At 39.3% G+C, this 881550-nt stretch overlaps 21 protein-coding genes across 40 annotated transcripts; 10 read left to right on the forward strand and 11 right to left on the reverse strand.

Moving 5' to 3' along the window:
• Positions 1–32739: 32739 nt before the first annotated feature.
• Positions 32740–100627, reverse strand: LOC109043066 (choline/ethanolamine kinase). Of its 4 annotated transcripts, none has more exons than XM_019060099.2 (7): positions 100257–100627; positions 97724–97836; positions 51506–51856; positions 48261–48365; positions 46998–47256; positions 40193–40354; positions 32740–38791 (listed from the first exon to the last, which is right to left on the reverse strand). In XM_019060099.2, exons 1-7 carry the CDS (start codon positions 100278–100280, stop codon positions 38693–38695), a joined length of 1113 nt encoding a protein of 370 aa, XP_018915644.1. In that variant the 5' UTR covers positions 100281–100627; the 3' UTR covers positions 32740–38692. The 4 variants fall into 4 exon arrangements, with proteins under 4 accessions (XP_018915644.1, XP_018915645.1, XP_018915646.1 ...); XM_019060100.2 differs by lacking the exon at positions 100257–100627 and adding an exon at positions 99659–100190; XM_019060101.2 differs by lacking the exon at positions 100257–100627 and adding an exon at positions 99549–100190.
• Positions 100628–103791: 3164 nt separating this feature from the next.
• Positions 103792–114229, forward strand: LOC109043108 (PSME3-interacting protein). 3 transcript variants are annotated; one of them, XM_019060173.2, is made up of 7 exons: positions 103793–103985; positions 104883–105035; positions 105914–106012; positions 107413–107620; positions 108775–109010; positions 110500–110619; positions 113020–114229. In XM_019060173.2, the coding sequence occupies exons 2-7, from the start codon at positions 104939–104941 to the stop codon at positions 113043–113045; spliced, it is 786 nt and encodes a 261-aa protein (XP_018915718.2). In that variant the 5' UTR covers positions 103793–103985; positions 104883–104938; the 3' UTR covers positions 113046–114229. The 3 variants fall into 3 exon arrangements, with proteins under 3 accessions (XP_018915715.2, XP_018915718.2, XP_018915714.2); XM_019060170.2 differs by lacking the exon at positions 113020–114229 and having other exon boundaries at positions 103792–104135; positions 110500–111189; XM_019060169.2 differs by lacking the exon at positions 113020–114229 and having other exon boundaries at positions 110500–111189.
• Ncc69 (sodium chloride cotransporter 69) lies at positions 113792–173534 on the reverse strand. Of its 3 annotated transcripts, none has more exons than XM_019060167.2 (21): positions 173303–173534; positions 167970–168351; positions 165890–166117; positions 133913–134072; positions 132899–132994; positions 131576–131829; positions 125553–125667; positions 124507–124646; positions 123156–123347; positions 122055–122286; positions 121618–121739; positions 120927–121062; positions 120386–120597; positions 119708–119949; positions 118903–119096; positions 118210–118372; positions 117484–117593; positions 116695–116809; positions 116082–116242; positions 114989–115097; positions 113792–114580 (listed from the first exon to the last, which is right to left on the reverse strand). In XM_019060167.2, the coding sequence occupies exons 2-21, from the start codon at positions 168060–168062 to the stop codon at positions 114445–114447; spliced, it is 3210 nt and encodes a 1069-aa protein (XP_018915712.2). In that variant the 5' UTR covers positions 168063–168351; positions 173303–173534; the 3' UTR covers positions 113792–114444. The 3 variants fall into 3 exon arrangements, with proteins under 3 accessions (XP_018915712.2, XP_018915713.2, XP_072159911.1); XM_019060168.2 differs by having other exon boundaries at positions 173280–173534; XM_072303810.1 differs by having other exon boundaries at positions 173417–173440.
• A 4525-nt stretch (positions 173535–178059) lies between these two features.
• LOC109043177 (uncharacterized) lies at positions 178060–186842 on the reverse strand. Its single transcript, XM_019060290.2, has 5 exons — positions 186591–186842; positions 184334–184519; positions 183228–183422; positions 181789–182398; positions 178060–180932 (listed from the first exon to the last, which is right to left on the reverse strand). Exons 2-5 carry the CDS (start codon positions 184517–184519, stop codon positions 180622–180624), a joined length of 1302 nt encoding a protein of 433 aa, XP_018915835.2. The 5' UTR covers positions 186591–186842; the 3' UTR covers positions 178060–180621.
• Positions 186843–187249: 407 nt separating this feature from the next.
• LOC109043126 (cytochrome P450 4C1) lies at positions 187250–242537 on the forward strand. 2 transcript variants are annotated; one of them, XM_072303849.1, is made up of 12 exons: positions 187250–187378; positions 211491–211715; positions 212200–212306; positions 212805–212895; positions 213475–213657; positions 213996–214062; positions 214305–214434; positions 214812–214878; positions 217667–217770; positions 237226–237460; positions 238030–238212; positions 241996–242537. In XM_072303849.1, the coding sequence occupies exons 2-12, from the start codon at positions 211562–211564 to the stop codon at positions 242199–242201; spliced, it is 1527 nt and encodes a 508-aa protein (XP_072159950.1). In that variant the 5' UTR covers positions 187250–187378; positions 211491–211561; the 3' UTR covers positions 242202–242537. The 2 variants fall into 2 exon arrangements, with proteins under 2 accessions (XP_072159950.1, XP_018915758.2); XM_019060213.2 differs by lacking the exon at positions 187250–187378 and adding an exon at positions 201878–202130.
• Positions 193101–196224, reverse strand: LOC109043050 (glutamate receptor U1-like). Its single transcript, XM_019060082.2, has one exon. The coding sequence runs from the start codon at positions 195391–195393 to the stop codon at positions 193429–193431; it is 1965 nt and encodes a 654-aa protein (XP_018915627.2). The 5' UTR covers positions 195394–196224; the 3' UTR covers positions 193101–193428.
• Positions 198548–200466, forward strand: LOC109043052 (glutamate receptor U1-like). The gene has a single exon (XM_019060083.2). The coding sequence runs from the start codon at positions 198563–198565 to the stop codon at positions 200393–200395; it is 1833 nt and encodes a 610-aa protein (XP_018915628.2). The 5' UTR covers positions 198548–198562; the 3' UTR covers positions 200396–200466.
• LOC140225319 (uncharacterized) lies at positions 227646–231013 on the reverse strand. Its single transcript, XM_072303827.1, has 4 exons — positions 230249–231013; positions 229923–229957; positions 229327–229479; positions 227646–228536 (listed from the first exon to the last, which is right to left on the reverse strand). The coding sequence occupies exons 2-4, from the start codon at positions 229952–229954 to the stop codon at positions 228383–228385; spliced, it is 339 nt and encodes a 112-aa protein (XP_072159928.1). The 5' UTR covers positions 229955–229957; positions 230249–231013; the 3' UTR covers positions 227646–228382.
• Positions 242538–242675: 138 nt separating the features above from the next.
• Positions 242676–266415, reverse strand: LOC109043125 (recQ-like DNA helicase Blm). Of its 3 annotated transcripts, XM_072303833.1 has the most exons (14): positions 266206–266415; positions 264322–264404; positions 255323–255513; positions 254784–255005; positions 254100–254181; positions 252483–252642; positions 251771–251902; positions 250661–250922; positions 249787–249982; positions 248624–248805; positions 247879–248262; positions 246413–246604; positions 245742–245880; positions 242676–244012 (listed from the first exon to the last, which is right to left on the reverse strand). In XM_072303833.1, the coding sequence occupies exons 1-14, from the start codon at positions 266217–266219 to the stop codon at positions 243858–243860; spliced, it is 2394 nt and encodes a 797-aa protein (XP_072159934.1). In that variant the 5' UTR covers positions 266220–266415; the 3' UTR covers positions 242676–243857. The 3 variants fall into 3 exon arrangements, with proteins under 3 accessions (XP_072159934.1, XP_072159932.1, XP_018915755.2); XM_072303831.1 differs by lacking the exons at positions 264322–264404; positions 266206–266415 and adding an exon at positions 256262–256579; XM_019060210.2 differs by lacking the exons at positions 264322–264404; positions 266206–266415 and adding an exon at positions 256295–256578.
• Positions 266416–266587: 172 nt separating this feature from the next.
• Positions 266588–276204, forward strand: Uro (Urate oxidase). The gene is made up of 6 exons (XM_019060214.2): positions 266588–266809; positions 268025–268335; positions 271530–271725; positions 272222–272408; positions 272837–272960; positions 274092–276204. The coding sequence occupies exons 2-6, from the start codon at positions 268096–268098 to the stop codon at positions 274266–274268; spliced, it is 924 nt and encodes a 307-aa protein (XP_018915759.2). The 5' UTR covers positions 266588–266809; positions 268025–268095; the 3' UTR covers positions 274269–276204.
• A 10825-nt stretch (positions 276205–287029) lies between these two features.
• Positions 287030–315499, reverse strand: LOC109043128 (uncharacterized). The gene is made up of 3 exons (XM_019060215.2): positions 315188–315499; positions 289953–290073; positions 287030–287459 (listed from the first exon to the last, which is right to left on the reverse strand). The coding sequence occupies exons 2-3, from the start codon at positions 290062–290064 to the stop codon at positions 287044–287046; spliced, it is 528 nt and encodes a 175-aa protein (XP_018915760.1). The 5' UTR covers positions 290065–290073; positions 315188–315499; the 3' UTR covers positions 287030–287043.
• A 1863-nt stretch (positions 315500–317362) lies between these two features.
• Positions 317363–355769, forward strand: LOC109043042 (uncharacterized). Of its 2 annotated transcripts, none has more exons than XM_072303930.1 (5): positions 317363–317737; positions 343045–343195; positions 347613–347753; positions 350570–350863; positions 355123–355769. In XM_072303930.1, exons 1-5 carry the CDS (start codon positions 317511–317513, stop codon positions 355213–355215), a joined length of 906 nt encoding a protein of 301 aa, XP_072160031.1. In that variant the 5' UTR covers positions 317363–317510; the 3' UTR covers positions 355216–355769. The 2 variants fall into 2 exon arrangements, with proteins under 2 accessions (XP_072160031.1, XP_018915617.2); XM_019060072.2 differs by lacking the exon at positions 317363–317737 and adding an exon at positions 322259–322477.
• A 4654-nt stretch (positions 355770–360423) lies between these two features.
• LOC109043162 (sodium/hydrogen exchanger 9B2) lies at positions 360424–391019 on the forward strand. Of its 3 annotated transcripts, none has more exons than XM_072303922.1 (11): positions 360424–360724; positions 374238–374416; positions 380357–380471; positions 381595–381894; positions 382099–382281; positions 382840–383015; positions 385900–386006; positions 387147–387311; positions 387722–387865; positions 388499–388600; positions 389345–391019. In XM_072303922.1, the coding sequence occupies exons 2-11, from the start codon at positions 374317–374319 to the stop codon at positions 389552–389554; spliced, it is 1602 nt and encodes a 533-aa protein (XP_072160023.1). In that variant the 5' UTR covers positions 360424–360724; positions 374238–374316; the 3' UTR covers positions 389555–391019. The 3 variants fall into 3 exon arrangements, with proteins under 3 accessions (XP_072160023.1, XP_072160019.1, XP_018915814.2); XM_072303918.1 differs by lacking the exon at positions 360424–360724 and adding an exon at positions 361233–361388; XM_019060269.2 differs by lacking the exons at positions 360424–360724; positions 374238–374416 and adding an exon at positions 377166–377727.
• A 6495-nt stretch (positions 391020–397514) lies between these two features.
• Positions 397515–429742, reverse strand: AP-1gamma (adaptor protein complex 1, gamma subunit). Of its 3 annotated transcripts, none has more exons than XM_019060258.2 (18): positions 429650–429742; positions 419882–419943; positions 418809–418992; positions 418118–418264; positions 417071–417309; positions 416391–416467; positions 415432–415527; positions 414820–414999; positions 413490–413636; positions 412492–412710; positions 411807–412013; positions 410576–410703; positions 409567–409813; positions 408926–409037; positions 407770–407904; positions 407028–407188; positions 402320–402415; positions 397515–400851 (listed from the first exon to the last, which is right to left on the reverse strand). In XM_019060258.2, exons 1-18 carry the CDS (start codon positions 429673–429675, stop codon positions 400750–400752), a joined length of 2565 nt encoding a protein of 854 aa, XP_018915803.2. In that variant the 5' UTR covers positions 429676–429742; the 3' UTR covers positions 397515–400749. The 3 variants fall into 3 exon arrangements, with proteins under 3 accessions (XP_018915803.2, XP_018915802.2, XP_018915804.2); XM_019060257.2 differs by lacking the exon at positions 429650–429742 and adding an exon at positions 427510–428236; XM_019060259.2 differs by lacking the exon at positions 429650–429742 and adding an exon at positions 421275–421663.
• Positions 429743–434380: 4638 nt separating this feature from the next.
• CSN5 (COP9 signalosome subunit 5) lies at positions 434381–437212 on the reverse strand. Its single transcript, XM_019060237.2, has 3 exons — positions 436896–437212; positions 435616–435850; positions 434381–435250 (listed from the first exon to the last, which is right to left on the reverse strand). The coding sequence occupies exons 1-3, from the start codon at positions 437048–437050 to the stop codon at positions 434615–434617; spliced, it is 1026 nt and encodes a 341-aa protein (XP_018915782.1). The 5' UTR covers positions 437051–437212; the 3' UTR covers positions 434381–434614.
• A 326-nt stretch (positions 437213–437538) lies between these two features.
• On the forward strand, positions 437539–448968 carry Kaz (E3 ubiquitin-protein transferase Katazuke). Its single transcript, XM_072303959.1, has 8 exons — positions 437539–437690; positions 438762–438947; positions 439855–440068; positions 441086–441269; positions 442087–442178; positions 443023–443172; positions 444230–444426; positions 445474–448968. The coding sequence occupies exons 1-8, from the start codon at positions 437622–437624 to the stop codon at positions 445573–445575; spliced, it is 1194 nt and encodes a 397-aa protein (XP_072160060.1). The 5' UTR covers positions 437539–437621; the 3' UTR covers positions 445576–448968.
• Positions 448969–450458: 1490 nt separating this feature from the next.
• Positions 450459–693859, forward strand: Rbp6 (RNA-binding protein 6). 3 transcript variants are annotated; one of them, XM_019060155.2, is made up of 15 exons: positions 450459–450865; positions 503367–503407; positions 526096–526177; positions 535957–536010; positions 554602–554686; positions 566275–566316; positions 598583–598675; positions 627446–627494; positions 647867–647949; positions 653119–653203; positions 666121–666156; positions 667356–667445; positions 671934–672178; positions 677994–678078; positions 680530–693859. In XM_019060155.2, the coding sequence occupies exons 1-14, from the start codon at positions 450804–450806 to the stop codon at positions 678033–678035; spliced, it is 1089 nt and encodes a 362-aa protein (XP_018915700.1). In that variant the 5' UTR covers positions 450459–450803; the 3' UTR covers positions 678036–678078; positions 680530–693859. The 3 variants fall into 3 exon arrangements, with proteins under 3 accessions (XP_018915700.1, XP_018915701.1, XP_018915702.1); XM_019060156.2 differs by lacking the exon at positions 535957–536010 and having other exon boundaries at positions 450467–450865; XM_019060157.2 differs by lacking the exons at positions 450459–450865; positions 503367–503407; positions 526096–526177; ... (1 more) ...; positions 554602–554686; positions 566275–566316 and adding an exon at positions 578893–579394.
• A 7654-nt stretch (positions 693860–701513) lies between these two features.
• On the forward strand, positions 701514–727548 carry LOC109043047 (mechanosensory transduction mediator stumble). The gene is made up of 6 exons (XM_019060079.2): positions 701514–702070; positions 706023–708734; positions 718542–719115; positions 720851–720974; positions 721862–722056; positions 724334–727548. Exons 2-6 carry the CDS (start codon positions 706909–706911, stop codon positions 724450–724452), a joined length of 2838 nt encoding a protein of 945 aa, XP_018915624.2. The 5' UTR covers positions 701514–702070; positions 706023–706908; the 3' UTR covers positions 724453–727548.
• Positions 727549–728117: 569 nt separating this feature from the next.
• Positions 728118–819201, reverse strand: LOC109043182 (uncharacterized). Of its 3 annotated transcripts, XM_019060299.2 has the most exons (12): positions 818508–819201; positions 813279–813333; positions 788838–788891; positions 777727–777835; positions 751903–751950; positions 746741–746944; positions 746335–746450; positions 743912–744059; positions 742940–743212; positions 740902–742347; positions 733889–738023; positions 728118–733035 (listed from the first exon to the last, which is right to left on the reverse strand). In XM_019060299.2, exons 4-12 carry the CDS (start codon positions 777806–777808, stop codon positions 732936–732938), a joined length of 6552 nt encoding a protein of 2183 aa, XP_018915844.2. In that variant the 5' UTR covers positions 777809–777835; positions 788838–788891; positions 813279–813333; positions 818508–819201; the 3' UTR covers positions 728118–732935. The 3 variants fall into 3 exon arrangements, with proteins under 3 accessions (XP_018915844.2, XP_018915845.2, XP_072160100.1); XM_019060300.2 differs by lacking the exon at positions 813279–813333; XM_072303999.1 differs by lacking the exon at positions 818508–819201 and having other exon boundaries at positions 813279–814136.
• Positions 819202–838300: 19099 nt separating this feature from the next.
• LOC109043124 (uncharacterized) lies at positions 838301–865166 on the reverse strand. Its single transcript, XM_019060208.2, has 19 exons — positions 864958–865166; positions 859685–862815; positions 858703–858842; positions 856278–857021; positions 855835–855951; positions 854250–854439; positions 852902–853501; positions 851881–851942; positions 850376–850521; positions 849579–849778; positions 849297–849370; positions 848574–848680; positions 847861–847970; positions 846613–846771; positions 845621–845830; positions 844720–844885; positions 843153–843334; positions 842033–842111; positions 838301–841361 (listed from the first exon to the last, which is right to left on the reverse strand). The coding sequence occupies exons 1-19, from the start codon at positions 865004–865006 to the stop codon at positions 841231–841233; spliced, it is 6597 nt and encodes a 2198-aa protein (XP_018915753.2). The 5' UTR covers positions 865007–865166; the 3' UTR covers positions 838301–841230.
• Positions 865167–865267: 101 nt separating this feature from the next.
• On the forward strand, positions 865268–876609 carry Uxs (UDP-xylose synthase). The gene is made up of 8 exons (XM_019060251.2): positions 865268–865420; positions 867028–867317; positions 867978–868263; positions 868883–868996; positions 869665–869852; positions 870468–870600; positions 871630–871763; positions 873639–876609. The coding sequence occupies exons 1-8, from the start codon at positions 865363–865365 to the stop codon at positions 873768–873770; spliced, it is 1335 nt and encodes a 444-aa protein (XP_018915796.2). The 5' UTR covers positions 865268–865362; the 3' UTR covers positions 873771–876609.
• Positions 876610–881550: the final 4941 nt, after the last annotated feature.

Here is an 881550-nt window from a genome sequence, read left to right on the forward strand (position 1 = left end):
CTAGTAGTGTTGACAGGGCTTTCGCAAAAAATGTATCCAACACGAGTAAGTAAACGCGTCTTATGCACCCCTCCCCCTCTGGCACGTTCACTTGATGGTTTTTATTGATGTTCCCAAACGAATGAGAAGGGGGCGGTAAGTAGGTAAATCCGGCCCTGCATGTCCCACCTACTTTCCTAGTCATATTTGCAGTTGAAATGTCGTCACAAAAGAGACATTATAAGTACGAGTGGACCGAGGCTTTCTAATTTCATTGCGTGCAGGTGAAAAATTTGCATCTTGCGAGGGAAGAAAATACTACTCGAAATTTTTCCGCAAAATTTTCGTACAATATTCTAAAAAAAGGAAAAAAAATCAAGCAAAATTCTGCGCAGAAAAAAATTATCGGGTCTCCTAAAAAAAAAATTGTGTCAGGAAGCTTGCGACACCGCAAACCGAGATACGTGCCTTTAGTACCTCAGTATGTTACTTCTACTGAGTGAGTTAACCGTTAGAAACCGAAGTTGACAGTCCTTTGTTCTTCGGCTTGAATAATTAATATTCAGGTAAAAACTGAAGGGAAAAAAGGATTAAACGTGAGACGGTAAAATAAGCTGGAATCGTTCACCTCGTCAACGGCGAAGAGGATGAGGTCAAAGTTCCTTACCTTGGAAACTCTGGGTGAAGATAAAAGTTAGTCGGCGAAATGAAATAATAAGTAAACAGAACTTTAGGCCATAAGAGGATTTGGATTCAATTATTTAGTCGGTTGATTTAAATTAAAATACATCCTTTGAAGAAAAGAAGCGGCTTTCTTAGAGCGAGAAAAAAATAAGGTAAATCCGGATTAGAGTCGGATAAGTCTTCCTTTGAGGAGCATCTTTAGAGAATAAATTGATTCCGAATGATTTGCTTACTCCCATGTTGTCAAATGTACCCGAACGTCCTTTGTCGTTTGAGTTAAGTTAAAATCATTACAGAACTTTCAACTTCTGGCAGCCGTGACACTAAGAAAAAAAAAGAATCTCGACGAGAATTGGCAAGTTTTCCTTCCTTTTACTTGAGTTTTTTTTTTTAATTATTTTATTTTGTGCGTTAAAATCTATTATTAGCTCTGAGGTCCAACGGAATAGCTTCAATAAAAAGCATAAGAATAGTTTTATGTTACTCGACCACAAGCAGATGGAAAAGGGATTTTCAGATTAAAAACAATCTAAGAAGATTAAGAAGGGACAATACTACAAGTAAAATTGTCGCATGTTTCATACATTCAGGTTATGCTCGTCAAACGTGAATGAAACATGAACAGAACGCTCATGACTCAATTTATTTGTATTGCATTTTTTTCTCCTTTCTTTCTCTCTCTTAGATTTATCTTTTCTCTAGCCTTATTTCTCGACTAAACTGACGATCAAGTGGTGTAAAATACGTTAATGCTGGAGAAAATACCTTAAATACCTATTCGAAGAAAAATAAAATTTTCATTTGCAAAATATAACAAAGTTCGATGAAAAATCAACATTCAGAGGGGAACGATACCACCTAACTGACAATTTTGGCGAAAAAAAGGAGCTGTAGTAACATCCCAGATGTTGAAAAAATGTGAGACAACTCTACTCTAGTATGTTGTCATTAACACTCTAGTGTTATAAAGGAACACCGTAGGATGTTAATTTTACATCCTAGGATGTAACTTTAACACCAGACTGTTATTGACAACATCCAAGAGTTGTCGAATTTCTTTAACACCTTTTTTTTCGGTGTTATTAGTAGATCTTGAAAATTGAAGGCGTAGACTCAGCAAGAAAATGTATGTTCTCTGATGAGTTTCGATGTTGTATCGTTATCGAATGGCATGAATCGATTAATTCCCATCTCAACAAGGCTGTTAATCGGTCGAGGTCACTTGGTAACGATTCGACAATCCAGGCGCTGCTGATGGGTCACGACTCCTTGCCTCGGTCTCAATTACAGTTAGATAAAGAAGCTATACAACTGAAAAGCACACCTCAGTTTTGAGAGGGGCGGTGAATTGTACTTGGGAAGTTTGTCATATAGGCTGATAATTAATGAGCTTTCCTCTTCTATGATCCTTCAGACAAAGACACAGGCGGATATTGTGATCGAGCGAAACAATCAACACGCAATTTGGACGTGTTTCTGCCAAACGGAACTATGTGCATTAAGACATGATCCCTGAGACCCATAAGAATATATTCATAACTGGGCTCACGTCATAATGCACATAGTTCCGTTTGGCAGGAATTCGTCCATTTCAAGGACAACTTCGGGGTGAAGGCCCGAGCCCATCAGACAGGCACGAAAATGCTAATCATCAATGTTGCATCACCGATTCGATTTATCATTATTCTGTGTTGTGTTTCTACTATTGATTTCTTGTTGTGATAAAATATAATTAGAGGAAATAAAGGTATTCTTCTTGTCCTATAATTTATGAAATTATTCTTGAACTTAGAATAGGTAATATTATCGCTAACAATTCATCCAGCACTTCGGATACTAAACGCAAAGTGAGCAATTTTGTTAGAAAATTGACCTATTCTGTCGAGGTTGAGTTCGAATGTGTGATATTGAAATAATTCGGTGCCGCGACTTAGTGAAATCAAAATCAAATCAATTTTATTTCTTGAAGTTTTCACAGATTCTTTTTTGCACAGTGAAAAAAAATCACGGCAGTTCTCAATAACCTGACGTTGAGTAGTTCTCAATTTGAAAAATAAAGTATAACAGGAAGTCTGCGACGTCGCAAACCGAGATTCGTGGTTTAGGAGTTTCAACATCGAAACGTTTTCATCGGTGCACAATTAATTTAAAATGCCCATAACATCCAACAGAATGGGGTAGTACCACAATTTTAGGGGATAACCCCTTATAATTTTCTTCCGTGAGTTCATATTTAATTTGGAGAGTAATATTACGATGTTGTCACAGCAAGTCGGAATATATCGGTTATACCCCGCGGCGGAGATAAGAAGTCGAGGGAGTGAAATTCTTAAGACCTCGGTGCACGTCCAGATAATTTGTTACCCGTCCCAAGCGAGAGATTAGTCCCGGTAAACTATCCGAAAAGCAATATTGAACGCAGCTCGCGATGGCGGTATTGTTTCGAATTATTAACAATCACTCGTGACTTACGCCACGGCCGAGACCTCATCTCGAATTTTGAATTATTCTCGACCCAGATTCACCCACTCCGCCACAATACCACCATCTCGCCCACGATGAGTTCGCGCCGGATCCCGCGTGTTCTCGTATTTGGACTAAGTTTCGAGCTCTCGCAGAATTTATTTGCTTAATGTGCTTTAATTCTACAACTGTAGCAGCGCCAACGCTCAAGTTCGTTCGTATTTTAAAGGAAGGCGCATTAATGCAGCTTAAATAAATGCCGCATTTAATACTCCCCCCCCTTCACTCCCCTCCGTTCCTCACACCCCTCCCTCGCTCCGATTCGGAATTGCGAGCATTTTAAGAAGCATATAATTTTACTTCGGAGCCGGAATTACGTTAAACAGTTCTCGATACTGTGAATCGTTGCAGACTGGAAAGTTACATACTTTTGAACGTCTTATTCTTTCAGGAAAAGGAACTCTTGTGCATCCATGGCTTCGGTCGAAATTGCGTATCTCTGTTGCAGCGTTTAAAAATTGCCGAGTAAAATTATCTTTGTTGATTGAAAAAAAAGCTAATCAAAACATCTCCTTCATATTTTTAGACAGATGAAGAAAATCCATGAGCACATTCAATAAAAATCTTCGGTTTGTTCTCTTATGAAAGAGATAAATATGAGCGGACAAATGCAACCTTTCAATCAAAAGATACACATTTGTCAAATTCAAAAAATCTCGTGTTGAGTAAAGGTTTGCCTTTTTTCGGTGAAAGTGCTAAAAGTCGATATTTTTTGGTGCTCCAAAGCATCATGAAACGTAATATCACTTTACAATTAAGCATTAGCATGCGCAAATAGGTTTCGGGACTTTTTATTGGTTTTAAAAAGAAGAAAAAAACGAGAAAAATTGAAAATTAACATGAGAGTGTACGACCTGAAAGAACTTGAACCTCTAATATTTGGGCGACAAAAATTTCTTCCAGGGCGTAAAATTTTCAAAAGTTTGTGTGTTCTGAGACGAATAATGAAGGACACTGAAGGAAAAGAGCCGACGTCTATCGCTTTTTTTACAGTGTGAGGCATTATTCGGTTTGATGACTGATTAACGCGCTACGGCTACGTGTATCACTGTGATGAGAGCGCAATCGAAGCGCCTTCAATTTTGTGTATCTGCAGCCTCGACATCCCTCGAGCACGAATAGTTGTATCCAAGCGTTGTCATCGGCGCACAGCGGACCGAGTCCGTAGGAGAGGTTGGACAAAATTTGAACACTTTAAAAGCTTAAAACTCCATTTATACAAAACTTTGAGGTTCTAACAGTAATCTGATTGGGTTCCTCGTGAAATTTTCTTCCAGAGTCGCCCCTGAAAATTTAAAATGTGACGAAACAAACGTCAAAATTTGCCGTTTTAGTCAAAAATGTCATGTTTGACCTCTCTGATTGACTCGATCCACTGTGCGACGTTGCCGCCTTACCTGAATCCTCATCGAACTTAATCAAGCTTGCGATATACGTTTTCATCTGATATATTCGGGTATCAAATTTGTGTGCTTTAAATTCAAAAAAGGATCATCAAAGAAGAAATAAAGAATTTACCGATAGGTGGTTGAAGAAAAATTAGAGAAAAAATGCGTTTCGTGACCATCGAAAGAATTTCATCGTGATATTGTCAATAATATCTGAAAATTTTATTTTCCAACTTATGTGTGATGCTGCCAAAATATAAAGGAAATAAAAAGAAAAGAAGAAAAAAATCTGAAATCAATCGGGAACGGATTCTCGTTGTCCTGGCCTTCAACGTGCTAAATGGGCTTCTGCTTCCGCGGAAACCTCTTATCAGAAGCGCCACCGTCCACCTAATCTGCTAAAGAAACACGCCGTATAAGCCTTCAGGCGTTGCCATATTTTATTCGATAAAATTCGAATATTCTAGAAAACTTGTGGATATCCTTTTCCCAAGTTTTCTTATAATTTCATATGCAACTTAATCTTCAGCATATGAAAATTTAAATGAAAAATATTCATGACTTTTTTCAAAAAGAAACATTTTATCGGAGGAAATTTGGCAAGTTTTGAATGTTCATACGGTGTTTTTCTTCAGCACACACACACGCACACACCCTCCCTCATACACATTGATCGTGCATATAAACAGCTGTAAATTGTCCAAATGGCGGCTTTTACGCCAGTAGTGCGCCTTTCCTCTTCCCGGCTCCTCTTCCAGGGCACACGGAGGATATCTGGGAAACAGGATAATGGATGGAGCAAAGGGCAAAGAGATTCGCCTCACCACTCAGCCTTTCCTATCAACACGACGTCTCACAGGAAAAAGAAGAAGGTAGAAAGTTATGGACCACGATCAGATTCTCTCCATCCTTGCCGTTACTGACGTTACATTGCCGTCAATTTAGATAGCACCGGGCCTACTTAGAAAACGCCTATATCTTTGGTATGATCATTGAAATTGATGGACGTAGCTACATACAAAGAGGAGAAAGGGAAAATGGAGCGATCTTATAGGTTGAAATGGGAGTTAGTTATAGATGATGGGGATAAATGATGAGATGAAATAACGACGTAAACAGACAGATATTTTGCTCTCCTGTAAAATCGTGTTTTCTAAGATACGTACTTTTGCAGTTTCACTATCGATATGTTACAAGTTACTTGCTGTGTTTGACAATCTCTTATTTACTCTTTTAGTTTTTTGAAGGAGAACAAATCAATATCATTTCTTGAAATTTTCACAGAGTTTTCTTCGCACAGAGAAGATAACAACGGCATAAGTCCGCAACCACGTGTCTCGTTTGCGGTGTTTGAAAATCTCCGCTTCTATTTTAATTCTTTGAAGTAGAACGGATCGACATCATTCCATGAAGAATTCACAGAATTTTCTACGCACAGAGAGGAAAAACTGCGACAGTTTTCAGGAATTGCGTTTAATAGTTTTCCATTTGAAAAAAAAAATGTATGACAGGAAGTCTGCAAGGTCTCAAACAGAAATACATGGTTGCGGAATTGCACTGTCGATAAACATGAAAACTACGTCAGTTTTAATAAACTTCCATTGAATAGTTTTCCATTAAAAAAAAAAAAAAAAAAAAAAAAAAAAAAAAAAAAAAAAAAACCGTATGACAGGAGGTCTACAACGTCACAAACCGAGATGCATGGTTGCGGACTTACACCGTCGATACACATGGAAATTTTTGAAAATTTCCGTTGAATAGTTTTCCATATTAAAACATAAAGTATGACAGGAAGTCTGTAACGTCGCAAACCACGATACGCTGTCTGGTAGTTTCACCGTCGATATGTTTTTAAAAAAAGCTTCATTTAAATAATATGGACGTATTTACGCTAAAAGGAACTATGTCATACGCAATCTCTATGCACATAGTTCCTTTTAGCATGAATACGTCCATATGGTGGAATTGCCGAGGGCTGTGATTTGAATTTGAACTTTGACGTGAATGTAACAAGAGCACTAAATACAAATAAATGGTATTTGTAGCCGGGATGAGGATGGTACGCTAGACACGCGCAAGGACAAAACTCGAGATTCAGAGAATCAACCGAAACTTGGGGTGGAGGATCCCGTCCCGAGCTCGAGTTTGTGACAATTGTACGACAAAGGGCTCGAATTAAATCAAAATCTTCCCGGATAAAGTTTCTCCTCGTTGACGCGACCGAATATCTTTGCGAGCTCGGTCAAAAGTAACTTTATGAATTCCAATCCGTGGGCGAAACTTTCGGTGCAAGTCTTCGGTCTCCCTTACTTACCTACCCCTTTCTCTTTCCTGCGATCCCTGAGCCTGGTCAGGCTCAGCGTAAAATTAAATTTGCAATTAATGTCTATTTTGTTCCAGTAACTTAATTTCGAATTCATCCCTAAAAACAAAAATCCAAGCAGTTGGTCATTCTTGAAACATCTTTATACAAAAGTGTTGCCATGTTGGTCCCACTTTCAAAGTAGCATATTGTCGCTGTTACACGGTTAAATTATTGCTTCTGCATTGGAGTCTTGTGTACATTGTCGAACTACTACTCGATGTGGTATCTTCCATTCCAATGAGTTGCAATAAAATTGAGCTATAATTGATAATATTTATTTTTATTAAATCTGCTAATACTTAGTTTGATAGTCTGATCTTTTAAAGCCGTCGTTCAAATATTCCAAATTTTATTCACCAAGTAACAAAAAAAAATGATAATTCATGTTTAAAAAAAGTGCAATTAAATTGCAAATTTATGTCAAAATATTCATTTCGAGATGCTACCTACGCATCCAATTAAACTTTATCACTTCAAATCATACTACGGGAAAGTTGCTAAGCCTAAGCTTTCTGGTTATAAACAGAGCCTAAAATGACCTTGATTCGGTCTTCCTTGGGTGGTTTCGATTATTCGGCATTTCCGTTATCCGACATCCCTCATCGCCACGTTGTATCAGGTAACCGAGAGTCTACCACAGGATTTATGAAAAGCGTATGCTGGACACTAAGCCAAATGTTGACTTCTGCATACAGAAAAATTAATCTAAGAAAAATTGGAGCGAGGTGAAGTTTGGATGAAAGGTTGGTTGCAAACCAACTTTCGAAGGTTACCACCGGTTAATCTCGTTGATTTCTTTTCCTGACAGGTCTATGTTCAAAAAGTTTATCCTATGAAAATTCGTTTTTAAATTGAATGAACATGAACAAGCCTAACAACGAAAATTAAATTAAAATCACGGTAAGTACTGCAAGCGAATAAAAGAATAATTTCAGTTATTTTAAATTATCTGCGTGCATGGAACGGCTCTTTTTTTCTTTTGTTTTATTATATATATTTTTTGGCGTCCAGATAACTTTTTAAAGTTTAAGGTACCTAGACCAAATGAAAAGTAGATCCTCCGTCATATTCAACTAATCCTAATTGTATAATGCGTCTTTTTCGGATATAACCATCAACATGTTCCATCGCTGTGAAATTATTTTCATAAAAATTGACACGTTACAACTCCTCTGTAACTACCCGATATGAAGATACGGCTGAGATCTTCAAGAGAGGAAATTTCAAGTAAAACGGAATGGATAATTAATGTTACGCTGTGTCCATACACGTACATTTGTGAGTTAAAGAGAAGAAGAAGAAGAAATCAGAGAGATTATTTGAGGAGACTCGAAATGTGGGGAGTGCGCGATCCCGAACTACGAAAGGGTCAGAGAGCTCAAATACATTAAGTTTAAAATGATTTATTTAGTAATTCCCTTTCTCGAGGAAATGCAGCTCCGATTAACTGAAAGAACGTTGCCTGAGATTAGTCTTTTTTCTCCGAAGCAAGGATTCTTACTTTCACGAATAGTTTTTTATCACGCGAGGCCCCTGAGAAATGCATTCTTCGTGTCTCGGCTTTCCAGACTTGCTTTCAACTGATAGTCTAGATTCCGGTTCTTACCAACCTTTAATTAAGGACCTTTAATTAATAGAGAGGCAGGCATCGCTCAAATTATTTTGTTACACAATTTCGCCATAATCTGATGCGATAAACGAGAAAAGAAAAAACTTGAATCGGTTAGAAAACTCTGTAAGTATTTTTTTTTTTTTTTAGTAGTGACACAATTTGGACTACATTTGGACGTATTTCTGCCAAACGGAACAATGTGCATTATGACGTGAACCCTGTAATGCATGTATTCTTAAGGGTCTCAGGGCTCAACTCAAAACTCACCTCAAACTCAACAAACTGCTAATTTTAGCTCACCCTCAAAAGTATCTATTTACACGAGGAAACTAAAGGCACATACTTCGTGTGTAAAATGAGCCAAATATTGTAGTTCCGTTTATCGCAAAATTAAAGAACTCGAAAAATTAAGAAACGTCCCAGCGTCGTATCCCTTTAATGCTACCGCGACACTGGAGGTTAAACACAGCACGACAGTCGAGTTTGAACTTGCCTTGAAATTATGGTTTGGGATTATAATAGTTAATAGTTTAACCGGTGGACGCTCGTGTTGCCTATCTTGATAAATGAAGGCGAAAGGCAAACTGACGGGCACTGCGCCACTGCGTAAAGTATCACGCCGACGTCTCAGATTAATTCACTGAAATCGTCCTTCGTTTCGACGATAGTTCTCAACTTCACTTCAGCGTTGCAAAATTGCCGCTAGTATATTGTACTTTTACTAGAGACTTGTTGAGCATGTCTACCTAAAAAACTCCCTTACTTATTTTTCTCCCGACTACACGCAAAAATCTCCAAAATTTTGAGCGACAATCACGATGTCATTTTATTAGAACACATTTCATTGTTTGAGTTAATTTTGCAATCTTTGCGTTCAGTTTCTTTTAGAAAACTACAAAATTGACGCTGTTAGTAGGGACGCCACCGTAGGGATTCTCTGTTGCATCGAAATGGATCCAAAAAATAACAATGACATACTTCACAACTACTCTCCCAGATCGAAGTGTTACCTCACTAGCAGCATAGAACGGAACATTGCGAGTTAACGAATTGCAAAATTATAAATAAATTAGAATTTGAATTTTATTAAAGAAGTTGGTCCCTTTATGCTTATATTTACAGTTTAATACTTTCAATCCAGCCTCATTTTTAAACTTTTCTCACCAATTGGAGTGACACTCCACCAGCAGCATAGATAGGAGCATTGCGAGTTCACGCCTCGTACGAAAGCGCCTTCAATTTCGAATAATATGCAACACGGACATCCATCGAGTACGAATAGTTGTATCTCAGCGCCGTCATCGCAACGCTCGTCCTTTGCCTTGCTCCATCTTCGTAACACGTGAAAGGTCGTGAAGGGCACGATTCATTTAATACTACGAACAAGATTTTTCGGTTTTCGGCTACTCTTAATGTGAAAAGAAAAGTTGATCTGTTAGCCGATTTTACAAATATATGCAATGAAAAAGCATGACATTTTTTACTAAAGCATGGCCTGCGTCCCAATCATAGCATATATTCCTAAAATCGGCTAATAGCTCAACTTTCGTTTTCATAATATTACGAATGTAACTTAGCATATTGAGATGTCCTCTAAGAAGATGAATCTGCTAATCGATACGCTATCAAACTAATCTGGTTTGATTGATAATCTGATTTAGATGAAGTTACGTTTCTTCTCCTGAAAAAATACGAAATTGACGTTCGCGTTCATGTGACGTAAGGCTCAGAGCGTCCAAGAATTTCATCATTCATCTAGTCTCTCTAAATACATGTTTTCTTATTTTTCCTTTTTAGTCGTTGCCAAACTTCCTTTGGTAAATCACGAATTTTAGGGAAAATGTATAAGTATTTTTCTTCCGATTTTTCAGATAATTTTGTTTGCAATTTCACCTAAAGTTTTCGAAAATGTACCGGAAAAATATTCATAATTTTCCTCAAAGAGAAACATTTTATCGAAGGAAATTCGGCAACTCTCAAATGTTCATACGGCGTTTTTCCTTAGCACGGCAGTGTTCGTCACTGAATGGCATATCGTCTAATTATTATGATTCAATGATCCGCACGAGGACGCCTCACAAGAAACTCCACAATCTCACCACAGCATTGCCGTGCTAGGGAAGAGCGCCGTATGAACACCCGAGAGTTGCCAAATTTTCCGTGATAAAACATGTATTTTTGACGTCAATAATGCACATTTTTCTTTGAAATTTTCAAATATTTTAGATTATATTGCTCACAAAATCGTCTGAAAATTGTGGAAAAAAATATTCACAATGGAGATGTTGCATGTTTGAGGAATTTGCGATTTGACTGTTGATTCTTGTGTAAAAGTTTGCAAGAAACACGATGGTGCCACTGGTTTTCTCTGAAATCAACTCCCAAGCTCAAAAAAAGCTCTCAAGTTGGGGCCAAAATGGAGGGGATATCCCGCACGCTATCCTGAGAGTCCACCTCTACATCAAGAAAAACTCTCTATGCAAAGGCAAAGATAGGGAGCAAATACATTAGCAAGGTTGCCACTTTATTTGGGGACTCTAAAACTGCAAACACGGCAACCCTGCTGATGTACTTGCTCCCTGTCTTTGCATGGAGAGTTTGTTTGGATGTAGAGGTGGACTCTCAGGATAGCGTGGGATGTCCCCTCCATTTTGGCCTCAACTTGACAGCTTTTTTTGAGCTTGGAAGTTGATTTCAGAGAAAACCAGTGGCACTATCGTGTTTTTTGCGAACTTTTACGTAAGAATCAACGGTCAAATCGCAAATTCCTCACACATGCGACATCTCTATTTTCTCAGTGAATTCGGTTTTTATCGAAGAAAACTTGGCAACGTCTGAGGGCTCATACGACGTTGTTCCTTAGCACGGCATAGCACATACCGAGTGTCTTTTCTATGAAAGGAATCGAGGGATTGAAACCTGGATGAAAAAATCCATGGATGCGCAAACAAGTTTTTAATCCCAGGACCCTGCCTCCCGCCCTGGCGACCCTCGTTATTAGAGATACCCTAGGAACTCAACGGTTTCACACAAAAAGGAGCGTCTATGCGAAGGATGAAAGCGCCTTTCAGCATGGCAGGACTTTAATTTTCATCACGCTTCATCTGGCCGTTCAGCCGAGTTCATTATACATATTTTTATGACGCTTCAAGCGCAAACTTATCTCAAGTTCGAGGGACAAGGGATAGGCGGGGGGCGTGGCGAGGCGGGACGAAACCCCGGAGCGTATACTCATGGGCAGCTCGCGCCATGAATATGCAACATGTTATCAGCAGTTTTGCTCGGCGATATTTTTTTATTTTTTGTCGCTCTTTTACCGGACTCTGCCAAACTCGCATGAGATGCGGCAAAAAAGTCGCTCTAATGTAGTTTCACAGCTCTCTCTATGGCTTTATCTTCTCGCGGGGGAAAGGGGTTGCATACGCTCTCTAAATGGTTCCTTACGGCAAAAACGAGGAAAGTAGTCGTATACATATTCCGAAATTTCATCGTTGAGGAAATATTGCTTAGCTTTCTAGAAAAAATTAAAGTCATGTGACCACATTCAAAAGTTCGGGATATCATCCAGTTCCTACTTTTAATGAAGAAAAAACATTTACTTGCGAGAGGATTTCATTTTTTCCCGATCTTAATTTATTTGCTAAAACAGAGAAACACATTCGTAAATGATGGTGAAGTCTCAAAATTGATGGGATAACAAATGCAAAATGTTTTACGTAAATTAGGATGAGAAGTAAAATAAAATTACAACGATCTCAAAGGGGACAAAAACCATTCCACATGAAGTGCCTATTATTTGAATCCTTATACGCCTTCTTGAGTACTTAACAATGCCAAAAATAATACAATCTTCTGCTACATGGTCTAATGAGAACATGAGTATGCACGTTTGCTCTTTTGACCTCAACAAGTCAATGAGGTCACACGAGAAACTGAGTAGAACTGCTAAGAGAAGTCATCCGTGGAGTTTATAAGTATCATTTCCCCGATCCCCCGTCTAATTGTCCCCTCAAAGAATCCCCTCGGTGAGATGAACATGAATCTCGATTTATAATCAAATTCTATGTTTCTCAAATTTGCGGGTTCATGATAACTTCGTGTCTAAAAAGTCAGACGCTCAACGCGCGCCTTCACTTCGCGAACTAGGCAACACGCGCTCCCACACGTTCAAATAGTGGTATTCCAAGTCAGGATTTCAATGTAAGTACACGGAGAAAAAAACTTCGTGCGAGGGACCCGAAGTTTAGGTCATATATGGATCTCTGAAGTTTTCAGATTGAGCATCTGAACACTTAAGGTCCAGCAGCTGCGGTTTGGATCACACATCTGAAACTTCAGTTCTTACATCTGAAGTACTTCGGTTTTCACATCCGAAAAACTTCGGTCTCACATCCGAAAACTTGGTTCTCACATCTGAAGTACTTCAGGTGTAAGAACTGAAGTTTCAGATGTGTGATCCGAACCTCAACAGCTAGACCTAAAGTGTTCAGATGCTCAATCTGAAAACTTCAGAGATCCATATGACCTAAACTTCGGGTCCCACGCACGAGGTTTTTTTCTCCGTGTATAAAGAGAGAAGGAGGAAAGGAAGGATGAAGGGGAGGAAGGATTAAAAAAGAAGAGAGAAAAGGTAGATCGGAGTGGGATAGAGAAAGGATGAGGGTCCTTGGTCAAAATACGGTCAACGTATAAAGCTGGCGATTCTCAAAAGGGCGGCGACGGTACAGATTTGTATTGTTGGCGACGGCGACGGAATAAGATGAGTGGAGCCGCTCTCCGGGCTCGTGGCGCGACGGGTGACAAAATCTCTCTCGTCTTATTTGTTTTCCTTCCGTCAGGAATATCAACCGGGCAGAAGATGTCCCTCGAAAACATCGCAGCTGCCGCATGTCGCCGGGTCAATCTAAGGGGTCAACGACTCCGCCAAACAGAGATTTAGAAACTTTGTCTATGCTGCTCCCTTGTTCACGCGCTCTCCTCACACAGCTAAAAAACGCCTGAAGAACTCATTGAAAAAAAGAGTTCGGTGAATCAGAACTAGTTAGGAGCATTTGGAACAAGGTTTTGTTCGGTACACAAAACCGAGTTATTCGGTCTGCTCAACCAAAGTATTCGGTCTGCTGAACCGAACTATGATAAGTTGTTATAGTTTGGTTGCACAAACCGAAGAGTTTGGTTAAACAGACCGAATAATTCGATTGTGTGTACCGAACAAAACCTGGTTCCAAATGCTCCTAACTAGTTTGGACTCACCGAACTTTTTTTTCAGTGATAAAATGACCCTAAAGCCACAATGATAAAATACAATTTTACCTGTGAAATCGTGGATTTGTTTCTTCAAATTTTTTTGAGATTGTATCTGCACCTTATAGACAATTTTGTCAAGTATGTCATTGTTGTTATTTGCCCGTACTGAGTCCTAGTATCCATATTCAATAACGTTTAGCATGATTTTTGACTTCATTGAAGGAAAAGTGACATGATTCAAACAGAAATATGATCAAATTTACCGCCGAGAAGATTTCCTCTGGAAGCAATAAAGAAAATAATGCTTGTTCAGAGCAGAAAAGATGATTCTGTAAAAAGAATAAGTACTTACATCAAGCGAAACCCCGCTTTCATTCAGCGATCTAATTCTTGATTCAAAATAAAATCATCTTGACGACTCAAGAATGTTTCTGCCTTAATCAAGTCACTTTTTTCTCGAATGAAATGCAAAAATTATGCTAAACGTTATTAAATACGGATGCTAGGACTCAGTGAGTTTTTGGACTACCGCTCTCTTTTTGTGCCGTAGTATCTTGATTCATTTTGTAAGGAAAGCTCCGTACTTTCAAAGAATGCCTGTCGTTCTTAATATGTTGGAGCGCCTTCATTTACGTATGATACTGTGCAACATCTCTGTCGTGAAATAGTTGCTTGAGGCGCCGTGGCGCGTGGCACGCTGCGGCGCGGCCGGCCGGCCAGCGCCTACAAACCTAAGGGGATACTTCAAGCGTTGCGCAATGCGTGAAGTATCCACTTAGGTTTGTAGGTGCCAGTGCGCGTTCCGCGCTGGCAGCACGCCGCGCGCCGCTCCGCTCTGTAATAGGAATAGACTCTTATATTTAAACTCGCTGAGTCGGAGTTTTCCAGAAGAATGAACGCAAATTTGTTCCAAGATTCAAACAATTCAATTTGTTTCAATAGAATGGCATTGTAATTTCCGCTCAAAAATAAAAACTAAATAATAAACCTAAATCACGTAACGTCAAACTTGCGGGAATTTTACTGCCCCCCCCCCCCCCCCCGGCGTCCAGTCAACAACGTTGCAAACTACGATGATCCATCGATGCATTATGTAGACATATTGCAAAGAACCGATCCTGTGCATATCTAAACGGGGAGGGAGGGGGGATCTCTAGGGGGTAGAAAATGTTTCAGGAGATGCGAATCCTCTTCCTCCGGCTTGAAGAGCCGTATAACTACATACAAGTCCGCTCAAAAAATCTGTGGCACAAACAACTTTTTCCAACGCTGCCATATTATCAAGAAAAAAACTGTCTGAGAAACCATCCGTCGCCAGATATCCTCATTTGCTTTCAAGAAAAGTTATGAATATTTATTCTTGAAATTTTCATGAGCCCTGTTTTAGATCAAGAGTAAAATTCGCGGAAAAAATGTAAAAGATTTTTTAAAAAGAAGTCCGCCGTATGAGTCTCCAGGCGCGGCCATATTTCCTTCAATAAAAATTGAATTTATTGGGAAAATTGTGGATATTTTTCCTCAAATTTTCCGGACAATTTTTTCCAAATTAATCTACAATATCTGCAAATTTCAAGGATTAATATGCATAGCTTTTCTCAAAAATATATGCTTATAAGCATATAAAGTTGATGTTAAGATGTTAAAGTAAGAGTTGCCAAATTCCTCCGGATTATGATCCGGAGGAATTTGGCAACTCTCTTATATTCATACGGTGTTTATCCGTAGCGCTCGGTAAAGTATAACTCGTCTTTATGTAAGAAAGTTTGGCAAGGAGCTGCTCACACAGCGTTTCTTCAGAGTGAGGCAATACGAATCTGGATAAAATTTCATTGGAGCGACAACGATGGCGTCAACTTTTTCTGCATTGCGGAAGCACAAAAGCAGGGAATTCAGGACCAGGGGAAAAAACTTGAGCGGGATATCGCTTTTCTTGACGAGATGACGAGCGGCAGGGCATTCATAATTCACGCCAAGACGAGGCTCGGAAGGGGAGGGGGTGGGGGTGGGGGCTGGGGGGAAGGGGGGCCGATGGCGTTGAAAGATTGAACCAGGGGGCGAAGACAGAAAGTCGATTATATGCGGCACTAATTAGTTGATCAATCACAGGAGCTTAAAGTGTGAACGCTTCTCCGTCTACGTAATGACACCCAGCTGCCGGGTACTAATCTTTTCAATTAGCTCCAGGCCAGAATCCCACTTGCCTGGGCCCCGGGGTGTCCCCCGCCGCGCCGTTTAGGGTTGAAAGCACCTTATTTATGAATCGTTCCTCGAAGAAAAATCCTCTCTTAACTGCATCTCGGAGGAGTTTACGCAATGGCTTTAGCGATGCCGTAAAATATACTCGTAAATCAATTTCGAAAAACGCGTCGTTCGTTCATCCTCTGCCCGTCAATCCTTTGAATAAGTATTCCTCTGTTCGCCTTCAATACCTTGATAGGCAACATGAGCGGCTTGGGAGCAGTAAGAGTTGCTCGCCGCATTTTGGCCACGATCACTCGGTGTGTTCATAACTGGACACCGTGCAGCAGAAAGGAACCAAGCCACGTCAGCCACTGCCAAATTTAACTGGAAAATTTAATTTTTTACAAGAGAACGTTTACGCGGATTCCTTTCAAAATTTTGAGGAATTTGCTACGCACTATGCAGAAAATTCACTGAAATTTTGAAACCGAAAGTTTGAACACAAAAATCTGCAAACCGTTTTCAAGTAAAAGATTATAGTGCCCAATTTAATTTTGCAATGGCTGATGTGGCTTGGATTTTTTGCTTAGAGCGTTCCAACTGTATCGCTGCGGAGGCTTAATGCTTCACTCACATTTTTTCACTCGTTTCGACCAGTTCGCCTTCAATATATATCGATAGGCAACGTGAGTGGCTTAGAAGCAGTAATACACATTTGGACGTATTTCTGCCAAACGGAGCTATGTGCATTAAAGTATAAGCCCTGAGACCCATAAGAATATGTGCATAACAGGGCTCATGTCATAATGCACATAGTCCCGTTTGATAGACGGAATTGACGGAATTTGAATTACGTCCATTTGTAGTTGCTCGCGGTATGTCGGTCATGCTCGCAAACTTTGTCTACCCCTGCATCACTTCTGAGGTCCCAAGAACTCCCAAGGTCTCCCTGTGTGCTGTAAATTTGAGTCTTTTGGGGCTCTTATGGATCTCTCAGATACACATTCCGAGAGCTTCGGATGAGCTTCAGAGTTGATTTCAAAGAAAAGCAGTGGCAGCACCGTATTACTCGCGGAATTTTTACATAAAAATAAGTACTAAAATCACAAATTCCTGACACATACAAGAACTCTATTGCACACAAAATCAGCAAAATTCTGGACAGAAATTGCGTGAATACACTTCTGAAAAATTAATGGCTTTGATTCAATGTTGCAATCTTGGAATGGAGTTACATTCCTTCGTTTAAGAAAAGACGCTCTGACGATTCCCTCCGAGAGTGTTCTATGTGATGTACTGTCAGGCTATTCTCGAGGCCTCCTTCTCTACACAAACATTCGAAAGCTTTTCAAAGAGATAGATCGATAAGGCTGCGGTAAGTGGGGTGTATCAAACCTTAAACATGCTTTTCTCGGCCATCGCTTGGTGCGGCGAAATCCGTTCCGGGTCTGTCAGCTGGGGGCAATCTCATTATTCTGTATTCAAGCCAAATTGTGCCTTCGTTCCGGGAAGGCTTTCCCGAATACATAAATTAAGAAGCTAGCGCGGGGGAAACTCCATAATTTGAGGATAGGTAATTTTCTAGTCAGATTTTTATACGTGTATCGATCAAAAAGTGGGAAGTGCGCCGCGATAACCGAACGACTGAAAGGACGTGGACTGCGGAAGAAGGAGAAAACGAAAGGGTGGACTGGACTGGGAGGTGCGAGAAGTAGTGAGCGGTTGGCCAGAGGGAGGGGGTAGACAATATTACCCAAGAATAATGTCACTACGTTTAACGTAATGGACCAGTGGAGGAGGTGAAACATAAAACAGAAGAAAATTAGTTCCTGTATCAAAATATCATGCATAAAATATGCTGAGAATAATGAAAATTTCTGAAATTAAGTAATAAACTCGTGTTTATGTTCTGCAATAAATCAGATATTCCAATCCTCCCACTTGCCAAAAAAATTAAAATGAAATAAACAAAAGAAAATAAAAAATGACGAAATAAATAAAGTAAAAATTGAAGCAGGTAAAGGTCGATTGCATTTTTATGATGGTTGATCCCCACCTTTGTTTTTAGCAGTCCATTTGTGGGACTAGAAAAATGGTACACTAGGAGAAACATGCTATGCATGTCAGTGCTGCTATTTTTGGTAGATTTTTCTGTGCGACTAAACGCATAATACTAAAACTAATCGCCCTGGTAAAAATTGGCAGTTAGAATCTGTGTTCCAAAATACCATAGACCTACGGCCGGCAGTAAGATTTCCAATAGCTTCTATAGCCGGCTTCACAATTTCTTATACCCTTGTATAGCCGATGGCGATTAATCAACTCACAGCCAGGCGATAAAGTGTATGCTAAACGTCACTAATTACGGACGGATGCTAGGACTTAGTGAGTTTTTGGACCACTGCTCTCTTTTTGGGCCGTAGTATCTTGATTTATTTTGCGAGGAAAGCTCCGTACTTTTGATGGATGCCTGCTATTCCTAATATATTAGAGCACCTTCAGTTTCGTATGATACTGTGCAATACCTCTGGTGTGAAATATATGTAGTTGCTTCAAGCGCCGTGGCACGCTGCGGTGCGGCAGGCGGGCAGCCGGCGCTAAACGCGCGTTGGCGCCTACAAACCTAACAGGGATACTTCACGCGTTGCGCAATGCGTGAAGTATCCCTGTTAGGTTCGTAGGCGCCAGTGCGTCGCCGCTCCGCCTTGTGTTACGCTCTAATATTGAATCTGGCGGAGTCAGCGTTATTCAACACATGATTTTGACATGTTTGGACATCCTGCATGGATTGTTCTCGTAGGTATTCAATTCAGGTATATTGAATTGCATCCAAACTATAACATTTGCATAACCTCTTTCAATGCTGCCAATGCGAAAAAATCTATATACATCGCTTTTCTATGGCGTGGCAGTGTGACACAAACAGCGTCTATTGCGAAAAACATTGATTAACTCGATAATTTTCCCGACTTCGGAAGTGGGATTTTTCGCTAGAACAAATCCCGTGAAACGAGCGGTGGAGACAAAGCGAGCAAAGCGACAAAGATGCCTGCTATTCCTAATATATTAGAGCACCTTCAGTTTCGTATGATAGTTAGTTAGTTAATTTTATTTAACGACGATCAGCATCTAGGCTATTTACGTCGGGGACTAGGCAATTTTAAATTTTTAAATGTAGTTTCTTGAAGAGTTTTAAAATTTCTGTTACTACCATTGGACTATCTGAACACAAAGGGTGCATATTAAGAGGGAGGGAACTTCGAATTTTGATACGTGTGGCATAGGTTTTAGGGCAAGAAAGTAAAATATTCGTATGATACTGTGCAATACCTCTGGTGTGAAATATGTGTAGTTGCTTCAAGCGCCGTGGCACGCTGCGGTGCGGCAGGCGGGCAGCCGGCGCTAAACGCGCGTTGGCGCCTACAAACCTAACAGGGATACTTCACGCGTTGCGCAATGCATGAAGTATTCTTGTTAGGTTTGTAGGCGCCAGTGCGTCGCCGCTCCGCTTTGTGTTAAGCTCTATTATTTAATCTGGCGGAGTCAGCGTTATTCAAGTTATGATTTTAAAATGTTTGCACATCCTGTATGGATTATTCTCGTTTTAATTGATGAAAAAAAGTAGGTATGTATTAAAGGAAAATATAATGTGTGTTTTGTAAATATCAAGGTGATTCCGTATCAAACTTAATGATTTCCAAAGCACACGAATTTCTACACAATCTATACTATAAGCTCCAAGACCTCCTAATTTTGCGAAACTGGTAACGCTTAGTTCCAGCGTTCTACCGGGCCGATTTTCATGATTTTTGCGGCTATCGACGGGCAATTGTGTCTAGATAAGCCAACTCTTTTCAGATTTTCAAAATATGGCCCAGGTTTTTTTATATTACGTGGTAAAGTTGCGAATTCTCCCATTGAAACAATGTAAAATACTTTTTGTCATAGTTCGTTTGAGCGTTCTACCGGGCCGATTTCCATGATTTTTGCGTAAATCGACAGGTAATAGGCCCTAGATGAGCCCGCTCTAATCAGATTTTGGAAAAAGGACCCAGGTTTTTTTAAAATCACGTTATAAAAGTGAGTGAGTTTACAGAATGCTCCGGTGCTACTACCGCTATGCGCGGGAGGATGCGCAGTGGTCAAGGAGGTTGCGCAGTAGCTGTGTAGCCTGCGCATCAGCTCTACACTTATGTCCACAAGATTCGCATCAGAGGCCTCATGTAGAGCGGTGGCCGAGTCGTCTAAGACGTCGAGTGCGTCCACAATGAACTCAATGTAGGATCGAACCCCGACTCATGAAATCTTAATTATTACCTGACTATCATTGTTCATTGTTTTACTGCAATATTTCATCAATCAGTCATTCCAAAACGCGTCCTTTTAATTTTAAAGTAATTTTAAGTAAAGTTTAAAATTAAAGTATACCTCATATCATAATTTTTTAGGGGAAAAATAAAACTAACACTGACGGCGCGGAGCGCCTTCAGGGGGTTGGGCCGCGTAGCGGCCAGGGGGCGTAGCCCCCTAGTTTCTTATAGCCTTTTATGATCGATGGCGAAATAGCAATAGCCAGGCGATGAAGTGTAAAGTCCGGCTATAGGAACTACAGCCCGGCTGCATAATTTTTTATCGCTTCGTATAGCCAGGCCGTATGATTTTCTCCGCACTCTACAGCCAGCTATATGATTTTCTGTAGCCTTCTTTAGCCGGCTATAAGAATTCCTATGATATTTTGAAACGCAGCTCTTATCGCCAATTTTTACCAGGGCGATTTGTCATTTGCATTAATCATAGTAAAAAAAAAAAAGCACATATCAACCCCTTTAGTTTTCATTTACAGAGATTTCAAAAAAGGCAAGCAGCACAACAAGAGAATTCACGATCCAACACTGCAAGGTCAACGACGCACCTTCACGAGACCGTGTATTGTGAATCTAGAAAGCTATTCGAACAAATTTAAGTTTTTTGATCTGCCTCAAGCAAAATCTTTTCAGATTCTTGAAGAAAAGTGCTACGGAAAAATTTAAGCGAAGAAAGGAAAAATTCTGTCGAACTCCTAGAAGATAAAGTCGATTTAAAGGTATTTTGGGGCTAAAATACCCAAATCACCGGTATTATAAATCCCGTTATATTATTGAAAAGAAATTGACTCGATATAAATGCAATTGTCTTAAATATGTCTTGATTTTGTTATTTTAAACGTCTTTTCATGCAAAGAAGCTCAACCATGTCCATGCTTTATTCATTCATGAATTGAAAGTAAGCAATCCACATCCCGAAAATCTACCGATTTGCCGTAAAAAATCGCAGAAACTTGATATACCAGGTCGATGTACCCACTCTTTGAATTTACCAATCAATTTAGTGAGTGCACGTATGTGAAAGTCAAAATGCTATAGTCATTTTGGGTGCATTCATTTTTCATGAAACAATTGTAAGTAATTTCAATCCCGAAAAACCATAAATTTTCCGTATAAAATAAAAAAAATCAAAATATGTCGACTCCCTGACGTGAAAATTAAATTCTACGTGTGAAAATACTTATGTATCGATATGCTGAACAGAATGCCCGCCTCTCCTCGTAATTTACAAACCGTTCCTATACTCATCTCAAAATTTTTCTCAGAGCTTTGTGTTATTATCAGCTTCCATTTAAACCCCGGTTTGATGGCCGAATCGGCTGCCCAAAAAGCAAGCCATTTTTGAAGGGCTCTATGAGAAATTCGTGATATTATCAGCTCTCAGGAAATCACCCCATGGGTAAAATTGCTGGTATAAATTTTCGAGTGCTTAAAATAATCGTATTCAAGAAACTAAGGCATTAAACTATGGAGTCAATTTCGTTTTAATAATATAACGGGATTTACTTGTCTTCAGGTCAAAACTCATACAAGAAAGCCCCTTGCAAGAGGCTAATTTTTTGTAATTTCACTCAATTTTTTCTCCTTTTTATAATTGAATTGCTTGTCACATTCTGAGGTCAATCATATTAAATTGTAATTTATACATTTCTTTTTTTCCCCCTTCATTTTATTTTTTGTTTGGAGAAGTTTTGTTGATTTCTTCGGATTTCGAATACTGTAACTTCTCTTCTATTTGGCCGATTTTTATGAATGAGACCTCTTTTAATTCGTGTTTTAACGGAAAGTAAGGAAAAAATTGCTAAAAACTCGCGAAACAATTTTTTTTTAAAATTGGACGAATCCTAGCGTGACGGTGAAATGGTTAATGAAGCGTAAGTAATTGGGCGAGGGGCTGAGGATCCCGGCCTCGCTTGGCGACCGTCATTAGCTATTGTTCGTCGAGACGCCGACGCAGTGATCAGGAGCGTGGGGAAGAGAGGGGTAAGTGGATTCCTGTATGAGCCACGTTTAGCTAATGGTCTAATGAGTCTCGAGGCTCATCACAGATTGCACTTACACAGATTGCACTATCATGAGTGGCGGTAGCCACCACCGGGCAAGTAACCTATCCTCCAACAATTGGCAACACAGCACAGCCCGGTCGAGGCAACGACACCATAGTTACACGAACTTGGCTTATTTGGGTTTTTCAGAGCACGGGTACCAACTTTTGAAAAGTATAACCGAGGTTACAGATCTGTCAAAGCAACGTTTTGAACAAAACGGAGGAGTTAGATTCTCATTCCGAGAGTGCCGACCTGCTCAGCCATCCTCGAATCAATTCGCTTGATTCTGCTTATATATGCATATTTTAAATCAGCGCGTCGCATTCTTAGGCTTTTTTTAAAAAAACCAAGTAACTTAGACTCTTGGTATTCACTGCACATAAACTAGCGACCCCCAGAATGAGAAACAACTTTAAATCATAATTATTGATGGATAAATAAACTTTTTACACGCTTTGGAAAATCTCAGAAGTTCGCGGTAGTCACTTTTCGGTAAGGAACTAAGGGACTCGGTTATTGTATCGAGCAGGGTTCGAAACGATCGCAAAGGCGGTATACTACGAAAAGAAAATCATAATAATAAAAGATGACAAAATATCTGTCTTTGGCTGCGGAAATAAAGCGCACGATGGAACCTCGAGCATTGTTTCCATCAAACCCCTAAAAATACCCGTCAAGGGAATTGTTCCAAAAAGCTTAATTAAACATCCTGAAGACCTTGGAATAAAGAGTTACCTGCTCCAATCAATGCAGAAGTCCGCGGCTGCTAAAAGCACGTCAGGTCGTTTCTCAATATCGATATAAATTTCATTTCAAATGCAGTTCTCAGTTGTTGTTGTTTTTATTGGTTTTTCAATTTTGGTTTTGAGACTATGTTTACATGGTGAACCGATCAATATCAATGCAATTTCACCTGTTCGATTTATCAAATATGATGCATAGGAGCGGAGATTTCGAAACACCGCAACCAAGATTCGCATTTCTTCAGTTTCACCGTCGAAATCTGGCAACAAGAAGTTCTGCAATAAAGACTCTCCGTCTCATATTCTCTCCCGTCTGGAGCACCCCGTCGGTCCACTTTCCGACATCTTCGCCGAGGTAGGAGAAAATAAAGGAACGGACTGGAGGGTATACGTAAGTAAAGAGAGAATGGACGACAGTCAAAGTCGACGGCGGGGGGGGGGGGGGGGGGGGAGGACTCCTTTCCCGGGGTAGCGTCTGTAATGAGCGTTATTTGCGGCGCGGCGGAACAGAGGATAAAATAACCGGCAAGAATGAGGAATGTAAACAGGGGAGCTTTATTCAATTACATTTTCAGCTCGAGGACCGTTGTTGCTTTCGCTGGCTGCATCTTGACGCAGCGCAGCGTCGGGCGTCGGGGACGAAAATAAACTCGCGCGAATTAATCGCGAGGTGACTTGGCGTCTTGACGAAGCGTAATTAGTCAGAATCATCCCTCGGCCTCCACCGCCGCTCCCTCCCGTCCCCCCCCCCCCCCCCCGCGAGGGACCGCTCCGTAAACTTTTCGCCGTTCGGGAAGTCCGCCGTTTCTCCAACTTGTTCCCGAAACGCGAGGGGTAATTGGAGGAAAATAAGATCCTCGCCTTCATTAATCTATGACCGTGCTTTGAGTTGAGTTGAGACAATGCACAATGTTATGGGGATGTTGGACCCCCGCGGAGCCATTTGGTAAAGTACCTTATTGGGAAGAGTATGGACATTGAGGGATGCACTTCTCATTGGCTCAGCGACCTATCTCAGGCTACGGTTAATGGGGATAGAGTCCCTTTATACTGAGAGTAAAGACAGTGCGAATCCATTTCTGATTGGTTCTCGTCTTTTTGGCCTTCACAGTGTCAAAAGCGGGAATAAATATATCATTTTCACCAATTACAAAGATTATAAACTGGAATGAACCGGGGAATGGAGATGTTGCATGTGTGAGGAATTTGCGATTTGACTATTGATTCTTATGTAAAAGTTTGCGAGAAACACAATGATGCCACTGGTTTCCTCTGAAATCAACTCCCGAGCTCAAATGTGTTCATATGGAGCCCAGGGCTCATCTTAAAATGAACACGATGCCTTCATAAGAATATGGATCCATGAGTCAACAAATGATCTCCAAAAGAAGAATAAACGGAATTATTCATTTGTATAAATAACATCATTCCAGCCTTGTGAGTCTGAAATGAGTCTCCTGAGTAAAAAATAAGAAACTTGATTTTTGGCTAGTTCCTCCTTCCAAATCGATCATGTGTTTTCAGTTGTGGGGAGAAAATTGGATAATAACTCAAATGAAAAGCTCCAGCAATCTTGTTTTCAATGAGTAAATGTGGGCTCTCCTTTAAAATCAAGTGACCCAAGGCTTACTTCCCTTTCTTCACACAATTAGGCACCAGAGTTCAACATCTTTCATAAAGGTACTCACTGATCATGTCAGTTGATGGAGCATTTGAAAGAAAGTCACGGTCCAAAATTCCCATCACAAATTTCCCTATCTCTTTCAGCATGCCAAGAAATAAATATTATCTGTACCTTTTCCACCCATGAACCTCCAAAAAATTCCAAGTCAAAGCAGTAGTTTTCACTTGCTTCCACAGTGAGCAGAAAAATTCCAGGTTCCAGGCACATACTTAATGATCAGCTGGCGATTTTCACAAAATTTGCACCATCACTGGAACTAAAAAAATTACAAATGAAATTTTCACAGTCTACCAGGGTTATACTTATTCACAATCGGTTTTACAAAATGTTTGAATTTTGAAAGATGAGGCAATATTTCAAGTTAAACTGAGACTTTTTTTTGGATGCAAGCACATAATTTAGCTAAGTTAACAATCGTAGATAATGCTCTGTTAAGTTATTTTCTCCTCGTGAAATACCCAATATGCATGAGGAAACCAGATAAGGACCACATATTCTCATTGATTTTAATTTTCAGCACCTGTTTATTTCCTTGAATTTTTTTCTATGTATTTTGTGGGTCTAATTTGAGCTCAAAAACAAATCAAAACCAAGAGTTAAAAACATGAGAGTGCAAGTCACTTGGAACGGTTCCTTTGTTTTCGCATTGAATCGATCGCATTGAAAAAACTCTCAGTTCCCTCCGCAGCTCACAAGCAGTGCCTGAAGAAGAAACTTTAAAGTGACCAAACTTCTAAAAGTGCATAAGTAAGTAATCTCTCATTCTCTCTGTAATTTCATAACATACTGGTATCAAATCAGTGCACATCATTCTAAATTGCCTCACTTTGAAAGTGCATTACTTCAATTTTATTGAACTGAGTTTTTCATGCAAGTATATTAAGATCAAAGGCTCAGAAAATTCAAATGGATCCTTCATTGCCATGCTCCCTTGATCAGAGCGGATGTTTTTTATTAAAACTGGAGATAATACAATTCATACCTCACACTTCACTTAGCAATAGGGCTTTCCTCCTGCGTACCACAAGACCGATCGGCGTCGAAAAACAATACGAACTAAATCTCAAGTCCAATATCACATAGTTAGCACTCATTTCTATCAATTCACGAAGAAATCCCTCTGGTTTTTAAGAAAGTATTCACATGATGCAACTGTATCAAACTGTACCTACTCTAGTAAACAAAAATTGCGACGATGTGAGGAATCTTAGGTTAGAATTCAGAGCTGCCACATCGTGTGAAAAAACATACGAAATTCCATTCGCTCAGCATCTCGTACCGCGATCATTTCGAGCGGCAAGGCAACCGCGAGCCAGTGACGTATGATTCGGCCGACTCCAGGTTTTTCGCGTATTTGCCAAGCTGAGGAGAAAAAAAAATGCAAATTTCGCCGTTCATGGGGATTGGTGAAAGTCAATTATGATCATCATACCTACTTGTGCGAAGAATGCATTTTTCCTCTGAATTGAATTTTCCCTCACTTGAGCGGGAGTTTAATAACTGGGAAAATTATCGCTAAACGGAGATGTTGCATGTGTGAGGAATTTGCAATCTGACTGTTGATTCTTATGTAAAAGTATGCCGTTTTTTCGGTTTTGGGGTCCCCAAATAAAGTGGCAACCTTGCTAATGTATTTGCTCCCTATCTTTGCATAGAGAGTTTGTCTTGATGTAGAGGTGGACTCTCAGGATAGCGTGGGATATCCCCTCCATTTTGGCCTCAACTTGAGAGCTTTTTTTGAGCTCGGGAGATGATTTCAGAGAAAACCAGTGGCACCATCGTGTCTCGCACTTTACGTAGATCACGCAAACTATTCTACACGTAACCTCACGGGGACGGCGAAGAACAAATTGAATGAGAGAGGGAACGGAGACAGGAATTCGGGAATGGGTTGATCAAAGATTACAAAAAACGTCCGGTTTTTGTAATCTGTATTCCCGTTTGTGACGTCCATAAGCCACGTTGTCTCAACTCTCTCTTTAAAGGGACTCTAAATGGGGCTGTCTAGGGCCCAAAAATGGCGGATGGGTGACCTAATATTGCCTTGTCTCCACGAGACATTTCCATGGGATTTGTCCCAAGTTCGAATCGCAGGAGTAAAATTTGTGAGATTTTTCCGGTTACAGTCTTCACGAGACGGGGCTCTCCCACGACAAGTTGGCGCGGGAACATGAATTAGTAAAAATCGAGTATTCATCAACCGGGATTACGAGAAAATGGAACACGATCGACAATTCTCCTGGTAAAAATTGGCAGTAGAATATCTGTATTCCAAAATACCATAGACCTACAGCCGGCTGTAAGATTTCCAATAGCTTCTATAGCCAGCTACACAATTTCTTATAGCCTTTTATAGCCGATGGCGATTAAGCAACAGCCAGGCGATAAAGTGTATGCTAAACGGTACTAATTACGGATACTAAGATTTAATGAGTTTTTGGAATACTGCTCTCTTTTTGGGCCGTAGTATCTTGATTTATTTTGCGAGGAAAGCTCCGTACTTTAGAAGGATGCCTGCCATTCCTAACATGTTGGAGCGCCTGCAATTTCGAATGATACTGTGCAATACCTCTAGTGTGAAATAGTTGCTTCAAGCGCCGTGGCACGCTGCGGCGCGGCAGGCGGGCAGCTAGCGCAGAACGCGCTTTGGCGCCTACAAACCTAACAGGGATACTTCACGCGTTGCGCAATGCGTGAAGTATCCCTGTTAGGTTTGTAGGCGCCAGTGCGTCGCCGCTCCGCCTTGTGTTACGCTCTAATATTGAATCTGGCGGAGTCAGCGTTATTCAACTCATGATTTTGACATGTTTGGACATCCTGCATGGATTGTTCTCATTTTAATTGATGAAAAAAAGTAGGTATGTATTAAAGGAAAATATAATGTGTGTTTTGTAAATATTAAGGTGGTTCCTTATCAAACTTAATGATTTCCAAAGCACACGAATTTCTATTAGCCTATTGTAATCGATGGCGAAAAAGCAATAGCCAGGCGATAAAGTGTAAAGCCCGGCTGCATAATTTTTTATCGCTTCGTATAGCCCGGCCGTATGATTTTCTCCGCATTCTACAGCCAGCTATATGATTTTCTATAGCCTTCTTTAGCCGGCTATAAGAATTCCTACGGTATTTTGAAACGCAGCTCTTATCGCCAATTTTTACCAGGGTCGACAAATTATTTTAATTAGACAAACGCGAGCAATCGAGTAAATAACAAAATATCGCACAATTCGCTTTTATATCCTCTTCCTCTCTCTAGATACAAGGACAACACATTGGCATAGACGCTATTAATGGCGACGTCATCATAGGGAGTCTCCATTAGGTATATTGAATTGCATCCAAACTATAACATTTGCATAACCTCTTTCAATGCTGCCAATGCGAAAAAATCTATATACATCGCTTTTCTATGGCGTGGCAGTGTGACACAAACAGCGTCTATTGCGAAAAACATTGATTAACTCGATAATTTTCCCGACTTCGGAAGTGGGATTTTTCGCTAGAACAAATCCCGTGAAACGGGCGGTGGAGACAAAGCGTAATAAGGACTGATTTCGTGGCCACGGTGCTGCATCATTCTTTCGACATTCGGTTGCGGTAGTTGCTATATCTGACAGGGAGATTGGCGATGGAATCAAAACTATATTCATCATTGCCGGCCAGGTTGGTTTAGTGGTCAGCATGTCTAACTCTAGGTCAGTGGGTCCCGGTTCGAATTCCGGCAGTGACGACTTTTTGTGGAAATGGTGGATCTGCGAAAACAGATTCCAATTCCACTAGACCTTAATCCCTGGAAATTTGGAATGTCTGGATTTGTCTGTACCCCTAATGTCTACGGACTTTAGATAATAGAGTCTGCTGTGGCTGGCTGTGAGTTCCTGACGGAATATTTTAAAATGTAAGGTGACGGTGTGATATTGAACTATTTCTACCGGATAGTTTCAAAATTGCACATAGTTCTGTTTGATAGAAATGCGTCCATTAATTGGCAACTAAAACTGCAAATTTTGAAGTTCGATTCGTTTGAAGGACCAGTAGATGAGGTGCAACGAGGGATATTTATATAAAAGTATGCAAAAAGGAACCACTATATCTGGCTCGAGGCCAGAAATAGGGGTTCCGGGGTTCCTTGTTGCAAAATGCCCGCCCGGCAAGGGAGCAATGTGTACGTTGCCGCAACGTTGCAAGGCAACATTTTTGATGATATTGCTTTGTAAAGGTAAAGCAGCAACGTTTAAGCAATGTTTCAGCAATGTTGCCTGACATTATATTTTAGACAATATTTTCAAAACGTTTTTAGAAATGTTTCTGGAACATTATTAAAAAACGTTTCAATAAATATTTCTTAGATATATTGTGACAACGTTGTTAAACATTATTAGTCAGGGAGAAACACGATTTGACCCGGAACAAATTGCTGAACAAACTTTTCCTATGTAAACGTCATCAGTAGGTCCTCCTGAACAACATACCAAAAGTTTACCACGGTCCGACCCCGGAACACCCCCCAAAATGCCTAAATTTCAAAATGGCGGCCATAATAAGGCCTCTGGGATTTCGGTTTTTTAAAATGCGCATATAGTGTCATGTGAGGTATCAATCCCTGTGTAATTTTGGTCGTAGAACTCAGATATGAGGTCAAGCAGATGCTGTGCTGCAAATCGGAGGGGACACTTTTCCACTGTTTCAGGTGTTCTCCTTTCTGTTGTTTCTCAACAGATGATTTTCTCCAATCAATATAAGGGAATGCGCCCTCATACAATGTCGCAAAAATATGTATATGTATATACAAAAATAAACAAAAATTAATTGATAGATAATTCAAAAAATAAAAAAATTAACAATAAAAATATACAAATGAAGATAAAATTAAAAAAAATAAAAAAATAATTTAAAAATAAAAAATAAAATAAAAAAAATAAATATAAATAATTAGAAAATAATTTAATACAAAATAAAAATACCAAATAATTATAATAATAAAAAATAATTATAATATAATTAAATAAATAATTAAAATAATAATAATTTTATTTATATAAAATGAATATATTTATTCAATTCTTTTTTAATTTTTTTTTCATACTCCTTTTTTTTAAAAACTTGATCTTCCTAATATTATGTTCAGTATCCTTCGTTGTAGAATTATGCACAGAAATGCAAGAATATCATTGCTTTCTATCATTGAACCAGATCTAGGGATGTTTATTAATGCTAAATAACCAAACTCTATCACGCGAGCGTCCGTAGCTGAGTGGCAGCGACACACGGGCGATCACTGAAGTTCAGCAACGTCGGGCGTAGTTAGTACTTCGATGGGAGCCCGCTTGGGAACCCGGGCGGAGCGCGGCTACTATCGGACTTAGAGTGAATTTCGGGTGCCTAAGAAACGCTTCCTCTGCGGTCCACATTGAATTCTAGGAGTAAAAATGCAGAGTACTCCTAAAATAAATCACCGAAATTTTTTCACCGTATTTTTGCAACATTCCCATTATGTTGCTAAAACGTATTTTTGCAACATTCCCATTATGTTGCTAAAACACATTGCAGACACATTGCCAATTACGTTCATGCAAGCTGACAAAATTACACGTTGTGGCAACGTTACCACAACGTTGCCCGAATACGTAAATGGCGAAATTGCAACGTTTTGGCAACGTTGCCACAACGTAATTTTGCCGGGCGGGTGTGATCTACTTAATGATGGAAAAGTGAATAGAAGGCAGGAAAATCGCCACGAGCCTTCGAAGATTTCCAGTCTGCTCGCGTTGTACACTTGTTCGATATTGTGTTGACCGCTTCACGGATGGTGGTTCTGACACCGAATAATTATGACATTAAAAGCTTGCACAATGATTTGCGCGTATTCCAACACAGGCTTATAGGAGCTAATACATACATGAGTAGGTACCATGCCAACTGACCGTCTGTACTGCGTTTGGCGCAATGCGAGAAGTATTCATGTAGTCTTGTAGGCGCTAACATGCATTTGACGCCGACCGCAATGTAAAGGCGCAATGCGTGAAATATTCATACAGTCTTGTAGGCGCTAATGTGTTTTACGCCGGCCGAACTCAACGTTAGGCGCGATTATTCGAACTCGCGTTAGAATACTTAATCGCGGCATCGAATAAAGGGGCTTAAAAGGCCTAAGTTGTGTTTCGACGCAGTACGAGCATTCCAACGTTGTCTCGCTTCTTCCGATAAAATATTTTTCCAAGAAAAGTTAGGAAAGTTCTCTATGTTCGCTTTTTAGATTGAGTGGATCATTAAACAAGGCACGAATTGAAGCACTCTGGTACATGATTTTTCACCAGATTTTTACGAAGAACACGATTCGCGCACGAAAACTACTGAAATCAACTCCTAGATGATTGGAACCAGGAATCTATATACGAAAGGGCGCAGCCTGTGCGACGATGCACCACGCATCAACTGTAAATCTTTCACCCACGGCGATTTTCATGACGACAGACGCCTCGGGCAGTCGAGTCATTAGTTGTCCGGAAAAAAAGTCGCCCAAGAAAAACGAAAAAGCGTGCATCTTCCCGCAGGACGAACGAGATAACTGATCTTTCAAAGGGCGAGGGGCCCGCCACGCGATCCCTCTATTTTTTCGGTCATTGGGGGACCGGGGTGGTCAAGCTGGTACCTTCTGCGGCCGGATCGGCCGTCCAATGGCCCCAGGCCTCTATGTGGACACATTAAAACATTTACAACTCAATGCCCGAGTTTTCTTTTTTTTTTTCTTCTTTTTCTTTTTCAATGGGCCTGTTGCAAACTTTTGCTAGAGCAGAATTAAGAGTTGTTTCTAATAGATAATGCCTCAAAAATCACGATGAGCGCATCGGCAAAGTCTGAAATGCACTCATAAATTCACAATCTGCGTAAGAAATTTGCGTTTTTTTGAGCTTCCCGCTTCAAAAGCGATACCACTGCACAGGTGAACATTCTATTAGAGGAGTCGCTCCATCGTCGGCAATATTCATCATGGCCGACGCTTGCGCAGTTCCTCGCGTAATTCGAGGAGAGTTCAAGGTCAGTCAAGGCGGGCGAGGAAAATATGAACGTAAACATGCCGATTGTTATCTGATTTAATCCTGTTCAGGTGTCATCTCGTCCCATCACACGTGTTTTGGCGGATTGGCGTCGGCCATGATGAGTATTGCCGCCAATGGAACGACTCCTCTAACAAAATGTTCACCTGTGCCGTAGTATCGTTTTTGAAGCGGGAAGCTCAAAAAACCGCAAATTTCTTACGCAGATTGTGAAGTTATGAGTGCATTTCAGACTTTGCCGATGCGCTCATCGTGATTTTTGAGGTGTAATCTATAAGAAACAACTCTTAGTTTTGCTCTAGCGAAAGTTTGCAACAGGCCCATTTCTGAATTCTGAAATTTGGCGGTTACGCCCTTTTTAAAATGACCGAATCAATTGTGGCTGTGCTCTGAGTTTTTTTTGTGATCTTCTCCCATCATGATCTAATGTTCTTGCAGAGGCAGGTTTGGCTTTTGAAACCCAAACCAAGAGGATTAAAGTCTCTATATCAGGGTACCATTTCTGCATTTAAAAAACGTGAGTTGTTAAGAGATTAAATTGAATCTTATGTCTACATATATGATGACATGGGTTTAACATGATAAATGAGCTCCCTAGGTTAATTTTTCCGCAGTCTACAATAAAATAAGTTTTATCTGAGGCCGAATTTTAATAATAATCACTCACTTCTTTAATTCAAGTGAGGCTACAATTGAAATAAAAGTAAAGAGCTCTCTGCGTGAGGAGAGCTTTGCAGAAGAACCGTTCATAGAAAATCTGGGAAATCAATTCAAACTAATAGATTTCTTGCTATACGTGTACGTGATTGAGGCTTGGATTTCCTCTCATCTTAAAAACAGATTGTTACAATAACGAGACTTGATTCATAAATATAACATTCTTTATTATTCATTAAGTATTACAAAATAACTTAAACATACTCAGAAATATACAAAGGGTAAAGGAACATGAAAAATAATACTTACATCACTTGATTTAACCTTATTTGAAATAATTTTGAAGATTAGTAAAATAAATAAAATAACAATGATTTTCATCTTGATATGTAATGTTAAAACAGGATGATTTGAAATAGAATACAATGTACAATTGAGCACTGAAAGCGTTCAATCAGAGGAGGGAAGCATCTCAGCTTGAATGAGAGAATATTTACAAAAAATAAAATAAAGATAGATTAATAAATAAAACTTGAATTGAGGCAAAGTAACAGTAATAATGAAATCTGCTCCTGCAATAATGTTTGATGTCTGATAAACGGTTGCTGTATTTCATGTTGGTAATGGGGCAAAAATTGCAATTAGATGCATGCTGATACTAATTCAAAATGACAAAATGGAATATTAATTGTCATTTGGGCCAGATAGGTAACAGAGGTATTCGAAAACACTGACTCTGGTTATAATTAGCTTAAAACAAAAACAAACAAAGACTGCAATATGAAAACAATCGAATGAAATCTGAAAATGTTTGCCTGGGTCGACAATTTTCCCAGTTCAACCACTGATAAGATATAGAGGTACAAACAAAAATCCAAGAGATACAATCGCTAGGTGCTTGAAATACTAATTTGGGTATATATGAATTTCTTTACAAGATAATATTTTTGCACTTAAAATTTTATGGTTTCCAAATGGATACACAATTCAAGATATTGAGTTGAGAATTCTGACTTGGGACGAAATATGGAGATTGAGAGAGATATTTACATCCCTTGGTTTCACTGTCTTCAATTCAAGATTGATTCAACTAATTTAATAGAATCTTACATTGTGAGCAAACAGAGATTAAGAAACATCCGCAAGATGAATTGTAAACAAAGACTTGATTACTTTAAAATAATTTAATTGTAGAAATACTGAGGAATCGAATGTTTAATAAACATTTTGATTTTATCATTTTAACATATCGCCGGGAAGACAATGCTGAAATCACATGCTTCCATTGACCAGTTGTATAATGTAAACTAGCAAATCGTCAACAGCTACACAAAAAGGCATATCAGTACTTTGCTAACACAAAAATTTCATGAACATAAAGTTTTTACAATGAATCATTGTTGGAATGCCGGTTTTGGAAACTTCTGAGTGTACACTGGAAGCAAATGAAAATAGCAGACATTTACAGAAAAATTAGAGCAGTGGTTCATCTGTAATAGAATGAAATATGTTACAAATTGAACTTATATGCCCTTTTGCAGCTCATGAAATGATGACACCATATTTTAACTTTGTCTCTTCATCACTCTCTATTTGACAATCAAAGTTTGTGCTTAGGTTGTTAAAATAAAGAGTGTACTATCATATTCATTGCCTTGCCTTTTATTGGAAAATTCCTAATGAGGTTAATACCGTTATAAAAACTACCACAGGAAACCGCAAAAGTGAATTGTTCATAGCACTATAAAGCTAGATTGCGAAGGTAAGGCAAAAAGATTCTACTCTGACAAAATCGACAATCAGAAAAATACCATCAATGTTGTCAAAAAAGAACCAAAATTATTCATCAAGATAAGCAGAATAAAAGGCTTTTCAATATGAGGCAACATTGAAAATCTGATTGTGGCACAAAAGCAGACTTTTCAGCGGTAGTTACCAAGAACTTCAGTGACAATGGACGTAATAGGTACTTCATTGTTCTTTAAGGATAAATTCAAAACAAAATATCCTTATTACTGAAATGCTAAATTATTCAAGTCATCCTCGAATTTAGTTATTAGTGCAACTAACACTGAAGACTAAGCGTACCTGCAATGATTTTGTACAGGCAAGATTTTTTTTTAACCTTTCATATATTATTTTGAAAGTCAGGGGAATAAAATAATGGAAAAGTTGCAGTGAAAAGGCCTAGGGGGCTTAATTTAGAGGTATCATACATGCATCGATATCTAAATACAATTTTGACAATGCCACAAAAAAAAAAAAAAAAAAAAAAAAAAAAAAAAAAAAAAAAAAAAAATTAGTACAACTCTAAAAAAAAACAGATAAACTAAAAGACTACAACTTCAAGAAAAAAAAGTTAAAGATAACTCACAAAAAAGCAGGGAGACTTTTAAAATTTAAATCACAGAACATTATAAGACATTTCTAATGATTTAAAATATCACAAACATGGATAAACCTAGAATGCAGTTTGGCCTACAAGACATGAAACCCTCTTTACCTTCATCTTTTACTGAGAAAGTACTGAATAGGTACTTATTTTGAAACAATACATTGAATTTTTCTCTAATGCTTGTGGACAAACACCATAAAACTATCATAAAATCTATGACTTATTTTCTATTGTTTGACGGATACTTAAAAGAAGAAACTGAAGTCAATTTAAAATCAAGGCCTGCTTGAACTTGGCTCATGGTTGAATTTGAAAAATGTGATGAAAACTTAAATTGAGAGCCATATCAATGCAAAGGTCACAAGAAACTGAAAAAATAAACAACACCAGAGCATAATGAAGAAAAAATGAAGGAGATGAGAGGTTTGTTTCTTTTATGGAGGAAGTAAAATATTTCAATAAAAAAATAATGATAAAGCAAAGAGGTGATGAAGTGATAGTCAAATAAAAAACATCAACGGAAAGTGAAGATTCAGTGGTGATAGTAGACTTTCTCATTTTCACTGAGAACTTCTGTTGGCGTTTTTTCATACAGTTGATTGGAGTTCATGTACTTTGAAAATCACAAAAAATGGTACCTACAGCGCTATTTGTGGAACGGCATCGTTGTTTTTGAAACAAAACAAAAATGCAAAAACTACCTTGGCTAGATCGGAGGTACCTGGGTACCTATGATTATCACAGATAAAATATTCCATGTCTAGCTCTGGTTCACTAATATCTGCATTGGACTGTGAGGCTTCTTGGCCTGTCTATGTAGAAATAGCAAGTTGGTGTAACAAAATTTGAAAATGAAATCGTTAGAGGTACGCTTTTTCAAAAACTTAGCGAATACTGATTTTGTTAGAAGAAGGAAAAAGTAAATGAAAAATGATAATGAAATAAGAATAGAAGCCTGACTTGAGATTGCGACAGAAAAGAGTCAGATCTTAGAAAGATGACTAAAATACAAGGATGAGAGGACCTGAGAAAATTTCAAATCCACTTCAAATATTTGTGACAGAATCATTTAAATTTCTTGAATGTATTATTATTTTTATGTAACGTTGATATTCGGGTTCGCACAAGAACTTAATAATTTAAATTTTTTTAGAAAACTCACTTGCACATTGTTTATTTCTTTTATACCAGTCGGCCGCGTTTCCGTCTGATTGCATGACCATCATCAGCGACTCATGATGATGGAGTCGCTGATGATGGTCTCGCAATGAGACCAAAACGTGTCCGACCAGTATAAAGGGAATAAACAACGAGCAAGTGAGTTTTCTTAAAAAATTTAAAGAATTTTCATATGTTTTGTAATTAAAAGCTGCATTCACATCTGAAGAATGATGATGAAAATAGGTATTGAGACACGCAAGAAAAATTCCAGTAAAATTTGTTCAGTCACAGAGATATACATATCTTTTCTAGAACTAAAAAGCCACAAAAAATTGAAGTCAACAATTGCAATCAACAACCTAGACACAACAAAACAACAAATTGGAGATAAACTTGAAGCTCAGTTAACCTATTAAATTTGATACTTGACTAAACTGACTTATTACTGTTCAAAATCTCATGCTGAAATACTAACGGGGTTAATTAAATTAATGTGGTAGAGTCTCTTCCACTTATGACACCAACTATTGATTACAGCTTCTTGAACGATACGGCACTGTGTATTAAGAGGATTATCTTACTCAAAATTGAGTACCTGAAAGTTAGTCTCACTGGCATTGACCAAGCAAGTTTTTTTTAAAGATTATCTGATGCTAATGAAAGGCTATTGTATGTCTAAAAAAATTTCATAGTTTAACAACAATGAATGATTTGGAAGAAGGGGTTTCATCTGATGGGCTGAATGAAATAGCATAGTCTTTCGCCAAAGCAAGGTAACTTTGAAGAGCATATTACCTTATAGGGTGAGAAAATTTCATTGCAAGACAGTAGGCAAACGAAAAATTTTCCCCAAAACTGCATAAGCTAAATACAGGTTATTAAAGAAACAGAATAAAGAGTCTTCAAATGCATCACTTATGTTGTAAAGTGATGGAAAACTTTGCTCTGTATACAACTGAAACTACAGTTGTATGATGCCACAACAGTAAAAACTTAAAAATAGTCAAAAAGCACCTTACATTAAACCTTAAAAATCCTAAAGGGTACAAAACTATTACTCAGTAAAGAAAGAATAAATAGAAAATACAAAGAGCTTAAAGGAAAGTTTAGAAATTAAAGATCACTTTCGATAGAAGGGCAAAGTTTCAATTTTTAACCTGAATACCCTTCCCTTATTTTACAATTACATTACACGGAAAAAAAGACTCAAATCATGACTAGGCACAAGCCATGAGCAAAATTTGAACTGAACAAAAGAAAAAAAAATTAATGACACTGAAAAATAGAGGCAATTCTGGACAGAAGAAAAGCCTATTACAAACTGACTGAGGAAGGATGAAGCAATTAATGCTAAAAGGGAGTGAATTCAAAATGAAAACTTAGTAGTTGGGATTTAGAGAAGTATAAACACTTTTATGACAAAGTGGTGCACTGTTAATGGATATCCATCAATTACTTAAAAGTTTTGATGAATGAGCAGATTAAATTTTCGCTTTTTATGAAAAGTCAACATATTAAATTTTAAATTCGGTGATGTCAGTCAAACTCCTTTTCTTTTGAAATGCAAGACAGTAAACATGACCAAAAGTAATTTGATGTTTACAAGAAGTTTTTACTTGTTCACTTGGTGAAATTTCTGAATAATGTTCCCTGATGAAAGAGGAAGAAAAGGACTAGCTAAAAAAAAAGAGAATGAGAGAAACCGATACGTATAATTTGACAGGTTCAGAGTTGGATATTGCATAAAATGACAGGGAATTGGATGCTAAAAATTGAATAAAATCAGTCAAGATAGTTAAGAGTTGGGATAGAAGAGCCGAAAACTCAAATAAAAATATTTAAAAATGTCAGTTCTCAATATCAGCTTGTGGTTTGAAAATCATAAATGATTCTTTGCTTTGAAAAGATGAACAAAACAGAAGTTCTCACTAAGGACACTTACCATTAAAGCTTTGATAATACTGAGTGAACTTACAAAGTAGACAAAATTGCAGTCCTTCAATATTTTTAAATTCGTAAAGAAAACACATTTACAACAATGATCAAAGCATGCATTAAACGACCTCCAATCATAAGCACATAAAATCACATGCAAAGAATTTAATTAATTTTCAAATAATTTAAAATACCAAGTTCATCAAATAAAATAAATACTCATTAGAGCTTCTTTTTTTTCAATTTTGCATTTTTAATTTTTTTCCAATTTTTTTTCCCTTTTTTTTTTTTTTGCTGCTTATGCTTTAACAAAATAGAGATCTAATATTAAACTTAATATTATAAAAGTACGACGAGTGAATGATTTTAAATGAAGAGATGGTAAGACACAATGATAAACATAAAATAAGGCTAAAATTGCAAATGTTTAGCGATTCACTCATTCCAATAGGAACTGAATCGGTTCCTTCTAAGAGAACATAAGATCTTCCATAAATTTGGACCTTCAGAGATAGGGTACCTGACTTGGTCGATTTAAGGCAAAAACAATCTTTCCAGACAATGACAACAAAGACACAAGCTATTTTCAAATAGCAAGTGAGAGCGAGGTCGAAAAAATAAGTTAGAATGGTGATTCTCAATCACCATTCAATACAAATGGTTGGTGCTCAGTCATTGTTTATCCGGAGCTTTTTCTTTGCATTGGCTTCAAGCAAAAGCTCAGATTTCAGGTTGAAGTAACAGTTCAGCCTTTCATATGCGTATTCCTGCAAGGGAAAAAAAGGGGAAAAAAATATTAAACATTGATTAAGAACGACAAGTAGGGTAAAAAGTATCCACCAAGAATTGCAAAATTGTTGTTATTGTGACAAGGAGCATCCTAGATCAGGTTAATCTAAGCAATTTTCCAATAATGTCAATCCTGACATTCCTTTTCTCAACTGGCAGCAACAAAGCCAAACAATTATTTTACACATTTCAAGAAGCTGTCAGTATTTTTTTTTTTTTTTTATGTATTTGGATTTAGCTTACAAAGCTGATGGAAAAAAATACAAAAAATATAATCAAGTATACGTAGCAGAGTCAAAAACTTGCGTATTTTTTTAGGACTTTCCAGAAGATTCTACATGTTAAATTTAAAACTATTCCACAGTAATAAATCTGCTCTTCAGTATAATTAATCGACATCTATCTTGCGAGCTGAATTCAAATCTGTGAAAATAACGACAGATTTTTACAATTTATGTCAGCAGAGAGGTATTAGATTAAAAAATAAGTTGACACAACAGAAGCAATGCTGTGATAAGCCTGATCCGAAACTAACAGCTTTCTCACCAGAGTGAGACATTACAATTCTTTCAGTACCCAAAAACATTCAATTTTTTTCTCTATCTAAGCTGTTTGCACAGACAAATATACATACATTAAGTCACTTTCACAGCGCAGCCTGGCCCTCTACGACGAAGCCCAATCGCCATTGCCCCCTATCCTCCCAGAGATCATCAGGCAATTGGCACCTTCTGATCTCCTCCTCAACCCCTTGTCGCCAACCTTTCACAGGATGCCCACGCTGTCGCCTTCTGGGAGGAACCCAATCAAAAACCTGCGTGGGCAACCGAACGTCTGCCATCCTTCGGACATGTCCATACCAGACCAACTGCTTGGACCTGATATCCTGCACGATGTCCTTCTCCACACCCATTATCTCGCGCATCTTTTTATTGCGGATATGCTCTCTTCTCGATATCCCAGCAAACCTCCACCAAAAGTCCATCTCAGTTGCCCTAAGCAAGTCTTCAGTTCTTTTCTTCAGTTGCCAGACCTCACTCCCGTAAGTTACGATACTCTTCACGATGACGTTGTAAATTTTTCTTTTGGTCTCCTTGGAGATACTCTGGTATAGACAAATATACCGACTGAAAAATATTTGATGTACCTTGGCCTTGAATTTCAGAGGTTGCTTGAAAATTAAATCTTTATCTGTTCCCTTAACTCCTTTTTTCACAGCGCGATTTCATTTTTTTTTTTAAAAAAAAAAGTCCCATTTCTTGTGTTGGGGGACTCCTTGTAGAAGTAGAGAGAAAATGAACACATGCAGTGTCCCCTTCCTCCTCATAACGGAATGATACAAATTATGAAAATAAGTGACGAACTTATGACATACTCACCAGATATCCAAACTTGATTTTTGAAGTTTTGGCTTGAACTAGGGACCAGGCGCCCCAGAAGAGATGAGATGCAAGTGAAAAATGCCTGATTTCATTAACAACGACTTCTGGATCAGTTTTCGAGTTACCCAAAGAATTCAAGTATCGTTCAGCAAAAGCAAGCTATAAAAACACAGAAGAAACACTCCAATGAATGGTTGAAAACAATTTAAACAGTGATGCAAACAAAGACAATTCAATTGACTGATCTGAGCGAAATGTAAATAATGTTTTGATGTTACAATAGAGGTGATGATAAAACATAAAAAGAATAAAACTAAAAAAATAAGCGTACTCTATGCAGCATAGAAAAATTGATGATTATCTCAATATCTATGCAAATTACTTTGACTAGGAAATTATCTGAAGGTAAAAATTTGAGCAGCAGTAACTGTGAACCTTCATCTTGATTTTAAAATATTTCAAATGGGTAATTCATACGTGATAATGAAAGGAAAAAATTGTATTAATGTTCACAACAAAAAACAATTGAGAAATCAAAAGCAGATCATTTAGATCAGGCAAAAAACAAGTTAAAATATTCTCTTCTTTCATTTCAAAATAAAAACATTACAAATTGTAAGTTTCGAACTAATGAATACTAATGATTAATATAAATATTTAGTTCATCATCGATTACCACTTAAAATGTTGCTGCTGCTAAAAAGGTTTTATTCTGCTTGGTACCACCAAGTTATTCCTCCATTAATTTGTATGAGACTCAAAGAAAAAAATTGATAAAAGGAAAAAAAGATAGTAGAAAGAAAAAAGATTTTCAATGACTAGATTGCTTCCGTAGTATACAAATAAAAATATTTAGAAGATTAGATACTTTGCATGTACGTACAACAACAAACTAGCTGCATTAACGGACAAAATGCTGCCACAGCCTTCCGATTTCAATAAAATTCATCCTCAGGGCTTGTTAAATTTCGTTACGATCCCTAGAAGTAGAGAAGGGGCTTAAAATATCCTATAGCGAACATGAAGAGGTCAAAGAGAAAAATTAAAACAAAAACTCTCTTCAGATCGCTGCTATTTCAAGACACTTTGCATTTTCTGCCAGTTTAAAAACAGTAATGTACACAAAAAATTCAGTACATTAACTAAGAATATGAGATCAGTGGCAAAAGATGTACTAAAAAGTGCATAGGTTCCATTTTAGTAAAATGACACACCTCCTTGATATAACCCATCATCTAGTAGCATATGCATTCAATGGTTTAATCATATTATTGCCTTTAATTACTTATAACTACAGAGCTGTAATTAACACACTTGATTCCTCATCACCATAGGAACTTCATAGACAATAAACTGCAGAGAGTAAATTTTTGAAATATTTTTAAGGAAATTCTCCAAACCCTCGGATGATGGGATAAAGGGAGGCTGAACTCCTACACCTTCGGTCATGAAACTATGTTTCATTAAAGGCGTTAGAGTGCTGAAAGCTGCACTGTTGACTGGTGCATTAGGGATAGAGGAAGATGAGAAATAATTTGCAAAAGTTCAGCTGCTGATGAAGACATAATCAGTTTTCCTGAACCGGATTACGAATCAGTGAGGAATTATGGCCTGGCCTTTCTTTCTGAAAATTTTTACTTCATACTTTTTGAACTCTTATCTGACATCAGTCACTGCCTGAGCATCAATGGATCAGTTGAACATTGCGCAGAATTGCCATTTGATGGTCAAATCTCACAGATTAGCAAGGAATGACAGCTTTTCTCCAAAATGACGACTACATTGCATATTAATAGGGATATCTTCACAGAAAAAAAGAGACCTGAGATAATTTACTGCATCAACAAAACATCCTTCTACACAAATGCCACATTTTCCCTCACATTTTATTTTGTACAGGAACACTGTTATACATATTCATTTTAATCAAATTTTATTAGCTATTCCAGGAACATTCAATGAATTGTCAAAAAAAAAAAAAATCGAAGAATGTTTCACCATGTTGTAAAACATTCGTACTATTCTTGCACGAAGGGGACAACATAGTTCAGTTTCTAACATTTTGATCTCCTCAGCGATTCCATAAAAGAGAAGCAGGTACTAATATGTTGGGTGACATCCTACAAAGTGCTTTTTAAAAGGTCTCCTTTTTTTGGCGATGTGGTGATGGGCCATTAAGACAAATGTTACAATGTTGAGCAATTCAACGAATACTGACCATTTCAGTGAGCTTCCGCGAAAAGTACAACTGACTCATTGGCTGAGAAGTAATAACAAGGGGTGGTCATGATACAAAACAGAAATTAAGACTTAGAATGGACGAAAAAGGGGAGGAGAGGAGAAAGCAAAAGGGTACGGTCAAAAATGCAAAATTTCAGAGAAATTGCAAGGTTATATAGATTTTTTAAGGTAGAAAAAAGTTCTAATGTAATGTTTTCACACATGTTATACATATGATGGCATTGAAAACGGATATTTCTCACCCTCCTCTCTGTGGCCATTGGGTCTCTTTCATTGTTGGGTCAAATGAGACAGTTTTGAAAATTATTGACAACAGATGCAAAGATTACTAAACATGAGCTACTTCAATATTGACTGACAAAAGTGGAGGCTATGCAAACCCAAAAAAAAGCAATCGAATTCAAATATGTGTCTTTATTTGCATATTCTTTGCTCCATGACTGTAGCTCATGCCTGAGTGCAAAGAGCATTGTTATGCTCAACGCTTTTTGTGGCAATGGATAGTAATTGGATAAGTATCCACAACAGCATATTGAACCAGATCCATCATCACGCTAAGCTTGGTTTAATTAAGTTCAATGAATTTGGAAGACACATTAACTTCGAAAAATTAGAGGGGCAAATTCTGAGTTTTAATTATTTTATTATTATTTGGATTGTCAAGACTACAATGAAAACCAAGACTGCTTAAATTGATAGTTTTTTGGGGGGTTTGTCAAAATTGCAATTTAAAGACCCTAGAAAAAGTGCAGTCAGACTTCTATATAGGGTTGCTATGATCCAAATTCCATGTGTTTTCCCTTTATTTTTGCTGAATGTTTCCTATCTTTGCTTGCATATGAATAAAATGAAAGTAAAAAAAAAAAGAATTTCAAAATTCGGTATTTATAACGATAGAGTTGATTAGATTCACTGCCCTGGGGGCAAGTCCTCAAACACAAAAAATCTTGGGGGTTCTATTTAAACCAATCAGGCAGCCAAAAGTTTTAAATTTATATTTGTCACTACCGTTGAATGCAAGAATTTATGTGGGTTCCTAATTGGTGTGCACCCTGAACTTTCTTGTCTTTTACTTTTTTCCACCTTGTACGGACAGAGAAAGTTTTGTCATTATTATGCGATAGGGGTGCCTGAGGCAGGGAGGAGTTTGCATTTGCATTAAAAAAAGAAATAAATCTCATTAATTTTGATTCCACTTTTTCTTCGTGTTTCCGAAAAGTTCGGAGGATAGAGTATGATTCATGTGTCTTCAATTAAGCTGTGAACTCCACATTATTTTATAAGAAACATGCACCTATTTAGATCCTAAATGCACAATCAGTTGCCAATCCTGCTTTCTCTGATAATTCAATTCTTCACGTAATAAAATAAAATCGCTCATTAAATTAGATTTAGAGGAATTAACTTGAGGAAATGGAAAGACAAAACGATAATATGATCTTAATAAGAATCAATCAGCTCTATAGAGAAAAAAATTAGAAAAATATTTGCAATGAAGATAATTAAAAAAATGGGAAAACAAATTTTGAAAAATGAAATTACTGAAAGAGGAAGAGCGAAAAAGTGAGAGAAAGAGAGGTATGACAAAATTACCGTGATAATACCACTGATAGTTAAACCAGTTAACTGTTGATCGTGCAAGCTTGCGCGCGATCATTCTTTCATTTGGTGTAAGAGGTCAAGTCAAACCGACTGCTAAGCCATCAGCTGGCCATTTTCGCCGAAAGGAGACGAGCCCAATAAAAAAGAACAAACACACAAATCGCAGAGAAGAAAAAAAAACTAAAAATTCCAATTCTCTAAATTTGAAAGTATAATAACATTGTTGCCTCAAATAACAATGCTCTGAACTGACTCATATTATACTTAAGTGAATTCTCCCCCAAAACAACAATGGTCTATTGATCACATGTAAACAATGATTGGACTTGTCTCAAAGACAATAAAGTATATTTTCTTTCAAGGAATTGATGAATGATGAATGGATAGCGCAAACTGTTCAACTGTGAGGGTCACAGCTACTCGTTCTACATGAGCTAATCATTTGATATTTAAAAGAATTGAGTGGAAAGACTTATAAAATGTTTAAAGAATACTCTATGAGAGCTGATGCTTTACTATCTTGAGAATATTAGATGAGAGGGTAATTTTACAAGGAATGCAATTTGATTCTGTGAATTATTTAATCATGGAGCAAATTTGATCTCAATAATATCTGTACGCTTTTTGAACCTATATAAGTTTAAAAGAGGATTCTGAGGTCATATAATAATTTTGGCGATTAAAGCAAAGTTTAACCTCAGAAAAGGTCTTCATAGATACTATAAATGATTCCATAATTACTGATGAGATTCTTGAAAAATTACAAGGATTTTCCATCGTTCCTCAATTTGCTTATATGTGATCAACAGGCAATTGACACTAAAAATGAAATTCATTATAACCGTTGTAAAGAAAAGAGATTTTCTCCTCCAGAAAGTTCATGGCAAACTTTGTAATAAGGGAAGTGATTTGTAAACATCAGGAGCATGCATTTTTTCTCTATTAAAAGAAGCGCACTCGGAATTTGCAGAGGATTTGCAGAACTTGAAACTTTTGAAGAGACTTAGTCGGTCATTCTTGCAGAATGGGAAGTCTTTTGAGAGCTTGTTTTCTTTAGGTAGATTTCTAGAAAATTAAATCAAAACTTTTTTAGTCTTAAATCGTAAACAAACATGCGCTAAATACCTGTATAAAAGTTCTATTCTGAGATGAATTTAATTTATGTTACACAAATAACAAAGTAAGTTTCAATGCGCCCCTTATATGAAGATGGGCTTAAACAGCACTTTTACTATGCACAATAACTTAAATGTCAAAAATATTGTAAAAAATTAAGATGTAATTCATTCATAATCATTCAAAAATACAACTCTTTTAGAGTGAGCACTCCTTTTATTTTTGTTGCAGTTTTGTTTTGTTAATGAATATCAATTAATATTTGGAACAAATTGAGACAAAATTCAATGGGGATATTACCGAAACAATACTTCATAAAGGATGTTAAGGAACTTAAAACGAATGAATTATAATTTCTAACTTTAAAAATAAGTGCGCTTCTTTAAAATGTTAGAGAAAAAATGCAATGACTGATTACTCAAATTTTAATGACCTAACCTAACACTGTTCGCGGCGGTATTCTAAAAGATTTCTTTTTTGGCAGGTAATAGAAAAATATTGTTAAAATTTTTTGGCAGCTAATGATTCATAACAAGCAAAACTGCACGCAACTATAAATTATTAAAATAACACATGTTTATCTTCCAGTGAGTAACACAATCTGATATCTTTCTTGTTATCATTCGGAAACTGATCCCCATTATTCAACTGAGTTGATTTCTTCCTGAATAATATCAAAAAAAGGCCCACACTGCCTGAGAAGCACAAATGAAGAATATAAAATAGAATATGCAGATTGTAGTTGCGTACAGCTTATTCTTGTGATCAAGTTAAAGAATCACAGACTGTGAACTGATTTGAAAATAACTTCCAGATCATCTGATGAAAGACATCTATGAATATTCTCATATACCAACAGAAAAAATAGACTGTCGAAAAAAGCTGAAGTAGTTCTAGAAAGAGAATCAAAGATATAATTTAGTGCAAAGTAGCTCAGAAATTCTATTTGACAAAATTTGCTCAAGTTCAAAATTGAATGGCTGTGAAAATATTGGTTCTTAGAAAAGAGGTTTAAAGGCTCACTAAAAAAACATTTCAACTCAATATATATTCTGAGGTAGCCACAGAGATTCTTTTGAGATGGTATCAGCAAAAGTAAAAAATCTAATAAAATGAAAAACATACGATGATGAGCTTTTGTTGATAAATGATTTATCTCTCAGACATTTTAACTAAGCGACTTCATAGAGTTAAAGTACTCTTAGACTAAGAGGCAATGTAACAGTGGATCCTGTGCTAAACATGACAGAGTTTTAAAATGAATGCCACATCTTTCTGTTGGTACGTTGAGTATCTAAAGGTTTATGATACTTGGGAGAAAAAGGAGAGTGGATAGGCTTACTTACCAAAATAACCTATTATTAGGAATGTTACAGAAAATTGAGGAGGAGTGAAAAAGACAGGAGTAAAGACCCGAGAGTTTCAGGAACACATCACATGGACAGAATAAATGTGACTCACAATGTACCACACCAATTTTTAAAGAAAAAATTGTGACAGAATAATTGAAAGTGAATACTTCAACAAATTCTTCATCAGCATACTGAAGGGAATGAGTAATTCTGAAAAATGAACTTGCAAACTTGCCCCTTGTTTATGATTGTTCCTGTAGCTCTCGGTGAAATGAGGACATTACTCTAAGGCGGAGAAACAATAAAAAGTTTCAAATCTAATTAGCTCATTTAACTTGTGTCGGAAAAGGTATTGAGGGCCATCAAACTTCATGTTTGAAGGAGAGCAAGAATGATTTAAAAATCAAAGAACTTAACACTGGAAACAAAGAATTGATTAAGAGATAAAGGTGACAGGAGGTAAGTATGAAAAAAGAAAAAGACTATCTTACCTGCTGTTCATGGGAAGCGTAGTAATCACGATGGACACTGAAATATGGAGGCTGAGGGTAGGAATAATCATAAGTCCATTCGATGAAATGATTTGCCAGATCAAACCCTCGGTAATTGTAGGCACAGTACTCGAAATCAATGATCACTAAGGAGGGCTCACTTTCATTGTTGTTATTTTCTTCACGCATGAGAATGTTTCCTTCCTGGAAGTCATTGTGGCAAAAGACAACTGGTGACTGCAACTTTTGCAGATGAGACCTGGAATGCAAAAAATTTAGTATGAGGAATAGAAAATCGATAATGGAATAAGTATAGACATGTCTACTTCAACCTGTCGACTGATAAAGTATTCTTGTAATTTTTTTAATTTCCTTCGTCATAGCTGGAAAAATTGAAAAACCACAAAAAAAGGCAAACATTAGTAAAAATTGCTAACATTTTGAGAGAGGGTAGACAGTTCCTACAGGGCCATGTCAGGCCTAAATTTCTTCTTTTTCCCCTGGTTGGAGGCTGATTTATTTCTGAATGACCATCAGCAGCCTTATTCTTGAAACTTTAACTGACTATGTTGGCAAAATAAGATAAGACAAAACATAGCCCTATCTGCGCCATGTAATATATCGATTTTCGATTCTTGTCGTGCCGACGTATATTTCAACAATCTAGCTGCAGAGGCTGCAACATCATATTCGGCTAGGATTTTTCACGTTTTGGGCTGGGGGATGGGCTTGGTATTCGGATACTTACTTCTGCTTATCTTTACATCCATCCTGATCCTACGTTGTAATTTTTTTAATCCTTTTTCAATATTCTAGATCTTAGTAGTTTTTATGTTAGTTTTAATACGTCTACTAGATGATTTTTGATTCCCACTACCTATGATAAAATGTTTGTTGTTGCTGTTGTCTTTTCTTGCTAAGCCCATTCATTTTCCAAGAGATGAATTAACAATACATCTGTTCAGAGATACAAGTGACATCCATGTGAACAGATTCTCACAAAATCACAATAGGCATGGCAGAAAAAGTCTTGGAATTCACTCCTTAAGTCCTCACCCTGCAATGTTCATATTAGTTAAGTGCTAATAGGGGTCCACAATCAAATATTTCTCATTAAAGGGTGGTGTAAAAAATTCCTGGAAATAAAGAAAAGTGACTTTTTTTCTTTTTTTGGAAACATTTTTCAGTGTTTTCCTCTGTCTACAAACACCCCTATCAAATTTTCTCGAACATCGATTCTTGCAGATCTTGGATGGCACTTACTTCAACCATTCAGCCTCTATCCTGAAGTCTTGAGCCATCAATTTCCTTTTCATTTGATTTCCGACATAAATGTAGAGATTCAGATCATCAATGGATTGGATCCACCTGAAAGTAAAATTCAACAGAGTCTGTTTAAAATTTGAGATAAAATGCAGGGAAAGACGTTTGAAACTGTCACACATTATAAAAATCCCTCCAAGAATAAATAAAGAAACATGTTATCAGGTACTTCAGGAAAGAACTGAAATTAATTCCTACTTTTGGTTCACATTTTCAGCTTAAATAAAACACCTGATGCACTCATTTTATCTCAGTTTCACACATGTAAGGAGTACCAATTTTTTTGAATAAATAATTCGTCAAAAGAAAAATGGGAGTATTCTTCATACTATTTCATTTTGCTGCATTAATCCACTCACAAGGGAGTCTACGAAGTGACATCCTGGGATTGGGTTCATTTTGCTTGTACATGAAGAAGAGACAAATCTAAGGTTGACGTATTTTTTTTTAGCCGCCACCTCCCAACCGTTCTCGAGATATCGATTTTTAAAGTTACGATTTTTGCACGTTTCCGCGCGGAGTTCCGGCGAGTCAACTGAGCGCCGGCAAGCTGCACGAAGCGCGTTTCCTATCAGCGCTGCAGACCGGCCATTCTTATCAATAGTTCCGTGGCCGAGTGGTAGAGTGTTCGCCTACCGTTCCATCGATCGCGGGTTCGAATCCCGCTTCGTGCCGCAGCTCTTATGGTACGCCGCAATGCGTTTTTACAAGTTTTCTTTATTTTTATCACACACCAAGGGGTCCGCCCCCTGGCCGCTGCGCGGCCCAACCCCCGGGGCGAAAAGGCGCGCTTCGCGGCAAGCGAAATCATCGAAATCGACCGTTGACGGTTACTGGGTAAATAATTTTAATTGAATGATAAAATGATGTTTCAAATAAAAATTTCCCACCACACTATATTCTTAATGACTTTTTCCTTACTCTGAATTTGCAACCGTCAACGGTCGATTTCGATGATTTCGCTCGCCGCGAAGCGCGCCTTTTCGCCCCGGGGGTTGGGCCGCGCAGCGGCCAGGGGGCGGACCCCTTGGTGTGTGGTAAAAAATAAAGAAAACTTGTAAAAATGCAATGCGGCGTACCATAAGAGCTGCGGCACGAAGCTGGATTCGAACCCGCGATCGATGGAACGGTAGGCGAACACTCTACCACTCGGCCACGGAACTATTGATAAGACTGGCCGGTCTGCAGCGCCGATAGGAAACGCGCTTCGTGCAGCTTGCCGGCGCTCAGTTGACTCGCCGGAACTCCGCGCGGAAACGTGCAAAAATCGTAACTTTAAAAATCGATATCTCGAGAACGGTTGGGAGGTGGCGGCTAAAAAAAAATACGTCAACCTTAGATTTGTCTCTTCTTCATGTACAAGCAAAATGAACCCAATCCCAGGATGTCACTTCGTAGACTCCCCTTGTCAATGCAGAATGACTGGGTGAGAATACGATACAAATAAACGAGAGGTGAAAAATGAGAAAAGAAACATTTCGTACATGGGACCCTTTAGGAACAATACATCAGTTTTTCTTTTTTCATGGGGGTGATTCTCAGGAGGGGCAATCAAGTTCACATGCTGACTTAATATGCTAGCAATGGAATGTAAGAATCCGTACAATGTCCAATGGATAATGTAATCAAATCTGACAGTTTCATCGATTGAATCTTGCAGTCGTTGCCAGGACTACTACCCACAGTTTTTTCGCTTAAGGGACTATTCACCTGCACGTTTTCACCCAAGCATTTTTAACCCACGAATATTCACCCAAAACACTTTAAACCCACGTGCTTTTCTACCTACAGGCGTTGTCATGAAGTTGCAAGTTGCGAAAGTTAGAATTAAGCACCACTCTCACGGCCACGCCTGAATAACTGGAGATATAAATCAAGTTCGCCTTCAACTCGATGGATGCAATTTGCGCGGCTCAGGAGTTGTAATAGTTGTATCACTCATCTTAGTTTAGCCTGATGTCCAGGGACGAGTGACTTTCGTTGTAATCTTCGTGTTTTTAATGACCACCGCGGCGAAACGTCCAATAACTCAACTTTCAGTTACTGAATTCCCCCCATCTAAAAATATTTTGATATTGACATTGAGAAAAGTTGTAAAAGTTAGAATTGAGCACCGCTCTCACGGTCACGCCTGAATAACTGGAAACTAGAGTTAACGGGTAGTGTAAAATACATGGAGAGGAAAACGTATTATTTGCAAAAAAAATCACGTATACAAAAAAGCATGGGGGTCTAAATGCTTTGGGTCAAGAGATGGGAGTGAGAGGGTCTGGGTGAATTCTACCGTGGGCGATGAATCTGTGGGCGAGTAGTTCTGGAATTTTGCAGTCAAAAAACGCCCCATCTCATTTTCTTTCTTTTTCTTTGATAAGAATGACCTTTTGGGCCCATTTCAAACGTACCTGTTTCGAGCAGTTTCTCATATCGACAGGAAAAACGAAATGGAGATGTTGCATGTGTCAGGAATTTGCGATTTGACTATTGATTCTAATGTAAAAGTTCGCGAGAAACACGATGGTGCCACTGGTTTTCTCTGAAATCAACACCCAAGCACAAAAAAAGCTCTCAAGTTGAGGCAAAAATGGAGGGGATATCCCACGCTATCCTTTGAGTCCACCTTTACATCCAGACATACTCACTATGCAAAGATAGGGAGCAAATACATTGACAGGGCTACCACTTTATTTGGGGACTCTAAAACTGAAAACAGGGCAACCCGGCAACCCTGCTAATGTATTTGCGCCCTGTCTTTGCATGGAGAGTTTGTCTTGATGTAGAGGTGGACTCTCAGGATAGCGTGGGATATCCCCTCCATTTTGGCCTCAACTTGAGAGCTTTTTTTGAGCTTGGGAGTTGATTTTAGAGAAAAGCAGTGGCACCATCGTGTTTCTCGCGAGCTCTTACGTAAGAATAAACAGTCAAATCGCAAATTCCTCACACATGCAACATCTCCATTGGACGGAGGGCCATATTTTCGTGAGTGTTAAAAGCTTGTGGCTGTCAGACATTATAAGAAAAGACCAAGAAAATCGTTTCTAAAAGAGGAAAATCCCGTGGTTTTAAACTGCACGGTTAGATTGTGACTGATGGCTAAAAGGACAAGAAGATTACGATCATGCTGATCAAAATATGTTCCCCTCTTATAATAAAATGGGCTTGGAGGAGTTTTTATGGCCGCTACCAACCTGTTCATGGTGTCCCATAACCAACGAGGTTCTTTGCTGATGGGGATGTTCATCTGATGAACCAACGCCATCTTGTCGGCTATCAACAGACTCAGTTTCTTGTCCTGGAGTTCCTTGGTTTTCAAAGGCCTGGCTGGGATATACTCTTCCAAACGGCCACCGGGGAAGATGCCGTGTAATTTCGGTCCCAGTTTCCGCTCTGATAAAAGAGTGAAGATGACAGACTCGGTGATGATACTTTCGAAAGCTCTTTCACCATGAGTTTGACCATATATCCTGAGTAACACTTGGCTGGGTTCCGCATTTTCTGAGACGAGCTTCACGTGATACAGCCAGTTGCTTAAACCACCACTGCAACAGAAAATTAAAAGAAATTGATTATTGTCGCGTGCAAAACTTGAAATGTTATATTTATTAGTATGAGATTATGAAGGAATCAAAAAATAATACTACCGATTTTCTTAAACGGAGCACCAGTTTGATTTTCCGATTGTTGGTATCTCCGATTGGTACCTCCTTCAGCGAACCCACCTTGATACACTCTTGCAGCAATACGGCGGCAATATATTTGCAACATTCATCTATGTTGCAACGACCTAGCTTTTGATATAAATCTTACTGTTAAAATAAACCTAATTTTTCAATTTTTCATTGAAAATCATTGTTCCTCAAATCATTATCGAGAGTGTAACTCAGAGCATCAAACCCCGAGCCAGACTAGGACTCAGTTCGGTTGTTCGGACAGCGCTGATGTTCCTTATGATTTTTCAAATTTCCGGCTTATTTTTCCATAAAATTTCTTGATATTTCCCTGACCTAATGAGATTCCCTGACAATTTTCGGTTTCCCAGACCTGTAGACATCCTGTCGTAAAATTATTGAACTTTTCCCATGAACCCTCTGGCCATTCCCTATCACCGGAGAGGAGGGGTAGCGATAAGGGCCATTAATTATTGGGCCCGCCTTAGGAGAATTTTCTGAACTCTACGATTTTTTTCTCACTGAGGGTCTATATGCATCATTTGGTCATATCCGGTCTCATTTCAGCTCTAATACTATTCTAAACATGAGTCTGAAGGCCGATTTTGGCTCAAAATGCAGACTTTTCGACATTCGACCGAAACCTCTCAAAACTTGTTGTTACTGGATCTCTGTTTAGACCACTGTTAGACCCTAAAATAGACCAAATCAGAATGCATCCCGTAAAATCCAGATCTTTAAAAAGCAAAAGATCGTCTGGTTTAGATTCAAAGTGGGCCCAAAACGGCCCTTATCGATACCGCTAATTTTCCAACTTTCCTGCCGGAAACAGTGGCAGTTTCCCTTTTCCGATGGCCTCTAGACCCGGAGAAATCTGCACTGTCATGCGAGGCATTGGAATTACATCACCTCGCGACAACGTGATGCCTGATGGCGACTAGGTGACAGAAAGAATAAGACGTAGAGTTAGAAGGAGAGGGGTGCTCACAGGCGGATAACGACGGGCATCGGCATGGCATAGATGGAGAATGCTAATAATTCGAGGGCATGTCGGCGTTGTCATTTTTCCGCGTGAACGTTTCGATTTGCTCCCTGAGCGGTCGGATCGCGAGTTGAACTCGACAACGGCGAGACAGACAATCCGGTCACTCACACTCAATATGGCGAAACTGCGCATTATGGAATGGCGAATACGCAAGGAGAGGAGAGAAGAAGAGTTGAGAGGGAAAGGAGGAAAACTTAAATATTTCACGGCGAGTAAACTGCAAGGACTAGGAGAGGGGACAAAAACACCAGCTACAGGGACTCCGAAAAGTTCATGATACCTCGTGAAAAGTTTCATCCGGAGAAACGAAACTTACACTGGAAAAAAAAAAAAAAAAAAAAAAAAAAAAAAAAAAAAAAACATTGGATCTATAGTCCAGACTCTTGAAAACATTGACAAGAAAAAATACCCTTGATTCAATCGGATTTTTGCTTGAATCAGAACTAAATCCGCTTAAATTAAGAGGTTTGGTTCTTGATTTAAGCTAGATTCTGATTGAATCAAGAGTACTTTTTCTTGTCAATGTTTTTAAGAGTCTGGACTCTAGATACAATGTGTTTTTTTTCCAGTGTACTTACAGAGAGGCTATTCCAGGTCGAGAAGCACACTTCGTAATGGAGAAGGGGGGCGATATTGCAAGGGCTGTCGCCGCACAGTGGATCGAGTCAATGGCAGAGGTCGGACAAAATTTGAAAACTTTAAAAGCTTTTAACTCCGTTAATACAAAACTTTGAAGTCTTAAAAGTAGTTTCATTGGTTTTGTCGTAAAATTCTCTTACAGAAACACCCCTTAAAATTAAAAATGCAATGAATTACACATCAAAATTTGGAGTTTTAGTTAAAAATTTCATGTCCGACCTCTCTGATTTACTCGATCCATTGTGCGCCGGGCAAAGTTGGTCTCTCAACATTGAGGCAAAGTTGAGGCAACGCAACTCGGGGATATTTACAGGGAATATTAGTACAATATATCCTGACATTGTTGCTACTCGTATTTTCAGGCAATATTTCGGAGAGATTATGAAAGCTATATCGACTTAAAGAAAACAATCCAAGTGATTGAAACGCAGTGAAAATTAGCATTCATGACCGGAAAAACGCACCGGCACTGCTTTATGCCAATATAGACTTGCTAATACTAGCAATAATAACACAATATATCCCCTGACGATATTTTCTTCGATGTCCAGAATAATGTTATCTTAACGTTCCTACAACATACAAGATCAATACGATCAAGATTTGAGGGATATTGAAGCAACTTTGAGGCGACATCCTTTCGCAGGGTGGGGGCCCTACACAAAGACTTTGCTCTTAACAAGAAAGAAACTGGCTGCTATGCGGAGCTTAAGCCACCTTCACCTCAAATTCAATTTTTAAAACGAGATCTCACCGTTTGTAACGCATTCTCGAGAAGACCATGGAAAAAAGGAGACTTTCGCCGCATTCATTTGAAGTCTTTTCACTGAATTACATGATGGATGTATACAAGTGAGGAAAAGTTTTCAGAATTGTAACATCATTCGCGTCACCATTCCGAAATGATAAGAGATAAGACTTTCTTCGGAGGGTTGAAATGATTAATCCCGGGTTGCCACAATTTCTTAATTTTAAAATTCCCTGACTATTTTTGCTTTTCCCTCACTCCAAAATTTTCTAATTCCCTGACCTTCGAACAGGGCCGGATTAAGGGGGTGGCCACATGGGCCGCGGCCCATGGCGGCAAATCTATAGGGGGCGGTAAATTTTGCAATTTTTTTTAAAATTAGGTATAAAAAAAATCTGATTTAGAAAAAAAATTACAAACGAGAGAAGGCGACAAAATCTCTCATTTCCTGAGAGTATAATAATCTCTAATTTTGTCGTCTTTCAGAGATACAAGAGACAGCACCTTTAATTATTCAAGTTAAAAGAGAAACCAAATAGTTAAAACACGCAATTTGGCCCGGAACGGCGCGACTTATTAGAGAAAAATGATGACGAGGACTTGAGATGAAAAGGAGAAGCCCTCGGCGCGGCGATCGGCATGTAACACATATTAGCGCCTACAGGACTGCATGAATACTTCACGCATTGCATCAATCAGAGTGCGGTCAGCGTAAAACGGATAGCGCCTACAAGGCTGCGTGAATACTTCACGCATTGCGTCAAACACAGTGCGGTCAGCGTAAAACGCATAGCGCCTACAAGACTGTCGGAATACTTCACGCATTGCGCCAAACACGGTGCGGTAAGCGCGGCGCGGCGGCGGAAGTTAATGTCATTAATCCACATTTATGTTTGTTCTTTCATAATTTTTTCGTTCATTTCTTATGAATGGAAGGCCTTGTCTACACAGAGATAGGTTTATAAAACTTAACTTTCGGACAAAGTTCCGTGAACGTTTGCCAGTAGTGTTGACACGACTTTCGCAAAAAATGTGTCCAACACGAGTAACCGCGTCTTATGCACCCCTCCCCCTCTGGCACGTTCATTTAATGGTTTTTATTGATGTTTCAAAACGAATGAGAAGGAGGCGGCAAAATACAGGCGGCCCATGGGCGGCAAGTAGGTAAATCCGGCCCTGCCTTCGAACAAAATTTTAAAAAATTCCTTGTTTCGAGATTCAATTAATCAAAAGGAAAAGGCACTCGGTAGCTGGTTAAAATATGACAAGCCTCAATATAGACCAGAAAGGGTTTGAATAACTGGAATATCCGTGATATGTTTAGTGTGGGTATATCAGAAATTTCCTGACTTTTCCAACGAATGGGACTTTCCCTGATTTTCCCGGTTTTCCAGCCCGCCGGCAACCCTGTTTTTAGTTTTTCGAAAAAAAAGAGAAAAAAATCCATTAACGCTGAGAGACCCTTATCACCCACACGATAACAGCTGCCAGATAACGCAAAATTGTTCACACTTTTGTGAGACGGTGACAGATACACGTATGGCGTACAGACTTCCGGTCCGCAGCATGAGTGTACTAGCTGTTCGACGCTCTCTGCACGGATATGTCGCGAGTATTTGTCACATACTTGAAAATGTAGGAGAATGTAGCGTCTTCTTACGTTTAAATTTTGATTACCTCACCAATTTTTATCTCTATTTTCTTGATGGAGGGAAGGTAGAGTACCGATATAGGGGAGAGAGAGTATTGCCATCTCAATCATTTTACTACAGAAAAAGTGTGCCGCTCTCTGATTGGTCGGCTATCATGGAGCCCCAAAGTTGGACCAATGTAAATAAACAAGATTGCGGAAAAGTTCTAAGAAGCTTTGGACGTGATTTTGGGCGTGATAGACGTTTTTTTATGATCAACTTCTGAATTGAACTTTGATGAATATTATTGGCAAAAATTTAACTTTGGGTGTGATTATCATTCATTTCTCAGCCGATAACACGTGTTCCTCTGGGTCGATTTTGTTTACATTGGTCCAACTTTGGAGCTCCGTGGTAGCTTGAAACTGATGAACCAATCAGAGAGCGGCACAGAGATGGCAATGCTCTCCCGTATACAGGTGCTCTAGATCAAAATTCAGCAAGTGGAAGCCGGATTGTGAAAGATCCTGTATTTCACGATGAGCTGGCGTCAAGTCGGTAAACACCCTCCATGCTACAGTCTTGAGAAAAGCGCGATGTGCTTTTACAGTCAAAATTGGCAGTCATAAAATTAGTGTGACAGTGTGCACAGAGCAGACTGCACACACCTCCATCGCTGCTCTACTAATCTTCCCGATGAGTGGGGTCATGGAGGGTTCATTCATCGAAAGGGGGACGAGCGTCGAGCGAGGAAAACACGTGGCGGCCGTGGCGCGCCCATGTGAGAAGCGGTCGAAACGGCTCCGTAGCCTTCTCACACTCTAGTCCGTCCAAAGGCACCAGCAATTATTGGCTTAACATTCCAGATATTGGGATTTGTTCACTCCAATGCTCACGCAAAACTGATTTCTCAGAGGACCGCTCCACATTCGATTCGATTGATTTGTAAACATTTTTCAGGGTTGCCGCGGAAGTTGGAAAATTAAATTCCCTGGCATTTCCCTGACTTCCCCGACTAATTTTGGTGAAATTCTCTGACAATTGGACAAATGCCACATTTTTAAAAAGACGTAGTTAGAAATAGTTTTCAGGCAAAACTTGTTGTTCGAAACGTCAAATCCACGCTAGAAAGCAAATAAAAGTGATTTGACAGGACGGCAACATTTCATGAAACCTAAAATCGCGAAATTTCATGTATAATTTTACAGTTATATTTTCGGACTGACTCTTAGAGCACACTGAAAAAAATTCTCGGCGTTTTTACCAAGGTCCGTTGGTACCTTTACCATCTCAATTTTTTTACCAATTATTGGTAATTTTACCACAACAGACTGGTAAGCTTACCTAAAAACCGGTATTTTTACTGTTTTTTTTTTCAGGTAAGAATACCACTTTTATTGGTGATCAATTCCCGGTAACTTTGCTATTTTATCTCGGTAATTCTACCACAGTCGATTATTATTATTGGCGTTTTTCACCGGGGATCAGTAAAATTACCGAGAAAGTCAATAATTTTATCGAGATTTCTCGGTAAAATTACCAATTCCATAAATGGTAATTTTACCAAGAAAAAACTGGGATCAAATAGAACCCTGAATTCTCGGTAATTTTACCCTTTTCTTGGTAAATACACCGAGATTTTTTTTTCAGTGCAGGCGAAATGCGCTTCTGAGCGTACTGGATGCTTTTCTGCCAAAAATTGTTAGTGCATGGATCCAGGATTTGACAAAAATATGTTCGATATCTCGACTTTCACTTATCGAAGCGATTAACTTTGGCTAAAGTGGGTCAGACGCCGACAACATCGGACAGCGCGGCACTGAATCGCGGCCGTGACTATCCACGGGGAAACCCCAAAATCCAGTGACGACTATCGACATATTCTCATGTATGTATATTTGAAGGCTAGGGTAAAGAATCGAATAATCAAACACCTCGAAAACCGCTCCTTGCCCATAGCTTTAACTGGCAGATCTATCGATTCATCGCAAAGCACTGCCAAAATCATGCGCGGCGAAACTTGTAACTCGGCTTTCCGAACGGGGGAAAATGAACCGCTGCAACGTAGCGTTGCACAGTGGATCGAGTCAATCGGAGAGGTCGAACATGCAATTTTTGACTAATACTGCAAATTTTGAGTTCAATCGTCACATTTTAAATTTTAAGGAGTGCTTCATGTAGAAAATTTCACGAAGAAACCAATAAAATCACTTTAAGAACCTCAAAGTTTTGTATAACGGAGTCATAAGCGGGTAAAGTTTCCAAATTTTGTCCGACCTCTCCTATTGACTCGATCCATTGTGCGTCGCACGGTGGATCGAGTCAATAGGAGAGGTCGGACAAAATTTGGAAACTTTAAACGCTTATCACTTCGTTTATACAAAACGCTGAGGTTCTAAAAATGGTTTCATTGCTTTTCTCGTGAAATTTTCTGCCAAAAACACCCCTTGAGATTTGAAATGTGACGAATTACACATCAAAATTTGCAGTTTTTGTCAAAAATTTCATGTCCCACCTCTCTAATTGACTCGATCCACTGTGCGTCGGGGCAGGGCGCATGGGTGCGTGGGTTGCCACGCCGCACATTGGTTCCAGGGCCCGATCTAGGTGGCATTAATTAGAAAATCACTGATGATGACATGTTATATATGTTTCTAGGGGTTCTTTGGGTTGCTAATTACGAATTAGAAGTCAATTTGACTGTATCATTTAGCATAAGGTGGTAAATTTGCATTTAGCTTGAAAATTCATACTTGATACTACATTAATAATATTTTAACATGGCTGAATTCCTGGACTGATATATTTTTCAACATTTTTTGATTTATCATCAAAAACTATCGATGAATTTACGAGGATTTGTCCTCTAATTACTAATTTTTTTATGAAGGGGGGTGGGCAATGTTGTATAATTTTGTGAACCAGGAATTGGTATTATCTGGTAAAATATACCTCCTAAATGTTGTGGTTTCCCTGAGGAAAATAAATTCCTGTACCAAAGAAAACTGCTTATCCCACCATTCGAGTTGTTCATACAGTGTTGACAAATAAGCGTAAGAAGACCTTTATTTGAACCTCAATGATCGCTGATTTCTTGATTCGCCGCGTTTTAAAACCAACAGAGTTTTTGAAGCTTTGTAATTTAATGGTACAATTATGCTATCAGAATTATTATGTTATCAGAATAACTATGAATTAAAATTCGATCTTCGTCTATAATTCAAAAAATACATTTAAATTCATTACACGCGGCAATTTAAACATACGTAACATAAATATTTTACTTGAACAAGAAGTATATTCACTCAATGGGGGAAAGCAGAAACCAAAATTAATAACAGAGTATTTTGAAAGAAAAATGATTACTGTCTGTAAGAGCAGGAAAATATTCATCGTCTACATATATAAAGCGCAACACCGGGTGTGAGGTGTCAACACTTGCTTTTTTTTCTTTTTTAAACAAGTTGTGAGCTTGCGATGATTTCAGAAGCCTTACAAACCTGGCGAGAATAAACAGAAGAACAAGAAATCATGAACCAGAAAGAATAAGATTCGTTGCTAAGTTAGAGGACATTTACTCATACAACCACGGAATAAATGCGCGAGGAGTGCTAGTAAGCACCTTTTTTGTGGAACAGAGAATATTGTCTCAGGGCTCTCTGAGTTACAGACAATGTGAAACCAAATATCTAAACGATTTGAGAGGATTTAAGGCACCCACGTGTTCTGTATTTTAAGCCAAATTGTAAAATTTTCGTCTAAAACGGGAGGAACAACTGTCTTAAGTCTATGGGCTTCTTTAAGGTATAGACAAGGTGAAAAATCATCATCATGATTGTGAGGATTGAGCACTCCACGTGATGTGCAAAAAATTGCAGTCTTCCATATCTAGAGTCTGCAGTAGTGCGAAAGCTTCAGTGAGTAATTTTCTTCATTTCTTGAAGGCGGTTTGGGAAATTTAAATTGCGTAACTCCAGGGGACGAAAAAGTTATGCGCAGAATTTGTTTTGCTCGAAATCAAGTTGTTAAGGTCAGCATCAACTACTACAGTCGGTCTGCACGTGTGCGACCTACGCATGGCTTTATTTGAGTCATAATTGTAAAATTTCAGTCAAAAAACCGGAGCTGTGTGTCAGTCTCTTGGGCTTCTTAGAGGTATAGACCCGTAAAAAATATTATCTTACCGATTATGAAGGACTTGAGAACCCACAAGACCTGTTAAAAAAAGCAGTATTCATATATCCCAAGATCTGAGGTCTGCAGTAAGATCCTTAGTGTGTAATTCTTTATCTTCCTGGAAGCGGTTTAGGACATCAAAGAGCCCTAAACCCCAAGGGACGCAAGTGATGCGCAGAATTTAAATGCACTAAATCAAGGTTTAGGGTTAGTACTAACTATACAGTAGGTTCTGTATGCGTGCGAACGGCGCAAGAAATCATCTAGAGACATTTTTGTAAAAATTTGCTTGGATTAGTAAGAAAATAACGCTTTGTCTAAACGGGCCTTGTCTAGATGTATTAGACACGTTTTTGAAAGATAGTAAGCAACGTCAATAAACCTTTGGCAAGCCTTATATTTTTGATACCCCATCAACAGACACTTCACATATAGCATCTTTTCGGTGAGATGACTTCCATCATAGGACAGACAGTAAACACTGAAAAATGGTAGCCGAGTCCGCCAGACGTACTCGCGGCCACCCCTTTACGTGCTTATCCATTCCTTATATAGTGATTTAATCTTCAAGATATGTGGTCACGTACTTCGAGAGTATGCAGTTATGCACTTCAATCTGTGGTGTCAAATATTCTTTAACCAACATTCATATTTTTCGAGATTAATGCCACCCTAGATCGGGTGGGAACCAATGTGCGCCGCGCCGCGTCGTCGCGACGCGCGATGACGTGAAATGACGCCGCGACGCCGCAGACGGACGTGGACCCGGCGGCGAAGAGGGTGCCAAAATAAAACGCGGGCGCGATTAAAAATGAAACGAGACACCGACTGCCGCTAGCACCCGTTTGGAGATGACGTCACCGTCTTGCCAGACACAACAAACCAAGATTCGCCAAGTGTGAGCCGTGCTTCCGTTCAACTTTTCTCTAGAGTCCAGGAAACGAGCGCCGTGAAATCCCTCTGCAACGTCGCAAACAGTGGCGCGGCGTGCTTTGCGATATATCGATTGATCTGTCATTTAAACCTATGGAAAAGGATCGATTAACAGGGTGTTTGCAGCGAACACCTTAATAATCAGATTCTTTACCATAGGTTTAAATTACATAACAATCGATAAATCGCAATTCACGCCACGCCACTGGTCGCAAAGCGAGATACGTGGTTTCGGAGTTTTACGGCGATATGGATCTCTCGTTTCCTCTCTAATGTTTTATGTGGGTATTCCTATGATTTTTTACCATCACTATACGCGGATATTTTGGCGAAATTCGTGTGGACCGGTGGCGAGGCGTGAATGATCGATTATCGATAATTCCATATTTGGAGCTATGGTAAAGAATCGATTATTAAGGTGTTCGCTGCGAATACCCTGTTAGTCGGTCCTTTCCGTAGGTTTAAATGGCAGATCAATCGATATATCGCAAAGCACGCCACGCCACTGGTCCGCACGAATTTCGCCAAAGTATCCGCGTGGAAGGATTGTAAAAAATCATAGGAATAACCACATCAAACACACAATATTTTCGGCTTGGTTTTTAGCGGTTCGTAATTCATGGATCGCCTTATGTCCGCAGATACACTGGGGGGAAAAAAACACATTGGATCTAGAGTCCAGACTCTTGAAAACATTGGCAAGAAAAAATACTCTTGATTCAATCAGATTTTTGCTTAAATCAAAAGGAAATCCGCTCAAATTAAGAGGCTTGGTTCTTGATTAAAACAAACATCCGATTGAATCAAGAGTATTTTTTCTTGCCGATGTTTTCAAGAGTCTGGACTCTAGATCCAATGTGTTTTTTTCCCAAAGTAGTTAGTATTTTAAAGGGATCCACAATTTAGTCCGCGAAACACTCTGTTGTTTGCAGTAAACCGCAAAACTGATGGAGCAAGCTCTTAAATTTTATCGCCTTGAAAAGATGGTAAAAATTGTATAAATCTGCACAAAATGTTCTAAAAAATTCGCAAAAAGTCTACATTTTCTTTGAGATCTCTGTGAATGTTCTGCATTTTCCCAAGATCGGCAGAGAGGTTTACTTTAATGTTAAGAGCGCATACGTCTGTCACAGGTTACCTTGGTTCTTTCATAGCGTGTGATCTGTTTTTGCCTATCCACTTACATGAAGGAACACTACACTCGGCTCCACACATGAAACTATGTTCTTCAACGCGGTGCGCTTCCGCTAAGGTGACAAAAATTCTTCTTTCAAGTTAAATTTTCTTGATTTCTACGGATACATCCCTCAAGAAAACTAGGGATTCCCCCTCATATTTCTATAAATTATTTGAAAAAAAAAACACACACATTTTTCTCCGAAGTTCGAGGAGGGAAAGAAAGTAACTTTTTCATATCTTGTTAGATTTTTAAAAATCCGAGCCGACAAGGAATGGGGGTTACAGGATTATTTTAGTGGTCACCACCGTGTGAAATGTGTCAACACAGAGACAGCGGTACCCGCATTCTGGTTTCATTAGTTGCGACTGCTTTTATGCTGACCTCTGGGTGATAGTGCATCATTCCCGTGAAGTGTTGGCGTGATTGAAATAGACAAATGAGTTTGATAAAAGGATTATTGACTGAAAAGACAATTCCGAGGCAAAACAATGACAGGTGAAATACGGCGCAATTTCGTGTCGGTACAGCCACGCAACGGAATGCAGCCAAAACTCCCCCGGCGTGCACACCATCAATTCCTTGGCGGACCTACAGAATAATACGCAAATGCCGGGTTATTTTCAATTTTGAGAATCGGCCAGCCCGACTTCACTGCTCCCCGAATAAATCGTTATCTTTCGAAAAAATGCCACGGCGTGCTTTGCATGGAGAATAATTCACTTCTGATAAGGGGCCATTCATAAATCAGTGCGGTGACGAATACGTGTTTGGGTCCGAGTTCTTGCGATCTTGGTGTCAACAGCTAATTAGCGATTTTAACGAGCAAGATTAGGCTCTGCATTGCAAGCCGTAAAAGCTGCACAAATATTGTATATTTGGCGATGTCAAAAGATTCCCAAATTTGTCTTGCTTCTTATACCTCTTGTTTTCAGTTATCTCTCTGATTAGTCCGCGTAGATGACGTATGGGACATTTAAAACGCCCCCAAGAACAACTTATAAAGTAATTTATTGAAGGGGGGGGGGGCGAACAATGAACAATTGGCGAGGAAATGGTACTCACTTTAAATTTTCATAGTATCTACATAGGAATTCAAATGAAGCCCCTCCCTTACGTAGTTAATCTATCGCTGCTTCCTCCTAATGGCCTTAAGATCGAATTTAAAAACTTGGCGAAATAGATGGCCATAGTTTTCTTTTTTCTTACACGTGGCCGATTGAAATAAAAAGGCCTTTGTAAATAAGTGACTTTCGCTTGAGGCTGCACTAGACTCTCCTACATTCGTCCTCGGAGAATATTTTAGAGGCCGTCAAATTTTCTGCATCCACTTCGCCGATAACCAGAGCGTTTCTGCAGCCGTTCTCCGATAGCCGGAACGAATTGCATTCGTCTTAAAATGTTTCCTTTTCCTCGTAATAATTCGCGACGCTCCAACATTTCTGCGCGTCTCTTGTCGTGATTTCGAGGTGTACATTGATTATAATGTAAACAAGGAAATCGTCCGGTGTCATTCCGGGAATCTTCTTTACTACCGCGGCCTGCATAGTAAGCGTGGAATTAGCATTGGACGAGGCGTAAAAATGCGTCGTAATGAGACCTAATGACGTGAATTATGAGAGTCCGAGGGATGCACTGCCGTGCTAAGGAAAAACGTCGTATAAGCCTTTAGGCGTTGCCAAATCTCCTCTCAGAAAATACAGATTTTTTAAGAAAGTTATGAATATTTCTTCTTAAAATTTTCACAAGTTTTAGCTCAAATTACAAACAAAATTCGCAAAGAATCGGAAGAATAATATTTACAAATTTTTCTGAATATTCGTGATTTGTCGACGGCAATTTGGCAACGTCGGAAGGCTCATATGGCGTTCTTCCTTAGCACGGCAGTGCGGGTAAGTGTCAACTGCGTTCAATCGTCGTGCACGCGCATGTAAACATCAATAAACTATTGAAAATATCGTCGATTTCCATCGGAGAGGGCTCAGAATGAAAACAGAGTGACACTGGATTGAATGAGACGAACGCTGCCGTACTAGGGAAAAACGCCATATGAGCCTTCGGACATTGCCAAATTTACCATGATAAACCACGGATTTTCTAGGGAACTTGCTAATATTTTCCTGCCAATTTTTCAGATACTTTTATTCGCAATTTTATCTAAAATATCTAAAAATTTCAAGAAAAAATGTTCTTAGCTACCCTCGAAAATAAATAATTAATCGCGAGAGACTTGGCAACATTCGAATGTTCATACGGCGTTTTTCCTTAGCACAGCAGAACTGGTCAGTGGCGACTCGGAGAAAAGAGAAAGCCCTCCTGTCCGGCTGTCGGTCAACGAACGGTTTTTGTGATGCGCAAGAATTTGTTCGAGCGCATCTCCATTCGACTACGTTTCCTTCCATCGATAGGAAAAAGTATCCGGTGATTCTGCGCAATTATTTTCGACGGGCCCAAATGGACTGACTCAGTTGCTACGGCTTTATTGCGACATTCGAAGGTAACGATGTATCTAAGTTCGATGGTAAATCATACAAAAAAACAAAATCTGAATCCAAATTATGCGTTGAGTCCATGTCAAGTTGGTTCATAACGAATACGTCATTGAAAAAAATACGCTCTCGACCACTCTGGCGTCAATAATCAGGTTAATAATCAGTTCACATTCGAACCATCGACAAGGGATGCACCCGGATGCGCAGCATTGGGTGAGGAGCAATTCTGGCTCCTCTTTTCGGACAATCTTGAGGAAAACGTGGTTTTAAATTGTTTCCAGGAAAAAAATAAAATAAAATTATTGTCATAAGGGTGGAAAATAAACTGAAATATCAAAATTACCTGACTTAAAAAGAAGAAGAAGAAGAAGAAAAAAAAACAGTATGATTCTGGCAAAACTCCCTGACTTTTTCTATAATTTTTTCTAAAAAGAAAAAGGAATCGAAGGTGAACAGTACACTGATGTATTCATACCAGACTGGAGACGTATTGTGTTAGAGAATCTCGCGGAAATTTTAATACTTGAATACTTGCTTTATTATTCACCTGCCCTGGGGTCGGATTTTGTCGGCTCTCCACATGGAGGTGCAACATCCATGCGTCCAAACCGCATCTCTGGCCGATCAGAAGCGCTGGGCCGGACTCGACTTCAGTTCAGTCGAGACTCCTCCGAAGTGCTATATTTAAGTGCGGTGAAAGGACCAACAAAATGTGGGCCCTGCGTAAGTGCGGTACCCCGGCCTCTGGCAAAAATCCCTGAATTTTCCAGGTTTCCCTCGCGTCCCTGATAAAACGGAGGCTATTTGAGGCCACAATCCGGCGCCAGACGATTCATGCCTTCTAGAAACTTCTCGACATTCAAAAAGAGGAAATGCACCTCACCAAAAGCGAATCAAGGAGGCGGGGGGGGGGGGGGGGGACGTTCTAGAAGCTTCTTTCCACTCGGACGAGAGCACCAAATCCCCTTCCACAAAACAGCTTGCGCATCCACTATCGAGGACAGGGGGACTTGGTCGACGAACGGAAAAAAACCGAGGCTTCGGGTCGGAATGCACTATGCAAGGGCCCAACCGGGAGACTAGTGGCGATCGAATCCGGATCCCGAAGGAACCGCGGTCGAAATCTTTAGCCTCACTCGTGGGTCCGGGCGCGGGACTGGGCCGGACCCCAAGTGGAGGCGACCGACACCGACCCGGGTCGACTCGGGTCGCGCTGGGATCCCACGAGCTTACGAGTCGATTGTGGAATCGATATCGAATGGATTCGATCGATAGAATGCACCGCTGGGATAGGCGTAAATCCATCGAGGTGATTCGATAGCGATACAATCGACCCGATAAATGATTATAACGACTCGCTGGAAAAAAAAACACACTGGATCTAGAGTCCAGACTCTTAAAAACATTGACAAGAAAAAGTACTCTTGATTCAATCAGAATCTAGCTTAAATCAAGAACCGAGCCTCTTAATTTGAGCGGATTTTCGTTTTGATTCGAGCAAAAATCCGATTGAATCAAGAGTATTTTTTCTTGTCAATGTTTTCCAGAGTCTGGACTCTAGATCCAATGTGTTTTTTTTTCCAGTGCTCCGTGTCGTCCAGTTGCATCGGCATCATCCAACCACACAGTTAAAAATGTCAATGTTTATGGTTTATGGTTACACCTCATGGGTTTCTTTGAGATTCTATTTTTTCACGGTCAACCAAAAGGACTTGGTTGATCGACCAATTTTTTATTAAATCGACGGCAACTGTAGGTCACTGAGATACCTGAGGATGAGGAGAGAGTCCTACTGAACGAACACTCGTGTTTCCCTCGATTAGTGTATCTATACATAGGGAGAGTACTAACAAGTCGGTAATTTTGGAGATTATGTCATGGAGCTTTAAGGGCCCAAAAGGGCAGCCGACCTATGAGTTCAAATTGCCGAGAGTGATTTATTATTACAATTGTTGCGGCCCGTCTTTTGTAAAGCACGTATTTGACTTCTTTTTTTTTTTTTTTTTTTTTTTTTTTTTTTTTGGTGTGTGTGTGTGTGTGTGTGTGTGTATAAAATTCATTTTGATGGAAGAACGCTCATTTAAATTATGAACATTCTTTGCCATCTTAGTTTGATATTGGAATCTGAAGATTGGCAGAGGCATTTTTCGGGTTGGAAGGTTGGCTGGCTTTTTGGGCCCTGAAAGCTCAATACTTCGAAATGTCCGTGCTCTCCCTATGTAGATACTGCCTTCTCGATCTCACCCAAAGGTTGCAAATTGCGAATGGCTAACGCCGTTAGTGACGTGTTGGACTATCCCCATAGAGATACAGATTCGATCCTGGCTGCTCGCGGCTGACTCAATTTTTTGCCTATTTGGATTCAGAAAAATTGCAATTGTATTCATTTCCGGAAAAACGCTAGTAAACGCACTGGTGCCTCCCGCGAAAGTCTTATTTATTATAAAACCGTGCACTGTTGCCAAAATTCACGCTGTGTTTAGACCTGACATCAAAATCACAGAAAAGCCAATCTGATGATCTCTCATTTCGTGGCATGGCAACTCTGTGAATGATAGCCAGGCACCCGTGCGAGGACGGTTATAGTCCCAGATTCTTGGCAACTTCCTTTTTGTTCGGAGCAATTATTTTTACCCCGAAAATATGATCAGATGGGGGACTGTTGTCACAGGTATAGCAATCCTGCGGACCCCAGCTGGTAGCCCCTGCCTTAAAGGGGATAGTGGAGATGGTCACCGGCCTCTGGGCGTATGAACCACCTGCTAGAAGGGCAGACAGGGCTCTCAGCTGAAGCGAAAGCAACCTGTCTAGGAGAGGCAACTCCGAAATCAAACCCTGGTCCTCCAGGTTGGGGGTTGAGTCATCGGGCTGACTCCCCGGTACTTGTAAAAGGTTTTACTGTCAAACGACCTAACGTAACAAGCCTCGGTACCACTGGAAACAAACGGACACGTCGACAAAAATTAAGAAAACGGACATTGATATTTGGGACGTGGAATGTCCAAGGCATTTCAAATAAGCTACCGGAAGTGATATCGGAGATCCAGAAGCTTGAAGTGGATGTCGCTGTTCTTACTGAGACCAAGAAGAAAGGGCACGGGTCAGAGAATTACGGTGACTATGATCTATTCTACAGCGGCGTGGCCAAAGATCAGCGTGCTCAGCAAGGAGTAGCAATACTCATGCGGAAAAGCCTACGTAAGTATGTGGGCACCTGGGAGGCCGTCAACCAGCGACTTATCAGAATGAACCTCAACCTATACGGACATAAGATCACGCTGCTCGGAGTGTACGGTGTCAATGATGATGCCACTGTCGCGTGTAAGGACCAATTTTTTGAAGATCTGAATGATGAAATTCTGAACGTTGGTGCTGGCAGGGAGGTCATTCTTATGGGTGATTTGAACAGCAGAACGGGACGAAGAGTCAACTGTAAAGTGGTCGGACCGTTTGGAGAGGATGCTGTTAATGATAACGGTGATCGGCTCGTCTCAATTTGTACTCAAAGTGAGATGAGAATTTTGAATGGCTTTTTCCAACACAAAGACATCCATAAGTATACCTGGGTCCAGCCAACGCGAGGATTGAAATCCATCATCGATTATGTGATTGTTAAGCACTCTACTAAGCTGAAATTGCAGCAAGTTAGAGTGTGCAGGGGACTGTCTTGCGGCAGTGACCATCATTTCCTCCGAGCAGATATAGCGTTTCCCGTTAAAGGAACTAAGGATGTAGAGCCAGTGCCTGAACAACAGCAGGGACAGGGGATGCAAGAGCGTGAGGTAAGATACAACATCGAAAGTTTGGAGCACCCTAGTGTCAAGGCTCTGTATCGGAAACGCTTGGATGAGAAGTTGGGGGATGGGCTTTCGGGTACCACTGAAGAACAATATCATTTCATTAAAGAATGTATCCACTCTGCAGCTAAAGAAGCCCTAGGTGTTTGCAAAACCAGTAATAAAAACCAGCATCCTTACTGGTGGGATGAAGAAATTGAAGACGAGATAAATCTCAAGAGGCAAAAACATCTTATATTTCTGTCGTCTAAGAAGGCTGAAGATAAAGTTGCTTACAGGAAAGCTCAGTCTAGAGTTAGGAGCCTCATAACACGGAAGAAGAATGAAGCTTGGGAAAGCAACTGTTCTAGAATTAACACCTACCTAGGGGGGAGAAAAAGTGCTGAGAGCTGGAAGTTAATTAAAGGTTTACGTAGAGACATGAAGCGCGACATCGTTTCTCCGATATCACTTAAAAAACTGGAGGATCATTTTAAAGATCTTTTGACGGAAAGGCGCCCAGAGTTTCGAGACAACAGCACGGACAACGGAAGAATGAACAACTTGGAGATCCACACTTGTGACATAATTAAAGCGGTTAAAGAGCTAATTAATGACAAAGCACCGGGTCCTGGTGGGATTCCTGTCGAGTTGGTCAAGTACGGGACTGCCAAGCTCTTTGAGTGCCTCAGAAAACTGATGCAACAATGCATCAGGGGTGACGAGGTACCAAGGGAGTGGAAGGAGTCTTGGATCAAGGCCATCTACAAAAAGAAGGGAAGGAAGGACGACTGTAACAACTACCGAGGGCTCTCAGTGACCGGGACAATAAGCAAAGTGTACGGGAAGATACTGAAAGCGAAGATCGAGGACGAATGGCAGGATCACGAAGCAGAGGAGCAGGCTGGTTTTAGAGCTGGCAGGTCTACGATAGATCACCTCTTTGTTATTGTCCAGGTCATTGAGAAGAAAATGGCCGTAGCTCAGGAGCTGCATTTAATTTTCGTGGATCTCCAGAAAGCGTATGACAGTGTGCCGTTGGTGAAACTTTGGGAGGCCTTGGAAAAATCTAATTTTAACGGGGGGTTGATTGATGCTGTCAAGCGATTTTATAAAGGGAGTTTTACCAAAATTAAGTATCATGGGGGGTTTTCAGCGGGATTTTATGTGACTAAGGGTTTAAAACAGGGATGTTGTTTGTCGCCTACATTATTTAAAATTTACCTCGAATGTGTGCTAAAGGAATGGAAACGGAAGTGCTCTGGTATGGGTGTCCCCTTGGGTGATCTTGAAACTCTGTTCACTCTGTGCTTTGCTGATGACCAGGTTGTGGTTGCTCAAGATCAAGATGACGCGGAGTACATGATGCGCAAGTTAGTAGAAGAATATCGGAAGTGGGGTTTGGAAGTCAGCATATCCAAATCTGAGAAGATGACTTTTGGCGGTGATCAGCAAAGCATTGAGTTGGAGGATGGGCAGCAGATCAAAGGCTGCGAGCACTTTAAGTACTTGGGAGTGCGGTTGACCCAGGATGGAAGGACGGATCAAGCTATCAGGGAAAGGAACACCTTAGCAAGGAAGGCTATAGCGATGTTAAATGGAATCCTCTGGGATCAGCGGATTTCCAAAGATAACAAGAGGAGGATATACAACGCTGTAGTCAAAAGTATATTAACATACGGATGTGAAGTTTGGCAGCTGAAGAAACGGACACAGGATATGCTAAGAGCAACGGAGATGGATTTTTGGAGACGGTCGGCAGGAATTTCTAGGAGAGATCGGGTCCGTAATGATAGAGTGCGTCAGATAATGGAAGTCGAAAATGACATCGTGTTCGACGTCATGACCAGACAGCTTGTCTGGTATGGTCATGTCAATAGGATGACTGAAGAGAGGCTGCCAAAAAAGATGCTTGATTGGGTTCCTCCTGGGAGGAGACGTAGGGGACGCCCAGTGAGAGGTTGGCGACAGGGGGTGTTGAGTGAGATGAGGGAGTGTCAACTCCCTGATGACCTGTGGGAAGACCGAGCTTTGTGGCGATTGGGCGTCGCAGAGCGCCGAAGAGCGCTGTAAAAGCGACTCCTATGTATGTAAATGATCAGACGTAATGTTTTCACGGCGATTGCTCTGTTGTCTCATTTGGTTCGCTCAGTTTCAAAAGCCCGCCAAAACTAATGTATCGGCGCTACCTGAATCCTTCCAGTCCGAAAAAAAGGGGATTGGTCTCTGATTGGTCGGTGTCTTCAGTTCACATGATAGCCTCTCGGCTCCTACTTTCTGATTGAGGTAAGCAAAGAAGGTAACGACTGAAAGCTGGACGAGATGAACATTTTCTTATTTCCTACTTCTGAAATTAGCTCTGAACAAACTTTGATGGCTTTTTTGGCCGGGAATCACACTTATCTGTATCATTCATTTTTTCCTCGATAATTATTCAGAGTACTTCGAATGAGGTTTGTTTGAATTGATCCATCAGAGCTTCATGAGAAGCCTGAAACTCCTGAGCCAATCAGAAAGCAGCACAGCAATAAACAATTCATTTTATTGCCATTTTCGGTGAATTTTCTTAATTCATTTACTCATACTCACAGAAAATTTCAAGAAGATACATTGATTAGATTTCTTTAAAAAAAAAAGAAAAAGAAAAATGTTGGAGATTTGAAACATTGCAATGGAGATGCGCATTTTTTGACTTCAATTGCCGTTGACGCGATGCACTCTATGGTTCTTAACCCTAACAACTTGAGGCATTTTTCGGTAAACGGGCGTATGAGGCTTCCAAAGCTGCTACGATTGTCCAACGTAGTTATTTGGTTGTAAGTAACTCATCCAACAGTTTTGCTATGAATTTTTCCCTGAATCAGCTCCAAGTTTTCCTTCGCTGTTGTGAGGAAGTAAGTCGACTGTAAATGAATTTCATCCGCAGCAAACGCTATAAAAAATCCCACAATTCCGCTCAAGTCTCATGCGCACTTATACCGAAAAAGTCCTAAATTGTAAAAACATGGAGAAAAGTAGTATGTAGTTTTAGCATCTTGGTATTAAGACTAGATGCTGAGTTGAGTACTTGACTGAACTCGCAGATGAGTTCGCATCCCCCTGATGTAAAGTTACCTATCGCCGTGTATCTTTTGGTACTATCTTCTCACCAATACTTAAAATATTTCGATGCGCGTCCTTCACCTTGCGTTGAGATCAAGAAAGGAGGAGGACTCGAAATGAAATTCTTTCTTCTCCGTCGTTCTGAGCCCGATCCGGCAGCTCGCGAGGCGTCTGGTCAGTTCGAAGACGTCACGGTTTTAATTAATGCAGTTCGAGAGTGCGCTGTGGGAGGTGGGGAAAAGAAATAATTGGCAGGACCCCTGGTACTGTGCTGTCCGAGGTGCAGCCGATTTTCGTCCGTAAAAAGCGCACCAATAAACTCAAGGTTATCCCGTGGGGGCAACTCGCGAATTCGCGAATAATGATCCGGTTATCGTACGCGGGGCACGAGGCGCCACACAGTGGACCGAGTCGATCAGAAAGGTCGGATGTACGATTTTTGCATAAAACTGCAAATTTTGATGTTTATTTCGTTACAATTTAAATTTGAAGGGGTGCTAGAAGCGGACGATTTCACGAGGAAACCAATGGATCCACTTTCAGAACCTCAAAATTGTGTGTAAAGGAAGTTATAAGCGTTTAAAGATTCCGAATTTTGTCCGACCCCTCCTACTGACTGGATCCGCTGTGCGTCGGTAGCGCGGTCACCGTCCAAAAGATGGCCCGTCGATAACTTATCGCCGATTCCGGGCTCGTGCAGAGATCTGTGCCAGGGTTGCGCCGTGCAGGTGACAGCCGAAGCAATTCAGCCGTGCTAAGGAAAAACGCCGTATGAACCTTCAGGCGTTGCCAAATTTCCTTTGGTAAATCACAAATTTTCGGGAATATTTGTTAACATTTTCCCTCCAATTTTTCATATAATTTTGTTCGCAAATTTCAACTGAAGCTCGTGAAAATTTCAAGAAAAAATATTCCTATAGCTTTCCTCAAAAATAAGCATTTTATCGAAGGAAATTCAGCAACTCTCGAATGTTCGTACGGCATTTTTCCTTAGCTCGGCAGAATTGCGATAGATACGGCAATAGGTCTGTTGTGAACGTTCGCTAAAGAATAGCTGTTTCTTACGGTGGGTCCTCAGCACTTGGCAGAACAATTTGACAGTCGCGATGGATAGATCGATCATTTGGACCGCGTTTAGTAAAAGAGAACCAAGCCACGTCAGCTATCGCCAAAGTTAACCGGGCAATTTCATTTTTTACGAGAGAACGTTTGCACGGGTTTCTTAAACATCTTAAGGAATTTGCTTCGTACTATGCAGAAAATTCACTGAAATTTGCACAAAAATTCGCACAACCGCTTTCACGTAAAATTTAAATTGTCCAATTTAATTTGGCAATAGCTGATGTGGCTTGGTTCCTTTCGGCTTAGCGTGGTCCATTTCTGGGGCTGTCCGTAAATTACGCGACACTTTGAGGGGTGGTTTGGTAAGTCTTCATACTTCGTCGCTCCTCTGACGTAAGGGCGTATCTCGATTCTGACATGAGCCCTGGAAAACATGGTGTTATATGGACAACAGGGTTCAAGTGAAAATCGAGATACGCCCTTACGTCAGAGGGGCGACGCCTTTTGTGACCAAGCGCGACAAGAGATGGGCGAGTGTCAAGCTCAACGTTACGTAACGGTGCGTTTATAAAATTGTGCGCTGGATTAAATTTTTTTCTGTGAGTTTTATGTGATAGTTTTGTTGTTTCATTATTTCTTGTTCCTTGAAATCCGGAGCTTTTGAATTAATAGGGACTATGCTCTTCCCCAGTTTTCAGTGTGAAAATTTCTCCCGAGTTTTTAAAGAATTTTTTCGACGTCAATGCACAAAATTGGTATCAAACTCCACTGCATGCGCCTACTTATATAATTATGACAAGAAACTTTAAGGAGGAGCAACTCAGTCTGATGTCGAACTAGCGCCGCTAATCTTAGCAACCAATTTGCTCCGTCAGATAAACTTACGATGAAGTTGGAAATGTGTACAACTTCGGGGCAATTTGTTTAATAAGTTTTGCTAATTATTTTTTGGCACTTAACTGTGTTTTCAGATGCCACTTCAGTTCGGTGACTCTTTGAGATGATAGCGTATCATGAGTATGCTCAGAGACCTAGTGTTTCAACACGTGCGATGGGGATTATGGTCGATATTTCAAGTATTTTCAAGGCCAATCCTCCACTTATACCTACTATTAGTCAATTTTTAAACATTTTTGTGCAAACTAATGAATGATTCAACTTCCTCCTCACACTCGACCTATTCCAAAAGTTTGAGTATACCCTCAGATTTGCGAAAAGAGATTTTCAAAGATTCGATCGCACATGGCAACATGAGAATATTTCGTGCACTGATTTTTCGAGTGAAAGTACACACGTTCCGTATGATTCTCAGGAAAAAAATAGAAATGCTGAACCAATTGTAAAGGAGAATTAATTCAAATACAATATTTGATTAATTTATTCAAATATTCGCCGTACAAACTAAGCAGGAGTCTGAGGGGGATAATTGAAGAAAATCACGAAAAAATTCCCAACGATTCAGGGGTCGTAATATCATAAAATGATCGTGAGAAAGTGGCTGGATGGTTCGAAATCTTCTCAGCTTTTCAAAGTTTTACCCAAGAACAGGGGTCCTATGTATTTTATATCCCTGCAGTCACCAGGCGCTAGAATCTCAATACAGGTGTCTTAGGGTTATCTTTTCTTCTTCTTATTTCTCTCACATGATATTTACTGCACCCCTGTCGTTGTTTCCCTCACGAAAGAACGTTAGTACATTACAATGTTACCGAATTTCTTCTCGCGAATTCAATTTTGACCACAAGAATCTTGAGCATTTCAGAATGAAAATTTCCTTGATGGTTCTTCTGATCTCGTGCAAGAATCAGACACATTTTGGGGGGAAATTGCACGGGTACATTCTTGTAAAAATTTGAATTATTTGAGTCGATTTTGCTAGTTGTAATGAAGTTACGATCCTTCGTACAGAAAACGACGATGTGAGAAACCTCACGTTCCCTGATCTTCTTTTGCCTCCAGGCGTGCCTTGTCAAAGCTCCCCAATAAGTTACTATCTCAACAAGTCAAGTGGACGAGATGAGTAATGAGTGTGCCTCTGTACCTACATGTCTGGCTGTCAAAAGCAATTGAAAGGCCCGCCAAGACGTTTCCCAATTCGTTTTGTTGAGCGCCGTTTGGCCATCTCTTGGACCAATTTCGGTTCCGGAGCACTAAATATCTTCACTTCCGCGCCACCCCATTTTCACCCCGCACCTCGCACCCCTTGAACCCCCCCCCCCCCCTTCTAATCGGAATTTTTCCGTATTAGGGCAGTTTTTTTTTTTTTTTTTTTGATAATTGTTCCTGAACTCCACGACTGCTTCTAAAATGAGTTTGCTAAATGACACGGCAGTATAAAACTTTATTTTGTCATTCGAGGTGCCCCTAGTCCATATGCGATGCTTTACCGCATTATGCGCGTAAACCATGTTCAAAATTCGACTCAATGCATTCACACGGCGAAGAATAGACTACACGACACGCGTATTCTAAAACGCCACTTAAAACAATTAACAATGTCGTAGCACTCGACAACTTATCGTGCTGGGATTAGTTGAAAACTTCAAACCGCAGACGAGAAGATAAACTCTCTACCATTTATTGCATTATATTGTTAATGAAATTCACGTGCTTGCGAGACATCGCGTTTACAACTCCATCGTACAGCGCGTGCAACCAACTTCTAGTGCACCGAGCCTCAAGTATTGAGACGGCCGCTTTGAATGCAACAGGTATTCTGTTACACGATACCAGGAACAATCAGAAAATCTCAACAAATGCCCGATAATTCGTCGATTCCCGGAGGAAGGAACGCGACTCACATCCAAGGTTGCAAAATCGATTGAAAAATTCAATTTTCTGCAAGACTGTACGTGTGCAATTTTTGACTAAGATTCGTCTGGTTTTTGCACGAGGTTAGAAGAAACACCGTTAAAATTTTCAGTTGAAAATGCCCAAGATTTTCCTAAATGCTGTTTGCGAGGGTTTCCGGTTTGGTTGGTTTTTATTGTTCTGTCTTGGTTTAATTTGAGTAATAAATCATATGCTCATGAAGTTCCCATGCGGGAACTCAAGTAGTTTTAATTTTGGCATCATGGAGATTATCTTTCAATGGGGGGGGGGGGGGGGGGGCGACAAACTGAATATATTTGGGCACGCTGACCAGCGCAAGAAAACGGCTATTCGGCTCCAGTAGGTTTACACCCAAGTGCCAGTTCGCTCAGTGGCGAAGCGTGAATAATCGATTATCGACATTTCCCCATTTTGAGCTACGGTAAAGAATCGATTATTCGGGTGTTGGTTGCAAACACCCTGTTTATCGATACTTTTCCATAAGCTTAAATGGCAGATCAATCGATAAATCGCAAAGCACACCACACCACTTATTACACCCCATTAAGAGGACAACTTCACTAATTTTTCATAGGCAGAGTCCTGCACCTCTGTAACGGGGTTTCAGCGTCTTCCGTCCCTTCCCCTACCTCTGCGAGGTCCCTGAGATAGACGCATTTAGTGTGACGTCACATCTCTATTTAATTTCAATACCTCGAAAGTCGAAATGTGCCCCAAAAAACGGACACAACGTTCGTCCGAATACCAAGTACTACGTCACGAGCTTTATTATATTATCAATTCTTGTGAATGTAGTCTCAAACGTTTTGGAAAATGACTGGCTTTCATAATTTTACGGTCCCGCGGATTAATGTTTTAGTTTTAGGCTAGTTTTAGCATTTTTTCATCAATTGTTCGTTTTGGAGGTTATACGTTTCTTTGTTGGGGCACATTTCGACTTTTTCGAAATATCAAACCAACGATATCGCTCCGTGACGTCACCACTAGATGCGTCTATTGCAGCGACATCATATTGACGTCAGACGTAAACAATCAACATGTTTTCCCGCGGTGAATGCAGCTTCACCTTGCTGCGCTCCCGCGATTTTCCTTCTTTTGCGGTTGAGCTCAGTGGCGTGGCGTGCTTTGCGATTTATCGATTGATCGGCCATTTAAACCTATGGAAAAGGATCGATAGGCGGGGTGTTCGCAGCGAACACCTTAATAATCGATTCTTCACCATGGGTTTATATGGCATAACAATCGATATATCGCAATTCACGCCACGCCACTGGTTGAGCTGGGTCGTTGCGAGGGGGTGTCGATTGATCTGACATCATTTCTCGGGAGGTGGAATCGACGTTTTGTGATCGGAGCGGGCCATGAGTCATGGATTGCAAACCCCGCCGCGAAGCACCACGAGTGCGTGTTCAAAGGCTGTTGTTTGGGTATCGATTTCCACCTGTCCTACTTCCCGCTTATTGCAAGCGCATCACTATTCCCTGACGCAAACGCCACGTTCTCAAGTTCAAATCCTAACCCTCCCCATTTACGTTTAGTATTGCGCAACTGAGGGAACCCCTCACTGGGTTTTTATAATGGGTCAGTTGCGCTGGTCACAGCATCGTGTGTTGATGCTTAATTGATACTGGTAGATTAGCTAAACATGATAATATCCGCCTAGACAACCACTCTCGACATTCAATATCATCGGAGATATCAAGCTTTAAAATATTCGTTTACTGACGTCATCCACTGCGGTAGGGACACCCTTGGTTTCTTCCACACTTTGCTTTCATTAGGAGACACACATTTTCACTAGATACTCAACGTGAAACCCGGATGAAAACAAGGTGGAAGAAGCCGAGGGTGTCACTAACGCGGTAGATGGCATCGTAAACCGAATTATTCAAATCGCGATATCACCGTCAATATTGAACAATGTTGCTGTTTGGACAAAGTTACTTCAGCTGATCTACAAGAATCAAGCATCAAAACACGATTCTGTGACCAGCGCAACTGACCCATTTCTTTCATTTCCCAGTTTCCTGACTTTCCCTGATTTTTTTCACGTTTGTTGCACGAGTTGTAAAAAACGAGATGTGAGTTTGCCAACTCCAGTCATGGTGCGACCACCAGGTTTTGCAGCGCGTGGCGTTTAAATGCGGCGCCATCTTCTGCAGAAGCGCGAACCTTGACATGCCTCCCGAACACATTTTATTGTTACATCTGCCGAGTTATGACGCAGCATTCCACCTAGTTCCAGGAATTTTACGAACTTGTCGCACACATCATGGTTGAATGCATAATAATTGGCATTTCAAATTCTCGTGGTCTCATGACGCGATTCTCAGGTACGATCAAGGTTGGCTGCCTCATGGACTCCAACGTGGGATCTTATGCGACTGGCGGTTGGGGTTGGTGCTAGCGCCTTCACTATGTGGACCGCGTTCAGCAAAAAGGAACCAAGCCACATCAGCTTTTGCCAATTTAATTGGGTTTGTTTTGAACCTTAAACCCTCTACTTTTATTTAGAATGGTTTTCGTTTCGCTCCGTGCAAACCGAACGACTGAAAATATCGAAAAACGAAAATTTTCGAAAAGGGGACCCTGTATAATTCCCCCAAAAGTAGGTCAAATTTTGAAATTTTATTAATTTTATGCATATATTCTGATAGCTCTTATTTTTTTGGGAATTTTGACATCAAGATCATCTTTCTACGACAAACCGTTGAGAAGTTATGCTACTTCAAAGTTTTTAACTTTGACCCCATCTCCCCTTTCCCCCGGGGGGTTAGGCCAAAAATAAGAGTAGTTTTGAAATCTGGGAAGACCCTCTTTCATCCCTGAGAAAATTGAAGGATTCCGTGTTTAGGCCGTTTTGGCCGAAAAGTAAGGTCCTTTGACGATAAAAAAAAGAACAGGGCGAGCTTAAAACTATTTCCCTTTCAAAAAAATGGGGGGGGGGGGGGGTTCTGGGGTAACCTAACCTATCGAATGGTTTTAGGTCTAACAACTCCCATACGATCACCAAAATATCAACACTCCTTCATACCTAATGGAAAGAAAGCTCCGTCCAAATGATGCACCAATTAGTGAGTGGTGTTGAGGCTTACCACCTATACCATCAATCATCATTACTGTTAACGTGAGAACGCGAGTGTTCCATACGTAAATTACGTAACTTTGAGGGAGGGAAATGCTCCTCCAAATAATGCATTAATTATGTGAGGAAATTCCATCCCGCTCAAAGACCATTACTTCCCACCCGAAAGCGCAAATGCCAACATTAAATTTCCAGTCCGAGAAAACAATGCGTGATGATTTTTGAGACTCGACCATTTACGTAATCGCTGCGCTGAGTTACGGAACCCGCGTTACGGATCACGCCACGATTCATGGAATCGACAAAAGCCAAAAACTGCGCAGTGAAATTATGCGACTAGAATTTTTTTAGACCGACCTTTTGAAGTCAGTCTCCAACAGAGACGGCCTCCGATTTTCGTGGCGTGATCTGTACGGATTATTTTTTCGTCGACTTCGCCGAAAATCCAGGTTTTTTCGGTACCAGAAATTCACAGTGCGTATCACTAAATCTCATACGTATTTGGTACGTCTACTTCGTTATGTCTCCCGCCCTCGCAGATAAACACACAGAACCTACTAACTTAAGTGACGTAATATGTTTGCTGCTTGGCATTCTCGTTGGGTTGTTTTTGTTATTATCCCTTCTTATGAATTATTGTTATTCCGCAATTTGATCCAAACGCACAATGGTGTAATGTTTGAACCCCGTTTATAGTTGAATAGTTTCAAATTTTGCAAAAATGTCAGTCTTGACAAGGACTTCAACGAACACCTACCCTAACTAATTGATTGTGTATTGTAGAAAATGGCTCAAAAATCAAGATGAGCGTATCGGGAAAGTCTGACAGGCACTCCTACCTTCACAATCTGCGTAAGAAATATGAGTTTTGTTGGAACGTAGAACGTTGGGCGTAGATGGAACGACTCCTCTTACGAAATGTTCACCCGTGCCGTATTATCGTTTCTGAAGCGGGAAGCAACGTAAGCATATAAAAACGCATACTTTTTACGCAGATTGTGCAGTGAGCAGTGTATTTGAGACTCTCCTGATGCGCTTATCGCAATTTTTGAGCCTTTTTCTATGAGAATCGACTCTTTTTTTTGCTCTAGCTGAAGTTTCCGACAGGCCCATTTACCCTGATTTCTACATTGAGTCCTCCAGAATTTTCCCGGGTTTCCAGAACTGGGCTGGTCCGATCGAATCCAAGTTACGAGAAAAGTTGAAATTTGCGGAACTTCCTCACCCCTTTCAGTTGTTTTCTTTGGCTCCGGGCCAATCGTTTTCCATCATTAATAAGCGAATAAATGCAAGATGCTTCTGATAGCCAATTTCTGACTCGTGTGAGCCGCAAGCCCGCTCCGCTTCCGTGGGAGTATGCTCCTCGAGTTGGTTACGTCCCTTACGTCCGGAAACGAAAGACGCGCACTGCCCCCCCCCCCCCCCCCGGAGAGGGGGGGATCTTCCTTTTTTTCGACGACGCACAGTGGATCGAATCAATGGGAAAGGTCGGGCATGAGACTTTGAAAGTGTATACCTTCATTAAAATGAAATTTTGACGTTTGAAAGAGTAGTTTCATTGATTTTCTTAAGATAATTAGCTAACAATAGTTAGTTAAAAATAATTAGCTAACAATAGTTAGTTAAAAATAATTAGCTAACAATAGTTAGTTAAAAATAATTAGCTAACAATAGTTAGTTAAAAATAATTAGCTAACAATAGTTAGTTAAAAATAATTAGCTAACATAGTTAGTTAAAATAATTAGCTAACAATAGTTAGTTAAAAATAATTAGCTAACAATAGTAGTTAAAAATAATTAGCTAACAATAGTTAGTTAAAATTAAAATGCATTTTATTGAAAGTTAAAATTTAATTGTATAATATAGTTTTAAGTTACTAACTTAAGTTAAAATAAGCTTTTAAAGACATCAAAGATGTCTATAAGTGTAATAATTGTACAATTTTATCTTGTGTACAAATAAAAAAAAAAAAAAAAAAAAAAAAAAATTGGTTTTCTTGTAAGATTTTCTTTAAAAAGCACCCCTTAAAATTAAAATTGTGACGAGATATACACAAAATTTTACCATTTTTGTCAGATATTTCATGTCCGACTTCTTTCAGAGACTCGTTCCACTGTGCGCGGATGCTCCCGGGCTCCGGTGCAATTAATTGAATTAATTGTCTAGGAATTTTCATCTCCTTGTTTGTGAATTTAGATTCGTGGCCCGACGACTTAAGTCGCTCGACCAATTGGGGTCCATTAACTTCGTTAAAGGCAAATGACCTCCGCGGCCGGAGGGGAGCCTTTCACGGTTGTAAGACAGTATAGTGGGTGGGGTATTTGAGATTTCAGAGGAATCTCCTTGAGGATGTAAGGGATTTTTGGAACTGGGCTTTAGAGAGAGAGGAATTAAGGCGCTAAGGCCTTGTCTCAACGTCATGGTCCAAGGGATTCGTCCCAAGTTCGAATCGCAGGAGTGAAACTTGAGAGCTTTTTCCCCGTTAAAAAAAAAATCCTCTCTCTTGAGTCGCTCTTAGGACTCCAGAAGGACTTAGTACTGTGATTATATTGGCTAACTAAATATTTTTCTCAACTTCGCAAGTGAGATTTTTCCCTCGGACAAATCTCACGAATCGTCCCGTGGGGGCAAGGTTTAATGAGCTATACTTTAAAAAATCTGACTCATTGCAACACTGAGCACTGTCTAGCGATTTTCCAAAAGAAAAAAAAGTCCCTGGACCTTTTCCTCGTTTAATGGCAAAAGAGCAAAAAATTTAAAATCGCTAACTTTCGGAGAAAAACTACGCGATACTTTCATGAGTTTCAGGATGGAACGGTAAAAAAATGTTTCTCAGACTATCAGTCGTTTCTAGGCTGACAGAGGACTGACAGTTCCATTACTTTTTTGTCGATTTTCCTCGAAATATCTTCTTTTCCAAACCCAAAAGTGAAAACTCGATGGTTCCACAAAAAAATCAAAATTCTATGACCAATGACTTTCTCGTGAATTTCATGACGTTCTTCAAGGGTTTTCCTGATGGTATTTAACCTAGGCAATAATAATTTTTGCGCACTTCTAATTTTTTTGGGTGGAAAAAAGTACTGGACTAGTCGGGTTCAAAATAGCTCGTGACTTCATTTTCTTCGAATTCATTTTTGCTATGGACTCCGTACTTTTTTGCTTCTCAGCTGAGCACTCAGTCTTAGGGTATGGCGTCGTATTTTATTGGATGAGAGGAATCAATGATCACTTCAATCGACTCCGATCGAGGTGATAATTTTTATCATTTTCATGCTTCCTCAAGACACATCTCCCGTGAAAAAGTTGGAAAGTGCTCTACATTTTATTTCAATCATGAAATCACTACTCATAAAAATGTACGCCTACACGTGTTACAAGATTCGATTCAGATTTGAGCATTTCCCACCTGGAGGAACAATGACTACATCAGAATGCGAGTGTGCAAAACAAACTAGAGTGAACAACTCATTTTGTGATATTACATAATTGCTGCATTATTGATCATATATATTATGTAAGCAACCACTTGCACCCTCACCCCTTCACCCTGACATGCAACTTCTCACAACCGTCTATGGCGCGCTAAGCTTCCCTAAGAAAATTACGTAACCCTAGCCCCCTCCCCCTCCCATCCCTTATCAAAGTTCCTTTGAAGAAGCGTGAGAAATTGTTGGGGTAGGCTGACGTTGTTCCTCGGTATGAAAGAACGAGATGTTGCCTTTCCGCTAAGAGAGAAACAGCGGAAAAAAGTTTCAGTTACTCGAAATACTAGTTCAAATTCACGAGCAATTAGTTGAAAAAGTCGAGAAAAAATGGTTTGTTTATAGGAGCAGTAAGAGCAATAAGCAATAAGTCAATAAAGAGCATTCCACAAAATAAGCAACTTCTTCTCCTCTTCGATAAAACTATCAGAAGCAGCCTAGCAAACAAATTCTACAGGTTAATTTTCCAATTCGATTATCTCCGTTTTACATCCGATCGTAACCGATAAAATCCACAGGTTCCCTTGCATGCTGCAAAAGAAAGAAGCACAATCTTGGCAACAGTGCCACGCTCTTGGTTGATACTTCTTCGCAAAATGCAGTTAACTTCGTAGTTGTACACTTAACAATCATTTAGCCACGTGTAAAGCACAGGCTTCTATGGCCCAAGTTTTGGAACTTTGCCTGGTTAACGCATTTTATTAGGAAGCGACTCGGCAGCATTATGTTATAATTTACGTTCAATTGAGATTTGTCGTATAATGAATGAAATGCGTGGTTCCAGCACGGCATTATCTTCTTCTGATCCCTCGCAAAACTCTCAAGATCCATGGACGAAGTTAACAATCGGCTGCCACCACCTTGGTCCCGTCTAATTTTAGCAGAACCGAACGTACTGACCCTAGGGAACGGAACTAGGCCACAAACGGGACTTCTATGTTGTCATATTCGAAGCTCATTTCCTCCGGCTCTCTTCGTGCTTTATTCTCACTTTGAACTTTTGATTTAAGCTCCCTAGGGTTTGATCGCTACTTTTGATCTCTTACTTCTTATGGAGGTATTTTAGACGGAAAAGAGAAGATAAGGATTGACTCCTCACTGGAAAAAAAAGTCGCTTGAATTTAGAGTCCAAACTCTAACAAACTGACAAGAAGAAACAATTCTCTTGAATCAATCGGATTTTTGCTTAAATCAAAAGCCAAGCCTTTTAATTTAAGCGGATTTCCTTTTGACTCGAGCAAAAATCCGATTGAATCAAGAGTATTGTTTCTTCTTGTCAATTTTTTAGAGTTTGGACGCTAGATTCAAGCGACTTTTTTTCCAGTGCTGCTATCCGAACACTAACAAAATTCCTAGTACTCACTGTTTCGAACAATGACGTATTGATCATATGGGCTCCACCGAGCAAAGTATATCTTACCCTATACTGGAAAAAAAGCCTTTTAGACCTAGAGTTCTGACTCTTAGAAAGTTTGACAAGAAAAAAAAACTCTTGATTCAATCGGATTTTTGCTTGAATCAAAATGAAATCAGGTTAGATTAAGAGGCTTGGCTCTCGATTCAAGGAAAAATCCGATTGAATCCAAGAGTATTTTTTCTTGACAAATGTCTTAAGAGTCTGGACTCAGGATCCAAGACTTTATTTCCAGTGTAAGAAAAAAATGGTCTGTTGCTGCATGCTGTTGAGCAAATTGAAAAATATGTACTTCGTTTCATAAATCAGCGAGGACTGTCTGAATACGTAAGCTCTGAATGATTTCATCGAAACATTTTCTAAACCAATTTCCTGAACCTGCGCACGTAGCAATAGTGCTACTCTAGCCTCCAAATGCGCCTAAGCATCGGATGAATAATACTTTTAACAGGCCAACTTAGGGATCGTATAGAGGGAAATTTCAAACAAGAAAATAATCAGGAATCCTCGTCTAACTCAAGCCCATTTCCCCAGCCAGGTAACTCCGACTAAAAAAAAAAAAAAAAAAAAAAAAAAAAAAACACGCGGATGCACTTATACATGGTAATCACTTACACATTAAAGAGCCTCGGGAGACGTTCCCGGGAAACTTTTATTTCTGTCAGTGTTCCCATTCCATGTCTGTCAAAGTAGTTCCGAGATTCGGAACTTTTTTTCCCAAATCCTCCCACTCCATGATTGTCAAAAGTTCCGGGATTCTTTTTAAATTTGTTCAAAAGTTCCGGAAAATGCAGAAGATCCGGAACATTTTGGGAATTTCAAAAGTTCCAGGAAAAATTCAGGAAAATCTCGGAAGTTCCTAATTCGGAACTACTCCCGGGAAATAGGAGCACTGATTTCCATACCAACTAAGCCTATACCTAAAGAGCATGCACGATCGAAAAATGATCGCGGAGGGACGATAATACGACATTTGACGATAGAGCACATTTCCGGGATCCCACCATGGTAAAAGAGCCTCTAAACGAAATGGGAAAACAAAAGCGTGCAGTTCTTAAAGCCTTCAGGCAAGGTATCCGACAATGAGCTATGAACACGGGGGTTGGAGCTATTTTCATTTTCACCCTTTGACATTCAGCCTCCGCACTTCGCTGAAAGTTGAGCGCGACACCTGTTGGTTCGGGCAGACCTGTGAAGCTAGTCTGGGAGTCCCGGCGGTCTAATTAAAATCGATCAGTCTCCCTTTCCCGGGAACTACGTCACCGCGTGTGCAAATATGGCCAACCGCTCGGGCTCTGTTGTCGTTTTTTTTCCTCCTATATTTCCCGATGAAACTCGTACCTCCTGCAACCCAAATCCAGGGCTGCCACAGAATTTAGAAAATGAAATTCCTTGACACATTATGGTGAAATTCCCTGACGATTGAAGATATGCCAAATGATTGAAAAGAAACCCATTAAGACAGCAAGTAAAGGTTTCCTGACATTTTCGTCATCCTCCCTGAAATTTCCCAGATTCTCGGGTATTCTCTGACTGAGGCAACCCTGCAGTCGGTCCTCGGCTCTGAAATGAACTGAAACGTTTGACCACGTTTTTTTTTTCCTGCCGGTCACTCTACATGACTGAAAAGGAACCTTAGAGCCGTTTCTAGATCCATCATCGATTCATCAGATTTCACGTATTCTGTCGAACGAAGGTCACTTTATTATTACATCTTGCTTAGTCCTGATCATAATTAGCGGCCGTTCATAACTTCATGGAAGTAATTCGATTAGGGGATCCCCAAGATGAAGCGGCATACATGACTCACAACATGCGGCCGTCCTATGAGGTGATAAGTTAATACTAATAATTAGGTAAATGTCTAACTAGGCAAATAGGTTGGCACTTTACGGATGCTTGGTTAAACCGTTGAGAGCCTCTGGGAATGCCCATTTGCGTACGCCAAAAATGAGCTAAAATTATCTTTAAAATGGAGAAAAACATTGCGTCTATCAAATCTCCGACATGACAATTTCAGAGGACCTTCCTGAGGGTCTGATGTACATTACATACAAATTTCAGAAATATCGAAGGGGAGGCAGTTTTTTGCGACAGCAGGGTGTCTATTAAAACAGGCTGGCCAAAAATCAGTACTTTTAGAGTACTTTTCCAGAGCATTCCGAAGAAATTCAGTACCTCCTCAACAGAAACATTCAGTACTTTTTCAGTACCTCCAATTGACGAAATTGGGCAGATTTCAAAAATTTGAATTTCCCGCTGAAACTGCGAAAAAATGACCAAAAAAATGAAAAAATTCCGGACCTTCTTGCGGAATTTCGCTCTTATTCAGTACTTCCAGACCACTCTGAAAAAATCAGAACTTTTTCCGGACTTTCCGGAAATTCGAACATGCAGACAACCTGTACACAGCCGCTCAAAATTTTAAATCGGCGGCCCATACGCCCGTTTACCGAAAAACGTCTCAATTGAACAATGGTTATACACGTACAATATGACTTAAAGCGAGACACCCTGCGAACTATCGCCGTGCCGGAGGGACAGATGTTGCAAGGTCAGCGCTGCACCAAAGTTATCGACTTTCCGGGGACGGTACGTGGTCGGGGCGATCGGGGGGCTGTGCGGGGGGGGGGGGGGGGGGGTCCGGAGGATGCGGTCGCGACTCCGAACTTGGCGCCCGGTCACAGTCGGTGGTTGATAACAGCTCCGGGGCGCTCTCTAGGTCGATCCCGGTGGCCTTGAACTTGGGACGTGCAGTGGAGCTTTAACGGAAGAAAAACCCGGGAGTCCGTTTTGGGGGCGGGCGCCGGGGGCGTCCCACCCTTGCGTCAACGCCTCCGCCCTTGCATTCCTCCGGGCGGTCGTTAAGCCGCTCCTGCCCGCGGATCTTGGCTCTTAATGAAATTAAAGTCTGCGGCTATCTCCTTTTACGCAAGGCCGACCCTTTCGCTCCTTCATCCGCGGAGTGCCCTTTAAATACCTCACCAAGGCTAGGATTAAGCCCGTTCCGCCGAGTAAAGAATTCGACGAATTTCCACGGCCGGCGTCCGACACGTACTTAGTGCGGAAACGAATACGACAGAGGGACCAAAGCAGAGTCTATCATTTCTGCTCTCATTAAGGAAGTCTTTCGGTCGTTAGGAATGCGACTTGTAAGAGAAAAATCGATTTTGGATTAAAATGAAGATGTTGCATGTGTGAGGAATTCGCGGTTTGACCATCGATTCTTATGTGAAAGTTCGCGACAAACACGATGGTGCCACTGGTTTTCTCTGAAATCAACTTCCAAGCTCAAAAAAAGCTCTCAAGTTGAAGCCAAAATGAAGGGGATATCCCACGCTATCCTGAGAGTCCACCTCTACATCAAGACAAACTCTCCATGCAAAAATTGAAAGCAAATACATTGACAGGGTTGCCACTTTATTTGGGGACGCTAAAACTGAAAACACGGCATCACTGCTAATGTATTTGTTCCCTATCTTTGCATGGAGAGTTTGTCTTAGTGTAGAGGTGGACTCTCAGGATAGCGTGGGATATCCCCTCCATTTTGGCCTCAACTTGAGAGCTTTTTTTGAGCTTGGGAGTTGATTTCAGAGAAAACCAGTGGAACCATCGTGTTTCTCTCGAACTTTTACATAAGAATCAACAGTTAAATTGCAAATTCCTCACACATGCAACATCTCCATTGATTGAAGGCTGATCGATTTTGGATTAATCTGACTGAAGGCCAATCGATTTCCGTGTAGAAATACATTTTAACACGGAAAGATTTTGCTCAGAACAGTGATTCTCGAACTGTTGATGACAAGGACTGGGGCCTGCACCATGAAACTAAGCTCGGCCATAAAAACCGTAACGCTGTGTTCCATATCGGCCGTTCTTTAGGTTTATACAATTGCACTCTCGGCTCCTGCGACTGAGTTCTTTCTGCAGTTTCGGATAAGTTAAAATTACGGTTACACAAACCGAAACGTAGAATCCGTGGACCAAACGAGACGACCTGTATTGGACATTTTGCTGAGGTTCATATTATATCCATACTTTTTTACCCACATCAGGGTGATGAAGTCTGTCTAAAATAATATATGTTCCTAACACCATAAGGGAGAAAAAATTCAAGTACAAAATTATCTAGAAGAATGAGTATTGAGCGGCAATTTCGTTCTTGCTAAGCTAATCATATCATTGTCCCAGATGAGCTTTTTTCCTCGTAATTGAGTGACTGCTAATTGAGCGCTCATAAATTAAATAGAGGAAAACCAATGAGTAGTTAAAGAGGAGCACCGTAAAAACGTGTTCATTGTGTCGCGAAAAGACAGGAACGAAGAACGTTGAAACTCGTTATCACCTCACACCGACAATGATCCTAACCGGAGGCCTTGAATTCGAATAAGACGACGAACTTTGGCGGGCGTAGAACATGAGTCTGGTCGCTTAAATGCTAATTTTTTCAGTTCCCGGCGTTTCTCGGCTTCTAGACTGCCTATTAGATTCATGAGGACAGGATGTGTTTAGTTATAATTGAGATATTTCCCGTTTGAAAGTTATACATATCAGGGAAATATTTCACGAATTTCAAAAGTTTCTAAATTTTTTTTTAAAAAAAGTCTGTTGCTCAGAAATAAACCTCGAGAAGTATATGTAAGGAAACTGAAATGGGATTAAGCTACTTCCGGCCATTCGTTTGAATAAATCCCGTATTTAAGTAAGCTTAAAAATGTCTATAATTCTCTTGAGTAGAATGGATGCTATAAAGAAGAAAAAAGGCAGGAGAGAGAATGGACGTTTAAGAAGATATTTGAATCCGAGCCAGTGCAAGGGAAAATAGAAAAAAAATTACCTAGCTTCATATTAACAGGTGGGGTCGTCTGATACTTTTTTTAAATTTACTGAAAGGATTTTTTCCTCGTTTAATTAATAACACTTTTGGGCGTGTCTTTTTAATTAATTATTTTTTATTTTTGGTAACTTTCCACACAGGATATAGACTGAAGTGTAGACGACGATGAGCGAGGAGACAAAACTCGATTTTTTTTTTTTTCCAGCAGCAGCAGTGGAAAACTTTCGGTAGGAGTCATTGAGAAATCACTTTTTTCATTCACTGCGTGATCCTCATTCATAAAGTCTGGTCAAAGTATTACGGTAAATAAATCAGGCTTCTCAAACAAGTGCGTAGCCTTGTTTACATCGTCCAAGTTGGCACGACTATGCTGGACGGGCTGACTGAATACCGGCACAATGACACGGCTTCATTCATTTTTTCCGCAAGTTTCTCAGTCACAAACAGCGCATTATATAAACAAACAATTTTTTCACCCTCTTTTTTAGGTCAACTTTCGGTTCCTTTCGGAGATCGGAACTTTCCGTAGAAAACAGGAATTTAGTGAGACAATCTTCCGGATGCGACACAAGGATTCACATAGATTGATTTTTTCCTATTTTTTAACTCTTGTTCTTTTCATTTGATTATTGTTTTTAATTATTTTTTTGAGTGTGTCAGGCTCGGTGTGGTGTATCTGCGGCTACTTAAGGAGGATCCCTGGGCCATTTGCATGGTTGTCCGAGAGGCCACGTTAAAAATGACTAGGTACAAGCAAAGCTACAGTAGTATATTGATTCATCAGAAGCACTGCTCATTCAAAAACATTTTAAAAGTTCGTCAAAATATTTTACCAAGAACATTGCGCTTGTAGATTTACTTCTTGTTTCACTTCCAACTCCGTCTTTTTCACGAACTTCAATTACTCCGCATGTGATGAAATCACTGTTTAAGCTGAGGAAATCACTATTACTCGATCTTTTGGAATTTGCATCGATAGGCGATACCTGAGGTCGAATCAGCAGTTCTTCTTATTTATTTGTAGAGTAATTTAAGCTAAAACATTTTAAATAGAACTAAAACTTCGTTGTCTCCTCGTTCTCTTTTTCTCTCGGAGTAAATCAATGACGAAGTTCGGGTACTGGTGGCATCAATTTCGCCACTTTTTAATCGAAATCGACGATTAACTTTCGATTTGCGGCTTTACGACCAAATTCGATCTTTCCAGCTAAAACCCCTTGGAGTCTACTAAACATTCATTTTGGATTTTCCCGATATTTTCCTGATATTTACTCAGAAATTTCCTGACTTTTTGCGGGAGTAAATTGACACTCATGTGATTTAAAAAATCAAAATATTTGACGGATCGACTCAAATGTTTGCAAAATGCTTGAAGCGCTTGGAATGTCCTAATCCATTACTGATTTTCCCGATGACATCGAATTTCCTAATGTTAGACGGTTTTTACTGTCAAGAGACACCCTGAAAACCAATTATCTGCCTGTTTTCAGCGTGCCTAAGATAGGCGTAAGCCACGCTATTACTAGTAGATTGCACGGATCCTTCTAATGTAAATGCAACGATTGTTCAGGATTGTTCAGCGCAGCGCAAATTCATTGAAGGCTCGGAGGTTCAAATTGTCGCACGTAAATTGATCCGCGTCAAGCGTGCCAGAGCTATCAACTGCCTGAGAGGCGACCCACGCATAAGTAAAGAGTTCCGTTGCCAACCTTAAAAAAAAAGGAGAATATAACAACATCCCGGGGGGTTACTTCCCTTCATGGGCCAGTGCTCGTGCGGGCAACCTATGAATATTGACGTAGATAACACTTTTCATGAAGAGCAAAGGATGAGACGAAGAGTATCAATCTCAATAAAACTTAAAGCATTCGCACTGGTTTGCTAGTTATCACGACAACCCTACGATAAGAGGGATGGAGAATATACTATCTGATCTAACGACGCCGATTTTGTCTGTTAGAACCGAGCAATTATTTCCACTAACTTTGAGTTCTGCCAAAATCGGATAATTTTGATCCGTGTCCCACAAAATGGGTTCATTCGGAGAAATTGAGAGAAGTACAAAAATTCCTGGAGGCTGGTCTTTTGCTGCTATCTAACAGGGTGGCATAATTCAATGAAAAATGAAATCGTGAAATTTCATGTAATTTCAGTCGCGAGTAGCACTTTAGCCCCGCGGGAAGCTCAATTTCAAGTCAAAACGTCCTAATTTCACTGCTAAATTTGATATTTGCCACTTTAACAAGGCGATGACTTGGTGAGCAAAATGAAAAAATATCCCGGGTGATTCCATACTTTGAAGGCATTTGCAAGCCTAGGTAAAACTATGTATTACGCACTAGGAAAAAAAGAAAGAACCCTAGTTATGTACACGAAAGAAAAAAGAGGTAGGGGTTAAGTCCTAACCTGGACATTTTCAATCAATTGTGGTAGTACACCAATAAACTATTTTACTAGTTCAAATGTTGCAGTACTACTAAAATCAATTGGAAATGACCATATCATTCTCAAAATTGGGGTAGTAGCAACATTTTAGGGGATAACCCCTAACACTTTTTTCCGTGTATCGTTACATTACACTGAAAAAAAAGTAGCTTGGATCAAGCATGATAATTCTTGAATTTGCCGCCAAGAATTTTCTTTATCTTGCTTTAAGCTGACTTTTTCTTGATTCAAGAAAAATAATGCTTGGGTTAAGCAAAAAAGTAGCTTATATTAACCAGCAAAATTCTTGATTTAAGAAGAAATACCTACTTCTTGGCGGCAAATTTAAGATTCTTTTTTTTTCCGGTGTATGGCAACGAGGGATGGAGTCAACGGGAATGCAGGCAGGTCCCGATGAAATCGAAAACAAAAGTCGAGTGAGTGAGAAATATAAAAATAACCTCGCTCTTTCATTTGCAGTAGCGTAATTCCACCCGAGTTTATCGCACTGATCCGCGGGTCATTCTTCTATCGTGCTGACTTCAATCAATGTATACTTTTCATCGCTCATGTCGATTTCGCGTATTCGCCATGCTAAAGAAGAACACCGTATGCACATTCGAGAGTTGCTTAATATCCCAAGATAAAACATGTGTTTTTGAGAAAAGTTATGCATGTTTTTCCTTGAAATTTTCAGATGTTCCAGACTGAATGGCAAACTGAAAAGTCTGAAAAATTGGAGGAGATGAATAATAACTTTCTCAATGAAGTTGTGCTTCATCAAGACTACTTTGGCAACGCCTGAGGGTTCATACGGCGTTCTAGCACGGCAATACCACTGATTCAACGTGATGACTTTGGATAGAGCTCTTGCTGCCATACTTTTTGTAATCTTAACTGAAAAGTCGTCACCGCTGCTGAAAATTGTTTACTTTACGACTTAACATGGGTAAAGGGCAATTTATATCATCAAAATTTTTTTTCGCGGATTGTGAGCAGGGGGATAAGTTTGATCGGCGGTCGAAAATAGACCCTGGTAACTTTTTTCTGTCGAAATGCTAATAGCGCCACTGTCTCATTCGCAGTCTTTCATTTCTCATGACACTTTGACGCACACTGGAAAAAAAAAAAACACATTGGATCTAGAGTCCAGACTCTTAAAAACATCGACAAGAAAAAATACTCTTGATTCAATCGGATTTTTGCTGAAATCAAGAACGAAGCCTCTTAATTTGAGCGGATTTCCTTTAGATTTAAGCAAAAATCTGATTGAATCAAGAGTATTTTTCTTGTCAATGTTTTCAAGAGTCTGGACTCTAGATCCAATGTGTTTTTTTTTTCCAGTGCAAGTCATAGAATCATGAGACGGTTACAACTTAAAATACCTAGCGACAAAAATCACAATCCGTTATAACGTCTTTATCCCATTTTAACAGAGTTCTCCTCCTTCGGGAAATACGAATGACGTCATCCACCACGTAAAGCGCACCCTGCGGTTTTTCTACCCTGATGTTGGTGTTCAAATAAAAAAATTCGTTTAGCACCCGATGTAAAAATGTGCATTCGTGATCGAACGATCAAAGTCGGAAGATTGACTGACATCAATTACGTTGCGTCTTCGGCAGAGAGACACATCCAACAATTTCGCCAAGGAAAAACTAGACTCGACTTGAGATTAGACTGCGGGTACGAGTTCCAGGCATCAAAATACAATCCTGAGATTCGCGCAACGGACCCATCCGTCATGACGTATGGGGTGCGGAACCGCTACTTTCAAACGGACGGAGTTAAACAGAAAGGAACCAAGCCACATCAGGATCGAACCGAGAAAAAGAGGTTGAAAGTTTGGCTCCTGCATAAGACTCAATGTAAAAGATAAACTTCAAGTTCAATTTCTGCAAAATTTGCTCCGACAAAAACTTTGAATTTTTGGTGATAGATAGTAGAGCAGTGGTTGAGTTCAAAACCACTCATTGCTCAATTTTTTCCAAAATGTGGGTTGGTTCCTTTCTGCTGAACTCAGTCCAAATATACGTTCACTGTTAACCACAATATATGTAAAATCGTCGTATCCTGCACGAAGGGACGTAATTCCATTCCAAGGTTGCACAATTTACTCGAATTCAATATTTTTCAAAAATCTACCTGTGCAATTTTTGTCCAAAATTTTTCAGTTTCTGCACGAGACCACAAGAAAAAGCAGCGAACTTTTTAGTTGGAGATGCCGAAGAATCTCCAGATAAAAAATTAATGCGAGGGGAAATTGGATAACATGGAATGCAGTTCCGTTCTTTCGTGAGGGCACGTCAAAACGTTACGACGTATGCACATGTTGACGATTTTAGCCGTGGGGGTTCGTCCGTGACATGATAATAAACATCCAATGGTCAAAAACCCGAATCGCCGACTACGCCATGAAAAAAACAAAACAAAGCGTGACGCCCATTGTAGATGTGCGTTTTTTCGCTAGCTCCCTTGGTGGATAGGTCTTTCTGTCGATGACGTAGGAATGATCTTGGCCACGTAACCGTGTCGTTGAGCCGCGTCGAGCTATGTCACAAATCCACGTGATCGAGCGCGAGTTCGTTTACACTTGGAGTGGATCAGAAGCAACAACAATTTATTTGCGAGGTGGAGAAGAAGAAAAACACCCGAATAACATAAACAAACGCCTTGTTGCGCCGATACGAGCGTGGTCGTCGTGTGAAGACGCAGCTCGACGAACCGACGAACGTGACACACTTTCTTCGACGTCGGACGTCGCGTCCGTCGCCGATACAACGCATCGTATCAGCTGAGAATTCTTGACGCCGCGCCGCGAGACCCATCCTATGATGAATCACCCTAAGATGGAAAATGAGATTTAATGAATTTCACGTGCAATATCATTTCCCATGAAATTTCAGCGATTTTCTGGGGGCTGCGTCTGCAACTCGCGACAATTTTCCACGAATGCGTTAAATAACATTAAAATTTGACTTATGAAATTTCGTAAAGTTTCACATGCAATTTCATTGTAATTTTTCACACACCAGAAAAAAACACATTGGATCTAGAGTCCAGACTCTTAAAAACATCGACAAGAAAAAGTACCCTTGATTCAATCAGAATCTAGCTTAAATCAAGAGCCAAGCCTCTTAATTTAAGCGGATTTCGTTTTGATTCAAGCAAAAATCCGATTGAATCAAGAGTTTTTTTTTTCTTGTCAATGTTTTCAAGAGTCTGGACTCTAGATCCAATGTGCATTCTCTTTATTGAAAATCTTCACTTCCGAACCTGAGCTGCCTCCAAACAACCAGACTGATGAGGGTGCGCAGCGGACTGAACCCTTGAGGGCGTGAAATGCGATAAATCGATTGTTATGCCGTTTGAACTTATGGAAAAGGATCGATAAACAGGGTGTTCGCTGCGAACACCTTAGTAATCGATTCTTTACCATAGGTTTAAATGGCAGAACACTCGATACATCGCAATTCACGCCGCGCCACTGCTTTATGGGGAGTTGGCCCCGCTCTGTAAAAGGGAATTCCGTTCCTCATTCATGTAAATTGGGTATTTGGGAGTGAAATTGGTAGGGAGTGAAATACACTCCGTATTTCACTCAGCTTGATTACAGTTGAGAGGTGGGGGAGGGGGGGGGGGGGCGCAAAAATTGATGGCCGCCGCTTTTTGAGAAAATCGATGGATTTCAGACTTCGGAGGGAGAATATCAATTATGAAAGCCCTTTGTGCGTGAATCTGTACATACGAGCTGATTGCCACACATTGGTTAAAATATTTGCCGGTATAGAGAAAAAAATAACACGAATTATACGGTAGAGGTAAGGTCAAAGTAGCAGAACAATTAGTCTGCAGTATTGAGAATGACGAGGACTGATTTGATAGGGAGCAACAATGACATCTGCATATAAATGATATCGCAAACTAGGAGATCACTCCTTGTTCACGTGCTCAACAGCACACAAAAAAGAAGAGGTTGAGTAATGCTATTTTGAGATGAATATTCAATTAGGGGCCCAGGCTTGCAGGAAGACTCCACGATAAAACCAAGAGAGACGAATTCTTCCACACTCGACCGGTGGAAGCATCAACTGGAGCTACGATTCAAATTATTCAAAACTAAGTATCTTCAAGGAATCTACCGCCAAAAAGAAATTGACACCTTAGACGTCGCAGAAGACTGGCCTTTTGAATTTTTGCCTCGTTTTTCTTTTCTGCTTGCCTTCATAAAACTTAGGCACTACACGTTAAGTCTTTCTCTTGTGATTTTATATGATAGAGTATGATTCGACTTGGAAATTTTTAAATAACTTCAGAAGTATGTTCCAAATAAACATCGCAAATCGAAGAAAAAAAAAAAAAAAAAAACTTATCACTCAAGACGTGCTCATTTCCAGAATGATTTCTGAGAGACGTGAAATTTGGGAATTTTTGAGAAAAATTTCGGCCGATCGATCAACTATTAACCCATTCTCCAAAGTGCTATAGAACCATCTTAAAAACGCGGCCTGCCAGATATAAATACAAAATGTTGCGGCCACCCTGAGTGAACAACCATGCTGCCGTGCTAAGGAAGAACGCCGTATGAACATTCGAGAGTTGCCAACTTTCCTTCGATAAAATGCTTATTTTTTTAGGAAAGTTATCAATATTTTTCCTTCATAATTTCAGAATCTTTCGATAAAATTGCGAACAAAATTATCTGAAAAATTGGGAGGAAAATATTCACAAATTTACGAGGAAATTCGGGTTTTATCAAAGGAAATTTGGCAACGTCTGAAGGTTCATACGGGTTTCTCTTTAGCACGGCAGCATGGCGTAAACGCCCATTCTGCCGTGCTGGGGAAAACGCCGTACGAACATTCGAGGGTTGCCGAATTTCCCTTGATAAAACATGTATTTAAGACGAAATTTATGCATATTTTTCTTTGAAACTTTCGGACATTTTAGATTAAATTGCGTACAAAATTGTGTGAAAATTTTGGCTACAATTATTCACAAATTTCTCAGTGAATTCGGATTTCATTGGATGATTTTTGGCAACGCCTGAAGGTTCATACGGCGGTTTCTCTTAGCACGGCAGCGTTTTCTCTCTACTCGTTTCCTTGCTGAGAAAAGGCACTGACGAAAAACTGCAGAAACGGACAAAATATCTATCAAAACTAAAAACAACTTGAATCTTTATCTTTATCGCACGAGTACGAATCTCCCTTTCTCTGTGTAAGTGGGCACACGTAATTGGACTGAGCTTTCTTGCCACGGACTTCCACGTAAGTTAACACGTCAAAATGTACCTAATTCACTTACGTCCTCTTTTTGACCTGTGACGTCACGCGGGCGAAGGGCTGTTCGCACGGCGACGCTGACCTCCGTGTTTATCAACGTCCGTTTCGGAAAACTCCACCGGTGACTTCATCATTGTTGATGCATTACTTGAGTGTTGCACCTCAAACGACCGAACAGTAGCCCTTCGCCCAGGTTCAAGATAAAATCGCGGGTTGGCTTTATTTACGGGGGATCATCTCGACGAATGTAAACTTTGAATGCGGCCTAGCTGTTGAGTAAGTGAACGCGGGTTACGTGGACGAACAGATTACCGAATCGATGACAAATCGAGGAGCCTTATTGTTGATTAAATCTTTATTTCTCGTCACTTAATAATGGGTGTGATTATTCGTCAGTTAATAGGCGGACGAGTATGATACTGAGCTACAGTAGCTCGAAACATTCGAATCACTGGAAAAAAGTCTCTTGGCTCCACGGTCCAGGCTCTTAAAAAATTTGACAAGAAAAAATACTCTTGATTAAATCGGATTTGTGCTTGAATCAAAAAGAAATCCGCTTAACTTCAGAGAAGTGGCTCTCGAATCAAGCGAAAATTCAATTGAATCAAGAGTATTATTTCTTGTCAAATTTTGTAAGATTCTAGACTCTGGATCCCAGAGAATTTTTTTTTCCGGCCATGACAGAGTCAAAATAACGGTTCAAAACCGATTCTCTTCAACTGAGGCTCAAGTCAGGCATCAGGAAAGTAGGGGTTGAAATTATTGGTGATAAAAAATATAGCTGTTTTCTATACAAAAGCGAAAAGTAGAGACTGGTGACAAGCGAAAGATAGCGCCAGCTTACTTACAATTTTCCATCTTTTCCACCAATAGCAAGGCTTATGTAACGCTAGCTTTCACCCCTTCCCCCCTTAAAACGAACCGTAACGCCGGCTCATACCCCCGCCCTTCTATAGCGAAACATAGTTTATGACCACTTTCTTGTTTGGTTTTTCCTTAATGAAATATTTTCATCTTTAAAATGAGGCCTGCATCATAAACATATGTTCTTATTATAACGTTTGCGTTTCATCGGATTGACTAGCAAGATTTGATATTTGTCTGACCTTCTCTTCTAGCTTCTCTCCTTACCCTTCCTTACAGCCCCCCCCCCCCCCCACCTTCACCGCCAGGGTGTCCAAGGTGCAATAAAAGAAGATAAAATCGCGGGTTGACTTTATTTACGGGGGATCATCTCGACGAATGTAAACTTTGAATGCGACCTAGCTGCTACTGATGAAAAAATCTTAGAGTAAGAATAATATAAATCGAAAGAGTGAAAAGTCTATAAAAAAAAATTGTCAGACCAACCGATAGTTGGTCTGAGAGAAATTAAGGACAAACCTAAGCATTTTTTCCAAGCCAGGGTCAAAGTTGCCGCCTAATTGACAACACGGGGAGAAGGAAAATATAAATACATGAAACTAAACAGTAAGAGTGCTCAAAAAGTGCATTAAGTTGTTTTTTTTTCCAAATTCCTTTTGACCCCTGCTGCTCTGGTCTAAAGTGACATAATTGTAAAGATACAATTCAGGAAAAAAGGAGAACTAACCTGACTCTCTTCATCACGACATCATTGGTAGTAATTTTCTTCCACGGTCCATGCAAATAACCACGGCAAATTTTTACTGCCATTTGAAGCATTTCGTTCTTCTCAATAATCATCTGCAACATACAGAACAACACTCATTTCACTGAATAAAAGACATTAGAAGGTAGGTATCCAGAATCTGACGGTTGCGATTAATTGTTACCAAGAGAATCGGGTTTCACTTAGGCATTGGGAGGACTGAAGTAAGGTGCAAAAGCAAAACAGATAGAGAATTACCAGCAGCAAATTCATGCATTTGTTATCTTGTGTTACTCTAGGGAACATATCCTCCACCTGAAAGAAACTTAAAGAAAAACAATTCAGTGGGAAATAAAATGTTAAACTTTGTAAAATTGGGTGGAAAGCATAGGATTAGAAACTACTGTGAGAGCATACCAAAGTGAGGGTAAGTAGCAGGGCTTTCAATGAATATCTACAGGAGGATTGCTACCAAGATACTTGGGCCTAATATTGTGGATACAAGGATTTCATCATTATTTAACTACAGACTTAATGAAACGCGACAGTCTAGAGTACCAGTAGTCCATAGCAGTTCAATAGCGTTCCAAGTGGAAAAAGAATTCAAAAAGAAGAAGGTTCTATTTTTGGACGAAAACTCAGTAGCATCTTTTTTTTTTTTTTTTATTGGGTGAAATAGCAACAATCAACAGACACAGTATTTAGTTGAAGTTGGATAAGAAGCCTCAAGGGATTGATCATTGGCTGAAAAGAACGAGTGGGGAGAAACTCAGCATTCTGAGGTCTCCGGCAGAGTACGCTAGCGGTAAGTCATAACTGAAGGCCAAACGGCAAACGGGAATTGCAAGTAGCATCTAATTAAATGGCTCCAGGTTAGGATTGTATGTCACCACTCAACAATCCCCTCAAATGAGTGGTTCATGCTTAAAATATCTATTTTTAAGAGAACAATGATCACACTTTGTGACTCGGTTTAAAAGTAAAGAGATTCATTGCCATCCATTGTATTAAGTACATTACAATGCTGATAGAAAGAAAAACCTTACGTCGGAGCAAAGGGGAAATTTATGAAGTTGTAACGAAGATAAGAGATGTATCTTTAGCTAAATCTGAGCACTGGCTGTTTGAAATGTGAGATTTGAAACCTATATTGATGGCTAAGGAACATTACCGCTCGAGTATCGGGAAACTGACAATTTTGAAAAATGAAAAGAAAACTTTGCCATTTTCATAATTTTGAGGTTAGATCTGCAATTTTTACAAACATTACATCGCTACCCCGGAGAATTGGAAAAACTATAAACATCAGCTTGCGTATTATACATTGTAGAGAATGGCAAATTCGCTGACTCATTATTGTCAAAATTGTTAGTTGGGCGGTACTGATCCTTAGCCCTCGATATTCTCTTACTGGCTACTAAGAAGATTCCAAAGAGGTCACACAACCGCTTCTACTACATATAGTAAACTATTCTTCAGAGCACTTGCAGAGTAAATAAAAGCCTCATGGATTGGCTCAAAGAGCTCTGCTGTGGATCTGATCCATGCTTCCACTCATATCTCCAGCGGCGAGATCGCTATTAATTACTAAGACTAGCTGAGGCAGTATGTTGCAATATTAATCCTCGAAATCCAGGGAGACGAGGAAAATTATAAAACCCTTTGGTTAGTATAAAGTTACTTATGTTGTGCAAAAACTTGGGCTCTCGGAGACATCAATCAATACAGGATTGAAATCTCACAGAGAGGAAAGAGAGGGCTTATTGTGAAATAAAATTAGTGAAGCTGATAAACAGGGATGAATCACCTGAAAATCCAAGGGTTAGTAAATTAGAGGGTGCTCAAGAAAAAAATCTGCACTACCAAAAACCAACGTGGAAGAGTGTGGTTCTAAGGAGAGTTTATTGAAACACGTACTGTCGAAAGAATTAAAAACACCGACTCAATGCGAAGCTAAACTGATTAATATAACAGAGACTAGCAACACACTTCCGACTAATGTATCGCACAAAATAAAATCAGCGGACTAAAAGCACGGTAAACTGAAAAAACTCAAACTTCGATGTAAACACATGCGCTCGGGAGTGGAGAAAATCAACAGAAAACTGAATGGAATCGAAGTGGCGGAAGACATGCAAGGCACCGAATCGATTTTTGTGGCAAAATTAGGCACTCAAGGCTACCAACTTATTTCGGCATTGCCGGTCTTATTGGGCCTGCGGGAGGAAAAAAATATGCATAATATCACATCTTTCTCCTCTTAAAAAATGTGCTCAAGGGCTAGTGAAATCAATTTGTAAATGTTTAAGAATGAAAGTTTGAGTCGAAATCTATTTTAGAGATTTTTAAAATACGACTGACAGAGATGAGCCACGGAGCATGAACGTCTGCTGACCGATAACCCTGTCAAAGAAGTGCGCGAATTTCAAAATACGAAAAATGCAATCAAGTAGCGCATAAATTACGATTGCATCACATTCGAAAGCACAGAAAAGGGTTCGTATGCATTCCTTACCTTGCTGTCTTTATTAACACCCATTAGTGGATCTACCGCAGATGAAGTGTTGAAAATATACACAAGAGGTGGATCAAGTGACAATATGAGGAAATTCCACTATTCCGAATCGCCGATTTTACAGTGGACGATCGATAACGGATAAACGCTGGGATAATGCGGTGTGAGTTAACGCAATACAAGTAAGAAGTTTGTCTGGGAAATGAAAGTAAAATATCCTATGCGGGATATTTGGATCGAATCACTGTTCTCACTACGAGACGCTGCACAACACTGAGCGACGAGACTGGGAGGTACGGTAGACGGCAGGCAGTACTAGATTTAGCTCGGCACTGGGTACAAGTTTTCGAAGACTGACGCGAGCGCCACACACATGAAGTTTAGCAGTAGCGGTCGGGTGAGTTCGAACATGAGGGAAAAATTTCGAGCTGACGTCGGTGTCTGAATTCGACCAATCACGGTTTGAGTTGATGTGTGTAGCTCTGAAAAGACGCAATTAAAACGTGTATTCCAAGCCCAAGACGCCCATGCTTCTTTCATACTCATCGGCCGTGTGCAACCCGACGACCAATCCCCGTCACTTCAATCAAAAACCAATGATGATAGTCGTGGCGCGTGAGGGGGGCTCTCACCCCTCCCCCCGGGGGGAGGGGGGTCTCTTATTTTTGAGCTTTACAATATTCAAGTTGGTCAATCCTTAAAAAATTTCTAAGTACCTAGTATCTAAACTGATCACCACCTAAAGAAAAAAAAGTTTCAAAAAAATGTCAACCTGTGCTGTGCCTTAAAGGCGGGCCTAAATCTAAAATTCAATCATTGTGGCAAGCGACATGATGAGGGGCTTGAAGGATTAGGCGCATAAGTAAGTGCAGTTTCTGAAAAAATAAAAAGGTTTGTGAGCTCAACTAAAATTAGTTTAAAAGTATATTCTGAGCATAGGCGCAGCTAGGTCATTTTGCTGGGGGGGCCTGACCCCCCACCACGGGGCTTAAGTGCGCTTCAGCAAGAATTGTATTTTAGCAAATGGGTGGTTTTTCTACGAGGATTAAAAATAAACAAGTGGTAGGGAATATAACAAAAGAATATGAACTATGCAAAACGATAATCCGGGTATCGGAACTTGGCTGATTAGAAAACCCCTTCAAATGCGGCGTGATACCTCACGCGTTCCGGAGAGTTCAAATAGTTGTATCATTGCGCCTTAGAAATGCGACGGAAGATTGCAATTGAAATAGCCTTCATGCACGCTGGTCTTGTCGATTTCCATCAAATTTTTTCAGTTGGGAATGCATAGCTGAAGTGCGCTTCAGCTAGAATTGTATTTTAGCAAATGGGTGGTTTTTCTACGAGGATTAAAAATATACAAGTGGTAGGGAATGTAACAAAAGAATATGAACTATGCACAACGATAATCCGGGTTTCGGAACTTGGCTGATATGAAAACGCCTTCAAATGCGGCGTGATACCTCACGCGTTCCGGAGAGTTCAAATAGTTGTATCATTGCGCCTTAGAAATGCGACGGAAGATCGCAATTGAAATAGCCTTAATGCAGGCTCGCCACGTCCCATCTCGGGCCCTGGTATACCAGTTTTAAGGTCCGGGCCCGAAGCACGGAGGGAGGAGGGTCCGAGGGGCACCCCCCGAGAAATTTTAGAATTTATACGACGAATCGGACGCATTTTGAAGCTTCCATAAAGAATTTTTCCATCAATTTCTGCGGAATAATTTTCTTTTTTTTTTCTACTTTCAGCACAAAATACTTGCGAACCGTTGCATTCAAAACATCTGGAACATTTTTATTATTTATTTTTTTTTTGGGGGGGGGGCACTGGCACATCATACTATTTTCAGTTCTAAGAGGGCCAGGCCCCCCTGGACTCCCCCTTCGTTCGTCTATGGCAAGGGAGTTGAGCCATGAGCCATTGAAGTCGAGGATGCCCAGACTGGAGACTCTTAGCATCTGACGACGGAAGAAAATGAAACGCAGTTACTAAAAATATCCCTCTGTACTGAAAATCTTGAAAATAGATAGAAATTTTCCAAGAAGTATACTTCTTTGAAAATTTGAGAAGAATTCTACAGTGCCCCAGCGTGTTTCTGAAAATCTATTCACCTTTTGCGAAATTTTTAGGGTAAATTTTTCACTTTTTGTTACGAAACAAGGGTTGCACGTGAATTCGTAGTGGTTTTCACGGGTAACACGGGCCCCGGTACCAAGGACCCAGTATCCCCCCCCCCTTGTGGCGGGCCTACCCCTGACAGATATATAGCAAATTAAGAATAGAAAACAAATTATGACCAAGAAAATATGCGAAACATTCATAAATGAACGGGAGAAGAGGAAGTAAAAAGTGGCACTTGCATGCATGATAGTAGTGGACGGAGATCCAGGACCTATGAACCGGAAGTAAATTCCGAGAGGCGCCGGGAGTCTCATAATGCTAAAAAATTTAAGTTTTGGGGGTTTTTTCCTGGGGTCGAAAATGTTCAAAATGACTATTGATTTGGACACACCACAGCATATTGTGAGCAAACTTAACTTGTCTCAAACTTCAAAAATAAGAGACATCTGAACGTGATGCAACTATTCGTGCTAGATACATTTCCATATTGCACATGAAAAATTTAAGGCGCGATAGGGTGAGTAGTGGAGCGTGAACTCGCAATGCTCTGCTCTATGCTGCTAATGGGAATCGTGGGGGGGGGGGGGGGGGGTTCCAAACGAGGCTGGATTTCTTCTTTCCTATATCTTCTGCTGTGTTACTCACGTACGCAAAACCACAAATGAAACAAACGAAACCAACACAATATTGAAATAGAGCAAGGGAAAAGATGCGCGTTGACGACGGCGCAGAGATACAACTATTCGTGCTTGATGGATGCATGCTGCATCTGCAAAATTGAAAGCGCGATGGCGCGAGGCGTGAACTTAAAATTCTCCGCTATATGCTACCAATGAGGTGTCTCTTAGGTTCGGGCGAAAAAGTTTAAAAAAACGGCCCGAATACGTCTCTCCTGTCTTTGGCTGCTTTGGTACTAGATTCTTCCTTCTTTTTTTCAGGCGGTTCATGTCTATAATTCTTTTTTATAGGATAGATTTGCAGACTCATATCTGAGTTACATTTTGCAAAAAGCGGGGTCCGCTTGAAAGCCAAAGCCGGGTCGAGTTGACTCGGCTTTTAAGGGTTAATGAAAATATTATTAAAACGACTGTACCTTGCTCGCAAATACTTATGCAGAGTATATTTTAGTACTTCAGGTACTTGCAGGCTCCTCTTGGCACCTAAGGGTGCCTCAATGCTCCTAAGCGCAATTCGTGCCCAATGCTCCTAGGGGCGTTATAGAAAAACAATATAACTAATAAGTCGACTTTTTGTGTTGATCAAGAAAGTTTTTATCACCGCCTTTCCCGCTTCTTTTTAAATTTCAAAATGGTCCCGGTTTTCCCGCGACACTTTCAACCAATCAGAAGTGCAAATTCGTGTGACGTAAAAAGTACATCTCCGCTTTCCACCGGTTTGACAGCTGATGATGATGAGAGGATAATGATAATTTTTGATAAAGGTGATAATGTGGATATGGCTGTAATGGCACAAATAAAAATCAACAATTGGAAATTTATGGAGTGATTACTGAGTAGTGTCAATCTCCCGTGTTTTAAGCGATTCCTTGACGTACTCGCTGTGTTTGACTGTTTCTTGGATGCACTGGAGTCAGAATTGCTTCGAGTACGTATGTCAACCTTAACTTTTTATGCACTTGGTGTTTATCTACTCTCTTTCGAACATTCCTGAATTGTCTATGTAGTTGAACTGATCCATCCTCGAGGTCACCATTTGAACCGTGCACAGATATCAGGTCATATTGCAGTTGAGCTGGTAGGTATCATCCAACTTATTTGTCCGAGCAAAAATCTTTGGTTCTTGTAATAATGCGCTCATTGTTGATGTACACATAACTAAGTTCAGCGGCCCGACCATTGCATTCATGTCGGCACAACAAGACAAGGCATAGCCCCAACGTAACCATGCATTGTATCACATTTCAATGCCTTATCATGATGCTTAAAGTTTCAATGATCAGCCCGGTGGTTGACGATCATATTTGTGCATGCGTAGCTCAACTTTTGAGCACATGTCCAAGTAGAGCTGCTACTTTGCAACCAAGGTAAAGTCCCCTCAACATGTATTGGTAGGCACTGATAGAAAATTTGCTCATTAAGTGGGACCGCCTCATCAATGAATGAGAGCAAACAGAGATGCATCAGATAGCAAGCTACATGTGAGGTACATGTCAACGTCCTGAACACTTTGAGTTTCCTTTTTAAAGGTAAATGTTGCCTAGTTGCATCAGGGGTTCTGAAAGTTTGCTTCTGATTGTTATGATTTACCTCTCTCAAAATTCGATGTTTTGCTATAATTGTGCCTCCACATAAAGTAACGTGCTACTTAACAATGTGCCAACCAGTTTCCTTCCCCCAAAGCAGTGTGTTTGTAAGACTTGCATAAAGGTCAATTTCTAATTAAGTCATTCCGGCTTTCTCTGCCGCAAGAAATATCTGATGCTAAAATTTCATTTATCTTCTTTTTCCTTTTGTTTCATCAATATTGTCTTCTATATCACAGGTCATCTAGCTCTATTACCTGTGATCGTCTCTAAAGGAAGACCCCATCCGAGCACCATGAGTTCAGGATTTATTTCTGAAAATGAGATTGCAGAAAGAAAGAAACAACGCCAGGAAGAATGGGAGAAAGTTCGCACAGCAGATCAGCCGATAGGTTCGGATAAAATTTTCAAAATAGAGTTAAATATATATAATCTAAAATCTGGTTAGACAGAAGTTCCAAAGCTTTACCATGTAAAGATTTTCTGGCAAGAAAGAATACCTATTAAAAGAGCTTGTTACTCAACATGTTGAAGCTGTAAAATCTTAAGGTGATTCGTCAAGCTCAAGTGACGTGGTCAAACTGGCATGCAATATATCGCAGCGATCAGGTAAAAAATCTCAGCAGATTTTGAATTTTTAGCAAAAAAAAGGACAAAAGCCCCTGCGCATGAGCCTAAAGAATCATTCTAAACCCAAGAATTGGTAAAATTCAGAGAAATGAAAGCAGAACAGTGTTTGGAAAAAAACCTTACATTCGATACAGAAATCGATAGCTGAATCAAATGCCAGTTTTTTTCCAGACACCATTCTGCTTTCATTTCTCAGTATTTTGCCAATTTTTGGGTTTTTTGACCGATTCGAGCCAGTTCGACCACATCACTTGAGCTTGACGAATCACCTTAACAACTAGTGTGATTTTTTCTTATACAACTTAATCCTAATTGAAAGTAACAATTATCACTGGTAACACCAGAAAAGCATATTTTGAATGCAGCTTAATAAATCTTTGAATCAAATTTTTTCTCATGACAAAATAAAAAAGTACATTTTCAGTGGGTAATTTTTGAATAATTCGATCTTGATGAAGCAAAAAACATTACATTTAGTTCAAGTATTATCCTTGAATAATTATTTTTTTAAGGAATGATAATTTTACTGTGTTGCACAAACAGCATCCAGAAAATTTAAAAACTCCTAGAAATCTAAGCACAAGTTTTTACTCAAGACAATTTTACCAGATCTATTGATTTACTCAAATTTTTCTTGCAGAGGCTCCTGAAGAAGAGTACGACCACCGATCTCTGTTCGACCGACTGCAGGAACAGAAGCAGAAAAAAGACTATGAGTATGAAGAAGCCCACAAACTGAGTAAGATCTATAAAATTTTACCTGTATTACAGCTCAAGTTAGCCAAATTAGTGAGTGAGAATGGCAGGAATCAATGGAATGACAATATTACCAACTGAAGAACAGAGTGAGTCTCATTGAGGAATTTTATTTCTACTCTGGTTTGGCCGTTGTTGTTGGCTTGACCATGACCTGTATAATTTGTGTAGTTACTTGAAATTAGGTATTTGATTTTTTCTCAACCTTTGTTTTAAAACCACAATTCGAATTTTTCACTATTCCAAGTAAAACGTGAAAGACACCAAGGTTGCCTTCATTATTGACTATCATGCATTGAATCCATGAATTGTTTGAAGTGAATGATTGATTTTGACTTCCATATGCTTAATTGTTCCTTAAGAGCAATTTTTCACTATGCTCAATGCTTATTATTTTCTTATTGTCCTATTTAAGTCCGATGTGGTATCAGAAGACAGTGCTGGAATTTCGACCTTGCAAGTGGATTAGTGTAAGCCAGTCGGTTAATCGCGAACTCCTAGTCTAAATTTAGAACTAGTCTGGCATAACTGTACCTCAGAGGATCCTGTTAGATCCCTTATAATTTGTGAGAGGGGTATCAAGTAAAGTAATTCCCTATTTATCCATTTATTTTTTATTAGTTCTCTTACTTTCTCACATCTTCTGTGTGGTCAGGATTCAGGATCGGAAGAGATACTTTATGAGCGAGCTCATTTTGATACCTCTTGTGTGGGGTAGACAAACCAAAGAAAAAAGAATTATTTTTCATTTCCAATTCTGAAATGTCAAGGTGACGCAACAACTGCTGTCCAAGACTTCCCAAAATCAAACTAATTCTTGACAACTTCATCCCTTCAGTTTCCCTTCACCCCTATGTACCCCACAAAATGCAAAACGTGATTGAATGATACTCAAATATCGTTCGAATCTTATCAGTTCGATTTTTTTATCCAAACTTTTGTAAGAGTTATCTGATGAAAAACTTGTCAAGTAGGTATATAACACTCTATAGACAAACTCAGTGGCAACATTTTAAACTCTTAGCCCAGGAAAGAGACTTTTCTGTTTGATTGATAGGCTGAACTGCTGATTTTTCAAATTTCTTGTGTCCTGTATTTCAAGCATTGAAAAGAGATAAAATGACACAGCCCATTCATTTTAATTATTTTATATCAGACACTACAGGGATTTGCAAAAATGCATGAACCTAAATGATTTAAGCATCAGAAACTGGGTACATGTATTAGTGAGGAGTCAAAACGATAGCAACAGGAGATGTACTGTGCACAGGCGCCTACTTTGGGTGTCAGGCAAAACGCCAATATTTGTAGAAATGGATGATGTTTTGGAACTTTTACACCCCTGTGACTTTGCTTAGCGTTCATTGATTTTAACTGTTTCAGAAAATATGATCAAAGGCCTGGATGATGATGAAGTGGAGTTTTTAGACTTAGTAGATCGTCAGAAAATAGAAGAAGAGCGTAAGAAGCTTTTAGAAGAGGCAAGAGAGTTGGCAGAATTTCGAAGCAAAGTTGCCTCACTCCAGGAGGAAAATGTAGTCCAACGAATTCAAGCTGAAATCAAACCAGTCAATCCACCTACTGTGATTAGGTAAGTTGATAAAAGTCACATCGTTCCTAATAAATGAAGTGGGTTACTTTGGTGGAAGAGATTCAGGTTACCAAGCTCTATGAACGCGAAATTTTAACACTGTAATGATTAGACAGCTCTTTGAAATTTAGTTTGATAAAATAGTAACTGGAAAAGCTAGATCATAGGTAGAGTGTCTTTCACCCTACAACTCCTTCAAAAATGTACAAATAAAATAGTTATTTAATCATTATTCAATGGGCCTGTTGCAAACTTTTTGGCAAAGTCTGAAATGCTCTCCTCACTTCACAATTTGCATAAAAAATTTGCCTTTTTTCGAGCTTCCCGCCTCTAAAACAATACCACGGCACAGGTGAACATTTCGTCTCAGGAGTCATTCCATCCAACCCCTGCACACAAGGATACTTCGCAATATTCAACATAGCCGACGCCAATCCGCCAAAACACATGTGATGGGACAATGATTCTAACCTCCTGATAACAATCGGCGTGTTTACATTCACATTTTTCTCGCGTTGTCAGATATCTGCCTTAATCGACCGCGTGCTCTCCTCAACTTGCGCGCAGAAGCAGGGGTTTGTTGAGCAGGGATTGAATGGAATGACTCCTCTAACGAAATGTTTACCGTGTGCCGTAATATCCTTTTTGAAGCGGGGAGCTTAAAAAAAACGCTAATTTCTTGCGCAGATCGTAAAGTTAGGAGTGCGTTTCAGAGTTTGCCGATTCGCTCATCTTGATTTTTGAGACACTATCCATGAGGAACAACTCTTATTTTTGCTCTGTCAAAAGTTTGCAACAGGTCCATTGAGTGTTGTGAATCAGAGAGGATTTAGCAAGCAAAAAGGTGTTGGAAAATTTTTAAAAGCGCCTAAAACTAAGTGCTGTAGTAGATAATGAGACCCTTCAAATTTCCAATTATTGGATAAAAATTTCATCACAGATCTTAAGATGAAGCTTTAGTATTACCAACAATGGGTCAATTGCACATCAGAGACAGTCAAATTATGAAACTCAAAATTGGTAAAATTATAAGATAATCTCATTGTCTTTCTGGCGCTGCAGTCTTTTGATAATGACCAACTCAAGTTTTGTCTTGTTTATTTGTTTAAATGAATTATTTGTAATGTAAATTGAATTTGTCCCTGAATTTTTAGCAATAGAACTTCTCAAACAAAATTATTAGCTGGTGCAATTAAGAAGAAACGGCAAGCGGAATCACCTCCAAAGGAAGCTGGAGGGAAAAAAGTGAAAACTGATAATTTAGAAGCCAATGGATCTGCCATTGGAGCTGCTCAGTCAAGTTCAGTATCTGTTTCTGAGAGAGAACTGAAAAAAGGAACAGAATCTAGTCCGAATTCAGATTCAGATTCGAAGCCTGTAATACATCCAGGTATGTCTGCTGTTTTTCAGTATTTTTGGGACAAAGTTTTGGTGAAGTCCTCCAGGGGTGCAGAAAGTATTTCAGCCTGCAAGCCCCAGCTTACACTAGGAGTAAGAAAACCTGTAAGCTTGTAAGAAAATATTTTGACTGCAGAGGTTTTTTTTTTTTTGTTTATTTGTTTTTTCTGTCTCACTTTCCTTGGTGGAAAATTAGAAAAAACCAAAAAATCGCATCGATTTTTAACTTTTTTCGCCCTACTAGTATTTTTGATGACTTTGTGGGAGTGAGAAAACTCTTGAAGAGTGAAGAACTTTGAAGGCTGAGATTGGGAATAAGTTCAGCTGTAAAAAAACTTTCTGCATCTCTGAAGCCCCTTCACTGACTTCTCCAGTGAGAATGTTTCTGGCCAACCCTATGATTTTTTGCAAGGATTAATTTTTTTCAGCAAAAGCAAAAATCAGCCCTCTCCGCCACAGCTGCTCAGAAGCTTGAATGTGTTCCATAAAATTTTGTGAGAAACTTGATGCCCCTGGTTTTCTTTACAATCAACTCCCAAGCTCAAAGGAAGCTCTTTAAGTTAAGGTCTTAGTGGAGGAGATAGTCAGTCCTTATAAAACAGTCCACTCCTATATTGGGTCAAATTCTCCATGCAGAGATAGGACGTTGCCATGATTAGGCTAAAATTATCATCTTAACTTGAACTCATCTTAACTCTAAAACTTGAAAGTTGTACCACAGAACGGCCAATCCTGCGGATGTATTTAGCCGCGGCTCTTCAGAGAGAGTTAGACTCCATGTTGAGGTAGACTCTTGTAGAAGTGCAGGCTGTCTTTTTGATTACTGCTATTTTTTTTTTTTTTTTATTTTTTATTGAGCTGTTGAGTTAATTTTGAAGAAAGTTGTTGACATCTTTGCGTTTCTCGTAAAAGTTTGCATTACATAAGAATTCCTGTAGCATGCGACAACTCCATTTACGTATATCTCCACCAAAAAGCCTGAAAATAAAACTGAATATGATGAGATAAAATAAAAACATAGGTAAATGAGACTACTTTTGGAACCGTGGGACATCATGGGCAACTATGTTCAAAGTTTCAGGTAGTCTATCCACTGAATATCAGTGGTATTTTGACAGTAAATGTTTCAATTGGAACATGTTCTTGAAGATTTTAACTTTTTACCATTGTTTGCAGCTGAAATTAAAGAGGTCTAAAACAGCTACAAAATTCTTCCATATTTGTGGCTCATACCATTTTTTTAACTTTATTCCCTCATCAACAATTTATGATCAAATAGGAAACAGAAAAATGCAGGTATCTTCATATGTTATGCTTTTATTGAAAATGAATTTTAAAAAGTTGGCAGCAGCCTTCTTGGAATATTTAATACTAATTTGCAAATAGTAATGTAGTAGGTATAAGTATGTGCTCTTGAGATGAGATAAAATTGATCAATTAGATCCTTCATTGATTGTGCCTGTGTCTTCTTTATTTTACAGGAAAGAACACAAGTTCAGCAGTGTCTTCCCCAGTCCTCAAGTGTATCGGTATTCTACCCGGTCTTGTTTCCTACAATTCAAGTGACAGCAATTCTAGCTCATCATCGGATGACGAATCATGTAATTATACCGATCTTTTGGGCCGAAAATTAGGATCAGAATCAATTAGGCAATCTATTTTTAAAAGAATTCATCAAAGAAACAAACAGTGAATTTACGTATTTCACCCAAATTGAAAATGAGTGCATGAAACCTGTCCTTGATGGAACCAAAATTCTGTGATTTGATTATGTAAAATATTTTATCACTGCTATGGTGTAAGTAAAAAATTCTTGTTCTCACTTCTAATTTAGGAACAGTTTTGCAACTCGGAACTAATGACAATACTGAGCGTAGTGCGATGTGTTCAAAGCTTTTGTTTTTTAATGCACCAAAATAAGTAAGTATCAGGAAAATCATAGCAGTTTTGATCAGATTCTTTGGTGAAACAGTTACTTCACTACAAAGGCAAATCGAGGCATGCCTAAAGAGTGAGTTGAACGTTTAGTTTACTTGTGAAACCGGCTACAGTCTTAGCCTCCATCTTGGAGATCTACATTAATCTTCGTTCTTTATGAAATGTGAATGTAATATATTGTTATTCAGTTTTCAAAGAGGATTGAACCACGAATAAAGCATATTACTGAGAAATTGAATTAAAATTTTATTCCTCCGTACAAGGTGTACAACACTCCATTTAGTTTTAAAGATTGCTCATAAAATACCTTCTTGCACAAAATCTCAAAATGAATATATCAGCACCACTACTGTTTTTGGGATCATCCTAGCTCAACAAATATCCTTAGATGTAGATAGTTTGAAATGTACAGCAAAAATGCAGGTTTGAGAAAAATCTATTCAAAGTTATTATCTGCAATATTGTTAGATTATGATAAAACTTGGCTCATGGTGAGTGGCTCATTTACGTAGAATTATAAAGGTGACCCCCTTTAAATTGGTGCAGTTCATAAAAAAAACGATCTTAACAAAATTCAAGCCCAATCAGAACATTTCAAGAGGCAGCCCGGTAGCCTTGAAATTCACGGCACCTCCTGAATGGACCATTTGTGAAACTAGATTTACATTGGTACACAGTTGGGTCATTATCAACCAACAGCTGAACCCAACCTGACCCAGTCAATTAGTAAGGTTGGATCTGTTAGTAATTCAGTCTGAAATAGTGAGTTTTGAAATGCCTCTCAGGCTGAAATCCAAAACTCTTCAAAATTTTAGTGTTAATGAATGGGGAGAAAGAAAAGCTAAATGAAGTGGGGAAAGGGGTGAATATCAGAATGTTCTCAATGATGAAGGGATACCACAATATGGCTCAAAATTATATTTGCAAGGAAAATGTTCTACTTCTTAAGCAAGGGAAGTCCAGGAGCAGTTCCAAAATATCATCAAAAATTAACTGTTCTCAAGAATTTTGGATCATAGGAGAGGAGTTTAGCCCCTCTTGAAGTTTGACTGCCCTGTCTACATGTGTGAATCTAGATTCAAATGTACTTTCAAAATTAACTTTGCCTGCCAGAAAAATTATTTTAAGATTATCATCAATCTTCCCTCAACAGTACATCCTGCTGACAAAGTCAAAAAAGAACCTCAGTACTTCTTTTCAGCTGAATCTCCAACAACTCAGTAGTTTTTCTGCCAATGGGGCATACCCATTGTTTGATATTATGATGCCACGCTGTTTGATGTTACCACGCCATTAGAGTTTACACAGCTTGTGATGAGTCCTTGCGTCAATTAGAAAATCAGACAAGAGCTCTGTTAAAATTGAAGAGTCATAAGTTATTGCTGGAACATTTCTCTTCCTATCAACACTAGAAAGGGTGAAAAATATAATCTTGAAAGCCCCAAAATTTGATCCCAGAAAGAATATGTGTTGAATGAAATGACGTTGATCAGCTCAACAACAAGCCATTACTCTCAGTGGTAGCATCCTTTTCGTTTTTATAGGTTTCTCAAAAGAGAGATTAGGATCAATTTCTAGCCTACACTAATGAACTTTTAAAGCTACCATGCTTTCAATTTAACACATTCAAAACGTACGCTGCTGCAACTGGAGAGGTCCAATTTCCATATTTTTATCGTACTCTTAAAGTAATTGCTGATTATTGAGTTGTATTTTAGCAGTGCGGCATGGTAGCTCTTTCCAGAACTAACATTGAAGGTTTATTCTAAGCTTGTTGAATGAAAAATTCTGAAACAGCTCAATAAACAGTCAAATAACTGTCAAATTTTCTTTTATCTCAAAAATTTACAGAATTCACCACTCTTAAGAGGTTAGCACTACTTGGACACCCTCTCTGCAACAAAAAATCCAGGTGTACGTACATATGTATACAAGCAGACCAGCAGACTAAACCAAATCAATCAACTTAAAGTAAATTTTGAAGTTGATGTAAAACAAGAATCACTCTCATAGTCCCTTATTTTGGAATATCAACTAATTCTAATCAATCCTCAATGTTTCAGGTCAGGAGATCTGCCAAAAAAATTAATCTCAGCCTGATAGTCTACTTTATTTGGTTTGAGGACCCTGTCAGTCCAGTAGAATGACTAAATCCAGAGAATCTTCCCAAAATTAATGTTCATGAAGAGAAACTCTTCACATTTTCTTCTAAAGATTGCTCACAAAATATGGAACACACTGTAGAAGGAATCTGTTCGAGCAAACTCAAGATCAAGTTGGTGTTATTTATAGGTAATTTGATATATCTAGCAATGATGTAAGTACCTACATGATTTTTTGCAGAAGAGTCGTTCCTTACTGCAAATTTCTAAACATGGCAGCAATTTGTATGAGATTTGAGTGGTTGTCACATCTCATTTTCACCTGGAGTTCTTTATAGTGCTGTCATGAACACTCTGTGTGGTTTATTATCTTTGAACCTTTCAATTCAAATTTCTAAGGATAGGTACTTTATATTTCATTGAACTACAATTCTTTGTATGATGAACATTAATTTTGGTAGGCATTTGTGCTCATTTAAAATAATGAGTGAATCGGAGTATAAAGCACTTAAGAGATTTTCATCAAAAAAAGTCTAAACAATGTATGGTGTGCCAATCAGAAAAATACAAAGCAACCTGTCTGTAAGGGTGATATATGGAAAGAACTTAAAGAAATCTTTTTGTAATGAAGATTTCACCTTACAAAATTGGCTAGTTCAATTATGTCATGGTGGAACTAATCATCAATTACTCAACTCTTAATTTGATGAAATAAAAATAAAGTCACTGAAAATGAATTCAAGTCTTTTATTTTTCTTAAAAAAAAAAAAAATAAAAATAAATAAATGAATACATTTTTTTATGCAGATTTTGGAGCTGCTGAGTTTTAATTTACAGGCATATACGTGAAAGTATTACATTGATCAGTTGCAGTAATGAAAGAGGACGCAATTACAATGAATGAAAGCATGTTCAATGCCTTTGATTTGCTAGGGTATAAGTACATTTATAAGTATGAGAACCAGAAACGTTTTCTCTTTCACACGGATTACATTGAACTTTTTTGAGAAATTCAGTGAGTAAAGAATTATCGGAAAATCAAAAAGTATACAAGCAAAGCAGAACATCTCCATCAATTGACATTCAGTTGTCAAAAAATTATTTTCTAAGGGTTTCACTCTGGATACAACGATCGAAAGTAAAGTATGGGAGGTAAAAATCAATGAAAAAATAATATCACTTGACAAAAATAAATTAGTAAAATACTTAAAAATACATATCAATCAAATGGCATATGCCATCACATTATTCTTACTCTTTAAATTCTTAGGTCACCAAATGAATAGCTTCTCGTTCTCAGAGAAACATTTATACTGAGTACAATTAAAATGCAAATTTTCAAAAAATATGAAGTTAGATCTAACTCAAAGGAGGGCATCTCTGTTTCTAAGAGTAGAAGGTCAGTACGGAGGTTTGATTTCCACGAACCAGCAAGAAAGGTGGCATACCGCTAGTCAAAGTTTCCAACCAAGATAAGTATAAAGCAGCTGAGACAATATTTTTCCTCGGCATAGGCAGGGTCCTAGAAAGATAAAGATAAATAAAAACTAGGAAGAACACAGGCAAAGGAAATATTTTTGCATGTTTTTGCTTTTGTCCAAAAGCAGATCTTGCTAATAGGTGAGCAGATAAGATAAAATCCATTTTAGACATCCACAATAATGTGATCATAATCTCTTGCCTGCAAGAAATTTTCAAGCAATTCTGTAAGTACTCATCGTTTCTCTTTGCCTCAAAACCAGGAATGAACAATGATTCAAATGTGAATCTTCCATGAAGCTACTTTGACCCATTATCATAACATGATTCTGGAGTACAAGCAACTGCGTATTAGGAAAAACAATTTGAGTATAAATGATCATGCGATTGTATCAGTAACCAGCAAAGCAAAAAAAGGGTGAAAGTTACAGAAAAATTAGTAAACACTCACATTACGATAAGATTTGATTCCATTGATTGCTCTAGCAGAAGCTCTCTTAACCGTAAATGCCTCGTTGTCTTGTCTTTCATAGCCAAAAGCTCCGATTCAGAGATAGTCACTGAAACATTAAGAAAAAACATACGTTTTTGTAACAACAACCTTTTTAGAGTTAGAGACAATATATCTAAATCTTAAGGAAACTGGTTACCTCTCTAGACTGCATATCTGTCCAAAAACTTGAAAAATATGAACTCCATATTCTATCAAAATTTTCATGAATTTTACTCTTTCTCAAAGGGCGAAAGGGAACCCACAGTTTTGTGGAAAAATTGTAGAAATTCATCCAACATTAAGACTCGAGAAAAAAGAAAAAAGGTTTGTTCATGAACTAAAAAATCAAATATAACAAGAAAATAGAGAATCAAAAAGAAAGAAATAGGTTTTTCTTGTTTGTTTTCTCATTGATAGCCAAGGTTATATGAATCTTCAAAGAGTGTTTGTTTGCATTTATGCATAAAGAATCCAATCTACACAGGGAGATTTAAAAGCGAATATAACTGTTCAAGGGATGGATTGAATCCTAGAATTGGAGCTAAGAGGTTAGCTGATGGAATTCGATGCTCAACCAATGCCATAAGTGGAGGCTAGGCAGTAAAAACATGATTCGGCTTGAAACGCACTGATAGAGGGTATTTTTGAAAGTTGCAATGCAGAAAGATTTGTTTTGTGTATAGCATCACGCAAAATATGTCTGTGTGCGATAGGATTAAATCTTCCGAACTGATTCGGACTGTAGACGAAGTCTTGAGTGGTCTCTGCTCAATGATGCTTCTCATTTCAGTCCATTGGTCCAGCGTCCTCTTATTTTGCATATGAACGTCCTAATCCAACATATCTCATCAGTCTTAAACTATTGCACTCAAGTCCACTCAAGATCATACGAATGAAACCTTTTACTTAAATGCGCCTGCCTCTTTCTACTTTGCTGCTGTAAAAACTGAAATTTCATGAAATTCCATTGTTGTAATGAAAGATGTGCAATCATTTCAGATGAAAAATAAATGACTTTCAAGAATTATATGCTTTTGCTCCAGAAACTTACGTCTGTTCTCTTTTTCCTGATTGCATTCATCTGATACAATTAGGTCCTTGATGAGAGAATTGTAGAAGTTTTGAGTTTCTTCTTGAGGCTTTTTAATTATGTTGGGTATCATCTTCAGATCGGAATAATCAATTCGAAATTTTGCTAATAAACTCGCCATACTGAAAGTAGAAACAGATGAGACTAAAATTAATAGAAAGTTATATTTCTGATAGCTGTGTCATACCATGTATTTTTTACTGCATTATGCTGCAATTTTCAGGAGTTTCATCTTACAAACTTTACATGGGGCAATTATAGCATGTTAACCTTTTAAAATGATTTTTGAAGATATGTACTACACAACTTTGTGACTTGGAGATTTTAACAGTTTATGTAAAAAATTTCCTATTCAATGTCTTTTTTTTAAAAAAAAAATACTCCTTGCAACAAAATGAGGAACTGGAGACAAAATAGGGACTCTTTTGTACAATCAACTGCTGTCATAAGTTTTTTTTGTACACAATTTAATGCTGCCATTTGAAAGCATGTACAGTTTTAATTACAGTTTTAACGAAATTAGAAAAATCGGACACTAGCGCTTTTCGCACCAGCCAACAACAACAATTCTTACTTCCGTTGCTCGAATTCCAATTCGTCTTTCTTGTTAGCGAGTGCGAAGACACGGAGTTTGCAAGATGACCAATGTTGTCGAGTGCTGATGATGTATGGAAGAAGCAATGTCAGTCCTGAAAAATCCAGTTTTTAAATGATTAAATGAAAGAATATTTTGGGTACAAGATAAAATCACTCCGAGTTTAAAAAAGTTACTCTAGGGCCAAGGTGGGGAGATCTTTAGACCATGGTTATTTTTTACAAATGCTAGCAGCAGCGGTACTTGAACCTGTGCTGAGTTTGAAGCTCATCAAAAAATGCCAAATTGCACCACAACAGAAGCCTGTTAGTCATATAAGCATGTAAGTCTACCTTTCACACCTTGCCGATAGAACTCACCAGACTCTAGCAAACAATTTCTTATGGTTATGTCATGGAATTTCACTATCCCTATTGACAGCTCAATACATATCAGATTAATTTCATAAAAATTATCATATTGAAACTGGCCAAGTTGCCACTCAGCATGACAAACTTGAACTGAAGAATGGAGAGTTTGTTCGAAAATAGACGTGGATTTTCTCATGAACGTTAGCAATGTCCTTCATTCAGGCTTCAGTTTAAGAGGTTTTTTTAACTTAAAATTTGATTTTAGTGAAAGCCGGATCAATTGATATGTTTCTTGCAAAATTTTACATAAAATAAATTAATTTAAAAAAAAATTAAAAAGGGATGTGCAACTTTTTTCATATTTTTCTCTTAAATTACAAAGGTAAAACACTGAGATCAGTTGAAATTCAGAGCTTACCTCCGTCATCGTATAACCACCAAACATCAATAGTACCCTTCTTCTGTTTCCTTTGGAAAAGTGTCAACTCATTCAGTATTTCTTTTGGTAATTCAGCACCTTCATGATCCCTGGAACAAAAATAATTGATTTAGCAAGGGATAGCACACATTGATGATGAATAAACCTACTGTTATTGAAAGAACATAAAAAAATTGCAGCCACTCTAAAGAAACGATGAAAAGCCTGCTGTTTAAACTCAATTAAACTCAAATAAATAGCATGAAAGAGGAGACAACAGAGGATTTTGAGTTGGTTACATGAGAAAAACATAAACTATTTTGAAAACAAAAACAAAAAAACCGAGTAAAATTTCAAAGTCATCACTTCTAGCTTTCTGACTTACGAGTATTTCATTCTTTGGCATAATAAAATCATCATGTGAAAATCTGAATCTCTCACTGTCATCTGCAGAGCCAATTTATATGCTCTCTCAACTGTTGGCAGGTACTTATCTGCGTACAAGCCCATTGTCTTCATATGTTTGAACTTTAACTCCCGTTTTTCATTATGGCCTAAGGGCTCTCCCTCACCGAGTTGAGCTTTGTTACAACTAGAGGAGGGGGAATGTGAAGTAAATTGAAAAAACCTGATTCATTTCATGGTTCTTTGGTCTCATTTTCAGATCAAAACTCTAACTGAAAACACGAAAGGAAAAAAAACCTTATTTTGAAAATATTTACTTACTTGTAGGTTATGGAAACAGAATTGGTTTTTTGTCTTTTTGGTTGCATGTTAATTTTGACTGACTTCTCATCGTCTGGATTAGGAGTATTGCTGACACGCGGTGTTTTACTTCCTCTAGGAGAAGACGGCGGAGTTTCTTCGGATTCACTGCTGTCTGAAACAACTAAGAACATATTCGAATGTTACTATTAAAAGAAATATCAGCACTGTGTGCTGTGTTATGAAATAAAAAATCAAGAATCAATTTTATTACATATGATTGAGCAGAGGTGTGGAAATCATTCATGATTTTAACTCACACAAAAGCAGTAAAGGTTGTATGAGAGCGAGAAAAAACATACCTATCTTGATTGCGGTATTTTAAAATCCACACGGTATGTATCTTATTTTTTCAATCAAATGTTATTTTATTTTTTTGCAAATACATGCTTAGAGAACATTTTTAAAAAAGCAAGGTAAGTCACACAATATTTGGTGTGATGATGATGAACAATTGTAATTAAAAAAGTAAATATGAAAGGAAATCTCGGATGATAGGAATAAATATACCTGTTTTACTGATTTCATAACCTTAATTTTTTCCTTCATAAACTCCTTTGTTCCTCTTAATTTTATAGAAAGTTGAAAAAGAAACAAATCCTCTTTCTCCGTGCATATTAAAATGAAAACGTCTACAAATGAAATAATACTAACTGTGAGATACTTGTGAAAATGATTGATCGTTTCGGCGCAGTGACTCTGGAGAATTTTGTCGTGTTTGAATCACGCTGGCTGTTCCCCCGTTTGCAGAAATTTCGTTGATCGCCTCTTCTGACACGATGCTTGAATAATCTAAGCCCCTCTTGACTCGTAGCAGGCAGACACCCATATAATTATCCAGTGCCTTACTTGAAAAAAATAAATCAGAAAACAAATTTAAAATTAGCTATATGGTGTCAAGTGTGCTTATAATCTTAAGGACTAAAAATAATAATTACCATGATCAGATTAACAAGACAAATTGTTGTGGAAACTATTGCAGAGTTTGTAAAATTTTACATTCAAAATTTTGAAATGAAACAATTTTTGAGAGACGTTGATTCGGTCATCAAATTGTTATGAAAGCTTGGATGGCCAAGGAGTTTCTTTATTATGGCTGAATTAAATTTACATACATTTTTAAGATCTCTCAATATTTTTTTCTTTTAATGAAGGACTAAAGTAAAATATTAACGTCAAGTGCAAATTTTAATTGATTTATTGTTCCTCCATAAAAATTTCGAATTTTCTTCAATTTTTTGAAGGTTGTAGGTAATTTTTTGAAAAGAGCTGTCTTTACTTTGAGGAATTTGTAAAGGATACTTTATAAGTCTATTTTTGGAGAGCCACACATCTTAGAATTATTTCAAATGTTGAAATGAAAATATGATGTGTGAGACTGTTTTCAAATTATTTTTGTAAATTTTCAAATACTAAGTAAAAATAAGGTTTCATTTCACTTTAACAGAAATCAACTTACTGAAGTGCATTAAAGTACATGATGGCATCCTCTTTCTTACATTTCTTCCAGTCAGCTTTATATCCTGCCATAAGAATGTTTGGCTTTAGTTTTCCAAGACCTGAAGCCTGCATCAAAGACTTTGCCCCAGTTTCAAAGTCCATGTCATCAACAGGGATGTAGAATGCTTTGATACGGTGAATATTGAACCAGTTGATTGCTTTAGATGTCAAGATGCTACGGGTGCGTTGGGCCAAGTGTTGCTGATAAAATGAAAATAATCGGTTGTTAATGAGAGGAGAGAAATTTTACTGATTGATCTAAAATTTTAAATAGAAACAAAACTAATTACTTCAACCGCTGACTGATTGTGAGAAAAATTTCCCCGGAAATTCAATGATGATGCAAAAGAAAAAAAAATGGAAAATCTCTACAAGCCAAGATCATGTTTTACATTACTTCTTTGTTTCTTCATAGGACTGTCAGTATAAGCCATTGCTAAGAACATTGGAGCTGTTAATTTCAATCCCAAGTAGTATTTTTAGTGGTGGAAAATATGATGTTCCTGTAAAATTGCCATTTAGAATCAATAGAGGGTTGGTTCAATACTAGAATACTAAGCTTCAATATTTACTTATTCCAAGCAAAATTCAATTGAACATTTGTAAATCAAGATACTTGATTGAGTTTTCTACTTACGTCATGAATATGTCCACAGATAAGTAGTGACAAGTTCTTTGTTATAAGATTGGCAAAGTCTACTAAAGGAGGACGGGAGAAGGGTAAACCTGTCAGCAAGAGAATTTGGGGACGATAGTTTTTGACATGATCCTCTACACGACTTAACTGTTGCACAGCAGATAAGGCACTTTTGTACGTTTGAGCTTGTGTGCTGGAACCCCAATTAACATCTGTGGAGACAAACGAACACAATATAAGCCAAAATGTTCTGTAGTAATCTTCTTCAATCTGATATATTAATATTCAACATCTTCCTTCAAGTGTATCTTACACCAGGAAAGTAAAGAATGCAAAATAAAGCATGGGGAACAACTCGCACACATCCAAATGTATTTGTTTGCATAAAACCCATCTATCATTTATGTATGTGACCCTTATTACAGTATTAATGTTACTTAAAAATATATTTTACGGTTTCATACAAAATACTAAATAAAATGTTGCTGAACATTCAAAATCTACAAAAATTACCAACGGCTAATCATCAGAATGTGCTCACCTGGTTTCCTGTAGGCAACAATGAGATACAAAGCAAAATTTAGAGCGAATGTGATGAGAGCAGTAGCCCAGCTAATGAGGAACATCACCGTTACGCATAAAATAGCACCGATTAGACTCAACCACATATTGTAATACTGAAATTAAAACAAGAACACTGTTAATTGTGATGTTTGACTTCAATGGTTGCAGCTAGGGAGAAAAATATTTCAAGCCTAGAACCTAAAAATACTTTGCTAACGCCATGTAAAAATTTGTCCAATGTCTGAAGTGCTGATTTACGTTAGATAAGGGGTATTTTTGTCCAAAAGTAATACGTAATCATTTTCGAAATAATTACAGCTTCTTGCGATATCTCTGAACCTTAAGGAAAAACTTTCCATTTGTTTCTGAAATATTTAAGAGAGGGCAGTTTTTCTCGTTCAGTCCTGTACTTGCAGCCATTCAACAAACAATTTTAAAAATTGATCAGAGGAATTTTGGAAGAAGTCACTTTTACTGAGATAAAACTTGAGACCCCTCAGTGGATACTGAAATTACTTTGAAAATTTTGAACATTTCTGAATAATTGTTCGGAGCCTTCTCCCTTTTACCAATTTGTACAGAAGTACAATGCCTTAAAAAATTGAGATTAGGAAGAGCTTGCAATTGGTAAATAAAGATTAAGAAGGTACCCACACGCACACACTTACTTTAAATGTTGGCCGCCATCCAACAGGCTTCGCTAAAGAAGCATGGAATGTACTAAAATTGATTAAAGCATAAGCCGCTAGGAAGAAATTAGAAATCAAAGGTGCAATGGCATTTAATTCACCTGCAAAGAGAGAAAAAAAAATTATTTTTGTCAGTGCAAACCTTTAAAAAGGTTAAACAAATTGTTAAACGCAGCAAGTTTGCCTCTGCAGATACAGAAGAGGGCAAAGTTGAAAATCGGAGGCTTTGGACAGTTATTTAAAATACAAGAAATGATACAGGCTGTGGTGAATTATAATTCCTTTCACTATAGCTATCCTAATATTTCTATACTATAGTATCGAAACTAAATTATGGCTTCTATTATTTTTCATTATTGAGAGTTTAATTATATTTTTCATGTTGGAAAAATTGTGTTGGGTTTAATTTTTCTTACCGACTAGAATGAAGGCAATTGCAATGAAAAAAGTCAGAATGTATCCTCGAACTGGCTCGTTATTTTTGCCATAGCCTCTTCCAAACCAGGAGATGTAAGGATATAGATTATCATTGCAGAGAGCCTGGAATACTTTCGGAGCCGAGACCAAACTTGCAAGGGCTGAAGATAATGTTGCTGCAAAACAACCAGCATAAACCAATGGTCCAAATGCGGAGACCAGCTCCATTACCTGAAAATTATAAAGTGAATAATTACACTATATGAATGATTCGGAACTTGAAGGATGAAGAAAGCAAGAAACGAAATCCAAAGAGTCATTTCATTCAATTTGAGGAAATATTTTATTAAGAAAATTGGTGTGCATGGAAATAACATGCCAATTTCATCATACAGATAAAAAAATAAAATTTATCAAAATTAAGACTCAATATCTAACAACGTAGGTAATTCTCAATCAATAAAGCGTTCTATTGAAGACAATTTATTTTCAGTATTTTCATGCATTATTACAACCTAATTAATTACTTAGAAACCAAATTTTTCCCCCTGTCCTGTAAGTGAAGGATTTATAATAGAAAAGTTTGTTTCATCCAGATGTATCCAAATCTAAATACGACTGCGAGGCTAGTGAGAAGTTTTTTAAAGTTGTTTCCTCTTCAATTAAGACAAATTTGAAGCTTTTCTATCTAAAAAGATGTGGTTTTCTGGAAAGCATTAAAACAGAATGCTTATGGAGGAAATCTTACTCTGTGCGTTTGATCTCTGTTGCTAATGGTAGGACATTATAAATAGGTATCTACCTACGGACTTTACAAAATGGTCATGAAACTTATTTATTTATTTTAAAAGATTTAGCTTTGAAATATTTATAATGTTTGCAAATTATTTATGATGTTCACCCACTGAGGTAGTGATTAAGCAAATTCAAATACGATAATAAGTAAAACAATTGTTTGATCAACTAAATTGTCAGTTGCCATATTAACTTCCAGATTTCAAATTTCAGGAGCATAAAACCAATCTTGAGAATATACTGCATAGCTATTGTACTGACGATGAGTACTTAAATGAATAATCCATCAATAAAAAAAAACTCACTTGAAAGTTGTTGTGCAGCCCATACTTGCAGTTACCGTAGCAGTCTAGGAATGTTTCATCAGCTAGGTAACCAACGACACCAGTTGCATCCCTTGCTACTATCATACCCACAATTATAGCCATTAAAATATAGGACGCTGTTGTCACAATAATGGCTAGAATTGTTCCTTTTGGAATTGCTTTTTGAGGGTCCTAGAATTATAAAAGAAAAAAAGAGCATCTTCAGTGGACAGAAGGGCAAACAAAGAAGAATGCAGAGAAAAAATTGAATATAAGAAACTCGACAAGAAAGACGAAAAAAAAATTATTTTGCTGAAAGCTTGACTTAAAGTAGAATTATCCATTCAAAATAATGTATAAAATTCTCTGTTTTAAGAATTTCAAGAAAAGAAGACAAGCGCAACCAGGGCCGGATTTACCTACTTGCCGCCCATGGGCCGCTAGTATTTCGCCGCCCCCTTCTCATTCGTTTTGAAACATCAATGAAAACCAACAAATGAACGTGCCAGCGGGGGAGGGGTGCATACGACGCGTTTACTCGTGTTGAACACATTTTTTGGGAAAGCCCTGTCAACACTACTGGCAAAAGTTCACGGAACTTTGCGCGATAGTTAAGTTTCGTAAACCTATCTCTGTGTGGAGAAGGCCTTCCACTCATAAGAAATGAACGAAAAAATTATGAAAGAACAAACATAAATGTGTATTAATGATTTTAACTTCTGCCGCCGCGCCTCGCAGACCACACTGTGTTTGACGCAATGCGTGAAGTATTCACGCAGTCTTGTAGGCGCTATGCGTCTCCCGCTGATCGCATTGTGTTTGCCTCAATGCGTGAGGTATTCATGCATTCTTGTAGGCGCTAGCCGTTTCACGCCGTCCGCAATGACCGCACAGTGTTTGATGCAATGCGTGAAGTATTCGTGCAGTCTTGTAGGCGCTAATATGTGTTACATGCCGATCTCCGCGCCGAGGGCTTCTCCTTTTCATCTCAAGTCCTCGCCATCATTTCTCTCTAGGTAAGTCGCGCCGTTCCAGGCCAAATTGCGTGTTTGGTTTCTCTCTTAACTCGACTAATTAAAGGTGCTGCCTCTTGTTTCTTGTAACACTGAAAGACGACAAAAGTAGAAATTACTATACTCTCAGAAAATTGGAGATTTCGTCGCCTTTTCTCGTTTGTAATTTTTTTTTTTCTAAATCCGAATTTTTTTTATATACCTACATTTAAAAAATTGCAAAATTTGCCGCCCCCTATAGATTTGCCGTCTTGGACCGCGGCCCATGTGGCCACCCCCTTGATCCGGCCCTGAGCGCAACACTTGCAATTTGAAAATTGAAAGAAACTTTCACTTACTCGAAGATCACCAGATATGTTAGCACCCGCTAGAAATCCTGATGCAGCAGGAAAAAATATTGCAAAAACAGAGAAAAAATCTTGTGGTTCACCATTAAGCGGTCTGTAATCTGGCTGCATATTTTGCTTGACTAAAGTGGCTAAAAAAAGAAAAAGAGAAAAAATTTCATACTTAATCATTACTTATTCTAATAATTAACAATTTTGAAAGTACTAATCTCTAGGAAAGTTTTAAAAATGAATAAAAAATAAAGGTTTAAGTGAAAAAAAGAGAAAAAAATGGAAAGAGAAATGATAATAAACACATAAAATCTGAAGCAGCAATATGAGTAGCCAGAACAGGAAATTCTGGTGGAATCTCTGGTTTGAATTGGGAAAAATATATTTCTTAGTATATTAAAAAGAAAAGTTTATTTCTTAGGATGAAACAAAATGATTCGTAATATCTCAGAGATAATTTTGTAAAGAAAGGATGCTCTACAAAATTATTAGATATGCTCAAAAGAAGTGTTAGTGAAAAATGCTAAACGGGAATATATTGTAAAAATCCTGCCCCTTAAAAAATATTGCTAGTTACCCAAGTAACAAAGCGCACCCAAAGCATTGAAATTAATTTGCAATTAATTCACTGCTATAATATTGACTTTTTTTTTTTTGGCCATTAATTAGTCAGAAAATGCAGATTTGAAGGATTAATGAAATAGTTACATGCACGAGAAAGGTAGGCAATTTGCAATGCAAAAAAAAAACTTTGAATTAATTTCTTTCAATTTGACTGCAAGAAATTTGGATTGGAGGATGTCCTTCAATTGGTGAATAGAGAAGATGCACAACACTCCGATGCAACAGCAATAATTTTACCATGTGTTTGCAATTTATTGCAATCTGTGCTACTTGGGACCTCCCTATAAGCATTTGGAAATTAAGTGGATAGAGGCTATATGACTCTGACATCCTAAAAATATAAATCAGAGTTTACTAATAGCCTTGATATAAAAAAAAAACCCCAAAAAAACCAGAGAGAAGGTGGAGCGAAATATACTTACCATTGAAACCAAGGAAACCCTTGGCAATATCGTCATCAGATTGGGGCCCCATTATTGCACCAATGAAAAAATCAGCAATTGCCAGAACTAAAATCACAAGAAGCCCAAGTTGCGTCTGAAATGCAAAACTGAAGACTAAAAATCTACTAAAAATTTTTTCTCATTAGGTGGTTTTCTCTACTATTATTTTATACCTACCTACTTAGAAAAGGTATGGGTACACGTCATAAGTCAGTTCTTTGGATGGGTCAGCACGAAACTTTTTATTTGGTTTCGACCGCACTCAACCCTCTGTGGCATGCTGTTTCGAATTCGTAATAACGTATTTTAGTGTCACAGGGTTAGCAATCCTGCGGACCCCAGCTGGTAACCCCTGCCTCAAAGGGGCCATGGACATGGTCACCGGCTTCAAGGCGTATGAACCACCCATGGAAGGGGCTGATTGGGCTCTTAGCCGTAGTGAAGGCAGCCAATCTACGAGAGCGTACTCCGAATTCAAACGCTGGTCCTCCAGGTTGGGGGTTGTGTCATCGGGCTAACTCCCCGATACCCGTAAAACCTACGCAATGTTAAACGACCTAATTTATGCCTCGGTGAACAACGGATTAAACGGATATTTCGACAAAAATTACGCAAAAGGACAATGGTATTTGGGACGTGGAATGTCCAAGGCATTTCCAATAAACTGATGGAGGTTGTTTCGGAGATTAAAAATAATAACGTTAACATAGCAGTAATTACAGAAACGAAAAAAAAAGGATATGGCTCTGAAAGTTTGGGATGCTATGATATGTTCTTTAGCGGCGTAAGCAAAGATCAGCGGGCCCAGCAAGGAGTGGCGATTTTGGTTCGGAACGACTTACGTAAATGCATAAGTTCTTGGGAACCGATCAACGAACGAATCGTCAAAATGAACGTTACTGTGTATGGTCACAAGATAACCCTCCTTGGAGTGTATGGTATCAACGATGATGCGCCAGTTGCAGCTAAAGACCAGTTCTTTGAGCTCCTAAACGATGAAATCTTAAAAGTTGGAACCTCAAGGGAAGTTATCGTCATAGGCGATTTGAATGGAAGAACAGGACGCCGGATTGGTTGCAAGGTCGTTGGTCCATTCGGTGAAGATGTGGTCAATGACAACGGGAACCGCATCATCGAAGTCTGTGAGCAAAACGAGTTAAAAATCTTAAACGGATTCTTTCAACATCGGGATATCCATAAGTATACGTGGGTTCAACGTACTCGAGACTTAAGATCCATCATCGATTATGCGATAACAAACCAAACAACGAAGATAAAGGTTCAACAGGTTAAGGTGTGCCGAGGGTTATCTTGTGGCAGTGACCATCATTTCCTCAAAATAGAAATAGCTTTTCCTGTTAAAAGTTTCCCACATAGCGTGCCTCAACAGCAGCAACAGGGAGAGAAGGTCCAGCCAGTAAGGTATAACATCGATAGTCTGCACCACCAGAGTGTCAAGGACCTCTATAGGAAGCGGTTAAATGAAAAACTTGATGAAAGACAGGATTTCTGTGATGCCGAAGATCAGTATCAATTCATCAAGACTTGCATCCACGCTGCGGCTAGAGAGGCCCTTGGAGTGCGCGAAAAGATCACCACTGAATGCAAACCTTACTGGTGGGACAAAGAGATTGAGGAAGAGATCGATGCAAAGAGGCGAAAGTACCACTCCTTCCTTCACTCCAAGAGTGATGAGGACAAAATTGCTTACAAACATGCGCAAGCAAAGGTACGAAGACTCATTACGAAAAAGAAAAACGAGTCCTGGGAAAACAACTGTTCCAGAATTAACACGTACCTGGGAGGAAGGAGGAGTGCGGGGAAAGCTGGAAATTGCTAAAAGGCTTGCGAAGGAACATGAAGAATGATATTATATCTCCGATTACAATCAACCAACTAGAGGACCATTTTAAAGTATTATTGACGGAAGGGCGACCCGAGTTTCAAGATAGCGCTCCAGAATGTAACGAAGAAACACAGTCCCTTGAGGTTAAACTCGAGGAAGTTGTGAAGGCAATCAAGGAATTAAAGAATGTTAAAGCTCCAGGAGCTGGAGATATACCATCACAGTTGATGAAATGCGGAACGGGAAAGTTATTTCAGCTTCTAAGGGACTTGTTTGATCGTTGCATTAAGGGCGAGGAAGTACCGAAGGAGTGGAAAGAATCCTGGATTTCAGCTAAGCACAAAAAAGGAAAGAAGGATGACTGCGAAAACTACAGGGGGCTATCTGTCGTAGGGACAGTTAGTAAAATTTACGGGAAAATTTTAAAAGCTAAAATCGAAGAAGAGTGGGCTCCATATGAAGCGGAGGAGCAAGCAGGATTCAGGGCCGGTAGGTCAACTGTCGACCATTTATTCTGTATCACACAACTGGTTGAGAAAAAAATGGCCGTAGGACAGGAGCTCCATCTAGTTTTCGTTGATCTTCAGAAAGCGTATGATAGCGTTCCACTAGTGAAACTCTGGGAAGCCCTGAAAAAATCGAATTTTAGTGATGGACTTGTGAATGCGATTAAGAAATATTACTGTGGAAGTTTTACTAGAATTAAATGTCAAGGGAGGTTATCTGGTGGTTTTTATGTTTCTAAAGGTTTAAAACAAGGATGTTGTCTGTCACCTACATTATTTAAGATCTTTCTAGAACATGTTTTAAAAGAGTGGAAAAAGAAGTGCTCTGGCATGGGCGTTCCCCTAAATGATACGGACACATTGTATACTCTATGTTTTGCTGATGACCAGGTGGTGATCGCGCAGGATGCGGATGACGCTGAATATATGACTCGGAAATTAGTGCTAGAATATCGAAGGTGGGGCCTAGAGGTCAGTGTCAAGAAAACGGAAAAGTTGACGATTGGAGGGGATCAGCAAGACATAGAGCTGGAAGATGGACAGTGTATTAAAAGCTGCGAGCATTACAAATATTTAGGAGTTCGAGTATCCCAGGATGGAAAGATGGACCAAGCCATAAAAGATCGAAACCTGCAGGGAAGGAAAGCTATTGCTATGTTAAATAGGATTCTTTGGGATCAAAGTATCTCTAAAGAAAAAAAGAGAATGATTTATAACACCATAATCAAAAGCATTCTGACCTACGGCAGTGAAGTGTGGCCCATGAAAGAGCGTACCAAAAAGATTCTTAAGGCAACTGAGATGGATTTCTGGCGAAGATCAGCCGGAATCTCGAGGAGAGATCACGTAAGGAACGAAAGAGTCCGTGAGATCATGAACGCCGAGCAGAACATCGTGCATGAAATTATGACCAAACAGCTTGTCTGGTATGGTCATGTTCAACGAATGGCGGATGATAGGTTGCCTAAGAAGGTGCTAGATTGGGTTCCTCCTGGGAGAAGGCGTAGGGGACGCCCAGCAAAATCGTGGATTGGTGGCATTCAAGATGAAATCACAAGATGCCATCTACCAGATGACCTCTGGATCGATAGGCAAGGATGGCGATTAGGTGTCGCAGAGCGCCCGAGCGCGCTTATACGTATTTTTGAGTTTTTAAAAATTGAATCTTTCTTCTGTGGCATGATTTTGTAAATTTTCATTAGTTTTTTCGTTTTATGAATAGGTAACCCATTCGCAAAACTTTAAAATTTTGAAAAACAATATGGTGCTCTATGTGTTTTATGCAAGATACAAAATAGATTTATGTCCCCCAGAATCTAAGATCCGAAATTAATTCATGCCGTAGAAGAGGGTAAATAACAAGAAACGAGCCTTAAATTTGGTAAAACTCATGAGAGTAAAATTCCAACCCACCACACCATCCCTAACCGAAAGTCCCATGGGAAGAATTTTAAATGTGCAAGAATGTCAACAATATGTCACTCCGCCCTTCATGACATCGACAGAATGAAAAATTGTATCGGTTTTGACTTATCTCAAAACGTTTAGACATTAATCACGAATTGAAATCGCCGGAAGGTCACGCTCCCAGCCGCGAAACCACCGCGGTGTTGCCGTTCTGATCCATTTTCGTCGCTGGTGCACAGGCAGCGCAGCGCGATAACGCGCCTGCAATCGCAGCACCGCGGTAGTTTCAGGCGATTTTTCTTGGTGATTAGAAGCTGAACATTTAAGGGGGATAGGAAAGTCACTCCGTGATGAATTCGCAAACAGTCAAAATTCTACTAGCAGGGTGGTAAAAAGGGCTGTTACGAACCCCTGGTAAAAATTGGCGATAGGAGCTGCGTTTCAAAATACCATAGGAGTTCTTATAGCCGACTAAAGAAGGCTACCTATAGAAAATCATATAGCTGGCTGAAGAAAGCGGAGCAAATCATATAGCCGGACTATACGAAGCTAGAAAAAAGTATACAGTTGGGCTATAGTTTCTGTCGCCGGGCTGTACACTTTATCGCCATTGGCTATAAAAGGCTATAAGAATTAGTGTAGAAATTCGTGTGCTTTGGAAATCATTAAGTTTGATACGGAACTACCTAAATATTTACAAAACACACATTATATTTTCCTTTAAAACATTTTTTTTTTTCATTAATTAAAATGAGAGTAGTCCATACAGAGTGTGCAAACATTTCAGAATCATGAGTTGAAAAACGCTGCAAAGCGGAGCGGCGACGCACTGGCGCCTACAAACCTAACAGGGATACCTCCCGCATTGCGCAATGCGTGAAGTATCACTGTTAGGTTTGTAGGCGCCAATACGAGTTTCGCGCTCTCTGCCCGCCCGCCGCGCCGCAGCGTGCCACGGCGTATGAAGCAACTATTTCACACCAGAGGTATTGCACAGTATCATAAGAAATTGAAGACTCTCCAACATATTAAGAATGGCAGGCATCCTTCAAAAGTACGGAGCTTTCCTCGCAAAATGTATCAAGATACTACGGCACAAAAAGAGAGCGGTAGTCCAAAAACTAACTAAGTCCTCCTACTATCCGTATTTAGTAACGTTTAGCATAACCTTTATCGTCTGGCTAATGCTTAATCGCCATCGGCTATAAAAGGCCATAAGAAATTGTACAGTCGGCTACAGAAACTATTGGAAATCTTACAGCCGGCTTTAATAAGTCTATGGTATTTTGGAACACAGATTCTACTGTTAATTTTTACCAGGGACGCTAGAAATTTTCTTTTCGGTTAACCCGTTTCGCCGGACGTCCGAACGGTTGTCATTTTTTCCGAAGATCTGCAAATCGTTGAACTTATTCTTATCGATTGAAGGTCAGATTTTTCAAAAGATTCCATATTTTGATTTTCATCCCTTAAAAACTGCACAGAACATTAGGTATGTTAGGAGTGGTGAAGAGGGCAAGTTATAGGTACACGTGAGTTCTACCCCATATTTGCCGCTCGCTTAATTTTTTCTTGCTATTGCGGTCGAGGAAGAGACAGAAAGTTCCGTTTCGACCTGCCCTCCGATACGTATCTAGACAGTAAAAAAGATGAAAAGAACAAAAAGTTGTGGGGAGCTCTGTATGTGAATTCTTACTTTTCATGGGCCAAAATGTAATGAGTACCTAGGGGTTTTTACTATTCTTCGAGGAGGGAGGGAGGTGGTGGAAAATATTCAAAACATAATTTTGCGTAATATTATTCATAATAACATACATCAAAACATTTGACACTTTAAAAATTACAAGAATGAATGGATACTAAGAGATCCGATATAGATCAATGCTTTCATGGACGAACCTATTATCTCCTTTTCTTTTAAACCAATATTTGAATGAGTAGCAACATTTAAAAAAGTATTCGCTTTTATGAGTGACACTGCCTTGGCAGTATCCCTTCACTAGGTAGGTCTAGTCCAGTAGTGAAAGACCTGCCCAGGTCAAACGATCAAATGAGTTTCCTTCCCTTTGGATAGGTCTCAGATCCTCTTGCTTAATCATCTTCAGCAAGGGTGAAGATAAGTGGGCTTTTTCGCCGAATTTCATCTGGAGCATGATGCGAAGCTTAGTGAGCAAAAATAATTTTCAATTTTGAAAAAGATATAAGAATGATGGAGATAGAATTGACTGATGCATCAAACTTACTTTGGCCTCCCACTCCATTCCAATGACGACGATTCCTAGGAGAAGCATGATGGTGATGGAACCGATTATCCTCATATCCGTGATGCCGCCATCCACAATGGTCAAACCCCAATGTCCCATTGCATCTTGGACGGACTCGCAAAAACCTACTGTGTACATGGCGCAAGCCACGGCATTGGCCAATGAAAATATCAGACCAATTGAAGCCCCGAACTCAGGACCCAGCGATCTTGATATCATGAAATAGGTGCCTCCTGAGAAAGAAGAGAAAGACACCTCAATTGATTGAGTTCTAATACTACACGTGCTAAGGAAAAGCGCCGTCTGAACATTCGAATGTTGCCAAGTTTCCTCTTAGAAAATATTCATTTTGGAAGAAGGTTATGGACATTTTTCCTAAATCGGACTGTCTTGATCAAATTACGAGTAAAATTCTCTGAAACATTGGTAGAAAAATAGTTACGAATTTTCCCGAAAATTGGCGCTTTGCCAAAGGAAATTTGGCAACGTCTAATAGCTCATACGGCGCTCTTCCTTAACCCGACAAAATAGGGAGTCATTTTAAGTAACATTGTATGATTTGATAGCAAGAGGGAAGTTGAAAGCAGCATGTGCAGTAGCAGATTCACGCGAGGATCCCACAGGACGCTGGCGCACAGTGGATCGAGTCGATAGGAGAGGTCAGACATTGTAAACTTTAATCGCTTATAACTCCGTTTATAGAACATTTTGAGGTTCTAAAAGTGGCTCCATTGGTTTCACCGTGAAATTTTCTACATGAAGCACCTCTGTTTTAAAATGTGACGAAATAAATATCAAAATTTGCAATTTTAGTCAAAAATCTCATGTCCGACCTCTTCAATTGACTCGATCCACTGTGCGGCGCGCGGCGGTGCGAAGTTTACCGTGCTCAGTTGCGACTTCAAACCACCGAGGTCTCGTTTGTAAACGCAGATTAGACCTCTAGATCACTCGAGTAAATATTGAGCGTCTGTTAAAATAAAAACATAGGCCAAGATGCCTACGTTGCGCCTTAAATCTAGGTGCTACCACTATTTTAACTTCTAGGAAAGCGTATTGCATACGTGTCCAAATGAAGGCGAATCGCAGGAAAGCGCTGCCGCTGCGCTCGCTGTATACAGAAGTTGCCAGCTGTGATAAATGATCTCAGTACGATGGGTACAGGTAAAAAATTGGGGGGAAATGAGGCAGTCGAAAGGCTTCGAGTAAGCCTTTAAGCTTTTGCCATTGAATTTTTCGTCGCACTCAATGAGGAAATTTTAAAAGCGAACAAAAATATAAGTAGAGGGATTCATATCATACCTCCTTTTATTAATCCGTTCGTGCTAATTGCAGACATGGAGAGAGCAGTGATCAACGTGACTACGGTTGTTGATAAAATTAAAACACATCCCATAACTGTAAAAAGAAGAAATAAACGCGAAACAATGAATGTCTACAAGTTTTTGATCAAGAAATAAGTAAAAACAGGTTTGATGAAAAATGCGCATTGTACCTATTAAAATTTCCGCTCAAATTGAATCTACGCACTGGAGAAAAAAACACATTGGATCTAGAGTGCAGACTCTTAAAAACATCGACAAGAAAAAGTACTCTTGATTCAATCAGAGTCTAGCTTCAATCAAGAACCAAGCCTCTTAATTTAAGCGGATTTCGTTTGATTCAAGCAAAAATCCGATTGAATCAAGAGTATTTTTCTTGTCAATGTTTTCAAGAGTCTGGACTCTAGATCCAATGTGTTTTTTTCCAGTGTAATGTATTAAAAAGAATACAGCTCGAAATTTTTGTGCGAAATTTTTAGAGAATTCTCTTGAAAGTTCGGGGAGCCTTCCCAGGATTTTTCCGGGTTGTTTTTTATGTGTGTTCTCCGCGACGAAGGGTGAGCTGAGGTGACAATTTTTCGGAGCAGCTAGGTAAACAGTTAACTCAAAAACTCCTTCACCTTTTATCGTCCGCTTTTTTTCTGTCGCCATCTTTTTCTTTCATCCTGGTTATTTTTATTCAAACGAGGGCATTGGCGGGTCCAGCAAATTGGCAACGTTCTCTTTCTCTATTTAAACCCATGGAAAAGTATCGATTTTTGGAGGGGCCAGGTTCTCCGACAAGAATCGAATATTTAACCTAGGTTTAAATGGAAGAAACCCGGTGTTGCCAAATTGCTGAATCGGCTTCTGAACGAGAGGAATCTACTATCACTCCTTGGGATGTTTCGCCAATTTTTCAAACAACCGAGGAAAAATTGTGCAATATTGCAGTAGCGAATTTTTAACTGGCAATTTTAATTTTTTTAATTAATTCTGCACTGATGATACTTACAAATTCCGGCTTGCGCGACGACCCATGATAACCGGAGGAAGAGCATGACGCCCCAAATGTTGAGCAAGTTCCGGATGAAAACGCCCTTGATCCATCCAAATTTCACGACGCCTTCGCTCATACTCGGATGCAAACCGTTCATCGTGATATTCAGGGCATTCTGCACAAAGAAAAAAAGAATACTGAATTAAACCTATGTGAAGGCTACAATGCAATTCTCACATCGCTGGAATTGTTACACTGAAAAAAATTCTCGGCGTTTTTACCACGGTCCGTTGGTACCTTTACCATCTCACTTTTTTTTTACCAATTATTGCGGTGATTTCACCAAGACAGGCTGGTAAGCTTACCTAAAAACCGGTATTTTTACTGTTTTTTCAGGTAAGAATACCACTTTTATTGGTAATCAATTCCCGGTAACTTTGCCATTTTATCTCGCTAATTCTACCATAGTCGATAAAAAATATTGGCGTTTTTACCAAGGTCCAGTAAAATTACCGAGAAAGTTCAATAATTTTACAGAGATTTCTCGGTAAAATTACCAATTCCATAAATGGTAATTTTACCAAGAAAAAAATGGGATCAAATAGAACCCTGAATTCTTGGTAATTTTACCCTTTTCTTAGTAAATACACCGAGATTTTTTTTTTAAGTGCGCTAAAACTGCGTAGCATTTGGGGCTTTGAGGGAGGGCGCAAAGTACGACCCGCCTACACCCTCCAAAAAGTATGAGAAAAACCATTATTTCTGATGAAAACCTGAAAAACTGATGAAATTCTGATGAGACTGCATAGCAGCGAATCTTGCATGGAAGTGCAAACTCATCCATATCAATAAGGTAAAGTGTTGCTTAGTTCCCGTGTAAGTAAGACGTAGGTAAAACGCAAAAGAAAACTAAGCAACGTGTGATACACATAGTTTGATTTTTGTTAATGATGTCTTATGCACTGGAAAAAAAAGAAGAAAAAAGAAGAAAAAAAACACACATTGGATCTATAGTCCAGACTCTTGAAAACATTGGCAAGAAAAAATATGCTTGATTCAATCGGATTTTTGCTTGAATCAAAACGAAATCCGCTTAAATTAAGAGGCTTGGTTCTTGATTTAAGCTAGATTCTGATTGAATCAAGAGTACTTTTTCTTGTCGATGTTTTTAAGAGTCTGGACTCTACATCCAATGTGTATTTTTTTCCAGTGTGAGGAATGGACATTAAAACGTTAGTTCCTTTTTGTGGCGGACGATTTAATTTCTCTAACTAAAGTAATCTATGCGTGTGTGTCTTGTTCGAGTTTTCTCCCTCGTAGAAAATAATTTAATCTTCCTCACAGGAACTGAACTATTTGCATTTTTGAAGGGTAGAATAGCGTGACCCCTTTCGATGAATGAATGCACCTCAGTACAGCAGGTAAATGTTAGATTTTTTAGACAATTGCATCACCATCCACGTTCAGGGGCGCGTGAGGGTTGAAAACGGGAGGTGAACGGGGGAGGCAGGGTGGGCCAACAGCAACCCCTTTTATGCGTCTAGCGTCTAGACAGGAGACCCGCTGCAGCAATAAGTGAAGCTCGTTAATGCCAGATTTCCGCCGTATATCTACTTGATAACGCAAATCGTTCGTTTTCTCTGGCTCTCTTGTAACGCATTCGTCACGCAACCCCGCAACCCGCTTTCAAGTTACGTGGGACTGCGTGGAATCCTCCATTAATTTTCAGCGATATAAATTTATTTATGCAATGTACCACGACCGCGAAAAAAAAAAAAAAAAAAAAAAAAAAAAATTGATTAAAGTCGAAGTTGAACCGTTACAAGTAACACTGGATCTTCAAATCCTTTAAAACTATGCACTGGAAGAAAAAGTGCATAGCTTGGATCTAGAGTCCAGACTCTTGAAAACAATGACAAAAAAAATAATCTTGATTCAATCGTATATTTGCTTGAATCAAAAGGAAATCGGCTTAAATTAAGAGGCTAAGTTTTCGATTTAAGCAAAAATCCGATTGAATCAAGAGTATTTTTTCTTGTCAATGTTTTCAAGAGTCTGGACTCTAAATCCAAGCGACTTTTTATTCCAGTGTGCGTTCATGCCCATTTAAACAGCAAACCGCTCTCTTTCAGAACGTAATACGTAATAATTGAAAGTTTCCTTGCGTACATTAATCCACCGCAACTAAACTAACTGAGTCGTGATATTTTGATGCGGGCTGCATACCTGACGAAAAGAAGGCGCTGCATTGTGGGTTCGCTGATCCTGAACATAACCTGGGAAGGAGGGGGAGGGGTTCTAACGAGCCGCATAAGATTTTCTTAGGTCTTGTGGAGGAGTGACCTACAAAATCGGCAACGTCGCAATTTGGGGTAGTGATCAATTTGACGTCGACTACCGCTCCCAACTATTTCATACAACTCCTGAATGTTACAGAGATCCTATTCACGGACGTATAGTTGAACGTATTTATGTTAAAAGGAACTATGTGCATTGGGTTTACGTGCAACATAGTTCCTTTTAGCATAAACACGTCCACTTGTACTTAAAGTCACTCCTGAGTTTCTTTTTTGGACTGATGAAGAGAGCTACATTTCTTTTCAGTGCGAGGCAGTACCTTGAGTTTAGTAAAGTAGAGTTAAATACCATTATCACAAAAATCAAAGGCTTTCCTACGAGGTTGTGCCAAAAAACACAAGCCGGTCACGTCCTAGACATAGGCCGATATTGCTACGTCCAGCACACACTCAGGACAGAAGCTGAATCACGGGAAAAAATAGCACGGGTTTTCGAATGCTATGGAAATTTCCGATTAATCGTGATAGTACCCCCCTTAATGCATAAATTATCGTAGCGCCCCAACAAATTAGGCTAATCCTGGGACATCCTGTATAAAGGGACTCTACCTAAGGACAGAACAGCGCCCTCAGGTGATTGAGTAACGCTAGAGGAGGTTCCTGACTTGGGGCGGAGATGCAAATCTTAACTTGCGGCCTTAACCTCGATCCCCCGTGTGGGGGCGCATACTGAGCCGGGCGGAAGTTGACCCAAAGGTGGACTCGGACCCGGGACTCCCTCCGACGATAATGAAGAAGCAAGTAAGTTAAGACTAAGTTGTTGTTCGGCTGGCCTTAATTATTCAATGGTGCGGAAGTAGGACTTGCCCAAAGTTGCCAAATATTCCACGTAAAACCAATTTACTCCGGAAAAATGTCCACGATCGCGCTCCGAACGACAACGCTGAGCCGGGCGTTATTGCCTGGCCGCGGGTCTAGCGGGCCAAAGTTCCCGGACCTTTGTGAATGAACCTCACGTGCGACACATGAGTTTCCGAGTGAAACGTTGGAAAGAGACACTTAAAACGCTCGTTCATTAATTGCATGTTTAAGTGACCCCTTTTTGGGAGTCATTCATTGTCTGTTGAGTGCGCCTCCCGATAGTCGGAAAGGTGTCGAGGAGACGAGGGGGGAAGGGGGGCACTTTGCACTTGAATTGACAGGCCACGACAGATGTGGCCTCTGCGAGGGCTCGTGCCGAAAAAAAACTGGAGTAGGTCAACGAGGACACTGTATCTGCGGTGCAGAGGATGCGCGCCGGGGGCCAGATAAATTTCCTGGTGTCGAATTTCTTTGTTCCGAGCGATAAAACGTGAGCAAGTTGCGTGAGCTGGCAGGATTGGGGCTCACAGCCCCCTTGCGCAACATCAAAGAAAAGCCTTCGAAAAAAATACATAGGGGTGTAGTGGCGGATCCAAAGTGCGTTGGAGGGGGGGGGGAGCATTTGCTGATGTCGAGGGGGTGGGGGTCTGGAGGGATCCAGGATCCCCCGGAAAATTTTCGAAAAAGTAGCTCCTCCCAGGTTGAATTCCTAGGCAGTTTTAGCATACAATCCTCGGCCTCCTATGGTGTAATGGTTGTAGCGCTAGCTCTGTGATCGGGAGATCCCGGGTTCGATTCCCGGCCAGGCGACCCGAGTTTGATGGTCTCAAACAATGGTTGCTTGGGGCTGGTTGTTAGGGACGGAGGGAGGACGGGACAGAAGCGCAGGATTAGCCCTTGTGGACTACTTGAAGTAGTAAAAACAAAACGAAACAAACAAAACAAATTGTGTATATTTGAAAGTTGAAAAATTGACGAGTTATACCTCTTTTTGAGAAATTTTACTTGGGTACCAATATGGCAAACAGGAAATCGGAACGGCGCAGTTTACGGCCGCGGGTTCACGCAAGGTTGCCGGATTGTGAGATAAAACGTGGCCTTTTCACATTGGGTCATATGGGGAAAAGCTGATTACAGCGTTATCTGGCAACGTGGCTTCACGGCTCTGGGTGTCGAGTCGAGCCTCCAGCGAGGCAGGAGCCCTTTTTCTGCGAGAGTTCGCGGTTGCTATCAGTGGCGCTTCTGTCACTGGTGACACACTGAACTGACATCGCGACATTTCGCCACGGTCACGACTCTCTTGACGTGGGCCCGACACAATAACGCCCCTGCGTAGCACCGCGCCGCGCCGCTTTACTTTTAGAGGTGAATTTATGGCGGGAGTACCTAAGCAAACATCGAGATCTCATGTAAATTTCGCCGAGATAATGGTTAGGGGCCGTCCATAAATTACGTGACGCTCTGGGGGGGGGGGGCGAGGGGGTTTAGGGGGAGGGGGTGAGGAGCGTTACGCCATTCTGTTTTTACGTATTAAAGGATAGGGACCTCCGTCACAAAAGCGTTACAAAGGAGGGAACAGGCGGTTAAAAATGCCGAAAAAGTGTGTTACGTCATTTATGGACGGCACCTTAATTTTTGCAATTAAAAAGATCACTATGCTGCCATTCTGGAGAAAAACGGAGTGTAAGTCTCCAGATGTTATCAAATTTCTTGGACAAATCACATTTGACCGTAATTTGATCTGAAGTTAGTGTCTGAAAAGTTTCAATGAGAAATATCCATAACTATCCTAAAAAATGGGTATTTTCTGAGGGTAAATTCAGCAAAATTTGAATGTTTGTACGGCGTATTTCTTGGCACGGCAGTATGGCTTGAAACGCGCTAATTCTTCTCAAAAAGTCTCCATATAGGTAGTAGATTAAATTATCTGCCTCTAGGTGCGCGTTAGTGAATCCATTCGTCCTAAAAATTTTGAGTAAAACTAGTGAGAATGTTTCAATACTTACCTCGAAATTGGTTTATTTATAGTGTAGATTCACCTTAAGCTGAGTACCCACTTAATTTACATCGATTATTCGTCGAAATGTGGCCCTAATAAGACTATTATTTGGTCAAAAATTTTACGACATTGCAGACTCTAGCACAGGTGGATCAGTATGACATCACTCTGACGTTATAATGACATTTACTGCGTTTTTCTCAACCAGTTTCCAACATAGTACGCTTTGGACCATGTTGATGTCAACATTTGATCAGCATGGTAGGAACATTGTATCAACGTAGTCAAAGAGACCACTATGCAACCGGTATGTTGCAATGTTGGCCCATCGTCCATCGTAGTAGAATACTGATCTCAACATGGTGCCAAGTGCTAGCTCTGTCGTTTTCAGCAGATCATATAGCAATACGACAGCATCGTGATATGCAATATGGCTTCACAATAGTTAGACTAACGTCAGAGTGATATCAGGCTAACATTATGCTGATTTGTTCCATGAAGCAGTGTAGTGTCACACGAACGTCATTATGACTCACTTTTAACCAGTAGCGTGGCGTGCTTTGCGATATATCGATTGTTATGCCATTTAAACCTATGGAGAAGGATCGATAAACAGGGTGTTCGAAGCGAACACCTTAATAATCGATTCTTTACCGTAGGTATAAATGGCATAACAATCGATACATCGCAATTCACGCCACGCCACTAGCTGGGAATTTGAATCATTGCAGCCTTTAGTTTTTACTCCTCACCCTCGTAACATAAGGTAACTCAGACGTACAGCCCTTTTTTCTGAGTCTCACGTAGAATTTTCTAAACCTTTTATGATGAGGCAGGTGTTGATAAGGCGTTTTTGTTTTTGTTTATTTATTTATTCACTGGCGGTTTAACCGTGTTTCGCACGGGGCGCTACATTACACGTTTGTCAGCCAACATTCCATGCAATTAATATTTTAATCACTCCCCAAAAAATAATGATGAGTAAATGGATTCAGGAATAATTGCAGGAAGCCAAGGAGCAGACGGTGATTACTCTCCTCAAGGAATGTCTCTCATTCTATCGAATTCGCCTTCAATAACCATGATGACACTATGAGCGGCTTTACAGCATGAGTAGTTGCGCGCAGTAGCTTTCTAGATTCTGCCCTTCCCGGGCGAGGAACACACACACACACACCCTCTCACCCTGTGATTACTCACGGAGTGTCTCTCGTTCTGTCGAGTTCGCCTTCAATAATCATGATGGCAACATGCGCAACTTCTGAACGAGCACATCTTGGTAAGCCAAAATCATGAATGTTGATTTGTAGATTTTTTTTTTTTTTTTAAATTCCACCCTTTTTAAAACGCAATTTTCTTGCGGGTTGGGCACCAACAGGAATAAAATTATTGGCTAACGTTCAAACATCAACCTCTGTTAGAGCGCGAAAATTATAACTTCTGCCATCAGCGGTTCCGGAGGTACGGTGATCAAAATTCAAAGGTGAGTACGTGATCAGTCACCTTACTTGGACCGCGTTGGGCAGAAAGGAACCAAGCCACATCAGCGATTGCAAAATATAACTGGGCAATTTAATTTTTTACATGAAAACGGTTGTGGGGATTTTTGTGTAAATTTCCGTGAATTTTCTGCAAACAATTTCTCAACCAATAGGATCGCTGCATACTCCGTATGTCTGCTTTGTCTATCGCTTTGGCTATCAATTTCAATAATCGGCCCGCTGAGCATGTTAGTATGGCATACAGCCCGCCCCCCCCCCCCACCACCTCCGTCGCCTATTGGCTACTCTAATCTTTCGGGAAGGTGAGATTCGTAAACTGATTCCAGCCGAGTAATTAACTGAACCTTGTGGGCAGTGGCGAGGCGTGAATGGTCGATCATCGATAACTCCCCATTTAAAGCTATGGTAAAGAATCGAATGTTGAGGTGTTCGTGGCAACGGCCTTGTTTATCGATCCTTTGTCATAGGTTTAAATGGCAGATCAATCGATACATCGCAAAGCACACCACGCCACTGCTTGTGAGAGACAGAACGAAATAAATGAAGTTTGTGTTAGGAAATGTGACACTTGAGAAATCACTTCAAGCGATTAAATCAAGAGCCGATGATTAGCGTCGAGAGCCTCTCAAGTACTCACATTGACGCAGATTCACGATGAATTTGCCAAACTTCGCGGAAAAGAGAAAGAGAAAAAATAAACCCTTGCGTTTTAAAAGAGTAAATTTGGTCAAATGATCTGATTTGGCAGGAATTAAAGATCGGTAGGACTGAACTGATATGGTAGTAACGATCGAACAGTATGAGACCAATACTGCCGTGCTGAGGAAGAACGCCGTATCAACCTTCAGACGTTGCCACATTTCCTTCGATTAAAAACGAATTTTCTGGGAATATTTCAATACTTTTTTCCCAAATTTGTCAGACAATTTTGATCACAACATAGTCTAAAACATCTGAAAATTTTGATGAAAAATATGCATTAATTTCGTAAAAATGCTTGTTTTATCAAGGAAAATTTGACAACTCTTGAATGTTCATGCGGCTGTCCCCCTTGGCAAGGCAGAATAAAGTGACTGTCGCGGGTGATATGTATAAATTTTATATCATCAGAATCTGATGAATTCGTTGAAATTTTTTTTTGCTCTTTCAAAGCACTCAAAAATTTAAATGGGCCGTTACGAGTAGAGACTGGAAAATGAGGTTGTGTTTCACCAGAGCCGCCCATAAAGTACTGAAGTACTCGACTCATCTCTTTCTTTTGATAGAAGCCTTATGTAATTTACGCATGGCCCTTCTCCGCAATAGTTAATTTAAAAAAAAAAAAAAAAAAAAAAAAAAAAAAAAAAAAAAAAAAGATATAACTAAGTTTTACTAACAATAAGTGAGAGAAAAAGTGCGAATTTCTTCCCCGTGCTCATTGTTAGAAATCTCCGGTCTTCCATCATGTATAACTTGACTGATTTACTAAGGGCTGAAGGCTTCGTGACAGAAAAATAGACAAGGAAAAACATAAATATTTTTATGATGTAAACAGTCTTTGTAAGTTTGTTGTTACAATTTCAAATTTCTACGCTGTTTGATGTTGGTTTCACACAGAGATTTGGAGGTACGTTTTAACTTCAGTGTTTGAATGTGATGAATGTCTTCCAGATGCTGATTCACCTCATCAGTTGTAGTGCTAATTGAAAATTATGTCCGCCTTGATGAAGTTCTAAAAATGCAAAGCCTCCTACGTGCTTTCCGCACATCATTCTCGTATAGATAGTCATTGGCTAAATTGGTTTCGCAACGCACATTTCATTATCATCATTGAGTTTCGACGTGTAGGCAGACATTGAAACTTTTCCTATGTCGTCCAAACAAGGTACCCGTCTTTTGTTTTTGTGACAAATTGGATCTTAACCTAGTGCGCCAGGATTCTTAAACCGTCACTAAATTACGTTACGCAATTTTTTTGCGGATGTTGGACCCCTCCTCCCCCTCTTCACGCTGCTCTAGACCTCCTAGACCCTTCTAAAAATTACGTTACCCACTCTGGCTGAAACTCAATTCTCTATGTTCCTTTAAATATATGTATATGTCGCAGGCAATCAGCAATCGTCGGCAATATGGAAGCCAGTGGTAAATAAATGTAGAAAAGTATGAAATTCAAAAACAAAATAATAAGATTAGAGTGCTGATTATATTGCCTTTAATGTGAATAGACACTTTTCCCACCGTAAGAACATAGTAGAAATAAACACTCTCAGAAGAGCGAGCAGTGAACTCCTTGACATTAGTTGGGTTGAGATCAGACGGGCAACTAAACTAACTTCATGACAAAGCGTAGAGTATCACAAAAAATGAAGGCGCTTCAAGACGAGCTGATGCTTTTGAAGACCGTCACCCTTAAAAATTGCATTATGTCGATGCGCATTATTGCAATTTATTGAAACAACATGCGAACTGCTTGCAAAATTGCCGGCGATCGCTAATTGCCTGCGACATATATTAACGTAGCGATTAATTGCTGAAAAGTTGGGCTCCATAAGTCACTTCTGCAAATAAGTCAGTGTAAAATGGACACATTGGCGCAAAAAAAGTCGATCAGAAAAGAGCTGTCTTTCAACAGTAGTATTGAAAATTAACCCAATACTTGGGTATTAAACTTTTTGAGTACATTTTTTCACCTTTATGTGTCCGTTTTTACTTCAGAAGTCCGAAAATCAATATGAAAAACTAAGAGAGCGTGCCTCTCTGTGATAGAGGCGAATCGTAAACACTCGTCGCCTATAGTTGGGTCGTCCTCTTTTCTTAAATGCTGAGTTAAAAAAAAAAATGACATTTTTACAGCAAGGTAAAGATGCCTCCATTTGATTTTTCAGAGGAAAGCCAAGACCAAAGTCTGAAAAATGATCGTCCGGTGGTAAATAAGGTACCTCTTTTCCCAGCAATCCTATATTCCATCAATGCAAGTGCGAAATTCCTAGAAGTCAACAATGACCGCAAGGAGCATGTGAGGGCATAAAAGGGAACAAGTATGTCCAAGAGCAGATTGATAGGTAATACACAACGATCAAAACGTCATACTAATCTTTCGGGATGCGTGCAATTTGTACTCGATGACGTCACGCTGGTAAAAAAAAAAACTGGGCTAAAGTTAGTTGTCTCGGAAATTTGTAAAATTATTACATCCAGCAAATGCTAGGACGTTTCCCCGAAAGTTGGCACCATTATAGACTCCCACTCACAGGCTGACATTTCAGTTCATTTTGCTGTGTCATGTACCGCTTTCCTGAAAATCGGAAATTTATCGCGTCATAATTAGTAATGACGTCAAATCGCACTCAGAATGGCTGCCAAATTTAGTTAGTCCCCCGCCCCACCTCATCTATTAATACCTATTACTATCTCCGAATCCCTAAATTTAATTTTTTCTTTTTTTTTTTGTTACCGAAGTCCAGCATAAGGTACGTGCGTATAAGTCGCTTTTACGGCGCGCTATGGTGCTCTGCGACGCCTACCCGCCACAGGAATCTGTCATGGTAGAGATCCTCCGAAAGCTGGCATCTCTCCATCTCTTCAGGGATGTCCTCTACCTACCGTTTGGCTGGACGCCCTCTCCGTCGCCTACCTGGAGGGGTCTACTCCAACACCTTCTTCGGCATCCTGGTATCAGCCATCCTCTGCACATGCCCATACCATACCAACTGCTTGGTCATGATATCGTGCACAATTGTCCCCATAACGCCCATCATCTCTCAGACACATTCATTCCTGATACGTTCTCTCCTCGAGATTCTAGCCGAGCTTCGCCAGAAATCCATCTCTGTCGACTTGAGCATTTCTTGGGCCTGCCTCTTCAACTGCAACTCTTCACTGCCATAGGTTATTATGTGCTTGACAACCGAGTTATAAACCCTTTTTTTGTTGTCCTTGGAGATTCTTTGGTCCAAAAGAATCTCATTCAGCATGGCGAAGGCTTTCCTTCCTTGAAAATTACGGTCCCGAATGGATTGATTCAACTTCCCGTCCGAAGTTAGTTAAAGTCAGTCAGTTAGTTAAGTTAGTTAGCTTAAGGTACCGTCCGTAAATGACCTCAAGTTTTTTTATTTTTTCGACGCGCTCTCTTGCTTTTCCTCCATGCCAGGCAGCGTCAACCAAAAATAACGCTATGTGTAAGTCAACCTCTGTATCCCCCATAAATCACAAAATCAACGCTCCCTGCTGTTTTCGATTAGAATTTCCTAAAATAAAATGGGTAACCGATTTTATATTGAGGTTACGTTTAGATTGACCTTTTCTCATATGTATATATGTCGGAGGGCCATCTAGAGCCACCTCCTCTCCCCATCGTTAAGTATATGCCCTGCTAAAGGAAAAACCAAATGAGCTTTCGGACATTGTCAAATTTCCTTCGATAAAACAAGAATTTTCAGAGAGACTCAGGAATATTTTCATCCTCGTATGTAACGAATAATATGATTCATAGTTTAACTAAGACAATATCTGAAAATTTCAGAGAAAAATAGTCATGACTTTCTTCTAAAATGAATATTGCACAGGGAAAAGGGGTTGGCGACATTTGGAGCCCTAATGTTGATGCGACGCGACGTCTTTCCTTGGCACGGCAGTATTTTGGCAGGCACCAGGTGCCTTCGTGCGTTATTACGGCCCCTAGATGTCCCTAGATTTTCTTAGTATTTTCTTCCAAAATCCTGTTATTCCATAAAATATCAGCACTTCTGGGCACTGAGTGGAGCATTCTTGAAGTTTTGTAGTGATTTTCAGCAATTTGGCCCGAATGTTGATCCAAGTTTTTAATTTTAGATCGATAAGTCGTACATAATTCATCGTTCCATCTACGACAAAAAACGTAACTATACTTCAATGTTGCCAAATTTCCCCTCGCAAATTGCACTTTGACAAAAAGAATCCTTGGGAATTTCTAACTGAACATTTCACTGATTTTCTCTCTGATCTCTTGCAAAAATCAGGAATATTTTGAACAAAAGTTGCACTGGTACATTCTTGTAACAAATTGAAAAGTTCGGGTCAATTTTGGAACCCTAGAATGGAGTTACATTCCTTCGTTCACAAAACGACGAATCAATCGAACACATAATTGAAATTTTAACAATCGGTTACTTAATCGAATCGAAAGACATTCGGTTAGCGATTAATTAATACCGAATCAAAAACTCCATATATTCCATGTGTGCGACTGCGGTGAACGACCCACTCCGACACTGACAATGAGTGCGGAATCATTTGCCTCGCTGCGTGGTCGAACGAGAAACTGATTTTGCGAGATCATCGGAGGCCGAGACTGGTATAAAAATGAATCAGATAAATTATGACGACGCGGCCATCTCGTTCTCTGCTCCACTCCTCATTCTCTCTATTAGCGTGATCATGCGCGTGCATTGTGCTCGAGTAAGACGCAGTTTTCACCGTTTCATCCGATCGAAAGGTCTTCAATTTATCGCCAAATGAAGGTTGTTGCACATAGGATTTCCTAGGCATATTTTGCCATCGTGATAGAGTCCGCAATAAATTATTTGGTGCATATGAAGTTGCGAGCAGGGGCTGATCCAGGGAGCCCAAGTAGCTGTGATCACGATAAGTTGCGAATAGATCGGAGAATATATCGCGATTTGATTGACGTCGATTTATTGTAAAATTATAGGATAAAAAATTGCGATTTCAGCGCATAGTTTTCAATAAAATCGCGGTTTTATCGCTTGGTCGCATTATTATCGAACAAAAAATCGTGATGAATTGAGATCAAATTCCGAGTTTATCGAACGAAATTTTTTAGAGATAAAATTGCGACAAGATCGAGGATAATCGCTCAGATATTGATGATCCAAAATCATTGATCAAATAATTGTACCCTTAAAAAGCAAGCATATTTGGGTGTATTTAGATAAATCCTTGAAATGTGAGCATTTTTAAGTATGTAAATGGTCGGAAGAAACACAAAATTTCGAAAGTCGTCAGAGTTGTGCGAAATATGAAATAGGCATAATTTTGGTCACTAAACAAAATTCTTCTATTGAAACTCACGACGAGAAAAAAGTCTGAGTTACCAATCGGTGTTGGTATCACTTCGGGGCGATTGAAACATTGAGAAACTGGAGCTTGAAAAATTGCTAACATTCGCGTAGCTCTACATGTTGAGTGGAATAGTATCTCCCCTGATCAACTTTACTCAGGGATAATGAGGAGAAACCGCTACAGCTTTAATGCCAGTGTAAACTGAGACCGGGATACTTCACTACTGCGGGCACCGATATTTTTTACGTCCTTTACAAATTGCGAGTTTGAAAAACCGTCCTGGCTAATATGAAGCTGAGACGGCCCTTAATAACTCAGCCGCTCTAGCTCTAAGGACAAAGAGAGCGTGGAGCCAATTTTAAAATTCACGCCGGTACCAGCGGCGCACAGTGGATCGAGTCAATTTAAGTGGTCGAACAAGGTTTGGAAACTTTAAAAGCTCATAACTCCGTTCATACAGCGATTTGTGATTCTAAAAGTGGATCCATTGGTTTTCTCGTAAAAATTCCTCCTAGAAACACCCTTGAAATTTAAAATGTGACGAATTTAACATCTTTGCAGTTTTCGTAAAAAAAATTCATGTCCGACCTCTCTGATTGATTAGATCCACTGTGCGGCGTGGCGTACTTTGAGATGTATCGATTGATCTGTCATTTAAACCTAAGGAGAAGGATCGATGTACAGGGTGTTCGCAACGAACACCTGAATGATCGATTATTTACCACGGCTTCAACTGAGGAAATATCGATAATCGAACATTCACGCCTCGCCACTGGCCGGTACTGAAATGTGCATCATAAAAAAGATGCAGTGAACGAGTTTTGGGAGGGAGTATGCTAACGTCTCTTCGGAATTTTCAAAATGAAAAAGAACACGAAGTATACCATTGCAACACAAATAATGCTTTACTAAACTTTAGTCGGATACGATTACGTAAAGAGAAAATGAAAATACTATGGAAAAATTTAATTAATTTTAACAATCTCTGCTTCTATTGGCGTAGGTCAAATTTCAAAATTTCTGAATTGAGAAGTTTAGAAGCACATATTTCTCTCTTCTCAAATTTTGCGCTTTCATAAAAACCGGCCACTTTTCTTTTTATCTCAATACCTCATAAAAATATTCTCAAACACAGAAGTAAAATCGAACGAAGAATGAGTACGTGCCCTCAAAAAATGACAAAAGTACGAAGATGAGATTGATCCTTCCTCTTTGCGGCTGTAAAAGTTGAACCCCAAAAAACACACACAAAAAGTACTGTGCTCACTCAAACGAAGATGCTGAACTTTTCGTTTTCAGTGCTGTAGTTTCTTCGAGGATTTTCTTAAAAACAAATTATTTGTCATTCTTTTGACAGCACATCTAAAATGTGCTGATGGCTACCGATGGAGTTAATGGCTCTCAGGAAATAAATTACATGATGGACGATTAATCAAACTACGTTTACCATTAAAATAAATGAGGGACACAACTACAGAGTAAATCTACTAATTTACACGCTTGTGTGGTACGTCGCATTAGTACGCTCGAACTTTTCTCCTCATTCTCCGCCTAAAATCCTCGATCTATATCACATCTCTCTTGCTGTCACGAGAGGGTACCTACATTTAAGCGGGATGACACAGATGCACCTGTCGAAAGCAAACATGTTTCCTTCATACTTAGATCAATAAAACTTGCGTTATTAAATAGCCACCACCTGAGCAGGCTATAAAACGATAGCACAGTGAGATTTTCGACTAGCTGTCGGTACCATTTCTCTTAAAAAAGGACTTCACAATTTGGAGCCAGCCGACAATATCAGAGAATTCAGAGCGCTGACTCTTCATCGATTTTTTCCACCCGAGTTTCTCCAAAAAGACGAAAAGAGGGCTGCATGATTTTATAACAGATAATTGATCCTACTATGGATTAAAATTATTTTTATGTATTCGATGAATCAGTTTTCTCCTGCTTGATTTTGCGAAGAAGCGATAAGTAGCAATCGCTACTCACGCTGTTTCTTTTTAAAGCGTGCCCAAGCGGGGATCTTCTAATTTTAAAGTTCAATTTATTATTTTATTTGTTTATTATTTATCAGCGACTGATCTTAAATTGATAGTTGTAAGGAATTAATATCGAAAGAAATTCTGCACCTCTTTGACAGCTAAGTATAAGGATGTCATTAAATAACATGAAAAATGGCGACTAAATCTGAACCGGTCACCATCCTACTTCTTCAATACGGAGTGGCATTGATTTTGCTTCGATTGAAATGTTAAGAGGGCGAGAGGGCACTGGACAGGGGACATCTTCGTCTGACATGATTCATGAGTCACTCCACAACATTTTCCCGGACAGCGGTCGAACAATCATAAGCAGAGTCCCGTAAGATCTCATAAATCATGCACAGACCAGTTGTCCGCGATGTTGACAAGTTGCAAATGAAATCTTATTGTTAGGTCCATCGTTTCTCCTGTTAGCCTCGACGTTCATTTTTTTTACCAAATTTGACTACCGTTCCCCGAGCACTAAACCACTTCGGAACGCGCCAGGGTCCCTATGTGAGGTCGCTGTACATATGAGCAGTGAGCCAGGTTCAATGCCAGGGCCTTCATCGACACATGCAATTACAGCGACTGGTTCTTTCTTTTTCAATCAATTTCTTTTTTTCCAAGACGATGAAATCAAAGAAAAAATTAAGTAAATTGTACATGGGGGCGTACATAAAATACGTGACACTCTAGGGAGGGTTGTGGAAAGCGTCGATTCTTTTCTTTTGACAAGTTAAAGGATAAGTCCCAAAAGTGTTAGGAAAGAGGAGAGATCGAAAAATCCAAAATTTAGCATTATGTATTTTACGAACGACCCTATACATTGCTGTAAACGCTTGTCATGGTGTAAAAGTTACGATAAGATTTGAAAGTTAAATAAAGTTTAGGAAACCTCTTGTACCTGGTGCATCTTAAGCATGCACCGATTTTTGGTGATCGATGTCAGATGGTGATCAGGGCCGGATTTACCTACTTGCCGCCCATGGGCCGCCTGCATTTTGCCGCCCCCTTCTCATTAGTTTTGAAACATCAATAAAAACCATCAAATAAACGTGCCAGCGGGGGAAGGATGCATAAGACGCGTTTACCCGTGTTAGACACATTTTTTGCGAAAGCCCTGTCAACACTACTAGCAAAAGTTCATGGAACTTTGTGCGAAAGTTGAGTTTCGTAAACCTATCTCTGTGTGGACAAGGCCTTCCATTCATAAAAAACGAACGAAAAAATTATGAAAGAACAAACATAAATGTGGTTAAAAATTTTAACTTCCACCGCCGCGCCGACCGCACTGTATTGGCGCAATGCGTGAAGTATTCCGACAGTCTTGTAGGCGCTGTGAGTTTCACGCCGACCGCTGCTGAACGCACTGTGTTTGACGCAATGCGTGAAGTATTCACGCAGTCTTGTAGGCGCTATCTGTTTTACGCTGACCGCAATGACCGCACTCTGATGCAATCCGTGAAGTATTCACGCAGTCTTGGAGGCGCTATCCGTTTTACGCTGACCGCAATGACCGCACTCTGTTTGATGCAATGCGAGAAGTATTCGTGCAGTCTTGTAGGCATTAATATGTGTCACATGCCGATCGCCGCGCGCGCCGAGGGCTTCTCCTTTTCATCTTAAGTCCTCGTCATCATATCTCTCTAAGTCGCGTCGTTCCGGGCCAAATTGCGTGTTTTATTTTAACTATTTGGTTTCTCTCTTAACTTGAATAATTAAAGGTGCTGTCTCCTGTATCTCTGAAAGACGACAAAATTAGAAATTATTACACTCTCAGGAAATGAGAGATTTTGTCGCCTTCTCTCGTTTGTAATTTTTTTTTTCTGAATCCGATTTTTTTTATACCTACATTTAAAAAAAATTCCAAAATTTTCTGCCCCCTATAGATTTGCCGCCATGGGCCGCGGCCCATGTGGCCACCCCCTTAATCCGGCCCTGATGGTGATAGTTATCAATCTAAGAAGATATCAACGCATTTCCCTAAGAAAAGACAGGGCCATAAATCGAGCCTAATGCAATAAAAGTATTTGCGTCAAAACCACACTCATGGTGAATACTTTAAATATTTTCAACTCTTCGGCTTTTTCCATTTGGTATATTTGAAATTTCTACTCATGCTGAGGAAACCAAAATCTTCTGGATTCGATTCGGACCAAAGAATCGGACAGTCAACGATAGGTTTTCCAATAAAAAAATTATTTCTTGGCCCTGGATCTTTTTGGGTACGTTTATAACTATACGATGTATCAAAGGAGGAAAAAAAAGTTTGTGAAACAAAATTCAAATCATTTGCTGAATGATTAGTTCGTTTTCACGGTTAACTCACGAAGATTTTGAGTTTTCCTGCAAAGGGGGAGTTTGAACTCTCCGATTCTAATATGAGCGACAAACGCTAACCTCTCCTTTGATTTAATTTTGGGCATTTTTATGGGGTTGCCATTGTTCCTTTATCTTTGAATTCCCTGACAATTTTTGATTTTCCAAAACTTTCTAAATCCCTGACTTTCCCTGGCCTTGAAACAAAAAGTCCACATTTTTTTCTTTTTTTTTATACGCTAATTTTCGCTGAACTTTAGACAAAATTTCCTTGCTTGGACATCAAATTATGGAAAAAGGCATTCAGTAGCTGGTTTAAAGATGTCAAGCTTAAAACGACCAGAAAGGCTAATCAGTTCGAAAATCAGTGGTATGTTTTAGTGATTTGTAGATGTATTAAAAATACCCTGACTTTTCCCACAAATTCCCAGATTTCCCCGGTTTTCCAGACCGCCGGCAACCCTGATTTAGTATTTTGAGCGAGTTTTTGCATGGCATTTTTAATGAGAATACATGTTCGGTGGTGTTTCAATTCTTATCATGGAGCATGGAAAAGGGAGAAACGGAAGGAAAAGTACTAAAACAACCATGGCAGCCCAAGTCAAGACCAGGCTTTAAAATCAGTGGGCTGAAGATGAAATTCATCGTCAATTCCTTCGGAGTTGGAAAATATGAAGATTTTAAGTAGCTTTCCGGCAACACTCCAGCGAGGGTGATCTTTTTGAGCTGGGCCCAGTCTGCCCGCCCTCACCGGTTAAAACATGGTAATCAGACTGCGATGTGTTAAAAATAACTACATACTTCGTCGTCTGACCTCCAGATGAAAGCCGTCTTAAATCTCCTGCTTTTCCCCCTTGGATTTGAAAAATCCAGCATGGATCGTTGAATGAACGGAGACATCCTATGACTGTTAAAGGCTCAAGGCTGATTTTGCGTTCACTCTTTCATTAAGCCGTATTAGGAAAAAAACGCCGTATGAACCTTTAAGCGTTGCCAAATTTCCGTTGATAAAACACAAATTCCCTGATAAACTCGTGGATATTTGCCTTTCAATTTTTCAGATAATTTTGATCACTATTTCACCAAAAGTTCCTGAAAATTGAAACGAAAAACATTCATAGCGATCCTCAGAAATAAACATTTTATCGGAGGAAATTTGGCGACTCTTGAATGTTCATACGGCGTTCTTGCAAGGAGTAGAGTTTGACGCCCGAAAGAGTACAGCGTCCGGCAAATTTTGCGAAAAGGATGTGAAGAAAGTCACTATTTTTCATTACGCTTTATGAATACTTGAAAGAGTTGAAAAACTGACAGAAGTATATAGACAGTACAATAGACAGAGTTCTGCAAGAATTTTTTCTCAAAAATTTAGGTTATCGTATCCCTTTAAAAAACTACCCTCTGCGTACATTTTCCTCTCTAGAAATTTCAGCAGGTTTGTTTAAGGGTTGTCTTTTCGAAAATTACACGTACCTAAGTTTTTCAACAATCCTTGTTTCTGAAGAAACTTTTTGATTACCGTTAAGGCTCGTCTCACCGTTCGAAAAGAACGCTTCAAGGGGCTCAATAACTACCCTGTACCTAGTCTGCGTCGCTGGCCAATGAGAGAGTTTGATGATGGCTGGCCACTGGCTACTTGGAAGCTTCCAATTTGAGTTTTCATACAGTCGAAGATAAACTTCTAGCACCCGAACAATTTCCAAGATTCTCTTTGATGATCATTGAAAATTTTCATAAGACCGAGAGATTTGTCCAATTAAATTTTCCGCCAGGACTCTACTACAGGGTTGCCATCATTTTTTCATCTTCAAATTCCTTGACATCCCTTACTAATTTTGCTTTTCCCTGAGACCACAATGACTTTCCTTGGCTTTTAAACAATTAGTTTTTTTATATGCTGACTTTTGCTAAATTTGAAACAAAATTTCCTTGTGTAGACATCAAATTATTAAAAGAAAGGGCATTTAAGTAGTAGCTGATTACAAAAATACAGGCCTTAAAAATTATCAGAAAGGGTAAAAAGCTGGTAGAACAGTGATGTGCTTTAGTGACGAGTAGATGTGTCAGAAATTCCCTGACTTTTCCGATGAAATCCCTGACTTTTCTCGGTCGACACGAATGCCCTAACTGTTCCTGATTTTCCCGACCGGCAACCTTGTAACTATTCAGTGTACTGGGTTCACTTTGTCAAAATCTCATTTAAAATTGAATGCACCCGTTGCACACTGTACCTAGTCAACAGGAAAGATCGGACAAAACCAGGAAACTTTGAAAGCTTATATTCTCGAAAGTATGAAACAAGGAGGACTTGGAGTGGTCCCATCGGCTTTTTCGTGAAATTCACTATCGAAACACTTTACGGCATTGAAGTTGTGACAAAAGGACCATCGAAACTTGAATTTTAGCCAAAAATTAGCTGTCCGACCTCTTCTGTTAGTTCGTTCCACTGTGCCACGGAAGAACGCCGTATGAACATTCGAGAGTTGCCAAATTTCCTTCGATAAAATGCTTATTTTTAAGGAAATCTACGAATATTTTTTCTTGAAATTTACGGGCGCTTTAGGTGAAATTGCAAACAAAATCATCTGAAAAATCGGGAGAAAAATATTCATAAGTTTACCATGAAATTTGTGTTTTATCAGAGGAAATTTGGCAACACCTGGAGGTCCATACGGCGTTTTCCTGTCGGTAAAATGGCTTATGGGCACACTCTCTGGATGAGCATGTGAGAGTTAACCGTTTTCCCGCATGAGTCCCGTCCCGTCGATCGGGTGAATCTCCTGCTCCGCTCTGGATCGAGTCATTGCCGATCCGATGTTGGCATGGGCTGACCGTGGCGCTAAGTTCACTCACCTTTTCCCCGCGGACGCGTCCTCGTCGGCTGCGTGGAAGCGTAGCGCCCCCCCCCCCCCACCCTTGCCCCCGGCGCAAGACGCCCCACCACCGCCACCGCGCCGCTTGCCACTTCCGAGTTCAACTTGAAATGAGTGTAACACATGCAGCACGACCGCCCCGACACTCTCGAACCATGGTAAAGAGCCTTGCACTCCTGACTCTTCCTCCTGCGGGCTGATTGGTGAAATTGATAGACAAAGCGATAGACAAAGAAGACATGAGGAGTACGGGGCGATCCTATTGGTTGAAATGGATGGTTCCTGAAGACTAAGGGAGAAAATGGTGGACTAACTATAGGGTCTCTCGTGGATTGCCGTTAGTTAGTCTATCACCTACCTCCTTCGTCCATCGCAACCACCCGCTTCCACTAACAGGATCCCTCCATATCCTTTTTGTATTCTTTGTCTATCGCTTTGTCTACCAATTTCGAAACATAGATAAAACTACAGACAAAGAAGACAAAAAGGATATGGAGGGATCCTATTGGTGGAAGCGGGATGGTTGCAACGGACAACGGAGATTAGTAAGGGACTAACTAACGGCAACTCACGAGAGACCTTGTAATCAGTCTACCATTTTCCCCCGTAGTTTATGAAAACCATCCAAATCAACCAATAGGATCGCCCCGTACTCCTTAAGTCTTATTTGTCTATAGCTTTGTCTATCAATTTCAACAATCAGCCCTTTGAAGTGTGAAGCCATCTGATTCTTACTAGGGGGCCTTACAGTCGACGATCAAGGTGACAACTGAGTACCTACCTACATGGGGAGAGTGCGAACGAGTCGGCAATTTTGAGGTAACGTCATGGAGCTTTTAAGTCCAAAAGACAGCTAAAATATGGAGGTACCTACTTAAGTGACAACAAAACTGAAAGCTGCAGAGCATGATATCCATGAAAAATTGACTTTATACTGTGTTTTCTCTGTAGCTGAGCGTCATTCCTACAAAATTAATTGACATTGCGGGACACAAAGAGAAAGGAACCAGAAATCCTGAGGTTCTCTCTCGGGGTCAGATTTTACGGTTATGACTCGAATTTAAGGGCGAAGAAACTGGATTTTTGACCACACTGAGCATAACGTGTGGAGCGGCGACTTTAACTCACTGTCGGGCCGCCTTCAGTTTTCAGTGTAGGCAACCCGAGCTCCCGCGTGGCCGAATGGTGATATCTTTCTCGGATGTTGAGGAAGAAAGCACCGAGCATGGCGTGCGGAGCGGCGACTTTAACTCACTGTTGGGTCGCCTTCAGTTTTCAGTGTAGGCAACCCGAGCTCCCACGTAGCCGAATGGTGGTATCATTCTCGGATGTAATTAACCGAGCATGGTGTGCGGAGCAGCGACTTTACTTCACTGCCGGTTTGCCTTCAATTTTGAGTGTAGGCAACCCGAGCTTACACGTGGCCGAATAGTGGTATCACTCTTAGATATCACGATTGCTCGAGGAAGAAAGCAGGACTAGGTCCAACCAGGATGTTTGGCGTGGATTTTACTTCGTGTTTTTCATGTTTTGCGAGATATTTTGCTCCTTATCACTGAAATCGCTTAAGAATTTATATTTATAAATAATTGGTGTACTTATTTGTGGACGAATAGACAGATCTGCCTACGCAAACAAGTCTTTTCCCCAAGGAAGGTTAGCTGAGTCCCCTGACTCCACCGCTTGATGAGTTAACTGTGTTATCCTTGAGTGAGGCATTTCTTTTCAGAAGACTTCCCACGATAGTGTTTGCCAGTGGTCAGATGGCTGCCAAAAAAGTGCTAACTTATTGATCGACCAGCCGTCCAAATAAAAACATAAAGAGGACACTTCACAACCCAGGAAAATAACGAATTTTAAGCTATGATACGAATCGATTATTAAGCTGTTCGTTATGAACACCCTCATGATCGATTTTTTCCATAGGTCTGAAAAGCAGATCAATCGATTCATCGCAGAGAACGCCACGGACGCCACGCCACTGAGGGAAAAGAGAGAAAGCCTCATTCACAACAAAGCAGAGACTCACTGTCAGATGCTGTCGAAAAGTTATCGACCTTGTGTGGTGAAGCACATTACATTTTCATGAGGACTTGAACCAGCTGAGACGACAATCGGAGGCCCCCTTCCCCCCTCCTCACAACCAACCCGGCGCCCGCCTCCACGAACCATCACCGATATCCTCGAAGTATCGAGGGGTTTAAAAAAAAACCAGTAAACTCCTTCCAACACAGTTTGTTAATCTAAGGCATTGATTCATGTAATCAAGCAGATAAGTTCGAATTTAATGAGATTATTTGAAGTGAGAGCATCAGAAAGAATGTACAGCTGCTTATTAAGCTTAATACAGCTTAATTCTGGGACACCCTGTATAGCGAATAAGAGAACCCCAGAAGCGGCAACAATGCTTGGACAGAATATGCTGAGAAGGAGGCACTGTGCCTACCGAGTGAGCAAGAATTATGAACTCATTATTCAGAGCACAAAGGATGGGTCATAATCAAAACTGTCCTCTGTTATGTGAAAGTGCTATCAGAGATCCAGCGGTTTCATCAGCTCTCATTTATGGCCCGTTTTGCACCCTCCAGCAGTTTTCACACAATCGAAAGGAGGCCTGGCCGCCTTGCTTTCTTCATTCTTGTGGATACACTGCTTTCATTTCATTTAAATGCATTATGAAACATCCATTTTATGCGGGTCAGAATATCTCGATGAATATCAATTTTTTTAGAGCTATTCACGTACAAACAGGGGCTCTCAAACTGGCACGAACTCTTGAATTTCTCGGCTGGGTCTCCCCAAAGTTCTTCGGCAAACTCAAAATCTCAGGCCCAGGTCATCGCTTACTAATTTCGAAGACCTCAATTGAATCGTGTTAAGACAACGATCTTTTTCGTGAAAGAAAGAGCTAGCTAGAGCGCATTAAAGAAAGTGGTTTAACGCAGGTTGAGAGGTTGAGATTTTAAAGGATTCTCATTGAAAAGCTAAAAGAATGCATAAGGATTTGTCTACATTCCGGATGCACCTATGCATTCAATGAGAGAATTAGACCAAATATTTCGATTTTGTGGGTTTCACAATTTCTCCCCACCCTGTTTCCAAATCAATAAGTAGTTTACCGGTGGTTATAAAGGAAGCGACTACACAATTGTTCCAATTGCATAGTGCCTCTGATGTAAGTGGCACTGACCTAAGTGTCTCAGACGTAAGCGGAGTGGAAACTCCCAGAAATACTGTACAGGCAAAAATTTCGTTAATTACCGATCTGCCAGGTACGTTAAGTCACTATTTGACGATCAGGGAGGGCTGCTGTGAGTTTTCAATCCCAAGCAAGTATCACAATCTTCAGGGGACATCGCTCGTTCCCATGCGGTCTCCAATCTAAGTACTAACTACGCCCGACGTAACTTAACTTCGGTGATCGTCCTAGCGATTGAACCACTACACTACCTGCGCGTGTACGTGTTAGGGGCGTAATTTTACCATTTCAGGGCCCCCATTGGGGTAATTTTGCCAGCAAATGATGATTTTGTCTTTGAATGTGAATCCGATACTTAATTTTTCTATTATTCTTTTTTAATCAATCAACATGTAAATGAAGTTTTGTAAGTTACGTTTCTTTGAAAAAAAAATGGATCGCACTAAAATTCAAAATTAAAGCTAATGATGCAAAAAAAAATAATGAAAGTTGAAATTATACAAAAAATATAAATTAGCAGATACAAAAATTGAAAGTAAAGGAGTAAAAAAGTTAGAAAAGAATTGAAAATAAAGTAGGAAAATTTTAAAAAAAATTGAGACTGAAACATTTTAAAAACAGTTAAAACTGAAAAAAATTAAAACCAAATTTAAAACTATTTTTTTTTATAAAAAAATAATAATGCTTAAATAAATATATCTAAATACATATTTTAGCGGTGATAATATTTTTATCGATCTCGTCACATTGTCACTTGGAGCGATGTCAAATTTCTGTTCGTTTCTTCAGCTGCCAAACTTCACATCCATATGTTAATATACTTTTGACTACAGCGTTTTATATTCTCCTCTTGTTTTCTTTGGAAATCCGCTGATCCCAGAGGATTCCATTTAACATCGCTATAGCCTTCTTCAGGGCCGGATTTACCTACTTGCCGCCCATGGGCGGCCTGTATTTTGCCGCCCCCTTCTCATTCGTTTTGAAATTCGATAAAAACCATCAAGTGAACGTGCCAGCGGGGGAGGGGTGCATAAGACGCGTTTACTCGTGTTGGACACATTTTTTGGGGAAGCCCTGCTAACACTACTAGCAAAAGTTCACGGAACTTTGCGCGAAAGTTAAGTTCCGTAAACCTATCTCTGTGTGGACAAGGCCTTCCACTCATAAGAAATGAACGAACAAATTATAAAAGAACAAACATAAATGTAGTTTAATGATTTTAACTTCCGCCGCCGGGCCGCGCAGACTGCACTGTGTTTGACGCAATGCGTGAAGTATTCACGCAGTCTCGTAGGCGCTAAGCGTTTCACGCTGACCGCACTGTCTTTGGCGCAATGCGTGAAGTATATCATCTCTTGTTTCACTGAAAGACGACAAAATTAGAAATTACTATACTCTCTGGAAATGAGAGATTTTGTCCCCTTTTCTCGTTTGTAATTTTTTGTCAAAATTCGATTTTTTTCAAAAAGTGCAAAATTTGCCGCCCCTTGATTTGCCGCCATGGGTCGCGGCCCATGTGGCCACCCCCTTAATCCGGCCCTGGCCTTCTTTGCTAGGGTGTTTCTTTTTCGAGAATATACCTGCACAATTTTGTCCAGAATTTTTCTATTTTGGCCCGAGATCAGACGGGGAAAAGGGGGGGGATTTGGCAACATTGAAATGTAGATACACTCTTTCGTGAGGGAACGACGTACAGTGGATCGAGACAATTTGAGAAGTCGGACATGGAATTTTTGACAAAAACTACGACTTTCAATGTTTATTTCGTCACATTTTAAAGTTCAAGGTGGTACTACTAGAAGCAAATTTCACGACGAAACCAATGGAACCACTTAAAGAACCTCAATGTTTTGTATAAGCGGAATTATAAGCGTTTAAAGTTTGCCCAAATTTTGTCCGACCTCTCCTATTGACTCGATCCACTGTGCGACGTACGCGGGCGTGGGATTCCATATTTTGATAAGTGAGCCGTGGCAATGAACCTTCGTTATTATTAGGTTCCGAACGGAAGCAGGACTCCTCTTTCTACTTTCCATAACCACTAACCAGGCTTCGCGACAGGAGAGACGAACGGACGAACGGGAGGAAACAAAGGGCTCATTAGTAAATTGCACCATGAGGACGTGAAAACTGATATCTAGCGCACAAGGTCGGAGAGAATTGGAATAAATTTGGCGCACTCACTAAATTGGCTCGAATTTCGTATACCAAAGGAAATCATAAAGTTGATAAAATGGATCCTAACGCTGCCATCGGAGGCCGAGTATTCTTGAGACATGATCAGGTCCACCGTGCTAAGGAAAAACGCCGTATGAACATTCGAGAGTTGCCAAATTGCCCCGGATGAAACATGTATTTTTCAGAACGATTATGCGTATTTTTCCTTGAAATTTTCAGACATTTTAGACAAAATTGCGAACAAAATCGTCTGAAAAATTGAAGAAGAAAAATTCACGATTTTTCTAGTGAATTAAAATTTTATTAAAGAAGATGTGCCAACGTCTGATAGTTCATAGGCATTCTTCCTTAGCGCGGCAGAGGTGGCCCCGTCTCCGATAAACCAATGGCATCTCGAGTTTCCTACCCTTTTTTCAAAAAAAGTGAAAAGGGGTACTGTGGGGCCTCTTGCTTTCCCAAAGTGAGACCGTATTTTTCTGCTAGATGATTCCTCCGCGACTTTACAAAATAAGCGCCCAATTTACACGGAGAAAAACACTTCGAGCATGGGACCCGAAATTAAGGCCAAATGGATCTCTGAAGTTTCTGGATCACGCATCCGAAAACCTGAGGTCCTAGCTGCCGAAGTTTGGGTCAGACATCTGAAGTACTTCGGCATATACCGAAGGGTTCGGGTCACACATCTGAAGTACTCCGACACACACCGAAGTACTGCAGATGTCTGACCCGAACTTCAGCAGCTGGATCAGCTGGATTTCAGCAGCTCGGATGCGTGATCCGAAAACTTCAGAGGTTCATATGACCTCAACTTCGGGTCCTATGCACGAAGTTTTTTTTCTCCGTGTAAGAGTCGAAGATGTTCTTGTGCTCACTCCATGGCCCAAGTTTCCATAAAATTCGTCGAATAGGAACTTGCGAATTCTCGATTGCACCCGAAACGCAGCAGCCCATGATTTTAAAACCGTCTCACAAATCAGGCCCCAATGGAAATTGCTAAAGAGATACCGAGGATCATATAAATTAAGGGCGAGGCGATGAAATGAGTAGGTGCATACTTGAAGCGGATGTATCAATTATTAATATTCACGACACGCGCGGTTTGAGCGTGCGGCGCCAGTCGAAACTTTGACACACCAAGAACCCACTCTCTCGATTACAGTGTACCTACAGCAGGTGCCCAAAATATGCCATTGGATCCACCAACTGTCGGGAGGGGGAGGGGGGAAGAAGGTGAAGAAATAGAGGTATTGGTACCTTTGCTGCCATGCTAAGGTAGAACGTCGTATGAGCCATCAGGCGTTTTTCATACTTTCTTCGATAAAAAACGAATTTAACGGAGAAACTGTGAATATTTTTCCCCTTTTTCAGACAATTTCATACGCAATTTGATCTAAAATATCTGAACATTCCAAGAAAAAAATGCACAACTTGCCTTGAAAATACATTTCTCATCGGAAGAAATGCAGCGACTCTCAAATGAACGTATTCATGCTAAAAGGAACTATGTGCATAGGGTTTGCGTGTAACACAGTTCCTTTTAGCATAAATACGTCCAAATGTTAATACGGCGTTCTTCCTTAGCATGGCAGAATGGACCTTTAGTGCTTTGACCGACGTGCTTTTTGATTTTGAGGCATCTGATCCAGTTGGCGATTTATGGTGTGGTACACTGATTAAATTCGCTGTATCCTGTGTAAAACTCCCAATCGGCTGCTGCACTATAGACTTAGTTACTGGATACAGGTTTAGGTGGTCAAAATTAGCTATCGGTTGGTAAAAGAGACCGCCATTATTAATTTTAGGTACCTATCTTTCTTTTTATTTTTTTATTTTTTTTCAATAGGGCTGAAGAGCCATCAGCCAAATGTCGCAACGTTCTTACACCCAGTCTTTGGCTGTATTCTCGCGATTTTTCAAGCAATGAAGTACCACGGAACGTTTGTAAATGTTTTGAAATGACGAAACACTTTATCTTCAGATCAGTTCATAAATCCAAACACCATTATTCAGAGCCACGCATTATTTGATCTACTTCAAATAGCCTCATTCTCAGAAGCGATTTTAAGGAGAAATGAATATTTCTGAAAACTCTACTTGTTTGCGGTTCTCTTTTTCCAGCAGTTATATACAGTCTTTTCTCTGTGTCCGAGATACGACACAGATGCATTTCTCATATTTCTTCAGTTGAGGCGCTGGGTGTATGGGCATTTTCCTGGTTGCCATGTCTCAAAATCTCCGCTAACGTTTCTTTCGTTATGACGACAGCAAACGTGCGTAATGTGTTGTAACTTTAACTGAATATTCTTTGTGATTTTACAATGCTGAAAATGTAAAATTTCAGAAAATTAACCGGATTGTTCCCTCTCTAAGACACTGAAAGCACCTCTCTAACACTGAAGATTCTAAAACACCGCAACTGAGAAATGCCTTTTCTGCACCCAACGCCTCAATTGTGTTCAATTAAAGAGGAGTTTCTGAAACCTCCCCCCCGCCCTTAAGCAAAGTTCACTCCTTCAAATCAGCCACCTCTAATGAGTCAGTTTCGCCGATCACAAAATTGTGGTTTGATGCTTGATTCTAGTACTTAGATTAGCTAAAAATATTAAGATCTGTCCAAATCGCAACTTTCTACGTTCCATATAAAGTAACCGAGATATCGTCCTGTGAAAAGTTAGGTTTTTGACGTCATGCACCGCGGTAGTGACACCCTTGGTTTCTTCCACCTTGGTCTTATCAGTCAGGGAGACACACATTAGCACTTGATTACTCTACGTGAAACTCGGATGAAAGCAAAGTGGAAGAAACCAAGGGTGTCACTACCGCAGTGGATGACGTCAAAAACCCAACTTTTCAAAGGGTGATAGCTCGGCTAATATTGAACGTAGAAAGTTGCGATTTGGACTGATCTTCATGCTTTTAGCTGATATACAAGAATCAAGCGTCAAAGCACAATTCTGTGAGCAGTGCAACTGACCCATTCCCTGAAAAACCGCACCAGGTAGCTGAATTTGCCTACGGTCTGCTGATTGTTTAAGCTTACCTAGCATTTTTCTCAAGAAACAAGAGACGACGTAACCGCAGAACTCTTCTCTTTCACGGATCATTTCCGCGATAGGATGAATTTCTCGAATTGCTATGACTGCGCGCGAATCACGCACAACCTTGCGCCTACTTTTAAGGACTCGTCATTTTAGATGCTGATGCCGGTAAGTGCTCGCATCGAACTAGGTAAATCAAGGTGCCACAGTTGTCACGCGGTTTCTATCTATACGTGCTCAATCTCCGCCACGCTCCCTTGTCCTTGTTCTGCGAAGCCTCTTCATCGTGGTTGAGGATGAAACGTGAAACACGTCTTTCTTAATATTTCATAGGCAGGGTGTCTACCAGTTAGGAAAAACCAAAATTGGGGACTTCGAGGACATTTGGGGAGTTCTTTTGAGAAAATCGGGGGCTTTTTCCCTCAAAATGGTAAGAGAAAAGGAAGTTAGTTAGAGCGTTAAAAGGCGTATTTTATACAACTAATTTTACAAGTCATGTTGAACCGATGAAAACATATGGAAAACCAAGCAACACTTCAGTTATTTATTCCTGGTTATACCGCGCCGCCGCGCCTGGCGGGATAATTTGAAAGTGTCGGTGTTAAGGACGATTTTTGTCATTTTTTGGGGACCTGAACAAGAAAATTTGGGACTTTCGAGGATATCGGGGACACATTTCCCAAATCGGGGACATAAAAAGAGTAGGGGTAGTATAATATGTAGCCGCTAAATAACTGGTAAAATGCTGGATCACGCGCCCGCCCGGGCGTGTGAAAATGTGGAAAGGCCCTTACGAATGTGGAAGGAGCGAAAATTTTAGGGGCTAAAGTCAAAACTCAAGGGATAGAAGAGGAAAAGGGTCCTCTTCTCTGAAAGTGGTGGAAAACCGATGGGGACAATGTGGAAAGTTGGCGGGCGGGCGCATGAGGACGTGGAAACTTGGAAGATTCTGCACTTCTGCACCCCTGAATACTCGTGAAGGATGAAAGGGCCCTGGTCCCCTTCCACAAGTTCCAGCTATGCGCTTATGCGAATTGGATTTTTAAAAATGAATCTCCTCGAACTTTACTGACGAATGAGTATCCTTAGGAGGCCATTCATAAAATATGTAACGCTCCAGAGGGACAGGGAAACCGTTTATACGGCAATGTATTATTACTAAAGGAGGGACCTACGTCACAAAATCGTTACGAGGGGGAGGCGGTCGAGATATTTAAAGAGGAACGGCCGTTAATCTAAAAAAGGTTTGAGGGAAAAATTGATCAGAGGAGTAAATATTTTACTCAAGTAACTATTCACATAATTTGTTATCGTCAGGCTTTAGAGTACCTGGCAAGTACTTTATGAAGCATCGAGCAACTTTGAGATAAATATTTACTCTTAGTGCTAAAAGCTCTGAAAACATTATTACTTAAAGAGCAACTATAAACATATTGGGGCTTTTCGTTCAATGAAAAATCAGGCAAAATGGCAAAATCTCTGGCAGAATTTTTTAAGTATCTGCCTAGAATGTCCGATTTGACTGGTGGTTTCCGACGCATATTTATGAGGTGTGGGGGTGCTTTATCAGGGCCTGGAGAAGCTTTGCTGTGGCGTGACGTGCTTTGCGATATATCGATTGATCTGCCATCTAGACCTATGGAAAAGGATCGATAAACAGGGTGCCCGCGACGAAGACTTTAATGATCGATTCTTCGACACAGTTTCAAATGGGGAAAAATATCGACAATTGATCATTCACGCCTCGCCACTGAAACTCTGATAAGGAAGAATGATTCGGAACAACTTATCCGTCTCTCATTGTCAATGATTCACCAACGGGGAACTTGCTGCTCATAATTCTACAGCCTTGATTGATAGATGGTTACGTATACGACTGCTCTTCGCGGCCAGAGACGATGCACTTCAGGGATCCCGCATTCCTTACCCAAGCAAGTCAACCGGAAATGCATCGGAAATCATCGCTTATTCTTGCAACAATAACTGACGAGAGACACAATTTTTTTTAAAAACATGCTTGACTCCTTGCAATATTCCTTGGATATTTAAATATGCTCTGGTAGCTTCTTCGAGAGGCTAAAATTTTCAAATTTTTCGGGGAGGCCTCCAAGCTAGGTCCCTCTTCCTTGGATTCCCGGCCCCCAGACTTGCCACTCACTCGCCGCGATATATGTATACTCTCAAAATAATCTTGGTGTATACAAGAAAAAGAACTAGAACCGCCGTGCCGATGGTCACAATGGAGAGATAGGTATTCATGGCGTCGCACAGTGGATTATTCAGAAAGGTAAGACATGACATTTTTTACTGAAACTCCATATTTTGATGTGTGTTCCCGACAATTTACCCAAGATGTGCTTCTTGAAGGAAATTGTACAAGAGAACCATGGAGTACAATAGATTCGCAATGTAGGGGAGCGCCGATGAAGTCACTTTTTGAGGCTGATTTGTCCAGGACTCCTGAGAATAATGTGCGGAGACTGGCGACACCGTATGCGCGAGGAGGCGAGGACCAAGCAGCTCCAGGCTTCGTACACGCCAAATAAGTTTACGCACTTCTAGACTGCGACAGAGGATCGTCTGACGTCACTGTGACAGGTAAAGTAAGAAAATGCAAGAAGCAAGGAGGACAGATCTTCCGTAGCAGTCTAAAAGTGCGTAAACTTTTGTGGTGTGGACTCTAATTTGATATGATTTTTCCGACATATTTTGCCAAAATTCGCGAAAATGCGTATCGATTTAAATCAGTAAACCCCGAGAACCACTCACATCCCACAATCCATAGGTTGACCACTTTTTTGGGCCCTAATTCTCTTATAAGCTGCCACGTTAAAAAATGCCGTTTGGTTCACACTTAATTCACTTTCGGCGAATAAAGAGCTCGAAATGGCTCGTTCGTGGATTGACTTCATTGGCACTCCTGTACGTTGCGACTCTGTTATATTCTATGGAAAAAACCAACGAAACCAATCTTAAACCCCTGGGGCCTTTGTCGGTTCTTTCACATAGAGGTGCAACATCCATCGATGAGTCCAAACCGCACTGCCGACCAATCAGAAGCGCTGAGCCGGACTTAAGTGAAGTTGAGACTCGTCCTAAGTATACACGGAGAAAAAATCCTCGTGCGTGGGACCCGAAGTTTAGGTCATATGGATCTCTGAAGTTTTCGGATTGAGCATCTAAACACTTTAGCTCTAGCTGTCGAGGTTCGGATCACACATCTGAAACTTCAGTTCCTACATCTGAAGTACTTCAGATGTGAGAACCGAAGTTTTTCGGATGTGAGAACCGAAGTTCTTCGGATGTGAAAACCGAAGTACTTCAGATGTAAGAACTGAAGTTTCAGATGTAAGATCCGAACCTCGACAACTAGACCTAAAGTGTTCAGATGCTCAATCCGAAAACTTCAGAGATCCACATGACCTAAACTTCGGGTCCCATGCACGAAATTTTTTTCTCCGTGTATTTAAATACGGTGGAAGGACCAAAACTATACGGCCCCTGCGTTTTGTACTGCCGAAGATACAAGCTTTTAAAGGTCACGACGTCATGTCCGAGCTTTGTACCTAACTCGTGCATCGTCCGTCGTATTGGAAAGATTCGATATTAATGGTCATGCATAGAAATGAGAGTTTAGTGATGAAAGGACTCATTTACCTTGTGATGGAGGGTCTGATTGTGGAGCTCGTCGAGGGTGGGGCGGTAGGCGGCCTGGATGGACATGATGTTGCGGTAGTTGTCCATCCGGGGGAGGGCCTCGCGGGTGAGGTGCCGGAAGCTCTTGGCGTAGCCGCCCTCCTGCTCGTAGTCCATCAGGTGGTCATGCTCCTCGTGCTCCACCTCGTCTGCCCCCCCGCCGTCCCCGTCGTCACCCACACGGTTCACCTGTGCACACACACAAACACACCAACAAATCCATTATTATCGCCAAAGCGTCAAATCCTCCTCAATCGAAGGCACTGTAACGTCATGTTGGTCGGGTAAATACTAGCTGGGTATTCATAAGGCCGAAATTCCATAAATATCCAAAGCTTTGCCTCGGGTATTTATAGAGTATTTGCCTAGTACACATTCGACAGCAAGGTCGGCAGACCCAAGTTAGTCCGTTAGGAAAGTCGAGTGTGATTCTTTGCAAAACGGCGGCGAGGAAAGATCCCCGCTTTGTTTGTCACTCTCTACTGTCCCCTAATCCATTTGCATTGGCCTTGTGCAAATCGGGGAGATCGGGAGGGGGGGGAGGGGGACCATGCAACGGAACAACGTAAATTGGGGAACAATTTGGGGAGTATAATGAAACAGCAAATAGGGGGAATTCGTCTCCATGATCGGGAGATCCCAAAGAACATCTTTGTTATCGGACTCACCTGGTTCTATCGACTTTGGTATACAACTTGTCTACAACTTTGACTATCGTCTTGTCTATACATTTATCTATCTCTTATCTGTTAATTTGTCCGCAACTTTGACTGTAACTTTGTCTATCGTTTTATCTGAAACTGTCTAAAACTTCCCCTGGTAAAAATTGGCGATAAGAGCATGCGTTTCAAAATACCATAGGAATTCTTATAGCCGGCTAAAGAAGGCTACAGAAAATCATATAGCTGGCTGTAGAATTCGGAGAAAAGCATACGGCCGGGCTATACGAAGCGATAAAAAATCATGCGGCCGGGCGGCTATAGTTCCTATCGCCGGGCTTGACACTTTATCGCCTGGCTGTTGCTTTTTCTCCATCGATTATAGAAGGCTATAAGAAATTGTGTAGAAATTCGTGTGCTTTGGAAATCATTAAGTTTGATACGGAACCACCTTAATATTTACAAAACACACATTGTATTTTCCTCTAATACATATTTTTTTTTCATCAATTCAAATGAGAATAATCCATACAGAATGTGCAAACATTTCAAAATCATGAGTTGAATAACGCTGACTCCGCCAGATTAAATATTAGAGCCTAACACAAAGCGGAGCGGCGACGCATTGGTGCCTACAAACCTAACAGGGATACTTCACGCATTGCGCGGCGACGCACTGGCGCCTACAAACCTAACAGGGATACTTCACGCATTGCGCAATGCGTGAAGTATCCCTGTTAGGTTTGTAGGCGCCAATGCGCGTTTCGCGCTCTCTGCCCGCCCGCCGCGCAGCAGCGTGCCACGGCGTCTGAAGCAACTATTTCACACCAAAGATATTGCACAGTATCATAAGAAATTGAAGGCGCTCCAACATATTAAGAATGACAGGCATCCTTCAAAAGCACGGAGCTTTCCTCGCAAAATAAATCAAGATACTACGGCACAAAAAGAGAGAGGTAATCCAAAAACTAACTAAGTCCTAGTATCCGTAATTAGTAACGTTTAGCATACACTTTATCGCCTGGCTGTTACTTAATTGCCATCGGCTATAAAAGGCTATAAGAAATTGTGTAGCCAGCTATGGAAGCTATTGGAAATCTTACAGCCGGCTGTAGGTCTATGGTGTTTTGGAACACACATTCTACTGCCAATTTTTACCAGGGTCGTCATTTCTTTTGTCAATAGCTTTATCTGTGATTTTGTCCATTAATTTGACTGTCGCTTAGTCTATAAATTTGTCTATACCCTAGTCTATAACTTTACTTATGTTTTGTATATAACTTTGCATATCACTTTGTCTACCGGTTTATCTGTAACTTTGAGTAAGCTTTGTGTATACTCGTATAACTTTGTCCATGACCTAGTGCAAAGATTCTGCTCACCTGGAAGCGCGTTTGCTTGTTGTTGCCCATGCTGCGGAGCTCGACTCCCATCTTCTCGGAGGCGGCCCCGACGTCGTAGCTTGTGGCTGACATGGTGCCGACACTCGGGGTGGTTCACAACGCGCAGAAAACGGAGACTCAGTCGCTGCCGAGGGACGTTTGGACGGACATGACACTTGGCACTTGACTTCTTCACTTCGCGGACGCGTGCATCGGCATCAACGCGATCGCCCGCACTTCACATTCGAGCCACGACCCGCGCTTCGGGCTGGCAACTCGGCACTGGGGGCTCTACCGATTTCGCACCCAAAATGATCAGGACTCGCTGATGGCACTCGCTTGGAGGGAATTTCCATGATGGCGCTGGCACGGAAACGGCATCCTGCAAGAAAAATTCGTCTGATATTAGCTTTCAAATGAAAATGAATTCGCCCAACACTAACGCGAGGGGGATTATCGTCAACCCTGCCTGGCTGGGAAAGGCTGTGTTTAAAATATTTAACGTTTAAAATTGGAGTTTTAACGCCCTTCCCCCTCCCCAAGCCTGCCACGTCCCATATCGGGCCCTGGTACCATTTTTAAGGTCTGGGCCCCATTGAAGGCCCCTTGTGAGTTCGAAGTAGTGTGTCACGGACGGCACAGGCCCCCGGTACCAGGGACCCAGTATCCCCCTTGTAACGGGCCTGCTACTCCCTCGCAGTTCGTACATCCGTAACAAGAGTCACCGGGGGTTACCATTTTTATGTGTAATTTTTAGCCTTGTTTCCCGTTTTTTCTCCTATGTTTTTGATGTCATCAGGCCCTGTCCACACGAGCGCGGTTCGAAGAACTTATTCGACGAACTGCTCAGTTCCCGGAGCTTATTCCTTGAAACGAGGCATGATGTCCACACGAGTTTGCCCGAACTGGAACCGGAACTTCAATCAAACTATACAATTATCGCAAAATAATAGATTTTTACGGCTGCCAAAGTAACAAAAATAAATATCAAGACATGTAAAGGACGTAAAAAACGAAAACAAACAAATTCACATCAAAAGAAACATATATAGAAGCTCGGAGTACGGGGGAAGTTCGGGGTTTTGGAGGAATAAGTTAAAACTTGTTCCGGGAACAAGTTCCTCGGAATAAGTTCCGCGAACCGCGCTCGTGTGGACAAGGCCTCATTGTCACAAGCTGATGTTTTAAAAATTTTAACATATGACTAAACAAAGGTCTCTGAAAGTAAAGATACCCACTCTATTAAAACTTTGACCTTTGAATTCCCCTTCCTCACTCCTGCCCATGGACCGTCTTACTCCCCTTCCTCACTCCGTCCATCGAGCGTCTTAAAAATGATTTTATTAGAATAGAGTAGATTTGAAAATATTCTGATTGATATACGATGTTCAATTTTAACCTTTTCGGGCACCTGACCGCTGCTCCTCACTGAATATGACTGCATCCTGTGTTCAAAATCAAGTAAAGGAATGGAAGATTCTTTTTGTATGCATATTCATACGACAACGGCTTGCTAATCGATGGTCTGCTCTGACGTCGTGTCTGTGAAAGGCGAATAATTGCGAGCTAATGACACATCAGTCGTGAAGTAACTCAGTTCCATTAGCTGGCGCGAAGCTAAGAATAAAGTCTAAATAATCATCACCTAGACAACGTGGTAATCGGAGAGTAAACTCGGTCAGATTACGCGATAATTTAGTGCAGAATGGAAATGAGCCGGGAGTTTTCGAACATGGTCGTAGGTTGTGCTTTGCCAAATAGAGTCACCGTACAATTTGCGGAATAGGTAATTATATTCACGATCGAGAAGAAGCACACCTTTGTAATAGGTGTAATTCTCCGTGTAAGAGAGATAAGGCTGAAACACGTTTATGCATGACGAAGGTTTTTCGAAACTAAAAATTGCTTCCTTGTCATTCAACATCCTAACACGGAGAATGCAAACTCTCAAGTAAGCGTTTCGGGGGAGAATACAAAGAAGTTAATCGATACAAAGGTGGAATCCGTCATAATTTAAAAATCGATTGCCATTTTATTGCGCCACCTATTCTTTGACTTCAGACTTCGGGGCTTCATTCAATTATTACGAGGTGCATCTAATCGGAAGGACAGTGGAAGGAGGGGGGGGGGGTGTTAGGCAGCGTTATTTTCGATCATTATACAGAGTGATGATTATTCAAGGGTGGTTCCGCACCATCTCTCATTCTTAGTGTTCTTGCCCTTTTTAGGGTTGATCTTTCAACGTTGTTTTTTTTCTGAAGGAGCGGGGGAGAGGGGGTCAAAAAATTGTTTCCTCAGGCCTAGGATCACTCACAAAATTTCAAGTCTATCTCAATTCTGCCGTGCTAAGGGAAAACGCCGCATGAACTTTCAGGCGTTGCCAAATTTCATACGGTAAAACGCAAATTTCCAGGTAAACTAATGAATTTTTTTCTTCGAATTTTTCACATAATTTTGTTCGTAATTTTACCTAAAGTTACTGAAAATTTCAAAGAAAAAGATTAATAAAAAAATAAACATTTTATTGAAAGAAGTCTGGCAACTCTCGAATGTTCATACGGCGTTCTTCCTTAGCACGGCAGAATTGGTGCTGAAATGAAAAAGGTGATTCCTGGTGCTGAGAGGTTTGGGAATTTTGGATAATCTTGGAGAGATCATAACATTCCGTTATGCAGGGATCAGAAACAGTGCGTGCATAATGCAATGTTCGAACGCCCCTTCGACTTTTTTACGTGGGCTTGAGAGCTTGAACATTTTTCAGCATTATGGAAAATCAAGTGACTTCTCCACTTTCGAAAATGAACAATCGGAAAAATAAAACAATGTTTGAAAAATCAAGCTCTTTTGACCCCCGTCAATTAAGGTGGACAAATAACGATCGAGTTTGCTGTACATGAATACATGATGGTAAGATATTATTGTCCATGCGGTGCGATGATGGAAAATTTGACTTAAATTTGGCAACCAAGGATGCGGCTGGTGGCAAACCAGCCGGCCAGCCAGACGCAGGTGAATCACCCTGACCCACGAGTCTTGAGCAGCAAGTTCGCACAACTGGACGTATTTATGCCAAAAGGAACTATGTGCATATGTTTTGCGTGAGATATAGTTCCTTTTAGCATAAATACGCCCAACTGGCATACAGATACTGAAAATCTATACTTTTGTGAAGGGATTCGTCCAATCGAGAATATTTCACTTCTGCCCAACTCAAAAACCCTCAGCCTACGGTTAATTTTGTGGTGCTGGAATATTCCCACTAAAATAAAGGTTCTTTTTTAGGACAAATGATGATGCTGCTTGATAAAATGTTTTTTTGAGTCCCGAGAAAAACATTTCAGAAAAAAACTACTATCCCTAACAGTGTTCGAAACTCACCTTTGAGTTTTAGGAACCATGCGGCGCATCAAGCCCGATTTTTAGGCGCCATTAAAGATTTTTTAGGGGCCAAATTGACTTTTTGCTTATATATTCCGGCGCATTTAGTGAAAAGTTAGACGCAAGGTGTTTTCGTAACAGAACTAGTAAGTAGCTGTAACTTGGAGAAGACAAAAGCACTAAGAATGAAACCGTGAAGAATAGAAAAAGCTTTCACTTGCAGTGCTGAAAATTCTGAGTTTTTTCAATTCAAATAGATTTGTTTTTCTTCCTTTATGTGACTTCCTATGAAAATCCAGATTTTTAGGGGCCACGTTGGCGCAGAGCCTTCATTTTATAGGCGCCATGGCCGATTTTTTAGGCGCATTTGGTGCATTGGCGCCAGTGAGTTTCGAACACTGATCCCTGATGACTTTCCCTCACCCGGCAACTAACCGAAGCACGATTTTAGTCTCCTAAAACGTCAAGAAAACGTTGCCGCGACGTCAATTTCGGCAATGACGTTGCGATAACGTTTTCGCCAACTCTCTTTGTCATCGAGCGCGCCCCGGCCCGTAACTGCCTCACTTAATTATCATAAAACCCCCAAAACAGAACCTCCAAAGGTGATTTTTGAGAGATATTCTCTGTTTCTTCGCGAATTGAACGTGTGTAGGTCTGCAATGAACTCAAAGCTTGCGTTACATCCAAAATTTTTGTTGGACGAAACAACTTCACAGTGACTTCTGGATACTCTACCAGAACCTATAAGCTGTGTACCTATTTTCTGCGAATACGTTGATTTGAACGATAGGTACCAATGTTTCTTTTTGGCAATGGGTTCTGAGCGGCAATGGAGCGATGAGCGAGTTAGTGGGCACGCACTTAATTTAAAGTGGAACTAAAGGGATGGAGGTTGTGAGCGATTTTTGGCGCCGAAAAATCGATTAAATCAGGTCGATTTTTCGAGATCGATTAAAAATCGGAATAGATTATACGAGCCGAAATCGAATTAGGTATTGTGGAAAAAAATCAAAATTTCCGACGTTAATGTGTCACATAAGGCCTAAGTTCTGTAAAACTCCAGTTTCATTTCAAGTTCAGTTAGTAGGTATGGCAGTTGTTATGTTTTTGGCGCCGAACTTGGGTATACAAATTTTGTAAAATCGTTTTCAAAAAAATAGGTTTTTTCCATCCGATTTGAAAATAAATCGATTTGTGACCGAAAATCAAATCGATTTCCCGAAATCGATTGATTTGAAAATTCGGCATCCCTAAGTGGAAGCTGATGAGCCACAGTGGTTCCAATGTAAACACATACATAACCTCATATTTACGCCATGGTGGACTCACGCGGCCTGCAATCGTTTTCGTTTCTGTCGATGGAAATTTCTCAATGTGAAAAGGACCATAGTTCATTGATTAGTTGATGATTTAGTGATGATTAAAATTTCAATGAAAAGAACCTTCTATATACATGAAAACCTTTGGAAGCTTCATTTGCAGCCAGCAAAAGAAACTGCTATGCTTATAAGCAATATGCTCAAAGAATTTTAAGATCTTTCTCGCGACAGAGCCCCTGCTCAAGAGGGTTAATCGCTTATGGTTTTGTCGGCACATTAGCAGACTGGACGAAGTATTAAAAGAGGCAAGGAAATATTAATTACAGTGACACAACTCGAAAAAAATACAGTGGAAAACACACGCACTCTCACAAACACACCCTCACACGAAAAATTCCAGACTGTTTCATATTTTCGTAATTTTTACATAGGTAGGTATAATCTACCTCATACCTAGATGATGCAAAATATCTGCTCATCTTCCGGACCTGAATACGACACTTCGTACTAATTTTCGGGTTCAGTCAATCTCGGGACTTCGAATTCCGTAGTGAAAAACGTAACTACCTACATTGGAAAAAAAGAAGAAAAAATCTTAGTAGGTACCTACATGACTTTCAAAAATTACCTCACCTGGAAAGGATATAAATAATGAAACTGAAGAAATGATCTAATGCGTGTGATGAGAGAGTTAACATTCACAGCCACGACACACAGTTAACGACTATAAATCGAGGAGGAACGTACAGAGAAACATGTGGTGTTTAACAGCGGTGAAAAAAAAACGCGTTGTCGGCGTAGAGCACGATAGATGGGAGAGCGAAAGCGTGGCGTCTCCCCTCGCGAGTAGAAAATAACTGACTGGCAGGACTGGCGGGGTAGGACGCGAGAGGCGGGACATTTGAGCGCCACGATTCTAGCGCCAAGCGTCAAACATGTGTATTATCACCTCCATGGAAACATTTGAAAGCGGCATGGTGGTTGGGTGGCGAACCGGCCGGCGCGGCGGCGCGCGGCGGCGGTGCGTGAGCGACCTACGACAAAAATGAGGGGAGGGGAAAAAGGGGAATTCTGATGCACCCCTCTTTTCGCCAGTTTTGCAGCGGAAATATATATAATATGGAATGTCTCTTTTGCGGATTGCCAGATCTGGCTCGGTTTGATTGGTACGGGGCGGAGACAGTGGGCCTTTCTCTTCCTCAACGCTCTAACTGGGCCAGGGTGGCATGAAACGTAAGAAAGAAGTGACAGATTGGAAGTTTCAGTGAAATGTTTCACTAAATTTCACGAGGCTGTAACATTTCATATTTTCAGGGGCTATGGTATGCCACCCACATTCAAACACACAAAAATAGAAGAAAGTCATAATTTATATATTTTGCGGAACATGAAGAGGAACCGGTATTTTCTTATATATTCTGTACCTTCGTTTATTTTTAATCCTCGTAGAAAAACTACCCATTTGTAAATACAATTCTAGCTGAAGCGCACTTCAGCTATGCATTCACCACTGCAAAAATTTCAGAGGAAATCGACAAGCCCAGCGTGCATGAAGGCTATTTCAATGGACCACTAGACAAGGTACGAACTTCAGAATTTTTATACATGTTTCGTGACTAAAATTTCACGTAGAACACGATACGCACAGCAAAAATTACCGCAATTAACTCCTTACGAAGATATTTAATGATTCTTGATACGTGAATTCAAACCACCCGCTCATGAAAACTCAATGCTCTACGTGATTCGCATCGCGCGCTAAACGCTTATCATGACAGTCTCTGCGATATAAAAATCTGGCAACCTCAGTTTTGACGCTTTGGCTCAGCTATAGCAAATTGCTTTTAGTTTGAACAACACATGGTGGGAAATGAACATAGCTCGATTGAGAAGCTTGTTAAAACCGTTGTAGTGCACGATTTGACTCACGTAGAGCTTTGGGTTTCTTGTGAGCGGGCAGTTCAAATTCCTCGTAACCAATGTGAAATATAAACGTTAATATCTTCGTTAGGAGTTGGTTTCAGTAATTTTCGTTGTGTGAATGGTGTTCAACGTGAAATTCCGGCTAAGAAACATGTATCAGATTGCTTAAATTCGTAAATTGTCTAGTGGTCCATTGCAATCTTCCGTCGCGTTTCTTAGGCGCAATGATACAACTATTTTAACTCTCCGGAATGCGTGAGGTATCATGCCGCATTTGAAGGCGTTTTCATATCAGCCAAGTTCCGATACCCGGATTATCGTTTTGCATAGTTCATATTATTTTGTTTCCATTTCTAACCACTGGTTTAATTATCATCCTCCTATAAAAACCACCCATTTGCTAAATACAATTCCAGCTAAAGCGCACTTAAGCGCGCATTCATGACTGCAAAAATGTTAACGGAAATCGAAAAGGCCAGCGTGCATCAGTGTTCCCGGGTGCTCCGTGTGCGAGATCCGTACGCCCTACCGCTCTCCGAGCTGCTATTGGCTGAGCGTCATTCTGTGACGTCACGCGTACGGATATTTTAAGATAGGGAAGCGTTTTTCCCATAAGGTTTTTGTCCGTACGCGGTCTAGGTCGGTATAGGGAATGTCCGCGCGGCACGGATAAATCCGTACGCCTGGCATCACTGGCGTGCATGAAGGCTATTTCAATTGCAATCTTCCGTCGCATTTCTAAGGCGCAACGATACAACTAGTTGAACTCTCCGGAATGCGTGGGGTTGTCACGCCGCATTTGAAGGCGTTTTCAAAATAGCTAAGTTCCGATACCCGGATTATCGTTTTGCATAGTACATATTCTTTTCTTGTATTCCGTGCCACTTGTTTATTTATAATCCTCGTAGAAAAACCACCCATTCGTGAATAAAATTCGAGCTGGAGCCCACTTCAGCTATGCATTCACCAATGCAAAAATTACAGCGGAAATATCGACACGCCCAGCGTGCATGGAGGCTATTTCCATTTAAATCTTCCGTCACATTCTTACGGCGCAATGATACAACTATTTAAACTCTCCGGAATGCGTAAGGTCTCACGCCGCATTTGAAGGCTTTTTCGAAACAGCCATGTTCCGTTATCGGAATAATCGTTTTGCATAGTTCATATTATTTTGTTTCCATTTCTAACCACTCGTTTAATTATAATCCTCCTATGAAAACGACCCATTTGCTAAATACAATTCTAGCTAAAGCGCACTTAAGCGCATTTATGACTGCAAAAATGTTAACGGACATAAAAAAGGCCAGCGTGCATGAAGGCTATTTCCATTGCAATCTTCCGTCGCATTTCTAAGGCGCAATGATACAACTATTTGAACTCTCCGGAATGCGTGAGGCATCACGCCGCATTTGAAGGCGTTTTCAAATCAGTCAAGTTTTGATAACCGGATTATCGTTTTGCATAGTTCATATTCTTTTGTTATATTCCGTGCCATTTGTTTATTTTTAATCCTCGTAGAAAAAACCACCCATTTGTAAATACAATTCTAGCTGGAGCCCACGTCTGCTATGCATTCACCACTGCAAAAATTTCAGAGGAAATCGACAAGTCCATCGTGCATGGAGGCTATCTCCATTTTAATCTTCCGTCACATTCTTACGGCGCAATGATACAACTATTTGAACTCTCCGGAATGCGTGAGGTATCACGCCGCATTTGAAGGCGTTTTCAAAACAGCCAAATTTCGATACCCGGATTATCGTTTTGCATAGTTCATATTCTTTTGTTATATTCCGTACCTTCGTTTATTTATAATCCTCGTAGAAAAACCACCCATTCGTGAAAACAATTCTAGCTGAAGCGCACTTCAGCCATGCATTCACCACTGCAAAAATGTCAAAGGAAATCGACAAGCCCAGCGTGCATGAAGGCAGGCCCGCCACAAGGGGGGGATACTGGGTCCCTGGTACCGGGGCCCAGGCCCCGGAGGGGGCCCGTGTTACCCGTGATAAACCACCACGAATTCACATGCAACCCTTGTTTCGTAAGAAAAAGTGAAAAATTTACCTTAAAAATTTCGCAAAAGGTGAATAGATTTTCAGAAACACGCTGGGGCACTGTAGAATTCTTCTTAAATTTTCAAAGAAGTATACTTCTTGGAGAATTTCTATCTATTTTCAAGATTTTCAGTACAGAGGGATATTTTTAGTAACTGCGTTTCATTTTCTTCCGTCGTCAGATGCTAAGAGTCTCCAGTCTGGGCATCCTCGACTTCAATGGCTCATGGCTCAACTCCCTTGCCATAGACAAACGAAGGGGGAATCCAGGGGGGCCTGGCCCTCTTAGAACTGAAAATAGTATCGTATGCCCCCCCCCCCAAAAAAAAAAAATAAAAAATAAAAATTTTCCAGATGTTTTGAATGCAACAATTTGCAAGTATTTTGTGCTGAAAGTGGAAAGAAAAAACATAATTATTTCGCAGAAATTGATGGAAAAATTCTTTATGGAAGCTTCAAAATGCATCCGATTAGTCGTATAAATTCTAAAATTTCTCGGGGGATGTCCCTCGAACCCCTCCCCTCCGTGCTTGGGGCCCGGACCTTAAAACTGGTACCAGGGCCCGAGATGGGATGTGGCGGGCCTGCTTATATTTGAATTTTCTTTTGTTTTTTCCCCTCGGAAAAAATAAATTTGTACGTTCAAAAGCCAAATTTTCAGAGAACAATCCTGGTGAATCGCCTGAATTTTGGAACTAAAGCGATGACTTTTCATCTTTCGACAAAATAAAATGCGACAGGAAGTTCGTAGCATCACAAGCCTAAATACACAGATATGATTTCTTAAGTGCAATGGCGAAACTAGATGGCCCTTAGATGCCCAAGACCTCATTTTCTTCCACAAACTCCCAAGTCGGGTCAAATTGACCGGTAACTAAATATTTGATCATGATAGTTTTTGAAGTATTATGTATATTATTTCTGTGTTTTTTCAGGGAATAAAAACCTTGCGCTTTTTGAATACAGAACCACACTACTGGCCTCCCGACCATATCTTGCAAAGCCATATCATGCCTTCGCTCAAATGCGAGTATACCATGTCAAACATGAGGAGGATACAGCCTGTCATAGTTATCGCTTGAGCTTAATACACCCAGGCGTACCTTCTAAAAAAAAAACTGATTTAAAACTGTTTATTTCTCTTAAAATATTACTGAGGCCAAACATGCTGTCTGATATGTGTGGAGAAAGCATGACTGAAGCCATCTGTCCAGTTGAAAGCAAGCTCTGAGACTGGCTGCTTCCACCAGTTTAAAAGTACCTATACTTTTTCAATTTTTGGGTGGCTGCAAGCTGCAAAAGTAAATGTTTATTAACTAACAACAATTACGAGAGAAAAGGCATATTTATTAAATAATATTCGTCCTCAACAACCAAAAAAAAAAGAAAAAGAAAAAAGAAGAACAATTAACAATTGACACTTTCATGTTCTGAAATGTGATATCACTTAGGTACTGCTTTGCTAATACAGAGGCTGAGGGTATTCATGAAAGAAAGCACAGCTGGGCAGCTGAGCATTTCTATCGAAGAGATAAATTAACTCATCAATCCAAATTGGTAACTTTACATTGACTCACCACAAAAAAATAAACATTTCAACAACTAATGTCAGTGAAAGTTGCTTAAAACTATTTGAGCAAATTTATCAACCTCAGCAATGGAGAGGCATAGTTCTGACTACATTTTTAATTTCAAACTTTACTAAATTAATGTATGATAATGCGTAAGTAAATTATTCAAATACATAGTTAGATGTTGTAATACTTCAATAGTTAATGTACTTACTTATTAATATGTATTATACCTAATTTTTAGGGGAAGGGGGATATTAACAGATCACTGCAATTTATCCAGAATAGACAAAAGAGCTTGGAGCCTATGAAAAGAACCAACAAAATTCCATTAGGGAGGGGGGGGGGGTGTAAACTTCACATAAAATGGAGGATGAGTGAGACTGATTGTGTGAGCTTTGAATGAAAGATAACACTGCCACGGCTCATTCCAAAAAATTGGGTCAATGCGTATAAAATGATCCTTGAAATTCAGGATTGATGTTCACATGTAAGTTGACAATTTTTGTAGTTACATAAAGGTTTAGGCAAGTATTTTTATTATTCAATGAAATATTTTTTTTTGTTGGAGTTTCCAGTTTACATAAAAGCAATTGTGGTATGGGTGTTTTACAATCATATCATTTTACTTGATCATTTATTTAAATCCTTTTTAAATTTTTGTTTCTCTTCATTCATGGTACAATAAAATTAACAGAAGAATAGTGACACTCTTGCTATTGATTTGGATTCTATTTTAAAAATAAATGAAAATAGCATTGTGATCAAAATGATAGATCGTATTCAATAATGTTTCGATGTATCGTTTGGTTCAAACCAATAGAGCATAACCACAAATAAAAATTTTAGGATTTAAGTTGAAAAAGCTGGAAAAGAGGAAATTTTTAAAAATTTCACTTTTCATTGCCATATTGTTCTTGTAAGAATCAAAAATCTTTAACACCCGAAAAACCCCTTTCCCACAGATTACCCAATTGACTTTTGAGGCTTCGCTTACAAATTGAACCGATCGATATCGATAGAATCTCATCTGTTTGAAGTATCAAATACGATCCATTAGAAATGACAAGTGTGACAAGGATCAAAATTGTGATACAGCTTTGAGGCAAAATATGTGAACGGTGGTTGAAAATTAAATAATTCTAAACATGTAGAAATTTGGAATTATTAATTTTCCTATTGGGTACTTGTTGGTTTCAATCTGGTGAAATGACCAATACTTAAAACTTGTAGGTCATCTCTAATTCGATTTAAATCTTGCAATCAATCACAGGAAAAAGACAGGCTCATACTTTTAAATGCTCTTAGAAGTATGTTTTCCCGGTTTCAATCTGAATTGAAAACTTCAGACATGATAACTTACAATTTAGTCAATGCAGCATAACTTGGTCAGAAAGCTCACTGAAATTTAAGCAGTCTCATCACTGCTAAAAAGAAATGAGATGATACCAAAGGCACTCTAGCCTTAAATTAGGAATGAAAAAACTGGACATACCTAAACGTAAAAATTAATGTCTAAATAAATACTGCACAACACAACAAAAAAAGAATGGGGAAAAAATAAATAAACTGAAAGATTAAAGAAAATATTAGACAAATGATACATTGGATGTATCAAATACATCATGTATCAGTTTGATTCAGGGTAACAAAATTGGAACAATGAAAGTTAATTTTTAATTTGACTCTTATGAAAGAAAAGAGAAAATAAATGAATGATAATAGAAATCAACAGAAAAAAGGACATAACAAAACGTAAAAAGTTAAGTAAGAGTAAGGATGACTAGATTTGGTTGTGCCCCACCATTTTGGAAACGGCAAGAATAATAGTATTGTGATTAATGTTAGAAATTTAATGCAACAATCAAACGTTAAAAAATTTTGGAAGAGTTCAAAATCACCAAGTTTTTCTTTAATTACGTGGAAAAACTTAAACTCAAATTAACTGGTAACTATCTATAAGGGGGAAAATGCTGTTTCAGCAAGAGACATACATTAAAACGGTACTGCGTGTCAACTTTTTACAAAAATTAACGAAAATTTGATTTCAGGTGAATGGTAAAGAAAACAGGCAGTTGAAATTGAAATTCGTTTCAATTGGAAATGGTGAAGTTTCAGAAATAAAAATTGGTAGCAAGATTCAAACAGAAGCCTAATACAAAGGCCTGATACAGGTTGGGATCTAACGATCAGTATTTAATACAATTTTTCCCATTTCCCGGGAAAATAATAACTATACGCCAGTATTATTATCTTACCACAAAATACTTGAGACCAATTGGTTACTTCAAAATTTTAAATGTTCTCACAAACTTGTAGTTTGAAAGATTCAAGGGGTAACAAATGCGTAAACCGGTTGGTAACATTAATGAAATATTTAAGATCAGTTGTCTCTAACTCAGGTAGATATAAAACTGTTGAGAGATATTTTTGTACTTGATGGTCCCCTAGAATACAATGGGATCATATTGGCAGCGTCATTCGGATGAACAGAGTGATTCAAAATTAGATGTCGACGAAGTTTTGATCTTGTGCTCAAGGCTTTGAAACACAGAGGACAAACGGTTTGCCCTTTGTGCTTCTTCATGTGTGATGACAAGGAATTAAAGTGCTTGTATGCATTGCCACAAATTTTACAAGTAAAACGATCTTCACAGCCAGTAGAAGTGTTCAATGAATCAGAGGTGCTTGCTTCAAAGTTGGACAGATCTGAAAAATAGGGGAAAATGCAAAGTCATCAATAAATAGTATTAATAATGGAACCTTGAGAATCCTTTGCATGCTTCTAATCCTGTGGATCGAGTGACAATTGATTTTCTTATATTTAATTCAGATAAGGAAGCATAGCGAATAATTTTTATTTTGTAAATGAACCAAAGTGAACGGAAACTCACTAGGTTACATAAAGTTAGAACCATGAGAAAAGGTCTGAAGTCTTATTCCACCACAGGTCTCAATGTTAGGAACACAATTCAATGACCGTTTTATGGTTTGAATATTTTCCTTGACTTTGAATTTTTGACAGGAGAGAGTTTTAAACCAGTTAAATTCAAGACTACTCCCAACTCATTTTTTTCTGAAGTAGGGTTTGGTGTGTTTCTGTTAGACTCTGTTCAAAAACTATCCAATCTTCCAACAGATAAACTTTTTTTCTTTTTTGTGACTTCGTGGCAAAACTGTGCTTGACTTCTTTTGATTTTACTTTTTTGTGCATGGTTCCTTATACCATGAATATGTCCAATTGCGAAACTGACAATGAGATATGATTGTTTGTAAAAATTGAATTATTTCATTGGTGCAACTCAGTCACATGATAGTTCTTTGACATAGTTGTTCAATAGTTTTAGATACACACTTAGCAGCCAGATTTTTGCTTTGTGTATAGCTTTAGTATTTTGAGGAAGATTCAATTTTGACTGTAATTTTTAGTAAAATAATTTTGTGCTTCTGGAGCCTTCTGAAAACTGCGCTTGATCTTTTCTACCAATTGGAAATCATCGCAAACTAAACAATCATTAGGATATCATCACTGAATCACAAATAATTCCTATAATTTTATAAATACCTTTAATTGGTGACTCAGAGGCATTTGAAAGAGTATCATCCACTTCATCTGTCAAATCTCCTTCTTCTTTCACTTGCATCAATTCCAATTCAAAATCATGGCGATTTGAGTTCTGATCGAAAGGAGGGTTCAAAAATTTTGGACTACACCTTGTAAATTCTGATGAAACCACTGTTGTTTTTCGATTGTCGATTCGATCTTTTGCTGGGTCTAATTTTCTTTTCAGTGTATTACTAAAAACTTCGACAGGGTCGTCTAAAAACTCATGTGGAACAACTCGAAATATTTCAATTGACTCTGATTTTATGAGATTACGCCCAACTTCTTCTCCAGGGCCGGAATCTTCACCACAACTGCTACTACTGTTCGGATTTATGTCAGATGAGTCGGCTTTTTGGGTTGGAATGTGACTCTGCTTGCTCGAGTTCTCAGACTCCAACAAATCACAAACAGTTTTAGAAAGTTTCCGTTTTTTTGGGGAGTGATTAAAATGGCTAGTGACAGGGGTGTGTGGTGCTAATGATTTTACATCAGGGGATGGATCAATTTCTTTACTTTTAGGAGCTTCTGATGGGCTGGTAAGAGTATCTGGAGAATAGACGGAGCTTCCCTGCAACAAAAATAACAAAATAGAAAAATTAGGAGGAAAGGGGTGGTTGGATGGAAAGGACCTCGCACACTTCCTACGAATATGTGTGTCCGGTTTGATTTCAAATTTTTTTGTTGCATTGAAATCGTCTATGGATGCTGGTCTAAAGTTGTCATTGCGCCAACTTTCTACGAGCCACTGTTTTTGTACAATCCACAATTAAAAGTTTTGATAATTTCAAGGATAGGCCAGCTGAAATCAAAACGCAGCGCATGTCTGTCTGGTAAGGACAATGACTAGGAATGGGAAAGAAACCGATTTGGACGTTGAAAAGTAAAGGCGCATGGAATCCGAGATAAGACTGTCGCTCAGATGCTGATTGGTTTTCTGTTTACAAGATTTACACACATCTGAAGCGAACGAAACCGCACTCAATGTGCTGAAATGAGTGATCTCTTTGACTGTTCATTGCAAAAACGGTGGCTCATAGAAAGTTGGCGGAATGATGACTTTTGGTCGGCATTTATAGACGGATTTAATGCAATAAAAACTTTGAAAATCGAACAGGGCACACATGCCCATAAGGAGTGTGCGAGGTCCTTTGTAATTGTCAGTCTCTCTCTTAGCGAGGCAAGTATACCAAATTTCATTAAAATTGGAGGGGCTCAAGAAAACTAATAAGTAAGTGGCATTAGAAGGCCCAAAATTAAATAAATAACATAAAGAGAAGAAACCAGGAAATCAAGGCTTTTCCTGGAGAATTATCTGTTTGCACATTATTTCCAAATGCCACTGATGGAATCAACACTTGATTGAAATTTTTGACAGGTGCCTCAGCAAAAATACTTACTTTAGTTGTATTATTCGGATTACGGTCACAATCAACAAGGCCTTTGACTTCTAGGAGCTCAGCAGTTGTCAGAAAAGACACGAGGTGACTGTCAGCAATTTCCACCTCACCATGATAGATAAATTTTAATATTGCTTCCAGATCTTCAAATTTAACATTCTGGATGATAACAATTGGGTGTTTACAGGGATTTTCCTGAAATAAATTAGGTGCATTGAAATAAGTGAACTACAGTAATGACATAATATAAAGCATGAAGTACTATACCTAATTTCATCTGAAAACACTAGAAAAGTAAAGTTGACGAAATTTCATGCGCAGTACTTAACTACTAAAATAATAAAAATTTAAATGGACCTGTCCAGCTCTTCTCGAAAAATGACATTTTTAAACCAATTATACATTCCCATGTGTACCACCTTATGCTCCTTGGACAATGCTTGTTTCCGTGGGGTTTCTTTGTAACGATCACTCGGAGAGGACTCAAAGTCCAAAAATATTGACTGCCGTATCTTTCAAATGGTTTTTATCATTACTTAAATTTTAATTTTCCGGTTGAAATACAGCTTAATGAAAGGTTTGAAACTTTGTAGAATGAGTGTGGGCAATCGGCCGCAATGTAATAACTGCTTGCATTTCATTGAAATTGGCATTAAATAATAGGTGCCAAATATATAAGCAGCAGTGGATGGTGAATGTATTTTCAAACAATAGAAATGTGAATTTTTTACGTCTCAAGTTGAAGATAGAATGACTTGTTGATGAACCTGTGAAACGTGTTTACAATTGTGAGAACTCAAGTATTCAAGTGCACAGTACCTACAATCATCAATACGATAATGAGTCAAAAAGAAAACAATGGAGAGGGTCAGCAGAGGAACCCCGAGCGAATTGTACGTAGTTACAAAAAGGTGAAGAAAATGTCAAAATTTTTCAATAATTGCCACAGTTAAAGTATAAAATTAGAAAGCTGCTGGGCAAACAATGAGATAAATTGTCTCGCTCTTGCTCGAACTCGATTTGATGCGGAAAAATAGGAAATTCAGTCTATAAAATTCAGAAAAAGAAAATGAGTTTGTAAAGCCCAAAGAGAAACAAAAAATTACCCTGAATAGATCCTTAAAGTACGGGCTGCATGCAGACAGTAACATCTTGTGAGCTCCAATCCGTTTGCCTTGGCAACTTAAGGTGACGTCAACCAGCTCATTGCCAGTTTTGAAGGAGTGGAATTCTTTAACTATGTGAGTGAGGTAGTTGTCCCATTTCAGAAGATACGCCTCATGTGAGCCCATCTGAAACATTAAAAGAGGATGGATTATAATGCATAGTGATGCAGCTAGCTTCATGAAAATTTGATATGGACAACAGGAGACACTGAGGTTTGTAATTATCTGTGAGCGCAAGCCTTGAAACCCCGTACATTTTTGCGATTTATTTATCAACACAAATTTGGAGCTTCTGCTGAAAATGTCAGACTTTTCTCAAAATTTTGATGAGATCTGGTCCCAACGCCACGCTGATGTCTCAATACCTTTCTACGCTATCTGTTAATGTCTTAATTGTTGCACTTCATAAAATATTGATGGAATGCATAAGAAGGCGTCATAAGTATTGCAATCTCTGCTTGGTGTCTGTACTAAGACCATGAGTTATTTGATAATTTAAAAATTGCAAACATGCAACAGACTTCAAGGCGAGTCGACGGTGTAAGGCGGCAATCAAATAACTCGTTTGAGGTGTCTGAAAATCTCCGCCTTGATGTCATTTTTTTAAAGGAGAACAAATTGACATCATTCCTTGAAGTTTTTGCAGAATTTTCTTCGCACAGAGAAGAAAATTCCCGGCGGTTTTGAAGAATTGCAGTTGAGTAGTTTCCTGTTTAAAACATAAAGCATGATAGGAAGTCTGCGATGTCGCAAACCGAGTTATGTGATTACCAACTTACACCGTCAAAATGTTACTTTTTCTTTAATAGTCTTAGTAGGAAATTGGAGGACTCAGCATCTACCATTATCCACATTGTCATTACCACGATAGGTGTCACTCGAGGGTAAGACCAGGCCTCGGATTAGATCTGCACACAGCCATTAGCAGGTTTTTACCTAAGTTCTGAGCGTGAATTATTTGCTGGAGAATATATGCATGGCTACAAAATGATTGGGCAGATATGCCATACCAGGAGAAAAATTAGGGGCTCCGATCCATGATTCATACAGCCTCAATATTGCAAATTCAAGCGATCTTTTAAGAATTTTCAAGCACTTTCTCATTTTTTCCTAAGCGTACAGTTTTCTCTGCGTAACAGAGAACTTTGCTTTATCCACAAAACGACACTTCTCTGTTGTTGGGAGGTTTGTTTCCAAGATGCCCAACGTTTTCTAGATGATTTTGTCATTGCAAGTACATTTCCTGCACTCTTCAAGCACCCTCCCCAAGAATCAAGTGCTTTCAAGGCCTTTGAAAATAATTTCAGAACCAAGCACTTTCCTAGGCCGCATGAACCATGTGAAGGCTCCCAGGAAGCATTTGTTATACACCTGCCGCGGCAGAACACTATCCTTCCTCAATCCTTCATAGATTTCATAATGTAATGTTTTAGAGCTTTTTCTTTTTTTCCTGCAGTCTTCAGCTAAAATTTCCCCTGGTGTTAGTGTGGATTTAGCATTATTCTAAAATCTTTTTCATCTAAACCTGAGTGTTTTGGCTAATTTTCAAAACAGGAATATTTCGAGTCACGATAACCTAGAATATTGAAGAGTAGTTGCTGGAAAATTTTTTATCAGCCAAGATTTTCAGGAAAAAGGCACAGAGAAAGTTTGATCTTGAATGACATCATGCTCATGAGTTTTAAAGATCGTCAAATTAATCAAAATACGAAGTTCGGATCATTCCAAGTCCTGTCATGTTCCGTATAATATCCTGGAGAGCACCTTTAACCCAAGATATTCCATGGAAATGTCCTTGAGTTGAGTGTTGCTTAAGAGGCTCAACAGTAACTAAATCTTACTCCTATTTTGAACGACAAGGCGTAAATTAGGCTACTCATATCAACCTACATCCAAAACTAATCGTAAGGGGACCTTGGAGCAATTCACAGTTTATGGAGTTGACTACTTCCTTGTTGAGCTTAGACGCTGGACTGTCCTCAACATCTGCAGATGAAAATTTACATGGTAAGATATCATAATTTTGTGGGCCAACTAAACGGAGCAACATGAGAGTCTGTTTCAAAATCGCAGACATCACTAATGAGAGAAAATTGAAGCAGGAAAATAAGATAGAACTAAAGCTTCTGAGTAAGTTGGCGGTGGGAGTTAACTACCTTTAACAGGTTACCAGTATAATCTACAAATTCATGCTTACCTTCTTATCAGGCCGATTCCTCAAATTAGGACAAAAAGGCTTCCACCACAATAACAAATGATAATTATCACTTTATTCACTAAGATAGAGGCTTGATGAAACTTAACACAATTACTAATAACATTGGAAACAACTATTTTTTGTGGTAGTTTAGTAGGCCAACTTTTTTTAACAATTCTTTTAAATATATTACAAGGTTTCACATTTGCTTCTTCTTCTTGAGACTTGTTTACCTTCGCCCGAGACTTGCCACGGTATTCGACGTTGTCATGTTGAGCAATTTTTTCAGATTTAAAAACTAAAGAGGCTCGGTTTTAATGAACTGTATCATAAAAAACCAAAAAGAAAGGAAATAACTTACTGATCATTTAAGGTTCTATAGCAGACAATACTTCATTTCAAGTTTCAAAAACCTGTGTTGACTCGTATTGAACTTTAAAACTTAGATATAGGCAACATCAAGATCCCATGCTCTTCGTGTGTTTTTAGAGAGCAGTGTTGCGCGATGCATTGATAATTATTCTTATTCTCACCAGCTGATTGGTGGACTCGTCTATGACGCAATAATTCTCCGCCACCACAAGCGTGCCACACTCATACCACAGTACTACTCACCACAGATTGACCTCAGTTTCAGTTTTTATTTCAGTCTTGACTCGTGAAATCTCACAGCCACAGCTTCAGACGCTAGAAGTAAGGGTGCTCGAGCTAGACGCCTTTTCACAACCTCTGGACTAAGCTCGCGACAAGCTTCGATAGACATTATCGAGAAAATTATTCTTTCCCCGGTAATATTCGTTTCTCTTTCAAGATTACAAACTATGAATCGGGTTTGTTAGGTGTAAATTAGACCCGAGAGGCCTTAGGAAAGATAACAAATTGGAGGACCAATTAGAGAGCGGCGCAGACATGGCATTACTCTTCCTGTAACATACTCTTGTTCGGCAATTCCCCAACGTCTTCGTTAGCGGACCCCCTAGAAAATTATAGCCTGGGTCACACGATCAAGCTCGGCAACCAGGCTGAAGGTCAGGGTCCTGATTGGTTACCACTTCGAGCTCTCCATGCCTTCACATTACTGCAGGCTCCAATCAATATGACAACACTGATTTTTGATTGGAGCGCGAAAACCTGGGACCCTGGACCTGCTACGCAATGACCTTGCCAACTTCACAAGTATATAGGCAGGACGCATGCAAAAATCGTGCGGTACAATGGCGTCTTTATGGGGGGGGGGGGGGGGCGGCTGCTTTTCATTTCGGAGGGCCTAAATCAACAGAAAAAATGGATCAAACTTGCCGAAAACTTGATTTTTATAAAACTTTGATTTAAATATTTTGTTCTTTAAGAGCATTAGTTACATTAGGCGTCATACAATTTTGCTGAGCAAAAAAGGTCATCCCCCCATGGTTTTGGGAAAAAGACGCCATGGTGCAGTATTGTTGTAGAAAAATAGCAATTTCATTGTGTACCAAAAATTACGATAGTAATGTCACACCTTCACAGATCCGTGTAAGGCCTGTTGCCTGACCGCCTTTTTCAAGGCGGTAATCAAAGGAGTAAAAATGTACGGTCTAACACACGCAGCGCTCAGAACTGTAGAAGTCAGTACATTCATGATTAACCACATTATGCAGCTAATGTTTCTCAAAAAAGGTGTTTCAAATTTTATTACCTTTTTTTAGTCTGCTCTGATGTAAATATTACTTATCGACGGTGTAAGTCCGCAACCATGTATAAATAAGGGATATAGTATAAGTATACGTAAGGGATATATCGCGCTTCACTATATCCCTTAGGGTGGAGCGATTTCGACTTTTTTAGGAATTCTTTTGGCGGGTAGTGAAAAAAAGTTGGGAAATGGGCTGAATTTACTGTAGAGAAAATTTCAGGCCGAAATTCCGATTTCTTGCTGGCGCGCCTAGGCCTAAAAGGCCTAAATTTTGAAATTGGACATTTGAGGCTTGATGTATATGGTTTCCCATCGAAATTAACGAGTTGCGGCCCTTTAGGGCGATAATTTCGTATGAAAGTGCGCGTTCAACTCTTTCCTTAGCATGAAAGAGCTAGTTTTTTCTTTGCATGAGAGAGTGCGTTGCGCAGTTTCCTTTGCAGACAGCTTTGCTCTTAGCTGGTTTATGCCTTATGCCTTCACATTATCCCCCTTCTTCTGGATGCCTTCACATTTTTTTACCCCTTTTCAGGTAACTTCATATAATCGTGGTCTGCAATCCGCCGATCGAGCACTTACTAGACCCCTGCGTTGCAATCAGGGCCGGATTCACCTACTTGCCTCCCATGGGCCGCCTATATTTTGCTGCCCCCTTCTCATTCGTTTTGAAATTCGATAAAAACCATCAAATGAACGTGCCAGCGGGGGAGGGGTGCATAAGACGCATTTACTCGTGTTGAACACATTTTTTGGGAAACCCCTGTCAACACCACTAGCAAAAGTTCACGAAACTTTGCGCGAAAGTTAAGTTCCGTAAACCTATCTCTGTGTGGACAAGGCCTTCCATTCATAGGAAATGAACGAAAAAATTATGAAAGAACAAACATAAATGTGGATTAATGATTTTAACTTCCGCCGCCGCACCGCGTAGACCGCACCGCGCAGACCGCACCGTGTTGGACGCAATGCGTGAAGTATTCACGCAGTCTTGTAGGCGCTATGCGTTCCATGCTGACCGCACTTTGTTTGGCGCAATGCGTGAAGTATTCACGCATTCTTGTAGGCGCTATCCATTTGACGCTGACCACAGTGACCGCACGGTGTTTGATGTAATGCGTGAAGTATTCGTGCAGTCTTGTAGGCGCTAATATGTGTTACATGCCGATCGCCGCGCCGAGGGCTTCTCCTTTTCATCTCAAGTCCTCGTTATCATTTCTCTCTAAGTCGCACCGTTCCAGGCCAAATTGCGTGTTTGGTTTCTCTCGTAACTCGACTTATTGAGGGTGCTGTCTTCTGTATCACTAAGAGACGACATTAGAAATTACTATACTCTCAGGAAATGAGAGATTTTGTCGCCTTTTCTCGTTTGTAATTTTGTTGTTATATAAATCCGATTTTTTTCTTATACCTACGTTTTAAAAAATTGCAAATTTTTGCCGCCCCTTAGATTTGCCGCCATGGGCCGCGGCCCATGTGGCCACCCCCTTAATCCGGCCCTGATTAGGATATATATTTGGCCTTTCATTATAGTGAAAACCGGGCGGAGAGTTAAGAATAATGACGCGCAGTCCCACTTTTGGCGGCGACTTTTGCGCATCGCGAGCCAGGAGAGGAAACCCTGCGCCGGAGCCGTCGAGTCATCTTCGCAGTGGACGCGCCTTCAATCCGACTGGCGGCAACATGTCTACACCCGTGGTCGAATGGTTATCTCATTACGCCTGCCGTGAATAAGTTCATATATCGACGGCTGCACGCGGGAAAAAAAACGTTTTTATCTCCGATCGCACCTCTCATATTTCATTTTTCACCGGTGATTTTCAAAAAAACTACACAAAAATTTTCTGAAAAATTACGGGTAAATTCGTCTTATTTCACCGTTTATTCATTGAGGAAAAACTTGAACGCGTTTCAAGGTTCAGAATCGGTTGCAATTAAGATGCATATTTTCCCGTTAATTGTGGTAAAAACTGGGCAGAGAGTCAAGAATAATGACGCATAGTTCTGGTTTTGCGGCGACTTAAGCACGTAGTGCAAGCCTGAATAAGGAACGCCGCGCCGCCGTCGAGTCATCATCGCAGTATGACGCGCCTTCAATCCGGCTAGCGGCAACATGCATACACCCGTGGTCAAATAGATATCTCATTACGCCTGCCGTGAATAAGTTCACATATCGACGGCTGCACGCGAAATAAAACCTTTTTCATCTCCAATTGCAATGTTATACACACCACCCCTCATGTTTCATTTTTCATCAATACTTTTTAAAAAGCTGCACACAAATTTTCTGAAGAGCTTCCGGGAATTTCTCGAAATGATATTTTAAAAAATCACTGAAAATTTCAACGCTATATTTTCATTCCTTCTGTTTTCTTTTTTCTTTTCCCACCGGAGAAAAATATCGTTCTGAGTTTCTAATTCGCTGCAGTGCATTGCAACCTACGCCTTAGGTTCCAATGTCATTTCACAGTTACCTAGGTGTGTCTTACTTTGAAGCTGAACAGGTAATAAGTGTTAAAGGTGCTTTTGAAAAATTCCTGCACGAAAATGCATTTTTTATTCGGCATTATTATGGGGCAACTTCATTTTTAAAGGAGTCCCCTCATGCCAAATTTATACATTTTCATCGCCCCAAATTTTTCTGAAAAATGTTTTGAAGCCTTATCTAATTTTTTTAGCACATTTCTGTGGTGAGGAATTTTCTTGGAAACATCTTGGAATAAAATAAATAGCCTGAGACGCTGAACGTCTTAAAATTATACTAACTAACTAACTATCTAAATACAGCTTGACTCTGTCCAATAGCCTTCGATTTCCTACAGATTTAAAAAGGCTTGAACGGAAAAACCAATGTTGCCAGTTTGCTGGATCCGCCGATGGTTTTTTTCGAATAGCAGTTATTCGCGCTTCGTGGTAGGTATGTTGCCTATGCAGAAAAATTGAAGGCAAACTTAAAGTGAAAGATATCTGACAATAGCCTCCACGTATTGAGTTTTGGTTCCAGCAAAGTACATTGAGATGGATAACTGTAAGTTTTTAGGTAGATGACTGTTCGCGCGCTCACTCTCTCTGTCTTCTCTCTCGGGTAGATTTTTTGCCTTTGCGCTGAAATTAAAGGCGAGAATTAAATCGACGATCTTCCGACAGAATCACGCATCGTTTATTGGTTCCGTCGAATCATGCAGCATTTAAAGCCTGTGGCTATTCTTCAAAATTGGCGACACTTTTTTTCCTCTTCCTCCATTTAAATGTATGTAGAATAATCGATTCTTGACGAGCCAACTTGCTTCACCTGAAGTCGATATTTTTAATGGATTTAAATGGGGGAAAAACGGTTTTGCCAACTTGTCACTGCTTAAAACGCGAGTGAGGTGACTGTATTTTCGAATAGCATGCTAAGTGTTCCGTCTCGATGGACTAGATACTTATCGTTCCTCTTCGTTACATTTTTTTCTCTCCTCTATTTCTATCCTTTCATTATTACTCTTGTTTTAGCGCCCGTGTTGTTATAGCACCTGGTACAGCCGCTCCTCTTATCCGCCACCGTTCCTGGTCCGTCCCTGGTAACGACGCGAATTCATATGGACTATATTTTGCAATTGCGAAAACTACAATTTCTAGCTCAGTTTAGAAACGACCTATGTACCCTTATTTTCCCTATACACACAAGAGTTTTTACGGGTGAGCCAAGGACGCACCCCGCGCCCGGCCCGGCCCCGCCCCCGGCGGGGCCCCACTGGCTCTGATCGATAAGTCGGGTGTTCGCAACGAACACCTTAATAATCGACTCTTTACCATAGCTTCAAATGGGAAAATATAGATTATCGATCATTCACACCTCACCATTGCTAGCAATAGATTGTTTCTAAATTCTGTTACTTACCGCTCAATCCTCACCGTCCATAGACCTTCATTACAACCAACATCTCGCGACAGCAGTCGAAATCTAGGACTAGCACGTTACCACCAGGCTAGGAAGTCTTGAATCTTCAGTGTGACAAATGTCAATCTCTGAAAGCATCCGCCTGGTGCTAAATAATATTTTTCTTATTTTGATCTCCATTCCAGTTTACTTCGCTTGCTGCTCTGGAACATAAAACAAACTATACTTTTTACGGTATAAGCTGAAGTGACGGGCGCGGTGTGGATTCCTTCCGATCAGGAGGTTGATGCTGACCGACAAATATATGTATTTGCTGAAGAAAAAAATTGTATGACTTTCAGTATTTTCTTTTGCCTTCAACTTTCTGCATTGCGACTGTTGCTTTAGAAATTTTTTTTGCAGGCTCATTAGAAATAGACACATCCTCCCCTTTTTGAAAACCTTTTTCACATGATAAAATAATGAACTTATTTGCAGGAGATTTTGGAAAACTTCAACATTTGTTCACTGACCTCTCATTCAAAAGAAAACGTTACCGTATGATGTAAAAACGCCTTCAAAAAGAGGAGTATGAATGAACTTAAAAAAATAATTGAATCGAACACGCATAACACTTCTGATGCAACAATTGCCGCGCTTAAAGTTGAAGGCGAAGAAAAATTAAAGTTGAAAACTATGTGATATCTCCCCGCACTCTCCAGAAACTTTATGCAGTAAGAGTCGTCGGGTGCACCACTGATTAGAAATCGTCACCTGCGCCATGTGCAGGTTTGAATGATGACATAAAATGAGAGCTGGAAAAAAGAATTATTTCCAGCTGGACTAGAACGGAAGAATCAGTGCGATTATGGTGTTGACATAAATGATGATCGCAAAATCCATAATTAGAAAATTCAAATTTTCTAGAACCAATGGAGCATGCGAGTTGCGGTGAATTTTGTAGATTGATGCAACTTATATCATTGTAAAACATTTGTATATACTATTAAAAGAGATTAAAATTCATTGCAAAATTAAAGTTTGATCATAAAGATGCAACTTTTTTTTGCATGAAGTGACGATGTTCGTTCATCTTTCCTATTTCAAACGAACGACGACTCTTCCACAATTGCTTAAAATTGGAACTAACTGACCGATGAATTTATAAAATAATGAATTTATAAAAAAATGCGACTAAAAACTAAACCTTTCTAGAAAATTGAACGAAAAAACTTTGTACATAAACAATTCCTTTGGACAGAATGTAAAACAAACTCACCCACGGCGAGCATTGGCTATATCCCTGCTTAAGCCACCTTGAACGGTTTGAAACGTTTGCGTGTCATTTCATAAACCATCTGACTTCTTCGATGCAGTTTACTATCCGAGGGTGGTTTTCTCGAGCTGTTCCCCCTACTTCTACGATTAATTCTATGCATTATAATCTCCGCAACCAAAGTAATGCTACTCAGTCCGCTGCCAATCCCGATGATAATGAAAGCGATAACAACATTCGACATGGTTAGCGGCTTGTAAGTCTCTTGGACTTGGTGATAGTCCGAGAGAGGTCGGAACGGCGTCGAGTGAATGTACCAACTGTGGATTATCCCACTCTCGACGAATATGGAAATCACTTTATTGATGGACTCGAGAAAAGGAGAGTCATACGGGAGCATGTAGGCTATGTGGTACGACTTGGGACAATCCGCCACGATGTGTAGCAAAATTATATTGTTTTTTACGAACGCGGTTGCTATGTTCTCCGCCAAGTCATTAGCAGGCCCAATGGCTGCTGCGTTTCCTTCAGTCGCCACTTTCCCCAGTATGTCCATCCCCTTGTCGGGCACAACCTCGAGATTCGCGTAGAGTTTCCTCATGACCGGCTCGTCTGACTCGAAAGTAGCTTTGAGATTTTCCGACGCCGTGATGACGGGGATGCCTTTATCGGCAACTTCCTCGAGAGTGTTGAGGTCCGGTTCGTAGGACGGGTAGCTTAAGAACTTGACCATTGAGGCTTGAAAGATAGTGGCCGTGGATAGGCTGAACCAGAGGAAGGACACAACGGCGATCCTCTCGGACTGGATGTTGGGGATTTTAGCGATCGGGAACATCAAGAAAATGCGGTACAAGTCGAGAATGGTCGTTATGACGGAGTACTCGCCACTTTTGATCTTGCGGACGAAGCACCAGAAGGTGATGCTGCAGAAGTACGTGATGAAAAGCGCTACCCACATCTCGATAGAGAAAGCCAAGAACATGCCTTTCCAGTGCGGCCGCAGCCCTGACTTTGCCACGACCAGACACAACTTGTCGAAATCGATCGGGCGGGTGAATTGTACCTTGGTCGTCTCGTAATCTTTGATGAAGATACTGTTGAAAGCAATGTCTGCCCGATCGTAGATCAAATCCCCTAGGACGCCGGTAAAACTCCCGTTACTGGCTTTGAAACCATAGCGCAAACCGTCTTGCGGCGGCAAGATGACGGGTCTAAAATTCATCCTGCTCGCAAGTGTGGTCAGTAGAAATCCATCGGCACCGAGATAGGAGCCATTGCCCAGGGGCAGTGCTCTTGTGCGCGTTGGGAACATGCTCACTCGAAGAGGATAACCGTTCAGATCGTTCATTTTTTTTACCACCGATTTTTTGATGGCTCGAATATTCCGCAAGTGAATGTTGGTCACGTCCGAAGCGTTTTTGAAAGGGTTGTAAATGCTGACCGCTTCGCTCCCATCGGTTGGATAGAATATGACGTTGTTGACGAAGTAGACATTCCAGAGGGCTCGAAACAGCTCTAGAATGTTCGGCGGATTCGAAGCCGTCACTATGATGTAATAGCACGTCGAGGTCCAGAGGGAATCTGTTGCGTTCATATCGATAAGGTTCCCGATGTCGCCCACGACAACGATGACCAATTTTGCCAGCGATTGGGCTCCGAGAGTTGAGTTTCGGACCGTGAGATAAAGTGGGCCGACTTTTCGGTAAAGGCTCGCGATGAAGTTAGAGGTGTTGTCGAACTGGGTCACCCGAGCCAAGAAAATCTGCACCGAGTGGGACTCGGCTACTTTCTTGGTAGTTTTTACTAATCGCGTAAAGTTGTGCGACGCCATCAGCGTCCAGTTGAGGCTATGCTGCGGCTCGACCGGGAAAAAAGTTTCTGATGCCATGAAAGACCACAATAAAGACTGTTCCGTGTCCTTGGGTGCCGGTTTTTTGGGATCCGTCAACAGGATCATTGAAAGAAGGTGAAGAACTAGTTGATTGAAATACCTCATATTGTATGGTTGAATCCTGCAACTGGGAATATCAATAATTAATTCGCAAGATGGAAGCCCTGTCAACCCGGGATCAAAAAATCAATAATCGTTTGTACAAATACATATTTACAGCATTCTGCGGTCGATTAATGAAATATCAATTGAAGCACTGCTTTGAGTTGAGACCAGTAAAATTTAAGCACTAACTGAAGCACTAAAGACCGACCAATATTTTACGAGATGAATTATTTAATACTCCACGAAAAATTCATTTTTATAGCAGCAACACATGCCTATTGGATTTCAAAAAAATACTTCTTCCAGGGAGTTCCGAGTTAGTTTGTTTTAAACGTTGAATTGGTTTGTTTTGTTGCAATCCTGACCACAATACTAAAAAATAATAAACTCTTAAAGGAACTGTATAAAAAAGACTGTGTTGTGAACGTCTGCCTGCTAAGTGCGTGTGCGTATGCTGGAACCAACGGCAATCAGTTCGATGTAATTATGGAAGGATTCGGATTTAAAGTGACCTTAACGAGGCTCTGTCACTTGGTCAGACGGGCGCGAAGGCAGAAAATAATAATATGTTCCAAAGTGACCTATAATATATTTCGGTCTTCTCGGTATAATTTTCTTACTCTACATTCACAACCTCTTTAGACAGATGAAGGGGTTGAATAATGGGGTGGTTTGACGTCGTTAAAATCGAGGGTAGGTGTGTTCTGCGTTTTGTGCGTACCTCCCCTCGTTGTTTTGACGGCTGTTTTTCCATCACCGAGAAACAAGTTTTTGCTCAAACATATGACTTTACACTTCTACCCTTGCAAATAAACATCAAGCATGGAAGATGAATTTTCATCGATTTTTCCCCGATTGAAAAAAAAAAAAAAAACCTGAATAGAGCTTTGCCAGCCTTCTCTTTGCCTTTCCTCTCAGAAATGTTAACACATTTTGAACAACCCAGACATTGACGAGCTCCTGCGATTTCATTCAAATCGGCGTCGCGTCACAATACGCCACGACGATTACCATTTGATGCCGTGTAATACATCGATTGCTGCGAGGAGCGACGCAGTGACGATTCTTGCAAGTTTACAACACTTTTTTCTCTCAATTTAAATGTATGTTGAACAATCGATTCTACATGAGGCAGCCTGTCTTACCTAGAATCGATATATTAAATGGATTTAAATGGAATATTAACAGTGTTGCCAATTCGCCGGGACAGGCTGGGCACGACGTCCGACGACCAGAACTAAGGCAAAAAACTAGGGATCGCTGTCTGGTTATAATTGCTCTTTAAACCAGGGCCGGATTAAGGGGGTGGCCACATGGCAGCAAATCTATAGGGGGCGGCAAATTTTGCAATTTTTTTAAACGTAGGTATACAAAAAAATCGGATTTAGAAAAAAAAATTACAAAGGAGAAAAGGCGACAAAATCTCTCATTTCCTGAGAGTATAGTAATTTCTGATTTTTTCGTCTTTCAGCGATACAAGAGACAGCACCTTTAATTAGTCGAGTTGAGAGAGAAACCAAACACGCAATTTGGCCTAGAACGGCGCGACTTAGAGAGAAATGATAACGAGGACTTGAGATGAAAAGGAAAAGCCCTCGGCGCGGCGATCGGCATGTAACACATATGTATTAGCGCCTACAAGACTGCACGAATACTTCACGCATTGCATCAAACACAGTGCGGTCACCGTGGTCAGCGTGAAATGCATAGCGCCTACAAGAATGCGTGAATACTTCACGCATTGCGCCAAACACAGTGCGGTCAGCATGAAACGCATAGCGCCTACAAGACTGCGTGAATACATCACGCATTGCGTCCAACACGGTGCGGTCTGCGCGGCGCGGCGGAAGTTAAAATCATTAATCCACATTTATGTTTGTTCTTTCATAATTTTTTAGTTCATTTCTTATGAATGGAAGGCCTTGTCCACACAGAGATAGGTTTACGAAACTTAACTTTCGCGCAAAGTTCCGTGAACTTTTGCTATAGTAGTGTTGACAGGGCTTTCCCAAAAAATGAGTTCAACACGAGTAAACGCGTCTTATGCACCCCTCCCCCGCTGGCACGTTCATTTGATAGTTTTTATTGATGTTTCAAAACGAATGAGAAGAAGGCGGCAAAATTTAGGCGGTCCATGGGCGGCAATTAGGTAAATCCGCCCTGCTTTAAACAGCTCCTTTCCTCAGGAAGAATAGTAAAAAAAAAAAAAAAAAAAAAAAAAACGTGCTTCATCCCTCAGCTCCTTTGCAATACTTAATACCTCACGAGAACCTCTCCGGTTGATAGGAGATGGATTTTTTCCGATCGAGTAATGAGACACTATGGGAGGACGATTGAAGAATTCATTTCTTAAATATTACAACACATGAACGGTAAAACATCTATTGTTTCCAGAAGTGATACATTTCCAAGGGCTCCGAAGTTGATTTTTGTCCACTGAGCGCCGCGACGTTTCGGCCGAATAAAGCACAGTGCGGTGCGGTGAGCGACTCTCTGGAACGACATCTATTAGAAGGCGTGACGGAGCCTTGTTGAGGGCACATCATTACCTCAAACCCCTTATTTAAGGCTCTTGGGCGTTGTTTTCAAATTAGGAAAGCTGCGCATTTGGAGGATTAACCGGCGCGTGATGAAAAAATGCGTAAATTCCCCGTTTTCATGGTGAAGGTCTTACTTATCGTCTGCTATTAAACAGTCGGTATTTGCAGTTTATACGCACCACAGTATCTGATGCAATATGCTAGTTGTGAATTGAGTTTTCGTTACATTTCAATCCTCTAAGAGACTTCTTGCCTCCTCCTCTCTGCGTATTAGTGTGCGCGTAATTCATTTTATACTGGGACTTGACATCAAATACGAATACCAGGAACCCACCCCTTCCTATTATCGAGGGATGCTGAAACGTCGTGAAAAGAGAAAAAAAAATGGATGAGTAGGAGTGGAATATTGAGTGATTAAACGATGATGATTCCGTATGGTTCGGTCGGTATGGAGAGGTATCGGTTGCGTTAGAATGCTGCTCTGTAAACAACTTCTTTTGCTCCTGTCTGTGTTATTCGAAATGGGTCCTCGTAAAATCGTTGTGGGCGAGCCTACGCCATCTCTGAATTTGTCTCCACTCGAATCGGATACTTTCACGCAACTGAAACAGTCGCTGAACTGGACAAGGATGATCTCGCGCAATTTTACAAGAATGATAAGAACGACGAAAAAAGTAGCCGAATCGCAGTCGGTCGAGTTGTTTCTGGCCAAAGTGACCGAGTTCAGAAACGTTTCTGGTTTCATAATGAATCTATACACGAGAATCGGTCCGTTATTCATCACAACACGCAGCTCAGCATTCGGAGCGGATCCACTCGCAAAGCTCGTTATCGTTGTTGTAGGTGACGAACTCAACGTGTGGGACCTCGTGAACAAACAGAGTGACGAGACCCTCTGGTCCTCGACTTGCTACTACATCGTTGTAGCCGCGTCGATCCCTCCGGACATTTTGGATCTCTTCCAGGCCTTTTGGAACGGCTACTTCGTGCATAACATCATATTCTACCCGACCGACGGCACCGAATTAGTCAGCGTTTACAACCCGTTCAAGAACTCCTCGCAAGTGACCCGGATTCAAATGAGGAACATCCGAGCCATCAGGAGCTCCTTCGTCAAAAAAATGTCCGATCTCAATGGATATCCTTTGCGAGTGAGTATATTTCACACCCGCACGAAAGCTCTTCCTCTGGGAAATGGATCCTACTCTGGTAGGGACGGGTTTTTACTATCCACACTCGCAAGAAGAATGAATTTCAAGCCGGTCATCTCGGAACCTAAAGATGGCCTGCGTTATGGGTTCAAGGCGGAGAACGGTAGCTACACTGGCATGCTGGGAGACTTGATCTACGACCGGGTGGATATTTCTTTTAATAGCGTCTTCATCAAGGATTACGAGACGACGAAAATTCAGTTTACACGCCCGATCGACTTCGACAAGATGTGCTTGGTCGTGGCAAAATCTGGACTCCGTTCCCACTGGGAGGGCATGTTCCTAGCTTTCTCCTCTGAAATGTGGTTGGCCCTTTTCATCGCTTACCTCTGCAGCATCAGCTTCTGGTCCTTCCTCCGCAGAATCAACAGCGGCGAGTACTCGATCGTAACGACCATTCTCGATTTATATCGAATTTTCATGATGTTCCCGATCGCTAAGATTCCCAACATCCAGTCCGAGCGGATCGCCGTTGCCTCTTTCCTCTGGTTCAGTCTATCTACGGCCACCATCTTCCAAGCCTCCATGGTCAAGTTCTTGAGTCACCCCTCATACCGACCGGACATCAACACCCTCAAGGAGGTCGCTGAAAAGAACTTCCCGGTGATAATTGGCTCGGAGAACTTGAAAGAAACGTTCGAGTCACCTGAACCGGTGATGAAGAAGCTCCACGATAATTTAGAGGTAGTGACCGATAGAAACATGGACCTACTGGGTAAAGTTGCGGAAGAGGGAAACTCAGCAGCGATGGGCCGCGAGAAGAATTTGGAGGAGAAAATCGCCACGGATTATGTGAAGAACAACATTATTCTGCTACACATTGTTGCGGAATGCCCGAAGGCTTACCATATCGCTTACATGCTTCCGCACGCATCGCCTTTCCTCGATCCGATCAACAAGGTGATCGCGATATTCGTGGAAAGCGGGATCATCCACAGTTGGTACATCCACGCGACGCCGGTGCGACCTCTCTCGGATTACCATAAGTTCTCGGAGACGTACAAACCGTTGACCATGTCGAACGTTGTTATTGCTTTCGTCATCATAGGTCTTGGAAGTATGCTCAGCGTTTTTACTATGGCTGCCGAGATCGTAGTTCATCGTGTGTACGGGAGCGGATGGCGGGAGAGCTCCGAGAAGAAACAAGTTACCATCAGCAAATTACATCGGAGAAGTCAGATAGTTTACGAGATGACACGTAAAAGGTTTAAGCCTTTCAAAGTCGCGTCTACAGACAAGAAGGGAAGCTAATTCCATAAACCAAAGACGTGTTGTGTTAAACGTGTCACAGGTCCATACTTTAAATAAATTAGTTAATTTTTACATAAATTCCATACGTTTCACAGAAGCAGAAAATTTGTAGAGATTATTGAACTGCTGGGCTCAATATTATCACCAGGAAATTCAGTAGCCGATACTATATTCCCGCCAGTGTTTATAGAACAAACACGAACAATCGAGTAAATATAAAAAATATCACACACTCTGCTCCCACCTCTTCTTCTTTCTCAGTCTTAGATATGACTAGAAGGTTACAAGTACCATAATTGTTGGTACTGGAATTGGACTATTTCTATCAAACGGGCCTAAGCGCCATAGGGTGAGGAAGGTAGAGGGGGGCTTGGATTGGCGGCGGAATCAGGCGTCCGGCTTATTCCGTCCTATACTCGGAATGCTTTTCCATGGCGCTTAGGTCCGTTTGACAGAACGCGCTATCCGGGATTCTAAATTCCTCAAAAGGAACACAAATTGGCGCTTAGTTCCGTTTGATAGAAATACGTCCAATTAATATTGACTAACTCAATATTTTTCCCAACTTCGCGGGAGAAAATTTTTCTTGGGTATAATCCCACAAAAAAAAGTCCCGTGGACACATAACAAAGCCTCATTCAGGATCGAATCACAAGTAAAATCAGCCTGAAGTAATTGATGCTTACCGTCGGTCGGAATTTATTTTCGGCCCGGGAACTTTTAGTGGTGTGAGACCTATTATGTCTTTATGTGTCAATTATACACATGGTATAAAATTACAATTTTAGACCTAACAATTTCCATAAATGCATATGCCATTACTTACTATGATTGGAATTTATCGTTTAACAGAGGCTAAGGTAATTACATTGATCCAGTATTTAATGTGCAATACTTCGAAAATCATAACACTAAAAGAGATCTACTTAGACCCTTTAGAAAATGTAGAGGATTTTCCAAAATAGACGAGTGGCATTTCGGCGTTCCTCAGACGAAGGAACGTAACTCCATTCCAAAGTTGAAAAATTAACTTAAACAATTCAATTTTCATCAAAAATGTACCTGTGCAATTTTTGTTCAAAATGTTACTCATTATCGCACGGGATCGGAATTTCATCTCGCACGAGATCAGAAAAAAATCAGTGAAATTTTTAGTTAGAAATGCCAAAGATTCTCCTGTTAGAATTGTGATTTGCGAGGGGAAATTTGGCAGCAATGGAATAAAGTCTTCACGTTCTGTTGTGGGAGAACGGCGATTTTTTCATCTTAGAAATTGTATTATGATCCATTCCTCGAGACGATCAGGTCCAAATCGCTCCAAAAACGAGTAAAATTTAAAAAATTTTCAGAGGGTCCTCAGACTGCCAGGATTTACCTATGTAACAACTTTAGAATTGCAAAACTACGAATAATACTTAGAAATATTTTTAAAATCGCCAAACCACAAAGTATTGTTCAGCTCTGTGAGCACGTTAATTTTTCGCCAATTTCGGGTGTAGAATTGACCTCTACCTTACAATAAAGAAAGAAAAGAAAAAAAAACTTCTTAAATGATGACTCTACGCAAGTAACTCAAAACTGGATCATGAGCAAAGAGGAAGCGTTTATGAGCCTTGAATAAGGGCCACAAAAAGAAAGAGGGGGAGAGATTGTTCAGATTGGGGGGTCCGGACCAACAACGTGATCCATGGAGTCAGTTTAAGTGGTGCGCACGGAGTCATGAACATGGATCTAGGTATGCTAACCCGACTTCCTTTTCGCTTGATATGATTTGCATAGTAAAAGCTACAGATTCTATTTCTGCGCATTTATTGATGCTGCAGCTTTTTTCAGTTTCCAAAATTAAGTGGATGTTATGTCAAACTACAGAACAGGTTTTTAGGTAATGGAGAATTTGCAGGCGTCTGTAATTTTGTAAATTTTAAAGTTAAAATGAAATTACTACGAGAACTGAGCATGAGTATATCCTTAAGTTACCCCTCTATGGCATGCATTAATTTCAGATCTCAGATTCTGGGGGATACTAATATATTTTGTAGTTTGCATAAAAATCACAGAGCACGAAATATTTTTCAAAGTTTTTAATTTTCGTGAATCGGTTATTCGAAAAAAGACAAAAACTAATAAAACTTTGCGAAATCGTGCCACAGGAGAAAAGAATCAATTTTGAAAAAAACCCAAAAACTTGTTACGAATTTGTAACGCTATGCCATAGAGGGTTAAACAAATTTCGGAGGAAATATGAGATAGTAGCCTAATCTGTTAAAATAATCGTGTTTAATTGGAAAATGCGGTATGATGGCGTCACAAGGCTACACATTGTCTCGCTTTTAAATAAATTTTTGTACAATTTCCCATTTCAGAGGGGAAAAATTATAAATGATGCAAACCCAGCTTACTGAGCACTCTCAGATGGAGCAATGAGACAATTTTTCTGCAAATTTTCCATTTCGCATTGCATTCGTGCCTCCAGATTCATTGGCTTTGCTTTCGAGTCTCGCGCTCAAGGCTTTTCTCCCCTTATACTCTCTGCCAATATTTGGAATACCCTCAAATGGATTGCATTTTGCAAAAAGGAACCACTAGCATTGCAATGATGCTAAGATTGTGCAACTTCATCTTTTAAAATAAAATTTCGGAAATCGTGAAAAACTATGAAATTTAGATGGTAATTTTTGTCTTAAGTTTTCAGTTTTTAGCGAGTAAAGTAGAAACTATTAATGGATAATAGGGTTTTTCCTCCAAGACAAAAAAAGTTGCACAATCTTAGCAACATTGCAATGCTAGTGGTTCCTTTTTGCAAAATGCATGCAATCCAAATATTTCTGATGAGGCTCATTGAAAAGCTATGCAAAAAGGGAAATGGATCAATGAGCTTCACAGATGAGGAAATATATGGTACACTTGGAGGAAAAAAATGATTAATCCACGTGGTTCTCAATGAAACATGCATCTCAATTAAACTTAACGGCGGAGGGGAGGGGGGGAGCAAACTGATTTTCTGAAACAAATTTTTAATTCTGACTTTCATTAAAAATAATTGAGCCCTCATTGAAGTGCCTTGGACTTTTCGAGACTTTGCCTTGGAATTTTATGGACTAATTGAAAATTCAAATTCATCTCGAAAGAAAGAAAACCGAAAGAAAAGTGAAGTTGATTTAACATTCTGGATGTGAAAAAAGTGTGCGAGAAAGTATAAAATGCTGAACTATCCACCACAGCAGTAACTTTTACATCTCGGCATTGCTAAACTAACTGCTGTAGCGGGCAATTCAGCATTTTGTAAGTTCTCGCACACTTTTTTCACATCCAGAATGTTAAATCAACTTCACTTCTTTTTCGGTGAAGAGCAGGCTGTGAAAAGAAGTGATTGTCTGCTGTGCATTTCCTAACAACGCAGCTATCTTCCCCGAAGTTTGATCCAATTGGACGTGGTTCTATCAAACGGAACTATGTGCATTATGAGCCTTGATACCCATAAGAATACATACATAACAGGGCTCACGTCATCATGCACATAGTTCCGTTTGATAGAACTACGTCCAATTGTGTTGATTATCAGAATTCCCTCTCCTCTTTGTTTGACATTCGTCGTGTGATGAATTCCATCCTAACAAGCATCATTCGCCATTTTCTGTTTTCGTGATGGGTAATCACAAATTCGCTTGGAAGATACCAATACCCATTCGTAACTTCCGAGCACATTAAGATATCTGAAAGGTTTTCCCATGCCAAATATTTATAAAGTTTATAGTCTCATGTCAAAATTTTAAATTTTTTGTTGCCGATCAGCTACCTATTTGAAATATTTCACAATCCCTACATCAACTATATCTCTCTTAATACTTTTAATTATGCTCTCATGCTTTTATATTATTAAGTAGAAGCACAATTTGTCTGACCAAAATCTCACAATTTTTGTAAATAATTGAGAATTTAAGAATGCCCTTACGGGCTCACCGACATGGAGGGCTGGAGAAGGACCTCTAGGTTTTACGATTTTAGCATAGGTATACGTCATTATACGTGTGATTTTATTTTTTGCTACAGCAGAGAAATTATTATACCTTGAAATCAAGTTTGGTTAAATACTGCATGGTAAGAGTGTCGCACAACCCAAGAATAGGTCACCTAGTTTCATATCGATCGTGAAACTATAAAACGCGCATCTTCTTTAAAATTTCCATGGAAAATTCTTGAAAATGCGAAAAAAATTACTAAAAAGTACCTATTTCAGGTAATGATAATTGGTCAGCGATGATTATAATGCAAAACAATCTGACAGAAGAATGTGACACAATATTCACGTTGTAAACGATGGGAGTATTTTTCTAGTCCCACCATCGATATGCCACGTAGTTGCGACTTTTGAGCCTGTTCATTTTGACGCGTTAAAAGGTAACGGTTAGAGGGTAGTGTCATGAATACATGATAATCACTTAGAAAATACGTTTTCCTACTTTTTACCTGAAGAACTACCGCGAAATTGGAAAAATGTCAAGCAAGGCACTGCTCCATGCAGCTTTTTATAGCGATACATCGGATTTTGTTTCTTGACAGATCGATCATTTAGAAATCGTATTTAGCCGTGACCACGACGAACAATATCGCTTCTTTTTATGGAGGTCACATTGCGGTTAATTTTTTGGAAAAATATCATGCTGTCAATTTTTTGGTTTCATTTGGAAACACTCTGAAAAAGGAGAGTTTTTTAGGAGAAGAATTTTAAGAATGTTCCCATATTTCTGTGACAGAGGGTGTCTACTAAAATTTCATTTTGGATTTTTCTGATATTTTCTTAATTTTTTCTGTTATTCAAAAAAAAACATGACTTTTTGCACGTATAATTGACACTTGTTTGATTTGAAAAATCAACATATTTAATGAAATGAATCGAATGTTTGAAAATGCTTCAGGCACTCAGAATTTCCTGATCAATGACCGATTTTCCTGATGACATCGAATTTCCTTATATTTTCCGATTTTTACTCACGGTAGACATCCTGTGACAGTTTTCCTGAAATAGTTTTATTCGGGGCATCGTTCGTATATCTGGAAAGAAACACTAAACGAAGAAAAGCCAAAGTAGAGCTTAATGCTGATGAGTCTACTTGGAGGTTCCTAGTTTTGTCAGCATTCTGTGCGCCAATTATTAATTTGAGGTATAATTCAAGCGTGACTCACGTCAAATTGCTAAAGACGTTCTCATTGAGGTGGCACGTGCCGCGGTTAGTCGTGAATCATGAGACGCTGAGCCGCTCTTCTTTTTCTAAACAAGCGTTTAAGTCTCCGAAGATATGGGGTCTTCTACGCTTCCCTAGAGTGATTCTGCGCAAGATGAGAAACGCAGGATTGAGACATTCGGTGCACGAACACAAATACGGATGTTATGGACCAAAAAAGCCACAACGACAATTGTATCGAGGACCATCGAAGTTCCGGGTGCTGGAGCCGTAGTTTCGATTACCCCGGGTGCTACGCTCGGGACTTTCGGCCCCTGAGCCCGGAACGCGGACGGTATGTCTATATAGCCCCGTAAGTACAGCTTCACGGCCTTTTTCTTCTCAGTGTGCAGTACATGAAGTTAAGACCTGGACAGTTTTTTGCTTTAATTCACTTTTTACTTTGTTTAGATATACCTCATCGGGGGAAATAGACATATCGACGGTGAAACTACCAAACCACGTATCTCGGTTTGCGACGTCGCAGACTTCCTGTCATACTTTATTTTTTAAATGAAAAACTACTTAACATCCAGTCTTGAAAATTTCTGTGATTTTTCCTCTTTGTGCGGAGAAAATTCCGTGAAAATTTCAAGGAATGATATTGACTTGGTCTACTTCAAAAAAATAAAATGTGAGCGTAGATTTTTAAACACCGCAAACGAGATACGTGGTTTGGTAGTTTCACCGTCGATATCTTATTTGATAGTAGTAATTATAAAAAGCAACTTCCGGATTTTAAAAATATGTCATTATCAATGTAGTGAATGTTCTTGTTTTTACCGTTCCCATCCCACGATAAATGGACCGGTGTTTTTTGATGAAGAAATTTGCCTGCTCATCAAGACTAATTGACACTCGAATACGTGTTAGTATGCGTCGAACGATCGTTCAGTGAAAGTATTGATATTTTTTTGTGCTCAAATGTGGTCCGCCGGTTCAACGACTCCGCAAAAATCGAATTAGTTTGATTGTATACTCGTGAATGCGTAGGAGAAGAGATTACTCTAAAAAATTCAGAGGGGATAAACTCAGAATAGAGAATTTGCAGGTGTCTTGAATTTTGTAAATTTCATCTTTAAAATGATACAGCCAGGAATCCTGAGTAGGAAGATATCCTTGGTTTAAAAATTGAACAATTATTGGAGAATATATGATAAAAGAACCTAATCTGCTAAAATACGTGTGTTTAAATGGAAAATGCCGCCGGATAACGTCGTAAGGCGGCAGATATTCTCACTTTTAAATCTATTTCTCTCCAATTTCCCATGTCAGAAGAAAAATTATGAAAAATACTGCGAACTCAGCTCATGAGGCACTATCAGATGAAACAATAAAATTTTTTGGTGCAAATTCTTCATTTGGACGTTTCAGTTTTATATTTTCTCGTTTATTTTGCCCAGGAACACTGGAAAAAAACACATTGGATCTAGAGTCCAGACTCTTGAAAACATTGTCAAGAAAAAAGAGTCTTGATTCCATCAGATTTAAGCTTAAATCAAAAGGAAATCCGCTCCAATTAAGAGGCTTGGTTCTTGATTTAAGCTTAAATGTGATTGAATCATGAGTATTTTTTTCTTGTCGATGTTTTTAAGAGTCTGGACTCAAGATCCAATGTGTTTTTTTTTCCAGTGAAGCAGTGCTATATTTTCCCTAGCGATCAAAACCGTCTCACAGGTGAATTTTAGGTTGATATCAACCGAAATCACCAAAATCTTCTCTCATTTCGCAAGTACTTTCGGTTCCCCTCGGCATGACGCCGGAAACCGCAGTGACAGAAGCGTTGCGCAACCGTTGCCTCACGGATTATACGAGTCTCAAACTTTACAACGAGTTTTACGCACTCTATCCGGTCTTTCGCGACCATAAGAAAGATACAACTGATATCCGCTGCGTGGCTCCGCGGTGTCAGCCAATTTATTGCCCTGGGGATGCACATCACGTCGCCTCGACCGGTGACGTTAACGCTGATAACATCTCGAATCCCGGCCGGAGACGCACTCATCAACTCGACCAAGTGGTGCGGAAAAGTTGGTCCGCGAGGAAAGGGAGCGCTCAGGTTAGGCAGGGTCAATCCGAGGGAGGCACTGCCGTCCCAAAAAGTAGATAAAACAACAGCCATGACGCACGATTTTGTTACACAGTTCTGTGCTGCCGGACTGTGTTGAAATCTTATTTTTCCGCTCGGTAATTTAGATCGAGCTCACAGCTTGTCTGGTATGGTCATGTTCACCGAACATAGAGTACATAGAGTCGTAATGTAAGCTGGCGCCACTTTTAAGAATTTTCCAGGCCCCAAATTCCGAGACTCCTGTGTGACGCCGGGTCACTATTTCGATACATAATCGATTGTTTGCGAAACATGGGTACCCGGCCATCTGATGTAAACAAAGAAGATAGGAATCACCACGTATTCCATACCGCCATTTTGGATCGAACATGTATCGAAAAAGTGGCCCGAACTCGGCGCACACCGGGCTCGGAACTCGTCGAGCAGAACATGGCGCCAGCTCTCCCATTTACATTACGACTCTATGTACTTTATGTCACCGAATGGCGGATGACAGATTGCCTAAGAAGGTACTAGATTGGGTTCCCCTGGGAGGAGACGTAAGGGACGTCCAGCAAAATTATGTTGCCATCGCACACACGGGTTCCCACTTCATTCTGACCACCCCCAGTATCCTCCGCACAACGATTGGACCTCCAGATAAATGCATCGGTAAAAAAATAACTCTTGGAACTACCGATGTCAACTGCACTCTGCCAGTCAGGTTATGAAAAAAGGGCGAAACGAAAGTCAAATTCAAAATTCCTAAATCAATGTATCTTTATAATCCTGGAGATTTGTCGATTAATCCCTGTCAATTAATATGATACCCCCTGTAAAAGTGACCAAGTTACCCCTTTTTCGCGCGCAGCGTGGCTGACTCAAAGTGTGAAACATCGATTTTCTCAACAAGAAGTTGGAGGTCCAAATCCCGTCATGGGATCATCAATAGGCTCGTATACGGCTGGGATTTTTCACTAGTCGAATTCGGAAATTTTTACAACGTGGTTTACAAGAACATAATATGAGGAACTGTGTTTTGTAATTCTTGCCGTAATAGTCCACTCTCAGCTCACAATAAAACAACATGAAGCGATTTCAACCGTCCACCTCAATCTATTTAAAATTGTCAATGGTGTCTTGCGCTTTTGGATGACCTTGTGTTGTTAGTTAAAGTACACGACTCTCTGATAGTTTCCCCACCATCTCATTACTGTAAACCCCCTGATCCCCTAATTTTTCATTTTTTGTCGTTTTACAGTACTGCCCGATTTCCATTATTTTTGCGGCTATAGGTAGGTGATGGTCTCTAGATGAGCCAGTTTTATTCAGATTTTGAAAATATGACCCAGGTTTTATTACATTACGATATAAAACTGTGAATTCTCTTATTTAAACATTATGTAAATGACCATTCTGTATCAGAGTTCGTTCAAAAGATCTACTGGGGCGGTTTTCATTATTTTTGCGGTTAGGTATAAAAAACAGACGGTCTGTAAATGAGTCCGTTTTATTTAATTGACTCACGGGGGCTTTAGAAAGCGCTCACGCCCTCTGGAGGCTGGGTCACGTTGTGGCTAGGGGATGTAGCCCCTAGTCTTTCAATTACTTTTCAATATACTTCTCAACTAGTGTATCCCGCCGTATTTAGATGCTACCAATCTGAGTTACACACCTTCCCCACTAAGCAAATTAATTCTAACACAATCATAAAATAGACTGGCTCCATCTTGAGTTTTTCAAAGAACTTAGAAATTTCTGAAGTAATGTGTGAAAGCGTGAATGTTCTCTATCAATTCCTATATTAATTCTCTATCAATCAATAGGAGGTACAATATTCAACATACACAGTCTCCTCAAACAGTATAAGGGTTTTATGGCGAATCTAAGAAAATTACTGACCTCGGAAGTGTTCAAAATTATTGGTTCAAAACGTGCTTAACACTTTTTTGAGACTACTCAAAGCTAATTTCAATCTTTGCCGAAATTCATAAAATTACGAGAGATCGGGCAGTTTGATTTTTCTACGAGGAGAAATGAAAAGGATCGGGATCGAAGAATTTCTGATGCTTTCCAAAGGTTGTCAAACAGAATTAATGTTTAAAATTCCTGAGAAAGATAATAACTGTAATAAATTTTGATAAAAACATGATTTTTGTGAACATGACAACATGAAAAATATTTTACAGCGTTGCAAAGCGAGGAGTATCTTTTTATATATATTTTTTTTAATAAAAGAGATTAATCGATTTTATCGAGAAGAAAAATTCTGTTAATATGACGATTATGACATCTACCGACTTTCTTTTTGTCAAGTCGAACCACTCGTTACGGTAGTTTCCTGATTCGTTGAGGAGGGATTCTTTCGAGTCCCATGTGACATTGGCAACTGTGTAAGCGTCTCGTTCTCACGAGCCATGTGCTACGCATAGTACCCGCTAAGGCGCGCCGAAAGTAGCTTTTGTCTTCATTAAAAATTAATTGAATGTTTCGGTAGCTCAAATTACACAACGGCAAGTGTTGCTTTATGATCATTTAACATTATCGTACAGGTGTCGCCGCGGTGTAAACCCCGCAACGGGGCGCAGTTGGGCCTAATAAAAACTGACCCACACCGAATTCTACTTAACTTTTCCCGCGGAGGGGGCTCCGGGGTGCCTCAGTGGTCAGGCGTGCGTACGTGAACTTCAAAAACCGCTACAATGCCCGCAATAGAGATAAACGTTTCGCTCTAGAACGATTAACGCTCGCATTTCGAAAATCGCAATTCAAGTTGCGCTACCGTCTGCCGACAGATTTGTACATGACACGCGACTTTTATTCTCAAAATTGGGAAGCTTTTATTTTCATCCGCTGACTTGCCACTGTTGGGCCTAAAAAATATTGAAAATACGTAAAAAAAAAAATAAATTCGAAAATGGAATGCGCGAGCGATTGAACAGATTGCAATCACACGATGTCACTCCATCACTCTGATGTCATACAGAGATTGTAAGATATTTTGTGACTAGGGAGTGCGCCGCACAGTAGATAGAGTCAATAGGAGAGGTCGGACAAAATTTGGAAACTTTAAAAGCTTATAATTCCGCTTACACAAAATGTTAAGGTTCTAACAGAGGTTCCGCGCACGGAGAAAAAATTTCGTGCCTGGGACCCGAAGTTGAGGTCATATGGATCTCTAAAGTTTTCGGATCACGCATCCGAAAACTTGAGGTCCAACTGCCGAAGTTCGGGTCCGACTTCTGAAGTACTTCGGTATTTACTGAAGGGTTCAGGTCACACATCTGAAGTACTCCGGTACATACCTAAGTGCCTCGATGTCTGACCCGAACTTCGGCAGCTCAACCTCAAGTTTTCGGATACGTGATCCGGAAACTTCAGGGATCCATATGGCCTCAACGTCGGGTCCCATGCACGAACTATTTTTCTATGTGTGGGTTTTCTCGTTAAATTTTCTTCGAGAAGCACCCTTTAAAATTTAAAATGTGACGAATTAAACTTAAAAATTTGCAGTATTAGTCAAAAATTGCATGACCGACCTCTCTGATTGACTCGATCCACTGTAACATCTTCGCAATCCAAACCCCCCTCCCCCCTCCAGTCGATTCGTGCCTTAGGCGTTATGCTTTACGCGTTACTTTCTTAATTTCCTGAGAGTATAACAGGGTTCCGGAGAGGAAAAAAGGGTTCTGAAAATGCAATTCAATGGGTCGTAGCGTTAAATTGAAGTAAGGCTCAGAGTTTACAGTGAATGTTTACAATTATTTTGGTGTTTTATTTTAATTTAAATTTAAATTTAATTTCTGGTGTTTTTTGCCCCAAGGAGGAAAGCAGTCTTTTGGGTTCAAAAACATCAAGGATAGTGGGGCTACGAAATGGTACCTATTCGTTACGATGTTTGGAGTTTCAATCTGGATCTTGCTCCGCCTATTGAACATTGGTTTCGTCAACTACGTGCGGAAATGCCGATTTGCTGCTTCACTGCCAGGACCCCCAGCCCTCCCGATAATAGGGAATGCAGGCGTGATTATTAAGTACGGAGTAAAAAGTAAGTTATACTAGCCATTGCCATATAAATTTCACATTTGAAATAATTCATTCAAAGTTTTCATGTGAACAAAAACTTTACAGTCTACAGAGAATGAAGCGTTAATTTGAAAGATTCGACTGTCTTTGACAAGACCCTCCGAGAAAAAATTTCGACGGTGCGGCTGCATCAAGAACGCGTACCTCGTTGGTGGTGTTTCAAAATCTTCGCTCTTGATAAATTTTATTATATCAAAGGAGAGCGAAAACATCAACGCTATGGCCTGAAATTTTCATAAGTTGATCTTTGCCCGATTGTCCCTAGAAAAAAAAAATCAAGAAATATTGCAAATTGCAAACTTGGATCGATACAGGTCTAGTTGACCACCAACAATTTTTGAGAGTGTGTAGCGGGATGACCCTAAACTGAAAAAGAATTAAATAAATAATTTTGATAACCACCGGAAATTCTGATGTGTAAATCAACATTTCTTCGGCTTTTCCAGACTTTTTCGAAGCATTTAACCATTATATTGTGAAGTATGGGACGGTGTTTCGTTTCTGGGCTGGACCGGTGCCCGTCATAGCAATTGGTGAGCCAGAGTATATAAAGGTGAGTTCTTGTATATATGTGAGTATATACCGCTAGTTAGATGATAATTATGCTGTGGCGTCAAAATGGAATTATATTTGATTTTATACCTCAGTATTCGCATGGGCTTAGTTTTCAAGGAATGGCGTGTGACCTGCGGGTGGATTACATGACCTGGCGTAGCATGTTATTTTGATGCCCATTTTTCTTCTATTTTTTTTTTTTTTGGTGCATGTGATTGTTCTTCCCCGATGCCCCTACCTCGTTTTCCTCTCATCCGTCTTTCTCATAAAAATGGACCGTGTTGGTAAAATGTTGGACTTGACTATGAATTTTCGCAAAGAGATTGAAATAAATTCCAGTCGGAAAGATCGACAGAATTTGGTCCCTGGCTGAAAATCTTTCCATCCGCTTCTGAAGCCTTGATTTTTATTGGCTAAACTTTCGTGATGAATCTTTGCAAGTTCGTCGCTATTTTTCCTTGCCGATGTCAAATAAATAAATCTCTTTGTGTTTCAGGAAGTTTTAGCCACTGAAGGTTGTGAAAAATGTCCGTTTTTCTACGGATTCATCGAGACGATCACAAATAAAAACTTGTTCGTCACCACTGGTAAATTAAGTTTCTTCTACATGCAACTATCCGCACATTGAATATTGATTTTGAGTGAAGAAAACCGAGACCTCCATGCAAATTTTGGATTAGACATATGATAGTCAGTACACATAAGAGAAACTAAGTTTAAGGTTTCTCTCATACGTTGTGTTGCACACCTTAAAATTAATTTTCAGACATTTTAACTATGAACGTTGTTGGTAACTACAAGAGATTTTCTGCACGTATTTCTTCAAGCTTATTTGATGAGAAATCATCCTAAATGATGCAATACATTAGTACGAAAATGAAACACTTGAACGAGTCACATGCTAGTGGTTTTGTTCTCATTCGTGCCTCGTTGCTAAAGTGACAATAAAATCTGTCTACAATAAGAACATTAAGTTTCTACGTCCCATTGAAGGAGGCATTGCTCATTGGAAAACAATGTGGATGAACATGGTTAACTTGGCGTTTAATTAGATCTCGAAATGTTTTAATCTACTCCATCAAAATACGAGTCCTTTGAAACACGCGAATTACGGATCTTAATTAAAATTATGTTTTTGAAATTGAACGTATGTATTATTTTTCTAGATCACGAGTACCAACGGAAGCGGAAAATGTACGACGTTTTCTTCTCTTTGCGAAATATAGACAAAGCGTATCTACTTGTGGAGCAGTACACGCAGCAACTTTTAAAACGGCTAGAGACCAAAGAAGGGGTACCTTTTGACATTTTTCGAGATATCCTGGTGATGACCGGTAAAACAATGATGGGTGAGTTGGATATTTCAATAGCTGTCCCAAAAAAGTCTTGTCACCAACCCTCGCAAGAGCAAACTGGCACTATGTGAGTTGCTTGCATGGGCTTAAAAATCGTTTCAATACCTTTTCAACACGATATTTTAACTGATGGAGTTGAAAGGAATGGAACATTTCACCAGATCGAAACCTTCTAACAAAAATAAGTTTTCTTTTTCAACAACCTAGCCGGCCGAACAATTTGGGACATTCATCCAACAAGAAGAGGGGCAAATGCAAAGTGTTATCAAAGTTTTAGATAGTTGAAAATGGTGTTTTCACGTGAAATTCAATATTTTTTTTCCTGTTTTCAGATTCATCTCGAGGTTTTAATCTGAGCACGGATGACGAAGTGGAATATTATACTTCCGGGCTTGACACGTAAGTTACTTATCAAATCATGGGTGACTAATTGAGAGCGTCTGCGAAAGTTTTCGAAAAGTATTCTTGAGGAGAGACTGGAATAGAGGGGAGGGGGGTGCGGGGAGGTACCCATACATGAGGACGAGCATGGCTCGTCAGAGTGGATTTAAGTGAAACCTCAATGAATAAGCAAACGGTCATAATATTATAGAGGCAGAATAATTGTAATTGAAAAACGGCTGTTTCCATAAATGTTGCAGTGCAGTGAAGTCTATCTACGCCCGCGCCATGAAACCTTGGCTGTACGTTGATGCCCTGTACAAGCTTTCATCCACTGGTAGGAAAATCACGAACCATTTTGGTGGCATGCAAAGGAAGTTCTTCGAATTGGTAAGCTAAGACACTCAATCTTCAAAAAATATACCGATCGCTGCGTGTAAGCGCATCATTGCGAAAAACCTCAGTCGTCCACTTTTGAGAGGAACTTCTTGTTAATTACGATTTAGTTTAATGATTTAGTTGGATCAAAGTTAATGCTACTTGACCTTGATTATTATTTGACGTTGTTAAATTTTTAAGCGCATTGGGAACCGAGGAGTGTATGAATTTTGGAAATTACAGGAAACAAGAGGTATGCCTAAGATTTGAAAATGTGATCATTCAAGAGAGTAACTATTACTATGTGAGTTCATTGTTTGTGTAACATGAGAATAAACGTGAAAAATTAGAGATTTTAGTAGTAATCATTTTTTGTTACAATGTTGCAGGCAATTGAACAGCGGAAAATGATTGCAGAGAGAGAAAATTTCCAGTTAAATAACAACGAGAAATCAGGTGGGTGCATACGTAGAACTTGTTAGTTACTTGGAAAAAATACAAATGCAGGTTTGTCAAAATGAAACATTGCTAACTGAGCATTTGGACTAGATTCAGAAAATTATAATTTGGTGCATCACTCTCATGATTGTATACATCCATTTACGAAGCGTGAAGGGAGTCCGGGGTAAAGAGGGGGGAGAGGGGAGACTTCTTGTCAGAGGCATGTCCACAAATTTGAACATCTATTTAGAGTAGGCTAGGTATCTCTGAGACCTATGTGAGCAATCAGCGGTAATGTGCAGTCTCTTGGAAATGTAGTTGAGAGTTATCACCCTTAGATTACGCTAGGTATGAGCTCCAGTAAGTAGTGGGCTTTGAGTCTTTGCCAGCGACGCTAGGATGGGGGAGGATTAAGAGAAGGTCGAAGTTTGTTGCAATTATTTGTTCTCACCTTTTTGAGCACATCTTCTGAGAATATTATAAAAGTATGTATGTATGTATGTATGTATGAGCCGCTTTTACGGCGCGCTAGGGCGCTCTGCGACGCCTATTCTCCACAGGAATCTGTCATGGTAGAGATCCTCTGGAAGGTGGCATCTCTCCATCTCTTCATGGATGCCCTCTACCCACCGTTTGGCTGGACGCCCTCTCCGTCGCCTACCTGGTGGGACCCACTCCAACACCTTCTTCGGCAACCTGGTATCAGCCATTCTCTGCACATGCCCATACCATACCAATTGCTTGGTCATGATATCGTGCACAATCGTCCCCTCAACGCCCATTATCTCTCGGACACGTTCATTCCTGACACGTTCTCTCCTCGAGATTCCAGCCGATCTTCGCCAGAAATCCATCTCGGTCGCCTTGAGCATTTCTTGGGTCCGCTTCTTCAACTGCCACACTTCACTGCCATAGGTGATAATAGGCTTGACAACCGAGTTATAAATCCTCTTCTTGTTGTCTTTGGAAATCCTTTGGTCCCAAAGGATCCCATTAAGCATGGCGATGGCTTTCCTTCCTAGAAGATTACGGTCCCGAATGGCCTGATCCAGCTTCCCATCCGAAGTCAGGTTCACCCCCAGGTACTTGTATTGTTCGCAACTTTCTATATGTTGACCATCCTCCAGGACTATGCTTTGCTGAGCACCTCCAACTGACATCTTTTTTGTCTTACGGACACTAACCTCGAGGCCCCATTTGCGGTACTCCTCCACCAACTTCCGGGTCATATACTCCGCGTCATCGTGATCTTGACTTATGACTACCTGGTCGTCAGCAAAGCATAGCGTGAACAGTGTTTCTTGGTCATTTAGAGGGACGCCCATGCCGGCACACTTTCTTTTCCATTCCTTCAGAACGTGCTCTAGATATATCTTAAACAGCGTCGGTGACAGACAACATCCCTGCTTAAGCCCCTTGGTGACAAAAAAACCGTCTGAAAGCCTTCCTTGGCACTTAATTCTAGCAAAAGCCCCCCGATAAAACTGCTTGACTGCCCCAATAAGTCCTTTACTAAAACCAGTTTCTTCTAGGACTTCCCAGAGTTTCACAAGAGGAATACTATCATAAGCCTTTTCAATATCCAAAAACACTAAATGAAGCTCCTGGCCAACAATTCTCTTCTTTTCAGTTAACTGGGTAACACAGAACAGATGATCAGCGGTAGACCGACCAGCCCTAAAACCTGCTTGCTCCTCCGCCTCGAACGGGGTCCACTCCTCTTCGATCTTCGCTTTCAACACTTTTCCATAAATTTTACTTATCGTTCCTGTCACCGCTAACCCTCTGTAGTTCCCACAGTCATCCTTCCTTCCTTTTTTATGCGACGCTGTTATCCAGGCCTCTTTCCATTCTTTCGGGATGTCATCACCGTCAATGCACTTCTGCAGCAAATCCCTGAGATGGTTAACCAACTTGCCAGTCCCACATTTAATTAACTCGGCTGGAATGTTTCCTGGCCCAGGAGCTCTTCCATTCATCAATTCCCTGATTGCTTTGACCACCTCCTCAACTCGAATTTCCATTGAGTGATCCTCGACTATATTTTCAGCATTCCCCGTTTGAAACTCTGGTCGTCCTTCCGTCAATAATTTATTAAAATGTTCGTCAAGCTGTGAGATTGTTATCGGAGATATAATGTCCCGTTTCATGTCCCTTCTTAGGCCTTTGATCAGCTTCCAGCTCTCAGCACTCTTCCTTCCCCCCAGGTATGTGTCAATCCTTGAGCAGTTGGTCATTGAGCATTGAGCATTATAAAAGTACGCGTAAAAAACATTGTCTTAAACGAACGTAACTAAATTGCGCGATGAGCCCTGTCGTCCATATAAATCACTGCTTTCCCAGGTTCATCTCTAAAAGTGTAGTTACGGTCTTATGTCACTCAAGCCCAAACCTGGCATGATGGGCTTAATTTTATAGCATCTTGCTTTTTATATCACTACGTGCTCATACTTTTCCCCCCGAATGTAAGTCTTATTTGTATGACACCGCCATTATCAGGGTGCATGTCTACTTTAACAGGCTGGCCAAAAATCAGTACTTTTACAGTACCTTTTCGGTACAACCCAAGAAATTCAGTACCTTATCAACAGAAAAATTTAGTAGTTTTTCAATACCCTCAACTGACGAAATTCGAAAAATTCATAAATTTGAATTTCCCGCTCAAATTGCGACAAAAATGAAACAAATTCCGGACTTTCTTGCCAAATTTTCACACATTTAGTACTTCCGGACCGCCCTTGAAAAATCAGTACTGTTTCCGGACGTGTAGACACGCTGATTATATGCTTTTTTTTTCTTTCAGCCAAAAAAGATGAAACATTCTTAGATCACATGCTAAAGCTGCAAGAAGAAGGAAAGCTAGATGACAGAGAAATGGAAGCCGAACTGACTTTGTTGAATGCTTCTGTAAGTGATTACCTATGTTTTTACAATTATTGAGAATGGTTTTTCTAATTAACTAATTAAAGGAAAACGACATTGATCTCTTTTTCTATTTTCTTGGACACAATTATATCAGTTTATGTTGAAATAAGCTCATGGGTAGAACGACGTGACAGGACTTTTTATGCTAATATCTCAGTCAACATATGCAACGCAATCAATTGGACGTATTTATGCTAAAAAGGGAACTATGTGCATAGGGTTTGCGTGTAACATAGTTCCTTTTAGCATAAATACGTCCAATTATGTTGATACTAACGCCTTGATACAACTATTCGTACTCTATGGACGCGCGTATTGCATATGGAAAAATGGAAGGCGCTCTGGTCACTCAAGTTCATGAAGCAAATGCAAATTTTTGTAGTATACTTTTTATAAAGCATCAACTCTAATAAATAAATACAAGTACAAATATGGATTAAAAGAAGGAAAAATTTGCAAGCAGAGAATTTTTGAACATTAGTACATGGAATGCGACTTCAAAATCGTGAAACAGACGTACTTCCACATACGTGAAGTTGAGTGGAACTTAGCGTATTAAAAATTATAAGGATTTATTGACGATTCTCATTCTTTAGAATTTTGTCAGGAGTGGGTACTTTATATTTGATTGGAGTAGACAGTTTTGAAAACGAAGTCGGTGAAAATGACAATGTAAAACAAGCAGGAGAGCTCCAACGCCATTGGCGTCGGAGAGCGGCTCTGGGGGCAGTTAGTTTGTAGATCAAGAATGAGGGCCTAGACACATTTTGTCATTGATGTACAATCCGACAACTGTCGATTCATGTTTTGTAACTTAGCAGATTTACGTAGCCGGTGTATAAATGTGTATTGGGCTTTGATATGGCGAATACATGGCATTATCACTTGTTGTATACTTTTAATTTTGAAAGCTCTTTGGAGGTCCGCTTCCTAAAAAATCTCTGGTTGATAAGTCGTTTAGCGAGGCTGCAAAAAATTTGCATTTTTATATCTGAAAGTGTAGGTATTGGTTTTTTGTATAATTGTTTTTTTGGATTGCTGGAAAAGTAACGCATACTTCTATAATTTAGGACTGAGTCAGGGAAATATAAGGTTCGTTAAATAGTAAATATTCCTAGTACCGTTGTGTCACTATTGTTAACGAAAAGTTTTTGCAACTTGTCAAAGAGGTTGTTGAATGATCTTCGAATAACTTTTGATGAGCTAGAGGTAATGGTTCTATCTGCAGCTCGTGGACTTCTGTACGATATTGTCCAGAATCATCTAAATTTTCAAAAAGTGTCCGCTTGTTCGATACCCAATTTGCTCATTCATGCATACAAGGAGAAGCGCATGAAAGCTTTAGCAGACATTTTGGAGATGAATCAAGAATTAGATGAAGAATTTATGACTTAAATCACGGCACCTTAATCACGGGATGACCTTAATTACGGCAACTATTTATTGTCCATGAGATGCAGATGGTTCCATTTCCCTAGCTCATCAAAAGGTATTCGAAGATCAATTTCATCAGCCACCCGTACGAACCACGTTTCTAGTGACCCGTACTTGCTTCGCACGTATGAAACATACAATCAGAGAAAACAGAATTCATCTTACAATAATCAATAATCAGTAGGACATGAATCGTTGCGATGTATAATACGACATTATAATGCGGCATTACTATTGTAATTCATTTTAATGGTTAGGGGCATTATAAATCATTATTGCCACGTCGGAATGAAATGTTGTAGACTGAATTGAAAAGCATGTTGGCAAAATTTATTATAAAAATAGTATAACATGTAGGTACATAACATAAAGCACTGAAAAAAATGAGTTAGCGTCAGATGACTAAAAATGGTTTCTATACACTAACTCAAATTGTGTGATTTGGACACACATGATTTTTGGTTTCTGTACACTAACCACTATTAGTGCTGGAAACTAATTCCGCTACTCTAATTCGCATTCGGTAGGGTTGGGTCAACCTAACCTCAAAACTGAGAGAGGAGAAAACGGCTTAGCGAATGATAACTGGACAATACTTTCAGGAAAAGAAGATTTCTTAAAAGATGAGAGGTAAAAATCAACTGACCGGTTCCAAATGAACGACAGAGGAAAGGAATATCCCATAGGTATGTGCAAGTAGACAGAATTATCCTTTAGAGAGACACACACTCACACATGAAACGGTAGCGAATGTTCACACTGAATAAACATATCTCGTCCGAACACTTGAGATATTCTTTTGAAATTACGGGAGAACACGAACTATAGAAGTAAGCAGTAAGTTCACAGATTTTCGTAAAATATAAACTGAACGCGGAACGCTTTAATCGCAATTTAATACAGAAGATTGACGACTCCAACGAATATCATGCTTGTTTACGTTTTGAATCGAACAGACGATTTCTAACCTTAACAGGTTTATTTATGTTGCTTTCGAACGTTTTCAAGAAAGAGAGGACACTATAAATCATACCGGGAGTATTTACATTGTCAAACGAGCCCGAAATTTCACATTTTAATTGATTTTCACGAGCTGACGCGATTGAGGCTGTTGTACCGACGCCACTTTTTCGAAACTAAATAAATGTAACGGACAATGTGGCAGTTAGCGTTGAGGGCGAATTAGTTTGACCCGAAGGTGAATTTGTCTTACCACAGCGCTAATTTTACAGCTAGTGCTGTTTTCCAATTCTGGTTCGCGCTCTAGTAAAGTCAAGTCAGCGTATGAAGCGAATTGATTGGTGCTTCAGTACAATAAATTAGTTCTGAAGCCTAATTTTGATTCTACTTGGCGAGAACTTACCAAATTAGTTCTCAACGCTAACTACTTTTTTTTCAGTGTACAAATTAAATGATTAGAGCGTGTATATTTCATTACATTATAGGTATACTAGCAACCAACCCGTGCTTCGCACGGTGATAAACCGTCATTAATGAAATTACACCATGTTATAACAATAACTTTTGTATTAATATATTTTACTATACCTATTATGCCCATATTTATATTTTTTAATATAATTATTCAGAAGCTACAAAATATTTTTACATATGGGGGCTGTTGTTGTACCCATCAGCAAAAACAAAAAACATGTTTGCGAGTATCAATTTTGTAAATATGGTAGTAATTTATAGACCCAGCAGTCTTGAAATTAAAAAATAAATAACTGCTGTAAGAAGATGTATTTATTAATTTTTGATAATTTTATCGAAAATGATTATCCGAAAAATAATTTCGGACTTTTAAATGTAAAGTGCTAGTATTGTGATGCCTTGCATTTCAAAAAAGAGGAGGTGAACGGCCATTTTAACAGATGTTGTCATAATGGTCTTCTCAGACTTGCCGAGCCTGGAATCAAAGACCAACTTCGAGACCTCTTTTCCAAACCCATTTTCATGACCAACATTTTGAGGTACATCAGTTGTATGGCTTCTGCATCTCTGTCTGCTTCCAAAGCCTATATAATTTTGAACAAATCTTCTGCTATCGAATACGAAAAATCATGGAGAATTTAAGTTTTATGTTGACCAGCTTCTCGAAAGAAAAATAAAATTTCAAAGGAAGTCTGCAACGTCGCAAATGGAGAAACGTCGTCTCTCATTTGCCCAAAAAATATGTATGTATAAAATTGAAGGCATTATGACTGGCCCCTCTCAACTTATATTCGTATGTAACGATAAACAATGGGACGCGTTTGCTACGGCGCCTTGATACAACTAATACAACCTCGACGGATTAGTCCAGTCAATCTAGCATTTTTCTGGGAAAATCTATATATAGAAGGTTTTTTTGCGGAAACATGTTGCATTAGGCTACCAGAACAACATATCAAAAGTTTACCAAAATCGGCCGTCCGCTAAGGCCGCCATCTTGAAAAAAGGGGGGGCGGGGGGCCAAAATACGCCGCCGGCGACCGGTTTTTAGCTTATATCTTGAAAAATATCGATCCTACGGAAAAATGTCACTGAACCTTTTAAAAAGATCATAAAATTTCCTATTAGAAACACTATACATTTATCAAGTTGCGACTTCTGGTTCGTGAGATATGGCGGTAGTTTCCTGCGGCTAGGAAAGTCAAATCTTGCGAGAAATCACGTTTTTTCAACAAAATCTGTAATTATCTTAAAAACGGCGAGTCTGAGGCAAAAAAGTGTTCTCACCGGAATGAAAGAGCATGAAATTTCCATGCTAAAAATGCTTATGAATTCACTAGGGGGTCCGCCCCCGGAGCGCTATGCGGTCCGAACCAACGGCGGCTACTACGCGGTGAGGCTCGGCTTGGCCGCGCCATGCATTGTTGCGGTCCAAGATGAAACGGCTTCACTTTTTTGGTAGATTTACCGCGAGGGTAAGTCATATTATCCATTTAAATATGTGCTAATTTCCTTTCATCATGAACCCCCCCCCCCCTCCCCCTTTAGGTCATGCATGTTGTATAGTTAACAAATGTCAACGGTCGCGCTTGAAGATAATGTTATTATTTTATGCTTTCTTATTCAAATTAAATTTGTCAAACAAATCCTCTTTTTTCAAAGTAACTAAAAGGAAATGAATTAATACAAAATATAGAAAGAGGGAGTTTAAATTCATCCTCTGCTTCCTCTTCGATCAGTGTTTCTGCTTGATTGCTGCATCCCAAGCCGGAACAATGTAGACAAATGTCACTGCATGGTAGACCAGCTCTCTTACAAGAGCAGCGGTTACTACAGCCTTTCGAACATGTACATGAGATGATTTGTAAAAGTTCTTGGGGGGGGGGGGGGGTCAGGCGGGTTGAGCATAGGCACAAGGAGAAGCCTGAGTTCCGAAGATTTCCACCCCCATTCTTTGGGATTCCGTTTTCTTCCTCTCCAGAGTTGAACTTGATAATATACACGTAAGAAGTGTTGTTTGCACGCATCTGAAGTTGGAGGCAACGTTTGCAGTTTCACCTCAGTTTTTGCCTTGCCAAAGCACGATTAAAACATTGAAATCTGCATTTGTTCAAAGCAGTAACTGATTTTTCAGCACCATACAGCAAAAGAACGAGTTGCTCACCCGCTTGACAAAGCTCATCTTGAGTGCAGTCGGTTTCATCAAATTTCTCAGCAATACAAGAGACTTCGCCACATTTTTCCAACAGTTTAATAAATTTGCCTTTGCCCTTGCCACGAAATGCTGAAGTAGTATCACATCCACTGACGACATGGATAAACAGAATGCTCTTCTTCAAATTTACATTCGATGTTCGCAATTGATTTGAGCTAAAAATTTGGGCTGCATATTTGCCCTTACCTGGTTTGAGTAATAGGACGTCGCTTGATGCAGGCGTCAAAGCTATCATTAGAACAAGGAGGTCAATGTCTTCACCAACGATTAGAGTACCTATATTGAGAGAGTATGGCCACCGGTGTTACCACCTCTGATTGGCTGAGCCATCTTAGGCTGAATGGAGCCCTTAGGACCCAAAAATGGCGGACGCCATAAATTAATGTGATGCAAAATGACTCAAATTGTAGTTTTCTTTGCTTATCGTAACGAGAAATTTACCCAAATGCACTATTGCGATTCTTTACATATTTTTAAGGCTAATCGTGTGCAATTTTTGAGAAAAATTATCTTAGATGTAGTAAGGTTGGCAGCAAGTGCGGTTGGTGAAAACCGTCAAAAGTTGGCAATGACCCCCCTCCTATCCACAAAAACCAAAACAAAGCACCGCCATTTTTGGGTCCTAAAAGTCTCTCCATGGGGCCCAGTGGCCATACTCTCTCAATATAGGTACTCTACCAACGATAACAACTTGTTTCTTCGTTCCTCTCGGCAGACTGAGAGCTTCATTTACGATGAGAGTATCCGCATCGTCCTCTGCTTGAGATACTTTAACTTGACTCCCTGTAGTAAAGTGTTTCGATAGCAAGCAAATCAAACGCGCCTCATTCTTTTCATTATAGATAGAAGCAAGTCCTTGGCCACGGATAGAGGAGTGTCCTCACAAAAAATTAAGGCAGGACATTTCTTAAAGCTATAACGTCGTCACCTTTCAACGCTTTTTGTAGAATCTGTTGCGCTTTTTGTTCGTATCCATCAAAAACAATTGAACCTTCAAGACCATCATGCTTTTCAACACATAGGTATTAATAAACGATTCCACCGCTTAAGGTAATAAACGAAGAAATGCTTGTCTTATTCCTATTTCTATATTTTGTATTAATTCATTTCCTTTTAGTTACTTTGAAAAAAGAGGATTTTGTTGACAAATTTAATTTGAATAAGAAAGCATAAAATAATAACATTATCTTCAAGCGCGACCGTTGACATTTGTTAACTATACAACATGCATGACCTAAAGGGGGAGGGGGGGGGGGGTTCATGATGAAAGGAAATTAGCACATATTTAAATGGATAATATGACTTACCCTCGCGGTAAATCTACCAAAAAAGTGAAGCCGTTTCATCTTGGACCGCAACAATGCATGGCGCGGCCAAGCCGAGCCTCACCGCGTAGTAGCCGCCGTTGGTTCGGACCGCATAGCGCTCCGGGGGCGGACCCCCTAGTGAATTCATAAGCATTTTTAGCATGGAAATTTCATGCTCTTTCATTCCGGTGAGAACACTTTTTTGCCTCAGACTCGCCGTTTTTAAGATAATTACAGATTTTGTTGAAAAAACGTGATTTCTCGCAAGATTTGACTTTCCTAGCCGCAGGAAACTACCGCCATATCTCACGAACCAGAAGTCGCAACTTGATAAATGTATAGTGTTTCTAATAGGAAATTTTATGATCTTTTTAAAAGGTTCAGTGACATTTTTCCGTAGGATCGATATTTTTCAAGATATAAGCTAAAAACCGGTCGCCGGCGGCGTATTTTGGCCCCCCGCCCCCCCTTTTTTCAAGATGGCGGCCTTAGCGGACGGCCGATTTTGGTAAACTTTTGATATGTTGTTCTGGTAGCCTAATGCAACATGTTTCCGCAAAAAAACCTTCTATATATGGATTTTCCCAGATGACCCTTATTTAGAGCTAAATTGACTGGACTAGATGTCCGTATTGCGTACAGAAAATTGAAGGCATTTTGACCCCCTGCTCATACTACCTGCGGGTCGATTGTTGGATCGTTATCGAATGGACTTGATCGATAAATCGACAAACGCGTTGGTCGGCGGTGACGGGGACTTGATGCATTTTTTTCTACTTGATGGATTTCCGTATCGCACCGACTGAAGAGCGAAACCACGTATCTCCATTGCGGTGTTTCAAAATTTCCGTCCTTAATTCATCTCTTCCATGAGAAACAATCCATATTTACGACTTTAAATTATGAACCAAATCTTCTGCTATCGAATACGAAAAATCACGGAAAATTTAAGTTTTATGTTGACCAGCTTCTCGAAAGAGAAATACAATTTCAAAGGAAGTCTGCAACGTCGCAAATGGAGAAACGTCGTCTCTCATTTTGCCCAAAAATATGTATGTATAAAATTGAAGGCATTATGACTGGCCCCTCTCAACTTATATTCGTATGTAACGATAGACAATGGGACGCGTTTGCTACGGCGCCTTGATACAACTACACAACCTCGACGGATGTCCGTATTGCGTTCAAAAAATTGAAGGCGTTTTGCCCCCCTGCTCATACTACCTGTAGTTGATTCGATCGACAAACGCGTTGGTCGGCGGTGACGGGGACTTGATGCATTTTTTTAAACTTGATGGATGTCCGTATCGCACCGACTGAAGTGCGAAACCACGTATCTCCATTGCGGTGTTTCAAAATTTCCGTCCTTAATTCATCTCTTCCATGAGAAACAATCCATATTTACGACTTTAAATTTTGAACCAAATCTTCTGCTAATAAATTAAGAGCAAATGACAATGTGGGAGACCACGCTTTAGCAATTCAATTACATAAACATGTGCAACAACTCTACCCAGAACATTTTCTTTTAATACATCTCTTAGTAATTGATCCAATTTGCAATGAAAAACTCGTGAAACTAAATCTGGACGATCTCCAGCAGTTTCTTTTGGCGCTAAAGCAACGGTTATTTCCGACCATTTCGGGTTACACGTCATTGTCAAAAAAATGTCTGGTCTGCCATACACGCAGACAATTGCCATGGCATCTTGATATCTTTGAATAAGATTACGGGGGCTGCCTTCAAAAGAAGATGGTAAAACTACAATTCTTCCAACATTCATATTATCGAGTCGTGCTTTATTCAGAACAAAATCTTGCAACCCAGCATACTGTTCAACTCTGAGTTCGGACTGATGCTCTCTAATATAATGAAGCCTCTCACCTTCGACACGAACATATAAATCTACAATATATTGTTGAAATAATTTCTTTGATTGGTGAATATGGGAAAATGCTGTTCTAATGGCAAGCCTGTAACACGCGAATTGTAGCATGGTTACATGTTTGTGATTTGGCTGCTTGCGTGGTCCATTATGCTCCATTTTAGGATCCCAGCCTGGTTCGCCATGAGGATATAGAGCAAAGGATAAATCATTGGATCACAATGAGGACTTAATACAGATATTTGGTTGGCAGAAGATTTTGTTCAAAATTATATGAGCTTTGGAAGCAGACAGAGATGCAAAAGCCATACAACTGTTGTACCTCAAAATGTTAGTCATGAAGATGGGTTTGGAGAACAGGTCTCGAAGTTGGTCATTGATTCCAGGCTCGGCAAGTCTGAGAAGACCATTATGACAACATCTGTTAAAATGGCCGTTCACCTCCTCTTTTTTGAAATGCAACGCATCACAATACTGGCACTTCACATTTAAAAGTCCGAAATTATTTTCCGGATAATCATTTTCGATAAAATTATCAGTGCTCTGCCGAAATGGATTGAGGTTATTTCCCTGTTCACCCCTACGTCGTACATTATCCATCTCACTGAGATAGCCGTCATGTCGCACTTTGCGTCGCGCGGATAAATTGCGAGAAACATTGCCACGCTTCGCCGGACGCCCACGTTTTCGACTCCGATCCATTCCCACTATTAAAACGAATACGCACACTTTACTAAAAATTCGGGATTCTTCATACACGACAAATATTAACAAAATTCAAAAGACGACGCGCATTGTACAAAAAAATCGGAATTCTTCATAAACGACGAATATCTATGACGACGAACGCCTCGGGCAGCCGAGTCATCAGCTGACCGAGAACGAACAGCACGGGGAAAACGAAAAACCGCGCAACTCCCAGCGGGACGAACGGGATAAGCGATCTTTCGGGGGGCGCGGGGCCCGACGCGCGATCCCCGCATTTTTCCCGACCCCGCGGGACCCGCCGGCACCACCGACACCCGTATGGGCACGACGGTCGCGGCGCAATTTCGAAACAGAAATCGGGCTTACGGAATTATATATTAGGAGGATTACAGATTTCGTGATTGCGGCAACACTGCTCCGGTTCGGAATCTCCAAAATTAGACAGAAAAAACAGCTGATCGAGACGCAATAAAAGAAGGGAAACCACGACGACCAAACGACGACGATCCATCGCGGAACACCGCTCTAACACACGGGTCACCCTTTTTTAGCGTGTTTTCAACCCTTAGAATCAAAATTTCGAAAATCGGACGACGAATTGCACCCCTTCAGCACGAACCGCACATGCGTACAAAGTTTCAAGGAAATCCGCCTTCGGGAAGTCGCTGAAACATTGGGTACAAAATTGGGGCCTCTCCTTTATAGTTTTAGAAGATTACAATCATTTTTGTCATTGTTGGAAATTTTGATAGTTTGAAATTTGATAGTTGATAGTTGATAACTGATCTACCGGAAGTACATTTCCGAAACATTGAACTTTGTGAAGAAAATGATCGTGCAAAGCGCCTGCAAAACTGTAGCTGATCTACCGGAAGTACATTTCCGAAACATTGAACTTTGTGAAGAAAATGATCGTGCAAAGCGCCTGCAAAACTGTAGACATACTCCAAGCATAGCGCCGTCTCCCCTATTTTTAGTCTCGCGTTCGGTTTTTGACCTGCGAATCTCGCTAAGCTCCGAAATGCGTATGCCTAATTGCTGCGTAATGCCACAGACTAATTGCTCCGGAGAGGAAAGTTTCCTTTCCATGGCAATTAGTTAGTGCCAAAGAGAAAAATATTTTCTCTCCACTGCTAAGACTATAATTGCTCCGAAAAGAAAAAATTTCTCTCCGGAGCAATGAGTCGTAGCAGCGAAGAGAAAATAGTTTTCTCCGTAGCACTAACTAATTCAGTTCGCAAATGCTGAAAACGGATCAACTCTTTTCAAAAACCGGTAGAAATAATTCCTCGACATGGCACAATTTAATGTAGGTGTGTACCTGTCTCAAAGGTTACAGCATTCCGAATGTATTTTCTGTTCTTTTATGTATTTTTTATCAGCTTATCGTTTTCCTCCTATTCAGATACACCCGAAACCGAGTTCCAACGAATCCATCGGCAAAAAGTCAAGGTTGCCCATTGTTGAAATAAAAAAAAAGAGAAAAAAAATTGTATATTCTTGAAACTATCACATTTCCTGGCAGGGAAAAATTGCATACTTATTCCAAGCTTTACAGTTAATTTAAAATTATTCCTATTTTTATAAAAAACAAAGTTGCAGGTTTGTACTTACGATAAGTCACGTGACTTTGATTTTATCTTCTTTTTAGGCTTTGAGTTCGACTGATGTGTTTCAAGATTTTCGATGAATGAATTTTCTGCTTCATTTACTGGATGCGTAATATCAGAATCATTGTTCGATATATCATTTGCAACGTTCACCCTGTGTAGAGGAAAATATAAGATCGGTTGTTTTAAAAATAAATTGGAATTCTACTACATGTATGCCACTTGGGTTGAACAAAATTCTAAAAAGTTTTTTTTTAACTATGAGCGCAAAGTTTGACATCGACGAAAATTGGCCAAAGTGACACTCTTACATCCCTAATGAACATACTTGAAGGAATTTTTTGTCCTCCGAAAGGATCGGTTACAATAGCGCGTTGAATGCTGAAAAACCCGCATTTTTCGCCAAAATTGGCCTTCAGACCCATGTTTAGGCCAGTGGTAGACCCCAAAATAGATCGGAAATGACCAAACCATTATGCATTCCGTAAAATATAGACCTTCAATGACCAAAAAAACGCAGAGTTGAGGAATTTCAGGGTAGGCCCAAAAAAGGCCCTTAACGATACCCCTCCTTTGTCAATTTGCAGTATTAACAGTTGGAAAGCAGCCAATAGATAATTAAGATGCTTAAACCACAATTTAAGGGGCACCTACAGCCGCATAGTAAACATAATAGTAAACTTAATAATACTCACGTCTGTAAAAAAACAAATATGCATAATGAGATTTTGGAAAGTGTAATTTTGTTTCACAAGACTAATGCTCAAACTACAACATTTTAAGTGGTGAAATTTTGTTAATTTGCAGTATTGCCAGTTGGAAAGCCGCCAATGGGCAATTAAGATGATCAAACCACCTTCTGAGGAACATCTAAAGTCACACAATAAACTTGATAACAACGCAAGGTTGCAACTAGAATAGAATTAACTGAAATTTTTACTTACAGTGCATAGGTTTCACTCGATTCTATTTTCTTTTCCTTCTTTGGCTCGGCGTCATACGATTGTGCAGATGTTTCAATGCATATAGTATTGTTTTGGATCGGGGTGGATTCATCAAAACCAGGAATGTTTCTGCATTTGGTTATAGCTGTATCTCTGAAACAAGCAAAAAATGGAGAGTTTCTTAGGTAGATTAATAAAGCTTCTGCTAAAATTTTTTTATTGGTTGCCATATTATGACAAGAAAATTAAACAATTGGTTATAAGGTGAAACAACAATAGCCATGAACTGAAATAATAAATGCAAAGCATTGCAAACTTGTTACTTATTATCATCGCATTAAGAGTTGGCAAACAAATTTTCTGATAGTAAAATGATACATTATCATCCAGTTACTTCCCAGGACATTGAAAAACAAATTACAGTTCAAGAAGACCACACAACTTCTGGTTACTAACAAATTAAGCCACCACTAAATATTAGGTATTCAAAGTATTAACTCCTAAAATGGTCTTATCAAACGTATAGATGTCCAAAACATTCCTCAATTTTGCATATCAACTAACACTTACATATTGAGTAAAAGCAGATTTCTTACCTCTGAATTATTCTTTGACTGCGTCGACTCATTACCTGAAATGAAAATTAAAACAGCATTATATTTTCTACATTTTTTAAGTCAACTCAAAAACTAAATTTTTGAAATTCTATAAATACATTGAGGCTTTAAAAATAAAAAAGAAGAGCAAGACACTAGTGAGGAACTCTTGAACTATAGGTTAATGAGCTATAGATTGTGCATAGAAATTGCCAGTCTAAAGTTTCAAGAATGAGAAAATAATCAGCCCATGAGTGGGTCCAGAATGAGGGAGAAGGAAAAGTTGAAATAATTTTACTGGAAGGAGGGATAAATGAGGTACTCACCGAATTTATTCGTACAGAACATTCAAAAATCCCGTGAAAAAACAGCTCACAAATAAAAGCAAATTGCCATAGAAACTTCTTCACGAAATCACACACACAACGAAGAACGAGGCGCTACAGACGAGTCCGTCCAGGACAAGTTAAAAAATTCCCATGAGCCGAGTGCCGTAGGTTAAGGGCCCGTTCGCCAAAACTAATCGGAACTGTATGAATGAATTGCTCCTTTTAAAAATCAAAACAATATCGAATTGCGATATATTACACAGTTAAGATAGGGCTATGTCCTGTCGTAAGCGGCGACATACAGTCGATATCATTTCAATAATCGCCCCAATGGCCACGATAGTTGTTAGACGTTTACGGTTTCCCTGGTAACCTTTGTTTGCTATCAGCTGATATCAAGTAATATGACTAGGAAGCTCCAACCCAGTGGTTAAAGCTTCCTTAACCGCGAAAACTTTAAAATTCAAATTTTCAAATTTTGAACGTAAAGTACATTTTTTCCATCACGAGATAAAAGCACAAACAAGTTTTGAATTGTTGACTGTATCACCATGATTCCAAAAATACAATACACAACATAGCATTGACTAACAATAAAACAGTATGCAATAAAATAAAGTCATGACAAGGAACATAGCCGAAAATGGCGCCGATTCCCATCAACCAACGCGCGGTCTCTACAATGTAACATGCTGCATTGATACTCCCCAGCTGGGACCGTCCGGAATAGCAGCTCTAGTGCAAGCACCAGAGCCGCTAATAACTGAATGATTGCTTTATAGCGCGGTGCAGAAAAGCATGATTCAATTTGATGGGGAGAAAAAAACCAATTGAGTAAAAAAGCGACGGCTACTTTTATGAGGTCATTCCAAGTTCATGGTTAATGCGTTTGGTCTTCGGTTTATGGAGCAAAAAATCAGTCAGCAGTTCGAAATTTTCCAAAGCAACCGATCGTAGAACCCAAGTCTTATCTAAGGATGAAAATTGAAATGAAGCAGTGGCGTGGCGATTTATCGATTGTTATGCCATTTAAACCTATGGAAAAGGATCGATAAACAGGGTGTTTGCAGCGAACACCTTAATAATTGATTCTTTACCATAGATTTAAGTGTCATAACAATCGATACATCGCAATTCACGCCACGCCACTGAAATGAAGCATGGGCGCGGGCTGTTATACAACGATTTTCCATATTTATGGCCTAAACAGATTTAATGGGTCGTATATTGCTTTTGGAATAGTCGTCAATTATACGTTATTTATTTATTCAAGAAGTGAGAAAAAGACACTAAAATGGTGCAAAAAATGGTGTGGACCAAGCAAAATTTTTTGCACCTTTTTTACCTATTCAAGAAGCTGAACGAATTTACTGAGCACTTACTTCAATAAGTGTTTTTACGTCGTTTGCCCACCGAGGAACTGTTAGATTTCGATTGCGCAGAGGAGTTTTTCGTTGCCGCAACTGAAATATCACTTCGCGTAATTACTTAATTTTTTAACATAACAAGTATTTTCCTCGCCTCAGTCAGTTTAATGACCCTTTTCTCCTAGTGATAAAGAATTTCGGCCAATTTTGCCCACCGGTGAGGTCTTTCTAATATTTTCAGAGGTTTTGGCTGCTCCGGAAAACTTTTTTAATTTAACTCAATTGGCAATTCTGATGAGTATGGCAACGAAGTAACGATACATTCAGGATCAGAAAAGTTGATTTCAATTTCTCAGGAAAACTGTTTCCTTGTTTTCTTTTCGTTCTGGTGAGAAAAATACCCATAGATGTGCGTGTGGGAAGCAACCTATATCGCACCTAGTGCAATGGACCACAGGACAAGGTACAAAATACAAATGAGGACCATGCCGGAAGAAGGGCGTATCTCGAGATACGCCCTTTTTTCAACATTCTGCTTTTCTGATTCTACGTCGAATAGTGAGAGTATCCTCCAAGTTTGAGAAAAATCTGTCGATTTGTTACGTGAATAATTGACCTGTAAAGTACACCGAAGATACGCCCTTCTTCCGGCCAACGAACTTTCTCCTCTTATTTACACATTTTGCCTTCCGTGATATGGATTTTTACCTGTTTTCTGGTGAAAGAAGTGTCACTTCCATTTTGTTCTCATTAGAAGGAATAGTTTTAGCCGAATAGAATGATTATTTATTCATTTTTATTTACTGTACATCACAGAACGTGAAATGTGAGAGTTACGATTTATTGCACATATTACATTAGTAATGTTAATGCAGTCCGAAGCTTTAAGTTTCGGAGTTGTTCGGAGTTGCAAGTTTATAAACAAATTCTCGTGACTCTATGTATGTTTGATGTAAGATACACAAGTACGCGATAGTGAAATCTCCCAAATGGCTGCTGTGATGACGCGCCGCAGCGTGGAACTTCCTACATATATCAGCCACCTTACTCGCAGGCGCGAACGTATACTTCTCGAGAATATTACGAAAAATATTGCAGAAACTTTGCAACATCGGACAGATCTTAAGTTTTTTAATCAATAAAAGTGGAAATCTGTCGCATGAACAACTACAGAATATTCAACATGGGTTTTTGGCGCGTATACGTAGTATACCGCCTTTGCGATCGTTTCGAACCCTGCTCGATACAATAACCGAGTCCCTTAGTTCCTTACCGAAAAGTGACTACCGCGAACTTCTGAGATTTTCCAAAGCGTGTAAAAAGTTTATTTGTCCATCAATAATTATGATTTAAAGTTGTTTCTCATTCTGGGGGTCGCTAGTTTATGTGCAGTGAATACCAAGAGTCTACGTTACTTGGTTTTTTTTAAAAAAGCTTAAGAATGCGACGCGCTGATTTAAAATATGCATATATAAGCAGAATCAAGCGAACTGATTCGAGGATGGCTGAGCAGGTCGGCACTCTCGGAATGAGAATTTAACTCCTCCGTTTTGTTCAAAACGTTGCTTTGACAGATCTGTAACCTCGGTTATACTTTTCAAAAGTTGGTACCTGTTGAAGCATATGCTATGCTAAATGGTCTCCGTGGCGACCACTTTTTCTCTTCATCTTAACCTAACATATATGAAAAAAGAAGTCCTGCTTGTATGATTCTTCCAGTCATAATTTATCCTTAAAAAGGTATTATTAATAAAAATGTGTTGATTTATCTATAATATTGTTGACCTTTTTTCTGAGCTCAACAAAGTGGTGACCCCGACGTGATTCTTTTCTCAAAATCTTACGCCCAATTAATTACTTACGCTTCATTAACCATTTCACCGTCACGCTAGGATTCGTCCAATTTTCAAAAAAAATTGTTTCGCGAGTTTTTAGCAATTTTTTCCTTACTCTCCGATAAAACACGAATTAAAAGAGGTCTCATTCATAAAAATCGGCCAAATAGAAGAGAAGTTACAGTATTCGAAATCCGAAGAAATCAACAAAACTTCTCCAAACAAAAAATAAAATGAAGGGGGAAAAAAGAAATGTATAAATTACAATTTAATATGATTGACCTCAGAATGTGACAAGCAATTCAATTATAAAAAGGAGAAAAAATTGAGTGAAATTACAAAAAATTAGCCTCTTGCAAGGGGCTTTCTTGTATGAGTTTTGACCTGAAGACAAGTAAATCCCGTTATATTATTAAAACGAAATTGACTCCATAGTCCAATGCCTTAGTTTCTTGAATACGATTATTTTAAGCACTCGAAAATTTATACCAGCAATTTTACCCATTGGGTGATTTCCTGAGAGCTCATAATATCACGAATTTCTCATAGAGCCCTTCAAAAATGGCTTGCTTTTTGGGCAGCCGATTCGGCCATCAAACCGGGGTCTAAATGGAAGCTGATAATAACACAAAGCTCTGAGAAAAATGTTGAGATGAGTATAGGAACGGTTTGTAAATTACGAGGAGAGGCGGGCATTCTGTTCAGCATATATCGATACATAAGTATTTCCACACGTAGAATTTAATTTTCACGTCAGGGAGTCGACATATTTTGATTTTTTCGATTTTATACGGAAAATTTATGGTTTTTCGGGATTGAAATTACTTACAATTGTTTCATGAAAAATGAATGTACCCAAAATGACTATAGCATTTTGACTTTCACATACGTGCACTCACTAAATTGATTGGTAAATTCAAAGAGTGGGTACATCGACCTGGTATATCAAGTTTCTGCGATTTTTTACGGCAAATCGGTAGATTTTCGGGATGTGGATTGCTTACTTTCAATTCATGAATGAATAAAGCATGGACATGGTTGAGCTTCTTTGCATGAAAAGACGTTTAAAATAACAAAATCAAGACATATTTAATACAATTGCATTTATATCGAGTCAATTTCTTTTCAATAATATAACGGTATTTATAATACCGGTAATTTGGGTATTTTAGCCCCAAAATACCTTTAAATCGACTTTATCTTCTAGGAGTTCGACAGAATTTTTCCTTTCTTCGCTTAAATTTTTTCGTAGCACTTTTCTTCAAGAATCTGATAAGATTTTGCTTGAGGCAGATCAAAAAACTTAAATTTGTTCGAATAGCTTTCTAGATTCACAATACACGGTCTCGTGAAGGTGCGTCGTTGACCTTGCAGTGTTGGATCGTGAATTCTCTTGTTGTGCTGCTTGCCTTTTTTGAAATCTCTGTAAATGAAAACTAAAGGGGTTGATATGTGCGAGTTAATGACGCGCCTTATCAACACATTGTGTTGGAGTTCACAGCTTGTTTTTATTGAAAATGATTACCCGACGAAGCGCTTGGGGGTTGGAGTGGGAAGCGGTCAAGGGGCGTACCTTATCTGAGAGTTAATTAAATTTGGCAACATTATAAGATCAATGAAGCTTAACAGACAAGAGCTTACAGAATTTTCATCAGATACTCTTGAAAAATGACAAGAAAAGTTCTCTATAGGGGCATTTTTTTTTTTTTTTTTTGAATGATTAAATCGACGCATTTTCCATCCTCATAAAATTGGAGCATTCGGTGATGAAGGTTTGGCCATTGAAAAGTTCATTTTTACGGACAATGTATCAAATTATTAAGCAACACTCGGTTCAAACATATAAGGAATTCCACAGTTTAAAATGACAACCAAAGAAAAGACAATAATTTTAAGAAGAAACCGCTATACCAATAAGGTTCATTTCTGGACGATTGGCAACACAGCATATCCCATACCGTTGGAAGGGGGGGGGGGGCAAGATGTAATTGATATTAGACAAACAGAATCCAATGGGTGCAATTCGTAACCAATTGAATGTTCGACCACCTTTGGAGACCCTCCAGACTCAATAAGGAGCAACAGCGGATTATAACAGTTTTCCGACGACAATAACAATGCACTTTTCTCATGTACGTGCAACCGGAAAAGTTCAGTTTTTTCCGCTAATAAACCTCCGATTTTAAAAAACTATAGCTCGTTAGAAAGCTGAAGAAATTCTGCAGAAACCGTTTTCTTTGATTTCCTTTAAATTAATTTTGTCACGAGATACAAAAGAAGGAAATCAACTTAGTAGTGAATTTAGTGTCTTCAGCAATCACAAGTGCGCCCAGAAAAAGCTGGGTTTCTCTGCAACCAGTGACCCGATCTTTAAAAACTTTGGCTCGTTAGAATACTGAAATGTATTAGCAGAAAGTCATTTCCCCGATTTTCTTCTTTTTCATTACTTTATGAGTTATCGAAGAAAAACGATCCTCTTTTTTATCGTACATACAAGGATTCCGAAAGAAGGGCGTATCTCTGGCTTACTTTGTCCAATGATTACAGAGGGCAAATTATTTATTTCTTTTAAACTTTTAATGGATTTCAAAGCTGTAGGATCTAGTTTAAGAGAATTGACTTTGGTTTAACCAACTGCTGCATTTCATTTTTCGGGACACCATTTCAAATCTTCAAATGCGTTTTTCTAACGACGCTGAACCTTGTACATACGCCCTTCTTCCGGCATGGTCCTCAATGTGATCATTCGGATATTTGTTGTCTCTTCAGAATTTCACGCACTTTTCGTCATATTTGTTGTACTAGTCGTGTTTGAGGTGAAATTTTGATGAGGAAGCTTAATTCTCAAACTCGCACCTTTTCTACAATTTTATATAGTATAGTGTTGACAATGAAAGTATTTTTGTCATTTTATGTTTCTTTTTATTGATCAATCGAAAAACTTGAACCTTTCTACCAAATCACATCCAATAGCACGCAGCAGTGTGTGGCGCATCAGTGCGAATGAGTGGCAGGATAAAATACGGGGATAAAAAGTAAAGAGAAAGGACAAGAAAGGATATTTCGCAACATTTCCACGCATCCAGATATTATATCTCACCGATACACCGAGTCGTGACAGCGTGTCCCTGCGAGCACTGCTTCATAGTCTGGAATGACCGGAGCGCCTTCAATTTTTTAAATACTACACGGATGTCCACAAAGCACGAATAGTTGCATTGCATCGAGGCGTTATTATCGCTGCTCGGATATCAATACTGAAGCGTCATGTAAAAATGTCCTCGAGCGTTGCCAAATTTCTTCCGATTAAATATGAATTAACAGAAAAACTTGTGACCTCTTATTGTCTAAAGTTGTGGAAAATTGTCTGCGTCAATAATAATCTAATTATTCTACAAATTTCGAGGAAATATGTTCCTAACTTTCCTCGAAAATGATTTTTCATCGAAAGAAATATGGCAACATCTGGACCTTCATTCGACGACTTCCTGTCGCGATAAACTTGCTCCTAGCAAGGGTGGTCTCTGATTTTTGTAGAAACTGTAAAAAAATTGAGCAAGTTAGGTACTTCATCGTATATTTTTCGAATAGATGACTACTCATGCTTTCCGGTAGAGACATTGCCTATGTGGGGAAATCGAAGGCGAATGTTAAGAGGACGAAGGTTATAGAGAATAGGGTAAGATCTAAAACTGTTACAGCGAGCGACTCTGATCAATTCTGGAACACCTGTATGAAAAGAGTTTATTTATTCATGATTTTTAAATTTCAGGGTACTGAGACCAGTTCATTGACTTTAAGTTTCTGTTTCTTGATGCTGGCGATGCATCAAGATATTCAGAAAGATCTCTATGAAGAACTATGCACAGTAACAGCGGGACAGAACAGAATGTTAACGAAAGAGGAGCTAGCAAAATGTCCTTTGCTTGAGAGAGTTATCAAGGAAAGTCTGAGACATGTTGCTCCACCTGTTGTTCCGCGCATTACAAGACATTGGCTTGTGTTGGGTAAGCAACTGATGAATGCAAGCATGATATTGAAGCAAACAAAGTAACTAAAGGTCTTGGTTGTAAATTTAGATTTAATGGATGTAAGCATTTCAATCAAAGCATTAAAATCCATTTACTTGACCCAACTCAACAAATATAGGTAATTCTCATGAAAACTGTGCCTACGTGAATCATCTTCTCCTCATTAAATAAGAAACTGACCACAACAATCAAAACAAAATATGGATATACATGACTTGCCAACTAAAATAGAAGTACACCTAATGCATGACTTTTGAGGGTAAGTTATTGGGGGGGGGGGGGGGGATATTGACCATTTTCCCACTCTCGCTGGTTTTTGGACGCACATTTTAAGAGCAATAGTCTCATTTGGATCTCTAGAGCTGACCCTAACCTGTTTTTACTTCCACGGTCAGGGACCCTGTGGAACGAGGTTTTTGCATCTGGTAACTATTTTTACTCTTAAATTGAAGCACATTGCAGATGCTTATGAAACACTTACAAAAAAAAAAAAAAAACATACACACACACACCCTCATACAACTTGGTTTTTGTTTTTATTCCAGGTAAAAATCTGGTTATTCCGCCACAAACCTCATTAGCGTTGTGTGTGAATGTAATGCATAAGAATCCAAAATATTGGAAAAAGCCGAAAGCTTTCTACCCCGATCATTTTCTACCAGAAAATGTTGCTGCAAGACCACCGAATGTGTTCATCCCGTTTATCACAGGAATCAGGAAATGTCCAGGTACTCATTTCTAAAGTAACTTTGAGTCCTTTGAACTTATCACTTTTGATGGTTTGATGAAAGTTACAGGGCCGAATTTAGGGGGTGGCCACATGGGCCGCGGCCCATGGCGACAAATTTAGGGGGCGGCAAATTTTGCAATTTTTTTCACATGTAGGTATCAAAAACAAAAATGGATTCAGAAAAAAAATTACAAACGAGAAAGGCGACAAAATCTCTCATTTTCTGAGAGTATAGTAATTTCTAATTTGTTCGTCTTTCGGTGATGCAAGAGACAGAGACAGGCCCGGACTTAGGGCGTGTGCACGGCGTGCGGCGCACACGGGCGCCAGCCTTTGGGGGGCGCCACGAAAGAAGAAGAGAGGGAAAAAAAGGGGGGAAAAGAAAAAGGAAAAAAGGGAAGAAAGGACAAGGGGAAAAAAGGAAAAGGAAACAAGGTTGGGCAGTGAAAGCAAGGAAGAAGGGGGGAAATGGAAGGAAAAAGGAGGCAAGAAAAGTGAAAAGAGAGTCCGCGAGAAAGGGGGGGGGGGCATAAAAACCATAGACAAAATATAAAGAGAATTGCCGTCTAAAGGTAAATTTTCAGGACAAAAACTCCACCTGGTCCATAGACGGTCAGGCGCCCCTTGACCCTAAATTTGCGGCTGTACAGAAATACAAGAGTAGGCATGTAGTAAGGGGGCGCCATAAATCCATCGAACAGGAGCCGACATAGCATTTTAGGCCACGTCCGCCATCTTGGATTTGAGAATTTTTGAACATAGTAAAAATTCGAGTTTCCGGTCGAAAAATACCCTCAGACACCGAGTTTCAAAAAAATCCATCGAACAGGAGCCGACATAGCATTTTAGGCCACGTCCGCCATCTTGGAGTTGAGAATTTTAAAAAATTGACTAAAAATTCGAGTTTTCCGTTGAAAAATACCGTGTGATACCGAGTTTCACAAGACTCGAACAAACAGAAACCGAGATAGCATTTTAGCCCACGTCCGCCATCTTGAATTTGAGAATTTTAAAAAATGGACTGAAAATTCGAGTTTCCCGTCGAAAAATACCTCCTGACCCTGAATTTCAGAAAAATCCATCGAACAGGGGCCGAGATAGCATTTTAAGCCATTTCGGATTTTCGATTTTTTTTTTTTTTTTTTTTTTTGTCAAGCGAAATTTTATTCAGTAAGTACATATTTACAGAAATTGTAATGTGCGTATCTTATTACTAATGTGCGTATCTTATTACTAAATTTTCGAATTTTGAGTTTTTTTAATTTTGACAGATTTTGATTTAAAACGCGTGATCCCCAAAATCGAAGCTCAGATTCGGATTCCTCGTAAAAAATCGATGCGATTTCATGTATCATACCCTGACACCGAATTTCAGGAAAATCCATCGAACAGGAGCCGAGATGGCATTTTAAGCCACGTCAGTCATTTCAGATTTTCGAATTTGGAAAATTTGACTTAAAACGCGTGATACCCAAAATCGAAGTTCAGATTCGGATTCCTCGTTAAAAATTGATACAATTTCATGTATCATACCCGAGCATAGCGTGAAGGAAAGAGACGTACATACTGATTCGAGCATGTGAATGCAACGTGGCAACATGGGTAGTGCTCAGTGGGTCAGCGGAGGAGGAAGAATAAGAATTTATCGTGAGAAATTCCTCGCGACGAAACCGAACGCTTAGCCGGCGCTAAGTGGCGCCTCCCCGTTCAGTTTCACTCGGGCGACAGGCGGCGGCGTAGTTCAAAGAAGAAGTACGACAGAATCTATACGCGTCGTTAAACTTTTTTCCTTCACGCTATTCTAACATATGATACATGAAATCTCTTCAATTTTTCACGAGGAATCCGAATCTGAGCTTAGATTTTCGATATTACGCGTTTTAATCTATTTAAAATCGTAGGAGAAATTACAGAATTGTCCTTGAAAATTGATCACACATTAGTGTTTTTTTACGTCATTAAACCTCTTTCCTTCACGCTATTCTAAAATTTGATGCATGAAATCGCATCAGTTTTTCACGAGAAATCGGAATCTGAGCTTAGATTTTGGATATTACGCGTTTTAATCTATTTAAAATCGTAGGAGAAATTAAAGAATTGTCCTTTGAAAATTGATCACACATAAGTGATTTTTTACCTCGTTTTTCTTCTACGTTCACGTAATGAAATTAGATCAACAGTTGACTCATTGACTAGTCTAGCCTAACCCCCCAGAATCGGTTTAAAGGGCGAACGATTTTATCAGATAAGATGTGCGGTCCTAGTTTCCGGGCAATTGCGGTTTGATGGAAGCTGCGATGAGGAGAAACGGAAGATATGCGAAACTCGGGCAGATATTAAGTGAGAAACCAGGTAGGGGAAAGGCTTTCTTCCCGAAAAGTTAGTGCTGGGGCCAACTTACATGGTCACTGGAGCATTGTGTAGCAGGTTGTGGGAAACTATTTTTTTGCAGCAACAACCAATTGGATCGCATTTTGCAAAAAGGAACTAAGAGCATTTCAATGTTGCTGGGATTGTGCAACTTAGGTACATTCTTTGCAAAAAGTAAACTTTGCGACGGTAATTTTCGTCTTGAATTCATAGTTTATTGGGAGTAGAGGTGAAACTAGTTTAGATGATCGTTTATGTTTGCAAGGTTAGCGACATTGGAATGCTCTTGACAGAGCCTTTCATTAGTCTAGTTGAGAGAGGAACCAAACACGCATCTTGGCCCGGAGCGGCGCGGGCAATGCGGCGAGCAATGATGACGAGGACTTGAGATGAAAAGGAGAAGCCCTCGGCGCGTCGGTCAGCATGAAACACATACATATATTAGCGCCAACAAAACTCCACGAATACTTCACGCATTGCGTCAAACGTAGTGCGGTCAGCAGCGGTTGGCGTGCAACTTATGGTGCCTACAAGACTGTATGAATACTTCACACATTGCGCCAAATACAATGCGGTTGGCGCGGTGGCAGAAATTAAAATTATTAAACCACATTCATGTTTGATCGCTCATTTCTTATAAATGAAAGGCCTTTGTCCCACAGAAACAGGTTTGCGGAACTTTCTTTTCGCGCAAAGTTCCGTGAAGTTTTGCTAGTGTTGAAACGGCTTTCACAAAAAATGTGCCCAACATGAGTAAACGCGTCTTATGCACCCCTCCTCCTCCGGCACGTTCACTTCATGGTTTGTGTCGATGTTTCAAAACGAATGAGAAGGGGTGGCAAAATACAGGCGGCCCATGGGCGGCAAGAAGGTAAATTCGGCCCTGGAAAGTTAATTCCATGCTTGTAATCTGTCATACGTTAAAACGAAATTTTCATTGAAGCTGTTTGATTTCTTTAAATTTGGTGGAATCATTACTTCTGATACAATAAATTTTTGGTTCTTTTCTGATTTCACAGCCATGTAATATTCAAATTAAAGGTACCTATCACTAAATAAAGAGAGAAAGTAGGTATTTTTTCAAGTAGATGAGCCATATGAATTTAAAAGAATTCAAAAATGAATGCGCCACCTTGAAGGGACCATAACTTAAAAGTTTTGAGTAACGTTTGTTTGGTATATTTCACTCTTAAGTTTTAAGCTTCTAAAAATGCCAAAGGTTTTCTCTGACAGGTAGAAGTCCCCTAAAGAAGCCAAAAAATCGCCTGTTTCTGGATCATCAAACCGAAGTTTAAATGCGACATTTAAAAACATTGATCCTATGATTTTTTAATCAGCAAGTAAATCGATTTTTTGAAGGAACAATTAGGTACTATCATACAAATAAATTTCAACTTTTTTTCATTTGCAGGTTACAGATATGCAATGAACCAGTTACGAGTTGTAGTTTCATCAGTGATATTAAATTATGAGTTGACCACTGATCTGAAGTATGAGAAGTTGAAATTCGAATTCTCACTTCTAATGAAGTTAGCTGGCCCTTACGAAGTCAAAATAAAGAAACGACGAATGACAGACAGCACAGAACAGAAAATTCCCGCAGAACTTCTGAACTAGCCCGACAACAAGTTGAGGAACAAACTGTGATTTCGAGAAGAGAAGTAGATTTTCTGTGTCTTGATGACTGGTTATTTCCGGTTATCATCGACAACGGATTCCTACTGTCTCTTGTAAGTTAAGAGATAGCACAGATTAAGAAATGAATAGGTACCTAAAGCGCTGAACAAAAATGTTTGGCATTGGACTGTTGGCTGTTGAGAGATGGAATGAGAGCAAAGAGTTACAGATACAAACGAGTTATTTCATATAAGGCTGATTGCAATGAATAAGAATACATCCTGAATAAAATTGATTGCTCGTTTATTGCCAGAGCACAGATGATAAATATTGGTGATAATCATATTTACTGATACCAACTGATGAGAAGAATATTTTGGTACTGGTCAAAAACTGATCACTTTTGCTTTAAAGAAAAGAAAGAATAAATATGATCAGGGTACGACAGAGAAAATGAAGAAACAATACACCAAATAACAGCATACTGATATATTCTGATAAGAAAAATATTGAATTCCGTACAATTAATGACAAACACACAAACAACAATGAGGAACCAATCATAGCCGTCCTACTAAAGGACCCAAGGCAGCCAAAGAATTAACCATTTAACCTTAGGTGTGCCCTTGAACTTACGCTCAAACATAAACTTCTGAAGTGAATTTACAATACTTGTGATTTACCCTGAATAGTGTGAAACTGTTCAGTGGACACTTCGTCCTTTGGAGTTGAGGCAATTTTGACCCTCTGTCCTTTATGCTTCTCTCATGCACACTCTACTCAAATTTATGATTTCTTTGAAATCCCTGTGAATTTCTTCCATTATTTTGGTTGTCATTTTGGACACATTCTAAAAACACTTATGTGGTATTCCAACACTTCTTAATAATTAAAGTATTTTAAACTAATTTTAAGTACTTCACCAAAGATGCGCAGCCATTGCTGAATACGGTTGAGTGAATAAAAACAAAAAGAGTAAAGAGCTTTCTGTAATTTTAAATTTGTTTGCGACTCATATATATTAAAATTTGTAAGTGTTGAAATTCTTATAAGAATTTATATTCAAGGGTCAGAATTCAATCCGTTAGTCATGGTCCTAAAATGATTGCTGATTTCAAAGTCAGATTTTTGTAGCACTGTATGGTGGTTTTCCCCAAACTAACGCTAAAGATTCACCTTAATACAGTTTGGTCAGTACTCGTTAGGTGACAAAACTTATTTTAAAGAAAACTTGACAAAATCAATTGACTTAAAAGCTTAATTTTCAGCTCTGCGAAATCACATTAAACTTTTCATCAGCCAATCAAAGTAATTTTTAATTTTTTTGGATTTGGTTGGAAAGTTACAGTGTAGAAGTTTCTTGGGGGAAAACAAAAATATGAGCTTAATTCTCCTGATTGACTAAACTACAGATCACATGAAGTTCACAGCACATACGTAATATTTTAAAACAAATATTTTGAACATTTAGTTGGCTTCAAGTGCTTCAGAAATTGCATGTTTGGAAAAGCACACTTTTAAAAAATTTGAAATCTGAAATAGATTACATGAGCATTTGACTTACTCTGTTCTTTGTCTATCATTTTTTTAAATTTGATGTTCAGCCGAGTACAATAATATTCCTACTTATAAATACATTCATGAAGACAAATAAACTTATTTTCTCTTCTGCCGCTTTGCTTTTGGACCCCTTTTTTTCCCTGATCCCTTCCTTTTCCGATACTTTCTTTTCCTTTTGTACTTTCGTTTTGTAGATTTAAAGACCATATTAGATGATGATTCCCTCACCTCTGCTTGCTGGTGCTCCAAGACTAAAAAAGAAAAAATAAACCATAGATACACACGGTGCTCTAAAGTTAATATACGGATTCATTTTTCAATGCTGAGCATTTTAGAGATTTGATTTTGGTATTATTTTAAAGATTAAATCCAGATCAACTGATTGCAACAAATATTATTTTATTCCCTAAAGCATGACTAAGTAATGATAATTTTCGTAATATCTTAATTGTAGTAATGATAATTTGAATAGAAAGAGTATTCTCGCCGTGCTAAGTTCTCCAGTTTAGATGATAAAATTTTTACTATTTTCTATACCTGTATCTGAATAGTTGGCTACCGACACGGACAGAAATTGCTAAATCAGCACACTTGCAAACAGGGCGACATGAAATCTAGCCTCCCTAAGATCATCAGGCAAACAACACCTCCAGCTCTCTTCATCCATCCTCTGCCGTCAACCTTATACTAGACTAATTGTCCTATAAAGGAGACCTAAAATTATTTCTCCACTATGAGAAATTTGGTTTAAGCAGACTGGATGGTCTTCATTTCTTGCATATAGTCTCCTCTTTGATAAGAAATTTCTGTGATATCTGCAAAGAACGACTGGGAGACTGCTCCTGTTTGTCAAATGCTAATGTGTATGCCATCGTATTTCTCATGCTCAGAACAGAAGGCCCAAACTATCCACATCCCTAATTACATTAAATCACAATTATTCATCACCAAGTGTTCTGTTCTGATCCTTGAAAAACTAATATTTCCTTATCCAGAGATATCAAAACTAATTTTAGTTCAAATTTTAGAGTTTTAAAGCTGGTTTCAAACTTTCTCAAGACTTTTTTAACGTCTTTTAAAAAACTTTGAATAAAAACACCAGTAATTAGACGTTTTTGTCGCGCATTCATTCAATTAGATTTATTAGAGTCAAAATGTAACCATGATATAGAAAAAAAATTATTTTCCGGTACCCTGTGAGCTAAAGCACATGACAAAAAATAATCCAAGATTAATTCTCTTGATTTGACATTCTCAGGATTCATCCTGAATGTTCCAGGGGCTTGTAGAAAATTCTACTAAATCCAAAAAATAAATATAATCCAACTGTTTGGATATTGCCTTTATCAGAACGTACTTTACAGACACCAGTAGATGGAACCTTCAGTCGATAGTCTTCAAGGACTAAGTGATTGATAGCCATGATATTGACAAACAATGCTTCAGACCCTCTAAGATCAACCAAGCCAGCAAAATCGGGATTGAAATCCAAAAATGACAGCTCATCACCTCTAACTGAGCTGGCTCCACATTTTACACTCCTTGGAGCCTCAAGCTAAGGACTGCGGGGAAAAGAGCAATAGTTACATTTTACCCCTCCTTAAAGATCTCTCGTTATCTGACCGAATAAAATTTATTAACTTAACAAACAATTTAGTTTTAGCACAATATATTGATCCTGATGCATCAAAATTGCTTGAAGATATCATGATTTCAAGATGATTGATAACATTAAAACTCAACCCTGCCTATCAATAGAGACCGCCAATCAACATAAAATAAAATTATTGTATTAAAAGAATTCATCATTTTCGAGATTTGGCTCACAACCTAAAATTTGCCTCACAATTGCCACAATCCATAAATCACGAGATCCAGAATTTTTAGCATCCCTGCCTGTCTGATGACAGGTAAACAAAGTTCCACACTACCTAATGACAATAAAACAGGAAAAACAAAGGTAAACAATTTTGTACTCACTTAATTTTTTGGTAGCAAAACTTTGGGTGCATCTAAGGAATGGATCGCCAAATTTTGAAAAATTAGCGTAAGTTACTCCATCAATTTCTAACATTTCTTCTTCTGACCTTGGCAAAACTTCTGACATTGTTCTTAGTGACTGAAAAAAGTAATGTTACAGGTATTAAAATTATGCGTTCTTATGAAATGCAGTCTATGCTTTTGTCAAAGTGAAAATTGAGTAGAAATATTTGGCTCAGGCATATATCTTTTCCTACTATAAAGTGAGAGCATGAGAAGTGAACAGAGGATTAGGACCCTATTCACGATATTAGGTCACAAACAAAGTATGACAAGAAGTCTTCAACGTCGCAAACAAAGTTAAATTCGTTTCGCACTTTGGCCATTATTGCATATTTCATTCAAACTACATACCTTGTAAGAATAAAAATGTGCTCTAGTATCAGAAAAATAAGCTTCTTAAAATAATAATATATAAGTTTAAAATATATTAATATATAAGATATATATATATATTAATATATAAGATAAAATAAGTTTACAATCTTTGAATTAAACTCTCTTGAAGATTTAAAATGGTCATTGTACTTGAATAGACGTAGCTGAAGTGGAATACATGCAAAAATAATTTAAGCAAAAAGAGTGATTAGACTAGTAATGGGATGTTTTACCTGCATACTCATTACAGATGCCAGAGGAATTTCCCTAGAACTGGCAAGTTCTTGACATACTTCAACAAGGGCTTCAAAACATTCTTCTTGTAATTCCATGAGCTTGGAATTTTTTGATAAAGAATCTGTCATTTTTGCGGCAATACTATTATCAAGTTCACTGGTTGTTGAAACACTTTTCGCCAACTCAATCTATGAACAATCAAAATAACGAAAACTGTAAGTGTTTACAAAAGAGAACAAAAATGTATAAATAAACGAGGCTAAAAGATAAACACAACTGCCCAGGGTGTTTATTTTTCGGAGAATTTTTCCCCCCAATTTTCAAGTAGCCCTGGGTGACTAATCCTGCACTTTTGTATTCTTTAAAAAGTGAAGACCAATTACAGAAAACTCCTTGGTGATACTGATGATCTGCTTAAGATTATCGTCATTGAGACAACAAGATATGACAGTGTGTTTTCCTGGTCTAATTATCAGTAGGCTGCTTTACTTTTTTTCCTGCATGAAAAACATCTATTTGACAAGTTAAAATTCCAACAGTCGCGTATGTCATGTACTACGAGGATCGCTCACGAAATAAGTTTCACGATTGTCTTCTTCAGGAACAATTATACTTTAAAAAACTTCAAATGAACCATTGAAACAAAAGATATTTCAGCTTACATATTCATTATTGTTTTTCAGCAGATCAATCACTCAGAAATCGATCTCTTCCGGAGACACCTCAAACAATTTTCTTTTCAAATTTCCTACTACTTTTTAAGTGGATTGCAAGAGGGCTTTTCCATGAGATTTTACTCAGCAACTAATAATACTATCAAAAATGCATTTTTTCTGTTGGAAAGGTCATATTTTTAGCATTGTAAAAAAATATGATTTTCAAATTTTGAGACTATTAGTACTTTATTCGATGTGTTATCAAATCATCCCCAAAAAATCTATGTTGAACATGATTGCGAGAAAATAATTCTTTTTTTAATCAAATACTTCAAATCTCAAAAATGATGTCAAACGTAATGTAACCAACCACCTACTCATCACTCGCTGCTCGAAAAATATCCCATGTTAGCATTAGTAGCATTCTGCACAATGTTCAAAAATTATGTGTGCTCGGGCAAAATTTGGTGAAATGGGCTGCCCAGCTTTTCAACATCACTCACAGATTCCTACTTCCATCTTTTGACCTTAATGTCTAATTAATGTCTCAAGCTTTTTATAGCGTTTATACACCACTTGGACTTTCCACCAAAATAGCTGCATAATTTTATGAAAATAGAGATTCATAAGGGAGAGCGAGTATTCTGTAGGCATTAAAAGGAATTGAATTCATACATGTATTATGACGTTAGGTGTCGACCGCACGATGAAAATATGATATTTTGATATTAAATATAATAATACTGATATAAATATATATTCAAAGTGCTGAGTAGCTTTATATGCTGAGAAGTTGCTGCACTCACTTTGTCCTGCCCATTGATAAGTTCGTCAGCTTTGGGACCAAGCTTAAGATATGACTGAACAATTTCTTCTCCTGCTCCAAATAATTCTTCTTGCAAATATCCTTCAACCAGTAGCTTGTTCATTAACCGCTCAACATCCACTCTGCTCCAGTGATGACCCTCGCCATGAAGAAGAAGTTTGTCATGACCTGCAGCTATGATTTTATCTGTTTTAAGACCTTGGAAAACGTCAGCGATATAACTGAGAGAATAAGATACAGGCTTTTCTTTTTTCGGTGAAGAGAGACTAGATGAGGAATTCTTCCGTTTTTTGATTTCTAGATTGTGAACCAGTATCAGTACCTTTCTGGCTTCATCAGAGACGTCTTCTTTTATCAAGGATCCCTAAAATAAACAGTTATGAGATTAATTTTTACAACAATCTTGTATGTAGATGGAAAAAAGAAATAAAATGGAAAATCAAGTTCAACTATATAGTGCATAATCTGGCAACAATAATTAGAAATTTGCTGGTTACTGGGTTAAAAAAAATCCAGCATCCGAAAAATGTGTGTTCTCTCATTCAGAAGTTGAATTTTGAATCTTAAAGAGAAAGCCTGGAGGAAGCAACATTTAAGCCACTTAGAACTGGTCCACAAGTCAAAATGACTAGTGTACTTATCCATGGTTTTCTTAGAAAATATACATTGAATTATACACCTTCGACAAAATATTAACATTATAAGAAAAAGTCAAATTTACATACCTCTCCTAGACAGTTGTCACACGCAGATGCCAGATTCTTGCTACATAGTTTTGAATCATAAATTTCTCCAAAGTAGTTCAACTGCATTTCTCTCCGACAATCTGTCCGATTTTCAGCGAAAGCCACCATTTTCTGGAGACTTTCTTTTTGAACAGTTTTCACCTGCTGAGTTCCTTTCGATACTGTACAAACACAAGTAAAATAAAAATTGAGCATTACTTGGTTAGCTTTAGTTTAGCTTTTATCTTCAGCATTAGTTTTGGAGGAATACATTACACCATGACTCATTTTATTCTGATATTTAAGCAATGTAGTAGTTCCTTCACAGTCCGATTCCTTTTCAAATTTTGAAAATAAACACGGTACACGGTACACGGTACAAATGTTAAGGTGCTCAATCCCCCAAGATTTGTGGTTTGAAAGAGAGCAGTGGAGGTTAGGAGTCGTAGAGCGCGAGGAAGTGCTGTAAAGCGACCTTTATATATACATCAGGCACTTTTAAAATTTGTCCGGTATAAAAATTAGTTTTAAACAGCTTTTAAAATTGTTTCCAATTAACAAGTTAACTTCATATGGTTGACTTATTACCGAGGTCCTGTCTGAGTGCCCATGAGCACAAAGCAAATTTTTACCTTTCCCTCTGTGATTGAATTAAAAAGGCATGGAAAATAAAAAGTTTCGTTAACTTTCACAATGAGTGGTGAAATGACTCAAAGCTGATTTTGCCATTTTTATGAATTACTGTTGGATCAAAAAAATTAATCATCCGATTTTCCACAATATCAGAAGTAGATTTTCAGGAAGAGTGGGATGAGTTGAAATGTTCTGAAACCAGTTGAAGTTAATTTATTTGGATGAAAAGTAAGAGGCTGGCATCAGATTTGAATCTATAAATAAGTCTTCCATAAGATGATTTTCCTTAAAATTAAGCTAAAATAGTTCATGACGAAATTGATTGTACTGGCAAACGATGGAGCACCCATTTGATGCTCATAGCAGATTGCCAAGTTGCCAATCTGCTATTATAAAGCATTGCCATACTGGAGAAATATGGACTCTTAACACACCTTACTGTATTCTCATTTCAGAGTGTTTCATTTTTCCCATTGTTTTTGAATGATAAGTATTTATTTGTGTGAAAACAGACCTGACTTTGAACTTACTAGAAATCAATCCAATGATTTTTTGAGAATCAGTCTTTGAATAAAATAAAATACAGGACGCAAGCTTTCCATCTCTCCCTGCCCGACCAGTTTCTTGATAATATCCTTCAATCGATTTTGGCATTGAATAATGTATGACAAACCTCACATCAGGTTTATCAATGCCCATTCCAAAGGCAATGGTAGCACATATGATCTGCAGAGGAAGAGAAAAATGAATGCTTGGATAAATAAAATTGAATCCTACTCCAGCTTTATGAAAAACGACAAAAAAATGAAACCCCCAACTTTTATTTTTTCTTTTTTTAGCAATTTCAAAAAATGGTAAGAGGTAACTTCAATTTTATTGTCTCTTCTCGTAAGTAATGTGTATAATCAAATTTTGACAATTAGTAATTTAAAGATTGGATACGAAAAAAAATACAATACTTTAAACTCACACCACTAACCTGACTATGCATTTACCTAATTTTTAAACAGTCATTTTGTTTTATTTCACTTTTTATGGATCATGTATGAACAAGATTTTTAAGTGACAGAATGTAGTAAACAAACATTTGATAAAAGTTCGACTGGAATCATAATTTCTATATTTTAGAATCCATAGGAGGCAGCTGTGAGATTATGATAATTCTGAGGTAAAAATTGTTTATCCTGAAGTGTAACCTCTTTCAGGAAAACGAACTACTCAAACTCAAATTATTGATGGCCTATCAACGTAAACCAAGGACTGGCTCTGAGAGAGTTAGATCCAGAGCCATTTCTTTGCACATTACCTTGATCTTAGATTCAAGTCAAGCTAAGTAATACAGTGAGGTTCAATAGAACCATTCCAAAAAACACTAGGTGATTGTCATAGAAATTCAGGACTTACATTCACTTTGTTAGTAGTCCATTTATTTTGGGATAGTTCTCGTTGATTATCAGCTTGGCCTGCATGATAACTGACTGCTTTCAAACCAACCGAGTTAAGTGCTTTAGCTACATCATCTGCATCCTTCCTTGAAAAGCAATAGACGATTCCACACTTTCCCAAGAATTGACTCTTGATTACAAAAACTAGTTCATTCAATGCATTTTTCATTTTTGGAACAACCTGATATTTCAAATTTGGTCGATTGAAACTAGATAAAAACCTATTGGACAGAGAAACAAATAACATATACTATGGATGCGCTTCAGCACATAGCACGTGGCTGACAGACTTTCTACAAAAGAGAAGGGACGGTCCTGCAAAACTTTACGCAAGTTTTCCTGAGACCGTAGGCTAGAATCGCATATTTTATTTACAGAACAGAGGTCCAATTTTTCACTGAAGAAATGTTGATATTTTCCATGATTTATAATTGATTGAAATCGCTTTTTTTGGAAAGAGGGAATAAGAAAACAATTTGATATCATTGCCTAGAAAGGAAAGTGGCAGATGTAATGCTCCTTCATGCTCTGGTATCAATAATTCAATTTTGAGTTTTTGTGGACTATGGTGCCTTTTACTGTGCACTATCACAAATGGATACTCATATTCGATGTTGATAAAATTAACTTTAGATGTAAAATGAGAGTTATTTATGGTTGAATTTAACAAATTATAATCTAATTAATAAACAATCAAAAGGTTAACAAGTCTACCATTAACTAAGTTGTTTGTGCGTTCTGTAAAAAATCGATCCTGTTGAGCTGAAATTCACAAAAACTCAATATAAAGGAGCTGAGTTCTCTTTTTAAATAGGTAAAAAACTTAGCTAGACCTCATGGTACCTTATCTGTAGAAAATTCTGTTTAAAGCCATTCATACCAGAAGACTCGTGTAAGACATACATTTAAAACTTTCTGTTTTCAATGGTGTTTTTAACGGCAACTTTGTGAGAAATACCTATTGAGTTGTTAGAGTTCATAATCTAAAACTTGAGCCATTAGCCATATCAATTATTACAGATGAACTTCCTACAAATAAAAAGAGAAAAGATATTGAAAACACTATTACCATTTCGGATCCGACAGATTTAGACAATTTACAATATTCTTGCGAACTCTCGGGGTAGCTGTGGCTGTCAAGCCTATAATGGGAACGCCTGGAAAATTATCATTGAGTACACACAATTCTTTGTAATCTGGCCTGCAAATTGAAGGAACATTTCAAATAAAAATAAATGTTGGTTATAAAAGAAAAGAATCTTGAGAGAGTTATAAAATCAACCCTTGGGATGCGCAACTGACTGAAAGGAGAAGTTTTACGCAATGATAGATCATTGTATTTACATTGACAATGAGTGGAGAATAAAGGTAGATGAAGACAGACCGATAAAAGGGTATGCGCTCTGCTTGTTTGATCAAGGTTCTTCATAAGTTGTGAAATATGTACTTTCACTTGGCCTGAAGCCAGTTTGTAATTAGTGTTTTATCTTTAAATTTAAAAACACTTAATAGATGTTTTTTTACGACTCACATGTGAATAGTGTTCATGACACTCTGATGATGGCTAAAGACCTGCAAAGCTACACCTAATATAAAATCAATTATTCACTTTATTGATTACTTACAATACATAATTGATTTTGTTGCCTTGCCAAATTTAAATTTCACTATGGAGGGAAAAATTGACTCACCCAGCCAGATAAAATATTACAGTGGGGACTAACGAAACAAGTCTTCACAGTATTCTGAAAAGGTAAGAAGATGATGGTAAAGAAGCTCACCTAAAATCATGACCCCATTCTGAAATGCAGTGAACCTCATCGATGGCAATGCGATCTAATTTTTTGTTATGGTGTAAGTCTTGAAGGGTGTTTCGTAACCTTTCACTGCTTTGACCACTTGCAAATAATTTTTCTGGTGTAATGTATAAAAGCTTCAATCCTTTGCACGACAAAAAAACAATCAATATGTATGTAAAATTGTATGTAAAATTTTGAATGTGAGGAATGAGGGTTGTCAAGCTTCGCACCGTCAAAAGTACACAGATTGGGAGGAAGTCAAACCACAACCAAAAGGCTAAGGGCCAGCCAGTCCAAGGTGAAAATTGTGGAGCCAATGATTTTTTTAAGCTCTTGACAAGTAGAAAAGCCTATTTTTCACTCATATTACTTGGAAGTGAGGACTAGAACTTTCTTCCCACCAATCACAGTGGTTTTTTCACTTTTCCTCAAAAACAGTTGCAGTGAGACAAAAAACTGATAAGTTTATCCGAAGGCTCATAAAATTTTGGCTTAAATAATTATGTATAGTGAGACGTTCCCAAGCAACCACAATGGTTGGGAGGTGCGGCTGTTTGTCTAATATTTTAATGTACACCAAAAATGAACGGAATACCAGTATGTCATCTTATACCTCCCTTTTGTAAGAGCTTTAAGGAACAAAAAGGGAAAATGGAGAGGTTTTTTTTTAATATGCTTGCTTGCATATGCACACCTAGATAATATACTAGAGAAGGTGTCCTGGTGGTGCACACTGTACCGGTGAGTTTTTAAACTTTTGATCGAACAATGAAAACAGAATGGGCCTGTTGCAAACTTTTGCTAGAGCAAAAATAAGAGTTGTTTCTTCTAGATAATGCCTCAAAAATCACGATGAGCGCATCGGCAAAGTATGAAATGCACTCATAATTTCACAGTCTGCGTAAGAAATTTGCGGTTTTTTGAGCTTCCCGCTTCAAAAGCGATACTACGGCACAGGTGAACATTTTGTAAAAGGAGTCGTTCCATCGTCGGCAATACTCATCATGGCCGACGCCAATCCGCCAAAACACGTGTGATGGGACGAGATAATACCTGAACTGGATTAGACCAGATAACAATCGGCGTGTTTTAACGTTCATGTTTTCCACGCCCGAATTGATTGACCTTGAACTCTCCTCGAATTACGCGCGGAACTGCGCGCAAGCGTCGGCCATGATGAATATCGCCGACGATGGAGCGACTCCTCTAACAAAATGTTCACTTGTGCCGTAGTATCGTTTTTGAAGCGGGAAGCTTAAAAAAACGCAAATTTCTTACGCAGATTGTGAAGTTATGAGTGCATTTCAGACTTTGCCGATGCGCTCATCGTGATTTTTGAGGCATTATCTATAAGAAACAACTCTTATTTTTGCTCTAGCAAAAGTTTGCAACAGGCCCATTGTAGACATTCCTGTTTTGCTACTCTGTGTGTAAGTATTTACTTTCACTCAGGAAATCTGAGAGAGAAGTTATGAATTTATGCTTTGTGAATTCAGTTAACAGAAAGATTTTTTCCCCTGAAGTTCATTTTTTCTGGCATGTATTGCAGTCAAATACCTTACTAAAAGAGGGATTTAATGTGAAAAAATCGATTCTTACTTGGGTTTGTAGGGTTTAAATTCTTGTAGACAGAGTTGATACTTTCATTATCCATGCTGCTATTGAGAGCACCAGCTGGAATCTAAAATCATAGCAACAATTTTGTAGGAGAAAAAAAGAATGTAGCCGTACAAGGTTTCCAGAAAGTATAATAAAGTTTCCAGAATTACTAATACCTACCCTTTTAATACAGCTTGAATTTGGCCAAGGGTGCAAAACTTGAAAATTAAATTGTGGAATGAAAATACAAAAGAATCAGATAGAATTTTTTTTGTGACGGTACTGAAATTCTTGAGATTTATTTTCTCATAAAGAGAAGAGGAGGAAAGAATTTGAATCGGTTGGGATGCGTCGATGTAGCAACCCTGTCAGAACCCGTGTAGAATAAGTTGTTGGGGTTGTCGGTGGCTCACCAGCCATCGATGACAACAACCCTCATTCGTGAGCCGACCATCATGGCGGTATGAACCTTGTATTGCGTGTCTTTTTGGTCTTTTGATATCTTTGATGGTTGTGTGTCACTTTCGTTAAATAAAAGTGTTCAAGCGTGATCATGGCTTCGTAGTCTTGCTTTCCAGCCCACCACCTTCACACCTACAAACATAAGTAGAAGGATCTTTGTTTCCTTACAGAGATTTTTAAAGACTTAGGATAGGTTCATCTAACTTTGGAGATGTTACTTACATCCAGAGATTTAAGTTTGGCTGTCTGATCCTTCATTAGAGAAAGTAAAGGTGAGATGACCAGTGTTAATCCTTCTGTGAGGACAGCAGGCAATTGGTAGCAAAGTGATTTCCCTCCACCAGTGGGCATAATGATAAGGCAGTCATGCCCCAGCATGATTGCATTGACTGCTTCCAATTGGTTCTGTCGAAATTTGTGCAGCCCAAATGTTGTCTTGAGTGACTGGGAAATTAAAGAGAACAATGCTTAATTGTGTACAAAATAAAAATTCTACCAAGACCTGAAAAAAAAAAAAATATGTTTGTGCCTCTCAAATTTTACTCGGTAAGTATCTAGTGCACAGGCACTCTTTAAACATAGGTGCCTATTTTTTTAATGCACCCTGCAGGTTATTACATCAAGAAAACCTGAAATGACAAGAAGGATGGACATGAACTGAGGTAGCTCTTCAGCACTCCCGGAGTCCCCATTACAAAATAACCTGCCAAAGAGTATCTACTTAGTATGTGTTCAATAAATGAAGCTTAATATTTCCTTACATGCATAATCCTTGATGAAAAAGGGTGCTTAGTAGATTTAAATTCAGAGCAGAGGCCATCATTGGGAGTATCTGCATAGAAAATGGGGAGTTCCTCAGCACTTGGTCCTGTGATTTGGGATGCTTCTTGCGATGAATTATACTTTCCTCCTTCGTCAAAAGAATTTTCTTCTTCACTACTGGAATTATAATCTACACAGAAAATGGAAATTGATATAGTAGACTAAGTACATTATAAAATGAAAAATCAATATGTCAATGGCTAAATTCGAAAAATGCTTGTCTTTGCTTGCAGCATTGCAGATGTTAGGAGAGACAATTTTTACAATGAGATTCAATAAAATCTTTCATCTTACTTCTACGTAAATTAATTTTTGGACTAACTTTCAAACCAATGAGTACAACTGAAAGAGATGCGGCAAGCAGCAGCATGCCTCACATGTTTTTTGTGCATGCTACGACTCAAGGGTTACCCGAATAACGCAATGATGAGAAGAGAGCTCTTATCGCTTGCAACAGGCCTCGTAACGAATGTGATATTTGGTGGTAGCATTCATAATAATGCAGGGTGTCATTTCCATTGACAAGGTGTATCTTTCAGTAAAAAAGAGAAAAATTTTGCTTACTCACTTGCGCTATTTAACAATTTTATAGGGCACGTTTCGGGGTCGAGACGGCCCCATCATCAGCCGGCAGCGAACCCTGAGACGCGTCCCATAAACTTGTTAAATAGCGCAAATGAGTACCCGAGATTTTATCTCTTCCCCACAATATTGTCTTGTGACTGTTCCCAATGAAAGTTTCTATCTTTTTCTGTTTCTAATGCTCCGTCTTCAAATCTTCGTTTTAATCTGTGCATGCTATTCTGTAACCTACAGTCTTCCCTGGTTTTCCGTCAAATGATGGGTATGAAAACACGAAACCATACACTTATACTTACGACAAAAAATATTAATTGAATACATAGTCTTACTTGAATCTTCCTCACTGTTTTCATCAGAAGACTCAGAATCTGATATGACGATAGTGGAGGAACTGCCAGCCATGGATAAGGAGTAGGTGTATCAACAACTACTTAAAATTACTTTGACTGCTTGTCATCCGCGAGCCAGCCGATTTTCGATCACAGAATCACATTTGAAGTAAAAGTCCGTTTCTGTGCAGTAATGATAACAATTTCTTTGAACACATTGGAACATTACATTCGTGCCAAAATTTCAATGTTTGTTTTGTTTTGAGCTTTGACAGTTTAAAACACAGGTTAGTTTAGACACCTCGCCAACAGAGAACGAAAGAGTATGGGTACCAATGGGTACTTACCATTAGTAGCGGGAAAGTCCACGAGCATTATATTTAGCAAATGAGAAGTTTTTGAGGATTGAAAACAAACAAATGGTATAGTCCAGTCAATCTAGCTTTTTACCTCGGACAAATTAGCACAAACTTTTCCTTTGGTATATAGGGTCTCTAGGTACCCAATAAGACAGAAAAAAAAGTTTACCAAAAAATTCCACCGGGAAAGTGGTCAAATCGCAGTTTTTCAAAATGGCGGCTTACGGCAATTTTCAAAGAGGACGTACATACGGATTTCCCTTTATAACTCAAAAATAATGCGTCAAACCAAAAAAATTTGGCATTAGTTTGAAAGATCATAAAATTTTGATTAAGAATCATATACAAAACTTAGGCTTTTCTTATTTTTTTCTTTCCGAATTTTAATATTTAAAAACAACAACCGGCAAAATCTGCTGAAAATTCACGATTTCTCGCGTTCTTGACCAATTTTAGGTCAAAATAATTAATTTAAGGTTAAAAACAACGGCACCACTGAAAAGTACGCTAAATTTTACATAAGTATACCCATTCATTTTACCTTTTCATCTTATATGACCTCATTGTGAGACGAATCATTCAAAAGCATGAAGTCAATATTCAACTACAAATTCAGCTGTTTTTTTCCGTTTCCAGCGCTTTTGATCAATTATTTTTCGACAAAAGTATAACTTATATATACTTTTTAGAAAGGTAATGAAATTTGCAAGACAAATAACACCCTGGTTTTCATTTAAATTTTACAACATGTACCTGAAAAGCGTATTTAAGGGAATTACGCTAAAAACTGATTTCTCTAGAAATTTCAGAATTTCAACGATTTTCGGCTTTTTGACAGCTGGAAACTGAGGATCTGATTCAACGACGGTAATCATCGTTTAGAGCATAAAATTTCCAACAAATTGCATACCTGAAATTACTGGTTTGAATTTTTTAAAGAGGGTTAGATATGGCGTTAAAGTTGTCTATTGGAAAATCCGGCTGCTCGGTTACGAACCACTTTCTTAACATATACTCAAAATTTTTAAGTTTAGTAATTTTTGTTTGAAGTAAATTTTATGGTACCAATGTAATAGCACATGGAAGTTAAAAAAATGTCCATGAATAAATTTTTTAAGGTATTTAAGTGTACTTAGAAGCCAATTTTTGAGACGGTGAAAATTTACAAATTATTGAATAATAAGGCTTTTTCTCAGGTTTTTGTGGTTTTTCATGGCTGCAAACAATTTTTTTCATCAAACCATGGTAATCATCAAAAAGCTGATAAAATTTTATGTAAGAAATGTACCTTTATTTGAATTTTGGCGTCTCTCGTGAAAATGCGGAGGCAATGTTGAAAAAAATTGCAATTTGCCCGAAAAAAATTTTCCCGCGATTTTTCTTATTTTTTACGTGTTAAAAGGAGTTTAAGAAAAAAAACAAGGTAAGAAATGAAAAGTTCATAAAATTTTCTATAACATAGGGCTAGTGAAGTTTGCCGTAAAGTCTTTTTGAGGGGTCCTAGCACTGAATTTTGGTTTAAAAAAAGTTAAAAAAAAATTGATGAAATTTAATTTTTTAGTTATTTTTGAGATTTTATCGCTTTAAAATGAGCTTTAAAGTTAAAATGAATGATGTAACTGAAAAGTACGTTAAATTTCGGTCTAGAAAAGTGTGTTCAACATCCTTTCAAGTAATTATATTTGCCGGTAGGATAATTTCTTCTGGGATCAAAACTGACGCTTTTCTGAAAAAAGTCCATTTTTAGCTCCATTTTTCTAATTTTTAAGCATTTTAGAGGGGTCTGATCAAAAAATCACTGTAACCACGTGAAAGTACATAAAATTTACAATAAGATTAGGTACCTTGTTTCAAAAATTTCGATATTTTTTGTGTTTGACACGGCTTTATTTAAAATTGTCAAAAATGGCAATATTTACAGAAAGTTGATTTTCTATGCTAAGCACCATCCCTTTATTGGATTGGGTTGTATAATGAAGGCAGCTCGGGGAGCGGGTCTTTTTGCGTTGGAGGAATCAATACTAAAACTAATAATTATAATAAATTCAATACAACATTGAAAGTTTGGAACCTTTGGGCGGTCAACTCTAGCGAAAGCGCAAATAAGGATTAAAACGCGAGTACAGGTACGCGGGAAGGGGATGTCAACAGGGGAGACGGGTAGCACCTGTGCTTTAGGTGACGTAACACAGGCTTGTGTCACTTTATGCCCGGCTTTTCTTTAGAATGAAAAGTTCATTAATTGAAAGTTTACCGACCTGCCTCCTGTCGTCTGCTTTTCGATCGCTACGAGAAAGGAATCGAACTCAATCTTCAACGGGTGAGTAAAATCAAAGTATTGAATCTACTTCTACATTTTTCTAAAATCTGTATTGTGTTATAATAAGTCCAGAATGAACCTTTCAATATATTCAATAAGTATGCGGGCCTGCTTGCCTGTGTTGTTTACTAAATAAGATGTGAGATCTGGTTCACCGAGATCAGGAAACCTGTTGCTAAAGCCAATTGTAAATCAATGAAACATGATAGCAAAAAGGAAGCGGAAAATGAAGATAATTAGTAATTCAAATAGTCCTTTCCGAAATTGCTTAACTGATGTAAGAATGAAAAATTCCCCTCTCTTTCCTCCACCGGATTATCAATCAATCTATCAATGCAACAGGGAAACAATGAATCGATTCTGATGCTTAGTAAAAGAGAATAGGTAAGGGTTTTCGAGAACTCGTTGGCTTTGAATCTCAACTAAGAACTTAAAGTAATGACATATTGTGAGGAAGTAAATTTTCAAAACAACTTGGGTATGAAAGTTTAAAAGGCCGTTTTCTCTGGAATTGCCTTTATAATTTTGTTGCATCTTAGAGAGTAGGTATTCTTCGATGAGGTAAAATAGTGCGTGTCATCCTCAGCTTATGAGAGCATTTTTAAAAGAATTTTCGCGGTAATGTGATTTGTAAGAACCCAAATCATTTTAAACTGTTCGAACATATTTGGAATGACAAGTTTTGCTTGCCACTCACTGCTGCTTGACGCGCGCATTTCATATCCCGGATGTATAATGAACAATCTTACGCCTAACTCTTTGATGAGCGTGTTGGAGTATCGGTCAGTGCGCTCGTCTCCTATTTGGGAGACCCGAGTTTAACTCCCGCCGGCGGCAATTTTTTAATACGCCTCAAGCATATTTTTCTCATTCCTACGAATTTTTTAAGTATTCCTGCTATCTACACTGTAAGAACTGCACTTCTAATATTAAATTAAACGGTTTATTTACGAAACAGCTCAATTGTCAAGAGACTGACATCGCACTCGTTCTCCTCCATATGAGTTGCATTTGGCTACTCTCGCTTGCGTTTACTACTCTCATCAGGTGACCAGTTCACAATTGGATCGCGTGTAGCAAAAAGAAACCAGCGCGATTACAGCGTTTTCAAAATTGTGCAACTTCTTCCTTACTTTTAAAAATAAGTCGATAAACAGGTATGTTACAAATTAAGGCCGCCATCTTTTTTCCGCCATCTTCTTGCCGACATCTTGAATTTTGATTTTGACTACAATTAATATCAAATTCAAAATGTACAGGTCAAAATACCAGGGTATACTGAGTTTCATGAAAATCCGGCGATAAACAAGTAGTTTCCAAATTATGGGCGCCATCTTTAATTTTTAAAAAATTATGGCCACCACCTTCTTCCCGCCATCTTTGATTTCAATTCTGGTTAGAACCAACACCGAATTCAAATTCTCTAGGTCAAAATATAGGGTTTTACTAAGTTTCATGCAAATCAGTCGATAAACAGGTATCTAACAAATTACTGCCGCCATCTTCTTTTCCGCCATCTTGAATTTTGATTCAGACTGAAAGTAACGTCAAATTCGAATTTCCTAGGTCGATATACTGGGATACACCAAATTTCATGAAAATCTGCCGACAAATAGGTGTTTTGCAGTTTTTTTCTTAGAATCTTTAACTGCGATAGTCTAAACGGTGAACGAATCAGATAAGCCCCCCCCCCCCCCCCCGGGTCCACCATCCCTCTAAGTGCTTCTCCCTTTACTATGTACCATGGCTATCAAATTAATAACAACATTTATTTCAAAAATAGTCGAATATTCGGGAAAAAGGTTCACACTGATCGAAATTCCAGCCAAAATTTACAAAAAGTAAAAAATGTCAAATTTGACACCATTCCATAAAGGCCCTATAAAGGTCTTTAACCTTCAGTTAAATTTTGATGTAATATGTGTTTTCAAAAGAAAATTTCATGCTCTTTCCAATGGTACCAACAGTTTTGAGAGAAAAAATTCTTTCATTGCTGTATCTTAAAAGTTACAAACCAAACTTGAAATTTCAAGAAAATTCTAGTCTTTTTTTTCGGTGTCTGACCTCGTAGCTCGGCACCAACAAGTCAAAATTAAAAAAACTAATATATATTCGTGAGCAGAATTTTATACTCTAAAAAAACGACAGGAATGATTTTTTTCACTGGATGCACTAGAATCACGCAAAATCGGGAAAACGGTGACGAAGTCAACAATCAATTTATCCGTTATTTCAGACGGCCGCCATTTTGTCATACGCAATTTTGACTGTGTTCCCGAGGGGGGCTAATGGTAAACTTTTTTTTGGGGGCTCTAGACATGTTTTGGAGCGCTTTAAAACACAAGAGAAGTTTGTGCTAATTTGTCCGAGGTTAGACCCTTTTTTTGGCTAGATTGACTGGACTAGTAGGAAATAAAACATAATAATAAGATCTTTGCAAAACGATAATCCGGGTATCGGAACTTGGCTGTCTTGAAAACGCCTTCAAATGCGGCGTGATACCTCACACATTCCGGAGAGTTCAAATAGTCGTATCATTGCGCCTTAGAAATGTGGCGGCAGATTACAATTGAAATAGCCTCCATACACGCTGGGCTTGTCAATTTCCTTTGACATTTTTGCAGTGATGAATGCATAGCTGAAGTGCGCTCCAGGTAGAATTGTATTTAGCAAATGGGTGGTTTTTATACGAGGATTAAAAATAAACAAGTGGTACGGAACAAAACAAAAGAATATGAACTATGCAAAACGATAATCCGGGTATCGGAACTTGGCTCTTTTGAAAACGCCTTCAAATGCGGCCAGGCCCGCCACAAGAGGGGGGATACTGGGGTCCCTGGGAGGGGCCCGTGCCGCCGGTGACAAAACCACTACGAATTCACATGTGACCCTTGTCTCGTAAGGAAAAGTGAAAAATTTACCCTACAAATTTGGCAAAAGGTCAATAAATGGCCAAAAACACGCTGAGGCACTATAGAATTCTTCTTACTTTTTCAAAGATTTCTATCTATTTCAAAGATTTTTAGTATAGAACGATATTATTAGTTACTGCGTTTCATTTTCTTCCGTCGTCGGATGCTGAGAGTCTCCAGTCTGGGCATCCTCGACTTCAATGGCTCAACTCTCCTGCCATGAACATATGAAAGAGTAGGCCAGGGGGCCCGGGTCCCCTAGAATTTAAATAGTATCATCTGCCCCACCTCCCAAAAAAATCCCAGATGTTTTGAATGGAACATTGCGAAAGTATTTTGGGCTGAAAGTAATAAAATAGCGTAATTGAATCAGCTAATACAGAAAGGGCACAATCGACATTTTTTTCGAAATTGAGTTTTATGCGGTTTTCGCATTAGTGTATGTGAACACATCCTGCAGTGCAGACAGGGCACTATATTCGCATTTTTTATGTGTTTTTGACAGGGGTTAAGTTCCTCACGTAGAGCAGAAAGGGCACTGTTGCAGCAATATAGTGCCGTTTCTGCAGTACATGCCCACTGGGTGCGCGCGCATCGGCAGCGGCAACTCGTCGTTTGTTTTGTTTTGATACGATTGAGAGGTTAGTTTTGCGTTTCGAAACGACAGTGATCGCGCTACACGCTTCACTCACGCTGAAAATGAAAGGAGTGAGAATTGAACCTTGAGTGTAGGAAGTGAGAGGAGCCCTCAACAGGTTGGATGAGGAAGTAGGTAGAAGATTACTACGCTATTGAACTTCAAAGGATACTTTTTTTTTTTTTTTTTTTTTTGACTTGAAATAAGCCAGAAATATTTTTATTAAAATTTACATAGCTGTGGGCAAACCACATGGTGAAAGTTCGAAATCGCATACCATCAATTGCGACATTGCCAATTGCAACATTGCCAATTGCGACGTCTTCTTTTTTTTGTTCTTAAGTATTCTCTATTGAAATTTTGTGTAAATTTTCTTCACATCATCAAGATTGTTTTCTGAAAATTTCATGGGAAAATCTCTATTAGTTCTCTTTAAAAAAATAGTATAAAAAGAGAGCAGAAATTTTGAAACGTTGCAATGGTATGGAGATATACAATTTCCAACTTTCGCTCTAGGGGTCCGGGCCTTAAACTGGTACTAGGGCCCAAGATGGGATGTGGCGGGCCTGGGATATTCCCTCTATTTTGGCCTCAACTTGAGAGCCTTTTTTGAGCTTAGAAGTTGATTTTAGAGAAAACCAGTGGGACCATCGTGTTTCTCGCGAACTTTTACACAAGAATCAACAGTCAAATCGCAAATTCCTGACACATGCAACATCTTCATTGGGGGATAAAATGATCAAGACATCAGTGCCGAATTTTCCTACTTGCCGCCCATGGGCCGCCTGTATTTTGCCGCTATCCCTTCTCATTCGTTTTGAAACATTATTAAGAACCATCAAGTGAACGTGCCGGGGGGGGGGGGGGAGGGGTGCAAAAGACGCGTTTACTCGTGTTTGACACATTTTTTTGCGAAAGCCGTATCAACACTACTAGCAAAATTTCACGGAGCTTTGCGCGAAAGTTAAGTTTCGTAAACCTATATCTCTGTGTGGACAAGGTCTTCCATTTGTAAGAAATGAACGAAAAAATCATGAAAGAACAAACAGAAATGTGGTTTAATAATTTTAACCCTCTATGGCATTAATTAATTTTGGATCTCAGATTCCAGGGGACTCTAATCTATTTTGTAGCTTGCATTAAAAAAATAGAATACCAAATATTTTTTCAAAATTTTAAAGTTAAGGGAATCAATTTTTCGAAAAAAGAAAAAAACTACTGATATTTTGCATAATCATGGCACATGGAAAAGATTCAGTTTTTAAAAATCCCGAAAATACTTTGTTACGAATTTGTAACGCTATGCCATAGATGGTTAACTTCCGCCGCCGCGCCGCGTTGACCGCGTGAAGTATTCCTACAATCTTGTAGGCGCCATGCGTTTCGCACCGACCGCTGCTGATCGCAGTGTGCTTGACGCAATGCGTGAAGTATTCATGTAGTCTTGTAGGCGCTATGCGTTTCGGGCCAACGGCTGCTGACCGCAGTGTGCTTGACGCAGTGCGTGAAGTATTCGTGTGGTCTTGTAGGCGCTAATATGTGCTACATGCCAACCGCCGCGCCGAGGGCTTCTCCTTTTCATCTCAGGTCCTCGTCATCATTGCTTTCTGCGCCGCGCCGCTCGCCAGGCCAAATTGCGTGTTCGGCTTCTCTCTTAACTCGACTAATTAAAGGTGCTGTCTCTTGTATCACCGAAAGACGACAAAATTAGAAATTACTATGCACTCAGAAAATAAGATATCTTGTCGCCTTTTCTCGTTTGTAATTTATTTTCTGAAAACGATTTTCTTTATACCTACATTTAAAAACATTGCAAAATTTGCCGCTCCTTAAATTTGCCGCCAAGGGCGGCGGCCCATGTGGCCACCGACTAAATCCGGTCCTGCAACAAATGTAATTTTATCAGAGTAAGTAATTATCTTACGTAAAGTATGAAGACCTGAAAGCCTTGTTCTATTGAATTTTTCAGAACAAGATAAATGCGCGAGTTTTTCGAATAGGAAACAAGAAACCAATCGTGCTCTCCGATAAGTTTGTTGCCTATACACAAAATTGAAGGCAAAACTCGAGTAGACAATATTGTCATCTTGCGGTCAAAGTATTCCAGGCGCCATTTATACTTGGACGCCGTAAATCTCAATTAAAAAAAAAAAAAAAAAAATTCAATGATGAATCTTGATGACAAAATAAATATTAAATAACTTTTAAAGTTATTCTGCTCATCACTTTTCCATAAAAAAATTGGACGAGTTCGAGTAGTTTGGCAACATAGTGCCTCAAGTACATAAATCGCTCGTGATACTTTATCCGGAAAGAGACGATATCTACCGAGAGAGTCACACATCGTTCATATCTATCAAAACTTATAAAGCGAGATAAATTTGAGTTTTTCAAGTAGATAACTATACCAACCTATGCTCTACGGTAGGTTTTCTGCTTGTCCGATGAGAGTAAAGGTTAATCTCAAGTGGATAATATCCACCAAAAAAGTCACACCACGTTTAGTGGTTTTGTAAGAACATGCAGCGAGTTAAAAGGTTATGCCATTAAAAAGGTTACGAATTTAAGCCCCAAAATGTATGCCACCTTATTTCATTCGATCCTACTTCTAAAGAAAAGTGTTTTTTCTCTCAGAAAAAAAGAGGAAAAAATCAATTTTAGGTTTTAAAAAAATGTTTTATTAAAACATTTAATGTTTTAAAAAAATGTTTCCAAAAATTTTTTTAAGTAACGCATCTAGCAATTCTAGCATGTCAAGGGTGATGAAAATCCAACAAATACAAAAGATCGGAGACGATGAGAATGGATGAGAAGAAAGAGATAAAAATGAGCCCAACCTATAATCTCATTTAGCATGTCAAGGGTGATGAAAATCCCATGAATACATCTAAAAGATAGGAGATAATAAGGATGGATGAGAGTAAGGAGGTAAAAATGAACCCAACCTATTCTCATCGTACATAAGCGCGAAGCAATCATTTGATCACCCGCGCGGGGCACAGTATCACTCGAAATTGAAGGCGAACTTAACGCGAACTTACTAGGCCAATTCCTGCAATGGCTAAAATAACTGGATTTTAGTGCGACCCCATTCCAGATGATTTCTCAGTGTGTTTTTTGGTGTCTAAATTTAAAAATGAACGACATTTAAATATTACAGCGAGATAAAATCAAAAGTTTGGCTCTTCTTTGAAAGATTATGGTCTGTCTGAAAATTCGGTGCCAATTTCTTATACAAAGGCGAGTTGCAAATAATTGGGTTGTGAATGACCTTGCACTAGCCCTTCGTTTTCCTTATGAACTCACTTAAAATAGAACAAACAAACCAAAAATAAAAAACGTCCAGAATTTTGGACTCCATTTTTTCCTCACGGTTCTGGTTATCTTATCACAAATGAAGTTCTTTAAATTTTCAGAGCTGTTCTTAACTTCCCTAGGAAAAGTGGGTCAGTCTGATGTTGCGCTGACTCACTTTTACTAAGGTTTCTCACCTCGACGTGTCTTTTCTTTTCTTCGTTATCTTTTTCTTCATGTCTCTCTTTTTCAGACCGAGAATGTTTGAATGAACAGATACAGAAAAAGCCAATTTCTGGTTCATAAGTTATATTTGGAAATCATTGATGTATCGTGATCCATGCTAAGCTTCGGTGAGAAAAATGATAACATAGTGCTTAATTTCGTACCTCCAGTGATCCATTATTGGTTACAAACTTGTGTTGTTCTGCTGAAGTGTTGCTCGCTATCCTTGACATTTGAGTGTTAGCTCTCAAAGCTGCACGTACTTACTCAAGTCGTGTAAAAATTTGCGTCGGGTTGAAACTTAATTATTGGTTTCTGAGATAGGACGACGAATGCTCGAGAGGGGAAACGCGTTTAAGTGTGTGCAAACTTTTAAAGTTTCATAAGATCGCTTATTTTTATCTATAAGATGCTGTATCCCACTTGAGGGGAAAAAGAGTAACTTCTTGACCAAAGCCTCTTAATTTTTTTTTTCTTAATCTGTAAGGCGAATTCGTATTATTTTTGTTATCGTACTTGACTTGAGGCTCTCCGCGTCACCCTTTATCTTGACGTGCATTCGCTTTCAAAAACAATCTCTAATCGATCCGAGAAAATATTGGCGATCAGTTAATATCGATTGAAAATCCGTTTAAATACTCTCCTTTGTTATCGCTCGCAAGTAGTATTTTTATTAACTTGTCGCGCGCTCCAACAATCCATTCATCGCCCCAGTTCAATTTTTCTACAGATCAGTCGGATCAGAATCTCTTCAAATTACATAATCAGGTATTCAAGCACTCTCTTTCTTATGTATTCAAATTAGCTAATACTCGTACTTACATCACGAGACTTAAAATTATACTCGAGCGACATACTCAAAATAAATCATGGAGATAAAAATTAGAAAAATTATATCACGAATAAAGAAGAGATTCGCTTCTTTTGAGGAAATCTGCAACCTTCAGTTGTCCGCGTTTGAATAAATTTTTGGAAAGTTTGATCTTTAGAAAAAAGATAAGGATTGGTAGGCAGTAAAGATTTTATGTTTTTTTTATTTTTTTATTTTTTTTTATTTTTTTTTTATTTTTTATCAGTACCCCACAGTAAAAATGAAGTACCTAATCATTCAAGCCCATTTGATGTATCAGGGTAAAATCTCGCATCGGTCCATTGATTCCAGAGTAAATCGCAATTTTTGAATTTCCATATCTCAGGACCAGTGTCGCTCTCAAGAAATGGAGACTTAACTACTTTTCGTAAAGAACCCTGTCGCCTGTCGTCTATACGTATAACTCAATGTTATCCCTTTCTCATCTCAAGTGTAGTTAAGCCCTTTTGTCAGCGCTCCGAATAGGAGATAGCTAACACGGTTCTATGTAATTGGCAGGTTAAACAGATTCGAATCGACCTTGTTTCGGAAAATAAGAGACTTGTTTCTCATAAGATGTAACTTTTTGCACTGCTGTGAGATTCAGATCAACCCTTGAAATTTGTCCTTTTTCTATTTTTCATTCAATTTATTATTACATGCATGTATGTCGCAGGCAAAATACAATAGCCGCAATTTGCAAGCCACAAGTGAATAAATAGAAAATAATTGATTTCATAACAAAGGAACAAGATTAATACACTGATCATTTGTCTTTAATGTGAATAGACACATTTTCCTCCGTAAAAACATGGTAGTAATTGATAGGCAAACTCAGGAGAGTGTGTAGTGAAATCCGAAACGTTAGATTTGTTTAGATCGGACAGGCAACTGAACTTACTTCTTTAAAATGCATGAAGTATCATAAAAATTGAAGGCGCTCTAAGCCGAGCCTACACTTCTGAAGACCGCTTTCTATCAATACTTCCCTAAGTGAGCTAATTCGCATTATTGCGATTTATCGGAAAAATATTCGAGTCGCATGCATATTGCCGGCAATTGCTAATGCCTGCGGCATGTACATTTAAAGTTCTTGAGAGAATTAATTATTTCAAATTTTGTCATTCTCATAGGTCTTGGGTTTCTACTAAAACATCCTCTTATAATACATCTCTAACTCGAAAAGGCAGCATTTGAAATAAAAATGCACACTGCAAGTGAAAGAGGCCTTGGTGTATCCATGATTGAGCACGGATATGGAAAATCAGGAGTTAAATTACTGTACATAAACAGGGCGAATGGGATACATTCCATCCGCGAGTGTGAGGTGACGACCACTTTGATCCTAAGCACGGTGCAGTCTTACTTAACGGGTGACAACGATGGAATTATAGCAACGGACTCTCAGAAGAACACCGTTTACATTTTGGCCAAGAAGCATGGGGTGAGTTCCGATTATTATATTTTAAGCAATAAAAAAAAAAAAAAAAAAAAAAAAAAAAAAAAAAAAAAAAACGATGAAAACCTGAGTCCTACATGGTGGTGGCCGGGATCAGACCACCGGCCACCACCATGCTCAGGTTTTCATCGTTTTTTAAAAAAAATTTTTATCGTATTTCCGACTGAAAATGACTCAGTTGTGAGTCGAAACGTCTCGGTTTTAATTAATTGTGTATTTTAGCCTTGTTTCCCGTTTCCCCCCCTTGTTTTTCCACTGTTATCATTGTCTCGGGCTGCTCTAAAACATTTGTATCCAAGCAATTATAGGGATCTGATAATTAAAATTGATAGGGAAAGCAATGGACAAAAAGTACAAAGGGAAAATGGAAAGATCCTATTGGTTGAAACGGGTGGTTGTTACAGACTGAGGGGGAAGTGGTCGACTAACTAAATGGTCTCGTAAATTGCCGTTAGTTAGTCTATTGTTCACTTTCTTTTTCCACTGCAACCACTCGCCTCCACCAATAGGATTGCTCCATTTTCCCCTCGGTTAATGACTTTTTTTTTACTATGCGGGATTTTGATACTGTGTGGTACATTTATGGCGAGTCGCTAGAGAATTTCTCCAAATTTAAAACTATTGGATATCTGAGAACCCTTTCTCCTCAATTCTGTGGAAAAATTGGCTGCCGCCAACCTTTCGTATTACCTTCACTGCACGTGGAAAAAGGCGTTGTAAGAATGAGAGATAATGGGACGGATCGACTTGGAGGTTGCTTCCTCAATTCAGAAGACCAGATTTGTCGGAGTTTCGGGGAACGAACTGCGGTCACATACTAAAGCAACTTCCTTGAAAATGAGGAGCTACTTTAATTAAGTAACTCAGCTATTACCTAAAACTTCCGATGTATCTTGTTGTTTGCTTTCCTTGTTACCGAATCCATTGTTGCCATTCTCTACACTTTTGTTTTGAATAGTACTATTACCTACATTTTCACTGTGTGTGTCTTCTTCGTGTTTACAAGTCAGAGTGATGGCGGAGTCAAAAATTTTACTGCTTTTGAGATAATAAAAATATGCATGAGGATGGTCAATGACTTTGAAGAAGTCTTTTGTTGCTCTCTCTGACGAGAAAAACCTTCCTTTCCTTTCATTGAAACATTGGCTGTGACCAAACCTTCGTACTTTCGTAACCTTCGTTTTTATTTCGCACGCAAAACAAAGCGGATTAGCCTCCTCAATTTGAAAAGAGCAGGAAGCTCAGAGAAATTTTTCTTCTCTAATTTTCTTCTTCTTTTCCTTTTCTTCTCTTTCTCTTTTCTTCTTCTTCTTTCTCCTTTCTTCTTCTTATCATTTCTCTTTTTTTTCTTCCTTTCCTCTCTCTTTTCATCTATTTCCTGTTGTCATCGTTTCTCCGATGAATTTGCCCCCAGAAACCGAATTACTCCTGTGTGAGGGATGATACCACTATTCGATCACGTAGGAACTTGTGTTGCCTATACTACGAATTGAAGGCAAACAGACTTGACGTTTGGTGAAAAGCTCTCATAGTTCGGGAGGTCGCTGTTATTTAGGTGTCTCACTTTCAAATGGACAAATGTTTGGAAATCAACGGAACTTTTCTTCCTGATCTCAAAACCCGTTGTCGTCCTATACCCGGCGCTGAACGTCAAGTGAATCCACTTTCCGCTGTATAATTTATTATAGTGATTATAGTGCAATCAGTAAGTGTTTCCGGTGAATTTTCTCTCGACGCTACAACTTTCACGCGCAATTAGCGAGTGTTTCCGGTTATCAACACGGGAAAAAAGTGTTAGGGGTTATCCCCTAAAATTGTGGTACTACCCCAATTTGTTGTATGATATGGGCATTTAATTGTGGTAGTACCGCAACTCAAGTTGGGGTAGTACCGCAACATTTGAGTTAGTTGCCTAATTTATTCGGGCACTACCCAAATTAATTGGAAATATCCATATCATCCAACAACCTCGTGCTTCGTTTCCCCTGAACTTATGCAACCGGAAATGTTGGGTATCTCTCGTAAGCATTCCGTTTCGACGCCTTTTTCTTAAGGCAACATTTTTTTTGGATCAGGAGGTAATGTTGCATTGGAAAAACCTCATCTGTCTCTTTTGAAATAATAAATTTTTGCGGCACTATCGTCACAGATAAAGCCCTCTTGCAGTGAAACGTCTCAGCTTCGGTTAGGCCGACAAAGGGTTTTGAAATCAAGAAGGAAAGTTCTGCCGAATTCCAAAAACTTTTCCATTTTGAAGTGGGACACCAAAATGACAGCGACCCTCCGGACTGTCATTTGTGCGTGTCCTGAGTGAGCGTGCTGTTTCCCAGTGATTCCACTATTCGATCACTTGGGAGCTCGTAGTGCCTACTCGAAAAATTGAAGGCAAACTGATATGGCTACACCTACACAAAAAGAGTATAGATATTATCGAACAGGCATTCAAATCAACGTGGGATCATTCCCTATACTCTCTTCCTAAAGCGAGTATGCTTATTTTAATTTATCGAGATGACACGATTTTTCAGATGTAGGAGTAAAGAATGGTATTATCTCTAATCTAAATAAAAATCAATTGATTGAAAATATTTTTTCTTTTCTATTCTCCTGTATTATCTTCATTATTTTCAAATCCAGGATTTTAATCGATTCCGTTTCTTCCAGCTAATTACTTTCATTCAAGTAGATTCATTCTTTTTAAAGTCGCCTCCTCGTGAAAATTCCCCTTTTTAGGTATCTAGCTCATAGCTCGCCCAGCTTCATCCGATCGATTTATTGAATGTATTTCTATCAAACGGAACTATGTTCATTAAGACATGAGCCTTGAGACCCATAAGATATGTGCATAACAGGGCTCACGTCATAATTCACGTAGTGCCGTTTGATAGGAATACGTCCTATTATCCTCCCTCTCTCATAAGTTTGATTAGAAAAAAAAAGGTTTTGGAGCAAATATGTACTCGAGGAGTCAAGGTTTATCTTCCTTAATCAAGTAAACAACCAAACACACCTTCTTCTTGACATTCAGGCAGGTACTTGATTAAACTGGAAGTAAACAAATGAGACATAGTTCCGATCAATCTCCGTAGATACCCATAAATCTACTCTTTTCATATTTTGAAAAAATTGAATAACTCTGATTCATGGCATGCTGATGTATCGTTACGTTATCGTTCCAGATCAAGGCAATTGAAAATTTTGCCCAATTCCTTTGCCAACATTTTCTAACAACATACAAGCAGGTGGAGGAGGTACAAATTGAAATTAAGGACTACCCGTGGAATCGAATATCCTCCGAAAACCAAGAACACAGTCATGCCTTCATATTCACCCCGACGGCCACTCGAAAATGTAAAGTTTCTCAAAATAGACAAGGTGGGTAAAGTGATGAATTATAAATTGCGGAGGGTGCAAAGAGAGACTGAGCTAAAATACACTCTCTGAACTATGTACCCTTTCACTGTGTTTTCATGATTTGTTGGAAAATTATTTCAATGTGTCCAATCAAGACAATGTCTCCCGGTTTCAAAATCGTTTTTTTTTCATTCTTAATAGTGTAGATAGAGATTTTGATGACATAAGCATCAAAGACTTGATTCGCGATGAAAGAACGTCTGATAAGAGTGCCTACTGATTTTTGTAATATTTTTTTATAGCATTAAAAAATTATGCATTTAATATAACTCAAGACGTTCAGCTCGAATATGTCAAATTTTCACTTCAGAATGTAGAAACTTTAGTTTGTAATTCAAGTACCACCCGTAGTTAACATCAAAATTATTCCTGTGTCAGGACATTCCACTTAAGGATAACTAAAAAAGTAAGCTTCGATCAAATGAGTAATGAAATTATTGTGCTTATTTTTTTCTAGGTGCAATCCATATCGAGAGTGGATTTGACGGTCTGCGTGTCTTGAAAACCACGAAATCAGCATTTTATGGATTTGTCCATGATGAATTTACCTGTTTACCAGACGTTACGGATAGAATTTTCAGTACAGTGGTGTCAGCTTCATGGAAGTGCAAACCCTCCGATAAAAATGACTACGATAAAATCTGGTACGTACTCTATAATATAAAAACATGAGGGTAACGCGTAGCGCATAACGCCCATAGCGGCCGAGGCGCGCAGCGCTCACCTGCGCTAAGCGCAAACGGGGCGTATTTGCAGCCCCCTTGTTGTAATGTATCTACTCTTTTCCCCCAGAAATAGCATTTTCATGGACTGAAGTACAATATTATCGGGCATGAGACATTATTCGAAGATTTCAGAGCGAAAATTAACGTTCCTCTAAAAGAATTTATATCCAAATTAGTTTCCTATATCTCATTATCTTACGAAGATTTCTGCAGCAGAAACGTCTGTTTTGTATGTTCAAGTATTTGCAACGCCTAGTACACTTGGAATTATATGGACATGCACGTATGTATGTGACAGTATTCTGTCCAGCATAAATGGGAATTAACTTTTTTCTTTGCATTTTTAGGCACTCAGCCCAGGCCTGTATTTTGGAGAAGTTCGCTGGCCCACCAGCCGAGGGAATTCCCTCACCTTCCGTTCAGTACACGTTGTATAGAGCCGCTGAGTACATACTAGAAAAGAATCCTGAGGTAAGATTCTCCTTTCACTTATTTTCAACTGAATTATCTGATATACACCCAAATAATTTTCAAAGAATGTTTTCGAAGAAAAAATATACAAAAGGTAAATCCGTAAGGCGGGGCTCCCTATTTTATAACTTTTGAGCGGAAAAAGATACACCAAATCAATCAGAAATTTGTGGCATACTCTCAGCTTTAAAATAAGCTCAAGTTATCAAAAATCTGCTGAAGATTTCCTGAGGAATCTAAATTTTATAGGGACGACCCTTACCCTCGGCGTACCTATCTCTGGTACTCCAGCAAATCGTACCGAAGTATCCAATTTTTCAATCAGAAAGAATCAGAGTAATGAGAGCAAAGATAATGAATTTTTCATTCTCATAGTTTCAGCTGTATATTGGTTGATAATGTAGATTAACATGCCATCATTTAACACGAAAAACTCAATTTGTTTTCAATTTTCTCCATTTGTGTAGCTCGTCAGTGCCTATTAACGCATACCTTGAGTAATTTTGATGCAAAAATTCACTAGGTACTTAATAAAAAATACACGTAATTAATTAAAAATAAATTACGGCAAGTTAAATTGAGTTTCCTCCTAAATCTCACTGTAGATTTTCAACAAAATAAGCTTAAAATCTCAAAATAAGAGGCATGGAGGACAAGGCGCTTAAGGGCAGTTTTTGCTATTTCGAGTAAAACGTGTTTGAAGTTTTGAAATTAAATGGATCCTTATGGCGGAAAGAAAGTTCAAACTGACATTTTGATGCTTAAAAATTGGAATTTGAGAGCGAATTTTTCACAGAATTATAAAGACTAGTTTTACTTGAAATCATTAATATCTAAATTTTTTCAAAAACTGCATTTGTAAGCATTGTCCTCCAAGCCCCTCAAATATGCCTACCATAGTTTTCTTTTACCGATTTGATTTATCTCCTTTCGTTTGAGTTATATAAATATTACTTACACGAATGACCCCCGTATTTAAGAGGCATTACTGCTATCACCTTGGAGGCACCGATCCGAGAGTTTAACCATTGAATTTGTACACATTCAGTGCTGACGAATAGGTCAGCAAGATGGCATAATAAAGCTGTGAAAAATGTACAATACAGGATATTAATCAGTTCTTGGTTTTAGGTCCTGGAGGTTCGGATCGTCATGCCCAACAAACATTACTTCCCCTTCGACCTGTCAAAGTTTCCAGAGCACTTAGTTCAAAGTGAAGAAAACAGCGACGTGTTTCTTCCGGTTGATAAACCCTCGGGCTCCATCCATGCCACTCTTCAAAGATCAGCAATAACTGCTAAATTGTAGTAGCAGTTGCCTTCTAGGTGGAGGTCAAATTCTTCGTAAGACGAAGAAGAAATCCTGGTGATGTGAGGGTGGAGCATAACGCGTGGCTGTGACCTCTCTGAAGCCGTGAGACCACTACCTGCATTAAGTGGACCGCGTTTAACAGAAAGGAACCAAGCCACATCAGCTATTGCCAAATTTAACAGGGGAATTTGACTTTTTACGAGAGAACGTTTGTGCGGATTCCTTTGAAAATTTTAAGGGATTTGCTTCGTATTATGGAGAAAATTCACTGAAATTTGCACCAAAATCCGCCCAACCGTTTTCATGTAAAAAATTAATTCGCCCAATTAAATTTGGCAATAGCTGATGTGGCTTGGTTCCTTTCTGTTGAACGCGGTCCAAGTGGTCCTTTGAGACATTTAACCCCCGCACGGAATGAGTTTTTCAAAGTTCCGATATCAGTGGCGTGGCGCGTTTTGCGATATATAGATTGATCTGCGATTGAAAACTATGCATAAGGGTCGATAAACAGGGTGGTCGTAACGTTCACCTCAATAATCGATTCTTCACCATAGTTTCAAATGGGGAAATCTAGATAATCGATCATTCACGCCTCGTCGCTGCTGTCTAATATTCATTTTAAATTTCCATAATGCCCAAAACTGAAATGCGGATGGGAATCGATCCTGGGGCTTAACAAGAACTATTTTTTTAAAATTTCAAGACATTTTTGCGATTGAGCCATTTTTAAATTAAGGGTTGAGACCCTGAGAGATTTTAGAAATAGGTATGTATTTATATTTATTATTTATATTATTATCACGATTCATTGACGGATAGTAACCGAATGCCATGGATTTCGGTTTACGGGAGTATTGCTATTGCTGTCCCTTTTTATCGATTTTAGGTCCCAAAATATGTCCATGCCATCAGTTGGACTCTTAAAAAAGGAAGAGTATGCATCAGTTTTGACATCAAAAGCCGATACCCTTGAAAGTCCGAGTTTCTTTTTAATCGGCCCTAGAGGAATGTGTAATACTTCAAATGGAATATACATATAGTACTTAAATTCTGTATATCTACAATATCTGCATGCATTTATTGCGATATATCGACGGTGAAACTACCAAACCACGTATCTCGGTTTTCGACGTCGAAAACCTCCTGTCATACTTTATTTTTTAAATGAAAAACTACTTAACGTCCAGTCTTGAAAATTTCTGTGATTTTTCCTCTTCGTGCGGAGAAAATTATGTGAAAATTTCAAGGAATGATATTGATTTGGTCTACTTCAAAAAAATAAAATGTGAGCGTAGATTTTTAAACACCGCAAACGAGATACGTGGTTTGGTAGTTTCACCGTCGATATGTTTGATGTGTCTTATTCCCATTAAAATGGCTCATAGGAAAAATTTCACGAAAAAATTATCTTTTTTTTGGCGCAAAGTAACGGTTTCTGGATTATCCGCATTTCATTTTAGGGCACCCTGTAAAGTATTCAAGAACCTCTTAACGAGGCTAACCTATGCATTAAGATTTTATCTCAAGAATTGAGCTAGTGAGTATTAATACGCGGCAGCGTTATGTATTTTTATTTTTATATAATTATTTTTCAAGTATATCTATCCCAGGTGCGAATATTTTATTTATTATTTTATGATAAGTAAAATATTTAATTTTTTTAAAAAATATTCTAATTATTATAGTGCCTGTATTGTGTACCATTCCTGTAGTTCCAAGGGAACGTTTTGGAGAACTTTTGTATGTATAATTGAAAAGTGTTAAATCAACATATGAGAGTTAGTGCTAAGGAAGCCGCTTCTCTTGTGTGTTTAAATTCCTCTCTCGTTTCTTAATTCAACGTTGTTATACCTAGTATTATTATTTATATGTATGCAACTTTCCAAATACGGGTGAAATTAAGCGAGCGAAAATAATATATTTTTTTGACACACTTTCATTGTCTTTTTCATGTGCGTACGAATGTTTTCTCATGGAGTGTTATTGTGTATTGTTTATTTTTTCTCCGGCGAGAGCTAATAAAGACGGAGAAATGCTGAGCCCGCATATTGAGTATGAAGGGCTCTCGAATAACTTTGCTCTTGTCAACAATTACCTGCCTCATTAGTTGATCATAGGTTATCATTCGCTGATATTACTGCAATACGTCAATAAGAAGAATTTGGAAAGGGAAGTGAAAAATAAAATAGTGGAATGATGTAAAGTATGGGAGGTAGTATCTATCATTGCATCATATCTCATAGGCACTACTTAAGACAAGTTCAAGGCTCTTGGATAAACGTGTTTCACTGATATTGATAGCGCAGGTCAACGCTTCTGTAAAAGTAAATCAACCTATGATTTTAATAAGCTTGTCTGTTTGAAAATCAGCGTCATTGACTCATCGACAAAATATTGCCATTTTGCGTCATGGAAACAGCGAATTTTGACAAAGTAGGCATGAAAAAGGCACAATCAAACCCAAAAGGGTTCCGAGGAACCTGAAAATTGTTAATATGTGCAAATATGCTCCTTCCAAGTGAAGTGGGCGAAAAATGTGTAGGTAGGGATTTATAACAGAGAACAATTCCTGGCTGAGGACGCAGCCAGCTTGCTGTAAAACACAAATTTCAACAGTAGATTTTTCGGAGAGAGGATAGAGACCAGAAAGTATTCATGGTTTGCCTGAGTTAGCACCTCAAGTAGAAATGATTCACTTTAAATCGTATTTTAATAGTTGAGGATATTATTGTTAAATTGTAAACACTTTTATCGAGTCGCAATTCCATCAGAAATTGCTTACCTATGGCTCGAAAAACTTAGAGTTAAGTTCATTCGAAAGCATGTGGAGTTAAGGTTCTATCACAGTTACTAGAATGAGATAAACTTGAGTTTTTCGAAGAGATAACTATTCGTGCTCTTCGGTATGATTGTTGCCTATGTGCCAAAATTGAAGGCTACTCTCTCGGACGATATCTGCCAGACGGTGGAAGTATTCATTATTGGTTCCAAATCAAAGTGACTGGAAATAGATAATAAAATGCGTGTTTTTAATGTGAATGTTGCCAAATATTTTTCAACTAAATTGGCAGAGATGTCACTCATTGCTTAAAAGTTCAAACTTTTTGCAATTGGATTGCATTTTGCAAAAAGGAACCACTAGCATTGCAATGTTGCTAAGATTGTGCAACTTCTTCTGTCTTGGAGGAAAACCCCGATTATCCATTAATAGTTTCTATTTTACTCGCTAAAAACTGTAAATTCAAGACAAAATTTACCATCTAAATTTCATAGTTTCTCACGATTTTCGCAATTTTATTGCAAAAGTTGAAGTTGCACAATCTTAGCATCATTGCAATGCTAGGGGTTCCTTTTTGCAAAATGCAATCCAATTAGGAGGTATGCAATTTAAAACATGGGCTTGAAAAAAAAATCGTAGTTCAGCCGCAACACTTTTATTGGGAAATCGCTACTTAGGTGGTTAGTGAAAGGAGGTGGAGGTGTCAAGGGAGAGTGGAAAGAGGTGAGAAAGATACTTCATCCATCTTCGTGCCGCCACACGTTTTATTATTAGTGTCAGCAGTTTTTGCCAAAGGTTTATCCTCCGGGTCCCGATCTCCGATCCCACAAATTACTCTCATTCCGAGCCCCCTCATTCCTCCCTCCCACTCCAATAGACGTGATGCCTCGCCATCCCCCGTTTCCATATCCTGCCTCCCCCTTCAACCCTCTCTTTGAAATAGTATCAGCTAACGGTTTTTGACACTTATTAAGGGAAATCCATTTTTCTTTTCAGCTCTTCTCATTTTTCGTTTTGATACTTTGACTCCGATAATCCTGAAATACAGAGACACCATATTTGAGACTCCTAGATGGCACACACTTGAGAGAAGAAGGGATGCAGGAATCTTCCACGGTGGCGAGGTGTGAATGATCGATTTTCGATATTTACCCCATTTGAAGCTATGGTAAAAATCGATTATTCAGGTGCCTGTGTATCGATCCTTTTCAATAGATTTAAATAGCAGATCAATCGATTACATCGTATCGATTACAAAGCACGCCACGCCCCTGATATTTCAAGGAGAGAGGATTAAAAGTAACTTAAATGGCTTTTTTGTGAGGACTTAAAAAACTGCGTAACATTCACATTTGAGGTCGAACACCTTTGCGCATTTAATTTTAATTTGAACTTCAAATTAATTATATGTAATGTATATTTTCAAGTGAAACACGAAGCTCTGCAAATTTCAAGTGAACAATCCCAATGAACTTGCATATTCCAGATGAAATAAAATGGACTGGATTTTGCGATTTGGAACTATAAATTCTGGCTCTTCTGGAAAAACACTAATGTGCATAGGGAAACTAATGGCACATACGTTATTTTTAAACCGGGCTAGATAATCTATAGGTCCAAATTGCAAAATGTAGTCCAAATTATCCTCGCAGAATCTTTACGAGGCCCCCTTATTTAAGATATTTCCACCTGTTCAGAGGATTTCCGATTTTTAAAGCTTTCCCTAATTTCCTAAAGTATGCGTTTTCCCTTTTTTCATCCAAAGTTCTTGGACTTGTGAATACGTCATGACTTATCATGGAGCGTGTCTGCGGGGGAAAAAAAATGCGGCTGTTATTCAGTCTGTATGCCTTCCGGGTCTAAAATTTTTAAGAAAGCATGGCTCTACCTCCACTTTACTTCAATATTTCATACTCACTGTCAGTCAATTTTTTTATAGTCAATCCTTGGCCTTTGCCAATTACGTTGAGAATAAATCAATCAATTTATGTCCAGACTTAGAACTCTGTTCGTGACTCTTGCATATTATGCACGCAAAAGCAAGACTAATTAAGGAAGATAACTGTCCTTATTAAAACTAAACTTACAAAGTGCCAACCCAGGACTATAAGAGTGAAGACGGTATTAACGCTGAAATATCGTGCCTCCTGACACATGGCTCCCCATTCTCCCTTAAATAATGTTTGTTGCGAAACAGGCACTAGGTAATGAGTATCCAGAATCTGTAACAATCGCCATTATTCTACTCTTGTTCAGAAACTGGTGATCTGAATCCGTGCATCTTTGCAGGGAGTTTAGCTATGCGTCACAAGGGAGGAGAGAGGTCAAAAGAGTGGCAAAATAGCATTAGATTAATGTTGGAAAGTCCCTAAAATAAAATCATCTTTAAAACGTTCAACTCCTTGGCTGTGATTATAAATTCAAACATATCAACGGTCGAGATACTCGGCATGGATATGTCTTTGGCTCCTGTACTCCCCTTGCTCAACTTTGATACAGGTGTCGAGAAAGTTTAGCTGTTTCACCGCGTATATTTTCCGTTAAGATTCGGATATTTTTTTTACAGAATAAATTGATTCTTAAGGTAGCCTGTAATCAACCCATACGGAATATTAATATTTTTATATAGTTATTTATATATAATATTCTATATTTTTTATACAGAGCAGAAAGGAATAAAGCCACATCAGCTACTGCCAAATTTCATCGTTTACATGAAAACGGTTGCGCGAATATTTCTGCAAACTTTAGTGAACTTTCTGCATAGTAGGAAGCAAATTCATATACATTTCCAAAGGATTCCACTCAAACGTTGTCTTGTAAAAAATTAAAGTGCCCGGTCGAATTTGGCAATAGCTGATGCGGCTTGGTTCCTTTCTGTTAAACTCAGCCCAATTGTCGATGCATGCATGAGAAAATGCATCCTACATTACTGAAAGAAACCGATTTGTGTGTATTTCATCCTAGAAGTGTCGATAGTAGATGTATCGATCTGTCGATTATTCACGCTCATATCTGCGTTTATCGATGCTGATACTACCAAAACACGTACCACGGAAAACCCGATTTTTTAGGAGAGCTAGAAAGCGGTCTATGTCAATTTCCTTTGAAGAAAGAAAGGTAATTATTCTTGATGATACAGAAGCGATAAGATGTCCCTCAACACTCAGAAAATAATTTTAAAAATAACTTCAACCGTTAGGGATTAAGGTAGAAACGCCGAGATAAGTGTTTAGCAAATCAGGATTCGCTTCTTCATCTCTAGGTACGTGACAGTAGCATAGCAAAGGGGAAGGTGGAGGGCATCGCTACCTGAGAGTATCAGCTTGCTGGGATCTTTGTTATGTTTGTTTGCGTTTAGTATTATCATATGTTTTTTTAATGTATTTTTAAATTTATTCCGCGCGCTTATGAAGTTGATTATTATTTAATATCAAAGTCAGGAAGGGCAAACCTAATAAATTCGCTTAATCATTTGAAGATTAACGAGAGTTTTTATTGTAACTATCTAAACTATTTCCGACAGGCTAAATAAATAAGTGAATAGATTATAATTAACTTCGATTATTATAAAGACTTGATCGCATTCCAGGTGTTAGAAAATGGCAAATGAAGATCAAAAGACCGATACCTGTTTTTTTTTTTTTTTTTTTTTTTTTTTTTTTTTTTTTTTTCCAAAAATACTTACTTCCGTTCCAAATTATTCTTATTACATGAATCACATGCGAACATCAAATGCATACTGAGGCTTTTATGCCACAGTAACATAAAACAACATAAAATATGTGCACCAAAAAGTAAGAATCTTTGCTCTTTCCGTCGCGGTCAGGATTGTTATCGAAACTTGTGCTACTACAAAAGCAACATTTTAACCACAACTAGTAAATTACGTAAGACTTGGAATACACTATGACCATTGTAAGAGCAACGATTCTTTTTTCTCTATAAGCAGATGTGCCTACCTCATACGACGTCATTGGCCACACCCACCTCTAATGCCATATACCGAGCGATCGGGGGCGTCTGACGTTACCCACCGTGCAGCTCCCTCGCTTTCCCCTTCCCCTACTTTCTCATAAAATTGTCAATTTCACGAAAATTTTTAAATTTTATTGCAATTAATTTTATAAAATTGATGAATTTACGTGTGAATTTTTTATCCACAAATCGTCACAGCGGCGTTACCACTCCTGAGCAAGATCAGCTATTTTGCGGCTTTTACGAAAAATTACGTTCTTCAAACTCACCAATGAAATGAATGGATAACTATATTTTGCTACCTCACTGAATCCTTAATATGATGTCAACGCTCCTTCATTTGTATTCAGCTATTTTCTTCAAAACTTTGCCGATTTACGGTAAGTAGTTCGCATTAGACCTACTATACCTACCCCCGGGGCTCCCTTCTCGAACTTTGAAAAGTGACAAGCAAATGCTCCTCTGACAATAGCGTAGACTAGGAAGTTGAAACTTGTCGATGAATGTCTCCCCCGAGGTGTTTTGAAGAGCCTGTTCTGTAAGAGGATAACACGATTCTCCCAAAAATTTTCGGAAGAAAACTAATAAAAAGTTTCTTTTTTCTTTAAAATTTTTTTGACTTGCTCGTAAAAATGCGTTAATTGATGCTAAATTAGCGCCAGGTATTAGAGCAGTGTTTGGCTGTTTATCCTACATTTAAGACAAAATCTATCTTAAAAGATGCTTAAAGGGAAACAATTATCTTCAAGTAATGTTGAGAGGAATTGTAGCCAGTAAATGAACCGCACAAAACAAGATAAAAATTTCAGCACACCGGAGTATATTCTCTCCTCAAAATTTCACGTTAGAATGTAACTAGCGCAATAAAAATTACTGAAACTAACTTATAACCAGGATATTAACGTATTTATTCTGCTCCGAAAACCAGAGATTTGAAATTTCCACTCACAAAAAAATCGAAGTCTACGTGAATCGTGAATTACATTGCGCACTACAACGGTTTTGGCAAGCTTCTCAATCGCCCGCAGAGTTTATTGCCCTTTCCTGCGTTATTCCAAGTGTGAATAACGCAACAGCTGCGCCAAAGTGCCGAGATTGAGAAAGCCATATTTTTTGTTACGGTAACGCTTAGTGTGAAATTTAACTCGGGTATACTGTGGTTTTCCTTTGAGCGGGAATGATAAATCGAAAAACGTTAATATCTCGGTCAGGAGTTATTTTCAGTAATTTTCTTTGCGCGAATCGCACGAGTTCCACGCGCAATTTTGATTTGGAAACATGAATTAGAACGCTTAAATTCGCACCTTGCCTACAGGTCGATTGGCCCGGCGAGTTGGTGCGTTTAATTCGCCTTCAATTTCAAATGATACTGTGCCACACTCTGATGGTCGAATAGTTGCTTCACAATAATGTACGCTGATTATGCGTCGCGCTCATTTTCATTGGTATTCCTCAAAACCCAGCGCCTTTACAAGCCATTGCAAGAATTGGTCTGGTCAGGTATTACTCTTAACAGTGTTCGTTTTACAATTTGTTTTGTTTGTGAAATATACAAGCCTGATATCAAGATCTTTTAAGGGAGAGCTGAGAATGTTTAATGGCGATCTTCAGATTTTTCTGACAAATCTCTGGTGGTGCTCCATCTCATGCGTCTTTCTTCTTTAATTATCTCGTTATTTTTTTATTTCATTACTTTTTTGTTTTATTCCTTTTCCATATTGTTATTCCGTGAATAACTGCCTTTAAGTGGTATTAAATCACGTTTATTTCGTTACCGTTAAAAATTGGCATCCAAGCAGGGATGGTGTAAGTAATTACAAAAGCACACGCTGGCTCCAGTATCATCAATCACTTCATGACTAATCGATTTGTGGACTTCTTCTAAATGAAAAACTTCACATCCTGACGCCGCACCACGCACCCGCTACAAGAACAAAACAAAACAACAACAAAAAAGAAAAAATGTCAAGGGAGCAATCCCCTTTTCTCAACAAATCGTCTCGTCTGAGAAATATGGCTTCCGGTAGCAATGCCCGCACTTCTTTCACACTTAGTATACGTATCGACTCGAACCCTTTCCTGAACACTCTTCCATGATTTTATCAAGTCCAAGTTTACTCATCTTACGATTGGACATCATTTTGCTGTAGGGAAGTACAATATTTGGCTTATCGGTAAAAGCGACTATTTTCATTGTGAAATTGATGGTTTATACGTTGATTTTTAATTGAGCCGGAAATTGTAGTTCCTAATTGCAAAATGATTACTTCTATTATTTTAAGTCGAGTATTTTTAACTTATGTCTTCGGTACATCGAAATAAAGAACAAAAAGTTAACGTAATGATAGAAAGCTTTTGTTTTAAACGCACTCGTTCATTCGTTTTTACTACAATCTAATGAATATTCGCTCCCGGTCGCTATAAAAGAAAGCACATGCTGAAATATAAATCATTTTGCATGCAATTTTTAAAGGATCCTTGTCAAAGGGCGAACAAAAACACTTAAAACTCCTGAAAATAATAATAATATTTTTTCCGTAGCGAGAATGAAGTCTGAAGTCAAATGCGGTTTATAAAACCGTAATCTATTCATTTCTAAAAAAAATTACAACTATCCCTTTATAGTTCGTGTTCTCAATCTCTAATTTTACCGGATATCATCATCCCCCGAAAAGGTCTCTTTTCAATCTTCTTCTTCGCGAGACGCTACAGGTACACACTAATTATGGTTTCTCCCTATCATACACCAATTTTCTAGAAAATCGAATTTTCCCTGGATAAACCAATTTGGAGGGAGAATTTTGATTTTTCGATCAAAACTTCACTGAAAATGATGGGGGAACATATTCTAATGCAGTGCTGAGAACATACAGCAAGACTACTGACTGTTCCGTACTATTTTCCAAACCAACACGTGTCGACAAGCATGATGCGACAACATTGCTTCAATCATTGCCGTCACGGTGCTCCTGGGTGCAAGTTAATTGAACTTTGATTGTGCATCAATAAATCAAGTTGGAAGCTAAAGTAGGATACTTCTAGTTGCCCTTTAATTGAAAATCAAAATAGGTTATTGGCGTATTTCGAGATCTGATCGCATTTTGTGGGGTTTTGAGGCATTGCATGATGGACGATGCCATGACGGCACATATCAACTAAAATTCCTCCTCCCCCAGCCCTAATCAGAGCTGAGTTCAATTTTCAAAATGCTATTACCGTGCATAAGATGCAACTCCAGGTTGAAGTTTCATGCTATGGAAATATTTTTGTCCCCTGACATGCAGGGTTGCTCAGTTTCGCATACTTTAAAATGAAGAATTTGGCGAAAAAATTAAAGTATCGAGAAGGGATCCTGTCTAGAAAACAAACACTGTGTAGTCTTCGGTTTATTGTTTAGTAACGGCATTTTTCAATACTGAGATGCGCTGTTCGGTGTCTACGACTCGAAACTCCTGAAAATGTATTACGTCACGTTGTAACTTCATACTGATTCTTTATTCCGTTCAGAAATACCATTTCGTGGATTCACGCATAATGGGCAACGGATTTACTCCCAGTGTGATTGGAAACACTCATCTATGAAAATGATGACGTAAAAAATACAAACTGCAGCAAGAAAGGATAATAAATTATGCATTTCACAAATTAGAAAAAAGTTTACACACAGTAACGACAAAAAAAATGACCACGCACTATGTTCAGAATAAACCGTGTAAGTAGGCCCAGAATTTTAAAGAAAAAAAATGTTCTAAAACACATAAGCATGTAAACAATGCATGATGTGTTTTAATCCCTCTATCTTAAAGTAAATGAAGCATTGCATGAAGTAGTAAGAAAATAAAACGTCCTTATGAAAAAACAGATAAGATGTCGTAATTTGAGGTCCATTCAACGGCAAAGCAGCCATGCCAGCTTAGATGTAAACTGAAAAGATTTTCCAAAGAAAATTCAATTTGGTTTAAAATGGTATGACATCTTTCGTCGAAACTACATCAAAAATATTCTTCAGGCAGAAGGAAAGAAAGAAATGGGAAAAGCTTAAAAGCAAGCATGTGCTCGAATTTTCCGTTCAAATTTTTACTCGATGTAGAAAAGTGATGTTAACAAATAAATTATTTAATTCAAAATTAACATAAATCATAAAACAAGGCTCTATACTAGTGTTTAAGTTTTTGTAACGTAAAATAGGCCCAAGGAACATTGATTGCTATAAGTTTGAACCGTCAAATGATTGCAATTGTATTGATGGTAGTTAATATATATGAATAAATTTCAATGATGTTGCTTTATGATCGCGATTCTTAGTCGCGCTTATGTGTTGCCTATCCTCCCAATTTAAGGTGGTTTGTAGAGGTGAAATTGCTACTTCTGAAGTAGTTGCGTACTATTCGTATCATCTCTGTTCTGGGCACGAACATTATCCGCACCGATCATAGTGACAGACTGGATCGATGCTGATTCAGAATTTAAATTTCATAGAAATATTATTCCAAGCATTTGTAAAATGCTACTTGGGAGGATCGACAATCAGTCTTATCTGCGAAATTCGTCGTTCAATTCCATTTTCCCACAGAATTAATTTTGAATGTAAAAAAGAGCCTTACTCTCTTAAAATAATTCGGAAGATTACGATCGTTTTATTCTGCATGGAGCCTTCGATTTCAGAAAAAAATAAATATATAAACAAGAGTGTAGAGGACGAAAAAGGAAATCAAATAAAAGATGAAGAAGGCTTACAGAGGAAATTCCACGTAATCTGTCTTGACGTAAACATTTTTCACTTGCCTAAAGGCCTAAGCTTACGCCTTTGATGCGGCCATGACTGAATATTTGTTTAAGCTGCATCGTTCAGTTTATGAGCGAGTGTAAAAGCTGAGTTTGGGGGTGGCTTCCGGGTTGAGATAAAATCATTTTAACCAAAAGACTCCCACTTTGAGTCCATCATTTTCAATTTGACCTTCTTTTTTAAGGGATGAATTGAAAGTGGGCCTCTGAGAAGACTTTTTACATAAAGGCTCCTCCCCTCTCTTTTGGATGCACTCATAAAAGATTCAATAAATATTCAAATCAAAAAGATCCTAAAAACTTAATAATTGGCTTTAAATAAATTTGATTTACAATGTATCTTCATCATTAATTTTGTAAAATGAAAAAGAAAACTAATGCTTGAAATATTTAATTTGACACATGAAATTCAATCAGTAAGAAGAAAACAGTATATTCACAAGAATTACTATCTGCATGTTGTCAAAATCACACATGTTTACTCGTAGATTCATCGTTCTCTCAGGTGGGAAAAATTGGAATAACAGAAGTATGTAATCTTGACAGTAAAGTAAAAACAAACGAAATAATTTTAGCGTTAATTGACTGTAAGTTTCTTGAAACGAAACTTATATTGAATGTTGTTTTTAATTAATGTTTGGAGCCCCTCCATTAGAAAATATATTAATTTTTTATTGATTTATTTATAGTCAATATAAAATTCCAATTTAAATTCATCATTGTCGAAAAGAGAAACAGTTGAAATCAAAAGTGAGCGTAAATTAGGTATGATGAATGTCTGGTTCGTAATTTGATGAATTACAGTTGGGCGTATTTATGCTAAAAAAAACTATGTTGTAGGCAAATCAAATGCACACAGTTTCTTTTAGCAAAAATACGTCCAGTTATTAATTACGTATACCTACATGTATTGTAGGCTATTAGCATACTTAGGCCAATTAGTTAGTCCGTATAATCGGCTTGTAAAATGCCTGGAAAAATTGCAATCGGAACAATTTATGCCTGATTTTATTTTTACCATAGTCATATCGACTGCGTAGGGCACTTTGCAAGCCGATGTTAAAATACCCACGTATGCGAATAACCTGCGACGCAGCTAAGGAAAGAAAATAAGAAACTATAGTTTATAAACGTCGGCGAGAGAGGGTAAATAAAACCTGAAACATTGTACAGAAGTTTAAAAAAATCAGGAGGGAAAAATGAGGAAACACACGAGTTAATTAATTTAATTTACTTGCGACCTAGGAATCTAATATTAGTAAAGACAGTCTTAGCAGGTCGTTTTCGGTTACAGAATGTGAGTGGTTTATGGTTTCCACCCTTGACGTCATGTAACGCCACTAGTAAGTGGAACACGTCCTCTCTGGAAGGGGTGCATAAGTACATTTCTGAGTCGTAGCCGTCCCTTCCATTTTGACGTTTCCAAGGATACCTCCTGTAGTAACGAGACCTTTTCCAAGGATTTGCTTGTAGATGACTCTCCTCAGGTGGTATAGGCTCGGGGATCTCCATGAAAAATAGAGGATTCCCTGAGTCGAATGGGATATTGTCACTGAGCAGGTCAGTCAGGTAGTTAATTAGTTTATCCACGTCCTCTTCGTTGTCTAGTTGAAGAGGTTTAGCGGCTAGTGCTATTTCTTCGGCCCCTGTTTCACACCACAAATAAATTAATGTTAGCGGGCACGAGAGAAAATATTTACAATAAAGTTAATACTTTTGCAGGTGGCACCAAAAATCGAAATGCGGACACTAAAGCAGAGGCGGATCCAGCAATTTGGTAACACCGGATTTTCTCCATTCAAACCTACGTTAAATAATCGTTTTTTTGTTGGAGCAACTGGCCCCTCAAAGAATCGATACATTTCCGAAGGTTTAAATGGAAAAAAACAATGTTGCCAGTTTGCTGGATCCGTCAGTGTACTAAAGATGGATCTTTAGCGTTTTGGAGACGGAACTATTCGTTATTCGATTGATGATTTCTAAATTTTCGAATATCATTACAAAATGTCATACCACATTGTAATTTGTCAGGTATTTATGCACCAGATTTGACCAAGACCAAATTTAACGGCTACTGTAGTTTTGAAATCCAAAGAAATGACGTGAAGAATGTGTAGAAAATCCAATATCCAATTGACTTTTCTTCCCTGGTAAAAATTGGCAGTAGAATCTGTGTTCCAAAAATATATAGACCAGTGGCGTGGCGTGAATTGCGATATATCGATTGATATACCATTTAAACCTATGAAAAAAGATCGATTATCAGGGTCTTCGCAGCGAACACCTTAGTAATCGATTCTTTACCATAGTTTCAAATGGCGAGATATCGATAATCGATTATTCACGCCACGCCACTGCCATAGACCTACAGCCGGCTGTAAGATTTCCAATAGCTTCTATAGCCGGCAACACAATTTCTTATATATAGCCTTTTATAGCCGATGGCGATTAAGCAACAGCCCGGCGATAAAGTGTATGCTAAACGCTACTAATTACGGATGCTAGGACTTAGTGAGTTTTTGGACTACCGCTCTCTTTTTGGGCCATAGTATCTTGATTTATTTTGCGAGGAAAGCTCCGTACTTTAGAAGGATGCCTGCCATTCCTAATATGTTGGAGCGCCTTCAATTTCGTATGATATTGTGCAATACCTCTGGTGTGAAATAGTTGCTTCAGACGCCGTGGTACGCTGCGGCGCGGCGGGCGGGCAGAGAGTGCGAAACGCGCATTGGCGCCTACAAACCCAACAGGGATACTTCACGCATTGCGCAATGCGTGAAGTATCCCTGTTAGGTTTGTAGGCGCCAGTGCACCGCCGCTCCGCTTTGTGTTAGGCTCTAATATTTAATCTGGCGGAGTCAGCGTTATTCAACTCATTATTTTGAAATGCTTGCACATCCTGTATGGATTATTCTCACTTTAATTGATGAAAAAAAATATGTTTTAAAGGAAAATATAATGTGCGTTTTGTAAATATTAAGGTAATTCCGTAAAAACTTAAAGATTTCCAAAGCACACGAATTTCTACACAATTTCTTATAGCTTTTTATATCCGATGGCGAAAAAGCAACTGCCAGGCGATAAAGTGTAAAGCCCGGCGATAGGAACTATAGCCCGGCTGTATAATTTTTTATCGCTTCGTGTAGCCCGGCCGTAAGATTTCTTCCACTTTCTACAGTCAGCTATATGATTTTCTATCGCCTTCTTCAGTTGGCTATAAGAACTCCTATGGTATTTTGAAACGCAGCTCCTATCGCCAATTTTTACCAGGGTTAACACTATAACCCTCCGATTTCAAATCTATCTCCATAAAAGTACAATTCTTTGAAATATTGGGAAGGAGAGAGAGAAGACGAAGGCTTAAACATCTTTCATTTTGTTTCAATTAGTTTGTTTTCTTTTCAGTTAAATTAGTTTCCCTTTAATTTTATCTAATTCTATTTTTTTGTTTTTTCCTGTTTTATACCTTTGCGCTTGCATGATTGACCGCAAGAACCCAGGCCCGTCGCAAGCAAAATTGCAAGGATGTGTAAATAAAATTTGTACATTTACTAGAGTTTAAATGGAGCAAAGCGCTGAATTTTCAGCACTATCTGGCAAAAATGATCGCGAGGGACACACATCGCCAACTCTAGGGACGCCAAAGTTCCTTGGGATCTCCCCCTTACCTATCTAACAAAGCATCTTCATGGGCATTATTATAATAGTAATCAGTCAGAGACGTAATGATATCAAAAACTTTCTTGCCTAATAGTTTATACATTATCACGATTCCTTCAGTATGTTTATTGGCATTTTTGAATTCTGGGAAAAGAGCGACGAGGGTCAACTGATCACAAGCCGTGAGATCAGCTTCGCCCAAGTTCTTTTTAAAATGAAAGGAAAGGTTGAAAGGTTGAGAGGTAGGAGGCACCCACTCATGGAATTTGTTTCCTCGATTTTGATTAAAATTTTGTGTAAATCAAGAACGTTCTGGAGACCTAGCACAGGGAGGAAGGAGAGGGTAAACATTCACGCACTAATCGGAGCGAGGGGGGGGGGGATTAAATTTACTGTTTGCGTGGGTGATAATTTACCCTTGCGACGGCCCTGAGTTTACCTATCGTGTTATGTACTTATTAAGTTATAAGATTAGTTACCTGGCATCGGAAGTGTGAATGCAGGTTCTGGGCCTGGAGCTGGTGCTGAATCTAGTACGGAGAGACTGCACGCCAGGAAAACCACCCAACTTATCAATCCAGGAGGGTTCATTTCTACGACCTGTAATAAAAAAATACCCATTATGTATTAAGGCTAATTCTTATGTCATCGAGACAGCTGTTCTTTTTGAGCTTTATACTTAGAGATGCTCTCCACTAGGGTCACACCGATACACCTGAACGTGCACACACCCTCGGTTGGTATGCCCATGCCCTCCTAGCGCAAACAAAATTTTCGCATGGTATTTGAGAGACGTACGCTCTCCATTAAAGGCAAAGAAAACCCACCTCATATTTCGGAAGGAAAGAACCCGGGTGATGGTGTTTTTCAATGCACTGTAAATGAGACAAAAATCATATGATAGTTGAACATTGAGAGTCCGCTTCGGTAATTAACACGGGGGAAAAAGAGGTAGGGGTTGTTGGATGGTATGGGACTTTCCGATTAATTTTGGTAGTACTCCCAATCAATTGTGTGGTACCACCCCAATACATTAGGTTGATGGCGCCAAAATAGTTTTACTTGAAATCATTAGGACCTTAATTTTTTACAAAACAACTCATGCGCCTATTTTAAGCACCTCCATTAAGTTAATGAGCATGGATTTTCTCGTGAACTGTCCATTTGAGTACGTAAAAGTATTATCTACAGAATTGCCGCACAAGTGCGTAGAGTGAAAAATAAGTCTCCCTTTGCCCTCTTTGAAGTGGTTTTTGATCCTGGTAGATATTCAGTCGGAAATAAGAAGGGCATTAAAAAGCTTAAGTATTAGACAAGATTTTGATTTCTTTTGAGGGTCCGAGACCACTTCGGAGAATCCTGCAACGTGAAATTGTTCGACCCTCGCCTTGGCTTCTCTCGCGGAGTGTGATTTGCCCAAATTCCTCCGAGAAAATTATTACTTTTAAGAGGAATTATGAATAATTTCTCTTGAAATTTTCAGATAATTTAGATCTGGCCGCGAGTAAAATTTTCTGTAAAATTGATGACAGATTTCTCCGCTATATATAGTATTCCACAGTTTTAAGTAATAAAATTCCAAGTTGTTCTCCAACCTATTTTTGCGTTATGTGATGATTCGATAAGCACACTTGGAGATCCAGGATAGAGAGTTCCACCATGTCCATTTCTAATAGGAGTAGAAAATTCATTACCGCTGCGAGGGCATAATCAAAAGGGATTGCACCAAGACAATCCTGTTCGGCAACGCTTTGTCGCGGCGAAAATCTTGATGAGACAAGAAATTTAACTAAATCCTCCCACCCCTCCCATCGCACCCCTGGTACCGAGGGTCATAACAGGAGACTTTTAAAGAGTATTTCGTTTCAAGATACGAAATGTTTCAAAACGAAATATGAGGCTCTCATTACAGCGTTGCAGGAAACATATAAAATTAAAAAGAATTATGGAATAACAATATTTTTCCTCCCCAAGCGTATCGAAATATTTGCGTCAACATCAATGATTTTCTTCCAAAACGAAATTGAAAAAAAAAGAGAATAATATTATGAAGAAAGAAAATCACACAGGTAAATAAATGGATGAAAATTGAGAAAACCAAGCAATGAACCCCAACCGTTCACGAGACCTTGCTCCAGCAGATTGAAAGAACCACTTTTTTCAGTCGAAGCTGGGAAACAAAAATGTTAGCATCAACAAGTTTTCCTGTCATTAACTATCAGAAATGGACCGCGTTTAGCAGAAAGGAACCAAGTCACATCAGCTATTGCTAAATTTAACCAAGGAATTCAATTTTTTTACAAGAGAACATTTGTGCGGATTCCTTTGAAAATTTTGAGGAATTTACTTCGCAGTATACAGCAAATTCGCTGAAATTTGCACCGAAATCCACATAACAATTTTGATGTAAAAAATTGAATTGCCCGGTTACATTTGGCAATAGCTGATGTGGCTTGGTTCCATTCTACTTAACGCGGTCCAAATAAGAAACGGTTGCAATAATATCTCGAAAGTTTCGCCGCCCGTGTGGATCCTCCGAGGCTTAAAAACATGTTAAGACAATTTTTAAGGGAGAGCGAGGCGGACATCACGATTTAATTTAGAGGTTATTCGATTGAAATTGATGTTATAAAGGAGCGTTTTAAGACCGTATTAACTGCGGAAGAAATCTGAAGTATAAGAAGAAGCGCAATTGCGTGGAAATATCCCCAGTTCGTTCCCGAAAGGCAAGCGTATTAAATTCCTGAGCAACTTGGCAATGACGAATCGAACATAATTCCTCGCACAGCATGTTCAGGGATAAAGATGAGATGAGGGAACCCGGACTTTATGCTTCACCTGTTGCTGGCTCAACTTCCACGACAGCTCAGCCGGGCGTTCGTTCGAAATTTATTCACGGCGGGAGGCGCGAGAGTTAACTGCAGCAGTAATGTTGTTAACTTACGTTTTTTTTTTATAATTTTAATTCGTCACAACCCGCTTCTTCCGAGGTTTATTGCATTCTATCGAAATACTAGTTTACATTCATCTTCCTATTTATAGGTCACTGACAGGGCTGGGGGGGGGGGGGGGGGGCTGAGGCAGGGTGGCATGGAACGCAAGGGAGAAATGAAAGATTGGAAATTTCACGAGGCTGTTAAATATTTCATATTTTTCAGGGGCGAAAGTATGCAATCCGCACTCAAACATACAAAACGATAAGAAAATCACAATTTTTACATTTTGCGAAACATAAAAAGGAACCGGTATTTTTCAGTATATTTCATACATTTCTGAAATCTCATGAAATATTTCACGTGAAATTTCAAGATTTTATTCTTCATGAAATTTTTCCACCCTGGGCTGAAGGGGCTGCATCCTCCGGTGACAAGTTTCAAAGGGTGGTAAATTATTTTTATAAGGGGGGGGGGGTTATTACTTCCAAAAAATATTCAGTACAATTTAAAGAGCAGTAGCTTCTGTAAAGTTATCCTCACAGCGTTCCGCAAAAATCAAGTGAGTAGGAATCCATGGGTAATGGGTAAGTTTTTCATGCTTTTCAATTACAACTCTACGCAATGGTGGGTTCTTGCATCAGAAGTACTAGAGAGTAGAGACAGTGAAAGCGACGTGCAGGTGTCGATCTTCACAAGTAAAAAAAAAAAAAACTCAATTGGCATACTAAGAATGATAAAAAATGTTTAAACTTTAATGTATCGAATTGAAGCTGAGAGTATAAGGAATTAAATAAATTTGAACACCTCGGCTTCTAGCACTCTTCGCTTTTGATGGGAAAATTGGACTTTCGTCTTGACAGGTGATGTCAGGAAAAAATTTGGTTTGAGTAAAATTGAGTTTCCTCGCAAAGCCTTCGACCGATTTTCAGAAACTTGAGCATATTTTACGGCTAAGAGTTGACTCAATATGTAATAAAATTGTCAATTTTATTTATCTTTTTTTTTTGTTTGATAGATATAAAATACGCAGAGGGCGCCCGATGAAAGGTTGGAGGGTAGGGATTGAAGCGGAAATGTTAAGGTGCTCTATCCCCCGAGATTTGTGGTTTGAAAGAGAGCAGTGGAGGTTAGGAGTCGTAGAGCGCGAGGGAGTGCTGTAAAGCGACTTATATGTATGTGTAGATATAAAATAAGGAGCCCTTTTTTAGGTATCAGTCGTTGTTCAGCTAAAAGCGAATTAATGAAACTCTCTTTTAGGATGTTCAAGACTTTGTACTGTTAAGGCTCCTTTAAATAAACGTATTTACCAACCAACCATACGTATTGTTAGGAAACCTTCAAATAAATGTATTCACCAACCAATCACACATTCATTTGACGTAGTGACGATCATTTAGATCAAAGTATGATTCGCTATAAAGTTATATCTATCAAAAACATATATTCTTGTTTTCGTTAGTTGATTTTACGCCTATCCGGGAAAATTTTATGCGAACTTCAACTTGACGATACACAGTAAAAAAGTGAGAGTATGAATGCGAGTGCTTCTTAAAATTTCAAAAATTGCAAAGAAAGGTATCCAAGCGCCGCCGCGTCAGCAAGCGCAGCGTGGTCGAGTCATCATCGCGGTGAAAAGCGCCTTCAATCAAGCTAGCGGCAATATGGACATCGCCCGTGGTCGAATAGTTATCTCACCAGCGCCTTCCGCGATCGAAGTCAAATACTGATGAATACGCGCGAAAAATCCGATTTTTCTCCGATTGCACCGTTGAACATCTCCACACATGTACCGTATCTGTTTATTTATTTTACTTTAGAGGCCAAACAACAGTTTCCTCAACACGGAAAAAAATAAAATGTTGATTTAGCATTTATAATCCTGGAAAAATATGCGAGATGTTTCAAATGTTGATTTTACATAAAAAAATGCTAACTTTACTTTTGAATATGTTAATTTAACCGTGGCCGTAGTTAAGTTAGCATTTTTTAAATGTAAAAACAGCATTTGAATCTTCTCGCACATTTTTTTAACATTATAAATGCTAAAGCAACATTTAATTTTTTTCCGTGAAATTTTTCCGAAAATTTTCCTAAATCATCGCGCAACGTGGGATTTCGCGGCAATTAACGTCGGCGGAGGACAGAAATTTAGGGTATTTTTGGTTTGAACTAACCAAAACAAGTAAACGCGGGGGATTTTTAGAAACTCTAGCCTCCCACTCATCCTATAAATAACAGAGTGAGTATTCATAAAGTAAAGAATTTAAAACAAGGAGAAGGGGCGAAAAGCGGGTGGGGAATTGTATTGTATCAGAGAACAAGAAACTTCATTTTTCTTTTTCATGGCCCGGTGTCAAGCCCGTTGCAGCGTTGATTTACATCCTTGGCGCTCTCTGAGAAGAGGGGTCGTCTCATAATATAATTATCGCGCTCATCTGCGCTTGTGGTTTAATTAAATCTCTAAATTGTATTAAACTTCAAAGCTGCATGATATTGGTGCCTCGCGAAAGCTCACTCAATTTCAGTTAACTTTTTGTTTACCCTTCCCCGCACCGGCCACTTTCATAAATTCACGAAATCTCCTTCGCAATGAGTAAGACGGTAGTCACATCCATGTCAATGTCGCTTGCAAAAACAGGGTTTGATCATTTTTTACTATGGATAAAAATATTTAGTTCATTTTTATTTGGCAATTTAAGCAACACGATGATTAAAATGCGTTAACGACTATGAATTTGAATTTTACTTATATGCGGGATGTAACAGGTGCCTTTGATCCACAACATGGTTTTCCTCCTTTGCCTCAGTAAGAGTTCTCTAGTGCATAGAAAAAAAAAGAAAAAAAATGCTTAAGAACAATAATTATTGATGTCCTCTATTATTATAATTTGGAGAAGATCTTGTTAGCCCCTTTACAATTCCAAAAGTGCGGTTCTGGGGCACGCGTAGCATTCATCGTTTTCGAATCAGTTTCTTCCGTCAGAAGTAGGAGCCATATTACATATTACCGTTGTGATCAATCAAATTTTAAGGAGGCTTTTAACAAATCGTTGAGAAAAGAACAGTGCCAGCCACCAAGAAGAACTGCCCACATACGCGGTAAATTTGAAGAAGCGTATTATACAAACTACGCAGTTTGCGCGCTAAGGAGTGACAGAGCTTTGCAGCAAGTGCAGGATTTTTTGATGTGTGATTTTCGAGCGAATTTATGTCCAAAAAATTGTATTCCGTTGGTGCTTGCAACAGGCTCATTCCACGCAAAAACGTAAAAAGAAAATGAGCTGAAAATAACAAAAAAAGGGGAAAGAATAAATTCTGAATTCGACGATGAAAAACGAATCATCTTAGCGACCGACTTAGGGACAGAAATTATTTCAACGATGGATACATGGGCTGGGCATCATTGGTATCAAAAAACATTCCAAGATTCCCGATTTGTGGAGGGTTTTTCCTCGCAACTTTCCACTGTGCGGAAACTCGCGGCAAGAGAATCCGCCGCAAAGCGCAGCACGTTGCAGGGAAGCCCGGCGCGGAAGCAATGAAACTGGGTGACGCGTGCAATTAGAATGGCTGTACCGCAGCGGGGCCGATGTTATGAGCGTTTCCTGGGAGCATCATAACCCCCGCAACTTTTAATACGCCCACGCCCCCCACCCCCTCGCCATGGATTCAGGGTTGGCCCGTATTTGACGGAATTATGAGTTCAATTTTAGGGACGAATACGGCGGCTAATGGAGGTCCAGCAACACGTAGCCTCACCGATAATCTCGCCCATTACACTTTCAACCACTAGAAATGAACGCCAACTGCAGCCTACCCCACACTTCGTTGCCTTCTTCACTCCACTGTTGCCTATAGTCAGATCTGGATTGCATTTTGCAAAAAGGAACTTTTTGCAGAACTTTGCAGAACTTTGTGACTCCATGAGGGGTCAAGACAACACCCCCTCATGGAGTCACAAACGGGAATAAAGATTACAGAAATTGAACGTTTTTCGTATCTTTGATCGGCCCATTCTCAAATTCCTTTCTCCGTTCCTTCTTTCATTCCGTTTGTTCATCGTCGAACCCGTTATTCCCCGGTCCATTCTACATTGTAATCTTTGTAATCGGTGAAAGTGTAATCTTTATTCCCATTTGTGACACTGTGATGTGAAGGCCTAAAATACGGGAACCAATCAGAAATGGATTCACATCGTCTTGACTCTCAGTATAAAGGGACTTTAGGAACCACAAGCATTCCAATGTCGCTAAGATTGTGAAATTTGTTTTAACTTGCAAATATGAAATAATCATCGAAACAAGTTCTATCTTTACTCCCAAAAACTATAAATTCAATACAAAAATTACCTTTGTAAATTTAACTTTTTGTAAGGTTTCAGTAATTTTATCACAAGGTATGTTAGTCCCACAATCCTAGTAACATTGGAATGCTCTTGGTTCCTTCTTGCAAAATGTAATCCATCTATCGGAGCAACAATCTTCCGACATTTTTCTCCAGCTTTTACCTCATAATATATTTTCCTAAATCCCTCCTCATAGGAGTTATTGAGCTATTTCTTCTCACATATCGACGGTGTAAGTCGGCAATCACATAACTCGGTTTGTGACGTCGTAGACTTCCTGTCATACTTTATTTTTTAGACGGAAAACTACTCAACGGCAATTCTTTAAAACTGCCGTGACTTTACTTCTCTGTGCGAAGAAAATTCTGCGAAAACTTCAAGGAATGATGCCAATTTGTTCTCCTTTAAAAAAATAAAATAGAGGCGGAGATTTTCAGACGCCGCAAATGAGATACGTGATCGCGGATTTACGCCGTCGATATTTGAATCGCATTTAGCAAAAAGGGACCAGCGCGATTACAGTGTTGTAAAAATGTCGCTTATTCATAATTATCAAACAAATCTCCCAGAATAGCAAATAGTTTTGGCTTCCCACCAAAAAATTGGCAATTTCAAGGTAAATTAACTGTGTAAATTTTAATACTGTATACATATATTAGGTATTTTAAAAAGAAAAGGAGAAGTTGCACGATTTTGAACAAACTGTAATCGTGCTGGTTCCTTTTTGCTGAATACGATCCATTTGATTTTGCGTCGTCGCTGCTCATTGCAGAAAATAAAAAAGGATAACAAACTATATTTATACTTATGCGAATATTAAGGCCAATTTATAGCAAAATTAAGCAAAATTCGATATATCTAATAAATATTGCTGAAATGTTGGATTCATTTAATTTTTTCAAAAAATTGAACAAATCTAAAATTCCTAGAACCATATTTCAGCTGCTGATGCTTGAAAGGTATATTTTGTAAAAATCTGAATTTAAGCTGAAAGTAGCCGAAAGTGAAAACCAATGGTTTGAATCGACTAACAGTTGAATGCGATATTTGGCGATGTGACATATTTTCCCCTGTATTTTACGGTTCAAAAAAATACAGAGTAATACTTGGGAGGATACAGCCAAAATGTCTCTCTGGGCGTCATGGATACGTTTTTGCAATAATATCAGAAATTGCACATACTTTGTTTGATACTTCGATGTTTGTTTAAGTCTGGTGTGCATTCATCATAAATGAAATCAAAACTTCGCTAAGCGGCTTTCTAAACATTCTTCGTCCATTTTTGATTAGGTACTGATCTTATGATACGCCTCTTATTGGATTGCATGATGATTATAAAACAAATCCTTAAGACACCACACTACAATCAAAAGATCTTGATTTCCGCGTGGGGGCGCTTTCTACCGGAAATGACGTATTTAGCCCACACGTTCGTGTGGGCTCTGCTCTGTAGCTTTTCAGTGCACGTTGCCAATTATACGGAAACGATTCAGACTGGTTTCATGAAAAAACGCACTCCCCTTAAAAATGAGTAAAAGAGTTACTTTGTCTCGCGAAAATTAAGTGAGCCTTGTTGATCTTAGTTAGAGTCACAATTTTTCATTTTTAATAATTAAAATAAAGGAAATTGCGAAAGTCGTGTACCACCTCAATAAGTTCATCGCTATGTGAGCTATAAAGTTGAAATTTTGGATGCGTGCCTAACTCAGAAGTAGCTCCTCTTAGACCTCCTTAAAATTTTGGTAAGGGCTTTTCTACGGAATACGAGGCACGGGGCCTTACTTTTACCGGGTGGTAATTCTTATTTTGTGATACGTCTTCAGAAAGGGCATAAATTTATACTTTTTTCGACACAAAATTGAGGTTGTTATTCCCAATGGACCACTAGACAAGGTACAAATTTCAGCATTCTGATACATGTTTCTTAACCAAAATTTCACGTAAAACACGATACGCACAACGAAAATTACCGAAATCATCTCCCTCCGAAGATATTTAATGATTCTTGGTGTGTGAATTCAAACCACCCGCTCATGGAAACTCAATGCCCTACGCGATTCACATCGCGCGCTAAACGTTATCATGACTGTCTCTGCGATAAAAAGAAATGGCAACCTCAATCTTGACACTTTGGCTCAGTTATAGCAAATTGCTTATAGTTTGAACAACACATGGTGGAAAACGAACATTGCTTGATTGAGAAGCTTGATGAAACCGTTGTAGTGCGAGATTTGACTCACGTAGAGCTTTGAGTTTCTCGTGAGCGGGCAGTTCAAATTCCTCGTAACAAATGTGAAATAAAAACGTTGATATCTTCGTTAGGAGTTGGTTTCAGTAATTTTCGTTGCGTAAATTGTGTTTTGCGTGAAATTCTGCTTTAGAAACATGTATCAGATTGCTTAAATTCGTACCTTGTCTAGTGGTCCATTGTCACAGAATGGCAGCTGTTTTAATTTCTTGAAGATTGAAAAGGGATTTTTTTTCCTCGAATGTTGAACGCTTTACCGCTTGTCTTGTCAACATTCTTAATCATTGATCTTTCTCATGAATAATGTTTAAGAAAGCATTAAGACGGAAGTTTAATTGTCAGTGATATTGTGAAATTGCAATCTTCATCGAGCCAATTCCCTGAAAGTTACTGAGAAAATTTTGACAATCCTGCTCTGACAAAGTTTATGGTGCGAGCGAGATATGTGTGTGTTTCATTGATAGATTACTACTCATGCTTTCCTTTAGGTTTGTTGCTTATTCGGCGAAATTAAAGGAGAACCTTAAATAGTGGGTATAACTATCAATAAGTTTAAGCAATGTTCATGAATACAATCAAAGCTTAAGGATCTACTAAAATGTGCATTTTTCGAATAGTTAACTATTCGCACTCTCTGTTGTGTTTGTTGCCTATGCGGTAAAATTTAAGGGAACTCTCAAGAAGACAAGATTCATTGTCTAGTGGTTCTGTCAGAGTTAATGTAGCATGATAAATGTGAATTTTTCGAACGAATGACCATTTGCGCTCTTGGCGGGTTAATTACCAGTGCGGGAAAATTAAAACCGAACTTCAAATTAATGACACCAACTAATAGGCTCACAACATCGTTCATGTGTTCAGTCAAAACTAATGGAGCTGTATAAATGTGGTGTTTTCAGATGGTCATTTTATTCACCTTATTTGAGTTCCCAGGCACATTTGTTGCCTATGCGCTTTAATTGAAGGCGAACTTTAAGTGAAAACTGTCTACGAACTGTATCACACATCGTTCATTGGTTCAACAAAGCATGTCGTGTGGTATCTGCATGTTTTTCAAAAAGCTTATTATTCGTGCTCTCCGGTAAATATTTTCCTGAGTTGCAAAAAACTGATGGCGAACTTTGAACGGACGACTTTTTCAAAAATAAGCAAGGGTCTGAAATTGTGCCTTGGGAGAGGCGCATACTGATCAGGTGTTCTTTATAGCTCGCTCAGGTGGATTTTAATGGTTTCAATTTCTGTTCATCCGAATATTTTAGTAGGAAATTAAAACTTTCCTGAAAAATGTTCAAATTCGATATTCAAAAATAAAGGATAAAAAAATACCAGCGCAAGATAAAATTGAGAATTTGGCTCTTCTTTAAAAGATAATCGTCCTCCGAAAAGTTCAGCGCCTCCTCTAAACATGTTGCAAATGAATTGATTGAAAATGACCCCCATGTCACGCTGGTTCCCCAGTTATAAACGTTCTTATGCCAGAATAAACAAAAGAGAGCCTCAGAATTTTCAGGTTCCATTTTTCTTCAAAAGTGTTGTACTTATTCGAAAATAAAATTCTCCAATTTTCAAAGCAGTCCCTAATTTTCTCGAAAATACGTATTTTTCTTCATGTCAATGCAAGAGGCAACCCGTAACTTTTGAAAGAATGAATCTACACCTTCGGCGGCTTTTCAAACTTTGAACTCTTTCCTTTCATCTCCTTACTCCTTTTTTCCCTTCTCTCCACCCTTTTTTAAATTTTGTCTCTCCTTTTATTCCTCTTCTTTTTTCTCTTCTTTCATCCAGATGCCCCTGTTAAGACAGCGGCGCCTCGTGCGACACCCCTAATCCGGCCCTGAACTTTGTGCAACACTGATAATCGGTTGTCATTCAGGGAAGTAGAACAAAACAGGTAATTCTTAACTTTGAGAATAAAGTGCTTTTCTAGTTTTCTTATCAAGATGCTGTGTAGCAATAAATCGAACTTATTTATCAGCACAATTAAATTCCACAGGATGAGGTTATGTCAACATAAATAGCATAAATGATGACAGTTAAAGTAATGTAAAATCGGCAACCTGTTGTCACTATGCTCAAGGAATATTTAAAAAAGTTTCACGATAATACGGGCATATCTCTTTATTCGCCCTCCTTTTCAGTGTCTATTATTGAGAAACTCGCAATAATCTTCTGTATCGAAAACTTTTGATTTACCATCCTCGCTTTCGCGTATTTATAATTATGCTCTCTCCTTAGAAATTTAAAGTAAGTTGAAGAAGAAGGATTCAGCGTCAAGACATTGACACTGCTTTCATACCCTGTGAATGTTAAAGGAGTGCCTACCGGAAAAACTACCAATTAAAAATTTCAACCACTTAGAGTTTGAATTTTCAAAACTTTCACATACCATTTTGAAACAACGATAGATAAACACGCCGTAGTGCCAAATGATGCACCTTCAATACCCCAAAAAGAATGAACGGAAGACACGGTTAAGTAAAGTGATATTGATCCGATAATCTTCTTCTTCTTTTTCTAACTTCTGACTAGGGCCGTGACCCTGTTTGTCTAGCCTCCAAATTAGTATATACATATGGTAAATAAAATATGATGGCGATGAGAGAGATCGATCACCTAATACTCCGATAATAATACGCTTAATCTTCTTTTATGCCCTTCTCTGCAGTGTTCTAAGATGTAGGCTTTAAGGTTGCCACTTATAAAATAAAAAAAAAATAAAATAAAAAAACTGAGCCCGAGCCACGCGAAATATATGAAAATTTTGGTTTGCGTAAAAAATTGATGATATGTCATAAAAATCTCCTGAAAAATCCTACTAAAATGTAAAATTACTTATTTTTCTTCTGAAAATCATGAAAACACATATCGAGCCTGGAATGTGGAGTGCCTATTGCATATAGTCGCCATGCTCGTGAAACCTAAAGAGAAGGAAGATTGCCATTCCCCATTCGCCTCAACCATCTGTTGCCTCACTCCCAAAGCGTTGCCTGAGGTATTGTGTTGTGGCGTCTAAAGCGCAAAAAGCTAAAAAATGACCCTCTGCCCCACACCCATTATCTCGCCCTCTGCACAGTGGGTGGATAAGTCTTTTAATTATTTACATTAATCTTGATTGCGGTCTGAAATAAAATGAGAAGTCTGCCGGGATGAAAGAAAGAGAGTGCGCATATCCTTCAAAAACTGGTGATAATCCGCGTTTATTTATCCTTCACTGATTAAAATTCAGGCAGCGAAGCGTAGTCTCTCCTCCTCCTCTCTGTGTCTCCTTCTCTCTCTCTCTCTTAAAATAGAGTGACAGGGAAAACTGCAACCATGTTTTCTCTAATTTAAACCGTCTCGAATAGTGGATAGAACACGTAATAGCTTTCGTTGTCAAGCAATAGGTATCGTAAGAGCGACGGGGGTGAGGGGTAGGGGAGGTGGGCAGGGGTCGAGAATAGGGAACGTCTCGCCCTCGGCATCACGTTTGCATTCGGGAGGGAGGCTGGGGCCGTACTACTGAAGATTTTTTTTTTTTTGGGGGGGGGGGGATAAATATTCTGTCTTTATAAGTTTTCTCCTGGTCAGTATGAAAGTAGGTCTCCTTAACATTCCTATTTTGACAGGTTAAATTTTTGGATTTTTTCTGAGAGTCAGAACTTAAAAGGAAAAAAAAAGTACGTCAATAGAAAGTATTACTTGGGACGAAAAAATATTCCCAGAATCGTTATTCAATTTTTTAATTCATTCTCGTTAATGATTTTCCAGTTAAAAAGAAAGAAAAAAAATCGTAACTCCATGGTGAGTAAAAATTCAACTTCCCTCAAATATCTTATTATACCTATATCAATGCTCAAATTACAGCTATAATTACATGTGAATTGCATTTTTGCAAGAAGGTGCCAAGATGTCGCTAAGATTGTGCAACTTTTTTTTACCTTACAAATATACACTTATCGTCTGAACAAGTTTTATCTGCACTCCCAATGAACTACAATTCAAGACGCAAATCACTTTTGTAAATTAATTTTGTGCATGATTTCAGTAATTTTCTTGCAAAGAATGTAAGTTGCACAATCTCAGCAACATTGGAATGCTCTCGGTACCTTTTTGCAAAATGCAACGCATGTAAAACTCTGTTAGAGACCCTATATTAAAGCTAAAAGTATCAGAATTATACAAAATGCCAAGGGAACATTGAATTCCCACGTTCGAATAATTTTAGCTTTCATTATGGGTTTCCAATCTCCCGTTTAATTTGGCCTCAAGGCTCCATTTTACGATGGTTTGCTAAAAATCAAAATTGAGACCAGCCTCGCGCGATGAAAAAACGTTTTTCTCCGTCTAAATGTTCGTTCCCGGTTCAGATCAAAGTATGAACGTAGACGAAAGCCTCTACAAGCTTATCGGGTTCCCGCTCGGTGTAAGGTGTGCTACGTTGCTCGCACGGCTGTGCGTGTGATTTTCTACCCTCTCCTATGAAGGTTCTGTCACAAACATTCACCCCCGTCTATAAACCTCCATGCGAAGAGACTTGAATCGGCGTGGCGCAGCGCAGCGTGACGCTCTATTCTAGGCGTCGTCAAGTGAGCGGGCGGCAAAGTTAAGCACGAACTTGAATTCACCTCCTCTGCTAAGCTCGGGCTGACCTCGGTAAAATTTGAATTGAAAATCAAAGTTTCTCCTGTTTTTCCATGACGAGCGAGGTAATTTCCTTTTCCAATCATGAGTGTGTTCCGAGTAGTCGTCTCGACGCGCTCTCAGAGTTTTTCAAGTCGTCGCATGATAACGGTGTCTGCGCCGCACAGTTGGTCGTTTTCCGTGCGAAAGGAAAGAACTAAGTTTCAATGTTGCCAAATTTCTATTCGAAAATTGAATTTTCACCGAGAGAATCTTGGGCATATTTTCTTGAAAATTTCCACAATTTTGCCTTTGATGCCATGCAAATTATCAGTAAAATTTTTGATAAAAATCGCACTGGTACCATGGTAAATTTTTATACAAAATTAAATTGTTTATTCCAATTTTGCAACCTTGGAATGGAGTTACGTTCCTCACGTGGGAAACTACGGGTTGGCTAAAATCGACATAGCAACTCCTAAAAAGCAAAGTTTTGAATCTACTAAAATACAATCATAGGAGGGTCTAGTCAATTTTACCGCCAAATGGAGACAGATACATAAGCCCTTTGTATTCACGCTAGTGAACTAATTTATTGGGGTACCTTCATAATTAATTGCGAATGTCCATATCATCCAAAATCCCCGTGCTCTTTTTTTCTGTATCTGGTGAGTAGGTATACAGAAATATAGTGTCCCATCATATGGACGTACCTATTTCTGTCAAACGGAACTAAGCGTCAATTTGAGTTCCTTCTGAGGAATTTAGAATGCCGGATAGCGCGTTCTGTCAAACGGAACTAAGCGCCATGGAAAAGCATTGCAAGTATAGGACGAAATGAGCCCGACGCCCGGTTCCGCCGCCAATCCAAGCCTCCCTCTACCTTCCTCCCTCTATGGCGCTTAGTTCCGTTTGACAGAAATACGTCCATACATATAGTTCTCATATCAGGCGTTTTACAAGGTTATTTTAGGTCGGACAAAGTAGAGAGACGAGTGGCGGTCCCAAGAAGGTCGAATTTCATAACCTTGAGCCCTCTCTCCTGATCCTTTTTGGGAACCAAATGGGGGATCCTGCAGTTGAAAATCGAATGTCCCATCACATTTGTGATATTATTTGATCAAGATCACGAAACGCGGGACATTTTTACTAAAATTGAAACCAAAACGTTCAAAATCAGCCCATCCTTTAGTCCGAATTACTGACTCCTAGAGTTCAGAGACAGAGCCCTTCGATAAAACGCTTGGTTACAAAATTGACGTAGAGGCCTGGAAGAAAGGTGAAACCAAGAGTAGAGGACCCCGAGGAATGCAAATTTAACAATATACGGAAACCTCCCGGGGCCTCGCTGATGAAGTAGAAGGAGGGCTCTAAACTTATGAGTTTAATTAACATATGTAGGGCTTTTTCATTCAGTACCCATAAGCGACCACCCCCCCTCCCGGGGGGAGGGCTTCGGAACCATTAGACTTTGATACCTTGGGCTCGATAACTTTAGAAATCGCCTCTACGTCAACTTAGTGACCTATCATTTCATTGAGAAAGGCTCCCTCCCAAACTTCTGGTGTCAGTCTTTCGGCCAGGGAAGGGCATAATTTGGACTTTCTGGTAACAAGCCAGGTCAGTATTATCTCTCTCATTTTGATAAAGAAATGTCTAAATTGTGATGGATACCCCGATTTTCAAAGGTAGGACCCCTCTTTTGGTTTCTAAGAAGGACCGGGGGGAAGAGGAACTTCGGGTGGATGGTATTCAGAATTCTTGAGGTCAATCCCCCATTCAGCTCCTCGGTTATCAACTTTGTTCGACTCAAAGTAACCGAGAAAGTAAACCTTTGCCTGGCACGGCTAGTCTGAGACACCTTATACATTGAAAAGGTATAAAATAATTAGAAGGTTGCCGCCCAGTGCACGAGACGATTTATGACATAGCAATAACCAGTCAACCTTCAAAATAGTAATACGTGACAGGATATCTGCTTCCTTGCGAAAAGGGATATACACTTTGTAGTTTCAATATAGATGCGTAATCATTTTACTTCTGTCGTGTAATTTTGTTCAATTTCCTTATGCGCATTTTTCGCATAAACTGCGAGCTCAACTTTCAAAATTTCAATGGCTTTGGTGCTATTCAGATATGTATTTAAATTCTCGATTTCAATTCTCATGCAGTCATTCTTTCTCATCAAACGACGTGGTATCATTTATTTGGATAAAATCCTCTATGAGGTACAAAATTGTACCTTAAGGTATATTGAGAATTTGTATGTGTAAGGTAAAAATTTTCTGGATCAAAAAGCGGAACTTCCACCGATAAATAAACCAACGTCTACTTGAGTTCAATCGTGAAGCTTAATAACGTTGACGCACTATATATTCGATGGGTTTAGGCTGGTTTGTCTCGCGAACCGAGCAATAAAATTCGTTGAAACTTGCAATTTTCATCACATAAATCGTTTCCTGCGGAAAATTTGATTAAAGAAGTATGTAAAAAGAAGATTGCTTTCAAACCCTATCTAACAGCCCATTATCGATTTTTTGTCGCACAGAGTTGAGCTACTTCTTTCCAAAGCGCATAGCACTCTCACCTATTTCCCTCGAGCGCAAATCCATTCGTAAACGTTCCTCAATTTGCATTCAATCCCCGCCAAGTATGTAGGTTGCAGTTGATCTAATGCGTAAAAATTAGTTTCTTAATGAAATTTCAGTGAATTGTCAAACTGACAACAAAACTTACGACTGCGATCACTTTTAACTTGTCACATGCTGATATAGAGATACAAGCGGAAAGCAAACGTCGAGGCAATGTGAACATTTCAAATACGAGGCACTCCATTCGCATGATTCATTTTTATTTTTATTTTCATACGTAAGAATAAAAGAAATGGATGTGTGAATAGGAATGTATAGAGAAATGAAAAATTGAGAGGGTAAAAAAATCAAGATCAAATGTTTTATAACTTGATCACTCATTGAACGTAATTTAAGTACAGGTTCATGTGCATTAAAATTGTTCTTAGTAACATGCAGTTCTCAGATGAAAGCTTCGAAAAACTCTCTATACTAGTGGCATAGTAGGTAATGTATGTAACATAAGAGAGAGGCCCATCCTGGAGGAATCATCAAGTCAGATTTTTTTTTTTTTTTTTTTTTTTTTTTTTTTTTTTTTTTTTTTGGTAGGTAGGTAGGTAGGTATTTTGCTCCGTCTGAGAATATTTATTAATTAACACCTAATAATATAAAAGCCACTAAGATCAACCGATATTCGCAAATAAATGCCTAAACATTCGGATATCATCAAGAGTTTCTTGGGACATGTTTTATTCTAAAGCGACAACTGCACATTGAAAAATAGTAATTTTATCAAATTCATAGTAAAAGGATATGTTATCAAAATATTTAAAATTATTCTTATTACTTGCAAAATTAAAAATAATATCTAAAAATTCACTACCTTGGTTGATATTTGATTGGAGGAGAGGGGTGTGTTGGGGAAATAGGATTTGAGTATGGTATACATTCAGAGGGGGGGGGGGGCACAATGTAAGGGACATCTACAGACATATTCGCCCAAGGCATCCAAATGTCACGGCACGCCACCGCCAGTTACAAACTCATGGATAAGAATATCAATTTACGTCTCGCAGAAATTTATTTCCGTAGGAGATTTTTGAAGTCACTCTGAAGTTTGGAGAGCTCCCTGGAAACTTCGAAAAGTTAGGTAAACACAGTAGATACCATGCGGGCGGTGATTACGTGTTGAATATCATACCTGTTACTCGTGCGTAAAATGATTCCCTTTGCTTTTTCAATCACAGCTTTTTAAGTGACTATGTCTGTGACGTACACACTGAACTTCCGAAAGTTCGTTATGTTTATTTTTCTTTTAGCCCATTTTGACGCTCTCCGCCTTCAAGTTCTCATCAAACTGAAACAGAAACTTGCTATTCCGTTTTTTCTTTTTCTCTCCTTTTCCTTCCTATAAGTCAGGGGTGATGAAGACTTCGACGAAATAAGGTTTGAAAGTGAGTATTCGATCATCCGAATAAACAGGTCGAAGATCCGAGATTAATTTGGAGCAGACGCCTCTTCAATCACCTCTTACGACTCCTTCATCACTTTTTCCGCCTCCCATCCGCGCCTCGAAGGAATCAAGAACTTTTGTTTCAATCGCGTCACCTTCTCTAAGAAAATTTCTCTAGGAAGCTATCGCCGAAATTAATCCCACAAGGAAACTCTTAATCCGGGCTGTAAGACCCGATAATTCCGTTTTCGCTTGGCAGCATTTGAAGTTTTCCAACCTAACTTGTCGATTTCACCAACACCTACGATGAAAGATGCAACTTGCAATTTTGCATAACACTAACGATGCTTATTGGGCAAGCTTCTTGTCGAGTCTTTATTATCAACTGCTCAATAAAAAGAAGCAACTTTTGACAGCCCCATTATACGACAAAATAACAACGTAAGTTGAATGAAACGCAAGCCATGAACACAATAAAAACTACAACCGAGACGCTCGAGGGAAGATCGAATCTTTTCTCACAACCGGGAAATGAAAGAACAAAAATGAACGAAAAACACAAATGCAAATTGCCGCAACTATTCCAGAGGACTCTTTTTTATTGATTAAACTTTGATAAGGTGACTAGGAATTTATAGAGATCTGATTCACAAAAATGAATCGGATGAACACAAAACATGAACGAGAGAATATTACTGAGCGCTACCCCGTCCTTGACCCCAGGGGTCAGCCTTCTCTCTTGGCACGAGAGTTATCCAGATTTTTATATTCAGAGTTAATGAATCTGAATTTAATACTTTTTCAATTAATATATTTACACGGTGAAGTCAAATTTTATGTCATAATTTATACACACAATAACACTGAATCTATTACCATCGACGAGGCACTTAAAAACCTTAATTTGGTTTATTAGGATTCATAGACGCCCACCATTTCGATTGAGCCTCCCGGAAGATATTGCCTTACAGATTGCAGAGGCTGTAATATTCGCCTCTCGAGGTCAAACCCATGATTGTTTTAGAACGCAATTAAATGCTATTTGGACCGCGTTGAGCAGAAAGGAACCAAGCCACATCAACTATAGCCAAATTTAATTGGGCAATTTCAGTTTTTACGCGGAAACGGTTGTGCGGATTTTTGTGCTAATTTCAGTGAATTTTCTGCATGATACGAGGCAAATTCCTTAAATTATTTCAAAGGAATCCGCACGAACGTTCTGTTGTAAAATACATTAAATTGCCTAGTTGAATACGATAATGGCTGATGTGGCTTGGTTCCTTTCTGCTAAAAGTGGTCCATTTTCCCGTCATGGTATACCCAGCATACCATGTTCAGATAAACTCTTCTTCAGAGATCGTTTCGTTTTGTCTGCCCCAGGTAACCAATTTCAAATACTCGCGATGGAGTGTAACAGGTACAAGTACACGACACCAACTATTTGGTTCGTGGCTATTTCAGCTTTCAATTTGGACATGGTGAAACTAAGGTTTCTTATGGATGTGAACGAAAAAAAAGTTTACTTCCTCAGATATGTTAATTGATTTTCCCAATAGAAATGACACGACGAATAAATCAATTTATTAGCAAAATCAGATGTCTATCAGTTTTTGGTGACAACAATTGCGACTTGATTAGTAAAATTCCAAAAGCACAAATTTAAAAGAAAAAAAAAAAACGCAAATCCCAAAAGCGAGAATGAAGATTTGTGCTTTTAAGACACCTAGTGAAAGTAGGAAATCGTTTGCAGAAACGATTGCCCTTGAAACTTGAGGAGAGGAGACGAAATTTTGTCCATCTATGTTAGAAATCCGACTGCATTGTAACAATATTTTTTAATCACTCGTGATACGAATAACGGTCTCCGTCCAAAAGACAAACGACGTAATAAACACAAAATTGTAGTGATTATTTTTGTGTCGATTCTTTGAAGGCGGGAAAACACAAATGAAGGAAATCTCATAACAAAATATTCACTTGGTTTTTTCAACCCTTTCCCCAGGATTTTAAGGGGAGAACTTTAGACCAGCTTCCTTGAAGTACTTCGTCATTGATTCGTGTTTTATAAGCCCGGTCTCCTGGTGCTTTAATTTGATGACCCTGAAGCAATTAATAACGTACTGAAGTACTGAACTTTTTTTCTACAAGCTTTGGGTCCTGCCTCACCATGTTCTGAACTGACCGCAGGTTTTGTGCACATTTCTGTCTTGCTTTCTTGTCAGACTTTTTTTAATTCTTCTACAAAAACAAATATGTCGGGATACACGTTCGAAAGGTTTTCTCTGAGGCGTCTATGAAACGACTCTGCTGCATTCGTCGTTCTTAGGTCAGAAAATGCAGGGCCGTAGCCCATATTTTAAGAGTGCAATTTTGTACTACGAGGGTCATCCAAAAAGTAAGGTTCCCTACCTTGTATCTTCCGAGCGAAACAAGATAAATTAAATCGGTAAAAAATCACATATCAGGCATACTCTAAGCTTTAAAACGAGCTCAAGTTTTTGAAAATCGGTCGAAGGATTCGCGAGTAAACTTAATTTTACAGAGACGACTTCCTGTCGGCGCGTGCCCACCTCCGGGGTCAGGATGCGCGGAAAGTCGATTATTGAAGACTCGGGTTATCGCCTCTATACATCACATCAACAAGGAATTTTAAAGTTTTTCATTGAGTAGGCCTTACCCTACTTTTTGACGTAGTCTCCACATCTTTTTTTGACATTTCTGGTATCATTACAGCAGCTTCTTGATGCCTTCCGCGAAGAAGCTTTCGCCTTGACTCCAAAACCAGTCATTGACAGCGATCTCCACTTCCAAATCAGTTGCTTTGCGTAGGGAAATTTTCCCCTAATCCTTCAAACTCTCTTACTTTAGCTTCATGTGACTTTTATTTGTTCCCGAGCGGAAAAACTTCCACGATGGAAGCGATTTTCAACCGATTCAGAGGCACAGATAGCTGTCAATGACTGGTTTTAGAGTCAAGGCGAAAGCTTCTATACCCGGAGGGCATCAAGAAGAGCTGAGGAGGCTGTAATGATACCAGAAATGTCAAAAAAAGATGTGGAGACTACGTCAAAAAGTAAGGTAAGGCCTACTCAATGAAAACTTTAAAATTCCTTGTTGATGTGATGTATAGAGGCGATAACCCGAGTCTTCAATAATCGACTTTCCGCGCATCCTGACCCCGGAGGTGGGCACGCGCCGACAGGAAGTCGTCTCTGTAAAATTAAGTTTACTCGCGAATCCTTCGACCGATTTTCAAAAACTTGAGCTCGTTTTAAAGCTTAGAGTATGCCTGATATGTGATTTTTTACCGATTTAATTTATCTTGTTTCGCTCGGAAGATACAAGGTAGGGAACCTTACTTTTTGGATGACCCTCGTATTTTTCATTTCTCGGAAAATTGACAATGTTACGATAAAAACCAGTAACAGTTAATTTTATCGGCGCGATGGACAACACCATATTTAGGTTGGGGTGTTGGAGAAAGCAAAGCAATCTCGTCGAGTATAGCATGCACGAACAAAAATCTAATTTCGTTATGACACCTGGATACAACTATTCGAGCTCCAAGGATGTCCATGTTGCATACGCACGGAAGCGAAGGCGTTTTGACTCTTCCGGCACTCATTATTCACCACTCATTGCTTCACTTGCGTCGCATCGCGCGCTCAGCGAATTGCACTGCGAGGATCCAAAATGACAGAGCGCCCTCAATTCCTCGTTTCCACTACAAATACATTCACTATCTACATCCGCGCGGACAGTTGGACACATGCGTAAGATGTTTTTTTGTGCATCCGTATTCAGTTTTGATAAAGCGATGTGCTGATGATGATTTGTAGAGCAACTATTCGTGCGTAGTAAAAACGAAAAAGCGAAGGTGCTGTGTCATTTTGGATACCCGCAATACAGCCCGCCGCCGCGCCGCACCGTGGGTGAAGCAGTTAGTGCCTGGAGAGCCAAAACGCCTTCACACCCGTGCGTAGGCAACATTAACATCCGTGAAGCTCGAATAGTTGCATCCAGTCGTTAAAATAAACTTTTCTCAGTGCTCGTTGCATGCAATAATAATTGGGGGCACCTTGCGTGTTATTTTTACGCCTCAACTTAATTTCAGCGTCGCGCATTGTGTCGATAAAATAAACTATCAATGATTTTTTTCTCAGCATTGGCCATTTTCCGAAAAACGCATTGATTGTTTAAATATTTTAAAACGTTGACGATCCTCGAAATTGCAAAAATATTAGATATTTGAGCAAAATTTGTAGAGTTTCCTTAAACCTACTTTAATGAGTTGTCCTTTGTTTGGATTTTTTCATCTTTCAAAAAATACCTTTGACGTTCAAGTGTGAAAATTTCAAAGAACAATCTTCGAAGCCGGTCTACAGTTCCTTGCATAAAATCCTAGTTAAGACGTCAAAAAAATCATGAATATGCTTCGTCTTAAGTTTTCTTTCATTCAAGGATTTGGGCTTTTGGGGTGAGTCTCAGCACTCACCTTTTGCGCTATCAGGCCATGCATTCCTCACTTTTGGGGTTTGCGCTTTTGTGTACCGTCCACTTCAAGTTTATTAATTATTTATTAGTATCTATTACAATATGACTTATGAACACCCTTGCACCATGAAGCTGCTGTAATTTGCCTTGTCAATCATTTCTCTAGCATCCTATGTCTTTTTTGAAGCTCCATTGAAAATTCTTTCATTTATGAAGTATCTTTTATCATTTAGACTAGGAAAACAGCAATGAGGTACCGCATCTTTTTGCGTCTAAAGTAAGAATGTTTAATGTTTGAGTCAGAAGTTTTTACTTCGTTTTTATTTCTTGGCTTGGATCAGAATTAGTTTGATCTGTCATTGTGAATGCATACGTAGCGCCCACAATGAATATTATTTTAGCACCCTTGAGACGATAATTACTCTACACTTAATCACACAGGGCTATTAAAGTGTAAGCATGTAGATATTTGTAGAGTGGTCAAGGGAAGCTAGAGAACCTCTGGAAACGTTCACTCCATTTTATATTTCATTTTTATTGAACACAGGTTCGGAAAGTACAAAATATACTAAAAGTGCGCACAGCTCCGGCGCTGCAAAAGTTATTTTTAACGTTTTGACGGGTAAATGTCTCCTCGTTTTTAAGCTATTCTACCGCGCAAAAAACTCTAGTAACAATTCCCAGATTGGCTAAAAATTTGGGGGTGGAGTGAAACTTTGCGGCCAATGCGAGACGACTCACCTTACCGACTTGATAAATCATGCAAAGGTTTTTCGCTCGGAGCGGCGTAATTCAAATTATACGGCTCTTGTTTTTCTCTCTGGGATTGCCATTAAAATTGCCAGATTGTGCAATTAAATGTAGATATTTTACATAGGGTTAAGTGGGGAAAGTATGGATTTTCAGCACTATCTGGCAACTATTGCCATGGCCTGCGGTGGAGAAAGACGTGTCAAACGAGAGGATTTTCTGCTGTTTGGTGTAGTCACGGACCTCCGGGCTCCAGTAGAGATGGCCCCGGCTGCGTTACAAAGCTGGAGTTCTCGAATAACGCAAGTTTCCGCTGCCATTAACAGACGCGTAACCGTGCGTCCATTCGTGCTAGGACACTCCGCGTGGCAAGCAGCCTGGGGCGAGGCCTGAGGCCCTCTTGAGAGTGGCCCCTTTCTGCCGTGCTAAGAAAGAACGCCGTATGAACATTCGAGAGTTGCCAAATTTCCTTTGATGAAATATTTATTTTTGCGGAAAATTATGAATATTTTTCCTTGAAATTTTCAGGAGCTTTAGATTAAAATACGAACAAAATGCTCTGAAAAAATTGAAAGAAAAATATTAATAAGTGTACCGGGGAATTCGTGTTTTATCAAAGAAAATTTGGCAACGCCTGAAGGTTCATACGACGTTTTTCCTTAGCACGGCAGTGTTGGTGTTAGAACATGAAACGACTTAATGAATTTTGCCACCATATAAAGTTATATCAATAAGATTTATAGACATTCCTTTATTAAATACGTTAGCCTTATTAATATCAGTATTTTTTGTTACGTGATGTTAACTGTGAATAATTTCGAAAAAACAAAAATTAGACTGATATCGTCTATTTCATCAGGGGTGTATTTTACAGTAATTCAAACCTATGAGTATCTAAACTCTATATTCAGATTTAATGATACGGTATTTGGAAACTCTTTATTTTAACTGGATTTCATGGTTTACATGTCTTGATTGGACGTTTATTTCTAATTACAAGATTAAAGCGGTTAACCGAAATCGAGTTTTGTGAAAAATGGGGAAAAAAATGATTCAAGGGTTTCCTATTCAGTCAGCACACTCTTCCGGCGAAGTATCCTCCTGCATGATTTTAGGCGCTATGCTTTTTACATCTGTTAAAGTTTTGATCGGGTTGCCCATTTTTCTTTTCTTTTTTTCATGGATTTGTTTATTTAATTATTTTATTTCATTTTATTTTTGAGAAGGCGTTTTCCAATGTTTTCAGCATCATATTTATCGATCTATTTTCGATCATGTTGTTTGTCCTACTTTTTGTGAAGTGATTTTATCGTAACGAACTTAACATCGCGTTGCCGTTATTTGAGTTTTGCGGGCAGACTATATGCACTGTAGGAAAGACTTAGATATCTGCTTGGGTATCGTTACTCTAGTCATCTCGGATTTTCTAAGCCTTTAAGCAAACAAACCTCATCAGGGTTCATGATAACGCCATTGGAATAGTTGTACCATATGTCTGCGAGGTAAATATTTTTACTCTTGCCTTGTTCTTTTATGTTCTTTTGCGTCACAGAGTGAAGTTGGAAAATTACAAATAACTCAAAAATTGCTGAGATGTTGTTTGACTTGATGTCAAAAAATCGCCGCAAATAAGAAAAATTTCATTAAATGAGCTCAATGAAGGCTCGTCAAAGAGCCCACGAAACGATCCAACAATAACCGATACGACTTGCTTTACTCGTAAACTGCATGCCGAAATCGTCAATAGTTTTCTCAAAAGAGGTCAGGTCATAAGTTGGTTTTTGAGGTCAGCTTTCTGTTTTCACGATGTAGCTTATCTCGCGCATTTTTAAGTTAGCAGTCATCCCTTTCAATTCTGATTTGTACATCAGGTTATGTAATCATTTAAATTTTTTCTGGGGTTCAATTGTACGAGTATAAAGTCTAATTTAGAGACTTTTTTCATTTAAAGGAAATTTTATTTATTCATTTTATTTTTGGGTGTAATTTTAAGGTAATTATCTACTTATACGGTGTGACTTAAAATTGGCATCAAAAGCCAGTGGGTAAATTTTTAATTATAAAAAATAAAATAATTTTACATACTGATTTACACCATATTCACGCAAATTTTTTTATGAATTGACAGCGTGTTCAGCAGTGTTCGATCAAAAGTTAGTATTAATTAGACGTAACATCCAACATTGGGTGTTCCGAATTCGCTTGTTGGCCCTAGGAAATCCGAGGGGCAATTTTTTTAGATTATTCGTCGATGGAAAGGAGATATGAAAAATGGAATATTGAAAGAACAGAACGCATAGTAGAGAAAAAACCACTTACTAGCTTGAGTAGCTGATGGAAAGGCAAAATGAAACCGACGACGATAAATCAACTGGTAAATATGTTTGAAGACCGGGTGCAACGGTTAACTTAAGCGCTGAGTTTTTAGCACGCTCGAAAGCCCCCAAAACTGTTGACGAACTAATTACGGCGGGAAAACATGTAAGCAGGCTGGTACGCTGATGAACTTTCGTAGCGCCACTTGTTGCGTCGCGTGTAGAGGACTACCCCTGGCGTTCGCTGGTTATATAAACCGCTGCACGGGTGCACAGCGGGCTGCTTTCCGCTCAGCGCCGGCGCTCGCCTCTGCACGACTACCGCCGCATCCCCCGAAAATCATCCCTCACTCCTGCGTGGGCTCTACGCACTCCTCCTCTTCATCCCCTTGCCAAATGCGAGAAAATGTGTGATAGCTCACTGGAAAAAATCATGCATAGACTTCCGGATGCCCAAAGACCAGAAAAAGTGTTGCTATAAAATAGGACCCACCCCCATCCCCCCTTGATCATAGAAAGACCTGTTAAAATTACGATCTATTTTACGTCCCCTTGCAAAATGAGAGAAAACATGTGATAGCTCACTGGAAAAAATCATGCATAGACTTCCGGATGCCCAAAGATCATACCAAGTGTTGCCATAAAATAGCACCCACCCCCTCCCCCCTTGATCATAAAAAGACCTATTAACATGAAGATATAATAATAATATAGTAATTGCACCTGCGAGTAAAGGCAGTGAAATTAATAATACAAATTCAGTGATTAAAACGGAGGCTGAAATTATTGATCCTTGCACTGGAGACTATAAGTATGCAGATTTTTACTTGATTAATAATATCCCATTTCGTGACAATAACGTCCTAAAATTTCAATTTGAGCCGCGACGGACTGTAATTGGCGGACAAAAATGCGAAATTTTGAGTAAACATATTTAAAGTCAGAAGCCATATTTGGGGGTCAATAAAATCATTTGATAAGAATGCGACGGAACGTTCTCTGCTCCTGTATAAATGTAAGTGCATATCCACAAGCTACTTACGATTTAGTACGTGAGAAAGTTTATGGTATAGCTCTGGATATAGCGATGAAAAGTGTATATTGTGGGTAACTTTTCAGCAAGGGCTAGAGTTCTCTCAACGAATGAATGTTCCGATGCTTGTGCCACTTAATTGAACTAAGCCGCTTCAACGAAATGATTTCTGCGTGCTTCGTAGAAAAATTCGAATAAGTTGCAGATTCTCGTTCAGTTTGATGATGCAATTGCGGTTGTTTGATTGATCGGCCATGCTCCGTTTCCAATTATAAAATTAGTAGGTTAGCGAGAAGCGCGCTTTGCAAGAGCAGTGCGTCGTTGAGTTGCCCCCTCCCCCTCCTCTCTCTAAGACCCCCCCCCCCCCCAAAGGGACCAAACACTACCCTTCCCTGGAAAAAAATGAGCTCCCTGTATGATGGAATACAATCCAAACTATGACCTATAACCTGTCCTGTCCGTTCAAAAGTTAACCCTTTATAGCAACAGCTGTAAGAATTCGTAACAACGTATTTGTAGGGTTTTTAAAAATTAAAACTTTCCCCTGTGGCTTCATCTTGCAAGTTTTCATTAGTATTTCTATTTCTTTTGGATAACTAATTCCCAAAAATTGAAAATTTTGAAAAAAAATTGGTACTCCACGTTTTTTATGCTAGCTACAGAATAGATGAGTGTGTATCAGAATCTCGGATCCCATATAATTCATGCCATAGAAGGCTAAAGTCACTCGTCAGTTACTTTTGACCTGCCCTGTATACGAGAAAAATCATCGTGTTCAAGGAACGCTGTTCAAAAAATTTGAGCGAGGAGACCCAGTCTTGTTTCTGATATTTGCCGTCCATATTCTGACGCGTCCATGAAACAACTTACATGGAAACGTCTGCGAAATACAATTGGAGCGGGTGGGAATATCAACGGGAGGCATTGACAAATGATGTAGAACATTTTTCATCACAACGCTTGAATTAACCTCACTTCCGCACTGACGAGTTTAGTCCGGGCGTTGCTGCCTTGAATAATTTCATTCGTCCTACACCTCGGGCTCCCGGAAAGACGCAATCTTAGATTTCAAGATTTGAAAAAGGAGAGAGAAAAATAAGTATATATAATAGAATATTTTAAAAACTCCATTAAATACTAAATTAGCAAAGCCTGCACCCAAGTATGTGCGATCTTCTGTGTGTTTTTAATCCCTGATTCTTTACAAGTTGAGTAGCGTGGGTCCTCGAATCTGATAGTTTTGTTTGGAAATTTTTTTGGGTTTCCTTAATTTATCGTGCGCAAATCTGCAGAAATGGAGGACAAATTAATACAAAATGTGATAGATCTTCTGATAAGTCAACACGAGAAGCTGAAAGAGCCGCGTAACCTCGCGGAGGAAATAAAAGCGTGGTTGGAAACAATCCGCGAGAAGATCGTCTCGTCGGCTGCAGATTCCGATTGCGAGACCTCAGAATTAACACGGAACAGAATTAATGAAGTATGTCCAGAGGTTGAGCCTCTAGTCGACGTTCGTTTGAGGTAAGTTTAGATAGTTGAACTTTCCCCCGTGGTTCATTAGTTCTGAATGATCACTTACTTGACTACGATCCTCCGAGCAGATTTTACAGTCGCGGTCTCAAAAATATTATATATTTTATTCATCTGCGATACTTCTTTCATGATCATGTAAATTCGGTGAGTTGTTTATAATAATCGGAAAGGTAGTTTCAGCATGCCAACTGTGTTGTTTGAAAAAGTATTTTAAATTTGAAGCTCATGAAATTTTAGTGAAAGGTTATGAGACTGTGAAATGTTCTAAAATGAAAATTCTTTTGGTGGCTGAGTGTGCAAGTCCTTTTACCAAATGCTGAGACCTCCAATGCTGCTATTGTACAAAGTAGTTCTCTAGTTGTAAGTGACTTATCCGACAGTGCTGCTACGAATTTTTCCTTAATTTGCTCCGCGTTTTTCCTCAGTATTGTATAGCAGTAAGTCGACCGTGATCGAATTTCATCTGCCGCTAACGTTAAAAAAAATTGCACAATCTTAGCAGCATTGCAACCCTCATACGCCCTTTTATCGAAATATGCCTTAATTGCCGAATTTGAAAACTTGTGGGAAGCCATCCCAATTTGATACGACATATTCTGCGGATCTAGAAGTCAGAGAGCACCAGTGAAAGATGACCCCAAAAGCCGCATTTATGAATGCGTCTTAAGGATGTAATTTACTTCCGGGGGGTGGTTAGATACGAATTTGATTGACGCGCATATTCATGTTAAACCTATCCGAGCAAGATTGGTGCTTTTCACAGGGTCCCCAAATTAAAGCCTGACATTATGGGAGAAAAGAATATCCAACGCTTACTTGCATTGAACAGGCTTTTGATGGCTTGATAGAAGGCAATGGGCGCGTGTAGCTCATTGCATCTGTCCTCCACGGCATTTTTTCTATTCACGAAATATAAGACAAAAGTCTCTTCTTTTAATGAATAGTTGACTAGATTCAAAACTACGTTTCATTTTTTCAAGGAAAAATTAATATCTCAAATCATGTAAATTATTCCCTTTTTATCCAAGTAGGTCGTTAGTAGGAACATCATATGAATGCAATGTAAAACATAAATTAAGGCGCTTAAGGACAGGGCGCATAAGTACAGTTTTTGCTAAATCAAGAAGCACATAAGTTTCAAAATTACGTGGAGCCCCAAGGCAGAAAGAAAGTTTAAACTCGCTTTCTGGTGCTTCAAAGTTAAATTTTAGTTGTGAATTTTTCACAGAATATACTTTCAAACTTGTTTTAGTTGAGTTCATGAATACCTCGATTTTTTTAAAAACTACACTTATGCGCATTAACCTCCAAGCTTCTCAGTTAAAATACATAATTTCTGATTTAAAAAAAAATACAGCATGAAACTGAAATATGGGCGTATTGTGGCTTTATTGTTACTGTCTACACATTTGTCTTCATTTATTTTATTTCATTTTTTTCTGTTCTTCTTACTTCCATATGGAAGTATGTGGAATGAAAAGTTCAGGGCTCCGGCAAATTATGACGGTAGAAGTAAAAAATGTCACAAATCTCAACTAGGACGTTAAATCTCTATTGTTTTTGACTTTTTAAAAGGAAAAAAGTCATTCTCACTTTAAATTCTTTCAGAATATTTTTAATCGCACAAAATGCATCGGTAAACATCCCGAGAAAAAATGCTCGATACATTTTTTGCTTAAAAAATTCCTTTTTCCCCTTTTTTATGAATGAAACAAATGTGCAAGTCAAAATATGCGTTATTCGTTGTTGATATATTTGTATTTGTATAAATATATACAACCACGGCTTTAATAATGCAACGCAGGATCAATTATTCATTTCAGAGGTAACCGGCACTATCAAAACAAAGATCACCCACTGAGTGGAAAGTGAAGATCCGGTCAGGTCGTGATTCACACCTGTCAAGAATTAGGCGTTGTTAGGATATGGCTAGGTTAACGAGGGGGATTACAAAACCGCAACATAGGGTGTTCATGTAGAAGAGAAATCAACAGGGAGCTGAGCTAACAGCTTTCATTAGGTTCCTTGCTTATAAATGAAAGCCTTTTAACGCCTCAGCTCAGGCCATATTACTAATCGCTGTCCAGGTCCTCCCTCCAAGGTATTATTATGAAATAGCCTTGACGGGGGCGAAACAATATTGCGTCCGCCGGAATTAAATACAAAATTAGGAGGTCGTTGATTCATCAGAAGGCGTAGACCCTGGTGTATGAAATTCGACGGGAAATTTTAAAGTCGAATTCGTGATTATATATTGGTATTATTCGTCAATATTTTTTTGTCCACTGAAGAAAGGATAAAGATAGAATAATAGTGATGTTAGAGAAATCCTCAATAGCCCCACGGGAAAGCAGCTTTTCACATGACTCGACTACTCATCATCATGGCCATTTCGTGCAGAAATGGCTGAGAAATTGAAGAATTCGTGCCGGTTGGATAGCCCCAATTCGAACGTGGGCTGGACCCTTAAAGCATCTATCATGCAGTTTTTGTAAATTTCGTCATTGAATATTACCAAAAATAAGCGTCCTTCCTACGTGTGTCCTCCGTTCCTTCCTTCTTTTTTCTCATTTTCTATTTCCTTTTTTTAAGCGAACGGGAGAGGGGGGAGCGGACGTCCCTTACGCCTACCCGCCCTCTCATAGATCCACCTATGTTGCTTGTACGTATGTGGTTAAGATAGTTCAAGTACCTTCCTAAAGGTGGTAGTTTTTAACGCGACTCTGAGAGTTTTCACGGATTGGCGAGTTCAGTAACCGGGGTCCACCGGATTTATGTTCATTTCAAACAAGGCTTTATTATAGCGATAATTAACCGGCCTCAAGTTAAAGCGTAGACACGGTAGTCCTAGAGGGTGTTAATTACCTTACCAACACGAACAAAGAGACACCTCGTTACCCCCCTCCCACCCAAACACCCGATCAAATTTGCGAGTGACAGGGATTGCGCGGATGGTTATGAATGGTCCCACCGCGAGCTAGGCCTCTGACTGAAATCGAATGAGCTCTTCACCGCTGCCAAGTTTTCATCCAGTTTAATCATTTAATTTTCACTTTTCACTTCATCCTCCTTAAAAGTAATTTTTTTCGGTCTCTTTATTTCTTGATGATTACTTGTGGATGATTCTGCGATAAAGAGCGCTACACGGCAAAAAAGTATTTGTTAGGGATTATCCCCTAAAATTGTGGTACTACTCCAACTTAATGGATGAGTGGGCATTTCAAATTAATGGTGGTCGTACCACAACTCAATTTGGAGTAGTACCGCAACATTTGGGTTAGTGACCTTACATTGTGGTACTACCACAATTAATTAGAAATGCCCCCATCATTCACAAACCCAGTAATCTTTTTTTCCGTTTAAATGTCAGACTTTGCTCTTCCGGATTTTTAGAACTTGTGGTACCGGTACATGAAGCTTTCGATATAAGTTTACAAATACATCATATTAAAGGATCAGACATGAAATTGAAAAAAGGATAAAATCGATAGTAAACACAAGCCGAAAGAAGAAAAGACGTGTGTGAACCTTCGTTATTTAACTTTTCTCCCGAATCTGAGGTACACATCATTGGCCGCATAGAGTAGACCATTACGAGTTCTTGCCTCACGCCATCGCGCCTTCAATTTTGCAGATGCGACCCGGACATCCACTAAGCACGAATAGTTGTATCTCTGCGCCGTTGTCAACGCTCGTCCATTCCCTCACTCTATTCTCATGTTGTGTTCGTTCCGTTTGTCTTTTTTGTAGTGCTAATTTGAGGGCTACTTGAGCAACACAGCCAAAGATATGAGAGACGTAATAGAGCCTGGTGTTTTAATTTTTCCCTCGAGTCTGAGCAACACCTCATTGGCAGCAAAGAGTGCGGAGCGCCGTGAGCCCACGCCTCACGCCATCGCGCCTTCAATTTCGCAAATGCAATACGGACGTCCGTCGAGGACGAATAGTTGTACCTCTGCGTCGTCATTCACGCGCGTTGAGGTGTTTCTCATTTTTGAAATTTTAGAAAAATTAAGTTTAAGGTGTTCAAAATATGCCATGATGTGTTTAAGTCACCGATCATTTCGGAAAAAAAAGAAAGTTCAGAGGTATCTCAAGCGCCATAAAGGGGTCACGTCTAAAAATTGGTATTTTGGCGAGATTTGTGTCAGAGAATTTTCTTTTGACGACTACGTCTAGAAATTCCAAGCCGGGTCAAATTGTTCCGACTGTGGCCGACTCTGACACGGCATCATTGTAACAGTAGTGCCGAGTTAGTCAAGGGAACTAAGTCGGTAGCCTTTGTTGAAAAACATTATGATATGATGTTGTCGATGAGTTGATATGTTCTCTCTGCAAAGCCGATAGGTGCCTGTATCTGTTGATCGGGTAGTATGAAACATTGACATGTTAATGACGCCGGGTCCGCTCCGACCGCGACCCAGAAAGGGAAGATCTGAAGAACCGTCGAACGTAGACGAGTGATGTTTTTATTTAACAAGGGCTCATTTAGGGGCAGGCGAATAAAAGAAGTCGGACCAAATACCCGAGCGTCGGGGATAAAGCTGCCGGATTGCAGAGCGGTTTATATTCCTAGCGTGTTGTTTTATTAAGCGAACGCACGCTAGCCCACCGTATCTGGCGTCTCGCGTCTCGCCCGCGCCTGCCGACCGACACCTATGCAATGCGCTACTCGCCCCGTTCCCGTTTACTCAACTTCTCACTCTCGACCATGGAAGGCCAAGTCACGTAAGATACCTCTTTCTTTTTCCACGCTTCCCACCCGCCATTACTATGCCTGTTTATTCAATTCATCACAACTTTTTTCCCCTTATAATCTCTATTTCTAGCCCCCCGCCTCCATATTTTCTGCGAGCGCAGCTCGTCCTTTGTCACATCCTTTTATTTTCCCACCTGGCGTGGGGCATTGCACTTTTTACCAACGAGGCGAAAATAACTGCATACATCGCACCTCAGAAATTGTTTCAACTCTCGAACTTTATTTTTAATTTGAACTACACATTTTATTACAAATAAAACTTTTATGAGACCTTCTGTCGCGGCGGGAGGCTTTTTCACTCTAACGTGGGGGCATTCCACATTTTGCCGGAGAGAGAATAACTGTACTCCTACTACACTTTCGCTGCCTTTAAATCTCTAAAAAATTCATTTTTAATTTGAACTACAAATTTTCATGCAAATAAAACGTATATTATTACAACTTTTATCGCAGTGAGAGGATCCTTTACTGTGAAATTGTCATGTAGGCGGAATATTCTTCCTAAATTCCGTGTGGGTTTTGTATTTGTATACTTAACCACTTGGAGGAGAAATAATAAAATTTTGATGTTCTCCTCGGAAATCGATTCAACTACCTGCTCAGAATATGATCTGCCAGTGTCTTGCCAAAAACTCTGAGGGATTTTATTTGCCTACATACTTCATATTTTATATTCGAACCATTCAACGCCAACACAACCTGGTCCGAAACCACGCCGTTACTAGTTTGATTCCAAAAACAGGGTCTGTTTATTACTTAAAAAAAAAAAAAAAAAAAATTAAAACTCATTTACGGGAGTTTTACCTCACTCTCCTTCGCGGAGAATGTCAACCCGTCATAATGTATTAACTTATTTCAACAATTTTGGGAGAACATCATTTTGGTGTCCCATTTTGTCTTATCACCTCTTTCATGCTGAAAAAGGTCACGTTTGTTACCCCTTCAGCTCCATATTTTTGCACGAAAGAAAAGCACCTACTCAAAAATACTATTGAAATGACCTAATACTGACTTTAATGACCCTAATGCATGAATTAAAAATTTAGAAAAACTGACGCTTTCTCATTAATGCTTGAATATCTTTAAAATAAAAGCTGCCATTTGTATGGGGGGGGGGGTAAGATATAAGCTTTGACCTGATGAAAATGTGCTTTTGCTTTTGATATTGAAATAATGACCTGAGATGATGAGCTTGCACATCCAGTAATTTTTAATTCTTGAATTGTGAAAGGTAGAAGGTGCCCTTAGTTAACAAAAAATTTTCCGGATTTTGTTGAAAAAGTAGCATTCCACAAAAAACCAGTTTAGGGTTGCACATATTGAGTTTTTATCTACACAAGTATCGCCAAGGAAGCCAAAGACGCCCTCCGAAAATGTCCATCCAGCCGCGAGCGTCCTTTTAATTGCGCGATCTCTCAGCCCTCTGCTGCGATTTATGCTCCATGCAGCTTCTGTCAATGCCCGGCTTCACAGACCATCAATCGCACCAGAGGAGCACGGCTCAATTAAACGTGTACCCGCGGCCGAAGGGATATTTTTGGGTGTCATCTTTCCTTTCTCGGCGATGCGCATTTATGTGAAAGTTCAAAATGCGCGAGTTTGAACTCATTTGTGGGTTGATACCCTCAAAAAATCCGGGAAAATTTTCGTGAACCAAGTATTTTTAGAAAAGCATGAATTCATAATAATAACTGAATAGGCCTCTTAAAATAAACCAAAATGACAAAACATGTATTTTTTTAGATAGTCGTGTAGACGTATATTCTGCCGTGCTAAGGAAGATCGCCGTATGAACATTCGAGAGTTGCTAAACTACCCCGGATGGATCTAGTATTTTTGAGAACAATCATGCGTATTTTTTCCTGAAATTTTCAGACATTTTAGACGAAATTGCGAACAAAATTGTCTGAAAAAATTGAAAAAAACTCACGATTTTCCCTGTAAATTAACGTTTTATTGCAAGAAATATGGCAACGTCTGAAGGTTCATACGGCATTCTTCCTTAGCACGGCAGTATTCCCGTGTGCCTTGTTAGAAGCACACGCGTGAGAAAGATCTCATTGTAATCATTTTGATGACTGGAAAAAAATCTATGATGCTTATAATACCTCGCCATCCTCCCTCCGACCAATTCATGGCAACGGTGAAAATTACCAAAGTCTGTGGTTAAAACTTCTCTGGAATTTACAAATACATCATGTAGTGTATAAAGTCCTCTGAATTTTGGACCGATGAATCTACATTCATAGTCGAACATCTAGAGACGAAATAAAGCACTCAAAGTATGTAAACGAGGCTCACATATCGTGCGATAAAAAAAATCTTGAAAAGACATGAAGCGCTAATAACATTAACAACCAGCTTGCCGTTAAAAATGACATTTCAACAAAAGATTTATCTGAAAAAATAAAAGACGGAAAATGATTTTAGAAATTGTGTAACAATAAGTTGGCAGTTCAAACACGAATGGCTCACCCTAAATTGTATCTCGCCGGATAGAGATATTATTACTAAATTGCAAACGTATATTTTGAGCTAAATAATTAACCTCAGAAGTTGGAAAGGGAATGAGAAGCTAACAGTTCTGTTCGATCAAAACTTATGGAATGAGATAAATCCGTATTTTTCACAGAGATAACTGTTCGTGCTCCCCTGTAGGTTTGTTGCCTACCCGGTGAAATTGAAGGTGACTCTTTAGTAGACGAAAGCTGCCTATAGTTTTGGAAATTATTTTTTAACTGTATGGAAGAGAAATGAGCGAGCCTTTGCGTTTTTCAAAACGCGCTCCTCGGCATGTTTGTTGAGTATTTGCGTTGTTCTCTTGTTATGTGTTTCAAAATTGAAGGTCAACTTCAGATGGACAATACCAAAATTAAGGTTCATAAAAACATTTATCAATCCAATTAATGCATGAAGCGGCGTACCCGTATATTTTTCGGATAGCTAACTATTCTCTCACCATAGTGATTTTTTACCTATCGATCGGGGAAGAAGATCGCGAACTTTACGTGAAAGGTTCCATCAAAAAGAAGGAAGAATTTGGAACTGAACTCACTCGTAAGATGCGCTGATCAGATACATTATGGGTGATACAGATGCTGCGGTGGAATTTCAATAGCTTCTGTTCATCTGAATATTTGACTAGAATCTTAAGATTCTTCTCAAAATTGCTCATACTCGAGACTTAAAAAAGAATGATAATTAAATAGCACGGAAAGATAAGATCAAATATTTTGCTCTTCTTCTAAGATTTATCGCGGTATGAAAGGTACGTGCATTTTCTCATCTAATACGTTGTCAATGCGAGTTGCAAATAATTCGGATGAAAATAACCCCATGCAGGTTCCCTGTATATAGAAGGTAATCGTATGATGAGGCAGTAGGATAAGCTTACGTATATTAGAATTGACAAAAAATAGAGCTTCCATCCCAGGTAAAAATTGGCGATAAGAGCTGCGATTCAAAATACCATAGGAATTCTTATAGCCGGCTAAAGAAAGCTACAGAAAATCATACAGCTGGCTGTAGAATGCGGAGAAAATCATACGGCCGGGCTATACGAAGACATAAAAAATTATGCAGCCGAGCTTTAGTTCCTATCGCCGGGTTTTACGCTTTATCGCCTGGCTGTTGCTTTTTCCCCATCGATTATAAAAGGCTATAAGAAATCGTGTAGAAATTTGCGTGCTTTGGAAATCATTAAGTTTGATACGGAACCACCTTAATATTTACAAAACACACTTTATATTTTCCTTTAATACATATTTTTTTTCATCGATTAAAACGAGAATAATCCATACAGGATGTGCAAACATTTCAAAATCATGAGTTGAATAACGCTGACTCCGCCAGATTAAATATTAGAGCCTAACACAAAGCGGAGCGGTGACGCACTGGCGCCTACAAACCTAACAGGGATACTTCAAGCATTGCGCAACGCGTGAAGTATCCCTGTTAGGTTTGTAGGCGCCAATGCGCGTTCAGCGCTGGCTGCCCACCCGCCGCGCCGCGCCGCAGCGTACCGCGGCGCTTGAAGTAACTATTTCACACTAGCGGTATTGCACAGTATCATACGAAACTGAAGGTGCTCTAATATATTAGGAATGGCAGGCATCCATCAAAAGTACGGAGCTTTCCTCGCAAAATAAATCAAGATGCTACTGCCCAGAAAGAGAGCAGTGGTCCAAAAACTCACTAAGTCCTAGCATCCGTAATTAGTGACGTTTAGAATACACTTTATCGCCTGGCTGTGAGTTGCTTAATCGCCATCGGCTATGAAAGGCTATAAGAAATTGTGTAGCCGGCTATAGAAGCTATTGGAAATCTTACAGCCGGCCGTAGGTCTATGGTATTTTTGAACACAGATTCTACTGCCAATTTTTACCAGGGATGCACGACTTTTCCGCATTTATTCAGAAATAAAATCCTCTTATTTTCAGAGCTATTCCCAATTTTCTCATGGTCACAAAATTATGCTTTTTGCCACCCCTAGAGCTAACTCGTAAGCTCTAAAACATTTGAAGTTACAACTGCTTCAAAGGCTCCAATTCTATTCAGTTGCCTCAAGATATCTCAAACTTCAAACTTTCTCTATATTCATTTTTTTTTTTCGCATTCCCACTTTTTCTCCTACTTCTGCAATAAAATAAATATATTCGAGGCTTCGAGATTGTGATGGTGGTTGGTGCAGTTTTCATACGTCTCTCTTAACCCTTGATTGATAGAGATGAAGAATATTTCCGCATCAACACACATACAAACCGAGCTGATCAGAGGAGACTCAAATAACATCGAAATTGAATTGAGAAGCGTAGGTTCGAATTTATATTCCTTCTTAAGAGGAACTGTTGCAGATGAAGTTAAATGTCTATTTTCACGTTCATGACTTCATTTTTTTTTTTTTTTTTAATCTCTCTCATTTGGTATGGTCATGTCCAGAGAATGGCAGAAGACAGGTTGCCGAAGAAGGTCTTGATTGGGTTCCTCCTGGGAGAAGACGCAGAGGGCGCCCAATGAAAGGTTGGAGGGAGGGGATTGAGGCGGAAATGTTAAGGTGCTCCATGCCCCAAGATTTGTGGTTTGAAAGAGAGCAGTGGAGGTTAGGAGTCGTAGAGCGCGGAGGAGTGCTGTAAAGCGACTTATATGTATGGATGACTTCGTTTTTTTCGTGAAATCACTTATAAATATGTATCGCGATAGTGGTGCTAGAAAGAGGATCAAGATATTTAGCGATAAAATGGTATTTAGTCCTCCAGTCTGATGATCCTGGAGATATGACCGTGACTTTTCTCTGTTCTTTGGTCGACTTGCATGAAATATTATCGAGATAGTTTATAGAAAATTTGATTTTGCGAGTGTCTGCCAGGATTTCCTCAAGAGGTGTATTGGAACGTTTGCTCTGCCATGCTAAGGAAGAACGCCGTATGAACATTCGAGAGTTTCCAAATTTCCTTTGATAAAACATGTATTTTTTACGACATTCATGAATATTTTTCCTTGAAATTTTTTGATATTTTAGATTAAATTGCTTGCAAAATAACCTGAAAATTGTGGAAACAAATATTAAAAATTTTCCTTATAAATTCGGTTTTTATCGATGGAAACTTGGCAACGCCTGAAGGCTCATACGGCGTTTTTCCTTAGCACGGCAGTGCTAGAGGATAGCTTATACGTGAAATATTGGAGATGACTCACATCAGAGATATGGAGTGTTTCCCTTAACTTTTGATGTGCATACATATTTGCTCACCGTCGTGCAGATGAGGTCGGCCTTAATGGCACACTAAAATGATCTTAAGACGAGAAATGTATCATGAGAGCCTGGAGCTAGCGGCAGTGAAAGGAGTTCATCGACGCGACGCACAGTGGATCGAGTCAATGAGAGAGGTCGGACATGGTTTAAAAACTTTAAAAGCGGATAGCTACATCAATATGAAATTTTGTTGTTTTAAAAGTGGTTCCATTGGTTCTCTCGTCAAATTTTCGACTAGAAAGACCCCTTAAAATTTAAAATTTGACGAAACAAATATCGAAGTTTGCAGTTTTAGTCCAAAAAAGCATATCTACTCTTCTATTGACTCGCTCCATTGTGCAACGGGTTTGCAAGCAGTGGTGTGGCGTGAATTGCGATATGTCGATTGTTATGTCATTTAAACCTATGGTAAAGAATCGATTATTAAGGTGTTCGCTGCGAACACCCTATTTATCGATCCTTTTCCATATGTTCAAATGGCAGATCATTCGATATATCGCAAAGCAAGCCACGCCACTGTTTGCAAGTCGAGAGTTAAGGTCTCAAAGCTCGATGCACCCTGGGTCCCGGCTCTACTATAGACTACTATACGCATTGGCGGATCCAGGAAATTGGCAAAATTGTCATTGCTCCATTTGAACCCATGGAAATACATCGAATCTTGAAGGGACCAGTTGCTCCAACGATAATCGATCAGGGAGACACACATGTGCACTGGTTACTCAACGTGGAACTCGAATGAAAGCAAGATGGAAGAAGCCAAGGGTGTCATTACCGCGGTTGATGACGCCACAAACCAATTTTTTCAAAGCGTGATATCTCGGGTAATTTTGAACGTAAGTTGCTGCAGATCTTATTATTTTTAACTAATCTGCAAAAATGAAGCATCAAAACACAATTCTAAGACCAGCGCAACTGACCCATTTTCTAATGCTTCTATCAAAGTCACCGGGACAAGATAAATGTGTGTTCGACTTGTAGTTTTAAGAGCTGACTATTCGCCGCTCACGGTATATATATTGCCTATGCGGGTAATTGAAGGCGACTTTCAAGAGGATGATACCAGCCAGCAGGTGAAATTATTGTTATTTGGTTCTATCAAAGTTACTGGAACGAGATAAATGATGACCGTATTCATAGTCGTTCATTAAACAGCTTCTTTCCTCAAAGAGGCAACGTGCGATTTACAATTTAACTATAGTAAAGGAGGCTCAAGGTGGCCCTTAAAATGGCATCATAAAAATTACAATTTTGTGGAGCCTCGAGTACGATTATAAAAGGAATTAGATCTTTGCAAGCTATTCTCGCTCACAATGATTTGCCTTTGCAAATGATACAAAGGAAATTTTTTTAAAATGATTTGGAATTGCAAAAGAAAACATTTTATGTTTTTCAATATTGATACAGAAGTAGTCGACGGACTCCGACTATGGCACAGGTCGAGTTGAGCAATACATGTAGGAATAGTGCATGATGACATGAATTTCAGTTTAGCACCAATCTCCTAGGAATTCATTTAGGCTGTGGAAATTCTTTTCAATCAAAAATGGAGATGTTGCATGTGTGAGGAATTTGCGATTTGACTGTTGATTCCTACGTAAAAGTTCGCGAGAAACACGATGGTGCCACTGGTTTTCTTTGAAATCAACTCCCAAGCTCAAAAAAAGCAAAGCTCTCAAGTCAAATATATTGATACGGCTGCCACTTTATTTGGAGACTCTAAAACTGAAAACACGGCAGCCCTGTCAATGTATTTGCTCCCTATCTTTGCATGGGGAGTTTGTCTTGATGTAAGAGGTGGACTCTCAGGATAGCGTGGGATATCCCCTCCATTTTGGCCTCAACTTGAAAGCTTTTTTTGAGCTTGGGAGTTGATTTCAGAGAAAACCAGTGGCACCATCGTGTTTCACGCGAACTTTCACATAAGAATCAACAGTCAAATCGCAAATTCCTCACACGTGCAACATATCCATTGTCTAAGAAAGGGAAAAAAATGCTGAGAAGTCAAAAGTTCAATCCTCTCTCAGGACAGGCATTATTTCAGGAGCTATTACGAATAAAGCCGTTAGTAACTAAAAAAGTGAGAGAAGCGTTAGACGAAATCACTAGATTCCCTCCCCCTCGTGGAAAAGTGACGAGAGGGGGCTCGCTTGGGAGTAAATTATATTCCGGTTTCGTTAGAGTTTGAGTCAGAAATTGTTTTGCATATAGGCACGCGTGCCCGTGCTTGAGCGGGGCGAAAGTCACGAGTTGGCTCCTCATCTTCGGCTCGATGCGGCGGATGGCCGAGCACGGAAGGGCACAGTTTAATGCAACATAATAACATAATATATATTCTATAGTTTTTGGTAAAGTGAGGAAGAAAGGAAAGTTAGGTTCTTGTGTGCGATCTTGGCTCAGTTTTCGCTTTGACATCCCCACGCTACGGGCGCAACTCCGAGAGACGCGAGAACGACGTTCAGTCTACTTTCACAGGTAAAAAGAATACCCTTGCTTTTTCACAGTGTCCTTCACGAAAATCCTATCCATGGCTGAATGCTGAAAACACGCATTTTGCATTGCAACGTTACAAATTTTCTCTAATATTTTTTTTTTATTAAAAGAATAACAACAAACAAAAATTTTTTTTTCATTGTAACAATTATGATAGTATTTATATTTACAAGCTCGATGTATAGAATTTTTATATTTTACGTTACAACGCACGGAATTTTTAAAAAATCAAATGTGAAAATTACGAATTTAAATTTAAAAAATACTAATATTTCTATCCATTCATTGAGGCCGCTTTCACAGCGCTCTTTTTCGCTCTGCGACTTCCAGCCGGGAAAAGAAGAGCAACTCCTCATTATTTTTTGGAATTTTCTTAGATTTTTCTTAGATTTCTGTACCCTGCTTCAATTATTCACTAAATTAATTTTTCTGTAAATATAATTTTAACTTAAAGCGTCGTTTCTAGTCGACGAAATATGGTTTTAGTTAACTTAAATCCGTGCGGATTTAACTCAAAATCAATTTTTTTTTAATCAAAGAAACGTTATTTTGTTATCGTTGAGTTTAAATTCAAACAACGACATCAAAACAACGTTCCTTTAACTAAGAAAAACGGATTAAAAAAAAAAAAAAAAAAAAAAAATTTGTCGACAAGAAACGACGCTTGAAATTTTTTTTCAGGTCCCCTATAAATTTCAAGTCAAAGTATTCGTTAATTTTCCTTCAAAAAAATTTGAACGGAGATTTTGAAACGCTGCAATTAAGTTACGTGTATTCAAAATTTAACCTCTGCTATTCCTCATATGCATGCGTGTCAATTATTCACCAATGGCTAATGTTAAAAATGTGTTTCTTTAATCGTAGCGTTTGAGAATCCTCGATTACCTATGCTCTAGTATCAAAACAGTAAACTTATAAAAGAATTGAAATTTTCTGTGAATCTTCTCAACTCATTCAAATATATTTACACAAAATGCCGAAAAAATATATTTTGCTTAGCTCTCATAAAGAGGAAACATATTTCCAAACATATTTGGAACGTTACAACAGAGTTACGCATTTTACCCATCAATGAACATATTTTTTTCTATTTCGACTAACAAGGATGAGTGCTTTCAATAAATATTATCACCGACGAGTCATTTCTTTGAGCCAGGGACAGTGACAAACTTATGGGCTCGGGCTTGTGAGTGCTTTGTTTAACTATATTATTAAAATTTATACGGGTAAAAGGAAAAAATAAAACGACTTGATGAGAACTGGAAAAAATTCAACTTAAAGTAAATTCATTAATATTCATGGCAAATCAAATGAAATTGAGCGCAATAATAAAGACAAACTTTTGCGCATTGTATGTGAGGCAGATTTTGTGCTCCTTTAGGTGTTTCAATGAACCTAGGTATAACAATCCGAGTAAGTGACATGATCAATCTTTCAAGTTGGTACGTAAAATTGATTTATAGAGGTAAAAATAAGTACTTAAATCTTAGAGACCCGCTTAGGACATTAACTGCTTAAAGCCACTATATTTCAGGGAGCAATAACTTAACATTAACACGCGATATCTTGATCGACGCATCTACTCAACCTCCCACTGAGTTTAAGCACAAAATTTCGCTTGATCATCTGCTAAGTTCTGGGTACGTAACATTTTTAGGCTCAAATTCATGCATCTCTTACCGTCAATATAGTTCTCACGTTAAAAAATTTATGCGAGGATCTGTAGCCTCAGTAGTCTACGCTCTTTAACAAACTGATTGAGGCAGACGCACGGGCCATATTGACAGTAAGTTGGTAATGTAGCCAACGTGCGTTAAAATAAAATAAAAAAAAACTGGAAATCACACACAGAAGGAGAAAGCACATTCAAGCACAATTTTCCTTCAAAGAGATACGCTGTTTGGTGCAACACTATACCGTACCACACCGTTCAGGGAGGCAACTGCAGACGCGATTCGGGTCTAATTAGACCTATCATCAACGCAGCGCAGCTTCTTGAATTTTCTGCTAATTGTTATTGCTATTCGCTATTTTCTATTGCTAGAATCCTGGACTCTAACGCACGTTGGCTACATTCCCAACTTACTGTCTATGTATATGTATAAAGCCGCTTTTATAGCGCTCTCTGGCGCTCTGCAACTCCTAGCCGCCAAAGTCCCCTATCCTCCCAAAGCCCTTCAGGGAGTTGGCAAACCCTTATTTCCTCTAAAACCCCCTGTCGCCACCCTTTCACTGGGCTACTGTTTATAAGTTCTTTAAAACGGTCTAATATTCTGGGGGTTAGTTGAAGCTCTCCGGCACCGCCCTGGTGCACTTCTTCGGAGATTTGGGATTTATCGTGCTGCAACAATCTCTTCTGCTCTAGTATATTCGTTACCATTTTTTGAAGCCGGTTCCAGTTCTGCGGATTTTCACAATGAATTCCAGTGTGGCCTCAGGCGTCGGAATCGGAGTTTATTAGTCTTCAAAACAGTATACGTCAATTTTTGTCACTTTTTACCACAAATTCGAACAGAGGCGCTGAGTGACGGCACGGGGGGAAACAGTATTTTTTCCACGTAGGCACCGAGAATGAGATGATCGGCTAGGTCAAGAACCTTGTAAAAAAATAAGTGGAGCCCTCCCGATCGTCGCATCGTATTTCGACGCTTACCCCGTCGCGGTAACAGTTCCTATTATTTTATGACACGCAATCCCCTCCTCCTTCCCTCGAGTATAAGTTTCGGCTTTGTCAAAATTTTATGATAGACTCATTCTTCCTCACAGTCTCTCCTCTTACTCTCCGCGTATCGATCTTTACTGTTGCTCTAATAATGCGTGCGCTGTAATCTTCAATTGGATAACATTGAGAAAACCTGCAGGCATATCCACATCGAGATGTGAAAAAAGACCTATGAGTGAAAGTGTGGGGCTGGTAAAGTAAGTTAGATAGGGCCGTGCAAATACCACCTATCCATACCTTCCAGCGCAGAAAAAGGTGAGGAACCGGTGGTAAAGACCAAAATACATGGCATCTTATGGGGACTGCTGAACCGCGGGTGTTCGAAATGAAAATTACGTGCACAAATTTCAACACAACTTTAATATAAGACACGCTTTTGAAAATGAAGAACTTAAAAGGATTACAATTGCGTTAAAGAATGACAAAACTTTACTCAGCTGGAAGCTGACCCAGGTGAGAAAATCTGACTTTAATTATGACTTGGAAGCTTGATTTACTTAAATTTATTTTCTAGAAATTCACTGTTTAAAGAAGCTCAAAGTAGATATGGCTGGTTTGTTTAACTCTGTCCAATTTTTACCTCGTGATCGTCGACCTCGTGGTGAAAATCACGCGATACCTCGGATCCTCGGAAGTCCTAGTGTGAGTCCTCATTGAAAAGCGTAAGGAACTGAAAATGAACTTCTTTCAGAGAAGTCTTAGGGACCTCAAAAAATATGAACGAGGCGCGCAAAACAACGCGTCGAGGGATATTTGGCCACGTTGTGGCCGCTAAAGCCTACCAGTCCTTCCATGCCGGGTGGGCTTTTCGGAAAACAAAGGGCCGCTGTAAATCCCAATACAATCTCGCGTAAACGTAAAACTTCTACTCCTTTATGTGAAAGTGTTTCTGCTGTCATCAGCTCAGATTCACTACCAAGAAGTGGAAAAAATTTTATGTAAGAATGGAGCACCTAATCCATATTTTCGCGCATCGGCGGAACTAGAAGGGGGCTGGGGATTGGGGGCGGGCCCTCCAGGAATCCACTTAGCCTTTTCTCAGAGATGCAAGGGATTTTCCGAAATAAGACCGTGAGTCCGTGGCATTAATATCTATTCATCTTTGAAATGTATTTTAAGAACGATAATTTCAACATTTCCAATGGATTTGTAATGCAACAGAGAGTCACTTGAAGTTTTCCTTACTGTACTCTAGAGATGGTTTCAAAGGTCATTATGGCGTCATTGAATATTCCTCTGAAAAATGTTCTGCATCCAATTTGATGGAATCCAAAATCAAATGGTAAAGTCTGAGTAAGATAATCGTTACCACCCCCAAAAAGTTAATCATAATCTCGCTAGAACATAGAAGAAGTGGGTGTGACCTGACAATTTTGTGGTGCAATATAAATGGAAAAAATCATCGGTGTTATTTAAAAAAAAGTATGGTGGCACCGAGGTTAGTTCATATGCCAAAACTGACACATTACCCGTGTCAAGTTTCAATGTATTCTTCGGAGACGAAAATGCCAGAATTAAAAAGCAAAAATACAATAGTATCCTAGGTTTCGCATCCTTCTGACAAGAAATGTCACAACATCAACAAATGCCTAAAAAACGGAAAGTTTCCTCCTCAGAAGGCGTAACTGGAACTTCTTTTGATGTCGGGTCGATCTGTGAAAAGGGCCTATTCACTCTCGTTAATGGGAGCATTCTGGCTAATCCGGTCATTTGACTCGTCGCACCATCGACAGCTTCTGTTCCAAAATGTCCTAAAAGTTTATACAACGACCGTGTTTTCATCCTTTGACCGACCTTTTCCTCCTTTTTCTTACCTCCGACACTGGTTAATTAAGAGTACGTGATTTGACTAATCTCAATTCTAAGCCTCTCGATTTTTTTATTTAGTCTATGTTGCCAGCCAGGGAATTCATTTCTCCCTCACTAACGTTTATCCATATCAAACAGTGGCGTGACGTGCTTTGCGATATATCGATTGATACCCCACTTAAACCTATGAAAAAAGATCGATCATCAGGGTGTTCGCAGCGAAAAGTAATCGATTCTTTACCATAGCTTCAAATGGAGAGATATCGATAATCGATCATTCACGCCACGCCACTGATATCAAAGCGTGATAGTCCAGGCAATAGCGAGGATCCATGTCGTGGACATCCATCTTTTACGAGATTAATCGCAGATAATATTGGTATCGATAATCTTTGTCCAGTCCTCACACATATTTCTATTTTTCTTATTTTTATGATATAAACAATTTTTTGCTGATATCCGAGTCGTAGAACTCGAATGGGGTTGTGCTCCTTTGCTGTTGAAATGAAAATAGGCTGCGTGCTTTCAGTGCGGTCCATGATGACGTGATTAACTGAAATAGGCGAGAACTTTCAAAAGTTGCGGATGTCGAGTACTAGAAAGCAAACATTGGTACACGAGTCAAAATAAGTATCTTGGAAATCTACAATCTCTTGCGTAAATGCGAAAATTTATTTTCCGCGCATTTGTACCGTTTTTACATTTTCGTCAAAAACTTAAAATCTCTTTTCCTTATGTTTAACTTTTGCACTGTTGTTCTCTTTCCGAAAACTCCTTCGGGGGTAAAGAAGACGGCGGATCTTGTTTGACGGCATCCCTCCTCCCCTCCTTGGCCTCTGCAATATTTCTCGTACATCGCGAAATGTTTACTTTCGTACGCTCAAAAGAAGGTTTCGTGATCCTCGGTTGCGGGTGCAGTTCCCGGAAGGGCTCAAAGAGGGTGGTAATTAAAGAGCGGAACATGGTTGCCTGTGTGAGCATGATTTACTCCAAGCCACCCCCCCCCCCCACTAAACGCAACTTTTAGCAATGCAAAGAAAGATTTCTGTAAGTTTCGGATTCCAATTAATGTATTTTCGGTCTTCACGGCCATCCACCAATGGGCGTTAGGCAATCTTTTTCATCAGTCAACTTCGGGTTTTGTGAAATTCCTCGTTCGTGACCTTCGAAACGGACGGATTTTCTCATCCACATCTCGGATTGCCATACGTAACAACCCCCTCCCTCCCCTATCGCCACCATTCCTGCTATAACGGGCGGTAAACAAAGCTGTATTTCACTAGAAATAAAATACGCACTGTGATAGGCACTCTTCTGACTTTTTGCCCTAGAAACTATTATTATACTTGCGCCTTCATTCGAAGTAATAAGGAAATTTGAAAATTCGTATCCCCGTCTCTGCGACGGGTTTCATCTCGGGACTTCTTGAAAGCAAGAAACTGAACAAACAACAAACAAACTGAACGCTCGGAAGCTCAATATTGGCGGGGGTGGACTTAAAATCGCCCCTCTCTGCTAGAGACGGTTTTAAATTTCGAAAGATGCATTAGCAATGAAAAAAAAATTCTCGGCGTTTTCACCAAGGTCCGTTGGTACCTTTACTATCTTACTTTTTTTACCAATTATTGGTAATTTTACGAAGACAGACTGGTAAGCTTACCTAAAAACCGGTATTTTTACTGTTTTTTTCAAGTAAGAATACCACTTTTATTGGTAATCAATTCCCGGTAACTTTGCCATTTTATCTCGGTAATTCTACCACAGTCGATAAAAAATATTGGCGTTTTTACCAAGGTCCAGTAAAATTACCAAGAAAGTTCAATAATTTTACCGAGATTTCTCGGTAAAATTACCAATTCCATAAATGGTAATTTTATCGAGAAAAAACTGGGATCAAATAGAACCCTGAATTCTTGGTAACTTTACCCTTTTCTTAGTATATACACCGAGATTTTTTTTCAGTGAGAATCCGGAGATAAAGTTTTTCAAACCAACTGCGTAAGAAAAAATCGTAAATAAATATTATGTAAGAGAGGTAGGCAATGGTGCATTTTCTTTGTTGATTTGCTTGTTTGTTAACAAGAAACGAACAGGTCAACCCACTTTACCATAAGCTATAATCATTACGACGTCTTGTTTGAAAATGTATACATCTTAAAATTTGCTGCGATTAATCCAGATTTGATCTCACATCGTCTATGGAAAATCACATTGGAATTATCGCTGATTTACCGTAAACCTATCTCTATGTGGACGAGACCTTTCATTTATGAGAAAAGAACGAAACAATTATGAAAGAATAAACGTGAATGTGGTTTTATGATTTCAATTTCCGCCACCGCGCCAACCGCACTGTGTTTTGCGCAATGCTTGAAGTATCCCTACAGTCTTGTAGGCGCTATGCGTTTCACGCCAACCGCTGCTGACCGCACTACGTTTGACGCAGTGCGTGATGTATTCATGGAGTGTTGTAGGCGCTAATATGTGTTTCATGCTGACCAGCGCGCCGAGGGCTTCTCCTTTGCATCTCAAATCCTCGTCATCATTGCTCTCTGCGCCGCGCCGCTCCAGGCCAAATTGCATGGTTCGTTTCTCTCTCAACTAAACTAATGAAAGGCGCTGTCTCTTGTATCACCGAAAAACGAACAAATTAGAAATTACTTTATACTTTAACTCTCTTTGTGAAATCTTAAAGGTTCTGTTCTTTGATTTTCTTTCGGCCATTTATTTTTTTAACAATCATTTGTTCAATTATTATTTTTAAGAAGAGCTATACCGACGTAGTGCGATGCCCTCTCGATCTTGTCGTTTGGATGAAGGACCTGGTATGTAGCTCAAGGAGACGCATATTCTCGTTACATGCGTTATCGACTAAGAGCAACGAGATTGGATTACGTGAAATGTTTGTTCTTTTATAGGACATTTTGATCAATGGAGCATCTTCGCACAATGGATCGGGTCAATAGGAAAGGTCGGACAAAAACTGGAATCTTTCAAAGTTTATATTTTCGAAAATATAAAACTATGACGTTTAAGAGTGGTTCCATCGGTTTGTCGTGAAATTTTCTTCTAGAGTTACCTCCTGAAATTGAGTTTGTGACAAAATAAACATTTGAAATTTTAGTCAAAAATTTCATGTCTGACTTCTTATATTAGTTCGTTCCACTGTGCGTCTTGGGATATTCACGGAATCGTAAAGGCTCACGAACTCTGTATTTTAGCAGCAACGACGCTTCCAAAGGGTGTAGTTCGCCCGGGGTAGGTACTGGACCACTCTATCGAAAGACATCTAACGTGTGTCTGTCATAGCGTTTATTAATCACCGTTGTACCAATTTAATCTTTGTTGACGACCATGAAGAGGAATGATTTGTAAAATTGAGCGGTGGATTTTGCATTTTAATACTGAATAAGGAGTATGGAAATGTCAAATATATAGCGAGCAAAACAGGCCAGATCAATAGAGACAAAAGTAACAGTATGACAGGGGTTATACACCCAAAAAAAGTATATCGTGTTTGTTTTGCCCAAAAATTGACGCCTCATCGCATTTCTCACTCAAGTCTTCAGCTAAACACTTGTACTCTTCTGTCTACAAATAAAGCGTCTAATTTTTTTCCGTCGAATGCATGGGACTGAAGGAGACAAGTCCGTCATTTGCGAGACTTTGGGAAAAGTCTTTGATAAGTGCAGTGCGTACCATGATCGACCATGAAACATATCTTGCATCGTGGCATCGTACCTCTTTAATTTTCATAAAGTAGTCGTTTTAAATGCTGAATTTCCTCGCCACACATGATTTCTCGTAGATATAATTCAAGATGGTTTCTAACCTCGCTCATTTTAATGGGCGCACGCGTTACATTGAACTTTTGCGCATAGGGCATGCAGTTCTTTCCACTCGAATGCATATTGTTGTTTATTCCCGGACGACAAAACGTAACTGTATCATTTTGTAGCCAAATTTTCCCTCTCAAATTTCTTTCAAAAAATACCAATGATGGGTTTTTTTTTTCAAGTAATATAGAAAACTTGGAGAACAAGGCATATAAGTGCAGTTTTTGAAAACAATGAGTTATTAGCGATTTCAAGTGAAACTAGTCTTGATGCATATCTTGTGAAAAAATCGCTCCCAGGTTCCACTTTTTAAGTTCCAAAAAGTCAGTTTTAACTCTCTTTCCGCCACAAGGCTCCAAGTAATTTCGAAACTTCAAACACGCATTTCTCGAAATAGCAAAAACTGCACTTATGCGCCTTGTCCTCCAAGCCCTTTAAGTGAACATTAAAGATTGTTAAAAGTTGAAATTGAGATAGGTGTTGAAAGGATCGCATCAATGCACTCGGTGGGAAAAAAACAGATCATGGGGTGGCCAAAAATCTGTAACTCGGGGGGAAATGCATAGTTTTGCTTGAAATTTCGAGGATATGCGCAACTCGTATGAGAAAGATCAAGAATTTTGACTTACGTTTTTGGCCTCAAAATGGCGAAGTGTTAAAAATCTCTGAGCTCTGCATCTGAATTCTACTTCGGCAAGTGCGGTATCGATTTTTATATAATTTTACCCGGAGAACTCGAATTTTGGTGGAAAATTCGAAATAACCCACCAGGTAGGACAACAATAAAAACACACTAAAATACAAACAACAAATGGGTACACAAGGCTAGAGGAGACATAAAACAACCAGGACGTTTCGGGCCAATTACATGCCCATTCTCAACTGGAACAGAAGCTAAAAAATGTAAAAATTAAAACGAGAAAATGAGCATGTAACTGACCGAGGTAGGAATCTATAGGTAGGTGCTCATTTTCTCGTTTTAATTTTTACATTTTTTAGCTTCTGTTCCAGTTGAGAATGGGCATGTAATTGGCCCGAAACGTCCTGGTTGTTTTATGTCTCCTCTAGCCTTGTATACCCATTTGTTTTTGTATTTTAGTGTGTTTTTATTGTTGTCTGAATTCGGACTATTGTGTCTCTCGCTCTCTTACCGCTAGGTAGGCCTAAATTCGAACTTCGGCCATTTTGAAGCAAATTAAGGGCATTGCAATGCACCTACAAGGATCCTAAAGCTGGCCCCTCGCCGGAAGAATTTGTCAACGATGGCAAGAGCTAAGGGGTAAGTATCGGGAAGCAGAGCATGAAAAAAGCTCTAAAATCAAGAAGAGATTCCCCGACGTCGGCAATGCGGATGAAAAGACTGCATCTTAAGTGCTTCAGAGCCGACGAGAAAAAAGGAAAAAGAGCGCAAAAAAGGTTTGATACGGTGAGATTAAATGATCGCTTCATTTTATGCATACAAAACGTTACGCACTACGCAAACGCCCGGTTCGCAACTGCTAGCTCCTTGAACTTTTCATCAAAAGATAGAAGGTGCCCGGTTGAGAGACAATATATAAAAAATATCCATGCAATACTCTTCAATTAAGTTCAGATCATTGATAATATTTTGAAATCGTACGTCAGGAGTATTGTTTGAATGAATATTTTGAATAATATTGTATTTTTGTGTGTAGGATGTTCTTTTTATATAATAAGTTTAAAATTTGGTATAAATTAGAGTACCTGTATAGCGAGAGTACAGACAGATTTGAAACTTCGAAAATTCATCAGGCCTTCACCGATGCCTCCGCGAATAAAGTTAGGACCCAGAAATGCAGCCAACCTATGAATTTTAATTATCCAGAGCGATTCACTAATATACAATTGTTGCGAACCATCGTTTGTAAAGCACGTGTTTGACTTAGTTTTCGCACAAATTTACTCATTTTTGCGGAGGAACGCTCTTTCATGTACATTCTTAGCCATCTTGGTTAGAATTGGAATCTGCAGAATGGCAGTGAAATTTTGTGCGTTAGAAGTTGGTTAGAAGGGTGACTGCACTCCATACTCTCGCTATATAGGTACTCTAGTATTAATTATTCCAGATTAATAACGCAGTTTTTCTTTAAAATAAGTTTGCAATTTAGTAGGATGAAATGTTTATTTTTGAGGAAAATTACGAACATTGTTTCTTGAATTTTTCAGGAATTTTAGATCAAAATACGAACAAAATTCTCTGAAAAATTGGAAGAAAAATATTCATTAGTTTACCAGGGACTTTGTGTTGTATCAAAGAAAATTTGGCAACGCCTGAAGCTTTATACGGCGTTTTTCCTTAGCATGGCAGATTTGCCATCCTCATCAGTTCAGTACTGGAAAACTTCTCCTGAGGCAAAAAAACCAACCAACACTGATGACACTGACTTCACATAATTTTTAATGATAGAAAGAGAAAACTCACAGACAAAGATAACCGGCTTCCCGCCGCGCCAACAAACTAACTAATTGGCTGACAGTGACGTCAGTTTGATCGTTATTAGGTTTTTTTGTAGTTGGCCGGCACCAATCACGCCAAACATTTATTTTACCTCGAGGAAATCACTTCTAAGTTGACTCGTGTGAAATTAAACTTTTGGATGTATTTCTGAATTCGCGTGTGGATTTTCAGACGCTCGATACGTTTTGTTGCATTCAATAATGGATGGTTAGACTTGCATGTGAGCAGTTCGTGTCCAACGATCATGCAAGTTTAACTCGAACGTCAGTATTTTCTCCCAATCTAATGATATACATTGTCTTGGAGGAGCCCCTTGATTATTGCTGTGTCCAAACCCATGCGACTTTTATTTCTTTACCTAACTTCCACAATGATACGGTTAAAATAAATGCGAGGAAACGCCCTTATAATTTTTCCTCTTCCCAGCACCCCATCTTGTGCGACTGATGCGTCGCACACGGAGCGAAATGTGCCTCAATGCGGGGATAAGGTACATATGGACTGCACTTTGCAATTTGGAACTATAAATTCTGGCTCCTCTGGGAAAACACTTATGTGCATAAGGAAACTAATGGCACTTACGTTGTTTTTAAACCGGGATAGAATTTATAGTTCCAAATTGCAAAATGTAGTCCATATATCATACTGCATGCTAAGAAAACACGCCGTATGAACTTTCGGGCGTTGCCAAATTTCCATTTAAGAAAAAAAATTCTGGTAAATTTATGAATATTTTTATTCCAATTTTACAGATAATTTTGTTTGCAATTTCACTTAAAGTTCCTGAAAATTTAAAGGAAAAATATTAATAACTTTCCTCAAAAATCGACATCTTATTGAAGGAAATTTGGCAACTCACGAACGCTCATACGGCGTTCTTCCTTAGCACGGCAGCATAGCTTATAGGGGTTTATTATGCTTACGTAAGGTTCAAAAAATACCCATATAATTTCAAACATTGATCCGATGGTAGATTTTTGGTATGAACGGTTTTTTCTTGGGGGTAGACGATTGGTAGAACGAAAAACGGGACATTTAAAGCAGTATAGCCGCAGCGCTGTTGCCAGTATATAACTGCACTTCGAACGCTTAAAGCATCATCGAGATTGGAAAGAGTGGCTTTAAAATTTGATTCATATTCTTGAAATATTAGAGAATGTTCGGCGGCGACAGTTGACAATCGATAATGTTGACCCCTGACAGGTTTCATCGCTGTACGGAACGATTTGAGTTCCTACCTCGAGGGGCATGTTACCCTACTACGTCACAACTAAAGTTTAAAAGTGTTTGTGTTTGAACAATTACACTGACTGACCACGCCAAGCGCATTTAGTTTTAATTACTTTCTGGGAAAGAAAAGAGTAGGAGGGAGAAAGAGTGAAAGGACAGTTTATAAACAAGTAATGTTGGAGCCCTTCATTGTACCAATACGTTTTTTGTTGCAGTTTCAACGACCCGCGGATCAAGGCAAAACTTGAGGAGCTGATGGGCACAAACGTTGTCCGACTCACGGACAGGAATTATATGCTCCAATTGCGTGCCAGACTCTTGGACGAATATGAGCAAAATTTACGAAAAAGGATGAAGGAGCGAGAGGTATGTTCGTCAAGGAATCTGATTTCGGAAAATTTTGAAAACTCGAGCTATCTCAAGATGAGAAATTGGACTATTTCTGCCAAACGGAACTACGTGCATTAAGACATGAGCCTTGATACCCGTAAGAATGTATGCATAACAGGCCTACATCATAGTTACGTACATAGTTCCGTTTGGAAGAAATACGTCCAATTTTGACCTGTTCTTACCAACGGGTTGATTGAAATGCAATTTTAAAGATGTGTTGAGTCAAGCCAAGAATAAAAAGAAATTATATTCATAATAAAGATAGAATATTATTTAAAAACAATGAATTACATGAGATAAATAGCCGGAATACAAAGAGGGTGATTTTGTTATATTGAACTTCTTTTATGTCTCATTGACGTTGCTATGGAGATGCAACAAGATGCATGCAATGCCACGCTTTAACTTAGCAACTTCTCTAGTGTTTTCTTAGGGAGGGAGAAGGAGGAAGAGTAGATTTTTGAAACTTTGACTCGGATTCTCAGGACCTCAGGATATAGATGAGAAACAGGACCTGATCCTGTCGATTTATTTCTCGGGTTTTTTTCAAACTGTCCAGGGATCTAACTTTCTCCTTTTTTCCCTGGGACCACAGTCCTATCCTGATCGGGGCTTACTTTATTCGTCTTCGGATATGGCTCACTTGATTTCGGAATATGGGGCAGTTCGTTATTGGATTTCGGCGTTTCCCGAAAGTAGAAACATAACTCCATTCCAAGGTTGCAAAATTGACCCAAACATAATTTACCTTTTTACTGGAATGCCCCTGAGGAATAGTTGTCCAAAATTTTGTATGATTTTGGCATGAGATCAGAAACAAAATCGGGCAAATTTTTATTTAGAAATGCTCATGATTCTCCTGATGAAAATACAATTTATAAGTGGAAATTTGACAACATTGAAATGCAGTTACGTTCTTTAGTATGAGGGAAACGACAATCTGCGATACTGTGATGTCGAATATGATACTTTTATATACCTAAGCTTTGACCCTCGCTTCCAGAGCCTGCTGCAGGGCCGGATTCACCTGCTTTCCGCCCATGGGCCGCCTGTATTTTGCCGCCCCCTTCTCAATCGTTGAAACATCAATAAAAACCATCATGTGAACGTGCCGAAGGGGGAGGGGTGCATGAGACGCGTTTACTCGTGTTGGACATATTTTTTGCGAAAGCCCTGTCAACACTACTAGCAAAAGTTCACGGAACTTGGCGCGAAAGTTAAGTTCCGTAAACCTACCTCTGTGCGGACAAGGCCTTCCATTTATATGAAATGAACGAAAAAATTATGAAAGAACAAATATAAATGTGGTTTAATAATTTTAACTTCCGCCGCCGCGCCGCGCTGATTGCACTCTGTTTGGCGCAATGCGTGAAGCATTCCTACAGTCTTGTAAGCGCTATGCCTTTCACGCCGACCGCTGCTGTATGCACCGTGCTTGACGCAATGCGTGAAGTATTCATGCAGTCTTGTAGGCGCTATACGTTTCACGCCGCGCCGCCCGCTGCTGACCGCACTGTCTTTGACGCAATGCGTGAAGTATTCATGCAGTCTTGTAGGCGCTATGCGTTTCACGCCGCCCGCTGCTGACCGCAGCGACTGCACTGTCTTTGACGCAATGCGTGAAGTATTCAAGCAGCCTTGTAGGCGCTAATATGTGTTACATGCCGACCGTCGCACCGCGCCGAGGGTTTCTCCTTTTAATCTCAAGTTATCGTCATCATTGCCCTCTGCGCCGCGCCGTTCCAGGCCAAATTCCGTGTTCGATTTCCCTCTTAGTCTTAAGTCGACTGATTAAAGGTGATGTCTATTGTATCACAGAGAGACGACGAAATTAGAGATATACTCTCAGGAAATGATAGATTTTGTCACCTTTTTTCGTTTGTAATTTTTTTTTCTGAATCCGATTTTTCTTTATAGCTACATTAAAAAAAATTGCAAAATTTGCCGCCATGGGCCGCGGCCCATGTGGCCACCCCCTAAATCCGGCCCTGGTCTACTGCGGTCTGATTATTGAAATTGATAGACAAAGCGATAGACAAAGAAGACACGGGGAGTATAGAGCGATCCTTTTGGTTGAAAAGGGTGGTTTATAGACTAAAGGAGAAAATGATGGACCAACTATCGGGTCTCTCGTGGGTTACCGTTAGTTAGTCTATTATCTACCTCCTTTGTCCATTGTAACCACCCGCTTCCACCAATAAGATCACTCCATATCTCTTTTGTCATATATGTCTATAGCTTTGTCTATCAATTTCAATAATCGGCCAGTGCTAGGTTCCGTACATAATTGCGTTTGAGAAACATGATGAATGTTTCCTGTAATAATTTAAGTCGATTGTCTTCGTTGCACGAGGTGTTAATGCCACTATTCCACATGCGCTTCCGTAAATATTGCTTGGTGCTATTCGACAGTATGTCTGCACCTCTTACTACCCTCTTTGATCTCCCTCATTGAGAAACAACGCACTTAGGAAAATGATAAAAATTCTTTGACGTGTACTCCGTACAAAAAGTGGGCAGACTACCTCTTATGCCAGATCGTATCTGCGCGACTTTCCCGATTCTCCAGGGAACACTAGAGACCTGGAGGTTAAGCCGATTTTTCCGTTCAGCTCACGGATTTCCCCTGGCGAGAGGAAGCCGAATCTATCGGGTAAATATACTCCCCGAGTTTCGCCGTTGAACTCAACGGAAGCGACTAACTTCGTGCCGTGCTTTGGCGTCACTACAGAGTCGACTGCAAGGAGTGGGTACTTTTCCCCTGCTTTCAATTCTTCCGGCCTGAGGTTGTGAGCCCCAGCTCTGTTGAAAGCTCAATGATGACTTTGGTCCCGTGCGCTTATCCATCCTTTCACACTTTCCATACAAAGTCAGGCTGCATGAATGTAAAGCTCACTCATAACTGCAGCGACGTCTGCCTTTCTTAGAATCTCTCATTATGGTCGCCCCCGCATAACGTTGCACAGTGGATCGAGTAAATCAGAGGGGTTGGATATGAAATTTTGGACTAAAACTGCATATTTTGATGTTTATTTCGCCATACTTTAAATTTTAAGGGGTGATATTTTAAGAAAATTTCACGAGGAAACCAATGGAACAACTTTTTAAACCTCAAGTTTTGTATAAACGGAGTTATAAGCTTTTAAAGTTTTCAAATTTTGTCCGACCTCTACTATTGACTCGGTCTACTGTGCGTCGTTGCTCCCACGAAAGCACGTAACCATATTCCAATGCTCCCAAATTTCCCCCGCAAAATTGAATTTGGAATCCTGGACACAACTAAATGAAAATTTCACCGATTTTTGAACTGACCTCATGTAAAAATCGGACAAATTTTGAACAAAAATTGTACCGGTGAATTTTGTAACAAATTAATTTATGTTTAAGTCAATTTTGCAACCTTGGGATTGCGTTGCGTTCCTTCGTTCGGGAACCGACGATTAGAGACTGTTTTGGCTTGACGTTTTCCCCGTTGCTTTTGGAAGCGACCGGTTCTACGTTTGATCCCCAGCTAGATCTGAAAATGTATTTCCTTGTCTCACGACGCGACAATAGAATAAACAGATAAAAGAACAATAGATAATTGAAACCGGAGACGTGTGGGAAAGATGGGGGTGCTCGCGCAAGCTGCATGAGAAACAATGCAAAAGTGGGTGTGATTCCTTTTGGCAAAATGGAAAAGTGGGATTTGGCATTAAACAGAATAGTGCGAAAATATGCTAACTCATGAGCCATGGACATGTGAAAAGATCGTTGTGGACAGGGCTCATGAGTTGCCGTCCTCGCGTAGGTCCCCATCGTCTACGCTGACGTCACTGGCGCTTTATAATTCCCATTCATTCTTATGACCCTCACTTAACGAGCACACTCCCTCTTTTCCATTTGTCTCTCATCCCTTTTGGCATAAAAGACATCCAAATAGCATTTAAAAATAGCAATTAAGTGACTGATAGCAATTTTTACTAGTAGAAAAGCGTTAATGACTCACATTGGCCCAAAAATTGATCTCGAAAGAAATGTCTCAGTGCCAAATTGATGGCTTCGATCCCTTGTCTAGACATTCAAGAGGAGCGCCTCACGAGAATATGATTGACACAAATTGTAGTTGTGAGGGAGAGCTAGTTAAAAATTATTTAAATACGGGATGTATGACGGACATTTTGAACTACGTATTGTCAACCTGAATCTTTTTAGATAATTGAAAATTCGTCCGAAAGAGTCAAATTCATTCCTCCCGGATATTTCCTCTAAATGGGGTTTACTACAGAGGATTGCTCGCTGCTCGGTTATTTATGGCTGAATACTGCTTGAAATAATGCTGCTAAATGATGCATTTGTTTCGGAGAATGAGCAGTGGACCAAAATAATAATCGTTTTGTTTGTTTCACAGAGAGACGAAGTAGAACGAGAAAAAAGGCTAATCTTGTCAGGTAGGATGCCGATTGAAGATGCACCCGCGGAGCTGGAGGATCATCCTGTATTCAGGATTACACAATTCACGAGAAAAATCCTTCAAGAGAAACGAGAAAAGGTTAGCACCTGCTTATCATTTCATCTGCTATCTCTTGGCTTTTTTCACTGCCATTATATTCATATTTTTCAAGACGAATGAATGAGAAATCAAGTATAAAAAACGAACGTGCTTTTCTGTTATTCCTCGATCGAATCGATGTCGATCGGTTCGCGTTAATCTATTGCCATCGATTCCTGTCGATCTAGTATTATCTAAATCCACGCGTTTGATTGAACAACTCTTGTTTGTGTGCGTGATCGTGCTATTTCACAATGATACCACTATTCGAGCACGTGGGAGCTCGTGTTGCCTACGACGTAATTGAAGGCGACTTGACGAGGCGTTAAAGTAATCTTTCCCGCACTTTGAGAAAAGGCCGTTTTATTTTCTCTTTTCTTCTTTGTATTGCTATCATTTTCCTCCCCTTTCTCATTTCTTCTTCCTCATTCCTTCTTATCCTTTCTCTTTTCTTCATCTCCCTCCTTCTTTATTCCACTTCATTATTTTTTTTTCTTTTCTTCATCTCTCTCCATCTTTATTCTCATTCATTATTTTTTCTCTTATCTTCAGCTTCCTCGTCTTCAGTATGTTTTCTTTTTCTCTTTTCTTCAACTCTTCTACTTTTTCATCTCTAATATTATTTTCTTTTTCATCCATCTCTAATCTTTTTCTTCTTCCTTCTATCTCCTTCTTTCCTTTTTTCCATCTCATTCCTACTTTTATCTCTCTAATTTTTTTCTCTTCTTTTTAGTGTTTTTGTCCCTTTTTTCTCGTCCTTGTTATTTCTTCTTCTTTTCTTTTTCTTCCATTTTCTTTTCGTGTTTTTCTTTTTCCTCCTCCTCTTCTTCATTATCTCTTCTTTATATTCATTATCTTTTTTCTTATTCTTCCTCCTCTTCCTCTTTTTCTCTCCTTCTTAATCTTTTTTTTTTATTTTCCCCCTGGTAAAAATTGGGGATAGGAGCATCGTTTCAAAATGTCATAAGAGTTCTTATAGCCGACTGAAGAAGGCTATTGAAAATCATACAGCTGGCTGTAGAAAGCGGAGCAAATCATATAGCCGGACTATACGAAGCTATAAAAAAGTATACAGTCGGGCTAGTTCCTATCGCCGGGCTTTACACTTCGCCATTGGCTATAAATGGCTATAAGAAATTGTGTAGAAATTCGTGTGCTTTAGAAATCCTTAAGTTTGATACGGAACTACCTTAACATTTACAAAACACATTATATTTTCCTTTGAAACATATTTTTTTTACATCAATTAAAATGAGAATAGTCCATACAGAGTGTGCAAAAATTTCAAAATCATGAGTTGAATAACGCTGACTCCGCGAGCTTAAATATTAGAGTCTAACACAAAGCGGAGCGGCGACGCACTGGCGCCTACAAACCTAACAGGGATACTTCACGCATTGCGCAATGCGTGAAGTACCCCTGTTAGGTTTGTAGGTGCCAATGCGCGTTTCGCGCTCTCTGCCCGCTCGCCGCGCCGCAGCGTGCCACGGCGTCTGAAGCAACTATATCACACCAGAGGTATTGCACAGTATCATAAGAAATTGAAGGCGCTCCAACATATTAAGAATGACAGGCATCCTTCAAAAGTACGGAGCTTCCCTCGCAAAATAAATCAAGATACTACGGCACAAAAAGAGAGCGGTAGTCCAAAAACTAACTAAGTCCTAGTATCCGTATTTAGTAACGTTTAGCATAAACTTTATCGTCTGGCTGTTGCTTAATCGCTATCGGCTATAAAAGGCTATAAGAAATTGTGTTACCGGCTACAGAAGCTATTGGAAATCTTACAGCCGGCTTTAGGTCAATAGTATTTTGTAACACACATTCTACTGCCAATTTTTACCAGGGCCTTTGTTCTTCATCCTTTCTTCTCCTTTCTTTTACGACTCTTTTTCTTCAACGTCCTCCTCATGCCTTCTTTGTTTACCTCCTTTTTCCTTTTTTTTAGTTTCTTTTCTTCTCCTTTTTCTCCTCCTTTTTCTTCTCGGACGGACAATAAAAACTGGTTTCGTTTTTTTAGCAGAAAACAGCATAAAATGAGCATTACGTCACTGACCCTTTATCCATAAATTTATCTTCTGCAGCAAATTTTCCGACAGAGGCCATCTGACTGTTACATACAGATTCTTGCAACATAAGCTGTAATTGAACTGTTACTTGACGTTCTGAATCGGCAAGAGTGATGTCGGCAGCTTCGGGTTCGCCTTCAATTTGCCGCGTGGGCAACAAAACCTACCGGGGAATGCGAATAGTAGTTATCTATTCGGAAAAAAACTACGTTTATCTCGCTCTTTAAGTTTTGCTTCGACGAGGCTGTAAGCTAAATTCTTTTGGCAGCTTCTTAGGAAATCGCAGTAGATGAATCTGTGCATGCAGTTCGGCAGTTTATTATCCACAACTATAGTAACCTACAATTGAATAGGTTACTATTCTGCCGTGCTAAGGAAGAACGCCGTATGTGCATTCGATAGTTGCCAAATTTCCTTCGACAAAATGTTCATTTTTTGGGAAAGTTATGAATATTTTTCCTTCACATTTTCAGAATCTTTGGGTGGAATTGCGACCAAAATTATCTGAAAAAATGGGAGGAAAATATTCATAAGTTTACCAGGAAATTCGTGTTTTTTCTAAGGAAATGTGGCAACACCTGAAAGTTCATACGGCGTTTTTCCTTAGCACGGCAGATTAGACGGGCGCAAGTCCAAAAAATCATAAGCCCTGGCCTTGGTCGATTACCCAGGACGCTAAGGCTCATGAGTTGTTAGACTTACGCTTATCCGATTCCATTTCGAGCGGGTCATTTTTTCCACTTGCAGGCAATGAAAAGACAGACGTTCAAATGCAAAGCTGTGCCTGTGGACGTCCTGGTGGACAAAAAAATCAACTCGACGGTGGGGACAGAGCGATCCAAAACGCACTCGAACGACGAGGAGTTGAGGTTGGGGTCCTGCGAGACGCTCGACAAAGTCGACGGCCCGGGAATCACGAGCTCCGAGGACCGGCGCTCGGTCGTCATCGAGGAGATGGCTCCCGGTTTCATGTTCACCCAGGAGGAATATGATAACCTGAAATACGAGGCGCCTCTCGTCAAGCAGCTCAGAACCATACAGGTGCAGCCATCAAGTCTCAACCACCACCAAAAATAGAGATATTCCCTCGTGCTCAGCAATCCGAGCCATGCCAATTTTCATCAAAGAAAATATCCATTCTGAAAAAAAGTTACGGGGTGTAAATACATACCGTCCGTTCCGGGCTCAGAGGCCGAAAGTTCCGGGTGCTGGAGCCGAAGCTTCGATTGCTCTGGGTGCTACGCCCGGAATATGCGGCCCCTGAGCCCGGAACGACGGTATATCTTCATAGCCCGTGCGTACGGCTGCCACGGCCTGAATTTTTTTTCTTAATGCATTTTTGAAGAATGTTAGGAATATTCTCTCCGCGAATTCTTAGGATATATCTGCCGTGCAACGCAAAAACGCCGTAAACGTCATTTTTAATTTTTTGGAAACAATGTATCATGGCAGAAAAACCTGTGTACCTTGGGACAATTTTTTTACAGAAACCTTACGCAAATACTATGAAGAACTTAACCTGAAAATTTGAGGTGCATGGGTAAAACGGTTTTTATTTTGTAAAGTGTTAAGTTCCAAAAAACGCGGGAAAATCTAGATGGATTTACAGCGCTCTTGCTTAGGATGGCAGATTTAGATTAAATTGCGAATACAATTTCATGAAAAATTGTGAAGTCCTTTCATACTGAAAGTTAAGATACGGAGAACCCATTGGCTTTCGTATTTTTGGCTCCTATGATGTCACAAAGGTTACATTTTCAACAATTGCAAAGATTACGAACCGGAATTATAGCAGTCAAGTTATGGATGGATTTGGAACCCGTGCAGCTAAAGTGCGCATTATTTCGCAGACCTCATGAGACCCTTTCCCAGATCTCTGAAATTTTTCTCTCATTTATTGAGTCCCTTCCTCATCCACCCCGTCTTGTGGCCGCATGCCGGTTGGTTTTGGTGCCAATTTTTGAACGTGAATTCTGATCTGACCGTGGGACTTAAGTGACCGGCTGCCGAAAAATGAGGATTGATGAATCCTCATTGTTCTGTAACAAAAGTTCAATCTGAGCTCGCAGTCCAGTGGGGGAGAGAGAGAAATTTTATTCCTTTCGCGACCGCATCCTACGGGCCCCGAACCCAAGAAAAATAATCGGCAAACATGTCACGATTCTTTCTTCAGGGCTTACTGTTTTTTTTTTTCTTCGTCTTGTCCCTCTTTTGGAGGGGGAGGAGTGCCGGATCAACCTGATAAATACCCAACCGAGCCAAATCTCAATGACGTTTTATATCAGTGACGTTAATCTTAATGACAAACCCACTGGATTACGCACAACGTGAACTCGGGGGCTAGACTTATTCGGGAGAATCAGGAGATAGAAAGAGGGCACTTATGGAAGTAGGACGCAAACAATATGAAGGTGAGAAGATCGAAATACACAAAATTTAGGCCTGTCTTTTCAAACAATCGAGGGAGGTAGGGTGATTTCACGTTGTGTCTAGGAAGTATCTTTGTGGTGCGTGGGAAGGCAGAAAATGATAAGGCACAGAGAGTTATACCGTTGACAGAGAAGAAGTTGCGTGGGCTCCTCAAATACTGTCAAAAATAAGTCAGTAAAAAGTGTCTTTTTTACTCTCGCTTCTGAAATTTTTGTCGATGGTCTCACTTTCAGAAACTTGGTGGTCGCAGGCTGAGTAAATTTCCGGAAAGAATTTTGCTGGAAAAACGGGCCTTTTATAGCTATCCTTATCTCTTCACCGAGGTACTTCATCTTTTTTACCAGAGGGCGACGGTATGAGTGCACTTCATGGTGCTGATGCATTTCTTAGCCCTCTTGGCTCTCCAATATTTCTGAAATTTATGAAAAATAACGAGGAATACCTATGTTTATCCACTTTTCTGAAGACTCAATCTAGATGCTTGATTTCAATGACATCATAGTATTCAAAATCTCATTTCATGTCTCACCTAAAAAAAGAAAAAACTGAAAATTAAATATAAACAAGGTTAAACATATTTTACTCTTAAGTAAAAATGCAGGTTGCATACGCAGCTTTTGAGGTGAATGTATACCAACTTTTCCGTAAACCTCATCTCCTCATTAAATTTTATGAAATTCAATGGAATTTCCAGTCCCTCAAATGTCTCTTTTTGTTCAATGCCCTGCATGATAATCAGGGCCGGATTTACTTAATTGCCGCCCAAGGGCCGCCTGTATTTTGCCGGCCCCTTCTCATTCGTTTTGAAACATCAATAAAAACCATCGAGTGAACTTGCCGGCGGGGAAGGGGTGCATAAGACGCGTTTACTCGTGTTGGACATATTTTTTGCGAAAGTCCTGTCAACACTACTTGCAAAAATTTACCGAACTTGGCGCGAAAATTAAGTCCCGTAAAAATATCTCTGTGTGGACAAGGCCTTCCATTTATATGAAAAAAACGAAAAACTTATGAAAGAACAAACATAAATGTGGTTTAATAATTTTAACTCCGCCGCTGCGCCGAGCTGACCGCGCATTATTGTGTTTGGTGCAATGCGTGAAGTATTCACACAGTCTTGTAGGCGCTATGCGTTTCACGCCGCCCGCTGCTGACCGCACTGTCTTTGACACCATGCGTGAAGTATCCATGCAGTCTTGTAGGCGCTAATATGTGTTACATGCCGACCGCCGCGCCGAGGGTTTCTCCTTTTCATCTCAAGTTCTCGTCATCATTACTCTCTGCGCCGCGCTGTTCCAGGCCAAATTCCGTGTTCGGTTTCTCTCTTAGTCTGAACTCGACTGATTAAAGGTGCTGTCTATTGTATCACAGAGAGATGACAAAATTAGAGATATACTGACAGGAAATGAGAGATTTTGTCACCTTTTCTCCTTGGTATATTTTTTTTCTGAATCCGATTTTTCTTTATAACTACATTTAAAAAAAATTGCAAAATTTGCCGCCCCCTAAATTTGCCGCCATGGGCCGCGGCCCGTGTGGCCACCCCCTAAATCCGGCCCTGATGATAATGCGCAACCACCTGAGGAGATCCTCATATCACACCATTGGATTCGCTTCTGCGGCTGTTTTGGTGAATTGACATCGAATAACGTTGATCGATAATTGAGAGGCTTGGAGGACAAGGCGCGTAAGTGCAGTTTTTGCCATTCCGAGAAATACGTCTTTGAAGTTTTAAAGCTACATGGTTCCTTATGGCGGGAAGAAAGTTCAAACTAACTTTTTGACGCTTAAAAATTGGAAAGTGGGAGCGAATTTTTCACAGCATATGCATTAAGACTAATTGGACGTATTTCTATCAAACAGACCTATGTGGAGGTGAGAAATATGGGGTGTGCTCTTGGAAGCTGCATAAGAAACAATGTAAAAGTGGACGTGATTCCTTTTGAAGAATTGGCAAAGCGGGATTTTACATTCTACCAAAAAGACCTATGTGGCAACTGAATGCGGAACTCATGAGCCGCGGGCATGGCAAGAGAGCGTTGTGGACAGGGCTCATGAGTTTATGCGGAGGCGGGCGGACGGCGGCGGCGGCGGAGGCGGGCGGCTTTGTTGCCGCTGACGTCACTGGCGCACAATTATTCTCATTCACTCTTACGCAAAGAGAACTAACGAGCACACCCCATATTTCTCACCTCCACGTAGGTCTGTTTGGTAGAAATACATCCAATGTTACTCGGAAATTATTAGGATCTCCATTTGTTTAAAGACTGGATTCATGCGTTTAGTCCTCCAAGCCCCTCAAATAGCGTTGCTTAAATGGGAATTTATTAATCAAGGCTGTTCGACAAGATTCGACAATCGACCTGCCTACCTCCATTACCCATTTTATACAATCATGACATGTTGATTTCGCGGAATGAATGCGGTTTTGCAGAAAATTGCTCTTTGCGCCGAAAGAGCAGAGACCGCGCTACCAATTACCCAAACACGTAACCAGGTCTATTTGCTCCGAATATGCAATTAAGCACTCCGGTGTCCTCTGCTCCTCCTCCCGGGAAATATAAAATACCTAATACATCATGCTGCCTGACAGATAGCGAAAATCGAGGGTTAAACTCGGGAACCACATACCTCGGTTTGCGACGTTGCAGACTTGCGTCATACTTCATTGCGCTGTTTTAAAGGGAAACCAATCGATGTTATTTCCTGATTCCCGCGATTTTCCGTCACAGTTTGGGGAGCATTCTGTGAAAATAATTGTGAGTAGGAAAGGTAGCTTGGCTAACATCGAATAAATGATAAATGCGGATTCCCGCATTCATTGATAATATTGAGATTAGTTAAAGTTTCCTTTTTTTGTCTTTTTCCAGGATATCGAGGAGATGTACAAGTTGGCAGATTCCATTGTGGGGCCCTACACATTGTACAAAAAACCAAAGCAGCATCAGTACTCAGGATCGTAAACAAACCTATGCTAATCGATTGATTCGGAGATAAACATTCCTTCCAAACCTTAACCTCATATTTTTTTATTTTTTTTTTTTATTGAGAGTTTAGTGGCTTCTATTCCTTTAGGAATCTACAGCCATCTATAGGCACTATTTATTGTCCGAAGACATCAGGGAGTTTGTTAGACATCCATGCTCGGGCTTACAAATTTTCACGGATTAAGGCCGAGCGAATTCTGCTTACAGATCCACTCGTCAGTTCCATGAAAATTTGTCGCCACCACCGGGATTCGAACCCGGGACCTATTGACCTAGAGTCAGACAACCTCATATTTAAAAGTTCCTAAGACAAAATTCGCAGTATTGCTCCAATCGAAATCCTCATTTCGGCACGAAGGATGCGCGTAACATTTGGGTCATTTAATATTCCAAGATGGTACAGGAAAATGATTTTAAAAATTATAACCTCAATTGTAAACTCTTATGATGGATCGAAAACATTAGTTTTGGTTGCGAAAAACATTGTAAATTTGTAAATTGTCTCGTTTCAATAAAAAAGTTTGTTTCGATATGATGTTCATGAATCATTGATCCGCGGTTGTTTCAGGAGGTTTTTCATGACAAAACCATGGCCAATAAAATTTGAAAAGGATTTAAATAACCATCGATTTAGACGTCATGTCCAGGCAGTTATGCTGGTATGGACATGTGCAAAGAATGTCGGAGGAGAGGTTGCCCAAACAAGTTTTGGATTGGGTACCACCTGGGAAGAGGCGACGGGGACGTCCCGTAAAGGGTTGGCGGCAGCGCGTTGACGAAGAGATGTTGCGGTGTCAGTTGCCCGATAACCTCTGGGAAGACAGGCATATGTGGCGTTTGGGTGTCGTAGAACGCCAGAGTGCGTTATAAAGCGACTATATATATATATATATATTTAGATAACCTTGACGTCAGTCAAAGCTACAAAATGCAACAGGAAACCCAAAGAAAAACCATCCAAAAAATTGTAACTATACATTTAAGTTACTTTGCGTAGCACACTACGTCCGTTACATTTTCTTACTATGTACTTTATGCCGAACAATTCACCTTCCTTCTATCGTTTACAATTTTCTCTTCATCTGTTCGTTCATATCCGCGAATCAGGCAAAAGTAAGAGAGCCAGCTAAGAGTAAGTGAAACACGAGAAATAAGGAACAGGTGAGCGAGTGATCAGAAAAACTTAACGACACGCTAGAGAGCAACATTTGTGTATAAGCTAGCAGCAAAATTTCAAAAACTCTTTCCTACTCAACTCTCTCCCCCCCCCCTCCAATATTACTTTTTATCGCGCAGGAACTTCTTCTAGGTTTGATTGGTAGGGTATTTTTATCTACAACCCCCTCATCTAGTCGAAATCTGATACTTTATCTCACACTTTTTCCTGACTCGGTACTGACTCAGTAGAAAATTTTTGAGGCGGTTCCAACCCCTTCCACCCGCCCCCCATCACACAATTTTAAATGATGTGCATAACGCGAAGTTGAAAGCTTACGGAAATGCATAGAATGATGAGAGTAGCAGCTCAGTGAGCACAATGGATGGGAGAGGGTTTGAGAACGATATGGTTTTTGCATTTTGACTGCTACCTCATTGGGAAGTAGCATGCCCTCGCGAACCGTTAAGTTTTATTTTATCTCGCTCACCTATCATCATCTATCGTTTTTCACTTGTTCCTAGTGTTTTCACCTACAGTTGCGCGAATTCTGAGGAAAGGCAGCTGAGGAGACAACGGGCAAACAAAATTTGCCTGGCCTGAAATTGAGTCATGTTCGCTAGATAAGGAGATCATTTTGCGAAAGAAGATTAGGAGGACCCGGATCCCTGAAAACTTGTGATCGTATGAGCCGCATATCACTAATTAACTCCCGCGTGAATGGGCACCCTTGGCCCATGAAATTTCTCCGAGGGAAATTTTGAAATTTTTCTCGCTAAATTAATGGCAAGGGACGGAAGAAGGAGGGAGGTTACAAACCAGTTGACTTGCACCCTTTCAGACAGCGGCTAGTCCCAATCAGGCAACGCAGTGCCTTTTTTTCAAATATCACGGCTGAAATTGCATGCTAATATCTTTGAATGGATTTTCCTATCAAAAATGCAAGGGGCTACCATTAATGTCTGTTTACGCTATTTCCAAACTCGTGATCAAAATTGAAATATTTTTAGCGGCAATACAAAATTGCCATATCTTATGTTTAGGCCCCCGAAAATCCCTAAAAATTCAACCCACATCACGTCCAACCTCAAATTTGTTCTAGACACTTGAATTTACCTCTGGTTTTGGCTTTTCAAATTGTTTGACCCAAAAATGCCCCTAGAATTTGCAAAATACCCATTTTCTTTAAAAAAAAAAAAGGAGAAAAATGAAATAATAAAAAAAAAACTTTGTAAGGTTAAGGACCTTTTGTTCCAAAAACTTTTGAAACCTTCGCGGAGTTCGAATTGTGGAACTTCATTTGTGAGAGAAGTTTTATTCTGACCTGAAGAATTGCCCCCCCCCCCCCCTCGGAATTCCACTGGTTAATAGCCTGAGACACTCTGTATGCATCGAAAATTTATCATTATCGTCAGCCTGTTGACCTAGCATACATCTCACATAGCTATGAAAATTTGATAAATTGTCTTTCTTAGGATTCGTGGATTTTCCAAAATTATAAAGTGTCAGTCAAACAAACTTTACAGCAGAGCTGGATTTAAAATCCATGATTCCTCGCGTTGCATAAGATACTGTGACTGGAAAAAGCATGCTACGAATGTTATACCCTGCCCTCCTCACGGAAGAAAACTATCTGTATCGATTGACTCCTGGCACGAGGATATACTCAGAAATTTATGTAACCGAATTGACATCATACATACGTGCCTATAAATCCATTCCGCGGCCTGAAATAGAATATCACACAACATTCCATGACAGTCTCAATCCCTAATATAAATGAATCGGTCTGTCATTGAGTTTAGTTCGGTTCTCCCCATCGATTTGGATGGAGACTCATTTCTCCTTCAAGTTTCTTTGCATTCGTCGATCTCTTCAGAAAAACATTAGGGGGCTATATGGAAAAGAAGAGAAGAGTACAAGTAATTTGTTTTTACAAAGCAGTTTTCAGTGCAGTGGGGAGGCTGTAAACTGCCACCCACTTCCTGGAAACATGGACAACTGCCCCCCGTATAAATTTGAAAACTGCCACCCGACTTGACAACTGCCCCCCGTGTAAATTTGACAACTACCACCGGTAGTGACAACTGCCACCCGTTGAAATTTGACCAAGGAGCGCGATTGAGCGGGGTCGCACAGTTTACCAAACTTTCCTTCACACTTGGACAGGCTGAGGACTGTCTACTGAAAATCAACACATGATAAGAAATTGAGCAGTGTCTGTGATGATTTTTAATAGGCGTGTTTAAAAGTTATTTTTTAATACAATTTTTTTAAAATTTTTTAATATGGTGAAAAGAGGTCAATGGGCTCTTAGTTGAAAGTAGTGAAAAATTGTAAAAAGTATTTTTACAGTAATTCACAGTATTTTTATAGTAAAAAATAGTTAAAAGTAGTAAAATTTTAGTAAAATTACAGTCAAAGAGTACATCACTACTAGGAGCTTTTTTCATCATTTGGCATTACTCTTAGTTGAAAGTAGTGAAAAATTGTAAAAAGTATTTTTACAGTAATTTACAGTATGTTTATAGTAAAAAATAGTTAAAAGTAGTAAAATTTTAGTAAAATTACAGTCAAAGAGTACATCACTACTAGGAGCTTTTTTCATCATTTGGCATTACTTTTGTTATTCTTTTTTTTCTTTTTTACCTTTTGAACTTTCTTCTGACTTTTACCTTCTTTCTTTTTGGTGAGGTTGGTGGGATTTTTGGCGAATTTAGTGGAAATTCTTTTCATGAAGTCATAAAGGGACATCACTTCGCCTTCTTTGTTAGGGATTTTTTCATCAAATCGCTTGATGACAGCATCCACCCACTTACTTTTTTTCTTTACCTGGGATCTCCGAAAATCTCTAAATGTCCGCTTCGACCCTCTGTGCGCCGAAATTCATGTGGGTGGCAGTTGTCAAATTTACACGGGTGGCAGTTTTCACTACCGGTGGCAGTTTTCAAATTTATACGGGTGGCAGTTTTCATACAAATTTCTTGAAAACTGCCACCCGGGTGGCAGTTTGCCGTCGCCCGTGCAGTGAGGAGTAAAATGTCGGAATTTCCTTTTGAATTATTTTATGTGAGCACTATAGGGTCACTGAGCGTACTGGTAAACTAGGCTGCATGGCCTTTTCACGGTTGAGGGGCCTTCCATTGGCCCTCTTGGGCCCTCTCCAGGTTGTAAATTCCTTTATAAAACCCCAGAAGTGAGAAATTGTCATGAAAAGGCATTTATATGGCTCCAGCGTTCGATTTAAGCACTCATTACACAGCGGGGAATCATGGTAGGTTAGCGCAGCTTTGCTAGACGAGCTTAAGGCAAGAAGAAACTATAGACGGTATAAGTACGCAACCACATATCTCATTTGCATTGTTTGAAAATCTCCATTCCTATTTTGTATACAAGAGAACAAATCCACATCATTTTTTAGTGATTTAGCAGAATTTTCCTCGCAGAGAGAGGAAAAATCGCGGCAATTATTAAGATTTGCCGTTGAGTAGTTTTCCATTTACAAACTAAAGTAGGTAGGTATGACAAGAAGTGTGCGACGTTGTAAACCGAGATATGTGGTTGCGGACTTGCACCGTCGTTATGCTATCTTGACTAGAATCAATGAAGTACAGTTAGGTTAGATTAGGACCACTTGTAAAGGTTTTACGACAACACACGATTTCAGTGATCCGATACCACTGTCGTCAAACAAGACTGTATGCGCGCGTGAGTGGATGTGCCATAATGTTTAAAAATCGAGTTAATGAGAGAGGTCGGACATGAACTTTTTGACGAAAACTGTAAATGTTGATTTTTAATTCGTCACAGGAAAATTTCACGAGAAAACCAATGAAACCATTTTTAAAATATCAAATTTTGATTTGATGGAGTTATGAGCTTTGAATGTTTCCAAATTTTGTCCGACCTCTCCCATCGACTTGATCCACTGTGTGCCCTACTCTTTTCAGATTTGGCCCGCGGATGCCAAGTATCTATGAACACTCGAGAGTTGCCAAAGTTCCTTCGATAAAATGCTTATTTTTAAGGAAAGTTATGAATATTTTTCCTTGAAATTCTTGGGAACTATAGGTGCATTTGCAAACAAAATTATGTGAAAAATTGGAAGAAAAATATTCATGAGTATACCTAGAGATTCTTGTTTATATCAAAAGATATTTGGCAACGCTGAAAGATTCATGCGGCGTTTCTTCTTAGCCCGGCAGTACTTTAGCCCTGTTGTCCAAGCCTCGAACGGGCGCAGTTCTTATCCACAGGCCTGGGCTCATCTTAACGCTTGGCATCTTGTCCTTCGAACATTTCCTCTCATTTGCAGGATCATTAAAATCGGTGAGTTTGTAAACAATTTATAAAGAGAACCGCCAGTGAATTGAACATACATCGATACATTGAAGAATTGAAGATAGATAGCTGTATCGGCGTTTGAAGATAGGTATTTTCGTTAGAATGTCATTCTCCGCCAAACGGAAAACAAAGAGAATGTATAAGCAGCCCGAAACGGAAACGACAATCGAAAACACAGGAAAACACGGAAACAAGGCCAATATACATGTATTTTAGCTGTATTTTAGCCTTGTTTCCGCATTTTCCTGTGTTTTCGATCTTCGCCGAGTAAGAGAGTTTCTATCGCCTAAATTTGAGTTTGTGGGTGCGTTCGCCTCAAAAGAAGTGAATAAGGCTCATATCTTGAGGGTCTAGAAGAGAATAAAATGCAAATGATCAACTCAGCGATGGATGTGGCCTAAATGTGACAGGCGACAAAACCTAGACCAAACAAACGAAGACACTCGAAGATGCGGGACTTGTCACGGGATTGTAATCGATTACACAGTTTGACCTCATACTCACAAAATAAACGAGCAGGTCGAGATAAGATTATTTATTGTTATATTCACATTCATCCTCCAATTTCATCTCAGTTTCTGACGAATCTCGTATTCAATCGGTTTATTTTGTGTTGTGCGCTTTTCGAAGGTTCCTATTTCTCTCGCAGGTAAGCGCCTTCAATCTCAAAAGTCCGTGTGAATTCGTTGATATGATGTGTTGAACGTTCTGGAAAAATGGAGAAAATATTTTGGGTCGTTTGTCTCCTTAAGGACCATTAGATATTCATAATTTATGACAAAAGGCACAATTACAATTTTTTGAAGCCGAAAGTAGTTTATTTTGGAAAAAAGAAGAAAAGAAGAAAAATACTTGAACCATTTCTTTTAAAGTCTACTTAATTCTTCAACCTTTCAAATAGATACTCAGAAAGATGAAAAGAAGGAAGGGAAAATAAATGATTAATGCTCAAGTTATTTATCGATTAAATTTTGATTTGATGTTGTGCATAGTTTATTTGTGAGGTATCAGGTAAGTCGTGTTCAATGAAAATTAAAAACTGACTTGACTCAAACTTCCTTTGATCTATAGCCACAAAAGACTCCAGTCCAGAACTGAGTTGGGGAAACAGAATAAATGAATAACCTAGTTTGAGACAATATTTGACTGAGTCCCCGTATTTTGTGTTTTACGCTGTAGAAAATTCATTATGGTCGGGCAGAATTTCAATCAATATGGATCAATCGAAAATTGAAAAAAAAAAAAAAAAAAAAAAAAAAAAAATACACGAAATGATCGACGTCGATTTGATATACATCTGTGATTGCACTGCCCTTCTCGTGATTCGATGGGAAGAGTTTGGAGATTTTTCAGAATTGTCAACAATGAACTTTTCCATAAGAATGAAAATAATCGTAAGAGTGAAATAATCGAATCCATCGATTCTGGGCAAGGGCAAGGCTAGCTGCGGCTGACTCATCAAGAATCGATTGTTTTTATTGAAGTTTAATAGAGGCACGACAGTGTTGCCATCTTGGAAGAATCGCTACTGCATGCCGACAACTTGGAGGTGGTCTTTTTAGAATTAATAATGTTCGATCTGATTTCGTTCTCATTTGTCAATCGACTCCTGTCACGGTCTTTATTAGTGCCTAGATCAGAGTAAAAGGGGTGCAACTAAATTTTTTGGAACAATCGAGTCACTTACATTCTAAAAAGGTATTCTTAAGAGGAACTCAATTTTAGTGTGGAAAAAGTCTGTACCTGAAGCCAGAATCTGAACTAATATCCTCCAAAAATTGTATAATACCTACATAATCTTAGCAACTGGGCCGCCGGGCAGTTTTCTCGTGATATTTTCCAAATGGAATAAATGTAGTTACGACTTTTAAGCTCCAACCTACTGATAAAGATTAGAATATCATCTATGAGAAAAGTACCTATGCATGAAAGCACAACAAAACAAGTTTTTTCTTCTAAATCTCACTACTATAGGAGAAAGAAGTTGTGTGAACAACAGGAAGTCCAAAAATCACCTCTTATACAAGATATCAACGGTGAAACACCCAAACCTCGTATCTCGGTTCTCGACATTGCGGACTTTCTGTTGAATGCTTATAAATGGAAAACAATTTGACGGCAATTCTAAAAACTTTCGTCATTTTTGGTATCCGTGCGAAGAAAATTTTGTGAAATCTTCAGGGAACGATATTGATTTGTTCACCTGTAGAAAAATGAAATAAGAGCAGAGATTTTTAAACATCGCAAACGAGACACGTGGTTTGGAAGTTTCATCCTCGATATAAATGTATACTACATATGAGGGGCTTAGAGGACAAGGTGCATAAGTGCAGTTTTCAAAAAAATTGGGATTTTAATTATTTTGAGGAAAATTAGTCGTGAAGCATATTTTTTGAAAAATTCGCTCCCAAATTCCAATTTTAAGCATCTAAAAATCAGTTTGAACATTCTTTCCGCCTAAGAGATCCATGTAATTTCAAAACTTCAAACGTGTATTTCCTGAAATAGCAAAAACTGCACTTATGCGCCGTGTCCTCAGAGCCCCTCATATATTAACATTGTATGAATGCCAAAAGTATGGGTGATGTAATTTGTATAATCTGATTTTTATTTGATCTGCGTTCCAGTACTTATTAAAGTCTCTTTTAGGGGTTAGTTATCGAGCTACCCGTTGTGTGAATCGTTTTCTCCGTCAGATTTCACGGAGAAAACTTGGTATGTTTTTTGTAGTCCATACCTTGACTAAATGACTAAATTGGCCGATTAGCGGCAACACTGGGAGAGGCCGATGTTCGACGCTAGTATCAACATGAAGTACGGTTGGCTTCCGGATTATTCCAAAGACAAATAGAGACCATGCACGCCCTATCTTGCCATGTGAGTATTTCAGCGAGGCAACTTAATGGACCATTAGACAGGATAAGAAATATTAGGCATCACGATTTATGCTTTCTCCTCAAAATTTCGCGTTGAACATGGAAGTAACATCACAAATTTTCAAATTCAACGGTAGGTAATTGATAGGCATTTCAGATAGAGTACCTGACTAGGTATTTTTCCAATATAATTACTTTTCTAGTGGAATCCACTATTTATCTGTATTTGATGTAATTTCCGTATCCAAATAAGAGAAGAACAAATATTTACTTTTATTTCCATCAAGTAGATGACAGTTCATTATGAGCTTATCTTACCCACAAAATTGTCAATGATAAAACATTTTTTTAAACTGAATCGCCAAATCGTGGTAATTTCACGGCAAAGTTTGCATTATTCTCACAACATGCAAGTTTCAAGTACATCGTTACGGTGAAGAAAGAGCGATTATGGTAAAAATCCTTTGCGGATTATTGACGGTTGTGATGTACGGTTTCGATTGTCTTCGGATTATTCTGGTTTCTCGCTAAGCGGCGACATAATTCGAATCACAGCGCGGTAAATTTGAAAACGGAAGAGTGACATTGTCTTCCACGTGTTTGGCGACAGCATAAGTGGAATAGACACGCCACATTCGCATTAGCAGTATGAATGAAGCACATTAATAAGAGCATATAGCCTGAAGACAGATAATCAATAGACGGGCCATTCTGTATTGTGAATTAAAATTCAGAAAGTTCGAGGGTATGAAACTATATAGGAGCCTCTCAATTTTTATGTTAGTCAACTGCTATCCATCACGGAGTTTTTTTTTTTTTTGCTGTGTTAGAGTCCTATCGAAATCATTAGAGCATGGGCCCCCATAAACTGCGTTCTCTTGTCTTAAGCATCAGTCCAGATATTATTTACAATTAAAAAAAGTATCAGTGATCCTAATATCAGTAAACCTAGAATTGAAGGGAAAAACCATCTAAATACCCTCGTAAAATATGAAGTCACAATGATTCCTACTTGCTTTCCTGCTAAAACAAGAAAACATGGAAAAAATTGGCAACATTTGATGTAAGACGTATCCAGTCGGTCCAAAAAGAGTTGCGAAATTTTACCGGCATCTCTATACGCTTTTTCATCACGTCAATAGAGGTCACTGGAAAAAAGTGTCTTGGATCCTGTGTCCACTCTTAGAAAATTTGACAAGAATAAATACTCTTGATTCAATCGGATTTTTGCTCGAATCAAAAGGAAATCCGCTCAAATTAAGAGGCTTGGTTCTTCTAGTCAAATTTTTTGAGAGTCTGTGTATTCTGGATCCAAGAGACTTTTTTCCCAGTGATCCGGCAGGTATCCGCGGCATTCCTAGCCCGTTCCTACTCGTCACTCCAGCGGGATTGTCAGGCGCACTGTGCATCGAATCAATCAGAGAGGTCGAACATGAAATTTCGGACTAAATCCGCAAATTTTGATGTTCATTCCGCCACATTTTAAAATTTTAAGGGGTGCTTTTGGGAGAAAATTTCACGAGGAAACCAATAAAACAACTTTCAGAACCTCAAAAGCTTTTAACGTTTCCAAATTTTGTCCGACCTCTCGTATTGACTCGATTCAGCGTAAGGCCTTGTCTCCACGGGACGTTTTCGTGGGATTTGTCCCAAGTTCGAATCGCATGGAATGAAACTTCTGGGATTTTTCCCAGTTACCGTCTCCACGGGACGAGGTTCATACAGTCCTGCGACTAGTTTGCGCGGGAAGATAAATTAGATAAAGTCGAATATTTAACTGAGATTAAAATAATAATTGCACTCAATTGACAATTAGACACATTATTTTAACTAAACAAACATGAGCCATTGGAGTAATCAACAAAATATCGCACAATTAGTTTTCACTTCTTCTTCCTCTCTCAGTGGGTCCTAGGGGTACAAGGACCATACTTGGTACAGCGAATAATATTGCTTAACTCAATATTTTTCCCAACTTCTTAAGTGGGATTTTTCCCTGGGACAAATCTCGTGAAACGGCCCGTGGAGACAAGGCCTGAGGCGTAAGGATACCTCCCGTTTCCGGGTGGGCCGCATGCGAAATAGTGTATACACTAACTCAAATTGTGTGATTTGGACACACATGATTTTTGGTTTCTGTACACTAACCACTATTAGTGCTGGAAACTAATTCCGCTACTCTAATTCGCATTCGGTAGGGTTGGGTCAACCTAACCTCAAAACTGAGAGAGGAGAAAACGGCTTATAGCGAATGATAACTGGACAATACTTTCAGGAAAAGAAGATTTCTTAAAAGATGAGAGGTAAAAATCAACTGACCGGTTCCAAATGAACGACAGAGGAAAGGAATATCCCATAGGTACGTGCAAGTAGACAGAATTATCCTTTAGAGAGACACACACTCACACATGAAACGGTAGCGAATGTTCACACTGAATAAACATATCTCGTCCGAACACTTGAGATATTCTTTTGAAATTACGGGAGAACACGAACTATAGAAGTAAGCAGTAAGTTCACAGGTTTTCGTAAAATATAAACTGAACGCGGAACGCTTTAATCGCAATTTAATACAGAAGATTGACGACTATAAAATCGCGTCGGGTATAGATTCTCCATTGATCCGTGACGTCATCAAACGTTTTTTTTCTTCCGAAAAGGCGAAGTCGAGGGATCGTGCGAGGGCGAAACTCGTCAGCGCCCCGCCCCCTCCGTCCTACTGCGACGTGCGCCCGCGAGTCACCACAATGACATAACTAATCCATCAACGCCTTCTAATCCAATTACGGTTCCTCCGAACGTGGACACGGCGGCATTGCAGGCCCCCCCCCCCCCCTCTCCGAGCCGCTCACCGTCCGAGCGCGGGAAAATTCATCGAATTTGAAAATTAGAAAAATGAGTCTCCACCCGCGGGGAACCTATCGACCCGCGGGGGATACCTATCGACGGTGTAAGTCGGCAATCACATAACTCATTTGCGGTGTCTGGAAATCTCTGCCGCTATGTTATTTTATTAAAGGAGGTCAAATTGACATCATTCCTTGAAGTTTATACAGAATTGTCTTCGCACAGAGAAGAAAAATCACGTCAGTTTTGAAGAATTGCCGTTGAGTAGTTTTCCGTTTAAAAAATCATAGAGTACATAGAGTCGTGATGTAAGTGGGAGAGCTGGCGCCATGTTCTGCTCGACGAGTTCCGAGCCCGGTGTGCGGGGTCACCTTTTCGATACATATTCGATCCAAAATGGCGGTGTGGAATATGGCCGGGTCCCCGTGTATCGCAAACAATCGATTATAAATCGAAAGAGGGACCCGGCGCCGCACAGGAATCTCGGAATTTGGGACCTGGAAATTGCTTAAGAGTGTCGCCAGCTCTCCCACTTACATTACGACTCTATGCACTCTATGTAAAAAATAAAGTATGACAGGAAGTCTGCGACGTCGCAAACCGAGTTACGCGATTGCCGATTCACGCCGTCGCTATGTGAAGCGAGTATTGCCACCTAAATCCTTTTAGTTCAGAAAGAAACGTGCTGCTCTTTGATTCTGCCGTGCTAAGGAAGAACGCCGTATAAGCCCTCAGATGTCCCATTTACTTCTATAAATAACGAATTTCCTGGGCAAACTGTTAAGATTTTTCTCCAAAATTTTCAGACAATTTCGTCCGCACTTTCATCTACAATATGCTAAAATTTCACCGAAAAATAAGCGTAACTTTTCTCAAAAATACAAGTTTTATCAGGAGAAATTTGGCAACTCTCGAATGGTCATACGGCGTTTTTCCCCAGCACGGCAGGATTGGTCGGTGAGTTTTAGGGATTTGTGATAACTCCTCCGCTCCTTAACGGTGAAACTCCCAAACCACGTATCTCGTTTGCGGTGTTTAAAAATTCCCGCTTCTATTTTATTTTTATAAAAGAGCAAAAATCAACATCACTCTTAATGTTGTCTTAGACATTGCCTCGCACAGAGAGGAAAAATCACAGAAGTTTTTAAGAATGGACGATGAGTAGTTTTCCATTTAAAAAATCAAGTATAATAGGAAGTTGCATACCGCGATACGTGGTTTGGTAGTTTCACCATCGTCTTAGTTTTGGGCCAAGGTGTGCAAACAAGACGGCGGTCTATATTTAGAAGTGATAAGGATTTTATAACTTCGAACTTTTTAAATAATTTTTGAGCAAACTTTGATGGAATGTTTGCCAGATATTTTCAAAGGAAATCAATCATTTCCAGAGTGTTGAGGGCGTTTGGCGTTTAGCGCACCCAATAAGAGAGAGAGGGAAACGAAATCTGAAATTTTAAAGTGGGAGTTTCTTGAACGGTTATATGGTTTAATATGGAACACACGTGATTGAACGTTGTTAAATAATAGAAAAAACAACTTAATCGGCCCGAAACATTAACAGAGAAACAACGAGTGTGAGTCTCACAATAACAACGGTAAGGCTCATATCGACGGTGAAACTACCAAACCACGTATCTCGGTTTGCGACGTCGCAGACTTCCTGTCATACTTTATTTTTTAAATGAAAAACTATTTAACATCCAGTCTTGAAAATGTCTGTGATTTTTCCTCTTTGTGCGGAGAAAATTCCGTGAAAATTTCAAGGAATGATATTGATTTGGTCTACTTCAAAAAAATAAAATGTGAGCGTAGATTTTTAAACACAGCAAACGAGATACGTGGTTTGGTAGTTTCACCGTCGATATTGTCCTTTATTTTAATTTTTCTTGTTTTTGCCGGTTGAAAATGCGGGTGTGATCCCTGCGAAACGTCCCGGGTTTCTCATTTTATTTTATGTGTTTCTTTTTATTATTTGCGGCCTTGGTCCATTTTTAATTTGTTTCTCTGTTGTTAAATAACAGTGTATATCATAAGGCAACGCTGATGAAGTTCAGAAGTAAGAGAAACAAACGAGGTGCCCTCAATCAAGTAGTAGTGCATGCGACGAACACTTAACGAATCTCATCATAACGCCTGGATGCAACTAATCGGGCTCCATAGATGTCCGTGATGCCTACTCAAGAATTTGAAGGCGTTTAGACTGTCCATGCACTGCTGTCACTCACTGGCACCGTTTCAGCCGCGGCGCGGCGGTGCTGATGGGCAGTGCGGCGAACATCCATAGAAACAGAGCCTCCTGAATTCTTCATCTACAACTCAGACATCCCTCAGGCACGAATAGTTACTCTGTAAATGATGCTCATTACATCATGCAATCAAAACTTAAACACAAAAGAAACTCAAACCCTACGTCTGTGCTCAACTATTCGCACATAGAGATGCCAGTGAAATAAAAACGAAGAATTGAATGTTCCTGTCATTTTGGATCCTCACAGGACAGCCCGCGCTGCGCCACAGCGCCACCAGCCAGCGCCTGTAAAGTTAAAACGCCTTCATTTCTACGTGTATGCATCACGGACATCCAAGGAGCCCGAATAGTTGCATTCAGGCGTTATGAGGGTTTTACTTTTAGTGCTCGTTAGAAAGCACCACTATTTGATGGCGCTTCGCTTGCTTCTCCTCCTTCTTAACTTACTTTTATTGTTGCCTACTGTACCGACAAAGTAGACGAAGTAAACTATCAATGATTTTTGTCGCGACATTGTCAAATTTTCGAGAAATGCTTTTATTTATTACAGCATTACCCTGCTGAAATGTGCGGACTGTGGCCTCCACACTAACTGACCTAAGAACGACGAATTCAGCAAAGATGTTTCATGGACACTTTTTAAATTTTAAACATTTTAAGGTTGTGCATCCTAACATATTTATTTTGCGGAAGGTTTAAAAAAGTCCAATCTTAATGTACATCAACCTACGGTCAGTTTAGAGCCCAGTAAAGCAGGACTCAAAACTTCTTAAAAAAAATTTTTGCGTCACCGATTGCTTCGGGCTCATAAAATTTGCGCAGTAGTAGACTGAGTTATTGTAAACTAACCAACGACGAAGTATTTGAAGGAAGTCGGCATGAGGTTTCTTGCATAAAATCTCAGGTAAGTAAGGCGTTGACAAAAATGAAGTAAATGTTTCTTCTTAAGTTTTTCTTAATTTAAGTATTACATAGATTTACGCTTGCAAACCACCTCTACGAAAATTTTCTCTAAACTTCAGTGTTCGTTTACATTTAAGTCAGAGTATTTTTTTAAGATCGCGTCTTTAAAAAATATTGTTACATTGCGGCTAGATGTCTAAAATATATGTTAAGTTTTTTAGTCATCTTTCCTCGTGTCTTAAGGGCAATCATTTGCGCTAACGACTCCGTTGCTTTCACCACTTCTGCCAAACGGAACTATGTGCATTAAGACCTGAGCCCTGAGACCCATAAGAATATGTGCATAACAGGGCTGACGTCATCATGCACATAGTTCCGTTTGATAAAAATACGTCCAATTCAACACCACCGCAACCAATGATCTTCGCTCTTAATTTTGACGCACCTGTGGCTTTGGTAATTGGACATGCGAGATCTATTCGTCTCGTTTAATCCGAATTGTGTTGTAATCACACAAGGTGGAAAAATGGTCCTGGGTCCACACCATTTTGCGGGGAAAACAAAGCCAAGAAATTCAAAAAAAAAATTCAATTAGAGAAAAAAAATTTTTGATTGAAATTTTAATGGACCACTAGACAAGGTACGAATTTCAGCATTCTGATACATGTTTCTTCACCAAAATTTCACGTTGAACACGATACGCACAACGAAAATTACAAAAATCAACTCCTTACGAAGCTATTTAATGATTCTTAGTGCGTAAATTCAAACAATCCGCTCCTGAAAACTCAATGCTCTACGTGATTCACATCGCGCGCTAAACGTTATCATGACAGTCTTTGCGATATAAAAATCTGGCAACCTCAATCTTGACGCTTTGGCTCAGCTATAGCAAATTGCTCATAGTTTGAAAAAAACATGGCGGGAAATGAACATTGCTCGGTTGAGAAGCTTGCTGAAACCGTTGTAATGCGCGATTTGACTCACGTAGAGCTTTGAGTTTCTTGTGAGCGGGCAGTTCAAATTCCTCGTAACCAATGTGAAATAAAAACGTTAATATCTTCGTTAGGAGTTGGTTTCAGTAATTTTCGTTGTGTGAATCGGGTTCTACGTGAAATTCTTGTTAAGAAACATGTATCAGATTGTTGAAATTCGTACCTTGTCTAGTGGTCCATTGAAAATGTTTTAGAATTTCTTGGCTTTGTTATTCCCGCGAAATGGTGTGGACCCAACACCATTTCTCCACCTATTGTTACATATAGATCGAGCCATTTTTAGTGTTTTTTATTTTTTTCCCCCTTGTTATAATTACATTTAATAACTTCTAAAATGTGTTAATTAGCTCTCAAACTTTTTAAGACAGAAATTTTCAAACTGACATGGCAACTGTGTGAGCCCAGTTGACCTTTGGCTGGGTGCAAATACGCACCAAAATACACGCAATGGAAAGTAAAGCAAGTATTCAAATGATTGAATGTCAATTGATAATATCTTCATTTATACTTTTTTTACATTAGTCACCCACTGATATAGGTGGGCCGTTCTAGGATATTGCAATTCCCCTGTGATTAAATAATGAATAATCTTGTGCTTATCTTGATAACCTTCCACATCCACCCATGGCTGAGAACACTTTTTAAAAAGATTCTATAGATCTCTGAGAGGAAAAATATGAGTACTTTAGTTGAACCGTCCTCATAAACCATAGTGTGTACCAAGCGATAAAATCTACAAAAATGGCTCTTTTGGGATCGAAAGAGCCATGGAGCACAAGTAAACAGTGCTAAACGCCTTCCCATAGGCCTTCAGCAATACTAAATCCGAAACGGTTGCTGAAGCTTTCGTGAACAGGGGATTTGATACAAATACTAACTCAACTCGAGATTACATACAATTTGGGCCACTGCTTGGTGTTTTTATCTCTTTCGAGATTTAATGAGATGCTAAGTACGATTCTTAAACTTCTGAATATTTACATCAATATTCTAGCCATTCCGCGATAATATTCCTGACCCTAAGTCCGCGGACCTTTGATCGGTCCTGCTGAAGCCCAATAGCTGCGCAACCCAAAGGACAAAAGATACCCGGGGCAATTACACACAGATTTGGAGCACAGACAGATCTGAAGGAGGCCTCAGGTTCCAAAACGGCGACAGCCTCAAAAAAAAGTTATCGATATCATTGGAAAAAATTGAGCCGACAGCTTACCGTCAAGGAATCGTTTGAACAATCCTAATAATGATTTGTAATTAATATGAGACAACTCCGCCTTAAAGCATGAAGACGGCGTAAGTCCACAATCACATATCTCGTTTGCGGTGTCCGAAAATATCCGCCTCTATATTATTTTTTCAAAGGAGAACAAATTGACACCATTTCTTGAAGTTTTTGCAGAATTTTTTTCGCACAGAGAAGAAAAATCACGGCAGTTTTAAAGAATTGCCGTCGAGTAGTCTTCCGTTTAAAAAATAAAGCATGACAGGAAGTCTGCGACGTCGCAAACTGAGTTATGTGATTGCCGACTTACACCGTCGATGAATCATTGATGATAAACGTCTTTAGACGGTAGGCACACTACAGGCGTAGCTTAAGGAGCGAATTTAGCATAATTAATCCCCCGTGTCATGTACACAAGCATGTTTGACAAAACGAAGGAAACCAACCCACCGCGTAGACATGGAAGACAATGAACCGCATGGAGCGAGAAAGTTCGGCACCCCTCCGCCGTTGAAGCAGGTAAATAACCTGGAGGACTTGCGTGAGTCTGTTAATGAAAATCTCATTCATTCAGCACAGGAACACTCAATCCCCGAGTGCGTCGTTACACCAATCTTACGACCTAGTTAAAAGTTGCGAGTGGGTGCAGGGCATTTAATATTAATCTATTCCATTTCTTTTCATCCCTCGAGTTGCGTTTATTTGCCGTTGATAAGTTCCCAGCACTTAAACTCTATAAATGTCGTTGTGAAATAAGAGAAGTTTACAGTTTTCTCAGGCGCTCAAAGCGCCGACAGTTTTCATGCCTGAAGTTGCCTTGTTGTAGTGAGAACGAGCCGTAAGAGCCTCATTAAAGGAAAGTCCCAGCGGCCTTGTCCTTTTAGTTTCTACTTGCGGCTGTTCTCCTCGGAGAAACCGCTTGAATCACTAACAATAATCATGACATGTAGAGACAAAATTATGGTCATTAAATTGCAATTAAATAGTGAGATTATTTTTATTGGATCGGAATGTTGTAGTCTATTCACAAAATGAAGGAGAATTCTGATTGAAACTTAATTTCATAAATATGAACCAAGATGCTATTTCTTTTGCACTGCAAATTGCCTACCCTCCTGAAACACGGAACTCATTTTGTTGATAGTTTAACATCGGACTTTATCAACCAAATGATGTAAAAGTATTGCCATTTTATGTTATAAAAATTGCACTTTTATTGCATAAAATTCAGGGCCGGATTCACCTACTTGCCGCCTATGGACCGCCTATATTTTGCCGCCCCCTTCTCATTCGTTTTGAAACTCAATAAAAACCATCAAATAAAAGTGCCAGCGGAGGAGGGGTGCATAAGACGCATTTACTCGTGTTGAACACATTTTTTGGGAAAGCCCTGTCAACATTACTAGCAAAAGAAACTTTGCGCGAAAGTTAAGTTCCGTAAACCTATCTCTGAGTGGACAAGGCCTTCCATTCATAGGAAATGAACGAAAAAATCACGAAAGAACAAACAAAAATGTGGTTCAATGATTTTAACTTCCGCCGCCGCGCCGCGCAGACCGCACCGTGTTTTGCGTAATGCGTGAAGTATTCATGCATTATTGTAGGCGCTATCCGTTTCACGCTGTCCGCAATGACCGCACTGTCTTTGATGCAATGCGTGAAGTATTCGTGCAGTCTTGTAGGCGCTAATGTGTGTTACATGCCGATCGCCGCGCCGAGGGCTTCTCCTGTTCATCTCAAGTCCTCGTCATCATTTCTCTCTAAGTCGCACCGTTCTAGGCCAAATTGCGTGTTGGGTTTCTCTCGTCTCTCGACTTATTGAGGGTGCTGTCTCTTGTAACCCTAAGAGACGACAAAATCAGAAATTACTGTACTCTCAGGAAATGAGAGATTTTATCGCCTTTTGTCGTTTGTAATTTTGTTTTTATAAATCCGATTTTTTTTCTACCTACACTTTAAAAATTGCAAAATTTGCCGCTCCCTAGATTTGCCGCCATGGGCCGCGGTCCATGTGGCCACCCCCTTAATCCGGCCCTGATAAAACTGCAAAATCTTAATAAAGGTTTTCGATGAACTGTGCTACCTGGGTATACGTTTCACGAAATTTTGCAGTGATAAAAACTTCCAGCCGTGAAAGCCGCATTTATGGGCTGAAGAGACACGCTCCGGGCGTAGCACCTGGAACAATAGAATCCACGGCTCCAGCACCTGAAACTTTCGGTCTTTGGGCCCGAAACGGACGGTATGTTTATATTTCCCGTAAGTTGTTTTTCAGTGCGGATATCTCAGTTTACAACGCGGCGTTATGCAGAGGGAAAAGGGGGAAAAAATGATCGCTTGAATATTATACGAGAAATTTAATGTGAGTCCTTGCTTTTCTGATTTTAGGTCTGTTATTCTGTTTCAGTTTAGTTTGATGTGTAACCGAATGTGTAAGAACCAGGACTTCAACTTCTACGTTACTGTGGTTTGCCGCCAAGACTACAATGTTAAGGAAGTACTTCTCTGCAAACCCCAGGGTGCGGCTGCTCCCCTGGCCGCACCCTTATTCTCTGGACTATGGGACCTCCAAGCTTCATGAACTTAGTAAGCTCCATCCATTTAATTCTTTATCCAAATTTGATGCTCTAATTTCTATCTCATTTACACGTACACTTACTTACTTGCTTACTTACTAACGGAGCTACAGCCCTGGGTGGGCTTTGGCCTCCACAACGATTCTCCTCCACATCCCTCTATCTTTGATTTTTTCACTTCATCCTTTTATTTGCATTTTCTTCAGGTCTTGCGCAACTCCGTCTAGCTACCAAAGCCCAGTTCGATTACTCCGCTATATATTATGCTGAATTCGGGCTTGTCAAACTTGCCTTCACCTTGCCATCTGATTTCCTGCAAGGCTATCACATCGATGTTATATTTTCCCATTTCACTTGCTATCTCCATCATTTTTCCCCGCTTGCTTCATTGTTCTTACGTTCCAGGTTGCCATTGAAATGTCTTTGGCTTTACCATTTTTCTTTTTTTCCGATGATCCATACTCGTTTGGTCGATCTCTCCGTTGATTCCATGTGTACCGAGACATCGTCTTGTTTTCGTAGCAAGGGGTTTTTTTTACTTGATAGGATTGCTAGCCCTACGCACAACCCTCCTCCTTTACCTGGGCTTTGGGACCAGCTGGAGGTGAACATCTCAACCCTAGGCAGAGTTATTTACACATACACTAATGCTGTAAAAATAATCGTTCTTTCATCAGATTCGTCGTCAAAATCAACAATATAGGCTCAGTGAACAAAACCGATCGGCGAATAAAATGATGCAATTTCCATCGGATTACATCAGGACATACTTGCCTGAAGCAATAGAATGTTTCACCCTTTTAACAACAAAAGGAATACCGAAATAATACCTCATATGTATGACCTACGTGAATTGGCAAGGACGAAAGATGGAATTCACAAACGAATGGAAGAGACGAATATTTTACACCCAAATCCAGAATAATGTGAAATTGGGCAACAAATTGTTGACAAAAGATGTTATGTGAAATATATCTGGTGGCAAGTCATTTTTCCTAAAACATTTTTTCCTACTGCAATTTTTCTTAATACTTTTTTCCTACTCGTTTTTTGTCCCATCACAGTTAGTCCTACGAGTGAGACGTCCTACTGGCTTTTTTCCTAGGGGCATTTGACCTAAATTCAATTTTAAAACTAGGGGAGCGAGAAAGTAAAAAAAGAACATAGGTACCTCACAAGTTAAAGTTGTAGCCGCATGCCCGTAAGTAGTGGAGCTTCATCCTCCTCCTCATATTGAGGGTATAGAAGGCTAAGCTTGTGATGTCTCCTGTTCACGCGCTTATATTCGGCTCGCTGAGAAAACTTTACTCTTCCTGAAACATTTCCCTCTACTCTACTCATGTTTACGTTTCAATTATTATTGGATTATTAGGACAAACACCCTTAGGAAAAAAGCCAGTGGGACATCTCACTCGTAGGACTTACTGTAATGGGACAAAAAACGTGTAGGAAAAAAGTATTAGGAAAACCTGATGTAGGAAAAAAAAAATTAGGAAAAATGACCTAGCACCATATATCTACTTAAAGAATTGGATATGCAAAGAAAAACAATGACGTTATTATATCATCCTTACGTATCGATAAATTTGACACTCTTTGATTTTTTTTACCTTCCCCTGACAAAATCATGAGGGCTCACCCGAACTTTTTAGAGGTTTACGTAATTCATGGACAGCCCGTGAGTTCGAACATATAGGAATCCTTACGTTTCAAAAAACTCGAGGATGAGCTTAAGATTGCATTGTTGGGACACGATCATGTAATATGAGCTGATAAGTTGACGGATTAATGTAGGTAAGTAGTATTTCATCTTATCAAATGACCAAAATATTTTTAAACCGAGGCGACGTTGGTTTAACTATTGCAATTGGTAATTTTGAGTGAAAATTCAGTAGCAGGTGAATAAAAAGACGATGAAAGAGCTTAAATTGGCTAATTTTAAAGTGTAGAGGAAACCATGTTAATTCTAGAGATGACTGCTGGGAATAGTAGGTAAGTATCCGTTTATTATTTATTCAGATGCTTCCCTCAACACATGTAAGTGCTTTAACTTGCACTGAAAAAAATAATATGCTGTTTTAGCACCTAGGATGTCAAAAATGTGTCTGGTGATCCCAAGATGCTGCCTTCACTGCCCTGGCCGTTAACTTTACATCCGATGAATGCAATTTCAACTGCGTGGGCAATCAAGGTAGCATTTTAGGATCACTAGACACTTTTTTGACATCCTAGGTGCTAAAGCAGCATACCACTTTTTTCAGTGTGCTATTTAGAATTTTTGATTTCACTATTTCTCACGAGTAAAATCAATCATTTGAAAATGTTAATTTAACGCATTAAAGGATAGACATTTTGAGAAATGATTGAAAAAAAATTGATTAAATCGAAAAATAAAAAATGAGGCTTTCTACATTTTTTAAGCTGGTGCTATTTGTTTCTGAATACTATTCATCAACTTTCAAATCAAGGGTTATTCAAGATCAGCGCTTTTTGCGGTTTTCGTCCAACGTTTCTTGAAATCATTTGAACTGAAAGTTATTATGTATTCATTTGAACTGTTAACCGAAAAATGGGTACGAGATCTCGATCGGTATGCAAAACTGACTAGCCTCTCGTACATTTTTCGACAATGCTCCGCATTCGACTGGTACGCACTCATAAGATAAATAGCTCACATGTCAAGTGAGTTTTCATCGGCAGCCAACCGCAACCGGTTTGAGCTACTCCACAGTCGGCGATTCTCACTCATCGAGAAGCAATCGTAATTTACCAATTACTGAATTGCCGGGCTATCTATCTGTTATCTCGCATGGCTCAACTGTCTGAGCACAATTATTTTTGCTTTCAATCGATGACCCGCCTCCAGTATTCCGCTCATCGAATTGAGTAATGCACATCCTCCTAAATTTAACATCTCTCGACGATTGCAAAATTTTCGCCGGGAAACGTAACTAGTAGCTTTTCACTAAAATTTGAGCGTGGCGTAGTGATATCTTATCAGAATCCCTCGTCGCGTGTGAATGGAGATCAGCATGTCATAATCCAATTGCTTATCCATCGTTCAACTTGTAAATCGTTTGCACGACGAGGTGACTGAGTGTTTTGAGCTCGAAGTGGTTCGAGGTTATTCGTTCTGGTTTGAACTAATTATCTGAAGAAAAATTGTCGCAATTAGTACAGAACTCAGCATGTTCTCTCACCTGTTGTTATTCCACCTCGTAAAGTGTTTTCCTTTCTCGATGTAATGTATGTCCGCGAGTGTATTCTTCTTCAAAAATCATTGAGGCACCATGGCAGCGACGACAGATCAACCATCAGCTAGTGAGTTTATTTAATGACTGAACTTAAATACCTCATTGAAATGCCATCTTTGCCTCCGTGCATTCGAAGATCCAAAAATGGTTTATAAATTCTGAAAGCCGAATACATATAGGCATTGGCAAAATATGTAGGTATACAATGCACATTCGTGGACCGAAGCGTGTGTTTTATTCATAAACCTATTAAAATTTGACGTATTTCTGTCAAACGAAACTATATGCACGAAGACATGAGCCCTAAGACCCATAAGAATAAATGCATAACAGGGCTCACGCCATAATGCACATAGCTCCGTTTGACAGAAATACGCCTAATTTATTTGTGACCCATTCTGACGGGTGGGATCATTAAGTGGGATTGGAGGATGAAATAAACATACTACAGATTAGAAGGGGTCAGTATGGCATAATTTGGCACCAGAAAACCAAAACTATTCCAAAAACTTGTAATAATTGTAGCTGCGAGCTCAGGCAGTGAAATTAATAATAATAAAAATAAAAAAAATACCGTAATTAAAACTAACAAAAATTCTTACACACTCAAAACTTATGCCAAAAAGTCGTATAAAAATAGTCACAATGAAAACTGAACCTAAGACTGAAGACACATCTGCGACATGTAAGGTAACCTTTGGCAGCGCTTCAAAATTTCAAGATGAAAAAGGGAAACTTCGAGAAAAACGTAGATAAAGTCTGTATGCAATGTTGCCAGTCTTAGAGGCAATTCATTTTAAATGCTCACGGCATAATTGATGATTCCAATTATGTCTCGGGACTGTGAGCCACTGTTCCTGAGAGTGTGAAACAGAGTTTATCATCGAAAATTAAAAATCAGCAATTTTTACCCCCAAACCAGTTTTTTCGCTGTGCTAAACAAAACAATAGAGACTGAGCAATTTATAGTTGAGGAAAAATATTTTGAACCTGAGAAAAGTCGTTAAACTTTGTCTTTATGTCACTAAGTCCTATGGAGAAATGAAACATCAAACCCCCTTTTCTCGGTACGAACTTAGTGTGACTAGTTGTGTCTCGTAATTTCCCGGACAAAAGAACGTAACTCTATTCTAAGGTTGCCAAACTAACTGTAAAAATCAAATTCTTTACAAGAATGTACTTGTGAAATTTTTTCCCTGATTTTTCAGATTTTTGCATAAGATCTGAAGAAAAATCAGTCAAACGCTCAGTTCAAAATGCCCAAAATTCTCACAGTGAAAATGCAATTTGCGAGGGGAAATTTGGTAACATTGGAATGCAGTAACGTTCTTTCGCGGAGGAAACGACGATCACCAAATTCTCATTTGTTGTTATAATTATTTTTAGAGATTGACAGGCCGGTTCCTAAGATTTTTGCGGCTATCGATACGAAATGACCTTTTGATAAACCCGGTTCCTTTAAATGTATAAAATGTCACCTAGGCTGTCGAAAATTACATGTAAAGCATGTAGATGTTAAATTTTGAAAGATGTTAACTTTTACCATTTGTCTTAACTTCTTCTAAAGATCTGCTAGGTTTACGAGTCATATTCTCCAGATGAGCCAGCTATCTCTGATTTTGTTAAACATAGCCCATGAAGCGGCGCTTGGAGGACGCGAATAAGCCACATAATAAGGAGGTTGGACACTTAGTTAATTTGGACCACATTTTGCAATTAGGAGTTACAGTTTGTGGCTCATTCTAGAAACAACATGTACGTCATTAGTTATCCTATGCAGATAGGTGTTTTTATGTATGAGCCGGAAACTGTAGTTCCTAATCTCAAGAATGAGGTCCATTTAGGGAGACGTGCCTCATTTTTTACTCTCCTAAGCTGAGAGCATGTTATTGAAGGAGCTTTGTTCCAGGTGCTTCAAAAAGGGGGGGGGGGACGCTCTCGACCTTGAAGTACTGTTTTCATTAGCTCACTCATAAATTATAGGACTTTGGGAGACAGCTGTGAAACCGGAGCAAAAGGAATCAATTACAGTCGTCGCGACTATGAAAACAAGAGGAAAGCACGGCGTATTTCGAAAATCGGAATGATAAATATTGCTCCTCTGTTATAATTTTTTTTCTGTCGAGGGCCATAAAAATGAATTCGTAGTCGCAGAGCTTTGCAACAATATGTGCGACTCTGTATATCAGTAGCGTAGCTAGGAAGTTTTCAAGGGGAAGGGGGGTCCATTCAAAAACGTGACGGTAAATTTACATTATTTTGTGAACGTCCCTGATAATATTTTATGTCTACCCTCCAAAAGTACAAAAAAGAGTACATTTAACGCACTGGAAAAAAAACACATCGGATCCAGAGTCCAGACTCGTGAAAACATTGACAAGAAAAAGGACTCTTGATTCAATCAGATTTAAGCTTAAATCAAAAGGAAATCCGCTCAAATTAATAGGTTTGGTTCTTGATTTAAGCTTAAATCTGATTGAATCAAGAGTATTTTTTCTTTTCGATGTTTTTAAGAGTCTGGACTCTAGATCCAACGTGTTTTTTTGTCCAGTGCGAGGCGAAGGGGGGGGGGGTCTAGACTCCCTGTAACCCTCCCCCCTCCGCCGCCATGTCTACGCCACTGCTGTATATGATTTTATACTCTCGACTTTAAAGTTATATGATGTATTAATGTGGATGTGATTGCTTGGTTTCAGGTGTCGATGGACTGGAAGATGGCAAATCAGTTGGGAACGCGCGAAACGACGGAGCGCACAATTGCGGACGATCCTCGCCCGAGTCACTTGGCGGGCACTCGTCTGAAGGAAGCCGGTCAGGTTCCTTACAATTTCTCTTTTATTGATTGGGTGCCAGTGACCAGTGGGGCGCAAATGCGAATAAAGATAATGTCAAGTGCATCTTCCAGATGCTCATGGATCTTTGAGGCTGTAACCATAGTCGTTCCTTCAACAGCGCCTTCCCCTTGGAAAACTTCATATCGACATTGATTCTTCCGAACCACGTATCTCGCTTGCGGTGCCTAAAAATCTCCGCCCCTATTTTATTTTTTGAAGGAAGAATAAATGAGGGGCTTGGAGGACAAGGCGCACAAGTGCAGTTTTTGGAAAAATTGAGGTATCAATGATTTCAAGTAAAACTGGTCTCGATGCATATTCTGTTGAAAATTCGCTCCCAGATTCTACTTTTTAAGCACTTAAAAGTCTGTTTAAACTTTCTTTCCGCCATAAGGCTCCATGTAATTTCGAAACTTCAAACGCGTATTTCTAGAAATAGCAAAAACTGCGATTATGCCGTAAAGCGCTTTGTCCTCCGAATCCCTCAAATGGACATCATTCCTTGAAGTTTTTCCAAAATTTGATTACAACAAGAGAAAAATTCGAGGAAATTTTTAGGAGTCGACGTTTGGCAGTTCTCTGTTTAAAAAATGAAGTATGACAGGAAGTCTGCAACGTCGCAAACCGAGATGGTGGTTTGGGAGTTTCACCGTAGACATGGTTTCCATTGTGGCCAAAGAAGTTTTATGGAAGTCATTAATGCAGCATCATACCTAACAAAGACAATTTTTGTGAATCTTAAATAAAGTTCAGCATTATTACTTTAGAAATGAATCCTTGCAAGGATTTGATTGCATACTACAAAAGAGAAAAGTATATGGTTTTGACAATCTTCAAGGTAGGCGCGAATATGCTTATCTTAAAAAAACGTATCCAATGTCAATTTCCGACGTATTTAAAATGGTGCCTATAATGATCCTCATATCGACGATGAAACTACAACCGAAAAATTTTCGACGTCATTTCTTGAAAACTTCCCTGAAAAACATTCCGTGAAAATCTTGAAACAAACACGGCAAATTATTATGTAGTCTTGTTTTTCCCAGAGGTATGTAACAATCTTGATTGTCTTTGTTAATTTTCTTTATAATTCGGTGCAGGATTCGGTGTTGGAAGCAAATAGTGAAGGCTGACAGCAGGCTTGTCCAGATTTTTTCATCAATCATCTGTGGACTTCTTGGATGGGGAATCCTCTACACATTATTCCACAATGAAGTGGCCCCTGGAGGTCAACTCTTCAGTCTGATTTTTCTTTACCTACTGGCAAGTTATGCTGGATACCTAATAAGCTTTTTGCGTTTGCCAGCCCTGCTAGGAATGCTTCTCATGGGGATTTTGTTGCGTAACATAGGATTTTTTGATGTTTCTGGTGTTTACAAAGAAATCATTATTTCTTCAAGGTATGTCACAGTTTATAATTCTAATTTTTTTTTTTTTAGATTTTCCAAGTCTAAAGATTTTCTCATTAAAACAAAAAACAACCTATTGCTCTACAACCATTGCTCTACAACCATATTTCCCCCTGGATATTTTGTGTATGTATTTTACTTTCATGAGATCAGCGTCATTACATTAAGATTTTTTCACTTTACCTTTTCATTTAGAGAAATTGCATTGACGGTGATCCTCATCAAAGCTGGATTGGGACTGGATCCAGTTGCATTGATGAAATTGAAATTTGTCGTTCTAAGATTGGCACTAGTCCCTTGTATTGGAGAAGCTGCAGCAGTTGCAGCTGCTGCTCATTTCTTGCTTGGGTTTCCTTGGTTATGGGGAATTCTTCTCGGGTAAGACAACACTCTACTCATTTTTAATTGACTTACTAAAGTCAACGTTGAAAAACACACCCTTTTATTCATTATCTTGGAATTATAATTAAAAATACATTTTGTGGTTCGCAAAGTCTTTGCATCTAATTTGTATAAGGAATTAAATATTTAATCTCATATACCTACCTCTTCGTAAATCTTATGATCATATTTTGCATTACCGTGATTTCATTGTATCCTCTAGTTTTAAGTCACTGCTATTTCTACTGAAAGTATATTTTCCATCATTGTTAGCAGTGTCTCCACTTTACCAGATAATTAATGTAAAAACATTTAATACATTGTAGTTATGTTCATCTGTAAAAGTTAAATAAAAAAAATCAATTTCAAAAATGTTTTAAGATGAGGATTAATGTCTGTGCTTTAAAATAAATCTTCAATTCAGTTTTTTGTTACGAGTATGTAAAATAATTTAAAACATTACGATCAATCGTTTGATATTTTCAATGGTGTCTTTAAGCTTTCCTCTTCTATGCTTGTTCCTTTAAATTTTCTCGTTTGTATAATTTTCGGTAGTTGCACCCAAAGTGCAGTAAGTCCTGCTGTTGTCGTACCAACTTTACTCAATCTCGATTCAAAAGGATATGGCACCAACAAAGGAATTTCTACACTTATTATTGCTGCATCCAGTATAGACGACATATTCAGTATTTCAGCGTTTGGTGTTTGTTTAGGAGCTCTTTTCACACAAGGTTTGTTGTTTTATATTTTGTAATACTCCTCCCCCCTAAAAAAATCTAAAATATTTATTACGATATTACAAGGAAATAATAACATAACTCAATTTTAGGACTTTTCGGGCAGAAAAACGGTACTTTGTGAACAGGCAATCATTTAGGTACACATCTTAACTTGAGTAAAAAGTTTCCAAAAATTATTTTATTAGTGATATAGTTAAAAACTGGAAAAAGTGGTTGTGGAAAAATTGATCGACAACGTCAGGAATTAGGTGAGCTCACAAACGCCACGCAGTAAGGGTGGTTAGTCGTTTGAGCTTCAGCTGCCGCGAGAGAGAAGAAGGGGCAAAATTAGCGTAACATAAACACCCGAAATTCGTTGGTTATTTGAAACTGAATGTGTTGGGCCAAACCCGCTTACAGCGCTGCTGTTTCCTTCATGTGGACTTTTTGGATTTCCTAAGGCAAATATTATACCACGCTATTTTCAACATCAATTGCATCACGCACTAGTCGAGTCTCATATAAATTACTGTATCAATACTTGGTCATGCGCGAGTAATAAACAGATAGAAAAAATCTTTATTCTCCAAAAAAAATCAATCAGAACCATTCTGAAACTGAAGCAAGATACATCATGCCGAGAACACTTCATAAAAAATGAGATATTAACATTACCGGCCAAAATAATTATGAGTCACTTAAAATTACTGGCTAAAAGGCTGAAGGGAGATAAGGCAGAGACACATGGGTATGGCACAAGATATCACCAATTTAGCAGTTTATCAAAGAACGACACATATCTAACAAAGGCATGGAAATTCTTTGATAAATTGCCAAATATTATACAGGAAAGCATATATAGTCCAACATTCGGTAAGCTGGCCGCAAGGCATTTGATTGCAAAATGCCCGTACTCAATCAATGAATTTTTGAATGTAAATGAATGAATTTTAGACGATTTGTATGTAAATATGTTTATACCTATCAGTACCTTTATTTAGAATGACGTTTTTGTGAAGCCAAATGTGCAAAAAGCAAAAGAATAAATAAATAAAAAAATAAAAATAATTTAAATATTGGCTATTGAAAAAGATAAGCATGGCAATACGAGGGAGTAAGCAAGCATGCAGTCCTCCTTTAGTCCACGAGGCTATCTCAATCAATCGGAAATAATTTTTCTGAAAAATATACATTTTTACAAGACCTTCAAGAACCTCCAAGTTTTGATGGAAAATGGGAAAAGGTTTATAAAGGTGTATCTTGATAACCTGCAACGCAACGTTAGTAAACATTGCATGTTTAATTCAATAGATTTAAAAAAAAATGTTGAAACAAATCTCAAAACGGAAAGATTTAAACATGTTTACAATGCTGTTGCGATACAGGATGACGCGGGTGCAGGGAGGACTCTAAACTCGTCAATCTAACCAGTGTGGAACCCCCCTGTGCCTGAGAAACAGGACCCTCAAATTTGGATTCCTTGGACCTTGGGGTTAATTACTCATAAAAACACCCTTTTCCCGAGCATCTGCGTCAATTAAGTGACATTGAAGTTTTTTGAAGGGGGGCTCTAACCCCCTTCTTTAGAGTTCAGTATTTTAGACACGGATGGACCGATTTTGGATTATTGGTGTTAACTTGGATAACAATTTGCCGTACTTTCCGATTCTGATGAAATCGTTTCAAAAAGTTGACATGGAACCCGACTTCGGACGTGACGACCCTGGTAAAAATTGGCGATAGGAGCTGTGTTTCAAAATACCATAGGAGTTCTTATAGCCGACTAAAGATGGCTATTGAACATCATATAGCTGGCTGTAGAAAGCGGAGCAAATCATAAAGCCGGGTTATACGAAGCTATAAAAAAGTATACAGTCGGGCTAGTTCCTATCGCCGGGCTTTACACTTTATCGCCATTGGCTATAGGAGGCTATAAGAAATTGTATAGAAATTCGTGTGCTTTGGAAATCATGAAGTTTGATACGGAACTACCTTAATATTTACAAAACGCATATTATATTTTCCTTTTCTACATATTTTTTTCATCAATTAGAAAGAGAATAATCCATACAGAGTGTGCAAACATTTCGAAGTCATGAGTTGAAAAACGCTGTCTCCGCGAGATTAAATATTAGAGCCTAACACAAAGCGGAGCGGCGGCGGCTCACTGGCGCCTACAAACCTAACAGGAATAATTCACGCATTGCGCAATGCGTGAAGTATCCCTGTTAGATTTGTAGGCGCCAATGCGCGTTCAGCGCTGGCTGCCCGTCCGCCTCGCCTCGCCGCAGCGTGCCACGGCGTCTGAAGCAACTGTTTCACACCAGATTGAAGGCGCTATTAAGAATGACAAGCATCCTTCAAAAGTACGGAGCTTTCCTCGCAAAATAAATCAAGATACTACGGCACAAAAAGAGATCGGTAGTCCAAAAACTAACTGAGTCCTGGTGTCCGTAATTCGTAACGTTTAGCGTAAACTTTATCGTCTGGCTGTTGCTTAGTCGCCATCGGCTATAAAAGGCTAAAAGAAATTGCACAGCCGGCTACAGAAGCTATTGGAAATCTTACGGCCGGCTTTAGGTCTATAGTATTTTGGAACACACATTCTACTGCCAATTTTTACCAGGGGAGTCTTTCTTTTAAATAACTTATCAGAGGTAAAGAGGAGGATCCTTCAAGTTACTTAGAGTTTAAAATTATAAAATACACTTGTACACGAACTTTACATCTACCTACTTGGTTCCTAACCGGGGTTGTTCTGATCTAGTACGACTCCTCACTGAAATATTTAACTACATTTCTGATTTTAATTACAAGACGAGCTTACGTCTAGAGCAATATGTATTTAACTTTTCCGTTTATCTGTTTAAAACTACTCTCAACGTAATTGTTTCAGGAGACATAACTATGAGTATTTTGAAAGGTCCCACTGAAGTGGGTCTCGGTTTGTTTGTTGGAATATTGTGGGGAGCAATGGCATATGTGGTCCCGCACCCTGATGATGTGAGTGCGTTCAAATTTTTCCTAAATCGGAATCATTATTAATTGCTTTTGCTCATTTTTTAAAAATTATATTATTTTCACTCTCCCATGCGTCGGAAGTTAGCGGGAAATTCATCGTTCGATCTCTGGGTGAATTCAGTTAAAATGTTTTTCAAAAATTTGCAACCAAAATTTAGATGGGACCAATTTCCTCAGCATTTAATTGGTTGTCTTACAATCTGCCATGAGCCTCTGCGCAAGAGAATAATCAATACAGCCAACGAGATACAGGTTGGACATCAAAAAAATTAATTTATTAACTTTGTAGGTAACGACACGACTTTGTGTAGGGTTGGTTTGATACGACATTTCGACGGTGAAAGTCGGCAATCACATAACTCGGTTTGCGACGTCGCAGACTTCCTGTCATACTTTATTTTTTAAACGGAAAACTATACTCAACGGTAATTCTTTAAAACTTCCGTGATTTTTCTTCTTTGTGCAAGGAAAATTCTGCAAAAACTTCAAGGAATCATGTCTATTTGTTAGCCTTTAAAAAAATAACATAGTTGCGGAGATTTTCAGACACCGCAAACGAGTTATGTGATTACCGACTTGCACCGTCGATTTGCTGGTTTATGTAGATTTTTGGGCTATACGAGTGTCAGTGCTCTGTGAAAGTTTTTGACATATTTACAGGGAAGAGGAAAAAAGAACTGAAAATTAAATTGCGTGTGAACATGTTGTATGCAAATATATTACTATAAGTTAGTATTAAATATTATCAAAGTTATTTCCAAACGCTCTTGGCGTTAGAAAGTGCGATTATACATGTGCTATTGTAGGTACTTATATGCATTCTATCTCTTAAAGACATAAAAGAGACATTATCACTTATTAGTGATCCTCTAACTTGTTATTGTTGTTAGTCAGCTTTAGAATTGCCCACAAAAATTCATTTTCCCTTTGAGTTCTTAATGCATTTTCAACTTTTTTTAAAAGATAAAATCTCTTAAGACATTAAAATTTTTGAGAAACCAGGATCATTCCTTCACAGTCTTCAAAATACTGAATCCTTTGTGGGGCAGCCATAAATAAAATTGTATTCTTTTGTTTACCCTTGATTTGACCCTAAAAATTCCTCACCTATTGTTTTTCCAGAAATATGTCGTACTTAAAAGATTCATATTCGTTGGAGGTGGTGGACTGTTTATGGTGCTTGGAAGTCAAATGATTGGTTTCCCAGGAGCAGGCCCTCTATCATGCATTTCATCCGCATTTGTTGCAAATTTGTCTTGGAAGCATCGAGGGTGGGACGATGAAACGGTAATCTTTTCTCACTGAATTCTAAGTATTTTATTTAATTTCATTTTATTTTATTTCATTTCTTTAGCATGAATCATGCTCTTACTTTTGTTCTCGTCGATGTGTGCTGAAACTTCATCTCTACCTTGCATTTTAGGGGTTGGTGTCAATACATTAAACGCCGAAGCGAAGGTCTGCGCTTACTGTCACAATAAAACAAAATACGCGTTTCCTGTGACGGAATATTAGCGATCTATGTTGCGGAGGTCATAATCACTGCCAAAAAGGTGAAACATGGATCGAACACTTAGAATGGATATATATTTTTTGTGTATGGCTCGCAACAATGAATCTTGAGGACATTAATGATTTCAATATTCTAACCACTATACTTAAATAATACGTAAACCTTTCCTAACATATTTTTTCAGACTCCAGTCTCAACTATCATCTCTAAACTTTGGAAAATCGTAGAGCCTCTGCTTTTTGCATTGATTGGAACTGAAATCAACTTCCAAGTTATCAATCTGTCCCTGGTCGGCACAGGTCTACTAGTACTTTTTTCTGGACTCGTTGTAAGTAATATTTATTTTTATTATTTTTTTTAATTTTTTTTTTTTTTTATGAAGGGACAAGCAATCAAATGAGCTAGTCCAACGAACCTTGTAAACGTCTATGTTGAACATATATTTGTTTATTATGCACAAAATGTATCTCAAAACTAAGTATAAATACGCCTGGCTATGTGTTTGAATGACGTTCACAGTGATGTAAAGAGGTAAAACCTCATTTTATGTCAGTATGAATCATCTACATGCAACATCCACCATTTTTTGGTTCCTAAGAGCTATTCATGAGGCCTGAGGTGGCTGAGCCAATCAGAAATGGATCCCTCCGGTAACCATAATGATATACGCTCCGTGTAATGACACTCTACTATGGAGGGGGGCGGGCCGGCTAAATGAGAAATTCTGTGGGCGTTTGTAGATCAAAACCGGAAAGAAAAGGCCGCGGGGGGCGGTGTGATGGGGCCAAATTTGCGAGGGTCGTGGGGGCAATCTAAAAAAATTGCTATGAGAGGACTTCACGCGTGAACTATAAATGCCGAAAATAGCTCAAGGCTCCTTCCGTTTTTCATGTCAAAAAGGAAATTGCTATGACACAGGAGGAAAGTTGCATTTAAAATGTGGCATATTTTTCCTTTCCAGATAAGGGTCGTTTGTTGTAGTATTGCCATCTACGGTGCCAATCTAAACTCGAAAGAAACTCTATTCGTCAACATGGCTTGGTTGCCAAAAGCAACTGTTCAGGTAAGGATATTCTGCTCAATTAATGTGTGGTTCCTTGACGCAGACTAAAGTCGAATTTTACAACCGAAATTTCTTTAAGGTCATATTTACTAAATTATTTCTGTTTTATCACTTTTCTCAGTCTCATTTTCTTTAACCATATTCATCCTAGACAAGTTTTGGGTTTCATACATACATTGGGACATACATGAGACGCTTTTATAGCGCTCTTTGGCGCAGTGCGACGCCTAATCGCCACAAAACTCGGTCTTTCCACAGGTCATTAGGGAGTTGACACTCCCTCATTTCATTTAATACCCCCTGTTAGCCCGCGGTTTCATGCCTTCCTAAAAATTTGGCGTTTAAAGAATTTTTTAAACTAGGAAGTATTTTATTTAACGCTGTCTGAAATTTTTATGAATATATTTTTTGAGCCGTTATTAGTTGGGGGTAAAGGATCAAGGAGAAGTGTTATTATATTTAATTAATGATCTTTATTATAACCTGTGACAACACTGTCTCTGTCTTATAGTGTGTGTACTCATTATAAGGAGTAGGACTCCCTTGCGGGATGTTTGTCCTAGAGTATCCTAAAACTCAAAAAGTAAAACTTTGAAGTGTCTCACAGTTAGTTCTTGAAAACCGTCCATCTTTTTTGAATAGTAGGCTGGTTGCAATATTTTTTCACTCTAAGAGAGTATCTGTTCTACTCTTATTTTAGTAATATACATGATATCAGAATTTCTAATTTCATTCTTCTTTCAGGCGGCTTTGGCTCCGGTTGCAATGGATATGGTCCGCCAAGCACAATATGAAAACGATTCACCCCTCTATGTGTACAGCTCACAAATTCTTACAATAGCAGTGATTTCAATCCTTGTTACTGCCCCCATTGGCTCTGTTGGCATCAATATTGGCGGTCCAAAATTACTCACTAAAACCGAAACTCACACTGTCTCTGAGCGAGATCCATAGAAAAGTGGGAGCGTTTTAATCTTCCTGCATCACTATGTGTTCGTAAATAGCATTTATTTTTCATCATAGGTAATTTAACTTGTAGACCGGCCTTAAACGATAATAAAAGTCAGAATTTTCGTGTTTTAATAATCTGTGATGTTATAAAAGGATCACGTCTAAAACGGGTCCAAAGCCAGCCGGGACCGTTGTTCTAGAGACTTGGCACATTCAATCGGTTGGTAATGCCTCAAAGTTTCCTAAATGTTGAGCCCCCAAAATTTTTGAGGAAACATGGAGGGCTGTTAAAGTTCCAAAACGGAGAAAGGTTTGCGAAGTTATCACTCAAAATACCTGAACAAATCATACACCAATTGCTATTCTGGTTTCCACACACGCTTTCACCGTGAAGGACTAGAACTTGCAAGCGATGTAGGTATCTTGTAGTATACGGATTTGTCTAAACTCGAATAATAGCTCCCGGTACTTTGATAGACTGACAAACTATCGACTGAATTTTCCTCTTTGCCTAGACCTATTTCTAATAAAGCTAGATTTCGATTTTGATGAAATAAGGAATCGAAAATTGAAGGAAACAAAAATTGTTTGCGAAAAACCTCTACTCCCGCTCAGGACTTTCTCAATGCCAGAATAATCGGTTAAAAAAACCGGAGTAATTTTCCAGGGTCGCGGTTGTCACAACGAAAGTTCTACTCGAAAAAACTTTTAGAGCATGAAATATTTCTGAGGAGTCTTACCTCGCTACAACTGCGTACTCCAACGATTTTTCTCACTCCGGTTTATATAAATTAACAAAAATTCTGCTAATTAGGCACTCGCTCTTCCATCCCCAAAGCTGCATTGGGGGGGGGGGGGGGGAGATCGGAACTTCGAAAAAGACGGGGCATTACCTAATGTTCGCATGTACAAAGTCTCTAAAAAAAAATCTGCCACAGGCGGGTTTGGACCTGTATTATGCACGTGCTCATTTTTATTCTATTTTATGATCATGAAGAAGAATTAGTTCCTATTAATTTGTAAAATTTGTTTTGATTTTCTTTTGCATCCGGAGAATGTCTTCGAGTGCCAGTTCCATTACATCATAAGGAAATGTGCCTAGGTCTTCTAGCTTTTTGCGGGCTCCGGTTTTGAAAGTTGATCAGAATGGTCGAAGGGCGTTCGTGGAGATTTTGCTGTTTAATCACTTTTTTTGGAGGCGCTAAAGTTGTTCATTTGGTTTGAATTGGAAATCAATAACTTTGATATCCCAAGCAGATCTTTTACGATAGTGTGATGCCCTATATACTTAAATACCTGCTATACATAAAACAGCATTTCCTTCCTGATCAGGTCAAGCTCTGATGGGCACATACCGAAGGATACGGAAAAATCAAAGTTGGAAAGTCATTGTACGAGTATAAATTATTTTGCACATTATACACTTGTAGTATTTGTATTATAAATACGTATTTATTCTTTGTTTCAATTCATGTCCAAAGACCCTCGAAAAAAGTATTATGACTTTCATAGTATTGATTTGTGGTTTCTGAAATTTTTCGCTCTAAAACCTTCTCATAAGTTTCAGTGGGAGGTACAAATTTTCCATGTGCTGTCGTACAATAAGTATACACTCTTTGCCTCCACTGACATGAATTGTAATGGCATTGACCTTAGTAAGAAAATAATTCCTAACATTTTACAAAAAAAAGAAAAAAGAAAAAAAGACTAATATTCTACGCACGCTTTATAACGCTGCCAATAAAAATCGTCGTTTCTATTTACAATTTTATTATTGTTAATACTTGGTAATATTCTCCTCAATTTCTAGTTTATCCTTTTTTTAATTACTTTAACGTTCATTGTTACGTTTGTTAACGCCACTATATCCTATCACTATTTCAGCTGAAAAATGTCATGGACTGTACAGTCACTCGCCGGATACTTTCATAATTTATAATTTTTGAAGTAAATCGGTGGGGTAGTTTTGAGCTTCTATAATGGATGGAAGCAGGGGTGGGCATACTAAGCTGCAGTTTTGAAAATACGTCGAATTAAGAAATTTTGCAACGTTGGCTGCCAGACACATATACAGATCAAGACATTTTATCTAAGACAATTCCGAAGTAAAGGCGACCAACAAGCCAAGAGTCTACTGATAATGAGTCCAAAATGCGTCGAAATCTGACTTTAGAGAAATTTTGCAATACTATTTGTTTTTTTTTTGAAACCACTGTACTTCGGAACAGAAATTTTTTTGATTATAGAAACATTTATGCATATCTCTGCATAAACTTTGATCGAACCGAAAAACCGATGAGCGATATTATGAACCTATTTGTACGCTTCATCAATAATTGTAATCTTCCGTCACATTCTTACGGCGCAATTATACAACTATTTGAACTCTCCGGAATGCGTGAGGTATCACGCAGCATTTGAAGGCATTTTCAAAACAGCCAAGTTCCGATACCCGGATTATCGTTTTGCATAGTTCATATTCTTTTGTTATATTCCGTACCACTTGTTTATTTTTAATCCTCGTATAAAAGCCACCCATTTCCTGAATACAATTCTAGCTGGAGCGCAATTCAGCTATGCATTCACCACTGCAAAAATGTCAAAGGAAATTGATAAGCCCAGCGTGTATGGAGGCTATTTCAATTGTAATCTTCCGTCACATTCTTACGGCGCAATGATACAACTATTTGAACTCTCCGGAATGCGTGAGGTATCACGCCGCATTTGAAGGCGTTTTCAAAACAGCCAAGTTTCGATATCAGGTTTGTAGTTTCGCAAGAAATTGGAGCACAAAATCAATAGAATGACTGATTTTACGAGGTAATGCAACTCAATTAATTTGTGTTTTATTTGACGGAAGCGTTAGAAAACAGTTCGGTCAGAAATTTAAATCAACCTACGGTCCATTATACAGGGTGTCCGGAAGTTAACTTATTTAACTTTAAGGATCGCTATTTCGGCTCAAAATAAGACTTTTTTTTCCTATACACATATGCCCGAAAACGCTTCATACGTGAGCTATGCGCTTACAAAGTTGCCATTATTTTTCGTTCAAATTAATATAGCTCCTCGTCATTTTTTCATAGGTGGCTGAAACTTTGCATGGGGGGTATTTTTTAGCGCTCTATTCATTTTTTGTGTTTTCAAGGACGTACGTCTTCGAAAAATGACGTCACAAGCTTTCCCGAATTTGAAAATTGCGATAACTTTTTTGGTAGATGAAATTTCGAAAAACGGATTACGGCACGTGAAAGAGCGTAAAAAATCAAGGGGTCCAAGTACTGCACAAAATTTTCCAGAAACGCGTTATTTCGACGCAAAAGAACTTTGAAAAATTTTAAGATTTTCGAAGCTCCATTTGAAACCATGTTTTCGATAAGCCTCCAAGTATGATTTTTCGGTGGATATTTGATACCAAAAATATCGCCGCCTAACCGCGATTTTAGTAAGATGATGCTCGGGCCAGTCCCAAGCCTGGAAAAAGTGTGAGGGAAAGGTCAAGAGCCGTCTCAATAGCTTCGAGGTTTTCGAAGCCCCTTGCTCTGTAGGCAATTTTTCAATCCTTGCAGTAAAAATTGCCTACACAGCAAGGAGCTTCGAAAATCTTAAAATTTTTCAAAGTTCTTTTGCGTCGAAATAACGCGTTTCTGGAAAATTTTGTGCAGTACTTGGACCCCTTGATTTTTTACGCTCTTTCACGTGCCGTAATCCGTTTTTCGAAATATCATCTACCAAAAAAGTTATCGCAATTTTCAAATTCGGGAAAGCTTGTGACGTCATTTTTCGAAGACGTACGTCCTTGAAAACACAAAAAATGAATAGAGCGCTAAAAAATACCCCCCTATGCAAAGTTTCAGCCACCTATGAAAAAATGACGAGGAGCTATATTAATTTGAACGAAAAATAATGGCAACTTTGTAAGCGCATAGCTCACGTATGAAGCGTTTTCGGGCATATGTGTATAGGAAAAAAAAGTCTTATTTTGAGCCGAAAAAGCGATCCTGAAAGTTAAATACGTTAACTTCCGGACACCCTGTATAGTTCATGTTCTTTTGTTTCGTTCCGTACCACTTGTTTATTATGAATCCTCGTATAAAAATTACCCATTTGCTAAATACAATTCTAGCTGGAGCGCACTTCAGCTATGCATTCACCACTGCAAAAATGTCAAAGGAAATCGACGAGCCCAGCGTGTATGGAGGCTATTTCAATTGAGGACACCGCACCAAGAACAGCCTATGTAACCGCGTTTTGAGAAAAACGCATTTAAAGTTTTATTTTTGATGTACTGCGCAGACTTTTCTATGGAGGTACCCTGTTTTGGTGTTTTTGGGTGACCTAACCCTTCTATTAAAGGATGCCGGGTAGATTTTGCGATACATTTTGGGTTTATACTCTCATATATTTAATTTAAAAAAGCGGTTTATAGGTCATTATTACGCCCACCGGTCATTTTGGTGGCAATATGAAGTATAAATCATTTTAATCAAGCATGATTAACGCAAAATGAAAGAATATCCACAGTGAGTAAAGGAAGTTCAGTGGCGTGGCGTCCATAGGTTCGCAGTGTTCGCCGAACACCCTAAAATATTTTGAAACAATTAATAAATTATGGCTAAGAATGTGGGAAGCAATACAGAATACAGAATAGTAGATCGCAAATAAGTATCGGACGCTTGGCTTCCGACAGCGGCATGTGGCGCGGCGGAGAGAGAAAATCCTGTGACGCGTGGTCCGTACCGGCTACCGAACCTGGATGATCTGCGTACGGTGAGGGAGAGAACCTGGTGATGATGAAGGGGCAAAGGGTACACGAGACAGGAGAGGCACCGGCGCGCGGCGCATGCGGACCGCGCTCGCGGAGGGAACACACCAGAGAGAAAAGGGAGGGGAAAAGAACGAGAGAGGAGAGCCGCTCATCAGTCCAGCTGTTTCCTATAGCAGTGGTCCGCAGGGGTTTGCGAACCGCCGAATTTCCTCTATGCCGCGATTCGCTCACCGCTTCTCCCCTGCGCCTGCGGGCCGCATCTCCCAGTTTCCCAGTCTCCCTCTCCAACCTCTCTCTGCAGGTGCGTGTTGCGAAAATACGTTATCATTTAACAAAATAAATTACAGGAAAACGATCGGTAAAAAGAACAAAATTTCAATGACAATTTACCGGCACAATTTTCACCGGAAAGGGTTAAAATCGTGTTCTTGCGGCTTCATTTTTAAAAAGTTTCCGGGGGAGGCCCCCCGAACCCCCCTTTAAGGAAGGGGAGTGAACCTTTCTGACCCCCCCCCCCCTAAAGTTAACACTCTTACCGAACGCCTACCTGATATAGTCACGCCACGCCCCTGAAAGGAAGGGGTAACTAGCACCTTATATAGGCCCGTTTATAGGTCGTTCTTGCACCCATCGATCCAGAGGCCTGACTTAACTCGGAAAAAAAAAGGTTTTTCGACCTCGAGCCGTTACCTATCTATATTCTATCGCTACCACACCATAGTCCAGGGTACGTAGAATCCGAAAAGCAGATGGGCGCAATAACGACCGATACGCCTATAGGCTGTTCTTGGTGCGGTGTCCTCAATTTGAGGTTCGCCTCCAAAGCCGGGCGTTGATGACGGCGCAGACATGCAACTATTCGTGCTTGATGGATGTCCGTGTTGCATCTGTAAAATTGAAGGCGCGATGGCGTGAGCCATAAACTCTCAATACTCCGCTCTCCACTTTGTGCTGCCTATGAGGTGTCGCTCAGATTCGAGAGAGGAGTTGAAAAAAGAGGCCCGAATTTGTCTCTCCCATCTTCGCCTGTGTTGACACTTCATTGTTTTCTTTTTTTTTCAATCTGATGTCTGATTTTTTCGGGGGATTATTTATAAATCTATATCTAAAACTCGCGTGTACTGGTACCTTAAACTTCCCGAGAAGAGATAATCGGGTCAATTTGACCCGAGGTCAAAATCGGCAGAAAATATGTGTAATACATTTATTCTCAAACCATGTAGCTCGGAATTTAATGTTGGCCCGTAGTCCCAAGAGAACGTATCTTGGTTTTTCGGTCATTTCTCTTGACAGACGGGAGAATCACACGACATGCTGATGGAGTCTTAAAAAGCATCTCATGTCCTTCCTGTCTTCAAGAATCATTTCTCCTTGCCCTTCAAGATGAAGAAAACAGATAGCTTCTTCACTCTCTGAAAAATCGGGCCTCCGAGATACGTGGTTGTGGACTTGCACCATCGATACACCGTCGTTCACCGGAGAGGCGCTCGCGCCTTCCATTTCGCCGCATAGGCAACAAACATGCCGGGGATCGCGACTAGTTACCTCTTCAAAAAATACGCATTCGTCTGGCTCCTTAAACTTTGACTGAACAGGGCTGTAAGTTTTTCCTTTCCTTGGCAACTTCTGAGGGAACTGAAGCACGATGAATTTGCTTTAATTCAGCAAAAATAGTTAGAAATAGTAAACTAAAAACAGATCACGTGTAACGGACAAGAACCGCTCTCCCGGAAAAATATCAATCATCCGATGAAATTTGAAAGGGCGGATGTGACTTGGTTCATATCTGCCTCACGTGGTTCAATTCAGAGTTGATCTATAGAGTACTTGAATTACCAACTTAGGCCGATTAAGATTAATTTTCCAGGTAAATCGAAAAATTTACCTGGAAAATTGGTTTGAGTCTCATTTTTCAAGGGTGCCTGTACTATTAAATATCGACAACACTATTTCCATTATATTCTAAGAATGGACCACTAGACAAGGTACGAATTTAAGCAATCTGATACATGTTTCTTAACCAGAATTTCACGTAGAACACGATTCGCACAACGAAAATTACTGAAACCAACTCTTAATGAAGATATTATTGTTTTTATTACACATTGGTTACGAGGAATTTGAACTGACCGCTCACAAGAAACTCAAAGCTCTACGTGAGTCAAATCGAGCACTTAACGGTTTCAGCAAGCTTCTCAATCGAGCAATGTTCATTTTCCATCATGTGTTGTTCAAACTATTAGCAATTTGCTATAACTGAGCCAAAGCGTCAAGATTGAGGTTGCCAGATTTTTATATCGCAGAGACTGTCATGATAACGTTTAGCGCGCGATGTGAATGACGTAGAGCATTGAGTTTTCATGAGCGGGTAGTTTGCATTCACGCATCAAGTTTCATTAAATATCTTAGTAAGGAGTAGATTTTGGTAATTTCTGTTGTGTGCATCGTGTTCTACGTGAAATTTCGGTTAAGAAACATGTATCAGAATGCTGAAATTCGTACCTTGTCTAGTGGTCCATTGCTGTGTCAGTTTTTAAGAGGACGCTTGCATACATAAACATAACATAAACATGGTTCAGTATAGATACATAAACAATAAACATAGTTCACCTTCCTGAGATTTCTCTTGACATCATGCATCCTTCTATAAGTTCCATGCCGAATTCTTTAATTTCTAAATTCATTCATCACGCAAACTAACGACATCGCGATCTTAGAAGTATCTTTTTACGTGACTAAATTATATATCTTTGAAGTTTGAGTTGGTAGTTTGTACTTGGTTTTTTTTTCTTTTTTTTTCTTGGATCATCTTCTTTGAATGAATTAGTTGGCTCAATTATTGTGAATAAGTAAGAGCATTCAAGATAATGTATATCTGAATATCTCTAGCAAGAGATATCCAGTTCTGAAGGAAAATAAACGGTGCTATGCATTTTCCAGATTAATCGAAAAATGAAGTAATACGCAGCGTTTTCTCTTCATCTTTTTTTCTCATTTAAAAAAAAAAAAAAAAAAAAAAAAAAAAAAAAAAAAAATCTAAACTGTGATTACCTAATTAAAACAAATCTCATGATTCCAAGCAAAAAATTTGCTTTATCTTCTGTAGGGTTATTCTTTCTTCTCAAAAATGCTTTCCAGGTTGATCGCGTTGCAACAGGCTGATATAATAAACTGCAGGAGGGAAAAATCACAAGGTTCTATTTATAACATGTATTTTATTCAAGCATTTTTACAGCCAAGGTATAAAAAGAACAATTACGGAATGATTTAGTCCATACATAATTTTTAAAATTTCATAAGTATACTGATGTAAAAATTCACAAAAATTACCATGTTTGCCAGGAAAGAAAGGTGAATACCTATTTTCATCTACCATCAAGATTTGCCCCATGTTAGAAATAACTGTCCCGAAAATAAAATCAATACTGAGCAATGAAGAGCTAACAAAAATATGGGGTGCACATTGCACGCTGTCTGTACAACAGGGAAGGCTGTTAGATTGGAAGTACAAATTTCCATTTTATTTTTGCTCTTCCATCACTTCAGTGCAGTTAAAGACCAGTTGATTTTGGTGGTACAATTTTAAGTACACTCCCTTACAATTGTTTAAGTTTGATTTTATGTATAAATACTTTCCAATATAAGTTACTCCAAAAAATACCACATTAAGATTGAAACCAAGGTTTGAACAAAATTATTTCCTTGGTTGTATGGTCCATTCTTCAGTTCAGAAACTTTCAGTAAATTAGTACAAAGCCAAGTAGTGCAATGTAGTCAGAGTTTACAAGAAAAGAGAAATGATCTAATAAGTGGGAAGGGACAGTCTTCAAAACCCTTCACAAATTTTTGGAGATAGATCAAAGAGAAAAAACACCTCTTTTGACGATTTCAAATGAGGCATCCTTATCCTTAAAACATGAATTTTTACAGACTAAAAAACCATTTTGATTTGTAACAAATTATGGACAGATTCCAGTATTTTTTCATCATGTTTTTCCCTTCGCAATTTTGTTAATCTTACAACAATAATGCACGAGTGATATTGCACATAGCGGACAGAGTCGCTAAAACTATTCATAAGTTATTCTTTACAAGACGTTGTGAAGAAATAGAATGCTGGGATTCTTACTTATGGTACTTACAGATACTTTATTCAGCCATTTTGACTTTCATTGAATCAGCTGAAAAATTCTTCATGGGACAAATTAGTTACAAAATGTCCTTACAAGTTCTCGGCAACAAGGTTATCTCAAATTTAAGTTAGGGTAATCAAAAATTCATGAATGGACTTCATGAGTATCATGAATGAGGAAACTTGGCATTTTCAAGATTACAAGGAAATTAATTTAAAATTGAAATAGTAAATGAAAACTAATGACATACATGAACTATTAACTCAGATGATGAGTTTTAATATCAGTTCTACATAAAGTATACCTAAAGATGAGTTTTATTGGAAAGAATAATACCTCAATTTTCTTAAAAATGCCACTCAATTCTTTTTCTTGTGAGATCCTTGCCTCATGGTGCAGCAAAACCTTTTGGAGCCAGGATTTTTGCATCTTTTATACAACAATGCCCACCAAAGTCTGATCAGTTGACAATGATTTGGTTGAGAACAAGCAGCCGAAGAAATTTTAAAATTTAAAATAACGATGGGATAATACTATAACTTCAAAAGTGAACAGTCAAAAAATAAGGTTGAGCGTTCAAACAAAGGAACTTATCAGACTTATGTATAATGAGTCAATTAAGTCATTTTCTTTTATTACTTCATTCAAAAGTTTTAAGTGAACTGAATTTTCAGTTGAATTCCCATTTTTTTGGTGGTAGCAACCAAGAGTAAAATGCATTCTGAAGAGCAGATAGGAATTTAGGTGGACGTAAAGAGTTTGAGTTGCTTGTTTGTTGACTGCAAACATGCTGTCTTGGTGCATTAACCATTAGAGCGGCAAGTATTCTGTAATGGTAGAAGATTTGCTAGCAAGGCGGTGTGTTGTTAATCATCATTCTTTATATGCTCATCATTCCTCTTAAACCAAAAATTTGGGGATAGAACTTTTGGCAGACCAAATCCATCAAGGCATAACTGACTCATTATTGCAATGAAAATTAGAACATTCTGTTACTTCTGACAAAAACCTGTGGAGCTATTTAGCTCCACAGAATATTTTGAAACATCATACTAGATGATAAATAGATTTTACTAGATTTACTAGATGATAAATATACAGAGGGCATACATAAAAAGCTAGTGCTAATATCTACCTAAGAAAATATAATTTTTTTTTGTTTTGTTTAGTTTTTTTTAATAAAATAATAGGACACTGATGACATTTCCAGCAAATACTATGACATGATTGTTTTTTTATTATTTTTTTTTTACAGGGAAAATTTAATTAAAAGAGAATATACAGTGAAGAAAATATATTTCTCCTCTCAACAACATGTTTGGGCAATAAAATTTCTAATTGGTTTCAGTGAAACAACAACAGAGCTTTAAACATAATATGTGAACCCAAAAATTGACAACAAAAATCTATCACACGCAATTAAACTTAAAAAAACATAACTGAAAAAAAAAACAACAATTGTCACTTGATTTGTGAAAAAATATATTAACATTTTTTCATGTAATATAATGCTCTCATGATAAATTCTTAACTGACTGATATGATGGTGCATTAATAAAAATTAGAAAACGAAGTGAATAATACGCACAAATTTAATTTCTAATACAGCCCAAAGAAAATAGGGGAAAAAGGAGAAATTACAGGTCAAATCCTGATTCAACTCCCCTGGCTCAATAATTTCGATCAATTTTGCCTTGCCCATGACCACTATAAGAGGCGCTGACAGTCTTAACTTAGCCCCTTATAACTCTTGAGACTATACATCACACTAAAAAATCATACTGTAAAATACTGAGTACCAGCAACATAAAAATACTTCATGTAACTTCACGTCTACATCATAGATTGTCCAATCAATTTCAGAAACTTTAAAAGAAAGGGAGAAAAAAAGAGGAAGAGAAAAGAGCTTCATAACATATCAACATATCATACAAAGTAAAATCATTGATGGATATAAAAAAAAAAAAAAGAAAAAAAAGAAAGGAGCTGAACCAACAGCAAGAGAGATTCATAGCTACTGAAAATTATTCGATAAAGGAATACATTCACTCTGGTAACAATGATTTTACACATGAAAATAGTTGTCATAGTTAAATTTCCACATAAATCCTTTGGTGAAACAGGGGAACAAATGGAGTTTTGAATTCCTTTTTGCAACTAGTTGAGGAAAATAGGCTAAATAAATTTGGACTGTGAATGTAACGCAACAAAAGTACATGATGGAAACACTCAAAACTTACTTGAAAATTCTGAGCTTCGAGAAAAAATATGGACAAGCTTCAAAATTGGATAGAGTGTCATTGCCAGCTATCCGAGGGAAAGTTATTAACTTCTGTTTGATCTAAAATCGAGGTGCCACCTTGGTTATATGATAGCCTAATTCTCATTCTAAGAGGAGCCTGAAAACAAAAACAAAAACAAATTAGAATAAAAAATGGCTCAATTTCACTGAAAATGACATTAAAAATGATTATTCAGGGTGTCTAATTTTCTTTTCATTTCGGGAAATCCTGATTTTTCTTGATTTTTGACTGCTAAATCCTGGTTTCATAATTTTTCCAAATCCTGATTTTTTGTGGAAAAAAATTAAAATTTCGGCAGAAAGCATAAAAGAATCTGGTCAGACAGCCGATATTTCGGCTGTCCGATGCTACTTTTTGATTTCTTGGGTAGAAATACGAGGGGCGTTCAATAAGTAAGTATCCCCCCCTCTCTAAAATCCATAAGAATGGACCAATTTTAAAAAACTTGGGCTCAAAATCTTCCTTAGGATATTTTGAGTTCAACAAAACAAACCGCATCAAAATCGGACTATGTGCGGCCGAACGCGAGCCGTTTGAACGCGCCGAGGTGCTCGACGCTCCCGCCGAATCTGCGAGGATTTGAAATCCGCTACAGGAGAAGAGCTTCTCTGCCAAAGCCTCAGTCGTTCATCACTGACGAAAAATCAAAGAAATTTTTGTAGAATAAGGGGCTTACCTCACTTCTCCACATAACCAGCTCGATCCAAGCAAGTCTGATACTGAGGCTAAGACTAAGAGAACAGCTTTTGGATGCCTCGTGCGTGGAAGTCTTTCAGCTGACCGCGGATGAAAGAGTGGACGGCTTGTTTGACCTCTTCCACAGATTCAAAATTAACTCCTCCGAGTTCAGATTTCAGATACGATAATAAATGGCAAACCAGACCACCATTTATTATCGTATCAGAAATCTGAACTCGGAGGAGTTAATTTTGAATCTGTGGAAGAGGTCAAACAAGCCGTCCACTCTTTCATCCGCGGTCAGCTGAAAGACTTCCACGCACGAGGCATCCAAAAGCTGTTCTCTTAGTCTTAGCCTCAGTATCAGACTTGCTTGGATCGAGCTGGTTATGTGGAGAAGTGAGGTAAGCCCCTTATTCTACAAAAATTTCTTTGATTTTTCGTCAGTGATGAACGACTGAGGCTTTGGCAGAGAAGCTCTTCTCCTGTAGCGGATTTCAAATCCTCGCAGATTCGGCGGGAGCGTCGAGCACCTCGGCGCGTTCAAACGGCTCGCGTTCGGCCGCACATAGTCCGATTTTGTTGCGGTTTGTTTTGTTGAACTCAAAATATCCTAAGGAAGATTTTGAGCCCAAGTTTTTTAAAATTGGTCCATTCTTATGGATTTTAGAGAGGGGGGGATACTTACTTATTGAACGCCCCTCGTATTTAGTAATGTGAGTGTGATACACTATAATAAGTTGTAATGGCATTAAATGACTAATGACCGATTTTTAATGATGAGCAGCCAGAAAAAGTCAATGAGTGACCGATTTTTAATGATGAGCAGCCAGAAAAAGTCAATGAGTTATTAGAACTGAGAAAACATTTTTATTGGGTAACTTACGGAATTGTTTGTTAGCACAACTTTCATGACCTGCGTCACTGAGCCACCAACAGGTATAACTGTGCTTGATGGGGGTAACATTTGCAGCTGGAATGCCTGAAAAAAAATTATGGAATATTATTTCTTTCTACAAACATGCAAAACTTTAACGTGGATTGTAAGCATGATGGTCACGCAACTGAGACTCTAGTACTTTCAGCAGGCACTTATAGAATGATGCGATTTTTTAGCCTAACAAGGTTTGTGCAGTCAAATCAAAATAAAACTCAAGGACTTTTAGCAAGTTTTGCTAGGATTGCCAACCCAAAATTCAAGGACTTTTCCCAGTTTTGAGCAAGTTTTTTGATGACACTTGAGGTCATTTGTCAAGGAAAAATTTTGAAACTACCTTTCCTGTATATTTCTATCTTGCCTCACCGCTTCAGCAAATGCATAGCTACTGTGATAAGAAGCTCCAAAAGTTTAATTACACAGCTGATAAATTTAATTAAAGCAAAAAAAAAAAAAAAGATTACACCGAGAGGTAGTCAGATTTTTTCAACCTTTTCGTTTTACAGCACTTATGTCGTTAAAAAGTGTAATTTGTGGGGACTTCAATCTCAACTTCCTTTTTTATCCCCCCCTTTCCTTTTTAAGTTACTTGGAGATCCTAATCATGCATTCAGGTTATAAATGGGGGAAGGCAATTCAATTGAAGGAATGATTTAGAGCTTTCCATACCCCTCCTCTTTTTAAGAAATGTTTTTAAAAAAATTAATAAAATGACACGCTAGGATCACAATTTATTTGGTAGTACTAGAGAGCCTGTCTTTGAGACATGGCCTATTATTGGTTGTATCAATGTTCAGCCGGTCCCAAGCCCGGGCTAAGGAGGAGGGTTCGGAGGTAAGGCTAGCAACCTGCCTCCGGTAAAAAGACCCGTTTTTGCTCATAGGAGAAATAAAAAGCCTCGGTATCAGAATAGAAAGGACTTTCGACCCAAAGATTTAAGGATAACGGACAAATGGACAAAAGCGGCTCAAAAATTGAGAATTGCGTCTTGGAATGTGACATCATTAACAAATAAGGAGCAAGAAGTTATTATTGAATTGGATGGAAAGAAGATCGACATCTGTGCGCTGAGTGAGACCAAGAGGAAAGGAGCTGGAAGTGTAATGAGGGGCAACTACCTGCTCATATATAAAGGCGTCGACAAGAGTGAAAGAGCACACGCCGGCGTTGGAATGTTGGTTCATAAGAACCTCATTGATAATATCATTGATATCGATTATATAAGCGAAAGGATCCTAAAAGTTATCATCTACTTAGGCCGAGAAAAATTAAATCTGATATCAATTTACGCGCCAGATACGAGTAGAGGGAAGCCAGAGCGAGATACGTTTTATGAGTCTTTACAAAAAGTCATCGACACAATACCAGCTCGGGAAAAGTTAGTCATGATGGGTGACTGGAATGCTCGTGTTGGGAATAATGTTGTACCTGGGATCAAAAATAGATTCAATGAGCCCACCTTGAATGACAGCGGTGAGGAACTCATTGAGTTTTGCGCCATAAATGAATTGAGGATTAATAACACGTTTTTTGATCACCCGTTACAACAGAAAATTACCTGGACCAATCGGAGAGGCCAAGCATCGATGATTGATTTCATCATCAGTAATCGGCATGTACATCCACAGCAGATCCTAGATGTTCGCACCTTGTCATCCGCAGATGCTGGTACTCAGCACGGCTTAGTGTTATGCGAACTAAGAATCGATTTCAGTCAGCGAAAACAGCAACCGGTGATTTTCGAAAAACTTTGTGCTGAAAAGATGTCCGACCCCAGCATCAGGAGCTTCTATCGCTCCAGGCTGCATGGCAAGTTGGAGAGTGTGCCAGATGAAGATTTGACAGCAAATGAGCTGTGGCGGCATGTAAAATCGAAGGTGCTGGAAGCAGCTGGTGAGGCAGTAGGATGGCGAAAAGTAAACAGAAATCGCCGTATGGGGGACTGATGTCACAGGTTTAGCAATCCTGCGGACCCCAGCTGGTAACCCCTGCCTCATGGGGTAGTGGAGATGGTCACCGGCTTCAAGGCGTATGAACCACCCATTGGAAGGGCAGACAGGGCTCTCAGCTGTAGTGGAAGCAACCTGTCTAGGAGAGGAAACTCCGAAAACAAACCCCGGTCCTCCAGGTTGGGGGTTGAGTCATCGGGCTAACTCCCCGATACTCGGAAAAAGGAATACTGTTAAAAGACCCAATAACAATTGCCTCGGTACAAATGGAAATAAACGGATTTATCGGAAAAAATTACGTAAACGGATGATGGTTTTTGGAACATGGAACGTACAAGGAATTTCTACGAAAATGACGGAAGTGGTATCGGAGATAGGGAGTCACGGATTTGATGTCACGGTATTAACAGAAACGAAGAAGAAAGGACAAGGCTCTGTAAGTGTAAAGGAATACGATTTGTTTTATAGTGGCGTGGAAAAAGATCAGCGAGCTCAACAGGGTGTTGCAATTCTTATTCGCAAGAGCCTACGCAAGTGCATCACTACATGGGAAGCTGTTAACCCCCGAATGATAAAGATGAATATGACAGTGTTTGGCCATAAAATCACCATTTTGGGAGTGTATGGAGTCAACGATGATTCCACTGTCGCAGTGAAGGACCAATTTTTCGAAGAATTGAACGAGGAAATTGGTAAGATTGGATCCAGGAGGGAAATCATTGTGTTGGGAGATCTCAAACAGAAATCGCACAGATACCCGGACACCCTGGTTTTGTGATGAAGTCAGAGATGCTGCAAGGTCTAAGAAGGAAGCATTTTTACAGTATAAATCTAATCCCACTCCAGAAGAATATGAAAAGTACAAAAGGGTCCGCAATTCGATGAACCAGAGAATTAGGAAAATTAAAGAAGGCTATTGGGAAAGTTACACCAAAGGAATGGAGCATGACTTTTATGGTGCGCAACGGAAAATGTGGAATGCTCTTCGAAATCAGCGGAAAGAAATCTGTGAATTTAGGCAGGCCCATCACATTCGGAAAGAAGAATGGCACACTTATTTTACTGAACTGTACAAAGATGCAGATGACGACATCCAAGAGAGGATTGATTACCAGAACGAAGATAATGTGACCGTGTCATTGGAGATGGTGACCAAAGCCATTCACAGATTAAAGCTCAGAAAATCCCCTGGACCAGATGGCATCGGAAATGAATTCGTTAAATATGGTGGAAAAGTCCTAGCTGTGTGGATGCATCGTCTGTTCCAAAAAATTTTGGAAGAAAAGAAAATGCCGGAAGACTGGAAGGATAGTTTCACAATTCCCATCTTCAAGAAAGGTGACAAATTTGTACCTGAAAATTATCGCGGTATTACGCTCCTAAACACGTGCTCCAAGCTATTTACATCCGTTCTCAAAGATATTTTGGAGCAGATTGTGCATATGGCCGAGGAACAGCAAGGGTTTAGGAAAAACAGAGGCACCAACGATGCCATATTCATGGTACGACAATTGGCAGAGAAATCCATCGAGTTCAACAAGCCTTTATTTTTATGTTTTGTGGATTTGGAGAAGGCATTCGACCGCGTACGGAGAACAGATGTCTTGAGGATACTTAACGAGCGGAATGTTCCCAGGTGTCTCATCGAGATAGTTGCCGACTTGAACTCGAACACCAAGACACGGATAGTCACCAGGGAGGGAACCTCTGATGTAGTCATTGTAAACAGAGGAGTAAGACAAGGGGACTCCCTCAGCTCTTTTCTATTCAATTTGTTAATGAATAAGCTAATCGATGCAGTTAGATTTAAGAGAGGCTATCGGCTAGGCAATTCGAATATCAATATAATCTGTTATGCAGACGATGCTGTTTTAGTAGCAAGCTCCGAGGATGATCTGCAAAGAATGCTCCATTCCTTCAACCTGGCTGCAGAGGTATTCAACATGAAAGTGTCGGCTAAAAAAACAAAAAGTATGGTCATCAGCAAAAATCCAATACGATGTAAGCTAGTCGTGGACGGTACCGTAGTTGAACAAGTAATGCAGTTTAAGTACTTGGGCGCTTTAATAACGAGTGTGAAGGATTTAGGGACCGAGGTGCGGAGTCAGACAATCAAGGCAACTAGAGTAGCCGGATGCCTAAATGAAATGGTTTGGAGGAATAAGTACATGGCTAAAGAGAGCAAAGTTCGAGTTTATAAAACGGTTGTAAGACCTGTGCTGACTTACGCTGCGGAGACCCGAGCGGACACGAAGCGCACTAAACAACAGTTGCGGACCGTAGAAATGAAAGTCCTGAGGAAAATAGCAGGCTTTACGCTCCGAGATAGGCAGACCAACGAGTCAATTCGCGAAGAGTGCCAAATTCAAGATATTGCCAAATGGACCAAGATGCGCCGGAAAATGTGGTCGGAACATGTTGAGAGGATGGACGGGGAAAGGCTTGCCAAGATTTGTATGGTAGGACGACCTCATAGCCAAAGGCAACCCGGACGACCGCCCAAGAGATGGGCACAGAGCTGCCTTTCATCCCCGGAGAATTAAGTGATCTCTCTCATCGGCATCATATTACTGTTTTAGAGGCTAGACAAACAGGGTCACGGCCCTAGTCAGAAGGCAGAAGAAGAAGAAGAAGAATGTTCAGCGCTGGAAATAAATCTCAGAGTTTTCAATTTTATTCTGCAAAATGAAAAAAACGAAATTATCTACCTTTGGTACAGCTGCCTGAAACAAAAATTCCGAGAGAGGCACAGGGGTGTTATTGTTTGCTGTCATTGTAATGGTTGTTGTATTGGCTGATTCTCTGGATTTACTGACTGTGAAGTCTATTTGAAGACCATTTTTATCATATGCTTTGACAGTTGTTGTTTCTGAAACGAAAAATTGACAAAATTACAATTTTTGAATAGACCTCAAAACAAAATTTCGCAAATTTTTGAATAGACCTCAAAAACAAAATTTCACAAATTTTTGAACAGACTTCTTTTAGAAGGAAGTGGATGAATTCGATCCTATTCCACCTCTTTTCACCTCACTTCTAAAGAAAGTTGCAAGTCCGTTAAGAATTTTGCTAGCTTGGAAAATAGCAAAGGTAAAAAATTATCTTCGTAAAAAGATATTGCAGATTAAATTTATTGGATGAAATAATTTTATTCTCAGTTTTATAGAATATTAAAACAAGGCACAGTGAAAAATTTACAAAATGAAATGACATGCCAAGAGGTGTTTCCACTTGAACTCTAGACAACCGAGAATTTAATGAAGTTTTAAAAAAAAGAGACAGAGAACAAAATCAATTTCTTTCACTCGATTATCAGATTTAGCATTGAGTACAAGATTCATTTGAACTTTCAAGAGATATGAACATACTTTAGTACGTAAATTTTAAGTGATTGATAAGAGCGGCTGATCATTTTAGCATTGATTTTATAAAAATTACAGAAATATTTACCTGGTGTAATAATATTATCCGTGCTAGAACTAAGTAACATGTTGTTGTTAAGTATATTGTTGTTCGAGATAAAGTCATCAACTACAGTTGTTGGAGCTGAGGATTGAATAATAGGTGTACCCACATCTAATCCACCTGAAATTTGAGAAGATGCATAATGGAGTGTAAAAAGTGTATGACATCACGGAAGGTTTGCCGGTCCTTTTTAATTCAAGAGTTTTACATCTCCTCACAAAAAGGGCAAAACTTGCAGGAAGGGATGAGAAAATTCAGAGTGGTTTCAGCAACATCATAACTGACCACTATTTAAATAGATTCTTGTCAAGGTATTATGACAAGTAAACAAATAAAAGATCTTGTTAGATAATTCTTTTTGTTTTACTGAATGTATTTCAGCTTATCAGCCATCACCAGAAATTCTCACATACAGGGTGACAGTAAAGTATGAATATTTGTTAATATCTTGGGAATAATGCCATATATTGATATGTACTTTGGACAGAATAAAATTTAAAATCTTTTTTGAGGGGACAGTGATGTCCGTTCTTTTTAGAAGACAAGGGGGCAACTTGAAAAATTCAAATGGGAATTTACATGCCCTATTGTGTGGTACCCATTGAAAAGAGTATAAAAAAATATTGGTGAACACGGCAGATTCCTATTTTTGATAATTTCAAAATGGCAGCCAGTTATAGTTAACGGAGTGACAGAAAATTGGTACCTCCGTTTTTTTTGTTTTTTTTTTTTTTACCTACAAACAAGGATTTAACTTGATTTTAAGATGTTTTTCAGTATGAAAGGCACAAATGACTGGGATTGAACAAACTAGTTATAACTACATTCTAGGTTTTTGTATCATCTGTTGATAAAAGGAAACCTTGTTTTGACCGAGTCTGGACCGAACTTCATTTCTCCGTGACTGGCAGCATCCTCCTCGTGGAATTGACATTCACGACATCATTTTAGCTAACCACATCTTAAGTTCTGTCTAATGGTTGAAAAGTACAATGCCTCTATTCATGGTTTTCATACAAAGGATGCAAAAAGAGAGAACCTAGGTGAGCAATGAATATTTTTTCATCTATGCTCCCAAATGATATTTGTCCTAGGCGGTATAATTACTTTTAACTTGGGATGAGGAATATGAAATACATACCAAGTAGGTCTAATAAATCTTGATTGTCAACAGAAGATGGTTTGTTGTTAGGGAGAGATGGAGATATTATCTCATTATCTGTGTTACCTTCTAATAGCAGGAGGAAAGCATTCTGAAACATTCATTTAACATGCTTGCTAAAAACGTTGATAAAAGAGCACAAATGTAGTTTAAGAAAAAGTCGAATAGTGATATTGGGATAATACATACTGCAAACAAAGTAATGTGTCTGGCAAATAAACAGGATTTCACCTGAAAAACTATCCTTTATCTATTGATACATGAAAATTTAAAATTTTCAAGAAAACTTTGGTTAAATAAAAAGATTTAATTGCAAAGCACATTGGAATTAATTTTGTGATGACCAACTTAACTGCAGTAAACTTCAGTTTCTTGGCCAGCGCGAAGTATGAATTGATGATGGCAAAGATAGTTTGATTCTCTCTAACAAGTTATAATTACAAAATGTTGATGTGTCACAAGAAATTTTGACGAGAAAACATTTAATGTGGTGCTCAATTTCTTAATTCGTACTCTTCCTACTTGTCCATTAAGATATACTTAGCACATTTGTGATTGTAGTCTTTCTCCTCAAAACAACTATCTTAAATACATAAAAAGAAGCATGGAAAATAACTTACCGAATCCTGAATTTCTGAATCTTGGCCTATTTCATTTGTGGGCGACGGAGTTTGATCTTCAACCTCTACATTTGTGATACCGTCCTCATTGTTGGCAGTCCTGGTTACTTCCATCGGAGGCATTTTCTCTAACAAGGCTGACCTCAAATGGGAATATTTACCAAACAATTGACTATATTCAACGCCTCTTTGTTGCAATTCCATATGCAAGCTGGTATTGAAAGACTCAATGACATCCCTGATTTTCCTATTTAAAAAAAAGAAAAAAATGCATCAAACACAGCACCTATTAAAAAAATTTCTCTGAAAGACAAAATAATTTACTCATTAATGTACAATGTGCAAATCTATCTCTCTAGAAAAATCAGCCAAAAATCATTTAGAGATGATTGCCAGGGATGGGAAGGTATGCAACCACCCAGTTCTACTTCAGAGCAGAATTAGTACCTGCTCCCTACCATGCTTTGACCGAGGTACTGCAAAGAGAACTACCCCTGCTCGCACGTTTTGACCTTGATTCTTGCCTTCCTTCCTTGTCAGCAAACTCAGCATATGCTTCTCTTTCCATAAAATAAAATCCAGCAGAAGTGTACCCTGCAGCACCCTTTCATATCTAACTGTAAGAGTTTTTATTTTCAACAAGTCATTGACGTAGATCACTCAGTTTTTACAAAAAATGAGCTCAGTCTTGTCAATACATGACATTCAAGAGCAAGCGATTCTATTCAAATAAAGTTTGGATCTCCCCACATCGATAATCGTCATTCCTTCACAGAGACGACTTTCAGAGAGACTGTAACATGTGCATTATTTTTCGTTAGTCCAATTTCATAAAAATTAACCATTCGCAAGCCTGTGCTTGATGGACTCACCATCAATAATGTGTGACTGTAAAACCGACACGCAACTGTGAAAAGTGCAACGAAAAGTACTAAGCGCAAAATGAAACAAAGTCATGGCAGCAGTGAAAGGAAAAAAAATTAAAAATGAACAAAATTTGTCTACTTACTCTACATGTGAATGGAATCTAGTGCTGAGTTTCATCAATGAAGTTAAAGCATACTGTTTCGTTATCATAGAATTTTGTAAAGAAGTTAGTAATCTTTGATAAACAGCTATCACATCTGGTTCTGAAATCTAAGACCAAGAGACAATATGTTAAAAGTAAAGTTCTTAATAACTTGGGAAGACTTGAGAACAGTTCTAGAGTAGACAAAAAAGCTTCCCACTTTTACTTGAGAGATTTGTCCTGATTGCAAGACATCTTTAGCAGTTCTCTGGAGAATTAAACGAGTGCAAAAAATGCCAGATCTCCTACATCCCTGCATATTTTTAGATACGGACTGAAGAAAACGATTTTTAGGGTCAGAAGTTTAGCATATTCTCATCTCAATCTGCACAGAGATTTCTGATAGTAATGCATTGCTGCAGACAATCTGAACAATTTAATTTCTAAACAATTTCTACTTATTCCAGAAAAAGACATCAGTCGACAAATTCTGATTGATCAAGTCTTGTTCCTTGTTTCCACTCCTGATGAATTGATAATTTCGAAATTGGGAAAAGGCTACACAAATTTCTTGCTTTCCAAGTGAAGGTATGAAGGAGTTTTCTACATTTTCAGAGCCTTCCAGTAGTTCCCTTTAGTCAATGGAAAATATTTAAAATTTGAGGAAATATGCTATTAATGCACAAGGACCCTGAAATTTCCGATATTTTTGACATCCTTCTACAACTTGCGCTACTTTCATGTTTCATCTCTTCTTTCTCTTACTGATTTTCACAGCAAAATGAGGAAATGTTCCCGTACTTTTAGGACTTTACCCTTAATTCTTTTAGAACCTTTCCCTATTTTTGGGATCTTTCAATATTCATGCTTCCATTTCATCCTTTCACATCTTCCCAATTTTTCATTACCTTCCTTGTGAAAACGAGAGACCTCATCATGAGAGAACGATCTTTTATTGCCTGCAAACCTATACAGTCTGCAATTCTTCTTCTGATAATTTTTCTCGTAAGTGAAAAGGTCACTTTCAGGGAGCCAGTCACACATTGATTAGAAAGAACTGACAGAATTTAATTGGGAGTAAATTTTGACTTTTAGTGATATTTGCTGTAAATGGCAACAATTTTTATGCATAATTTTTCACCTATCTATGAGCTCTAGTATTCATGCACTATGCAGCTAAGATTCTCAGCAGATTCTTTGAATAAAAATGGAACAAGATTACAAAACTCACTTGCATAACATTCTCTGAGGAGTTCAAGAGTGATTCACCGTACTCTCCAATAGCCCAAGTTGCAACTTGAGCAAGTGGTTGTCTGTCTCCGGTGTCTTTCTCAAGCGCTAACCACAATTCTCGAGCCATGTATCCTTGCTGGTCGGTTGATTCGGACAGCAATTGAATGGTACAGGAAATCACATCATCCCGAACGTAATTGCCCGCCTGGATAGAACAAGGAGAGTATTACAGAATTAAAGGAAGTGGCTCTATTTGAAAATCAGCTCTTCAATTTTTACTTCCTGGCTACACTGCCAACCTGAAGACTTAGTCCTGAACTACGAAATTTTCACATTTTACAAAGCAGGGCAGTTTTGAAGTAAAATGTATCAAAATGTTTTATTGTTACTTTGGATGATGGCAGGAAGATAAAACATCGATAACTAAAGGGGCATAATAGGGAGAGGCATCAATCATTATCGGTTATATCTTCAGCTATACTCACAGTAGTGCTTAATTATGCCCCTGATATATTCTTACTGGCCTAGAGTGCCCATTCTGGATCTGACTGGAGGAAAAAAAGGTGCAAAAAAGGAGGAAAATACATGCTCTTAAGTTCTACATGATATTGATAGTGAATAAAAATATCATAACACTATGACATTAATATAAATATTTAAGGCAAAATATTTCAGCTACCTACCGCAACAAGAACTTTGAGAAGAGTGTCAAGATGCCATCTATTGTTTGGAGAGTAACGTTCGGCGGCTAAAACGATACACGAGGAACAATATGCTTTGAACTCAGGATCAGCTTTCTCGAGAAATATTAACAATTCTTTCATCATTGTACGAATATTGTTAGAGTTGACAAGAGCAAAACTCAGTTCTAGTGCTCGTCTTCTTATTGACACATCTGGATCCTGAAATTTAAAACCATTCTTGTTTAAAGACAGTGATGGCATAAAATATGCACTCTATAAACCTTGAAAAAAAATTTAAAAAATCATTACAATGCAACAATCAAACATGAAGTGGCTAGAGCAGCAGTTATGGATTTCTAGAGGAGGTCAGCAAGAATTTCTGACGGAGATGAGGTCCACAATGAAAGAGTGCCCTAGACCATAGCAGTTGAAAATGATGTTATCATGTTTAGCATCGTCATAACAAAACAGATAGTATGGTATGGTCATAGGAGCAGGATCGCAAAATGAAGCCTCCTAATAAGAATACTGATTAACATTGATGGAGATTGATTGAGTTCCTTTCAGAAAAAGATAAATGGAATGCCCAAAGAAAGGATGGCCACACTAGACTTAACAAAAAATGAGGGAATGAAGGCTCTCAGAAGGGCTTCGGAGGGCTAGGGATTCATAACTGTTACAGGGTTTCCATTATCCAATTCCCTAGCTTTCTCTGACTATTTTCTTGCTCCAAAATTTTCGGATTCTTTGACTTTTCCTAACCTTTGAAAAAAACTTTCTTTAGATTTGTTTCCTTTTAATTATGCTGACTTCTGGTAAACATTGGTCGCAAAATTCCCTGATTTTTCCGGATGGCCATGTATTCCCTGACTTTCTAGGTTTTTCAGACTGCCAAAAACCCTGTGGATAGGCTTTGCAAAGCACCAGAGAGTACTGTAAAGGCGACTCTGCCTAGGTAAACACGATAAATAAACATTGGTAAAATGCTAAAAACTTACTTTTAAACATTCTAAAATGGTTGTGCGATGACGCTGGACAGCACTGGTGTCAATGTAAACAGTCTTCAATAAAGTATTAAGGGCTATGTACCGGATGTTCTTATCATTATTTAATAAAAATCGACCTAAGATGTTGACAGCTAAAACCTGAAACAAGAGAATTAACATGAGTAATGAATTAAAAGATTAGAAGTTTTGGGTAAAAAAAAATTAAAGCTATTTTGAATTTTCCAACTCATCAAACTGCAATGTCATGGAAAAAACGTTGATGAAGAACAAAAAAATAGGATGCAAAATTAACCCATTTGCCTCAATCGGTGAGTATACTTGTCAGCGCACGCCTGGGACATATCTCATTGTCAGTTGACGAGTTAATTCGCGCCATCTGTCAGTGTTGCTATGCTTGAGATATCATTTATCGGAAAAGCGAAAAAACACGACCAAAACAATCACGTAGGAACGCCGACAAATGCCGCGAATCAACTCGTCAACTGGAGCTTACCTGTACATTCATACAGTAAAAAAAATTAGGAGCCATCTACTTCCTTGCATGAAGAGTCCCTAATAGAGGTCATCCTAAAAAGGCTGGGCCTCCTTGAAAGAATTCCACTCTACTTTCTCTAAGCCCTTGGGCACCTTTTTCGCACCCTGATTAAGATCCACTCTCAGAGAACAAACAAGGAGATTAGCTACTGACAATTTTATGGGGAAAAGAATCTGCTCTAGATCAAGATAAAAAACGTGATACCTCGTGTGCAGTATGGTGGGAGGGAGGGAGCGCAATTTTTAAATCCTTCCAAAAACCAGGTCATTTATTTTAAAATTGTAAACATTGATGTATTTCTTATGCAATTTTATTGAGCAGTTGGGTGAGCCATATGGCTTCCTTTCAACGAGAAGAGAAATACAGAGCACAAAACAGAACTATGCACCAGGGCAGAAAGGTTTATGTAAAAAAATGACTGGCACTGAGAAGGAAAGAGATTTTCAGACTCATTTTTATGAAGTAGGTTGTAAAAAAAAAACAAAGAGACCACAGAAAGCCCAGCATGTAAAATTACAGTAGGTGGTGGACGAGGAGAGAAAATTAGAACTGGCAGTGCAAAAAAGGTGCCACTTTCATACTACATACTTTAGCACTATAAGTTATTCTCCTAATGTTCCATCCTAGAATGAATTGAATGTTGCAACTAATGTTGGAGTAAACCAAGTTCTTCTGAAGAGAATTAAAAAAGTAACCCTAAATCATTTAATTTTAAGATTAGTCGATCACTGGATGGATCAAACGAAGATAAAATGAACAAAAGAATGAAATCTCTTCGATACTTACTCTAAGACCAGATTCAGATTTTATATCCATAATGGAAAGGACGGTTTCATATAAGATTGTGTTCCCAACATTTTTCGTGGTTTCTGTATTTGTGGCCACTTGTGCTAATATGTCATTCATTGCCTCAGATGCCTCTGCATCATTTTTACCTAAAATACGAAGCAACCGCAGAATCTTCACCTGGAACATGAAAGTTTGACTTATAAAGTTTGAAGAACAAATAAATTAAGTTAAAAAATATGTGAGTTTAATAGTTATTTTATTACTTATAATTATTGTGATCTGGATAATACAATTACAGCAGAAACAAATCACGCACCTTTTGATTTTTCAAAAAGAGAATCAGAGTTCATTTCAGGATTTAATATTGGATACGGAAGAGGAAACTTTGAAATGTTATTTTAGGGTTTTAAATTTCACTCGGCCTTAGTTCCAGCAAATTTGAAGACCCGGAGTATGGGCGTTTAGTTCCACCAACTTACAACTTAACAGGGCTCTGCCCAGTTTGCTGGGCTGTAAAAAGCAAAAACAAAATACAAAAACTGATGTGATAGATGAGCTCATTTTATCAACTGACAAAAAAATGACAAGACAATAAATTAATTGACTTACTTGTAAAAATGGATCACTGACACCAGATACATCATGTTCTGGAGAGTAACCAGCTAAAATTAGATTTTTTAAGATCCTCACAAGATTTGGTACAATCTGAAACAATTACACATAAAGTTACATGATAAAAGCAGTTACTCATGGCATTTAGACTTCTTAAATATGCTCATTCCCTAGTACATCCTTTGTTTTCAGGAGGTCATTCTCTAATGAGAAACTTAAGTCTCTTTTCTACTTGCTCCAGATTTTTTTGAAAAAAACTATGTCTTCCTTTAGAGTTCAAGATAAAAACATCAATTTTTTTTTTAAATTTCATTTCTTATGATAAAAATTTTTTGATGGATTAATCATTTCCAAGATAATTACAATTAAAGCTGTATCTAGAGGTACACATAATGTGAAAAGGATGCGCCAAAGGCTGAGAAAGTTATCCAGAAATCACCTTTGTTTTTTCTCCATACAGTTTCATAGTATAAAATTGAACGGGTTCAGTTGTCCATTTAGGACAATAGATGCATGCCAAAAGGCACTTGATTAGTTGATGAGTTTTGAAATATAAGACATTCCTTCAGAATTTTTGTGCATCACATCACGCTGTAGTACATCAGGTTTTTGCTGACAAAATTTGAGTAAAAAGCACTTTGAAATAACTTTCAAAGAATGGTACGAACAAATTATGCAAATTGTACAGCCTTTTGATTTGCGATATTCACTAGGACCGTACTTCTAGATTGGGTTCATAATGTTTCTGAGTCTAACTTGGTGCACTTATATGTGAGGTAATACAGTGTGATGTGTTGCTTGGACATTTTTAAGAAATGTCCTAAAGTTCAGAAACTATCAATAAATCGATTGATTATCAAATCGCTCTCCAATAAAGAGCCACCTTAATGAACACAGGGAGAAAGAAGAAAACATCATACTGCATATTCCTTACTTAGGGAGGCTCAGTTACTTACCTTCTTGAAGTGCTGTAATGTATCGATACTATTTTCACACATTTCAGTTATCAATGTTACACCAGTGACTAGAACCCCTAGAAAAATACAAAATAAAAGTTAGTGCGCAGCTTGTCTGAATAAAGGGGGAGCAAAAATATGAGCAAGAATTTTTTGACTCTACAATGAAACTTAATTTACTCTTAATCCATTTCTTTCTTAAATTAATAGACTAAAAAAAACTAGTTAGGCACAGGGGAAGCAGATCTTTAAGAGACAGAGAAAGTGGGTCAACCTCATTATTTTACTGTGAGCTCAACATTTTTGATTTGAGGACTACATACACCTTCTATACCTAGTAAAAATAATACAACGAATTGTATAAATCGTAACTTTCCATACCTAACTTAGTGAATGTTTATGTTTAATTGGTTAAATCTTCTGAAGAAAGTTTATCCAAAAGTTATAGCGGTCTGAATGTTTGACCTTGGCCTCAAGGCCACCCCTCTCTAAAGGAGGACCTTTCTGATTCCTGAAGATATGGATCAAAAATTTCAGACGGCCAATTCTTGTGGAAAGTGGGATACCTTTTTATCTAGGTATTTAAAGAAAAAAAAATGTATGTCCAAAATTATAAAGAAACCTAGAACCTGTCCTTTACATATATTTTGGCAGAGATAAATTGTACTGCAAGAAATTACCATGATTTTTTTCCGTTAGTAGAGACCTTGTTGCAGGTAAAAATATTTCCATTAATTCTGGAACTTTTAAAATTATCCTAAATGCACATAGTGCTGCTTTTTTACGAATGTAAGCATTAGGCGATTTCATCAATCTCTCTACTTCTGATGCTAGATCCCTCGACATTTCAGGTGAAGCAATCGCACCAAGTGTACAGAGTGCCAAACCGACGACAAATTGAGTAGAACTGTTCAAATCACTGAAACAAAAAAGAAAACACACTTTCATGTCAAGAAATCATTCTGATCAATGATAATGGCTTTGAATTCAAGGGACAAGACTTACATTACATGGAAGGGAGAGGAGGGCATGACCACGAAAGATAGGGTTCCTCACCAAATCATGCACTAACTCCATCAAGATTAAGTGATCAGAAAAAATTTAAAAAAATAAAATTAGCTCATGTGACTCCAGAATAGGTACCATTACTTTAGAAAGGAGACATGCCACCTTCAACAAGATGCCTTCTGTAGCAAAATGGAAGAGGTATCAAAAAATATAATGGTAAGTATCCATGGTAGTAACCGAAAAGAATCTAGTCCTAAAGTCTCCCACGTCCCACATGACCCAGCATAGGGTCCATTGCCTTGAAATATTGATTTCCATCGCACTTTTGAGTGCATTCCATTAAAATATGGAGCACAGAACATTTTGAGGAATACTTATAACACCTCTCAAAGAAATTGAATTGAACGAATGGTTGAGCTAGTGATCTCATTATTAATATTTTGGGGCAACTTACGGTAACACAGACACTGTTTTACTAATAAGTGTTTAAAGAATATTTTTAAAAAATGGCTTCTTGAATCAGTTTTATTTCAAAGGGAATTTTTTTCTAGCATCCTTCCTCGAAAATTTCCACTTCTGAACATAGAGGTATTTAGAATTTCTCATCTGGACATATTAAGGCCCACTAAGTGTACACAATTATCCTACTAGAAATCCAATGATACAGAGAGGAAAAATGAGAATGTTAAGACAATTATAGGAATGGAAGTGTAACTTACTTTTTCAGACAATTGGTGATAAGAAGATGGACATCTTGTCTTTCATCTAACAATAGCATGGCACCCAGATAACCAATTCTCTTGTCCGTGAAGCGAGGAGACGCAATCAATTTTAAGCATTCCAACTGTCCAAAATGAGCAGGATACCTTACAAAAAACAAAAAAAATCAGTACATAAGCATGGACTGGACATGCAGTAAGGAACAGCTTCCCTGTACCCCTTTAAAAAAAATTTTCAACTCTAACTCAGTACACCAAGGACAAGTATCATCCAAAATTGAAACTTCTTTGGGAGCGAATTCTGAGATTATGAGACCCTCAGTTGAAACACGTAAAAATGAAGCAGAGGCCCTGACAAATGTTTATTCATTTTACATGATAAAATATTTTGTATATTTTAGTAAACTGAATGTTTTTCTGCAGAATCCTTTCATTGGACATTTAAATGCCATCTTGAGCACATCGCTGTGTCTACCTTGGTCCAAATTAAGTTATCTTCCATGAAAGATGAACCTTTAAACTAGTACATTAATCTATGGCAGCTAGCCTTGTAAGATGGTTTGCATATTTTGCAGTGCTAATTGCTTTTTTTTTGGGTTCAAAGTAAGTGCAGTTGTTGAAACAACAGTAATTTGCTTGCCTAAAAACATAGAGATAAAATCAACGGTGCTCTGATCATTTGAAAACTTACCCTAACATATGAATGTAGAGAAGTTTCGCTATATTTCTACACCTCCAAACACTATCTTCTTCCCGAAATGTTGATCGAATATAGGCACATTCTTTATTAATCACAGATCTTTCTTCAGCAGCAGTGCGAGATGCACGGATTTGGCGTATCAGATCGCGGAGCCTTGTTGGAGTGGGCATCCTCACTGCAAGTAGAACAAACAAAACATGCATGGTTTACATTCTCGTCTTTATAAAAGAAGAACTATTTTATATACATGAAATCAGGAGCAGATCTAACTAGGGGGGGGGGGGGGGGGGGGACAAAGAGAGCATTACACCCGTTCATTTTTATGTGTTAAAAGATGCGGACAACCTACATCACATTACGAGGGGGGAAGGGGGTCTAAAACTCCAAAATGCATGATTACATACTTGCTTTACGAACATTCCCCTGGAATAGTATTAATTAAATTATTGCAATATTGTACCGCATTCCTACAATCATATAACTTTGAGACACTGTATTTAATTAAATGGAAAAACACAAACTGATTGCGGTAAACGCACGGGTCGTAAGACGGGATGTTGGAGTTTCTTAGCCAACGTGCGTAAAAAGTTCAGCTTAAAGCGGATATCTCATTACAGAGGGAAAAAGCTCACACACCAGCACAATTTTCCCTCGAAGAGATACGCTGTTTGGGGCAACACTAGTTACGTCCATTCAGGAAGGCAACTGCAACTGCAGGCAAAAGCAGCTGCACTGCACTGAGGATTGGCCCAACAAGGCCGAAACGTGTCTGCAATTGCCTTCCTGAATGGACGTAACATCTCTTTGAGGGAAAATTGCGCCTGTGTAGGAGCATTTCCCTTCTGTAATAAGATATCAGCTTTAAGCTGAACTTTTTACGCACATTGGCTAATAAACTCCAACATCCCGTGAATTGAAAAAGGCGAGGAAAATCCACCCTCAAAAATTATAGTCTGTGTAATTTTCTTGTCAGAGCTTTCACATAAGTTCTTTCAGGATCCAAACACTGTAAGTAATGGTGAAAGAATTTTCGGGAGACATGGGCTAAACACAATACTACATACCTCTTTCAACAGCTTCATTAATCACCTGTTTGATGGCAGCCATGTTGAAGGCTGGATTGAACCTGTAAGGCAGAGAGAATAACAAAACTAATTTATGGAATTACAAATCAAAAAGCTTCAAACATGAAGTAAAAAAATAAGCGGTGAAGCAAGGAAAATTCATACATACCAATAAAGTGGATGCATCTCACCATACATCAAGGTGAAACTGCAAAAAGCATGGATATCTTGTTCGCAGCCTTTAAAAAATGTTTGATGTTGATTGTTTTTTATTTTATCTAAGAGTAACAAATCAACCGTCTTTCTGAATATATTCATAGATTATTCTTCCAAGATAAAAGTGAGGGAAGTTTCCAAGAAATGACAAGTATTCTTTCATTTCAAAAATAAATCAAGACGCAACGGTTGCAACTTCACAAGTTAAGTTATGCATTCTCGTTGTTTCACCATCGATATGAGAGCAAATTCATTTATTCCTAAAGGGACAAATCAACATAAAGGTCCTAGAAAAGGTATAGATTTAATTTCGAATGAGTCCATCAGGATTGGATGCATTTAGATTTGTAATTTTTGTCTAGATACTTGCAGAAATTATATTGTTTGCAAGAAACAAAAACAAGGAATAAAGGACAGAAAAAAAAAACCCTGACAGTATCAACAATTCATTCTTGATTGGCTGGTCGCACAATTTAAAACTATTTACAACCCTGATGTCTTATCCTACCCTAGCAGTTGATATCATTCAATTAGAGCGACACATGACAGTTTTTCAGCGATATTTTCTTTGGAGGGTCAATGCAGCGACATAACCTCCGAGGTTCTTTCCCTGGTATTGGTGTTATGCTTATGGGTGTGGGAGGTATATGTTCATTCTTTTTGGTGCATTTTCACTATTTGCTGCTAACTTTACACAATGTTGATAAAATCATCGACTACTGTGTGGCATTATAATGAAGGCTCTGCTATCTGTTAGGTAACGCCTATTTTGTTTAATCACCTACAAAACGAATATCAACATACTGGTGAATTTCAGCGCAAGGACTGAAGTGATGCAAATTAAACTGTTTGATTGCTTTGCTTTATTTGGGGTGGTCTGTGGCAGAAGGGCATGCTCTTTGTGTACTTCTCTTGTAATCAACAACGCAGTATCAGACCGAGGGCAGTTCCGTCTCTTAATTGGTTCGGGTTTATGCGAGGAGTACTGAACATGAAGCTTAAAAATTTGATTGCTGGGCTCAGAATATTCGAAAAGAGTGATGATTTACTCATAATTAGGAATGAACAAACCAAAAGAAATACAGAACGTTGGGAGGGTTTGAAATGATGTGCTTTAAAATAGGGTCAAAAATTGAAGGTAAATAATGTAATCTGAAGGAGGAACACCTGCCAGTACCTGCGAGTTGCTGCCTTCTTCGGTGACCGCACGTGTCAGCCGTAGACCGTAGAACCAAACGCACAAACGCTCACGGATAACTTTGAGAAATTGTCACAATTAACAACATTTAATTGAAAGGGAATAAGTGGGAAAGCTGAGGACTTGCAAGAGGAAAATGTTTAGATCAGCAGAGCCAAGTCACCTTGACAGGCAGGAATATGTGTCATTTCTGAGACCACTAACCAGAAATGTCGCTTAGTAATATTCTAGACAAGAAGTCATTAAAACCACAATAAAACGCACCGAAATTAAGCACTTTTCCATATTACATATGCATACATGCTTCACATTTCACATCCACATCCACTCCTTGAAGTCTTGAACAGACCCACTGGTGCACTAGACTCAACTCTGCACTTGATATGTACATGTGGCGAAAAATCTAAAGAGCAAATTAGAGTCGCACTCGCAATTGGATTGGCATAGCCAATAGAGTGACTGTAAGTACCCAGTCAGCTGAGGACATGTCACGCGTGGCGGGAATTCAATTCACATTCTCGTTATGGTCATTCTCCAAACCTCATTCCTGAATGGATTTGATGAGGAAATATGTTACTTATTTTGAGAAGTGTTAGGGGGGGGGAGGGGGTTGCTTAAGTTATGTTCATTCACCTATCCTGTACATACTTAGTACGTACACCAATCAAATACCGCCAATACCTATCGACAGCTGTGTTTTGGGATAGTGGTGCGTCGAATTTGGGGGTCTTTTGAAGAAGACCTTCTTAGACTAATTTACTCTTTCAACCGGCCATTTTCTAATCGCAAGTGAAAACATAATTCTTCAATAAAATCAATTTGTTAAAATTAATTTCTCCAAAATTAATTCGCATGCTGTAAAGGACTAAAGGGTGAGGCTAGAGTCCCTTTATACCTAGAGTCCCTTTATACCCAGAGTTAAGACAACTCGATTATCAGCTGACTGACAGCCGGCCTTGGCTGGCCATGGAGGCCGAAACGAGTGCACCCAAACGAACGATATTGAGGGATAAGGATCAGGAATCCTGCGATGTCTGTCACACAAAAACAACAACATCAACAAATTGATCAATTAAAAAGAAAATGAGATTGGTTTGTGAATAATTTCTTATTCTCTTTTCATTTTGGACCGATGGAAATGACAATTTACTCTTGATAAACCACAATTAGGTGATATTTTCATTATTCTTGTTCACATTCGAGGTACCGCCATCTTGGTGCACTCGTTTCGGCCTCCATGAGCGAGAACCAATCAGAATTGGATTTTTTTTTAGGCCACTTTCAGCCGAACCAAAAGTGAGTTGTCTTAACTCTGGGTATAAAGGGACTCTATTTATACCCAGAGTAACGACAACTCGATTATCAGCTGACTGGCAGCCGACCTTGGCTGGCCATGGAGGCCGAAACTAGTGCACTCAAACGAACGATATTAAGGGATAAGGATCAGGAATCCTGCGATGTCTGTCACACAAAAACAACAACATCAACAAATTGATCAATTGAAACGAAAATTAGATTGGTTTGTGAATAATTTCTTAATCTATTTTCATTTTAGACCGATGGAAATAACAATTTACTCTTGATAAACCACAATTAGGTAATATTTTCATTATTCTTGTTCACATTCGAGGTACCGCCATCTTGGTGCACTAGTTTCGGCCTCCATGACCGAGAACCAATCAGAATTGGATTTTTTTTTAGGCCACTTTCAGCCCAATCCTGGCCCAACCAAAAGTGAGTTGTCGTAACTCTGGGTATAAAGGGACTCTAGGTGAGGCATTCTGTTATGTGGTTCCTCTTCAAAATTTCAAACATAGAATTAATTTCGGTTTTCGCACGAAAATGGCTAATATAGACTCCAAAAAAGCTTCAAAACAAATAGTGACCTCATAATTCAGCATTGGCTACGAAAAATATCAATTTCCCGCTCCCAAAAAACAAAAGTATGATACTTGGGTATCAAATCGCGTAGGTACTCTAGAGTCCAGGTACTCTAAAATCGCGCACTACAAAAAACTATATTGCCAAGTTTCGCGATCAAGTTAGTGATGTTTCTTCCCCACCCCGTGTTGTTCGAATTGGTAGACAACATGCAATAGCTGACCCGAAGCGTCAAGATTGAGGTTGCCATATTTTCATGATGCAAAGACTCACAAAACATTTATTGTTTAGAAGGCGATTTCAATGAGCGGGAAGTTTGAATTTACGCGTCGAAAAACGTTAATATCTTGGTTAAGAGTTCCTTTCAAGTTGCACTGCAAACCAAAGCATTCAATTCATCATTTAATCACATTGAACAACCAGAGAATAACGGGGAAAACTTCGTCGACATTCAACTGACCAAAAAGAATGTTACAGCTACAGTACCTGTATACGGAAGAGTATTGTCATCTCTGTGCCGCTCTCTGATTGGTTCATCAGTTTTAGGTTATCATGGAGCTCCAAAGTTGGCCTAATGTAAACAAACCCGACCCAGAGGAATACGTACTATCGGCTGAGAAATGAATAATAATCCCACTCAAAGGTTAATTTTCGGCAAAAATATCCATTATGGGTCGATCCGAACTCAATTTAGAAGTTGATCATAAAAAATTTCTATCACATCTAAAACTTTGGAGAACTTTGTCTTCATCTTGTTTGTTTACATTGAGCCAAACTAGGAGCGAGGGGGGGGGGGGGGGCTGGGTTTTTTTTTACATCGGTCCAACTTTGGGGTTCCATGATAGCCGACCAATCAGAGAGCGGCACACTTTTATTGTAGTAAAACCCGCCTGGTAAAAATTGGCAGTAGAATCTGTGTTCCAATATACCATAGACCTACAGCCGGCTGTAAGATTTCCAATATCTCTATACTATAAGCTCCAAGACCTCCTAATTTTGCGAAACTGGTGACGCTTAGTTCCAGCGTTCTACCGGGCCGATTTTCATGATTTTTGCGGCAATCGACGGGCAATTGTCTCTAGATAAGCCAACTCTTTTCAGATTTTCAAAATATGGCCCAGGTTTTTTTATATTACGTGGTAAAGTTGCGAATTCTCCCATTTAAACAATGTAAATGTATACTTTTTGTCATAGTTCGTTTGAGCGTTCTACCGGGCCGATTTCCATGATTTTTGCGTAAATCGACAGGTAATAGGCCCTAGATGAGCCCGCTGTAATCAGATTTTGGAAAAAGGACCCAGGTTTTTTTAAAATCACGTTATAAAAGTGGGTGAGTTTACAGAATGCTCCGGCACTGCTACCGCTATGCGCATGAGGATGCGCAGTGGTCGAGGAGGTTGCGCAGTAGCTGTGTAGCCTGCGCATCAGCTCTACACTTATCTACACAAAATTCGCGCTGGGAGCGTCACATCGAGCGGTGGCCGAGTCGTCTAAGACGTCGAATGCGTCTATTCTAAACTCGGTGTGGGTTTGCTCCCCACCTCATAAAATATTATTTATTACCTGACTATCATTGTTCATTGTTTTACTGCAATGTTTCATCAAGCAGTCATTCCAAAACGCATCCTTTTAATTTTAAAGTAATTTTAAGTAAAGTTTAAAATTAAAGTATACCTCATGTCGTAATTTTTTAGGGGAAAAATAAAACTAACACTGATAGGAGGGTAAAAATAGGGCCGCGAAGCGGCCCATTGATGGCGCGGAGCGCCTTCAGGGGGTTGGGCCGCGTAGCGGCCAGGGGGCGTAGCCCCCTAGTATAGTATAGCTTCTATAGCCGGCAACACAATTTCGTATAGCCTTTTATAGCCGATGGCGATTTAGCAACAGCCTGGCGATAAAGTGTATGCTAAACGTTACTAGTTACGGATGCTAGGACTTGGTGAGTTTTTGGACTACCACTCTCTTTTTGGGCCGCAGTATCTTGATTTAATTTGCGAGGAAAGCTTTGTACTTTTGAAGGATGCCTGTCATTCCTAATATGTTGGAGCGCCTTCAATTTCTTACGATATTGTGCAATACTGCTGGTGTGAAATAGTTGCTTCAAGCGCCGCGGTATGCTGCGGCGCGGCGCGGCGGGCGGGCAGCCAGCGCTGAACGCGCACTGGCGCCTACAAACCTAACAGGGATACTTCACGCATTGCGCAATGCGTGAAGTATCCCTGTTAGGTTTGTAGGCGCCAGTGAGCCGCCGTTCCGCTTTGTGTTAGGCTCTAATATTTAATCTCGCGGAGACAGCGTTTTTCAACTCATGACTTTGAAATGTTTGCACACTCTGTATGGATTATTCTCATTCTAATTGATGAAAAAAAATATGTAGTAAAGGAAAATATAATGTGCGTTTTGTAAATATTAAGGTGATTCCGTACAAACTTAAGGATTTACAAAGCACAAGAATTTCTACACAATTTCTTATAGCCCTTTATAGCCGATGGCGAAAAAGCAACAGCCAGGCGATAAAGTGTAAAACCCGGCGACACGAACTATAGCCCGGCTGTATCATTTTTTATCGCTTCGTGTAGCCCGGCCGTATGATTTTTTCCACTTTCTACAGCCAGCTATATGATTTTCTATCGCCCTCCTCAGTCGGCTATTGGAACTCCTATATGGTATTTTGAAACGCAGCTCCTATCGCTAATTTTTACCAGGGAATGATTGAGATGGCAATACTCTCCCGAATACAGGTGCTCTAGTTACAACTGCTGAGGCAATCTCCAGTGGTAATACCGCACCTGAACCTGAAGTCTGGAACTTCGATACGGACATCATAGCTCAGTGCTCTTATCTTAAGCCGAAGGAGCTGAGAAGCTCTGAATTCAACTTCAGTCTGTATGTATGTGTAAGTCGCTTTTACGCTCTGCGACGCCCACCCGCCACAGAAATCTGTCATGGTAGAGATCCCCCGGAAGCTGGCATCTCTCCATCTCTTGACGGATGTCCTCTACCCACTATTTGGCTGGACGCCCTATCCGACGCCTACCTGGAGGAACCCACTCCAACACCTTCCTCGGCAACGTGGAATCCGCCATTCTCTGCACATGCCCATACCATACCAACTGCTTGGTCATGATATCGTGCGCAATCGTCCCTTTACCGCCCATTATCTCTCGGACACGTTCGTTCCTGATACGTTCTCTCCTCAAGATTCCAGCCGATCTTCGCCAGAAATCCATCTCTGTCACCTTCGAGCATTTCTTGGATCCGCTTCATTAACTGCCGCACTTCACTGTCATAGGTCATTACAGGTTTGACAACCGACTTATAAATCCTCATTTTGTTGTCCTTGGAGATTCTTTGGTCTCAGAGAATTCCATTCCCTCTATTGAACCTTTACTTCCTTTAAAAGTCTGCACTCTCAATTTTGGTAATAAAAGTGACGCGTTGAAAAACGGAACTCCTCCATGAGGATACACAATTACCTACACAAGGATCTAAATCTCGCTATGCGTGACTACTTAGTCTACCTACGGCTATTTCGCGCAGTAGGTACTCACTATGTACGTTCTTTTCAAGAGTGCCATGCCGTTCATCCGCACTAGGATTGCATCCTTTACCTACGTTCGAATAGGGACTGAAAGGGAGGGGGGGGGGGGCTTGTCACATTTGCAGTCTTACAATTTTGCATATAGTTACAGGCTAATGAAGCGAATTTTAGAATTAAGTATATTGAGAGGAGAACTAAAAAGACTCAAGGAGGAGCGAGAGAGTGAGAAAGTTAGGTAGGTACTTACCTTTTTCTGGAACCGATGCGTCACTGTGGTAGAACATAATGCTGGAATGACGTGGCCACTAAATTAATCCATTAAATTCAACAAAGCCAGTGCTGACGTAATTAATTTTCCCTGCCTGTTTTGATGAAACCCTAATGGGCGACGCAGTTTATGAGAAATTGCCGCCCAGTCGAAATCATGTCTATAGACGAAATAGGTATCCACGTGCCTAGGAGGCCTTGGTGAATATCTGAGTTACGGCAACGAACAATTTCTGAATAATGAAAAAAATAGTCTCATCTACCTGTCGCAAAAAAGCTGGCAGAGCACAAAGGGTCATTTTTCGCTGATCGTTAGAGTATCAGAAGCTCTTTGAAATAAATACACTTAGGTTAAAAAAAAAAAAAAAAAAAAAAAAAAAAAAAAAAAAAAAAAAAAAAAAAAAAAACCCTGTAACTTCAACTCTTGGCGCTGGCAAACTTATAGGTACCTACCGAAGTTGCAAAAAAGACATGAAGGAAAGAGAACTAAAGTAAGTGATTTAAAGAACGAAGATAAAAACATACCTTCGATTTTGGTCAAAAGGTAGGATGTTGTTTACATCTTCCATATCAAAACTATACGTAAAATTAGACTGAGGCCACATGGTGTAAACCTCCGTCGTAATAATTATGATCCCCGCAGAATGAGAAGCCAGATAGCACTTCCGCGGCTTCAGTCTTTTGATTTGCAAAAAAAGAGAAGAAAACTCATTGTTTTTTGTGGACTGCATGAAGCGGGCACTTCAAGTAACCAGCGAACAAAGGTTGCCAGCACATCTTCTCGAACACTTTTTTGGAACCTTAATCATCGAAAGGTGATTTTACCATAACGAAAATCTGCATAAATGCGGTGACTCGATATGAATTTAGGCGAAATATAGTAACGTAATTCAAGCATTGAAAGACAGTCAAAGGCAAATGCTTATAGTAACGCAAACCGTTTAGTGAGTTCAGGTGATTCTACGATTTAAATCCAGATATCCGAGTGTTTAAATATAAAGCGACTGCACAAGACAAACCGGACACACTTGACCGTCACAGAGAAAAAAACTTAAGGGAAAAAGACGAAGACCGCGATTTGACTGATTAAATACTTATTGCAGGTACTGCAAATTAGATGCTACGATAAAGAAATTAAGGAGAGTGGGTAGAGCACTCATGCTGGCTTCCTTCCTCGTCACAGTAGAGACACGCTCAAATAAGAAAAGGTATGGCTGTCTTCAATAGAATAAGTACTGCATTACGTTGAGCACCACTACTCAGACTGGTTTTAAACACCTTCTGAAAGTAAGAAGAGCAGGCGGTACCTCGAGTTTGAAGAATGTTTATTTTGCTTATCAGAGGTGGAGCTCTGACAGTGCACGTTAATAGAGAGGCTCAAGCACCTGCACATACACTGAACATCGAGTTCATTGGCAACGTATGTACTCATTCGTTCGTTATATTGCTCCCCCATTCCACCTCATTTCCTTATCCTCTGACACACTCATTCATTTTTTAACTAACAAAAAGTAAGTGTGTGAACCACAAAATACCTGCAGATTATATATCCGTCTTATCAAAAGTAGGTGACTATCATTACTGTATAACTTTTTTCCCATCTAAGGTACTAATAGCTCTAATTTGAACTTTTGTTAAATGTAAAAAGACGGGGAATTTTTATTGGAGGGATCATGGCTCGTCCCCTCATATAAGAGGACTGAGATGGGAAAAACTCATTATTTTCAATGACAAATCCGATTTTGTGTCACGTTCTTCAGAGGCTCGTAAAAATAAATCTGCACAAACCAACCATTTCAAGCTACCTATGTCCATTTCCAAATGACAAGTGAAAACACTGGTAATATTAACTTTATCATGTTATGATCTTGCATTGGCAGTGAATGGGTGCATCTGATTTTGGTTCAAAAGTTTCAATCTATATTATTTGTAGACGATTTATCACTTGTGAAGGAGTATCGGAATCAAAACTTTAATTTGTAGGAGCTGATCAAAGGGTTACTAATTATGGACGACGAGAGGCACATCATTTGAAAATAAGAGAAAAATGAATATTTCTGATGGAAATCGGAAGTTCTTATATCACCGAATCAAAATGGTGGCCCGATTAAGTTGAAATTGTCAAAAATTCGAGCCGGCCGTTATTTTGGAACAGTGCTAACTACACACTTTTAGTTTCAGTCAAAAATGCTCTACGTTAATGGCTAATTGAGCGATCAGTCACAAAGACGGGGAGGGGGGAGGCATGGTTTGAGTATTGCGAGTTACCGTCGAAGAAAAGGCTGGAGGATGGAAATATTTCCGAAAACTGTTATCCTAGGATACATGTAATAAAAGTTCAAACCAGAACTCTTGTACCTGAACAGACACAAAGTTACAGGATGATAATAGTTACTTTTGAGAAACTTGGTATACCTAATATTTTTAGTCAGTCAACATTTTTACACTAACACGCGCTCACCCCTACACACTTTCGCTTGATATCGTGGACAGTTACATGGAACAGCTCCTTGGAAACAGAGAAAAATACCTACTGACGGTTTAAAAAAAAAAAAATTAAATTAAGATGAAAGGAAAACCCCACGGCGAGAGAAGTGTACCTAATAGGGATGAAGGGCATTGGACGCGGTCTAAAGTGATTAAGGAAATGAAAGTAGGTACTCACAAATAATCAGGACTCAAATCGCCCATAATTTTACCTCTCAATAAGTAAATTAACTGTTCGACTAGGGCTTTGGAGATTCATCATCTCCAGCCAGGTATACTTTACCTACTCTTATCAAGAATTTCGAGCGTCGAATCATTGATGGCAGATTAAAGTGAATACGACAACGTTGGTGGACAATTATCTCAAGAGGCTCTATGCATTATTTACCTACATCTTCTTATTGTCGTTATTGGCCACGAGTTTTTCCCTAAATGTGAGTACAAGATGTTTCTCCGATGAAAAATTTACGACGAAGAAGAGCTGTCAGGCATTTTACGCTGAAAATCTACCCTTCCCCCTTCCCTTAAAACAAATACCTACAGTATACGATTCAAACTTATCCGCCACAGATGCAATAAACAACGCGACAGAATCATCAGACTGCAAGGACAATATTCTTACTTCCTTGCTTCCTTTGCGGGAAGAGGAGGCATTTTTTTTTCTTCAAGCCGTAAGTTGGTCGCTGACTGAAAAGAAAAAGGACCAACTCAACACCTTACAAAAGTTGGCACACATTGGAGGAGCACAGGGATTTGAAAACCATTAATTGGCAAATGAATCTCCTACATGTTGGCCCGCACCCGCAGCCCACCCGGTGATCTTCTCCCCGATGTTGGCCTTATTCATCAAAGCACAACTACTTAAAGGAAATGAAACAGCTCGTTCCCCAGCTAGGCATGAAGAAGATAGCGTTGAGGAGAGGAGCACCATGATAGAAAGGTGGAAAAGACAACGATGGCATGAGAGTGCTGGCTGTATAGAGTCGGCAGTGATAGTGTGAATGATGTTTTAAGAAGAGAGGCTACAACGGAAATACACGCCACAATATTGAGGTAGTGTCTGGAAACATGGTTTTAGTGGCGTACTCTCTTTGTACGAAAAAGGTTTTGAAGAATTACCCTGGTAAAAATTGGCAATAAGAGCTGCGTTTCAAAATACCATAGGAATTCTTATATCCGGCTAAAGAAGGCTACAGAAAATCATATAGCTAGCTGTAGAATGCGGAGAAAATCATACGGCCGGGCTATACGAAGCGATAAAAAATTATGCAGCCGGGCTAAAGTTCCTAAAGCCGGGCTTTACACTTTATCACCTGGCTGTTGCTTTTTCGCCATCGATTATGAAAGGCTATAAGAAATTGTGTAGAAATTCGTGTGCTTTGGAAATCATGAAGTTTGATACGGAACCACCTCAATATTTACAAAAAACACATTATATTTTCCTTTAATACATGTTTTTTTTCATAAATTAAAATGAGAATAATCCATACAGAGTGTGCAAACATTTCAAAGTCATGAGTTGAAAAACGCTGTCTCCGCGAGATTAAATATTAGAGCCTAACACAAAGCGGAACGGCGGCTCACTGGCGCCTACAAACCTAACAGGGATACTTCACGCATTGCGCAACGCGTGAAGTAGAAGGCTATTTCCATTTAAATCTTCCGTCACATTCTTACGGCGCAATGATACAACTATTTGAACTCTCCGGAATGCGTGAGGTATCACGCCGCATTTGAAGGCGTTTTCAAAACAGCCAAGTTCCGTTATCGGAATAATCGTTTTGCATAGTTCATATTATTTTGTTTCCATTTCTAACCACTTGTTTAATTATAATCCTCCTATAAAAGCCAACCATTTGCTAAATACAATTCTAGTTAAAGCGCACTTAAGCGCATTCATGACTGCAAAAATGTTAACGGAAAACGAAAAGGCCAGCCTGCATGAAGGCTATTTCAATTGTAATCTTCCGTCACATTCTTACGGCGCAATGATACAACTATTTTAACCCTCCAGAATGTGTGAGGTATCACGCCGCATTTGAAGGCGTTTTCAAATCAGCCAAGTTCCGATACACGGATTATCGTTTTGCATATAGTTCATATTCTTTTGTTATATTCCGTACCACTCGTTTATTTTTAATCCTCTTAGAAAAACCACCCATTTGCTAAATACAAATCTAGCTGGAGCGCACTTCAGCTATGCATTCACGTTCACCACTGCAAGAATTTCAGAGGAAATCGACACGCCAAGCGTGCATGGAGGCTGTATCCACTTAAATCTTCCGTCACATTCTTACGGCGCAATGATACAACTATTTGAACTCTCCGAAATGCGTGAGGTATCACGCCGCATTTGAAGGCGTTTTCAAATTAGCTAAGTTCCGATACCTGGATTATCGTTTTGCATAGTTCATCTTCTTTTGTTATATTCCGTACCACTCGTTTATTATCAATCCTCTTAGAAAAACCACCCATTTGCTAAATACAATTCTAGCTGGAGCGCACTTCAGCTATGCATTCACCACTGCAAAAATGTCAAAGGAAATCGACACGCCCAGCGTGCATGGATGCTATTTCCATTTAAATCTTCCGTCACATTCATACGGCGCAATGATACAACTACTTGAACTCTCCGGAATGCGCAAGGTATCACGCCGCATTTGAAGGCGTTTTCAAAACAGCCAAGTTCCGTTATCGGAATAATCGTTTTGCATAGTTCATATTATTTTGTTTCCATTTCTAACCACTTGTTTAAATATAATCCTCCTAAGGAAATCGGCAAGCCCGGCGTGCATGAAGGCAGGCCCGCTACAAGGGGGGGATACTGGGTCCCTGGTACCGGGGCCCGGGCCCTGGAGGGGGCCCGTGTTACCCGTGAAAAACCAATATGAATTCACATGCAAACCTTGTTTCGTAAGAAAAAGTGAAAAATTTACTCTAAAAATTTTGCAAAAGGTGAATAGATTTTCAGTAACACGCTGGGGCACTGTAGAATTCTTCTTAAATTTTCAAAATACATTCAAATTTTCGGATCTTTCTGATTTGGATAAATTAATTTCAAATTTGGATAAGAACACTAATTTTTGAAGTTGGGACTCCCTCTTCAGCTCTTGAGGGTAACAAGGGGACCTTCGGTATAAGGGGTCAAATCTCTATTCGTTCTCACTGCCCTAAAGTGCGTCTGGAAAAGCCTGGAACGAAAGGCCGGGACCAATCCATTTGAGGTTTGATCTCCCACCAGGAGCAGAAGGTGCTACCTTCTTACATGCAATGCCCTCAAGAGCGCTGAATGACCGAACCTAAGGTGATGGTGAGAGAGGGCAGCAGGGCACCCCTGTTTATAGCTACGGATCGTTACAAGCTAAGAGTGTCAACTACACTCAGGACTTTCCCATTTTTCGGTAAATTCAATCTTCCATCTTAATCTCAACTAAGAGGCGGATTTCGCTGATGGCATTTAATTTGTACTTACTTATGACAAAGACAAAGTATTTTTTCCCAGAAAAAAAAACACCCATAATTAGCTCTGAAGTTTCACTTTATTAATCGATTAGATTTTCTATTCCTGCCTTTCATTATCACTGCTGTTTTCAAATGTAGAATAAATGGAGACCTTCCTAACAGATGAACTTGTCAATAAGCTGATAATATACTTCCCTTACAATGGTAATGTAAATAATGACCCATTTAAAAGCACTTTCTACAAAAAATCAAATTAAAAATTGTGTGTATCAATACTGACACTTCACAATAATTTCATCAAGTTCTCTCCAAAAGCACTCAATAAGTTGTGCAACTTCCATCTAGTCGATTTGCTGCCCTGTGAAAACTTTCCATGAAGACATGGATTAATATAATTAGCATAGACATGGTAAAACCATTACTTATGAGGTGGAAAGTGATTAATATTCTTGACAGAAGTTGCACCAATATTACAGGAAGAACATGCAAAAATAGTAGTGTTGGTGGGATTTGTTTTGCCTCTATCTTTATTTTCACTATGTCCTGGGTACTTCTACAGCTTTTGTTTCGGATAAGTGTTGCTGGACACTGACTGTGATGATAGTGGCAATATTGTGGTAACATTTCATGAAATATCACACGGTGAATTGATAGGAATACTTTCGGAGGGTTTTGTTCCATTAACATGAATTGATCAATAAATTAAAACGTGAATCAATCAACAATTGATTTAAAAACCCGGTGTCAATTCAATCAGCATATATCAATTGAAAAACAAAAACGTGACCCGATCAACACAATTCAATCGACAAACCCGTGAATCGATCAACGAACCAGTGAATCGATCGACAAACCCGCGAATCGATCAACGAACCCGTGAATCGATCTGCAAACCCGCGAATTGATCGACAAATCCGCGAATCGATCGAGAAATTGTGAATAGATGGACAGGTCTAGGAATCGATAAAAAAATCGTGGATCATCGACAAAGCCGTGAATCGTTTAAATTGCGTTGACCAGTTCACGTTTTTATTATTGATCGCTTTACATCATTTGAATGGACACTGATTTTTTAAAATCAACTGTCCATCGAATCGGTGTTGATCGGTTGACTTATTTATTTTTCAATAGATTCACGTCGAATGAGTTAGGTTGAATTGACAGCAGTTTTTTGAATCATCTGTCAGTCAAAACAGTGCTACGTAATTGGTTCAAGTACATAGATTCAAGTTTTCATTTTTTGGTCAAAACCATGCCCTCCCAATATTTCTTCACAATGTTGAAGCAAGATTTCTACTTTCAAAGTAATATTTTAAGAATATTGTTTGAATGTAGTTGGACCAATATTGTTTCTCCCCTCTTGCCGGGAGGGTGGGTAATTTAGTGAAAGTTCCTTTTTTGGTATAAATAAAAGGTTGAGTGATTTCAATCAGTATAAAAAGGCATGTAAAAGTGAGAAAGTTGGATTTAATGGTATGAAGAGTTAGGCCCAGACTTCAACTTCAATAGATTTTTTACATTATTTACAAACATATACATTATTCTACATTTGAGAGAAACTTATTTAGTTGCTACTGTCTTATTTATCATGTTATAACACAAAAAATAAAGTAGAGTTGTAATCTTTTACTTGAGCTACCATATTTAAGGTGACACAAATATGTTCTCATTCAAATGAAGCTCATGACAGATTGCTGGTTTGTATTTGGTTAAAAAGTCTGTCCTTGATCATTTGTGCCATGAGGCCATGTATAATTTCAACTGAAGTTTTACAACTATCTTTAGTTGCTTTCATTAATCGGTCTTCAGCCTTTTTTTCAGTAGAATCGGAGATACCAAACATGAAACTACATCTGTAAGATGACTCAGATCGCTCTAGTTTTTCGGAGAGATCCATTATTTGACCTGTTAGGTAGCTTGCATTGGTTAATAAACTAGATGAACTTAAAGTATTTACCCAATACTTATTCCATAAAGAGTCTAAAAGCCTACGGTCTAGCGATGACTTAAAGTATGATACTTCTAAGGAGTAATACTGTTTACAGTGCACTCCGAAATCCTCTATTTTGTTCAATGGGATGGTTTGATATTCTGAGGGCTCTTCGTTAGCAGGCCTGTAACCTTTAGGATAAGTTCTGAAGGCACCAAGACATACCTTGCCTGCTGAAATAGTTCTTACTGGATCTACGACAATAGCTACAAAAGGTTCTTGAAAATTTTGATTCATCATCTGTGTTGACACATCAATACCTGACAACCAACATCCATAACCTGGATGGCTATGGTACCATCCAATCGCATTCTCCATTCGACCCACCTGCAGAATCAGACATATAAGGGATAATATTAATTACAGACAGATAGTAAAACAGTTTTATGGTCACATATCTATATTTTCTCAATAATGGGTTGATTAACCTTTTTTGAATTCTTGCATTTTTGCAAGGTGTAATGTTGGCTAATCACTCGATTATTTGTTTTACATATTTAAGAGGTATTTAAGCTGCTTAAATAATATAATAAAGTGCTTTCACAATACTTTTAAGAAAATGAAGATAGCAAAAATTCTAAAATCAGAAAGAAATTAACATCCACTAAACTTCTTTTAATGGGTTTGAAAAACAGTAACAAATTGATGCAGTTGCCTATAAAGGCCGAATAGACAGAGCTAAAAGAACTTACTTGTTTTGCAGCTTCTATGTAGGCAGTCATGTATTCATAGGCTTGAGCTTGAGCATTAACGCGGGTTTCCGTTCCCTCGACTGGTAGAGCAAATGAATCCATCACAATCATTGTGTTAGCGTCAACTTTTCCCAACAAAAGGCCCATTACCTCCAGAGTACCTCCGGAGCGGGCATGCATGACCATCTTTAACAATGCTAGTGCAGATATTTTAATGTCTTTGAAAAAATGAGGGCTGTTAACACACACACACAAAAAATCATTTGTTAAATTATCACTTCATCATTTTTGAAATAAAAAAAGAGAACCTATGTAAAGAGAAGATCCTAGAGAAGTGAACAAAATGAGATATACTGATGAGCATGACACTAAAGAAAAAATGTGGGTAAATGTGCACTGATCTTCAAAAGTCATAACAAAATAATGCATCTAATTCTAGGTCAATAGGTTGTGGGTTCAAATCCCAGTAATGGCAACAAATTTCCAGTGAGCTCAATCAACTGAATCTGCAGGAACAGATTCCACCCATCCTTGATCCCTAAAAATTTGAGAGCCTAGAGCATGGATGTGTGGTTTCACCAGTTCAACTGCCCTTGTCTTGGTTTGCAAGGCTATGAAATGCAAAATAATATAAGTAATTACAGCTGTGTCCTCAATTGAAATTTAGCTGTTCGACAGCTACCCCTTGCACTGCAGTAGTCATCAAGAAAGCAGGTGTTCAGTTCAGAGTGATCCTCATGTTTTGCTTCAACCTCCCTCCCTAAAGTGAACTCTAATCTGTTACTACTTGCAATGTGATTGCCGGTTTCGCAATTGAAACAGCGGACCAATCATACCACTCCCTTTGGTCAGTCCAATCTTGTCCATCCGACTTGCTTACATTTCGAATGATCAATCCGGTGTGGAGATTGACCTGTTATGAAAAGGACCCGTCATCTGAATTCCAATCAGTTACCTAATGAAAGTGCCGTGACAACGACTAGCAGGACCTAACCTGTGGCTGAAGCCTTGTGTGTAAGTAGAGGAATAAAATTGGAAGATTCTGGAGCCACAAACCATCCTTTTTGATCAATAGGCTAAATTGTCATTCAAATTAAATGGTCCCATTTTTAATTTGACTTATGATGAATTCAGTGCTTACGAAGAAAAAACGCTATGGGAAATTCTCTCCTCATTTTCGGACTACACCTCCCTCATGGCAGCGCTACAAGTTATCGGCACCAGACAGGGGAAAACTTAAATAGCTATTTGTTAGAGATGAAAACATGTGTAACACTTACTCTTTGTCCCATGGTTTTGCTGAGAGGATATCTTGCTGTTGTTTTCGGTCATATCTGTAGATTTCATCGACAGAGCTTACTGTTTTGATGTTGTTCGACAGCTCCCATGTTTTCTGAGCGATGGACTGTTGCGATTCCTCTGAGTTGCTTGCCATCACAATGTAGTTCCTATAAAATTTAAATGAAGAAATACTAAGTAAAGGTAGCTTGAAAAGCCGCAAAGCGTTTGATTAACTCAAGGCAGATAGTTTAAACAAAGCAGAGCATGAGCTTTGAGCTTGCACTATCACAATCACACACACATATTAAAACAACAACACAACTTACACATCAATGGGAAGGAAAGAAGGTGGAGGCATTGCATTAGCCAATTAGCATTGGAGAGGGCTTGATGACGTCAGAGGATACATTGATTGATTTTCTCGGAAATAATTTGATTTATGGTAAAACTTAGTTCCTAAGTATTGGAATTAGAATAAAATTAAATTACATAATTGCGTTGAATCGCGCAGAAAATACGGACGTTTTGATTCATTCACCATTCTTCGGGTCCCTGATTGAATTGGGATGTTGACGATATGTTGTAATTACCTACGTCATAATGTAAACAAAGAAGAAACTGCCTCTACCTTCTTTTTCTTCCCAAATTTTGTTTTTCCTTCAGTTCATTGACGAAAGTTTGGTCACTTTGTGATAGTGAATGTCTTTTATCAGTTTTCATGTATCATGAGCGTCAGCGTCTCTGCTTCAATGAAAATGAATGATGTCAGATCGCTAGAGCATCCTACATTAAAGGTGAGGTATCAGTTCCTCTGGAGGAAACATTCACATTGATTCATTAGAGTTGAAAGTCGTTTAGCAGTATGGAACCATCCACTGTAGATCTCCTGTTGTTGTCCTGTTTCCTTGGCTTATGACAGGGACCTACAGTCCTCTTAATAAGTTTGAACACCCCCAGAGTACACCCGAAAAACTTAAATAATTTCCAACCCTAATTTATGTACTACAGTCCCTAATTGGTCTGCCCTTTCTTGCTGCACGACCCCTCATTGAAAGGGGCGGTAGGATGCAGGATGGTGCCTCATTCCATGGAGAGCTGTTTCACAGCAAAACTGACTCAGTCACTGAGATTAGACGGAGTCTTCGGTAATCTACGCCAAGGAATCCATATTTTTCAGTCTTGAAGCCTGCAGATCCACAGGGGTCATATAGGCAGGCTTGACGAAGAGGAGGGTGGTCATTTTCTCGAGAGCTGTAGTACCCAACCAAATTTTGAATTCATCTGAATTAAATGTTTACTTAAATGGAAATAAAGGGTCATGGGATAGTGTGAGTGCCAGACTGAAAATCTCATGGATTTTTTCATCCACTGTTAGTTCTCTTTATCTTCTATTGAACCCTTTTGGTTTTTTAAAGGAGTAGGTATTACAATCTATTCTTAATTTCTATCTAAATTTTATGCTTTATCTACGATTTCCTCTTGAAGAATTGACAGAAGTAGGTGTATATCTCTTGAACTCATTCACAGATGTCATTGAGTATTGCCAGGTCTCAGGAAAGCATTATATATTTAGTGTTCTCTTTTATTGAATGGCGATACCACTGAGCTCTAAATTGATGGCTGGTGCCACTGACGATGGATTTGGTACCACCAATCGGCATTAGGAATGATTCTTCAGCATGAGGTAATGGTCTACCGGTGGATCAACCTAACCTCAACATTATCAAGAATAACGTTAGACAACCGATCAGAAGCAACCATGTTCACAAATGGTGTAATTTTGATGTACGACAGGTGGATTTACAGCAGAAAATAGCCAGAAACAGGCAAGTCTTTTCTAAATACTCCTCATTTTTAATCTACAGGTTCCGTATGAATTGTTGAACAAGAAGTTTCGTGCAGCTCAAAAACAATTGGACCGCGAAGTCTCACATGTTCAAGCAGCGGCTCTGGAGTTGGAGAAAGGACTGAATGTTGATGCTGTTGGAGCTGGAGAAATTACACGATTGTTAGGCGGTATGGTGGAAAAACTTCAAGTCCTCAAGCGAAAGGTGAGTCTGTATTTCTCCTTAAATTTGAAGCAATAAGAAAACTGGCTCTAATCAGGGGTGAAAAATCTGCACCATCATGCGGGTTGCATGCTCAGTGAGGAAAATTTTGTCCAAGAGGACATAGAAGGATATCTCCAGAAAAATTCTGATGATTTATTGATCTTTTTTGACTTTTTAGGAAACATTCTGAGCATTCCTTACAGGAACATGAGAAAATTTCCAATGATGGAGAACAGGAAAAAAAAAGGTCACTTCGAAAAATTTGGGAAAGGGAGGAAACTTCAGAAGTGAGCAGGGAAAAATTCTGGATCGTATGGCTCTAGGCCAACTGACACTCTCTATACCCCTGAATACAATGTCAACCTCCTATTTTCATGAAAGAGGTTGATGCTCTTTTCACAAGAATAAGGCCAGGATTCTATTTGCTCCAAATTTTTTGGGAGCAGGCCGTGCTGGAAAAAGGTTTGAAGGCCCTACCCAACATAGGGGGCCTAGGATCCTAGCAGCAAATTTTGAAAATTACTCCTGTGTGTATTTCAGCAGCATATTTTCAGGGTGAGCATGTTTATGTGCGCACCTAAAGTAATGCCTGCATTTATTTTAGAGGACACCTCTGCAGACAAGTTCGTGGAAGGTTCAGAAACAGTGGTCTCTAATCTTAACTTGTGTGGGACATCATGTTTATCATATTGCACTTATAATTTATAACAATGTTTAGTCTGGATCATCAAATTGGATTATTTGTAGGAGCCTTGGGAGCACTTTTTTTTGCCTCAGCAGTATTTCAGAGCAATGAATTTTCCCCCATCAAAATGTGTTAAAAGTGATAAATACATTTCAGGGTTAAACTTTGTGGAAATATGTAATATTGCACATCAAACCTCACACAATTATGTTCATATTCTAGGCTGAGGAAAGCATTTCTGAAGAGTTACATGTTGGAATGGTTTGTAAACGTAGAATTGAACACTTGAAGCAACATTGCGATCCTGCTGTTGCTGCTCAATGGAGAAGGCGGAGACTGGATAGAATGCTTGTTGAATACTTTCTCCGGCGAGGTTATTACCAAGCTGCCACACGCCTGGCACACACCAGTGATCTCCATGACCTCACAAATATTGGTCAGTATACTACTTACGATAGAAGCAACTCTTGTACAAACATTTAAATGAAATTTAATCAGGTATTTTTAAGAATTAAGTAATTAGTGAAATTTTTGTTGGATTCCTGTGGTATAATGGTTGTAGTGATAGCACTATGACTAAGAGGTCCCGAGTTCAATTCTCTGGCCAGGCGATCTGAGTTTGATGATCTGGGGCAGTAGTAATCTGGGGCTGGGTGTAAGGATACAGGGAATTTGAGTGCAGGATTAGCCCTGAAGCTGTTTGAAAATTGTTCTAAAGGGATTTGGATTTTAATTCAAAATTCAATAAAACATTTTTTTTACCTACCTTTATAATATGTAGATTCAAATAGGCCTAAACAGGTTAGAGATGGAGCTTCGAAACTGAACCTATTCGCCCCATACAAATTCTCAAAGAAGGGTTTTGCAGGGCTGGAAGTATGTTTCTCGTAGGTATGTATTCAAAATCGGCCAAAATCTCCCAGTCCTTAGACAAATTGCTAGTACCATGTTCCTCAGTACACTCAAAATTTCAAGGTATATATTAATCCTTGTCCATTGCCCTAGCATTTGCCAAAACATTGTCAAGTTTATTCACATGATAAGTGTTTTATTATGTGAAACTTGAATGCAAATTATTGCCTCCCAGTGACAAAATTCAACCCTCATCTTTTTTTGCATTTTAGCCGTATCGCCAAAAAGCCCATTTCTTATTTTAATGAAAAATTGATTTGTTATTCTTGACCCTAGTGGGTTCCTCCGCCAACTTCTTTCATGCATACAATTTTCAAGTACGGGTTTTATGAGAGCTGTAATTATCAGAATTACACACTTTCACAGATTCAATTCCTAGCCATTTTGGGGCACCCCATGTTTGCCTTACGCCTGGTGGTGTTTTCAGTGGCCTAATGCCGAAGATCAAGTGTTGTGGAAGTCAATTGGCTATGAGTAAAATGTCCTAATATCCTAACAAAATTGTAAATGAATCGTTTTTTGTTTTGTTTGGTTCTTGCAGAAATATTCATGGTAAGCCGTGAAGTTGAAAAGTCCTTATCTGAGCATGAAACAGCTAAATGCCTTGCTTGGTGCCATGATAATAAATCAAAATTAAGGAAACTAAAATCAACAATGGAGTTCAACTTACGAGTCCAAGAGTTCATCGAACTAGTTCGAGCAGATCGCCGTGTAGACGCTGTGAAGTGAGTTTAAGAAAATTTATTTTCTTTCTTTTATTGTTCTCTGGTGATACTTCATTATGTATTTTCCTCTGATCGGTTCACTTCTTCTCTTTTTCTCTCTTTTATAAGGCACCTCTGAAAGAGTTGAATAATTGGAGACATTGACTTAGAAAAACAGCCTTTGAAAAGAAAAAAAAATCATTCTCATCAGAAATTATAACTCTTTTTGCTCATCTTGAAAGTTTGCTGTCATATCAAAACTTCACTGTAGAATCACAAGAATAATAGGGCATAAAGAAGAGCAAATATTTTTCATGTCTCAGTACGCTTTGACCAAAGCATGTCTTTGTTGTCAGTTTTGACTTAATAATGATTTGAGATAAAACAGAAGTATGATTGTTTGCTTGAATAGATTTCAGTTTCATTCACACCAAGGTGGAAAAAAGTCACTCCAAGGAGTTTTTTCTTTTTACTGTCAAATTATGTATCAGGATGGTAACTTTCCATAGACAACTAGCTGTTCTGAGCCTGCAACTCATGCCACTCATGGCAAGCAGTCTTTGAAAAGAACTGCAAATCAAATATTTAAGGAGAGGTATAGTTGCTATCGCAGATTTTATCCTGGCATAGACGATTATTTGAGAAAGTCTGTGATAATGGTGGTTTTTTCAGTGGGAGGTGTATTGGAATACCTCTATTTGTATTAATTGTAGTTGCCGTTTGCTTTCTCAAACAATGAGCTTACTCCAAGCCATCAAGAAATGAAGTCGCTTTCATATAATTGTATCAATTGAACTTTGCCGGGGTTTGTCTAAAGTTTATTTTGAAATATTTCCAGACATGCTCGCAAACATTTTTCCAACTATGAAGAAGATCAACTGAAAGACATTCAACACTGTATGGCTTTGCTTGCTTTCCCTACAAATACTGGTAATAATGTGATTTTTTGGTCTATTTCTCTCATAATTTTGAACATTGAAGGCTTCTGTAATCTTAACCTTCCTACAAAGCACTATTTAATTTCTCCAGGCAGTGTTGCATATAGCAGGCATAGATGAAATTTTTGGTTAGAAAAGTTGACATTTTTGATGGAAAATAACACCCTAGTATCTTGTGAATAATGTCAATTTTCAAGTATGACTCCCTCTCCCTTGTGGTAGAAAATTAGACTTTCCGCACAATTTTCAAGGGGCTTCGATACTTTGTAAAAAGAAATACTTTCTGAAAAGTACTTTGTAAATGAATGTGCCAGGTGTCAAAAGCATCTACCACAAGCGAGTTTGGACCTATTTCGCGCTCACTTTTTTCAAGATAACTTGTTAGCAAGATTATTTACTATTTACTACTAACATGTCTCTCTTACAGCGCTTTTGTGCGCTCTGCGACATCCAACTGCCACTGATAGCGATCCTGCCAAAGCTCCTTGGGAAAGTCGCATTTCCTCTTTCCTGCCTTATTTCATCAATCCACGATTTGGTAGGACGTCCTCTATGTTTTCTGCCATGGTCGTTCCAATCCAGAACCTTCTCATGCAACCTATCGTCTGGCATCCTTTGCACATGCCCATACCATACAAGCTGGGTGTTTTGCTCATTTACTATTTTACCCTTTGAAAAAATCAAGTCAGCATGATGTTTTTATTAATACTTACGATGATCACATTAATGACCTTAAAATGATTTAAAATCATGTAGGAGTCAATAGTTGTTGATCAATCATTTCTAACAAGAATTATTTTTACTCTACTTAAGATTCTTTTTACTTTTTTTTTCAGAAATAGCTCCGTACAAAGAAATGCTGAATGAATCCAGGTGGGACCAATTAGTGGAGCAATTTAGACGAGAAAATTATCGATTGTTTCAATTAGCATCACAGTCTGTTTTCACCGTTGCACTCCAGGCTGGCTTATCTGCTCTTAAAACTCCATATCCTTTTAAACAAATTTTGCTTTTAATTCTTATGCTTCTTTTATTAAGAATTTGTTCTTTTATGAATTTTTATCTTGTAGGTACTATGAATATTTTTCACCACAAATTTATCCATCCACCAAAATTAATGATAATTTTGCGAATCAACTGTCCAATTCCAGCAAGACAGGAAAAACCAACGTAAAGCTACCTCATAATGTGTAAGTCTCAGGTCATAGGAAGGCAGCCAAAAAGGACCTCCATAGCCAAACTAGTCGGACACTTGTAAAAAGCATCCTCATTTGATTTGACTATCAATTTTGCAGTCCAGGGCTTTCCTTAAGTTTGAAAGTGATTTTTTTTCTTCATGTGTATTTTTTTGTTTTTTTGTGATTTTACTTCTTGGCATAACAAGGTTAAGAAGCAACGAAAAATAGCCACCACTCTCGAAATCTGCTGCCTTGTTTCCTGTGGACTATTTGTATACATAGTAACTTAGGTGTTTAAGAGGAATTCCAAAAAGAGGGGGGTGTCTGAGGGTTTTAGAGCAGAAATTAAGTTCCAATGGGTTTTGAGGCTCAAAAAAAAAAAAAAAAAAAACAAATTCTAATATTGCCCTCAATAAAACAAAAAATGTTTTCTCTTGAAAAAGTCACCTTTAAAAGAGTTGGAAAATGGGGTTCTCCACTGCTCGTGATAGTGCTCTTTAAGTGTTGCTGACCATAGGATACTAACCATCTCATACATTTGATCAAAATGATTTGATTATTCATTTCATATTTTGAACTGTTAAGTATAGAATTCCATTTCATTGGTTTTTTTTTAAGGTAGGTTTGTTATTTTTGTTATTTTTCCCCTCACATGGTGCTTGGGATAGACATTAAATTTTGGCAAAGCTAGTAACCATAAATGAACCCACACTTGATATCTCATGATAATAATGAAAAATGATTTGTTCTTTCAGCATTTTGATTCAGTTTGTCTTTTATATCCTTCTGTTGAGATAAATATTTCTGAAATCAGCATTATTTTCTTCAGTTTGATTTTTGGTCTCATCCTTAACAGTTATGTTTACTCAGTGCTATTCTGCAAGTAAAGAAAACCGCAACTCAAGTTGTCCTGTGTGCCAAGAGTGGTTGAACATTCTAGCAATGCCTCTGCCATATGCTCACTGCAGTCAGTCACGCCTCATTTGTGCAATATCAGGACTCCCCCTCAATGAAGACAATCAACCGATGGTTTTACCCAATGGATATGTTTATGGCGAGCAGGTAAGAATGGAATATGCTCTCATTCAACTAGCTTAGGTGTTACTTTCTTGAATAAAAACAGGGTGTCTAGCATCAGGAAAAACCGGATAATATCAGGAATATTGGCCAATCAGGAAAAAATCAGGAAAATACCAGGAAAATCGGAAAAATTGGACGTCTTATCAGGAATTTTTCTTACGCAAATCTCCTCAGCGGAGAAAGTCTTAATGCCTTTTGCCTACCGTGCCAGGAGTCGAGAAAAATCAGGTAAATATCAGAATTTTCAAAATGAAAAAATCAGGAATTTTTTATAGAATATCAGGAAAATACCAGGATTTTTCAAAATTAAAAAATACTAGACACCCTGGAAAAGTAGCGAAAAGAAGAGTAAACTTTGATTCACGGCTGGTCTGCACACTAGGAAAAATATTGATAGAATTTTAACATTAATGACTCGACAAAAATGGACCACTGAACAAGATATGAAATTGAGGGCTAGAATAAATGTCTCCCTCTTCAAATAATACTTGGAGTGAGGAGGACACATTAAAAAATTTCAAATTCTACTCGAAGTATAAAATAGTGATTTCTGGAGAAAACACACTTAGGTAGTCCATTGTGCAGCTTGTCAATTGCAACCAAAGCACAAGTGTCAACGTTCATGGCAAGTGGCTTAAAGAACCTGGCAAACATTGTGGATGTCCAATGAAAATTGTGTCTTTTTGCCTTTTTGTAAACTTGTTGGAGGCACCAAAACATCCTCTAGCAAAATAATTTTTCATATCCTACTCATATATGATATGAAAGATTTCATAAAGTCAAATGCCTCATTTCTCGCATCATTCCCTAGACAGTCAGAAAAATTGGTGAACATTTGATAACAATTGCATTTTTTGACTTGCCTGTTTTCTTTTTATGTGTTCAAAAACAGCCTCTAGTTAATAAATTCAACTCTTCCATGATCTATCTTCAGAAGAATCTCTGTAAAAACTGTAATTCCAATTTCGTGCGTGCTTGCGTGCTGCAAACCTAACGTGTCTCATTCCTTTCTTTTTTTGTTTGTCATAGGCCTTGAAGCAAATGGCTCTAGAAAACAATGGTCAAGTTATCTGCCCGAAAACCAAAGAAATTTTTCCATACAAGAAAGTTGAAAAGGTGTACGTCATGTAAAGTCTCCGGCTCTCCTTGGTTCCAGAAGTTAGTATTTTATGAAGAGTTACCAGATGCATTTCTCCAAGTAGTAGAAGCAAAGACTTCGCATGGAATACCTGGGGATTTTGCACCAGCAAAATTTTGTTAATTTTTGACGTGCTATCATTTATGACCTCCTAAACCATCAAACTTTCTCTGTGCGGATCCTAAGAAAATCTGGGCTGAAACGATAACTTTTTTATGCTTTTGCATGGATTTTACTTTCACAACTGTGTACGATTTTGGAACAAGCCTTTGTTAAAAATTGACGCGATGCTGAAATGCTTACTGCTGCCACCTGTAAGAATTTTCGTTTTTTTCAGCCAAGAAACACAACTATGTTCAAGTATGGGTTTGTCTCATCTCTTCAGTCGGTGAGGCAAGAAGAGCTATCCTTAATCACCAATCTGCTGTCGCAACATTTATTGCAATTCAGAAAATATATTTCAAAGTGCTGAAAAAGTATCTTCTTAGCTCAGCTTTTCTCAAAATTTGCAGTTTTAAAAGTTCGAATTTATAGCTTATCATGCTCAGAAGGTTTTAAAGAACATCATTTAAAAAAATTATGAAATTTATCTGGTGGCGAATTCCTTTGTACTCTAGGTCTAAATGCACATGTAAGTGGCAGGACCCGTTTTCCACCAGAGTCTGTGTTGCTTAAGCAATAACATGCGCCTTGCTTTAATTCCAAATATGCACACCTGTACATGGCCAGTTTTGCCGCATCAAGATAGGTCCTGCTGGTTTGAATCAAGTGAAATTAGCCCAGGCAGAACTATTTTGCCAGAAATTTGGTTTTGCCACTAACTTACCAAGTGTCATTGCACTCAGTTGAATCTGAACAGTGTAATCTTTTTCAGTAAGGTATCAGCTTTTGACTCATTTTACTTTGAAATCATGCTATTTTCTCAAAATTATCAGTGACCAATTATGACCATGTCAGGGAAACAGAAACCAAGAGAAAAATTCAGAGTAATTAAGATTACTATACTCGTACTGAAAGTGAAGAGTCTCCATAGTTTAACACAAAATATTGTGAATTATTGAGAGAATTTATCAAAAATGGATATTGCCGGGAAATGCAGTTGGTATCAATTTCAGCAAAATGATTTCTCTAGTATTAATAGTATTGATGAACGGAGATGTCCATTCTCATGTCCTCAGAGTTTTATGTTCAACTTAGATTTATCTTCAAATTCTATCATGATTATTGCAAAAAGAGTATCATAATTCATAACATTCCCTGATGCAAATGCTAACAGCCGGCGCCGCTTACCTGAGTTTAGATAGAGCTGGTGCTATGGCTGTTTTTAAACTCAGTTCATTTACAACTTTTATTTAACTCCTTCAATTGCTAAATCCAACTTTACCTGATCGTTTGGAGTGTGTTAGAAAGTGTTCAGCAGAAAAAAATAGAATATCAATAATTTTCACTTGATTCGTCTGAGTTGAGTCTTACCCTTTTGCTGTACTAAAAAATTAGGCTTCCTTTTATTGTCTTCTTTACACTGACTCCATTGCTGCTATTTGTATCATTTCTGCTTGAGGGATTTCTTTCATTTTGACATGTTTGAGTTTGCACTCATTTTGTTTTGCCAATTAAATTTCGCTTATCATTATATTTTCTAATGCAATGTTCTTAGTCCTGAAGAATTTCAAGAGGATCATTCAGTATATCCATCTTATTGTGTGTTGAGCATTTCCACAACATTGGTGTAAATAAACATTTAATGGGATGCCACTAGTTTTTATGTGCTGAGTTTGGATAAAATTCACAGATTCACTGCAGTCTCAAACATAAATTAATTCTACCAGAGGCGATTTTTTTGGAATAGAATAAATGATCATATAAATCTTTAAGTCCGAAAACTTTGACCTCAGAAGTAATTATCTTTACAATTAATTGGTTTGCTGTTTACTCAAGAATTTCAAAAATTGAATTTTAATTAAAATAATGTCTTCACATGAGAACTGATCTTCGATCATTCAGTTAATAGATTAATTAAGTTCTTATGTTGAACAGTGAACCTCTCTTTAACCTCAAATCATGTTCATAATTTGAACTAAGTGGTAGTAATGGTATGAGGTACAATGCATTTTATGTGCTCAACATTGTCACAAGACATAAAGTAGGAGAGCCAAGTAGCAACTTTAAATTCAAAATTGTAAAACTATAAATATGATGATTCTAATAATGTGAATATAGAAAACGGCTTGAAAGAGAATATGAGAGGCTGCCGCCTTTAATTGAGCTGATCCCCCTCCCTTCCAAGAATCTGTAGACAAGTTCACTCTACACAAGTTTTTCTCTTTTCCGGAACCCACCGTCAGGAAACTTTCGAGGCGCGATTCCGCTGGGCGTTCGCTAGCCGAATTTCGGCGGCGAATTGGACGCAGCACTGCTCCGAGAGCGGTGTTGTAATCGTTGTATCGTTGTAAAGCGTCGTATCGCTAATCGTACAGGGCGGTCCGCTGGTCGACTCATCCGCACGCCGAAATTTGCCAATGAACGCCCAGCGGAATCGTGCCTTAACAATCACTAAAAATTGTGTTTTTTGCACCTGATCTTGTCCTCAAAAATGGTTCTGCAAAGACAGCCCTTCCCACTATTGCCTAAAAATTATGCTTCTCTACTACTCTTTGTACTTAGTGTACTGCATCAATGTTGGTATCGTCTGAAAAGAAAAATATGCCCAATGACTTTGTCCAAGGAGTCAGCGAAAAAAATCAGCTTGGTCAGAGGCGGCAGCTTCATGAGTTCCCCCATCATCTTAAAACATTTTAGTTGTAGAAAAATTATCACTGAGCGAATTGGACGTATTCTATCAAACGGAACTAAGCGCCATAGGAGGAGGAAGGGAGAGGGGTATTGGCAGGTGTTGCAGAACGTGATGCTCGTTCCGTCCTATACTCGCAATGCTTTTCCATGGCGCTTAGTTCCGTTTCACAGAACAGGCTATCCGGGATTCTAAAATCCTCAAAAGGAACTCAAATTGGCGCTTAGTTCCGTTTAACAGAAATACGTCCAACTGTAGAAGAAAAATGTCTCTGTCCTTTGCACTAAGAATTTGTTACATTTTCAAAGCAGGGAAATAACCCATTTATTTGACCAAGTAATTATTTCTAATTGAAACTATCCTTATTGATTTATCTATGTCAATGACCAAAAATCTTTTTTGATCTTACTATTCAAGCCTTGTAATAAAGAACTCCTGCTTTTTAGTCTTGTCTTAAGTCAGCTGCTTGAAATATCTTTTTATTTTTTATCTCAACTCTTGCTATTTGTAAATCTTTCAGTTATATTCTTCTTATTTGTTTTGTAGTGTAAATAATAAATATGCATAAAGTAATTTATTTTTTTGGAGAAAGAAATTTTCTATTTTTTTATTTTACCAATGGGAGAGCTTTACTTTTACCTAATCTCTAACCTGGGTTCTCAGTTTCTCAACTTTGTAATGTGCAGAATTTTGTTTAATTTGGTGTTCTGGAGCTGAATAGTTCCATTTTGCTTGGTGCACAGTTGCCAGGATTTTCTGCTAATTCCCGTTCATTCTCTGAAAAAAAAAAAAAAAAAAAAAAAAAAAGAACGAGAATTTTATGTTTTTTGAGAAATTTCTACAAATATGCTCTTCTTGTTGATTTCAGAGACAATAGGTTTCCTCTAAAACTGCAGTCAACAAGTTCAAAAACTCAGGTCACTTTCTGAATGCATCTTCATCTTCCTCATCGGAATTGCAATTTGTGGCCTTTAGGAAACTTTTGGAAGGGGGTAAAAAAAAAAAAAAAACACCAGAATTGAAGGAATAAAACTAAAGCTACAAGCTATAACCAGTAGATGAATGCCTGTGGCAACTATTAAAATCTTGAATTTAAAACTAAAAAAAAAAAAAAAAAATCAGTGGAAACTATCACAATTCCATAGTGGGGCCTTGATGAAGTAAGAGTCTTCTAAACTTTGACCTTCTGCCATCGTAAAACAGTGATAAGTGGAGACTTGCAGTGTACGCCAATACTTTTATTTTTTCGTACTTTCAATCCAACAATCAACATCACTAACAATCTATCACAAGGTAGAGGTAGCCCTCCTGCCTCCCCCCTCCCGAAAAGAGGCTTAAAAATGTGCAATGCAAAAACAACTTATTGCAATTTTATTGCATCAAAAAGCGGGGCCCCTTCAATTAGGAGATAGGCAACATTTACAACACTTCAAAGCATTTCTTCTGAGAAATTCCCAAATCGCGTATCTCGTTTAAAGTATTTTGAAGTCTTCGTTTCTATTTGATTTTTCTAAAAGAGAGAAATTAATTCACATTAATCCCTTGAAGTTTTCACAAAATTTACCCTGCACGGAAAAATCACGAAAGTTTTTGTGAAGTGACATCAAGAAATTCTCCATTTACAAAATTATGTACTAAAGTAAAAGCAGTTGCAATTTATTTTCTTTCGAGTTGCAAATTTTGAGCTTTAGATTTTTATCCCCATCTGTTCTCGAGTCAATCTACCTAGAAGTAAAAAGAAGAGTAAATCATGCTATTTTCTGTACTTAGGTAATGGCTAAAAAAATTTGGCACCAAGCCGAATCTGGAAATTGGCAGGAACCACCAGCCAGTAGGCAGAGGCGACTTTTGCCCGACCGCTGAGCAAGTAGGTTGCACCGCGTCGTTAAAATTACGGCTCTTGTTATGGAAGAGCTTTTAACACGGCTGACAATAAGTCCGTTACGCGACGTGACGTGCGCCGGCCGCTTCTTCACTCCGTCACGTCGCGTCGCGCCGCAGGTCGCGTCGCGCTGCCATGCTGACGCGATCTATAATCATATTCGACCTCTTCATCTCTCCTGTCAGTTCGGGACGTCTGGGAAAGAGAGCGCCACCTAATGAACACAGTGGTTCCGTCGGGCAGGGCAGAGAGGCGAGACGGTACGGTGAATCGCGCGCAGTTCCCGCCCCTGTCCCCGTGCGCGCCTCATCAGACTTCTCACATGTTTGTCGACCATGAAATGCTGGAGACAATCTTGTGCAGTGTTGTTGTTTAAGTCGTGCGGTTTTAGCGTAGAGTTGGGGACGGTGTTATTATTTTTTTTAAAAGTCCCCAATGTTTACTCGTAGCTTGTGAGTTGGTTCGTGTTTACTCCCTTTTTTTATTTTTTTTTTTATTTTTTTTCATTGTTATTGATACTCTGTTAGTTGTTAATCGTTATCACAGTTATGGAATCACAAAATCAGGATGGGACAGTCGTAGTGCCTACTGAAGTTCCCAATGACCCCGGGTAAGTGGCCCTTTTCATGAGGTTTATTTTGTCAGTCTGTATGCTCATAGATTGAACAGCACGGTCTAACTGTGACCAAGGGCCAGTTCTGCCATCTCTGGTCTAATTCAACCTCTTGTCAAAGCTAAAGCTGAAATGCTCTTTTTGAGGATTTTAAGGCGTATATGAAAAATTCAATGGGTCACAAGACAATTTTGACTTTGATGAGACATTATGAAATCATGAAAGTCTCAAACTGCGGTTAAAACCGATCAGGTAAGAACCTTGAGTACCTGTCAAATTTTAGCCAGAGGTCGAACCCGAACCGAGAGGTGGCAGAATCAGACCTGGAATCATTGACAGTGTCTTGTTTGTGATGAGAAACGTAGATTATTATGAGTGCCATGAAAACCATCTGAAATTTATACTGGAATGTCATCGTCCTTGCACACTTTCCTTTCTTGCATTCTTTGTACTTGAGTACCTACTTCGGAAGACTTGATTTTTTCTGTCCTCTCTATTTTAAAATGAACAATAGAAACCAAAGAAGGCGGTATATTGCGAAGATTGTTTATTGGCTCCTAGGTGTACCTACCAGAAGGTGGATCATATGGGATCCAGCCCTTCCCATTGTGCTTTTGATCCGTGCAAACCTAACGAGACTTCAGTTATTGTTACACGCAATAGACCAGTTATTGTTACACGCAATAGACAAGGATCTGGACTGTTTATTTTTGTGCCTTGGAAGTAGATTATAAGGCTAAGTTAAGCCTTAGGACCTCTGACAGCACTGGTTCCTGTTGTAGTCATTAACAACCCATTGTTGCAGTTTTACATCACCAACCAATGTAGTCCCTGCTCACATTCGGTAAGGTACCACTAGCTGTGGTTTCTAGGCATTCAAAGAAACGGATACAAAAATATAAGCAGAAAACTAGTCTATGCAATCAGCATCTCGGAAAAAATTGGCTGGCAACCCTTGCAATCTTCAACTCGGTACTTAAATACAAGGAGTAAAACTGAAATACTAAAGCTAAAAATCCCATTATTTACATTAAGTTCCAACCCAAGAAATGCATTAAGTAGGACTGATAGGGTGACCATTGCAATTGTAAACCTGCTCAGGTGACAGCCTAAGGCAAACACCAATTGCTTACGAACAGAACTGAAAGCACCTCTAAGCAGCACCAGAGTAGCACTCAAGTGATCCCAGATCTTCAAATTAAAAAGTTCCATCCATGCAGGTAATCTCTCAGTACCTTTTTGTGTGAGTAAGTAAAACCCCACCTCTTGCAGCCCAGAATTTTGACCCCATCAAACTGTAGCCAGTCTCCCACTGTTGTCTGTAGAGGGCGGTGACCTCCTACTTATCGTATTCATGCCTCTACCCCTGCTCCTATGTTATTTATTTTGATGGACTGACATACACAATCATTATAAGGGATGTGGTAAACTACCTTTGACTTGTCCAACTTAAGAGGGTCAGCCTGAAGCCTGGACATCAAACATTGAAAAAAGTCATAACTTGAGTGAAATGCTCATTATCTGCAAGTAACCCGGCCTGATTCTCTAAGAAAGGCACTTTTACAGTATGCTTACCACTCGGTCTAGAACGTTTTATCAAGGCAGGGCCTTGAGTGTTACCTGTAGGTTGCCTTTGGCTTTCTGACAAACGGTTACCCACCAAATTCGTGAGAGTAATAGTGTTCAATAAGTGAGTCATTTTGTACTAACTCAGATCATTTCATATCTGCTTAAGGCTGTCAATCGTGAGGTTAACCTAGCAGGGGTGGTTTACCACATCCTTCTCAATGATCTTGATCTTGCATACGTTGGCCTATCGAGACAACCGTGAAGGAAGCAATTTTATACACATGAAAATTTGATCAATAGGAGACCACCACCTTCTACAAATACGAGCAGGAGGGTAGCTGCAGTTCCAATTTTGGTGTGGTCAAAATCGTTTGACGTGAGAAGAGTGATTGCCCTCGTAGTTCGAGAGCCCGATGACATTTTGCGACCAACTCGTGACACAAGTTTTGACCACTTAAATCAATAGCTTTACGCTAGCAACACGTGGCAGACAAGCATTGTCCGTGTCAGTTCAGATTCAAGAAGTCAAGACTTGTGTCCCGAGTTTGTCCCAAAACGTCGTCGGGCTCTCGGACTATCGTGCAGTGCGGGAATCGGCAGAGACTGACGAACATAAGAGATGGTATGCAGCACTCAAGGCCTGCTCAGCGTAATTCATGTCATGTCTCTCTGATCCGGTCCTTGCAGAGACAGAAAGACCTTCCACTGGCCTCTTGGTGGCAGGTAGAAACTTTTGCTTTCGGGGATTCAACACTTCCCTATGGATAATTATAAGGGAGCAATAGTTATTCATCACCTTTTTTTCGGCAGTTGACCAACCTACTAGGTGGATGATGAGCTTCGGGCTACGTCATCAAAAAAACAAGTCTAACAAACTTTGGTTTGTTTGTTGTTGAGCGGTCATCTAGTAGTTAGGTATAGGTCAGCAGTTGATCAGTCATCACGAGTCGCGGAAGTCAAAGTTTCCACCATTATTGCCAAGATGCCGATGGAGTCTCTTCGTCTCTGGTTCTCTGCCGTGTGGTGCTCCCATCTGTGACCATCGGCGGTAATTTCCGATGGTGGTGGGTGTTCCAGTTAGAGCGGAAAAGTTCTAATTTGACGAAATATAATGGAAAAAGTTCTCTCGAAATTGCCACGAGAATCCACTGCAAGGACACTGTCAGAAATCAGAGGAAACCCCGTGGTTCATTTACCGTTTACTTCGCCCCTCTTTTGCCCGCAGAAAACTCGAGTGAGATGCGGAGTAGTACATTCTACGGGATGCTCTGCGTTTTGTATCTTGAGTACCTTCTACTCCGAGTACAAGGGTATTGAGACCCCACCAGGAGCGAAGGTGGGACAGGGGGTGAGGCGCCTCTGCTGGATCTCTCGAGTGGAAGGGGGTGGGGGAGGAGATGCGCTTCCGCTCAGACCCTGGTGACGGATGGGGGAGAGGCGCGCCACTTGCCGCGCAGGCGGCGCAGGGTTGCAAAATCACATAATGCCTGAAATTTAAAATGTATGAAGTTTCACGTGGATCCTCTATCACGGCGAACTCGTCATGTTTTTCAGCAGCCTCCAATGGAGCTCTTGCATGTGTCAGGAATTTGCGGTTTAAGCACTGATTTCCACCGAAAATTTCGCGAGAAACACGATGGTGCCACAAGTTCCTCTGAAATCAACTCCAAAGCTAAAAGAAAAAGCTCTCGAATTCGAGGTCGTACGGGAGGGGTTGTCCCATGTTACCCTGAGAGTCCACCTCTATATCAAGACACGAGTTTGTCTTGATAAAGAGATATCCCCTGCTCCATTGCGGCCTCTACGTTAAGAGCTTTTTCTTTTTGAGCTTTGAGTTGATTTCAGAGAAAAACCAGTGGCACCATCGTGTGCGAAATTTTACACCATTATCAGTACTTAAATCGCAAATTCCCGATGTATGGAAGAGTTCCATTCAGACTATTCACAGTTAAGATGCTCCGAGGAGAAACTCCCTCAAGTCGACACGAATCGCAATAAATTGCACCAAGCGACGCAGCGCCTTATAAAAACAAATCAACCTGCATTAGCCAGCATTTAATGAGTTACATAAACGCATGGGAATGCTCTGAGCGTCGCCGAGCCCAGAGCCTATACTGCCGTGCTGAGGATAAACGCCGTATGAGCCTTCAGGCGTTGCCATATTTCCTTCAATAAAAAACGAATTCCCTGAGAAAATTATGGACATTTTCCGTCAAATTTTCCAGAAAATATTGTTCCCAATTTAATCTAAAATATCTGAAAATTTTAAGAAATAATATGCATGACTTTCCTCAAAACTACATGTTTTACTCGAGGAAATTTGGCAACTCTCGAATGTTCATACAGCGTTTTTCCTTAGCACGGCAGTGTACTGCGGTGACGCGAAGTGCATGCCGGCGCGACCGTGAGGAGATCGAGAGATTTGATCGCAAAATCAACCCTCTTTACTCACCTCCTTCCAAAACTATTGTGCAGTATGTGCAGGATGGTTTGTGCCCTGGAAAGCGCGTATAAAGCACCACCATAGGATTTCACATCACTCTTCCTCGCGCTCCACTATCTTACGAGTCATATGCACTCCGCGATTTACTCTTACTTGTGCTCCGCAGTTCACCCCTTATCAGATACTAAAATAATATCCTGCACTAACCTCCTGGCGGCAGGTGGAAGCTAACCTTTTGGGGGGTGCAGCACTTCCTAACGGACAATTATAAGGCAGCGATGGTCATCACCCTTTTTTCGGCTGTCAACCCACCTACTAGGTGGATGATGAGCTTCGGAAGATGCAGTGAATCGAACATGTTTGGAGTCCACACATTCCACAGTTTACGCACTTTTTTTTGGGAGGGGAGGGAGTAAAGAAGCAGGAGGTTTTGTCTTAGTTTGATAACAAAACAGCTACTACGGGCTTTTAGACTGCGACAGAAGATCCGCCATCTTGATTCTTCCATTTACTTTCGGTGCGTTGCTAAAGTCTCCGGTCTACTCTCTGGAGGATTGTCGAGCGGAGAGCTTGGAAGATTACCCGATGAGTGACATCATCTATCCGCGTTGTCGTCGCCATCTGTCGGATTCTTCATTGTTAATCTAAATTTCATTTCTACAACGAAACGTCGACGGACTCTTCTATAAATCTTAACCTTCAAAACTTCCATAACAGGAAACTTTTCAACAGGAACTTTCCATGAACATTAGGCCCAGAGATGTTGCCTAAGGAAAAAGACGCGAGGTGAAGAGGAAGTGGTGCGGTGGCGTTTCCGGACGTGACGTTTGCGGATTCTAAGAATCCGGTGGCGTTTGCGGATTATCATATTTTGATGGTGGCGATTGCGGAAAGGCGGAACAGGGCCGGTGGAGTTTGCGGACCAGAGAATTTCGGCGGTGGCGATTGCGGACGAAGGGGTAGGCACTTAATTATGCTGCCCCCCCACCCCTGCGCTGTATATTAAAGAAAAAAATTACCGGAGAGGCTCTGGATTCCTTTCCGTGGATGAAAAAAAAATATTAGTATTAAACATTAGTATTATATTAGTATAAAAACATATGAGCAGTGAACATGTAGTACATTTTTAAAACATGCATATCAGAAATTAAGAACTTATGAATATTTTTCTTCCAATTTTTCATAGAATTTTGTTCGCACTTTAATACACATCACCTGAAAATTTCATAGACAAATATTCACAACTTTGCTCAAAAATAAACATTGTATCGAAGGAAATTTGGCAACTCTCAAATGTTCATACGGCGTTTTTCCTTAGCACGGCAGTTTGTACCTATGTACCTATGTGTTTTCATTTTTCATATGTAATTTTTTTACTTTCAATAATTTTGGACTAGAATTTACAACATGTTTTGAATCCTAAAAATGGACTGAAACTGACGATTTTTTAGTTTCTTGATTTCTGATGTGCCTTTTTTAAAAATTTACCGTATGTTCACTGCTCATGTGTTTTTATACTAATATAATACTAATGTTTAATACTAATATTTTTTTTCATCCACGGAAAGGAATCCAGAGCCTGGCGGTGTGCTTTCTTCGGTAATTGGGTACTTCGGGGTAGGTTCGACACCAAGAAAATACAACTTTTCAACGACTTGAGCGCGCACCGTGGTATACGCGCAATGTATGAAGTATCCTGCAGACTTGTATGGCGCTATGCTACGTCGTCAGCGCGCACCGTGCTGTACGCGCAATGCATGAAGTATCCTGCGGTCTTGTAAGGCGCTACTGTGCGCCGTGCGCGCTGGCCGCACTGTGTTTGATGTGATTTTTCAAACTTGCGGCGTCAGCGGTTTTGAACTTATGATTTCGAAGTTTTTGTTGAGTTTGTTATTGTCATTTCAAATGACAAAATATTACAAAAAACCCAACTAATTCGCATCTTTTCAATTATATTTTTATAAATAATTTTAAAGCCTTTCCGGTAATTTTTTTCTTTAATATACAGCGCAGGGGTGGGTGGCAGCATAATTAAGTGCCTACCCCTCCGTCCGCAATCGCCACCGCCGAAATTCTCTGATCCACAAACTCCACCGGCCCTGTTCCGCCTTTCGGCAATCGCCACCATCAAAATATGAGAATCCGCAAACGCCACCGGATTCTTAGAATTCGCAAACGCCACGTCCGCAAACGCCACCGCACCAGAGGGAGTAAGGCTATTCTCACTTCTAGGAACGTCACTCTCCATGCCAATAGTGCCAATCGAAATACTCAAGACGTTGCTCATCATCCACCTAGTAGGTAGTAGTAGGTGGTAGGTACTAGGTGCTCTCGAAAGTATAAGCTTCCACCATTGCACACAGATACTTGGATCTTGAGCCGAAAGTTGATCTACTGCATTGAAGACTAGCAAACGAGAACTGAAAAATGATAGTGAAATTATTGAAAGGTCCACCCGTTATTATCGTGAGGGTGACGAGTATCGTCCGGGAGGAAATGATGTGACTCGGGCCAGGTAATGGCGTGGCGCCGCATTACGTCGTCGTTTCCAACTCACTGAAGACGAAATAAGAAAAAAATCAGTGGCGTCAAACCGTAGGACTGGGGATGACCCTCTTTTTATCGTTTGTTTGTTTTGCTCGTCTAAGTAATTCGATACCAAACTGCTCCGAAAAAATTCAGTTTATTTCTTTCTCGTTTGCGTGGCAACTGGAGCTTCCTTCGCGCTAAAATTGATGACATGTGTGAATTAGAATAAAATTAAAAAAAAAAAAAAAAGTTTTCGGCAAGTTTGCTTTTTCTTGGAGCAGTTTTTCAAAACATCATTTTTCAATGTTTTGCCTTACATCGTTGGTAGGAACTATTTTTTCACATGCATATAAAATTCGACTCGCGCTATAGAGTCTTGTGCCGGTTGGATCAATCCTTATGGCATCCAGTCTTAATGACAGTCATGCTAGTTCCATGAAATGGGACGAGTTTCTCGTCTTGTTGTGAAAACGAACGGAAATCTACGTGTTTCATTATTGAATAAGAAGTAGGCACTAACACCTTAACTGAAGCCGGCCAAATTGACAAAAACGAAAGTAATAGCCTGACTATGGGTGAAATGGGTTATTTCGTAGGCTTCGAAACATACTAGTTTTGAGGTGGCACATGAGCCAAAAATAAGTCATCTTATCGCATATCGATGGTTTTGAAAATTACCACATCTTTTGCCGTGTCTCCATGCAAACTCTCTCCTTTGCCTTTTTTTTCAAGAGAATACAATTTCAGACATGATTGTGTGAAACTTTTAGAAAATGTTCTCAAGAAAACGTTAAACCTACAAGAAGCTGAATGCTAATGTTTCTTCGTAATTCAACAAAGTTGAATACGGCAGGAAAATTTGCTTACGGCAAGTGCGATGTGTTTTAATTCCTTTATGGATATATCAGGAGTAATATAGTGAATCTTGAGAACGAACTTTTGGACACATAGACATTCCAAAATTCACGGATCAAAGGCGTTTGTCTTAAAATCGCGTCATGATGATTTCCGACCACAGATCATGCAGGAAAGCGTGATAAGATCCGTCCCATCACTTTGAAAGTTTCCATGTCCAATTTTGACGGAGATATCGCCGTTTAAAAAGCTGGCATATACGACGTTATCCGCACCAGTGGCGAGGCGTGACTGATCGATTATCGATTTTTCCCCATTTGAAACTATGGTAAATAGTCGATTGTTAAGCTGTCTGTTGCAGGCACCCTATCTATCGATCCTTTTTCATAGGTTTAAATGACAATGGTAATATGTGAAGGTATAATGGTAATAGGTGAAGTGCGCTCCAGCTTAGTCCAGTCATTTGAGGATAATAATGACCCCTATGCGGTTTTAAGAGCGGAACTTTTTTTCTCACCTGATTTCTCATCCATAGAGGGTCCTTAACGAGAATCCAAATTTGCGACATGGAAAAATTATGGGAACCCCCCCAAAACCCCCAAAATCGCAAAAAACGGCCAAAAATCGGCGATTTTCTCTCGTTTTTCGGCTAATATCGCTAAAATCGCTGGTTTTTTGAGTAAGTACGTAAGGACTAATCTGAAAGTAGATAAAATTACGGACATTTTCCACCCGGTCCGAAATTTTTCTGATGAAAAATATGCCTACTAAAAGGTTGCCAAAAAAAATCCCAAAATGTTCAAAATTTCACTTTTTTAAGGTTTTTTGCTTGTAATTTTTTTTCCAGCAATTTTAGAAGGTAAGTGTATACGTCCAAATGAAAGTACATCCAAAATGCTACAATTTCATGTATCAGACTTATCCCTAGGGCGTAACGAGACGGCTCCGCGGCGTTGCCAAAGTTGCGATCTCCAAGGGCATTTTCCGCGGCGGTGCATTTCACGCAACCGCTCCACTCTCCCACCGGTCCAAGTGAGAAAACACGGGGTTCGGGGCCGCATCTCCTGCTAATAGACCCCCTTTCTACCTCATGGACGCCTTCTTATTTGTACCTCTCCCCTGCCTTCGAATGAAAACTTGTCCTTCACACTTTATCCAGGCTTAGGACTGGCGCAGAAACGGTGTAGTTTAAGTACATGTTTTACGTTTCTGGGCGTGTTTAAAAAGTTTTTTTTGGGGTTTTTTTGGGTTTTTTAAATTTTTTTTTAATTTTTATTAGTTTTTTTTTTGGGGGGGGGGATATTTAATTAATGAAAAACCTTATACATGGTTAAATACAAGTGTATCGGATTAAATTTTAAAGTCATATTTGCTGTTTAATGAATTTAATACTGAAGATCTTTTACCGCCGTAATTTTGGTCTTTTAACATTTGATGGGCTCGCTTCCTCGGTAATGTCGATCTCATGTTCAGATGGTTCTAATAGAGCTGGTTCAAATTCCATAGCGGCTAGATTCACTGGCTCGATATTCTCCTCTGATTCTGTAATTTCAGTTTCATCTTCGGAAAATGGGACAATGTCCGGGTCGTCCGCGTCTTCTTCTTGCTCTTCTCCATCTGCGATGATTACGTCATCAGGAATGTTTGTGCATGAGTCACGGCAGTTGGCACATATTATTGTACATGGCAGGCCACTTTTTCTGCAGGTACAAGCTGCCTGACATCCTTTCTTGCATTTGCAGGAAATCATTTTTAGAATTTCTTCAGGAGCAGGAGGTTGTAATGTTGTGATTGGTAGGAGTCCGTGTTTGCTAAGTTTCCAACCCCAATCACAAGCGTTCAAATTTACACCTCTCCACATTTGAACTTGATGGTATGTTCGCAATGAATGTTGTTTCAGAGCCTGTTCTGTTGGTGGCAAAGCCGCAAGATTTTGTTTGCTTCTGAATGCTGTTTTTATGAAGCATTTGTACCTCAGCTCATTGATAGATATCTCTTCAGATCCGGTGTAACCATACAAATAAAGCATAAACTTATGACCGGCGTTGGAAACGCTTTCAGCTGTAGCGTTTGCGTCGTTAAATATTTTTATGAATGATGTAAAGCTTGGATTTTTTGTTAATAAAGTCAGAAATTTGTTTTTGCCTTTTCCAAAAAGGGCGCAGTTCGTGTCGCAGCCGCTGAAAGCGTGTAGGAAAAGAATGTTGTCGGCGATAGTTTCATTGCCAATACTGTCTCTGTTATACACTTTTCGAGGCATTTTCCCTTTGCCTGGCTTCATAAAGAAAACGTTTTGAATATTTTTGGAGTGGAATGCCAAGAGGACAAAGAGATCTATGTCTTCACCGACAATGAACACCGAATTTTCAGTCACCAACGCCTTTTCAATTGCTTTATTCACGATCAAGGTGTCTGCATCTTCCACTGCTTGCAAAACTTGAATACCTTCCGCTTCGAGATGATTTTTCATCATCCTAATTAATCGATTTTTATTTTTACTATTGGCTAAAAACTTTTCTTGAGACACGGTTGGTACCATACTTTCATTGAAAAGTATGTCAATTTGGAGCGCCCATGATGGGGAAGGGAGGTGGGCTATTCTGCTGTGCTAAGGAAAAACGCCATTTAACAATTCGAGAGTTGCCAAATTTCCACGAATAAAACACGTATTGTTGAGAAAAGTTATTCATATTTCTCCATGAAATTTTCAAAATCAAATTGTGGACCAAACTTCCTGAAAAATTTGAAGAATATTATTCAAAATTTTCCGAATAAATTTGCTTTTTATTGAGGGAAATTTGACAACATCTGATGGCTCATACGGCGCTCTTCTTAGTACGGCAGTAGTAGCAGGAGATACGGCCCCGAACCCCGTGTTTTCTCACTTGGACCGGTGGGAGAGTGGAGCGGTTGCGTGAAATGCACCGCCGCGGAAAATGCCCTTGGAGATCGCAACTTTGGCAACGCCGCGGAGCCGTCTCGTTACGCCCTAGGGATAAGTCTGATACATGAAATTGTAGCATTTTGGATGTACTTTCATTTGGACGTATACACTTACCTTCTAAAATTGCTGGAAAAAAAATTACAAGCAAAAAACCTTAAAAAAGTGAAATTTTGAACATTTTGGGATTTTTTTTGGCAACCTTTTAGTAGGCATATTTTTCATCAGAAAAATTTCGGACCGGGTGGAAAATGTCCGTAATTTTATCTACTTTCAGATTAGTCCTTACGTACTTACTCAAAAAACCAGCGATTTTAGCGATATGAGCCGAAAAACGAGAGAAAATCGCCGATTTTTGGCCGTTTTTTCGATTTTGGGGGTTTTGGGGGGGTTCCCATAATTTTTCGATGTCGCAAATTTGGATTCTCGTTAAGGACCCTCTATGGATGAGAAATCAGGTGAGAAAAAAAGTTCCGCTCTTAAAACCGCATAAAGGCCCCATATGACTGGACTATTTAGCAAATGGGTGGTTTTTATACGAGGATTAAATATAAATAAGTGGTACGGAATATAACAAAAGAATATGAACTATGCAAAACGATAATCCGGGTATCGGAACTTGGCTGTTTTGAGAACGCCTTCAAATGCAACGTGATACCTCACGCATCCCGGGGAGTTCAAATAGTTGTATCATCGCGCCGTAAGAATGTGACGGAAGATTAATATTAAAGGTTAATGTAAGCCGGCCAAAATGCCTCATGTAATATTTGAACGGTTCGTAGGTAATTCATATACAATAAGAGGTGGTACCAGTAGTGGCGTGCGATGTTTTTCCTGATCGGGCGATCTGCAGCGACCATCATCCCATTGAGGATCTGAGGGATATTCCATATTCCTCTCTGGGGTAAAGGGGGCTCCAGGGGGAGTTTTCCGTATTTATACTATCTTAGACCCTTATCTCTTTATTAAAAGTTTCAAGGATCGTCTGAAGAAGAAAAGAAAAAAAATTCATCTCATTCCGTAGTTTCTCATCTATTTCTTTCTCCCAACTTGATTTTTGTATTATTTTGAGCACTAGGAGGACTGGGTCTCTGCTGTTTGCCACTTAAGTATTCTAGGTTTCTCTAGTTCCAGTCGGAGGTTCGACGGGAAGAGTTGCATCAGGAAACCGTGCACTGCATGCTGTAACGCGACTCTCCTTCGGCAGCGGATAGAAGCTAGCTTCTGACCGCCATGATTCTCTCGTTGAATCGCACCTCTTCGCTCAGCCCGCAGCCAGCTGAGCCAGCAATTTTCTCTAGCGCTTGCGTTGGCCCGTGTCCTGAATTCGCAGCGCAGCTTCATTACTTCCATTCGTTTGGCTGTATGTCACTTCTACTATGGTCCTATGCGTACCTCTGTCTCATCCCTTCTCCTTTAATTTCACACTAAAAACTTTCCTCCAATTACGTAGAGCAAAACTATAAACAATTGCATGGGTAAAATATTCTTCTTTCCTTTGAAATCTCAGGGCAAGCTGAACTAGTTTATGATTGTCCGGACCGCACGACACTGGGTGACACCCCTTTTATCGGCTACTCAGACCCTCAGACTGTCAGAGATACCTAGCTATCATTCATGAAATACAGACATGTTTTTAAAATTTTAAGAGGTGTTTTTCTGGTGTTTTCGGCGTTTTTGGTGCGTTTGTTGCGTTTGGTGGATTTGATAAGTTTGTCATATCTGGTGTGTTGGTTGTGTTTGGTTTTTGATGTGTTAGTCGTTGTTGGTTAGTTCATTTGGTGCGTTTGTCGCACTTAGTTCGTTTGTTTTATTCTTTTGTTATTCTTGTTTGATGTGTTTCGTGTAATTTTTATGGGGGAGGGCGTGTACGTGTTTGCGACATAGGGTAATGGTGCGTGTGCTGCGTTTGTTGCGTTTGTTGATTCAGTTGTCTTTGATATCTAAGGGGTTTTTATTCCATTGCTCAAAGATTTAAAGTATGTAGGCATTAGATTTGTTTTATTTGTATATTTTTTTCCTTTTTTCTCTTTGTATTTTTAGATACATCATTTTCTTAGAGGTTTTACGGAAGAAAGCTATTGCCGATTCATTCAGTATAATTAATGTTTTACACCTATATTCGTTCTTGCCAAAATTTATTAGGTTTTTTCTCCCCACACTGTTTTACCTCTATTTAAAGCTCAAAATACTATCTCTTTGAATTTTAAAATGAAGATACGATTCCAAAATTTGTAAGGTTTAAAATTAAAGGAGTCAATGATGCAATCCGTTGGCCAATATTATTAAGTTTTGCTACTAGAATTCCAAAATTGCAACAAGTGAAGTCCTTACGTTGGAACTATCATTTAAACCATTGAACTTGCCCACAGTTTTCTTCTCTTTTTTCTTTATGATTAAAAAGATCGTTACTTTACTTTTCATAGTTCATAATACTCAGGTTCGTAAGCCCTCTCAAGTAACTTTCAAATTGATCGTATGTAAATCATTTTATAAAAACAAAGATGTCGGGTGTCGGGAGTTACGGAGAAGTAAAATTGGAGCATATCGCAAAAATCGGGCGAAAATTCCTGGCATCCAAATGCTGTAGATAGATCTTAAAATCAGTAGACTTTACCATCATCCTTACATACCTCCTTACCTACCTAAGTCGAAAATTACCTTACTTCTTCCCATTTGATACCTACCAGGTCTCTGGAAAATTACTTTTCTTCAAAAAATGAGCTTTTGTGTAGCTGAACGCAACTTATTCGATGAAATGACATGGATTTAACTGCCAGGAGCGACAAAAAAACAAACCCACTTCACATAAGTGGGCCAACTCTATTGTGAAATGGACCACAATGCATCCAGTAAGCAGCGCTAAGTGAAGTTATCAGAGGAAATTGAAATCTATAACTCTCTTGGAGCACAATGAGGAATCGCCATCAATTCTCCAACAAAAGGTCGTAAGATAGGTCCGAAGATTGCCATTTTTAAAAACATGAAATAACCGTTTATAAACAAATCCCAAACATTTTTTTCAATTAGCGAAGAAATTACTGTTTTTACAGACTCAGTTATTTTGTATATCAGATACGTTTATTTTTTTCATATGGCAACGCGGAGATTAGTTACACTATCCACGCAACCAGATGAAGAGGGTAAACTTATTTGAAACAGAGTCTGAAAGAAATATTGCTGACTGGAAACGACAACAGGCAGACTGTAGAATATTAAAAGAAAAAGGCATCAAAATTGAGCATATTTGCAGAAAGAAATAGGGAAAATCATTCACTGGTAAAGTATCATGTTTGATCATAAGAAGGTAGACTGAGAAATCGTTCACATTTTTCATTCGTATGTGGAAAAATGAACTTGATTTATGTGCAAGTTGAAGTAATTTAAGGCAGAGAAGTTTAAAATAATGAAATTGTCGTTCAAACTCATGGATGAAAGAATTTGCGGTGACAATTTTGAGAATGTTTTCTATCCTCAATAGGCACCTCAGTGGACCAGTGGGCACGTTCAGAAACAAAGGTTAAAAAATTGACCTTATCGCTCGGATTTTTTTTTTTTTTTTTTTTTTTTTTTTTTTTTTTTTTTACCTTGCCATTGGCTAATAGTTATAGGATTACGACACAGTATAATGGCTCCGGTACCCTAAAAGAAGCTCCCACGCTGTCTTACCACAATCTACACTTTTCCTCAAACGTAGTCATATCATCTCATGATTTGTGACTAAAATATTTGCTGCAATTGGGTATAGTGCTCCTTAAGTATCTTTACCCCTAAAAATAGCATCTCAAATCGCGTCCTAATGTAATTTTTTCTTTTCGGAAGTTGTGTCATTTTCAAGTTGTAAATTTGTAAATGGTGCCTTTTGGACAAAAATTCAATTGAAGACCTTAAAATTGTCAGCACAAGACAAACATATAATACAGAAATCGAATGACGTAGACAAAGGTCAACATCCGGGGGAAGGACGAACCTTTCCGATCTTGTATAGGCCCCTCTCTCCCAGATTTTGTAACACCCTATCAATATATTGCACAGAAAGTCTTTAAAAACCGAAGGCTGTTTTCTAATAGCAACCATGCTTGCCCTCTTCTTCGGAACTCGTCGCCTGCAATGAATACAGAATGCAATCTACATCTCATTCGTGCAATCAAAGACCGCAAGGATGGTTGGTTGGTAGATACGTTTATTTGGTGCTCTTAACATATGAGCCATTAACACCTCAGAGGAGAGATCAAAATAGTTCAGTGCAGAATTTAAAAAAAATTGATGCCACGACACGCTTACGATGGGACTTGTTCCTCGATAAAATGATGCTCATCACTTGGATAAAACCTACGACCTAAAAAAACCGAATGACCGATACCTTCCTCGTTACTGGTTCTGCTATTGATCGAGGGGAGGTCTGACTCTCTCGTCCCTATTCAGGAGTTTTGTCCTCTTTAGATTTTAGGCGTCTCTCTAGGCCGACTGTTGCTAGTAGGTGGACCCCAATGTTAGCCCTCGTCTTAAGTTTCTGATCTTTGACATATATTTTAGATTGTGAAAGTAATCATTTTCTCTATACTCATCAATGTGAAGACAGATTTAGCCTCTGCCCACTCTTTCGCACAAATTGGCACACGGGCTTACTAGCCCCCCCTCCCCCCCAACTCTCTTTGTTTTGTACTCTCTCCCCCAAATTATAATACGACAAGCCCCCCTCGTATGAATATGCGATGCCATCTAAAATCAGCACGAGGAAGAAGGGGTACACTGGTTCTCGTTCCGACTTGTAATATTGAAAAATTTTAAACTTTCCCTGCAAATTATAGACTAGGATAATTGCATAATCGGGAAAAGCGCTTAGGTGTTTAGACCGAACTTGATTGATGGCACTGAAGCCGTTCCACTTTTCGGCAATCGTTTTTTAGGCATTATACTTGACTCTAGCCACGGAAATGGGAGAACATAATGGTGACGTCATCTCTCATGATCTAGAAATAACTGATCCAAAAAAATATTAAGGAGCCGTGTTTCTGTGGAACGTTTAGTCAAATATCTCACCCGAAACAAATGACGTTTAGGGTGTCGTCAATTTCCGCTCCTCCTAGGGTCAACTCAGACTTTCTATCATAGGTCCAGGCAGATAGTCAAAGTTCCGAGATTCGGAAGCCTTTTGCAAGTTTTTGCAATGTGTCAGTATGTGAAAGTAAGAATTGATCAAACTAAGATTGATTGTCCATTCAGTTTTTTCTTCGTGCATTCAAACTGTCAAAATCGCAAAACCTCCGTTAGTTATAAAATGCTGCAAATTTTGAAATGAAAATTATCTCAGCATTAATCCCAGTATGATGGGAAAAAAAAAAAAAAAAAAAAAAAAAAAAAAAAAAAAAAAAAAAAAAAAAAAAAAAAAAATTACGCTGTATTGAGCCCTACAGAAACAAAATACTATTTCCTAAAAAATGGGTGAAATTTAGATTTTCAATTCCAGAGGAAGTAGTTGAGAATTAGCCTGGGCATTTGAACTGCTTTGACTATTTGCCTGCAATATGTCCATGTTTCTTTCTGCATTCATTAGCTATGATTGATTCTGATGCCCTTCTCTCCTGTTTATATTTTTCCAGACTCCGCCTGTCGACGGTTCCAGCAACATTACTCGTCGTGCCTTTGTTAGTCTGTGAAAGCCGTTTGCTCTCTGTCTGTGGCGGTCTTTGTAACCTGTTTAAGAAGCCTTTGATAGAGGACTAATGGCGACCTATTTTCATCGCTGATGCTTGAAATAAGATGTGAAGTTCAATTTTTAAATAAAGTTTAAGTTTGTGCCGTTTACTGGACACCCCATGTCCTGTATTTTTTCTTTAAAGAAGTATAAAAAATTGGTGCTGCGAAAGTTCTGTTTTAAGTCCGTATTGTTACCATTTTTTCAAATTTGGTGTTAAAGCTCCGTGTAAGTGGTGGCTTCGCGGTATCAAATTCATTGAGTAGTCATCAAATATTTCCTCTGAATATAACTGACTCTCAAGAAGATTCGCAACTGGTTTCATCATTTCCGAGAGGGTTTAGGACTCATCCATAGACAGGTTTGAATATTTCGGTGAGTTTTTCTTTTACTTTTTGTCCTGGCTGTGAAAGCATAGTTGTGGTTCTGCCCTTAAAATGAACTCACAAAATTAGTTGCACGGCTGGAAACTCTTTTAGTGTCTCCGTCACGGCTAGCATTGCATGCATTGACGAAGTGCTTCGACTCAAAACAACTGCTTACTCACTCACACTTGCAATTCATTTATAAGAGTTACAAGGCATCTTCCTTCCTTTTTTTTTTTTTCGGCATTGCGAATGGCTTAAAAATTATTGAACTTGCCAAGTCTTCAACCACAAGATCAGTCCAAAAAAGTTCCAACCCTAATCATCTCACAATTCATTTTTTCTTACTAATTCCACGGTGACACTTATCATCAAACTCTTTTCTGACACTCTTATGGTCATGCATTGGACGGACAGTTTTTCGCAGTTCCCGCTTTTACCTAACTTTTCAAGGGGAGAGGGGGCCGAAAAATTCGGCTCACTTAAAATTTGCTCAATACTTGATTAGGCCACATAACTGCGTCTTCTCTTCTCTTCTTTTCGTACCGGCTCTCTGACATTACGGTGAATGCCTACTTTGAGATCTGTTTTCTTTCTATCGCTTCATAACTTTCGAGAATTTCCATCCTGATAACATTCTAAGGAAATGTTTTACTGCTGTCAATCCTCCTGAAATATTGGCAAATCCTGTAACGGTGGTTGCATATGTACAAGAAACTATGTAGGAAGCTTAATTTTTTTTTTTTTTATCTCTCTGTTACCCTAATTGCTATGAAATATATGCTCAAAGCTTTGGGCTTACTGTAAGTGTATAGTAAAATTAGGTCTGCTCAAAATGATAAATACATATAAATAATATAAAAAACTAGGGGGCAACACTTGACACTTGAAAACACTTTGAAGGTCCAGTTACACGATCTAATTAAGCCATCTAACTGAAGCTCTGATTGGTTGAAAAAGACCTGAGGTGAGGATGCGACCAATGAGAGGCCCCATTTGATGGCTCAATTTGATCGTGTAACTGGACTTCATGCGTCACGCGTTACTCCTAAAGTATGATTATTATCAACCCAGAAGCTCCGCGGGTTTTTATTATCACGATGTATGGTTCATACGCCTCTAAGTATTAGTAGAAGAGAGTATCATGGGTTTTATTGAGAATTTTGTAAATCTTAAACATACGAGGTGTCGAATTACTGCATTAAAATCTGAGGAAGAGTGCACCCTTAAACGCCAAAATACACCATGGAACACAAATCATGATGAAGGAAAAATACTGGAGTATCCAGGGCCGGATTTACCCACTTGCCGCCCATGGGCCACCTGTATTTTTCCGCCCCCTTCTCATTCGTTTTGAAACACCAATAGATCGTATTCGACAGTGGTTCGATGTATCGTTTGGTTCGAAACAATAGAACATAACTTCAAACAAAAGTTTTAGGATTCAATTTGGAAAAGCTGAAAATGAGAAAATTCCTAACAATTTCACTTTTCATTGCCATTTGGTACTCGAGAGAATAATAATTCGATCACATAAGAGCCATTACCTCAGATTTCTAAATGGACTTTTGAGGCTGTAGTTACATATTGAATCGATCGATATCAATATAATCTCACCTGTGTGATCTGTCGAATACGATCTATAAAAACCATCAAGTGAACGTGCCGTTGGGGGAGGGGGAGGGGTGTACTTGTGTTGGGCACATTTTTTGTGAAAGCCCTGTCAACACTGACAAAAGTTCAGTTCCGTAAAACCATCCCTGTTTGGGCAAGGCCTTCCATTTAAAAAAAAAAAACGAACGAACAAATTATGAAAGAACAAACATAAATGTGGTTAATAATTTTACCTCCCGCCGCCGCCGCGCCGACCACACTGTGTTGGAGCAATGCGTGAAGTATTCATGCAGTCTTGTAGGCGCTATGCGTTTCACGCCGACCGCTACTGACCACACTTTTTGGCGCAATGCGTGAAGTATTCATGCAGTCTTGTAGGCGCTATGCGTTTCAAGCCGACCGCAGTGTGTTTGACGCAATGCGTGAAGTATTCATGCAGTCTTGTTGGCGCTATAGTCCGAGAGCCCGATGACATTTTGCGACAAACTCGTGACACAAGTTTTGACCGCTTGAATCAATAGCTGCACTCAAATTGACACTGAAAATGATCATTGGCCACGTTGTAGGGTGTGCCAACACGTGGCAGACAACCATTTACCGTGTCAGTTCAGATTCAAGTAGTCAAGACTTGCGACCCGAGTTTGTCCCAAAATGTCGTCGGGCTCTCGGACTGAACTCGACCAATTAAAGGTGTTGTCTCTTGTATCACCGGAAGACGACAAAATTAGAAATTACAATACTTTTACTCTCAGGAAATGAGAGATTTTGTCGTCTCTTCTCGTTTGTAATTTATTTTCTGAATCCGATTTTTCCTCCCTTTTTTTAATACCTACATTCAAAAAGATTGCAAAATTTGCCGCCATGGGCCGCGGCCCATGTGGCCACCCCCTTAATCCGGCCCTGGGAGTATCCAGATAATAGTTAAAATATGAATCATGAACTTCTCAATGCGTATGAGCAATACAGTATACATATAAATACCGTCTTTACTTGGTTCCTTTCTTTTTTTTTTTTTTTACCAATCTAATCACATAAAATCCAAATATAGGCACGTGAATGATACGTATTTTCTCATATCGCAAATTTTCAATGAAATAAAATTTACAACTGCTTCGTGGCCTCTAAGCCTTTATTTATCTGAAGAGTTATCTAAGAGCATGATACGACTTTTATCTTCAACACGTCTGCATTGTGCTCAGACTCGCAGTAAGGAGCAGGGATGCAGGTCCGTCCATGCTTTCTAAGTTCGACAGCTTTGCAACCGACCATCATCTCTCAAAGTGAGGTGAGGAACACTATTGGGTGGATCAATATTTTACATCAGCACTTTCCTTATATCATCGATTCAGTGCTTTTTATAAGACGTCGACCCTTCATAACCCCCCTGCCACTTTTCATGATGCCAGGTTCCCGAATTAAAGTGAAGGTTCCTGAACCTGACTTTATCATGATAATGGCCATGTTTCATTTTAAATATGTTCTACATGAAGTTGCAGTTTCTCTCTTTCATCCGGATTCTGGAAATGCTTTGAAAAATTGCCCAAGTGGGAGAACAAATGATTAACTTCTTTTTAATGTATGCCCTGACCTATGTCATTCAATTACTTTCGTTTTTGTCGATAGAGCTTGTGCTATTGGTTTTATTTTAGGCACGGCACTCTATTTTTAATAGGTATACCGAAACGCGTGAATCTCCGTCCAATTTCACATCAAGGCGAGCGACTGATATTCTTTTTAATGCATTATAGCATCTACCTGACTGCTGCAAAGATCGAATTTATCCCTACTAGCAACGACATTTTTTTTTTTTTTTTGAATATTCTGAGCATATTGATTCTTCAAAGCCGTGGAACGTTCCAAGATCATTCTACAATCATCTTGTTATCTCAAAACCTTTTTTTTTCTTTTCTCCTCTCTGAGAATATTTGCAGGCATGTTTTGTGAACACTCATCGAACGTTCCCACTGGATGATCCTGAAATAGTCAGAGATAAGTTTCTTGAACGAGTTTATAAATGGAACTTTTATAAACTATTCATCTCATCGATGACTATGGAGGATAGATAGAATTAATGCAATTTTATTATTCTAGACAATTCATCGAGTCAAAGTACTGTTTAATTATGTACTAATCAGAGTTGGTCATTTTGTCACGGCGATAAATTCAGTATAAAACTGCGATCATGATATTCCCCCATAGATTGGTTGTAGTTAGTATTGCACAAAACATCATTTGTGGATGGGGAAATATCGTACTCTGATGAGCTTCCTCCCTTTGTAATGATAATTTCAGTTGTATATACTGAATATATCGCACCATGGCAAAATCACCAAATTTGTCTGAACGACTCGTGCGTCAAACTGTAATCTATTATTCATAATATACATCTTGTTCATTTGTATATTCAATCAAAGTCTACAATTTTTAACATCCGTTTTGCTCTGATGATCCAAAAGTAATTACTGCAATTTTAAGGTTCTGTAAGCGAGTAAATTTAAAAAATTAAGGTAAATTTCTGGTCTCAGACGTAAACAGCCTAGTTGGAGATCGTCGTAATAAATTAACTGACTAACTAACTAACTAACTTATATGTAATGTGTATCAGTATGTACAAACTAAGGGGGAGCTTAGGCAGATACAATGGAATAAAAAACACCCAAAACGTTACCCAAAGATCTCTCAGCGTGACCCCAGTTTAGTATTCCATTACTTGAGGTGACTATACTCTCCCCCTTCAGTTTTGTACTGATATTCACTAGAGCTCAACATTTTTGGCTCCAATCGCAAATTTTTGGAATTTCTCGGCCTCGCTTTCTCACAAAAGTGATGTGGAACTATAACTATTTTACCACCTTATTTTTTACACTTTGGGCCACTTTTTTAGTGTTTTTTTCTTGTATGTGTATGTGTATTTACATATTATACCATAATTTATCATGTATCACTAATCGTTAATTGGAATATGGTAACCATCACACCTCAAAACATGCATCATCTTTTGACAATCAAATACAAATATAAATCTCAAACCAAGTATCTAGGTATATCGAAGATTTTGACATGTGCTATAGAATTTCGTTACACTTATACTTGGAGCACCTTCACAGGGAGAGTATGGACAACTCAATTTATGTAGCTCCTAAGGCCCGAAAGGCGACAACGTATAAAACGAAAATCACTACAAAAGTGCCGCTGTCAACCTATGCATTTGAAATATCAATCAATAGGGCCGACAGAGCATTGTAAACAAGCGTTTTTAAGGATTAAGACTTCGAAACTAAGAAAAAGTATGCGAAATCAAAATTGTATACGTTCTCTTACAATTTTTGATCAGTGTACCTATACTCACGGAGTTTGAATTCGTACCACTTCTTCATACATTGGCTGCCTTTTGGGGGCCCTAAGAGCTACATGATCTGATCAAACCTAACCTCCAAATTTTCGAGTCGTCCATACTCTCCCTATAAAGGTACTCCAGGTACACTTTGAAACACATATAAGTTACGTTTACGATCGGCAAGACACAGCGGGAACGAGTATTGAGGTTAGGTTTGCTCGGGTTCCCACCCCCTCCCGCCCTCGTTAGCCAGTCCATGTGCGTTGCGCTGGTTTTCTGACATTCAGCCAATCTAATTGTAGGAGATAAAGGTAATTTATTGTTTGCCGGAGCCACTTTTCAACCCGAAACACGTCTCGTTTACAATAGGCTGTAAAACCTTCCCCCAGTATAATCCAATCAGTCTTACTCTTGGTTTCTCATTTCGCCGCCGCCGCCGCCGCCACCGAGGGAAACATCGGCTGCACCGAAGAGAAGTTACGAGCGTCATTCAAAAGTAACGTTCTTTATTTCTTTTTCATGGAAGCTGTGAAGCTAGAAAAAAGTTCAATTATACAGTTTCATTGGAAAGCTCGTGCTTCCGCACGGTTTTTCGCGTTTTAAAATTTGGGCCATCGGTTTTATGGATATCGATTCTGGCATATCGAGGCCGTGAACTACACTTTTTTAGGATTCAGTTCTTGAAATCACTAATCATCCGCAAAACACATATTGAGATATAAGCTTCCTATATCTCCTATAGGAAATATAGGAAGCCTTGCCAATATACGTCTACGTATTGTGTTTTGGTCCTTTCGAAGTTGATGGATATATGCGTGCTTTTTGATTAAACGACTTTTCGTGCTCCTTGGTATCTTTGTCACTCATACGGCGAATGGAGCTGTTGCATTTGTGAGGAATTTGCGATTTGACTGTTGATTCTTACGTAAAAGTTCGCGAGAAACACGATGGTCCCACTGGTTTTCTCTGAAATCAACTCCCAAGCTCAATAAAAGCTCTTAAGTTGAGGCCAAAATGGAGGGGATATCCCACGCTATCCTGAGAGTCCACCTCTACATCAAAACAATCGCTCCATGCAAAGATAGGGAGCAAATACATAGACAGGGCTGCCACTTTATTTGGGGACTCTAAAACTTAAAACACGGCATCACTGCTAATGTATTTGCTCCCTATCTTTGCATGGAGAGTTTGTCTTGATGTAGAGGTGGACTCTCAGGATAGCGTGGGATATCCCCTCCATTTTGGCCTCAACTTGAGAGCTTTCTTTGAGCTTGGGAGTTAATTTCAGAGAAAACCAGTGGCACCATCGTGTTTCTCGCGATTTTTTACACAAGAATCAACAGTCAAATCGCAAATTCCTCACACATGCAACATCTCCATGGAAGGCGAATCCTGAAATCTGTCAATTGGTTTACGCAATTACGCATTGTCTATTGGTTCTATAGGAGTTCAAGGAGCGAGAAAAGTGTGCAGGATGTAGTGATATTTACCTGCGTGCACCGTTCGAGTTTGAAGGTATCTCGAACTGTCGTCCCTATAGTTCTATCGGTGAAATCCACTCATAGTTTTAAATATTGTGATTTGAAAGTTGTCGGGTTGGAGGAAGAGTCAAGATCTGAACTGCTGCCCCAGTTTGTATAATGTAACTTACCATAATTGTATTTTGCTGTATTGGAAGTTCATTAAAAGTTGTTCAAAAGACATTGGTAAGGTAAGCTGGTTACCAAGTGTTTAAATGATTTTTCCTCAATCCCTTCCTGATCACTAAACTTATGTCGGAGTACTTACGTAAAATAATTGGGAGTTCACCCTGATTTGTCCTAGATTTGAGTCCTTTTATCCATCCCTGCGAGAGCCAATCCACTTCTGATTGCCTCCCCTTCTTCATGGCTTCATGGATGTCCCAAACAGGCTAATAGATTATACATTCACCGGTTGTAAAGATTACAAACTGGAATGGATCAGAGAACCAAGGGCACGAGAGGAAAGAAACGCAATGAGAGAGGGGACGTAGGAAGGGAATCCGAGAATGTGTTGACCAAAGATTACGAAAAATATCACTGACTGTATAATCTTCCGTCCGGTTTGTGACACCCAGGACCCGCGATGGCGCGATGCTGAATATAAAGGACTGCATCCCAGATTTAAGGAGCCAGTGAAAGTTCTATAGTGGAGGGAACGGACAGAGAACGCATAACTCACCATAGCGATCTTCTTCCGAAGAAAGGCGACTAAAAGAATAATAAAATAAGTAAAGTGGAGAGGGCGAAGTAGAAGACCGGCATAAATAGACGGATTCCCACTTTCGGTCGGAAGGAGAGAGGAACAAAATATGAGGCCAAATAGGGAACAAAGGTGAGAAATAAGAAGGAGGAAAGCGGGCAAACGGCGGCAGCGGTCGCCGGGGGTGGAATGGGGGGGGGGGGGGGTGGAGGAGGCGCTCTATGGTTGCACGAGATTCAAGAGTGCTTGAGCGCAATGCAAACTTTGCAGGCCGAGGAACGCATGCATGGTTCTCAATGGGTTGTCGACGATGAAAGGGATGACAGAGCTAGCGAGATGCAAGAGGAGGGACGCCCAGATGGGAGCGAGTGAGAGAACCATTATTAAACTGCAGAATCGATTGAATCCCTAACCTCTCACCCCCCCCCCCTCCCCACCCGGGCCTCGCAGCTCTTTGGAATTAACGATTTGAATTTCAACACCGCTGGCTGCAGGGAGGTGGCTAATATCAATAATAATAACCGAAAATACACGATGCTGATGCGAACAAGACCACCGTGCCCCGATGGATATTGGAGTTTACTTGCGTAAGGAGGTAAGCCTCCCTCCCCTCTCGCCTATCGCTCGAATTAGGATCCGTTCCAATTCCACGCGATGTAATGGGTATGCTGCGACGCGACTCTGATTTAGCACGCGTTTTTTGTTCCCTGTACTTTTAACTTTTTGACATGAATAATGCATTTGCTCTGGGGTACGGGTTTCTTAAAAAATTCATTCCAGGTAAGACAATTCTCTAAACCAAAAGTCAGCAGTCGCACCGGAGTTGGTTCTTGCTGGTTGGTATATGTCTATCTGTCGGAACTCGGGGAGTTTGTCTGCTGCATTATTTACAGTGACTGAAGGTGTCAGCTTGGGCTTAACATTTATTCCGTTCTCTCGGTTTTTTTTTTTTTTTTTTTTTTTTTTTTTTTTGGGGGGGGGGGGGAGTGTGTGTTGCACGAGACGGTTTTGACTTAAATTTTCAAGAAATCATCCAGATCCGTAGGAACGTTTCGCTGAATTTCACAAATTGCACAATTGCAACAAAACTGCACTAGAAAACATTTTGAGATTTTTTTGAACAGATTAGCGGAATTTTTTTTGCCGAAACTAATCGTCACGTGTTGGGCACATCTTGCATGACGTTCCGCATCAGCGGAAAACTTAGCCTGCGATAACCACACATGTAGTAATACTCTGGGTGAGAGAGAGGTTTTTGTAACATGCCTGAGGATGATTAATAAATTGTGGTAGGTGCTCATGTCAATGATTAACATGAAGTTATGTGCTTGCGGACCAATTTTCAGATTATTATAGGCGTGCGTTCTGACCTTGCGTGACACGCCAAATCACCCGATAACGCTTTATCACCCAATGAAACCACTATCAAGTATTTCGTAAATGTATTTCTGCCAACATCTTACATTCATAAAATTCTAAATGTTTACAATTTACGATACATGAACCAGGCTTCATAATAAAGAGCTCTTCTCAATTCAATCCATTTTTGGTCACTCTTTACAGATTTGTGCTTTACGAAATCAATGCTTCATATCGATGTTGAAACTCCCAAACCACTCATCTCGATTTGCGACGTCACAGACTTCTTATCATACTTTATATTTTAAATTAAGAACTATAGTCAACGTAAATTCTCAAGAATTTCCTTGATTTTGCTTCTCCGTGCGGAGCGAATGCTGGTAATTTGTCTAGGAATGCTGTTGTTTTTTTCTCATTTAAAAAAGTAAATCAGGAGTGGAGATTTTTAATTACCGCAAACGAGATACGTCGTTTGGGAGTTCCACCGTTGATATGTGAATACCTGAGCACGTGTATACACATGCATCAGGCAACATTGGTCTTGCGTGACCGGTAATTACCCTTAACTTGTGTGCCTCACATATTTTTACTATGTAGACACGGTTTTGATTTCGTTTCATGCAGATTGACAACCAGCTCTGTCTTCTATACTTTTCAATAGGTTTCGTATCAAATCGTATAAGTCCATCGTTATTTTTCTTCCTTTTTTGAGTTGAAAAAAGTTTAGGTCATTTCGGAATCAAAGGTGTGATAATTCAGCAAATCCGAGTCGTGGTAGAATTTTTGGATCTTTTTATAATTCGTAGTTGTTGGTTCTTTGTGACTAATTTCAACTCTATTAACACAATCTGATTTTCGAAGCTTGGTTTGTATTTTATTGAGGACGCCACCGTAACGTTGTTTTGTAGGTAATTCTTGTTAACGTGGTTGCAAGTATTTTAATGTACAAAAAAGTGCGTCTGCAAAAATGGCTGTCTTGGTATCGAATGAAAATTTGGGATATTGGTAACAAAAAATGACCCTTTCAATCTCCTCCATAAAAATGCTGTCTCGTTGATAACGCTCGTTGCTTGTATAGCTATTTAAAAGGAACGAATGGATCGGGGTTTTTTTTTCAGAACCTTTTAATGAGTAATGAAAATTTTTGAAATTTGCAGTCGTTTTACTATGTGAGCTACTTCAAAGAAGTAACTATAAGGAGCACTGCAAAATTGCGGGGGTTCTGTACTGTAATGTATTGTAATTATCTTCTTAGATGTCTACGGACACTACATAGAGTCTCTTGGTTATAGGTCCCAACGGATCATGCGCCAATAGGCCAAAAAAAAAAAGAACAATTCTTCTTCTTCTCCTTCATCATCTTCTTTTTTTCTCTTTCCCTTCTATATCGTTTTCTCCTTCCTTTTTTCATCTTCCTCTTGTGTTATCGCGTCTACAACGAACTCGCCGACAGAAACCGCATGAATATTTAATTAGGGATGAAACCTCTGTTCAACCGCATGGGAGCTCGTGTTGCCGAAATTAAAAATTGAAGGGAAATTGACACGACCTCTTCCCGTTCGGTAATAAGCTCTTATTAGTGCTTGCTTTAACAAGGGACCGTACCGTTTCACGACGATACCACTATTCGACCACGTGAGAGCTCGTGTTGCCTACACTAAAAATTGAAGGAAAACAGATCAAGCGTCTAAGTAGCCTCTCCTGGTTTGGTAGAAAGAAATTTGTAGGGGAATTTGTATCATTAAATACAATTAGACCCTGTTTAGCAGAAAAGAACCAAAACACATCAGCTATTACCAAATTTAACTGGGTAATTTAATTTTTTACATGAGGACGTTTGTGAATGGGTTCCTTCGAAAATGTTCGGGAGTTTGCTCCGTATTATACATGAAATTTACTGAAATTTGCGCACAAATCCGCACAGCCGTTTCCATGTAAAAATTAAATTGTCCGATTCAATTTTGCAATCGCCGTTGTGGCTTGGTTCCTTTCAGCAAACCGCGGTCCAATCGCGTTGAATGATACCCCCCCCCCCCCCAAAAAAAAAAATCGCTAAACCGGAAGAGACTTCTTAAACGCCATATCAGATTGCCTTCAATTTTTAACAAGGCAACACATTAGGCAACACAAGCTCCCACGTGGTCGAATAGTGGTATCATCGTGAAATGACACGCTCACTCAGGAAAGCAAGCCCCAATAAGAGATTCTTAGCAAACGGAAAGAGATTCATTTAACGACATGTCAGTTTGCCTTCAATTTTTAATGTAGGCAACACAAGCTCCCACGTGGTCGAATAGTGGTATCATCGTGAAACAACACGCTCACTCAGGAAATCAAGCCTTAATAAGAGCTTCTTAGCAAACGAGAAGAGGCTACTTACGGGCCATATCAGTTTGCCTTCAATTTTTAACGTAGGCAACACAAGCTCCCATGTGGTCGAATAGTGGTATCGGCGTGAAATGACGTGCTCACTTAGAAAAACAAGCCCCAATAAGAGCTTCTTAGCAAACGAGAAGAGGTTAATTTAACGTCATGTCAGTTTGCCTTCAATTTTTAATGTAGGCAAGACAAGCTCTCACGTGGTCGAATAATGGTATCGTCGTGAAATGACACGTTCACTCAGGAAATCAATCCCCAATAAGAGATTCCTAGCAGACGAAAAGAGGTTCATTTAACATCATGTCAGTTCGCCTTCAATTTTTAATGTAGGCAAGACGAGCCCACGTGGTCGGAATCAATTAATATTTTAATAATAGCTTTCCCTGGATAATTTTAACACTTTGGGCAAGCGATTATTTCTCTATGATGAGTTTTTGCAGGATGAAATCGGAAAGGAATTGGCATTATTTTGAGGAGCAAGCCCCCGTTTAAGCCCGGCGGGAAGGACGATCAATCTGTGCCCGGCATGGGCGGACGCGTATTGATTGCTACCGGAGCTGAGTGGGGCTGTGGGGCCGGGTGGATGCGAGCCGTGGGTGAGGGGAAGAGGGCAGCCTTTTTAGCCGCCACAGTCGGCTTCAGACGCGGGTCTCGAACGGCGAGTCTTGAGCAGTCAGCAATTGTGCAAATGCCGACTCCGGCCACGGGCCAATCCTCGGTTTCTTTGGAAATATGCTTATTTGGAGGTGCCTCAACATTACATTAGCAGAGTGTCTACAAGTCCGGAATTTCCGGAATATAGCACTGATTTTTTAAGGGCAGTCCGGAAGTACTGAAAAATTGCGGAAATTCCGCTAGAAGGTCCGGAATTTTTGTCATTTTCGTCGCAATTCGAGCGATAAATTTACATTTTTGAAATTTTTCGAATTTTGTCAAATGAAGGTACTGAAAAAGTACTGAATTTTTCTGTTGTGGCGGTACTGAATTTTTTGGGAATGTACTGAAAAAGCACCGTAAAAGTACTGATTTTCGGTCAGCCTGTTTTTGTGAGCACCCTGATTAGGCATTAAGACTTTAATCAGAGATATCGATGCAGAGTGCACAGAAAAAATGGATTGCCGTTTTAACAATTAAACTGTCAAGAAATATTTCCGACAAGTTCAAATGTACATTTTACAATACTGCCTTTCTAAGGAAAAACGCCAGGCATTGCCAAATATCCTCTGATAAAACACGAATTTTCTGGTAAACATGTGAATACTTAATTTTTCAGATATTTAGCCCACAAGTTCCCCTAAAGTTCCTGAAAATTGCAAGGAAAAGTATTCATATCTTGCCTCAAAAATAAACATTTTATTGAAGGAAAATTTGGCAACTCTCGATTGTTCATACGGCGTTCTTCCTTAGCACGGCAGAATAGTGGAAAGCTAATGTATTTATTGTATAGTCTGCATTTGAAACATGGCGGATATTTTTTATAGCTACAAAATTGTTAAATCAGCCATATCAATTTTTCCCGTGCGTGGGGGAGAGAGAGGAGAGAGAGAGAGGAGAGAGAAAGAGTAATAACGAGGAAAAAACCGGAAAGAAGAAGACCGAAAGATATGGAGATAGGGGCACGTAAAAAAGATTCAGGGGTTATTTCCTAAAATTGTGGTGCTACCCCAATTTGTTGGATGACCTGGACATTTCCAATTAATTGTGGTAGTACCGCAACATTTGGGCAGTAACCTAATTTATTTGGGTACTGCCACAATTAATTGGGAAATAATTACTAATTTAAGATTAATAATCATTCCAATTGTTAAAATGACAGAGCACATACATGTCCTACAAATAAGTACAGATCCAAGAAAATTTCTCTGACTTCCCTTTATAACCACGTCTTCTTTACGGCTGACGCATATTTCCTGTGGTCTCTTGACAAGCAACTATTCCGACTCCTGCGTTGTCATTAAAGTATATCCTTTCAATTGAAGGGGCAATAACTGTTTTCAAATCTCTGTTGCGATAAGCAATACGAAAGTAGGTTGCGAGGAGAGCGGCTCGTGAAAAGAAAATTAAGGACTGAATGTCATGACGGAACACTAGGCTGACGAGAAACTACATTTAAGCATACGTTTAAAAATCGTCTGCAAGAAAAGACACCTCCGAGGCTAAATTTTTAATAGTTGTTCTTCAGTTAAAATTTTTATTTTGTGCTGAAAGGGTTTGAAGCGTAGAGAAAGCAAAAGCGAAGATCTTGGATGGAGAATGCAGGAACGCAGCGAGGAATGTGACAATATTCTATCAACATTCCTCTTTTCTGATATTCATAAAGTAGATATCTGGAAACAATTCCAATTTTTTTGAATTCGTAGCAAAATTGAAAAATATTGTCTATAAACCACAACAACAGACTATATCAATTATGTATTCTCTGAACTTTTGAATGATTATCACAGTATCCGAAGCTCGTAGGATTGTCGCTATAGGGCTGCAAGCTTAGTACGGGAATTTGAAGTGGGAAGGGAGGAGGGGCAAAATGCACTCCAAGACAGGGCCACAGAGGGAGAGGATTCAAAATTCGAGGGAAATAATGACCTTGAAATACACTATTCTATCCCCCTGCCCATATGTTGTGTGTATCAATTAATGTTGATTTTTATGTCCTGTAATATGTGAGTAACTCACAGATGATTTTTATGCTTTGTCATTCTTCTTGATTTAATTAATGACCGAATAAAAAAAGTAGGGGGAACCGGGCTGGGACCCGTGTATAAATCGACGCTAGCGCACAGTGGTTAAAGTAAAAAACTTGTTTTTACGTGTGGTGTTCGTGCTCTATAAGTATTCTATCTTGTGATTATCATTTCCCGAGTTTCGCAAAATTTCTGTTTGCGTGATAAGAGAACACAAGATTTTTGTGGATTTTCTAATTTCAGTATTGTTTTACTTCTGCACTTATCTTTTCGAGAACCATCTTTAATAGAAACTCTCTCATTGTTAGCTTTTTAGAGAGTGCATATCTTCAGGTGCACCCACCAACCTGCTGCGACAAATTTTATCGCACGGACTCCGGAACTCCATGAGATAAAAAATTGACAGTGATGACCTGTACCGTAGCACAGTGATCACTTTTTCTGGGGCATAGTTATCAAGGCTATTGAACAGTGGCGTGGCAAGGTGTGCTTTGCGATATATTGATTAATGTCCCATATCAACCTATGGAAAAGATTCGATAGGCAGGGTGTTCGCAACGAACATCTTTATTATTGATTCTTTACCATAGCTTCAAATGGGGAATCGATAATCGGCCATTCACGCCTCGACAGTCGACACTGCTGTTTAAGCGTCGTAAATCACTTGTCACTTTTCCAGAATATGCATTTTGCCCTTTTCTCGCTAATTTTTGACCAGTAAATACAATCCAAATTTCAAGGGATGCTATTTATCAATTCTAAACTCTTTTTTGTAACTTAGCGAATAGCGAAAATAGTTTCTTTTCAAGGTTTCTCATTTGTTTCATTTTGATTCAACCACCAAACTTACCAGCTATTGAAGTCACTAATTTTCCATTCTAGTATCGAAGGGAGATCGGTCAACCCTCTTTAGATTGGATCTAAACCTCCTTTCTGTACAAGGATGGCAGTATGTTTCTTGAAACGAATATTTAATTGATTTTTCTGAATAAAGCAAACCTAGGTAGTATAAAGAGGAGATTTAATTAAAATATGGGTAAACAAGGCTAAAAAATTATTAAAACACCAAAAGGCAGGACGTTTCGAGCTCAAAACGTCCTGCCTTTTAGTGTTTTAATCATTTTTTTAGCCTTGTTTACCCATATTTTAATTAAATCTACCTCTTTATTCGTATATTCGGGCTATGTTTTTGTGCTTTATCCTAGTTAGTATCAGCTACTATTTTATTCCGTGAATTTCGGAATTCGTCTCATCTATAAGGTGCTCCAAGATTTGCCAACCATCTCTTTTCTTCAGATCCGAAATCTCCGAAAAATCTAATTTTTTTACGATCGGCTTTGAACTACTGTAATTCCTCATAGTTGAAAATAGTGATTACAAGAAATAAATAGTGGTAAATGGGCGTATTTCAGCCAAACGGAACTATGTGCATTATGACGTGATTATGCATACATTCTCATGGGTATCAGGGCGCATGTCTTAATAAACCTAGTTCCGTTTGGCAGAAATACGTCCTAAAATCCTCATTTTAAGTAGCTGTAGAAGACTTTAAGCATATTTATGTCGAAACGGAACGTCCTTCAAAAAAGCAAAGTTTGAATTGTGTCATAAACATGAACAATGCGGGGTTTTGAGAAATGGTAATTCCTACATCAATTGGACAACGGTAGTGTAATATATCTGAAATTCATTTTCTGCACGTTCGTCATGGGAGATTTTCAGGGACCAGTTACAAATATTACCCTTTCCTACTACATATTATAGACCTCAAGAAAATCAACTTCTTTCTGCCCTGAGTTCGATTAGACCCCATGGTGTGGTCATCTTACTCCCGCGACAGATGTTGGAGTTGTAACACTAATCGCGTCTGGGGAGGGGAACGAGTTGGATGAGTTGCTACCAATTTTTGTCTGAAAAATCGCCTTTTTGTATTGATCCCGACGAATATCCCATCCGAACTCAGAGTCGCGCACTCGCATCGGCCATCCACGGAAGATGAACCAAACTTGGTGTGCCTTACCGCTCTGCGGCGTAACGTGCTAAGTTGAAAGTGTATCCTGTTCTGTAAATAAGGCTGCCGATTTTGGACCGGAACTCTCCAGTTTTCGATATGGAGCCACGAGGAGCTGTTGATAGTTCGGCAACGTCGATGAGAACCCAGTTGGGAGTGCATCATGTAAATTATATGCCCGCATGTAAATTATATGCCCGTCGTTTTCATGTTTTCTTAGTCGCCACCGCGCAGAGATAATTATCTCTTTTCAGTCCCCACTCCAGGGATCACTTGGGTTTCGGAACAATTTGCTCTGTTTAACAAATCCGCTTCTCGAACAAATGATCATGGCCTAGCTTTGGCCTCGACTCTTTCACAATCAGTCCGGAGCCGAACTAGCATAGCGCTGTGCATGCCTATTGATTCGATCCCGATTATATGTAAACTGGTGTAATTATTTTCCGTCGAATGACCAAACGACTCAATTTCAATTAATCTCAAAGCTCAGCTGCTTCGAGGCTGCAGAAGTGTGGAATTAATTGATTAGATTTCAAATGTTCATTAAGTATATGATTTCTGTGGTGTAGGCATCTACTAAGGAACTGATTGCCGCGCTGATTAATGAAATATCTTGAGCGCGCTCGAGCTGGGAAAGTAAATCGAAAAATCGGTTTATTCCTCATTACTCTACAGTTATTCCTGATGTCGAGCAGGAAAGGATTGACAGACTTTGTCGCAATTTAAACCTCAGGCAACTTTATCGAAGCTGTGTGACGAGTCCCCAATTTATCTCGATAAATTAAAGTGACGAATCTCAAAAATCCGCGAGGGCCCGGCGAGTTTGTTTCAATTATGAGAAAACGAGCGTTGTAGAATATTTATGCCCATCATCAACGGTAAGAGGTCCAGGCGGACCCTTACACTGGAAAAAAAAATACATTGGATCTAGAGTCTAGACTCTTGAAAACATTGACAAGAAAAATACTCTTGATTCAATCAGATTTAAGCTTAAATCAAAAGGATATCCGCTCAAATTAAGAGGCTTGGTTCTTGATTTAAGCAAAAATCCGATTGAATCAAGAGTATTTTTTCTTGTCGATGTTTTTAAGAGTCTGGACTCTAGATCCAATGTGTTTTTTTCCAGTGTATGATTTACCGTAAACCCATGAAAACCCCCCTATCTTTTGGAACATTTCAATTCCGTGGACAGTTTTTTAGTGCGTATTTCACGAGATGGTCTTGAAATTTCCTTGACAACTGTCGAGGTATTATTTTAAGTTTATTTTACTATCTCCTCGTATTTTTTCGATAGGGTTAAAGAATGGCAATATTTTCTTCTAATCAGGACGAAATTTTTCGCTAACTCCAAATGATCCACAAAACGTTGGAAAGTTACAGTACCTAAAAACCGAGGTCTCTCTCTATACTGTTGCAGCAAAATGCATTCTCTGATGAGTGTCAACTATTGCACGCATGAGAAATGTTTTGGCTCATTCTAATAGCAACGTATTTTCTGTCGCACAATGCTTAGAACACGATTTTGTCTCTGGTTCGAATTCTTCAAATATTTGAAAGGCCTGGCAGAGTGATGACACTCTTTTTTCCCCATAGAGTTGTGTCGAAAAAAAGCTGTTGGAGAAGGACGCAGATCGTGCGTGGACACTCCACGATCTCTATGCGCGTAAGTGGCAGAGTACGTCGCTCCTCTAACGTAAGGGCACATCTCGATTTTGGTATGAGCTCCAGGAGGCATGGCTCCGTTTGTAAAACAGGGCTCACGTGGAAATTAAGATATGAGGGCGACGACGAGAGAGCTGACCTGCACGAGACTGCCGATAAACTGGGCAACACGGCGATGGCCAAATCTAATGTTGCCTCCTAACTAGCTTAGGGTGCAGTGCATGTGTGTGCTTGTGTGTGTATGTCGGCAGGTTGCGGGCAGATTCTCCGGCTTAGGGGAGGATGCGGGCGAGAGACATGCGTGCACGGGGAGTAACATGCATCTCAAGGCCAGACAGACCTCGGAGCTCCCGGCGAACCGGCGACGCCTGCGGCATTGCATCCTGTTAACCCCACGGGCAGATTTTTACAGCACTTTTTTATCGCATTCCGCCACTACCTACTCTCCAAATTCGTCTTTGCCTGAAAATTTAAACGCTTTAAAGAACTACGCACATGATACCAACAAATTCGGCGCCGGCTTTTCGATATATGCAACCTATACACTAACAATAAACTGTAAACAAATGTAACTGTACATGTAACTGCAAACTGTAACTGTAAACAGTAAACAAATTAGTTCCTCACCCTACAATCGTAAACATTGAACATTTTTCCTTGGACCAAAAAGTAGATTTGGATGTATTTCTGCCAAACGGAACTATGTGCATTTTGACGTGAGCCCTGTTGTGCATATATTCTTATGGGTCTCAGGGCTCTTGTCTTAATGCACATAGTGCCGTTTGGCAGAAGTACGTCCATTTAAACCAAAGTAGTGAGGGGAGCGTGAATGGGTTGATAAGGGATGGGAAAGGGTAGAAGGAGTAACTCATAAAAAAAGGGGAAAAGGACGTTCTTCCTTAAGTCCTTTTTTACTTTTTCTCTTTCTCTCATTTTTAATTTTTTCCCCCGTTATTTTTAAAGATTAAGTCATAATAAGTTGCCTGTCACATGTGACAATTTCAATTTTATAGTAGACTCCACCCGCGGACACAAGGTTGAATCTTAGTGGATGGTTATATTACTATTTTCTCTCTCTTTCTTTTTATTTTTATTATACCTTATTTTAAAAATCCCTATTTTTTCTAATTGTAAAAAATTGTAAAAATCCCCTTTTAAAATCCTTGTCAGAATCGGAATCGTAGCGCCCACGGCGCCAAGAAGGCAAGAAAGATAAAACAGGTTGAGGATGTGATCACCATAAAGCATTTATACCCTGATAACAATGTCCCATGGGAAATAGGCGAAAAAATGCCGGCAAAAAATGACGGCAATGAATAGAACGCGAGGATTCAAGGGAGAGTGATAACGGAAGGAAACCAAGGAGGAGCTATGAAGTAAAAGTACAGAGAGCGTGACTTGTATTATTATCGAGAGAAATTCCGAATAATTTGAAAGAGGAAAGATGATCAGTCTTGCAGACGCTTGACAACGTGCGGTGCGAAGTGGCTCACAGACCAAAGAAGCTAAGTGCCAGAGGGGAGAGACGCTCCATTTATCCGGGAACTTCAAACCGTGCGTGCTTAACGACTAAAATGTAATACAATACAGGACGCAGAGGTATCAGGACGTACAGCGTAGAGGTGCACGTTACGCGTGAGAAGGAAATGCTACTTTCGTTACTCCACAGAAATAATAATTTACCTCGTAAATCCTAATAATAAAATGGAAATACATTGACCACTCATTGACTGACTATGACGGACTCATGGCCGGACTAGTGGATAACAGCCCGGATGACGTGCACTTCTAACAGCAGGGTGTCTTCAAGTCCGGAAATAATACCGACTTTTTAAGGGGGGTCCGGAAGTACTGAGAAAGTGCGGAAATTCCGCAAAAGGTCCGGGATTTTTTTTCATTTTTTGGTAATTTTTGTCTCAATTTGAGCGAGAAATTCAAATTTTTGAAATTTTTCGAACTTCGTCAAATGGAGGGGAGGTACTGAAAAAGTACTGAATTTTTCTATTGAGGATGGTACTGATTTTTTTGGGAATGTACCGGAAAAGTACTGTAAAAGTACTGATTTTTAGCCCACCTGTTTGAGTAGACACCCTGAACAGGTCCAGCCCCCACGAGGGGGGGGGGGGGGGGTTATGGACTATTCTCAGGAAAACAGAGCCCGAGGGACCCTCCAACTATTTTTTGAAAATCTTCAACCGTTAGACGTAAACTTTGTGAAGGGAATTGTTTTTATCATGGGAAACCTTTAAAACGTCGTACATCAGACTAAATACCTCACTATCGGTGTGCCTTCAGTTTTCAGTGCAGAGAACACAAACTCCCCCGTGGCCGAATAGTGATATCACTGTCAGCTGTTATGATTGCTCAAGAAACACAGCAGGGTTTATTCACCGAGCGTGGCGTGCGGAGCGGTGACTTTGCCTCACTGTTAGTTTGCCCTCAGTTTTTAGTGTAGGCAACCCGAGCTCCCACGTGGTCGAATAGTTGTATCACTTTCAGGCACTGCGATTGCTCGAGGGAGAGGCGGACGGACCCCTTGGATACTGGAGGTGGCGAGGCGTGATCGATCTATTATTGATAGTTTCCCATTTGAGATTGTGGTAAAGAATCGATTATCAAGGTGTTCGTTGTGAACACCCTATTTATCGATTCTTTTCGATAGGTTTAAAAGGCAGATCAATCTACCTATATATTGCGAAGCGCACCACGCCAATGTATCTGAAAAAATATACTGAACGTAAGGAGAGTATGACCTCCATGAGATACTCCGGAGAAAGAAACACACATTGGATCTAGAGTCCAGACTCTTGAAAACATTGACAAGAAAAATACTCTTGATTCAATCAGATTTAAGCTTAAATCAAAAGGAAATCCGCTCAAATTAAGAGGCTTGGTTCTTGATTTAAGCAAAAATCCGATTGAATCAAGAGTATTTTCTCTTGTCGATGTCATAAGAGTCTGGACTCTAGATCCAATGTGTTTTTTTCCAGTGTAGTCCACTTAATGCACTTTGGACCATTGAAAAGTTTTTACTCTCCGCACTCTCATTCAGGGAATAGAGAAAAATACTTTTTTTACGGAGAGACTTTAGGATGTAAGATGGAGTATCGTTCTAATTGAAAGCACCCACAGCATGGAAATCAGTGCTAGAGGCCAGAAGATCAAGTGAGTGTTTCAGTCTCATCGTGATGATATGAACTCAGCGCGATGAGAGATTGTGTATGAAGGGAATGAAATCCATTGAATGTTTGTGTAATGCTCCGACACAAACCAGGGGGCTATGCTGCGTGTTGTCACGAGGAAAATTAATGTGTTGATGCCACGGAAATCCATCACAAACCATGTGGAGATAAAATGTTTTGAATTGAATTATCTTGTCAGCGTTTATGTAAACACGCTGGCTGCAGGGACGGGGAAGCATATTGATTCCATGTAAAAAATAAATCGAACGCAAAGAAAATACGTGCTTCCTCGGGATGAGATCTATTGAATGCACTTGCAGCCATTCCGTCGTCCTTCTGACAAAAGGGCGTATCTCAATTTCAAGCGAGCCCTGTTTTACATGGAAATCCATGTGTTCTGGGGCTCATGGGGGAATCTCGATACGCCCTTCCGTTAGAGGAGCGACGATTTGTCCCGCGCGTAACGCGGATTGGCTCCCAGTGTAGTAATGAAGCTAATAGAAGCGGGAAGCACTTGTTTACACGGAACAGAGCGAAAACCCGACTTATTGTCAGAGCGGCTCCAGACAAACGAGTGGCTAGTGGCTAGGGACGAGAGAGAGGGGATATGTTGTATGCACCTAATTGTAGGTCTGTGTCTGATTCGTCACGGGACGGAATAAGTGCTGCATTCTCGCGGTTGAGAACGGTAACCCTAGTGGCGTAAGTTACGAGCAAGGGCAGATTTGTACATTCTTTTACGTGTGCGAGGTTGAATTAGGCGCCCCTTGAGGGAGAGTTTGGAGGACACCCTAAAGCTAAAGAGAGACTCAGGGGAAACATCCACGAAATTTTTTGAAAGAGATGGGTGTCTCAAATGGCTTTTTGAGTGTATCAGTATTTTCTTTCCCTTTGTTCATTAAACACGAATTGGAAAATTGAAGGAAAAAAATATACAGTTTTCTCGATCCAGTGGTCACATGTTTACATTTTAATGGCGAAATTTCGTCGCCTCCTGGACGAAGGAACGTAACTGCATTTCAATGTTGCCAAACTTTGTCCTCGCGAATTGCATTTTTACGTGGAGAAACTTGGATATTTTAAATGAAAATTTCACTGGTTTTTCTCATGATCTCATGCAAAAATCAGACAGATTTTGGACAAACATTGCAAAGGTACATTCTCGTCAAAAATCCAATTGTCATGAGTCAATTTTGCAACTATTGAATGGAGTCACGCTCCTTCGTGCGGCAAACGACGATTTGTTCAACCCAAAAATATAGATCATCTTTAAAATGTCTCCAGAACAATACTCATTATTCTTGCTACCAAGAGGCTGTCTATACATTATACGTTACGCTGTAGGGGTGGGTGGGTCTTCATTATTTTGTGACCGAGTGTGACAAAGGGGGTGAAGCTCAACATAACGTAACAGTATGTACACTGAATTTTAAGTTTTCCTCTTATATTTTTCACTTATTTTTTTTTTATTTGACACTCAAGTATTTGTTTTTCCTTTTTAGTTTCTACTTTTTTCCAAATGTATTACATATTCCCATCACAATTGCCCTCAGTATTGATTATTTCACATAATTTTTTTTCAACCATATTCCTCTCAAGTACAAAGAATTCCCTAGTTTAGTCCTTCAAATATTCATTTTTCAAATCATAACTGAATTGAATTTTAAACATTGCCAATTCATGGAGAGCATACTACCGTTAGCTTTCAATCCGCTTTGCGGCGATACAACTATATATTCCGTCGTGTAAGACTTCCTATTGTCTAGAAGTAGAGTGATAACTGCAGGTGAGCTAATATCCACCTTGCGGCGATACAACTATTCCGTTATGTAAGACTTGCTATTGTCTAGAAGTAGAATGATAACTGCAGGCGAGCTAATGAAGCGTTCAAGTCACTTTTTCGCGTTTGTGTGTCGCCTTTACGGTCATACTACTATTCGACCACGGGGGAGCTCGTGTTGCCTACTCTAAGAAGTGAAGGAAAACCGACATGTCGTTACAGTCACCTCTTCCCTCTCGGTAAAAAGCGGTTTTTTGTATGTATTCCGAGTAAGCGTGCCATTTCACGATGATACCAGTGGCATGACATACTTTGCGATAGATCGTTTAATCTGCCATTTAAACCTATGGAAAAGGATTGATAAATAGGGTGTTCACAACGAACACTTCAATAATCGATTCTTTATCATAACTTAAAATGGGAAATTATCGGTAATTGTTCATTCACGCTTCGTCATTGGATGATACCACTATTCAGCCGTGCCAAACCTATATTAGTGCCCACACCAAAAGTTGAAAATATTGGACAAAACGATGCAGTAATGTAGTTTTTATTTTGAATAATCGTCATACTGTACGGTTATAAAATTATTCTGCCAATTTTTGTAGCAACTATTGCAGAGCATAGCCTAATTATCCCATTCCAAAGTAACGGCTGATCGTGATTAAAAGGAATGGACGAACATAATAATATTGTAGACTGGAGACCATTTTTGTAGAGAAAACCATGAAATCGATTCTTTTTCGTAGACTCAATGGAGGGCATGTAGTGTATGTTTTTCGAATGGATAAACGGTCGTGCTTCCCGATTTGTTTGTTGATTTTGTGGCAAAAATTACGACGAGTCTCAAGTGGACGGTGTGTGCCAATATAGGTTTTCGCATTGTTTATAGATTCTAGCAAAGTTTGTGGAGGTAGATAATTGTGAGTTTAACTATTCACGCTCCCCCGAAAGTTTGTTGCCTATACGCAATGAAATTAAAGACAAAATAAAATGGACGATGTGTACCGATATCGTTTATGGGAATTCATTCAAAGCTCGCAGCGGGATAAATACATATTTAAAGTTTCGAACTGTAGGAATCCACCTATGTTTTATGTAAGGTGGATTTGAAAAAATAATCATTGATATCTCACCCACGTAATATCCTCCTTTTTCGAGAAAGAAGGAATCAGACCCCCTTTTTGCCCCCGAGAGCGCCTGCATTTAGGGCGCGAACCAAATTTTGGTTCGGGTGCTAAAAATTTAAATATGACCCTGCTTAACACAAACGCAAGAAACACCTAAAACTAATGGATCAATCAGAGAGCTGCACGGAAATAGTATCACGGAAAAGATTAAATTGCTGATTTAACAATTTTATAGTTAAAAAAAGCGACTGCAATGTTTCAATGTAGATTTTACATAAAAAAAAAATGCTACTTCACCACCCCCGTGGTCAAATTAGCTTTCCACAACTGTAAAATGCCAGATTGAAACATTGCAGTCACTTTTTTTAAACAACTGAATTGTTATATCAGGGATCCTTTTTTTGCCGTGTAATACTCTCCATCAAGGTCTGAAAGCTATCATTGCATAAGCGCTCAGCTGATTTTCAATATCTTCCGCAACAGACCACGGAGGTGTAAATCATTTTTCCGAAAGGACGAGGCAGTCCTTTCACGGGGAATGGCTCCCCGTCAATTTGATGAGACCTTCATGTGATACACAGATTTTCGTATTTTGAAAAAATAATGTTGAAATGCGATTAACATTGACAGAAAATAATGAGGGAAAACTTTTTTCATCACAATTTTCCCCTTATTTTCCTGATATACACAGATTTAATACGACTCATACCCCCAATTCACTCCGATTCATTCGGATATCATATTTTGAAACGGATTATCTCAAAACAAAACATCTATTTTTTAAATGTTAACGTCTACATATTCATTGTGTATTCATCGATTTAGTCCGTCAAGTCCCGCCAATATTGGACCAACTTGGAAGTCAAAGACATTCTATTTTGAAGTGACAGTCCTCTTTTGCACTATTTACCCAATACGTATGGGTGGAAAAAGACCTGTGCACCTTATAGATCATATGGAGCCCTATGGACTGATTCTATGAACGGTTATTTAGAGTTATTATTCATCGTGTCTAAGCGCGTGGAGTTGGGTGCGCTCTGGCCAAGGACTGGACTACTGTGCGTCGGTGAGCGCTCTCCTTTCCTCTCGACCCTTGACGTCATCGCTTTTCCCGTCCCGCCACCCTGCCGCCCGTACCTGTGTGACGCTCACTAGGCAGTCTTGCTACGTTCATGCGAGGCACGAAATCGAGGTTTCATGAAACCCGAGTTCGTAATGCGAGTTTCGGTTTATGCGGGCGCCGCTGTAACCCAACTTTCGAGGGAAATCTCACGTTACTGGAGTCGCTCAAATTATTTAAAGGCGCGTTTATGCGTGTTGCAATCATCGTTCATTAACCAGTCTGGTTTCGAGGTTAATTCTTGATTCTTCGATCGGCGTTCTCTTTGAGTGGCCCGAGGATTTTCGGGTATTCGCAATCTTTCGGAAACTTTCTTCCGTATTTGCATTAAAATATGCTGAAAAACTCTTTTTTTACCCATATGTCTTGAGTCATAAAATAGTGTAAAAGAGAAGTGTCACTCCAAATTAAAATGTCTTCGACTTCCAAGTCGGTCCAATATTGGCGGGACTTGACGGAATAAATCGACGAATAAACGATAAATGTATAGACGTAAACATCTAAAAAATAGATGTTTTGTCTTGAGACAAACCGTTTTAAAATATATGACATCAGAATGAATCGGAGTGAAATGAGGGTATGAGTTGTATTAAATCTATGTAAATCAGGAATATATTGGGAAAATTGTGATGAAAAAAGTTTTTTCAAAAGTTTCTCCTCTTTATTTTCTGTCAATGTTAATCGCATTTCAACGTTAATTTTTTCTATCATTTCTCTCTATTTTATCATACAATTTATTTTTTCTATTGAGTCATGCCAGTATCGTCGATACTGGAAAATACATGAAAAAAAATCAAATATTTACGAACTTTAATCACGCCATTAAAGCGCAGTAAAGCCACTATTCCCAAAAAATCACGTTCAGAAGTAGGATACCACTTTATTAACAGACGTATTTAGATTAAAAGGAACTATACCCATTCCGTCATGAGCCATGAGATCCATAAGAACTCATGCACGACAGGGCCCATGTCACAACGAGTATAGTTCCTTTTGACATAAATGCGCCCAAATAACGGAGAGCCGAAGATAAATTGCGGCACTATAGGTTTCAGGGAACTACTTTAATGTTCCGTAAATCAACTATAGAAATTCTTCAAGTTTATACCTATAGTTTCCTAGCGTAGATAAAATTCTGAAATCTATAGAGATTTCAGCGTCGATATCTGCAATTTTGATAATATCATGGAAATTGTTGGGGTTTGTGACAAAACTCAACATATGCATCATAAGTTTTCATTCCGCTAGGGTGGCTAGTGACCGGGAAAACACGGGAAAGTCAGGGAATGCAACTCGACCGGGAAAAATCAAGGAAAATGCATGGAATTTCGTCAACGGTCAGGGAATTTTTTTTGGAGCCCCGTGAAAATCGGGTCTGCGGCGGGCCAGCTGCTCGCGTTGTTGTGCCAACGTTTTGACCATATTAATTAAGGCTCCTTACGTTATCGTAAAAACTCGGAGAATTTCATTAGGAGAAGTTAAGGTGAAGTCAGAGAGAAGTCCAGGAATGATAAAATGAAATTTGACTGGCTTCCCTGTTCCGCACGTACGCAGAAGACGCAACTTGTTATTAACGCATATATAAAGATCTATGGAAAATATAAAGCAAACCATAAGAATTAGCTTAATTCATAGCTTTTAGCTCGTATAAGCGTAATTGATTCAGGGAGCGAATCTACCAATTCGATTAACTTTTTTATCGTCGATAAGTGTGTTTGAACTTATTTTGAAGTATCTCACAGCACTACAAGACCGAACGTGTGAGGGGCTTCTCATCCTCCTTCACGTAGAGTTATGTAAATCATTCATCCCTCATTGATGCAGTTCGGTCAACTCGAGGCTAAGTCACACTTCGTATCTAATTGGACATTGTCTGCCGAGTGGCAGCATACATCTACTTCATCCTCACCCACGTGTCGGAAAAAAAAAGAAAGAGAGGGAAGGAGAGAGAGAGTGAGAGATACCGTAGCTACGAAAAAAAAATAGCTCCAAGAGGAGCCCAGGACCCGGTGCATGGTGCAACGACTGACGACACTCGTGAGCGTCGGAGTTGGAGCGGCCCAGGTATGGGTGGTGGGAAGGAGGGGCGGGGCAAGCGATGCCGCACACCGGTCCCCGAGTCAAACTTAGCTGACTTTAATTAATATGGAGGGTATGGATTCGATCGACATGAATCGATCGAAAAATGAAAACGTGAATCGATCGACACCGATTCGATCGACAAATTATTAAAAAACCGGTGTCGATTCGATCGACATGAATCGATCGAAAAATGAAAACGTGAATCGATCGACATGAATCGATCGACACCGATTCGATCGACAATTAATTCAAAAACACCCGGATCGATTCGATCGACATGAATGGATCGAAAAATCAAAACGTGAATCGATCGACGTGAATCGATCGACACCGATTCGATCGACAACCGTGAATGGATCGACAAACCCCGTGAATCGATCGACAAGCCCGTGAATGGATCGACAAACCCGTGAATCGATCGACAAACCCGTGAGCCGATCGACAAACCCTGAATCGATCGACAAACCCCTGAAATCGTTCGACAAACCCGTGAATCGATCCGAAAAAAACCCGTGTATGGATCGACTATCCGTGAGTCGATCGTATTTGTCGATCGAATCGGTGTCGATCGATTTCATTCCGATCGATTCATGTCGATCGAATCGACTAACCGGTTTTTTAATAATTTTTCGATCGATTCACGCTCGATCGATTCACGTTTTCATTTTTCGATCGATTCATGTCGTTCGAATCGACACCGGTTTTTTTAACAATATGTCGATCGAATCGGTTTGTCGTGCGATTCATTGTCGATCGATTCAAACGTTCATTTTCGAGTCGATTCATGTGATCGTATCCAGACCCTCCTAATTGAAGACTTGCAAAGTAATCGAAGTGCAGGGGTTTTAGGAGTTGCTGATCAAGAATGTTTGTCTTTGAATCTTGAGAAACGAAACAACACAACCTACTCGGAAATAATGTAAGTAAAAAAAATGTTCCCCCCCAAGGAAAGACACTCACATAAGCTGCATATTCGGTGAAGAAGTTAGTCTTGAAAAATATTTTTTGGTGCCTAAGAAGCAAGTAACTTAGGGAAACTTTAAATGTCCAAGTTGGAACAGATACGTAACTTCAATGACCTTTATGAAAATTGTCTTCCTTATTGAAAAGTGAGAATTTTCGAGGTAACGGTTGGTGTGTTTTTCGTTCTCACTGATTCAATTTTACTCTACCCTGAAAAGTATTATGCTAAGCAGAGAAACAGTTAAGCCAGATTCAGCTCTCCATTTATAATGTCTCATATTGGCGTAAGGGACCATCCCTAAAGCACGTAACGCTCCAAGGGGTGCATCTTTACCAGCGTTACTTAATGAGCTTAAGTGGTTTTTTCGAATTTTCTATAGAATTTTTCGTCCATCGTATTTAGAATTTTTAAAGAATCCCGACGACGTAAGTCCACAATCACGTATCTCGATTGCAGTGTTTGAAAATCTCCGCCTCTATATATTATTTTTTCAAGGAGAACGAATTGACATCACTTAGCGAAGTTTTTGCAGAATTTTTTTCCTACAAAGAGGAAAAATCACGGCAGTTTTAAAGAATTGCCGTCGAGTAGTTTTCCGTTTAAAAAATAAAGTATGATAGGAAGTTTGCGACGTCGCAAAATCGAGTTACGTGGTTGCGGACTTACACCGTCGAAATATTCTCTGCAAAAAATACACTTCTCTTCACTATATAGAAACGCCAATCCGATCATTTAATATAAGGTGATATTTAGATTATTTCTAATCGAGAGGGGGAGGGGTCCGGGTAAGCGATCGTTGCGTAATTTTTTAGGGGAGTCTAGCACAGCGTTATGGAGTGTCACAGGGTGGGGTGGTGTCATGAAACCACAAATTTAGCGTCATGTAATTTAGAAACGGCCCTTTATCCCTCGAACTAACATATTCTAATAGGTACAATATAAAATAAGGTATTCATTAATTTGCGTATGCACTGTAAGCTACACAATTGTGTGTTTGAGCGTACTCTAAAGAGCACACACTTTTTAAAATCTAGATGAATTTTATTTTCAAATGCATGTTTAAATACAAAAAAGAAAAAAAATCCTCTGCAAACTCCTTATTTTATGACGTTTAATGATTGATCCTCAAGAAAATTCCTCTCCTATAATAGTAAAGATTGTCTTTTAGAATAGCAATTGTCGGGTTTCATAAGAACTAGGACTAACAGTACTACCGAAGTCGGTTCGCAGAAGAGCAAATCGGTGCATAAAATTTATTCGCCCATAGCCATTCGCGCCATTTTTATAGATTTTTCATGAAATCAGTCGAAAATAATGTTATGGAGTAAAGTGGTCAGCCTATATTATCCATAAGAATTATGGGATAGTAAGAGCGTGGCAACATTACCCCACACTGAAAAAATTTGTTCCCAAGGTCTTATTCTGACTTAAAGCATCGTTTCTTGTCGCCAATTTTTTTTTTTTTTTTTTTTTTTTTTTTTTTTTAAGTTAAAAAAACGTCGCGTCGTTTTGTTATCGTCAAGGTTAAGTGAATTTAACTTTACCTATAAGTCAATGGTTTCTTTAACTCAAATAAACTTTCGTTTCAGTTAAATCCGCTACGATTTAACTTTAAAAATACAACACATTATGACAAAAAACGACGCTTTAGGTAAAAATAATATCTCAAGAAAATTTTTTCAAGTGTAAGCTTTTGAAGTACAATGTTATGACACTTTAAATTGGAATCTCAAATAGGGTGTAAGCCCGAAAAACACACCAAAAATTAGCATGAGATTGGCTGAAAAGATCTCGTGCTGTTACCAGCCAATGCTTATTATTTCTTTATTTGTGATCTAGCTTTCAAAATATTCACATGGAAGAAATGAGTTGAGTGTGCGATGAATCCCCGTTGCGCCGTATTTCAATATTTTCAAAATATATTTTTACGATGCATTGCCAGCTAGCTCCGGCTCTGGAATCACAGTGCGCCGTCGGGGTCGAAAAGGAAGGAGAGCGCTCAAGCCACGGTTTCACGGGGAGGCCTCGCCTCGTCTCGGCGCGAAGCTAACTTGCCGTCAGTCATGAACAGTCGTCTTTGTACTTACGTAGAGTCTTGTAGGCGCTATGCGTTTCACGCCGACCGCTGCTGACCGCACTGTTTTTGACGCAATGCGTGAAGTATTCACGGAGTCTTGTAGGCGCTAATATGTGTTCCATGCTGACCGACGCGTCGGGTCCTCGTCATCATTGCTCTCTGCGCCGCTCTAAGCCAAATTGCGTGTTTGGTTTCTCTCTCAACTAGATTAATGAAAGGCGCTGTCTCTTGTATCACCGAAAGACGAAAAAATTAGAAATTACTTTAGGTTCTTTAACTCTCAGAAAATGAGACGTTTTTTCGCCTTTTCTCGTTTGTAATTTTTTTTTTGAATCCGATTTTTTTGTTGATACCTACATTTGAAAATTACAACATTTGCCGCCCCCTAAATTTGCCGCCATGGGCCGCAGCCTATGTGGCCATTCCCTAAATCCAGCTCTGACGGCCACGCTAGGGAGGATCTTTTCTCAATGAAGACGTTTTTGATGCGTCGACTCTCTTCATTAAAAATTATGTTATGCAACCGTATTCGTTAATCTAAGTGTTGCTGTCTTCTTATAAAGTTTTGAATGATACAACTATCCGGCCTCCACAGCCACGCTAGGAAGTATCTTTTCCCAGTGAAGGCGTTTTTCATGCGTCGACTCTCTTCATTAAAACTTATTAGGAGCGACCGCATTATTCACTGATCTACGCTGCTGCGCTGTTGATCGGGTTCTCAATCGATGCAACTATTTGGGCTCTTAGGTCACGCACCGTCTCCGAATTTGCCAAAAAAGGTGCCAAAAAAGTACCTTTTTATGAAAAAATACAAGAAATGCCACGCCAGCAAAGGACGCCTTCGTGCGTTTAAAAATTAAGCTCCAAATGGTGATTTTCGATCCCAAGAGGAGGTTGTTACCCCCATATCAATGCCCTCCCCTTTGGTCACCATTTATCCTGCACCTTTCTCCCCTCTCTTTTCTCTTTACCTCCTCGGTTTTTCTCTCACGTGTTCCTCCCAACTATTTTTTCTTTTTCTTTCCTATTTTCTTTTCGCTTTTATTCCTTCCTCTCTCATTTGTTCTTTCATTTTGGCGCCTTCGGCAACACGGCACCTGGTTCTGTTGCTCTTATCGGTCCATCCTCGACACTATTTAAAATCATCGCATCTAATCTGCCGTAGAGTACCTATATTGAGAGAGTATGGCCACTGGTGTTACCACCTCTGATTGGCTCAGCCATCTTAGGCTGAAGGAAGCCCTTAGGACCCAAAAATGGCGGACGCCATAAATTAATGTAATGCAAAATGACTCAAAATGTAATTTTCTTTGCTTATCGTAACGAAAAATTTACTCAAATGCACTATTGCGACTTCTTTACATATTTTTAAGGCTAATCGTGTGCAATATTTGAGAGAAATTATCTTAGATCTAGTAAGGTTGGCAGCAAGTGCGGTTGGCGATAACCGTCAAAAGTTGGCAATGACCCCCCCTCCCATCCACAAAAACCAAAACAAAGCACCGCCATTTTTGGGTCCTAAGCCTCTCTATGGGGCCCAGTGGCCATACTCTCTCAATATAGGTACTCTAATCTGCCGTGATGAGGAAGAAGGCCGTATGAACCTTCACGCGTTGCCAAATTTCCTTTGATGAAACGCGAATTTCCTGGTAAATTTATGAATATGTTCCTCCCAATTTTTCAGATAATTTAGTTCGTAATTTTACTTAGAGATTCTGAAAATTTAAAGGAAAATTATTCATATTTTTCCTATAAAATAGACATTTTATCGAAGGAAATTTGGCAACTCTTGAATGTTTATACTGCGTTTTTCCTTAGCACGGCAGTCATGATGCATCTCTCCCGGGCACCCTCGCTCGGCAGCCTCCCTGTGGAGGCGTACCCTCGGCAACGCACAGTAGTCAGGTATTTGGTGAGAGCGGGTGGCAATTCTTTACAAGCACACGATGACATGAAACGACAGATTTTCCGAATACTTTTACATTCGAACACTCAGTTTTGCCCGTATTTAGAAATGTTCGTAATGTTCGACAGATATTTGTCAAATGACCACTGATGTGTAAATCATTTCCGGCAATTCTGCAATTTTTTTCACTTTTTCAAAATACACATCTCGCGCTCTTTGACTAATTCACCGAGCATAGTATGCGGAGCGTTGACTTTACCTCACTATTGGTTTGCCTTCAGTTTTCAATGCAGGCAACCCGTGCTCCCACGTGGTCGAATAGTGGTATCATTCTCAGCTGTCATGATTGCTCTAGGAAGGGATCAGGAATTATTCATCGAACGTTTTGCTTGGAGCGGTGACTTAACTTCGTATTTTTTTTCTTCTCGCGAGATATTTTGCTGCTTATCACTTTGCAGTCGCTCTCTCGGAAAAGTTAAATTCCTAAATCGTTGCAATTGTGCATTGAGGGCTGTGCATGATTATGAAACAATTAATACGTAGATAAGTAAATGCAAATTATAAATTTGAACACATCATGAAACCTGCTTCAAGTAAAAGTAATTTTCTTTTTTTTTTCGTATTGAGGATAGCGACCTGGCCCTTAATTCTCCTCAGGTTGGGCTTGAATCCTCCGTTCAAGTGGTAATTTTTACTGATAATGAGTTTCACGGAGAGTCTAGTGCGTTTGTTTATCACTCTTTTTCTCTATTTCTTCATATATTTATACCTTTAGTATAATTTGAGTCGAAGGGCATGCAGGCTCAGAGTCCCGGGTGGCGATTATAGACAAAGATGACAAAAAGGATTTGGAGGGATCCTTTTGGTTGAAGCAGGCTGTTGCGATGGACAAAGTAGGTAGGTGCTAGACTAACTAAATGCAACCCACATGAGACCCTTTAGTCAGTCCATCATTTTCTCACTTGATCTATTAGAACTACCCATCAACCAATAGGATCGCTCCTTACTCCTTATGTCTTCTTTGTCCATAGCTTTGTCTATCGATTTCAACAATCAGGCCCCGGGCTATAGTCCAACAGACAACATTCATTTCATCAAATCATTGCGGTTAAGGATCACTTTGTCAATGGATCAGTTGCACTGGTCACAGAAACGTATTTTGATGCTCGACTCTTGTGGATTAGCTGAGAATAATAAGATCTGTCAAACAGAAACTTTCTACGTTCAACATTAACCGAGATGTACTGTCGCGTTGTAAAAAATTCGGTGTATGACGTCGTCCACCGCGATAGTCACACCCTTGGTTTCTTCCACCTTGCTTTTATCAGCTAGGGAAACACACATTTGCTCTGGTAACTCAAGGTGTAACTTAGATGAAAGCAAGGTGGAAGAAACCAAGGGTGTGACTACCGCGGTGGATGACGTCGTAAACCGAATTTTTCAAAGCGCGATCTCCATTAAAATTGAACGTAGAAAGTTGGTGTTTGGATGGATCTTTATATTTTTAGCCGATCGACAAGAATCAAGCATCAAAACCTGATTCTGAGACCTGCGCAACTGACCCACCCTCTCAGAAAAAGTCCATCCTGCTCATACTGAGCTTCTCTATGGAAAATCACACATGCTGCTACGTCATACAACTCGTCTCACAAACGAAACTTACACAGTTAGGTAAACCGTTGGAACCCACTCATGAGCCACCTTCCGAGGTTTCCTCCAGTCCGTCTCATGCAGCATTTTTGAACGCCCAAAAAATTCAATGTAGCACATTTTGCGGTCTTCATAGCAAGAAGCGAATTATATTTAGAGACTCGGTGCTGCTTTTGCGCCCGAACCCTGTCATTTTATTTGAGTTCGAAACTTCCGATTCGGTGACCAACGAATCGCAACGTTGATGCATGATTTTGATACCGCCTCGCGAGGTGGTTCTGTAAACGTTCGACCTATCGAAAACGAACGGATCTGATTGGCCGAATCTGGTAACAACGGTGTCCACCGGTGTCGGTGATAGATGAGACAAACCGGGACAGAACTTCCCAAAGAGGTTCGGAACTTTAAATAAAATTCGTTTAACAATGTGAATTTTTTGTTCCCGGTGCATTGATTAATTTATTTAGAGGACTGGTGCGACAGTGTGAGGGTGAGCGGGGGCCCGTAAGCGGGAAAGAGGTGACACGGGGAGTGAATGAATAAATGATGTCACTTCGTTAATATAACACGCGTAAGTATTCAAAGTCGGCTAGAATCCCGTGCTCTATTTGAAGTCTCCTCATTTCATTTAAAGATCCTGTAAGGAGGAAGAGAGTATAAATAAAAAGCGGGCCGAGTAAGACTATAATAAACCTCGGGTTGGCCCCGCTGTTCGTCCTCCCTAATCTTCGGCGAGCGCCCGCAACGCGAACGTGAAGCCCAGCGGAGAATGGAAACGCAGCTCAGCCATCTGCTGCAAGTGACGTATGACACACGCTCTGACTTCTCCAAGAGCCAACATTCTTTTTCCCTCTCTTTTCTTCCCGGCTTTCTTTTGACCTCTCCTCGATTCATCCGCAAATCCTGCCTCTTGAGCCTCTTCCAAAAACGCTCGTCAGGTATCTCTTCATCGGCCGATCGATGGCCCGTGAAGCCACACAACAAATATTTTCGGATTTTTCACGGATCTTTGGGGCCGTCCATAAATTATGTCACCCAAGTAAGGGGGAGGGAGAAAAGGGGGGGGGGTCTAGCGGTGGGTGACGGGACGGGAGGGAGGGGTCAAGGCAAAGATGACGGACCTAAGCTTTTCTGAATAGGTGAAAAGGCTGGAAATGCTTGCTCGAAGTATATCTACTAATCATTATCGATTTTCTACGTTTTTCCCCATAATGGGGAAGGGAAGACCACAAATCATGTTTAATACTCAATAAAAGAAATTAATTAATTTAGTTCCTCCTGGGAGAAGGCAGAAGGCGTCCAATGAGAGGTTGGAGGGAGGGGATTGAAGCAGAAATGTTAATTTGGTCAATGCCCCAAGGGTTGTGGTTCGACAGAGAGCAGTGGAGGTTAGGTGTCGTAGAGTGCGAGGGAGTGCTTTAAAGCGACCTATACGTATGTATAAGAGAAATTTTCATTTTCTGAACGCTGCAGACTACATCTACTGATTTTCATCAATTTTCTGCGTTTTCTCCTGAAGGGGGGGGGGGGGTAAGCAAATAATGACGTAAGTTTATTGGGGGGAGGGGAGGGGTCTAGCAGTGGATTACGGTTGGATACGGTGAGGGAGGGAGGCGTCAAAACATAGGACGAATGGGTGATGTAATTTATGGACGGCCCCTTAGGTGTTGAATGGCTAACTGAAAAAAATTAAGAACGAGTAAAAACTTCGGCTGTGCAACAATATGAAAGTATTTTCGTTCTGGATCGGGTGGAGTAGACCCCAAAGTGGCAACCTGCCCATTAGGATTAGTAACAGACAGTCAAGTCATAGAGCGCTAACCGCGCTTTCTTTTTCAACGTAGATGTGAGGTGAGAGGTCCAAGTCAGCTCTCTGAAAATATTATTTAATCGCAAAGCACATTGAAATTAATGTGACGACCGGCACGCAGACTTCAGTTATTTTCCTAGCGGGAAGTTTGAAATGGCGATGTAGAAGATGCTGCTTTCTTATCTATGAGTTAAACAATTTACACATTTTGATGTGTAAACGGTATTCTGCATTTCATATCAACGAGGAAACATGTGGGCACTGAATTGCTTCGTTTGCACTCTTCGTAGTGATCCACTGTATTCCATTGAACCTTTTCTACACTGAAAAAAAAATTGGTATAATTTACCATTCCTTCACGCTGTATTTCACATAAGAGTCAATTCTGCCAGAAAAAAGTAAACGTTACTATATACCGGTACAGGTAACTATTCCTCTGGCAGAATCGACTTTGGATCGTGGCGTCTAGTTTTTTTAAAAACCGGGAAAAACCGGGATTCATCAGGGAATGAAAATTTACTGGTAAAATCAGGAAATCTATTCCAGAAACCGGTTTTTTCCTCTCCAACCACCAAAGGATCATTTCGTTTTCAAATTTGGCGGTCTAATCTGACGTGCGCCAAAGAAATGGCTGTAAGATTAATTAAAATCTATAATCATATCTAAAACTCTGGAAAATTATATTCTTTTCCCTAAGAAAATTCCGGGGAAGTGGGAGAAAATTTCGGTTTCTCATCAAGAAATGAGCTCCTGAAAATCAAGGAAAATCAGGGAAAAATCAGGGAATGAGCTTTGCCAAGAAAACTAGACACCATGCTTTGAATTCACGCTGTGCGAAATACAGCGTGAAGGAATGGTAAATTCCACCAATATTTTTTTCAGTGTATGATCAATTTTAATATGCTGTCAGGTGATTCCACAGCAACTACTCGGCAATTCTACTCCTCAACCTTTTTGTATAGTTTCCTCGTTCTTCCTGCTTTTATTTTGTTGAAAGTGGTATTATTCTCCCGGCTGAAATCCCACTTTTTGTATGTTTGTCACCACATGTTTTACCAGAGCTGTCTCGCAATGATGCATTTCATGAAAGTGTACCTAATAATAGTTTTTGACCTTTTTTGTTTGTTTCAGAAAAATGTTTATTGGCGGTCTCAGTTGGCAAACTAGTCCAGGTAAAAATTTGAAATCATTTCAATTTGTCCTTGTGTCACCTCGGAAACTTAATAGAGCCCCCGTAATGATAATTGGTCAGTGAGATCGAAAACACACCATCTCGGTTACCCGAAAATGCTCAATTTTCATTGAAGACGAACAATTTTTATAAAGGTCATTGAAGGTAGCGCATCTGATCCAACTTGGACCTTTAAAATGTCCCTGTATAATGATAATTGAATCAGTTAGATCGAAAACACACCATTTCGGTAACCCGAAAATGCTCAATTTGCATTAAAGACGGTCAATTTTTATAAAGGTCATTGAAGGTAGCGCATCTGATCCAACTTGGACCTTTAAAATGTCCTTAAGTGCTTGGAATTTGGCACCAAAATCTTTTTCTTGGACTAATTTTTTCATCCACTGTGCAGTTTTGTGTGTGTCTTGATCACTTTAATTTTTCCGAGTTTGTGTGTTTTCGTCCTCACTGATTCAATACAAGTTGCATAAGATACTTAGTGGTTAGTAAAGCGTTAAGACCTATGAATAATATTCATAATTAAAATTCTTGAGGGATAGGCTGATATACATTTTGACGACGAGGCAGACTTTGTCGGCAAACGTCTCAAGAGGCTTTCGTTTTCCGAGTGAAAATCAACTTGCTCCGGCGTTGGCATTTGCATAATTCATGCACATTTGTAAATCGCGCAGTTAACAGATTATGACTTAGTACGTAAGTACGTGCTTTATTCTCCTCTATCTGACATCGACCGCCTTCATTGTTCGCAGCTCTCTCCGTTCAAATTTTTGCATTTTCCCCCTGCTTTCCGCTCGCTCTTCCTCTTACCCCCTAAAGTTTCCTTCTATTATTTTATTCTTTTTCCGTCAGATCCGCGGCTGTAGGTAATTAATGGATTTAATGAGAGAGGCGATAGAAGTTGATATTTTCACGCCTTGGGGTTCCGCTTGAAAGAGCGGAAGGGTGAAAGCTCGGTGGAAGGGGTGGTTTCGGCGCGGCGCATGGCTGTGTGATGATGGGCTCGGGATTTCTAGTCAGCCTCCGAGTTATCCCAGATTTGCGTGCACACAGAGGCTAAATGTAATTATTTCAAATGAATCTTCTGTTTTTACAAGTGGCCTCGAGGTGGAATCGCTTCAAAGGATAGATCGTATTCGATATATCAAACAGGTGAGATTGTATATCGATTTCGATTGGTTCATTATGTAAACATAGCCTCAAAAGTCAATTTAGAAATCTAATGTAACGGGTCTTTTGTGATCGAATTTCTATTCTTTCGAGTATCAAATGGCAATGTAAAGTGAAATTGTCAGGAATTTTCTCATTTTCAGCTTTTCCAAATTAAATCCTAAAATTTTTGTTTGAGGTTATGTCCTATTGGTTTGAACCAAACGATACATCGAACCGCCCGCCATCGAATACGATCTATTAGAAGGAAAAAGTGCGAGGTATGGGACTTTCGAATTTTGTCTCAGGCTGAGTTGCAAAAAGGCGTCGAACCATTTTGCAGTGATATAAGGAAAAACGCCGTATGAACATTTGAGATTTGCCGAATTTCCTCGTATGAAACATGTATTTTTGAGGAAAATTATTTGTGTTTTTCCTTGAAATTTTCCGATTTTTTTGATCAAATTGCGTAATAAATCGTCTAAGAAATCTGACGAAAAATATTCAAAAATTTCCCAGTAAATTCGCTGTTTACTGAAGGCAATCCGGCACCTTCTAACGGCACATACGGCGTTCTTCCTTAGCACGGCACCATTGCTGACTTTTTTATTTAATTTTTATATTTAGTTTTGCTAGGGCTTTTCTTCGAGTTTGAGAGCCTCGTTCTTTCTTTATCTCTCGATTTTTCACTTGCCAATGGTATTTTTTACGCAAGTGTCTCGTTCTGATAGTGTCTTAAAATTGAGCTAAATTCAGACAACATTTGCTGAAATGTCGGGAATAGTTATCTCGTTGTGATTGAACGAGATTCTCCCTAAGCCGTAAACGCGGCACGAAGTAGGAGTCAAGACCAGATGTCTCATTTCGCCTTCAATTTTGACGATACTTCCAGCACATCCATAAAGCACGTATAGTGGTATCAAAGATCTGCGTGAGTTTGAGAGCCTTGTTCTGTTGTTATTCCTCGATTTTTCACATGTCAACGGTATTTTTTACGCAGATGTCGCGTTTCAGTAGTGTCTTGAATTTAAAAAAAAAAAAAAACCAAGATAAAGTTGGCCAAGCGCGGCACGTAGTCAGAGTTAATACCAGCGGTCAGATGTCTCATTCCGCCTTCAATTTTGACGATACTTCAAGCACATCCATAAAGCACCACTGTATACCACTGTATCAGAGATCTCACTGATCTTTGATACCACTGTATCAAAGATCTATGTGAGTTCGAGAGCCTTATTCTGTTATTATTTTTTGATTTTTCACTTGTCAACGGTATTTTTTACGCGGATGTCGCGTTTCAGTAGTGTCGTGAATTAAGAAAAACCAAGATAAAGTTTTCCAAGATGTCGGGAACAGTCGCCTCGTTTTGACAGAGGTCGTCCCTAAGCGCGGCTCGAAGTCAGAGTCAAGACCAGGTATCTCATTTCGCCTTCAATTTTGATGATACTTCCAGCACATCCATAAAGCACGAATAGTGGTATCAAAGATTTGTGCGGGCTCGAGAGCCTTGTTCTGTTGGCGACTCTTGGTTTCTCTTACGCCAAAGGTATTTTTAACGCAAGTCACATCCCGTTTTGAGAGTAAAATGTCGTTATTTACGTTCTCTTCCTTCTTGCTAAATTTGCAACCTATAAGCTTACATAAGCACTTTCTAAGCTCGCATTAACGACTTGTTATCTTAATTTAGCGGCTTTTAATTATATTACTACTATAAGTAAGTTAGTTTAAGCCGACTAGTTAGTGTTACTTTCTTGTATGTTGCCTCCTTTACACGCACATGGGTCGCACGCTCGTCGAGACCCGTTTTTTTTTCTCCTTTTTATTTTTTTCTTCTTCTGTAATCACCCACGCCGACCTGGAAGGATTATAATTGCTTTTTAAGGCCGAAAGACGCCACGCAAAACCACTTGGTGATGGCACAATGTTAAAGGTGTTAGATGAAACTTTAGTAATACTCGGCAGAGAGCAACCGAGTTCATTCCTATGGAGTGCACCATGTCTGCATGGCGACTCGGCAGTCAACGCTCATTAACATGTAATGAGCTTTGTGAATTAACTTTTTGATGAAACTCGTTTGCCGACTCTTGGCAGTGACGCCCGTCTGTGAATGTTGATGATGAGCGCTATTTTTTAGCCAGATTTTAAGCTTCAGCACTAAAGGCGCACGTCCTCTGCGATAGTCGGCACCCGGATGTGCCTAACAAAAAGGAAGAAGGAACAAAAATTCGGATAGAGATCCTAAGATGGATTTCAGCGCCGACGCGACATCGGTCGCCGACTTGCGCGGCAGATAGTGTGTCTTTAAGTCCGGAAAGTCCGAAAATACTACTGATTTCTTCAGGGCGGTTCGAAAGTGCTGAAAAAGTGCGGAATTCTGTACGAAGGTCCGGAATTTTTGTCATTTTTGTCGCAATGTGAGCGAGAAATTCAAATTTTTCAAAATTTTCGAATTTCGTCAATTGGAGGAACTGAAAAAGTACTGAATTTCTCTGTCGAAGAGGTACTGAAATTCTTGAGAATGTACTGAAAAAGTATTGTAAAAATACTGATTTTTGGTCGGCCCACTTTAGTAGACACCCTGACAACAGTGCTTTAAGTTTCGTACCATAAGACAGAAAGTTGCAGAGATTGGTCTAGTATACCTATTGGTTATTCCTCCGCTACTTTTAGATTCGAACTTCAAATTTGCGATTTGACTACTGTTTCTTACGTAAAAGTTCGCGAGAAACACTATGGTGCCACTGGTTTTCTCGGAAATCAACTCCCAAGCTCAAAAAAAGCTATCAAGTTGAGGCCAAAATGGAGGGAATATCCCACGCTATCCTGAGAGTCCACTTCTACATCAGGACAAACTCTCCATACAAAGATAGGGAGCAAATACATTTACAGGGCTGCCACTTTATTTGGGGACTCCAAAACTGAAATCACGGCAACCCTGCTGATGTATTTGCTCCCTATCTTCGCATGGAGAGTTTATCTTGATGTAGACGTGGACTAGGATAGCGTGGGATATCCTCTCAATTTTTGCCTCAACTTGAGAGCTTTTTCTGAGCTTGGGAGTTGATTTCAGAGAAAACAAGTGGCACCGTCGTGTTTCTCGCAAACTTTTACATAAGAATCAATTGTCAAATTGCAAATTCCTCACACTCGCAACATCTGCGAGAAAATCCTTAGGAAATCGTCGACCAATATTCACGCGGAGACTGTAATGGTGGTACCACGACGGTAGCACTCAGAGAATTGGAGGAGCTGTGGGGTTGCACGGCCGTATTGATAAGAGGACGCCCGGTGGGTTCGTCCCGTGTGAAAAGCACGGAATGAGCAGGAGGGAGGGAGGGCCGGGTAGGGTAGCGAGCGTCATAGCGTGTGACGTAATCGTAAAAAGAGCTAGTTTGGGTGACGAAGGCAGAGCACGCGGCACGGAGGCAAGCGCCAAAAGTGGCGGGGAGAGTGTGACGCAGTCACGATGCTCCGTGGACGGGGTGACGTCAATGAGGGGGCGCGAGACGGGTCATCAGCATATCAGATGCCTCTCAGCTCGGAACTGCCCAGCGGGCAGCGTCAACGGAAAGAGGGAGAGAGGGTTACTGAATAAGCCCCCGTCGGCGACAACGCAACGTTTGAACCGGTCGCGGTCCACTGATTCCGTATTTAATTCGAGCTGGAAGTATTAAACCCGCAAGTACTATCTTAATACTCACTGGGAAAAAAAAAAAAAAAAAAAAAAAAAAAAAAAAAAAAAAAAAAAAACCACATTGGATCTTGAGTCCAGACTCTTGGAAACATTGACAAGAAAAGGGACTCTTGATTTAATCAGATTTAAGCTTAAATCAAAAGGATATCCGCTCAAATTAAGAGGCTTGGTTCTTGATTTAAGCTTAAATCTGATTGAATCAAGAGTATTTTTTCTTGTCGATGTTTTTAAGAGTCTGGACACTAGATCCAATGTGCTTTTTTTCCAGTGCTTTTAAAGAGTTGGAAAATGATCAATCAAATTTTAAATGTAATGCCCTATAGTGTGAGTATGAGAGAATACTGCCGTGGTAAGGAAGAACGCCGTACGAACATTCGTGAGTTGCAAAATTTCCCTGAATGAAACATGCATTTTTAAAGGTAGTTATGCATATTTCATCTTACAATTTTCAGACTGTTTACAGAAAATTACGAACAAAATCCTCTTAAAAATTGGAGAAAAAATATACATAAATTTTCCTGAAAGTTCGTGATTTGTCGAAGGAAATTTAGGAACGCCTGAAGGCTCATTCGGCATTTTTCCTTAGCACGGCAGAATACTACAATAATGTACTTTACGTTGAGGAGGATGATACCTTATTGATCATTCATATACACTGGGAAAAAAACACATTGGATCTAGAGTCCAGACTCTTGAAAACATTGATAAGAAAAAATATTCTTGATTCATCCGGATTTTTGCTTGAACCAAAAGGAAATCCACTTAAATTAAGAGGCTTGGTTCTTGATTTAAGCTAGATTCTGATTGAATCAAGAGTACTTTTTCTTGTCGATGTTTTTAAGAGTCTGGACTCTAGATCCAATGTTTTTTTTTCCAGTGTGACGTTGTAAGGGAGACACTCGCTAAGTGTATTCGGAGGTCAAAGACCGAAGTGCGGTGCAAATAACCCGAAAAGCCGCCTCAATGACTAGTCATTTTTTAAAATTCATTTGATCGCATCGCAATGAAACTTCTCAGCTCACCGTGCCGATCGATACGGAGTCTGAAGGGACCAAATTGGCTTCAATCCGCTCCTGTGTTCCGGCTTAAAGCTCCTCTCCGTAAAGTTGATTTCAGTTGATGGGCGATTCTTTTCCCGAGCAGTTAGGATGTAACCTCGTTAAGGCCTTTAAGTGCCAATTACTTAATGAGTACAAAGTGGATTGCAGTGAATCCCGACGTCATAGACGGAACCTAACTGCGTCGCTGGAAACCAGAATCGTCGGAATCCGTTCTTTTTTTGCGCGCCGTTCAGCAGAAATCCAACCTAATTTTCACATTAAGCGAGTTGTGCTCCACTATGATTGGGCTGCCACCTAATTTTATCTGTAACTTTTACTGCCACCATTTACAGACTTTGCGACTCATGATCTTAAAAGTTACGTCAAAGCTGATTGTTCGTTCACTTAAACCCAACAACAACAAAAACTGCATGTGTCTACCGAACTGTCAACAGTTCACATCTTTTGTTCGCAAATATCTTCCTTGAAATAGATTTTTGATACATCGGTCATTTTTATTAGATACCGGAATAAGTACTGCTAGAATCATGCATTTTAAATTCGATTATCTTTTATTTCCAAAAGTTTTTGGGTACCTACCTCCTATCGACTTCACAATCTGATTCTGAGGTCACGATTAGACGTGCGAAGATTGTGTAAACTGAAACATGATTTTCAAAGATAGCTACATCAGAATACTTAAATGGAGTTCGGTGAAATTGGCGGTTGCAAAATCACAAATAAATAGTGCGCGCATTCAGATTACCTCTGAAAATTATTTCTTGAGGTATATTAAACTTTTAAGACCCGCTTGTCAGCCCATAATGAGAACAAAAAGTCTTAAAAATATCCCCAGAACTAATTTTAATGATAGGTCAAGCGGACATTGTGAAATTACTAGAAGTATGGATAATTGGATACTTATCGTAATTTAATCTAATGACCGGCCTTTAAAGGGTAGTAACACCTGGCGTAAGTACCAAAACTGTAAAAGAGCATTGAGCAAAAGAGAGCGCGAAACGCGCATTGGCACCTACAAACCTAACAGGGATACTTCACGCATTGCGCAATGCGTGAAGTATCCCTGTTAGGTTTGTAGGCGCCAGTGCGTCGCCACGCAATGCGTGAAGTATCCCTGTTAGGTTTGTAGGCACCAATGCGTCGCCGCTCCGCTTTGTGTTAGACTCTAATATTTAATCTCGCGGAGTCGGCGTTTTTCAACGCATGATTTTGAAATGTTTGCACACTCTGTATGGACCATCTCATTTTAATTGATGAAAAAAAAATATGTTTTAAAGGAAAAGATAATGTGTGTTCTGTAAATATTAAGATAGTTCCGTATCAAACTTAATGATTTCCAACGCACACGAATTTTTACACAATTTCTTATAGCCTTTTATAGCCAATGGCGATAAAGTGTAAAGCCCGGCGATAGGAACTATAGCCCGACTGTATGCTTTTTTATAGCTTCGTATAGCCCGGCTATATGATTTTCTCCGCTTTCTACAGCCAGCTATATGATTTTCAACAGCCTTCTTTAGTCGGCTATAAGAACTCCTATGGTATTTTGAAACGCAGCTCGTATCGCCAATTTTTTACCAGGGTCTCAATTTTTGGCAAGGATCGATTACGCCCAGAAGTATACATTTTAGCTGTTTATTCGCAAAAAATCTTGTTTGACGAACCTGATTTGATATAAAATGATGCAAATGCGAAGATTGATTGACAGTTTGATTAACATTGACCGTTTTAAATGCAATATTCCACGTTTACTTACTGTTACGTAGCCTGGATCATCTGAATGTAACTTCTAACGGTTATGGATGCGTTCTTCGCCAATTTAAAGTGAAAATAAAGACGAACTTCGCCTTACCTTACATATTTGAAATATATTTTTTAACTAGTTTGCATCGAATGCCTTTCGGGCAGAGCCCATCATCAGTGATACACTGCAAACTTGTAGCAAAGCAATTACCATACTCATGCTTAAACTAAATATTAAAAATATTACGAAACCCAATGAGTATTATCAGAAGTACGGTAAAAAACATACGAAACTAGTTAAAAACCATGTCTACCGCAAACTAGTTTGTAACATGCATGAGCCGCGCGCGTTGTCTCAAGGGGAGGCAGACATGAATTTATGAAAAAAATTGAGAATTTGTTTTTTGTACTCACTTTTTTTTCTTTCTTTTTTTGCATATCCTTACGAGAAAAACAAGACTAAAAATACTTCCAAAAACTAGTTACGGCGAGAAGAGCTTTGGAGGAAGTAAAGGTCAAGGCGTATTATCATTAAATCAGCTATCAGCTGTTTTTCTTACCAAAAATTCAAATCAAGTTTTCCGCGAGTCAGCGTTTCTCAAACAAAATGTACCTTTTCTCAGGTTATAGTGGACCTTTCTTCAAAAACTTTTTTTTGTCAGATTTCTTTTACTCCTCTGCGCACTTCAACGCAGGTTTTACTTGAAAAATCGATTTTTCAATTTTTGAGGAGACTACGAAGTCAATATTTTTGAAAAAAAGTAATTCTAACTGAAAAAATTCATAAAAATTTGAATTTCCAAAATTTTGACAAAAAAAAAAAAAAAAAAAACCTGTGTTAAATTCATCCTGAAGGTGTCAGAGATCCATCAAAATAAATAGGATGAAAAAAAAACCCGGCAGACTCTGAGAAAAAGAAAATTGAAGTCGGATAAATTAACGCGGGCTATCTTAGGAAGTTCGACTCCCTTTAACTCCGTATAAAGGGACTCTAGGCCCACCGTGCGGCGATGTGCAGCGCAGCAGTGACACCGCGCAGGGCAGAGACTGCCAGACAGGGAGATGAGACGGCTAAGTCTAGCCCCCCGTCCTGGCCCTCTCTTGGTGAATTCACCATACAGCCATACACCGCCTATCTGTATTGATTCACTCACGACTCGCTCCCCTGTAATCCACGTGCTCTTATCACGTTTGTCGGTAACCGGCTCACAATCTAGTATCTCCATTCTCCGAGCCTCATACTACCGTGTCCATTGTCATTTTCAACGTCAGTTGAACTCGCACACGGTGCATCGTGCGGATATCAGTCGAGGGGGCGCCTCCTCCACTCTGCCGTGCTAAGGAAGAACGCCGTATGAACATTCGAGAGTTGTCAAATCTCCTTCGATAAAATGTTTATTTTTGAGGAAAGTTTTGAATATTTTTCCTTTAAATTTTCAGAATCTTTAGGTAAAATCGCGAACTAAATTACCTGAAAAATCGGGAGGAAAATATTCATAAATTTACCAGGAAAATCGCGTTTTATGAAAGGAAATTTGGCAACGCCTAAAGGTTCATACGGCGTTTTTCCTTAGCACGGCAGCACTGCTCTGTCCCGTATTAAAATGATGCAATAAAGCCCCAAGTCCCAACGCTGTGTAAGTAACTCGCTATCATGCGTCCCGAGTTTATCACTTTTCCCTCCTCGCGCTGATATCAGTCTTGACTTCGATTCTTCTTTCCCACCGGTAGACCGATTTTGTGGCCACGTCAACCTGTGGGACCGATGCTGACTCTATGCTCTCTAAAATCGACTTTAGTGAAGTCGGGGTTTCAAAATAAGAACTATTGTCACGGAAGTTTGAAAAGAGATTTTTCGCATATCGACTACCAGACCACGTATCTCGTTTGCGGTGTTTAAAAATCTCCGTTCTCGTTTTACTTTTTTCAAGGAGAACAAATCAACAGCATTCCTTGAAGTTTTCCGCAGAGTTTTCTTCACACAGAGAAGAAAAATCGCGAGGGTATTCAAGAATTGATTTTGAGTAGTTTTCCATTTGAAAAATCAAATGTAAAGGGAAGTCTGCAACAATGCAAACCAAGTAACGTGGTCTGGTAGTTTCACCGTCGATATGTTACATCACTATCGCATAATTGACGTTAAAATTCAATTCCACTAACTTCTATTTTACACGATTCAGAATCAGACGTCACCTTTTATTCGCTAATTCGTAGACAAAGTTTTGCTTCCACCAATGTGTACATGAAGTAATCTGAAAATACATTTATGAGGAGTATTATGACAGACTACTGACTGCTTACTGTCATCGATCTGCAAGGAATGCTGTAGCCATATTAAATTGAATCCAATGGGAGCAATAAATTCCGAGGGTGAATATGGAGAGAATACATATGCAACGTTATACTGCCATGCTAAGCAAGAACGCCGTAAATACATCAAGATTTTCCCGTGCTGTTTGGAACTTAACACTTAATAAAATAAAAACTGTTTTACCCATGCATCTCAAATTTTCAGGTGAAGTTCTCAATAGTATTTGCAAAGGAATTCTGTAAAAACATTGTCTCACGGTGTACAAGTTTTCCTGCTATGATACATTGTTTCCAAAAAATTAAAAATGGCGTTTACGGCGTTTTTGCATTGCACGGCAGTGTAGTTAAGAGTATACTAACGTACATGTATGTGATCGGCAGCTGAGGAAACGTACGCCAGATATGCTAAGAGTAACGTAGATGGATTTTTAGAGGAGGTCATCAGCAATTTTTGGCGGGATCGGATCTGGAATAATAGAATGCGACAGATCATGGACTTCGAAAACGGCATGACGTCGTATTTGACGTCATGACCAAACAGCTAGTCTGATATGGTCACATGTCAACAAGATTACGGAGGAAAGGGTGCCGAAGAATGTGCTTGATCTAGTGCCTCTTGGTAGGAAACTAAGGCGACGCTTAGTAAAAAGGTGGCGGTAGGGGGTTAAACACGAAATGAGGGAGCGCCAACTCTCTGAATAAGGGTTTTGGGAGGAAAGGAGACTGTGGCGGCGTGACGTTAAGTGTCCTGGAGATCTAAAAGGAGTATGCACGAGTTTAATGTGATTTGCATAGAGAATCACATTATGGTGAAATTAAAAATTAAACAGCATTAGATACGAATCAGCATCAAGCTTTCACATAACCAGTTACTCATCCAACATTTACTAATCAAAATTATGCTTGCGGTTTTTCATTGACTACTAACAAGTCGGTATAATATTTCTTTCGACATTCGCTGATGCTCAAGAAACTAGAGCCCTTCGGCTTTGAGCCTGGTCAGCGAATTGTAGTTCGTACATTTGCAACTTTAAGTGCAAACTGACTCTGCAGTGCTCTGATACATTGTTAACAGAAGAGTTATTTGGTTTTATGTGAAGGAAGGTTCGTCGCGGCTGATTTTAAAAGAGTGCAAACTAGAGTTCAGGAAATATTGCTGTACCTAAAGGATCTGCTGAAAGATTGACAGTAACTGCGAAATTGTGAGGCTGTAACTAAGCACAGCTCACTTATAGTGCTAATAGAATGTATTCTTCAGTTTAAACACAGTTAAGCACCGGCGACCTGAATGTTGAATTGTAACCTGCGTATGCTTAGTGTAATATCATTTAATTTAGAATTCGTTCAATTCCAATCAACTGAATAACTTATAACTCATGTACAACGCATAATCCCCGTTGTTTTATTGAGATTAACACCAATCAGTTCAACCATTAGGTGTAGTGGTATGCGTTAGTGAGAGAAAGGGCGGTAGTTAGGTTTCACTTGCCCTATGAAACGCTTTGCAAACCAATACAATACAAGAATTTCTAAAATTAGTCTTCCTACACTGGAAAAAAAGTAGCTTGGATTGGATCTAAAGTCCAGCCTCTTAATAACATTGACAAGAAAGAATACTGTTGATTCAATCGGATTTTACCTAGAATCGAAAAGCCGAGCCTCTTGATTTAAGCGGATTTCCTTTTGATTCAAGCAAAAATCTGATTGATTCCAGAGTATTTTTTCTTGTCAATGTTTTTAAGAGTCTGGACTCTAGATCTTAATGACCTTTTTTTCCAGTGTATCAGAATTTTCCTTTTCATTGTTATTACGCGCCCAATTCATCTATTCTCTCTTAAATCTCAACAATATACTTATAAATTTTAGGCATATTCAGGCAACATCCTGCGTAAGCAATTTTACGATGCATGAAAAAATTCATCAAGCCAGGAACATTCATCTGCTTGCAAAGTATAGATTAACCACGCCGAATGCTTTGATCGAAAAAAAAGTACGACCTACCAAGAAATATCGTTATTATCAGAAGTTTAACCATATAGGCATTCGAAAAGGCAACAATATTTAAGAGATGCGCGAATAGTTCGGACGAGACTTACCTATCTCGCTTCATTTTTTGTTTTAACCAATGGACGATGTGTGAGCGTATTCGTATAGTTATCGTCACCTGAAGTCGCCTTCACTTTATCGGATAGGCAACACGCCGAATAAGGAGCTGAATAACCAGTCTAATAATACATCATTTCGCTCCATATTTGAATCCGCCCATGACGTTGACAGCACTTTTCAGTTAGGAACAACTATTGTGGCTTATTTTAGAAACAACGTATGTGCCCTCGGCCAAGAAAATACGAATAGTCATCTGTTCGGACAATACACATTTATCTCGATTGATGCTGCGATTGAACAAATGAAGAATACGTGTGGCGATAACACATAGGTTCAGGTTCATTGACAACATTTTTCGAATACTGTATTACATCATTTTTACATGACTCTTTTCTAAAAAAATTTACAAATTAAAACTTATTGAACGCGCGCTCATTAGTCGAATGATCCTGCATAACTACATCAGTCGTTGTCTAACTTCCTCTCTTATTTTATCTTTTTAACAGAGGAAAAAAAAGCAACGCTTTGACTCGAAGTTTGTTAGTATAGTTATGACTTACTGATTAGTTACTAATCACTTATAGTTAGACTTTATGATTGAAACAAAACTCACCAAGGAATCCAGGGTACTATGTTGCTGAGTTTTTTCGTGTATAAATAAAATATGGGAAGAAATTAGGCAACAGAGTAGAAATTGCAGCCAGACTGATTCTGGGTAAAGATATCCAATTAATTGAAGTAGTCTGCCTCTGCCTCACGCGCTTTAATTCTTCGCTCCAGTCAATTCATTAGTTGAACTACATTCTGCAACATTAAATGTCTCATTTTAGAAACAACATGTGTGTCATTAATTTTCCTATGCCGACGGGTGATTTTATGAACGAACTAGAATAAGTGGACCCATCTTGCAAAATAAAGTCCAGTTGTCAAAGATGCTGGCAGCTGTTTTAGATCGTCATTATACTGTGTTACTATTATTAATATTTTGGAAAAAAATGTACTTATTTAAATCATAAGGAACTGTTTCTATTTTGACAAGAGCCTTGAGATCCGTAAGGATACTTGCATGAAAAGGCTCATGTTACAATGGATGTAGTTGTTTGTGAGTTAAATGCATTCAAATATAATAATTCTATGTGCTAATATATAGCTATAGCTGCTATGCACGCTCTTAATCTATAGACCGAACAATAGATGATACTGAGGGAAATTTTAGAAGATCGTCCGCTGAGAGGAGAGAAGATTTTTATCATTTTAAGTCTTAGAATACCATCCTGTAGCAGTTTTTTCATCAGTTTACTATAGAAAGTGGGTAGAAACTGAACAACAAAGTTACCATTTTCACCATCTTTTTTCTTCTTCAAATTAGGAGCAATTTTATCAACTTATTGGTTTTCAAGAATCGTATCTGACAATAGTTTTGAAAAGTCATTTCTATGGTTCTACAGTAATATCTAATGGTTCAAATAACTTCAATAACTTAAAATTATCCCCCTCACTCAGACTCTACATATATTCATGGTTTATTTCTGCTAATTCAGTCCTTCCTAAGCCCTCAGGATTCTCTCTTTTTATGTTGGAAAAGCAATATGGTGAAAGTACCGAACTACGTATCTCGGTTTGAGAAGTTGTAAAACTCTTACATTTTATCTCTCTCAAATAGCCTTGATTATTATCGTTTCTGCACAAAATTCCTAATTTTTCTTCGATTTCCAATGATTTTCTTGAAAATTTCGCGCGAAAAGTCGAGTAGTTTTCTTTTGAAAATATAAGTACCAATAGCAATTTTCAAACACAGAAATCGTGACTCGGAGTATAATGGTTTCACCATTCTGACGCCCATTCCTATTCGCCCACTCGCACTACTCTTCCGATCGGAACTCTGTAACTTCAAAATTAAATTGCAGCGGGTCAAAGGTCACGAGGGACAAGGAATTTGTATTCATAAACATGGCCGTGACAAGTTCGTCGAGTGAAACAAAAGCGGTGTATTCACGAGGCATTGTCATTTACCTGTCGCGAAAAAGTGAAAATGAGATTTTACCGTAGGGCAGCTGATGAGGGTGTGATGTGAAAAGGTGTGTGAGGAGGAGTAAGGGCGTTCAACATCACCCGCGCTGCGCCGCGCCGCGCTCCAGAACGCGCTACCAAATGCGTTCCCGTGCCTTCATCATCAGGAGTGACGTTTTTGAAACGGGGAAATAAATCATTTTAATGAGTAAAGGCTGTCGGGAGCAGCCCCGTACACTGCCGCGCTAAGGAAAAACGCCGTACAAGCCTTTAGGCGTTGCCAAATTTCCCTCGATGAATCAAGAATTTTCTGGAATATCTACAAACATTTTTCCTCCAATTTTTCAGAGAATTTCGCGCGTAATATAGTTCAAATAGTGAAAAAATTCCAAGGAAAATTATTGATAACTTTCTTCGAAAATAAACACTTCATCGGAGGAAATTTGGCAACTCTGAAATGTCTATACGGCGTTTTTTTTTTAGCACTGTAGTGTAGCCCACCGCGCCACCGAGAGGAACATATAACTGATGGAGATAGTTGATGGAAGATTGTAGCGATTTGACCGTGATTGTTTGCCTTTAAAAAAGCCGTATCTGCACCGAAAAGACTATTGGTGACCCTGGGAAAATTTGATATAATTTGCCTATTGGCTCACCTGCACATATAACTCAACAAAATGCTCTCCCCTTAACCCTAGTAGTCCCAAGCCGAATCTGGGCCGAGATCGCAGTGCGGAGTCAATCCTTCGATATTCCATCTGTAGAAGATTCATCGATCTATGCTTCATAGATAGCCTTACAAATCTGCAATTATTTAATCGGTGATGAGATCGAGTAATGAAAAATCCAGCTGCGAGAGAGGCACTCTATTAAAAAAATGTGGACTTTGAAATTCAGACGTCATCTATTTTGCTTCCCGAGAAACCTAGTGATATTGACATCAAATCTGCTGCGGTGCCGCGCCTAGTAAAAACGCCGCAAGAGTTAGGTTAGGTTAGTTGGGTTAGGTGTGCCGAGAGCTGTATAAAATAAAAATTATATCTGGATTCCACGATCATCATTAGACTGAACCGATACTTAACTCGACGGATTCGAGTAAGTGCCCTGGAAAAATTAATCCAATTTGTTAGCATAACTCAAGCCATACCTTGACTCAAATAATAAAAAATAACAAAATAAATCGAAGTGGAAACTAAAAACTCGAGCTTAGGCACCTAAATTGAGCGAGAATGATCGTCAAACGTTACGTAAACAAATTTAAATGGAAACATAGCATGAGAAAGTAACTGATTAAGAACTCAGCTCGCTGGCAAGCATTAGATTTGTGGAAAAGTTCATTCGAAGAAGAGAAAAGAGATGCCGAAGATTCGTAATTTCCTCAAGTTGACAGTTCATGCACGAACGATTCACTCTGAATTGTAGTCTCATGGTTGATAAAACTATCGCGTTGAGCTGGAAAAGAAATGTAGGTACCCTACTGCGATTTTTTCAGAAGTTTGGGAATGAATGAAAAGTTTACAACAGTGCTCAATGGAGGCAAATAGAGCGAAATAAATGGTAAAATGGTAATAATGGTAAATGAGTATCACTCCCCGGTATATTTGTTGCCTACTTGGCAAAATTGAAGGCGTACGAAACCATGCGGACGATTTCTGTGAAGACTCAATCTAAGCCTAATAGCGATGTAACTTTATTTTTCGGGAAAATAAATATTCGTGCTCCTCGGTGTGTTTATTGCCTATGCAGCAGGACTGAAGGCGACCTCACGTGAACAATGTCTTTGATATTTTTGACAACATCGTTTATTAGTTCAATTGAAGCTTGTTTAAGAGCGATATAAATGCGTATTTTCCGTAAATATAACTATTCGTCGTGCTCCTCTGTGAAGAATCAACAGTCAAATCGCAAATTCCTCACACATGCAACATCTCAATTTAATTTTTTTTACATCAGAACGTTTGTCCGGATTTCTTTGAAAATTTTAAGGAATTTAGCGCGTAATATGCAGAAATCTCACTGAAATTTGCACAAACATCCACACAACCGTTTTTTTGTAAAAAAAATTGCCAAGACAATACCTGATGTGCCTCGGTTTCTTTCTGGTTATAACACGGTCCAAAAGGAATATCTATCAAACAGAGGGAAGGATTCAAAACTTTTGCTTCGTGATACGCATTGACCAAGTACTCTTTTGTGGTAGAGATGGCGCTTGAGAATTTCAATAGTTTCATTTTCCAGCGCGTTATAGAATCAAAAGTTTGGCCCTTCTCTCTGAAATATTACTGTTTTCCCGCGGAAGTTCAGCGCCTCTTCTAATCTAATCACTTATCTAGGTGAGTTGCAAATAATTTGGTTGTGAGTGGCCCCTTGCCAGTTTCCCTGTACATAACTCATTTATACCAGAATAAATAAAAGAGGCCTCCTGATTCTTTAGGCTCCATTCTGCTTCGTGTTGTCTTACTCTTTTAAACATGAAATCCTACAGTTTTAAGAGCTGTTCCTAATTATCTCACGTCCAAAAAGTTGTTTTCCTCTATTTAAGAGGCATCTCGCATACTCTTAAGCAATGGAAGCTACAACTTTGGTGTCTTTTAAACTTTAAACTCTCTCTCCCTATCTTTTCAACAAAGGAGCACATGGGATCACGTAATTACGCCTTCAGATTGTGCATTTTTTACGCCAAATTGAACAAGGTCGCAAATAAGAACATCAATCAATTCTTTTCAGAGACCTCATCATCGTCGCCTTGATTCAAGAATAGTTGAGATTAAACTTTAGCTAAAAATGGACAGTATTACTTCAGAGTTGATAAAAAAATCGTTTAGTATTTGAGGAATACAGAACGTCGCTTTTAACCTGTAATAATTGTAGGGTTAGAATATGAGAGGTAGCGCTTCATACACAAATAAAAATAAAAAAAAACAATACAGAAAATTGGCTAGGGGTCGTTCCAATGTAGTACTTAAAGCACTTTTTTCAATTTTTTGACCCCCCCCCCCCCTTGCCCCTTTTGCAACGCACCCGTAACGCAGAAGACCTACATCTACATCCTCCCTTTTGAACTACGTAACGCTGGTCTGACCTGACCCCCCCCCCCCCCCCCATTTTCAAAAGATGAAAACAGCGCTGAGTAGAGTCCCTTTATAGTGAGAGTTGAGACACCGCGGCTTATGGATGTCACAAACGGGAATAAAGATTACACAAATCGGACGTTTTTTGTAACCTTTGATCAACCCATTCCCAAATTCCTGTCTCCGTTCCCACTCTCATTTCATTTGTTCCTTGCCATACCTCCTATTGCCCGGTCCATTGGACAGGGCCGGATTAAGAAGGTGGCAACATGGGCCGCGGCCCATGGCGGCAAATCTAGAGGGCGACAAATTTTGCAATTTTTTTAAATGTAGGTATAAAAAAATATCGGATTTAGAAAAAAAAAATACAAACGAGAAAAGGCGACAAAATCTTTCATTTCCTGAGAGTATAGTAATTCTTAATTTTGTCGTCTTTCAGTGATACAAGAGACAGCACCTTTAAGTAGTCGAATTAAGAGAGAAACCAAACACGCAATTTAGCCTGAAACGGCGCGGCGCAGAGAGCAATGATGACGAGGACTTGAGATGAAAAGGAGAAGCCCTCGGCGCGGCGATCGGCATGTAACACATATAAGCGCCTACAAGACTGCTTGAATACTTCACGCATTGCACCAAACAGAGTGCGATCATTGCTGTCAGCGTGAAACGGATAGCGCCTACAAGAATGCATGAATACTTCACGTATTGCGCCAAACACAGTGCGGTCAGCGTGAAACGCATGGCGCCTACATGACTGCGTGAATACTTCACGCATTGCGCCAAACACGGTGCGGTCTGTGCGGCGCGGCGGCGGAAGTTAAAATCATTAAACCACATTCATGTTCGTTCTTTCATATTTTTTTTGTTCATTTCTTATGAATGAAAGGCCTTGTCCACACAGAGATAGGTTTACGAAACTTAACTTTTACTAGTAGTGTTGACTGGGCATTCCCAAAACGTGTGTTCAACACGAGTAAACGGGTCTTATGCACCCCTCCCCCGCTGGCACGTTTACTTGATGGTTTTTATTGATGTTTCAATACGAATGAGAAGAAGGCGGCAAAATACAGGCGGCCCATGGGCGTCAAGTAGGTAAATCCGGCCCTGCCATTGGAGTTTCTAATATTTGCAATCGGTGAAAATGTAATCTTTATTCCCGTTTGTGACACTGTGAAGGCCTAAAATACGGAAACTAATCAGAAATGGATTCAGATTATCTCTTCTCTCAGTATAAAGAGACTCTAGCGCTGAGATAACAGCTTGAAGAAAGGGCGGGATTTTCAATTTTTGCACGTTTTTTTCGAAGAGTTTTTCTCCTCCAACTCGGGTTTGATATATCACGCTTAGGTTGATCCTACGGGAATAAAGATTACACAAATCGGACGTTTTTTGTTCCTCTTGTAACGCACCGTAACGCTGGCTCACCCCCACCCCTCAAGTGTATCACGTAATACTTGAGCGGCCCCTTACGTTGCAGTGAAATAAGACCGATTTACAAAGTTTCAAAGAAACATGGCAACGTCACAACTTTCAACTGGCGGTTACGTCATTAGTTTGGCATAGCGCCGGTCCGCGAAAAAGCGTCGCCAAATCCTCCTCCAGCGACGGGCTTGTCTCGACTCATCACTCACTTGCGAATAAACGTCGATACAGCAACATTGGGCGCGAGCCGCTTTCTCATAAATCAAAAAGGAAAAACACGTAGAAATATTTCCCACTTAAAAACGCATTTATCTTGAAGATCTACCGAGAGGAAGCCCGCATGAATGGCATCAAGGGTTTGTCTATGTCTAGGCCAGACTTAACTTGCATATCTGCGTCTATGTGTCTATGTGTCTATGTTGTGGTCAAGGCGAAAATTAATTGTGCATTACCCAGTTCCAACTTGTGCCTCATTTATCATTCGAGTCTATTTGATACAGATCGGGAGCACTGTACGCACACAGGTTGTCCCAAAAGTAATGCGAGCGGTTCTTGTATTAGCGAATACATATGGACTTATTTCTATCAAACGGAACTATGTGCATTAAGACATGAGCCCTGAGACCCATAAGAATACACGTATAACAGGGCTCCCACCATAGTTCCGTTTGATAGAAATACGTCCATATATCCTCTAGAGTCCCTTTATACCCAGAGTTACGACATCTCAATTCTGGTCGGGCTTGATTGGGCCGAAAGTGGCCTAAAAAAAAATCCAATTCTGATTGGGTCTCGCTCATAGAGTCATAAAAGACAACAAAACAAGACAAAGACAAAGACAAAGTGCAACTAGATGGTGGTGGCTCGAATGTAAACAAAAATAATGGAAAAATAACTCGATTGTGATTTATCAAGAGTAAATTGTTATTTACATGGGCGTGCGTAAAGAGATAGAGATGACCAGCTTCCGGAGGATCTCTAACATGACAGATTCCTGTGGCGAGTAGGCGTCACAGAGCGCCCTAGCGCGCCGTAAAAGCGGCTTATACGTACACAAATTGTTATTTTCATCCTACCAAAATGAAAATAGATTACTAAATTATTCACAAATCAATCTCATTTTATTTTTTTGCAATTTTTTTGGTTAGGTTTAGATCAGTTTTGTTGATGTTTTTTTTTGATGACACACATCGCAGGATCCCTTATCCTCATCCCTCAATATCGTTCGTTCAGGTGCACACTTTTGTGACACCATGGCCAGCCCATAAGCTAGCTGATAATCGAAGTGTCTTAACTCTGGGTATAAAGGGACTCTAATATCTTCCGTTAATTGCGACTATTGCGGCCTGTATAGCCTCAAGGAGTAACTCGTCACCTTCAATACAAACTTTTGCGGTGCTTATTTGGTCAAAATTAGGGGACGTTCGGGTATTAATTACGGCATTATGGCCGACTTTTTTATCTCCCCCCCCCACCCTGTAAAGCACTCGTTAGATAACCTCTCACCCCATGCTTCCCTCATTTTGAATTACGTAAAGAATGACTCCCTTCCCAATTTTTTAGAAGGTAAAGGGGTAAGCTTGAAAAAAAAAAGCTGGACACTTTCTCTTTTATTGGGAAATAATTTTTCTTTCAAAAGAATGGCCAAAGAAAACTTCTATACTTATAATAACGTTTTACAGATCATTTGTAAAAGAACAGTGAGCACGTTTGCCAATTTTCAGACTGTTTCTCGAGCGGTTATAACGTAACATTAATCAGGATTCAAAATAACATTTTAATTGGAAGTACTTCACAAGCGAGGCTAGCCAAATAATAACAAAAACAAGAGATTTCTCTATTCTTCATCTGGCAATTTACGTGATGCTGCCCCTTTCTCTCCAGTATACCACCCGCCGTACTTCTCTAATTTGTACACAGGCTCGTTTCTCTTTTGGCCCATTTTTAAGGAAAGGTCTCTCTCAATCTTTTTCCACAATCGTCTTGCAAAATGTTTGCTTTGCTACCTTCATCTCCTCACAGAAACCAAATCTCACACCTCTTTGACTTTCTCAGCGTTTTGAAAAGCCGAAAGTCACCGGATTCGACATGCGAACCTTATTCAAGCCCCCCCCCCCCCCTCCTTGAATATTATTAGGTAGAGAGAACGATGCTGTCCGTGATATGTTTTGGGCGGTATCCTGAAACGGAAGAGGCATCTGAATAAGTTTGAACATACATGATGAGGAGCTTTATTCTTACTATTTGTTCAAACTCAACATTAGACTGTGAAGTCTTGGATTCAAAAATTTAATTTTGAAGCAATTAGTTCTTTCCCTCGAAGAATTGTCAGCAAATCTACGAGGGCACTCGGAAAAAATTGTCATGAAATATTATTTTGACTAAAAGCGTCGTTTCTTGTCGACAAAATTTGTTTGTTTGTTTTTTTTTTTAAATTCAAATTTGTGCGAATTTATCTTACAGTCAGTTTTTATAGTTAAAGATAGGTATGTTGTTTTGCTATTTTTTTTTTTTAACTTAACCTTAACAATAACAAAACGACGCTGTTTTAACTAAAAAGAAGCTGACATCTCCGGCCCTCGGGTGCCGGATAAGGAAGCGATTCAATGTTCCCTCGAATAGTTTATCAATTAAATGTAATCGACCGGAGGCGAGTTGAAATATGGCAACGCCGTGAGAGCAAAAATTAATACGTCCTAAATCAGCCGAGTTCTTTTTCGATTTTTCATAACCTCCCAATCGATTAATCGACGTATAAAACTTTGAACGCGTATACAAACTGTTTCTTCATTAGTAATTACCCAAAAGTTAAATGAGATGCGCTTGAAATGAGCCCGAATTTTGGAAAATTGCTCATACTGCTCTTTTGTACAGAAGTATATCATTTGAAGTATGCCATAGATTGCGATATTTTTGCCTCGAATAAACGGGTGAACCATAGATCTTTAGAGTAGGGAATTGATCGGAAGAAGCGACCATGCTTACGCATTGAATCGCTTAAAAAACTGATTACTCAAAAAACCCACATTTTATCGACAAGAAACGACACTCTAAGTCAAAACAATATCTGAAAAACACTTTTTTAGCGTACCCCTCAACAAACAATCATTAAAGACTCATAACTCGCCAGATCTTCGATCGAAGAAAATCTACGATAGTTTTTATTTGAAAGCTAACGCGTCCCTATGCCAGTCTGCGCAGGTTGCATTTTGTAAGTTCGACTCGTTCGTTTGTACAGGAACCAGTCACGTTACTTTTGGGACAACCTGTGCACTTATCGCCGCGTCCAGCTTCCTCCGTAACGATTCCTCGCGAAAGTACCTTAACTCCTCACTCTTTCCTCCAAATATACGATTGATTTTATAAAAGCCCGGTCTAAGTTTGGCCAAGATTCAATGCTCAGAATAGCAAGCTAGACGAAATGAGGAGTGATTGTCCGCGATAAAAACAGCTCGTAAATATCTCATAGTCGTTTGTTTTTAGAGAGCATGATTTTATTTTTGGAGATTAGTCCAGTAAATCTAGCCAGAGAAAGGACCAAACTTCGAACAAATTCGCACATATTTCTTTATTTCTTTAAAGTTTTACAATACTCCAACGTTTGAAGTCTCCAAGCACACATCTCGCAACCGGAAACCTCTTAAAATTGCATGAAGTAAATTTCCATGGAATAATTTGCCGATCTTGTCAGCGTTTTTTCCGAATTTTATACCAATTTAAAGTGTTTAGGAGAAAAACACATGCTCAGATGAATTTCAAGCGTCTCAATTACTTCCGTTTCTAAATATGTGTTTATCACTTCTCATCTCTAAATGCCGAGTTATGAAGATAGAAGTAAAAAAAATTGGTGAATGTCTCTAAACATGAAAGTTTGATCCCCATCATTATTTTTCCATAAAAACAGTTTGGGCTAATGAACAACGCGTACACTTTTCTTCCCATAACTTATTTAATCACAGTTCGCATAAAAGGCGAACCTTTTTGGAGTCTTCTGATAAAACAAAAGCCATTAATTAAAACTCGAAGAGAATATGGTATCGATAGTTCAGCCCTACATTTATTTAAATATGTTCTTTCAGACAACTTGGAACTTTGATTTTTTTTTCAGAATCGTTACGAGAATATTTCAGTAAATTTGGAGAAATTTCGGAAGTAATGGTGATGAAGGACCCAGCGACGAGGCGATCAAGGTAACTGTCAATTCAAACACTATTTATCCCTAAAAATTCCTACGGTATAAGACGATCTATATCGTATTCGATTTTGGTTCGATGTATTATTTGGCTCAAAACAATAGAACATAACCTCAAACAAAAATTTTTGGATTTGAGTTGGAAAATTCCTAACAATTTCACTTCTCAATGCCAGTTTGTGCTCACAAGAATCAAAAATACACCACAACTCTCAGATTAAACCCGTTCTCTCAGATTACTCACTGGAGAATTTGCACGCAAATTTTTTATTCCTTAATCTAAGAGTGCTTAAAAAACTGAATTCGCAGTATTTCTTATAATTGTTTCCTGCTATCGGAAATAGTATAAAAATAGATTCAGAAGTGAGAAAATGCACCGCCTAGTGACGTCATGTGACGGCATTTCCCATTTTAACGCACGTATTTTAGCAGATTAGGTTATTTTGTCATATCTTCTCTAATAATTGTCCAACTTAAGAACCACAGACATCCTTGCAATCAGTTCACTCGATAGTATCCACAAACACGAAATTCATAGAATTTCAGACACCTGCAAATTCTCCATTGACATTTAAGGCTGTTTAAATGTTGAAGCAATCGATATCAATAGAATCTCTCCTGCAGGCCGATTATTAAAACTGATAGACAAAGCTATAGACAAAGACGACAAAAGGGATTTCTAGGGATCCTATTGGTGGAAGCGGGTGGTGGCAATGGACTAACTAACGGCAACCCACCAAAGACCCGACAGTTAGTCCATCATTTTCTTCCTTAGTCTATGAGAACCAACCATGTCAACCAATAGGATCGTTCTATACTCCCTATGTCTTCTTTGCCTATCGCTTTGTCTATCAGTTTCAAAAATCGGCCCGCAGTTTGATGTATAGAATACGATCCATTTCAAAAAGGGGACAGATCACTTTTAAAGTGGTGGTATCAGTGGCATCGCCTCTGGGCCGCGTTGTAAATAATTAATTCGTAATGCCCTTACGTCAAAGATAATGTGGCTCTTAACCTGGCGGGTTGTGTCCTTGGTTCCTCCCTCGAGTGGGGATGTTTAATTGGTATCGGGTAAGCTATGAGTAAGGCTGCGATAAAGAGTAGTGACGGAAAGACGGGTCATAGCGGTAGCTTGATCGCGGTGGGAGCTTAACGAAGCCTAAAGAAGCTTCCAGGGAATTAACTGTATCGGCGGTAACGGAACGGCCGATATCGGACGGAGAGAGCGAGAGGGTTCTAAGCGGCCGTCCAGCGCCAATGAGTAGGGTAAAAATGGGAATTTGGAGCCAGAAGTTGTCAAATCGTGTCAAATAATGTGAATTAAAATGTGCCGAGGGTAGGCAGTTTCGAAGCGTCGTGCTCGAAAAGAGAATTGCAATCAATACGGTCAAGATATTCTCTAAATTCGACGGATGCCAATGGGTCAGTTGCGCCGGTTACGGAATCGTGAAAAATTGGTCAGTTACGCTGGTAACAGAATCGTGTTTTGATGCTTGATTCTTGTAGATCAGCCAAAATAAAAGATCGTCCTTTGAAAAGTCGGGTTTTTGACGTCATCCACCGCGGTGGTGCATGACATGGTATGCACCACCGCACCGCGGTAGAAGACGTCATAAATCGAGTTTTCCAAGGCGCGCTTTTCTCGGTCAATATTCAACGTAGAAAGTCGCTGTTTAGACAGATCTTCTGTTTTTTGAGTTGATCTGCAAGAATTAAGCGTCAAAACATGATTCCATTACCAGCGAAACTGACCCAGTATAAGATCTGTCCAAACAGCAACTTTGCGCTTTGGAACATTCTCCTTATGACATCATCCACCGCGGTGGTGACACCTTTGATTTCTTCCGTCTTGCTTTCATCAATCAGTACACCTATGATTTCTTCCACCTTGCTTTCATCAATCAGTGAGACTCACATTTACGCTGGTTCTTCTACGTGAAACTTAGATGAAAACAAGGTGGAAGAAACCAAGCGGTTTGCCTCTACAGCGGTGGATGACGTCGGACACCAAATTTTTCAAAGCGCGATATTTCGGTAAATGTCAAATGTAGAAAGTTGCCATTTGGACGGATCTAATTATTTTTAGCTAATTTAATAGAATTAAGCATCAAAACACGATTCTTTGACCAGCGCAACTGACCCATTAAGAAGTTGACCCCTGAACGGGAATCACCCATCAGTGCATCATCGCTCGCACGGACCTACTAGGCTCGCTCGGACGAACTAGTCTAATGGGCCTACTGCGACTTTTCCCGCGGTGAACCGGTTCATTACAGGGCCAATCCGATTTATATATAAAAAAAATTCAGCTCTGAATAGTGAACACATTTAACAATTTCGGGGAGGGCCCTGTATGCGAAAGGGGCTCGATCGTCAGAACTTTACCCATCAAATTTTGAGACCTCAAGTGTTTCTTATATTTTCCTCACTTCCCTCCTCCTTTATCCTCCACTGGAAAAAAGCATTGGATCTAGAGTCCAGACTCTTGAAAACATTGACAAGAAAAAATACTATTGATTTAATCGGATTTTTGCTTGAATCAAAACGAAATCCACTTAATTTAAGAGGCTTGGTTCTTGATTTAAGCTATGATTGAATTAAGAGTACTTTTTCTTGTCGATATTTTTAAGAGTCTGGACTCTAGATCCAATGTGTTTTTTTTTCCAGTGTCAAATTCCTCCATCTCCAACGTCATCCCTGGATCGAGAGGCCGCATGAGAGGAAGTAAGAACCGTTGCAGTGATGAAACTCCTGAGCCAACCGAAGCTGAAAGCACGGTCTTACGTCCCGATGGTTAAAGTTGCGCACCGATGTCTTCTCCAAATGTTTGGTCATTTTTTGGGGAGGGGGAGAGGCGTGAGTTTAAAAGTAGACAGGCAATCTCAGGCGTCAAGATCTTGTTTAATTTACAGGCTCTCCAAGCACTGTCGATAAGGGCGCAAATTAGGAGCGGCTATCGTCGAATTTCGTGTAAAGGGTCGATTTCTTAAAAATGTTCGAGGGGAGCTCTGGGGCCCTCTACGCACTCCGCGAAGGCCGCCTTTTAGGTGAAGTCCCGGGCAGTTTTTTGGCAGTCCGGCACTGTTTCGCAGTTAAGTAAGTTCAGGCCCTGTTAACGTGGTTTTTGGTTCAATAGACTATACATGCGGATCGTCAGAATAATTACACTTAGCGTCAGCCCAATCTACGTAGGCGACCACTAACACAGAAGGGGGGGGGGGGCACTGGGGGCAGCCTAGTCTCAAAGTATGTTTTTAGGGGTTCAACTCTGGTATTTTGAGTCGAGTTTCGTGGTGATTCGTGCGCCTTTAATGCATTACTACGAAACTACCGTTATTTGATAAGGCATCGTAAATAAAGCGAAAAGAACACACAAAAAACGATGCAAGTGCACAGCCACACATTTCAGGGTTTATTCGATATGAAGTAGAGTTTTTGTGAACCTGAATGGCGATATCAGGTGAGTCAGCGGCTGGTCTCGCCCGACGAAGCGGATGAAATAAAAAAATTGTGAAAAGAAACACAGTTTTCATTTGTTGTCTGCGTTGTCTGAGCATCAGGACGCATTCAATTCAATGGGATTCAATTTATTTCAATTTCAGTCTCTTCCATTCCGCTGCCTGCTGAGTCGACCCGCTCCGCATCGCGCCGTGGAGGTCGCATCAGAAATGCCGGGCGTTTTTGAACGGAGACGCGAAGCGCCGCGGATGTGAAGGGATTTCCGCCAGACTTCTCCATTCCCCCGCGTTATTAATTATTTAACTTGAATGGTCCGTCCGCCCGCTCTGTTCCTCCACTCATACTCACCTTGGCACCCTCGCCACCGCACCCGCCCCGTGCCACGCCGCCCCGCCGTGGCATCGTCTGAAAACCCATTTTCGGCCTTCCGCCAGTAAAACGTGACCATCTCATCAAATTTTGCTGCTGGCTGCGTACAAACTCTTGTACTTCCCTTGTTTTAACGTTTACTTTCACGTGGACGCCTGTGAGCAATAGAACGCCATCCACGCCCAGAATTTTTAATAAATGTAACGCCGCTGGGCAAAATGTGTCTCAAAGTGGAAACTCAAAGTTTTCAGTGCAGCAAGAAAACCGGTTCGAACAGTAACAACGCTAAGACCGCGTTAAGCAGAAAGGAACCAAGCCACATCAGCAATTGCCAAATTTAATTAGGCATTTTAATTTTTAACATGTAACGGTTTAGCGGATTTTTGTGCACATTTCAGTGAGTTTTCTGCATAACGCGAAGCAAATTCCTTAAAATTGTCCAAGTAACTCACTCTTACACGTTCTATTGTAAAAAATTAATTTACCCTCTTAAATTTGGCAATAGCTGATGTGGCTTGATTCCTCTCTGCTAAACGCGCTCCATTTCACCAAAATCCTGGAGTGAAGGGAGGGAGGGGGGGGGGGGGCAGTTACTTGCCATGACCCCTAACGTGGTACCTACGCAAAGGAAGAGATCAAGTTTTCAGCAATTCGATCAATTTTTCTCGTTTATCTAGGCTTTTTGAAACGCCGGGGTGGGGGAGGAAAGGCCAATAGGTTTCCTCCGCCCCCACCAAAGGGTCCGAAGTTAGAAATATAGATTTTTAGGTATCGGTGTTAATCACTTTCTAAACCCTTCAAAAACATAGTCGAAGTTTTTATTAATTACGTTCTCAACTCACAGAGGAAAAACCCAATTTAAAAGTTTCGTAAGTACGGGAAGTAAAACATAACACAACCCGAGCCTCCCATGGACTCGGGGTTTCCGAGTCGCTCCATTGTTTTCCGCCCAAATTCACCGCAAACTGCCCAACATTTGGGCTGGTTTGTGTTTCACTTCTCTTATCAACTAAAAGTTACACAAGAATACAAATATTTTTATCGGTGCGTTGGAAATGAACCGTTCTCAGGACCTGCAGCACTGACATTACATAGAGGAAAAGAGAGAAGTGTTTGCATCTTGAGGATTATTATACCCTCTGACGAAGGTTGCTACAACCTGGCCAGCAAAATCTGGAATTCGAAGTATGAGAAACGGACCATAACGTCCGATTTTTTGCTTAAATTAACTCATGCTACAATTTCAAACACTTTATTTAGCATGACTTTGTTCCATAAACTACACCATTTCCAAGAAAATCGATGATAAAACTTGTCCGTACCGACCTTCGTCATCAAAAAAATCCAAGATGCCCAAGATGCAATCACCTTTTTTTTCTCTCCATGCCGACAACAAACTTTAAGAGCTAGTCTCCTGAGCACCACGCTTATTAATCTCGAATTCTGAGTTCCTGTGACAGGGCCCGTTGTTAGAATTTTTGAGTCTTCTCCGCGCCGAATAGTGCAGAATTAACTCCTTCAAGCTGTAGCACATCCATCTCATTTTTTTATCTTTCCATCTGAAATCACAAATTACCCTGCTGCGTCACAATTCACGCTGAAAATTCCTGCAGCAGGTGCACGGATTTGCCTTTTTAAATGATATTGAAGAGTATACAATAAAATGATCGAACTGCCATCGTGACCCTTAAATCTTGGGCTGCGCTCTGCCGTCCTCGGCGCGTCTCGTGGTGTATAGATTTGGCCGACGAACGTCCGGCAGCCTGGCCGCGTCGTTATACAAACGGTAGACCCATGATGTAGAGGATTGAGTTTTCCCCTCTTTGGCAATTTTCATTCTCTGTCTGCGTCCGGCAAAGGTCCTCTAATTGTATACATAAAATGATGTAAGTGTTAGGGAGGTGTAGACTTGTTCTGAGAGTCGTGAGGAAAGGAATTTTAGGAGCCATGGCACCTCGTGCAATCTAACATCGAACGCATGAAGAATTGTTAATTATCAGGCAATGTAAGTGGCTTGGGAGCAATAATATAGATGTTCCTTCCATTTCGACTGCGATCAGGCGGTTTTCCCGTAGCTGTAGTAGCTTAATACTTCACTCGCATTTTTTCTAATTCGTTCCGATCAATCGCCTTCAATATCTCGATAGGCAACGTGTGCGGCTTGGGAGCAGTAATAGTTGCTCGTCCCATTTCGGCCAAGATCCCTCGTTTTGTACATAGTTGCAGCAGTTTATCAATGTTATTTACCGGTCTTGAATATTGTGCACTCCTTCTTTTACAATTTCCATTCTTTACCTGCTATCTAACCAGCACAGATTGCAATAATTTCAATCTTTTTAAAAACCATGGGATCCCGTTTATCTCTTTTAATATCTTGCAAGCCCCGATGATGCCTATGAATATTGGATTTTTCATTTCTGGGGAGGCCCCTCCAACAAAACTAAATGTTTTAAATGTAAATCTTTTTCAGAGGATCTGCACTTACCGCCAAATGTTTTCATTCTGAGAATGAAAACCCTCTGATGTCCCACAAATCGCGTTCATAAATCTGATTGTCGCAGTTTTGATTCTTTGGGGCGTCGTCGTCGCTTTTAAGGCCTCAAGGATACCGATAACACTTTCAAAATTGTATTTTATAGGCTTCAGGGGTCCCTTCATCACTTTTGAGGCCGCAGGATTTCCCCGTACATTTTCCGGAGGCTTTAGGGACCCTTTTAGAACTCTTAGATATTTTCGGTTCTGGTGGGACATTTTACAACCAAGAGTCTCAACCTCCGTTAAAATTGAACAGGTACCCTGAGTGCTCGTTAAATTTTAATCAGAGGATAAATCCGTAATTAAAGGTAATAAAACCGGACCTTAATCGGTAGCCCATCTCAGTTACGATCAGTCCTTATAAAATTGGCATCATTAGAGTCTTTTGGTTTTGGTCTCTGATTTCTACCGATCATTTTTAACAGGCTTGCAAGAATGTTTACTTTTTCTTACTCTGAGTTCCCTTTCAATCAAGAGACACTCGCCAAAATTGGCAACCATAGGTTTCGGGCGGAGGGAAGGGAGTTAATCTAATGGTCTGATTGAAATTAAAATTTCATACGGACAGATAATCAATAGTAGACAATTGGCCTTTTCGCGAGAGTCCGTTCGCAGCGAAAGGAATTGCCAAGCGAGAATGCTCGCATCACCCGTCTAAGTGAGTAGTTATGGAGGAACATGGTGCATCTATTAAATTAAATGTAAACCTGACATGGAGAATAGCTGAACAGACGGTACAAGAAACAATAGATGCAATTGGCGGGGGCGAGAAAGAACATGTATTCGCGCGGATAGTATGCATTTTACAGAGAATTTCATAAGTCAAGAGACTGAAGAAAAAAAAAAAAAAAAAAAAAATAAGAACAAAAATGGCGGTGCGGCCTCTGGAGGGCTGCACGAAGCCTTGGTCTAGTATTTTTATAACAGCTGTCAAAAATTGCCAAGTCTTACTCCACCCGGTGCCATAATATCTCTTTTTCATCGCTGCCGCCGAAACACGTAATCGAAAGACATAACGTAAGGACGATACGCGAACTCCAGTTTTTCGTTTAATTTTTCAGGTGCTCCTTTCTTTCCCGAATCAAGTGCATAATTAGTGATGGGGCATAAACCCTCGTCGTAGAGCGGGATTTTTATTTCCGTCGTTGCCGCGTTTAACTGAAAAACATTTATTTATGAAAAGGAAACTCTTGTACAGCACTTTGAGTCTGCACCAAAATCATGTTTTGAGAAAATGACTAATTCTAAAGACTTGATATTGAAATCCCACTGCTTGACACGCCGGGCCTGGGTTTGATAGCAGTCGCTGAACAAGCCGACCAGGAAATTTAACCTTCATATAATCCCTGTAAAAAAGCAAAATAGCAAATTCCCAGCAAAATAGCAAAGTCCTAGCAAAATACGATTTGTAAATGATTGATCTGTAAGGAGAAACCCAGAAGAAGAAGAAAAAAAAAATTACACTGTTAGGAAGCAGTAGGTTCATCGTAGGTTTTCCAGTGTTTATTTGAATTTTTTTTCTAACTTAAGCAGTGGTGAGTGATCGATTATCGATACTCCCATTTGAAGCTATGGCGAAGAATCGATTATCAAGGTGTTCGTTGCGAACACCCTGTTTATCGAACCTTTTCCATAGGTTTAAAAGCAGATCAATCGATGTATCGCAAAGCACGCCACGCCACTGAACTTACTCGAGGAAGGAAAGAGGGAAACCTACTTTTTGAAAGACCGTTGTATTTTTATGACGTATTCTCCAACTATGGTATATTTACATGTATAAATACTCATTTCCCCGTGGCACGAGCACTCAGCATGAATCAATGATGAAATTTAGAAAAGATTTTGACCTCGAGTTCGCAACTTTCCTGTAACACCGCCCTATGTTTTATGATGATCATCGCTAGTCTATTATCAATATCATGCAAATTTTCTCTCAATTTTCCATTTCCTGCTTAGGAAAATTCTCTGAAAACCGCGCATGCCAATAGAAATATCTGATAGTTTAGTATCTTAAGAAAATGCAGGGCATCAAATAAGTTCGTCCTCCTTCTTGTTTCATTTTTTTAACGGTTGTATTCAGAAATTTGAAATTTTGGCAGTGCTCGTAGGTCAGGGGGAACTTCTTTTTTGGAACCCTTCCAAAATTTTTGTGAGCCTCCTTGAAGGGGGGCAGAGACCCTACTTTTTTTCAAATTACACCCCTTTCATTAAGTATGTCATTCCATAGAGTAGAAAATGTGTGAAATTTTGTTCAAACCACAGGTCTTTACTTACGGATGTTTTGTAATGGTGGACAGTTAAAATTTTACACATGTTATTTGTCCGGCCAATTTTTTATGTAGATCACCATCTACAGTTCCCTCGGTTTTCGCGGAAATTTAAGTTCCTTCCTTATCATATTTCTAATTATTTGTCAATCAATGGAGGATGGTGGGAAAAATACGGTGCCTCCAACCAAACGACCGCCCTTCTTCCCATTCTTCTTAATTAAATGTTTCTTCGCCAGCGGGTCTATTGCAAACTTCAGATAGATCAAAAAGAAGAGCGATTTTTTATATAAAATGGCTCAAAAATGACAATGAGTGCATCGGGAAAGTTTGTTGTACACTCATGACCAAACAATCTGCGTAAAAAATATTCGTTTTTTGTGCCCGCTTCAAAAACGATATCACGGCACACGTGAACATTTCGTAAGATGCGTCGTTCTCCCACGTGCAAATCGTGAGGAAGCACCCCATCTAAATATACGAACACACTGGTTGATAAAATCCCGTCTCGTCAAGTGTGTTTTGGCGGGTTGGTGTCGGCCATATTGAATATTGCGTAGCATCCTAGTGTGCAAGAGTTGTGTGGAACAACACCTCTAACAGAATGTTCACCTGTGCCGGAGTATCGTTTTTGGAGCGCGAGCAGGCTTTAAAAAAACGCATATTTCCTACGCAGATTGTGAAAGTGGGGGTTATTTCAGACTTTTTCGATGCGCTCATTCTGATATTTGAGCCATTTTCTGTGAAAAGTAACTCCTCTTTTTGCTCTCGCTAAAGTTTGCAACCGGCCCTTGGAACGACCCTTTACCGGAATGAGAGTAAAAAACGAGATTTTTCGACGGAAATCTGCAAAAACTGAACTGAGCCAAAATGACGGCTGAATAAAGTAGAAAATTACCAACTCTAATGCCACTATTTTGAGAAAGTCATAGATACAGACTTCCATTTTGGACCAAATATCCGCTATGAACTCTACTGGATGAACTACCCTTTGCCTTAGATTTTCAGATTCGATACAGTATCTGGGATGAGTGACTCATAATTGAAAATAATGTATTTTACTTCCATGACATGACTGTAACATTTGCCATGCAATTATTCAGTATAATGAATTAGATTTTAGTAAGAGGTGATTGTATTCTTGCAGCCGGCCAGGGGAACTTCTACTGGACAGTGCCGGAAGACCGATGTACAACTCAAGGTACTCTTGCACCTTTGCTGTTCTTCTCTTGTTGTATGTTTTCATTGATGTTTGAGATTGTTTTTCTTTCATAATATCTTTTCCTTCTGTCATCTTTATATTTTTGGCTTTTTCTCAGTGTTAAGACGCACTTTTCTTTCGTTGATTATGTATTGCTCACAAAAAAATTCGCAAAACCCCTCCGCAATGTCCTCCTAAAAACAGGCTGCAGCCTTCCAAAAAATGAAAAATTCAACGCTCTGACATTCCGTATGATAGCGACAGTCGGGAATGAGTTTCAATATCTCGTCACTCCCCGGCCAAAGTATCACAAGCGTTATGCTACGTTATAAAATTTCGACGCGCATTTTATTTTTTACAGAGAAATTGTTGGTTGAATTAGTCTGAAAATTTCACTAAATTCTATCGGCATCACGAAGAAAATTCAATGAAATTTTCGGAAAACGTCTTTGAACAACTTCTCTGTAAGAAAATAAAATGACGGCGGACATTTTTAAACTTCGCATGGCGCTTGTGATACTTTGGCCGGGTGCGGTAAGGATCTGTAGATTGACCCATTACTATTCGCTACCAGCAAACTTATCTCTATTGTTGATCTAATTTAAAGAAGAAAAAAATAACAAAATTAAATTTGTAACGAAAAATAAAGAAAAAATAACAAAAAAAACTCCTGGTTAGAAGTGAATTTCAAGTAGAGGACTGTCGTTTCTCAATGAAACTATGGTAACTTTGAAGTTTGACTGCAGCTTTTCGATACATTTTGTGCTCTGATCACGCGCGATGTCACTTGCAGATATATTACGATGTAATTTGTTAATCTGTTTCCCTTCAAACGCTTTCCTCATTTCAGTTACGCTTTTCTTTCGTAGCATCCTGATAAAAAGCTCTTTGGGTTGTCTGAAATTGCCTGCTCCGTTTAAACTTCTCTGTTCTCCCTTCATAATAGTATCCACACAATGTATACACGTTACGCGAGTGCCGATATTCTCCGCCTCGGGTGTTTTATGACCTCACCATTTTCTTTCAATCTTTTCGCTTGACATGTAGTCAATATTCCCTCCATCTGGCGCTCAGTTTTTCCACTTTCAAGCATACCCTGTTTAGTATTGGAAGTCGCAGGTATAGTCATCGGCATTGGAGGGATGGTTTTTTAGGGTCGGAATGAGATTTTTATTTCCTCTGAACGTAAAAATAAGCCCCTCAAAATTTGAACAAAATATTCGTGTTTTTTTTTTTTTTTTTTTTTTTTTTTTTTTTTTTTTTTACAGTGGGTACTTTTCCGAGTTAATATTTTTAAAAAAGATGTACATGATGTTAATTTTTAGTGCTCAACCCAAATTTGACGTTAAAAATTATGTTGGCTGAGTGGGGAGGGTCCTCAACTTGAAGTTGGCAGTATTGTGTGGTTTCGTTGAAAAAAAAGCAGTTTTAACCTCGACCCTGGAAAAACGCAAATGACTTTGAGCATTTACAGCAATTTTTGATAGGATCAACCATTTATGAGCTTTGAATATAAAAGACGTGAGCGACCAAGAGAGAGAGTGTTGTCTAGTACACAATTTTCTCTCATCTTCCATAGCAGAAAGGTCTTCCTAGCGAGAATTCATAAATTAAACCTACGCAAGGGAAACTTTTACTTTTTTCTAACATTCCTTCTCCTGATTTTCATTTATGTACCATGAATCAGTCAAAGGTTTACTTATTTTTAGCTTCCTCTGATTCCTGGGGTTAATCGAGAAGCTTAGAGAAAGAGAGTATAAGAAAAAAACGTGAGGAAAACTCTCTGTTGTAGGATTGAGGCATGATTTATGGCCATACACCCCCCTCCCCCCTCCACACCTCTCATCTGTATTCATGAATCAGTTGGATTTTATGTCCACCTACCTTTCGTCCATTAAATAAATGTCCACCGCTATTTATGTCCTCTAAACGTTAAGTCCAGTCTTTATTAAGTCCACATGATTTAATGTCCAACTATGAATAAGTCCAAAATTGTCCAAATTGTGGACATGTTATGTCCACATTTTTTTCTTCTCATTTAAATGACAGGAACCACCTCAAAAATAAATGCATACTATTATTAGTTAGTTAGTTAGTATATTTTAAGACGTTCAACGTCACAGGCTATTCACGTCTTTACAGAGAATTTTGAAATGGGAGTATATACGAAAATTTAGATTTTTAAATTAAAAGAGGTGAAGAGTTCCTTCATTCTTAAAAACATTTCATTCATGAATCAAGTCATGAAAGAGAACAGACTCTAAGAGCAGATAAAAACATATGTTCATGTGTACACTGCACGGATGTGATAAGATACAAACCAAAACGGGAGCCTAGGAAACGCTCCAATGCCAAATTAAACACTTTTCAGTAACAGATGCAGTCAAAATTGAAAGTCCTCTTTGACTAGTTATTTCAATCTTCAATCTTGTAGGATACTGTGCAACGCCTCTGACGCGAAATAGTTGCTTAAAGCGTTGCGGCGCGGCAGGCAACGAGAGTGACACGCGCACAGGCGCCCACAAACCTAACGGGATACTTCACGCGTTGCGCAATGCGTGAAGTATCCCGTTAGGTTTGTAGGCGCCGATGCGCGTTCTGCGCTGCTAACACGCCGCTCCGCTCTGTGTTAGGCTCTAATATTTAAACTCGCGGAGTCAGTGTTTTTCAACTCATGATTTTGAAATATTTGCACTCTCTGTATTGATTATTCCCTTCTAAACTGATGAAAAAGAAATATGTACTCCTGGAAAATATAATGTGTTTTTTTGTAAATATAATAGTCGTTCCGTGTCAACTTTAATGATTTCCAAATCATTCAAATTTATTATTTTATGTTTTGGGCTTTTACTGTGCTTAAGTGCACTTTACATTTGTGGACTTAACTTAGTGGACGTTTAAGTAATGGACTTAACAATAGTGTGGGCTTTAGAACTGTGGACGTAAAAATTGTGGACGAAAAGTTTGTGGACGTAAAAAAAGTGGACATAAAGTCCGTGTACCAATCAGTTAAAAGTGTACTGATGCAGGGTGTCTAGCATTAGGATTTTCCAGATTTTTCCGATTCTATCAGGATTTGAGGAAAAATCGGTCGTAAAATCAGGATTTAAGAAAATTTGGTCGTGAAATGATGGATTTAAGAAAATTCGGCTGTCCGATCGGATTTTTTTATCGAGCTACCGTTTGAAGTTATATTCGCCAATTTTTGTCTGGAAAAAATCAGGATTTGGAAAATTATGAAATCAGGATTTGGAAATATTATGAAATCAGGATTTATCAGTCAAAAATCAGGAAAAATCAGGATTTTCCCAAAATGAAAAAAGAACTAGACACCCTGTTACGGGAAATTGTTGCGAGTGTATTTCGTTCACGCTGTGTCCAATTTGACAGAACCGCCAACCGACAAAGGGAAATACTCGCCAGAAGTCAAGAACTGAACTTTGCGGTTTGATGACTTGCCGCCAGCGTTTGCATGCATTCATTTCTAGACCCACCTCCTGTGGTGGGCCGAGAATTTTGGACGCGGTCGTCATTGCTGCCAACATGGAAACCGAAGTTGCAGGCAGGTGCATCTCGCCCGGAGAGAATTTCGTATTGTTGTAACAAAGGTTGGCATTACGTAGCAACGTGAACTTAATTCCCTCGCAAAAATCCAGCTTTCGGTGTTTCTCGCTCCCTCTCCAACCGTTGACTGATTCACGGGTTCCGTTGAGAAGCACGTTAAGAGAGGGTGGGGAAAAGTGCCCGGCGTGGGGTTGAGTAATCATCTCTGGCTAACGAGACCATTGTGCGACGGAAGATGAGGGGAAATTACGAACCGGTCAATACTCTTCCTTTCTATCCGCTAGCCCGAATTCAGTAGCGCGGCGCACAGTGGATCGAGTCAATCAGAGAGGTCGGACATGGAATTTTTGACTGAATCTGATGTTTGTTTCGTGGCATTTTAAATTTAGAGGGGCGCTTCTAGTAGAAAATTTCTCGAGGAAACCGATGGAACCACTTTTAAAACCTCAAAGTTTTGTATAAACGGAGTTGAAAGCTTTTACTGTTTCTGAATGTTGTCAGACTTCTTCCGTTGACTCGGTTCACTGTGCGGCACCCCTATTCCAAGGAGCACGGCTGAACTTTTATGCTAAATATCTTAGGGACGGTTAACCCTATAAACAAAATGCGAGGGGCCATCCGCTCGTATTTTTACTTCCTCTTTCTAAACTGCAATTATTCTTGAAAAAAAAAAAAAAAAAAAAGGTTGTCCAATTGTAAGTGAAAGATCCCTTCAAAGCCCCCAAAAGCTAGCTAATAACATTTTGAACGTAAGTTATTTGGCTTTAAAAGTTGCTGCTGAAATTTTAGAAATACAGAGAGTTGTCGCTACGCAGGGTTCAAAGTGCCCCTAGTTCATTCAGGGGTGGGGGGGGGGGGTTACTTTTATCTACGGAATCGTAATCTGTAATTATGTTGATTAAATCTGGGTGAGGTATCCTTTAGAGGCATGCTTTCCGTATTCGAGCACCTTTGCTTGAGCGTTTTTTATACACGACGGAGTCCATTGTGCCATTCGTCGTAACCCCCCGCTTTATGGGGGAGGGAGTTCTCCTCTTCCCCATTCCCATTATCCTCGCCACTGCGTAAAGTAGGGCACTTATCCGCATCAAATCTATCGTTCCTCGAGCACCCAGCAACACTATTTTTAGGCATTATCGGCTTCTCGCATTGTTGTTCACACTATGTTCTGGCTTATCGGCCCATCAAGCTTTTCCTGACCACCACTTTCCGTGTGCTCTTGATTTTATGGTCTCCTCGAATCTGCGTGCACAGTGCGCGCGCGGTGCGGCCCCGAGCTATGCTTCAATTATTGTTCCTGCTTTCAGGCCGAGTATTGAGCTTATGTCTTTGTCTTCTTCGGGGCAAACCTAGCCTGACTGGTCGGCTATGCTACCGTGCTAAGGAAAAACGCCGTATGAACCTTCACGCCTTGCCAAATTTCCTTTGATGAAACGCGAATTTCCTGGTTTTTTCCCCCAATTTTTCAGATAATTTAGTTCGTAATTTCACCTAAAGATTCTAAAAATCTAAAGAAAAATTATTCATAACTTTCCTAAAAAATGGACATTTTATCGAAGGAAATTTGGCAACTCTTGAATGTTCGTACGGCGTTTTTCCTTGGCACGGCAGTATGTTGGTCGGTCGATCGACAATATTGTATCGCGCGTCCGATATTAAAAAAACCGAATAATTGACCAGTTAAAGGTATATATAGCATCGATTATCACCCGCGCCTCGATTATCTATTTATTCGATCGTATCCAGCGCGGCTTTTTTACCAGTAAAGCGTAACATTTCCAGACACGACACGGTGGACCCCCCCCCCCCCTTATAAGATACTAGGGGGTACTTACCCTGGCCGCTATACGGCGCAACCCCCCCCCCCCCCCCCCCGAGGGTGCTTCCCGCCTTCTAAGCTCCGCTTCGTGAACCCTTCGTGGGTTAATCTAAATAGAGTGGGCTCATTGAGGGAGTATATTTCATCGATAGCCGAATGCGATTTTACAAACTATGAAAGGAAATGAAATCTATGTTAGAAAAAATTAATAATATATGCTCAGAATTATCGAGGAAGCCAATAATATTGATACTTTACCATAAGGCAGAAAAGATCATGGAGAATCATCGGCGGATGCAGCAAACTGGCAACCTTGTCTCTTCTCTATTTAAACCTGTGGAAATGTATCGATTCTTGGAGGGGCCAGAAGCTCCGACAAGAATGGATTATTAAGCATAGGTTTAAATGGAGGCAATCCGGTGTCGCCAAATTGCTGAATCTACCTCCGGAAGAATACTTCATGAACTACCGAAAAAATCTTAGGTATCCTCACGAGTCAGTGAAAAAAAAGTATAAATCGAAAAAAATAAAGTATAATCGAATAGGATCGATAAACAGGGTATTCGCAGCGGACGCCTTAACAATCGATTCTTTACCGTAGCTTCAAATTGGGGAACATCGATACTCGATCATTCACGCCTCGCCACTGGCATGCCGGTTGCTCGATCGACCTTTAACCGACCACCACGTTTGCAATAATACAGTTTCACTGTACGTGTACGTCAGTCTAGTCTCGTCCACCAATAAAACACTTACCTTTAATAATCAAACTGCTGGTAACATCTTCTGCTGATTCACCCTCTTATTTCTCGTTACCTGCCTGGCTGCTTAGTTTACTTCAACTTGATCTGCAACTAGTTCAGCTTAGATATTGGTCCCTTTATCTCCCTCACCTGCGGGCTGATTGTTGAAATTGATAGACGAAGCTGTAGACAAGGAAGACAAAAGGGGTATGGAAGGATCCTATCGGTAGATCCTATTTAGACTAATTAACGGCAACCCACTAGAGACCCTATACTTTGTCCATCATTTACCTTCTTAGTCTATCAGAACCAACCATTTCAACCAATAGAATCGCTCAACACTCTAAATGTATTCTTCGCCTATCGCTTTGTCTATCGATTTCAACAATCAGCCCGCCAACACTTATCACTCGGGTCAGGGGTTTTATCACTGCCCTTAAAGCACTTCCCCGTTCTTCGCTAAGTTGTCGCTCTTTCGAGTCCACTTTCGTAGTTTCTTTCGAGTATAAACCTCATTTTTTAGGTTTCCTCTTGGTTGAGTTAATTTTGCTCGGGGTGCTTGTCTGTTACCATCCGCTAAAGTGGTGGCCTGTTTTATGCGATATCTCGCTCTGCAATTGTCGATAGCGCATTTCCAAATGGGTTTCGTTAATCTCTCTTGTTCATTTCATTCGTTGTCTGTTCTGTGCTGCATTAAATACTGTAGGCACACAATTTACAGAGGGATTATTTGCAGTGCGTCCTGGATCTTTTCCAGCTGCAGTTCCAATATCCCTCTCCGATTTTAGCCTTCAATACGCCCTACTCGTCAAGCACAGCTAGGAGGTGATTCCTCTCAATGACTCTGTGTAGTTTAGATGTATGAGGATAGAAACTTTTTTGAAGAAATTCAAATTTCAGTTATTTTGGCTGGAAAAAAGTTCAAAAAATACACTTTGTGAAAAAAATTAAATACTGGAGCGTACTTTTTCGCCTCAATATCTGACGTTTATTCATGTCATAACTTTCCGAGAAAAATTTTAATAGATATGATGCACGCAAGAGATACAGCCAACTGAATATTCTTCCATTGAGTAAATTTGCTCGAAAATCACGTTAGACACAGACAAAAAGTTGAAAATCCACTCCTTAGCGCGCAATATGCGCGGTTTGTAACAAGTTTTTTTTCAAATTTACCGCAAAAAAACGTTTGGAGCGATTGGAATCGTACCAAAAATAAAGTTAGTGGGATTGTTTGTTCACTCAGATTTATTTTTCTTACTTCTCTGCCTGTGCAAACCTGGTCAGCTTCAGTGGTGACAAAAAAAATAAAACTGCCTGCAGACGCGGGAAACGTGAAAAAGCGTGTTACAAACTACGCAAATTGCGAACTAAAGAATGGCTTTCAGACTTTTTTCACAAGCCAACGTGATTTTCATGTCTTTTTATCTTTAAAGAATACACTTATGTGGATGTTTCTCTTTCGTGCAACAAACCCATTCTTGGGGTTTTCTCAAATCATTAAGATATCTCTCTTCATCTTTGATATACTCCTCGTTCATTAATTGCCAACAATAAAAATTGTCAGGGGCTATCCCCTCAAATTTTGGTACGACCCCAATTTGTTGGATGACATATATGTACGTTTCTAATTAATAGTGGTAGCACCACAACTCAAGTTAGGGCAGTACCGCAACATTTGGGTTAGTCACCTAATTTATTGGGATACTACCATAATTAATTGGGGCATCACCACAATTAATTGGAAATGTCCATATCATCCGACAACCTCGTGCTTTTTTTTCGTGATGCGTTGTCAACATTATTATAACTGAAAAACGGAGATTGCCGTTACGAGAAAAGTCTCCGCAACTTGCATCATACCACCAGACGTTTAAGGCACAATACAACCGAGAGATGAGCGGATGATTTTATTTTTAAAAAACTCACGCGCGCCAACATGGAGTTTTCCTCCTCTTCGGTCGACAGATGCGGATAGACCAATCTGGAGCGCAAGCGGCCCCGAGTTCGGTGGCTGTGCAGTTTGTTTTCGTAGGAGTTGTTAGTCTTACCGATCCCCTCCCTCACAGATTTCATGATGTTGAGCTCATGTCTCATGTCTTCTGTCTTCGTTTTTCTTGTTTCATCTCGCCTTCATTATGAGTCGAAGATCTTCATCCGCACAACCTCTCTCTTTTCCAGTTTCTATAGACTGTACAACCCCACAATTTTCCGTTCTTCTAACGTCTGGCATACCGTCTGCGTTCCGGGCTCAAAGGCCGAAAGTTCCGGGCTCAGAAGCCGAAAGTTCCGGGCATAGCACCCGGAGCAATCGAAGCTACGGCTCCAGCACCCGAATCTTTCGGCCCTTGAGCCTGGAACGGACGGTTGTCTTTACAGCCCGCAACTTTTTTTTTCAGTGTGGACGTACCTCAATTTCTACGTGAGCCATGTCGTTCATATAAATCTATGCACTCCAGAGTTCACTTGGAAATTAAGATGCGCCCTCACGTCAGAGATGCGACGCGAATTGATAGCCGTAACTCAGCATTTGCCTCAACATTTTCTTGTAGAGAAGCTCTTCCACATGCAGTGTAATCTTAATTTGATGAGTAGTAGCCGTATCGTGTGCACACATTTTAAGTCGACCTAGGTAACTATTTTATTAATGTGCGCCTTCCATCTTTTCTTCAGGCAGTAAGTTGGAAGCGTAGTCAACGTACGTTACATTTCAGAATGCTAAAAATCTCAATACAGAAAGAAAAATCTCATCCGAGCACAATTTTCCCTCAAAGTAATATGCTGTTTGAAAATTGTGCTCGGATGAGCTTTTTCCCTCTGTATTGCGATTTTCAGTTTTCTGAAATGTAACGCACGTTGGCTACACTTCCAACCTACTGCCTGTACTGCCGTGCTAAGGAAAAATGCCGTATGAACCTCCAGGCGTTGCCAAATTTCTTTTAGTAAATCGCGAATGTTTGGGAAAATTATTAAACATTTTTCTTCCAATATTTCAGATAATTTTGTTCGCAATTTCACATTAATTTTCTGAAAATTTCCAGGAAAAATATTCATAGCTTTCCTCAAAAATAAACATTTTCTCGAAAGAAATTCGGCAACTCTCGAATGTTCATACGGCGTTTTTCCTTAGCATGGCAGTATATGACTCGTGCGTCTATCGCAATCAGTTTGTGATGATATCTTTGTATCGAGGGTCAGCTTTGCGTACGTATTCTCGCAGAAGCTGCATAGGGTATCTTTTCACAGCGTAGCATTTATGGAATGCGCTTCTATTTCCTTCCTACGAAAACTATCTCCACAGATTTACAGCGGTTCAGCTTTGTTTTATCGTTTCGGATCCAATTATGAATATCTGATAAATGTTCCTGCAAATTATTGCTCGCCTCTCGGTAGCTACGTGAGGGAGCGAGTGCTAGACTGCCGCGATAGCGAGTAAGTACATTTCTGTATGAGCCATGGTTAGCACAGGCTTTTATGTGTCTCGAGGTTCATCCCAGCGTGCACTTACTGCTCCCTTCGCGTTCACGGCGGTAAAGTATCATCAGCGGAAACGCAGAGTTTTCCCCCGCCTCGTGATTGCGGGCTGTCAGAAGTGAAGGGGGCATAAAAAGAGGGGCTGAAACTGATCCCCCGTAGCTCCTGCCCCAATTTCTCTAAATGTCGATTATGCGTCAGCAAAGCGTATTTTGAATTTACGCTCTTTCAAGTGTGATGGAAGGAGCTCCACGTCGTCGGTCGGACGGAATCATTTTGTACAGTTTACATGTCAATTCTTCATGCAGACACGGTCAAACTCCCGAGCCACGTCAAGGAAACTGCCCTCACAGACATCGCTTTTTTCAGCAGACTCCTCTATCGTTTTAGTCATTCTGTAAAGCTGTTCTTGCGTCTCTAACGAGAGTACCAGAGCCAAACTTATCGTGGATGAGAAATTTTTCTGGGTGAAAATTGTTGCCCAGGTGTCTGAGGTGTAATTTCTTTGAATGCTATGCTCTATGACGGAAAGAATTGAGGTGCGTTGATTGGGTGAAGGGTTACTTAGAGGCTGAAGCTAACCGGGAATGTTTAAAACTATCATTTAAGCTTTTTCTGATCGGTCCGAAACATGTTCTAGGGAACAAAGAGTATTGAAGGTTTGGACCATTTTCAAGATAGCTTTTGGCTGACAATTTTTGAAGATTATACCGGAGATGAGATCAAATATCAGAGCTTTCTTTGCAATCATTTTTCCTTTCGTTTCTGTAGTTACCTCACTCGGAGAAACATACTCAATCTTTATTTATGATAATTTCACATCCAAGGGACTCTGGGATCGCAAGGGATGGTTTCTTTCGAATGTCATTTTGTTAACTACAACCTCAGTTGTCCTTTTTTTTATTGACTTCCATAAATGAATGTCGGTCATTTTTAATTCAAACAACAACAATGAAGATGAAACAACGAAAACGAAAACGATTTCGATATCAATTACGACAAGTACGATAGTAATAATAGTCATATTTGTATACAACATTTAAATTCATATTAGTATCGATAATCAATATTCCTGAGAGTGTCAATGGTTACTATCGAACAGGATCAATATCTCAGTTAGATGGCAGGATCTATTATTAATATTGGTAAAAATGAATTCAATGCAGGATAAACGAGAAATATTGATATCTAAATCAATAACTTAATGAATTATAACATTGATAATTCATACATACCCGTATCCAAAGCAACTGCCTCTGAACTTAAATGAGGTCACTTCAATTTGTGACGCTATACCGTCCCCTCCCTCTTTATGGCCATACTTCAAAACTGAGGTCACCGAGTCGTAATTTCAAGATTATGTGTCTCGGTTCAAAAACCCCCTCAAAAATCCTGCATCAGGTGAAATACCCCCAAAACCAATTCAAATTTTTTCAATTTAGGTCTCCGACTCCAATAATTAAGTTAGCACCTTATCTTTGGTTCCATAACCCACCCTGACATCTTAACTCACGTCATGATCACCCATGGACAATCCCCATAACCTAAAATCTAGGTCTTTTAGTGAGAGGTCAACGCCGTATTTGAAGTAAAAACCTTTAATTTGACTTTTGACCTATTGACTCTGCCAAAATTTCCATTTCTACCAGATTAGTTTTGAGGGTATTCTTACGGAATTGTTGTTGTTGTGGAATCAATGGTATTTAAATTATCTGATACATAATACAAATAGCTTTGCAGATATACGTATTGTTGTTGTTGTTGTTGTTGTAATTTTTGTTGTTATTTGTTGTTTGCTGTTTTTGTTTGCTATTTACTCTTTGTATTTGATTTCAAGGTAAGTAAAGCGGAGTTATGTGCCTCTTTTATTCAGCGTCCCCAAAAAGGTTTAGTTTTGTTCGCGCCATTTCAGTCATGGCGCGAAGCTTTGAAAAAGTTATCGATTTGGTTCCCATAGGGAGTACGAATGAATCAGGCGTTGGAAAGCAAACCTGATCGTAGTTTGTTTTCCAAATTCAAAAATGTTTATTGACATTTCCTGTACTCATCAAAAAAGAATGTGATTTTGTTTAAGACATTGGTAAAGAACCATGCAGGTGCCTGATGAGGGACCTCCCCCGATCAAATCTGATGGGACCTCAAGAAGAGCTCTTACAAGAGTGGGGGATTTGTGACTCAAGTACTTATTCTCATGTAAAATTTTGTGAGAAACAAGATGGTACCACTGGTTTTCTCTGGAACGATCTCCGAAGCTCAAATTAAGCTCTCAAAAGTGAGACCGTAATGGAGAGGATATCCAACGCTATCCTGAGAGTCCACCACCATATGCAGTCAAACTCTCCATGCAATGGTAGGGAGCAAATACATTAAAAGTGCTACTGCTTTGTTTAGAGGGTTCCAAAACTGAAAACACGGCAACACTGCTAATGTATTTTCTCCCTGTGTTTGCATGGAGAGTTTGACTAGATAAAGACGTGGACTCTCAGGGTAGCGTGAGATATCCCCTCCATCAGGGTCTCAACATTGAGAGCTTTTTTGAGCTTTGGAGTTTGTTTTACAGAAAACCAGTGACGTCAACCTGTTCCTCATGAAATTTTACAAAGGGTTTAGAACCTAAATCACAAGTCCGCCACGAATCGAATGCAAGAGCTTTATTGTTGCTTAGCAAGTCATTTTATTCCAACTTTTAATGACCTACAGAAATAGGTAGAGTATCATTATAGGAAGAGTATGGACAACTCGAAAAGTTGGAGGTTAGGTTTGATCAGGTTATGCAGCTCTTAGGGCCCAAAAAGGCAGCCAACCTATGAACTTGATTCATCCAGTGGTACTAACTCAAACTCCGAGAGTAGGTAGACTGATCAAAAATTATAAATGAACGTATAAAACTTTGATTTCGTGTACATTTTCTCAGTTTCGAAGTTATAATCCTTAAAAACGCTTGTTTACAATGCGCTGTCGGCCCTATTGATTAATCTTTCAAATGCATAGGTTGGCACTTTTCTAGTGATTTTCGTTTTTCACGTTGTCGCCCTTTTGGGTGATAATAGCTACATAAATCGAGTTGTATGCGTGACTTGCGAGTATTCGTTGTTTCGTGCGCATGAGCTGGAGTTTGGGACATTCTCGGAGGGAAGCAATCCATTGTGCGGTGCTACCTGTCCCCTCGCCCCTCGCCCTCGCTTACCCATCCGCGCCGACACCTCTCTGCTACCCCGTCACCATTATATTTGCTCCTTGGCTGCTCCAACTCTGACCCCCACGAAACTGTGCGCCCTTTCACCGGGCCGCGCTGTCTCCCCACGCGGTATTTTCCTTCGGTTTATCCGCCTCCACTCCCGCTTTGCTTTAAAAGCGGGGAAGGACTCCTGTTTCACTATCCATGAAACCACTCTTACGCAGATTTAAATGTGTGAAGAAAAAAATGAGAAAAACAGAGAAATAATAATTACTGCGATAATAATTATATGAGTCGAAAAAACGATTTACCACAAAATGAATCAAGTGAATTTTGTTCGTGTGTCATATGGAGGAGATTAAAGTAAAATCTGTTGGCAGACGATTTATTTGTTTGATATATGTTATTTACTGAGTCAACGGGGGATTTTTTTTAGTTAGTTTTGATATTACATCTCTATTTTCCCTCTCTTTCTCTCTCAACTTTTGTTGCTTCCAGGACTTTAGGTATGTTCACCTACCTTTCGTCCATTAAATAAATGTCCACCGCTATTTATGTCCATTAAACGTTAAGTCTAGCACACATGACATTAAGCGCTGACATTAGCTAACATTAAGTCCACATGATTTAATGTCCAACCATGAATATGTCCAAAATTGTCCAAATTGTGGACATGTTACGTCCACTTTTTTTTTCTTCTCATTTAAATGACAGGAACCACCTCAAAAATAAATGCATACTACTACTATCTTCATTCTTAAAAACATTTCATTCATGAATCAAGTCATGAAAGAGAACAGACTCTGAGAGGAGATAAAAACATATGTTCATGTGTACACTGTACGGATATGATTAGATGAAAACCAAAGCGGGAGCCTAGGAAACGCTCCAATGCCATATTAAACATTTTTCAGTAACAGATGCAGTCAAAATTGAAAGTCCTCTTTAACTAGTTATTTCAATCTTCAATCTTGTAGGATACTGTGCAACGCCTCCTCTGACGCGAAATAGTTGCTTAAAGCGCTGCGGCGCGGCAGGCAATCAGCGTGACACGCGCATAGGCGCCTACAAACCTAACGGGATACTTCACGCGTTGCGCAATGCGTGAAGTATCCCGTTAGGTTTGTAGGCGCCAGTGCGCGTTCTGCGCTGCTAACATGCCGCGCGCCGCACTGGTTCACAGACTGGATTTAACGGAACTTTATTCGAAAATTCACTGCACCGTCATAAAAGGTGTTGGATCTTATGCTTTTTGGGTCGCTGATTTCATTTTACATCTTAGTTAAACAAAATATTAACATCCTGACCGAGAAACTTAACTTCAAATGTAATTTCTGGCGCTTTTAAGATTGAAGATTTTTTCCACCCTATTTGGACATGTACAAAAATAATAATAAAAATGTTTCTCAAGGGGGGAGGGGGGGGGGGGGGGGTCAAAAATGCTGAAAAATGGCGTTGTGTAATTAATGAACACACAGACCAGTGGCGAGGCGTGAATAATCGAGTATCTATATCTCGGCATTTGAAGCTGTGGTAAAGAATCGATCCTGTTTACGATCCTTGTCTATAGGTTTAAACGGCACATGAAACGGCATACCGCAAAGCGCGCCACGCCACCGGTAGAGACAGCTCAGCAAGCGCCGGAGTTGGAGCAGGGCAATAGAGGAGCAAATGTATTAGTGGCGGGGTAGTGAAAAGGTGTCGGTGTGGACTAGAAGGGGTAAAACAGGTAACGCCGCGCAATGGTTTGGTTCTCCGTGAGAGCGCGCGAAATCTCAGTTCAAGAACTTGAATTGGTGAATATCTCCCAAAGCGCATATCGATGGCTAACGAACAATACAACCTATCTGCAGACTGGCAATTTTGCCAAACGAAGAAAAAATTCGCCAGTTTCGTAATTTTAAGGTTAGATTTGCAATTTTCCCATAATTACAGCATCATTGAAGCGCTCCTCTACAGAATTTGAAAAAAAACGAAAATGCGTATTTTATACTGTAGAATACGGCGAAGTAGCTAACTCTTTTTTGCCGTAATTATCAGTTGGGCCGTCTTGTTCGATAGCGCTCAATATGAGATTTCTTTTAGTATTTGAAAACTCTCGATCAGAAACACCTGCTAATCAACATGTATCAGCTTTGATAGAGAGATATTACTCACAAAGTGTCTACGGGGTCTCATTTTATCACGCCAAAATAAAATTTTAATCACGTGTTGAATAAATCAAGACAATTTGAATATTACCTTATGAAAAATTGAGGTGTAAAAAAAGGCGATTTCAGGGGTAGCGGTGAACTCGAAGGGACATGTTTTATAGTCAATCTCGAGTTTTTATCGCCTCAGCTCAAAATTAATCGTAAAGATCGTGATGTAGGATATGTAGGACAAAGCGGGCATATTTCGTGGAGATGCCTGCACCGTCACATGCACGACGGATAGGAAAAGACGCCATTACATCAAGATGAGGATGAATTGGGGCTTCGTTTTGACTTTGATTTGCCCAAAATTTTGACTGATGGGTCTCGAGACTTTTTTGAATGATACCTGCCGCCAAGAATTGAGGGAAGCTATGCAACTTTAGAGCTGATACAGATCGATCAAGAGTTTGCTATCACCTTTTCTCCTGTAACAGGGAAAAGCTTTCATAGCTTATTTTTTGTCGGGTTCAGAGGTTGCCCTATCTTCAATGATGAGCTAGAGCCTCTCTATCTATCTCTTTCCCTGTTTTCCATTTTTCGCTGATCCCTATCTCGATCAGTTGCATGCCCATTTTTGTGTTTTAATTTTATATTTTAGCTTTGATTCAGTTGAGGCTGTGGCCTGAAACGTAAGAAAGAAATGAAGGATTGGAAATTTCAATGAAATATTTCATGAAACACGAGGCTATTAAAGATTTCATATTTTTCAGGGGCTAGAGTATGCAACCCGCACTTAAACACACAAAAATAGAATCAAGTCACAATTTTTACATTTTGCAAAACATGAAAAGGAACCGGTATTCTTCACTGTCTTCATAAATTTCTGAAATTTCATGAAATCTTTCACATGAAATTTCAAGATTTTATTTTTCATGAAATTTTGCCACCCTGAGGATGGGCATGTAACTAGTCCGCAATGTCTTGGCTTTGTCTCTTCTCTACTTTTTAGCCTTGCTAATTTCACATTTAAAGTGTATTATTCTTGCATTTTATCGTTGAACTAGGCTGTTACGTCGTGTTTTTATCATACTCAGTACACAGTTACACTAAACTATCGCAGAGCCCAAAAAAAAAAAATGAAATTACCCTCCCCCGCGGAGAAAAGAAAGAAGCATGAGATATTGTGGAGGGTGATTCGAGATCTGGAAAATGAACCCTCTCCAGGACTACACAAAAAGACGAAAACCTGATTACGAAAGCTCCCACAATATATTTCGACGAAAATTAGCATCAGGATCCATTGGGATTTCGCACACGGGTGACCATTTTCGAAAACTTGTATTCGTGCTACTTTGGGCTCTCAAATCAGTCTAATAAAAGTAAATCAAATATAATAAATATAGTATGAATTATTAAAGGAATTTAGTGGTAAATTTTTCAATGTCAATTCAATTAAAAAAGCCAATTTTTAGATTTGTATTACATTCGAATCTCAATTTTTATTAGGAAACCAATCCATCTTAATATGATCACGTTACTCTTCTGGCAGCCTTTGATTGAAGTTTCACTGATTCGTGAAAATGATGAGTCCAACCCCTTTTCCTTCACGTAGTCCCATTTGGTTCCCATAACGTTATTTATAAAAGCGTCCCGTCAGGCAGCAGAGCCAGAAAAAACACTTGTAAGGCAATTATAATGTTAAAGTACAATGTCACACGTACAACGGTTGTACCCCGTACCGAGGACAGGAATTAACATCTCGGATAAACCAGCCTTATCGGTCCTTATAACTTGGATGTAAAGAACTCCATCAAAAAAAATTGTATCCGTGGATCAAACTGGGACTGAGAGGAAATGTCTCCTTATAGACACTCCTTAACCACTTCTTTGTAGGACAAATTGTTCGTTTGAAATTTTACGGCGGGTATCATGGTCGCGGATGATTCTTATTGGGCATCTCGTACATCGACTATTTAACCTAAAACATTTTGTGAGTTTCAAGCACCAGTCAAGATATATTGAATCAATTAATTTTGGCCGTAAAACAACCTTAAATAATTCTGAACTGGTCCGCCTTTCGAAGTTGGAACCGCTCTCTCGGTCTAAATTAGGTTTTGATTTTATACAAACTTATATTATGCAAGGAAAATTTCATCGGAATTAGTGCCACACTTGCAAAATTTACATGTCATTTATCTTTTCATTTGCCAGTCCCATCATTAATCGTAATTTATAATTCAAGCCGAGAACATTGATAAAAAGGCCAGTGAGTACCATTATTCCATCGATAATGGATTTTTATCGACTGGAATGACTAGAACGGCGGGATGAGAGAACAGGGTGAGCATTAGTTTGAAGTACGTTTCCTTCTTCAATTCGTAGACCCTTTCAAACAGGTCAAGTTTGTTACAAAAAAGCGAAGGAATCGTTAATTTTTAAGCAAGAATTGCTTTTAAACAGGCCAAAAAGTGAAAATTTCTACGAAAAAAATCGTCCAAGAGTATAGATGACGTTAGTCGGGGACGATGAACGTGGCTTCACCTCAATTCTACCTGCCGACGAGTGGGTGTGGTTGCGCAAGTTCATATCTAAAGGTCAAATCGGAAAGTGCTTTCAAGGGGAAAAGTGATGACCACTCTTATACTCCCCACCAACTAATTAGAGCGTAGAATTCGAGATTAAAATCTGTAAATAGCAACCGTGCTAGCCTAGTAAAGCCCAAAGCCTAGAATGATACCCGTCACTGCCATGTTGATGCGGACAATGGGCGACGCCATGCCATTTCTTACCCGGATTTAAAGTCCTCTCATATGGATTGAAAAAAGAGACGATCGAAGAGAGATTGAAAGTTACTTTCCTCAATTGGTACTTAAATTTTACTTAGTTGTAAAGTTATCTTTCCGCTCGGGTCTGAAAGCCTTGATGAAATGTTACCACTTGGAGAACGGCGAGAACTTGTCGCTTCCGATTTAAGATTCGGACTCTGCTCAAAATTCTGATGAGAATTTGCCCACGCACTACGCTGATATCTCAATTTTACATGCATGTCATTTATGACGTCGCGTGAAAATATTTTCAATTGATTATCGATGTTTCCGCCAATTGAAGCTACGATAAAGTATCGATTATTAGGGTGTTCATTGCGGAACACCCTGTTTATCGATCCTTTTCCATAGTTTTAAAATGAAAGATCAATCGATGTATCGCAAAACACGCCACGCCTTCGCAATTGAAATCCGTGCAGATCAAGTCGCATCGCAATTTCGTGCAGAATTTGAATCGGCGATCAGATGCACAATATTTCCGCATCAATTGCAAAAATCGACTGGACCACTGGAAATCAAAATTCAGGCGATAAATGACGCGTTCCTCAGGGTCATCAATTGTTCAAATCAACTTGGGCATAGCAGATGTCATCTAGGAGGAGGACCAGGTTCAGGATTGAATCAGTAAAATTGTTCATTTTAGAGTTTCATACTGTATTTTACGCTTTAATTAGTTGCCGGAGAAATCAATATTTTACGCTAAAAATAAATACCGGCAAGATAGAATCCGTTAGCAAAACGGAGAGGAGGGGCGTGTTCTCGGTCGAGCATAAATAGTGGTGTCATCACCAATACATTTTAGCCCTAAATAGGACCATTCTTTGCTTATTAACAACTTTTTGTCTGTTCACAGGGGTTTCGGTTTTGTTACGTTTGCCGAAGCGAGTAGTGTTGAAAAAGTATTATCACAAGCAATACATGAACTAGACGGAAAAAAGGTAAGAGCAACTAGATTAATAATCGTGAATTCGCTGATCATCTCCAGCCCAAATTTATTTTGTACTTACTTAGTTTCCACTTTAACGCGTCCTAAATAAGATTACTCTATGGACCATTTGACGACTTTAATGATTATTTAAGAAACTGAATGTCCGGACCTTATAAAGAGGAAGGATGAATCGAATTACCCGTCTTTTGGATGTATGAGTAGGTGGGGAGAAGGGGGAGGGGGTCTCTTTTCTTTGGTTCCTGTGTCGGCCCAACAGAATAAGTCTTCGTGGGGTTATATTGTGTTTTCGAGACCGCTCATAATTGGGGCAGGTTTTTGAGCCTGTAACGGAGGAAGAGGGAAGTGCACGCCACTGCGTGACGTCAGACCTGCTAAAATTGGCACGCATTCAAAATTTTCTGGAAATCCTTCAATAGTTTGAATAAGAACAGCATTCATAAATGCAGATTGTTTCCGTAAAAGGGAGACTCTAATAAAATGCAAAGTCAGTCTAGAGGGGTTGTAGATCTGCGTGGAGGGGTCCAAAATTTCCAGTTTCAGCGTGGCGTTGTTGATGAATTCGTGAAATAATGAGTTGCTCCTCATTACGCGTATTTCACAAATGTGCGTTTTATGATGGGCCTCTAAGAGTCTCTTGACAGACCCCCTCGAACGTTTTAATCTCAGCTTTGGTTTGGAATCAACCCAACGCACGGGCCTCGATTCCCGTTAACTTCGCAGTTCAACCGGTTCAGTGCGCAAGGAGTGTTAGAAGCGGTTTTGCGAAAATCGCAATTTTTCTCCTCGCCATCTTAGAAAAAATTATATTTTATATTTTTTCACCTTCTCTGCAATATCACCATTTGCCGAAACTCAATTGCTGTTTTGCCCATCCCGGTGGCTCATCACAGTAGTGGTTTTTTCCTGCTGGTTTCTTTCTGTTGTCTTTACTTCCCTAGGGGACGGGTTGCCTCTTTCACGGAAAAAAGTTCGGAACGCGAGGGGGGATTTAAACTTTGTGCGCTCTGATCTTCAAAAAGTTTTCCTCTTACTCTATAAGCAGATCGAAAGCAACGAAACCCTGAGGAGTCATTGTATAAATATTAAATAAGGGTAGTTGATTTTTTCGAAACATTCCGAGAAAGAATCGGATTTTATAGTTTTACTATCAGTATGCGAGTAAATGATCTGAGTATTCTTAGGTCATGCATAAATCTCGGAAAATGTCCGTTTGTAAATCTCTGCTTTGAATTTTCTTTCCTCCTCACACTGAAAAAAGTCACTTGGATCCAGAGTCCGGACTCTGAAATTTGACAAGAAAAAGCACTCTTAACTCAATAGGATTTTTGGTTGAATCTAAAGGAAATCCGCTTAAATGAAGAGGCTTAGCCCTCGATTCAAGCAAAAATCCGATTGAATCAAGAGAATTGTCGTTATACTTTTCGCGCCGACCAGTGACCGCACTGTGTTTAGCTCAATGCTTGAAGTATTCCGGCACTCTTGTAGGCGCTAATCTGCTCTTGCCGCCGCACACTGTGGTATTGGACCTGAAAAGCTGGCCAAAACTATTTATCACCAGATATCGCCGAGTTTTAAAAATATTTTACAATCAGTACTTCTTCTTAAGTCATAATATGCACAATTTAACCACCTAACACATCATATGACAATTTGCGGAGAGTTTATAAAGAGGGTGCAAGAAGCCCTCCAAAAAGCCTTTAAAAGGACGCAAAGTATCTGACTAAAGCGGTGTATTTAGACGAGTTTCTCCTTCACCTATGGTCTACTTTTTGAAATAGGGACTTTCTAATACCTCATTTATGGTTTTTTTTTAAAAACAGCATAAGTCACTTCAAAATTTTTGACGAAACAGCCGATCTCTCACATTGAGGAGTAATTGTACATTTCTCAAAAAAATTAATATGAATCATTCTAGATATTAGATTTTTGATAGTTTTGAATCAAAATTAGTGCTAGTATGAAAGTGCCGGGACCTCCGTATGATGATTTGAGGTTAAATTATAAGATGAAAATGAGTTTTATCATAATAAGAACGATTGTAAGGGCAGAAAGCACCTGTGAAAATGATTCATTTTGATGGGTTCCTTCCTAACCCATGGTCCACATCTCAAAGTGAGGGCACTTCACTGCGAAATTCGTAACAAAACCACATATCTCACTTTTACGAGGCTTCAAATGTGCCTCTCAGCGTAATTTCATGGTGCCAGAGGGCCACTTTCAAAGCCCCACCCCGCGGCCGCATGGACTCAAATTTGTCTGTAAAAGTGCCGCCGCCAGCGACCGCACTGTGTTTAGCGATATGCATGAAGTATTCCTGCACTTCTGTGGGCGCTAATATGCTTTTGGCGCCATCCGGCGGCTGCGCCATATTTGGCGAGATTAGGAACGATCTTACAGCATTAGATTTGAAAGAATTTTGTCAAATTTTTCAAGAGTGACTTTGAACCCAAGACTTTTTTTTTTCCAGTGCAGCTTCTATCGCTCCCTTTTCCACATTTTGTTTTTTCGAGAATTCCACTGAACCAGTTTTAGTGCACCAGCAGCAACCATTAAAACGATGTTTACACAAACGAGGGTGAGAAATTCAATAAAAGCCCATCACTCATCGTTCAACGCGCGGTGACTCCATGTTTGATGGAAATTTGATCTTGTTGACGCACGGTTTGAAGCCTTGCTTTAATCAATAGCGTAACATATACGGTTGGGTCCGGATGAGTATTGAAAGGATCTTCGAGGACTCCAGGAATGTAGGACGAGAAAGGAAGTCACGGAGGGAAATCTGAAAAACGAAAAAATTTGATTGATTTTATCGCGGGTCGGTGGCATGCGGCGCGGCGGGGCGAGAAAGGGCGGTGCGGTGTCGCAGCAGAATTCAATTAGTTTTAATAACGCTACCCGACGTGCAGTGCACCGCATAGCGTTTAAAGGGGGTGCGGGGAGTGGAAGGTTTCACACGAGGGGACCTACGAGATTAATTTGATAATTAAGGACGGCACTTTACAAACTTGTGAGGAAAAAAAAGAAAAAAAAAAGCAATAATGGGCTACTAAACAAGGTCTGAACCGGAAAAAGCCACATGTTTTCCCCTCAAAATCTTATATGCAGATAACGATTCACACAATGGTATGTTTGGAAATCAACTCTTGAACGAGATACAAATATTCTCAACAGAATTCAAATGAAAATTAAATCATACCTATGACTTTGTTTGTATATGTTTGTCATCTAATCAATGATAACTGGAACCATTTATATCTTGTTTAGGAGTGCATATCTAGACTTTTCTTCGGTTTTGTAATCTGTTTCCCTCGTAAAATTTTAAAGAGAAATCATGTTGCCTAGGGCTTCAAAACATACTTTGTCTAAAGGCCTATTAGTTGTACGTAAAAAAATAGATCAGATAAAATTGTGGCTTTTAGTTTTTTTGCTCTCACCTGAAAGTATTAGATGTGGGGTGACAGAAATAAGTACGTGCTGAGCGCCGGGCCTCGAGACTCAGGCCACAAATGCCACAAATAAAAAGAAAAAAGATGAAAATGATAAATTCAAGCGAGTTTTTTTTTCAGAAATATGCAAGGCTTGTGTAAATATTTGACCCAGTTCCCATATAAACTTAAACTTTAGTTTTTTTTTCACATCGTTGTGCAAATAACACTGAGCACAATGGAAGAAGTTAGTGTCCCTCCAAACAGTTATCAAAGAATTTCAAACATCACAAATTCGTATCATACTCATAAAAAAATCAAACAAGTTAGACTATAGAAACAAATCTTTGGATAGAAGATAGCACTACAATAGTAAAGGCGTTCTATATCTATCGAATGTTCAAGTGTTCAGGAAGCAATTAAATAAATATTCACCATAATCTTGAGATTTATTTATTCAACAGTGCATACATACATGCCGCCAAATGACGGCTATGATGCATGTCAAAAAGCAGGCTGTGTTAAAAGATTAAGAAGAACAATCACCTATAAGAACTCTTTTGAATCTTATGCATTTCCTACTAAACAGAACGTTTTCAATTGATAGAAAATTGCTACTAAATTTAAAGGGACCATACTACATTAGTTGTACTAAAAAAATAAGAATCAGATAAAATTGTGGCTTTTAGTTTTTTTGCTCTCACCTGAAAGTATTAGTGTGTGTGCCAGTGAAGCGGTGTTCTTTGCGATGTATCGATCGATCTACCATTTAAACCATTGAAAATGATCGACAAACAGGGTGTTCGCAAAGAACACCTCATTACTCGATTTTTACTAAAGCTTCAAATGGAGAAATATTGATAATCGATCAAACACGCCTCGTCACTGTATATGAGATGTGCTTGTGAGTAATGAATCACAAATTAAAAAGATTAAGTTGAAAATCTATTTAGCCCTTTTATTCGAAACAAATTTAATTAGTTTAAAAATCGGAAACACATGATGATTACAGATACGAATTATCAATTGGAAAATTAAACCAGTCTAGAATTGGGACAATACGGGTTAATTGGTGTAGATATCTCTCAAAAGAACGTGCTACAAACAAGGGGGGGGGGGGGAGGTGCCATAAAACAAAGGGTTGGTTCCAACATACGGGTGTTGGAGAACGTTCACAAAACGAAAATGTTTATGTATTATTGTTAGGATATAATTGAATTATTATTTAAGATATGGCAACATCATTATCAGTCGACAGTACAATATGGAATGAATCACTGAAAGATACACACCTAACCTAGCGCTAATAATATTAGCTGCATGTTTTAAAATAACATTCTATCATGGAGTATAATGTATAGGGTTCATGCTATATGGTGAATGGTTACTTCGTCCACAGCAAGCTTTGAGTAACATTTTTGGAAAATAACTGGGATTTGACCTAAAAACGGTAATAAGTTGAACAGTTCTGCGAAAAAAGAATGAAATACGTCAAAGATAAGCTTACCATGATCGCATCAAGTGCTACATGACAAAGAAAAAACGTTATAGCAATATTAACAAACGAAAATAGAGAAAAATAGAGTAGCTTTTCGCTGCATAAAATGGTGAATCCACCTATAAAGCAAAGCAGGGTCTTACCATAATAGCATGGTACAACGGTAAGTCCAGAGTCGAAAAATACTCCGGAAAGAGCGTCCGCTACGCATAGCGTGGTGTATTCAATTTTTGTACTGATTTCATCAACAATACTTGTGTTTGAATGAACAATGCATTAAGTTTAAGAAAATGCGCAATCCACTCAAAATATTTCAAAAACTGCTGACATGGAGTTTCGACATTACAACCGTCACAGGTCCTTTTTGTTCGTTAAGCAACCGCGAGGGGCAGTCAAAATCGCTAGAAAACGTACAATACCGTTGAGTGAAGTGTTCAACAACAAACCCTCGGTTCAAAGTAATCAAGTTGAATTTTTAGTTTTTTGGAGGTCGAATCGGATAGTTTTCTTAGAATTGCCGGTATGCTTTTCGCGCCGACCAGTGACCGCACTGTGTTTAGCGCAATGCTTGAAGTATTCCTGCACTCTTGTAGGCGCTAATATGCTCTTGCCGCCGACCGACGACCGTACTGTGTTCAGCGATATGCATGAAGTATTCCTGCACTTCTGTGGGCGGTAATACGCTTTTGGCGCCAACCGGCGGCTGCACCTTGTTTGGCGAGATTAGGAACGATCTTACAGCATTAGATTTGAAAGAAACACTAGAAACAAAAGAGAGATAACAAGTTAGAAAAATGCCTGAGTAAAATTGATGAAATGGTTCACGCAGAGTGCAGATACAAAAATTCGAATAGAAGGTCTATCGAAAATTAAATGAAAACAAGAAGCAGAAGTAAATGCGAGTAAATTTTCACCCACGAAAAAGTCCAGACAGTGCTGCTATTTTATTTGATCAAAGCTTCCGAGGATTACCGGAATGAATTCTGATTTCCAAAAGTTTTGAGAAAAATTCCAATTTATTCAATAGTACTTGGAAAAATTCCAAAATACGCCCGGGTCAGTTCAGAAGATCGTCAAATTGGATCTAAAAAATTGTATCATATTTGGTTTAATCATTCGGTCAAACTGACGAAAAACCCAAAAAATCCGAGAAAATTCCGAAAATAGCAGGAAAATTCCGAGTGAAGTTCCGAGAAATTGCAAAAGCTCCGTAATTCGGAATTATTTCCGGGAAATGGCAGCACTGAGTCAGGAGTCGAAAAAATCTCCGGAAAGAGCGTCGGCTACGCATAGCGCGGTAAAGGCTCAAAAAATAAGGGCGCAATTCAGCCGCGTTTCTAACGGGCAAACGTCGAGTCTGTAGTGGACAGCCGAGCCGTATGCATAGGCGGAGAAAGGAGACGGAGTGCCGAAAAAAAAGGCCGAAGAAAAATGAGGAAGCGCAGAAGACTGATGACAAAAGCTGACATAATTGGCGGAAATAATTAGACGAGGAGGAGTTTAAGAGAGGGGACGAGGGAGGGGGGACGAGGGACCGCGCCCCCCGGTGCAGAGAGGCTTGTGATCAAATTATCCAGCGTGACGCTTGCGCCTACTTTTTTGCGAGTCCGCTTCTTTATTAGTTATGCTGCGGTCATTAAACGCAGCTGTGCAGTTGAGCAGTTGAGAGTACCTCTACACTGTTAGCATTACAGTCTCTATTATATAATCTATGCTCTAATAATGGTTTCTACGCCCACGCTCGCGACCGCGGCTCTTCTTCTTCTTTTCAGCCCCCCCCCCCCCTCCCCCCGTTTTCATGCCTCCGCAGCATGGACCCGGACCCTGAATCTTTATCGATACAGTTTTCATCTAATCGCTTCTCTAATCTATTTCCTCTAATATCTTTCCTCGACACGTGTCTCTGACCGGACAGCTGCGAGGAAAACTGCCGTGTTAAGGAAAAACCTCGTTTGAGCCTTCAGACGTTGCCGAGTTTCCTCCGATAAAAATCGAATTTACTGGGGATATTGAGAATATTATTTTGTAAAATTTTCGGACAATTTTGTGCGCAATTTAATCTAAATACCTGAAAATTTCAAGGAAAAATGTGCATGAATGTTGTCAAAAATACATATTTTATCAAGGAAAATTTTGCAACTCTGGAAGGTTCGTAAGGCGTTTTTCCTCGGCACGGCAGAAAAGCGAATGATTGCTTCAAATTTGAGTGGATAGTTTGAACCGCATTAAGCAGAAAGTAACGAAGCCACATCAGCTACTGTCCAATTTAACTGGTCAATGTAATTTTTTTCATTAAAATGGTTGTTCAGATCTTTGTGCAAATTTCAGTGAATTTTCTGCATAGTACAAGACAAATTCTCTAAAATTTTCAAAGGAATACGCACAAACGTTCTCCTGTAAAAAATGAAGTTGCCCAGTTAAATTTGGCAATAGATGATGTGGCCTGGTTCCTTTTTGTTAAACGCAGCTAAGTTTGGAGGTTTATTTAACGCCATATCAGTTTGCCTTCAATTTGTAGTGTAGGCAACGCAAGCACCCGCGTGGTCGAATAGTGGTATCATCGTGAAATGACACGCTCATTTGAGACGCAAAAAATAAGAGCTCTTTACCAAACGGGAAGAGGTTCATTTAGCGCCTTGTCAGTTTGCCTTCAATTCTTAATGTAGGCAACACAAGCTCCTGCGTGGTTGAATAGTGGTATCATCTCGTCCGTTTGTTCTACAAGATGCTCCTACTGGCGGTGAGGTACCGTTTAGGTTTTTGTGTTGATTAAGTGGGCAGCTTTTTTAATCTTCATTTTATTTTATTTTATTACTTCTTAATGTTTGTCAGATGTGAGAGGAAGAGCAAAGTTATGTGAGACAAAAGGAAGACGAAGAAAATTAAAAACGGAATTTACGTTAAAGATGCGGGAACAAAGATGGTCTCATCAGGCGGAGGAAATTGGGACGATCATTTCAATGGGCCTCTGAAAGGGCCAAAGTACAGAGGAGGAGAAGGGGAAGGAAGAAAGACGCCCCACGCTTAAAGACAGGTGGCTCTTTCCCAGCTACACTCCAGGAATTCCCTTTATACGCCGTGAGCGTGTAATACCTGTAAACGTATGCATTTGTTTTTAGCTGGGTAATCCTATCATGTGCACATGAAAGCATGCATAATACACAACGACGTAAGCTACAATGCTCGCAAGTCTTTTTCCCCCCTTTGCCCCGCGTGGTCCCCATAATTCCCTTCAAACATTTTCACTTCGACTACACCTAAGTACTTAGATAGTTTCGCACTACTGTATCAGAAAAAGAATTCACTTTTTTGAACTCCAGAAGCCAGGCTCCTAAACTCATATCGTTCCGTAGACATTTAAGGGAAAGACCGAAGGACGTGTGAGATTTTAAAAATTGATGAATAGATTATATAAATTCAGTCGATCCAATAATCCTATTCAAAGTTTATCGATCACAGGGTGTGAACCAAACGCATAACGGAAATTACTTCCTTACATTGCAGAACTTCATGGTGCCGCCCTTCCTCTCAGTGTTTCTGTCGATCGTTGGGTTCCTTTCTTTTAAATTTATTTGAAGCCATATTTATCTATCGAATCTGCCTTGTAGCGAATCGTTTGAGTTCTAAATCATCTCAAAAACTACAATGACGTTTCTTGTTTCTTGATACACAAACCAAAGTTGTAGAACCTTCACACGTCGCAAATAGTTTTGTAAAAACATTCTGTATGAAAAAACCAACGTGATCACATTAAAAAACGTTTGTAAGCTACGATTCTTGCGGTCCCACGTTAATATCCCTCTGTCGATGAAATACTGTTCATAATCGGAGTGAACCTCTACAATGAGTTGACAAACATCCAGTCTCTATAGAAATAAATTAACAAATTATTTTCATGTTGACAATGTTAAATACAAATCCAGTCCAGTCGTTTCATAATCGGGTTTGCATGGACCTGCAACCCTTCTTTTCAGAGGAGGTACGCACATAGAGACCTACATACAGAGAAATTTCATCACAGAAGTTTGGTTAATACATTAAGTAAAGCACAAAATAACCCTAGCCTTTGGTTTACAATTTCAGAAGAAAATTTCAGCTAGTTTTCTTGAAGAAATTGAATGAAAAACGAGTGGTGAATACGAACGTCGCAATCGGAGGAATATATCTCCCCAGTCTCTCCATTGTTCTCTGCGCTAATTTCACCGCAAACCGTACCAAAATCAACACAAAATTTGTGTTGGTTTGTGCCTCACCTCCTATATTAACCAAAAGTAACGCAAAAACACAAATATTTTTATCAGTAAGCTCGCCTTTTCTTATAGACAATGAGCAGGGCTTATCAAAATTTCCGAAGTTTTTGGCAATCGGTACTCGTAGGCTAGAGACCCAGCCTCAGCTGCAGAATTTGTGATAATGCAACATGACATTTGACACAAATGTAGAATCTTTGAGCACGCTCGCGTTCAATAAGAACTCATCCTTGCAAAGAAATTAATTTCGTTTTCTGTGGACTAACTTCTTAAATGTGGTAATAAATTACTACAGCTACATTCATTAATCATTTAAAAGAGAGACGGGCGGAAGGGGAAGGATGTAAGTGAGGCGGTGAGGGGGAAATATTATAATCAGAATGGAATAAAAATGAATGGGAATGCTTCTTCTTCTTCTCCTCAATTTTCCCTTCCTTTTCCTCAAAACACTTTGTGTCTTGTCATTTGGTTACGATTTATGTCACAGCAACGACAGTATTGATTAATTAAGCGAGCGGAATCAAAATTTTAGATTTCCCTTATTTTACACAGAGTCTCGCTGCAGGAACGATCGCCGGCGAGCGTCCTGCAGCTTTCGTACTTTGTTATTACCGATAAAAGCTTGTAAAACTCCGAACTGGTTCGCGAGAGAAAATAAACCGCGAGGTGAAAAAGGGGAGCGAACTAATACAAATCGGAATCTGAGCGGAACCGCGCATTCTCACAAATTAAAAACTTTTCTGAGCCGCCGTAATTTTTGCTCGAGTCCTAAGAATATTAAAATGGTCTCTCACGGTGACATTTGGGAAAAATGTCCCTCCTTTTTTTCATTCCCGGGGCTTTAATTTGGAGCCATTCTGAAATGTTTCCTCTTGTTCATAATATTCGTTCGCAAGATTCGTCCATCAATCAGCAACTTTACATGAACGAAAGTTTGTTTCGTCTGCAGAGATCTCGCTCGTCTGAATGCGTTTAGCTATAATTTTTTAGATGGTGCCGCCGAAGGACAGGGAGGGGAGGGGCTCGAGGCGATGGCAAAGCTCGTTCCCCTGAAACCCATTAACAAGAATGTGAAGCTTTCGGGAAGTTTGTGCTTTTTCCACGGCGGAAAGTTAAATTTGAAATCAGCACTTTCATAAATACCCTCTAACTTAGTGAAACTTTGTGAAGCGTTTCTTTGATGATTTTGACGAGGCCAACCCGTGTTTATGATATCATTCACCCTCGGAGAAGTTTCTTTGCAAGCATACTGTTAAAAATGCATCTTTGACTCAAACCATCCTCAATTTGGGAACTGGGTCGCGCCCTGACGACAGAGTCGAGCCGCGGCGAGAATGGTGGGAAAGTTAAGTGTCAATTGACCGAGAATGTGCGTCGCTTGACTCGAAAATGAGTCTATTGACTTTAACTTTACTCTTCTGCATCGTGTGTGAAAAGTGAACCGTTGTAAACACCTCAATGGAGGCGTTTGCGTATTTCATGGGTCGTTTGACTTCATTGAGTATAGTCACTCGACACTTGGCATGTGTCGCATTTAAACTTTTCTATTAATACATTTCGCAACGATAAAATAAAGCTAAGAACACAATAAAACAGTAGATAAAGAAGATTGTGAAAATATCATTAAGAGTAGCGGGAGAAATGCAACTTTTTGTAAAACTGAGATCAACTTTTCGGTTTGTAATCCAATGTGGTTAAGCATCTTTCAAGTCCATCGATATCCTCCAAGTCTCTGTCGGTGTGCCGGTCATAAGTGTAGGCAAAAAGCTCCAAGAATTCTCTCGCGGACACCGTTTACATTGACACCTCTTATTCTTTGCCAACGTGCCGAGTCAATTGCAGGTCACCCATGTGCACCAGGGTTCGTTGTAATTTAACCGTGGGTGAATGCCGTTTTTCAGTCTTGGTAGGTTGAGCTAAAGACGTAGTGTGTGAACATCTTCCATGCATAATGGAAAAGCCACTCTCTTTTTAGCCTGCAATAAAAAGAAAACTGAATGTAATCGAGTATTAAAATGTGTCAGCCTGACCTAACGTAAATCTAAGTCCTAAGTAATGCATAGTAAAGGATACTATGCTATGTTTCAATGTAACCCTAACCGCGGAAATCAAAATACGTTTTTTGCTTAGTTTATACTATCCTTATGACCAGGACCTTAATTCATTCCTTCCCAATACTACTTCCTTTCATACGTATAACTGCATTTTATTTTTTACTGCCAAAATTTCTTTCCGAGCCCTCCCTGTTCTGAATCTATATGTGCAAATGCTCGTTTCCTCTTTAGAGGAAATTCGTTTTAATGCCTAATTTAGATGGATGATTTCTGTAAAAGTACCTATATACCGTTCTGTACCTTGAGCTTAACGTCCATGACTTCATACCGTTCTTTCGTTTTTATTTCAGATTGATCCCAAAGTAGCGTTTCCTAGGAGAGCACACCCAAAGGTAAGCTTGCACTTATTAAATTTCCGCTTTATAAGGCTTGTCCCTTATCAAAAGGCCACTGAACAAGACTTAAACTGGAAAAAAGGCGCATGTTTTTTCCTCCAAACCAACCTAATTCGTTGAAAACGATTCACCCAACAGGACGTTTGGAAATCAACTCCTGAACGAGATTTTAAAAAGTATTTTCAACAAAACTCAAATAGAAGTCAGATTCTACATATTACGTAATTTGTATTTATTCGATAATTATTTCAAACACTCATATCTTGCTTAGGAGCTGATCTGCAGAATTCTTGTTGTATCATTCGGTTTCCTTGGGAGATTTAGAAGAGGGAGCATGTCTTGCAGTGCTTTCATATAACTTGTCCAGTGGCCCATCGTTTTAGCCATTTTTATTGTGCATTTGTGTAATCGCCGTTTGGCGAGTAGATCCATGGCAGTGGCGATTTTGCAAGTTGGCAACGCTGTTGTTCCTCCTTTTAAATCTATTCAAAATATCGATTTCAAGTGAGGCAAGCTGTCTCACCAAGAATCGATTGTTTTTCTTACATTCAAATGGAGGAGAAACAGATTTGCCAACTTTCCAACTTCCACTGATCCGCAAATGTTCCCAACCACACAAATCGATGAATTTCGGAGTTTGCTTATTGCCACTTGGCAAACACCGAATTTCTAGCTGGAACAGCAATGCTATTCGCCGAACATAAAAATAATGAGAGGAAACACATCACCCTCAAACATTCTCGCCATAAACAGCGATTGGCTATACTGCCGTGCTTAGCAAGAACGCCGTAAATCCATCAAGATTTTCCCTCGTTTTTTGGAACTTAACACTTCATAAAATAAAAACTGTTTTACCCATGCACCTCAAATTTTCAGGTTAAGTTCGTGACAGTATTTGCGAAAGAATTCCGTAAAAACATTGTCCCAGGGTACACAAGTTTTTCTGCTATGATCCATTGTTTCCAAAAAATGTGAAATGGTGTTTACAGCGTTTTTGCGTTGCAAGGCAGTATAGCCAACGTTTCACATTTTATTTAGTAAATTGAATAAAACGTGGAACATTTGGCTAGTGGTGAGGATAATGTCTGGAAATGTCGACCAGGAAAGGTGAACTAGTTGGTTGAGTAAAGTTCGGCGAACGGCGCGCAGTGTGGAGCCGGCTTAAAGTTCGTCGTTGAGACGAATAAGCGCTAGCGAGGGGGCAGGGGTGTTCAAAAGTTGAATTGACATTTATAGAACCTGACCGAAAATGCAGCTCAATATCTCAATTTTTGCCGTCCAATTTTCCAAGCTCGTCCCCGACCCGACTCGCATAATTCGAAGTGAAACTCGGTGCTTTTTTAAAGTTCTCTCCTGCGTCGTGGAAACTCTGTTATTTTTTTCAGGAAATCCGGCAGCCGAGCTGGCACCACTTCTCAGCTCCAGATCGGTGCCCCCGCACCCCTATATTCACTCGGTCCCCTCTTTCTCTCGCGACCCCTTCTTTTGTCACCCTAATTTATCTACCTCCGAAACTTTCTCATTTATTAATTTCATCGTGACTTCCGCCTTTTATTCGCGATTTCTTCTCCGGATTCACGGTCTCTCTCGATAAATTTCAAGTGTTTCCAAATGCCAGCCAGTCGTGGCCTCCCCATCAATTCGGAATTTGTTGTTCGATTTTTTCAAATGTTTCAAATTCACTCTAAAGCTTTTAAGAATCAAGGTTACTTAGGAAAGTTACGAGATCGAGGAAACGCACAGAAAAGGAAGGAAACATTCCATCCGGAATGTCCATAAAGAAATCTAAGTATAGAATCTAAAATTCCCTCTTGTTAATGTGTTTTTGTCTTTTTCGATGGGTAGAAGTCAGTCCTATTTTTTAAACATTGAAATGGTAATCCAAAAGAAGAAATAAAACGGGGACGAAAATGTTGAAGAACTTTGGTGCTGCTGTAATAAAACTTAACTTTTAGTTTCAAACTGAACCACTTCTAGCCACCGCAATTTGCCTCTCCTTTCTTTTTGGAGAACCAGTTCCTTCATGGATTCCAAAAACGCGGCCAAATGAAGCAGCTAACAGTACAGGTTATTCAAGAAATATGTTTTTAACTGTCACTGTATGGCGGTCTTGACTTCGAGGATGTGTGCTTCGGTGTCAAACAGGTTTGGGATTAAGCTTCGTGCTTCATATTTCTCACTTTTTAACGTGGGAGTTTAATGACAAAAGCCACAATACGTCGCTCCTCTGGCGTAAGGGCGCATCCCGATTTTCACATGAGCCCCAGAATGCATTGATTTATACGCAAAACAGGGTTCACACGGAACTTGAGATACATGTGACCTGTACGCTGCCGTGCTAAGGAAAAACGCTGTATGAGCATTCGAATATTGCCAAATTTCCTTTCAGAAAAGATCTATTTTTGAAAAAAAATTATGAATATTCTTCCTCAAAATTTTCAGACTTTTTAGATACAATTTCGAATAAAATCTTCCGAAAAATCGGAGGAGAAATATTCACAAATTTTCCTGGAAATTCGTTGTTTTTTGGAGGGAATTTGGCAACGCCTTATGGCTCATACGGCGTTCTTCCTTAGCACGGCATTACGGTTCGCCGAGTCTGGTTCCAATCGTCCATAGTGCATTTGCTGTGGACGAACGCTGGATATGCTTTTTGAATTTCTAAATTAATTCAAACTTTTTTGTTGTCTCTTCTAGAATATTCTCTGCGAATAACATAATAATATATCTAATCATTTATTTTTTGGACTAAAGTAAAATAGACGCGAGGTTATTTTTTGAAATACGGCAAAGCAGGTACTTGTGTTTCTGGTGTTACCATCAATATGCAACTAGACGATCTATCCTCGTGCCGTAAGTCAGAAACATGCAGCGTTTCGATTGCCTCCCATAATCTCTTCAGTTCTTGACGCAGGTTAAATCCTACAACTTGTGGTGAGTGAGGACATACCAACGCAAAACAATACTTCAAGCTCCGAATTGACTATCGTTAGATAGATTTTTCAAAACTCTAAGATCGCAGTTAAATTGCTCTGAATCTCTATTCTGGACACATTTGATGTATTGAAATCAAATAGACCGCATTCGAATGCATCGCAACTAAACGGGATCATCAGGATATCTTTGAATCGATCGGGATGAATTTTGAATTATTTTGAAAATATTCCACTAATCAGGATCAGCTCAAGTAGCTAAGTAGTGGGATGGCTCTGAATAGTGCTCTAGGTAAATTGAAATAAACCGAACAAAATAGGCAATATCGTCGGCTGGTGTAATCAGTACAGCCATCAGAATGATTTGGCCCATTGCGTGACTGGTCGGTATGTGGACCCGGAAATTCGGGTATGAATCGAAATAAGTTGAGAATTCCATTGAAAATTAGAAAAATTCGGTCAGCATCGAGGTGAGGCTGATTTCGTTGATAAATCCTGAAATTTCATCCGGGAATTAGGTTTTGGAAAAATTCACGTTTATCTCGCTTCATAATTTTTGACGGACCCAACAAACAATGCGGGAACCCAGCAGCAGATGTCGTCCTCCTGAGGTTCATCCTTCAATGTAGCTGCATAGGCAACAAACTTACCGAGGAACACGGCCAGTCTACTCGAAAAACTTCAGTTATCCTGTCGCATGATTCGTCTGAATCATTGAACAATACGTTACTCTGTTTCTAGATATTGAGTCCGCCTTCAACATCAACGCATAGGCAAAAAATCTACCACCAGGGAGCGCAATATACCTTTAGTTTTTTTCACATTTTTCATTCCCTTTAGCAACTTTTGAAGGAATTGAAGCTCGATTTTATTTTCAATGTAGCCATATGATTACCAATTATATATGACAACTTTAAGAGTGAATCATTCGCACTTGAATCTACCGATTCCGGCAAATTATTTGAATCATATTTTATCTTTTTTGTCGTCCAGGCAAATACATATTTTTATGTTACGCCTAACGAACATACGTACACTGTTCAAGTGCTTTGATTTGCCTTACTGAGCTTTTCTCCGGTATCATGGGCCTTCCTTAAACTTCCAATTGAAGTGTAATTTTACCACTTTAACTAGCAAACTGAAATCTGAAAATTATCCTCTCGTATAACGAACGAATTCTTGCGATCGTGGTTTTTTTATATAAAAATAAAAAAAAAACTTAGTTTTCTTTCTCCCATCTCATTTTTTCTACTCCCTGCACTCTCAGCTTTTTCTCTACGCTGTAAGGATTTTTAAGCGATGAATTATAATTTAAATTATTGATAGGTGCCGGAGGAAGATGATTCGAGGACTTAACGTATTACGCAGTGTCTCGCGCACTTATTATCACAGTATAAAAAGAGACCACCATCCTTATGCACATATTGTATTCATGATCTGGCCTCTCGCTCGCGGGCCGTGAAAACCTTTTGTTTTTACACAATGCATTTCGCGTAAGCAAAAAGTAAACGAAGATCTGTGCGAGTAGTTTTTTTCCAGTCTCAAACAGAATTTAGATTGACTACTCTCGGAAACAACCGTCCAAAACATCTCATGATACCGCACTACCTTATTAAAAAAAGAAAGAAGTGCCTTCAAATCCCGGATGCTATTTTTTCCTGGCTTAAGTGCAATTCTGCAGGACACTTTCCCCCTTTTTGTAATAATCTCCCTGCAACAATCTAGCGGAAGCAACCGGAGTGGCTACGGCCGTGGAGTTCAAACCGAATTAAAACTCTGCCTTCTTTTAACAAATTGAATTCATTTTCTCATCATTTTCACCGACTCTCGGAGTCCCTCTCGCTTCTTTCCCTCTTCCTTGCTTTCATTCAGCAATCTGAGAATTAAATATTTCCTAGGGATACTTTTTAGTGATGCAATTATCTAGTCGGCGTTTCGGGACACAACCCTTATCTCCGCATGACAGCTTTTGACTCAACGAAACGTCGAAGAGTTTCTTCTCTTTAACGAACGCCCAGAAACATTTGAACTTGCACAAATTCACACCGTTTTCCCCCGGCGCGGACTGAGAAAGAAACAGAATGAAAATACTTAGAAAACAAGGCTGGATACTGATGATTGTCTAGACATTTTACACTCACGTATTTTATTTTTATTTTTTTATCTTTATATTTTTTTTTTTTTTGGACGTTGATTTTTGTTTTTTGGACGTTTGATTTTCCAAAATTGTAAGCTCTCAGGCCTTACGGGCAGTTAACTCAAAAAATAAAAGGCCAAACAAGACATTTAAAATAGCTCGGTGAGCCTAGTCTAAGTGGACTGCATTTTGAAATTTGGAACTATAAATTGTGGCTCATCTGAAAAAAACACTTATATGCATGGGGAAACTAATGGCACATACGTTGTTTTTAAACCGGACCTGATTCATAGTTCCTTATTGCAAAATATTGTCCAAAAGTAAGTCGCATCTTCAAGTTCAACTACGTTATACTTTCCTGAAATTGTGAGTCCATATCCATAAGTACCCCTCGAGGTTATCGGTGAGAACAAGATACGCTTACTTGCGAGATTCTGATTCCTTGCTGATTTTTAAGTATCCTTGATACAACGGGTATACCGGTATAATATACTCTCATAGGTAGTTCTATTATAAGTAATTTGGCTCTCTTTTTAGGAAGATAGAAGGCGCTGTGACACAGAAACCTCCCTCCGTTCGAGTATACCCTGGTAAAAATTGGCGATAGGAGCTGCGTTTCAAAATACCATAGGAGTTCTTATAGCCGACTAAAGAAGGTTATTGAAAATCATATAGCTGGCTGTAGAAAGCGGAGCAAATCATATGGCCGCGCTGTACGAAGCTATAAAAAAGTATACAGTCGGGCTATAGTTCCTATCGCCGGGCTTTACACTTTATCGCCATTGGCTATAAAAGGCTATAAGAAATTGTGTAGGAATTCGTGTGCTTTGGAAAACATTAAGTTTGATACGGAACTACCTTAATATTTACAAAACACACATTATATTTCCCTTTAAAACATATTGTTTTTTCATCAATTAAAATGAGATGGTCCATACAGAGTGTGCAAACATTTCAAAATCATGAGTTGAAAAACGCTGACTCCGCGAGATTAAATATTAGAGCCTAACACAAAGCGGAGCGGCGACGCATTGGCGCCTACAAACCTAACAGGGACACTTCACGCATTGCGCGGCGACGCACTGGCGCCTACAAACCTAACAGGGATACTTCACGCATTGCGCAATGCGTGAAGTATCCCTGTTAGGTTTGTAGGCGCCAATGCGCCTTTCGCGCTCTCTGCCCGCCCGCCGCGCCGCAGCGTGCCACGGCGTCTGAAGCATCTATTTCACACCAGAGGTATTGCGCAATATCATAAAAAATTGAAGGCGCTCCAACATATTAAGAATGACAGGCATCCTTCAAAAGTACGGAGCTTTCCTCGCAAAAAAAATCAAGATACTACGGCACAAAAAGAGATCGGTAGTCCAAAAACTAACTAAGTCCTAGTATCCGTATTTATTAACGTTTAGCATAAACTTTATCGTCTGGCTGCCACTTAATCGCCATCGACTATTAAAGGCTATAAGAAATTGTACAGCCGGCTACAGAAGCTATTGGAAATCTTACAGCCGGCTTTAGGTCTATAGTATTTTGGAACACACATTCTACTGCCAATTTTTACCAGGGTAGTTCCGTTTTGTCTTATAGTGAGATCATAAGCTAGTCTCCTTGATACCCTTGACAATATTTTTAGTCCCATATGCCGTATTTCAACATGAATATACTCACAATCTATCGACAATTCGTGTTTTTTGGTCTCTAAAATTATTTTAACTGAAATGGTCCAATACCTACACGCCCCAGAACAAAGACACTATTCATATCAAGACACAATTCGACGGCATAAGTCCGCGATCACATATCTCATTTGCGGTGTCTGAAAATCTCCGCCTTTATGTTATTTTTTTGAAGGAGAACAAATTGACATCATTCCCTAAAGTTTTTGCAGAATTTTCCAAGAAAAATCTCGGCAGTTTTAAAGAATTGCCGTTGAGTAGTTTTCCGTTTAAAAAATAAAATATAACAGGAAGTCTGCGACGTCCCAAACCGAGTTATGTGATCGCCTCGCCGAATGGAGAATTTGCAGGTGTCTGAAATTTGATGAATTTTATGTGAAAGTGGAAACTCCTGAGTGTACTGAGCATGAGGATACCCTTGGTTCAAAAATTGAGCAATTTTTGAAGGAGATACGACAAAATGATCTAACCTGCCAAAATACATGTGGTTAAATGGGAAATGCCGCCAGATGACGTCACTAGGTGGTGCACTTGCTCACCTTTAAATCAATTTTTGACTATTTCCCATTTCAGAGAAAAATTACAAAAAATACTGCGAAATCAGCTCTTTAGGCACTCTCAGATGAGGCAATAAAAAATTTGCGTGCAAATTCTCCATTGCAATAATTTTTCGAGACCATTCGTAAAGTTCCCATCCCTTTCTGATAAAATTTTAGGAATATTCTTGTGATGGGTCTGTTTTAAACCGTTAAAAACAATTTGGAAGATCCGACCCCGGCTAGCCGACGTCCTAAGCCTATACGATTTGTTTGCTCTTCTTTCCTTCTATATTCTCTTCCTCTGCCACCCCTTCGGAGACCCGCAACCCAGATAAACCTGAATGTATGAAAATCAAAATACGTTGATGCTTCAAATGCCACGGAAAGGAGGGGAACATAACTTACCTCTTTGACATTGAAGCATTATATTATTTCAATATGACTCATGGGAGAGCGGCGCCGCGCTTCGACGTAAGCGTCCTGCTTTTCCACCCTCCTCCCTTAACAACCCGCCTGAAACTTGGCCGCCGTTCATCCCCCACGACGGGAGAAGAACCATCTCGCAAAATTTCTAACATATAAGTTTTTCTTTATAGTTTTAAGTGCTCCAGCTACCCGCGATGTCGTGCTCAACGCTGCAGCTTGATTATTTTGTGCAGATATTGTACATTTTAAGGTAACACACGAACTTATCGGAGGACAAAAATTCTGCGCCAAAGAGGTTTCATTTTAGCCGTTTTTATCGCCTGTTGTCGGAAAAAGTTATGTTTCCTTTTCTCGGAGACTGTGAGTTTTAGAGAAGTATTTAAAACGTTTCAATAATATAAAATGCTTGGATACATTAGAACTTAAGAAGAAGAAGAAGGAGAAGAAGGAGGAGGGGGAGGGGGAAGGAAGGAGCACAAGAAAACAGGAGAGAAGAGAAAGGAGAAGAAGAAGCAGAAAGAGAAGGAGAGGAAGAAGGAAAGGAAAAAATTGAATAGGTACCCAGAGCACCTGTTTAATTCTGAGTCGATATTGTACATTTTAAGATAACACATGAACTAATTGGAGGACACAAATTCTGCGCGAAAGAGATTTATTTTTCTGGTGAGCTGTGGCTAGATTTAGAGCCGTTTTTATCGCTTCTTGTCGGAAAAAGTTATATATCCTTTTCTTGGGGACTGTAATTTTTTAAGAAGTATTTAAAATGTTTCTGACACCGCAACATCTCTTCGTCAACGCCCTGCCGCCAACCCTTTACGGGACGTCTCCGTCGCCTCTTCCCAGGTGGTACCCAATCCAAAACTTGACGAAGAGATGTTGCGGTGTCAGTTGCCCGATAACCTCTGGGAAGACAGGCATATGTGCGGCGTTTGGGTGTCGTAGAACGCCAGAGTGCGTTGTAAAGCGACTTTATATATATATTTAAAATGTTTCTATAATATACTATGCTTGGATACATTAGAACTGAAGAAGAAAAAGAAAGAGGAGGAGGGGGGAAAGGAAGGAGAATAAGAAGACAGAGGAAAAGAGAAAGGAAAAGAAGAAGAAGAAGAGAGAGGAGAAGGAGAAGGAAAGGAAAAAATTGAATAGGTAGACCCAGAGCATCTGTTAAATTCTGAGTCGGAAATTACATCTTAACCGTGGGTGATAGAACTGGGTCTTATTATAGTCGCTCATAAGTTTTCACGGTTACTCCACAGTACTACCTATCACAGGAAAGGGGCGGTCTTGAGTCAGAGCTAAATTGCCCCTGCAAACTCACCGGATTGTAAATCGGTTGGGCTTTTAATTTATGCATCATTCAATGGCAGGAATGGAGGGAAACCTGCCTAATGAAACTATTCGTTGCTAAGCAGTGCTCAAGGAAGTAGATGTAAGGGATGAGAAGTGCGAATGGACGGTGAAAACGGCAAGTGTAAATATTTCATACATTTCTCTGATCTCTAGACCGATAACTTACTTGAAACCTCTGAATACTCGAAAGAAAAAAAATTGTAGCCATGCCCCTCGCGTCCGACTTCAGACTCCTTTCAGATAGTTCTAAGTTGTCGTATTCACCGTCGATATTTTACTGAGATCTACATCGTGAGGTATACTAAATCCTTTTAATACTTTGAGTAGATTTGAGAATAAAATAAGGTTAAGCACACAGTCAGCCACAGTCACCAAAATCGTGTGTTAATATGGGAAGTAAAACACGAAGTAACACAAGCTGTTGGTTATTTTTTCGATCAAATCGTTGTGTTGAAGCGACCAAATTTTTGTGTTGAAAATCTGTGACCTCGTTAAATTAGACGCTAGCCGTCAAGGATCGAATTGGGGGTCGATTGTTGAATCGTTATCGAATCAGCTTGATCGATAACTCCCTATCGTCACAATGCTATATATCGATCAAGGTCATTCGATAAAGATTCAACAATCGACCCTTCAGATCGCATCGGTGATAATCCATTGCGTTACTCACTCGCAAGTCGCAACCTCTGACTCAGAGGCTCTGAGTGACGTGGAGGAAGACATGAGCACGTAAGTTCCGCAGGATACTCTCTTCACACCCGGAAGTTTCAGAGTAACCCAGGGGCGGATTAAGGGGTTGGCCACATGGGCCGCGGCCCATGGCGGTAAATCTATAGGGGGCGGCAAATTTTGCAATTTTTTAAATGTAGGTATAAAAAAAATTCGGATTTAGAAAAAAAAATTATAAACGAGAAAAGGCGCCAAAATCTCTAATTACCTGAGAGTATAGTAATTTCTACTTTTGTCGTCTTTCAGTAATACAAGAGACAGCACCTTTAATTAGTCGAGTTAAGGGAGAAACCAAACACGCAATTTGGCCTGGAACGGCGCGACTTACCTAGAGAGAAATGATGACGAAGACTTGAGATGAAAAGGAGAAGCCCTCGGCGCGGCGATCGGCTTGTAACACATATTAGCGCCTATAAGACTGCACGAATACTTCACGCATTGCATCAAACACAGCGCGATCATTCCGAACAGCGTGAAACGGATAGCGCCTACAAGAATGCATGAATACCTCGCGCATTGCGGCAAACACACTGCGATCACCGTGAGACGCATAGCGCCTACAAGACTGCGTGAATACTTCACGCATTGCGTCAAACACAGTGCGGTCTGCGAGGCGCGGCGGCGGAAGTTAAAATTATTAATCCACATTTATGTTTGTTCTTTCATAATTTTTTCGTTCATTTCTTATGAATGGAAGGCCTTGTCCACACAGAGATACGTTTACGAAACTTAACTTTCGCGCAAAGTTCCGTGAACTTTTGCTAGTGGTGTTGACAGGGCTTTCCCAAAAAATATGTTCAACACCAGTAGACGCGTCTTATGCGCCCCTCCCCTGCTGGCACGTTCATTTGATGGGTTTCATTGATGTTTCACAACGAATGAGAAGGGGGCGGCAAAATACTAGCGGCCCGCATGGGCGGCAAGTAGGTAAATCCGGCCCTGGAGTAACCTACTGTTTGAGTCGATTTAAAATGAAATTGTGTTGAGCAACCAAGTCCTTTGCGTTGATCTGACACCAAAAAAAGTTACACATAGTAACACGGAGTAACATTGAACACGGACATTTTTAACCATGTACAGTACATGAAGTAGAAACCTCCGCCAATTTTTATGCACGCTACCTATAGTAGGCAATTTTTAAAGCTCAATTTACAGAGGCCTAATTTAGATGCGTCAGTAGACATTAAAATTGTCAGAGTCTGCCCCTCTCTTTGCGCACAGTTGACTCAAAGACTGATGGAATCGAGAGATCAAGAGACTTGCGTGCATCCGAGAGAGGTCTGCCTCTTTTTTACAGGGAGCTTTCATCGTGATAGCAAATTTAGAACGGGGCTTGCTACCATTGGCGTGGCGTGCTTTGCGATATATTGAATGATCCGCCATTTGAATCTATGGAAAAGGATCGATAAACAGGGTGTTCGCAGCGAACACCTTAATAATCGATTCTTTACCATAGGTTTAAATTACATATCAATCGATATATCGCAATTCACGCCACGCCACTGCTGCCACCGCCACACATGATCCAAAGTTTTTCCTCTTCATTTACCGGCTTATGGGTGTGTAAAACTCCATCATAGCACTCTGTTTGCATGTGATAAGGAACTAGACCAATCGTAGCCTATTTTTCAAGACGCCACAAGAGAGTGTTTTTCGTCGAAAACTTAACCGTTGTTTTTTCGACTGATGTGACAAAAAAGCGATTTCCCTAAACTTGGCCGCTCATAAACTTCTTTCTTCGTGAACCGCAACATGTATTATCACACGCCATTCCCATCTAATTGTTATAAACTTCCTGTGGTTTTTATGGAAAGCGGGGAATATTTTGGGGTAAAATAAAACATCCATCCATCGCCTATATTTTAAAATGAGGGCCATGCAGGTAAGTGATAAAGAAGTTGATTTTGATAACAGTGACCAAAAACGCGAAAGGTAGGCAAAATGCCGGACCAACATAGGAAACTTTACATTCCCGCTTTTAGTCCTTTTGGCTTAGTTTTTCAATGAGCGGAAATGGTTGGTAAAAAGGTAAATCTTGAGAAAGAAGGAACAAAATACATCGCCTCCTATGAAGTCAAAAACGTTAAAAGAATCTTTCATTGCCGACAAATGGCAATCGCATGTTTCTTAATTGAAGTCCTTGAAAAATCTATTCAATGTTTGTACCAGTAAATTAAGTAAAAATGATTGCCAATCGACGTGAAGGGACATGAAACACACAAAATTAAGGTACAGTGAGGGGTTAACTATTGCGGACCCCACTTATTCAGGGAAAACAGCTTTAGGGTTCTCTTTCGGAACATCTTTAATCACTGCTGAGGGAGCATTTAAAATGGCATTAACAAGATAACCAAAATTAGGACGCTTTGAAAACCGTTGATGATATTGAAAGTGCTCTTAAAGGGGCTGCGAATTCGTGATTCGGTCCCTCCGCAAAGATGACGCGACGCGGCTAGAGCTATAAAGTTGTCAGTTAAAACTTTAGGACCAGATTAAATTAAACAAATTAAAATAATAATAAGCATAATGACCTGAGGGGCGAGAGGGTGGTATTAAAAATAAACCGAAAACAAGGGAGCGATGGAAGAGAAAGTAGAGGAGCGTGGGGCGTGGGGGTGGAGGGTTGGTCGAGGTGTGGTGGAGGGGCGAGGGTGCGTTGTGGGGGTGGCTGAGGGTGCGGAAGTGCAGTCTGGTGGGGGATCGAGTTAGGGGAAGTAGTAAGAGTTATTGGGCAAGTCACGTGGAAAAATAAACTTGCGCGTGAGCGAAAGCGTAGGAATGTCCCTCGCCAACAGCTCCTAAACTGCCTTCTACCCAGGGCGACACGCAGGATTTCCCCCAAAGCCCCTCACTCCTCCGTGCCAACCGGTACCTTGTTCGGACATCTCCAAGGATAATTCCACGCTCTGCTCTTGTTGTTGTTTTTATTAGTGTTGTTTCCTTGTTAAATCTTAACCTCCTCAAAGCTCCGATCCGGTACATTCTCTCCTCTTATTTTCTTATCCCGCGCGCTTTCTGTTTATACTCGGTGCGGTCTCGTCGAGTTTTCATAACACTTCTCTTGATTCTCATGCTTTTCTTCTCGTTTTGTCCGATTTGCCGACCCTCCATGTTCACCCGGAGGTTTAATTTTACACCTCCAATCATTCTTCCAATTGTTAACAGTAGTTGAATACATGTGTTTTGGATAAACCAATAAATTGTGTGGATAACGTTGGATCTCGCTCAAGAAAACAACCAAGTACCTTCAATAATCCACATCTCATATATTTGATTAAAGTGAGTACACCTAACACTCTGGCATGAATTTCCTCAATGAGCTCCATTTTTTTACCAAACATCTCCAGGCCCGTATTTCTGGTGATAACTCACAGTGATAACTTTAGTTCCTGCATGATGAAAATTAATCAGGTGTTGATAAATTAGATGAACGCTAATGGCATTTTTGCACCTGATCCGATAATCATCTATCCCACGTTAGATTCGTGTGCTGATGTTCTATTTCAATGTTTCCTCTGCGTTTCATTAAAATATTCAAAAGGCTATTACCCAACCAGCAAGGTGGGAATGCCAATTTTCCAGCACCAATATTTCGTGGGAATTTTTTCGGTCTCATGCAAATGCAGTGGTTTATTGCAGTAGTTCGACAATGTTAAAGTGACGTTAGTACTTAACGTATGATTTCAAAGTGTGATGTGATAAACCATCGTATAGAGAGGAAAAATGTATTGGATGGGATTCTTGCAAGAACTCGATAAAATTTAACAAATTATCTCATGGCAATTAATAAAATGCAAATCGCAATTGAGGCGCTGAATGTTTCGAGATATCGCACGGCACAAACAAAGGCCGTCTAGTTGCTTTTCGATGGTAAAACTCGAAAAGCCCTATCTTTTTTGCCGTGTTCAAAACATTTTTATCATTTTTATTTATTTTATGAGATTACTTTTTTGGATGTGTTGTTCATGAAATTATCTCGGAGTGTTCTTGAAAGGTAAAAAATAATTACAAGATACTGCGACGAATATTTTTGATCGGTCACTGACGACAGTCATAGAAGTAATGGAATTTGCTAGGAAATTCGCAAAGACGAGGAAAGAGTGATTCTCGAGTTTCATCGCCGTTATTTCCGGTAAAAGGTGACTCTTAAGAAAGTCTATTATGACACATTCATAAAAATTATACCGGTGAAGAGAATCTCTCGGAGTTACAAGGGTCGTTCAGGAATAACATTTTCATATTTTTATCTCGAGATGTAAAGAAATTAAACAAATTCGAATGTATCATGCACTTATAAACTTGGACCTCTAGACTTCAAACAATTTCGCCTTAACTTTTAAGAAGCTCTCGTAGAAGTTGAATTTTTGTATAACAAACTGTAACTGCCGCAGAAAAATTGAAATATTCGACTTAAAAGTCATTCTTTTAGGTTCATGCGCATACTCCTGCATTATTGCATTTTAGAACAGAACAGAGCGCTTTTGAAGACTGGAATTCGCCGGGAGTTTTTTGAACAACATAAACATAAACCTACCCATAAAAAGGTTAAAATTGCACCTTTTGAGCTCTCATCTAAACATGCGTTGTTGAGAGAGCTAAGATGGCGTCCGAAAATATTCCAGCCACCGAGAGGGAACATTTTACCGCGCGATTTTTCTGGCGCGACCCAGGGCTCGTCTAGCCCTTATCAGTTGAACATTTGACCGGTCTAGAGCGGCTACGGCCATTTTTGCGATTTTCAACCTATCGATGTGCGATGGTCATAGTGTAAACAATAGAACATAACCTGAGGTCCAAGTTGTGTGTTGGGTAATTACTGTGTTAGTTCATCGCGTATTTTTAATCAGTGTATATAGTCAATTAGTTGACGACACCTCACACATAAGAGATGACAAACGTAAGGGACAGCCACACGCATTTGACCTTCCTAGTGTCATCACTATAAAGTTATTTATTTGTTCATATTGGAATCGTGTGATAGTATTATACCATTATCCATGAAACATTGAATGCAAACGTAGCCCTCAAATCAGTCTGCATGGCGGCACGGATCATGTCGCAGCAAACACTCTGCGCGCTTGAAAGTCCGATCGTCGCCAAAGGGACATTTTCGGACAGCTTCTTGGAGTTCTTAGCAATGTGCTTTTAAACAGGAGCTTAAAACACGCGTCTTTGAACCCTTTCTTTCCTCGGATCAATATCAATCAAGATCACCGGCGAAAATCTCGTGGACAAAGTGCACTTTGAAATATGCAAGAATCAAACATTACCGGACAAGCTTAGCTTTTAGTCATTTGCAGTGCGGTCTAGTCGAATGTCCATCATACTCTGTAAAAAAAAAAAAAAAAAAAAAAAAAAAAAATCATGAGAGGGACGTAAAACGCATAAAGCCTGAGACGCGAAGCGCTTAGGGCTCCTAGTAACTGCTTGAAAAGAGAAAATGAATTTTTATGCCCTGGAGATTCGACTGAATGCGATCTCTGAAGTACTCTGTAGTAGAGGGGAAATGCCGATCTTAAAACACCTGAGGTATCGAAATGTAACCTAACCTAGGTTCAGTGTTGCCGTGTGACCTAACCCAAGTTCAGTGTTGCCGTGTGACCTAACCTAAGTACAGCGTTGCCGTGTGACCTAACCTAACCTAACCTCACCCAACCTAACCTAACCTAACCTAACCTAACCTAACCTAACCTAACCTAACCTAAGTCCATTTCAGTTGCGGGTTGCGTGCCTCGCCGACCTAAGGTGCAGATATGCGGGTTGCATACCTTACGGACGGGAGGCGTCCTATGTTGGTCGCGCACCTCGCCGGTGCTCAGCGATAATTTGTGATGTGCATTCCTCACGACTCCTATGAAATGCGGGTTGCATACCTCACTTATGTTAGGAGTCAACACGCGCGTGGCATTCCATGATCAACGAAGCTGACCGTCTTGAAAGAGACGTTACTGTGGTCAACACCACGAATTTTCAAACACCTAGTGACACTGGAGAGATTCCAGCATTTTTTACCGTCGACGAGAAGGAAGAATTAGCCGTTCGATTAATCACGCGGGCTTCCACTGTAAATTCGAGTGAGGGCTCGCGGAGCTCCGTTGTGCGGGGCTAGGGAGAGGGGATCAGGGGAAATGCCGATTTGCAAACACCTGAGATGTCGAAATGTAACCTAACCTAAGTTCAGTGTTGCCGTGTGACCTAACCCAAGTACAGCGTTGCCGTGTGACCTAACCTAACCTAACCCAACCCGACCTAACCTAACCTAACCTAACCAAACCTAACCTAACCTAACCTAAGTCCATTTCAGTCGCGGGTTGCGTGCCTCGCCGACGCAAGGTGCAGATATGCGGGTTGCATACCTTACGGACGGGAGGCGTCCTATGTTGGTCGCGCACCTCGCCGACGATCAGCGATAATTTGTGATGTGCATTCCTCACGAACCCATGAAATGCGGGTTGCATACCTTACGGACTGGAGGCGTTCTCATGTTGGTCGCGCACCTCGCCGGTGGTCAGGGATAATTTGTGAATCGCATTCCTTACGATCCTCCTGAAATGCGGGTTGCATACCTTACGGGAGTAAGGCGTTAACATGCGGGTTGCATACCTTACGGAAGTAAGGCGCTAATACGCGGGTTGCATACCTTACGAGAGTACGGCGTTTACCTAGCCTAACCTCTACACCCCCCTCAAATGGATGACGTCATCCCACCCGCACTTTGATGTTCCCGCGCCGATTCAGGTGATCCTCTGTCAACTCCTCCTCCGGCCGCCGTTCAGGGTGCGACCAAGTTTAAACCGGCGTGGCCCGCTTCGCGATTTATCGATTGATCTGTCATTTAAACCTATGAAAAAAGATCGATTATCAGGGTGCTCGCAGCGAACACCTTAATAATCGATTCTTTACCATAGCTTCAAATGGCGAGATATCGACAATCGATCATTCACGCCACGCCACCGGTTTAAACCTGCATCAAAGGCGCAGAGCCGCGCTCGGATCGAACGCTGTCCGAACGAGTCTGAGCCTGCCGGGACAAGTCTGAACCTGTTCGGGTCTCTTTTCCTTCGAGCGACCGGGAACAAGTTCCGAACCTGCCCGACGTTGCCACCTCGTGACTCCTTCATCTCTGCGACGTTGCCGCTCCGTTCAGCCCCCGGGTGTAATTTCACGGTTTTCCTAAATAAATAAAAATGAAGAAAATAAGAAATGAATAAAAAATAAATACAAATAATAAACAAGCAGAAAAATCCAACATGAATATGTTGGAAAAGCGTGCCGAATATAAATGTTGGACACAAACCTACTATTTTCACGTTTTGTCATTTGCATCAATTGGTACTTTTTGCTAAATTTGGGAGAAAATATTGATTCATGAACGTTGAATGTAAATTGATTTTAAAGATTCCGTCCAATTATCTTGATTTTAAGCTGATATGCGGCATTTCGCACGACCGTGATTTGGGCGAACTGCCGTGCATCGAAATCGCGTTGAGTTAATCTCTTTGGATTTCGAACTGTAACTTCTCTCCTATTCGGCCGATTTTTACAAATGAGGTCTCTTTTTATTTGTACTTTAACGGAAAGTAAGGAAAAACTCGCTAAATAGACGGAAAACAATTTTTGTGAAAATTTGGTGGATCCTGGCGTCACGGTGAATGGTTAATCGGGCGTGGAAGATAATAGGTTCGACGAGGCGACCCTCTCCTCGCCGTCTTTTATTGCCTTGCTCGAAACCTGACACCCAAAGCTATATCGGGAGATAACTGCAGTGGTTTGAGTGGATTTCTGCAGGGGCCACGGTTAGTACATGGTATAAAGAGTCACGAGGCTCATCACAGATTGCACTTGCAGTGCAAGACGCTCATTGGCTAAACAGTTTTGGCGGGAAAGAAGGTTCTAGAGTTGAGTCCTCCGAGCGTAAGAAAGCTTCTATGAGGTTTTTGTCAAATGAAATAATACGGTTTTGACAGGAAAATGTTCTCAAGGGTTCCCAATTAGCAGTTCATTCGGTTTTTTGGTAAGAGACCATCAAGGCTTGACAGTATAATGGTTCGAAGACAAGAAAACGGGTCCGAGGAAAAAAATATTTGGACGGCCCGTTGAATAGCATTGGTTGATCGGTGTGCTGTACCATGGTACATCCGAGTGATTTCAAAAAGCGAGCCCTACTGGCACGCTTGATAGATAAAATGAAAAAAAAGAGAAAATAAACTTTTGTGTCTTAATGGACGAGACGCCGTTAAAATTCATGAATAAAATTTCAAAAACTTAAAGATAGACTCGCCCGTCTTAAGAATCGAACCCGGACCGTTCTGATAAGAACTCGATTAGAAATCCGGGCTTCTACCGACCGAGCAAGTCTATCTTCGGAAACGTAACGGTGAAAATACTCCTACAAATAATTTCCTACCCACCGGTGTTGGAGCTTTAGACACCACCCCTAACCTTATATCGACCCAGTTGAACAGATAAATAAACGTAAAAACAAAGTGTTCCGTTTGCAATTTTTATTTCTAAAACAAAAAAGATTACATGGATTTAGCTAAAAGTAAATAATAAACATTTTAAATTCTTGAAAATTATAAACTTACATTCGTTAACGTATTGAAGTCGTGAAATTATAAACTTACATTCATTAACTTATTAAAGTCTCGAAAATTATAAATTTACATTCATTAACGTATTAAAATGATAGGTACAATTGAAGATGTTATAGGTTACACGAATCCGAATAATAGTCTTTACATCAGATCTGGGAGGGATGAGAGTGACAGAGAGAGCGGTGGAGTGGAACAGCATCGTCCTACAGGAGGCTCGCGGTATAATTGTTCAGCAGCCGGTCAAATTTTACACGAATCGGGAAACCCAAGTTTAAAACCACTGAAACCAGGTTTAAAACCAATGAAACCAGGTTTTAAACCACAAAACACATTTAGGAACCACCATATTTTAGTTTAAAACCCCAAAAACTGAGTCTAAAACCGATATAACCACATTCCAAACCGGAGAATCTCTGTTCAGAACCAGGAAACTCGAGGTTAAAACCATTAAACACAATTGTCATCTCCGGAACCTTGTTAAAAACCAAACCGGGAAACCCAAGTTTAAAACCACTGAAACCAAGTTTAAAACCACTGAAACCAGGTTTAAAACCAATGAAACCAGGTTTTAAACCACAAAACACATTTAGGAACCGCCATATTTCAGTTTAAAACCCCAAAAACTGAGTCTAAAACCGATATAACCACATTCCAAACCGGAGAATCTCTGTTCAGAACCAGGAAACTCGAGGGTAAAACCCTTAAACACAATTGTCATCTCCGGAACCTTGTTAAAAACCAGAATAACCACATTGAAAATAACCAAATTTGAAACCGAAGGAACCCTGTTTCAAACCAGGAAAACCACATTGAAAACCGGGAAACCCAAGTTTAAAACCACTGAAACCAAGTTTAAAACCACTGAAACCAAGTTTAAAACCACTGAAACCAGGTTTAAAACCAATGAAACCAGGTTTTAAACCACAAAACACATTTAGGAACCACCATATTTCAGTTTAAAACCCCAAAACTGAGTTCGTTTTGAACAAAGTTCTACCGGTTATAATTGTGGTTTTTCTGGTTTGAATCAGGGTTCCTTCGGTTTCAAATGTGGTTATTTTGCCTCCTTGACCCGGTTTTTGGAGATTAAACTGGATAAAAGTGGTTCCAAAGGGGGTATTCTCGGTTCTGAACTGGAGTTTGTCGGTTTTCAATGTGGTTATTCTGGTTTTTAACAAGGTTCCGGAGATGACAATTGTGTTTAAGGGTTTTACCCTCGAGTTTCCTGGTTCTGAACAGAGATTCTCCGGTTTGGAATGTGGTTATATCGGTTTTAGACTCAGTTTTTGGGGTTTTTAAACTGAAATATGGCGGTTCCTAAATGTGTTTTGTGGTTTAAAACCTGGTTTCATTGGTTTTAAAACCTGGTTTCAGTGGTTTTAAACTTGGTTTCAGTGGTTTTAAACTTGGGTTTCCCGGTTTGGTTTTTAACAAGGTTCCGGAGATGACAATTGTGTTTAATGGTTTTAACCTCGAGTTTCCTGGTTCTGAACAGAGATTCTCCGGTTTGGAATGTGGTTATATCGGTTTTAGACTCAGTTTTTGGGGTTTTAAACTAAAATATGGTGGTTCCTAAATGTGTTTTGTGGTTTAAAACCTGGTTTCATTGGTTTTAAACCTGGTTTCAGTGGTTTTAAACTTGGGTTTCCCGATTCGTGTAAAATTTGACCGGCTGCTGAACAATTATACCGCGAGCCTCCTGTAGGACGATGCTGTTCCACTCCACCGCTCTCTCTGTCACTCTCATCCCTCCCAGATCTGATGTAAAGACTATTATTCGGATTCGTGTAACCTATAACATCTTCAATTGTACCTATCATTTTAACCCATTCCCTTAACAATTAATTTTGCATGCCCGCGCACAGAGCTACTATTTAATTTTGCTGTAAAAAGCTGTATTTGGTTTCTTCTTAGTTTTCTGCTTTTCCTGATAATTAGGAGCAAGTTTTTGGCCTAATTCTTATTAGTTATAACTAGAAGGATGTTTATATGAATAAATTTGCCTGGATGTTGCACTTTTTCTGCAGTAAGTCAGCTTATGTCAGGGGAATTTCCTGAGAAAAAAAAAAAAAAAATGTTAAATTTAGGAGAAAAATCTTATTTATTGCAACCAGGCAAGAAAACATGCAAACCAGCAGCACGAAAACTCTTAAAACATATGCTCAAATAAGATCTAAGCACCATTTAGCACCAAAATAAGAAAAAAGAGCGAAAATAAGCTTACATCTCGTTGTTGTGATTCATTGATAACAAGAAAATAAACAGAGAGCAAGTTTCGAGGTTATTCCAATCTTCCACATTTTCAAACTAACAAAATTCCCTATATTCGGGGAAATTACCGTACAAAACCAATATAGGTTGGTCATACTGCTTCTAGTTACAACATCTGTCGATTTACGTGGCGCTATCTATCGTGAAAACATCAAAACACGGCAATACGCGTAGCCAAGTTGCATGACGAGTGGGACTCGTCATTTCACGTTTGTCCCGGCGCGGCCATGACGAGTCAGGCTCGTCATATTAAGGGAATGGGTTAATACGTTAATGAATGTAAATTTATAATTTTCGAGACTTTAATAAGTTAATGAATGTAAGTTTATAATTTCACGACTTCAATACGTTAACGAATGTAAGTTTATAATTTTCAAGAATTTAAAATGTTTATTATTTACTTTTAGCTAAATCCATGTAATCTTTTTTGTTTTAGAAATAAAAATTGCAAACGGAACACTTTGTTTTTACGTTTATTTATCTGTTCAACTGGGTCGATATAAGGTTAGGGGTGGTGTCTAAAGCTCCAACACCGGTGGGTAGGAAATTATTTGTAGGAGTATTTTCACCGTTACGTTTCCGAAGATAGACTTGCTCGGTCGGTAGAAGCCCGGATTTCTAATCGAGTTCTTATCAGAACGGTCCGGGTTCGATTCTTAAGACGGGCGAGTCTATCTTTAAGTTTTTGAAATTTTATTCATGAATTTTAACGGCGTCTCGTCCATTAAGACACAAAAGTTTATTTTCTCTTTTTTTTCATTTTATCTATCAAGCGTGCCAGTAGGGCTCGCTTTTTGAAATCACTCGGATGTACCATGGTACAGCACACCGATCAACCAATGCTATTCAACGGGCCGTCCAAATATTTTTTTCCTCGGACCCGTTTTCTTGTCTTCGAACCATTATACTGTCAAGCCTTGATGGTCTCTTACCAAAAAACCGAATGAACTGCTAATTGGGAACCCTTGAGAACATTTTCCTGTCAAAACCGTATTATTTCATTTGACAAAAACCTCATAGAAGCTTTCTTACGCTCGGAGGACTCAACTCTAGAACCTTCTTTCCCGCCAAAACTGTTTAGCCAATGAGCGTCTTGCACTGCAAGTGCAATCTGTGATGAGCCTCGTGACTCTTTATACCATGTACTAACCGTGGCCCCTGCAGAAATCCACTCAAACCACTGCAGTTATCTCCCGATATAGCTTTGGGTGTCAGGTTTCGAGCAAGGCAATAAAAGACGGCGAGGAGAGGGTCGCCTCGTCGAACCTATTATCTTCCACGCCCGATTAACCATTCACCGTGACGCCAGGATCCACCAAATTTTCACAAAAATTGTTTTCCGTCTATTTAGCGAGTTTTTCCTTACTTTCCGTTAAAGTACAAATAAAAAGAGACCTCATTTGTAAAAATCGGCCGAATAGGAGAGAAGTTACAGTTCGAAATCCAAAGAGATTAACTCAACGCGATTTCGATGCACGGCAGTTCGCCCAAATCACGGTCGTGCGAAATGCCGCATATCAGCTTAAAATCAAGATAATTGGACGGAATCTTTAAAATCAATTTACATTCAACGTTCATGAATCAATATTTTCTCCCAAATTTAGCAAAAAGTACCAATTGATGCAAATGACAAAACGTGAAAATAGTAGGTTTGTGTCCAACATTTATATTCGGCACGCTTTTCCAACATATTCATGTTGGATTTTTCTGCTTGTTTATTATTTGTATTTATTTTTTATTCATTTCTTATTTTCTTCATTTTTATTTATTTAGGAAAACCGTGAAATTACACCCGGGGGCTGAACGGAGCGGCAACGTCGCAGAGATGAAGGAGTCACGAGGTGGCAACGTCGGGCAGGTTCGGAACTTGTTCCCGGTCGCTCGAAGGAAAAGAGACCCGAACAGGTTCAGACTTGTCCCGGCAGGCTCAGACTCGTTCGGACAGCGTTCGATCCGAGCGCGGCTCTGCGCCTTTGATGCAGGTTTAAAACCGGTGGCGTGGCGTGAATGATCGATTGTCGATATCTCGCCATTTGAAGCTATGGTAAAGAATCGATTATTAAGGTGTTCGCTGCGAGCACCCTGATAATCGATCTTTTTTCATAGGTTTAAATGACAGATCAATCGATAAATCGCGAAGCGGGCCACGCCGGTTTAAACTTGGTCGCACCCTGAACGGCGGCCGGAGGAGGAGTTGACAGAGGATCACCTGAATCGGCGCGGGAACATCAAAGTGCGGGTGGGATGACGTCATCCATTTGAGGGGGGTGTAGAGGTTAGGCTAGGTAAACGCCGTACTCTCGTAAGGTATGCAACCCGCGTATTAGCGCCTTACTTCCGTAAGGTATGCAACCCGCATGTTAACGCCTTACTCCCGTAAGGTATGCAACCCGCATTTCAGGAGGATCGTAAGGAATGCGATTCACAAATTATCCCTGACCACCGGCGAGGTGCGCGACCAACATGAGAACGCCTCCAGTCCGTAAGGTATGCAACCCGCATTTCATGGGTTCGTGAGGAATGCACATCACAAATTATCGCTGATCGTCGGCGAGGTGCGCGACCAACATAGGACGCCTCCCGTCCGTAAGGTATGCAACCCGCATATCTGCACCTTGCGTCGGCGAGGCACGCAACCCGCGACTGAAATGGACTTAGGTTAGGTTAGGTTAGGTTTGGTTAGGTTAGGTTAGGTTAGGTCGGGTTGGGTTAGGTTAGGTTAGGTCACACGGCAACGCTGTACTTGGGTTAGGTCACACGGCAACACTGAACTTAGGTTAGGTTACATTTCGACATCTCAGGTGTTTGCAAATCGGCATTTCCCCTGATCCCCTCTCCCTAGCCCCGCACAACGGAGCTCCGCGAGCCCTCACTCGAATTTACAGTGGAAGCCCGCGTGATTAATCGAACGGCTAATTCTTCCTTCTCGTCGACGGTAAAAAATGCTGGAATCTCTCCAGTGTCACTAGGTGTTTGAAAATTCGTGGTGTTGACCACAGTAACGTCTCTTTCAAGACGGTCAGCTTCGTTGATCATGGAATGCCACGCGCGTGTTGACTCCTAACATAAGTGAGGTATGCAACCCGCATTTCATAGGAGTCGTGAGGAATGCACATCACAAATTATCGCTGAGCACCGGCGAGGTGCGCGACCAACATAGGACGCCTCCCGTCCGTAAGGTATGCAACCCGCATATCTGCACCTTAGGTCGGCGAGGCACGCAACCCGCAACTGAAATGGACTTAGGTTAGGTTAGGTTAGGTTAGGTTAGGTTAGGTTAGGTTAGGTTAGGTTGGGTGAGGTTAGGTTAGGTTAGGTCACACGGCAACGCTGTACTTAGGTTAGGTCACACGGCAACACTGAACTTGGGTTAGGTCACACGGCAACACTGAACCTAGGTTAGGTTACATTTCGATACCTCAGGTGTTTTAAGATCGGCATTTCCCCTCTACTCTCTGTTTCTGGGCGCACATCGCAAAGACGGAGGGAGCAGGGAGAGGTCAAATTATCGGAGCGCCTTCAGTTCTTCGCGTATGCAACACGGACATCCACTAAGGACGAATAGTTGTATTCAGGTGTTGTGCAGCTGCTAAGAAACATTGTGTGCTAAGATCACTAGATGAAAGGCGCCTGATTCATTTCCCATCGTGATTTCATATACTAAGCAGAATGAACTTGCCCTATGAAAGTAGCCCAACAATCTTTAATAAATATAATATCCGATTTCGCTGAGCTAATCATCACTAAAAGTTCTCTGACCCCTCAAATTTTATTCGTGGTCACAGTTAAGTCCATCCTTCTACTAGGCCAATTTCCATGATTTTTGTGGTCGATAAACTTGTTCTTCTCAGATGTTTGAAAGAAATAGCCTAAGTTTCTAATATTAAAAGATGAAGTTGTAATTATCCCATTCGAACAATTTGCATGTTTATTTTTGTCACAGTTTGTTTCAAATATCTATTAGGATGATTTTCATGATTTCTGAGGTCATCAATTGGAGATAGTCTCTAGTTAAGCCCATTTTCTTCAAATTCACTCATTTAGGCCCGTGCTTTTTTAGGCACGAGGCGCCACGTAGCGACGAGAAAGCATAGCCTCCAAGTACCATGAGAAAAATTAGGAGAAAAATATTCCCAAATTTCCCAGAAAATTTCAGTTCTATTGAATGCAATCTAGAATTTGAATGAATTAGAATTCTGAACTTTTTTAAAGCTATGGATACCAAGATCATTCATGATCAGTCAGATGAATACATGAGTCATTTTATCTTCAAGCCGCTTAAAAGAATTTTCCTTGATACTCTGGGTGACGCTGCAAGTAAACTTCTCAATCATTTTTTCAATCCTCACTTCCTATTTTCGCGCATACACTTTACTTTTCCCATGCTCATCCACCATCTTCTTCGAGCCTATCAAAGCGTTTATATAATTGTTGGAGCCATGTAAATAAATTATAGAATGAGCCTCTTCTGGCGTTGACTCCTCACGAATGTGCGTTGTAAAATTCAAACCATTGTGTCATTCAATTCTAACAACCTACATGTATAAGGACTTGCGGCAGCGACTGTTTAACGTTTCAGTTGGCTCCTTGCCGTTTTGTCATCTCGGCAGTAAACGTCACCTTCAGCACATTAATTTGTCGACCCTTTCTTTAGGAGTATAACTTAGAAGCTAATGTTGTTCTGTTGCCACCCTTCCACCATCAATAGTGGGTGGTTTTGGCTCTCTCTCGCGCTGCTCTAATATCCTGTTTAGGTGAGGAAATGACCGGAGATCAGCTGTTTGCACATCGTTTTCACTTTTATGTTCACCAAATGCTTTTTTACGCCAAGCCACACCATGGATGAGCGTTTAAAATACTTGAAAATCATCCATTTTTGGTCCATTGAGTGACACTATTCGATGTCATTACCATTAGATTGGAGGTCTCATCCCAAATGTGCCTCTGGATTTTCATCCTATATTTCAGCTTCATTTCTATCGTAACGGCTCGGAACAGAAGTAACAACGCATGATTTCTTAGTGTATGTCTTCATCTGAACTTCCTTGATTTAGCGGTCATCGGCTGACTTGTGGACTGAGAGCAAGATCGGTGTGTTGGTTAGTCTACACGCAAAGACAATCAGCCTTTATCTTTGCTTTCAATTTCGGGGCTTTTTTGTTATTTTCACCAACCCGTGATGCCACTGGGGCTTTTCTCGATCGTCCTTTTGTAGCGCAAAGGTCACTAACTGATAGCTACAAATCATTATTCAGAGATACGCAGTGCAATTGCTATCAGAAAGAATTCCTAGTATTTTAAAGCCTCTCGGATGAAGATGCGATGCGGTGACTTACGGTCAAAATCATAGAGCTGGAAATGCTCTTAATAGGAAATTGGTTCACTTGCAGTAGTCGAAATCATAAAGAGTCACACTACCATTTTCAACTTTTCCGACTCGTTCAACCGCATTGAAGGCTTATTTGGAGAAGAGTGTAATAATTGTTATAAGTCATGTTTTGAAGAAAACATGAAAAAAAAAAACTCGATTTCCCCGAATACTATTTATTTATTATTTCTTAAAAAGAGCTAATGTTCTACGTCCCATCCGTAATAAGATCACCGTCAAACGTGGAAAGTTCGAGATGTTGTGCCAAAAAAGGAAGTTGTTCAAATTCGGGTGGATATGCCCTTTTAGCAAGAAACCGCTCAGTATTGCAACTTTTAGCAGTATTATGGCAGTGGAGTAGCATCCTTGCTCGATGACAATATTGAAAGTCATAGTTTGTGCCCTTACTCTCATTCTTCTAACTTCCAAAGTGAAAACAAAAACAAAAACTTGCAGAGAAATTTTGGCAGAATCGCTCTGTAGTAAGAGGAAACTGAAGTTCTGAAAATCTACCGGTTACGCCCTCTCTCAAATCACCTGTTTAATTGAAACTGATGAAATACTTCAACTGCTGCAAACAACTATAACTGCTCCTGAGCCGCTCACATTGCCTACTAGCCTATTGAAGGCGAACTTGTAAGAGTGAGCGCGGGACATCGTGAGTGGCTTAATTGGTCGCCACTGGACTGGAACTGAAACTGATAAATTGCTCGAATGGCTGCAAGCAACCATAACAGCTCTTGAGCTGCCCACATTGCCTACCAGTTTTCTGAAGGCGCATTGGTGAGGATGGGCACAAAGTTTCGTAATGTGCGGCTTCAGATGAAACCGATGAAATACTCCGCAGGAAACATCTTTTCTCAGGGATTGCGCTCTTCTTTCAATGAAACGGATATTCAAATATTTAAAAAATAATTTTAAAGAGAAATTTTGGTAGGTCCGCTCGGTAGTGAGATTTGTTCAACCTCAATTAATAGCGAATTCCGTCGAAAACGCGATTTCTAAAAATTTGGCGGCTACGCCTTTCCTCGAATAAATGTTCAATTACAAAAGCATGTATTTATTTTCCTTCACTATTATTATTTCTGCAATATTAGCACCGGCAGTGATATTGCTCAGGCACACGATGCTCAGTTTCTTATTTAATGACATTATGTTAAGTTTATATGTCTTCTTCTTCGGTCACTCCTTCCGCCCCCCTCTTTCTACGAGGGGCGCTCAATAAGTAAGTATCCTCCCTCTCTAAAATCAATAAGAATCTACCAATTTTAAAAAACTTGGGCTCAAAATCTTCCTTAGGATATACCGAGTTCAAAAAATTAAACCGCAACAAAATCGGACTATGTGCGGCCAAACGCAAGCCGTTTGAACGCGCCGAGGTGCTCGACGCTCCCGCCGAATCCGAGGGGATTTGAAGTCCGCGACAGGAGAAGAGCTTCTCTGCCAAAGCCTCAGTCGTTCATCACTGACAAAAAATCAAAGAAGTTTTTGTAGAATAAGGGGCTTACTTCACCTCTCCACATAACCAGCTCGATCCAAGCAGGTCTGATACTGAGACTAAGAGAACAGTTTTGGATGCCACGCGCGTAGAAGTCTTTCAGCTGACCGGGGATGAAAGAGTGGACGGCTCGTTTGACCTCTTCCACTGATTCAAAATTAACTCCCCCGAGTTCAGATTTCAGGTACGATAGTGAATGGTGATCGGGTTTGCCATTTATTATCGTACCTGAAATCTGAACTCGGGGGAGTTAATTTTGAATCAGTGGAAGAGGTCAAACGAGCCGTCCACTCTTTCATCCCCGGTCAGCTGAAAGACTTCTACGCGCGTGGCATCCAAAAACTGTTCTCTTAGTCTCAGTATTAGACCTGCTTGGATCGAGCTGGTTATGTGGAGAGGTGAAGTAAGCCCCATATTCTACAAAAACTTCTTTGATTTTTTGTCAGTGATGAACGACTGAGGCTTTGGCAGAGAAGCTCTTCTCCTGTCGCGGACTTCAAATCCCCTCGGATTCGGCGGGAGCGTCGAGCACCTCGGCGCGTTCAAACGGCTTGCGTTCGGCCGCACATAGTCCGATTTTGTTGCGGTTTGATTTGTTGAACTCAGTATATCCTAAGGAAGATTTTGAGCCCAAGTTTTTTTAAAATTGGTCCATTCTTATTGATTTTAGAGAGGGGGGATACTTACTTATTGAACGCCCCTCGTATCATCTGTTTCTCTTGTCCCTTCTCTTTTTTGCTTGTATTCCTAGAAATGCCTTGTCTCCACGGGACGTTTCACGGGATTTTTCCCAAGTTCGTATCGCAGGAATGAAACTTTTGGGCTTTTTCCCCGTTGAACAACACAACAAAATTTCTTCTTCGTAAGTTGTTCCTGTGACTCCACAATGACTCCTAGTTGGCACTGTGATTAGTATTGACTAACTCAATATTTTTCCCAACCTTGCAAGTGAGATTTTTCCCTGGAAATAATCCCATGAAACGCCCTGTAGAGACGAGGTCTAAAATAATAAATAACCCGTCGAGAAGAAAGAGTCTATGTGCCACACATTTTCCAGTGCGAAGCGGACCATCGAACCGCTGCCATCGTACTTTCCGTTTGATTGCATGAGTTGGAATGCAATTTCCAAACGCTATTTGAACTTATCTATGCCAAAAAGGAACTATGTCTCATGCATAGTTCCTTTTAGCATAAATACGTCCACTTAAGCTGACTCGTGTGTACTTTCTCAGTCTGTGCCATACCATTTATGACGTCACGATTTCACCATTTGTTCAAGTTCAACGGTACGATGGTCATTGACACCCAACCTTAAGGTTAAATGTCATTATTTTCAGCCTCAATATCATAACTCTAAAGTCAAGGTTGAAGAATTGACTGCAGGTGCTAGTCACTAAACCATTAAACCATGAGAAAAAAAGAAGGTTGAAAAAAGATAGTCATCATTGTCACTTCACAACCAGTGATAGACCGCTACAAACCATGAGCCAGCGCCCTGATCTAGGTAACCAGCCCTTTCCAGTGGCGATTCTTGAAAGTGGCAACACTGTTTTTCCTTCATTTATATCCGTCAAAAAAGTCTATTTCAGGTGAGGCAAACCACTTCACTCAGAATCGATTATTTTACATGCATTTAAATGGAGGAAACACAGTCTTGCCAACTCTCTAAAATCGCCACCGGCCTTTGCGACCGTGGCCGTGATGTGATATTTTCCGCTCTTCCAAAGGCTTTAGCGCACGTAATTTCTCTTTTAAAAATCAGGAAATCTCCTTATTTCACCTAGTTTCCCTATTATTTCAAAGACACACTTCAAAAATAATACATATTGATGCAATAGGAAATTTCTCTTGGTCTAGTCCATATCTTTGACCACTAGGACTTTGAAGGGTGGCCGAAAAAGCTATTTAAGTTGTTGAAACGATTGCATTGCGAGAAGATATTGGACTCTCCCGTGTATATTTGAAGGAGGCTAGAAGCTGGGCCTTTCCCCCATTTTTTTCAAATCGTGAACGAGGCTCTTGAGTGAAAAACAATGTGTCCCGGAGGCAGGAGCCACAACCACCCCCATCAAAGCTTTTTATTTTGCATACGCTTGCGGAATTAGACTTGCAGAGCCTAAAAATATGTCGTGTGGCTTGTACTTAATGTTTAAAAGATCATTTCAGAGAGGATGATGAAAACCGAGTAATCATACAAGCAAAACGTCCGACTAATGCTCATTAAAAACAATTTTTCATTAGTATTATTTTAAAAACAAGTAAAAAATGAAATCATCCTTTGGGTCGAGTTTGTCCCTGGATTGAGACTGACCGTAGTGACCGTGTGAGAGAGATTATTCTGCGCGAAAGAGTTGCTAGGCGCTGGCGCTTGTTTCAGGGATGGGAGCCGGGGGGTGGGGGGGCAGAGACTCTCATTAACACGGACGGCCAAGATCAGATAGCCTCAGATTAAAAGGAACAAGGGGTGGAATGCAAAGTTTCCTCTTTTTCCCATCTTTAAAAGCTAAATTCGTACCCCTTTCCTCTCTTCCGCGCCGTACTTTTTCTTCTCCTCTCATCCTCCTTTCATTTTCATATTGCTCAGGTACTATATTCTTCTTTTCTTCTTTTTTAATTTGTGAGAATTGAATGACTAAGCAAAATCGGGGAATAATTAAAGTTAATTTCAGCTGAGCTTTTTATGTTTTTGGTTTTTGTTCCCTCTTCTTCTTGATATAATTTTTAACCGCGTTGTCCTTTCTCAGCAGTAGTTACCTCTTTCTTGAGCTTCCTTCAAGAACTGTTCGAGAGCTCCTCTTTTTACTCGCCTTTATTACCAATCAGTAATCTCAGTATTTAGAGATTACGTCAAATTAACGTTTGAAGGCTCGTTACGGGAAAATTTCGTTTTAGCATTCTATTCTACCGTCTGGATTATCGAATATTCTGAACCATCATAGATTTATTTATTATAATTCTGTGAGGTCGAAAGAAACTCTATTAATTATACCTGTTTTTATTCAAATCTGTTTGTATTTAATAATGCATTCGGAAATGAGTTGTATCAAAAAGGAGATGAAGTCCTCTTTTTCAACATCCTCTTGAAGAATGAGGAGAGGTAAAGAAAAAATGAAAAAGTTTAGTGAGGAAAAAGAGGCAAAAGCTCCTTGTCCGAAAAATGTTACCGAAGGCCTCCAAAAATTTTTTTTTATGAAATGGAAAAAAAAGTATGTTCCTACACACGCGTCTATTAAAGAAGAAGTATATTATTCGGAACTAGGCATAATCATCAAGATGGTACTCTTTATCTAGTAGATAAATGCTCACCATACTCACCATTACTGGTATTTTCATTGTTTTTGGTATTGAAAGTTATACATAAAATTGATGTATCTATATATGATCATAAGTGGGTTTGCTTTGATTTAACTTAATGAAGTGTCTGGTTGTCAGGATACTGTATTTTTAGAAAAATTCCATTCCTGCAAACATTTTTCATCCTGTCGGAGGTGTGTTTCTGTACGGTTTCTCCAATAACGCTTTATTCCCATGAATCATGTTAACGCCTATTATTTTACTTTCATCATGGTTTGAAAATGTGACGTGTCACTTTCCTGGAAACATTACATTCCTTCGGGTCGTCAAAACCGCCAATTCAAATTGAGATTACAGGTGACCAATCTGTACGGAATATGAAATGAAGGTTCTTTTTCCACACATGAGATCAATTACATACAGTGAATGAAACGAATTTTGTAGAGTGCTAGTAGGCTCGGCTTATTTTTAACTAGCTGCAGTTTATTTTATCAATAAGTTTAATCGTGTAGTTTGAAAACTCATCATTCCATTTTCTCTTAAAACGGCTCCCTGTCTCTCCTCCATGGTAATCGTATTCATCTCTCTAACTTCTGAACGGGGATTTTAATGTTAGTTCCGAAATAAACCGTCGCGCTGCAAAAATCTGGCTGCGAAACAAGCGATTATCTAAATAACACATCAGATTTATGAAATTCAGAGACCTGTTAGTCTTAGGAGCATATGCCTAAAATATTTAAAATGATGAACAACTTCCGGAAGTTCAGTATCAAATATTAGAAATTTATCCTAGTTTTCCTATAATGGGTTTACCTACAAGTGCAAGAGGAGAATCCGCAACTGCTGAGGGCAATCACTCGTGATTGGTCGCTTTAAGGCTATTTTACCTAACCTCAATTTATTCAGGGATCAATTTTTGTAGCTTCAGAAATTACATCTCTTATCATTGCTGGTTTGAATGGGAAGGAAAATTTTCTAGCTTAGAAATTCTCTAATTTTGAAAGAAGTCTCAATTATATTTTCCACATTGATTCAGGAGCTCATGGCTAACTTGACGTTTTGTTTCAACAGCGACCCCACCGCGGGAAAATTTCTCAGGGGGTGTTAATGGTTATCACCGTGTCACGACACTTTCAAAATACACTGATTAACCATGCAGCCAACCTTCTAGCATACGGTTTCACGCCTTTCGTTTATTTATTTCTACGGAGGAGACGCTCTTAATTTTTTGGAGAAAAAACGCGCCTCGGATAGTTTGGTTTGATAGCACAAGGTCGAACAGTTTTTTGTTTCTCTTTGTGTTTCGTTTGAGAAAAAGATGATGAAGTAATTTTGAGCTCTTTTATTCATGAGTTGTTTTATGTTCGGACTATTTTGAAGATTTGGCGATTTTTCACTGAAAAAATAAAAAAAAAATAATTTCTTTTCTTTTTTTTCAGATGGTCACTAGAACAAAAAAGATTTTTGTAGGGGGTCTTTCGGCTCCGACGACTTTAGAAGATGTCAAAACTTATTTCGAACAATTTGGACCGGTAAGTTCATCATACGTTTTTTGCTTTACTTTCTTTTCTTCGCATATTCTAATTAATATTCAGAATGTTCCTAATTTGTAAACACGTGCTGACAACCGTCTCACATTTGGTTGATAACCACTGGTCCCTTTCAGGAAATTAACGCTATCTTGTTTCCTGTAAAACCTTCTGCTACCACCCTTTTTCCGGTATCCCTTTTGCAAACACCCTCAGTTTATCATCAAAAGCACAGAGTGAATATGGTTTCAAAATCACGCGAGGGGAAAGAGACCACTCATCCCTGCACATTTTTACTTCCACTCCACATGAACCTACTTAGAATATATATATATATATATATATATTAAAAATTGCTCTGTGTAATGATTCTCAGTTCTTGAACATTCTCCTCTTCAGAGCTCCATAGTGACTGTTTCTCATGATTTCAACTTACCCCAAAACGGAACAAAATGGATTGCTGATTTAACTTAAAATACTAAAAAATAAGTCCGATCTGTTTCAAATGTGAATTTTACGATAGTGGGAAGCTAATTTAACCATGGGGGTGGTTGAATTTGCATTTTCATACCGATTGTGAAATCTACATTGAAACATGTCGGACACTTTTTTTTAACTACAAAATTGTTAAATCAGCGATATCATTTTTTCCGTGAAGTTTCTTAACCAATTTTCTTTAAATGCGTGTTTCCAACCCCTCTTAATCCAAATGGAAATATCTCAAAATCTACAACTTCAATTTGTATCTGCTGAAGGAAAACTTAGAATACAGACTATTTCATTGTTGTTTGCTGTTTAGTTTGAGCAGAGGGACGGATATGTCGCTGCAGACATATTCCTTTTCATTACAGACGGCAAATTCCTAGACGTGACTACAAAATCGGCAAAATGTTCCCCTTCCTGGATGTCAACTAACAGCTCTCTGTACAAACCATCCCTGAAAATTTCAAGCCCCTAAATGAATAGCTATCCACAGGGATGAAAACGAGCATTATTGCACAGTCACGTTCCGTGAGTTGGAGTCCTGGGCTATACATATCTCGGAGAAATACTCGAGAAAGTACAGGGCAAATAATTGGAGTTTGTGGTCCACTGTTGTCAAATCTGGTATGAAAAATACAGAACCAAGTTTGGTTAAGCCACATACTAGAGAATATGTTAATTTGGATATCAGTCGCCACATTTACTACGAAAATGTACATTTTCATATGATGTCGCTAAGTTGTTCTCATGAATGCAACTTCTATTGTGAAGCATGTAGGATCAAAATCGCACAAAGAAACTTTTTCTAACGCTCAAATAATAATCACCACTGTTTTCTTCTTTTTTTTTGGCACGATGAAGTTTCTTATCTAATGCTTAAACTACTGCTTAAAATCAGAGTGATTCGAACTTGTAATTTCGAAATTCAAAGTCGATATTACGATGAGGATTAAAAATTAATTTGTGCCCTTTCGATCCTGAATTTTTGTAACCGCTGCAATTTTTATTATGATTTATTCGTTTTTGATCCTAACACTTTAACCTAAGTACACTTTTTTTTTGAGGTCAGCGTGGAAAAAGGCAACTGTATAATGGGTATTGTCAAAATTTTGGAGGATGATTGTCCTCTCCCAATCCGCAAAATGTAATATTTGATCATTTTTGCAATTTCATTTGAATGCAGCTTGGAAAGTGCAATTCTATTTAGATACTGCTCCATGGTTTTCATCATAAAAAGAATGTGTGCCGGCACACATCATTTGCTGCTCATTTGATATTAATTACCTCTTAAGGAGTCGGGTGCCCAATTTCAACACCTCTTCGGTATAAATATCGCTCTCCTTCAGGAATTTAGATAGGTTAGTAGTCGTTTGCTCTCCCTCAGCAGACAATTGCGCAGCCATCGTCCAATAGGACTCAAAAATTGACCCATAATCTGTCATGATAGCGAAGAGAGCAGTAAGTGCAAAAATGAAGTTCTGAGAAAACGGACTTAGAAGCGTTTAACCGGAAAATGTTATCGAAAGAAGCCTCTTTCTCTGTCAGCTGCTGAAGCTTTCTTATATGTCAAATCGTCACTAATCACCCGAGAGGCTCTCAGAAATCGTTTGGATTATTAAAAATCAACCGATTTTATTTCAATTACATGAAAAGAATGTTATTCATTTTCATGTTAGGCTAGTGTTAGGCAAGACAGCCGTAAGTGCTATCTCCTGCATACTTTCGTGGTTGCATTTGGGACACACAAGAAACAAATTTTCATGGCAGGTTAGAAATTGACAGAAGAGGGCGGCTCTGTACTTGAAAGCACTGTTTTCATTGACTCTCTGGAGGAATATTGTCACTAACGGCTGCTTTACCTGAAAGTATGTCATTTTTTGCGCACCTACGTCTTGCTCATAAGTATGTCTCGTTTTCATACAATTAAGATGAATTTTGCTGTTATAGCTTTTTCAGTGATTTTATGTACAGGAGCTCAGACGAATTTAAAGAAACTCGATTTTGAAAATTTGCCACTTACTGCTCTCTTCGCTTTCACGGCAGTACTGCGCGTGACAGTCAGTAGAAAAAAAACAACTGCTAACTTTTCTGACGCAAGTTCTATTGATTCGGCTTCTACCCGCTCCCGACGGTACCCATGTCACTGCCGTCCGCCGGGCGCTCCTATGGTTATGGATATCGCTACAGCTTGCTCACGTGATGTTTTCCACTATCATGTTTTTTTCACGTTTTAGTCGCTCTCAAAAAACCCGTGTCGCCGTGCAATAATTCGGGTTACTTGAAGAGACTGGCAATGGCGCGCTGGGCCGTTGATTGGGCAAGGAGTGAAAGCTCTAAAAAATGTTCAAAAAAACTGTAACATCCGTTGGAATTTGTCTACTGATACCTATTTCATGGAATTCATCAGTAACTCAATAGTTTCGTAACTTTTTTTGTGAATACATATTTTTAAAGAGCCTTCATTGCGCAGAAAGTCAACTAATCGTTTCATCTAAAACATCATAAACAGTTCCATCTTCACGTGATGAAATTTATGAATCACGCAATTTTTTGCATTGAATAATATGTATGTACGATGAGAATATTTTGTAGACCTGTGCTCTAAAAGATTGCATGGTTTAATTTTTGGTTGTAGCGACACTACATGAAAAACCAGATAAATATTTGTACTCATTTTAGTGTAAATCATATCTATAGCCTAATAGTCTATTATTGTAGTCCGTCGGAAACGAGTTGATACTAATTTTACAGGAAAAACAGAGGCTTTTGATACGGTAAAAATTTCTGGGTCTTGCAACTTCGTCGAAATACGAGAAAAATTTGCGTGCGGGACTCACGGTGCAAAGTGCGTGGGGTGTACTTTTTTTTAAATTGACGGGTGCACCAGTGGCGTGGCGTGCTTTGCGATATATAGCGATTGATCTGCCCTTTAAACCTATGGAAAAAGATCGATAAACAAAGTGTTCGCAAGGAACACTTTGATAATCGATTCTTTACCACAGCTTTAAATGGGGGAAATATCGATAATCGATCATTCACGTCACGCCACTGGGGTGCACTTGCAGCCAGGCCAATCCAAGAGGACAAGTGCGTCCCGATTCGGGCATCTGTGCAGACTGTTTCTTAGGAGATGTTTGTATCCTCCGTAAGCACCTTCACAGATTCTATCTTGAGGTCACGTTCGATATCTTATTTATGTTCACCTCGTTCGATATCTTATTTATGTTCACCTCGTTCCACATTGCCCCTGCTATAACTCCAAGTATTTTCACATGTACACTTTCCATATATTTTTTCAGTTTGTTTTAGTCGCACACTATTGGTAGCTGCAACTCTGATCTGGTATCAAAATACACAGAGAGAAACTTCAACACAAAAGTTTGGTTAATACGGGAAGTAAAAGGTTGATGATTTCAAAAGAAAATTAAAATGAGTAATTAAGTTTTCTTGAAGAAATTAAATGAAACACATGTAGTGAAAACGAACGTCGCGATTGGAGGAATACCTTTACCCAGTCTCGTAATCGTTTTTTGCGCTAAATTCATCGCAAACTGCACCAAAATCAAAACAAAATTTGTACTGGTTTGTGTTTCACTCCCTATATTAATCAAAAGTAACACAAGGGCACATCTATTTTTATCGGTGTATAGTCTTTCAGAGGAGCTCTTAATTAAAGTTGCAGCATTAATTTTGATTTGATGCTTGGTGCGGGGTGGCAAAATTTCATGAAAAATAAAATCTTGAAATTGCACGTGAAATATTTCATGAAATTTATGAAAGATATTGAAAAATACCGGTTCCTTTTCATGCTTCGCAAATTGTAAAAATAGTGACTTTCTTCTTTTCGTGTGTGTTTGAGTGCGGGTTGCATACTCGAGCCCCTGAAAAATATGAAATCTTTCATAATCTCGTGAAATTTTACGAAATTAATTTCACTGAAATTTCTAGTCTTTCATTTCTTTCTTACGTTAAATTACGGCTGGTAGCCGCAAATTCTTCGAAAGAGCTTTAGGTTGTTGCGCACAAAGTTTCTTTTTATTCGCGGTTACCATCCATTTTATCTTTACATCAAGGGTCAGCCTTCTGTATTTTGCATCGTGTATACGGGGTCTCTCTCCGTAGACTAGATTCAATGAATTGTGCTCATCCTTCCTATTTGCGAGAGGTACTTTTACAGATTTAGAGGCACTCAGTTTTGTTTTATCGTTCCGGGTCCAATTATAAATATCTGATAAATGTTGCTGCAAATTATTGCGCGCCTCTCGGCAGGAGCGCGAAGGAGGGAGCGCGCTAGAGTATCATTAGCGAAAACGCCGAGTTTGCCCCCGCTTCGTGACTGTGGGATGTCAGAAGTGAAGAGGGCAGGGAGAGAGGGGCTAAAACAGATCCTCGCCCAACTCCCGCCCCAATATCTCTAAATATCGATTTTGCGTCATCGAAGCGTATTTCGAACTTACGTCCTTTCAGGTATGAAACGAGCTCCGCGAGATTGGACGGAATCACTTTGTAAAGTTTACGTATTAATTTTTCATGCCAGACTCGGTCAAATGCCCGAGCCACGTTAAGGGAAACGGCCACACAGAGTTCACCCTTTTCAAGCGCTTCCTCCATCGCTTTGGTGATTCTGTGCAGCTGTTCTAACGGAGAGTGTTTCTCAGGGAAGCCGAGCTGTGCATCGCGGAGCAATTTTTCTGTTCGAACAATTTTGTTCAGGCGTTTGATATATAATCCCTCAAAAAGCTTTTGTATAACCGAGCGGAGTGAGATGGGCTGACGAGACAAAAGGTTAGCTAGTGCCCCTCTGGATTTTAGTCTAACTATCATTTTTACTTTCCTCGATTGGTGCGGCGCATGCCTCAGACGCAACGTAGCGTTAAAAATGTTTCAATGTCGTGATAGCCCTCGGCGGAAAATTTTGAGGATTATGGATTGCATTTTGCAAAAAGGAATCAAGAGCATTTCCAATGTTGCTAGGATCGTGCAACTTGTATTATTTGCGATGAAATCGCTGAAATCATGAAAAAAAAATTAAGTTCACAAAGGGAATTTTTATCTTGAGTTCAACGTTTATCGGGAGTAAAGATACAACTTTTTAAGATGATCAGCATGTATTTTCAAGGTAAAAAAAGTTGCACCATTAGCGGCATTTAAATGCTCTTGGTTCCTTTTTGCAATGTAATCCATATAGGAGAAAAGGTCGAAACCTTTTTCTTTTTCTTTTTTTGCTTGAGTTATATCTTTAATTTCCCAAGTTACCTCGCAGGGAAAAATTGGTTTAATCTTACTTGTACTTTTTATTGTAAGGACTTAGGTTTCAAAACCAATTCTTCATTCCTTCGAGAGTCAATGGATTACGTGTGCGAAGAGACCCAACTATACAGATATCAACCACGTATCTCGTTGGCGGTGTTTGAAAATCTCCGCTCTTATATTTTTTTTAAAAAGATAACAAAGCGACATCATTCTTGGAAGTTCTCGCAGAATTTTCTTTATTTAGGATAGAAAAATCAAAGCGGTTTTTAGGAATTCCCATTGATTGGTCTTCTATTTAAAAAATAAATTATGACAGGAAGTCTACCACGTCGCAAACCAAGATACGTGGTCGCGGAGTTACACCGTGGATTTAACTGCGAAGAGAACTACCACAAAGAAAGCACAGCTCTACTCAAAGTCTTATCACATTGTCATGAAACAGAATGAGGTGAAGTATAGATGCTATTGAACTTGACAGAAATTCCCTTAAATTTCGTCGAAGATCACCGAATAGGGACTGGCATCGTTTGGTCACAATATTGGCGGTGTACTGACTCCACAATGGAGATGTTGCATGTGTGAAGAATTTGCGATTTGACTGTTGATTTGTATGTAGAAGTTCACGAGAATCACGATGGTGCCACTGGATTTCTCTGAAATCAACTCCCAAGCTCGAAAAAAGCTCTCAAGTTGAGGCCAAAATGGAGGGGATATCCCACCCTATCCTGAGAGTCCACGTCTACATCAAGACAAACTCTCCTTGCAAAGATAGGGAGCAAATACATTGACGGGGCTGCCACTTAATTTGGGGAATCTAAAACTGAAAACACGGCAACCCTGCTAATTTATTTGCCCCCTATCTTTGCAAGGAGAGTCTGTCTTGATGTAGACGTGGACTCTCAGGGTAGGGTGGGATATCCCCTCCATTTTGGCCTCCACTTGGGAGCTTTTTTTGAGCTTGGGAGTTGATTTCAGAGAAAACCAGTGGCACCATCGTGTTTCTCGCGAACTTTTATGTAAGAATCAATTGCCGAATTGCAAATCCCTCACACATGCAACATCTCCATTTCCCTATTTAGGTTTGGAGGAGGTTCCGAAAACGCTCCTGGCATTGAGCTTGAGGCAAATGAGAATCCCTCCGAGCTAACCAAAGCTTATGCAATTCTGACCAGCGGGCTCGGATACCTGCACGGGTTTCGCGCCGGATTCACGGAGCCGCTTGAATAATTCATCGGCATTTATCAATTTATTTTTATTATCATACCCATACTCGAGGAAATTGAGAGATTTCATCGCCGCGGACACGACTTTCCCGCGATTCCCCCATCTTTACCCGACGAATGGGCACCTTTATTTTTCAGGAAGCGACCGTCGAACTCGGCTATCGAGCGAGAGCGACCCGACATTTCGTCTTGAAATGTGCACGTGACTGTACGGTCCCATCGATCCACACGGGTGTTTAGGAAGGTCCAACGCGCACAAAGGCCCAGGTATGACAGCGTATCCTCGTACACGTCCGCTATTGTTATCGCGGAAATGAACTAGTTCTGATTCATGTAGAAAAGTCACAAGTTCTCACTTTCGCCTCCGAGACCTAAACTCAACCTCACCCTAGAGCCTAGAGTATCGGGAAAAGCTTCCCTCAGGTGGTGAGCTCGCCTTCTTCATCCGAGTAGACAGAATTTTCTTCCGAACGAATTTTCTTCAGAATTTTTCTTTCTGCGTTCTTGTCCGAACGTACAATTCAAACGGGATCGTTTGACGGTGTATTCAATAGAGAAAAAGTTCGACTTTATTTATATATCTATTTCTTTTTTTTTGGGGGGGGGGAGGGGGTGCTGACGATACTTCCTCTACCCGCAAGAAGAGCAAGAAAGTAAAAGTTTCCACGAAATTACCTAAATGACTTCAAATTTCGACGCGATATTTTCGTTTGTTCTATTTTCTTTTAATGTAATAAAAAGAATTAAATATCATACGAGTTTCTGAATTGTTACAATGAGGATACATATTTTTCCTTTAACTGTGGTAAAAACTGTAGCAGGAAGTCAAGAATGATAACACGCAGTCCTACAGAATTCCTGCAGTCTTGTAGGCGCTAATAGGCGTTTTACGGCAACTGAACGAATGCGCTGTGTTTGGCGCAATGCGAGAAGTATTCATGCCGTCTTGCAGGCGCTAATATAGGCCGTGCGCTGACCGTACTGTTTGGCGCAATGCGTGAAGCATTCCTACAGTCTTGCAGGCGCTAATATGCATTTAACGCCAGCCACACTGTGTATGGCACGATTATTCGAACTCGCGTTAGAATAATCGCGGCATCGAATAATAGAGCTTATAAGGCCCATGCTCTGTTTCGACGCCCTATGAGCATCACAACGTTCCCTCGTTTCTTCCGATTAAAAATTTTTCCCGAGAAAAGTCAGGAAATTTCTTTATACCCACAACCATTGTTCAATCTTTTCACTTCATTTATCATCAGAACCAAATGACACATCGATACTTGTCAACAAACTAACCCAAACTAGCGTAAACATAAAAATGCGTTTATTTTCCATTGCATACCGAGTTGCAAAAATCTTACCGGCAAAGCCTCACATTTTACTTAAACAAATAAAACGATCCGAATTTTTATTCCGGTCTTCTTTATATTGTAGTACTCAGCAATTCTCCGCCCCAAATCGCTCATATCGTTGAAAAATTTTGGTGTACCGTACTTCCGCGTCAGAGCTTCGGCGAGATCATCTGAAACAAAACAAGGATCCTCCGTGACCAAGTATCATTTTCGTGTACAAAGCGGTTAGTTTTAATCTGCACACTAAATCTCTTTCCGATATTTTCTCTGATATCTCTCCCCACCAAAAATAAAGTTTTTATACCTACGTCTTCATCTTTCGTGCACTGATAAAAATATTTGTGTTTTTGTGTTACTTTTGGTTAATATAGGAAATGAAACTCGAATCAACAGACATTTTGTGTTTATTTTGGTAATTCATTGCAGGAAAAGATGGAGAGATTGGGAAAATGCACTCCTCCGATTGCGATGTTGGTATTCACCACTCGTTTTTCATTAAATTTCTTCAAGAAAATTAGCTGAAGTTTTTTCTCGAAATAATTGTCAACCGATGGCTCGGGTTATTTTGTGTTTTACTTCCCGTATGACCTAAACTTTCTTGTTGAAACTTCTCTCTGTGTGGGAGGTGGGTTATGGTCAAACTTTAAAATAGGTATCTTCAAACGACGGAGGTGTATTTTTACCCCGAATAGAACATTTTTAGGGATAGAAATTTCGGTATCATGGAAGACTGTAAGTAAACACGTGCTCGAATGTTCTTGTAGTAATTATTATTTTGAGTACATGAGGTAGATGTCCCTTTACATTCAGGGACAAAATACACTTCAGTCATTTAATATTTTTAGCATGTTCCTCGTACCTTACCCCTTACGTCTCTGGCGAATTGTATAGAATCCCCGGCAATTTCTCTGTTCATTTTTTAAGTCTATCTTCATTACCATATTTATTCATTCGTCTTACCATCTCTGTTCGATTATTATCATTTTTCCTCGATTTCCTGCGTTTTTTCATTCCAAAACTTTGAATGTGCTTCTATGATTGCGTTCCCGGTGGCCGGCTTCGACCAAGCAACTATAATAAAATTAGTTAATATAATGTACGTAATGTCGCCGGGCACAAGAGATAACAAGTTTTTATATCACATCCCATCTCAGTCTGCACTCATTCAAGTATATACATATACTTAATATTCATCTTATAAGTGGGAGAACATCAGGCATCGCATCCTCCAAAACTTACAAGTTTTGAGTTTTCTGGAAAGTGTTGAAATCCAAAAAAGAAACCAGGATACTAAAAATCCAAAACAATTTTTTGGTTCGATCTTCAGGTCAGGCTAAGTATTATTCGGGACCTTTACTAACAACTCAAACTAGAGTTATTTGCCCGAGGAAAATTGAAAGTTTGGGCGGTTTAGAGAATTCGTAATGTGTGACCCGCATTTGATTTCTTCAGGTGTAAGTTGTACGTAACACGACTTCACTGTGTCGTCAGTTCTCCTATGTGGGCTTCTTTTTTACAGATTTATTTTCTATATAAAAAAAAATCATAATGTAAGAAAGGGGGAATATACAACATCAAGTAGAATAATTTCTACCTCCTCAGCTCTTTTTGTAGACTTCCCATTTTTTCAACGTCTTGAAGGATAAATTCCATCATTGCATGCAGGGCGGTAATCGCACTGTGTGGAAGTATGAAAAAAAAACAAGGAAAGAATGGAAAAAAATGGCCAGTCCGTCAGGACATAAACGACGTGTTTGATCATTCATTACTAAAGTTGATGCAAGGCAATTGAATGGTGAAAATTGAGCAAATAGGGAATCAGAAGTCCGAAATAGGGGGGGAGGGGGGTCTCTTAGAAGTTGAGCGAGGGGAGGGGGGCAGCGGCCCCGGCGAGAAATAAAGACACTCAGAAGGGAGATTAGACAGAGAGAGTGCGAGGGGGGGGGGGGTGAAAAAAGAGGGTGTGCGTGTATCTGTCTCGCATTAGTTTTCGACTCATGCCCTATTCATTTGTTATCGAGCACCCTGCCGTGATAGCGAAGAGAGCAGTAAGTGCATTTCTGTATGAGCCATGATAAGCACATGTTTTCATGTGTCTCGAGGTTCATCTGAGCATGGACTTACTGCTCTCTTCGCTATCACGGCAGCACCGGCTACGATCGAAGAAACGCGGCAAGACAGTATCGGCAAACAATCAATAAGGGTGCAGCACGATAGGTACTCTTGCAGTCCACCGGCAAGCATCGATCCAATACTTCGATATATCGTCTTCGCGCAAGAGGAAATGGCGGGTCTTCAAGGGGTATATATCGATCTAGCGAGAGATCGAGCCGAAATCGTGGCGTGACAGTTTCTCTGAAGAGTAAATATTATTTTTGGCTTACTACGGCGTTCGGAGGCGGCGGTCGCGTCCGAGGAAGGCGGTGACTTTCACAAGAAAGGTTTTCCAAGTCTCATCGTCGTCGCAGAGCTGAAGAAAGTGAAACTTCCCATGCAGCGTTTGAATTTGAATAGAATGAGTGAGGGGAGAAATGAACTTACAGGGTGTCTACAAGTCCGGAATTTCCGGAAAGTCCGGGAAAAGTACTGATATTTTCAGAGCGATCCGGAAGTACTGAAAAAGAGCGGAATTCCGCAAGAAGCTCCGGAAGTTTTTCATTTTTTTTGTCCTTTTTGTCGCAGTTTCAGCGGAAAATTCAAATTTTTGAAATTTGCCTAATTTCGTCAAGTAGCTAGGTACTCAAAAAGTACCGAATTTTTCTGTTGAAAGGGTACTGAATTTCTAGAGAATGCACTTGAAAAGTTTTGTAAAAGTACTGATTTTTGGCTAGCCTGTTTTAATAGACACCCTGACTTGATTTAAACTACAAATAATTGTAATTGACTTAAATTCTTGACTTTCGAAAGAATGGAACAAATTTCATTTTTCATGCAAGGCCTTCTTTATTTATTCAAGAGATTTCTGTCATTTCACTTCAGTCATTCTCATCAGAAATTAAGTCAGCCAAATACTGCATTTTTCCATTCCATTCAATTTTTTTGTCTAAGTTTTGCATGTAGACATGGTATCAATGAGGCACGGTGTCTCCTGTAAAAGAATCCATGAATACTCAGAGCCAAAATGCTCTGAGAAAATCTTTGAAATGCTTGTTGTATCCTCGCATTAGAATTTGGATTTAAGAGCACCCTTCTTTATTGACTTAAAAAACGTTTCAACGTGGTTTGTACAAACTGAGTACCATTCACCAAGATAATTTGAAAAAATGGGGTTGCAGAAGACTCTCCCTCTGATTGTGAGAGGACCCGCCATCTTTGAAGATAAGCAGCACCAATACAGAGTTGCCTTTGATGGCGTCGTGGTTTCAAGCTCACAGTTAAGTGAAAAGTTATGATGAAATGACAGAGAATTTTTTCTCTTCATCCAGAATCAGTGAATCCAAATTCTTCCTCATCTCATTTTCGTTTAGACAATTGTTTTTCTTAAAATTCACATACAAGATTCTTTTGAAGTCCTATCTTGACTGTTAACCAAGAATAAGAATCACTTACATTTTGAGGAAACCTCTTCCGGGAAAAGACTTGGTTGCTATGTATTAGTTGTTTCTCCACGTTCTCTTCATCCTCTCAGGAAACACTCAAAAACTTTCTGACGGATGATGCCAGAGGCAAGCTTAGTAAGGCAAATTAAAGCACATAAATTGTTTAAGTATGCTCGTAAAATGAGCCATAAAATTCTTAAACTGAAATGTAGCATAAAAAAGTTATGAAGGACCAGCCTGCCGTTAAAAAATAGACTTAAACGTAAGATTTGTCTGGATGAATTAAATGACAAAAAATGATACGTAATTTTCCTCAGTTTGCAGCTCAAGCACGGATGATTTACGCCTTGAATAGGTAGCTATGTTATTTAAAAACTGCCAAAAATTCGACCTGCGACACCCCCAGAGGTTGCAAACAATGACAAAACAATGACAATCTCACAGCCTTGTTCTTTTAGTCGAAGCTCTCGGAGCGAGATGCACTGCAATTTTTTGAGTGGATAACTATTCGCGCTCCAGTGTATGTATTTTAGTCGTACGGCACAATTGAAGGCGAACTTTGACTGAACGATGCGACGCAACATTTGCTAGTTGCCAGATGGTATTCAGTGTTCGCGAAGTATGGAGCAATACAAATGTGTGTTTTTCGAGATGATAACTACTCGTGACCCTCGTTAGGTTTGTTGTGTGTACATACTGCGAAATTGAAGGCGATATTAAATTGGACGATACCTACTAATATGTTCACAACATCGTGTATAGGTTCAATCGAAGCTAACAACGACGCGTTATAAATGCGAGGATTTTAAAGAGTTATTTTATTACCTTTGTTTTCGTTTTCCGATTAAGTTGTTGCTAATACGCTGAAATTAAGGGCAAAATCCGAGTATCTGTTGATAGAATTACACGTCACTTATTAGTTTAGTCAAATCATGTTATATATAGTTAGGTAACTTTCGCAACTGCTGGCACCTAATTAGCTGGAATTTAAATAAATTATTATAGTGGATTGCTCTAATTTTTAAATTCGAAATGTTAAATCTTTAGTTATATTTAATTATAGGTTTATACACATTTAAAACAATTTCTAACTTTTAAACTAAAATAAAATTTAGCTTTACAATTTAGTAGTTCAGTAAATTATAGTAATTTCACTAATTACTGGATATTCTTCGAATAGCATGCTTTTCGTGCTCTATGGCAGACTCATTACTTATCTGGAAACACTGAGCGGCAACTTCAGTGGACAATATCTGTCAAAAATAGGGGAGAACTTCAATATTTTCATGCGTGAGACGCGTTGCTGAGATCCTCTTCTTTGAGAGAGTTCTCTCAGAGGAATGTTAATGGTTTAATTTTCTATTCATCCGAAGTTTGACTACAATTTCTCCTTTCCTTGATGCCAACCTTTTACAAGACGTCCGCGCTGTCACGGGAGAAATCCAACCGAAAATCTGCTTGGGCAACCGATCGTCTGTTATCCCCCGCACACATGTCCATACCAGACCATGTCATTCCCATCCCCATTATCTCGCGCACCTTATCATTAAGTTTACGCTCTCTTTTAGAGATTCCAGATAGCCTCTGCCAAAAATCCATCCAGTTGCCCAGACCATACCTTCAGTTCTTTCCCTCTGTTGCCAGAAATCACCCCTGTAAGTCACAATACTCTTCACGATGACGTTGTGAATTATCATTTTTTCCGTCCTAGAAATGTCTAGGAGTTAAGTCAACTAAGGACAGACATTCATACCGGGCTGTAAAAAGATCGGAATGTGCAAGGTAGGAGAGCTATCGTGATTCTAAATGGGGCTCTCTGGGACCAGATTACCTGACAGTGTTACTGTGTCGAAAATTAAATAGAGACTTGGTAGACTTTACCACACTTCAGGTCAAATTTTCCAGCCTCTTCTTTTTTATTTTACCCAACCTAAAAAATACATCAATGATGGGCCGTATCATTACATTTTGTCGGAATGGTCCTTTTTTTCTTCCTCCTCCTCTTTTTCCTTTTCAGCTGCATCGGTACCATCTACTATCAATTCTATTGCTTACAGTGGCAAGATGTGACTGATCAATTATCGATATTTCTGCATTTGAAGCTATAATAAAGAATCGATTGTCGAGATGTTCGTTGCGAACCCCCTCTTCATCGATCCTTTTCCATAGGTTTAAATGGCAGATCAATCGATTTCCGCCACGCCACTGATTGCTTCGCTTTTCCCGGCCGGTGATTAAGTGTAATCACACTTTAGGCGGCAACGCTGCTCCGAAATTATGCCGAAGCAATACAAGCACCTGCCCGCTCGTGTAATATATTACTTGCCATTCCTCCAGAATCAAAAACCAACATGCTATTTCTGAGTGGTTTATGATTGATGATGTACCCCGTTCCTGCACTTATATGTAGCTTTTAAAATATGAATATCCCTCGATAAAATCCCCTCGTGTCTCCCTGATATGCACGTAATAAGCGAAGCAACGCGCTGAGCATAGTGGCCTATCCGGCGAGGGAAAGTATAGTAGTAATAACGGGAATTTCCTGGATTGAATGTAAAAACTCATTTTCCGGGCTCAAGTGCTTATTTTCAGTGCAATGTGTTTTAACTGATTGATTGTGCCTTATAAACGATGTTTGATGTCGCGCTTGGCTCATTTGTGTGTCCTACGGTACGGAGGGGTTGTATTATTCACGGCCGTTCCTCGCACAGCTTCATCCCTTCGGAGGGTCCCATATAATTTTCATTGTGTGATTGAGGGAGGTTTAAACGCTCGATACGGATTTCCTTGGTCCACGGAATGTTGATAATTCACGATCGGTGGACGAATTCGTCGTCTGCCTGACATAAGAGCGTAACCACACTCTGCAATGAACCCTGTCCTTCATACAATTCAACGTTTTTTTGGGCTCACCTCAATGTGTAGTTACGCCCTTATGTCAGCCAAGCGACGGATTTACTGTGTCTGGATTAAGCTGGTGGAGAGATCATGTCAGGGTATTATGGACGTACATCGGCGAGCCTGCAAAGAGGTGCGTGGCCAATCAGAACCGCGTATTGCGTGTAGCATAAAAGAGCCTTCTTCTTTTTCTTCTCGCGGATAGGGTCCTTGATGCCTAGACATTATCATATGAGACGCTTATAGGGGGAATATAATGGATAATCATCGATAATTTCGATGAAATAAATCAAAATTGATACTTTGTGTTTTTCCTAAATGACGTTCGTCAAAAATTAAAACATAAAACAAATAAAGAGCAGCAATGAGGAGAGGACCTATAAAATATTTAGGGACTATTGCGCACTAAACTGTGGTAAACGGTTGGCCATAAGAATTACAGATTTCCTTTCATATTAGGTATACATATAGACGACGAAACTACCAAAAAACGTATCTCGTTTGCGGGGTTTAAAAATCTCTGCTCACATTTTCTTTTCTTGATGGAGAACAAATCAATATCATTCCTTGAAGTTTTCACAGAGTTTTCTTCTCGCAGCTAAGAAATATGACGGCTTTTTTCAAGAATTGAAGTCAAGTAATTTTCCGTTTAAGAAATGAAGTATGGCAAGAAGTTTGCAACGTCACAAAATGAGATACGTGGTCTGATGGTAGTTTCACCGTCGATGTGAAACATGTTGGATGGAAAGGGCATAAAGGCACTTTTTCCAGTTCCTCGAGAACTGCAAAACCGTAACATTTTTATCGACATTGTAAATTTTTTCGAACTAAAGTTTAAGTCATAGTTAGGACAACTGCTAAGACCTTGAAATTTCAAATTTCGTAGTCTGCACCATAACGTAGGTCTTATAAATGGAAAAATGGATTTTTGATTTTTTTTTTCATCTCTTTCGTGCATCCCATCAGGATCAATGCCACTCAGATCCTAATACTTTAATGAAGTAACATAAGTCATTTTTTCGGAGGGCACAACTAATATTTTACAAGGCAATCTTAATCAAAAACATCATCAAATACCTTTCAGTAAATTCAGGTTCTTCAGCCGACAAAATCGATTCTTTTTCACCGCACACTGGAAAAAAAGTCGCTTGGATCTAGAGTCCAGACTCTTGCAAACAATGACAAGAAAAAATACTCTTGATTCAATCGGATTTTTGCTAGGATCAAAAGGAAATCCGCTTAAATCAAGAGGATTGGTTCTTGATTTAAGCAAAAATCCGATTGAATCAAGAGTATTTCATCTTGTCGATGTTTTTAAGAGTCTGGAATCTAGATACAATGTGTTTTTATTCCAGTCCGGCTTTCGGTGATACAAGAGACAGCGCCTTTCATTAGTCTGGTTGAGAGAGAAACCAAACACGCAATTTTGTCTAGAGCGGCGCAGAGAACAATGATGACGAAAACTCGGCGCATCGCCGCATCGGTCAGCATGATACACATTAGCGCCTACAAGACTCCATGAATACTTCACGCATTGCGTCAAACGTAGTGCGGTCAGCAGCGGTTGGCGTGAGACTCACAGTGCCTACAAGAATACTTCACGCATTGCGTCAAAAACAGTGCTTAAATTAAGTGGATTGGTTCTCGATTTAGGGAAAAATCCGATTGAATCAAGAGTATTTTTTCTTGTCAATGTTTTTAAGAGTCTGGACACTCGATCCAAGCGACTTTTTTTCCAGTGTAATCAAGAGGGAAATCCCGTTTTGTTCCAAGAGAACCTAGAAACAACGTGAAAAGAAGCCGCGGGTTTTTATCTGGTAGTTTTTTTCACGTAAATCAGGATATATCATGGAATGAAAAACATGAAGAATCCTAGACGCCGCAGAGATTACAGCGGTTTAGACGATCTCGGCTATGGAGGGTGCAGGACGAGTGCGATGACCAAAACATGAGAGGCGGCAGGCTGGGAGGCGCGGAAAATGGAGGAACGAGAGCTTATAATATAATAAAGGGGTGCACCAGAGTAGCTGCTAATGAATGTGAATGACGCTGCGAAGGTGGTTAATCATGAGTGGCAAGCTACGGGTATAATCAAATATTAGCGCAACGCGAAAAAGCCATAGGTTACGTTAATCAATTTCCATAACGAATGCGCCATGCCATAGTCAATTTTCAGCCGTTTGAAATGTTTGTATTCTGTTGATCGCTCACTAGCGGTTTAAAAGCCACCCGACACCCCCACTTCCAACCCCCAGCCCGCACCCACGCGCTCGAGGGTAGTCACACATGCGCGCCCGGACAAAAGGTACGCAGTGACAAAATTATAAATGAGTTTTCGCCAAGTCCGGCAAAGGCAGCGCCGCACCCCGGCCCCGTCACGGAGCGGCAATATGGAAGTAAATGCATTCCTGCAACACATGCTTACGAATTCATTATTCGAAAAAGTGAAATGCATCAATTACGACTCGCCGAAAAGCTCGCCAGGGCAGTCAGCGCTGCGCTAAGGTATGCGGTGGAGGAGGCGAGGGAGGGGGGCGGCCACTTGAGTGACGAATCCACTTCGTCCGCATGAAGCCACTTAAGGTTTGGAGCTGTGTTCACGGTGGAAAAAAAGTAAAATATAAATGAAAAATTGAAACAAAAAAATCGGGGCACTGCATTTTTCGGGGCGGCGCATGAGCTGAAAATATCTCGCCCGGATGTTGAAATTAAAGTAATGTGACTCCTCTTTACCGTGTTCTAAACTTTTATCCTGGATCTATTCTATCTTTCAAAGAAAATTGATTTTCAGAGGAGGTTTTTTTTTTTTTTTTTTTGTTTTGGGGGGGGAAACCTTAGGAGAAAATCGGTCGATGATGAGTGTTATTCAAAAGAGTGAAATGCGACGAGAAAGAAACGGCGAGAGCAGAGTTGGTTTCCTAAGTTTCATGATCATTTTGCTAGATGACTGTGACTCCTAAGAGGTTAAGAGCTGTTTTTCCCCCTTTCCTCTTTTTTCTTGACACGTCGAAATTTCGTAGTTTCTCACGTGTGTGCGTAATGGATGTCTGACAGCACTGTTCAATCAATGCATTAGGAGTGAGGTGGATGTGTGTTTTTTGAATAGATTAACTACTCTTTTCCCCCTAAAGGTTTGTTCCCTGTAATTCAAAATTGAAGGTGAATTTGGAATGGACGGATCCACCAATAGGCTCACAACGTTATTTGTCGCTTTTTTCAAATCTTACGGATTTATATAATCGTGTGTTTTTCGAAAAGATAACTATTTGCGCCTCTTGGTATGTTCATTGCCTATACGGCGGAATTGAAGGCGAGGCTCAAGTGTCAATCTCCCAACGAGTTTGCACATTATCTACAAGTTAATAATGTAACAGTCGTCATAACTTCTCCTCTGCTGGTACATTTCTATTACATTAGTTTCCTTTAATTGCGTTGTTACTCAAGATGAAGATGCACCTACGGAAAGAGCGTAAATCAATTTCTGTTACATTTTGGTAAGCCCCATTAGCGATGAACTCGGCGTGCTAGTGACGGCAAAGCGTCATCGATTTGGGGTTACGTTCAAGGTACAGAAAGCGGGGGTTGGCAAGGGAGACTGGACAGCTGTAGGGGTGGGTTTCGGGCACGCTGCTGCCACTGGTTGCAAAAAATACCGTCGCTCCAAAACCCTCCTGGTTCAACCCTTAAATGTATCTCCAACTGTTTTATGAAGCCCCTTGACTAGAATTTAGGCAGGAGAGAATTACAAATGTAATTTTTCTTATGAATTTACTTTTTGCATGCAATCTCTTACATTCCGTTGATTTTACCCCAACTTAAAATGAGAATTACAAAATTTTCTATAGGTTCAAATGTTTTATAAAAAGAGGGTGAATTTTTAAATCATCCGTAGCAGTTTCATCAAGTTTAGAAGCCTATTATAATTCAGAGCGCTAGGAAATATTATCTGCCTGAAAAAAGAATTTACCTATTGACGAAGCGAGGGACACTTGAACAGAAGGAGCTCATCTCACGATTCGGTGAGAAACTGAATCCTCCGATGTGTGCTAGAATATCGGAATTGCAATCGCTGAAGTCCACCATCTTGTATCTCCATTGCAGTGTTTCTAAGTGTCTGCTTCTATTTTATTCTTTCAAGGGGTGAAACCCAATGGGCCCGTTCCAAACTTTTGCAAAGGCAAAAATAAGAGTTGTCATACTTAAAGAAAGTGTCTCAAAAATAAAGATGAGCGCTTCGGCAAAGTCTGAAATGCTTTTCTTACTTCACAATTTGCATAAGAAATTAGCGTTTTTTAGAACTTCCCGCTTCAAAAACGATACCACGGCACAGGTGAATATTTCGTTAGAGGAGCTACGTTGTGAGGTTAGGAGGGCATTTCAGAGTTTGTCGATGCGCTCATCGTGATTTTTGAGACATTAGCTGTAAGGAACAACTCTTATTTTTGTTCTAGCAAAAGTTCCCAACAGGCCTATTGTATAGCTTGAAATGTATAAAGAATATTCTTCTAAAACAAAAAACAAATCAAGGAAGTTTTTTTTTTTTTTTTTTTTTTTTTTTTTTTTTTTCGAAATCACGTCGAATAATTTCCCACAGAAGAAATAAGATACCACAGGAAATCTGCCAAGTCGTAAACTGAGATATGTAGTTTTGCACTTCGGACGTCGATATTGATAATCGACGATTTGTAAAGATGAAAAGACGGCAATACGACAGACCGACCTACGAAGTGGAAAGTTGTAGGATGACCCAAGTCTAGGTGAGAATATATATATTAAGAAAAAGATAAATAAATAAATGAAAAAAAAGAAAAAAAGAAGAAGAAAAAAAAGTATCAAAGCACCGATGATGCCGAGCCTCGACGCGCACTAAGCTGGATATTAAGGATGGAACACTCTTGAAATTGTTCCTCCGAGAAACTCAGAGGAGACATCACATCGTTCCGTGCATAATTCTGCTGAAACAGTAAAACGGCTGTCTCTGACTTTTCCTGGCCATTCAGTCCTTCGTATCTTTTTGTCTCCCCTCTTTTCTCATCCCTCTTCTTGTTTAACGCTTTCATTAATTATGGGATCTCGGCTGCTTCTAAGTCTTACTGCAATTGGTACCCCTGCGTTATTCCTACTCTGGTAAATGAAACCTTGTAAATGGACTGTAAATGATTCATGATGTGGCGTTAATGGTTATCTTTAATATAACAGGCGTAACTTTTTGTTAGTCTACTGTATCCATCCTGAAAGCGGCATATCGCGAGGTTTAAATGTGGAAGATATTTTATTTTTAACAATCGAAAATAGTCTTCTCAACATTGTTCAACCCAGGTAGAAGCCGAAAATACTGTAAGTATCAAATGAAACGTGCACTGGTAGGCATTTAATGTTTACATATTGTGCTTTAGGTTTATTACGTCGTAGGTGCTCTCTAAACCGTTGCTTTATAAAGTGTTGGCGTTTAAAATAATTCGTGTACTTTCGTTGATTTATTAATTATTCATCTATTTATTATCATATTATTATGTTCAATTATTATGTTAATTATTTATTATGTTTTAATTTTGGAAGCAAGGTCGTTTGCAATATTTGCGATATGGTGTTCACAAGATTCCCAATAGTATACTGGTCTTTCTAAAAATGTAAGACACCATCACTCTATCTCGTTCTGAAATTTTCGCATCATTGAATCATTTGAATCTCTTTAGCATTGTCATATCGTATTCTTTTTCTATTCTTACGTAATTCCGGTCCACGCATGGCGGGCTGAAAGCATAAAGCACTCCCTATTGACTGAGCGCTTAACGGGCAGCTACGTTCAGTTTTAAATTTGAAAAAGTGAAAGGGTCAAACCTCGTCAATACGAAGGAAGAGAAAGAGTAAAATCCCTCTTCCCTCTCTTCCAGCAACGCACCCTCGTATCTCCTCGCCGCAATTCTATCGTGAGTCCCAGAAACTTCCATCAACTTATTTTCCCTCCCATACTCCCGAGAAAATTTACTGCTGTGAAAAATACTGAGATTTCAGTTTTAAACGTATGCCGTATAAGTATTGCGTACTTATGCAGTCAATTTTAAGAGAGTGTCCAGTGTCCACCGTCAGTATAAAAACCAGAGAACCCAGAAAATATCAGGAAATCCGATGATATCAGAAAAAATCATAAAAATCGGTCATGGATCAGGAAATTCTGAGTGCCTCAAACAATTTAAAAAAAAATTGATTAATTTCATAACACTTTTTTTTTTTTTTTTTTTTTTAATCAAACGAGTGTAAATTTATTTTTCTGATCCAAAATTTCAGGATCAGGAAAATAGCAAGAGTATCCAAAATTAAATTTTGGAATTTGTTTTAAATTTTAATTTCATTTGTTTTAAATTTTAATTACATTTGTTTTAAATGTTTTAAAAAATACTGTCCCAGTTTCCCCCCCAATCTTGTCCTGACACTCAGTAGAGCTCAACATTTTTTTCTCTAACTGAAATTTTTGAGCTTTTTGGCATTGTTTTCCCCGCGAAATAATGTGGACCTAGCACCATTTCACCACCTTATTACCAGTACCAGTAGACACCCTGTTTAAGAATTTTTCCCCTCCTCATCATCCTCTTCTTCTCCCTCTAATATTTCTCCGTGTTTCCGTCATTCAACAATTTGTTTGAGAATCTGGTAAACGTCACGTGGTGGATTTTCCTCTCGCATATAGGTTTACCGCCCTCTCAACGCCCTCCCTAGTTCTGCCGTGCCCTCGTGCTCTTCTCCTTCCTATGAGAGCTCTTGCTCATTATGAAGGTCTGAAGTTTGATAAGCTTTGGTTGTTATAAACTGCTTATCCAAGATTTTTGTCCTGTCTCTCTTTTTCTTCCCGCGAGAGGAGGTAAACTCTGAAAAATGAGAGTTGAGGGCACTCGCTCTCGCCTTAACCCTGACTTCCCCACCTTCCGCCCATTTGAAAATAATTAATGAGTAAGTATAGGTCTGGTGAGCTTTGCAAACTCTTCCCGCGGCTTTCGCTCACTCAACTCGCAGCTGCTTTGCCGCGGTTGGCAAACATTCCCGCTTTTCCTATCGATCCCTCCTGTTTTTCAGGATGAATTTGATAGCCTCGGGGGTTAGACACCTCGAACATCACCGAGAGTCGGTATTATGGTGTGCTTCTAGACAACTTGCAGCTTCTGACCCGAGCTCGAGTGATGACTGTCAACCGCAACTTTTAACAAACATCATTGCACATCCCATCGCTCTGTATATTCCTACTCCATTCCCTTGCTTCACGTTTTACTGGTCTTCGACCTCTGAAAGTTACCATATCCTCTCTTTAGCATTTTGCGCCGGCAGGAGCTACCGTATCGTATTGTCTCTCTTTCACTTGGGACTTTGAATTTTTGGAAAACGCGAAAATTCCTTGACTTTTAACGTATGACTTGCTTATTGCAGTAAGCGAACAGACATCCTTCGAAACATAACATTATATTTTTCTACCAGATACGTAAGCACTGTTAATTTTCACTTTTTCAACAAAGCCCTTGTTACATGATGTACTTTCTTCCATTTGTTTCAACGCATAGCTTTTTTAATGAAATAAGCACTCAAATGAAATGAAAAGGATCACACCGCAAAATTTGAATTTGATCCTTCAAGAAGTTCCTCTACCGCAGGGGCGCATACTTTAAGAAACCCTAGAAAATGACGAAACAAATTATGAAAATGCGCAAATAATCAAGGACAAAAGTAGTAAAACGATTAAGATCCGATCCACGAGATGTAAGTTCTCGGAAAAACAAGGAACCAGAAATGAGTAGCTGGAGAACAAGGCGTACAAGTGCAGTTTTTGCTATTTCGAGAAACACGCGTTCGGAGTTTTCGAAATTGTATGGATCCTTATGGCAGAAAGAAAGTTCAAACTGACTTTTTGATGCTGAAACATTGGATTTTGGGAGCGAATTTTTCACAGAATATGCATCAAGACTAGTTATAATTGAAATCATTTGTGACTCAATTTTTTTCAAAAACTGCGGTAATGGCGCCTTTTCCACCAAGTCTCTCAAATTGTATCGAGCATAGAAGAAAAGAACATCGACATCCGTACTGCAAGTGAAATTAAGAAAGACTGAGCTGGTGGTAGTAAGTTGCGCGGAACTGGCTCTTTAGTTGGTCGTTCATAAAAATGAAAGAGGCTGCTACGAAAATTTCAATCCACGAAAATCTTCTTGGCAACATCACTAATATCAAATATTCAAACAAAAGGATGCTTCCTCTACAGATGAATCCCGGTGGTGAGAGATGCATTTGATATCAGGTTTTGCACCGCATTCAGGTAGAGGGAAGCAGGAACAATCTTTACAATTCCTACCGCGGCTTGCAAAATGTTACTGACTTTCTACCGATACGAAAGAAATTTATCTTGTTAGGTGGAGTTGAAATTACGCCTGAAGCGAAGAACATATTTAACAAACTCGCTCTCAATAATGACAGGGGTGAGGAATTAGTGTAATGGACGATTAGACTGGGTACGAAACTAAGAGCCATTGTGTTTTACACGGAGACGATGCACGCGTCAGCGGGTTGATCGTTGAAATTGATATAGACAAAGCTATAGACAAAGAAGACAAAAGGGATATGGAGGGATCCTATCGGTGAAAGCGGGTGGTTGCGATGGACAAAGAAAGGTAGATAAATAGACTAACTAACGGCAACCCACGAGAGGCCGTGTGGTTAGCAGTTCATCATTTTCTCCCTTACTCTATAGGAGTAACCAATTCATCCAATTTCGGCCCATTTCAACCAATAGGAAAGCTCTATACTCCCTATGTCCTTTCTTTGTCTATAAAATTCAACAATCAGCCCCCAGGACTTTCCAAATTCAACTTATAATTCGATAAATTGCGTTTAATTTGTACGTTAATTCAGACTTTCCGCTCGCGGAAAATCCCATATCAACTCGGGTAGAACTAAGCACTAAAATAATTGCCGTATATTTTACGGTGGAAGAATTTTTCTGTGCACTACTTTCCTTTTGACAAAATCAAGGATACGTTTCTTTCAAAACAGGAGAAAATTTTGTTGAAACCATGCTCTAGTTATTTGCCGAACGTGTCTAGGTTCTTTTGAATGCCTAACTTGTCTCACGTTGATCATGGTTTTTCGGTAGCGGGCAATTTGACTTTACTATTATTACATAAACTTCGAAAGTTTATTGCTCGTATATGAGTCAATTTGAAAGTTTTTGGTATGATCATCGGGTTTTATGTTGAATCTTAACGGGAGGACTTGTTTAGCAGTGATTAATATCTTACTGTATCTTGTGATCCATTTTGAGTATTTAACGGATCGAGAAAGATGACCACGCTTTTAATCACTGAATACAGGATCACCTGGACTAATGTTTGACATCAGACTAAAATGATTGACCATATCATTAGCAATCCGACTGAATCAGTGGGGTGGCGTGCTTTGCGAAATATCGATTAAACTGTCATTTAAACCTATTGAAAAGGATCGATAAGCAGGGTGTTCGCAACGAACACCTTAATATTCGATTTCTTATCACGGCTTCAAATGGGGAAATATCGATAAGCGATCATTCACGCCTTGCCACTGGACTAAATTGAGGTAGATCGGAAAAAATAGGAATACCTAAACATTATAACAATCGTAAAAATAGGAATCAATATAGGGTAAGTTGTAAAAAACGAGAAAAGTTCCAAATGAATAGAGATAAAAGTAGGGATAAATCGGGACGCATCTGGCAAAATCGGGCTGCGGCATGAGAAGCTATGTATTGTATTTAATGAGAATATAACGGAAATTTCAGGGATGAATCGGGACACGGTAGGCTCAATTAGTATGAAGGAAAGATTGATCAGAATAAATTAAGAAAACCAGGAATAAATAGAGATAGATGCAGGAATAAACTGGAAGGCATTTACGTAACTCGGGTGGTTTGGGATAAACGAGAATAAATCACGGTGATTCGTGATGAATAGGGATGAACTGGGATAAATCGCGACAAAACTAGGAATGGTATGTGGAGTGCCAACAATTTGCCAGTTACTGGCCTCCGATTTCGCATTTAACTATTAACCAACAATCAATGATCCCTTTCCCGCACCCCACGAATAACTAGCCCACATTTTGTAATAAGGGACTACTATTTCCGGTTCATTTTAGAAACAACATATATGCCATTGGTTTCCTTATGGAGGAAGGCGCTTTTATAAAAGAACCAAAGATAGTGGTTATCTACTTCAAAATGTAATGCAACTGGCCTTATTTTCCGTATTGCACCTCTGCCCGGTCACCTTGCTCGAGACACATCGCGCTCTGATCCGCTAGTCTTACATCTACTATAAAATGGTCCCCTCCGTCAAATTTAATCGACTACCATTCTCCCCCTACCTACCGCCGCCACCGCCTTCTCCACAATTGATCAATAATGTGTACCCATCCTCATATTTCAACGAATATACGTCCCCTCCCAAAGAACTCATCAATCACGGGCAATCTCTCTAGCAAGCGGCGTCGACCCAATAATCCCAACGCACCCAATAATCACATCAACTTCGCAATACCTTCAAAGGTCTTTTAATTTTCTGTCATTCCATGTTCTCCATAGTGTTTTTGTGAAATTCATGCAAGATCCAGTGCAATTTTCTCGCCATCAAATCGTATCTTAGATTGAAATGCATGGGGTGCTCACATACCCAAACACCTACACATATGCTACATGTATGCTTATAACTTGGTAAAGTATAATACCAACTTCGTGTGCCTTAGTTCATTTATAAACTGTATATGATGTTGCTGTCGCAGGCAATTAGCAATTGCTAGCAATTTACAAGCGGTCCACATGCTGTTTTCTCAGTGTAATGAAGATTTCATGGATCGGAGCCTTCAAAAATATGATCACAGCTTGGAGCGCCTTCATTTTTTCGTCACACTCTACGCTTCGCCACGAAGTTTGTTTAGTTGCCAATCCGACCCAAACATACCTAAGGTCACGGATTTCACTACATGCTCTCCTCAGTGCACTGAGTGCAGTTTTACTACAATGTTTATGCGGAGGAAAAAGTGCCGCTTCTCATTAAAGGCAAAATTATCTTGTTTCTTTATTTTTGAAATGTAAGCTTTTCTACCTCCTCACTAGTGGCCCGCTAATTGCCAGCGATTGCTAATTGCCTGCGACATTGCTAACCCGCAGAGGTGAAATTCCTGCATTCTTCCTGTAAAGAAGATGAATTGTTCAGAATCTGCTCCCTTTTCAAAAAATAAATAAGCAATGCCAAAAATTATCTGCCGCATGTTGCAGTTATAAACCGAGGTTTTAGAATTTTTATCAATTTTTTTTACAGTCCCTCATCCTCGAAACCGGCAATCAAACAGTAGATCCTGGGAAAAAATCGATTAGAAGCGTTGAAAAAACAAAAAATAAACCGGTTGCATGATAATCGGAAGTAGCAGGTTACGAAAATGATGCGTATTTGGGGTTAGGGCGCCAACAGAACTGTATGATGTATTTTGAGTGTTGGTATGTAGCGATCCTGTCCCGTGACGTGTCGGTTGCAGGAGAAACAGCTCCGGCGGGACCCATTACATATGACACTCACAGTGCCCAAAGGCCGTTATTATTAATTAGTACATGCTGCATCCTGTAGTATATGTGAATACTCAGATAATAGCGAGCATATAGGCAGATAGGGCCCGTGTGTGAAACCGCCCCTAGCTGAGCCCCACACCGCGCCGCCCTTGCACTATCTCAATTGCCTCTTTCACTTTTTCAATTTCGAGACCAGGCTAGCAAAAACGACTCCAAAAAGCAGACGTGCATTCTAAAATCTTTATCTCGATTTTTGTACGGCGGACATTCCGGCAATAATGGGTGGATTCGTCCGCGTTTTTCCAGCAACAATGTTAATATTCTACCGTGTCACCTTTTTTCACGTTAATTTTTATTGTTTCGATCGTTCCATTGGTCGCTTAAGCATTCCACTCTTCCATCCAGGCTCCATTGGAAGCTTAATTAATGTAGATAGTTTTATGCTACCAACCTATGACGTGACGCGTGACGCGTCGTGCGATCTGCCGACGCGACGGTTGGTTTGTTTCTCAGCATGTCACACTCTCTGTAAGACTGCAATATCGATACCGCTAAAACAATGGACTACTAGGCAAGGCACAAGTTTAAGTAGTCTAACATTTATACTCTCTTTATAATTTCACGTAATATATGATTCGCTCAACGAAAAGTACCGAAATTGACTCCTAACCAAGATATTCAAGTTTTTATTCAGCTCTGATTACGAAACATTTAAAGTTCCCGCTCATAAGAAAAGTCTGAGTCTACGTGAATCAAATTGCGCACCGGATGAGGCGCCCTTATCATAGATACAGGATCTAAAACTAGCATGCAAACATGTATTAATAGCAGCGACAGAAATCGGTAGTCTCTTGTTGATAACAATATTGCAGTAGTAATTGTAAAAACTACGAAAAAAAAAAAATACCACTGTGTTCTCCAATATCAATGAAACCGACTTTCCGCTTCATACGTCATCGAGGTCTGGCGATCGATTATCGATATTTCTTGATTTGCAACTGTGGTTTAGAATCGGTTATTATGGTTTTCGTTGCAAACACCTTGCTTATCGATCCTTTGCCATAGGTTTAAATGTCAGATCAATTGATATATCGCAAAGCACGCCACGCCACTGTTCATGACTCATGAGGATCTTATGATGAAGTCGATTAACTTTCTCTATCATCGATTAGTGTTTCAGATCAAAAATGACGAATTAAACTCGTAACTATATGTTCAAAGTGGGTTAAAATGTTTTATTTCGTTTTTGCTTGATTCAAAACTCTTTTGTGGGTTAACTGCGCCTCAATACTCAGCCCCTTAATGTAAAAAGAGTGGCAACAAACATCAAACCCCTTGACCCATGCAAAATCGCCGTCATTCTCAACTTCGGAAGAGCTGTTATGTGGAGTTAAGTTAGTATCCCCTCTCCTCTCTCTCTGTGAAACAAATGAATAAATAGCAAGCTTGAACTCGAAAAACACGTCATAAGCTGAGTCTAGATTATTCAGTGCACATCCACGGTTGTTCGTGCACAGTGAAACCGACCTCGGTGTGTTGTTTCAGTATTGTCGAAGGAGGTCAAGTTTTTGATCAATTTAAAAAAAGAAGAAATTGCAGCTTTATAGAGCGACTCTTTTTAATTTTGAATAGAAGCATTCACGTGCACCAATTGTTACAGGCACCTCTCCGGTTTAGTCGTCCCTTACTAAGAACCTACAAAATCAAAAGTAATTCTTAGTAATTCAAAAATCTTGCTTTGATACCGTTGGCTTTTACGAACAGACGGCAAAACCAGTAACAACAGATTAATATCCATTCATGGATATCAAAAAACTGCAATTTAAAACTGTCAATGATCATTTACATGTTCACAGTAATATTTGAAATTTTATTTTGCGCCAAAGTTGGTGGACGGAAAATCGTGGCGAATATTTGATCAATGTTGACCTTCCATCGCGTAAACATCGGCAGGGAAGGCTCAACTCATACTATGCTTTTGGCGGAAATTGCCACCAACATGTTCCATTATTCATTCAGTCGTTAAAAGAGGAAGGGTACTAACAGCTCGAAATCAATTGTTTGGTATTGAATAATCGCAATATTGCCAGGAAACGTTACCTCGGACTTTCATTATTTTAACGGCTAACAATTTAATTCTTTTTTTTTATGAAACCAATAATATCTGCATAAAGCATTGAAAATCATCAAATTGGCAACACTCACTTTCTATTGATTAAGCATCCACCAAAAGCGCAAGCGCGAATGTTGCGCGATTGTGGATGATGCCCCTCGTATGTCCATCTTATTTTCCCCAAATCATTCAAAATAAAATATGTTCATGTACGAGCTTAAGTATGTGAAGAAATAGGCTGTAAAGGCATCGTTACCTATTTTTTATAGAATTTTTTTTATGCTCGGAATGTAGTCCTTACGTCCTTAACATTCATGATTTTGTCTTGTTACAGATCGAAGATGCCATGTTAATGTTCGACAAACAAACAAATAGACATAGAGGTAAGTTGTAGCAAGTCTTTCATAAATCACATTAATTGTAGCAAATATTCTCTTTGGCCATGACACTCTGAGGGGTTTTCCCCTCTTTTTAACTCACAGCGTGAACCCGAGCCCGAGCGAATGTTTTGTTGTAAAAATGGAGAGCTGAACTTTCCGGATCCAACTTTTACACCCGCGCTGAAGCTGAAAGCGTGTTTGCGTCATGGACTGAAGAGTTGCAAGCTTCCTACGTATGACCTAATTCCACTCGCAGCATTGATGAGTCAAAATTCGAGCCAACCCAAAGGATTAAAACTACACACATCCCTCTTGAATTTCTTTTTGTCGGGAAATCAGAGTGTCAAGCACCGCCGAAATGAGTGACGGGTAGCATTTGCAGATTAAAATGAACATGCCGTATCTGCATGACATTTTAAACGAAAGCCTCGTTTTGCCACTATCGCAGTTCAAAACACTTTACCCGAAGTTAGTGTCTATATTGAGCATTTCCCCGAACGTGAATTGAAACTGTTGAAAAGTTATTTTAACATGCGACTGAGATGATTATCTACGAAAAAAATAGACCTTGTCAGAGAGAAAATTAAACGCATATTGCTCTTCAGGATTGGAATGAAGTAGGCGTAGATTGAGAACGTTAATTGCAAACATATTTTTGCTAGGAAATGACTGGTTTTCTTCCTAACCCAGCAAGTGTACGGAAAGTCAAGAATATCACAAAAATTAAAATAAGATTTTCATCGGAAAGTTAGATTTTCTGGAAGTCTTATGCAAGTTGAAAAAACAATTAAAGAATTTTTCAGATTTAGCAGCCATTGAAAAAAAGAAGTGAGAAGGATAAATGTTCTCTTATTTTAATAAGAAATTGTCCACGCTTTTTCAGCTAATATAACAAATTATATTCGGTAAATCGGCACCAATCGTCCATAATCCACTATCAATGCCCAAGAAACAATACCGCCTGTTTGCAATTTGTTTTAAACATTCCAGTGTCATTACGGCGTGACCATGCGGAATTGGGAAAAAACTAAAAACATCAGCTAGCGTATTTTATAATTTATACTATGAAATGCGGGAAAGTTGCTAATTTATTTCACCATAATTGAATCGGCCAGTTACAATAGGACCAAAACTAAGAATTCGAGAAAAATGGTAATAACCGTTTTACGAGTATTTGACCCCATATAAATCATAGAGCTCTAACATATTAAAGTGATGAATAAATTCATCACAGTATTACTTAATGTGCAATTTAAAAAGGGTTGGTTCAAACAGTTTCTACTGTTCTTTTCGTATTTATATATCTGGCGCTTGAGTCTTTTCGTAACTGACCGATTCAATTGCCAATTAGCCGATTTTGTTCCTCAGCGATCGTGATGTTAATTTGGTCTAAACTTTTTTTTTTTTTTTTTTTTTTTTTTACTAATTACTCTCCTAATTCGATCATCTAACGTTGGAAGTCATCGGCCAAGTAACGCCGGACGCTGATTTGGGACAACTTCCCACGCGCAGATTCGACTAAATTACTTCCGACCAACAACGACCATGATTTTTCGAGTCGGTTGCAGACTCCGGTTGTCGCGTCGCCGGGGCGGGCAGCAAATCACTTTGTTTTTCATCCAATAGCAGAGCGTCATCAGAGCCTCCGCGTGAACGCTCATAAGTGCTTGATTGTTAAAGCACCCCTATTAGCTTTGTAACGGCGAATAAGGGTCCATTAATTGAGTTAAGTGAGGGCGTTCTCGCAAATTGGGTGCCCTTTGGGTTGGCTGTACGGTGAAATTTGCAACGCAACTTTAATTGTAAGTACTAAACACGAGGTGGAGCCATGCATATATCTCTCTCAAAGAATTTCCCAAAAAATATCTCAATTAAACTGATTTTACACAGCCAGCCGGTGATACTTTAGTGATCGCGGTGTACGGTGTTAGACTTCGCATGAATCATCCTGTCCCACATTGCGTTTCATCGCACTATTTACACAATTTTTTTTAATACACGTTCTGAATCTGACTCAGTACCTACATCGTATTTTTCTATGATTAAAACTCCTTTAAAATCATTAACGAAATAGGCTCTGTGTTCCTATACCTAGATTTTAAAAAGAGCTCTGAAACTGTACCACTCTGTAACGGGTTTTCTTTAATTCCTTTTACCCGCCACATTTTTAAAATTGTAGACAATCCTACTCTGTTAACCCACTTACTTTCGATGATCCCCGTGCTCCAACCAAAATGTTGAACTTTTCTCACATCAATTAAGTCGAAAATCTAACTGTTTAGTATTTTTATCCCTTTTTCATATATTTTGTGAAAATATTAATGGCCTAAGTAGCTGAATTTTGCTAAACAATAATACGGAACTACAACGGAAACTACACGCATACGGTTATATTCAGAAGAAAAAAATGATTAATCGGTTACCTAAAAAGATTTAAATATTCAAAGTATAAAAAGATGCCGAACGTTAAACGTTGCAAGTTGAAATCCGTGATCTGTAGAGAAGTTTATAACCTCCAAAACCGGAGTCGGAGCACCCTAAGTCTCTCGTCATATCGTCGCTCCTCTGACGTAAGGGCGTTTCTCAATTTTCACGTGAGCCCTACTTTACATATAAATCCATGCCCTCTTAGGCTCATCCAGAAATCAAGATACGGCCCTACGTCGCGTCGGAGGAGCGACGGTATTTAAACCGCGTTTAGCAGAAAGGAACCAAGCCACTTCCGCTACTACCAAATTTAACTGGGTAATTTACTTTTTCACAAAAGAACGTTTGTGCGATTTCTTTTGAAAATTTCAAGGAATTTGCTTCATACTATGCAAAAAATTCCTTGAATTTTACACAAAAATCCGTGCAACGGTTCTCATGTAAAAAATTAAAATGCCCAATTAAAGTTGGCAATAGCTGATGTGGCTTGGTTACTTTCTGCTAAACGCGGCCCGTTTAAAAGGAAAACTTACAGTGAAGTCAAATAGAATGAGAGCGAAAAGAGCTTGTTGACTGGGAGCCAACAGATCTGGAGAGCGCCATTTACGTGAAATTAACTCATTTGAATAAAATAGACAATCTGAGAACTATCTTCGTTTAAATGCTCTGAGCTTGATAGATAGGAATATATTTTGACATAAAGATGGTAAATAATTTGACCTCGTGCCAGTTGACACGAAGGGTAGTCAAAATACTCAATAAAGTTTGGTTAACGGTGACTCTTTTTTCTTTTTTCGCACTGACTTAGTTCACCTGAGTGCGCGATCGATGGCTAAAATGCGAGATCACGTACCTCCGTTTGCGACATTGTTCACTGATAAAAATATCTGTGCTCTTGTGAAACTTTTGTTTAATATGGGAAGTGAAACACAAACAAACGCTTTGATGTTGATTTTAGTTCAGTTTGCGGTGAAACTAGCGCAGAAAACAATGGAGGGACTGGGGAAATGTATTCCTCCGATTACGACAGTGGTATTCGCCACTCGTTTTTTAATAGATTTCCCCAAGAAAACCAGGTGACAGTTTTGAAATTGTCAACCGAAGGCTACGGTTATTTTGTGTTTAAGTTCCCGTTTTAACCAAAATTTTCTTTTGAAACTCTCTGTGTTGTAGACTTCCAGTCATACTTTATTTTTTCCTCGGAAAACTAATCTACGTAGTTCCTTGAAAATGTTCTTAATTTTTCTTCTCTATTTGTAGAATTGTTTGCACAAATTTCAAACTAGAAAGTTGACTTCCTCCTCTTCGAAATACTGAACTAGGAGTGGAGATTTTGAAACACCGCAATAGAGATAATTTAGCCATCGATATGCTCCTTGTGCGAGGCGGTTCACTCTTTAAATACTTCCATCACCATTGGACTTCGATCAATTCACCTTAAAACGTGTCGTTTTTGGCTCTGAAATGAAATTGATTAAGTTTAATAATTTTAACAAAAATATTCAACGTTAACTCCCAGTTAAGTTGCAGGTTTTAATTTTAATAATTAAAAGTTCATCCGTAATTTTCGCTCGATGATGATAGATGATCAACTTACTTAGTAATTTTTGCCCCAATGATGCGTCTGAAAATGATAACAATTGATCAGTGGCCGATAGAGTAACTGTTAAAGCAAATCTTTCAAATATGTCTCATAAGAGATATTAATTGCTTTCATCAGTATTGCATCGTATCTGTTCCGTATTTGTATATTGTATTGTTGGTTGCAAGATCGTTTTTTGTGTTGTTCGTTGGTTGTGTGCCATTTCGAACAGAAACTATGTGGCATACGGCTTCTGGCTGACTCTTGTTGTCTCGCTGATGGAATGCATTCGATTCAATTATTACTAAGTCCAGAATTTTGTTTATCTCGATGACTTGCGGTTTTTTAGGGGAATATTTCGCCATATCAATAACTAAATGCTCTTATTCATACCCCTCCTGTATTTCACTTTGCTTCCTCCATTTTGAATGAGCGGCAAAAGAAATGCAAGAAGCTTGTCTGAAGTTTTGCGGGATGAAGTTTTTGGAGAGAATGTCAATTACTGTCAGTTACTATGCAGGATGTAAAGTTGAGAAGACTTGACTTACGAGAATGAAACGTTGACGACGAAACTTCAGGAGAAGGGCTCAAAGAAGCAAAGCGGGTGCGAGGAGGCTCGGAGATCTAGGGAATGAGGTGTTATCGTGAACATCCCGACAGACACCGCTCAACTCCTCCCAACTCTTTCGCTGGTAAGCTTGACGTTGAGGAGTTGGAATTTTTGCCCGGGATGTGAAGAACTGAGAGAAATAGTCGAGAGATTCTGCCTCGAGTCTACAGCTCTGTTTCAGGGTGATTTCGCGACTTTTATTGCTGGTCTGATGCGTGCCTGAGGCAAAACGATTGAAAACCGAGGTGATATACTTAGAGGAATGATTTTTCTATTGATACACTTTACTTATCTACATCTTCAGCTATTTTTATGTACGTACATACTTACTAATCATTCCTGAGCCATGTTCAGAAAGCACATTACAATAGCAACGGCTTATCAGGGAAAACGAATTCTCCTCACGCTTTTACCGATTTAACAGAAAGGAACCAGCCCAAATTTTCGAAAAAAATTGAGTCAAGAATTTTTTAGAGTTCCACTGGTCGCATATTTTCTCCTGCCAAAAGCCCAAAGTCAGAAAACAAATTAGTTTGTGAAAAGAAGTTTATGAAGTTTATTTTCTTCATTGAGCCTCACGGAGGAATAAAACTTCAAACATCTTTTTCTCAGTTTCAACTTCAGGGCCGGATTTACCTACTTGCCGCCCATGGGCCCCTCTGTATTTTGCCGCCCCTTTCTCATTCGTTTCGAAACATCAATTAAAACCATCAAGTGAACGTGCCGGAGGGGGAGGGTGCATAAGACGCGTTTACTCGTGTTGGATACATTTTTTTGCGAAAGCCCTGCCAATACTACTAACAAAATTTCACGGAACTTGGCGCGAAAGTTAAGTTCCGTAAATCTATCTCTGTGCGAACAAGGCCCTCCATTTATAAGAAATGAACGAAAAAATTATGAAAGAACAAACATTAATGTGGTTTAATAATTTGAACTTCCGCCGCTGCGCCGCGCTGATTGCTCTGTGTTTGGCGCAATGCGTGAAGTCTTCCTTCAGTCTTGTCGGTATTATGCGTTTACGCCGATCGCTGCTGAACGCACTGTGTTTTAAGCAATGCTTGAAGTATTCCTGCAGTCTTGTAGGCGCTATGCGTTTCGCGCTGACCGCTCTGTGTTTGACGCAATGGGTGAAGTATTCATGTAGTCTTGTAGGCGCTAATATGTGTTACATGCCGACCGCCGCGCCGAGGGCTTGTCCTTTTCATCTCAAGTCCTCGTCATCATTCCTCTCTGCGCTGAGTTCCAGACCAAATTGCGTGTTTAGTTCCTGTCTTAACTCGACTAGTTAAAGATGCTGTCATTGTATCACCGAAAAACGACAAAATTAGAAATTAATATACTCTCAGGAAAAAGAGATTTTGTTCCCTTTTCTGATTGGTAATTTTTTTTCCGAGAGTCTGATTTTTTTCATACCTACATTTAAAAAAATTGCAAAATTTGCCGCCCCCTAAATTTGCCATCGTGGGTCGCGGCCCATATGGCCACCCCCTTAATCCGGCCCTGTTCAACTTAATGTGGGTTGGTTCCTTTCTGATAAACTCCGTCCATTTATGAGTCAGTACCATTACAGACCATACAATTTATATCAAGTTTGGCACAGATTCAAGCCTGAATCCGAGTTTAGTTTAGGTGAATGGACCACCAGACAAGTTATGGATTAAAGCAACATAATTTCTCTTCAACATTTTACGAGAAAAACTAATCACACAATAACGGGAAGATTGCAAAACAATATCTGAAAAAGATTCACGTGATTTCTATGAACACTAGTTAAATGTAAAACATACGCATTTGTACTATCCAATCTCCAATAATGACGTGTGAAACACTTGATAATATATTTTTCTGAAGTTGATTGCCGAACTTCCTGCTGTGTTAAGTTTTCAACGCAAGATTTCGAAGTAAAATCATGTGAAACTTTCTCTAGTTCAGACATTGCCTAGTGGCTTATTGCGGATGGGCAATATTTTAGGATAGGCACATAAATCGTGAATGGATTCAATCAAGGCATGGAATGATTTTATTTCTCTTTTTTTTCGGCATTCATTCCGCACCCTCCAAATTTATTGCCCTTTCGATAACAATAATATAGAACAATACAAGGGCGGAAGGAAGTCTGTTTTGCCAGCTGCTGATATGAATCTAAATCTGCATAGCAAAACCAGTATGCAGCACAGAGAGTCCAGCTTAGAGATGTCGTCATTTGATGGAAAGAGTTACATCCGTTGAAACTTTTTGTTTCAGGAGCTCATTTCGAATTCTGCGCTAATTCCTTTGCGTCAAATGAAGTGCATTTTCGTGTACTTGGCGCCGGAGGAAATAGATAAAACAGACCGGGTTAAAAGGCTGGGGAGGAACGGCGAAAGAATCCGGGTGAACATGGAGAACATACAAATAAACGAGACACTGAGAGCTTATTTAAATGATTTGTCTTAAATAATAGAGGAAGGGACTGGATTCGAGGAGAGGTTGCATGTTAGCGAAAGATAGACGCCAGTCTCAAAATAAGGGAGTGAAAGTGAGACAGAGCGAGTCGGACAACCGGGGTTGGAGAAAGTGAGAGCTAAAGCAAAGGGAGGGTGTCGGAGAAGCTAGCGAAAATAATGATAAAATAGATTGTCTGCAGTTTGTGAGACTATTTAGACCGTAATTTATTTACAGCATCTTCTGCCTATTCCTTAGGAACTGCTCATTCCTCTCCCCTATCTCCTGCACCACCGCCACCTACCCAAGTACCCAATAACCCCCATCCCCGAACCCCCCGACCCCATCGGAACCTCCATTGATCTCCTCCTACACTACTCATTTCTGCCAAACCTGAGATTCCAATGAACCACTCATTAGTCTTCTACCCTTTCTCTAACTTATATATTCCTTCTTTGTGCTCATTCAGGAAAATTCAAAATTGCTCCAAGACTTTGCTTCGCCTGACTACTGAGCCTCATTATTTAAGACCTTTCAGTTTCAGAATTCGGATCTTGCTGAATAATCACTAGAAGGTTAATGTAGGAATTATTTTTGATTATTTCAATCATAAAAAATGGAAACCAGTATGCTGAAATTGGTCACTTCTTCAGGCTCTGTGTTTATCCATAGTCTATGCCATTTTAATATCGGCAGTGGTGAAGAAGTTAGGGGTCGTTTATCAATTGAATTATATTTTGCAATAAGGAACCACTATCTCTGGCTCCTCCATAAAAGCACCTTTCTGCTTACGGTAACCAATGTCACATATTTTGTTTCTAAAATGAGCCAGAAAAAGTGGTTCCTTATTGCAAAATGTGGTCCAATTACGCAGCTCTCATGGTGGTCAGGAGGGTGGTCTTGCATGACGGATGCCAGAGGAGAGGAAAATATGCAATCTATTGTCTTGGAATATACGTCTTGGAAGAATTAGCGTTTTCTTTAAGAATTTTCATGAGCTCATATAAGGGCCAAAACAACAACTAATTATAAGCCGGAAACGGTAATGCGTAGTTATTGGAGAAATGCTTAGCGACCAGCCGGATTTTAAAGTGAGATTTGTATTTGTATACATTTGTGCTTTATAACGAACAGCAAGTCGGTTCCTGTAAGAAAAGTATCGTCCAAACATAAATGTGGTTTAATAATTTTAACTTCCGCTTCCGGCGCCGCGGCGCTGACCGCACGTATTTGGCGCACTGCGTGAAGTATTCATGCAGTCTTGTAGGCGCTATGCGTTTCTCGGCGTCCGCAGCTGGCCGTAGCGACCGCACTGTCTTTCATGCAATGCGTGAAGTATTCATGCAGTCTTGTAGGCGCTAATATGTCTTACATGCCGACCGCCGCACTACGCCGAGGGTTTCTCCTTTCATCTCAAGCTCTCATCATTTCTCTCTGCGCCGCGCCATTCCAGGCCAAATTCCGTGTTCGGTTTCTCTCTTGGTCTTAACTCAACTAATTAAAGGTGCTGTTCATTGTATCACAAAAAGACGACAAAATTAGAGATATACTCTCAGGAAATGAGAGCTTTTGTCACCTTTTTCCGTTTGCAATTTTTTTCTGAATCCGATTTTTCTTTATACCTGCATTTAAAAAAATTGCAAAATTTGCCGCCACGGGCCGCGGTCCATGCGGCCACCCCCTTAATCCGGCCCTGCCCAGTTTATTAATTAAATTAAAAAATACAAGAAAACGGGTTACCAAGGCTGAAAAACAACAAAACACAAATCCTGGGACTTTTGGGGTAGTTTTAACCCTGTACTTGACCAGGAAACAAAAATACATAAAAATTATAAAAATCAAAATACCTAGACCCCCATTAACAAAAAGTGAAGTTATCCTGAGGTTTTCATCACAAAATGGAGGTCTAGGTCTTGAGAAGGAGGTTTAAACGACTTCGAAATGTCCCAGGCTCTGTGTTTTGTTGTTTCTTAGCCTTGGTCACCGTTTTCTTGAGTTTTTTAGTTGAACTATTCTGGTTTTTTTTTGTGTATTTTGTTATTAATTCATATGAAATGAAAAATAATCAAGAGATAAATGGAGTTTGCTTACACCTCATAACTTCGCATTAACACAATTGATAAATTCTTTAATGTAAGCTCATAGAATTAAAGAACACAGTAGTATAAAAGAAGATTTCTGGTAATTTCTATTAGGTATTTCTTAACATGCCTCTACTATGAATCCATAACGAGAAATTCTGCAGTACGTACACAATAGCTCAGAAGATCTCGGTATTTGCAAACTCCGCTCCGATTTTGCGCAGATTTTTTTCAATATGACGGCACTTACTTTCCCTCCGTTTCTCATTTGAAAAGTGTGTCTGTCAGCTGCAGATGGCTCCCAGGAAGAAGAATGTTTGCGAGGCAAGGCGTAACTTTAGGAATGCTACAACTGATTTAGTTATTTAACTGACAAGAATAAACAAGCGCTCCGAATTGAGACTTTTCATCCAATGATCTTTGACGTCATTTTTTCCCCTTAAAATCTCCGCGATGCTAAATTGCCTCCCTTTTAAACTTTATAATATACACCCTAACTTGCACGTGCTAACTACTCCTTAAAATCATGAAGTCTAACTTAATGTATCCACTGATCTGTTGTGCAACGGAAAATGCCGTAAACGCTATTTTAAATTTTTTGAACAGAATATATCATAGTAGAACAACTTGTGTGCCTCGGGAAAATGTTTTTTACACAATTTTATTTTTGCAAATACTATCAAGCGCCTAACCTGAAAATTTGAGGTGCATGGGTAAAACAATTTTTATTTTATAAAGTGTTAAGTTCCAAAAAACTAGGGAAAATCTTGATGGATTTACGGCGTTCTTGCTCCACGGCAGTAATGTATGACAAGGAAAACTCTTTCGCACATCGATGCCTAACGAACAATACCGCTTATCTGCAAACTGACGATGCCGAACGAATAGAAAGCTTCGCCATTTTTGTAACTTTAAAGTTAGCTTTGCTATTTGTTCACACATCACAGCGTCATTGAAGTGCTCCCTTACAAAATTGGAAAAAATTAATATCATTAGCTTGCGTATTTTATGCTGTAAAATACGGCAAAGTCGCAAACTCTTTTTTCCCAAACTTGTCGAATTGTCGATTTGCGGGGCTATTCGTTAGCCCAGAAGGTCTTGTTCTGTTCAGCAGTGTGCAATTTCTTAAAATATAATACATCAAAAGTAAATTTCTTGGTCAAAGACAGGCTTTAGGAGAAAAATGATTCGCAAAAAGACATGTACTACTATTTCACTCAAGCAAGGTATCTGATTTTGTTCTTTAACTGCTTTATTTAAAATGAACGCGTGCATCCCATTTCAAAATACATCAGCCGGATCCTACTTTCTCTCTGAGGCTTGGCGATATTATAGGAAGAAACCGACCCATGTAAATGCCTGTTACCATAGTATTATTTCTCTCTCTATGTAGCAGAACTTTCAAAAGTAGAACTTTGATATCAATTATTTGCAAAAAAATGGATGTTTGTCTCTTGAAATTTTTGAGGCCCTCGCCACTCTCCGGTGATAATGTCAAATCATTAATCATTGGTGGTCATAGCTATTTAGGTAACGACAAAAAATAAACATATCCACATGTGCGATGACATGAGAGTCGCGAAGAGCGGGGGGGGGGGGGTGAGGGCATGATGCGATTTCGCAGAAAGGTAATTAAAATGGGTCTGCGGGGCAAATTGTCTTTATGAATCTGACAAAGATGGAGATATTAGCAGTATACTTCTTAAAAAATACGAGCAATAACGCAAAAATGAAATTCTGGGTGACCGCGAATACGAGAGTAAATGAGAAGGCAGAAAATGAGCAAACGACGGTGTTACCGATGTGGCTTAATCGAAGGTACACCATTGCTTTATGAGCCATTGCAGCATCCTCGGGAAGAAACGTCCAGAAAAGCGGCCCTCAAGAGGGCCACTAAAAGAACGATACATTATGTTAAATTGGGACGTGAGCAGGTGCATACGTACTAAGTGGATTTAGAATCGGTTCAAGAGAGGAGGGTTAGGGGTGAACTTAGAGACCACACTTTTCTCCAAGGACTCTTGCCTTCTCTCCCCAATCAATGAAAGTTTTGAATATTTTGTATCTTTTTTCATTTTTTGACTTGGATCCATCCACTGCCTATCAACATCCCTAAATTATCACACCCAGCATCCCCTCACCTGCCCCCCATCAGACAAATTTTACCCACTCCCTAAAAGCACGATATGGGCCTCCGGTAGAGGGTCGTGGTTTTGATTCTCAGAAAAATCACCTTCCTGGCATATTTTAGGCTTAAAGAACCATGGAAAACATATTAGATTTACAATGAATGGAATATCGTTGAGAATTTTCATTTCCAGGGATTCTCCTCATTTTCTAGCTGGTTGAGAAAATTCAAATTCGGATACTAATACGGAACAATTTATTTTGAATGAGGTAAAAATTTGTTGGTTTTGATTTTCCCGCTTTATTTACAACTGAGCGAGTAATGGTTTGAAACCCCGGCAAAAACGTGATTTTTAGACAAGCTGCAACTTTACCACGCTCGAGCGGCTGTAATTTTAGTTTTGGCTAGACCTATCCTCCTGCTCCCCCTCCTTCCAACCCGAAGTACGTAATACTTGAACGGCTCCGAAGATCAAGAATGCTTGGCAGAAGCTTATCTAAGTTGCAGCTGCAGCGCGTTGAATATTGCCGGTCTCGTTTTACAGGAGGCAAAATTACACGCTTTCGGTAATGACGCAGATCTCTTTCGGATATTTACTTACCCAATCCTCTTTTGCTTCTGAGGTGACGAACAGAGTACGGGCGATTCCAGCAACTTCAAGATTCGAGGTTTCATATCCACGGATTCAATCGTCAGGAACACCGTGGGTACCACCTTCGTATTTGATGAGCGAACATAAGTTGGTGTCATGAAACCGAAACGATGAAATAAATCGGCATGAAACTGTGGTGGCGATTTTCTCAGAGACATCTATTTTAGGAGAGGAGGGCTTAGGAGTTTATTGAAAAGCAAAAAGGGAGAGTCTCGAAGGAGGTGGAGGGGGCGGCGGGAGGGCGGACATATAGACGCAGAATGATATTGACGCCGTTCAGAGTAGAAAAGCGAAACATGACGGCGCGGGCAAATGGTACTCGCAAGTGACTCTTTACCATAAACCTTGGCTACCGTCAAGTTTGTCACTAACCTGGTGATGTCCCTGTATGAAATTTGTCTTTTTATGCGAGATCTGACAATGATTATTCTTTTCCCACAAAGCGTAGGCTGACTGGGCCCTTTGGTAGATCCAACAAATTGGCAACATTGTCTTTTCTCCATTTAAATCTATGGAAATGTATCGATACTTGGGAGGAGCCAGGTGCTCCGACAAGAATCGATTATTTAGCATAGGTTTGAATGGAGGAAATCCGGTGTTGCCAAATTGCCGGATCCGCCTCTGACTAGACCGTGTGTTCCTTTGGACAAAACGTTGCATTATCTGGTTAAGAATGTCGAATTGCAAAAAATTGTGTAGAGGCTCAGGTGGTATTTAAGAGTACGCGGTTTTTTGCGATATTATTAAAACCTGGGGACGAATTGCGGATCTTTCTAAAGAAATGCAGACCTCTTAAGATACCAGGGAATACGCGGTACACGCCCCTTGGCCGCTCCGCAGCCCTACCCCTAGAAAGCACTTTGTGGGTCCCCATGAGTGATTCCAGACAGTGCGGGCTCGTCTAGAGACTATCTTCTATAAACAGTAGTGAAAGTCATGGAAATTGGTCCGGTATCATTTTCGAACGAACAATCACAAGAAAATGAACATTTACATCGCTTAAGTTGGAGACCTCACAATTTTATCACGTTGTGTAAATAAAAAACCTGGGTCATATTCCCAAAATCTGAAAGTACGCAGGCTTATATAAAAACTATCACGTGTCGAAAGTCACAAAAATTATAGAAGTCTGCCTATAGTATGACGGTATAGAACAAACTGTGACAAAATGAAAATGTAGATGGTCAGTGAGCTTATAGTCATGATTTTTAAGAATTTCTGTTTTTTTTTTTTTAAATATTTTAAGAGAATACACATCCTATCTCATATCGTATCTTTTTCGTAAAATTAAATAAGACAAAAAAAAAAGGCGTTTGCGAGTGCTTAAAGAGTCGGAATGTCTAATTTAGCAATTATTTGCGGGCCTCACACCACCGGGCTTGTAGCAGTATTGTCCCCCTGGGAGGAAATAGTCTGTTGGCCGACTTTTGAACGTGTTCAAAACCTTCCTTTATCTCCACGGATTTGGACTCAAATCATTCTCAATCCTGAATAAAAGCATAAATAGTTAAATAAGTATTTAGGTGCTGTTTCACGAAACTCGTGAATTTCATTTTGGAAGCACCAAAGAATTTTTCGAGTCTTGTGTTACAGTAACCTAATGTACTTACGTATAATGACATGGTAAATGATATATCAAACGAGCTAAAAGCCAAATAATAAAATAATAGTTTATTGCATTCAACTACCTTCATAATGATAACACAACAAGCATAAAATGCACACACTGAATTAATATTTTATTTTCTGGCTTTGAGCTCGTTTGATATGATTCGGATCGAGTTTATCAAAAATGAACCAGCCCACATCAAGTTGAAATTGAGAAAGAAAGGTTTAAAGTTTCGTTTTTCCATAAGATTCAATGTAAAAAATTAATTGTACCCCCTTTTTTCACAAACTGAATATCAGTTTTGAACTAAGAATTTTCGGCAGAAAAAAACATACATCTAATTGAGCTCAAAACCACTCGTAACTCAATTTTTGCCAAAATGTGGGTTGGTTCCTTTCTGGTAAACTCGGTCCATTTACCATGTCTCTAATATTTTAGCCAGCCAAATTTGGCATTAAAATGCACTTACGTACAGTTTTGTATTTTCCATGGAGATTGAAAGGTTAATTTGTGTCTGGGGATATAAAGGACTTTTTTACATTTGTTTTACATATTCATCTGGAATGTTTTCCTTTTTGCTAGCAGGCAGAGTTCCAGGTTTAGGAGGAGCGGGTCGGCAGGGAATGCCGTGAGGATACAATTGAATCAATACTGCGGTGGGCCTGATCCTGGCCAACCGGGTCCTCCCCGAAAATAGACGTTGCAAAACTCTGTGCGCTCGAAAATACCGTTTTTACACTGTTTCGCTTAATAGAATAGTCTATAGTATTCCACATGACTGAATGTTGAAACTTACGTCATAAAAGCGAGAAGTCGATGCTATTCAATTTTCCGGACAGGGGTTTACCTTATCCTTGAGATGTTTTTCAAATGGATTTTGCAAGAGGGGTATCGTGAGGGCAAAAATCACTTTGATTGGAAGAGTGTCGTGTTTCACTCTCTCGCCATTGAAGCTCGTAGAAAGCCCTAAAATCCTTGAACTTCGTTAATGGCCGCATCGATCAATCGGTTTTTTTTATTTATTCGTTTATTTTGTTTTATACGTCGTATTTAAAAATATCGTAACGACCACAAGAACTATTAATGACTTTTATCTATCTGTATGGGTTGAATTAACAAATCCTTCATCTCAGAGACAAAGTATCCCTGGATAATAATTCACATTACCTAAAGGACCAGGAATTTTGGGATTCTACATCTTTTATTGTAAAAGTAAGAATTGTGTTAATATATCACTAATGTAGTTGACTTGTTTGTCATTCTTCTTCATACACTCCATTCACTCATCACACAATGAGGGGTTTTTGAGGGTGTACATTAGCATTTTAATTATTACTTTTTTATGGTGGTTTTTCATGTGACTCGACTATTTTCAGGATTATTAGAGCCACAATTTTTTTTTATAATGACCCACACTCCTGTGATACTTATATTGATATAGGCTCTATTCTGCTGACTTTGTTTTCTTAAAAAAAGAAAATCGAGACCTTAAGTAACTATTAAAGCAACAATAGTGTCCAGATACTAATTAGATTCTAAATTCCCATTGTTCTTTGATTTCTCAGTTTATTGGAGCCTCGACAAACATAAAATTGTCCAAAAAACATGACTTAGAATGGAAGTCTCCCTTTACTCTGCCCCCATGGAAGATAATGGACACTGCATGCCCTCAAACAATATTATATTGACAACCAACCTATTTTCTGATTTCATTCTCGGCGCACAAGACTGTGACGCCGCTATCCGGGGTGTGCCATGTTGTAATAATTGTGAGTGTTCGAACGTGAGTTACGGTTACATATCTGAAAGGCGCAGCGCGTTTTGCGTAAATCTGGTGACGCTACTCCAGTCTTTCTCGTTTCCCCTCATCATCAAGGCTTCCCTCCTTATTTCATTATATCTGTGTCGGAGAAAGTTTGAAATGGAGTCTTGTCACGCAAATACTTTTTTGTGTGACGTTTGACACCTACCCGCTTTTTCGCCGGTCGTTGGCCATCATGATCCCTGTGCACGTGGGACTGGTCAAAAATCAATTTTTCGGAAGTTCGATTATTTTTTTCTCTCTTTTTTTTCTTTTTTTTCTTTCTTTAAGTTAAAGTATAGTACCTATATGAACCGTAAAACACACCTTGATGTATGAAAAATAGTGTAATAATTTACAGAATTACAAACTGTACTAAAAGTCGGGCATATCGACGGTGAAACTTTTTGGATGTCGACGTTTGAATTTTGCCGTTTTGAATTTCGGCGACTTTGACAACACAGGAAATGTGTTATTCAATAATAATTTTTCTAGTTTCACCAAGCTCCTCCCAATTTTTCCCAAAATTTTCTTGCGCAGTTTCGTTGTTAGGCAAAACGTTACTACGGATCTGAGCGTTTCCTTGGAAATTTTAAAACCACCTAAAGCGACACACACCACCACCACCCCCCCCCCCAAAAAAAAAAAAAACTTAAATCAGAAAAATACCTGGAACAAATGCTGCAAGACAACGCCCATTGCGGAAGTCTATAAAGACGCCACAATCGAATACTGACTGAACGATGGCCAGATGACGATTTTTTCCTAACCATCTTTTATTCTATTCTGCAGGAGAGTGATGCAGGTAAGCTCATGTGGTATGCCATACCCGAGTACCAGACCATTTGGAACGGGCATTGTCCAATTACGTCCCGCGGTAAGCCTTCATGCTCGATTGAGTCCTCCAAAAATTTGATGGCCGAATTTGCTCGTTTCGATTGCGTCCTTCACCGATTTTATCCCGGAGCATTCTTATTGGGTCTCCCGTATCAAAATCTGGATACTGTCGGAATCGATTTTTTTAACTTACGCAAGACTTTTTTTCTGTACAATTTTATTTAAAAAATACCACCCCTCCCTTTGGGTGCTATAGCTCCGAAAGTTTCTGTTCGGTAGATTTTCATCTGTATTCAGTATCGTCTGTTTACAGGTTTGCTCGAGTAACCGAATGCAGTAGATCTTATATCAATTTCATTGCAAACATTTTTTTAGGTTTTTTAAAATCGAAAGATCAATTACCATGTTCAAAAGAGTATCAACAAATGTGATTTTCAACTCTTTTCAATGTTCTCCGGGGACAGACTAGTCGTACAATAATTGCATCTTAAGTTTAGAAAAATGAAATAAAATCGGCATTACTTTTTTCTGGGGCGTTTCCCCTAACTACAGAGGTAATCTCTCCTTAAGTGGATGGTCGCATGAAAAAAAAAATGAGAGGAAAACAGTTGAATTTTTGTAACATGGTTTTTAGTGAAAAAAAGCAAATCATATTGTTTGGCCAAGAGACCGATAAAAAAATTAAAATGCAGGTAAAAAAAAGGAATTCCCAAAATTCTCTGCAAGTTTTTGGATTCAACTTTACGCTCGGAGATTAATCGTGAAATTGTGGAAAGAAAGAAGGTCTTAAAATTTAAAAAATCGATCCCAATTGGATTCACATTTTTATCTGGGACACCTAGTATGTTGCTTTTGTTAATGGCAATGTCGCGGAGAGTGAAAAATCCCTGAACCGAACAGTTAAAACAAATCCATATAGGGAGGGTAGAGACCGTGCGTGACGCAGGGGGCTGCTTGGAAAAGGAGTTACTTCTACCTTGTATTTCGGGTGTTTCCGTAAGATACAACTTCAGTAGGCAAAAAGGAGACATTTTTCGCAGTCAACATCCTCAATTTCCATTTTACTCCTAAAAACTTTTTTTTTTATTTTTTTATTTTTAAAAAAGCATGAGATTGAAGCATCAAAAGAGGAGGGAGACTTGTAATAATCTTTAGCGTAAGCCTTAAAGCTCGTCGGACGAGAAATTCTTTGAGGGTAGGGGAAAAATTCATCTTCCGCGCGAGGGGTAATCGCAGAAGATGGAAGAGTCCACTCAGCCTGTCTCGGCGTTGCGTTCCAACCCCACTCATTCCCACCGATCACGCTACGAATCCTCGCTACCCTCCCGGCGTCTACACCACTCCTCACTACTCCTCAGGATCGTATATTTGTCGAAGGCAATTAGTCAAATCAGGCCGGTAGTCAAATTTTGACAGGTTACGGAATTCTATAAATTTATGGCGAGGAGTTCACGGATTTTCAATATTTCGGGAAGAATAACTCATCAAATCCGCGATCTCTCCTTGTTCCTTCATTTTTACAGTACATTTAAGTGTTAAAATTTTAAAAATTCTATGTTTTATGACATGCTGAAAATTGCACGATAAATGTGCATTCAGGATCTTAAAATCGTTTAAAATACTATTACATTGGTAAAAAAAACCTCTTGGTTCAAAAGTGCAGTTTCTTGTCGCCGGATTTAAGAGTCTGAACTCTTGTTTCAATGCAAAATCCGCTTGAATCAATGAAAAATCCGCTTGAAACAAGAGTTCAAGACTCTTAAATCCGGCGACAAGAAACTGCACTCTTAAGTCAATGCAATGCGACATTGGTCCAAGAGGTTTTTTTTTACCAGTGTATGCCGCATATTTTTACAGAGAATTCTTTCTTACAGGAGCAAAGAATTATTTTGTCGAAAATTAGAGTAAAAAATCAAAATATCAATCTAAGTAAGAATATTTGACCAAATGCCTGATTAGACTATTTGCCTTCTACATACTCATAGTCGTTCTTTAAATGTTAGGGCTTCCTTGACCAATGCAAGTCTTATGGCTGAAGGAGGCCTTAATGTCCAAGGAAAGATTCTGAATACGACGTCCTCGGCAAAATCTCGCACGCGTCACACCTCCATGCCGTTGCAATGCCATTGCAGAAGTAATGAATGCACCGCTCTACTGCTCGCTCCCCTCCGAATGAATATCCCTTTTGGTTGTTTTCGTTCTCGTTCTCTCTCTCTCTCTCCGTTTTTTCATTGTTGTTCTCTCCATTGTTCTTCTTTTATTCTTTCATCGTTGTTCTCTTTGTTCTTAATCTCTGTTGTTCCATCGTTGTTCTCGTCGTTGTTGCTCTCTGTTGTTTCATCGTTGTTCTCTGCAATGCAAGTCCTCGATTTTTTACGAGGGCAACGGAAATGCCTTTATTAAATATTGCAGGATGTAATGGATGGCGTCTCCACAAAGTTTTCAAAAATTGAAAAACTTTTTTAATTTTTTTATCTGTATAATTTTTTTTGGATTGAGTTGTTTCAGAGCGTTTGAGTGCTTTGTATGATCAATATATATGTATATGAATCTTGGAGATCAGTCAGAAAGTCTTAAGTTAATAAAATGACCAGGAGTTCGATTGAGTTCAATTAGGACGTTAAACGTGACTTCACAAAAATTCTGGTCGCCCTCTCACCATTTATTTTCCGTATGTCTTATCTGGTTTTACCCCTGGCGCGGCATCGTACACAATCATGCGCTAACTGCAGCCCTAGGCCCGCCCTCTTTCCTCAGGCTAACTGAGTTTCTTCAATCAAGCGGCGCTGACGTCATTGAACGTTGCCTTGACTTTTTTTCAATAAGGAACTTTAGGATGCCTTTAAGAATGTAAATTGGGAAAATTCAAAGCAACTTACAAGAACATGACACCCAAATACCACTCATAGAATACAGAACCGTAAAAAGATGTTTATTTTGGTCAATAAAGACCAAAACTGGAAAATGTAACCTAAAAATACTTTATGCAAATACGATTCTTTGTTTATAGCTCATCTTGGGGACAACAGAATGTGCCATCAATATTTTTGGCCAGACATTCGCTTGCATGTGCGAGCTAGTCCAGTAATGGCAGCGCAAAATGCAAGTAGTCGGATTCAGGTTAAAACCGTCCAACTACAAAATGAAAAATAATGGGTCATTGACGCAAACTCATTCGTAGCATTTAAGTTTTAAGCTGCGCGTGCGTTACTCCATCCTCCAATTGTGTACCTTCACTTTGAGTCGTACCCGGGGACATTACCGAAACTATACAGGAATCGAAATTGTTTTTGTTAATAGGAAATATTCTCACTAAACACGATTCCAGATTATGTACAAATAGCGGTATTTTTCTCTCCTTTTTTGTTTTTGGTGAATATATTATCTAATCATCACACTTTTCTCATCACTGTCGCACGGTGGCGTTTCCAGCAAGTTGGCAACACTGCTTGACTGCTCATGCTCCATTTAAATCCATTGAATGTATCGATTTTAGGTGAGACATGCAGCCTCACCGAGAATCGATTGTTTTGCATACATTTAAACGGAGGAAAATCAGTGTTGTCAACTTGCAAGAATCGCCACTGCATTGTCATGTACTTTCGACTCAAAAGAATTCAGAAGAACAGGGACAAGCTCGCGGCTTTTTCTTTTAAGTTTGTGTGGAATGAAACGGCAACGCGCGAAGTTCTCTCGTTATTTGAAAACAAAAATAAATATGATAAGCGTATTCTATGGGTACAAAAAAACAAGAGAATAAAATCATACTGGACGCACGGATTCGACTCTTTTATTACAACATTCAATTTTATTCTTATACGTCGCACTGGTATGTGGCAAGCACTTTTCGTTACGTAAAGACCAGTGGCGTAGCGTACTTTGCGATATATCGATTGTTATTCCATTTAAACCCATGGAAAAGGATCGATAAACAGGGTGTTCGCAGCGAACTCCTTAAGAGTCGATTCTTTACCATAGGTTTAAATAATAGAACAATCGATTCATCGCAATTCACGCCACGCCACTGGTAAATACCGACGTACGTTGCAGGACCGATGTGAAGATTATGCGACGAGTAAATTATAATACTCTTCTAGCGATTCAAAAGACCCTGATACGTTCGTTTGTATTTTTTTTCTGTGTATATACTTCTTTGCAACATCTTACGTAAGTACGTTTGCTATCTTAATCATGTTTTTTGATCTAGCTTTTCTTCTGTTCCAGGTTTTGGTTTTGTAACGTTCCAGTGTGAAGATGTGGTCGATAAAGTCTGCGAAATTCACTTTCACGAAATTAATAATAAAATGGTAAGTGATTCGCCGTGTTTGTCCTCTTTGGTCTTAGTCTCGTAATCAAAACGCACCTTTTTTACCTCAATAATTTCATTTTGTTCTCACCAGTGTCAAGCGCTTTGGCTTGGAAAAATATGGTTAAAAGAAGTTTTTAGTTTTAGAAAAATGACATCACAGTCGATCCTAACAAGGCACTGTCCAGATTGAGAGGTCAGCCGAGTTTCTTGACGACTGGATTATTGATAAAGAAATAAAAGATGGGAAGAGCGAAAAGCATCAACCTTTTCTCTAAGACATTGTTGTTGTTTGAAATATTCTCAAGTTACCGTACACTTCTATTGATTCAGTATTTATTTTTTTCTACAACGATTTCTTTAAAGAGGCGACGCGGTTCTCGTCAACCCTTAGATGTCTAACAGTAAGCCAGGTCAAACTGACCCGAAGCTTGCAAAAAACACTTGCCCCGCGGATTGGGGCCGGCACACAGTGGATCAGGTCAATTAGAGAGGCCGGACATGAAATTTTTTACTAAAACTGCAAATTTTGATGATTATTTCGTCACATTTTAAATTTCTACGGGTGCTTATTGCAGGCTATGTGCGGTGCTTATTGTGCTTAATGAGGTTACGAGAAAATCAATGAAACCACTTTAAAAATCTCAAAGTTTTGTATGTACGGAGTTACAAGCGTTTGAGGTTTTCAAATCTTGTCCGACCTCTCCTATTGACTCAATCCGCTGTGCGTCATAATTATACATATAGGTCTACAAATAAATGTTGAAAAAAAAGGATTGGGCTTCAAATTAATGAAAAAAAGGGGAAAAAATCAAATCGGGTCTAATTGATCCGGGTATCTCTTTCGCGGGGAAGTTATGGGGCTGTCACATACAAGCTTTAGATACAGGTCCACCCGGTTCTTATTTTAGGATGTATAAATACATCCGAAAATATGAATTAGACATCAAATTTTGAAAAAAAAAAATCGAGTTTCAACACACCCGAAAGTAAGAAAGACATGATCGGGCCTTTTTTTTAAACTTTTTTTCTGAATCGAATCGACACCTCATCGGCAGCATAGAGCAGAGCACGGCATGTTCACGCAGTCACGCTTGGCGCATCGCGCCTTCAATTCTGCAGATACCACACGGACATCCATCAAGCACGAATAGTTGTATCTCTGCGCCGTCACCAACGCGCGTCCGCGTCCTGTCCCTTGCACTAGTTTTGTGTTGGTGATAGTGTTGAGTCTCTTGCAAAATTTGGCCCAGGGTTAGCTGATTAGTTCGAAAATCCCCGACTCTTGCAGGAATTTTAATCCGAAACATCTGGATGGAAAACCAAACGCGGTTAACGGAAACTCATAAATTTCAAAGTTAAAGGACGAAAATTATGCTCGTAATAATTTGATTCAATGCAGGAAAGCATTGCGAATCCATAATTGATATAATCTCGATTAGCCGTTAGTTAAGATGTGAAAGTGGAAATGATAAATGGAATCGGTGCAGTCTCCGCATGCACAGTGTTTTAATTAGAATCACATTAACAGCAAATTACATGTGTACACTTATTAGCACTATTAATTTCGTTCCTCTTCCTATCTCTCTCTCGGTATCCTGCCGTCGCCACTTAACCCGGAATGGGCTGTGGCACTGCCTGCTTTATAACCGAGTTACGGTCTGTATCTTCCATCCCTCTTTTTCGTTATCATCCTGTACCCTTCTAATAACACAGCTTGAATATTTGCTGGGGAACGAGTTTGCTTCAACGATCCGTCGCCACCTATTTCTACTCAATTTTACGAATATCTCTGGTTTTTCCGGGAAAGTTTGTCTCTATTACTGCCTTGCTAAGGAAAAACGTCGTATGAACCTTCAGGCGTTGCCAAATTTCTTTTGATAAAACAAGAATTTCCTGGTAAACTTATGAATATTTTCCTTCCAATGTTTTAAATAATTTTGTTCGCAATTTCACTTGTAGTCCCTGAAAATTTCAAAGACAAATATTCATAACTTTTCTCAAAAATAAACATTTTATCGAAGAAAATCTGGCAACTCTCGAATACTCATACGGCGTTCTTCCATAGCACGGCAGATTAAAGGTCTAGTCGCCCTTAGTTTTTTTTTTTTTTTTTTTTTTTTTTTTTTTTTTTTTAAGCCTATTCCGGCGCGCGGTTCTTCATAGTCTGATTTTTTTTTAGATACATAATCCAGGGACTTTTCAAATTGTATACAATTAAGTGTTACATCTTGGCAGCTGAAAGTAAGAAGTACTGCTATTGAGAGCAGATAACTTACTATCTTCGAATTTCTATTTTTGAGCTCGTAATTTCTGTATGAGTCAATGACGTTTCAACGCAAAGTCATATTCACCAAAAAGAGGGGCAGTTTGGGAAGGAGAACCATATTTCCCCAAATGCGTCCGAGGTTGTACTTTTTTGAGTAATCATGGCGACACTGCAAAGGATCAATACAGGTCCTGGAGGCTTAAACAACTTTGCTACTTTATTTTCCAACAAGCTGTAAGAAATGTGCTCAACTTTGGAAGCCCTGTTTTGAGTTTGCAGGGAAGAATATCAAAATGCGATCATTGGACCGGAAAACCCGCTGCGCTATGACCCCCTCTTTCTTTGCCCATGGCTCGAAAGTTTAATTTTTTCATTGATGATTGGAAACTTGATACCCTCTTTAAAGATAGCCAAGATTTCTCTATTTTGGCTTATTTGGTAGCCAAAAGATGCATTTTCGCTAGTGAGCCTGTTTTCTCCCGTTAAACCTAAGTGGTTCTCTCTGAAACTTCCTCGATCTCTTAGCACCTTGTCTAAAAATGCTTTGAATCGACTTTAATCATAGGTAACTCATTTCTTTCATGGAGCGAGCCGACTACGACCGGAACGAGTGAATGTGCCAACATCACTAAAATATGTCACACCTGAGGCACTGCGTGGGCTTAGGTGTCTATATTACTTCTTTACCCGATGTTCAGTAGCGCGCGATTAGGTTCGGACCCCGACTGCAAGCTTTTGCACCCCCAACTTCAGGAACTGATGGTTCTTCCAACCCCTTCTTCAATTCGGTTACTTCTGTTTCGAGCATAAAAGTGGCTCTTCATTTTTAACTGCCGTCGCCGCAAGGTGTATTTTTGTATTTCATCTCTGGAAATTGTACTTAAAATTTTAACGCGAGGTTCTTCCATGAACTCCAGTTTGGTGTTTCAGAATAATAGTGGATTAAACGGTGCAGCTTCGATAGACGATGAAATTTTGATGCAATTCCGATGAAAATAGAACATTTAATGACTGTTGGTTGCCATAAAATATTGGAGCTTTGGAGGTTGCCAGCCCGGAAAGACCCACCCATCAACATTATTGTTAATCGTTCCCGCGGTTTTTAGGAGAATGTTAATTTTTCTATCCACCCGCTGTTCTTGTCCCTCCTGCGCACTTCCACCAGCAATCAGTATTTTCCAAAATTTGGTATGATTTTTCGACTCACTTTTCTTAGTTGGCATTTTTAGATAACAAATCAAATAACGGGTGGAAAAAAAACAGCAATATGTACCAGTTGTTCAAAGAGCTTTGTATTGTACAAACTTGCGAAGAACCGCAGCAGTCGCAATATCCGTCATCATGCATCGCCCGAGGAGTGGTGGTAACGGATATTGCGCGTGGCGCGGTAAGGGTGTCGGCGGATGAGACACAGTTCTTAGAAAAGAACTTCGCATGAAAACCCGTGGAGTTCACCGGAGAAATCTCTATCAGAGCTCTGAAGAAACGTGGCTGAAGAGATGATGTTTTTCGTAGCCAGCCGAGACTCCACTGTGTTTACCTTGGGAACAGGATAAGAACAAGGGTGGCGGGGGGGGGGGGGACAAGGCTAAAATACAACAATATTAAAACATCCGAGACCCTTTGGCTTAAAACTGAGTCATTTTCAGTCGGAATAATACAAAAAACCGAATGGCGGAAGACAAATTGCCTAAGAAGGTACCAGATTGGGCTCTTCCTGGGAGGAGACGAAGGGGACGTCCAGCAAAATCGTGGATAGGTGACATTGTAGATGAAATTCCAAGATGCCATTTACCAGATGACCTCTGGGTCCATAGACAAGAATATGGCGGTTAGGTGTCGCAGAGCGCCCGAGCGCGCTGTAGAAGCGACTTGAATGCATGCATAATACAATAACAATTAAAAAATATCGATAAAAAAGCCTGAGACCTTCATGTTGATGGCCGAGATCTGAGAAAAACAAACGAATAAACTGATAAGAGGCACATGGATGCCCCTTAGGACGTTTTACCTTTGGATTGGCCCGATGTGACTGGAAATGACAGGAGACGGGATGCCGAAGAAGGTCCTTGATTGGGTTCCTCCTGGGAGGAGACGCAGAGGGCGCCCAATGGAAGGTTGGAGGGAGGAGATTGAAACAGAAATGTTAAGGTGCTCAATGCCCCAAGGGTTGTGGTTCGATAGAAAGCAGTGGAGGTTAGGTGTCGAAGAGCGCGAGGGAGTGCTATAAAGCGACCTCAAAGACATAAAGACGGAGCACTAAAAGCAAAAAATGAAGCTTCTAGAGCTTCTTTTCAATCACCTCTACTATTGGCTAGAGGATTGGCGGCGAAATCGGGACAAGTTTGAATTCAAATGTAGGGCGGGAACTAATAAATAAAATTGCGGAAACAAAGTATTTTAGGTTGATTTTTGCCCAAATTCAGGTACACACTCATATTTTTTTAACTTTAGGTTAGTTTCAGTCCTTCGTCGACCGATTAATTTCATTTGGGAGTAACGTTGATCTAGAACTGTAACGGCCTGTTTGAACCTGCAGAACCACCATGAGCAGAAGAAAAACTAACTTTATGTGAGATTACTGCTTGTTACCGAGCAAAAGTAGGTGTATTATATTAGGACGCAGACCGAACTTTCTTAGTATATTCGTTTTAGGAATTTAAAATACGTTTCAAAGAAGAAATGTGCAAAAATCAAGAGGACAAGTTCAAATCAAATTTCCGTTTGCCGCCATGGATTCCCGCGCTCATTTACACACTCACACAAGCGCGCAGCGCCGAACCTAGCTTCACTTTTTCCCCGTGCTTTTAGATACGAGCGCTCCGTCTTTATGTCTTTGAGCGACCTATATGTATGCATTGGCCGGATGTTAATTTGTGAATGTTTTTCGTTTGATTTCAGGTAGAGTGTAAGAAAGCTCAGCCGAAGGAAGTAATGTTACCAGCCAACTTAGCGAAAACGAGAGCGGCGAGTAGAGGAACGTACGGTGAGTCAGCGACTATAACAAGTGGCTCTAGTAACCAGGCCCAAAGCGGGACTTTCACTCCGGCCCTGCACACTGCCAGCAGTATCCGCTACTCCCCATACCCGCTCCCGGCCGCAAACTCCTCTGCGGTCACCTCCATTATCCCCAATCCCACCTACATCCAGATCCCGTACAACGTGTCCGCCGGAGCAGTGCACGCTCAACAGTGCAAGCGGGTCTTCGCGGCCGCTGTTAGCGCGGCGGCGGCCGCTTTCCGACCCCCGCACCCCCAGCCGCAGTCCAACTTTCACCACCAACCCTCGCTCACCTATAGCATGAACGATCTCCTCGGCTTGCAGAGCCTTGACATTCCCACACTCTCAACCATCCATCCTCACGTCTCCACGGCTATAGGACTCTGACCAGTGCTTGCTCACCTTCCCAGACATCCATAAAATTCTCACCTGCCGACTGATAGTTGAAATTGATAGAGTAAGCTATAGACAGAGAGGAACAAAGGTATGTGGAAGGATCCTATTGGTAGAAGTGGACACGATAAAAACGACCCAGTGCTGAGTCCTAGCTGTTTTAAATCAAATGGAGCTAGCTAATGTGGCAGTAGTGCTGAGCCCTACAACTCTAGAGTCCAGCCCTACAGCTCTAGAGTCCAGCCCTACAGATTTAGGTCTCAGCAGCACTGCCGTATCACCTGGCTCCATTTGATTTAAACAGTTAGAGCTCAGCATTAAGTCTTTTTTCCACGGATGATTCCGATGAGCAGACAAGGTTATTAGACTTACTAACGACAACCGACGAGAGACCCTACAGTTAGTCCATAATTTCCTCCCTTATTCCATAGGAACCAACCATTTCAACCATTGGGATCGCTCCATAATCCCTATGTCTTCTTTTTCTGTAGCTTTGTCTATAAATTTATACAATCAGCCCGCAGAAAACCGTTTTAAATATTTTGTTTCGTTGCTTTGGCCCTCTAATCGTTATTTCTGTTTTTTATATTTTTAATTTTGAGTATTTGAGGGTGGAGGGTGATTGCTATTCGTCAGGTAGCTTTCTGGTGAGGATACTCTTTCATAGATAGTGGGCAAGGTGAATATTTAAGCGCTAAACGATTTTTTTTCTCTCTCTCATTCATTTTGTTTAGAAACTTTTCTAAGCATCAAAGAGTTTCAAAATCAACTCCCGACTCACAATATCATGTTTATGATTACACTCAATTGAACTCTTTTATGTACTAAGTTAGAGGAGCCTGTAAAGCTCATGTGACCAGTTTATTTATTTTTTATGGAGTCTATTCAATAAAACGCGAGAAATTGTTTTGGTTTCGGTGTAAACGGAAATTTAGTTTATGGAATAACATTAATTTACAAGTGTCCCTCAAACGTTTTATCCATTTACATGGATATCGTTTCAATTTATTCTCTCTAGCTACTTGAGCTCTGTATCTCGTAAATATATGAGTAAAATTAAATTATTTAAATATCAAAAAATGGGGACGCTAGGCAGAAAAAAGAAATGCATACGCTACGTTTCAATGCCGACGAGTTCCTCTATGAATTGGAAAAATGAAATAAAAAGTTCACAACTAGTGCCTATGAGTTGGCATGTGGAAAACGGGGAGTCCTGACGCACGACGTCATCATGGGTTGGGATCAATAATAATTGTGGCACGTGAGAATGGAAAAGCAAAACCTAAAATCAAAAGTTTTTTCATATCCAAGTAATATGTTAACAAAAAGGCCCGAAAATAATTAATAATAATGAAGAAAGTGAATGAGGGAAAAAAATATAATTATTCGTAAATAAAATTTTAAAACAGAAGTAAATACCACACTTGAGTTTAAAAAAAATACGTCACAGCATTAAGTAATTTTTCCTCGAGATTTCTGAACATTACAGAAAAATCGTGATATTATTTTCGTGGGCGGTCAATAGCAAAAATTCCTTGTTCTCACGTTCAGTAATACTTTTTAAACTTTGTCCGCCATTAAGTACCCTCACATAACTTTTTTTGAAATACGTTTGTCTTTGCTCCCCTTAACGTTTCACCTTCTTAAAGTTTTATCCTAATTATCATAACCTTCCCGGAGGTCTGTCATGCTATACGGTGACCGGAAAACAAAATGTTGAATACGCAACCTCTCGTAAACTTACTACTATACATAGTTTTACAAAGCACGCTTTTTCTTGGAATCCTCGCTGCCTTCTCTCACTTTTCCTTACACCGCATTAATAAAAGCGCTTTATTTGGTCAGTATATTGTCTGTAAAGTTCGTTCAATTTTCTTGGTACATAAAATACATTTTACTCATCTAATCAAGTATACCGTTGTAAATAGCACTTAAAGTTTAAGCCTGCATTGCTCCATATCATTTACGCCCGTATCCTTTCGTATCTTGAATCCAAAATATACCGAATTGTGTAAGTCGCGTATCCCGTTACGGTTCGGAATCGACAAAGTTTATCTGTGACCGTTGTTCCACGTCAAAGACATATTGTGTGTGTGTGTAAATATCGACGGTAGCGTGATCCAGCGAAGCTACCCTATCTGTTAAATATTCTTCGAGTAGAAGTACCTACGCCCAAAGACAATTTATGACGGCTCAATTCACGAGTTATGGCATCTTCGCAACCTGTGAAGTTGAAGGATTCGGAAAGCTAGTCTTCTCAGCGAGACTGAAATTTTTTGTTGAGGTTGTGACATGAATGAACGTTTCCGCTTGCATTCTGCAATGTTTGAACTCTGGTTGTTAGTGAAGTTTTGCTCATTTATGATCTCTCTATGTTTTGCTCTCTCTATCTCTACCATCTTGCTTCTTTCAAAACAAAACGTACAAAATGCAGACGATTCCTCTAGTTGAATACTCGGATAATGTCTGCATTGAAGGTTACGAATACCAAAAACAACCGATGGGATTATTCGTCCGTAAGTTTACATCTTATTTTGAGCAACTCGTATCTTTCTGCATTTTTCTTTTCTCGTTTTTGTTTTCAAGACTGAGGTGTAACGTTTTGATTGGTGTACTTAAACTTTGCGGCGAGTTATGGTATTTCATAATTTTTAAATTTTTGTTGTTTTTAACTTTTGTTGTTGGAATTTTCGAGCTTCAGATAATTATAATAAATTACATAGTCAAATAGAATAGTAGTAGTGGTAAATTAAAAAGTGGGTGATAATACTGTAACTTAAATTGTATGTATTCCTAATATTTTAGTTTCAAATTCCAGCCATGCCAATAACCACTGTCGTGAGTCATCGATGCTAGTTTGGTTTGTTCAGAAAATTCAATCGAACTTTCAATAGTTTGTTATTATCTCATTTACCATAGTTAGTGTGCATCCTGTTTTACTAGACTTCGTTTAGATTAGGTCGTAATTAATTTTACGTTTTTTATAGACCTTGAACTAAATTTCTTGAGCACAAAGCCGAGGTCATTTAGGGTGAAAAAACTTTGCAACCTACATTTCCGATGAGCATGGAATCCTCGTAAAAGTAACCAATCTTTATTTGCTTGTAAAGTTACACCCCAACAGCCTCAAAACGAAATCCTGAAAATAAAGTGTTTTGGGTAATTTCTCAGGAAATAAATCAGGTTCAGAACTACGAGACCCACACGCGGTTCTCATGAGAAAATCCCCCCCCCCCCCCAATTAAATCTAATGACATATTAATATGTTGCTTATAGTTAGTCACTCTGATCAAAAGCTCTCACGGGCAGTAAAAGATCCTATGTACTTTTTTAAAGATTTTTGTCGTTTTATACGCGTGAATTGAGGTTTTGCGAGCTCTCGCTGGAAGCCGAACCGTTTTTTGGTTTTACCTCTGAAGCTTTGGCACGAAAACGATTTTGAAGAATATAATTTGATATTTGGAAACGTAACTCTACAAGTAACCAAATGCGAAGCCTTTCTACCGAAAGGATGATTTAAAAAAAGGGAAACTTCCGAATGGTGCAACGCTGAGAGACATGCTTACTTTCGATGAATAGGAATTTTTCACTGAGAAACCAACAGAGCCTCATTTTAAGTGGCAAGTAAGATCCTTGAAGCATTTTTTCCAGAATAAACGCATTCAACCTCAAATTTCCATTGAGATACCTGTATTTCTTCAAGAGATATGATTTTGCCTTTGATAAGCTCCTCGGAATCACCAATTAGTATACGAATCCAAAAGACGGAATCATCGTTTATTAACGACGAGGGGATCTTTAGACCTGAAACTTGACAAGATTTCATAACCTACTGCCATAATGAAGCCGAAAAATGTCATGCTAAGTTAAGAAGGTGGATAGTATGAGCTAGGATGAATTACTACAGAACTACCCTTTTCATACGCTTTGCTTGACCTTAATTTACAATTTGATCAATTGTGAATAATTATTAAATATTGCACAGAAACCTCCTCATAAAAAGTTGCATTGCATTTTTAGAATTCCTCGCGGTGTGAAGAATTATTGACGACTCATATAGCTGCTCACTATTACCTCCGCGCTATCACTCAATCGGAGATTTCCTACTTATCATATCAAAGTGAATATTCATGCACTAGCATATGATCTTTGATCTAATTGTGAGTGATATTCTTCGAGTGAATCGTTATTTTTAAAGCTTTGATTCCGCTTAGTCTTTACATATTCAGCCTTGATTAGTCCATCATTTATACGAGGATTTCATAATCTGAATGGAGTGAATAGGTCGTGTCGAGGGATTCGTACACTAGATGAATACGAAGGGACGCTTTATAGTTGTTTTCACAGGTTAACATTGAGCCGAGCTTGCGAATTGGACTACATTTTGCAATTGGAAACTACCATTTCTGGCTATCCGTAAAAACACTTATACCCATAGATAGACTAATGGTACAAACATACATATACGTTCTTTTTAAACTGATTATTAGTAAGAAAGAAGTTCCTAATCACAAAATGCAGTCCAATAAATTAGTTACCGGCCTCAGCCCTGAAACCTTTTATCAAAACATAACATTACATAACATTATAATAGCATTAACACGAGAAGGATAGGAATACGGCCGGTATACGGATATACCGGCAAATAGGTTCTAGACAGCCGAAACAAAACTAGTACCGATAAGAATTATTCCCAAAGTTTGATTTTTTAGCACTGCTCTTGAGGTATGTCGTTTCACATTGGTGTAGTAAAATCATACAATCAAGGGATTCTTCATAGCTCACCAAAAGTAGTGGTAAAACTCACCGAGACGGAGACGTTTTAATTCCGATGAAGTAGTTTAATCAACATACATGTCGTTTTCATCACCTTGAATCATTGAGTTTTTTGGAATTATTTCGTTGAATTATTCCTTCAAACGTTGGGGATTGGAACTTACATTAGTTCTGTCTTACTCTAGCGACTAATTGTATTACATTAGTGTCATTAAGTTACACTCCCTGTACCAGTAGATTATAGTTTAAGCGGACTAGTAAGTCATATTGTCAATTCCTCGTATGTCTTCCTTTCTTCAATAAGGAACTTTTGAATTCAGCTGCAGAGAGTAACATCCTTTCTGTTGTTCGTTTGATATTTTCTACTTCCATGTTACATTAGCGACTTATGGTCTGTTAGTGATTTTAAGTTATACCACCACCAAGTATCAGTAGGTTAGTATTAGCGGACTAGTTAGTTCAGTAGTTCATACTCGTATGTTGACCCCGCCAAGGAACTTCAGTGAAAGTAACGGCTCTTATCTAGCGTATATAACATCTGAATGGTGACTTGACCGCGGTACATCGGCGGACTTCCAGATTTTCGGACTTCTCGCTCAAAAACAGGAAGCCCGTGTCTTTTGTGTCCACTACTACCGACTGTAAACATGTATACACAGCTTTGCCCAGAGCTGATACGCAGATGACATTCAAAGCAGACGAGTTTTTACAAACCCCGAGTATAGTATGATAAGCGTTGAGAAGTGTTCAGATTAAAAAATATGCTCATTGAAATTTCGATGATAAGATTTGAAAAATCAGAACTATATTTTCAGCGAAATGAGACTGTGGAAAGTTATCTATTTTCGACGCAGCAATAAAGTAAAACCTTAAATCATAGTATTTATGTGATAATTTTGTCTGACTTTTTCGCCCCCTCGTTGATGACAGTTTTGCGATTCAATCGCAGGAGCTCCAGCTATGAAGAAAATTAGTGGCTGGTTGAAAGCAAGAAGCACTGCGCACGGGGCGAGCGCTTAAAATACTTTTTCATTACCTTATTTTTAAGTATGTTCCTCCTAAATATCAGAAAGAATAATCTTCATTCACACGTAGAAACCTCGACCGATACTAGGGATAGTGTTGATTGTATTCAACGGCGGCATACTCAAGCTATTAACGCGGTAATAATGCATTCAAGTAATGAAATTTGAGTAAAAATTTAAACCATGAACCTAGAATAACACAATGTTTCATTCGTAGTTAGAAAGGCTCTGAATAGCCTGTTGACGTACACCATTTATCCCGTAGCTAGGTACTCAAGTATCAAATTTATTAACATTTAGAATTTAAATTTTCTCTAACTTATTTCAATACTAACATAGTGTTCTCGTATCCCTTTGCCTTGATAATGTTGATCTTTTTGTTTATTCCCTATATCGTAGTTTCCTCTTGGAATTCGGGTCTATAATTTGAACATTATTTTTTTAGTCAACTTATATCTTTAGATTTTCCCAAAATTGTTCCCAATATTTCAATTTGTATCTCAATCGTTTAGAATATTATGGGAGCTTTTTTCCCATTTCTTCCTCGTTTTTTTTTCATATTTTACGCACCTCTCCATTTGAATACAACTTCAGAGGAGTGATGTTCTATTTTGGATCAAAACTGTGAATAAGCTTATCTGATTTCTTCATCCCAAAATTAATCAGTTTCTCCACGAATTTCTCTCATATATCATGTATTTCTTAGTAATGCCCAGTGCCATTACAGTTTTTTTAAATTAATTATTATTTATTTTTTATTCAGGCGTGGGCAAAATGGGCAACTAATTTAAGTAAATAGCTTGTTTTGCCGATTTGAGGCAAAACGTATAATTTTATACTTTCACCTTATTGTGATGCAATGTTAACGTAAAACGAGTGAGGCATGAATAATTGGAACATTTGGGCTTCAATAGAACTCATAAATATGAGATACGTATATATTTCTGATCGGAAATACCTAATTATTCAAAAGAGTTCGAAATCTCGTATATTGTCATTTGTCCTCCTCTCCTAGAGTACCTAAACTTTTCAATTTTATAGCAATCCAACAATTAAAGAGTTAGTAAGTATTTACACTTGAGTGGCTCCTAATTTGTATGTGTTTTTCTACACAATTTTATACATGCAGTACCATACTAACGCATAACATACTGTTAGACTTCTTAGCTTGTAGATTTATTCTTGTTCTTGAAAGTTTGATACTAATTGTCAGGCTAATTTTAGGCGGCATAAATCATTGGTTTCCCCTCAAACTTAAGGTGATTCTATGTGATCTAGGGACGAGATTCGCCCCTACGCTGCGCTGCTATGCAGTTTGTGTCTTTGAGAAGCAATAATTATCATTACGTAGGTACAATTTAACGCAAGAAACTGATTCATAACGTGTAGCAGCATTGATACTGACCGTGAGTAGAATATAACATCAAATTTATCAAGATTTATTGTAAATTTGTACCTGAAACTACGATAACGGACGTCGTCCATTGACTCACTGAGTAAGAGTGAGTCATTATATCGCTATCTCTCTTTTACACATTGAATCAATGGGTGACATCCGTTATTGTAGTTTCAGGTATAAATGTACGATGAGTCTCAACAAATTTGATGTCATTCTACTCAGTATTAATGCTGCTACAAGTTATGGATCAGTTTCTTGCATTAACTTGTACGTAACAATACTTATTGCTTTTCAAAGACATCAACCGCGTAGCAGCGCAGCGTAGTGGCGAATCCCGTCCATAGATCGTATGGAATCACTTAAACGAGCAAATCTATTGACTGAAATGCACATGTATGAATTTAAAGGTTTCCCCATCATTATAATAGACTACTCTGAAGAAGGATTACCATTCCTGATTTTTACTGTTTTGTTCTATTTTTTTAGTAATATTTCAGGATCGTCCAGAAAATAAGTTTAACGATTTCATATCTTTTATTTTATAACATACAAAGACGACCGATGAAAAATATTAACAGCAACTTTTTAACGAGCCGCACATTATTCTTGTCTGCCCTTTCGAACCCTAAGAGAGTGAACTTTTCTGAATCTGCCCTCCTATGGAGCCTCTGTAGATTTACTCGGTGTGCTATCATCAACACATGAGCTGCTGCATCCATCGCTTATCGCAATAAAGAACTTCGTGATGATTGAATTTATTTTAAAATTTAGTAAAGGTCACTTTTTTACTGAAATATAGCAGGGTTGATAAAGTTTACTTTGATTAGTTTAGCTTGGGTGGGATGTGCGGGGATGTAGGGCGCTGACTGCAGTTTCCGAAAAAGTCGTCTTGAGCCCTCGGGTCTGAAATGTGTTTCGCATCTCTTATATTATCCTACACGTTAGGAAAACAATGCCATCAAAAATGAATTTGAAGGAAGCTGCAGCCCTCACAACACATGACACATTATTGATCACGATAAAAGCAGTTATTGATATTTTTTGGCAGAAGGACGAATAAAAAAGGGTATTCAACCGTGTAGAAGGAAAGAAGAAGGACAACTTAATGATCGGATGAAAAGTAATAAGTTATTAAGTAGTAAGATCCACCAATTTATGCAAAGTGAGCATATGAGTCTTCCAAAATTTTTGCAATACAATTTTTTCTTTATATTGCGCGTGAAGTTCAGCCATTCTCGACCTCTTGAGTAACCTATCTGCGATAAGCGAAAGATGCAGGAACTCACTCGCTCCTGATGGGTTGTGAAATTGTCGACCTGCGCATGAGAGGTATTGGCTCAAAAAAATGTATTTTTCTTGGGTTCAAGAGGAAAAAATAAATATTGTTTAGCTCGTTAAGAAGCCACGAGTAATGCCTTTCAAACGTTTTTCATTACCCTTTGTCTCTGGCATCATAGTTTAGAGCCTCGTGTGTTCAATGTTATACATGAACTACTACCATCATTCCTAAACTTAATCTCTTTTTTGTCACGCATTAGTCTTTCACCACTATATTTAATCAATCTTTGCATTTAATCAATTCTTGCTCGGCATTAATTAAATGCGTGAATTCATTGAGGCTTGTGAATAAATAATGAGCGAAAACATTTGCGTAATACCTGACCACCGATTTCTTCTGTTCTCTATAGGATGCGTAATATTTTAACTATCATAGATAGTACTTTTTCTTAAATATTTAGAGGTCATTAGTGTAGATAAACCATTAGATAGATGAATTTGAAGATAATACACAGCCTAGATCTTGAGTACTCGGTGATTTATTTTTTCTGAGGTTTTTCTCTTCAATTAGATTTACAATAAATTTAGTTCAGAGCGTTTTGCTGAAAGATATCAGTTGATAATATCACACGCGTCAGTATTGAAAGAAAATTGAGATACAGAACATTGCGCGTGAACACTTTTTTATAGTATAAATCATATCTCTTCAGAATTTTTACGTTCGAGTCTGTTTCAGTCCTCTTTGATGCATTTTTTTTGACTCTTCCTTCTGGGTTTTGAATGATGCGATTTTTTAGCTTCAGTTTTAATTTTTATTATTCTGTCGACCGGCTGAAGATAATCAGAGTTGCCGGGCGAAATGTCCCGAGCAGTGGCGAGGCGTGAAAAATCGATTATCGATATTTCCCCATTTGAAGCTATGGTAAAGAATCGATTATTAAGGTGCTCATTGCGAACAACCTCTATATCGATCCTTTTCCATAGGTTTAAATGGCAGATCAATCGATATATCGCAAAGCATGCTACGCCACTGGTCCCGAGTTGCTGATGGTATTTATAGCCTTGCTCCCAACTTTTCCTCTTCTTCACTCGCTTCTTTGAATCGCTGCATATCACTTATGCACTGTAAAGACAAACTGAGTCAGGTTTTACTAAAGTTAAACCTTGATGCCATTTAACGGTGGACCAAATGTTTCTCTACAATAGTTCCATAGTTATTTAAAAATAGATACCAGAAACACGCTAAAAAACCAAAACTAAAAAATGTATAAAGCACCTAGAAAAAATAAATTTTTAACTCTTAAGTATCGATGAACGTATCTCTATATCCTTCATATCTTCCGCAAACGCAAAATTAGAATCAAGCGGACGGGCAGATTAGAACAACCAATAACAATATTTAGTCGTACCAAACACCCGTGCACATTGCAAGTGGGACTTTTACGTTCCGCTCTCATTTATTTGCGCTCATTTTTTATTTTATTTTGTTTCATTTATTTTTCAGTTCTTTATTTGTTTTTTCATTTCCCCCTTTTCATTCATCATATTTCACCATGAACCTCTGACGTGCCTTCAGCACGTTAAACAGTCATGTTTGTTCAATAACACCTTCTGCAGTATTCAATGCCTCAGTCGAATTCCGTTATTTTTTCTTATTACGATCAAAGCCTTTTTACAATACAACGTCCGTATTCTGTTGCTGAGGAAAAGACGGCACCAACGAAGAAATGGTTTTCAGAGAAAATCAACTTCTACTTTGCCTCAATGGCATGGCGTCGTATTAACTGGTTCCATTTTTAAACTAGTTTTCTTGCGGTACTATTTCAATTTATGCCATTACTTTACTTTAGTATGCTCCCATAAATGAGCAGAGTAAAATGTTGACGTAAAATGACCTTTTTACTTTTCTCCGTACAACTTTGCTTTTTTTCTCTCTTTTTTTCAATGATTTTTTTTAGAAGAACAGCGTATTTTAAAGGTTAAAAAACGAACATTTGTACCGTAATTAACAAGAAGTTGTAAGTCAATTATTAAATCATCACAATCCTTGTGGTGTAAAATTTTTATTGACTGAGCAAAAACAGAAAATATTAGCAGTTTTGAAGTCACTTGTTGGAATGTTATAAAATTGAGGAGAATCCATTTTGAAACCTTTGTAACATGATAGATACCCCCTCTAAACCTTATTTCAATTACCTAATCTCTCCGTTTTCTGGTTTTTCACGAGGGTAGAAAATGAGTCCGTTAAAATTGGAGAACAAAATATTTTTCGGATTTTCATTTCCGTCTTTTTCATTTTTTACAGATTTCAGGCGGTCAAAATGTTGAAATATACATATTTCTGCATCGCGAGTTTTTATTTTGATGAAGTAACATTTCTATATTTGTCATATATTTATAATATTTTTTTTCTAATCACAGTATACTTACATTAAACGAGATATGTCAAGGAAAGCATTTACTCAACTCCTGTTGAAGAAGGAGTGGAATGCGTAACAGATGAAGATTTGAGCTCAATTTAAGGTCATGCTTTTGGGAATACAACTGATATTTCAGCATTTTCACGTGACTACCACTCCCTTGACATGGGCTTGCTAGTCAAAACCCAATTTCGATGCATCATTTTTATGAGTGTCGTACGCTCTCATGGAACTGAAGGCATGCATATCACTCGGGTTCTTTGAGTACTATGTAGATTGCGGGATGAGGTCTACGAGTACAGCAAATTCTACTCTGAGGTTATCCGACTGTCAAAAGATTAGTTAGGCAACTCCGCATTACACAGTGTAATGCAGGAAGCATACCTCCCCGTGATCCATAGTGCTCCTCGTTGATCGAGTTGTAAATGGACACGTATCTCCTGAATGTGTGCGCTGCGTTTAAGCCACGAGTGCACGACTCTTTGCATAACCTTTTATTTGAAGGAGCAGCAAATGGTGGTGTTGAAGTAGCGGTATGCCGTCAAGTTTAACGGGCAATATTGTGCTAGTAGGGGCCAAAACTTTAAAGACCATATTGAAAGCCAATCTGTCAAGGGGACAAATTGGAACAACATTGTGATGAGAGATAATTTCATAACCCACATCATGTGGAGTCGTAGACCTTGCAATAAGCCCGGCCCATTGATATGACGAGACTGGATGTGAGGGTTGAATTAGACAGGACGAATGGTAAGAATCTGCAATTAGATGACGTCATGAAACATGTTAAGGTGGAGACGTCACCGAGAGACGTTGATCGATGACGTTATGTGAAAAGCCGAGCTTAGATTACTTTATTACTGCAACGTTGTAACATAGAGCCTGCAACTGCCACATTTATCAGATAACTAGAAAAACTTATCATAACGAACTTAACTTAAACTTTATTTAAGTAGAAATAAGGTTAAACTTGTGTAAAATGTAAGTTTAATGTTTTGATAATGTAATGGCTCAACAAAAAATTTCATTCATATGCTACATTGATGAATATAACCTAAACACTAGAAAGATGAATGAGGAATAACATGACGTCAAAGCTGGGTTTTGACTTGACGACCGGCATCGGAATGACGTGATTACGACGTCCCAGTACCGAATTCTCCGCTGTATCGCCAAGCTTATGACCTTAAATTGGGCTCAAATCCCCATTTTATCGCGACAGGGAGTTGACCCGGAAAACTTTTCAACGTTGTATAACACAAATGTTGGATGGGGAAAAAGCGAGAAACCACCCGCAGAATCAAAGAGAGAGTAGATAACAGTTTCTTACGGAATATGCTAGGCTTTGTATGTACCCTCCCCTTTTCAATAGCATGCACACCTGCATTTTTTTTTCCTCATACAGTCTGAACTCACACCTCATGTTTCAAAAGATAACGCTTCTTTCAATAAACAACTATTACCATCCAAAAAATTATATATCATCACATAGAAGAAGAAGGGGGTTAGACTATTCTCTAATTCCTTGGACAGATTTCTAATTTTGCTCCAAAGCCCTTTTTCTCTTCTCTAATTCATTTTCCTCATCTTTTTCTTTTTTCTGCTTTTTCAGATTTTATGTGGTCACTTGGCGCCGCCCTATCAGATGGTGAGTTTTCCGTATTTTTCTAGTTCTTGTCTCTTTTTTTTCAAGTTTTATTCAAGATTTCGCCTACACTGGAAAAAAACACATTGGATCTAGAGTCCAGACTCTTAAAAACATCGACAAGAAAAAATACTCTTGATTCAATCGGATTCTTGCTTAAATCAAGAACCAAGTCTCTTAATTTGAGCGGATTTCCTTTTGATTTAAGCTTAAATCTGATTGAATCAAGAGTATTTTTTCTTGTCAATGTTTTCAAGAGTCTGGACTCTAGATCCAATATGTTTTTTTCCAGTGTACTACAAAGGTATTAAGAAATTTACAAATTAATATATACTAAAGCTGAGGAATAATAACTGGTGGGTTAATTACAACCCTATTGAGGATTAGGACTCTGGGACAGGGTCCAGATTACAAAATTAGTAGCTTGTCTCATTTGATCCGATATTTTTTCGCCGCGAAGTATTGAGAGTTCGAGGAGTCCTAGAGCTGACTTTTTTCGATCTTTATTTGGCGGGAGCATATTTTGAATTTATCAGGTACCAGCAATGAACGCGAACTTCACACGGAACTCAATCACACGTGCCAATATTAGCTCGCTTAATTAACCCGATGGCGATACAAATAGAGCCATTCGGGAGGTTGAAATATTGCATCATTCATTTGGGTCAATCATTTTTATGTATTGAGCCTGGACGAATTGATTTAAGAGCCAAAAATACGATTCACCTCCAATTCGATTGATATGCCGTATTAGCTACTCGGAAATATCAAATTTTATATCAAATATCAATTCTTACTTAAAATATCAAATTTTAAGTAAATGAGCCGTAGGGATCTCTGCGGTTGGATTTCAGATTTTGTGGCAAGAAAATATCTCCGGAGCATGAGTACAATCAATTTTTAACATTACATTTTTTTTAAGACCTAGGTATTTAAAAAAGCACACACTTACCGCACGACGTAAGGAAACGGTTTCAGTCAGAGAATCTCGTCAAGCCTAAAATGCCCTTGGTTCGGAAATAGGAACGGTTGCTCAAGATGAATTCGTGGTGTTTTTCGACTGCATGGACAATTTCCTACAGCACGCAAAGTTGTGGTTAGAAAAGGACGTTCAAGAAAATTAGGAGAAAGTTTTTCGGTTAGTTACGTTAATCTCGCGATTTAATGCATAATATTCTAGTAAATGTAAACGCATGTTTCAGGTTTTCCGTCAACTGCAGCGTATGCCGCGTACACGGCTGGCCGCGCGGGATATTCTGGCTACCCCAGCTTTGGACTACCTTATCCTGCAGGTGAGTGAGCCGTTTAAAATCTTCTTCATCCACTTTGTATTACGTCACACATTGATGCTGATTATATAAAACTAATATCCGGTGGCCGCTTTGAAAGAAAATTCTATTCAAATCATTGTAAAACCGCACCATCCTCAACTAATTGATAAATTAATTACTTAATATTTGAAATAGCACGAATATCCTTAAACAACGATCAGTAATTTTTAGTGTTATTATCGGTCCCTGAAGACGTTCTTCAAGTAATTTCGTATGACTCAAGGCATTTTGAAGCTAGAACAATGGTAAGGTTTGACGCGATGATAATGATGGTTTGGGGTCGATGTATGTAAAAGACGACTTGATCCAAAGTTTGACCCTGTGCTTTATTAATCGTCATCGTAAATGCAAGAAAAAGAGGAGACTGGGTTCGATTCAACTCAGAGCATCACCAAGGAATTTCGGAGACTTACCTTGGGGTATATGGCATCTTAGAGGTTTCGGTGACTTTTGAGAGAGTGTACCCTCTGGGTGTTCGATGGGGGAAGGCTGCCAGGTAGGGCAGATAGATAGATATCTACCTGCGGACAAACTGGGGGAGGGTGGATTTTGCCCCTAGCTAGAATTGTTGTCTTCACGAGCCAAAAACCTCCCTGCAGTTGGTCCGCGGGTACGTATGTATTCTTGAAAGCTGTTTCGAGGTTGCTAACGTAAGCGTCGGCAATTTCTTACGTGTTTTTTCTTTGCGAGTAAGGGATGTTTTCTGAAAATGGAAACTTTTTACAGCAAATGCATGTTGCGCCCATTTGTTTCAGCTCGTCGGCTAAGATAGTATTTGAAATCATGGAAAGCGGAAAAAATATAATCTGCAGTTCTCTTTTATAGTCCAGGCAATCAAGCACTTTTCTGGGTAAATCATTGTGTAGAAGATCCCTTCGCGGAAACGTGTTACAATAGGCCACCAGAACAATATCAATATCAATAGTTTACCGGAATTGGCTGTCTGTTTAGGCCACCATCTCGAAAAAAAGCGGGCTGGGGAAAGGAGGAGGGGAAAAATACGCCGCCGGCGATTGGTTTTTTGCTTGAATTTTGCTTGAAATCGCGCTTTTCTCACGAAATCTCAAAAATAGGGAGTCTAAGGAAAAAAAATAGTTCGTACTAATTTAAGAGCATGAAATTTCCATTTGAACAGTGCCTCAACAGTGTCTTTTGTGAATTCGCCTTTCTTTCCTTTTCAAACTCTTTAGTGCACTTCTTTACTGGCAAAAAAATGCCTTCTCTTTACATAAAAATTTGCCTCCGATGTAAGTCTCTTTTCCGTGGGTAAAAATTTACTCGCATTAACTTCTGCTTCTTGTTTGCATTTAATTTTCGGTAGATCTTTTTGAACCTTGCTCGATACAATAACCGAGTCCCTTAGTTCCTTACCGAAAAGTGACTACCGCGAACTTCTGAGATTTTCCAAAGCGTGTAAAAAGTTTATTTATCCGTCAATAATTATGATTTAAAGTTGTTTCTCATTCTGGGGCTCTCTAGTTTATGTGCAGTGAATACCAAGAGTCTACGTTACTTGGTTTTCTTAAAAAAAGCCTAAGAGTACGACGCGCTGATTTAAAATATGCATATATAAGCAGAATCAAGCGAATTGATTCGAGGATGGCTGAGCAGGTCGGCACTCTCGGAATGAGAATTTAACTCCTCCGCTTTGTTCAGAACGTTGCTTTGACAGATCTCCAAACCTCTGTTATACTTTTCAAAAGTTGGTACCCGTGCTCTGATAGTGCTGTTCATCTGACAACAATGTCAGTGTCAGCTGATAATAATATTTTTATCATATGAGGTTAATAAAAAGTTTTCAGTCAGTCTTTGACATCCTGAATAATTGTCTTGGTATTTATTTACTAATTTTACAGAATTATATTTTATTTCTTATTAAAACTAAGAAATACAGTGCAATCTGTGTAAGTGCAATCTGTGATGAGCCTCGAGACTCATTAGACCATTAGCTAAACGTGGCTCATACAGGAATCCACTTACCCCTCTCTTCCCCACGCTCCTGATCACTGCGTCGGCGCGGCGTCTCGACGAACAATAGCTAATGACGGTCGCCAAGCTAGGCCGGGATCCTCAGCTCCTCGCCCAATTACTTACGCTTCATTAACCATTTCACCGTCACGCTAGGATTCGCCCAATTTTCGAAAAAATTATTTCGCGAGTTTTTAGCAATTTTTTCCTTACTCTCCGTTGAAACACGAATTAAAAGAGGTCTCATTCATAAAAATCGGCCAAATAGAAGAGAAGTTACAGTATTCGAAATCCGAAGAAATCAACAAAACTTCTCCAAACAAAAAATAAAATGAAGGGGAAAAAAAAGAAATGTATAAATTACAATTTAATATGATTGACCTCAGAATGTGACAAGCAATTCAATTATAAAAAGGAGAAAAAATTGAGTGAAATTACAAAAAATTAGCCTCTTGCAAGGGGCTTCCTTGTATGAGTTTTGACCTGAAGACAAGTAAATCCCGTTACATTATTAAAACGAAATTGACTCCATAGTTTAATGCCTTAGTTTCTTGAATACGATTATTTTAAGCTCTCGAAAATTTATACCAGCAATTTTACCCATGGGGTGATTTCCTGAGAGCTGATAATATCACGAATTTCTCATAGAGCCCTTCAAAAATGGCTTGCTTTTTGGGCAGCCGATTCGGCCATCAAACCGGGGTTTAAATGGAAGCTGATAATAACACAAAGCTCTGAGAAAAATTTTGAGATGAGTATAGGAACGGTTTGTAAATTACGAGGAGAGGCGGGCATTCTGTTCAGCATATCGATACATAAGTATTTTCACACGTAGAATTTAATTTTCACGTCAGGGAGTCGACATATTTTGATTTTTTCGATTTTATAACGGAAAATGTATGGTTTTTCGGGATTGAAATTACTTACAATTGTTTCATGAAAAATGAATGCACCCAAAATGACTATAGCATTTTGACTTTCACATACGTGCACTCACTAAATCGATTGGTAAATTCAAAGAGTGGGTACATCGACCTGATATATCAAGTTTCTGCAATTTTTCACGGCAAATCGGTAGATTTTCGGGATGTGGATTGCTTACTTTCAATTCATGAATGATTGAATATTTTTGTCTGCACTCAGCGTAAACCATTTCATCAATTTTACCTAGCCATTCTTCAAACTTATTATTTCTCCTCTGTATCTAGAGTTTCTTTCAAATCTAATTCTGTATCATCGTTTCTAATCTCGCCAAACATACTGCGGTCGCCGCGGTCGCCGGTCGCCGGGAAAAGCATATTAGCGCCTACAAGACTGCAAGAATACTTCATGCACTGCGCTAAATACGGTGCGGTCGCCGGTTGGCGGGAAAAGTATATTGTCTACTGCCTTCAATAGTGCCGGAATACTCCACGATTTGCGCCAAACTCAGCGCGGTCGCTGACCGGAGCCAAAAGCATATCAGCGCCTACAAGAGTGCCGGAATACTTCACGCATTGCGCCAAGCGCAGTGCGGTCGCTAGTCGGCGCGAAAAGCATACGGGAAATTCTACGATAACCGTCCTATTTGACCTCCAATCCTCCAAAGAATTAAAGATTCAACTTGATTATTTTAGATCTAGGGTCTGTTGTTCATGTTTGCTCTTGCGGCTCCTTTCGCCGGAGCAACGGCTGCTGCACCCGGAACTTTCGGCCAATGAGCCCGGAACGGACGATAGCTCATGTAAATAGCCGTAAATACGAGTTTCACATTTCTTTCCGTCATAGGCAAATCCGGGGGAGGGGGGAGGGCCGAACACAGGAAGAAGAAAAAGGGAACAAAGATAGAAGGAAGACGGGTGTTTAGATTTGGTAATTTTTCATGCCAAAATGACACGAACTGCATTTAGATGCGTTAAAATTTTGAAAGTATTCTGGAGGAGGCCCCCTTTACGACCCTCCCCCATTCAAAGTGTCTTGATCCGTCCAGTGGCGTAGCTAGGAATTCTTCAAGGAGGGGGGGGGGGGGGTCCGTGACGGTAAATTTACATTATTTTGTGTACGTCCCCGATAATATTTTATTTCTGCCCTCCAAAAGTAGAAAAAAAGGTACAATTAACGAGGCTAAGGGGAGGGGGTCCAGACCCCCTGGGACCCCCCTCCCTCCCCGGTCTACGCCCTTGGATTCCGTCTATGTTTTTAGTCACTGGAAAAAAAAAACACATTGGATCTAGAGTCCAGACTCTTGAAAACATCGACAAGAAAAAATACTCTTGATTCAATCGGATTTTTGCTTAAATCAAAAGAAAATCCGCTCAAATTAAGGGGCTTGGTTCTTGATTTAAGCAAAAATCCGATTGAATCAAGAGTATTTATTCTTGTCGATGTTTTTAAGAGTCTAGACTCTAGATTCAATGTGTTTTTTTTCCAGTGTGTAATAGGACTTTTGTATGCTTTGAAGCGGAAGTAGGAAATGTATCTGATTTGAATTTGTGTTGGCAGTGATGAACAATTACCAGGCAGCGGCTGCTGTGGCGGCGCAGGGTTTCGGGCCCCCGCCGGCCTCGCCGCATGCGACGACGACTCGCGGCGGTTTCCCGGCGGCCAATTCCCCCGGACCCACGATTGACATGTACACCTCCAGCGGCAACGAGAGCGTCACAGGCTACGTTCAAGCTGCTTCACCTCAACCCTCTGCTGCCTTCCCAACAATAGCAGTTTCCCGGGCTCCTATCAATTACAACCCGGTAAGTTTTCACCCTCAAAACCTTCAACATTAACCTCCACCACTCTTCGAAGGAATTAAAAAGGTGTCAGGTCAATTGGAGTGCATATTTCTTCAGGGTGTCTAGCATCAGGATTATCCCGATTTTCCCGATTCTATCAGGATTTGAGGTCAATCAGAATCTAATCCCGATTTCATCAAGATTTGAGGAAGAATCGGCCGTAAAATCAGGATTTGAGGAAAAGCGGCCGTCCGTGGTTCATTAGCGTGTATTTGCATTTTCATTGATTCACACTTGTTTTTAATCTTTAGAACTTAATTTTAGAGTTCTGCTTTCGCATACGCTTTTGCAGAAATTTTAATTTTCGTTCGCAAAAAATCAGGATTTGGAAAAATTATGAAATCAGGATTTAGCAGTCAAAAATCAGGAAAAATCAGAATTTCTGCAGGATTTCCCAAAATGAAAAACAACTAGACATTCTGTTTTCGTTACGATTAGAGTCCCTTTATACTGAGAGTAAAGGGAATGAGAATCCATTTCTGATTGGTTCCCGTATTTTAGACCTTCACAGTGTCTTAAATGGGAATAAAGATTACACTTTCACCAATTGCAAAGATTATAATATAATCAACAAATTTCAAATTTTGTGAAATTTATTCGAGCCTTCTAAAATTTCACTTTCCATCCCTGGCCAAAGTATCTCGCCTCGTATGTTGAGTACATACATCCGTTGAATCGTTTGGCTCGTGCGCCACTGAAAACTTGGCAACAGTCATTTTTGCCAGCTCTGAGGACTCCGATAAATCTCGGTAGGTAAGGGTTTTCTTGATGGCGAACCAGAGTTGAGCGGAGTACAACAATTAGATCTCTGGAAGTAAGTTGACACGATGCGGGCTCAACTTGTGTTCGGTATCTTAATTCATTGTATTTAGGAGTTGTGCACGAGTTTGCTGTCCCGAGGATATAGAATCGAATTCATTTTCTGATGGCATGCCGCACAGTGGATCGAGTCAATTAGAGAGGTCGGACATGACATTTTTGACTAAAACTACAAATTTTGATGTTTACTTCGTCACATTTTAAATTTTAAGGGGTGCCTCTAGAAGAAAATTTCACAAGGAAACCAATGGAACCAACTTTTAGAACCTCAAAGTTTTGTATAAAGGGAGTTATAAGCTTTTGAAGTTTCCAAATGTTGTCCAACCTCTCCTATTGACTCAATCCACTGTGTGGCGGTTGATTGCCAATTGCAGGATATCTTTGCTGGATCCTCTTTGATCAAACTTGCAAAGCACATTTCTTCGATCGATGATAAAATTCTCGAAGAAATCGGAATGTGCTGACGTGAGACGAGAAGGTGGGGCTTTTCGGGGTAGAGTGACTAAGTCTATGTTGATTGGTTGGCGTAATTTTTATATTGTATTGATATTTTGAAAGTAAGTCCAGAGATGGTATAGATAATGCTGAAATGAAAAGGAATGATGGGTGCCGGAAAAAAGATACCGTGAACTGTAAATAGAGGAAGCTCAAGGCTTCATCTGTCATAGCTGTCAAGAATGGGGTATAAAAGCATGCTGCAAGTCGGAAAAATTAATTTTCATGACACCCTCCCCGCCCCGCTTCTTTTTGATTCTCTCGAAGCCCAGGTCACTCGTGGATTCTACGTAAGTTTCAAAATCGAGGAGCTCCTTAATCAGGTCATTCATTCGTTACGTTTTGATCGGTCGCTGTACAGAGGTCCCAACTCGAATGATGGTGGCGTCGTTGTCGATCAGGCTCCACATTTGCTCCGTCGCACAATGCATCGAGTTAAGGGGAGAGGTCGGACAAAATTTGGAACTTTTATAAGCTCATAACTCTGTTCATACAAAACTTTGAGGTTTTATAAGTGGTTCCATTGGTTTCCTCGTAAAATTATCTCAAAGAAGCAGCCCTTAATATTAACAAGCAGGAAGCTCCAACGCATTGGCGTCGGAGAGCGGCTCTGGGGGCAGTAGTTGTAGTCAAGAATGAGGGCCTAGACACATTTTGTCATTGATGTACAATCCGACAACTGTCGATTCATGTTTTGTAACTTAGCAGATTTACGTAGCCGGTGTATAAATGTGTATTGGGCTTTGATATGGCGAATACATGGCATTATCACTTGTTGTATACTTTTAATTTTGAAAGCTCTTTGGAGGTCCGCTTCCTAAAAAATCTCTGGTTGATAAGTCGTTTAGCGAGGCTGCAAAAAATTTGCATTTTTATATCTGAAAGTGTAGGTATTGGTTTTTTGTATAATTGTTTTTTTGGATTGCTGGAAAAGTAACGCATACTTCTATAATTTAGGACTGAGTCAGGGAAATATAAGGTTCGTTAAATAGTAAATATTCCTAGTACCGTGTGACACTATTGTTAACGAAAAGTTTTTGCAACTTGTCAAAGAGGTTGTTGAATGATCTTCGAATAACTTTTGATGAGCTAGAGGTAATGGTTCTATCTGCAGCTCGTGGACTTCTGTACGATATTGTCCAGAATCATCTAAATTTTCAAAAAGTGTCCGCTTGTTCGATACCCAATTTGCTCATTCATGCATACAAGGAGAAGCGCATGAAAGCTTTAGCAGACATTTTGGAGATGAATCAAGAATTAGATGAAGAATTTATGACTTAAATCACGGCACCTTAATCACGGGATGACCTTAATTACGGCAACTATTTATTGTCCATGAGATGCAGATGGTTCCATTTCCCTAGCTCATCAAAAGGTATTCGAAGATCAATTTCATCAGCCACCCGTACGAACCACGTTTCTAGTGACCCGTACTTGCTTCGCACGTATGAAACATACAATCAGAGAAAACAGAATTCATCTTACAATAATCAATAATCAGTAGGACATGAATCGTTGCGATGTATAATACGACATTATAATGCGGCATTACTATTGTAATTCATTTTAATGTTTAGGGGCATTATAAATCATTATTGCCACGTCGGAATGAAATGTTGTAGACTGAATTGAAAAGCATGTTGGCAAAATTTATTATAAAAATAGTATAACATGTAGGTACATAACATAAAGGTAATACAAATTAAATGATTAGAGCGTGTATATTTCATTACATTATAGGTATATTACAATCATTTTTGTCATTGTTGGAAATTTTGATAGTTTGAATTTTGATAGTTGATAGTTGATAGTTTGAGAGTTGAAAATTTGGTTATTTTATTTAGTTAAGGTGATTCGATAGACGCCATATTTTGTGTCAGAATGGCATGCGACTTTTCCATCAATTGGTTCCATTTTTTCATTTACTCATCATTTTTCTCCAATTTTAAGTTTCGCAATTCTGTTTTCAGGAGACTAAAGCACTCACTTATCAATTTGTATATTTATATTGAGTTAAGGGTAGAGACGTATTCCTCACCGGAATTGAGGAATGGAGGTGTTACAGTATGTCCGGCATTAGGTTCCATTTCGACATCAGCGACGATCAACGCTGCGATACTGGAAGCCAGTCTTCCGATATTAAATCCCTAGCGGGGAAGAAAAAAAATGCCTAGATTTCGCTAAAAATCCCTAAATCCCCAGATTTGCTCAAATATACTTAAAAAATCCCTAGATTTTGCAAAAAGCGCCATTTTTTTATGAAGAATCATGATGTCATTCGATGTAGCGATTTGCAATATTTATATCTGATTGGCTCGTTTGAATTTTGGCGCTCTCTGAAAGCAGTGCTAATCCAGACCAATAAAATGAAAGAATATTAGTTGATTTCTTATTATTAACAGGTTGAATGCAGTTGAATGTCAAGTACATCGAAGGACACAATCGTTTTAATTTCCGGCTTATTTGCGGGGAAAATAGTGTTGCCAAAAAGGCCTACAAAATATAGATGAAAAAATGTTTTCGATTGTCGAAGCTATAATTGAGGTTAAAAAGTTGATTTTTGGTAACTTTACCTCATCAAAAAAAAATCCCTAGATTTCCTGAAAAATCCCTAAATCCCTGGAAATTCCGGAAAATCCCTAAATCTAGGAATAAACCCTTAGACATCGGATGGCTGTTGGAAGCATTAGAGTCAACATTTGAAACGCTGCTGCAGAATTTGCCGGGAGTATAATCGAGTGTTGAAAGTCAGTAGAATTGAACAATGTAATAATTGCTTTCCGAAATAAGCGTTATAATAAAAAAACAACGAATCTGAACTGTTAATACTGGAACACACCTTCTGTAAATGTACCTTGCGAGAGATAAGTAAAAAAATAGATGTACTGGAGGAGAAGTGCTTCTCCACAGAGTTTGCAGAAGGAAAAAAAATGCCCAAATTTACTTACTTCAGCATTTTCGGCAAAATCACTGCAATTTCCGAACCTTTTTCTGGCCAGGGGCCAAAATTAAATGATTATGAAGGGCCACTTAGATGTTGTAGATAAAAATAGGACTGTTGAAAAAGTCGCCGTTTTCAATAAATATGTTCCCGGAATGGAAGAGTTAGGTTAAAAAATTTAGAGTTAAAAAATTCCCATGAGCCGAGTGCCGTAGGTTAAGGGCCCGTTCGCCAAAACTAATCGGAACTGTATGAATGAATTGCTCCTTTTAAAAATCAAAACAATATCGAATTGCGATATATTACACAGTTAAGATAGGGCTATGTCCTGTCGTAAGCGGCGACATACAGTCGATATCATTTCAATAATCGCCCCAATGGCCACGATAGTTGTTAGACGTTTACGGTTTCCCTGGTAACCTTTGTTTGCTATCAGCTGATATCGAGTAAATGACTAGGAAGCTCCAACCCAGTGGTTAAAGCTTCCTTAACCGCGAAAACTTTCAAATTCAAATTTTCAAATTTTGAACGTAAAGTACATTTTTTCCATCACGAGATAAAAGCACAAACAAGTTTTGAATTGTTGACTGTATCACCATGATTCCAAAAATACAATACACAACATAGCATTGACTAACAATAAAACAGTATGCAATAAAATAAAGTCATGACAAGGAACATAGCCGAAAATGGCGCCGATTCCCATCAACCAACGCGCGGTCTCTACAATGTAACATGCTGCATTGATACTCCCCAGCTGGGACCGTCCGGAATAGCAGCTCTAGTGCAAGCACCAGAGCCGCTAAAAATGTGATGAAAATAACATCTAAATTTGCAGTTTTAGTCAAACATTTCATGTCCGACCTCTCTGATTGACTCGATCCACTGTGCGTCGTGTCATCACGGCTCACCTGCTATGTAAAATATTTTACTAGATCAAAATAAATCTGGTTTTTGACATTATTGTCGGGTTCCGGTCCGCGCTGTGCGAGTTTTCAGCACTCTCTAGGAATTCAGCGAGTTTCAACGCTCACCCATCCTCATTGACGGAACCCCACACTCACATCTGGAATGTTTTAAATTGGTACATACACTGTATGCGGCAAACTCTGTTTCAGTCAACGTTTATCTGTGTCAGAATGTTGCGTATTATCTAATTTGCTGCTTCAAACAATATAGCTAACACTACACGGATATGTTGTAATTTCATGCTCGTAAGTTTATGATAGTAAATAAAGATGTGAACTAAACAAACATTCAATTCGAAAATGTTTTTTTTTAATCAAATTATATTGGACCAACCAAAGTTGGGCCGAACCTACTTTTTTCAATGCATACTTTAAGTTAATTTTTCAGAGATTATGCTCAAAATTGGCGTCTGTAAAGTTTGAGCTCTTTGAAGAAGAGAACTTTTGATTAGTCACCAATTTAAATGAAAACTCGTCAATTCAACATTAAAGTTTACCATCTATTTTACGTCCATAATCAAGTTTAATATATTTCTGTAATTATTTTATGCAGGGACCATTGATTCCGGCTGCATTCACCAACGGTTACCATTGAGTGCCATTGTATAGTCACGAGCATATGCCAACTGATCTTTGAGGTAAGGTAATACTAATATGAATTTGTAACCAACCATGCCGCTCCGTGGCTTTAGTACACTTCAATGATCTAATCGCTGTACCAGCCTGTGCTCCATTCTTAGGACGCTGATAGTCATTTTGTCCGTGATCCCCCCCCCCCCCCCAGAGGAGCCTGGCTCACTAGCACACCGTATTGTACAGATTTGTCATTATAAGCTGTATTTAATTCAGTATTTAGGGTGAGGGATGCTTGGATGATGGTCTGGCGTGGAAAATAGAGGCGGACTGAAATCGAAAAAGTTACAGTTAAAAGTTAAAATCGCTCTCAAGGTGAAATTTTTTCTCAAAAATGGACGTATTCACGCGAAAAGGAACTATGTCACGCGCAATTCCTATGCTCATATAGTTCCTTTTAGCATAAATACGTTCAAAAATCACTCATCAAGTGCATTCATCAAGGTTGATTTCGGAAACAAGATAGAGAGTCGGAAACAGTTTTGCTTTCTCTCCAATTCAATTCGCAAAAAGAAAAAAAAGTTTTCCCACTTCTAAATTTTTTGTAAATATAGTTGAAATGAAAAAGAAAAATTCGTAGAATATCTAAATAAAAATTATTGTTGTTTAGTTCTTTAAAAAAATTGAATAAAAGTTAAACACGAGTGGATGTGTGTAACGTTGCAATCGGAGATAAACAGGTTTTTGTGAGTAGCTATGAAGTTACTCAATGCATCCGTCGATATGTAACGCACATTTAGGGAAGGCGCTTGTGAGATAACTATTCGACCACGGGTGATGCCCATATTGCCGCTAGCCGGGATTGAAGGCGCGTCACATTGCTACGATAACACGATCGCGCTGAGCTGGCTGACGCCGCGCCGCGCCGGTGCATGTTGGGATCACGCGTCATTTCATTCTTGACTCGCGCTTCTGTCCCTTTTTTATAGTATTTTATGTATAATATGTATCTTAATTGCAACGTTTCAGAATCTTGGACTGTGTTTAATTTTTGTTTAAAAAAAAAAATTCTCTTGAAATTTAGTGAGTGAGGTACGCTTGATTTAAGACTTTCCCCCAAATATCCAACGCAGTAGGTCAAATTTGAAACCTCCTCCGGGCATAAGTATTTCCTGAACAAAACAGATACCGATAGTACCCAATTTAGGCTAAAAATTGTCCAAAAACTACGTGATTTTTCATATCGTGGAGGAGGGAATTGGATCGCACTTAGCAAAAAGGAACCAGTATGATCACAGTGTTTTCAAAATCGTGCGACTTCTTCTTTTCTGTTGAAAATGCTTCCAATATATACAGTGTTAAAATTCAAACCGTTTCTTTCCTTTAAAATGTACACTTTTTTGGAGGGGAGCAAAAACTATTTGCTTTTCTGGGGTATTTTATGAGATAATCATGAAGAAGCAACACTATTAAAACACTAACTGATGCGGTGGACGCACGGGTCGTAAGATAGTACGTTGGAGCTTTTTAGCCAACGTGCGTTAAAAATTCAGCATACAGCTGAAAAGCTGTCTCTTTGCGGGAAAATTGTGCTCATATGAGCTTTTTCCCTCTGTTTTGATATTTTCAGCTTTATGCTAAATTTTTAACCTACGTTGTCAAAAAAAAACTCCAACCTACTACTATGAAAATACTGTAATTGCGCTGGTTCTTTTTTGCTAAATCAGTCCCTTTTCGGAGCACTGGAAAAAAAACACATTGGATCTAAAGTCCAGACTCTTGAAAACATTGACTAGAAAAAGGACTCTTGATTTGAGCAGATTTAAGCTCAAATCAAAAGGAAATCCGCTCAAATTAAGAGGCTTGGTTCTGGATTTAAGCTTAAATCTGATTGAATCAAGAGTATTTTTTCTTGTCGATCTTTATAAGAGTCTGGACTCTATATCCAATGCGTTTTTTATTTTCCAGTGAGCTGTTCTTTACGAGTTTTGCTAACATTAAACTTTCAGACCGATTTTACAAAAAAAATAGCCATTCTCTATTTGTTACGAGAACTAGATTTGTGAAATTGTCCCTCGGCTGCATCCGGAAGAAAACGGTCGTGAGCATTTGGACAGCGAGCCATTCGGGGGTTTTGAGGAATCAAAGTTGACATTGCGCGAAGGTCGGGTAAAATCTTTGGAAACCCGGGCCTCGCTCACCGCTCGGAGCCCTCTTCTCATTCTCTTCACCTTCTCTTCCCGTACGTACGTCATAGTAGCGAGCGTCCTTCCCTTCTCTCTATGCGAAGCTTGTGTTGTTTGCGGGTTGGGGGAGGGGGTGGTCTCTCAGTGGTAAGCGAGGCCCGGATTTCCACAGATTTCGCCCGATGCTCGCGCATGTCTACTCTGCCTCAGCGGATCGTTGCCCTCGAATCCACGTCTATTCTTCATCACCCGTAAATGAAATGGATAATAAAAGAGATCTGATTTTTAATGAGATGATTAATACATGCTACTTTTCTGTGATCTGTTCAGGTTTTTGTTGATCTTCTGAAGTCGAGCAGTTTCTGAAGGCAAATGTAAAGCGATCTAGTCGATAAATAAATTGGTGACTCATCTTTTAATAATTTCAAAGCGGAACAAATGAGAGGTGTATATTTGTGTGTGTATATTCGAGTATGTCATGTAATTTTATCATACTTCAATAATACTCATTCAAAACTGTTGATTTTTTACAATATTTAAAGAGTCTAATAATTATTTGAGGGGTCTATACATTTTACGAGAAATTCAAGAACTGAAATTAAATTTTGAACTAATTTTAAGACATTTTTGCTGGTTTATTCATCCTTTATCTTCGAAAATTCTGCATCAACTTTTTCTTGGTTTTTCTTTATTTTTCTTTGTGACTTTTACTTGTTCAATTTCAATTCTATAACACAAGGATACTTCTCTACCTGACCTATTGCTCACTCTATAAATTATATTTTCTTAAATTTTCTAAGACTTAAGAAACTAACAAAAGAAGGAACAATAAGCTAAACCCACATCAAGGTTTTTGTTCAACAACTATTTTATTTTTATTCACTTGCGATTCTGTTTTTGTTATCATTTTTCCTACATATCATATTAGTTGTCCTAGTCAAATCGTACATCGGCTTTCAAAAGAAAAAATAATATGTGATCCAGGGCAGTCAGTTTTTCAATTTATACTCAGACCTTGAAGAGGTTGAGATATACTATTGCTCACTGACAATTACAAACGATTTTGATGAGCTCGAGAACACGTTTTTCAGCCACAAAACAAATCTTCAGGGACCTTTACCTATTTTCTCCAACCGAAAAATTATAAATAATTGAACGTTTGAAACGTGGTAGGTACTGAGTTATTGGTGGGTTTTTAAGTAGACGTTTCGGAACATTTTTATCCTTTACGTGAATCATAATTGTTTTCCCCCATTTTTTCTCTCTTCTTCTTTCCCTTGATTCTTTTATCCTCATAAATACTTGAAAAATGAAGCTCATTCTTAGACCGTCTCATTTTCGCATGTAATTTCAGAAAACTATAAATGACACATTATTGTAACGCATATCGAAGGTGGAACTATGATTTTACAAGCTAACTCGCCTTTTTAGGAGGTCATAAACGTTCCACATCCGCTATCTCTGATAATGAGATAATCAAACTCGAGCATGACTGAAATGAGATACTTCTCAGCTTCTGGCGAGCACTTAAAAATCGTCCCCACTGAATAAATTTTTGCGAGGAATACTTAGATACGTTTCTCAAACCTTTTTGACTTGTGATATGTGTAATTAAGTACCAGATTTTGGGCTTATCTTTGTTTAGACCCTAATTATAAATAGACCCAATAATAAATTGCATCAAGTGTAGTGTGTTTAAATTTACGGTGTAATTAAATTTAATTTACTTAGCAGGAAGCTTCCGTTAATCCCACAAAATCTTTCATCGCGATGCCGGAATTCCATTCAAACGGATTGCAGATTATTTTTCACTGCGCACGAAGTGCACGAACGGCAGTCGCGGCAGCAAGAAATAATGCGGCGCTATCTTTTTTTTTTGTTCGTTTAGTCTATAATCTGGTTTTCCATGCTGTCTGAAAGATCTCTATTGGGTACGCTGGCACATTGCACGGACGCTTTTTGCAAGTTAACTCCGAGTTTTGCACGCTTTACCGCTCGAACCATAATATTTTGATCGCAGAAAAAGAATATCTCCTGAAATCGAGGAACGCAGTCTCGTAGTTTCACCATCAATAAGTTAGTATTGTGTAAACAGTCCCAAATCCCAAGCACTAAAAAAACCGCTTGAAGGGAAATTTCCACCGAAGCCTCGTGGTCATACAATTTCCAACTGTTTAAAAACTTGAATAATAACATATCGATTTTAACAATCACTTTACTGAAAGTTAGAGAAAATCCGGTTACTATTTACCAACGGAATTTTAAAGACATAATTTTAGTATACCTCTGTATTTATGAGTTCATCGATCCGTCGCACTCGGGCAATACAACTAAAAACACTTCGTTTCTGTTACCTAGGAATAAATAAATATTTCTTTTTTTTTAAAAGTCCCATGAAGAGTTTCTTTTTTTGGTCCATAAGTGAAAAACAGTAATTAACCTACAATAAATCTTTAGGTAAACATTGTAGATCCTGTCTACAGATATTGGTAGGTTCTTTTAAGTTTGGTTTTACATTTTTTCATTTATTTTCTCCTGTCCTTTTAATGAATACATGACTACATAATTTAGTCCGTCTCTCGGCAACTAAAGACAATTTCCTCACTGAGTGAAGAAGATCGACTTCTCTGTTCCCGCTTGTAGGAAACCCACGGATAACTTGGTTTCGTAAGGCTATTTAGGTGTCTGAAAACCACTTGTAAAACTATAGTACATGGTGGAGCACAGACTGACTTCAAAAATACTACCGAATCACACTTCTGGCACTTTTCTCAGCTGGTGGTCTATTTTTAAAACCAATTACTAAAGTTTGCCTCACACCATTTTCAAGCGTACTTAACGACTTTCAGTGAAGTCACAATCGTTCGTATAGATATATACTTTGGAGTTTATCCATCCTATTTGGGCAATACAACTAAAAACGTTCAACCTCTGCCATTGGTTGGTTTACTAATGAAGAACAGTTGTTAACATTCATTATTTTTTCTCCTCTCGTTTTCTTGTGTAGAAGTTGTAGGTCAAAAGTTCATCGTAGGATTTTTATTTCTATCAATTTTTTTCCTGTCCATTTAAAGTCGATACAATGAACCTTCATTTATCTTTCGGCAATGAATGTTACTCGCCGTTAAGCAATTTCGTGAATAAATCGTTTTTTAAGGAATTGCAAGGGTTTGAAAACTATTTTTAAAACCAGAGAACATGACGGAGTACAGACTGAGCGGTAAAGTACCACTGAATCATAGTTCTGGCACATTTCGCGGTCAGTGGTCGTATTGTAATCTTGATTACTCAAGTATGTCCTCCGCTTTCCTAGTTAACCCTTTTTTATTTTAGCTGATTCTCGTGGAGAAACATTTTGTCTATCTACAGGCATTTAACTCGTTCCTCAAGTTCGTCACGTTTTAACAACTCTCCAATTTTACAAAATTATCTATAAGATCCAAATTGCTGAAATATGAAGAACTGTATTACAAAAGGACACCGGCTTGCTTGATCATGAAGAATACACTCAACCCCCCCCCCTCCCCCCCCAAAAAAAAAACATAATTAATCTGAATTTTGACCTTGCAATTTTAGTTGTGTTGCCCTTTTGATCGTCGGGGCGTTGTAAACCAAATCCAAGAATTTTGCTCATTGATTATTTTTCGTTTCTTATACATTACTTCCACAATCCTCTCTCTCAGCCTTAGTAAACAAGTTCTTGTAGGTATCTTAAAAATATTATTCAACTGCTCATGAAAGTAAGCAGTTATACTTTTAAGATGTAGACTTAGATAAAAAAAACCGACGGAAGAAAATATTGATGCATTATTTTTAGTTTGGTCAATTTCACTAAGCTAGCATATATATATTAAACAGATGTTTTATATATATACAATTTAAATATATATAAAACGATTATTAATGATAGGGAATAGCCATAAATGTTGCCGTTTTTATTCTACACACAAGAATAAGATTGTGGGTAATAATACATTTTAAGAAAAGGAAAAACAAGTTTCTATTTTTTCTCCGTTTGGGAGTATCTTGAAACGTAACTTTATTATATTTTTTTTTAATTTTTATTTTTTTTTATATTATAAAAAAAAATCTTTGTTGCATTTGAGAATTTTACTTTGTTAAACGTTTCTGTTTACTTGAAATCCAAGTAAAACATTGTTAGAAACTGTTAATTAGCTTCATTGTAATTTAAAAAAGAAAAAATATTTATATTTATCCTCCATTCAAATGACATTCGACCAATACGCAAACTTCATCGATTTTGAATATGGATGATACATGGGGAGCACTCCTCGTTAATCCAATAAATCTTCATCTATTGTTTCGTTTTTTTTTCAATTTTTGTTTGTTTATCTCAATTTTACTTTCTCTTTTCCTCTCTTTTCTCTTTCCTCGCCTCCTTTCTTTTCACTCTTGCTCCTTTTTGAATTTTTTTTGTGTGTGTTTTTTTAATCTTTTTATTTCATATGCCTCTGCTCTCTCGGGTTGCGCACCTTCAAAAAAACTCATATTACTTCCTCTACTTTCATTATTTCTTCCTTTCTTTCATTCTTCCATTTCTTTCTTTCTTTCTTTCTTTTTTTCTTTCTTTTCTTCTTCATCTTTCTATCTGTTTATCTAGCAATCTACCCATTCATCTATCTACCTATCTATCTATCTATCCATCTACTTACCTATCTATCCATCTATCCATTTACCTACCTATCGTTTTATTAATCTATTAATCTATTATTTTATTTATCTATCTGTCCATCTTGATATCTATCTATATATCTATTTATCTAAGCATCCATCTATCTATCTATATATCTATTAATTTATTTATCTATTTATCTATCGATATATTTAACTATCTACCTATTCATTCATCTAATAATTCATTGATTTCTGCTTGTCTTAATTTCTCTGTATTCAAAAATTATCATGTACCTCTATCTGTTAATGATAGAATTAAAACGATATATTTCCACAACACATCATTGTCATCAGAAATGAACTACCAGGTACACATTCAATAGGTGGCAAGAAAGGAAATTAGAATTTAACAATTGAGATTTGAAGTTCGTGCTCATTTTTGCATTTTCAGTATTCCTTCATCCGAGGAAGTTATCTCTCGCAGGTACATGTACGGAACCTAAGTTCGACATCTTTTCACTCTAAATTGCTTACGTGTACAAATACAGTGTTTCTCATTTTAATCTCTCGCTCTCAATGAAATAATTTTTAGATTTATGAGAATACGAGATCATAGCGAATTTTAGCCAAGAAAAGAGCAACGCTTGATTTCGACCGAAGTCCTATCCGAAACAAATTGAGCACCATTTTATCTTTGCGAAGCCTGAGAAACTCGCGTCTTTTTATTTGCTTTTCCTAGCTCTCTTTCTTATTCTATCTCGTTTTACTTTTATCTTCTCTCCATTTCCCATCTTTATGCTATTGATTCACTACTTCCACGCTTACCAAGCGATCAAAAAACTCTACGGAGTGCGAGATTTGGAGGTATTAAATTTTACCAAACTAATTTATAGTCTTTTATTGTTTGTTTAATATCTGCTACATAGGTGGCGCCTCGTTTGCTGAGTCATAAATCTCGGTGTTGAGGTATACAATTCCTGGTAAAAAGTACAGGAAAACCAAAGATTCGTTTTACTCTAAGATTGACTCAAATGTGTAAATTATGCTCCAACAGGAAAAGCTCATTTGGAAGGTTGATGTAACATAATGTGTGGCGTTTATGTAACATGCCACTTCGTATGTGCAGCGTACATACGACATACTTTTAGCTTACGACTTACTCCAGCGTACTTTTTTTAGGTTTCCCTTCTTCCTCTTCTTCTTGTTTTTCTTTTGTATAATGGGCATAATTACTGCAAAAATTCTAATTAAAAAAGTGTTAACTTAAATGCAAATGACTGAAAATCAAAGGAAAAAGTCGTTGCTATGATAGTTTAACCATCTCTGATTCTTTTGAAGAGCAGCTTCAAAAATGCAGTTAAAACGGTTTAAACTCACTTTCTTCTCCCTCCTTAGCCATGAAAAAGCAGGTCGAAATTTTTTTCTCGACTTGAGATCTTGTTCACCCTTTCAAATTTTCATTAACCTCACTTTCCCACCATAACCGTTCCACACCAGTCGTGCTAAATTCAATGATAAATGTCTTATAACGTAACCTTAAGAGACTGCTTTAATGTAGCCTAAAATTCATTACCTAAACCGAAAAATAATCAAATATTTATGATATTTAGAGCAGCTATGGCTGCGATTGCGTACTGTATGGAGATGAATTCACGAAAATAATTTGAAAGCCGATCGATTAGTTGATTATCTCTTAGCACTGTACTTCAAAGCAATTTTGGACCCCTCCCCCCACCCCTCTCACCTTTTCGAAGTAAATTTATGCCTTGGTGCGTTAGGTAATCACACAAAATTTGATCAGGGAATACATTGAAATAACTCCAGAAGTATGAGCGAGTAGAAGCAGCAAACCTTTTTGTCTTTCGATTTGCTATATGTATGCGCACTGCACTATTGGAATTAGTTCAAAATATACCTGCATAAAATTTGTTAAATCTGACACATGCACTTCAGGATAACCTTTCTTTAAAGTTGTTCGGACCACTTTATTCAGGAAGCTTCATACGATGGACTGATCATCAAAACATATTGTAAAATCACTATAATTTTTTTAATTTTGAAAATGAGAAGTGTAGAAATTTTTTTTAGTGCAAATCGACAAAAGATTAATTTTGGCCCGATAAATATTTTACTGATAACTAAAGCATACACTGTAAAGGAAGGGTTTCAAATATTTCACAGTTTCTCAAGTAACACGTAACTTTGGAACTCTGTAAACCAGAATCGTCGCGGTTTTTTTTAAATGGATCATTTGTTGGAAGAAATAAAGAGAGAGAAAGAGAGAGAGAGAGAAAAAAAAATAAATTGCACGCACGTACACGTTCAACGGTTATTTAATAAGCGCCGGATTTAGCTATTTCCGATAATCCTTTATAATATTGGAAAAAAAATTGGTGAAAATTTCGGACCGGTGTTTTCAAGATAATGGGACAACCTCTTATAGTTGATAACTCCTTTTACCCTTAAAAAGTATAAGCTATGTTGTTTTTCTTGGTTTTTTAAGATTTACGATTTAATGAATTCATACGGCTCACAAACACTATTTCATACGCAATAAAAACTGTTATAACATCGTAGGGCGACAATTACCGCCAATCTTGGTCTATTCTCTATAATTCAATACTAGTAAATTAACTTAACGCTGATAGCAACAATGAAAAACAAGATATGGAAAATATTAAATAATATGCAAACCAAATGGAAGTCCGAGGAGCCTCTCTTAGAGAACGCCATGCGTCAAGTAGATGCAAATTAGTATAGTTAGCCGGTAATAGAGGACCCACAACGACAACAGAATTCACTCCGTGAGGATAAACTGAACCGATTTAATAAGGTTTATTTATCAATATTGCAACTTGGACATCCGTTGAAATTTTTCTGTGATGTAATTTTGTTGTTGCTATGGGTTTCCTATTATCAGAGTGCCTTCCTCTTTTTGACCACAGACCTATGCTGTTTTGTTTTTCGTTGTCGTCATCATCATTCTTATATAAGTTAATTTACAATGGTTATGCGCGGTCACTTTTGAAAATGATCCACACCACTAGAAAAGGTGAATCAATTTGTAGTTAAAGGGCGGATGTAGATAGTTTGAGTGTAAAATATCACTCGTTTCTCAGGGGCTCCTAGCTCCCCAGAGCTTGGAGTCGCCCGTGAGTTTGGAGGCTTTGCCACCCAAGGCCAGCTAAATGGTCAGGTAGGTAGCTAGGTATGCCCTCGGTGCTTTAAAACTTTAGGTTACTTTGTTTACTTCCGGACTGTGATATGTAGGTTTTTTTTAGCTTTTGTTCCTTTTTATTCTTTTTATATATTTTTCCGGTTGAAAATGGAATTGTTAGGATCCTGAAACGCCCCAGCCTTTTGATGTCCTCGTGTTTTAGCTTTGGTTACCCATTTTTTGTGTTCTTTCTTTCGTAAGTTAATTTACCAGTACTGATTATCCGTAAAAATGGACCAAAAGTGGCGCCGGAATGTCGCGTCGATCATAAACCAAGAATGTTGATGAATAGTCATTATAACGTATGAAATTGTCGTCGTGAACCTTGTAAACCCATTGAATCGTGCAGTACAAGCTGCGTGTAATCTTTCACAAACCAATTTGGCTGTGTCAATGGTGTAGTTAATTCATTGTAGGTGTTAGTATTTTTCCATCATCTTAGCTAGTTGCATCTTAATTTTCTAACAAACATGATAATGACTCTTACCCGATAGATAGAAACCAAAGAGGTAAAATCAAATTTAGGTGGTGATTATGTTATTGTTGCACACACTCACTTAACCAGTTATACATAAAACCTGTATATTATTTTATTTTTCCTTTGTATATTGTACGTTCACGCAATATGACTGTATGTATTTTTCACCTTTATGATGTATGCGTATAACTATGTAAAATAAAACTGGAGAATATCCGTAGGCAATGGATTGTGCATGAAGCAACCATTTTAGTTCTTTCAATATGATCTGTGATATCTCGTTGACCTGTTTACTTTGTTTTTTCAAATGTATTTGACTTAGAGTGTCATTGGGCCCTACTTATTTGTCCGTTTAATGAAAACGTCTCCAGGGAAATTTTACTTGCATTCACTAACATCTAACCGAACCACCATTGAACTGGCATTTCAGCAATTTCGTAGATTTTTTAGTGGCTTAACAAAAATGCAGGCGGTCAGATTTTGGTTTGGAGGATTATATTTATAACTCATTACGATGGAACATTTTGTCGCTCCTCTGACGTGAGGACGGATCGTTACTTTCACGTGAGCCCTATGATGCGTATAACTCTATGTTTTCCAGGGCTCATGCCAAAATAGAGATATACGCCCTTACATCAGAGGAGCGACTATATGTCACATGAACGTGACAAAGTAAGTCAAGGAAGGGACTTTCCCTCCCTGTGGATCCATTTTAAACCCATCGTGCTCAATTTGATCGTGATTCCATAGACTTTTGCTGATTTTTAAGTCAATAAGAGCGAGCAGCCAACGCCAATTTTTCTGATTGGTTGCTAAGTCGGACAGAAAAATTATCAGAATTTGCTGAAAATTCAATAGAGATGAGTTTTTAACCTTTTTTGAGGCTCTTTCAGGGACAAGAACATATCTTCTAGCAAAATAATGTTATGAAACCCTTTAATCCTCTATAATGAATCTTTCCAATAAACATCCAATTTTCTACGTGTTTGCCAAGCTCGACGGAAAAATCAGCAGAAATATAGATCGAATCGGATTTTTATTGGATATGGGTTCACAGAGAGAAAAATTTCTATAGCCAAGGCAATGCAATGTTTTGTCTCCGTTAGCTATAAATATGATCCCAAAAAACCGAAAACTGGTTTTTCGAGGTCGGAAAGGTCTCATTTCATAGCTTGACCCATAGTTATGCTCCTTTTTTTCGTTTTTAGAGATGGTACTTGTATTACTGGTTTTTGTTTTGACATTTTGCACTCACTTAATACTAAATTTCGTAAAACTCCGTTCAAGTTCATAAGAAGGCGAGGGACCTATTCGTTCCCATTGAATTTGGTTGACTGCATTTAACTGAGAGCGGGTCGGCACAGTCAACATTAGTATCCAGATACAGTCGCATTTTGTATACGAATAAGAAAAATATCTCCTTAAGATTAAAAATGAAAATGCCGAGAATAAACGTCTTAGAAAATCGACACCATGAATTAGTTTTCCCTCTTTGTTGTGAAGACTACAAACATTTACATGGAAAGTAAAGCGTGGATAAGAGGATATATTTGTAATAGTCACACTAACCGGCGCGTTTCGCCTCAACAACTTTTCCGGAGAAAAGATAATTCACGCCTTGCCACAGATACTGTCCTTTTCAACCGAAAGAATCCGTTTCTTCTTTTGTTCTTCAATTGAGCCCTGATTTTTGCCTTGGAATGTGGAAAACTATCAACGATTCTCAAAACAAAAGCCGGCCACGCTGGACCAATCTAAAAAAACGAATGTAATGACAAAACCATGGACCGTGGACTGTGTTGAAATTGAAGACTTTACTGCTTAAAAAAAAAAAATAATAATAATAATAATTGTATATCTTAAAAGTAACAATTCGGATGCAAGGTTTTTTTCTTCCTACGAACGTAAATTTTGTCAAAATGTTGTTTTCCTCTTACTTTGCACAATGGATACAGGTTTATTTATTTATTTATTTTTTTTTTTTTCGTTTTCTCAATTTAAAACGGAATAGCAACGCAAACATATAAGATTAGATCAAACTTTTTTCAGTGTTGTGGTAGAGTATCGGTAAAAATAGACAAAAACAAACATGATGAACATTTTAAAGCACCTAAGATCGAAAAATTCAAACACTTTGATGAAAACTGCACGTAAATTGCCAAAAAGTCAGTATGCCAATCACGTAGCGCTTTTTTACTGTAAATATGATGAGCATGATTCTGTTTTGTTTTCCTCTTCTTTTTTGTAGCTGCTGACATCTAACATTTAGACCAACTACCGTAGACATTTTGAGGAGTTAAAATACAATGGTTTAATGTGTCGATGTCATTTTAGTTTAGTATTGTGGCTTTTTTCGTTTATAACTGTTGGGCCTTCTAAATGCTTTAAACTGATGCATAATGGTGCACAAGACAATTTCAGTGATACAAGTTAGCTGGAGTCTTTTACATATGCTATTTTCTCCACGTCAAGAATCTGTGCACGTGCATCTATTACTCAAGAGCAAGAAACTCTTTTTTCTAAAAGTAGCATTTTACATCGCACCCAAGTTCAATTCATCCGCTTTATTTGTTAAATAAACGGCCAAGCGCTGTTTCAAAGTAGAATGCCTACCGCAATAGACACATTAACAGAATATTTTGTATTAACTAGAATATATATTTGTAGGCATTATTTGTACCTATGCTTACTTCAAAGCACCACGCTGGCTTTTCGTCTTTGCTTTTCTCTTTTGTTTAGGATTTATCTTTTCTTTCCTTTTCTTCATCATATATTTAGATTGTTTAGTCAGTTGTACATAATGTAAATTTAATTATTGGAACGTATTTGTTCATGTAACTACTTGCTTACAATCTTCCAAATGCATATTTTGTTGTCTATGAATGTGACAATTCAACCTAATGATTCAATTACAGCTGTTCTTATATTGAATATATGTTTTGACGAACACGCTCACTTTTCAGAATGTGACAATATAGTGAATTACGAGAATCATCTTGACAACTTTTCGAAAAATTTTTGGTTAAATCAAAAGGAACTTTCATCTAATATTTCCTGCCATAGAATTTCTATCGCTTTAAAACAAGCTCTGGTTGTTTAAAAAAAAAAAAAAAAACTCCAGTTATTTGGAAGAGAATATCATTTCACAAAATATTAACTGGATACTTTTTTACAGTGAAAATGATTCTATTTTGATGTTATGGAAAACCTTTTTTAATGATTACCAAGCACATGTTCGTACATTGTGTGTTAAATTGTGCAATTAAATTAATTTAAATTGAAGGGCGATTAATTTTGCCTCTTTACGTAAATTTAATCTATATGTCAATTTTAGTTTTTATTACTGATTGAAATGGATCACTGCACCTCTTTTTTTAGTTTCCCTGCCTGTGCCTGGAGTTTTCAGGCACCAAAGAGAATATGAAAATCAATCATAAGCTCGGTTTAAAAGTCTGCTCCTATGATCCGTTACCCTTTCTTTTTTCGTCTGAAAAGAATACCATCGTCGTTTTCAGCACCATTGCACAGAAATGAATGAATTGCATAATACAAAAAAAAAAAGTACTCAAAGCCCACCAACTTAAATCAAACGTTGTTCATTTCTTCATTCACAAATCTTAACGAATTATCTCTTTTTCTCGTTTACAAAACTTTATTGTGATCAAAGAACTGAAAATCTTCCAAGCTCTTATTTTTTCCTTCTTTTGTTTTAAGTATCATTTTTTAACATTGATAGATTAAAGAATAAACTGTGTTTAACTGCATCAAATTGTGCCTCTACTCTTCAAATGGAATCCCTCCCTTTTTGAAAAGTCTCCCCAATAAATACTTGAAGTCAATGATAATTCTCTCTTACCATGCAACCTCTAAAATGAAGCAAATAATGTGAGAGACCTCTCGTTAATTATCTTTATTTTTGAATTTCTTTGATAAGTTTCGTATGAAACCACTCATTTGATTTTCGTTATTCATTCGCTTACAGAAATATTATCAGTATGTGTCGTAATGCGGAATCACACCTCAAGCGTTACTATTTTTGTTTTCTTCAAAATATCATGATCATCATTCTTGTTGTTGATGTTGTTGTTGTTTTATGTTCAAATATTTTATTTCATCATTTTTAGGTTAAGGTGTTTTCAATAAAACTCAAAATAAAAACTGGACGTGGATCGATGACTAAAATTTAGAGTGAAACGGTAATTACACTCATGCGAGAGCAACTTATAGCTGTTTAATGGGGGAAAAATTAAAGATTTGATCCTCCCCTCTCTTCAGGGTTTAAATCCATAACGGTTACACGAGGAACTGTTTTTTTTTTATGAATTTATTTCTTACTAATCGATTCGTGTCGTAGGCTTCATGCGTTACTCGCAAGATATTATACTATAGAGTATGATATGATATGACACTTTACGATACGCTACGATACGATTGAGACTTCCGAAAATATCAAAATGAGTACGGTCAATTCAAGTTTACATTTTTGTTTTAAAGGTCACTACAGGGAATGGTGGTAATTTTAATCCTACGCAAATAATTATTTACTTAAGAAAAGTAAGTTTTCATTTTTGATTTTTCAACAGCTATTTTGCTCAAAATCCCATCACTGAACAAGGGAATAACTTGAGTTTAACTATGACTGGTACCATAATGAGACTCCTAATTGTATGTGTTCCCCACTGAGCTGCAAGGATTCACGAATAGGATATATTTTGAGTTTTGTTTGAAATTTAGGTTTACTCTTCAAAATGAAAAGCAATACAATTAAATTTAAGCTTCACTTAAATCAATTGAAACTGTCAATAATTATTGTAAGTTATTTATTTAAGGCTTGATTGATTTTTAAAATGTAATAATTATGGATACATTGTAAAATATTTTGATACTCAAATTTTAATTGAAACTAATGTTACTGGAGCATTACTATGTTATATTAAGGTGTAATGGTGATTTGCATTGTGGTCATTTAAATCCATTTGTTTTTGATGAATGCATGAATATTGTTTCTGTTATTTAAATTTCCTTGTTGTATATTTTAGGTATTTAAATTATAATCCTTCTCATGAATAATGATTTGAGTTTATTAATATAATATTATTGTCATCATCAGTTGCTCCATTTCATGAAATGCTGTCTCAAAACTTAACAATTACTTTAATTACACAAATGACTAAGACTATTCCGATTAATGAGACATTCTACTTAGGATTTCAATCAATGAAAATCGTGTTGAAAACAATGTCATGTATCTCTACAAATGAAAATTCACATCAAAATTTCATGCATCATTGTAACTCTCATAAAATATATCATGAAGTACATAATTTGAATTGTTGACATAAAAAAAAAAAAATTGTTTTTACGAGAAAAAAGTTCACATTTTTCTTTTTTATTACTTTCTCCATGTCCCACCGATTATTTAGTTGTTTTTCTAAGTACCTTCCTAGACGAAAGGTTGACATTTTTGGGTTCCGAGTGGGTTGTTGGGTTGAGTTTGGTGTGGACGGATTGACATCTTATACGCAGAAAAGCACAAAGTCCTTGAAAAGCTTTCAACTTGGATAAGAAGCAAATGGCTGCGGGGCCTCAGAGCCGAACAGTTCTGATCCTGCGTTACAAATCCAGCCCTCACTCAGCAAAAGCCCCTCGAGTTTGATAGAAACTTTCAATTTGTAAATTTTTTCACATCCAAATCCAAAGCCAAATGGGATTCAAAATAGTGAAAAAATTAGGATAAAAAAGACACAACTTTACTCCTCCCTCCGAGAAATCCACCACGTAGGACCGACTTTGAATTTTGAAATTTTCAGATCCAATTGCCGTAAACTGTAGTCGGCAGGGCCGGATTCAGGGGGTGGCCACATGGACCGCGGCCCATGGCGGCAAATTTTGCAATTTTTTTGAATGTAGCTATAAAGGAAAATCGGATTCCGAAAAAAAATTACAAACGAAAAAAGGTGACAAAATCTATCATTTCCTGAGAGTATATCTCTAATTTTGTCGTCTCTCTGTGATACAATAGACAGCACCTTTAATCAGTCGAGTTAAGACTAAGAGAGAAACCGAACACGGAATTTGACCTGGAACGGCGCGGCGCAGAGGGCAATGATGACGATAATTTGAGATGAAAAGGAGAAACCCTCGGCGCGGCGCGACGGTCAGCATGTAACACATATTAGCGCCTACAAGACTGCTTGAATACTTCACGCATTGCGTCAAAGACAGTGCGGTTAGCAGCGGGCGGCGTGAAACGCATAGCGCCTACAAGACTGCATGAATACTTCACGCATTGCGTCAAATACAGTGCATACAGCAGCGGGCGGCGGGAAAGGCATAGCGCTTACAAGATTGTAGGAATATTTCACGCATTGTGCCAAACAGAGTGCAGTCAGTGCGGCGCGGTGGTGGAAGTTAAAATTATTAAACCACATTTATGTTTGTTCTTTCATAATTTTTTCGTTCATTTCATATAAATGGAAGACCTTGTCCGCACAGAGATAGGTTTACGGAACTTAACTTTCGCGGAAAGTTCAGTGAACTTTTGCTAGTAGTGTTGACAGGGCTTTCGCAAAAAATGTGTCCAACACGAGTAAACGCGTCTTGTGCACCCCTTTCCCTCCGGCACGTTCACTTGATGGTTTTTATTGATGTTTCAAATCGAATGAGAGGGGGCGGCAAGTAAGTACGTAAATCCGGCCCTGTAGCCGGCTACGCTTTAGCCGGAAAAAACCCACCATCCCAGAGAAAAAGTCACAGTTTTCTGTAGTTCTATACAAGCTGGGGGAAAACACTAAGTGCAATTTTTACTCTTTACGTTTCAAATAGTTTAAATCAATTTTTTTAAAATTCCGACCTTAAGAGGAAAAATACGACAAAGAAATTGATTTATAGTTATTTTCTGACAAGGAATCATTGATTGTGTAGGGTTTGAAAAGCATCAGGGTTCACTGGATTCAGTACCGGCCTTTTTTTACAGCTTTTGGAGCATTTTGACCGATTATTCCCTCCATTAAGAGAAAAATATATGTCACAAAGGTTGTTGATTTTTGATGATGAAAATTCCCGGGTCAAAAAACGGCTCTAAAAGAAAAAGTATTGATTGTACAAAAGGATCTCCTCCCCTCAGTGGATCATAAATAGACTTGTTAAAATTACGATCTGTTAATAATATAGTAATTGCACCTGCGATTAAAGGCAGTAAATTAATAATAAAAATACGCTTCTTGACCAAACAAAAAGTCTTAATACTCGAAACTGTCTCCCGCCACTGGCTTCGAGAGGGTTCACCCTGGATGTGGACGAATAGGGGTCAACGCGTGGGCCACAGCCCCTACTTGCGATATTCCAAAGTGGATAACCCAAAAGCGCAAAATGTGATAGCCCACAAGCGCAAATTTTCTATAGCCCAAAAGGGCAAAAGGTAATGATTGGTTGGAAATAAGTTTCGATACATCGAATGTAGCGCAAATCAAAGGAACCAAAATCTAAGTAGAAATGAGAAGGACGTACCTCCGTTCGCGTGTCGGTAATATTATTCTCAAAAAGATCGGCGAATGAGTATTGAGCTGTGGGGTTTATCTGACGAGAAGTTCGCAGTCTCTACTTTTCATGTTTTACGAAGAAATACCTAGGAACTGCTCCCCTCATTTTTGTAGTGTTATATACTTATTTTGAAGCCAATGTGCAAGATTCATGGATATTTAAAACTTTAAAAAAAGTTCACGCCAGTTCACTGGAATTTTTAAATTTTGGAAAATTTACAATCGAATTTTCAACGCGATAACTTTGCAATACGTTCCGTAATTGCGATTTATCGATCGATATATCGACTAAAAGATAACCCCACAAATCGACAGTCCATAAGCGCATATTATTTGCGCATATATTCTGTCAATTTAGTAGATTTTCGCTTATTGGCTGCACCGAAAGCGTGTATGGATGAGGGGTGCGGGCAAAAGAGTGTCCTCTCAAACCAAAAATCTTTCGCCTTAAATACTTGGACGATTTTGAATTAAAAGAAAGAAGGAATATTGCCATCGTGATCTGGGCATCAAGATCCATAAAAATACATGAACGACAGGGCTTATATTCGTCATAGGAACACCAAGGTAAGTGATTTTAATTTAATAATGTCCCTTTTTTCACGTATGTAGTTTGATTAAGATTTACATCATTTATTGATAATCATGTAATAGTTCTCTTCCGCGTTTCTTTATATCTTTTTCATTCCTTTCCAGTAAAGGAATCCAAGACCCTGCCCTGCGGCGGCGATTCGATCGCACCTCCAGGGGTTGGGCTGCTGACCGGCTAGGGGTCGCAGCTTCCTAGATTCAATGCACAATTATTATGGTCACGCGTATGAGCTCCACCCACTTTGCATTCTCCTCTTTTCTATGTTCGCGTAAAAAAAAAAAAAGTTTCCTTTCAATTTTGCCTCAGTAATTAGGTACATCGTTTTGCGTGACCCTTCAGCAATTTCTTTCCGAACGAAGGTAATCTCGTTCAATATATGTGAGAGATTGCATCCGCGCTCTTCTTCAAGATATCATGGTTAATTTTTCAATCGAGGGCGTGGTGCTCTTCTTACCACACCCTTTCAGTTGACCTGTATTTGCGCTTCACTCACCAATTTACCGTAATTTCATTTAATTTAAGTAAATTGTATGATTTGGCCTTGACCAATGAAATTCACAGTTCCTACTCTTGGCACTTGGCTTAATTAATTTATGTGTGGATTGCTACTATATCCCGCTCGCTATTGTTTCGAACCAGAGAGCCTCAAATTGTTGAGCTCGTAGCAATCGTAGAATATTTGTCTTAAACGCTCCTATGAGAAATCCTACTTAGAACAAACCTCAAAGAAGAGTGTAATATTTCTTGCGAACCAACATTTTACTCACTTTTAAACTCTCGTTACTCATGAATTATAGAATTTGAGGAAAAAGGTCTGAATGTAATCTGGAAACAACCCAACACTGCTGTTTTGGACATAGTGAATCATATAAAAACGAGCTGAAGTCCAATTACTTGTGTGTATTTAACTAAATGATGTTAACACAATTTGCAAAAGATGAAAATACAACTCATGAAAAATTATTAACAACGGCTGACGATTCGATCCAAAGGACTCTAAGTAAGTCTTCTTCAGTGCTGCAATCAAAAATCAATCGAAACGTTTTGACATAGACGAAATGAAAAAGCGGAAACTGCAAAGCAATCTGAGAATACTACATCCCAAAAGAAATATACGAGTATAATAAATTGTAATCAAGGGTTAGTGATGCAAGTTAATAAAAAGCAAGAAGAAGCCTAGAGGAGAAATGATTTTTATTTTTCATTGGTTTTTAATTGTTGCACTAAACCTAGTCCTTTAAGTCGAAACGTCTGCCGTTGTAAAATTTTTTTTGTGAGTTGTATTTTCATCTTCTCTGACTGTCTTAATATCATGCAGTTATATCCACTCAATTATTTGGCTTAAAGCTCGTTTTCACAGCGTTCACCATGTCTTCTTATTTAATAGCTTAGCCAGCCCAATTTGGCATCAAAATGTACTGCTGTTTTGTTCAGTTGCCTGTTTCGATTTGTTATCCACAGTTCAAGCACAAAAGAGAAACATTATGATACAGTATCACATACGTACTGATTTGCGATTCCAACACGATTTCCGTCCATCCTCCCTCCTTTTCTTATTTAGTCAGGATATACTTTAATTCAATACAAAATATATAAATGTCATACTCAAAAATAACATGATTCAAAGGATTTCCAGATCGAAAATATGTGTAACAACAAAATAAAGTTGGTAAAAATTGATATTTTGCACTGGAAAAAAAGTCGCTTGGATCCGAGTCCAGGCTCTTCAAAACATTGAAAAGAAAAAATACTCTTGATTCAATCGGGTTTTTGCTTAAATCGAGAACCAACCCTCTTAATTTAAGCGGATTTCCCTTTGATTCAAGCAAAAATCTGATTGAATCAAGAGAATTTTTTCTTGTCAATGTTTTTAAAAGTCTGGGCTCTAGATCCAAGCAACTTTTTTTTTTTCCAGTGGGCAAAAAAATTGATACCTGACAACAGCGCTGACAGAAAGTAACGCTCTTGGAAAAGACGATTGAAAAAGTCTTTCATGAGAACCCGCCAATAAAAATACATTTTATGGAGGTTGAGAGTTGGGGTATACTCATATGGGATGATTCACTCTCGTGTTTTCCCTAGATTTAGCTTTTCTGCTTCAGCGGTGAGGTGCTTGACTGCGAAATCCAACTGCTGACCCGAGGCACGGGTTCTAATCCAGGCTCGGACGGTGCGGTTTACGGTAAGCATAATTGAATCATACCGAGCCTTCATCAATAATTGTTGTTCATCCACGACGCCGACTTCATCAATAATTGGTGCTCATCGACCAACTTCCGCTCCAAACCGTCATGGTATGTACCACCCGTCTTGTCTCGAGCGCGCAGGTTCGCTGTTCTCGTATTCTCGATAGTTTTCGAAATTTTCATCTGGGATCTACTTTTTATTTGCGAGCGGAGCTTATGGCCTGGCCATACGTTCGAAGTGAAGGTCTAAAGTGGTGGCTGTTTATGGTCGAGTGTTGCGCATCGATGCCAAAAAGGAGAGCGGCCCGCTCGCTTTTGAAGGTAATCGATTGCAACACTAGACTATATAGCCACCTTCACTTCGAACGTATTGCCAGGCCTTAAAATGTGTTTGAACCGACAATCTTGCTTTGCAAAACTAACCATTTTCCTTCTTCGATTTCAGCAAAAACTTCATTGGCAAGTAGGGGGTCTGCTCACTGGCCACTACGTGGCCCAACCTCCCGGGCGCCGCGCGCCCCCAAAGGCCGCTTCGCGGCCAGCGAAATCGTCAAAACCGCCCGTCGGTGGTCAGTGAGCAAATAATTTTAATTGAATAACAAAACGATGTTACAAAGAAACATTTCCCGCCGAACAGTATTCTTAATGTCTTCCTCCTTACTCTGAATTTTGATTCATTTTTTGGAAGTCGACCTTAACAGGGCCAAATATAGCTTTCCATGACTAAAGACAGGCCTCTGAAAGTGAAGACCTACTATTAAAACTTTGACCTTTGAACTCCCCTTCCTCACTCCCGTTCATTGATCGTCCTAGTCTCCTTCCTCACCCCGCCAATCGAGCGTCTTAAAAATGATTTTATTAGGATCGAGAGGATTTTTGCAAAAACTGAATTAGTGATTCTAGAATTCACGAGATGAGTTTTAGTCACTACAGCCACCACCGCGGTGGTTACTTCAGCAGCTCAGCCTTCTGGGTGTGCAATCAATTACAATGGGCCCCTATAGACAAGGTATGAATTAAATCACAACGTTTCACGTTTCCTCTTTACGATATCACTAGGAAAACGAATCACACGAAGGAAATCCTGCAAATCAACTTCTAAACCATATATAGGTGTTACAATGAACATGGGTCAAATGGCAAAAATACCGGTAATCCAGAATTGCGCGAAAGGTCTGAGAAAATATTCAAGGATTGTGCGAATAGAAACCTTAACATCTGCTACAGGAATGCGCAAATTTTAAAATGAAGTTAATTTAAGGTAGAAGTTTGGTAAAGCAAGAAACAACTGGAAAATAAACGCATTATTATGTTACGCTAGTTCAAGTTCAGGTTAGTTTGTTGACAAATCATCAATGTCCTACCCTCTGATGATAAATGTAGTGATATGTTTGAATAATGATCGAAGATATAACGAACTTACCTAACTTTTCTCGGAAAAAAATATTTAATCGGGAGAAACGAGGTAACATTGGAATGCTTATGCAGCGTCAAAATACATCATGGACCTTTTAAGTTCTATTTTTCGATGCCGCGATTATTGTAGACGGGAGTTCGAACAGTCGCGCCATACAGTGCAGCCGGTGTTAAACGTGTATTAGCGCCTGCAAGACTGAAGGAATACCTCACGCATTGCGCCAAAGAGTGCGGTCGGCGCACAGCCCATATCAGCGCCTACAGGACTGCATGAATACTTCTCGCATTGCACCAAACGCAGTGCAGTCGGACAGTTGGCCTGAAACGCATATTAGAGCCTACAAGAATTTATGCAATGGATGCATGTGTTGCGAGTTTTAGTACAAGTAAATGTAGTTAATTTCTTAACGCAATCACCTACATTATATACGGGCGTATATATATTTTTAAATTTACCAAGGAAGGAAATAGACAGCAGTTTTTCGTGAGACAAGAGAGTGGATTTTGAAGTTGAAGTTTACTAATTTAATATGACAATACACAAAAAAACAGTGTTTAGATTCTCGAGTATAACGGTAACTAAGGGGCTTGGAGGAAAAGGCGCATAAGTGCAGTTTTTGATATTTTTTGAAATACTTGTTCGAAGTTTTGAAATTACATGGATCCTTATGCCGGAAAGAAAGTTCAAACCGACTTTTTGACGCTTAAAAATTGGAATTTGGGAGCGAATTTTTCACAGAATTTGCCTCAAGACTAGTTTTACCCGAAATCATTGATATTTAGATTTTTTCAAAAACTGCACTTATGCGCCTTGTCCACCAAGTCCTTCAAGTAAGAGCCTTAACAACGCAACTAATAATTTTGAAAGAAACGAGTCACTTGAATTCTCGACATGATTTGAAAGGGCGTTCTATCTGTTTTAAAGAAGTTGGTTATGAAATCCAAAACCACGATACGGGGGTTTTGAATTGTTGGAGTACATTGCAAGCAAGGGAGCTGTCGCACTGATTTCCGCTGATTACTCGATTCATGCAGTGAAAATCTAGTAACGGTGTTTTGGTTTGGAGATCTAGTAACCAGTACCAGATTGCTCTTGGTCTTTATCATGAATCTGATTGGGTTTACCAGCCACTTAGTGAACATTACCAGCAGTCCAGTGCTGGCAACTTCGGAATCATGCACAATCACGATTCCAGTAGCCACCAACATTCTATTTTTCCGTGTACCCTCAGTGACCTACAAGCTATTAAGACGGGACGATTAAGAGGACAACAATCGAACTTGCATTCTTCTGCCAACTGGGACCCGAATAGTTTAAAGTTTTCTTCCTGTTCACGTTCACCCTCAACTGTCAAAGCAAACGGCAGTGAATTTGCATACAAATTTTAATTTTTCGACGGTGTAATTACCACCACAGATGAGCCTAGAGCGTGCGCATAGACCGCGCAAAGCGTAATCGCGTGACTCGGCTATCCGCGACCCTAAGTCCGACACTAAGCTTGATGACTAGTTATGTTGCGCCCTAGAAAGGGGGCTCTCGTGCTTTTTCTCACTCGCCGCGGCCACAACTTTAGCACGCATCTTCGGCTTTTTCACCGTCTACCCTCTCCTTTTTAAGTTCTTTTTCCTATCTCTTGCCTTGTGTTCTGTTCTCGTGTCTCGTTGTTTACTACGGCTGCACGTGCTTCTGTGAGTGATTTATACAAAGTGAATATCTTTTGTTTCGTCATGTCCTTGCACATCTAGGAGGATGGCAAAAAATGTAAACATTTGAGTGACCTGGACACTCCTAACGCTTAAAATTTGGTACGTATATATACTTTCCCACGATTATATGTAGTAAAAGAACTATACTCACAGACTTTTATCCTCATTTGTTTTAGTACTTAGAGACTGCGCTGTAATTTTTTTTAATGGTAGGTATACATTCGGATCTAGGATAGGTTATATCATAATGAGGAAAATTGACTAGGTTGAAACCATGTTTGAGCAGAGCTTAGGAGGCAAAATACTCGGTAAACTGTCTTTTTTCATGTATGTATTTTCAACCAAAAAGTGGGAGAAACTATGAAAAAAAAAGTAATTTTATTCTTAAAATTTGATAATCGCAGAAAAGTTATGGAAATAGTCTAAATTTTTGCCTATTACAGCTAATGAGGGTGGTTGAGGTTCAGCAAAGTTTTCTGTTGGTCAAGCAACGTACTCAGCCCGTCCCGATCTAAAATGTCTTCAAATAGGTTGCTGAATCGTTGTTTTACTTTAACGTCCTTTTTTCTTCCATGCCCTTCAAATGTAGATGCATAGTAAAGATATAACATTGATCAGGAGCTTGAGGCTCGGATTACTATAGGTCAGTTTCCACTAATATTTTCTCCGAGGATGAGCCATTGCCATAGCTGGATTTTAATCCATATGCACGGAGAAAAAATACAACACGAAAAGGAAAATTGTCTTTGTCACAAGAAAGGAGAATGACATACTAACGTAAAATAAAATTTTTTAACCTCGACAGTTATTTTGCTTGTCAGGATAACAATTTTTTGGAGTAGCAAGAGGTTTCAAGTGTACTCTTTTGTCGTGACAGCTATTATCATCATGACAAGAAACAGTGTTGTTGAGGTAACGAAATTTTACTGGGTGGATTTTGTATGGGAGCATACGTCACTCTGATGTTTTGAGACAATGAATTTGTTCATTGTAATAGTGATATATATTTTTCTGTGTACCAGAATAATATATTTCAACTCAAATCAATTGTTTTTTTCTCAAAAGAAAAAAGAAGCGTGGCGGTTAACATTAAATTAGAAGCCCTCATAAGATTAAAACGAAAATGAGCTCTACTTATTCTTCTAATAGAACAGATCTACTGCGAGCTTCACTATACCTATTGCTTAGGGCAGTTTTGGAGCAGTAGGCATGGACGATGCTACTTGAACTATAGTTGATGTATTGAAATATAAATCGCAATAAATGCACGACGAACATGTGTAAGCTCATCACGGGCGACAATGCAGCTTACTGTAATGAAAAATGGAACAAGATATGCTGCCTCGTCCAAGATTCACACAAAACTACAAAACATGTACGATACCTACCAACAGGTTCATAACATCGTTCAATCGATTACAAATTCAGTCTAAGTTCAGCAGCGATATAAATGTGCCATTTTGGATAGGCAACTGTTCGTGCTCTTGGATATGTTTGTTGCCTATGCGGTAAAATTGAAGGCAGAACTCAAGTGGATAATTTCCGTCAACAGGTCTACGCTTCATCTATTGGCTCTTTTTATAGAGTGAGGAAATGTGTTTTAATATGTTATAACTACTACCATAGTTAATTTGAAATACATTTTAATGCCAAATTTGGCTGGCTAAGCTGCATTAGAACATGGTGATTGATTAAAAATCAATGTATCAAATTTTTTAATCAATTGCCATGCTAATTTGAAATGTCCTTATCATCCAACAAATGGGAGTAGTATACTATAGAATGTTCGGGGATAATCCCTATCACTTTTTTTCCCTGGAACAACATGGTAGATCATTTTGAAACGGCGCTTACGTAACCGTCCGTAATGCCTTTGGTGCCTTCAATCGACGGATCAATGCGCTGAGCTCACGCCGAACAAACTATCGATTTTTTTGGATCGGTCAGGTTCCCGGGCGCGGGTGGCGGGGCCGACAAAGAAAGTGCCGGCTGTTGAGCGGAACCGCGCTTTCGCGCAATTGTAATCAGCGCCCGGAATCAGACATCAGTTGCTTCGTATTGAATAAGACCCGGCAGACATGCAACATCTCACAAGTCCATACCGATCTTTCGGCATGCGACCGAGATTTTGATCCGTTTATCGTATTTTTGATTCCAAGTTGGCAAAACCCGAATCGGGAGAGGACCCGATCGGTAACCAGATTTAGGCAGAGGAATTTCACTTCGATCCTGCATTTCCTCAAAACCGTGCAGATACTTTAAACCGGAGTATCTCTTCTTGATGCATGTTCACGGTGTCTTCATTTCCCAATCAATCAATAACGCACACCGGAGTCTCTTCATCGGCGGAAGTTTCACCGCTTTGTCTTCGTCTGGTAATCAGCATTTGTGGATTGAGTGTTTCTCAAATGCTGAAATGCTGAATGTCAAAAGACAGAAGCGGATCCAGCAATTTGGCAACACCGGATTTTCTCCATTTAAACCTATGCTAAATTATCGATTCTTGTCGGAGCACCCGGCCCTCCAAGAATCGATACATTTCCGAAGGTTTAAATGGAGGAAAGACAATGTTGCCAATTTTCTGAATCCGCGAATGCCAAAGAAGTCGCAGCCTGAAGGTTCAATAAGGAATCGGGTTCCAGAAATTTAAATTCGCAGATTGCAGACACGGATGGCTACGATCTAACACGAATCTCGGAGTTGGTAACTCACAATTAGTGCGCTAACCACTAGCAGTGGCGAATTTGCAAAATGGCAACACTGTTTTTCCTTCATTTAAGTCGATTGAAAATATTGATTCTTGAGGCAAGATGCCTCACCAAGAATCGACATACAATTACATACATTCAAATGGTGGAAAAACAGCATTTCCAAGTTTCAAGAATCGCCACCGGCCACTGGCAAGTCGGTGACAGAGCACAGGGGAGGATTTCATGAGCCACCCTGCGCGGTCCGTAGCGCGCATGGCGCACGACCCGCCTTCCGTCATTACACTTCATCCATCGTTGAGAGTTCACTAATCACTTCACACGACCAGTGTGTAATTTTAAAAATCAAAGATTAAAAAAAAAAAAAAATTACACAATATACGAGTTTCTCCGCCAGGGAGCTCTCCCCGCAAGAAATCGTTCATCACCCGCCCGCCGGGAGAGCCGCGGCGTGGCGCAGCGTGCTGCCAGCGCGAAATGCGCACTGGCGCCTACAAACCTAAAGGGCTACTTCACGCATTGCGCAATGCTTGAAGTATCTCTTTAGGTTTGTAGGCGTCAGTTTGCGTTTCTAGCTGGCAGCACGCCGCGCCGCAGCGTGTCATAAACTTGCACACATTTAATAAATTAGGTTGTTAAAATCTTGGCAAATTGACATCAAATTCGAAATTAGCGACTCAAATAACATCAGCATCGAAACTTGCGTGATCCCTCAGTCATTATTCTTGAGTCTTAAAGATCAGTTAAAAATAATAAGACCCGTCCCAGCAACAGCTTTCTATGTTCAATATTAACCGAGATATCGCGCTTTGAAAAATTCGTTTAATAACGTCATCTACCGCGGTAGTTTCATTTCAGGGAGACACACATTTTTACTGGTCACTCAATGTGAAACTCGGATGAAAGCAAGGTGGAAGAAAGTAAGGGTGTAACTACCGCGGTGGATGGCGTCATAAACTGAATTTTTCAAAGCGCGATATCTCGGTTAATATTGAACACAGAAAGATGCTGCTGGGACGGGTCTTATTATTTTTAATTGATCTTTAAGACTCAGACATTAAAACAAGACTCTGTAAAAAACGCAACTGACGGATTAATCACCACTCAATCCACTCACCTGGTGATTTCAGAATACACTGAAAAAAAAGATTGGTAGAATTTACCATTCCTTTGCGCTGTATTTCACATAGTGTGAAGGAATGGCAAATTCTACCAATCTTTTTTTCAGTGTACCATAAGAAAAATGCAAGGTTTAGTGATCCATTCGGTTGTTCATTAGCATTAACACATTCGGTTGTGCATTAACATTACTCTGTTTTTCTTCTTTTTTTTTTCTGTTCCAGAGCGAAGCCAGAGGGCAGGAGTCTCGGCCTGTTAAGCACTGCCGCCGCGTCGTCACCCGTTGTTAGCCACGCGCGTCTCAACGTCAGTTCGTGCCAGTCGAGTACGGAGCAGACGTCAAGGAGCGTCCATCGGAGGCAGTGATGCTCCCGTCAGGACCACCGAACTCATACCCGCGGAAAGTCAGGAAGAAAACTCAAATCCCGTCGCAGATACTCCCAGAGCAAGACGCTCAGTGGTCCCCATGGTACAATGTCCTCGTGAATAACTCCTAGTTCGGCCCTCCCTGTAATTTCGGGAAAATGGTTGGACCACCTCCCGATCCAAGTGCGGTATTTTCTATGCACCCATCGAGCAGAGTCCTTGTCAGTTATGTGATAAATTGAAAGCATAGTCTTGCACATGTTGAGGTGTGCTGACAAAGTGAGTGTCCGCGATTGCTTTGTGAGTATTGTCGGCTCGAGAATAGTACAAATACATGTTGCGCGTTGATTTTATGACGTATACCCTTTTTGCGAAAATCGTTGTTAAAAAATCGGAAGTTACTACGAGTAGAATAGTGCTAACTTATTGGACAGACAAGTAAGTGATTAGAAAAAACCGAGCAAAGTTTATATTTTAAATAAAAATATATTTATATTTTTTGTCAGTTTATAAAATTGTGAAAACTCTGCTAAGCTGAGTGTCCGCGTCTAAAGTTTAGCTTGGCATGACTTATCGTAATATAAAGTGTCAGGTGGCTCTTTCATTTTGCCGGAGATAACGAGTCATGTTTGTATCCAGATAAAGTGTTACGAGAACTATGATTCAAAGGCTACAATACGATGCTGTAACCAAAGTGTATTTCTTTCAAAATAGAGAAGTTTAACTTGCATTTTCCAATCTAAAATGTCCTTGCCGCAAGCTTGCCCCCGCCGGTACACCGACAACGGGCACCTCAGTTTGTCTTCCAGATGGTCACCTGCTGTAACGCGTACAAATGCCTTCACAGTTCTTCCACCTCTCTCGTCTCAAATTCCGAGACCGCCCGCAACCCCCAAGCCCTACCGCTGCACCACCCCCTCGAAAAAAGAAAAGTCAGCTTTTGTGATACTAACGGAGATTGCACCCTCGAGATCCCCCTCACCACCAGGGGGTCGCGTCTCCCCTTTCCGCGGCAGGGGCTTCAAGGCTTCCTCGTCTTCGAGACATGCGTCCCCCTCTCCAGACCCCGGGAGCACGCGGAGAAAAGACCACTCCAGGCCTCGAATCGTTAAAAGGGTCGTTGGAAAATCCGCACCGTCCAGCCCAAGTAAATATTCAAGCATACCCGGACCAATTCCACGAAGAAGCTCGCTCTCACCAAATAGAGCAAAAATATCGATAAAACCCATAGAAAAAAGTGGGAATAACTTTTTACGAGTGGAATCTATACTAGGAGACAAGGAAAAGATAGTCAGAAAACCGTCATTGTCCTCGAGAAACGTGAAACTGAAGGACGATATCAATTCAAAGGTGCCTAAAGTGTACAAACCGATCCTAAAATCTCCCACAAGACTCGATAAGAAAGATGGCAATAACAATAAAATGATCGGTGTCGCGGCCGAAACAAAAACACCAGCGAATAAAAATGAAATAAGCAAAAACAAATTAAACCTCAGGGTCGGGAAAGAAAATGATACCGTGAAGCCTAAAAAGCGCACCAAAGTTGTGAATGCGAATCTTCCGCAACATCCCTTGAAGACCGTCAAGCGAGACTCCAACAACCCGACCGTCACTCCAAAACCCCCTCCGCTGGCAGAAGAACGAGCTCGGCCCAAGTCTAGGGTCAGCTCAAACCAAAGAAAGCGTAGCCCATCCGTACCTCAAAAGAAAAACACGTCTTCCATTAATAACAAAAGCCCTAGTCATCTTAGTGGTAGAGGTATTTCACCAATGAAACCAACAGTAAGCAAACCCAATAACAGGAACAGCTCTCCGTTAAAACCGAACAGTAAACTACCTCCAGTAAACACGATCAGTGAAAAAAAGGTCGCGGATCTCGGGAACAACAACGCGGGCAGCGGTTCTCCCAAACCCGAAAGTAAAAACGATCAAAAAGTCAAAGATAGCAGTAAATCCAACGCAGCGGTGACCAACGGTGCTCAAGATGAGAAGAACGGTCAAAACGCTCGGAACACTCGAAACGGTGACCAGCCTCAAAATGTGAAAAATGGCGGGAATGAGAGCCCAAAGAAGGAGGCGGTGCGTAAGACGAACGGTGAGTTGACGAGGGTGGAGGTTGTCAATGAGAAGAAAGCCCAGAGCGAGTCGAAAAATACGGGGTCTCCCTCGAAATCGCGTCCGTCGAGTGGGAAAGAGGAGTCATCGACGAGGGTGGTGACTAACTCAGTAATAGCGCCCTCCGAGCCGAGCCATTCGCCGAAGAAGATGTCGACGATGAGCCCCAATAAGTCTTCCAAACCGACAGCGAAGCAGATCAGCCAAGTGCAAAGCCAAGCCCAGAGCGGGTCTTCTTCCGAGTCGGTCCGTTCGGGTAGCTCCCGCGACACGGTCCGGGCCGTCGCTCGTGTGAAAGGCACCGTTCTTCCGAACAGATCCAAGGTTGGCAGCATCCACGGCAGTGTCAAGGGTGGACCCAATATGGAGGTCCTCAGCGCCAACACCCTCATGCGTCAAAGCAATAATTCCAACCGTGCAGGGAGTCACACGGCTTGGCAAGAGCCGACCATCAGGTAAGCTTTCTTCCTCTCATTCTTAGCGTATACATTACGCTACCGTCATAGTAAAGAGAGCAGTAACTGTCAAATTTTCGAAATTGAGTTTTCTTCAAAATTCGCCTAATCTCTTTTAGATGAAATCTCTTAAATAGTTAAAGCAGCAAAATTCATCTTAATTGTATGAAAACGAGACGGATGAGATAGCCGCGAGTGCGCAAAAAATGACGTGGTTTCAGGCAAAACAGCCGTAAGTGACGTTATTTCTCAATGAAATGCAATGAAAGAAAAGTACAGTGCCGTTCTTTTAGTTTCACACCAACCGCTGCTGACCGCATTACGTTTGACGCAATGCGTGAAGTATTCATGGAGTCTTGTAGGCGCTAATGGGTTTCATGCTGACCGGCGCGCTGAGGGGGAGGGCTTCTCCTTTCCATCTCAAGTCCTCGTCATCATTGCTCTCTGCGCCGCTCCAAGCCAAATTGCGTGTTTGCTTTCTCTCTCAACTAGACTAATGAAAGGCGCTGTCTCTTGTAATCACCGAAAGACGAACAAATTAGAAATTACTTTACTTTAACTCTTAGGAAATGAGAGATTTTTTCGCCTTTTCTCGTTTATAATTTTTTTTCTGAATCAGATTTTTCTCTTAATACCTACATTTGAAAAAATTACAACATTTGCCGCCCCCTAAATATGCCGCCATGGGCTGCGGCCCACGTGGCCACCCCCTAATTTCGGCCCTGGATAAACGTATCCCCATCATTTCTGAGAATTTTTAGAAACCTACTAAACGCGCTGCTTATACTGCCGTGCTAAGGAAGAACGCCGTATGAACCCTCAGACGTTGCCACGTTTTAATTTACTGGGAAAATTGTGAATACTTTTCTTCAATTTTTTAGACAACGTTGTTAGCAATTTCGTCTAAAATGTCTGAAAATTTCAAGGAAAGATACGCATAATCGTTCTCAAAAATATCCGGGGCAATTTTGCAACTCTCGAATGTTCATACGGCGATTATCCGTAACGTGGCAGTATAGTGAAAGCACTTGAATTAGCCCTTAATGTAAATCCAGGGCCAATGCCGTCCTCCCTCCCGTCTTTGCACCCGGCAAACTGTCGTTAGCTCCCTTCCATTTTTTTGGTTCCTTAATTCATTCGGGAACGAACTTAGCCCTCTGACGTAATGATAGTGAATTATGTTGAAAAAGCACATTATTCGAATCCGTGAAGAGAGGAACTACGCGGGAGCAGCTCGGATATTTCTGGGAAGGTATAAGAAATTAATGGTTCGTAAGATCTCGTTTTTAAAGGGAAAGTACGTGCGACTGCTTAAAGTAGAGGGTGGGTTGTTCCACTTTTATCTTGATCTTAGTTACGGCACGAGAACTGGGTCGATACATCTTTCGGCGGACGCCGCCGCGCCGCGCAGCCAGAGGCTTCGGGGTGGAGGGGACGATGGGGTGAGGAGTCGGAGAGGTGGCAAGGGTCATAGTTATGGTTATGGGGATCACTAAGCCCGTGCAATATTGGTTGACCATTATGACATCAAGGACTTTGCACGCAAACACCGCTTCGTCTAGCGAGGCAAAGCAAGAGCAACCACCTACTTTAACAGTTTAACCTCTTTCTTTATCCGTAAGAAGAATGATGATGGTAATTTGTTCTTACACATTGAGTGGCTGTAAATACTACTTCTGGCTCTCTCTGCCAAGTTTAGGCTGTCCAGCGGGCCGATTATTTAAATTAATAGACTAAGTTATAGACAAAGAAGACAAAAGGAATATGGAGGGATCCTATTGGTGGAAGCGAGTGGTTGCAATGGACAAAGGAATAGACTAACTAACGGCAACCCACCAGAGACCCCACAGTTAGTCCATCGTTTTCCCCCTTAGTCTACAGGAACCACACATATTAACCAATAGAATCGCTCCATACTCTCTATGTCCTCTTTGTCTATAGCTTTGTCTATCAATTTCAACAATCGGCCCGCAGATACGAGTAATTTTGATATTAATGGTGATGAAAGAGACAGTCTAGTGACTTTATGTGATTTCATGTATCTGCTGAAAGAGACTGCTAAACTTTTGTCATGCGTCGATCTCAATCAATAATAAAATTGTAATACCTCTTTTACTGACACAAACACTCTTCTTCTGAAAAAGAAAAGGCTAGGAAAAGTTATTACCCACGTGACAGCGTCGTTGAGTCAAACACCTCAAAATTCCACAGTTGGTTGAAAAAATCTAAGGGAATTTTATTTAATCTTAGCAAGAGCTTTGTGATGCCTACACCTGCATTTTTGTTGATGATCCTACCATTTTTCCTAGCTTCGCAGCTATCTCTTTTGCCCTCACTGAGGCGCGTAAGCAAAAACCAATCATCAATTTCTGGCCTTTAGTATAGGACTTCTAAAGCCTCATCATCCCAGAGCAAAGCTGCAACAAATAGTATCAGCCCGAATTACATCCATTATTTAATTGAAATAATGATCCCTGAATTAGGAGCAAGATTTTAGCAGCCATGGGCGAAACTAGGAATTTTTCATGGGGGGGGGGCTGAAGGGTACGTTATCAAGGGGGTGGAAGGTCTGGGGGGGGGCGCAAAAAACACTCAATGAATGGGAGTCCGCCTAAGCGGGACTTTCCTAGCTCCAAAAGAGCGTTCGAAGAATTCTCCTAGCTTTAGAGGGGGGTTCGCGGGGGCCTATGCTGGAAATTTTTTAAAAATTTTGTTGTCTCAGGAGCAATTTTGAGCTGTGTTCTCACCAAAGAAATTCATCCAATTCCATTATCCAAGATAAAAGACGTGTCATGCACTTACGTAGTAAAATCCCTCGCATTTCTTGGGAGGGCAGGGGCCATCCTTCCGCACCCCTATTTCTGCCCACGGTAGCGCGAGATGGTGTTTTTATTTGTTTTTTTTTTTTTTTAAATAAACGCTGAAGGTACACCTTAAAATCAAATCAGTCCCCGGAAGTTCAACCAATTTTTGTTTTCTTGTCATAGCTTAAATTGAAAGAGCCCACATCGTACTTCAAGATCCCTGAGGGAAACAATTCGCTCTAAAGGGCAACCGCGAGAGGGTAATTTTCTACAGTCACCATCAAAATTTTATCTACTCGTAACTTGACTCATTTAAACTTCCGAAATTTCGCCTTTTCTCGGATTTGATTTACTAAGCTCATTTCCTTTTCAAACTTCAAAGGGTTGATTTATTCAAGTTTGGCCAGCTGCATACATTGATTTATAAAACTGATATTTTTCTCCGTGCACGTAGACAAAATAATACCGATATATCATCGGCTTTGTCATCCCTCCCAAAATATGAATTTATTCAGTTTCAGATCCACAAGCAAGTGCGTGTCTTTCGCTTTTGAAAGTGTGCATATCGTCAGCGTGGAAAAGCCGCAGCTAGATTCATTCTATAACTAAGTAAAAGGTTCAGCGGAATTCCGTGATTGAAAGTGGAAAAATGTGAGGGTTTAATAATCACCGAGTTGGAGGTGTACACGCTACGGTGGCCTTGAGTTATAGGTTCTTTTACGGAAATTCGTGTCGCTACTGGAATGGGGTTGAAAATATTTATGTATGCGGTGACTGCGCTACTACCAGTCGAAGACCGGACTTCACCTCCATCGCATCAGCTTTTGATTCTTCTCGGGTGTGACGTGATTATTTCTTCCATCGACGTCATTCAGACGGACAGTGCGCTCTTGTCAACGTGCTCCCCACCACAGAGCCCATTGGGTACCTCGAGCCTCGGGCATGTTGTGAAAATTACAAATTGAGTTAGTTAGTTAATTTATTTATAGACATTCAGCATCTTAGGATATTAACGTCTTTACAAAGAATATGAAAGATGGGTGCATATACAAAAATTCAGATTTTTAAATTAAGGGAGGGAAAAAGTTTCAGTTGTTTGGTTGTGACGCTGGGTTCATCGCAGGTTACATTTTTCAACAAAACAGCCTGACTTTACTGACTCGATCGTAACACACACAATTTACTACCTCGGTTTACAAGGCTCAAAAGATGTGATCAGGAATGACAAAAATATGGCACAGTAGGTACGTCTGACACTGTTTAGAGGGGTTTGTCACCTCCTCATCACCTCATTCAGCTCTGACTGCCTCTTTACTTTTAAAGCTGCCCGCCATGCTTTATTTTGATAGCTTTGCTTGAAGTAAAAAAGTAACAAATGAACTCTCTCTAGTATCACTATATCATATACAAGATGAGCTTCATCCTGTAAAAGTCTGTAACGGTTGTTCTAGTTATTGAATTTCTAATAATTTATCCCAACTAAGGTGTAAGACAGTTATACATATCAAACGAATTTTGCACGCTTACGATAATGCATTGAAGCTTTTTCCAAATTTTAATGCATTCTGCCCTCTTATCCGAGAGTAAAACTCACCTAAATTTAGGAGACTTTCATCTTTCATAAGCTGTTTTAATTGTCATCTATAACTAATGCCATTCCTAGTGACGTGGGAAATTAAAGTAAAAGCTTTGAAGGTTTTGAGACTTTTTGCCTCAACGCCGAGACTAGGAGTTCTTTCAACAATTAACAAACTTACTGTCCCTTTCTTCACAAACTCTGGTTCATTTTAGCGTAAAAACATCCAGTTTTAGGTGGGAGATTGAGAAATTCGCAGCAGCCAAGGCAACAGGGCATTCAAAGTTTGTATCTCTGCTTATACTCTAAGGCTGGGATTATCGAATCGTTATTAAGTGACTATGATCGATGAGTGTCATTGCTAAGATGCTTATCGACCTATCGATATACGACCTATCGATCAACGCCATTCGATAACGATCCAACAATGGACCCACGGCAGAGGACATTGCATGATGAAGATAGAGACAGTATTGCTGGTGATGAGCTTATTGTCAGCCTCCTTTGCTAGCCCTTGGACCGTCGCAGTGGTCCAAGCCATTCGAAAATTCTATTATCTTTATCATTGAATATAGGTATAATTATGCTTATGCTTATGTATGATATTTTCGCCGTTTCCCGATGATCAGACAATGATGGAGTTGGTGATAGAGTGCTTATATCAGGAGTGGATGATCGTTGATGTGCTGCTTTTTGAATGAGTAAGCGAAAGATAGAGTTCGATATAGGTTCGAAGAGATTCGTAGAGTATTGCCTTGCCTGTGCCGATTTTTGATAGGTTTATCAGTTTTAAGCGAATTATGGGGCTTTTAAAAATTAGGTAGTTTACGCGAGTCCAATCCAGAGGTAGTTTTTTCGGAAGAGGAATGAATGATACGGGAAGAAGCGTTCTCTCGGCAAAGATATGCATCAAAGTTTGCAAAGAACTTATTTCAGAAGTTGGAAATTAAACATCCTTATCGCATCCATAACTTTTGGATTAGTTTACTTTGGTCCAGAAGTAGAAGCGGAGAGGCATCCAGGAAAGCCTAAAAATTGCCTACAAATCAGAAAACAGCACAGCTTCTCTGTAAGGGAAGGATTAAGGTGGCAACCGTCACCCAATGAAATAGATATGTACTCTATTGATGATGATATGACGGGCGTAAGTGAATAAACCACAGGTATGACAACTTTACACAGCCGTCAGATTTCTTCCGGTAAGAATCCGATGGAATTATTATGAAATGTACCAACTATGAAGGATGCCTTTGAGTGTTTAATGGCAAGAAACTTCAGTTTTGATCTTCGGCTATGATAAGATACCCATTCAAAGAAAATCATGAATTGCATTGATCTAGAAAAGAGAGGGTTTGTTACGGTTGCATCTATATTTTATTCTTTATAAAAAAATATTGGCATAAAATTACAAAAGCCTATCGGTCAGTTAGAGCATTTTTTTACTTAGGACCATGGGAGCTTTAGGAGAGCCAAAACTTGTAAAAAAGTAAATGGAAACTGCAAACTTCCTGATGGTAAAAATATAAAAAATGACCATACGCCCCCTGTGTTCGCAATCTAGTTGGTGATGGTTGTTCTTGGCCGATGTAAATGATAGCTCATCAGTGTATCGGCCAGCCTTACGTTGAAAGCTCTGCCGGAGTTTGTACGCACGATGGACGCTCCCATATAGCTTGGGTGAACACGTTATCACTATAGTCATTCACTCCCAGCCACGTGATGAATGACAATTCAACTGCACTTCGCATTTGGGAACTATCATTTCTGGCTCATTTTAGCCACAAAATATGAGTCATTGGTTTCTCTCTGCAGATAGGTGATTTTTTAATGAGATAGAAATAAGTTCCTTATTGCAAGCTGCGATCCAAGTATTGGTTTCAATTTGACAAAAAAAAAGCTAGAGGGTGATGTTCAAGGAGTACAAAAACCTCATGGAGTAGGAAATCCAGATTGAAATTTCATCACCTTTCCTCTCCACCCACCAGGTGTATAATTACTTAAAATTTGGAGAACTGGTTGAAAGCACCACGTTTAAATCACTTTTGGCCTTTAAGACCAAATCTAAGCAATCATAAGTAACTGATTTCTAGCAAGGAACAATAAATCAATAGTTGCGGACTCCTCCTCAGTTTTCAAAACACACGTCAAATTTTCCTTTAATACATATTTTTTTTTCATCAATTTAAATGAGACTAATCCGTGCAGAGCGTGCAAATATTTCAAAATCATGAGTTGAAAAACGCTGACTCCGCAAGTTTAAATATTTGAGCCTAACACAGAGCAAAATGCGCACTGGCGCCTACAAACCTAACGGGATACTTCACGTGTTGCGCAATGCGTGAAGTATCCCTGTTAGGTTTGTAGGCGCCCATGCGCGTGTCACTCTGGTCGCCCGCCGCGCCGCGGAGTGCTACGGCGCGGCGTTTCAAGCAACTATTTCGCGACATAGGTGTTGCACAGTATCATAGGCGCTCCAACGTATCAAGAATGACAAGCTTCCTTATCATTTTAGACATTCCTGTGAATTTTCCCTCATGGAATTGACGCCAAAATTCTCAATTATATATTTGATTCCGTTTGGCCAACCAACCAAAAAAAAAAAAGAGGAAACCCTCATTCTTCCAAGACATTATACATTTTATCCAAAAACGTCATGAGCAAATGTTGTTTGTATTTACATTTTGACCAATTAACTTTAGGTCTCAATAATTGGTGTGTGGACCAAAACTCTCATGCCAAAAAAACGCGTGGATTTAAACTACTGGAAAAAACAAGTGCTCGGACATGAAATCGTTGACAAAAGGTCCTATAACCGCCCGAATAGTTGCATCCAGAAGTTAAATTGATGTTCGAACGTATTTGAAACTATAACTATGAGCTACTGGCTGATTTCTCTTGTTCCTCTTTGCTTTTTTTAAATTCATGCGTTGCTTATCGTACCGATGAAGCAAAATATTACTGATTTTTATCGCGACATTGTCAATTTTCCGAATGATTCTTTGATCGTTTAAACATATAACAACGTTGCCGTCCTCGATGTAAACAACACATATTTTGAAAATAAATCAAAAGCATTTTGGACGAATACCAGTTGTATAAGACAACCCAATCTAAGAAACTATACTAAACCTTAAAGCGTTGACTCGTTTGGGCCTAAAAGAGGTCATGATGTCAAGGCTGTGTTGAAAAGATCAATATTTTTTTCTCCTGTTTTTTATATTTCCAAGAGCCAAAATGTAGGGAAGGAAATCTCCTGGTCATAATTTGCTCGATAAGAATCGAAAGTGAGTATTTCTGTTAATGTGGAAAGTTCAAAAATAAAATGTTTCTGTTTTCGGCCAAATTGAGTGGCTCAACCGTTAATGTATCAACGGAATGAAAGAAGATACTCCTAAATGTTATCTTTTTGCTAGCTTTATAGGTAGAAAACAAGTATTGCTAACTTTTTAAGACGGCGTAACAATAAAATCCCTCCCACGCAGAAAAACTTTGTGGGTGACCCACATTAGTCGCGTGACCCATATAGTCCAAACTGCTCCAACCTGACTCAACAGCGTTTTATTTGGGCATGCTCCTCTCTTCTCCTCTTTGCTGTGCATTTGGAAGGAGCCAGAGCATCAAACGATACCAGTTTGATAAAAAGTGAGGTATCAAAAAAATTGAAAATGGTATATCGAGGGAACCGTCTAAAACCGCCGCCAAGAAACGCGTAAAACGAAGGTCACTCATTTTGAGCTGGGGTTGTCTCGCAAGCCCGTTGGCTATGGCCGTTCCTTCGTGTGAAGTGAGGGAGAGAAATGATTGGCACAGTCCGAGGTAAGATAAGGATCAAATGAGGCTACACGCCAGGCTAGTGCGCGATCGATGACCGCCATTTGTTGGAACGCACAAAATCTTCCTTGGCGTTCTCTCGCCGCGCCGCCCTCTTTCCTGCGGTAATTAAAGCTATCCACGCTTCGGCAAACCTCATCGCAGTGCGAAAGAGAAGGAGCCACTGCCGCACGGTATGGCGTGCAAAAGAAAAGGAAACATCACAGCCGAGTCGCCGACATTCCGTGGCCGATGCTTGCGGATTGCGAGGGGTTTTAAATTATTCCCCATCCACAATTTGTTCGGTCTCTCACCACAAATGTGCCTCACCTCCTTATCCAAAGGTTCAATTTTTCTAAATCCATCTCTGCCGTTACAAGTAAGAACGCCGTATGAACCATAAGGCGTTGCCAAATCGACCTTGACGAAATTGCGAATTTTTGGGGGAATTTGAGAATATTTCCTCTTCAATTTTTCAGAGGGTTGTTTCCGTAATGTGATCCAACAATTCTGCAAATTTCTAGGAGCAATATTCATAACTTTCTCCAAAAATAAATATTAAAGAAGAAATTTGGCAACATTTGAGTGCTCCTTCGACGTTTTTACTTAGCACGGCAGATCTGTTATCAGGAGGTGGCATAGCATAAGTTCAAGTGGGAAACTCAGTCACGAGGCCTCATTGGCTACTATTGTCTTGCTGTTAAGAAAGAGCCCGATTGTACCAAAAAACGCGCAAAACCAGGCAAAATTCGTACTGAAGAGTAGATTTAAGACACTCTTGATGTTACCATCGCTATTTTCGTTCTATTTTACCGATAGAAAGTCTATATCCACATGGTTGTATATCTCTTACGTGCAACAGACCCATTAAACATCGAAATCATGTTATTGGGCACATATTATGTGTGCATGTTATCTGCCAATTTTTATTTTTAAGAAAAGCACTATTACCATCGGGCTTTGTCCTGGTTACCTTTTATTTCAGTGATTAAAGTGATTCGACGGACGCCATTTTTTGTGTCAGGGCGACCTGAAGTATATCGCATTGATTCGTTCAATAATTTCAGCCACTTGTCATTTTTTTTTTTCGAATTTTGAGATCTCATCTCTGTTGTCATGAGGCTAAAGAATTCATGTACCAAAGTTGATAAAGAAATTCAACGTAATGAAGGCAGGGTTTTTTTTAGAGGAATAAGTATTATCGCATTCGATACTGATATCAAAACTGTACTCGAATGCAATATTTTCCCTCTGAAAAACCCCTGCCTTTATTACGTTGAATTTCTTTGTTAAATTTGGTACATGAATTCTTTAGTCTCATGACAACAGAAGTGCGATCTCAAAATTCGAAAAAAATGACAAGTAGCTGAAATTATGGAACGAACTGACGCAATATATCACACGTCGCTCTGACACAAAAAAATGGCAACCTTCGAATCACCTTAATGGCAGCTCGCAGCAGTGTCTTCGGATTTTGCCCATGTATTTCTAAACGATACTAGCTCGAGTTCTTTGGCATGACTTACTCGTTCCTCCGCAAGTGACCGATTTCATTATGCCACAGTCTTCGGTCGTTAAATAGTTTATGTAAAACCATATTTGCACTTATTGTTTCAGACCCACAGAAGGACTCACTAGCTCCGCAACTACCTCAGCAAAGCCAACGGGATGCCTGGGAAACATTTGCAAGATCCTCAACTGCTGCAAGGGCTGTCAAAGGTGGCAAAAAGCTCCGAAAGCAGCCGGCACGTTGGAAAAGCCAAGCCTCTTCCAAAGACTTAACTGTTTCAAGTGGTGTCCGAGCATGAACCTTTCAAGCAAACTTAGTAGCATGTGTGGGAAGCTGAACTGCTGCCGCAAGCTGGAGCTGAAGTCTTGCTGCCGGGGAGGGAGGTTGTGTCAAGTTCCTCTGTCGAGTTGTTGCAGGCGACCCTCGACGACTGACGACATGAGTGACATGTCGGACGAGTCCCGAATCAAATGTGCCAATATGAAGAGCTGTTGGAGATTCATGTTCTGCCTCAACTTAGGCTGCTGTCAAAGGATCCGGCAGCTCTGTAGGTGCAAGAACTTGAATTGCTGTAAACCGGGCGGCTGTTGTGGCAGTATATCGCCCGAAGAGGAGGCTGCCCGCAAAAAGCGGAACTCGCGGGCAGCCTTCAAGAAGAGCCGCACTTCCAGCATTTTTTCTGTGAGTCATAACTGTTCCTTCTCCCAGAAATTTATCGCTAGGCGATCCATTTTAAATATCCTACATGGATCGCATTTAGCAAAAAGGAATCAGCTCAATTACAGCGTTGTGAACATTTTGTATATCGATGGTGAAACTACCAAACCACGTATCTCGTTTGCGGTGTCTAAAAATCTCCGCTCTCATTTTATTTTTCTGGAGGAGAACAATTCAATATCATTCCTTGAAGTTTTTACAGAATTTTCTTCGCACTGAGAAGAAAAATCACGGAAGTTTTCAAGAATTGACGTTGAGTACTTTCCCATTTAAAAATTAAAGTATGGCAGGAAGTCTGCAACGTCGCAAACCGAGATACAAGGTTTGGTAGTTTCACCGTCGATATCCATGATCATCTAAAAAATCTCCCAGAATAGCGAAAAGTTTTGACTTCTCACCAAAAAATTGTTAATTTCGAAGGAAAAATATTGTGTACATTTTAATACCGTACATATATGAAGTATTTTTAAAAGAAATGGAGAAGTTGTACGATTTTGAAAACACTGTAATCACGCTTGTTGCCTTTCGCTAAATGCGACCCAAATATATAGACGCTACTAGCAGTGACGTCACCATTGGGATTTTCCATTATATCAAATATGATCCAAACAACTACAATGGCATACTCGGAATGGAAAAAACCTATAAATATCCCGTTCTTGTGACAAAAGTGTCTATACTTGCGATTTGACATGATGGTGCGGACTCAAAAGCAGTCCGAAACGCATTTTAAATGGACTTTGAAGAGGAGGGCGCAAGCATTTTTAACATTATTTTATCCATCGATCCTGGTAAAAAGCTTGCTATCTTTGAGGGGCTGTGAAGAAATGGCGTCAGGGTCTATGTAGCGGAGGGGGGGACGGAGTAAAGGGGTGTCGGACACGTAACTAACGATGGGAGCAGGCTGTGAAGTCAAGCCAAACCTGATGTCAGCAGTTCTAAAGTGAAGTGGAGCTTCAATATTTAAGATATTATACTTTGGAAAAAAATACATTGGATCTAGAGTCCAGACTCTTAAAAACATTGACAAGAAAAGGGACTTTTGATTCAATCAGATTTAAGCTTAAATCAAAAGGAAATCCGCTCAAATGAAGAGGCTTGGTTCTTGATTTAAACTTAAATCTGATCAAATCAGAGTATTTTTTCTTGTCGATGTTTTTAAGAGTCTGGACTCTAGATCCAATGTGTTTTTTTTCCAGTGGAAGCAACATTGGAATGCTTATACGGTGTCAAAATACAATATGGGCCTTTTAAGTTCTATTATTCGATGCCGCGATTATTGTAACGGGAGTTCGAATAGTCGCGCCAAACAGTGCAGCCGGCGTTAAACGTATATTAGCGCCTGCAAGAATGAAGGAATACCTCACGCATTGCGCCAAAGAATGCGGTCGGCGCACAGCCCATATCAGCGCCTACAGGGCTGCATGAATACTTCTCGCATTGCGCCAAACGCAGTGCAGTCGGTCAGTTGGCCTGAAACGCATATTAGCGCCTACAAGAATGTATAGGAATGCTGTTGGACTGCGAGTCATCATTTTAGACTTTTTGCTCGAGTATTCACCATAATTAAAGGGGAAATATGTATTTTCAGTATGTATTCCAAACATGTATGTTCCAGTGAGCGAGCAGGAGGAATTCAGACATGTATTATAAATTCTGGGGAAAAGAGGGTTCCTGAATAAGTGTTGATTTGTTGCAGGATATTCCAAAATTGGACCAAACTTTTGTAGAGTATAATTCTATCATGAAGGCGGCAATCCCGGTTCTTCCAGTGCCTGTCGCTTGGATGTGCCTTATATTGAATCTTTTTTTGCCAGGCGTCGGTAAGATGATGTGTTTCATATGTGTATAATATTCTTTATAGCTTTGCAGTGTTTGAAGAACGTAAAACAAGCAATATGTTTCATACTTGCATAGAAGCGGAAGATGGGGATGTTGGCGGATAAAAAAATAGAAATAGAGAGAGAGAGAGAGTGTAGCGAGGAGGCACAGAAAGAGGAAAAGGGGAAGCAAGAGTGGACATCATTTACTATTGATCAAATGTTCTGGTTTTTAGTAAAGTTTAGAAAAATTAAAATAAATCTTTCCACAACAGAAAGAAAGCCTTTTGGAAACCGCAGATGAAAAGAAAAAAATATTAATACTCAGGAATTGAAACGGATACTTTGTTTAAATCTAATCATAATGTTCTAGAATTGGATGACCACAAAGCTTCTGAGCGAAGATGTTCTTTAGTCGCCCAGGTTAGCCCAATCTTCAGTGTCCGCGATTTCATATTAAAAAGTTCCGAGTTCGAATCCTGGCAGTGATGTTGAATTTGCTTGGAACTTGTCTGCAGAAACAAATTGTTGCTTGGCCATAATCTCTGAAAATATGTAATGACTACAACATGAATGTGTCTAGGGTTCATGAATGGCCGTAAGTTCTAAAACGAAATAAAAACCATTAAACCAGAAGAAGAGAAATAAAATGGTCTTCCAACAAAACTGAAAAACCGAGAGCTGGACACAAAAAGTTCAATTGACTAAATTCGATGATCATACATTCTGCCTGTCAAGAAGGTATGATAATAGTTGAAAAAATCAGGGTTTTTCTCGGAGTTTTCATCAACTCAAGCGTAGAGTAATTGATCTATAGTGATAAATCTTGACTTATTCTCCTATGTTTCTTATTTTTATTGACTTACTCTGTCATGGTCTGTCCTAAACAGGCACGTTTTGGAGTGGGGTAATGTGTTTGTGCCTTGGAAAACCAAGATTTTCGGTGAATGATACGCCTTTTGCACGTATCGGATCCTTCTTCATCAACACCATGGTGGCTCTCGCTCAAATGTTTACAGTCCTATTTTGCCTCGTTGGTTGGGGTTGGGGTATTTGGTGGGGCACCATGATGCTTCGGCTAGCAAGTACGTTGATTGCACTTTTTTTACACTTCTTTACACTTTTTTGTCCTACCCAGAAGTACCCAAATTGACGTTTCGACCAAAAATTGTCTGTGTTTAAGTTTGCAAACATGTCATTTGAACATGTCATTTCTTTCATTTAGAGTCATTCTTTTCTATCAAATTAGAATTGATCAATATTTTTTATTGATTTGTTTTTCAGTGTGTATTAATTTTGACATTACTCAACGCACTCATCTATTGAATGTTTCAATGTTTCTCTTTTCCGTTAAAAATTACTCAGTAAAAATATCTATCGCCTTTTTTTCGCTACCTTTTTAAAAAGAGAGGATCGAACGGACATTTTAAGCTGCAGACTTATTTTGTTTAAAAATTCAAAAAAATATCAAGGCACAGCGGCTTTTTGTGGCACCATTGACCCGGCAGATAGCCATCTTTTTAATAGAATGAAATGAATCAAAATTATTCTAAAGGCTGGTATAAAGCATTCTTACATATTTTTTTAAAATGCGAGTTAAGTGAGACTTCTTTCATATCAATCATGAATAACATCTGAATATTTATACTTTACGTTTAATTCCTCCAGATTGCATAAAAGCTAAGAGCGAAAAGTTCGTGCCTCTATTCCGACGTTAAAAAATGTGTACTACTGTTTTGTGTATTTATTTATTTTTTTTCAATTCTTCCAAGGACCATTGACAAAAATATCTTTTAGAAATCGTCTCTCATTAACTGAGGATTGTTTATAGAAAAATTGCATGATTGTTGATAGGTTTCATTTTTTATTTTTACCTCAGGGTTGGAGGTTAATGCAACTATTTCAGAAAGTATACATTTTTCAATTATTAAAATGTTTTTTTCCCCTCAACACTTCAATATTTGCTGGACACTATTCTACCGAGGAAGTCCTAAACATTTATCTTCTCACAGTGTTGCACTCTCATCCCGACCAGTTCACCTTCATTATCTTGACAGGCTATGCTAGCGACTCGGGGTCAATAATAGTTGCTTCCAGCGTTTTGGCCACATTCATTTGATTGAATCATACAAATGCAGATTAATTTCTCTTCTCGCGGTGTAAACAATGCAAACGTTCGCCTTATTTCGACCATTTCCCCTTCAATATCGTGACAGGCAAATTGAGCGGCTTGGGAGCATCAATAGTTGCTCTCAGCAGTCTGATCATATTCACTTGGCTGAATTATAGCAGTACAAGCTGATTAATATTCAAAATTTATCATCCTCTAAAATTTCTTGAGCGATACAGTATCAAACTAAAGTGAAAAATTATGATTTTGCAGCGAAATCTTAGAGGCTACCATCCATCATCAATGCGAGATCCCTAGTGAAAGTGGAACATTGTGACATCACTCTGATGTCATAATGAAATCGACTATGTGTTTCATAAAGCAGTATGACGTCAATGAGATGTCCGCTGAACACTGCCGTCACAGTGACATCATATTCACGTCTGAATCTTCAGAGTGATGGCAGAGTGAAGTCGGAGTGATATCAGAGTGACATTATACTGATTCGTTCTATAAAGCATTGTGATATTAAAATAACAAGGTCATTATGTTCCACTTTTACCAGGGATGCCGGCCATGGATAAAGTTAAACTTTGTAAACCTTTAATTGGCCCTTATTTCGAAATTCACAGTAAGATAAATGAAGATTTGCTGTGTGAACCAGAAAGCTCCACAACTATGCAAAAAACCGCATTGAGTAATACGACTTATCATCTAAAAGAGAAATACCCTAAAATTTTCTGGGAACTATTTATCCTCTATTGTAAACAGGGCCCGATAAAATTGAGATTTTCAAAGTTTTGATTCCAACTTTGATAAAAATTCCAAATTTATGTCTCCTTCCAAACGATATATCACAAGACAGAGAGCGACTGCCTTTGGATTCGCTAATGTTACAATTCAATCACGTGAACGTAACGAAATTGCTGAAGCAACTATTACCACAACAGCAAAAAACGTAACTGTAACTATAGGGACAGCTGACTGTTTTTAAGTGCAAAAAGTGTCAAAAGTGTTCTTACAATGAATGCAGGACTAAAATTAGTGAAAATTTCAAGGACTTTTGGGCAACAAATAGATCGTTTGCTTGAACAACGCTCCAATAGTTTTCTGCATGTTTGTCACTGCGATTTTTATCTAGCTTAAGAACTATAATGGCAAAGGAAGAGGAGAAAAAATGTGTAATTACAACTTTTTTTGCTCGATATAACTAAAATTTTCTTTAGTAATTTTTTCAATTATTTCGTTGCAGAAAAACATAGAAGAATAAAACTTGCAGAAGCAGGAGCCCCCCCAGAAAGTAGACCAGCTCCCGCTGTAGTGAATCAGAATCACATGGACCCAGAGCAAGGACAACCCTCACGGGCCTAGGCTCGTCAAACTGCGTAAATGATATACAAGCTACCAAATTAACATAACAAAGCCAGTGAGCAGTGATTCGTTTCATTTAACTATGATAGTTCAAAGTATAACTCAACTTTGCTCGGCTACACGGAGCCCAAACACTACAGGTAAAATATCGCCAACTACAGGCAGTAGTGCTGTGGGCTGATTGTTGAAATCGATAAAAAAAAACAAGAAGAAAAAATCCAACATGAGTATGTTGGAAAAGCGTGCCGAATAACTGAAATGTTGGACAAATACCTCTTATTTTCACGTCTTTGCTTTTTGCATCAATTGGTACTTTTTGCTAAATTTGGGAGAAAATATTGATTCATGAACGTTGAATGTAAATTAATTTTAAAGATTCCGTCCAATTATCTTGATTTTAAGCTGATATGCGGCATTTGCGCACGACCGTGATTTGGGCGAACTGCCGTGCATCGAAATCGCGTTCAGTTAATCTCTTTGGATTTCGAACTGTAACTTCTCTCCTATTCGGCCGATTTGTACAAATGAGGTCTCTTTTTATTTGTACTTCAACGGAAAGTAAAGAAAAACTCGCTAAATAGACGGAAAACAATTTTTGAGAAAATTTGGTGGATCCTGGCATCACGGTGAATGGTTAATCGGTTAATCGCCTCGCCGTCTTTTATTGCCTTGCTCGAAACCGGACACCCAAAGCTATATCGCGAGATAACAGTAGTGGTTTAAGTGGATTTCGGCAGGGGCCATGGTTAGTACATAGTATAATGAGTCACGAGGCTCATCACAGATTGCACTTACAGTGCAAGACGCTCATTGGCTATAGAGTTTTGGCGGGAAAGAAGGTTCTAGAGTTGAGTCCTCCGAGCGTAAGAAAGCTCCTATGAGGTTTCTGTCTCCTATGAGGCTATCCGTGAGGCTCATTCCTACTGCCTGTATTTGACGCTATCTTACCTAAAGTGTTAGGGCTCAGCGCTAAGTTATTTTTTCCGTGTTGAAAGAAATCCTAGTAAAAATTGGCAGTAGAATCTGTGTTCCAAAATACCATAGACCTACAGCCGGCTGTAAGATTTCCAATAGCTTCTATAGCCGGCAACACAATTTCTTATAGCCTTTTATAGCCGAAGGCGATTAAGCGACAGCCTGGCGATAAAGTGTATGCTGAACGTTACTAATTACGGATGCTAGGACTTAGTGAGTTTTTGGACTACCGCTCTCTTTTTGGGCCGCAGTATCTTGATTTAATTTGCGAGGAAAGCTCCGTTCTTTTGAAGGATGCCTGACATTCCTATGATGTTGGAGCGCCTTCAATTTCGTATGATACTGTGCAATACCTCTGGTGTGAAAAAGTTGCTTCAAGCGCCGCGGTACGCTGCAGCGCGGCGCGGCGCGGCGGGCGGGCAGCGGGCAGCCAGCGCTGAACGCGCATTGGCGCCTGCAAACCTAACAGGGATACTTCACGCATTGCGCCATGCGTGAAGTATCCCTGTTAGGTTTGTAGGCACCGGTGCGCCAGCGCCGCTCCGCTTTGTGTTAAGCTCTTATATTTAATCTCGCGGAGTCAGCGTTTTTCAACTCATGATTTTGAAATGTTTGCACACTTTGTATGGATTATTTTCATTTTAATTGATGAAAAAAAAATATGTAGTAAAGGAAAATGTAATGTGCGTTTTGTAAATATTAAGGTGATTCCGTACAAACTTAAGGATTTACAAAGCACAAGAATTTCTACTCAATTTCTTATAGCCTTTTACAGCCGATGGCGAAAAAGCAACAGCCAGGCGATAAAGTGTAAAGCCCGGCGATAGGAACTATAGCCCGGCTGTATAATTTTTTATCGCTTCGTGTAGCCCGGCCGTATGATTTTTTCCACTCTCTACAGCCAGCTATATGATTTTCTATCGCCCTTTTCAGTCGGCTATAAGAACTCCTATGGTATTTTGAAACGCAGCTCCTATCGCCAATTTTTACCAGGGGAAAAAAAAAACAGCCGATTACACCGAGGAAAAAAAACAGTCCAAAAGGTTAGGTTAGAAGTCATCCGAATACAATAAAAGCACCCTCATTTGATACTTGAGATTAAATTTGGGTATGTTGCACCCGAGGGACATAGATAAATTAATAAAAAATTTAAATGTAAATTTGCCCAAATCTATGATGAGTATATTAAACAAGGCAGAAATCCATTCTTTAACGCATTATTTGCGCAGTCTAGATAGTTATTATCAAATTTGTGCACTTTTTCCTACATCGTTGTTCACCAGGTTTGTCAAGGAATACAAACCTTACACAGACAATTTCACAATTGTTTTCTATGTACGAGGAAATAAAATGTTTTCAAATTACACGTAGAAAAATCGATACCTATTTGCGAAATTTTTTGTATATTCAGGTTAGGTTATTTAGCATCTATTTCTTTAAAATCCTGGTTCGCAACAGTTAAAAAATCAGTTCCAATAGACGCAAGGCATTTGAAAAGAAGTGCTACAGACCACAAAAATGGTGTGTTAAAGAATGCGAATTTCAGAATTACAGATTTTCAGATGTACTCATCGTTTATTTCCGTTCAGTCCTACCTATAGAGAATATATTCATTGACTGAATTTCTTGTTTCTAGAAAAACCCATTCGAAGTCCCAATTTTAGATAAGGTAAAAAGGTGATTACACCTTGCATGTGCACCCGAATTTTTGCAATTATGAGGCTTATTCATAAAATAAGTACACAGGGTGATCCTGGCCACTCATCCACTATCGGTACCTCAAAAACGGTTCAAGATAAAGCCGCAACAAATATTTTTTCTTACAACTTTCATTTATTTTCATGTATAGCTTTGAAGAAAAAAAAATCAACTTATTTTATGAGTATACCCGGTAGAATCGTTGATGATAAAAAAAAAAAAAAAAAAATTGAGGTGGAACCGATTGGGATTAGGTATGAAGTTTTTGTAAGTCCTAAGGATATCAGCTGTTATCTAGGCTACATGCGCTGCTTTCTTTTATTCGTGTTTATGCCGTTGTAAAGGTGAGTCCATGATATATTTGCGCCGCGAATGTAAGGATATGATATCTGTTTTCTACGGGTCTGGACTAGTGACAAATCTTGAATACATTCAATTTTTGCTCTCTTTTAACAATTATAGTTTTTTATAAATTAATGTTACAGCATTTAATAAAATTTTTTTAAGGAGCAAAAAATTTCGGAATTTCAATTTTTATGCATTCATTTGTATGTTTCTTCATATTTTATTGAGTTTGCCTTTGAAGTTCCAAAATGTGAAACTAAAATTCAAATAAAAATATACTCTTGTTGTTGAATTCTGTTAGCTGCTATTTATAGCAATTGGAAGAGCTCCTCCGCGTTAGAAGAATAAAAGATTTTTACTGAAGGTGCCGAAAAATTGAAAATATGTCGAAAACGGTAAAATTAGTCTTTGGTTTTTTCCCCTAAAACTTCATATCTTGACGATAATCATTTTAAAAACACTCAATTTCAAAAAATTATTTTTCGGAAACCTAAAGAATCGTTATTTGAAATCTCAAACTTGATCCACTAAGCTTTCTTATTACCACAGATGGGCAAGACGAATAGGAACAAACTGTAGAAAATGGCGAAATCTGTTGTAACTTTTATGCAGCATAAAAGTCACTGTCAAACCATAAATAAGTCAACTTGTTTGGCATGAGTCATAAATTCGATATATTAAAAAAGGAAGAAAAAAGTCATAAAAATCTAGTTTGCAAGTTTGATTCGAAGTAAAACTAATCTTATGTATAGCACAGGTATACAATCTCACATAATTTCACAACCACAATATTTACACATGAAGCAAATACTGCACAAAGTACCTCTAGTCATGATGTATGCAGCTATAGTTAACTGAAACGATGAATGAAGGAGGTAAACAAGTTATAGGGAAGGAGGAGAGGAGGAAGGAGAATAAGGAGGAATAAAGGAACTGGAAGGAAGATGGTCGATCAAATAGATAGACAGACAGGCAGGCAGGTAGACGGATAAAAACAAAAAATAAGAAATGAGAAAAGATAACAATATAAAAACTGACATAAAAAGTAATGAATCAACAAATACTTTGTCAAATTTTGCAAATAACTAGCCACTAAATTATCGGAGAATAAAAATACTGAGCAAAAAATTTAATCACAACTTGATACTTATATGAAGTACCAAAGGATAAATACACTAAAAGAAAAAAAAACAATGCCATGGACTTAACTCAAACAAGCACTTTTAAAGAGCTCAAATTTTAATCCATGATAAGGTACAGTTTACCTTACATTGAGAATTCACATTCAAATAGGGTGGTACTTAGGTACCCAGCTTATTTGTGTACGACAGCATTCGAATCGTTTGTTTACGGAAGCTGCAGGAGTTTTTAATCGTCGAAATTACTTTTGTGCTTTTCTTTTATTTCATCCCGAACCTTTTCAATATCATAGTCCATATGCATTCGAATATCTGTCACTGATGTTCCTTTCTTTCCTTTCAAGGCCTAAACGAAACTCTCCGAGAGAGCCGGGACGGCGTTTGCTATACCTGACAAATCCCTTTCTAGGCGATGGAAGGAACAGTTTACATATTTTCAGCGGCAAAATTCAAGCTTATAGAAAATTTTTTTCAAAGTTCCATCAGATTTGAGATTGCCAAGCCATAGGAAACAGGGGAGTGTTTATGCTTAAAAATGTTGGGTATAACTAAAGACCAAAAAAGGAGACACAAAAACGGTGTTCTTCGTGACTGTTCGGGGCTCTAAGCAAAAGAGGAACAAAATATATAAGGCTCTAAATCTCCAAATGCACAGGGAAATGGAAAAATGTTCGCGGAAAACACAGAGAGCAAACTTGTGAATCCTTCTAATGACATTACGCTTCCAAACTTTACCGACGAGCCCAGGTATTCGTGTCGCAAGACTCTTATCGTCGCTCCTCTGACGTAAGGGCGTATCTCGATTTTGACATGAGCCCTGGAAAGCATAGAGTTATATGGACAACAGGGTTCACATGAAAATCGAGATACGCCCTTACGTCAGAGGGGCGACGTTATGAATATAATAACCTCTTAAAAACATTGAAGTTTATCAAGAAAAATAAAAGGTCAAGATGACATCGATGACACTCAGATTTTTTTGTATTTGAAAACCTCGATTTAAGGAATAGAATATTAATCACGAGGCCAGTGCGGAAAGTATTCAGGCTTCTTTCATAACCTGTAAAAATGTATTTTTCCCTATGTTGTTAGATAGCTATACAGAAGTCAACGAACCTCTTGATACTATCCGGACTGATCAGCGTGTCCGTCTCCAGAACCGTAATACATAAACAGAGAGTAGAATACATCTAAGGATCACGAGGAATAAAAATGAATAATCTAAGTTGACAAAATATTGAGAACAAAATAACAAGCACTTTACAAGTTTTGAAAGCTCCGGACATGACTTACTGCAAATTAGAATATGATGTAATGTATTTTCTTCTCATTAATAAAATTATCATAAATAATACTATACAAAACATTACAGCCGTCAAAGTCTAAAAAAAAAAACATACGTGCGAATCAATAACGAGATACTTGCGTTTTTAAAGTTGAAAGAAGTATAAAATTTACGTGTAAAAGTGCCAACATTTGCTCGTTGCGGTTGTTTTGTTAAATAAAACAGATTTAAACTAATCTTTACTCAGCTTCTCAGTAACTTCGAAATAGATACATGATTTTCAGCTGTATTTATGAGGCTTTCAAAAAATACCTTTCATGCCTTATTATATTATAATTTTTTACACAACAAACATTTTTTTCCAAATTTTCGTGTTCAATTTCAGTTTATGGATTTACATTACTGTATTGAAAGGAAGTTGTGAAGTGAAATGTGAAAATTGAAGGAAAAATAGATCAGACATAAATAGTTAGTGGAGGAAGAGGAATTTTTAAAAAAGGAGATCCAATTCCTGCACTTAAATTAAATAATAAAGTAAAGTTATGAGATCTTCCAAAGAAATGAACTTCTTAAGAACCTCGTTCTTGTCGATTAAAAGTTTCTGCGAGGTATCATTATGAAGAGGATGCTGAAATGACACTACACCTTGTTTCTCAAATCCGTGATCGTTTCTTGCTGAAGTCGGGTAAAACATTATCTTGTAAATAATTTCAAGGTAAAAGGTGAAAAAATCCAGGATAAGCAAGACCCCTGCTTTTCACCTTATGTGCAACTCTGAAAAGGTGAATCACTTGCAAAAATGAAAATATGTCACCCATACTGCCGTGCTAAGGAAAAACGCCGTATGAGCCTTTAGGCGTTGCCAAATTCCCTTTGTTAAATCGCGAATTTATGGGAGTATTTTAAAATATTTTTCTTCCGATTTTTCATAGAATTTCGTTCGTAATTTGATCCAACTAGTGTAAAAATTTCAAGGAAAAATATTCACAGCGTTCCTCAAAAAAGAACATTTTATCGGAAGAAATTGAGCAACTTTCGAATGTTCATACGGCGTTTTTCCTTAGCACGGCAGCATAGAGGAGTTCTTGATAATACGGAGGCCAATGGTGCGTGGAAGCTCTATGAGGTCATTTTCCCCAATTGAGCTTCCCTTTTGTCAAATTAAACCCAGAGCCTTTTTTTGGATTTAAAAACGCGCTGCGTATTTTAAACTGCATTGACGCTGAGTTTTGCACGGTTGAATCTGCCGATTCATTATCTTGAAACACTACTTATTCCGGCTTTGTTCGAAACATTTTTGTGAGCGGACAGTTATATTGCCAGTATGACCGAGAAAGTCAACGAGAAAGGCTCTCCTCCCAAACCTTTCGAAAATTTGGCCCGTTTTTTTATTTATCATCAAAGAAGTCAATCTGAAATTTTAATAGCTCCTCCGGTTTTTTTAGTAAATCCCATCAATGGAGAGAAAAACAGTCACGAGTTCTATAGAGAGAGAGAAAAAAATAATGGCACTATCACATGCGAGGTGGGACATTTTTAAAGCAAACAATGCGAGATACCACCCGGAAGCTCATGAAAAATCAACCTCTCTAACAATCTTTTGATTTTTGGATGTGATTCTTGAACTGAGCTCTCTCGAATAAAATTTTTGACCTTTTGTACGAACGGATTATTTTCTAGGATATGAAGTGTGACCTCCCGAGTGGTGGAATCTCACTGGGAGCCAAAAGTCGTTACAAAGTTATGCAAGTACATGATACCTCGATTCTGCACGATGCATATTATACAATGTATATATATGTATATATATATTTAGAAAACAGTGACTCCTCACTAAAATTTTCTACACGTCCTTTCCCTGATCAACAGTTCAAAAAACTATTGCTGCAAACGGATAAAAAAGAATGTTAGTGAGCTTGATCTCTAATTAGATACAGCCACCAGGAAGTGCAGTAACCACTGATAAATTACTGACAGTACTTAAAGTGTAGCCTATGAACCCAATGCCTGATTATCACTGATACAAATCTACTACTGATAAATGAATTTACTGGGGATCATACACAGTCATCATCTAATAACCGCACTAACATTGTTTTTTATCTATACGCACGTAGGTACCTAAATGATTGAGGTATTATGAATATGTGTTGAAATGGTGATCAAAGAAAGAACTAATAAATAGAACAAATGTACAATCTACAATATAGGCAAAAGTCAGTACATAATTTACTACATGTTCAAGTAATACTTGAGTACAAATTTCATAACAACACTGTTATCCTCAGTATGGAACAGTATGCATCACTAATACAGATTTGGTTCACAAAATTCTGTATCAATTTTTTTCAGATTTCGTGTAACTAGAACGTTCAGAATCACGTTTCAGGTCTATTGGCCTTATAGCCTACTTCTATTAAAATTTACTTAGGTACCTACTTTTTCTTTATTCACCTCAAATAATTGGTATCTCTTATTCATGTTTCTTCCTCGACAATATTGTATCGTTCCTCTTCATTTTTTAAATTTTTCACCCATCTGCGTTTTATTTCTTGCTAATGAATATGCAATTTGAAATGCAAGACACCCAGTAAGACCTTTTTCTGGTGGGTATATCAAGACTGTGAGCGAGGTGTATTTGATTCTCTTAACTTCTCTATAAAGTTTTGATAAACGAATTGAAAGCCAGACCAGTAAATTATTCTTAGTCAAAAGGCGCAAATAGTTGTTATTTAAACCCTAGTCATAATTTTGAACATTCTTCGAAACTGCAAAACATATATGAAAAAGTACACATATAGAAAACAACTAAAAAATCATACATATTCGGTTTCATTTTGGCACCTGTTGAACTAAGTGTGTATATATAATCTGCCAGCAAAAATAGGCAGCTCAATATGTAAATAAAACTAACACAAAACAGCGTGGAGAAGGCTGTAAGCAAATTTTATCGTTTACAGCCTGTTCCAGGATGTTTCTGTGTCTATTTTACATATATGTACTGTTTCATTTCTACACGCTATAAGTATCATTTACATAGCTCATCTCCTTCGACTTGCGACTTTTTCCATAATTTTTTGGAGCATTGGCCCCGGGCTGCACGTTTTGGGATCACACTTCATGTGACCATCCGCACCGCATCTGTTGATAAACAAGAAAGTATAAGGTATGAGTATTTATCAAAAAAAAAAAAAAAAATTAAGAGGATTATCCACAAAGTTTGGTTTTATATTACAGCTGCAAATATTAAAATGGCTAGGTAATCTCCAAAAAAGGCATTGAATTTGTACGGAAATTTTAAATCATCTTGTAGTTCGATAAAACCTAATACAGAAAACTTTTAGGACATGTGTTTCACGCGAGTTATCTTTTATCGACTGAATTTTCATACAGGTTTGTTAAATCCAACACAAAAACTTGGAATTAATCATAATAGGGAACTATGGAGGGACTACAACAGGTCCTGCAAACAAGCAATCAAAAAAAAAAATAAAAATAAAAAACAAGCTGACAGCACTCAATCCTTTTTAGATTGCAATAGTCGTCCAGCCATAATGAAAAATTTTAATATTTTCAATGTGTCAAAAAATAATTTTGTTAAGAAGTATTACCACCTGACACATTTTCATTTTAATAGATGCTGTCAGTCTTCGTGGGATGGTTAACGTCGGTTTCCCGTTCATACCTAAAAACGCTTTTATATTATTGAATCCGCAATTGGATTTCATGGCGCCTCAAGAATAGCGGAAAAATACCTAAGAGATTTTAAGGACTTAAACGAACGGTGAGAACGGTGGCAAAGAATACTGCTGAGAGTTATCATAAAATTGTATACAAATCAGTATCAGTCATACTGGTTTATCTGTTACAGCTATTGATGTACATCCTTAATCTAGGTACCTCTAAACATGAATAAGTGACTTGTGAAACGGATGATAAGAGAGAAAGAAGCGGCCCTGAAGAAAATTACGAAAATCAATGAAAATTTACTTACATGCACTGTCTGCAGGGACCCGATGCTTCTCTGATTATTTCACCCACTTTATATGCGTGGTCTTGAAGGGAGCATCCAGATCTCACTAAGTTTTCTCCATGTGGAGACAAACTGTGAAAATGTGGTGGTAAAGTGGTGGTAGTTGTTGAGGTGCTGGAAGAGTTAAATACTAGAGCTTTGGAAACGGGACATTCGTATCGCGGGCAGCAAAAACCTTGGATAGATTCTTGGCGGCATCCGAATATCGGTGGGGGACAGCTCTGTTGTAAGCAGATAATATCGCTTCGGAAGCAAAAACAAAAATCACACGGATCATCTCTTGGGATTTGTTGTGCTGAAACGTACAATTTTCCCAGGTATTTACATGTTCCTGGTCCGAACGAACCCTCTTCATCCTCCTCATATTCTGTATCGGTTGGAAATGATTCTTCCTCGCCAGGACGATGAGAGGACTCTTCAGATTGAGGTGGCATTGGTTTTGGTGTCCAAGATGACTGTAAAATAGTATCGTGAGCAGTACTGCTTGATGCCGACGATATTGGGACAGGAGTGGAAACTTTATTTAATAAATCCGAGAGTTGAGCATCAATGTTTGATCCAAAGCCACTGATGGGTTTGTTTTGATCCTCTAAATGTCCTTGAATAATAGAAGTCAATAAATCAGCTTGACTAGGCATATGACCAGGTTTTTTTGTAGGAGTTTCAGAGAAGGTACCTTCTGGTACAATAGGATCAGATGGTTTGAGTGCTTCTTCCGTATTTCCTACTTGTCCTTGAGAAGATACAGATTCTGACCCAATCAATGGGGTAGATTCTGTTGAAATTGATGGAAGGAAGTCAGAATCATGGGGGAAGACACTACTTGAACCATGTTCAAATGAAATTTCTGTGACAACGGCAGGATTTTCAGAACTGTGCCCTATGTTGTCTTGGTTGAAGGCACCAGTTTCAAACGGTGCACTTGGATCAGAGGGATCAACAGAGGGAGACTGTGAATTAGATGAGAGTGGAGCTTCTGTTGGCTCCCCAGGAGAGTGTTGTATAATTAGAGAAGGCTCACTGGAGTGAGGTAATGATTGTTCCGTTTTATCCAAGTTTGCCTGATCATTTATGTTATTTTGACTAGATATTACATTGATTTGCTCTTGATTAATTTGACTGTCCACCGGAATTTCTACATTATTTGTCATCTCAGTTACTGTTTGAGAAAGAATTTCATCAGCAGGAGGTTTGATCTCTACATTATGTGCATCGTTTTCAGGAGTAATCTCCGAAAAGTGTACAGAATTTATAGAACTAGATTCAACATTTCCTAAAAATTGTGCTTCGGCACCTTCTTGCGACGTAGAAGGAATACTATCCTGACTTGGAGCTTTTTCAGTTGATTGCGAAATATTTTCATCAGCGTTTATTCCAAGCGTCTCTGAACTAATGAGTGTTCCGTGGGTCACGGGATCACTCTCAGTCAAATAGGGTTTAATTTCTTCATTTGTAGGAGATGACGGCATACCATCAGCTACAATTGGTGTTTCAGAAGAAATTTCAGAATTTTTGTCGACAGTTTGCAAAACTTCACCCTGTTGCATAGACGGAACATCATTGATCGTTTGGGATGGTGTTTCCGTAGAATCTGAGGCGTCATTTGCATTAGACGGCGTTACATTTTCTTGTGGCTCTACTGAATCTGCTGATGGCTCTTGAGGTGGTGAACTTGCCTCTTGTATTTTGTCCGTCTCGACAACTCCTATGTTTGTTGTCTGATCATATAACTCTTGTGCGTTTTCATTAATAGGCTGTGCGGAATTAGGCGAGGCTCCATTATTTGTTTCAATTTCATCCGTGACTCCCGATGGCATGTCTTCAACTACTGGCATGACAGTGGTCCTTTGATCATTTATTGGTGCATCTGTAGATTGCGATTGTGAAATCACTTCATCGTTAGATTCTTGATGTAAAATTTCTGGTTTCGACGAATGACTCATTTCAGGTGCAGCTGTGGGATCGTGCACCGATTCACCTTCAATGACTTCTTCGTCTTTCACTGGGACGGGCTTGCCACTGGCACCAGCCACATTTTCACCGGGCACGCCTAAAGGAGCAACAGTAGATTCTGTTTCTGAACCAATATCATAGGAATCTGACTCAACCGATGGTTTGTTTGGCTCCTCAGTTGATGGTTGTGAATATGGTTGGTCAATCCCTGAACTTGTGTCATGGGCCACATTCCCCTCATTTATTCCGCTTGTGATAGGATTACTTGACTCTGAGTGTAACTGTGTATCAAGCAAAGGTTTTGAGGGGTAAGAGGGAACATCATCACCCGCAATCACAGCTTCATTTATCATCGGTGGATGTTGTTCGTTAATTTCATGTTGGTCTGAAGAGCTAGTTTCTGAATGTGTTTCTTTATCCGAAGTTTCATTGTTTCCATCGGAAAGCAAGTGATCTTGAGAACTTTCAGGTGACAGAGTTTGAGTTACGGTCGTTTGGCTGTCAGAAGAGTCAGCATTCGGCGAGGAGTGGATCTCGTTATTTTCTTGTGCATTTGATTGTGAAATTGGATTTGCTCCGGAAATGCTATTTTCACTTCCTTGGAAATTTGATGGTATATAAATTGACGAGTCACTTTCTGGTTTTAATATATTTTCTTTATCATCATGGAAAATGATTTCACTCATTGGTGATGCTTGAGTTGAGCCTTCGTGGTTAACATCATGTGAAGAGGCTGCTTGTTGTAAGGAAGGAACAGAAGTTTGGTTTGGATCGGCTTGGGTTGCCTCAGAATCATACGCAAGTTCAGATTGGTCTTGAGCAACTACAACGTTAGACTGATCATGAGGTTGATTTGTTGTATAGACTGCTTCTGTCGCAGTCTCCGCAGGAATTTTAGATCCAAGATCTGAATTATGAGATGGATATTCGATACTCTCTGTATGTGATTCAACATCATCCTGATGGATTGGGGGAAGAATAGCTTCAGGAGGAACAGCAGAATGACTTGGTGCAGTCTCAACGCTGACGGAGGGCTGAGAATCGGCTTGTCCCGTTGGGGGAATCAGGTTGCCATTTTCGGCATTTTCACCACCAGAAGTGTTCACAGTCTCGTCTGTTAAAGCACCCACCTGTTGTTCAGGTATATACACATCTCCAGACTCCAACTCTGTCACTACTTCAGTTTGAGTCTCAGCAGCTTCTGTTGTACCTGTTGGCTTCTGGTCATTGGTTTGAATGTCTTTGGTTGGAGTATTTTGGACTAGCGCAATATCTTGTTCGGGTAGTTGTGCTGATTCAGAAATTTCGGTGAGAAGGATACTCGATTGCGTCGTTGCAGATTCACTGGGAGACTGCGTGTCATATAAGGGTTGTTGATAATTATCTACGTTCACTGACTCCGGTTCCTTTTCTGAGTTAGATGAGGTATCAGAGTGGTCATGGATAACTTCTGGAGTGGCAAATGAAGAAACTACATTCTCTTCAACATGTGACGTGACCTCGGCTTGGTTACTAGTTGAGATTGGTTCATCCTCTTTAAAAGGTTTTTCTGTGATATCGGAGGATTCCAAAACTTCTTCCGTTACTACATTTCCAACATTCGCAACTGTGGTTTCCTGAAGATGGACCGTCTCTTCTGCATCGTTTTGTGAAGTTTGCATTGCATCTGAACCTGCTTGGACTGAAGATACTTCCTCAATTGGAGGATCTGGGAACGGGGATTCATATTGAACTTCACCACTTGGAGGCGAAGTTTCATCTTGTGTGCTGTTTATTACCGTAATTACTTCAGCATCGTGGGGTTGACTTTGTCCAATATCTGATGAAACTGAAACATCAGCTGCTTGAGAAGCAGGTTGAACAGTTGTTTCGATGTACTCAAAATATGTTGTCTGGTCGTACTCTGGATTTTTTATTGTAAAATCTGAAGCGACTTGGCCTCCAGGCGTATGTACAGATGGTATAATATCGGAGCCTCCATGATCAGAACCTTCAATAGATGCCGAAGGATGTGATGGTCCAGATTCGTCAGTTAATGTAGGTACGTTTGAAGTGACTGTGTGGTTTGCAGCATCCAATGCAGGTTGAGAAGCAGATATAACTTGATTTTCGGCTTCAAGACTGGGACTATCTTGTTCAGCTGCTGTAAACAAAAAACAAAACAAAGATTTGATGAACATTTTATCGACGGAGATGTGCAATTATTATTTTAGTGTATATAATTCCTCAAGAATGTTTGGGAAACTTAAACATTGTGAACTAATTACAAGGCATTCGTTTCTTTATTTTAGGGAAAATCTTTCTTTCTAAATCATTATGCGCAGTCACGCCTGGACCTCTACCAATTCAAGTAGAAGTCCACAAACTAATATTTTTGACTCGAGAAAGACTCAAATAAGACTCAAATTAAAGAAAAAAGTCAAAGGATAATAAATCTCAAAAAGTCGATTAACCATACTAAAGTTTCAATCTTACATCACAAATCGAAAAATGTCGCAAAATGCCGCCAATTTATGCTTCAGAAGTAAGCATTTTCTTGCTGAACTTCCAAAATCATGAAAGCTATTTCCATTTAAATCTTCTGTCACATTCTTACGGCGCAATGATACAACTATTTGAACTCTCCGGAATGCGTGAGGTATCACGCCGCATTTGAAGGCGTTTTCAAATCAGCCAAGTTTCGATACCCGGATTATCGTTTTCATAGGGTACATAGAGTCGTAATGTGAACGGGAGAGCTGGCGCCATGTTCTGCTCGACGAGTTCCGAGCCCGGTGTGCGCCGAATTCGGGTCACTTTTTCGATATATGTTCGATCCAAAATGGCGGTGTGGAATACGTGGTGATTCCTATCTTCTTTGTTTACATTCATTTTACACTGGATGGCCGGGTACCCTGGTATCGCGAACAATCGATTATGTATCGAAAAAGTGACCCGGCGTCACACAGGAGTCTGGGAATTCGGGACCTGGAAAATGCTTAAAAGTGGCGCCAGCTCACCCACTTACATTACGACTCTATGTACTCTATGATCGTTTTGCATAGTTCATATTATTTTGTTATATTCCGTGCCACATGTTTATTTTTAATTATCGTAGAAAAACCACCCATTCGTAAATACAATTCTAGCTGAAACGCACTTCAGCTATGCATTGACCACTGCAAAAATTTCAGAGGAAATCGACAAGCTCAGCGTGCATGGAGGCTATCTCCATTTAAATCTTCCGCCACATTCTTACGGCGCAAGGATACAACTATTTGAACACTCCGGAATGCGTGAGGTTTCACGGCGCATTTAAAGGCGTTTTCAAAACAGCCAAGTTCCGATACCCGGATTATCGTTTTGCATAATTCATATTATTTTGTTTCCATTTCTAACCACTTGATTAATTATAATCCTCCTATAAAAACCACCCATTTGCTAAATACAATTCTAGCTGAAGTGCACTTAAGCGCATTCACGACTGCAAAAATGTTAACGGAAATCGAAAAGGCCAGCGTGCATAAAGGCTATTTCAATTGTAATCATCCGTCGCATTTCTAAGGCGCAATGATGCAACTATTTGAACTCTCCGGAAAGCGTGACGTATCACGCCGCATTTGAAGGCGTTTTCAAATCAGCCAAGTTCCGATACCGGGATTATCGTTTTGCATAGTTCATATTTTTTTGTTATATTCCGTACCACTCGTTTATTTTTAATCCTCGTAGAAGAACCACCCATTTGCGAAATACAATTCTAGCTGAAGCGCACTTCAGCTATGCATTCACCACTGCGAAAAATTTCAGAGGAGATCGACAAGCTCAGCGTGCATGGTGGCTATCTCCATTTAAATCTTCCGTCACATTCTTACGGCGCAAGGATACAACTATTTGAACTCTCCGGAATGCGTGAGGCATCACGCCGCATTAGAAGGCGTTTTCAAATCAGCCAAGTTCCGATACCCGGATTATCGTTTTGCATAGTTCATATTCTTTTGTCATATTCCGTACCACTCGTTTATTTTTAATCCTCGTAGGAAAACCACCCATTTGCTAAATACAATTCTAGCTGGAGCGCACTTCAGCTATGCATTCACCACTGCAAAAATGTCAAAGGAAATCGACAAGCCCGGCGTGCCTGAAGGCAGGCCCGCCACAAGGGGGGATACTTGGTCCCTGGTAACGGGGCCCGTGTTACCCGTGAAAAACCACTACGAATTCACATGCAACCCTTGTTTCGTAAGAATAAGTGAAAAATTTACCCTAAAAATTTTGCAAATGTGAATAGATTTTCAGAAACACGCTGGGGCACTTTAGAATTCTTCTTAAATTTTCAAAGAATTATACTTCTTTGAAAATTTCTATCTATTTTCAAGATTTTCAGTACAGAGGGATATTTTTAGTAACTGCGTTTCATTTTCTTCCGTCGTCAGATGCTAAGAGTCTCCAGCCTGGGCATCCTCGACTTCAATGGCTCATGGCTCAACTCCCTTGCCATAGACAATCGAAGGGGGGGTCCAGGAGGGCCTGGCCCTCTTAGAACTGAAAATAGTTTCATATGCCCCCCCCCCAAAAAAAAAAATAAATAAATAAAAATTTTCCAGATGTTTTGAACGCAACAATTCGCAAGTATTTTGTGCTGAAAGTAGAAAAAAAAAATAATTATTCCGCAGAAATTGATGGAAAAATTCTTTATGGAAGCTTCAAAATGCGTCCGAATAGTCTTATAAATTCTAAAATTTCTCGGGGGATTCCCCTCGGACCCCCCTCCCCCTCCGTACTTGGGGCCCGGACCTTAAAACTGGTACCAGGGCCCGAGATGGAACGTGGCGGGCCTGTCCAAAAACACTGACAAAAACCAATGTTCATAAGAATTATTTTGTCAAGCGCATACCATCAGTTATTTAATAAGTAAGATATGAATGCATTTGTCTCATTCGAATGTTTGTAGAAGTCTTTTACTGAACTTTGAACTGGCTAGTGAAGAGAGGACTGAAAGGGCGAGCAATTTATTTAGGAAAACATTAATTATTGAAACTTACCACATGCGTAAGTGGGGCAGCAAGTGTCCCTCCCAGGTTGGATTGGCTCGCAATTTTGATGTTGAGGAGGTGGAGGAGGACAGCTTACTAGCGAGCACGCGGGTATGCTACTGATGCATTCGCACTTTACATGGCAAGGGTTGGATGTCGGAATTATTGTCGTATTTTTGTACGTTTTTCCATCTATCAAACAGTCTCCTTCTCCTGGTACTCGGTTGCTTTCAGGGTCTGCAATGTCTGTATCCGGAACTTTTTCATCTTGCTCCACATTTTCAGTTGGTTTCAATGCAGCTAACTCTTCGTCATCGTGGTTAAGAAAATCTTGATGAACTTCGTCCTGGTAAATGTCGTTGGGTTTAAGGTAATTTTCTGCACTTGGGGTCTTAACTGAGGTAGATATTGTGACAATTTTATCTTGAGCTGTAGGATGTGTGAAATTTATTTCAATATTATTACCGGAATTCCCTGTTGCTCCACTTTCCTGAGCACTACTTTCTGCTCCTCCATCCGGTGAGGGATCGCGGACAGTGTTGTCAGGTTTTAAAGAGCCACCTGCTGTAGAGTCTGAGGCGATGGTTGAAGGACTTATTTCATTTTCCGGTAATTTCTCTGGCGTAGACTCTTTGTCCATCGATTCTATTTGTTTTTCAGGCACAGAAACTTGGGTTGCAGTCTCATCTTGCTTTTGAGGATTTATATTGTTGATCGCAGATTCCGTAGCATCGAGTTCTGCAAAAGTCTGTGTTAATAATGGCGCATTAGAATCACTGTGCACAACGTGAGAGTCTTCATGATTTATTTCTGTGGAATGAACAACTACATCTTGGGAGGAGGGCTTATCCAGATTCTCTTCAGGCGAATGTGCGACATCAACAGCCGGCGCAGAGTTAGATTCTGTATGAGTTGAGGTGTTTTCCTCGGGTTTTTGGTATAATTCATCTCCTGAAACTTCTGAGGCAGGGCTTTGAGAGATCTCTGAATCTGAGGCAGGAGAAGATGTTATTTCAGATAGGACGGGGGCGTTTGAGACATTTGTATCATCCTCTTGAGGTTGAATTTTATCAGTACTTGTTGACAAATCCACTTCAATTACAGGTTTTGTAGTCGGGTTGATCTGCGATTTATCGTCGTCCATGAACACGCTAGTAGGTGGCTCTGGCTTCAAAGCATCTGATTCTGTAGATGGCTGCTTTGAATCGTTATTTCCTTCGTTTTCAGTGTAGTCATGCAAAACGTCAGGTCTCACTCCCAATGTTTCGTGATTCTCAATTTCCGAATCATGTGATGGAATTATGCTAGGTGCCATAACTTCCTCGGGATTAATGATGTCGGCGGTGCTTTCCAGAATATCCGGCCTTGTATCATCTTTCATACTGTTTATGATACCCTGAACTTGATTGATTATGTCGTTAGATTGATCAGGATCTTGGTAAATGGTCTCATTGGCTGAAAAATGAAATTATTCAAATTTTATCACACCGTATTTTGAAGGCAAACTTCTAATTAAGTTTTGTATACGTCGAATAATGCTTTTTTAGATTCCACGTATATCATCAGGAGCTCACTCTGAAATAGGCTAGGTTCTAACTTTAGGTTGGAAAATTACGATGAACACATGTAACAAGTCTAGAGCGTCTCTACGAGAAAAAAAAATTCATATTTGCAAGTTCTCCGGCTCAGAATGTATGGTAGAGCAGAGCTCTAATTTAACAGCGGAATGAAGCAAATTTGACGTAACTGTGCAATATCTAAAATTGCCCTTGTTAATGTCAGCTGACATAGCCTGAAGCCACCGGCAAACTAAAATTTAATAAAATAAACAACAGTCTACAATAACATCAAACGAATATTGTACAGTCAACCGATTAATTTAGATGATATGACTTTCTGTAACATTTTTTAAATATTTGATGACCATCGGCTACCTCGGTTTTTCTCCATGTTCTTTGGATCTAATTTCTGGTTTACAAGGGGTCGATTGTGACTAAAAAGAGAGCAAAGTATGTCTGAATTTAGAGAGTGTAGAATAGATACTAACCGCACGTATAGGATGCTGGACAACATTGACCTGGTGGGACCGGCAAAGGCGTGCAGTCTTTACCTCGAAGTGGCTCACCACAGTCCTGAACAGCACAAACAATATCACCTCGCATACAATAACAGTGCTCACAGGGTTTATCGGTTGCGATGCTTTCGCCATCAGCAAAGACGTCATCTCCATATTTGCAGTCCAAACTCGGACCAGCTGTTGTTTGCAGCGAGGTGCCATTGAAAGGATATGATGCAGAACTACTTTCTTTATCCTCGTAATCTGCAAGCAAAAGAACAGGAGACTCAAAGGAATGTCAAAATGTGACGCAAATCATGCTTCGCGGATCGGAATATCTCCTGAGAAATATTTGAAAATATTTTGACCATAGAGGAGCCAATCGCCAAGAGGAAACTTCGTTACGCAGAGTTTATGAATTAAAACGCCCTTCACAACTTAGAAATATTTCTTTTTAACAAATTATGTTAGTGTGTAACGATAGGAGCATAAATTAATAAGATGTGGTGATAATATTCTCTCCCTTCTTATATGACGAAGACAAGATTGATTTTCTTCAGATATTTTAAACCTTACCTACCCTGCTAGCACAAGTCGGATTGAAAATGTTTTTGAAATGTGTCAATGATCTGAAAACATATCTTTGAAACATTTCAATGAAACATCTTGAAAACATATCATGTGTCCAAGCGGTTTTGAAAAGGTCTCTAAAACAACTCTATGTCACCCCTAAATTTTCTTTCACAGAAACGTCCGATAGATGTTTTCCATACCATTGCAACACATTTCAGTGAGGTATCAGCCCCATATATTCGTCGCAGAAACATTCTGGAAACATTTCGGTGAGAGGCATGACCTAATGAATAATGAGAAATGATCGATATTGATGGTTGAAACTTAGATTGCCACGATATTTTTTTTACAATGAAACCAAGAAATAAGTTACAAACAAGTAGTGCTTACCACATTCATATTTTACTGGACAGCAAATTCCAGGTTGGTAAACAGGTCGGCACCCCTCAACATGGAGTGTGCATTCTTGCATAACGCAAGCAGTCCGATTGCGAATACAGTAACACAATTCACATGGTTTTTTAGGATCCGAGGGTACCTGAAAGTTAAATAAGAGTAAATGAACCATTATAATTGGAGGTAATATGCTGGCCTATGAGAGTGCTTTCATCGATAATATGTCGACGGTGAAACTACCAAACCACGCATCTCGTTTGCGGTGTTTAAAAATCTACGCTCACATTTTATTTTTTTGAAGTAGACCAAATCAATATCATTCCTTGAAATTTTCACGGAATTTTCTCCGCACAAAGAGGAAAAATCACAGAAATTTTCAAGACTGGATGTTAAGTAGTTTTTCATTTAAAAAATAAAAGTATGACAGGAAGTCTGCGACGTCACACACCGAGATACGTGGTTTGGTAGTTTCACCGTCGATGTGTAATTTCCTTCAAAACGTCTTTGATGGAAGTTAAGAAACCAGCATATTTCCGGAGAACCGAGTGTTCAAATCAACGTTTTGGAACGTTGTATTGAAATTTCACATGAATTCGTTAATTTAAAAAGAAATGACATCGAATGGGTCGGCGACGAAGCTCCAAAGCATTATCACTGGAGAAATTAAATCAAAACGCTTTCTAGTAAATTAAAAAAAATAAAATGAAATAATGTGATAGGGTGGATATCACAATCAGCCATGTGCTGTATGTTGTAGTGACAACTGTTGACATGGACATTACTGATTCATTTTTACGGCAGCAAGTATACTTATATCACGTGCGCGCTAGAGGTCAATTACTTTCTTTGCACGACGTTTAAGTCTCTGAAGTTTTTGATTCCCATGTAATAAGTAAGTTCCTTTACGTTCATTGTTTAATCTCCATAATCCATAAATCAATTAAGTTTACTTGGTGGCTTACTTATGCATCTCTATGGCGCGACGTTTAGTTTAATTTCTTTGCTAAGCGTTCAAGTCTCCAAACTTTTGGTTTTATTTAGTTGCTTCGTTATTATTGTACAGAGAAATTCAACAGCTTGGGCTTTATTTAAATTATTATTCAATAAAGTAAACAGGATTTTGTTGCTTAGGATACTAAACTATTCGTTTTCCTCTAAAGAACATCTGGTCAAAATCGCAAGCCATAATTTGCATTATAACAAATGTTTGAAATGAACCGTTTCTATAGCTAGCAAAAGCAACGATCAACATCAAGATGTGTTATTCTACGATTCGTAATAAATATTTCTCTATCTTTCATTCACCCTCGAAGCGTCAAATTGTGCATTTCTCTAGTTTTTAATTCCAATGATGCAGAATCAACTTAGAGGGTCTGCGGTTACCTAATTGTATCTATATTTTTCTCTCCACATGGACCCTCTTGTCTGACTCAATCACGCAGTTGAAGCTACCTCCGTAGAAGATTGTTCGGTAGCCATTCAAAGACCCTTTGGACGTGACATCTTTTAAACTTAAAGGGAATGAAGCCGAGATTCATTAGTTACAGAAAATCATTAAATTCGAAAAAATTGTCCATGAAACTAGCAAAGCGGGAAATTGTCACTCCCTACTTTCGAATTTTTGTAATGAAGGTTTAATTCCATTTTTTCCCGTCTACGGCTCGGCAACGCCTGACGCCAAACCAGTGGCGTGGCGTGCTTTGCGATCCATCGATATTTCCCCATTTGAAGCTGTGGTAAATAATCGATTATTAAGTTGTTCGCTGCGAACACCCTGTCTATCGATACTTTTCCATAGGTTTAAATGACCGATCAATCTATATATAGCAAAGCACGCCACGCCACTGCGCCAAATTCCCAACTTATCTACTACTTCCTTAAGTAGGCCACCAAGACAAAGATGAAGTCACTGACCCCAACCCTTGACCACGCGACGGGCACTAAATTCCGGTTTTTTCCCCAACTGTCTACCGATCAGGAATGAGGTGAGGACCAAGCAGGATCTAATGCTGTTTTTCTCTTGATGACATCACATTGTGGTCTTGGGTATTTGTGATTTAAAAAATTGAATATGTTCAGAACCTTATTTTTTTTAAATTTTTGATGAGTTACTCAATTTTAGGAAGTAGATTATAGTCCGGGAGGTTGCTGCCCCATTTCAAAATGAACATATTTTTGAAAACTTTTGAGTTTCAAAAATAGTCATAACAGCGCGGCTAAATTAGCATTGAACCCCAATAGATATGATGCCCAGACCTTCAATCAATTTAAGAAAAGCTCCGCGCCGGTTCTCACGTCATCCCAAGCTTCATTCACTCGATTCGTTATTACTACAATTATTACCCATTGAAGACTCTGTTCACGCAATTTATCCTCTTATCGGTGTTCAAGCATACTTTATATTTTATATATTTTACCTGCACTCCATCGGCAAAAAATGAATTCCTAATTGTGCATCCGTAATTATCATGCCCTCCAATCGCCGTTGTTGTGGATGGCTGCTCCGTCGTCGAAGTCAATAGTCTTACAGGCACTATTAAAACAAAAAGTGAGAAAGACGGTTAAAATTGACAAAAGCTTTCTGTAAGTAGTACTAAGTAATATTGTACATTCATATGTTAGTTATTCCCTAAAAAAGGTGCTATGGAACGCGTCGATAAACACGCTTGACGAATGAAACGGATACTATACCCTTTTCTGCTTTACCTTTCAATTATGATGGTAAATTTTTCGCTGCAAAATTACATTATTTTGTCCTGCTCGTACTTAGTTTAAGGGTCCGAAAGGTATTATGTGAGCATCGAAGATCTGAAGCTGTCTTACCCTCTGGACATGAGATGACAGGGCAACACTGTTCCGGATGTTTTTCAACAGTACAGTCTTGACCGATTGCTTTCGTGAAGGGGCAAACACGGAGGTAACACATCAGCATACGGTTATGGCACGTGCAGTTCAGACATGGCTCGTTTGTTACGATTCGGTCACCCTCCGCGTAATGTTGGAAGTTGTAATAGCATCCAGCTTCATCTGTAGCAAAGAAATGATAAAATAATTTTAAAAAAATGTAACGATACCGTATGAAACACCTTTTTGAGATATTATAACACGTGTTTAAAAACAATTGTTTTAACACCAAAGTTTCAACTTCCGCGCAGGCACGTCGGCAGGATTTTTTTAAGGGGGGGGGGGGGCTTGACAAGGTGAGGGAGGTCTGGCCTCCTCAGAATTAGAGGGTCTGGGGACACTCCTCTGGCAATTTTTTGGATAAAAAACCTTTTCTCCTTTCGGGGGGGGGGGGGGGAGCTCCCCAAGCCCCTTTCCCCTGGCTACGTGCCTGTTCTCGCCCTAAATAGCATTTCCATGAGTCTTACCAGGGTTACCCTATGCGTTAGCAATTCCACTACATTTTTTTTAATGCTGATTGTGAGTAAAAAGTGACACATTTTAAATGTCAAATAAGCAATATTGCTTATTCAAATTTTGCTATTCGGTCCAACTGACCTATAAAAAAGTGCAATTGAGAAATCATTTTCACCTGCTGATTTCCTCCAAGAGTGTAAAGACGTCTGATTAGTCTCCGTTCAAAAGGAGTTAGCTGAAACTGGATTTGTCGAAGAATACCACGAAGAGTGATTATCGAAGGGCTATTTATCGGTAAGCTATCGGTACTCTAGGCTTTACCTGTATCGGAAGAATCGATGCTTATTGGAACTTATCAGAGCTTTGTCAGTCGGCGCTTATCGGAGCTTATCAAAGTTTATCGGGGTTCCTCCCAGCTTATCAGAGGTTCACATAACTTCAAGAAGTTTGGCGGTTTCAGCTGTATCCAGAGACAAGCGACCTTCCCCTGGCCTCTTGGCGACAGGTGGAAACTTCTACTTTCGGAGTTTCAACACTTCCCTCTGGAAAATTTTAAAGGAGCAACAGTCATCACCCTATTTTGGGCTGCTGGCCCACCCACTAGGCGACTGATGAGCTTCGGGTGAAGTCATGAACCAAACAAGTCTAACAAACGTCAGTTCGTTTGCAAAACGAAAATTCCAACTCGTGGTTAACCATCGACCAAGTAGGTAAGTTAGCAGTTGAATGCTGGAGTCCCTGAAAGTAAAAGCTCCCACAATTTCCTGATACCATTGGAAGGTCTCTTGTCTCTGGCTGTATCGGAACGGCACTACTGCGAGACGGTTCGAAGCGGCCATTAACTACCGATGCACAACGTCATGGGGAGGAGCGAAGCGGAGGGAAGTTAGCGGCAATCAGGCATCGAATTCGGGGAAATCTTTCAGTCTCCGCGTTGCTCTACTTCCGCCTTATCCTCTAAAGTCGTCTCTTCCTGATGATCGCCGATCCTGGATGTCAAAAATTCCGAACATGGTGTTTCCGCTTATCGTGGTCTGGTTTACAGGGTATGACTCATCGGAGCCAACCTCCACTCCGGCCGTTGACACTTTGACTCACTCCTCTCTGTTGTCTGCGGAGTTCTCAGTTGCTTCGACGGTAGGTGGCGGCGATGCGGTGCTTATAAGAATTGAAATGGCACGCGCATCGAACTTTAGCGTTTAAAAGCTGCCAGCAATGGACCACTAGACAAGGTACGAAGCTACGCATTCTAATGCAGGTTTTTTAATCACAATTTGAGGTAAAACACGATTCATACTGGAAAAAAAAACACATTGGATCCAGAGTCCAGACTCTTAAAAACATCGACAAGAAAAAATACTCTCGATTCAATCAGATTGAAGCTTAAATCAAGAACCAAGCCTCTTAATTTGAGCGGATTTCCTCTTGATTAAAGCTTAAATCTGATTGAATCAAGAGTCCTTTTTCTTGTCAATGTTTTCAAGAGTCTGGACTCTAGATCCAATGTGTTTTTTTCCCAGTGCACGCAACGAAAATTACTGAAATTAACTCCTAATTAAGATACATAACGACGGTGTAAGTCCGTAACCACGTAATTCGGTTCATCGCAGACGTCCTGTCATACTTTATTTTTTAAATGGTAAACTGCTCAACGGAAATACTTGAAAACTACTGTGATTTTTCTTCTCTGTGCGAAGAAAATTCTGCAGAAACTTCAAAGAATGATGTCGATTTGGACGTATTTCTGTTAAACGGAACTAAGCGCCAAATTGAGTTTCTTCTTGAGGATTTTAGAATCTCGGATAGTGCGTTCTGTCAGACGGAACTAAGCGCCATGGAAAAGCATTGCGAGTATAGGACGGAACGATCAGCGCGTTCCGCAACACCCGCCAATCCAAGCCCACCCCCCCTTCCTCCCTCTATGGCGCTTAGTTCCGTTTGATAGAAATACGTCCATTTGATCATCTTTAAAATATAAAGTAGGCAAGGAAAAAATATTGCTCTATTAAGAAGTCCACCAAACCGTTGTAGTAGGCGATTTGACTCAAATAGACAATCGTTTTTCTTGTGACCGGGCAATTCGAATTCCCGTCGTCAATGTACGATAAAAACGTTAATATCTTGGTTAAGAGTTGTTTTCACTTGTTTTTCATGCGAGAATCGTGTTTTACATGCAATTCAATGTCTTAAATTGAATTGCATGGTGACGAAACTCGGGCGCCAACCAGCCTCGCTAATGCTGGTGGGTGCTTTATCGTAGAGATGAGCTGGAGTTTGAAGAGCTATTGAGGAACAAAAAAAGTCTAGACTATGGATTTCTCAAACTTTATCTGGAAATATACGAATACGGGTTATTCAAATAGTCTTTACAATTAGCGATGCAGCGGAAAAAATGCTTACTGCTTTAAGAAACCAAATGCAATTAAGCGTCATAATAATGCGGTACGCGGAGATTCAAATTACACAAATATCAATTCCTTAGCTAGCGAAAATACAATGGTAAAGTCACAAAATGCGATACAGAGACAATACAAACAGTACAGCAGTACACGTATTGATTTTAGGAAGAACAAATACCCTCCCTAACATAAGGGCGTATCTACACTCTGCAATGATCGCTGTCGTCCATAAAATTCAATGTTTTTCCAGGCTCATCCCAATGTGTATTTACGCCCTTATGTCAGCTGAGTAACGAATATAAAATTAAACCAGAAAAAATGCAATACACAAAGGCTCATGGTATACGTATACATTCTGGATATGGACAAAATATAAGCATAATTTACATAGAAAGTCAAAGTAACGATAGGCAAAATAACTCATCAGCATTTAGGCAAGAAAAAAGTGAAAAATACAAGGCAAAGAATGAAATAAGATAAAGTACCAGAAGATAGTAGACGGTAGACGAAAAACGGTAAGCGGTAGACTGTATCGGTACATTAGGAAGTGAAGAAAATTCTATGCTGGGCCTTGCGACGAAGTCGTGGCGTGTCGCTTGCGGCTGGCGGGGATGGAGAGAACAAGCTCGAAATGTTGCCTTGAATTTGCAAAAAAATTGAAATAACGAAAAAATAATGAGAAATAAGATTTTCAAGAGAAAAAGATAATAAGAAAGGAAAACATGCCAATATTTTCAAGTTGACAATGTAATATGTATAAATACGGGTAAAAAATTTGAAGTATATGTTGCTTATTGAAATGAACTCCCGCATAAGTATCTTTCTAGTGTGTCCAATAGAGAATACATTTTGAGCAGATAAATTAATTTTTTATGCCAAGAAAGGACAAAAAAGTCGTTTGGATCCAGAATTTTCGTGACCTGAACATAGGGTTTAAAACTTTCAAATAACTCTTTCTCGAAATTACTCGAATAGAACGTAACTCAGGTTTAGTCCGACATTTCTGGAGTTTTATGATGTAAAATGTTTGAAGATCACTTATCTTCACTAGAACACCGATTCCTGAATTTAAGGTTTTTGTGGAAGGAACCTATCCCTCAAACGGCGGTCACATACATTTTTATTTATTCAATGTTTTTGGATCTTCATCTGAGACATTTTGAAGTGGCTAGAGGTAACCTTTAAGATATTACTCGTGCAAGAGACTAGGACTTAGTATCATGTCGATAAAGCAATTGTGAGGTCACGCATCAAAATAATGCTCCATACGGCTATGATAGTGTATTTTCGATACCACGCATCAAAAAACGCATTAAACGTATGTAACTCCAAAAACCGTATCTCCAAAAAAGAACACCATCATCAACAGATGCGGATGAGACGAGTAATTGATTGTAATCAACTTAAAATTAAAAACAAAGCTCCACCGACTAGGTACCTAGGTAGGTGCCAAGGTTTTCCCTGGTAGTGGTTGAAGTGTTTTTCAGGGTTTAAAAATTTGCGCAAAAGTTCAGTAAGAGGAAGAAAAATACCCCCCTTCAATCAAAAGTACACCATATCAGTCCACCATGGAAGGCACTAAAATAACAAAATCCATTCTCTACATGCATGCTCAGCCTTTCAAAGAAGAAATAAAACAATTAAATGAAAGAAAATGAAGAATATTACCAATCTTTCCTAAGTCATTCGGGAACAACCTATTCAAATGCGAGATGGGATCATCATGAATCATTGTCATTCATACTCCGCAGCATAGGTAGCTCTAATAGCGTCTTCATCAGTGGCGAGGAGTGAATGATCGATTATCGATATTCCCCTGTTTGAAACTATGGTAGGCAATCGATTATTAGGGTGTTCGTCGCGAGCACCATGTTTATCGATCCTTATCCATAAGTTTAAATGGCAGATCAATCGATTTATCGCAAAGCTTGCCACGCCACTGAGTCTTCATGCCCTGGGTACACCTTCTGTATTCCAATGAGTCAATAAATCATACACATTTCACAGCCATTTCATTTTCTTTCGGGAACGTGCCACTAATTCAGCTAAGGGCGTTTGCGTGCCGATATAAATATACTGTGTGCATCTCTTAGAGGTATGATGTATTGACAATCAGAAAATGAGAAAATTTGAGAATGGAAAGGAAATTGTATCGAAGAGGTATAGTAATCTCTCAAAGACTTTAAATAATGTTTTTTAAAAAAATAATCATAACATTGAACATACCAGTGACGTAGTCAACATCTTGGGTTCCTGCTTCATCTTGCACCGGAGCTGGAAAAAACAACAACAAAAATAAAATAATTAGCTTAAGTTCAAGCTTGCTGCAATGGTGATTAAAAGTTAAATGAAAAGTCTTAATTTAACCAACAAGTAACCTGTTGAAAGATACCAGTGCACTGATGAACAAAACATTGCTTGTGTTTTCGATGTATCAAAATTTAGACTATCATTAATGAAATAGAGACGGTCAGAGAAGAACAAAATGTTCAAACGGTGAATTCTCGCTTCCAAACTATCCTTGTTCAAATGATTTTATGGAAGAGACTCGAAGGCACCGCGCACTCTTTGAAGAAATTTCTACAAGATCACACGCCGCGCATGTTGCATCACTCACTTATGAAGGAAAAAATTGGACCTGGAACTCATAAACGAATTTTGCTCTCTCAGTGAATTATACACCAAGCGAGATGTATTATTCAAACTGGAGCTAACCTAACGTTATTCACAATTGATTTGCTTCTAGGAAATGCATTCAATCTATCTACATAATAAATGATACTGTATACGTTGTGGTGCTGTAAGCGTTTCCTAAAAGTTTCTTTCCGAAATCTACTCACCTAACTGTTTTGAAAAAAAAAGAAGAAAAAAAAATTCAGCAGTCCCTTTCTGCCCCATGAAGAATATTAAAATTTTGTCCTCTTAAATACAGTGATATCCCTTACGACATAAAATGGAAATTTCGAAAATAGGGACTAGCGAACGGCCGCCATTATGTGTTTGGGCTTCAGACGCTTCCTGTAGGAAAGTCCTTTTGTTAAGGTTGTCACCATCCAAATTCTAATTCCAAACACCATAACGAAGATATTGATACCATACAACCAACTTTTTCAGAAAGTAGCCAACGGGACAGGATTTTTGTACATATCAGATCAGACTATACTTGCCGAGTTATGGCTCTGCTTCTGTGCCGCGGTTATTCGGAAACTTTCGTTTGAAAAAAGTCAGTCTCTTTTCCTTTGTTGGTAACGCACGTCAAAGGAAGAGTAGCTATCCTTGATAACCAACATTTTTCCTGATTATGCAAGTAAAAATACTGAAAAATTCACTTTTCAGCCCCGCTTGTTTCAAAATTGGCGACTAGAAAGTTCGATGTGTGAAAGCTACGTTGCTATGTGCTCAGGAAGTTGTACAGAACATCATGCACTTTTAAAAATCTGGGAGTTCATCTAATCAATACTTCTAGTTTCTTATGGGTCCGCCATTCCCCGCCATTCAGTTCGCCATCGTCGGCCGCCTGTGGTGTAATAGTTGTAGCGGTGGCTCTATAAGATCAGGAGATCCCGGGTTTGATTCCCGGGTAGGCGACCCGAGTTTGATGGTCTCAAACAACGGTTGCCTCGGGTTGGTAATACATTACGGCCTGAGGGGGTGGGGCTGCAACCGAGAGCGCAGGTTTGCCACTTGTGTGGTATTTGAAGTAGAAAAAAAATCAGCAAGACTTTGAATGACGTGTGGCCAAAATCATTCTGAGCGTAGTGAACTTGCAATGTGCTCAATTCCCTTCACGGCCAAGACAGCCTCTTCCTATCTTGCCGTACACTTTTCCCAAGCGTTCATGTAGTTTCCCTGAGTGTAGTGTATTTCACCACTACTGTCCGGAGTTATCCCCCGCGGCCCATGGTGTCGTGCTAAGGGAGAACGCCGTATGAACATTCGAGGGTTGCCAAATTTCCCTGGATAAAACATTTATTTTTTACGAAATTTATTCAAATTTTTCCTTGAAATTTTCGGATATTTTAGATTGAGCTGCGAGCAAAATTGTATGAAAAATTTGAAGAAAAATATTTACAACTCCCTCAATAAATATGTATTTTATTAAAGGAAATTAGGGAACGCCCAAAGTTTCATATCGACGATGTAAATCGACAATCACATAACTTGGTTTGCAACGTCGCAGACTTCCTGTCATACTTTATTTTTTAAACTGAAAATTACTCAACGGCAATTCTTTAAAACCGCCGTGATTTTTCTGCTCTGTGCGCAGAAAATTCTGCAAAAATGTCAAAGAATAATGTCATTTGTTCTCCTTTAAAAAGATAACAGAGAGGCGGAGATTTTCAGACACAGCAAACGAGCTGCGAACTTACGCCGCCGATATGACGTTCTGCCTTAGCACGGCAGCATTGGAGTATGCACAGATTCCTCTTTGATTACCGAAATTAATTACGAGTAAACGGCCCATTCCTAACAGAGTGTATCAAACGATAACGAAATTAAGCTGGCGCCAAATCCCTCGCTCGGCTTACGTGCAGGGTCCCTTCATGATGAATGAACTCGTTGAATTTTACATCCTTGTTGGCAGGGAAAGGATCGAGACGACGGATCCAGTCAAATAAATGAGAGCGCGAATAAATGAGCTAGTGGCGCCGGGGAAGAGGGGCGGGGGGAAGGGGTAGGGGCCGGGGGGGGGGGGGCAGCGAAAGCTCAACAATCAGGCGGTAGCGAGCGGTGCATTCAATGTCACGACATAACCACCGCGCGGCGCGACCTCGACTACGACCACGATTGCGCGAAATTCCCCATCAGCGTTGCACTCTTCCGCGGCGTACCCATCCATTTGCCAGTTGGATGGATGATCTCAGTTGGGCGATGGCCAACGAAAAATGGGTAGCTGTCTGGCATCCAACGAGCCTCGGCCAACCAGGACACTCATCTTCTCTTGCATATCCGCGCGCAATCCCGTTGACTCTCTTAACTGCACTTCCTCATCCCCAGTTACGAGTCCAGCGTTGCCTTCCGATCGGGCTTCGCCTGGATTCCGGGAGCCCCGCGAAAATGAGGGATAGGAAAGCTGAAGCTCTGAAGAGTGCCTTAATGGGGAGAGTGTGACAACCCATTTCCGATTGGCTTGCCCACCGTGGGCTTCATAAAATTCTTATTCTTAGGAACCAAAAATTTGGCTCTCTTTAATCTACTCTTGGTAACGTAGAAGACATTTCATATCGAGCCATTTTTGAATTGATGGTTTAAGTTTTAAACCATGTATCTCGACTTAAACTTTGCAAACTTCCTCTTTTTTAATTTTTTCCCTTTTTTTGTGAAAAACTAATTGACTGAATTATTCTGTGGATTAGTTTTTCAAGTAATTTATTGACAATTGGTACCGGAGAACCTCTTGGCCAGCTTTGCATGCAGACAATTCAAAATCGTAGAAACTGAAGTTTTAATCGCTTGCACCGGCGTGAAATAGTCTCAAATCATATATTTAAGGCGCATTCACTCAGTTTTAAAATAAAATGTGTACACTACATTTAAAAATATATTTTCGAGCTATACTTCCACTATGGCAAGGAGAGTAAAATGTTCGACAGGTGATAATCACCAAAAGTTGGCCCTCCATTTCGAAGCGAGTGACTGCCATCATATTTGTTCCTAGGGTTCTCCATGGTGCCATGGTTCATACGCTCTCCATGAAGTAGTATAAAAACCCTACGCATATTGTTATCTTCATGAGGACATTACGTCCCTAGGAAGAAATAACATCGATTATACGAATACTGGTTTCCGATTCGTATGACCCAGTATAATTTTTGGATCTATCCACTGAAGAACTCAGTCGTGAAGAGCCAACTTCGCTTCGCTGCATTTAGTCAAAATATTCGATAGAATATACGATTCTCATCATACAGGTAACCTGCTGGTTTCCAGCAGGGAAACGTAAGACCCGCACCAATAGCTATCATATATCAATGTATAATAGGCAAGCCCGCCTCCAGTCCTGCCATGCCAATGAAGAACGCCGTATGGACATTCGAGAGTTGCCAAATTTCCTAGAATAAACATTTTGTTTTAGAGGAAAGTTATCAATATTTTTCCTCGAAATTTTTAGGAACTTTAGATGAAATTGCAAACAGTATTACCTGAATAATTGGAAGAAAATTATCCATGAGTTTACTAGGAAATTCGTGTTTTATCACTCGAAATTCTGCAACGCCTGAGGGTTTATACGGCGTTTTTCCTTAGCTCGGCAGAGTAGTATCATGATTGTGGGTCATGCTGAGTACTGACAACGCGAAGACTGGGCTTATCGGAGGTTGCAACTTTGCAGTGGCTGTGCGGAGCTGTCAGCACACCTCGTTTCTGACTACCGATTAATCCCGATAGTCGTCAGAAACGGCCGGCTCCATCGGAATAGCAGCAGTCCGATTGTTGAAAGTTTGTGCTCGACGTATGGACATACGACAAGATTGAGGTGTAATGTAGTTACTTGACTGTTTATGCATCCTTGTATGTACTACCGCACCAGTTTTCGTGCGGGAAGTCTTTTTTGAACAATTCTCCCTCTTCGAAATTACGTAAACGGGATATGAAGATTGCTCGGCAATTCTTCTTTCTAACCGAATTGATAACATAAAATTATGTAAATTGTATTCCATTATTCTTCATACAAACAAGTGCTTTCAGCGTAGGTACCTATTGACTCCGGACATGCGTCTACCGCCTTCATTCCGATTGAGAAACATACCATATCTTCAAAAACGACGTTAGTCATCTTATACATATTTTTATAGAAAGGCGCATACGGGCTAGAAAAGAAACACTTGTGCGACACCATATCAAAGGACACATAATATAATCGAAAATTCTTGGATACCACGCTCATCCAAAGGGTGTTTAAATTGCGTTTTTATCTCCTCTAAAACGGCTTAATTCATGCATTCTTATAAAAAGGGTACATGTGAGCTATAGATGTCTCATCGACGGTAAGATGAGTACCAGTGAGCGTCGCGGCGTGGCACACCGACACCGGCACCGGTTCGACAAAGAATACGAGCGACTAGCCTAGAGTGATGGTGGAAAAGTTATTTTTAAACATATTTAGACAGTTATTAGTGAGGCTTACAGATTAACGTAACCGGTACTCCGTCTGTGGGTCACGGGTTCAACGATTCTTCGCCACGCTGCAGTCAGGCACCCCACGTGGGGAATATTTTAATTTACAAATGTAGCCAGATGTGCATTCCATTATGTACCGATCATATGCATAGCTAGAAAATTTGTGTGTGAGAGCGAGTGTGGGAAGGAGGGGAGAGAGGAGGGCCCATTTACCCCTGTAGAGTAGCCACACGGTCACAACTTTTCGAGGGAAGGGGGGGGGCAGCCTCCGAGGGGCCGGGTTCCCAAAGTTCTTCCCCTCTCTCGCAGCTACGCTCATGCTTTCGACACTTTTGACGGATGTTTCAGCGACTTTTTGTTTGATCTCCTCTTTCGCCGTCGCAATGAGACATGATGACCTATGCCGGTGACTGGAGACACAAGACCAGTTCGCGTCTCGACTTATAATATTACCGCGCCTCTTCTAACCTCTTCATTGACAATTTTACCACAAAAAACAATCTTATTACATTTTGAGGCGTGGCGTGGCGTGCTTTAGGATACATCGATTGATCTGCCATTTAAATCTATGAAAAAGTATCGATTATCAAGAAGTTCGCAACGAACACCTTGTACGGAAAAAATTGAATGTTGAGTTAGCATTTATACTGTTAAAAAGATGTCCGACAAGTTTCAAATGCTGATTTTACAATACAAAAATGCTAACTTAACATTTTAATGTGTACGTTTTGCAGTGGGCGTAGTTACGTTAGCATTTTTAAAATGTAAAATCAGCATTTGAAACTTGTCGGACATCTTTTTAACAGTATAAATGCTAAATCAACATTCAATTTCTTTCCGTGATAATCGATTCTTCACTGCAGTTTCAAATGGAGAAATATCGATAATCAATCCTTCACGCCACGCCATTGCTACACGTGCGCTCCACTCGCGTCCAACGTCCAGCTGGGACGAACGCGCGAAGCGCGCCAACTACATAAGCTTGATTTTACACTTGATTCTTTTTTTTGGAAGGTCATTTTTGGACTTACTGTTTCCCATAGCAACTTCAGTATTACGGGTGGAAAATAAGGAGCGAATAGGTTCCGATTTGTGTCTAGGGTGGCCCGGAAGCAACTGCGAGGAGGCTCCGCTGGAATGCCGCAGATCTAAAATGAGATGGGTACCTTGCCTTACTCATCGGGTTGACGAGGGCCAAGGGCCGCCCGCACGGTGGATCGGCCCATTGGAAAGCCGAGTGCTCCAGCGCAATCCCAAGGGAGACCTACTTATACTGGTTTATCGAGGAATAACGCCGTATACACATTCAATCGTTGCCAAATTTCACCGAGTGGAACATTCACGTTTTCGGAACTCTATGAATATTAAATCTTGGACTCATACACCAGTCCGAATTGAAACGCTGGGTGCAGTAACATGGAAAAAGAAGGTAGTCGACACAACCAGCGGCTAGTTAATTATGCGCCAGCTACCGTGCGGTAGTTACGATAACTACCGCGGTGGAGGTCACAACTAACCCGGTAGTTACATCAACATCCATGGGTGTTGATGTAACTAGCCACTGGTTGTGTCGACTATCCTATTTTTCCGTGAAGGCATTTCTTGGTTGCTGTGTCTCAGAATCTGCGCTAGCCGTTCTATCCAGTATAATTTAAGCAAATTTTAAGGAATTATATGACATTTTACTGAATTTTTTTCATTTTTTTCAGTTTTTAAACCTGTATGCTCTCTAAAAATTCCAAGACATTTCTCGACAAAAGAAAACTTCCAGACTCAATTTTTTCTCCGCATACCCTCATAATTTGACACGACGAAGAAGTCAAAGGACTTTTTCGAGATTATACCCCACCACAAGTGTTTCGTAATGCGTAAGTGGGTCACGCCATGTAGATTTAAGTTGAACCAAGTTTTTCAAAAAATATGGGGGCTCTTTGCAGTAGAATTTCCCTTTTATTTCTCATGAAGAATGAAATCCCACTCTCATGAATTCGTTTAAAGCTATTCATCGTAATTAACTACAGAAGATTCATTCGCTTAAATCTGTCCAAAAAACTCAACTTTGCAGTAAAACTAATGATTTTACTGAAGTTTTATTTACTTTGAGGTCCTTCTCTTTAGAATGGGAAAAGCCGAATCAATTCAGAGAGAGAATCCAATTGCATGGTTGATTTCCTCTCAGATTTCTGATAAGTGGGATATTAATGCAGAGAAACGAACCGATTCGACGGATAGTGTTTTTTAGGGGTTGCCTCCTCCAATCAACTGAAAATCAGGCCTCTTGTGTGCTACCAAACTTGGTTCCTCCTTGTAGGTATTTGGTCCATTAGATGGGACAGCGGAAGCACTGTGCGACGCCACCGGGCATGACCGGGTGCTTTTATACCTCGATCCACCGTTGACCGTGCGGAGGATGCAAGTTGGCCAGCAGCGTTGCCAAATTACACGAACTTTCTTGGATACAACAATGTAACAGGTTACTCCAAAGGACAATAGACACTATCTCATGGCTGCGGATCAAGAATGCAAAGTGTTCGGTGTGCTACTGATTACAGATGTGGATAAACTGATAAAAATATTTGTGTTCTTGTGTTGCTTTTGGTTAATATAGGAAGTGAAACACAAACTAACACAAATTTCGTGTTGACTTTGGTACACTTAGCCGGCGAATTTAGCGCAGAAAAGAATGGAGGGACTGGGTAAATTTCTCCGATTGCGACGTTGGTATGCACCACTCGTTTTTTATTAATTTTCTTCTGGCTTCACTGGAAAAAAACCACATTGGATCTAGAGTCCAGACTCTTGAAAACATTGACAAGAAAAAATACTCTTGATTCAATCGGATTTTTGCTTGAATCAAAACGATATCCGCTTGAATCAAAACGATATCCGCTTAAATTAAGAGGCTTGGTCCTTGATTTAAGCTAGATTCTGATTGAATCAAGAGTACTTATTCTTGTCGATGTTTTTAAGAGTCTGGACTCTAGATCCAATGTGTTTTTTTTCCAGTGTGGCATTTTCTCTTGAAATTGTCAACCAAAGGTTAGGGTTATTTTGTGATTTACTTCCCGTATTAACCGTGCTGCCGGTTTTAACGAGTGTCACCTAATAAGAAAATTCCTTTTACCTTAAAACCTTTTTTTCCAGCTCGGTGGCACTATGCATGCATCTCAGATTTGCATGCGCACGTGCTAACTTCCGGCCGTTATACATTTTCGTTGAATTGACATCAAAGTTGGTATTAAATCTCATAACTCGTTTCTGAAAAAAGAGCTTATTAGGACGTCCTTAGTCTTACCTTCACAATTTAAAAAATATAACGATCACAATAATTTAAAGATTCGTTAATTTAAACAGCGTATATTTGCAGGGATACGGAGCCAAGATAAGCTTGCAGTTTTAGCATAAGTGTGATGCAAGCAATACGCAACAGCTTACCTCCCGAGTGTCTTGTAATTTATTGAAATTTGTGTCAGTGGCTCGGGAAAAAATCGTTTTGCGAGTAATGTGTTCCGGACGAGTTCCGCTCGCTAATCGGCTCATTACCATATACCTATCATCACACCACTTAAATTGCACGGATTAAATCGGATTACAACATTTTTGAGACGCTGATGGAGCGGCTAGTCTCAATGTTGACGGGGGATAATAAACCAATTCCTTCAACTTTACACCAACGTTTCTTTGGAACAGTTTTGGGAACGGCATAAATCGCAGCGCGATATCGTCTCTGAGAGCGAGACTGAAATCCATTGTCTATTAAACACGCTCTGAAGCATTTACAAGAGCAGGGTTCGTCATTAAAGATCATTTAATGTTTTAAACATAAATCAAAATGCATTTACTTTACTATAATTTGCTTATACACTGGAAAAAAACACATTGGATCTAGAGTCCAGACTTTTAAAAACATCGACAAGGAAAAATACTCTTGATTCAATCGGATTTTTGCTTAAATCAAGAGCCAAGCCCTTAATTTGAGCGGATGTCCTTTTGATCTAAGCAAAAATCTGATTGAATCAAGAGTATTTTTTCTTGTCAATGTTTTCAAGAGTCTGGACTCTAGATCCAATGTGTTTCATTTTTTCTAGTGTAAATGACGCCTACTGCAAATACCACCTTACAAACATTCACATTCTTGAGTATTTTTTGCCAAAAAATAATATTGAATGCGTTAATATCATAAAAAAGCGACGTGTTGTTTGTATTTAATAACAACATAAAGATGGCACTGATTCATTTTTACGTCGGCATCGAATTAAAATACTGCCCTATCACTTGAGGCTGTTAACTTTCTTTGCCCGGCGTCTAAGTCTCTGAAGTTGTGATTTTATTTAAATCAGCTGATCCATGTTCAATGTTCACTCTTCATCATTCATGAATCAATGAAGTATACTTCGTGACTATCATTTAAGTATGCTTTCCTTTAATTTACTTTCTTTGCTAAGCGTTCAAGTCTCCAAAATTTGTTATTTTATGTAAAGTAAAATTGATTGATGTAAATTGCTTATCCTTTTCTTTGCCTAGCGTTTATGTTTCCAAGGGTATGATTGTATCACATAACTTGTGATGTGTAGATTGTTCATTTTTCTCTACCTATCCAAAATTGAAATTCCCAAACCAAAAGTCTACGGAACTCAAAGTATACGGAGAACGAATGTCACCATGCGCACTTTTTTGGATTTAAATTTAATTTAGAGCAACCGGTTGCTTCTTCCTGAGAAAGGTCAACAATTGCTTTTTGTTAGTGAAAAGTAGAACTTAGAGCCTTTCAGATTTTCCTCTTGAATTTCTTTTTCTCATGAAACCTGAGACTTAAAGTTTTATTCTCCATTCTGACCAATCAAGACACTTTAAATGAGATCAACTGAGACAGCGATTGTCCTTTTTGTGGCGTAAAAGGTCGGCACGTTATTAGGTACTAAACTGGATTCGTCGAGATCTTTCTTCACTTTTTAAAACGGATTTTCTCGCATATTGGAGGGGTTCTGTTCGCACCGTTTTGCAGTAATTGGCCATAGAATGCCATCGCCTAAAATTTGGGTTGGTACCGACCATAGAGTTGTAAGACAGAACAATAATCCGGGCAAGACCAGTACCTACCCAAAATCTAGGTGATGCCATTTGACCTACCTTTCTATGAGCACTAAACCTTGTTTCCCGGGCGCATTTGTATCCTATCTAAACCCTGCATGCAGATATAGGACTGAATTATTTAGCAGGATTGCCACTATGTGCTGCAGGTTTTAAGACTACTCTCCGAATTAATTGAAAGTGTAGGTGGGAAAACTATGCGTAGAGGACATATAAAGTCATTTTTGGATAATAGCGCTCAAAGTTTCAAAATATATTTACACCGAGTTCATTCCTTTTGAGAATTTAGTTTTCCCGCAATAGTAAGACATTTGAATACATGTTCTAATCTTGTAGAATTATAATTTTATGAAAATATATTCAGTATATGCCACTGAAGGAGTAATATAAGATACAAAATATCACTGTTGTAGAAACACATGTTTCTCTTAGGATTTACATAAATAACTGAGATAATCCGAGTAGGCCTTAAATACGCCGAATAAGTAAGTGTAGAAATCTGCATTTAAAGCAGGTGAAGTTCAATTTAGCCCCCCCCCCCTTCCCCCGTAAAGCAAGATTTTACTGGAAAAGGACATTAAAAGGAACTTGTTAAACAATGCAAATTAATTATTTTCATTCTGCCTATCTTTCATGGTAACTTTCTCAAAATCTCACAATTCGTGATCCATTACTGGCACCGCTGGTTACCTTCCTGCTAGTAAAAGCTGCTTCATTGAACAATACTCCGTCATTTCTTTCAATAGGTGGACAATGAAGGAGTTGGTGATAAAATCTGACATTCATCAGTCTCTAAGCTTACATTTTCTCAAAGAGAAGAGGTCTTTGCTGTTACAAAAGACATGATGTTATTGATATCCTGTTATTTTTAGAAGAAATCTCGAATCTCGCTCAAACATTGAGAGAACAATACAAATCGCCAGGTAACACTAGCACATTTGCTTGGTACAGAAATTAGTTCTCCGGATAAATGCCCCCAGGCAGGCTGTTTTTCCATCGGGATCTCCACTTTCGATTGTGACGATTTTTAATCGACAGCCTTGAGGGATCCACTAAAGTTTTCAGATCTACCTTCGCACGAAAAGTTTGAATTAGCTGATGGATTTCTTCGAGGTGATGGATGTGAAAGTCCCAAAATTAAGCGGCCGATGTACAGAACGTTGATTAGAGATGTCTCTTTCAATAATGTCTGCTTGCAAGAATACATTAACCCATTATAAATACGGTTGAGGGTACGATTAAACGATTGTTTATAAGTACTTTTAAAAAAAGTCTCACAACCCTAAAAACGCACCATGAAAAATCATCCACCATTTAATTTTACGTGACAGAATCCGCTCATCCTTCTGCACGTCTTCAGCATAGTGGGACGTATTTCTGCCAAACGAAACTATGTGTATTAAGACATGAGCCCTGAAACCCAAAAGAATATATGCATAACAGGGCTCACGTCATAATGCACATAGTTCCGTTTGACAGAAATACGGTCAGTTCATAACTTCTGTTTGGTGGTAATCTTCGAGTCGATGGCTCTGTCATGTTTACAAACTCATCCTTCTTTATGGGTTTTCCCGATTTTTCCAATTATACGTATTTATGGTAAAATGAACTTTATGCATAAGGTTTGTGTGAAACATAGTCCCTTTTAGCATAAAAACGATCAATTCTAGCCACGTCTCTCGGGACACTTAATGGAAGTAGTCTTACGTTTTTAGGAAAAATAAACAGTTGAAAATTCTTCTTATGAGACACTTTTCTCATAGGACCTTTTTTTCGTGTTAAAATTTTGAGCAGACATTAATACGAACAAAATTTTTAAATGGATATTTAACTCTGAACATTTTTATTGAGAAGCTCTCTTACAGAGCGTCAGGTTAGCTTCTCCGTTATGGCCTTAACTGGTAAGGTTTTTTCACCCTGGGAAATACTTTGAGGAAAAACGGGGGTATTTGTATCGTTATGTTTTTCTTAAAATAGTTGATAAATTGGTAGAAACAAAAATTACGTCTGCACGCTACGACTTTATTTTGACAGACGTGTACGTCCAAATAATACAAAATAAACACTAAAATCTGGCAAGTGTGTTGGTCATTTTGTGTAACGGGTTGTCTTTACCGACCATAAAACCGGTCTGAAGACCCAGTGCTGTTATTTGCTACATCCTTCAAGACCGGACTGAAATGCAAAACCTCCTATCCTTGCAGTTTGCTCTCATCCGCGCAGAGGATTGTCAGCTCTCGGCCGAAAAACCCGTTTTTTTTGTGTGTACATTTTTTTTTCACATCGAAGAGAAGTAGTTGATAAAAATGTATGATTTTATTGGACAGTCTTGCTATACTGTAATTATTTGCTCATTCCATTGGCAGTCCTTCCTCACAGATTTATGTGGCGCAAATTATACCTGTGCCTTCAATAATTGATCGCGGGAAGTGAGGATTAAATGATGAGTCAGTTTTCGGAAAATCACCCTAAGATTTATGGAAAAGGAAAATGTGACTCACTTCATGATTTCATGCGATTAAATATCCTCTCAGATATTATATTTACCTTTACGTTAATTTTCAATTCATGGAATCGAGCCAGTAAGCAGGCGTATCCTTTGCACCTGCTCTCACATTAGCCCCTTGCAAAAAGGTTAGATGTGTCATGCATTCAGTTGCATTGAGCCCTAATTTTAATGCATGCACCGTCCCGAAGTATTCCTTCAAAAGTAAATAATTAATTCTTCGTCAGTTTAAATTTTTAGGGAAAAATCCCAACATAGTAAACATGGCGCTATCATGAGGTTACTCGAGTTACCTCCATGCCTCAGTGCACCTCTCTTGCGAATATGTCGCAGGCAATAAATTAGCTATCGCCGGCAATTTGCAAGCCATTGGTGAATAAATATTGAAAATCATAAAATTCAAAAATTAAAGAACATGATTAGAGTGCTGATTATGTTGCCCATAATGTGAATAGACTTTTTTTCATCCTTAAAAACATGGCAGAGATATGCATACACTTAGAAGCAGTAAACTCCGTGACATTAGTTGGGTTGAGCTCGGACAGGCAAGTAAACTAACATCGTGACAAAGCGTAGGGTATCACAAAAAGTGAAGGCGCTTCAAGCCGAGCTCATACTTTTGAAGACCGCAACCCTTAAAAATTGCACTATGCCGATGCGCATTCTTGCGATTTACTGAAACAACATGTGAATCGCTTGCAAATTGCCTGTGACAAATATAAGAGCGAATCAAATATTGGTGAATACTTAATACTGCTCTGCTAAAATCGCTTAATACACGCAACACAGTATATCGCGGGAAAGTATAATCATCCTATATTAAATATATCGGTATTAGTCGTTTTATTTTGGAATAACATTTTATCAATTGACTAATTTAATTAAATTAGTCATAATTAACTAATTTTTACGTGCAAGTGAGTAATACAATTTTATTTGATAACATTTTATGTCTTGAGAGGAAAAAATTTATACAAAAAATAAGAGAAAAAACTGAAAAATGTTGGTTGGCATCGCGTTTCAGAAGTGTCAGATCTTCAACACTTGCTGAAGCAAGTTCCCTGGATTTCCCTGGTGCTGAGAGCGGTTCTGGTCTTCCAAATTTTCTGAAATAGACCCCCAAATCATGGTCACCTCTTAACGTTTAGATCTGAGACTATATTACCTCTATATTAATATTGCTGGATTGAGGAGTAATATATTTGATACTCCCCCATGTGAAATGCGAGCAATTACGTGGTCTGAGGAGCATGGAGGGATAGTAGAATATATCGTTTTGATCGTTAGTTCTCATCCCAAGCCAAACAGGTTCCCATCCATGGACTAACTACGCCCCCAGTTACGTAATTTTGTTATCGGTTCATCAATGCAATCACTATACCACCCTACAAAGGTTGTTAGCGATTTATTAATTAATTTTGCAGCGGCAAAATCCGAGTTATTCATGCTATCATCATGGATTTTGTAGTTCCAGAAAAATGTTGGATTAATTTTCGAAAATCTGATGCATACGGCGAATAAAATGTAGGATTCAACGCCTCAATCAAGGCTATTGTTTCTCGCGATTTTATCTGTGCGGTGACCAGCGGACATTACCCACATTTTATATCACTTGCTGCTTCCCTCGTAAAAGGATTTGCACCAAGAGAAAAACACCAATATTAGGTGCCTACGTGCACCGCGTTGGAGCAGACGATAGCGGGGGGCAAAATCACAATTTGTAATTGAGAAAATATAATACATAAATGGTTCGAATAATAGAAGTGCGAAGAACAGATTAGTAAACAGTAGTGCCAGAAAAGTGAATTCATGTTTGACCTGATAGCTTTGACGTGGATTTGAGAAAGTCCATGAGTGGGAAGTAATTAGGGTAAGAGGGCTGGGCCGAGCTTTGGGTCGGACCCAAAAATGAATACGTGAGACCACAGACTGTTGGTGGAATAAGAGATTCGAAGCACATTTACTTCATCAAGTTTAGGTGACCGTCGGAACAAAGCACATCGACACTTTTATAAAAGCACTTGTGTTTTTAAGGCTGATCTGTCCTTTCTGAAATAAGCTAGGTAGGTTGGTTCTTCTTTCCCTTGCTCACTCAAGGCAAACAAAGGACTGCAGGGTTACCCTTTCTCACGTAACTTAAGTTTGAGACATTTAAGATCAAAAGAGCTAAAACGATTTTTTTGACAAAACTGAGATAAAAGGATCAATTTTATTAATGGTGCCTCTTAAGCCACATCCAAAAAGTTAAAGTGGAGATCATCCAAAAAGATATTGTGGGAAAAATTAAATTTTCGAGTTCTAGGAACAAATATACCCTCCTCCCTTGCCCTTTCTCCTTCCTTGCTCCCCCCTCCCCAATCCCCCTTGAGATTACCCAGAGAAATTTGATAATTTTCGAAAAATTAATTAAACCCGAAAAAAAGGAATTCATTCACAGGGTCTTCCGCATTAGCATGTGCCGTTGACAAAAATTTCAAAAGTTACAAAATAGCACATTAAATAATGGCTTTTGAAATGGCGAGAAGAAGTTAGTACCAAAATAGCACAAAATTATTATCCCTTTAGAGAAATTCGCGCAATAATATTGACGTTAACTTTTTAAATTCTCAGGACCGATCACACTGATCGGTTGCTGTAATTCGAAGTTCAGCCAAAGAAAAGGTCATCATGCCAAAATTAACATTCTTTTACGTTTCCTGGAAAACTGAGAAAGTGATTCTACATGCCTCGTTTTCAGTCGCAACCAGGAACAATTCACACGGGAAGGCAATAATTACTGAGCAAACATGTGCGGAGAACGAGGAAACTCTGCGTTTTAATATTCAATGAGCTACGTCTTTTCTAAATTTTCAAAACATGAAGTCGGGTCTGATCATCCCTGAGACTACAAAAACTGAGGTTAAAATCCGGATGGAGTACAGTGACGCCACCCTAGGGGATCTGTGAGACAACGTGCACATTTATTGGGCGGTTATGTTCATAATACCTCACATCTTGATGAAACGTCCAGGTATGTGAACTCGTTCTGGATGTGCATGTTTATGCCTATCGCCTTCAAGAATGAATCTGTTGTTAATTTATTTATATTATCTTAGTGCTCAGTTGCCTGACCGTATGTGCCAATTTCCATGGATGTATTGTGAAGCCGTCGAAACCCGTGCACCATCCGGCGAATCGAAAATCCCGTCCTGCATTCCACTTTTTGCCTCCGAGTCAATGTCTGCATTTACACGCCACTGCTCCCGTCCCACGGAAGACAGCAGTAACTCTCTCCGGACGCGAGCCGCGGTTACGACGCACTCCAATGCGCTTCGAGGCTCAATCCAGAATGGAGTTACTGCCCTTTTCCGTAACACGGCAGACTGAGTGTCTGAGTCACTAACTTTGCTCGTCTCCTGCGATGTCTCTAAGTTCGATATTTCAAAGGAGAGTTATAGGCGTCGATCGAAAGCTGAATCGATTCCGTTGGTGTTAGATTCGAGGCAGCTACCCTGCTACTGCTACCCTCCGCGCTGAGTTCACTGACTCTGCGTCTTGTAGTTTCATTATCAATAATTGCAGTATTTCCCGACTGGCCGGAGGCTTTGCTCAGCATTTTATGCTCTATCATGACGCACATGGGAAAACGCGCTTTGCTTAATTATGATGTCCTCCTCCTCTCGTCTAGCATATTCTGCGAAATTACAAGTGAGCAAGTTACTGCTCATTTGCAAACAAATGCAAGCCGCAAAACAAAGAGCAAAAAACCGGCCGGTGTTGGGTTAACATCGTAGAAAAATCATAGATAAATCAACTGTTCTCATTAACGTACTTTGCAATATAAATAGATTTGAGTTCGACTGACTTTCGATGGATCTATACCGAGAGTAAACAAGAGGCGAATTTCATATTTAAAGTTCTGAACCTCTTTGGAAAGTTTGGTCCCGGTTTGTCTCATCAATCACCAACACCAGTGGACACCGTTGTTACCAGATTCGACCAATCAGATCCGTTGGTTTTCGATAGGTCGAACCTTTCTAAGAACCACCTCGTGAGGTGGTACCAAAATCACGCACCAACGTTGCGATTCGTTAGTCACCGAATCGGAAGTTCCGAACTCAAGTAAAATGGCAACTCGGAGGTTCGGGCACGAAAGTCGTACCGAACCTTTAAATAAATTTCGCTTAAACAACCTCCGGAAAATATTCGTTTGACTCGTTATTTGAGTCTTGTTGCACCTAGAGGCTTCATTCTTTTTTGTTTTTCAATGTTTTTATAACAGAATTTTATGCTCCATGATGTGACTCAAGAATATTATTTATTTACATACCTCCAGATTATGTGAAATTTTTTGAAAGTCAAAGGATGAGGGGAAGAAGAGAAAAATAGACAAAATGAAAAAAAGATTTTTTCAATGCTCGTAATTAAAAACTTTATCCGTCGCATCACCCAATGTATTGAAATCGTATGGCATAAAACAATTAAGTCATTCAAATACCCTGAACCGCGGATCTACATCATTACCACCGAACCACTATACTTTTGTCTGAATTCTAGAATCAGGGGCAAGAATATGCAACCCGCATTGACCACGATTTCAGAAAAAGTCATGTTTATAAATACAAGTAATCCCCCAGAAATTACGTATTTATGTCTATATGGAAACAAATTTTTCCTGAGGGTGCCTTATCCCTTAATTCCTGGCCCTGTCTAGTGGTCTATTGGATCTGCGGGCCGATTTTTGAAATTGATGGACAAAAGCGATAGACAAAGAAGACAAAAAGGATATGGATGGATCCTGTTGATGGATGCGGGTAGTTGCAATGGACAAAGAACGTGCGTAATAGAGTAACTAACGGCAACCCACGAGGGACCCGATAGTTAGTCCATCATTTACCAGCTTACTCTATAAAAACCATCCATTTCAACCAATTGGATCGCAACATACTCCTTACGTCTTCTTTATCTATTGCTTTGTCTATCAATTTCAATAATCGGCCCGCTGGCGAAATAAGACGCAGCCAGGGTGCAAAATCGGGGAAAAGCGGAATAGCGAAGCCACAACGATCCCAAGTTGGCGTTTGGAACGGTTCGAAAATTGGATAACTTGAACGTATCATTAAAGCGAACCCGCTGCCGGCTGCGCAACGTACTAACGTGCGCTGTTCAGTGATGAGTTGTGTGATGATTCAGATTGCGGTCTAAGTCGGTGGTGACGCAGCGTGCAGCTTTTTGGGCAGTATATTCCCGACCAGACGGCATTCGACAAAACGAGGTTGTCTAGTCTTAGAGATGAGCTCCGGATCACACGAAAGTAATCCTTAGCAGAGGCTCACACCCAAATTCGACTTGCGTTCTCTTGTGCGGTTCGGGTCGGGTCGGTGTCATGGATCCAGTGGCTCGATTCTCGAATCGATATATAGCGTTGTTAAGATAGGAAGCTATCGATCAAGGTCATTCGATAGCGATTCGATAATCGACCCGCAGGGTCCGCGCGCGGACGCTGCCGAACTTATCCACGTTCAATATGGGTAATTATTGTCATCTTATGACTTGTTATATTTCTCCTCTGCTCCGTTATATCTGCACGTATAATTTTACGTTCTTTTTAAATTACTGTTTGGAATGATCGTGTCAATTTCAACCTTCCTTTTCGAAGAAACGATGCTGGATACTGGATAGGCGCCGCGCTACGCCTCGCCAAGTGCTCTTCGTGGCGTTGTCATTTTTCCATCCAACCTCGTCGTTTCCCAGACGAAGGAACGTAACTTCATTCCATTATTGCCGAATTTACCTTAGCAATTTGATTTTTTACGAGAGTATACCTTTACAATTTGCGTCAATTTTTTTATGATTTTCATAAGATCAGAGGAAAAATCAGCGGAATTTTCAGGTAGATACACCCAAGAATCTTATGGGCAAAATGCAGTTTGAGAGGCAACATTGAAACAAGCATTTGGCAACATTGAAGTGTAGTTATACGTTTTCTCGTGAGGAGCACGACGACTGACCAGAAGATTTCTCGTTGGGTTCATGAATCAGTTGTTTTCAAAAGGGAATAAGTCCACTTTTTCATGGGCCTTTGGCCTGCATAAAAGGACATGCTATTTGAGACCCATCGAAGAATGGACCCATTCCCTTTTGAAAACATCTGATTCATATCTTCTAGACGTAGGAACTGCAGGGCACCTTTGTAGGGTGAAGACGGTCACTGAAAGGTACACTTCTAATAGGTTCGGCCATTTTTCGCTTCATGCATCTCTGAGGAACCAAGAAAATGGCGGACGTTGCTTGGAAATGTGATTCAAAATGGCAGAACGTGACAGGGCCCGATTAAGGGGATGGCAAATCTAGGGGGCGGCAAATTTTGCAATTTTTTTGAACGTAGGTATAAAAAAATCAAATTTAGAAAATAAATTACAACCGAGAAAAGGCAACAAAATCTCTCATTTCCTGAGAGTATAGTAATTTCTAATTTTGTCGTCTTTCAGTGATACAAGAGACAGCATTTTTAATTAGTCGAGTTAAGAAAGAAACCAAAAACGCAATTTGGCCTGGAACGGCGCGACTTAGAGAGAAATGATGACGAGGACTTGAGATGGAAAGGAGAAGCCCTCGGCGCGGCGCGGCGGTCGGCATGTAACACATATTAGCGCCTACAAGACTGCACGAATACTTCACGCATTGAATCAAACACAGTGCGGTCACTGCAGTCAGCGTGAAACGGTTAGCGCCTACAAGAATGCATGAATACTTCACGCATTGCGCCAAAGACAGTGCGGTCAGCGTGAAACGCTTAGCGCCTACAAGACTGTCGGAATACTTCACGCATTGCGCCAAACACAGTGCAGTCGGCGTGGCGGCGGAAGTTAAAATCATTAAACTACATTTATGTTTGTTTTTTCATAATTTTTTCGTTCATTTCTTATGAATGGAAGGCCTTGTCCACACAGAGATAGGTTTACGGAACTTAACTTCCGCGCAAAGTGCCGTGAACTATTGCTAGTAGTGTTGACGGGGCTTTTCCAAAAATGTGTTCAACACGAGTAAACGCGTCTTCTGCATCCTTCCCCCGCTGGCACGTTCACTTGATGGTTTATATTGATGTTTCAAAACGAATAAGAAGGGGACGGCAAAATACAGGCGGCCCATGGGTGGCAAGTAGGTAAATCCTGCCCTGGAACGTGAGGGATCATTTATGAAATTGCGAACTCCATCACAATTATTTCTTTTTATTTACGATTAGATGAATTTAATCAGTTTCAAAACCAATTATGTGCATTCGAAAACATATTCTCAACTAAGACTTTTACCGGGGCAAGGTTGGCTACATGTGAAACAGATGATAATTGCCAAAGGTTGGTAACAACCCATTCTCGTCCAAAATGACCGCAACTATTTTGGTTCAAGGATCTCCATGAGACTCAGCGCTCATATTTTCCGCATGAAAGTACTCTAGGAGCCTGGTTTTTTCAGCGTCCGTCAACAAATATGAACACTGATGTCTATCCGTTACTTCGGTACCTGACTCGGTCCTCTGACTATTTTACACTTAGAAATAAAAGCTAGACCAAAATTTCATTATGTTAATCGAATAAAAAAAAAAAAAATTATAAAAAAGCAAAATTGTGCATCATCAACGGCTGCACCCGGAGAGCTTTAATCGGATTCAAACGCTTTTGGTGAGCGTAGATTTGGCAGCACCGCGCATCAGCGCAGGCGAGCGATGGAATAGTGATTAATCAAAAAAGGAAAAACAAATCTTTTCTCCGAATTGGATGCCGCAGTTTGCTAGCACTCAGCATTGCTGGTAATGGGAAATCACAGGGTAACTTCATATATCTTTATGCAGCTCTTATTATTTCCATCAAGTTTTAACCTCAAAAATTACTGAGGGAGGAGGTGCTAAATCTCAACACGTTTTTAGATTTTATTCATTTAAACATTTCAAGCGAACATCCAGATAGCAATTTTTCATTACAGTTGCAAATCGATGAATTTCCAACCCTGGCAAATATATTGACGGTGAAACTGCAAGAACGCGTATCTCGGTGTTTCAAAATCTCCGTTCCTATTTTATTTTTTAGAAGGAGACCAGACCGACATCATCGCTTGAAATGTTCGCAGAACATTCTTCAAATGCATGAATAAAATCACCGGAGTTTCCAAGAAATGACGCTTATTAGTTTTCGATGTAGAAAATAAAGTATGACGGGAAGGCTTCAACGCCGCAAAGCGAGATATACATTTTTGCAGTTTCATTATCGTATCGAAATCCATCACGCAGCAAATCCATAAAAGCCACCCGCAGTCAGTTTGATAAACCCGGTGAATCACATATAGATGTTGGTCTGAGCTCTTTCACTAAGTGACGAAAAGTCCTAAAGAGGACTCATAGGTACCCTACTTTAGACCTGGGCTAGGAAAGTCCCTATTGGCAACCGTGGGAAAACAGACCAATGAGTAACGTCTCGCAGTCGAACCGTCTTCAGCGCGCAGTTAAAATGAGATTCTGTACTCCCGGTTATGTTCACGGCCTGCCTAACAGTAATTCTCAAGTAATAGTTACGATTTTAGCTGTTGGTCAGAAATAACAGTAATCTAGATAACTTTGTAAGAAATAGTATTTGACACAAAACGTATCCCTCGAACAAGACTTGATTTCTCCGAGGTATGCGGTCAGCTAATATGGCAGGGTCCTCTCTAAGAAAAACACCCCTATTCCAACCTCTCAATATTTTTCATTTTTGTGACGTTTTATGCTTTTAATCGCGTATCTTTGATTTCTTTATTTTTTAATTTTGCATGTGGAGGAATAAACGTATTTAGTGTCGTATTAGGAAGGTACATCTGAGGCAGTAATACTTTTAAAAATTACATGGCGGTTGTAGCGTTGGACTTTGTACAATCCACGCAATTCAGAGATTTTCTAAAATTCCTCTTGTCCATCCTCACAGTATAGAGTATGCCTTGGATAACTACGAAGAAATTAAGTAGTTGCAAAGCCGCAGTGCGTGTTAGCCGCTCCCGATATATTCGTTGATGGTACTGGTATCTCCGTGCGAAAAATATTCCTGCTCATTTTGAAACAGAGCCTAATTTTTGACTTCCTCTGGGACACTCCTAATTATTTTTTCTCTCTTAAAAATGTATTACAGGCAGGGCCGGATTAAGGAGGTGGCCACATGGGCCGCGGCCCATGGCGGCAAATTTAGGGGGCGGCAAATTTTGCAATTTTTTTAAATATAGGTATTAAAAAAATCGGATTCAGAAAAAAAATTACAAACGAGAAAAGCGTCTTTCGGTGACACAAGAGTCGACTTTTAATCAGTCAAGTGAAGAGAGAAACCAAACACACAATTTGGTATGGAGCGGCGCGGCGCAGAGGGCAATGATGATGAATAGGACTTGATGATGAAATAGGACTTGAGATAAAAAGGAGAAGCTCTCATCGCGGCGGTCGGCATGTAACACATATTAGCACCTGCAAGACTGCATTGCGTTAAAAACAGCGCGGTCAGCGTGAAACGCATAGCGCCTACTAGACTTCATGAATACTTCACGCATTGCATCGAACACAGTGCGTTCAGCAGCGGTCGGCTTGAAACGCATAGCGCCTACAAGACTGTAGGAATACTTCGCGCATTGCGTCAAAAACAGTGTAGTCAGCACGGCGCGGCGGCGAAGGTTAAAATTATTAAACCACATTTATGTTTGTTCTTGGATAATTTTTACGTTCATTTCTTACAAATGGAAGGCCTTGTTCACACAGAGGTAGGTTTACGGAACTTAACTTTTGCGCAAAGTTCCGTGAACTTTTGCTAATAGTGTTGACAGGGTTTTCGCAAAAAATGTGTCCAACACGAGTGAACGCGTCTATGCACCCTTCTCCTCCCCCTCCGGTACTTCACTTGATGGTTTTTATTGATGTTTCAAAACGAATGAGAATGGAGCGGCAAAATACAGGTGGCCCATGGGTGGCAAGTAGGTAAATCCGGCCCTGATTACATGAATAAATTTTAATATTATCTGGCTTTGCAAATAACTTAGAGCAAACGTCTTGAGTATCTCCGTTCTTAAAAAAAGTTACATGCAATGTATTTTTCAGAATGCACAGGTATCTAGGTACGGCAACCACTAGCATCTAGACTCTTAATTAAACACACTCCAGCTTTCAAGGATTTGTGAATCGTGTGAATCACACCAATAACTACCATGTATCGAGGCACTCTATTTTCAATACAAATGTCATGTTCAGTCAAATAATTATGATTGTGAGATCCTATAAGGGGCCGACAAAAAAATGTCCAAAATTGGATGATTCTCCTCGTTCACCATACAATAAGCAACTCGTTTAGATTCCACAGTCTAGATTGTTCACATTCAATAATCGGCTGAATCATTTCCGGATCCAATAAGCGGCTCATTCACGTCCTCAGAACGGCTAATTCAGATTCAATGGTAAAGGATCTCTCGCAGATTCAACGACTAGGGCCGTTCAAATTCCAATGACCCGCTCAAAGACCATGATCATTTTAAATGATCCAGCGAGAAACTCTGTTAATTTTCAATGATCTTACATTTTTCTCCCAGAGATATCGGTATGTTCTGCTTAATGCTATGTCTTTATCGACTCTGGTACTCAACTTCGACTGAGGAGAGAGTCTCTAGCAGGAACTGAACTGGAATTTGGAAAGACTAATTTTTCGTAAAAGTGTCATGATCATATAAACTGCTCAGAACAGACCATTATGATCGAGTAGATGATTATCATGCAGGGCAAAAGCCGATGAGTCTCATGACTTTAAAATTGTGCACGCACACAGATTAATGAAAAGCACAATAAAATATGACCGGTCGGTTTTTCTGTGCGTCTGCGGGAAGGTAATGCGCGAGGCACGAAGGCTGCTCTAGCATCATTTCTGGACTTGGTTGAAAGCCCAAGGCATCCAAAGAGGAAGCCCTCATTCGCAGCGAACTGCTGAGCAACTTTCGCATTACTGACTGATCACGTGGAAGTAACTAGGGATTTTCTCCCGAAACAAACAGAAAACCTCCAATTAATTGCACGATTGGGCACCTTTGGGCTTGTGCGAAGAGCAGTTTTTTATGGCTTCGAAGAACCTATGAATTACCAACAGGAAGGGTCAAGAATCCACGCTTGTTCCTATTGTACACAATTATTGCCTTTAGGGCTTTTTTCCGTCTCGGCTAACGGTTCATCAAGTTGTAAGATTTTTTTCCCATTCCGCATCGTCTCTTTTTCAAAATATTTCATTTTTATAATATCTATGACTTGAGACGGAAACTCCGCTAAGGCAGCGGATCTATAGGCGGAAATCGTGGCGATTTGAGATACGTACTCCGCGTAGAAAAGACCGTCGGTGGAAGATCACGATTTATTTTGTCCGTAAGCCCCTGTGATTGAGTTTGCCCAAATTGCGTCTAAGGGCTAAGTTAAAATTGATTAAATGTATAATTTCATGTCCTATTCAGCGATAAGTCAAAGTACAAATCAATGCGCTCATAGTCCTCGTTAGATCACTTTCAAATCTCTTATGGCTTGTTGTCATACAAAATAGTTTTGATTTTACCACCCACATATTATGGACCGCGTTTAGCTGAAAGGCACTTTTAGCTATTTCCTTTAACTGTGCAATTTAATTTTTTACAAGAGAACGTTTGCACAGATTCCTTTGAAAATTTTAAAGAACTTGCTTCGTAGCATGCAGAAAATTCACTGAAATTTGAACACAAATATGCTTAACCGTTTACATTTAAAAAATTAAAATACCCAATGAAAGTTGACGATAGCTGATGTGACTTGGCTCTTGACTGCTTAACGCGGTCTATATATCATCGGAACTTATAAGGAGCCACGAGCCATTATTCCCCTTTTCTTTTTTTTAAAAAAAAAATAGATAAAAAAGTCTTGTAAGTACTGGGTTAGTGGGTTGGACGGTGATCTTTTCCAATTCCACGGAGCCTAAATCTTCGAGACAATTAACGGCTTCTGAAAAATCCGAAAACTCGACGGAATTCAAACGCACCGAAGTGGCAAGAAAATGATGGCGCTAAAATGTTGCGGTAGTCAAATCGCTATCCTCTCCCGTTGCTCAGAGATGCTCAAATGCGAGAATCTTGGTTCAACTTAGCAACAAGGTGCGCGATGGAATTCTTGGAACTCACCTGGCTTTGTTAAGAGACGGATTGTCTTCATTACTAAAAAGGTAATTCCATGACACTTCATAAGTTGTGCGTCACGACGTAGCGCGTTTTGACAATGATTGATGAAACTGTCAATACCATAGGTTTTGTAGAACCTGGCCATTCGTAAAATTTGTGTTTTTCGACTAAATTGGTAGAAAGTCACAAAGCCTGAGACCGATTTATATTGCCAGAAAATGAGTTCCAAATTAAGATTTACAATTAATTCTCCTTTTGTCTATTGTCTGAGCACTGATGATAACAATCACGATAGTACCCTGTCTCGGTAGTTGGTGAATTTTGAAAAAAGCAATGCCCTTACAAGTTGACCAATCATTAGATCGGTTGTTGACCAGGTTGCTCAAAATTCAATAGGAAGGTACCTTCAAGGGTTGAGGGCTCCGAAAAAAAGGAGTTCTCACTTGTCGCTAAAAGGCTAGAGAAAGGTCTTCATTTGTCTCCGATAATGAGTCACCAAATGATTGTAAATGGTGAAATTCTTCCAGTGCACTTTTAAAAGTTGAGAGTGTAACCTTTTCCAGAATGTATTCTTATTTCTATTTTTTTTTCCAAATAAAAAATGTTTTTCTATTCACTTGCAAGTTTGCAAAATCTTATAAAATAAAACATCAGAAATATGACAACGAAGCAAGTTTAAATTTATGGTGTAACCACGGGTTTTGGATGAAAATTGATCGCCCAACAGCATCCGAGCGCCGACTTTCCCTACGAACTCGAACTTCGATTAATAATCGATCAGATACAAAAATTTCTCTAACGTAGCAAGACAGTCTCGGTGTCACGATTGGAAGATTAATTTAAAATATCGATTTTTAATCAGAATTTTTAAAAAATTTTCATCGTAAAGTTTAATGTCGTCGTCGTTTATTTTCGGCGTGTCAACACTGCTGCTCACGATAACCTGAAGGAAGCATAAATATTTTGTTAAAAAGCGTAAATACCCAAAACGCGCATCTCCTCACCACATATGCTTTACTTTTTCATCGGATAGGAAAAGGAACAAACTCAATAATATGAACCCAATTCAATTTAACCAAAGATTTTCATTAGAGATTTAGACGGTTTTGAGCGATCCGCGGGATTTGATGGCAGTCGAAAGCTTCAAAGTAACTTCAAAATTTACTAACCGGCTGTGGTGGGGAAAGTGAGTGCGCTGCATATCAGAGCTAGTGAAACAGTCAAGGATAGCCTCTTCGAGGATGTTCGCATAGTGCGGCAGCGTTGTCCAGTTCCAATCTGAAACAGAGGAAAGTATTGTCTTATTAATTGAATTGCGCACCAGTGCAATTTATATAAGCTCTGCTCAGGCGTTTTTCGAAGAATTTTCATTTATTTCACACCAAACTCGAACTTTTATCTCAAAGGATGACTTTTTGGCACGTATGCGTACCCTAGATAGAGCAATGACAGGTACATTTTCAAAAAAATTTAATTTCCGTCAAAATTTAACTTGCCTAATTTAAGTAAACTGACTTGAGTCAGTTGATATTGAAAACTTAGTACAGTATCAGTGAGAAAAAATTGTCGTCATTTCTGACATGTTAGCAGGATGTCCACATACCCCCGAAGGAGACTACTGCTATTTTGAATAAAATGATACCCATCTCTACCTGCAGTCTCAACTTTGGAATATGTTTTTATGTGCCCAAAACGCAACCTCGTAGATACGCAAGAATATCATAGCACCGGTTCTTAAGGTACCGAAATTCGATTAGCGACTCGAGCTGAAATCACGCTTTCAGGCAAGTAGGCAGGTTCTGTAAGATTTGAATGTATATGCGGGTAAAAGTCTAAAAATTTGTCTAAATGCACAAGTTTCAGCATAATTTCACGTGGTTGGGTTAGCACGGTTTTCCTGAAAAAAATTTCGAATATTTTTTTTTTTTATACTTCAATGTAGCCGCATTCGCAACTGTAATTTGTCGTATACTCATTGCCAATCGCAGTTTTCGCCGATCGATATGGTACGCGAGGCACACAGGCTTTCTGCTAAAGAGCTTTCGTCCACGGACGTAACTATTTGCACATTTTCGCGTGATTAGCACAGTTCCCTCGAAGATGTTTTTACAAATCCTCCCTCTCCCAACGTTTGCCAAATTCGCACCCATACCGAGTCGCACTCATTACAAATCGCGTTTTTCGCAAGTCAAAGTCACAGGCAAAGCTCAAATTTGTGCCACTAAAGAGCTGAAAATCTCTAATGTGGCTCAGCGTGAGCAAATTTTTAAATAATGAGGTCTTAATGCGTCAAGCAAGTCGCATTTTTCGGTGCGCCTACTTTTCTAACGCTGCGTTAAAGTCTCTGAGGCAATTCCTGCGTTTTGCCGTCTCGGCAATCTCTTGTTTGGTTCAGCTCGATCACTTTTTTAAGGTATGGAAGAGGCGTCTTTCCAGAGTGTCTGACGTCGGTTCATCGGGAACCTCCAAAAATTAAAGACTTTTTATGCGACTTGAACGAGTAATTATCATTTTTACCCTAAAGAAATATCCCCACCCGCCACAAACGATTCCGACGGACATTTTTCTTGCGGCCCACCCTAATGGTCATTTGCTTGCCCCCTTTTGATTGGACACGCAAAAATGCATTTGCGGTGCCATGGGCGCAACTAGGGGGTCTAACGCCCCCCCCCCCCCCCTCGAAAAGAAGCTACCTAGCCTTTCTCAAAAATTTGAGAGATTGCAAGAGAGATGTGCTAGGTATAAATGCATGACATATCTTTCATCTTTGAAATTGTAATGCGATTAAATTCTTGTTGAAAACAACTCAAAAATTTTCCTGAGACGATTCAATTGTTCCAACTTGCTTTGAAAAAAAAATCATTGGGTTAATTTTGGGCATAAAAGGTATGAAGTATTTTTTCGTCGAGACATAGCTAAACTTCCTGCAGCCTTCCAATCAACAGGAGAATTAGTCCCTTTGAACTATAAGAGAGCTTCATAAAAGTCTAAAACTCGTACAGAACAATTGAAAATACGGCCTAATTTTCCTTCCTGTAGTAAAAAGATACACATGTCCATGTGTTTGTGCAGTGCCGCTTTTATGGCGCACCAGGGCGCTCTGCGAAACCTAACCGCCTCTGGAGTATGTCAAGGTAGAAATATTTCAGAATCTAGCATTGATAGGCAGTATAGACAATACCAACTATCTATAAACTGACGTTTTTGTAGAACAAAGAAAAACTTCGCCATGATTGTAATTTTGGGATTAGATTTGCAATTTTTTTCAAACATTACAGCATAGTTCAGCGCTTCCATGCGGAATTGGAAACAGTTAAAAACGTCAACTTGCGTATTTTATACTGCGTAGTGTGTGCAAAGCTGTTAACTCATTTCCGCCAAAATAAGTCGTCAGTTAGGCGGTATTGTTCCATAGTCCTCGCTATCTACCCTTTAGCTATAAAAGTGTCCATCCTCTCCCTGTATAAGTAGCTTGGCTGGGTAGCTGGAAGGATTCGTTTGAAGGCTTCTAGAAGTCGGAAAGGAAGCGCGGCGTGGGCTCGGGCGATTTGTAGACGCCTGGAAAGAGATTTGGCGTAATTGCGGGAGGTAATAACGGGCGCCGCTCGCGTCTCGGCCGTTGACTGGCAGTATATCAATGACGGAGTCGACGAACGCGGGGCGAGCGGCGAGCGGTGCGTCGAGCTGCGTTCCTTGCGGTGAAGATCAAGGTCGCTCATCGAGCGTCATACGTCGCGTCGCTCGACGCGTAACATCAAAGCGTCACGCGTCAGCGGCTCCCCGTTGCGTCACGTCGCAGCGTGTCACACAACCCTCCACAGCGCCGCGCCGCACACTGGGTCCAGTCTACAGGAGAGCTCGGACAAAATTTGGACGCTTTTAACTCCGTTTATACAAAACTTTGATGCCCTGAAAGTTGTTCCATTAGTTTCCTCGTGACATTGTCTTCTTATAGCACCCTTTGAAATTTAAAATGTGACGAAATGAATGTAAAAATTTGCGGTTTTAGTCAAAAATTTCATGTCCGACCTCTATAATTGACTGGATCCACTGTGCGCCGTCCCGCGCGGGCCACTGCCCGCCCGGCGCAGCGTAGCGCAAGGTGTTGTTCTCGCTTAATTCGATGCGCAAACACTGGAGGAACCATGCGTCGTGCGTGCACCGAGGTGGGTGAACACCGTGAATCGTGCAGATTTCACTCGGTTCCCGAATTTGGTAACAATAGACCGATTTAGTGGCTACGTCATTCGATGTACCTACATCCCTGTTCGATGAATCAATGTAAACAGAAGCACATGACCTCGTCTGAAGGTGCACCGAAGGTTCAGACGAATTTCACCATGTGGTGAAATTCGTTCGAGAGTCTCTCGAAAATGGAAAATATTCAATCGACATTTTGTGCCCTCAATCAAATGTCTCTTGGTTCATATTGACACGTGGAGTTCGTTGGGAATCCGATGACGGGATGAAATTGAATGTTTTAGGTTTGATTTCATGAGGGTTTCCGTCATCTCCAAGGTACTCGAATTCCGGAACAAATTTTATGGACAACTCTAGGGTTTGGTTCCGGGAGGCGGTACCTCTTGAAACATCAACCTGTTTAATAAACTTCTATAAAAGGCTCATGGACGCCATTGTCCGTAGTTATTAAATTTCTTTAACAGCGTGCGTCCGTCGATTGAATTCGCCGTGTAAGTCAAAAATTATGGCTCCATAAATTTCTTGGACATGACCCCGATTCGCGCTGGCAACAAAATCAAGTAAGTGATATGTAGAAGCCCATTGCATCTGGCCGCTACGTTAGGTTTTCATCTGTGTGGTCGACGCGACGTATGGAAAAAACAAGGCTGTTGGCTTGGCGTGTCGTATCAGATTTGTCTCATTCGTGAATCCTTTACCTTTCGAATTGATCAGAGTTGGTTGGATTTCGCTCTTTATGAACTATTCATTATCCGGAGCAATTTGAAACACTTTGGGTAGTAAAACAAAACACTCCGACTCAAACCTTAATAAAACGTTCTTAGTATAAAAAATAGTAGATATACCATGTGTTCCTCCACCTTTCAGAATATTTAGCGAGATTATTCAAGAGCCGGTGCTAAGGAATTCACACATGGTATAATATCCTTCAATGTTAACAGTGCAAATTTAAGAGGGGTCTTCTTCAATTGGGCGTGGCAGGGGAGGGATAACTTTTACCACATCTCTTGTAATAATTGGACCGCGTCAAACAGAAAGGAACCAAGCCACATTAGCTATTGCCAAATTTATTCGGGTAATTTAATTTTTTACATGAAAACGGTTGTGCGGATTTTTGTGCAAATTTCTATAAATTTTCTCTAAAATACAAAGCAAATTCCTTAAAATTTTCAAAGGAATCCGCACAAACGTTCTCTCGTAAAAATCAAATTCCTCTGATAAATTTGGCAAGAGCTGATGTGGCTTGGTTCCTTTCTGTTTAACGCGGTCCAATTGTAATCTAGCTCGCTTACTTGGGTCAAACCAACCAACCAATGGACTAAATGGGCAAAATTATGATAAAAAAGGTCACCGTCTTGTAAAAACATCAGCAATAGAGTGGCGATAGTTTCAACTAAACGGTGTGAAAATTCTAAGCCGCAGTCGAAATACCCCCGTTTATCATATATGATGACCCGTCCGCGAACCGCCATTTTCCAGCCACCGTCATTGATCCACGGACATGATGTTAAAAGTAGATGTATAAGTAATAAGTCAAAATATCATCGCCCGATGTACCTACTAATATTCGTGAAAATTAGTCAACAAACGAAGATATACAATGCAGTTTCTCAAACGTCCAGCAGGGCCGGATTTTCCTACTTGCCGCCCATGGGCCGCCTGTATTTTGCCGCCCCTTCTCATTCGTCTTGAAACATCAATAAAAACCATCAAGTGAACGTGCCAGCGGGGGAGGGGTGCATAAGACGCGTTTACTCGTGTTGAACACATGCTTTGGGAAAGCCCTGTCAAAACTACTAGCAAAAGGTCACGGAACTTTGCGCGAAAGTCAAGTTTCGTAAACCTATCTCTAATGGACAAGGCCTTCCACTCATAAAAAATGAACGAAAAAATTATGAAAGAACAAACACAACATTTGGTTTAATGATTTTAACTTCCGCCGCATGTATCACTGAAAGACGACAAAATTAGAAATTACTATACTCTCAGGAAATGAGAGATTTTGTAGCCTTTTCTCGTTTGTAATTTTTTTCTTTCTAAATCCGATTCTTTTTTATACCTACATTTAAAAAAATTGCAAAATTTGCCACCCCCTAGATTTGCCGCCATGGGCGGCATAAATCCATTCAAAACAATTTAGGGGGACCAAATCATGCTCAGCACATCACATATCAAATGTATCAAAACCGATGCACAAAAGATACTTTCATCCTACGCTCGTATGCAACTATTCGTACCTATGAGATATATTTGTAGTAGAAAGGAAGAATTGAAAGTGCTATGAAATGCCATTTTGGATCCTTGCGGTAAAACCCGCCGTTGGTGCCACGACCGTGGGTGAAGTGGCGAGTGTCTGGACAGTCAAAACGCCTTCGCTTTCGTGCGCATGCAATACGGACATCCATGAAGCCCGAATAGTTGCATCCAGGAGTTGAATTGAGTATTCGAGCGCATTCTATAGTGATTGAGGGAGCTTTGCTTGCTTTTCTTGCGCACCGTAACTTAATTCCAGCGTTGTTTGTTGTGCTGTTGAAGAAATATTGTTGATTTTTATCACGACATTGTCAATTTTCCGAATAATGCTTTGATTTTTTTAATATGTAACAACGTTGCCGTCCTAAAATATGGGCTGCACAGCTGCCGTCCCTTCCTTCTCTGATTTTTTTTTGTTGGTTTAGTTTCACATTTCAATTGAGAATACAAAAAAAAGTCAGGAAGAGAGTTTCAGCGCACACTTGTTCGTTTATTTTGATTGCACCATCAGTCTCACAATAATAACAGTGATGCTCGGTAAAACTTTGTTTCGTTTCAACTTTTCTTTTTGTATTTCCGGTTGAAAATGCAGGTGTGACTACTGCGAAACATTCCAGTTTTTTATTTTATGTTTTACTTTGCGCAGTGGCGAGGCGTGATCGATCGATCATCGATATCTTCCCATTTGGAGCTGTATGGTAAAGAATCGATTACTATTTAGGTGTTCATTGCGAACAGGCCTGACTATCGATCTTTTTCCATAGGTTTAAATGACAAATCAATCGAAACATCGCAAAACACAACACGCCACTGATATTGCGGCCTTAGTCATCCCATTTTAAGTTGTTGATTTTATATTTCACCATCAAGCCGCTTTGAACTGCAGATTATGAGAACGCTGATAGAATCTTTCAACAAGCCCAACCGACCGCGTTCAGCAGGAAGGAACCAAGCCACATCAGCGGGCCGATTATTGAAATTTAAACCAGCCCGATAAGACATAGAATTGCGATATATTGCATGGTTGAGATAGAGCTATGTCTTGTCTTGTCGGGCTGACATAGTTTCAATAATCGGGCCGCAGCTATCTCCAAAATGAACCGAGCAATTACATTTTTTATACAAGAGAACATTCGCGCGGATTCCTTTGAAATTTTTAAGAAAGTTGCTTCGCACTATACAGAAAATTCACTGAAATTTGCACAATAATCCGCGAAACCGTTTTTGTGTAAAAGATGTAATCGCCCCCTCAAAATTTGACAGAAGCTGACGTGCCTTGGTTCCTTTCTGCTTAGCGCGGTCCAAATATGGATATTTGTGATATCGCGGACATAATCAGTAGAGTTTGACAACAACTCGTCGCTTGGCAGACATAAGGGCGTAACTACACATTGAGATGAGCCCGGAAAAGCATTGAAACTTATGGAAGACAGGGTTCATTGTATAGTGCACTTACGCCCTCATGTCAGGTAGGCGACGAACTGAACGATAGACGCGGATGCAGGACGAGCGATGAGATGCTCGAGCGAGTGGCTAGGATAATGCACTTGAGCAGGTCAGTTGCTAGACGCCGGATCTCGACTCCGTCCAGTTCGTAATGGATTTGGATCCGATTCCTCACCTTCATACCCTTTCAAACTGACAATTTGACGCACGGGGACGGCCCGGAGGTTACACTCCGCTGTTTACTCTTGTCAATCCACTCCTCCGCCTTGATTCCCTTGCTGTAGCCCGAACGAACTGAACAAGTTATCTGTGTCACGAGAGAAAAAGGGCTTCCCCTTTTTCTCTCGCAGGGGAAACGGGAGGAGGAGAGAATAGAGTGGAATTAGTATTTCTTCACAAATTTTCTTTTCTTTTGACGCGGCGCACAGTGGATCGAGTCAATTGGCGAGATCGGACAACATTTGGAGACTTTAAACGCTAATAACTCCTTTTATACAAAGCTTTGAGGTTCTTAAAGTGGTTCCATTGGTTTTCTCGTGAAATTTTCGATCTGTAGAATCCCTTGAAATGTAAAATGTGACGAAATAAACCTCAAAATTTGCACTTTTAGTCAAAAATTTCATGTCCAACCTTTCTAATTGACTCGATCCACTGTGCGGCATTACAGCGTGATGGTCATCATAGTATATGGCCCTGCGGCTACCACACAATTATTATTGGCGTGGGACCCCCTTCCCCTCTCGTCTCCCTAAAAAGAGGTCAGTAGCAGCGTTCGACGACATAGGGGACCCAAATATAAGCACAGAGCCTCTCTTTTCGTCTTTTATACAAGTATCTGGTCCGAGCCTAGATTTGTACTTAAAATTGAACACCTCGCGCCTCCGTGAGAAAATGGACGAACGCACGCGACAATTCGATAAAGGAGCGTTAGAAAAGCGTCTAGACCCGTATGAACATTCTTACATTACCTACTTCTCCCGGCTAAAATATTTACTTTATAGGAAAGTTATGAATAATTTCCCTTGAAATTAGCTGATACTTTGGAATGAGTTGCACAGGCAAAATCTCTGAAAAATTTGAAAGAAACATTCACATGTTTCCCTAAAAATTTGAATCTTTTTAATGGAAATTTGGCGACGTCTACAATTTCTTACTGCGCTCTTCTTTGGTGTAGTTTTTTACCGTCATATTAAGGTATGCAATTCCATGTATCATTGAATATTTTTTATTCTTTTTGTTTCCTCTCGCTACGGAGAATCAGAAAATGCCATTGTCGAAAAAAGGGCGTTCCACCTTTTTTCTAACACGGCCTTCCAAAAAATAATACCAGTAAAATAAAAGCTTTTAGCGAAAAGACCACTTTAAATTTATTTCAGCAATTTTGGCGACTGGGCTTATCGTTTGCGATCCAACGAAACTATTGATCTCTTTTTAATGATTTTTACGATTAGTTTTCGATTAGAGGTGAGCGGACGTTTCACAGAGGTATGTCTTATTCAACAGCAAATCCGGTATCCCTCCCCATAGGATGATCTTGAGTTTAAATAAATCATTCAGCCTGGTATTCTTGGTTTTATGTCTAACGTTGTTCCGTTAGGGCATAATATAACTTGAGTTTATAAAAATAACCTTAGTCATCTCAGAGGTGGGCTGGTCAGGTCTTCGCTAGAGTCGTTTTTCTTCTTGAAAGAGGCTGAAAAATATTTTATGCGCATCAGGAAAGTCTAAGATTCACGACTATCTTCACATTCTGCCTAAAGTTTTCGCATTTTGGAGCTTCTCGCCTCGTATGGTTGCAACCCAGTTTCACAATTCCACTTGAAACTAAAAAGGGCCACCGTCATGTGTCATAGTTTTTCAATTGATGAAAACAAACAAAATTGGAAACATCAGTAGTCCGACAGTTTCTCTTAACTTGCCTGCTCTTCACATAAGTTTAACAAAGAGAACTAGAAGTATAGTTAGTTGGTTAATTTTATTAAAGACATTCAGCATCTCAGGTCTATTAATGTCTTTAGAAAAAACATAAAGGGTAAGAGCATATACAAAAATTTAGATTCATAGCGCATTTAGTGAGTAGAATACATATAGTAAGTAGGTGACACCCAGTATGTATATGTATACACATAGTAAGGAGAAAGATGATTGGATTTTATGTTTTATTGATTTGACGAGTACTTCATATATAGTGGTAAATTTGTGTGCTCAGTACTGAATGGCCTGACAGTCAAGGCTGTACCGGTATACCTGCATGTGTTGCTGTTTTTATTTGAGAAACCGTAAGTCATAATATCACATAACGCCAGGGCCGGATTAAGGGGGTGGCCACATGGGCCGCGGCCCATGGCGGCGAATCTAGGGGGCGGCAAATTTTGCAATTTTTCTAAATGTAGGTATTAAAAAAATCGGATTTAGAAAAAGAATTTCCAAACGAGAAAAGGCGACAAAATCTCTTATTTCCTGAGAATAAAGTAATTTCTAATTTTGTCCTCTTTCAAAGATACAAGAGACAGCACCTTTAATTAGTCGAGTTAAGAGAGAAATCAAACACACAATTTGGCCTGAAACGGCGCGACTTAGGGAGAAATGATGACGAGGACTTGAGATGAAAAGGAGAAACCCTCGGCGCGGCAATCGGCATGTAACACATATTAGCGCCTACAAGACTGCACAAATACTTCACGCATTGCATCAAACACAGTGCGGTTATTGTGGTCAGCGTGAAACGGATAGCGCCTACAAGAATGCATGAATACTTCACGCATTGCGCCAAATAAAGTACGGTCAGCGTGAAACGCATAGCGCCTACAAGACTGCGTGAATACTTCACGCATTGCGCCAAACACGGTGCGGTCGGCGCGGCGGCGGAAGTTAAAATCATTAAACGAAATTTTGTGTTTGTTCTTTCATAATTTTTTCGTTCATTTCTTATGAATGGAAGGCTGTGTCCATCTGAGATAGGTTTACAAAACTTAACTTTCGCACATAAAGTTCCGTGAACTTTTGCTAGTAGTGTTGACAGGGCTTTCCCAAAAAATGTGTTCAGCACGAGTAAACGCGTCTTATGCACTCCTCCTTCGTTGGCACGTTCACTTGATGGTTTTTATTGATGTTTCAAAACGAATGAGAAGGGGCGGCAAAATACAGGCGGCCCATGGGCGGCAAATAGGTAAATCCGGCCCTGCATAACGGCGGCAATTTTTAGCATCGCGTGGAGTTGTGAAACCAGGAGAACTCATCCGTATTAAATATGTCTTTGTCGTGGTGTACTTTTTGGAGCGGAAATCTAAGAAAATCGCAAATTTCTCACGCGGATTCTGACGTTAGGAATGAATTTTAAACTTTCTTGATGCTCTCATCGTATGATGTCCAGTTTTCCTTTCAGACACAACTCTTCTTTACGCTTTATCAAAAGTTTTCAAGAAACTCATTTCTAATATGACTGAGGTTATTCATAGGCGGATTTTTATATGATTGGAATGTCATCGCTGGCAATTTCTCATCCGGCTGTTCAGTGCGGAAAACGCGTGACTCACGGCGGTCTGCGGTGTGGTAATCAATTCAAGTACGCACATGCATCTGACGAATCCGGCAGCTTTTTCTTATTTTATCACGCTGCATCAATCAACATGATGTTCGAGGGTCATAATATGTCAAAACAATTTGTCTGCGACATGTTTCAGCCGGTTGTCGAACATATTATGTTTATATATATGAAAAGGACGATCTTTTTTTTAGCTCTCCGGAAAATTTGACATTTCGGGGATAAGCAATTGTCGACATCGGTCATCAAATTTTAACATGATAATTTCGTGTCACAAACATTTCATCTCGTCTTTTCATGATATTTTCACCGAAAATATTGCCCGTAGTGATACAGTTTTCAATTGAAGCGCTGCGTGCAGAAAGAACATTGCTTGATCGCGGTGTCTCACAGACTCTGCTAATGTTTCATTTACTATAATTAAAGCTGATGTATGGAATTCGTTGAGCCTTTTACTGAATTTTCTTAATGATTTTACGATGCTGAAAACGAAAACTTTCAGAAAATGTATTGATCAGTTTCCTCTGTAAAATATAAATTAGCAGTGATAATATTGAGACATTGCAATCAAGAAAGGTCATTTCTGTAACCAACGCCTCAATTGCGATCCCATCGCAATAAAAAGCAAGGTTTGATTCCATTTAAAATGCAATGAATGGCGATTGATACAAATTTCAAAAATCTACCTATCAATAAAAATTTAAGTCGCAAACACTTGTTGCGAATATAAGTCACGAACATAAGTTGCAACTTATCGCGAGAAAAACTACCTCCTTAAGAAAGAGGAACTGTAAAGTAGGTGAGATGAGAGATGCTCGAAACGGCAAGGACACTTACTTCCGTTTAATTTTTTGACTGCCGGGTTCACTTTCTAAGCTGCTTGAAACATCTCTGAAACAAACAGCAATAAAACCAAATTATCACGTGTACACAGTGGAAAGCGACGAAATATCAGGTGCCTAACAGGCTTTTGAGATTGCGGCAACATGACTAATCTTAGCTAAAATTCAAAAAGAGCACACTTGTCGAGCGCACCGTAAATGAAATGTGTTTTTAATAATCTCTCTGAGTTTCCAGTTCCTGCGGCCGGTTCAACCACCCCGTTCGTCATTACCTTAATTCTAGAGAACGTCCAGAAGAGCAAAGCGTCCACCACTGCACGCGTGAGTAGCATTCCAGGATGTAATTAGACAGCGAACTTGGAACTATTAAACTAGATATCCTATTTCGCTCCAATTAGAGATTATTAGAGTTGAATTTTTTCTCTTCCTCTCTCAACGCATTTGATGTAGACACGAAAGTAATATGCTACTTTCATCTTGCAGTACAACTAGGAACGTCCTTGCAATGGCGAGAAGCCCAGCATCCATCAGAGGAGCATGTTACCATTCTCGAAGTGGATACAGGAGATTAGGTACCCAACTCATCAGACTGGACCAGCCACTGACCTCTGCTTAAACTGTCCAAGTTTTTTTTCTTCCTCTTTTTTTTAGAGTACTACACATTGCAATCCCAAAGCTTAGCTGGAGATGTTCAACAATATTGATCCGGAGGTGTAAAAGACAAAAATGTATGAATAAAATAATTCATTCATTTCGACGGTCAAACAATCAAACCGCGTAGCTTGTTTGCTGTGTTTAAAAAATTCCGCTCCCATTTTCTTTTTTTTTTTTGAGAACAAATCAGCATCATTCTTTGAATTTTTTTCAGAATTTGCTTCGTACAAAGAAGAAAAATCAAGGAGGCTCCCAAGAATGGACATTCAGTAGTTCTCCATTAAATCATGAAATATGAAAGGAAGTCAGCAACGTCGCAAACCGAAATACGTGGTTCAATTCTTTATTGTTAGTTTCAAGATAAAAGTTTGGAGTTCAAAGAAAGCTTTCCGCTTGACGTTGAATGAACAAGTAAAAAGATATCTTGATCTATTTATTTTCATATCTCAAAGAAAGATTCTGTTGTTGACAGGCTCAAATTTGCGTTATAGCTAGAGAAAATTTGTTTTAATTGCATGTATGCTGGATGAGTTTTGGATCTAGGTATATATATTCTGAAAGCTCGCGCGTGCTCCAAAAACATTTCCAAACTGACGTCAATGACCACGGCATCAACCAAAATCCACAGTTGCTCTCGGCCACACTATTTCGGCAGAAAATAAGTATTTCACCCAATAACAACGTTTATCCTGCTCATTTGCTTACAAACTTATAGTAAACTCCCGGAAACTTAGGCGTTTCTTCAATTCAATTTCAATCTGACCAGGATTTGGGACTTCGATAACAGATTTTTGTGGAGGAATATGTATCATCATTTTCAAAGTACGGGTATTTTTTGAGTCTTGGTGGATAATTTCAACTCGAGAATGTAACGGTCGACTCAAAACCACTTTGAATGCGCTTCTTTCCCGCGCTTCGATTTTAACCGTTACGGGAGCCGCATGCATCACTGTTTCCAACCTCAACCGCAATTTCTGCGTATTACCGAGCTGAGGTAGGTATAATATGAAAATTCACCGCCTCATCACTAATAATATCATTATTTCAAGTATTTTAAGTAAGCTCAGAATGAAAATGAGGCTAAAATTGAGAGGACCACTTTAAATCAAATCTCTTCCCACCACGCATGGATTCTCGTGCTCATTTACACTCACACACACCCGGGGGGGGGGGGGGGGGGGGGGGTTCAGAACGGCCTCAGCCTCACCGCTGCGCTGTGCTATCTTTCAAGGGTGAATATGTCACGGGAGTAGACAAACATAGAGGTAAGGATTCAATTTTGCTGAAATACTCATTAGCTGTTGACTCCCAAAAAATCCGTTTGCAGGACTTAAATTTAAGCTCAGAATATACGAATGCAAACACTAAGGGGGTCAAATCATACTAACTAGTGCAGCAAGTGATAATGGAGCTCCGGCATGTGTCAGGAATTTGCGATTTAAGTACTAATTCCTGTGTAAAATTTCGCGAGAAACACAATGGTGGTACTGGTTTTCAGACTATGGTTTCCTACGTTTCCTTAATTGAAAAGATATCTCACGCTATCCTCGGAGTCCACCTCTACATCGATTCAAACTCTATATACGAATAAAGGAGGCAATGCATTAACAGGGTTTCGACTTGGTTTGAGAACTCTAAAACTTCAAACACGTCAACCCTGTCAATGTATTTGCCCCCTATCTTTGCGTGGAGAGTTTGACTGGATAAAGAGGTGGACTCGCAGAATTGCGTTGGATATCCCCCCCCCCATTTCGATCTCAACTTTGGAGCTTTTTTGAGACTTAAAGTTCGTTTTAGAGAAAAACAGTGGCACCATCGTGTTAATCACAAAATTTTACATAGGAATCAGCGCTCAAATCGCAGATTCCTGACGCATATATAAGAGATTGGCTAATTAAGCAAGCGGCATAGGGGGCGCACGCCCTCCCCCCCCCCGTTCGCTCGAAAAAAGGAGAAAGAAAAAAGAAGCAAGAAAGAAAGAAGGAACGGAGGTAAGGAGAAGGAAAGACGCTTACACTCGGTAATTATTCATGACGAAATTGACTCAAACTGCGTATCATGCTTCAAGAATTCAACCATTTTTCGGGGGTGGCTCGCGGGCCCCCCTTACGCCCCTCCCCCCAGTTCGATGCGTCTGGATCCGCCCACGATATGAGAGCTCATACTATACTTACTGCACTTACTTGCTTTCTGAAGAAGATGCTAAGGTTCAGCCCTGTAAGATGGCTGACTCACACAAAAATGGATCTTTTGGTACAGGTATATTCGCCCTGAAGGCGTATATTCTACCTGTAAAGGCCTCGCTTCAGACACTTGTGAGTTGAAAAGGAGAGGCCTGGACGAGAATTTCCGGGCTCAGAGATTTTTTAAGTAAAACAAAAGGGTACCTAATTACAGCGCCATTGTTAAGAGTATAATAGTTTACGTTAATTACGAAATTTATCGCAAGAGAAAGTGCTAGAATCGCAAATCCCCCCCCCCCCCACACACACACACACAAGAGCTCGAACGTCAAAAGTTGGCAACAACCCCTGTTCGCCCCGAGTCACCGCCATCAGTGGCGAGGCGTGAATGATCGATTATCGATATTTCCCTCATTTAAAGCTATGGTAAAGAATCGATTATTAAGGCGTTCGCTACAAACACTCTGTTTATCGATCCTTTTCCAAGGTTTGAATGGAGGATCAATCGATATATCGCAAAGCACACCACGCCACTGACCGCCATACTGCCATGCTAGGCAAGAACGCCGTATGAGCCTTCAGGCGTTGCCAAATTTTCTTCGATAAAACACCGATTCCCTGGTAAACTTATGAATATTTTTCTTCCAATTTTTCAGGAAATTTTGTTCGTATTTTGATCTGAGGCTCCTGAAAATTTCAATGAAAAATATTTATGACTTTCCTCAAAAATAAACGTTTTATCAAAGGAAATTTGGCAACTCTCGAATGTTCATACGACGTTCTTCCTTAGCACGGCAGCATAAGGGTCTGGGTGGGACCCAGTGTGCTCTGGCTGGATGCATTCGGGTGATGGCGCGTCTGGACGAGGTTGAGAAAGTGTGGGTGTAAGACAAGCGATCCGGCACATCGATCCTTTTCCAAAAGCTTTAAATGGATGATCAATCGATTTATCGCAAATCACGCCACCGACCGCCATCTGTTTTTATCACAAGGGTCTGGGTGGGACCCAGTGTACTCTGGCTGGATGCATTCGGGTGATGGCGCGTCTGGACGAGGTTGAGAAAGTGTGGGTGTGAGACAAGCGATCTGGCACAGTGTCGAACTGGGAGCAACCCAAGAAGTTGGCCATCGAGGCGAGCGCGTGTGAATATTCTCAGTTCCGATACCGTTAAGTTCAGATCACGGCCGGATCAGACTCCGACACTGGCTGATCCTTCCAACAACGTTGCCGATGCTGGCTGGGGGGCCGACGAGCCGAGGCTCCTCCTTCTGGAGCCGGAGATCGGGTGCTCAGGCTCCTGTGAGCATCCACTCAACGGCATACTGCACACGACCAATAGACTGATTCAGCGGCTACGTCATTCGATATAAGTTCGAACTTATGGTTCAAACCAAAACAAACTAACATGATCTCATGTACGATTCTTCATGGGTTCCTCTTTTTCTTCTTCTTCCTCTTCTTCTTCTTCTTCTTCTTCTTCTTCTTCTTCTTCTTCTTCTTCCGAAGACTACTCGGAAAAAAAAGTGTCTGGGGTTATCCCCCAAAATTGTTCTACTACCCAAATTTGTGTGATGATATGGGCATTTCCAATTAATTTTGGTAACATTTTCCGCAACATTTAGGTTAGCAACCTAATGTATTGGGATACTACCACAATAAATCGGAGTATTAACACAATTAATTGGGAATGTCCATATCATCCAACAGTTAGGATTTAACCCCTACCTCTTTTTTCAGTATAGGAAATAGCCCTGTTTGTGAGGCCATCAAGTAACGAGCACAAGAAACTATAAATAAGTATTAAAAATCGAAAAATCATTTTAAATAAAGGACTCGTCGAATCGATAAAAACAGCATAAAACTGTCAATTATCCTCAGGAGAAGAGAGCCATCTTTGTGCCCATCTCTTAGGCGGTCGTCCAGGTAATCTTTTTCCTATGGGTTGTCCGGTCATGCAAATTTTCGCTTTATGATGACAATTTCCTTCATGAGTCAATTGTGTTGATTTATTAGAATTTAGTCATTGACCGGTCATATATCTATTAAAAATTCATTAAGCACGAGAAAGTTTGATTCTAAGAAACTCTTGGACGCATTTTACCACCATAGCGCAAAGTGCACGAATCAGGAACAAGGTTCTGAGTTTGCTTACATTTGAACCGAGGGTTCGATATTATATCGAATGACGTAGCCAGCACTAAATTAGTCTATTTATACTCTCAAAAATCACCCTCGTTTCCCCCCGCCCCTCCCTCCTGAGGGTTGGCACGGACCTCTATTTTTTTCTTTAAATGACAACCCTTATGTAAATCGTCGAAAACGAGTTTAGAAATAGAAAATTTTCAGCGTTAATTTGAGGTCATCATTTCTAACCGTTACACGATGGGCGACTGATGAAAATTCGAAATGACCGAAAAAAGGTATCTCGAAACACAAAAGTAACAGCATGACCATAGATCAAGCTAAAGGGCTCGCGGCATTGATCTTCGACAGGACCTCCTCCCGATGTAGCTGAGGAGCCGATGTCTCGGATTTTTGGAGTCAAAATCCTACTGCTTTGAGAGTTAGAGAATGAACCAAATTAAGACTACGCTTTAGGACACTCCCTCCCTCCTACGATTGTCTAGAACTTTGATTGCTATGTCGCGATCGAGCCCCAATGAAAGTCCCCGGAACCGAGGCACTAACTGCGACTTTGTCTCGTCGCACAGTGGATCGAATCAATAGGTGAGGTCGGACAAAATTTGGAAACTTTAAACGCTTATAACTCTGTTTCTACAAACTTTGAGGTTCTAAAAGTGGTTCAATTGGTTTTATCGTAACATATTCTACGACTAATGCCCATTAAAATTTAAAATTCGACGAACTATACATCAAAATATGCAGATTTGGTCAAAAATTTCATGTCCGACCCCCCTGATTGACTCGATCCACTGTGCGTCGTCAGTGTCTGTGGAGTTTACTGTCTCCAGCGATTCCCTGCCAAAAAGACGAGACGACGACGTGACAGTGCTCGTCACGTATTTCAGTCGCTGTCACACGCTCAGTCCGACTGCACACTCTGGCCGAGAGCATACTTGCATAGACTTAATAGTCCAGTCGGCCGCGGCAGTGGGCCATTGGCAACCGGCCACTTTTCCCACGACGGTTAATCTGATTGTCCTTGTGACATCGCTTTTCCTGGAAAGTGCAACTGACATTGGATTTCATTCCAACGAAATGAAAAGTGAAGCGGTAATGTTTTGATCCGCGATTATCTTCAGGCATTTCAGTCTTATCTTTTTCATTCAAACGATGATGAGCTAGCTTTCTCGATTTTTTCAAACGCATCGAAGGGTTATGCTTGGACATTTCTCACTGAAAAAAAAACTCCGGCCGTGGGAGCCGCAATTACGGGCTATATAGACATACCGTCCGTTCCGGGCTCAAAGGCCAAAAATTCCGGCTGCTGGAGGCGTAGCTTCGATTGCTCTGGGTTCAGAGGCCGAAGCTACGGCTCCAGCAGCCGGAATTTTTGGCCTTTGAGCCCGGAACGGACGGTATGTCTATATAGTCCGTAATTGCGGCTTCCACGGCCGGAGTTTTTTTTTTCAGTATAAGTTCAAAAATGCAAGTTGTGGGCAATCAATCTTGAATGCAAGTCACAAATAAGTCTATTTTGACTTGCCACTATTTTCCCTTCCTGCATGCGCAGGGATGAGAGTGCGTTTACCCGCACTGCAATTACAGGAACACTTCCTGAAGTGAGTATTCATAGTGACAGAACCAAGAGGATGCGTTATCGAACGAACTTTTTTTAAGGTTTCCTACACATTGGTAGCTTTAGCTTTTCTCTTAAACGGGTATTTTTCCAATGCTGAATTGAAGGTTTGTAACAGAAACGTATTTTTAGCCTCACTTCTAAATTGTATGCCGAAGTAATGAGAATTCATTGAGTAATCCTTGGGAAAAATTGCACATGTTCAGGGCACTCTTAATGAGTCCATGCGCATGGCCAGTAAGTTCATTCACTTTTACAAAGCGAGAGACGGAAGAACCGGCCATTCCCCTTCAATGCCGAAGTGTATATAGACGGCAGATTTTCTATAGCTCTCTAGATACGGATAAAAGTGGAAATGAATGGACGAGCTTAGATGTAATTTTGACCATTTGACCGCGACACTTCGTCCTAAGAAATAGCAGGAAAAATTCTCAGGCATACTATGCATGTTTAGCTGCTAATTCCAGAAATTACCTTGATTTTTCTCTCTCACGCACTAATATTCCAGAAAACAGAATTTCTCACAGAAAATTCCCGATTTCGTTGGAAAATTTTGGTTTTTCCGCCATAAACTGAATCAGCCGAGAAAACCCGAGATCTTACTTGAAATCTCCGCCAGAAATTGACTCAGAACTTATATAACTTACATATATTATGAGCTTTTCGGAGGCTTCACATGGGCTTTTTGCAGCTTTTATCTCCATAGGAGTGTCTGGCGGGCATTTTAAAAGGTCCCGTAACTTCTAAATTAGCCCTTAAAATCGATGTCGAGACATTTTAGCCATCCAAAAACCTAGACTATAAACGCATTGTTAGTTTAAACAAGCGCTGCACCACCCATTTAGAAAAAGGAAAGGATGACGTTAATCGTTAGTACCGTACCGTCAAGTAAAACTTTGCCCGTTGGTGCCGTACCTTCTCATAAAACAGTATTCGTCGGTACACTATATCCGCAATCAGAAAATCTTATCAGCACCGCGCCAAGGTAACTTTACCGGATTACTTTTTTACTGCTAACCATAACAATTTCTACCGCTGAGGCGACTTTACGACGACCTTTGAAAGAAAAAAAGAAAAAAAAATCGCTGGTGAAACGTCATTCTTATGCCTAAAAATTGTCATATCGGTGATGAATTGTTATGCAAGGTAACAAGCAAACGCCATTTATGGTGATCTTTTTGTATTATCTGGAGAAATTGCATTGTTTCATTTTCATTCTGACCAGTTCGCCTTCAATATTATGGTAGGCAATGTGAATGTCTTAGGAGCGGTAATAGTTGCTTGCAGTAATATGGTCACGTTCATTTATATCAAATATTATATCGGTGAATTAATCGTGCATTGTTTCGCGTTCATTCAGACCAGTTCGCCTTCAATATTAAAGTAGGCAATGAGAGCGACTTAGGAGCGGTAATAGTTGCTTGCAGTAATGTGGCCACGTTCATCTATTCTAAAATAAAAACATCACGATGATGTAGTTGTATCGATATCGGTAAGTGCAACATGTAAACATAGCTTCAAAAGTCAATTGAGTAATCTGAGGGAGCGGGTTTTTTGTGATGGATTTTTGATACTTACGAGTACAAAATGGCAATGAAGGGTGAAATGAATCTTCTAATTTTCAGATTTTCCAACACAAGTCCTAAAATTTTGTTTGAGGTTATATTCTATTGTTTTGAACAAAACGATACATCGAACCACTATTGAATACTATCCATTGGGAAGTCTCTCTTCAAGATTAATTTTCTAACTGAAACGACTGATGGTGGAGTTAGTTACTTTTTACGTATGATTGAAAAAATAAATTTAAATTAGGTCTGAGACGCACGGTCTCAATTACGAGCCCATTTTTTTTTATCCTCGGAGGTCCGTTCCATCGTGAACGGAACGTCACGCCGAGCGAGGCTGGAAGAAAAGTTAGGAGCGGAGTGGAGCGGCGCGGCGCAGCGAAAGCCAGCCGGACGTATTTCGTCGAGATTTTGCCGCGGAGCACCCATTCCTGAATAAGTTGAGCCGAGTTTGAGCTTAGCCAACAATAAAACCGTTAGAGGCAAACGATGCGATCCAGGTGCCTTGCTTATTATGCCCCGCGATCTTGTTTGTTTTAGCGCGGCCGAGCAGGAAGCTTCGAGCGAAAGAAATATTTGATAGCTTCGCCATTCGGCCGCCGCCGCCACCGCCCGCCCGTCAAACCAGGCCATGCCATACAAATCACTCCGGGACTCCGGGTAGTTCCGTCATAATACAAAAACAAGCGCAAAGTTCTAATGTCTAGGTACCAGAGAGCTCCTCACCGGCCAGCGGGGTTTTCGAGTGAAAATTATAAATTCTTTTGTAGTACCTACCAGTGCACTGAAAAAAAAAGTTCGGTCGTGTGTACCAACATTCCGTGTTCCATATCATCGCAAGTAATTCGATTCGTCAAACTAAATATTCGGTTCGTCAAACTAAATTCTCGGTTTGTCAAACCGAACTTTCGGTTCGTGTAATCGAACTTGGTAAAGTGAACTGACGAACTACATTTGGTCATACATGCCGAACGTTCGGTCACACGAACCGAAAGTTCAGTTTGACAAACCGAATATTTGGGATGATATGAAACACCGAACATTCGGGGTTCACAGGACAGTTTTTTCAATGTAACCTTAAAAGAGAAAGATTTTAGTAATCGTCTGATGGAAATGGATCGTATTCGATACATCAAACAGGTGTGATTGTATCGATATCGATATCGATTGGTTGAACATTTGAACATGTAACTTTAAAAGTCAATTGAGTAATCTGAGGGAACGGGTTTTTTTTTGTGATAGATTTTTGATATACTTATGAGTACAACATGGCAAGGAAGGGTGAAATTGTTAGGGATTTTCTCATTTTCAGCTTTTCCAACACAATTCCTAAAATTGTGTTTGAAGTTATGTTCTATGGTTTTGGAGGGTTGGCTATTGCGGATTGGATATAGTCAAAGTTCAAACCAAAAAATAACTACCTAAATAAATAAATTAATAAAATGAGAGGGTCAATAAATGCGACCTATCATTTTTTTAAAAAAATTGTGTCAATTGCGCCCCCTAGGCTAAAGAGTCGATTTGAAAATGAATTTTGATACAACTTTCACCTTGGGCAAGACTTCGATTTTCTCGGGTGTTTCACTGTTACAAGGCCAATCCTTACATGTCAGTCATTTCCGTGGACGAGTTTTGAGATCCAACCGTGCAGTGACGGCGGGAAGTTCAAATAAAATATATCCCTTATGAGATCATTCTGAGATAAGGCAATGCTACACCATATAGGACACGGTCAGGCGGGGGAGTGGATCCCAAAAATAATGCGCTGTGACAGGCCTACGTGGATTGGTCTTGCCATGGCGGCAAGCCGCAATCAACCAATCACAGCTGCCCTCCCGCGCTCCTTGCAGCAGTCGCGGCTTTATAAACCCGACGGTGATCTTCGTGTCCTGTTCATGATCAAAAATTAATTTTCAACTTTAAAATTCCTTGAGAAAGAGCCACTTTTCCTCAGAGCGTGCATGCCAAACGTGCCGCTACTGCAAATAGCTACTTCCAACTGTATCCAGTTTCATCAATTATGTCCATCTCTTGTGCAAACAATGTAGTCTTCTTCAGGCTCACGGCCAGACATCTATTAGCAGTCTTATCGCGGTGGAAGCCGCAAAAACCAGACAAGTTGTCTGTTGAAAAGCGAGTGGACGCATCAATAGCCCAGTATCATACGCGTTGTGAGAGCCGGTTAAAAAACCCGAAAACAGAACCTGCCACTCTGGCCAACGGCCGGATTGGTGCCCTGAATAAACAGGCCGGTGTTGAATGGAGGTGTTTGGTCAGCATCGAATGCGCTCGGCAGGGGGTCCGCCCGCCCGGGCCCGGCCTCCGGGCAATTCGAACTAATCGGATTGGGAGCCTGAAAGCTGCGTGGACAACGTGACGCATCAGCGGGCGTGAAGCCTCGAGATCGGAGACCGGAAACGCGGATGAATGGAAAGCGGCTCTGGTAGCAATCAAATTCGAGAATGATATCATGAGTGTTGAACCCAGACGGAAGGTCATTCAATGACCTTAACTCAGGTCAGTATGCTCCCATTCATAAAAAATGTCACTCCGTCTCCAGCACGCCGCTGAGTGTCACGTCGCGGCGCTTCGCCGCTCATTCATACTCGCTCTCGCGCTCCCTCTCTCTCTTTCTCTCCCCCCCTCCCCCACGTTGACACCACCTCTCTTTCTCTCTCCCTCCCCCGCGTTGACACCGCCTCTCCTAACCTCACAGTCCTACCAGTGCGCTCCGGATTTTCAGCACTCGTACACAAATCGTCAACCGTCACACAATTAAAAATGGACCGTTTACTCGAATTTAAACTCGGTAGTTAATAAAGTTGTAAGGCATACGACTACCGACCGGGGTGACAGGGCTCCGAACAGTAGTGAATGACACACCGGGCAGGAGTGAAATTCACTCAAGAGAAATATGATCGCGTGAGAAGAGTGAAAGCAACCACATTGGCATAGTTCATTGTACTCCGAGTGACTTGAACCACGCGCTAATTTAACTCACACCAAATGGGGCGAATGAATTAGGAGTAGTTAAGCGAAAAGAATACCAAGATTTTTAACAATGCTCTGATCACTCATGTGCTCAAAATTTGAGGCAAACCCGAGATAAAAATCCTTCGCGCTTAATCTGTAGATTCGGGTCACTGAAATTGAAGCATATGAAAGGAATTCGTGTATACTCCTTTCATGGAAGTCAAAATTGATTTTATGGGTGAAAGTGTAAAATTCAACGCTAGTCGTATTTGTCCCAAAAAAGTGTATCAGTGATAACTTAATAGTGATAATATTGAAAAAAAAAAATTAAAAATAAAATAGAAAATGTACAGCGAAAATGAAAAAAATAACAATAAGCAATGTAGTAGAATTGCCCGGTAGTGAGATGCGTTCACCCTCCGAAAGTAGCATTCCATCGAAAACTGAATTCAAAAAAATTACACCCCCCTTTAGGTAACATATTCGACTAAAACCGATAAAATACTCTTGCTGCTGCAAGCAGCAAAAGTATTTAGAGTATTACACCAGCGGGGGAGGGGTGCATAAGACGCGTTTACTCGTGTTGAACACATTTTTTGGGAAAGCCCTGTCAACACTACTAGCAAAAGCTCACGGAACTTTGCGCGAAAGTCAAGTTTCGTAAACCTACCTCTAATGGACAAGGCCTTCCATTCATAAGAAATGAACGAAAAAATTTTGAAAGAACAAACACAAAATTTGGTTTAATGATTTTAACTTCCGCCGCCGCGCCGCGCCGACCGCACCGTGTTTGGTGCAATGCGTGAAGTATTCACGCAGTCTAGTAGGAGCTATGCGTTTCACGCTGACCGCACTGTTTTTGGCGCAATGCGTGAAGTATTCATGCATTCTTGTAGGCGCTATCCGTTTCACGCTGACCACAATAACCGCACTGTGTTTGATGCAATGCGTGAAGTATTCGTGCAGTCTTGTAGGCGCTAATATGTGTTACATGCCGACTGCCGCGCCGAGGGCTTCTCTTTTTCATCTCAAGTCCTCGTCATCATTTCTCCCTAAGTCGCGCCGTTCCAGGCCAACTTGTGTGTTCGGTTTCTTTCTTAACTCGACTAATTAAAGGTGCTGTCTCTTGTATCACTGAGAGACGACAAAATTAAAAATTACTATACTCTCCGGAAATGAGAGATTTTGCAGCCTTTTCTCGTTTGTAATTTTTTTTCTAAATCCGATTTTTTTATACACCTTCATTTGAAAAAATTGCAAAATTTGCCGCCGCCTAGATTTGCCGCCATGGGCCGCGGCCCATGTGGCCACCCCCTTAATCCGGCCCTGGGACACGTTTAATGTGGTAAAAATAACAGCGCATAAGAGACAAATTATCAGTTATGTTTTGCCTCAAATTCTAGTGTCAAAGCTGGTCGAACATGGAAAAAATCAGCATAAGTCAGATCGGTCTTTGAGAACATTAAATATCGTTCAACAACTATGTCACTCTTGTTTCAGTTGTGTCCTCATTTGCTTGTACATCGCGTCATTATGAACTTGTTATAATGATTCAGTACGTAAAAAAAATTATATGGGTCGAGTGTCCAAACCCACTTCAGCACTCCGCCATTTCCTCGGCGCCTCAGAGGTTCGGATCTACTGAACGAATGAGGCTGATTTAAGTTAGAGTGAGGAAACTTTTAATGCGTTCACCGTTTTGTGCGTGTACTCCTGACGATGAAACATAAATTGCAATCTTTGATTTGTTACCCTGTCGAGCGGACACGGAAAGGATCTCAGGTAATGACATGATTTGGGTGATACGATATGAGAGGACCGAGGCTTGTTGTCCTACAAACGGGATATCGTAAAACAAGGGCCTAATCCGATGAGGGAAAACGGGAAGCGGGAGGTTATGGTACAAGAACGGTGATATAAAGCGGGGGCATGCACCTGCACACCTGCCAACGCTGCCCGGCGAGTGAGGTCGTAACACAGCGGCACCGGCTCCTTCAAAGTCCGATTGTGATCGGCGGTCGGCGGCCGCTTTGCTGTGCAAGTTTGCACGGTCACCTCGCTAAACATTGACCACATGACCACCGACCATCAACATCGTCCATCAACCGTCAACCATCTCCAGCACTTGGAGTGCCAGTGCCCAGTGCTGGACATGCGAGCGCATCACGTCATCCCAGACCATCTTCGACACAAAGGTCAACAGCACCTCTCTCCACATTCCTTCACTCTCTGCGGCCGCCGCTCTGCGCCGCGCCGGCCGCACTCTCGGCCGCCACCACCCCTTCTCACTCCAGTTCTACCAGAGGCTTTTGATCGCGTTTCAGTGATCCCTCATTAGCGCGCCACCGTCTTCGGGCGGATCGAGTTTAAACGGAAGTAACCGAGTTTTTTTGGCAAACGAGGTGTGTGCTTTGTTATACTTGATCGGAAGAACTCCACGAGTATCATGTGCAATTGGTTCCCATCTCTCAACTGAGTCCAAGAATGGAAAATCTAAATGGGAACCAACACATCTAGGCTCCTTTCTCTGAATTGTTCCGACTCGTTTTTCATTCAGGAAATAAGATCCAACTTATTGAAAATAAGAAGAAATATAAAAAAAAGGATGGGGATTTTTGCAACAAAGTTAACTGTCATGGTCAGGAACAAACAAGGAAAGTTCAGAGACGGGTCCAGCAATTCGGCAACACTGCGTTTCCTCCATTTAAACCTGTGTTGGATAATCGATATTTTTGGGGCACCAGTCCCCCTGAGAATCGATATAAATTTCCATAGGTTTAAGTAGAAAAAAAACAGTATTGCCAATGACGCTCACAATTGTGAGTGCCAGTTGTCGAGTTAGGAAATAGCAACGGAATTTTGCAAGTTCTTAAGAACATGAATGCATGGATGGATTACAGTGGCGAAGCGAGAATGATCGATTATCGACATTTTCTCACTTGATGCTATGCCAAAGAATTGATCATTAAGGTATTCGTTGCGAACACCCTGTTTATCGATCCTTCTCCAAATGATTAAATGGCAGATCAATCGATACATCGCAAAACACGCCACGCCACTGGTAGATTCGTATAGCCTTTACAGGGGGCCGATTAATGAAATTGATCGACAAAGCAATAGACAAAGAAGACAGAAAGAATATGGAGGATTGGAGGGGTCATATTGGTAGAATAAGCGGGTGGTTGCAGTGGACGAAGGACATAGGGTAGGTATAATAGACCAACTAACGGCAACCCACGAGAGACCCGACAGTTAGTCCATCATTTACCCCTTTAGTCTATAAGAACCAATCAGAAGACGCACTCATACGACAGTATGTTGGAGTTTTTAGCCAACGTGCGTTAAAAATTCAGCATAAAGCTGAAAATCGTTCGAGCACAGTTCTCCCTCAAAGAGATGTGCTGTTTGGAGCAAAACTAGTTACGTCCATTCAGGAAGGCAACTACAGACGCGTTTCGGCCTTGTTGCATGGGCCAATCCTCAGTGCAGTGCAGTATAACATACTGTAATATTGAAGTTGACTGTAGAGTTTTAAGAAAATCCAGTAAGTTTTGAGAATACTGATAAAGTGTGAACTTTTTCAAAGCAGTGTAAAATAATTATTATTCGGTTTTGGATAAAAGACCCTGGCCAATCCAGCTTTAGTGCTGGTGTGATATAAAAATTAAAAACACGAAAATAATAATTAAGAAAGAAATCATTAAAAATACACTGAAAAAAAAAAAAAACTCCGGCCGTGGGAGCCGCAATTACGGGCTATATAGAGATACCGTCCGTTCCGGGCTCAAAGACCGGAAATTCCGGCTGCTGGAGCCGTAGCTTCGGCCTCTGAACCCGGAGCAATCGAAGTTACGGCTTCAGCAGCCGGAATTTCCGGCCTTTGAGCCCGGAACGGACGGTATCTCTATACAGCCCGTAATTTAGGCTCCCACGGCCGGAGTTTTTTTTTTTCAGTGTAATTAAATAAAAAATAATTTAATAAAATGTAATATAAAACAATTTTGATTCGCTATCCCACGGAGGAAACCTCCGTACGCTGTCGCACTTGCTTCTCGAACGATAGCTCGGGGTATCTTAGGACCAAGTGTTGCTCAAAAACCGGCAGGCCAAAAGCTCCCGTCTGTCTTGGTCCTTGGAGAGAGGCACGGCGAGAGCGGGCCGGCTGTTACCTACCAACACCCGTTATACCTATACCTATGATCGTTTTCATAGTAGCTATGCGCTTCGCCTCAAGTGTGCGTCATATCGGGGTCGAAATGTATGCGATCCAACGTCAACGATTTTCAGGTCAAGAAATGAGCACATTGAAGAAGGGATTTGCGAAGATTATCGAAAAAGCAAGGGTTACTTGGCGGCAAATAATTTTCTTACAGGGACGTGCCTTTGTGAGTTTGTGAGCTCTGAGCACCAGTTACAAAGAAGTTTTTCGGTAAAGGATATATGACGGTAAATGAGTGTAAATTACCTTTTCAGATATGTTAGATCGCACATTCAGTCCCACATATCATGAACGATTAGCATGAGGCTGTTGAGGAATATTGCAGAGTACTGTCCAAGTATCCAAACATAAAGAAAAATTAGCTAAATTATTTAAACAAACTTCATTCATGCAATTTTGAAGTGTAAAAATAAACTAAACGCAAAGTACGAGATTTGTTTCGACTGCGTCATTTCAGTTGCCTCACAGCGTTCAAAAGTAGAATTCTATCCATGTGCAATATTCATTCGAGACGAAGTTTTGATATTATTTTAAACATTACTCAGTCCATTCTTGTATATGGATACCTGATGATAGAATGTCGCTAAATTGCTGGTTTTACTTTAAAGGAAAAAAATTGGCAAAACTATTGCGCCAAGAGACACACTACTTGAATCGGAGAATGCTACGGAGAATTTTGGGTACTTTTAACTGAAAATGTCACTAATTTTGCATCTGACCCCGTGCAAAAATCAGTAAAATTTTTGACAGAACTGCACGGGTACATTTTTTTAAACCATAAAAATTTTTGAGTCATTTTAGCAACCGCGGAATGGAGTTACGTTCTTTCGTCCGAATTAGCGGACCCAGCAATCTGGCAACATTATCTTTCGTCCATTAAAACCCATGGAAATATATCGATTCTTGGAGGGGCCAGGTGCTCCGACAAGAAGCGATTATTTAGCATAGGTTTAAATGGAGAAAAACCGGTGTTGCCGAATCGCTGGATCCGCCTCTGTTCGTCCGAAAGACGACGAAAACGCCGCTCGGATACGGACGGCGCGAAGCTCCCGGGGAGAAAGAAACGATCGATGAAAATCCATTGTAACTACAGGGGTAACACTTATTGCAGGAGCTGGCGCTCCTGAATGTTACTACGTTTATGTAAGTTCTCTCTGGGCAGACTGGAATGCCGTCTCCAGCGACGGCGCGGTGATGCACTGCGCACCGCACATCTTCTCCTCCTGGTAGCGCAACCCCATTGCTCTCTTCCGACTCCGACCCGTCGCCGCGCCGGTCGCTGACTCCCGCCGCTCCGGTTGCGGTTCGCTGGTCAGCCCGTGTCGACGATCGCCCGCCGATCTTTAATTCATGGGCATATTTTTTATATGTATATTAATAACACATTTCATCCCGCTCGTGCGCCGCGCACGACATCCACTCTCCTCCTCCCCTCCCCCCCTCGGGGGGAGAGGAAGAGGAGGGAGCCCCTTCATATTTTTCCTAACTCTTATATTTAAGGATCGAGGAAAACTTAATCAGGAATCAGGAGCACCGAGAAAGTGACACTCCGCTAACGTCAGCTACGTGCGAGAAATCAAGATATTTCCCCGATGCGGGGCTATAAATAAGCGTGCACCTGACGGTGGAGGTGGGTAGTCGGCAGCATGAAAGGGGAAGGAGTGAATGCTCTTTCTAGACGTATAATATATGAGGCGGTTGAAGCCAGAGGGGTATCATAATTGCACTTTGCAACGCTGCAGAGTTTCGCCCGACGAACTTTTTCTCGCGTCATTGACAAGTGCGTGTATAATGCTATCAATTGCCGTGGATTCTTCTCCGAGTAAGTAGAGAACTCGCAAAATAAAGAAATAAAAAAAAAAATGAGAATAATATTTGCAACCTGAAGAAATGAATTTACAAGTTAAACTCTGCAACGTTGCAATGCACTTGAGCTCTTCTTTCCAAAACCCTTTCTAATGAGCTGGATACTGGATAGATACCTGGTACTGACCAAGCATTGGCACTGTTTAATGTTATACTGCACAACAGGAATGACTCTCATACATGCAATCTGATTTCATTGTTCGACAAACCGAAGAGATACTTCGACACCAGAACAGCAGTTGGCTCTAAGAAGATTTTTAGTGTTGATTCTAAAATAAGCCTCTGTTTTTCTCCATCAAGCTAAGTTTTTAGGATAAATCGATCTTTTTATAGTGGACAAATTGATTTTACGAGAACCCTCTACATGATAAGAAAAAGACGATGGTCTTTTCAAATTGATAAGAAAATATTCCTTACGCGTTGTATCCTATCTATCCTGTCCGTCGCGTCGGTTGTCTGTCGCCTTTACCGGTTATCAAATGAATGGATTGATGTTGCAGGGTGGGTAGTGGGCGTGGCGAATCTGAGCGATCAATCATCATTCAATTTTATTCAAAATTGATAATATGACAATACTCTTGCTAACCTGCGATGTATCTTAAATTAAAAAGAGGAAATCTTCAGACTTGAACATGAAAATTGTATATCATTCTCGTCAGGCTTTACCTGAACGTTGATGAACGCCAAAATAAACGAATAGAAAGTAAAATAAAACTCTTCGCAATCTTTTGTTATGAATGGTTCTCATTGGAAAGAAAACAAGGAATACGGAAGCTGATTATTGATTGGAATTCAAAGCAAGTACAATGCACCATAATCTGTGAATGTGAACAAAGCGGCACTATCAACTTTTGACTGTAATCCGTTGAGTTACGCCAACGAGGTTGATTGAGACTGCGCTCCCCGTCTGTGATCTGTCTTGATGGACGTATTTCTGCCAAACGGACTATGTGTATTATGACGTGAGCCCTGTTATGCATATATTCTCACAGGTCTCAGGGCTCGTGTCTTAATGCACGTAGTTCCGTTTGGCGGAAATACGTACAGATGAGGATGATGATTCAAGCGATATGGAGAAATGTTTCGCTTCCGGAAGATCTTGTAAATGTGAGTGACTTTCTGCATTCCCCTCAGAGAATTTTCTGAGCACTCTTTCCGTAATTCAATGTAGCCAAAGTCGCAACTTTAAACAGTCGCTTTCATTGCAAATCGCGTTTTTTGCTGATCGATGTTACAGGCTACAGGCAAAGCACAAATATCTGAAAATGTGTTTTGCCACTTATAAAGTTGCTCCAGCTTGATGATGGAAGATTACACAGTAAGCAGTAACCTGTCTATTATAGATACGTAAAAGAAGAAGTATATAGTATCGATTCCAATATCTGAAGCGATCGCTATTACTTGAAAATATACGATGGTTATCTAATAATGTATATCCCGATAATTTTCTCGTGAACCAAAATGTCTAGAAAAAACTAATTGTATATCGTTTACCTAATGCAGTATCCTCACTGCTTCAACTATTTACATTACACCCAAGATTTTTAGAATTTGATCAAAATGCAGAGGTCTCTGCAAATAATTTAATATAGTGCTGAAAAGTAGGCGTACAGACAAACGGGAGTTGTTTGACGCATGGACATTATTATTTAAAAATTTGATCATACTGAACCACACACGAGAGATCGCCAAGATGGCACGATGCAGGAATCACTTCAGAGACTTTAACGCAGCGTCAGAAAAGTAGACGTACCGACAAATGGGAGTTGTTTGACGCATGGACATTATTATTTAAAAATTTGATCATACTGAACCACACACGAGAGATCGCCAAGATGGCACGATGCAGGAATCACTTCAGAGACTTTAACGCAGCGGTAGAAAAGTAAGCGTACCGACAAATGCGACCTGCTTGACGCATGCGGAGACCTCACTATCTACAAATTGAGCACAATGTTGAGCAGTTGAGCCACATTAGAGATGTGTAAATCTTTACTGGCACACATAGTGATTTTGTTTGTTACTTCAGTTAATTGGCCAAAAACGCGCTTTACAATGAGTGCGACTTGGAATGGGTGCGATTGTGGTAAAGTGACGAGGGGGAGGATGTGTAAAAACTTTTTGGGGTGGGATAGTGCTAATCGTGTAAAGACGTGCAAATAAGTGTGACCGTGGAAAAATTTCCAGACTTTTAGCGGCAAGTCTTTAAGCCTCGAGTGCCAAATCGATCGGCGAAAATTGCGGTTTGGGATACGATTGATAACACTTGAAAATAAGGTCACATTGGAATACAAGACCTCAGGAAATCAAAATTGTTCGTCGGAGTTTTTCATGGGCTTAAGTTCCGTGGGTGAAGTTTGGTGAATTAGTTCGGAAGGACAGCGGATATATTTCCACAGATAGCCAAATTACTCATTTGATGATTATTATAATCTTAGGATCGAAAACAGTACTTTTAACACGTGTATCGAGTACATGGAAACATTGCTCTTGGGAGATGCTACGCTGAATACTTATCTCGTCCCATAAATGCTCATAAACAGAGGCTACACGTAACCTGAAACATTCGTGACACTTGAAGAAACCATAAAAATCAGTTGGTAATTCAAGGTCGTTCATGACATCAGAAAATTTTGGGGGAACTTCCGACAAGGTCTTTTCTTGATTGTCTATAAAACACTGGCTGGAAATTGAGACAAGTTTTAGTTATTTTGTAAATTTGTGATTGAATACTTAGGCCCGTCCGGTAAGTAAACTTTCTACAACATACACCTGAAGTTTAGCGACCGAAACACAATTTACCAGAAATATGTTAAAATGATCGTGTGTTTCAAAAGACGTTCGTCGATGGAGCCCTTCTGGAAGAATGTTTCATATTCAAATGTAGAGTTAGCACAAAAAATTTAATTGCTGTTACTCAGAATACTTATTGAGCTTCCTTTGCGGTTTTTTCATAATTTTTCTTCTGATACGGGGAATCATAGAAAAATAGATTTAAGAGTTAGAAAATCCTCCGCTTCGTGAAGCCATGTATCAGGCGGTATTTTCCATTTAAACAATGTATTTTAGCAGATTAGGTCATTTTCTTGTACCCTTTCAGATGCTTGTTCATTTCAGTAGTCCAGGTATTTTCTTGTGCTCACTCAGTAGTTTCTTCTAGAGTTTCTTACAAGTCATGACATTCACAAAATTGCAGACACCTGCAAATTCTCCATTGTGCTTTTGAGTCGCCCACTAAACGGGTTAAAACGAGTTTACAGTTAATAATAAGATCGGTGCGGTTAAGGCAAACAGAATGGAATATTTTCCACAAGGTCCTTTTCCCATAGGAGCGAGCTGTTAGGGAGGGAGGGGAGCTCCTTACGGCAGAGTGCTTCAAATCCGTCAAAATATACAGGTCGAGCAAACTAGGTTCAAACTAGCACCAAGGTTCTCCGACGAACCCGTGGTTCTCAGTCACGAAGCCGGTGGGTCAAATTCGTGGCTACTCCCTTGATTAGCCCGTATACGAATCAAGGAATTTAAAACGGCCAACATTTTATGACTCGAGAGCAGACTTTACCTCAGCAACGCGGAAGAGAGATGATCGAGCTTGGGGAGGGGGAAGGGGAGGAGGAGGGGGGGGGAGTTGTTGGTCGTATCTCACAGATCGTCTGAGTCCCGGTTTCTCAACTTGCTGTTTATGACTTTGGATCCTCGGGTCTCTCTTTCGGAGGAGAGCCAGGGCCAGCCGCAGCGCGGGTAACTCGAAAGTATTGGACCCATATAATGCCCTCCTTTGACCAACACGTTCTTACTTTTTGCTTTATGTGTGTCATCTAGTCATCTAGCTCAAGCTCAATATTTTATTCTGTAGCTCATCCATTATTTTTCATCATCGTGTAGATCGTATTCGATATACATCAATCGGGCGAGATTGTATCGATATCGATTGGTTCAAAACATAAACATAGCCTCAAAAGCCATTTGAGTAATCTGACGGAACGGGTTTTTTGTGATAGATTTTTGATTTGTATGCAATTCGTACGAGTGCTAATTGGCAAAGAGTAGTGGAATTGCTACGAAATTTCTCATTTTCAGCTTTACTGACTTACTTATATCCTAAAAATTTGGATTGAGGTTAAGTTCTATTGTTTATTGAACCAAACGATACATCGAACCACTATCGAATACGATCCATTATCACTTTCGATACCCGGAGCGGACGGTTCGCTCGAGAAAAAATATGGCAGTATCCCATTCATTATGATGATGAAAAGGAAAAATGTATTCCAGGAAAAAATCTCACACGCGAATTTGGAAAAAATATTGAGTTAGACAATGCTAATCACAGTACCGCAAGTAGAGTCTTTGTGGCGAATGACGACTTAGAGAGAATAAGAAGAAATGCTGTTGTTTTGTTTAAGCAGGGGGAAAAAGCCCAGAAGTGTCATTCCCGCGATTCGAATTTGGGACCAATCCCGCGTATGCGGACAGGTTTATTTGGTAGCCGGCAGTCAGGTTTGCCTAGAGTAGAGCCTAACCTAAATAAAGAAAAACAAGCAGAAAAATCCAACATGAATATGTTGGAAAAGCGTGCCGAATAACTGAAATGTTGGACACATACCTACTATTTTCACGTCTTTGTTATTTGCATCAATTGGTACTTTTTGCTAAATTTGGGAGAAAATATTGATTCATGAACGTTGAATGTAAATTGATTTTAAAGATTCCGTCCAATTATCTTGATTTTAAGCTGATATGCGGCATTTCGCACGACCGTGATTTGGGCGAACTGCCGTGCATCGAAATCGCGTTGAGTTAATCTCTTTGGATTTCGAACTGTAACTTCTCTCCTATTCGGCCGATTTTTACAAATGAGGTCTCTTTTTATTTACTTTAACGGAAAGTAAGGAAAAACTCGCATAGACGGAAAACAATTTTTGTGAAAATTTGGTGGATCCTGGCGTCACGGTGAATGGTTAATCGGGCGTGGAAGATAATAGGTTCGACGAGGCGACCCTCTCCTCGCCGTCTTTTATTGCCTTTCTCGAAACCTGACACCCAAAGCTATATCGGGAGATAACTGCAGTGGTTTGAGTGGATATCTGCAGGGGCCACGGTTAGTACATGGTATAAAGAGTCACGAGGCTCATCACAGATTGCACTTGCAGTGCAAGACGCTCATTGGCTAAACAGTTTTGGCGGGAAAGAAGGTTCTAGAGTTGAGTCCTCCGAGCGTAAGAAAGCTTCTATGAGGTTTTTGTCAAATGAAATAATACGGTTTTAACAGGAAAATGTTCTCAAGGGTTCCCAATTAGCAGTTCATTCGGTTTTTTGGTAAGAGACCATCAGGGCTTGACAGTATAATGGTTCAAAGACAAGAAAACGGGTCCGAGGAAAAAAATATTTGGACGGCCCGTTGAATAGCATTGGTTGATCGGTGTGCTGTACTATGGTACATCCGAGTGATTTCAAAAAGCGAGCCCTACTGGCACGCTTAAAAATTGCGAACTGAAATAAACCTTTCTTGCGTAAGATTTTGATTGATTCAAAACTTTTATTTTTGAAAAATATAGAGGGAAACGGAGACAAAGGCTTGAAAACTATTGAATCATGCAATTGAAAAAGTTAGCAAAATTGTTTGTTCACTCAGGTTAGTTATTCTTACTCCTCTGCCTGTGCAAACTTGGTCTGCGGTGACTTGGAAGAACTGCCCGTAGACGCGGGAAACTTAAAATGCGTGTTACAAACTACACAGATTATGAGCGCTATAGAGAATGAATTTCATACTTGTTTGACGTGCCCGGCGTTATTTTGGTGCGATTTTATCCGTAAAGAATATACTTATTTGGCTATATCTCTTGCGAGCGACATACCCATTGCTGCCCTGTTCCTATTTCTATTCGTCATGATTGTCATGAGTACTCATAATTATGATAAACAAAAGGAAAATTAACCGTAGATCTTAATTCAGAACTCAGTTTTTAGCGGTGAAAATTGGTCTCAGACTTCCTGGCTTTCAGTGCAACAGACCCAATCTTCAAAACCTCTAAGGTCACTTCCTCACGTTTGAGGAACTGTGTCTAGAAGAATGAAGACGGTTCGGACAGAGTTACGTAATTCATGAGAGGTTCGGCCGCTGGCGTCCCTGGGATAAAAAGTCGAATCTCTTGAATTCAGTTTAATACTCTCCGAACGGCTTTTGAAATTTTAACGACCCATTTAAAGAAAGAGCCCGTTACGAGCGAACGGTACAGATGAAGCCCCTCTCAGCTGTAAAAGTCGGACAAAAATGTGGGAGTTGCAATCGAGGGAATTACTTACAATTTTTTTCCTCCGCCGGGATCGACTCAACATACTCGACGGAGAGGGCCTCGCCGAGGGGGAGGGGGAAATCTGCAAACGGGACATCATGGATAACCAGTAATGGTCTAACGGTCACCGCTCTGGACTCAAAATTAGTAAGGCCGCCAAATTAATCGAGACAATACGCATTTTCCGTTAGATCTGGTTCCGGGAGGGAGGAAATCTGGCGCTGCCGCGGAGATGCAAACGCGAAAAAATGGCCACATTTGTGGGAAGAAGCTGTGGCTATCTCGCGGGAAGCTTCAACGTCCTCGCATGAATTATTCCCGCTGCGCCGAGCCGGGAGGATCGATGCAAGCTCTCCGGATCTGCCCAGAAGGCGGTACTTATACTTAACGATGAATTTTAATTCCTACGTTAATGCGGAGACACAATGGTCCGTTGCGCAACGCACGCAGACGCAACTTGACCGAGAACTTGAGACCAGTCGCCTTTCCAAAGAATCGCCTCCTCCATCCTCTCAATATTGACCTCGCTAAGTTTCGTGTAACATATCGATTTCATGCTAAGTTTGGTAAACAGAAAAGAGATAAAAAGCTACGTTTTGTTTTTTTTAATTAATCTTCCGGGAATAGCACACTATTGGCTTTTTTTTTTTTTTTTTTTTTTTTTTTTTTTTTTTTTTACGTGGAACTGTGCCTTCTTTTCCTCCTCAGAGGGGAAAGGGCAAGCTCGGCAGTCTCTACTTAGCTAACTTTAACTTAAAATTAGATCTGATTTTAGTATCGATCTCTCGAGCGTTTGGGCCGATTTTAACACATAGAAATCAACACACGAATGATCCCTTTGAGGGGAGGTATCGTCTTAACTTAGGCAGAGAAAATTCACGTGAAAATTTTTTAATACTGGTAGAGCAGTACTCACATTTAAGTAGATGAATGTACGGAAATAATTATTCTTGCTGCTGAAGATGAAAGCTCTGAAAAGAGAGAAGTAAAAAAATTTGAGAGTCAGATGAAACGGGGAAATGCGTTGTTCTCGTTTTAAAATTGCGTAACTAAAAAACATTCATTTTCAATTTTTGCATTATACTTTCTTCACTAAGAGATAAGAGAAACGCTCAATCTATTGTCACTTCTTTAAATTTCAAGTTATAATGTTCCGGTTTGAACCGTTGATCACCATCTTTAGGAGAAAACATCTTAAAGGGTATTACCCCTTCCTCCCACCCCACAAGAATATTCTGGAAGAAGGCACACCCCATGAATACAGACATTATCAAAGAGAGGCCCCTCTCCGCTATTGTGACACGTGTTAAAAGCGCGTAAAAAAGGAACGTTTTGGAACTTTTTGCAGGTCTCCTTCACAGTTTCAAAATGACGGAAAAATAGAACTTTTTCTGGGGAGGAACTTCCAGTTTTTGTCAAAAAGTTTCTTTTTCACTGTCTTTCCCAAATAAGTTTCTTTCAATGATAGTCGTCGAGCCCCCAAAACTATATTTTGCTTACAGACAACCTCAGCCGAATGATATCTATTTAATTGGAAATGACATGAAAGAAAAACTTTCTGAGGAAAACTGGAGGTTCTAACCTATCGCCAATTGACAAAGGTATAGTAGCTCATTACACATGTTCAAAATTTTGACTGCGGTTGCCATTATGATACGGTAGTAGATGATGATTTGCAATTCGTCACATATTTTGTTTTTTTATTTAATGCTCATTTGAACGACGTTTCTCAAACGGAAGTCAGCATTTGGTATTGCCGATATTTTTGGGGCGCGTCTCTCCCTTGGACCCCCCCCCCCCCCCCACGGAGGATCGGGGATTCGCAACCCTACTTTAAGTCCCCGCTGCCCTCGATATGGTGAACAAAATTTAAGACCGTGCCAGTTTCACTCTTTTCTTTTCTTTCTCCCTTTTCTTCTCATGCCGCGCGCTATGAAGAGAAAATAATTTTACTTCTGTTTTACAATTATATGCTCTTTATATACTCCTAGAAATTATTTTGGCCCTCCCAAAAATTTACCTTTCAAGGACATGCGGGAGTTAGAGAGGGTAAATCGCGAATTTGATATAAACACAGATAAAGATTGACAGCGCTGTTGTTAGTTGTGCTTCATTTCGGATTCTTTTAACAATATCGCTGATGGTAAGAAACGTTCAGCATTGAAAACTGAAAATCAATATTTTTGTTGCCAAGACGGGGTTGTCTCTATACTAAACATTTTCAGCCCCCATGGTATTAAGGTCATTTGCTTTACTCCATCACATATTCTGAAAAGAATGCTCTTGTTCTGTTTTTTTTTTTTTTTTTTTTTTTTTTTTTTTTTTTTTTTTTTTATTATTATTATTTTCCTTTATTCTAGTAAGTATGTCACAAGAAACGCAAGGAATTTTTTCAATCCCTCCTCCTCCCCTTCTGAACCCAAAACTATGCGGGACAGCATGTTCCCCATTGGCAATGACCTCATTTTTCGTGCACTCCTGTGTCCTCTCAAGATTCAAGTTTCCATTAAAATTATTGTTGAATATAATACAGGTAAATAAATTGTAATATGGTTCCTTTGCAATGTGCAGCTTAAAATGAGGGGCCTGGAGGACAAGGCTCCTAAGTGCAGTTTTTGAAAAAAAAAAATGAGATATTCTTGGACTCAACTAAAACTAGTTTGAATGAAAGTATATTCTGTGAAAAATTCACAACTAAAATCCAACTTTAAAGCATCAAAAAGTAAATTTAAACTTCCGTTTTGCCGTAAGGCTCCATGTAATTTTGAAACTTAAAACACGTACTTCTTGAAATAGCAAAAATTGCACTTATGCGGCTTGTCCTTCAAGCTCTTAAAATGATGTATTTTTAGTTGTATCTCGCGGGTTATTCATTTAAATTTTTCTTGTGTTGCACACATTTTTGGTGCAAAATAAGTTTGAAAGTAATGTTTTACTTTAAAAAATAAAGTCAGTTTGATTTTCCTTCACATTAAGTACAGTGAATAAAATACCCTTTTAGCACTAGGAACTCAATCAAACTTGAAACTTAGCGCATTTTAAGTTTAATGTGGATAAAGAGAGTCGAGTTGAATGATCAGTACGCGTTGGTTCCACAGGGAAACACATACATCTCATATGATTTTTTCATATTACAGCAAAATAAGAAAACCCAGTTTAATTCTTAATAAGATATCAAGAAAACGAAGGATTAAGTGTATGCTTGAGAATATCATAAAAATGCAACAGTTTTTAATACGGTTAACATCACAAAGTCAAAAATAAGATGATATCATCAAAATGAATCATTTCTTAAAAAATACCTCATTTTTTAACGAGCAGCAATATACTTACTTCCAGCAGTACCATCACTCTAATTTTTGTGGTACGGGAAGTAAACTGATTGTTCATATTATACACGTCGTGAATGCCCTTTGGACCATCGAGAGACTAATACAGGTGCCTCGTTAGTGGACAAAAGTTCAAACGTAAGAAGAACAAGAGTCTGTTAGGTCATTTTACGCAGAAAAGAGGTAACGAATACTTTTTTTGATACATTTACAACGAATAGGCGGCGGCGGCCTCTAGCGGCCCTTATTCTGGTTAAGAGTTCTATGCGTGAAACTTTCCTGATCAAAAATTGTATGCTCTACAAATTTTAAGGTGAACACTTTTTATAAAATGCATTTAGAACGAGTTGCAGAGTAGAATTTGAATTTTGGACTGAACAATTGGCATTTTTTTTTAGGAATGGCCGCACTTACGAAGAATCGTTGGTCGGAAATAAAAAAGTCCGCTTCAGTGCTAAAATTGTATAACCGCATATCAAACATAAATCATCCACCGCAATTTTTACATGGTATAAACCGTATCTATGTATGTATTTACCCTATTTTATGAATGTATAAGCCTTTTTTATCTAACTGACGGACTTTTTACACAAATACATTTTGGTCTCCGGAAAAAAGATGAGCCTCAATATCTGAGTATTTAGGTAGTTAGTCAATTTTTTCATTATTATTAGCGATACCTATTCATCACCTTAGGAGAACACTCATTCAGATTGGATGTCATATGTGTATAATTTTTCTTTTGCGCGCTATGCAGCCAATTCGGATAAAATTGACATTTTCCTTTTTTTCTGCAAAGACTGAATTTTTAAAGAGGCTCGTTTGTGAGATGGGCATGTTGGGAATCCAGAATAGATTTTCTTGGATATCTCATGATTTTAGTTTTATACAGAATTTATTCCTCCACTAAAATCTATTTTTTTTAGAAAGGGCGAGTGTTGTAGGCGGGGAGGTCGAAAGTACAAGAATTCTTGGGGAGCTACCTTTAAAAATACTAGGGGCGCTAGCTAATGAACAGTTTGACGCATGACACCTACAACAAGTCATCCTTCTTAAATTCTGTCATTTGATCTTAATGTTTGAATTGAATTCCCTTTCGTTTCCAAATACTTTTCAATATGTATAAAAAATTATAGAGTTAAAAAATACGTCAAGTTTGCAAAGGTCTTCGACCAAAATGAGGTGTAGATCAGGGAAGACGTTTTTAATATAATTTATTTAACGCTGAATCCCAAAATACCACTTGTTTTTACCATCTAGTAAGAGTTTTTGTAAAGTCAAAGATTTCACGGTGAAATTGGTTTTACCAGGTGACAGATGCATGCGCTGCGAAAAAAACGTAGGGTTTCTTCATATTCAGCAGTCAGAAAGTTGGATTACATTGATGGTATGCTTAGGAACTTTTTCTCTTTCCTTGACAAGAGAGTCTCCTTGGTCAAAAGACAGAATTGTAACCAGTATAAAACTTATCCGTTTCATTAACGTCTAAAAAGGAAGGTAAACATATTTATCTGTGCATATCTCACATTACTGTGCTTTTCATAAGTGGTTTCTGTCGCTGAGGTTGAACATGACCTCAAATTTGTTCTGCAATCCACGATATTTTGGGAGAATCGAATTTCCCAATAATGATTTTTTTCAGCTTAGAATATTTTTTTTTTAAAAAAATACGATTTTTTCACCAAGAAAAAAGTTCTAAAATAATGAAAATCTGAGTTGATTTTCGTCTTAATTAGCAAAATATACTAATGAATGGTCCCATTAGACGCAAAACAAACGAATAAGACTTATATTGGTTAACTAGGCGGGAATGAATTCCGGGATTGGGCTTTTCTGCAATGAATCTTTGACCAAGGAAAAATTCTCGTCAAAAAAATCAAAAAAAAATCTTACGTGTAATTGGCTGTTAAATCTGAAAATATGGAATCTGTTTTTTCCTAACATGCATGAGTTTCGCGGGAGATGCTCATGTAATTGGAAAAAACTAGCGTCAGTTTCTTTCAGAGCTTAAAATATCCTCAAAAGTATTTTTCCTAATCTTTGGTTGGTTGGTAGATACGTTTATTTGGTGCTTCGAACAATTTAGCTATTCCTTGTTTTAAAAGCATTTGTGCCCCTGTGCTTGTCCGTAGGTAGGTACAGAATTCAAATTTGACTATGGAGTTTACGTTGGAATTTAAAACTTAATTTTACATAATCAATCAGGATATGTAATAAGGAAATCAAAATAAGTGCAGAAATAATATGATATTGCTCGATATTATGAATCGAACTTTCCGCGACCCAAAAAGCTCAAACGAAAAATTTTTAGAAGCAGGATTCCCCAATTGAAATATTTGTTACCAATACGAAATTTACGAATAATCAAATAAACGTCAAATACAATACACTGAATCCATGGATAATGACCAGGCTAAAAAGATAACAAATAAATAACCTCATAGAATTCAAGCACACGGTTACGCCCCTCTCTCCGATTTCCTAATTATTGTGCGGATCATGGATAAATTCAATGTAAACAAAAAGTGAGGGGCTTGACGGGCAAGGCACATTAGTTGAGTTTTCGCTATTTCGAGGAAAAGCGTTTAAGGTTTCTTAATCATATAAAGCCTTATAGCGGAAAGAAAGTTTAAACTCACATTTTGATGCTCAAAAATTGGAATTTATCAGTGAATTTTTCACAGAATTAATTTCAAACTTACATTTACTTGAAATCACTAATATCTCAACTTTTTCGAAAACTGCACTTACGCGCCTTGTCCTCCAGGCCCCTCAAATAAAGATGTATATAAACTAGAATTCAAAATAATACTTACGTTTTGTGAATCCAAGAATCTAGAACATGAACAGACGAACTTGAAAATCATACAATTTTTGAGAACTTCAAGCACACCGGTTAAATCGAGAACTGCTAGGGGAACGAATTCCAAAAGTACGCACGAAAATTCGAGAGCAAAATTCGAAAAGCCGGAAGTGGAGACTGAAGCTAGGATTGGCACGCGCACAGAGGCATCACCTTTTTCGGATATGTAAGAACTCTAAATGAGCGGCGATAGTGAACTTGAAACGAAAGTCAGGGGAGCGACGGACACGGGCCTGCAATGCATAGCAGAAGAGAACATGTGACCGGGGAAGCGAGGAATCGGGAGGAGTCCGGAACACCAGCTCGAGGAGGACGGAGACGCAGAGACGGTTCCACACACGATTTGGCGAGGCTCAGGACGGGCAGTATACAAGTGACTCACGGCCGACAAGACCGAGATACTTTAAATACTCGGGAGGAGGGAAAGAGGGGCACAGCGATGACGGACCCCATCCCGGGAGATGAGGAGAATCATCAGTAGGGTCATCATAAGAAGACGGCACTTTACCGGTGGATTTCCTCTCCAGGAATCAATCCCGCATTCCCCAGAGTCTTGACCACCAATCAATAGATCCTACTTCCTACGAAATTAGTTACATTTTTTTCGTCTCATCCCTCTCCCGTTCTTTCGTACTGTCATCTTTTAGAAATTAAAAAAAAAAAATTCAAGCCAGTTTAAGTGAAATTGGGTGAAATAATAAAACTCAAACAAAATTTTATGTGTCATTATCAATCCCGCATTCCCGAGAGCCTTGACCATCAATCAAAGATCCTACTTCCTACTAAATTAGTTAAAAATTTTCGTCTCATCCCTCTCCCGTTTTTTCGTACTGCCATTCTTAAAAAATCAAAATATCAAGCCAGATTAAGTGAAATTTTGTAGGTTATGGAGTGAAATAATAAAACTCAAACAAATTTTCATGTGTCATCATCAATCCCGCGTTCCCGAGAGTCTTGACCATCAATCAAGGATCCTACTTCCTAGGAAATTACTTAAATTTTTTTCGTCTCCTCATCCCTCTCCCGTTCTTCCGCACTGTCATTCTTAAGAAATCAAAATTTCAAGCCAAATTGAGTGAAATTTTGTACGTTGACATCATAAAACTCAAACAAAATTTCATGTGTCATCATCAATCCCGCATTCCAAAGAGTGTTGACCATCCATCAAAGATCGTGCTTCCCACGAAATCAGTTACATTTTTTTCGTCTCGTCCTTCTCCCGTTCTTTCGTTACTGTCATCTACAAGAAATAAAAAATAAATGAAAGTTTCAAGCCAGTTTAAGTGAAATTTGGTAGGTTCTGGGGTGAAATAATACAACTCAAACAAAATTTCGTGTGACATTTCCATGTTCGGAGTCGACTTTTCGCCGCCCGGAGACAAGTATAGAACTGTTCCACCCCTGTGATGGTTGTGGCAGGAGTAGTTTCTGAAGCAAGGAAGGTCTGCGAGTCATTTCAAATTTAGGAGCTCAAAAGACATAATAATCATACCTATTCCACAAGCTCAGGATGTTTTAGTTTGCCTGTTAGTCTCAGAACTGTGTTGAGTAACTTATGGAACGGGTCAGAGACTTAAACGCAAAGATAGAAAAGCAAACGAAACATCAGGAGGATGCTCTGAGAATCGTACCACCTGGAAAAAAATTCAGAAAATGAAGCACAAAATTCGATTATCTCGGATTTGGATATTATGAGAAAACCTTCATAATATTCTGAGATGGAAATGCCAAATATTGGATGGAAATTATCCAGAGATTAACTCCAGTCCTTTCCGATCAGGACCTGAGAGGCCGGTTCCAAGTCCAATCTTCTATAATTTGGCTTGATTCAATTTGGGGACCTTTATTTCATGAATAGCTCTAAAAAAACATCACAGAGTGCATATTCATTATACATTTCAAAGACGAAAGATAAAGATTTTGGGCCTTAGGAACCATTTATTTACACCTATCCCAATGATTCTCAGGCCGGACCCCCCAGGCCTGCATTTGCATTCCCTCTGATTTGTTCTAATTTGAAGATCATTCCTGTCAAATCTACAATTGGAAGATCACAAAATCAGGAGACCCTAGCAAAATTTGACCCTCGGACCCTTACGAGTAGGTCCCAGGTTATAGCCTTACCAAAATAGAGTACGCGACACTCCTCACGTTTTCATAGGAATGCGTCGGATATCCTGCCTGAGGAGTTGACTGCTATAATTTACTGTGATAAAGCGCTTGTCGCATCGTTTAATACTCTGAGCACGGGTACTATAGACTCTACAATCAATGAAGTGGCAAAAATACGCTCGCCTCTTAATGCAGGTATATTATTCAAAGTTTTACAGCACCTCTCCCAACACTGGAAAAAAGACACATTGGATCTTGAGTCCAGACTCTTAAAAACATCGACAAGAAAAAGTACTCTTGATTCAATCAGAATCAAGCTTAAATCAAGAACCAAGCCTCTTAATTTAAGCGGATTTAGTTTTGATTCAAGCAAAAATCCGATTGAATCAAGAGTATTTTTTCTTGTCAATGTTTTCAAGAGTCTGGACTCTAGATCCAAGTGTTTTTTTGTTTCCAGTGAATATACGGAATTAATCTAATCTCCAAATTCATAGGTGGAGTTGTCACGGGATCTAAGGTTCTGCCTTCAATTAAAATTACAACCAGCTATAGTTCCAGGTCTAAAAGCCGACGAAACAGATCAAGGAAAAGTTCCTTCCTCTGGAATATTGACTGGACTTATTGGTATTTGTCTTGACGTCCCAAGAGTCTCTTTCAGTGGGTAAGTCATGCTAGGATTTTCCACGACCTGGTGACTTTCGAATCCATGCAAGGGCAACCGTCTATCTTGCCCTCACTTGACCTTTACGTGTTGTTACCTCACTTTTTAGCCGGAGATTGCATAATGTACGTTTTCCTTCACTTGTGCTTATAAGAATAAAACTGCCCGTGCGGTTTTCAGCATGAATCAATTAAAGAAGAAAAAAAGGATGATGAGGAGAGGAAAAAAAGCAAATAAATACACTGAAATGTTCAAGGAATATCATGAAATTGGTCATGTCAAAACCTTACAAATCACATCTGGGTAACTGAAATTCGACTTTGGAAAGATGAGGATGTTTTGACCTTAATCAATCTCAATTCATTAAAGCGAGAAATGATTATTGTTTTTTTGTAAGAAACGACATCGCGATGCTATAAGATCATAGAATTTTAAAGGAAAATAACAGATTTATGGCGCCATCGTGGGAAAGGAGGCTGTACCCCCACCTGTACCTCAACGCCAATTCTTGAAAACTTCAGTATTCTTTCTTCTCGGTGCGAAGTAAGCTCTACGTGTAAGAAAATTTCAAGGAACGATATTGATTTATTCTTTTTCAAATAAAAAAAAAAATAGGAGCGGAGATTTTTAAACACCGCAAACGAGAAACGTGGTCTGGTAGTTTCACCGTCCATATGTAAGAGACTCCCGAGGACAACTGACTCGGAGTTTTTGCAAAATTCTGCCGGTAATCTGCGTACAGGGTGTTTCTGTGTGTTCGTAATGAAACGAGAGGGTGAAGTAATGGAAGCTAAGAATGACAGGGCCGGATTTACCTACTTGCCGCCCATGGGCCGCTAGTATTTTTCCGCCCCCTTCTCATTCGTTTTGAAACATCAATGAAAACCATCAAAATGAACGTGCTAGCGGGGGAGGGGTGGATAAGACGCGTTTACTGGTGTTGAACACATTTTTTGGGAAAGCCCTGTCAACACTACTAGCAAAAGTTCATGGAACTTTGCGCGAAAGTTAAGTTTCGTAAACCTATCTGTGTGTGGACAAGGCCTTCCATTCATAAGAAATGAACGAAAAAATTATGAAGGAACAAACATAAATGTGGATTAATGATTTTAACTTCTGCCGCCGCGCCTCGCAGACCGCACTGTGTTTGACGCAATGCGTGAAGTATTCACGCAGTCTTGTAGGCGCTATGCGTCTCACGCTGATCGCACTGTGTTTGCCGCAATGCGTGAGGTATTCATGCATTCTTGTAGGCGCTATCCGTTTCACGCTGACCGCAGTGACCGCACCGCGTTTGATGCAATGCGTGAAGTATTCGTGCAGTCTTGTAGGCGCTAATATGTGTTACATGCCGATCGCCGCGCCGAGGGCTTCTCCTTTTCATCTCAAGTCCTCGTCACCATTTCTCTCTAGGTATGTCGCGCCGTTCCAGGCCAAATTGCGTGTTTGGTTTCTCTCTTAACTCGACTAATTAAAGTTACTGCCTCTTGCATCACTGAAAGACGACAAAAGTAGAAATTACTATACTCTCAGAAAATTAGAGATTTTGTCGCTTTTTCTCGTTTGTAATTTTTTTTTCTAAATTCGATTTTTGTTATACCTACATTTAAAAAAATTGTAAAATTTGCCGCCCCCTATAGATTTGCGGCCATGGGCCGCGGCCCATGTGGCCACCCCTTAATCCGGCCCTGAAGAATGATATTGTGCGCGGCAACGAAACCAATTAATCAGTTTGGTACGGGCATGTGCGCCGTGCGGATGATCGCTTGTCAAAATAAGTGTTCGATTAGGTTCCTCTCTGAAGAAAGCGGCGTGGATGGTGTCATTTTCCAGATGACTTTTTGAAATATGTGTTCTGTAGGGAGGCAAAAGCGCTCTAGTGAGCTGATTTAGGTTGTTTTAAATGTATTTTATGAATATTTACAAAAGAGAATGTGACTTATTCATATTGAGGACAGTGTCGGTTTGGCTCGATCATTCTTGGGGTTGCCAATACATCTTCGGTACCCCTTCATCTCGGATAGGAGCCTCCTCTACCTAACCTAAACTCCTCTCTTGTGGAGGTTTTTCAAGTTTTGGGGGCCCCTGCAAGAAACCTACCGGGGCCCTTTGAGCCACCCGTCAAAATTTCTGGGGTACCGATGCACCGTGGTACCCCTGACTAGACCGCCCCTGATTGAGGGTCAGTGAGAGCAAGAGAGATAGGTAACCCGCGAAAGGACCCAGGGTCACTCCAAAACTACCCTGATGACCATCCATGGAAGCATCAGCGGCCTCCCTCGAGTCTCATCACGTGATGATAAAAGAGCCCTCAGATGGACTCTGAAAATAGATATTTAACTCATTGAGCAGCCGGCTAGGTTGACTTATAGCAGTCAGCACGTCTGCCTTTAGACCAATTGATCCCGGGTTCAAATCCCGCGGTGATGGCGACAAATTTTCAAGGAACTAACAAGTGGATCTGTAGAGATAGACTTCACTCGGAATCCCTGAAAATTTGAACGCCTGAAGCATTTGCCCCAGGCCCCTACCCTGACCCGATGCTCATTATTCAAGGTTGCAGAATCCTCAAATGGATTAAAAACCTCGAATAACTTAAAAAAAAAAGGAAAAACTTATTGAGCAATTCCATTCTCTATTATTCTCATCTTGGGTTTTCTTGTGCAATTCGTCTAAGGCTTTGGCATAATACCTAAAAAGGAGAAGTTCATAGTGATAAAAAGGAGGTGTTTGCATTTCGGGCATCTTGGATTTTTTTTGATGACGTAGGTCGGTTAGGACGACTTTTATCATTGATTTTCTTGGAAATGGTGTAGTTCCTAGAAAAAATCAATTCTTCATAACATGTTTAAAATCATATCATGAGTTGATTCAAGCAGAAAAGTCGGTCGTTATGATCCATATTTCATACTTCGAATTCCGGATTTTGCCTGAGTGCCTGCACCGACCTACGCCATGGGGTGAACAATCCTCAAGATGCAAACACCTACTTTTTGTTCTCTATGGTATAAGTCGATAGTTGAAAGCAGCGAGGGTGAGGGCGACACGTTGGAGTAGAGTGCGGCGCTGGGGGATTCGGTCGGGTGGAGACACGTAATCGTCATGCAGCGGGCAATTACGTCATTGTGCGGCGGCGGCGGGCGGACTTGACTTTCCCCGGTGCTCTCGGTCACTGCATCCCGCGTTCGCAATGAATGGCAGAATGATGAGCAATGAACCAGGAGCAGGAGCTGGAGCAGGAGCGTCGGGCCGGTCGTGACATTCACCTTGATTCCACTCTGACACTCACTCGGTGTCGGCCACTCCGGCTCATAACACTTACCGCACTTCGCACTCCCTTTGAGTCATCGACTTCTCCACTCCCCCGCCTCCTCCCGCTTCCTGTGTCCGCGCACACATTTCGTCGCCCCTCTGTTGCACTGAAAAAAAAAAAACACATTGGATCTAGAGTCCAGACTCTTGAAAATATGACAAGAAAAAATACTCTTGATGTAATCAGATTTAAGCTTAAATTAAAAGGAGATCCGCTCAAATTAAGAGGCTTGGTTCTTGGTTTAAGCAAAAACCCGATTGAATCAAGAGTATTTTTTCTTGTCGACGTTTTTAAGAGTCTGGACTCTAGATCCAAAGTGTGTTTTTTTCCAGTGTGAGGTGTATCTTGATTCCCGCATGAGCTCCAGAAAGCATGGCTTTATATGTGAATCAGGGCTTACTTGGAAATCGAGATACGTCCTTACGTCAGAAGAGCGACGAGTTGGACGTATTTATGCTAAAAGGAACTATGTGCATGGATTTCCGTGAAACATAGTTCCTTTTAGCATAAATACGTCCAAATCGTCGCCCCTCTGTTAAGGCGCATCTTGACTCCCGCATGAGCTCCAGAAAGCATGGCTTTATATTATCTGAATCAGGGCTTACTTGGAAATCGAGATACGCTCTTACGCCAGAGGAGCGACGATTTGGACGTATCTATGCTAAAAGGTACTATAAGCATAGGGATTGCGTGTGACATAGTTCCTTTTAGCATAAATACGTCTATTTTGTCGTCTCCCGACGGAGGAACGTAACTCCAGTCCAAGTTTGCCAAATGACTTGAACAACTGAAGGGCTTGGAAGACAAGGCGCATAAGTGCAGTTTTTGAAAAAAATGGACATATTAATGATTTTAAATAAAACTAGTCTTAATGCATATTCTGGAAAAAAATGTGCCGCCAAATTTCGATTTTTTAGCATCAAGAAGTCAGTTTGAACTTTCTTTCCGCCATAAGGATCCATGTGATTTCGGAACTGCTAACGCGTATTTTCTCGAAATAGCAAAAACTGCACTTATGCGCCTTGTCTTCCAACCTCCTCAATTGCTTTATTTTACAAAAGTGTACATGAGCAATTTTTATCCAAAATTTGTATGATTTTTGTATGAAATCTGAGGAAAAATCAGTGAAATTTTCAATTGGGAATACCCAAGATTCTCCTTGTTAATAAGCGATAAACGCGGGGAAATTTGGCTGCATTGAAATAAACGTTCTTTCGTGCGGGAAACGGAATTTTTGCAAATCGGAATTTTTCCGGAAATCGGAATTATTTCGGAACCTTTTGATAAAATAAAATGACAGCACTGGCAGTGACGCGGATCAGAAAAATGACAAAAATTATATATCTGCGAGGAAACCCGTAAATGGCGGCATTGCCAATAAGCCATTGCGCCTGGGCAGGCACCACATATTATGATGTACCATAGGACCCGCCGCCGAACGGGAGCAATAACCGCGAACGCCGAGAACGGTTAGTAATTAGTTTCTGAGCTTTAGAGGGTCACTCCCGTTGATCCTATTTGTGACGTCAGAATGATGCCGCTTATGGGAAAATAATTGATTTTTCTCGACCATCTGGCAACTGCGTCATCGAGTCGGTGAAGTAAGTATTAACAATGAACTGCGATTTAAATAACAGATAACAGCGTCCGAGTTCCTCAACCTGCTCTCTGAAATCTTCAAATTATACTTTGGCCCCTGCAATTAGGACGTAATCATACATGTTTCCATATTATCTCAGAGTTGAGGGGGGGTCTTGATTTGTCATTAAAATGACTCCTGCATAGATTCCGCTCATAGATTCTCGTTCTTGACTTTTTGAATGGCATTGGCATCAGTGCTGCCGTTGTGAAATTAAAATGTAAAGAATTTTTATCTCTTGGCGCTATCCAAAGGTAACGTCTGGAGCCATTCTTGAACAGTTAACGCTCCCTGGGCTGGAGAATCTAAACCTGCGTTGAGCATCAGGGTGGGGAGGGAGGGGGAATAAAAACAGACCGAAATATCAGGGAGGCAAAACTCAAAAAAAGGAAACCAAGTCACCGGGTCCGGGACATTTTTTTTTTATTTTTTTCTTTAATTTTACCCAAAGTGTTCGTCGCCTTTTTTTCATGTATTTGTACCTGGGAGATTTGTTTGAAATCATTCAAGGGCGGCTCATTCCGATATTCTTCAGGGAAAATAGAGGAATATTGAGCACACACTGATAACAATGCTTGCTATTAGAATGCGTGAGTTCCTTCCTTCACGAAACCAGAGACCCCAAAAACTCATTTATTTATTAAACGTAATACTAGAGGTCATTTTGCTTCTTCCTATCGGAGATACGCAAAATTATACGCGTCTTGGATCCTCTATGTTTTCAGTCATTCTTTGTCGAGACAGGGTCAATGACACTGGAATAAACTTTCTCAAATATTCGAACTAATTTTTCCCCTCGTGAGTTCAAAAGCTCTCTCATTTTATCAATTTCAATTTTTTCATCCGATGATTATCAAATCCATACCACGCCAGCTTTTTAAGGCGGTGCAATAAGAAATAGGGTTTCCCGCCTAAAAATGGTGAGTAGGACTGCTCAATTTTGGCCGACTTCATCTTGCGTAACACTATCTTCTTGAAACTTGGATATTAGTACTTCCAGCTTTTGAACATAAGCTATAGGTAAATTTTTACAAATATGGAGCATTTCATGGCTAGAAGGTTTAGTGCTTTTGGCTAGGTCAAATGGTAGCTATATGCTTTTAATTGGCGATAGCTCTGCTTTAAAACGGATCCAGCAATAGAGAATTTGCACGCAAATTCTCTAATTTGCATAATTTGAATTGCATTTGCATTGTTTATTGCTTCATCTGAAAGTGTCTAAAGAGCTCATTTCGCAGTATTTTTTATAATTTTTTTTTGGCTGTGGGAAATAGTATAAAAATAGATTTAAAAGTGAGAAAATGCGCCGCATAGTGACTTCATCTGACGGCATTTCTCATTTAAACGTATGTATTTTAGCAGATTAGGTTATTTTGTCATATTTTCTCCAATAATCGTCCAATTTAAAAACCAAGGATATCCTCGTACCTACTCAGTTTCCCTAGCAGTATTTTAAAATTAAATTCACAAAATATAAGACACCTGCAAATTCTATATTGAAATCATACCTGAGTATAAAATTTTTTGAGGTTCGTTTCTACAGGTGAGCGGTTTTTATACTCCTCTCTTCGAACGAACGTAATTGCCGGTGATCAAAAACAACTATCCGCACGAACGTGGTAAAATTGAAAAATTATCTGCCATTAAGATAATTTTTTAAGATCTGTCACGTCGGTCGTAAAGATAACGCCAAGTGAAATTTTAGCTGTGACAATAACGCCGAATGAAACTTTAGCTATGACGACAAAACTACCTTCGCCACCTTTTGTGTCACGCCCTCGTTGTGGAAACATTACGCTGGCAACTTGAAACAACGCCACCGAGGCGCATTGTGCACTCCTTTTCAAGGGCAAGACGAGTTAAAACGCCTTCAATTTTGCCTACACGCAACACGCACATCCATAAAGGACGAATAGTTGTATCAAGGCGCTGACTCAACAGGAACGAGTTTCACAAATCTGTGTCGAGCCCCATTATGGAAAAAAAATAAGCTGAGAATGCAAAAAAGGGAAAATATATTTTGAACAAAAAACTGGTCGTTAAATTTAATCCTTACATTGCGCAAAGTGGCGGAATAAAACTTCAAACTTTTTTTTCTTGCTTCAGAATTGATGGTTCTCGATGCTTTTTTGTTAAAGTGTGTCCAATTACGTCTGAAAAATAGTTATATTATTAATTTGACTTGTTTTGTTAATCGTCAAAAATGTCAAAATGGGTCACGTATCCCTATATTCTAACTTTTAAATCATGTCAACTTCTCCAAAGTGAAAGTGCGCAAAAATAATGGAGAAACACATCGACGTATGTGCGTTACGGGGTGCATTTTTTCTCCTTGAACTGTAGTATACCTAATTAATTCTCGAAGGAAAAATGAGAGGACTTGATTCCTTAGCAATGTGTTCTTCTGTTCTGGTAGTTGAAAATTCCCAGTCATATTATACTGTTTTGAACGATGACCGCACCACTATCTGATCAAGGAATTGTGCGGAGTTTTCGTCATCGGTCTTTAACTTTTTAAGAAAATTCGATGAAAATTTTGAGCAAATATGTCTAAAAATGTAATCCCTTGAAAATTTAAGTAAGTGTAAGAGAATGTTTAGATAGACGGCAAAGGAGAGAGATCCGTATCTCTAGTTTTCGTCCCCTAAGAAATCAAGCGCCCTATTTTCGAGCCTAATGCGCTACTTTGAGATATTCAGTGTTAAGATTGGCTCAAACTACCCCTGACGAACCCCTCTCCCTTTCCACGGTCTTCATTTCGAACTCATACTTTTATTAAAGCCTCAAGAAGAGATGAATAATATTATAATTAAGAGGAGAATATTAATTTTCAACATCAAATTTTGATTTTTTTTCCTGTTACTTAAGGCTCATACTCCGAAGGTTGTCATAATGGCAAATATCACATAATTTATTGTTCAACTTTTGTTCTTACCGATAACATAAATTAACTTCTGAAATGCTGAGACCGGCTTTTTCCAGAATGCACATGCCGCGTCGCATCATTACATCTTAATATTACCACCTGGAGGCCCCATATTCCTCTAATGACTTCTTTGTACGAGCGCGAGAGGAAGGAAAACAGAACGCAGAGTGGTAGATATTTTTGAGATTAAGGGCCTTTTTGACCAACGCCATGAAAATAGTCGCAACGAATAAATTTCCCAGCGGATGACGGCAATGCCGCGCTGATTATTGCTTTCTTCGCAGATTCTGTAAAATGTGATCTCTATTGGCAATCCTGCATAGCTGCATAATCTGGTTATTGGGTGCTGCCTTCAGGCGGGAATGGATTACCTTCTATATATAGAATACAATCAAATTTGCATATTCTATTTGTAGAAAAGTTGGTCTGCGCCGGTGAGGCCTCTCTATGTCACGCACGCTTGCTTGTAAATTTATGAGCGTATCTTGAGCTTGTATCATAACGTGCATTCTTCCGTGGGTGAGTAATAGACAATTCAACAGAAGAACAGAAATAAAAGCTACGGAGAGGATTTTGGTAGGAGATTGGTTCAAAATCCTATCTAAACATGTGAAAATCTTCTGACAGACTGATACATAGATAGGTAGATTGATAGACTGATGCAGCAATGCGGTGTACACTAACGATACGAGGAAGGTATTTTGGATAATTGTTAGAATATTTCATTGAGAGAACACGTATCAAAACGTTTCCTGACCGGGCCAGGTATTTTTCAATAAGTCAAGTTCATGAAATCAGAAGGCATTTTTCACCGGTTTTCAACGCACATGTCTTATAAATTATCTAGAACAACGGCTGGATGCTTGTTAGATTTTCATCACTCATTGAAAAATGAACGATCCGGATCATTCAATTTGAATGAGTTTTTCGTCAGCTCATTCAAATTTGAATGATCCAGATCGTTCACTTGATCATTGAATTTTAATGCGCCCGAATGAGCTTGAATGATCCTGATCATTGAATTTCAATGAGCTTGAATGATCCTGATCATTGAATTTCAATGAGCTTGAATGATCCGGATCATTGGATTTGAACGAGCTTGAATGATCCGGATCATTGGATTTCAACGAGCTTGAATGATCCGGATCATTGGATTTGAACGAGCTTGAATGATCCGGATCATTGGATTTCAACGAGCTTGAATGATCCGGATCATTGGATTTCAACGAGCTTGAATGATCCGGATCATTGGATTTCAACGAGCTTGAATGATCCGATCATTGATTCCAACGAGCTTGAATGATCCTGATCGTTGAATTTCAACGAGCTTGAATGATCCTGATCGTTGAATTTCAACGAGCTTGAATGATCCTGATCGTTGAATTTCAACGAGCTTGAATGATCCTGATCGTTGAATTTCAACGAGCTTGAATGATCCTGATCGTTGAATCCCAACTATAGCTTGAATGATCCTGATCGTTGAATCCCAGCCAGCTTGAATTCTCCTGATCGTTGATTTCCAGTGAGTCAAGGTCTCGGTCTGATGAGAATCTATTATAAAAAGATTGTAAATAGTATAGAAGCAAAAGTACATGGATATCCATTCTCACTTCGCAGTTTTTTTTCAACAGAAAAATGAAGGGGAAAAACCAAAAAAACATATGATGATAGGGAAAGTTAAAAAAACACAGACTCACCAGAAGTTTATCCAATTCCTCCTGAAGTAAGCTCATCCTCCGCCCTATTACAGCAACAGTGTGAATGTAGGTACTACAATAAAAGTAGTTTGAAGGTGAAAATTTTTGCTACAAACCATCTCCCACACGCTGTCAAGAATTCAAACCACACAACAGTCATTGTGGGAGAGGCTCGTAGCTTTGCCGCCGAGTTGCAGAGCTGCTGCGGGGATTCTTTCCATCGACAACTGAAAAATTTAACTAAAATGGAACATATTAAATTAACAGCATAACCAGAAAAATGTTGAATTGAAGAATTAACCGCGCGTTTAGAATTGCATAAGCGATGTCGCTGTTTTACTCTGATTTAAAAGAAAGAAACAAGCAAAAATTACATTGGGATACAGGGGTATAAAATTGGCTTTGTCTCTGAAATAATTAATTTACCTTAGATTGTGCTTTGAAGTGAAATAAGGCAATAGTACTTACAATTTTGTGCTTGCGTGTTTGTTCAAATGAAGCGTTATCGATGGAGAAAATATTGAAGTAAAATTGTGTCCTCGGAACACAAAGCAGTGCATTTGATGGCTGGAGCACAACTCACGGGTATAAGGTAAGTTTATACTGATAACTTGTTAAACAGTCCAGCGAAAAAACAATAAATACATAGAATTTAAAGCAACACAGACGAAAAATCTGAGCGGCAACACGCTAATGATACGCAGGCAGCAAGACTGATCAGACCAAGAGGCAAGGTTTAAAAGGACTTTCAAGACGTAAACTTCATCATAGTATCCTCAGCCCCACTTTAGACGGAGCCAATTCCAAGTTGCAAAATTAAGTCCAACTTTTTTACTCGGGCGTTGAAGTCTCTTAATTTAAGCGGATTTCGTGTTGATTCAAGCAAAAAACCGATTGAATCAAGAGTATTGTTTCTTGTCAATGTTTTCAAGAGTCTGGACTCTAGATCCAATGTGTTTTTTTCCAGTTTGTGTTCATATGGAGCTCCATTAACTTTGATTGAACCGGGAAAAAAATGGTAGTGAACCTATCGGTAAAATCGTCCATTTAAAGTTCGCCTTCAATTTGCCGCATAGGCAACAAACCAACCTGGGAGCGCGATTAGTTATCTCCCTGACAAACACACGTTTATTCCGATACTTCCCTCTGGTATTTCATACGCCCACTCGCATTAGTAGGACACGAAAACGATTGCGCAGTTTGTCGTAAGTAGTCCAATCTGGAGCAGAGACTCGCATCCTCACCAACGATTTAACATCAGTGGCGTGGCGTGCTTTGCGATATATCGATTGATCTACCATTTAAACCTATGGTAAAATATCGATTATTAAGATGTTCGTTGCGAACGCCCTGTTTATCGATCATTTTCCGTAGGTTTAAATGGTAAATCAATCTATATATCGCAAAGCACGCCACGCCACTGTTTGATATAGAAAAAAAGTGTAATATCAACGCAGGCTGGCATTGGTGCAGCTAATGAATACATCAGCATGGCCTTGTCGGGGTCAAGGACACCCAGCATTCCTCCAGAGTTATCGCGTATTTTTTCTCTACCTTTCCACAATTTTTTCTTCTTAAATGTTTAATACTCGGGTCGTTTATTGCTTGCTCAGCTTTCAGCTCTATCACCGTAATTTCCTTCTCATTAGAAGATGGGCGAGAGAGGAAGAAAAGGCGAGAGAAAAAACATAGAAATGAGGCGGAGTGAGATTCTGATCTTCACAAGGTGTCCGTTTTCTTACTCACCTTAAGCTGTGTAATGACCTGAGCTACACTCCGTCTACCTGCAGATCTGCAATAGTCTATAATTGCACGGAAGGTGCGTAGTTTCTGGGCAAGTGACTGTTTCAGTCCTGATGAAAATGATCGACAGGGACTCACGTTGCACACAATATGGTGAGGCAAGGGGAGAGTTGGGGTGGGGGGGGGGGGGTGGATGTGTCTTTCAAGTCGAAGCGTACACGGGAGCCTAACACAGTAATTAACGGTGGAGCAGAGGCGATTCCAGCAAGCTGGCAACAACGCTGTTAATACTTCATTTAAATCCATTGAATAAGTCGATTTTAGGTGAGACAGGCTGCCTCACTTGGAATCGATTGTTTTACATATATTTAAATGGAGTGAAAACAGTGTTGCCAACTTGCATGAATCGCCACCGCGGTGGAGACTTCAACGCCCGAGTAAAAAAGTTGGACTTCATTTTGCAACTTGGAATTTGCTCCGTCTAAAGCGGGGCTGAGGATACTATGATGAAGTTTACGTCCTGACGGTCCGTTTAAACTTTGTCTGATGAAAATCTAATAAGTATCCAGCCGTTGTTCTAGATAATTTATGAGAAATGTGCGTTGAAAACCGGTGAAAAATGCCTCCTGATTTCATGAACTTGGCGTATTGAAAAATACCTGGCCCGGTCAGGAAACGTTTTGATACGTGTTCTCTCAATGACATATTCTAACAATTATCCAAAATACCTTCTTCGTATCGTTAGTGTACACTGCATTGAGGACCAAATATAGATTTTTTTTTTCGATCAGCGATTTAATTAATCAATTAGGTAATCATCCTGCAAAGAAGAGATTACGGTATTCTCTGAGAGAATTTTTGGTGTCTTGCGGGTGAGGAGCCCGTGTCAAGTAGTATAATCAACAAGCAATATTGGTCGACTTTAACGTGGCCTGTTTGGCTATGGCCGTGGTATACTCTGCGGAATGGTCCCTCATAAAGGGACCCCAGACACACCACGCGGAGTCTGACACACTAAATATAAGTCAATTAATCAAAGGTCTTCCGATTCGATTGTTAAAATTTCGATTAACTGTTAAGTCGATTATATAATACGATTTCTCGAAAATTAAAAACTTCCTGGTTTCTAGGACGAATCTCTTAAGATCAGCACAATACCTCTGAAAATTTCAGCCTATAGTCCGCAAAAGTACGTATCTTTTTTATGGAAAAACAGGATTTCGAAAGAAATGGGAATAAATCGACCAAACTTTGCTTTATAATCAACGGAAATATTCAGCTCACGTGATTTTTGACTCTCACAATCAGTTCTGTGCTCTCAGACTGTGATCAGCACAAATGCTAATCCACACCTGGGAACCCTGAGCAGGGGCATCTCAGGGCATTGAAAGGGTATTATTCCCTGTTATTTTGAAAAGTTATACTACGACTTCAAAATATACCCATTGCTCGATTGAATAATCGATTAATTTTGATTCGATTCTTAATCGACTACTGAATTTTCGAATGTCCAAATATTGGATGAATCGATTAATTTACTAATCGGAAAACTAAGGCCTAAATCCGTATCAAGGGCGCTAAGTGTACCGTTAAATCACCAGATAAAACAGGCCATCCCGGTTGCAGAGCCGAGGCTCTGCCTACTTGGAGCCCGGTCCAGCGTTATGCACCGCAATTCCATCCACTTTCTGTGATTCAAGACCATCCAGGTAAGCAACGACAAGCATCGCTTCGATCAGCGTGTTCGTAAGTGCAGTGCGCGCCAGCAAATTGTTGTTAGCCACAGGTAGCGAAGTCATGTATCCGGCCCTGGATATGTTTATCCACATGTTTACTCTTCGGTATGCACTTCATGAATCAGGTCATGTTCCTCCGCCATTTTGGAAATCTTGGAATCAATCTTGGCATTATATTCACACATGGTAGTTGCTTTCAAAATAGAAGGATAGGAATTCGGCTTAAGTAAATTCGTAAAAAGGTTGCCAAGCAACGGATTCATGCAACTTGCTTTGCGAGGATATTTTGTCAAAAGAAGTTTATCTGCAATTTTGAGAAAAGGGCAATTAAAGGCGGTTTTGAAAATAATTCGCACCTTAAGGAGGCTGCTTCAAAATTGATTTTAAAAAAATGAAATAAACAAAATCATAAAGACGAATAGAGGAAAAAATAAAAATAATGGGGGAAAATAAAAACTAAAAAGGAAGTACTTCCGCAAATGCAATTGCTTCAAAATTTTACGCTGAACACTCATATGACAAAACATTTTCGATAAGACGTCCCTAGGTGTTCAAGGGCATCCTCACGTGATAGAAAGCGACTAAGCATCTTGAGATACGAAAATTATCTCTGCGGAGCGTCAAGAAGTTACTACGGGCATATATTTGAGCTCTTCGCCGTAGTTATAATTTGGATTGCATTTTGCAAAAAGGAACCAAGAACATTCAATGTTGCTCGGATTGAGCGCGGTGGCGGATCGCGGGCATGGTGACATGCCTCACCCCCCCCCCCCCCCGGGGGGGGGGGCAAGTAAATAGGGGTTAAAGGGGAAAAGGAGAAACAAAGTGTCCCTAAAAATTACTGAAATGTTTCAAAATAGAACTATAAAACCAAAATTTACTAAATCAACGGTCACTCAGTACCGTAAAAATAAAATAGTCCATACACTAAAATAAAATTACCCTAATGAAAGTATTATTCGTCAATTTTCAACTTTCAAATAATGCGCAAACCTGGCATTGGATTATAATTGGACTACTATTTTGCAATTGGGAACTACCCATTTCTGGCTCATCCGTAAAAATATCTTTGTGCATAGGGAAATTAATGGTACATACGTTATTTCTAAACTAAGCTAGAATTAATAGTTCCTAATTGCAAAATGTAGGTGGTCAAATTGCAATTAATTACATTTTGCAAATTGAAACTACGATTTCTGACTCATCCGTACAAACACGCACCTGCATGAGGAAACTGGTGGCACATACGTTGTTTCTAAACTTAGCCATGTATCGTAGTTCTAATAATTGCAAAATGTGGTCCGTTTGAAAAAGTTTACTAAATTTTATAAAAATAATTACATATTATTAAAAATAGTTTACTAAATTTGAAGCGAATGAATTTTTAGGAGGTCAATTTTCCCGCGCCGTCGTCAGCGCGCGAATTGTGATATCGATAACTGTGGATCCCAATTAAGTGGCATTTTTCAACGGAAAAATCGCGATATATTGCGATTTTATCGGCGATAAAATCGCTAGGATCATCAATATCTGAGCGATTATCCTCGATCTTGTTGCAATGAAATCGCGATTTTACTGCCCGGCAATTCATCGCGATATTATCGAAACAAAAATCGCGATATATGCCGATTTAATCTCGATTTTATCGACGAAAATTGATCGCGATTTTATCGAACAAAAAATTGCGATGCATATATCCCTCCTTAGCCGCCTTTTTTGCCGTGCGAGTGAACAATAACGCTGATTACTATATACTACGAAACCTGGTTCAAAATCAAGTCAGCAGGGTTTTCCAACGCAGGGATCCGTAAGCTCGTGCCACGCCTCGAGAAGTGATTGACACTTCAAGGTGATAACGTAGAAAAGTAACTATTGAGGTACAATAAACATCAATTACGTTTTCCGACTATAAATCATAAATCGTTAATTTTCATGTCAAAATCGACGTTGCTTTCCCATTTTTTCATCACAATGGACCACTAGACAAGGTACGAATTTAAGCAATCTGATACATGTTTCTTAACCAGAATTTCACGTAGAACACGATTCACACTATGAAAATTACCGAAATCAACTTCTAACGAAGATATTAACGTTTTTATTTCGCACTGATTACGAGGAATTTGAACTGCCCGCTCACAAGAAACTCGAAGCTCTACGTGAGTCAAATCGCCCACTACAACGGTTTCAGCAAGCTTCTCAATCGAGCAATGTTCATTTTCCACCATGTGTTGTTCAAACTATTGGTAATTTGCTATAGCTGAGCCAAAGTGTCAAGATTGAAGTTGAAGATTTTTACATCGCAGAGACTGTCATGATAAACCCAGATAAGATATAATATTTTTCTTGAAGGGAGGCCATCAGGAGTCATGTCTTTGCCTTGAGTACAGGCTAAATTTGACATAGACAAGCCAGGGATTGCCAACCATCAATTTATTTAAAATTGCTGGATGATCACTGTCTGCTATGAGCTTCATGACTGGTATTGCCATGCGAACCTCAGTGTTCAAAAAATGCAGGTTTCTCGTTTTTTAGGTTTTTTTAATTTTTCTTTGTTATACCAATTGATGAAGGTGCTATCCAGCCCGGAAGTGTCTCAAGCTTTTTTACATTTTTTCAGCCTTAAATTCTCAATATGTTTCCGTTCTTGGTACATATTTTGGACCACTCAAATCTTCATTGCCATGTACCTATAGAATAAGAACCAATAAAAACCTCAGCAGATAACAATATCGATAAATGCACGCAAATAGTTGCATATAGTTAACTATATGCAACTAACTAAACTATAACTATGCAAATAACTATATATTATAACTATATATATATATATATATATATATATATATATATATATATATATATATAGTACTTTTTTTATGACCCACATTTTTCAACTCAGGGCTTCAGGATCGATGCTCCTTGAGCGAAAATTCCGGAAAATTACGAGGTCGTACCGTCTGCAATAGGTAGATATTTCTTCGAAATCTACCTAAAATTGAAAGAATAAACATAAATGTGGTTTAATAATTTTAACTTCCGCCGCCATGCCCATACAGTGTTTGGCGCAATGCGTGAAGTATTCATGTAGTCTTGTAGGCACTGTTCGTTTCACGCCGCGCCGACCGCTGTTGACCGTACTGTGTTTGACGCAATGCGTGAAGTATTCATGCAGTCTCGTAGGCGCTAATATGTGTTACATGCCGACCGCCGCGTCGAGGGCTTCTCCTTTTCATCTCAAGTTCTCGTCATCATTTTTCATTTCTCTTTGCGCCGCGCCGCTCCAGGCCAAATTACGTGTTTGGTTTCTCTCTTAACTCAACTAATTAAAGGTGCGCAGTCTTTTGTATCACCAAAATACGACAAAATTAGAAATTAATGAAAATGAACTGTCAGGAAATGAGAGATTTTGTCACCTTTTCTTGTTTGTATTTTTTTCTGAATCCGATTTTTTTGTACCTGCATATAAAAAAAATGCAAAATTTGCCGCCCCCTAATTTTGCCGCCATGGGCCGCAGCCCATGTGGCCACCCCCTTAATCCGGCCCTGCAGCTCCTGAGCATTCATTCGCTATATAGATTTCATGACTACAGCTCAAATGAAAGCTGTATCACACATTCAACGGTTAGATCGGATTTTGTCTAACATTAATAAGTAGTCGCAGAGAAAAACTGAAATGCGCAAGACTTTCCAGACAACGATCGTAAGTGGAATTTCACGATCATAACAAATATTTTGGGAAATCTGAAAACTAGATGGGACATGATTTTTGAGTATAAAAGCTAATTAATTGATTAGCTTGAGGATTTTCCTTATAGATAGAATTGCACACTAGCTATTATTCTTCCTTCCAACGAAAAAAAAACCCCCTTCTGTTGAGGTAGTACTATTGATTGAGGAGAATAAATATAACAATGAATTGTGAAAAGCCACAACTAACTTTTATTTGTATGTAAAAGGTATCATAGTCTTAATGAGAGGTATAAATTATAAAAAAATGAGACCTTCCTTTAGCTAAAAAATCTTTAACTAAATTAAACATTTTCTTTTTACGTCAAATTACTTACAGCCAATTTTTATACTTAGGACACTGTGAAAGAGACATGCTTGCTTAAAGATGCTGACTGTTACTGATTTCTAAACTAAAAAATTTTAAAAATAAAAAGAACTCGACTACAGCTTTTCTTCCATTTTTGAAACTTAACAATACAGTGATTAAAAGTATTTTTGAAATCAATTGATACCGATTAATCATATCTGTAAAATGAAGTCATTCTGATAATAATGAGTAAAAAGAGGATGCAGAGCAGAGATAAGTGCAATATTACTTTAAAATACAAACTCTGCCTTTGGAATTCAAAGACAAGAGGGATCCGTCTAAAAATTGATATTTAATTAGATGAAATCACTCGCAAAAATGGCAGGATAAAGTTGTAGCAGTAACCAATCACCATCCAGTGGCAGCAGTGCGTCTTGTGCTGGATGGTGATTGGCTACAGGCAAAAAGTGAATTTGCAGGTATTAAAACCATCACAAGATAGACATTGACAGTCTAATGAAATAAGTTGCTTTAAAATTAATTAAAAAAGGAAACTGTAGAAAATAGCTACCGGTTGAAAAAGAAAATTATCAACAAAACAAGAGAGAGGGTTACCATTACTTAAAAAAGAAGAAACAAATACAGACAACTATTTGAATAAATTGAATCAATTGACTAAAATTACCAAAATCTATGATAGGAGCGTGCATTTATCGATATTGTTATCTGCTGAGGTTTTTATTGGTTCTTATTCTATAGGTACATGGCAATGAAGATTTGAGTGGTCCAAAATATGTACCAGAACGGAAACATATTGAGAATTTAAGGCTGAAAAATGTAAAAAGCTTGAGACATTTCCGGGCTGGATAGCACCTTCATCAATTGGTATAACAAAGAAAAATTAAAAAAACCTAAAAAACGAGAAACCTGCATTTTTTGAACACTGAGGTTCGCATGGCAATACCAGTCATGAAGCTCATAGCAGACAGTGATCATCCAGCAATTTAAATAAATTGATGGTTGGCAATCCCTGGCTTGTCTATGTCAAATTTAGCCTGTACTCAAGGCAAGACATGACTCCTGATGGCCTCCCTTCAAGATGCAAAAGAAGATAACCAGAGCGACGAATTATAAAGGAATGAATGTAACTACCACCTACAAATCATACAGTCAAAATATGGATGTAAAATTTTGCGATTTATGATTTCAAGGTGGTGCTTATAATCAATCTTTGATGATTTGTCATTCTAATGATATCCTTTTAAATCTAACAGAAACTTTCTTCTAAAGTCATGCATTGTTCACAAAATGAATTGTGAACAACTTGTCTCCCACTTTTACTGTTGTTTTCTATTCTTGTACAGCCATGCATGTTATAGGTTTGTCACCGTAAGTTTGTGATTTTAATTTTAAGTAAATACCTTCAGGTGTTAAAGTTTTGTAATAATGTTAAAGTAATTTAAGATAGGCTTCCTCATGGAAATGTATGTACAATATATGCATAATAATTCCTCCCTTCTATCAATCAGTTCAAGATTTGCAAATCAGAGTAAAATTACTGAAACTTGAGAGGTCGTTTGAAAGATAAAAGTCTAAGTCGCCATCATAAAATTAATTCCTTCTCGTTTAGTTGAGTTTACTTAACCTAAGTTGTTAGAGTGTATCTTTTTCTTGCAGTTCAAAGGGGTATATTCAAAAGCAGAAATCCCCCTCCCCCTTGCTGTTCACCAATTTAAAGTATGTTATTCCGTACTCAATATCGACCAGTTATAAGTTATATGGCATGCAATAGGATTTACAATAGATGAACATTTCTGGGCCTATAAAAATTTCTGTCAATGTTGCAGTGTTGCCAATTTTCAAGCTTGGGGGGGGGGGGGGCACATGGACAATAATTTGTTTTGGGCCTTAGTATTTTAATATACATGGAAAGAAATTAAATGTTGATTTAGCATTTATACTGTTAAAAAGATGTCGGACAAGTTTCAAATGCTGATTTTACATTTTAACAAATGCTAACGTAACTACGCCCACTGCAAAACGTACAAATTAAAATGTTATGTTAGCATTTTTGTATTGTAAAATCAGCATTTGAAACTTGTCGGACATCTTTTTAACAGTATAAATGCTCAGATCAACATTTAATTTTTTTCCGTGTAACAAGCATATCCTTTCGTGAGGAATACCATGCTAAAAATTGATCAACATGCAGGAGGTAGAAAATGTTGCCGGTTTTGAATACACCCCTTTGGAGACTACACTAATGATGGAATTAAGGAAAAAAACGATGCTCAAGATCGAACATGGATTATACAACTTAAAATAATACTTATATGTTTAACTTCACCTCAGCTTTACTCTTAAGACCGATATCAAGGGATTTTCACAATTGTTTAAGAATTTCTTATATAAACAGAGTTACATGAGAAATCTTGGCGATAGATCATGGTATTTCATTAGGAAAATTGATACCCATTTAACAATGAGTAATTGAGGGGGGGGGGGAGAAAAAATAAAAAGGAGAGGTAATAATCCTATCAGTCCTTAACTCATACCTACGAAAAAATGGAACGAGAATAGGAATTCATCATTAAAAATACATGCAATAGACAGGATCCCTCTGAGAGAATGATCGCTAATTTTTTCTAGCATCTGATTCTCTTATTTGAGTTCTTAAAAACCCTGCAAATTTAAACCTGAAAAGAGGCTCTGTAGTTGATCAATCCAGTTTCGATGATTCCTGCTTCATAAGTGGCTGAGCCAGGACTTAGAGCTGACCATACTTGAACAACTAGTGACACAATGACAGGCTATCCGAGGCCAGCCCATTGCACAAAATCAGGAACTGTGCGGACAGGCATGTCTCTGCAAAGAGCTTTCACTCTTAGATGCCTGTCATCAGTTAGCAGAACCACATTGCGGTGAATTTTCCTTGGTTGTCCTGGAGCAAAACAAAATTCACAAATTGGAACTGCTTGTTAGGATTCTATAGGAGACATTTATCACTTATTAGCTTTAAAAACAAATCCATTAAAAAAAAACAACCAATTACTCTCCCCTCTCCCCCAAGAAAGAACCCCAGAGGAGATAAGAAAATTTGAGTTTGCATGAATCACCACTGATGACGCTAGTTTGTGATTGCTACTCACAGGTATTGTCATTGGCTCTTGCCCCCTCTCATTAAGATACCTAATTACAGCTTTAAAAAATAATTTTCTTGCATACATATCACAATATATACCACCTTATGCATTTGGTCCTGGGAAACAGTAAGTTGCTGCTGCCTTAATTATCTATTTTTGATGCTTGAGCCCTTTCCTAAATAAAAAAGTTTAAACGTTTCATAAACTAATCAGTTTTCTTTTAATTTGGCAGAGGAATGAGTTTTTGGATTTGAATATTTTTTGCATGTCTACCCATGGATACTCTGTACACTGAAATCCTGGTCCAAGTTTATTATTTCAAAGACACAGATAACCATTTCCATTTTCTGTTAATCAAAGATGCTCCCTAATCCAAGAGTAAACATGCCCTCACCCAAGAATACTCTTGTTAAGATAACGATTAAAATAAAATGCGCACAAGTTTTCAGAAAAAGTTCGGTCAACTTACCTTCTTTAGATTCTTCAGCAGGTTTATTCTTGCACAGAATAATGCAAGTTTCCAAAATTTTGTCGTCATTCTTCAACCCCTGAGAAAATAAAATAAATAAAAATCATGAAATTAATGTGATTACCGGAGAAATATGGAAAAAAAAATTATTTGTAAAAACAAACAAGACAATTTAACATGAAAAAACGATTAGAGGTCAGTGGATTGTGAGTAGCAGAAGTTGCTTGGTCTAGACTATGAGATTAGAAATGGAAAAGACAACTTTGGAATAAGCCTTGCTTGTAGACTGGGAAAACCATACTTAATTTTTTTCATATCCTTTCCAAAAATCTCTTCCAAAAATTTTGCAGTATTTGACTTTCTCGTTGTTGTTGCTTTTTATATTTATTTTTTTTTTTATTTTTTTTTTTTTTTTTTTTTTTTTATCAAAACTAAAGCAAAAGGACCCTCAAAGCCTTGACCTTATCAATCATCATCAGGAATCATCTTAAGAAATGATCCCAGCTAAAAAACATGATTTGACTGCAAAAAATCAAAATTGATTTGGGGGACTAAGTTTAACATACATTGATTTATCGTCTTTATCTATTTCAGTTTTTACAAACTTAGCCAGAAAGTGGTTCATTTAATTCTATGGTTCAACTTTATACTATGGCTTTGTACTTATTTGTATCCTTATTGCGCCATTATTTACTTTCCCAGTCTTTATTTGTTGTTAAAGTCCTATCTTAATTATTAAAAACCTGACAAATCTGCCGTGATAGCGAAGAGAGCAGTAAGTGCATACTGGGATGAACCTCGAGACACATAAAAGCATAAGCTAATCATGGCTCCTACAGAAATGTACTTACTGCTCTCTTCCCTGTCACAGCAGAAATAATAGCCTGTTTACACAGCAATACCTAACAAACAAATAATAATACAGAAAATCATTACCAAAAGAGAAAGACCTGAACAAAAACATATTTTATTACACTTTTAACGACTCAATAATTTTTTTTCTGAAGTTATGAGGCCCATAGGTATAACTGATTATACTTCCATCGGATACAAAGAGGCTAAGAAGTTTTTCTCCTTAGGTGTTGGGAAGTAGACAAACATACAGAAAGGTGTAACTTACTTCCACGCCATCTTCTTCTTCTGAGAAATTAGAGGCATGGTGAATGATAGCACCTTTGGTTGTCACGCACTTGACCGCACGTGTAGACTGACTGCAGAGGAACTCTAGAGCTTCTTTGGCAGACTCGGCTACTTCTGCACTTTTCTTGATTCCGCGTGATAAGCCCTGAAGCTCATTTTTAACTGAAACACGATTGACAAACATTCATCAGAAAACTTTCAATGACTTTAATAATTGTAATACAAGAAGATGACCACTCTAACAAAATTAAGCTTTTCCACATTTGACATGTAACACAAAATAAGGTGGCCCTATCTACAGTTCTCTGCTACAAAGCAACAAACTTTATAAGGGTTATTATTCTATACCTTGAGAAAAACAAAGTAGTCTGTAAAACAAATGAAAAATATGCAATATGCATCAACAACACTTCAAAGGCAACGGTGACAGATTTTGCTCCTGGTGCAGTTATAGAGTTGACATCTTAAGCGCAGTTCTAAGAAAACGACTTGGTATGAGTACATAGGAGAAAACAGCAGCAGAGATTACTACACAGCTATCTTTGATGGGCGGAGGTCCTACAAAAACTTAGCTACATGTAGCAGTATCCCCACGCCAGGATTTTGGACCGCTTAAGGTGTCTTAACATGTAAAACTATAATTAGCTACATTTTGATAATGTGGACAAAATGATGCTGAGGGTAAATTGAAACTAATGACTAATGAGTTGTGGAAAATGCAGTTTCTTCAATTTCTTCCGGTTTTCAGTGATGACAACAATAATGTTATCATCATCCTTGTCACTCGGAATAAGAGGAAATCGAAGAAACTGTTTTTTCTAAGACTCTAATCAGTCATGCTTATTGTCTACTGTTTTCCTGAGAGTAGAACACATACAAGGCTGACAAATGAGACATACACAAGGGCCCATATGAGGGTTGGGTGCCTTTCAAAACTTGCCCTTGCTCTCCACTTAGACCCCTCACAATGCCTTGTCATGGAGAATTTCACTCTTTCTGCCTGCTTCCAGATGGAGCACGATTCATGGTGGACATGGGTCATTCTGGGCTGGGGTGGATCCTGCGGAGGGTTTACTCAGTGGGCACTATTTCTCTATCTTGGGGTGGGGTCTGGGGGTGCCTCCTAACATGGCTGAGACTGGCTCCTTCAGGTCAGAGTGAGTGGCTTGAGTTGGGTTTTAGGGCTGCCTTAGCATGGAAGTTTTTCAAAAACTGGAAAAGGAGATGAAAGGTTTTGGAAACTTCAATTGGATTACTTTCTATTTTTGTATATTTTTCCTTTTAGTTATCTACGTCCTGTGTGGTACAATAATTCTCCGTAAATGGCATGAAATTGCTTGTTTGATTCATGATAGACGGATTTTTTTTTAAAACCGTCCCCAGTCCTAAGATTGAACTAGATATTGAAGTCATAAGAATGCCTCAATCACGCAAATCTTCTTGCTCCTGAATAAACCTATTAGGAGTTACCTAAAAATGAGTTCAGATAATTTTTTAAAACGAAACTAACATCAATTTTTGTAGATTCCTCTCTTTAATATACTCACCAATCAAAGGCACCATTAACGAATATAATGTCTCGTTTGTGTCAGTGGTCACTTCAGAAATGGATCTCAAATACGGTAGGTAATCGATGAAACAATTTGTATCAGGAACTAAGTACTTTGGTTTCACTTCCATTTCTACGCTATAGGAACATTGCTCCAGAATAGCCTGAAAAAAAATGTTAAAAATTTAAAAATGAACAGGCTAATAAAAAGCTCGGAAAACATAATTTTCATTCAATATCTTAAATATTCAACTGAAGCAAAATATTACAGCCTAATAAAGGCCAGGGGCGAGGGGAACGGCGTATGACAGAGGACTCTTCACAATTGGAACGGTTTTAGAAAAAAGTTGTACAAAGTGTGATAAACTCTGAAGACTCTGAATTTCATAATCTCAAAACCTTTCTTTAGAATAGAGAGACAGTACAGTTGCTGCACCTGAAATTCATGGTGTCCTCTGATAAAAACTTAAAACCATGAAAATCAGTAATACAGTGACACATTAATCAGGAAAAAAAATGGAGGGAGAGAGGTTTCAAAATAAATAAATGGTTTGAAATGTTACTGTCCTCAGGTGGACATCTGTCTAAAATTGAAAATTACAATTATTATTGTAAAATTGACTGTTTATGATACGAAAAATTGACAGAGTTCACCCAAAATATGACAAAAATATTTTATCAATATGGGAATCAATTGCCACCCAGGGAACGAAATATTTCAACATTTTTGTTTTTAAGATGCACCCCAGGGCCCCCTAAGTCTCTATAGGGTCTCCAAAGTTCCCAAATTCATCTTTTACTCAGACTTTTTTCGAACCATTTTAGTGTAACATTTGCTTGTTATTTCAGCAGATTGAAACTGTAGTATAGAGCAGTGTAAAAAGATAAAAGTTACTTACATTCACTTGTTGTTCGTAGCGCTCCTTCTTTTGATGAGCTTTTTCAAGAAGCTTTTTCTGCCTTAAAAGATTCCGGGTTTCTTTTGTAGGTGAATTTTTCTCCAAATTATCATCATCATAATTTTCAGACTCAACATCAACTTCTCCAATTAGAATTGCATCACAGTCTTCTTCTTCACTCATACTTTCAGTGCACAGCTCTGTATCACTCTGCAGCATAGAGAGAGGAAATAAAAATGAGATTTCAGTTGGAAAATAAAACAGAATGAAACAATTTGATGCTGTACCTGCTAAAATATATGCCTATAAAATGGAAATTTGAAGATTGGAGAATATGATTTTAAGGTAAAAAAAATTACATTTGCTCTTATATTATACAGAGACACTTAATAAAATGTTGAATTGCATTGAGAATATGTAATGGGAAATTAAGCGATATGGATTTTGCAAAATAAAGGCCATATACATACTTCCAAATTTTTCAGCAGTCTCAAGTGCCTCAGCATTTCAGTTGTTACTTGAAATTTTGGGGCGCTGAGTTGGTAACTGAGTGGCTGTAAGGTTAATATACAGCAGATTACATGATAAAAAGCTGGCGGCAATTAACTTACAAGGAGTAAACCACTGAGGGAGAAATCACTCAGGAAAAACCAGATGACACGTCATTATTATTTTCACTGCAAGGAAGATAATAAACCCATGATATTGATATTTTAGCCTATTTCTTTATTCATCACAGGCTGCAAAAGTTGTCTGATGTTTGTAACATGCTTGTTGATAGGAGGGAAGTTTGAAGGTTTTCTTTTAATCCACTTAGATTTTCAGGTCAATAATTTATTGATATCATGTGTGTACTGTACATTAACTTCATCAAATGTACATTATTTATGGATATATGGGCAAGAAAAAGAATCAACTACATCTTGTAAGTCTATCGAATAATGTTATTGAAGTGTGTTACTTAACAGCATATTTTGTGTCATTAAAATTACCTGGTCTCGAGAAGAGGTGGCAGCTTCAACAACTGAAATGTATTCTGAATGACCTGAGTCATTTTTCTGTAATTTCAGCACTGGAGGCTCTAGACCACGCAAATATATAGTGGTGAAGAATAATATTCTATCTACACGATGATGCATCTGAGCTGTATCCTAAAAATACAAATATTAAAGCTGAATTATTATTTCCATCGGATGTTGAATGACAGACTAATGTGTTACTGCATGCGATAATTTAATTTTTCTTCCAAGTTGGGGCAGTTTGTAACACTGATTTTAGACCAACTTAATATATTGTTAAGAGGGATAGGAGAAGGAGGAGATAACTTGCATTCAATTCCAAAGACAGTGCAAATATTTTAAAAAAAATTGAAAAGAAATAAAAAGTTGGCACGTTTATAAAATCTGGATTTAATTGTTGATGCTTTTCAGATTTTCTTCTGCATGTTCAGAATACTGAAGACAGTTGAGGAGAAAAAGGTATAGTCTGAGAGCCTGATGACGTTTTGTGACAAATTCGCGACACCAGTTTTGGCCACTTAAATCTGAACTGACTCGGAAAATGGTTGTCTGCTACGTGTTGGCACACGCTATGACATGGACAACAACCATTTTCCATGTCAGAGCATGTAAGGCTATCAATTTAAGTGATTTAAACTTGTGTTCCAAGTTTGTTACAAAATGTAGTCGGGCTCTTGTACTAGTAGTTCTTTACTTAAACATGGGAAAGCTGTCAGATGGCACTTGCTTATACATATTTTCAATTCCTCAGAGAATTAAAGAGGTGCTGCGGCAAAGCACAGGGGTGCTACTGGGATCCTTCTGAAAGTAAATTAGTAGCCAATTTGCCTAAAATTGCAGTCAGCACAGCAATTATTTCAACATATTTCCAAAGAAAGATATGTACTTGAAACTAGACCTTCTATACATCTTCCTTAGGGTGAAAGCAATGAGATTCCATCGACTTACATTTTGTCAACTAAGGGAAAAGAGCCAAGACTTTGAACCTGGAAACTTTTTTTAGCTTCCTGACTGAGACATTCAATTTTAAGCATTTGCTGGGCTGAGCAATTTTTCCGATGGATTTATCGATAGACCTATCTGAGCCTCTTCAACCTAACCTGACACCTATGCAAAAAAGAAAGAGTTGAGAAAAGTTTGATCTACCTGACCACCAGCAGTTTACTTTTTTCTTATTTGTTTGTCTTTTTCGTTTAACTTGATATTCTCAAAATTACTTACCAGATCCCCTGATTTAGATGTGTAGACAGAACCTTTGGATGGAAAAGGTGAAATTAGAGGAGAAAATCCAGACAGTAAGGAATCTTCAGGAAGTAATACCGGCACAAAATCTACAAACAAAACATTCCCATGAGTAAATAAGCTGATGGAGAGAGGACAAATTCTCTATGATGGTACGATTCTTTTTGGTTTCCATTTTATTCAAAACAGGTGGAACCACTTAATATTCCTTTGTATTTGACTAACAGTTTCGATTTCTACTTTTATTTTCCTCTTGATTTTTTAGCAGAATTTGCCTCAATAGGGCTTATGGGTTTGAAACATAAGGTGATTGCAAAGCTTTGCAGTTTTGCAGGAAAATTAGACAAACAAGTCTTACAAACAGATTTGTTTGAGGTCATTACTGTAAACGCTTATACATTTAGCAGGTCTCACCTCACTCTGCAATTACTGGTTACCTACTGAACATTCGCTGAAACCAAACATGCTGAGAACATTACCAAATTCAAATTGAGGAAAATCATAATAAAATTCTGATTCTTTCAACATCCGAGCTTCCACAACAGTTCAGTCAGCGATGATCTCAGATTTCCCTGCTTTAATCCCAATTTCAGATCTTTGAGGAGCTTGTGACCCCGTGATTCACTCACGATTTTAAATCAATGATGAAATTAGCATTGTCAGATAAATGAAAAAAGGAAAAATTGATTCACCTTCCGGTTGTTTCTCAGCAACTATCAGTTCCGAATTTTCAAATTCCATCTTCTCACAGTAGTTTGCTAAAGATGCTAAACGGTTCCAACAGTCAGCTGACACAGGGCTGCAAAATTAGGCGAAGTATGAGAGTTAGGTGATCACTGAAGTTATTTTGAGGTAACTCTCAACGGAACCTACTACACTGCATAATCATAATCTAACTTGGTTTTATGCAAATAAAATAAATAAGTTTGCAGTAAAAATAGCCGATATTGTCATTTCTTAAATTCACTGTGGCTTTCTATCCACTGCTTCAAATTTCACGTTCTATGAACAATTTTTTAGAGGAGGATTTATTCTATAGTAAAACCCTAAGCCAAACTGTCTATGTCCTAAGGGCATGAAAATGCAAACTTTTGAAACTTTAATACGATTTTCTCAAAGCTTAAAAACTGGATTTTTGATTTGTTACAGATAAGGCACAAATTGTTACAGGTTTTGAATGCTTCCTTCTATTCCTTTCATTCTTCTTTGGCTGGTTCTGTACAATGATTCATTTTGAGTATGGAAAGTAGTGCCTAGTACTTTTGAGACAATGAATTGATGAACACACTTTCACACATAAAAAGAAGATTCCCCCTTCTCGAATCAGACAAGTTTTCGCTGCAATCGGAAGGGAAAAAAGTCCAATAAAAGCAAGGGGGCCAGAGAGCAAGGCAAGAATGTTAGCAAAAACTTACCCGACAAGATAATCACAGCATGAGGGAGGAGGGTTCCAAACTTTTTCATGATACATTAGCCAATCGCACCATACCTAATAAGACATAAAGTTGTGAAATTAATACACATTCCAAGTAAAAATAAATTGTCCATTTGATTAAAGGTTCAGTGAGACAAGCAAAGTAGTCCAACAGGACTTGGATGAGGAAAAAATTATAATTTTTTAGGTTGCTAGAAATTTGTCTCCAATTTGAGGTACCAAAATAATTGAAGAAGAGAAAAAATTAGAGATGGATACTTACTTTGATTGCAGGCAATAAAATTTCGAGATCTGAGCCAACAAAATTTTGGTGAGGCTGAGGTCCTTTCCCTTCCACAAAGAACTGGTCCTTCAGCAACTGGATGGTTCGTTCTAAAATTATGTTGAACATTTGCAATGATACTAACAAGGCTGATTCTTGTTGAACAGTCCTAACCTCAAGCTCATCTCCAAGTTGTTTATCTACAAAAAAAAAAAAAAATGAAAATTTGACATGAATTGTGGTAACTTTCAGACTTTATTTGGGCAAAAAAAAAAAAAAGAAAAGAAAAGAAAAGAAAAAAAGAAGAAAAAAAGGTTACAAATAATGGTGAAATATTGAACCACTTCCAGGATTCTCTTTTTCTTTTTTTCCTGCCCTTACTTCTTGAGTTTTGACACGAAAAACTCCTGTCTTTACTTTAATCTTTTACTCTTAATCCCACATTTGAATAAAACTTCCTCTTTGATTTTCTTCCTTTAAATTGCACTCACTTCTGCTAAACGCTTACACATTCAATTCCCTGACTTTGGTGTGTTTGTTTGAATCTATCAGAGGATTAATTGGGCCCTGATCTTTAAGAATTCGTCTGATGTCTAATATAATTTCCGGCCATCTGTTGATAATCCTTTTAGGAAACTGTGGTTTCTATATATTTTTGGTTCAGTTATGGTGGTTTGGTTTCCCTGGCTTCCCCTGACTTTTCCTGGTTACCACAGACTTCCTGATTTTCCCAGGTTTCCAGACTGCTGACAACCCTGACTGAAGTACCTGAAGAAAAATGATAAAAGAAAAATTACCTTTCAATTGTGTGTTAACAATTGCAAACATATTTAATGCTAATAATTGAAGGAGCCGGGTAACATTTAAGGCCATTGGGGAATGTTGTAATAAAGCTCTAAATTCGCGCAACATCTGGTGAGCAGCATCCTGGAATGTCTCCATTCTGAAATGCAATGAATGAGGAAAAAGCATTAATTAAAAAAATGCAGATAAAATGCATGGAAATGGATGATGATGAGGCAGATAATTTTTTGGGTAGTGTTCAATACAAAACAGAGGAATATTTTTTTAGATAGTGTGAATGATGGATAATGGCACTGGGTACGTAGAGTCGTAATTTAAATGGGAGAAGCGGCGCCACTTTTAAGCATTTTCCAGGTCCCAAATTCTGAGACTCTTGTGTCACGCCGGGTTACTTTTCCGATACATAATCGATTGTTTTTGAGACACGGGGACCCCACCATCTGATGTAAACAAAGAGGATAAGAATGACTACGTATTCTAAATTGCCATTTTGGTGACTGAACCTCAGCGCACACTCTGAACTCGTCGACTAGAACATGGCGCCAGCTTTTTCATTTACATAACGACTCTATGTACTCTGTGGATAATAGATGAAGCAGGCAGGTCTGTTTACTTTCATACAGGAGAGAATGATGGGAAGGCACACAGCAGGGGTGCAAAAATCTCTTGACCACGCGACAGGGTGGGTGGCAATTGGTCACGTGCAAGAATGGGTTTTAAAAATAGGAAGGTTGCAGAAAACATGTTTTTCAAGCAATAACAAGGTTTTTGCAAAATCATGGCATTTTAAACATACAGAGCCATGAAAAGGTCATCACATCATAATGTCTGAGGGAAAGGGGGGTGCGGGGTTTTTAAAATACGAAGGCCAATTTGGAAAATGAGGAGGAGAGAAACTTTCTGCATTCCAGGCATAAAAGCATGGATACAACAACATGGATACGAGAAAGAAAATTGAAATTTTAAAAATCAAAATTTTCTGTATATTTGGGAAAAAGTTGAAGATCCTGCATGGCAATGGAAAATATCCTCACGAATTTATTTGTGCACATATTTTGCAGAATAATGAGCTAGATCTGAGAACAATTTCTGGTTTCTAAAAGATGTCTATTTCTTATGTTGTTTCCCATAAGGGTGAAAAGGTTGACAACCAGGTCTCTGATTGGCTGGGCTGTCAAAGAGCAGAAAAGTCCAGCTGCCAGTCATTTGTTATTAAAAGCAGGTTCTCATTTTCTCTTAGGATTGGATCAGCCAAAAATTGGGTTAGATCAAGTATTGAGGAACAATGAAAATAAAAAGAAGAAGCTGCCTTACAAAAATGTGTTAGCTTTGTCATACATACTGTATATTGTTGATGCACTCTATCGGCAAATGACAGGCAGGATAAAAACAATGATGATAAATAAAGGCTACATAAAGGTTACGATTTGTTAAATGAAGGTAATGGGATAAATTTCATGGAGGTGTAGGATTCGAAAAATCATCGGTGAATACTTACCCAACTTTATTGAAGAGTTTTCCTTGAATGTGTAAAAAGCTAACACCAAATCTTTTATTGACCTAGAAGTATAAAACAAACAGAATCCAATTATTAGCTTTTTCTGCCAAGAAAAAATTATAATAAAGTCATGGTTGATGATTATGAAATAATGAGGAGTGATCATCAATGTATCAATCTGCCAGAATACACAAATAAATTCTATGAAGGCACCCTATATTAGAGCACTAAATGTATTGGTAGCAAAAAACGCTACTTCTTGATGCCATGGCTTAAATTAGTTTGTGCATTTTTTCCAAATTGAGGGCGCAAACAATGAAAAATAATCGTTCTTTGCAGGCTACATTCTCCCAAAGAATTAACTTTAAAACATAAAAATCCGAAAATACAGAGAAGTAAAAATCTAAAATACAAGCCTACAATCCAAGGCTGCCCTTTTGGAAAAATACCATGTTGAAAATTGCTCTCCTCCATATGTATCCTTCCACCAGAAAACACTAATCTACACACATATCTCTGTCACATATCACATATCTCTGTCTGTATATAATCTCTGTCACCACAGAGCTTTTAGAAATCCACTACCCTGCCCGCCTTAACTCAACCGCAGCCAGTATGATGTAGTATATTGGCTTCTCTCATAGAAAATGAATTGCATTTAAACTTCCTGCTGCCAATGTGCAAGTGGGTCTCAGAACTCGGTCACAGGGATGACTGATCAGTGTGGATTGATCTCACCGCCAGTCTACTATCCCATGCTGGGCTGCACCTGTCCCTCTGCTTTGAGATTCCCTTTCATAGGCCATTACATCCTAGATTTCCACCTCGTAACAGCTCTGTCCACTTTTTGTGTATATATCGTAAAACATATTAAATTTGAGAGCAATGTTGTTAATGTGTTCAACTTTTTTCTTTAAAATTCTAAAAAATTAGGAGATCCTTATCAAAAGCATTCAAAACCTAGTAGGTTCTCAGAATTTGCCTATTTGCGATGAATACTTGGGACGGGTAATAAACGTACCTCTATGTGAGAAAGTAGAGAGAGCTCTTCATCCTCGGAATCCTCTTTAGTTGTAAGAGTCATTTTCTTTCTTGTGCCATCATCTGGACGAATCCAAATCTCACGACGTTTTTTATTACTATCATGAAAGCTCTCCTTTTCCTTTGCCTTATCTTTATTCTTTTTTAATCTGTCTTCCATCCGTTTTTTCTCAAGAGACTCGTACTTCTTTCTGTTATTGTCAAATAGAGACAGGAGACTTTCCTTTGCAGACTGAATCGGGTTTGAGGCCATCAAGCTGCGCATATAATAGTAAACTGCATCTATTTTCCTCTTGGAGCAAAATGCGATTAGGGCTAATTGGTTGTACGGTTTCCCATTTTTCGGATTCATTTCCCGGGCTTTCAGATACCAACTCCTAGCTGATCCATAGTTTGAAGTTTCATTCACTTGCTCTTTGTACCTAGCCAAATCACCAAGGAAGATGAAAAGCTTCTGAGCAGAAATTAGTGCGATTGAGGTTAATCCTGTTACTTTTTCAGCAGTATTAATGGGTGTATCAAATTTAATTTGATATGTTTCTTCGAGCCTGCTCAAGAGCCTCTTGAAATATTCAGTTCCCTGAAACATGAAACATGCATTAAACACAATATTTGGCTAAAGCTGTAATGGTATTTAAGAAATAAAAAATAGAATAGTCATGCTCACCCTCTTGGTTTCATTCATCTTGGTTGCAATCAAACCCAAAATTTTGTATTTCTAGGTAAAGCCTGTGCAAATTTGCTAATCAACGCACAAGAGCACTTGCTCCTACATTTCAAAAATTCAATATCCAAGAAACACACTAAACAATCTCATGGATCTATAAATTTAAAGGAGACTATTGAGCAAAGAAAATTTCTCTATGGCTCTTGGCCTATTGACTAATGATGTAATTTAACCTTAGGACACTTGAAATTAGTACTCGATTTTCCTTTAAATACCCCCCATCACACTGCTTCCAGAATGCATTGGGAGGCCATAGTGTGGTGCTACCTGCCAAAAAGCACTAATTTTTGACAGGTGCCGGACGGCTCTGCACCATCCATTCCGCATGTGGCGGCTCCTCATTGCGGGTTAAAGTCAATGGATTATAGGATTAGGAGGTGAGCATTTTCATAGTTTCACTGACAAGGTGTATGCAACCTTAGAAAATGGAATGTCATGCATTTTCCTGGAGAGGAAAAAAATGGACATCAATTGTTCTGCAAGAGCCTATCCAATTATAAGAGCCTCTTCCTTTAAAGTTATAAAGCAGGAGCAGCCGCACCGTATAGTTCAAAGCAAGGCAGCTCAGATGGTAAAAGGAGGATTATCATGGGCGTCATACCTGTTCAATCAATTGCATTAAGTACGTGCGAACACTATCTTTCTGTTCTGGGTTATCTAGCATAAGTTTGCGGAGGAGCTCAATCAAATTATGATAGGCCACTTTCCATATGTGACATTCAATGTTTTCTGCTTCACAAAATTTCAAATCATGGACAAGTAATGCTTCTAGTGCAAGTTCAAAGAAATTCCTGAAACAGAAGAAGAAAGTAACACAAAATGTAGTAGGTTTTTGCTGTCATCAAGCATTCTTTAGATTTTTTCAGTTCATAAGAAGACAAGGTAGAAGAAGAAGACGAGGAGGAGGAGAAGGAAGAAGAGGAAGAAAATAAAATAACATGTATTAGGGTTTTGCTGTTATCCAGCATTCTTTAGATTTTTGCAGTTCATTAGAAGAAGAGGAAGAGGAGGGGGAGGAGGAGGAGTAGGAGGATAAAGAGGAGGAGGGAGAAGTAGAAGAAGTAGGAGAAGACGAAGAGGAAGAAAAAGAAGAGAGGAAACAGTTTTAAGAAGTAATCAAAATTACATTTCACGACTTTTCCTCTTCTTTACATCCTGAAGGGACTACAAAACCACATGTATCTCTTTTATTTGGAAAAAAATTACAAGTGATTGAAAATGAATATATCAACTTTCTAAACATCTATCAATATCTGATGAATCAATCAATTTTTGATTCACTAGAGACCTGTAAGTTTATTCATTTCAATTGAATAATTAGGATTGTGCTTATTATTATCTTTTTACCAATTTTGGTCATAAACATTTTTTGCCAATAAGGATATTGAAACCATTGCAATGAGTCTCTGGACAAAGTATGAACAAGCACTGCGCCGTATGTTTTCTCTTCAAAATTTTAACAGGGAAACAAACCGCCCATCCAGAAGTTTGGAAATCAACTCTTAAGAGTTGTTTAGACAAAACATGATTGTTGACAATTGACTTTAGTCAAATGGGAAAATTAAAAATGATGTCAGTATAGAATTTAACGTCTATTTGATCTGTATTAAAAAAACTTGTTTCATCTTGTTCGGGAGTTGATTGCCATACTTCTCGTTGTTTGAATCGTTTTCTACTTAAGATTTTGAAAAAAAAATGTGATTTTGTTCTCTAGTTCAGGCCTAGTAAAGTGGCGAATTTGTATTTACATCTGATTATGTCATCACTGTATCAGAGCAGATCACTGTATCAGAGCAGATCACTGAATCAGATCAGATCACTGTATCAGAGCAGATCACTGAATCAGATCAGATCACTCTATCAGATCAGATAACTACATACATGAGATGAGATTTTCACTAGATTTATGCTTCCTAGTGATTTATCATTCATGGATTAATTTTTTTAATCATTCTTTCTCAGAAAAAATAAATTGTATGAAGAATATAAATTGAGGGCTTCTGATGCACAGAGGGCGAAGAGATACTTAATTTTAGTTCAATGAAAAGAGACATCGTGGTAAATAAAATACGCTAGACTAAACCAATGAATCTGTTTGGAGAGAGCATCCAAGGAGTGACCAGGAGTTAAATAGTAACATTCTAAAGATATAGGGTGCATAAATTAGGCGAAAATTACATTCATACCTCAGCTCAGCTATTCTTGACCAGTGTTGAATAAGATTTGAAGAACACAACCATTGCAGTTCAAGATCACCACGACAAATGTCCAACAAAAGAGACTGATCTTTTGCTGACTTGAAACTGTAAAAAGAAAAGGCAATTTGTTGACGTAGATGTATGCTATGAGAGGGACATGATGAATGAAACACCGAACTCATCTGAAAGACAGGCACAATCTTAGGAGTGAATGATGGTTTTAACTGGCTTTTCACAGACTAAACTGGCTTTGAACAAGGGAAACTGTAAGTACAAAGCTGCCGCCTCTGATTGAGTGTTCAGTTATTTTATTTTATATACTTATTTATTTTTCATTTTCTTGTTTTTTAAGATCTCTTTTATACTTATCTGTTTATAAATAAACAACAATACTTACTGTAAAATAGAAAAAAAGAGATAGAAAATCTTACCTTTCCGAATGCGGATCGTACCAAGAGGGTCTTGACGAGCTTGCAGATGAGGCAGAATCTGCTCCGCCAGACTGAGGGGCATAAGGAGTTCCCCTGTCAGGAAACGAAACATTCAAAGACCGTTCTGAACGTCCAGGCCGCAAATGAGCTAAAGGCACGTAAATTGGTTTACCTGGATTATTAGGATCGAACAGAGTCTTTTGTTGCCCTGAACTTGAGGATGTCTCTGGATGAGAGAGAGAGGGGTTCTTTGCTGCTCTTGACATGGATGTTTCAGCTGGTAGAACAAGAATACCACCTATTGAGGGGCACTTCGGGGTATTTACAGGTTCTCTATGAATTGATCCATCTTCCCGGTTGCTATCCTTTGGATGGTTTTCATCTCTTGACCTAGGTTCAAAGTCTGGTTTGGAATCAGACATACTATCATTACGAGCCCGCCAATTTTCAGGATCTCGGTCAAGCCTCTCTCTGTCTCTGTCTCTTTGCTTATCGATTCCTCTTTTCGAGCTTCTGTTGCGGTTCCTTCTGTTGCCACCACGGTCCTTATCACGATCTCGATTGAATGGTCTCTCATTGTTCCAGCTTCCAGTACTGTCTTTTCGCCGATTTCTATCCATACCCATTGGTTTAGAAGACCGTCCCCAATCCATCCTCTCTTCATTTTGCGTGAAGCGACCATCTTGTCGGAAACTTGAAGCGTTTGAGTCTCGTCTTCTACTTAGGTCTCGTTCTTGACTTCCACTAAAGGGAAGAAAAAAATGTTAGGAGAAAATTGAAAATAGAAAGCAGTACTTATTTCCTGTTTCTTACTTGTCCTACATGAAAAATTCCTTCGAAGAATTTCCCTTAAACTTGGTGAATGATAAAATTCCTATCTCAAAATGATCATTCAAAACTAAAACCATTTTCCAAAATTTACAGGATTGAGAATGCTGACTAAAATGACATTTGAATCCACACAAAGTGCCTTAGTTTAGCTCAATGTGAGAGATGGACAGATGTATTATCTTATCTTAGAACTCATGAAATTACTGGAGTAAAATGTAACCACGATTTTAAAAAATGCTTAGTGAGGTCTTCTCTTTGCATAGAAAACTCTCTGTTAATCTAAGGGGGTTAAAAAAAAAAAAAAGAAGAAGAACAAAATTTGATATGAACTAATATCTCATTCAATAATTTATGGAAATTTATTCTTTCTGAGCTGAAATCTCTTTTTCGGTCTATAAAAGAGCCCTGCACTCATTTAAAACCTTAAAATCGGATTTTGAGGGGTATCTTATCAGCCCTTGACTTCAAAATGGGACATCTTACAGAGGTTTGCTGGAGAAGAATAGACAGTGTTTGACGCAGAGAAAAGTGAAAAGATTACTTTGAAATTTACAAAGTAACACATTTATCCCTTCAAAAGAACAGGCGTTACATTCAAATATGGTCAAAGATTTAAGGAGTCCAGAGAGGCAGCAAAGCTGCATCCTAGTACAATTAGCTCGTCGCAACAGCTCTCTTACGCTATGGGGCAGCAGAATCCTAAAGACAAGGCAGGCGCATCTTAGCTAGTTGTCTATTTTTCACAATTATATTTTTTTTCTTTTTGAGTAGGAATCCTATGATTTCTGATGGGAATCAATGGGAAGAAGTACGTTAATTCCTGATATTTTGACATTCAGACATGAATTTTATGCAGTTTTCATGGGCAAATGGCAGATCCATAAAAATTCGGTTTTAGGGTTGAAATGGACCACTAGACAAGGTACAAACTAAAGGATTCTGTTACGTGTTTCTTAACCAAAATTTCACGCAGAACACAATTCGTGCAACAAACATGACTGAAGCCAACTCCTAACAAAGATATTTACGTTTTTATTTCACATTGGTTACAAGGAATTTGAATTGCCCACTCACAAGGAACTCAAAGCTCTACGTGAGTCAAATCACTACAACGGTTTCAGCAATCTTCTCAATCGAGCAATCTTCATTTCCCACCAAGAGTTGTTCAAACTATTAGCAATTTGCTATGGCTGAGCCAAAGCGTCAAGATTGAGGTTGCCAGATTTTTATATTACAGAGACTGTCATGATAAATGTTTAGTGCGCGATGTGAATCATGTAGAGCTATGAGTTTTCATGAGCGGGTGATTTGAATTCACGCATCAAGAATTATTGAATATCTTCGTAAGGAGTTGATTTCGGTAATTTTCGTTAAGCGCATCGTGTTCTACGTGAAATTTTGGTTAAGAAGCATGTATCAGAATGCTGAAATTCGTACCTTGTCTAGTGGTCCATTGTGCATAGGGTCCTTTTTTAGGCATTAGAAAAGATTTCTGCCTAGGGAACACCAATTTTCGAAATTAGGATTATTTTTCAAACACTTTAGAGTGATCTTTAAGGTTAACTTATAATTTATCAGCTGCAGTACGGCTTACCTTTTTTTTCGACGCCTTCGATTCCTGTCAGAGTGCCTATCCGCAGGAGCACGAACTGCTTCACGTGGACCTGGCTCTTCATTCCTCTGGACAGGCTCACTAAATTCATCATCATCATTTTCTACAGCATCCGCCCAGTTCTGGGAAAAAAAGCATAATTTAAAGAGAACTGATATTACATACCCTAAAATCTTCATGATTAGTAAACATAATTCTAATTGAGTACTGTTTAAACTTCCAGTTATTCATGGGTAACTTTCAATTTTAAATGCATTTTTTGGAGTCAAAAATCGTCTGGTATCAATTTTAATGAGCTAATCAGCAGGCAAAATTAATACGACTTGCTTGAGGTAAGTATGGTCATCTGACAGATGTAAAGAAATACTATCTTTAATAGAATGAATAGCAAAATCAGATGAATCCAGTACCTATTGCTAATACTTGCACACAAAATTAAATAATAATGATAGTAAAAAAAAGAGATTGAAAAACCTATGACGACTTCGGGCTGTATTCAAGAATTTTTTTCTCCTTCACCATTACATTAATTTGAATACCTAGGTTGCAAAGAAGTTAAAACTTCTTAACTAAGTAAACTGAGTAACAAAAACGCCACAAAATATGACCCTTCATTATCTTGAAATGTGAATTTACAGAATGATCCACGGTAGAACCACTAGACTGCAGGAGCATGTTTTATGAGTAAAAATGAGACATTTTTCTTTGATACAATTTTTCTCAAAAAGCCCTCTGAAGGGGCCATGAACTATTACCTCTTATAACTCAATTATCCAACAAGACCAATAAGCTGTAACTACAGGTTGCACCCTACTTGCATATAGTTGCTTCAGTATTCACTGACTTCTTTAACAATTCAATTACAGGCAAAGGTCAACAGTGAGCTTTACAGCTGGGCTAAATGTTTTCCAGCGACAGCTCATAGTAGTAAAAATATTTGTGAGTATTAAATGGAACAACTTACCATAGAGAAGGGATCTCCGACTGATTTTGCAATTGAATCTTCTTCATCATTATCTTCCTCTTCATCTGATGAGTCCTCTCTTTTGCCATTGACAATGGGTTTTTCAGAATGGTCTGAGCTGAAAGAATCGCGACTAACAGTGTTTGTTTGATAGTCAATGGAGCTTGTGTCTGATTGACTAGGCAGTCTCCTGTCTCTTCGGTTATCAGAACTTTCATCTGGATACTCCCGGTTTCTTTCCGTACGATTATGAGAGTCGTAGTTTTTCCAGGAATCATTTGAATGATATGCTTTACTTTGAATATTGGTTCGAACGTTACTCGATGAAAGCTCTGGAATTTCAGAACTAGTAGGACGATCATTTGTGAATTTATGATCAGGGCCATTCATATGGTGAAAACTTTTTCCCCGCGATTTGGAATTTTGTTGATTGTGAGGAAGTCCCCAACTGTTAGAACCTCGAGGTTGGGAATAATGACTAGGCTGATTATGAGTGGGTGTAAGGTTGGTGGAAGGCGGGGGAAGAGAGGCTGAATTAGCTGGATAGTTATCACGTCTACTGGAGTAAGTCGCACTTGATCCATCCCATTTATGTTCTGAATTGGTGCCAATGAAATCCATATTTTGATTAAGATTTTTCAAACGATTTTCTTCCATAGCTTTTCTCAAGAACCGAGGTGCAGTGAAAGTGGATTTAGGGGTTTTTTGATGCATTGGAGGTTTGTTTGACATTCGATCACGCATAGGTCTTTCATGAGAGGAACTTTGGGACATCACTGAAGAGGATGCATCATGAGAGGATGGCATGTCGTATGCTGGATGGAAATCAGGAGCAGATTTATTTTCCAAAGGCCTCACAGCATTTGATGATACATTGTTAAGCGGTTGCCTCCTGTCCAAATTTCTTCCTCTTCCACGTGGAAAGTCTCTTACTGTAGCAAACTCCCAACCTGTGCGTGAGGGACCTCTGTCCTTTGAAGGGTTTCGATCATGAGGAAGGTTATGTTCCTGCACTGGATTCCAATTCTGCAGTGGAGGAGCAGTATTTTTATTGAAAGAAAAGGATTCACCCCCATGGTCAGGTCTTGGACTAGGATTATAAGTATTACTTGTTTCAAGATATCTACCTTTTTCAAGGAATGAGTTAGCTTCAGGAGGAATAGTGTGGTCAGTTCTTACCAGTCTTTCGGTTGAAAGGGCTTGCATAGAAGAAGCATGCCTCATGATTGAAATATTCTTTTCAATTGGCCCGTGACGTTCTTTGGGGTCAAAGATGCCTTCAGTTTGAAGAGGACGAAGATCAGGGTTGGATCCTTGGACAGAGTGAAAACCTTGGCCTCTTATTTGTCCATCATCAACAGGCGGCGATCTCCTACCTTGCATTGGACGCCCTCTATCATTGAATGCATAGCCCATTTCTGGTACATTCTCAGGCAATTTCATAGAATTTTGAACCCTGTCTTGTATTCCAGAGAGATTAGACAAGTTACTTGGAGGTATCTTTCTATCACTGCCAAACCTTTTTTCAGGGTATGGTCTACTGTCATTGGCTAACCCTTTATTACTGTGAGATTCTTCAGGACGTTCAACATTTTTATCAGAGTTAGAGCCTGCACTGGGTCCATGATTTCGACTAAGCGCTGATTCTTGTTCTCGAGCAGAACCCCTATCATGACCAAAGCCTCTATCATGACTGGCTCTGTCGTTACCGAAGCCTCTGTCATGACCAGAGCCTCTGTCATGACCAGAGCCTCTGTCATGGCCGGAGCTTCTATCATGACCGGAACCTCTATCGTGACCGGAGCCTCTATCGTGACCAGAGCCTCTATCGTGACCAGGACCTCTATTGTGACCAGAACCCTTCTCTTGCTCAGAAACTCTATAGTTACCCGGATATTTTTCAGGACCAGAGCCTCTGTCATTGAATGAACCTGAGCGATGGTTACGATTCCTTCGATAAGGGTTCCCACCTTCATAACTTGTGGCTTTGCTTGGTAAAGGTCTTCTCTCATCAGAAAATTTTGTTGAATGAGACCAAAATTCACCTCGTTGTGCGGCAGCCTCTGAATTCAATTGATTTCTATTCACATTAGCTCCAGACGAATGTTGCTGAAAAGATCTTGGATCAGATGTCTGTCTTGAATTTTTCTGGACATCCATTTCTTGATTTTGGGCACCAAGGTGGCTAAAATCGCTTGATGCTTGAGTAATATAATTGCTTGAAGTATTTGTACTATTTGTTGCAGGATTGTTAACATTTTGGGGTTTATTGCAAGGTTCATAAGTGTTCACAGTTTGAGGCAATTTATTGGCAGAAAAAGAGGAGGAAGGTCTTGAGTTTTCATCAGAACTTATGCGGGAAAAATTACGGTCACAACCTTCACCAAAAGGCTTATTTGGATGAGAATCGTCGCTTCCTTTGAAATTAATTTTCACCGGTATATCTTCATTTTCTTTGCTGAATTTTTGACTTTGTGTTCGTTTTCTATCTTGTTCATTGTATGTTCTGCCAAAATTTTTATTGGTTTCATTTCTGACATTACTGTGTTTATACTTAGATGATTTTGGAAAAGATCTATTATTTTTTCCAAAGTCACTTTGAGTGTCCTTATGCGACTCATTAAGTTGCTCGTGGATGTTAGAAGCTCGAACAGGTTTTGGGACCGAATAGATCTGGGAATCCGGTTTCCTGTTCTTTTGTTTTCCATCAAAGGTTCTGTCTTCAGTGTCCGATCGCGGCTCTTTTGAAGCTGGTGGTTCACTTTTATTGCCGGGAAATGTATTAAGAGATTTTTTGCTTCCAAAATCCTTTGAATTAGAAAAATTTCGACTATTGGTTATTTTGGGTGCACTTTTATCGAGGTTAGTCTTCTTATCTTTATGAGTCGACTGCGAGACATCATCTTTCTTCCCTCCTTGCAATCGAGTACTATTGTTGTTTGGAACTTTATCTTCTTTCTGACCTTCAGACTTTTGGTTTTTCTTGCTAATTTTGTTGTTTTGTGTCTGTTGAACGGGAGCTTCTTCATCACAATTTTCAGTTTTCTTCAAAGGTCCACTTCCTGGTGTGTAAATTGCTCTTTCCTTTTGGGAACGGCGGCGATTGCCTTTGGATGAGATCTCATCAGATTCTGGAAAAAAAAGTACCATCGATCAGTATTGAGAATATGGAAAAAAGGAAAAAAAATATGGCAAGTGAAAGTCAAACAAAGGAGGGTTTTTATGTACCTATAAGTGGTGCAGTTGCTTGCAATCATGACAAAGTGATTATGACTACTACTATGAGAAAAATAAACAAAACTGCTTATAAATTTACATTAAATTAGACAAGGTAAAAGCTGCATTTGCTAGTACTTTACTTTCTGGTCCAAAACGGTTTCTTTGACTATAGTCCCAATAAGTGAACCAGAAATTTCAATAGATCTTCGGCCATCATCTGGTTCCAGTGAAACTCTGCAGCCTACAGTCCAGGTGTATATAAGTCTCCTAAAGCTTGACGGTGATACACGTACTTATATGAGTAAGGATTTGTGTATGTTGAAATGAAAATTCAATTTCGACATTCCTCAATATTTTTGAACAGCCTTAACTCAAGGTGGTGTTTCCAGTGGCCGCTAAGGAACTAAAATCGGTAGGATCAATTTATATTAAGTAAAGTTATTTGCTGTTTTTTGGTCCCAGAATTAAAATACATTAATACTAAATTGAAAAGTTCATCCTAACTTTTTCTGAGGAGAAAATCCAATATGGCAAACAAATGTAAATTCTTACAAGTCAAAAAGGTGTAAGGGCTTGGGAGCTCATTTTAGAGAAAACTCCTCAACGAGCATCATCATGTTTTGGGGAAATTTAACAGGAGACACAATATGTAAACCACAAATCCTTGTGATAAGCAAGAACTCCATTGTAACCAACTCAGCAGCTAAGTTCCATTAGATTCATAAGAGATTTTCTGTTGGTGGTAGCATAATGAATTTGTTGAAAGGAACATGTTACTGTCTCAGTCATAGACGCTGTGTATCCAGGTGATTCACACAAATCGACATGAGTAGGTGATTTTCATGTTAATGCAATGGGTTTTCTATGCTCAGACTTATTTAGTTGTTGCACCATTTTACATACTTAGCTATCTAAAAGTTCCGATGAAATGATAGTAACATCTTGTTTTACTTACCATGCTAGAATAGGAAGAGCCTAACTCAAATTAATGAATTTCCAACTTCAATCTGATCATCATGATATTTTAAGAATTGATAGAAATACTTACACTTCCTGAGTCCGAAACACCCAAAATTATAGGAATCAGATGGTAAGAGGGAAGAGGCAGGGAGGCAAAGGTGTAAATTTGAAAAATGGTTTTTTTTTCACAGTTTATTGTTCCCTGTACCAACTAGAATTACTTAGGTAGTAACTGGATGTTCCATTTGGAAGCTCAACCTCTTATTTTCAAACTGAGTTTGCCGATGCACTATTAATTGAATATGTTTTGCATTGAGTTGTCTGAACTTAGATAGTTTTAAAAACAGTAGGTATCAAGGGAGTTGATGGTTGAAATGTATTGTAGTTGTAGGACCTACAGCTCTGTCTTTTACGTGGTAAATACTGATGGTGAAATCTCCGCTAAATTCATTCAATATTCCTAAGGATTTTCGCTTCGGGGACAGCTTCAATGAGAGAAATGCTCCTTGACGTCATGAAAATCAGCAGCAGAGGAATAGGCTGTTTGATAAGAGGTTTGCAAAACGATTAGAGATAGCAAATGCTGTTGCAGTCTGTCAGCAAAGAGCGCTTCTTGTACAGAAAAATGATTTTCCAGTTATCAGAACTAATTAAATTGACGCAAGGTAAAAAAGTGCAGATGGTCAACTTTGCTATCAGTGGGCCCATGTGAAAATTGGAAGAAGAACTAACTTGCTTGTAGAATGGTAGGCGGCTCACTGACGGGAATACTGTTGATTTCACTGATAAAAGCCAGAACAGTGCAAAATGGATACAGCAAAGGTTAGTTTGCTGGAGAGAAAAGTCAAAACAATGCGGAGTAGCTTGCTTCTAAGATGCCGTTACCACTCCGAAGAATTGCCGAAGCCGTAACTTCTGTTTCACAGCAAGAGTGGGGGTGCCCAAAACAAAGGAGTTATGAAATTTAATGGTTCTACAATCAGGCTAAAAGTAAATAATCTAAATTTTAAACATAAAAAACTAAACCCATCAGTGCATTGGAGGCGATGCTTCAATTCAGAATACTTAACCTACACTCAGTTCCAAACACTCACCTGAAAGTTTCTCGAATTGAGAAAATAGACTGTCGTGAAGCTCTGCCATCAAAATGCACTAAACCAACTAAACTGAGTGAACTTTAAAGTTTAAATAAGTCATTTTAAGACTCAAAAATTTACTTAAACATGAATGTTAGAGCTGTTGTATCTTTTTATCTTTCATGGGCAAGGTATGCATGCGTATAGACACATGATACGAGGAGTCCTCAGATGAAGTGGGTACTCGCACGATCTTTCTTACGACAGAGAACAATAGGATTGTCAGCTAACCAATGGAAGCCTCGGATTTTACCCACCTACGTCACAATGTAAACAAATCGGAAACTGCCACTATCATTATTTGTTTATTTTGTCTATTTATTCTATGCCAAGGAGCAGTGTGCAATGAAATGATTGTAGAGTATGATTAAGTTCACTTCTTTTTTTAAAATTATATTCTGTATCCTCACCATTGTTTTCGGTATGTATGCCTTTACCTAATCTCTTCTCCACAATATAAAGCTCGATTTGGTTGCCCACATGTATGCTGTCAAGATTTGACTGAAAAGTTCTCTTATCAGCTCTGAGTTGGCACCTGCGATACAAAATGCAAATTTAAGATTTTACCAAGCAATGAATTCAATGCTATGGAGCAGTTGGTTGACCAAATTTATGCTGTCAAGATATGACTAAAAAGTTCTCTTATCAGCTCTGAGTTGGCACCTGCGATACAAAATGCAAATTTAAGGTTTTACCAAGCAATGAATTCAATGCTACGGAGCAGCGCAATGAAATGATTGTAGAGTATGGATAAGTTATATTCTTTTTCTAAAATTATATTCTGTTTCCTCACCTTAGTTTCAGGTATGTTTGCCTTTACCTAATCTCTTCTCCACAATATAATGCTCAATTTGGTTGCCCAAATGTATGCTATCAAGATTTGACTGAAAAGTTCTCTTATAGCCTCAGCTCTGAGTTAGCACTTGCAATTCAAAATGCAAATTTCAGATTTTACCAAACAATGAACGATTTTATCACATTATAAAGATAATTGCACGGTTAGCGACAAAGTACGGTTCTTCTCCCAATGATCTGTAATTTTCGTACCGGCAGCTTATGTAGGGAGGCTCTCGCAATCATAAGTTGCTGTCTTATGCTGACGCACTCCCAGAAAGCACATTTTAGGTGAGTTTATCTGTGCACAGATCGAGCAGTCATCAGTTAGCTACTGTCATATGCCCATTCTCCTAGTGTCTCTTGATCCGAATGTTCAAGTGATAACAGCTCCAGATGTCTAGGTCTGTTATGTATACGTCAGCTCAAGTGAAAACAAGAATATCTATATAGGCACAAGTCTCTGAAGAAAAACGGTTGAAAATCACGTTAGATGTATCGGCAAAATGTTCAGTAGACCCGTTTCAGCTTAAGAAATCTACAAATTTTTCAGCCTTTTGTATCAGATGTAAAGGTAGGTGCGTTTGTGATAGACAACGGGCCTCAACGAAAACTACACGTCGAGGGTGTTGCGAGTTTGACGGTCGTTCTTGAGCCTCCATTGTACAGCGCTTTTTACCAAGTAAAGTGTCATGGCGGTTCAATGCTCACCGCAACAGCTCAGCACCTTTTGCGGCTGGTGAATGGAGCATTGAGCGGTGAAGAGGTAAACAAAGTCTTGTAGCAGTACTTAGGCCTCAGTTGGACAACGGGGAACTCTTCACCGAAATAATCTCCGTTGTCTATCATGAACGTTTCTCACCAACGGTTCGAATATCAGTAGGCAGACGGATTGTCAATCACATAATTTCAAGTGCGTCTCGTGAGTATCCTACACTCGTATGTTATTTAACCATAAAATAGCAAATGAGGCATTTTAAAGCAAAGAGTGCAAGTCCATTTTGCTGATATTGAATACGAAACAATGTTACTTAGCGCTGTGGGGCTCATCAGCAAAATGGACTTCACTTCAGACTATAAAAATAATAATTATTAAACCGCTATAAAAGCGGCTTAATGTATGTATGTATTTTATAAATCACTAAATTTCACTGCACTTACTTACTCATCATTTTGATTTCCACTGTTTTTCAGTCTTTGCACTTTACCAAAATTGGATAAAGAATGCCACTCAGCACCTCGGCCAGCAACCATCCTCTTACGCAATGGAAAGCGGTGGTGATGCACGCAGTGACGTTATTCAGACTCTCAGTGCTAAAGTGAAGGAAGTGGTAAATTATTCTGCATCCATCATGGGAGAGCTAGATGCGGCTAAAGATAAGATTAAGTTCCTCGAACAGAAAATTGAAACTATGAACCAACGAATCCCGAAAAAATTTCCAACTGTTAAATTCAAGAACTACAGGACAAAAAAGAGAATTCTTGTAAGTTTTATTTAGCACCTATTATCCATACAGGGTATCTTAGATCCTCTGCATATCACAAGAAAAAATACCCACCAAGGACAATGAAAGCCAACTTTACGTTAATAGTCAAATCATAATAAATGCACACACAAATTCACTAATCTGAGCTAAGCTTAGAAAAAAATTCGGGGAAATCCAACTTTAGACCCCGAATACTTCCCTCATCTTGTGACTCACCCTCAAAACTGAGCCTCAGTCTTACATTTATTTTATTAAACTGTAAAATTCACCACAAAGAAATTTGTTTTGCGTATTTAAAATTTGTGACCTATTTTAAGGACAAAAATGCCCTTATGGGTATAAATCCTTTGCAAAGTATAATAATAGCTGGGCCACTAGGGATGCTGGTAGAAGGAGGGATTTTTTTTACTGGAAATTTTTCTGCTTTCTTGCTGCCTCTGTATTTTTTTTTTTTTTTTTTTAAATTACGTAGGTTAATAAATATCACTTCCAATTTAGTTACGGGCGCCATTAGTCGCGCGAGGGAAGGAATTCCTGGAACGAATCTCCTGCGAACTTTAGGCGCGCTTAGAGCTGTAATATAATGATTTTCCAAGTAATTTCATTATTCGTCTCTCTTCATCTTTTGTCTCAATTTTAGATCTTGACTGATTTCAGGTAACTGGAGGTGCAGGGTTTGTTGGATCTCACCTTGTTGACCGTCTCATGCTGGCTGGTCATGAAGTCATTGTTGTCGACAATTTTTTCACAGGCCGCAAACGAAATGTTGAACAGTGGATAGGCCATGCCAATTTTGAATTGATTCACCAAGACATTGTGAATCCGCTGTTCATCGAAGTTGATGAAATTTACCATCTTGCCTCCCCTGCCTCTCCGCCTCATTACATGTTCAATCCAGTTAAAACAATCAAGACCAATACAATCGGAACAATTAATATGTTGGGTAAGCCTCTTTTTTAGGGATGCTCCTCATCATTACCTTCAAAATCAATCCATTTGCAATTTGTTACCAACCTCATATTTTAGGTATGAATAATAAATTCTCCGCTTACTTAGGTGCAATGTGAGGAATGCTTGCCTTTGTGAAGATAACTTTGAACTAGTTTTAATGATGGATCGTCTTTGAATAAAGAAATCATTTACTTGAAATCAAGTAAGAAAGAGTGAAGTTTGCAAAATTTGCAGCAGATCAGTTTAGCTGATAAAATACTCTTGTCAGGAGGTTCCACCAGCAATTGAAGCTGCTTTGGAAACAATCATACACATTATTACCAATTTGCCAGTGGTTTTGAGTGTAGATTAAACTCTCAAAATTTCTGCTTGACTCAATTTTTGTAAGTGATGGAATGAATTTTGCTAATGCATTCATCGTGATGTTTGAGCTATGTTCAATCAGAGGTAACTCCTATTTTTGCTCTAGCTTTGAAACAGGCCCAACAACTGATGTTCCGTTAAATAATACTCAAGTGAAACAAGTTCTATCAATTTTCCCTAACAATTAATTTTTCGGCTCCGCTTCCTTCTTCCAAAGGTAAATCAAATAATTCTGCTCTTTATTTCAGGTTTAGCGAAAAGAGGCACAGCAAGGATACTGATAGCAAGCACTTCAGAAATTTATGGAGATCCTCAAAAACATCCTCAAGAAGAAACATACTGGGGCTATGTGAATCCCATTGGTTAGTACTACTGTTCCATCTTTTAGATTTGAGTTTGTCCCCTATTTTAACTTATCAGTACAGGGTGTCTAGCATCAGGATTTTCCTGATTCTATCAGGATTTAATTCCGATATCACCAGGATTTGAGGAAAAACTGGACGTAAAATCAGGATTTGAGTAAAGTCGACCGTCCGATCAGATTTTTTTATTAAGCTATTTTTGTGAAGTTACATTTGCCTAATTTCCTCCGCAAAAGATCAGGATTTGGAAAAATTAAGAAATCAGGATTTAGCAGTCAAAAATCAGGATTTCCCAAAATGAAAAAAAAACTAAAGACCCTGAGTAATCCTCGTTTTTGGCAAGTCCTTGTTAACGAAAGAATAACTTTATCATCGTACAGAATTAGTAACTTTGGAAAGTTTATCTATATCTGGAAAGAACTCCTGAGAAAGTAAGGTGAAAATAAGAAAAAGAGGAGAAATAAGGAAGGTTTGAGAAGAACTTAGGAGGAAACTGAATCTTAGGACCAAAAAATGCTCTCAGTATCTCTGGTAAAGCTCCAGCCTCACAGGATAACATTTTTCCTATTTTAAAGACAGAATTCCCAAGCATTCCTAAATTTATATGCCTCTGATTTTCAGCATCTTTAATTTTTAGTGTTGCTCATTTCATGTTTGTTTATTTTTAGGGCCTCGAGCTTGTTATGATGAAGGAAAGCGAGTTTCTGAAACACTGAGTTATGCATATGCTAAACAAGAGCAAGTAGATGTTCGTGTTGCAAGAATTTTTAACACCTATGGTCCAAGAATGCACATGAATGATGGGCGCGTTGTTTCTAATTTTATTTTACAAGCTCTTCAAAACGAGACCCTGACTGTAAGTAACTTAATTTATGGGTGTGGAAAATGCATGATCTTGCAATCCTAAGATTGTATAATAGTTATCAATCAATAGAAAAATCTTTAAGAGAGGGAGAACAGTATTGTGAAATCAGTGCCAAAAATCCTACTAGGAAAAATTAACGCAATCCTCTCAAGTATACAGAAGGCTCTTCAAGCATAACATGTAAAGAAATATAACACATCAAGAAAATTTTTGGAAGGAAACAAGGAAGAGGAAGAAATCCTTGTCCTCTTGAAGCTTTTGTAAAAATTAGGCTTTTTTGAGAAGTAGATAAGTGAGAAGGTAATGGATCGCATGAAATGTTATACCATTCAGAGCTATCTGCATCCCTAGTTTATTGTTTGCAGTAAGATTTGTCCACATATTGCTTAAATATGTTGCTGACTATCTTGTAGTGGATATTTTTATCCAAACATTTTTTCCGTAGTAGTTTATGTTTCGTCGAGTGAATCTTGAGAAGAAACATCACAATGAATCACCTTATCAAAAGAATGTGTTAAATGTATTGAGTCTCATCATATACTGCCTCTAAGTTTCTTCAAATAAGTGTAATATGGTGGTAATTCAGATTTAAATTTCATTTCTCAGATTTATGGTCATGGAAATCAAACCCGATCATTTCAATATGTAAGTGATTTAGTTGATGGTCTCATTGCCTTAATGGAAGCCAACTACACCCAACCTGTCAATTTGGGCAACCCAAATGAACATACGATACAAGGTGAATATTTTTCTACTACAATCCAATTTTCATTTGAATCATCTTAATTTTTTCATTCCTATTTATTTTATTTTTTTTTTTTTTTTCATTTTTCCATAATTTTTTTTGTTTCTCTCATAATGTCAGGCCTAGACCTGAGACATTGTGATGAGCCCTAAATGGACTCAAAGATAGTGAGTACATACATCATTCTAAAAGAATGTTTGGAACAAAAAGATCTCAATTTTTTTATTACAGAAACAGATTTCAAAGTCAAAAAAATACCCTGACCATTTGAAAGTGTCAGACAATAGCAAGTGCTTCCCCTCCTCCATGTTTGCCTCCAACAGGAGATTTTGGGGGGCTAAAAATAATAGTATTGAATTTCTTTGTTTTAAATCAGATGGGAAACCTATGTTGATTCCAAAGCCTTATGTTAAGGCTTTGAGTTATTTACAGTCAGTAGGTAGGCCATCTGGGTCACACCGTTGATATGCATTTGTTCATCTCTCCGACCATAAAGCACCTACGTATTTTTTTCATTCGCTCAGGAATCTACTAAAAATATTCTCCATGTTCCTGAATAAGGTACCTTTATATTTTCATGGAGATAGGTATCTCAAAAAGATGGGAAGATATTAGTTTCTTGCTATGCTGTAACATTGATTTTTTATGTATTTCCGAGCCATCTATATGCAAATATGCATTATATCTTTGTTTGCTATGATATTGAATAGTTTGTTAATGCCACATATAAAAGGCTCATATTTTCTAGAATGACTTAGCTGAAAAAAATTCTTGCACGAGTTATTTAGTTGTAAAACGATGGTTTGCCTTTTATCTCTTCTTAGATAATGCCTACAATTTAACTAGTACCACAGTTGGTCACACAATCTTTCATGATTACTGAAAAATTAGTTGATAAAATCTAATTAAAGCTGTAAATTAAAAAGTAAAAAGAAATAATTGAAGGTGGGAACATTCTGTGTGAGAAGGAAAAAAATAAAACTCAATTTTAATCCTTTGTCAAATTTTCTCTGCTATTTCCAGAATTTGCTGAGATAATCAGACATTTAGTCGGAAGTAAGAATGACATAAAACAAATCAAAGCTGTGGAGGATGATCCTCAAAGGAGAAAGCCTGATATCACACGCGCTAATAAATATCTTCACTGGAAACCTAAGGTAAAATCCTTTCAGAAAGGGCCCCACACACTCCTTATGGGAAAGTGTACCATGATCGAATTTTAATTCTTTTATTCCATTCAATTCACCTCAAAACGCTGATCAAAAGTCATCATTGCGCCAGAAAATCAGGGAAATTCCAGCACTGAGTGGCAGTCTTATTTCGGATTCCGGACGTCTTTTTGCTTGACCATCCAAATCAGTTTCGTGAGGAGCATAAGAACTGGAAAGTTGGAGAAAAACAGTGTACTATGTCAAATGGACAAAAGCGGGAGGGAGATAGCCCCAGAGCAGGTAGGAACAGATAAGAAGACAGAAACAGGCTATGTTTTTCCTCATTTACATGAGACCTGTTCTCGAATGCCTCGTTCTTTTTGACTCTTTATTGCTGAATAATTGAAACTTTGCGGGCACATTGTGCAAAAACGGTGCATTGTAGAAAGTTGGTGCAATGATGATTTTTTATCAGCATCTTTAGGTGAGTTGAATGCAGTAAAAAAATTAAAAAATCGATCGTGGTGCACTTTCCCATAAAGAGTGTGCAGGGTCCTTTTGTCCTTGCAAATGTTTAACCATGTTTGTTCAACTTCTTTAGTATTCTAGTGGCAGTACAAGCAAATTTTTCTGAGACCCTCGAATTTTGGGTGAAGGAAGCCCATCATGTGAGTGTTTTCAATAATGTCACCAAGCACAATGGTATTCCAATAAGTGGAATCACTATTTTAGGAGTACAGAAACGTCCGGGTTGTGTGAAATGCCCAACTTTCAAGAGCGGGAATAGTGAGGGAGCCCCTTTGAGAATGGCAAAAATCAGAGAACCCCGTCATTTTTTGAAATGTCTGTTTTATGTCCTTTGACTAGTGGCAATGTCCAGTTTTTTTTATTGTTTTGCTATAAGGAGGTTTTTTTTTTAACCTTGGCATTAAACTAGTCCTCGATCATGTCATGTACTAAGTTTCTCAAATCTGCATAAGAAACTTGTATGTTTATGAGCATTCTGTTTCAAAAGATACAGTACATCAAAGATCTAATTTAATCAAGATGACACAACTTAAGAACCAAGTGCAGCATCTTAAATGGCCCCCACTTTTCTCAGCTAATGTAATATGGAGGCAGGTCTGAAGTGAACATCAGTTCATGAGTCTATGCCATTACCAATCATTATTTTACTTTCTGTTTAAAATACTCAAGAGTTGATTAGATTTCTTATGTAAGGAGACTCTTGCCATGTCTGTGCTGCTCTCTGATTGTTTCATAAGTTTTCGGCTCTCCAGGATGTTTACCATCTGTAAAAAGCGGAAAATATCCGGAAAATTGGTAATGAATCAGAAAGTTCTGAATGCTTCAAACATTTTATTTAATTCCTGTCAATTCATCCGTGCAAAAAAATCAGGAAATTTCATTTAAAATATCAGGAAAATCCAAAATGAAATTTTAGTAGAGTTTCTGCTCTGCTGGCTCTAGTGGACCAATCTAAACAAACCCAATCAAGAGGAATTTGTATGATCGGGTGAGGTTTGAATGAAAATTACAAACAAGTGTAATGTTTTGCAAAAATATCCATCAAAGTTTGCTCAAGGTCGGAAATTTAAAAATTCATATAATGTTTAGTACTATGGCAATCTTGTTTGTTTATCATACTCCACAACTAGGTGCAGAGAGGCTATAATAAAAGCCTTAAACTCACTGACCAATCAGAGATTGGCCTTTTTTTTTATATAGTAAAAGGATTGAGATGGCAGTACTCTCCCTGCATAAGTACTCTAGTTTTGATGGTATTATTTCATATTATTTGGATCATTTTTACCATTGACAGCCTCAACGCTCTTCACATGTCATTTTATTTCTAACAAAAAGTGTCATTCCTTTTTAAAGGTCTCTTTAGAAGATGGACTTCAAAAGACAATTGCATACTTCAGAGACGAGTTGAGAATATCTTTGAAAGGACAATCTTTTTCAAACTCTGCGTGGATTGATAATGTAAATGACAGGATACCTCATAGATGAACTGACATACCTTTGCGGAGAAATCGAATTATTGTGATGTATGTTTTTGCACTATACGTCCTATTTTTATTGATTGTTTACCAATTTACTGTTGTTAGTTTTTATTTTGTAATAATTCTAAATAAGTTTTTACAATTTATCGTTTCTGTTTGAAGTCCTCAATGGACTACTCAACAGAGTGAAAATTTCAAGACATGTGTTCTAATCAAAATTTATTATAGAAATTGTTAAATTTGTTAGAGATTTAAAATATTGACTCATAAGTGTGCAATTAGTATCATTTTTAACGGTAGAATCAGTCGATTCAAACTTTGTGCCGGAAAAAACAATCCAGCTGTTTTGACATATCTGTCAGCACTTACTCTGCTTCACTTAAATCATGAGTAATGATGCAGGTGTCACTTTCATTGCATACGATTAAAACACTGCTATGACCCATGGAAGGAAGATTTCAACCGTCAAGTGTTGCCCTTTTGTTGTGAAATTGTACGTTTAAATTTAGCTTTTTGCACGTCAGTTTTGAAACATTGCACAAGTTAGTTCACAAACACAGTTTGCTAATTGTTTTCTAGTTGTACCCTTAATTGAAAGAAATTCGTTATTCTTGCCCACCAGAACGTTACTACTTTTGATAAATTTAGTTATTTTGACCTCACTGCAGTCAAAACGATTCTTAGTGAAGTAAAAAAATTTGAAACTTGGTTAATGAAGGATAGGGATTAGAGATACGAAAGATAAACACTTTATAAGAGGGTAAGAAGTAGCGTGTGATATTTATTTTAAGGTAACATTTTTTCTCATCTCCCCAATTTGGCGTTTGATTCCATAAATTGTGTCATTTATCAAGTATGTCACTGAATGTCAGATTTTTTACTCCCTTCTGTCACCAACGTTGACAAGACATTACAAAAAGCAGAAGAAATTTCGCATACCTAATCTCTTACATTTATCCAGAAAAGCCAAACTCTCAGTCAGATATTCAGAAAAAGTCTTACTTTTCTGCCTTCCACCATATGTGTAGCTAAAGTTAGCACACTGAAAAAACGTGTTGTCTTTAACACACACGGAAATCAATGAAGTAAATTGATGACCACCTTAAATTTTCATTCATCAGCTTTATTCGGAAATATTAATATGTCCGTTGTATTTTTGGCGGTGTAAAACACCCAGGGAAAAAAATTGATCGAATCGGATGACTGTCAGCGGCTGAAATAAAAATATGACAACCTTTACTCTCCCTAATGTACCAAATTGTTCACTTTCCCTGGAAGAAGTTAGAATGAAACCCTTAACACGAGTCAGATTTTTCGAATTTGAGTTTTATTGGTTCCTTACCAAAATTTAAGACATAAAAATTACAAGGTCTTGCAAAAGTTGCTTTCAAAGTTTTTTGTTTTTTTTTTCTAGAAAATATGAATTATAAAATGAAAAATCTGTGTAGTACCTCGGATTTATTTTGACCTAGATTTTCGAAAATATACTATTAGACAGGGTGGAATTTAAACTTCTTTAAGATGTGATTCCTCGTCAAAATATTACGCAAAACAAGTTAAATGCATCAAAAAATAAAAAAAAGAGTCAAAAATGAAAAATTGAGGTCTATAGATTACAGTAGAATCCTTCAATTCAAACCTCTCCTCGCCGAAAAAAAAAAAGTAATAATAATATCAATGTAGGTCAATTTTCTCATGGAAAACAATCTTGTCATTTAGCAAATAAACAGCTTTTAATTTTACACATTTTTTTACCTTCTCTAATTAATTGAAATTGTGGATTTGTCAAGAAAAACTTAGCTTATCGAGAGGAAAACTTAGTTTGTAAATCATGCTGATATTAATTCAGTACCCGATTTGATTTGAGTAAACTCAGGGCTTTTTGTGTGTGAGAAGGTTGAATTGATATCCAGAAAAAACACTATTTTTTTTAAAATTATAAGTTGAATTAGAACTTTTCTATTATACCCACCGTATTTTACAGAAAATTAGGAGCTATTGTGATGTTTGTATTGTACCCTATTTAGTGATCTGTTGACAACCATAAGGTCTCCTGTAATGGTATAGAAGCTGTGTGAAGAGGCAGACTAAAATAAATCGTTATATTTTCATTTTGATTCACGAAATTGAAAATAAAACCAGATAGAGCCGCTTAAGCAACTTCATAAGGAGAGTTGGCCACTTGTACTTTTTTAGCATACAAAAATTGTGCTATCATTTTGTTATTCGTCAAGTGCCAGAGTACGGAGTATTCTCTCTGTTCTAGTTTGAGGTTTCCTTAGAGCTCTTACAGCCAAAAAAACACTCGTATTTCTCTTTTAAGGTTTCAGAAAATTTTATGTCAAAAGAATAATGCAGATGAACTGTTAGTTACCCACCTTCTCTCTCTGGATTACTAAAATTCATGCCTCCCTACTTGCGAGCACGTTAAATTACATAGCCTCGTAGTTTTTTCTATCAAATATTCGCTTTCTTAATCAGTATATTTTATGATAATTTGGTTAAATTCTTTTTAGAAAGAATTCAACAACCATGTGAAGTAGCAATCTTGCTTGCTGGTTTATGATTGTTAGAGCGCCATGAAGCCCAATTTTATACAGTCAATCGAAAAGGGGTATCCAAGTGACCATAGCTCTCCATGAGTGTGCTGCAGCAACTCGTAAAAAGTGACAATGTCTAACTATAATCTGATCTTAAAACTTCTCTCATAATCATTCATTCACTGTGTAATAAACCTTGTTTTTGTAAATGTTTCTTACTGCTGTCCTAAAATCTTTACTCTGAATTTTAAAATTTCAAGCAGCTTTTTGAAAAATCTGATACAATTATATTTTACATTCATTTTATTTGTGGTTTTTTTTTTTTTTTTTTTTTTTTTTTTTTTTTTTTACCATTGGATCCTCTGTTGCTATATCCAGATGTATCTCCATGGAGAGAAAAAGAATCCTAGATATATTTTATCCTTATTATAATTTTCTCTCCTATTTATAGAGTGCAATTCTTGATAGGTACATAGAATTTTATCATCAGAATTTCAAGTTCTCTAAATAGATCTTTGCACGAGCTTCTGTTCCCTAAGCTTAGGTATTATTTTTCGGTATTTTATTTCAAATGGGTTGAGCAACGCAGTCATGTTTGCTGCCTATCCCCCCAAAAATTCTATGTATTTATCATAGAGTTGACAAAAATACAAGTGGATCAGCTGTTTCTGCAAAAAGTAGTTTCCTGTAACCCACGATTCACTGCTCCAGTAACCCCTTAAGATGGGCGGGACACGAATTCTTTGTAAAGTAGAGGGGGGGGGGGACCGGGCTCCAGAACAAAGCTGGTAGCGTCGCTTCCTTTATTCTTCAGGTAGCGCAAGTTTTAGAAGGTGAATGATATTTCTCCTTCCCTCTCTTCTTACGTCTAATCCTCCATCGCTGCATAGTGGATCGAGTCCATCAGAGAGGCCGGACAAGACATTTTTTACTTAAGGTGATTCGTCAAGCTCAAATGACGTGGTAGAATTGGCATGTGATATATCGCATCGACTAGGTCAAAAATCTCGGCAGATTTTGAATTGTTAGCAAGAAAAAAGACGGTAGCCCCTGCATACAAGCCTAAAGAATCATTCTAAACCCAAAAATTGGCATAATTCAGATAAATGAAAGCAGAATAGTGTTAGGAAAAAAACCTCGCAATTTATTCAGCTATCGATTTCTGCATCGATTGCGAGGTTTTTTTCCTAACACTATTCTGCTTTCATTTCCCTGAATTATGCCGATTTTTGGGTTTAGAATGATTCTTTAGGCTAATATGCAAGGGCTATCATACTTTTCTTAGCTAAATAAATATTCAAATGCTGCCAAGATTTTTGACACAATCGATGCAATGTATCACATGCCAGTTCGACCACGTCATTTGAGCTTGACGAATCACCTTAAACGGGCCCCCAACCGAGAGCAGGGACCCTGAAAACGTATTAGCACACCAAGAAATTTTAAAGCAGACCGACACTGAGAAGGAAATAAGTTATATTTTATGTATTTTTTTTTTTTTTTTTTTTTTAATCATTCTAAATAGGAGTAACCTATAGCGAGTGTGTACAAACTTAATAATGACAGTAAGAAGTTGAAAAAGCTGACTCCACGAGTTTAATTGCGCCGAATACGGTACGGTCGGCCCAGAATGCATATTAGCGCCTACGAGACCGTAGGAATACTTCACGCATTGCGCCAAACAGTGCGGTCGGCACGCGACGCATATTAGCGCCTACAAGACTGTAAGAATACCTCTAGCATTGCGCGTTCACGACTGTGCGCGGTTTTAATCGTTGAAAATTCGTAATTTCTCTGTGCCGCATATACTTCGATAGTACTTGTCACATGTAATGGTTCCTCTAACGACGGCCATTGAGCCACAGAGAGCTGATGGTGTTTCGGGTTAAAATCACGCCTGTTAAAGCTGTTATAGCATGCATAGCATCAGTGCGCGGCTCGACTTTCATCATAACTTTGATTAACACCGTGTTTTCTTAGGCTTCTTTTTCTTCCTATATTTTTTTTTCATTTTTTCGTGTTAATTTCTTCTCGTGTTATTTTTTTTTTTTTACCTCGTCAGCATTGACTCAATACTGTTGTTTGATATATTGAAGGTATCAGTGTTATATTCTGCTGACGCGGTATACCTTTTAACCGACAATCTTAATATCATACTGCATTAGTGTTGGTGATATCATGTCAACATCCAGCAATATGTATCAGTATTGACATAAGATTCTGTGCTATGTGGGTTACGGGCTCATTCTGTGCAAGAATATGAGGTCTCATTTAACTTTATACCTACGTGCCAATCTCGAGAAAAGCGGGGCTGAAAAGTGACTTTTTGACAACATGGTATCTACTTGATAACAACATTGTACAGTCTCCCTAAATTGCCTCGCACCACTTTGATCATGGTTCCACAAAAATTTAAGCCGCAAACTACTGAAGAGGAGGATTTACCGGATTCTCATCACTCTAGATAAGAGAACAATATTTTGAAAATAATTTGCGCCATTGTCTTGAGATCACAGCAACGCTATCTTTGTTTTAATTACCTTTCATTTCCTGTAAACACTAGTTGAAAGCCAGTCGTGTGCACCTGTGATTTTCATACATTTTACAGCTTTTTTTTAGTTCTAGCTGTTCTCTCTTTCATACGTATCCATTTTTCAATTAATTTGACCTGTGAGGCAGGAAAATATGGGTAAGAGTAATAGAATTTCTGCTCGGCAAAACAGAACATTCCAGAAACATGGCGCTACTTCTCTTGTTATACTGGTGATCTGTATTGTGATTGCGTGCGTGTGGTACTACTCACACGAACCTATTCCTGCTGTCGAGAAAACTCTCCGATTTGTGAGCATTGTAAGTACGTATACAAACGTTAAAATTTGCCGCAAATTACTTCATCCCGTGTGTTCTTGATCGAAAATGAGATTTATAATGTTATACATCACCCTCTGGATTTTTTGGGTCTCGAAGCCATTTCACGCGCTGTGAGCCGTGAAACTTTCATGATTATTTTATCTGCTTCTCCTCCCTAGGTTGATCATAACAGACTGGGGTGACGAAATTCTTTCTCGACTACCTAATGTGAAACCTAATTCCCGTGTATGCAACTACACAAGTACCAGTCAGGGGCGGACTGGCCATGGGGGCGGGGAGGCGATCGCCCCCTAACAATTTTCCGCGGAGGTCCCGAAAGGGCCCCCGCGGCGAATTTTTTTCGAGTCATCGTTTTTTTCCCGTAATGTTGTAATTTTCTTATCCTTTTAAATCACTTAAAGGCCCCGAATTCCTTGAAAATTTGTCTCTAAGAGACATGGAAGGTCACCAGAAGCACTTGTGATGAAGGGACCCCCGATGAATTCTGAGAATGGGTTATTTTGAAGTTCAAGTACTGTAGAATCCAACTCCAATAATGCCTACGTGTTTAAAAAGTGTGGAATTTTCAAAATTTACCGGGGGAGGGCTCCCGGACCTTCATAGAGGGGCCCCCGAACGACAGGAGGGGCCCTTACATTCAGAAAATTACTACATAAACTTAAAATTACATTTACATTTAGGCCTCCTCCTAACTTTTTGACAACCGGTCCGCCCCTGTGTGCCGCTACTGCATTTTTGACCAATAAGGCCGTAGTTTAAGGGCGCTAAAGCCAGGATTGTATTTCGCAAACAGATAATTATTGCAGAATAATTAAAAATTAAGAAGCAGGAATAATTTAACTAAATAATAAAAGGATATCAAATCGACATTGTAATAATGCAAACAAATTTGGAAAGTCTTGTCATGTAAATACAGAAGATTCGAGACCGCCTTCAATTGAGGCGTGATACCTCACACGTTCCGGAGAGTTTAAATAGTTGTATCCCTGCGCCTTAGTAAGGCGATGGAAGCTAATTATTGAAGTAGTGTCCCCGCGTCGTTTTTCGAGTTTTCCTGTGCCGCTACTATAGTTTCGACCGTTAGGGCCGTAGTTTAAGGGCGCTGAAGCCAGGGTTGTATTTCGCAAATGGATAGTTTTTGCAGAATAAATAAAAATTAAGCAGTAGGAGTAATTTTACTAAATAATAAATGGAACTCAAATCGCCAAAATAATGCAAACTTTGGAGAATCTTGTCATGTAAATACATAAGATTCGTAAACGCCTTCAATTGAAGCGTGATACCTCACGCTTTCCGGGGAGTTCAAATAGTTGTATCCCTGCGCCTTAGCAAGGCGATGGAAGTTTAGCATTGAAGTAGCGTACCGGTTTGGTTTTTCGGCTTTCCTATGCCGCTACTGCAGTTTCAACCGTTAAGGCCGGAGTTTAAGGGCGCTAAAGCCGGGATTATACTTCGCAAAAAGATAATGTTTGCAGAATAATTAAAAATTAAGAAGCAGGAATAATTTAACTAAATAATAAACGGATCTCAAATCGACAATATAATGCAAACACATTTGGAAAGTCTCGTCATGAAAAAACAGAAGATTCGAAAACGCCTTCAACTGAGGCGTGATACCTCACGCGTTCCGGAGAGTTCAAATAGTTGTATCCCTGCGCCTTAGCAAGGCGATGGAAGTTTAATATTGAAGTAGGGTCCTCGCGTTGTTTTTCGGTTTTCCTGTGCTGCTACTGTAGTTTCAACCGTTAAGGCCGTAGTTTAAGGGCGCTGAAGCCAGGATTGTATTTCGCAAAAAGATAATTTTTGCATAATAATTAAAAATTTAGAAGCAGGAATAATTTAACTAAATAATTAAAGGAACTCAAATCTACAATAAAATGCAAAAAACTAACGTAGTTTAATGGCGCTAAAGCCGGGGTTGTATTTCGCAAATGGATAGTGTTTGCAGAATACTTATAAAATAAAGAGCAGGGTAATTTAACTAAATAATAAAAGGAACTCAAATCTACAATATAATGAAAAGAAATCGGAAAATCTCGTCATGTAAATACAGAAGATTCGTAAACGCCTTCAATTGAAGCGTGATACCTCACGCTTTCCGGGGAGTTCAAATAGTTGTATCCCTGCGCCTTAGCAAGGCGATGGAAGTTTTATATTGAAGTCGGGTCCTCGCGTTGTTTTTCGGTTTTCCTGTACCGCTACGACAGTTTCGACCGTTAAGGCCGGAGTTTAAGGGCGCTAAAGCCAGGGTTGTATTTCGCAAATGGATAGGTTTTGCAGAATAATTAAAAATTAAACGGGAGGAGTAATTTAACTAAATAATAAAAGGAACTCATATCGACAATATAATGCAAAAAAAAAATTTGGAAAATCTCG

The sequence above is a fragment of the Bemisia tabaci genome, chromosome 1 (genome assembly GCF_918797505.1).
Source record: "Bemisia tabaci chromosome 1, PGI_BMITA_v3".
Lineage (NCBI taxonomy): Eukaryota > Metazoa > Arthropoda > Insecta > Hemiptera > Aleyrodidae > Bemisia > Bemisia tabaci.

Excerpts from the sequence above, each read along its gene's own strand:
- LOC109043066 (XM_019060099.2), bottom strand. The coding sequence starts at position 100,280 with ATGGGTGTTAATAAAGACAGCAAG. Across the intron at positions 51,857-97,723 it reads GTCGTGATGAAGAGAGTCAG|TGGTGGTTTAAGCAACTGGC; the intron begins GTTAGTTCTCCT and ends TTTCTGTTGCAG. Across the intron at positions 48,366-51,505 it reads TTATGGGACACCATGAACAG|GTGGATCCAATCCATTGATG; the intron begins GTTGGTAGCGGC and ends TTTTACTTTCAG.
- LOC109043108 (XM_019060170.2), top strand. The coding sequence starts at position 104,939 with ATGAGTTCAGGATTTATTTCTGAAAATGAGATTGCAGAAAGAAAGAAA. Across the intron at positions 106,013-107,412 it reads TGAAGAAGCCCACAAACTGA|AAAATATGATCAAAGGCCTG; the intron begins GTAAGATCTATA and ends TAACTGTTTCAG. Across the intron at positions 107,621-108,774 it reads AATCCACCTACTGTGATTAG|CAATAGAACTTCTCAAACAA; the intron begins GTAAGTTGATAA and ends CTGAATTTTTAG.
- Ncc69 (XM_019060167.2), bottom strand. The coding sequence starts at position 168,062 with ATGTCAGCCACAAGCTACGACGTCGGGGCCGCCTCCGAGAAGATGGGA. Across the intron at positions 119,950-120,385 it reads TCTGTGGACATATTCATGAC|CAACACTTGGCCCAACGCAC; the intron begins GTAAGTAGAAAA and ends TCATTTTATCAG. Across the intron at positions 116,243-116,694 it reads TTGGAATTCGAGCAACGGAA|TATGGCGAGTTTATTAGCAA; the intron begins GTAAGAATTGTT and ends TTCTACTTTCAG.
- LOC109043177 (XM_019060290.2), bottom strand. The coding sequence starts at position 184,519 with ATGGGCTCACATGAGGCGTATCTTCTGAAATGGGACAACTACCTCACT. Across the intron at positions 182,399-183,227 it reads ATCCGAATAATACAACTAAA|GGAAGCTCCGTCTATTCTCC; the intron begins GTAAGTATTTTT and ends TTTTTGTTGCAG. Across the intron at positions 180,933-181,788 it reads CTCTGAGTCACCAATTAAAG|ATCTGTCCAACTTTGAAGCA; the intron begins GTATTTATAAAA and ends CCTATTTTTCAG.
- LOC109043050 (XM_019060082.2), bottom strand. The coding sequence starts at position 195,393 with ATGAGGTATTTCAATCAACTAGTTCTTCACCTTCTTTCAATGATCCTG.
- LOC109043052 (XM_019060083.2), top strand. The coding sequence starts at position 198,563 with ATGATCTCGCGCAATTTTACAAGAATGATAAGAACGACGAAAAAAGTA.
- LOC109043126 (XM_019060213.2), top strand. Across the intron at positions 212,896-213,474 it reads AAACTTGTTCGTCACCACTG|ATCACGAGTACCAACGGAAG; the intron begins GTAAATTAAGTT and ends TTATTTTTCTAG. Across the intron at positions 237,461-238,029 it reads AAGACATTGGCTTGTGTTGG|GTAAAAATCTGGTTATTCCG; the intron begins GTAAGCAACTGA and ends TTTTTATTCCAG.
- LOC140225319 (XM_072303827.1), bottom strand. The coding sequence starts at position 229,954 with ATGAGTCGACGCAGTCAAAGAATAATTCAGAG. Across the intron at positions 229,480-229,922 it reads AGTCAAAGAATAATTCAGAG|AGATACAGCTATAACCAAAT; the intron begins GTAAGAAATCTG and ends TGCTTGTTTCAG. Across the intron at positions 228,537-229,326 it reads TCGAGTGAAACCTATGCACT|GGTGAACGTTGCAAATGATA; the intron begins GTAAGTAAAAAT and ends TCCTCTACACAG.
- LOC109043125 (XM_072303831.1), bottom strand. The coding sequence starts at position 256,367 with ATGGCTGGCAGTTCCTCCACTATCGTCATATCAGATTCTGAGTCTTCT. Across the intron at positions 250,923-251,770 it reads AATCTGTCGGATCCGAAATG|GTTTTTATCTAGTTTCAATC; the intron begins GTAATAGTGTTT and ends TCTGTCCAATAG. Across the intron at positions 248,806-249,786 it reads AATCATTGGATTGATTTCTA|TATCGAAAGGAACTCAGCAG; the intron begins GTAAGTTCAAAG and ends GTGTTTGTACAG.
- Uro (XM_019060214.2), top strand. The coding sequence starts at position 268,096 with ATGCACACTGCAAGTGAAAGAGGCCTTGGTGTATCCATGATTGAGCAC. Across the intron at positions 268,336-271,529 it reads TTTTGGCCAAGAAGCATGGG|ATCAAGGCAATTGAAAATTT; the intron begins GTGAGTTCCGAT and ends TTATCGTTCCAG. Across the intron at positions 272,409-272,836 it reads AATGACTACGATAAAATCTG|GCACTCAGCCCAGGCCTGTA; the intron begins GTACGTACTCTA and ends TTGCATTTTTAG.
- LOC109043128 (XM_019060215.2), bottom strand. The coding sequence starts at position 290,064 with ATGAACCCTCCTGGATTGATAAGTTGGGTGGTTTTCCTGGCGTGCAGT. Across the intron at positions 287,460-289,952 it reads ATTCACACTTCCGATGCCAG|GGGCCGAAGAAATAGCACTA; the intron begins GTAACTAATCTT and ends GGTGTGAAACAG.
- LOC109043042 (XM_072303930.1), top strand. The coding sequence starts at position 317,511 with ATGGAGGACAAATTAATACAAAATGTGATAGATCTTCTGATAAGTCAA. Across the intron at positions 343,196-347,612 it reads AAAGGATGAAGGAGCGAGAG|AGAGACGAAGTAGAACGAGA; the intron begins GTATGTTCGTCA and ends TTTGTTTCACAG. Across the intron at positions 350,864-355,122 it reads AGCAGCTCAGAACCATACAG|GATATCGAGGAGATGTACAA; the intron begins GTGCAGCCATCA and ends GTCTTTTTCCAG.
- LOC109043162 (XM_072303922.1), top strand. The coding sequence starts at position 374,317 with ATGTTAAGGAAGTACTTCTCTGCAAACCCCAGGGTGCGGCTGCTCCCC. Across the intron at positions 382,282-382,839 it reads TTATGGGGAATTCTTCTCGG|TTGCACCCAAAGTGCAGTAA; the intron begins GTAAGACAACAC and ends AATTTTCGGTAG. Across the intron at positions 386,007-387,146 it reads TGGTCCCGCACCCTGATGAT|AAATATGTCGTACTTAAAAG; the intron begins GTGAGTGCGTTC and ends TTGTTTTTCCAG.
- AP-1gamma (XM_019060257.2), bottom strand. The coding sequence starts at position 427,715 with ATGCAGTCCACAAAAAACAATGAGTTTTCTTCTCTTTTTTTGCAAATC. Across the intron at positions 418,993-419,881 it reads TAATGAAGCTGTTGAAAGAG|TGAGGATGCCCACTCCAACA; the intron begins GTATGTAGTATT and ends TTCTACTTGCAG. Across the intron at positions 412,014-412,491 it reads TTCTCAAAGTTCTTGTTGCG|GCGGGCAATTACGTTCGGGA; the intron begins GTAGGTAGCTGA and ends TGTTCTATCCAG.
- CSN5 (XM_019060237.2), bottom strand. The coding sequence starts at position 437,050 with ATGGCAAGCAACTCAGAGGAATCGCAACAGTCCATCGCTCAGAAAACA. Across the intron at positions 435,851-436,895 it reads GCAAAACCATGGGACAAAGA|CCCTCATTTTTTCAAAGACA; the intron begins GTAAGTGTTACA and ends GTGTGTTAACAG. Across the intron at positions 435,251-435,615 it reads ACATAGAAGCTGCAAAACAA|GTGGGTCGAATGGAGAATGC; the intron begins GTAAGTTCTTTT and ends CTGATTCTGCAG.
- Kaz (XM_072303959.1), top strand. The coding sequence starts at position 437,622 with ATGAGCGTCAGCGTCTCTGCTTCAATGAAAATGAATGATGTCAGATCG. Across the intron at positions 440,069-441,085 it reads CCATGACCTCACAAATATTG|AAATATTCATGGTAAGCCGT; the intron begins GTCAGTATACTA and ends TGGTTCTTGCAG. Across the intron at positions 441,270-442,086 it reads CGCCGTGTAGACGCTGTGAA|ACATGCTCGCAAACATTTTT; the intron begins GTGAGTTTAAGA and ends AAATATTTCCAG.
- Rbp6 (XM_019060155.2), top strand. The coding sequence starts at position 450,804 with ATGGAATCACAAAATCAGGATGGGACAGTCGTAGTGCCTACTGAAGTT. Across the intron at positions 503,408-526,095 it reads CAGTTGGCAAACTAGTCCAG|AATCGTTACGAGAATATTTC; the intron begins GTAAAAATTTGA and ends TTTTTTTTTCAG. Across the intron at positions 672,179-677,993 it reads CTCCTATCAATTACAACCCG|GGACCATTGATTCCGGCTGC; the intron begins GTAAGTTTTCAC and ends TATTTTATGCAG.
- LOC109043047 (XM_019060079.2), top strand. The coding sequence starts at position 706,909 with ATGTCCTTGCCGCAAGCTTGCCCCCGCCGGTACACCGACAACGGGCAC. Across the intron at positions 708,735-718,541 it reads TGGCAAGAGCCGACCATCAG|ACCCACAGAAGGACTCACTA; the intron begins GTAAGCTTTCTT and ends TTATTGTTTCAG. Across the intron at positions 719,116-720,850 it reads GCACTTCCAGCATTTTTTCT|GATATTCCAAAATTGGACCA; the intron begins GTGAGTCATAAC and ends GATTTGTTGCAG.
- LOC109043182 (XM_019060300.2), bottom strand. The coding sequence starts at position 777,808 with ATGCGAACATCCTCGAAGAGGCTATCCTTGACTGTTTCACTAGCTCTG. Across the intron at positions 751,951-777,726 it reads CACTTTCCCCACCACAGCCG|CTCCGGTGCAAGATGAAGCA; the intron begins GTTAGTAAATTT and ends TGTTTTTTCCAG. Across the intron at positions 744,060-746,334 it reads TTTTTGCCGATGGAGTGCAG|GTACCCTCGGATCCTAAAAA; the intron begins GTAAAATATATA and ends TTTAACTTTCAG.
- LOC109043124 (XM_019060208.2), bottom strand. The coding sequence starts at position 865,006 with ATGGCAGAGCTTCACGACAGTCTATTTTCTCAATTCGAGAAACTTTCA. Across the intron at positions 855,952-856,277 it reads TACGATCCGCATTCGGAAAG|TTTCAAGTCAGCAAAAGATC; the intron begins GTAAGATTTTCT and ends TTCTTTTTACAG. Across the intron at positions 849,779-850,375 it reads TGTTAACACACAATTGAAAG|ATAAACAACTTGGAGATGAG; the intron begins GTAATTTTTCTT and ends TTTTTTTTGTAG.
- Uxs (XM_019060251.2), top strand. The coding sequence starts at position 865,363 with ATGATTAAGTTCACTTCTTTTTTTAAAATTATATTCTGTATCCTCACC. Across the intron at positions 868,997-869,664 it reads GGGCTATGTGAATCCCATTG|GGCCTCGAGCTTGTTATGAT; the intron begins GTTAGTACTACT and ends GTTTATTTTTAG. Across the intron at positions 869,853-870,467 it reads TTCAAAACGAGACCCTGACT|ATTTATGGTCATGGAAATCA; the intron begins GTAAGTAACTTA and ends TTCATTTCTCAG.